We start from the raw sequence: 1,153,433 nt of genomic DNA, 5'->3' as shown, positions 1-1,153,433 counted from the left end.
GGTACACGGTATACACCATAACATACGGTTTCCGTCTATAGATGGCATCTTGAAGGCTTATCTCTAAAGCTGTGTATGTCACTTTAAATTTCGCTCCTGCAAAGATTACATGTTGTTTTGTTCTATATAATTATTATCTTTAATTCAACGGGTTTAGTGAATATATAACAACCATTCCTCGTAATTAGTCTGTTAATGGAAGCCATTTATATACTATATATTTCTTTCATTGTGTTAACTGTCAATTCATGGTGGACCATATTCTACTTTTATTATTTAATAAATCTGAACCGGTACTAATAAGTAATAAAAATGCGTTTTATTAAATTAATCAATATACTTTGTATTATAATATATACTAAGCGTATAAGCATAAATGGTACCTAACCTAACGATTTACTTTTTTTACTAAATTGTACGTACCGATCTAGATATTTGGCACCTCCTTCAGTCAGAATCAGTCTCTCACTAACTGTTATTAGCTAAGTTTACTGTTTAACTGAAAATAAGTAATTTTTGTATACATTTGTAGTAAATAATATTAAGTTATTAGTTAATAGAGAAATTTGTACCATTACACTAAATAGTATGTATATCACCTACCAACCCTTATAATTTAAATTCTTACGGATATCTACTAGTATGTATAAGATGGATCTGTATTAATGTCCAGTTTATATAATTTGATCCCCGAATACCCGTCGCTAAAATGTTTAAATTTCCAATAAATATTCCAATCACGTTTCACAGAACGGATCATTACCATTCTAAAAGAAAGGACAAGTAATTCATGGAATATTTCAGAGAAGTATTTGCCCGCGAATTCCCGATCAAAAATCTGTATTTCCTCTCGGTATTACATTCAGACCATTGGATCCTTTTGAATAATACGTGTATTTTATGCAAAATATTCTGCACAAAGCCACTGTTTATGCGATTAATTCATCAAAAAAAAAATATTCCCCAATCATATTATTTCCTGGACTTGTTTGGAGCGCAAGCGAGTTAGGTTCCACCTTGAAATTTAAAAAAAAGTCTTACGAGCTTATTATGCAGAACGCTGCCTTTATTTTCCCTCTCAGGGAAAATGGGATTCCATATTTAATTATAATATTTTTTTAAGCAGTGCTTTGCCAGAATTTCCCTGCAAACGGTGTGCGTAATCAAAAAAGAAAAATACGCAGGAAAAGTCGCTTTTCTCAAAAGTTGCCAATCAAGAAAATTATTACACAGGTAATGATTTTATGCAAAATTTATATACTATGTATTCAGAAAAATTGAAAAATGATATAGTATAGTTACACAAAATCATTATTTAATATACATGTTTAAATAAATACTAGCAGTATAGTAAATAGTCCTTCAGTAAAATAGAGGCAAAGAAAGGTGGACGCTGGGAATTATACGTAATGACAAAATCGGAAGTGAACAATAATAATAAGGGTATGTGATGTGGTAGTTTGCTGAAATGGAAATGGGAGAGACGAGACAATCGTTCGTTGGAAAATAATGAGAAAAACCTATGTTTGTTTGAACACAATAAATATATATTTTTGTTTATCTATTATCTAAGGAAATACAATTTATAATAATTTTTATTGAATATTATTCATTCAGTCATATTTAGTCGTTATCTTTATATTTATTGATGGATGTGTATATAAATATATATCTCGATTCAATTGAAAATCAAGTAATACCCAAGTATATTATTATAATGCCCGAAAGGTATGGTGAGGAGTTGCTGATTCGATGAATGTTTTAGGTTATGTCAAAGTAGGTGGCAACGTAATACACAGGATTGAGATGAATAGAATCAATTTGAATACGCCTTTATCTAGAAGTAAATTTATAAAGGCTGATGATGAAATGTATATTTAGTTGTAAACAATGTTAACAGTGGCTTTTCACATAGGTACTCAAATGCGAAATAACAGAAATAATGTTCTTATGATGCATTTATGTACAAAATTTGTATTTATGTAACAAATTCTAATGTGTCTAAATGTCTAATGGAGTCCGTGAAAAAAATGACTTTGAAATAGGTCTTGCAAACGGGCTATTTTTTGTCTAAGTGGATTTGTAGAAAAGGTAGATTATCTTGCATTGTTGTATTGATTGCCAAATTATTGAGTGAGTGAAAAGTAGCTTTTAAATACATTACATAATATATTATAGCAGTTATATTTAATCTATGTATATAGCATAGTTTCCATAGTTACATTTGGGATTCATCATTATTTATCAAAATTATTTTACGACACGTAGTGTTTCGTGCACACCGTTGTGAGTACTCTAGTGAATAATAGCAAAATTTAACATTTGAGTTTAAAAAATCGTATAATGTTTATCAACACTGTAAAATATTATAGGGAGGGATATAAAATGTAATGTGGGAAAGGGATAGTTGTTACAGATGAGTGGAAGGGGTGAGAATTTTTAATAAGAACATTGAGTGGAAAGTAATGACCTACAATGTTATTAGTGGTATTTTTGTTAATGTTTGTATTTATTGATAGCAACTTTAATCTGATGATTTTTAAATCGACTTTATTTGCGAGATTTTTTATTTTTAAGCATATTTTTGATTTTATAATAAGTATATTTAAAAAAAATGGTAAAAAAAATACTTTTATCGTTAAATTATGTAATATTAGCGTTAGTAATCAGCTGGAGTAATCTAAATCATGCACATAAAAATAGAGTGATACAATTTCCTTTGTTAGATAAACGCTCCAAAAGCTTTCTTTATTCATTAATTCTGTCACAACAAAACTTTTTATTCCCTGAAGTTCTATCCGTCACGACGTTGGTACTTTCCTCTGAATAATTGAACGTAATCGCTCTCAGAATAGTCCCAAAGTGACACAGTTTTGGTTGCAAACTCAACTCTTTTGCATCGTCATACGCTTCTTTAGGGCCAAAATTCTTTTCCTAATTAATATACATTACCAGAAGATAGGATCTCTGTTAACCCCAAAACTTTGATCATTATCAAAGTTGATCGTAGCATGTAAGAAACGGTCAAAACTTGTCTCATACCCAATGTTTTGGGTAGTAATCAAAATGCTTAGTGAGCTGACTTTTTATAAGCGTGATAACATCTATGTTTTACGATGAATAATTTCGTCCGGACGTGAAGCATATTATACGTATAAGCAAGTAACAATTTTGGTATTATGTGCATTTTAGAGGGGGCGATATCCGTGAGATTTTTACTGTGCAAAAGATAATTGAAAACCAACTCGTTAACAAAAGAAATATTTGCATAAATAGTTGATTCACAGAAACAATTATTTTATAAGGAAGAAATATACGGTTTTTATGAATAGTTATTGTTATCAACTTTTTAGATCGTATTATTTAATGTGTTTTATATACATTGTTGAGAATTCAAAAATTTTAGCAATTTCTAAGAAATAAATTAAAACTACTTAAAAAAATGTATTAAAAATAATTTTAGCATGCTAGTTTCTCGCAAAATGTGGTACTCGTGCTCCTGATGGTAAGCGAAAGATTTAAACTGGTGTGCAGATAAACTTCGAAGAATTTGAACAAAATTAGCTGACTTTATTTTTATATTTGATATGAATATTCAGCTCTATGAGATAAAGCAGTTAATAATAGTTTTCTAACGCTTGTAAATATTCAAACAAATAAAATATAACCAGTCTATGTCATATTTTGTTACAATTACATAAGTAATTCTCTCTAAATCCATATTTTGTTTGTGAAAATTGTGATAAATACGTTAATAGAAATTATGCCTCTAAATGAGTAGGTACGATTATGTTGTATGTTTGAGAAATGAATGTGGGAAAACGTAATTAATTCCACGAATAATTGAACAAAAAAATAATTAATTATCTTTTTATATGTATCACTAAAAATTTAAATAAAATCATAAATATTTTAAATTATTGTAGTAATAGAAAAAAACACTTTCCAGTTTTTGTCATTTTTGTAATATTCGAAACATAATCTTCATCGAAATAAGGTTAATAGTATAAGTATCAGAATTGTATTATACGAGGGTGGGTCAATAATTCCTTAGAAAAAAGCATTAAAACAGTTTTTATTTTTGTATTTTTTTTTTATTTCTCAACATAATCTCCTTGGAGCTCAATACACTTGGTTATACGTTTCTCAATTTTTTTTAAACCGTCAGAAAAATAAGTTTTCGGAAGGTCCTCAAAATAAGCATTTGTCCGATCGATGACTTCTTCATTTGAAAAAAAACGTTGTCCACTTAGCCATTTTTTAAAGTTTGGGAAAAGGAAAAAGTCACTGGGGGCTAAATCTGGCGAATACGGTGGGTGGTCGACCAATTCGAACTTCAATTCTTCAATTTTAGCCATTGATCGTAAACATGTGTGAACACGGGCATTGTCCTGATGAAAGAGGATTTTTTTCCTGTTTAAATGAGGCCGTTTTTCTTCAATTTCGTTTTTTAGCTGGTCCAATAAAAATGCATAATAATCCCCTGTTATTGTTTTTCCTTTTTCCAAGTAGTCAACGAAAATAATTCCACGTGCATCCCAAAATACAGTAGCCATAACCTTACCAGCTGATTTTACGGTTTTCGCCTTCTTTGGACATGGTTCGCCTTTCGCAATCCACTGCTTTGACTGTTCTTTCGTCTCGGGAGTATAGTGGTGTATCCATGTTTCATCTACAGTCACAAAGCGACGAAAAAATTCATCCGGATTGCGTTGCATGAGCGACAACAGGGCTTTAGAGGCCACCACCCTATTGCGTTTATTGTCGACTGTGAGCAAACGCGGCACCCATCTTGCAGAAACTTTTTTCATGCCCAATTTGTCATGTAAAATAGAAATGACGCTACCTTTTGAGATCCCTGTAACCTCAATTATCTCACTCAACTTTAATCTTCGGTCACTTAACACCATATCGTGGATTTTATTGATCATTTCTGGTGTAGTCACCTCTACAGGACGTCCTGAGCGTGGTTCATCCTTTGTTGATGTACGACCACGTTTAAATTCATTTAACCAGTTATAAATAGTTGCAAGTGAAGGAGCAGATATGCCGTGAACTAAATCCAACTCATTTTTTATTTCCTTTGCTGTTAACCCTTTTATATTAAAATGTTTAATAACAACTCTAAACTCAATTTTCTCCATTTTTGTAAACAAGCAATTTTTTTTTTTAAATGTACGAAAATAAAAAACAACAACCCGACCAATCTGATTGAAACTTCGCAGCATACTGAATCGGTAGTGCCGCTGCATGAAAACAAACCGCTTACAGTACTAGTCGCGCCACCTGTCGGCTTTTCTAAGGACTTATTGACCCACCCTCGTATTACAAAAATAACTCTTGTGGGTCTATTCTATACTTATCGAACACTAAATTGATAAATAGTATCAAACTTAGGGTAGGTTTGTATCAAAATATTAGCACTTATTGTAACAATTACACGAAGCCGGTTTTTATTGTTGCAATAAGTGCGATATTTTAACAGCAGCAAGATAGGTGCTGTTAAAATATAGCACTTATTGCAACAATAAAAACCGGCTTCGTGTAATTGTTACAATAAGTGCTAATATTTTGATACAAACCTACCCTAAGTTTGATAATATTTTTCACTTTATCACTTTAGCGGTCTTGATATGTAGTCTATTAAAATTCGATCATCTTTAGTTTATTACTTTCGCAAATATTTAGTTAAAGAATCATTTGGTGATCAGTTTAAGTGGATAGCATTTTTATTTGAAAAATTATATATGACCTATTAATTATATCATATTGAAAAAGTACTCATTATAATAAATGTGAAATTGCCGAAAACGCAGATATTAATCGGTTTACAAACTTTAAATTCCTGTCCTGATAAATTGCTGTTATTAATTTATCGTTTTAGTAAGTAGCATGATAGATACCACTTACTAGTATGTATAGGTTCAAACTTAATTCTTATATTATCGAAATATTTTCTTTCCTTCACATTATTTGGGAAAATTTACTATTGCACTGTGTTATTTATTATATTAATACTACAGAAGAATTAGTGCAAGTTTATATTAGAATTGAATGTCATTTTGGATGAGGATTATACCCAAATATCTATTTGCGGGAAAGCAACCCTTTTGAGACCACTTGCTCAAACAAGAACCTATTTAATGCAGTATTTCGGTTTTCGGTTAAACGTTAAAGTAGATTGTATAGTCGGGACTCATTACGGTTTCTTCGTTTAATATGTCGCATCAAATGCGAGCAAAGTTTTAACATGACGGACCCAAATCACTATCGCTCACATCCGCATCGCGGAGATGTATTCAATTTGAATTCCTTCTGCAAAGTTAACCCTTCCGTCCCCTCTGCGGTGCGGGTTTATAAGAGGTGAAATCCATTAATCACAAAAAGTGCTTTTGTTACAACACTTGCTAGGAGTTTTTTGCATTTTTCATTCAAGATTTTCAAAGAAATCTCGTCTTGTAGAAAATCTTTAATGCATTTTTTTTCGAAAGCCGAATATGAATCTTAGTGTAATTAAGTGAGATTTTTTTTTTATCGTATCCACAAAACCTATACTGTCATGAAAGAGGATTGAGGTTTTAATATACAAACAATACACATAGTTAAATTTAACAATAATTTATAAATAAATAACATTTTTCTATGACAACTAAATTATAATTAGTATTAATTGTTAAGACAATTCAATGGTAATGGTTTTGAAATACAGTTTTACTATGGTATTTGAGCCATTTATTTTGATATCTGTTTAGGATTACGAACCCATATTCTAACCGGTTGATTATAACGAAGTTATAATAACACAAATACTGTTGAATTATTATTAAAAAAAACTTTCAAAATCATTATAATGGAGATCTACCAAATATCAGTTGAATTTAACTTGTCATTAGTATCAATAATTTAGTGTGTAGTAAATAGTCGTGTAATAAATGCTTAACCTGAGTAAAATATTTGTTTAGGTGACGTCAATCAATCTAAATCTAACTATCGATATTTATAACTCTATGGTGTGTAATGTGTTCAATTAACTTCAAACTCAATTAGGTATGTTATTGCTGTAATTTTTGATATAACGATTATCGGTACTGTTCGGTTAAAGCGGATACAGCCGATAAACTGTTAGTTTGGGTTAGTTTAGGTTAGGTTAGGTTGGATTAGGTTAGGTTTGGTTAGGTTAACCTAACAAATAATCCAGTTTATCGGCTATTTTCAAAATGCGTTTTCCGCTGTATCCGCTTTAACCGAACAGTACCCGATTATCTATTGGAATTTGGAAGTCCACGTATAGGTATCACTTTAAGTAACTTAGTCTTTTCCTCCACAACATGCAGGTTTTTGATTTTACTAAAAATGGATGTTAGCCATTTGCTCAATATATTAGAATTAGATCCATATTCTGACTCCAAAAACACATTGAAAAACAATTTTCCAGACCAAAGATTTGAATTTGGTACCCACCAAGAAAAGAAATTAAAAAATAAATTATCAACTGATGCTCGTTAGGTGAGTAGGTATTATTAAAATGCACTTTATCTGTATATTTTTTTATCTAGTATTCATAATAATGAAGGTATAATAGTTGATTCTATCATTTATATATGTCACGTTATACGTTAAATTACTATTTTTTTAAACGTAGAATATACCTGTAAGTAGGATTTATAATTATTTAATCTCGTAGTCCCCAAAGTATCTACAAAAGTATACAATTAAAAATAGTAAATGCTTGGTTTAATTAAAAATGATTATTTACAAAATCCCAACAAGACTTTATTAACAGGGCACAAGGGAACGTCTTAATAATAATCCTAAACACCCTCTCAGATCATCAATTCTTAAACTTCCATAATAACTCTCACCTGTTCAATATTCATAGCAGGTGTTTTATCTGCCTAATGCTAACAAACCAAGCGCCGTTAATGGCTTCTTACAATATGAAATCATTTCACTTGATTGCAGCAGAGAGCCCCCCGCAAAGGCGCTTTAGAAAATTTTCATTATTTCCCTTATTACGTTACGTGCGCTTATTACTGGGTGCATACTCCCATTGCTGGGGAAAAGGGAGGTCGCTGCGCCACAAGGGGGTGTTTGGTGCGTAACCCCCAGACTGCTACGAATGACACTTTAAATGTGAAGCTATGGCCTATTTTATTTTATCTATATAGTAAAAATGTCAGATGATTATCGCAAAGCGTATCCAATTATGTATCCAATATAAAATTGGTAGGTAACTACTTTTTCTTAAAAATATTTATTCCAACAGATTATCTTAAAATATATTCGACGATGTCTTTGTAGCCATGGTAACTGATTCGATCCCGCATCTGGTAAAACTACCTACATGTTATACCTTGTTTCCGATGGTTTTGGAGAACGATTAAGTATTTCCCGTATTTTTAAATTATTATAACCTTCATTTTGTGTCCATGTATTATGATTAGAAACACAACTTTATTTAAGACTGATATAAATTACCTATAGCAATAATTATGTTTTTCAAGTAAGTTTAATGTACAACCATTTAACCTATGTAACTAAGATTTTTGAAACATTTTCGATCTCTACTAGATAATTTTACCACGGTGTACCTACTATTTGAATGGGGTTTGTCTTTAAAATATTTAGGTAAGATTTTTACAATATATAATATGAGGCTCCAGAAGTTGTTAAAGATGTCACTAATTTCCTCATCGTGTGCAATTTCATTAAAGTTGCATTTCAATGGGCATGTCTTGCGTAGTAGTAAGTGTCCCATGTTTTGCATTACAGGTTTGGTTATCAGAGATTCCCTATTTCACTGTGTAGATTAGAATGCAACTTCACACAGTTTTCAGGATATTGAGGACTTTCTTGTTTGAGGTACTTGGTCAAAAGTATATATATATCTCTATATATATAAAAATCTCGTGTCACGATGTTTGTGGCCGAACTCCTCCGAAATGGCTCGACCGATTTTTATGAATTTTTTTATGTATATTTGTTAGGTATGAGAATAGGTCAACAAGTATATTTCATACCACTAGGTGATTAGGGTATCTCTATCCAGAAAAATTTTCTTTTATTCTTTTGACAATTGTTTTTTTGTATTTTTTTTATTATTTGGCATAAAAAAATACCTATAACCCCAAATTTTAATTTTCCTACCCCCACCCTCCCATTTTTTAATTGCGATTTTATTATTTTTGTATGAACAAATTTAACTGTCGTTCGTATTTCAAACAGAACGAAATTATTTATGTTGTTGAATGACAGATGGCGCTACGTCCGAGAAGAATTCAAGAGAAGCGTCGCGTCATTTTGACATTTCATTCGGCATATCACAACGCAGTGCGTGCAAAATTTTGAACGATTTATTTTAGTTTATCTATTTTTATGTGCGTGTATTACGTACATTGCACAATGCCAGCAAGACGCAAGGGGGGCCATTTAGGCCGTCGAACGAATAAAGCAACAAACATGCGAAATAGTAGAGCATAAAAAACAGACGAACAAATCCAACAAGAGAACAAAAACGTGCGTGTAAGCATGTCGCAATTGCGTGCATCTCAATCATAAGAGGCACGAGCTGAACGAAATCAACAACGACAATTGGAACGGAGCCAAGCGCGCCGGTTCGTAGTTAACACACGCAGAGCAAATGACCGACAACGCCAACAAGTACATCGAACATTTACATCCGCTTCGTTCCTTCGTCTCGCATTCGAGTACGAGCCAGATATTGAATATTCCGCTCATCCGAAAGTGCTGGTTGGTGCTATGGACAAAGAATGTCCCCATTGTCATGCGCTCAAATTCAAACATGAGTCAGCCGGGATGTGTTGCGCATCAGGAAAAGTACAACTACCAGAAATTGAGATACCACCAGAACCATTGAACGGCTTGCTCATCGGCACGGTTCCAGATTCAAACCTGTTCCTGAAGTCCATTCGCACATTCAATTCATGCTTCCAAATGACTTCGTTCGGAGCAACAGAAATAGTTCACAATACTGCGGCAAATGGTCAACAATTCCATTATACGTTCAAAATCAAAGGCCAAGTATACCACAAAGTAGGCTCATTGCTGCCAATGCCAAACGAACCACATACATTTTTACAAATCTATTTCATGGGCGGTGAGGACATCAATCATGTGGATGCACGTTGCGGCTACACTGGCCTCAATTTGCCTATTTCCAGGCGCATCGTCGGCGAACTGGACGCCCTGTTGAATGAGCACAATGAATTATTGAAATTCTTTAAAGCACACATGCACAAATTGCAAAGTGACAATCACGCTATTGTCATCAATCCTGATAAAACACCAGCTGGAGAGCACGTGCGTCGATTCAATGCACCTGTTGTTGACGACATTGCTGGAATCATGGTTGGCGACCGCACATCGACGCGAGAAATCGTGATTCGAAGAAGAAACAATAATCTGGAGTTCATCGCTGACACACACCGTTCATACGACGCTCTCCAATATCTGCTAATTTTCTGGAAGGGACAAGACGGATATTGCATAAACATTAAACAGCGAGATCATGTCACAGGTAATTCATTCATTATGAACATCATTAGTCATTTTGAATTGAGAAAATGAATGGTTGATTTTTTTTTATCGGCGGTCATCGTCTACAGCGCTCTATTCCTCTTTCTGTCATAGATCCCATCCCCACACACTTACGATACATTCGTTATTTTTTATTTAACAACCAAAATATTCACTAGAAATAATTTATATTGCAGAACAACGTTTGCCGGGTCAGCTAGTATATATATATTATTTAATACTGTCCTACCCTTTTAGAGTATTTAATAACGGGAAATTAATAAAGCTCAATTTAAAAAATGCGTGAATGTGTATATTATGATTTTTTTTCCTTTCCAACGCGTCTGTAGCCAAACAAAAATATGATTATTGTATTAATACATATTGTATGTAAGTAGTAAAAACAAAACTTTACACACACTGCAATAAGGATGATTTTTACATAGTGTTTATCAAATGATCTCGATCTGAAAAAAGTACCCACTTTTGTGTTAAGATAATCTATGAAAGAGTGTATCTTATACCTAGTAATCAATGTAGGTACATATCATTTATTGCATTTTAAAATTATAATCATTTAATAAACTCGAAAACTTGTAAAGATAATATTAATCTAGGTATTATTAAAATTGCTGTAATTGAAAATTGCGATAATTGTTCAGAAATTTTATAGAAATACTCATTATTTTATATATTAAAATTAATTAATGGCCATTTTACAATCAGCAGAATTATATTGTAGCATTTTCCTGAAGGAGGAGGGTGAAAACCCTCTTATAAGTCGCGATCTTGTGTACTCTGCCTATGTAGCAAGGAGTAGAAAAAATCCCACCCCCCTGTAATAAGCTTAAGTGCTGTGGTTAGTTCTGCAGTAGGGGCACAATAATAATTTATCTCGTGATTAAGAATGTCTGTCTAATTAAACCTGAACCAGTGACAATGTACATGAAAAGTAATTGTTCGGTGAAACTAATTAAAATTAATTAAAATATTATGGTGATTTACACTAGGTATTATGACTCATTTTGCATAACCGATATGCATTAATAATATTAAAGTATTATGTCGTGATTATATATTTTTTTTATTTTGATTAAATACAAGCAGATATAAGTACATATTTTTCAATCAATATAGTATGTAATAAATTATTTTTTCTTACAACGAATAATTCACAAGATTTGAGAATGTAACATTCTTTTATTAAACATACATAATTTGAAAATAACTCTAATATGTATACCTACTAAAAACATATTTTTAAAAAGTACGTGTTTCGATTCAGGGGGCAGACCCGAAAAGTTGATCGAATTCCGAACTACCGAGCCACGTAAAAAGTTTGTAGTGAATATTAAGGTAGATCCACACTCTAAAAGATGAGACGCAGAAAATTCTATTTCATTTTCATTACTTTAGATTCGTTGTTATTTACTATAATGTATGTTTAAGTGATGATAATCACAAACAAATGTACATAAATGCCAATGGTGACAGATGTATAATTAATCATATTTTAAATTTGCAGATGTTGATTATTTAAATTTGACGGATGTACTAACGGAAACATGTACTTATTAACTATTGACATATTTAAAATAAATCAACACTACGTATTTAACCTTCGTTGTTGATCTATTTCATGCTCAGTTAACACAGATAATGCAGTCAACCAACGAATAAAAAAATCCACATTCGTTCCACAATGATAATATGTTGGCCTGATTTCCGCGCAGTAATCAGTGTGATTACGTACTTAGTAGTACCTGTCGTTGTTGTGCCTTTGAAAAAAATCTCTTTTTGTAACCAGCTGCAAATTGCAATGTTTCCGCGACCGCAAAGTGCAGCGCCGAACAAGTCACGACGCGGCGTATATAATGTCAGTGCTGTGCGCGTTGCAAAGTAACTTTTAACTGGTTCGGTAATAATTAGTACATTTTTACTAATTGTACGAGCTGCGTATCATAATATTATTTGGTGAATAGAAATGGATTTGTAATGCTATTCTATTTTAAGACCTATCTTATTATTTAGTTTAGACCTTCAATTGTCCAGGACCACTTCCTGATAAAGCGTGTCTGGTAAATTATACAAGTACAATGTAGTCGAAAAAATTACCCATTATACACGGTAAAAGAGAATGGATAATTTCATAATTTCAATGATAGGCATTTCGCCGTACGGTAGTCTGGACAAGTATTTTTTAATTAGATTAATTTAGAAAATTTGACATTGATTCTTAATAAATATTGAATAATATTTATGATATACACGTACTTATCAACTTTACATTATTCAAAATTTGATGTAATTTTATTACCTACATGAGATTTTGCACACGTTCTCTTTCAGTTAGCCAAGAACAACGCTGAGAAAATAATTGACATCACCAATTATTTATTAAGGATCCAGTCGCATTCTGTCCAGAGTACAAGTCTATTTTTCATCCCCCTTTTCCGTTTATGCTGCCAATCATGACAAGTCTTTCCAAACCAATGACATATTAAATGGACAACTCACTTCATATCGGCGCGCACGAGGAATTGTGCATGAAAGTCATTCACAGATGTATAGGTAGACGTCACGTGACCATAAAATATGACGTATCCATTTCCATTATGCGATACAAGTTTAGCGAATTTATAGTAATATAACCTTTATTGTAATGGCGTATTAGTGTCATTTCGTTAGAAACAGATTATCGGTTACTTACGACTTCTCGGAGATTAGACGCAAGTGAGCCCAGCGCGTCACAGGCGTCTGTACAATGGTTTCTGTCATTTGCAATCAATTGCATCGAATAAACATTCATCAATATCTTAAAATGTCATTTTATCAATAATAAATAATACTAACACATGAAAACTGATATCCCATCTTTCTTGGAGTGTTTAGTAGATTTTTTTTTACAATTTTTAACTAGGCACATTGGCATTTTGTAACACAATAACAACGGCGGAGTCGAAACCTGACAAGTCAGAAATTTTGTATGGGCAGACCCAGCGGTGTCGCCAGACCGCTTGCAAGCAGAATGTTCATTTGCGTATAGGATACCGATATTAAAATATGAATTTCGCCATCCGGCAGACCCAACACAAAGTGAGTGTCATTTTATTTTCCAAATGCTTCGTCCATATTAATGTCATTGTTCCAAACTATCAAAACTCTTCAGAGTCACATGGCTAAAGAACTGGAACATTCATCTCAAATAATGATTGAGAGTCTGTCGTTTATTATTAGCTTTTGAACTTCGTTCAATGGCTCATTAAGTGACGCAGAAGTTCAACACGCTGAGCATAATAAAATATCATTTAAGATTTTAGTATAATTGTATGACTAATTTGAACTGTTTCTAAGCCGCTTTTATATTTTCTGATGAATCTATTGCGTTATATGCGTAAAGAAAATCGCCTCTAACTGTGTTTAATAGTGAATAGCAATAAAATTATATAATATTGAACATTGCTTTTTGTCTACCGGTTCACAGAGGGATCTTTTATTTTATCAACCTGATCGTACTCCTTTACGAACACCATTGGGTATATCAAAATATAATATTCACTGAGGTAGGTAGGTATATACCCACCGTATACCCCGGTGTGCGTTCGTTCTCGGAAATCTGTGTCACAGGCGGCGAGCACCGCCTAAAGCCTCGCAGAGATACACCTGCCTTACTGTAAAGTGTGAACTATCCACTGCAAGAGGCCTCCTCAACTCACCTGATGACTTGATTAAAGATATTTTTTACTACGTAGACTTCCTTTTGAATCTGCAAAAAACATTTTATTAACACTATAAACCTTTTAAAGGAAAACGCATGGGCATGTTTTTTAAGGGTAAAAAGAGATTTAACGTCTTTATAAATCAAATCAATTTTATCGATTTGTATGCTTGATGGAAGTTATGTCAGTTTTGAATAAAAAAAAAATAATATACTTATTAGTAAGTTAAGAACGCCATATATAAATCAAATCAAAAATGTTAGCGGTTGATTACCCTGATTTAAATTAAAAGATGGTAGCCATAATATTATTAACGAATTTTGAAATACTCATTTAGGTAGGTATTATGAATTATTCGCAAGAAAGATTTGTAGCATTCGTTCAGTAAGCGATATATTATGTGTGTTTGAATCCCACTCAGACCATTATTTTATCTAGAATATTTCAAATATGTATGCTTCTGAGGTTTTTTAAATTGTAGCATTTAAGAAAAATATTAAAAATTCAATTGATAATTTATGTTTTTATCGCCGGACATTTCATGATTTCTGTAAGTACCTATACTGTTTATACCGAAGGCTAACATGCTCAGGTAAAGATACGAAGCTCTAAACTTCGGCATAGTATTAGTTATTTCTCACTCTTCGAACGCTATATTGTAAACTATTTTGTAAAAAATGATGACTGTTTCATATTGAACTAAACAGTAATAATTTGAACGGAGTATGAAATCAAACATATACATTTGTTGCAAACAAGTTATCGCGTTGCATTCGAAAACAATCACTAGCAGTACCATCGTAACTCGCAATTCAGTGCCATGGTCTGAATATAGTCGGCCATGGTTTATACAATTGTATGTCAGTAGTAGTCATTTAATGACCTAAGTCCTGTGATATTATTTGTAAATATACCTAGTTGTAAATATAAGTTTATTTTAGTACCTAACTATAGTTTGCTCCCGACAAAAATGCTTATTTTCTTTAAAGAATAATATGTGTATAAACATTAGATTATACCTACCCCAAGGATGGTTTATTGAATAAGAGTTAATCGCAATACATTGAAAAAATGCTAAGTATTATTAATATAGGTATTATAAATTAATTGTATTTAGACTAATTCACTAAAGCATTTTTTATTTAATTTGACAAGACTTTATGATACTTCTTGTGATTATTGTTCGTTTTGTATAAATAAACAATATATATTATAACTAACTATAAAACCTTATAATATAACCCTATAAATTATATTATACGAAGCACAATATATCGGGATTATACCTGCCTGTTTCAGAGTTACCTATCTTAATAAATTACTAATATGTATGAATTCAATACAAAAAGGTAAAATGACATTACAGATATATGTGGTACTATATCCAAAAACAATATAATATGGATTTCGCCTCTTGACTGAAACATTGGCTTCATTGGCCAGGACATTCGCTTCCGTATAATAAATCATATCTCAAAATACGAGAATATATTCCTACTTTAATATTACTAGAATGTGACATAGAAATGATTGCGATTTTTCAATCATCTATTTTATTGAAATAAGGGTAGAATTTATATTATTTAAATATATGTTATAAATAGTAAACCACATTTTTTGGTTTCAAGTTAGTTTAATTTTTTCATCGTATTGTATTTTCAAATCAGAACCATTTTCCCATTTCTATTAATCAGTAATACCTAGAGATATGTATAAACAAAATAGAGTTTTTCTGTGTTCTCTGATTTTCATGTATCGGTATGTCAACAACGATCACATGGATTTATTTGTCATTTTAAAGCTCTCGATTATAATATGCGAATTATTTGTCTGTCGCGGACTTAATTTCGAAAGCTCTGATTGTTTTGTACAATGTTTTTGGTCATGATTGTATTTACATACTTGTGGTAAAGTTACTTGACGACTTTGGTACTTGTTCGCCGTGAGCCTTGCAGTCCGTATTACATGGTCCGATGATTTTGCACTATACCTAATGTTAAAAAAAATACTCGGTGCTCGTGTTATACCCGTTTCAACCATTGTACGATTTAACTATCATTTTATATGTTGTGTACAAATTGTATAGCATTGACACGTTGAATCTGGCTGTTTTAAAAAAATGTAAATTAGCAAGGTTTTCCTAGTAAGTATTTTAAATAATAGTGTCCTTATCATAGATTAAATAAAAACAGTCAATACTATTATATTATAATAGGTAAGTAGTTACTATATAACTATCGTTGTTCGTTGATGGATTGACATGGTATTATATTATTTTTCATGGTATACCAAAATATAACACATTGTATTGGGTTAGAATCTCGTGATATGCGTATTTGGATTTAGCATATGGTTGGTGGATAAATGGTCAAGAACTGGTCCTCGTAAAATATTAATTAATGCTATAAAGTTACCTTTTCTAGAGGAATAAGGATGTATTTTTTATAGAATTACTGATATTTATCATCATCAATTCCCGGTTAAGTTACAATACATATTGTGTATGATTTTTTCAAGTCTGTGTATTTCTTTAATTGTGCCTCGTGACCTGTTGTAATGTCAAAAACCCGGGATGCTACTAACAACTCTCTTTTGTTCACATGTTGAATAAGTATTCTTACCTCGTGACTACATAAGTCTGGATCAGGTATCTCTATTGTAATGTTTTCAGTCAGGCGGATACTACTTGTTTTCTAATGACTTCACCCAATCGCACCACCTTGTTGGTTCACGCCCTCCACACTTTTTACCTGATACACCCCCCAGGACTATTAAAAATAATATGTCAAATTTCAATTAGGATTAAATGCATTAAGATTATTAGGTATTTTATATGTTTTTATTCTGCAGTATGCAAAGCTGCAAAGATTCGATACCATACGATTAAGTATTTAACGTAAAAAATATACGTAACAAAGTGTTACACATAATTTAGGTACATAGCTAATGTACTCGTAGTTGCCACAATAGTAGGTACACATTGATTCTCATAATATACAGACATACCTTAGTATTGCGAAATATGTAAAGTGCATATACAATTATTGGTTTAATCTTCTTTTTGTCTTACCACCCCCAAATAGAGGTCAGTTACCATCATGTTGATATTTGCCTCGTGCCCGGAAATTTGTACGTATACATTTGGCCGTAGGACACTTCTTCGTGAGTCGTTGTCCTGGAAACATAATACGTTCGTATAGCTCATTCAATCAAATGATGAGTTGTTCGTTGAATACTTCACCGTGGGGTATATTGTACGTAAGTTACAAAATGCGGCACTAGTTTGCAAATAGTAATGCTCCAATTAGATTCAATACGATTTGTATGAGATGTCTGGTTTTAAATAATTTAATGTTGAAACTACATACATAATATTATTATATATGGTATGATTGTATTTATAATCTACTTACCTAGCAATTTTATTCTGTTTGTCTCTTGTATTATAATGGTTTTATTACGTACTTTTAATAGTGTTTTATTTGGACACGAATATTATATTATTCAGTGGAGCTACACTCGCACCAACCATGGAGTTTCTTAAACCACTAAATACGGTGTTATTCTCTGCTATGTTTAACATTTTTTTTTCATCGGATAACAAACAAGTTGGAGAATGTTATGCTTTTGTCTCCTCATAATGTGGCCTCGGTACCTACTGTAGTTTTCTCGTTTTGATACTATGCAGAACTTCTCGTTTCTTTCCCATTCGTTTGGAGACGCCATCATTTGTCAAGCCAGTCCAAGGAGCTTTGAGAAATTATTGGTTTAATAACCCCAGTTAAAATGCAATGCGGCATAAATGATACTGATTTAAAACAATACTTAGAATAAGTGACGAAAGAGTAAATTTATTAACACATCAATTAGATGAATGGAATATTACTTCTTCTTCGTCAGCATATCATTACTGAGGACCGTGACCCTGATGATTTGGCTATCGAACAGCCTTCGCAACGGGTTGACCCCTCTCCTCTCAGCATTCTACGACAAACAAGGCCTGTGTCAGTGGAACTCATCAATTGGTGTAACCAATGTTTGCTTTAATATTCTGACTTGGCATATCTAAAATACAAGTTAGGTAACCACCTGTGAGTGCGACGCTACCAGACTGTTGAATGGGGTGTCTGGTTATGAAGAATTTACTCGCAAAAGTCCTAGGATCCGCGGTTAGAGCGACAAGAAGGTATAAGTAGTAGGCGGGGTTAAAGCGGAAGTCAATGTCACCACCAAGATTTTGTTAACCTCGCCACATCCGCCGCCTTAAAAATAAAAACAAAATATAATAATATTTTTTTCAAAACTGACCCCCCCTCCAATCTTTTTTCTGTGTGCCCGGTGAAAACCATGTGATAAACTCATTTAATACATTTTATGACCAAGAATATCACCAACTGAATGCAGATCGCTTTAAAAGATTCGCTTTAATTCACAAAAAATACATGTAGGTACTTAAATAGGTACATATTATTTGTATGAGGTCCCTAATGTTCGTTATCTTCCATTCAATATGCCACTAATATATTATTTACAAGATATTATGTATGTATTCATTATTGCTATGTTATATTATTACATGATTTACAATATTAACATAATATTATTATTATACTAATAAATATTTCTTCTTGATTCCAGATTCTTTGCACCTACATCGCAGTGTGGACCGATCGGTAAGCACTTAATCGAATTCCGTTTTTATGGCTATCCCCCGCTCTTTGTCTGTTCAAGACCACAGTCCACAGGTAAAACCGGCGGCGTCTCACACCTGTCGCTAAAACCTTTTTTTTCTTTCTCTTGAATCACGCACACAACCCAGATTGTTTTGCTTGGTTATTATTACACGAATCACTCGAGACTCGTGGAAGGTAGGATGCAAACCTTATTACGAAATCATTGTGCGTATTTTTCACAAAATAGTGTTTTATTATTGTATTATAAGTTATTTAAAAGATGTGCTGTTTTTATTTTTATCACATTTTTTTTAACGTCGTGAGATTTTAATAACGACGGAAATTGTTGAATTTTAGTAGTTTTCACTTAGTGATACTTCAATATATTTTAGTGTAAACTGCTTAAATCATAATTAACATAATTACTCGATAATTTGTTACGACGTATTAATTACAACATCATTTTACTTACATAAATACTAACTTTTGTTATTATGGCTAAAAAGTGTATGAAGTGTAAATAAAATATCTGTATTTTAAAGCTGTTTCGGGGTAGGCACTTATCTATACCACTACCTAGTTTTAGCATTTACAATTCAATCTATGCTTAAAGATTATGTAGTTCCTGTTGAAATTTATGTGTGATAATTAACAAACATTCTAAAATTGGATAACTTTGAAAATGCAGCTATATTTTAAGAAATTTTATTAATTATTAGTAGGTATAATAGAAATATGTGGATTCTTATTAAAATTTACATGTGTACTTATGTATTGAACATAATAATTTGGAAACATCTCTATCTTATTCAATTTCCGATGAAGTTACAATAATATATGCATCTGCTTTTTTTCAAAGCTTATGTGTTTGTGATTGTTTCACTTCTATTACTAACTACACTACTGTTTCACTACACTATTGTTTTACCAGACTACTTGTATTAGGAGCCATGGCCTAAAAAATAAATAAGTAGGTAGATACCCACTAGTAAGCCACTATTATGAAAACTCAGAAGATATTATTTTAATATTTTTTTCAAGAAAAATTTAAATTACCCGCGATTAAGTACTAGTATTTGGCTACAAATTATTCGGTAAGTATATATTATTTGCAAAAACAGCAAGTAAAAAATGGTTTTAATTTTAATACAATCGACCATAGGATTATTGGTAGGTAAGTATTAAAATAATCATTATGAAAGTATTTAAATAAGCATAGGGAATTATTTTAATCTATGTCATTAAAATAATTGATTTTTGAATATTACTACTTGCTGAAACAATATTCTGCATTCAACATTAAAACTGGCGGGCTTATACCGATACTTTGAAATAAATACTTACCATTTAATTATAATCCTGACCATTGATATTTAAAAAAAATTTAAAATTATCTATTAATACTTGCTTCAAAAATGCACGCCCTACTATTTAACAAGAGATAGGCACATATTAGGAATTTATTTTAAAAGTTTTAAAAATAGTGTTCAAGTTAAGGGGGGACATGCTCTTCGTAGGTCAAAATTGAGTTTTTATTGTATTTTCAAACCATGATCCTGGATACTCCTGAAACCTTGTAGATAATCTATTTATATAATTTTGAAGCCTTATTATCCTTTATATTTATTTTAAACATTTGATGACTGCATAAAGTATTTTTGTTACATAGTATTCTTTTAAACCTCTCGCTGTAATGTTTTAGAATATAGTCATATTTCGGTACATGAATGTGCAGTGGTGTTAAGATTTTTAACATTTATTAATTTTTAAACGCATTTATAAAACCATCACTATAATTTATATCGACATTATTATAGTGAAATATTTACGATAAAAAATTATATTGATAATCTCTGTGATCCCAAATTTGACAAGAATTAGGCATTTTATTATTCAAAAAATCGGCAAGATTAACACATTTGAAGATAATTCTAAAGATAATCATTATAAGCTATGTCTTTGACCATTCAAGTGTGATAAACATCCTACGAATAATGATTGCTTTATAATAATTATTGACCTAAGAATAAGATAGTGTTTTTTTGAAATACGCCATTTTTTTGGAATTCCCCAGTGGTTAAGCTACAACATACGGCCATAGCCATAAATTGACAAACTATAATTAAAGTAGGGAGTAAAATTATGTTAACGCGCGTTTTTTGTAAAGTTATTTAGAAGGTACCTACTTACCTATGTAGCAAAGAAGTTTTGCAAACGACGATAAAAATCTATAACCCGAGACGCGTTGCATCGTGAATTTTTAATAAGATCGTTTTGGGACGTTGTTAGTTGTTAAGCTGACTTCGACAAAAGTTTAGTATGCAGGATATGATCATTAAAATTTGATGCCGGTGTGGTCGGAAGCTATGCGGACTCATTACTATTATTATTCTTATGGTCTTCAAAGGGTTATTTCTTATTTCGATTGACTTCACAATGCTTTTTACAAATAACTAAATCAGACCCAAATCAAACAGTGTCATGGAATCGCTATAAATTAATATTTCTATAATTTTGCTTCTGGATACAAATATAACATTTAAAAACATTTTTATTTTGGAACAAAAAGATAAGTATTTAAAAAAAAGTATCCACCACTATATACACGAAGAGGAAAAAGGATCGTGAAATACGCGTGTAATAAAAACATTTATTATATTATTCTCAGTGTTTATTAAATTATTCGAAGTTGTTCTGTTAATTTTGAACTTGACATGTCGATCAGCGAATGAATAATCGCTTGCAAATTTAATGCATTAAATTCATATTATTCATAAATGAAAAATAAAACAACATATTTTGTTGATAGACATACTTACATGAAAAGTTAATGATCACGAGAAATAGAAAGAGATCTTTATTCGCCAGAGTAACCTAGCTGATGATAAATATGGTGGTACCACTTTTATCACCTTCTATATACCTATCTGTATTGAGTCTTGAATTATCTGTAACACATGAGAGAAGACATTATATTATACAGTGAACGAGACTGGGAAAAGACCAAATTCCAAATTTGAAAAATCAGAAGAAACGTTTATTTTAATCAGGTGTAGAATAATACTTTTACAGATGCTTACAGTGCGGTAATAGTGATAAAAGTATTGACATAGAAATTGAAGTGTTATCCAAAAGATTTAAGGGTAATTTTATAATTACTCTATTAGGGATAGGGTGCTGTAACCTACTTTTACCTTAGGCAACATACACAATAATAAATCGAAACATTATGGATGGGGAAAAATTATCACCTAAGCGTCGCGTCGCCATTTGACTAATGAACAGTGTTGCCAAGTCAAAATTTTTAATTTCAGCCAATTTTTCATAGTCGGCTTGTTTTTTTTAGGAGAAGTATTTTGCCGCGGGCCGCAGGTTTCCAGATTTCAGATTTTCATAGTCGGCTTGTTTTTTTTAGGAAAATTATTTCGTCGCGGGCCGCAGGTTCCCAAATTTTCATAGTTGGCTTGTTTTTTTAGGAAAAATATTTCGCCGCGGGCCGCAGGTTCCATATTTTTCATGGTCGGCTCGTTTTTTTAGGAGAAAAATTTCGAAGTTCCCAAGTTTTCAAAGATGGCTAATTTTTTTCCCGGCTGGTGGGAATTTTGTGAAATGGAGAAATATCAGTAGCAAATGAATGAGTCCAGCGATAGTGTGCTTGCCAATATCAGGTGACTCACAAACAGAGAATTAAGTCCGAAGCACCAATACAAAGTCAGTAGAGTCTAGAGAGAGAAAATAGACAGGGATTTTGCAATCTGGTAGTGTTTGCTAGTAATATATAGGTATTTAAGTATGTATCTAATATTATGTTATGATCATCAGCAGTGGTCGATCCACTGCTTTTAGAAAGCATCCATTAGCTCTTTTAACTTTTTTTCGGTTCATAGTTCTTGACTGCCAGGTACTTCCCCCGAATTCTGTGTTCTAAGTTCGTCTTTCCAGTGAGTTGTTGGGTAGTTCTTTCGCTCTCGCGTACCACTGTTTTTTTATTTCGATTATTGTACCTACCATTCAGTAAGCAAGAGTGGCGGTATTTAATTAAAATGAATTATTAAGTTAGGGTTATACTAGGTAATAAATTAGTCGGCCTGAATATGAAATATTTTATAAAGCGTAAGAAAACAGAAGAAACGATGATATACCTAGCTATCCAAGTGCTTGATAAAAGTTTTAAGATCTTTGACATCAAAGGTGACATAGTTTTTTTAATTACTGAAAAACTTATAGCAGCGACGAGAAATTAAAAGTAGTTTCATCTCGTGCCCTGTGCTTTTATCTCACTTCACAAAAAAGCTCAGTTAGTTACTAACGACTCTGTCGGCACTCGAGTTTTCGTTACACATCTCTAGGCGCACTTTTGAGAGCTTTCTCTTGTAGATAGAAGCTGCTTGCGTGTGTGTTTACCGAGTAAAAATAAATCATGTCAACTTCCTGTGTTTCGGACGGAAATCGTATCCCAATTATTGGTTTCAAAATGTTGCTCTCGTCAACACAGCTGCAAGATTTTGCTACCTTTATCATTCAACAGTATAAAATACGGATAATTAAAAAAAAGAACATAATCATCTAAATATTCTAAATTCTCTATGGTTCAAATAGAATTGTATAATAGTTAAAACAATTATAATTTACATAAAAAGAAATTAAAAGCATTTTTTTTAATAATTTTTCGAAAACTAATTTGAATTGAAAGTATTTTAATTAAAATGAAATACAATATCTAATTCGTATTCCATAGATTATTCATCACAATTTGTTTTAATGAAATATACATACCTAAAAATGATTGTACTAAAATGCTTTCTGTAAACCTAGGTAAATTTAATTGATTTATTTTTTAATAGAGAATTGTCCAGATTTTTATTTAATCATTGTTCATACTTTCAATAAATCTGGCCCTACTAATTATTGAACTATGTGAAATAAGTAGAAGATATTGTGTTTTATTTAAATTAATACATTGTGTTTCCACTAAGAATTATTGACAGTTTAACACCATTAAATAAATTAATACTGAAATAATAGTTATCGCAAATATGTGTAGTTTTGATCTCTCTTTATTTTAAATAGTCTATATTTGATCAGTCTTCGCCATTGGAAATTCTACTTTGCCGTAAATATCATCGCATATATTTTGATTCAATTTTTAAACATGAATTGCACACTTGCAGGTTACAATTGTGGTGAGGCGCGGCTACTAAAGTTAGTAGGAATTACATCTAATAGCACCATTGTTGAACGAATGAATTCTAATATTAGTATATAGTAAAATAAATATTTTCACAACTATTTCGTTTTGGTTTTACAATTTACTAAAACGTTTGGGACAATGATGGGCTTATACGCAAAAACTGGTAAGTATTAATAAAAAATCCAAAATAAACGAAAAAATCTTTCACATCTGTATAACGAAGTTCACAATATATTCTAGCATTAGCGGATTATGATAAATATTATTTATTTAAATTTAAGTTTACATTTAATAAAATCCAGTTAATCGAATCAAACTATCATAAATCAATTCGATCAAAAACCACATTTTTTTCTATGGAACAGGTGTAAATTTAACTATTATTTTTTAAACGCGAGTGCTGAAACTAAACACATGCCAGGTGCAACTATGGAGCCTTTTATCGTTGTACGAAATCCTAGAATAGTAAACATGTCTGTCACGCTGTAAATCAAATGGACAGGGGTAACTTATCTTAATATTATTCGAGGCAATAAAACACTTAACCCCTACATAATACCAGATAATTATGTTCATTATTCCATACAAAATGTATCAGTGATGTTTTATTTAGATAATATTAATAGGCACCTTTTACTATTTTTATTGAACACCCGATTTGAAGGACGTTCTGAATTTATTGTTTTAAGTGATATTTATACTTATATTAGTGTTATATATTACTTATTATAATAATATACACCTACTGAGTATACGTATTGGCCCCTAATTAAAATGTCTGTGAAGATCATTTAGATAATTAAATACTTTAATCAGAAGGGTGAATCTATTTTTTGGTAATTTTGTCATTGGTATATATTATTATTTTTTCTCCGTCAATATCTACGTATGATACAGTGACAAATTAAGTAAAAGTACTTGATGTGTGACTTTGTTGCAACAATATATTTTTTTCCGACCATGTCCGATCCTAAGAGTATCATATGGGCCTCCATAGAGTAGAGGTTTGTATTAACAGATTTTGTTTTTTACGAGAAATGGATGTCAGCCACTTGCTCAACCTATTAAAAGGTCCATACCCTGACTCACACACAAATTGAAAAACAATATGTGTACTTAATAATTATTGCAGTCGAAGACTAAGATTTGTTTTATTTCCATGTTTTTTACCATTTAATTTATTTACCTTGTTTTTAGTAGCTGCACTACATATTTATTTACAGGATTCGTTCCAAAGAAAAATCCACTTAAGTCACTGCTTGTTTAATTGATTGTAAGTAAACTCAAATTCAAAGTTTTAAAGTAATAATTTTAAAGTATAACATCTCTATTGTCTTTTTAATACTGATTCACGAAAAGGTGAATGGATATAATATTATATTATGACATTAATTGTTTCTACTATTACATTATACATGAGCATTGCACGAAGTGACAAAATAGTCGTGATACCATAGAAATTATTCGTTTGTATTGGGCACCAATTCGTGAAAGCTTTTTTCTGTATGTAATATGATACTTGGTAGACACGTGCACCTTTTAACTTGTCCTAAAGTAGACAGTCAATACTATAATAACAAAAATTTAGTATTGGCGGAAGAGTCCTTAAGGAAAGAGATTACTGACACTTCCTGTTGATTAGGATGCAGGCCGGTTGACGTAGAAACGTGTTTAGGAAATGGCAAACGTTTTAACTCCCAAGATATTATTAACCAGGAGACTAAAACGCTAGGAGAATTTTAATATGCATCTATTGATGGAAGACCTAACTACAGTACAATGTGTATGGAAGTATAACCTTTATAGCTCTACAAGTTGATATATAATTACAACAGCCTAAAAGTCAATGAATATTGGAACTCAAAAATCTATCCATATTTAGAATCAAACTGACAATAAATTCATCCTTGTAAATGTACACATATCCCTTCGTCTTAGTAAATGTTAGTTCCTTGGGTAAAATACTATTTATAAACTCCACGCGGTAATTATTGTCTTGCGATTCCCCAAGTCATATCAGTATCCCGTAGCTCCACAATATACAGTATATGATGGTAGTTAAGGGCTTTCTGTTTTGAAGAAAATATAGGCCAAGTTGAGACTATTTTACCAGGTCAAACGTTGTTTCCGCTGATTGTTGATCCGCCATATTATCTTCTCGTTATTTACCATACATACCACTTACATACCACTTACATACCATACTTAAGTCCGTACCACACACTTAGTATCCGTCGAAAGTGTCTGTTCTCGGTGCCATGATTCGCTACTTTATTACTACTCGCTATTTGGCTCAACTATAGCTCTTATTAATATTATATAGCTACGTACAAAAGTAACGCATTGATTCAAGTATGATGCAATCAATCCAACTGAGCGTTCAAAGTCCTATAATTTTTATATTTTATTTATATGGCAAAGTTGGATTTAAAACTATCAGAAAATTTGTATATCGATGGTTTAGTGCACAGATATTGTATGTTCTTTTTAGTATGTTTTGAGAAAATCGAAGTTTAAAATTTGAGATGCATGAGAAATGGACATATTGTGTATTTGAATGATACAGTATCTTCTAAAATATCGTATTTGGACGCACAATATTTTTACAGCATAAAGGCATGATGCAGACGAACATTTTGTGTATGTTAACTCAATTTCGACAAAAACTGGACATACAATATCTGTGCACTAAACCATATAAGTGATTTTTTTTTTAATTGTAAGTAAATTCTACTTAAATGTGTTTAAAAATTATCTTAACCCGCAATGCTTGTTAAAACAAATTATGTACTTTTAAAACATTCAAATTAAAGGCTCACCACAATCCACCCACACTCCGTTCTTCTCATCAGCAGATATTATAATTAACCAATATTCTGCTTGTATCAATAACCAATAATCAAAAATATCAAGGATGGTTACCTCATGATTTCCTAAATATTATGATACCATGACGGTGTTTTGACATAACAAGATTTTGTGTCGAAATTATCGAATAAAATAAATACCAATAATTACAAAAATAATAGCCATAAAAGACTATTATAACGTGAAAAACACGTTTCAAAAAAGTAACTGACGGTATCATTAACTCGGTGATATAATATTTTTATCATTAATGTACCGTTCTGAGGCTGGCATTAACTTTCATGATGTATGTATACAATTTCTTTTTTTTTTACCAATAATTTCTTGTAATTGGTAGATATGACCAAATGTTATCTCAAAATATCATATTTATTTTTATAAATATAACTTATTCGCTCATCGATAATATTTGTGTAGTACCTACTATGTTTTCTTTTGTGTCTTGACATTAGATATTTTTATTCAAAACAATACATAGTTTCAACAATAATTATAATATTATTACAATGTCTTTAATCATTTACCTATACATAAATAATAAAAGGGCCCACGTAAATGATCCTGCTCATAGAGGTCTGCTCGTGCAAATTTCATTCTTTCGTAAATATATGTATATTTTTTTAATAATATATCTACATTTATTTTAAGAATAATACACACGAAGGCTTACGCACTTGGACACGGTATGGGCAATATATTTATGTGGTTTTCTCAAAACCTGGATATTTTTGTGTATTCTTTTCGCTTCTACTACCGTACTACTGTTTCACCATACTACTTTCATTGGGCCTCGTGGTCTATTGTAGTGTTAAACAGAATATAGAATATGTATATTATATTTTTTTAATACTAAAAGTGTAGCTTTGTTATTGATCATAAATATTGTCGAATCAGAAACATAAGTAGGTAGGTACTCGTATTATAAAAAATATTTTTTTGGACAGTACATTTGTATCGTTTGGTACGAATTGTGTGATAATTAAGGATTATGTAGTTGAACATTCCAAAAAATATCTCTACTTACATTGCAATAGAGATACCTGTGATTGACTGAATGAAAAAATATTCTACCTACACAAGGTGCATATTGCTAATTTGCGTTTAACTCATTTAATATTGAGATTTTTATTTAAGGATGTGTTAATCTATAAGTGAATGAGCTTAATCTACTGACGATCTAACATATTATTATGTAAGCTCTGGTGTATGTTTTTATTACACGAAAAAGCTTCCTTTCTACTGTTTAATCTTAGGATTTTTATACTTAAGTGGTGTGTTTTACTATTAGTAAGTAGTTCAGTTTTCTGGACCGATTAGAACTGGTCAATTGAATAATATAAATAGATTATTTTTACCTTGATTTATATATAAAATTAGATTTAAATTTATGGAATAATATGTGTACCTACTTATTTTTGAATACTCATGAACAATAATTGAATACAGTACAATAGTAATAAATCTTTAGATTTCGTAACAATGCGTTATTTTTTAAGTTTAACTGTTTATTTCTTGAAACGTGAAGTTAAATCCACGACAACAATGAATGAGACGAATTAATCTATACAATGTTCTGTCGTTACCTTGGCATTGTCGTGAGTCTCGACGAAAACGTACTCACAGTAATTATTTTGGTAACAAAATAAGTACAGGTTTTCGTCATGCATACTGCGAAAGCTGTAACTACACTCTCTTGATACACTGATAATGATCAGCTCACGGATCAAAAAAGACGTTCTGCCATATGTTCGTGACATTCGAATCAGAATCTAGGCACTTTGTTGTATTTTATTTTTTTATCACTACGGGTCATCTGAATACAACAGATGACGTTTGTGGCCCTTATTTGTATTAAGATTAACTTGAATCCAGAATAATCATATGCTATGGTTTAAATACAAACATAAACTGAGTCAGAAGCGTTAAAATGTTCATGGTTTCTTTCAAAGATTTTTTAATATCCATTAACTATTCAATTAATTGAGTTAAGAATGCCATTCGATGTAGAAAAGTCTTTTCTTTATAATTTTGCAAAAAAATAGTCAAAAACGTCTTCAATATGTCATAAAAAATCGAATAATCCTTTCTGAGATTAATCAGTAATTCCATTATATAATCAAATTTATTGGTTAATTCCTTATTAAAATGTACAATATCATTGTGGATTGATGAATTCCACTAAATTAAATATAAAAAACATACACTTTCAATGAAATCAAGGCTTTAAAGTTAAAATGAGAATTACTGCAAAAAATTCAAACGCCATTATCTTGGAACAAGGTTTTATGAGTTGTTCCCCTATTGAACTGGGGTATCGAATTATATTTGAATCCAATAATAACTTAAATTATGGCGTAATATATATTATTATGTATGCAGACGAAATTGTTGTCTTTCCGAATGACCCAGAATACTGTCATAACAGGATGCAGAAGGTTGCAAATGTATGCCGGAAAGTAGGTCTAAAGCTGATAATTAACATCTGGAAGACAGAAGTGATGATAAACTGCTTTGCTGAGCCAAAAGCGACCCTTATCAATCGCACTCAAATCGAGCTTATCAAAAACTACGTGTATCTTGGACAATAAATGACAATTGACGATGGATGTATGATGAGATTGATCAGAGAACTAAACTGGCAACGCGTGTACAAGAAACATACAAGATTACGCGATGTGATAGCGTTCGCTAAGCAGATGAAATGGTAACAGGCTGGACATGTCGCTCGGCGAGGTTAGGGGAGGTTTTTAGATCGACCTCAGCTGATAATGATAGCTGTATGCGCCATGTAAATAAATGGTTAGTCCACATTTAGTAAAATTGACTTGGTGGCTGCAGGTTGGAGCGGACCATTTTTTGAGTTGCTCCGCTCCGGGACCTAGTACTTGCTCCAGCTCCGCTCCGGGGTCTGCTCCGCTCCTGGTAAAAGGGTTTAATGGGCACCTATTACATATTATTATGTACTTATACAAATGTTAAAAAAACTAAAAAGTTTTGAAATTTATTATTCGTCCATTTCATTATTAATTATATTAAACAAAATTACCGACAGCAAATCGTCTTTCATTAAATATCTGCTTCTTCTATAAAAAAAGTGAGGTTATTTATCACTCAGCAGTGTTACCGTATTTCAAATAATTCCAGTGTTGCAGTATCAAATATAATATTTTCATTGGATTTTAGGACGAAAATTTAATAATAAAAAAACATCCGAAGCAATGGAGCACTACACATTGTTGGTGCTCCGACTCCGCTCCAGCTCCGGGTAAAACCCTATTGCTCCACTGATCCGTGATCCTGCTCCAGGCTCCGCTCCAAATCTCTGCTTATCTTATCGCCAAGATTGGAAGTTTATTATTGGTGTTTGGTGTATGTAATTCATAAGTGATAAATAGCAGTCACCATAGATTGATGACAGTAATTTATAATGTACTAATCGTCTTAATAATATCAAAGATAATTAATGTTAACTTGTTTTTGTAGGCAATTAAAAACACTAAAAACTCAAAAAATATTTTAAAACTAGAAAGAACACACCACACGAAAAAATAAACAAATACCTAACAAGACCATTAATTTGTCTCGGTTAGCTAAATTGATAAATGATGCAAACTTTAAAATAGAATGACCACTAAGTATTATATTGTTAATGAATTATTATGTTCCTGTCTGGACCAGGGATGACTCTTGTATAGAAACAAAGGATGCACTGATCTCCCAAAGTATTATGTAACAATAAGTATTAAAATGCCTACATATTGTACGAATTAGTTTTAGAATTAGAATTAGAATAAATATTTTTAATTTGTCTCCTGTCCGCCACGCTTCACATAATATGCATAATTTCAAATACGTCTTCGCCTCTAATTCTGTATACGTACTTACATACATCTTTCATAGTATTATCTCATAAACATCACACTTCCTACTTGGTAGTAATTGATTCTACAACTACTTACTGTCATATTATGCGCCCAACTAAATTGTCTTATTATTATTTTGTGTCATATTTTGATCATCTTATACTATATTATTAGCTTGTATGTAAGTATGCTATTAGATATATAATGTGAAATTGTGTTTTCAGTAGTATGAAAAAACCTACTCAAGTCTGTCCGATCTTCATAAAGTTATTCATAGTATGTTTTAAAAAATATATTACACTGCGATATACTTCTGACCGGGGCGGCTCTACCTTAAGGGTTCGTAGGGACCATCCCCACATCATTTTCATTTCAAAAATACACACCCGATAGTTTTATCATTGTCATAATATAAGTACATGTTTACGTATTTAATTTATTTTATCAATCTAAACCCGTCACAATTTTATAGAGATATTTATTATTATTATACAAATAAATAAATCAATGATTGTAAATTATGTAATAACTTAATGTAATTAAATACGCCCCATTTCGCGGTGACATCTATGTACAAATTAAGAAAGCTATGGAATCTATTTTTGGTTGACGGGAGTCACTCAGTCCCACCCCGTCGCCACGTTACAAATCTCGTTCAACAAAGTATGTGAATGCATTAGCGTTAGTATACGCATACTGGGGAGCGAATCAAATAACACCATGGTGAGTAAAATGCTCGCTATATGTCGTTTTTCAAAAGTGTTAATTGTAAATCTACTTATATTAATAATTATGACTCAGATAATCATATTTATTCTGACAAAATAGTCATTTCCTCATTAATAAAATCATATTATTATACAATGTATAATATGAGAAAGTTGGTAGGTATGTATAGTTAATAATTAATGGATATACCCTGGCACATAGTCGTCGAGCCGTCACTGTTTCTGACAGAAGAAAGAAATGTTTATTAGTACTACTGCAGACTGGCTTTATAATTATTATCTGATATAATATTATAGTGTAGTTAAATTTTCATAAAAAAATATTTTCGTGTATATTGTCCGTTAGTAGGTATGTCAAAATATTCAACAAAAATTACATTCGATAGCGGCAGCAATAATATTATATCGGGTATATTATTATAGCAATGTCGTTGGTATAATATCTCTCCAATCTAGTCGTTCTTGTCAGTTGCTATGTAATCATGTCACGGTAACCTCTACACAAAACACCCATATCAACAAATAATTACGATTTAAAGAATGAATTTTTAAATTTAGCGGCATCTGCGATTGTAAAACCCGCATACGACAGTAAAATGTTTTAAACATACGTTTGATCGCTTGTGTTTCTATAAACAGAATGTAAATACAACATTAATGTGTGTTTCATATTGTAAGAAAAGTCAGTTGATACGGGTAAAGCTCAAAGGAGATTCCAGCAACGATTATAAGCTGCTAAATAATTCGATGTTGGTAATTTTTACTGTTTGTTACGCTTTTTTATTAACTCTCAGGAATATTCTAGGAATGTTTTACAAAATGTTATTATAATATAATATAGTCGCCCACGATGACCGAGCGGTAACGTGTTGGCTTATAATGCGCGCATCCCGGTTTCGAATCTCGGGTCTGGAAAATTCATAAATATTGTTTTATTAATGTGTGTTTTGACCCAAAGTATAGACCTATATTGACTAAATGGTTAACATCCATTATCCGTAAAAATTAAAAATCTTTATAAGAACACCCGTGGAGGCCCATATTATTATGATCTTTTTAGGGTCTAAATATATAATATTCATAGTCAGGATGCAGGAGCTTCCAAATGAATTCCGTAAACTATAAAATCTAAGGTAAGAGTAATGATAAACTGCTTTGCCGAACCAAACCTCATCACTGACACTTAAATCGAGTGTGTCAACAACTACGTCTATCTCGGACAACAGATCGTCGCTATAGATTGGTTTGCCGAATATCCGTTTGTGTCGAAATCGACCTTTTAATGCAGAATGTTTTTTTGTATCTAAATGAACCAGAACCATCCTTTTAATTAAATTACTTCGTAATGGTAATGAATACATCATTCATATGCTGGAAAAACAACAATTTAAATATCTCAATGTATTTAAATATAGGATTATGAAATTTGTTTTTCGTCTCCTGAACATTTGGTCTATTCGAGAAACCAATCCTACAGCGACGAGATGTCAATAAAATATACAAAAAGGTATAATACAGTCACCCAAATCAGCTCCATGCCAATTTCGTTCTGCAAGTAATCTCGTTATACACAACTCCATCAATAGACGTTTGTTATTTGAGACAGATTTTTTATTTATTATTATTTGATTACTTCCTAGTTATTTTACGAGGTGAAAATGTAGAGGTATTACCTATCGAATAAAAAGAAATAAGATCAGGATGAATTGAATAGGAATGATTATATGTGACATTTTCTTTCGCGGGTAGACGTGTACTTTTCGAAAAAAATTAGAGTGAGTGAGTGAGTGAGTGATACGCATGATTAAATTTATCATACCTGCCTATATCTGACGTTTATGAGTGTTTTTCTCATATACGAGGGTGGGTCAATAATTCCTTAGAAAAAAGCATTAAAACAGTTTTTATTTTTGTATTTTTTTTTTATTTCTCAACATAATCTCCTTGGAGCTCAATACACTTGGTTAGACGTTTCTCAATTTTTTTTAAACCGTCAGAAAAATAAGTTTTCGGAAGGTCCTCAAAATAAGCATTTGTCCGATCGATGACTTCTTCATTTGAAAAAAAACGTTGTCCACTTAGCCATTTTTTTAAGTTTGGGAAAAGGAAAAAGTCACTGGGGGCTAAATCTGGCGAATACGGTGGGTGGTCGACCAATTCGAACTTCAATTCTTCAATTTTAGCCATTGATCGTAAACATGTGTGAACACGGGCATTGTCCTGATGAAAGAGGATTTTTTTCCTGTTTAAATGAGGCCGTTTTTCTTCAATTTCGTTTTTTAGCTGGTCCAATAAAGATGCATAATAATCCCCTGTTATTGTTTTTCCTTTTTCCAAATAGTCAACGAAAATAATTTCACGTGCATCCCAAAATACAGTAGCCATAACCTTACCAGCTGATTTTACGGTTTTCGCCTTATTTGGACATGGTTTGTCTTCGCAATCCACTGCTTTGACTGTTCTTTCGTCTCGGGAGTATAGTGGTGTATCCATGTTTCATCTACAGTCACAAAGCGACGAAAAAATTCATCCGGATTGCGTTGCATGAGCGACAACAGGGCTTTAGAGGCCACCACCCTATTGCGTTTATTGTCGACTGTGAGCAAACGCGGCACCCATCTTGCAGAAATATTTTTCATGCCCAATTTGTCATGTAAAATAGAAATGACGCTACCTTTTGAGATCCCTGTAACCTCAATTATCTCACTCAACTTTAATCTTCGGTCACTTAACACCATATCGTGGATTTTATTGATCATTTCTGGTGTAGTCACCTCTACAGGACGTCCTGAGCGTGGTTCATCCTTTGTTGATGTACGACCACGTTTAAATTCATTTAACCAGTTATAAATAGTTGCAAGTGAAGGAGCAGATATGCCGTGAACTAAATCCAACTCATTTTTTATTTCCTTTGCTGTTAACCCTTTTATATTAAAATGTTTAATAACAGCTCTAAACTAAATTTTCTCCATTTTCCATTTTTCAATTTTCCACAAGCAAATTTTTTTCTTTAAATGTACGAGAAACACACAACAACCCGACCAATCTGATTGAAACTTCGCAGCATACTGAATCGGTAGTGCCGCTGCATGAAAACAAACCGCTTACAGTACTAGTCGCGCCACCTGTCGGCTTTTCTAAGGACTTATTGACCCACCCTCGTAAAATGTTCATATATCGAAACATAAATCAATATATTCGCTCGCATAAGATAACACCCGCCTATACTATAAAAGCTTGAAGACAGGTTCGCACTAACCAGATTAAAATAAAAACTATTTTTTACAACGTTGTTTTTTTATAGAAATAAATTTAAAGAATGATAAGAAATATATACGCAACTTGAATGTATAAAATAAATACATAAATTACGTTGGTCAGTGATAATTACTTATTTATTAATTGTTTAATGTGTTCTTAAAAACTTACGGGTCACTGATTTTATTACCCCGTTTTTATTAGCTCGTATTCTTGTTTGTCCAGTACAAATTTTTTCTTGTTTGTCCAAGATTTGTATTGGACGATTGAAGATTTTTAATTAACTTCGCGACTAACTAAACATTTGAATATTTTTGAATATATCAGAACACGATGCCAATGCATTCTTTTAATATTTTTAGCCATCTTTAAGCAGAATTGAATTCATTTTCAGTTAATTCTGTTTTGTATGGGAAGTTATTTCGGAAAAAAATCGTAAAAAGTAAAACACTATTATTGGTTGCTAAGGGGGTCCTAGCAACTAAATTATTAATTTAAACGTGCTTTACTATGAAAATCAATATGAAATGTCAAAATGACATTTCAGTATTCTATATTTATTCAGTATTTCTATCAAGTACAAAAAAAGTATTTATTAATACATAGAATTGTCAAGTTTATATAATTCTATAGAAAATTTAAAAACGTGGTACATAAAAAGTTCTTTTTATCTTGTACCTAATTATTTTAACTAACCTAAAAAGACACCATAGTTTCGTTTAAATGTTTAAAATGAAACAAATTTCTGTATTCCGAATACAAAGTAGTAGCCAATATGAAAATTAACATAAATTGGCAAATAACTAAGTGTTAAATTCCTTAAAAATATTTGCCAGACTGATGCGCGAACGGGACCTCCTAACTATGTCCAAACCATCCCTGCAGCATGCAGCGAATACCTGGTTCGAAATATCTAATGGTTGTGTGCGTATGGCCGAAGTAAAAAAGAGAAAAATGAAAAATTGATTCGAAATTGGATTAACAGATCGTTTCTCTCGTTTTTTAGCTGTACTTAGTTCTTAATTATTTTCCAAGTTAAAAATAATAACGACATAATTTTCGTCATTCACATTATTTATAATTATTGTGATTAACATAATATTGAGGCGGCTCTCGTGGTGCAGTGGGTAAGGCGCTGGCCTTCCACCCGAGAGTTCTGGGTTCGATTCCCGGTCATGACAAAAGCATTTATGTGTTTTTCTCAAAGCCTGGGTGTTTGTGATTGTTCAAAATTGCTAACAACCACCTTGTACGAAAAAGCAAGGACATGGTTACTAATAATTCTAAAAAAAAAAAACATAATATTGATGAGAACTGTTCAAAGAAGTATCGGAGGGCATTCCGGTATAAAAAAAATCATTACAACACTAGATAATATCATTTAAATAAATACTACCTACCTATATTATATGCTTAAATTATAAAACAATATATTGATTCGATTTGTTTAATATACTTATAATAGAATGTTTCAAATACAGTCATTCTTAAACTTAAAAATATTGGGCAGTAAGTTATTTAAGTATTCTAGTGATAGTAAAAGTGTTAATAATATATTATGTGTCAAAAACGTTCTTTAGCCCTACCTATGCGTTGAATTATGTTAAATCACCCGGAAAAAGACAACACAAGTTTTTTTTCCGCTGTGACAGTATGTTCTCAATTTAGCTATGTTGCATTCCGAAGTTTCCGGCCCTGTTTCTTCAAACACAATATTTGTTAGGGGATGCTCAACTATCAAACGTCGCTTATGATAATCTCACATCAAAGAAAATATTTTCAATCTCTGAAAAATGCTATGCCAAACTTCAGACTGATGGAACGATTTTCAATAGCTGAACACGAGTATAAGTAAAATAGAATTTGTTTATTCAAACACAATCTTTCAAAATATATGTATGAAAATCCGTTTAAATACCTATTATAAAAAATATTATTTATATTATATGTATTATTTATTTAATTTAAGATTGGGTTCGTACCAAAGATATTGTTTCCATGTCTACTGTTGATATTAGATATATAAAAATATATTTCACTTGTCAATCTAAAAAATGAAACAAAAAAAAATATTCAATTTTCACTTTCGTTTGCAATAAAAGAAAACAACAATATTGAAAATTAGAGCAGGAAATATTTTTTGGTAGCTTTTTTCATACCAGACAACAATATGTTTGCTACGTATTTATTAAGTTTCCATAATAATATCCAATAGTACAATCACTGATTGTGTAAGAAAGTATTCGAATTGGAAATAACAATAAAAATTCTTTCCCCCGAAGGTCTGAGATGAGACTGATTGTAGAAAGCATCGAGAGTTTTGAAATCATTTCAGGATATTTTTATAATACAAAAAATATAATGTTGATGTTGAAAAGTATTGCAAAAATTAAGACAAAACAAATGTACATCGGTCGGTATAAATATTATAAAAATATTGCCTTAGAATAAATTTGGTAATTTCTCATCAGAATATATTTTTATTGTTGACTACGTATATAATCCACCAAATGATCAAAACCATAATACATTAATGCCATAGCTATCGCAATTACGCAGACAAATAGTATTACTTAATTGAAAATATTTTATGAGTAAGATAACATGGATAGCTTTTCTAATCATTCTTATTAATTAAATTAAAAAAATAATATGTAGTACATTTTCCACATATGTTAACAATGATCACGCTTGGCTCGATAAACTACCGGATGAAGGTCTTTTCTTTCACTTTTCACGTCTCTAGTTCATCGCTGCCGCGTATATTCACCGAACACGATGATTTCGTCGATCTAGCGGATTATAGGGCGGCCTCGAAGTGCTTTTTCGATACCATTTTGACTGCAGTGGTCGACCGCTTACCGAATGCGATGTCCAGCCAATTTTAATTTCATCAGCTATGCGACTTCTACAATTATGTGCAGTAAGCATTAAATAACGTGTTTTATTTAAATTAATACAGTGTCTTTCCAACAAGAGGTGGTGACATTTAAAACCATTAAGGTTAACCGGTTAATACAGTTATATGAAACATACTCTCAGTTGTACTTTACTCTTATTGTTCGTGATTTTGTCACCTTTATGGATAACCGTCATCTATAATTCTTGGTTATGTTATAATCATTCACCTCCTTCGGTAAAATTGTATGTTATGGTATATTCGATATATGAGTGCAAAATGGTAAATTGCGCTGACAGGACATGTTAGCCCTTTCCTAGTGTATATAAAATATTGGTGTCTTCCCAATGACACTTAAATTAAATAAAAACACCATTAACCACTGACAACATACAGATATGTATTTTCTGGTGTGAACATCCTAGGCCAGTGGTCGGCAATCTCAGTAGTCAATAGAGCCAACTATCAACAATACCTACAACAATTGAGATTTCTTTGGGGAGCCAAATTTCTTAAACTTAAATCATATATGTAGGTACACTGTTTATTAACTTATTAATAAACTTTAGTTAAAGTTTCAAGTCTTCATTAAACTATATGTATACTCAATACTGAATAAAACTGAATATGCATCATACGCACCAATGATCTTATTTATTGATAACAATTAAATTGTAAGTTAGGGATCCATAAAATTGAATCATGACAATGACTGACAAACAGCACTCGAAATGGAAAATTTTACGAACCGGAGCGCTCGATAATTCTACGAAAATATTTAGATTAGGTATATAAATATATATACATAAGTACATAGTTTTATAATTTTATTTAAAAGTAGTGAGTATTTAAAAAAAATAAGTTTATTAGATTCTTTGCTATATGGCCTATCCACCTCAGACGGTCAAATTATTTTGTCCACAAGACGGAGCGATAATTTTGGGAATTTTATTAAATGGAACGGCGCTCCGGTGCGCTCCAGTCCATTTCAAGGCCTGCTGACAAACACTCAATGTGAATAATGGTTTTGCATCCCCTTGAAAAGTTTGGGTAAGTCAGGTTTGTATGTTGTTGTTTTTAATCTTAAGCACGATTGCAGATTCTCATCAATAAATCGACTTCTCAATTTACTCTTGATTTCCTCTCTTAGAAATCTCTTTACTAACCACAAAACTTGCAATATTAACATTGTTGAAAGATTGTATTCAGTACCTAATTAAATACAGAACTTGATTTTTCTTGACTCTCTCCTCAACTGCTTTCTTCCTTGCATCACCGACATGATATTATTTAGTGCAAAATGACGCGTGAAGGGGGGACATGCTCGTCGAAGGTCAAAATTGAGTTTTTATGGTATTTTCAAACCATGATCCTGGACACTCCTTAAACGTTGTAGATAATCTCTATATATATAAAAATCTCGTGTCACGATGTTTGTGGTCGAACTCCTCCGAAATGGCTCGACCGATTTTTATGAATTTTTTTATGTATATTTGTTAGGTATGAGAATAGGTCAACAAGTATATTTCATACCGCTAAGTGATTAGGGTATCTCTATCCAGAAAAATTTTCTTTTATTTTTTTGACAATTTTTTTTTGTATTTTTTTTTATTATTTGGCATAAAAAATACCTATAACCCCAAATTTTCACCCTCCTACCCCCACCCTCCCATTTTTTAATCGCGATTTTATTATTTTTGTATGAACAAATTTAACCGTCGTTCGTATTTCAAACAGAACGAAATTATTTATGTTGTTGAATGACAGATGGCGCTACGTCCGAGAAGAATTCAAGAGAAGCGTCGTGTCATTTTGACATTTCATTCGGCATATCAGAACGCAGTGCGTGCAAAATTTTGTACGATTTATTTTTATTTATTTATTTTATGTGCGTGTATTACAGTGCACAATGCCAGCAAGACGCAAGGGGGGCCATTTGGGCCGTCGAACGAATAAAGCATCAAACATGCGAAATAGTAGAGCAGAAAAAAACAGACGAACAATTCCAACAAGATAACAAAAACGTGCGTGTAAGCATGTCGCAATTGCGTGCATCTCAATCACAAGAGGCATGAGCTGAACGAAATCAACAACGACAATTGGAACGGAGCCAAACGCGCCGGTTTGTAGTTAACACACGCAGAGCAAATGATCGACAACGCCAACAAGTACATCGAATATTTACATCCGCTTCGTTCCTTCGTCTCGCATTCGAGTACGAGCCAGATATTGAATATTCCGCTCATCCGAAAGTGCTGATTGGTGCTATGGACAAAGAATATCCCCATTGTCATGCGCTCAAATTCAAACATGAGTCAGCCGGGATGTGTTGCGCATCAGGAAAAGTGCAACTACCAGAAATTGAGATACCACCAGAACCATTGAACGGCTTGCTCATCGGCACGGTTCCAGATTCAAACCTGTTCCTGAAGTCCATTCACACATTCAATTCATGCTTCCAAATGACTTCGTCCGGAGCAACAGAAATAGTTCACAATGCTGCGGCAAATGGTCAACAATTCTATTCTACATTCAAAATCAAAGGCCAAGTATACCACAAAGTAGGCTTATTGCTGCCAATGCCAAACGAACCATATACATTTTTACAAATCTACTTCATGGGTACGGCGGTGAGGACATCAATCATGTGGATGCACGTTGCGGCTACAATAGCCTCAATTCGCCTAATACCAGGCGCATCGTCGGCGAACTGGACGCCCTGTTGAATGGGCACAATGAATTATTGAAATTCTTCAAAGCACACATGCACGAATTGCAAAGTGACAATCACGCTATTGTCATCAATCCTGATAAAACACCAGCTGGAGAGCACGTACGTCGATTCAATGCGACTGTTGTTGACGAAATTGCTGGAATCATGGTTGGCGACCGCACATCGACGCCAGAAATCGTGATTCGAAGAAGAAACAATAATCTGGAGTTCATCGCTGACACACACCGTTCATACGACGCTCTCCAATATCCGCTAATTTTCTGGAAGGGACAAGACGGATATTGCATAAACATTAAACAACGAGATCCTGTCACAGGTAATTCATTCATTATGAACATCATTACTCATTTTAAATTGAGAAAATGATCGGTTGATGTTTTTTTGTTTTTATCGGTGGTCATCGTCTACAGCGCTCTATTCCTCTTTCTGTCATAGATCCCATCCCCACACACTTACGATACATTTGTTATTTTTTATTTAACAACCAAAATATTCACTAGAAACAGCGCTCGAAATGGAAAAATTTACGAACCGGAGCGCTCGACAGTTTTCTGAAGATTTTTACATAGTAAAGTTATCAAAGCTTATGTGTTTTTTTCATAAAAATAAGTGTTAGATTTTCTATTATATTGCCTATCCAGCTCAGACGGTCAAATTATCTATTCCACGAGACGGAGCGAAAAATTTACCGATTTCACGAATAGGAACGGCGCTCTGGTGCGTTCCGGTTCATTTCGAGCCCTGACTAGAAATAATTTATATGGCAGAACAACGTTTGCCGGATCAGCTAGTCTATTTATATAATTTTGAAGCCTTATTATCCTTTATAGTTATTTTAAACATTTGATGACTGCATAAAGTATTTTTGTTACATAAAATAGTATTCTTTTAAACCTCTCGCTCTAATGTTTTAGAATATAGTCATATTTCGGTACATAGCTGTGCAGCGGTATTACGATTTTTTACGTTTATTAATTTTTAAACGCATTTATAAAACCATTAGTATAATTTATTATGAGATAATTTTTGTAAAAATTCACGATAAAAAATTATATTGATAATCTCTGTGATCCCAAATTTGACAAGAATTAGGCATTTTATTATTCAAAAAATCGGCAAGATTAACACATTTGAAGATAATTCTAAAGATATTTATTATAAGCTATGTTTTTGACCATTCAAGTGTGATAATCATTTAATGAATAATGATTGCTTTATAATAATTATTGACCTAAGAATAAGGTAGTGTTTTTTTGAAATACGCCATTTCTTTTGTCATTCCCTAGTGGTTAAGCTACAACATACGGCCGTAGCTATAAGTTGACAAACTATAATTAAAGTAGGGAGTAAAATTATGTTAACGCGCGTGTTTGAACATGTACTTAACCGAATTTTTTTTTATTTTTTTTTAAACGGTACATGTTCAAACACGCGCGTCAATATCATTTTACTTAGTACTTTAATTTTAGTTTGTGAATTTATGGCTACGGCCGTATGTTGTAGCTTAACCACTGGGGAATGACAAAAGAAATGGCGTATTTCAAAAAAACACTACCTTATTCTTAGGTCAATAATTATTATAAAGCAATCATTATTCATAAGATGTTTATCACTCTTGAATTGTCAAAGACATAGCTTATAATTATTATCTTTAGAATTATCTTCAAATGTGTAAATCTTGCCGATTTTTTGAATAATAAAATGCCTAATTCTTGTCAAATTTGGGATCACAGAGATTATCAATATAATTTTTTATCGTGAATATTTTACAAAAATTATCTCGTATTAAATAATACTAATGGTTTCATAAATGCGTTTAAAAATTAATAAACGTAAAAATTTTTAATACCACTGCACAGTTATGTACCGAAATATGACTATCTTCTAAAACATTAGAGCGAGAGGTTTAAAAGAATACTATTTTATGTAACAAAAATACTTTATGCAGTCATCAAATGTTTAAAATAACTATAAAGGATAATAAGGCTTCAAAATTATATAAATAGATTATCTACAACGTTTAAGAAGTGTCCAGGATCATGGTTTGAAAATACAATAAAAACTCAATTTTGACCTACGACGAGCACGTGGGCCGTTAAGTTGTAAAGTATCTCTCTAAATTTGAATGCGCCAATTTTCCCGACAAATAATACAGGTCGGTAAGCCATTTAAATTTTGAATAAGCGCGCAAGTCTCGGTCCATTCAACTTTAAATTCACGGTTTTCGTCTTCCATTTTCTTTGCTTCTTCTTTGTAGCCATGTCAAATATAGCAGAGGGCATTTGTGGCAGAGCCGCACTCAAGGGGCCAAAGAGCCGCATGTGGCTCGCGAGCTGCGGTATGCCAACCACTGTCCTAGGCCGTATATATTATTATAGATATATTATTCATTTCAACTCCGAAAGTGGCACAATCTGTATTATTAAATTATATTTAATTTAGTTGAAAGGCCTAGTCCGAAGCAGATAGAGATTTGTTATTCTACTATAAATATAAATTAGGACAAAATGTTTAAATGCATCAATATTATTACTATATTTTATGATAGAACTGATTTCATCAATATCAACAGTTCATAAGATTGTTGAACAATTTAAATGTTTTATTGTTTTATCGTTGAAGAGATTTACTACATTTTTAACAATGAATTATTTATACTTTTTTAAAAGTAGGCATGATGTTTCCAGCTGACCTATTTTTCCCGGAATTTACCACTCGCTAAATCAGAATATTCGCGCTCTTTTAAATAACAGACACGTTTCGCGGCTTTTCTCCTCTCAATGGCTGCGTTTTACTCATTTTTCAGTCTTATATTTTACTACATTCGACCGTTGTACGTGTACGTATACGTGAACCGAATGTCGCTTTGTATACTTATTGTCAACAAAAGAAATAAAAATAAAAATATATACATTTAAAAAATAAACATGCTCAAAGAAATCTCATACTCCATAACATGGTGTGATTGCATCAATGTTATAAAGTAAAATAGTGTGTTCTCAGATTATATTAAATATACATTTATAGTGTTTCTATTTTTGACAAATTCAAAGCTTCAAAATATAGAGGAATGCAAATAATTATAAAACTACTGAAGTCAGATTGCAGATATTTAACTGTACTTTCGGAGTACATTTATAAGACGAAATGTAGAATTATGACTTATGAATTATGATTTAAGATTAAGATTGCAAGGAGATTTAGTATATTTTTTCATGTCAAACTACTTCCCTCTTTGCTTCTTTGAACGTATTTTTGTAGACGAGAGTTATTATTAACATTATTATGTTTTAATAAATTATTTCCTAATATTACGTCTTAATTAATATGTTCAATAACAGTTACATAATATTATATTCTATTTCTATTGATTAATTTAGGTGGGTTGATCGTTATTATCACATTGGAATGGCAATTGTCAGATATTTCAAAATAACTTAGGTTCATTAGCTACCTACCAATAACGATGTATATACTTATATACGTATACCTATAGATAGAACAAATTGTTTAATATTTTATTAAATTAGAACTGGGAAAGTAAAGCAGAATCTAAGCTTTACCCCTTTAGATTAATCGGCATGCCTTAGATCAGTTTTCAACACTTGTGTGGAGAAGAAGATCCTTATAAATTAATCTCATTTGGTAGGTCATAAACTACCCTTAATTTCTCCAGCCGGCTGAGCAAAGTCTACCCTTTGGCTCATTAGGACCAACACGTAATTTTTCCCCACGATGTCCCACCCTAAATATACGGAAGGGTATTTTTTGCTACAATCTACGTTAAAGCTCTTCCAGGATTCAGTCTAGAGATGCTTTAGGTAACGCGTAGGTGTATGAAATATTTCCGGTTGACCGTCGTCATACACGATAAAAAATATTCAATAGCTTCGTTAGACCATAAATAATTTTACTTAGTACAATAATTCATCGACCTTTACTTGTATTATACTGTGGTGATTTATTTATGACTTAAAATATCTTTTTTATGGTCTTCCAAAATGAAGGTTGTCGATCATTATTGTAGTCATTGTCTTGTTCATTCCTGTTCTGAAAAGTAACTATACCTCAATACTACAACTAGAAAACTTGGTGATCCCTGTTTTTGAGATAGCTATTGAATATGATTCTACATTTCCATCTCTACGGAATGATAAAACTAGGCACCTAAGTCAGAAGTTAATGGAAACTGTATTAATTTTGTGTTTGAAAATATTAGATAACTTTAAAACCATAAATGCATTAAATAAATACAATAAAATATCTCCAATATTTTTTCATTCAATTGAACATTATTTAATTGTTCCCAATTAGACAAAGCACAATTTCCGATTTTTATTTAAAATAATAATTATAGCCTCGATTTATGTTAATCAAGTTAAGTTTAAATTTCATTTTTCCGGTAATGACCAAATCAGAGTTATCTAGTTGTAGTATTGGGGTGACTATATGCTTTGACCGGATCGAAGTATTGCCGACAGATTTTTTTCACCAATAAATGCATCTTTTTTTTGATATTATATAGATCTCTATCGTCCACTGTATATTTATATGTCGTTTCACAAGACGTAGCCCACAAAAAATCGAGCTTAATTTTTTTAAGAGCGTGATTTTTTTTTAACCAAAAATTGACAGTTAACGCAATCAAAGTGATACTTAACCATTCAATTAAGCATACAATTTATGAGATGGGTACATATTACACAATTTTGTTGAAGTCTTAAAATCTAATTGGCGCATTCCTAAAATCACTATAATTCAGTTACCTACATACGCAGCTTTTACAAAATTTACTTACCTTTCATAACGTCGTAAATTGCTCGAGCAGAATGCCTCTACTGGGACGAGAACTGAAGAAACTCGTTAGTACATAACACACGTAAACATCCTCCAGAGACCTCATTAACATCGCATGCATTAAGTAACCGTGCCAATTAATTTTACAAAGCTCCACTACTCATAGAAAGCGCGACGAAAATAATAATCTCGAAAGCTTTCCGGTGAAGCTTTTTCGTTACATTTTTTCCTAGCGTTTCAGCTGTTATAATTTGTTACTCAATTTATCGAGAATAAGTTTAATATACTGTATGATTTGATGCATGTTTTCTGTGTTCTTGTGTGATGTAAAACACAAAAAGGATTTTTTTATCGGTGTACTGTTTTACAACATGTTAAGTGCTTATTTCACGAAATTAATGGTGGTTGGTCGGTGCGTTGTTGTTCCAGTGTTTTTATATATATATGTATATGTAAAATCAGTTTGAACGTTATGTTTACATAAATAAATTCATACAGGGGGGTTTTCGGATCCAGACTCCACCAGAAACGAAAAAAAATATAAATAATCCAGGTAAATGGAATTTTACTTCTTCGTATTCTTCGTCAGGACCTCATGACTCAGGATCGTGACCCAGAACGAATAGCATTTACTCAGCATTCTACGATACTCAAGGCCTGTGCCCACTAGAATACCCGTGGCACTCATAAATTGACAATTTGAAATCTATCTGGGGCATACAATGTTTGCGATAATATTTTTATGCGGCATGTCCAAAAGATAAGACAGCATCGACAACACAAATGGACATTAATGCTCCTAATAATTATGACCGTTAAGCCATCCTCATTCGATAACCACTTGTGAATGCGACAGTTCGCAATAACTTCTTGGTGAGCACCTTCAGTTATACCTGCAAGGCCGATGTGTATAGCCAAAATGAACGTGCGGAGTGTCTGGGTATGGAGAATATACATGGACGAGTGCGATTAAATTTATTTATTAAATCTGAAAAAAATATTATGGATATTTTTTTCAGAATAGACCTCCCTCAAATCATTTTTCGAAGTATGAATAATAACTAGCACTACCATGTTTACAGTTTCGTGTCACGGCCTGACTGTTTAATATAGTGATCCTTGGATTCCTCTGTATAAGAGCATAGTTTGTTCAGCGAGATGTGGAACTAAACTTGCATAGAGCGTATTCCAAGTCTGATTTGTACCTTCAAAGTGTAAAGTGTTTAACCAATATTAATTGCTATCAGTATAAACGAACACATGTGCAACACGAATCCTTAATATTGGGAAAATCTAAAATTTAGGAATAACGACACAAGGAATCAAACGGTCCATGTTGTACCTACATAAGGCAGAACGATTATGTACAAAATAAAGGTTACATGTCAATTTTATTATACGTATTACATGTAATTGTATTATGGTTTACACTAAGCTGTCGTATCTAAAAGATGGCCTTATAGCATTGAGATAAAAATTGACGCGTTGTTCGTGGAGCATTGCAGATTGCAATTTTTCAATTTTATTAGATCCAATAAGCACATAATTTGATATCTTATAAGTAGGACTTGATACATACGAGCACCTACTTGCTAACCTACTTTTCATAATTAAGAATCATTCAGAATTGTATATAATTGTATACGATATGATTGTATTTACTTACTTACCTATTTTATTCTGTCTTTACCCTGTATTCCAGTTGTTTTTAACTGTGATACAGCCACTCAATTGGCTATATCACGTACAATTTTCCGGACACGCAAAAGAAGGCATTGCATATAAAGGCAGATCAGAGTACTTCAATAGATACCGGTCGTCAAGCTAATGGAAATGGGCCAGCCAGGGGATCACCACCGAAATCAAATTAATTATATTATAATATTAATACTTTCGACCGAAGGTAATTTGAATTTAAATTCTAAAATTAGAATTAGATAGAAGATTTAGATAGAATTAAAATATTAAATGGAATAGTACAGCGCTTGAATCCATTAGAATTCAAAATCTCACAGGATACGTACATATTTCCTTGCTAAAATCATTACATAACATTTATGTTATGTTTACTGCAATTTAATAATATATTACTAGGGATAGCTGAAAACATTTCCTAGATACAAGATATCATCCCTATTGCCCATCTCTCGTGGAAATTTCAGTACGACACGTATCTATTTACTGAGGGCAAACAGAGTTGTTGTCTTATGAGTCACGCAGATGCTATTTGTGAAAATCCTAATTCCCCAAACGAGTCCTGGACCACGTAATATCTGATTGTGACCATGTGCTAACTCGTTACTGGTCTGCAAATATAATTTATTGAAATAGGGTGAGTCTGTTGAACCTTTTGTTGGATATTGTTGAGGAAGTGGTTACTATTGAAGCAGACTTTATCTATTTATGATAGAATTTAATACTTTAGGCATCTAATTGTAAAAAACGATAATATTCTACAATTCAATATTAGTGGTTTTCATGTAACAATCTTAATTGGTTTATTTCAGCTCTAGTTTCTCTTTATATCGTATTTTATTTCCAAATTAAAATAATGTACCACTTTCTATTAACTCATAAACCCATTTTATTACAACGCTTTTCTTAGCTCGTTTTCTTATTTGTCCAGTGGTTTTTTGTCCGGTACAAATCTTGCATTCGATTTGTAACTAACTTCCCGACTAGTTAGACATTTGAAACTTTTAGAATATATCATAACACGATGCCAATGCATTTTTTTTAATACTTTTAGCCATCTTTAAGTAGAATTGAATTCATTTTCAGTTAATTCTGTTTTGTATGAAAAGTTATTTCGACACCATTATTGGTTGCTTGTCTAAATTATTAATATGTACGTGCGTTACTATGGAAATCAATATGACATGTTAAAATAACATTTCAGTATTATTTCTATCAAGTACAATTTTTTTTGATCGTTTAAGCTAGTCAAGTCAAGTGTATATGATTCAACAGAAAATTTAAAAACGTTGTATATAAAAATTTCTTTTTATCTTGTAATTATTTGCAATAATTATATGAAAAATATAGTCGGAAATATCTTTATATAGTCGATTACTATAAATTGATAGGTTTTATAATAATAATGTTTTCGTTTGATTTTGGCGACTTAGTGGATACGCATTTACTTAGTTACTTCAACCTATCACACTCCAGCATCGGAGTATAGGGTAAGTAAAAGGTCCAAATACTTAACTATCACGTCTTCTTAATAGAATCATAAATGGGCCTCCACACACGTCTGCAGCGTGTAGATAACTTTTGTAGCATCGCAGGATGAGAGATATCACCTACGGTGACTGAATCTATGCAGCTGTGCCACACGTCCGCGGCGTCTGTAAATTTATTATTGGTTAACTGTCATCTGACGGTGTATGATGCATTGCATAAGTATTAGGATCAAACTGTCAAAGTTTATCCTATGCGAGGTCATGATGTATACGTGTAGGTATTTAAAAAATGTACAATAGATTTACCCTATATGAAGCATAAATGCCATTGACTTGAATACCTTTCTTCGTGATAACATGCATCATCAAAGATTAACGTATGAATTTGTAACGGGGTCGTACCAGTGTATTTAAGATTCGACGAAGATGTATTTAGGTACGTTAAAATAAACATGCAGTAAATTAAGTGCCTTGATGCTGTTATTTGATTATTGGACAAGAATGGTTTTAACCATTATTAATTTATTATGATTAATAGTTTCAAGTGTAAATTTTATTATTCCCAATGGATGTAACTTTTGGTGATCTTTTTCTTGATTATACCTATTATGTATTATGGCTAATAATATATTTTAGTGAAATGATAAGAAGCTTTTAATGTCACAATATTAACGATTCCTTGTTGATTGATTATGTAAATTAATTGTAATATTTCCTTAATATCGATATTTCATTGAAATATAATGTTATTCAGGATGGCCCCTAATAATTTAGATGGATATTAAACCATTATTGCTTGTATAGGATACACAAAACAGTTTGTGTATTTAACAAACAAATACCCTTGACCAGTTGGTTTGTACTCGAGGGAGCTTTCTGATTAACCTAACGCATTACATATTAATCCCCATGTAAGCCTATGCAAAATACAATCAGGTACACCTTTACTTTGATCAGTAAAGCATGTAGTTATCTCATAATAATGTGTGCGATAACATTCTACTGTCAATAATATTATTGTCGTAGGAGATTAAATTTAATAATAATATTTAAATCAATACATTTTTATTGGTTTTACGATACAAGTTTTCAAAAAATTAATCTTGTAAAATATGGAGATTAACTTTAACTAATAATGCAGGGGAAGATAGAAACAGCAGAAACATAGGTGGAAAGAGATTCTCTTGACTTGTAACCTCGGTAAGTGGTTTAATGTCTAAGGCAAGACTGGCTCGGAATAGCAGGTATACTCCAAGATAGTTTACAGTCTTTGATAAAAAGACTTTAGAGTTTTATAAATCAGAAAACTATGCTATTTTGTTTAAACTATTATAATAAATATATTGTCATTGAATCAGAAGGTGTTATTACAATCTCAGTTAAATCAAGATTAATTTACATTTTTTTTTATGTAAAACCGAAATGGTTAACCCGTATTTACCATGTACTTGAAAACCTTTTTTATTGATGATTCAATGTCTAAATATCTAATCTCAATATCTAAAACTCTAAAGTATTCACCGATAATTTTTTAGTCATATTCAATTATCAATTTATCAAAGTAGCACAACTTTATTTATCATGTTCAATCGACCAAAAAAGGCCGGATATCTGACGATGACCTGACGTATTTACGATGGGTTTATTATTATTTTACTTAAAAATATATCGCAGTCTTTAATTAATTTTATTTATTATGATTCTAAATAATTATAATAATGTAAAATATTATGTACTTACTAAAGTGTTATTAAAAGAATTTTTAATAATTATTGTGTACTACTTTTATTTATTTTCTGAATTAACTGTAAGTTATAGTCAAACAGTAAGTACAGTGACCACGGGATCAATTACCAACCCTTTCCGTTGCCCAGGTGACATTTAGTCTAACCTGTGACCCTATCGGATTAAACTGCCAAGTCCATTACGTTGCATTAATGCAATTGTGGAGATTTTCCTGTGCAAAGTTTAAATTATACCAGCTATCCCTGACCAAGTCGCCCCAAATCTAACAAAGTTTTGGAGGTTTAGTTTCTCATGCGCGGGATTAGTTAGACCTGTTGGCCGACGAGCATTAATGCAGGAGCACTCTGTACCGAATAGGTGATTGTACTTTACTTATTGATGTACTTAATGAGTTTGATGATACTTACGTATGCAAACACGAAGTCATAATATCTAATAATACAATACGTTATTTACAAATCTATAATTCTTCTACACTTCTATGTAGTAGGGAAATGATTATTTTGAAAATAATTATACTTAAGAATAAGTTGTACTTAACACAATACAGCAGCCGGACCCTTGAGTAGTGTTTGCGTTTGTTTAAGACGTTCAGTGCGATAATCACACAAGTCAAATCAATGCCATTTGAATGTACACTACACATTCAATTCAGTTGTGATGGTCGTAGAAGTTAAGTTACACCATTGGTGCATTAATTTGGTATATATATATATACACACATTGTAGTTAACTGTATAATGTGTCAGTTGTGCATTTGTATTAAGCTGAGTGTGTAATATTAAGATGCCAAAAAGTGGAACCTGGGTCGCAAAAATTACTCAAATGAAAAAGCACAAAACTTAAATCAATTAGAATTTGTCTTCTACAATGAAGGTTTATACTTTAATATATACAATATTTTTTTTTAAATTTTATTAAGTTTGATATTATACTTACTGATATGGTTAATATGTTGATGTCTGATTCTGATTATATTTGCATAAACTCTTCCTTTATTGATGCGGTTATGTATCCGTTATGCAAAATATTTCTCCTGAAGATCAATCATAATCGAATTCTCACTTACAAGCGTATAGAGCTATAGAAAACATCCTTGTGTATTTCTCTTCAAAAAATTCACTGTGAATAGCAATGAAAATCTTCTCGTTCATAAAATACAAAACATTTCCTCTTTGAAAGTTGTTCTATCAAAACAGACCTAAACAACTTGAAACTTTTTATTGGTTAGAGATTTTGCCGCGTTGAACTTTATACGAGACCAAGTTCAGAATTCCAATTTAAATAAGACGCTGAAGTTACATCTTATAAAAAAAATATTAAATCACTCTTGCTTACTTGAAAATATATTATAGGTAAATATTTATATTATAGGGAAGTAAATGTAATATATAATAATAATTTTCGTAATCATATAACCTTGTGTGTATCTGTGAATTATAATCAACTCTTAATTATTAATAGGGGATGTTTGAGTTAAATTTAGTGGGTTACCGACTTTAAGATGTAATCTATTTGTTTATACGGAGCATTATCGAACATCCAACGCTACGCCAAAACTTTAACAGGGAATATATTATGGGGAAAAATGCAAAGGACTTGCTGTTGGAAACTGGAAAACTGGAAGAAAGCGAACCAAATATCGAGAAGGTCGAGGCTTGATTTGGGTTAAAGCATTCTGGAAGAAGAACGCCAACTAAATTCTACAGTTAATAAAATAAATATATCATTATTATTTAGTAGTTACTACATATTTCTTTTCGGTCTTTCCCTAATGGCTGAGGATCGTGACCACCCTAATCTTCTGAGCGGTCATCTGTTTCTCTTAAGAGAGAGTGAAGGCTGCCTCCAGTTAGCTCCTTCACTTGGTCGCTCCATCGTGCCGAAGCTTCCTTCGTTTTGCCTTTCTTACCGATATAAGTACTATAATAAGTAATTTTCTAACGTAGAATACTATATTACCTATTAAGTATATCAAATTTACAAAATATACGTCTTTCTAATTAGTAAAACTTCTACATCCCGTTTGGTAAAATATGTGATTTTTGTTAAATACGACACTTCTACCGACCCAAAACATGTGTAGTCATTTCACGAATAGGTACCTCCTAATTCGTGTTTGTTAAACGGGAAAAATTGTAAACCTACATTTTATACACCTACTCTCACGAAAGAAAGGTTGTCTTGTATTTGTGAAATTTACAAGACAGAAATTCGTAAATATAATATCTACTAGTAGGTACTCGTAACTAATGAGAAGTGACGTTTAATATAATATTCTTCGTATATCTATTGGTATGAGTATACAAACTTACACTCATTTTATAATAAGCATTTTAGGTGAGAAAGACACATTTTTTTCTACACTATCAGATTTATAATAAATTTTGCTTTTTAACTATGAATCCGTAATATTTTATTAAAATTGTACGTTCTCATAAAAATGGTTTATACAATGAAATAACTTTCGAAAACGCGTAGTATATAAAAGCTGTATTTTTAATGAAAACAGCGAAAGCGTTCAGATCAATATTAACACAATGCTTACGGGCCCTTTTAATTAATTTTGTAATTAACGTGTTAATTTGCATTTGAAAAGTAATTAACAAAAACACAATTTTGTGCGGCCCGTAAGCTATGGGTTAAATTATCTAAATTGATTACAACAATCTACATTATTTTGTTTTATTTTATTTATTGTATTATCATTTATAGTAATATCTATCAACAGAAAAATTACCTAACGATCTCAAACAATAATTAAGTACTCGTCACTATAATAAGTTTTATAATACTCTATAATAAAATGATTAAATTTTTACCTGAAAATTTTCAAGAATAATTAAGATGGATTTTAAGCAGCCAAACAAAGTGAAAGTGATATTCGAAAAAATACTCCACTAAATCATGGTAGCGTTTCCGTGTCAATTAATCCGTCAAAATTGTTTTCTTGTTTTCACGGACGGCAATTTTAATTTTGAGAGCCCGTTTCACTTCACTCTCCCACCGGCTTCCCCGCATTACACGCTTCGGAGGTTTTTGCTCAATTGAAAAAAATAAACTCTGTTTACTTTGGCACCACGTGTTTGCCTACTTTTTTTGCACTCGCTATACAAAACACTGGGGATTCAAATGAATTATCGTTTGTCAGTAAATTTAGGCTTGATTAAATCAAAATGATAATATTTTTCAACTGTATTGTTTATTCACCCCGTTTCTTTTTGATCTCTGTTTGAATATTTAATAAACTTCAAGTGATTATGTATTTTCATATTTTGAAGAATGCATACAAATTTTCTAATACTTCGTGTTTAAGTTGAAATGTAGTAAAAAAAAAAAGTTTGTGTACTTATGTACGCGGGTTTAAAGTTATACTTATTTGGCGTAATAAAACAAAAATAACAAAACAATAATTACAAGATAAAAAGAACATTTTATATACCTACCACGTTTTTAAATTTTCTGTTGAATCATATAAACTTGACAATTCTATGTATTAATAAAAACTTTTTTTTGTACTTGATAGAAATTAATAAATATTACAGAATACTGAAATGTCATTTTGACATTTCATATTGATTTCCATAGTGACGCACGTATATATTAATAATTTAGTTGCTAGGACCCCCTTAGCGACCAATAATAGTGAGTAGTAAATATAACTTTTAACGAATTTTTTCCGAAACATACAAAACAGAATTAACTGAAAATGAATCAATTCTACTTAAAGATGGAAGTATTAATATAATGCATTGTCGTCGTGTTCTGATATATTCTAAAAGTTTCAAATGTCTAGCTAGTCGGAAGTTAGTTAAAGTTCTTCAATCGTCCAATAAAAATCTTGGACAAACAAGAAAAAAAAAATACTGGACACACAAGAAAAAATCTGTGGCGGACAAACAAGAATACGAGCTAGTAAAAACGTGGTAAAAAGTAGTTAATACGATAAGAGATATTTAATACAATCAATAAAGTTTTGATTAATAAGCATAATCAAATTAGAATGATATGTATTTAATTTATACACAGTTATTATTGTTGTATTGTTAAATAAAATTATTGAAGCGCTGCTGGTTTATTTCTATACTGGATTATTTGTTAGGTTAGGCTAGGTTTTGATTCTTTAGCTCATAAATTTTGGCAAAATCGGCTATGAAAATTGGCGCAGTTCCCGCCTGGCTTTCTGTAAACCGACTTGTACCCAATGTTTGAGTTTTTTTTAAATTTATTATTGTACTCTGTCACGAAGAGGCCCAGCTGGTAATATGTGTCAAATTAAAAATACTCATCAATTAAAATTTCATGCTTATCATGCTAAAACATATTATAAACGTTGATGCGAACGAGTGGCAAAAATATTTAATTAAATTATGCATGGAAACCGTGATGTAAAAATATCGCTGGCCATCATTCAGCCGCACCAACCCCATGGTTTGCATACACAGGGGGTGCCATGATCCATGGCGTTTGAGAGTATGAGTGCTCGGACTATGGTGTTTTAACGCCCACCGCCGCATTACTTCCCCATGGGGATGTTCGTGGGTTGCCATGGCGACGGCGACACCATCTGCTTTGCACGCGCAAGGGTGTGCGGCCTGCATACTGCACTGTTGCTCTGGGTGACATGGGCGTTTATTGTTGGGACACCCTGTTATTATAGCGAAAAGGTCTTTTGAACATCCTGTAGTGCGTAAAATAAAACAAATACATCATCATTAGTACAGTCAGTTGTCAATAAACAGTAGTAGCTTCTACTTAGAAGATTATATGGACATAATATTATTTTGAGTATAATCAAAATCTTTGAAAAATACGTAAGTACATAATTATAATCTACTCCTACTGAGTACCTATTGGAGGATTTCTACGTAACCTACTTTCAAACAGCAATGGTTTTAGAAATTTAGATGCATGCGAATCTGAAACACTGACAGGTTTGGAGGCCCCCTTGTGATTTCTTTAACTTAATATGTCGATACTTTCTAATGAAGTGGCCGCATCGTCCGCTTAATGTTAAACCGCCACTGTGTTGCAAAGTTGTAATGATAGTATGTATTCATTCGTTAATTTGTCGCCCTTTATAATTTTCCACCCCTAAGCAACACATAGCCTGCCTGCCCGCACTGCATACATATAATAACGAAACGTCAAAAGATTGCCAAACATGAGTTTTAGTGTCATGCACGTCATGCAATATAAATTTTGTTATAGTTATCATTGTTATCAATTCAATCCCGCTGAAAGTTTGGAGAAATTAGGGCCAAATGTTGTAAAAAGAAATGTTCACAATACTCTTTACAGTAAAGTTATCGTCTATCACTCTAATCTCTTGTTTTCAGACAAACATTTAATTTCCTCAGTGATTCAAGGAATGCAATTTATCGATTTTTCAATACCTATATCTCTGCTAATATTCTGCATATCTGTGACAATATCCTACACTCTAAATAAATATAATAAATAAAATTATATCACTCTACTTCATAACCGAAATTCAAAGTGCTCTCTATGTTCAGTTCCAAAAAATAAATAAAAAACGAGAATTACATAATTTGTCTTCTTTTGACAATATAGAAAAATTAGGTCAAAATAGCATGAATATTTTGATGTAAAAACGGATATTATAATTTATTCCGAGGGGCCTTTATATCATTGTTACTCGTATAGCGTAACATGTCAAGCTGTGACGTTTATCTGACAGAATATCAAATAAAAATGTATCACGGACGAAAGAGTACCAACATAACACGTACAAATTAGTATATCTTCAAAATCCACGCATGTCAAATATGTATACGCCAGCTTTGTAGAAGAATGGAGTGTGAGTTCGTAAAGGGCATGTATTGTTATAAGGAAGTCTTGCATACATAGTACCAACTTTGAGATCGGGATATCCAAACTATGAAATAAACTTTGTACAGCGTTATAAACCTCACTTTTAAAGTTTTCTATATATATAAGACGAAGAGAAATACATAATAATAATACGACGGAGGATATATTATTAACTAGGATATATAAATGTGTTTCTTTGTTTTCCGTTAAAACATAATAACTTATTATACCTACTTAATATTATTATTTATTTATTAAGAAAACAAAACATTGTGGATATAAAAAATCTAAATTTAAGGCGTTCACAACATGAAATTTACATTATAACAAATATTACCCCCCCCCCCCCACAAGAGAGATGAAGAGAATATAATATAAAACAATAATACAAAAAATACTTAAGTACAATTTTATGCAGAAAAATAAAATTTCGAATACAAAATACATGGCACGTATCCGAAAATGTCTACGTCTTTGGGGAGCGCATTGACTAGTCTTGCACCCCTCGCTAATGGTGCCTGGTAGGCTTGACACGAGGAAACGGTTCCGATCCAGAATAAATCATGGCTGCGACCACGTAGGTAATTGACAGCATGTAAATTTAAAAATACTATATCGATCGATTCGTTTTAAACAAATAATATTCAATTTGATTAGTTCGATTAATATTCATTTAGACTGGGTTTTTGGAATTCAAAATTAGAACAAAAAATCAGTGAAAGTTTATAATCATTTTTTTATCTACTGATGGTTTAGAAAAAGAATCAGAGCATTGCGTAAATCAGTAGAATGTTAGGTGATCATTATATTAAATCTATATGATCATTATTTAATTATCATTTGAAAGATTTTTATTATACATATTATACCTATACATAATCTATTACCTACAATTATTTACCATTTTTTTCAGTTATCATAAAACGTTATATTAATGATACGTGATTTTTCATTAGATTAAGGTTCAGTATATAATTTATTAGTAAATATATTATAGAGTAATGTTTTAAATACTTGCCTCTTGAACTGGGCCGCATACTCGATGGGTTAAATTTACGTGTCCTTTTTATTGTTACTAATCTGTGTATTTTGATTCAAAGTATCAAGTCAATGGTTTAAAATCGAGCCAAGCAATGATAAATCATCCACTTCAGCTAAACTATTTTTTTACATTCAACAAATAATACAGGATTTGAGAATGTAACATTCTTTATTGAACATACATAATTTGAAAATACCTATGTTATTAAATATTTACTAGAAAAAATCTTTGAAAAAAATACCTCTCCAGGTGAGACTCGAACTCGCATTCATTTGATTCCGAAATTCACAGATTTCTTTCTAGTAGGTACATATAAGTAAATATAAATGTTCACGATGGCCGATCGGGGTTACTGTTATTGTTATGGGCCCCGGATCTGGTAAATTCACATGTTATTTTTCAATTTGTGTTTGGACCTAATTAATTGACCAACTGGCTAAAATCTATTTCTTGTAAAAATAAAAATCTGTTAATACAACATCCACACTGATGAATGATGATGACCTTTAAAGATCGCACCTGGTAAAAATGCCATATACCTGAGGTATTTTCAAATTATTGTTCGTCACTTACTATTGGAGTAACTTTACTATTGCAAATGTCAGTGTGTATTGATACATACCGAAAGGTTATATATTATATTATTATGCTATTCCTGCATATCACAAATGAGGCAGTTTTTCATTGTGTATGGATTACTGCCATACTAACTCTTTACTGCACAATATTTTTTTGTTTGTTTGTTTATTTACGCCTGGTTCAGCGTTATGGCCATTCTGTTATCTCCCCACTATAGTTTCGTCTGACCCGAGTAAGCCCGAGCATAACTTACCCAACCCCCGGAATTTAGGGGTTGATTTCCCGATAGGTTTGAATATGTCCATACAATCGACACTGTTGCTCTTCATTTTGAAAGGTTTTACGGAAAATTGTGCATGCATTTTGAAAATGACGTCCTTATTATGTTGGGGAGGAATATTTTCCCACTGCGTTCTGACAACGTTTTCTTATTGCGACTGCAATATATCAAATAGTCGTTGAATATGCGGAGGATTTTATTGTGTCAATCATATTCTGTGGTAAATATTCAATAATTTTAGGGGGCATTACATACGTGGCATATTTTATGTTCAAAAACACCCCAATTTTTATGTAGAATGCTATGGGCTATGAGTTAAAATAATATTACTGTATAGTATTTATTGTATTGTATTTTGTTGCCTGCAAAACCTCCTTTTTCTTTCTTCTTTGACGTTTCGTATCCGATAACTGTGAAAGTCTCAAGCAATATAATACTTATTTAATTCCCACTAATTACTAATGTCATTAGTAGTTATGCAGATTTAAAAATATCACAAGAACACATCGAATCACAAGACGTGGAATTGTGTGTATAGTGTGCGGTTGGTTGGATTTTTAAGTTATCCATTATTTTAATGTTTGTTGAAGTAGTATTATTAATTGAGTTATGTTTTTTATTATTACCGTTGCTATTTTTCATATTTTCATAATAAATAAATGAACAAGGCGGCTCTCGTGGGGCAGTGCGTAAGCCAGATAAGTTCGATGCGTAAGATCGATTCCCGATGAGGATATGATATATTTATGTGATTTTTTCAAAGCTTGGGTGTTTGTGAAGGTTCAAAAATACTAACAACTACCTTGTAAGAAAAAGCAAGGACATGGCTATTAATAATTAAAAAAAAATGTAGTGTTACAATATTTCATTAGTAAATAAAATTTTCAGATAGGTACAATCTACTTTGCTAAGTTAAATATACAGCACATATAATTTATGTGTGTGTGCATACGAACAAAAGGGAGACAAATCACAAATAATTACATTTTAGGTGACCCAAGAGGAAGATTGGGTTGTGAATATTTTTGTATATGAATTTCCATGTCTGTAATTTACGAATCTGGTGACATTCATTCGTATTGTCCATTTTCTTCCTGGCGCATTAGGCAGTCATTTTTAAACGTCTAAATCTTCCTTTCCTTTCATACATTCTTAGATATGTTTAATTATAATAATATATTAATAAAATAGTATTTAAAATAATTTGACGTTCAAAGGAGAGGAAATAAATCTTCCAATATAGAAGGTTCACAAATGGAAATATTTAGTGAAACTAAAACTTATAAATTCTGTGACCAGTTACTACCTCAGCTATAACATTTATTGCGTTATTATAAAGCTAGCTTGAAATATTATAATAATAATTTATGATATAAATTCCCATTATATTATATAGTAACCAGGGTTTCTACGTAATTCCTCCAATTTCCTGCGCTGGAAACGTGTCGACTGTCTGATACGGTGCGGTTTCTGTGGTCTCCAATAAAACAAAGATGTAGTAACTACGCTGCTGTTCGTATAATAAGCAACTAGACCTTATAAAGCGAGTAAATATTAATGCTGGGTTTAAATTACATTATTCTGGTATAGTATTGTCATCAAAATTTGTAATACTCGCATAAATATTAAGTTAGTTTGAGTCAAGCCTTTCTGTACATATTGTTGTATATACGAGTAGGTAACCATCTATTTACTACTGTATATTATAATAATAAAGTAAAGAAATACATTCATATATTTTGTAGTATGTACCTACGTAGGTAATTTATACACAATATATTTATGTGATTCTCTCAAAGCCTCGTGATTGTTCGAAATTACTAACAACCACCTTATACGAAAAAACATCGACATGGCTATTATTAATGATAATAATAATACATAAAAACATATTCCCAGTTAAAAATCATTATATTATAATTTCAACGTAATAGTCATTTAGTCATCCAGTGGTATCCAAGAAGTACAAAACGTCCACAAGAGAGACCTAGAGGCCGCTGGATCGATGAAATGATAAAGTTCTGCGGAAGTACGTGGCAACGCAACAGATACGACCAAGAGAATTGGAAGTAGCTTGAAGAGACCTTCATCCAGCACTGGATAGATTCAAGCTGATGAACACACATGAAAACACATTTTTTTTTGATTTAACTAATAAAATATCGGTGATTTGGAAGAATTCACTTATAATTTCATAGCTAATGACACGAGCAGAAACGCCGACCTTCAGTTAGTGTTTGTGGCAGAGTATGGTTTAACGACATAACTATACAAATCTAGCCTTGTAGTCAATTCTACTTCTCAATAGCCTTGCGACAACCTCACGACACGGTTCAGACAGGATATATAAGTCCCATGGTTCTAAACTATGGAAGAAGCAGGGAAGAAATGGTCGAAAGAGACCATGCACAGGTAACCAGTAGCGTAATCGTTTAGTAATAGGAAGTAAAATGTATGTTGTTAACCTTTTCTTTGTAAATGTAATAAAATTTTACGTAAAAAATTTCGCCTCCGAAAATCGAGACTGCTAAAGAGTAATTGGAACGCTGTGACCACAGGCCTCGAAATGTCACACCGCGTAAGCTCAGCGCGATGTATTTTGGAAATAATTTCCGGGAAATCTCCATTAAACTTAGAAAATAAGTTATGGGAGAGATTGTTTACGTAAAATTTAGCAAGTACATGCTTCAATAACTTTTATAGCAATAATGGAAGTGTATGAAAATTGGAAAAGAAAATTGAATATTTATAAATTTATATACTGTATAATTATGAATAAAGAATTTTAATACTAATTTTATCGATACAAGATAGAAGCTAACTACCGTTATAAAAATACTGTAAACGCGTACCTATACTTATAGACGCGTAATTATAATTATAGATTTTGTTAATGCTATAACTTGCTGACTATAATGAATATTGTAAAAGTAACAATTGGAAAAACTTAAGATTCTGGTATAGATGGGTTTCTACCCATAAACAATAATAAATCTTAATCGCATCCTAAGTAATAAAAGAATCAAATACTGCGACTAAAAATACAAATTAACGTATGACCTTGAACTTTAACTGAATTCCGTTCGACTCGAATTTACGGCCCAGCTGTGCTGGCTCGCGAGGTAAAAATAGATTCAAGGTTACATTCAGATTACTATGTAAAAGTCACTATGCAAGATTAAATAAGTTAGTAACTGCTCGTGTATAACATCTTGTTAGGATTAAGCATTTATATATTTAAGTTGAAATGTTAAGTATAATATTATAGTATTTTCTCGTAATAATGTTCGTCCGAAAGGTAAATATCGAATGAGAAAGTTTCTGCGGCACCGAACAGTTTTATTAAAACTTAGTAAAATTCTATTGGCCTAAAAAGGCCAAGAGTGGTGGAAAGGACTAGTACATGGGTGTCAACCTTTCGTTTTGACATTTTAAATTTAAAGACTGCCATTCCCTTATTTAGTACCCGAATACTTATTCCGATACCTCGATGGAAAGCTAGAAACTTTCCCCTTCGTTTGAACACGAAAAATCATATAAAATCAACTATTTTGCTTACGTCATCCTAACTGCGTATTTAAGGGACTTGTTCTAGAGGGTGCTTAAAACACCCCTATTGAGTCTTAATTTTGCGGAAATAAAGTAGAGTAAATTTAACCCGACTAAAGTAGAAGATATCTCTATTAGAAAGTTGCCAGGAACGGGAGATATACGTAAATTCATCCCGTGAGAGAAAGATATACATCTGCTATCCCTTACGGACTGTTTCCTGTTAAACCTCTATCCGAAGGGTATAAAAGGCGACCACTTTTCCCGTAAAATCATTAGTTTCTACACTCTTCACCAGCGATCTTCAGCAAGCAGCAGTCCTCACTGCAAAGTTGTGAGACATGGTTCTCAGTACATTCGCGATTCATACGTACCAGTAAGTCCCCTTCGACGGGCAAAACGTAGCGCGAATAACACGTATCTGTCGGTAGTGACGTCGGCCGCTAAAACGTAGCACGAATACCACGTATCTGTCGATAGTGACGCGTTCGCGGAGTAATTTTATTTTTCATTACTCATCATACGAGGTGACGTAATCGGGATAAATTACGCGATCGGATTTGTTTTATAAAAACAAATTAATAAACTCAGTCTATAATAATAAATTTTACAAATCTTTTCGGGATTATAAAATAAATTTTTGAAACTTTATTAAGTAAACATAATTATAAAACAAGTTTTGGTAAATAAATTTGTAAACATAAAAACAAATTTTAGTAAATAAATTTGTAAACATTAAGCAAACCTTTTGTAAACAAGTTTGTAAACACAAATAAATATTTGTAAACATGCTGTGAACATAAATAAACTTTATAAACAACAATAAAATAAATTCTATTCTTTTTATAAACCTAATACTGTGTGACCAAAGAATAAATTATATTTTCTTTCTTATGGGAAAATATTTCATGAATTAAAAATATCCAAAGAATATCTGCGTATACATTCTCTGAATTAGGTGTGACTTTTTGGGAATTTGTGAAAGATTTCACAGAGATCCTATAGTGAACAAATAAATAGTTTACTGATACTTTAATGAGATTTAATTACGGGAACAATGACAGTTAACCTTATTGTGTGACCGTGAACTCTGGTACCTGGATAAATTCGGCACCACACCAGCTGAGAGTTTTATTCGGGAATTCAAAAGTTGTGATACTACAAAGGAGATCCACCTCTCCTAGTTCATCACTAGTCTCCTCAGTGACGGCCCGGTAGCATTATTGAGCTAGCCGTGAGCCGGGTCATGTCACTAAACTATAACGGGAATTTACAAATAAAAAGCAAAACTTATGAATGGACAATTTAGTATTTTTTATAAATAATTGAAATTGAAATTCACCGCTCGATAGATCTAGTTATTTATAAGATTCTTATCAAAATATGCGGGTTAAGTATTCTTCTTGAAGAATGAGCCTGAAATAATTTAGGCTATAAAAATACGTAGAAAGTTATATATAGAAATGTATTAATTTTGTTGGTAATTATTTGACAATTTCACATGATGTAATTACAAGTGACATGTCGTTACATCGGTGCAAATTAGAAACTACTAAAGGGTACATGGCAAAGTTATCTACATAACACCATAAGGTTTCCAGCGTAGTAAACCTTCACCCGAATTCCGTATGTCGTTATTTTATTGAAGCACTCAAATGTTCCATTTTCCCGCGCCTTTTCATATTAAATAAATGTAAGATTGGTCCATAATTTATAGCAAAAGATTGACATTTAAAATGGCGCGGTTTACTTTTCGTCATACTAATAGTGAAATAGAAATTAGAATTAGAAATATACAGAGGCCAACATAGAAAAATGTTGTGGGGGGGGAAGTGGATCCGTTTCGAAAAAATATATATAATATTTAATTTCTGATTTTTTGGGACGGCACTTTGGGACTTTTCCGGGTACATTCCCTATACCCAGACTAGCTATAAACTACTGGCCTGCAGCTATAACTATGGATGCTCACTTATGACTTATTGCGACCTATTTTCATTCATTCATTCCATTATTAAGTCGTTAACGAATGCACGTGGCCGACGTTCATAGTTATTTGGATCATTATTGTTCGTTTGTGTTGTCCGCACTGTCTTGTCAGAATTTTAAAGCAAATATTGAATGACTTCAATAATATAATTGCACATTTCATGATTATATAATATATTATATATATTATGAAAGTTGCGGGTTATCAGTGGCGAAGGGTGGAGGTAGGGTGATCCGACAAAAACAGTGCACTCTAAACTTTGTCAGTCAGATTAATTAATGTATTTGTTTTCATTGAACTAAGACTACAATGTGTAGATAGTGTTTACTAGTTTTTAAAATTAAATTAAACCCTGCCTAATCCATGTCATAATTGTAAAAAAATATTCGTTTTTCCATAAAAAAAACTAAAATTATGCCATTAAACCATACGACATTTTAGATATTTTATAGATAGAAGAATATTTTTTATCATTTATTGTTTGGTTTAGGCAAGGAAGGCTTAATAAATTAAAAAAAAACAATCTGTAATATATATTCTTAATTCAACGAAAACAAATAATTATGACTGAAAAAGTATCCACTATTTTTGTCGGATCGCCCATAGCATACCTACACTATAATAATATGGTTTAGGCAGGGTTTAATTTAATTTTAAAAACTAACCAACACCATCTGAAATTTGTATTCTTAGTAAAAATAAGTATGACTGACAAAGTTTAGTGTGCACTTCACCCCTTGCTATTGGGCTATACAACCTTTTTAATTTTTTTTTTAGATTGTGAATCGATGGTAATCGTAGAATAAAAATTTACGTTTTATGGATTATAGTAAAATTCCTTAGAATCATTTGCAGTATCTGCATATATAGCAGGTTTCACCTTTGCCGCTGTAGGAAGCAAAGCACATTTTCAAAAAAAACGTATTTAGACCAAAATACTCGTAATATCATATTATTATACCGAGCCTCTGCTTGTGAACATTTGACGTGACCGAGCGTTGTCTTGGTGTGGTCGGAACTATTGGAGTGAAAAGCGGCGGAAAAATTAGTGAAGCCTTCATAATTTGCGGGACGGGCTTTCTCGATTCATTTATTCGGCTAGCGTGAAGCTTTTTGAATGAATTTGAATACATTTTCATTTTGCAAAGTGATTTTAGATTGAACGCAGAGACGCAGTCGAAGAACTTATTAAATTTATGTTAATTTATAAATTTTATTATTGTCGTCTATTAAACTTGAACCTTTTCCTATACCTATTCAATATTATATTATTATATTAAACACCAGTTTTTGACATGATTTAAAATAAAATAATCCATCTTACGGAATAGTAAAAAAAAAAGTAAATCACCATATTTTGTATCTACAAAGTAGAGTCAAATTTAGCAATGTAGCGATCAATGACTTCGTGCCTTGTCAGCAGTATTTTGACAATATAAGTCATTTCAAGTTACTTTCACTATAAACAGCTTAATAAAATAATAACGATGCGTAAAAAATCATGAAGAGTGGGGAATTATATTTTTAGTCACAGTAAGCAATTATCAGTAATCAGTATATCAATTATTGATATGACAATACGTAGGTATACCGATTTTAATTTGATAAATAAAGTTTTAATTTTTAATTAATATTATCAGTCTTTTTAAAATTTAATTTATATTATAATATAATACGATTATTCCAAATTTGAAAATGAGTTAAGTTTGTTGTAACTTTTTATAGATGGTTCATAATAGTGTTATTTACAGAATTCATATTTTATTTTCGAGAACAAAAACGAGGAGAATTTTCTTGTTATGAAAACACTAGGGCTGTATCCGTAAAAGTTTTCCGAGTAATCCTCGCAGGCCCAATACGATTTCAAAAAGATTGACTTTTTTTCTTTTGAGTTGAAACTTGTCAAACTACCCTAACAAGTGACACGTAGTAAGGGAAAAGCATGAAGATGACATCCCGCTTATTATGAAGATCATATTTGTGAAACAACATTTTCTTTTTTTCCCCCCGAGGGTGAAAATATATTGAGTGTCATAAATGGCTTCTGGGTGAAATTGCATTTCCTGAGGATTTAGCTATTATATTATAAAAGTGTAATAATAATAAAGCTCATTTTTATACACTGGGAGTAGTTTCATATAAATTTAATTTGACGACGTGTATCATATATCAACTGAAAGTGTTTTGTTTCGGCGTGCAATATTTTGGGGTACACGATACCTACCATTTATACGAGGAACGCAAGGAATCAACTACAAGTAGTAGTATTATCACATAACATAATATCTGACAGAAAATAATACTTAACATCTCGATAATATTATTTCAAATTATTTTAAATACAATGTCTTTTATATGAATATCTTATATCTCAATCACTTTTAATGTATTTGTTTATTTAATAAGTATCTAACACAGTTTTATAATATAACAATTATTGGACTGTCTTTGTATTCAAGTGTCTTCGTCACAATATGTTATTTTGATATATTATTTTATAATAGTAAAGTAGAAAACATAATAATATTATAGAAAACGAAAATTGCTTAATTACAAATACCAAGAGATATGAAACATTAATGCAATAAATTATTTTTTTATTGAACGGACAGCTCATACGTGCATCGATTTACTGTTGACAGTAAAGTATTATCGCGACCATAACAAGAAAATGTGTAGGTAAACATGTATTATCCTGCAGTTGCAAGCTTGCATGCATGAATCAAAAAACTTTGGAAGCTTTTGAATTTTCATACGACAGTAGGGATGTTTTCGATCTGCGAATGCGCAGTAGAACGATTGTGGCGAACCTGCCGGCCGAAAATCGAACTATACTGATTTTGAGGTTAACCGATTTTCACTACCTGTCAAATAGTACCATAAAATGACAACATCGCGTCTCACTTACTCTTGAAGAATGAGATTGGAGAGACAGTCAGCACTTTTACGTGTAAACAGTTATTGTCACAATAGTTTAAAATACGGACTATTGCTGCCAGTAAATCCATGCACGTTTACAGGCACTATAACACTCGAACCCACATCCATCGGACTTCAACCAATGTACTTTACCAATTTAGCTACCTGCACCCTGCAAACATACGACAAAATTCATGCATCTGAAGCTCTTCTCATATTTTGTTAATATTAGCGACTGGCCTCTGTAGTTTCGATCAAGACTGGATCTCATGTGCAGCATTATAAACACAATGTATTATGTTTGAATACACATCCACAAAACTTAAAAAGAAAATGATCAATGGTGCTGTCAAATAGGTTAATCGCGTAATAAACAGCTTCATGAAACATCACACCACGAAGACCGCAGTTGCGAGTGATATTTGTGACAAAGGTATATTTTTAAATTTATTATGAAGGTATGAATTTATCACGTGACTAAATTAACTATATGTAAGTATTTTAATACCTTTTTACTTTTACAAGAATGAAAAATCGATCGTAATCTTCTTCTTCTTTCACCCTGTCACGCCTCTGCATTGGGGCATAGGGCAAGCACAAGTTCGCGCCACTTCTCTCGGTCCATCGCCAACTCTCGCGCCTCCCACCATGCCAGACCTGCAGCTCGTAGATCACTTTTGTAGCATCGCTGCAGGGTAAGGGAAGGCCGGCCACGACGACGGAACCCATAAGGCTGTACCACAAGGGTACAAAGTATCGCACTCTCTGGCAGTATCTGGAACGTATGTCTCAGCCACGTAAAGCGTCTATTTCTCGTTATACAAATTAAATATCTCTCTCGAAATCTGTCAAGATCTCTTTGTTTGTTGATGTATTGTTTCCAGGTGATGGTTATTAGTTCACCTTACAAAATTGTTCGTTGATTAATTAGGTATAAAATATTAGTTTAAATGTAGTTTAATAATTTTCCAATAGTTTTTTATATAACTTTAATGTTGTCAACTATTAATACTAGATGGAAAAACAACAGGATATTAAAGTAAGTCCCTATTTAAATAATATATTTTTGTAATGACCAAGACAGATTCATTCGTGGAGAAGCAAAGGAGGACATTGTCATATAAAAAAAACCTTTGAATATCTTTATTTTTTTTATCTATGATTTTGGTCTAGTGTTATGTTTTATGCAATGCTAAAAATATGCTAGTTATAGTATGAAAAATTCTCATTTTTACTGTAATAAATTAAATTTCTGGTACGTTATTTATTATCAGGTGACATTTCCTACTCTCACTAATTTCCCAGGTGTACCTATTTGATTTAGCAGTCATCTAAATAGTAAATTTTAGTCACTGTAAGCCAATCTACCTCACGGAAAAAGTGTCATTTATTATTATTCCCTTGGAGTTTTATATTTTTTCGAGGTAACATTTTTAACAAGCTGTGATAAAAATAGACAACACTCAACTTTGCCTTATGTCTGTTTTATTGTCTCTCTCTTAAGACTAAAGGAACGCATAAAATATAAAGCACAAAAATGAATAACATTACCTAGTATATTTAGATTTGAAAATGATATCGCAAACCTTCGTATTATACTATAAATAGCTGTACCCGGTTCCGCACGAGGTCACTTTATTGATTGATATATTATGTAATAATTTCATTTAACCAATCAATAATAATCACACTTTGCAATATCAAAATAACTGTTTAATCTTGGAGAACAAACAATATGACGTCACAATGAAAATAATTCTGACAGTACCTAGTAAAAGTCAAACAAATGAACGACAAAATTAAATTCGAATCTTAAATATGCAAACATAAAGTTAGTTAATCAATGGTAAAAATTCAAAATCGTAAGAAACAACCAAATATAAATTTTATATTATCCTAGCTGAAGTACCCGACAGCTTAGTCAAACTATTTGTTCAACCTATTCGGGCTGAAACCACAGACACATTTTGATTGAAATATAAACAACCCACCCATAAATATAATAATTGTTATTGAATAGAGCACAAGTAAGAGCATTGCTTTTAGAAAATGGAAAACCGGGCATACCCTTTAGGAACTGGATGAACATCTTTGATGTAATTAAATGATCTTAACAAGACCAGAAATTCAAGCCCATAAGGACAATATTCGGAAGACAGTGTTGCTCTTAACTGTTTTCCGTTGACTTATTTGAAAAGCGAAGGTACATGTAAATTTAACAGATCAATACTTACAAGGCACAACCCCAGAAATATAATTAGCCAGGAAACTGAGATCTGCCTACCAAGGCTTCAGTTAAAAGAAGCAGTAAAAAAAATATCGGTGTCTGTACTTATGTACGCGCGTTAGAAGTTATACTTCTTTGGCGTAACAAAATAAAATAATCTCACACCGTGTTAGTCAAAATTCACATCAACCAAAAATATTCAAACAGTTAGAAAATAGTTTTCACATAAATATGTAATAGGTACCAAACAAAAGTAACGTACCTATCACACTTAAAAATATTAAGCTTAGTTTTGACAGCTAATCACATATAAAAAGGAGTAGGTACAATTCACAACGCAAAAGAATATTTTTCACCAAGCAAAATAATCCATACTTCTTATTCTACGGTCACTATGGTCGGCTATGATCACATCATTGCGCGAGACGTCATGTTTCCGACCATGTCCGATCCTGATAGGATCATATGGGCCTTCACAGAGTGGAGGTTTGTATTGACAGATTTTGTTTTTTACGAAAAATGGATGTCCGCCACTTGCTCAACCTATTAGGCCCATACCCTGACACACACAAATTGAAAAACAATATGTATACTTGCCAGACCCAGGATTCGAACCTGGGACCCACGGCTTTATAGTCCAACGCTTAAACCGCGCGGCCACCGTGGGTGTAAATAATAAACTATGATATAAGATAGAATTGACGTTTTAATAGCCCCATATCAATAAAAACTAGAATAAAGGAGGGCTGCTTATTGGAGTGCCGCTAGTTTATTTCTAGACACTTCTATCACTAAATAAATTATTTAATTATTTCTCGTTGTTTTTAACAATAATAAATTCGTTTCCTAGGCAACGGAAAAATTCTTCGTACATATAATAATAAATTCGCTGCCTAGGTAACGGAACAATTCTAAACTATAATATTATACTGTATAATCGTCACGATTGCATTATCATAATACTGTCGCGTAAAGGCAGTGCGTTCGGCTGATAACCGAACAAACGTGGTTCGAATCCAATCGAGTGCGATTTTTTTCGTGTGAAAAAATAAATTATGTGTTACATGTCACACGCCAAAAATACACACTGCTCTGATTTTCTAAACGTGCTTAAAGAAGTACAACTTCAAAAATCAATTGATTATGACAGTCAGAAGTCAGAGACAATATTACGAACATTTTATACTGGCTTACTTAAAACAGCAGAATGATTGAGTCTCTATAATAGAATGCTCTATAATTACGTCACATCCTTTTCTGAGTACCAATTTCCCATAAATACAGAGTAGAATAATAATTATAGCTAAGAAAGACTCAAATCGATTGATAATGAATGAATGATGACCATTCAAATTAGTATTTTTCCCTTACAAAACAGAGTGACGATTTAACATGCAGTTACTGAGATAAACACAAAAATAACAATTGAATATCGATGGAATTATTTCCATTTTACGATATGGGCGAAAAGATGTCGATTCGTGAACTATTCCATTATATTATACTAGTATATTTCAAATACGTCATATTATCTGACATGACACATCGACGCAATACTATGCAGAATGCAGCAACAGATTTCGTGACAACCTCACTATCGCATAGTGGTATAATAATAATATGCAATCCGTTGCAAATAATGTTCACAGTTAGGGCTGTTTCCGCTTTATTTATGAGGTTCATATTATTTGAGTAGTCTAGCCGCCAGTAGCGTAGATCAACTTTTAAGACAAGGAAGGCAGTAAGTGTAGACTTTTTAAAATCATGATGTACTTATAATATAATTACGAAAGCTGTATAGTGAATCGTGAAAGTGAAGCGAAAGCGTTGTGAATGTAGCCAACATAATAGTAAATATTATGCAAGGTGTGTGAACGGATGTATTGTTATGTCGGAATTGTATTTGACAAAATTTTATTACACTTTACGCAATTGTGTACTGAGAATGCATTTAAAAAATGTGTTTAGTCTAATTAAATCACGATATTAGATGTCTTACAGGCTCTATAGTCCATGGTATTGATTACAGTAGGTATGTATAATATTCAGTTTTCATATACGTACTGATTTTGAAATTTCCGCAGATAGTGACGTCATTGTCTGTAAAGTTTCATAAAATATCCGTACGGATGGTTGAAGAAATAATAGCTGTATTATAAAAAAATGTCAAAATGACCCTGGTCTTATTTACCGTCTCAGGAAGAAAAACTTAGTATTCTAACTCTTAGTATTTATTAACGTAAAAATTATTATCGTGAAAATTTTACGTTTTCACGATAACAAATTCATATGGTAGATTGCTGAGTTTGCCGAATGTGTTTGTTGTTAAATAAACTAACCCTTCAAATTGAAATCTTGTTTCATGACTATCTGCCTAGTGGGAGGATTAACGTCTGAAGGTTACACTACTTACGTAAAAAAACAATATTCTATACCAGTTGGCGTGCGAGACTTTTAATGAGGAAAGAACAGACGTGTCTATTTCTCTTATCAACTCGTCTCACCCTATCCGAATGAATTTGTGAAGCAATCTGAATATACACGCAAAATATTCGATGGTGTGTGTAAGACACTTCTTCTACACAGTTCTTTCATAGCACATAGATATTTTCTCATATCTATCCATTCACGGCGAATATTATGCTATGTATTTTTATATTATACACTTTTTATAGCGCACGCCACTGCTTGCCACATAATATCAATATTATATCAATTATTATTGGTTAGCATATTATTTTTACTTCCTTAATGAGTACCTACGATGCTTCGTTTATCGACTACCTAATTTATATTATATATGTTTTAATTTATTATTGAACAAATTAATTAAAGTAGCAATCGATTACTAATTATGAAAAATACTGTATCATGTCCATAAAAATGTATTGAAAATAATTTAAATAAAATTATATGGTTCGACCTACAACTGTTAATTTTCAAGAGATTCAGCATTTACTTTGTGCCAATTCATGACTTATAAAATGGGGTAGTATTCACCATATATAGATATTATTTCTATGGCACGCGTTTATCTCACTTGGTAAGCTTTTTAAATATGGGTGTAGAAATACAATTGAGTTTATGCATGGTTATAATTATCGTTAAACTGTGGTAAAAGGAGGCATAATATGTTAGATTTATCAGCTTTTATCGAGTACTGAATATAGAAAATAAATCGTCTGAAAAACGCCATCAATTTATAATTTATATCCAACGTCTGTCTATATAATGATTTTTTTGATTTCCTAACGAAAAATATGCCTTAGTATGTGAGTTACACCAGCATATTATTTAATTCGTAGAAATGGAATTGAAGTATATTATCAGCTTAGTAAAATAAAATATATTAAAACTAAACTATATAATATGCCTATTATTAAATATATTATTTAAAAAATATATATTTAATACAGTCTAACATTTTGTTTGCATTTTTTTGTTATCGCAATTCCTCAGTCATAAACAACTTATCATAATCTATATATTATGCAATTGATAATATTTCATTGTTGAGATACTATTAAATTAACACCAAGTAAACTTCAATACTGTATTTTACATCATTATTTGTATAGCCTTGATAATTGTGACAATTGAAATAGCTACCGACTGATAAATTAATTTGTCGAATTTATTGTAATAAAGTATTAATTTGGAAGATTATTATGTCGTAAGTACCCATGTGTATGCCTGTAGTGAATTTTCAATTATTCCAATACTTAAATGAAAAACAATGCGTTTTCCATATAATATTTTATTTGAGAAAGATGGTGGTAGCTACATATTTTATTTAAAAAAAATTCTAGAAGCTTTCCACTCCTCTCTGAATATAAATACTTAAGTAGAACACTTTCGATTCGAAACGTTCTCGTCTCTCCCCAAATTGAGTACGTTCTCTCTCAAATAGTCACTTCATATTATTGCGCAATAATTTAAAGTGACTCTTCTCCGTTTTTGAGTATCCTTTATAATATAAGTATTATCTAATAATATATCTGTAGACAATTTAGACTATAATTCATCAAAAGTAACACAAATTGGCAGAAATAACTTAATAAATATTTATGTTATATTTTCGAAGAACAAAAACAAATATATTGAAATAATAATACATAAATATATCCAATATCCTTCGAACTATTTTGATTGATTGACTTTGTATCTAAAATTGCTCTGAATATTGTAAAAAACCAAAATTCGATAAAAGTACGAAGAATCAGCTTAACATAATATGAATATTGAATATTGCTTGAATGGGATTGACAACATCGCGTGACGGGTAATGGGGTATTTTTTTCAAACCGTCAAACACATAATCGCTGACTGTCAGAAAACACAATATATTTTACTTTATCCACAAAAATTAATAGCGATGTTTGCTTAGACGGACTTTGTCAATATGTATAGATACTATTTTATTTCAATCAATGTGATTAATTTATTTTTAAAACAACACTTTCTCCCAAGTAACCACTTACACATTGCTAACTCGATAATATTATAGTATAATTAAATTAAAATAGTATATATATATACATATTTAATTACGTTTACGTATACCCATTGTAGAACAAAGTTTAGCGCGCTACGATTCTTATGGGTGAGCTGGGGACTCGAACCCCGCTTGTAATATCAATGTTATATTTTTTCACCAATATATAATATACACAATAATTTATACTATGGACTGAGGGTACTTGATGTACTATTCTATTTGAGTCACTTTTTGCGACCCTTTTGGCATCTTGAGAGTGGGTCGATTGTTTGGGCCCCGCATCAGTTGAAATATGACCTTATGGTGGAGCGAGTTCAAAAGAAATTTTTGAGACTCCTTTATTTGAGGTTATATGGATACTATCCGTGGCTTTATCCAACTGACTTTCTCTTAGGTATGCTAACATACTGTAGTGTACTAGAAGATATCAATATTTGGCCACGTATTTTTTTCGACTAATACGTGGTGTGAATGAGAACTCTGCCATTCTTGGTAATATTGACTTGTGTGTCCCTGATAACTATCTTAGAAATCGGGAGCATCAGTTGTTTGTTCTCCCGAGGAGCAGAACTAACCTGCCATTGGTGATGCCAATTGGTAGAGCAATAACTCTGTTCAACCAAATTGCTTCGGATGTTGATATATTCCATCTACGTGAGAATGAGTATAGGTGGACGTTATTTTATAAATTCTTAAAATAGGGTCTGCTTAACTCATCCGGTGTACTTCCTTGTACCTATATACTTCATATTTTTTGTATTTACACATTTATACTATAGAATAACTTAATATTGCATAATTACAATATTACATAATACTTTTTCAATACTTAATATTTATTTGTTTCTAAAGCGTCAATTAAATTGAGCTTTTTTACGAGCTGATTATTGGCAAATTTATAATCTGCCTGTAAATTCGCCCAGTGTAATCATCGAACAAGCTAATAAGCAGGTTGTAAACACTCCACCGAGAAAAGTTGAAAGCCGGTCAACTTTATAAGCTACACGCCGGCTTGTGGGCGTATCGCGTCTGCGCAGTAGAGCCTGGTGGTGGAAAAACGAACTACTCATTTTGAAATTTACCTTTTTGACGTTTAATGGAAACATTATTATGGAGCGTAGCGACCTCCCGGCAAAAAAACGAACTACGTTCCGTCAAAATCGCTCGCTAGCTTGTGGCTTATCAGCGAATGGAAAATTTTGTGTGTAATCATGAAATCGCAGTAGCTGAACCGCCCGCTTTTAAATTTGCCAATAATCAGCTCATAAAAAAGCTCAATGTAATTGACGCTTAAATGTCATGTTGTGAACGTCTTAAACTTATAATTTGTAATGTCCACAATATGTAAAATAAATTAAAATTGAATTAAAATTGAATTGAATTGAATCTTTTAGGCTCACTCACCAATTATAAGGTTTTCGCGTTTTTTATTGTATTACGTTGTTATATATTCGTGAGTAAAGTATATTTCATGTACATTTGCTATCGGTGTGTGCGCATATAGTGCCTGAAGATGTCGAAAAAAAATACTTAAACGGATTAATACTTAAAAAAATAAATCAATTGGAATATGTGTTTACATAAAACCGTGATGTAAGCCTAAATAGTTAAACCATTTTTAGCAACCAAGAAATAAAAAATGAAAGACATTCTATAATTTATTATTGAATATCTTCTTCCTTCCTATAAATATAATATATTGTATTATGATGTAGTATTTTTTTTAATTTATTATACAGCAATAATAATTGCGTTTATTCTACTGTTAAGCATAAAGTAATAGGACAGTGTAATATTTTTTTGCCATTTGCTGGTCATATTGGTTATATTTTATATTTTAATTTTTAATCAACTGAATATGTGGTTTCATAATAATACAATACTTAATCGATAAACTGTGTTCTTAAAGGATAACACCTCACAATATCGTTTATTAATAAAACATTGATTTATCTTGTATTAAGGGTCTCTTGTACTGTGCAAGGGTGGAAATTTCACGGGAAGTGTGCTCTAGCGAACGTAGATGAGAGGTTTGTGTGGACATTTCTACGCATCAATGGGAAAACACGGCCTAAGGGATGGAAACCAGACGGAAATAACAGGCTAAATTGAGTCTGAGGATTTAGTAGTCAAAGCCTTATTTTGCATTCAGGAATAATAATTATTACTACGTATTAAAATATTATAAAATATAATAATATATTATACAATACGAATGAATAATGAAATAACTAATTGTGATTTTTTTCAATATTTAAAATAATGATATTAAATATTTTATCTTTTACATTCATTCAGTTTGAAAAGCCATAAAAATAATATCTCTCACGTTCGACAATTCGCAACTGACAATTCTGAAAAATATAATTTTCTATAGGTACATTCTTACCCGTGTGGATTCATGACCTCTTCTGAATCAAAACTGTATTTTCATGTCAGGATTATACGGTAGCTAGGGCTATGAAACTGATCAATATACTCCCTAGAGACGTGAACGTTATAATTGGAAATATGCAACGTATTTTGTTTTCCATTTTTTATAAAAATTATAATTAAAATTTTGTCTTCTTACTTTTTGCTTTGAATAACAATATTAAATTAACGTAATTTGGTGTTTTTATTTTACCATAAGCCAACTACACTCCTCACTATCGTTTGTTTTCTGACTACGTACTATATTTTTGATATTTTTTCACCTTAAAGATCATGCTACGAACGACTTATCATTATAATTTTCAATCTTATAAAATATTTAAAAACGTAATATTAGTATTTTTTGTAGGTCGTAATAGATTTTTTCGAGTTAAGGGTCATCCATGTATGACGTCACGCCCCAAAGGTTAATATTATGAAGATTTTTGACGAAGGGGAGTTGTACTAAATGTGACGTCACGAAATATACAAAATATTATAAGCTCATTTTCCTCCCGAGATATTTCGTAACATATAATATCCTGACATTTTAACGTGTATGTAGTAACAAATGATTTGTTGATATTTTTCAATTTCAAAATCTATTCATATAATTTAATATGTGGCTCATGGAAACCACATACTCTCATATATTATCAACGTCCCAATGCTACTAGTGCGGAAGGTTTACCAATGAAATGAACTATGTTTATAATTACCTAACTAGTACCAAACATTCGTACGACTGTTTTAAAATCAATCAATTAATTACATTGGCATTTTTTGACGAATCCTTTATGATAAAAGAATATTAGAAGTAGTTTTCTTGTTTTTAACGCTGTATCATTATTTTCCAGGTATCATACAATGCTGACGATTCATAGATGTGTTTAGTTCTCGCAAAATATAAGGGTAAGTGTTTTTTAAATACCAGTGTATTATATACTTTTCATTTAATAATCTAATGACAACATTTTATTGCTATAATACCCACTCTTTTTGATCATTGAAATTGTTATACATTCGCTCAACACATATAAAGCGTTGACAACCTAATAAAAATATATTTTTTACGATTTATTTTACCATACATAATTTTAATGTTTATTTCTCTTTATTTCGAGATTTAATGAGCGAATAGTAGGCTAGTTACATCTTCTATGATGTTGGCAACTTATGTGTGTTTGTTTAGGCTTTTAGGTCAATACTCTAGGCTCAAACATCTATTGAGAAGCGATGTCAAAATATCTACTGGAAATAAAAATACAAAATTCATTTTCGAATTTCAAAAAAGCAGTTGAATTTTGTTCTATGTATTCACAATAATATACATATTTTCTCAACACACGCAAATAAAAAGTTGACAACGGATTCATATTGATTTTTTTATTCCGAGATTCAATGACTGCTGACTAGATAATTACTAATTATTTATTTTACCATGTCCGATCCTAATAGGATCATATTATGGACCTCCACGGAGTGGAGGTTTGTATTAACAGCTATTGTTTTTACGAGAAATGGATGTCAGCCACTTGCTCAACCTATTAGGTCCATACACTGACTCATACACAAATTGAAAAACAGTCTTGGATTTGAACCTGGAACCCACGACGCTATAGGCCGATTAATTACCACATTTAAATAGCATGATTTTATATATAATGGCTACCTAATCGTTACGCTCCTAGCGCGTCTTTAGCGCTGAAAGACTTGGAAAAAAAGCACCTTAAAATATCTATATTATATTAATCACATTTTACATCATACATATACTAATTATTCTTGATAGATTAATAAAAAGAATTTTCAAATGATAAAATTTATGGGAAAATCGATTTTAATTTCATCAATAAATTTTCAAGAATATTACCATACATTTTTCTACCGAAATACCTGCAATCAGGAGCTCTCTTGTTAAGAGCAAATTTCTCCCCACCATCATCACCTCTGTCACAAAGGCACCAATTTGAATTTATAATGCGACATCCAAAATGTACTCACGCTGTGTGCCCCGCTGTTGATAACTAACTAGGCATCTATCCGTCCACTTCAAATAAGGGTGCCCGGCAATGTCACAATATATCAGTACTAGTAATATATTCATCTATCTATACTATACCGTCACGTGTGTGGACGCATTATTCTTTTATCTACATTGGCAGTGCAGAATTACTAATGTACATGTATATTTGTACCATATTTTTATTTCAGTATAAGTAAGTACATACATTTACATCTTCTAGAAGCACCCACTGTGGAGTGGATCCACGGATGTGTGTGTTAGGGTATGGACCTAATAGGTTGAGCAAGTGGCTGACATCCATTTCTCGTAAAAAAACAAAATCTGTTTATACAAACCTCCACTCTGTCGAGGCCCATATTATCCTATTAGGATCGGACATGGTCGAAAGAAAGAAGCATAATATAACAAAACAAACACCTAAAAAGTACGATTTGCATTTTCACATTTTTAGTCCTGACAAAATATTTAACCTTTCGGTTTTGGCGGGCAAATAAATGAGTCATATCAGATATTCTTAATTGCATTCAGCTACCTGTCGAATTTTGATAATACAACAGCACTATAACGTATTTTGTCGCCTGTTTTGAAAAAAAACATGTGCCAAGACAAAATTTAGCACTTCAGTGAACCTAATCTAACATAATATACGCCATTGAGAAGAAACAGTCTTTCACAAATATATATTGGCAAAATCAAGAAGTAACATTATTACCTTAAGGTGGCAACACAAAATAAACGGTATACAGCTTTTTAGTTAAGTTTGTGGTTGTTGCCGATTTTTAATGATCGAATTACTTTCAATGTAGGTACGTAATATAAATATAGTGTTAAGTTTTTTTCGTTATTAATATGTAATTTGTCAAAGTAATTATATAATAGTTTCAAAGAATTGTAGTTATTGACCCACAGTATCTACAGTAAAATATAAAACATTAAATTTACTTATATTATGAATAATACAATAGCAACATTATGCAATACTTACTATAATAATTACCTATAGTCCGTACTGTTCTAAGTTTTGATATAAGAATGTTACAGATATTTCAATTGAGAAGGTTGTCTGAAAATATTTGTTAAATACAATATTTTATCTACACTTGGCATAGCATTATAAAAATAAATTATTTTGTTTTGCCCATAGATGTAGTAAATAAACATATTATATATTGTGTCTATACATAAATACTAAAAACAGTTAACCATAAAATTTAAGACAATTCCAAGATTCGAAAATGCTAAACATCGTTTTCAATCAATGTATGATACAAAATTTTTTTTGCCATAGCGTGAGTAGGTACTCATACAGATATATAGATTTACTACTGGTTTGCAAAGCTTTTGAAAGCTCATTGGCGCAGTAAATATGTGGCCAGTCATATTCGAGTAAGTATAAAAACATCGGATCTCCGCGTTCAATGGCTTAAACGCGTTCATAAACAACTTTAAATGACTGCAAACTGAAAATCAATTGGCGTTAATCAGCGATAAAGCGACCCTTTAATTGAATTATTGCCCTTACACAGTTACAAATTGTGACGCATTCATATTCATTCGGGGGTTTTGTGTGGGGGGTGAAAGTGTTTTTCAGTGGCTAGTTGATTTGTTGCCGAAGGGGGCTATACATTTATTCAGTAAAGCTTTTTTGTAAGCGTGAAATATTCATTATTGATTTAATATTCATGGTAAGTTATGCTTTAAGATGTAGTTGCGGAGCTTTTAATTTATTATCCAAACTGTACGCCTCGTTTTAATTCATAACTACTATAAATAAAGATCCTTCTTCTATGAATGAAACTGATGCAGACAAAATAATTATTACATTATGGAGATTTAGTTAACGATTAATTAAAATAAGACACAAACTGTAACACTTATTACCTACACATGAATGAACCGGTTTCATCCCCATTAGAAAGATGATATCATTCTCAACTGATTTACTGAAACTAACAAATTTAAGAGTTAAATAAATAATTGTTGATTATGATTGACACGAATTAAATACAATATTCCACAGAACATTAGAGTGATTAATTAATTTGGAAGTGGCTTCATATCGTTGATTCATTTGTGGCAAACATCAAACTGGTGTATTTTATTTAACATTGCATTAAATACGCTTTGCATTATGGTGTATTTACACGGCTTAGTGCTAATCATTAGTATTAGCGCTACTCGCACTATTACCGCAGCATGTAAACAGGCCGAATTTGTAATAAATATTATTATTCGGTGTGTTTACACGTGTCTAGTGCACATTGGTACAAGCCCAAAGTATTAAATTGTACAAGTTATCTGTACAGTGCATCATCAGTCTTCACTATTTAGAATATTTAATTAATAAGCACAACAATCGAACACAATATTGTCAAACGTACGTAACGAAATGTCAAAATAGGGCCCCATTATTTAATGCTCAATATACATAATATTTTTGTTTCTATAGTTACAAATTCATCCGTACTAATTTGCAATTATGTGTTCTAATATATAAAAAGTTTATATGCTTCTCTTTAGTACAAAGGTCCGAGGATGAGCACACGGCATATATTATAGAGACAATGTAAGACATCCTGTAATAGTGTAGTTGTGTAATTTAACACGACAACACTTGAGTTGTAACGATCATTTGCAGATAACCGTTCATTGTACATAGACTAGATAATATTATGTATGTGAGTTTGATGTATTGATTTAATGAACCTATCGTAGCATGTGAGACATATTATTATATTATATATTATATTATGTCAATGTTTGTCTACTCGTGTATATCTGCATGCGATTGAATTAGGTATGTACCTACACGCGACATCAATATAAAGTGTAGGTGCTACATAATATCAAAAGCGTTATGCAAAATGAAACTAACCCAAACTTTTTTTTAATCAGATCATTTTTAATCATCATTAGACATTATTATAATAATACGTTTTTAAGATGGCAAGATGTCCGATCCTATTAAGATTATATGGGTCTCCACAGAGTGGAGGTTTGTATTAACAGATTTTGTTTTTGCGAGAAATGGATGTCAACCACTTGCCCAACCTATTAGGTCCATACTCTGAGTTATACACAAATTGAAAAACAATACGTATACTTGCGAGACCCAGGATTCGAAGGGGAGACCCACGACGCTATAGTCCGACGCTTAAGCCACGCGGCCATCGTCGGTGCTTATACCTACCTATTTATACTACAAAAATTACATATCTGTATCAAAATATTAATCAATAATTTATTTATGAAAAAATATATTATAATATTGAAAGAAAATTAATAAAAAATCAACCAATAATACAAGAAATAAAAAAAAAACAGAAAAAATGTTTTGGATTCATAATTATCTTAATTTACCATCAATGACGCGTTTTTAAAAGGTCTTCTATGTATATAATAATCGAGATACGAATATTACAAACAAAGAATACGCTTCGTTTTAGATTAATAAACCAGCCGTCATCGGAATTTCGACGTGGATCTTGGCCGCTTCTAGCTTTATTAACTAATGGGTATTTGTCACTTGCTCTGCGTTTAAACACATACTGAAAAAAACAACGTGTAATTTTACCAGACATGGAATTCAAATTCAAGAAGAACGACTTCATAACCGGACCTGTTAGGTAACACTCGTGCATTGCGGACGTATACTCTCTATGTTATTATTCCTTCAAATTAACACGGTAAAATAATAATTTATTTAAAAGGGTTTATTTTTTATAATTCATTCAGGAAAGATCAGTCCTGTCTAATATTTAAACATTTGACGTTTGTTGATCGCACGTATATTCAATTAATTTTGCATAATAACAGTAACCAACTAAAATATTTGTCAGATATGTAGGTATATACATATATATATATATTTATATATCATAGGTCAGATATATATATATATATACCAAAAAACGACACCTGGGTTGCTAAATCCGATTTCTAAGGAATAAGTACTACACATTTTTAATCAATTGGAATTTAAATTTAACTGTAATTGAATATTCTCAGTCGATAATAGGTATTAATAAAAGATTTATTTTTAGTAATATGTAAAAAAGCCGTAGTGTCACATTTCCAGTGGCTGTAATAAATTTATTGTAATATCCGATTTCTATCGATTGGGCATTTTAGGTTTTTGCCAGACTTGCAGCAGCGAAACCCCTTATCCAGCGAAAACCAGTGGAAGTTTCCTTTTTTACACTCCAAACGTAGGGGTCGTAAATCTATAGATGCAATGTCCCTCGAAGCTTCTACGTATCTACGCATTCGCCTCCGCGGACGGTTAACTTCGCCATATTTTAAAGTTGCGCTTTTTTTATTTTCAACCCGCAACCAATTACCATAAAACAGTTTTCCACAAACAAGCCGGCGTTTTCCTCTTAAGCTTTTCCTTCGAACTTTCGCTGGAAGTTTTCCGATATAAATCGCGGCTCGGAAAATGGCGTGCTCATCTTGGTATTAGCACAAGCGTTCATTAATTTCGTTTTACTTTATCAAACTAATATAATTATAAAGTGAGCAATGATTATTATGCTGTCGAGCGTATATATATTATATTAGGTATATTTGTTTTTTAATTGGATCAATAATCCTATGTAGATCTAGCTAGAGTCTAGACCGCCTCACGAACCAGCTTATTAATAGATTTTTGTTTTAGGTTATGGTTCAATAAGGAATAATACATTATTAAATCTTGTGAATTATTCGTTGATTAAGAAGAATACTTTATTAAATTATTATCATGTGCGAGTACGTTATAACTAAAACTTGGAGAGATTCTGAGTTGGCGAGTAATTGAAGTACCTAAGTACGTATTATTGGTACTTTGATTGAGAAGAGCCGATTGATAAAATTAACGCAATTTGTTAAGCGGTTCGAGATGTATATACAACTCTCTGACAACAAGATCTAGTCGATAACAGGAAGTCACTATAGTCGCATTTAGAAGACTTCTCAGTGACTTACCTGTCATGGCAGCAACGCGTGTTTAAATAATGTATCAGCTCTCTTTTTAGATACTACTCCTTTTCTTATTTGAAATAAACCAAAAGTTTACTAATAATAATTCTTACATCACTCCTAGTCATTATAGACATATTTTTATTATAAAAAGCTTCAAATTACGTAAATTGATGGATCCTTACACCACGGAAGCGTAAAATGAAATGATAAATTTGGGGGCGTTCCTCATTAGAAAACGGAAGTGCGAAGAGGGCTTGTTATTTCACATTTTAAACAAGTGGACAAGAAGTTCTTATATGACAATACTCGTTAATTTCGTCATATTTATGGCTCAGACATACGACATTGCAGTTAGCATTCATCGACGCAGGTATTGATTGCTTGATCCCAAATGCATCCCGATTAGAATCTAATCTAGAGATCCTAATCGGATGCATTTGGAATCGAGTAAATTATGCGTCTACGCACACTAACTGCTGAGTCGTGTATCTGAACCCTTAGATAAGATGTACTTGGCTTAATTGGCACATTGACATGAATCCAGTGGATGCAGGTTTATGTCCAGTCGGGCGTAGATTTTTTTCAAATATTTTGTATAGTATGTATAATATATCTGAGGTGTTTTTAAATTATACATATTTCAGAATATATGCGTGAATGCTTCGTAATAATTGCGTATGCACGGTGTCAGTAATATTGCCCAGATGCTACGAATATTCAGAGTAAATTGACAAGCGGACGCTGAAAAACCTTTATTAAATGTACTATTTTTGCATGTTTTTCTCATTTTCGGTACATGTTATCTACAATTAGCTACATAAGACACAGGCCTTTTAAACAATAGTGAACATAAGTGGACGACATGTAAATTAAAATATATTTTCACTATCAAAAGATTATTTAATAACGAAAAACTGTTTTAACGGAAATATAATATTTTTATTTAAGCTTATAATATTAATAAAACCAAACAAGGTAAAATTCAATAAGACTTGCAAAATTAGTTTTAACCTAAGTATCTAATCGTATTAATTTCAGTATCCTTGGGTGTATATGTAATTCATTTATATATAAGTGCGAGTTATTAATGGTTCATTAGAGAATCTTGTCTTTGCACATTTTCTTATCCTTTAGTTTTTATTGTGATACAATTCTATTTGTTCACTTATCTTGGGATCAAGATGTTTCATTTAAACCATAAAATATCGAAATAGGTTCAGTGGTTTTCGCATAGCTTCAACTAAAATACGGAATTATAAGTATAATAATGTTATTTGTTCATTTAGTATATAAATCATAGCTATCTTTAATATTTCTCAATCCTATACAGATTACAAGTAGTAAGTTAGGCTTAAGGATTGCAATACCGGTATTACAAAACCGGTATTCCAGTGCTATCAATACCGAAATACCGGTTTTAAAAATCCAAAATACCGGAATTTTCGGTATTAAGAAACCATACTCGTTTACCTTTTGAAAATGAATTTAATTTTATTTTTCATTACTTTGTACTGTATTGCCTATTAAATTGAGTGTATAAGTTATGTGCTGCTAAAATGAAAATATATTGACTGAATCCAACAGAGGTGAAATAACAACAAAATAAAATCCATCAAATATACATATTTATAAAACTGTCCTGATATATTAACATAATATTATTTCGAAATAGAAAACATCCGTGACAAATTTTCAATTATTCAATAATGCAATTATTATTGATTGACTGTAAGCGTTGAAGGAGCTTTTCCTGCATCCGCACTTATTTGCACTTAATGAACTAGCCTTTTAGAGGGCTCTAGTTAAAATTACCAATATATTGAAATTATTTGTGAAAATCACCAGTTCTACAATATTATGATCAATACATATTTTTAAATGTCAACATAATAAATGTAGATAAGTAGGTTTTTGCTATAAAATAATGTTTTAAAGAGATTTTAATAGTTTTATTTAGTATTTTTTTTAATGTTTTAATGAATACCGGTATTCAATAATAAATACCGAAAAACCGGTATTCATATTTTCATTCAGTATTGCAATCCCTAGTTAAGTTAGTCTAAAAATGTGGAAACCTGGACTGCTAATACCTATTGCAGTGTGATTTAATAGCTATGGTTTTGATACATATGAGATAATTACGTATATATTATATTTTACCGCCATGCATGATATGTGTGCCTGATATAATGAATAAGTATGTATTTTACTGAAAAAAATATGCATTTCATAAATACGCTACTGTACTAAGTAATAATACGAAAACAGTTATTGGGTGTAATAGTCGGAATAGTTAGCGAACATATCCTGCGGCGAGTTGGGGTAGAGGAAGTTAATGTTATCCATGAATCTTATAAGTAATGTGATTGATCATCTAAGTTTTGCACTATACATAACTTTGACTACGATATTTAGTTTAGAGTGAGATATATTAATAAAATAACTAGCATTTGGTACCAACCGATTATTTGAATTAGAATACGTAAATACACTACATATATTTTAAGTGAATAATACGTACCTACGTACACAATTAAAATATTCATTATCAATGGAAATATCAGAGCAAACATTTTTTTTACATTGTGGTGAACTTTCTAAACTTTTGTTTATAGTAACGTCTATAAGCTGAAAATAAAACTCACTATCTCAGACGATAATAAAAACATACGTCACCAAACAGATAGTGCAACAAGATGTAGTCCATCCGCAAGTGATGTAAAACTAATTAAATGTATTTCGTTATTTTTTTATAAGATTGCAGATCGAACTATAGGTACATAACGTGTGAGTCTGAAATCAACAGTGAAACAATAAAGTCAAAATTAGTAGTAGTGCGTAACAATTTAAAAAAGAGATTTTATTATAAAACAACTACAGAGTTTCCCTTAGTGTATTAAATTACAGAACTTGAAAGAATAATATGAATATGCAGGCTATCAGAACTTAAGCGTTGAGTCATGGGCGTTTTTATGTCTGAGTGCGACTCTGTTAGCAAAATTGCGAGATTGATGACTTGTAGCTAATTTAATCAGTATACCAGAAAAGGTCCTTTTTTGCTTCATCTTCATCAACATCTTTAAGCCAAAATATATATTATTTTGGCAAATAAACTATAATGGTTTATATAAAAGAGTTATTTAAATTGTATACTATATCGAAAATATTTTTCCTATCCATCATACAATGTAACAAATGTATGTTTTAATTGAAATTGTCATATTGTTTCACAAAGAATATACTGCTTACAATTTATCAAATAATATACTACTTCTTGTTTAATTTTGACTATTAAGAACATTTATTCAAAGAGTCTGATTAAATTTTGCAAAAACTTTTCGACGTAATACTTCACTCCTGGAAAATAATTATTGAAAGTTTTGTTCAAGGATAAGTTTATACTGTTTGTTAAATAAGATTATTGTCTTAGATTAGCGAAGTTATAAAATATTTGCTTTTCATGTTATTAAGACTCAAAGTATTATTTACAAAATATTTTAAAAGCAAATAAGCTGTGAAAAATCTGAGTCGCTTAATATCCATTGGTATATTATTTATTTTATACAGAGACATCTAGCGGTAAAAAGTGGAAGCAGTGACTGAACAGAAAAAAATAATTTTAATTATTAATTGATGATCGATCGCCTATCAGTACACAATCTGAGTCGATGAAATAAAGAAGCTAAACGTCAAGAGTTTCAATATAAAAAAATGATTACAGCAGACATTGCATAAATCTACATTAAGGAAAAATAATTTCAAGTATTGAATCAGTTTCGCAATTGATGATAAAATATGATGAACATGATAAAATCTAACGTAAAAAAGGTGGTAGGCACCTATTGAATAGCTGCAAAATAGGTTTATTCACAACTATAAAACTCTGAAAAAAGTATCTGAAATAGACACGCGCGATATCGTACTGTAACTTTGTTTTGTAAATAGTTTTAACCGCGAAACCACAAAAAGGTTTTCTTGGTAAAAGCTTTCGGCTCCGCACCTGTTATCAAGCTGTCACCAAGATCCTCCGGTTGACACAGGTGTCGGGTTCCATTCCCGCCGCAACCCCGCCCGCGACAGGTAAGGCGGTTTCATGAACAATGGGCGGCTGCACACAGTCCCGCCTATTGTGAAGGTAATGGCGCGCCCTTTATTTGGTGCGGGATGATTTAGCGCCGCGACGCCGACGAAGCCCGAACCGAGAGAAGCGAGCTTTTCCGCGTGCAAAGTCTTTGTGAAGAATTAATAGTTGTGCTCGGTGAAATGAGCAAAGTGGAAATCGTGCAACGAATATGATGTGATAAAGAAATACAAATCACGAAAATCCCTGTCGATTGAATAGGAAACTTTTTTTATCTGTAGTTTATTGAATTACAGAGAGGGGATAACATTTCTATCACAATCATAAATTTTTCAGTACATAATGGTAGTGTTTTAAATTATGTTTTTTTATAATAATAAAGATTTTGATATTTTGTCCTTCAATAATTTATATTATAGTATTCATTCGCATACAGAAAAATAAGTTCTTGAAATACAAAACTTATTGAGATGAATATTTCCTAATTAAACGGACATAACTGATAAATATTATTTTATTTCAGTTCTAAATAGTAGTAAATTTCTTGTATATAGAATAAAAGTAGGTATTAGAAATGCGGTATAAATAATGTTTATACATACAGTAATAATTAGTAACATGCGATATAATATTATGACAATATTGACAAATTAATTCTCCGTATCTTGAAAAATACTCAATATATTAATATTAATATACAAATTTTTTTTTTTTTTTTTTTTGTACATATAGTGAACATTACAAATTATTAATATAAGACGTTCATAACATGACATTTAGAAACTTCACGCAATTGAAATACGTCAATATCCGAAGTGATTTGGTTGAACAGAGTTATTGCCCTCTCAATTGGAATTTCCAATGGCAGGTTAGTTTTGGACCTTGGGAGAACGAACAACTGATGCTTCTGAGTTCTAAGATAGTTATAAAGAGTACAGAGGTCAATACTACCAAGAATGGGAGAATTCTAATTTTCGGAATAAATTCGAAATAAAGTCGGAAAAAATACGTGGCCAAAATATAAATATCGTCAAGTGTTTAAACTACAGTACTTAAGCATACCTAAGAGAAAGCCAGTTGGATAAAGCCACGGATAGTATCCATACAACCTCAAGTAAAGAGTCTCAAAAATTTCTTATGTAGAATCAACATTTACATTGTATTATGATTTATTTTAATTCATACAATCTTTTCACCGAATCCCAATCTTTGATTGTGTGATTGTCCACTGGCCAAGCGATATGTCCAGCCCATTGTCATAATATACTTGTGGACCAATATCATATCACGTGGGTACTTTTGTTTGCCTTCTTATTTGTTGATTTCTTTTGCGCAACATTCACCTTTCCGTGCCATGTTGCGCTGCTTGTACTTTTTTAATCTCTATTACATTCAGTTCATATGTTTTACGTGCATACGTGGGCACTAGTATCACATAACGATTCAATGAAGATACTATTCATGTCAATTTGGTTTTGAGTAGATACGTATGATAAATTTTAAAATTAAAATAAGGAGTAATCTAGTTATATTCGAAAAAATAATATTATCTACCAAAGATTGATGTCTTGTCTTCAAAATAACTCTGTTTCCTAGTTGATTATTACCGATGAGCGTCTTGTACCACTCGTATTTCAAAGGCATCCAGCTCGCGCTGTAGAATTTTTAATATGTAAAATGATAAATCATAGTCTTACTTGAAAACCCTCGACTCGAAATAAACGAATGAATGAGTATCGGGCCATGCAGCAACCGTCGAAGAATGTGTCATAATTAGTGGGATATATGCACCCCCCCCCCCTTTTATGAAAAGGGAGAGAGGCTTTAGACTCGTTCTCAGTTACTACTTTTTCACAAAACCCTTGCAAAAACGCTGACTCACAATATGGAATTATAATTATCACACTTGAGGCATTCTATTATATGCAAATAATAATTTTAGCTAGTAGGTAGTGATATTATTTGCATACAATATATTCCATTTTTCACAGAGCAGGAGTGTATGTAGTCAGTAAGCATTATTCAGTTAAATTATTATTGTAGAATTCATAAGTAATGTGTAGAATATTATATTGTTTCACAGCGATTTAAATTTAGGCTTATTAAAATTCTACCGAATTAAAATAAACCACAATCTGCAGTCTCATTCAAATTATATCGATAGCTCAGTTCCATAGGACGATCAGTTATGTTGGCCATTATATTCGTATATCGCTCCTATTCAGTTCCACAAAATTACAACTCGAAAAAATTACTAGTTGTCCTTGCAAGGCCGATGTATTTATCACTTTTCTACAAGTGGTACAATAGGTGAATCAAAACTTTGATTCAGCCACTACTCAAAACTAATAAGTCCTAGTTGTGGTACTGTGGAACTGAGCCATCGATATGTAGAATAAGTAGGTGCCTATTACATAGTCTATTTTATTTTAATAAATACAATGTCTTTCCAATAATTGAAAGTTATAAATCCTTCAAAATAATATTTTTAACAATCTCAAATTAAAGTTTTTTTACTCACTTTGTCACTACTATAAATTATTTGTGGAAAGACCGCATATTAATTAAAATAAAACATAATATGTAATACTTATTCCACATAATTTAAAAAAGATCAGGACCGGTTCCTCCTATTCTATAAAATACCCATCAGTTGAATATTTTATAGTAGGGCAAATAATTGCGAATTCCAATTCCACGTTTAAAAAGCTTTTTCGAGGCATTAATTATTTCTTCGCTCCGCTGATTTTTTAAACACAGTTTACTGTATTAGATAAATAGCTAATGCCAAACATATAAATAAAAAGTATTCATTTCATATATACCTATATATAGTTTTTTTTAACAAATATTTTTATATTATAATACGACATGCGGATCAATCGTATTTATTCAATGAAGCGATTAAAATTTTTTTTTTCAAAAGCTTTCGCAGTATATTATTGCAAATACAATAGCAAACAGTGGGTTCTTTTCATATTCGGTAAGGCTTGCTTGGTAATATTTTTTGGTAAAATATAAAAAAGATATGCTGCAATATGTAGATTTAACCCTCTCACAAACGTGACCCTTTCTTGCCGCACGATTGACATCCCTACCTACACACTCGTTTGAAGAGAGTATGCGACGAGGACGTGAACGGGTTATAAATTTGTAATCCGACGTTTGGCTTCATATGATACCAAATAAATATTTATATTGTGTAATTTATTTTATTCTTGAATTCATGATACGACATTTTATTACCTGTCACACAAATACCGTAAGAAGAAACCCGAAAAACATTTGTTTTAAAATATATAGTAAACTCGTAATTGAAAAATTCGGATAATATTAACCATATATTATTAAATTTGCATTCCGTTTCAAAATACTTCTACGTATTATTTATTCGGAAAATATTTGATTGTTGTTTTTTTTGAAAATCTTTTAAAGATTTTTAACAATATCAGTACGAATTTTTATAAAAGTTATTTTATTGTTATGTTTGGATCCCTTTTGGTCGATTTACTCAAATAATGTGTTATCAGATGGCAGTATATTTATTCAAATTCAAATTTATTTATTTTTACATTACGGTGTACATTACAAATTCCAGATTTAAGACGATCACAACATGACATTTAAAAACATAGAAATTGTATTAAACAGTGTAAATAAGAAATGAATATAATATGCAGTATCACAAAAACAGTTAGTAAAAGGTATAGAAATTATAAAAAAAATATAAATTATTAAGCATGGAAGCACACCGAATGAGCTACCTGGACCCTTCTTTAAGAATTTATAAAACAGCGCCCACCTATACTCATTCTCACGTAGGTGGAATATATCAACATTCGAAGCGATTTGGTTGAACAGAGTTATTGCCGTCTCAATTGGCATCACCAATGGCAGGTTAGTTCTGCTCCTTGGGATAACAAACAACTGATGCTCTCGATTTCTAAGATAGTTATGTGACTAATGCGATTGATAAACTCTTAATCTTTATTTGAAACTTCATACTTTTTTCTACTGGTTGACTGGTTCACACATTCTATTGAAAATCTGTGTCATAATATGAACCACGTTTCAATCATTCCTCAATGTTTTTTTGTCGAAATTTTCAAATCATTTATGTTTACATATTTCAGATATGTCACTAATCAAATATATTATGTCCTCGTTTATTTAATGCATGGTCCATGTGACTGTATAATTTTCCCCACTCTGAAGATGCCAAGAATATATTATAATATCTTATAATTCATAGCACTTGATTATTTTATCAGTTGTTTTTGTATATTAATAATTTTACTTCATAACTCTTTCAAATAGTCAGTACTTAATTGTGCACACTTTACATTTATGACTCGTCATTGTAATTATTTGAATAGCTTCCAAATGTTTTTATAAAGTACTCACTCAGTTTTTACTCCGCTTAGTGGAAATAAGGCCTTATATTTTAAGGGAGGTGCCTACACACATTTAACACAAAATAACTGTAATGCATAGAAAAATTGTATGTTAGTATATAAAATTTAATATAATTATGAAGTAAATAAAAAATTAACTACCATTTTCGCTCACTACTTATTCTCCGTATAAGTTATCTTAACCGGGTCATTGCATTTTTCAAATCATACATTAAACACACGTCGTAAAATATAAGGTTTAATATCAGATTAATTCGCTAAAAACCGTAAATTCCAATTTGAGTTTTTTTTTTGAAGAATTGTATCGATTTTATCGTATTTTTTCACCAACCACTCTACAAAAAGTAGTTGTCACCCAGTCATTGTATAACTCTAACTATCATATTATTATTATATAACTAGCTGACCCGGCAAACGTTGTTCTGCCATATAAATTATTTCTAGTGAATATTTTGGTTGTTAAATAAAAAATACCGAATTTATCGTAAGTGTGTGGGGATGGGATCGATGACAGAAAGAGAAATGGAGCGCTGTAGACGATGACTGCCGATAAAAACAAAAAAACACCAACCATTCATTTTCTCAATTCAAAATGAGTAATGATGTTCATAATGAATGAATTATCTGTGACAGGATCTCGTTGTTTAATGTCTATGCAATATCCGTCTTGTCCCTTCCAGAAAATTAGCGGATATTGGAGAGCGTCGTATAAACGGTGTGCGTCAGCGATGAACTCCAGATTATTGTTTCTTCTTCGAATCACGATTTCTCGCGTCGTTGTGCGGTCGCCAAGCATGATTCCAGCAATGTCGTCAACAACAGGCGTATTGAATCGACGCACGTGCTCTCCAGCTGGTGTTTTATCAGGATTGATAACAATATCGTGATTGTCACTTTGCAATTCGTGCATGTGTGCTTTGAAGAATTTCAATAATTCATTATGCTCATTCAATATGGCGTCCAGTTCGCCGACGATGCGCCTGGCATTAGGCAAATTGAGGTTATTGTAGCCGCAACGTGCATCCACACGATTGTTGTCCTCACCGCCCATGAAGAAGATTTGTAAAAAAATATGTGGTTTGTTTGGCATTGGCAGCAATGAGACTACTTTGTGGTATACTTGGCCTTTGATTTTGAACGTAGAATGGAATTGTTGACCATTTGCCGCAGCATTGTGAACTATTTCTGTTGCTCTGAACAAGTCATTTGGAAGCATGAATTGAATGTGCGAATGGACTTTAGGAACAGGTTTGAATCTGGAACCGTGCCGATGAGCAAGCCGTTCAATGGTTCTGGTGGTGTCTCAATTTCTGGTAGTTGCACTTTTCCTGAAGCGCAACACATCCCGGCTGACCCATGTTTGAATTTGAGCGCATGACAATGGGGACATTCTTTGTCCATAGCACCAATAAGCACTTTCGGATGAGCGGAATATTCAATATCTGGCTCGTACTCGAATGCGAAACGAAGGAACGAAGCGGATGTAAATGCTCGATGTACTTATTGGCGTTGTCAGTCATTTGCTCTGCGTTTGTTAACTACGAACCGGCACGCTTGGCTCCGTTCCAATTGTCGTTGTTGATTTCGTTCAGCTCGTGCCTCTTGTGATTGAGATGCACGAAATTGTGACATGCTCACACGCACGTTTTTGTTATCTAGTTGGATTTGTCCGTCTGTTCTTTCTGCTCTACTATTTCGTATGTTTGTTGCTTTATTCGTTCGACGGCCCAAATGGCCCCCCTTGCGTCTTGCTGGCATTGTGCACTGTAATACATGCACACAAAAATAGATAAATTAAAATAAATCGTACAAAATTTTGTACGCACTGCGTTGTGATATGCCGAAGGAAATGTCAAAATGACGTGATGCTTCTCTTGAATTCTTCTCGGACGTAGCGCCATCTGTCATTCAACACCATAAATAATTTCGTTCTGTTTGAAATATGAACGACAGTTAAATTTGTTCATACAAAAATAATAAAATCGCGATTAAAAAATGGGAGGGTAGGGGTAGGAAGGTGAAAATATGGGGTTATAGGTATTTTTTGATGCCAAATAATAAAAAAAATACAAAAAAAAATTGTCAAATAAATAAAAGAAAAAAAATTCTGGATAGAGATACCCTAATCACCTAGCGGTATGAAATATACTTGTTGACCTATTCTCATACCTAACAAATATACATAAAAAAAATTATAAAAATCGGTCGTACCATTTCGGAGGAGTGCGACCACAAACATCGTGACACGAGATTTTTATATATATAGAGATTTGCATTACGATCTATTATTAATTCATTACTTAGGTATATAAACACAATATATGAGCTAGCTTTACAATACTATTTTACAATTTACAATGTTTTTATTAGATCGTATTCTTATTTGTCCGGTGGTTGTTTATTCGGTACAAATCTTGCAATCGATTTTAACTAACTTCCCGACTAGCTAGATATTTGAAACTTTTAGAATATATCAGAACACGATGCCAATGCATTTTTTAAATACTTTTAGTCATCTTTAAGTACAATTGAATTCATTTTTAGTTCATTCTGTTTTGTATGAAAAGTTATTTCGCTAGAAATCCGTAATCCAATCCACTATTATTGGTTGCTAGAGGTCTGGGGTCCTAGCAACTAAATTATTAATATATACGTGCGTTACTATGGAAATCAATATGAATGTCAAAATGACATTTCAGTATTATTTCTATCAAGTACAATTTTTTTTGATCGTTTAAGGTAGTCAAGTCAAGTTTAAATGATTCAACAGAAAATTTAAAAACGTTGTATATAAAAAGTTCTTTTTATCTTGTAATTATTTACTTAAAAGTGTATATAGTTTTGTTGACCACATTATTTTAATATCTATTTAATTCGGTACTACTTCGTAACTGCAGACTTCGAAAATCGTAACATATTTGTATACAAAGTGTTTAAATTAAAACAGCAATTCCGTAAACAGTATACAAATTAAATTTATACAATATATATTTAGTATCTTTTTGTTCGCGAGTCGTGAACTTCGGACGTAAAATAAATACATGAGGTGGTCATAAAACAAAATTACCTCGTAAGCAAAACGACGAACTGCCATGTTCCGGGAAATTGGGCGCGCGGAAGCACCTCCGTTCAAAATGGCTTTCCGGATTATTTTAAACATAGCCTCTGTCTTTTTCCTCTCGAACTGAAGAACGCAAAGTTTGCGAGAGTGTCGTTACGTTACCTCTTGCCTCCCTGATCTCAGGAGGGTCTACATTATGCCATCGTATACTATAACCTACCTCCTCTACGTCTCGAACAACCTATCCGGTGAGTAATACTCGAGTAATGAGTGTGTTTGTAAATACTGGTGTAACGTCAGAGGGCTCTACAAACGCTACGGGTGTAAGTAAGTAAGATCGTAGGTACTAAGTAGCGCAACTAATGATTATTATTGAAATTGAATTATAAATTTTAATTATAAAACAAAAATGGTATTAGCAGTGTTCAACTATTTTAGAATTTAATGTGTCTACTACTTTGAGATTTTTCCTATGGCTTTAATCCTTTCTAAAAATTACAATATATTTTGACTATGATTAAACTATTTTTTATTCTAATTTTACCTAAATTTAAATTACAAATACATGTATAATAACTCTATATCTCTACTATGCGTCAATAAACTTAGTATTTATTTAGTATAATTAAATGTAATTAAAAACTATCAGCATGCATAATTACGTTAAAACTAAATTTTTAAGATATCCTTATATTATTTTTGAATTAAAGAAAATATAATTTGTAATTAATACATTATTTCAAAATGACAATAGATGGTCGAATCTGAGATGATCTGTCGGACGCATACATTATAAGTAAACTTCGACGTGATTAGTGTTGTACCGTTTTCTTAACCCGATAGATGCAGGTTCAAGTAAGTACCGCTCAGTACAAATATATTTTTGTCACTGGTCACTGAGGGTTTCAGAGAGGAGTACAAATGCAGTTATAAATTAGTATTTTACACGAAATAGCATACATATTCATTTTATATTATTCTTATCGTGCTAGTCTGAGGTTTATAATAAGGTCTCAATTATTACCATTGAGGCGAGGCGTTTCATTTTGAGAAAGGCACTCGTTGCTATCTGAATTCTTGAGAACAGTCAAATTTATCATGGAACCTTGTTCTTAAATATTTATAGTGGGTCACACGCTCAATTAGATTGTTGTTAATAACAAAATTTGTCTTGGTGTTTGGTGTAGCTATTTTTGATACTATTAGACATTTTGTTTTCCAGAAGTTCATTTTTCCCCATTTATTTTATAAACCCGTAAAGAATGTTTTCTTTTTTATTACATATTATTTATCTCTATGGAAAGCTGAATTTTGGTTTGTGTACTACTTCTTCTTTTAATTGTAATAAGTGTTTGATTAGAGCCAACATAAAATGTAATTTTAATCTACTTACCTTTGGAGTATGTATAAGAATGTATACCATATCAAATATGGATATTTGAGAGGATATGTGTCTTAAACTGCTTCTATATTATATGGAAGTATTTCTAATTAAAGTGCATCCTACCATATATTCAATCTTCGCTCGTAAGTTCCCAGAAATTATCCCCATGGAAGGCATTAGTGCATTAGTCAAACTGCAAACTGAGATACGGCCATTAAATTAGTATAGGATACTCAACTATGAACTTCCAAATCTTCATAATAAAATATTATGAATAATTCCATTTTAATTAGAGCAATGTGAATGTTTGTATTTAAACAAAAAAAATCTTTATAGCACCAAGATTTTCGATAGAATCAATCTCTTCTTCTTATCGTATCATCCCCTAACGGAACTCATTCACCATGAAAGCGATCTTTGCTTTATTATATTCTAATTAATACTGTCATTGATTCTACCCGGAACAGTTCAGCGAAACTGCACTTATACCAATCACGTAGGTTCTTAAGCTATACAATGTCCTCGTCCTCTGCTATGTTTACCGTTGATTTCTCCTTGATTATATTATTGGGGATTTTTTTACTGCAATATTTTGTAAGAGAATCAATAATCTACTCTATTAAGTATATTAACTTTCACTTGCTAGATTTCTATTTTACAAAATGATATTATAAATTGTATTAAATTCTTTATGTTATTTATAGGTCGATAACTATTTTGGTTGTACCTAACAGCGTTATTAAGACTAGCCTTGATAATGGTGTTACAGCTGAAATAGTTATCGACTAATAAAACAATCTATTACATTTAATTAATATAAAAAAAGTTAAAATCTACAACGTTGTCTGTTCGGTTTTCAATATTCATTTACTTTCCATATATACAGAATCAAAGTTCTGTACACATATCGTATTGCAGTAATAATACATTTTTTAAATGGAGGCGGTCCGGTAGTCTAGTCACGTGCTCTCCATACAATTTTTGTCAACATAGTTAACTGTTAACAATGCGTTCTGTCTACTAAAACATATTATAGTTTCTTCGTGGGCCAATAGTTAAATGTAAAAAAATAATGTCGTCGATCTACTTTTCGAGATAATGGGACCTAAACGTTGCATTACTGCTTTGCAAGTATAACGATATGAGGATAGTAGATAGACTAGTTCATTTTTTTTACATTTTCACGTGTACCTACCGTACAAAATTTTATTCATCGCCTTGAAAAGTAATATTTATTACTAAAGTGTTGTATGTATTTGATAGTTTAGTAAAATAAACATTCTTTGAAATTCTATGAAAATTGATAATGAATGTATTTTAATAATAGTTCGTACTTAACACCATTCAAAATAATGGAATCATGTTATTCAATATTATGGAAATTATAGGCGGCGACCGCTGTTACTACATCTGGTACAAAAGTATTGATAAACTTTCAAATTAATAGGGAATTATTTTCAGTTTCGAAACTTTAGTGGAACAGTAACTATTATTAATAATTGAATTGAATTTGAATTAATTTACTCAAATTAACTAACTTTTGCATAACTGTTATCTATATTGTATTTATATTTTTGTTCGTATTGTTGTAGTTGTTTTGTTTTTGTTTTTGAATATTACTTCTCTTTTCTGAGATAAATCATTGATTTATTTGATGATTTATTATAAACTGCTATTTTTTATTTTAAAAACATAAGACAAGAGAGTTTAGGTACTAATCAGATTTTAATCAGATTTTAATCACTTTGGTAATACGTCTTTACTCTCCCAAATATATTTCAGTTTCATAAGAGAGGCCATCCATATACTAAAATCGTATGCCATACTAAACTCATGATCTATGTTCATTGAAATATATTTTCACTATATTGTTAGTATATAAATATATAAGCGTTCGAGCGTAAATATTTATATATAATATTATACATAATATACTTAATAAAAAAATATATTTCCATGAAGACAAACAAGTTTTAGAGGACATCCATAGATTGAAACCGTATGTGGTTTGAACCGTAAGGCATGCTACACTTGTAATTTCGGGTGGGTAACAATATAAGTATCAATATATAGTATATAAGGATTCGATCAGACCACAAAACAGATTAATAAATAGAATTCCGACAGACTATATTCCAATCCAATAATTTTGACGCAGGGTTTTGAATGTGTGAGTCTCTTACGAAAATGAACCACGCATTATCGACATGCAATAGTGTGTGTAATACATCAATATTAAATAAGCGTCGATGCATAAACCGAGAGCAGTTGTCAGCATTCGGCGTATGACGTATTCTTGAAACGTGTTTAAGTTTATCCCGTATTCTTCCTTACTCGAGATCGGTTAAATGCTTATCCGCATCCGTTACGTATTTCATTTCCCATTATTTATATGTTCTCTGGATCAGATGCTTATAATATACTTAGTCAAAATATATTTCCGTGAATAGAAATTATAAGTATAGTACGGTTCAATATCACACGCGGCTTTAGTCAATGGACTCTTAACATTTTTTTCAATTGGTTTTCTCATTTTGATGTCGTTTGAGATCATGTAGGATATTAGTAAATTGATAGTATTGTTTTTCCAAAAAAAATCACTCAAATAAGTAATTAAAAGTAAAGAACCCACGAAGCCAAAACTTTGAATAGAATTTCTCCACGTATGTATACTTACGCATAGAAAGCATCCCAATCATAGCAAACAAGTGATTGAAGATTTATTTGTTCATATCTCTCAAATCCAGCATTGTGTAACACACTGCACAAGTTGACGTCTTGGGTGTAATTGAAATACGAGGATTTTGTTAATGACATCAATACACATATTAATGCATATGGGTGGGTAACGTATCTGTATGTACATAACATAATGCTTTACTAAATTAAATCGTCAAAATTTACACTATATACTATAATTTAATTGCAAGGTTTTCAACATTGCTAACTACTTAAATCGTGATTAATTATGTGCTAATGTTATATCTGTATATAAGAATTGTTGAGGTACCTAACAATATTTTTCTTATTGTGCCATCCCCTAGCGGAGGTCGGCCACCATCAAGGCGATCTTATCTGTGTCGTCTGCTACCCGGAACAGCTCAGTGGAGTTGCACTCGTACCAATCACGGAGGTTCTTAAGCCACGAAATGCGGCGCCGTCCTCTGCTACGCTTCCCATTGATCTTTCCTTGAATGACAAGTTGGGGAATGCTGTATTTTTGTCCTCTCATAATGTGGCCGAGGTACTGTAGTTTCCTGGTTTTGATACTACGTAGAACTTCTCGGTTCTTTCCCATTCAATTGAGAACTTCAACATTTGTCACCCGGTCAGTCCAAGGAATTTTGAGAATGCGTCTATACAGCCACATCTCGAAACTCATCTCGGTTAGTAGGTACCTACATAAAATTCTATAATAAATATCTATGTTTATAACGTTTTTTTTTTATTTCCATACATATGTCGACTGCGATGAACGATTGATAGATAATGTGTCCGCTTGTGAAGTTGTGGGTCTATGGTTTGATTCTTGGATCTGGCAAATGTGTGCTTGGACCCATAGCATGGACCTAGTGGTGGGTTGAACAGTTGGCTAAAATTAAATTATTAGTAAAGATACTCTTCGTAATGTGGGTAAAATCCATACTGAATTGTAGAGCTAATGAAAAATAACCAGTAGTTTTATTCATTCATAACGTAACATCTTTCAACCCATAATATTATGATGAATTTTTTAACGTAGCAAAACTTTAAACAAAATAAAAAATTGATTGTATTGAATTGCGTTGTAAGTACATTTTCTATTTCTTGCTCTAACTTATAAGTGCATGCTCTGAGTCAAAATACCCACTGACCAACCATAGACTAATTATCCAGACCCGGGAGTTAGACGCAAGACTCGCAATATCATCACCAGGCATATTACTATATTGCGGGCTTAATATTGATACAACAATGTGAATAAGACTGTTTTAATAATTACATATTGATTATATTATTTGTCATCTTTCAATCATGTTGATAATTTATAGTTTATAATATATATCGTGGGTTTACAGCCAAAAGTTTGTAAGTCTCAAAAAGATATTATTATGGTCATTTTAAATTTTGAAATCTTCTACAAAATTTAATCCAAAACTTAATTGTTTTTTTTTTGTATTGTTTGTATGTTAAATAGCCCACATTATTTAAGAATTATATATAAAGGTTATTTATTAAGAAACGCCATACTTACCAATTTTTGGCAGACAAGTATTACTTTTATTTTGTTAACTGTCTGTCAATTCATGGTGGAACTGCATTGTATTGTTGTTTTTATTTAATAAAACGCAATTTTTTTGTAGTACTTATTCCACTTTTATATAATAGATTTGACCGGTTTCGTCCGCCTCAGAGGGACATTTTCAACTGAATACATTCATTAATTATTAAATAAAAACAACAAAACAAGTATTACACATTTTGATTTGAAAATTGTAAATTGTAAAAGTATAGTTACCAACTTTTTGCATAACATTTTTTGATTTAGAATGCTATATTTTGACACGAAGTATCATATAAGAATACCGTAATAATTGTCCATACAAACCTATTGCTGTACAGATATTCGTTTAAGATTCAACAATTGAACCTAAAGATATTAATAATTAGTGTCAACTGACGAACTATTCCCTGATTATATATTATTGAAAAATCAGCAATTCGAAATTTTATCAATAACACGACCACTTAAAAAAGTACCTTCCTGTAGTCGAACCAGGTACAATATTATTTTAGAGGTATATATTTACCTGAATACACATTATTGATCATTAACTCAAACTGCCTAAAATGTACAGTTTTAGCAGTACCTAACCCATGATATCATCAATGTTAACAATGCGTCCAAAGAAACCTAAAGAATATCGAAAAATTAATCAATCTTCTCGAGTTATTAAATAATTAAAATACTTAATTTAAATGAACAACTTTTGTAATAATAAGCAACCTCAGCTAATGACCGAACTTGAAATACAACCACTTCCCTTCTCGGAAATCTCGTCTTCTCTCGGAAATCTGATTTGAAGTCAACTCAATTGAAATAATTCGTATTGTCTAGCAAACTCGAATGGTCTATCCGAAATTTAGAATTAAATTACTTAATTAGGGTTGTTTTTTGTAGCGTACTTAAATCTGTATGAATTATAATCAAACCTGACATAGATGCGAGAGTGAAAGTTTATTTTTTGAATTGTAATGTGAAAATTTTTGGAGATGGAATGATAAAAATACTACCTAGGTATATCTTACACGTAAATTTTATCTTATATTGTTGTATACATTTTTTATATTTTTACTCTGATTATATTAATTATTTTATTTAACTTATTCTGAGATCTTTATCGTAGGTAGGTACAAATATATATTTTTAATTACATGGGTATATTGCGTGTAATTATGATTAAGTGTTATTCTATGTTATTTGAGCCAATTTCCTGCGTTACCACCTCTAAAGAATTTCAAACATATATGTCTCTGATAAATAAACAATTAAAACAATAAACACAGACCTACAGGGTGACCGCGTACTTGTACAGACCATGCGCTCCAAAGCCATGGAAGTGAAGTAGTGGCACAGCCCTGGCAGTGTGTGCATGAGTGATTAAGGAAAAAAGAGTGCGGGACTTTTTGCTCACCATCAACTCAAGGCTAGTGCCCGTAGTTCTCTACTCCACCCTACCTATCCGATTCATCAAATTACAGCCTGAAAAAAACTAATACTAAACAATATTAAATTTATTAATCACTATGTACCAGTTGCGAATTCCAAAATTTTATAAACTTAACATAAAGTACCTTAAAGTAAATAGCGAATATTATAGAAAGTTAGCTTTTAATTAATAAATTATTTGAATATTATGTCGTATTTTAGAATCATAAGTATATTATAAAACAATACAAAATCAAAAAAACTATACTAATTATTTTCTTTCTAAGTTACATTATTGTTAAACTTGTAGTTCATGGCAAAAGTTATAATTATTATTATTGACAATAATAAAAGTGTTCGTATGGTACTTGGCAATGTAGTACCAATGTAAGTATTAAGTTCTTTTTACACAGAAGTAACACGTGTAACTCTTCCTATAAAAATCTGTGTAATATTATTATGGTTATCATAATAAATTGTAGTAATTATTTCGCTCTTATGATTATATTTGCTGTTCTGGATAAGTATTCCGCTTTGCAAAGTTTTGCGTAAATATGGAAATTAAATTTTATGTTTCTATTAAAAGTCTTTAACGAATTGTATACAGCAAAGTTTTCCATTTATCCCGAAAGTATCATTGAAAATATCAACCGGTCTTGCTTTAAGTGGTTAAGGTAATGGCCTTTTATTTCACTGAAAATTTTATAAAACAAAGCCTCCTGAGAAAGTAAGCAGGCACGTAGATACTGTGTCTCATTGCAGAGATAATGCTTTCACGCGAAGGAAACAATTAAGCGACTGTTGTTTGAAATATTATTCAAAAAACCGTGTCGTTAATTATTTTCCTGGAGATTTGGATTTACCTATGATCCTATTGTTCGCTAATTCATTAATTTTTCTGTTTATTTTTGTTCTTGGGCATTATGCCTAGCATGCACCTTTCTATACTCTACCGTGCTATAGAACTCTCGTTGGTTAAGGGTCCATGTTTCGTATATATTGAACAATAATAAGGGTATGCGATGTAATGGAACAGACATGTCCAATTTCAAGTAGGCTGTGATCTACTATGCAGTATCTACCATCTTCCCCCTTGTCACTCTTTGACGTATATAAACGTATCATATTTGTACGAGGATACTAAGGTGGTGTTAATTAGACGTCTGCAATAATAATTCTTTTCTTTTACCATCACAAAAAAATACTAAATTTCCCATCTGACATGAAAATGATAAATATTGGTCTTCTTTTGGACAATTATTATTGCACTCATTCAACCTATTTTTATACTGTGTAAAAAGATTACTGTGTGATTATAAGCTGAAGCTACGCTTATGTCTAAAGAACAGGGATTCACATATTCACATATTCTCTTTCTCTTACTCCTGCGGCAGGTCGAGAGTGATGTAATACGAATCAAGAATCAATACGGCGAGGTTACACGGTTAATTTGGAATCTACTTTTACGTAAGCTAGTAAAATAATTACAAAGGGAATGGGTAATGATTGAACGCACACGATTTTTACATTTTCACGACTGAATTCATATGGTCCTATTGTCCGATCGAACAAAATTCATTCCGCGATCGATGTGTTGGAAATGCCTGTAATTGAGAAACCAAACAAGGCAGAAGAATGATAATATATATATATTATACATTGGATTACATTTTCTTCTTTATATTGTATTATTAGGTATATATTTATTACATTATTATCTTTCTACATAATATATTTTTTTAAGTTCATGAGAATTTGGCTTACTGCCAGAAAAAATCATAAACCACTTAGGCAATGATTGAGTTTTTATAAGAAAAATATATTTTATATGATTTATGTTTAAGTACAATACCTACTTAGGTACATATCATTGTGTACTTACATACAACAGAATTTTTTCTAAATTTGTATGAACGTCTAATTCTGTGAGAAAATGTATCCTCCTTGCGGAAATGTCCTGAAGTACAATCTCTTTCTAAACGTTTTCTGTCTAAAATTTATGTATCTACTGCTTGCTTTTTTATACAATCAATTGTTTGGATTTAAGACTGGGCCCAAGGACCAAACTTTTACCTAGCATATATTAATAGAAGGCAAGTGATTTATTTACCTTATATTTAAGAAAAATTTGAAAGTCCACAATTATTGATGTTGTTTATAATAATAATAATATGTAATACGAAGAAAATAATAATTGAAGTGTGATAGTAATGTAAAATTCCATGGCCAACGTAAATTTACGTCTCACCATTAAAATCATATGGTCCAATAATTGAAAATATTTCAATGAATATTACATAAACCACCAAAGTAGGTATTGGAAAAAATCGTCAATTATTTTAGAAAATTCATTTTCCTTTTATTTTGTTTTCGTATTTATCGAAAAATGTATTTGAATCCAAAGTTTCCCGCTGTATAAATCATTCAAACACATTTCCAGTATCCACCCTCAACTGCGCTTTGTTACAATAATTTCAATTATGATACTCCGAGGTGGGGCAGTCGTGCCCTGAGGGTGCAAATCTCAAACGCGTATTTCTGATACAGTACCAACTGAAACAAAAGCGCAATAAAAATATTCAGAGAATTCATAGACCTTTTCATTGTACAATTCATCGGTATCAGTTCGAGTGCTTAAAGTCAGACAACGTTATCTACAAAAAAGTGTTTTTTTTTTTTTTTTTGAGATAACGTTATTTTACATTTATGGCTACATGATAGTCAAACAACGTTATATCAATCTTTTCTAATTTCTTATTAAATCGTCAGTAAAGTTTAACGCTAAATACATAAGTTACCCTTGTTTTCATATATTTTTAAAACTATCCCTATAGATTTTAACATCATCATAAGCAAGATAAATGTACAATACACAATAAATTATAAAATATTAACATTAGGTTTTAAATAAACATTTCCCTTGTAGAGTTACAAGAATCTAAAATAACGATTTTTGGCTCTCCTGCAAAGTTGCACTTTTGTAGATAGTGTTGTTTGACACTAAGCCCTCGAATTACGATGTTACTCAGAAACGTTTTTCCTCTACCACAAGGTACGTCTCCACACGAGCATTTTCCGAGCCATAACAAATGTTAAACATCCTTAAAAGTTTGTACCAGTAGTGTTCCTTAAGGAACTTTTCAAGATTTTTATCGAAGTACACTAGAGTATGCATGAGTCATATTATAAAACTAATTCACAAATACATACATACATATGTTATTTCTTATTAAAAAGGAATCATATACTTACTCAATTTAATTTATGCACTTTATGTCAATAGTTAGTTAAGACAAGATATTCCATAATACTTCCATGTATGATAGAGTATACTTATTAAAATAAAACACCAACTATTATGTAATATAATATATATATATATATTATAATAATCAGGATCAGTTTCGTCTATTTTAATGGGACATCGTCAACTGATACAAAGTATATGATATAACAGGTATTTATTTTATACTAATATTTTTGAAGACATCGACAATAATTAGAATAAAATTTTGGTTGACGATGACACATTGAAGCGGACGAAACCGGTCCTGATTACCTATTTCTTAACTGTATAGAAGAATTGTCTACAACATAGTGTGTTTTTATTTTAATTACTAGTGTCTTTCCACTAAGAATAAAATTGATAACACCATTTAAAAAAATACGATTATATTATATATGCCTCCAAAGTAGTGATTATATTATTGAACATGTTATTTTTCGTAAAAATGGTTGTTATCCATTCACTCGATCTATCCACGTTCTAAATCAAACATAAACTAAAAATAATATGTTATTTTCGTTAGATGCTGGATTCGAACCCGCACCCATAGCTTCAGGAACGGCTACTCTGGTACTACTCTACTGAGACAATATACATCACGTAGCAAGTATTACCGATCGACATAGTCGCCGTGTTTTAATAACATACAAAGTAATATTATACTTAATAGAAGGCTTAATCACATATTATCGTTCATTTATGAATCACCCTGTAAACCCATCGAACTTGGCAGGGATGCAGTGCACACCCTGGAACGTGTGCGGCCCCTACTTTAAATATTTATTTGGCCACCCCTGATCGTGCCGAAATAGCTTCAATGTAACTATATATATATAGACCAATCATGTAAAATTATATAGTTGTTTCAAACAAGCGATTTCCCAACAAAAAAGTTTTTAAAATGACGATGTAATATTTTTTAAGCTACACGGTTTCTGAAATCGTAGGTGCAGGTTTGAATCCCGCATAATATGGCAAACATACGTATTGTTTTTGCAATGTCTGATCGATCCAGAGCAAGGACCGATTGGGTTGGGTTAATCACCAACAACTAATATGTGTATGTAAAACAAGTCTATGAATGATACAATATTAATAATTATTGTCCTCAAGTGGTAATTAAGTGTTCAATACATATATTATCCTCGAAAATAAACATATTTGTATTTTAGCAACTAGAACCAAGGACAATATTAGGAATTGGGGATGCTCCCATGCAGTAGCAAGGCGTAAAGGTAGGCTGATAAGATTTGACATAAATGGTGCACACTAAATTTTGTCAGTCATATTTATTTGTTTTCATTAATTTGAACTAAGAATACAATAATTTCCAGATAGTGTTGATTAGTTTTTAAAATTCAATTAAGCCCTGCCTAAACCAAACCATAATTAATAGTTTACGTATGCTATGGGCGATCCGACGTATTTGTTTCCGTTGAATTAGGAATACATATTACCGATGGTGTTGGTAAGTTTTTTATAAAATTCAATTAAACGCTATCTATACCAAACCATAATCTATAAAAAATATTCTTCTATATTATATAAAACATCTAAAATTATGTATGGTTTAATGGTACCTATAGTTTTAGATATTTTATAAATGAACGAATATTTTTTGACTATTATCCAATATGGCTTGGATTAGGCAGGGTTTTATTGAATTTTAAAAACTAGCAAACACTATCTACAGATTGTAGTCTTAGTTCAATGAAAACGAGTACTAATACTATCGACCGAAGGTACTTGATGGATTTTGAAATTAAATTCAAAACTTAAATCCATTAGAAAACAAATACGTTTGACTGACAAAATTTAGTATGCACTATTTATGTCGGATCAGCCTACCTCCACCCTTCGCCACTGCTCCAAGGATCCCACATACGGAAATTCGGTGCTGCGAAAAACCGAGCAACACGTGATGGTCTGTCTGTTGTCTGTATCCACGTGTATCACCGGCGATACAGTTGTATGTCAATAACGTAAGAAGGTGTAGACCGGAAAAGTATAGGTGCACGTTTTGTGAATTTCACCGTAAAGCAGTTATACAACTCATTAGACACGTGTAGTACCTACAAATGTAACTTTGTTTACAGTGTAATCCCTTTCCAGTCCATTAATAGTTTGAGTTAAGACCTTAAAGTTTACCTTCTTCCAGTTTACTATTTGAAAAGCAAACTAGATTGATGAAAAAACTTTTAGAAGGATTTAGTTGCTGATAAAAGATCAAAACGCTACACAAGAATTTAGCTCCCTGGCCCAAGTTTGTTTGGGGGTACCTACCCACGTTGAAAAGTTTCGGTAGACTTTCTAAAACGCGATAACTCGAACGTTTTGCAAGCTTCTATGGAATATGGAGATATAATTTTTGATATATTGGAGGCTATTATCTTAAACGTTGATCGATGTATAGTAATAATATTCGAGCGAAGTTCCCAAGTAATATTTCTCAACACCTATGCATTTAATACGAACAGACGAGGGGTGCGAGTAAAGTTGCCATAATTTAATAAATTATGTATAAACTTAGCTGATTGCCAAGTTATATTTTTATCTTACATATGAATCTATTTATAATAATTATAATTGGCGTACACATGGTAAAAGTTAAGTAGTTATGACAGTTATAGCTAGAAAGATTCATTTAAACTTTTAATATTTCAAGATTTGATGACAATTTCGAATTTGACAGTTTGTTTTACTGTATGTATTATACGTAGGCTATTTTTGATATAATTAATGTTGTTAATAAAAGTTGTTTTTACGCCTAAGGCAGTTTTTTCATTGCAACAGTCCGGGAAAATATATCTTTGATCACACAATTATAACTCTTATTGCAAATCAATTTTCAATGCAAAATGAATTGCAGCCAATTTAATAACGAGCAACAGAAACCTATTACAGCATTTAATTTATAATATAAGAATACTAACCGGTTTCGCCGGCATCAGAGGGATATTTTCAGCCGGCCCAGTTATTAAATAAAAGTGGAATAAGTACGATAAAATTTTTTCGTTTTATTAAATTAAATTAATAATATACCTAATGCATTTCTACCATGAATAATTATTGACAGTTAACACAAGAAAATAAATTAATAAAGTAAGAGTTTCTTGTGTATCTATGGCAAACTAATAATGTGAACTATTTTTGTGGTTGATTCAATTATCTTATTTTTGTTTTGTGGTTTAAACACCTTCTTCTTCCTGCCTCCATCCAGGTCTGTCCAAAGCCGTTTCCTTGCAGTTTACGGTACCCAAATCCAACTCGGCAGTATCCCTCCATCCTGTACGAAATCGACCAGGTCTTCATTATCCTTCCGGCCTCCTCATTGTGAGTTTTTATGTCATGCGTGACTCGTCCATCCTGTGTACATGAATTGGCCATCTAAGATGACCCGATTTGATGAAATGTATAACGTGCGGGACCCGTACAAAGCGTACAGATCGTAATTTATTGTATCTTTGTCTCCGCCTCAACTGTATCTCACACGGTTAATTAGACGTAAAAAAAATGTGGAATTTGATAAAAAGTCTTACCAAGTTTGTCTTGATAAATCTTAAACTATATCTGTAAAAACAACAATAATAAAATATTGTATAATATAATTTAATTCAAACTTCACTAGGTGAAATAAAAGTATAAACCCGTGTAAATAGTGAATGAAAACTATGATTAAATTTGCTTTTTCATGTTCCATATTTTAAGCAGCTATAAACATATCACATAAGCATGAAATTCGATAGTTTTGACAGAAAATAATGTGTTGTAGATTGTTAGAGCGACGTCGAGCGATAGAAAACGATGTAATATGCTTCGTGTAAGACCAGTCGGAAATAATTGGTAATGTTAACAATAATTAAATTTATTCTTTGTAATTGGTGCACTGTAGAAGAAATCTGAGGAATTTCAAGGTTAAGTTGTTATTGTACATAGGTATTCAATCTCATTTTTGTTAGCAAGAAGACATTCAATAATTTACATAATAAGGAAATGAACCGGATGAGCTTATTGCTATTAAAGTCACCGTAATTAAAAACGAATTTCGCTTAAACAAGCTTACTTTATTGTTGTAATATACATATTTTAACTGCAAAGTATACATAAAACGCTTATTTGATTATATCACGGAATTAGCCAAACAATGAATATTCATTAATGTAATTACCCGCCGTTTTTTACATCAGTTTTGGCGGTTAAAAAAATACAAGCGTTGACCTTCTATCCGCCATGTCAAAACAGATAACCAAAACATATTTTTAATGTGACATATTTTAAATTGGATTTCTTTTCGCTCGTAAATTTACTTAGCAGACTTGAGGGGGCAGACAGAGAGGGGCGAATTTGTACCCTTACGTGCGCCGGCCGTGAGAACAAGCCTTGTTTTACTTTTTAAACGAATTTCCATCAGACTTGTTTTTCACCAGGAAGTAAAGCCACTAAGTGGGGCCAGAAAGAAGAAGGAAGACCCTCTTGGAATGTCACAGGCTTATAATATTATAATTTTTGCTTCACACTTTCGTGATGTTCGACCAATTTTCTTTTCTACTCTGCCTTGTTGACCTTTGCTAAATATAATTTGATAATAAAACAAAAATATTGCTACAATGCCCATGAACAGAAATCAAGTCGGTTCAATTAAGAAAATAAATCAGTTTTTGTTTTCAAAATTATGTTCTGTTGCTAATTGTAAACAGCAATTAATAAATGAAATATATTTATTTTAAAATTCAAATTGATTTATTTACAAATAGTGAACTTTATAAATTATAAATTAAAAACAAAGACACAAAATTAAATAGTATAAAAATAAATACTTATAATGTAGATACATGGAAGTACACCGAATGAGCTAAGTCTAAGTAGACCCTATTTTAAGAATTTATAAAACAACGCCCATCCCTCTACAAACTTGAGTTATAACGTATTTGCACTTACTAATAATAATTATTTAATAAACTTTTATTTTTTTTAACGAATAATTTACAATATTTGAGAATACATACAATATTATTATTATAAAAAAAAATGATTACAATATTGTAATTAGGTTATCATAAAAAAATCCACTTCGCGCCCTGTCAAAATATGAATTAATTGCAAAAGTTTATGTTCCGTGAATTGCCTTCCCCTTGTTTCGTTTTCTCATCGATCGGTGATTAAAAAAGCACGGTGCTTTTGTATAAAGCATATTTTTAGCACGCCAAAAGCTCATTTGGAAAAGCAAATGTATTATGCATACGGGGTACTTTGTACATTTATCATTTCTCCTCATTTACAAGCAGACCACTGACGGTCGGGTTGACCTTTGCTTTGACCCACTGGAATCTATTGCTAGCTCTATGGTTACTGTACTATTCAGTGATCAACAGCTTTTATTTATCAGCATACAAACATGATAACTCAATTAGTAATAATATATTCTAATTTTGAAAATAAATATTCAAAGTTTTAATTGGTAATATTTAGTTGTAAGAAAAAATCGTCATTTTTTGTAATCCGTAATAATATAATATGGTGGTGAGTATTTATTTGACAACCAAGCATAACAATCTAATTTTTCACGTTTTATAAGTAAATATAAAATATAATATAACGATTTCTCAAATAACTAAATATCATGATAATATGCATACCTCTTCAAACATGATGAAACTATGTTTCATTCGACATATTGCCATGTAAAGAAATTTACCTTTGAAAACATCTCGTCTTTATTCTTAAATTATCGATTCTTCTAAAAGTTGTGAGATTTAATTCTAGTAACTTTGTCTTTTGATGTTTTATAAAATCCACAAAATTCACCCAAAAGATGGCTGCATTTAAGGGTGGAAAAAATGACAGAGAATAGAAAATAAGGGAAACAAGTTATGTATTTATTGAATACATCGATACTATTAACATGATTATAGATGGTGTCCGGTGTATTAATGACGTGCTTGCATTTCGTGAGTTTTATTCAATATTGGATATCCACATGATGTTAAATTCATATTAACGAAAGAATATCATATACTATACATAGTTCAACAGTCAGATAATGATTTTTAATTATTTATTTTTATTATTTAAGCCAAAGTTTGTGACTTCTGTTCTAAAGTCTACACATTATATACTGCCAGTGCGCTAGTAACATGTTCCTGTAGTCTAGCCAAATACACTTCACTATTAAATAATGTCAGTTGGACCTTTTGATACAGGCTAGTTCGAAAACAAACTATATATATATATATTATGTAAAAGGGAACCGTACCATTACTCTCAGAGATTATATTCATGAAGTATTTTGTGTAGGACATTTTTTATTACTTAACTTAAAAAATCTATAGACAAACAACAAACTATTTTTTGGTATGCCCAACATACTACAATATACTAACTAACTAACATAATATCTAATAAAGAAATATCATTTTTCTAGCAATTTTGCAAATTGGCTAGGATTTGTTCGTACACAGGAATGACATTATAATAATTATCCTATGAGTGATTTCTAAACGAAAACGTTGTTTAAGAATGTGTTAAATATGACGTGTCAATTTTTTATGAAAAATCGTTCAAAAATTAATGAAAAGAAAGTCAACCCATTCTTTAAATAATAATACTACCAATTAAACAGGTACGTAATCAAAATCATCAGTCTCAATCAATCCACTGATGGATGAAGGCATGTCCAAGTCGATTACATTCCTCTAGTACTTTTCCAGAACTTGACTATCGCGTATATTCAGTGACATCCATTATAGTAGGTCTACTTTGAAGGTTTAAATGGTAAGAGCCTAAAATTTAAATTAATGTTTCAATTTCCGGAAATTCAATTGATGAATACCTCGGATAATGCAGTTTTTAGAATATCAAATAATAAGAGCACTCACCCGGATAGTGAAAGATGTGAGCTTAAATCCCACTTGATCAAAAAAATCTAATTAGTATTTTTTTACAATTTGTAGGTACTTATGTTTTTTTTAAATTGTGTATTTTCAACAATAAGAACATGCCTTTCTAAAATGTTGAGTATTGAATAAGAATATAAATATATTTTTTAATTATATTATTTTTTGTAAAGCATTATAAAATGATGAAAATATAAACCTTAGTATTGTATATTATATTAGTTTTGAAGTAGGTAACCTCCGTTTTAACTTTTTTTGATATTATTCTTAATTCTGATTCCGCAAAGATTTTATCGTAAAATAACAAATTTAGCTTCGTTTCTTAGTTAAATACAATTAAATTGCAAATTTGTTTATATACATCAGCCCCCATTTTTTATATTTTATACGATTAACTTCTAACACCGCGACTGGCGCGTTTGGAGTCGTTGGCCATTAGATATAATTAACGTATTATTTAAATGTGGTAATTAAAAGGTTATCAGTGATTGTGTGACGTTAAAGATATTTTATTCCACTATTCGCATTTTCTAATTACTTTCTAATATAATGTTATATGATTGCAAAAATAAAATATTGTATTTACAGTCCTAAATGTCATTGAAGGTTTTTAGCGATTACTTAATGTCAAAATAGTTAAATATGGAGGTTACTGACTTCAAAACTAATATAATATACAATACTAAGGTTTATATTTTCATCATTTTATAATGCTTTACAAAAAATAATATAATTAAAAAATTTATTTATATTATTATTCAATACTCAAGATTAACAATCAGTAATAGACTTAAAATTCATTGGAATTATAAGAAGATTTTCTCAGTAAAACTGTAAATATTCCTAAGTTAATGTCGGAACTTACGGTGCATTTTGCTTTGCATAAAGTTATCCCAAAAAACAATGCGACCGATTGCTGAAATATATTCAAAAAAGGGTTCGCGAAGTTATCCCGTGTTTCCTCACCCCCTTTCCCAAGAGTCGCAATGCAATCGCCTGCCTTCGCGGAAATTCGGATTTTATTTATTCATGCCTCAAAATTTATGACCGAGAAGTGATCCTTGTATTCCAGACGCTTGCTAATGGCGGCTTTGGGCGGATGATATCTATGTTGAAATGTTTTCATTATGTCCGCGAGGAAGACTATTATATGCCAGCGGGATTAGAAGACAAACAGCTTAGGCTTTAAGTCTCCAACAGCTATGAATCGAGATTCAGGAAAATATATTATGTTATATAAATACTAAAGTAGACTTTACCTACTAAAGAAAATCCGAATAATTTTTTGTCATTTTATTACAACATTTAAAAATAAATTAGTATTAGGAAAGTAATATTTTTTACACATGAAGAGAACAACACTTATTTATTGAACAAGTTTATTAATACATATTCATGTTTCAAGTTATGTATAGGTAACATTAAATACATAATTTGAAACAATGTCGCATCCCCGTAAGAAATGTCACAACTCAAAAAGCCAGTTTGTAAAAAAATGTAAAGTTTTAATATGATTTGTGAAGCAAATACAACAAAGTAACGTTACAAAGTATTTAAATAAAATCTTTCATAATTTCTCTTTAGCATATATAAATAAACTTTTGAATTAAGAAACTCTGTCATTTTTCAAATGTGATTTTTTAAACTTGATTTAGATATCGGTTTCATACAATACATACTGGGACGGTTTTTTCACATACGTTCTCTATTAGTTTCTGATCTTTCCGCATCATGTCAAACGTGCACCTTTAGTTTCATATACTACATCGATATTAAAAAGTATGTAATATCTTATTTCAGAAGTAGGTTAAATAAGCTTGTAATTATATACCTAGCAAAACATTTTTTTATAACTAGGAATTCTTAAGAAGTAGACAAATAGTCGAAATTACTACTAAAAATAATGTTATATTATGTAAATATTACTTAAATTATTATTTTTCAAAGTTTCGTCGAAATTTTAGTAAGACTAAATAAAAGAAAAAAACGAGTGATGACGCCTTGGCGAACAGGTGATGATTATACGTATCTCACGTGTGACAAAAAAGCAAAATACTGAAGACGTTATTGAAATAAATAAATAAAAGCAAAAGTTCAATAAATTAATGTTGAAAAGCATAGGTACTCGTAGCAGAAGTAATAATCTTTATTTTTGTCTGTTGTCAATATAGGTAACGAAATGATTTATTGTTGACATAAAACTGGAAAACTATAGTATCTCAGCCACATTACGTGAGGAAAATGGATACAGCATTTCACAAGTGTTATCCAAGGAATGACCAACTTTACTGTAAACGTAGCACCATCGGTTTAAGTGCAGCTCCACCAAACTATTTGGAGTTGCAAAAATAATAGATTGAAGATCGATATGACGGTGGCCGACCTCTGATAGGGATGATATGACTTGAAAATTTGTTGGCAAGCAAATTTATTTGTAATCAATAATAAAATTTATTTCGAATATTTTGGTTGCTGTAAAGTGAATTGCATAGTAACCAATCTCTTAATGGAAATGTATTTCCACAAATTACAAAAAAAATGTTTCACAGAATACTAACGTACTCCTGAGATTTTAAGATTTAATTAAATTTCCTTGTTGGGTATTTCGAAAATTGGTTCCGGTAAATCGAAATGACTAATAAAATTAAAAAGCATACTTTGAGTTTAAGAGCTTTTTTTGTGCACTTATAAAGGGAGACGCAAAATTTCTCGTAAAACATTTATGAAACTATAAAAAAGTAAAATATCGCCACGAAGCTTTTGTGGACGGACGTGGCTTTAAAGCATTTTTTTGAATTATAAACACCTCAATTTGAATTCTGTCCAGCTAGCTGAACTAAGCAAAACAAAGCAAAAGCTCGGTGTACCTAATTTCAGAATTAATAGCTTTTTCATCCAGCCAGGATGGAATCGCGCCGCCGTTCAACTTTGCCCGCGTCATTTGATGGCTCTTCGCATAAAGCTTTTTTATGGACAATATTATTATTATGTTTATTGTTTACTCTATAAGTGCTTTTATCATTTTTTAAATTTTGAGATATAGCTATTGTTATATAACTCTTAACTTCACAGCTATTACAATAGCATTCCACTCCAAACTATAAAATATAATTATTGAACCTATATTTTAATTAAATCTAATTGAATTTAATTCAAATCTTTATCTATAATAATAATTATACACTTACTGTTGAGTGAATCGCGAATTTATTTCTATCAATAATACTTATTATTAAAAAATGTACAAAATCACGATGAAAATAAATGTACCTACTTCACCTAGATTCTCTACACATAATAACAGTAAATATAGGTATATATAAGGTCAACTACGTATATTTTTTCCTCACCATAATTAATTATGTAATTTTTAGTGGCATTTAAAACCATTTTAATTAAAGAAGTTTTGATTATGTATAATAAACACACATTCATCAAAAAAAAACATCAAAACTTTATTTTTCAATTTATATTTGATATTATAAGTACATATTATTCTAAATGATACTGGTAAACTGGTAAACACCTGCGATGGCTGGGCGGCAACAATATATATCCGTTTATTAAGTCGTGGGTCTCGGGTAAATCCAGGGTCTGGCAAATTTACATAATGCTTTTCAATAAGTATGCATTTGAACCCAGATTGTGGGTTGAATAGATTGCAAAAATAAATGATACTTATCCCAGTTCTCTTATTAAAATATATTAAGAAACGTTCCTTTAATTGTGTTAACTGTCAATTCTTGGTGGAAATGGATTGTATTAATAACTTTAATAAAACAAATTTTTGTACGGAATCCACTTATTTTTATTTTATTTTAAATATTAAATAATTGTACCGGTTTCGTCCGCCTTAGAGGGATATTTTCAATAGTTGAAATGGTTCGTGGAGTTGCAGTGGATTCAGTACAAAAAAATGTTTTATTAAAAATATTAATACTATTAAGAAACCTATTGTGCAGAGGCTAAGATCCACATTAAATTGCAAAGCCAATTGAAATGTCTTATATTGGTTATTACAAAATGTATATGACTATTATTAACCCCTGAAGTTGGCTGCTCCTTCTTTATCCGCAGTATAAATAACTTAATAAATTGTCTCTCATAACGTTGTATAATGTTTTCTCTCATATACATTTCAACAGTTAAAATGGTTCGTGAAGTAGCAGTGGATTCGTGCAAAAAAAATGTTTTATTAAAAATATTAATAATATTAAGAAACCTTTGTGGAGGTTAAGATCCAAATTAAATTGTAAAGCCAATGAAAATGTCTTATTTGTTATTATAAAATTTGTATTACTATTATTAACCCTTGAAGTTGACTGCTCCTTGCTTATCCGCAGTGTAAATAACTTTATAAATTGTCTCTCATATAACGTTGTATAGTGTTTTCTCTCATATAAGTACGTTTTTCATTCTCTATACAAAAAGTAGCCCTCTCTGGACACCACCCCGCATAATGTAAGCTACTAACTGTCTAGTAAGCTACTACTTAATCAATACATTAATCAATATATTATAAGGTAAAATAATCATTATCATAAGGACTATAATGCGATATGGGTCTTAGAAATATCTTCACTTCTCTCTGTCTACCGAAAGCTTTCTCCACCCCTTTACGCAGATCAACCGCCTCAGTACTTATATGTCTTTCGACAGAACTGTCGAAGAAAATCCTCCTAGATAGCTGTGCGCCTTCCATCCTTGAGACATGACATGTCCAACGGATTGGCTCCATTTGTGCATTTACCCAGGATTCAAACCCTGGAACTTATAACCCGGCACGTTACTGTTCGGCCATCGTGATAATAAAAAATATGCAATAAAATACTTGAGGTATGTAAGTTTATGAATTTTTGATGAGTTAATATTAGTATCAGGAAGAGGAACAGCATTGTTTTAGACAACATAAGCATATATTTTCTGTATATATTTATCCCGTAAATAACAAGGCATAAATTTTAATATATTATCATGCAATTTACATCATGTGTTGTGAATTCTGCTATAACGCGTTTACCACACTGCATTTGACAATCTACAATAGCTTTTTACTTCCACGTGCATGTTTTGTGACCGTGATACCACAAAAAAATATTTGCACGTTGGTCAGCTGTCTAAAGAAAAAAAATATATCAAAAGATTACCAAATGAAATATGGAAACTAAAGAAATATCACCCCAACGATTAGTAATAGTGAATAGTAATGCATCATATTATACGCATATACCTACTAGTTTAATTAATTATTTGTTACTGACTGTATTATAATATAAGTACTAAAACTAAAATAATTACAAGATAAAAAGAACTATTTATTTAATATACCACGTTTTTAAATTTTCTGTTGAATCATATAAACTTTACAATTCTATGTATTAATAATTTAGGACAAATAAGGCAATTGTCAACAAATATTTTTTTTGCTGTTTGCAACAAACAAACAAACCAACAAATATAGAATACTGAAATGTAATTTTGATTTCTATAGTAACGCATGTATATATTAATAATTTAGTTGCTAGGACCACCCCCTTAGCAACCAATAATAGTGGATTGGATTACGGATTTCTTCCGAAATAACTTTTCATACAAAACAGAATTAACTGAAAATGAATTCAATTCTACTTAAAGATGGCTAAAAGTATTAAAAGAATGCATTGGCATCGTGTTCTGATATATTCTAAAAGTTTCAAATGCCTAGCTAGTCGGGAAGTTAGTTAACAATCGATTGCAAGATTTGTACTGGATAAACAACCACCGGACAAACAAGAATACGAGCTACGAAAAACGTGGTAATTATGGTGTCTGTTTGACCTGACCATTAACGAAATTAGCACAGCGTATATAAATAAATCAGATAGATCTTTAGAACGCTGACATTTTTGTCGTCATCTTGATATTTTATCGATTTGCAATGCAAATTGTCAAGCTTTTTAGGAATTTGTATTCATTTCAGGACCACAAAACACGTGTCTAAACTGAAAATCAATCAAATCAGACGATAGTTTTTATTTTAGCGGCCATTTTGTTTTATCCGTCATTACATTTGATTTGAAATTGGAATTGCGCTGTAAACTCGTACAGATTTCCTCATACAATTTTTGGATAATGTAAAATTATATTGTAATCATTTTGATCAATTATTATTTGATTGTTTTTGGTGTCATTTTATAAAAAAAAAACAACGAATTCTTCGTCTGCTGTATTTCTCTGAATGAATAATATGTCTTGGAGTATTTAAAGTTGTGTTATATCATGAAAAAACCAGCACCTTTTTAGGTTTAAGTATAAGTAAATAGTACTTCAAGCTACGTTAAGTATTACGCCACCCTACCAATTTGACTTGCATTGCTTAGGATTATGAAGATTATAAAGATCACGTTCAGACTTAAATTTAGAATTACTAAGTGTGGGGTTATTTTCCCATTAGAGACCTCCCTTACGATTCAGAATGCATTGATGTATTTGATCTGTGCTCCCTTTATTTCAAACACATGTCTTTTACGATCAGAACGTGGCTGTAAGCCCAACGAGAAATAAATGACCCAATGAGTGATTTATAACAATAAATTTTACCCTTACAAATATAAGTATGATTATTGTAACATATTTTCAACGCCACGAAAACAATACCGAATCATGTTATTTAGTAGCATGACCACGGAAATTTTACTGATATTATAAAATAAATTACATAATAATATCAATGATTTTAAAAATATGACCTGTATCATTATAATGAGCAGACCATGTACCGGTAGTCGGTACTCTTTCCAGACATTTCAATGGCTATTGTTGATAGTTTATATACCTACGTCATTCATTAATAATTGCAGTTGCCAACAGTGTTTGTGCAATAATTAATTAAAACAACATTTTTCTACATCATCATCTGTAAATCCACCGAACTTGAGTTGTCTTTCACCCTGTGGCTGTTTAGTGCTCCCTGGGTACTATTGCATGACGGTATTTGTCCGTCCATTGTCCATTAGCCGAGCGACATATCCATCCCATTGCCATTTCGTCTGCTCAGTGCCCTCTATCACATCGCGTACTATTGTCGCCCTCTTTTTTTCTTCAAACGTAATATACATTTATTTTCACCTTGGGTATTTCGTCTAACGTTTCATGAATTTTCAAGTTCAAATGAAGTAAATGAATGAAGTATTGTAAAAAAAACACATAGTATTGAGTATCTGTATAAAAAAGTAGGTATTTTAAATTTAATTTAATTGGGACGAATGGGAAAAATCATTGAAAAGATTTTTTATCGCCTGTAAATCAAACGATTTAATAAAAATAATGCTATGGGATGAAATAAGAATGTAATTACAGCTATATACTTTGGTAAGGTAATATTTTTTGTACAAATTTCTTCAATCGGGCCCAGTCAAAAAAAGAAAATCCATGTAATTCCCACATTCTTATCCATAATGATAGTCTTCTGCAGAATCGACCATTTATTTTCTCCACAATCGTTTCTGAACTTACACCCTTTTAGGTGGCAATTATTGCTAACCATTACCGTATATATTCCAGCATTTGGTTTAATGGTTTTCGTACAGACGCCATTGTTCTCGAGAACTGAATACAGTGGCGATTATTCGCATGAATACGATACGGCAATACTGGCTTTATCATCTTAATATTATTATTCTCACGAACGAGCTTAGCTGTCACTTCCTATTTAGATCAGCTATCATGTTCCAGTAGATGTTCATAACAATAATATATCAATAATTTTATAAAAATACCCCTATTTACTTACGTATTATTAAAAATGATTGGTCAAGTATTTCTATTTGGCTTTTCGTCGTCGTTTCACGTCGTTATCACTTCGGGGTCACCATTTTAATAATAAGGATGATAACGTGAGATTATAATTGCAGGTAGTGATGTATTGTTGAGATCGACGTGGTCAAGTAATTGATTATATTAATGAACAGAGACTTGATTTGAGTGAAGTGATAGTTAACTATGTCGAGTAAAGAACTCGTGACAATAGTAGTCCGTCTCGTGATGGACTCGATGAGTTTAGTGAGGATTCATGCATTATCTATCCAATTTATAAAAATGTAGTATATATATTACAAGAGATATTGTCGCAATTAACAAATCAAAACAGATCCTATTGATCTAGTTATAATTGAGGATATGCTGAATATTATCGCTCTATTGTTTTGTTTTGACAACATATTAAAGTGTGTTACTCATTTAATGCTAAGTGGTATGATTGCTACACTTATATACTTATAAATAGGGTTGTGATAATAACGTTATAGTTATGATTTTGTGCAAATGATCATCACCGTTATTTGAATCATGATTATACCCGCCAGTATTACAGCGACACTCTGATCGCTAACCACGAATAATGTAATGCTAATGCACTTAATAAAAACTAGTTTTAAAATTTATCTATTGTATAATATACTTAATCAATCTCTGTATAATATACTTAATCAATCTCTGTATAATAAATAGTCAATAATAAAAAATTAGATCAAAGTACAATTTAACCTTTTTTGTGTAGTTAATTGAAGCAAATATTTTATTTTATGAATGATAGATAAGTGAACCCTAATATAAAATTCTAGCTAATTTTTATAATTTTAATTTAATTAACAGTTGTATTGATAATGTACTAATTTGTAAGAATTGTTAGACATTATAGAGTGACTCGGAAAGTTTCCAAGCCAAGACTTTTGATCATGGAAAATAAAGATAAAGATAGGTAAATTTTAAATATAGAAAAGGGGTAAACACTCTGTAAATAATATGTAGATTATTATTATAGATGAGAACTTTTCTATGCTCGATGAATCAATATCGAAGAAATAATATGATAATAATATAAAGTTGTGCCATGAGTTTTGAATTCTGAATATATTCCAACTGCTATAACTTAGAGTAACTAATACAATGTATTTCCAACAAGAATTGATATATAGTTTTCGTAAAACAGTGTACAAAATAATATTAGTGGAATGTATTGTCATCGTACTAACACGTGTGTATAGAATTATTTTAAGTCTCTAGAATCTAGGCACATGTAAAATATACAAAAAATCCGTTATATACAACTGTGTATAGTGTTCAAGTGAAGTCAGTGTAAAGATGATAATTATACACGAATAGTGATATTATGTAAGTACCTGTATTATACCATAAGACGCCTTTTTATTTAAACCTGAAATGTAAATATTTTCTAAAGTCTGCAGAACCTATTTTTTGTAACGGGCTTATTGAGCATATTATTTCAAGATTCTCCGGAAAACTCAATTAAAAGTATTTTAAATGAGATTAGTTTTAGGCAATAGCTTGTCATAAAAATACCTCAATGAGAATTTAAGAATCATATAATTCAGATTGAACTATTTCTTTGTATACGTGGGAAGTGGTAAAATCGTTATACAAATGTATGATATAATACCCACCAAAGGTTGTTTCTAATAATAACTTGAGCCGTAGCAATTTCGTGAAGTTAAAAAAGCTCTCCAAAGCTCGGCGTCTGGGTCGTCGCGGCGCTAAATTTGAATTTCTAATGAAACGTCATTTTCATTCGAGATACAGCATCAGCTTGACGTTGGGTACTAAGCCGACCTGCACGTTTTAGACAACTTCCGTACCCTTATAGCCTTGAAAGTTTTATCATATATTTAGCTTAGTCTATCTCATAAATTGTGTTCGAAATTACTGTAAAAACATGTTGTATGACTAAAATAAATCAGTACTTACATAGTAAAAATTTCATCTATGTTATTTTTCATCAAAAGTCATTGGTTGAGCTTTTCGTAGTGGACTGTATTAATTGGTGGGTGATGATGCTGGGAATTCCGGATATAGGGGAGGGGGTGATGAACAAGAAGACGTGGCACTGACCTTTTGATGAGATGAGGGCTGGCGCGCACTGGCACTGGTCCCAGGTCATCATACACACACACACGCACTGGTTGTTTTAGGTCACCCTGTTTGCGCACTTGTTTAACAGTTTATGGATGACTATAATTTTGATGAATGATAATGATTTGTATGTATGATTGAACGAATATCTTTAAGATATGTTTTGAGTTACTTCTGAGTTTTCAATCAATTACTAGCCACGGTAAGCTGTTTGAAGCCCGCTCGCATCTGCTGGTTGGTCGTAACTGCTTATCTCTTTGCAATTACGGTAGTCTTTTACCCGTAATTGCTCTTGTGACAACACTACTGGATTAGTGAGGTGGGTGGGGGAACTAAGGATGGGAATGGGAATATTAATGGCCCAATCAGTCATGTCAAAGTAAATATTAAAAACTGCCTCGGCATATGGAAGAAATGTAGATGGTATTCGCATATTTTTACACTTATTTCATCGTAATAATATTATTTAAACTATTTCGGTTATTATTTACGTGAAATTAAATAGCGTCAGACATTAATTATTTAATTTTGCCCGGAATATTTTCGGTGATTGTAGTGATTTGGTTGTGAAACAGTAGTGCAGTAGATTATTTTGATATACTATACAATAATAGCATGCATTCTTACATTCATTCATTTGCATCGGCAGGGATTTTTGAATAATTTTTTCCAGTAGTAAATAGCCTAAATTTTAATAAAAAATATTGCATTTTATACGTCATTCATAATTATTAAACATACACCTATCGTTTGGCGGTCAAGCTTCTGACTCAAATGTGATTTTTACTGGTAATTTTTAGTACCTTATGTATATAGTATTTTAAATTAAATAATAAATTATCAGTATGTTGTCCTATAGTTTACTAATTTACTTGGTTAATATTATTTTCTGACAAACACTGCGAAATTGGCCGTAGATAACATTATATAGTATTCAAATGCATTGTTTTCTTTATATTAGCTACTATACATTGGACTTCCATATACATATGTTTTTTTTTTTAAATCGGCTGACGGATTTGCTGAAAGCTTTTCCTTTTTATGCAGAAAAATAGCAACGTTTCTGTTTTCCTTCAGCAGGATTCAATATTCACGCATCATGGCCAGACGCCGCATGTTCTTGCAGCTTTCTACTTGCGAATATTATTTTCTTACCTACATAATATATACGTACAAAATGTTGTTTGCAAAGAAGCGTCTGGGAACTTTTCTCTCACGTGGCTGTCTTGTTACGGTCGGTAAGCCGGCCATACAGCCTCAAATCTCGAAGGACTTGAGACTTCGAAACAAATAATATTACAACATTTTGATGTGTATAAAATGCATTACATATTGTGGTCGATCTTTTTGTTATCAAAGAGTTAACTATATTAGAATAAAGGGTCTTAAAAATAGAATAATATTATTTGTACAAAATCTAACTATGCAGTGATGATTTTAAGTACATTGTTGCCAGAGGTACTGATAACTTTCTTGTGTTATTAACCGTTATTTGGTATTTAAAGTATATATAGTCACTTATATTCTTTATTGATTCTGTATACTTTCATCAGCTATAAAAAAAATATGTCTGGGGTAAGTTAACTGATATTTCGACAACTGATCGTTCTACAATTGAGCTAAGAATCATTATAGAGAAATAGATATTGAGTTGCTTCAATAACAGATTGTCATATATGCTCGACAATATGTGCATATGTGCGTGACAATAAATAAAGTCTAAATATAAATCCTGTACTCGTCATTTATAACTAGGATCTATAAAATTTATTCCTGGTATGCGAAATTTAAGGGAACTTTTAGTTCATTAGACCTCAGTTAGGTTGTAAAGATGTAATAGTAGATGGAGGAGAAACAAGTAAGGCAGAGTTATAAATTGTATTGCGGAAGGTAACCGAAAAGTTTGAAAATATCCAAACTTCGTAGAAAAGGTCGCTTAAAGAATAATAATGTATAAGTCGACCACTGATATTGATAAATAATTGACAATATTTACCTTAAATAATATGTAAAATGTCCTTTCATATTATAGTAGTTTATGAGTAATAAAACCTTAAAACCATTCATGTATTACATTTCTTTATTATTATTATATTTATTTTTCTTGAGATATGTATCTATTTGTCTGTAATACTTATCTGTAAAACATAATAATATGTACATTTTTGTATGAGATAACGAGATAAGGAGACGACCTATTAAAAGAGATGAGGTGAGAGAAAACATAAGATTCAACGCAAATTCCAAATTTGAAAAATAAACTGTTATGTAAATAAAGGAATCATATTTTATTTTAATCGGGTCGTGAAATGATCTATTAAAACTAATAATAATTTTACAGACGCTTTTCGTACATTACTAGCATATCGAATATATAGAAAGTATTAAATGAGAATACAATTAATTTGTGATAGATTGACGAAAATGTATAAACAAGTATGGTGTTGGATAGGCAACATGATTTTTTTTAAATAATTTGTTTTTGAAAATATTAATTTCTATTAGAATATGCTCGTTCCAAATTGAAAAAAAATCAGGAGTGGATAGATCGAAGGGAATATGTTAAAAAATCAACAAAGTGGAGTTTATATAAGAAATTAGTGTGTTTTCCAATACACAATTACAATACAAACCCTGTGTTTACAGGCTAAAGTCCCATCGGGTGTCGTATATTTTTCAAAAAGATCTTTTCTAGTAGGTATAATACATCTGATGTGTTTTCAAATTATGTATATTCAATAGTTAGTTAAGATAAGTAATTAGTAATAATTTGTTTAAATTATCATTTTGAATGGTTCTTACAAAATAATAATTCTTTTCAGAATAATATATAAAATGTAACTTATTTTGTTCATATAAAATGGAGATAAAAAATATTATTCTCTTTATTGTATTCTATTCTGTCATATTGTGTCTTATAAGCTAAAGCCAACTATAAAACCTTTCCGATACACTTATGTATGTGACATTGTCTCGACTAGACTCGACCTCACCAGGTTGTCCTAGGATTTGAAACATAAATTTTTAAATAGGCTCTCAGACAAGAAAAGCGTCACAAGGAAACAGAGAGACACTAGCGGGGAGTACATCCACCTATGAACGAAAGCGCTGTAACAAATTTAATATCTACGATTTATATACAAATAGTGAGTGGGTAATCCATTGAAGAAATATATAAGTACGTATTATATTATGTCAGTTACGTATCTGCTACTATTTTCTGTATTTTAATAATATATTAACGTTGTTCAGCTATTTATGACATAATTTTATCAAAATGATTTTTTAAATATCTTTTATCCATTCACATAGTTTAATAAACCCCTTAATTATTATATGATTTATTTTAAAAACCTCTAAAATATGTCATATTTTATTAAGACCGTAATACTAATGCACGTTATCATTATAATTGTCTTCCCCAAATTCAAACACTTGTTACCAGGTCAAATTAAAAAGTTATTAGTCATATTAAATATGTTGTACATTTAAATAAAAAATTATAAAAAATCCCTTGAAAATTTAAAACTAAAAAAAAATAGGGCTTCCTTTAACATTATTTACTTCAATGGTACCGTTAAAAAAATAGTTTTTAAAATATCTTTTCATATACAAAGATGAGACCATTAGACAATTTCTTACTCATAATTAGTTTATCTATTATTATTAAAATAAGAAAGACTTTATATATAAATATTTTATACTGACAACAATCCTATTTCGTTTAAATATCAATTAAAAATTAGAGTAAGTATAAAAAACATAATAATATCACATCGGAGCTTCGGAAGCATTGGTTGGTACATCCGAGCTTTTGAAATAATGTCGCAATAGATACAATATTTAAATGATACGAATATGCACCCAAGTTAACAAAGTTGGTAGGTGCTAGTTTTTTTAGCCGGCAGTCGCATAATATAATAAATAATATGTACTTAATGAGTTTTGATTCAGAAGGCTGGGCAATCGGCTAACAATCGTTCACCGCAAAAAAGTTTGCTAATATAACTTCCATTTTATTAGGCCCATAATATCTTTCTTAGCAACTAAAAAAGTATATCTTTAAATAGGTAAATAAGTACGTTGATTTTTGACTTATATATTATTTATTTCGTCTAAATTATGTATAAAGTGACTATATATTATTTGATTACGTTAAATATCGGTGCATTATAAAATTATATTACGTATCATTTTTTTCAGATTAAAATATAAAGGTCAATATCAATTTTGCACTATTTTACAGTTATTTAAAAAAATAGTTATTAGCTATTCTATTAATAGTTTGGGTTTATGCTCAGGATTCAATCAGAAATATAAATTAAAAACAGAATGTCAATTTCATTCGTCCATTCCATGATATGTATTAAAATTTGTGTACAAGAGAGACCTGTTTTAACCTCTGCTCCATAGTAGACTTTTTATTAATTTATAATATTGTAAAATTAATGTTACGTCAATAAATATTTAACTATATTAAATATTTATATCGTTTTGTTTAATTTTAAATTACCCCTATGTATACTACCTACTCTAAATACAACACATCTTTCATGACGAATGTGAGTGATTTATCAATAATATATTATTATGGTAAAAGTATATTTATGTAAAAAAGAAAATATCACATACTGAATCATAATATTATGTGGCTGGAAAGTTTCAAGAGCATTCTTTATCTTTCCTCCATGAGGGGTATTTTTATTACCTTATTTGTAACCCATAGTATGTGTTGCCTCAGTAAACATGATATGCATCTTTTGAAAGTAAAATTTATTATGTGATATATGGACGAAAGGAATATTTTATATACGGCTAAATTATACAGAAAAAACCCACGTTTAGAGAGCTTTTCTTGCTGCATTTATTTTACTGTAGTATCTGACTTTTTTATGTAGCATCGGTAAAAAGTAATGATGTAATATATCCAGTTATCGACTTATTTGTTTGATATTATATTATAATACTTTCAAAAAAAGTATCTATACAATTAAAAATAAATTGCATTCTATCATAAAGTATCTCTAAAAAGATATATCTCCCTTGTTTTGTTCTCGTAGATTGTTTATAACTTTATTATTTTTCCCTGGTGAATTGAGTACTTATCTTTTCTTTCCTTATAAACTGTTTAACCGAAAGATTAAAAATAAATAAACGTTATAACGTAAGTTATTTAACGCTTCATTTTATCTTAGCCAGAGCTTTTTGTTACTCTGTTCTCACTATTGACTAATAACTATATTATGCTATGTTATATCATTTTTTGGTTAATTGAACTAGTGTTTATATAGCAAAAATCAATTATAATACTTTTATTTAATAACTAAGCATACTGTTATTGACTTGAATATTAATTATATTATATGATTAGATTCGCGCATATTTATTCAACATGGAGAATTAATTATACAGTACTTTCATTTATTAGAGTATAAAGTTATGTTAATTATACAATTATGTAAATATTGTGCACTTGTATTATATTTTTCAATAAATTCCTCAATAAATATTAAAGATATTTGTGTCATTGGATGATTTATAGAATTTAAAATATCGGGTATTTAAATAATAAAAAACGACATAATTATTGGCTTGCTATTTAATTAAACTATATTTTTTCACCAAACATAACCAAAAAGGAAATTAATTATAATAATATACTATTTATTTATTTTAAATATAAAATGTATAGTTGTTTAGTGACATTGTGAATAAATATAATTATTTTCATTATTATTGCTATTGAATGATTTGCTCTCAAAAATCAAAGCAGAAAAATATGAGTAGGTAATGTTAGATAATACGTAACGTCATATTAACATAAATAACTAACTAACTAACTATGTGTTTACATCTATCTATAATCACGTATATAAAAAAGATAATACGTAGGTAAGTATAGCATAATATGACATATTAATATATAAATATATGCCGGAGACGTGTTATTAGGATAGGTATTATATTGTATTATGATACGTCATATTATAATGAATGACTAGCTTCAATACACCACTTTCATCATAGCATGTATCTTTTCTTATTTATAAAAGCTATGCGTATGTACATGCCTATATAAGTAAATAAATGGGTCACCAACCCCGCTTTACGACCCCTCCCTGTCATTAAATCCTGCACGTAAACACTGGTGCATATAACGTAAAAATAAGTCCACGTAAATATTACTACGTCTTTCTTGCGAATTTTTGCCATTTTCAACATATCTTTGGGACGGCAAAGATTATGTTTCTAGTGTAATTAAATTTATGTGCACACCCTCTGTTGTATTGCTCTGGAGTTATGACTTTAATTATTTTTATACGACTGACGGCCACATTTTAATTTTAGATACAACACCCATATTAAAATGTACAGTTAAAAATGGTTTCATTTCACGTCATATAATATTATCATCTAGTAGGTATACTTACCTACTGCACGGACTGCAAATTAAAAAAAAGGTTTTATATTTTATTACCAATGTATAGGATTTTTAAAATTTATGTAACAGTATCACAATATATAAACTCTGAATAACTGTTGTTGAACTAGAACTTCTTGTCCACTTATTAAAAATGTGAACTCACATGCCTCTCCTGTGCAGTTAATCGCACTTTCGTTTTCAAATGAGGAACGCCCCCAAATTTATCATTTCATTATACGCTTCCGTGGTGTACGGATCTACCAATTTACGTAATTTGAAGCTTTGTGTAATTAAAAAATGTCTAAAATGATCAGGAGTGATAATAGAATTATTATTAGTAAACTTTTGGTTAATTGATTGTCCAAAGAAGAAAAAGAGTCACATCTAAAAAGAGAGCCGATACAATATTTAAACACGCGTTGCCGCCATGACAGGTAGGTACATCACTGAGAAGTCTTCTAAATGCGACTACAGCGACTTCCTGTTATCGACGAGATCTTGTTGTCAGACAGTACTCACCAAAGGTACGAATACCTATGTATTTTTATGTGAAATTATCATGAACGATAAAAATTGTACTGATATGAAATTAAAATAAAAATATATCCGAAATACACACAATAAAAAATTATAATAATTTATTAAAATACAAATTTAATAAATTATGATTTTTGCTCATATGCCAAGCAGAATATGGGCTTTTGTATTAAATATTAGATCAATAGTCTTTTTTACATGAAATCGTTGTTACGTATGTAACCATTATCCCGGTATATGGTCACAAATCAAACAATGTTGCAACTCTCTTCCGTGAGCACAGACGAAGCTATACCAGTACGCGACTAAGCGAACGATTGTAAAGCAACTTCTACACAATATGCGCCGATGCGATATTTTGTTGATATACCTGCGCACCATGTCAAGTGAAATATGTTACACTCGACAAGCAGATGTTTTTCTCATCTTTCACATTAAGTTACGTGTGTTTTATGAATGACGATAAAATCACATACTTAAACAAATTTGACGTGTTGCAGTCGACACTAGTTTCAATATGCGACCAGGCTTAGACTCTTAACGCATATACTGGATCGAACCAGTAACCCATAGCAGATCCGGGTGCCCTGCCAACAAAACCTGTATGCACATATAAATGTTATTAGAACAGTTTAATTAGTTTCCGTTTATGGATTCAACGTGTGGTATGTTACGTAAAACCCCTTGCATTTTATGTAAATTTTCGAAAAGGGTAATTATCGTTTTTTAATGTGTTTATTATTGGTCATAAAAGTGGCTCATTGATGCCATAAAAAAGCTTTTGCCATGCCAAAACACTCTACTTAATGGTGTAGATTGGTATTGTATACGCACATAATATGCTGTGTAAATCTGTCGTATATAATACGAAATAGCTGTAGAAATAGGTTACATGTAAATTTTACGTACGTATTACATTTCACCGTATCACAGTTAACTATGAGCAGTCTTACTGAAGAGAAATGCCCATATAGCATTGATATAATTGTTGTTCGTAGACCATTGCAGACAGTAGTGTTACAATTTTATTAGTTTCAATGAGAACACAATTAAGAAGCGCCAAGCGGTCATTATTATCACCATAATTTTATATAAATATATATGATATGATTGTATTCCTAATTTATTATAAACCCATTTTCTCTTGTCTTTACCTTGTATTCCGGTGGTTTTTATTAATTATTTTATTTAGAGATGAGTTTTATGTCAATACTACACGGCTATGTATTTCCGATACAACAGCTCATGAATAACCGTGATACTGCCAACGCATAAATACAAATTTCCGAATACGGTGGAAACTTAGTATCTTTTTATTGACTTGTAATCATATCTAATATAATATATAAAATAATTTGAAAGTGTTCATAACATGTTTATACCTACGCACATAGCTCGAAGAGGGGACAATTGCTGGACAAATCTAGTCATCCAGTGAAGATATATAAAATGTCCGCAAGGTAGACCTAGAGGCCGCTGGATCGATGAAATAGTTAAGTTCTGCGGAAGTACATAGCAATGCAACGCAAATGACTGAGAGAAGTGGAATCAGCTTGGGGAGGGATGATGATGATGATATAAAAATAAACTGTAGGAACATAATATTAAAATCATTCTGAAATGTTTACGATTACGATTGGCAAGTAGGTACACATGTTTTTCAATTTGTGTGCGAGTCCGGGTATGGACCTAATAGGTTGAGCAAGTGGCTGATATCCATTTCTCGTAAAAAACAAAAACAAAAATCTGTTAATACAAACCTCTACTCTGTGGAGGCCCATTTGATCCTATTAGGATCGGACATGGGCGAAAAAAAATATTTCAAATCACTGCTCTAACTTGAAGTAAGACCAATTTCATTGGTCATACAGGTGATATTTTAAAAAAATATAGAAACAAAATAAAATGAATTAAATAATAAACAAAATGAAGTGTTTCTTATTTATTTTATATTATCAACGTTATTGCATACTTCAAAATACTCATTATACGGAAAGAAAACATCTTCTGATACAAGGGATTATTCTTACATCGTTTCACTTATGTTTAAACTGTTAACGCCTGACTTTTCTTAATAGAAAAATCTAGCACACAATTTTCAAGTGATAAAAAGAGGTCCTCCTTGGAATTTTTCATCTTATTGGCTTCGTTTGTTGCCTGAGCGTATTTTCCGCTTTAGAAAATGTCGCCCCATTTAAACAGGAATTACATTACTACTTGAAAAAAAATAATGTATTTTTGCCTATTATGTTGAATCTGGTGAGATATATTTGTTAATTTGATCAAATGGACTTTAATAATGCATTCAGATAAGTAATAATACTTATATTATATATTATTATTCACCATTGAGAGCACTACCCTTTTGTCTATAGTACAAAAATTAATTAAAAATATTAACACTCAAAATAATTACTAAAATACTGCTATGCTAAATAAATAGTACACGTTTATTTATAATTACTAATTAGGCTGTTGTAACTAAACGATATGTAAATATTAGTTTACGGTTCGGTCCGAATAACAATATATATATACATATGTTAGTTTTAATATAATATGAGTATAACTCGCAATAGTTGTATTAATTGAACTGGTGATTACGTGATATAACTCCATTTGGTTTCAAGGGGAGTATTCCGATTGTGAGTTCATAGCCCTACGTAACTGCAAACGTACAAAACTAAAAATAATTATTGAACTATTTTTAAACAAGCATTTTAAATCGTCGAATACTTATTTATATTTTAGATTTTTACAAATGTCAAAAAAGCTATTTAAACGCTCTATGTTTCTGAGAAAGAACGTGAATATTTAGTTTATTCTGTCAATCAGATTGTGTTTATTATTGATGTTCTGCATTTCGTATACGTTGAAAGTTAAAGGCACGCTACAAACGCTCTCTTGTTAATTCAACAAACTATTAATCATACGGTCTACCACCATATCAGACATGAAGTTTCTACAGCATACAATGAATGACTCTCACGTAGAACAAATTTATATTGGAAATTAAAAGTATCTAATAACTACACTACTATACAATATATACGATAATAATTCCTATTCCTAGGCATATAGACAGGGCTTGAAATGGACCGGAACGCACCGGAGCGCCGTTCCGGTTCACAAAATCCACAAAATTATCGCTCCGGCTCGTGGAAATATTAATTTGACCGTCTGAGCTAGATATTTCATATAATAAAAAATAACACTTATTTTTATAAATCACATTTACAATTAATGTAGTATAGTATTATAATATAATAGTTGATATTTTCGTAAAATTATCGTGCGCTCCGGTTCATAAAATTTTCCATTTCGAGCGCTGCATATAGATGAATATTTGATTATTTTTATGGAGTGGTTTTGGGCGCTTGAACAATGTCTTCAAAAATGGCTTCCCATTGTACAAAAATGCAGTATTCAGTCGGTGTGTGCATGCAAAATATAGACCCATAAAGACGCGAAAGGTCAAAACACGGAATTATTGAATAAGAGAAAAACAGTCAACCAGTGGTACTTAAGAGATAGGAAACATCATGAGAGGCAGATCTAAGGATCGCTGGATCAACAAAATAGTTAAGTAATTTGAAAGTATATAGAATCGTAACGTACAGAACCGAAAGGTATGGTAATTAGTTTGAAAAGACTTTCATTTAGCAGTGTATATGTTCAGACCGATGATTACAGTATGTAATTATGAATTAACTATTCTTTACCGCTGATGGCAAGAGAAGACCTGGATGGCCGAAATTGAGATGGCTGGACTGCGCCACGTGAGATTTAAAAATGCTCTGTCAAAGCAAGTGGAGAGTGTCAGCGCTGGATCGTCCAGGATGCAGGAAGTTTTTGAAGGAGGCCAAGACCCGCCAAGGGTTGTAGTTCCATAAATGATGATGATGAGTTTTTACTAATACTATTCGAAATATTTTCTCTGGGCTTAGCCTTTGCTTTCCATTGATACTCATGTTTGTTATGTACATTGACATACTGTAAACGTAAACTTTGGCAGGTAATACACTACTTAATAAACACTGCATTCACTAGGGGTTGACAATTAATATTGGGAACTATGATTTAAATTTTCTATTTTATCTTTAATTACCTTGCGACAAAGGTGTTTGCTTATCATTTAGTGGAATTACAAATATATCAGACAGCGTTGGTAGTTACAAGAAAATGAAAAAAGAACTGGCCAAATTAATGAATTATATGAAAATTCAAAACGTATATTTTACTGAAGTTTTTCTAGATTATGTATTTTCAATAGTAAATGTCTTATAGAAAACAGGATTAGTATTACTTTATTTTTTATGAATAGTCAAATCCTTTACATAAAAAATCTTACATTTTACTGTAATGTAGTAGTAGGCGGGACGGGACCACACAAAAATATACCGGTGTGTAGGTTGACCGTGGGCAGCTATTTAACCCTTTCAATTCAAACTGTCAGACAGCTGTTCTCCTATTCTCCTCGGCTAGATTACCTTCAGTAGATAATAGTGCATTTCGTCGAAAAGAAATCCACCAACGGTCAATGTTTATCATCCACCAATGGTCAGAAACATCGCAGCTGTTGCTTGAAATAAACGTTACAATATTTTTGTTTTATTATTTGAATTTGAATATTGTAATTTAGGAATTTCATGGAAGCAAATAAAATATGAATATAATATATTAATTTATCAACAACTACGTAAGTAAATAGAAAAACGGAATTGTAATTTGTCTATATAATAATATTATTATGTATGTTCACATTCGTGATTTTTTTCGTTCGCCAGAGGAAAGCATCGCAGGCATGCGCATTGGCTACCTTAATTATGGCCGTTTTTTGTGATGAAAGTGCTAGCACACGTACTGGATTTCTTTTCAACATCATGTCAGTGTTTCCAATCAAATAATTCTGCGAAAAATAGTTATTTGAAATATTTTAATTTTCAAGTATTTAAAACGGAAAATTTTCTGTGTAAATAGTGTAAAAAAACAAAATTAAAAGTTGAAGCGAACTGAAAGATGAAGTGAACACACGTAGACATAGCTAATCGGATGGATATGCTGTCCCTGTCTTTTTACGCGTATAACATTGTATCTTCGCATCTTTCACGTATTATGTAACATCCATAAATCAGCCAATCACGTAGTATAACTATAAATTCACGACATTGTCCTTTAATAGTCAGTTTGTTTGTTAAAATCGCCTATGACAATTAGCGCGGTTCCCGTCTGGCTTTCCCATAACCGACTTGTACCGTTTGTTTTTAATTTATATACTTATCAAAACATAATATCTCATATACACTACAAATCAAAAATATAAACCTTTAAAATTAAAATGCAACCAACACTTGTAAAATGTTACATCGTATATACATAGTATTGATATTAGACACTAAGTGAAATAATTTATTTTCTATGGACTTGAATAAAGTTTTTAAGTAGTTATAATTTAGTAATTTTGTATTTAACATTATGTACTATCCAGCACATGACGATGTCGCATAATTAACATCGTGCCACTTAGTGAAGCGTTGCATGACATGATTGATGAATCTGACACATAAGAATGGACAGACGTCTAACGGAGTAATATTTTAATTATTGTAAGTTACCGAAATAGTCCCGGCATAGGCAATAATTTATGTTTTAGAGATCTAAAATAAAAAAAAACGAAATATCCTTTCGTATTTCGATATTGTATGTATAAAAAATTCGTCGATTACCGTTTTTATTTCTTCAATATTTCGATGTAAACTTTTGATATTCTCTTTGCGTTGGGTTTTAAAATAACCTCTGAAAATTGGAATAATAAACTTATTTATAAATAAAAATACTGTACTTAAACGTATATATCTTTCGAATGTAAATTAATAATATATTGTTTCATTCGTGAGATATTTGTTATGAAAACAATTGTCTTAAAATCTTGCAAATGTTTGTTTCACTTGTGTAATTATATTATCTTAATGTCCGTTAAGTTCATACCAGATTATAGAATCAATAGAAAAATAATAATACGGTATGGAAAAAAATAATAACCAACATAATTATGGTTCATTAAAGATATTCTTTTATTTAATTAAGGCCCCTTTCTTGTCTTTTATCTCTGATAATAATTACAAAGCCTTATCGACACTGCCCGAAGCACTGATTTAACAAGAATAAGCATTGGACGTTGAGCCATTATGATTGTTTTCGGTACGTGGCTTTCCTCTTGTGCCGTTCCACTTCCTTCGAATTTTTCTCAGTAATTTTCCATTACAGCACTTTTATTACACTTTATCCCGAGCCGATCTCATTGCGGTTGGCTTCCCTGTGTTTGACTTTCGCGCCAAGCAAGTACTGCCGAAAGGAAGTATGTTGACACAAAAAAGGAAATTACTTCCAAAGCGAAAAACACAATTTTATTGAAAGGTTCTAAGTCTTATCGCTTCCTCGCAACAAAGCCTTTTGTGATTCTATTTAGAACATAGGTTGTCTGAGCAAGAGAACAAGTACGTTTTACAGCGTAGTAGGAAGGTACACAGTTTATTGCTTCCACATAAATACCAACATCATCGATCAGTAATGTTCGTATATTTCAAATACGCATCTCTCATAGAGTATCTACTTAGTGACGTTACTATCAATGAGTATAATATTAACATATTGAAGGCAATTAGAGTCAATTTAAAACAATTAGGAATTATATAGTTAAACTACCTAACTTTGCATTAGGTTTAAATATAATTACGAGTATATTGAATTATAATTCTATACTCGAGCATGTCCAACCTGTAGATCGCGGAATGAATTTTGGTCGATCAAATCATATGTATATCGAGATGATAATAATATACGAGATGAAAAAAAACTCTCTTTATTCACTATTAATGCATACAAATTCTTATTTTTTCGTATTTCACTATTAAGATTAATAGTAAATATGAAAAATACGTGATAAGTTTGATGGAATCGTAGAGATTAAATAGATTTTTTCATCTCATGTATAAATAAGTGTCATGTGGCATACGAGGTATTGTTTTTTCATGAGCGATATATGAATTGAGTTGTACAATAATGTTAAATACGTCTTTGTGCAGTTGTAATAATATTATGATTACAATTCTTATTTTTATTTCCTTAAAAGGTTTATTTAAAAGTTGTTTTCAAATTAGGGAGCTTGCGTGACCTCGTCGTATTATTTGATTCGTTTTGCATTACTCACGGCCTGCCAAAGAATTGAGAGAAATAAAAGACGTAAATCATCGTGTTTTTTAACTGAGGCGTAGTTCGATGAGTAAAATAAGTGCCCGAAAGATGACTAAAACTTATCATTTTCATAACTAATGGGGACATTGAATATTTATTTGTGACGGTGAAAGACAACTAACATTGTATAATTTGTAAAGATAGATACAGTATCCTCAGACAAATAAAATATGTTTGATCAATTTGGACAATTACATTCGGTATTACTGTCACTCTTCGTACTGGATACTAGATCACAGCCTACTTGAAATTGTACATGTCTCCTATAATAGATATTCAGCAAAAATCACGGGAAAAATTAGCAGTTATTTTGGTGTGTATCCGATACAATAACTACCAGTATTGATACGGTACAAAATATTGATATTTTATTTTTCAATATGATATCCCTATCAGCACAATTTTTTTTTTACAATACAATGATATTTAAATAATTCGGAGAACATTTTTAAATTGTCTGTTGAATCATATAGACTCTACTTGGCTAGCTTAAACGATCAAAAAAATTGTACTTGATAGAAATACTGAATAATGAAATATCATTTCATATTGATTTCCATAGTAACGCACGTGTATATTATTTAATTATTTAGTTGCTAGGACTGAAATGAATTCATTTCTACTTAAAGATGGCTAAAAGTATTAAAAGAATGCATTGGAATCGTGTTCTGATATATTCTAAAAGTTTCAAATGTGTAGGTAGTCGGGAAGTGAGTTAAAAATCGATTGAAAGATTTGTACTGGACAAACAACCACCGGACAAATAAGAATACGACCTAACCTACATACTCCAATTTACAACTAAATTAATTGTGTTTATAACGGTCTTGATGACTGAATTATTGTAATTGTGAATTGTGATGGACCCTAGTTATATCGACATCTCTTGCTCGATGAATGAATACTAGACTTTTTTCAAATATTACAAATAAATAAATCAAGCTATTAAAAGTTGTTAACATTATTATCGACTTTACCTTCTACCACAAAAATATCATTAAAACTACATAAATCACGTAATACAAACTCACAAAGCTTCATTATTTGCCTACATATTATTCTTTTGAAACATTCACCCAAATGGTCAAGTTATTTGAGTCTCTTTTATGTGTTGAATTATACCTATGCAGGTAAACCACCAGGTGCAATATTGAAAGAGATGTTTCATCTATGATGTATTTGGCCTATTGTTCGAATCGGCAGAAAGAAGTGTGTAAGTACTTCGTGCTAGGAGCGAAGCACCTTTGTTAAAGCGATTTGTTCGCCGGACGTGGCTCGAGTAACTTGAGACTTTACGATCGGTTGCTTTTATGTTATTATAACACCGGTAAATATACCTCATTCTTATATATTTAAAATACGAATTTATATTGACATGTTTCATGCCATCACCAAATTATTTTGATTATTTATTAGGTGATGAGATATAATAGAGGGAATAAGTAATTCACTTTCCAACGGATAATACTCGAAAATAATTGTCTCCAGCAGAGATAGCTTTAACTTTGGAGTTAATGAGGATGTATCCCATCCCCAAATACCTATATAGAAAATAACACATTAACATATTGATGTAAAATAAATATTCTCTGCTTTATTACACATATGCAGGTATATACATTTTTATATAAAATAAATGTCATTAATTTCCGTAAGTAATCAAATAAAAAAATAACTGCACTTTTGTATAGTTTAATTCTAGGCTCCATCGAATTCTGCTGTGTGTTACCAATCAAAAAAAGACATTGTCGTGTATTATCATTACTTATAACTAGGGAATCCAATACCGAGCCAAAATTCTGATCCCGGGATTTCGGGATTACAATTTTGACAATCCCGGGATTGGCATTTTTTTCCATTGTTAATATAACAATTTTATATTTACACATAACATTGATAAAATCGGTCAAAAATAAATCTAGTATAATTAATAATATTTAAGATATTTATTGTTAATATTGTATATCTACGTTCAATCTTGGAAATACATAAGTTTAATGGAGTAAATAATATTATATATATATATATATATATAAATAATAATGTGAATTTAATACGAGATTGCTGTTTCTGATAGTAAAGACTTAACGAATGGATTAGCAAGATTTAAAATAGTAAAGCAAATAATCATGGCGTACCTACTTATGGCCTTTCCGCTTCATAAATCTAATTAGTCAGCCAAATATGAAATTGCCGTAAAACGAATGAGATCATGGTGGAATTACTTTGTTAAAAGTGCGAAGCATTGTTTTTTCCAATCTTTCTCATTTTTAATAATTTATGTGAAAAAATAAAATGAATCGGCAACTTACACATGGGTATAAATCAAACTTCATTCAAACTGAGTTTATTTCTAATGTAGTTATTTTTTATTAAAAGTATTTTTTCTGTTATATTTTCGCTTTTATTTTATGTTCCATAAAAATTGATAAAAAATCAATCCCAAAATCCCGGGATTATGTTTATCAATTCCTGGATTCATAGGTATCGAAAATAGTTCGGGATCCCGGGATTGGAATCCCTACTTATAACCATACCGGGTTGATCCTGTTTTATTACTTTGGTGCATATTTTCGCCACATACAGTCGAACTTGGTTATCATGAGGAAGATGGGACCGACTGAATTTGCTCGTTATAAGCGTTACTCGTTATATCAGAGAATCACATAACACAAAAAGTCTAAAAAAGTCGAAAATAAAAAATCTGAAAACCATCGTAAAAATCCCCGAAACAAACATTGCATTCATAAACTACAAAATAAGTTGTTTATTGTACCTACTGACTTCACAAACTTTGGATTTTTTACTTATTTCAACCATATGCGTGGATACTTTTTCAATATTGTCGGAGAAAACACTAATTAGGTAGGTACTTAGACACTTAACTAGTGTCATAAACGTAATGCGATCCCGGCGGAATCCTGTCCTGTCGGATTTTGTTGCTTAGGGTCGAAATGTTTTTAACGAACGACACATTGACAGTTTTAAAAAAAAATTGCTCAGTATATCCGATAAGTTTCTCGTTATAACAGTGAATAAATGTATGGAGAATATTATAAACTAAAATGTCAATGAATGTTTCCTCGTTACATCCGCGATCTCGCTATATCCGTGATCTTAATAACCGAGTTCGACTGTAGTTAGATTACAAATTGTGTTATATTGACACTTATATCATAATAGCAATAAATACTAAAACAAATCATACTTTACACGTACCTATGCAGTTGTAAAATATGTCTCTCTTTGAAATAAATCTAAGAATCTAGTATTTTTATATCGGAGAATGCATGCTTAATCGTTGTATTAGTGACTAATTTAATAACACAGTAAAATAGTTAATTCACATTTTATAAATTTATTAATAATTCTGCCTAAAGTTAAATTTTATTTTATAGTATTGATATTTTATATAATTTTTGTAGGTTGGATATAAAAATTGCTTGTTTAAAAAACGAGCCTGAGTTGTGGTCCAAATGTGTAGATAAGTATGTAATTCGAATAGTGTATTTTAATAATAATAATAAATTGATTCTGTCAGACGTGTTATAAATGATTTGATTAAATTTCCTCAAAAAGAAGAAAATAATTATCATTAACCGCCCCTTATTAATTTCCTAAATTTCTCCATAATTAACCCTTTGTTTGAAATACGAAATCAGGTTTTGATTCAAAAACAGATTAAAAAGTTCACCTCAAAAATACGCGTAAATTTGAAAAAGAATCTGTAAGTACCTGCCTTTCATATTCTCAGCCCTTATTCAAATTCATTGTAGCAGCATAAATTGAAGGAAATGTGTATAATCTTTCTTGAATGCCTGTCTAAATTATTCGTCACTGGATTAAAAACATAAATGTTTATTTTGCTTTCGAGTTTACCTTATTTGCGATATTTTTCAATGTTTTATAATACGGCTGATATAATTAATATACTAATTGGTACAAATATTATTCTTACCGTATTGAAATTTAATAATTAATGGTTATATATATTCTTAATTCACCATTGTGTGCAAAATCAAAAGTGAAATAACTCTTAAAATCACTACTTTTCATAAGAATCAATAGAAAATTGAATTTGGAACAAATTTGTATGGGAACTTCTAAGTTTATGTGTGAAATTTATTTATTTAGAGGCGTTTATTCGACCCGTTCTATATATCCTAGGTCAAGTAGATCCAATGTGCAATTTAAAAAAAATATGAAACAATATTAAAATAAAAATCGTAATTTGATGCATCCCCCAAATATTCCTGAACAGGTAAAATACTTTCTCCGTCATACCGTACAGTAGATACCTACATCATGGCCCCCACATGGGGGGGCTGACAGGGTTCTAGCCTGGGGGCCCGGGCTTAGGAAGGGCCCAGCTTGGCGGGTCGACCAGATAAAATAAACACACATCACAAATTTGCTCTAATAGTAAAAAAAAGTCGCCTGCGGGGCTATTGTAATGTTATTATTTAAAAATATGTGGTTGTATGATACAATTTTTAATTGTGTATCGATACTCGACAACTCGATAATTCAAATGGATGTATTAAAATATAACACTAAATATATTAATTGTACCGCGTACACCATTAGGAAAACGCTACTGTAGAGCGTCACACTGCCTTTATCCTTAGCGATAGGTAGAGGGACCTGCCAAAGATCAAAGGGGCCATGGCCTACATACTCACTTACCCTAATGGCACTCGATTAACTAATCTAGAGAGAGAGAGTTCTGGGTTCGATCCCGGTGAGGACCCAATATTTAAATGTTTTTCTCAAAGCCTGGGTGTATGTGATTGTTCAAAATTACTAACAATCACCTTGTACGAAAATGCAAGGACATGGCTATTAATAATTCTTTAAAAAAATCTGAAAATTGTAAAACTTATAATATAAATATGCTGGAAGCATAATATTTTATATAATAGTTATAAGCAAATAAGTTAAATAAATCTATTAGTTACTTATCTGTTACCTGAGAGCAGTTTTTCTCATTCTCCAGCGCGTTAAAACAAAACGAAACGATAAATACGTTGAGTAAAATAAACGAAGAATCATTTATCATACTTAGGCAAGTTTCTCACTTCTCGTTTCCTCACGCAATAATAATTAATTGGAAAACTGCTAAACATTTTGACATGAACGATTAATGAGCAGACCGCAATATTTTCTGCTAACAATAATTATTTTCGCGTGCTTTTCCACGAAACTCACTACCTGGTGATAAATACCTGATTCTCGAGGCTGAGATAAATCCTTTTGGAAATTGTTGAAACATAAATGAAGGTATATTGTAGATTGAATATAATTACTTGTTAATCGTTTGTTTGTTTAACAGATGATACAATAATTAAACTTCTTCAGTGTTAATCCTTATTGGAATTCCATTGTAATTAAACAAAAAGAAAATCGTTTATAAACCAATACTAATTTCAAAGAACTTTTTATATACAACGTTTTTAAATCTTCTGTTGAATTATTATTCTCAAACTTGTACTTGATATGAAGTAAATAAAAAACAAACAAACAAATAAATATAGAATACTGAAATGTCATTTTGACATTTAATTTTGATTTCCATAGCAACGCACGTATATATTAATAATTTAGTTGCTAGGACTCCTTAGCAACCAATAATAGTCTTTTAATTTTTACGGATTTTTCTGAACTAACTTTCCATAAAAAACAGAATTAACTAAAAATGAACTCAATTCTGCTTAAAGATGTCTAAAATTATTAAAATAATGCATTGGCATCGTGTTCTAAAACGTTGTTTGCCCAGTACAAATCTTGCAATCGATTTTTAACTAATTTTCCGACTAGCTAGACACTTGAAACTTTTAGAATATTTATCAGAACACAATGCCAATGCATTCTTTTAATACTTTTAGCCATCTTTGAGTAGAATTGAATTCATTTTCAGTTAATTCTGTTTTGTATGAAAAGTTATTTCGGAAGGAATCCGTAATCCTATCCACTATTATTGGTTGCTAAGGTGGTGGTCCTAGCAACTAAATTACTAATATATACGTGCGTTACTATGGAAATCAAAATTACATTTCAGTATTCTATATTTGTTTGTTTGTTGTAATATAGCAAAAAAATGATTTGTTGACAATTACCTTATTTGTCCTAAATTATTAATACATAGAATTGTCAAGTTTATATGATTCAACAGAAAATTTAAAAACGTGGTATATAAAAATTTATTTTTATCTTGGAATTATTATATAATAATATTAATTTTGCTTTATCTTGAAAATCATCTTGTTCGTTCAAAAAATCGTTGTGAATAATATGTATTATTCTATTTTTATAATATTGCCATGTTTGTAGAAAATAATATATTATCCTTTAATATTATATTATACAGACTCCCTGAAACAGAGCTCTTGCATTTTCTTTCTGCATGCTTCTTTTTTTTTGATTAGCCATGTACCTATGTGCTCACAAAAACTTAATCCGATAATGCACCCCAGTAATCCCTGATTTCTGCTCCAATGAACCACAACAAACATCTGCGCTTCTAATCGATCACCAAGACGATAAAGCAACGCGCTCGAGTAATCGACAACCGGCACAGTGATTTCTCTGATAATTTACCTGATCTTGATTCAGATAAGACAATTTAATTTGGAGATGCATGATTATTAGAGAAAATTAATTACATTACATGAACGCTATTATGCTATTATTTATGACCAATGTAATGGGTCCCATGTTCAAATCTTGAGTCTGGCAAATACACAATAAATACACAATGTTTTTCAATTTGTGTTTGGAGTCAGAGCATGGACCTAATGGGTCGAGCAAGTTGCTAACATACATTTCTCGTAAGAAACAAAATAAACTGTTAGTACAAACCTTTACTCTGTGGAGGCTTATAATACGATCCTATTAGGATTGGGCATGGTCAAAGGAAAAGAAGAATAATGTACCAAATTGTATATTAAATCAATGATTAATATTCACTTTAATATTTAACTATCGATGAATTATTCTTGGCGGATCATATACCTAACGAAAATTAAAAATATCTATTTTTAAAATAAAAATCCTATAACTATAATAACAAGTCACAGTCACCTAGAGATCGACAATGCATCAATCCAGGCAACCGAAACAGCCTCCTGTTTGGCTTAAACTCCTTCGGGGAAGGCATACAATAATATGTCGCATGACTCCATGGTTCATGTATTTGAGTATTCCATGCTCTGAATTTTCACCACACTCGTAAAGCGTGGACTCTTCTAAGCCCCACTTACGCATTATATAAGCACATCTGGAATGCCCACAGCGAATTGTTTTAATACAAAGATAATCGTCAGCAATAGAGGAAATTGTTTTTGGCTGTAGTTGAAAATTTTCACGAAACTGGTACTGATCGTTGTTAAATGTATATTTCATTTTTTTACATTCCAATAACAATACTAAGTTTATTGAAATTGATACCTTTATAAAAATATTATATTATTGTAGGTTTTTTAACAATTGTGATTGGACATTAATCTTGTCACTAATTATAACGTAATACATATTTACTTTAATTTAATTTGACTCGAAAATTTAAAGACTAGCAACACTTTTAATATATATGTAAATTAATTCTAGATAAAGCCATTTAGTAGATAGATAACTACTAAAAATCACCGATGAATTGTATTTAAAAAAAATACTCAATGTTATCATGATTACAAAAGCGATCACGCGAAGAAAATAATTCTATTTATGCTATCTAACACAAATTATCCTAAAATCTAAAACTGTTTTCGTTTACTGTAACTATTTTAGGCATTAGTAGGTACTATATTATAAGGAAGTTTTATTTTATACTATTCTTATCGTTTCTTATGACTGGCTACAGTTAATCACAGATCACGGAAGCATAGGTAGCGTGTTTGGACTAGATACTATTTATTATTGGTTTAATCTTTTTTTTATATTTTTAGTTGTTATACCTACAAAAATTATTATCAACATTTTATGTACTTATATATTTTTTAAAGAATAATAAAATAATAGCCCTTGTTATTATTTTTGTTGCGTAGTATTGATTTACTTAAGTTGAAAAAATATTTCGCAATGAATTGGGAAACTGTATTTTTAAATATATTGACGATTTAAAATTGAGATGCCATATATGCGAGAACGATATACAAGGTTGTATTTGATTAAAATACTTCTAACTATTAAGCGTCGGCATGTTTCCTATTGGATAGGTATTTATCTGAATTATATTACTGATTGCTGAATAATCTCGCTTGTGCGTTACGAATTTACGTTTGTCTGTTCACTTAACCCCAGCCTAGATAGATTCTTCATTTATCAAAAATAACTATTCCAGACATATTTTGGTAATATATGGATGGCATTCATTTGATCAATTTTTATATTACTTGCATAAATATTATACACAACCACGAGTGCCACATTCAATAGCATATTTTTTTAATTTCCATTGTCGAAAAAATATAAAAAAATAATTTTACGAGTATAATAACCTTGTATTTTTTTTACAGTCTTTAACATTAAACGCGATTTTTTCAGTTATATAGTTTCGGGGTGGGATGGGTTCCGCTTAACTACGTCCAATTATTAATAATAAGATATAGGCATAGATGGTTAGGCCAATTATGGTCGCCCTTATTTCAATATGTCCCTCATACCTTTTTTTTCGACCATGTCCGATTCTAATAGGATCATATGGGCTTCCAGATGGTAGAGGTTTGTATTAACAGATTTTGTTTTTTACGAGAAATGGATGTCAGCCACTTGCTCAACCTATTAGGTCCATACCCTGACTCACACACAAATTGAAAAACAATATGTGTACTTGCCAGACCCAGGATTCGAACCTGAGACCCATGGCGTGATAGTCCAACGCTTAAGCCGCGTGACCACCGTCTTCATTGTTGTCATCCAGGCGCTTAACTATTTGACGAGTTATCAGTCGCCCGTAATTGATACAAAAGCAGTTATTCGTAGACCGCGACCGTGTCAACTTGCTACCTTGTGAAGTAATAATTCAATTCGACTCTCATTGCAGACTAAGTCAATTAGACCACCTATCAAGCCGTGTTACCGGCACAGGATGTCTCATACAAACTTGTCATCATTCATATTAATTATAAGTGTATACCGTGCGAGTGATAACCAGTACCATTTGTCTACTAGTTCGTGAGTGCATTACCCGGGACCTGATCCAGCCATAATGCCGAATAACATCAAGGTTACTGCCTGGATCGACTCCCGTTTAAACCGGCCTCCCCCCAGCAACCACATCCAACAATCATCTCACATTACAGTCCACAAAAGTGCAGAAAAAAAATGTTCTTATATAATCATCCTAATATTGTACTTATATATTTCTAGTAGGTACTTATTAATAATTCTTACAAAAACACATACATAAAAGACGACTATCTATCTAATGTCGTTAATCTAAATCCGAATAGAGAATATTATTAATTCAGTATTAGCCTTTTGTTCTGCCGATTAACAATATAAATTATTCCGATACACGTGATCCAATTTTATGGTCGTTTATATATTGATTACTTGCTTTTGACTGACGTCTGATCGCTTTTATAGAATAATTGCAATTTGCAAATTGCAAGGATTGTTTAATTAAAAACACTATTTTCATTTATGTTTTATGATAAATATATTCCATTATGATGATGTGTCTATTCTCTTTCTGATTATCCTTTCATTTCGTCCATTAATGAAATACAAATATAGTAACGCCCGTACCTACATTCACGTAATTGACAAATATTGCAAATAACTTCCGAGTCACGTTTGATTTTTCCGAGTAGGTATACCGTTTCTTAGAAGGCCTTTGATTTGTCGTTATGAACTTAATTGAGTTGTCACCTGCAGGGATTTTTCCTGGTGTAAACATGGACGCCGGCGACAACGATATTTGATTAAAGGGATTCCAATTCAAATTACCCCAAAGCTCGTTTTACACTTGACACGTCTATGTAAATTTTCTGTTCCGTTACATTGGAAGCTTTTCACATTCCAATGTTATTGATGCTTTACGTGAACATAGAGTGTGAAAAATATCAAGACTTTCGTATCGATTTAACTCATAGAAATATGAGTCTGCCAGAGACCAGTATATTTCAGAGATACATACAATATATTAGGTATATAGATTGTAAAATTAACACCACCTATATTTCGATAATGTTCATTATTACAAATTTGCGTTAATTGTGTCACCACATTGCTTTCTTATTATGATAACGTGTCTACTATAAACTACATATCACATTTAAACAAAGATGTATTTGCAAATTAACTCTATTTACTTGAGATTGTATATGTGTCTGTGTCTAAAACGCAAAGTGTTCAACCAGTGTGTGCTTCCCGTAATCATATATGCGTGAAAAACATGGACTCTTAGTAAAAGAGAGATCCAGAACCTTAGTGTAGCACAGCGTTGTATGGAGTGGTGCATGCTGGGCATAACGCGAAAGGACACAAAGCGGAATGATTAAATAAGAAAGCAGACAATGGTTTGCGATATAATAGAGTTCGCTAAAAACCTCAAATGAAAATGGGTTGGACACATAGCTCAAAGAAGGGACAATTAAGTGTCAAAAATGTTTCGGATATGTTTGGGGAGATGCTTTAATGTTTACATAATATCAGAATAATGCGCTGAGAATTATCCCGTTTAGTAACATGGCAACATTTCATAATATGGAACAATGGTTATGATATTATATATTTGTGTTAGTTCTAAGGGTTTTATTTTGACTAATTAAACAAAATAATCAAATTTTCTTTATACACCAAGCCGTACAAAAAATCAACAGAAATTCTACGTTTGTCAAAAGAAAATTGAAGTTAAAAAAGTACCTACTTGTGGAAGCGAATAAAGAATTTCGGTCGTATTTAAATTGATAATGTTAATTTTAAATATTACACGCAAAAATACTTTACCTTCAATTAATAAATCGAATGAGTGAAATTAACAGATTTGCATTAAAAATACATTTGTCTTATTACTATAAAATGAATTTAGAAAATAAAATGTTTTTTGTCGTCTTAAAAACGGTAGGTACACAAACAAGTTGACAACATTATAAAAACAAGATGGCTGCATTGGTTTTTTAATTAACAAAAAAGCATCAATATTTTTAACAAAGAATTTGTAAGTTTTCTTGTGACGTTTTAATATTACTATTTCGGTAGTACGTATATAAAAATAATTAAAATTTTATGAGTGCATCCTCCCCAATGACTTGATCCTCCCACACTCGAACGCATTTATTGGGTGATAAACCCCAACGAGCATAGACCGGAAAACATCAAATTATTTCTATACCCTTGTTACAATATCCCTTGCAATAAGTGTTAACCTTTATAGCGACTGGGGGTTGTTTGTGCCGCAATGTAGGTACAAGATATCTTTTCGATATATTTCGCATATCTGCACCCTCATAAATGCGAAGGTATTTATTTATTCACGTTATTTATGGAAAAACAAAAATATTACCTGCTTAACAATATTCATCATAGAAATATATTCACAGAATCCGAATCTTTCTTCGACCTTTTCCTATTCTAAAATATTATATTAGGTATCTACCTCTTTAATTTAAATTAAAAATCAGTTAACGTTAATGAAGCAGCTAACTATTAGTCGAGTCAACCTAAATTATATTCGGCATCTTCAGGCACTGTGTACACTCACCAAAAGGCAAATAAACACTGACAACGAATACTTTTAACTCTAACTTATGTAACAAATCAATAAAATAAAGTAAGTAAAAACTCCATTACCATCTATCAGTCAAGGATCACAATAAAAAAAATATAACAAACAAATTATGAATAGTTGTAAAATTTTATATAAATTTTTGAAATAAAAAAGTTTGAAATAAAAAAAATATCTTTTAGTGAGTACACAGTGCCTGAAGATGCAGAAAGGCGAAACCCGGATTGCAAAAAAAACTACTCAAATGGAATAGTAGAAAACATAAATCCATTAGAATTTAATTCAAATTCCATCAAATACCTTTGGTCGATAATATTAATTTATTATGAATATATTATTTTACTATATAATGTTAACTATTTATACAGTTTTGGTACACCCATTGATAAAGAGCAATATTTTTAAAAGGTGCTATAACTTTGGTCTGATATATAATACAATTATGGCTTTATTCTTAACTTTAAATGATGATTTACATACATTACATATTAAATTATAACATGATTATGAAATTCTCATTTTTATAATATGGGTATATATAGTACATAATAATGATAGATACACATTTCCTACAACGTCTACGGACTGTTCATTCTAAGCATCCTAACATACCCTAAATACTCGATTTTCGACCTTTACCAGGTATGTGGATACTTAATAACCCATTTGCAGCTGCAATTCTGTATAAGTATTATGCTATACCGGCGTAGTGACCCTTGGACGCTGATCGTTAGCTAATTTTCAACTCTTAGTTAAAATAGTTTATGTTTGTTTTATTTTGACAACGTAAGTATTGTTATCATGTCTTATACGTACATATATTTCAGGTGTAGAGCCTGTACAGTAAGCTGCCAGTGAGTGATAAACATTTATAGTAACTGTCACAATGATTTTTTAAATTAAAAAAAAAACGTCAAAGTATAAAATATACGTATTTGTAGATTTACAGAACTTTCTGACGAAGCGGGCAATTACAACGTCTCATAAAAAGACTCACTGATTATTATTTTTAACGTATTTTCATAGAAATATTTATAAATGCACTGACTAATTAAGTTTGACTAAGTAAGACAAACAATAATAATGGTAATATACCCACGGTGTATTAAATTATTTCTGCAACTGACTTTCTTTTATATTATTCTTCTCCTTCTGTCTGTTTTACCTGCGAATTATCCCAATGAAGTACTTTGCAAGTACTGCGTGTAGTGACCCTTTCATTCACACCTTTGATTATCGCCTCTGTCCTAATTTATCAGTGTTAGAGGTGCCATAAAAGTGGGCAACTGTATGGGTATATTATTATATTTGCATGCAGAGCCACTTGCATGTGGTGAAAATTTGAATTTGAGAGAAAGCATATTAAGAGAATCGTAGGGGTGACTAGAAACTTTTGTTCAAAAGTCTATTGCCTACAATATATCCTTATAATGTTATCAATACTCACTGAATGTTGATAATCACCATAAATACTTCACGCTACAGTTTGTACCAATGCTTAAGAAGGTTTTATATTATATTTGAGTTTTTGTGGCTAAAACCTTTTTTAATATATTTAATACTAAATAAAGTATATTCAATACACGCAAAATGAGTTAGGAAACGTTCTAAATGTTGACCTAGGTCCTAGGCCCTATCGCATACACAATTGTTATTCAACATTCAATGACGAAATATTATAGTAACTACCATGTTTATAAAGCGTCAAATATATTATGATACACGTCGTGTACCGTTACGTGACGTCACAGTAAACTGCCGCTACTAGAAATTAGTGTGTAATGTAGTTTTTTTTTGTGTTTAAAATGTTATCAGACTGATGCTCCCATCCCGTAGCATATTTTTAACCTTTAAACGAACATTGTCAGTAATGTTATCAAAATCTGCCGAAATCACCAGAACAACAATGAGGTCACTTCACGCGTACCGCACTGCATCGATACCTGCATGACTTAACGAACATTTTTGACTAATGTCAAAATTGCATGTTTTTTGTTTTTAGCGGTTGGCGCGGCGCTATGTATGTTATATACAATAAGAATGTTGTCTATTATCTATTGTCTGCAGGTTGGGATCTGTTCAAAATATTATCTATGAATGAAATATCGCAAGTAATTTTAACGTACGCAGACGTAGAAACTGTTAAAATTAATTGAATTTAGCAGGAATAATGATAGTGCAAAATAATAATAGTGCAAAATAAACTGCGTGGAAATTCAAAAGCTCGAGAGAGGGTTAAAAAATCTTTTGTAAAGGTATCGCGGTTCGTTCTTTGATGCCTTCCTCAGAAGTTCCGCGCATCATAATTTGACGACAGGTGTTTTCATATGCACTTAGATATTAATATTGCATATATGTTTAAATTATTTTTACGATCCGCCAACGTAAGCTGTGACATTATAAAATATGTAAAGATATTTATGGATACGGCACGAGGAAACGACATTATATTCTGTGTATTTTATGACTAACATATTAATATGATATAAGAGAGCTTCTGTAGAAACTTTCAATAATGTGTACCTATATTTAATATTGCGATTTATTATTAAACGCTTGATTTATCAACAACATACTCATGAGAAAAATTACGTGTTATATTATTACTTTTATTGTGGTATCCGATAATTAATAATACTGATAACTAGTGTATCATCAGAATTCATCACTAATTATGTACACAGAAAACTCGGCATGATTTTGATACGAGGTAGTAATGATAGGTAATTGATAATAGGTACCTTATTTACGGCCGGATCTTACATATTTATTTTACCTATCACTAATTTACAAATTCGACAAAGCACATTCATGTGATTATGTGAGTTATGTAATTTATTTTTAACTTATTGAAAAGTGTTTGAGATTACAGCATGCTATTTCGCTTGGAAAAAAAACAAGCCTGGAAAAGTTACATTTTGAATCGAATACTGAAAGACGACTGACATCTTTTTAGGTATCCAAATGCGAAAGCGTCTATGCCGCTTTTAATGGAGGGTTTTGCAGTTTTTGTTCTTATTGGAAAGGTCATTACTTGAATTTAAAAAATAACTCTAAGGCGTAAAACCCACTTAACGGAGCGAGTGGGGCTCTCGCGCAAAATTTCACAAGTGGCTTGTAAATCATCGAAAATACAACGTAATCAAATACGCTAGCGCACACTGGATTTGACGACGCATTGTGCCCGCCTGCCCCATGAGTCACCGTTGTGTGGCTTTTCAGCTGGACGAATTAACAAAAATACAACGTAATCCATTCATTGAACACGGCAAGCAAAATCACGCTCCTCGAAGCGTCGTCGATAGACAGGCAAGAAGCCATTATTTAAGAACAGTGAACTCTTTGTTTAGTTATTGCGTGTCCGATATTAATTACAAGCCCCGAGAAGTTTAATAATATTTTTATTGCTTTGTTATGAGAGACGCTGATAATAATAATTATTTTGTGCTCCTTGAGCCCCTTATTACATAGGTGAATGGTAATGCGCGGGTGGGAGGGGGCCTACTCAGTAGTGAGCGCACCGAACGCTTTTTTGGTGGGCTTTATGCCTAAAACTTATCAATATAGTTGTATTACCAATTATTTTACCAAATATATTAAAAATATAAACAAGAATTTGCAAGAAGAGGGTGCAGTATGCGACCCCTCCCCATATTAGTATACATACTTGATAATAATAATATGTGTATATCGTCTTGATATTTTATTAGTTTAGTTGTAAGTAATTTTTCTGATATTCTACAGGTATAGGATTACTAATAAAATAATACTTATGTCCTGGTTCAGATTACATATAATTATTGAACAAACTAGTAGCATACATTTTGTTGAACACTTCATGTTTTAGACACAATGGGAAGTCAGTTAGCCCTCTTTCAGACGGGATTCCGGTGTCGAGCCACCGGCGTGGCTCGATTCCGCATTTACACATAACTAAATGGGAGCGTTCAGACGGAAGACACCCGTATCGCACTTTTTTTAAGCCACCTGTGTGGCGGAGATTCCGCATTTACACATAACTAAATGGGAGCGTTCAGACGGAAGATACTCGTGTTTACGAGAATCGCACACTTTTCCTTTGCCCGCCACAATGTCAAGCCGCTCGAACTCATTATTATTTGCGAGCGCGGTTTTTATTACCTTTTTTTATGCATTGCCTCGGCCGAAGCTCCGGCGATCGTAATAAAAATAATAATTAATACAAAGACCGCTTTGATGCGGTGACACGTGTGCTATTATTATTATTGAAAATGAATTTATCATTGACACATAATTAATATTAATAGGCATGTTTTTTAGCTAAATAGAAATTTCTTCAAAATAAAATGCATAAATGAAAACAGTGTTTCATACTGATCCAGATTCTGAAAAAAAAAATTAATATTATTCTGTTTTCAATAAAAAAGACAATTTACAGATGGTGGTGTTGGTGAGAAAATTTCTTACGATCGATTTGATGAAATTCATTATTGACAATAGTTTATAATCAAATAGATCAGTTTGGTCGAGCATCTTCAAAATACCTACTTAAGTAGGTATGTAAAGAAATAAATACTAACAAGTTTTTCTCTCAATGTATTTTCCATACTTTGTCGTGTAATTATTTTTATTGCTGAAGCCAGGTCTAATTACCTATTGTCTTTTCATTGAACTCCTCGGCGCTATTTATTTTGTAAATTTTAATTTATCATTGACGCATAATTAATATTAATAGGCATCTAAAATATCTAAAATTATGTGATTAAATTATAGGTAGGAACATAACTTTGGTTATTTTATTGATATGATAATATTTTTTATTATTTGATTAGGCAGAGCATAATGAGCAGAATAAATTTTAAATTATTGTTTATTGTTAATAAATCGTATTTAATATTATTCTGTTTTCATTAAAAAAAACTACAATTTGCAGATGGTGTTTTTTAAATTCGATGAAACCTGCGATAACCATAGCTAATAGTAAAAAATACTCTAAAATTATGCGATTAAATTATAGGTACACAACTTTGGATATTTTATAGATAGGAAATATATTTTTTTATTATTTGGTTAGGATGGGAATAATGAAGTTTGTATTTATCGAGCGTTCATAACTACAATGCACAATATAAAATTTGTCATTGATAGGGAACCTTTTTTTTTAACATACGGTAGGTGAATTTTAAACACAGCAAATTTTTCTATGATAAAATTAGGCAATCTCATAATGTATATAAATAAGTACAAATATCACCAACAAGTTAATATTAATTTAAGTAAACAATCGAAACCGACGTTCTCTATAATTTTTTTTATTCAATAATATGTACCTATATTTTTACTGTCATTCAATTGAAAATTTACGCTAGGATAAAAGCGCTTGTATATCAAAATTATGAAATAAAATGTGGAAAAAGTAAAAAAAATAAGAACCTTTTATTTTCTAAAAGTGTTTTTTGAATGAAATATGTAGGAAGGTACCTGCCGTTGCATGTCATGAATCATGTGTCTTTCCACGTTATATATATTTAAATCAAATAATAATACCTCAGTAGCGAAGGGTGGAGGTAGGCTGTTAAGATCCACTATATATAGTGCACACTAAACTTTATCAGGTATTAGTATTTTTTTCATTGAAATAACACCACAATTTACAGAATCTGTTGTTTCGTTTTTTTAATTCAATTAAACCCTGCGAAACCAAGCCATAATAGATAATAGTAAAAAAATACCTATCTATAAAATATCTAAAATTATGCAATTAAACCATACATAACTTTGAATATTTTAAAGATAGAATATTTTTTTTTTAATCTTTTATAGTTTGGTTTAGACAAGGCTGAATGAATTAAAAAAAAAACAACCAACAAAATGTGTAATGATATTTATTCTTAATCCAACGAAAACAAATAAGTATGAATGAAAAGGTATGCACAATTTTGTCGTAACGCCCAAAATATACCAAAATTAGTATGGTTTGGTTTAGGCAGGGTTTAATTGATTTTAAAAATCTAACCAATAATATCTGTAAATTGTTCAATAAAAACAAATACGTATGACTAAAAAAGTTTAATGTGCACTAATTATGGCGGATCTTAACAGCCTACCTTCACCCTTCGCTCCTGTAATACCTAAATACATGATTGAATAGAACGGGCGTGTGTTCTTTTAGAAATGAACGTTAGCCTGCATATTGTTAGTGTGACATTTCGGATTAGTAGATATAAAATATTCTAAATCTAAATAAATTAACGTTTAGTATATTTTAGTTAGTTATAGTATTACTTTAGGTTTATATTAGTTGGTATTTGTATGTATCTATATTAGTTAAAGGTACCTGCGAAAAAGCTATTAGATATAATATAATTATTAAACAACGTATTCTATACGCATTGTATAAAATAAATGGTTTGTTAAAGCTGCATCGACTAAAGAACATAGTTTATTGCGGCAAGTAATTTCTTTATGATTCAACGTCGTAATAATAATACGTAATAATAATAATAGTATTATATTCATCGACCAACATGTGATTATTATTATATTATTATTAATTAGACGACCGTAATGAAACCGCACCATATAAATTAAACCGCCTAACGCAAAATTGGTTTGACCTTTCACATTTTTGTACTGTGTTTTCGAAATATATTTAGAAATTGAACGATCTTTTCACTTATAGATATGAAATTTTCGGTACATGTAGGAGAAGGGTGTACAAAATGGCATAGTGTTTAGTTTAATGAAAAAAAGAATATCAAAACGTATAATTTATTATAAAAACGGAGCACGAATAAAGTAAAACTACAAAAATAAGAAGTAAAAACGTGTAGTTAGAAATCATTTCACCCCTCCGGTTGTACAAAATGGCAAACGAGATAAATATTTGTCAAAAATAGAAACAAAAATATATTATCAAATAAAAATTTCATATTTTGACATTCAATTTCCACTGGAAAAGTAGTCATAAATCTTCCAAGATGTTTATCTCCGTTTTTATTGTTTTATTTCTATTTAAAAAATGCCTTCTTTAAGTTCTTCCATTCATTTTCACAGCTAAAACTGCCTGATTTATTTTCATTGTATCCCATGTCTCTTACAGAGTTTTACGTAGGTAATTTCGGAACATAATCTTTCAGAAACAATAAAATCATAAATCACATAATATGCCGTTTTAGCCTACCATAATGTATGCCATTTTATCCCAATCAAATGAATTTGGCAAATTCGTTAAAAAAAATGCAGTTTACACTTCAGTAATTATGATAAATTTACATCGTACATGAACACTAATAACGGCTACTTAAGCTGGTTTATATATATATAGATTTAATAATATAAAATACATGTAATATTACCTTTTGTCGACAAGCTGCAAAAATATTCGTTTGGTTCACAAATCTTTCGACTGTATCTTCTTGTACGGCTGTTTTGAGTAAACTCAATATGGCTGAATATTTAAAAGAAGGGTCATGCATTGTTCCTGAGCTAGTTGCATCATGTTAGACTGCACCATTTCGCCAGTAGAGCAAAAGTTTATTTTTCCCCACTGTGCCATTTTGAACACATTTCCCCTACTATGAATGATAGACTATTAATCCTTACAGCGCTCACAGCACAGCTGTTGTATCCTCATTTGGTGGCCATTATATATAATTAGCATGCTATTTAAACATGGTATTTAAATAGTAATTAAATGTTCCGCGGTGAAGCGATTAAACGTAATAATTAACTCAAATCATATAATTTTGCACTTGTGGCGGTTTAGTTGTGATGGTGCGATATGAATTCAGTGGCTGCCATAGCCACTGCAGTGTAGAGTGGCTGGATTCTTCGGTGGCTCGACACCGGAATCCCGTCTGTGAGAGCTCTTACTTTTGAAGATACCATACAGACGCCGTCGCCATCAATAGACTGACTGAGCTGACTGTCTCGATTTGAATGCTATTAATATAATATGGTGTCGATTTATTATTTATATAATATTAATATATTTATATATTATTGTTTTCAGAAAATGGATCTCGGATACATCACAAGACTTGATTCACTAGCCGTTCCTTTCTAAGGTAAAAACAAACAAATTATTTCACAATCAATTTATTTTGCTAGAGTTACTATCTTTTAACTTCGTTTGACACGTAGATACTTAGTTCTATTTTTGGCGTTTGTTTGATTTATCAAAATAATATTCGGTAATGTTAAAATGGAACTTTCTCATAATATAAAGGGAAATTACAAAATCAGACAAAGCTTTCTCAAGCGATTCGACTCGTTCTATAGAAGCGTAATTTGGCAAGTACGTAACTTTGCAATGACGTCAGCATTTTTCAGTGATTTATAGCTGGAATCTTTAATAAAATATAAGGTACGCTTTGAATAAAATAAAATATGAGGTCAGGCTTCGTTAGTGTTTTTCTCATCCATTTATATATTGTATTCCCCCTCCGCACTTCAATTAATGAAGGGACAATGTTTCGTAACATTTCATTATAAATTTTCCTTGCTAAAAATACCAATAATTATTTCGACATCAATTAAAAAAAATCGCTCTAGAATACGATGTGCATCTACCATTCAACTTATTCAGTATAGGGTGCGCGGTACTGGTATTTCGTATAGGATACCAGTATTAATACAGGTATTAGTTTTAACATAAGAAGGTATAAAAAAACAAAAGAATCTATCAATCAATATACATATAAAAACCTCTTTATAACATTCATTTTGTGTAGAAAAAATATAGAAAACATTATATTGTAAGTTCTGACTCTTAAAAATTATTTGTCATATTACTTACCTTGAATTTATTGATGATTTGAATTAAAATGTGGCCTTGAAAAGGGTTGTAAATTAAGAGTAGTGTCTGATTTAATTTAATCTTATCTTCGTGTACGGCTGCAAACTTTTCTCATTTGGAATTTTATCATGAAATATTTACCACAGAGGGCCACTAATAATAATAAACAAAAACGTAAAACTATTTAACCGAGATTGCAGTTAAATATAAAAGTACAATCAACAACTTCTAAAATCCACGACTAAGAGCATTTTGGGTGAATTACCTACAATGCAATTTTATTCAGCACATCTACACGTGTTACTTTATAGTCACTAGGTATATTAACAACGAAATTGAACCACACATCGCATCGTCAGTCAATAATTTTATAACTAAAATAATATATTTTGTTTCTGCTTTTTTTAATACATAAATATCGGTATTTAGGTTTTTTAAACCAGTTTTTCGGTATTGATAAATACTGTGATCCCAGTTTTGAAATACCGGTGTTGCAATCCCTAATTGGGTATCTGCATGCCCTGAAAATAAATAAATATTACTCTCACCATATTTAAAATTAGACAACACTACAGAATTTGAACCATGATTTATATAGGTACCTGTACTCTTCACCACCCACTACTACTGTGAACGTTACTAAGATAAAATAAATTCGTTTATTCGACTGAAAAAATGTTTTAAAATTTTGTTTCTTTGTGTAGTAATATTATTAATTTTTATTTACAGTATCTAAAATATTTTAAATGAAATAACCTTAAATACATACTATTGAAAGTTAAAATGTAAATTCTCATACGCAATAAAGAAGTATTATAGCAATTAAAAATTCCTTTATAATTTGTTTATCAAAGCAAACATTTCTTTGCGATCTTTACTATGACCGTCTTATTTTCGTGAAAATCTCACAATAAAAATATCTGACTTTCCAACTAATACCCCTAATAATTAAAGTGAATAATATAAACAGAAATATATAAACAGATAAAAGTGACATAATATATAGTTTAAAAAGAATCTGTTGGCTATTTTCACATCATATACCTACCTATTTACGCATTTGACTGATCTTTATGAAAATGAATAACCATATATTCCCAGTATTGGAGTATTATCGTATGGACATGGTGTATAAAACATGTTGTTATTATATTTTTCATGGCAACATTATATAATTTAAATGTTTGATTTTGACGTATCTTCCCTCAAATAAAAATACTTGTTGAATAGTAATACAAGATCATTAATAAGCTCATTTCCGTAATTTTAAAAACAGTTATTCCAAATCCACTTGGCGACCGGTGCACTTATAATATTAGTTCAATTCTTAGCACTCGGTTGTTAGAATTTTTCATCCAGTAGGTACTCGGTAGAAAAAAATGAATAAAAGAAAAACGTCACACACATTCCCACTATTTATCTCAAATTAGACCTTTTTTTTTTTTTTTTAAATAAAACCAACTGAAAAATATCGCCAGAGAAAAATGATACAATAATATAAAGGTGTTTCATTGAAGGGTACTATTATTAATCTTTGAAAATTTGAATACTCGTATAACCTACTTTCCAATAAGTAAACTAATTTATCCAAGCGGATACATTCGACGTAAATCACACAAAATAAAGTAAATTTGTAAACTGTCTCATAAATTAAATCATTTCCGTCGTATTGAATGTTTTCCGATAAACCTCCGTGACTAGTTTCGCTTTTCAATTTCGCTTACAGAAGTTTAATAGAGCGTCAATCAATTCAATTGTTGAACATGAAAAATTTCCGCTATATTTCAAATCGTTAGTCGTACATTTTTTGAAAATTGAATTACACTTTTTGTATTTTGTAGCTAACGAGGTATTAATTAGATTTTAATTGTAAAATAATAGACAACGAGTGCCACACTTACGAGTTTAATAGTTCTGTACACTTAATTAAAAAAAAAATATGGATTTTTTATCACATAATTTCTCCTACCTAATAATCCAGTATAAATTTTGACGTACTCTAGAATCTTCGTTTAAGAACCTCTGTCCTGGACATCTCCTTATGCATAGTTTTCTTTTCGTAATGTATTAATATTATTAATCCATCTTCAATTTCATTTTTTTTTTTTTTTTTTTTTTACATATTGTGGACATTACAAATTATAAGTTTAAGACGTTCACAACATGACATTTAGAAACAAAGATATTATATAAATATAACAGTATTAGATAAAAAAGTAGATAAATTAGATAGGTACAAGGAAGTACACCGGATGAGTTAAGCAGACCCTATTTTAAGAATTTGTAAAACAACGTCCACCTAAACTCATTCTCACGTAGGTGGAATATATCAACACCAGAAGCAATTTCGTTGAACATAGTTATTACCCTCCCAATTGGCATTACCAGTGGCAGGTTGGTTCTGCACCTTGGGAGAATAAACAACTGATGGTCTCTATTTCTAAGATAGTTATCAGGGACACACAGGTCAACACTGCCCAGAATGGTGGATCTTATATGTAATCGACCCAAAATTATTTTACCAATTGGTTACCAAAATATTAGTTGTTTGTCCTTGCGTGACTCATCCATTTTGGGTACATGGTCCTATCATTTAAGAGAATGATGTATTATTATATTGATTTTGATGATATATTTGTCTTTGTATATATTTGTCTACCCTGACCTAACACTATCATTAATGGATCAGAAAATACTACAGAATATCGCCCGTTTAAAGGTTCATGACATGATCACTGTGTTTTTTTGTGATGCAGGAGATTTTCGAGCCTATAACTGCGCTTATTAGTGATGTGTACGATACTCATTTCAATTGGCAATCAACGATTTGATAACTTTATGTATTCTTTTCTTGTTAAAAATTTCGATTAAGGAAGATGAGGATAGATGACTGCTATATTATAGTTATCCTAATAACATGTCGTCCTTAAAATTAAATGCATGTATAAAAATAAACTTATATTATTATAAACCAAGCAGTTTATAGTTCAAGTAGAGAATACTATTAAAACATCTTACTGAGTTAATTCATTAAATATGTACAAAGTTTTTATTATTACTCTGCTACTGTTTTATCCAGTTCATTGTTTTCTTGCATTGTTATTGCTTTGTTTACAGAAAAAGCTTTTGTTTTTATAATCTATTGTTTCTTTCTTTTTGGTCAAAAGATTTTAAATATTTTCTTTTCAGTTTTCTTTTTTTTCTTTTATGCTTATTATCTAATGGGAATACTTCTTGAATAAATAATAAAATTTCTTTAAAAAATGTTTCCAAATGGAAGTAAATCTTTTTATTTATCTTTGACAAAAAATTGTCAATCGCATAAAAAGCTTTTGGTGAAATACGTTGTCTATAATTATTTTTATTGATAATATAATAATAAAAGTATCTTTAGTAATATTAACACTCATCTATCGAAGAACGTTCTATCTTCATTCATAATGTTCTGCTAGCAAAGTTCGATAATCGATAACTCTGTCTGAAATTTAAAGTCAATCAATCAGTCTCGACTGTTAGTTTTAATTAAATTTCTAATCTTCTATTCGAATATATTGAATTATTTTAGTTGGCTGCCTTATAAACTGGGTTTGCTAGAATATTATTTATGTAGAATCGTAGATGTTATAGAAAATATGTACGTATATTGTATCTAGCGACGTAGCATTGAAATCGCATTTGTTGTCATTGAAATTTCCTCGGATACGCGTCTACTTGAAAATCCTAGAAATAAAAATGGATTGCTTGAGATTGGAATTAAAATATTTTACATTCCGGGATGATGGCTACCGATCCAAATAATCCATTTGACTATTATGCGTGCTATAAATTAAAGAGGCATACAAATGTAAATAGTAACGAAATTTGAATGTACATTATTATTTAAAAGTCTCGGAAATATACTTTATTAAATTAGAAAGATTATTGAAACAATATTGGACAGATCGGAGCTCGCGCCTACATCTGTCGCTTGGGTCTTTATTGATAAAGGTCCCGCCCAGAATGCGATAGATGTGGGTTCAAACCTCAGTCGGTACAAGATCTTTTAGTAACTACATTAGCAAAGTTGGTAGAGCGATAGTCTTCCGTATAAATATGGAACCGTGATTCGTGTGTTTGATCTAGTGCAATGATAGGTTGAGGAAATGGCTAACAACTACTATTTGTAAAAAGTCTACTAATATAACCTCCACTCTGAGGATGCTCATATGCTCTGCTTAGGACCGAATATAGAAATTTACTTAATGTACGTATGTGGTTGAGGGTTTTCCAAATTCAATGTATTAAATGAATAACGCCACATTCTCTATACAGCTTTACTAAGTAATATTTTATTTAGGTTACATAAATCAAATGAATTATAATCTTTCTCGTCGTAATCCTTGAGACTACGGAACATGACCACTCAGGAACGGGTTACCTATTATGACATTGTCAAAAAGTCTTTCTCCCTAAATTCCTTCACTTGGTCACTCTAATTCATCGGTATTTGCTCTGTGCTTCTTTTACTAGACATTTTGCCTAGAACAGCACAAGCTTTCTGGGCCACGGCCCATGGCGAATAATATGAACCAAGAATCGCAAAACACTTTATAATATTAATTCAAAAACGATTAAGGAGCTAAAAATCAACATCCAATTAGTCATCACATAAATAAAGCCATATTTATGCTGTGACATGATGGAAAATTTTGAATAAAGAATAATAGAACACTGACAAAATAATAATTTCATTTCTACGGTTAATTAAAAATAAACATGCTTATAGAGACATCGTAATTATTATCTGTGGAAGTTCAAAAACATGTCCCTTTTGCAAATATTAGTTTGTAAACAAATGCACATGTGTTTGTTCTATGAAAATGTATACCTGGATTAACTTATGCTGTGGCTTAGATACTCGTACTATGGCCAAAGCAAATTAGCCGACGAAGCAAGTCTGAAGCATCGTATTCTCAGCACAAACAAACAGACGCGATGCACCACAGACAAATGAATTTCTCGTGCGTTTTACGACCAGTAATTTGATTTCTGTTTGTAAGCTAAATTATCCGCCATATTTACAAAATTATGAATCTTAAACTGTGCACCAATAGATAATAAAATATTGTACATTTAATTTTTGTGTTATTAAACTGTTCTTGTTACCAATTGAGAATATTCGATATAACTTTACTGTAACAGTGGAGATAAGTACCTACACAAAATAAACAATTTTTTTAATGATTATTTTCAACGTGTTTCTGTCATTGCACCAGAGAAAAGAAAACTTAACCATAAAAAAATTATCCTCTCGTTAAATACTGTTTCAAAATTAAATTGCCAAAATTACGAAAGACGTGGTTAAAAATCCCACTCGGTCAAAGGTTTTTTTTTCAAATTTTAATAATAATATTTAGGTTAATATTTAATTGTTTTAAATTATCTTCTGTTATTTCCAATTCCTAAATAAAATGTCTGATTAAAAAATATTTATTGGAAAATTCGAAACCTAACAAAATCAGTTTAAACCAGTATTTGCAGAAATATAGCCAAAATTATACTGTGATATGATAGCGAATTTTGCATAAAATAATGATTGATAACAGAGGTGCCAGATATGTAAATAGTTTTTAATATCGCATAAAAACAAAACCCACGCCTTAAACTTGACACTTGATCACATATTGTTATAAGTAAGTATTATATAACAAATAAAATGGGAGGAAAAATAGTCCAAAGTGTTGTTTTATAAACAAGAATAGTACTTATTTCTTTTTGACAATAATTATTTTATTTAGACATTATTTTGATTATACTACTTTTAATACCTATTACTTCAAATAAAAAAGGAATTAAAGAATACGTACTTACGTATAAATAATGTACATAAGTACATGATTTGAATACACCTCAGATCTCTTGCTAACGGTCAGGATGTTTCAAAAATTATATATGTTAAATAAAAGAATGCTACATTATCAAATTTTGTGAATTTTATTAATCGTTAAATAAAAAAAGTTTTCTAAACAATGTGTTTAAATGACACAAATATTTTCTTCATTGTAAGGAAACGAAAACCCAAAAAAAATCAGTTAATAATACAGGGAAAGATAGGAAGAAAAAGAGCACCAGGAAGAAGACACATGTATTAATTGTCTGCATCAGTGATTCTACCAAAGCACAGGGTCACTTTGAATAAAATTATTCGAAAACCAGCAATGAAATAGTTTTAGAAATTGTCTTTAATAACATTGAGTTGGCGTTTAATTAACGCAAAGTGGCTTACGTGGGGAGGACATATTATAGTGTTGCCAGAATTACTCTCTTGGTTAACGGAACGGCATTTCGTAGTACCACCAAGAAAATAATTAATCAGACTCATACAATGCCGCGCTACGTAGTTAGCAAATCATAAAAACGTTTTGATTAGCAACATTAATATTAACAGCTGGTTAATAAGCAAATATTCAACCATGTCCGATTCTAATAAGATCATATGGGCCTCCATAGAATAGATCTTTGTATTATATTTATAGAACAGATTTTGTTTTTACGAGAAATGAATGTCAGCCACTTGCTCAACCTAAATCGGTATATACTCTGACTCATACACAAATTGAAAAACAATATGTGTACTTGCCAGACCCAGGATTCAAACCTGGGACCCCAAGATATTATAGGTCGACGCTTAAACCGCGCGGCCATCGTGAGTGCGTAATCAAATAGTAATATTTTTTTTAAGAACTTCGTTACTGAATCAAATCGTTTTCATCATTAAATCGTCACTATGGAAACCAATACTTTTTCGTCATTTTAAAAATTCTTACATATTACCTATTTCATCAAACGCATAACAATGATTATTAAAAAAATACATAATTTTAAAACACTTCTGAGAAATTTATAACCGTTGAATTAAGAAAAATACGATACCCAGCAAGATTCAAACATGCGCCCTTCGAGTACCTACTGATCATTATGCTAAGTGTGTCTTAACTAATTTGACAAAGTTTTTACAATATTCTCTGAAGCGCTTTCTAAAATGCTTTATTGTTATCACATAACTTCGGGGTATTAATTACTGTATTTGAAATTCCGCTAATAGAATGCATACATCTATGTAGTTAAATCAACTCGAGCAATTACTATAATAATCTTTCAAGCATTTACACAAAATTATTATAATTGGTAGTTTTAAAATAAAATGTATATTATATAAAAAAACTGTATTTTAAAAATGCGATACATATTATAACTATACCAGAGATACTGTGTGTTACAAACATTTTAATCTCAATATTTATTTTCCGGATGTGAAAATGCTTCCTTCGTTTTTCGATACGTATTTGTATGTGCGTATGTTAGTCAGTTAGTATGTGTTCAATGCAAGACCGATTTCGATACGAACACGTCTCTTGTACAACGAGAGGAAAAATTTGCTTGGTAAATATTATTTCGGACCGTGCTCAACCGACTGCGCCTAATAGCATGACGGCGTCGCTTCAATTCGACGCCTGAAAAGTCGCGTCTTGAAAAAACGACGCCCGCTAGTCGATCGTGGTTGAAAGCTATTTCCTTGGCGTAAAAACTATGTCACTTTAAATATCTCAAGTGAAATAATGTTTTGTTAATATTATATTTTACAGTTGGTAATGTATAACATAATAAAAAACGTATTCTATTCTTCTGTTTCCATTCTTTATAGAAGGTTGACCATCATTTAGAGACGATCTTTATAATTTTGATTGTTGTCTAAAATGGTTATATAGAGCTACACTCGTACATAATACAAAGATACTTAAGCAACGTAATACTAATACTCGTGATCTTTCATTGGGTAATTAATTAACTGTGGAATAATATACTTTTGATTTGTGGCGTGATGTGACCTATGTACTGTAATTTTTGGATTTTATTATTTTGTATTTATCCATCTTTTCGTGTTCATTTGAAGACATCTTCATTATTTATCTTTAGTCCTAGGTATCTTTAGGATAAATATATTGAGCCACAACTCGAAAACTCTAAATCTTTGTGACATCTCTGAATTCAGTATAGTTACGTCCATGCGATAGAAAAGAATTAAGAATTATAACGCCGAACCATACTTACATCTAGGTTGATTGCTCTATTGCTATGTAGGAGTGTCATTTTAAGAAATGCACCTTTTATAAAAAGAAAAATTTCTAATTAGGATATTGGTTTTATTACATAATTTAATTAATATATATTATGTACCACTTAATATTTTTAAAATTAAATTAAATGTTATTTAATTGATTTGCAATGTATGTTAGAAATTAACGAGCTAATTAGGAGGTACCTATAATTAATTATACTATTATAAAATTATTGCTTGCTAACTTACAATATTATATTTTTTTTTATTAACATTAGTCATTAATTTATTTGAATTAGATTGATAGATTGACCAACCATGACATTAAATACACATCTTAGTTAAATATTAAATAAAAATAAGCTTCCATTACATAAAGTAGTCATGATGAAGGAAAAATAATTGAAACCCTTAAATCCAACGAGTTCATCTTGTAAGTTTTCAATTCGAATAGAAGTACCAATCGTACAATTCTAAAACTAACTGTATACGTACTCTATGTATAGTGAATGCATACATAACAGCTCGGCCCATTGCGAGAAGTGCATCTATCGATTTGCTTGCAAGTTGCAAGCAATGCGAGCACCGGAAACGAACCTCGAGAGATGAAACCGACTAAATTGCAAGCGGTTGCATTCAGTATGCTTAGTGCCTACTTACAACTCATTCAATACACGTGAGTCTGTATTATAATAGTGAGTAGTACTAATTAAAGGTAAAACAATGGTACCTAACTATGATTTTATTTATGTTTTTTTTAAAAGCTAGCTAAATTTAATTTGACTTAAGTATCTTCGAACATAATTGTTCATCATCAACAATAAATTTCTTTGTCTTTTACTTGAGAATATATTAACCTAATGATAATAAATTATGTGGAATTAGTACTACATAATATTATTGTATTAAATTAATAAACACAATTTAATTCCAGTAATAATTAATAGTTATTAACCATCAGTTAAATACATTAATGTAATGATACATATATTATATATTAAGTCCAGAAACTTAATATAAATAGTTATATTATAGTAAGACACCTAAAAAGGTGAAAGACATCAATATAAATATTCAATATGAAAGTTTATTTCATTAATTTTAATTTAAGTGCCATTTATTCACTTTGTACCTGCTATACCTGTAGAGATGGAATTGAAATGTTTGTAGTAGAATATTTGATGCCGATTGCAGAAAGCCTGAATTAGTGTTGAATTAGTAGCAATAACAAAAATATTATATTCCAATTGATTGAATATTTTCACTATTACTACTATTAATTCCATTTCAATAAAAACCGAAATGAAGTACTACAACATTTTTAATTAATTTGAATTTCAAATACTATCATGTACCCTTAGTCGATATTATTATTATTTTGTAAATATTATATGCTTCACGATATTGAAACATAGTGAACAATTATTATTTGACGTTTTGTTATACTATAACTATACCTATGATGTAGTGTTATTTTATATTTAAATATTATAAATTATCTTACAGCATTCTATAACCAACGTTAAAGAAAAAATCAGTAGAGAGTTATAAAGTGTAGAAATAGTGTGATGTTTTATCCAAATTAATGCACTTGCAGCTGGTTAAATAAAAATAATTTTCAGCTTCATATATTATATAGATATTTAAGCTTTGTCTCTATCTATATAAGTGTTCCTATCTATACATTTTTGTTTATTCACTATAAAATAAAATTGGTTTAGTAAATTTTTCAAACATTCGTATCAATATCATATCTGAAACAACAATATAAGTGACTATCTGACGTTGTTGTCTCATTAAATATTTACGAAAATACACTGACTGGCTTCTAGTAGATGTATAAAAGATCACCTTTGACCGTACATCACCGCATCTTTACGACGGTTGCAAAAATCCCCATGGATTTTGCGTAGCCTCTTACCCCAGGCCTTTGACCCTACACCCCCTAAAATTGATCCCTGCTGACCCGCCATCGAACTGATCTGAAATCATCCCTGTTGGATAGCATTACGTCTTGCCACCCCCTCCCTTCCCCTTTCGAAGACCAATACAATTTTTGAAAAAATAATGTAATCTTCAGTGAGGATAAGCAAAGTTGTACTACTTATGTATGTGGGTTGCTGTATGTAAACATTTTTAATTCATTAATATTATGCTATAATTTAAGCTATTAATTTCAAAGTCGATAATCTTCATATTATTCCATTATTTTGAGCAACTTTCAACCACATTTAGAACAATAAATTGAATATTTTCTTTTTATATACTATTAGAAAAATCGAATAACGAAATAAATATCCTTAATGCCATTAATATTTAAAAAAAATCATATATAAAGTTAATTGTATATAGTTTAGCTTTAAAAATGGCGGTTATTGAATAGAAATAACTTTCAATCAACTTCCGGCTTAATTCTATTTGGCTAATAAAATGAGTGGAATTTTGATATTTAAAGAATACACATAATATGTAATGGAAAAGTACTTAAGGCTGGCTCGGATTAGTTGAGTAGTTAAGTCGAGTGGCGAATTATTTAGTTACCACTAAATGATTTAGTAACTGTAAAGTGTCCGAACGCAGTATATTGAGTACAGTGAGTGACAGGTCAAAATAAACGGAGCACAACGTAACAAAGCAAAAATAAATAATTAACTTTTTTTATTCAACCAATTCTTCGTAAGATTTAAGAATGTAACATTCTTTTTATTGAAGACACATAATTTAAAAACACTTCTGAGAAATATATAACCAATAGAAAAAAATCTTTTTTTTTATAAAAATACGACACCCAGCAGGTTTGAACCTGCGTGTTGAACCTGATTCGAAGTGTTTTCAAATTATGTATGTTAATGAATAAGTTAGTAACTTCATTTATAATGGCTATATTAGAAGAATTGGAGGAAGAAATTCTACGACAACTAATGAACTTGACTAAAGATAACGTATTCAGACTTCTCTCGTGGCTTATTTAATATGTAGTGAGTGGTGGTGGGGGTCGCTACTCAACCGAAAAATTATAACAAAATGGATTGACTCGACTAAATGGTTTTACTAAATTACTCGACTAAATTTGTCTGTTCGTACACGTTTAGTTACTAAATTACTCCGAACCGGCCTTTACAGAATCCTAATCAAGAAAAACGGTTATCCGGTTAATAGAGCGACCATCCAATGGGTTGGGTGAATTGAAAACAACCATTCTTTATAAAAACTCTGTAAGCATGCCCGAAATTAATTTTAATCAAATTATGTCACAGTTAATTAATATATTATTAAATAATTTGTGCGCATCGCAAGGATTTCTTGAATGGATAATATTCATTAAAAGTTTAGTTACGCAAACCTTACCTGCCTTTTATATATGTGCGTTATTATAACAAACAATAGTATTTGTACCCACTGTCAAGAGGGTGAATCGCCTTACCCATATACATAATAAGTACAAGAGCTATACATCGCATTCTACTCTCGTTTAATAAATATTGTTCCCACACCCACCACACATTTGCTTACCGGTCTCACACAAAAGTCAGGAGCGCTGAACATTTATGTTTAACGACATGCATAAACTTGAAACCAGTACCTTTAAATTACAAAGGGTGAAACCGTGTATAAGACATACCTGTTTCATTACTACTGGGGTGTCAACTATCATGTTAGTTACTTAATGATGCAATTAATAAGAACAATAGTAATAATGTACACCAAAATAGTTCAAATGTAAATATAAAATAAAATAAATATGATATTATTCAAGACTATTTGTTTAAAAGTTAACTTATAAAAAATAGCGATTCATGGATAAAACAGAACTGACTACGGTTTTAATGATATTTTACTAGCGATAAATCTATATATTTTGACAGTAGTTGGTTGCATATATATATATACTGAAAAGAGGTGGCGTTATTATCAGATATTTGATAACAATCCATATCAAATTATTGAATCTAGTATAATTGGAATACTACTGCCTACTGCTCCACAAGTAACGCAGATTATTTGATTTTAATGCTATATAGCCATCTATTTATGGTACGACAGCTCACCGTGAACTGTGCTACGGTGAAATATACTACATAAAGTTTTCATATAGCCCACGGAGTATCATATTATAATGTGTCTTTTAAGATGACCATCTGGCGTTAAAATACATTCAACACGTTTATAAGAATTATTGCCAAGCTGCTTATTCATCTCATATTAAATGTAGGTTATGGTCATATTGCTTGACTATCTCTGTTAATGTTTCGACATCGCTTTCCAAGCTCGCCTGCCTATTGAGTTGGTTCTTTTCATTCGCATTGCACAACCCTGCTTTGTGTATTTTAAGTTCTGATATCCGCCGCGGGCTTCAATATTGCGATGCCTCTTTTGCTAAAACACATAAAGGAATTACAAAAAAACACCTTCGTTATCAGGTACAACAGATAATAAATTATACCATAAAGTAAATATTAATTTCTCGTACATACTTAATCCTTACTCATTTAACAGGTGGTACTTTAATGAAATGGTCATGTCTCTCGTACTGAACCTTTTGTGTAATGCAGAAAAACTTCCTTAACAAATTTTTGTACTGTACTTATAATTGCCACCACCAAACAGTTGTAGATAATATTATATAGTATGTTTAGTAAATTGAGCTGTTCATTTCAATTGAGAAGCTGGATAGTGCCTTAGTGAAATTTTAATGTGACAGTGATTTTCGTTTCTCTTTTGCCCTAATATCATCACAATTTTATGAGAGCCAACCTGATTTTTTTTTAAATTATCTATATATGCCTCTAGCGACAGAATTATAAAACCGCATTTGGGTATATTATATTAAATACTCTATACGTATATTATATCGTCACTGTTATGGCAGAAGACACTAATTCGAAAAAAAGTGACATATTGAGTTAGTTATACCAAAATGTTCCTTATTTCAAACTTTACCATCTGGAAACCTTCTTAATGAATAAACAGTCTTTATTTTAAAGTCATACATGATAGACCATTTTAAACATTTTAACAACTTCAAAGTCAAATTACTCAAAACTAGTATTCTCCAGTTAGTGTGTTCTGCCAGAACAGAGACGATATAAACATCGAAGAGAAAAGAATTAAACATAAACTCTTGATTAAAAAAAACTATAGCCCAAAACAGCTGTCAATGTAAATAAAAATGACATCAAAACCATTATAATGGAGTTCTATCACGTAAACGTAAATTTAATTAATAATTAATAGATTCAAAAAACTGTTATTATATTATTAATAATTAATTTACCATAAACTGAATTATGTATGAAGATTTTTTTAATAATTTTTAGTTTGTTATAGTTAATAATCGTCGATTTTCCTAAACAATAAAAATAAGTAGTTATAGCTTGAAATTCTTTTCATTTACATCAAATCGAGCTTTGGTGCGGACATAATAGGTCGTTTCATTGTATGTTTTTATTAATATTTAAATATAACCTTTATGTTTCGATTGCATGAATTTAAACGTTGTGTCTAGCCTATATATTTGATGCTACAAGTTTTTTGTATTTTCTAAATCCACCCGCAAACTATATAAAAAACTTTCACAGACTCTCAAAAACGAAGCGTAACTTTTTTAATTTCCAGCCTTTACAGCTTAGAGTGGAGATTATTCTAGTTTTCCCAAAAACTCGTTTAAATTTACGAAGGAAGGCACAATTATCCTAATTGCTGAGATATATGAAATACAGAGATGTGTATATATTGTAAATTATTACATCAGGCGTTAATGTGTGTTCAAATACAAGCGTAATAATAATATATTTGATTGGTTAAATAATCAGTTCTCTATTTAAATTCTTTACGTGACGATGATTTTTTTTAAATTGGTTCTTTATTATGTGGATCTGGGCCGCCTCATGAAGAGGTTTTCTAACATATTTTTATTTTATAAGAAATGGATGTTAGTCTCTTGCTCAATCTATTAGGTCCATACTCTGGGTCCAAACACACATGTGAATTTTTGCTTTAAATTGCTTTAAAATAAAAAAAAAATTGAATTTATGTATGCACTATATCTCGATAGGTAGTAACAATTATTGATGTATTATGTATATATCGCGTTGACAATATATTATCCTACTTACATTATATTATATTCTCCATTGCATGAAAGTACACTGCCTTCGTAATTTATTGTTCATATTATTTGACAACTGCCTTGATGCTAGTATCGTGATGTGAGTACATTTATTAATTTTCCAATGCCGCAACTCAATATATAATTATTGTCCTTTATCTCCCTCTCTCCAATTAACGCAGCTGTTAGATCCCGCGTTAAAAAACGTTACGCCTAACAGTCATACCTCGGGATAATTAACTCTTGGAATACGATGTATTTATTATGTCTTTTATTGATATAAATATAGCCTTGTTAAAGTCAATAAGACAAGTGAAGCGTTGGAATTAAAGGAAAATCATCAAGGATTGGTTAAAACAAATCATGATTTCTCTGTTTCTTACAGTGAGATCCGTATATTTTAATTGCAATTATGATCGTTAATTTTTAATTAAGTGATGCTTATAAATGAAAATATGTATTTCTATTAAAGTATGCAATATAATAATTTAATACTTCAACATGATATTATTATAGATATAAATCTCATACCGTCATAACACTCCAGCACAAATCACTAGCTGAAGTGTATTTGCCATGAAAGCGAAAAAAATCGTTTTCTTAGCAAAGTTTTCAATAGCAACAGTGTTCATTTTCTTTTTCGTTTTATTATTAAAATAAGTAAGACGCTGAGTACGCAGTCTAACATTGAGTTTTTGTATGTCGCCTGCAAAATGAAACCATTTATATGAAAAATTTAACACATTTGAATAAAAGATAGAAACGGAGCTTTTCAAAATTACAATACACAGTGAGGCACTTTACGTATCTGGGTTGTTTGCTTTTAGTTTTATATCATAGCAATATATTATCAAATACAATCCCAGCACCTTTCCCACATATTTTTTTCATTCAAATGGACGTAGTTTTGATGCGAAATGAATTGAATTGTTTTTAAACAAAATATTATTTTTGTGTTTAATTAGTTTTTATGTCTGCTTTTTGACATTATTTTTAAAGTGCTGAATATTAATGCATGTGTAAATATATTTTGTATACATTAGCATGAAATGTTTCTCCAAATTGGCAAAATCGGTCATACTTACTGGTTACTAAATGAACATCATAAACTTTTATTAACAGCCATATATTAAAATGACAAAATAATAGTTATAATTAACATTTTTTTTATTCAACGAATAATTCACAAGATTTAAGAACGTAACATTCTAACTATAGAACATACATAATTTTGAAAACACTGCTGAGAAAATACATTATAACCAATAAAAAAAATCTTTTTGAAAAAAGTAAGACACCCCGCAGGAATTGAACCTGTATCTCTAAGCCTCTAAGCCTAAGGTATCGCGCCCACGCACATAGACCAATTTTGACTAATGGACTTTAATATTCACTGAAGCGCTTTTCAAATTGAGCTTACTATTGGCGATCGGATTTTGTATTTTAAATCAAAGTAGGTAAAGTTAATTACTAACCGACGTCAAGGATCACTACTAACTAACTTTACTTGCTAATAATTTATAATTAACTATTTTTTATTCAACGAATAATTCACAAGATTTAAGAATGTAACATTCTAATTATTGAACATATATAATTTTGAAAACACTTCTGAATATATTATAACCGATAGAAAAAATCTTTTTGATAAAAGTAAGACACCCCGCAGGAATCGAACCCGCATCTCTCGATTCTGTTGACTAATAATAAAAAATAATATATGTATACCTACTTTTTTATGCAGTTTAAGTAATACATTAAATGATTTAAAATAAATCTTTTTAACCTTTGCTTATTTCTTACAATATTTATATAAAGTGAAACAGATGTTTTATGTTGGTATAATCAGTTTGCCAAGTTATACATACGCCAAATCACGTAACATAAAAACCGCAATCGCAATTCCGGAACCAAATGTCTTTAGCTATTAGCCGTATAACGAAAAAAAAAGTAAATATCATTCCATTTTCATTTGAGTGAGCAAACATCGGTGTATGTGTGTATGTTGAATGGTATGTACTCTGCGGTCATTGCATTGGTTGGATCCCTCGAGCTTTACTTGTGCCCCGAGCTTTCATTTCCGATTAATGGTTTTTAAATTATCTGCCAAGCGCTTTTAAGGGCTGGATATTTGAATAAAAAGAATGACTCGTTTGATTTTAGATAGGAATAAATCAATAAATACGTTCGCTTATTAAGGAATTATTTTGTCCAAAGCAGAATACGGATACAACGCTATTTTAAAATATAGCAATTTGACCGTTTCACAATTGAATTGAATTAAAGAGTTATTTCTGGCCGTAATTTAATAAATAATGGAATATCATTACGAAATTAATTACCTACTTGATAGTTACGAATAAGTTAATTCTACAATAATTATAAGTCATCGATCTTGTCAACTGTATTAGGCTATTACGATCAATGTTTATAACATAATATTTTTAAGATACTATGATCTTTTTTTGTGTGATACTTATATTTTTAATAATAAACACTTATTAATTGGCGGCCCTCTTTGTGCAGTGCGTAAAGCGCTGCCCTTCCATCCGAGAGTTCTTCGTTCGATTCCCGATGAAGACACAATATTAATTATGTGATTTTCTCAAAGTATGCAAATATTTTTGTATGGGTTAAATGCGCATACAAAACACACCACAACGAGAGGGTTCGAGTGCGCAGTTAATTGTTATGTTGGAATAGCTCTGCAGGTATTTAACGCTATTGATATTCGCAGTATTCTGACCGTTGCCAAATATGACCAAAAGTTATTATGTACATGTAACTGGAATACCTACTTCACAATACCTCGCCAGGCGATATCTCAGCTGTCGACTATACAGTAGCAACCCTAAACCTTACTTCACCAGTCTATCATCGATTCGATTCGTCATTCAGTCAATCGTTCAATGCTTTATGGGACGAAAAAACGAAACTGCCTACTACACTAGCCAATACAAATAGCTAGAGGGCCTTTTATATTACCTATTCGGTATAGTTTATATAATTGAAAGATTAAAGTCTTGTATCCAATTTATAACTTTAATTGAGTTTATATTTCTGAAAATTTATTACTTCAAAAAAACTATGAGATACTTCGTATAATATATAAATTTGATGAAATTTTATAGAAGTCTTATTTCTAAAGATTTTATCCCGAGAAAAAAATATTTAAATGATTTAGTAGTATTTTTTCTACTTGCCATGCTGATTAAGCATGTAGAATTGCTCACAATGCCTGTTGTAAACCATTCGATAAACGTATTTAGGGGATTGTAATAGAAAAGAATAAAAGGATTCTATAAAAAATACCCGTTCCTTTGACCCAGGTGATAATAATAAATTATTAATGAAACAAAAAAGATTTTATTTATTTTTAGCGATGGCAATTTAATTCCTAGACATATTATGTAGAGGAAACGCGATATACTATCTTTGCCCTTTAAATTACATGAAAATAAATACTAAAATCGTTAGAGAGAAATGTATATATAATTATGTATAATAATAATATTTAAGTTTAAATTTGCTTATTTTTCCATTAACATATGCAGGATACGTCAGGGAGCGGAGCCCCACTAGTTATATATAAAAGATGAATTACTATTTACGCTATTAAACAAAGCATATTATGGGTTTCCTCAGTATAACAGATTTTTAACAGGATATAATTCTTAACCATTCACCTAAACATTGAACACTCAGTACTTTGGTCTGAATCAAATACATATTAAAAAAAAAAAACCACATCAGTGATTTTACTCTGATACGACAATCGAATCCGTAGTCACAATTTGAGAGCGGAACTTTACCAACTATGCCACGATGTATGACATTTTTTTTAAATTAAATTAAATATATTATATTACATATAATAGAAATAAATAATATTTAGTTTTTCTATGGAAACCATTTATTAATTCGTCTTAAATAATAAGTAATAAATTTATATCGTAAGACTTATTCAATTCATAACAAAGTGAAGCTTTTTAGTTTTAAATTCAATTTTCGATAGTCCACTTGAGTTCTGAATACCAATTCCTCGTACAACACCACACAATAAAGTAGTTTCGATCCAATTGTGGAATGCAGCGACCCCGTTTCAAATTCAATACCGGGAAAATTCAATTGAGTATGGATTGACATATTACACAATCATTGTATATGTACGAGTATTATAAGCCTTCTGTTATAAATTTCATTCATGAAAACTTTGAAATCGTGATTAATCAATTCAGTCACAAATATTAATTTTAAATCTCTTAATAAATACATCTCGGTCCACCCATGTTTATATAATTTACTAGATTTTTCTTTTGCCCATATAAACGTAATTTTATTCATTTTGCACCTTCTGTATTCATAACAAGAAGATACCTACTTAAGTATCTACTTACATTCATTAGTATATACTTAATATATGAGTAGGATGGTGCGTCGCATCCCATAACTGTTATCTCTAAGCTCTGTAGCGAGTAGATCGCCGTTGTAGTATTTCATCAAAACGAGGGAAGGTCATATATGATTAATTCTTGGGGCTATGCCACAATTTACTTTCAGATGGTATTTAATCGTTGTTTTGAGCCCAGAGTCTGATCTGGCAACAATATATATTTTTATACTATTTTTCTAATTCAACGAATAATTCACAATATTTAAGAATGTAACAATATTTGTATTGAACATACATAATTTTGAAAAATTTCTGAGAAAATATATAACTAATACCCACCACCTATCAACCACCCACCAGGAATCGAACATGCGTCTCTCAGGTTTCGCGCCCACGCACTTACAATACTCCCTGAAGCGCTTTCCAAATTGAGTAACACAATCACAGACCTGACCTTTTAACTGGCACATTTAAATAACACGTTAATTATATCTAATGGCCAATTACTCCAAAGGCGCCAGTCGCGGTGTTAGCACTAAATAAGATTTATTGGCGATCGGCTTTTGTACATAGTAGATTTTTTAAATGACTGGCTGCTATCTCATTCACTTTATCCTTATTTCGGGAAGTTAAATGAATGAGTGCACATTCATCGATAAAAATAAAAAAAATCAACCATGTAAATCCACAGTCACGTTGATCGTCATCGTTAGTTTAAGTACAACACACTTAGGCGCCTTTGCTCTACGGTGGTCTAAAATATCTATCATTACTTACACGTTAACGAGTGTATTGTTTTAAAAATGATACTCTTAAATCATACAATATGTGTGCATACAATGTGTTTTATACTTTATGCCACCGCTTAATGGCTTTTAGTAAATATGTCTCATATATCTTATATCCCGTTTCCTTTGGCATTTAAAGCTAATTTACAACCCCATTCTTAACGCGAGCTAGCTTCTTTATGGTTTATGAACTTATAGCCAAAGAAAACGCCTTATTCTCACTGCATATGTCATACATATTATTATTATAATTTATTATCACGTCATGGATTATTACAATCTACTACACATCAAACACTTTTATGTATAAAATGGTAACCAACCCATATAATATATAAATGTAATATTATTTACTATTATACCTACATATATTTTTAACGATCGGTGCGAAGTTAATTTAGTTAGATACTAATTCGATACTAATGATAAGTCTTGCGAGACAACACGGTTGTACGAAACGATGATTTTAATGAATATTTTGATTGAATAATATATTTCTCTTCGCAAGTCTTTGTAAGGTGCCATGATTGGTACCGTAAAGCAGCACTGCCAGAATGCAAGCATTGAATAGGCGTGGACCAGGGAACTCAGAAATAATGGGAACTGAAATACACAACGGGTAAGGCGATAGCAGGTAACCGACTCGAGTAAGGATGATGATGAAAGATGATGGGTTAAACTTACACACGTGTCTAGAATACGTTTAACGTCGAATACTGAAAACTGCTCTCGGTTTATGCATTTACGCTCATTTAATGTTGGTGTATACACACTATTGCACGTGCATAATGCATGCTTCATTTTTGTAGGACACTAACACCTTCAAAAGCCTGCTTCACCATGCGGCGTATTGAATATAGCCTATTGGTATTCTATTTATTATCTGTTCTGTGGCGTGGACACTCTGCATCGAGTTGAATGTTACTCCAGCTATTCCCATTTGGATAATGAGCTCTCTTCGTAAATCTGGATCAGGACAGGTTCTATTGCACAAGACGTTGGTTTTCTTCTCGTTGATTTTCAAACTAACGCGAAATGAGTTGTCGATTGTCTCTTGATAACCAACTACGGTTTTAATAAAAACATCCATTCTTGCTAATGTTGAGTTTTTTTTTATATATTTTCCTTACTGTATTTCTCCATGTATTATTTACCTAAGTAATTGTGATTTTTTTTGTAATATAAGCTGATTTATTGATCTTTACGTATGATTTATTTTATATTTATTGATTTAAGTAATAACTTGTAACGTTCACATTAAATTGAATTGAAAAGATCTCTGATATATCCGGTAATAGGTACAATAACAAAATTCAAGTATTTAAATATATACAAAATCGGAATTTAAATTGATATAAGCATGTACTATATAAATATGATACATGAATCAAATTTCTATTGAACAGTTCTATAGAACAGTAACCACGCAGTAGGTACACTGTATTATTTTTTGATGTACATTTTAAATCTTTCCTTGGAATTTAATTTATATAAATAGGTACTTATAATAATATTATAGTGTTGCCAAACTAAAAAATACACTCAATTATTGCGTTAGAGTGGGCGAAAAAACGCAGAGGACAAAGAAAGTAATTCGATTCGTGTCTATCCATTTTAGTCTGTTTGCCTTTGAATCAATTTGCAGGTGCGGAATCAAAGGTATACGTTTTCTTTGAAGAAAAACCCATTGCACAAATTCATTTACGTCTCGCTGAATACATTAAAACGGCGTCAGAGGGTACACATACGTTTCTCGCAGCTTAATGTTTTAAAAAATACTCTCCGTTAGGTCAGAAAAACGTACGCTATTTTGTATTCATTTATTCCTAAAGAACTTTCCGTTGATTTCACTAAATAACATTTTATTTTTGTATTTGATCACCGTATTTAAATGGTAGAATCTCCCATCTGGAATATTCATTTATCTAAAAAAAATACTATCAACTGAGACACTTAGCTTCAAATTCTAATTGATTTAATATTTTTTCCATTTGAATCGTTTTTGCGATCCGGTTTTCACCTTTAACGGTGGTTTTATATAATATACAGTATACACTTGCTTTTCCCTCTACCCTCCCCCACGTCTCCACACCCATTATGCAGGCGTATACCATGGCGTAATGAACGTTAGGCGGCCTTCAAATGTATGCCGAATGTTTGTAATGTTTGTAATGTAACTTCCCTAGAGTGTGCGTGATTCCTACTTCGATATAATGTATTACGGTCAATTCTTGATGAGAAAAGACCTCGCCGTAAAATGCCGTAAACTTTTTAAAAGCTGCGAAATTTTCCCTCGTAGATACTAAGTCGCAATGGCCCACCGATTCAACTGAGGGTCGGACCGAATATCATCAATATTAAATAGACAAGTGACACGGAATATATTATAAATATTTATTTACCAATCATATAACAAATCAATATTTTAAAAGATTGTGAACACATTGTTACTAAACAAAAAATAAGTGTCCAAGAAGTGTAATTTTTTTTTTATATTTATACCCATAAAAACGTATTAAAATGTCATTAGGTAGGTACTTGTTAGTAACTAAGCTGTGTAACAAATTATGTAAAATATGTTGTTATTATGCACTATTTACAGTAGATATATTATTTATATACTGCCCTTCTAAGGAAGAAGGCAGTAACTGACTCTCACACACTTTCGAGATAAATGACATAATGTGTTTTTTTCAAACTTCAGTAGGTACTGTGAATTAATAAAAAACGATGATAATTAGTAGGATGTTAGGATTAGTAGGATGTTAAAATGCAGAGCAATAATAAACAAGCAGTAACTGCAATGAATAGGTGCAGTTACTGCCTTTTTGTTAAAAAAAAATGTATTATTTTAGAAGATGTCTTTTTTTTCACTAAGGATTTTAACGGTATTTTAGTGATAATACTGATTTTAAAGTGAACAGAATATATAGCTTTCAAAATTACCTAACGGAAGGCATTCATAACTCAATTTCATAAAATTTGCGAGTTACTGCCTTCCTCCTTGTAAGCGCAGTATACCCGTAGATACAATTATTTATAATAAAAAAATTTTCGTATCATTATAATTAAATGATTATACAATCTTCATTCTATAAAAAGATCTTCCTAGTTTAGTATCAATTAATTCCGTTGCAACTTTTGGCTAATTTCAAAGATGCTCCCATAATAAATGATTAATTAATTTCCCAGAAGTTCATTCTGTCATTTTGACATTTGCGACAAGTCCTCTATTTCAAACTGGAGAATAGAAAATTTTACCCCAAATTACCTAATCCCGTATTTCCGCCTTACGATCTGACTTAATATGAATTTTCTCGGTTCTCCCCCTCTTTATCCGTCCTACCAGCAACTTCTTCCGGCGGGAAACCCCTTTTTCTTTCGTCTCAGTTCCATGTTTTGTTTTTGTTTGGCTCTTTCTTGTAACACACACCTCGAATAAATGTAAGATCACGTTGGGAACGAAGATGTAAGATTATATTTTCCCTTACAAGGGGAAATTCACCCTTTTATTCTATGGCGTAATACCACACATATAGGGATGTTACGCGTAATAAGCAAAAATTCGCTTCATGTATTTAATTCGCATCTAAAGAGTCTAGTATATTGACCATTATCAATGTACTACTTCAGTCATACACAAATCAAAAGCTCTATGGTTTCGATATTTGAGGACCTAACTTTGTCATATCGATGTAATAAAATAATATAATTCTTCTTCTTTCACCCCGTCACGACCCAGCGTTGGGGCATAGGGCTAGCACAAGCTCCCGCCACTTTCTTCGATCCATCGCCAACTATATAATTTCTTTAAATTGATACTTTAATTTCAACGCTAAGTCGGGTATATAAAACATTAATTTAAACAATTTAGATGCCTACTTATTTAAAAAAAAAAAGTTTTTATTGTGCTTGTTTGTTTACTTTACGATTTAATAAAAATAAAATTCTTTGTTGGCAGCATTGTTTATTTACAAAAATAAAATGTCTTACTTTTAGTGTTTAGTTTTCATTGCGTGCTTTTATGCGAAGTTATTACTAATCCAAATAAAGATTATTCATTAAGCTTGCAGCATCTATGTACAATTTTTTTGTCAGTGTGGACCTAGAAAATATATGCACGTAGTGTGGAACAAAGATAACTCCAATGTAGAAGAACTGGTAGCTATTTTCTTCATTTGCGTTATTAACTTTTTTCCAACTTCAATTTTATATATTTAGGCTCAATATTAATCAAATAATGATTTTTAAAAATTTGGATATTCTGCTTATTATTTTCTACCAATAAACCTAGATTTTATCAGAGTTCTCATATGCCAGCCATAGAAAGATATAAATCCTTCCAGTCTGAGCTCCAATCTTTTTTATCATCACCAAATTATTTTCAAGATTGCCATGTAGGGTATTACGAAATACCCACCCCTTTACTTAATATAGGGGCTGATCTCGCTTACGATTTCGAACCTGCCCATCTTTATTGCATTTAAAGTGCTATTACGAAACGCCATTGCCAGAACTTTGGTCCCGGAGAGACTTATTCAATATAATAAAATGTGAAACCTTACGCTATGGCCGGGTGACTTATTGGATCATGTAATTATTGGATGTAATAAGTCAGCTGACGTCTTTATAATACTATTTACCCGGAACCACGAATTTAATTAAACCGTCAAGGTCTCATCTTAATACAATAACTGAAGCTCGACAAAAAACAAATTAATTAAATGGTTTATATAAATGAATGAATTGCTCAAAAATTGTTATTATTTATAAAGTTCATTGACATCAACATATTTTTAAAACGCAAATAAATAATAATAAAATATTCGCATTGATGATAATGATATTTAAAATGGATTACATTCTAGGCGGATTTAAATTATTTGTACTACATACGAGTAATATATTGTTATAATGAAAACAATATGTTTGATTTTCTTTGTTTAATTTTCCTATTATGTTTAACCGATATTTTGAAAGCCAATTTAGTAACAGTTATAATAATATAGGAGGTACTAATTTACAATAGTCACGGAGTCATGCGAGCATACCTGCACCGGTTTAAAATAACATCTGATGGAAAGTGTCCATGCGACGACGGAAGCGACCAGGACGTCCTACATTTACTCCTAGATTGTCAAATCTTTAGCAAGGAGCGGCACAACTTGAACTTTTTATTACATATGGCAGATGCGGACATTCGAGACCTTCCGGGGACCATGGCAAATGAGGCCGGAAGAGATGCACTTTTAAATTTCTGTATTGATGTAATAAAAAGAAAAAAAATAATAAATGGTGACATGTAATGATGATTCATGCCTTTCAGATCCAGTGACTGCAATCATATAAGATTGGATAAGTATATGCTCAGAATATCAGTCCTATGCGACATTTCTTTTACGACGGGAAAAAAATTCGTATACAAATCGCAGTCCTCAGTTCCCAATGAATCGACAAAATATTCATCAGAATCACCTCCGCCTTGCGCTACTAAGAATTTTCCAGGGTTTTTGCAAGGCGGTTTCATAGGCCCTGACCGAATTCAAATTAGCAATACCCGATGCGGGTAGAAGAACAGTTTTCAATAAGGCATATTCTCTCAGCCGGCACAATTTTCATTTGACTAGCATCAAGTAGAGTAGTTTGCGTGCCAAAGTCTTTAAGAAACCTCGATAGTAAATGCGAGGTATCCATAAAGGCATCTAGAAAAAAAATATAGTAAGTTTAGTATATATCTCGGGAATGAGCAAAATGGTAAGGGGTTTTTTTTTATATATTATCTACATATATGCTACATTTTTTTTTTCGTTAATATTTCAATTTTGAAAAATATTTTATCTACTGAATAATCAATATATAAGATTGATAAGATATAAGATTTTCATGTTATACTAACGTAACATTAGATTTTCTATCATCGTTTCCATGCAAAGTAAAGTACCCAGTAACAAGTAAATAAATGACTGAGTTGTAAAATAAAAAGCTCAAAAGTGAATTGTAGGTACAATTATTTTTCGTATATATTAGCATTTTTTTTTCATTATTTCCTATTCAATATTTAAAATCCAATAATATAGTAAGTCAAAAAACCATTATAAATTAAATATAATATGTTATAGTATAGTATTATAAGTCTAAATATATCATACTTTAAATTAAAATTAAAGATAAACAATATGCTAAAAAAGCTTCACGTTTTCAACAAAAATAGAAAGCGGCAACCACTTTAAATGACAGCATTGTTCTTTCTCGTTCACAAAAGTGATAAAAAAAGCTTTCGAAAACTTTTGCCGTGCATCACAGTTCCTCGAAACAGTTTCTAGTCGTACGTAGCTTATTAAAAATTTCCCCGCACTCTATCAATCGACTGCGTGCGTCCCTTTTGTAAGGATTTTCCCGCTCTTTTATTTTCCCTCGTCTCAAACATTCCCTCTCCGGCGTACAATGGACACAATGGGAGGCTGGGAGGGCGCTAACTCCATCTGCACACAGAGAGTCCAACGTGGAAATCCCCGCGAGAAATGCATAAAACTTAACTGCATGCGATGCATTTATTGCGAGACATGTCTTGCCTTCCGCGAAACATGCAGGCATGCACTGACCATATTTCTATTTACCTGGAAAACTAAAAAAATGTTAGTATTATTCTCCTATTTTAACAAAGAAACGTATAATCGTAAATGTATAATCGAAATTATCTCATTTTTACCATTCATTTAGCTATAACTCAATAAGAGGTTTGCCTGCCACCAGGAAACATATGCACTCCCGTCTGTCTACTGCAAGTTTTCTCCACTTCCTTATCTCAGATCCTCAGGGATGCTGTGTATCTTTCTACACACTCCAACCACCACTGTACGCCTATACCTACCAATCCTCTTTTTTTCTGTTCAATTCTAAAGGAGCCTTTTCAATCGTTGGTATGTTCTATCCTTGATAGATAGCCTACCTAATAGAGTTGTTCTATTTTCTCGTACCAACGCGTATAATTCATGGTTGCACCTTTCTAAACACGTGCCATTTTTGTTACATACGGTTTTGAAGACCCTTTTAAATATCTTTCAGCTTGTTTCATTCATTTTGTTTTATAAATCCTACCAATTCAATCTATAGTTATATTTACCTCATATTCTTATATAATCGAAATCACAGAGAAAATAGCTTATAATAAATATTCCTTTATTTACATACTAAAGCCATTATAAACCATTCGAATTTATATATTATTATTGTATTATAAATTTTCTGAGTTAGTTAATTTCCTGTTTTTAGGTTACCGCCTTTAAAATAATTATTATTATTATATCTAAAATTCTTTTGTTGGTATGTAATAAAAAATCAATACTTGAAAATTTTAAAAACTATTTTCTAAAATAAATACCACAGTTTTTACCCATGCTATATATATTGCTAAATATATCATAAAACCATTTTATTTCCCATTGTAATATCTTTAGGGGAAGCAATATATCGTTTTATTATTTTGCGATAAAGTGTGCACTTACAATAACCGATCCAATTTAAAGATACATTCGCTTATGATAGCGATAAATCTATTCATTGCTTACGTATGAATTATTATCCTTTATTGTTCACTAAGCTTGTAAATATTCAACGAAAATTTTAACAATATCAGCTAAATTTTAAACATATCGGTTTATAATAATTTGGGTGCTTTTCCAACTTCCGTATGCTTAGCATATATCACTGTGTCAACAATCTAACGTACTAAAGGTACGTACGAAATTTAAAACATCATTTTCCACGTCATGTTGATGTTTCGTTGTTAATAACAAAAGTTTCTAGTAACTACGGCTTATTTCATCTTTCAAATATTATTAAACGTTCATACTAAATTACCGTTCATTACCATCAACAATTATTAACACTATAATTACATAAATTAAATTACCTGTATAATTTAAGAAATCTCAAAATTCATAGAAAAAAAATCCATTGCGATATATACGAATTCATTTGGATTCGAAAACAATTAGTTCGCTTACCGAGCGAGGACTGTAACCATATAACTATCGACCTAGAGACTTTTCTCGCAAATATTTTCTAACGAATATAATAAACGAGAATTTTTTCATATTTTTTATGTTTCATATGTTTGGGCCAATTATGGTAGGGCTAATTCAATATAAATTTTTTACCTACCTCCCACAATGGTTGTAGTGCGTCCAGGCATTACTTTGTTTACTTTGTTACCCATCGACACGTCATTACCGGCATAAGTTTTGAGCGTCGATCGCCGATACACAGGGTGACTCATCAAGAAGTTATCATTCGACCTTCGTTACCCCTAAATATATTAGGATTTGAGCGAATGTCGCATCTAACATCCATCATAAACTCATCTTCATCCCAAGACCGAAGTGTGACCGTGAGATCGATTGTACTAGTAGGTGAGTGCGGGAACACGGAGCCAGCCTAGCGCGCCCGCGTTATCAACATTAAAGGTTAGTACCTGGATTGAATCCCTATATAACTCCTCCCAGTATCCAAATCATCCCCTTCATACAGTCCACTGAAAAGCGCCGCCAATAAACAAATGTATACCGCTCTTACACATTCAAATCAAAATTCATTCACAGTATACTCTAGATTACTCCAAATACTTTATATTCTGAATAATTGTATGTAATATTTACATCAATATACTTGTTTTGAAAGTTAGATGAATTATGTACATTGGTCGGTTTTTGCAACAGAATCTTCATATAACGTAACGCAATGTTAATGTTTCTGTACTAATAAAATAATCCTAAAACCGTCATTTATGCAGGTAATGGTTTAAAATAATATTGAGTTAACGTTTAAACCAAGATTTATACATTTACTATAGTATTTTGATGACATATGAATTTAAAATACGATAACCTTAAATTTATTCCTTTTCAATAAATAATTTAGACCAAATTAAGAAAAAATGGGAAAGCTAAGTCTTCAATAAACCTATTGAAATAGTTCTACATCGATAAATAATACGTAATATGGCAAAAAATAATACAAATATTTAGGTTAAATTTAATGTTCGATGAGACCACAAAATTCTTATCTGACATACTCGTATTAATTTGAGCTGAATGAGTGAGTACTTACTCTATTATTATAATTTAATTAAATAAAGATTTACTCGGGGACTAAGGGTATCATTCCCCGTAAAAACCTTGCGTTCCAATTGCATTGGATATAACGTAGTCATAAACCCATATACGTTTCTATTTCTGAGGTGATCAGGTCACTAGACTCCCACGTTTATATGTGAGGGGTGTTTTCACGCAGTGACGCGCTCGATAAATAATAATAGTTATAAAATAATATTTCAAACTAGCACTATTATGATGCCGTCATGTATTTTAAATATGTGTAGTAAATCTGACATTAAAATAATAAATTATTACAATCTTTTTTCGTCCGACCCTATTTTCTGTTTTGGATGTATTAGAAATCCATAATATGTATGAAATTCAAAATAAATAGTCATCAATAATAATTGACAACCAGCTTAAGCGTTGGACTATCATGCCGTGGGTCCCAGGTTCGAATCCTGAGCCTGGCAAGTACACATTGTTTTTCAATTTGTGTGTGAGTCAGGGTATGGACCTAATAGGTTGAGCAAGTGGCTGACATCCATTTCTCGTAAAAAACAAAATCTGTTAATACAAACCTCTACTCTGTGGAAGTAAATATAATCCTATCAGAATCGGACATGGTCGAAAAAAAAATCAGGAGGCAGTTTTCAAATTTATTAAAGTCCACTTTTTGACAATGTAAAAAATGCAATATTTTCATTCCTTCTCACTAAATAGTTTGTGTTTATAGCAAGACAAATACATTGTTTCTCTGATCACCTACATTGCTGTTGTAATTAATAAGATGGCGTCTACTTTTGCAATGGCGTGATTGGATGAAATGGATTTGAGACTATTGAAAATGAGTCCCATATTTAGTAGTTTTACAAATTTATGTTTTATTTGGTGAATTCTGAAAATCGCATAATGTTAAGCTCAGGAGTGATAGTAGCAATGTGAGTAATATGCTTGGATACACGATGTCTATTAAATTTCGTAAATATAATAACATTAAAGCTGTTATTAGCTCAATAACTAAAATATATTGTATTAATTGAAATAAATAATTTATGAAGTTCTCAACTTTTTCCCTGAGTGTACTCTCTTTAATGCGACTTATTTATACCATTGTGATGGCTGACGATAAGCAACCCAATGCTTAAATATGCCAATTACATCTTAAAACACTTCAGAGTGAGGTTTTCGAGATATTAATAATACATAAGTAAAACTTAAAGTTCCCCAATAAGTATTAGGGAAGTAGAAACAAGTCCTACTTCTCTGTTTGAATGGGTGAGTCACGTTCGTCGAATGCTGGTCGCGAATTTCTATTACCGATCTGTCGTTATTGCTCTTCGAATATTTATGGCGCTTGATTAAAAATAACTCAACTGCAAACGACAGGAACGTCTTGCGAATATTGATAGTTGGTATTGTTAAAACCGGGAACCTGTACAAATGAAATGGTTTTTGGTTTTCGTTTTTGCATTGGTTTTTATTGTTCGCGGGAAACTCTTCCGTTCGGGAAACACTCAAGTTGCCAGGTGCAATACTACATTATAGTATATAACTCAGGATACTCTGAATAAGCGTTTGGTAGACATTACAAACAAATATTATAAGAAACAAACAAAACACTTGCCACCTATATTAATTCTTTAAACATATTGAGAAATAGTGTGAAATTAATATAATAATATAGACTATTTAGTTTCAAAGTTGGTTATCTACATATTCCACATTTTTGAGACAATTACAAATAAACCGTCAAGCACATTTTGGATTGCAGATATTTTATTTTCTTTTTCCAAACATATTAGCAAACAATTAAAAAAGCGAATATCGAAATAAAATGTCTTTACAATATAACTGATATTGCAATCAACATCCTGGTGAATTTTACCACTGAATGGAGATAAATTTGATATTTTTATGAAAACCGAATTTAAAACCAATACCCTCAATTATATAAAGTATTCAGTTTTTGAGGTATTACAAATTATGTTTGTACCTACATGTTATAATATAACACACGACCATAATTGTGTATTAATCATATTAATAAATTACATATAATATTTTCATCGACAACTTTTTCTATATTGTATTTGTCGTTGAAAAATGATGTTATACCTGAAATAGCTATCGAATAAAATACAAAATTTATCGAATTATTAATATTTTAATATTTCAAAATGAAATTATTCCAAGTAAACTATTTTTAAATAAATAATGTACGGTTTATTATAAATCAATAACTATATTCATTATATTACTTTGATATACGTGTTATATAAACAATTACCAGAATTGGTAAAATCATAATTAATATTGTTTTTTATCCATTTTATCATTTATTTTATAAAAAAATATCTATCATTTGATATATTTTAGAAAAATATTTTTTTATTGAAACGATACATCTTTGTCAAACATAGTAGGAAATATGTATAAAAAGGTTACGATGGAAACGAAACACTAAAAAAACAGATGTCATAATAAATATTATTTATATGAAATCAATACCGAGTAGTAGATACTATATTATATATCATCATGAATAAAATTGCCACAATGTGAAGACTGAATCTCTCTAACATATTTACATTTCGTTCATTAAATAATAATTTAGATACCTAGCTGAAATATTTTTCTTTACGTTGTTAAACTATCCACATAATATTAGGTTCAAATAACACTGCAGTATATAAAACACGTAAATAAAACAGAGCTTTTTTGCAGGTAAGAAAGGCAGGCTTCTTACAAGATGGTATTTATCTCACGCTTGGAGGCTTTCAATGCATACGTTGGGTACCTCGTACGTGTTTTAAGTGCACCATGTGCTTTTAACGGATAATAATCTTCTTTTGTTATTTATAAACACATGAAAATTTTATGTTGTGGTATATACACGTATGTCGAGTTGGTAATAATGGAATATAAATAATTATATTACAATTCGTGATTGATGATTTTGGGCAGAGTTTTATTTTAATATAAAATAAGTCAGTTTGTATGTAATAAAATGGAGGTAGTTTATAATTTGATATCTCATAAAAAATCCTACAAACCTATCACCAGTTTAAATCAATTTAGCATAATATAATCATATATTTGACTATTATTAAAAGTATGGGTGATTATATGAGCAAATCCAACGATGGAACACATTTGATGAAAATACCTCAAAGTGGGTCACCTTTATAACAATTGTCCTACGATTTATTTTGAATAAATTATTTATCGATTGATTACTTGAATTCTACTGAGTAACTCTTCGTTTCTTTCTTATTCGTTTTATTGTGTCAATATTATCATCGTATCAGTCCGGAGTTTTGGAATATTGTTGGACATCTCAAAAACGTCCACTCGTTGAATTACCTGGTTACTATGGCTTAATATCCTTACTTATTTAAATTATTATATCCATATTCGATATGTCTTAATATTTTTATTGAAATTTTATGGTACCTATATTATGTAATTAATATCTAAAATTTTAGCAAATTAATATCTTTATTCAACGAATAATTTACTAGATTTAAGAATGTATCATTCATTGTTGAACATACTTAAATATTCTCAAATCTTGTGAATTGTTCGTTAAATAACAATAGTTCATTAACTTATTAGCAAATGCAAGTACGTTATAACTAAAATTTGAAAAATTAATCCTGACACCGGTTAGTATTTAAGATAAATACTCAATGTATGTTATTTTAATTGATTATATTTAATTTATCTTTTTCATGTTTAACTAGTGAATAGCTGTTATCAGTGACGACTTTCTAGGTGGTGGGGTTTAGCGATTATTTATTAAATATACATATTATCTACATACTTTCGCATCCTATACATTACGTACCAAGCTACTTATAATAATACGATTATACTAATGAGGAAATGAGTATTTTTTCAAAATAAATAGTATGATTATCTGAGTCGTTAGGTACTTAATCACATCTAAAAAGCGTGCTTAAAATTACCAACTCAATTAATAAGTAATAATAATTGTTATAGACTTAATATTATCAGTTTTGTACAACACATACAGCGAGCGTTTTTACTCACCTAGGAGTTATTTGATTCGCTCCCCAGTATGCGTGTTATAACGCTAATGCATTAACATCCTTTGTAGGACGAGATTTGGATGAGACTGAGTAACCTCGGTCAGCGGAAAATAGACGCTATAGCTTTCTTAATTTGTACATACGTGTCACTGTGAAATAGGGCGTATTTAATTATTTTAATACATCGTAATCATCAAATGTTTTGTTATAACATAAGTATTTGCAATCATTGATCTATTTATTTGTATAATAATAATAAATATCAACCTATGTAAAATTGCGACAGTTTTAGATAGATAAAATAAATGAAATAGTTCATGTAATTATGTAATTAAGTAGGAATATTATGACAATAATAAAAATATCGGACGTGTATCGGACGTGGGGATGGTCCCTGTGAACCCTTAAGGTAGGGCCGCCCCTGGCTGTTATATATATACTTAGTGTTCTATTATCATACATAATAATACATATTATATAATAAGCCGCTATATGTATGTGGGTATCTGGGTATCATCATGGGTATATGGGCTATACGTTGGGCATCACGCGAAAGGACCGTAAGAGAAATTAATGGGTTAGGAAGCAGACAATAGTACGCGATGTAATAGATGTGCCAAACAGCTGAAATGGAGATGGGCGGGGCACATTGCTCCCCGAAAGGACGGCCGATGGACAAATGCTGTCATCCAGTGGTACCCAAGGGGCACGAAACGGCCACAGGGTCGCTCTAAAAGCCGCTGGATTGACGAACTGGTAAAGTTCGGCGGAAATACGTGGCAGCGAATGACACAGGACCGAGAGAGTTGGAAGAAGCTCGGGGATGCCTTCATCCAGCAGTGGATTGACCCCGGCTGATAATGATGATGATATGTATATGAAGATAACATAGTTGACAAACACGTGAAACTATTGTACTCAGAGTATAATATGAAATGCTAATATACAACGCAAAATCTTTATCCGTTTATTTAAAAGTTTATCGTGACGATCCAACAAGCTTTTGTTATCCGTTGCATATTGCAGAGACGCGTCTTCGCTCTTCCTGTGAGCTTTCGCGATTATAAAAGTATCGCGCGACGTCTTAGCATGGCTAGGTAAAAGCTAATACTTTATTTATAGCCTGGCTGCATGTCAATGTGGATAGGTGCTGTTCTTAAAGGGATGAGACATGGATATCTAATAATAACCTTTTGTAGCGACTTAAGCTACTAGTATATGGTATCAACGTAGTAATCGGAAATTTTTCTATACTTCGTTTGACTTTACTTTTTATATTAGAGTAATCAGAAAACCATCGTCGTATGATAATGTATAATCAAATATTTTTAATGGTATAATAGTGATATGTACATATGTATTACAAATATAATATATAGAATCTTGCATTTTATATACTATTTTCATTATGAGTAATGATATTTTAAAGTGCTTACTGAATATTTTAATACGTAGCTTTAATACTAAAATTTCCATAATTTGTTTTAATACCTGCTTCTTTACTTATTTACACGGTTTTAACATTCTTTTATTGTACTAATAATTTGTTATATTATAAACAAGAATTAACTGTATTCATTAACAGTGTGCATTTACCATTAGTGAGTGCACACAGTTGGCGTGGAGACAAATTATAATTATGATCTCTACGCTTTGTACAGAGGGCCGCATTTCGTCAAATTCAACAAATTGAGCCGCCTTAGATGGCTGGGCTATGTATACAGTATGAATGAGTCACATATTTTAAATTAACTAACATTCGGGAAGCCGGAAAGCAAACGAATAGTAGTGTCGAGTTGTATTTAAATTCTTGGGAGTCTGAAACTATTGGAAAGCGGTATTGGGCAAACCTGAATAGAGGCAGGTGCCGGAGAAGACCGATACCCATATAGGATTGTAGGGCCAGAAAAAAAAGAGTATGCATAGTATCTGAAGATGATGAAAAGGAACACCCGGGTCGCAAAAAATTACTCAAATAGAATAGTATAAAAACATAAATGAATTAGAATTTCATATCGGAGTTGGTTTCGTATGATTTTACGTGCAATATTAATGACGCAAGGAAAAGGGAGAATTTTTCTTCTTCATCTTCTCATAAAATTATTGCGTCGATTTAAGAAATTTATATTTAAAACAAACGCAATTTTTTCAACAATTTAATTCAGGTAGTTAGTTAAAGTTTCCTTTGGTGACCCCAATTTGTGCTGCGGTAAGGCCCGCGAATGATCAAATCCGCTTCTGCAATTAACATCTAAATAAAATAGAGTAAATGTAATTAAAAACCTGTTTCATCGAATGTTAATTATGTTTTCTTTAGATCTTTGATTAGTTTAAAAAGAACTGTTTTTTAAATTTGCTTTGAACGAAATATTTTATATCGTTGATCTCAAATTGCAGGAGATTCGCATTGCTTTGAACCTAATATCGAAGGTCGGCCCAAAGCCATTCACTCCTTAACTAGCGGATCAGTGGGTTCGATATTACCCTCGTGTCAACCCACGTGGAAACTCAAGAGGGGAGGAAAATCGTTGTGCAACCCCCACCCATTTGAAATGAGCACCCAGAGTGCGAAAAGCATCGACTACGAAAGGAGACCCACAGAGCATTCAAAGCATCCTCGAAATCATTGGCTCTTTTGTATTACGTTATATTAAAGAAGGGAAAAAACGTGCTCTTTGCCACATGTAAAGTTATATATTATATAACGACCATATTTGCGCTCTTGATCCAATATCTCATCGATAGGGTATATTTCTTAAATTAATTCCAGGTGATTTAGTGATATTTTATTAAATCAGTATTTACTATTGATATAACGCAGGTATAGCTAAAAGATCGATATGTGCATTCTCTGTTATGTATGTTTCTAACAGTAATAGTTTACATTAATCGACATTTTTCTATCTTCTATATCTTTCTATATCTTCAAAATCTTCGCAAAAACACGCAAGCAGCAATATCGATTTTAATTAGTATGTGTCATTTTATATGTTTTAAGATAGCGTTTATATGGTAAAACACTATTATCATAAAATGCTGAATCTCTTGAAAAGATAAATTACTCATAGTTATAATATTATTTGTGAAGCACTTTTACAACAACATTCACTTTTTATGAACATCTGCTCATTTTAATTAATAAACTAAATAAAGATATCTAAATAAAATTATACCGTACAGTTTCTTGATATTTATTATCAAGGAAATTAAAGTATTTGGGGAGATTAAAATTTATGGGTCTACACCGTTTAATGTTTCATTTGTTTCTGCATAGATACGCAGGCAAGTAGCGAGACGCGATTTTATAGCATTTGAATTAACTTTGGCGAAAGCGCTAAATTAACGCGAGTTTATTAAATCCTCGGGGAATATAATATATTTGTCTGTCTACCAATTACTAGACGCTGGCATTACGGATAAAATTTTATAAAATATTTACACGATTGCAACTGCATTCTATATATTTATAGATTGATTTTTTTAATATTCGCGTAAAGATGTAATTATATTATTTCATTGTGCCAAGGCACACAATAATCAATTATTATACAATGAGTCGAAATTATAATTTCATTAATTTAACTATGTGGGATTGTTTTATTGAATGACCAGGGAAAGTTCATTAAGTATGTAAAGATGTTAATTCAGACTTATGTTTTGCAATAAGTTACAACTGTGTATGGCGGTGTAATGGGCATGCACTCCATTATGAGACCTGCCATGGACTGACTTGAGCGGGGACGCTACAACTATAATATGTGAAATACTTAGAAAAAAATAATGGTGCTTCATCGTCGTTGGAGCGCATAAAGCCGAAAACAGAAAAAAGTCGACAAATTATAATAATTATTACACAAAGACACCTTTTCAAACTGCAGCTACATTATCGTTATCATATCGATACTGGCATCATCCTGGGGCCCTATCCAGGGTTGATACACGGTGAGGTCATTGTGACTCATAGAAAATTATAGTGTTAAAAAGAATATATATATAAATACATGTATTTTTATCTATTATCTATCATCAGTCGTGGTCGATCACTGCTGGATAAAAGCTTATATTAGCTTGGTCCATTCTTATAAGTTCCTAGTTCTTCGTTACCACATACGTCTACCAAACTTTATCTTTTTGTCAATCGAGGTGTAAACCTCTGATACCATGATATTATAGATGGCATCGTTACTTTGCTAACACTAAAATTTGACAATCATTCGAAAATGTTGACTAATTTCTTAATTAAATTTACTGCATCCCCTATGAAATAAAATTCTAAAATAATTAGATCAATCTAGGCAGGTATATAATAACTCCAAAAGCGTCCCCATATTCACTCAAGAGTCTGCAATAATTAAAACAAATAGGTCGAGAGCACTCCACAAAATTGTCCCACACGAGGGAGCCACTGTAGGCGGAAAATTGTTCTCGTATGACTTTTAATGAGTCACCGGCAATCCGAAGCCTGCATAAGAGCAATTATTATCATATACATATACATATATATATGTACCGGGAACAGGCTTTTACGCTAGCTATGGTTGCCGTCTAGCACTACCTTTTTCAGTTTCAGTCACATTTTTTAATGAAAATTAGATACCTTTGTTACGGAGGTTTCGCTTAGTCTCTAAAGTGCCCTACAGTGAAAATTGGAAATTTGTTACATTTTGCGTATAGAATAGAATGTATGTTATATCCGTTTTAAAGTATAATAAAATTTAAGCATTTCATGTAGGATTTACGAGTTTAAGTTGTAGCCATTAGATAGGAGGCTCGTAGCATACATAATTGGTTAATGCACAGTGGCGCGATACTAGTGGTTATACGGGTTCAAATCCTGTCGAACATCGTATTTTTTTCAAATATGATTTTTTCTAGTGGCTATATATCTGAGATGTTTTCAAGTTATGTGTCTTCAATAACAGATAAGTTTTGTATAATATGCATTACTAGTATTTCTGAAAAAAGTTACATAATTATGTTTTACTAATTTTATGTTTTTGCTTTATATTAATATTCCATAACCTCAGTTTCCATGTTCTGTCAAGGACTTATATCAAGCCAAGTAACGTTAGATCTTTGTGACAAAACCAAAACATTAGGGTCCGCCTGAAAATTTCCGAAAACACTCCACAAAGTGAGTGGCCTTTGTGTGTGACGATTTGCAGGGTCGCAACAGGTGCACTCTGTTTCATGCAAAGATGCCGTTACCTAAATAGTTTAAAGCAATTTTTGAAGAACACTCAAAAGCTATCAGTATTAATTATTTATCAATACTTTGGATAGTGATTGATGTCAGTTAAAAAATCATCTTCCATTTGTCTAGTCTTTGCATTTGTATATGAAACTACACGGGAATATATGTCTTTAGTATCTATACAGCGCTCTAGCATTTGATTAAACATTAAACTATCAACTTTATTGACTTACATCATTTCGTCTTAAGTCTTAGCAACCATTCATTAATGATGGAATCATAAAGAGAGATTTAATTTATGGTGATGGATACAACTCATCAATATTCTTATTGAGATACTAACTTACAAAAAACAGCGCATTTTCATAATGTAAAAATACTATGAATGGGGTAAATATTGATGGTATAACCTACTAATTATGCATAAGATGTTTAAAGTAAAAATGTTTTTTTATTATTAAAGAAATATATTATTTTCATAAATCCATACATAAAAAATCTAGAATATACGTTAGATCGAGTAAAATTTCAAATCATATTATCCAATGTCCAAACGAATGATTTTATTCATTGCGATGTCAATCCGTCTATGATGCACGTGAACCATTACTAATAACTACACTGTCTGAGGCGATAGTTCCGTCAATGAAAGGTTACTAGCTTTGTAATTTGAGCACTATTTACTATATTAATGGCTGATGTCAGGAGTTGAATTTGAAATACCTCGGATAACGTAGTTATTATAAAATAATTGAATTCCAATTCTGCCCAACTTTTTCATTCTAGGAGATGTGTGTTTCTGATGGTTTTCAAAATTGATGCATTATTAATATTTTAAATTGATGAGATGTTTGTTATATTGTTAAATAAAACAACTTTCTTTATTTAATCCTAAAAAATATTGTCTAATTTATTTTGATATTAGAATTCTAGCTCTGTACGTAAGTAATAGTAAATTCTACTATATACGTATAATTTAAATGCATACTGTGAAAACTATATACATATAGACGAATGTGCAATGAGTTATCAGAATCCTTACGTGATTCGCTGTGTAAGTGACGCCACAAAGCGACCCTAATTGTCGAGGAGAGTTCTTCAACGATGCTCCTCTTGATGCTGGAGGCGGTCTGCGGATGACGCCCTTTGTATGGCGTCACCAGGCATCGTCTCCTGTAACCGTGTATTTTTCTACTCACATTAGGTGAATCTTTGTGAGGAAAAATAATAAAAAAGGACGAGGACTAGAAAAAGGAAAATAAAACATGGAAAAACTAACGGTAATGTATGAGCAACGGTATATATTATAACATCTTTTCACAATTTAACTAAGTACTACATAATATTATATCCTTGCGACTCAGCAATATATATATATATATATATACGTTATAATGTTTTAGTTATTGTTATTGGTATGGATCAAACAATGTTTGAAAAAAAAAAAAAAAAAATTAGCCACACGCGGAATTTGAACTCACGTTCTATGGTTTCATATATTATAAATATTCTGATGATGATTCACGGAAAAAATATGTATATATTATATATTGGAACGTAATTTGGAAATCGAATCGAGTTATTCTCACCCATATATCTACATATTCAATCTTTTTGATCTAGGACAAGCATCTGAAAATCATCAACTGAAAAAAAACTTGTCAAAATAATCTACACCTACAGGTAACTAACTATAGGTAACTAATATGTTATTCTGATGAAAAAAAATATGATTTACTTAATCTTTTTACCAATATTTTCACAGAACAGATTAATAAATAGAATTCCTATAAGTTATTTGATGCAGGGTTATGAATGTGTGAGTGTCCTAGAAAATGAGCCACATATTATAGGCGTGCAATAATGTGTATTACAACCTTTAAATACACCAATATTGAATAAGCGTGAGTGCATAAATCGGGAGTAGTTGCCAGAACGAAGAATAAGCGTATATAATACGTGTTTAATTTTACCTCATATTATTCCACACTCGAGATCGGTTGCCTGTTACTCCACACCCATTAGGTATTTCAGTTCCCATTATTTTCGAGTTCCCTGCATATTTCTCTTGTACAATACTATATTTTTGCGTAAGGCGTGGGCCTTCCATCTGGGAGCTCCGGGTTCGATTCCCAGCCAGTTTAAAGAATATTTACATAATTAAATATGTAAATTCCTCAAGCCTGGGAGTTTTGCCACTACAATTGGGCTTCACGGTCTGTTGTCGTGTTGAACAAAGAAACAAATAAAAAAAATATTTTGATTCACTCTATAATCTAGTGATAATTTACGGTTAAATTTAAACATACGTCGAAGAAGCAACACGATATTACGTATTTTTTTAAATGCACTTTTAGTTTCAGTAATGCATGGATTTATAATCACTTATTATAGGAATACAATAATTAAATAATTAATAATATACTCCGTGATTTTAACAACGTTTATTATTAACATTGAGTCGGGGGGGAGGTAAAACGATATTTTTCATTCAATACTTATCTGAAATTGAACGAACTAACCAAATAGATTAAAGAAATGACCAACAACTGAGCACAATATTATGCATATATTTTTTTTTTTTTAAAAACTAAAATTTTGACTAAAAAAATAAAAACCTCAATGGACTATCTAACAGAAATTCAATTCAGTATTTTGATTTGTTATGTAAATTACCTACAACCTGAAACTAATATAAATTTTATGTCTAGTAAACCCGGGCGATAGTGTAAAGGTTTGCCTAATGGCTGCCTCATTAATACAAATTGAGATAAATCAAATCTAAATGACCAAGCGGATAATGAAGCGAACGATGAACAGAAATGCAGTCGGTTAATTAGCTTCCGTAATGCGAGCCGACACCCTTTCCTGCAATTTCACATTAAAAGGATCCTTTGTAATGATCTACCTTAGTACCTTCCATAGTATATAATAATATTATCTAGTCTCAAGCATATTATAATCTACATACAATAATATCCACGTTATGATTTTGTAGAAGAATACAATATGTCATCTAATTTTCTTGACGATCCTAAAAGCAGAGCGTTGGAGCGAAGCTCGGAGCAGGAGCACGGAGCACTGGAGAAATTGGATTTTACCTGGTGCACCTAAAATTTGTAGTGCTCCACTGCTCCGAATGTTTTTTTACATTATTAAATTTTTCGTCCTAAAATTCAGTGAAAATAGTATATTTTGACACTTTGCAACCAGCGGCGGCTGGTCTAACATCATGCAAGTGCACCGCACTGCTTGCATTGCTATGAAACATCGTTCAACATCGTAAATCATATTTTTTCTTCATAGGTTTTTAATAGTATCGCTCACTTATTGTAATGCAAACCACAAACCGATGTGCCCACATTCCCAATCGGCGATAATACAGGCACTATGCACCGTGTACGTCATCCTCGCTGAAATCGTTAGCGCTCCGGCAATAATTTTGTTTACTTAAAATGAACCCAAAGCTTAGTATTAACTAAAGCCATTATAAAACAACTTAAACCGTGCTAATCATTTACGCCATGCGTAAGTTCCAGAATATCGAGCGCCGACCGGGTAAAATGACATCATATTGTTCTGAGTAGAGAGCAATTACAGATTTGAATTATGGTTTGTTATTATAGACGCCGCGACTTCACGCTCAAATTATGTTTAGTATCATATTTAGCAATCTCGTATGTAAAATACCTGTTGAACTAAATACAATAGAATTCATTATTTTATAAATTTAAAATGGATAAGAAATATAATAGAATGTCGGTAAGATATTTTGATTTATGTATACTGCAAATTAAATCAATGAAGATAAAAATAATTTTGGTACCTACCGCGTTTCCGAACAATTAATATTTCATTATCATGTGTGTTGACTAAATGCGAAATGATGTCGGTTATTTATAATAGGTATAGAAAATTATTAATTCATGAATTCTAGTGATAAGCTAATAAATCTTAATACTATTTCACAAAGTGCAGTTTCATAATAATCATTATTCATTCAGTGTACAAATTGCTAAAGATAATGTACTTATATAGAATAAGATGGCTTACGTTGAAAGTAAGAGGTATTTATCTACTATAAGAGATGCAATCGTTTCTTAAAACAAATCCAACAAAGATTTAAGTAACTCGCAACATGTTTTATTAAAATTATAAAATATACAGGTAATTTCCCAAATGTCAATAACGTTTTGTCAAATCTAAAATAACGCCGAATTGGTTTCATTTTTCAATGAGGTAGGTTTCCAGCGCACCCTCAAAAATTACAATCCAAAAAATCACCGGCCGCCACTGTTTGCAACCTGAATACGAGTGATAAATAACCTCACTTTTTTGACAGAAGATGCAAATAATGAGAGACGATTTACTGCCGGTAATTTTGTTCAATATAATTCATAATGAAAATGACGATTATTTTAAAACTACTTATTTTTTTATTGTTTTCACATTTGTATTCATATACCTAATACTAAACTTTTAAAAACTTTTTACCCGGAGCGGAGCAGACCCTGGAGCAGAGCCGGAGCAAGTATTAGGTCCTGGAGCGGAGCTGAAGCGGAGCAACTCAAAAAAGGGTCCGCTCATTGTCTAAAGTCCGCTCCAACGCTCTGCCTAAAACCTTGTCCAGATGGCGCGTGTCCCACAACAAATATTGTGTAACAAAAATTACGCGATTCATTTGGCAGTATGTGACGTAATACATTTTTTAATGGACATAAAAAAATAAGCGCAACTCAATCATGTCACACGACGGCTCCTGAGATTTAATATCTCGCGATATATACTAGCAACATATATATTCTTTTCATTGTACAACCTAGGTGACGTAATTTATTTTAAAGTGAGCATAAAAACATCGCGTTATCGAGAGTTTGGCGAGTGCTTGTGCTTGTTATGCGACAGATGACACGCCGCGAGTACATAGGACGGCTCAATGAGGTCACATTACCTAGAATACGCGCGAATCAAATCACGCCATCTGGACAAGAAGAACCATATGTGCGTCCACAGAATGGAGGTTGTATTAATAGCTTTTTTTTAGAAATGGATGTTAGACACTCTCTCAACCTATTAATTAGATACATACTTTGGATCTAAATACACATTGAAAAACAATATGTGAATTTTACTAGACCTGGGATACCCGGGACCCGCGATACTATAAGCCGACACGTAATCGCTCGGCCTTCGTGGGCTTATGCTTAATTACATAAAAATATTTCATGTAGTATAGTTTTGATGAAATGATTGAAATTCCGATGAAATCTTATAAAAAAGTAAAGTAATATTAGAAATCGATTAATAAACCTATTTTAGCAGAATTTTGAGTAGTTTAATTTAATACTACGTTGATTCCGTTCAACGGTGAGATTTGTTCAACAATATCTCTTTTTGGAGAGAGGCAACTTGCTGTATGCTTATTTTAAATTGCCCTTTTCTTATGTATAATGACAACCGAAAAGTTCTCGCGATGAAAGCTTTAAAACCGAAATATACTCCTATGAAAAACGAATGATTCGAATTCCCAAGACTATTGCTTAAAAAATCTAAACTCTCTGTTTCCCGCATTTGTGAAGGCACAAAACGTAAAAAGAAAGTAATATAAAAACATAAAAGAATACAATACAAAACGTTTATGGGTTTTGTAAGCGAAGACGACGTACCGCAGCTTTTCATTCCTTATATTAAAAGCTCGCTTCAATGTTTATTTTTCAGCTTCAACAGTTTTATAAGTAAAGTCACCAAGGGATGCAAACTTTTTTTCTAAAGATTTTCTTAAATCTTTCAGTCTTAAGTATATAAAAAATAGTATATGGGGTCATTAGGAGTACTTGTTTTTTTTTATATAAAAATATAAAATTAATTTAAATATTATATAGTACAATGTTAATAATTTATTTCAGTCTAAACTAAAGCATATACGCGAATGTGTGTTTGAATCAAGAAGGTGCACATAATATTTTAAGTAAAAGGTAATAATCATGTATAGTAAAAAATCTGCAAAAAAATCTAAAGCGGCCAACATTATGAAGGGCCAATTAAGATAGTAATAATACTATAGTGTACTTCAGATGATAGTAAGTATAGCTAGGTACCTATTAGCTAAACAAGGTGAAAATTGTGAAAGTATTATAAATACTTGATAAAATACTATTTATCAACAATGCTTATATAATATAATATGTTTAGTGGAACATTAATCGTGACACCTACCAATTCCTCTAAACAATTTAATTTAGTGTAATTATTTTTATTGAAAAGTATGAGAATTGGTTTGATGATCTTATTACAATTAATGTATATTCATTAAATATGTTATTTAAGACAGTTTAACTGTTTTTATTCAAGTTTTTATTAAAGTATGTTATAACAAAATTTTGGAATAATTAAAGTAATTAATATAATACTTTCATTTAAAATACAACACTCGATTGCCAATTAATAAGTAACGCAATTTGGAAAGTGCTTTAGACAGTATTGTTAAAACATTAGTTAACTTCGTCGTAATTAAATTGGACACGTATAGTTTAGTGGTTATATAGCATATGAGCGCGAATCCTGCTGTGTCTTATTTTTTTTTTACCAAGTATATATTTTACAGAAGTGTTTTAAAATTATATATGTTAGATATGTTATGATTTTAAGTCATTTAAAAACTTCACAAAATTCAATATAAATAGAATACAATAGGTAATATGAAAACTATGCGGCATACGCGGACCTGTAAAAGTACTGTTATCTGCATTGTAGTCTAAAAATAACATATTAATTTATTATTTTATATTATAATTTTTCGGTAAAATACTGCTTTTAAATGGCTAAACCCCTGAGATGACGTTAAAAAATCATATTTTAAAAAAGTACAATTTTGAAGCCCCCCATTTGTTGTCATGGCACTACTCCTTTGCATAATTTCCATCTCTTCTTCATTTGAGTTATAAAAACTGTGTTTTTCTTTATTCTACAAACAAAAGAAATATTCCTTCATAATACCTCTGAATAAATAATGTAAAGGGACCGGAGCTTTAAAATTCTCCTTTATTTTACATCTATTTATTAGTTAGGTACTGGAAGTTATTAATATTTCATAAAGTTCATAATATTAGAGCCATGTTTATTGTATTATAAAATAATACAGGTACGTAATTAATAATAATATAATTATTTTACTCTCAAAGGACAAAATGATCACAGAAGTCTGGATTGTTTTTAATAACAATTAGTTTATTTATTAATTATTTTGCTGGATTGTTTTAAATTTTATTTATTTAATTGTGATATTAGATTCCTTCTGATTTTGGCTGATTTAGCATATTGTCTTTTCGTGTATCTACTTATTGGCACATTTCAGAAAAGTGACTATGGAACAAACGAGAGTTTTAAATTAGATATCCCAGTATTAAATTAATTTAAAACAAGCGAATGTTACTAAATAGAAACTGAGTCTAACGAATTAGAGACCAAAAATGCCTAAATTTTTCAAACATTTAAACAAAATTTTATAACAAAAACTACTTCATACAACACGCAAGTAAATAAACATGGTTATACATACATATTATGTGCAGTAAATGGGCTTATTTTGACATAATTATTAGCTATCTTTCAATCCAAAAGTGATCTGTCAGTGTCACTTTTATATACGTCTCAAATGAGTTCATCACAATAAGCGTTTAGTAGGAGACTTGAAACGTGCCGTTAAACGAAACGTAACGTAATCGGATTCATGATGATGCTAAATGCTTGTAAAAATGTATAGAGATCGTGGAGATGTTGTCAATGTCAATGTCAATTGTCAATGAGTCCGCGAAGCTGTATTGCCATATTATGGAAATATTTACTGGGTATACCTTATCATTTTGTGCATTAAAAAAATAAATATGATTTTATAACAAATAAATTATTTAAAGTTCATGATAATTATTAATTTATGATTATTAAATTTATATGGTACCGTTTGCACATTTTTACACCTATTCACAATTTCAAAATTTTAAATTAATTATCGGGAAATTTTAATTTAAAAGTTGGTAACATTAGCCATGGCATGGCGCGTATTACGTCAGCGACGTGACGTCACTATTTGACAGATTCAAATTAGGTTTATGCATGCAAATTTGCAGTAAATAGCTTGAATGCAGTTTGCTGTTATATGCATACGCCAGTGAGAAAAGTAAATAATTTAAACCATAATCGCTCCTAAGCGGAAAATATAAAAAGTCAGTGGAAATTATATTAATAGACTTTTAACGAATAATAGTTGTTAGCTATTCACCCAACCCATTAAGAGTATTGCATTTGATCAATCATATAATATACAGGACAACATGCACTTTTAATTTCCAGTCGCGGGATCAAAACCACGACCCATAACTTCATAGATGACTGGCCCACTGCTACGTTTAATCAAATAAAATAATTAGATACTTTTATGTGTAAATACTGTCATACTAGGACGTATTTATGATACTTAACAGTTAATGGCAGAAAACTCGATATGATTTCAGATTCGAGTGGGTGAAGTGGTAGGTAGTTCATTTGCAGTTAGATCCAAACACATTTATTTTGATACTAATTTATACATACACACACAGCACAATTTGTATGATAATTATGCTCGGCTATGGAATTGATTTTTAACTTATTGAAAGGGGCTCGGGATTCTAAAGCGAAATAATTATTTATTAGGCTCGCGAATTAATTATTTGTCATCCATACTGGTTACTGTATTTGCAACGGTCACAGTTACGGCTCGCTAATGAGTACTCGGCATTATGATACAGAAAAAAATCCCGGGGAAGTTACATTTTAAATCGGATGCATATTTGTCACTTCCGCTGGAGGGCGGCAGCGTGTCTTTCAAAGGGGCGCCGGACGAAATCCCGAAGGCCGAAATCCCGAAAAATAAAAAATACAAACATCAATAATTGCGCAATTATTGCGAAAATTTTACAAGAGGCCAAACCTCATTTTCCACAAAAGATGGGTTTTTGTCTCTCTTGTAAAAACTGCGCAATTCAAGATTGCACAATTATTGATGTTTGTATGTTTTTATTTTTCGGGATTTCGGCCTTCGAGATTCCGGCCATTCGGGATTTCGGCCATTCGGGATTTCGGTATTCGGGATTTCGGGATTTTGGCCATCCGGGATTTCAGCATTCGGGATTTCGGCCCTCGGGATTTCGATCCAAACCCCTATCAAAGCTCTGCTTTGGTCAATTAATCACGGGTATAATAGTACACTCGTTCAAACGTCTTACCTATATATTATTATTTATTACGCTAGTAACAATACTTGCTTGCATTTGGGCATCTATGCTGTGATTAGATATTTTATCAAATTTCATAGCCTACTTATGTTTCAAAATATAGCCATTAGCATTAACCAATAGTAGTAATTAAATCGTTTGAAGTGTAAAATTATGTTTTAAGGCATTTTCAACAGCCTCTTAATTGGATAGGTTTTCCGTAGTTAGTTTTACCACAAAGTCATCACGTCACGTAGTTCGATGAATGCCTCTCAACATAGCAATACGTAGTCACGTGTTGTATTGATCCGCCAGTGACAATGGGCCCTGTTTATGTGTTTGGTTTTAGCCGCTGCCGTGTTTGTCTTCTAATGAACCATTGTGACTGAAAAGTATACATAATGTCGGAAAGGGCTGTTATTTCACTTCCTGTGTCGGTCATTAATCACTTTTGCCGTACACACATCAAACTCAGGCAGCTATAAATACTTAACTACTTAATGACTTGATTAGAGATAAGTATCAAAAATCAAACGAAATCATTTTTTTTTTTGCTTTTAACTGCAACACTCTTGTATAAATACATTCATGAATTTAACACTTGATATTTTATTTTTTCCAATATCATACTCTCAATAATACCAATTAGTTTCACAACACATTTCTTCAAAACAATATTCTGATTCAATGAAAAATAAAACGATAACACGTTTAATAATAAAATAATTACAAGATAAAAAGAAATTTTTATATACAACGTTTTTAAATTTTCTGTTGAATCATATAAACTTGACTTGACTAGCTTAAACGATTAAAAAAATTGTATTTGATAGAAATACTGACTAATGAAATGTCATTTCATATTGATTTCCATAGTAACGCACGTATATATTATTTAATAATTTAGTTGCTAGGACCCCCTAGCAACCAATAATGGTATAGAAATAACTTTTCATACAAAACAGAATTAACTAAAAATTAATTCAATTCTACTTAAAGATGGCTAAACGTATTAAAAAATGCATTGAAATCGTGTTCTGATATATTCTAAAAGTTTCAAATGTCTAGCTAGTCAAGAAGTTAGTTAAAAATCGATTGCAAGATTTGTACCGGACAAACAACCACCGGACAAATAAGAATACGACCTAAGAAAAACGTTGTAAAATAATATAGTATATCTATTACAACTGTCATGCGATCTATGCTTGCTGTAGATTTACTGCATCCCAAGCAATAATCGATAATGTACTATGTAACATCAATATTTGTAGGTGTTTATTGTACGATCGTGTGGTAAAATGTACCTACTTGTAAAATATTTTTTTTTAACCATGTCCGATCTAATAATATCATTATGGGCCTGGGGATTATTTAGGTACAAGCTACCTTATGATAGTAGGTACCTACTTTTAGCAAATCTTTAGTGAGTAGTTTCAATAAAAACACATAACTTTTTTTTGTTAAAATATAACTTTTTATTACATAGTTCATAAATACAGATGACTTTTGCAAAATTTTACCCTCTCACTATATATTATGAACATTCAATGTATGACATAGATACATAGTAGTGTCTTCCATAAAAAAATATTTTAAACTCTAAAACAATTCTAAATTCATACAATACATAGCTAACGAACACACTCATATATTGTGTACTCATAAATCCTGAAGAAATTTAATGTTTAACTATTCCGTAGGTATCGTAGTTATTAACGATGTATAGAGAAGTTTAAACCTTTGAATAATTTAGATTCATACAAACACATAAACACACTGTGGAAATAATAAGGATTTTATTCATTGATTTTATACCACACAATTATTATTGTATCCGTGACATGGAAAATCATTATTTGTAAGTATTTATTATGAGAGATTTTTGCTACAAACAATATATTTTATTATAAATTTAATATTCATTTTCATTTGATATTTCCGTAAGTAGGTACTGAATTTCAATAAGCAATATTTAATATCTAATGGTCTGGTTTCTCTGAGATTTTTTTCCAAAGCTTCAATTAAAATTTTGATCGAAGTTTGGTAGGGTATCTCGTCCTACAAAACAGGTAACAAGATTTTTCCCAGCAACGTTTTTACATTTCCAATTTCCGATAAATATAAATTTTCTTCACAGCTTCAATTATTGAATATAATGATTTTATTTATGAAAGATTTTTAAGTTGTTGTCGAAACGAATTTAGTAGAATACGATTTAATTAAACTTTCTGTTTACTGAACGGGAACATTCATTTTTCTTTGTAGAATTTCGCAAATAAAAGTGTTCAATAAAACTATGATTACTTAATATAATATTTTCCTTCCTTTCCCTAACTCAAATATTTCCCTTCGTTTTAATTTACACAAAATTCTCTTTTCAGCGTTTGTATTATTAAATTTAATATCGCAAAATTACTTTGTTGAAAAACATAGTAGGTACCTATTAAATTGTATTGCCATATTTGTATGCCATGATTAGGCATTTAATATTTAGAACCAAAATTTGGTTAATTATTAAAATAAGGGCAACATTCAATATCATGATGCTCAACTCGATTCCGTGAGAATTCTAAGAATCTTTACGATTTTTTACTTGACACAATTTTTGTGATTTACTTTTTATATTATCTAGGTTTTTGCGTATTCTTTCAGAGTAAATATACGTTTTATAAATTTTCACTTACGCCCCTTTCCCTGATTATAATATTATGATGATATGCACTTGTAGTAATATAAATTGCTACATTTAAGAAATTAATTAATTATAAGAAAAAAAATATAATATATTTAAAAAAATATATTCTTAGTGCAAAGTTATGAAGTGGCAAATCTAATACAAGTGAAGATCTGAGCAGATTATGAAAAAAATTATTTTATCAGCGTATAGATAAACAAATTGAATAAATTGATTTCATAGTTAAATATAGATACCTAGTGAAAGAAATAGCGAACACTTAATATTATGCTAATTATTAAAAAAAATAATTTTATGTAATATTATTTATAAGTACATATTATTATTACAACCTATATTCTATTATGAAATTTTTACAATTTTATTGTATACCTAATATGCAAAAATTATAATATGTTTTCAAATATTGCGATATCAATATTCCAAAAATGTTAATACTTCTGTTACATTACATTCATAATCAGCGCATCTATTCTATACACAAGACCACCATCGGCAGCTATCTAGGTTAGTTTTTCATATTTTTGTATCGAAGTATTAGCACTTATTGTAACAATTACAATAAGTTAGTTGTAATAGTTACAATAAGTGCTATGTTTTAACAGCACCTCTCCCGGCTGTGTTAAATTTTAGAGCAAGATAAACAGTTTTGACTGTACAAACATATGAAAAACTACCCTCGATAGATACCGACAGCAGTATTGTATATAATAGATGCGCAGCTATACGCTTATATGGAAATAATGACAATTTTTTTATAAACGAGGAATTCATACAGTATAATCCAATAATAATTCAAATAACTAAAATTAAATTAAAAAAATAATAAAACAGTTACATGTTTGAATTATTCCTTTTCACGCGCAAATAATTGATATGTGCGATATGAAAAAAAACCCAATTCATTTTTTATGTATTCCTTTTAATCCTCAGCATCTCGAGTTTTAAAATATAACTCATTTGATTAATGTGCGCATGTGATGTTTATTAATTATTGACCAATGTTATACTGAATATTATATTATACTAATATTGAGAAAAATCAGCATACATACGATATACATTATACAATTTTTGTGTAACTAATATGCTAGACAAATAATGAAAACAATTATTATCTGATAAATATTTTAATTTTAAATAGTTATTATGACCATCACCAAAGTAATTCATAAAATTTTACAAAATATTTCAATGTTTCTTTCAACCAAAAAAGTTGAGGATCACTGGACTACACTATTATGGGGTCAGTACCTTCTTGCCTCGTATGCACGTTTGTACGTAGTTTTTTGGTCAAAAGGAGCTATCCGCCCAGAAATAATCGCTTATCTTGTCTGGACCAGTCGTGCCGAGCCCAACTACCCTAGCGTGACCTATCTAACACAATATACTCAGGCCTATCACGTCATTATCTTTGACCGCAAAAGGCCTCAACACATAATAAATATTGGGCAAATTTAACGATGTTTTGGCTAATGATAATGCCATTATCTATTATGAAGTTAATGCTTACTGCAGCCCGAATAATTATTTTCTACATACTATGCCATCGATCATTCATAGTAGTCTATGGTATCAGTAATGTTTTGTATTGAAAATAATACTAATTATATGACATAAAATATTTACTCATATTAAATTAATATTTGGTTGTTTTATTGTCATGAATATCCTGAAATTCAGTCGTCTTCCGGGTGACACTCTCCAGTCTTCACCCCTCACGATCATCTACTTATCTTAGGCCAGAGTGAACGCTGCCCCCAGTGAGCTCATTTACTTCCTCTGCTTCATTTTTCATCGAGACTACCCTAAAGGTCTAGTCTCTCCAGGTTATCTTATATTTGCGCCGAATAATATGTTCAAAAACTGCAGAATTCGTCTCAAACATATTGTCGATACCCATTCCTCTATCTGGAGTCTTTTGATAATTGAATGGTACGTTTTATGCTTTTTCTAAGAAATACGAAGCATTCTGTGCCAACACGATATTTCACGATATTTCACGATATTCGTGACAGACTTTTTTTCTATTTACATCTTGAAACACATGTCAATATTTCTACACTGTTAGAATAAAACCACATAACTTTTTTTTAGTAAATTTAAATGAATAAATCACCATTAGTATACCACAAGTAATATACACTCAATTAACACTAGGTGTATTTTACGTATACTGTATTTCAGTTAACAAATTACTTACGTAGTTGCTCAAAGTAAATAAATATGTCATTATCGACAAAAATCAATGTACACAAATCCAAACATTTTTTTAATTTCAATTTATTTTTTAAGTAAAATAATTTTTAACACTACAACATGCCATGAATCTCAATGGCAATAGTGTAATTAGTATTACTAAGTGGAATATTAAAAAACTCACAGCCTTTGAGAAAATCACATAAATATATTGTGTCCGCACCGGGCTCGAACCCGAAGCCTCCGGATGAAAGGGCAGCGCCTTACGCACTGGACTATTATATAATATAATTATATTATTTACAATATTTTTATAATTAGTATAAATTACATACATATAAATATAATACTATTATATAAATAAACGCTACAGATTATTGACAAGTTTTACCATCGTTATATGTTAAAAATGCAGTAAATATTATATTATTAGGTATATTTATTACAGTTTTTTTCTGAGTCACCTAGAACATAAATTTTAAAAAAATCAATGAGACTATTAATTTCACTATTTTTACCACTCTGAGCCACTATATCGTTTTATAATTACATTTACTATACTACTATATAACACGGCTATGTAATATTTGACATATTATATCGTATAACTTTTACATTAGACATTATAACTCACATGACAATGCTTTCTAAGTAATTACTTCGAAAGTGTCCGTATATTCTAACGTGTAGTGCTACAAATGTGACGCCATTCTTTTTTACGATTGTAGTGTTAATCTATTTTCTATAACTATGGACGTATATATACCGAACATAATAGAATACCGATTCGACCCAACCGGAGTTTCCCTTGTAAAAACCTGGAGGCTAAGCAGATAACGTTAACGATCCTAGGTAAGTACACCAAGTTGTAGGCTGACTATAGGGCTACCAAATGTAACAGCACTTAGTATACCGACAAGAAATGGCTTTATTGAACGTTTTAATAGATTCATTATCATATATTTGATGGCAATTCATTAGCTACTTATATATTTTTTCAAACGTATTGTTCTAACTGAAATATTATATAAGTTTTACATGAATGTAAAGAATATAAAATAATATAACACCGTTTATAAATACTTTTTATCTAAAATGCGTCTGGTAATTTTATTGTTCTTGTACTCATAGTAAATATTAGATGTGGATATTCGATTGCTTACCTTTTACAATTTCCAATCAAAACTATCAATAATTTTTCATTAATATTATATTTTTTTAAATAATATTTTCTTTCCAATATACATCATCATTATCATCAGCCGGGGTTAGACCCATCGTTAAATGAAGGCCTCTGGTTCCACAGTCCATAATATACGTATATAATGATAATATAATACATACCACAGTCCATATAAACATAATTATTATTGCAGTAATAAATTACTAGAATATCATAGGAAAAATGTTCATAATTTAATTAATATTATCAGTGACTTACGTTTTGTGTCTAGAATAGCTGTGAGTCTATTCTATATAGATGGCGGCTATCGGCGGCTATCGATGGTAGTTTACCGTATTTATGTATGTGAGGTATTATAATTTTTACGATAAGTTTAACTAATTTAATTTAATTAGATAATTAATTTTTAAACCGTTTAAACTGTATATAGATTTACCCACTAAACAATATACCACCGCAATACATTTATGAAAAATAAAATTGAACATTACGACATTTATGTATATCATTTTAAATAATCGATTACTGTATATAGTTAAGTTTTTAAACGTTTCTTTGTACGATTTTGGCGTTCTTTAGAAGTTATAGAACATTACACTCGTAATAATTTGTAATGTAAAATTGTACAAGGAATATGAACATTTTTTTTAAATTTCACCATGTGTGCAACTTATTTTGTATAGTAAGCAGCTACTTGTTGTATTTTATACTTGTACATACATATTATATGTACATAATATATTATATAAATATATTTAATTTCCTTGATCCTTAATAATGTTAAATCATTTGCATAAAAAATAGATGATAGATGAATATTGCCATTGAATTTATTTATTTTGATTGTGTTTGTATACATATCCCAGCCCTGGTCGTAGGGTAAGTTTTCCACTACACTTTGCAGGGGCTGATAGGTGTTGTAAAGGAGCTTTTCTTTGCGACTTGCGAGTGTTCACACTTCTTCAAAGCGCGGCTTAGAGCACTGTCAGTGAAAGCCTTCGGGTGGATTTTTTGTTGTTATAGTTGCCTGAGTCGTTTACAAAGCTAACTAGCTTATTTTTCGTCGCAATATATCGCATTAGTAACGTTATCTTGGGAAAAAAATTCATTGAATTTCCTATCAGATAGCGGGGACAGAGAAAAAACGATAATGCATTTATATGAAAGAAAAAACGTGATATATCGAAATATTACCAACAAATTAACATACATTTTTCAATGTTCACAATTCAATGGTCCTCAGACTCAGAGATATTTTTTTTAATTTTAAATAATTTCAATTGCAGTTGAAAACTAATAAAATTGAAATAGTATAATAAATTATTTTTTAATTTTCTAAAACTGTTCTGACAATTTTATCATACATTTACGAGAGTGTCGGTGATTAGTCACTTATGGCTTAACTTTATTTCTCACGTTTTTTAAAAACAAAATGATTCTTAATAGTAAATTATCGTTACCTAAAAGCAACAGTGGGATAAGTCAAAAATACTAGTTTCGAGATAATTGAACTTCGATGTTTGTTTCATATAAACCAATTGTTAACAATACGTTAATTTTGTTTTTTTCTGCAGTTTATAATTTAGCTGATGGTACCTAATGGTAAGATTTGTTGTATAAAATTCTTAACAGTGGGTTATTTCAAATATCCTACGGTTGCTTTTAAGTTAGAGAACATTTTTTTTAATAAATTCAAGATTGGTATTTTTCTTTTAAATGGAGTATTACATTTTTTAAATCTTAATAATTCTTTACGTAGGTATAGCATTCAGTAATCAATTGTCATACTTATCTCAAACTCGTTTTTTTTTAAAACTTTATATCACTGTTGCTTTCAGGTAGCGTTATATAATGATTGTAATGAATTCATATATTGAAGTTATAAGTATATGTTTTTGTAAATATTATTTTACATTATGCGTTATATACTCGCAAAAATATATTATTTTTAAAAATAACTTCCATGCGCTGATTTAAAAATCTTAAACATCAAAAACGCTTTAATTGCCGGAAAAACAAAATTATATGAGCGCCTAAGCACTTTGCCTTTGGGCCCTAAAGGAAAACATCACAAACTTTGTTTACGTTAAACATTGGCCCAGTAAAGTGTCTACGCATATGGGTCTCTTAATGGTGAAGGACCCCAAGTGAAGCGATTTATGGAGCCTGATGGTGCTTTGCGAGGAAAACCTAATGGCTGTGCTGAATAATTGATGGTATGGGTGGAAAAACGGTCAATATGATAACATAAAAACATCGCACTGAAATTGTTTTTGTACTAGTAGCAAAACTTACTTGTAGTAAGTGTGTATTTCATTATATAGAACCAAATATATGGAACATTAATAATTGCATATTATCGCAATGATTATTTTAAGAAAATAAATAAGTCAAAGTACTGACTTATCCTCAGAAAATGAATGCGCTTTTTGAAGTTATTTATTTTCTATGGTTTTACAACTAGGTACTTGCCAATAATCTAAACACAAAACCGAATATCGCCGTTTATTGATTAAAACCTTTAATATGACAAAATTGGAGAAAAAAACGCTTTATGGCCTTAAAAACAGTTAGATGGCTTTTATTTTTTTCCCTGGTTTTAAAATGAGACATGTTACTCAGATTTTTTTAAATATGCGGTCTTATATACTTATATGAACTGAAAATAAATATTTAAAAAAATAACAGCTCAACAAGGATATACAGCATCTACTTACTCCTCCTAACGATCAGGACTAGTTTCGTTTGATTAGACATGCATATTCAAGTATTACAAAAAATACACCATAATTATGTAAAGGTAGATTGGTAATTATATTAATTATTACATCAGGGTATAAATTTAATTATCTATTTAAATATTATGTAAACAAAAAATTCGCCGTAGTTGATTGTTTTTTTTGTTTCACCGTACTGAAATGGCCGTGATTGGTTTTTAATTAAAGTTGATTAAGTATGTTCAACATATCATGCGATAAAAATTATATTTTTAACAATTTTTGCGATTCAAGATACGTGCCAAATCAATATCAAATACTGTTGAGATATTATGTTTGGTTTAAACAGGTTTGCTTCAAGTTCCACTTTTCTTTTTGCAACCAAATGATTCGATTGATGTCGGTCCTAAGAATGTGGATAAGTATTGAAAAATTGTGTGGTAGCTTTGTGATAAAGTAGCTGAAAGAAAACTCTATTTAGAGGGATGTTTTAACGACCCTATGTCGACCTTACTCGGAGCTTTTCAAATAAAGCTTCGCGCCACATATATTGTGTCAGGCACCGCTATTTCTATAATTGAAAATGTAGGCCTATATTTAGATAAAAATGGTAATTGGTGAAAACTGAACTCATTTTATTATTTAAAAAGTACTCCTTCTAGTTAGGGATTGCAATACCGAATGAATATGATTATCATCCGGTATTTCTTATTGAATACCGGTATTAATACCGGTATTCATCAATACATATTGTAGAAAAAAAAGTTAGTATCTATCAATAAATATAACTACATACTAAAATCTATTTGCAACACTATTAATTTTATAGCAACTTAAAGCACCTACCTTCATTTATTATGTTGACCTTTATAAATATGTATAGATCATAATAGTATAGAACTATTAATTTTTACAAATGTAAGTACAAACCACAAGTCCGGGTACAGGAAAATCTCTCTCAAATTCAATGTTTTATTGAATGTACTACCAACGTTGGATCAATAGTAATTATTGAATAATTGGAAACATTTGTCATGAATGTTTTCCTTTTCAAAATATGTTAATTCATTAAGTATATTTGAGGGATTTTATTGTAGTATTATATAACTTTTTTTAGTAAAGTCAATATTTGCATTTTGACAGTATATAACTTATACACAAAATTTAATATACAACATAGTAGTAAGTAATGAAAACATTAAATTAATTTTCGATAACACAAACGTGTATGCTTTCTTAATACCGAAAATACCGGTATTTAGGATTTTTGAAAACCGGTATTTCGGTATAGATAAATAATTGAATACCGGTTTTGAAATACCGGTATTGCAATCCCTACTTCTAGTATTATCGATCCAATTTAGTAATTCGTTAATAATTTACATATCCAAAATATGACTTAAGTAAATATGTATGATATTGAATAAATATGAGTGCCTTTTTATAACTTTTTTATATATCTCTATAAAGAAAGTTAGCGGTTGATTTTTTCCACATAAAAAAATATTCAAAAATATACATGTTAATAAAAAATAATTTAGTTAAATTATATTCAATAGAAATGACTAATGAATGAGTTAGCTTTAGTTTACGTGACGTATTAACAAATTGAAAGCGTGTCACCCATTCCCTTTGAAAGTGTTCTCAAACAACTCGGCTCAAAGATAAGATGCACTTCGTACTTCTTTCATTAAAAAACGTGCACAAACTTTCAAGCAACTCATGAATTTTAGTTTGAAAGTGTCATAAATCATCTTATATCTCAAAAAGTACTGCATGTTATTATACACTTGAGGTATATTTGACAGATAGGTAAACATTTTCAAGAATTAATTAAATCGTTTTAAAGTTAAATGTCATATTCATCAGCAGTCGTCATTATCGATCGATCGCTAAAAGAAGGCTTTATTCTTCTCAATCCATGATCGTGCATTACCACGTATTTTTGCCAAACATTATAAATCAAGCGTTCATTTGTCCGTTTTATGCCACTAAATAACAGAATGTTTACAGCGAGTATCTCGTTCTCGAGAGATATAATTTGGTTGCAAAATATTATGTATACTGTACATCACCCACCAGCTATTTTTTTTCTGTTATGCAAAATTTTTAGACCTTTCTTATATTAGGAGTATAATATGTATAGCATCCATACATAAATGATCACTAAAACCACATGTTAAGAGGAAACTTCATGCTTTAGTCACTATGGGAAGCCAATTATGAAAATAACATTCACGACTCCAAAAAATAAACTCAATCCACTTCGGTTCTTCGAGAGTTTCGTCTAATGTCCTTACATCGACGAATACTTGTTATCCAAGAAAAATATTACTATTGAAGTTTCGGAGATTGAAACCATTCGAACATAATAATATTATATTAATACACTGTATAGGTACATTAAGTTAATATCAGGACGTCAATACACTGTGTTGTATGCTGTCGGCCTGTATGTACTAGAATCCATGAAGTCACAGTTTTCACCTTCAAAATATATAGGACTCCTTACTAAAAAACATGGCATAAACTTTAAAAAAAGTGTTAAAATAATATGTTATTTTTAATATTTATGTATAAATCATAATAAGCAGTAAAGTTTATCACGTAAACATACCGCGCATTCAATATAGGTAAACTTTGAGGACATTTAGAAGACTTTGTATTTTTTCATTTAATAGATCACCTTAGGTCATAAACAAAAACTGCCTTCAAATTCTAATGTCTACACTCTTATGTCATTCTAATGTCTACACTATATTATGAAAACACTCACAACAACACAAAACCATAATGTGTATTGTTTCATATATTATAATATTTTTTCAGTTGCAGATGAGTTTTGGTTATTTTATTTCTTTTTTTATAAATTACGCTTTAAATTAGACTAGATTAGGCTCGTTGAACAAATATGGCATATTTATTGTTAAAGGTTGACAATTATAAAACTTTATTGATAATACTATCAATATTATTCAGTGGTTAAGGGTAGATATATGCTGTGGAGCTCCAATATAATTAGTGCACAATAATCTTTCTCAGTCATACTTATATTTTGTTTTCATTGGACTAAGAACATAAATTATAGATGGTATTGGTTAATTAACTCCCGCCTAAAGTAAACAATAATAGGTAATAGATATAAAATATTATTGTATTTATGAATTATTTAAAATTATGCAATTAAATCATACATCATTTTAGATATTTTGTAGATATCAGAATATGTTTTATCTATTATGGTTTGGTTTTTGGAAAGCGGCCACACTGGATAGGGACAGGTGGAGGGAGCTGTTGGAGGAGGCCAGGGCCCACACCGTGTTGTCGCGCCCCTGATGACGATGATGAAACCAAACTATAATAGAAAAAATATTATTCTCTCTATAAAATAACCAAAGTTAGGAACCATTTAATCGAATTTTATAAACTATCTGCAATCAGTACAAACATAACAAATATCTATGATTGACAAAGCGTCCATATAATTTTTATCAGATCTCCACAACCTACTTCTATTATTATTATTATCATTAATATTATTATTATTATAATTATTATTATTATTTGGAGGAGGCAGGGTTTAATTGAATTTTACAAACTAACCAATGCGATCTTCAATTTGTATTCTTAGTTCAATGAAAACAAGTGTGTAGGTAGACTTATCAGACTAAATAGTTCACAAAACGTAGTAGGTACTATTGTATAAGGTAACTAGCTCGAACGTTCAAACACGCGCGTTAACATAATTTTACTCCCTTCTTTAATTATAGTTTGTCAATTTATGGCTACGGCCATATGTTGTAGCTTAACCACTGGGGAATGCCAAAAGAAATGGCGTATTTCAAAAAAACACTACCTTATTCTTAGGTCAATAATTATTATAAAGCAATCAATATTCGTAGGATGTTTATCAAACTTGAATGGTCAAAGACATAGCTTATAATTAATATCTTTAGAATTATCTTCAAATGTGTTAATCTTGCCAATTTTTTGAATAATAAAATGCCTAATTCTTGTCAAATTTGGGATCACAGAGATTATCAATATAATTTTTTATCGTGAATATTTTACTAAAATTATCTCGCCATAAATTATACTAATGGTTTTATAAATGCGTTTTAAAATTAATAAATGTAAAAAATCTTAACACTACTGCACATTCATGTACCGAAATATGACTATATTCTAAAACATTAGAGCGAGAGGTTTAAAAGAATACTATTTTATGTAACAAAAATACTTTATGCAGTCATCAAATGTTTAAAATAAATATAAAGGATAATAAGGCTTCAAAATTATATTAATAGATTATCTACAACGTTTAAGGAGTGTCCAGGATCATGGTTTGAAAATACAATAAAAACTCAATTTTGACCTACGCCGAGCATGTCCCCCCTTAACTTGACCATAAATATTTTGTTGTTACTATAATTCTCATTGTATTATTTTACCAGTGGTTGTATAAGACAAGATATTCACTTATATTTTCTATTAATCTTACAAAATGCGAAATCTATAGTGTAGGTTTTGGAACAGTAAAGTTGTGCTAGTAATATTGTTCTAAACACGTGCGATTCGACCGCCTAATAAAGACAGGTCTCCATTTTGCCAAACGTTCCGTAAAATTTAACGGGGCGCATTGTCGACGGTAGAACCCTCATCAATATCTGCCTGTATACCTACTTTTCACCAAGAATACTATTTAAGAACACGTCTTACTGAAAACTAAGGAATTTTCTGAATTTCAAAATGTTAGGCAATCAAAATAAATACAAAATATAGATTCGACAGTTTTTGACCGGTATCTATTCTAAAGCATTTTCTGGCTTCACGTACTTTACGTAAACATATCTACAGCAAGAAAATAATACTCTACAGCGGCGATTTTCTTTAAAATAGATGACGCAATCGATTCGTCAAAAGATTGAAAAGGGAGCCTCAAAACAGTTAAAAACTATCATACAATTAATAAATAAAATTATTACAACATTTTAAAATGTGTGCCCATTTCTCACAAATTGAGTTGGTATAACTATAGCATATATTACCAACAGCATAAAAATTCTCTGAAAATAACATCTTCTAGTCCAGGTGGACTATTTACTACTCGACTTATTCTCAATAATAATATTGACTGAGGGTACTTAAGTTTTGTGCTATTTCATTTGAGTATTTTTTTGCCATCCGGTTTTTCTTTTCGGCATCTTCAAGCACGCTTATTCACCAATAACAAACGCACACTGGCACGGAATACAGTTAATTCTTATTCATATACATAACAAATATATACAATAAAAGAACATGACAACCTTAGTACTAAATAAAGGTGTATGTTGGTGATGGGAATTTTAAGTGTTTTGAAATACCCATCATCATCATCATTCATCAGCGCTGTCCAGCCACCTCAATTTCGTCCGTCCATGCCTTCTCTTGCCCTCGGGGGTTGCGTACATAGCCCGTCTTGCTGATATATCCTCCGGCATTCTATGCACGAGGCCGATCCAGTACAGTCCCTGCATTTTCATACGCCACGTGATCTTTTCGCACTATACCTAAAGTGTGTTTTAAAATATGTACACATAGTAGACATTATCTACATTAGATAAACACACACTTTAAAGCGGGGCCCCAAGCCAGAATATTTGGCAGGCCCCTCTACCTATCGCTAAGCTTAAATGTAGTTTGACGTTCTACGATGGTATTTTCCAAATGTTCAAGGTCAAATAAAATTCAGTGTATTTTTAGCAATTTTCGAACACATTGACTATCGTATATATATATTAAGGTAAACAAGCGCCGCAGGCGACTTTTTTACTATTTGAGCAAATTTAAGATGTGTGTTTATCTCATTTATCTGGTCATCCCGCCACGTCGGACCCCTAGGCTAAAGCTCTGTCACCCTCCCCCTTGTGGTTTCCATGCTTTAATTTAAAGTTTAATTCTTTCAGCGCTGACGGCAAGCGTTTGTGTCCTCATTAGTTGGCCATTAGATATAATTAGCATGTTTTTTAAATGTGGCATTTAAATAGTACTCCACAGTGAAGAATTAGTGTTGGAAACTTAAAATTAGTCAAATAGAAAACACAACTTGAGTCAATTATAATTTGTATTCTCATTAAATTTAAAGCAACCATTTCTGAAATAAATCAATTTAACATTCTAGAAAAAAACATTCCGTACAAGGAGTGTTCATAGAAAACCCCCTCTGTAAAGATACTTACAAAATGGATTACAAATGATAAGTAGATTGCCAGTCATTTAAACCGCTTTGTTGTATTGCTAGATTTGTTGTATTGTAGATACCGTCCCGCCATTTTGTGGCGTACCTTTTATACTCTGTTCATTTTAGACGAGTCAATGAATGGCCTACGCCGCATTATTTCATGTGCTCCTGACACGAAGTTCACCTTTCCACGTGCATTTCAATAAACAACGTCGCGTGTCTCGGCCGAATTGCACAAAGGGGTCTAAATTCCTATTATTGAATTTTTTATTACATTTCTATCAATCTAAATATTTTGACAGTTTTTTAAGTGTTACGCTTCATTAGCATGCACTCTTTGTTCTAGTGACTCTTACTTTATATTATTATGTATGTCATATAGGGAGCTTAGTGTATGTTTAAGGAAGTATTTGTGTCAACTGACAAAAATATAATTTATAATAAATAATTTATATTTGCTTTAAATATATACATATATAATATTTATAATTTTATTTTATCTTCTTTTTTTTAATCTTACTTAAATATAACCTCACCATACATAATTTAGAAACATACTTATTAGAAAAAAATACAAAAATGTGATGTCGGACAGGTTTCCAGCTTCAAATCTTAATACTACCTGCAAAAATGTGTTAATACAGCCTCCACCCTTCGGATGCCCATATGGATCTTCTTATGATTTAACAGGGAAAAAAACATATTGGATGCAATCCGATGGATGTAGGTTTGAGTCCAGTCAAACGCTATATGTTTTACAAGATTTTTTCTAAAATGTATGTTTCTAAGGTAGGTATTTAAAAATTATTTGTGATATTTATCGTTTATTATTAAAAAAAATGTTACATTCTCAAATCTTTGAAATCGTTTGAGATCTTTCTCAAATTGAATAAGAAAAATAGCTTAATAAACCATCAAGTTAAATATGATATGGGAGCATAATATATTAATATATGTATTATGTACGTAAAAATTATTGAAATATTTACCAAAGCGACAATATTAGTTAAATGCTAAAATTATAAAGTATGAATATTAATTTCTTTTATGGTGTTAACAGTAAATTTTATTCTTGGTGGATTTTAAGGAAACTAATTGGTTTGATTACTACACATTGTTTACCTACATTTTAATTAATAATATAAAAACTAACTATTTGTTTTTTCTTTTTCCTAGATAATCACCGCCTGAATAAAAAAGCATGATCATCATCGTTTCAACGATAAGGTAAGATACTATGAATCAATTAGTCAATATTAAATAGAGATTAATATAAAATAATTATTAATATGTAAATATTTATTATAATAAAGACAAACGACACCAAATACTCACATTTATTAAAATTTTTAAAATTATGTTTTAGCGATACAATTGTGCATTTTACATATTAAAAAAAATATCACAATCCTTCAGCAGGTATACCTACTCACTTATTAAAAACAATTCCAAAACTAGTCTTTTGCAGTCAGTATAACGGTTGAGAACATCTTCCAATTTCAAAATTCACCTTGTCAGTGTGGTGGCCATTTTCAAATTTCATCTTTTCCATTATTACAGAGTGAATATTTTGAAACTTTCGCTCAATACGGCAGAGTATAATATTATTTTCCACAAAATTTTCAAGTCTTCGATTTGAAAAGCTCTGTAGTTAAAATATTAAGAGCACCCCACCATCCCAATGGCCCATGAAAAAAAATGATTATTTTTTCTATGTTTTTGTGAATATTTAAAAACAAAACAAAACGGACTAGTATATAATAAGGCTTACCATACGTCTCTATATTTTTATCGTTATTGTATCGATTTGACGATGAGTCTCAAAATTCTAGAAATTTTGCCAATTTTCCTGGCTTATAATGTTATAAGTAGTATATACTAAAATTCAAATATAAAATTAGACTTGGCTAATAAGATTTTACATTTTCGTGACGTAATTCCTGCAATCGAACAAAATCTATCCCGCGGTCCACGCGTTGGACATCCCTGATGTATACAGCATTTATATATCTATATATTATAGTTAGCCAAAGTTATTACCTGTTAAATATGGCATATTATGAATTGTGTACGTTATTGTTTTTGTTATGTAAGTCATCGCTTTGGTGATGTTTGATAGTTTTATTTGCAGTGCAAAAACGAAGTTGTCGAAAATCTTCGGTTTCTGTTTATCTTAGATAATTCTAAAATATTTATTGTTTCCAATTTTAATTTTGTGTTTTTTTCTTCAATTCTTCAATCTTTTAATTAAGGTATTTAATTTAAACTTGAAATTTTTCAAATTGTTGTTACTTATTTTTCATGTCATTCATGTCATGTTACGTATTTAACTTATAATTTGTAATATTTGCGCATAAAAATAACTCCATTTGCATCAAATTAATAAACTGGCAAAGGAACACATATCATGCACATAGCAGATATTATATAATCCACGACAAAATACTTTAACATCAATTATGTAACATTTCTCGCAATACAGTTCATAATAATAATATTATAATTACACTAAATATTATAACATTACATTTGGGATGGAACTTGTATTCCCGTGTTATATATAGGCTACCTGCTTTCACACTTCTGTTGCACTAAAAGCTCTATTCGGGGTACGCATTTTCTAACAAAATTCTTCTCTGCGGAATCCTAAAACGGAGAAGTCTCCCCGAAGGCATCATACATCTACTATGTGACTATTATATCTTTACGGAACGTGATTTTTTTCTACTACAGTATGTATGTACTGGTCATTTTAACCGATAGAAAACTACGTTATTTAATATAATATATATTATGTATTTTTTCGTATTAAATCACCGAGTAAAATTTTATAAAATGTCGAGTTGATAACTAAATTGATAAAACATTAATATTAAAAAAGCAAGCAATTTCTTCGAAAATCTTCATACCAATTAGGAATTTTTTATAAAAATTGGAATACAAACATATATTCTTTATTTTACAATATTAAAAACTAAAGATACGTTTTAAGAGAAGGATTAATTATTTAATTGTATGTAGGTAATTGTTTTCAATCGATTGCTATTAGTATCCATAGTGGCGTGACGAGCTAAATACCTATAATAATCAATTTCAATCATTAATTCTATTTCAGTAATATTTTGTGAGCCGGGTTTCACCTTTCGGCATCTTTAGGCATCTTTAGACATGTGCACTCATCAATGACGGCAATTGACGCCTAATCGCAATCGCGAAGATTAGATAGTTCGGCAGTTTTGTGTTAGCTTTTGTTACGTATTACATGTTTTTTATTTTGCTTATACACTTGAGTACACGGTGATCATAGTCTTGAGAAACTGCTCTTGACATTCCCAGTCATTAAAAATACAGATGCTGCATACCCAAATGTAGGGTTTCGTATTATGTCGGAAGGTGTGGTTTGGTTGGAACTTTAACTATTAACTTCAAAGCTTAAATCTACTCATCAAGCTCTATCAGATCATTGTTTTCATGCGACATGCAATTCCACCGAAACTTAATATTTTGTCAATACAGCATACTCTGGAGCGGCGTTATCTCCCTTGGATACAACTATTGTATTATAATAATTATATATATCACCCTAACTATTTAATGAAAACGATGTGTGCTTAATAGTATATTATTTTATTGCATAGTTAGTAAACTGTAGGAAATCGTAAGTTATTGAATACACACCCTGTCGGAAAACTTATTTGGTGGATACACAGTCCCCGGTAAAGAGTGCACTTTTTTGTTCCTTTGGGGGAAAACTTGATTTGTTTGGTGGAAATAAAATATTTCGGCCCGTAGCTTCAATAAATTTGTCTGCCGTAATGGCACAGGATGAGAGAGAGGACTGATGCTTTTCTCTGCTAGCTTTTCCGCGACACAAAATTGATGGTCTATTCCGGGAAATCTATAAAAAAAAGAAAATAAAATTTATTGACATACATTTTATGTTTATTCATTGAGACGGGATTTGATTTATATTGACATTGTTACTGAAAGAAATCATACAACTTCAGCCTCTATTTATTATAAATTTTGATTAATATTGTCAAATGTATAGTAACATATTGTGAACATTATAATTTTGAAAAACCTCAGAAAATACTTATTATAAAAACATTCTTAAAAACAAGTGTTATTCGAATCAACATCTTTCTCTATCCATTGCGCTATCGACCCTTCTATTATTCATATGAATTTTACTAATAACTTGGTAAGGAAAACATGGAAACATAACTTGGCCTTTGTCGGATTCAAGCATTAGACAAGAGCACTCACCCGGACAATGTTCAAGTCCAACTCGATGTAACTATCTCTTTCCAGTCTTGGTTTTTTTCAAATATGTATTTTTTCAAAAGTAATCATTAATAAAAATCTATCATTCTTAAATCTTGTATATTCAATAAAGAAAAAACAATTTATTAATTAAGTATTTAAAAGTGAAACGACGTTATTGATGCATTTGATTAACACCTGATGTCATCTATAATTTTCTTCGTAATATAATTACCATGATTAATTAAAGTGTGGGGTATCTTTCAATTGACGGAATTTGAAGCACCTCAGATAATGTAGGACAAGAGCACACACCCGAGTAACCAAATATGTAACCTCGCATCCTACTCCCTTCAATTTCTATATAATCTTCCTAGAAAAGTCTTTAAGTCTAGTCTGAAACGACTTTATTATAGCAGTACTAACGGGCATAGACAAGCTAATCAAATATTAATACAATACTAAATATACAATACTCATTGCTTGGTTTCATTCGTTTCAAGAGTAAATTTTTCAACAGTTGAGAATTCAAATCAGATGAAATTAGTCTTGATCGTCACTAAAACTATTTAGAATAAGTATTATAATATTATAACGTATTTTTATTTAATCAATATAAATGTCAACAAGAATTGATAACTAACACCGTTATACTGAATAATAATATTATTTAATTTGTTTATGTCGTTATTTTTAATTATTACATGCCAATGTTATTATTTGGGAACAATTCACCAAGGATTAATAAATTTAAATAAACATTTACGAAGGTATTTTTTTTTATTAAAAATAATTAATCTATTTTTATGCTAAAGCATAAAAATGTTAAGTCTAATCAAGATTCCAAAAAATTTTATTAAAATAACAACATTTTCAGCATTTTGGCGTAATTTTTTTAATAAAAAAATGTAAATATTTCTCGAGAGTTAAAATTTTTACGGCAAACTAGATTTTTTTAGCATCTGCTATAAAATGCCTCATTTTATCAACAAAAATATGCTTACCTTCCGTAGAAGCGAGATACCTTTCGAGATTCTTACTCATGAAACGCGTTTTGATGGAAACACATATTTAAGATTTAATCTAAAATCGCTTTCGAAAAAACCACATTACCGACATCGTAGCTTATGTATGAAAGTAAATCTTTTTACAGATTATATGTATACAAAATTTCATCTGCAACTAATCATTTCAATGAATATTTATCAAAATATATAAATGACTTATTGTATGACGTACCTTCCTACTTATATCGGCCAATTGAAATTGATCGATTATAACGCGGTAACTTTTATCACACCATTAGCAGAGTAGACGATTCGAGTCTTTGGAAAAAAATGTAAATAGTGGGTAGCACAATAACTCCAGCAATATCGATTCTAAAACTTGGCTAATTTCTTTACGGAAACACTCCACCTGTTTATTTACAACATAATATTACGAGTTTCTCTAACCAGTATTCTGAGTACGTTTTTTGGCATTATTCTATTTTCCCATGATTTATTATGATTATTGAGCCATGGCAACCATCTTGCTGGGATATATATGCTGTCCTACTTTGTAATATATAATTCGTCTAATGTCAGCCACTACCAGGACGATGTTTGTTTTCTCTATGAAATTAGTCCATGTTTCATTAGTTTAGTCCATGAAATTATATAATAAACTATTTAATTGATTTTTTACATAATCAATAACATACTATACAGTCTGTGTCAATAGTATGTGAACACTTTAATTGAAAAATATTGTGTAGGTAGCAACAGTAAAGTTTGGCACCATGGGCGATTTGCAGGTATATTGGTATCATTCGCCGCAATGCTAGCAAGCAATACCAAAACATCTACTAATCATTTTTCCATACCCATGGTGTCACTGTAGAATGATTTACATACAACGTACACTCTCTGCTTTTCAATTTACACAGGTTGACACATAACATACGTAATGGTCTAAGAGTATAGAATCCAAAAAATCTATTATGTTGTTAAGTGTTAACAATATAGTTTTCACATATCTAGTAATATTTGACAGCATTATTTTTATGCATTAAGGTGAAATTCTTTTTGAAAATGATTACTTTGATAGTTATCTTACCGCTATATTATCTTGACACCATTAGACGACAGCATGTAGATTGAATTTCTTGCACGCTTCTTTCCAGCCGTTTACATGCATCGCCCTTCACCGGGCAGGAGATCATCCGGGGCTGCTTGTTCGCCCATTCGTATCTCGTTTCTCGTAAAGGCGGGATAACTGCGCGCCAAATCGCAACCGAGTTTTCGGGAATGGCGGGGAATTCCCGCGGGAAAACGTCACCCCCGCAACGCCACACTGTGAGCGCAAAGTGTTACGTTTCGAGAGGTGTTTTGGGTTTTCCCCGTAAAGAGGCTATTTTGGGGTCTACACCTATTTGTGTGTGTACTAATACTGTATGCACATTGTTGTAGGTACGACATAAACTTGTATTATGTTAGTTAGGATACTACGACTTTACGAGTAGGTAATAACGCTCTACCAGGAAAAGTATACGCATCTCAAAATAGTGGCAATGAAACTTCTATGAGAGTAAAAATAAGATATTATTATGTCAATAAAATAATATTTATCAATTTTTAAAAAAGCCTCTTACTTTATTATAAAGGTAAACTCATGATCCAAATCGAGTGAAGTAAGTTAATACTTGTTGATTAAAATGTCTTAAGCGTAGGGTGTTCAACCAATGTGTGCTACCCGTGCTCACGTATGGCTGCGAGACGTGGACCCTCAACACGAGAGATGTCCAAAGGCTAAGAGTCACACAGCGAGGCATGGAGAAGTGCATGTTGGGCATCACGCGAAAGGACCGTAAGAGAAACGAATGGGTTAGGAAGCAGACAAGAGTACGCGATGTAATAGACGTTGCCAAACAGCTGAAATGGAGATGGGCGGGGCACATTGCTCGCCGAAAGGACGGCCGCTGGACAAATGCCGTCATCCAATGGTACCCAAGGGGTACGAAACAACCACAGGGTCGCCCTAAAAGCCGCTGGATTGACGAACTGGTAAAGTTCGGCGGAAATACGTGGCAGCGAACGACACAGGACCGAGAGAGTTGGAGAAAGCTTGGGGAGGCCTTCATCCAGCAGTGGATTGACCCCGGCTGATGATGATGAATTAAAAAGTTACATTGTATTTTTAAGAAACCTTAAAAGCATATTTGGATGTGTATTAGAAAAGTCCAGATATTTAAAATTTGAGCCGTGACCCCTATTCATTACCTACGCTATCAGTCCCACTAACATGCTTTTTAATAAGTTCCTGGGATTTTTCTAATATGAATATTTCGGCGACTCTCGTGGTGCAATGCGTAAGACGCTGGCCTTCCATCCGGGAGCTCTTGGTTCGATTCCCGGGGAGGACACAACACATTTAGGTATGTGATTTTCTCAAAGCCTGGGTATTTGTGATTATTCAAAATTACTAACATTCACCTTGTACGGAAAAGCAAAGACATGGTTATTAATAATTATAAAAAAGAAATGTACTATATTTATGATGTTTTTCAATAAAAATAATCAGTGGTTATATATATATTCCTCAAGGGTGTTTTCAAATTGTATGTGTTCAATAAAGAATGTTATATTCCTAAATCTAGTGAATTATTTGTTCAATAAAAAAATAGTTTTTTTAATTATTAGCAAGTACAAATAGGTACGTCATAACTAAGATTTGAAGCTATCCTGACACCGGTTTGTTAAGATAATTTATACTTTGATTTAAAAAAAAAAGAAAAACGTACTACCAAAAATTAACGCTATTTAGAAAACTCTTCAGAATTGTAAAAACTACTAGTTAATTTCATCTCAATTAGATAGGACGCCCATAGTTTAGTTGGTAAGGCACATGGGCGCGAATCTGAGCGTTGCGGCTTCGATTCCCGATGTGCGTCGTATGTTTTTCAAAAAGATTTTTTCTAGTGGTTATATATTTCTCTGAGGTGTTTTACAAAATATGTACGTTCAATAAAAAAAAATATTACATTATTCAAAACTGAATACACACAATAGGTATTCAGTTTTGAATAAAAATATTTAATTAAATCATTCATTCTTTGGATTTAATTTGTGTAATATTACATATTTAAGCACATTTTTATTGGTTTAATTAAGTTTCAATTAAAATAAGAGATAACATAAAATCAACCGTAAGTTAGAGTTTAAAACATATTAAATATTTAAATAGGGTACTCAACGTGGGTTGATATAGTTGATAGCTTGATCATGCAGTTGTCAAAAATGCATTTTGTTTTCGCAAATTAAGACTAAAGACCTAATGAGTTGGGCAAAAATATTACCTGCAATTTACTTTTTTAGAATAGGTTTATAATTAATTTATATGTTTATTGAATAAAATTATGATACAGGGGTACTTTACCTAAACACAAATAAAATTAAAATGATTGCTATATTGTTTATTAAAATACAGATTCGATTAATTTCGTTAATTCCAGATTTAAAATGTACATATTTAATATTTTATACAGCATTACTTTACCTTTCTACCCAAATTCCAGTGAAAATCATCCCTTTCAAACCTCATTCGCATACCGAAATAAATATCCAATGAAAAAAAAATAAACCACTCAAGTAAACAACAAGTACCGGCTATGAATAACCACGGGTGGTAGACATAATATGCCCATATAGCTACGAAATGATATGAAACGCCACGGACATAGAAATAGCCTTAGATGGGTAAAAATTTGTAACCACCCCCGAAAAATCGAGTCTCGCCAGACTGCTTGCCCAGACGGTGAGTCACGTCTTCCCCCTAAACATCCCCTTTACTTACTCCTCCTCCATCCCCATCAATGATACCTCCACGGGTCTTGAGTAATGCACGCCCAGGAGGAGGCTCAGTGGCGTAGACCACGGTTACGGCAAAAGATGAAACGAAAAAACAAATAAGATCTCGCCGTTTTCCTGCACCGCCGCTGGCCCAGGAAGGAAGAATTACCCGGTAAGGGTTGCTATGGTGATTTAGGTTTGTATACGCTTCGAGTTTGTCTTTCGTGAAAGTTAGTTTAGTGTTTTAAACCACGAGGTGGAAGTATAACCGCTTAACCTAAATGTATTAGAAACAAGTCGTGATATCATAAAGTATGAGAATATAATTAATTTTATTACAATCTATTTTGTATACTGCTGAGTATTGAAATAAATATAGTAGGAATATCCAACCTCATGTAGGTTGTAATTTACTATCCAGTATCAAAACTGTCAGTGATCTACCACACTACCCCATTTTTCAGTCTTCAATCTGTCATAATACAAACTATTATATTAGAGTATACTGAGGTGTTAAAACAAATACACGTATCTTTCACCATCACAAATAAATACTCAATTTCCCATTTGTGAAAATTTTAAGTTTTAGTCTTATTTTGAGTACTCATTGCAGTCATCGTCAAATTAGTATCATATTGTGCAAAGAGCTTAATGCGCGATGGTAAGATAAAATTACGCCAGTTTAAAGCACGGAGATTCACATTTTTCTCTTACTTGCAATAAGTATCAAATGTTACGATTAGGTCACTACATTAGGGCTTCGTTATGATAACTTTAAAAACGACTTTTAAAAATTAGGAATTGTTAATACTTCGCGATCGGTCAAAATCCATCCCGCGTATACATAGTTTATCAGATAATTTCTGAGTAAACATACTAACTATGATATACATATTGACAAAATAGCAACTTTCCCATTCTTAGTATATAAATTAAATTCTTGTGACTTGGGTCGATAGTTTCTTGGTATAAGCCGGAAAGCGAATCACATATATTTAAATCTCACTCGCAATAACTCAAAGGTGAGAACCCGTAGTTATAGCAGCAGGTCAGGTGTTCATCGATACACTCAGAGTGTATGTGTATGGTATACGTACCTACCCGGAAAAATACGGGCCCGCAGGGCAAATGTGGAAATCAGAGGCACCTGCTAAATTTTGTCAACCTCCCCCTCTCCTGCCGCCTTAAACAAACAATAATGAATTATTTATTATTGATAATTTTTCGAAATAGACCTCCCCTTACCATTTTTTGTGTACACGCCTGTTAAACGAGCCAAAATGAACAATATATCAGGCCGATATAAAAATATGAATTATTTGATGAATTTCTCGTAATTGACCTACCACTGAAAGAAAGCCTAATTTTTTCATCTACCTTTCTTAATTGTTTTATGTCGATCAAAGTAAATCAATCCATCAATACTTTAGGGTATGTAACCCTGTGACCGTCTTGTGCTTCTAGAATAATAAATACTGCATGATAACAATATTTAATTAGAATTATTATTATTATTACTATATATATTAAAGTTAGTGTCAGATAATCATGACATTAATAAAATATATTGGATAAATAGCTGAAAATAACATAACCTTTAATATGTGAAAGCCCATATCCCTACTAAAGGGAAAAATAACTAATTGAAATGCATTTTTCAGATATTTCCGCATACTCGTATATCTACATAATTGATTTACAAACTGTTTCATTTGCATCTTGTAAAAATCCATAATACATCGAAATATGTAAGTAGGTAGGTATACTTTATCTACTTCAGTAGTTTAAATACTTTACAAGTAGATATGTATAGTGAATGCATTATTAATGTAATATTTTTATGGGTGGGTTTATTGTGTCTGGGAAAGTGATGCGCCAAGCTGATAAAATTTCTCAAACTAGTGACTCTTTATGTTTAACATTCTAGTGTTTTTTTTATGTTCAAAATTCATTTGTCGTATCTGACACTTTTCATTGTGTATGCGAGCAATATATTGTCATGCCACATGTGCATTTTATTTTTTATTGTAACACCGTAACAAATAACCTGCCAGGGTTCTTACATGAAAATTCACAGTGCATTTCTCTGTAGGAATAACAATTTGTTTTTATCATTTTTATGTTTCATTCTTAACATAATATTTTGTAACTGTATAATTCAGTATTGAATGTGTGTAGCAACATTTCTAAATAGTTGTTATCCGAGTACCTACGTCAACAAAAAGTATCAATTGTAATTATGTTATGGTATAATAAATACCCATAAAAATACAAAAATCCATATTATGCACAGTTTTTCAATATTGTTATAAAATTATTTCTGTCTAATATAAGTTACTTATAATCACAAAAATTAAGAATACAATCATGCTTCATAGTAATACATCAGAAAAATACAAAATTTAAAATCCAGACTGGTTAGGTTGGTAGGTTAGGTTAGGCCAGTGGTCGGCAAACTCATTAGTCAACAGAGCCCAATATCAACAGTACAACGATTGAGATTTCTTTTGAGAGCCAAATTTCTTAAACTCAAACTATATAATATGTAGATACACTGTTTATTAACTTAATAAAACTTGATATCATACGTAATAATGATCTTATTTATTGATAAAAATTAAATTGTAAATGGTATCCACAAAATTAAATCATGACAATGACTGACAAACACTCAATGTGAATAATGACCTTGCATCTCCTTGGAAAGTTTGGAAAGTCAAGTTTTCATATGGTTGTTTTTAATTTTCAATCAATCAATTTCAATAAACTCTTGATTTCCTCTCATAGAAATCTCTTTACCAACCACAAAACTTGCAATATTAACATTGTTGGAAGATTGTTTTCAGTAATTAAATACAGAACTTGATTTTTCTTGACTCTTCTAAAGTTCCTCAACTGCTCTCTTCCTTGCATCACCGACAGGATATTTAATGCTAAATGACGTGACAGGGCGTGTTTAGTTGTAAAGTGTCTCTCCAACTTTGACTTTTTGTAATGGGCTAATTTTTCCCGACAAATAATACAGGTCGGTAGGCCATTTAAGTTTTGAATAAACGCGAAAGTCTCGGTCCATCAACTTTAAATTCATGGTTTTCGTCTTCCGTTGTTCTTTGCTTCTTCTTTGTAGCCATGTCAAATAGGGCAGAAGGCATTTGTGGCAGAGCCGCACTCAAGGAGCCAAAGAGCCACATGTGGCCACTAGGCGACCACTAGGTTAGGCTAAAGTGATACTTGCGTAATTAGTTCATTGTTCGCATTTAAAACAATAGAATTGTGATTGAATCCTACCCAGTTTTTAAAAAAATCTAGTGTTTTCGTGTATTTTTAGATATTATAATTTATATTTCACTGACATTTGCCCGACTTTGTGGTTTAAATTACATTAATTTAAAAATATTAATTATGTGTATGTTTTTAAATCAGACAACTTATAATGATTCCTTTATCTTCAAAAATAGAGAGAACATCTCAGTGGACTTACTCATCGAATGACATATCTTAAAAATGACTCTTTCTCTCCATAAACTTATATTTTCTCATTTTTCCAAGAATTTTCCGGCGCCTCGGTATTTCGTTTCTATCTTCTATTTCTGATCTTGATACTCATTCATTTTACGGATTATATATTATGTAGATTTTCTTCGTATTTGGAAATGCCAAACGCAGACAGGGCCGGGAACTGTCTAGGTTTGATTTAAAGAATTTCGTGTACGTGTTAACGGTTATTGCAGCTCAGTGTGAATGCAAGCATGTAATAGGTGTTCAAAAATGCACGCAACTATATACTGTTAATGCATATTATGAACATTATTTTAACATTAAAATCTGCTTCACAACGTGCATACCTACCTATCATAATAAATAAATATTTCATCAATAAAAAATTCAATTTTAAAGAGAAAATTAATATATTTACAAATAATGGAGAGGTTTCGCTGAGAATTACACCGACTGAAAAACGGTGGAGGAGTAGGTCTAGAATCAATTTGAGCTGTACCACTTAAAAAAAGACGAAGAAAAAGACAGAAAAAAGTCTTTTCATATTTATGATAATAACAACGATTGTTATACAATTTAAACGTCAATAATTAAACCCATCGTTAATGCGTCATCATAATAATTATAGAAGTGTGATGTTTTTTATTCATAATATTAAGTTCACTTAGTATTGAGATATTTATAGCTCACCCAAATATCATAGCGTTTTTGTGTATCCAAATGTTTGTTGAGAGAATGAAATCTGAAAAGTTTGAAGGAGCTAAAATTTTATATTATGTATAAGTACTATATTCTTTTGAAATATAATATAATAATTAATCTTGAATAAATATAATATAATAATAATTTATTATCGCTATTTTCTATTCTATTATATTCCCAATTAACTAAATATTATAGTATTAATAAATGACAATCTTCTTCCCAGCCATTGTCTCATTACTAAAAATCGTGGTCTTCATGGCCAGTTTCTATCCAGCACACGATGATTCTCCAGTTGTTCTTGGGTCCAGCTGAGATTACTGATACAAATGAAAATTCAATAACATTTTAAGAAGTGGTCTTGGAGACGTATGCTGGGGAAACCCTAAACTACCAGGAATACCATTGACATAAACAGACCGCTGAGATGACTTGTGTAATTTTCTGGCATTGTACGAGGGTGGGTCAATAATTCCTTAGAAAAAAGCATTAAAACAGTTTTTATTTTTGTATTTTTTTTTTATTTCTCAACATAATCTCCTTGGAGATCAATACACTTGGTTAGACGTTTCTCAATTTTTTTTAAACCGTCAGAAAAATAAGTTTTCGGAAGGTCCTCAAAATAAGCATTTGTCCGATCGATGACTTCTTCATTTGAAAAAAAACGTTGTCCACTTAGCCATTTTTTTAAGTTTGGGAAAAGGAAAAAGTCATTGGGGGCTAAATCTGGCGAATACGGTGGGTGGTCGACCAATTCGAACTTCAATTCTTCAATTTTAGCCATTGATCGTAAACATGTGTGAACACGGGCATTGTCCTGATGAAAGAGGATTTTTTTCCTGTTTAAATGAGGCCGTTTTTCTTCAATTTTGTTTTTTAGCTGGTTCAATAAAGATGCATAATAATCCCCTGTTATTGTTTTTCCTTTTTCCAAATAGTCAACGGAAATAATTTCACGTGCATCCCAAAATACAGTAGCCATAACCTTACCAGCTGATTTTACGGTTTTCGCCTTCTTTGGACATGGTTTGCCTTCGCAATCCACTGCTTTGACTGTTCTTTCGTCTCGGGAGTATAGTGGTGTATCCATATTTCATCTACAGTCACAAAGCGACGAAAAAATTCATCCGGATTGCGTTGCATGAGCGACAACAGGGCTTTAGAGGCCACCACCCTATTGCGTTTATTGTCGACTGTGAGAAAACGCGGCACCCATCTTGCAGAAATATTTTTCATGCCCAATTTGTCATGTAAAATAGAAATGACGCTACCTTTTGAGATCCCTGTAACCTCAATTATCTCACTCAACTTTAATCTTTGGTCACTTAACACCATATCGTGGATTTTATTGATCATTTGTGGTGTAGTCACCTCTACAGGACGTCCTGAGCGTGGTTCATCCTTTGTTGATGTACGACCACGTTTAAATTCATTTAACCAGTTATAAATAGTTGCAAGTGAAGGAGCAGATATGCCGTGAACTAAATCCAACTCATTTTTTATTTCGTTTGCTGTTAACCCTTTTATATTAAAATGTTTAATAACAGCTCTAAACTCAATTTTCTCCATTTTCCATTTTCCACAAGCAAATTTTTTTTTTAAATGTACGAGAAACACACAACAACCCGACCAATCTGATTGAAACTTCGCAGCATACTGAATCGGTAGTGCCGCTGCATGAAAACAAACCGCTTACAGTACTAGTCACGCCACCTGTCGGCTTTTCTAAGGACTTATTGACCCACCCTCGTATTTCGGAGGGGGTAGGGAAAGAATAATATTATATTGAAGAGAGTTACCATAATTGATAACGTAAATGGTAAAAAATAAAATACTCGCATGCTGGACCGATTAAATCAATAAATTAAAATGAGTGTTTAATGAAATATTACTAAGTATCGATTCGTAGAACTTTAGCGTCAAACCACAAAATAATTTTTTACTTACACTTACATAGTATCGAAACCGGATGTGGACATTTAGTATTCAATATTTAATAACAACATTACAATAACATACAATATGTATATAAGATTTATTCCACATACTTAATTTAATAATAATCATAATTTATATTGAGTTTTGAACATACATAATTTTGAAAATACTCATGAGAAAATATAGCCAATAGAAAAAATCTTTTTCGAAAAAAGTAATACACCCGGCTGGAATCGAACCTACGCCAACCTAACTCAATTCGGAGAGCGCTTATGAGCAGGTATTAATAAGACCAATAGTTAAAATTTCGCAATTAAGCATGGCATTCGTAACATAGTGTAAATACGCGAAACCCAAGAGACATAGGTTCGATCCTGCCGAGTGTCTTACTTTTTTCGAAAAAGATTTTTTCTATTGGCTATATTTTCTCGTGAGTGTTTTCACAATTATGTATGTTAAATAATAAGAATGGTACATTCTTAAATCTTGTGAATTTTTCGTTGAATAAAAGAAATAGTTAATTTAATATTGAGTTTTATTTTAATAACTTCAATGTATTTACATCAAAGAACAGTCATCCTTAAAAGTTATAAATCAAAATATATAATATTATCGGAAGATAAACGTATATCATGTATTGTAAAATGTATATTTCTACATATCATGAATATTATATTAAATATATAATATGCACATAGTTTGCCTACGCATCCTGTACGTTCATTCCAAGGACTCACTCTCCTGGCAGAATCCCAATTCGTTATATTGCACCAAGTTTTTCAATAACTTTCGGATCTGCGATTTACCTGCCGTTATAAACAACTTCTTCGCCTCCGTCGTGTTTTTTTCGTCCCCTGCTTCTCATATTATTAAAATAGTTGCAGGCCGCGTGGCTGCGACACTAAACTTACTTTGTAAACAAAATACTATTAGACAATTTATTATTCCCCCGCCTAAAGTTTCAGCTCCCAGTTTTATTAGGCATTTTATTCCGACATTTTAAATGCTCATAAAAAATCGTTTCTGCGTAACCACGTTAGCCGCATATTTATGCCAATAAAATATTAATAGGTTTTTCCATATTATGTAATTTAAAATTTTTAATTTATATTATTTGCTACCGATACAATATTATAATATCATTATTTGAAAACACTTATGAGAAATATATAACCTATACTACCGACGCCATTATGGTAATTTAATACCTACCTTGGTTTAAAATATTAAAGCCGATTGCCAATTAATAGTAACACAATTTAGAAAGCGCTTCAGAGAGTATTGTAAGAACCATTAGTTAAAATTCGCAATTAGATAAGATTTCTATGGCATAGTGGTCAATGCATGTGGGCGCGAATCCAGAGAGACGCAGGTTCGAACCTGCTGAGTGTCGTATTTTTTTCAATTTTTTTTTTCTATTTGTTATATATTTCTCAGAAGTTTTTTCAGATTATGACTGTGTGCTCAATAAAAATAATGTTTCATTCTTAAATCTAGTAAAGTAACGTAACGTTATTTTTATCAGCCGAGGTCGATCCACTACCCTTAGTTTTTCGTTCGTCTATCCAACGGGTTTTAGAATATCCGTGTGGTCATTAAGTGTCCCTTAGGTACCACTATAAATTATGGAAATTTTCCAGCCCATTGCTATTTCATCTATCTAGCGACCTCTATCACATCGCGTTATCTTGTCTGTGTCCTTATTCATTGGTTTATTTTGTGGTTTCTTCGCATTATGCCAAATATACACATTTCCATTCCACGTTGTACTACTCGTAATCGGTATAATTTAATATATTATTTTATAAGACATTGCGAGTTTTGTGCAATTTCTTGAAATTTTGCTTTACGTACAAACTAAATAAATCCATCGAATAATGTGTTCTCTAATACTAAATTACATTTTTATAATATAATCGATCACAGTTTGGTAGTAATGTCACAACTTAGTGATCAAGTGGCTTTAACGTATCATTAATTGAGTTTTAATTGAGTTTAAACTACATAAATAATCAAATCATACAAAACCCAAAACAAGTGGTATTTCGACTATACGTAGTTATAAGATTTTTTTTTCAAAAAAATACCTTCAACTAGATTTAAAGTAGTTTAATTTTAAAATCAGCTTAGTTGAAAATGTTTCATTAATATTCAACAGTTAGACTCAACGCCAGCAGTCTGTATTATTATATTAATGATATTTTAAATAATACTCATTTCTTTAAAAGATAAAATTTTTCGATTAATATATATAAAAATAGTATAGTGTTATATATAGAAATTGTTGGCCTTATTTATAATAGCTTTAATTTAATAATATTGGCTAGTCTATTTTTAAAAAAATGATGTTGTTCCGGAATACGGTTTTAATTAATAATTCAATTCCGAAATAGTTGCGCAGACGAGTAACAAACAACTAACTAACAACAATCGTTGATAAAAAGTTTCAAAAATAATATAATAATTATTAAAAGAACAACGAAAAATGTCGTTTGATAGATTTTACTTGTTCTTTGTCACTTTCGTTTCGATTACAAAATGTTCAATCGATAACAAAACAACTACAGTACTACGAATAAAACGTACCGAATAAGTAATTTTACACTTCTTTGTCTTATGTGATATTTATCTGAAGATGAAACTTTTTCGTTATGTATTATTCACCATGTAAGTCAATTGCACTTCCAAGCCCGTTAAATTATTAACGTGCACCACATCTCTTACACTGAACTGCTATTAGCCTTGATGTATAGACACGTCCCGGGTTGAGGGGGATGCCCCATCGTGGGCTTTCTTCTTAGACAGAATAGAACGTTCCTCTGAGATTAAACTGGCAAGCTATATATAAAAGTATCTAAACATATCACACGATCAATCATTGTATGGTTTACATTCACATTCAATAAAGCTTTATGTTTTCATTAATTAAAATAAAATTTGATGTGCACTAAATATTTCATTTAGTTTAATTATTATCAAGACCAATTTCGCCCACTTTAATAGAATATCGTCAACTGATAAAAGCAACAAAATATACAAAATTAAAGATTTCAGAGGCAAAAGTATTTAAGTATATAATGAAGGGTTCTTGTATATTTCGTAGAAACCAACGGCAAACAAATTTTGAAAATAGCCGATATACTGAATTATTCGTTAGGTTTGGTTATGTTAAGTTAGATTAGGTTACCATTCATGAATTTTTCCCGAAATCAGTTTTGAAAATTGCCACTGTTTTCGCCTGGCGTCCAGTAAACAGACTTGTACCCAACATTATGGACAATAATAATCAGAAATCAAATAAATCTTCAAAAATTAGAAGGTAATAATGGTTATTTACAGAGAAGTACTACATTCATAATTTTATATTTTATTTTAATTAATACAACGTCTTTACTCAAATAATTGACAGTTTATGGTTATTTAATTAGAAACATTTGGCAACAATACAATACACCTCTTATCATCTTACCCGAAGAGATTTCAGGGTATGAATTGTGTTGGATGAGTAAAACACATTGTATGTTTTTGCAATCAATTTGAATATTACGTGATTTCAAGTAATATATAGTTTAAATGCATAATTATATTTTACTCACATTTCTATTCTCCTATTTCAAGAAAGGGCGAATGTTTATAAATAAATCATCAAATAGTCGTTTTTAATCTTATAAATGGTAATGATGATAATGGTATAGGAATATTGGACGTAAAACAATAATCACATATTATTAAATATAACGAGGTTGACTATTCTATGATAATCACAATATACGAATTAAGAGGATATTAGAGCAGAGCTTCATATTTTATTATGAACTCTCTGAATATCTTAGGAATAACAAAGGTACAGTATTTATATCAATCCAAACTCAAGACATTGATAATAATATTGTCTGATCTAGTGTGGGGTTTTATGGTCATGTTTCACACAGCATGCAAGTCATAATATTGAGTAATAACTCAATAATTCTGACTATTCCTAGCCACTGTCGTGTGTAAAATTGCCTCCAGATAAAAGCACAGGTGCGTTTCACGACGTGAAATGCGAATAATGCACCTGAACGTGGGTAGAGAATTGAGATGGTATAGCTTCCGTTTACCTGGTATGTAAAGTTTCCAAACTTTTCGTAATCGATGTTTTAAAAACCACCATAAAATTTTGCAAAAATAAGCTTTCGTCTGAGATCGAGATGAAAACTCATGTTTGTTAAATTTTGGTTGATTATAATGTGATGTTCATAGTCTTAAGTCCATAAAGAGATTCTTTAAAAAGAAAACATCATAATACTCGTAATATGTAGACTGTATCTCAGAAGTGGGTCTCACCTAAAGAATTTAGACTCTGTAGATAGAAGTGGTATACGCATTTCATATCAGAATTTTTGATAGCAGATCGGTTTTCAAATCGAACGATTATATGTGCGGTAGTATTGGTTTATTCTTTTCTTCTATTGGTAGCCCCAAAAACAAAATGGCGTCTCACGTTCTTGTTTTACGTATTACGTGATTATCTATTTAAAAAATAATGATCAAAATATTTCTGTTTACACAAAATTGATGAGGAAGTATCTTCCAACAGTTTTTATGGATAAATTATGTATTGAAATATTATATGGTTTGATAAAGCAAATATCTCTTTGTGATATGTATGAAAATGTCAAATTGAAACTCATCAATACCTGTGTAGAGCTAATAGAAAATCTTTCGCGCTGAAATAAATTGGCGTTTTGTTTTAATTTTAACCGGCGAGTATAAAGTGAGTGAGATGAGGTGCAATACGCCAGTCATATGTTGGTCTACCTTTTGTAATGTAATGGTGTATATTGTCATGGAGAGAAGTAATATGAGTCCTGATAAGCTATGGAAGTACATAATTAAGTCTGAGGTGAATTGACTAGAAAAGTAGATCAACAATGTTTATCTACATTCTTATCTGAAAACTAATCACGAGAGTTTTCGGAAACATATTTTATAAAAGACCTTGAGTTTGAAGCACTGCTCTAAATTTAAATACCGTGTAGATTATTTCAAGTAACGATTTCTTGATGTAATGATTATCTTTCCTTTCATTTTTGATTTAGGTAAGTACTTTGCATGTAAAAATATTTCACTTTGCAATTAATGATGCGAACAATTGTAAATGTTTACTGTGAAGCTAATTTTGGAGAAGAATTTATTTTATATTGTAGAATTTATATTATATTTTTTTGTAAAATTGGAAAGTTTAGTTATCATAATATATTGTTGTATTCACCATACTGAAATTGAAATGAAATTATTTATATACCTACAACACGAATTTCTTTGCATATCAAGGCTATATATTTTATATTGTCACATAATACAAGTATGATTAATATGTAAAATAAACAGGTGTTTTAATAATAAATTTATATAAGATAAATATCAATTAATTATTCAAAGTATTTTTTAAATATCGAAAATAATCCCTTTAAAATATTCAAAATGATTATTAATTTATACGGATAAAAGTGAATACTATTTTATATATAAGTTTATGTAATGGTTAGGATAATGAACGACACAATGAAAAAATATAAAAGTCTATATTATATACCTCTTAAGCGCGAGCCAAATTGAGGTGCATGTCATGGTGCCTGTCGCCTACTGTCACACTGTCGTGGCTAAAATTTAGTCTATGGTTTCGTCATTTTGCAGAATATTTTGAACGTGACCATCTCCGTAAATTCACTGAAAAATGACACTGATGAAGAGTGCCTACAATAATGTATTAGTAATTTGAATTATTATCAATTATTCATGCTAATTTCAATTACTTTTACGTATGCGTTACGTATGCGTTCGTTAAAATACTTGCGGCATGACATCAATAGATAATATTTTGAACAAAACCCAACCTGAAAATACATAGTGCCAACCGGTAAAAACAAAAAATCGTGATTTTGACATGACATTCGAAAAGTGTAGGCATCTGGAATATGATAAAACCGTTCAAAACGTCATACAGGTGTCAAAGCAGTGTAGTTCAACGTGAGGTAACCTCATTGTTGTTTTAGTAACTACGGCAGATTTTGCCAATTGACAATGTAAGTTTAAAGGTTCAAAATATGCTACGGGATGGGAGCATCAGTCTGATAACATTTTAAACACCAATAACAACGACATTACACACTTTTTCTCGTAGCGGCAGCGCGTGACAGTAGGCGACATGCACCATGACATGCACCTCAATTTGGGTCGCCCTTTACTGTATTTTATATAAGCACATATTCGTCGGCAAAATTTGAAATCATTATTTTATATTAATTCGATATTACAGAAATCATTAACTTTTTGTTAAAGTGTGCATATTATTTTCTACAAAACATCCACAAAACTGTTTAGATAACACTACGAACAAAATTAAACTCTTCCATTACTGAATAAAGCAGTAAAAAAAACACAACATTGGTATATCTAACCAAGTTAACATGCGAATTGACAGTTATTTTAACTTTATTGATACGCTTTTTACGAGATTTTTCAGTCTCTAGGTAAGTAATAACCTCGTTTTATGGACACTGTAAAATAAATATTTATACCTTTTAAAAACGGTTGCTTTCATTCGAATGGATTTAATTACGATTACGTCCATAAAACTTCGACACTAGCTGGCGATTTATTCCAATCAGAAAATCTAGTAACTGCTTTAAATAATATTAAGGAATCCCATAATATTGATAAATTTTATTTATAAAATATTATCTCCACATATAAATTTTGTAAATGTAACTTAAATTTTTTATTAGCTTTCCCTTTCTCTCATTTTGCGATTTAATAGATATCTTTCTCACAATATTGACAGTAATAATTATTTAGGATATGATGATTGGAGTGCAGGTAAAACGGTGGCAAGTTAAATAAATCGTAACATACAATTATAAATTCCGTAGAAATATTATATACTGCAAAATTAATAGTTCCAAATGATACACTATTATTAAACGATGTAGAAATATTGATATTTCTTTGTAAATATTTATTCAAAGACACGTCAAGCCAAAGCATTCAAATTAGGTACAACGTTGCAATGAAGATAATAACAAAATGTTATAAGTAGTGTAATCCAGTGTTGAATAAGAATCTATACTCAAGTAAGTATGTTTAATTTACATACCTAATACTGTATCCGAAATCTCTATCTGTATCCAAATATCTATAATTTCCGAAGTGATTTGATTCAACTGTTTTTAACATATTAATTGGCATTAGCATTGAAAGGCTAGTTTTTCATCTTGGAATTTCAGAAAATTGACGATGAACGATTTCTAAGACGATACCATTGGGTAGTAAATACTACAGAATGAAAGGAAAAGTTTCTAAATCTTACAATTCCTACATTTTCTCATACATATCCATTATATGTTTGAATGGATTTTAATATAAATATATAAATTGTTTAATTATAAATTTTGGTACTCATACTTGCTAAATCTCACCATATACTAGTAAAATGCATACTAGCACATTACACTTATATACTAGTAAAATATTTTTATATGTGGTGAAAGCCAAGTGGTAAATATATTATATAAATCATCACTAGACTAAGTAAAAGCTCTTGAATAAACTATAATATATAGTAAATTTTAATAAATTGAGTGATATCATTTATATCAATAAAATTTAAAATAATATATAAAAATCGGTAAATAATGTCTAAGTAGAGATAGAGAATTTCATTAGCAGCAATATTCTACTGGTTTGAAACAGCTGTTGGTTTTTCTTCTTCCGGAAATGGAATGCTTAGCCCAAAGAACTACATCCGTATACGAATTGAAAGTTTTCCAACATCCGTTCTGCCATAATCGCTTCCTTATAAGTATCAGCGCTTTTATTTTTACCGTATTAACGAATAAAAAAGCTCGTTTTACAAATTAGTAATATTTATAAAAAATAGTACAGTTGAGGTCATATTATATAAATTAATAACATCGAACTAGGTACCGTCATAATTATTTTATTTTGTGTCATTAAATAGGTCACAAATATAGAATGGTAGAAAATACCGAACCTAGTACTACATCAAATATCCTCTACACATTCGCTGCGGACTTTTTAATTAATATTTAATTACCACATTTAAATAACATGCTAATTATATCTTCCGACACTAGTTTTTACACATGCTTCTTTAGTTATTGTAAGATTTGTCGAAAGGTGAAACCGGGATCTAAAGAAAATACCTAAATGAAATTGTACAAAAGTAGTCGGTAGTAGGTAGTAGAGATGGGCGAGTCATATCTCTCAGTTCTGTCACTATCTGTTTTAGTTTTCTTTTGGGCACTCATTGTACTCATCGAGAGAGCTTACTTCTCGACTGTAGGTACGTGGAAAATGCACCTCAGTATAAAGCGCGAATATTCACATATTCTCTTTCTCTCACTTCTGCGTTAGGCCATGATTGATTCAATATTAATTAAGCGATACGACAAGGTCACGCAGACTCTGGAATGGTTCATTTCAAAACGACTTTAAGATAGGAATTATTAATGGCTTCCCTTCAAAATCTCGATGAAATCATATTATTATTATATTACAACTTAACGATTTTTACATTTTCGCGACTCCATTCATATCAGCCTATCGTGCAATCGACCATAATCATGCCTGGACTAGGCCGTTTATGAAAATGAAAAATGTTAAAGTTTTATGTTGTTATCGGGTAATAAATGGAAAAGTTCATAAGAATTTCTTTAGTCCGCTGAAATTCCTTTTTTAAAAATGTTTAATAAATTGAATGAGGTAATAAAGGTTTAAAAGGCGCGTTTCGAGAAAATAAAAGCAACAAGAAAATAACTGAGAGATAGAATTATAAAACGGGATAAAATCGATTCCGCTATTACCATATCATGAAGATGTTATCCTGAAAATATCCATAAATATTATTCATGATCGAAGGAATATTATTCCAGCCATGCTTTACAACCATTTCTCAATTACCATACTATAAACATTTTCTTATTCATAAAAGATAAGGAGATTCCTTCAGTACGTACTTGTTTATATTAAATTTTCATTGTTTGCATTAGTGGGCATTTTTCAGAATCACTCTCCTATATTGAAAAGCTATCTAATTCACTTTCATTTCAGTTGAATGTGCAACAGTAATTTACGAAAGGTGACCGAGAAATCGAAACGGTTATCCATCCAATTATGTAATATATAATTCTGTATTTTAATTAGGATTAGTGAACCTATTTCGGTATTTTATGGCATGATTGAAAGATCCGGGTCGCAAAATAAGTGCAAAATTAAAATTTATTACAAAAAGGCGACCAAATAACACTTACACTTAGTTTGGTACTATATTTTTAGCAAGCCACTGGTATGAATTAATATACAACAACTTCTTTTTCACATCATTTAATTTTATCAAAATCTACTAATTCAACATACTAATCATGAAATAATTTATATTATACCAAACCATAAAACAATAATATTATATTAAATAGTTACATATTTTGTGAATTTATTGATATTATTTTACAATAATTAATTATATAATAATATTAAAACATTACGTACCTATTCATTATGTTACCATATCATAATATAGCGCCTCACTATAATAATTCCTGAAACATCAATAGTCATGCGGAGATTGAATGGCTGTCTCTAATAACGGAAAAATACTCTTTATTCAAATATTTGTCTTTTATTATCTCGAAAAGTAAATCGACGACATCACATTTATATTTTTAAAGACCAACCATGAAGAATCAATTGGCGATATTTTTAAATCGAAAGTAGTACTAACAATTAATGTATTAATATAGTAATATTGATGCTGCTTTAGCATGTGTGTACAGAAGTGTTTCAAATATCCGAGACTGATGGCTGACAAAGCCACTGACAGTAAACCACACACATATTTATACACAAAATGGGGTTCAAGTGCCTCGGGCTTGGTCATCGAAATGCTCGAAGTAACAATACATTTAGAGGCCAGCAAATTTTCCAATTGCAAACTTTATCAAGAATGACTCTCGCAATGTACCGAATATTCATGTTTATAAATAGCGAGTCATAGCTGTCGATGAGTTAGTAGTCTGACCAGTAATCTTCGTGTCGGTCAGATATCAATGTCCGCATAGTTTCACACAGCATCTTATCCACCGAGCCTCGGACCTCGGAACAGTAACATAACTCTTGTACCGACTGTTTTCGCTGCAATAAAAACCCTCTCCTCCATTCATCGCAGCAACCACCAATCCGACTTTCATCTCAACTCCTGGTCACCTCCTACAGTGGCCTCTTTACAACCAGACTGCTAAATACCTATATAAATATATGCACATATTATAATATATAATGGTATGTTATAAAGTAAGTAAGAAATAATTGCAATACAATGGTCATGTCGTGTCGCTCACATTTTGTGTAACTAGTTTGCTATCCTATCCAATTAACTGATGGACGCTCTCTGTTTACACAATCGATGAACCAACGATTTCTACAATCAAATAATAGTGTAATAGTCATTTGCAGGGTGTGATTCTATCAGATTGGATGAAAAATATTGGTGTATATAGCATTTTCGAATTATCAAACCTACAGCGTATTTGATAATAATTATTTACACAAACATATTAAAATCTGTAATGGTATGATGCGCATATTTTCATATCCATCCCAGGTGGTGGAAATGAAATCTCTATTAAAATAGTTGCGTTCATACAAAGTAGTTAGTTGAAAGATAAATTTGCACTTTGTAAGGACATTTCTCAATTTAAATTCGCAAAGTTTGCAATAACTACTTACTAGAAACGGTAACTTTGTTAGAGTGCACTTTCATTAATAATCATTATAGGCGGATGCTTATAGTCTATTCAATGAAAATATTAAATGAATAGAAAATATTTAGTTAAAATGTTGTAATACTGGGCTGTTTTCTAGATACAAGATAAGCTGATGGTATTTTGGTATTTTCTTTTTAATTTTCTAAAGTTGTTCAGGAGTTGTACTGTTAAAAAGATAAAACTAAAGAATATAATAATATTAGTATATTGAATGGATAATACTATATAGTTGAACGAGTTCTGGTCCAATGCATGTATGTTTAATAAAAATAATATTATTGAGGAAATTTGTGTTTTTTATATAATGTAGAGAGAGATACTCAGTGGTATAGTGTTGGTGCGCACCTGTTCGGTGACCTGTGACCTTTTTACACAATGAAAAGTTCTCTGGCACTTTTCCAGAGAGTTATTATCAGTCAATTAAGTTACACTTGTACTATATTGCAAACTATTTGTTTGTCCATTTCCAAATTGTTTACGGGAAAATGTATTGTCTCTCTTACTTACCGCGGTAAAATTCTTTATTTACTAAATGCTTAGATTATTTTTCAATCGACAATTGTTGTCATTGCTGTTAATTTTCGGGACATATCCATGTAAATAGTGAAAACTGTGGTTTAAAAAGGGGGGTGATTAGAATTTTAAAAAAACATCAACCCCGTATAATTTGACATGATAGTGCGGTTATGATAAATTCAACCTGCCAATTTTTCTTAGTGTTCAACCAATTTACGCTACAAGTGATGACGTGAAATTCTATAGTTAGAAAACAAGAAATAGTTGGAACAGTGATAAACAAGAGAAACAGATATAAAAGACTTAATCTAAGTGCAATCGAAAGTAGCAACTGTAAAAATAAATAAATTCGCCCAGCCTAACTTCTGCGCACTGCAAAAAATCTTATCTGCGCATTTTCAAAACTAAATTCTTGTGTTGTGAAATTTCGTCTGTTTCGCTCAGAAGTCAGCTGATTATGTCCGCAGTAAAACATGCTGGATGAATGAACTCATGAAATTAGAAAAACTAGATACCGATAGGAGTGGAAAAGGCTGAGGAAACCCCTTTTCAATGGATTTTTCCTATTTCAAATTAGTCAATTTGTTTTAAACATTTTATAAAATTAATAACATAATCTTTAAAAACTCTACTAAAATTCTCCATTTACATACAATACGCGGAATCTTCTTTGTAAATTACAGAGGTCACCCTAATATTTAATGAAAAATGTGTTGAATAAAACTTTTCCACTTAAGTCGGCGTAGAACGCAGAGCTTACGAGCAAAGCCGAAATGTTTGACACAAAAATGTATCAGTGGATTAGGGGCAGCCGCCGCAAAGTTGAGTGGCCTTTGTCACGTGCTAGGACAAACTTCGCCCCTCCCCGATAAAACAATATCATTATTAGAAACAACCTAACACCCCCCCTTAAGGAAAAGTTCTGGTGAAACCACAATGGGTTAATGAAGGTTAATTAAAGGGACAGAAGGGACGCATCAGTTTGACACCGCGAGTTTGCACTAATTCGAGGTTTACAGTGCGTTTGCATACAAACTTCCTGTGCAAACTAATAACGTGTCTTAAAGGTGAACTTAATTAATTAGATTTATGTTAAATGTTTATTAAATTTTGTAATAGCTAATCAATGTTACAACAATAATTAAGCGAAGGGTATTGACGCTTGTTGGGAATTGAACCCGGATTCCCCGGATTAAAGCCCAGTTGTACGCACTGAACTACGAGCATAATATAACCTATGGAGTTTCATATTATACTTCGTCTAAATTATTTAGAAGTATATGTTATGTTAAAACAATTATAAGGCCAGTGGCCACTTATGGCTATGAGACTTGGACTCAAAACGAGGAAAATAAATTAGCTGTCTTCGAGCGCAAAATACTCCGAAAACTCTTTGGACCCACGTTGGAAAATTGGAACTATAGAATAAAAATGAACCACGAGTTGGACGAGCTGATTGATTAAGAAACAATCATAAGATACTGTAAGTCCCAAAGACTACGATGGGCGGGACATGTGGAGAGAATGCCTGAAGTTAGAGCGCCAAGGATCATGACGAAGTGGCCACCCCAACAAAAGAGACCCAGAGGCCGACCAAGAAAGAGATGGGCTGACGCCGTAGAAGAGGATTGGCTTCATATAGGAAGACCCGGTAACTGGAGAAGTGTGGCGAGAAACTGGAGCGAGTGGAGAGTGGTTGTGGAGGAGGCCAAATCCCACCCCGGGATGTAGCGCCGTAGAAGAAGAATATATATGTTATGTGTATATATTATTATGTGGATAGTAATTTAGGTACTGTTATTAGTGTTATGACATAAAATGTATCCTCCACTCAAAAATATATGCGACGGTTGAACAAAAATGTTAACTACTTAATTTCTCTAATGTTAACAGTATTTATTTATGGTAACTTTTGTTATAATAAGTATTGTTTTTATGTCATATTTATACTATTATTTGCTGTATTATTTACTTCATGCCGATTAAGTCGTTTTATTCCCACACTCGGTTAAATCGCCAACCGTTTGTTATCTTTTTTTATTCGCGCAGTATTTAAAATAAACGTTTTTCAAGTACGCAACCAAACTAATTGGACCATCTTGAATGTTTATTGTGATACTGTAGCCCATTTTAATTCGACCGCTACCAAATTCTTAGCAAATTGGAAGAAATTTCGAGGGCCATTCAATTCGAACGAAACAACGAACCGTTAAAGATTTTTTTATAAAGCCTTCATACAATTTATGTAAGTATCTAATTAAGATAGCTACCTATTTCAAGGTTTTTTAAATATGATTTTATTCTCATAATAAACAGCCATCATCATTTCGGTTTTTCAGCTCAATTTCATACAAAATTGTCATAAACTCCATAAAAAAAGATTATGGAGATCGAATTGATTAGCAAAGTAAGATGACCAAACTATTATTTATTCTTTACGGAACAAGATTTGATCTCCTTCAAACTACTGTCCTCCTCTGTGGATATAAAGTCGTAGTTACTTGGAAGTTTCGAGGAGAAAGTTTAGAATCTTTGTTTAGAAACAAATAAATAAAATACAACGATAAAGATGACAGAGTAATATTATAATCTGAACCGAAAGAAGTGACATGATCTTGTAGTTGCTTGTCATAAGTCAGTACAACCAGCTGTTGGGTCCATCGATCGGGCCGTCCGACCTGGTCCCACAAAGCCCAATTATAATACTTTAAAAGAAATACGGCGCCTTATTGCGGACGCGAAGATCTCTTCTTAAAGTTTAGTATGTAGTATGTCCGTATTGTTTTAGCTTTGTTTTTACATAGTATATGTAAATTAATTCGAATCATTTATTTTTGTTAATTCTTCGTCTCTCTCATGGGCACTTTTTACTAAATTGAGTCTCAGTAAACTCAGTCAAAGCACACTTGAGTTCTCAGTTTTGGGATGGGCACGCGTAAAACATGCGTTCACATCCAAACGTATGGCCTCGTGATACGTTTTATTAAGACCGAGTGTGGTACGGGGCGGGCTAGTTTGGAGGGAACTATCAAGTAATTGCCCAGTGTTTCAATACTAAAGCTTGATTTAGTGAAGTAAGTTAGTCATTAAAACTAACAATTATAACAAATGTGATAATATCATAAACAAAAATTACCACAGTACGTGATTTATTATCGTAAAATCGTTTTATTCTTTTATCATATTGTATTACCACAGTTCTGTTTGCAACTTGCCGTCATGCGAGTGAATGCTTGCCTCTCAATTGGCCATATTTGGCCATTTTTTATCTGTATAATATTTTACTATAATAAAATTAACTTTACAAAACATTAAGCTACATGAACTATAGTATAATAATATTAGGTATAATAGTTTAATTTGACGACCTAATTTCGGATTTAATATTATTTAAAATATATTATTTAATAAAATATGATATAAACAGCGGCTCAAGCGTAGAACATTATTTTATGGTTTTCATTAAAAATATACAGCAATCATTCTCAGGGAAGTAAAACTTTTGCATTATTAATGACTGTCAAAGTTACACAACCTGCAACGCAACTTTTAAGCGGGAACTTTTTTGTTTTGAAACTGATTTACATATTCAGTAGCTTTCAAATCAAAATTGTAAACTCTGAACGTAAGATATACTCAGCTTAATATTAAAATGAGCTTTTGATACTTATCACCATTGGTGTCAGTACTATTTTGTTTCTTGACACACAGTAGCTACTTAATATATTATATATATACAATAATGTATATAAATGTTATATAATGAGTTTATCACGTTTTGGTATTCATCACATATTAAAAATTCTTTAGCACTTGCTTCGCTCACACGGGTGACGATTATCGAGTATCAGTAGTCATAATGATATGTAATTAAAGCATGTGATAAACTCATGGTATCAATATACATAAATTGTCTCCAAGTAAACGTAGATTATGTTAAAAAGTTCAATATAATAATATGTACATAATAAGTATAATACAGGCATGTCCAACTTCAATTAGGCTGTGATATACTGTCCAATATTAAAACTGCAGTGATGTACCTACAACACTCTCAAATGATCATTAACACTAACGTATTATATTTGGCTGAAGACAATAAGGTTTTAAAATTAAATAATACTTGTCTTTCACCATTACAAACACATCCTCAATTAAGCCATTAGAAGTGAAATTATGTCTTGTTTTGAGCACTCATAGCATTAATTTAGTACTATGCACAGAGCCTGCTGTATGACGGTAAGGAAGAATTAGGCCTCAATTTATAGAGCACCGATTCACATATTCTTCTTTTTTTAATTCCTGCGTCAGGCCGTCACTGATGTACCTAATACTAATCAATAAATACGACGTTAATATATCGTCAGTATTTTGTAAAAAGGGCGAATTAACCAAAATGCTATTTTACAGGAAGAGGATTTTTAGCTTTTGACATTTATTTGGGTAATGTGTGTAATTACTTGTGGATGACTATAAATATCAAACAAGTTTATAATAAAGCTTAGAAAGAATACTTTCATTATAATAGGCATTATTATAATATTTTAAAAGGCCTAATATGTCACATTCGCTTTTTATTCGTAATACTAAATGGATATTCGCCCTTACGATTATCGTTTTTAAATACTTTCCTGTGGAGATAGAAATTCGCTGTTTTTACACAACAAAGCTAGTGGGGTAATTATTGTATTTTCATTAAAATCTAGATTTCGCCAAAATAGTTGATTCGCCCTTTTTTCAAAACAACGACGATATATTTTCAACCAAAATCGACCGCGATCGACGTGTTGGACACGCCTGAATATTTTTCTTCAATTTTCGTTTCCGTAACTGTAGAGGATCATAATTAATATAAAATTGTCTCATTATGTGTCTTCAGCGATCCCTAAATTTCACCGTCCTCATTGATAAACGTATTGAGAGACCAGTAGTTTCCTTTACTTCTCTCTCCCGCGTCCATCCTTGATTTTTCTGTTGACGATGAGTTTTTCCAATTTATTGGTTCCCTTCTGGATGTGTAGCCAAAGAACTGCATAACTTTTTGTATATATATATATTTACAGATCTATTCGTAATATATGTAGTGATCATGTTTATAAAAATAATCTAACTACACCCATGTTAATAAATTGTTTGTAATGTCATTATGTCTACGAAGAAGTTATATATTATTCATAAGTTCATTTAATACGTAAACGTTGTGGCATTTAAGCTGTACAATTATTTGATTAAAATCAAATTGAACTCACTCTGGAATCAATAGAACCATTTTCAATCCTATCAAAACTAGAATAGTACCACGTTGATAAAGCCATTTATCACTCCCCCGGCGTGCCTTTATAATTTCACGTGACGTCGACAGTTATGTAGCCTACATTAAGCTCACACGACGTCTCCACGTACCGAGCTTTTGAATATTGAATCAGTGTGTCAGTGTGGACAGGGTATAGCTGTATCCGGCGCCTATAATTAAATAGCGAGCTTGAAGCCTTACGGTATATTTTCACCGGCTACCGCTGTCAATCGTTTGCTGGAATGTTACAATTTTTGTGCTTTTCCGGCGTATTTTTAAGTGAGTTTTCACGATGTTTGTATAAGGACATGACAAGCTTTTTAATTTTGTATTTTCCGCTCAATGTCGGATTTAATCTATTGAGATTTGTATTATCACATTGAGTTCAAGGGATATTTTTTTAAATGTACAAAACAGTATATCTCAATGGTATTTTTTATTGTTGATTCCTTTTGATTCCTATTTAAAATTACGTATATAGCATGTACTACATACATTATAGGTACCTACTGTAGAATTTACTCGTATACATTATGAGTTTATTATTAAGATATATCTATCAAAGTACGGTATTGGTATATTAAACGAACTTTGTATGGTGGTCAAACTATTTTATAGTTTTTTTTACTATTAACTATACAGCTTTCTTAAAAATCAATATTGTCACAAAAATTCTACTTTTAAACATACATTTTTAGGTTCTTAGTTCACAAATAACATGTTTTTGAATATTATATTAACCACCGGTTATCTATAATAGTTTTCAGTCATTGACCACACAGCCAGAAGAGAAAACTTAAATTTAGAAAAGCTCATCTTCAGCGCGATATCGAGGGTCGAGGCGAAAGTGGCAGACACGATGATACGTACAATTATTAGTAGTGCAGATCTGTATCTCCAATAAGTCGAAACTCGAAAGCGCCAGTTATTTATTATGCAATTGATGATACTAATTGGGACGGTAATAGCTTAAATAGTAAGAGTTCTAACCAGAAAGTGAAAGATGAAAGTTCGAATCGCACTCATCCAATTTTTTTAAATCGGCCGGTTTCTTTTCTAGAACAATATAAGCTAGTAGTAGGTATATAAAATAGAATAAAAAAATCATTCCCTTTATCGAATTAGTTTCAAAATAGTAGTCTCTGCAATAATTCACCAGCCCGTTCGAATAACTCACAGAAGTAATTCCTCCGCCGCATTGGTTGAATCGTTCAGCAGATTGCCCACCACTTTGAATTATTTAAATACCACTACAAAGTCGGCGTCGCTTGCCGCTTGACAATAATGGAATTATTCGAATGTATCCCAGCCAGCGAATGCATCGATTTGGGCCTTAGGAACCTCTATCAAATAATTTACTTACTCCCAAAATTGGTATGTTTGCTATGCATCCGTATAATATCAGTGTGGTATCGTCTTTACCCTTCTTCACGTTACTAATATTTTATTATTAAAGAAACAATGATTAATACCTTCCCGTATATATCATGTATTTTCTTACCATATGGATGTATTCTATAATATGTATAATATGTTACAGGTAAAACTTTTAAAACGAGTAATCTAAAATATTAAAAACATTTAACGTGTATTCGGTGAAATCTTTCATATTATTTCTATGGCCGGGGTGTAAAACTACATAAGTCAAAAAATTCAATTTTTCGGTTTTTACTGGTTCTATAAGTCAAAGTGATTCTGCACACTTGTGTATAAACACATAAGTCAAATGCTGTTAGTATGGCGTTATAATACAAATAAACAAAACCACATAAGTTATTTCCCTCTGAAAAGCGGGGTGTAAAAACACATAAGTCTGACTTATGTGATTATGCCAATGACATTAATATGGACGAAGCATTTAGAAAATAAAATGACACTCACTTTGCGTCGGGTCTGCCGGATGGCGAAATTCATATTTTAATATCGGTATCCTACGCTCAAATGAATATTCTGCTTGCAAGCGGTCTGGCGACACCGCTGGGTCTGCCCATACAAAATTTCTGACTGTCAGGTTTCGACTCCACCGTTATTATTGTGTTACAAAATGCCAATGTGCCTAGTTAAAAATTGTAAAAAAATCTACTAAACACTCCAAGAAAGATGGGATATCACTTTTTATGTGTTAGTATTATTTATTATTTATAAAATGCCATTTTAAGATATTGATGAATGTTTATTCAATGCAATTGAATGACAGGAACCATTGGACAGTCAGTCGCCTGTGATTCACTGGGCTCACTTGCGTCTAACCTCCGAGAAGTCGTAAGTAACCGAGAATCTATTTCTAACGCAATGCGTCATGACACTAATACGCCATTACAATAAAGGTTATATTACTATAAATTCTCGAAGCTTGTATCGCATATTGGAAACGAATACGTCATATGGTCACGTGACATCTACCTATACATCTGTGAATGACTTTCATGCACAATTTCTCGTGCGCGCCGGGTATGAAGTGAGTTGTCCATTTAATATGTCATTGGATTATGCACAAAATTTTAAATTTTAAGTGGCACCAACGGATGACTTATGGTGTTAGTCGCTGTTAGACAGTTCATTTAGTAGAGTGTAGTATTGATGTTCTGAGCTCATAAAAGGCGTGGAAACTATTTAAATTGATTAATACGTTATACTTAAATACAAAATAATGTCGGAGAGATCAATAAAAAAAATACTTGCTAATCTTATTCAATAAAGTTTCATTGATAAAGTTGCAAGGTAAGTTTACCACACTTTCGTAACTTTATGTTATTTTACTAATTTATTGGTATGCGGGTAGAATGGGGTTAACTGGGCTCCCTTTTTTTATTTTTTATAATTTATATTTGATAAAATTTACAATGGAGTTATTTGAAAAAAATCATATACACAGGTTAACTGGACCTCATGGGCAAGTTTACTGAGAATATTTAGATGCTAACTTATGAAAGTACTTTCAGAAAATCTTTAGAGTGACTAGTTTCAATAAAAACACAGTAACTCTTAAAATATACATTCAGATGACTTTTGCAAGATGATAAGTTCAATACAATATTTTGTATCTTCATTAAAACTTGGTTGAACATAAAATAACTGAGGGAAAAAATACTTAAATCAACACTTTTGACGTTTGATGATTGATTCTATCAGTAATAAAATGGTAAAACTAAAAATATTTTTTTCTTCAAAATTTCCATTTTATTTTAAATGTCAAGTTAACTTCACTATACTTTACATACCTATTGTAGAGAATTTTATATTCTTGATAGTTTTAAAGTATTTTTATTTAATTAAAAAAAACAAATATTCCAGAAAATATATGTGTATAAATCATAAAATTCTTTTTATGTATTATGGCCAGACATTAAAGATCCAATTGGTATTTGCGTGGTAAAATTTAACTGTACTGTTTTTAAATATCTTGTTTGGTTTTCCTTAACATTCTAGTTATTGAGTTTGACTGTTATTTCGGGATAAATATCTACTTACATAAAAGTTTATATTGTTCGTTGGCTCTGCAATCCAATGTGGATAATAGTCGCCTCATCCGCTAAATTCTAAAAATAAAATAATCGAAAAACTCTAGCTTTGAATCACCGTCCACATAATTCCACAAATTTAGATTACCTACACAAAAACGCAAAACTAGACCAATGATTGATTTGATTCAAATCTATTCCTTATCCAATTTGCATGCATTTTTTTGGCTGTCACAGATGTACGTAAATGCATTTATCCGCACGGTTGGCTTCTGCGGTAGACGTGTTCCTGATGCTTAGGTGCGCCACTGATCGTCCGCCTGTGTGAAAGCAATCATGATTTACCCGCCCATAAAATAGGTTTTGCCTACCACGTACCACATTACGTCACTGGGTAATGAGATTGATAATACCACGAGGATTTTAGTACTTACAAGAATATTAATGTATATAATATATGAATACAAAATGTTACAAATGAAAAATACTATGTAACTAACTTTGTGTACCTATTGATTCTTAGTCTGCATATCAAGTCGAAATTTCGCATCTGGAAAATTCAAATCTTGTATTTTAAAAGTGTGCTTGGATCCAGAGCATGGACCCAACTAACTCACACTTCTCATTTTTTTAAATGTGCTAAGTGCTCTTAACCCTTTCATGGGTACCTACTAATATTTTTGTGACATAATTATACGCTAATACAATCAATGACATTAATATGGACGAATCATCTGGAAAAAAAATGACACTCACTTTATTGTTGGGTCTGCCTAATGGCATAATCTGTTCTAACGCCATTACAATAAAGGTGATATTGCTATAAATTCCTGATGCTTTTTGTTGGGTCTGCCGAATGGTTCCGGTTCAAACGGGTTCGCTCAAATGAACATTGGCATTAGAAATACTGCTCTAACGCCATTACAATAAAGGTCATATTGCTATAAATTCCCGATGCGTGATATCGCATAATGGAAATTGCGTGACGTCTACCTATACATGCGAATTTACTTGCTAGCTACTGTATTGAGTGCGTCGTCCATTAATAATGTCATTGAATACGATACATAAACTTGTGTATTACATAACGAAGTAAGTACCAATAGGTAATAAGTATGCTAAAATATTTTTTTAAATGACATTATTGTGAGTATAATTTGATACTTGGTTAATCATGATTTTTATTTTATTAATAAGAGACGTAACTACGAGTATAATAAAGTTAAGTTATATATAAAATATTGTTTGAATGTTATGTGTATTAGATGAGAAATACTTAAATATTAATACAAGATTAATAATATCAAGATTGACGAGTGTCGGCTTGATATAATAATATAAGGTTTTGGTAATTATAGAAATAACAATGTCATAATTATATATTTGTGATGGCTTAATCCATAGGTTTTCAAAATGCCGCAGTCAATTCCCAGTGACAATGAAAACTAAATCTTTATACACTAAAACAGGGGTCGGCAAAGTTTTGACACATGAAAACCAAATGTGAGTAGCACAATGATTTATATTTTAATGTAGAATACGTTAAGTAATAACTGACAGGACGTAGGTCTTTTTTAAATGTCTTAATTTTTGTTTTCTTTTAAAAATCTAAGTTTTGTTAGAAAGTGTCACGTCTTTATGTCCGTAACTGTTTTGCAAGCGATATATTCTTTATTGTGGTTACCGAGTTTCGAATCCATAATAGTATGGTTATGTGCTTGATATTTTCGTAAAAATTATATCTATTTCAACAGCCCATTGATATTCACTTTATATTCAAATATTTTCACTTTTCGTTTGTATATACTTGGTAGTTTTATTTATACATTCAATATTTATTAAAAACCGCATACACGCACCCATAGAGCCACGATTTGCCGACGTATGTGCCAACAGAAAAAAGAAAGAGAAAATAAGGTTCAATTAATGGATCCTCGATCGTTATGATAGCTATTAATACAATGAGTGATGGTTACTCTTAGTCTAGAATCATCCACCTTTAAAGTAGAAGAAATAAATAGATATTAGCCACGAAATCAACTTATTATATACATTCTCCGGGTTCAAACACACATTAAAAACGAATATGTGAATTTTTGAAAGCCAAAATTTTAATACAAGACCCGCAACTTCTCAGTCGCTATCGCGGTTATGCGATTATCGAGTTAGAAAAATACTAAACATATCGATTCGTTACTTTAAAAATAGTAAGTATAATCGGATACATTATCTTGTAATACATTATTCAATAAATTTACATAGATAGTAAATGATTTATCATTGCCCGTTTGCCAAAGCCTCGCAAACACTTTCTTATCGCAATTCAAATAAATCTAAATTTCTAATTCGTTCATTTCGAACGGAAGTACCTAGATAGAGTTAGTCCCTAAACATAGGCGTGATGTAGTGTTGATCGACCGGGATTTCCCTCAATCCAGTCCCGTTTGCTTTGGCCCAACATCTGTGTCAACAAGATCACACGACCCCCGCCCCTTTCGCCTTAATCCATCAGATGAGGGTCTCGGGAATAAAATCGAGAGATTAAATACGACAGACTCCTTGGATATTTTTTGCCCCAAGTACTACAATATAACAATTTATCTCTCAGCGTCGTATTTAATGAAATAATTTAGTCTTCTTTTCCATGAGCTTTACAACGTCTATTTTAGTATTACTGGATTTGAATTCATCTGATAGTATTAACAATATTTACTGTATAAAATTAGATTTTTGTATTACACTGACTGTGACAGAATTCCCGTTTGTAAAACCCATGGGCCGCGGTTTCAATTCGCGTATCTGACAAATTAGCGTCTTGTTTTTTTTAAAAGAATTTAATAGATGGAGCGAATTTCTAACAAACATTACTTACTTGAAAGAATATAATATACTTGTGTCCGGAAATTTGTACGTATTTAGTTAACCGTATCACACTTCACCGTGTTGTATCGGAAATATATGGACGTACATTAAAGGCCGTCCAACCTATGTGGGTCGTATAGTACTGAGATAAAATTCATGTCTAAATAAAACACGGTTCTTTTCGGTTTACAGGAAGCCAGCGGCAAATAAATTTTGAAAAAAGTCGATATACTGGAGTTGTTAGTTAGGTTAGGTTAGGTTTTCATTCTTCTATACAATAAAAACTACCGAAATACAAGGGAAAGATAGTAGAAAATAGGTATGTAATTAAATAAAAAATACAGAACAACGCGTATTTTTTTATCTTGGTGTATAGAAACGACCGTATAGCATACGGTAATCTCTTTCCAATAAGAAAGCTCACGGCGAACTGTACTACGGTGAAATGTTATACGTACAATTTACATTTGTAATCTAATATAATATGTATTTACGAAGCAACTAAGATCCGTATAGAATCGAAAAACGAACGATTTTGACTATTATTTATTATTAAACATCATGATTGAAATTAGCAAAATACAATAAAAATAATGTAATTATAATAAGTGTGTTATTATTTTATTACCACGTTTTTATTAGATCGTATTCTTGTTTGTCCAAGATTTGTATTGGACGATTGAAAATTTTTAACTAACTTCCCGATAAGCTAGACATTTGAAACTTTTAGAATATATCAGAACACGACGACAATGCATTCTTTTAATACTTTTAGCCATCTTTAAGGGGGGACATGCTCGTCGAAGGTCAAAATTGAGTTTTTATTGTATTTTCAAACCATGATTCTGGAAACTCCTTAAACGTTGTAGATAATCTATTTATATAATTTTGAAGCCTTATTATCCTTTATAGTTATTTTGAACATTTGATGACTGCATAAAGTATTTTTGTTACATAAAATAGTATTCTTTTAAACCTCTCGCTCTAATGTTTTAGAATATAGTCATATTTCGGTACATATCTGTACAGCGGTGTTAAGATTTTTTACATTTATTAATTTTTAAACGCATTTATGAAACCATTAGTATAATTTATTATGAGATAATTTTTGTAAAATATTCACGATAAAAAATTATATTGATAATCTCTGTGATCCCAAATTTGACAAGAATTAGGCATTTTATTATTCAAAAAATCGGCAAGATTAACACATTTGAAGATGATTTTAAAGATATTTATTATAAGCTATGTCTTTGATCATTCAAGTGTGATAAACATCTTATGAATAATGATTGCTTTATAATAATTATTGACCTAAGAATAAGGTAGTGTTTTTTTGAAATACGCCATTTCTTTTGTCATTCCCCAGTGGTTAAGCTACAACATACGGCCGTAGCCATAAATTGACAAACTATAATTAAAGTAAAGAGTAAAATTATGTTAACGCGCGTGTTTGATCATGTACCTAACTGAATTTTTTTTAATTTTTTTTTAAACGGTACATGTTCAAACACGCGCGTCAATATTATTTTACTCCCTACTTCAATTATAGTTTGTCAATTTATGGCTACGGCCGTATGTTGTAGCTGAACCACTGGGGAATGACAAAAGAAATGGCGTATTTCAAAAAAACACTACCTTATTATTAGGTCAATAATTATTATAAAGCAATCATTATTCATAAGACGTTTATCACACTTGAATGGTCAAAGACATAGCTTATAATAAGTATCTTTAAAATTATCTTCAAAAGTGTTAATCTTGCCGATTTTTCGAATAATAAAATGCCTAATTCTTGTCAAATTTGGGATCACAGAGATTATCAATATAATTTTTTATCGTGAATATTTTACAAAAATTATCTCGTAATAAATTATACTAATGGTTTTATAAATGCGTTTAAAAATTAATAAATGTAAAAAAAATTAACACCGCTGCACAGTTATGTACCGAAATATGACTATATTCTAAAACATTAGAGCGAGAGGTTTAAAAGAATACTATTTTATGTAACAAAAATACTTTATGCAGTCATCAAATGTTCAAAATAACTATAAAGGATAATAAGGCTTCAAAATTATATAAATAGATTATCTACAACGTTTAAGGAGTGTCCAGAGTCATGGTTTGAAAATACAATAAAAACTCAATTTTGACCTTCGACGAGCATGTCCCCCCTTAAGCAGAATTGAATTCATTTTCAGTTAATTCTGTGTTGTATGTTTTGGAAAAAAATCGTTAAAAATAATATGTACCTACTACTCACTATTATTGGTTGCTAAGAGGGTCCTATCAACTAAATTATTAATATATACGTGCGTTACTATGGAAATCAATATGACATTTCAGTATTCTATAATATTTATTCAGTATTTCTATCAAGTCCAAAAAAAAGTATTTATTAATACATAGAATTCTCAAATTTATAATATGATTCAACAGAAAATTTAAAAACGTCGTATATAAATAGTTCTTTTTATCATGTAACTATTTGTATTATTATTGCCTGTCCGCAATAAATAATTGTGAAGCAAATTACTTGTCAAAATTCTTATATACTGTTCTTTCCAATTAGACATTGTAAATATTATTATCTAGATATTATAAATAAAAGCATTATATAGTTTAGATAAAAATATATGTTAATGATACAGTATTATATATTTTATTGTGTAATCAGTAATCCCAAACAAAACTTACATGTGATATTATTATGATAATTTACTAGAGGTAAGTAACTAGTCATATTTAGCGAAAAACCTTCTATTCTATCTAACTAAACAAACTATTTCCCCGAACATAAAATAAAGCTCTCTAATAGTTGCAAGCTGCAATCTTAGGAAAATATAGGCTCCGTAAGTTTGTGATTATACGTAGAAGCTTTATCATATCACAAGTTGAAGGTAAGTAAGTACGTAACACCCAGACAAGTCTACTTACTGAAGTGTACCAAGAAATTGTCTCCTCCTGGCTTCTCTTACCGAACAACTCCACAACTATTATTTAGTCTCACCCCAGAAACTTGAAGTATAACCCCCTATCAAATGACCCTTAGCTTAAATGTACACATAATAAATATATCAAACAATACTTTAGTATTTTGGATTGTATCGAATTGATAACTCAATAGACCAAAATATAAATTATTGACTAGGTATTGATTTATTTGCGTACGTATTCCAGCAAATTGTACGTATGCAGTTGACCATATCACAGCTTACCGTCTATTATTGTATCGGAAATAGTATTGCGATCAAATTCATTTCTAACGAAACACTTAAAAATGAACAGTTATAATACATAGTAAATCGGAAATAAAATCTTATCGTATATATTTATTTAAAATTCTGAATGAATCAAAATTAGATTAGCAAATAGGTTCTCGCACGTATCAAATCATACTCAAATATCTGATTGTAATGACACGGTTATTATCAGATATTAACTTGATAACAATTAATAGCAAAGTAATGTTCTTATTGAACCTAATAAAATTGGAACATTATTTCCTGTAATGCTCCACAAACAACGCACCATTATTTGATCTACTTAAATGATATACGGCCATCTCTTTCCGGTACGGCAATTCATAGTAAACTGTGATACGACGAAATAATACGTACAATTTACATGTCTTTTAACTTCTCTTCTGCGTCTAGTGACAAGATTTTCAGGTCCTTCAAGCTTCGGTTGTCACATGTCCTGTAACACACGTCTCCAATAAATAATCTTATTTAATCGTTAGATTATAGACAGTATTTAGTGTGCTATATTATACTTCCGTTTAAAGTCTGAGTAGAATCAAAGTTATAAACTGATAACGGTGACGTTTTAGATATTTTCGCGCAATTTTTAGTTAGTATGACACTTCGTTATCTTATTTTGTTTGTTGAATGAATGCCTAATCAAATTTATCCATATTGTTTTTTTTTTCAATATACTCTCCAATATTATAATGTCATATTGTAATAAAGCGTAAGCCATACTTCCAACAATGAAAAATTCTTTATAAGGGAGCCTGTACCTATATATATTAGATGTAGACTTTATCGACTACTTACTGTCACTATATATTAATCACTATACATATCATTAGCACGGAATCATACAGATTTTATAGATAACGACTCTATAGCAAATAAGAAAGACTGGTGGTTTTGGGTAGCCTCCGGGGAAGGCGAAGGAGAGAAAAAGCGCTGGAGCCTTACTAAGAACAGCCTTCATTCTCAGACTAAATTTTAAGTACCTATTTTTTTTCTCTCATATCCATGAGAGAACGACCAATAAGAAAAAGCCAATTAGATTAGTGAGCAAACCCTTTACTGAAGTCATTGAGTTTAAAATATTTGCATTTTAATTTAGATTTGAAAGTGAGAGTACATGATACCTTTAATAATATCATAAAATATAATATAATTAATGTTTTCATTACTCTCTTCTTTAGATGTAATCTATGACAAGTAACTAGGGAACTATCTAAGATACAGTGAAGGAAGAGGAACTAAAGCTTCGTGGGTGTGAAGACATCGCTTTCCTGCTTTGACACTTAGGCCGCGCTCATGTGATTATTTCGTTTCGTTGAACTCTAACTTGACTCCGGTTAAATACGTATCGAGGTGGTTTAGATGCCAGTCATGTTCGATCTCGTACCGAAATCCAGATACCAGCAACCCATGGCGCCAGACTATGTACATACGTACATAATTAATCTGTAGTCATGTCTAATCTTTTCCATGTTATATACAATAATACATAACTAAGAAATTGTTGCATATAAAATAACCTCTGCCTACATTTACGTATTGTTTATCGATGGAGCTTATAGCTTATACTTTTGATTAAGCTTATAGGAATATCTAGCATTTATAAGCTTTCATATGAATAAAAAAGTTTCTTTAAAATAGTTTATTTAATTCGCAGAAAATATTTATATTGTCACATTTGTATTTGGGCATAAATTGTAAATAAAGATTGAAAATCGAGATAATTTTATTTGAATATTATAATGTATTGGTTTTGTATTTATAAAAATCTAATAACTCAACAGTACGAATGCAAAACAGCTTTGCATACTTAGATCACTAATATTAATGCCACAACAATATATTTTTTGTAGAAATTGCTTCCTTGAAGTATTAAATTCATTTAACTTATTGGTGCATAATTACAAATATCAGGTAGGCTCCTAGTAGAGAAAGTTAAATAATTATTATGCTTAGATTACTAGCTGCATTTGACGAGAAGGCGTTATAGCACCTGTACACGTGCATGGATTAACTTGCAGCAATGGTGTATTTTAAACTATCGCGATAATAACTGTTTACAAGTAAAAGTGCTGAATGTCTCGCAAATCTCATTATTCAAGAGTAAGGGAGACGCGATGTTGTCATTTTATAGTACTATTTGACAGATGGTGAAAATCGGTTAACCTCAAAATGAATCTGCGCGGTGTAGTTCGTTTTTTTACCGGCAGGTATACCACTATCGTTCTACTGCGCAGGCGCAGATATAGAACATATCCCAACCATCGCGTGAAAATTCAGATGCTTCCGAACTTTTTTGATTCATGCATGCAATCTTGCAACATTGTTTATGTTTATTCGTGATTTTTTTGTTATGGCTGCGATAATACGTACTGTTAGTTGTAAATACATGCACGGGGTATTACCCTGTTGTTATGGATGTTATAATTAGATATATAAAGAAACAAGCACTAATATAACTTATAGCAAAACATTTTTTAGTGTTTGTAATTTCCAATAACATGTCGCTCAGAATCAACAGTGGAAATAAATAATAATAATATCTAATAGAATCAGTAATCATTATTAAGTATGGAGCTCATTAGTTCATCAATTTATTTCTAACTTGTAAAGGAAAAACTTTTTTTTAATTGCTGCCAGTTATCAGCAATGTCTAGTTTAGATCTCTCGCCAGTAAACTCGATATCATCAAGTTTTTGCTAACCGGAACTTTAATCTGCAAAAAAGTTAACTAAAAACTAATTAATAGCACTTACCATAAATTAAAACTGGGATGAAGATGTATAAAATATTTAATAAAAAAACATAAGTATTAAAAATTATAAAAATGTACTTTGTAAGTTTTGTCATGATTCAATATGTTTCTATTTTTAAATGACGAACGACTAACTACAGCTATACAATGTCCATCCATCTTGACATATTTCTATCCGTATAGGGGCGAAACTCATTTCTTACAAATACATTTTTACTGAATGAAAAGCGTAAATTTGAAGTGACCAACTGTATATAAACCCAATGGTGACAAGGGTCACAATTTATCATGAATTTGAAGAATACCAACAAAAAGAATATGCACTCAATAACAGGGAAGCATAAATAAAACTCGAATCCTTTAGGGAAAACATCATCAATCATATAAGATAGATCATCGTATATTTACCTGCATAATATGAAAATTATATTTATTCATACATAATAAAAAAAATATTCAATGATCAATTGAATCGTATTGCTAAGTGACTTTATTTCTGTATACATGAGATTTACTGAAAATCTATAAAAAAATACTTAAAATTTATTTTATTTAAGATACTATAATTATTATGCTATTTTGATTGAGAATGCATACTTTTGAAACCCACAAAAATACATTACGCATCTTTCATTTTCCGAGTGAGTGCTCACAACTAATTAATCTACCGATCCCAACGTCCCTCTTGTGAGAAATTCTAAATAACTACATTATCTGAGGTCTTTAAAAATCTATAAAAGAATGGCTAACTTACTCCAAAATAGCTGTATGGATAGTACCTACTGTTTTTGTTCAAATAATAATAAGGCGACTTCTTTCCTTGCCGGTTGGATAAGAATATTTGATATTTTAAAGATGTTATCAGAAGTAATTAATCCATTTTTTAAATAAAATTTTCTAATGTATTAATTATTTATCTATGGGTATGTGTACTGGACTGTACCTACATTTAGGCATTGATCGTCTTTAAAGCAAAACTTTTTTTATTAAATTATATATTATTTTATATTTATTATTTCAAAATATATTCTACATACAGACAAGAAACATCGTATTCAATTAAACAATTAAAATAGAGAATAATATTTAATATATTTTAAATATAGCATGTACGAAATGAGATTAATTTGAAAAATATTAATATTTATTATTGTGTAATATAAAGCGTTCGTTTGAACGGTTGACAGTTCAATTAACTCTTACATCGCATTAAGGAGCTGAAGTAGTTAAATCTTTTATCTGATGAAGAAAAGCCGTCTCTTTGGAAGAGTAAGTAGCCGATAATCCTCCACGCAAATCCTGGCGGCAATTAGAGACCTCTTCACGACTGCGTTCCTTCTCAATCCGATCTCGTAGAATCTTCTCCTATTTAGTACAGTAACGTCCTTACATAGAATAAAAATACATTCTCATTGTGACTGTTATAAAATACGTATTTTTACTTATACTGTCAGGCTCTAGCGGGTAATCTAGAAAGTTAAATGCTAGTTCCGTCGATTGACTTGAATATTTTTTTTAATCGCAGAAAAAGATAACATATGAATACAATTTAAGGGTGACCATGCCAAAATCTTCCATTTCATGTAAATCAAATTACGAGAAATATACCTGATTATAGAATAAACAACAGTTCTCTACGAATTATCTTAGGGGCGCACCTTGTTTTATGATCACTTATTGCCATTCTCTTGTTAATGACTAAATAATGTTTTTTACTTTGCTCATACTCTTTCCATTGTCTGTCCAAATTATTTATGTGCTTGACTCTTCTTGCTTTGTGGATTATTGTTATTTCTCCTGTTTTGCCTTCAACGCGTGCATCATTAGGTTAATTTTTCCAAACGAACATTAAAAAGTTAGTTATTTGTCATTTTGGACCCGAATCAGTCCGCCATTATCATACAATTAACATTATACAAACGTACAGTTTTATTTTTCTATTATGCCGTAACCTCGCATAATAAATTTTTCTGTTTCCCACATACATTTTTGAACATCGTTTATGATATTATAATCTGTGCATTTCTTATTATTTTTAAAGCGTCAAATAGGCTATAATAATCATGATATTTATATGCAGTCAGGCAGATGTCATTTCTTAATTTAAATAAAAACACACATATATATTATTTTTTCTACTACTAATATTAAGTACATTTCATAGTTATTTATAACCCAAGCTAAATATTAATCATATTAAATAATCGTTTCCTATTGAATCTTGCCATTATTTCTTACAGGTTTCTACGTTTGAGTAAGTTATTATACTTTATAAATAATAAATAATAAACATGCTCTTGCAAGCCACTGTTCTAGTACTTTTCGCGGCTATTCTCTTTTTGTCTCTTTCAGTCATGAACTGCAAATCCACTTATCTTTTTTCAGCGAACAACTCGGAACTTATCAGGCTATCCATAAATACTGACTTCCTCTAGAATTAGAAGGAGGCTCTATCCAGAGAACAACAACGTGTCACTTCAATTATTATGGCATTCATAAATAATATAAAGGCTTCTAAAGGCATATACCAAAAACATATTCTATACCTTGTGCATTATATCTAGAGCACAACAATATCTAATATATATATTTTCATAAGTATATAATATTATATAGTTTTATATATTTGAATTTATTTTCTACTAAACATAGATATATTAAACTCTATTGATTAGTTTATTATTAGATAGCTTATAACTTTTGTATTCATAATAGTTTTTATTTACTACAATCTATATTAATTATAATAAAATTAAAGTGTTTCTGATTGCAGTCTGCGTTTTGACTATTCCTATGATATCTTAGTAAAAACATATTTTTGTCCGACTGAAAACTTCTTAATAATATCTCACTTGCAAAGATTCATCACGAGCATATTAAGTAGTCAGATAGCAGCGATGGAGTGGTAAAGTGAGATACGGATAGAGGGGTACGCGCCTGCATCCAACCGTTATCAATAGTACGAGGTTAGTTGGAGCCGATAATAATATTACATCATGAGTAGGTAATCAGATAGCAGCTGTGGAGTGGTGATGTAAGGTGCGGGTAGAGAGGCGTATTAATTTTGTTTTCGTATTTCGCGCGGACGATAATAATATCTGCCAAATATTTAAGGCGCGCTTAATGGCTGAACGATAACGTGTCGGCTTATATGTAAAGTCATGGGTTCAAATATTGTATTTGATAAATTTACATGTTATTTTTTTCCAATGTGCATTTGCTACCATGTTGAGAAAGTGGCTAATATTCATTTCTCGTAAAACAAAAAAAATCTGTTAACAAACCTCTTCGTGAGGCGACCAAAATTCACATCAGATTGAAAGACATATTTAAAAAAATAATAATTAGCAGTAATAAGTGCACTACAGACTCGTAAACATATTTTTTTCATATGAAAATACATCTTGTCGTATTGTAAAAAACAAAAAATGCCCGTATCATTTTCATGTCCTCTCCCAACTAAAATGCTGTTGGAAAACACTGAGTCGTTTGGTTTGGTCTGAGACGTGAATCGGGGAGGGAGTGAAAGGGGGCATTTATCAGCCAGACGACGAAAATAAGGAAGACCCCCCCTGGGGAAAATGCACTCCATTGCTTTTGCTTTTCCACGAATTGTTTGTAAACTGACCAATCCATATTATAAAGAGTGACATGTTCAGTTACGACATTTATTGATGGGCTTGATCGTAAGCCGCAGTCTGTAATGTTTAAATTGCTTCCATTTTCCAGAAAATAATTTCAGTTATATTGGAACATACAACTTACACAATAGATAAGTCAAAGTGAAATGAAAATACAATAAGCTTAATGGGAAGTATTAATAGTTTTCTTACTTGCTAGAAAGTCAGAGTCTCTTATAATATATGATATTATATTATACTATATGTATTCAATAAATATATGTGATTTATTTTTGGATATTATTGACAAATGGATGTTTTTATGGTTGTAATAATGTTTTACATGTTAACATGTTTACATGTTAACAATTCTAACTAATGGTTTGAATTAATATCATTCACTATTTATTTTATCAAAAAAAAAGGGTCTTTTCAATTATATTATTACATTAAATTTACCTACATACATAGTATTTGTACCCGCGATGGCCGAATACTAACGTAGACTTATAATCTCGTTTTTCAATCCTTGGTGGGTAAAATTACACTGTATTTTTGTATGTGTATATTATAATTAATAGTTTAATCAAGCGTAGTTTAAATAATTTTCATTTACCGTAAAAAACAAAAATCTATTTTAAAAAACATCTTCGTGAGGTAACCGAAAATCACATTGTATAGACAATTAAAATACATATATATATATCTGTATTCAATATGCTTAAGATAGTAGGTACTTCTAAAATTTAATTTGTCGCAAGTTATATTTCGAACTCGTGGGGATTTCCTCAAAATGGTGGGAAGAAGGAAACTTTAAAACACGTGGTAAATTATTAATCCCCCTGCAGGAGAGACAACGCAAAGTAGGATTTCACAGTCTGTGGTGCATATTTCTGACAAACTTTAAGGCTTTATATAAGGGATGTTTTCATTTTAAAGACATTGATAAAATTGCATATTATATTAAACAAGTTTCATTATGGTAAGTCTAAATCGTCTGCACATGCCAATTACTTTTATAAAACAATATCAGTACTCACTAGTAAACCAATAATCTATTATAATATGCTGTATTCTCATGATTAGTATGTATTGAAATATCCAAAGTATATTTAGAAACCAATATCGGTAGTTATAATTATATGAATTTGTAGCAACATGTAATTCAGGATTTAATCATTAAGTTTTCTAATTATATTTTTGAAACTAAATATGGGTTCAAAGAGAGGACCAAAGTAAAGGGAGTTATTCTCAGTAAATTGCTGTATGTGGACGATACTAACAGTGTTCATTGCACACAGTCAAGAAGGTTTGCAAATACTCATGAATAGGTTATCGGAGGCCTGCATCAAATACGGCCTAAACCTAAATACTATAAATATAAACTATATGAGTGTAAGTAAGTTCCTTATAAATAATAGAACAGAACCTGCGAAGTGAATAGAGTTAGCATATTGCATTGTATACTAAGGTTGCTCTCTGGATGATAAGTGGAATCATAACATTGAACTGAACCTTCGAGTCAAGAAACTGGGGACTGGTTTTATACAACTGAGGAAAACACCGCGTAACCACAACGTAAAGTTGAGACTCAGAATGAGAATTATTAGATGCCATGTCTTTTTAGTATGAAGTGGAGGCGTAGATACTCACGGAAACAAAGCTCAGAAAAAGAAGCTTTCTAACTGTGAGTGTCCAATGCATGCTCTGTATCAGCTGTAAAGTTTCGAATGTTGAGGATGAAAATATAGACCTTAAAAATAATCAGAGAAATAAAAATAAGAAATATTAGAAATTTAAATTTAAATTCCTTCTGTCAATAGTATTAATTTAATATTAAAAACAAGAAACTGCGTATTCAAGTCTCACCATGCGGCATTCCGTGAGAAATCAACTTCTACATATTATCATGGAAGGGATTATCTCCGGCAAGCAAGTTTCTGGTGATAGAAGAATATCCCGACTCAAGTACCTAGACACTGGTTTATCCCTATTTAAAGTAGCGACGGACACGGATATGGAACAAAAAGAATAAGATAATAAATAATTTTCTACCGTAATAAATATCAATACAAATTATTACACTAGTATTCCATCCACAAGTTTTCTGAAATTATTAATTTTAAAATATTGCTTATTTTTATTTCCAACAACGTGCTTTAAACTGCTTTAAGCGAAATACTGAAATAAAGACAAAGACGTAATCTCACGAAAGCTCCCGCACTTGTCGAATTCAATACTTTTATTTCAGAGAAGAGAAAAAAACTTCAGGTTGCATGTGTCTTTTCCTATTACTCACCGTCATCTGTTGTAGGCGCTTAGAAGGCATCCCGTCGCGTGAAAAACATTTCCTCGGTGAAATAAAAGCAAAGAAAAGTGCATCCGGAAAAGCACTTATTGTACCTACGGATCTACTTGTTATAATCGCCGCGCACAGAAAAAATAATGAATGTAATAATATCCGAACACTCTTTTCTTAATCTAGCTTATATAAATGCATTTTCTTATATACACAGAGTAATATATACACACATATTTCTGCATAGATATTCTTTGAACTAGTTTTAATTATTTGACATATTTCCATTGTATATATTATATTAAATTCTATCATATACTTTGTATTTGAGAAATCAGTAGTATTACTAGACATATGCATAATACTCAAGCTAGAACCACGATATACTTAAATAAAGTAGCTTATTAAATAGCTAGCTTTGCTTGTTACGAGGATTATAGTTGAATACTATACGAATAAATACAGCATAATGTCACAATTAGATTAGGTTAGATTAGGTTATAGTGGAAACCTTATAATATAACTACTATGTTTATATTTACAGTGGATGTTACATATTTATTTTTTTAAATATATTATAATATGGAGAGATTCTGACGTTGACTAAGAATCAAGATAATAGTTCATTTCATCATAATTAGGTTGGGTGCAGGTAGCTAAATTAGTGAAGCATATTGACCGGATATTATATTATTTATTTTATAGAGATGTTAATGAAAGTAAAAAAATTAATATCGGTCGTTAAAATATAAATTATCTTGCACTAGATACAAGGCGGTAACTACACCAATATGTTCCATAATATAGACCACATTATTGTACTCGATATAGGGAGAATTTAAAGCATGATCTCCGAATATGGCTGCATATAAGTTATATTAAACCATTTCAACATTGTCTATGGTAAACCAGGTAAACTACATAACTATTACATACATTAGTAAAGACATTATTGCCTGCTGACCAGATAATAATTTTTAATTACCACCTTGAAAATGCACGTTAATTACATCGATCGGCCGCCTGGTCATTGCGCGCCAGATGCGTCTTCAGCGTCCAAAGTAATAAAATTATGTTTTTACGTGAGTAAAATATTTTGGAATCGAGAATATTTTTTTTATGTTTTGAGTTTATAATTATCAATTTTATTAAGTAAAGAATAATCTGATATAGTAAAAATATTATATATTCAATTTAATCAGACCACCGAGTAATACCGTGAATAAAATATGTAAATATTCTAACCTACAAAACCCTTAATCAAAATAATAAAAAATAAATCGTGACAATGGTAGAAAAACAAATTTTGTTGTGTAGCCTATTTTTTAATTGGAAGCATAAATTATAGTTACTACTAATAATATATCTGAATTAAAAACAATACTTTTTAAAATCCCTGATTTAGTGGCAAAATATCCACTTCAGAATCTTGGGTGTCGAAGGCTTAAATTTCTCGCATGAAAAAATTCGTATATTATGTTGTTATTCAATGAAGTCCTAATAGATTGAGTAACGTTTTAATAAAACTGTTTAAAAACCTCATATTGATTGAAGGTATCAACATAGATTAAAGAAATAAAGTTCGAAAAAATAATGGAAAATATTACCAAAATGAGAAATGGGTTTTATCTACATTTGATATAATTATTATCAATCCAACGAGTAGTGTATATTATGTAACCATATAGTGATATAATATTAAATAGAGTGTACCTGCTCCTGGATATCTCATAATACATAAGCTGATATTAAATAACATTTTTTATAAATATATTATGTATTTAGTAGAATAAAATATATAAATGAATATCGTACTCATTTTAATTATTATTATCACAAAATTGTATTCCAGCTTTTTAAAATACTGAATCGCAAAATATTGACTTTTTACAGACAGCATACTATTTTAATAAGATTTTGTTAAGTATAAGTCCTCGTTTATAATTTTATTTGTATTAAATCTATCAAAAGTTCTAATGCCAAGTATTCATATAGGATCGGTATTAAATTATTAATGACATTTAGCATCCCTATGCAGTAGCTTTTAACGTCATATATTGCAAATGCCAAGTACTTACCCCGATCCCTGTTTGGATAAGATTTCAAGTGGCTGACTATGAAAATAACGATTTTAGAGTGCGCTCTAGTATAATTAATTCTTGCCACTTGAAAATCCTCACAACCACACCACGCTGCGGGGGTTGTAACAACCCCAAGTCTCACCAGGCAGCCAGGTCGGGGGTGCACGCTATTGCAAATCTATTTGTGCCTCCAAGAATAGCCGAGTTCGATAGCTCGCTCTCTCGATGTCTCCGAGAAACGGAGGGATGAAAAATAAGGGATGCAATTTGCATTCCAGTCTCATTCTTTTTTAAGGCATTGTCTAGTTTTGATAAGTGACAAGCTTTTTATTGCGTTATTGTATCCATTATTGCATTGTCTCCATTTCGAGGGGTATAAATTGCATTTGGCTATTGCCCAATGAATTTTCACAAAAAATAAACCGGAATTTATATTCTCCGTATAGCTTGACACCAATTGTACGTTTCCTCTGTCGTATTACATTGTAAGCATAGTTTTTTAATGACTATAAATGAAAAATGGTAAATTAATGTATCGTCTGTATGTTCTCAATTTATGAATAAAAATTTTGCTATCTTTACTATTATAACATGACGTTTGAGTAAGAATATAAGAATATATGAATCCAGAAAAAGGGGTTGTTTATAAACAACTTTGTTGATAACTTCAATTTGTGGTAATTTACTTGTTATGACGTGTAAATTGAGATGTACTTTCGCTTTTCATATTATTTTAGTCTTACTCTAAGTATATATTAATTATTATTGAAGTTATTGACAATCACGTGAGTAAATTCACATCAAAGACATATAATATAACCAGTACTAACAAATTGACGACATATAGTGAACGCTATATTATATTAGTTGTCATGTTCATTATATTATGTAATAAAATAAAACTCAATAACTACTTGTCAAAGGCATCAGTCTGATTTGAGTGATTGCATATTTATAACCAAGGTGTTTATTTTTGTATAACTTATTCCATAATGATAATCTGTATTTTTTAACTTCCAATTCGCGTGTCACCATTTAACAAACAAACACAGTTTAATTATAGTCCACAGTTGTTCAGTAGATGGGACGTCACTCGATTATAACAAGCATACCACAAATGCACGTCCGTCGAAACTCGAAACGTAATGCAATTTCGATTCAGCCAAAAGTACGACTCAATTATTGGACATAAATGCATTTTGCGTTTGCTCGCTTTGTGATAGAATTTAATCAATATTACCGCACCCCTGGGATCAATCAATTTGTTTCCCGATATCATTCCAATCAGTAAGTTACAAACTGTTATGAATTATTATGGGTTTTAATTAATTTTGTTAAATTTGCAAGTTACTGAGAATATTGATAAGGGTGTCTATGTACCTTAATTTACAGTGTGTTTTTTGTATTTGAATCTTCGGATAGTGTAGTTTATATAATATTTATGTAGATAGGGGTTTGCAGCTGGCCGCTGCATTATTACAACTTCGAGCGTTTCGATGACCAAACCCGAAGTAGTCAAACTCCATCGAAGAATGTCACACGTGTAGAACTTGCTGATTCTTACGTTGTCGAAATAACGCTGATAAGGGCATAGGTTTGTTGCCCGCTATTATAATATGTACAGTGATTTTCTTTTCTTGGAACTATTTTTCTGCCCGTTTAGGTTTTTAACAAACTCCACTACGTTATAATTTGTAATAATAGTCTGTTTATCGATTTAATTTACTTATTCTATTTTACGTTTTAATATTTCAATATAATATATTTTCAACAAACCATTTATTCTGCACATTTTTCTTCGTAATAGATGACTTTTTGTAAGCTTTACATAATATTATTTTGTTTTATTGTACCAGTCGTTATTTCTGTCATTTCCTACCCTTCCGTATTTAAACATGAGTTATCAATATTCTGTATCTGCTTCGCATTCAGCATTATTACACAAACCCTTCTTTTCATCGTATTTGTATTGAATTATATAATAAATTGACTAGTAATGCACATTTTTTTGCAAGATTTATTGACCCAAGGATAATTTTTAATCCTGGTTAAGAATTCAAATCACAAAGAATACTTCATATTATCATTGATATAATAAAACGATACTATGTAAGTAACTTTTAATAATATAATAAATAAAAAACAGTTTGATGACATGATCCATATACTAGTCTAGTGTATCAAACTATGGTGCATATCATTGTACCTATCAGACGAGACTGAATTATTCATACTTTTTGGATGAAATATTCACGTCATTAATCAAATTACGCATGAGCAGTATGGTTTTTTGAAAAATATATAAGTCTCATGTGCAAATAACAATGCGACTGATACACTTTACTAATGATAAAAATGAAACTAAATTTATATCAATATATTATACGATATAATTCAATGTATTTTTTTATTTATTACTATCATATGAGTTTACTTCAACTAACACAATATAGATTAAATTCAAGAAGTTTTTTTTAACAAAATGTATTGTTATCGTTAGAATAGTCACATTATTTTAAAATAATACATTTCCTTCTATATTTATAGCATCAACTCATAAGGTTACATAAATAAAACATTTCTTTTTTTTGTCACAGATTCATCCGAGAAACCCGGAGCGGTGTAACCTGTCGCACAAAAATGGAAAACGGAAGCAATAAAATCACCAAAACAACCCTTCTAAATCCAGCATAATCCACTGGCGGTTTTTTATTCACAGCAATAAAAACCCAAAAAACACAAAACACCTGTAATAAAACCACAATGTCCCTTACCGGAAGCCTCATGACATACGACAACAACAACGACCTGATGAATAACTCTCAAGAGAAAATGGTGTCTAATGTCAAGAAAGCTACCACTGTCAGCCAGGGTATTGGTCAGAAGCAGCCTCTTGTGGCGGTATCTACGCAGACTGGAGGCATTTGCGCTGGTGCCAGGAAGAGTGCCAAAGAGGGGTGCTGTGGGAAACGGCACCTCAATTCATTATGGTCCCTCTGGTATGGACTACTAGCAACTCTTGGGCAGGTGTACATCTTGATGCATTGCGCTAGACGATTTCTAGGTAAGTTTATTTATCATAATATGTCACATAAAATCACAGAAAAGAAAATAAATATTTCTGAGTTCCCTGCATAAAATCGATAGCATGTAGTTGAGTATTGATCAATAATTTTATTCAAACCCGGATTCTTTAATATCCATGTTAATATCTATATCACGATTGTAGAAGCTGCGTTATTAGTTAGAAATGAGGTATGATTAGAACCAGAAAAAAAAGAAATACACTTTTATTGATACAAATATACATTTAACAGCTATTTATTATATAAATATTTATTTAATAAGGCATTGGAAATGCATCGCACCTTCTCAGATAACAAAAATGTAATCTAATTATTAGAGAAGGATCCAAACAAAGAATGCAATGTAATAGAGTTGTTTTTTTAGGCTTGGTAAAACTAATGTTTATAAAATTAAGGCCTGAACGAGAAAATGCGATATGACAGCGGATCACAGACAAAGCCTCGGTAAAATTATTATACTTAATAAAAAATAAAGTTTGTTAAATATCTAAAATGCAAATGAGCAGGATACACTGATCTAAGAACAGACAATAATACAATTATCGCTCGACAATATTTAATATAGTCATCAAGTTATTGGTACCCAATAGGTACCCAGAACGCGGCGTCGTTGTTTTGTAAAAAGGGCAAATTAACCAAAATGCTACTTTACAGGAGGAGGATTTTTAACTTTTGACATTTATTTGTTTTTTACCTAACCTAACAAGTTTATAATAAAGCTTAGAAAGAATACTGTCATTATAATAGGTATTATTATATAATATTTTAAAAGGCCTAATATGTCACACTTGCTTTTTATTTCGTAATTTTAATTAATTTAATTTTAGTCGATTATCGTTTTTAAGTACTTTCCTGTGGAGATAAAAATTCGCCGTTTTTACACAACAAAGCTAGTGGGGTACATATTGTATTTTCATTGAAATCTCGATTTCGCCAAAATGGTTGATTCGCCCTTTTTACAAAACACCGACGACGTCTGGAAATCAAACCAATAGGCCTGGTTCAATGAAATATTTAAGTTTTTCGTAAGCATTGATCCAGGCTGATGATAATTTAAAAAAATATATCCGATGTTCAAGAACTATCTCGAATTCAATAATAGTGTTGTAAGTAAAAGCGTAGGTACAATGTTACATATTAAAACAATAAATAAAGATAAATAGTTTAAATATTTCATAATGCTTAGCAAATAATTAAGTGATGAATATCAAGTTATGTTGACTTTGTTAGTAATTTATGTAATGCACTTTTTCATTACAACTTAATAAAATAACATACAATTAATTTTATGGAATACATTTCTTTAAACACTCATATTCTATTTTACCTTCAGTACAAAAATCTTTATTTGAATCATAAGTGAAGTCTATTGATAATTTCACCTTTTCAAGTATGCCACATTATTTTAGGATTCAGACTGGATACATCGTCATATACATAATACATTATAGACAAATCAATTATTATTTCAGCGAACATGGATTTTTTCATTCATTTTAAAACATTGTTTCGCTATCCCGTACATAATAACACAGCACTCACCTGTTGAAATACGCGCGGAACCTGCATAAACAAAGTGCGTAAAAATAATTTACTCTCTCCGAACGCCATCTGTCCAAAAAGCATAGTAGGTAATAGAAAAACTCATTTCATTCTTCGGGAAATTAAAAGCATGATTCTCACTTTTTGTTTTTGTAATAATTAAAAAACATTTAATATTTGAGGGGATCAAATTATTTATAAATTATAACCTAGAAAACAATTTCCGAAATATAATTAATTACTTTATTTAATTGCTTACTTAATTAATGTAAGTATATGTAAAACTATTCCCAATTAGAGAAAATTGTATTTATACTCCATCATAGTTTGAATTGCAGTGCATCATAAATATAATCGTTATTAAAAATATTTTCTAATAATATTTATGGTTAGTATAATATAAAAATTATAGAACATAATATAATATGCACCTACCTGACTGTAATTCAGTGCCAGAGTCTCTGTCGCTTAAGCTGTCAGAACTGTATGAATCCCGTGACTCAACATGCATTTATCAAGTATGAGTACCCGATAGGTTTGATAAATTTATAGCTAACGACTATTATTGCTAAAGTCTTCTCAACTCTCTGGATGCTCATATTATACTCCGCAAAAGTTGCGAAAATGACACCCATGTTATGTAATGTGCTAGGTATGTATGCACCTAATTGCATAGACCGTAAAAGTGTAATATGTTTACTATTTCTTTTCGTCATATTACGCTCTATATCAGACTTGCATTACGTAGATCGTAATTGTAGCAATTCAATGGAGTGAAAGAAGGTCAAGGTATTATAGTCGAATATAGTTAGATATAGGTACCTACATAAGTTAATAAATAAAGTATATACTAATTAATAAAAAATATTTATAGTGATGTATAAAAAATATTAAGTAGATTATTATCAAAATATAATAGACCCTTACTGTTCACCAGCAATGGTATTATGACTATTATTAATATCGAATTGAATGTAATAACTCCTGTTACGTATTTAAAACAAATTTTTAGTTTCATTGATAAGCTAGAAAATATTGGTAGGTACCTAAAAATAATTAACACAAAGAATTTGGACTATAAATAGAAGAAGTCTTTTACTATATATATATATAATTATATTACAAACACGTGAAGCATGGTTAAGTTGATAAACTCCACAAATATTACGATCGCTCAGTTGCATACGCAATGGCGGCTATTTTTTATGTTAATTGTGATTACTTACTCGAGTACAGAGTTATAAACAGGTTTACACTAATTTTAAGTTTTTTTTTAACTAAATAATAAAGCCGAAGTGTAGTATTAATGGCTAAATATAAATATTAAAAATATAAATGGTGACGGACTGTTTTTTTTATGTCCTGTAAAAATTGATACTACTATGCAAATGAACCTGTAATTCGAAGTCACTTCTAGTTTATTTAATCTGTGGATCAGTGGATCATTTTTTTATGCTACAATTTCAATCTCTATAGAAGAAGGTTTTTTAACATCTTTGAATTATTAACCTATACCTAAATTATATTATTATCAACATTATATCAAAAAATTCTGAGCGATAGGCTTTATCCATTATTTTTGCAGCTATCTATTTTCATGAAAGCGTTTTCAGTTCAACCCTTAGTATTTGTAGTAAAAATATTTGCGTTTTTATTTTAATTTTGCATGAAAATTGTATTCGTACAGTCAACGTAAATATCATAAATTGTATGGCATAGAAAAAAATGTCGTTATTCTGAAAGAATTTGGAACACTGGGCACGAGAAAATGTGCCACTTTAGCATAATATTCAGGAAATGCTTCTGTTTGGGAAAAATTGTGTTTTCCTATTGTAAATATGAACAAAAAGTTTAAAATTCCACCTAGTTATATACAAATATGTGTTGTCGTTATATGTTTTTTTGAACTCCACGTTTACTTTTATAATGATTTAACAAATATCTTGGTAGTGATCACACAAAAAATTTACATACATAATTTCGAAAATACTTAGGAGAAAATATATTAACCAATAGAAAAAATCTTTTTAAAAAAAAGTAAGACACCCAGCAGGATCGAACCTGCATCTCTCGGGTTTTGCGCCCACGCACATATACCACTATGCTATAGGCGCCATACTTATTGCGACACATTTTAATCAATGACTCTTAATACTCTCTGAAGCGCTTTCCAAATTGAGTTACCGTCGCAATTAAGTATGAAGTCTATAGCATAGTGATATGTTTACATGGGCGTGAAACCCGAGAGATGGAGGTTCGATTCCTGCTGGGTGTTTTTCAAAAAAGATTTTTTCTATTGGTTATTATATATTTTCTCAGAAGTGTTTTCAAAATTATGTATGTTCAATAAGTAGAATGTTACATTCTTAAATCTTGTGTTAATTAAAAATAAATTTACACATTTAATCTAGAAATAATATTATAACAATGAAGAACAATCACTCTTAAAATATATATTTATAAAATTATTTTTCAACATTAATTTAAATAATTTAAAGGAACTGTATTACTACTAAGATCATCTAGCGACATAATACGAACGACATAATTTATTTATGATTTTCCCAAAGGGGTGGGTTTCCGGGTGTTTGTGATTGTTTCACTTCTATTACTAACTACACTATTGTTTCACTACACTACAGTCATTGAATCTCATGACCTGTTTTAGAGTTAAAAACAATATCTTATAATAATATGTATATTTTGGATTAGAAGCCTTTTAAGACTTGTTGGTATTAGTTTAACAAAATGTTTAATAATAATAAAAGCTGGGAAGTGGTTAAAAATAGACTTAATTTGTTTGGTAATAATTTTATTGGAAATACATTTCACTTGAATACACACTATACGACGACTTATTGGGCATTCGATTAATAAACTTGGTAAATAATAAACTGTGGTACAGGGATAAAACAAAATAATTTCGTAACTTGTTGAGAATTAGAGGCAGGGGATTCCCCGAAAAACAATTAATTACTCAAGGAAACATTGCAGAGAAAGTTCTTTCATTAAGAGTGAACAAATCACACTAAACTTTGTTTCCTATTGCCAAGTATATTATGGAAAGACTTATATTTACTGCGTTCTGCAATTAATTGCCTTTGTTTAAAAAAAAAAAAAGCAATTAGTCTTACGAAAATGACGATTCGGACATAAATACTGTTTTTAAAACCAAGACAATTACAATTAAAGAGATAAATAATTTGCCATTTTTCAATTTACGTCATGTCATACTGAAATTGTTAAAAATGAAATATTTACAAATATTAACCAACTTAAATAATTGTTTCATTTTTTTCATACTCTCGTTGCCTTCAGTAGATAGATTAGTATTGATTGGAGAAGAACCATTGCTGCCAATAAGATTATAATATATCCATGAATTCACGTTTAAGGGACAATGCAGAAATACAATTGCAAAATATGCAATTTAATGCAATTCATTTCACTATTTATTAATAATCAATCATTGAAGGATTGTTTTATTCAATCAGTACTACGTACTTATCCAAAACATAAAAGAAAATAAATATTCATAGTACGTAAACCCACAATTTTATAAAAAACTAGCGTTTGTTGAAGAGGTTTATTTTATGATAACATGATTTTATGGTTATTTGTATCAGTGAAATAGTAGTTTAGTTAAGTAGTTTGACCGTGTAGAATGTATTTCTTTATTTAATTAAAAATAAATTGATAGATAAAATAAATAGATAATATACATATTATTTTATCCTTAGGTACTATTTTGTTGTTTACATACCCATGGAAATTTATAATTTATTACAATATTGATCGTATATAATATTCGGTTATTCCGTTTATGTTAGGTTAGGCGCCCGTGATGTCCAAGAGTAATGTAGGCGCTTTGTAAGTCGAGAGGGTCTCGAGTTCAATCAAGTCCCGGGTTTGGAAAAACTTGCTTATTGTTTTTTAATATGTGTTTGAATCCAGATTGAATTATAGGTTGAGCAAGTGGCTAACTTTAGTGGCTTTTTCGTAAAAAAAATGTTACATGTTAAATGTCTTCGTTAGGCTAACAATATCCACACCAGATTATAGAGCCAATTGTTATTATTAAGGTTTAGGTTAAGTTAGGTTAGAAAACAACCTACCACCACTGTAATTTCGATAATTATTATTATTAATAAATCAAGTCTCTTTTTTCATTTCGGTTACAGGTTATTCAACACTGGATTGGGTAGATGGTCCGCCATGTGAATTATCTGCAGCTTTGGTGCTCCTTGGCATTGCAGCGCTGTTGCTTCCGCCCTTCTTGGTAACAGCAATCTTCAGAGCAGGAAATCTTCCGAACGATGGTTTCAAATTAGGAGCGAGACTCTCCACGTGTAGCCGCGGTCCGCCGTCTTCACTCTTGGTGGGCGGTAGAACCAAAAACACAGGTGAGTTATTATTTTTTATACACGGAAGGATATAATAATATGTACTTCTAAAATATTATATTTAGTTTATTTTGAAAAAAGGGAATCGTAAATAATATTTACAATTTGATAATCTCGTGTTTATTGTTATTATTACTATCCTTATTATAGCCTAATGTGGGTATTAGTATCCAGGAAAACGTCTTTAATCCCCCTCTTTATACGAGAATTATGAATTACTTTTCATATTGTGTCTCTTTTAATACAGTGCTACTGACTGAGTAAGGCCTCCACTACTTTTTTACCTTCAAGGCTATTACAGTCATAAGAAGAATACAATTCAATGTAATGTAGGTACCTAATCTTACTTCAATCTTAACCGATTAGCTTACGGGCCGCACAAAATTGTGTTTTTGCTAATTACTTTTCAAATGCAAATTAACACGTTAATTGCAAAATTAATTAAAAGGGTCCTTAAGCATTCTGTTAATATCGGCTATACACATATTATGGGTATAAAATATACTCAACTGAAAAAGATCTCAGACATATTATGCATATAAGAGAAATATATTGTTCAATAAAGAGCTGACCATTTTAAATCTTATAAATTTATTGAGTAAACAAATAATTTATTATATCTACAACTATAGAAATATACCCACGAATCCCAGATCTGGTAAATTCAATATGACGTGTTTGGACTTGAAAGTATGGACCCTAATAGGTTGAACAAGTAGCTATCCATTTCTCGTAAAAACAAATAATTGTTAACAACCTTCACCCTTTAGAGGTCTGTATGAAAGATAACCAATGTTAATATAAAACATATTCGCAAAGAATGTGGTCGCTTGTGCCTTGGAAGTTTTGATATTAACTCTACGAAATGAATAGATTCTGAACATTTTTAAAAATAATTTCTCCCTCGTAAATTAGTCGATCCGTACCTGCATTAAACGGGTGAGACGATACAATGCTAAACTCTACGAAGACTGCAGCGCAGGTCAATCAGTTCAGATTGCCTGGCTGCGCTGGCTAGGTCATGTGCACCGTATGTACGACAATGACCCAATAAAAAGAGTAATGTCAAGCAATCCAATAGGACATATATGGAGGCATTCCAAAAATTTGCTATCTAATTAAATAAAGCTACCGTTCACTGTCATCTTGAGAGTACCAAACTGGAAATTATATGTAATAGAAATAATTACTGGAGGAAATCTATACTCACGCCAATTTGTCACGCTCCTGATGATGATAATGTATGCAATGCATAATATAACAAGACTTTACGTTTAATCCTCACAAGTAAGGATATAAAAAGCTCACACAAATATTACAGCAACGTGTAGAAAAATTAAATTAAACCCAAAAATGGGTACTTTCGGTTAAAATTATACCAGTACGATAATTTGTTTGTTTTTTCGTGTACAAAAAATATATATTCCGTAAACAAAAGTAAGCTAAATCCCCGTAAGCCAGTCAACAGATTATCCCGTTGTTTGCGTTACTTTTATTCATACTATGGTAGATTAAAATTTGTAATTGAACACAATGTCTAAATTTAAATATTAGTGTCAATTTTGGTTGTTGGTTGGTCGGTATCCACTATATTATCATACCGTTGTTTCAAATTTAATACTTTTTCATCGTGGTTTGTTTTTCATTGCATGCTTGCAATACTTGAAATTAAACTGTCTTATAAATTGAATGTTGTTATTTATATTATAATTTATTATCCAATTATTATTTGGTATTCTTTATCATCATAAGTGTAGCTTTTTTTATTTATTTGATGGCAACCAATTTAAACTTTATTTAATTAATTTTTATTGCAACAACTTAATGATGATTTACATTTTAGATAGGTCACTTCAATTTTATTTTCTTAATATGTACGTACTTATTTTTAACTTGTTTACTACTTTCATGGTGTTAACTATCAATTCTTAAAAAGATCTAAAATATTATATTAATATAACGCACAGATACAGTAGTAAATACATAAATTTCTAACAAGCAGGAGTAGAACACAATATATCTTTCATTTTCTAACTCAATTTATAGAATTATCGATCCAACTGTCGGTTTGTTACAATAATTTCATAGACCTTAGTATTTGAGGTATTTCAAGAAATGGTTACCATCGTTGCTTTGTAATTTAAATCATTTACATCACTAATATGATTTACAGGTAGTATCAAAAGTAAATAAAATTGTATTTTCGACATTGTTAAACGTGCTAATGTCCAATAATAAATTTATTTATTTTATTCTAGACTGAAAGTACATATATTTTTACAATATGCATATAATAACAAATAAATTTTTAATAGACTTATGTAATCCACATAAATTAATGCTACCCTAAACGTTATTAAACTATGAGGATTTGGTAGGTAATTTATATTGTGTTGTATTTATTAAAAAATTAAACATCATTTTAATCCACCTGTATGATGAATTTCGTTGGTACAATAATCTGTATAATTTTAATTAATACACACACATACAGAGCGCAATGAAAATATAACCAAAGTCCAAATTAATTCAAAGCTCCCGTTTGCGCTTTCCCTCGCACACATTCGTGGGTATATCGCGACACTTTTCCGGAACCGGACACCAGACTGCCGCGGCAAGCCTAACCTAACGACCTCTCGCGGTGGATTTATGAAACGCCCAGTCGTCACCCCACACGACACAGCACTTGATGGATGAGTATCGCACTCCCAACGTCTCGTGTGATATTGCCTTCTCTTCTTACCCACATCATAAGCTTATGGTGTTATGTTGCTACTCTACTATAATAATAAAATAATCACCCGTGCTTTAATATCTCAAGTGACGCTTAGTTTTTTGGTATGAATAATGAATTCTGTTTCTATTTTTACAAGAGATTCAGCTTTTACTTAGTGGTAATTCGTAATACCTAATAAAATATATAATTTACACTTGGTACTCACTACGGATATAAATTATTCTCCATCATAATAATTTAAATAAAGTATAATTTCATTTTAAAATACTTAACATTATTTAATATAATCGCCTCGATTGGTTTTGGTTATCAAGAGTTAAGACATTTCAATATATTAGGAATGTATATTCAAATTTAATATGCGTATGGTAGGTAATGTAGTTTGTCTACTAATAACGTGTCCGGAAATTTGTCCATGTCACAGTTTACCGTATCAAATAAATGTCTAAGACACTTCAAAATACACCGGAATACAAGGAAAAGACAGAAAAAAATAAGTAGATAAGTAAATTATGTATATAATCATATTGAAAATATTTATATAAAACTAGTGGGTTACCAAGTAAGTGCTTGTAAGTATTAAGTCGTATAATATCAAATATATATATAATTAATGTTCATACTGAATCTAATTAAATTAGAACATTACTTGTTGCAATGCCCCACGAACAATCCATCATGTTTTATCTCAATGCTGTACGGCCATCTCTTTTCGTTATGACGGCTCACGATACACTGTGGTATAGTGAAATGTAATACGTACAATTTACTCGTAACTTTGGAATAAATAAAGGAATTGGATATTAAATCTCAATATTACGCTATGTCATTCTCATTAAAGTACACAATAAATTTATATTGTAAGCGTCTGCGATGGACAAGTGATAAAATGTTCACTTACAAATTTATAGGTAGTGGGTTCGAATTCTGCATATTTCATATGACTTATATTATGTTGTTTTATTCAATTTATAATTTGATTCAAAGCATGATTGATTACCGTCTGATTCAATTAATTTCTGTTTAGACATGTATGTCATGATGTTGAATACTAATTCAAAGTTATTTAAAGATCGGTTGTCGTTTGTCTGATCAAACATTTGAGTGCTGTTCGACTGAGTACTACATAAGTACGCTATGCATAAGTATATAAATTCAAAGAGATAATACAGTCAATATTTTAGGTACTCTTGAGGTATCCAGGGGACTGGAGGAGACATTTTATGTACTGGTGAATCCTAGTATATCAATAGTTTTATAATTATTTGTTTATTAGCTTAAAAAATATATTTTTATAAGTACATCATTAATTATTAGTTAACTTTAAGCATAGTTATTATAACCCTCTGCTAATTTGTCGAGTTGTAAATATTTAAAACTTGTAATGTGTAATTTTCGCTCAAGAAAACTAAACTAATTCAAACATGATATTTTGCAATTGGAAGTCTATAAAATACCAAGATGATGACCGAAATATACATTTGTATTTAATTACCGTCTGCTTTAATTGAACTTTAGCTTATACATGTATTTTATGGTGTTAAATTACATACGAATTTGAAGTTAAACGTGATTTTAAGTGAAGTAGTGGCCAAGAAGTCACATGTTTCTGATAATTTATTGGCATTGCAATAATGGATGGGTTTTGAGTTCGCAAATGTATCTCTTCACTCTTTCCACCAATTCATTGGTATCGTCATTAGTAATATGCAAAATGAACTGATTTGCTAGATTGTTAATAATGAAACACCCTAACATTACACTTTCAATTTTTCCCGAAATGCATTCCAAGCAAACTCATCACAATGCCAACACTTTCATTCACAAAGTCAGCCCGTGATGTGCACTAGATTTTGCAGTAAAGTGCATTTTATTCTTTCGCTCTACATCATTTATCATCATAAACCCTTACGGGCTCATGATATTTATGAGTGAAACCCACCCCTGCAATTGTGGGTGCGCCATTTGGCATCGGGATATTTCTTTTTCCCTCAATTACGAAAGGCGGGTGGATTGCGAGCGTATCACTTGCATAGGCTTTTGAAGAGTACGAAAATTTCAACCCCTTCTCTTTGTATTTCCATCTAAATGGCTTTGTTTAATCTAAATGCTTGCGAAAAATGAGACGTTAGTCGTTTTTTAATGAATCTGAAGGGGCGATATACAGCAAATATACTTATAATATTTGTATGATATTTCTTAATGGCTTTAAAAATATCGACGTTGAAAATGCTAAGTTAAAAGTAGATAATAAATACATACAATCAATCTAAGCATAACATATTCCTATATGTCATATTTTAATTCTTATTTATTAACTGCCATACTAACAACTGAAAAAATGTATAATATATTTTATTCTTTTTTTGTATACTTATATTAGTACCAAATATAGGGGTAAACTTTTATTCAATTGTCGGTAACCTAAAATATATCTACTTATTCATTATCTAATATGCCAGGTATGTCCAACGTATCGATGGATGGATAGATCGTTCACACCATAGATCCATAGTAGTATAATAGTTGACGATTGGTGCAATGAGAGCCTAAAAGACCATAACTTTATTTCTGATAGTGAAAGACAAGTTTATCAGTAATGCCTCAGTCTTCAGCCAGATATAATACTTTGTTTAAGTTGAAGAATGGCAATGTTAGGTGGTGGATCGCTGCCAGTTTTGTCACTAGATCAAAACCTCCATGAAGTTAGACATGCTTGATATCTACATAATATTTATATAGTAAAATATCATGATGAATTTACTGTTAACATAAAATTATCGTTGTTTGTGTTACCTTAAATCACGTTTTTATTAAACATTAAAAATGCTTACCATATATTACATCATCATCATCAGAGACGCGATAACCCGGTGTGGGTCTTGGCCTCCTCCAACAGCTTCCTCCACCTATCCCTATTCAACGTGGCCGCTTTCCAATTCGGTAGCCCCAGAATACGGCAGTCACTGGCAGCTCCATCCAACCAGCGAATCTTTGGCCTGCCTCTTCTTCTACATTGGATTGCTGGACATCACTCTCTTTGCCGGTTTATTGTCATTCATACGGTGCACATGACCTAGCCATCGCTATCTCCCAATCTTAATTGATTGAACTGCGCTGCAATCGTCGTACAGCCCGTAGAGCTCAGCATTATATATATATATATATATATATTATATACTAGTGATTTTTAATTTTACATATTCTTGTGAATTGTTTCTTTGCTAATTAATTTAATTTATTATTATTTCTAGGAGTACTCCGAAGTCTTTGGCAGCACGGTGGTCCGACTGCTCCATTCCTTCATCTAGTAACAGCATTCTGTTTACTTCTGCCGAGACTCTTGATGGAAGCTAGACTTATTGAAGCCGGGTTTCTTCCACAAGGTAAGCTGAACCAAATCCCTAAAAAAATTTTAACTGATTATTATTTGTATACACAAAATAATAAATAAAGTTACCAGTTACCATTAAGATTATCACAATATGTTTATTTTATTTTATAAGAAAAATCTATTCCAAGATTGAGTCCTTCATGCGAGTGATATTTCATATATTGAAAGAACACAAATGCATTTTATTGTGTCTACATTTTGCTTATTTTGCGAATTGCTCGGAATATCAAATATCAGGAAAAGGTATCACCCTACTCTTTCATTTATTCTGAAATCTGTTGTTGTGCACAGATTTAGATCAGTACGAAAATATAGGTATGGTAATCTATTATAATGGCAAAAATTATTTTATGATCAAAATAATTTTTCAACATGATTCAGTAGCAGATACACTTACTAATATTATTATCAGACATGTTTTAACGCTTTATAAAAAAATACTAATATTTAAATTTCGCCAGACAGCTTCCTCATAATTCATCTCAACAAATCTACCACGAAAAGCTGCAAATCGATGACAATTAATAACAAAAATGATCACAAAATGAAAGCCGATATCTAAAAAATCTCAGAAGCGGAGAATATGTAAGCAGTCTTCGCGGATTTGATAAACGATTGGTGATCAATCTCTTTAGTGCCTAAAGTTTCCTCCTACAGTATAAGTTTTACTATGAAAAATGAGCGATAATATTTTTTCCTGAAACACCATATTATGGGATTATTGTAAATTATGCGCATACAAATTTATAATACATGCAATTTTCTTTATACAGTTTCTCATTAATTTATATTTGTTTCTCTTTTACCCAATGCAAAATACAATACTACCAGTAATAGTAATAGTACATAACACAACATTTAAACACCTTTTCTTTACTTCTTCAGTTCATTCTTAATTTTTAAGAATTCAACATTTATTTACATATCCCGAGAATACTGTACATGATTTCAATCACCATATACGCAGTCTTTATAAACAACAGGAAAAAAGAAAACAACTCTTAAGAGAGGACCAAAGTTTGTCTGTAACATAGATAATCGTAATTGCCAACTAAAATGGGTATGAGTTTATTCTCTTCTTCTCTAAAAATCTCGATAGTAAGTTATTTTTGGAAACGTAATATAATGTACAATTAGATATTACCGATATGATAGTTATTTTTTCAAATGTTTTAGAAATCAAGTTGGACGAACTGATAAAAACGTTGCTGCTTATTGAGAATATAATATATCATGGGATGTAATTAGCGTACATCTGGAAAAAACAAGGTTCTATCATAATTATTAAATTATTGTAAATGTTAAATTTTCAGTTCAAATTTTTTTATGTTAATATAATTATTATGAAGGGTAAATCTCATTATTATTTTATTATTATTTACTTTCTGATCGCTCAACCATTATTAGGTTGGTAATAGTATTATTAAAAGCTATTTGATATCTCACGCTCAATCGGGAATCGGTTTTCAATCATATATATATATATAATATTTTCATTGATTTATTTAATGAACGAAGACGAGCAAGGTTTGTCAGGCAGTATTTACAATAAACAAAACTGACTTGTTTTAAATTTCAAACATACACAATAACTGAAGAAAAAAAAAACCTAACCTAATTTATATTGAGGTAAACAAAATTATTAAATCTATAGTCAAAATATGTTTATAGTATCAATACCTACTATAGTGTCAAAATATCAAAAGTTTTGGAATTTGGTTTTGAATAACGTACACGTCATAACGTGTACGTGTAATTATCACTCAATCGTAAAGTAGAAATGTGGATTATTTTACATAAATATGACAAAAAATCAATTATCTTGAGTAGATGCAAATCTCTGTTTGACAATATTTAAGTTTGACAGTTTCACGCATCGGTTGCACTAAAAAAATCAACCTGCCGCCTGCATAGAAAAAAAGGCGTCGGAAAACATTAATCTTATCTAAAAATACTTCAAGTCGAACCACTTTTCATCACATAGCCTTGCAGTCTTGCACCCCGACATTCCTTTTAGACGCGCCCCTAAAAAATCTTACAATTCCCCCCGTGTCTATTTGAAACTTGCAAAGAATTTACCAGGAGCACAGAACATTTAAAAAACCATCAATAGAAACCATTGTCTTCGCTTCGAGTATTATATTTTTCGGCACGTAAGAAATGAACTTTATGATGATTTATATTAAAATTTTCTATGACAAATTTGTGACTGTAATACAAAAGCATTATTTACAGCATAATCCATCTATCAGACTCACCTAACAATATTTTAAAAATGCTATCTATGTAGTAGGTACAGACAATTTTTTACAATACGTTATGAATGTCATATAAATAATATATTATGTAATATTTTTTAAAGCACAATATACCAGATATAGTTAATAGAGATTTCTTTTATATCGTTATGTCAATCGGTAGATAGTTGTTGCAAGTGTCTACAGCAGCATTACTGTAACATTATACAGGGACGGATTGGCTTAGCGGAAGTAATTCCTGTAATCCGTATTCGTGGACGTCTTAATTGCGGTTGAATTTAGCTGAAGAAGAGTAATTATTGTACTGTTAATTTGTTTTGTTTACTTATTTAGGTTCCCACTATTATTAGGATTTTTCGTCTAATTATTCTAAATAAAAATGGCCTTAATAATATTAAAAAAACTCTTTTAATTTTGTAAAATGAATGCAATAAGTATATTATTATCTTCCAATATATACATATATATTTTTAAATGAAATTTGTATTCTATTATCAGTCAATATTATAATAGTGGTGTTTACGTGTTAATACTTCATTATAATTACTTTGAAAGTTTTTTGTTGATAATTCTACTTGTGTGAATTATTTATGTTAACAACTGTTTCGGGCTATAAGCCCATCTTCGGACGGGTCGACCGTTTCAAAGATGAAGTTTTAGAGCGAAACAGCTGTCAAAATAAATAACTCAGATAAAGTAGAATTTACTGCAAACACTTTGTTTCAAAATCATCAAATATAATCCTATTTATATAATTTAAAAGTGAATCGTTTGACTAGAAATTTTCGGATAGTTCGTCAGTTTCTAAGATGGGTTCCCGAAATAACTCAAATAAAGTAGAATTATCAAGAAAAAACTTTGTTTCAAAACCTTTAAGTGTATTCCTATTTATATATTTTAATGGTGAATCGTTTAACAAGAAAATTTTCCGGATACTACTTACCTGCTTATATATTATAACTTATTTCTTTTAAATATATGTAGGTATAACTCATTACATTGAAAAAATAGCATTCAAAAGATATCTACAAGAATTAGTTATATCTACTTTACCAAACTCATTTCAATTCGACATCAATGCAAACACTGTGGATAGTTTTAATGTATAATGATATATTATTTGTATAAATGTTTTCACCTCAAGTGATTTGAGTATTCATTAGTATATTTTTTAACATATTTTACTGTGTATTATCATAAAATAAACATAGATTTTTTTTATATATCAACAAAACATCACTATAGCAGATATAGTATAACACAGTAAAATAATAGTGGTATGTACTACTAAACCAATTAATTGATTTTGTAAAGGTTCTATTGAACGTATAAGATTCGAAATCTCGTCTAAGTAACCTTTCGCACTCGAGTTGGAAACCTCAATCGCTGGAACCCTCTTGTTATTGACGTAGGCGTGAAGTTGTCACTCAACATCCGCCCAATCGACTCCACGATGAGGCAACTATAACGTACCTTAGCCGTCACCTACCTCTTACACGTGGGTTAAGTTTTTCGGGGGAGATCACGTCATGTTAAGGAAAATTGGAGTTTATTAGATATTTTTCCGACACATTATTAATACGTTTGAAATTGCAGAAATATTGCAATCAATGATAGCAGCACGATGGTTTACTTTTACTAACTTTATGCACTTAAACTCGGAATCTATATGTAGTATAAATATATATGTATGAGTGTGTGTGTATATATATATATATATATATATATATATCAGTAGCGATTTTTTATAGCAGTAGTGACACTTTTTCATTTTTTCTTGTAGCCCATATGAAATATCCTAAAAACTATCCTTTATAAAATTTCAAATTATTGCATTGTGAATTAGTCACAAAACAATAACTTTTTTTATATTATTTCAGTATGTTTTATATCTATCATTGTATATCAGTCTATTATAAATATCATTTTTATAATCTATAACTTTATGAAACGAATAATTATAAGAAATATATTTCAGTTTTAGAAAGATAAGGCACCATGTACACAAACAAAAGCTAGTTCCTATATTTATTAGAAAGTCTTCAACAAAGTTTTCACTAAATCTGCGTTAATGACTATTTAATGTTATCTTGTACTCAGGTGTCAAACTGAGCGTAGGACAAAAACACTTGACTTTGCACCCTTTTAAAGGAAATCACAAAGGGCAGAATAATTTACAGCAAGCTTTTATTGGAAATTTTAGCATTTTTATTCAAAATGCATTTAATTTTTACGGATAAAATTGAATAAATAAAATTATGTTAACTTTCACGTACTTAATAGAATATAAACTTATTATCTTTGTTTTCAAATTATACTATTATCACTTTTAACTATTTTATAATGAAGTCTATGTATATATATATATACTATTTAATAATGTAAGGTTCTTTATCAAAAATCATTATCTTAGATAATCAAAACTAAAATATAGTTTAGAAATGCAGGTAATGTGTCATAACAACTAAAATTTGGAGCAATCCCAAATCCATCCAATTGACTAAGTTTTGGGTTACATCTGCTTGATATGCGCTATAATGTGTAGTTAAAATACTCGCCCAGCCAAAAACTATGTTAAAGCGTGTTTTAATATGTAAAACGTATGTTGTTGATAGTTTTTCAAATTAGTGATTATCATTTTGTCACTATCCTTTATAATGTGTATCAGTCAGATACAACTTGGTTACAATATCATATCGCAGATCCGGTAGAAACCATCAAAATACTTTTCATTATACTAATTAGAAAGAATAAAAACTTTATTAAAATTAAAATAAGCTCTAACCATTAAAATCAGAAGCTTCTGAGAAACACTAAGCTCGAATTTTTTAAATGAAAAATAACTCACAATACTTATGTTTAAAAAAAATGCTGATCTGTGTTATTTGATAAAATTAGTAATTGATTTTTAAGTACACCTACTTACCTTCATCTCCGTGTTTTTACCACCACATTATCTGAGTTAATCTGCAATCACTAAATAAGGTTTGTTTTTATCCTTCCTTAAGCTTTTCGTGGAGGGAAGCTTTTTTTCTTACTTGCGATAAACTTTGTCGAAAGCTTTAGCCTAAGGCGAGTTCAATTATTTTGTTTCAACTGGTTTGCAGGTCGAAAGGGGTCGCTGCAAGACCGCATCACATTCCGCTTTTTGTTTTCACGTTATCTTTTTTAAGTAGGTTGTTTAAAAACCACAAAGATTTTTTTTAATCTTACAAGTACACGCATAATACTTTATTATCCTCTCTGCTTCTTGTAAATAAAAACAGTGACAATACACGTATTTCCACATTAAATAAATATTCTTTTTACACAATTATTATTGTTGTTTTTAAAATCAAGTATATATATATATATCTATGATATATAAATCATGTATATATATATCCTAATAATAATATTTTATCGATCACTATTGTGGACGATTTACTTAATAATCAAGTATTTTAATGAAAAAAAAATGCAATCAGTATTTGCAACAATAACTGTTCTCATTAAAAACGTTGTCAAAAAAAACATAGAAATGTCGGAATAATATCTATTACCTTCCTATGAAAAATTCAATGAAGTTTATATTCGGCAATTTTAGATTGCATTAGAGAGATAAGACGATTACTTTAAAATGTAATGTTTATTGTTGAAATTAAAACTATGGCCTAATCATTTTTTAATTTGCGTACTTTATTTTGGGTTACTCAACTATCTAGTCATATTGTGTTATATTATAACACAAGATCGAACATTAATCTACAAAATACTAAGTCATTAGTCATGGTTATTATATACGTATAAATACTATTATAAAACTGTAAAAAATCATCGAGTATATTTTCATACAGCCAGTTAACACTCTAAAACTTTATCCAGAAGTTATGTCTTTTTCAGGCTGAAAGCTCGGCTATCTCTTCAAGCTCAAACTATTTGATGAACTTTACAAAGTATCGCTGAGCTTTTTCAGTTTTATGACAGCATAAAGTATGCAATGAATTTTTATATTCACAGCCACAATGTTGGTTATAAAACATTATATGCGTATTTAATAGTTTTTAGTTAGCTTCTAATAAATCCTTAATTTTATATTACATATAGTTAGTAATTTAGAGTACAAATTGCATGCAAATGACAAACAAAATAGAAGTAGGAAAACAGAAATAATTCAAAACATTACTTATTAAAATAGAATTTCAAAAAACACAAACTGTCAACCGCTGCGTCTGACAATCGCGTACGCTTTTGAGACACAAAACTCCCTGATGTTGCAAAAATTGTGTTCATTTTGAGTCGACGTTGGCTTAATTGTGTTAAATGCCCCGATCAGTCTTTGAACGTTTTGTGTTTTCTATCCACTTATTTCATAAAGAAAATCGTTTTTTTCAATTAATATTTAATAATAAAGAAATCCCGAATCCCGAGAAAAGATTCTCGATTCTCGGGATTTCCCCAAATGTTAAAAAATTCAATTCTCGAGATTCAGGATGGAAAATCTCTAAAAATTCTCGAGAATTCCTGTCGGAAAATTCCCGAAAAAAAAGAAAGTTCAAGAAAAAATATTTAATGGACCATTGTTTATCTACATGTTTAATTTAAAATACAATAAACAGAAAAAAATCACATTGACCATAAAACAAAAATAGTTTAAACAATAGTGTACACATATCATAACACGCTATTAATATTGGTGCAAATAGTTTGACAAGATAATTAAATTGAATACGTACCTAAGTAATAATTTCGCTTACATTGATTAGAATTCTGATTAAAAGGCGAAACCGAGATTACAAAAAATATTATCTCAAATGAATTAGAATTTACTCAATTATTCGTCGTTATTATTATACCATAACACCGTGAAGTTCAATAGTTTTGAAACGAAACAAAATATAGTAGGAGAAACGCCTAGCTAGAGAACGTGATGAAATAATTGGCTTGCGTTAGTATTGTAGATAATAGCAGCCATAATAATAATAATCTTGTCTAATTCCTGCGTACAAGCAGAAAACGTATTTGCGCATGTTCATGTTTTAATGATTCCACTATGGCCTGCTAAGTAAAAAGACAGTATTATTGGTTTAAGTGAAATGAGAATTCAAGTTTTAAATTACCTTTTCTCTTATATTATTAAAAAATAATGGATTGTTTTGACATAACCTCTAAATAGACAGGTAGCTTAAAACTCGGGTTCTCATTCCACTGAAGACAAAAACACTATTGTTTTACTTAGCAGGGCAGTGTACTAGTATAGTATTGTACTAAATTTATAGAATTACTATTAATGATATCAGATTCATTTTAATTTAAAGGCTACGTTTTTTTTCTAAAGTAAATATTATGTTTGTTTGTTTCTTACCTTTATTTTTTGGCATCCTTGTAGAAGCGAAAACAATAGGCCAAAAGGCAGATAAGAAAGAGAGAGAGGCAACAATATGAGTACCGCCGTGGGAGGAAAAAACGATAATGACTTTTGAATTCCACCCCTCCGGTATAGAAGGCAAGCACTAAGTTCCAAGAGCGAGGCGCAAGGGGGCGGAAATTGCGCGATGATGATTTGTGATAACGCGTACTCGTTCTGGCCCTAAGTCCTAAGTGCTAGGTGATATTGAAAACGATATTGCGGTGGGAGGGTCATTTCGGATAAATGCACAGGCTGTAGCCTGTAAGGAGCGTTTGTTATTTGAATAAATGGCCTCCTGTTTCGAATATCTTGATCTCGCTTGCTGTAGCAGGAAACGATCCTGAGCGAAGATGTAACATTCGCGATTAAATTGTAATTAATTACACTTCTATTATTATATTGTCAATATTATTTATAGATAAGAGAAAATGTAAAAGTTTTAATTGACTTCATGATAAATACGTGTGTATGCCAAACATGGTTACATCTTACATATATATTTAAACAGAAAACAATTATATTAAAACACATGACGAACGAATGACATTTTTATCGGCTAGTATTAATTCACCAAGCAAATAATTTTATTTGTATTAGTTTTTAGAATAGAGTGCCACTGCATTTAGAATAGATATTAAAAGACAAATATCTAAAAGCACTGAATCGATGAGATAATTTAGTTTAGCTATTGATGAACGATCTGCGTAGTACTTATACGTCATGGCACTGACATACTAATGACCGAGAAGAGTGGAGACAACCAAATGATATATTCTTTTAACAGTAAATTGAGAGTTACTGAGCTTATAATCATAATGAGAAATATATTTACCAATGATATTTTTTTTTCTATTTGAAATGTCACACAGCACAAACGGTTAAGTTACGAAAATTATGAAAAGTAATAGCAAATCAAAACTTATTGTAAAAAAATCTTTTTCTATTCGTATGGAGCGGAGCTTAAATAGATGAAAATGTAAAAAATTCAAATTCAAATTTTATTTATATTTACATAATGTAAGCAGTGAACATTACAAATTATCAATTTAAGATGTTGACAACATGACATTTATAAACAAAGAAATATTATTAAAAGAGTAATAAATAAAAAAAGACATTGATCAGTATTGAATTATTAAACAGTAGAAAAGTTTAAACACAAACATTATAAATTAGATACAAGGAAATACACCGAATGAGATAAGCAGACCCTATTTTAAGAATTTATAAAAGAATGCCCACCTATATAATCATCCTCACGCAGGTGGAATATGTCAATATCCGAAGTGATTTGGTTGAAAAGAGTGAAGATAATGCTGCGAGTCAATTCAGAATGCAGATTCATTAATAAGCAGCTAATAGAAAAGGTGTAAAATATAAAACACACACAAATAAATACCATGCGAATTATCAGTATAAGTATACCCTGAATCTCTTTCGAATGATAAATATTGTTATTACCTACTCTAATTTAATAATATCGTTGTACCTAGTAATAATTATATTATTCATTTAAATGTTTACAATAGTTTCAAGGAATGTTGGTGTCTTTTATTAGATTATCACATACATTACAATAAGGTTTCCGTGACAAATTTAATCTTCTTAAATACAAAACATCGACGAAATACAATACTTATCTAACATTTCTAATACGACTAAACATATACAAATGCATGTAAACCTTTTAACGACACTACTTGTCAAATTTCCGTAAATCAGCAAAGCCTGCACGGATACCAGGGATGCGAGATTACCTCTAAATTGAAACAGGTCTAATCAGGCATTGGAGGCATAATCCCTTCCGAATTGAAATCCCATCAGCCGACCCGCGACTATTTCCACCGCTCTCGTGCATTTTGAAATTCGTGTCACATCGCCGCAACGCTTTTGCCGTGGATTAAATTTTCAATTGGTGATTCAAACAACAGATATCCGCTTACGAAATTATATTATATAATTCTGCAGATATGTAGCAGGTTGAATGCTCTATCTCATAACAGGAACCTATTGTATGTTAAATAGATAAAGGGTAAAATTGTCCTGCATTGTTGCTAACGTGAAATATATCTATTCATTATCCAATATGCCAGGCTTAGTAAATTTTGATCATTCATACTGTAGTGTCTACAGTAGACACGTAGGAATTGAATCGTTAAATGTAATAATTACAAGATAAAAAGAACTTTTTATATACCACGTTTTTAAATTTTCCGTTGAATCATATAAACTTGACAATTCTATGTACCTATTAATAAATACTTTTTTTTGTACTTCATAGAAATACTGAATAAATATTATATTATACACTTGTCACATTTTTACTATATTACATTTTAACATTTCATATTGATTTCCACAGTAACGCACGTATATATTAATAATTTAGTTGCTAGGACCCCCTTAGCAACCTATAGTAGTGAGTAGTAAATATTACTGTTAACGATTTTTTTCTGAAACATACAAATTAACTGAAAATGAATTCAATTCTGCTTAAAGATGGCCAAAAGTAATGAATACATTGTGGTCGTGTTCTGATATATTCTAAAAGTTTCAAATGTCTTACGAGTCGGGAAGTTAGTTAATAATCTTCAATCGTCTAATACAAATCTTGGGACAAATACGAAAAAATCTGTACCGGACAAACAAGAATACGAGGTAATAAAAACGTGGTAAAAAAGTGTAGATTCGGTTGTAACATCCATATTATTTCATTAAGATTTTGATGCGGATGCATTCATCATTCATATTATGTGTATATCCTTAACGAAGCATAACCAAAACAACCATAACGAAGCCAATGTGATCTCGTTTTATCACTTGCTTCATATTTAATTAGTCATGGCTTGCTGCAGGAGTATGAGAAAGAGAAGATATGATTCCCCACACTTTAAACTGAGGCGTAGTTACCTCTTCCAGTCGCGCAGTAGAACAATATTTTAACGATGGGGTGCAATAAGTAACTAAAATATCATAACTTCCATAACGCATGTTGTAACTCTTCAGTATCTTCAGACAAATATAATACGTTTGTTTACGTTGCAGAATGCCAGTGGGAGAGTGTGGTTGATGTGCATTACTACCAGTTTTGATACTGGATAGTAAATCACAGCCTATTTGAAGTTGGACACGCCTGTAATATTCCAAAACTAATACAAACCATCTATAAATTTAAATAACTGCGTATTGTATAATTTAATTGGGTAAAAATAAATCTTAAGTGAGTTCATCGATGATTGAGTATTTTACTTTAAACAATAGTTTTGCATTATCTGCATCAAAATAACTAAAATTAAATAATGTCAGTTAAAAGTTAACCAGAAAATTATTAAATCGGCAGTGTACAAATGAATCCACAGTAAAAAAAATAAATAAACAAAGTGAGAATGACAATTCGAAGAAAAGATGGCGCGCGTCAACGGTAAAAAATCACGCACAAAAACAACAAGCTTCACTAATGGTACTGTTTGTTTTGTGTTTTAGTTTTTCCTCAGTGTTTCTGTTGCTTTTGTCAATGACAAACTGCTGCTATATGGATGAATAAATATTCCACATGTGTGTTGTCAGTGAGTGAAGATGTTTTTGTCGATGATTGTTTAATGAAAATTAGTTGTATACTTTTGTACCTATACACTATTTTCCCATATATCGAAATACAACCGGTTATAAGGTAGCTCTTTTCGTCAGTGGGTCACTAGTTTGAATATCACTGACTGGATAAAATTGATAGCTCTATTTTTTAGGCGAATGAGACAATAATTAATATTCAACCCTCGCCAAATAACAATACATCTTTTATAGAGATTAATTTTTCAATAGTTTAGTATAAAAAAAATTTATTAACCTATGACGTAACATTGTAACTTCTAAAAAATGGAAAGTTTATTTCTCCAACGAAGTTATATACGTGCATTATTTTAATCTGCTTAGTACCAAATAAACTGTTTTGTTTTATAGTTCCACCTCAATGTATTGGCACGTTTCATCAATCTCATTCTCATAGAATATAAAACGTATTATATGAAGAAAACGCATGCATATCAAACCCACCTCACCTGCCGTCTCCTGCCTGGTCGGAATATTTCTCAGATGTCACAGTCTCCTGTTTTTATGCATAACAGAAAGAAACATTGAATTCAAGGAAAGCATTTTCCATTTTGCTCCCCTACTGACGATATTTTTTCACAAAGCATTGGCGTGTCTATGAATAATAATATGAATCTATTATTTAATTTTAGTCAAATTTTAACCATAATGTAACCAAACAACAGCAAGGACCATAGAGAAACTATAATTGATTCGATTTCTCGATATTTTTTTTATTTAAACATTGAATTTGTAATTGATAAATAATTGAAAATTTACTTTATGAGCGTTTTATATTATCTCATATACAAGTGTGTGCACATAATTTACGTAAAATAATACGATATTTCAATTTGATAATTTAGTATTCAACAAAAACTCAATTTAATCTCCGTCAGTTGTATACATACATACAGTACCTCTTCTTCTTCGGCCATATCCGCCCCTTAATTGGAGCATAATATGGACATCACGCGGCGAATCCCTGTCGCTCGCAGTCTTCTTGCTTCGTTCCAGGTCAAACCAGCATCCCGTAACTCCGCCGTATACACTCTATAGATAGTATTTAGCGGCCTTCCAGGACGCCGGAATCCGGTCGGCTTGATGAACAGGCAAGCCATGTTGAGGTTCTTTTCTGGCATCCGCAGCACGTGGCCGAGTCAGGTCCAACGTCGCCTCTTCACTCTCAGCGTGATGAGAGGCTAAAACATCCAACATCTGTTTTCGAAGCTCAGTATACGGTTGCTCTGAGCCTTCGTAAGGTGCCATGATTCGCTACCGTAAAGCACCACCGTCAGAATGCAAACGTCGAATAGGCGGCATTTGGTTTTGATCGAGTACAATCGTGAGTCCCAGACATTCCGCATCGAGTTGAATGTTATTCCAGCTATTCCCATTCGGATAGCGAGCTGTTTCTGCAAAATGCCATACCAAGCATTAATATCGGCTTAAAATATCAAGATACGACCTGGATTGCTAAAATTGAATCGTCTGCACCCATAACAATTATTATTTACCTCAATTTCTATCAAGTACAATCAGTCGATAATAGCAATGTAAATGTTTATATTACACATAAACTATGCACACAAATTATATAGATCAACCTTTAAAAATACAAGAATCAATGCCTAGGAATAATATTTAAAATATTAAATTCCACAAATTTAAGTATTTTAGTCGATAGCTATTTTCTTTTTAAATCCATTATCCACTATATGATTACATGATATGACTATACCATATTTACCATAAAAAATATATTTATAAAATTTTATATTGTACTATATTGTTAAATGGAATTCTACTAAGCAAATAATATCACAATTTCTATCAAGGAAATAAATACATTATGCAGTTTTTCTGACGTTTATCAAAAATATTATATTAATAAACATCTTTATTAAAATGAAAATCAATGTCTTGTGATTTATTTCTACATCTTTTAAACGTTTAAAAACAAACCCTAAATTCTTTTTATCCATATTATATTATTTATATAAGCAAAAAATTGATTTATACTATATTTAAAATTTATTCTACTATTTATGATAATATAAACATAATATAATAATTAAATTTATTTGAGAGAAAGTTAATTTTATTGGTTGTGTGTAAAGTACATTGTAGTAAAAGATAAACAAAATTAATATATTATGTTGTGTGCACGTTACTGCTACCTGGTTTCCCTCGCTGTTGCCGTGTTCTGTTTGATCGGCGATAAAGCCCATCGCAGGCTCTGCATACGACACGGCCAAACTTTGTCGACTTTTAAGCCTTAAGGTAAAAAGCTCGCCAAGTTTTCCGGAAGCACCGTACATATTAAAAGCTTTAACGTGTTGATAATGTTGAAAACCATACTAGCCATGATAATGTAGTAACTTATTTTATTTTTAAATTAATGATTTTTAATATCCAATGCTTCGTTAACATCCACGTGTTTTTGCAGCTAATAATATAGAATAATATATTATAAATTTGTCTGTTATTTCCTATACCTATGTATGAAATAGCAAAATAATTTACACGTGATAGTTAAAGACATAATATATACTATATATATTAATAGTTTCAAAGTGAGTTATTTCAACTTATTCTTTTAATATTTATAAATATTTATATTCTATTGCCTAGTTTATAAACAATAAAATCCAGTTTATTCCACCGATAAAATTGGGATGAAACCCAAAATTTCTTGCATAGTCGAGCAACATCCGTCAGCGAATATATTGATATTTATTGTTTAACTATGAGCAAAATATAGATTGTATTTTGGTAATTTTATTTCACTATTTTGTATCAATACATCTAAAAAGGTGTATGAAGATAACCCACTTTGAAACCTTCACATCATGTAGGTATTTCACATATTTTTTTACAGAGGGACGCTTTTTATTAAAAGTTTTTTATACTTTCCCAGCCAAAAAAGGCCGTATCTCTCGCCTGTTATCGCGTATATTCTGTCATTATAAAGAAAAAAATACTTAAAAAACGCTCTGTGATAACTAGATGCTATAATTTAAAATATACGTAAGTGCTACTCATTAGTGGCTACGATCAACATTCGCAAACATATATATAGTATATCAGTGATGAACAATCTCTCTTACTACGAAGACCAAACCAAAAACATTTTGGAAGTCGCATTTATACAGGAAGATAATAAACGAGTATATTATATTATATAATATATATCACATAAATTATTACACAATTTATATATTTTTTCAATGTATCATTATTACAAAATACCGTATTATGTAGTTTGTGTGTACAGTTATAACTAAACAAATACTTTTAATAATGAATATTATGAATATGGTAAAAATATCATGGTAAATATCACTCTCTAAGCTGCGAACAAAATTCATTATTTCCGAGAACAAACGTTGTCAGTCTTGCATTCAGTTGTCTGGGTATAAATGTCCGAGAGAAACAAAATAAAACAAAACAAATGCAAGCCGGCAATAGTTTGAACTGCATTTTCTAAATTTGAACAGCAGAATTCTGTCTGATGCACCCACCCGTCTGATTTTTTCATCTGTTTAACAATATGCTTTTCTTTTGTTTGAAATCACACACCGAACGTGTGAAATGGGAAATTCGCGGCTGTCAAGTAGGATTCGTTTGTTTTCCGACGTTTCTCGTTTACTCGCGGGCACCTACTAAATAACCTGCCCGAAAAATCGTTTTACTTACTTCCAAAATTTATTATGTGACGGAAAAATATACTTCGTATAAACGCGTGTATTTTTCATATATTATATTAACTTGCGATATTCTTCTTTCCACGGGCACGTGTTGCGGAATTTTCAAACAAAATATATTTATTTCTTTATTATTTACAAACTTTTCTTGGTGAGATAAAGCCGCGTTGACACGAACCAATTACGACCCAGCGCACTCGTATGAGACATATTCATACTAATCATTCCTATCCAAGCTAGCTTGGATGAGTAGGACGCGGTCCAAGTAGCTTGGATAAGAGTAATTTGTATGAAGATATCCCGTACGAGTGCACTTGGATGGCGCTTGGTCCAAGTGTACTTGGATCGTACTTGGACCGTGTCAACGCGGCTTAATACTCGTAATTCTTAAAAAAAATATCTTGAATAACACGATAACTTCTTATTTAAATGCCATTTTATTAATTTTTAAACGTTTTCACTTCAATTTCTACGCTCTCAAATTATCTACCAAAAGATTTGGACACTTTAGAGAACTATTCGTTGACACACAGAAACGTGCCATTTAAAATTGATTTTTTCTTACATACCATATACGTTTCACTATATAACTGCTGACGTCTAACAAAGTGGTGTTTTTGTCGCTTAAGACGTTCTAATCTTTTATTGACAGATATAACAGTTTTATTAAATCCAAATATCGTATGTACGTATTCGCACACATAATTTTTCTGTAGGAAAACTATAATCTTTAAACAATTCACTATGCACATAATATTGTTTGACAGCGTGACAGCGTATTAATTTTTTGTAGGTAATATTCGAAATTTGATTTTTTTTAAATAATTCTTTATGACTGTTTACATACTTTTTTTTTTATCGAATAGTTACCTAAAGATATTTCACGCTACCAATTCCCATAGATTACATAATCCAAACCTGAATCTATTGATTATTATTGCAAACAATCAAACAAATTTAAATATTTATTTTGAAGTAATCTAATATTACTACGTAAAAGACACCATTTAACAACGGGTGTAAACAAATATAATATCTACATATTTTTATATCGTCGTTATTATTTAATCTGGATCAATCCACTGCTGTATGAAGGACTCGTATTAGTTATTATTTATTAGTGGTTTCTATTTTTTTCCGTCAGTAAGTGCACTGTACCCATAAAATCTTTTCGACTTTTTATAATAAAAAAAACCTCTACAACTCATGCGTTGATGACTGGAAATTATATTACGTAAGAATACAGATTTTCTATAATCAGCACAAATAATGAACTTAGATTTTTTAATGAGTGCAGTGCACTTGAATGGAATTAGAGCAGCCACCACTGAATGCCACTATAGTTAGAAAAAAAATATTTTCTATATTATGCTAAACCAATAAATACGTCTATAAAAATTCTCTGAAAATCAAAACAATGAAAACTCAATCAATGTACAAGTATAGAATATATAAAATCAAATTATATCCTCCTCACGTTTGTAAGTTTTCTCCCGTGTATTTATTTTATTTCCGGGATAAAGGTAACAAAAAAAGGATTCATTTATATGCGTCTCACCTGTGAACGAGCGGCCTGGGTATTGATTTGAAGAGCTTCGCGTAGTTTTCAATCGTTTATTTTTCGCTCGTACTTGCTCTGTGGAAAATTGTTACGCGACGGAAATGTACGGTCGACAAAACTTTCAAGTCACTTGTGTTCAAATGACTTTCTGTAAAAATCTGTCTTTAATTTCGACTTAAGAATTTCAACTTTTGAAATTTTGAATAGATATTCCAGATAAATTAAAAAAAAAACAGAGATAAAAAATATTTCATATATTTTTTTGTAGGTTTATGGCAATTTAACGCATTCCGACGATGCATACCTTTTCATCCATTACGATTACAATTTAACTTCTCTCACTTCATATCAAAATATAGGTATATTATTACTTGTCTTTAATGAAGAATTAATATGAATGTATTTAAAATGTATACTTGAAAAAAGTTGTAAAAAACAAGATATTGACTTAATTATAGCGTATATGAAGGATTCAAGTATTCACTTTAAGGCTCGTAAGTCATGGATACAAATGCCACATTATTCTTCAATGTGTATTTGGATTCACATACCATAGACTTAAAGGTTGACCAAGTGGATGACATCGATTTCTTGTAATAAGTCAATAAAGAAATTTTGTCATGAGGTGACTAATAATATCCATATAAAATTATACAGTCAACCACGATGATGATGACTTAATCAATGATAGTAACATCAACATCACAGAAGATAACGAAAGGTGTGCATATACCATTTATTACCGTGCAAAAAAAATGCATTTGGTCATTATTACGACAATTTTTAGGGACATCACTCATATTGTATGGGGTTGTCTCGCTTGCCCCCTCCCGCTCTTTTTATTACCCGCTAGAAATATCAAACCGTATTCGCAATTTGATATATCATTTCTATGGCCTTCTCGATACTAATTTATTTTCCAAATTACCATTACAATCAAAAAACTATTCATAATACATATTATTATCTTTTACTAAATCAAAAAAGCCTTTTGAGTCACGTATTCTAATGTTAGCATACCTTTTAATACAATACAGCGTACCTATTCTTTTTAAAGTCATATACAATGTATGTCTCTAATAATCGTGTACTCCTGGCATACATCTTTGTCTGAATCGAAGAGGATTTGTATGGAACATGAAAGAAATTGCTCAGTGAAGTGCATCGAAGCGAAATGGTTGTCTGATATACGAGTACGCTGTAGTGGTTTGTTTGTTCAAGAGAATGAAAACATTTTTCGTTACGCAAACATATTTTATAAAGGTCATACATATTATGTAGGTACCTATCTAAAATTATCACTATTTATGTCCGTATTGTCCGTATGAGGACTAATATATTGTTATTGTGAATTTATGGCCGCCATCTTGATATTTTATGGGTATCCAATTGCAAAATCGAAACTGAAAATCAATCACATCAGACGATAATATTATAGAATATTGAAATTTTGGAATTTAGGCGATATTGTGTAATGTGTTAATGCATTTGTACAAAAGTCCTGGTTACCAAAAGCGTTGACTATTATTATTATTGGGTACTAAATGAGAAGCAACCTACTTCTTTTCTGAATGACGCTATAAATTTACTAAAAATTATATACTTTCCTATTGTAGAAAACAGTTTGCAATAAAACAGTAGAAAAACAAACAGTGGAAACCATATTTCAACAAAGTATATCAACTTGTAAGTTGAATTGAATGATTTTGATGTCCTTTGTACGTTCTGATGTACGTGCGTTCATCATGATTGCGATTATCGGTTCAACTTAAATCGATATGTGAAAACATTGCTAACAATAACAACAAAAATCGACAAATGAAAACTCGGCATAACCGATCGGCCCAACTGATAATTGCACAGACTTAAGTAGCTCTTCCATTTTAACCTACATATGGGGACACCCCTAGTTAGTGTGATTAATATTTTACGGTTTACTGTAGAAAGCAGACGAGAATACTAGATCTTTCATGTACTTACATTTTTAATTAAAATCAATACACTTAGCGAATCCTATATGTAGTAGAAATGATAATTTATACAGGCTAAGCAATTACGTTTATTTGATCAAATTGAAATGGTATTTTTGTAATTATTTTACAAATCCTATTTATTTAGTACAAATTCCTTTTCTTCAAATATACATAGAAATCCAGTCGTATTAATATTGTAGGTATCTACTGTGTTAGGATGAAAGGAATGTAAATTAATTACAAATACTTACTGAAGAAAATACCATTGTTCAATTCTTTCTTATCTTTCTCCGCCCTAGCTTTACGGTGCTAAAATTCCACTTGTTCTTCTTCGAATACTTCAATACATGGAGTGGGTATAGGCTGACTAAAAACTTATTTATAAGGCTCCAAAAATTGTGAATGAATATTGAAATAGTCACATATCTGACGTACTGATTAAATACCCAATAAGATCTCTCATATACATCGCATTTAAACACGTTAATTATATATTGTTTTATTTTAACACTATCTTTGTTACAAACATGTAGAAAGATCGTCTTCAAAAATTATTGTGCAATAAAAAAATCATGGTTATCAAAATTGTAAAGCCGTTTATCTGAATAAGTATGAATTATTTGAAAACGTGATAATCTTTCACTAAACGTACGATATTATGTGGATAGAGATAGTACATATTTTCAGTAACTTCTTTCTATAATATCATACCTCTTCTTCTTCTTAGTGGTTCTTTCATTGCTGAGAATCGTGGACACTCTCTTTTGTGCAATCGAGCGTCTCCACGCTGTAGTCATCTGTGTAGGTATCTTAAGGTCATAATGAAGACTGCCTACTGTAAGATCGTTTAGTTAATCACTGACATTATTTCTCTACTTTGCAGTCTTTACGAGCTAACCAAAATAACCAATCATTTCCAAATTATCCGATCGACAACGAGAAATATGTAAAAATAGCATAGTCTTAGAGAATTGGTGATAAATATTCCATTATTTAGGTATAGTCTCTGAATAATTGATTGGTTTACAATATGCTTTATCCAATAAAATTGAAATGATTTTTAGATAAAATAGCCATTTCATGCGCTATAGCGAATCCCATAATCATGGCCCCCACAGGGGGGGGCTGACAGGGCTCTGGCCTGGAGGCCTGGACTTAGGAGGGGTCCGGCGTGACGGGTCGACCAGATAAGTGAGATAAACACACATTCAAAATTTGCTCTAATAGTAAAAAAAGTCGACTGCGGTGCTATTTTACTTCAAGTATATTAACATTTTTTTAAATATGTGATTATGTGATACAATTTTTGATTATTGTCACTCCACAATTCAAGTTTCTAGATGTTTTCAAACATATAAAAAACGCTAAAATTACACTAAATACCCATAATTTTATTTCGAACACCATTTGGAAAATGTTTGTATAACGTCAAATTCATTGCCTTTAACAATAGCAATATGTAGGGGGGCCGCCAAATATTATAGCCTGGGGTCCGCTTTAGGATATGGGGACCATGGCCATAATATACTATTTATAACTGTAACTAGACAAAATAGCATAATGATTATACCGTATCATACATTTTATAATATTGCCTAATGGTTTTATCCACAGAAAAAAAATCCTAATACTATGATGAATAATTGTGTAATCTAAAAAGACTATTTCAATCGAGTTGTATTGAGACATTAAGTAGTATAAGAATGACTTAATTAATATAACAATATAACAAACATAATAATATATAAAGCATTGATGATTATCAGGTTTCACTTTCATCAGTTCTCGTAGAAAAGGGGACGTAATTATTTCACAACAAAAGACCCAAGAAAATATAATAAATTGTTTGCAATTTGTAATCATTCTGTGCCTAAATATCTTTACATCGGTAGTCCGTTTATTGAATGCTATCGTTCATTTACCGAGTCAATCTCAATAAGTGTTTCGCAGTCCTTTCACCAAATAAACGAACTTCTCTCGGGAATGGAGGCCGATTGTCCTCTCAATTGGTTGGAAAAATATATGAACACTGGAAAACCGATATTATACACACAACGCCAATTTTATTTCACTCTGCTAGTACTCGTATAATTTTTCGAAACTAGATTTTTGTCTTCTAGAGTAAATACTACAATAGATGAAATTATATTGATGATTTATAATTTTATTTATTTCAGTAATATCTACCCATGATTGGGTACATTATGCCATTTTGAAGCAGATGCTATCTGTATTCCTCTAAGTTTTACCGAATACTGAATTTACCTTTACATGGCCATGTACACCTAACCTCAATGGTGACCGATTTTCTTAACGTGGCTTAATAACGTAGTATTTTTTAATATTACCATTTTTATTATCGTAACATATTAAATTTAATATTACAGACTTAGTTTATATTATAGAAAGTGGTCACCATCGATTTGAGAAACACTTTTCTTCATAGAAATGTATCTAATTTTCATACCCCATACTAATTTTAGATCTCAGCGCATCTATTTCATACACACGACTGCTATTGGCGGCTATTAAGAATAGTTTATCATATTAATGTATTGTTAATTTATTGTATAAGTTAACCGTATCAACTGTCAAAAAGTGCTATGTCTTAACAGCACCTCTTTTGGCTGTGTTAATTTTTAGAGTGAGATAGACAGTTTTGACAGTTTAGACGGCTAGCTTATTGTAACAATTATGATACCTCAATACCTAAATATGATAAACTACCCACGATAGCCGCCTTGTGTATAGAATAGATGCGCTGGACTATAACCCATGTAGTATTATAGTATATCTAGGTATATTTTTACTGTATATACCTCATCATCTACATTTAAAAGTATTTACGTGGTAAAAATCAACTACTTAATCAATCAAATCAATAATATTAATACTAACGACCGAAGGTACTTGATGGAATTTGAATTTAAGTTTTGTACTATTCCATTTGAGTCGTTTTTGCGACCCGGGTTTCGCTTTTCGGCATCTTCAGGCACTGAATAAAATAATATCTATCAGTCCTATCCTCTTAATTCGGAAATATGCATCTCAAATAAGTTTTGTATTTCAAAAACTTATTTCTGTATGCGAATACTATAGTATTAATTGAAGAACTAAATTCTAATGGTGTGTAGATACAGTGCCTGAAGATACCGAAAGGGGAAACCCGGGTCGCAAATAACGACTAAAATGGAATATTACAAAACTTTCATTAGAATTCAAATCAATAATGTTTACAAAAATAATTTTTGTTGTAATTCAACACATTCGCTTGGAAGATGGTTGGTTGATGATAACTGGATTATGGACCCCTAATTACAACATTTATTTTTATAAATTACTATTTTTCTTAACTCTGAATACACAAAAAAATAGTTCGACGACTAGAGCACTCACCCGGAAGTGAAAAACGTGATTTTCAATACCACTCAGTATTTTTTCTAAAAGATATGTTTCCAAGTGTTTTAAAAATTATTTGATTATTTCAAAAATTCTATTTAATATCTTCATATCGATAAAATAACGAGTCTCTTCACAAATACATGTCATCTTTATGTATCTTCTTCCATTAATACACAGTTTGGTTCTAAAGTTTCTCAAATATTGAAGATAAAAAGGTTATTATATTAATTTTATGATAATAAAAATACAATGTATAATATTGTCATAGTCTACTTCTTTCGCCAATCTTATTGACATGTTTTATTAAATGAAATACCTAGTATCTACCCACTAATTATATGAAATTGTGTTAAACATAACAAGGTTATTTTGTTTAATAATAAATAAGCAAACAGTATTTTTGTAAGAATGTTACGTATTCATATTGTGAGCGTTTAATAAAATTCCTAAAATTATTTACGTTTATTATATAGGTACGTATTTATCTTTTCGTTCAATCAACTTTAGATTGTCAAAAAAGCTTTTGTTGGATAGCTTTTATATAGATATTACTTACAATAATGCTAAACATATTATATTCTTTTATTTTCTAACAATATAATATATTCGATATAATATGAAAAATATAAAAGTTTCATCTATTTGGGTCTCTTAATAGAAGCGAAGTCTTTGGAAAAACCTCCCAAAGGTATCATGATATAATAAAATTATTCCAGACGTCATAAATGATCACAAGGTACAACCCTCATTTTCATTATTAACTCTAAATATTGGAACCCAAATATCTTTCAATATAGGAATTCGCAATATTCCGGCTTTATCTGCTGAGGGAAATCATAGAGGGAATTAAATTACGGTACGTACCGACGTAATATGATTGCTTGGACCCTAATATATACTACTATTGTTAACTTTTCCATTCAGTCAGTGTGTACCTACACCAATTTTAAATCAATTTTATTTTAATACCATGTAAACAGAGTATTTTATCTTTTTTTGACTGTTGGTTGATATTTTAGTTTGTGACGTACAACTATTATTATATTTTGAATTTCAGTGTTTTTAGCCAACAAGCAAAAGGGGTGTGCTTAAATCCCATTCGGTTCAAGATTCTTTAGTTTATATATAGTGTAGTAGGTTATATATTTCCAATAATTAATAGATAACTGTGTCTTTCCATAATATAATACTATTCAAAATGTGGTTAATTATTGCAATTAATTGAAAAATATGATGCACTTGATTAATTTAACTAATATTTACGTAGTAATATCTACATTATGATTGTTTTTAGTTTAACCGTTTCGAAGATGGGTTGATAACGCGAAACAACTGTCAAAAAATAACTCAAATATCGTAGAATTAACAAAAAAAACTTTGTTTAAGCACGTATTTATTTGCAATTTCACAATGAACGTGTTAAAATAATAAATAAGAGATACTTATTAAAATATATATAGTATATTTCATATATTATGTAAACTACATAATTATAATTTAACCAAATAGTTATAAATAGTTAAAATAACACATTATATTTCAACAGTTACGATAAACCTCCACAAAGCACACTGCAAACTAACAGAATTTTAAATTGCATAGAATAATTATTGCAGAGTATTTTAATTCCAATACCGTTTTCAATGCCAAACTCAATTAAATGAGCTTACGCTTCGGGTAGACAATAAACTCAAAACCTCACTGCAACAACAGTTTATAACGTTATGCCGATTGTCTTTGCGTGCTTAAAGCTCTTGACATTCGCTTTCGAAACGCTGCTGCATACGGAACCATCCGATATGCACTTAAAAAAGATGCACATGTACAGGTATTTGATTTGAAATTCATACAGTCAGATATTCACAACTCGCCCGTTTATATTTACTGAGTTAATACTTGCCTTTGAACTCTGCTTTAAGTCGCCCGAGGCTCGACTTTTGAAAGCAAACTTATTGAGATCTTATTAGCATAGTTCGAGTTGAAAATGTTAAATATATTCAGCACAAAAGTAATTTTGGATTATACATTGTTTATTTTAAACGGTTTTTGGGAAATATTTTTAAACTTTGTGAATTGTGTGCTTTGGTTTAAACTTCAAAGCATTTCGGTAAATACATATTTATTTCCGAATGAAGATAATATATTTTATACAAAACCAATATGCGATATATTTTGAAGTTATGCTATTCAATTTCATAAATAATTATATCAGCTATAAAAACACATTCTTTTTTTAAATACTTTAATAGAATTATTATATTTAATCTACTGCTTACATGATTATTGCAAAATCCGTCTTCTGTGTATGAGCGTGAAGAAATCCAAACCGCTTAGACCTACATCTTGTGTATTCTCCGGAGAGACTTCGCCTTTCACCATTCTGATGGTAATACGGTTACATGGAGAGAGACTTTTTACCTGTGACTTTATATTATAATGCCCTGATAAGTAAAAATACAGTGTTTTGGTTTTAGGGAAGTCAGAGAACCCAAGCTTTGAACTACTTTTTCTCTCATATTATGTAAACGTATTGAAATATTTGGACACAATCTTTAAATAGACACTCTTGCTCTGTCTGTTTAGAGAATATGTCAAAAAAATCCAATAATTTTACATAATATAAGAGAAAAAGTAGTTAAAAACTTGGGTCCTATGACTTCACTAAAACCAAAACATTGTCGTTTTACTTAGCAGGGCATTATAGCGATTTATGATAATAATAATATTTTTATTCTGTATTCTATACCTTGTTGCCAAATGAGTGAATTGTTAATATATATTGATTAAACTAGCGTTTACAATCTTTATTATATTAGTTTTAAATAATTCTACAGTATTGTGCAGGTAAATCATTCTACAATGGCACCATAGACGATTCGCAGGTCTATTGTAATGCTAGAAAATAATACTACCATAAAATAATTACAAGATAAAAAGAACTTTTTATATACAACGTTTTTAAATTTTCTGTTGAATCATATAAACTTGACTTGACTACCTTAAACGATCAAAAAAAATTGTACTTGATAGAAATACTGAATAATGAAAAGTCTTTCCATATTAATTTCCATAGAAATATATAAATGCACGTATATAAATTATTAATACTTTAGTTGCTAGGACCCCCTAGCAAACAATAATGGTATCGAAATAGCTTTTCATACAAAAGAGAATTAGCTAAAAATTAATCCCATTCTACTTAAAGATGGCTAAAAGTATTTTAAAAAAATGCATTGGCATCGAGTTCTGATATATTCTAAAAGTTTCAAATGTCTAGCTAATCGGGAAGTTAGTTAAAAATCGATTGCAAGATTTGTACCGGACAAATAAGAATACGACCTAAGAAAAACGTTGTAATAAAAATATACACCAGTACAAGTTGTCCGCTTAGTGAGGGCGCCACATGTTAACATTTGACATATAATTCAATACTTTTTATATTGTGATGAGCTTAGTTCTAAATTCTAACACCTGACTATTTATGATGGAATATCTTTTTATACAACTACAAGCCGCTTTTGCCGTACCCACGGTACCACTATATAATGATTTACTTATATAAACAGTAGAATAAAGATAAAATTCTCGCCATAAAAATAAATACTCCTATTATTTACTTCCATTAGTATACATTAGTACTAGTATCTATTCTGTCACTATCAGATTCTTTCAATATTATTGCTTTCAACCAACATAGCTCTGTGTATTTGTCGCCTTATCAAATCAATATGTCCAATAACAATCGAAAACATACGTGAGAAAAATACGAAAGCTTACTTTCAATCGAATAAATAATATACGTTATTTTTTTCTTTTTTACAAGGTCTGTACATCAAATACATTCACGATATTTCAATATTATTATCGAGAAGGTACATTACTTAAGAAAACTGAATAACTACTAAATTATTCATCAGTTTTATTTTCTAATATAAAGTTGCAATTTATTAGTGACGTCGATTTAATAATAATCGATTTTCTTTATCTGCCATATCTCTTATTGAATACTTATTGGATGATTTTGACCATATATTCCCTGTATATTGCCTTTATGGAAGAAATTGCGCATATCATATTTTTATAAAACAAGTTTTTTCAAAATAAAAAATGTATTCGCCTCCTAAAATACAGTGGATAGTTAAAAAATGCAGAATATTTATTATATTTTCGCGTTAACAACTAATAAATAATTAACAACGTCACGTATTATTGGTAAAGGTGGTCAATTTAACTCTACTTCAGGGCGATATTACTAGAGACGTTACTGTATAGTTACGTCTATATTTCAAAAGCTTCGAGTTATCTAGGTATTATGTCTGTGAATGTCTACGTATTCACTTTTTATTTTACTATTTTTGTTCTAATTCCTAGTAATATAGTATTTTACTCGATCGTGCAGAAACCAACCTGGATTTTTCAACTTGATAGTTCACTTCAGGGGTATAGAGCAGTTATCATTTCGCTAACTTCATACGTTAATACTTATTTTATATTTGATACCAATTCAACCACAAAATAAATTATCTAAGATAATATGTGATAAATTTCATCTATGTATCAATAAAGTTTAAAGCAAATTGTATCATTAAATGCCTATATTTAAACTGTATAATTGCACATAAAGGCAAACTCATCATGAGCCGGATTGCGGTGTTTACTTATTCAGTCCTGGCAGTTTCATTCGAGGCGCGTATCCGACCAAACTTCCGCGTCTCTCCCTGTCAATTAACGCTACGAACCTTCCCCGTACTACGCCGTAGACGGAATACATCCAACGTAGAACCGTAGATACTTATAATACGTTCAATGTATAACACAGTCTGCGTAGAATACGTAACCCAAACAAAGGTGTGTGACTACTGTGCACGTGAAAGTATTTTCATTCATTCCTGCATTGACTGCTTCCACATTCTTAGTAACATGTTCAGACAAAATTATATTGTGTCATTTTCATAATGTGAGACAGTTTTAAATAAGTAATATAATTTTTCTCAAATATTTGACAACATTTAGGTTGCCTGTGGTTAATTTAACTGACTACACTATTTATGAAAATAATAGTCTGAAATACAATCTTTTAGATTACCTGTCACCACTTATGCCTTCATTTTTTTTACTGGGTTTGTTACTATAATTATTTGAAATTCAAACTCTTTTGAACTACATATAGATTTTTTATATCACAACATTCTAGTGCAATTCCTAAGAGTTTTTAGTATGGGTAAAAATGATAATAACCTTTGCCTTGGCAACATTGAAACATAATGGCAGCCTGTTATTTTAGTTATTATCAATCTAAATATCAAAAATAATCATAATTATGGTATCTATATGAATTTTAAATGCTAATTCATGATGAATTATATCTCTGATAAATAAATTTCATGTTTATTAAAAAAAAAAATTACATTGCTAAATAATTTGCGTTTTATTTCATCATTAGTTTTAGTACCTTTTTTCTTTAATTCACATAAGGAGGCCGATATCAACTGCCGATTATAATGAATGTAACGATCCATTTTCGACTGATATAACTGATGAAGCAGACGAAATAATTGATCCTGATAACTATGACACATTAACATGGAAAAGGTACTAAGCATCGTGTTTTATTTTAATTATTATTTTCATGATTTAGCGATGCATATTAATACGAAATTTATTACGTCATAACACGATACTGTTGAATTTAAAATTTAAAACGTTTGAAAATGTTTTTCGATTTACTGCATAACCTCTTGAGAACGACCTCGGCAACGGGCCCGAAACTTCGAGAAAAGACGGAGGAAGAACACGTGGTGACAACCTAAAAATCTATGAAGATAACCTCTCTTCTATATTATTTCCCTTTGGCTGAGAATCATGACCACTCTGAAAAAAAAAAAAACTCCACCCACGTACAGTCCTACAAAAAAAGATAAAGCTGTCTCCAGTAAGCGCTTTCACTCAGTCAGTGGACCAGCGCACTTCCTCTATTTTGAATTCCCTTAAGTCGATCTAAAATGAATAGCGAATGTCCAGAACATTCTTTTATGCTTCGCAGGTATCGGGTCGTTTGATATTAGTTTTAGGTGTTTTATACTCCATTTATGAGAAATACGCACTATTTTAAGATTTCGGTATGGGTTAATAATTGTATTAGTTTGAACTATTTTAGACTCCTTTTTAAATCTTTTGACGAACCGATTGCGTCATCTGCATCAAATAAAATCACTCCTGAGATAGAGTTACATTATCAAGAAAGCTATAGAACTATTAACAGATGAAGTAACGATACATGAAAACAAAGCCTGTAATTTTAGCGATCTTCAGTATAATAGTGAGTCAAACGATGTGAAGATAGCCTTTATTAAATAACTTAAGTTATTGTATTATGTATTTCTCTTGTTTAGCGTAGCACTTAACGTGTATCTACGTCGTGCACGCTCGTAGCGTAGCGGCCGACGCTTATCGATTCTACGTTGCCGTGAGCGTGACGCCGCGGACGCCGGCCGCCTGCAAAGTTCACGGTTACAACGTTACGGCCGACGTACTTCCGCTAGCGAGACTCGATCGGGCACGACGAGAAGGCTCGCCGCGATTAGAGGGTGTACCCGACGCTGATTGTATAGCCTTACGAGACTGCTCAACATTGCTTTTGCGTGGATTTTATCCGTTAATTATCCCACTATTACAAGCATTATAATATATAATCATGTTATTGTTTTCAGCTGACTTTCCCTTTACTAGTAATTATTTTTTCTATGTATTATCTGTGATAAGTACTCCAAGATGTTGAAAACACTTTACCCTATTAATTACGTAAACTTATTATGAATCAGGCTGTGCTTTAACTTGTAAAAAATTCTCCAAAAAGTCTGTTAAAAAAACTTACTTATGTCCCGTTTTGGAATAAAAATAATAATCTAACTTATTTGTTTGAGACAACGAGTTACTAAATCTGCACTAAAATTCGTACAACTCACTTTGGATATTTTTTTAAAACCCGCTTTTTTATAAATTGCATGGCATTTCCTCGCATGGGCAAGCGTTTTATGTCAGTTAATATAATGAGAAAATAAAATTATCTATATTGACGTAGAAGGTGTGAAATAAAACCGTTTTTTGTGATTTTTTTTTAAGTAGAAAAGTTGCCTGAGCTGGTTTTGTGACTGGATAACTTAGTTCTCCTATTCGATTTAGGATACATCAATATTTTCTTTAGGCCTCGTTATTCAAAATAACTGGAGTTGAATAAATTATATTATTATTGAATAGTTCGTTCAATCCAAAAAAAATCATTCAGCTTAATAACTTAATTATAATATTTATATATACAATCCATTTTCATACTTTTTTTAAATTGTTTCTATAGTCCGATGTGGGTCCTGGCCGCTTCACGAAGAGGTTTTTTAACATTATTTTTTTTTTTTACTAAAAATGGAATTTAGCCACTTGTTCAATCTATCAAGTCCATGTTCTGGATCCAGACACACATTTAACAACAACATGTATTTTTGCCTGATCCGGAAGTCAAACTTACGACTTTATAAGCCGACGCATTGACGCTTGTTCATTGTGGGCGTATATTTAGTCTAAATATTTTTTTAATATACTTATTAGACAGTTTAAAAAATTACCGATATTATTTTACATTGATATTGATGCAGACAGATAGACATCAGAGTTTTTCAAAGCTTTCGCACTGCCATTTATTTTAAGCACAATATAATACAAGACAGTAAAAAATTATATATAGATAACTTTGATTAATAAAAGCTACGTATTTAAAATACGATGTTCGTCATCAAACAAATAAAACAAAACAAGTTAGATAAAATAAATGCCGGAAAAATATATTTAAACAAGCTATTTGTTCACACAGACGCAGAAATTTTAACTGCTTAAAACTCATAAAATGACACATGACGAATAAAGTCAATTTAAATACGATTTTTGTTATTCTCATAAATAAATATTATCAATACCTAAAATGATTCGTACTTGTGATGATGAGAGGTCTCATTTTATATTATTTGTCATTTTTGAGAGTCTTAGTGCTCATCTAATGTCTTGCAATGTCCCCCTACCTATAGTCTTCATAGCGTCGGGCGCCCCCCTTAAGTCTACTATCTCTCCCAATGGGGCAATTGCCTCCACTTTTGGAATCACAGATATACATTATAATGCGAAGGAAAGTGTGCCAATATCTGAAATTGACAACATCGTAAACCGTGGATATATCATAATTTTGCAAAGCATCTTCCTTGTCGTGTTCAAATTAGCGAGGAAATGATAAATTACTTTTGCAAACTTGCGAACAGAGCAGCTTTACCAAAGTAATTTCGATTCTGAACTATCGATTGACGATTTCGTGGAAATGTATGCCATGATAACAATAAAAACGTTTCTTGCGTAATCAAGTGTTCAATATTCCAAATTTAAATATAAATAGAATAGAGCGGGAAAGTTATTGATTATACTACCGTATAATCGAAATTCGTTGTTATCACGAAACACACAGTATGTAGGTAATTTATGTGTTACATATTTATCTATTCTATACAACGACGTTAAGGAAAATCGATTCTACATATATATAATATAGTAATATAGTATTTCTTGCGTATAACGCACAGTAGAACCTCAATTTTATACTGTTAGTAACTTAACTATGAAACGTTTTTCATTTTTCTTCTCAGTAGGGCTACCAAATTTTAACACAACATAGGTAACCATATTTTCTACTAAATTGACTACAAATAATTACCGCTAACTTTATATTTAACACAAAAACAATAAATTTCAGCAACACGTGCTCGCAGTTTTTAAATGAATGTAGTCATTCAAATCAATGTTTACCGGCGACGTGTACAAAAAAATATTTAATTCAGCCGTAGAAATTCTATCTTACTCTAACGCACATTTCAGAGATATAAGCGTGCTGAATGCTTTCTCACTCGCACTTATGGTTCGTTTTTGTTCAGGCCTTGGTGAATACCCATTTCTCATAAAAACTGTTAAAAATTCTTTTAGCATAGTGGTTAAGATCCACGAAAAATGGTTACGAAGTCAAATAATTCAATTTACTGCAAGTCATTTTGGCATTCCAGATTAAATAATAACAAACTTCAGACTAATATCACCCTTGTATCTGTCAAAATCTGCAAGCATTTCAATACAATTTTAGATTATAATATAGATACCCACTCGATTGTTTTAAAAACTACAATATTTACTACGAAACGATTTCACTAACGCAGATGTATTACGTTTGGTACATTCCTTTATATGAAAATATTATGACAATTATTGTTGATTTCTAGTAGTATATATTTTTACCTATTAATTAACATTTGAAAATTCTAAATTTTGTAATATTTATGTATGCGTATGTGTATTGCACTATTCGCACGTACTCTTCGCTGCTTACAAGTAGAGTTGGGTTTCGGGAATTTCCCGACGGGAATTCACGAGAAATTTTCGTTATTTTCCATCCCTAATCTCGAGAATTAAAATTTTTAACATTCAAAAATCCCGGATCTCGACAATCTTTTCTCGGGATTCGGGATTTCCTTGTTATCAAATATTAATTGAAAAAACGACTTTCTATAATATGTAAAAAGTGGACAGAAAACACAAAACGTTCGAAGACTAATCGGGGCATTTAACACAACCAAGCCAACATCGACTCAAAATAAGCCCAATTTTCGCAACATCGGGGAATTTTGTGTCTCAAAAGCGTACACGATTGTTACTCTGTGTTTTTTGAAATTCTATTTTAATAAGTAGTTTTGAATTATATTTGTTTTCTTACTTCTATTTTGTTTGTCTTCTTACATAAATAAAAAAAAATCATTTTTGTTTTAATTTGTCTGTTTTTACACTAATTTTAGGATTTCTACAGGTTTTTTTTTCAAATTTCACGATATCTCGGGAATTCTCGAGAATTCTTTTCTGGAAATCCCGAATCTCAAAAATTCAAAATTTCATCATTTCGGGAAATCCTGAATCTCGAGATTGAGATTTTCTCGGGAAATACCCAACTCTACTTACAAGTATGTATTGTATTATAATATGTTCATATAACTTTCCTTAGTATCAAGTTAATGTGGGTGAGTGTGTATTTGATACGAGATTTATTGCTTGGGTTGTTGTCAAAATATTGCTATATCGCCTCAAGTAAATCAATACTACCGTGTCATTATCCCACATTCCATTAATCAACCCTCGATAATAATAAGGAGTATTTGGCTAATTATACTAAATGCATTCTCTTATTAACTACGTTCAGTTATATACGTGTTTTGATAAATCACCCATTAGTAATGTATTAGTCAAATATGTTGTGTCGGAAATAATGAAGTTCCTATCAATCTAAAGTAATGAACGTATTTAGGTAGGTACTTCAAAGAAATGATTATATTAATAATTTACTAAAACATATTATTTCATCATGGCAAACCAACCATTTCTCAAAAGTATGCTGTAAGTCTCATCGTTGTGTCGCTAGGTATTTATAAAAACACTCAATTAAATAAATACTTTAATTTAATAATTTTTATTATTGTAATGGTTGGTTACTCTTTCATACCAATCGGTTTTAGTGACCCACGATTTGAATTTTGTATTTTCACGTACATACCACTATTAGACGGGGTGGATGAAGGCCTCCACTATCTACTTACATTATTATGGATGCATAATTCTTTACTACCACGTACATCCACTGAACTTTATGAATTTGTCAATCCAGTGGGTTTTAGGGCGTCCCCGTGATCATGTAGTGCTCCTTGAGTACCACTGTATGACGGCATTTGTTCAGACGTTGTCCACTAGTTAAGTGACATGCCCAGTCCATTATTGCATTTTTATGTTATATGGATAACATTTAGGTACTATTTAAAACAAGTAAACCTCTTTAAAATTTGAATTTGAATTCAATTCTTCCTACTATAGTAAAATAACTTAACCTTTAAATTGCGCAGATTGCGATTTCTTCTACTATCCACGAATTACAGAGGGTAAATTTAAATATTGTTACCATTATTATTTCCTACTGATCCTTACATGGAGCCTGACATCGTTTTACCTCACTCGGCGTCGTTCTCACTACGTCATATTTTCTGTCAAAACTATCGAACTTCACGCATATGTGTACTATAATATATTATTAATTTTACTTTTCTTCATTTTCAGATGCAATATGGCGGACAGACCTCGATTTTATAGTAGTAAACAAAGACCGTTTAGTCGTCCTGAGTTTCATGACGTCACCAAGCAACATTTCAACTCTACCGACACCACTACCAATGGTGACGGCCCCACCCTCATCAGTGCTGTGGGCCACAGAATCTACCGCCACCTTTCCGAAGACGACTACACAAACCATCGCAACATTTCCACCAGCAGCAACTTTCATAAATCAGCCTATATCTCCTGAAAATGTAACCAATACTGTCGTTACAGTGAGGCCACTTATCAGAAACCCAACAATGGGTAAAAAGACTTCCAGTTCAAATCCTGCGAAAACTACTAGTAAACTAGAGACTAAAGTATCTGGCTCGGGGATGAGATCAAATAAAACTGATAAAGATATGGCTGTGCGAAGAAGAAGTAACGACACAGGCGAGCCTAAAAGCCTCCCGTTTAGTATGGAGCAAACCCTCAGAGATATATTGGGAGTGGAGCCGTGGGATCCGACAGGTGATTTTTATGGTATATTTTTATAGGCCCCTGTAAAAATGTTATGTTGATTCGATTTTAATGTTCGGCTATAAATAACCCAGACACGACACAGTCAAAATAAAACTGTGCGTCTATATTATTATATTATTTACGTATACACGAAAAAGTATTGTATACTTAAGTAGAAGCTTTATATTTTTTTTATTAATCCACTAAAGTCGTATTAACGGTTAATTTTCACTTATCGTTCAGAACCTTTTTTTATATATCGCTATATTTTTACGATGTTTTTTTTTATTCTTATCTCATATAGCTAATGTAGGTTTATCGTTAGTACTTACAATATATATTTATTTATATAATAAAATAGCACCTTAAGGATAACGATTTACGTAATAAAGTTCATAATAATATATTATTTGGCCATATCACTTAATATTTTATATACTAACTTAAATATAATAACTTTCCACTTTGACATTTAATCAAATTTAGTTTAGACTAAATTGGTGGAAAGACATTGTATTAATTAAAATAAAACGCAATATGTAGAAGGTGCCTACGTAATCTATAAAATTACGTGGAATATGTTGATATTACGTATTCTGTTTTATTTTAATGATTTCTTTTGTACATATCTAGTAAATAAATTCCGTAGTTTTGTTAACGTAAAGTTTCCGAACTTCAGTGAACTTATCAAAGGTCATAATAAATATTCATTTTACAACCTTCAAACAATAATATTTGTACAAAACTTTGAAAGTCTAAATAATTACTTACCTAAGTTACTTTATAAGTAAGTTATTAGTAGTATAAGTTAATATTAGTAAGTATAAGCACTAAGTTATTTTATTTTTTATTCCTATTTCCAGAATCCAGCGGCTGGGGAGGTCCCGTCTCCCTGGAATTCTTGAACTACGCCGTCGCATTACTGGTATATGCTGTTCGCTACCCCGCCGTATTCTGGAGTACCAGTAAATGTTTCGGAGCCGTTTTCTCCTTTCAACTCCTCGTGAATGGAGTGCAAAGCCTGGTGGCCTTCGCAGGAGTGTCAGTGCTGTACAAGGTTCAAGTTGTCGGCGCCGGAAAAGCGCTTCCATTGCTGGGGAGATATATCGGAGTGAATATGCTGGGAGGAGAATCTCCGTTTCTGCTGAATCCAAGAGTTACTCTGGCCCTTTATGTGCTGTCTTCGATTTTTATTCTATCGTCTAGCCTTGTCCTTTATTTATATGGATATGGAAGGTTAGTAGTAATATTATTCTCGTTGTTATTTTTTAATCACGTATGTTTTTCCATACTTCAAAGAATGTAAATATTGGAAATAGTTTCTCTTCTATGTTTAATTCAAATGCTTCATTCGAAAACTACGAAATATATATTATATTCTTTGAATGTGTCTTCTGAAATAAAAACGTATTTATATCATTACTTAGGAGAATATTTTTATAAAAATAATACTTAGTCATGTTTATCATGATATGATGACAATAATGTCATATTTATTTGAAATTTATTGTTAGGAACGTATAATAACAATGTTAGGTAATTGTAATCTTAGTAACATTACTAACTAAGCACTTACAGAAATAATAGAATAATTTGTTTAAGTGCTTATGAAATCAATAGAAATCTCTATACATAAATAATTAAACATATTTCATTATACTACACAGTTCAATATAATATCCAATGCTAACTATTTTTTTTCCGATAAAACATTTAAAATCATTATTTTTTACAGGTAAGTAGCTTATCGGATTTTCATAAAATATTATTTATTCACTCACAATTCGAGGGATAATCGAATACATATTATTTTAAATCATTTCTGTTTTACAAAATGTATTTTAAGTTTTTCACAATATAAGCCTGAAAAATATCAATATAAAAACCACAATTATTTTTTTTAGAAGAAATCTTACCATAATATTATTAATTCATTTCAATTTCCAAAATCTGTACTAAAAACGCTTAATTATTAGGTTTTCAATTGCTTCCACAAAAGTCTAAAGCCTTATTATAATATCTGACAAGCTATTAAGCAAAATGAATTTTCCAATATCTTATGTCGATGTTTTCATCGAATTTATAAAAAAAAATTAAGCAATATTATTATACTACAACAGCGAAATTGGTTTCTTTTGTGTTTCTCTTATTATTATAATATCTTTTTCTGAAAAAAGATTTCAATGTAAAATCTTGTTTTCTTTATCGATCTAAATACACAACAGTATTTTTTATGTATAGACAAATTATTGTAGTTATTTTCACCATCTGTAAATTGTAGTCTTATTTCAATGAAAACAAATACGTATGCCTGACAAAGTTCAGTGTGTCTTAACAGCCTACCTCCACCCTTCACCGCTGACACACACATAGGTAACGCAAATCATAGAAAGATATAAACATAAAAAAGTAGTTGTCACTGTGCTTTGTGCCTGTGTTACTGGTTTACACTTTCAATACTGGGAGTTTTAATTATCAATGGTCTCATTAAATAGCTAATATTCTTCTAAAGTTAACCATTAAGAAACATGCTGTGTGACACACTACGTGGCGAGTTCTTCACTTGTTCACAATAATTCGACACATCCTCGTCATTATATTAGTTTCAAAATCGGTAGGTAACCTCTATTTTTTCTTTTCTTGATTCTGATTCATAAAATATTAAATCAGCTCCGTTTGTTAGTTAAATAGAATTTAACCGGTGGTTGAATTCAAAGTCGTTTATATCAGACGCTGATTTTCTTTAAATATTTTAAGAGTGATTGTAAACATGGTTTTTTATTAATTACGTTCACAAAAATAAAATATTGTATTTGCAATCAATAACGCACTTGACGGTTTTTTGCGATTATCTCAAAATGCCTGAATATGGAGGTTACCTACTTTGAAAAGAACAGAATAAAGAGACTTTCGGAACCAAAGACAACCAAGTTTTATATTATGATACTATGGGATTGTATTGTATTTCCTTCTATTATCTTCAAATATATGTGTGTTTGTTATTATTATTTAATTCAAATCACTATTGTGTCACACTTACGACATCTGTCAATAAAAATGTATTTTAATATTTTCAGATTCAACGCTTTCTTAAATACCGAACGAGAAAAACGTGCAATAGTCGTCCGGGAAGGCAGATCGGCTACAGGATGGGGATACTTCACGCATTGCGCGGCACTATGCGTCCTCCTCGCCATTGCCGTATGCTGTGCACCACTTCTCCACGACTACACAGTCGTATACAGAGGCAGCCTCGATGGATCGATCCTAGCCTGCGTCGTCTCCACAATCCTGCACTTATTCCTTTGGATACTAGTCTGGCTGTTTTTAACAGTGAAGCAGAAGTGGGTTTTTAAACTGCGTGTCACAATAGGCCGAGCGACCGTACGGTCAGCAAGATCTGTCAAACTAGTCACAGACGTCGATTTGATTGCGTCACACAAAGAAGATGATCTTACGTCCCAGCCTTTGTTAGTAGTCGGCAACGGTAGAACGTATACCATCGCTGACAATTCACCAAAGAAAGCGATTATGACAGTTATACAAAAGTCAGCTATGGAGAGAAAGTCTAAGGCTTCAGGAAGTATCGGAAGTGATTTATCAGACGCTGACGGCGAAGAGCAGATTTACTGGTTGAGGCCTAAGACTGTGTCATTGAATCCCTCGGACTCCAATGATAAACTAGCATGGTTCAACAAGAAGCTATCGGGAAGCAATTCATCAGGGAAACCTCCCCAGAAGGTCACCTTCAACGATGTTCCTTGTACGTCAAATCAGCGGTAACTAAACACACCTCATAATTGGCTGCGGTTTTACATGTGACTCCTCCGTCTCTGTTTTTTTGCTTGCCATGTTGATGTGTGTCGTAGTAGTTTGAATGTAGCAAATCGTCATTGATTCTGCAATATCTGTTATGTGCATTTTAGACAATTTTAAGTTACATATTGTGTACATTACCAATTTTTTATTCATCTGTGTCATTGGAATTAGAAAAATACTCTTAAAATAAAATTCCAACTCAAACATACTCAATACCTTGTATGTGCTTATGAAGGGGTTGATAACTTATTGTCATTCTTTAAAATTAAGATTTTCTAATATTTTAATGTTATAAATGTTCAACAGTTAATGTAATTTACCCACATTCACATCATTTCCACTTTCCAATTTAATATTTGTTAAACAATATTGGTATGTGCACATAGCTGGTATTACAGAATCAACGATGAATAATATTATAAACTATGAAATAAAGCTTTTTATTTAATCTATCCAACAGTTACTCGTTTGCAATTCTAATTAGAAATCAATTAAGTTTAAATTTCTTTCACTGTGGTCAAAGGGATACCCTTGCATGAAAAAATTGTACAGTGCCACGTTCTAGATTGATTCAACTGTTTGAGAACTAGAGACACCTCATTGACTGCGATTATTGGATTAATTTCCAGCTATTCCTTCAACTCTACCTAATATTCAAGAGGTTGCAACATCACCACTACCATTCAAACCCAGTATCAATGATTTAGAAATAAACCTATGACCTTACGCAAGTTAGTCTAATGGTTTACCATACCGGACCCATTACCTTAACATTCAATGGAAATGATTCCTATGTCTCATATTATCATTAATAGCATACTTACTTAGATAGCTACTATAAAATAAGAAACACTTAAATACGTTAATTATTATACGTTAAAACGAAACTGGTAAAGATTTATTATGGATTTAAAAAATAAATAAAAATATGTAGAAATAGTAAAAAAGAACATAGTTAATAGTTTATGTTATTTCTTAAAGCTACCTACATAATATAATTTTAAACCCATTTTTAAATCCATCACAAAAAATAAGTAGGTGTCAATGATAATAGTAAGCTATTCATTAAAAAAAAATATTTTGTCAGGTGATTAGCAGTCAAATCAATAACTGTTAACATTCTAAAATGTCAATATCACGTTTCAATGACATGACATTATTGGCCTTTGTCTAAAAATATATTTCAAAAGAGATCAATAACCATTCCGGCGATATTTTTTCACTTTATGCCCCCTACATCTAAAATATCTTAACATTTAAATGTTAATTTTATTATTATATTAAAAGTACACTGGAATATAAATAACGTATAAAATAAATATGTTTTATTTCATAGTCTGTATAATATTAGAAAGAAAATGCTGAAATAAGTAATTATTATTAGTTGTAAGAATCTACTTTTACTGTTCATTGTTTGGTTAATATTGCAGTTAATAAATTAAGTACGTTTAATTTACAACTTCTTACAATAATAATAATTATTTTTGAAACATTGTCATGAGCATAGGTTAAAAAAAATAGTAATTTTCTTATAATTAATCAAATTTTCTATAAGCTTTTTGAAATATTTTCTGTAAATTAAAACGTACTCCATATCGTCGAAAAAAACTTTAAAAAACAAGCTAAAATTCACATTTTTAAAAGTAGAAATCAAAATGAATGCACGTTGAACAAATTTATTTAATATAATACGATTACGTAATGTATTACCAACAATAATTAATACGATTTCACAGAAGAAAATATAACAATGGTAGCCACCGTTCCTCTCAAAACCAACACAACCTTCCCATTTATGTGTTACAGTATATTGTGATAGGTTTCGGTTTGTTTTTAGGTCTCAATAGATCACTACTATAAAAATGGTACGGTTTTAATTAAAATCCACATTTCCCACATTGCTGGAAAATGCTTCTGTCATCGAATCATGTTTAAAGTTCAATAAAGCAATTGCATATTAATTTATTTATTATTGCATAAAATGGTCTAACATGAATGTTAACTTTGATGTCTATATTTTTTATAAATGTGAATTTTTGGCTGCTTTTTTGGCAACATGGTGTACCTACTGTAACGTCACCATTTTTTTATAATACCATATATTTGAAAGTCATGTTTTATTTACAGTTAATAATATTTTTTTTAACTTACGCTCATACTACTGTGTTAACCTACATATTAGTATTTGTCCATTTTCATTTGCTTTGTTTTCGATATGTTAATTGCACAATTTAAGTTCATTTTGCATCCAATCCATTATTATTATCCAAATTATGCTCAAATCATTTTAATTTCATTGTTTAGTTTTCATACATTATTTCATGTGAGGAAAACATTATCCTAATCCATTAGTTGCATGTCAGCTCAAAATTTATGCTTAACTGAACCATAATTAATTTGTAAATAATACATATCCACACCATATAATATTAGACACATGCAAACCTTAAAACATTAAATGCACAGATAGATTATTATGTATCACGGCCATTAATTTTATTTAATGGACATTCTCTGGCTTCATTGGGTCAACCATTTGTCACAATAACTTACCTACTATCACATATTCGGCACAACACAATTATGGTAGTATTAATGGTTGTATTATTCAAATGATATCATAACATAACCACTGATTTATAAAATAGGTTCATTTTTGTCATTAATTATATATCTTCCAATTTAGTTCTTTTATATTCAAAACTGAATATAGGGCCTGTCAAACTCGGTTAATTCGAAATTCACCATAGACCGAATTTTTGTTTATATTCATAAAATGTATTTATAGTGATTTCGAACAATTTTACAAAAAAAAATTTCAAGTTTTACTGTTTTTTTGCCATACATTTTGTATTTCATAATTCGATTTTTTTTTCGATATTCTATCACGTCGATTTTGAACTAACGGAGTTTTACTGTACATAACCGTCCTCCCCTGGTCAGCAAAAGATGTGTGTTCAAATCCCACTTGATATTTAATGTTATTTTCTACTATTTTTTTAATAGATAAATATGTTTCTGAAGCTTTGCATATGTATGTCAAAGCTCATGCATACTTCACTCAATGAATTTTATTTATTGGATATGTGAAAAATTCAAACACAATAATATGCTGTTTCAATTTATGAAATTTTAATAAAGCATGAAGGGTAAAAAAGAAAAACTTCAACCAATTTTTAGATAGGTACTCATATATTTCTAAATTCTAGTGCATATAAAACAAATCCTAAAAAAATCTTAGCAATACGCGCATAAGTAACAATATATTTTTACTGTAAGATACGTTCTGGAAGAAGGATGTAAAGCCGTAGCAGGATCCTGATCAATACATCAAAGGGTTTCAAAAATGAAATCTTTACACAAATACTAGAAAATTACAAGTTTAAAATAATGTCCATCTCAATTATTACCTTGTGAAGTTAAATAATATCAATAAGTATGTAATGTTAATAATTTTTGTTATTTGTTCAGTAATAAGGAACGTGGAGCCTCGCTACGTATCGGTGAGGCAGATGACGGGGACTACGCAACCCTGAGGGAGCTGCCCCTTGGAGCAGCTGCTGCCATGGACCCTGGCGATGACACTTCCGAGGAAGGAAAGGTTAATATAACCATTACAATCTTTTTCATATTTTATATAATTTTTTTGGTAACACTGTGTGGTCTCATTGAATGTATTCACCATGATATTTTAATTTTATAACTGAGCTTGAAAATACTGTCGCACTGCGCTGTAAGGAATCAACAGTGTGTTGAAAGTGATAGATCACTTTTTTCATCATTTTCTTTCAGTTGTCATCAGCCATGAAACCGTACAATCTATCGGTAGTGATAACAATAATAATAAACCTTTGAGTTCTTATAGTTTATCAAATATAACAGCTTGAAAGCACATATGAAAATGGTAGGTATATTACCCAATATCATAATCCTTAAAGTGAATGCAGGACTTTTATCCCATTGAGTGTTACCAATTGCTTTTTTTTCTTTAGTAGAATTATCTTTTTGGTACTTGTAGATAAATTTGGTTTATGGCTATCTCACTGTTTATTCAACTGGAATAGTAATAAAATTCCTTCCTTATGTTTGATTTCAGAGGTATTGTAGCATTTTGATCAAAAATTAACGTCTTCATTAGTTTAGTTTTCTAGTCAAAAGAACTACGTAATTGAGCCATATATTTGTTCGAAAAGAAAAAGGTGATTTCTAAAATCACTGTTTATTAGAAGAGCCAAAAGAATATCGAATTTTGGACAACTTTATGTGAGAACTTCTATGTTTCTCCCTGGAATTTACTAATTTGGAGGGTCGAATCAACTCAACCTTTTACTTATTTACACATTTTATGTACTTATATGCCTTATGGCTAAATTAGCATAATATTCAACTCATTTTTAAATTTTTAAGACTTATCTCTCTTTTCCTTACGCACACAAATATAATATCCTACCTACTTTGAAGTAAGTGGGTAGGTATGACATATTGACTAGTTATAGCTACCTATACAATTATATTGTATTTGAATTCTTTCAGATTTCTCATATAATATTAATTAGCCGCCTACTTAATTTATAATTGTTAGGTATTAGTTGCTTTTAGTTTTTATTACAAAATAATAAAACTAAAATGGTGAGAAATAAACTTTTATATTAATTCAATAATCGTATTGCCATCAACTGTTTTGAGGGAATTGACAATAAAGTTTATTTCTCTACCTGAATGGAGTTTTACCGCTTATATGCCAATTAACCAATAGAAAATATCAAATGTATTAGAATCTTAAATCAGTTATAAAATATGTGTCCAAAGGTGGGTGATTTAGTGATGAAGTATTTTTTATGCAATATTTATTTAGACCTATTTTTCAACCCACAGATTATTTTCAAAACACGAACACCTCGCTGTGGCACAAAATTTGCAACAATTAAATAACATTTCTGTCTTTTAATCGCATCTTATTGAACACCTGCGAAAACAGGCTAATAAGGTTCACAGAGAACATGTCTTATGGAAGCTCTCCGGAATTGAGCCCTTCCCAGAAAAGTAGTATTATTCTGAAATCTTGAGACTAAAGCGTCAATTACATTGAGCTTCTTTACAAGCTGTTTGTTGGCGAATTTAAAAGCGGGCGATTCAGCTACTGCGATTTGATGATTACACATAAAACTTTCCATTCGCTGAAAAGCCACAAGCCAGCGACTATTTTGACAGAATGTAGTTCGTTTTTTTACCGGGATGTTGCTACTGCGCAAACGCAGTAAGCCCACACGCCGTCGTGTAGCGTGTAAAGTTGACCGGCTTTCAACTTTTCTCGATAGAGTGTTTACAACCTGCTTGTTAGCTTGTTCGATGATTACACTGGGCGACTTTACAGGCAGATTATAAATTCGCCAACAAACAGCTCGTAAAGAAGCTCAATAGCTCGTAAAGAAGCTCAATGTAATTGACGCTTAACATTCAAACACGAACTGTCAGTTCAAAAATCATATGATACAATGTTACTTATCACCACTTTAATATTTCAAATGACATCTGTTGTCAAGACTAAAGATTTTTGACTGCCAAAGAAGGGCTCAGTTAAAAAAAACTTCTATTTAATAAATTATTGTCATGACATAATAAACTATGCTCATTAAAATTCTCTGTGAACCTTATTGTATTTGATCTAACTAACACTGTTATTTTTGTTTTCTGTATTTTACAATACGTCTTCTTAAGTATCATCATACATTGTTTATCTACCCTTTACTATGTAACATTTTTCTACAATTCTACTCTTCTAATCGTTTTTGTCATAATTAACGGAAATATTAATTGATTAGAAATATAAACACTTCAATGGATTATATCTCTCGTTCACGATGAGAACATCTATAAATAATAAGGGTGCTTCAAATAGTATAGTATCCTATTTTTTATGTCTATTAATCTTTTGTGGAACACTCCATAAAGGAAAAGCGATGATGCTATTCGTGTTCGCGAAGTGACAAGCTATGCTATGGGTACTTAAATTATATTTTAATTATCACACTTGTTTCTACAATTGCTATAATATTATAAACAAGACTAACAAAATTGAAGTGTTTGTTATTTTATAAAAGCATGTCTTGGTATCAAGCTAAATAGTGAAAAAAAAAAATTAATTGATTTTTTTCAAATTTATAAAAAAGAATTTATAAAAATGATTTATCTCTTGATCACCACATAATTAGAATGACCACATAAGATTAATGACTTCACTAAACTTTACGAGTATTTATGATTAAATAAAATTTAGTTTGATTCATAAAATTACACAATGACAAAATTTAAATGGCAATAATTTCAATATTAACTTTGAAATTTCATTTGATAACAATGAATGATGATACTACCTTCCTTCTCTCTCTGCAATACTAACACACTTCCGCTCTCCGCACGCACACGGGCACAGCTATTGGCGTGCGTTCGGGACGACAGCGTGACGTACGCATGCACCAACCGTGATCTGGTGCCGCCGTGCGATTTTGAAGGACCGAGCCCCCCTATCACCCCGGAACTGATGCCGGACCCCCCCGATCACAACTCACTAATGTCTCCCGTGACCACTTCCTCGGCCGTCACTGTGCACACCAGCGACTGTCAGGTCAGCTCAATGGACGGCCAAATTATTCTGGTGTTTGTTATGTGATGTGTCGTGCTAATAGTTATCTTAGACACAAAAAAAAACAGTAGTGTGGCGTAGTCTATAATTAAGACGCAATGTTTTCTCCTTTTTCACACAGTGTAGACAAGACCTAATTTCATTTATTTTTGTCAAACTGAATGTTGATATCAAATTAAAATGTCTTGTAATTTGACAATGATCCAAACACTAAGTAACGTCAAAGGTTCTATTAACATATTTTATGTTCTTATTGTTAACTGATGATTATCACTCAAATATAATTTTTCGTATGTTACAGTCTAGCAGCGGTCTAACTCCACGATGCTTACGGAGGGCAGATTCTGGTGTACCAGGAGAAGAGCCTCAAAGATCGGGCTCGGGCAGCAGCGGCTCGTCGCCTCCGGATCCTCCGGGCTCCAGCACCAGCGAGTCTTCCAGCGGAGTGCACTCCGCCGCCAGTCTCCCGGCCCAGCGGCCTCGAGCCAACAGTCTCGATGACTTCGGCCTGGAACATCAACCAACCAGAGAAGAAGCAAAACTGAAAAGTTTCTCTCTCCAGCGGGGTGCCATTCCACCGAATTTTAATCTCATGAACCCAATGATCGATAATTCTCAACCGGTTTACGGATTCTCCGGAATACATTACACGACTCTCCTACATCCGACTGTGAACGGCCACATATCAGATATTGGAATACCTACGACTATTGTAGAAAATTCCGGAGAGAATACTGTCATTATAAGGAGAAAGAGTATGCAACCCAAAGTCAAAGCGATCATCCCTCAACCGGTAATTAACGAAGAACCTTTCGGACGATCCACGAATATGAAGATGACGACATTCACGAACAGCAAGGAATCTTTGCGAAACGTCGTTGCATCGTCGGCAACATTACCGCATTACCCCACACAACCAGTTGATGTGGGTGGACCGCACTGCTCCACAATGCCCTTGTCTCTGGAAGCGAGAGGAATAATGATGCCGACGCCGATGGCGTCCGGATCCAGTTGCCAGTCATTCGCGAGACCCCACTGCACGCTGCCAACTCACCAGGGCGGGCTGAGGTTAGTAGGAGCGGTGCCGGCAATTCGCCGCCCTCCGGCCAGGCCGCGGGCGGCTGCGGCTCATCACTCCTTCCCAGTGCACCTCATCCAACCCTCCAATTATGCCGTGCAAAACAATCACATCATGCACGACATCGAGAGAGATTCTGCCAATTTTTCGATGGCGTCCAGTGGTGATTCCGATAACAATATGTATATTAACGTGAATAGAGCATAGAGTGTAATGAGTTGTTAAAAGTTATGATAGAACTAAAATATTATACTCTGTCTAAATAATATTAATGGAAGTTTTTGTACATATTAACAGTTATATTAGTAAGAATTTACTCTAATTTTAACGCACAGTTGATCTCTTTATATAAGTTGTTAGAATAGAAAAATGTTATTTAAAATGCATTTAAGCGTAAATGAATAAATGAAAGCAGCTATTGGCTGGCAAGAATGTCGGTTTTAGAATTAATTAATTATACATTATAATTTATACTTGAACATCAATCTTTAATTATGTATATAATATTTATTTAAACTTTACCATAAAACATGCCTAAATTTTTGAAGTTTTATAAATCATGTAATAATTATTATGTGTATAGAGTAATTGGGTAATATTATTTATTTCTTTCTAATAAATGCACTATTGTTGTTTTATTAATAAAATGACCATAATTATGCCTTATGCACAAAAGACACAAAGACTGTGTAGCGTCAGTCCAAGAATGACCAACCATCATTAAAGTCGTATGAATAGAAAGGTAGTAGGTATACCAATACATCAATAGTCATAAAATGCGGAGAAACATGGAAAAATACTCACATCTCATATCATCGGTTTAATCTTCTATTATTAAATACTATTTTAACATTACATAAAAATTAATAAATCAATATTTATAATCGTAGAGTTGAAAAAAGAACTGCTTTATAACAGTATATATTTTTTTCTCTTATATGACATGTCTATTTCCAAAAACTGATAATTCCACAAAAATGGTCAAAATCTAACAAAAAAACAGAAATAAATGTTAAATAACGACTTACAGAAACGGATTAATTAAAAATCTGCCAGTTTGTAACTGTCCGTTTATGAATTCACGAGTCATGGGTTCAAATGGCGGATGTCCAATTTTATTTTGCTTCCTTTCTGTACCGCAGTTAGTTAATTGGTGTAATTATCGTACAACTGGGTTGCGTAAACGTGCTTGCGGCAGTTAAACAGTAATAGTTTATTGATTAATAAAATTCTAAATCAGCATAAAATGTTTTAATTTGAAAATATAATACAACAGAAAAAACAAACTGACTTCGAAACCAACAATTTGGAAATGAAAATGCTTCGTTTGATAAAAAAATGGACTTATTGGTATTTGAAAATATACACCTCATATCGTGCAATGACACTTTAATCTTTACTGAAGCAGTAATAATACTTATAAATATTTTCTCTGGTGTTAATTTTTGGTGGAAGGCCATTACAATGAAACAATAAAACCATTATTAGTGTTTGAAGCAGTTTCACATTTTTTTTACATTAAGACCAGTTTTGTCTAGTGAAATATTTTCAATAATTGATCTGCACAGTCATATTTTTTTAAACGTAGAAGAAGTGTATTATTGTAATGCTTGTGCTTATTTCATTAATGATTTCCTTCCACCAAAAAATACCACTAAACAATACCAATTGAATTTATTCCCCTTAAATCATAAATACAATAAAATTATCTTATATATTCCCCGTTCTAAAATCATTAAATCCATATCACAAGAATTTCCAGTCTATTAGGAAAATGTCTGGATGAATTTTAATTAATTTAAAATTAATGATTCATCTTGTATTTTTATGAAAAATCCTTCTCATTGTCATATCCATACGTAATATCATCGTCAAACACTTCATATCGCTTTTGGATGTTTTTACATTAGAATGATTCTATGACAATATTAAAAGTATACATGTAGTGGAAAATTATAAAATCGTAGTGAATGTTTGTGTCGAATTTAATAACACATTTAAAGTGGCTAAGAAATTATTATGGCATTTTTTTACCTAAAGTAAGTTTTATGAATATGTACATCCAGTAGAAAAAAAATCATTATTCTTTTACTTTTAAAAGTAAACTAAGAAAAACCCAGCTAAGTAAAATATTATATTTAATACAATATTGTTGTCGTTTCGACAGGATGTTTTTAATAATAAATTTGCATGGACGTCCTGCATTATGTAAAAAGACTGATTAGATTACTGTACAAATAATATGCACTTAAAACAGGCTTAATCTGAAATATATATCTCAAAATTTGCTTCACTCTACTGATAAACAGCTGTAAATAAAATGCTTTGAATATTATATACAATTGAGCCCTATTCTGAAAACTTTGTTTAACACAATGCGCCAATTAAAAACCTATGTCATTTGTGCTGCGCATTATCTGTGTAATATATCTAGTGCCATCTGTCGTTGAGATTAAATAATGATTTTTGGTTGGTATGTAGAAAAATGTTTGGCAAGTCATTTTAAATGATTTACCGAAATTAGCATTATTACAAAGTATCAATCATTGTTCTTTTTATGTGTACTCTGAACAAAAAGAGAATTTTCCAACTTTTATTCCACTGGTGGCACATAATTTTAAGTACAGTCAAAACGGAAACCAATAAAAAAAACGACCCAATACTCAAATTTGATTGAAAAGATATTTCAAGATAATTACAGAAATATTGTTTTAACAGTAGGCTTCAAACTATCAATAATAATAATTGTGCTTAGCGTCGTTTCGAGGTTGGCATTGTCAGTTGTTTCAATGGGGTCAAATCAATTATATTATTTTATATTTTTGGTACTTGTCTACTATAAAAATATTAATTTATTGTTAGAAAGTTGGTACTGTCAAGATCAAAATGCAACAAATATATGAGGCGTCTAATTCCAAAAAGCGATAAGTCCACATTTGGTCAAAATCGAGAAAAAAATACGCACATATTCTTTGTATAATTTTACACAATATGTATTGATCTATAAATTCCAAAACGAGACATAACCCTACGAAAAAAACTATTTTAAGTCTTGATTTATTACAAAAAGCGCCAAGTCCGTGTTTCATATTATTTAAAGCTTGGTTGATTTCGCGCGTGTTTAAGTCAACCAATAAGGGAACGTTCAATATTGAAAAGGGCGTCTCCCATGCTGTGGCATCTGGTAAACTCATGACAGTGCCACGGAAATATGTGCCTTATGCGGAGTAAATTAAAAAGTGAGATACAAATAGCGCTACGTCCAATTTTATTTTGCCTATATTTATTACATTTAAGAGTTTATCGGCTAAAACAAATTGCCATTTGGTTCTAATTTCGACATAGAATACAACGGAAAAAGTAATCTCACGTTAAAACAAATAATTGAAGCTTGAAACATAAAAACGTTGTTTCCCGAAAATATTGAATTGTGGACTTGTCGCTTTTTGTAATTAGACGCCTCATATATTTACAATATAATATTTGGAGTAGGATTGAAAGAAATTTTGAATAAACAGATTTTTTAAAAAATCTTTCATTCTGACATCCTCGAATTATTATCTATATTTATTGAATCATAACTACGCAATGTAGCATCTGTATATTTTCCTCTTGCTATAAAATATTACCTCACTACCATCCGGACTGTTAGCAATGTGATATTGTTATAACCTTTTTTGACAAACTATACAGAAATAATTTTCTACCACTCACTCAATACCAATGAATATTTAAAGTCTTAGTGGATGATATATAGCTAAATGCATACAATTGCCAAAATAACGAATGGTTACATATTGCGAGAAAAATACAGTAAATTTCTTACATGCACGAATATAGTACACGGTTTTTACAGAACAATTGGGACAATAGGGTATTTTCAGTGAATATGTTTATACATACATATTTTAATTAATGCACAGTAATATTCAATAAAATAATCTTCAGTATTGATTTAATTTTTTTATGCATTTTTCCAAATTATATTTGAAATCTCTTTAATTTTAACTCTCGTAAATATAAAAAAAACCTTTTTTACAACCGCCTTGGTATAATAAAATTTTTAGTCGAATTTTAACCTTCTTCATGAGAAAAAAAACTTATCGACACCTTTATTTAGCATTTATTTGAGAATGATATGTAATCGATTCTTAAGTGTTACATTCTTACCAGATTTGGTACAATTTATTATTGTATTTTAGACTGTTTCTGTTGATAATTTAGTGTTAATTGATTTGTATATTTGTAAATTCCGTTAAAAACTAATTGTATAATGCTTTATTGTTATATTGTATTGATAGAATCATTGATAAGTATGTATTTAAAATTAATAAAATGAGTATTCATAATTTAACAATAACTTACTGATTGTTTTAAATTTACAAATTTTGAAAAACAAAAAACATTTCTGAACATGTATTGTAATATACATGTGTAACATTTACATAATATATGTTTGGAAGTAGGTACACAACATAATATAGATAATTAAATATTGTATCGTCTTTAATCAAAAGTTTCATGAATCATTTACAAAATGTTTTTTAAAAGATATTGTGTTTTCCATAAAATTCGTGTAATAAAGTCTAACTATTTTATACTTTGTTGATATGGAAATCTATTTTGAATGGCCCAAGTCAGGCAAATGTTGGTGCCCTTTGATGTCTGTTAAAATACCGACACTGTGTCGATACACGCCAAACATTTGCTGGCCAACACGCATGGCGCCCTCTTCACAATGGTAAGTAAGCACCACTAACATTTGTCTGACGCGGGGCATTGTAAGGAGCCAGCGTTAAAAATACGAGTCGGTTATTATTTACACCGATGTCTATAATATTTTATCTAACATGTCTCATATGGTAATATATTCCATTTATATTTAATTAATATTCAAATCTAAAAAGAACGACAACAGTTTTATAATATATTATGATATCAGCAGCTGTAAAATCTGCACCTTTGTATTGGTAAATTCTAATTTTTATTATTGGTCTTAATACCTATTTAGATATAATTATTTCGAGGAATAATATTTATTTCAAGAATCATAAAATACTTTTTTGAACCCACCACGTATAATGGATTAAATTTAGTGTATATGGCTAAAAAATAAAATTATATTATTTTATATTCTTTCCTCAAATTAAAATAATTATCATGTTTCCTAATTCTTCACTGAATAAAATGTTTTATTTTTTAAATAAAAAAATCTTTTGGTATTAATATTGTAACAGTTATAAAGCACCACATACAGATGTCAGTATTTACGAATATTATTGTAATTTCAAAAACCAAACCAAAAATATATTAAAATAAATGGATATTATTATTCCAATAATATTAATTGATAATTAATAATAATTTTATGGTAAAATACAACTTTATCATAATAATTATATGTTAAAAGAATGAATGAATTCAATATCATTAAAAATTATTGGATAAGACAGTATCAGGCTATTAGGCTAGAGAGATAGGCCATCAACGCGATAATAAAAGATTGCTTCAAAACAGCTGGAGACTGAAACAAAAATTTGATATTTTGCAATGGTGGCTCTGATTCAACGGACATTTTCTATGTTGTATCCTCAATTTACTGAGAAAAAGTTAATTTAAACTTAGTCTCGTTATAACTTAAATATTGACAGGACAACTGTACTAGAATTTCTTAAGCCATTTATGCTCTCAACAATAACATTATCTGGTAATTTTATTGACAGTTACAGTGTGTATACTCATCCACATCTCATACCCAATGTTTCGAGATCATTATAGAATTCATACTCACAGGATATTGTGTTATATTTTGCAGAAAAATGTAATAATATTATTCCAAGATTCTTATCATAAAATGATAGGGGGAAAATGACCATATGGAAGTTTTAAGAGTAGGACTTCGCAACTGAATTAAGGTGACGCATTAGTGAAACGCCAAATAATTTTCAACTGTAGGCGCGATGAAATTTTGGACTCGCTGCCATTCAGTGAGAGAATGTCGAGCCAGAAACACGTCACTTTGCTGCGTGATGGCGACGGGTCAATTAATTCTAAAATCGTGTAAAGATGACTAAAAACGTTACCCATTTACTTTAAAAAGAAAACATGTCAATGAATATATTATTATTGTCACTAATAGAACAATAAACAGAACATAAAATGGACGTATGTTGGATTTATATGACAAATAATATTTTGTTCGACAGGCGTCATTTGCACCCGCGACCCGCAATCCGCGCATCGCCTAGCGACGATCTTTTTAGACCGAGCCTCAACTAATGCATGGCCTTAAGTGATAAGAATGTTGTGTTAATTTGTCAATCAAAACTAAAAATATACCACACACTAAAAAGTGTCAGAAAATCAAGCTGTGTTGTATAAACACAGTTAATTGAACCACCATGTTTATAAATGTCCATAAATGCAAATCATTTGTCCTTTGGATAATAATATGACTGAACATATTAAAAAATGGAAAAACTTTGAAACTAAATATCCTAGTTTGGCAATGGCGTCGCATGGTCTATGATTTCTTAACACAATCCAATAACGATTCATCATCATCATCAGCCTGAATCTATCCACTGCTGGATGAAGGCCTCTTCAAGCTGCTTCCACTTCTCTCGGTCCTGTGTGTTGCGCTGCCACGTACTTCCGCAGAACTTTATCATTTCATCTAGGTCTACCTTGCGGACGTTTTGTACCTCTTGGATACCACTGGATGACTAGTTTTGTCCAACGATTGTCTCTTCTTCGAGCTATGTGTCCAGCCCATCTCCATTTGAGGCTTTTAATGAACTCTATTACATCGCAAACCCTTGTCTGCTTCCTTATCCACTCAATAACGAGTACCTCTTCGAAACTGAGCATATTATGGTACCTCCACAGTCCATTTTAACAATGATACGATTGACCCATTAAGCCCATGTCCTGAATATAATATGTCATACTGAATCTAAAAACAACACAATATTTCTTTACTCACCCAACAAGATGGCAGACATATTACCTTATTATTATAATGTGTGTATCTCTACAAATAGTAAATCTAAGCTAAATAATATTACTGTCAAGTCCAAAAATTTGTACTCTAGATTCCTAGGAGTCTTATATGCATTCCATATCAGGAATTTTAAAGGCAGTTCGATTTTTGAATCAAAGGATTGTATGTGTGATTGGATTGGTAACAAGTTTATTATTTTCTTCTTCTATTAATTGGCAGTCCCAAAAACAAAATGAAGGCTCATATGCTATCCTGTTAATATTATCTTTTAATATAAACTGACGGGTTTCTTGGTGTTTTATTTGATAGTATTCTTAAAAATAATGGTCAATGTATTGCTTTTGGCTGCCTACATAAAATTGGCTTTGATACAGATGTGTGAAATGTCAAATTTAAATGGAATTTAATTATTCCCTTACATATATCCAATATATGAATTTAATTATTCAAGGCTTATTTTAGTAATATTTGCACATCAAACCATGTAGGTATGTAATTATTAACTAATTAGATGAATCTGAAACTATAGTGGAATGTCATCATGGTAGAATGTGTGAAATTGTCTTCAAATGAACCCGCAATCTGAAGTCACTTGTAGCTAACTTAATCAGTAAATCAGAGGTCCTTATCTTTGCTTCAATTTCATACATTTTACACTCTACAGAAGAAGGTTTTTTTTTCAATATCTTTGGTTAAATCAGAGCCTTCATTGATGTTTCGTGTGACAGTAGTCCTTGAATATGTTTTCGTGATGGAATATTAACAGAAATTTACGATAATTATCTACTGATTCTTTCGATAATAACGATGTAAAAATTTCATTTATGAAAAATGTAATAATAATAACATAGTATTTGTAACTAAAATTTGCCATTTTTATACATAAATATAACTGGCTAGATTCTATGTTGTATTGAAAATAGTGTTAAGTGATGATTATGTGCTCACTAAAACTTTTTGTAAGATGTTATAATTGAAACAATATTATTAATAAACAACTCAACAGCAAATGATTTTTATTCATTTTTTACACACACCATAACAATAATAATTGAGCCATTCTTTCAAAAAGTGGCATTATCCTGAAATCGTCATTTTAAGATAATAGTGATTAAGCACGACATGCCAGTTCAAAGATCATAATATATGATGTGTGTCACTACTTTTGAGACTTCTAGTGCCATCTGTTGTTGACATTATATAACATTTTTTCGTTGGTAAGGGACAAATGTATGTGCGCATAATTTAAACTGATTTACCTAAAACTAGCGTTGTTGCGATTACTCTCTTTTTTCTGAAGATGGCCTCAATAATTATACTGTTAAAAATAATGATAAAAACCTGTTTTACCATTCTTGTCAGCACCTCAGACCTCCATGTACCTAAAACCGCCAATGTTTTAAAGAAGGTTTTGCGCAAATGCTCTAATCCTCAGTAGATTAGGCCTATGTAGTTATGTCATTTTTTACAAGATTTTTATTGCTATTTTCCATGTTTTTACTAGCTCGTATTCTTGTTTGTTCAAGATTTTAACTAATTTCCCGACTAGCTAGACATTTGAAACTTTGAGAATATATATTAGAACACGACGGCAATGCATTCTTTTATTACTTTTGGCCATCTTTAAGCAGAATAAATTAATTTTCAGTTAATTCTGTTTTGTATGTTTCGGAAAAAATTCTTTAAAAGTAATATTTACTCCTCACTATTATTGGTTGCTAAGTGGGTCCTAGCAACTAAATTATTAATATATACATGCGTTACTATGGAAATCAATATGAAATGTCAAAATGACATTTCAGTATTCTATATTTATTAATATATAGAATTGTCAAGTTTATAGTAATGATTCAACAGAAAATTTAAAAATGTGGTAAGTAAATAAAAAGTTCTTTTTATCTTGTAATTATATATTATTTTTTGATTATTATTAATCGATTAATTAATTTGAGACTGAATATGAAAGGGGACAGCATTCTAAGTTTGCCTAAGAGCGGCATTTTGCCGTTTTGTTTAAATTAAACATTAGAACACTTTTACAGATATAATTGGCAAAATACCAGTTTTCAAATACCGCTAAATATCCTCTTAGCTTGAACATTTTTTTAGAAAATAATAAAAAAATTAATGATGTGATATGTTCAGAAATATTGTAAATAGGCATTTCACATAAATTGTGAGAACATTATTAATTGTTCATTGTTTGAAAAATTACAGACTTCTTAGATAATTGAAATTCACCAGAAATTACAGAGATTTAGAATGATTTTTACTCATACGTATAAGCCATTACTAAATATTCAAAAATTATTTCAGAAAATAGCATTTAGAATTGGTGCCACAGTGTTGACGAAAAAGTGTAGATAGTGTTAGCCAGCTCTCACAAAAAACTCGTCTCATCTGTCGTACAGCCATAAATCAAACCTTCCATGATCGTCGATCTGGTGTTGCATCTGCACATCTACCCTAGCTACAGTCGCACATAACCTTTCGAACATATAGACAGGGGCGGCTCTTCCTTTGGGTACCTAGGGGACAGACTCCGGTCCCCTCATCATCATTCTATAATCAATATTCAATTGATATTCATGTTATACGTTCCTACCATAATACATTGATTTTGTATAAATTAATTAAGTATTTATTTTATTTGCACCGTTTACCCATCCCTAATTCTTGTTTCGTGGCGCAACCCTGTTAATGCTTCAGTCTACCTACGTAGCAGGTACGTACAACGATAATGTCGGGTCACAGTTCTGAGAACTTTCCGAGTTCCCTTGCAGCCGGGACCGTCTGGAATGGACCCCGTCAAATCAAAACAAATATTTATGCAAGCAATGCAATTATGAGACTGTGTAGAGCATTAAGCACGTCATATGCACGTTTCGCTGTACATGTATTGGTGCTGGCTAAGGGTCGCCACTAGAAATACCCACTCCTACATAAAAAATGTTAGTACCTAGGTAAAAGTTGACGTACATATTATTATTATTATAATAATACAACATATGTCACAAGTTGTTTTAGTTTGCCAGTCAGACGTCAGTGATTAACGGTCATCCATCTATTTAAATATGTTTTAAATTATATTTGTTAATACATACTCCCTATTAGTATTGTGAAGTTTGATTAAGATTTGATTTTTGAAATTTGTAGATAGTTTTCATCTCACGTTACTAAAATAATTTTGATAAATAATATTAAGTAGGTACTATGATGAATGAGGTGGATTATTTATTGAAATATAAGTTCAGTACATTGACATTTGAAGATAAACTAGAAGTGAAACGATTAGGGCCTCATCAACCTAGTGATTTAGTTATTGTGTATGAACTAGTGAAACCAAAAAAAAAATTGACATTTAAATCGGAATGGTTTACTAAAAAAACGTGGTTGACTGCAAGTGTATCCTTAAAAAGACTATTTTGTTTTCCTTGTTTAATTTTTGGTGGTGAAACTGTTTGGGCTCAATCTGGTTATTCAGATTTAAAACATTTATCAGAGAGGCTAACTTCACACGAAACTTCGTCGTCTCACATGAAAAATGCTGTGACATTAAAACTTTTTGGTAAATCAAACATTGTTGAAAAATTAGACAGTGTATATAGGCGTAATATTCAACGCCATAATCAAGAAGTTGACAAAAATAGATATGTACTTTCAAAAATAATTTCTGTGTTAAGACTTTGTGGTTCGTGCGAAATTGGAATCCGTGGCCGCGATGAGACTTCCGAATCCTTGAAGCCGGGAGTGTTTCGCGCAGTGTTCCAGTTACTATGTGAAGATCATCTAATATTAAAAAACTATTACGAAAATTCGCCGTCATTTAAAGGGACTTCAAAAACAATTAAAAATGAGCTTTTAGACTGCATGTACGATTTATATAGAGAACTCCTCAAAGAGGAGATATCTACCACGAATTTTGTTTCAATCCAAGCGGATGAAACAACCGATGTTTCTTGTAAAGCACAGATGGTTATAATATTAAGGTATATTACTAAACTTGGGACTGTTACTGAACGATTTGTGCAGTATTCTAAACTAGTGGATAAATCGGCCAGTGGCCTGACAGCAGAAATAAAGTTAGTACTGAGTGAATGTGGAATCAATCGCGAGAAATTGATAGCTCAAACTTATGATGGGGCGGCAGTAATGAAAGGAAATTTAAATGGTGTGCAGGCACAGATTAAGGTTGATTTCCCATACGCACATTTTGTGCATTGTTACGCTCATCAATTGAACCTTGTAATGCAGCAACTGTGTTCGAAAACACACAAGGAACTAAAAATATTCTTCGGTAATATTTCTGGGTTCTCATCATTTTTCTCAGTGTCCACGAAACGCACCTGTTTATTAGACAATGTTGTGAACCAGAGGATGCCAAGACCTAGCGCAACAAGGTGGAATTTTTCTGGGCGTATGATAAACACTGTTTATGAAAATTTGAATGAGATGCGGGAGTGTTTTTTTAAATTTCAAGAAGATCCAGGGTGGGATGCAGTAACTTTAAGTGAAGCATGTGGACTCTTAAATCTTTTATACGATAGGTTATTCTGCTGCCTTCTTTCATTTTTCGCGCAAGTTATGCCGGAAGTTGACATTTTATTTCAAAAACTTCAAAAAGTTTCCATAGATAATATTTCAGCAAACTTAGCTATAACACACTTTAAAGCAGCCATATTAAAAATAAGAGAGAAAACGGATGAATTGGGAGACCTCTATGCTGATTTAACATGTAAAAGAAATTTTTCCGCTAGTGATTTGAAGCGCGTGATGAAAGAAGCATGCGATGTCATTGTTGTGCATGTCAGCGATAGATTTTCAAATACTGACCATCTTACCGCTGCAAGATTGGTGGATGTGAGATTTTTCAAAGATTTTTCAAAAAAATTTCCCGATAAAGATTTTGATATAGCGGTTAAATATTATCCATTTCTACTTAAAAATAAATTAAGAACAGAATTACAAATTCTGTATGGACATGACGAACTCACTAGTAATGTAAAATCCGCCGCTTGTCTCTTAGCGTCATTGGACGAGAATAATGTAAAAGAGATATTTACTGAAGTCACCAAACTTTTAGAAATTATTATCACGATACCAATGACGACTTCAGAATCAGAAAGGTGTTTTTCGACGCTGAAACGTATAAAAACATCTTCAAGAAATACAATCGGTGAGGAACGGCTGAATGCGCTTTCCATGTTATCAATAGAAGACGAATTCATCAAGTTCGTTCCTGATTTCAACAACAAAGTGATTGACCGGTTCGCCAAACTAAAAAATAGAAGAGTAGAATTTAATTATAAGACTCTTTCGGACACAGGAGGCATATGAAGATGAAGTAATAGCTACAAAAGGTATGTTTTCTTTGAATTATTTATAGAATCTAAAGCAACAGCTACTATACAAAATAAATCACTTAAGTACACACAATTAATGTTAGAATTCAAAATATTAATTAAAATAGAATATACGTTTTGATTGACATTAATTAGGTATACATATAATATGTATTTCATATGATATTTCACGCCATCTGACCCCACTTACTAAAATATGCTAGAGCCGCCACTGCATATAGATATTTGGATGCAGTGATCGGCGAGCCGGTATAGGAATGATATGCGTCCTGGCGTCTTCGATTCGCAGCCCAAGAAACATGCAACTTGTCGATTGCAACAGTAGATGTTTTTTTAAAACTTAAAAGTCGCATTCGACCAATCTGCGGAGCTCCATTTGGTAACGTGTGTTTTGTGAATACTGATGACGTCACATCGACATATTCCACACGTTGCAGGCGAGACGAGTTTTGATGTGAGAGCTGGCTTCAGTCTGGGAGTAGGGAGAGATAGCGAGTCCAATAAACAAGAACTTGGAGGGAAAATGGTTTATATTTTACAGAACAAGATGGACAGCGTACAATTTATAATATTCAAGTAGATTCATTTAACTGCGACAGCATCAACGTTAGTCCAACGTATCCGGCGTATCTGACTCGCTCCTTGTCTGCGATCTCAGGTGAGTGGCAAGTAACGATATGTCATCATCACCCCCTCTCGCTCATCAGTGGCTTTCTCCCTTAGCTGAAGCCGTTGTGGCAGACACGCCGTGTGTCCCTGTCATAAACGGCTCACTGGCAGAACATTTTGTTTCAGCAGGTACCTAGTCTACCTTTTACAATTTTATTAAAACTTATCAAATATGTACAGAAACATACAACAAAAAATACTATTGAGCTTAGCTAAAGTCTTGCAGACAGCTTGGCATCCTAATGACATGATATTGGATTTTAATAAAATTGTGAAGTATGCAGAGACGGCGCCGTTTGACATGTCGCTGATTTGTCACTTTTACAATTTGTAGTCGTTACTGTCGATATAAATTTGGCGTCATATGTATAGTCTATTATGGATTTTGGCCTTCAGGATGTCATCTGATACCATCCCAGGCTGCTAGACCTAGCAGAATAGCTGACATCTTGATTGCGATTGAATATAATGTAAATATTAATCTCGCGCGTATCCCTTTGAGGTAATAGAAGAAGGTTAACCATATAAAAAATAAATTTAAACTATTAAGTTATGTTGTTTCATTGAAAAAATGCTTGCAGCCATAGAATATTATTTAAAAAATCAAAATTTGAATTAAAATTTTAGCGATAATATAATGTTTCCCAACAAATGTTGATAAAAGAAGAAACACATAGATCTGAGAGGAAGTAATTAGGTCGGAAAAGACTTCGTCTAGCAGTGTATTGATCTAAACTGATTATGATAATAGCATTATATATAGGTAGATTATGTATATTATATAGCGACTATTCATAGGATCAAAAAGAGTGGAATCAGCTTAGATAGGCCTTCATCCAGCAGTGGATTGACCTGGTCTAATGAGTACAACAATGAAATGAATATATTATATTAAAATATTTGATAAATGCAGCAATGTATATATGAAATAGGAATGGAATTAGTTTTGAGAGGCCTTAATCGAGCAGTGGATTGATCCTGGTTCATGATAATAATGACCATATAAATGGGTAGGTAAATATTAATATCACCAATTTTAATAGATATAGCAGTTTATTTATGACCAATAGGATTATTGATAGAACCTTCATCCAGTAGTGGAATGCGAATAAGCATAGTGACACATATTAATTATTCTTCTATATAACCACGCGAATGGAAATAATGGATAATACGACGTAGACGACTCATAGTGTGATAAGCTGATAAGGGTATGAAATTATCATAATTCACTATTTTATTTGCTTATACGCACGCATCCATTTTACTTATATTATGTACTTAATAAAATATTTACAATATAAAATGAAATAATATTATAAACGCTGTGTAATAATTACCTATAAATAGTAAATGTCATTTTTAATAATTTACCTCCCTAAAAATAATTATGTTTACGTTGTCTTTGAATATAAAAGTTCGAATAAAAATATTTTAGTCTATGGTTGTTATTGTGAATTATTGTGACAGCTGATAAAATAAATGTCGAAAAATGCAATTAATAAGATTCTGCGGTACAGTTCTGTTATGAGGAATCCAGCGGAAAAAAACATTTTGAAAATAGCCGATATGTTAGGTTTGGTTGGGTTAACCTAACAAATAATCCAGTATATCGGCTATTTTCAAACGTGTTTTCCGCTGTATTCCTCATAACCGAACTGTACCAGTATGGACCTAATAGGTTAACCGAGTGGCTAACATCCATTTATCGTAAAAATAAAAAATCTGTAGTAAATGTGCCGCAGAGGTGGACATGAGATTTTACAACTTTCTTTTTAGACCAAACCAAACCTAACCTGGAGTGAAAATAGTTAGTACCACTACACCATATAATACCACATTTCATAATTGGGGAAAGAGAATAATTGACCTCAATATTTATAATAAATAAATTTACTTCAGTGGGTCCAATTTCAAACAGTTTGAAAAATGTAACACTGGTCGGTACTATCAAAGATTATTGAAAATTGTGAGCAGAATAGTGCATAATAGTATTATTCTAAATAACTTAATAATTTGAAAGTCAAGACAACGTATCACAAAATATGTTATATTATATTAAATCCATTAGAATTTAAATTCAAATTCCATCGTTATACACTAATATATATATTATATTAATGTAGTTGTTGGTTAGTTTTTTATAATTCATTAAACCCTGCCTTAACCAAACAATAGTAGTTAAAATATTATTCTATCTATTAAATATCCAAAATGATGTATGATTTAATAGCATCATTTTAAATATTTTATGGACAGCTACGTATTATGGCTTGGTTTTCCCATGGTAAATTTGAATTTTAAAAACTAATCAACACCATCTGTAAATTGTAGTCTTAGTTCAATGTAAACAAATACGTATAACTGACAAAGTTTAGTCTGTACTATCTAAGGTGGATCCACCCTACCTCCACCCATCGCCACTACAGGATAGTCTAATTTTTCATACATTTAGATTATTGCGTTATAATACGTTTTATTTATTCAATGGGGGAAGATCCCATTAGATTGAAAAAAATGTAAAAACTATTTCTCATAATGTCTTTTAAGATACTCGTAATTACCACCCTGAAGCGGTGTGTCCATATGCTTTGCTTAGGAACAAAAGTGGTATTTTATTTTAAAATTCTTTAAAGTACTTAATATACTAATGAATAAATTCCAACATGCTAAATTTATTATTTAACAAATTATCTGGGTGGGGAAATAAAAAAAGTATTATTTTTATCATCTACAAAAGTGGAAAAAATAGCAGGTATCTACTTACATTATTATTGTACCTAATTGTGTAATAAAAACGTCATAATTGACTATATTTCACTATAAGTATATTATATTTCACTTATAAGTGATGAATGATAAAAAAGCAAACAACATGCATAATAAGAAGCATTATTAGAATGTTATTTTTATTGAGTAGGTATTAATAGTTACTAATGAAATAAAAGAAGAAGAAAGGTTACTGTAATTTTATATACAATAATTATTATCATAAAATATATAAACATCATTATTTTTTAATTACCTACTTGTATTAAACGTCATATCAATTTCGTTTACCTACCTAAATGTAAAAAATATAATACAATTATTACTGAATCACGATAACTACCTATCTATTATATATGGAAGTATATGATACTTCGACGTTGATCTGACAATAGTATCTATCAGACATTTATAGCCAATTTTTCAGGGGGTTCAGAAAACTGTTTTTGTCGGTATCAGTGTTATTTTTATTTTTCAAGTGAAATGATTTAATATTAGTACTAAAACAGTCGTTTAAAGATGTATGGAAATTGTAATGTCATAATAAAATAAATCAAACAGATAGATAATATTTCTTTTTAGTTTCTAGACACTTCGATGCAGATAGACACCATTGTCCACATCAAATTTGAGCATTTGAGGAATTTTTTTCGTAGAAGAATAATATTTCCATTCGATCCGTCACCATTTTGTACAAAATACACCAATAACCTAGAATTCGCCAAAACTGCAGATAGATACTATTGTCAGATCAACGTCGACTTACTATAATATTGAGAAGAGCGTAATATGTACCTATATAATGTAGTTTCTTATTTATTAAGTCTGAAATTATTCAATTTATTGATAGAAGTATTAAAATTATCTCCATCTTACAATAAATGTCTTGATTGAAATTGATTATTTATGGGTGCTAATAGAAATGTCACATTTTTTCGATTATTCCTGCATATTCTAAATTTGAATTCTGACACGTCAAATGAAAACGTTAGCAAAAGAAAACAAATGACAATCAATAGTCTATTAGTTTGACAGATAAAAAACAGTGACGTCATTTTAGATTATAGTTTTGTAGTAATTAGTGAGGAAATATGAATTTATTTCTTGTAGCACGCCAATGTGCCGCTTACATATTTGAATAGTTTTGTGGAATATTAATTTAGATTTGTGAAATATCGATTCTATAGAAAGTATTAAACGACATTATAATCAATTTGAGGTACACGGACAGCAAGATGCGTAAAATGTATGGTGACGGATATAAAACGCTATTTAAAAACGATATTATCTGTGATTGTGTCGAGTTTTATCATATTGTGCCGGATTCAAATGGAAGTAGATTCGGGACTCCAAAAATTGAAGTGAATTCCTTTAATAATCAAGAAAACGGTATTTAAATAAAAAATATGGTGCGTTTTCCGAAATCTCTTAGGATAATAATATATAGGAGATAAGAGATCCTTAAAATAGTGTCATCATTTTGCACGATTGCACATGGTTCGAAACCACTCCGTTTCAATAACCTTTTAATCCAAGATGGCCGACCGAAGAAATAAAACGCGGGAAAATAATTTAAAAATTTATGAATTGTGTTACGAGCAGTCCAATTTGTCAATCATGTTAATTTCACAGACAGCTGTCTCTTGAGAAAACACTCAGGTATTCTATGAACACGATATCGAAAATATCAGAAAACTTACATCACAATGTTTTGGCAGCACATTTGTTGTATTAGCGAATATTAGTATTGTTTTGTTTAATTGTTACCAAGCATCTAGATTCTAGGTACTAACCGTTAAAATATTCACATAAGTATTGCTATCTCACGAGAGTGGGCTCAGAGAGTAAAATAAGAATTGAGAGAGTTTTATTACGCGATCATTCATTAATGGCGGTTTTTGGTGCGTGGGTGTTGACAGGATTAAAGGTCCTGTTTTATCATAAACAGAACAGTATAGGTACCTACTGGTACCTGTATAATATGCGATAAACTGCCTTTGAGAATTAATTATTTTTGAATTATTGTTGTTTTTTTTTTTTTTATTTCTTTTGTACAAAACTATTTTTGCTTTCTTTTTTTTCTCCACCTTGTTTTTTCTCTAACTGATTGCTTGTAATTTTTATTCTAAATGTCATGTTGTGAACGTCATGAATTAATAATTTGTTATGTAAGTACTCAACGTGTTTTTTCAAATAAATAAATAAATAAAAGCTGCAACAGTTAATATATTCCCAAGACTTTTTTACAACTACTTGAAAATACGGCTATTTTCAAAATGTTGATACTTCCTGATGAATCGCCCACTTAACACACATCTTAATTAAGTATTTGATGTTTATTTTAATATTAAAATGTTGTTTAATAAGTTATTTCGAATGTATAAGAGAGATTTTGAAGTAGGTACTTAATTATTCAATTGTTTGTTGTATTTTTTCTTCAATTAAAAAAAATGATTTTTATAAAAAATAAAAATGTGTTGAGTAGGAACTTGAATTTTTTTTTAATTTACTTAAATCGAAGCTGGTGACTAGGGATTCTAATCCCGGGATACCGAGCTATTTTCAATACATATGAATCCCGGGATTGGTAAACATAATCCCGAAGATTTTGGGATTGATTTTTTTTATCAATTTTTATGGAAAATAAAATAAAAACGAAAATAAAACAGAAAAAATACTTTTAATAACAAATAACTAAATTAGAAATAAACTGAGTTTGAATGAAGTTTGATTGATTGAGATAATTATGTAAGTTGCCGATTTATTTTATTTTTTCACATAAATTAATAAAAATTAGAAACAATGCTTCCCACTTTTAACAAAGTAGTTCCACCTCATATGATCTCATACGTTTTACGGCAGTTTCATATTTGGCTGACTAATTAGATTTATGAAACGGAAAGGCCATACACCACGATTTGCTCTACTATTTTAAATCTCGCTAACCAATTCATTAAATCTTTACTATCAGAAACAGCGATCTCATATTAAATTCACATTATTATTTATATTACGATATTATTTATATTACAATATTATTTACTCCATTAAACTTATGTATTTCCAAGATTAAACGTACACAATATTAACAATAAAAATGTCTTAAATAGTATAAATTGTACAAGATTTATTTTTGACCGATTTTAACAATGTTATTTTTAAATATTATAAAAAAAATATATTAACTATGGAAAAAATGCTAATCCCGGGATCCCGGAATTGTCAAATTGTAATCCCGAAATCCCAGGATCAAAATTTTGGCTCGGGATTGGATTCCCTACTTGTGACCATAGCAAAACTCGATTCTGTCATCAATGGTAAGCGTTTTATCTCAGTGCAGTCAGTCATGGTAAATAAATCCAAGATGTACCTAACCGAATTTTTTTTTAAATGGTACATGTTCAAACACGCTCGTTACCATCATTTTACTCCCTACTTCAATTATAGTTTGTCAATTTATGGCTACGGCAGTATGTTGTAGCTTAACCACTGGGGAATGCCAAAAGAATTGGCGTATTTCAAAAAAACACTACCTTATTCTTAGGTCAATAATTATTATAAAGCAATCATTATTCGTAGGATGTTTATTACACTTGAATGGTCAAAGACATAGCTTATAATGAGTAACTTTAGAATTATCTTCAAATGTGTTAATCTTGCCCATTTTTTGAATAATAAAATGCCCAATTATTGTCAAATTTGGGATCACAGAGATTATCAATATAATTTTTTAGCGTAAATATTTCACTATAATAATGTCAATATGAATTATACTGATGGTTTTATAAATGCGTTTAAAAATTAATAAATGTAAAAAATCTTAACACCACTGCACATTTATGTACTGAAATATGACTATATTCTAAAACATTAGAGCGAGAGGTTTAAAAGAATACTATTTGATGTAATAAAAATACTTTATGCAGTCATCAAATGTTTAAAATAAATATAAAGGATAATAAGGCTTCAAATTGTATAAATAGTTTATCTACAACGTTAAGGTATGTCCAGTATCATGCTTTGAAAATAGAACAAAAGCTCCATTTTGACCTACGCTGAGCATGTACCCCCTTAAAGAATGATGTTTGCTATAAATTTATTAACACTTTCATATTAGGCTATCGCTCGCTATAGAATAAGGTTTTCTTGAAACGCCTCTCCTACTGACGTATATCGTCGTCGAGCTCTATAAGAACAAACACGAGGGTAGATTTTCAACTTTCTATTGCTGCCAGTCTGTGAATATTTTGATTTATCTAAATAACATAAGGCTCGTCTTCATAGAGTGTTAAAAAAAGGCATGTAAAATCGGAGGATTCTATAATTAATTGTAATTAAACTTTGCATTACTTATCATTTCCAGCTGAAAAATGGATTCCTATAATAATATAAAGCAGCTTTATTCAATTTAGACTATAAAAAACTGTGTTATATATTATATTATATTATAATTTAAGTAATATCGCATAGTTATCTTATAGTATGCGTTTCATTACTGTGCACGTTTCCTGTTTATGGCATCAGCTTATGCGGCATTGACAATAGTTGGGATTGTTAGCTGATGCGGCCTTGCCAATCATTTTTAATCGGCTCTTAGCTGAGATTTGATAGTCACGCGTGCTGAGACGAATCACTGATTGATGATCTTTTAATGTCACTATTATATCTCAATATCATCAATTTTCTTTTGATCGAGATAGCCCCCTTATCAGGCACGCAAGTTTTTCAGTAACGCAAAGTAAGTATTGTAAATAAGGGGTGATATCAAAGAATTTGAACGACATTATAATACCTTTTATATAAGGTATGTATTTCTATAAATTAGTTATTTCCATCTTCAAATAATGTGAATAAGACTAAACCTACTAACCTAACTGAAGAAGTGACTTTTTGATATTCACTGTGTTTACTTACACGCGTACAGTCAGTGGCGCGTTTAATGACGTAGAGGCACGACCCAATGACTGATCTTGAGGCCCCCTACTACAAAAAAATATCCTTTTCACGTTCATGAATCTACTATCAATGATGTATTATATAATATTCGTAATTTATTTATCAATTTGCTGTCTCTTATAGATCGCACAACCAGAGTTGAGGCGGCCGAATACTTACACAGACGCATTCAAAAAAGGAACAGCCTGTAAAAGAATACAGAATTCTTCAGAAATTCACCAATACACACAATCTTTCGTATCTGTGTCGCACCGACTCTGGTTGCGCGATCTATACCAACGCATCTGCCTACTCCATGGCCCCCACATCCTGAAGCGGGCCCCAAGGCTAGGATATTTATCGAGGCCCCCTACCTATCATCAAGATTAAAGGCGATCTGACGCTCTACAGAAGCGTTTTCCAAATGGCGTTCACGGTGAAATTAAGGGTACATATTTAGTATATTTTTAATACTTACATCGACTTGAATTATGGAGATATCAAGTAATGACAAAATTAAAAATTACATAACACAATCGCATATTTTTAAATATAAATATCACTAAAAGAAGATAGCGCCGCAGGCGACTTTTTTACTATTAGAGCAAATTTGTGATGTGTGTTTATTTCACTTATTTGGTCGGCCACGCCGGGCCCCCCATAAGCCCGGGCCCCCAAACTAGAGCCCTGTCAGCCCCTTTTTGTGAGGGCCATGGCCTACTCTCACGGGACGTCACTGATTTTAATATTTTTGAATGATAGTTGAGCGTTTGTTCTGTGAAATCTAAATCGATATTATTAATAAATCAACAGTGACTTGTTTGTAGTGTTTTGAGACCTCCTTTTAAATTTTATGGAGAATTGGTTACGTCATTTGCATCAAAGAAAATCGCCGCTGCGTATAATTATAATCAATTTTGCTGAATTTTTCAGTCACTTTCTCAGATTATATAGTAAAGTTATTCTTTAACACCTTACCTCACAGAAATGATAATAATTTATTAAAATATTATATAATATTGAACATAAAATTTGTTAGTAGACTCGAATGATGATTCAATAGAAAGTAGGTAGGTACCTCAACTTTGTGCAATTAAACTTGTTCAATTTTGTTAAAATATGGATCTTACTTGTCAATTGACTTTCAACTGTCATTGAATATACAGTTAAATGACAAAAATCGCCGCCCGAGAACGCGGCATATGGCGACCAATCCATTCATTAATGAATCCGTTATAGTGAACCCCTTTTATCGTATTGTTGTTGACTTTTCTTCTATTACGATGTATGATGAAGCGCGCGAAGAACGGAAACAATCACAAGAATCCAATGGCAAAGCGCCAGTAATCTCGTTAGCGCACCCTGTCGAAGTGGTGACAACACTTCATTGGCAGAAAGGGTCGAATCAAGATCTTATGAGTGTATTTTATCACCCATTATAAGTCTAGCAATAGTTTCCACAGTGGATTATGAGCATAATGGACATTCAGGCCACGGTACAAAAAGAAGATTGCTTATATTTCAAATTCAATATATACTGTAGAAAAATGGTATAATGTTAATGGACATTGCATCCGAAGTTACGCAATAACTAGCACTAACTAGCAAACTAGACAATTTATGTTGTCAGGTTTTTAACCTTTTATTGGTTTATCAAATTGTGAAAAACGATTACTGAGTCTAAGCTGGAGTCAGTGTTGCCAACCGTACTATAATTATAGTATTTGTACTATAATTTTGGTCCGCGTACTATGTACGATATAAAACAGGCATAGTACCTACACCCAAAATACTATAATTTTGAATATCGGAAAAAATATATAAAAAGTACTAAAAATTCGATATTTCCGTTCAATAAATTGGTGCAAAGTATGTACTTTAATTTCGAAATATCCGAAGAGTTGGAGAACTTGGGAAAAAAATTACTCGAAAAACGTAAAAAATCCCTCGACTGGTTTAAATTGAAATAGAAGAGGTACCTAAATAAAAATAAATCTCGGAGTTTCTCAAATTCTCCGTTATTTTTTTTCTGAGAAACAAAAAACGTATACATTTTCAACAGTTGACAACGCGTACTATATTTTTTCCCCAAATACTATAATTTTGGGGGCTCTGTACTATAATTCCACTTTGAAAAGATGGCAACACTGGCTCGAGTAATCACTTCTTATCCAATGGGTCACGGAATTGAACCCCATGGTTTGGTCAGGTTAGCGGGTTATTTTCAATAAATTTTAATTGTTATGTGTATTTTGATACATTGAATGACGCTAATTGAACAAGAGAATGGCTAATAATAAATTATAGTTTAGTTAAAGTTTGTTAAGATATTTCTTACTGGGGATAAATGTGTGATCCATCTTTCAAGATAGAGAAAATTTAAATATAGCTTTTATACTTAGCAATACTGTATTGAATTAAATAAACGTACATAATAATATATAAATGTATAGATAAATACAATGCAGTTCATTTATTGAGAATCGAATTTTCCAGATACTGATTCCACTTACATGTGAATATTGCTATCATTGAAGAAAAATAATACAGTGAAGCTAAAACTTGAAATCATTATCATTAAACCATTGTATGTAGTTGCGTACCACTTTCATTATCAACAGTTTTATAAAATGCAGCATATAAAAATATGTTATAGGAGTAATGGTTTTATGCAATTCTCTCAACCTATTATGTCCTTGGTCACCCCCACAATCTCAGAGTCGGCCGCCCTTTTAACTACTGCGGTCATGGAGTGAAATTTTATGAATAAATTTATAGATTGCTTGACACTTCAAAAGGTCTCAAGAGCATACTTCAGTGAAATGGCAAATAATTTTCAACTATAGGTGCGACGAAATTTTGGACTCGCTGGCAATCGGAGAGCGAAAGTCGAGCTGTGAACACGTTAATTTGTTTCGTGATGGCGACGGGGGTATCAATTCTTAAATCGTGTAAAGATGACTAGAAACGTTACCCATTTACTTGAAAAAGAAAACATGTCAATGAATATATTATTATTGTTACTAATAGAACAATAAACAGAACATTAAATAGACGCATGTTGGATTTATATGACAACTTGTATTTAGTTCGGCACGCGTCATTTACACAATCACGCCACGATCTTTTTAGATCTCAACTGAGGTATAACCTTAACTAATAAACCATGCCTGTCAGAATTTTTTTCCTATTCGATTGGGATAAGTATATTATTTGGATCTTCATCATTCATTCATGATCTAGATACCTATTTAGTCGAATATAATAATTACCTATTCATAAAATAAGTACCTCGTAAATTCTACTAATGACTGTTGTGAAAAACTCTAGAAGAAAAATAATTATACTTTACACGCAAATATAGGTAAATACCAGAGAACACTCATACACGAATAATGGTATTTTAAGAGTAGGTACATTACGAAATATGTAAAGAAGTAATTATCTTAAAAAAACCCAGAGCTGGAAACGAAGCCGAAACTGAACCCTGAAACCATGAGAACCATTAATTAATTATTTTGAAACCGGAACCCTTGATTCTGAATTCTGAAGCGGAACTGAACGCTGTCAAAACCTGTAGATTCTGTAGGTTCTATTTTTTGAATATTTCCATTCCATTGATTTTGGTCAGTTAACTGGAGCCAATTATTATCAACTATTCCTGTGCAGTGGTGTTAAGATTTTAAGATTTTTTACATTTATTAATTTTTAAACGCATTTATAAAACCATTAGCATAATTTATTACGAGATAATTTTTGTAAAATATTCACGATAAAAAATTATATTGATAATCTCTGTGATCCCAAATTTGACAAGAATTAGACATTTTATTATTCAAAAAATCGGCAATATTAACACATTTGAAGATGATTCTAAAGATATTTATTATAAGCTATGTCTTTGACCATTCAAGTGTGATAAACATCTTATGAATAATGATTGCTTTATAATAATTATTGACCTAAGAATAAGGTAGTGTTTTTTTGAAATACGCCATTTCTTTTGTCATTCCCTAGTAGTTAAGCTACAACATACGGCCGTAGCCATAAATTGACAAACTCTAATTAAAGTAGGGAGTAAAATTATGTTAACGCGCGTGTTTGAACATGTACCTAACTGAATTTTTTTAATTTTTTTTTTAAACGGTACATGTTCAAACACGCGCGTCAATATCATTTGACTCCCTACTTCAATTATAGTTTGTCAATTTATGGCTACGGCCGTATGTTGTAGCTTAACCACTGGGGAATGACAAAAGAAATGGCGTATTTCAAAAAAACACTACCTTATTCTTAGGTCAATAATTATTATAAAGCAATCATTATTCATAAGATGTTTATCACACTTGAATAGTCAAAGACATAAGCTTATAATAAATATCTTTAAAATCATCTTCAAATGTGTTAATCTTGCCGATTTTTTGAATAATAAAATGCCTAATTCTTGTCAAATTTGGGATCACAGAGATTATCAATATATTTTTTTATCGTGAATATTTTACAAAAATTATCTCGTAATAAATTATGCTAATGGTTTTATAAATGCGTTTAAAAATTAATAAATGTAAAAAATCTTAACAACATTGCACAGTTATGTACCGAAATATGACTATATTCTAAAACATTAGAGCGAGAGGTTTAAAAGAATACTATTTTATGTAACAAAAATACTTCATGCAGTCATCAAATGTTTAAAATAACTATAAAGGATAATAAGGCTTCAAAATTGTGTAAATAGATTATCTACAACGTTTAAGGAGTGTCCAGGATCATGGTTTGAAAATACAATAAAAACTCAATTTTGACCTTCGACGAGCATGTCCCCCCTTAAGCGTCAAATTATTATTTTGATACTTACATTAAAATTATATGATATTAAATATACGCTTAAAATCTTTTTGTGGGTAGGTGCTTGTGAATCAATGAAATCTCACTTTTTTTTACGTCAAAGTAGTTTTTAAAATTTTCAATGGAGATGATTAATTTGAAATACTAAAACAATAATTATTGGATTCGGCCCCTGATCTAAGTTTTCATGATCCAAGTGCGACAATTGGATTTGACTTTATCAGCCATCCACTATTATTCAATGGTCACAAATTTGACGGTAATTGGCGAGTGAAGTACGTTAATTTTACTATCTTTATTTTCAGCATGATTGATTGAGTCTTCTCTAATTTTTTTGTTCGACTAACGATTTTCATTCATAGATTTTTACTTTCGTTTTTTTCTGGTCATCAATCATCGGAATAAATGTCAATCGTAGTTTTCCATTGATAATAATGAATTTATTGGCAAATGATTTTTTAAGTGATTTTCTGTGTATTGTGTTACCCGACATATTATGAATACTATAGATTTTCAAGTGAAAAGTGCTTTATGATACAAGCTCTACGCTCTGTGATTATTTATCTCTCGTGCAAATGCATATATGTACCTATGTACATGTATATATTATGTACGGATAAATCAACTAACGATTTTTTAATGTGTGCAATTCTGACTGTTAGTGAGTAAATTTGGTAGTGTTATTGCTGATTACCTACGTACATTTCCTACAAAATAAACTGTCACTTTGGGTAGTTTATGGGTACATATTAATTACCATTACTGTACGTAGGAGGAGTGTACTGCTACTAAGGGTATATATAATGAAGGAGATAGAAAACATACAATTTACTGAAAAAAATACGAGTACATTTAAAATTGTTTTAAAAAAATTAAATAGTAAAATACATATGTTTTAAATTAAATATAAACTTACACTTAACAATGTTTATTATTGTATCGCATGAATTATATGTTCTTAGAATATAGGATAGTTTTTTTTAATTTCTACATCATTCATCATACGTTTAATGCATTTATTTTAAATTGCATTAGTTTCAATAAAATATACATGTCGGTAATTTGAAATCATTTTATATTGTATCTACATAATGTTTCTAAACGGTCAGTCCTAACCGGGTCTTATGGGTCTCCGCGGACCACATTTTCCAATGGGCCGGAAATACTGAATCAAATACTTCGTAACCACATAAAGACGGCCGCTCTACGCAGTCGGTCAACGCGGACGCAAATTATATTTTAATCTAACTATTACATACTGATGATATTTTATTTTAAACACTTGACTTGATTCTGCTCATGAATAGTAGGTACCAAATAGGTAGGTACTGTAATTGCATAAAAATATATATCTGTCACGAGTTGATATAATCATTTTTTTCTGAAACACGTGGAACATTGTTTAAATGTAAGTATAGTATTCTTGAAACCTTCTCGCGTTTAGCTTGTAACATTGTATTGCATGATAATATAGTATGTTAAATGTACGAACACAATAATCAATCACTGGCAAGACATTTGATGGTGTTGCTAAATTTACTGTGTGCAGTGTGACCCTATAACACAAATATAATTCTACTTGTATGCAAATTTCGTCATAATTATACCGAAGAGCAAAGTGCTGAGATCATGCAATATAAATTTCTTACCATCATCAATTATAACATAACTGGCGATGCTACCCTAAATACTTCCGTTGCATTATACGACATGTAACATATTGATTTGAACTGACCATGCCATATCATAGTACTAACCATCACATTCCTGCAATTAATAGCTCTCTTCAACTGTCCGAAAAATGGCCGCTTTTCAGTACGGTTGGTACTCCAGGTAAATAACAGTCGTTGATAATCCCATCTAGCCAGCGAAGTTGCTTCTACTTATGCGTTCTATTAAATTTATGAATATTACTAAGTATCAGTATGTACGTTGTTGAAAATATACCTTACAAGGAATACATTTCACTATCATTCGAGCAATACTGCCTATTTATAAAATTACCAACTTTGCTGGAGAAGCACTGATTTAATTATATAGCTTAAAGATGTCGTTACATTTAATTTATCTACATATTTATCGATAAAATATAGATATGAAAAAAATACATAAATATACAATTATGCCATTAATATTATTATTACCTGTGAGTCTTTTGATAATACTAATCGTAATGTGTTTTCCCTAATATGACAAGCATCACTGATAGCTGTGAACATATGACCAATTTTATTTCAATGTATGTGTGACGTTGATTAGCAAATTATCCAAGTAACATTTTAACAATTCGATGAAAATATTATTATAGAATGTCAGTAATTTGCTTTTTATAAAATATCCGATCCATGATTTTTGGATCCTGTGGTTACAAAACGATGGATTGGTATAATAGAATACTTGGAATAAATCACTGATAGAGTAATGAAAGATTAATTTAAGATCTTTAATAACATAATATAATAATTTATAATATTAAATTTTAACACATATCATAAAACTTTCTTATATTTAAGTAAACAATTATTATAAAATATTCTACTACACAAATTAAATCTTGTACATTAATATAAAGAATTAGGTTAGTGAAATTAATAAGTAGTTGGTCTTATTTCTTCGGTGCCACATTATGATATCAATCAGATACCACAGAGATCCAACAGATAATGCACCTTCACAAGTCCTAATGTGACATTTTTTGGTGGTAGTCAGGTAAATATCGAGGCTGTTGAACTAATGTTTCAATCGTTTTCTATGGTATGGATTTAATACCTCCGTGCATGAATGCCAAACCGTATAGATGTATTCTCAAAATAATTCATTAACTACGTGACAAATTTTAAATGGACCGAGAAATTCTGTGTAGTATCAAAACCAGAAAATACAGATCCTCGGCCACATTATGATAGGACAAAATGTACAACATTCTCCATTCATTATTCAAATCTATTTCATGTTACTGCTAGCCAATCATAACAAAAATACATATATATGTGTTAAACAAACACCTCACATAAAACTATTTTTTATTTGCAGGAATCCTTCTAACAAATCAGAAAACCTACAATAAGAAAATATGGCTTTGAATCCAAAGCTTGTCCCTCCGACACGGCTAGAGAAGGCTTCGTGGGAGTCTCGAAATGAAGGTGTCCACGAGAGGGTTAACTTTGATGATACAATTTGGGGATTTGATCTTGCTGGAGGTTCTAAATATGGAATACCTCTTAGAGTTACCAGGGTATGTAATCACAATTATATTATTTACATAAAATTTTGAATGATAATACCACAATATGTCAATTTAACAGATATGGTAAATGGATTGTATATTTAATCATTTTTTAAATGTAATATAAGCTACGTTCACACCTCGAGTGAACATAATTTAGAGACGCATTGATTAGCTGTGAATTCGCATTTGATACATTGGATGAGTAGTTTAATATGTTTAAAGTAATCAGAGAATTTTATCAATTCGAATTTACTCATACTTTCTAGTACCTACAGTAATAGTTTATTTAAATGTCCTTAGTTATTTGGTAATCGACAAATATTACCATAAATTGACTAAAACAAAAATGCCCAGCCAATATTTTTTTTCCCAATTATATGTAATTTATAGGTGAACATGACAAAAAAAGAGAAACAAAGAACACAGGTATTGTCTTACCAATTGGCATTATCAATTACCAATCAACAAATATCGTCGATATCTAAATCAAACATTGTTTATTTTTAGTGATGGTGTGACAATGACAATGTGTCATTTAAATAAATTATTATTTAGAATTATTTGGTTAAAAATTCTAAATAAAATACTAATACTACGGCACATACATAAATCCCTTTGTATAAGTATGCAATTATTTGTTGTCGGCTTGTATATTATATTATTTTTAAACTGCAGGTTCGCAAAGAGAGTAGAGCAGAAAAGGCAGGCATCCGACCAGGAGACAAACTGAAAAGGATAAACGACATTCAAACTGAAACCCTCACACTTCAGGAAGCCCATGACATCATTCTAGAATCTGGTGTCTACATCAGACTTGCTGTCAGTGCGTAAGTAAAAACAAAATTAATATAAAAACTAAACCTATGGTTTATATTAGCAACATACCTAATATTAATTTAGTAGTGGTAACATTTATTCAAGAATGAAAAAATGTTAATGAAAAAATAGGAAGTATGTATATATTTACAGTTAAATACCTACCTACATATTAAAATAAAATCGTGGGCTTTTAATTTCAGACCTGAAGATACCGAAGACAGTTTTAGCTGCTGGCAAGATGAAATTGTAATTATAAAACACCCATTATAATACATAACAATTTAACATTATTTATATGTTTATCTATTTTTCACCTTCGCTGAAACGCTTCAAAAATGTGTAAACTATAAGTTAATTTCATCATGATTAGATAGAACGTACAAAGATTAGTTGGTAGAGCACATTGACGCGAAACCAGGTTGTAAGTCCGGCTAAGCGTCGTATTTAAAAAAAAAAGATTTGTTATATAATATAATTTCTTACAATTTTGTTTTCTATAACAAAAAGATTCAAATAATTAATAACCGTAATTCGTTTTCTTTTAAATACCATACATGTATTATTAGTACGTATATTATACCCACACATCCAACTGTGATTACATACCGCATCTATATTGATATGATATATAATTATATTTATTTTTATTTCAGGATGAATATGATTACGAAGAAGAAGAAAGATTGCGCGAAGAAGAATTACAGAGAAAAAGACGAGTCGTTTGCAAAACAGTAAATAATATTTATTTAAATAAATTCTTCTTAGACGTCCTATACCGATAATGCTAACAAATAAAATTGAGACATGTCATGAACAAATTCATTTTTTTATATTTTGTTTTGTATTTATTTCTAAAATTGTTCACTATAGTTATTGTTTAAACTTTTTTCTTTTAATGTAAACTACATTATTGGATTGTATAAGTTTAGTGTTGTCGTATTTTTAATTGATGTCGTGTTTCTTTAAATAGTTTCATACGTGGCCAATGCAAAATAGACAGATCAACTTTAAAGAAAAGTAATGATCGAGTATTTTTTTTATTATTTCAGAATTCACATTGGAGTCTAATGTGGCCATGGACAACAAGAAAAACGTATATCTATAGGGAATCTAACTGCTTTTTAGTTCCGAGTGCATATGAAACTAAACATAAGTAAGGAAATTCAAAATTTATTTAAATCTATTCATTCAATAAAACAACTATATTTCACATCACAGGTTATATGGAGCACATTTTTATATCATATTGTTTTTTAAAAGTACTGAATAATAACCACAATTGTATGAAGAAAAAAAAAATATTTGTACAATAATATTTCTTTATAAAAAAACTCACTTTCACCGACGTCATTCATACAAAATATAAATAATATCTATTTGGATTATTAATATTAGAACTGATGCATTATTTGTCTGTAGTACATATAATAATATATATTGCATGCTAGTATTATTAGATAAACTGATAAACATAAGATATTATTATAATATGTTTGTTTTTAGTGATTCAGACTCTGATGCAGATGCATCAGACCAAGAATGCCAATGGTGGGAGAACGAATTTGAAGCCACCATACGCTAATTTTATATTATTAATAATTTATTTACTACATAAACCATTTTCATCATTTGGCCATACGACGCCTGGGTAAGACTCTTTTTACTGCATCTGATACCCGCCCATCTTTTAACACAATTATTGACTAAACTAAAACGCGGTCGTATTTTATATAATAATATAATATGATTTCTTTAGATTTTTAAGAACATTAACCATTCATGTTTTATTTTATTAATCAACTTGCGTGAAATTCGTTTTCAGATTAACCACATGACTTTATCGTATCACTTTATTTGTATTGCATCACTCGCAGCCTATCGCAGGATTGAAAGAGAGAGAAAATATGAATCCTCGGACACAACTGGACGCCAGGACAAGTAACCACCGAACTGTCGGCACTGTCGAATCAAATAATGTCCATTAATAAAATAAATAGACGTTTGTTACGATTTGATACTGAAAGTAGACGAGGAAGTTTAATAAGTTTCTATCTACTACTTCGTAAATTTAATTAATTTTGCTCTTAACATAGTTGATGATTTCATTTAAAAATTGAAAATTTTAAAATATTTTATTTATTAGTTGTAGATAGATTTGGTCTTTAGTTTTGTGTTTTTTGCAGATTGAGAATTATTATGCCTGACGATACAAAATATAAAAGAACTCTCGTCTCACTGGAACTTAAACATATGCACGATTAAATAATTTACGTGTGCATATTTAAATTGTCACTAGTGTTGGGTTTCGGGAATTCTCGAGGAATTTTCGAGATTTTCAATCCCAAATCTCAAGAATTGAATTTTTTAACATTTCGGGAAATCCTGGATCAAGAGAATCTTTTCTCGGGATTCAGGATGTCTTTATTATCCAATATTATTTATTGAAAAAACGATTTTTCTATAAATGAAAAAAGTTGACAGAAAATACAAAACGTTCAAAGACTGATCGGGGTATTTAACACAATTAAGTCAACGTCGACTCAAAGTGAGCGCAATTTTTCAACATCAGGGAATTTTGTGTCTCAAAAGCATGCGCGATTGTCAGACACATCGTATAGTCTGTGTTTTTTGAATTCCTATTTTAATAAGTAATGTTTTGAATTATTTTTGTTTTCCTACTTGTATTAGTTTGTCTTCTTATAAAAATGAAAAAAACACATTTTTTTGGAATTGCCTGTTTTTACAATGGTTTTAGGATTTTTACAGGTTTTTTTAAATTTCACGATATCTCGGGAATTCTCGAGAATTCTTTTCTGGAAATCCCGAATCTCTAGAATTCAAAATTACATCATTTCGGGAAATCCCGAATCTCGAGATTGAGATTTTCTCGGGAAATACCCAACTCTTATTGTCACCAAATATTTAATGATAAATATGTTTTAAAAGTAACTATAATCATTCACGAACGTCTATTTATTTTCGAATTGTCCCAGCGCCGAAACGGCTAGACTCGAATCCCCGTGCTAAACTCAGCTGTTATTTCCTCTTGCATTTGCGTAGTATCCTATTTACATAACAAGAAAATAATTTGACGTTGAGTGTAATGAGTGCCCAAAAGAAGAACAAAACTTATCATTTTTCCGACGAATGGGATACCTATTCAGTATTTTTTGCGACCACAGATTTCTCAGCCAAATTTTATATATTACGTTTATATAAGTTAAAAAAATTATAATGGGAATATGTGGTAGGTCACTGCTGTTCTGATACTGGATAGTAAATCACAGCCCATTTGAATTTGGACATGCCTGATATATTGAATGATTTTCCCACCTCCGATACACGGAGTTAATGGGAAATCAAAATTATTACGACTCCACTACTTTGTTCTTAAGTAATATTCCCATAATATAACGTGGATACAATAGGTACTCTGCACAAAGTGCAAAACCTTTTTTAAGAATGTGAATTCAATAATTACATCGAGTAATAATTTGACTTTTAATTATATATTTTGTTCTAGTAAATAAGTAGTTACGTAGCTACATTAATTGTCTATGCATGATATTATTTGTTATCTATGAACAGTCATCTGTCTAAATACTCGAAACCTAGCCATGTTTGTTTTAAGCTGTAATACATGAGAAACTGTAAAATATATAATATACATAGTAAAATTCGACTTATTATGTCGTGGTTCCCGGGTTCGAATCCTGTGACTGGGAAAAAAAACGACTTGTTATTTTACATTATGTGCTTGGAGTCAGAGGATGGACTTAATAGGTTGAGTAAGTGGCTAACATCCATTTCTCGAAAAATAAAATATGTAAAGCTGTAAATACAACATTAACCCTATCGGAGCCCATATTATGATCTTCTTAAGATCGGTCATGGTTTAAAATATATATATAATTATATATATAATATACATATGAACATTATGAGCTTTATTTATAAAAGCATGAGCTTAAATTATATTATTATAACCAAAAAAAATATAGTAATGTGAATTTAACTTGGAGACATACGTATAATATTGTTAATATAATTTTGTTTTCAGGGATAAATTTGCACCGAAAATAGCTGAGGCAACACACATTGAACTTCATCCTGTTGAAGAAAAGGCTCAATAGTATATTATTCTTACGCCTTACTTTGTCATTACTAATTTTTTCAAATCTGAAAAACTGAAAATTAAATGATTTATTACATTATTTTTAATGAATGTAATTGATATATAAACACCGTATTGTTTGTAAAATATGTACTTATGTATTTTTCTATTAAACCTACAAAGTCTCATCTGATGCTTATTTCTGAGACTTATTGGATATTAGAATGATTGATTTTTTTTTCGATTTATCAGCGTTATTTATTTTAAGACTGATGATGATCAGGTGATTTTTGTATCGATATGCTTTTTATTTAATAAATGACCTACTTACAGTAATTTGTTTCAATTGAACACCCTGCTTACAATGACGTAGGTATATATAACACACCATAATATTTATATAAAATCTTAATATTAACGTAAGCACGTTAACAGTTAACGTGAATTTTCACATACACATACACATTGATTTCAAAGCACATTTATTTTTAAAAAAATCATACAATATTAATCATTATATTTATATGTGGCAGTATTTAAATAAGCATTTGTGGACACATTTATTAGCAGAATGACACAATAATTTTGTAACCCATGCTATTCTAAAGTTAAGGCGAATAATTTTCCACAAATGAAAAATTGTTGGATTCGAATTTTGTATTGTCTATTGTTTGAACTTTTCATTAAAAAAAAAAACCTATTTATGGTACCTATGGTACATACTGAAACTATCCTTTCGTTCAGTTTTTTTTCGCGGTGGTGGTAATTTTAACTTCACCTGGTGTATTCAATTAACATCAAAAGCTACCGTATGGATATTTTATTCGGTTAAAGATTTCAATAACCATGACAGCACATCCAAATTTAAATCGAAACTATTGTGAAGCATAAACAATAGAGCTAAGGAGAATTTCTGTTCTTTGCCCCCAGAAACAATGGTTAGAATTAGTTTTTTTTTTGTCCAAAACTAAATATAATATTATGTACACAAGGTTTATGAAAAATAAATATTTTTATTGAACTCACATAACTTGGAAAAGTCTCAGAAAAGCCTGGAAAATTCCCACTAAGTTCAAGATTTTCTCTATGATTTTTTTAAATAGATAATTATGTGAGGCTCTTCGGAGATATATCAATCATTGTACCCATATGTTAGATGACGCTTCTAACACGACATGTTAATAAGGACCATACTGCTTGGACGGAATACGACCAGAGAAGGCAAATGATATATTTTTTTTTAATACCCACACAACAAAATATGACAATGCACCTTACGCCAAGATACATTTTACAATAAAAAATAATATATGCACAATATTTACTTGATACATGATAGTTTTATCAAAACTGTGCTTTGATAAAAACTTTGGTGGCACCTATTGCAATCATATTATGAAACTTTTATACTTACTGATACAACCCCTGAAATTTTATATTTAAAAATAGTAAGCATAGGCAGTTATGCCAAAACAATTCCAATCGTAATAATTGGGACACTAGTTTACAAATAATAATAATAATAATAATAATAATAATAATAATAATAATAATAATAAATAATAGATACTAATAATAATAATCATACATAATATTATTATCTACTACAAACAAAGCATGCGGACTATATCAGCGCCGCAGACTTACCAATTATGATATTTACTCTCAAAATATTTAATATTCGCATTCATTCCTTTATTTTCCCATCTTTAAGCAGCGCATGACTCAACCCACGGGACGAGATTGACTAGTGCACACTTTATAATTGAATATGAAGTTTCTTTTATTTTGTTAACTGTCAATTCATGGTGGAACTGCATTGTATTGTTGTTTTTATTGTAAATTGTAAATGTCCCTCTGAGGTGGATGAAACCGGTCCTAATCTATTAATTAAAAGTGGAATAATTACTACAAAAAAATTGCGTTTTATTAAATAAAAACAACAATGAATATGAAGCGCCTAGTTTCAAATCCCCTAAAACGGTTTATGAAAAATTTTGAGTTAGGTATGTATTTATATGGATATTGTTGATGATGGTATGATGGTGATATGATGGCCAAAGATTGAACTTTTAAAATCGCCAAAAACCGTCAATACATATGATAAAAACCACTAAAATGGTTGGGTGTGCTTTTCAAATACCCCTAAAATGGATAAGCCAACACACTCTTTAGAATGTAGGAATTAAGTTATAAATACCTACATAAAGTTCACAGATTTAATAGACATGAGTTTTTCACATTTTTCGCAAAACTACCTAAAATCGTTCAGGGGGTTTGAAACTAGGCGTTTCATATACTTATAGTAATTATTCACAATATGTTCCAGTTGACAAAATTCATTATTATTTGTTACTAATACCTACGGAAGTATAGCCAATTATCATTCAACAAGCATATAAAAATTGAAGAGTGCAACCAATCTTTCAGTATTATTTTTATGAAAACTATATGTACCTATTGTTAGGTACTTGGTAAATAACTTATTTTATTAGCTTACTGTAATATAGCCATTAGGGATTCCAATCCCGGGATCTCGAGCTATTTTCGATGCCTATGAATCCCGGGATTGATAAACATAGTCCCGAAACTTTCGGGATTGATTTTTTTATCAATTTTTATGGAAAATAAAATAAAAACGAAAATATAACAGGAAAAATACTTTTAATAACAAATAACTACATTATAAATAAACTGAGTTTGAATGAAGTTTGATTTATACCCGTGTAGTAGTTGCCGATTCATTTTATTTTTTCACATAAATTATTAAAAATGAGAAAGATTGGAAAAAAACAATGCTTCGCACTATTAACAAAGTAATTCCACCATGGTCTAGTACATTTTACGGCAGTTTCATATTTGGCTGACTAATTAGATTTATGAAGCGGAAAGGCCAAAAGTACACCATGATTTGCTTTACTATTTTAAATCTCGCTAACCCATTCATTAAGTAGTTACTATCAGAAACAGAAATCTCATATTAAATTCACATTATTATTTATATCACAATATTATTTACTCCATTAAACTCATGTATTTCCAAGATTGAACGTATACAATATTAACAATAAATGTCTTAAATAGTATAAATTATAGTAGATTTATTTTTGACCGATTTTATCAATGTTATTTGTAAACATAAAAATTTTATATTAACAATGGAAAAAAATGCCAATCCCGAAATCCCGGGATCAGAATTTTGGCTCGAGATTGGATTCCCTAATAGCCATATATTTTTTTCAATTGACTATCTATATATTTAAAGATGTTAACTGACTTGCATAACATGTTGTGATGAGTCATTTATGGATTGATGAATGGCGATTCAATTGAAATAGATTATCTAGTACTTGCGACAAATATTCGTTACATGATTGAAGACAGTGACGTTTTTTTGGCGTATAACACTTTTCATAATTAAATTGATTACAATTTGATCGAATGTCAAAAAATGGAGATGACAGATTTACAATCCAATTAATATTTGAATGACAAATTGATGTTGTACTATTCCATCCATATAATGTAAACAAAACACGATTTAAATTAGAGTTTCTCAAACTTCAACTGCCTCTTCCTTTTAGAGCATGTAATACTTCATCAGCGTATCCCCTTATAAAGAAAATAAATAGTCATAAACGCGATACTTCTTCTTTTTATAAACATAAGGTTAGAATATTTAAATGTGATAATATATGTGTTCTTTTACATTACTATAACAACTTTAAAACACAAATTATTAATACAACTCAATATAACACAAATAAATTATGACGAATATAAAACATACCTACCAGATATTCCAGAGATGTAACTGATAATATTGAAATGATAAGAAGGGTTGCAAAGAGGCAGTTCTCGTAGATAAGGAACACAAGGGAGTGGAGCCTAGTGTTTTTTTTCAAAATGATTAACATCGTTACAAGAATAAATAAATTATTATGATAATAATATGTCATCATTTTCTTGCTGAGATAGATAATAATATAATGAACATTTCTCTTATATATGTTATGGAAATGATTACAAATATGATTATGTATGTAGAATCTGTACCTGTGCCACAGATTGACTGTCGCTGATGTAGGCTAAATAGAATATTATTTCTAAAATTAGTTAGTATCTAGCATAATATTATGCTGTTATATATTAAATTCTAAACCGACCATTTGCACTCTGAATTAATATATATTTTATTGAACCGAAAACACATCAGATTCATACAAATTTAAAAAAAAAAAAAAAATATGGTGCTGCCAGCATCCATCAGATTTAAGCCAAACTGAATTGTTTCCGAATTATGCGTGATAAATAAAAAATGTTACATTTTTAATCTCGTGAATAAACTGCTAAGCCTGTCTTAAATTTCACCAATCACAATAAACGGTTACGATTTTGTGATAGCCGATGAATTCATATATTATCTGGATCATGCATTACCCCTCAAACCGACACCAGCTGTCAAGAAGTTAGTAGAAGGATTACTTTGGCTAGCAAATCCTACTACGGTTTACAGAGATATTTCAGACGAAGACTCCTATCAAGGAAAACCAAATTAAATGTATACAAAACTCTCATTAAAAGAAAATTGGACATATATATTTGAAAGATTGATATTAATATGATTTTCGGAGTCGTATACGAGGAAGATAGCTTGTGCCAAGAAAGTACAACTATGAACTAACTTCTCACATGGGAAAGTGGGGCGACTCCGTTGAGCAGGACAATCAAACACTCAACCGCCAAAGAAACGCCTCTTCAACAAAGCAGAAGGGGTAAAAATAGTATGACAGACTGCGGTGGTTGGGTTATGTAGAAAGAGACACAGCATCCCTGAAACTAATGGGGCTGAAGACAGCTTACGGCAGACAGAGGGAAGGGGAGATATTATCTGATGGCGGCCTAGACCCATATAGGGTTGTTGTGCCGATGGTGATGATTGAGAGAGTATGTGCCACTATAAAAAATATATCCGTTTTATTCATTATCATCAGCCGGACTCGATCCACTGCTGGACGAAGGTCTTCCCTAGCTACTTTCACTCTTTACTGTCCATAGTTATTTACTGTCACGTACATCCACTGAACTTTATGAATTCGTCTATCCATCGGGTTTTAGGGCGTCCATGTGGTCGTTTAGTGCCTCTTGGGTTCCACCGTCTAACTGCATTTGTCCACTTGCTGATGAACATATCCAGCCCATTGCCATTTCGTCTACTTATCGATCTCCATCACATCGCGTAATCTTGTCTACTTCTTTATCCATTGTTTTATTTTGTGGTCTTTCCGCGTCATACCCAATATGCACCTTTCCATGCCCCGTTGCGCTACTATTAATTTTTGGATTCCTCTTCCATTAAAGCTTCATGTTTCAAATGCATACGTGAGCACTGGTAGCACACATTGGTGAACACTTTCCACTTAAGACATAATGGGAGGCCACTTTTAAGATACTATTTAGACGCCAAAATGCGCTCCATGTTAATTTGATTCAGCGAGACATTTCATCATACATACCACCAGTCAATTGACATCTGCTGACCTGCCCGATTTAAGTGCCATAGATGAGGATCACTTTTGGTTCAGCATTTCTTTTGTCTTCGAGACATTTATCTTTAAACCTACTTTGCGGCTTTCATTTGCAGCATCTGCATCCTGTTATAGAGGTAATCTGGATCGTTAGTGTTAATATAAATTTAAAATTTACTATTTTCATATATTTTAAGAGAATACCAACTAAATTTTCTGGTAATAAAAACACATTACGAATATACATTAAATATTAAAAATAGTTCTTTAAAGTCGCCATGCTAAGCATACTACAGTTGCGAAGGGTGGAGGTAGGCTGTTAAGATCCGATATAGATACTACATACTAAACTTTGACAGCCAAACGTGTTTATTTTTATTGAACTAAGACTACACTGTGTAGAGAGTTTAAAAATACAATTAAACCCTGCCTAATCCAAGCCATAGCAGGTAATAGTGAAACAATTTACGTTTTTCTATAAAATATTTAAAATTATATCATTAAACCATACATATATTTTTATCGATTATGGTTTGGTTTAGGCAGGACTTTATGAATTTTAAAAAACTAGCCACACCATCTCTAACATGTATTCTTAATTAAAAAAAAAAAAAAAACATAGGCGTGACTGAAAAAGTGTGCATTATTTTTGGCGGGTCACCTATCGCATACCTTAACTATTATAGTTTGGGTTACGCAGGGTTTAATTATATTTTAAAAACTAACCAACACCATCTGCAAATTGTATTCTTAGTTAAATGAAAACAGATAAGTTTAGTATGGCTGACAAAGTTTAGTGTGCAATATTAATGTCGGATCTTAGCAGCCAACCTCCACCCAGCGTCACTGAATAATACTCGTAGTATATGTATATTATGACATAATAATTGAAATATAATTACATTTTACCAATAACTCTTTAACCCTCAATAACCCTCATTCTCAACTAACCTCAAGTTCACCGCTTGTTACAAAGATATTTTAATATATTCAGAGGCAATTTAATATTTAGTATCAATAATTACAAGATAAAAATATCTTTTTATATACAACGTTTTTAAATTTTCTGTTAAACCATATAAACTTGACCTGACTAGCTTAAACGATCAAAAAAAATTGTGCTTGACATGTCATATTGATTTCCATACCACCAACCACCAACTACCAACGCACGTAGATATTAATAATTTAATTGCTAGAACCCCAGACGACCCCTAGCAACCAATAATGGTGTCGAAATAACTTTCCATACAAAATAGAATTAACTGAAAATGAATTTAATTCTACTTAAAGATGGCTAACAGTATTAAAAAAATGCATTGGCATCGTGTTCTGATATATTCTAAAAGTTTCAAATGTCTGGCTAGTCGAGAAGTTAGTTAAAAATCGATTGCAAGATTTGTACCGGACAAATAATAGTACGAGCTAAGAAAAACGTTGTAAAATAGAACATATTTTAGGTCGTATGATGATGTTTTGATTTGATTACAATTTAGTTTACCTGTAAACTGCCAGCGTTTACTATCCACTACCCCGTCAAACTGCAAAAGCGTCCAAAAGCGCAAAATGGATTCGCGAAGAATCGACAGGAATCTCAATCAATTAGCTGATGAGTCTCCGACAATGTCAATGTCGAACGTCTATACAGTTAGCGAACAGGAAATCGCATCATTCGAAGGAATCCCTAACCTTTCTGTGTGTTTGTTAAAAATACACACGGTTGGTCGAAACCCACACACTTAGGTGACCACGGATTGCACAGCAGAGTAAAAATAATCGTCACACTTGCATTATTAGAATTGTGATTCCGATTCGGATTCGATCAAACAATCGATGTGACTCATCTCAGATAATTTGGTACGGCTATAAAGTAACAGTGATGATTTAAAATAGTATATAATTTTTGGTGCCTACGATTCTTCAACAAATTCTTTTAAACCAAACTTTTTAGTAAAATTAGATAAAGGTATTAATATTTTATAATACAATCATTTTTATCATCATACAATATGATCCTATAATGTAATCAAAATCATATATTATATCATAATACATAATACAATCATATCAATCTAACTCCAACTGATTTGATATTATAATATATCGTCAAAATATCTTAAATAAAGAGCATTGCTCGTGGTAAACAACAGACTGCAAGTATAACAATACAGTGGTGCACCCAGGATTTAATATTGGGGGGGGGGCAAGGAGGAGAATGTAAATTACTCCCATAGGCTCTCTTTCTCTTCACAGCCTAATTTCTCGTTTATCGGTCTTTTGTCTATTGCACTCGGTGTACCTACGCCATCGTCCCCACATCCTGAAACGGGCCCTCAGGCCAGGATATTTGGCGGGCCCCCTACCTACGGCTAAGATTAAAGGTAGTGTGAAACACTACATTAAAGGTTTTTCAAATTGTGTTTTAATTCAAATTAAGGGTACTTATACAGTGAATTATTGGCAATTTTTAATACATCTACTTTAATAATGGAGCTGTTGAGTATCTAAATATAGTATATCTGAGTATATAAAATACATTGCACAATTATATAAGTAATTGAAAATTTTTATGGCCATGAAGTACAATAGCGCCGCAGGCGACTTTTTTTACTATTAAGCTAATTTATGGTGTGTGTTTATCTCACTTATCTGGTCAATCCGACACGCCGGGCCCCCCACAGCCAGGGCCCCTAGACTAGAGCCCTGTCAGCCGTCCCCAGCCATGACCTACACCACTCCGGAATTCGGGTGGACACCGAGAATTTTTTGACAGTTCCATTAGGGATTGGGTTTCTAAAACAACCTGACATTAGTGTTTCGAAAATTTTGTGTTAGAAATTAAAATCTAAGAGATTTTTCTAAAAAGGGTGCTGGAGAATTATTACAAATCATTTTTTGCCGTGTTTTTATTTCTCTTAGCCCAAAGGTATAGTTTATTGGCTTTCAATTTCAATGTTTAAAATCATTCCGATAATTTTCATGTTTGGGGGGTGCCAGGGCCTCTTGCCCCCCCCCCCTGGGTGCGCCACTGTAACAATACAATACAATATTAAATCCAATGCATCGATTGCAGTTAATCCCATAAAATTTCACTTAATTTATAATATAATTTGATTTCATTGAGATTTGAAACGGAAGAATTAACAAATCATATTTTTATTTCCTTAGTCAGCTTAAGTGGAAGTCTTTGTCAAATTATCCATGCGGAAACCCGAGTGACCTCATCATATTAGTTGATTCGTATTGCATCACTCACAGCCTGCCGCAGGAGTAAGAGAAAGAGAAGATATGAATCATCGTGCTCAACTGAGGCGTAATTTTCTCTTACAGTCTCTTGGTAATAATAATTTGACGACGGGTGCAACAAATGTTCAAAAGAAGACCGAAACTTATAATTTTTAAAAGTGAGAAATTGAGTATTTTTTTGCGATGGTGACAATTTTGTTTAATTTGAAACGTCTCAGTGTATGCAGCCAAATATAATACGGTTGTTTAAATTGAAGAATGCCGATGAAAGAGTATGATACATCAATGCCAGTTTTGATATCGAAGATAGACAATATACATGAGGCTAAATTTTATATATTAAAAATAAATTTAAACCACTAAATGAAAATCATTTTACTTCTGTTCGTATGTATATCTAGAATAGTCGAGATTAAAATAGAATTTAAATGGTAGGTACACTTATTAAATAAATCATTTCTAAGTTGTATTTAATTGATGACTGACACACTACATAACTCGTTTTACGACGATTAAAATGATCTGCTCTCTGGTAACGTTTGCCATAATAATTATGGCAAACGTTTATTAACATTATATGTATTATAACATAAATTATTTATAAGCATTATCAGAATCGAACCATGCACAGTCCAATCATTAATGCACTTCAACAATAAATATTCCAGGGACAACTAACATCAGTTCAACTACGCGGGAGTAAACGAAAGATTATATTTAAAATAAACAGTAGAAAAATCATTCAATTTCTAAAACGCCATTAATATTTTATAACCGTGCCAAAATAACCAGTCAGTCACTTTTAGCACGCTTCGGTGACAGTGCTGACAGCTCACCACTGAAAAGTGCAACAAGCGTGGGAACAAAATATGTGTTTCAAGGGGGTAACATTGGAGCCCTTCAACAAAGGGACGAAACAGACATTTCATCTAATTTCTTTATAATTATTAAGTTGTTTGCTATTATGGTTGATGTGTCCACAATAAATTCATATTTTTCTTGAGAGTGAGCTATGATGACATATAATTAATGATTGCCAACTGCCAGCTATAATGCAATACCATCACGTTGTGTTATATAATGCGGTTAGTTAAATCCTGGCCTAAATAAAACCAAAGGCTATACCTAAATGAATTCGTTAGGAATATTTCATACCTCGGCAAATTTGATACATGTCTGAATCAACAAGATTTATGTTCTTTACGTTGTGTCACAACGTATAATTTAATAATACCTGTAATTGTGTATGATTGCTTATGTAATTATTTTTAATAATGACAGTTGATTACATACAAAACCTTGTTTATTCTAGTACCATTTTTATTTTATTACTGTCCTGTCAAATAAATTTCAAAGGACAAAAGTATAATACTTGCTACAAATAAATTTTAAATGCCAAGTAACTTTCTGCTTCATTTATGCCTAAATAACTTTTTGATCTTCATATTACATTTAGACCAGTAGCGAGCGGTCCATAATATAATATGCTGTAGATGCGATGCATCCCGAAAAATAATCGAAAAAGTACTATGCAATATATTATACATTGTATTGACCAATTCTATAGCAAGTGCTTTTTCTAGTTATTATAGCCAAAACTCCGCAGTAACATACACTCTACAAGTTCGTTACTTCATCAGCCATCCGCGCACCAAGATAAAGTTTGTTTAAAAACCCTTAGTGGATAATATGTCATAAATAATTAGTGAGTTAGTATTTTTTTTTAACAAGCATCCCTACACTCAAAAGTCACCGTACACTACTGATTTAGACTCTATCATAGGAGAAGGTGTACTTCAGCATCTTTAATACTAGTTAGCTGTAAAAGCAGTATTTTGAAAAACTGACGACTATACTTTACTATTCATATTCCATTACCGTGTGTTTTTGTCCATTACCTTGTTCCTAATTCACAAAGCATAAGCATAATATGTACAAACAATCCGAAATATATCGAAATAGGTCCACGTGGACAAGTCTTGTGATTGAAATGTGTACTTATAGTAAAAAGAAAATAGTTTTTAAATCTACTGGCTTATATTAATTACTTTCTGATCAAGTTATCATAGAAAGATTTGATAAGGCTTGATAATTTGAAAAGTAAGGTAGGCCAAATATATATTACTTTGACGACTTATTGAACTATAGTTAAAGAAAACTGTATCTTCAATCGATAAAAGCCATTCGTTTGAGTATAATTAATATACAGGATAGTATTCACTCTCAGGCGTCTGAAGAAAACTACAACATGACTTCCTCGTTCTTCAAGCTAACGGATTCTGGCATCCTGGAAGGCTGTTCAATACTATTTACAGAGTGTATACGGCGGAGTTACGAGATGCTAACGTGACCTGGAATGACGCAAGAATACTGGCAAGCGATAGGGACTTTTTGAGGCGTGGTGTGGTGTCCATATGCTCCATACATGGCCGAGGAAGATAGTATTTACAAATAAAACGCACCATATTATTGTGAAAAGCTTGTTTCTGCATTTTTTTACATTTACTATTGAACTAATTAAACCACCAACTAGTCCTTGCCTAAACCAATAACCTAAAGCCTAAACAACCTGAATATTGTCTTTAAATGTGGCTACCATAGACAAAGAATAAGTGTTATATTATATTTTACATGACGTGTCAATTTTATTACAGATGCACAATACATTGATTGACAATCTTATATAGTTTTCGTAAACATACATATTATAGGATTGAATTTGAGAACTTAAAAAAACTATTTAATGAAAAGCATACAATATTCCGGAATGTTCATTCGCTGTTGAATAGTATGCAATATTTGAAACACTTAAAAACATACCCATTAGGCAAATAATCTACCGATGCAATACTAATTGTGTTGAAATTTTATTAACTCTACCTCCGATGCGTTATCTCAATTTCCCCGTTAATATTACAATTATTACGGTACCAGGATTTCTCTAAATTTAGGTTTTAACATACTTAATTTCAATGTGTTTATTAAGCTGTTTTTTTTTCAATGCTTCTGTGATAATTTCATAAGCCATGTCCTCTTTTGGACGAAAACTGTTACCTCATGTCAGACTCAGCGGGCACCAATATCGAATGCTGTTCAGTTAGTGAATGCACTTTCTTAAGACTTACAAAGTTTAGTGATACGCTATATATTCTATATATAAAGTTCTATTTTTTTGTTCTATTCTAGAATTATTTTTGTTTAGATTTTTTTAATAATTTGTTATGTACCTACTCAATAATATTTTTAAATATACAAAAAATATATACTTACAAGATTTAATAATATAATATTCATTATTGAACATATTACGTTTTTTAATAAATTATCTTTTATTTGTCTGATTTGTTTGAAAAATACTAAAATCAATTGAAAAATACATTTATATATAATTATTGGGATAATATACATATTTGAACTACCTATTAGGAATCCCAAAACCAAGAAAGTAAGTAGCATAATAAAATTAATCTATTAATTTTTGGTATATATACTTTCATTTTAATTTATAAATTAAAATATTATTTTACTTATAGGAATCTACCACTGCTTATTCTGCATAGTCCGGTTCTTTGTTTGGTAAAAATGCAGGTGAATAAGCCAAAACATCCACGCATCTATGTGATTGATATAAGATTTATCAGGAGTTTAGGATTGATTGAGAGCTCATAATTAATTCGATAGTGGTTGGAGAAGTGAGTTATAAACCCCAATATTATTTTTACCAAACAAAAATATTTTTACTTAATCCATTGATAAAGACAAGTGTTTTCATTCGTAATAATGATAATTAGAGTGTAACGTCAAAGTGGTTCATGCAAAAACATTTTCACAGTTTTTTTTTGTTTTTTATTATTTGTGTCTTGTATGATTTAGAAAAATGATAGTTTATCACCATTTAACTTATTTTTAAAGTGCTAGTGACATGAGGTTTTATAAGTTCTTTATATAATAATGTATTTTGAATATTTTATTTCTTATTAAACCTGAAATACAATAATACAATCAAAAAATTCATAATAGTAATATTACCTAATATAGCGTTTGGTATCTATCAATAAAACCATCTACTTATTTAGGAATATTAATTGGATGGTTTTGATCATTGCCAAAATGTGATTGAATTGAACTGTTTATCACTTTATCATAAAAAATATCAATACATATTTAAATTTGATAAAAAATTCTCGATAGACAAAATGATGACTAATTTAAATTTGAATATAATTAAATGAAAAAAATCTATCAATAATTATTATAAATTATTGCAGATGTTAAAGAACGTCAAATTTCAGCAATCATTATATAACTTAATCGAGTACCATGCTACGTTGCCACTTGATAAATTCAAATGAATAATTAATTCTCTTGATTGAAATAGGGTTATATTTCAACATATATAATATCATTTCCATTTTAGGGGTTGGTAAGGTGCTTATAACGTCGCAACAATGACTCCGACAATGACGACGGAAATAGACCCCAAGTTCCTCCCTCCCACCCGATTGGAAAAGGCCAAGTGGGAGTCCCCGAACGAAGGTGTCCACGAGAGGGTCAACTTTGATGACACTATATGGGGATTTGATCTTGCGGGCGGTGTCAAATATGAAACACCTCTCAGAGTAACTAGGGTAAGTAATATGGTGGACTTATGGAATATCATGCGTAATCACAACGTATTATACAACCATTACTTAATATATAATTTGTTTAAGCAATATGCAAAGTTTAAGCACCACGAAAGATAATTATTGCAGTTGATATTTACGTTCAAATTAATTATAAGTTGAAAGACGAAAAATTGTATTAAAAATAAATCGAGAAAAATTTATCTTGACTTCAAAATATACTAAAATAATATTCAAAATATAATTATCAGTGGTTATTAAAAAATATAAAACCCAACTTTATTGTTTAGTACCTACCTACATAATTTTATGTGATTGTTCAATACCATCAGTAATTATTTAAAAAAAATACTATAGAACGAAAACTATCACTTGAAGTGTGGCGGTTTGATTAACTGATAGCTCTAAATCAACCTTTTCTAATTACATCGCGAAAATGGCGCCCTTCTGTAGGCATTACAATATTTTATTATCTTGTTATTTCATTATTTTATCAGTTGAAAATGTCCCGCTGAGGCGGACGAAACCGGTCCTAATTAATTGATTAAAAGTGGAATAAGTACTACAAAAAAAATAATTTTATTAAATAAACAACATTACAATGCAGTTCCACCATGAATTGATAGTTAACAAAATAAAAGAAATGTTTTATTAATAATGCTTGTCACACTAATGATACGTACATTTATTTACGATCGAGAAGGCTCGTGTGCACGCCTGCAAACATAAAACTATCATGTATCTTAACACTTAATAAATTGTTAATATGCCTAATATAATACATATCAATTTTATTTATCTTAAAGAATAAGTACCTATTCATAACAAAATAAAATATTTCAGGTGAGAGATGACAGTCGCGCCCAGAAAGCTGGAATAAAACCCGGAGACAAGCTAACTAAAATCAACGACATCCTAACCGAAACACTTTCCCTACAAGAAGCGCACGATATCATTATTCAATCTGGGATTCACATACGATTATCTGTTACAGCGTAAGTAAACCACTGAAAGATACAGTTATTAATTATGTACAATATCTATGTTTATATATTATATTATATTCAATTCTAACTCAATATACTGCCAATTTCAACTCTAAAATCGACCAATAGACTCCGTAATAATCCATAGGTATGTGTTTTTCAGATAGTATGGATACATATATTAGGAATGGGTAAATTTCAGAAAATTACTAATTTCGCATAAATTGGGTCTAAATTACTCATAAAATTTAAATCGATTTACGACATTTCGTACTTGCGATCGATTTTATTTATGACTATTGATTTTTACATGATTTTAATTTATTTTACATTAAACTCAACTTACTACCAACCGAAATTTCGATCAAAATGTAGGAATGTACTATATGTTGATTATCTATCTACTGTAACCATAGATTGTGTCGACGATTTGTTTTAAACTTTGTATTAAAAATATATATTTTTATTTCAGTCCTGAAGACACAGCCACCAGCTATCACTGTTGGGAAGACCAACCGGTAATTAATTATTAAAACATTTTCGTATTAATTAGTGTCCAAATTTTATTTGTATTAAATTATGGTTACCTAAGTTAACTTGGAGGAATCCAAACTGACTTGATAAAATTTATATAACAATCTCAATTATTAATTGTTTTATAATTATTGTTAAATGATATATGTTTTTGTTAATTTTAGGACCCTGTGTTTGAGAAAGTTGTCATAGAGGAACCTGTAAAACCCAGATATTTCACTTGCAAAGTGGTAAGTATAATATCTTTCCATACCCATTCATATAATACAAAACGTTAAAAGAAACTTTTAAAATTATATTTTTCATCAAAAATTGTAGTATACCGATTTCTAAATAGAATTCTGTGAAATAAAATTAAGAATTTATTTTTAAACGTTGAAAGTGAAAAAACATATTATTGGAACGTCTATCTGGCAGACGAAACAATGTTTGGGGCACATCGCTTTTAGTGCACAGCTTATTCACAAAAAAAAACTTTTCTAACAGTATTATTGTAACCCAGAACCTGCACATTACATACTACACACATATTATTTAAATATACCTGAGGGAGCACACTGTCAATTTTCAATTATTAATATTTCAATACACCATGAATTTTGACAGCTATTTAAAAAAGGAAATTTCAAAAATTACAAATATTGCTACTTAAAACAATGTTCAGCATTTATTTCAAATATGAAAGACGATCATATTCATCCAAAAAATCCGTTCGTATAAGAAAAACAGAATTGTTTTTCTTATACGAATGATACGAATATACGAAAAACGTGACTACGTTTTTGACGTCAATTTTGAAAACTACAAATTTGGACGCCTTTCTAAGATGTTCGACAATTTGTCATGTTTGACGCATTTTTCATTTGAATGTGTCGACTATGCTAAAATAATGAAGTGATTCCGTTATGTTGTACGAAATATAAACGTGTTCGAGACTAAAATCTAATTGGGAGACGGTGGTCTACGGTACAATTAATATGCCTCAATATTGTAATACAATACTACCAGCATATTCAATACATCAATTTATATCTTTTATGTTTGATATAAAATTTTATCGATTTGTAAATAAAACAAAACTCTAGTTGTACTGTCATTGTTTTTATTGCTCATAATGTGCAAGTATATAAATTAACTATGCCTCTAACCTTTCCCTAAATTAAAGCAAACATTTTTATGTTTTTCAGAACTCCAACCTCAATCTGCAATGGCCCTGGGTATCGTTACCAAAAACAATCTACAAAGAATCAAACTGCTACTTAGTTCCTAGTAAATTCGAATCTAAATTTTCGTAAGTAATTTTATTGTTATACTTATTGTTTATTGTTAGAAGGTACCAACCTTGACCTCTTCTAATAGTCCCTATACAGGTCTTCAAACCTTTCAATTAATGCTTAGAGACTTATTATAACAAAATGTGGTTAACATTTTTTTATGTTTATTACATATTAATTACATAATATTTTCATATGTCATTCTTTATTGGCAATAGGTATACAATTTGGAAAAGCCTCATAAAACACACGATTGGACCACAATCGATGGGTTCAAATCCCATTTGCTTCAAGTTTTTTTTTTAAATATTGTTTTAATTCATTTGTTTCTGAGTTTTTAAAGAATGTAATATTATTATGGTAATGAATCTACAGTATAAAACATTCTACAAATTTGTCTAGCAAATAGCGATATTAACATAATGTTTGTAATTGAAATCACAATAACAAGCAACTAATTATTGTATTTTAATCCAATTACAGGCACAAACTGTTTCCTGTTGTAAAACAAGCTCCAATAGTATTACAACCGACGGCTATTGCAGTGCAGTGAAGCTAAATCTAAATTTAATTGAACAAAATTATTGTTTATACTTTTTAGGCACATTTTTTTCACAATAATGTGCCTCATGACGTATTTATAATGCCATTATAAAAGAAACAAGGATTCATGCGAGAAACCAGAATGTTTCTAATAATATTTTTAACTTATTAAACAAACGACTGATTTTATAAAGTATTTTTTACGATAAAATATAAACAAATAAATATATATTTTAATCTTACAATACGCATTTTAATTACTTCCACCAATTTGTTTTTTTTCCTTTGGTATCGAATCTTCAAAATACTTGAATAAGATCCATTAGACGTATTTATAAACACATACATAGTTGCATAAAAACATAGAATTTAATGTCTATAATAATATTACCTTTGGTGAACTATGTGGAACCTTAACAAAAGTATTTGAAAAATATTTTATTCAACATTTCGATACTCAACTTCTATGGGGAAAGAACTCAAAATACCTTGTTCTACGATAATGGCATTTGAAAATTTGCACAAATTAAATTCTCATTTCAATGTAAAAGCCTTGATTTTTTAGGTAATTAATTTAATTTAAAATTGTAATTTTAAAGGTGCTTATTTTCTATTTAGTTCAAATGAACTTAACAATACACAATGAAATTTTACAATTTAACCAATAATCAACCCAGACATGACCGTTTATAATTGAATTAATGATTAATCCCAGAAAGGATTATTACTCAAACTCAAAACCTTGACATTTTGAGTTGTTTCCCTATACCAGAAGATAGGAATATCCTTAGGAATTATCGAAAATATGCCACGATTATAATTTATATATAATGTCTTTTTACAAAAAAATATATTTTGTATTTTTTTTGGAGACCAATAGAAAATACTATGTGAATTTATATTTACATTCTTCTTATTATATTATTATGGTCTCTGGGACTGTACCTACCATTTTCATAATATCTGAAAATTTTTCATTTATTACTAATAAATTGTTATACTTACATAAAAAAAATAATGCAACTATAAAAGACAATACTTAAGATAATTATAATGTCGAAAAAAGCTCAAACCTGGAATCAACTTTGGTTCCAAAAAACGGCTCAAACAATTATTTTTTCTAAACAATGATGTTCCTACGTCTTCATTTTATTTAAGATGATTCACTAACAATATCATAATAAAATTAAAATATAAAGCAAACATTTTAGACTACTATAAGCGTGTTAACTAACACATAAAATTGTTCGCTAACTTAAGATAATAATTATTAATAACATATTATTATGTCTTGGATACACACTTATTTTCTTTAAACAATGATTTTACATTCATGTCCAATCGTCAATAGACATTTTTTTATTCCGTCTACAATAATAAATGATACCTTCAAAAAGTTTTTTTTATGCCGGAATACTTAATATTACGAGGTATTAGTACGAGGTTGTTCATTACTAACTTTAAATTATTTAAGACATCATGTTTGATTAGTTAAAGGATTTCTGACACAGATATATACAAATGACATTGAACCATATTAATTTTACATAATGATCGAGGTGTTTTGTCAGGACATTGGTTAGTTAGAGCAATGATGAATTTACATTTTTATTTCAATAAAGAATAGTAGGTACGTCTCTAGTTAGATACACAGTAAATTTTGTCTAGCGAATTCGCGAACACAATAAAATTTTAAGAAGTATAAAGAATATGATCTTTTACAAATTAATTAGTTAAATTTAACAATTAATAATAACAGTAAATGGCTAAAAATCATTTAAAATTACCACATAATAATTGCATTTTATTAATGTGCAATATTAGGTTTTTATTGCTAAAAATGTACTTTCAAGTGTGCACCAAATAGTATTACACAATATTTTAATGACTCAATAATGAAGCAAGTAGGTAATAAGCAAATACACTGATGTAGCAAGACGTGTGTAATTTTTAAATTGAATTGCAATCGTTCAAAGTCTATTTTTATCTGCCAGGCGTACGCTAAATCTGCAGCGAGCACTAACGATAATATACAGGCATTATTATTGCCCGTCCTTTAATATTGAAGTCTTTAATTTCACTAATCACGTATACCTAATTGAGACACTTGTTGGAAAATCAGTTACCATCATAATCACAGAAATATTCACAAAAATATGCCTACCATAATAAGGACTGCAAATAGAAGCGTCCCTTTGACAAACGTATCATTCAATAATTATAAATTAGAATACTGAAATGTAATAAGTTATCTAACATATATTTTAAACTTCAAACTCCAAACGCAATAATCATGCGAGCTACTTTTGAAATTTAAATTATCCAGCGAGCATCCTGTATCGGATATAAGGGATATGTGAAAAAATGTAATTCACAAAAAATAGTAGAATTAGTTGAAAAGTTCTATTGAAGTGGACGGAACTGGTCCTGTTCATTATATTATTATTTGAAAAATGTACGATATAATTTTTTAAAGAATTAATAGACAATAAAGTGAAAAATACAGTCATAAAAATGGGTGATTTTTAATAATGTCAGTGTTGTATCTAATTTTTCAACCTTTATTGTGCTTAGATCTAGTTTGCAGATCAAACACTGTTTTAATTATATTGAATAATATTTTTATTATAATTAGAACTGCAAGAAAATTTTCAGGCGAAATTTTTCGTGTAAAGAGTTATCAGAAAAATTAACAAAAACAATTTGGCGCTTTAGAAGTCATTGAGGATCAACCTTACAAATATGGTTAACTGTGGTGTGTAAATCATATATCGTACGCCAGCTACCAGGAATATTCTCACAAGCGACGGTTTGGCGACCACTGGTCTAAATATTAGAAATTCATATTTTTGAATGTGTAAAATAATATATCCATATCGACTGATGGATGTCATCGACTCTGCTACAAATGAATTATTATCAGAAGGAATAGATTCCTAAATTTGTTTAAAAATGAAATAATAATTGTATAGGTTTCGCATATTATGCATTTTTGACTAACTCTCTTGTGGACAAATGTAACTTTCAGAATACCGAAAATAAAATTAGGTATACAATTTAGCCCCATCAAAATATTGTCCACGAAAATGTTCCTCAAACCCTTTTGATATCGAAATATGATTTTGGTAGCTGATGAACTAATGATTCATCGCGTCACAAAATACGCTCTGGAGATATAATAGGTATACAATTTAATTTTCTCATAATAATAAAGTAATGTTGATAAATACTCCACATTCACAAGGAAATATAAATAGATTTATAATAATTACAAGATAAAATGAACTTTTTATATACAACATTTTTAAATTTTCTGTTGAATCATTGTCAACAAATATTTTTTTTGCTATTTTGCAACAAACAAACAAATATAGAATAGGTACTGAAATATCATTTTGATTACCATAGTAACGCACGTATATATTAATAATTTAGTTGCTAGGACCACCCCCTTTGCAACCAATAATAGTGGATTGGATTACGGATTTCTTCCGAAATAACTTTTCATACAAAACAGAATTAACTGAAAATGAATTTAGTTCTACTTAAAGATGGCTAAAAGTATTAAAAGAATGCATTGGCATCGTGTTCTGATTTATTCTAAAAGTTTCAAATGTCTAGCTAGTCGGGAAGTTAGTTAAAAATCGATTGCAATATTTGTACTGGATAATCAACCACCGGACAAACAAGAATACGAGCTAAGAAAAACATGATAAAAATGGGGTTTCCAAAATCGAGTTATGCAAAATATCCATAGCGAGTTTTGCGACTCGACAAGTCGAATATCATCGTATCTAAAATTGTGGATATTACACGTCATATATAATCTAATCTAATCCCGTACGAGTGACATATAAAATTTAAAAAAAAAAAAACTTTCCTAATGGAGCATATGGACTTCAGCAGAGTGGAGGTGGTATTAATAGACTTTTCGTGAGATATGGTTGTTCGCTTTTCGCCCAACGTGTTCTTGGACAGAATCGAATATATTGTGTTTTAAAAAAATAACGTGATATTTTATATGAAATACCATAGCAGTATTCTCAATACATTTAAAAAGTAGACGTAACTTACTTTACAACAAATAATCTCAATTACACGCTTATTACGTCATTAAAACCGTCACCAAAAATTACTAAATTTGATTACAATCATCATTATTTTATCAGTACTGACTAATTAATATTTGTTGTAAATACAGCATATTATACCTCAATAATTATCTAACTTAGATTCTGAGATTCATGTTTCGAGATTGCTTTAATTTTATGCACACGTAAACGCTTATGAATGATAATTGTATGATTGTATCTGCTATTGCTTCTGACCGTAATTTACGTAGTTATATTTATTATTATTTTGATTACCTTGATAACAGTAAAAATAATATAAAAGGTACATAAAGAAATGCCACTGCACTTTTAACGTAACAGTGCAAATTTAGAACATGTCGTACAATATATTGTATAAATACCAGTGGCGAAGGGTGGAGGCGGGCTATTAAGATTCAAAATAAATGGTGCACACTATACTTTGTCAGTCATACGTATTTATTTTCATTGGAATAAGACTACACTTTACTGGTGGAACTGGCAAGAAAAATGTTAAATCGGCAACCCTGGTTATCAAGTTCGCCTCTTTTGTTTATTCTTTAATCCTTTATTTATTTTTTAATTCCTGCGCATTATGCTAAACATGAATCTCTCGATATCTCGTTCTGTTTCTCTTTACATTATGAATATGGTCATGTACTAACGGATAATTCCATTATTCATTACTTTACACTTAAAATAAGTAGCCATGACCGTACATTGCCTAATAAGTTTTTTTATAGTTGACTATATAGAAATGTATTTTGAGCTATAACTGTTATAATTTATAACACTCACGTAACTATACAATTGAAATGCAATATTATGACCTATATTCCATACGCAGATATCAAGAATTACTTACGAAAACCGATATAGGTATTTTTCTTGTGATGGTCGGTACACACGTCACGAAAATAATCACAAAAATGCGACCGTGGAAAACGCGGATAAAAATGTGCATTAAATCGCAGGCCGACCACGGCTAAAGGTTACCACGTTTTTGTGACTGCTTGCGGTTCATGTATACCGGCCCTAACATTCAATTTTATTTGTTTATTTAAATAATAATATTTTTACACAGTAACGTACCTAACTAAAGGTCAGGTGATGTTATCACTGGGACTGTAACATTATGTGAGAACAAATTTACACATATAGCGAATAGTATTACTCCTCTAAACCTATAATTATATTTTTTATTTATTTATTTAGATATTTATCAGGCTTTAATTCAACTGTAATTTAATAAATAAGTCATAGATATATAATATTATGCTTCATGGTTGTTGTGAGAAAGGTTAATATTGATCCTACAGGGAAACACTGCATCGAGTAATCTATCTATGCAATACGTCTAGAAATAAACATTTAAATTATATATTTATATAATATAATTTATTTTATATTAGTTTCTTGTATATCGAAGTAGACTCCATAATAAATTGTCCTTCAAACAAAGTTTTTAAAACCATTGTGATATTGTGTTATTGGGAATGAAATAAAAAAAACGAAGGGAAAAAACTAGCAAGCCACTGATGATACCAAAATATTTTTTGTTCATTTTGTTTATCACCGACAGATGTCCGTATTACAAATTTACTTATATGAATGTGTACCTATGTACGTATACAAACACATTATTGTAAGAACGTGATTACGGTTGTATTGATATGTGATGCTGGTTGCTTAGGAACAAAAATACGAAGCGATTTGTGATGTGTATTACCTACATACTCAATTCATTGTGAATTTCAGTTGCTGTGAATCCACTACATGTGCTGTGAGTGCTAGGTGAACCTGTGATTTTGTTGATAGTGAAACGTTTGTGAAATAAAAAATTAAAATGGATAAAGAAGATTTTGAGGATGATGCTTTACGAAACAGTGAAGATGAAGAAACACAGGTAAGCAATATTTGTTTTTATAAACGGTAGAGTAGGTAGGCACCTGCACAATCATACACACGTGATAATATTATAATATATTCAGGCATGAAAAAAGAATTTATTTTACAATATGTTAATATATTATTTAAGAGTATATTGATGATGTCGATAGGTAAGTAGGTGATTATTTTTGGAGAAAGGTAATTTTGACATAGTTTTGAAACATACATATAATGAATTATTTCTCTCTGAATTAAATTGGTGGAGATTAACATATTTACAATAATATTGTGTTGAATGATTCTAATTATAAAGCCATTATAAGTAGCGCGCTGTTTTACTTTCAAACAATTTTAGGTTAGCAGTTGACATTTATCTACGTATTTCACTGAAATATTATTATTATAGCTACTCAATAATAATTATTTACAGTCGTATATTTATATTTAATAATCAATATACTTAGTATAAAAAATCATTTCCACAAATCTTATAGCTGTACAATATTATAGAAGAGACATGCCAGTCGCATATTGAATGTTCTTAATAAATTAACATCTTTGAATGCTTTCGGAAAAATGTGCAAATAAGTGACGCCAAAATATGAAAAAAATTTAGTTTGTTTTTAATCAATAGAGTACATACCAAGCAATAAATGCTAAAGAGTACTCTTAATTTTTTTCCTGTTTAATTGTACATTTAGACTTTGACTTATTAAAACCTTCGGTTATAGCAGTGGCGAAGACTCCATACTATGCGATTATTTAAACCTTACCTTCCTATACCTACCTATACAATCACTTTATTTTATAAAAATAATTTTATTTGCCAAGAACATCTATCGTATATGTAGGAAAGTAGGAATGTATTATAAAGAAAGGTATAAAAAATATGCGCTCGACATCTGTCTTTCAAATTTGCCATAAATAGTGATGTGTTTTATATGAACTTTATATCACGTGACCTCGGGATGTCTGGAGTAGTCTATACAAAATGATAGGCGCTAATTCGTAAGCCTAAAATCTTTGCATATAATATATTATTATTAAAATAATTATGAATTAGATAATTTTGATTAATCTTATGATTTTTTATTTGTATATACATAATTTAAACTCATCGCTCAATTTTATGTCGCCATTGAGTTATTCAAATTTCATCGAATTAGTGTGTACCTACCTATTTATCTGTGGTAATATCGTATTATTTTTCTTATTTCTCGTGAATATACCTGACAAGTGTGTTCTTTTTCTCTTATCTCCACAACCTACCTCCTTCCCTTCAAAGTCACCCTTCGCTACTGGGTTATAGATACCAATTCAGTTTGACGAAACAGCATATTATTATAAATATAATTTTGTCTAAATCGGACTTATATTATCTTATGTTTACCTATATACTTAGTATTAAAATTATCATTAGTCAAAGTGTACCTCTATTACATAGTACCTATTTGAGATGCAAATTTGGGCACATTAAGAGATACCTACATATGGACACGAAATGAAACACTTACTTACCGAAAACATATTTTTATTTTGAAATGATCACAAAGTAATTGAATTAATATCACATATTTTATTAAAACACAAAATTAGAAAACTCAAAAAAAATGTTTATTTAAATAATGTGAACATCACAAATCATGTTCACCGGATGACATAAAAACAAGTAACAACAATATTTTAACGAAAGACGTGGTTACAAGAAGAGTGTAAAAGTAAATAGAAGTACCTACACCGAATAAGTAGACCTACATATAACAAAATATAAAACAACGTCCACCTAAATTCATTCTCACACAAGTGGAATATATAAATATCTGAAACGATTTCGTTGAGCACAATAATTATTGCCCTTCCAATAGGCAATTCCAATAGCAGGCTAGTTATGCAATTTGGTAGAACAAACAATAATTATTGATGCTCCCGATTTCTAATATAGTTATCAGGGACACATGGGTCAATGGGTACTGCCGTACTACCCAAGAATGGCAGACTTGTGATTAACACTGCGGAAAAAATACGTGGCCAACATAATATTTTAGCATTGAGACTAGAGCTTGTCGACTTTCTCGACTTATTTATTTCTCAAAAATCGAGAATTATCGAAATCAAGAATATTTATTTTGTTTTCACGAGAATTCTAGGTTGGTTTCTTGATTTCTCGAGAATCCTCGAGTTGGTTTAATATCTCGAATATAATTATAATTGTTCTTGTATATAAAGTAGCTAAATTGATAGACATGTTTCATTATTTCTCATCCAGTAATTGAAAACAATCAATTGTTGTGTCATAATAACGACTCATACTAATTTTAGCTCTTTCAATTGGAAGAATAAATAAATTGATCTTTGACCAAAAGTTGTTCAATGTTTTCCAATTGCGAGTTCAGTCTCTGACCTTTGAAATAAATGGCTATTTTATCATAAACGTCAATATTATAACATTGGTAAGTATGGATGGAATTTATTTGACAATGCCGAGCATGGCCCCACATCCTCAAGCGGGCTCCAGGCCAGGATCTTTAGCGGCCCCCCTACCTATCGCTAAGGTCAGTGGCGCACCCAGGGGGGGGGGGCAAGGGGCCCTGGCACCCCCCAAACATGAAAATTATCAGAATGATTTTAAAAATTGAAATTGAAAGCCAATAAACTATACCTTTGGGCTTAGACAAATAATCGTTTCGATACTCGACACTAGTATTAAAAATCGCCAAAAATTCACTGTATAAGTAGATACCTTTAATTTGAACTAAAACACAATTTGAAAAACGTTAATGTAGTGTTTCACACTGCCTTTAATCTTAGCGGTAGGTAAACCCCCGCCAAATATACTAGCCTGAGGTCCCGTTTCAGGATGTGGGGACCATGGTGGAGGTACACCGAGTGCAATAGACAAAAGACCCATAAACGAGAAATTAGGCTGTGAAGAAGAAAAAGAGCCTATGGGACTAATTTACATTCTCCTCCTTGCCCCCCCCCCCCAATATTTAATCCTGGGTGCGCCATTGGTATAATGTAAATCTCATGTCGTGTACGTCTTGAATTTAGATTTGTTATGTCCACAATATTTTGTATTCTTAAATAAATAAATAAATACATCCACTCGAATTATGGAGTTGTCGAGTCATATTACAAAAATCATCACACAAACACATATTTTTCATGCTAACAATCTTTAAGTGAAATAGCACCACAGGCGATATTTTTTTACTATTTGAGCAAATTCCTGGTGTGTGTTTATCTCACTACGCCGCTCACCCTCCCTGAGCTGTGGTCTCCAGGCTAGAGTTCTATTATTACTGTCTATCATGAACAAATCGTCATTTTAGATTTCAATGCTATACGTCCATCTTTTCTGTACGACAACGCATAGTAAACTGTGATTAGGCAAAATGCAGTACGTACAATCCATATGTAACCAGTCAAACTTGTGACGTACCTTTGAATTTTTTCGCTTTTCGTTGTATTAGTTTGTTATTTAGTTGTATTAATTATATTATTATATATTAGGTATACATAATATTATTAGCAGTAGATTCTCACTTCTCAAAATGCAAGCTTATTAAATTTGTAAAATAGTATTAATTGCGGGCCATGCTTTTCCCCACCATCCGCCCCAAATTCGCACTTTTCCTAAGACACCGATTACTAGTTGATTGGTTTGTTTAACCTATGTTTAATTTTATTATAATCCACATTTTAAATTAGAATTTTTTCACTCGTTCGATAGTACGAGAACCGGCTTTTTTTCAACAATTAGAATGGTGCCATTTTAAAATTAATTTAACTATTGTAATCGGATCTTTAAGTTAAATAAAAAAATTCTGCTTTAGCTAATGACAAAAAACACTTAACGTTTTATTTAACTGATTAGTTTATATTCCTAAAAGTTTAACTAATTTTAAAACAAATTATAAATTAGTTTCTCCCTGCAACACGTTAAAATCAATGTTTTAACTTCTTTGTAATTATACGCATATATATATATTGATCTAGAATAAAAAGTGACTATGAAGTACATACTGATAATAATTATCTTTTAATTTAGTTTTTAGTGTTGCGAACTAATTAATTTATTTGATGTTACATTTTAGGTAATACTTGAACTATTAGATTAGCACAAATGTAATTCATGTTTTTGTAAAAATAATGTGCTTGTATTTTATATTTTCCATAAAATAATTTGTCAGTAAGCAGAAGCAAGCGAATTAATGCAGATATGTCAGTGGCGTTCAACACAAAAGTCCCCTGAAACAGGATTTAAAAAATGGTGTAAACAAGTTATAAGTTTTCTGAACAAAACATATATACTTCGATTTATATGCATTTTTAGTTAATAACGATTATATTAATATATTATATATATATATAGCGAATTAATGCAGATATGTCAGTGACGTTCAACACAAAAGTCTTCTGAAAAAGACTTTAAAAAATGGTGTAAACAAGTTATAGGTTTTCTGAACAAAACATATTATATACTTCAATTTATATGCATTTTTATATATATTTTATTTATTATAAATAACAATTATAATTTGGGATCACAGAGATTATAAATATATTTTTTTATTGTAAATATTTCACTATAATAATGTCAACATAAATTTTACTAATGGTTTTATAATTGCGTTTAAAAATTAATAAATATAAAAAATCTTAACACCACTGCACATGGATGTACTGAAATATGACTATATTCTAAAACATTAGATCGAGAGGTTTAAAAGAATACTATTTTATGTAATAAAAATACTTTATGCAGTCATCAAATGTTTAAAATAAATATAAAGGATAATAAGGCTTCAAAATTACATAAATAGACTATCTACAACGTTTAAGGAATGTTCAGGCTAATGCTTTGGAAATACCATAAAACCTCTATTTTGACCTACGTTGGGTATGTGAGCCCTTAAGTATTTGTCCTTTGTCCATAGAACAAATAATGAATGATTTTCTGACACTTCAGAGTAGGTTTATTATAAGAAAATTAGAAGAGTATTTCTTAAGAACTAACATACTTATCCACATAAAAATTGAATTGAATTGAAATTCATCAAAATATAATTGTATGTTTGTGTATAGGGTGATAAATATGTATTGTTATGAATACTTATTGTAAAGTAATGAAAACATCATCGACCTATTGAACAATTGATTGAGATCGAATAATGAAACATTTTTTATAAATTTAATACAGAATTATGCACTAACCTTGAGTGTCTTGCAGTTTCTATCCAAGTGAAGAAAATTTGGAAAATCTTTACCTGGCTCCAGTTTCATAGTAATGTCACAAATATTATTCAGTCAGTGTGTAACCACTCTCTCAAACCGTTTTCCTTTCCACATATATATATACGCAGTATAGACTGTGGATTTAATCATATTAAATACTCTTTTTAGCACAATAGTTATTTAAATAAAAATAAATGGGTGTCGCGAATTTATTCGTCTCTAGTAATATATTTGGCCCATGATAGCCGAGTAGCTAACGTATCGGCCTATAATGTCATGGGTTCTGGATTCGAACCCCTTCTGCGGTAAGAAATATACGTTTGGTTCCAGAGTATGAACCTAACTTGAGCAATGACTAACATCAATTTCTCGTAAAAACAAAAATTTGTTAATACTAACAATTAGTGGAGGTGCATAATATGATATTTTTAGTATAGAATCTGATTAAGATATAATGTATGCTACTAATTACTATTATATTAAGTACACGTGATTGATGACAACGTCCCATGAACTTGATATTACAGATACTAATAATGCCAATAACCATTAGCATTAAGTGTGTTTTTAAAATGAAAGAAGGTGTTTGAAAAAAAAAGATTAGGTACTTATTTTCTATAAAACTTATCAGTTTGTCATTTTTAGCTGTTGATACCGCTATATTTTACCGATGATATATTTTATTACGTGTAGGTATAAGATTATTATTGTCTTATTTCTCGTAGTATACCTGATATATGTGCTCTTTTTCTTTGATCTCCACAGCCTATCTCTTTCCAAAAGTCACCCTTCGCCACTAGTATCATTGAATAATAAAATATAAAGCATTTCTGTAAATATATCACTTTTTGTATGACTGGCCGCCAGTAAGAGTCATAAAGCCACAACATTTATTCAAAAGGTAATTGAACATTGAATATATATTTAGATTTTATATATTAAATATATAGAAGATAATATATATAAAAAATTTTCAATAATTTCCAACTAATTTCCGTTAGATAAAAAATATTGGAGGAGGGGCGGCCGTCACACTTGGCGTAATCCTACAACTTTTCACTCACTTGGAAAACTTTTTCATTTATGATTTTACGTCTTCCTAAAAATTACCAGTTATAATTATTAGTGGAATGAGTGACATCCCTGATACCAGTTACCTCCCTAGGGAAAATGCCGCCCTTAAATAGAATTAAACGGTTGACTTCATCCATTTTAGTTTTAAATTGTATGTAAGTACCATAGAAGTATTAAATAAAAAGAGGGGCAAAATCTCGGCTTTCTCATACAACTGAATGAAGCAGGCCAACAATAGCCGATAACTTACCTACTGATATACAAAGGAGGCATACCCTAAAGAATGACACCCACTCTACGAAACATACTTTCAAAAGATGTATTATTTTTTCCTTATTTTTTCTGCTTTATATACTGCACTAAGTAGTGCGTAACAAACATGCCCACGGGATGTCACTGGAGGAAGCTGTTACGTATCACATATTTTCTCAAATCACCGAATCGAACTAGACACGTGACTCACATGTTACAGCAAGTCATGTAACTTTTTCAAATGCACGGCATTGCATAGTGTGTTTACAAAATTTGCCTTGAGATTAAATGTTGTAAAATATAAATACTTTTAAGGACTAACATACCTAGATAGATTCAAGAAATTTACTTAAAAGAATATTTTCTGTGTCTAACAGCGACTAATGTTACAGCCAGGGAACTCAGAAATAATGGGAACTGAAATGCATTACGAGTAAGGCGAAGCAGGTAACCGACTCCGAGTAAGGAAGAATCCAGGCTAAACTTACACACGTGTCAAGAATACGTTTTACCTCGAATACTGAAAACTGCTCTCGGTTTATGCATTTACGCTCATTTAATGTTGGTGTATTACACACACTATTGCACGTGCATAATGCGTGCTTCATTTTTTGTAGGACACTCACACATTCAAAATACTGCATCAACATGTGGCGTATTGAATATAGCCTATCGATATTCTATTTATTATCTGTTCTGTGGTTACAGCAAATCATGTAACTTTTTCAAAGCATAAGCAAAAGCTTTCGCACAGCATTGCATATTGTGTTTTCAAAATTTGCCTTGAGATTAAAAGAATATTTAACAACATCACTAAGTAGGTACAGAAATTATTTTTTATCCTGTTGTTATTTCAGAATAGAATGATTTTTTGTGAACATATTACGTATTCTTACACCATTACGTTTGATGTCGTTGATAAAAGATTGCTAATATATATTATGATTATTACTTACATGTTCTGGTAATTTGAAGCCTCTCGTAACATTATTGTTTTGTAAAATGTGAATTCCAAGAAAAACTCCATATACAAAAATGAGAAAATTGAAATAACTGCAACGATCCATAATCAAGACGTCCATTCAATAGTGTCTAAGTTAGCGTTATGTAATATGTTAAAATAAACGTGAATTAGCATACAAATAAACTCAGTACCTATACCTATTTCTAAACGCACCTAATGACATCATGTTTAAAAAAACATTAGTAATAATTATGCAAAAACTAATGCTTTATTTTTTCATAAATCCCGTTCCATGAAATTTATGATAATAATTATCAATATTAAATATATTATAAATTCATGCAGGGGTTAAAACAAGTTAATTTGTTCATGTTGTTAAATTCTTTTCGTCTAAATTTTAACTATCGTACTAAAATTAATATTGCTAAGTTAAATTTTCTCATGATTATATTTCATTGATATCCGACCCTAAACCTTTACTCTTTACACTGATAATCTAACTAAATCATGTACCATGACCAATATAAATGAGGACAAAAAATAAAATTAATATGTGCGAATTTATAACATTAGATTAATATTTATTACACGGGCTTTCTTGAGTATAATCCAAAATCTATTTATCATAAAATATGATACCGGTTAAATCACATATGTAGGATTTTTGACCATTGGTTGAATATGAAACCTAAATCCAATACTTATAGAATTGTATCGATGCTATAAAGAGACATTGAAGAAACGAAACAGTATAACTCACGGCATTTAAAATTCAACAATTTAATAGCTAAAACAATATAGTATACTGCCATAATGACGTAGATTCTTGTAAAAAAAATCATTTAAATATTGTTTACAATACCTTTACCTATATAGGTACGTAATTTAACTTATTTTAAAATATCATTATTTTTTTTAAATAATTACAAATGGAATAGTACAAAACTTAAATCCATTAGAATTATATAGGTATTTAATATTTAACTCGAACAGTATAATATCATATCATAATCGTCGCCAGCCAGAATGGAACCATCGATGGATAAAGACCACGTTCTTCTCTTCTTGGTATCTAGTTTTTTTCTATCAATCCAGCTTTTGTTGTCAGGTTAAACCCTATGATTGACCCACGGATACCACTGTCTGTCCGTTATAAATGTAAGCTACTCCAATATTTACGATGGTAAATCTTTAGTTATAATTTATAATATAGGTTGGTTAAGCTTTTAGGACATCATTATTTATGGTTACACGTAAGTTGTACGTATGCAGTTCATCGTGGGATACTTATTCGTGCGCCGCAGTACGTGAAACATGAGTTCGTATAACATTTTATCAAATGACGAGTTCTTAGTGTATAGTACGTGAAACATGAGTTCGTATAACATTTTATCAAATGACGAGTTCTTACTGTATATAGGTAATAGTGCAATGGGAAATCGGACGCCTCGTTGAATCGTATCAACATAATGTAATAATGTCTGTGTTTGTATAATCGTAATAAAACCCAACTCTGCACGGAGTTAACAAATCAAAATTCTGTGTTCTTAATATTAAATTGTTTTGTCAATATATAATGCGATTTTTCCCCATGTGCCTCTCTCACGTACACCAAAATACCAGATCCGATGAATCTTCACACACCAGTGTTTCCTCGAGGTATTATTATGGCCATTAAGGACATCAGTGTGATTCCGCGAATCAACCCCTCGAGATACCGACCAGTAGATAGAGGTATCAACCGATTAATCGAACCAACAGTGTTTGTGAATTTTAAAACTAAAATTCTCTAGCGCCCTTTTATAATAAGTTATTACTTTAAACAACAATAATAATATCTAATCGCCCACGCTACCGATAAAAAAATCATACCAAGTAGTGACCAACTTAATATACAGTATATAAATGCGAACCCAATAATTAATAACGATGTGACCGACCACAAAAAGTAGCCACAGTGCAGCAAAACCCCGAAAACCCCGAAAACGCCATACAACCACACAAAATAGACGTTCCCATGATAATTATTCAGCCACCCCTCGTCTATCAGCAGCTGCTAGGGACCACCAACGCTGGAGGTCCTGGGAGACCCTAGGATACAACCTGCCAGTTAAAGCAGTTTCCACTCTGTTCTACGACCCCATGCAAGAGAATCCAGCCATATCTTCGCATCCCGCGTCAATCCTTAGATGGTGTCATCGCATCCGAGTCGAGATAGACGACGACAACATTTTATGTATGATCCAGTATTTTGTAGTTTTTTTTTCAATAATAATAATGGCTCCATTTTAAAATTAGGTATTGCGGATTAATTAATTCATTTAATATTGTTACTTTTTATTTTATATTTACAAACACAATTAATCTCTATATATATAAAAATCTCGTGTCACGATGTTTGTGGTCGCACTTCTCCGAAATAGCTCGACCGATTTTTATGATTTTTTTTATGTATATTTGTTAGGTATGAGAATAGGTTAACAAGTATATTTCATACCGCTAGGTGATTAGGGTATCTCTATCCAGAAAAAATTTTCTTTTATTTTTTTGACATTTTTTTTTTGTATTTTTTTTTATTATTTAGCATCAGAAAATACATATAACCCCAAATTTTCATCTTCCTACCCCCACTCTCCCTTTTTTTTAATTGCGATTTTATTATTTTTGTATGAATAAATTTAACCGTCGTTCGTATTTCAAACAGAACGAAATTATTTATGTTGTTGAATGACAGATGGCGCTACGTCCGAGAAGAATTCAAGAAAAGCGTCGCGTCATTTTGACATTTCATTCGGCATATCAAAACGCAGTGCGTGCAAAATTTTGTACGATTTATTTTAATTTATCTATTTTTGTGTGCGTGTATTACAGTGCACAATGCCAACAAGACGCAAAGGGGCCATTTGGGCCGTCGAACGAATAAAACCACAAACATGCGAAATAGTAGAGCAGAAAGAACAGACGAACAAATCCAACAAGATGACAAAAACGTGCGTATGAGCATGTCGCAATTGCGTGCATCTCAATCACAAGAGGCACGAGCTGAACGAAATCAACAACGACAATAATTGGAACGGAGCCAAGCGCACCGGTTCGTAGTCAACACACGCAGAGCAAATGATTGACAACGTCAACAAATACATCGAGCATTTACATCCGCTTCATTTCTTCGTCTCGCATTCGAGTACGAGCCAGATATTGAATATTCCGCTCATCCGAAAGTGCTGATTGGTACTATGGACAAAGAATGTCTCCATTGTCATGCGCTCAAATTCAAACATGAGTCAGCCGGGATGTGTTGCACATAAGGAAAAGTGCAACTACCAGAAATTGAGATACCACCGGAACCATCGAACGGCTTGCTCATCGGCACGGTTCCAGATTCAAACCTGTTCCTGAAGTCCATTCGCACATTCAATTCATGTTTCCAAATGACTTCGTTCGGAGCAACAGAAATAGTTCATAATACTCCGGAAAATGGTCAAGAATTCCATTCTACGTTCAAAATCAAAGGCCAGGTATACCACAAAGTAGGCTTATTGCTGCCAATGCCAAACGAACCACATATTTTTTTACAAATCTTCTTCATGGGCGGTGAGGACATCAATCATGTGGATGCACGTAGCGGCTACAATAACCTCAATTCGCCTAATGCCAGGCGTATTGTCGGCGAACTGGACGCCCTATTGAATGAGCACAATGAATTATCGAAATTCTTCAAAGCACACATGCACGAAGTGACAATCACGCTATTGTCATCAATCCTGATAAAACATCAGCTGGAGAGCACGTGCGTCGATTCAATGCACCTGTTTTTTACGACATTGCTGGAATCATGGTTGGCGACCGCACATCGACGCGAGAATTTGTGATTCTAAGAAGAAACAATAATCTGGAGTTCAGCGCTGACATACACCGTTCATACGACGCTCTCCAATATCCGCTAATTTTTTGATAGGGACAAGACGGATATTGCATAAACATTAAACAACGAGATCCTGTCACAGGTAATTCATTCATTATGAACATCATTACTCATTTTGAATTGAGAAAATGAATGGCTGGTGTTTTTTTGTTTTTATCGGCGGTCATCGTCTACAGCGCTCCATTCCTCTTTCTGTCATAGATCCCATCCCCACACACTTACGATACATTCGTTATTTTTTATTTAACAACCAAAATATTCACTAGAAATAATTTATATGGCAGAACAACGTTTGCCGGGTCAGCTAGTGTTTTTATAAAAATAATATATATGTAATTTATATCTTCCATTAAACAATGTATCAGTAAACAGAAGCGATCGAATCAATTCAGATATATCAGTGTCGTTCAACACGAAAGTGCCCTGAAACAGAATTTTAAAAATGGTGTAATAAAGATGATAGGTTTCCTAAATAAAACATACTTAGACCTATCTGCATTTTTACTTTATAATAATTATATTATAACCAAATATGTTAGGATCGTAATAGATTTTTGGGGCTTTGTCGCGTGTTCTTCCTCCTTCTTTCCTCGGCGTATCTCATTATCTTGGTCTCGTATACTGGGTCGGAATGAGGAATATTTCTCACGACTAGAAACGTCATGGCTTCCGGCTCTTTCAGCGTAATCCAATATTCTATCTATCTCTGATCATCACAACTCTCAGCACACTATCATACTATTTTACTCTGAGCAACATTTGCTCTCAGCTAATCGGATTCCTTTTGACATATTTAGCGTTAAGGGGGAGACGCATGCCAGCAGAGAACCTAGCGGAAATATACGAAGCTTGCAATTTGAGATTTTTTTTGATAATTTACAATTTCAGCTGTATTAATTAATAAATATGTATCTGAAAACATAAAAAAGATTTTTTTTTTTTTTCAATTTAAAGATAAACTTACAATTGTAAAAAAATGTAATAAAATGTGAATTCGTTGTAGGGTCAAATCTTTTTATTGCATTATATTATATGGTCATATTTATTATTAAAATTTAGTTTATTAAGTTTTATATTTTCTGTCGTTTAGATTTTTGACTAATTCATCGTTTTATTATTTTTTATGTTTATTTTAAAAAACATCGATTTTTATAAAAATACAAATGTGTATAACTTGAAATCCTTATTATTAATTAATACAGTTGAAATTGTAAATTATCAAAAAAAAATCTCAAATTGCAAGCTTCGTATTTTTCCGCTAGGTTCTCTGCTGGCGTGCCTCTCCCCCTTTTAAGAGTTGATTCTGTAAACAGACCCTTCTGTGACGTCGTTCACGCAAGTTTCAGTTTGTTATAACTGCCATTTTTGTCCGCCTCTATGCTCTCGACCTCGCTCGGGTAGTTTCGGCAAATGTGTGGAGCGGCATTACATTAACAGTGTATTCCTAAGTAATAAGTCATAATATTTCGTGATTTTATACACGTTTGAAAACAATGTCAATATTAATAACATAAAAAGTTTCCAAACATAAGTAGAGGTATAGATACTTGATGATGATGATCGTTATAATAATGTATACAGGTATTACGTGCCTATTGATTTTAAATCGTAATTCAATATAATAATATGTCACATAAGAAACTAACATAAAAAAAAATTTCAATTGAAATTCATCAAAATATAATTGTAGTCTAGAATGATAAAATATTTATTATTATAATTACCTATTGAACAATTGATTGGATTTGAACGATGAAACCTTTTTTTATAAATTTAATACAGAATTATTCACCAACCTTGAGTGTTTTGCAGTTTCTATCTAAGTGAAGGAAATTTGCAAAATCTTTACCTACTTTTGCCCGCATAATTTATCCGTTGGAAACAGCATCGGTTACTTAGAAAGATATTATCAAATACTTATTGTTAGAGAGTTAAGCGGATACAAGATTATATCTTTTCACCGATATCAAATTTGATAAACATCACCATCAAAGTGATTAAAAAGTCATTCTTACTGAGAGTGGTCCGACTGTTTCTTTGGTCGTCCAGTTGTATGACATAATAAAAGTTAAGCCACGTCGGACAATGTTAACGTATACTTCTGAAATGTTACTTCTTTTCGGACCACTGCATCCGACTTTATATCCAAGTCAAAGTAGCCCTGTTTAAACATAATATTGTTTAAAGAGATTCAGCGCTCATTACCACCAAGGTAATCCATGACAATTGATACATAGGTTATCATTTGGTATTAACCATATATATTGTTTTTATGGCACGTGATTCCAGGGATGCGCAAAGCGGGAATTTTGGGCATGAAAAACACTCGGGCGGCAGGATTCAATGGACGGTAAAGATTTGAATATTACATAATATGTTATTAAAACAGAGCGGCAAATCAAAGAGTTGTATGTATAAATACAGAAAACCATTATTTTAAAGTATTAAAGTTTAGGATGGGTCAGTGTCACAGCATAATATATAAGGCATTTCAGTAAGCCGGCTCTCACATCTAAGCTCGCCTCGTCTGCCGCACAGCCAGAACGTTGATCAACTGTATCCTATGAAGACCGCGCATATCTACCTAGCGTCAGTCGCACATAACCTTCGAAACGTATAGATATTTGGATGCGGCGATCGGCGAACCGGTATAGGAATGACCAATTCGTAGGCGTTTGTATGCATCCTCGCGTCTTCGACTCGCAACCCGGGAAGCGTGCAACTTGTCGATTACAACATTAGATGTTTTGTCAAACTAAAAAGTCGCATTCGACCAATATACGGAGCTCCATTTGGCAACGTGTGTTTTGTGAATAACGATGACGTCACATCGACGTATTCGACACGTTGCAGGCGATACGAATTTTGATGTGAGACCCGGTTAAATTTGTCATCTTTTGTATGACTGGTCGTCAGACAATGAACTAAGTCATAAAGCCACAACATTGGAAAAATTGTCTCCCAAGTTTGTTTCACGGATAGTAAAAAATGGCAATTAACTTTAATCACATTGTTTTAATAAATTCTTCTCGATTTGACTAATTTAAATCGCTACATGTTTTAATTTAGAATTAGCCCCCACAGTGGAGGTTTGTATTAACAGATTTGTTTTTACGAGAAATGGATGTTAGCCACTTGCCCAACCTATTAGGTCCATACTCTGACTCAAACACAAATTGAAAAACAATATGTGTATTTGCCAGACTCAGGATTAGAACTTGGGACCACCGAGGTTATAAGCCAATGCTTAAGCCTTATTTAATTTAATTTGAAAGGTGAAATATTCTATAATTTAAATATTTTGGTGAAAATACATTTTTTGATTGATTTTATATTTACACTAAAGAAAAAATATTTGGGGAGGATGGGGGGAGGGAATCTTTGTCTGGCAGCCACACTTGACATGACTCTGCGTGATTCACTCACATGTAAAACTTTTTCAAATATGATTTCCAGGTAGGTAGTGAGCAGAATACGTATCGTGGAAACTTATGTAATACTAAACCCTATTTTTATAAAAAAATATAGTAGGATTTCAATTTACGAAGATCTTATATAAAGAAGGCATAGTCTATAATATTTTTTATCCTGTTATTGTTTCAGAATAGGTACCTATAATGATTTTTTATGAAAACGTTATATGTTCCAACATCATTCCGTTTGATGGTGTTGATAAAAGATTGCTAATATATATTATGATTATTACTTACATATTCTGGTAATTTGAAGCCTTTCGTACCATTGTTGTTTTGTAAAATAAGAATTCCAAGGAAAACTCCATATGCGAAAATGAGACAATTGAAACAACTGCCACGACCCATACTCAAAACGTTGGAATAACAGTATTTTAGGTAACATTATATTATGTTGATAAAATAAACCTACGCGAATTAGCATAAAAATAAATTAAGTATGCCTATTGTACACATACCTAATGACATTATGTATCAGAACAACATTAGCAATAATTATGGATAAACTAATGCATTAGGTATTGTTTTCATAAAGCCCGCTCCATTAAATTTCTGATAATAATTATCAATATTACATCTACAGTATATTTATTATTTAAAATATTGTTTGTTCACTTTATATAATATACAAATTAACTCATTTTTAAATAACATTATTTTTTAAAGATATGTATAGGTATATATTAAATTCGAACACTATAATAGTCTACCATCGTCTTTGCCATCCGGGATTGAACCATCAATGAATGAAGACCCCCACCCCGGTCTTCTCTTCTGGGTATACAGTTTTTTGCTATTAGCAATCCAGCTTGTATTGTCATGTCCCTGTGATTGACTTACAGATACCACTGTAAGACAAGATTTTCTGTCCGTTATAAATATAAGCTACTCTAATATTTGCGATGGTAAATCTGTTATTATAATATTTTAGATTTTTTTTATTCAGCTACAAAGACTCAACTGAGTCTTATTTAGCTTTACGTTTACATATACTCTGTTAATACGTATTAATACAATTACTCAAGCAGTTATTACAATTCAAATTTACAAGAGGAATAAAAAATACAATTTACACTAAACTTGTAGGCTACACTCCCTCAGAAATACCTGGACACACTGGCCTTGATATTCGGCCGAGCCAAAAATATCGAAAGATCCAGTGACAATTGGTACTGTTGTTTTCTTAGATCTTCAAGAAGGCTCTGTCTCTGGGCATCATACATAGGACATTGCCAAACGACGTGTTTGGTATCTTCAATCTCGCTTCCGCACTGGCATCCAGGGTCATTTATTATACCCAACTAGGGAATCCAATCCCGAGCCAAAATTCTGATCCCGGGATTTCGGGATTACAAATTGACAATCCGGGGATCCCGGGACTGGTCCCGGGATTGGCATTTTTTTCCATTGTTTATATAAAAATTTTATATTTACAAATAACATTGATAAAATCAATCAAAAATAAATCTAGTATAATTCATTCTATTTAAGACATTTATTGTTAATATTGTATACGTTCAATCTTGGAAATACACAAGCTTAATGTAGTAAATAGTATTGTAATATAAATAATAATGTGAATTTAATATGAGATTGCTGTTTCTGATAGTAAAGACATAATGAGTGGATTAGCGAGATTTAAAATAGTAAAGCAAATAATCATGGCGTACTTATGGCCTTTCCGCTTCATAAATCTAATTAGACAGCAAATATGAAATTGCCGTAAAACGTACGCTATCATGGTGGAATTACTTTGTTAAAAGTGCAAAGCATTGTTTTTTCCAATCTTTCTCATTTTAATAATTCATGGGAAAAAATAAAATGAATCGGCTACCTACACATGGGTGTAAATCAAACTTCATTCAAACTCAGTTTATTTCTAATGTAGTTATTTTTTATTAAAAGTATTTTTTCTGTTATATTTTCGCTTTTATTTTATTTTCCATACAAATTGATAAAAAAAATCAATCCCGAAATCCCGGGATTATGTTTATCAATCCCGGGATTCATAGGTATCGAAAATAGCTCGGGATCTCGGGATCCCGGGATTGGAATCCCTATACCCAACGAGCCAGGGATGCGGCAAGATTATAATGGTCAGCTTTACAGCGATTGATTGTGACAATTGTTTCCCTATTTAGCATTTCATGGGTAGGTATACCATGGTTTGGTTTCAAAACTGTAATATGATTGAAAGTACTTTTCCCCTTTTGTTAGTCTTTGATTTTGTACTGTATTATCTGTTTCAGTTTTAGCTATTATCTCAAATGTTTCAAAATAGTCTGTATAAGGTATGGGGAGTTTATCTATGCTCATTTCAAGAGTTGCTGTTTTCGCTAGACTATCTACTCCCCCGTTCCCCAGAATTCCATTATGTGAAGGAATCCAGTATAATGTAATCGTGCTGTTATTTGAAGTTGTTTGCATAAATTTTTAATCCTTTTTTTAAGCTCAAATATATATAAATTCGTTTTTACGCCAAATTATCTGCTAATTCATTAGGTACCTAGGTACTTACCTATTATATAATTTATTTTCAAATACACCAAAAATCTTTAAATTAACATACACACCGTCTACTGCAAAAGAAAGCATTTCCACGAAACCTAGGTCTGTAGCGCTGACAGGCTTGGAGGCACCCTGTGCAATGGAATGCCATTATATAATAGTTATACTGTTAGAATTTGTATGCTTAGATTATTTTTTAAATAACAATGTCTGCTTCATGGCAAACCGCCACTGATCTCAAAAAATGTAATTATATGCTCCATCATTATCTTCACTAACGCCACCCGTTATACACCCGTTCCACCTCTATTCAACGCAAAAAAACTGCCTACCTCCATAGGACGTCACTGCATCTTGATTATTTAGTAATACAGAGATGGTTACATGTGGTTCGTATGAAAAGCTTTGTACGAAATAAAATTAACTAATACCCATAATATGCCAATTCACAGATTTTAGAAATACATCCATGTTGAAACCAATTTTGATCATTCAGGAAATTGTCAAAGTGACCACTTGTACGAATTTTAAAAAAAGAACTTGGCATTTAAAGAATCACACGGGTTTTAGATTTAGACAGTCAGTCACCTGAATAGATTGATTATATCTGAACACAACGTATATCCTAGTCACTAAAAATTGTCTTAAATTTTTAAAGAGCTTTTATCTTCGACCATCATTATGCGGTCATTGTCAAACAACCGTATTTATATCTTCATTGTTGCTTCCGCAATCACATTTAGGATTATTTATTATACCTAAGCGCGTCAGAGATACTTACTACAAGATTGTAGTAATCAGCTTTGCAGCGATTAATTCTTCCAATTGTTTCCCTAGCTAAACAAAATTTTAGAATCCAATTAGGTATGTACTGCTAAATTGGTTGTCATAATAGTTTTATAACGTTATGTATTTAAAAAGTGTTAATAGTCATGACATTTGGTGTATATTACACTTATACAATAATATATCGCATGTGCAACATAATATACAAGTGGATAATGATTTTTAACATGGCTCGATGAGACGGAAGTATGTTTGTAATGTCGAAGACAGGCACACAGGTTTGCTGTGCTCACTCGGTATCAGACTAATATACAATACTATTTGAGGTATCTGGAAATTTTTACATACGCAGTTGATCGTATCGCATTTATTCTCCGTGAGCATTTGTATCGGAAATAATATGGTAGTATAGTAAGTATTGATATCAAAATCAAATTCATGTCTAAATAAAACACTTAAAAATACTAATGGATTTAAGTTTTGTACTATTCCATTTGAGTCGTTTTTTCGACCCGAGTTTTACCGTTCGGCATCTTTAGGCGCTGTGTACACTCACCAAAAGGCAAACAGACACACTGACAACGACTACAAAAACGACTAAAATGGAATAATACAAAACTTAAATCCATTAGAATTTAAATTTATTAATTTTTAAATTAATCGAACAATAATAATTAATATCGTTAATGACAAAAAAACACTGTATGTTTTATTTAAATGTTTTTTTTTATTTTCCTGTAAATTTAACTAATTTTAGAACAAATTGTGAAGTTTCTCTCTGCATATACTTTGATCTATGAAGTACTTACTGATAAAAATATTTGAATTTTGTTATTACGGATCGGTTAAATGTTTTTATAATGTTCTTTTTTAGGAAATACTCGAACTATTAGATTAGCACAAATGTAATTCATGTTTTTGTAAAAGTAATGTGCATGTATTTTATATCTTCCATAAAATAATTGATTAGTATGCAGAAGCGTGCGAATCACTGCAGATAAATCAGTGTCGTTCAACACAAAAGTTCCCTAGAACAGAATATAAAATGGTGTAAAAAACCTATAAGTTTCCTGAATAAAGAAATGTTTACTGAGACCTACCCAAATTTTCACTTTACAGCAGGTTATTTATTATAACCAAATATGTCAGGATCGTAATAGATTTTTGGGATTTCACCGCGAGTTTTTTCTCTTTGGTCTCAAAGTCAAATTTGTGGCCTGTCTCAATCAAGTGCTTCAGATACTGGGTTGGAAGGGATATTTCTCACGATTGGTAGCCCTGAAAATATTAATAGGGATGATGGCCTACGGTGAAAAACGTTATGGCTTTTGGCACTTTCAGCGAAATAAAATATTCGATTTGGTATAGTTGGTCGTCACAACTGACACAAAACACTATCACACTATTTTCACGTAACGTTTGCTCTAGCACAGTTGTTCCCAAAGTAGTTCCTATATATCCCCAGGGGTGCTTGTGACCGCTGAGGGTGTCTGTGGCAGATTACAAATAATTTGGGGTTGCGTGGATAACGTCGAGGGATCCGCGAAATGTTTAATATAAAAAAAAATATTTGTAACACATTTTCATTATTATGAATGTTAAAATAAACAGCAGTTAGTTGGTTGTCTAAAAGTGCATGTTTGGATTGATTTTATGGACTCTTTGATTCAGTGTTAGAATTCCTGTAAAGTAGATACAATAATATGCGGCTCAATTTATTTAATTCAAAAAATGACATAGCTAATACTGACTTATTTGCCAAATTTAACGAAATCAATTTGAAGCTACAAGGTGATCAATTAAATTTAATCAAAACTATAAGTATAATATCCGCGTTTGTCGCAAAAAAATCTATACAAACAAAACTTGGGGAGAGGAGAATGATCTCAGTTTCAAAATCTTTCAAAATTGCAAAAAAACGAGATGATGATTTGCTAGCTTATTATCAACACTTAACGGCTCTTCATTCTGACCTCAGCTAAAGATTTGAAGACATTCTTCACCTGGTTATCCCATATTGGGTGTTGGACTTTTTTGCAAGCAGATCCACAAACTCGGATGAATCCATACTAATACAGGAGGAATTTATTTATATCCTGCATCATGAGGCACACTATACAGAGGCTGTTAATTATTTTCCCGTTTTCCTAGTAGAACGTGGATTTAGTGCTGTTATGAACCTCATCACGAAAAAAGAAGCTGACTGGAAATAAGTGCTCGTGGTGACTTACGAATGTTACTCACAAATATAGAGCTGAACATATTATCACCCCATCAGGTGCACCCATCTCAATATAAAAAAAAATGTGTTTTTGTGTTTTAAAGAAAGAGTTATAATTTCAATAAATAAATAGGTACTACTTTAATTATCAATTATCAAAAAACATCACCGTTTACCAACGAGACATAACATAAAATTTATAACTTTTTTATTATGCAGTTATGTAGAGTTATTTCACTTGGGGGGTTCATGGTCAGGTTTTTGCTTTAAGAAGGGGTCCATGAGCATAATATGTCTAGCGTAAACTGCTGTAGCGAAAGCGAAACGGAAGCGGACCGAAGCGAAGGACTAGCGCATAGCGAAACTCTGTCTGTCATGGTTTTGAGTGTGGCGTTCGCATTCAGACACCCACAGTATACTACTACTACATCAACACATTAAAATTGCCACTGTAACGAGCCCGAAACGTCGAAAATGCGAAAACCCAAAAATATATTACGATAACACACAACCGTGAAAGTCTCAAACATTATAAATAATAATATATTAGTTGATCCTGCAGATAGACTCCTCTGTGACGTCACTGATCGCTAACGCAAGTTTCAGTTTGTTATAACTGCCATTTTAATACACAAAATTGACATTTAAAATAAACTTAATGTGACTTGACCCATTCGCCTCGGACCTTTTAATTAATATTTAATTACCACATTTAAATAACATGTTAATTACATATAATAGCCACCTGATGGACAACGCACCAGTTGTGTTGCCACCAGTTAAGTGTCCTTTTTCCATACAACAAACAATGAATGACTTTCTGACAATTCAGATTAGGTATATAAGAAAATTATTTTTAAGAAGGTATGTTAGAAAACTAGCTTACTTATCCACATAAAAATTGAATTGAATTGAAATTCATCAAAATATAATTGTCTAGGATGTATATTTAGTATGTTTTTATGTTTAGTATGTATAGTTTAATATGTATTTTTATGAATACTTTTATTGTAAAGTAATGGCAATATCATCGACATATTAAACAATTGATTGAGATCGAATAATGAAACCTTTTTTTATAAATTTAGTACAGAATTGTTAACTAACCTTAAGTGTCTCGCAGTTTCTATCCAATTGAAGAAAATTTGGAAAATCTTTACACGGCTCTAGTTGCATAGTAATGTCACAAACATTTTTCATTCGGTGTGTAACCACTCTCTCAAACCTTCCTCCTTTCCACTTATATATACGCAGTATAGACTGTGGATTTAATCATTATTTAATACTTAATTTATTTTTGTAATAATCACTTGAATAAAAATAAATGGCCGAACGGTTAACGTATCGGCCTATAATTTCGTGGGTCCCGGGTTTGAATCCCAGATCTGGCAAAAAAATCACATGTCATTTTTCAATGTACATTTGGATCCAGAGTATGGACGTAATAGTGTCAGCAAGTCATCAATTTCTCGTAAAAATAAAAATCTATTAATATACAAAATTAGTGGAGGCGCATATTATAATCTTTTTACCATCGAACATGGTTAAAATATCGTATCACTATTCAGTTATATAAGACTTTTTCGGAATTTTATTTCAACAACTGCATAAATCTATCATAATATCACCGAATCGATTTGAATAATATTGAATAGGTAATCATGAAGCTGTATTAAATGATCAATATATTATACAATAATTTATTGATTAGCAACATCATTATACTGTATATACATATTACAATGTCGACAGTCGCCAATGATGGAAATTGCACTAACACAATATGAATTTTGAAAAGAAAAGAAAGGCTTCTCAACCAATGAGATTACAATTTTCTTTTCCTATTTTTTGTCAGTCATAAATTTGAATATCTTCCATTACATAAATATAACACTGTTTTACTTATTTGAAAATCATATGGAAACTTTTGAAACTAGTTTATCTTTTTTTCTTGTGGATAATTTCCTTACCAAATTTAATAATGCGTAATACGTTTATAAATTTAAATCATCTTCATTAGTTTTCATATAATTTTAATATTTTATTCTGGCAGCCTCTTTAGAGGTTTTTTTCCTTCCAAGTTACAGTATGAAATACAGCATCAAAGTGGTACTATTTGTGTACTGAGCTTGACTTTTACGTATTTCGTAAGTCTATCAAACAATTATTATTGGAAATGTTGTATACTCGTTATAGATTAAATAATAATCTAACATTAATAGAAAATATAATACTGTTGTCCACATAAATTAATAATGATCGGAAACGATTTCTGCTACTTATGTAGATAATAATATTATCAACGAATTATTGTTAGAGAGTTAAGCAGATGCAACTGATGCTAATGTGGATTTTTGGATCTATTTTCATTAATATCATATCTTTTCACCAATATTAAATTTTATAGCCAACCTCATTAAAGTGATTAAAAAAATCATTCTTACTGAGAGTGGTCCGACTGATTCTTTGGTCGTCCTGTTGCATGACACAATAAGGGTTAACCCACGTCGGACAATGTTAACGTATACTTCTGAAATGTTTCTTCTTTTCGCACTACTGCATTCTGTTAACGACTCTACATCCAAGTCATAGTGGCCCTGTTTAAATATAATATTTTTTTCAAGCAATTCAGCGCTCACTTTGTGGCAATCCATGATGATTGTTAAAATGGGGTATCATTTGGTATTAACCAAATAGGTTGAACAATTGGCTGATATTCATTTATCGTAAAAACAAAATATGTCAATACAAATCTCCACTTTGTGGAGGTCCATATGATCCTATTTGGATCGGACACGGTCGAAGGAAGAATAAATTAACCATACATATTATTATTTATATTGTTTATACGACATGTGTTTAAAAAGACGCGCCAAGTGGAGTGTTAGGGGTTAAAAATACGCCGGTGACAGGATTCAGAGGGCAGTAAAAGTCCAAAAACCAGATATAAAAATATGTTATTACCACAGAGTGGTAAATCAAAGAGTAGTTAAGCAAATATTCTTATTTATGCGTTTAAAATCTCCGACATATAATTAATGCATCAAACATTGTATACAGAAAGACAGAAAAAGGATGGTCAGTTATGGTTAGAAATGAACTGAATTATTAAGGTACGAGTACCATATTTTTCACGGATAGTAAAAAAAGTCGCAAGTATATTTCATGTCATTGAATATTTTGTTAATAAAATCTGCTCGATTTGAATAATTTAACTCACTCCACGGTGTAATTCAGAAGGTTTTTTTTAAAACGGTAAAATATGTTATAATTTGTCTAACCGTTTAAATATTTTGGTGAAAATACATTTTAAGAAAAAGTATTTAGGAGGGGGGGGGGGGAATCTGACACCCTGGCGGCACAGACACTTGGCTCGACCCTGCATGTTTCACTCACTCGGTAAGCTTTTTCAAGTATGATTACCGAGTAGTGAGCAAAATACGTGTCGCAAAACAATATATTTATGTAATAACACTAATAACTCATTTTATATATATACATAATATATAAAAATCGTATTGTTTTTTTACAATAGTTTTCAAACTGTTTCGTTTCACGGTGCCTTCCGTGCACATTTATACGTCATCAAGTAGTGCTTGACAGACGCACGCCCACCGTACGTCACTGGGGAAGCTGTTACTTATCACATATTTTCTCAAATCTCGGAATCGAACTAGACTTGGCTATCCCCATTTCTTTTAGGGTTTTAATCCATATGATCTTAATCAATATTTATTAAATGAAAACATTTTTTAAGCAGCCAAGATCAGATATTAATCTATCAAAAACAATTTGTATGTCGTAACAGAAAACATCTCTATTGCAGATCACAGTTTGATAGCCATTATTATATAAGACTTTTTTACTAAGTAAATTAAATAAAACACAATAATATAGTACTTAATCCACATTATTTAATAAACATCAAGAAAATCCAGATTAAATAATAATGAGGAATAAGTATATACGAAATACGTAAATTATTGTATTATATTGCAATGTCTTTCCACCAACAAATGGCAGTTAACACAGGTAAAGATTCTTTTTAGTACTTATCGAGTTATGTTACTTATATATTTAGGTACTATTTAAAATGTAAGTTTTCCAAACGCACGGTATTTATTACACGTGTCTTCGAAATTTGAGTTGAGATAAAATATTGTAAAATATAAGTAATTTTATAGATTAGCATCCTAGATTCAAGAAATTTACTTTAAAATATATTTAACTTATCTCACTAGGTAAACAAATTATTTTTATCCTGTTTACATATATTAATAATTATTTTAACAAGTAGTTATGTATTATATTAAATGCTTATCAAATTGCATATATAATTATATTCATGAGATGTTTTCAAATGATGTAGGTACACCGGATCTTCCTTTTGCACGGCTTTTTACACTTTTATTGCGACACGTTTATTTTAAAGTATTCGACACTGAATGAATATATTTCTCTATGCTAAATTTAATTTAAATCGAAAACTATGTAATTTTATTTATAAATATTTTGATGTATCAATATTTGTATATCTATATAATAATAATATATAAAACAAAGTCGGGTTAGTTACACCATTTATAACTCAAGAACGGCTGGACCGATTTTTATGATCTTTAATTTGTTGGATTCGTCTCCACCCCGAATAGCAGAATAACTATTAAAACATCGGAAAAAATCACGGAAAAAAATTATGAAGAAAATTCATTTTCTCATACATTTCATATGGAACGGCTTTTTTGATGATATCTCGAGAACTGATTGACTGATTTCGATGATTTTTTTTGTTCGTCTCGGCCTCGAGAAGTTTCCTCGCGCATTGGAAAAGTATGAAAATCACAAAAAAAAAAATCCGTATACAACTAATAATAATCTGCGTTCGGAGGAGTATATTCATTTACGCGATGCAATCAGCACCGAAGGAGATGCAGTTAATGTTGGTCGATTGACTATTCTACCGGCGACGTACATGGGCAGCCCGCGTCATATGCATGAATATGCGCAAGATTCAATGACATATGTTCGTCATTACGGTTGTCCAGATCTATTCATCACCTTTACGTGCAATCCGAAATAGATAGAAATTGTTCAACTGCTACTCTCCGGACAAACATCAAGTGATCGGCACGACATCACCGCACGTGTCTTCAAACAAAAAATCCTGTCGCTGATGAACTACATTGTTAAGCATCGCGTCTTTGGGGATACTCGATGCTGGATGTATTCGATTGAATGGCAAAAACGAGGCTTGCCGCATGCACACATTCTTATTTAGTTAGTCGAAAGAATTCGACCAGACCAAATAGATGACATCATATGTGCCAAGATTCCTGATCCCGAAACCAATCCAGACCTGCATAATGTTGTAATTACTAACATGATTCACGGACCGTGTGGCGCCATCAATCCCCAATCACCGTGCATGGTCGACGGTAAGTGTTACAAGCGTTATCCACAAAATTTGACGGCGGAGACTATCACCGCCAACGATAGTTATCCACTGTATCGGCGTCGATCACCCGATGATAACGGGAGAACTAAGACAACGAACGTGAAAGGAAACGATATCGTGGTCGACAACACTTGGATTGTTCCGTATTCGCCACTTCTTTCCAAAACATTCGAGGCGCATTGCAACGTGGAGTATTGCAATTCAGTGAATTCCATCAAATACATCTGCAAATATGTCACCAATGGCAGCGATATTGTGGTTTTTGGCGTTCAAACTCCCAATACCAACGATGAAATCACGCACTATCAAGTTGGTCGATATATGAGCTGCAATGAAGTGATTTGGCGTATTTTCTCATTCCCCATTTCCCATTCATGAACGTCATCCCACTGCTGTACATTTGGCGGTGCATCTGGAGAATGGTCAACGAGTTTATTTCAACGCATCGAATGTTGCTCAACGTGCTGAAACACCTCCAGCGACAACATTGACCAGTTTGTTTTCGATTTGCCAAAGCGATCCGTTTACACGAACGTTGCTCTACTCTGACATGCCAAGTTATTACACTTGGAACGCTTCATCGAAGAAATTTCAACGTCAGAAGCAAGGCGATGCGGTTCCTGATCATCCGGATGTGCGTTCTACTGATGCTCTTGGTCGCATTTACACAGTTCATCCGAAGAATGACGAATGCTTCTACTTGTGGTTGTTGCTGGTAAATTTTCGTGGGCCGACATCATTTGAATCACTTTGAACTGTCAATGGTGTAGTGTGCCCAATATTTCGTGCTGCATGTCAACAGCTCAATTTGCTTGAAAACGATACTCATTGAGACATGACAATCGCTGAAGCAATTGTTTCTGCATCTCCAAGTTAGATACGCACATTATTTGCTATCATTATTTCGACATGCTTCCCATTGAATCCACCTAAACTGTGGAACAAGTACAAAGATGACATGTCAGAAGACATTTTACATCGAATTCTTGTCAGTTCAGGGAGTTCCGATCTCGAAGTGAATGAGGAGATACATAACCAGGCTTTGCTTTTGATCGAAGACATGTATTACCTCATGTGCGGCAGTTTGTTAGTCAAGTTAGGAATGCCAACGCCACATCGTGGAATGAATGACGCTTTCAATCGAGAATTGGAAAGTGAACGTGAATATGATCGAGATGCATTGAACCAATCAGTTCGAACAAATGTACTAATGTCGAACCCCCGACAGAAGGAAGTGAACGATACGTTAATGGAGGCAATTGATGATGGAAATGGTGAATTATTTTTCCTCGATGCGCCTGGTGGAACTGGGAAGACATTCCTCATGTTATTGATTTTGGCCACTGTTCGTGCGAGATCCGAAATTGCTGTAGCAGTTGCTTCTTCTGGTTAAACGGCTCATTCAGCGTTGAAATTGCCGTTAAACCTTCAAACGACTGAAAAACCGACATATTATTTACAACTGAAGGTTGGCTCGGTAATCATTATGCTTCGAAATCTGAACCAACCAAAACTATGTAATCTATTTCATTTTGATTTGATTTTGGCAAATTTATTGAACTTAATTCATTTTAACTTAATAAAAAACGGAATTTAATGCAGCTAATAAGTTAACACAAGATTATTGATTCTGAGGTGGTACGAAGTTCGCCGGGTCAGCTAGTGTAAGTATAAATAATAAATAAATTCTATTTATTTTTGGTTTCAAGAATTTCATATTTTGAGTTGATTTTAAATAATGGAACCAATCTACCATTTTTGTATGGGCACCTTATCTTTTTTTTTACACGGTTTTGTTTCGCACGGTAGTTTTTGGAACGTATCCCCCGTACAAAAAGAAGATCGGGTATATGTTCAATCTAATATAATACAAGTCATATAACTTTTCCAAATGCACGGCATAACGATGTTTTCGAATTTTGTCTTGATCAATCGTGTGAAATATAAATAGTTTTAAGGATTTACGTAGATAGAGTAAAAAATATTTACTAAAAAAATAAACTTCCTCACCGCGTACAGAAAATATTTTTTTTAAATATATTTAAACTGTTATTGTTTCAGAATAGAATGATTTTTTATGAAAATGTTATGTGTTCTAACACTATTCCGTTTGCTATCGTTGATTAAAGATTGCTAATATATATTATTATTACTTACATGTTCTGGTAGTTTGAAGCCTCTCGTAGCATTATTATTTTGTAAAATGTGAATTCCAAGAAAAACTCCATATGCGAAAATGATAAAATTGAAATAACTGCAGCGACCCATAATCAAGACGTCCAAACAATGGGTTAACGTTGTGTAATATGTTAAAATAAACGTAAATTACCATAAAATAAACTCAATATACCTGTTGTAAATACACCTAATGACACCATATTTAAAAAACATTAGTAATAATTACGCATAAACCGACGCATTATTGTTTTCATAAAGCCCGTTCCATTATTTCTGATAATAATTATCAATTAAATCTGCGGCATATTCATGAAGCGGAATTAAACATGTGTTTTTTTTTTGACCATGTCCGATCCTAATAAGATCTTATGAACGTCCACAGAGTAGAGGTTTGTATTAACAGAATTTTGTCTTTACTAGAAATGGATGTTAGCCACTTGCTGAACCTACACTAAATTAAAAAAAAAACAATATGTGTATTTGCCAGATCCATGATTCTGTTATGTTTTCGGCAACGGAAATCTTTACCAACGGGCTCCGATCCTTCTCGTGATCCAGTGGAAGGTTAATGTCAGTAATAAGACTCGATGGATGTTAATCTTCAGAAATGTTTATTCGTCAATACTCAATTTACAATTACATGGTGTATAAATAAAAGGGAAAGAACATAATAGGGTTCGATACGCAGTGAAACAACTCGGTGAGCAGAGCTGAATTATGTTTGAACAAGTTGAATGGTCCGAGTTGAATGAATCCAAGGATCAATTACAATAGTATTAATATGAAATAGTAAGTAAGTAATATTAGTGACGCGTAGTTCATGTACAAGGATTTATATGTGTGTAGTAACACAGCTAGATAGGGTGGATAAATTGGGGTTTATCAATAATATAATATTGAGTAGGTACATCGTAATAGTCGAAATCACATCGATCGAATATTCTTAACAATAGTACATTATTATTAACTAAGGGTATCGATGAATCAACAAAAGACAATTTATTGTCATTGGGGAGATATTATACAGAGGGGAGTTACAGATCCATAACAATTCGAACCTGGGATCACAACACTATAAGGCGATTCGGTACTGTTCGGTTATACGGAATACAGCGGAAAACGCGTTTTGAAAATAGCCGATAAACTGGATTATTTGTTAGTTTAACCTAACCTAACCTAACCTAAACTAACCCAAACTAACAAATAATCCAGTTTATCGGCTATTTTCAAAATGCGTTTTCCGCTGTATTCCGTATAACCGAACAGTACCGGCGATTCTTTAGCCGCTTGGCCATCGTGGGATAAAACTTGTTATTTTTTAAATTATTATTTTATATTTCTTTTAAATATCTACGTTTCTATTTAATTGATATCAGACCATAAGCTTTTACTTTTTACCCTGATAGTCTAAATCATGCACCGTGACCAGTATATAGTACCTAGGTCATTTTTTTAGAATAATTAAAATTTAAATTAAATTCGTATATTTTTATTCAGGGCTCTAAATGGCCGGAGCGCCGTTACTGTTCGTAAAATTGGTAAAATTGTCGCTCCGTCTCGTGGAAAAAATAATTTGACCATCTGAGCTAGATAATCCATATACTTAATATAAAATCTAACACATTTGTTTTTATGAAATACACATAAAATTTGATAACTATGTAAATATTTTCAGAAAACGTCTAGCGCTCCAGTTCGTAAACTTTTCTATTCCGAGCGCTGATTTTATTTAGATATAAGAGTGTCTATAATCCACAATATATTTATCGTAATGTTATCGGTTGAATCACGTATGTAGGTATATTTTTGACCGTTAGTTGAACGTGAATCCTGAATCCAATATTATATTATTTCAATATAATCGATGCCTGGAAGACTTTTAAAAATAAAAATACAATAAAAAACACTGAAGAGACAAAACTGTACCTACGGCATCATTTAAGACGCAATAACACAATGACGTAGATTCTTGTAAAAAAAATCTTTAAAATATTGTTTACTTTACCTATACCTATGTAGGTAATTTAGCTTATTTTTAAATAACATGTTTTCTTAAGAAATATATATGTATATTTATTTAAGTCGAACAGTATAATATCTTATCATCATCGTCGCCAGCCGGGATGGAACCATCGATGGATTAAAACCCTGTTCTTCTCTTCCTGGTCTCTAGTTTTTTTGCTTTCAGCAATCCACCTTGTGTTGTCAGGTTAACCATGTGATTGACCCATGAATACCATTGTATGACAACATCAAATCTGTGCGATATAAATATAAGCTACTCCAATATTTACGTTGACAAATCTGTTATTATATTATAGATTGCTTAAGCTTTTAGGACCTCAATATTTATATGTGGATTTAGATAACTATCTTGGTTATTTAGGAATAAAGTAAATGGTTACACATAGTGTGTATGAAAACCCTTGTACGAAATAAAATTAACCGACATCAATAGGCCACTTCACAAATATTAGAAATACATTCATGTCGAAAGTAATTTTCGTCGTTCAGGAAATTGTTAAAACGATCATTTGAACGAATTCAACAAAAGAACCTGACATTTATTTTAAAACAACTAAAGATACCAATTACACATCGCGTTGATTAGAGAATCAAACTTGAAGAATATTTATTATGTCTTAATACGCTACCAAAAAATAGTCTAGTCTATAATTTTGAATTATGTATAGGAGTGTCCAGTAAGCTCGTTTAATTCATTTGTATAGAAGAAATTGAAAAGACACGAAATTATTGATGGAATTCTCGTATTTTACAACGTTTTTATTAGCTCGTATTCTTGTTTGTCCTATGGTTGTTTGTCCAGTACAAATCTTGCAATCGATTTTAACTAATTTCCCGACTACCTAGACATTTGAACCTTTTAGAATATATCAGAAAACGATGCCAATGCATTCTTTTAATACTTTTAGCCATCTTTAAGCAGAATTAAATTCATTTTCAGTTAATTCTGTTTTGTATGAAAAGTTATTTCGAAAGAAATCCGTAATCCAGTCCACTATTATTGGTTGCTAAGGAGGTGGTCCCAGCAACTAAATTATTAATATATACGTGCGTTACTATGGAAATCAAAATGACATTTCAGTATTCTATGTTTGTTTGTTTGTTTATTTATTTACCTCATATCAAGTACAAGTGTGAGCATATTGAGCATAATAGTTCAACAGAAAAATTAAAAACGTTGTTTATAAAAAGTTATTTTTATCTTGTAATTTTGTCTTTAGCAGTAACTGACTGAGCGTATTTATTTGAGGCCGGACAGTCCAAACCAGCGGCAAGTTATGGTTATTATTATTGATTTTGCACTACGCTTACTAAATTGTTAAATTATTGAGTATTAATATATAGATCGTGTATATATTAATACTCAATAATAAATATACCCACGCAATACTGCAATAGCTGGATAGGAAAACTGACATACCATAATATTTGCTGCATTTGAAACAGGAGTCACAGAAAAATAATTTAAAATAAAAGTTTTATTGGTTTCACAATAAATTTTTCAGTACTTTCTCTATCAAAAAAAAAGTTATAAAAACTCTTATTGACAAACTGTTGGGATCCTGGAGGTGGTATTTTAAGCAATCTAACCTCATATAATGCCCACGACTGCCTAGCGGCTACGCGTCAAGCTCATAGTGTCGTAGGTTCCGGGTTCGGATCTCGGGTCGGGCAAAAATACACATGTTGTTTTTCAACGTGTAGAGCAGGGGTTCCCAACCCCGTGCCCGCGGGCACCATGGCGCCCGCGGAACGATTCGTATATGCCCGCCACTATTCGACAGAGACAGAATTTTCACGCTAGTTGACACACGCAGAAAACCCGAAGTGAACAAACGCCACGAACTGAGCCGATGAACGCCAAAGCACGTGACAGTAGTCACGTGCTCGTACCGTCCCGATTGCTTCGGCGATCATCGGCTCAGTTCGGGTTTTCGACGTGTACAAGGAGTGATGTGCAAATAGCATTCCCCGCCTGGAATCGCGTTGTTGTCATTGTGATTGCGTTTGCTGCCCCGTTCGGGTCGGGACAGTTAGCTAGGAGACATCTTCTTCTGACGAAACACGAATTAGGAGTTTTGATATTCCTTCTATATAGTTCTAAAATGAGTGGACCGAGTAAAAGACAACGAACCTATAATTTTAACACTGACTGGGAGGAATCATATTGTTTCTTTAATGTGAAAAATAAATGCGTCTGTTTGTTGTGTGGTAGTAGTATTGCAGTGCCGAAAAAACATAATGTTGAACGACACTTTCAGACAATTCATGCCACTTTTGATGTGAATTATCCACTTAAATCTGAAGTAAGAAAGAAAAAAATATGTCAACTAAAATCAAGTCTAACTGCACAATAGACTGTTTTCTAGACATGTGGAAAATTCTAAATAGGCCACCATTGCTTCTTTCAAAATTTCTCACATGCTCGTAAAAATGAAGAAACCTTTCATTGATGGTGAGTTGTTTAAAAAAACTATTTTTGACTGGTGCCGATTGTTTGTTTGATGGATTTTCTAACAAACGTGAGATCGTCTCAGCAATACAAGACTTACAGTTGTCAAATAACACCGTCACAAGAAGAATACATGCAATTTCAACAGACATACAAACTCAGTTAAAGACTACCTTGGAAACATGTGACTAGTTCTCGCTACAATTTGAGGAGTCAACAGATATATCAGACACCGCACAGTTAGCAGTTATGGTGAGAATGGTATTTAGTAACTTCACAGTAAAAGAGGATATGTTGCAAATATTACCTATGAAAGGACAGACAAGGGGTGAGGATATTTATAATACATTCAGAATATACGCCAAGTCAATAAATATGCCTTTGCACAAGTTGTCTGCGATAACCACCGATGGGGCACAGCAATGGTAGGTAAAAACAAAGGATTTATTGCCCTCTGCAAGAAGGATGAATCATTTTCAAACTTTATGTCCTACCACTGTATTATCCACCAGGAAGCTCTATGTTGTAAAATATTGCCATTTGAACACGTTATGAAAATAGTTACAAAAATAATCAATTCTATTCGAGCAGCTCCTTTGCAACACCGACTTTTCAAGGCCCTGTTAGAAGATACTGAAGATAAAAAAACATGATCTTATTCTGCATACTGAAGTACGTTGGCTCAGTAAAGGAAAAGTTCTTACAAGATTTGTGAGTTTAATTGAAGAAATAAAAACATTTATAAACGATAAAAGGGAAAATTATGATGAACTAGCTGACTCTCGCTCGATGATTGATTTGGGATTTCTCACAGACATCATGGAAAAATTGAATTCTTTAAATTTGGAGTTGCAGGGGAAAGACAAAAACATAGCTGAAATGATAAGCTCTGTAAAGTCATTTAAAGCTAAATTGGATTTGTTGATATGACATCTGCAGATCAATTCTCTCGTGCATTTCCCACATGTAAATAAAATGCTAGGTAACAATGAATTAAAGGGGTCATTATTTATTAAGCATCTTCAAGTGTTAAAAAAACAATTTGAAGAGAGATTTTTGCAGTTTACAGATATCGAGCCAATGTTTCCTTCTGTTTCAATCCTTTTACTTGCCAAATAAATGTAATGGAAATGGCCGCATGTATTGCAGATTTTTTTCAAGGTAAGACAGAAGAGCTAGAGTTAGAAATTTTGGAGCTTAAGAATGATATTTTGCTTAAATCCTTAATATCAGAGGACTTTTGGAATACAGTGGACAGAGAAAAGTTCCCATTTTTTAAAAAAGCGGCATATAAAATTGAATCATTTTTCGGTTCGACATATTTATGCGAATCATTGTTTTCAAACATGAACTTAATAAAATCAAGATATAGATCTCGACTCACCGATGAGCATCTTTATGATTGTTTGCTAACAGGATTATCGTCATACTCTCCTAATTATGAGGCACTGGCCAATGATATGCAATGCCAAAGATCACATTGACATATTAATATTCTATTTTTTTATAAAATGTTTTTTGTATTTGCGTTTTTTGTTTACTTTGTTTACGTTTTGTAAATACATTTCGCTGTGTGTATGCAATTTGAATAAGAGTTTTATTATTTTGAAACATTTTTGTTTATTATTTATTAATAAATTATGAATATAAGAAAATAAATTATGGGAAAATGAGAAGTTATGGAAGGAGTTTGTCGATTAAAAATAGGTGGTGCCCGCCACCCTACCGATATTGTAGAATGTGCTCTAGAGTACAAAAAGGTTGGGAATCCTTGGTGTAGAGTATGCACCTAATAGGTTGATCAAGTAGGGCTGCCCAGATCCACATAGGATTGTAGTGACAATAATAATAATAATATATATCGTCTCTGTTCTGGCAGAACACACTAACTGGAGAATACTAGTTTTGAGTGATTTGACTTTGAAGTTGTTAAAAAGTTTGAAATAATGGTCTATCATGTGAGTTTATTAAGTAATCGTAAAAAGGATGACTTTGAAATAAAGACTGTTTATTTATTAAGAAGGTTTGCAGACGGTAGAGTTTGAAATAAGGAACATTTTGTTACTAACTCAATATGTAATTTTTCCGAATTAGTGTCTTCTGCCAGAACAGTGACGATATATATACTTATAATTATAATATACTGAGGCTGCCGAGTATAATATATCCACATCCATTGAAAATAGTCACAATACCTTAGCGCACATCACGATTATTAAAATGTTCAAAAACATTATAATCATTTTAAAATTACAATTCTAAAAGAATTCACTCCGTTATAAAGATTTAACATTTAAATTAAGATTTTTTTAGTAACGTCAAAGCAACCTTGTATATTATTTGTGGTACAAAGTACCGACATCTTAGTTCTCAGAAGGGGGTCTCTATACTTGTCAGCGCACCAGCAGTATATTTAGTCAAAATACATTATAATTGTATAGGTACGTAGGTAGGTAGGTATGTCATTTGTTCTTGCATTTGTCGTAGGGTCCCGCGATACGCTCGATTAAGGCCGAGTGTGGTGCGGGCGGGTTTCGGTGGAGGGCGCTTAACTTAAATGTTTAATTTAACCATCAACGTGCGCGCCGACTCAAGCAACCACCTGCCTCTATTGATCTTCTTGCATCCATGACGCTTGACGCGGCGTGGAAGACCTGGCAGCGACGGTGGGATGAATCAACCAAGGGCCGGCACACATATAGTATGTTACTTACTGCGGGCGTGAAGATCTCGTCACATAACTTTTTGCTGTCCGTATGATTAGCTACATTATTTTTGTTATATATACACTAGAATCATTTTTATTTTATAATTTCCTTGTGATCTTCTCTCCCCGGTAATTTGCATTAGAAAGTAACTTCTTTAAACTCAGTCAGAGCTCACTTTGAGCGTAGCAACCTTAGTCCTGGGTATCTTCTCCTAGGGAATTCCCGGCCTAAAACTGAACTAGATGCTTTACATCACCAATGTAGGGCCACGTGATACGTTCGATTAAAACCGAGTGTGATGCGTGGCGGGTAAACTTCAATGTTTAGTCTAAGATGATAACATATTATGTTCTGGGTAAGTATTTACCTAGCAATTTTTTGTATCAAATTTGAGACTAAAAATTAAAGGGGGCGTCATTTTAAGTCTTGCTAAGGGCGGCACTTTGCCTAGAGACGTCGCTGATTTTGGGCCGTAGATTTTAAGACATTCGTAATATACGTCAGATTGCAGAGCCAATTGAATAAAAGGCTGCTTCATACGAATTGCGAATAACGAATATTCATCTGGCATGTTCGGCACATTCCCGCAGGAACCAGGGACATCGTAAATACACCCTTTTTAAATGGTAATTCTAAGCTACATTTTGAATATTTCATTAAATTAATAATTCCTAATTTTTTAATTATAGTGACTACATTTAGTTAGTAACAGCATTATTACAAAAAGTAAATTACCTGTTTTGCTTGCAAGCAGAGCAGATTTTTAAGAGTAAAGTTTGTTGGTAATTAGATCCTTGTATTGGATCTAACACATATTGATAAAAAACATGCAATTTTGTCAATCTGATAATTATTGAACTCGCAACCCACAGCTTCATAGATATGCTCTCTACGTGGGTGATAATAGCATAAAATTAATGTCAACTAACCATTGATTATATTATCACGTCTGTGGACTTCAAAATACAAATTTCTCCACTTTCACGTGCATCTATGCTCCGACCTCCGCTACCGTCCTTTACTTTATTTACACTACATAACTACATGCAGCGCTATGTAAACGCTGCCATGGCGTGATGTTTGTTTTTAAATTACCCTGATAATCTAAATCAAACATCAAGACTAATATCATAAAAAGAAGCCCTATTTAGTATATTTGAACAAATTTGTATCAGATAGATATATATAATAAATACTTAGTTAACTTGGTTTACATGGTATCTCTTATAAATTAAAACATCTTTATTGCAAACAAGCTTGGTATTAAATCGAATAATACTTAGTGTTAATATTATTATAGTAATATTATCACAAAGCCTATGTACATGTTATTATTTTTAAATCGCACAGATTAAACTTATGTGCTATTCTAATATTTGAATTATTAAATTTAATATTGTATACACTGACTAGGTTTCTAAACCTTTCGGATATTTGCAAGTGGATTTAGATAGCAATGTTGTTATAAGAAAACACTGTTTATTACACATACTGACATCCCTTGGAAAAATTCTGCCCTTAAGCAAACTTCGTCTGTAAATTTGTTAGGTATTGTCATTCGGCGGTGTAACAGTATAATTAATATAACATCATAAATCGTCCAGTGTTCGAACTTAGAACTAAGGTATAAGACTAATTCAATGATATGTCAAATTTAGTATGGGACGGTCTCACTCGGCAGACAACTTTATACTGGTGGATCTATACTTCCTTTCCTATTATATTATTATTTCCTTAAACAGACGAATACATAAGAAATCTTAAATTTACATACACATGATCTACTGAAAATTTTCACAAAACCTACTCTCAAGTAGTTAGTGGTGGTGACTCTTATGTTATGTTAACTGTCAAAATGCATTGTATTATTAATTTAATTTAATAAAACGCAAATTTTATGGTACTTTTTCCACTTTTCGATATAATTAATAAAAGTGGAAAAAATACCACACAAATTTGCGTTTTATTTAATTAAATTAATAATAGTGGTGGTGTTATGTACATAAACGTCTGTGGCGCTGACATGTTTTAAAATTGTGAAAATCACCCTGGGTATTGTATATATCTTGTCAGGATTTTTTTGTTTCGATTATTTTTAAACTAAAATGCCGATACTTTCTAACGAAGCGACCGCGTCGTATGCTTCATTGAAAACCACCACAGCTCTCAAAGTTGTAATATGTTTATTTGATTTTATCAAACCATTGACGCCATTGTCCATTGAAGAGTCTCATCCAAGGAACATAAACAATATGAAGAGTTGGTTGCCTTTTTGGTGAGCCTATAACAACTCTTAATTCTCGACCGTAGAGTAATACGGGATAAACACAATAAGTATGTTAAAAAATATGTTTTTATCAACAGTTAAGTCTGTATCATAATTAAAATTTGTCGTGTGAACGAAACGCCCATTCAATATTTGTAATTTTTGAAAATATACAAGCGGACTTTACATTTCTTAGATTAATTTATTATGTGAACAAACATTTTCAATAATGAATATCAATAAAAACTCTTTACGATCAAGCATGACCGATGAACATTTAAAAGTAGTTTTTTTAACTACAAAATTAACATCTAAAATTTAAAAAATGTTGAAAAATGTAAAACAGTTTCATTCTTCTCATTAAATTATTGGCTAAAAATCATTAATTTTTTTATGTTGAAATTCATTTTTTTATGAAAATAAAAAAATAATGTATGTCTAAAAATAGTATTTACTTGATGCCCGCCGATCATTTTATATTCTTAATGTGGCCTTTCATCCAAAAAGTTTGCCCAGGCCTGTACTATATAGAATATAGATACTACTAAATTATGTTAAATCAAATTAAAATAACTAAGTACATATTATTATTGTTTGTAACAAGTTAATGATGAAATATTTTTAATTACAAAAATTAAAATACAATATTAAGATTAAGTATTATGCTCTTTATTTTATGGTTTAAAAGAGTTTCGTCCTTTATGATTTTTTTAAATTGTGAAATGTTATTTCTTTCTAACAATAGAAGAATCTTGAATAATAAAAAGATTTATCTATCATTTATCACCACGAGATAAATAATTGTTTTTACAATACTAGGTACATAGTACAGAAAACTGATTTTTTTTTCAACTTATTTAATAGGTACTTAACTATATTTCTTTAAATCTATAGATAAAAATAATATTATTTTTTTCGTAAACGTATTATTATTATTATTTACGTAAGATTAATTTTATTTAATAATTATCCACACATCCACCGTGCCATAAAATATAAATAGATACCAAAATCAATGAAATTCGATAATATTTATCACTACCAATGTTGTTGTCATGTTTGCAAATATAAAGTGAAAATTTAATTAATTTCGAGGAAAATCTCGCCACAACGACATCTGTCGGCATTTTCCAAAACACACAATATCAGAAATAAAGAGTATGCGAGCATATTTTTATTTTCAATGATTATAAAAATATAATGTCATGTACCTTTCTACCTTTATTCATTTTTGGCTAGATGTCATAGTACTTATAGTTATCTGTTATACTCGGTCTTTTAAAAAAAAATCGCAATGTACATAATAATTCAGTCCAGAATAATGATTTGTTTTCAAAAAGAAATTTACGCACATGAGATGTTTATTCTTTCCTCTATTCAAGAGCATACTAATATTTTAAAGCACTGTGAAAATATTGCTAGATGAATAAAAAGTGTAAAACGTCAAATTATTTTAATATATTTAATTTATACTTATATAGGTACGTATGTACAATTTCGTAATTTACTTTAAAATATGCCCAAATTGCTGAATATATTTCAATGTTTGATGGTTTTAATGGAATACCTGCGTCCCATAATGAGCCCCAAAATTAACTGAAGCCAGCAAAGCCACGATAACACTTATAGATTGGGGCGGGCCTATTGTCCCAACAAGTCACTAGTATTGAATAATTCTTTCGCATATTACTTCATTTATCATTTTGTATTTACTATTGAGTACCTACTAGTATTAAAAATAAAAAAAATGAAAATTCATGGTGTTTAAATAATAGATGAACTAAGATAGCATCTTTTGTAACTACTCATTAATCGATTGAATTTGCAATATGCGTTAAAATTAATTTTAATAATTAGAATAGTCAAAAAACATACTAGTAAAGAACAATAATAACATTGTGCTTTTTAGACCTTTTCATTATTTATATTTTATTCGAGTCAGAAAAGTCTTTAAAATCCTTGATTCGTGGAAAAAAGTACGCTTAAATAATTATAATATAATATAATATAATATAAATATGAATAATACACTAATTTAAATTATGCATGGAAAACAAAATGGCCTACTTTCTTACAACGGCCAACCTTCTGTATCGCGATGTACCATTTGATTTTACACTGTTTCTTGTTGTTTTTTTTTTGTAATATTTTTGTTCTTCATCTATTCAACCGTGCTAAATTCTATAATAAGATCAACTCGCAAGCCAGCGCAAAATGCACTTTTTTGAGTAGGTACATCAAAATTAAACATTTTTAAAAATAACTATTAAATTTTGGTAAAAAATATTGTTCTCGCGGTTACCGCCTTACTGCAAAGTGGCTTAAAGTGAGTATATTCATTTTTGTTACAAAAAATAATGTTAAATAATTATCAATTGAAATAACAAAAGAAAAAAATTATAGTGTGTACCTATATAATCCATATATTTAAATATAGCTTAGGACCGCTTTCGTTAGCTTAGAGTTAGACTATAAGCTAACGAAACGTAATAAACTAAATTTTAATAATAAATATGACCATAAAATATAATGTGTAATAATAAGAAGAGATCCTTTGACAAATTCACATTTTATAACATTTTTTTAAAGTTGTAAGTTTAACTTTAAATAAGAACATATTTTTCTTTTTAATGTTTTCAGATACATATTCATTAATTAATACAGTTTAAATTGTAAAGTAGGTATCAAAAAATTGCCTCAAATTTCAAGCTTCGTATTTTTCCGCTAGGTGCCTCTGGTGGGTAGAGGTATCCCCTTAACTTATGGTTCTTCGTCATGCATAATGTAGAAAATGTTATTAATTATGTATTCGATATCATACTATTTTTTTTATCTAAACGTCACTTCGTTAATTTTATTTAATACTTTCATTTCGATCTACTTCCGAAATAGCTTCAATTTGATTCGAGCATATTCTAATAGAAGTTGACATTTTCAGAGATATATCATTAATTTTAAAAATCTTATTTCTTATCCGATACGGGATGCCATACTTTTGTATACTCTTCCGTCAATCTATGATAAATTAATTATAATGTCGGTTAATACTTTCTATAATATAGGTACTTAATAGTATTATACTAGTAGGTATTGCACTATAGGCACCTGTCTAACTATTATGAAAGTATCCTATCATTTTTATTTTCTTTCATGACACGATTAAAATAAACGATTCATTTATTTGCATGTCAGTTGATTTTTTGAATTTGGAATTGGCGTTTATGTGTTGGTATACGTCTTTCCCTGCTTCGCTCTCTACTAGACAATACTTACATAATATATTTTCTGTCATCCAAGACAGATATAATATAATATGTTAAAATTAAGCCAAATATATAATGTAATTAATGTTTTCTCAAATTATCCATAAATGTAGCCAGATAATATAGCCCTATAAATAGATAGCTGCCTACTAATTATAATAATTATTTGACAACCCTGCATCGTATATTAATTTAACCAATTTATTAAGCCTGCTCCTTGTGCATATAGACAGGCGTTATACAAAGAGACTCACATAGTGTTTAGAAATGATTGGTAATTCTGACGATTTAAAAATATACGAAATTTTCCACCATATTTGCTACTATTTTTTAAATATTATGAATAAAAGTAATATTTTACTTCTGTTGAAACTAGGTAATTAATTTTTCTTCAATAATAGACTTGTTAAAATGTATGAAGAACCTTGTATTATTGTAAGTATAATTTCAAAATGGCATGATAATAATAACAATATAATGAATTCTCATATTTGAAGAATGTAACATGATAAACTGATATATTTATCTATCAAAGGACAGTGTATATTGTACACATTATAATATGAAAAAGTGAATATTTGAAAACAATGCCCATTGAAAAATAATAATAAAAATAAATGTAGCATACATTTTATACATAACTATGTAGATTTTTATTGTATATAATAATAGTAATCTAGCATAAGTACTAGTACACTAAGCAATAATAATTATAAGAATACGATAACTAATAACAAGTTAATCACAATATACAATAATTATTACTGAACTTCATAACTGTAAACTAAATAATATACAAATTGATTCTATTGACATAGTTTAGGTCCGTTTCAGACGCGACACCGGTGTCGCGCTCGATATAATATGGGAGGCCTTTGTATACGAATAAAGGGGCCTTTGTATTATGTTTATGAACGCCCCAGAGCTAATGAGTCAACGCGTGTCCGGTACACTTTTCCGTCAGCCGCTACATTCTCAAGCCGCCGATGCACTTCTTTTTATTACCGCATCGAGTTTTATGTTCTAGTTTATAACGCGAAATTATGCGTTGACTCATTAGCTCTGGGACGTTCATAAACATAATACAAAGGCCCCTTTATTCGAATACAAAGGCCTCCTTATTATATACGAGCACGACATCGATGTCCCGTCTGAAACGGCCCTCACTTTCGCTCGGGCCGGCTTCTTATTTTTTAATACAAAAAATATTCCCGCAAATGGATCTTTCTGACGCAGAATCAAACAAACAACAATTGAGCAGTTCTTTGTTAAAAATGAACTGATTAGCATACTTGTATATGAATTCTGAGAGAAACAGAAGGTGGATTAGGTAGGTGAATTGAGAGATTTAGTCTGTTGGTATTGATTGATACATCCCGCCATCTGAAATTGTGTCATCTCATCGGTTATCCAATTTTTATTCGCAAGTATTAACACTACCATGTTGTTACTCTTGTCAACGTAATTACATTATAATATTATGTATTATATTGATTTTAAAGCAGGGAAGTGTGTGGTACTACCCATCTATTTTCCACTTCTATTTTCTACCTTTAGTTTAATAGTGTTAGTATATCAATCATTATCTTTTGTTTAATGGATACACCTCCTTTCATTTACAAAGTGTGAGTATTGAATAGTCCATACCATTCAAGAATCGTAGCAGATTATAAGGTACCTATTTCTCTTTGGGTTGAATGAATCTTTTCGTTGAGCCCTAATATTGTATGAGTACCTATGAGGAAGTTATTTTTATAGTTTTTCTGAGACTTTGATTGCGACCGCTGTCATATCGCCTCTTGTCCTCTGAATGAGGATCCATTGAACAAAACCCTCTCTCCAATTCTCTTTAATATATTACCGAACTCTCCCAGTGACAGCGCACCTTTGAACTCCAAAACTTTCTCAATAATTACATCAGCAAGTCACAGCTCTACTCATTGTACCACACGTGTGCAATGTTCTCCTGAACACCACATTCATCTCAGAGCTGAGGATCCTCACGAAAACATCGAATCTTTAATCTTAATCTTAGTCACAATATCAACATCAGCACATTTTTGCTCAGACTCGGCTTGATAAGTACCTCATCATTAATTTCGGTCCAAGCCGGATTGCATATGATTATTACTAGGGATTGCAATACAAAATGAAAATACCAATACCGATACTTCGGTACTTCCTATTGAATACCGGTATTCGTTAAATAATTGAAAAACAGAAGTATCTACGAGGGTGGGTCAATAAGTCCTTAGAAAAGCCGACAGGTGGCGCGACTAGTACTGTAAGCGGTTTGTTTTCATGCAGCGGCACTACCGATTCAGTATGCTGCGAAGTTTCAATCAGATTGGTCGGGTTGTTGTTTTTTATTTTCGTACATTTAAAAAAAAAATTTGCTTGTTTACAAAAATGGAGAAAATTGAGTTTAGAGCTGTTATTAAACATTTTAATATAAAAGGGTTAACAGCAAAGGAAATAAAAAATGAGTTGGATTTAGTTCACGGCATATCTGCTCCTTCACTTGCAACTATTTATAACTGGTTAAATGAATTTAAACGTGGTCGTACATCAACAAAGGATGAACCACGCTCAGGACGTCCTGTAGAGGTGACTACACCAGAAATGATCAATAAAATCCACGATATGGTGTTAAGTGACCGAAGATTAAAGTTGAGTGAGATAATTGAGGTTACAGGGATCTCAAAAGGTAGCGTCATTTCTATTTTACATGACAAATTGGGCATGAAAAAAGTTTCTGCAAGATGGGTGCCGCGTTTGCTCACAGTCGACAATAAACGCAATAGGGTGGTGGCCTCTAAAACCCTGTTGTCGCTCGTGCAACGCAATCCGGATGAATTTTTTCGTCGCTTTGTGACTGTAGATGAAACATGGATACACCACTATACTCCCGAGACGAAAGAACAGTCGAAGCAGTGGATTGCGAAAGGCGAACCATGTCCAAAGAAGGCGAAAACCGTAAAATCAGCTGGTAAGGTTATGGCTACTGTATTTTGGGATGCACGTGGAATTATTTTCGTTGACTATTTGGAAAAAGGAAAAACAATAACAGGGGATTATTATGCATTTTTATTGGACCAGCTAAAAAACGAAATTGAAGAAAAACGGCCTCATTTAAACAGGAAAAAAATCCTCTTTCATCAGGACAATGCCCGTGTTCACACATGTTTACGATCAATGGCTAAAATTGAAGAATTGAAGTTCGAATTGGTCGACCACCCACCGTATTCGCCAGATTTAGCCCCCAGTGACTTTTTCCTTTTCCCAAACTTAAAAAAATGGCTAAGTGGACAACGTTTTTTTTCAAATGAAGAAGTCATCGATCGGACAAATGCTTATTTTGAGGACCTTCCGAAAACTTATTTTTCTGACGGTTTAAAAAAAATTGAGAAACGTCTAACCAAGTGTATTGAGCTCCAAGGAGATTATGTTGAGAAATAAAAAAAAAATACAAAAATAAAAACTGTTTTAATGCTTTTTTCTAAGGTATTATTGACCCACCCTCGTACCAACATATATAATATATGTAAAAATCTCTTTAAAATATAACTATTTAATAGCATGTGTCGTAGGACCACAAAAGTAAACCGGACATCGCGTAACCTGACAAAAAATACAATCCTGTTGGGCCTTTTATGTTAATTAATACGTTATGTTTCCACTGTCAATACCGAATATATCGATATTGTCTGATTATTAAAACCGGTATTTCGGTATCGAAAAATACAGGCATACCGGTTTTGAAATACCGGTATTGCGCTCCCTAATTATTACCAGTTTTATTAATAAAACTTTGGATCGTGCTATGTGAGATCGGTTGACTATTTTTTTAAAGAAACGTGGTCGAAATTCACAAGTAGGTAGTAAAGTTACTACTAAACTTCAAGTATTTGTAACCATTTGAAAAATATTTTATAATATTATATTTTATACGTGTAGTATGTGAGACCCTTTTGTTTTTAAAAAAGCAATTATAATAATAATAATTCAATTAATATAACTGTTTATTCACAGGCAATAATTTATACCGCATTATAATATTATTAAACGGAAGGAAACGGTAAAATATACTAACGAATATTTATTTCAATAAATAAATTCAAATTTAGAAGGAACAAACAAACAGACTTTCAGTTTTTTTTACATGGAATAGCGTTTCCCAAATGGGTTCGCGCAGTAAAATTAAGCGTTTCGTCGTAGATTTAGACAGTTCGTTAAAAGATGTATATATTTTATACCTATCTTCAAAGAAAAATAATACTACCACTTCAAATATTATTAGGCATTTAAACCACGTGAAAAAGAAAAAAATCTGGATATTCTTTCAGATTTCAGCAACACTTGCATCTCTAAATTCGGAGAAAAGGGACAAAGACGAAGAAAAGCGTTGGTTCTAAGTTGCCTCTAACCAATCTTATATATATATATATAAAACAAAGTCGGGTTAGTTACACCATTTATAACTCAAGAACGGCTGGACCGATTTTTATGACCTTTGATTTGTTGGATTTGTCTCCGTCCCGAATAGCATAATAACTATTAAAACATCGGATAAATCACGGAAAAAATTAATTATGAAGAAAATTCATTTTCTCATATATTTTGTATGGAACGGCTTTTGACTGATATCGATGAATTATTTGAAGGATGAAGCTCGCGCATTCGAAGATAAAAGAAAATCACAAAAATTTAAATCCGTATACAAAGCCATCTCTGATACATGACAGAAACAATAAACAAACAAACAAAAGAAAGAATGATAGTCGAAATGTCTAACTGTCAATGGTGTAGTGTGCCCAACATTTCGTGCTTCATGTCAACAATTCAATTTGCTTGAAAACGATACGAGTTACACCATTTATAACTCAAGAACGGCTGGACCGATTTTTATGATCATTGATTTGTTGGATTTGTCTCCACCCCAAATAGCAGAATAACTATTAAAACATCGAAAAAATCACGGAAAAAAAAATTGTGAAGAAAATTCATTTTCTCATACATTTCGTATGGAGCGGCTTTTTTGATGATATCTCGAGAATTGATTGACTGATTTCGATGATTTTTTTTATTCGTCATTTGTTCGTCGTTTGTCAGCACCGAAGGAGATGCAGTTAATGTTGGTCGATTGACTATTCTACCGGCGACGTACATGGGCAGCCCGCGTCATATGCATGAATATCCGCAATATGCAATGACATAATATTATGTTCGTCATTACGGTCGTCCAGATCTATCACCTTTACGTGCAATCCGAAATGAATAGAAATTGTTCAATTGCTGCCCCTGGACAAACATCAAATGATCAGCACGACATCACCGCACGTTTCTTCAAACAAAAAATCCTGTCGCTGATGAACTACATTGTTAATCATCGCGTTTTTGGGGATATTCGATGCTGGATGGATTCGATTGAATGGCAAAAACGAGGCTTACCGCATGCACACATTCTTATTTGGTTAGTTGAAAGAATTCGACCAGACCAAATAGATGACATCATATATGTGACGAGATTCCTGATCCCGAAATCGATCCAGACCTGCATGATGTTGTAATTACTAACATGATTCACGGACCGTGTGGCGCCATCAACCTCCAATCACCGTGCATGGTCGACGGCTAGTGTTACAAGCGTTATCCACAAAATTTGACGGCGGAGACTATCACTGCGAACGATGGTTATCCACTATATCGGCGTCGATCACCCGATGATAACGATAGAACTATCACAACGAAAGTGAAAGGAAACGATATCGTGGTCGACAGCACTTGGATTGTTCCGTATTTGCCACTTCTTTCCAAAACATTCAAGGCGCATCAAATACATCTGCAAATATGTCACCAAAGGCAGCGATATGGCGGTTTTTGGTGTTCAAACTCCCAATACCAACGATAAAATCACGCACTATCAAGTTAGTCGATATGTGAGCTGCAATGAAGCGATTTGGCGTATTTTCTCATTCCCCATTCATGAACGTCATCACATTGGAACGTGAATATGATTGATATAATTGAACCAATCAGTTCGAACGAATGTACCACTGTTGAACCCCCGACAGAAGGAAGTGTACGATACGTTAATGAAGGCAATTAATGATGAAAATGGTGGTTTATTTTTCCTCGATGCGCCCGGTATAACTGGAAAGACATTCCTCATGTTCATGATTTCGCCACTGTTCGTGCGAGATCCGAAATTGATGTAGCAGTTGCTTCTTCCGGGATAGCGGCCACGTTGCTAGAAGGATGCTGAACGGCTCATTCAGCGTTGAAATTACCTTTAAACCTTCAAACGACTGAAAAACCGACATGCAACATTGCGAAACACTCAGCAATGGCTAAAGGTTTGGAAGCAAGTAAAATCATCACCTGGCATGAATGCACAATGGTGCACAAACGCGTATTGGAAGCACTCAATCGAACTATGAAAGATCTGCGATCAAGGTGTTTTGGAGGCGCAATGATTCTATTCTCTGGCGATTTCCGCTAAACACTACCAGTCATTCCAAGATCGACCGCTGCCGATGAAATAAACGCTTGCCTCAAATCATCGACTCTGTGGCGCTATGTGAAGAAACTTCAGCTGACGACAAACATGCGTTGCATTGCTAAACGATCCATCTGCCGAAGATTTCTCCAAGCAATTGCTGACTATCGGTAACGGCCGTGTTCCTGTCGACGAATCGAACGGATTGATTTCGTTTCCGCTGAATTTTTGCAATTTCGTCTCAACGAAGGACGACCTCATCAACAAAGTGTTCCCGAACATCATTTTTAACCACGATCAACAAATCACAAGGCGAATCTTTGAGTGTTTGTGGCCTGAATCTAGAAAATGAATGTTTCTCTCACGGTCAATTGTACGTAGCATGATCACGTGTCGGCAAACCATCCACTTTGTTCGTTCTCGCACTTGACAACAAAACGAAAAATGTCGTATAGCACAAGTTACTTCAATGAAAGGAATCGACCCGAGTGCAACCCATCCACCAAATAGTTTAACATAAAGTAGTGCAACAATGCTACGCGAATCCTATCTATTCGCTTCAATAAAACAAATGCCTTGCTGCCACGCGAATTACATTCATTTCATTGTAATTAAAATATTTTTCATTTTTATTTGATTCTTGCACATTTATTGAACTTATTTAATTTTGAGTATTCATAAAAACTGAATTAAATTCAGCTAATAAGTTAACACAAGATTTCTTGATTCAGGGGCGGTACGAAGTTCGCCGGGTCAGCTAGTTGTTATATAAACTAAGAAACGAAAATATTATGATAATAGTTATTTGCTATTTGGATTCACAAATGAACATTGGCCTTAGTAGGTACAATACATTCTCTGCAAAAAAATGGTTAACAGTTCGTTAGCATCTGTCAATTATTACGTATATAGAGTGGCTGCATTAAATTTTATTTATGGGAGATAAAACGTCTAGTTTCCTTCCGTCTGATAAAATGTATTTATGTATCTTGAACCGATAATTATTTTCGCTCGCGATATTTTTTGTCTACTGCAATAAAGAAATAAAGGGTTTTCCGTTATACTGTTCAAATCTAGATAAGGGTGTCGTGGACAAATTTAATTGAGGAACACTGATATAGATAGATAGATTGATTACGTCGCGTCACAGTTCTACGTCGACCGAATGTCGCCTGAACGTCAACATAAACTAGCGGTGCCCGATCCGTCAATATTATTCAGATTGCCGAGGGCGATGTTGGTACTTAGTTTAATTTTTTTTTTAAAACCTAATAATACATAATATTCGCTCATATGTGAGGAAAGTATAGTATATCTGCGAAAAGATCTGTATTTCCCTGCCAACGCAAATGTAATAATTCTAATAATATAGGTACAGCATAATATTACTACAATGTTTTAAATGATAATTATTATCGTATCCGGAAATTTGTAGGTAAACAGTTCACCGCAGGACACTTCTTCGTGCGCCGCAGTACATGAAATATGAGTTCGTGTAACATTTTATCAAATGACGAGTTCTTCATTGAACATTTCACCGTGGAGTATATAATGAATGGCGCACGAATAAGTGTCCCACGATGAACTGCATACGTACAACTTACGTGTAACCAATTATTATTGGTATACCGTAATTTCACTATGGTGTCTATTCGCCGTAAGAAGTCAGTTAGCTTTATTGGACATGCTGGCCCTGTCTTTTGAACGATGTATCATTATAATATATAATAGATAAATGTATGTAACATTCATAAAACACTCAACCACGTAGTTTAGCCATTAATCCACGACACGGTCAATATGATTGACGGCAATAGGTACCTACTGATCGTGCCCGGGTAGCTTAATAATTTGCATTTCATTGGTATTATCAGAACACAGCTCTGTAGGGCTATTCGGAAACACGTTTCCGTTATTGGTCTTGATCTAAAATAACACGGATATCACTCGGATACATTGCGTGAACAAGGCGGTTATCTACAACAATTTTATTGTTAACATACAGCATTGCGTCTTACTTGATTCCAAATGCATCCGATTAGAATCAAGTATAACGTGTTAAAAATATTTTGCAGTACTATTCAACGACATATTTTGACAGATCGCTATTAGCGCGGTCATAACCGTCCGTGTTAGAACACATCACGCCTGACAGTTAACTTCACAGCATAATTAACTCCCTGAATAAGACATAATAATCATCATAGTTATCACCTTTTCATTGATTTTGGAGTTAAGTGATATTACATATTAATTTAAATAAAACGCAATTTTATCATTCTAATTCCACTTTTGTTAAATATAATAAATTTGCCGGTTTCGTCCGCCTCAGAGGGACATTTTCAAATAGGTAGTGAAAAAAAGAAAGTTAAGTGATGTTAGAATAGCCCTTTATAACACTATAATTAAATATACCAAGTACCACGTGGTACTTCGCATAATTTTTATTGCCCAATGCGCGAGGGAGGTTTCAAAGCGGGATAACATGTTAATCCCAGCTAGCTGCCATCCTCATTGTATATCTACGTACATCTCCAAAAACTACCCGCGTAATGGAAAATAGGTTTGTCAAAATGCCACAGCAATATTTTTTGACGATCTAATTTCTAAGAGATTACGATATTGATAAATTAGTGTAAAAATATACGACAATCATTGATTTCTTTTGCTTTCATTTCATCGATATTTCGACATAAACTTTTGATATTTGGCTCGACATGGCTTCGACTGTCTGATAAGTATACAATTAATATAATATAAGTATACAAGCTTTCACGGTTGTTTAATATCGTAATTCGTAATAGATAGTTGGGTTGTCACCGCGTGTTGCAGAGACTATTATCAATAGATAATGTATTGAAGTGTACTGTAAGGTATATCTTTGTTTTATACACACAGAAAGTGCTGTCAAATGCTCCAATTTGTTAATTTTCAGTACCTATAATATGTAATTTACTCCTAACATCATTTACGTTTATGAAAAGTGCTAGTATTCAGCAGTTTCTACGTGAAATATATTATTTATCGTCATGGACACGAGGGAAATCATTTTACACAAGTTTCTAATGATCTATGTTACACCGAATGTGCGAAATTAACTATTACATGAAATGGGCAAAATTTTGGCTAATTCATGTAATAGTCAAGCCTGTTGCCTTATTCATGAATTAGGTAAATTTTCTGCTGAGTACATGAATTCGCCAGGGTATGGAATTCTTGAACTGCAACATGACAGAAGAAAAAGTAAATTTAATACGGATGGTTTTATTAGTTATAATTGGACATAATATAATATTATTATTATTAGGTTAGGTTAGGTTAGGTTTTGTAATTCTGAATTAAATTATTCAACTGAATGTCCATTTTGAGGTTAGTTATCAAGTGTCAACAAACTATCACAAACATTCAATCGACCATTGCACGTTTGATACCCAAGCACGAATCAAATCGCGAAAATACTTTTCAATAAAATTCTTCCGTTATCATATTATAGTTCTAGATTTTTTTTGCGCATAGTAAATGGATATGAACGTCATTGTAGTTATTGATTGGTATATTTTTATATTATAATCAATGACATTTGACACATTTGTTTAGTTTGATTAGTTGCAAAAAACACCACCGGAGCGCGATCATCTATTTTGACCATAGATAATATAGGTATGTACATTTTGACCAATGCATGAGCATTAAATTTGATACATTTAGTTTAGTTGCAAAAAATACCACCGTAGCGCTACTATCTAATTTGTCCAATACATGAACTAGGCAGAAAAATTACTGCCGAATTCACGCAGTCTTCAGATATTTTGTCTAATTCATGAATAAGGCAACGGGCTTGCATTGTTCATGATTTACGCAAAATTTTGCCCATTTCATGTAATATTCAATTTCGCACATTCGGCGTAACATATACAAAAATAAGTAGGCAGTAAACATTTTAGTATTATTTACAGTTTAGAATCGCTGCGGTAAAAACGTTTATGATATTTGAAGGTTCCATGCTTTGCCACAGTCAGTACTGGTAATGAGTTCACGCAATAATTATCTCCAATGTTGGAAAACTCTCTGAATTAGAACGACTTAACTGTGGAAAACTGTTTTATTTACTTAGATAAAATTGCATTTATATGCAATCAAAAAGATATGTACTTAATCTAATTATTTGTTTAGTTTGATTAAAAAAAAACAATTTATTGGAACTTCGGAAAAATCACCGGTAAGTACCCATCGAATTTTCTTAGTTTACACGTAATTTTATTATATAGTGGCTTTAAATACTTAGTTATATTTTTTAATTTGATTGGTAACATTAGTAGGTATATTACCTATAATATCGTCTTAATATATGTAATAATTAATACAATATAATATATTAGACATCGCACTCACGTGAGTGGTTTTAAATAGACAAAAAAGTTTGTCTCCCTTAATTAGATAGCAAGACGATGAATATTTTCGTCAACATAATATTAAGTTTGAATACAAAATTATTTTCTTGGCATAGCATTCATTTGGCAGACTTCCATATTACAATAGTATATACATATTACATATTAATAGTATGTATTCAATTACGCCAATTAAGGTTTATTTTTATTACAACTTTTTTATTAGGTCGTATTCGTATTTGTCCGGTGGTTGTTTATCCAGTACAAATCTTGCAATCGATTTTTAACTAACTTCCCGACTAGTTAGACATTTGAAACTTTTGGAATATATCAGAACACGATGCCAATGCATTCTTTTAATACTTCTAGCCATCTTTAGTAGAATTGAATTCATTTTCAGTTAATTCTGTTTTGTATGAAAAGTTATTTTGGAAGAAATCCGTAATCCAATCCACTATTATTGGTTGCTATGTCTGGGGTCCTAGCAACTGAATTATTAATATATACGTGCGTTACTATGGAAAACAATATGAAATGTCAAAATGACATTTCAGTATTATTTCTATTAAGTACAATTTTTTTTGATCGTTTAAGCTAGTCAAGTCAAGTTTATATGATTCAACAGAAAATTTAAAAACGTTGTAAGTATATAAAAAGTTCTTTTTATCTTGTGATTATTATTTATTTAGCCTAGTCTTTGTAATGGTGTTACAGACAAGTTATTATCGACTCACAAACACAATTTATAGAATTGAATAATTTTAATATTTTAGGCTCTAGGATAGAAAGCCAAGCTAAATAATTAAAAGATAAAAATAACTTTTTATATATAACGTTTTTAAAATTTCTGTTGAATTATTATGCACAATATGCTCAAACTTACAAATATAGAATACTGAAATGTCATTTTGACAGTTCATTTTGATTTCCATAGTAACGCACGTATATATTAATAATTTAGTTGCTAAGAACACCCCCTTAGTAACCAATAATAGTCTTTTACTTTTTACGGATTTTTCTGAAAGAACTTTTCATATAAAACAGAATTAACTGAAAATAATTCAATTCTCCTTAAAGATGGCTAAAAGTATTAAAAGAATGCATTGGCATCGTGTTCTGATATATTCAAAAAGTTTCAAATGTCTAGCTAGTCGGGAAGTTAGTTAAAAATCGATTGCAAGATTTGTACTGGATAAACAACCACCGGACAAACAAGACTACGAGCTAATAAAAACGTTGTAAAAATGATCTCATGCCTACTAATTTTCATACAAACTGTATACTGAAGTTTGGGAGGTTTGTAAACAAAAAATACTTCAACAACTTTGATATGGAAACTATAGAAAACTCCATATACATATTATTATCTTTGGTATAACCCAATTTTCTACCGTTTATAGGTAAATCGATTTACAATGGCACCATGGGTTCGGCAAGAACGATTTGCAGTTGTATTAGTATTAGTTGCTTTCTAGCATTGAAACATATATTTAACTGTACATTTTTTACGATGTCCTTGCTTTTGCATACAATGTAGTTGTTAGTAGTTTTGAACAATCACAAACACCCAGGCTATAAGAAAATCACAAAAATATTGTGTTCTCACCAGGAATCAAGCCCAGAACTCTACGCACTGCACCACGAGAGCTGCCTGCACTGTACATTATAAATACACAAGAATCTCCCATTATGCCACTGCATAATGATTTATCTATACAAGTTACAAGACAAGATCAATGTTATTATATTAGAAGTCATTACTGTAAAATTCGTTGAGATGTTGAGTTCTTGTGCCGATTTTTTAACATCGCTCTGTCATATTATGAAATATTACAATCGATACAGAGCATTGACAGAAGTATTGTTACGATGTGTTCCGGTTCGCAGCATTTTAATTTAACAAATAGTTCCATTTCATCGCGTCATTTATGCATGTTGTATAATTTGTTTATTAAAACTACTATTATATTTAATTAATTTTTAATCAGAGAATAACATAATCTGATACGGGTTATGAAATCAATCTCGTCAGTTTCCTGCAATAATATTTATCACAATAGCAGCTCCATTTTTATATGTTAGGTATTATACCTTAAACCTGATTATATTTTATTTATTAATAAGCAGTATGCAAGAGCCTGTAAATCAAAGCCGCAAACTAAGTTTAAAGAAAAATTATGTCTCTAATTCAAAAGTAATGATAAACTGATTTTCTAAACCAAAAGCAATCCTCATCGTCATCAAAATTGAGAGCGTCAACAACTAAATACGTCCATCTTGGACTATAATTAATTACTTGCAGAACCAAGCCGGCATCTATATATATCTTAGGCGTCTGGATAGTATAGGTATTCAAAAGTAACCTCCCATTGTGTCCTACGCGTAAAGTATTCAACCATATGTGCTACCAGTGCTCACGTATTCGTGTGAAACATGGACTCCTAATGTAAGATAAATCAAAAAAATACGAGTAACGCATGTGGCATGTGGCATGGGAAGATACATGTTGGACGGAAAGACCGCAAAAGAAACCAATGGGCAAAGCAGACCAGCGCATATATTCAATACACACAGCTGCTATCGACAGCTATCAAGGATAGTTTATCATATCTATGTATTGAGGCGGTTAATTGTTACAATAAGTTAACCGTCTGAACTGTCAAAAAGTGCTATGTTTTAACAGCACATGTCTTGGATGTGTTAACTTTTAGAGCGAGATAGACAGTTTTGACAGTTTAGACGCCTGACTTATTGTTATAATACCTCAATACATAAATATGATAAACCACCCTCGATAGCCGCCGATAGCAGCCTTGTGTATAGAATAGATGCGCATAGTACGCGATGTGATAGATGTCGTTAATCAGATGAAGTAGCAAGGGGCACTAAACGACCACACGGATAGAGTTGGGTTTCGGGAATTTCCCGACGGGAATTCTCGAGAAATTTTCGAGATTTTCCATCCCGATTCTCGAAATTTTGAACATTTCGGGAAATCCCGGATCTCGAGAATCTTTTCTCGGGATTCGGGATTTCTTTATTATCAAATATTAATTGAAAAAACGATTATCTATATGAAAAAAGTAGAGAGAAAACATAAAACGTTCAAGGACTGATCGGGGTATGCCAACGTTGACCCAAAATGAGCGCAATTTTCGCAAATCAGGGAATTTTGTGTCTCAAATGCGTACGCGATTGTCAGACGCAGCGGTTGACAGTCTGTGTTTTTTGAAATTCTATTTGAATTAGTAAAGTTTTGAATTATTTTTGTTTTCCTACTTCTATTTTGTTTGTCTTCTTACAGAAATAAAAATATCATATTTTTTTGGAATATGTCTGTTTTTACACTGATTTTAGGATTTTTACAGGTTTTTTTTAAATATCCCGATTTCTCAAGAATTCTCGAGAATTCTTTTCTGGAAATCCCGAATTTCGAGAAATGAAAATTTCATCATTTCGGGAAATCCCGAATCTCCAGATTGAGATTTTCTCGGGAAATACCCAACTCTACACACGGATGCCTTAAAACCCTTTGGATATACATTATATTTTCTACATTACTCGAGATATGTATATATTACTAGCCGACTAACAACGTCATAAGCAGGTATTATATTTTGTTTCTGAATCTTATGGTACTATAAATTTAGATAAATATCTAAATACATATACCACTGGGTACTGATAACACTTATCTCATTGTAAAATCTTAAATTGCAGTGTTAACATAATAATCATACTGCATCTCAGATAGTTGGCAATGAAGCAACGTTGACGGTAGGTATTAATAATAATAATAATACACTATTAAAAACATACTTAAAAAGTAAACGAAAAGTATCAATTATATTTTAAAATATTATTAATTTCAATTATTTTTATTTGTAGAAAAGCGGCAAATTAAAATAAAACTATCATAATAAACAGTGCTCGAAATGGAATATTTTACGAACCGGAGCGCACAATATTTTATGAAAATTTTAACATAGTTATCTAATTGCTTGTGTATTTTATAAAAATAAGTGTGTTATGCCGTGTCCACATTGGCAACAAGTTGCTGGCAACCTCATTAAATTTCGATTAAAATAATTTTGGTCTAACAAATTTTGATAATTATCGTGTAATTTAATGAGGTTACCAGTGTGGACAAACTTTTAGATTTTTACGTTAAATGGCAAATCTAGCTCATTGTCAAATTAATATGTCCACGAGACGGAGCGATAATATATCGTATATATCGTAGCTCCACGGTCTTCAAGATACCTCGTCGCAGGACAGATGTTATGTTTCATGATGCTGTGTATCGTGCAATTAGCTTATTTGATGGCACCATAAAGGTTGATATGTTTTTTATTAACTATATAATGTTTTTGGACGTATTAAATAAGCTAAATTTATAATTGTATAAATTATCATATTTCATTAATATTTACACATGCTGTCTTTTTATTGTTATTTGTAATTAAGATATTTATATACATTTGTATTTATTAAGTATTATGGTGCATTGGCCAATAGCTGTAATGCCATAATACTATTTTTATAAATAAATAAATAAATAATTGTGGTGATTTTACGAACCGGAACGGCGCTCCGGTGCGTTCCGGTCCATTTCGAGCCCTGATAATAAACTGATGTGTCAATTCTCTCAAGATACACTTTCGTAAAAATCTTTACTGAGGTAAATTAGTGTTTCTACATCGAGATCCCGGCTCTAATGTTTTCCACATCAGTTTTCGTATTTAACAACGTGTTTATTAGCTCGTATTCTTGTTTGTCCAGTACAATTCTTGCAATCGATTTTTAACTAACATCCCGACTAGCTAGACATTTGAAACTTTTAGAATATATCAGAACACGATGCCAATGCATTCTTTTAATACTTTAGCCATCTTTAAGTAGAATTGAATTCATTTTCAGTTATTTCTGTTTTGTATGAAAAGTTATTTCGGGAGAAATCCGTAATCCAATCCACTATTATTGGTTGCTAAGTGGGTGGTCCTAGAAACTAAATTATTAATATATACGTGCGTTACTATGGAAATCAAAATGACATTTCAGCATTCAGTATTTCTATATTTTTTGTTTGTTTGTTTGTTTTTTATTTACTTCATATCAAGTACAAGTTTGAGCATATTGAGCATAATAATTCAACAGAAAATTTAAAAACGTTGTATATAAAAAGTTCTTTTTATCTTGTAATTATTTAAATATTTAAATAGTATTACTAGTAATTTTAGTAGATACTCAAATTAAGGTCATGCATTACATATTCAGTTAAATTAAATATATTATATCCACAAAAATTGCAATAATTTCGTAATTTTGGCAAAATTTTGTCGACTATGATTTTTTAAAGATTTGACGAGATTATTGTTTTAAAAAGGTTGGATCATTTTCGAAGTAAATCAATCATACGTTATCTCCTTTTTCTTTCTATGCTTATCCATTATTGGACGTAGGCGTTAATTTTAGGCTTTTAATCTTTTTCCTGTCTGTTACTTCTCCAAACAGGGATAAACCAGAGATTCTTGAGCCAGGACGTTTTTCTTTTGCCGGGGCTTCGCTTATTAGAAATCTTACCCTGAATGATAAGGATGCAGAAAATGTATGATGTGGTATGGCCAAATTATACGTACTGAGATATCCCGGGACCTGGTGGCTAGCTCGGGATGTTGGTAGGACCCGGGATTCACAAAAATTAAAACTAAATTGGTATCTGTTTCATGGTAGGGTTAAATGAAACTCGTTTTATTATAGGTATTCGGTTTATATTTTTAGATTACACGTGTTAGTTACACTTCCAATGTTTTATGCGCTAATTTTAGTTTGGTTATTAATAATTATTTTCATTCACAATTATGGCCTTTCACTCTGTATCCCATTTTTCACTTCCATGCTCGATTTCTATTTGTTTTTCTCCCCGAGTCGTGAGGGCCAGTGTTTCCGTTTTTTTTAAATGGCGACCCTCTACTGTCTTCTTTCTGTCGACAGTGTTGCCATCCTTCCCTTACATACTCCTTCTTATTAAATTCCTTTGGCTTTCGTCTCTTTTATTCGGCAAATCACATTCTTCTCTGACATACTATTATTATAATTAGATAGATACAATTCTTACGTGCTAAGTACATGTTAAACATTTTGACATTTAATCAAGGAATTTTGGACGTAAGTATGCCTATTGTTGACTAGGAGGTCAGGTGACATGTTTATACCTAATAATTAATTTAATTTATCGGGAGAGGCCCAATAATCATGGGTATTACAAATGCCCTTTCTTCTTTTAGGTATAACCGTCGAATCTGACTTCAACAGCCATACGCCTTATCCCGCCTTAGCTGTCAGTACATGTTGTGGAACAATGCAATATTTATTTTACATATTACATAATAAACAATTTCTCCAGAGTCGGAATTAATAGATTGTACCATCGTTTGTGGTGGCGAGGGCACGGTCTTGAATCTCTGGTCATCTCCCTCAAGGTTGAGGAGTGATAAGCAAGACGTTTTTATTTCAACCTCCCTACAGTCCATGAACCAAGAAGTCAGACGACCCTTTCATCACGGCTCGTACAACGCTAGCGCCACCAATTTGCGTCAACGGTTGTGGTTGTAATTTCAAATTGCGTTAGTGGTGTTGCTGTATTTAATTCGCGCTGATTTTCTCTTTTCTCGACGATTTGACGGCGGGCTACGCTTCAAGAGCACCTCAGCCGTTGTACGATGCTTCCAAAGAGACGGCACGACCCCAGACTCCCCATGACATGGCGATGTGAGTTGAGAGTGATCAGCTCTCAGACTTTATCAAGCCATGTATCACAAGTCATTTGGCTGCACCGTCCCGGGCACCAGTACTTCGAGAAGTGGATCTTTTGGCGCCGCGAGTCATTTTCCATGTCATCAATTGTTATTTAATCCTTTCTATGCCGCAATTAGTTAATTGATAGTAATTAACATAAGAATTGGTGTAATTAGGGCGTCCAAAGACGCTTTGGGCACTTAACCGGTTAATAAAATTTTACCATTACCTTTTGAATCCACTTTTCTTATTAAATTCTATCCCGCAAATTAAATAATTACCAAAGAGATTGGAAGTCCAATCTCTTTGATAATTACTGATTTTATTTCTCCATTAACATTGTATACTTAATGGCCATTTATATTAAGCACTACCACCGGAATTTATTTAAAACTATAAACATTATTTATTTCAAACGTCTTATTATCTAATACCTATTATTTTTTTATTCATATTGTCTATACCAGTGAAATTTGTATGGCTTAAAACTATTATTCATTACCACTTACCTACTAAAACAGTTTTATTATCATTAACATCGTTTAGTAATACTTGAATATTAATTTCAGTCAAATTGGGTCTTCTAAATTTATAAATTATATTGGTCCGCGTCTAATTTGTTTTTTTGACGTTTCAATCAGCTGTTTCCAATGTTGACATATTGATGCGCACTTTCGCGCGCAACTCCAACGGCGGCGCGCGCACCCCGTTCCAGAAAGATCCAGACGAACATTATTGTGTTCGGCCTTGATACCTATAGGTATATAGGTATATATTTTATAAACGTGACTCGAAGACTTCAATCTAAATGTAATAATTATTATTTTGCGTGGCAGTTATATGCTTTTATTTATATGGATACTTCTGGTATATTAATATAATTAATATCTTTAGGGACAAAATCGACCATTTTTTTAACATTAACTACATTATTATACAATTTTATTTTATTAGTGACGGCTTCCTCTTCCTGAAGGGATTTTTCATATTAGATAATAGAATTACTAATGATTTTTTTTAGAATTAAAAATTAGAATTACTAGTGATTTTGACATCCTGAGAGATTGCTTGAATTTATTATAATTAATATTTCTTTTCTGGTTTGCTTGAAGAGACTTTTATTGAAGTTAATATTGACAGCCTTGGTTTTAAATTACTCACGTTTTAAAAACTCATTCTCGCGGCAGCGTTTGACCCCGTAGAGATGCTCTGGGTTTGGAGAAATTTAATTATCATTCATTATCGTACATTCCGTATTTCCTGATTTTTCACTTATAACTAGGTTTACATCTATTATCTATCTAAACACATTTCAGTAAGCAATACCTTTTGATTTTTTTTTCTCAACCTCTATTTATAGTTTGAAATTGACAATTAGACAGCAGTGACTTCAGTACGCTGATGCAGTCGTGCACTTTTACACGGGTTCCGCACCTCTGACGTTTTCAACGTCGCCTTGTAAAAATACTTCGCGAGCGATGTCACTCGTTATGACTCGAATCAAGATTGATATTCCTTAATGAACGGTTACGCTTAACACATTATCACTAATTTTACAGACTCTATAATAGGGGTCTGATCAAAAACTTTGTAAATGTTTACACTTTTAACGGACACGTGAAAACCGCTTCATTTTACATGAACGCCATCGTGGACGAGCCGCGAGCTCCGCAGCATCCTGAAGTTTCTTTATGAGCCCTAGGTGACCAGGCTCTGCGACGCCTCCTCAGTCCTCGGTGGTCTTCTTCTTCTCGTGTCTGCTTCCTGGGGTTTCGTCATTTTTTTCGATTGCAAAACGGTCTTGTGGAGGAATCTGGTCTTTTGACGGGTTTGCCATTTTAACGGGGGTGCGACTTTTCTTTTTTTGAATATTTGGCATACCTACCTGTAAAACTTTTCTTCTCAATAATCAAATCAAATCAAATGTATTTATTTTACATATAATGATCATAACAAATTATAAATTTAAAGCGTTCACGACATGACATAAAATAAATGTTAACAATGTTTTAAATAAAAATACAGAGATAAGTAATAAAATAAGAAATAAAATAAAATAACAAACATAAAAGTAGATGGAAGCACACCGAGTGAAATTTGATAGACCCTATCTTAAAAACTTATAAAAACAACGTCCACCTAAATTCACCTAATGTAAGTGGAATATATCAATATTCGAAGCGATTTCTTTAAACATGGTTATTGCCCTCCCAATTGGCATTACTGATGGCAGGTTAGTTTTGCACCTTGGGAGAACAAACAACGGATGCCCTGGATTCCTAAGGTAATTATCAGAGACACACAAGCCGACACCACCAAGAATGGCAGAGTTCACATTTACGCCGCGTATAAGTCTGAAAAAATATGTAGCTAAATAAAGATCCCTTCTAAAATTTTAAGCTACAGTATGTAAGCATACCTAAGAGAAAGTCAGTCGGATAGAGCCACGGATAATAATATCCATACAGCTGAAAGTAAAGGAATCTCAAAAATTTCGTTTGGGCTCTCTCCACCATAAGGCCGTACTTCAACTAATGCGGAGCCCAAACGATAGACCCACTCTAAAGTCTACTTCTAACTAAGGAATTTATATAGAATTTTTAGTACCGTAACATCCGAAAATTAATAATAAAAAGGGGTCTTAAATAAAAAAAACTACTTTTTGTTCACGAGTGAGATTCATATTAAAATGTTTTTTTTTTATATTACGTATGTTCATATTATTATGTTGGTAATTAGAATTAGGACGATAAATACCGAAAAAATGTTTGAGGAAAATTTCATCGCTTTATTCGAATTTTGAGATTCTGGCATTGAATAAAAAGAAAAACCAGAAATTGCAATCCCAAGTTAATAATATGTCGTGTGTTAGAAAAATATCAATTTCGTAAATCTTTTAGTTTAATTCAAAATTAGTATAAATTAGTATAATAAATGAAAATAGTAATAAAATCACATATCCTAATCAATTTCTTTTGTAATATTGACACAGAATGATAAGTTCAATTATTACAGCTACTGACACAATTGAAATATCAGAGAACGGTTTTCAGAATCAAACTAATCGCATATTATGTACATACATACTTGAAGATATTGTATTAACTGTTATTACTTAGAAGAAAAAAAACTATATTATATTTATAAAATTCTTGGAAAACTTATAAAATATAATATGCTAAATACAAATACAGTATCGCGGGTTTTTAGTTATTCAATTGTATTCACAATTATTTTATTTTATTTTCCAGGAACCGCTGTTGGGAACCAGGCCCCAACAACCTTCCATCATACAGGCTGCCAGCTCACCTTCAAAAGAATCCTTCGAAATGGAGAAAGATACCAAGGGTTTCCACAAACCTCATCAAACGAGAGACGTGTGCGCCGAACTTATGGGAGACTGGGGTCGATGGCAACTGAGAACCGTCTCCATAATCTACCTCTCCAAGATCCCAGCTGCCTGGTTTATGGCTTGCATCATTTTTACAGCACCGGCACCCTGGTATGGAGAATACTGGTGCGATTTAAACGAATATGCTTCACAACACAATATATCAATCAATAAATTATCACACCCTATGGTTGTAACTTCAGATGGATCAATGCAACATGATTTTTGTCGTATTCGTGTTGACGAGAATGAGGAAAATAATACTGATAGAAGCATTTGGAAATTGAATATGTTTGATACATTCAATGAAAATTCGACTGAGGAAACCATCACAGTTCCGTGCGAAAAGTTTAAATTTAAATTGGATCCACTCACGACTCTCATTACACAGGTAAACAGTCTGATATTCGTTATTATTTAGTATACCTACCTATGCAGTGGCGGCTCTATGACTTACTAGGTGGTGGGGTTTAGTCATTAATTATTAAATACACACACCTACCTACTTTCTCATATTACACAATATTATGTATCGATTTATTTTAGATATGGTCCCAATACTCCCAATATTGAAACTCGATTTGATATAAGTGAATAAAAAGAATTTCAGTTATACACATTTATATTTTTATAAAATCGATGTTTTTTTAAAATAAATATAAAAATATTAAAACTATGAAATAGTCAAAAATCTAAACGGTCAAAAATTGAAAACTTATTAATAAACTAAATTTTAATAATAAATATGACCATAATAATATATAATTCAATAATAAGATATGACCCTGCAACGAATAATTCACATTTTATTACATTTTTTTTACAATTGTAAGTTTATCTTTGAATTAAAAAAAAATCTTTTTAATGTTTTCAGATACATATTTATTAATTAATACAGTTTCTCAAACAAGCGTCTCTCCCTTAATTTAATTAACACAGCGTAATCATCATTATAAAAGTATTACATAATTTACAATCATTATTTTATTTATTTGTATAATAATAATAAATATCTCTATAAAATAACGACGGGTTTAGATGGATAAAATAAATAATTTAATAAGTAGTCCATTCGATCATAATAAAAATATCTTACGTGTATTTTTGACATGATATGGATGTGGGGATGATCCCTACGAACTCTTAAGGTAGAGCCGCCCCTGTACCTATGTGTATGAAATATCACCATGGTGAATATCGGTACTGCATGTGACGTTTAACATATTATTACGTCACGTTGTTTTTAAGAGCATATTATTTTTAAAATCCCGCATTTTCACAAAAATTTGTACCATCAATGTACCTACTCAAGTAAATGCTTGCTAAGAAAACTAATTATGACTAATGCGACAATTACATTGAGCTACTTTACGAGCTGGTTGTTCGCGAATTTAATAGCGAGCGATTCAGCTACTGCGATTGTGATGATGACACACAAAACTTTCCATTCGCTGAGAAGCCACAAGCCAGCGACTATTTTGACAGAACGTAATTCGTTTTTTTATCAGGAAGTCGCTACTACGCTTTACTGCGCTGACGCAGTAGGCCCCACACACCGGCGTGTAGCGTGTAAAGTTGACCGGCTTTCAACTTTTTTCGGTAGAGTGTTTACAATCTGCTTGTTAGCTTGTTCGATGATGACACTGGGCGACTTTACAGGCAGATTGTAAATTCGCCAACAAGCAGCTCGTAAAGTAGCTCAATGTAATTGACGCATAATGAACAATTCAACGAGAGTGTGAAAAAAGGTATGTTTCTAAATTATGAACATACCTACTCTATGACAACATCTTCTTGGCTAACACGCTCCTCCCATTTTTAACCGCACTTCCATTATAAACTAACAAGCTCATCTCATTTAGTCTACAACAGCGCCTTCCTTCACGTAGCCAAGAATATGTTGTCGTACAATACATATATTTAACTAATGATTTTTTTTTATATGTCACTTATTTATTCGATCCTAATATAGATACTCGTAATATTAGTATTTTGAACTGGGTAGCTAAAACTTACATGATCATAATATGCCTTTTCGCAAAATGTTGAAATCACAGACAAATTTTTAACATGGGTAAGTAGGAAATAAGCACTTTATATTAATGAGAGACTAGCTGAGCCAGCTGGCGGTCGCCAGTCTGTCTCGCTAGGTCTTGCAGACGGCTTGGCGGTGTTGGATTTTAATATAATTGTGAAGTATGCATAGATGGCGCCATAGTTTTCCCTTCGGGATGGGTTCTTTATTCACGTCAGACAGTTTGACATTTTGCTGATTTGTCAGTATTACGATTTGCAAATCGTCACTGCCAATATAAATTTGTGCTCATATGCGTAGTCTATTCAGGAGTCTGGCCTTCACAATATCGTCTTAAACCACCTTAGGCTGCTATGCCTAGCAGAACAGCTGGCAATCGCCGATTGCTACCACTGATATTTTAATTTTAATACAATATATGTGTAGGTATGTGCAGTGAAATATGATAAATAATTATACACCTCAGTCATTCGAATATAAAGCAATATATTATGTGATTATCATAAATAGCGATCCAATATAACGTGATATTAATCTCCTTCAGGTCCCATTGAGATAATAGAAGAAGGTTTGCAGTGTAAAAAATTAATTTAAACATCATTTTGTTTCATTGACTATAAAAATAAATGCTTGCAGCCACAGAATAATATTTAAAAAATCAAAATTTGAATTAAAAATTAACCTTAAACAATATAGTTTCCCGGTGCGAGACATTCATATCGAGACAAATGTTGATAAATAATGAAGCAATACATATTATATCTGAGAGGAATAGAACAATTCTGATAAAAATAGGAATTTATAAGACCTAAAGATGTGAAATCAGCTTAAAGAGGCCTTCATCCAGCAGTGGATTGATACAGGTTGATGACGATAAGTAATGACGATATAAATGGGTAGGTATATAAAATCAAAATTTTAAAAAATATAGCAATTTATATGACCAAATAGAGTAGAATTAGGTTGGGATCAGTGGCGCACCCAGGGGGGGGGGCCAAGGGGCCCTGGCACCCCCCAAAAATGAAAATTATCAGAATGATTTTAAACATTGAAATTGAAAGCCAATAAACTATACCTTTGGGCTTAGACAAATAAAAACACAGCAAAAAAATGATTTGTAATAATTCTCCAGCACCCTTTTTAGAAAAATTTCTTAGATTTTAATTTCTAACACAAAAATTTCGAAACACTAATGTCAGGTGTTTTTAGAAACCCAATCCCTAATGGAACTGTCAAAAAATTCTCGGTGTCCACCCGAATTCCGGAGTGGCGTAGGTCTGGGGAGGGCTGACAGGGTTCTAGTCTGGGGGCCCGGGCTGTGGGGGGCCCGGCGTGTCGGGTTGACCAGATAAATGAGATAAACACACGTCATAAATTAGCCTTAATAGTAAAAAAAGTCGCTTGCGGCGCTATTATACTTCATGTCCATGAACATTTTCAATTATTTATATAATTGTGCAATCTATTTTTTGATTATTATGTGTCAATACTCGACAACTCCATTATTAAAGTAGATGTATTAAAAATCGCCAATAATTCACTGTATACGTAGCCTTAATTTGAACTAAAACACAATTTGAAAAACGTTAATGTAGTGTTTCACGCTGCCTTTAATCTTAGCGGTAGGTAGGGGGGGAAATATCCTAGCCTGAGGTCCCGCTTCAGGATGTGGGGCCTATGGTGTAGGTACACCGAGTGCAATAGACAAAAGACCGATAAACGAGAAATTAGGCTGTGAAGAAGAAAAAGAGCCTATAGGACTAATTTACATTCTCCTCCTTGGGCCCCCCCCAATATTAAATCCTGGGTGCGCCACTGGTTGGGATAACCTTCATCCAGCAGTGGATTGATCTTGGTTGATGATGATAATGACGATATTATGAATGGGTAAATATAATATCAACAATTTTGATAAATATAGCAATCGTTTAACCGCTAGTAGTAGAATCAGGTTGCGGAACACTTCATCCAACAGTGGATTGATCCTGGTTGATGATGATGATGATTATGATGACGATATGAATATGTAGATAAATAACAGTAGTATTTTCAATAAATATAGAAATTCAATACTGTCAAGAATACAATCAACGTAGAGAGGCCTTCATCCAGCAGTGGATTTATTGAGGCTCGTGATAATAATGGCATTATATATATAGATAGGTAGATAATAATGTCACTGATAAATATAGCAATTCAAATGACAGAAAGGAATAGAATCAGGCTAGGGAGGGAGACATGTCGATGTTGATAAGGATGATAGAAATAGGTACGAGTATAATATCACAAATTCGTTTAACCGCTAGTAGTAGAATCAGGTTGCGGAACCCTTCATCCAGCAGTGGATTGATCCTAGCTGATGATGATGATGATAACGCTATCAATATATAGATAAATATAATATCACCGATTTTGATAAATACAGCAATTCAAATGACAGAAAGGAGTAGAATCAGGGTAGGGAGGCCTTTATCCAGCAGTGGATTGGTTCAGGTCGATGATGATAACGATGATAGAAATAGGCATAATATCACAAATTTGTTTAACCGCTAGTAGTAGAATCAGGTTGCGGAACCCTTCATCCAGCAGTGAATTGATCCTGGTTGATGATGATTTAAATAATATGTATATTATAACACCAATTAATGTTGAATACCTTTTAAATATTTTTGGGTTATAATGAGCTAATTGAATGTATATAAGTTTCATTGGTTCAAAAAAAATTTCATTCAACAGCCGTACAAAAAAAAAAGAAGTGACGTTATCAAATTTTGAAATATTATTCCATGGTAATCGTTAAAACGCTGATACATGTGCCCGCGTTGAAATGAAATACACAGTTTCAATCCGAATTCGTATAAATGTTATATTGTTAGTATAATTATAGTTATCTATGGGTACTTGCTATAAATGTGAGTTATTATATAGTGGTGTGCATCTTTAAAATCATTTTAAGACGTAAATAATCTCAGCTACAACTTCGTATGATGACGGATGGTAGTTTTTAAAAGTGCTTTTTTGTGACTGTGTTGAGTTTTATAAAATTGTGCTCGATTCGAATTATCGCCACTCGAATGCATCCGATAAGTAAATATGTGGTGAGTAAATTGAAATAATGTAGTTTAGTATACATAGCGTGATAAATACATAGTGTCAAAAGCCTTTCTTTCCGTCAGAGGTGTAGAAACTTAACTTAAAACAAAGAACTTAATTCATAAAAATATAAATAAATCAGTTCTAATATGTTTATCGGTTAATCTTGTAATTAGTTTGTGAAAATTGATTGTATATCGGTTAAAACGCATTTTAAATTTAAAGCGGCCATCTTTGGTGAGTTGGTTTGAGTGTTGCAAACATTGTGAAAAAATAAATTCCCGTCATAATCAGTTGTCAATAAAGTCGCGTGTGGCTCGAAAATGTATTGGGAAACGAACAAAAATCACCGAATTCGAATGGAATCTAACCATGCGGTTGTCAACTATGGAAAACCCATTTTAAACGATCCGAGAACCGATTATTTTTTTGAACCCATCGGACATGACAAATAAGGCACACAATCGCTCGCCAAAACCCGGAAAAGCTGTAGAATAATAATATATAGGAGATAAATAATTATTATTACAATTTAACTTGATTGCTACTAGGGATATCTAGTGGAGGAATTGCGCAACATGACAATTGAATAGTTTAGTGAAAATTTAGGTACCTACCTACAAAACTACTTTTACGAGGGTGGGTCAATAATTCCTTAGAAAAAAGCATTAAAACACTTTTTATTTTTGTATTTTTTTTTTATTTCTCAACATAATCTCCTTGGAGCTCAATACACTTGGTTAGACGTTTCTCAATTTTTTTTAAACCGTCAGAAATATAAGTTTTCGGAAGGTCCTCAAAATAAGCATTTGTCCGATCGATGACTTCTTCATTTGCAAAAAAACCTTGTCCACTTAGCCATTTTTTTAAGTTTGGGAAAAGGAAAAAGTCACTGGGGGCTAAATCTGGCGAATACGGTGGGTGGTCGACCAATTCGAACTTCAATTCTTCAATTTTAGCCATTGATCGTAAACATGTGTGAACACGGGCATTGTCCTGATGAAAGAGGATTTTTTTCCTGTTTAAATGAGGCCGTTTTTCTTCAATTTCGTTTTTTAGCTGGTCCAATAAAGATGCATAATAATCCCCTGTTATTGTTTTTCCTTTTTCCAAATAGTCAACGAAAATAATTCCACGTGCATCCCAAAATACAGTAGCCATAACCTTACCAGCTGATTTTACGGTTTTCGCCTTCTTTGGACATGGTTCGCCTTTCGCAATCCACTGCTTTGACTGTTCTTTCGTCTCGGGAGTATAGTGGTGTATCCATGTTTCATCTACAGTCACAAAGCGACGAAAAAATTCATCCGGATTGCGTTGCATGAGCGACAACAGGGCTTTAGAGGCCACCACCCTATTGCGTTTATTGTCGACTGTGAGCAAACGCGGCACCCATCTTGCAGAAACTTTTTTCATGCCCAATTTGTCATGTAAAATAGAAATGACGCTACCTTTTGAGATCCCTGTAACCTCAATTATCTCACTCAACTTTAATCTTCGGTCACTTAATACCATATCGTGGATTTTATTGATCATTTCTGGTGTAGTCACCTCTACAGGACGTCCTGAGCGTGGTTCATCCTTTGTTGATGTACGACCACGTTTAATTCATTTAACCAGTTATAAATAGTTGCAAGTGAAGGAGCAGATATGCCGTGAACTAAATCCAACTCATTTTTTATTTCCTTTGCTGTTAAACCTTTTATATTAAAATGTTTAATAACAGCTCTAAACTCAATTTTCTCCATTTTTGTAAACAAGCAAATTTTTTTTTAAATGTAAGAAAATAAAAAACAACAACCCGACCAATCTGATTGAAACTTCGCAGCATACTGAATCGGTAGTGCCGCTGCATGAAAACAAACCGCTTACAGTACTAGTCGCGCCACCTGTCGGCTTTTCTAAGGACTTGTTGACCCACCCTCGTATCTAAAGATATATTTTTTTAAAGCTTGCAATTAAAATTCTGTTATAAAATGAGCATTCATATTATTATTACGTATTATTTATATCATTAAAATGTAGTTTGATTAGTTCTCTCGAAGATGTAGATGAGAATTTTGAATAATCAATAGTTTTATTTTAAAAAATAATGATTTTTTTGAAAATAAAAATAATATGAAATGCTTATTATTTATATCTAAAGCCTTGTCCACATGGCCCGTGTCTCGCCGCCAGTACATGTGGACACCTGTACCTCGATCCCACGCGACAGTCGTCACAGTACGAGTGCGTGTGGACGGCTCAATGAGGTAAAATGTACCTAAAATGGGTGCAAATCAAAACGCACCATGTGGACAAGGCCTAATGTTGAATGTCTATTATATATAAATAAATAAAATAAAAATGCAAGTAAAACACATTTTTATTTCTTTATGAATTTTATAAATCTTATTCTAAATTTTTTTTTTTCAGTATGACTTAGTATGTTCTGAATCCATACTAATTGCAATATCGCAATGCTTCCATCTCTTTGGAGTTCTTGTTGGTGGCGTTATAGCAACTGAGTTAATGAAATTGTAAGTCATATCTTGGTTTTTTTTAAATATAAATTATGTAATATAGTTTCTTGTGCTTTACTTTATTACCAATAGATGTCACTAATTGAAATATATATAATCCTTTCCAATTTAACTATTATGTTGTTATCCGGCAGATAATTAAATTAATATTAGTTTATAAACAAAGTTTTAGCCCGAGACGCGTAATGATGATCGGCATGGTGCTGCAGATACCTTGCGGAGTTGCCACTGGTTATGTTCCTTGGTTTTGGCTGCATGTCGCTCTCAGATGCTTATCTGCCGTTTGCTGTGCAATCACGTTTACGCCATGCGGAGTTATAAGTAAGCAACACTGCATTGATGACACATAATTAGGAAAACTTATTCGTAAATCCTTGAAAAAATCTGGACCGCATAAGAGTTTAATGCACATCTATCGCAATTTGGGCGACAGCTTTACCAATTATTAAGCTACCGGCTCCAGTGTTATCTGAATTGATATTTCTAACAATTTTATTCAATCAATCCAACCAAAATTTACAATATTCAAATCAAAGTAGTAATATTACTAGCTTTGACTCATAGATGGAGTCAAATTTTCAGAAATTTTTAATTATTATGAATTTGCAATAAAAACTGAATAATACAGAAGATTCAAAAATTCAACATTCTACAATAAATGCTTATATACAATTTGAAACAGGGTGTATTTATGAAGACTGTTGCTATTTTATATGTATTTTGTGTTATTCAGACTTAGATAAAAAATATTTTAATTTAAATGTAAAACGTGAAACGTGAAAATGTAGAAACTTTTTAAAATCACTTAAGTAATTATTTTCAGAGGAGAAATAATAATATATTTATCAAATCCTATCCTTCTCCTTTTAGTGGGTGACACGGTTAATGGACGGCATAAAACAATAGTGACTGCAAATTTTGAAAACTCATGGTCCATCGGAGTAATACTTCTACCGTTAATAGGTTATTTTACAAACACCTGGGGGCAGATTTACCTGGCGATAAGCTTACCAACAATTATACTTATGGTACTTTGGGTGTGAGCATATTACTTTATTATGGCAATTATTATCATTTTTATAATGTCTCTTTAAACATTATGAAATACCTCAATTATAAAATCTAAAAATACTAGGTAATACAATATTACCTAATAATATATTTCCTATTGTAGTGCGCATTCAAGATTAATTTCTGTATCTGAGAACCAGTATATCACATATACAAAAAGAACATCAAAAGATTTTTCAACAGTTTGATGTCTATGGACTACATTGGATAAATATTAAAAACTTACAATAGAGTCCTCTAGTGTTAACTAAAATATTTAACATCAATTTCATCTCTCTTTTATATTTATATGTTTTGAATTGATAATACCTAGCTGGATCCCAGACTCTCCAAGATGGCATTTAGAAAGAGGAGACATTGAAGCTGTCAAGCCGATTCTAGAAAATGCTGTAAAAATAAATAATAATGGAACTCTAATCCCCCATAATCTAGCAAAACTACTCACGCTCCAGGCTATAAATCTGATTGGGTAAGTAATAACTAAATAACATATTTCCTAATAAAAATATAACGAATTAAAATTTAAAAACACTCATTGACAGTGCGGTAATAGTATATCGGGTATATAAAGTATTAAGCGACATTACAATTAATTTGTGACAGATTGACGGAAAGGTTTAAAGTAGTATATTATGGTGTCGGATAAGAAACATGATTTTGATAACTTTAGATAACTTGGAAAATGTCAATTTCTAGAAAAATATACTTGATTCAAATTAAAGAGATATCAGGAGTGAATAAATCAAAGTTAAAATGTTGAAAAATCAACTAAGTGGCGGATAGATAAAAAAATTATATATCACAGATTTAAGGGTAATTGGGTAATTATAATAGGAATAGGGTACTGTAACCTACTGTTATCTTAGGCAACATACTCAATGAATCAAAAAATAGAAACATTATCGATGACGATTAGCTAAGCGTCACCACTGACAAATGAATGAGATCAGTGATGGTATGCTCGACAAAGTCAGGAGACTCTACAAAGTCTCCGCCAAGCTGATACAGCAGCTCTAAACTGACTCTAAAACACTAGAATAAAGACAATAAGACAGAACATACACGTAATCGTATGAGAGAGAGGGGGAGACGGGGAGAAGACGTATGAGAATTTTGACAGGTGGTAATATTTGCTAGTGATATATTATATTGTAATAATTGCCATTAGTTTTAAACTGGTGTAATGTTAACAGGAAAAAATCCGTAGAAACCAAGAGCACATGGAATCAGTTGTTGAAAATGAAGGGTGCCGCAATGAAAATCTTACTCATCTTCATAGCCTGGAGTTTAATTTTTACAAGTTACTATGGCACGCTACTTAATATAAGAAGCTTTGGTAGAATACATCTATACTACACAACAGCTATTGCAGGTATTGTGCCATCTGTGTTCAATATATTGTATTATTTGACATTATTATTTTTTACAATAGTTCTGTTTAATTTCACCAATGCATACCAATTTATTCGTGTATTTTCAACACATGTTATACATAACCATATTTTGAATGCAATCAGCACAAACGAAAATGATTTAACAATAATATGAATATAGACATTGTATACATACCTATATGTAAATTAGTCATGCATAATGTTGGACATACTTTATGTTTTGGTTAAATGGAATTAAACGCTAACTCAAATAATTATAATACTTCCCAATTAGCTGTTAGGAAAATTTGAACTGATATTAGAAAATCATTCTTGCAAACAAATCAAAATCACAGATTATCTTAATAAAATAATGAGTATGTATCAAACATGTTAAAATTATTGTCTGCTTTAGAAATGTATAATATTATGCAGTATTTTAAAAAGAAAAAACCATAGTTCGGAATATCCATGTTTTTCGTCACTCAAAACAAAGTGTAAAATTAAATTTTTTTAATATTTATTATATTATATCGTCAGTATACTGGCAGACAACGTTAAGTTGAAAAATGACCATTTTGACAAATAATGCAGCTTGGTAGATATCAACACGCTCTATCGTCTGGTAAAACAAGCTTCGCCAAATTCATTATAATTCATCCGTAATTTCGTCGATATTGAATATATTATTACTGGAAAAACGCTATAAATAACTAAGCATGTATAACACTTTTATAAATCAATATCTATACTGGCAAAACACGATAAGTCAACTAACGATTATTTGCCAGTAGAGATTGGTTCGTGTTCGCATTGACTGAGTCATATTGGACGGTCATTTTATATCGTTTGACAGTTTAGTGACAAGTTGTTATTTCACTCTTCCGTTAAAACTGTAAAATAAATGTGGATAAAAAATATGACACCGCTGAATAGGGCCAGCCAGTAAATGTACTCTATGTTAATAATCAACCATAATAGTTATAAAAAATCATTTTAATGTTAAATAATATCTATTTTTCTTTCCTAGGGGTTTGCGAAATTATTGGAAGTATTGTTGGTTTCATTTTCATAATGCAAAGTAAACAAAAATGGGCATGGATTGGGATTATATCAATCATAACTGGAATACTCAACTGCGTCATATGGCTGTTGCCAACTCATGGTATTTATTTTAATCTTATTTACACAACAGAAGATACGAGATTCAATATTATTGATAGCTCAATTTTCTACAGCAAGTAGAGAACCAACTAATCAGTGATTTGACTTCAAATTAGATTCATCTTATATTCTTAGCTTTTCATGAAATAATAAAACATCAATTAGGAACACATTAGAACGGTACCAATTAACATGTACAACGAGAGTTCAAAATTTGAGGTACCACTGGTATCGACAGTGACTTTGTTATATTTCATGACAGTCTAAGTCAGCGATTTCCAAACTGGGAGGCGCGAAAAGTTTAACACAATTAATGTAGCCACAGGTTTGCAGTTTGCAAATGCATAGTTTATAAAACCGCCGCTAGTTATAAACTACATAAAAAACACCCCTATAAAAGGTTGTTTGCAAACCTGTCTGAAAATATGGAGTCTAATTTTATAATAACTCACTTCTATACTATTGTGAAGTGTGCTGGCTATCTCGTGAAAAAATGAAATAAAAGAGTCAAATCATAATGTTGAAATTTGAGGCAAAATTGTTTAGGAACGATAATTTTGTTGTTAAACTGTCTATTTGGTTGAAATTGAAAAAAAATAGCGAATAAATCAATGCAAGGACCACTAATGCATTCACTGAAGTAACTAAAAATAAAAACTAAATTTAAAATTAAAAATAAAATATAACAATATAAAAATAGAAACAAAATTAAAAATAAAAACTATAAAGACAAAGTGAAGGCATTCATAAAAAATTAAAGCTTTGGAAATCAAAATTACAAAAAAAAAAGTTTGCCATGTTTCCACTTTTAAATGATTTCTGCGCCAGATATATTGAAGCAAATAAACATCTATTTACTGAGTTCTTCGTTGGTTTGCTAATGCACTTTTCACATTATTTTATTAATAGTAAAAAAACTGCTTTGTTTCGGGGCTATTAAATATTTTAAATATGAGGTTGTGCGTTGCAATTTGATGTGATACCTATATGATGATTGATATACTTAAATGATAACTCTCGTGTATAATTTAGGAAACACTACTTTTGAGCACAATACTGCCCTTAACCTCAGCGATAAATAGGTGGGCCTGGCGACCCACTTCAGGATGTGAGGCCCCTGATAGAATCCATTTGTCAATGAACGATGATGAATTATGATTGACTACTATTGAAATTAATTGTGCTAATAAACAAGCACATTCATCGCACGAAAAACAAATTAATTTAGAAGTAGTAAAAACCTTGTTAATTGTTATATATTTTTTTCATTTTTGTATTAGTACATTTTTGACTATTTAAAAAGGTGTCTTTATTATTTAATGAAGTTAATGGGGGGGAGGCGCCAAGATTAGCTCTTTTTAAAAGGAAGGCGTAGTAACATAAAGTTTGGAAACCACTGGTCTAAATACCGTCAATGTACTAAGAAAATGGGATTTCCCTATAAAATAGAGATATAGAAAAATCTTGACAACTCATCATTTTAATCATCATTTTTATTACAAGTGGAAAAATTAATTTATTAGTAAAACTACTAGGTATATAGGTATATAAATGTCTTGACGGACATTTTCTAAATCATTAATAAAATGACAACATTACGTGTCGTTCATATATGATGTCATAACATAAGGAGGGTCTGCTAGGTATAAAGCGATGATTTATAACGAAGGAGAGTTGTGGAAAATGTGATCTCACAAAAGTAACAAGACATAAACAGGGTAAAAGATTTACTGGCAAAGTGGCAATGAGGGGAGGTCGGGTCATAAACACAAAAAAATCGTGTGATGTCATTTCTGGACCTCTTCTTCTTCCATGGCGCTACATCCTGGGGTGGGATTTGGCCTCCTCCACAACCGCTCTCCACTCACTCCGGTCTCTCACCACACTTCTCCAGTTACCGGGTCTTCCTATATGAAGCTAGTCCACTTCTACGGCGTCAGCCCATCTCCTTCTTGGACGGCCTCTGGGTCTCTTCTGTTGGGGTAGCCACTTCGTCATGATCCTTGGCGCTCTAACTTCAGGCATTCTCTCCACATGTTCCGCCCATCGTAGTCTTTGGGACTTACAGTATCTTATGATTGTTTACTGTTCAATCAGCTCTTCCAACTCGTGGTTAATTTTTATTCTGTAGTTCCCATTTTCCAACGTGGGTCCAAAGATTTTGCGGAGTATTTTGCGCTCGAAGACAGCTAATTTGTTTTCCTCGTTTTGAGTTAAGCACCAAGTCTCACAGCCATAAGTGACCACTGGCCTTATAATTGTGGACCTCAGTCATAGTTAAAAGTTAATTTAATAATTTGTAAAATATCTGGGTATAGGTTTTTATTGCTTTTTTAATGAATAAAATACAAAATTGTAAGATTCAATTGTATTACTTTGATAGCTGTCATTGCTATTATTTTGATGTAGATCTCCAAATTCTTTTCTCATAATATATTAGGTATTTATTTCAATAAAATTTGGTTGTATGCACCTATAGATGTATTTTTTTATTTGCAGTGGACGGTAGTCACATGCTGCTTGAGCTAATGTTCATTTCAATGCTAAATAAAATTGGCATCAGCGCATGCTTATGTGTGCTGACCACATGCACCGGAGAACTGTTTCCAATACCTCACAAAAAACGAGTGGTATTTATGTCAACTGTCATGGCTCGCACCGTATTCATTACTGCCCCATTGATCGGTTTTACGGTAAGCAATATAACAATTATTATTGTTCTAGTTAATGTATATCAGAAAAAAAATCAAAGATAAATCATTGACAGCATAGTCCATAATGGATAATTTTGGATGAATATTATTCCAAATACGGTGATACATTCAGGTTTGATGACAGCTACAAAATTGGTAATCCAATGAACTCACAATAAATGCCGCTTATAATGGAAACTGAAGGTAATATCTCCCAGTTTCGGCACCGCAAACAGTAATAATCTAAATATTTCTATAAGTTCTCTCATGAATAAACATGATATCTTAGATGAAATTAATAAGAAAAACATGTCTTCTGCCTACTCCCTCAGCCTACTAGAAGCACACTTTACATTTCACTTGTGAAGTCTATGCTTGTCAGCAACCGAAACATTAACAACATTTTCAAAAGAAATCCAATAGGTAGCAAGAAAAAAGACAGGCCGAAAATTCACTGGCTAGGTGGAGCTACCGATGACATTGCGGTGCTTGGGATATTTACAGTCAGAAAATAGCCAATTTGCATTGGCACAGAGATAAGAGTTTTTGGAAGAAACTAGGCTTATCATGTTCTTATAAAATACAGTACCTTATTCAAAAAAGATGGCCTGTATTCATTACCTTGTGATGAGGGTCTACCGATTGAGCTAGATCGGCTGTCAACCATCTAGGATGATGCCTGGATGGTTGCATCATTCTGTATTGGATTATACCGTCCAATCGCTTATATATAACAACCTTTACCATCAAACAGGATTCCAAAATATTCATTTTAATACCCTAGAATATATACCAAACTTTTTTTATATATAGTTAACCAATCATTTGTATTTTTCAACCTGTTACTTCTTAAAGGCATATCTATTTCTATGATTCAATGTTATTCACCAGGGCGTGTTTCGGTTATGAGCAGCCGTGGACTAATAATGGAAAAAAGACAACGAGAATAAAACAACTTGATCATTTATATTCCAGGTAATTTTTGGTGACGGTGTATCGCTGTCATTCTTTGGAGTGTTGACAATCATCAGCGGTATCTGCACCATGCTCTTAACTCCTCTCCCAGTTTCAAATAATCTACCAGATATCTCTACCGCCGATGTACCTAAAGTTTGGACTGTCAAAATTGGTTCACCGGAAATGACAAGACTATAATATTATTTAGCTCGTAAATCTTTTTAAATGTGAACGTATTCTTTGTTAAGGTTACTCATTAGTCAATACCTTTATTAGATAAATTTTACACTATTAGTTTTATCAGTTATGTAAACGAAATAACTATTATTTACTATAAACATTATTTATAAAAAGTTTTTTTTTTAATTGACGATAATCAGTATTATTTTTAAATTAATTATGTACGGCACTAAAATTTAGGCATTACGATAATGCTGTGACAGATTTATATTTCAATAAAATAATATCTGCTTTGCTGTTTTCATTGAACTAAGACTACAATTTGCAGATGGTGCTGGTTAGTTTTTAAAATTCAATTAAACCCTGCCTAAACTAAACCATAATACTTAAGGTATACTATGGAGGAGACTACAAAAATAGTGCACATCTTTTCAGTTATACTTATTTGGTTTCGTTGAAGAATACATATTACAGACGGTGTTGGTTAGTTTTTTTTAATTCATTAAGCCCTACCAACCAAACCAAAATCGATAAAAATTCTTCCATCTATAAAATGTGGCATTAAACCATACATAATTTTAGATATTTTATAGATAAACAAATATTTTTTGAGTATTATCTACTATGGCTTTGATTAGGCAGGGTTTAATTGAATTTTAAAAACTAACAAATACTATCTACGCATTGTAGTCTTAAGTTCAATGAAAACAAATATGTTTGACTGATGAAGTTTAGTGTGTACCATTTTTGCAGAATCTTAACAGCCTACCTCTACCCTTTGCGACTGCTATGTACTAATTATAAGTCAAGAATGACTTTTCAATTTTAGACATTTTTGGAACATTCAGAATTTAATTTTATTAATATTTATTACTTATTATTAAGAGTACACGTCTCAGCTTTGTATTTTAATACAATAACACTGTGATAATAAAAAGAAAAAGTATATTAGAGATCCACCATCACAAGTATTTTTCACCCAATTTTGATCATAATATGGAAATCCCTTAAAGTGGACAGGAATTCTTTCATTAATAATTAAATATTACCTATTATTATTATATTTCAAAAATATTAAATTCATTTTATTATGTACTCATGTATTATGTCATCACGTTACGTGCTTTCAAATTTAGTCTATGGTTTCGGCATTCCACAAAATATTTTGAATGATCACGATATCCATAAATTCAATTATGGGAAATGCCAAGTCAGGTAGTTCTTCAGATTGCGAAGAGGAGATCGACACTGTTATGGTTTTGCAGATATCGGATCAACAGCATAAAAAAGCGAAAAGAGCCCGGATCCATGATATAAATTAATAGAAAACGAGAAACTTTGGGTGAAGCAATTATTTTCAGTCAAAATGACATACGGCGATTTGTTTTTGCGTACGTTTTTGAAGAAACATTTTTATAGTGACATCTAATTATTTTAAGTCTAACTACTCTTGCTTCGTAGATAAATGCACTGTCAATTATCCAAACCAAAATAATGACATTTTCAGTCTTTAATTTTATGGATACTAGATACGAAAGGGTAGGTACTTAGATACGAAAACTTTCAAAATAATATTCCCATTTTACATAATAAAAATAAATTCAATAAGTATGACAAGAAACAATGTTATACGTTGAATACTTTGAATTATTATTCATGATTCATTGTAATTTCAATCAATTAGAACAGTTTCTACGTGTACGTATGTCAAATCATAGGTAATATTTCCATGTGAAAATCCATTTACCAAATCACTAAAAACCAATATTAATCTATGGCAACTGCTTTTGACGTGAGCCGAAAATATGTAGACATGTAGAAAATAATAAAAAACATTCATTGACTCATGCAGTTAGCGATGTAGCGCGATAAGCGTGAAGTGACCTCATTGTTGTTATCGCCATTTCGGCAGATTTTTCTAACTGATAATGTTCGTTTTTGGTTCAAAATGTGCTACGGGATGAGAGCATCAGTCTGATATTTTAAATACCAAGAAAAATGACATTGGACTTTTTTTCCCATAACGCGAGCCTACCATGACAGCACGCAACGTGATAATGTCGCACCGTGAGTGTAAAACCAAGACATGTGCAAAAGACATATTTTGGAGATATTAGGTTTTAGGACAAATAAGAGTTTCTAAAAAAAATCATATTATTTGGTTTATATCTACATCATATTGCATGTTCTTTCAGTTACATACTTCACTTTTACATTATCAAGTTCACGACTTTTGCAGTTGTTTTGCATTCAATCTCGAAATTGAAAAATTTGCAGATGCCTTAGTTTTACACTTACGGTGCGATCTATTCGCCACATTAGTGTACAATGAGTTTGCGCGCGCAGGTACCACTAGCAGCTAAAAATTTAATCACATCTGACAGTTGTCATATAATTACATATTGTAACCAGAAATTAAATAAATACAGCTTTTTAAGTTGTTTTTTCAGTTTCCAACAAAGTAGAATTATTTTGAGTAGATTACCTATACATGTATTATATTATTATTCTTGCGTTGACACTAGATTTGACATTTATTATGTCAACAGAGGCCATTTTAATAATAAATAAAATAAAACCATTGTATGTCAATTAGAAAAATATTTTAATTATGAGCAGGAAATTGGAATTAAAAAAAAAATCGTAATAATATTCTTTATCTCAAAAGCAATATTACCTTGTTAATAAAAAGATTTCGTGCCTGTCATTCCATTTTGATAATATGCATGGCATTCATCGCTAGTTTGATTTACATAACGCTGGTAGAGTACATATCGTGATAGAATATTCATTTATTAATTATATATTTTTAAGTTTTATTTTGTACTAATAAAAATAATATCATGGGATTTTAATTTTATAGAAAGTGATGTTAACTTAAGCAACCCTTGATATATATATGTGATTTTTATTGGAAATATGAAAAGTATTGTTTATTAGGTACCTATTTACTATTACTTATCGATTTTTTGATCTGTTAATGCCTCATTAGATAGACAATTTAATGTAATAACTTATGTGAAACGTAGAATTAGTATAAATTGAATAAAAGACAGACATACTTAAGGAAAGCGAACTAGGGTATAATTATGTATGGTGAAATTTTATATTTGGTTATATTAATAAATAAATAAATACAGAAAATAATGTTGGTTATAGTTCTTTTATTTTAAAATGATGATATTAAAAACCATTCAAACATTAAACAAGCTCTATTATTATTCAACTCGCTTTTAATCAAATAATACAAAATCCATAATGCATTATTCAATAAATTGTCATTGTATAAATATTATATTACTGGCTTATAAAATAGAAAATAATGGAATCAAGAAAAGACTGTAAAATTGCACAATCACGCTCAAAAAATGAGGTCATATCAATTATTGACTTTAAAATTACTAATTGACTTCATTTAAAATGCACTCAAATTCAGATACAGCTATCAAATTTTAAAAATATACAGTGATAGATAATATTAAAATAAAAATAATACTTTTATTTGGTATCAAGCATGATTGACCAATAGAAATGAAAAAGAGTATATTAATAAAATAATAATCACAATGAAAGAATCTCACAACCCATAAAACAAAAATTAAAAACACGGTAACACCAGAACAAAAAAAAAATCATTAATAAATTAATAATACAATAAGTCTACAAGTCTTAAAGATGTTGACATGCTAATAATTCTCAAAACAATATAAATTAATCAGTTTACCTAATATTTAAAAAAATCTCAATAGTAAAATGTAAGAAAACTCTGTGCAAAATTTTTAGATATTTTTTTTTTGTTCATATCAAACCAATTTATAAAACTACTTGGTCAATACTTCAGTAAGCATTGGAATGAATACACTTAGACAATTTATTTATTGGCCGGAAATATTATTTTTAGGCATGGTATCTACACGATATTTAACTTGTCTATTTTTCCGTAATTAAAATGGGAATGGTCTATGATGCTAATACATAGTTGAATTTTAATAGTCACTACGATCAAAATAAACATACTTACTATTTTTTTCAATGTTAAAAAATAAACAATAAATAATTTGTAGAAATATAAAAATATTTTAATTTAAAATCAATTTCGGTAACTTTTATAATGCCCTAAAAATATCAAGGAAATCAATCAGAACATAAAAATAATATTATTATATTTTCAAAAGCCCATCTATTCAATTACTAGGTATTTATTATTACTAACTTTTTTATCTCAATGGATATGTCAATCTAATTTATTGTTATCTTCTCTTAAATTTAGAATGATTATTATAACTGAAGGCATCAGGTACAATAAACAGTCAAAACATTATATTATGCCACAATATGGAAAATGTGAAAGTTGTAAAATAATATATGTTAAAAACCCCTTATTCTTATTATTAAAATTCCGACTTCACTGCTATGAACATGGTTGCTTGTTGCGACATTTGAACTTATGTGTAAGATGAACAAAATCAATTTTGCAAAAGAATTCATGGATGAATGCAAAAATCTGTTAAAAATCTATGACTAATGAAATATGAAACAATCAAAAAAACTACATATTTATTTCATTCACTTGGCGGAAGATTTTCAATGATTACAAAGGAAATAAATCTGAAAAAAACCAGTAAACCTTGATGTACTTACTTAATTACTTAACAATCATCTGTCCCATTATTTTGACGTAGTTAAATTTTTTAAATGATCAAATTTATCTGACATATTACATTTATTAATGTGGTTTGACTGATACCTGATCCTTCAATTCAACTGATTTCTATACAAAGCAGTTTAAAACTCCGATAAGCTCAATCGCTATGCCTATTCAAATCTAACATTCGATACAATTCCATCTATAGATCTCCATAACAATTCCTCGACACCTCTAAGTCTATATTCTTCTATAACTCACAAACAAGATTATGCTAATTCAACAAAACATGCTTCAAGAAAATATTTCATTTTTTAAGTGCTTTTATTTTTGTAACATGTGTTTTGATAACCTTATATTTCTACGTACTTTTATTACTTTAAGTACTTTATATATCTACATACAATTTATTAAACAGCTATACAATGACTAATTTGATATATTTCTGGTTTGATCAAAGTTCTCTTAAATCATTATTTTTGTTGTAATTAATTGTATTTCATTATATATTATTCAAATAATATTAAAATATTCTTCTCGAAAATATTCAATTAACATAATATATTATTATTATTTTATTACAATTTTATGATAAAATTTATATATTATCATAATACAATACAAATATGCAATATAACAGTTATAAATATTGTTTTTTAACTATTTTTATCAATGCATGCCTACATTTTTAAAACATTAAATTGAACGGTTAACCGGATGAGATAAAATCTCGTAGTGTCAGGAAAAAGGCAGTAACTACAAATTTCGCTACTGTATTTTAAGGCAACATGGTGGGAAAATTGGTGGTTTCAAATAAATTGCATTCAGAGCTGTATTAAATAGTCAAAAAAGCCAAAGTAAATTATCAGATACCTGTTTTAAAATATAGATTACAATATGAAAATTGACATTAAAAAATACAACATATTAAAGGATGGGCCAAAGAAGACAGGAGGCAAAGTACCTACTCAAATTGCATAGGATATATTATTGTCCATTTGTAACCATATCTTTTTTCCATAAGAATATTTCCCCATCCTTATCACTCAAAACAGTTAATTTAAAAATATATTATCATGCAATGGCATACAAGTATATTTTTGCAGATGCTGTCCTTTTCCTAAAAGGGATGCCATAGTAGATCGATAAAATAGGTATAAATTTTTCAAAAAGGTTAAACAAAATGTCTGCCGCGCTAGAATTTAATATATAATAAATAACCTTTTTCAATTGACAAGAGATTATTTTTATTTCTGTAAACTAAATCTTATTAATTCGAATAATGCGATAAATAGTAAACACTTAGTGCCTGATCAATCACACTGTGCAGAATTGTGAAAACTGAAAAAATGCAGTGTTTCTAAATTTGTTCTTTTATAGATTTATAGATGTGTATAATGTCAAAATGCACAGTCGCATCATGGACCTTTTTTTGGAACATTAACCCCTGGAGTATTATTAGCATTGAAAATCACATAATTTAAAGGTCTTTTCAGCACTATGGATGAATTTATGTCTCTTCACCACACTGAACTGTTACCATTACAACTTCATAATCATATTGCATTTAAAGGGTTTTTTACCACTATGTGCCAATCAAGATCAACAATGAGAATACACCTATATGAAGATTGCACTATAATTCAATTAATTACAATTGGGACTGCACTGGCTAGGTCATGTTCACCATATATAAAACAATAAGCTGGCAAAGAGAGTAATGAGCTAACAATGACTACCATATTCTTGCGGTACCAAACTGGAATGGGGCCATAGAGTTGAAGAAATTCAAAAACCACCCTGATTTGTCGCACTACTATTGATGACGATGGATCATTTTCTGTTTCTCTAACAAATTGGCATTTAAGCAATTATAATCACAAGTAAATGACTGAACGGATTGTCACCACTATATACAAACTACTCCTTTGTGTTTAAGTTTCATTTCACAATGGTGTGGCACTGTCAATGTCAATGCGTATATGTAATGCAGAAAATATTTTTTTGTTCCCACAATTCCCCTCAGTGTGGATAGACCCTTAGTTATTAAAAAAGAGAAAATGATTTTTACATAAAAATTATATCAGTAAAATAAGGTAGGTTCATAATCCTAATAAGTTTAATAACATAAATTTATATGGCATCAGTTAACCAATGAATAAAGAACCTTAATCACTCGCTAAAACTATTGGTATGATTGAATTCATTTTCTTCTCAGCTTATACACTATTTTATACATAGATAATAAAGTCAATTACAATATTTTATAATTTTTTATTGAATATTTTGATTTCATTTCCTAATTATTGAAAGATTGATTTACGATATTCGTTGCTTCATAAATACAATATTGAGGTTAATTCAATATCTATATTTTTATTATAGCCTTCACATAGATAGTTAACTAGAAAATTTAATATAGAAAATGTTGTGTATTCTATTAGGCTTTTATTATAAAAAAATTATTATGTCAGACATGGGAAGCAATTAGTTTCAAAACTCCCCTAATATTTCACATAAGCTTGAGTCAGATTGGAAAAAGGGCAAAATGCATCAATATTTTTGATCAAAAACTCCGGTGAATTTAAAAACCACATAAAATAGTCAACGTATGCATTTCAAACCCCCCTAAAATTAATAAGCCAATCACCACACGGTTTCAATATGATTGCAAATATGCAATAAATTCAAAAGCCCCTAAAAAGGAAAACATAATTTTTAATTTATTTTCTTGATGAAAGATTCTGTGAATAAAAATATTAATTAACATTTTTTTATAAATCACATAATACGTACCTACATAAACATAAAAAAAAGTTCACAGATTAAAAAGATTTGACTTTTTCTCAGTTCTGTCAAAACTAAGTAAAATCAATTTAGAAGGTTTTGAAACATAAAGGCTTAATGTATTTAAAATAAAATACATAAGTACCTACTTCACAAAATATTGAATCTCCGAAAAATGATTATTTTTCCTACATTCTTTGTGTTAATAATTTGTCAAATTGACGAACTTATTCCGTAAAATAGTCATGGATCTTAAATTTAATATTGCTATCAATTATATAGTAGCAAAGTTCATAACAATTTGTGATTAGGTATGTTAAAATTTTATTTAAAAAATTGTTTCATTTGATAAAATTACATAAGTAATTATTAAATTTACTGATTGATATTGTAAAAATATATAATAAAAATTGGAAATTTTGTTTTTAATCTGTCACTCAAATGCTAGTTTAAATCAATATTTCAAAACTGCAACATCCTACTTCTCCATAATGGGTTCTACAAGCAATGCGTTGACTCAAACAAATATTGGCAGTATTCAATGTAGTCAAAGGACACTACAATAGTTTCATGTCAGACAATATATTTGCCGAACACTTTCCGTTAGGATATTTTGCTACAAATCAACACATTCTCTGAAAACTCCATTTTAACTTCTAATACTTACCATGCTAACTTTTTAGTATGCGTTGTACTAGCACTCAATCTGTTATTTTTATTCAACCATTGATTTGATTTATCATAGAGTAAAATGTATAATTATTATACCATATTTGTAATAGTTTGACATTAATAATTCAACGATTCTTTGAATGATGTTCATTGGAATTACACAGTATCTAGAGAAGGTAAAGCATTTTTATTTGGCGGTGGCAGACCGATGATTGCAATTTTTCCGTCTCTTAAGGCAGCCAATATGTGGGTGTTGTGAGGAGTTATCAAGACATGTTCAATTGGCACGTGCAGAGGGACGTCATAGACCGGTTTCAAGCTGAAAAAAAAATCATGATAATGGTATTCTTATACAAAAGCTTTCAGTAATACTTTATGACATTACGCACTTACAACCATTTTTATTTTTTATTTAAGTGTGGGTACATAACTCGATCGTAAGTCAATTAATACATTCATATATTATGTACTGTCATAATAAGTAGCTTAAGATGTAGAATTAAATTACAATTCTGAAGGAGTATCAAATAAAAGATCACCTGTGTGAGGTAGATATAGTGATATCTCCAGCGTCATCAGCAATGAGTAAACAATCTCCAACAGTAGTCAAAGCGGTAACTCGACCACACACGTTTCTGCTAGCCCTCCAATTACCATTTATGTTGAAGACGTGGATTGAATGATATATCTACAGAAGAAAAAAATATTAAGTATCAACCAAAACAAGTTAGGTACACACACATTACCACCAATGTTCATATGCAGAGCATGTGGACCTCTACTGAGCGGGAGTTATTGAAAGAGACTATTTTACAAGGAGCAAATCGCTCAAATGGTTTTTAGACCGATCAGTCGTTGAAAACACAATAGGTATGTGAATTAATTAATGTTATTGACAGTAATTTATGAAATTTGAAGTTAAATTCTAAATGATACGTGACCACATATCAAGTAGAAGTTAAAAATTATAGTTGTTTCATCACTATAATTATTTGCAAAAAGGTGACAATTAATTTCCATACTCTGAATTCTGTAATAGGTACACAATAATGGAGTAGAAAAATCCATTATCAAATTTGTACTTAGGAATATTTGAAGGCGAATAAATATAGTTCCAAGTAAGTAGCAGTGACGTTCCGTGGGGTTAGGTAGACTATATTGTCACATATAGAGGCAGCAGTTATTCGAAGGACGGCAAATTCAAGAAAGGATGGTTAATACATTTATCTTACTTACCGTCGTTAATTGTATGTGGCCAAATAAATATTGAGAGACATTCCGAAATCCTTAAATAAGGCATTCGGAATTTAGAAATACATTAATAACTAGTTCATTTTTTGCTCAGACGTAAACAATTGAGTACCTTGGTATCAAAGTGGGACAAACGCCACCTCCCACTAAATTCATGTTTTAATTAATTATGGTAGTGCAAGTGATGTTCTTTTCAAAAAATCCACCAAAAGTATCAAAAACGGTAGTTTTCATAGAGATTTTTGAGTTTAAAGTTGGTATGTTATATAAAAAACGGACACTTTTCACACATGTTTGTGAGTCTCCTGTAAATTTTTGTAAATGGCTTATGTCCCACTTTGATACCAAGGTACTCAATTATACTTATGTATTTAGTTATAAAAAAAATATTGAAATCTTGCAAGCAATAATATGCAACTGTCCAAACATAAATGAAGTTAAGAATAATTACCTGATCATTGACAATAAATCCAATATGTCCTTGGTGCAAGAGCACAATAAATTTGACACAGACTGCTTTTCCCAAACAACCTTTTGGTTTCAGAGTATGCACATACTCGCCTCTCTTCAGGCTGTATACATTTACTGTCCCATCCTAAAAATATTTTAATACTCATTAGTACATATTATATTTCACGGTACCTATAAGTAATTTAGTTTTCACATTTTGGTTGAAGTATTAATAGTAAAACCCACAAGGGCCAGGCGGTGGAGCTATGGGGGGCATCAATTTTTCAAGCAGAGCAGCCACTCAACGATAATACAATGTGATCAAATACTGCTCAGCAACGCAGTCACCTATCTTTTTTGTTATTGGTCCCATCCAATCAGAAAATTTCGCCAACCAATTCTTCATGGTCGGTTTCCAGATAGTAATGTAAAAAAATATACTGTCAATCTACTTTTCGAGACAATGAAAGCCAAACATTTCACGACTAACATGAACAGTGAACGTCTGTTTTTGTATGCGCTATGCAATGCGTTGAAAATTTCACACCTCACCACAACGCATCCTGTGGGATTTTCCCTTAACAGCAAATTTCAACATGATTGAAATAGTATATAACTACACGAAATTCTTTATTAGAAACATCACATAGATCTCAATACCACAAACCTTAGATCCAGAGACAACGAGATCCAATTCAGCCATCACAGCGACACAAGTGACCGGTGCATCATGCCCACATAGTGAATGTTTTGGAACTGGATGTCCAGGTGCTTGTCCGACGGTTCCTCCACTAACTTCCCATACAGCAAGGCTGGTGTCTGCTGATCCACTCACGAGCCAGTGCTCACTGCACGAATCCAATGCTAAACATGTAACTGGACCTACAAAAAGAAATTAGTATTGTTTATTTATCTTAATTTTCTAGTTCAATTTTGGAGACGATGTCACCGTTGTTTGTGCAATGATATGCATAAAACCGAACTGTTCAAGAGATCAATAAAACTGTGAAGAAAAAAATCGGTAATCACGGTAAGACTAAGTTGATTTTATAACTCAATAAAAATTCAATATAAAGAATAAATACATTTTATGCGTTTAAGAGTACATAAAAGATATTGATAGCAATTTTATTTTTTATTTTTTACAATATTTTATTTATTCCAAATCAATCATCGCAGGAATAAGCAGGTGAAGACGAAGAAGTCTGTCCTGTACATGTACCTAACTCAAAATCGCCAAAAGCTACACATTTATTTAAATCAAAATTGATGACTGTGTAGTTATTAGGAAAACACCGAGTGTGCAGTATGGCATATCCAAAACCTGTTATCACCTATATTGTAACCTGAATCTCCCTTAGACAGCCTTTCGACAGTATAATATTTACTTAAGTTATAAAATAAAAACTCTTGTTTTGTATTGAATCATTTTTATTTTAACAACATTAGCTAGTGTGTAAGTCCATTATCTAGATTTGTATGTAATCTCCCCGAACTTTGTATTTTTTCTTGGACAGCCAAAAAGAATTAAGTGTTTTAAAAATTGTAATTGCAAATAAATAAATAAATAACTACATACTCCAAAACAATATCATTCTACCATAAATGTAAGAAAAAAAAAACTCCAATACTAAGAAAGAAGATGTAAAGGAACGAAGTTGTTCTCATTAACATGATTTTTTTTTACTCTTTTTGCTCTCCTGAATAATAGCCATTTTTCACTAACGCCCTTTTGGCTTGGAACAGTCGATATAGATATTACACAATAAATACAACAACATCAAAGAGGCACCCCCACTGTGCAATAGAGAAAGTCATTTTTTTAAATTCTTATACAAGTAAATTAACAATAATACTTACCAAAATGCCTTGTTACAGTGCTGAGCAGTTTCACTTTGCTGGAGATTGCGTAGACTTTGATAGAGCAATCCCAGTGGCCTCCCGTGTACAGCAATTTACCATCCGATGATAGAGCAATAGCCCGACTATCGATACCACCGTCTTTCTTCCCAATTATGGATATCTGACGTCGAGTTCTTAAAATATCAGAGAAACATTCGATATAACTAAATTTCCAAAATGTTAGAAGAATGAACATGAAAACTTATAGTAGAAACTTTTTCAACACAATATTAATATGATAAATGTGGCAAAGACTGCAGGAAGGTAAATGACATGTAACCGAAAAGAATACACTTGTGCTAGGTACACTTCTTTTTTTTCTTATTCCATGTCCGCTCCCAAGGATAGGGCATATGGACACCATGCAGCGCCTCCAAGAATCCCCGATGCTCGCCAGTCTTCATCCATCTTCCATACGTACACAATCGGACAATAAAGTTACAGGTAACAACGTCCACTAAATTGATCCACTTTCAGGGATGAGGCCGGAACTGGCTTCTGACAGTCTTATAACCAGGAGTGGCTGCAATTATGCTTCTGTACATATTTTAATTGCAATAAGAATTGCAAAATGTAACAGACTACCATCATCATCATCATCAGGGGCGCAACAACCCGGTGTGGGTCCTGGCCTCCTCCAACAGCTCCCTCCACCTGTCCCTATCCAGTGTGGCCGCTTTCCAATTTGGTACCCCCAGAATACGGCAGTCACTGGCAGCTCCATCTAACCAGCAAATCTTTGGCCTCCCTCGTCCTATTGGATTGCTGGACATCACTCTCTTTGCCGGTTCATAGTCATTCATACGGTGCACATGACCTAGCCATCGCAGTCTCCCAATCCTAATTGATTGAACTGCGCTGCAATCTTCGTACAGCCCGTAGAGCTCAGCATTATATCTTCTCCTCCAATTGGTGCCATCCCAGATCGGTCCATATATACGGCGGAGAATTTTTCTTTCAAAGATGTTCAGGGCTCGTTCATTTCGCAGAGTTAAGGTCCAGGTTTCCGATGCGTAGGTGAGCACTGGCTTTACAAGTGTCTTCTAAAGAGTGCTTTTAGTTCAACGAGATAGTAAGCGGGACTTAAAATGTCTTAACAGACCAAAGTAGCATTTATTCGCAGACATGATTCTCTTGTTGATTTCTTCTGTAATATCATTATGTCGAGTTACAAGAGATCAAAGGTATATGAAACTGTCGACCGTATCAAACTTGTACGCACCAATATCTAACTTTGGTGCGACTTCTCGTGGTGTGACATAGACAGGCATGTATTTAGTTTTTGCCTCGTTTATTTGTAAACCCATTCTTTTGGCAGAGGCTTCTAGTGCTGTGAATGCCTTTTTCAGCGCCAATTCTGATATAGCAATGATGTCGATATCATCGGCATACGCCAGCAGCTGCACAGGCTTAGTAAATATCGTGCCGCTGCCACGGGCATCAATCTTTGCATCCCGTATCGCCTTTTCTAGCGCAATATTGAAAAGAAGGCATGCCAGAGCGTCACCTTGCCTTAGGCCATTCAGTGATACAAATGGCTCGGATATTTCCGCTTGTAGCTTTACCCGGCATTGTACTGGTGTCATTGTCATCTCTACAAGTTTAATTATTTTCGTCGAAATTTCAAATTCTCGCATTGCTTCGTATAGCCGGTATCGATTAATGCTATCATAAGCTGCCTTAAAATCGATGAACAGGTGATACATGTTAATATTGAATTCAGTGGTCTTTTCTAGAATCTGCCTTAGAGTGAATATTTGAGTAACACATGATCTCCCTCGTCGAAAGCCTCCTTGGTAGTGCCCGAGTATTCCTTCTACAATGGATTCCAGCCGCTGGAATATCAGAATCGACAACAGTTTATATGCAGAGTTAAGGAGTGTCACCCCTCTGTAGTTACTACATTCTAGTTGGTCTCCTTTCTTGTGCAGGGGACAAATCATGCCATCCTTCCACTCCTCTGGCATCTTTTTTGAAGTCCATACTTGGTGGATTAGGCTATGTAAATGTTTGAGCAGGCTTTCTCCCCCACATTTTATTAATTCACTCTGTAGGTTATCTATTCCAGGCGATTTGTTTGTTTTTAACCTTGACATGGCACCTTTTACCTCATTTAATGTCGGTGGTTCTTCGTTATCATCCATGCCACTTTGTACTGATTCCTGGTCATGAGTATTAATGTTAGTGTTGCCGGCATCATTATGGGGGGTATTTAAATGTTGATCAAAGAAACCCACCCACCGGGCAAGAATACGGTGCTTTTCTGTAAGTATCATGCCATTGTCATCCTTGCACATTGTGATACGAGGCCTGAAACCCTTCCTAACATTATTTATCTTTCTATAGAACAGCCGACTTTCTTGGGCTTTATAGTGTTTTTGGAGTAGGATCATTTCCTTTTTTAAATAATCACGTTTCTTTTTCTTGTGTAGTTTCTTTTCGTCATGCCGGCGCTTTTTATACTCATCGTCTGATGCCCGTGTCTTCTTCTGTAGCATCATTAAGTAAGCCTCATTCTTTCTCATAGTGACTTCGCAGCAATCTTCGTCAAACCATTCTGATCGTTCACCTGTTTTTCGGCGTCCTAAGGTATCATTAGCTGAGGATACTATGGCAGTCTTGCACTCTTAACAGACTACCAGCTGAGACAAAATATTCTCCTAGTGAGCCGTTTCTGAGAAGGGCACAAAGCACGTCTGCCACAATGGCTTCAGATAAAGGAGAAAGCCATTGATGAGCGAGACGGAATGATGATGAGATATTGTCACTTGCCGTTCACCTGAGGTCACAGATAAAGGCGAAGTCGGATCCGGCCGTCCACCAGAGACGTCAGACTAACGTTAACACTTGCATAATTGAATTAATCCACTTGAATATTATAAACCGTACAATGTCTGTCTTGATTTTAAAAAGATAAACTATTCTCCACCCGCCAGCCCCAACATTAGATTACCTACTTACAAAATTTAAGTACGTAATAGTTAAAAATAATATTATATTATGGTATTGCACCAAAAAATACAAATGAAATCTATTAATTTTTAAATGTTCAGACAATACAATAATTAATTGATCACTCTACATTGTATAGTCAAAGTATTGTCATGATAGAATTTTCCCATAACTTACTTTAACGTGCCACTCGTAGACTCTGGTTCCAGAACCTGTCCTGTTGGCGAATGCGGTTGCCAAGATGGAGCATGTAAAGCGCCACCTCTTGATATGGCTGCGACCCACCGACCTCCACTTTGAAGAAAGCCTCGACCTCTACACGGTCCACCGAGCCAAGCTATGGGTTCATCGGTTCGGGATATCTACATAGATAATAATATATAAATTTTTGACTCATACTGAAATCAGTGAACCAAGGATCTTTAGTATATTAATCTTATTCTATAATATGGTATCTATAGTATCTGACAGGCCGCAGATTTTTAATGACACACGTTGAATGTAGAGCGAAGCTTTACTAAAATCGATGTAATACCTATAATTTGTGGCTTACTATTTCATAATTATTCAAACAGATGTCACGGTGTGTTTAATTTTTTAGATTATGCAAATCAATCGACATTGGCTAGTAATTTGAGTTTAAAGTCGGATGAGATAATTCGCGAAATTTAGCGAGAAAACTCGCTGAAGGCATAGAACCGGTTAACAACTGAGAAAGTTGCATTCTTTTATTAACTCATTCGCTGCTGACTATATAATGATTTTTTAATTAGCACCTTTAAAATGCATGTTAATTACATCGATCGGCCGCCTGGTCATTACGCGCATGTGCATCTTCAGCGTCCAAAGTATTAACCTAATTTATCTCTCGGGTCCAGATATTATGCAAGACATATTGAGTATACCTGAACTGAAGTATTGTTCAAGTGGCCAAGCACTTGCAAGCAATCGAGAGCCTTGGCTTCTCCTCTAAGAGCCCTGGCAGCAGCTCGTCTTGCCGTAAGTCTTGATGGGTGTGCAACTCCTCGCACCAGCTGCGCTGGAGTCTGACCAAAATTCGCAATCATTCCTTCCACTGCAGCTCGCTCAGCAGGATCTACTATGGCATCCAAGTCCACAGCGCCTTCATAACTATAATCAGAATATTTCAACATGGTGAAAATGTACATGACATATAATGCAAAAAAAAATCATGAAAAACAGTTCAATAATTTTACCTGCAGTAATAGAAGACGTTCAATGCTTCTACGGCTCTTGGCCCCCTCTGTTTGTATCCAAATACAAGGTCTATCCAATGGTTTAAATTTTCCGAAACATAATCGGATTCAAGAGCTTTGCGATGCAGGTAAATAAAGTTCTCTGCACTTCCTTCAGCCCACGGTGGTAATTCTACATCTGCAACTCGATGACTGGTGCCTTGAAGAATTCCCAAGTCCAAACTGAGGAGTAGAAAACATAAAATAATATTTATAAGTTAAATTATATATAAGTAAAACAATATAATATTTGAATCATGTTAAATTTTCATGAATAAATAAATATCACTTGAATAAACAGGTCGTCAGCTGAATGCAGAACTATTCTAACTCACATTTGAAATATTTTGCAGAAGAGTTTTTTGAAACAGCCTACTTCAGTTATTTATTATTTATATGGACAAGTGTATGCACCATTTTTTTCATCAATAATCCTACTAAAATATGATGCATCTATTTATCCATAAAGATAATAAATAATTTCCTGGTTATTCCAAATATTTTGAAGAGAAACCTTCTTCTATGGAGATGGAGACTTTATACGTGAAAATTAAGCAGATAACAAACTTACTAAGGCTACTGATTACGTTGAGTGCAATTCATTTTACATTGCAAATTCAACTTCACATTTGAATTTTGAGATTTATTATCCAGAGCATCACTGAGATTAAAAATCACTTGCACTAATGTTAGAAGCATGAAAGATTTTTTTTACAATGAATTTAATTCACAGTGTATTCAGTGTTACCAACACAGAGAATCTTAACATTAATACAAAATGTTTGATGGACTTTATTAATATAAATTGTTTGGGCTATTCTAAATATTATAACATATAAAATCAATTATTATAAGATTACTGTTTCTTCCTATGTTTGTGTCTCTGAATTCGGAGTGTGTCTTATAATCCATGGCGATGGTTAAAAACGACATTTAATCAGAAAACGCAAAATGACACTGAAACGAAATATGATTCAGAAAACTTTGAAACTGAATTTAAAGATGTTTCAGTTTTATGATGGTGATATCACAGACGAACGTAGATAAATATTATACTGATTTTTATTACCATTGTATGACTTTCATCTTTGTAATAAAGCTTTTTTCTAAATAAAATCTATTGTTATTTTATGTTTAATCGATTATAAGACGCATCTTCACTCTTCCCAGAGAAAGGCAGAGTACCATGAGCATTTCAAGGTAGCCACGGTCCGCAGCCATGAAGAAACGATCGAGAAGAAGATTGTTATTTTATTTTTAATCGCAACATCTGATTGTAAGTAATTAGGGCTGTCTCATAATCAATGCAATACGGTATGCATTATGTCATTAATTATGTTATTATTTAACTCACTTGTTAATGTTCTGTAGAAATTCAGGGAAATAAAAGAATTCAGGTGTTAATTCCTTTACATCATTAGGATTGTTCATGAGGAGTTTCCAAGTTTGGGCGATCGAATGAAACTGTCGATCGGCAACGTCAAATCTACCACTCTGCAACTCCACATGCAAAGAAGTGAATGGCTCAACTCTGAGAAGATAATGAAGCACTCCTGCAGAATTCGAGTAATGGGTTCCATAATGAAACTTAGATATTACTCCTGACGGATCTTCAAAATTGTCGTATTTCGCTCTGACTTCTGCTTCATTTTTAGGATTGACAACACCGATAGGTTTAGTGAGGTCCCTGAAGGAAGCCGGATTATCAAGATCCAATCTTTCACTATGATAATCTGCTAAAATCCAAGGATATACAGGGTATTGTGATAAATCATTATATGTTCTTCCAGCTATCGTGTTTAAATGCATCAAGTAATCGAAATTCGTAATCTCCCTATTGACCCATTTTTGAGTTAGTCCGGAAGCTTTTAAAAGCTCAGCAGGAGATTGTCCACTTCCATATAAAATATTTGGTGGTTGTAAACTAAGAATTCTGGTAAATACTCCATTTCTTGTTTTGGTGGTGAAATTTAAAAAATAATTTGTCTGATCTAGCAGGAAGATTTCCAAAGCACTTCTCCGGAGATTGTATCGCCTCAAATGGATCTCTCTGAGTTGCAATAAAGATAGTGTAAAGTCTTGTCTCTCGATGTCTTCCTTTACAGGACTTAAATCATGGAATTTTAAGCAACTTGTTGTAACGTCAAGTCTGCCTTTTACTTTTGTCATAAGCGTGATAAGCTCACACTCTTGGGAGACGACCATCTTTTCTTTGCCTATGTCAATGTTCTGTATCCTGAAATAAAAATACGACAATATTCATTAAACCTTTATATAAAAATTAGAATAAGAAAAATAAATAGCAAAAAGAGAGGTAAAGCAAACCGGTCAATCTGATTAACTCATTTAGTGCTAACAACGCGACTGGGGCGTTTGCAGTAGTTGGCCATTAGATAATTAGATATAATTAACATGATATTTAAATGTGGTAATTAAAAAGTAACATTAATACATCCACTGCTGACCAGTTAATTACTTTTTAATTACCACATTTAAATGAAGAGATTCTCTCGCTCACCATATCTTTTTCTAAACCAATAAAATTGGTGTTTGCTGTGACCAGGTCGGATCAAACAGCTGGTTGATAGATACATGTAGGCAAATCTTCTAAATAAACTTACTCAGGTTCTAGAGACACCCTTAACTCTTCATCGTGCAAGAAATCGTCTTCACCACGCGGTGCGGCACATGGCGGTGCCAGTTTGGGCACGCCTCCCGCAGTTTGAGAGCCTGCTCCAGCGCCACTCCTCCCAGCATTGTTGTCTCGAAGACGAGCAGCTGCAGCGTGGCTCGAAGGTCTGACAGCCACATCTGTCTTCAAGCGCATCCGACTCAGATTTTCGTGAGGGGATAGACGCCAGAAGCGATCCGGAGTGTCTCTGTAATAAAATATGTAATTTAATGCTAAATGCAAAGGGCTTCTGGTATCTACTGATATGGAGGGATTTATGTCGGAAGGTTTGTTTTGATTTTAATTAAAACCACGGATTTTGGGCGATTGAATACCTATTAGATGTATTTTACTTTTCACACAACATATAGGACATACATACTTATGGAAGCAACAAAAACATAGGTGAAAATTTATCTAATAATTGTCAAGATATAACAGGTACTTTTGTTGTAAGGTGCGAATTACAGTTTATTTTACTTAATGCACTGATATTATTGTTCACTTAGTTGAAAGGTGGCGTACCTAATAAGTTCAGCGAAACCTAGACATTCGAAAACTAGTTGATGAGTAACTGTTATCTTTTTTCTTCAAAAAACACGAGGGTAACTAACATAACGGTTTTTTTCGTCAAGTTTAAATTCGCATAATTATTTGTTGTGTTATATCGAACAGGGATTCCTACTGGTCTATCATTCCTCAAACGTTTGATTCCGAAGAGATTTTTAGGCATTTATTACGTAAATTGGTATCACTACTTACTATCAACATAACTAGACAAAAAAAATAAGTAAGTATGTGTTGTAAGTAAGTAAGTAGTACAAATGTGTTGTAAACAAAATAAATATAATGTAGGTAGGAACGTATTTCAAAGCACCTTTAATAATAGTGTACAATTAAAAAAGGGAATTAGAATAATAATATCAAAATAATCTATGTTCTACCAATTATTTTTGTGTGCTAAAAGGGTACTTTGACTAAAGCAATTATAACCAACAGGCTTAACAATGTTTTAGGTTTAATTTAAAACCATAAAAAACCTATTCTATTCATGTTTATAAATATTTTCTCAAAAACCACATCACAATAAACAAATTAAATAAAACAGCATAGTTAAGATAATTGAAGTTTTAATGTATTTTTTTGACTAATAACAATACCTAGTTTTCCATCAAGTAGTTTTTTCCAGAAATAATTTGTACAAACATCTTATAAATTATGATTATAAAAATAATAACATTGGTAGGTACACAAGTAACAGGGTCATTTTTTTGTTATCGTAGACAATGAGTGAAAACCTGCTAATTTTAAAATTAAACATATGTTTTAATAAATAGATTCAACTAAAATAAAATCTATCAAAATTTAAGAAGTCCCATTAAAAAAAATATCCCATTTTAAAAATATCCCGAGTGTGGTAGAAGAAAATAATTTCTATTATAATAAAATTAGTGCTTTTAAAAAATATTATTGAATGGTAAAAGTATGGGTTGTCAGAGTCAAGTACCACCTATATTAGCTAAATTCGATGTCTACTCTATATAAAATGAAAATATGAAAATAAACACTGAAAAACGGTAATAGTTCGAAGGTTTTCACTCAGTCTTATTCATCGAAGAATTATTTTAAACGGCAACAATTTTGGAGGGACCAACGGCTGGAGCGACTGCAACAACTGGAGCGTCTCTTGAAACGACCGCGTTGAATCCGTTGATGGGATCAGCATAGTAGTTGACGGTCCTCCTGACACCATCGGGTTCGATCAGGCTGTATGATCCCCTGACGATATCTCCGTCGCGGGTCTCTTCGTGACCCTTGGCGTCTCCGGTGAAATCGTCCTGGACGCTGTAAGCGAACTGATACTGAGGATAGGCATCGTCGAATTCTCTGACCACGGCGACGGGAGCTGGTACGGCTAGTCTTGCGGCTACTGGGGCAGCTGCGATGGGAGCGAATTGTCTGGACAGGAAGGGAGCTTGCGCGTAGGCTGCTGGGGCAAGGAGTGGAGCCACTACTCCACTATGGACTGATGCCAATGAGACACACGCCAGCACGGATAATACCTAGAGATTAAATGGATTATGAAAAATCTATAATATCAAAACAATCACTGGATTCGCCGTAAACAGTATTAAAAAAAATAATTACTTACTGGCTTATGCTTTTAAAATATATTATTAAGTACCTAATTAATGATATAAAACCAAAATTTAAAGGGTGGACAATCAGTAAAGGTACATATAAGCCAAACGTCTTAGGGGAAAATATAATAAAAATGGTTAACCTAATTGAAAAATTAATATAAAGTACGAAAAAAATACTGAATTGTACCATGCTACGTACTAGTCGAAAAAATACTTATTAATTTTAAGCATATTTTAATATTCGGGACATAGTCGTTACATGAGAGTAAGAGTGAAAGTATTAACCGTGTAATTTACTTTAAATATATTTTCTTTTTTTATTTCAAATTTAACGATACATTTAATTTGTTGTATAAATTGTCCCTTACTGTATTATTTTATAGTATTACTCTGTGTTCTATTTTACAATTGTATTTTATAATTTCTTTCATAGGTCCTTGCGCCGTTTATGAATAAATAAATATTAGACCTCCACTATCATCAGCTTCTTGATATTATCAATTAATAAAGAGAGAATCAAATGGAGATCATTTTGAGTAAACAGTAATTCTTTTAACTTAATTCAATAAGTAACCGAGACTAGTTCAAGTCCAAAAATAACACTTTCGGGAAAATACAATGCCATGCATGTGATAATTTAGGTACAAATTTTAATAAACTTAAGACACTCTGGCTTTGGAGTACAGAATCATCTAGGTATGAATATATATATATATTTTTTTTTAGAATTATTAATAACCATGTCTTTGCTTTTTCGTACAAGGTGGTTGTTAGTAATTTTGAACAATCACAAACACCCAGGCTTTGAGAAAAATACATAAAATGTTTTTGTCATGACCGGGAATCGAACCCAGAACTCTCGGGTGGAAGGCCAGTGCCTTATCCACTGCACCACGAGAGCCGCATGTATGAGTATATTATAAAAAAACACAAAATTGATGTCCTGAAAAGTTCTTATTGTTGACATACTTTTTTAGCATGATTAGCGATGTCGATTTTAGGGCTTAAATGAAATAGTTGATTGAGAGCAAACAGATTTATATCACTTGCACTATATTATATTAAAAAATAAACTATTTGTTTTATTGATTGAAATAAATGGTCACTTACAGAGATCAGACCCATTTTTATAGTCTTCAAACAAACACTTCTAGACAATTGATATTGTTTTACAAACAGTGAACTGTGTATGGAAGTGAAGATTCGCCGGTCTTTATATACGAGTACGTGTGTCATCTCTTCGATTGTCACAATCTCGATTGACGAAATCCGCCCCACCAAAATTGTTCACAAGGAGTCACCTCGACAGCCCTCGGTTTAAAAAAAAAATGACGCCCGATCAGTGACAACCGATTATTATTGCAAACAAACGTTGTGATATAGTCGCTTCTAAGAACAATGCAAAGAATCCTGCCGCAGGTGTATAACAGTCGGAAATTAATTTAATTTGTTTTCACGTGTTTCATTGACTTAACCATTCCAGAGTTTTTATTTTATAGTGTCACACACAGGGTGTAAAATATTACCCAGAGCATAACAAAATCTCTGCAACTAACATCAAAGGGGTCTATACCATAACTACTCAAACAGATACGTACCTGTACAAAAAAAAATGTCATTAATAATTATTTTTATTTACAAGATGTGATTCTAAAAAAGATATCCATATATTGGTATTCTTATTTGCTAAAAACGTAAGTAGTTGGAATTTATGTTTATCGTGGGGTCTCCTCGGGCATCCGTGTTTCTAAACTAGCGACTATATAATTATAATATAGTCGCTAAACTATGCTACCCAGAGCTTTTGAATTAGGAAATAAATAGGGCGTGCAGGCAGATATATCTAATATCAACAGAAGCTTTAGAATGCTGTATGGACAATGGATCTAGGGACTGTTTGCTGTAGCACCTACGACTATCTTCACCAAACTTTTATTTAGCTTCTGAAATATTAACAAAGTACGCAGTATTGCAACTTGCATAGGTACAATACAAGTGAGGATCATCTCTGGACAAATGTAATGCACATAAAATATAAGAACTGTAGAACAATAAAAAGGTAAAGACATGGACGCATATTGTACCCTTATTTCAGTGTATGTAGAACTATTCCTTTAACCACCTCCATTCATATTTATTAATATATTTAAGAAAGAATGAAATTTGTATGAGTAGACCGAGATATCTATGAGTAAATTCGTCTTCGAACGCCGTTCTATTCTTCAGATCCTACGTCCGTTGGCAAGTCATTGGTATATGTACTTCGGTAAATTGGGATGAGTCAGTAAAATAAAATGAAACAACATTTTGAGTAGGTATCACAATTGGCATAATATACATGTTATGTACTTTTGATACGATGGTTACAGATAAAGCGTTATTACAGTTGACACAATGCATTACGTATTTTTTTTTTTTTTTATTAAATTAGACACGTTCAATGTGAAAACTATTTATGCAACTGGTGCATGCATGTAAGTGAATAACTGCATGCACATTCAAGAAGACCACATTTTTGCTATTTTACCCACGAAAATAAAATGTGGCACAGTAGCCGTTAGATAATTTTGTTGGATTCAACTACTTATTTGATTTTTTTTAAACTTAAGTAAAAACAAAAAAAAAACAAATTGCTCATAGATGATGCAATTACATATTACAAAATACCTACCCGTTATTATGTTTTTGTCTTTAGTCAGCGTTATCAGTAGATTTTATATTAAATACTTATGTCAGAAAAATTAGTTGTGAACTTGAATGTTGAGCATGTCACCTACTACTATCAAAAAGAAAACAATGTCAATTGATAAACAGATAAAAATATAAAAAACTTATAACAAAATATATGCATATAATATATCGCACCCTCGCAATTAAGCCGCCACAAGTCCAAATACGTGTTTTGAGTTACTTACTACGTTTCATTGTCTATCGTTCATAGTATATGTACCGAAAATTTCATATCTCTAAGTCATCAAATTCAAGTCAAAACTTCATTCAATATCTAAACATATTTCAAAAACACTATACAAAAATGCAAAAGGTAAAAACTTCAAAGCTGATTTTCTCTGTTTGACGTTTTTTGGATTGTGGCAGTTTAGTTGCGAGGGTGCGATATGTGTCATTGTCGCAGTGTCATTTTATTGTCCGTACTCTTTTCACGTATTTGTTAATAGTTACTCCAAGACACGTTTTGTATTTAAAACATCTTTAATTTACCAGGAAGACGAAACCGGTCTTGGAGTAATGTGGAAATAGTACAAAAAGCTATCAATCAAATAAAAATAAGTGTTTGTAGTAATCTTCTACTATTAAAACACCATGAATAAATACACAATAAAATAGTGTAGGTATATTATATTAAGCATTGTATTTAATCGTTCAACATCAAAATCAAATAAGTATATCAAAAAATATTAATTACGTATGATTAACTAAGCAGAAGAATTAATTAATAAATCAAATCGTTTCATTTCGCGGAAATCTTCATTGTGCTGAGGAAAAATATTTTGAAAAGAGCTTTCAAAAAGCTGTCAGCTTAACTTACTTTATTGTAGACGTAAAATTTAATTTTTGGTGGGAAAACTGGAAAAGCCCAAATATATAATATTATAAATTGTATTTCAAGTTATACCTACACATTTTCAGTTTATAGAAAAAATGATGTTTTTAAACTAAATAATAAAACGTCAAACAATGAATTAGGTAGGTATTCAAAGATCCGTTTAATATTCGAGAGGACATATTAAATTAAATTTTAGATAATTTATAAAATGATATTTATTTCAAATATTTTATCATGCAATATTATAAATAAATAAATAATAATATGATATATGAGATATATAGATGCCTCTAATATAATAATTACATCAATACAGCACTTAACTGACGTATTATACCTAATCATTATATAAGTATGCCTTAACTATTTAAATTTTTACTTGTCCCTAAATATACTTATATTCTTTTTTTTATTATGTTGGAGTTCAGTAAAATAAGTTGAAAAAACCATTATTCGTTGATAAAGCTACCGTGATCAATCAGAAGTAGGTCGACGGACATTGGCTGACATTTGACGTCTCATTATAATGCAAACACTGACAGCATTAGCAACTAAACTATTACACGGTTTATTTTAGTTATTTTACATGTCAATTGGTTGATACAAAGAATACTATTTAAAGTTTGGACAAGAACTCACTACTGCTTACATATTGAATGATTGATTGAGATTTTGACATTTCATTTATGTAAGTATACAATATATGATGAATTGAAATACTCCCCGGAGGTCCGTCACCAATATGTAAACCGTACACGATATTATATTGTTTTTTCTGAGGGGGGGTTTTTTTAAAATTATTAATAACCATGTTCTTGCTTTTTCGTACAAGGTGGTTGTTAGTAATTTTGGACAATCACAAACACCCAGGCTTTGAGAAAAACACATAAATATTGTGTCCTCACCGGGAATCGAACCCAGAACTCTCGGGCGGAAGGCCAGTGCCTTACCCACTGCACGACGAGAGCCACCTGGGGGGGGGGGGGGGGTTAACATGACTGACAGTGACGCAAATCTGAGAGGAATGATAGATACCCATGCCTTTCTCCCCCACCATCACGTCTCCACACTCGTTATGCGAGTGTATACTGTGGCCAGGTATTCCTAGTCCATCCAAGTTTGACGAACAGAGACGTTCTCACCCATTATAAGACGGCGTAAACTATTTGATAGCTGAGAAATATTCCCTCCTATAAATCAAATTGCAATAGCCAACCTGCCCAATTGAGAATTTAAGAAGATCTTCCCTTTCAACCGACATATCGGAGTACTTCCAGAGGATGTGATTTCTTAATTATTTTCGAAATACGTTACTAGACTGCCCCATAAAAGATCACGTACTATTCATATCGATGGAGACTTTTTATATTAACAAAGATATGGCTATAAGTATTCCTGCGAAACTTCACCTTGCACGACGATCCCAGATTTAATAGCACATAGCCTATTGATAGTATTATGAATTTTCAGTTCATAAGCTGTATTCTTTTTATATATGTAGCGGGAAACGACCTCGGGCCTTGTCAGCATTATTTCAACAACGTAAGAATTAGCGAGTCATTTAACTATCGCATAATCGTCCTATCTACAGGCAGCATATTCTACACGTGTGACATTCTTCGATGGGTATCGACTACCTCGGGCTTGGTCATCGAAACGCTCGAAGTTGCAATAATGCAAAGGCCAGCAAATTTTCCAATTGCAAACTACACCAACAATCATGACTCGCAATTTACCGAATATCCATGTATATAAACAGCGGGTCATAGTTTATGGGTTATTATTAGTATCAATCTTAATCTCAGTTCTATCAGTAATATTTGTGTTAGTCAGATCTCAGTCTCCGTAACTCTGCACACAGTATCTCTTCCACCGAGCCCCGGACCGGCGCACTCTCTCGTCACATCTCGTCCTGAAGCGTTCTCTCGCCATGTTTGGGACTACAGTATCACTTCCACCGATCTTTGGACCAGTAACATAACTCTTGTACCGACTGTATACCGTTTTACCAGCAATAAACTATCGCTCCTCCATATATCGGAGTATCTTCCAAACCGACTTCCATCTCTACCCCTGACACCTCTAAAGCATTCTCGTCCCTCTACAACGAGATCGCCAAATATCCAAGCCAATTTATATTATAAATAATTACAAGATAAAAAGAACTTTTTTATATACCACTTTCTAAAATTTTCTGTGGAATCATATAAACTTGACAATTCTATGTATTAATAATTTAGGCAATTGTCAACAAATCATTTTTTGCTATTTTGCAACACACAAACAAATATAGAATACTGAAATATCATTTTGACTTACATATTAACGCACGTATATATTAATAATTTAGTTGCTAGGATCACCCGCTTAGCAACCAAAAATAGTGGATTGGATTAAGTACGGATTTCTTCCGAAATAACTTTTCATACAAAACAGAATTAACTGAAAATGAATTCAGTTCTACTTAAAGATGGCTCTTATCCATATTAATAACAATTCCGAAATGAAGTATATCGTCTAATAAAATAATGCAGGCATTTGACAGTGTCACTAGTCTAAAAGAAATATTAAATTATTCCAATCAGCTAGCACCAATTTGCACAACGAACATAATATGAAAACATTACATTCAATGCTGATTACTAAATTACGTATATGACTTGAATTTGTGAACGCCTCCGACTTACACATATAATTTAAAATACGATTCTTGGCATGATTTGCAAATATTTCAAATCAATGGAGAATTTGGCAATTTTTAGACATCGACTCTTCACACATTGCCAGATATTATCAGAAAATAATTCCAGGAGTAGGAACAAAGCTTTTAATTGATTTAGAATTAAAAATTAATAATGCACGACTTTGTATGTAACAAGGATATTATAATGTATAAAAAATATCTAAAATATTATTGTTAAAGTTAACACATAACATTATGTACTTTTAAGAAAGGACATACACAATATAGAACCAATATGCTTCATTATTTCATAAACTTAGTATTTACTTGATCTAATTTCTTCTTATTCTTAATCTTTTGAAAACTACAACAGGCCATGGGGCCTAATGACAGTAGTGTATTTAAACAGTTATGTAAGTAGTAGATATCAAACAATCAAATACCCAGGCTTTAGTATTATTATGTAAATATATTGTGACCTCACCGGAAATCGAAGCCGGACCCCCGGATGAAAGGCCAGCGCCTTACACACTAGACTACGAGGGTATATTAAAAATCGACTGATATTACGGTTGTCACACCATCATCAATACTTGAACCTGAACTTGAAGGACTAATAAAATTATATAATTAATACCATAATATAACTTGAAATCGGAAACACACATATTAGAAAAATCGCACACATCGATTTCTGTATTGATAGATAATAGATTCTTAAATCTTGTGTATTACTTTTTAAAGCTTTTACTCTAAAGTCTACATCGCGTAGTCATTAGGTACCTATTTCTTGTGTTAGGATTTTTCAATTAAGGTTTTTTATATTTATTAATTAACCATGACAGGAATTGTCAGTTTTAATTACTCAACATAACGTCGTATAAAACCTTATATGCGATTAACGCTTTCCGAGCTGCATTTTTGTGTAAAGTAAAAAAAAATGCAGCCAGTTTACTGACCGACTATCCCATCTGACGACTTCTGGTGTATGGAAAACTGTTACAAGGTGACCAGTATCAATGCAAGTGTATTGCACAACTATCACACTGTACCATTGAATAATAATGATTTTATACAGAGGTTCTAAATTTTTGTCGTTTGTAATCCTTCATAAACATAGGTACTTATTAGAAAAAATAACATTAGCGCGGAGCAAGACTCGAACCAGCATCCGGATTCCCAAAATCACTTAATTGGTAAAGCACATTAACCGAAATTGAATAGAGTTATCCTATAGATATTCTTATGGAATAGTACAAAATTTTGATTTCCTAAAAAATTCCATCATATTATACGAATTAATATTTAAACTTTAAAGCAACTAAATATACCTACAGCTTAAGGGCATCTACTTTTGAATTTTAAGAATCGATGTATCCGCATAATCTTGGGGTACACTGATACAGCCACGTCATAAATGAGGTCCGTGAGCAGACTTATCAGTCTTCGGTGAGTGTTGGATATAATCAATAAGAAGCACTTCACGGGGGGGGGGGGGTCTGGAACATATACTCCGGACGCCGCCCGACATTGCGACACTTCGCGATCCTTCACCCTGCAGCAATCTACATTTTATACTATGTAAGTTTGGCAGGGCACGATACACGCATCGATCATGTGTTCACCGTATACCATAGTAAAGTTGGCAAGTAATAATATAGCCATGTTCAAGTTCGTAATGGTCGTACCATATGTAATATATTGTATATACCTACTAACTAAATATACAAAGACAACAATTATTATAATTATACACTCTTCGTGCCATAAAAAATAACAAACAATTAAGTAAAAATATTCAATATTCTTAAGTTTTGAGAAGCGCAGAATGAGATCAGTATCACCCGCGGCAACGGTATATAAACGATCGACTTGCAATAATTCAATCAGTGTTGTATTTTGTTTCATGATGATGTAGTACCTAAACTATACTCATAATTTACTATGATTAGAATACAATTATTGCTCATTTTATTACAACATTTCGTAAATAACGATATTACATTCTTGTTAAATATTATAATGTACCTACGCTTTTATATAAAATTATTAGCATGGGTAACTTTCTGTTGACGCTCCTTCCAACAACAAAAAATTATCTCCATAAATCAATCAAATTTAGTTTTTCATTCTGATCATTACGAGGCAAAACTCTATTAAATGATAAGAAGCAAGATTTTATATTTTTATGTATAATACTTTTTAAGTTTCTGAACTAATTAAAAGGAATTGTAAAATTACCTCAAATAAAATAAGTTTGTTAATCAATAGATTTCATTTGAAATAAAAAAGAGAATAACTTTAAACCCTTCAGCAAAGATATTGTTTTTCATATTTAGCAAATACTTTCATTTGTGTCGAATAATCACAATGGCTTATAATGTCGTATGTCCCGGGTATTTTTCCCTGGGTCTGGCGAAAGAAACATATTTTTCAATGTGTATTTGGACCCAGAGTATGGACCTAATAGGTTTACCAAATGGCTGACATCCATTTCTCGTAAAAACATAAATCTGTTGATACAACCTCCACTCCGTGGAGGCCCATATGATCTTAGAATCAAACATGGTAAAAATATTACTTACATAGTAATTATGAAAGTATATTTTAAAATCTTCGTATAACGTGCGATGAATTTCGATTGCAGGAATCATATTTACAAAAAATCATAGAAGTATAATATAATATTATATATTAGAATATTATCATCGTCAGGGTTTTGTAACTAATTCAGTCTTGGCGGGCGGCAGATCAAGTAGTGTGGTGTATGGTACCTACTACGAAGTGGTACTGATATACAAACAATATTTACGTAATATTATATAATTATAAAATACTGCTATTACATAGTATCATATCGATTATTCCTTGGGATGCTCCTGATCTACACCATCTATGGACCGCACGCCACTGCTATCTACCATAAATTTAAGATTATACAATATTAAATAAAAATATTATTTTTAATGCTGGAAATATCTAAAAATTATAATAGAAATAAAATTTACTACTACGTATTAAACATATTTTGATAACATACTTTATAAGCTATTAAATCTAGATCATGTAATACCTAAAGTTCATCCAATAGAAGTATACTATTCATTTTATAACACGCAATATACTACAGCATGCCATCGCATCACATAAATCTAACTATCAATTTAAAAGTATGCTCCAATTCAATAAAGATGGATAATGACTATCCACACACCTATTTTTATAAATGACTGGATTCTAGCACATTATTTAATTATGATTAATTTCAAATTAGCACTAAGATAGATTTTTAAAAGGTCATAGCAGACATTTTCTTTCTGATTCCCAACAAAATAGACGTGTGTGTTCAGTATTATTTGACAAATCAACATGGAAAGATACAAATTGTTAAAATTTATTACTTACATCAATAATGGAGCTACGTTTCGGCGCGTTACGTGAATTTTATGGTTAAAATAATTGGCCTACAGAGCTTACTATTCGTAATTTAATTGGAAAATTTAAGTCAATAATAATATTTGAGATGTAAAAACGTAAAGGTATCAAAATATCGATGTTTGGAATCAAAGTACGGATGCAAATCCAGAACAATCAATTAGACGTCGCTCTCAAGAACATGTACTTCCATATGGCACTAAATAAAATATTCTTTATAAAGATTTGCATTTGTATATAACATACAGTTAACACAATAGCTTGAACTGATAAACCATTTGGTGTGGAGAAACTTGAAACAGACCCACTATTTCATGAAAAATTATCTTCAGCGATGAAGCTCATTTTTAGTTAAATGGCTTCGTAAATAAGCACCATTAATTGTCGCATTTCGCATTCGCCGGAATCCGGTCGGCTTGAACAACAGGCAAGCCAGGTTAAAGTTCTCTTCTGGCATCCGCAGCACGTGGCCGAGCCAGGTCCAACGTCGTCTATTCACTTTCAGCGTGATGAGAGGCCGCTTGGTGCGTTCTCTTATCTCCTCGTTGCTCCTAAAGTCATACCACCGCACACCCAGTATTCGTCGCAAGCATCTGTTTTCGAAGCTCAGTAAACGGTTGCTCTGAGCCTTCGTAAGGTGCCATGATTCGCTACCATAAAGCAGCACTGTCAGAATGCAAGCGTCGAATAGGCGGCATTTGGTTTTGACCGAGTACAATCGTGAGTCCCAGACATTTCGCATCGAGTTGAATGTTGCTCCAGCCATTCCCATTCGGATAGCGAGCTCTTTCTGCAAAATGCCATCTCCCGTGATGTGTACCCCCAGGTACTTGAAGCTGTCGACGCTCTCGATGTTTTGTCCATCGCTAATCAGAGGGAAATCTGGATCAGGACAGGTGCAGAAATCCAACGAAATACTTTTACATCCACAAAAATTAACAGGTTGGTGTGGTTTATGGTCTGGAGTTGTAATTGGACCGTATTTTTTTAAATGAAAATGGAGAACGCCACAGAAATATGATTAGATACAGATTTTTTCTGGCATGAATTAGATGATTTTAATCTGGACGGTTGTCCTAACAATATGTTGCAACATGCCATAAAGCTCGTGATACAATTAACTTATTGAGAGAAAAGTTCAGTGAATATTGTATCTCTTATTTGATAACTCTATGTAAAAAGGCTATTTTGTTAATTTGCCGATATCTAGAGTTTATAAAACTTCCATAACAATGTATAAACATATTAAATTACGGTAGATAGGTAAACATTAATTAATTATCATTATGTAAGGATATTGATGTATACAGTGCTTATTTTATATTATGATAAAAATTATTATTATTGTTATATATCAAATATTGAATGTATACTTATATTACAATATTTATTAAATGTAGTAGTCATTGCTCTTTTTTCAAAAACGAGGCTTTAATATATTCAGTAGGGACCACAGTTAGTAAACAAGCGTGTGACTTTCACTATCCTTGTATTACGCAAGGGAATACATTTTAGCTGAAACCAATGCAATCATCGTAGTCCAATGATGGCAAATCTATGACACGCGAGTCATTGAAGTGACATGGTAAAGGATTTATGTGTTCCCCAAAATCCAAGCCGAACGCCTACATTCTTCAGGCTAAAAGCGTCTTCCAAGACACATTTCCGTCGTACTATTTTTCTTTACAACAGACAGTCAATAGCTTATCATTAGTGAAGATTATTAAAAAAAAAAAACAAGACAATATTATAATCGTTATAAAAGTAAATTATATAATAAACTAGAACATTTAGTATTATTTTAGCAGTCATTGCAATAGATTTATTTCGTTTTTCCATCCTTCAGCTTTCAGCACAGGAAATATCGTATCATTTATCAAGCGAGCGACATATACCTACGAGAAAAAAAATAGTAATTTACCACTTTCGCTATTGCCCAGATAATTAATACTATGGATACCCCTTCTCTACAGAGTGAATGTTAGCTTATCGTTATATTAAGGGGGGACATGCTCGGCGTAGGTCAAAATGGAGCTTTTATTGCATTTTCAAACCATGATCCTGCACATTCCTTAAACGTTGTAAATAATCTATTTATATAAATTTTAAGCCTTATTATCCTTTATATTTATTTTAAACATTTGATGACTGCATAAAGTATTTTTATTACATAAAATAGTATTCTTTTAAACCACTCGCTCTAAAGTTTTAGAATATAGTCATATTTCGATACATGAATGTGCAGTGGTGTTAAGATTTTTTACGTTTATTAATTTTTAAACGCATTTATAAAACCATCAGTATAATTTATGACGAGATAATTTTAGTAAAATATTCACGATAAAAAATTATATTGATAATCTCTGTGATCCCAAATTTGACAAGAATTAGGCATTTTATTATTCAAAAAATCGGCAAGATTGACACATTTGAAGATAATTCTAAAGATACTAATTATAAGCTATGTCTTTTACCATTCAAGTTTGATAAACATCCTACGAATATTGATAGCTTTATAATAATTATTGACCTAAGAATAAGGTAGTGTTTTTTTGAAATACGCCATTTCTTTTGGCATTCCCCAGTGGTTAAGCTACAACATACGGCCGTAGCCATAAATTGACAAACTATAATTAAAGTAGGGAGTAAAATTATGTTAACGCGCGTGTTTATGCTATATTCTAAAACATTAGAGCGAGAGGTTTAAAAGAATACTATTTTATGTAATAAAAATACTTTATGCAGTCATCAAATATTTAAAATTATCTACAACGTTTAAGGAATGTCCAGGGTTATGCTCTGAAAATTCTATAAAGCTCCATTTTGACCTACGCCGAGCATGTGAGCAGTTAAAGTAATAGGGAACTATTTGCAAAGCATGAAAAGATACTACCAAATTTTAATGGCAAATCCCACACCACATGACATCTGCTAACATATGGAGTAGTATATGGAAGCTAATAATACTATTAAGTAGAGACATCGTCGTACTAAGCACGATATATAAATTATTGACCTCTTAATGTGATGTAATCACCGCAATAGGATGTTTACGCAGAATAATTAGAAATGCATAGTAATGTATGCTCAGCTATTAGTAAACACACCTACATATTGCACACATATCAACAAAATGGTAAATGTGAATAAGTATTTTATTCATAAGGACACATCGACACAGGATAAGCAAAGATATGCAGTCTTCGTTGAAACATTTCCCGCCAACTTCGAAAACAGAAAATTGGCAACACACAGAAATCGAGTTCTTTAAATGTGTAATTGCCATTGATTTGCACAAAAGTTGCATATGAAAATAAATTCTTTAACTCATATACCACGCAATTTTTACATGAATCCGTGACTAATAAAATTGTTTTGATAATTAAAATTAAGCTGATATACCGTGTAATACTGTAATACATGTAGTTGATTGTGTGTTAATTCGAGAGACGCCGTTGCTTTTGTTATTTGTCCACCTGAGACGATAGTATATAGGAAAAGTCATGATACCGGCGTCGGAAGTGGTTGTGGCTACTACTACTCTCCGTAACTCTATACTTCAAGGCTACATACTGCGCGTACGTCTCGATTTTGACGAAGTTTCTTTTGTAATTCGTCCACTTGATACGATAGTATACACCCGTCATGATGCGAGCCCCGGAAGTGACTATTCGTGTAGGTAGAATAATGCCTCAGATAAAAGAATCACAAAATACTGCTCTCTGCTCAAAATAATCTCTCATATTATGCACAGTCGAGTCCTCGTAATGTATTAAGTGTATTACTTAACACTTGAATGCAAGATTTTTTGTTTTTAATTATAATACATAGTTTATCATTCCAATAGGTATTTTAACAATGGGAAAAATATTTTTTAAAAAAATCCAAAAATCATTTTAATTTTAAAAAACCAGTCATTCCATATATGATATATTGTGCATTACAGGTCTTAAAAATATATTTCGTGAAAATATATACATTTATAAAATTTCCATTTTCACGAAATATATTTTTAAGACCTGTAATGCACAATATATCATAATATAATATGTGCAATGACTGGTTTTTTTAAATTAAAATGATTTATGGATTTTTTTTTAATTTAATATTTTTTTGTTTGCTGAAATCAATATTATAATAACAAAAATAACAATGATTTATTCTGACAAAAACGTCTAAAATCCAAATTTCTCATATGTCAAATTGAAGCTAACACAATTCGAGTCCAGTACCATCTCTATATTAGTTTTTAAAATGTATTATTAAAAAAATATCATTAATCATGAACTAATAGAACTTACTTCTGAAAAAATTGATCTCACTAAAAATACAGAATTAAAATACAACCTGTAGTATATATGCTACATGATGCACTTAAGGGTTAAAATTAAGTAGACATATCTGCAGTATTATAGTAATAGCATTCAAAATTATATAGTACTCCGCAACCAAAATGAAGTATATTTAAAATACACAACAATGTTGTAACAAGACATAATATAATCGTCAATGAAGTACATGTAGGTACCTACTACCATGTCTGATCTATTATAATTTATTTTCGATTACTAAACCGTCTGCTACCTTACCGATTGCAGTTTATTTTTTTACGAAATCATTAGTTCTATACATTTTACAGTTTTTCATAAACATCTTTCCAACTAATTCCAGTATTTTACTCAATACAAACCATACCAAGTGCTATAAGGCCCTTAAAAGCTATGTCTATTACGTATGTGATTAAACAATCACGCTTGAATTTCTGAAACTTGAATACTGTATACACACAAGTTGACAACATCATAAAAACGGTAACTCAGGTCAACTCGCTCTTTAAATTTCGGTAAAAAGTAGTAACAATGAACCCCTTGTTAGTACAACCCATTAAAGTAAAAAAGGATAATTTTATATTTTCGCCGTTGTTTCTTGATATAAAAACATTATATTAATTAATAAGAAACACTTAATTGAATTAGTTATTTTATTTTTTGAATTTACTCGAAAACAGTCAAAACTTTAACACCAAGTTCAGTCTAAGATGCATATATGCGTGAACAAATGAACATTGTATAAAAATTGTTTATCAACATTTCTATAATAATATGGTTATTATACAAATGTCCATGTTTGTATTTTATTAAGTCGCAAATATGACGTTCAGATCTTCTTGTTCTGAACTAGGTATAAGATATATACATATCAAACAAACTTAAATGTTTGCTACTTGTTAATATGATAAATAATTACAGGTAAAATTAAGATAAATATTTCAAAAGGTTGGCAACCGTTTCTCGATGTACACTACTATATTTTAATTGCGATTTTACTATGGTTCTACAAATTGTAAAAAAATCATAATATGATGATTATTGATACAGTTAGAGCATTCTTGGAATATACCTCAAAGCGATGTTAGGTAATTTATGTCCTCGATGATTTTTACCACGTTTTTATTAGCTCGTATTCTTGTTTGTCCAGTACACAATTTTTCTTGTGTGTCCAGTCCTAGCAATTAAATTATTAATATATACGTGCGTTACTATGGAAATCAATATGAAATATCAAAATGACATTTCAGTATTCTATATTTATACAGTATTTCTATCAAGTACAAAAAAAAGTATTTATTAATACATAGAATTGTCAAGTTTATATAATTCAACAGAAATTTTAAAAACGTGGTATATAAAAAGTTCTTTTTATCTTGTAATTATTTATTCGTATGTATATCAAAATTTACTTTTAAAAAATGTATTTATTACATTTTATTATCTATTTGAGAAGAATATTCGTCCGGGGGCTGAAATGATACAGTTATATTGGGGTAAACACAGAAATTCTATGGTAAAATGAAGAAAATAAAACAAGTAGTTAAAATTGCATTCGTAGTAGTCTTTATTTCACGCAAGCATTGCGTTGAAACAATTAATTAATATACATTAACATTATGACTATATACATTCATAATAAATAACAGTTAACACGATACATTCGTACTTTTAAAGCTGTCAACATTATACCATAAGATTAACACTAATATGAGATGAGAATGGATAAGCCGTATGAACGATTGCGAAGTCTTAAATAGATTTGATTCAAAGATTCCTGAATACACAAGATACAATATAACAGATTTATAAGTATGCAAGTTTTGCAATATGTACTAATCATCGATTCATTAAAGACAATCAATAACAAGTGAAAAGAAATCAGTCAAAAAAAATGAAAACGATATTATTATATACAAATGATAATAATTAGAAATTAAAAATAAAATAAATGAATATAAATGATAGAGTATGAATTGCGATAGAAATGATTGAGAAATCGTAATATGACGAAATCATAATGATATTACACATGTACTAAAAAGAAACATTTTTTTTTTAAATATTTATATGGCAAGATTAATAATAGGTAGGTATACAAAACTCTTACAGTGTCACCACCTGGGCGACTATGCAGAATAAAATCAATACATCAGTAGAGACTATCTGACACGATCCTGCCAAGCGTAATCGAGGAATCAAACCTTCGGGTTGTCGAGACGATGAGTGAGATTCGGTTACCAGGAGTGTCCTGAGGAGTAGGCGGGTGCGTGAGCGACGTGGACGGGCGCTGCGGCGATCACTTTGGTGATAGGAGCAGCGACTACTTTAGCGCCGCCTGTCCTCTCCACGACAGCGTTGAATCCGTTTACGTGGTCAGCAGTATAAGTGACCTTCCTCACATGACCGTCGGGTTCTACCAGACTGTAGCTTCCGTGCACGACTCCGTTTTCAAGATGCTCTTCGGCACTCTTTGAATCGCCAGTATGAGGATCTGTCACTCCATATGCGAAACTGTACTTTGGGTTGGGGTCGACGGGTTCAGCAATAACTTTTTGTACTATCTGTTTCTGGATGACAGGAGTTTGGTAGACCTGTGGGGCAGCGTGGATTACTTGTGGAGCTGCGTGGACAATCTGCGGTTGTGCGTGAACGATTTGCGGCTGGGCATGAATAATCTGTGGTTGAGCGTGAACAATCTGTGGTTGAGCGTGAATAATCTGTGGTTGAGCGTGAACAAACTGTGGTTGAGCGTGAACGATCTGAGGTTGAGCGTGGATAATTTGCGGTTGAGCGTGAATCATATGTGACTGGGCGTGGACAATCTGCGGCTGGGCATGGATGATTTGGGGTTGCTGGTGGATAATCTGAGGTGCCGCATGTACGATCTGTGGCTGCTGGTAGGCGATGCTCTTCTGGTAGACCGGGGCGGAGTGCACGACCTGGGTGTAAGCGGGGGCTGCCTTTTGGATAGCGAGAGTTTGAGTGTAGACAGGTTGAGCCTGGACGATTTGTTTAGTGACAGGCGCCGCGACGCTGTAGCTCACTGCGTGACCGCCGCCTCCGTGCGAGTATCCTCCCCCGTGCGAATAGCTGCCGTAGTCATCGTAGGGCGCCGCCGCAACCGTCGCCAGCACAAGACCCAACGAAAATACCTGTACGAAATATTAAATGGTAATAACCAACGTCTGCACACTCATATGATTTTTAACTTATTTTTTTTAATATATACTTATATTATTTTTAACACTAAAACAGGTCATGATGCCCAACGATAATAGTGTAGTGAAACGGTAGTGTATTTAGTAATCGAAGAGAAATAATCAGAAACACAAAAGGCTTTTAGAAAATCACATAAATATATTGTGACCTCACCGAGGATCGAACTCGGAATCCCAGATGAAAAGCCAGCGCCTTACGCACTGGACTACGAGGGCCATCGATGATGATCTTTACCAAATCAATTTTATAGGACATATTATTATGAATGATAGAAACATTTTCATTATTTTACTATCATATTAAAAAACCAGCATTAATATTAAAAAAATATATACAGTATTATTATTTGCTTAATAACGAAACAGTATTAGGTTTTTTTTAGCGCAAAGACAAAATACTTAAAATTCCGTCAAATAGGTAGGTACCTATCTTCAGTTGATATCATTAATTTTCATTTCGCTTCGTTTAACAATAACTTATACCTAAATATTTTATAACACTTATATCGTATTTTAAACTATTATGTATATATAGACGTAAATGACTCAAAGAGATCATATTTTAAAGATAAACACTAGAAACTCTTGCATTATTAATAATAAAAACTATTTAGTTATATAACAAATATATTTATTAAGATATCAATTACTCAATCTAATTATTTTTTAAATAGTATACTATTAATATTAAATTTCACATTTTTTGGGAAAGTTTATCACAAAAAAATGTGAAAATTAGTGAAATTTAGTATTAATATTTTAAACTTAGTAATTTTCTTTCACCTGTGCAAACATGATGGTCCGATACTGCTAATTATTGCTAGACGGTGGTTTGGGAGCTTTCAACTAGTGTTAAGATGTTGAATGGAAGAGGCTGGTGACTGTTGGCGTTGCGGATTCGCTTGTGATGTCTCCAACGGCCGGGGAGGCTTTTAAAGCAGCCGAGGAGGCACCGCGGAGGCTGCACGTCGGAGGAATTCCGCAACATTTTTTTTCTTCTCATTTTCAAAGGTGATATACAACGACGGGCCGCTTAGAAACTTGCATTACTCATAATCTATATAAGTCTATAAAGCAATTATTTACATCATCGCACATTGGAAGCAGGTATGTAAAATATTTAAATTCAAATAATTTATGCATATAATGTTTATTCATTTGATAAAAATAAATGAAATAAAATATGATATACTAAAAACACAATCACACAAAACATGTGAAATGAAAAGAGAAAAGTAATATAGCTACCTAATTAAATTTGCAATTTCAATTGTAAGACGCGACTGAACTACATCTTATATATTTAATATCTATTTATTATTATTTGTAACTATTTTTTATTCAAAGAATAATTCACAAGATTTAATAATTTATCATTCTTTGAACACACACAATTTGGAAGCATCTTGAACAAAGCACATTGGTGAGAATTCAATGTTACAGATTGAAGTCCAGTCCGGCGTCATATTTTACCACGTTTTTATTAGCTCGTATTCTTGTTTGTCCAGTACAAATTTTTTCTTGTTTGTCCAAGATTTGTATTGGACGATTGAAGATTTTTAACTAACTTCCCGAATAGCTAGACATTTGAAACTTTTAGAATATATCAGAACACGATCACAATGCATTCTTTTAATATTTTTAGCCATCTTTAAGCAGAATTGAATTCATTTTCTGTTAATTCTATTTTGTATGGAAAGTTATTTCGGAAAAAAATCGTAAAAAGTAAAACACTATTATTGGTTGCTAAGGGGGTCCTAGCAACTAAATTATTAATATATATGTGCGTTACTATGGAAATCAATATGAAATGTCAAAATGACATTTCAGTATTCTATATTTATTCAGTATTTCTATCAAATACAAAAAAGTATTTATTAATACATAGAATTGTCAAGTTTATATGATTCAATAGAAAATTTTAAAACGTGGTATATAAAAAGTTCTTTTTATCTTGTAATTATTTTATATCAAGATGTATTCTGATAAGTACGCTTCTCATAATGTATATTTAAAATCTTGTTAATATATTAAGTTACAATTAAAGATTAATTAATGTACTATAAAATTAGAGACAAAAGTCTCGTCATTTTTTTTTTAAATATTTTATAATAGTATATTATATATAATAGTATATATATATATATATATATAATAGTATATATATATATATAATAGTATATATATATAATATTATATTTATAATAGTACATTTATAATAATAGTATCCATTATAAGTATCGGAAAATATTTAGACAGTGCACTGTCACACGGTCACACGCGATAACCACAAAACGCTGCGTCTTGTAGCAGGAAGTTGCAGATCAGGTATTCGTTATAGGGACGGTGAGAAAATTGCATACGCACTCTTTAATATATGGAAATTAAACCCGCACGTATGTCCAAACCATCCCCGTAATGAACACTCTATCTGAGATTTCTTACCATCGGACGCAACATCTTGTGGCTTTAATATACGATACGATGGCTCTCAGGAGGCACCTAGATGGTTTTTCAATCAAGATAAAATTATAGAAACAATAAACCTCGTCTATGAAGATGACGTATTGACGATTGTTAACATTGTTTAAAATATAAAATGTATAATGATCATGATTTATCTTATTCTGAGATCGTAATCTACCTATTGATTCAATTGGCAGAGATATTAATATTGGCTTTTACACTTTTAACTGGTTAGGTAATTTTTCAGTCCTCATATAGTTACTTTTTTGTAAAATCTATTGTTTTTGATAGCATATTTGAATACAAATATTGTTTTTTATAAAAAAAAAATGAGTTTTAAACAATTCCCTACTACACTCTGTCGTTAAGTTTAGTGAACGATTTATACACGCATTTTCGAGCTTTCCTTGCATAGTATCCTATTCTTATTTCGTTCATTTGATATCTGACCATGTTCAACAGTAATAAAATTACTAAAATTATATGTAAAAAATTGTTAACTCGCCTTTTTCATATGAACTTAACAACCCCTGACGAATCCATTCATACATCCCATATGCACTAAACAAGAGTGTTGCAGCATCTCGATCGAGATCGCTATTTGCGATCCCCCATCTTCGGATCTCTTCGCTCCTAATCGTCGAGCCGCAAGATTGACAGAGACACACGCCTATTGCGATGCTGACTTTTAATTGGTGCAAGTGCGAAAAATGCGAGCTAGTGGTTTTCCTCACATCTAGATTTTATTGGCGTACGAAAGGTATTTGATCGATATTTGGACCATCGTGCTAATAGACGCACGCACTTTTTTATAAAAATAATAACCTCTAGATATAAAATAAAATATTAATTAAGAAAAATCACTATGTATTTCAATAATTATTGGTAAATAATATAATTCAGAGTAGGGCAGTGTATTATATCATTGCACCGTGTATGTAGCATACTTGGCTTACTACTTAGCGAGATATTTTGAAGCAATTTGTTTATAACACATTTTACTGTTCAATTAAAAATCCCCACCCCAAATTCCTACTAAATTATTGTATTAAAATAATTATATAGACACAATATACACATGAGTACAATTTTCGTTTGTATGTTCGATAAAGGTTATTGTGTAACACGTATCATCTTATATAATATATATGGTATACACCAAGTGATAAAGACATTCTATAAATCATGTTGAATTACCACTAAATAATCGCAGTCTCTTGAAAAAATACCTTGTTTATAGTTTGTTTTACATTATTTGGAATACTCAGATGATTTGTATAGATATAATATATTTTTTTCAGAGTTTTCTTACACTCTAAAGAAGGATATTCAACACTTATATTATAAGTTATAAGCATCGGTATATGTACTAATTTGCCAACTAGAAGGTTTCGTCAACAGTTATAATATTATACGACGTATTTTGAATACAGTATATTATACCTTAATATCTAGTTAAAAATAACTAAGACATCTCACAGTCGATTATTTTGATTTGACTAATGTGGTAATTAATCAGACGTACAACTGACCTATTTCCATTCATTACAAAAGATCAATAGTATTAATAGAACTGTTAGTCTATTAATATCCGTGTGGTCGGTTAGAACTCAACAACCGCTGGACCAATATTGATTATACTTCCACAGCGTACAGAGTACACTAGTGGCTCAGTGAGGTGAGATGCCAGTATCATCTACGCATATATCTAAGTACTGTATAAGTATCGAATCAGTCTTTTCATTCTTCATTCGCGCAGACAAAATCGCGGAAAATCTCCAGTAAAATATAATATATCACTGACGTTTCATAATATAAAACTTCCGATTTTACATGAACTAATTTAAATCATGTTACAAATTACGAATATTATGTTTCTATTGCATAAAAAAAACATTACAACTATATTTTTATGTGTTCGCGTCTATAAATGGAAAAATCTTAGCAAAGCAGTAGGTTGTAGCTTTAACGAGATTTACTAAATTCAGCAAATCGTGTTTAGCATTATTTACGACGTGCAAAGAACGTGAATGCTTTTGAACAGCCATAACTTAGACCCAACGAGAAGGTATTGTAGATTACTGATTCATACTATGTGGGTGTACGCAAAAAACTGTGTGAACAAAGAGAGTGATGACTTAAAATTTAAATAAATACGTAACATAGGTACACTTCGCTATTAAGTTGCAATCCCAGGATTCAGCTCGATTTCGAGATCCTGAATAAAGCTTAATACAAACGTATTTATTTTCTCGTAATTACGGGATCGGCAACCTGTACATAAAAATTACGTTTACGCGGTAGAACTCTATTTTAATGGTTTTAAAAACATAAGTTGTTTGGCAAGTCTACTATATTTATATTGATGGCTCTTTACGCTGAGGCTGGCTATAAACCCACGATTACAGAATTTTTAAGACAACAAATTTTTAATAACCCAAACTGAATGCTTTCAATTTCAAGTAATGACAGAAATAGAGATTACATTATGTTAAACCTATCTGCTTCATTTCATACTACAGTTGTGTAGTCTCATTTACTGTAAATATTTATTTTTATTTTTAGATTCAAACATTAAATATTTATTTCTAAATAGTTCAAATATCATTGTTAGTCCGGCAGTATCATTCGAAGTGTTCACTTTTATATAAAATCATTATATTGAGCCGCTATAAAATTTACCCATTTACAATCAAACCTTCCGAAGATGGGTTTATAACTCGTAGCAGCTGTCAACGTAAATGACTCAATTAAAGTAGAATTAATAAAAATCATTTTGTTTCAAAGCCATTACTTAGGAGCCCCTAAATTCCAAAGTAGCGGAAACGAATTCAATTTTCTACAATTATTACCGTCTGAATTTTTGGCGATGTTTTTACTATTTTATAGGCTTTAAATTTGTAGTCAGCGCCATAAAATACATGTGCAAACTGAAAAATCAATCAAATCAGACTGTAATTATAAAAAATGGATTTTTTTTTCTCTACCATTTTGAAGTTTAGAGACTCCTGCGAGTCTATTCTATCCAGAAGCCTGCTTTCGGTCCGCTACGGCAGCTAAATAGGGTAGGAAAGTATCGACTTATTAACACTTATTGGAACAATTACAATAAGTTAACCATCTGAACTGTCAAAACTGTCTATCTCGGTCTAAAATGTATCACAGCCATGAGAGGTGCTGTTAAAACATAGAACTTATTGTAACAATTATAACTAAATTATTGTAATTGTTACAATAAGTGTTAATAATTCGATACTTTTCTACCCTATTTAGCTGCCGTAGCGGACCGAAAGCAGCCTTGTGTATAGAATAGACTCGCTGGGAAAAATACCCTTTTGATACTCCGCTGGACCATTTGTGTTAAAATATGTTAAAGTGAGGACTATTAAATTAACAGGTCCACATATGAAATTAGCTACAGATGAATTCGCACTACAGGTGTATTTGCAGAGTAATTCATACTACTGCTATGACATTTATTTGCCTATTTTCGGGGTGTATAAAAAGACATTCTGCCACGATGAGTAGATACGCAAGCAACCATTAGTACTATGAAAATCATGTAAAATGTATGTAAAACCATTTATAATAATTGCACACTTATATTCTTCATGCGCTTGCAAAATAATTTCAAAAGTCATAACAAAAATTACGTAGGTATAAGACTAAGTATAATTCTTTGGGTTACATACATAATATTATTAATTAGACAATTTAGGACTTATTGCAATATCTTCTTCATTTATGGAGCAAGTTAGACTTGTCTTAACATAATAGATTTTTTATACAATTTGTTTACGGTTCTTTTCGACATTTGCTGCTATACAAATCATACGTCCACCACTTAAATTTTAATTATTCATACCAATCAGTGGTAATATATTAAGTAAAGGAATCAACGTTTCACCTGTCGTAAGCTATACCATAATATTATATTAGTAAAATCATGCATAGGATGAAGTATGGAGAGTGAACGAATTTATTGAGATTTCATAATGTTGAGCCAATAAAATTTGTCTCACGAGCATAACGAACAGGATATCGTTAGTCGTTAAGAAATATGTAGCATATCATGTATTGACGAGTAAACCTGCAGATCGGATACTGTTATGTAAATATATGGGAAAATATCTTTACAAAATAATTACTCTATGACCAATTTGTAAACACCTAAAACAGGGCCGATGGAGACTTTTGTAAATCTTTTTATTAACAATTAATTGAATATAAATAATTTGGAACAAACTCAATAATTTTTTTTCGACCATGTCCGATCCTAATAGGATCATATGGACCTCCACAGGGTAGAGGTTTGTATTAACAGATTTTGTTTTTTACGAGAAATGGATGTCAGCCTCTTGCTCAACCTATTAGGTCCATACCCTGACTCACACACAAATTGAAAAACAATATGTATACTTGCCAGACCCAGGATTCGAACCTGAGACCCACGGCGCGGCCAACGTGGGTGTCAATAATATAATCTATATATTATTAGAAACAAATAAACCTTGGATTGAGATGGAAGTGGGTTAAAGTCTAAGATTTTTCCAATACGTATATTTCTGAGGTTGTTCCAAATTACGTGTGATTAATTATGAATGATACGTACCTAAATCTTTACGATTTACAACACAAATATGGAGTCTACCAAAGCAACCGCCCCGCATCACACTCTGTCTAAATTGAGCTATTTGTTTAAACATGTTTAATACCGTTACTTTTTCAGGTGAATGTCTTTAATGTATAATTTGTAATTTTCACTAAGTTTTCATAAAATAAAAAAAATTAACTACAGTGATTGTGTTATCTCACATGTGAAAATGGGGCGACTCCATTGGGCAAACCATGTATCAAGGGTGATTGATACAGTGACGGTTTAATGGTGCAACATTAAGGCAAGGGATTGCAATACCGAATGAAAAATTAAATACCGGGTTTTTCGGTATTTCTTATTGAATACCGGTATTAATACCGGTATTTATTAAACATTAAAAAACAGAAGTAGGTTCTTATCAATAAATATAGCTATTAAAATCTTTTTAAAATATTATTTTATAGCAAAACCTACATACCTACATTATTTATTATGACATTTAAAAATATGTATTTATCATAGTTGTAGAACTAGTGATTTTTTACAAATAATTTGAATATATAGATAATTTTAACTAAAAGTCCTCAAAAGTTCATCAAGTGCAAATACGTCCGGCTGCAGGAAAAGCTTCTTAAATTCAACGCTCGGATGTTATTTTGAAATAATATTATGATAATTCATCGCGACAATTACTTATATAATTGTATTTGACGAAATTTGTTTTATTATTTTTTCACCTCTGTTAGATTCACTCAATATATTTTCATTTTAGCAGCATATAACTTATAATTCATTTTCAAAAACGTAAACGACTGCGCTTTCTTAATCCCGGAAATTCCGGTATTTTGGATTTTTAAAACCGGTATTTCGGTATTGATAAATACTGGAATACCGGTATTTCAATCCTTAATTAAGACACAACATCCCCAATGCTACGCTAATGGAATAAGCTTGTGTTTGGCAGAGGGGAATGAAGATGTTTCCTGGAGATCCGCATTGGTTTATAATGCTGATGATGATACTAATATGGTTTTCTTTTATTATGTGTAAGTATAACAGATGTATTGCCGAAATTCTTTATATGATTAAATTGTAGTTAAAAATATTTAAAAGATTTTATATATTATAAGGATTAACGATCACTAACTATGATCACACAATTCATACCAATGACGAAATTTCTACATTTAATTTTATTTAATGGTGTTGCCCTTAATGTTTTTTTGTTTTGTTTTCAGTTTCGTGCTCATTTTATATACTTGTTATAATATTAGTATGTCCATTATAAGAACATCATTTCGTAATTTCTAATCGCCAATTGCTCGTAAGAGTACTAAGCAAAAAAAGACAATTGTAAAGTTCATTAAATCCGTTTATCTCAATGGTTTAAATATTAAAATTTTATGTAAGAACCTACCTACAATCTAGAATCTATAATAGGTAGAACATTTTTTTTATCACATACATACTCTGAATGCCAAGTGCGTTGAAAATTGATCAATAATTACGCTCTTATAGCAGTTGTTAATATTTAATAAATAGTTTTAAACTAGTTCAGACGTCGTAATGTTTTATTTTATTACAGCATTATTCATCTTAACATTTATTTTTAAATTCAATTAAAATTGTTGCATATACATTTTTTTCTTACCTTTTTGCAACAAGGCGTAGGTTAATATTACAGCTTGCAATCCCAGGATCATGGTCTATTTCTCGATCCTAAAATCCCGGGATTTTGTCATTAGTTATTTTTAAAAAATTATGTAAACTAGTTAAAAAAATGTATTATTTTCCACATTTAAAAAAATAAAGTTTGTTTTAAATACTTTTCAACTTCGTCATATTTTAGAGACGGTTATTGTAATTAACAATAGCGTCATATTATTGTAAATTTGAGCGCCGCCACACACCATGCACCACACCATATCTTAATCGGACATATCACGACATTCTAACCCTGGGAATATCTCGGGAGCAGTTACTCAAGACTGGAGCACTGAAAAATGCTTTATAGGAGTCTACTAGACTTTGAATTAAGTATTCCCATTTGAGAGATGAGCAGAGAAGCAAAATTTAAAATGATAACATTCTTACCGATAATAATGACTAAATAAGAAAAAAGAATTTCAGAAGAGTACTTTGTATGTTGTAATTGGCATGTTATATTAGCTATGGTACAAATACAAAAAAAAACACTATATTTTAGCTAGGTGATATTTGTCACCAATGCCGGGATCCCAGGATTGGGATCGATAATCTTATTTCTAAATCATCAAATTTTAAATTCTGTCTGGAATTTGGATTCCTAGACAACATCGCAATACTAAATAAAATATCTGTTATATAATATTTAATACATTGTTTTATTCGGACCGTTTTTTTTTTACTATATTATATTACATTTAACACGAAGAAATTACATGATTTCTCTTTTGTAACATCTCAGAAACGAACGAGTAAACAAATGTTACGATAAAAAATATATATATCAGGTGTTATCGAAAAAACAGATTCATTATAAATTACGTTAATTTAAGCAAAATACTTTTCTATAACATTGATTGGAAAATAGTTCTTTATATCATTAAAATATTAATAATAAAATCAATAATTTATTCCACAACATAATATCATGTATGTGTCCAACGATATGAAAATGGATAAATTTTGATAAATTCAATATCAATAACTCGGTCTCGATAAACGTAATATATAATAATTTTCGAGCAAAATATATTATATCGGTTGATTAATAACCAGTCTTATATTAAGTGTAACATAAAAACATTAATTTTTACTAGATTTTAATTAGAAATACAAGTTGTTTTGACACAGTAAAGTATCGATATAAATAAAACATCTTAATTGAAGGATCGCCACAATTGACAGTAAGTAGACAAATAGACGAAAATGACCTTTTATAATATAAAATTAAAATGTCACACGATGGTAAGGTAGTTATTTTAATGAACATCCAAATAGTCAATACTATAACATCCAACTTCGTTCTGTATTTTTTTTAATGTATACCATTTTCCCATCTGAGCGCAGCAGGGTCCTCGCTTTAGTTCAAACACGCTTTGAAAAATAACAACATAATATACTTTCTTTACAGATTCGGGACTCTAACCCCGCATCCACGGTTACAGTGATATATGCACTCCAATAACTAACGCAATGTTGAACTTAAGATATATTTACAATATACGAGGGTGGGTCAATAAGTCCTTAGAAAAGCCGACAGGTGGCGCGACTAGTACTGTAAGCGGTTTGTTTTCATGCAGCGGCACTACCGATTCAGTATGCTGCGAAGTTTCAATCAGATTGGTCGGGTTGTTGTGTGTTTCTCGTACATTTAAAAAAAAAATTGCTTGTGGAAAATGGAAAAATGGAAAATGGAGAAAATTGAGTTTAGAGCTGTTATTAAACATTTTAATATAAAAGGGTTAACAGCAAAGGAAATAAAAAATGAGTTGGATTTAGTTCACGGTATATCTGCTCCTTCACTTGCAACTATTTATAACTGGTTAAATGAATTTAAACGTGGTCGTACATCAACAAAGGATGAACCACGCTCAGGACGTCCTGTAGAGGTGACTACACCAGAAATGATCAATAAAATCCACGATATGGTGTTAAGTGACCGAAGATTAAAGTTGAGTGAGATAATTGAGGTTACAGGGATCTCAAAAGATAGCGTCATTTCTATTTTACATGACAAATTGGGCTTGAAAAATATTTCTGCAAGATGGGTGCCGCGTTTGCTCACAGTCGACAATAAACGCAATAGGGTGGTGGCCTCTAAAGCCCTGTTGTCGCTCATGCAACGCAATCCGGATGAATTTTTTCGTCGTTTTCTGACTGTAGATGAAACATGGATACACCACTATACTCCCGAGACGAAAGAACAGTCAAAGCAGTGGATTGCGAAGGCAAACCATGTCCAAAGAAGGCGAAAACCGTAAAATCAGCTGGTAAGGTTATGGCTACTGTATTTTGGGATGCACGTGAAATTATTTTCGTTGACTATTTGGAAAAAGGAAAAACAATAACAGGGGATTATTATGCATCTTTATTGGACCAGCTAAAAAACAAAATTGAAGAAAAACGGCCTCATTTAAACAGGAAAAAAATCCTCTTTCATCAGGACAATGCCCGTGTTCACACATGTTTACGATCAATGGCTAAAATTGAAGAATTGAAGTTCGAATTGGTCGACCACCCACCGTATTCGCCAGATTTAGCCCCCAGTGACTTTTTCCTTTTCCCAAACTTAAAAAAATGGCTAAGTGGACAACGTTTTTTTTCAAATGAAGAAGTCATCGATCGGACAAATGCTTATTTTGAGGACCTTCCGAAAACTTATTTTTCTGACGGTTTAAAAAAAATTGAGAAACGTCTAACCAAGTGTATTGAGCTCCAAGGAGATTATGTTGAGAAATAAAAAAAAAAATACAAAAAAAAAAACTGTTTTAATGCTTTTTTCTAAGGAATTATTGACCCACCCTCGTACTATATTTCTTGTATAGACAATGAGCTTAAAAGTATGAAAGTGAACTCCCGGGACTTAAAGTTTAACTAGCAGTTCTTACATGAAATGCTTATCAAAATGCGTCGGGTGTCGTATTTTTTTTCTAAAAAAGATTTTTTCTAGTAGGTATATACGTGATATAATCTAAACTTATGTTACATTCTCAAACTGTATATAAGTCAGTTTGATAAAGTCACGGACATTATCCAATATAGATACATACAGCTTCAAATAAAGCAGTCTCAAAAAATATTTTGAACTCGTTGCACCATAAGGCCGTATTTGAACTGATACGGGCCCCAAATAACCGACCCATTCTTTATTATCGAGACGACTGATAATAATCTCCGTACAATGATAAACGCTAGTGTATTACAGAGATTCCTCTCAAGTCAGAATCAAAATGACAACATGCCCATTAACATCTATAAATACGGATTCGCGACAAATTAAAATCGATATTAGGCAACAGTATCAAAAAGGGATCAAACAAGTTTAGGCGTTTCTAATGTCTAATGAAATCATTGATACCTTTAAGGTATTGCCGGTCAATTAAGAGAATTTATTTTTTTATAGAGCGCGCACGCTGCACGTTACTAATGGCATTTGATGTCTGGGTAAAAACATACCTTATTTTATTACTTTCGACTTAGGTTAATTTTCAACCATAAAAATTATGCGCAAAGTTGCAAAGTCTTGGCACACTAACTAGGTATTGCTTTGTATAATTAATTTATATGTGAGTATGTGACATGAATTTTATAACTCCACATGTGTTTTAAAAGGTGTAACAAATTTAAAACGAAACACTCTTAATACTCTAATCAATTTGCAAACTTACAAAAGTTTGTCATTCATTTTCCAGCTGATAGATCATATTCATTAAAAGACCGATCCTACTGTCATTCTTGGGAATAATTGCTGTTAATAAAGCTATTTAAACTCAAGAAATTAAGGAATTTAAACATCTGAGATAGCTTAGTTTAATTAATAAATATTGAAAATTATCAAACAAGTAATATTTCTTAAAAAAAAGTCTGTAATAACAATAAAATGTGCGACATTTTCAGGGTAAGTAATCATACAAAATATTTGTTCTAATAAGTTTACGGTGTGTTTTCAAATTATCTATATTCAATAAAGAAAGTTACATTCTCTAATCATGTGAATTATTCGTTGTTTAAAAAAATATTAGCAAGAGCTAGTACGTTAAGACTAAAATTTGAAGAGAGCCTAATCAAGGCCTATTATTGGTAGAGGAAGGACATATTCTTCTGACTTTGCGGCCACGACGAAATCACTTTGGAACGGTGTCAGTGTCATTTTAAATTAACAATACCTAAATGAGTCGCTTTCAATATTAACTAAATTTATAATTTCGTCGTAATTAGGTAAGATGCCGATGGCTCAATTGGTAAAACTCATTAGCTGGAATCAGGTGGATACAGGTTCGTGTACTGTCCGGCGTCGTATTTTTTCAAATATTTTTTTCTAATGGTTGTTTCTGGTTTGTGATTATGTATATATTATACAAAATCATATAACAGTATAAAAACCAACTGATATAATCAAAATGAAAATCGGGACAATGGCAACAATTGGACAAAAAAAACAAACTTTTCAATTTATATAAAATATACTCTTTAATAGGTATTTTATCACATACATCGGTATATCTTAAACAATAAAACACCAACAAAATAAAACAGAACAAAAATTATCCTAAATTGTGAACATTGAAGAAAATTGGAAATGAAAGATTTAAGGGTTGTATAAAACGAATAACAAAACAACGTAGAAAAAAGAATATAGTACAAAGATAATACGAGTCATATATTTCTTTTTTTGTACATAGAAATAGAAATAACGCTAAGAGACTATTTTGACAAAATGACGGCTATGCCTTTGATGCTAATTGCCATACATATTTCACATGAATAGCACTTGTATTAAAAACATAGGTAATTTGTCAAACAATAATAATTTAAGAAAACAAGAATGAAAATTGTTAAGAGAAGATAGAATCAGTATCACAACTTAATCTAACGAATACAGTCTTCAAGGGCAGCTTTAGTCCTACATATAGCGAGTCGAGGTCCTCATCCGAATACCTTCACACCAGCCGGGAAACCACCCTGGAAACCAGCGTGCAGAGGAAGAGGCGCATGAGCTGCCACGACCGGAGCGGCCGCGTGGACAACCGGAGCATGAGCATGAACAACCGGACCTCTCTGCACGACAGCATTGAACCCGTTGATGGAGTCAGCGGTATAGATCACAGTCCTGACTGAACCATCGGGTTCCACAAGGCTGTATGATCCCTTCACGATATCTCCATTCCTGGATTCTTCTTGGCTCTTCCTGTCTCCGGTAAGAGAATCGTGGACGTTGTAAGCGAAAGCATATTGCGGCAATGGATCATATTGCGTGTCTACACCGAGTGGAAGTGGTGCCACGCCATGAGCGAAGGGTACGACGCCGCAATGGGCGAGTTGGGCGAGGGCCATAACGGCTAAGCAGGAAATTGCTACCTGGTAATTCCAAATAAAAATACATATAATTGTAGATAAATAATACGTAATAAGTTAGCATTTGCTTTCAATTAAACTTTAAAGCAGTCATTATAATATGGGAAACGGTAAATTTTAAAGAGAATATATAATAATAACAAAATTATGTATATACCTATGTTATATTTTTCAAACATTAAAATAAATGTTATTCATATTTATAAGCAAAAAAAAAATCAGGTGAACAATACACAATGCTTCTATGATAAATACAGAACAACCGCATCGTTAGAGTTTTGGTAGTATAGAAATTATCATTGAGTTTAGTTGTGCACGTTTATTTTGTTCGAAGACACTTTTACGATAGAAATTTGGTCGAAACGAAAGGACCGATTCACGAATGGCAGTAAAGCATTTAAGTTGAATCGTCATTTAGCTCTTTTCTGAATTGAAATTACACGACTTTCAACAAAGAATATTATATTACGGAACTATTTAGAATGACTAGTTAAGTAAGTGTGTATGTGCTAGCCATAATTATTATCAAATTTATTTTGAATATGTCGAAATGTCATCTTTTAAAAAGAATATTACATTCTTAAATCTTGTGAATCATTCGTAGAATAAAAAAGTCTTATCATAAATAATTTTCAAACCTTTCTTAAATTCGCAAGAATTAACGCTTCAGCTAAGTTCCGATTGACAAAAACTACATTCGGTTTGAAAGCTTTTCTTCCATGTTTGAATGGACCCAAGAGTTTCGGCAAAGTTTCCTTCGTACAAGTGTTTTGTACAAATTACAGGCGGTATGCACTACAAAAGACAATGTATTGTTCAAAAAATCGTATTGCTGATGAGAAAACTCGAACTAGAATCCATTAATGACTAGAGCACTTAACAATATTCACTGAATGACTTACCTTGAAAGACATATCGACTTTGTTTATTGATTGAGGAGTGATGTTGAGTGTGAAAGCACAGAAGGTTGTATGAAATGTAACAGTCCTGTGTTATGCTTTTATAGTGAAATTACAATCGATTACAGCACAAGTCCGTCGCATTGTCAGAGTGGAAAGAAATTAGGTGTTGATTAAGAAAGGACGAGACGAGCATTATAATTGCTCTTCCTGTAAGTATATCACTAGAGTGCGCTCACAATTCGGTGGCAGCAAACTATGACAGTAAAAAATATATGTATTATTAATAGTGAAAAATGTCAGTTTAAATAAATATTTTACTTTCTTAACAGCCTAACATTTTTTTTACCATAAAAAATCTAATGATATATAATCTATAAACAAAAATATGATTGTGATGGAAAAAAGTATCAGCAATAAGAATTAATTCATCCTTAGCAGTAAAACCCACCCCTTTTCATCGTTCAAATATCTATTTCTGTATAATCCCTTTTTTCTCTTCTGATATATTGAAAAGGCACTTCTTGTGGGGATGGATGTCTTCCATTTTTGAGACATAGCCTGCCCAACGGAGTCGCTTCACTTTCACGTGTGAGACGAAAATGAATCATTATACCGCAATATCATCCTTTTCAAATTTATCCAGTATACTCTTATCATTTTGTATAGGACCCAACATTAAAATTCATACGTTCATTAAGAATATGTACCTACAGATAAAATGAACACTAGATGTAAACATTGTAAACCATATTTCTAATATTGCGTTTTAAAGAAGAGTTGAGAATTACATATTATGATTGATTAATTTTATTCGGAATATTACGTAATATGTACCTACCAAGTACATAATATATAATATGTACTGTTTGATAAAATTATTAAATTTTAAAAAGATAATCAGAGAAATTCAACACAGCTATCATCAAAACCATTTACAATAATCTTCAGATTCTTCAATTGTTTTTAAGTTGTAGGTACGTAAGTCATATTCTTTTTAATTATAATAACGCACATGATTTTCAAATTCTACTCCAGCGTTCTATACACAAGCCTGCTTTCGGTCCGCTACGGCAGCTAAATAGGGTAGGAAAGTATCGAAGTATTAACAATTATGGTAACAATTACAATAAGTTAACCGTATGAACTGTCAACACTGTCTATCTCGGTCTAAAATGTATCACAGCCAAGAGAGGTGCTGTTAAAACATAGTACTTATTGTAACAATTATAACTAAATTATTGTAATTGTTACAATAAGTGTTAATTATTCAATACTTTCCCACCCTATTTAGCTGCCATAGCGGACCGAAAGCAGCCTTGCGTATAGAATAGACCCGCTGGTAGTGGTAACCATTTTGATATTTGTACATTATTTACTAAATTTAAAAAATAAAGCTAAGTCTTTGGTAAGAAAATATTAAAAACACCTTTTATATGCATCAGAAATGACTTATTCTTATATTAATTGTCACTTTGGATATAATATGCACTTCTATTTTTGTTTGCTATCATATTCTATATGTAACTGTTAAACAGGTTGATAACTTATATACACACAAAATTTTATGTTCTGTGTTTAAATTCGGATTAATCTAAATATTTAATAATTCGTGCCGCAGGAGTCAGAACGTATTCTACCAAATGTAGTGCAATTCGTGAGTAGAGTGCATGTAATGTATTTGGAGCGCAAGTTGAGCTGTCACTTGCTGAGACTGGCAGTTAGTACGCGTCCGCACTGTCTGAATAAAATCGACAGTAGAAAGTGCTCCCGGCACCCCAAATCATAGCACAATTTATTCGCACGGAGGACGAATACGCAAGCGAATAATTTGCGAGACACTAAATTGACTACCTACTTATAAGCCCATTAAAATTTGCGTGTTAAAAACACAGATAAGTTCCGGTTGATAACCAACCATCAACAATAGGAATATGTCAAACTTCAGTTCCAATATTCTTAAAGTTCCTTTTATCAAGGCTTTTTGACTTACTATCCAATTCAAAAAAATGTCCGTCCGTCTCCGTAATTTAATTCACAATTGTTTAGAAATAAAACATCATGAAACTGAAAATTCTAAAACGATTTATTAAAACAAAATAACAAAGATGCAATTCTACATAAAGACACCGAATTGCTTACGATTATTGGTAATCAATCCAGGGAAATTAACAATAATAACTAATGAGAATGATAAGCTTGGTGTTGTGTTACCATTTTTTCTGTATTCGGGTACAACATAATTGCGACGATGTATGATTACATAGTCAAGGGGATAAGTTTTTGTTAAAAAAATGCCAAAGCAATATATTTGTGGCGTCTTCTTATTGCCTATTCGCTTTTCAACGCACCCTACTGCCCTAGGATCAGTATAATACCCCGAAATCACCCGATCGCCCACAGGGGAGCAATATCATCACCCTATCTATGTGAATCCATTATCCACCCATAATTATTGTAAAATTCGCTGATCGTGCGAGAAATAGTGCTTCAAAATTTTAGTCACATAAACGATTATTTTTAATCACTATATCAATTCAGACCAATTTACATGTGGAAGCAATAATGTGTACGAAAATCAAAATCGTCACTAGAATTATAAGCGCCTCGGTTGTACGTTAAAATAAATTATCTGTTCAAACAAAACCGAAATAACGAAATTAGAATCGATAGTATTTCAACAAATTTTCAAAAATCTGCCCAGATTATTTTTTAATTGCGTATCTGTATGATGTGTGATATTGGGAAATACTATCAATAACGATATTGATCAATTAATTATTTTGATCGACTTAATTAAGCGAGTAACCAATGTGTTACAAATATGCGTAAAAAATGTGCTACTGGATATGACATAACATGGCATTGACAGGGTTGCTACATTGATTCTCTTCCATAGCCGTATTTTGTAGAGATTTTGCATGTATGTGTAGTTGGAACACCATTTGTAGTTGTTTGGTATTTTAATTTGGTATGATGCTCAACTACTAAGTTTAATTTTATATTATGTATACATATTTGATTAATACAGAACCGTTTTTATGGTTGTTTTATTGTATACACTTTACTTATCACATTTTGAGGATGTATATATTTAGATAATATTAATTTAGGTATTAATCTACGTGAATTTAGTATTTAATAGTTTTACGTCATTCTCGGAAAAAAACACAGTATAGTGGAACGACTATTCAATTGATAGATTACATTATCAACTGCTTGATTGAAAAGTTTGATATCGTTAGTTCCATTTTTGTCGATAGATGTTACTATAATATATCGTCGGTGTTTTGTAAGAAGGGCGAATCAATCATTTTGGCGAAATCGAGATTTTAATGAAAAAATAATATGTACCTCACTAGCTTTGTTATGTAAAAACGGCGAATTTGTATCTCCACAGGAAAGTACTTAAAAACGATAATCGTAAGGGCGAATATCTACTTAGTATTACGAATAGCGAATGTGACATATTAGGCCTTTTAAAATATCATATATTAATGCCTTTTATGAGGACAGTATTCTTTTTAAGCTTTATTATAAACATGTTAGGCATTTATAATCATCCACAGGTAATTAACAAATAAATGTCAAAAGTTAAAAATCCTCCTCCTGTAAAATAGCATGTTGGTTAATTCGCCTTTTTTACAAAACAACGACGATATGTGAAGTCCTTAAATACAAAAACTATTTCATAATATATGTAGATATCTAGGTATCTACACAAATAGATACCCTAAACCCTTTTGATGCGGTAGATGTATAAGAAAATATGTTTTATAATTAATACTAATGCTAAATTACCTTTAAATTGCCTACCAGTTTATCTAACAATATTGTATTAACCTCGCTGAAAAGAAGTATGCGACTCATATAAGGTGTTCAATCGTATAACTTTACTATATTATATTAATAAAAACCGCAAAATTTAAGCGTAATTTGATATTCTTTGTCTTGTGCCGGCCACCACGAGGTCGGTCTTGACTGTAGCATACTTTCCGAAATAATTCGGTGGGACTACACCGTTGATCTTTCCTTGGATAATAAGCGGGAATATCCTGTAATACTGTCATCCTCTCATAATGTGGCGGGGATACCGTAGCTTTTATTAGTCTAGAGATGCTACGCAGAACCTATCAGTCCATTCACATTCATTTGAGGATATCAACCTGTCAGGCCAAGGAATTTTGACGGCATGATTATACAGCCATATCAGGACTCTCCTTCACATTTCCTTGTTTAACATGTTATGTATATAATTCGGAAACATTTAGAAACATATATATTTGAAAAAATATGGTGATTGATAGGACTCAGACCTGCGTTCATCGGATTGCGGCCAATGTGCTTTTTCCGAATTATTTTTGTTCAATAAAGAATGATACATGTCATAGGTACCTCAATTTAACTTAAACTTTATTACATTTCCAGCTAGGATATTCCAATTTGTCAAAAAAAATGATTGAATATATATTTTTTTAATAATCGTGATTATTTATTGTGATATAATAAGTATATCTCTTTAAAGTTCGTTTGTATTTTCTTTTCATTTCAACCACACATGAATTATTAGTAGGTATTTTTTTATACATAGGAGAAGAATATTTATTACTTTAAATTAAATTTAAAGAAAATGATTGGGCGTCCCTAGTTGCGCACCTTGTATAAAAAGTAAGTCGTCTAGCGGCCGTCGAAGAAAGTGAGATGATACGTGACGATTGCATTTACCAACTAAACCAGTCTGCTAACAACACTAACATCTGATTTAATTTTGCACTTGACAAAATTACACATTTAAAATACTTAATTCGGCATTATGTTAGATACATATAAGTTTAGCGTGGAAGTAAACTATCGAAAGAACCTTGTCAAAAAGAATCATTTGACCTACTTTCTTTAACATAAAAATATTTTCTACTTAGACAGGAAAGGTGGCGAACCTCATATGAGCTTCATGTTTAACATATTAGGAACCATAATTCAAATTTTATCAGTGCACGGAATTTTAGAAATACTACCATCAGTGGGAAAATAAATAATCTAGCAGCGTTCCTCAACCTCTTTGCAACCTGCGGCGACCGATGGAAATAGGAAAAATAATATTTCACGGGACCTATAACGCGGTTTTGAAAACTATTATTTATAAAGATTTTTTTATTACCTTTTAAATCTAATATTAAGTATAATCAACAAATATAACAGCCTTATTGCGAGGTAACAAAATATATTTGATGATTTTTTTTTTGTATTGAAATATTAAAAAAAAGACCAGTAAATAAAATTTCAATAATAAAACTTTGAGAAAGCAATAGTTTTACAAAATGAGTGCGTAATATGCTGCTGCATCTTTGATAGAATAGGGCTACAAAGCGCTGATCTAATTGTTTTACAACTTAGTTATGGATATTCTTCTTCCAGTGATATCCAAAATAAAGGCAATAGAAACCCGTCGTACACTATTATTAGTATTAATATATATTTTGTTTTATAATACATAAATTTGCAATTGATTTAATGTATATATTTTTCTATTTACAGTGTTTTTTGCGACCCGGGTTTCACTTGCGGAACCTTCAGGCATTATTTGTGCAAAAAATGTAACTCTGATACAAACTGGCGAATTCCGAGTCGTAAGAAATACAAAACTTAAATCAATTATAATTTAAATTTAAATTCCAAACACAAGTTATAACGTACATAATTACAGTATATAGAAACCCTAGAATAATGAGGATTATTCTAGGGTTTCCAAATCATGCTACTTTGGCAATCGATTTTTGTTTCTTAAATCAAAGTAGGTGACTATTTACTATTACTTCGATTACGAACCGACGCCGTGGAATTTCTCCAATATTTTTTAGATGTAACTACTTGAACTTGCTAATAATTTATAATTAGCTATTTCTTTTATTCAACGAATAATTCACAAGATTAAAGAATATATCATTCTGATTATTGTTCTTGTTATTGGTGTTCTAGTTATTGACTATTGTGTATTCAATTATATAATTATGTTCAATAATCAGAATGATATATTATTTAATCTTGTGAATTATTCGTTGAATAAAAGGAATAGTTAATTATAAATTAAATATATATATTATTATGAGAAGCAATATTGTTGACTACAGCTATTGCTCTCACAATTGTCAACTCTAATGGTAAATTAGTTCATTGACATAAAAAATAGCTCAGTGCTCCCAATTACTTAGATTTCTTTATAATTAACTAATTACAAGATAACGAGAACTTTTTATATACCACGTTTTTAAATTTTCTGTTGAATCATATAAACTTGACAATTCTTCTGTAGATTATTGATAGAAATACTGAATAAAATATATAGAATACTGAAATGTCATTTTGACATTTCATACTGATTTCCATAGCAACGCATGTATATATTAATAATTTTGTTGCTAAGACCCCCTTAGCGACCAATAATAGTGTTTAACTTTTTACGATTTTTTTTTCCGAAATAACTTTCCATACAAAACAGAATTAACTGAAAATGACTTCAATTCTGCTTAAATATGGCTAAAAGTATTAAAATAATGCATTGTCATCGTGTTCTGATATATTCTAAAAGTTTCAAATGTCTATCTAGTCGGTAAGTTAGTTAAAAATCGATTGCAAGATTTGGACAAACAAGAAAAAATTTGTACTGGACAAACAAGAATACGAGCTAATAAAAACGTGGTAAAATAGGAAAGTTTTAAATTTTCAGAGGTATTAGATATTATAAATAAAATCAATTCCATCAAAATGTCGTGGGTAATAAAAACTAGTAAGAGTTATTCAAATCACCCACTTCCGCTACCTATGCCAAGTCATAAAGCTTCTTATTAGTGGAGAAATTGATGTAATCCGCTGGTTTTGGTAACGAATAAACGTAAGTTTCTATGACGAAATTTCGATTGCATGTGACATACTACAAATGAATTTTAATGAAACCGTGAATCACGATGTTATCAATGACGTTTTATTAAAACAATATCCTATCATTGATATCAATATAAGCATAACGAAACGTTTCTTTTATGTGTATTACGAGTGTGTTAATGCATCGCTATTTTCTACTTCCGTCACATAAATAAAAGATTATTGCCTAGTGCGATCACAAAGTAATAATTGCTATTTAAAACAAAGTACATTATCACGTGCAATCCAACAAAACGTTCACATTGTAGAGTTATTTTTACGTTGTCAGTTAGCTTAGTTATTTTATTACCCTTTCGTGTAAACCATAAGGATAATCCAAACACATTAATTGAAAAGAAAAACCACATGTGAATTTTACCCGGTCGGCGCATTAAAATCATGAAATAATTCTGGCCTTTAATCCACTGTTGTGGCAAGATATTGCTGTTTGAAGCTGTCCGCCGACATAACCACTAGACGTTACCCCCCTCTATGCCCCGCGCAGACGTACCTCACTAGTTGGCTCCTACACGGCGGAAAGGTCGAGAGGTGTGCGGAGGGTAAGATCAGAGGCGCAACGTCTTCTGGTTTGTGTCGGCGGAAAGCTTAAACGGAGAATGTAGTAACTACTACAAGAGAAACAAGTGACAAATTTCGTAGCTCGTAATTTTTAGGTGTTTTAATTAATGAATATTATGTAGCTATCTAAAAACAGTAAAAATACAAATAAATATTTTTTAATTCAAAAGTAATGTTATAATTTTTAAGAATCGTTTATTAACAAATCTATTTTTTTATTGTTTGCTATCCTCCATTCTGTGGAGGCCCATATGATCCTATTAGGATCGGACATGGTCAAAAGAAATATTTTTTTATTATGGCAATACAGAAGTTTAATAATAATATAATCAAATAAAGTAGATATCAACATAAATAGGTACATGTTTACCTTCTAAAAAATCAATGTAGTTACATATAATATATTAAAACTATTGTCGAAAAAATCTCTTACGCCTCCGAGAGAACTTATCAAACTACTTTTAAATGATAATTTAATCATAAAATATAATGTAATAATATATTTTTTATATACTCTTTTTTCATGAAATGGCTTTATTATTGATTGTGTTATTAATAACATTTACATTATACTGATAAATTAATATTGCGATTTTTTATTAACATCTCTTTCACACCTTTTGAATTTTGACAGTAAATTAGTCAAATTATGGCAAGCACATATTTACACATACATGGTATGTACCTGTTACTAATGTGATTTTAGCGATAGAGCTGCGACAATATTCAAATATAAACATTATGGTAATAGAAATTTATTAAAATTAAAATAATTTCAAACAAGAGAACATATTGTCGAGTCGGAGGTCGTATGACATTATGGTAATCATAAATCGTCCTAATAGACGTAATTGTCGCATTGTTTGAATATTTTTCGCGGCGTTTAAAGCGGCGCCTACACATGAAAATCACAACTAATTGATTTTCCACTCTGTAATTTGTTATTATCCGCTAGGCCGGTTTGAATATGTGCTATCAAGCGCAACGTAAATTGCACATACAAGAACACGTTAGAACATTCTAATGCATTTGATTAAAAATAGTTTTAAGAAATTGTCAAAAGATACCGTTGACGATCATATATATACGCGTATATATTTAATATAATATAGACGAAGTAGCAATATCATATAATAATATATGCCATGATGTCAAGTAGGTGAAAATAAAAATAATGTTGGAAATAATAATAATATTTAGTCCAGCTATGCTTTATTCAACAAATTTTCACGATCTGTCAAATAGTACCTACCATAAAATGACAACATAGCGTCTCGCTTACTATTGAAGAATAAAATTGGCGAGACAGTCAGCATTTTTACGTGTAAACAGTTATTATTGCGATAGTTTAAAATACACACTATTGGTGCAAGTAAATCTATGAACCTGTAAAGGCGCTATAAATTTCACAGCATTTATAGCAAACATAGCATAGCATAGGGACTTACTGTTAGTAAAATGGAAGATTATATTGAAAAGTTATGTCATCCGAAATAGTATAACATAATAATTAACTATATCGAGTAAAGGAATTGTTCGTGTTAGTATCGCTATTAATTATTTTTATCTGACAAAAAGATATAGAGTGGTATTTAATTACAGATTCGAATCCCACTGATTAGGCGAAATACACATATTTTTGTCAATTTATCAATAACTGTTGTGTGTTTGTTATGTTCGTTTTTTGAAAAGCATCGTATTTCGACCCCCAGAATGATTGAGCTTTCATTAACAGCGATTATTTTTTTAACTCAAAATATAATATACCACATGGTGGCAGGGGTATTTTATGAAAAGGAAAGTAGTGAAAACTATTCTAACATTAAACACGTCATATAACATTAATTTGACAGATGCTTTTAGTGAATAATATTAATAATAGTTGACGACAATTTATAAACAGTAATATTACTTGGTATGTATCAAATATAGGACACGTATTTTGCTTGCTTAGTAAGGTTTCATAAATATTAGTACTAGAATTTTACGTGTTTACCTAATATAATTATTATTATAGATAAATTATGCGAAGAGGAAGGGAAAACTGATAAATTTTCAGAGTTTTGAGCTACTGTTTTTTTCACATGATACCTAAATGCTTTTCTCTCGTAGCCATTGCATATAATTAAATGGGGACATGGTCAGCGTTTAAAAAAAAATCTGTTAGGTACATGTTCAAACACGCGCGTTAACATCATTTTACTCCCTACTTCAATTATAGTTTGTCGATTTATGGCTACGGCCGTATGTTGTAGCTTAACCACTGGGGAATGCCAAAAGAAATGGCGTATTTCAAAAAAAAGACTACCTTATTATTAGGTCAATAATTATTATAAAGCAATCATTATTCGTAGGATGTTTATCACACTTGAATGGTCAAAGACATAGCTTATAATGAGTATCTTTAGAATTATCTTCAAATGTGTTAATCTTGCCCATTTTTCGAATAATAATATGCCCAATTCTTGTCAAGTTTGGGATCACAGAGATTATCAATATAATTTTTTATCGTAAATATTTCACTATAATAATGTCGATATAAATTATACTGATGGTTTTATAAATGCGTTTAAAAATTAATAAATGTAAAAAATCTTAACACCACTACACATTTTTGTACTGAAATATGACTATATTCTAAAACATTAGAGCGAGAGGTTTAAAAGAATACTATTTTATGTAATAAAAATACTTTATCCAGTCATCAAATGTTTAAAATAAATATAACGGATAATAAGGCTTCAAAATTATATAAATAGATTATCTACAACGTTTAAGGTATGTCCAGGATCATGCTTTGAAAATAGAAAAAAACTCCATTTTGACCCACGCTGAGCACGTCCGCCCTTAAGTAAACAAATAAACGGCGCCATAGTTTTCCCTTCGGGATGGATTTTCATTCACGTCAGACATTTTGACATTTCGCTGATTTGTCAGTTTTACGATTTGCATCTCGTCACTGCCAATACAAATTTGGAGTCATATGCGTAGTCTATTCTGGAGTCAGGCCTTCACAATATCACCTGACACCACTTCAGGCTGCTAGGCCTAGCAGAACAGCTGACAATCGCCGATTGCTACCAATGACATATTAATTTTAATACAATATATCGACCCTTAATCGGCAGAACAACGTAAGCGACACTTTTTGGTAAATTGCGTTTTAAATGGAGAACTGTTCAATATCACCTAGCGCATAAGTGACAAAAATATTAGAGCCCGATCTCAATCGCGTGACATTTTTTTAGGGTTAGCGTTTTAACTTGTATCGCATTATAAAGTAGAGCAAAACAACGTAACCGACGTTATTTGATAGTGTAAGCTACGGTACGGTTTATTCGGTGGTCCGTCTGGTAGTGAGTTGTGCGAAAACCGATTTGGGAGCAAAGTTCGCGCCGTCCAGTAAAACTGGCTGAGATACAATAAACCTGGTAATAGAGTTTATTAAACAATAATTACCCGCCGTTCCGAAGAATAGTATCTTCCTGTAGATTTTTGAAATGTTAAAAATGTATTTAAAATTTATACAGAAAATTTGGATTCTTTGATTGAATCCACTAATGTCGTGATTCGGAATGTTTTCAGAAACGTATTTAATAGACAGTTAGTTCAACTTGAGTTTTCATCTACCAAAAAAGATAATAGTGTTCTTTTTGCTAGAAAGTAACAAATATGTCTGGTGACGAGAGACTTCGGCTAATTGAAACGGATACTTACAAATGTCCCCTTACCGTAAAGGATAAATGCAAGGAGATGTTCTTTAATGATCTGGCCAAAAGTAAAAATCACAATGACATTTTGTGCGCAAGTTTTGACCTCGAGAAGGTGCTAAACACTCCCTAGTCGAAATACGCATACTATAATGAAAGTATCTACGAAAGTGGAACAAATAATGGATACTGCTATTTATGGGGTGAAACTGATGGTAAACGTGGCAGTAATGAGATCTCAGCAATCATGCACAAATCTTTGGACAGGACTGACAAAGCGGGAAAAAATCAAGGAATTATTATACTGTGATTGGTCAGAATAAGAACCGGGCAACACTGGGTATGCTATTTTATTTTATGAAAAATTCAACTTTCATTGAATTGATAGAAATACATTTTCTATTACCAATCTATTACAATACGTTGATTGTAATTGTTGCAATAAGTACTAACACTTTTATATAAACCTACCCTAAGTTTGATAATATCTATCACTTTAGCGGTCGATAAGAATAGAATAGACCCACTGGTCATACTACGATGCCTGTCGATTCCGTTCATGCGACAATTGAGTCATTTATATTCAGAGTTGTTTGGGCACTATCAGAATGACCCACCATCATTTCCAACGCTAGGTCATCATGTCATATGCAGAATTCCGTGACTGGAAATCTTTCGCTGATACTTGCATTCCTTCAAAGTTCAAACTTAAATTTGGTGAATTACGAAAGGCATAATTTAAAAAACTTACCAAATATTGTACCTACTTTGGTGACAGTAGGACTAAACTGTTAGACCTAGAAAATGTCATCAGATCCCGATCAAGTGCTGTGATGCTTTAAGCGCAGCCACCCTTGCTGTATAGTGCTAAATCACCAATATCGGAGATCGAGTATAACGATCTTAAAAGTCTCTGTGTTAAATGTAATATCCCTCAGAGATGACGGATGAGTTTATGAAACTGCCACATGGATTATCAGTGGAAGATACTTTACCGGAATCCGATCAGGAAGATGTGAATGAGGTTAATACAGCGATTACTGCTTAAAAAATGTGGGACAATAATTTTTTTGTAAAACTGAATAGTTGATTACAATTTTATTTTATCATAATTAGTAGGTCCCCATATTTAATTATGTACGAGTAGATACGTACCTATTTCATTTTGAGAAATAGCAATACCTGATAATATTAATAATATAAGCGAAACCTTAAAAATACCAATCATTTATTTTTATTTTACCTATATGTGATTAAGTATCTACAAGCAAAAATATTAATTTAAAAGTCAAAGTATTTTTAATTTATTTAACAACGTCCCCTTTCGTAAAATAAATGGGTGCTTATGTTATTTATTTTAATACTTAATTAGTAATGCCCTGTGATGATAATTAGCATGAAATTTATAAATAAAAACGACTACGCCAAATAGCGTAAGCGACATGCCTGGAAAAAATATCGTGTCATAGACATAAGCAAAACAGCGTTACCGCCACTATCTCGAAAACTAAAAGCACTAATGCAATTGTTTTATAATTTCCGTATAGGCAGTACCCAATTATTATTAACCACGTTAACAGAATTCATTTTTGGAACTAATTTCGGAAATAATTTAAAAAAAACCTTCTCCTCTAAAATTTATGAATTGTCGCTTACGTTGTTCTGCCGATTAAGGGTCGATATGTGTAGGTATGTGCATTTAAATATGATAAATAATTATGCATCTCATTCATTCGAATATACAGCAATATTATGTGATTATCATAAAAAGCGACCCATTATATCCAAATATTAATCTCTTTCGGGTCTTATTTACATAATAAAAAAAGGTTAGCAGCATAAAAAACAAATTTAAACATTGTTTTGTTTAATTGTCTATAAAAAATAAATGTCTGCAGCCATAGACTAATATTTAAAAAATCAAATTTTGAATTCAAAATTAACCTTAGCCAATATAGTTTCCCGGTGCGGGACATTCATATTGAGACAAATGTTAATAAATAATAAAGCAATACATATTATATCTGTGAGGAATAGACCAATTCTGATAATAACAGGAATTTATAAAACCTAAAAATGTGGAATCAGCTTAAAGAGGCCTTCATTCAGCAGTGGATTGATACAGGTTGATGACGATATAAATAGGTAGGTATATAAAATCACAAATTTAAAAAATATGGCAGTTTATGTGACTAAGAAGAGTAGAATTAGGTTGGGATAACCTTCATCCAGCAGTGGATTGATCTTGGTTGATGATGCTAATGACGATATTATGAATGGGTAAATAGGTATAATATCAGCAATTTTGATAATATAGCAATTCATATGATCGACAGAAATACAAACAAATTAGAAAGGCCTTCATCCATCAGTAGATTGATTCAGGCTCATGATGCTAATGGCAATATAAATAGATATAATATCACCAATTTTGATACATACAGCAATTCAAATGACATAAAGGAGTAGAATCAGGCTAGGGAGGCCTTTATCCAGCAGTGGATTGGTTCAGGTCGATAATGATAAGGACGATAGAAATAGGTATAATATCACAAATTCGTTAAACCTATAGTAGTAGAATCAGGTAGCGGAACCCTTCATCCAGCAGTGGATTGATTGTGGTTGATGATGGTGACGATATGAATATGTCGATAAATATAATATCACCGATTTTGATAAATACAGCAATTCATATGACAGAAAGGAGTATAATCAGGCTATGGGAGGCCTTTATCCAGCAGTGGATTGGTTCAGGTCGACAATGATAAGGATGATAGAAATAGGTATAATATCACAAATTCGTTAAACCGATAGTCGTAGAATCACGTTGCGGAACCCTTCGTCCAGCAGTGGATTGATGATGATGATGAAATTCAAGACTATCAAGAATACAATCAACGTAGAGAGGCCGTCATCCAGCAGTGGATTTATTAAGGCTCGTGATAAAAATGGCATTATAAATATAGATAGTATAATATCACTGATTTTCATGTGTAAGTAAGGAGTAGAATAAGGCTGATGAGGCTTTCATCCAGCAGTGGATAGGTCCAGATTGATGATGATAAGGATGGTAAAAATAGGTAGATATTATACAATATCACAAATTTTGTCAACTATAACAATTCGTATTAATTTATTTCATTGTTTGCAATGGCAACTAAATATGACTATATCTATGGAAATTAGTAGCCTAGGTAATTATTCAATAAAAAATAGTGCGTAAACAGCCAGAAAGAAGTATTTAAAAAAAATCTAATTTGTAATTAATTAATAGAAAACTCATCTTGATTGATATTGATTATTTAACATGCTAATAGAAATGTCACATTTTTTCGATTAATTCTGCAAATTCTAAATTTGAATTCAGACACGTCAAATGAACTTGTTTTGCGAAAGAAAACAAATGACAATCATTAGTCTATAAGTTTGGCAGATAAAAAGCAGTGACATGGTTTTAGATTATATTTTCGTAGTAATTAGTGAGGAAAGATGTATTTATTTCTAGTTAAAACTCAATAGTGCGCCAATGTGCTACTTACAGATTTGAATAGATTTGTGGAATATTAATTCTGATTTCTGAAATTTCGATTATACAGAAAGTATTAAGCGACATTATAATCAATTTGCGGTAGATAGACAGTAAAGTAACGAAAATGTGTGGTGACGGATGTAAAACAAGATTTAAAAATGAATTTATCTGTGATTGTGTCGAGTTTTATCAGATTGTGCCCGATTCAAATGGAAATAGATTCGGGACTCCAAAAATTGAAGTGAATTCCTTTAATAATCAACAAAGTGGTATTTAAATAAAAAAGTTGACGTATTTTCCAAAATCTCTTAGAATAATAATATATAGGAGACTAGCTGAGCCAGCTGGCTCTCGCCAGTCTGTCTCGCTAGGTCTTGCAGACAGCTTTTCGTAATAGTGACATGGTGTTGGATTTTAATATAATTGTAAAGTATGCATAGACGGCGCCATAGTTTTCCCTTCGGGATGGATTTTCATTCACGTCAGACAGTTTGACATTTCGCTGATTTGTCAGTTTTACGATTTGCATGTCGTCACTGCTATACAAATTTGGAGTCATATGCGTAGTCTATTCTGGAGTCTGGCCTTCACAATATCGTCTGACACCACTTCAGGCTGCTAGGCCTAGCAGAACAGCTGGCAATCGCCGATTGCTACCAATGACATTTTAATTTTAATTCAATATATGTGTAGGTATGTGCATTTAAATATGATAAATAATTATACATCTCATTCATTCGAATATACAGCAATATTATGTGATTATCATAAAAAGCGGTCCATTATATCCAAATATTAATTTCTTTCGGGTCCCATTTACATAATAAAAAAAGGTTAGCAGCATAAAAAACAAATTTAAACATTGTTTTGTTTAATTGTCTATAAAAAATAAATGTCTGCAGCCATAGACTAATATTTAAAAAATCAAATTTTGAATTTAAAATGAACCTTAACCAATATAGTTTCCCAGTGCGGGACATTCATATTGAGACAAATGTTAATAAATAATAAAGCAATACATATTATATCTGAGAGGAATAGACCAATTCTGATAAAAACAGGAATTTATAAAACCTAAAAATGTGGAATCTGCTTAAAGAGGCCTTCATCCAGCAGTGGATTGATACAGGTTGATGACGATAATGACGATATATAAAAATCACAAATTTAAAAAAAATATAGCAGTTTATATGACTAAGAAGAGTAGAGTTAGGTTGGGATAACCTTCAACCAGCAGTGTATTGATCTTGGTTGATGATGATAATGACGATATTATGAATGGGTAAATATAATATCAGCAATTTTGATAAATATAGCAATTCATATGACCGACAGAAATTCAAACAACTTAGAGAGGCCTTCATCCACCGGTGGATTGATTCAGGCTCATCATGATAATGGAAATATAAATGGATAGATATATTATAATATCACCGATTTTGATAAATAAAGCAATTCAAATGACAGAAAGGAGTAGAATCAGGCATGGGAGGCCTTTATTCAGCAGTGGATGGGTTAAGGTCAATGATGATAAGGATGATAGAAATAGGTATAATATCACAAATTCGTTAAACCGATAGTCGTATAATCACGTTGCGGAACCCTTCATCCAGCAGTGGATTGATGATGATGAATTCAAGACTGTCAAGAATACAATCAACGTAGAGAGGCCGTCATCCAGCAGTGGATTTAATAAGGCTCGTGATAACAATGGCATTATAAATATAGATAGGTAGATAGTATAATATCACTGATTTTGATAAATATAATAATTCATGTGTAAGTAAGGAGTAGAATAAGGCTGAAGAGGCCTTCATCCAGCAGTGGATAGGTCCAGATTGATGATGATAAGGATGATAAAAATAGGTAGATATTATACAATATCACAAATTTTGTTAACTATAACAATTCGTATAAATTTCTTTCATTGTTTGCAATGGCAACTTACGAGTAATAAGACTATATCTATGGAAATTAGTAGCCTAGGTAATTATTCAATAAAAAAATAGTGCGTAAACAGCCACAAAGAAGTATTTAAAAAAAAATCAAATTTGTTATTAATTAATAGAAAACTCATCTTACAATAAAAATGTCTTGATTGAAATTGATTAGTTAACATGCTAATAGAAATGTCACATTTTTTCGATTAATTCTGCAAATTCTAAATTTGAATTCAGACACGTCAAATGAACTTGTTTTGGGAAAGAAAACAAATGACAATCTAAGTCTATTAGTTTGACAGATAAAAAGCAGTGACATGGTTTTAGATTATATTTTCGTAGTAATTAGTGAGGAAAGATGTATTTATTTCTAGTTAAAACTCAATAGTGCGCCAATGTGCTACTTACAGATTTGAATAGATTTGTGGAATATTAATTTAGATTTCGGTTATATAGAAAGTATTAAGTGACAATATAATCAATTTGCGGTAGATAGACAGTAAAGTAGCGAAAATGTATGGTGACGGATGTAAAACGCGATTTAAAAATGATTTTATCTGTGATTGTGTCGAGTTTTATCAGAATGTGCCCGATTCAAATGAAAGTAGATTCGGGACTCCAAAAATTGGAGTGAATTCCTTTAATAATCAACAAAGTGGTATTTAAATAAAAAAGTTGACGTATTTTCCAAAATCTCTTAGGATAATAATATATAGGAGACTAGCTGAGCCAGCTGGCTCTCGCCAGTCTGTCTCGCTAGGTCTTGCAGACAGCTTGGCGTCCTAATGTATGGTATTGGAATTTAATAAAATTGTGAAGTATGCAGAGACGGCGCCGTTTGACATTTCGCTGATTTTTCACTTTTACAATTTGCAAGTCCTTACTTTCGATATAAATTTGGTGTCGTGTGCAGAGTCTATTCTGGATTTACCATCCCATGCTGCTAGACCTAGCATAATAGCAGGAAATTTGATTGCGATTCAATTATTTAATGTTAATAGTAATCTCACGCGTATCCCTTTGAGGTAATAGAAGAAGATTAGCCGTATAAAAAGTTAATTTTAACTATTAAATTATTTTGTTTCATTGTCTAAAAAAATGCTTGCAGGTATAGAATAATATTTAAAAAATCAAATCTTGAATTAACATTTTATATGTTTCCCGGTGCGGGGCGTTCACATCGAAACAACTGTTGATTAAAGATGAAACTCATAGATCTGAGAGGAAGTAATTAGGTTGGAAAGGTCTTCGTTTATCAGTGTATTGATCCAAACTGATTATGATAATGGCATTATAAATATGTAGGTAGATATATGTATTACGCCTAATGTGTACCGGTGGATTGATTCAGGTTCATAATGATAATGGAAATATAAATAGATATAATATATTATCACCGATTTTGATAAATACAGCAATTCAAATGACAGAAAGGAGTAGAATCAGGCATGGGAGGCCTTTATCCAGCAATAGATGGGTTCAGGTCAATGATGATAAGGACGATAGAAATAGGTATAATATAGTAGTAGAATCAGGTTGCGGAACTCTTCATCCAGCAGTGAATTGATCCTTGTTGATGATGATGACGATATGAATATGTAGATAAATGTAATATCACCGATTTTGATAAATACAGAAATTCATATCACAGAAAGGAGTAGAATCAGGCTAAGGAGGTCTTTAAGTAGTGGATTGGTTTAGGTCAATGATGATGATGATGACGATATGAATATGTAAATAAATATAATATCACCGATTTTGATAAATACAGAAATTCATATGACAGAAAAGAGTAGAATCAGGCTAGCGAGGTCTTTATTAAGCAGTGGATTGTTTCAGGTCGATGATGATGATGATGATAATGATGATAATGACGATATGAATATGTAAATAAATATAATATCACCGATTTTGATAAATACAGCAATTCATATGACAGAAAGGAGTAGAATCAGGCTAGGGAGGTCTTTATTAAGCAGTGGATTGGTTTAGGTCGATGATGATGATGATGACGATATGAATATGTAGATAAATATAATATCACTGATTTTGATAAATACAGCAATTCATATGACAGAAAGAAGTAGAATCTGGCTAGGGAGGTCTTTATTAAGCAGTGGATTGGTTCAGGTCGATGATGATGATGATGACGATATGAATATGTAGATAAATATAATATCACTGATTTTGATAAATACAGCAATGCATATGACAGAAAGGAGTAGAATCAGGCTAAGGAGGTCTTTAATGAGTGGATTGGTTCAGGTCAATGATGATGATGATGACGATATGAATATGTAAATAAATATAATATCACCGATTTTGATAAATACAGAAATTCATATGACAGAAAGGAGGAGAATTAGGCTAAGGGGGTCTTTATTAAGCAGTGGATTGGTTCAGGTATATGATAATGATGATGATGGTGATGACGATATGAATGTGTAGATACATATAATATCACAGATTTTGATAAATACATACATTCATATGACAAAAGGAGTAGAATCAAGCTAGGGAGGTCTTTATTAAGCAGTGGATGGATCCTGGTTGATGATGATGATGACGATATGAATATTTAAATAAATATAATATCACCGATTTTGATAAATACAGAAATTCATATGACAGAAAGGAGTAGAATCTGGCTAGGGAGGTCTTTATTAAACAGTGGATTGGTTCAGGTCGATGATGATGATGATGATGACGATATGAATATGTAGATAAATATAATATCACCGATTTTGATAAATACAGAAATTCATATGACAGAAAGGAGGAGAATTAGGCTAAGGGGGTCTTTATTAAGCAGTGGATTGGTTCAGGTGTATGATAATGATGATGATGATGATGATGACGATATGAATGTGTAGATACATATAATATCACAGATTTTGATAAATACATACATTCATATGACAAAAGGAGTAGAATCAGGCTAGGGAGGTCTTTATTAAGCAGTGGATGGATCCTGGTTGATGATGATGATGACGATATGAATATGTTTTTAAATATAATATCACCGATTTTGATAAATACAGCAATTCATATGACAGAAAGGAGTAGAACCGGGCTAGGGAGGCCATTATCCAGCAGTGGATTGGTTCAGGTCGATGATATAAGAATGATAGAAATAGGTATAATATCACAAATTCGTTAAACCGATAGTAGTAGAATCAGGTTGCGGAACCCTTCATCCAGTAGTGGATTGATCCTAGTTGATGATGATGATGATGATTATGATGACGATATGAATATGTAGATAAATAACATTAGAAATTCAATACTGTCAAGAATACAATCAACGTAGAGAGGCCTTCATCCAGCAGTGGATTTATTGAGGCTCGTGATAATAATGGCATTATATATAGATAGGTAGATAATAATATTATATCACTGATTTTGATAAATATAACAATTCATGTGTAAGTAAGGAGTAGAATAAGGCTGAGGAGGCCTTCATCCAGCAGTGTATAGGTCAAGATTGATGATGATAGGGACGAAAAAAATAGGTAGATATTATACAATATCACACATTTTGATAACTATAACAATTCGTATTAATTTCCTTCATTGTTTGCAATGGCAACTTTTTTAGTATGGAAATTAGTAGCCTAGGTAATTATTCAATAAGAAAAATAGTGGGTGAACAGCCACAAAGAAGTATTTAAAAAAATCAAATTTGGAATTTCACGTTATCTATGATATGACGGACAGTGGCGGACACACCTGTCAGATTTTTATTTACGCAGTGAATTGTAGCAAGATTATGGTTTTTTCACCGGAAAAAAGTGCGCCAATGCCTACATTACGATATTTGAATAAAAATAATCGAATCCGTTTGTCAAATAAAGGATTAGAAGGTCTTAAGCGACGAAGACGTCATTCTGCTGTATGTTAAAAGAAGTATGGCGAATTGTATACGCTATATGAGAAAATATCAGTTATAAACGTCACGTACCTGTAAAATCATTGAAAATTTGTGAAATGTGGTCAATTCAAACGGTAGATGAATCGGTAGCGCACATTTCGAAGTGAAGATGTAAAAATAACAATAAAATGTCGCTTAAATGAGCTGTTAGTGAATTTTCCAAAATCTCTTAGGATAATAATAATGAAAGACTAGCTGAGCCAGCTGGCTGTCGCCAGTCTGTCTCGCTAGGTCTTGCAGACGGCTTGGCGGTGTTGGATTTTAATATAATTGTGAAGTATGCATAGATGGCGCCATAGTTTTCTCTTCGGGATGGGTTTTTTATTCACGTCAGACAGTTTGACATTTCGCTGATAGTAGTAGAATGAGGTTGCGGAATCCTTCATCCAGCAGTGGATTGATCCTAGTTGATGATGATGATGATAACGATATGAGTATGTAGACAAATATAATATCACCAATTTTGATAAATACAGCAATTCAAATGATTGATAGGAGTAGAATATGGGTAGGGAGGCCTTTATCCAGCAGTGGATTGGATCAGGTCGATGGTGACGATAACGATATTAATTTATGTAGATAAATATAATATCACCGATTTTGATAAATACAGCAATTCAAATGACAGAAAGGAATAGAATCAGGCTAGGGAACTCTTCATCCAGCAGTGGATTGATCCTAGTTGATGATGATGATGATAACGATATGAATATGTAGACATGGCAACACTGACTATGCGATCAACCCAGCAGTGTTGCCATGTCTACTGGAATTTCATTAGATCTACTGAAATTTTTGTCAGGAAAAGAAGAAGTTATGATATTTGTGATGAACAAAAGTCACTTTTCACATGATTTTTTAAAAGACACTTGTAAGATTGTGTCAATATGCACGCTTTCACCAAACACAATCGTTGAATTTTATACATTTTTGTCAATCTACTGATATTTTGAAGAAAAAATCAAAAAATCTACTGAACTTTGAAAATTTTAGTTGGCAACACTGGTTGATACCTTTTAAATATTTTTGGGTTATATAATGAGCTAATTAAATGTATATAAGTTTGATTGGTTCAAAAAAAATTCATCCAACAGCCGTACAAAAAAAAAGTGACATTAAATTTGGAAATATTATTCCTTGACTAGCTGAGCCAGCTGGCTCTCGCCAGTCTGTCTCGCTAGGTCTTGCAGACAGCTTTTCATCATAGTGACTTGGTGTTGGATTTTAATATAATAATTGTAAAGTGTGTATATACTGCGCCATAGTTTTCCCTTCGGGATGGATTTTCATTCGCGTCAGACAAATGAAAATTTATCTGATTTGTCAGTTTTACGATATGCATGTCGTCACTGCAAATACAAATTTGGAGTCATGTGCGTAGTCTATTCTGGAGTATGGCCTTCTCAATATCATCTGACACCATTTCAGGCTGCTAAGCTTAGCAAAACAGCTGGCAATCGCCGATTGCTACCACTGTCATTTTAATTTTAATACAATATATGTGTAGGTATGTGCATTTAAATATGATAAATAGTTATACATCTCAATCGTGATTATCATAAATAGCGATCCAATATAACGCGAATATTAATCTCTTTCGGGTCCCATTTACATAATAGAAAAAGGTTAGCAGCATAAAAAATAAATTTCAACATTATTTTGTTTCATTGTCTATAAAAAATAAATGCTTGGAGCCACAGAATAATATTTTAAAAATCATATTTTGTTTTAAAAATTAACCTTAAACAATATAGTTTCCCGGTGCGGGACATTCATATCGAGACAAATGTTGATAAATAATGAAGTAATACATATTATATCTGATAAGAATAGGAATTTATAAGACCTAAAGATGTGGAATCAGCTTAAAAAGGCCTTCATCCAGCAGTGGATTGATACAGGTTGATGACGATAATGACGATATAAATGGGTAGGTATATAAAATCACAAATTTAAAAAAATATTGCAGTTTATATGACCAAGAAGAGTAGAATTAGGTTGGGATAACCTTCATCCAGCAGTGGATTAATCTTGGTTGATGATGATAATGACGATATTATGAATGGGAAAATATAATATCAGCAATTTTGATAAATATAGTAATTCATATGACCGACAGAAATTCAAACAACTTAGAGAGGCCTTCATCCACCGGTGGATTGATTCAGGTTCATAATGATAATGGAAATATAAATAGATATAATATATTATCACCGATTTTGATAAATACAGCAATTCAAATGACAGAAAGGAGTAGAATCAGGCATGGGAGGCCTTTATCCAGCAATAGATGGGTTCAGGTCAATGATGATAAGGACGATAGAAATAGGTATAATATAGTAGTAGAAACAGGTTGCGGAACTCTTCATCCAGCAGTGAATTGATCCTGGTTGATGATGATGACGATATGAATATGTAGATAAATGTAATATCACCGATTTTGATAAATACAGAAATTCATATCACAGAAAGGAGTAGAATCAGGCTAAGGAGGTCTTTAAGTAGTGGATTGGTTTAGGTCGATGATGATGATGATGACGATATGAATATGTAAATAAATATAATATCACCGATTTTGATAAATACAGAAATTCATATGACAGAAAAGAGTAGAATCAGGCTAGCGAGGTCTTTATTAAGCAGTGGATTGTTTCAGGTCGATGATGATGATGATGATAATGATGATAATGACGATATGAATATGTAAATAAATATAATATCACCGATTTTGATAAATACAGCAATTCATATGACAGAAAGGAGTATAATCAAGCTAGGGAGGTCTTTATTAAGCAGTGGATTGGTTTAGGTCGATGATGATGATGATGACGATATGAATATGTAGATAAATATAATATCACCGATTTTGATAAATACAGCAATGCATATGACAGAAAGGAGTAGAATCAGGCTAAGGAGGTCTTTAAGTAGTGGATTAGTTCAGGTCAATGATGATGATGATGACGATATGAATATGTAAATAAATATAATATCACCGATTTTGATAAATACGGCAATGAATATGACAGAAAGGAGTAGAATCAGGCTAAGGAGGTCTTTAAGTAGTGGATTGGTTCAGGTCAATGATGATGATAATGACGATATGAATATGTAAATAAATATAATATCACCGATTTTGATAAATACAGCAATTCATATGACAGAAAGGAGTATAATCAAGCTAGGGAGGTCTTTATTAAGCAGTGGATTGGTTTAGGTCGATGATGATGATGATGACGATATGAATATGTAGATAAATATAATATCACCGATTTTGATAAATACAGCAATGCATATGACAGAAAGGAGTAGAATCAGGCTAAGGAGGTCTTTAAGTAGTGGATTGGTTCAGGTCAATGATGATGATGATGACGATATGAATATGTAAATAAATATAATATCACCGATTTTGATAAATACGGCAATGCATATGACAGAAAGGAGTAGAATCTGGCTAGGGAGGTCTTTATTTAGCAGTGGATTGGTTCAGGTCGATGATGATGATGATGATGACAATATGAATATGTAGATAAATATAATATCACCGATTTTGATAAATACAGAAATTCATATGACAGAAAGGAAGAGAATTAGGCTAAGGGGGTCTTTATTAAGCAGTGGATTGGTTCAGGTATATGATAATGATGATGTTGATGATGACGATATGAATGTGTAGATACATAATATCACAGATTTTGATAAATACATACATTTATATGACAAAAGGAGTAGAATCAAGCTAGGGAGGTCTTTATTAAGCAGTGGATGGATCCTGGTTGATGATGATGATGACGATATGAATATTTAAATAAATATAATATCACCGATTTTGATAAATACAGAAATTCATATGACAGAAAGGAGGAGAATTAGGCTAAGGGGGTCTTTATTAAGCAGTGGATTGGTTCAGGTATATGATAATGATGATGATGATGATGACGATATGAATGTGTAGATATATATAATATCACAGATTTTGATAAATACATACATTCATATGACAAAAGGAGTAGAATCAGGCTAGGGAGGTCTTTATTAAGCAGTGGATGGATCCTGGTTGATGATGATGATGACGATATGAATATGTTTTTAAATATAATATCACCGATTTTGATAAATACAGCAATTCATATGACAGAAAGGAGTAGAACCGGGCTAGGGAGGCCATTATCCAGCAGTGGATTGGTTCAGGTCGATGATATAAGAATGATAGAAATAGGTATAATATCACAAATTCGTTAAACCGATAGTAGTAGAATCAGGTTGCGGAACCCTTCATCCAGTAGTGGATTGATCCTAGTTGATGATGATGATGATGATTATGATGACGATATGAATATGTAGATAAATAACATTAGAAATTCAATACTGTCAAGAATACAATCAACGTAGAGAGGCCTTCATCCAGCAGTGGATTTATTGAGGCTCGTGATAATAATGGCATTATATATAGATAGGTAGATAATAATATTATATCACTGATTTTGATAAATATAACAATTCATGTGTAAGTAAGGAGTAGAATAAGGCTGAGGAGGCCTTCATCCAGCAGTGTATAGGTCAAGATTGATGATGATAGGGACGAAAAAAATAGGTAGATATTATACAATATCACACATTTTGATAACTATAACAATTCGTATTAATTTCCTTTATTGTTTGCAATGGCAACTTTGTTAGTTTAATATGACTATCTGATCTATGGAAATTAGTGGCCTAGGTAATTATTTAATAAAAAAGGATTGAGCGAACAGCCACAAAGTATTTTAAAAAAATCAAATTTGGAATATCACGTTATCTATGAAATGGCCGTCAGTGGCGTACCCCGCTGTCAAAAGATATTATACGTAGTAAATTGTACCAGGATTATGGTTTTTTCACCGGAAAAAAGTGCGCCAATGCCTACATTACGATATTTGAATAAAAATAATCGAATTCGTTTGTCAAATAAAGGATTAGAAGGTCTTAAGCGACGAAGACGTCATTCTGACAGGCGTGGACAGTAAATATGGCGATCGTATACGGTGTGTAAGAAAATATCGGATATAAACGTCACGCACCTGTAAAATCATGGAAAATTTCTGAAATGTGTTCAATTCAATCGGTAGATGAATCGGTAGCGCACATTTCGAAGTGAAGATGTAAAAATAACAATAAAATGTCGCTTAAATGAGCCGTTAGTGAATTTTCCAAAATCTCTTAGGATAATAATATATAGGAGATTATGTTAAAACGTCGATATTTCGTGCGCCCGCGTTTCAATGAAATGGTCAGTTTTAATCGGAATTCGTATAAATGTTATTGTTTATTTGAATAATTATAGTTATCTACGGGTACTTGCTATAAATGTGAGTTATTATATAGTGCTGTGCATTTTTAAATCATTGTGAGACGTAAATAATATCACCTGTGACCTGTGAAACAACAAATGACGGATGTTACCTAGTTTTTAAAAGTGATTTTTTTGTGACTGTGTTAAGTTTTACAAAATTGTGCTCACTTCAAATTGTAGTTACTCGAATGCATCTGATAAGTAAATATGTGGTGAGTCAATTGAAATACCGTAATTTAGTATACATAGCATGATAAATACGCGCAGTGTCAAAAGACTTCCTTTCCGTCAGAGGTGTAGAAACCTAACTTAAACAAAGAACTTAATTCATAAAAATTTTAATAAATCAGTTCTAATATGTTTATCGGTTTATCTTATTATGATTAGTTTGTGAAAATCAATTGTATATATCGGTTAAAACGCAATTTAAATTTAAAGCGGCCATCTTTGGTTAGTCGGTTTGAGTGTTGCAAACATTGTGAAAAAATAAATTCCCGACATAATCAGTTCTCAATAAAGTGGCGTGTCGCTGGAAAATGTATCGGGAAATGCATAAAAATCACCGATATTGGGTGGAATTTCGTCAAACGGCTGTCAACTATGGTTTACCGATATTTCACGATCCGAGAGCCGATTTTTCATTTAAACCTATTGGACATGACGAATAAGGCACACAATCGCTCGCAAAAACGGGCAAAGCTGTAGGATAATAATATATAGGAGATAATTATAAATTGTCATAAAGTAAACACGATGGCCGAGCAGCTTACGCGTCGCTTATAATGTCGTGGGTGCTAGATTTGAATCCTGAGTCTGGCAAATACACATATTGTTTTTCAATTTATGTTTGGTTGTAATCAGAGTATGGACCTAATACGTTGAGCAAGTGGCTAACATTCATTTCTTGTAAAAACAAAAATCTGTCAATACAAACCTCCACTCTTAGGAGGTCCATATTATGATCATATTAGGATCGGACACGGTCAAATGAATGAATGAATAAAACACTAAGCCTCTTGAAATAAATATTTATTAAAATTAATTCGAGATTATTTCCGCTGGAGTAATTCACAGACAAATATGCGTCTGTTCTCAACTAAAATTCGTTGTCCGTTGACATAACTATAACAAAGTAAGCCCTAATGTCTTGCTCCACATAATATATTCGCAACGACTGCCCGAGGACTGTCACAATATTATTAAGAAAAAATATGAATCGAGTTATAAGCAGTCGGCACCATTCGGGGAGGCTAGGTTATGTATTATGTTTGTTATTTCGATCGAAGACAAAACGTAATGACGGGGCGAACCGGTCGCGGATTTTCATTTTTACATACGCGAAAATGCGCACGTGCTTTTGCAGTGTCGTTTTCATGATAGAAAATATTAAGCCAAGCAAATAAAAAAAATAATTGAAATGATTTTTCAATATACTATTAGGCGATATTTAAGTATATCATCTGTACTTGTAGTGTAGTGAGTTTCATTAAGGCCGTACATCAGTTGAGGCACGGTCTAAAAAGATCGTTGCTAGGCGATGCGCGGATTGCGGGTCGCGGGTACAAATGACGCCTGTCAAACGAAATATTATTTGTCATATAAATCCAACATACGTCCATTTTATGTTCTGTTTATTGTTCTATTAGTAACAATAATAATATATTCATTGACATGTTTTCTTTTTAAAGTAAATGGATAAAGTTTTTAGTCATCTTTACACGATTTAAGAATTAATTGGCCCGTCGCCATCACGAAGCAAAGTGACGTGTTTCTAGCTCGACGTTCTCTCACTGAATGCGAGCGAGTCCAAAATTTCGTCGCGCCTACAGTTGAAAATTATTTGCCGTTTCACTGATGCGTCACCTTAATATTGATTTAATTTCAAAACCTCAAAACTTGAATTTTTTTAAATATTAATTGTATGCAGTACCTAAATAGGATTACACTAATGTTTTCTGAAAAGTGATGTAAATTTAAATGATTTATTTTCCAAGAGATAATTTCTTGGAATTTTATTGAATTTTTGTCCATACCTTTAGTTTGTCATTAAAATTTGTTAGTATATTAGCTGTAAGGCCTAGCGCAGACTATAGTCAAGACATTCTTTAGCCAGACTTGTTTGTGTAGTAAAAAAAAGAGGAAAAACAGTTTTAACTAGCACATAGCGAACACTAAGTCAAATCACTCTTTAGAGTTTAGACTATGACAAATTTCTTGGATAGTATGAAAATGAATATCACTGAGGCTGCTTCCCTGAGTATTACGTATACGTAAATGAAAATGTGTTTTAGTAACTTCTTCTCATTCGTTCCATTTTAATCTGATGTCATAATATTATTTTGCCAATGTATTGTAAAGAACCGGTCGTTTTTCCACCGATAATTTTTCTGTTTGTTCATCTTTCATAAGTATGGTTTAGTAAATAGAGCAAAACAAAATACGTGTTTCCCTGCGAACACTCAGATGATTCTGGCAGTTCTGTTCAGTACTGTTCAGTAGTAGTGTGACAGTTAGTCAGACTTGTATATGAGCAGTTCGGATGACCACTAGACCATTTGTCTGAGACTAGATAACGAAAAAAATATATTTTTATTTGATGCACTGTTTCTTCGGTAAATGTATAAGTGAAAATCATATGTGTTTGATCAGAAGAGTTTCCTTAATTTCTCCCTGCCAATCGAGAAAAAAAAACTGCAATGGCAAACTTAATAAAAAATAACCATCTGACCAAACATAATAAATAGCTCGCAAAACTTAGTAAATCATTACGTACAATTACACCATTCTAAAATTTATCATAATTCTTATCAAAATTTAACCAAAGATAACAGATATAATACAAATAGTAGCCTACTAGTAATTTGTTATTTTAATAATTTCTTTTGAATACCTAATCGAAACCGAGTATTAAATATTGATGTATATAGTTGTTTAATTAATAATTATCAGTGAATTAAATCAGACACGTCACTGTGTCGAAAATTTGTTTAATTGCAACAAAAAGTGAATATTATTGAATAAATTTACGCTAATAAAATGCATTGGGATAGGTGAGTGCATTTTACGACGCCGTGGTTATCGTATGAGTATAATAATGTTATTATAAAATAAAGTGCATATGCCGCCGGCGAGGGTGTGGTCCGTTCTATTGCATATGAGAATTGCATATTGATGCAGTCAAACGTATACAAGAACAGAGCTATTTTAAAAAATATATCGATAATAATTATCATCGTAAATATGTAGGTGATGATTTAACTCATTACTGAGGAAAGCTATCAATGTAATTACAAACGTTTCAAACAATCTCATTACATCTGGAGCTATCCTGCGCTGATCTTGTTATTTATATTAATTCAGTCACACACCCTTAACGGCTTCTTTGTAGCTATCTGTGATAATTCACCTCTCCAGGTTTCTCGGATTTTTCGAATAATGTGACCGAAGAATTGAAAAACATGACTCTTGCGGATATCATATAGACATTTTTTAATATCAAGCTCTTCTAGTTTAGAAACATTGATGTGCATGTCCAGCGTCCGTCCATGAAATGCGGAGAATTTCCCGCCATCAAGAATTCTCAAACGCGCAGTTTTTCTTCCTATTAAATCTTCCAAGACTCCAAGTCATACAAGAAGAATACAACTATCAGTTATAAAGAATGTTTTTTGTTGATTTACCACATCTAGAGAATACGATTCTTGGATAACGCAATGTTTCGTGGCAAAGAGTAAAGGTTTTGATTGAAATTTTTCGGCTCGTGAACTCTCGAGAAATAATAAAAAAAGATGTTCTCGAAAAATAAATAAGCTTTATTTCAAACAAAGGGTAGAATCAAAAAAATCACAAAAAATAGCACATCTATAAATGATTTTTTTTTTACCGTTAGTACCTAAATATTTTACGAAATTTTGAGAAATCAATAAACCAATCTCGAATTCTCGTGAAAAAAATTAAATTGAGCTCCAAAAAAGAGATAGTCAATACAGAGTCATTCACGATTAAGTCACATCAGGTTATAAGTAGGCAAAAGTCAGCTAATACGAGTAACTATTGAATATAAAAGCTGATATAAATACAATCAACGTGCCTTAAATTCAGCGAGGCAGTGTTTTTGTTCATAAAATCTTAAATCATTCTAATTAATTTTCAAATACTCTTTTAACCTTACTAAACGATTCCTATTCACTATTCTTATTCGAAATTCGTGTTTTTAAGCTCGACTGAAAATATATGTAGAGCATCATTTTTCCCCATTTTCACAGTACAGTGAAAGGTATCTCGACATGTCGGTGTGCGGTGCGAACTGTCGCATTTTTTGAACTTGTCTCTGTATCTCAATAATAGATCTCCGACTTTGGGCAGGCAGGAGGAGAGGCGCAAGGGGTAGGCTGACGCAATCGTCTAGCGCTCATGTCACAAATCACGCCAAATGAGTATGGACACCTGAATAAAGGGCTATTGTTCAAATACCAAAAGTGGGTCGTAACGTTTAATTTGATACAAAAGTTAACAAATGGAAAGCTCCACTAGATGTTATTACGCCTACGACACGTATCAATGTCATAACGGTGGATGCATAATTCTACTGAAAATCCATTATTTAGTAAACACGTTTATTTGATGGAATAATTTAAAGGATTACAGTCTAATATTAGTAGTTCATAATATCATAGTTTTGTCAGAAGAAAACAACTTCAAATAATTTAATATTCAATCATATATTAAATTATATTATATTCAAATTGGCAAGCCTATCCAAGGATATAGAAAAGTGTATAAATTATTATTAGATATCAATAAAATTATGGTGAGATCTATAATTTAGGAATGTGTCTCATGTAAAATAACAGAAAAAGATTGTCTAAAGTCTGTAGAATTAGTACCTAATGTCATCTTATTATTATTAAAACTGCCAATGAAAGTGTCTTAACCATCAAAAAGTTTTCCATTCCTGGCATATTACCGAGACTAACTAACGTTCCTAACTCTGGAGAATCCGCGGATGTACTTTGAAGGTATTATAGCGCCTGTACACGTGCATAGCATGTACACTGACAGCAATAGAGTGTATTTTAAACTTTCTCTCCAATATCATTCTTCAAGAGTGAGCGAGACGTGATGTTGTCATTTTATGGTAGGTACTATTTGACAGGTACATACTGAAAATCGGTTAACCTCAAAATTCATTCGTTGTTTGTTTTTTGTCAATAGGTGCGCCACTATCGTTCTACTGCGCAGGCGCAGATCGAAAAATTCTCAACTGTCGCATGAAAATTCAAAAGCTTCCGAACTTTTTTGATTCATGCATGCAATCTTGCAACTGCAGGATAATACATGTTTACACGTACATTTTCATGTTATTGTCGCGATAATACATACTGTCCGCAATAAATCCATGCAAGTGTGAACTATTACGGTGAAATATACTATAAAACACTAAATTTTGTGTATTATTTAAGAGGTTTGACTTAAACTGTAGCGCCATCGAGAAGAAGACGAAACTCACTGTCAATACACCGTGTGCCGGACAAATTCTAAATGATCGAAATCCCAAATGTCGATGTCCGACCAAAATAAATTTCACTTATAATCTTTAAAAATATAAAATGCATTAAATAACAATGTCAAATTATGATTCAGGCATCAGGATTTCGACCTAAGCCCCAACACACCAATACCGAAGCAATTTTGCCAATCAATATACTTAGTCACCACCAGCATTTTCTTATCAAGAAGTTTTGTAATGGATAAAAAATGATGTAAAACTATATATTATTTTAATAAATTATTGAGAATTTTTACGGTGAAAATAAAGGTGAAAATATGTACATGACTGCATTTGTCTAGTAAAATTTAATTGCCTGTAAACTCAATTATTACAAAATTTAAAGGAGACCATCCAAACGTGGTAAACTGGTAATCTTTGTAACATAAAAACACAGAGATTACTAATATTCTACAATATTGCAGTGAGTAGGTAATAGTTTTTTGTAGAAGCTTCTCAATCTGGTCGCGCGTGCCATTGTCCACAGTGTCAATTATTCAAATAAGTTTGATTTAAAAAATAGCACAATATGAAGTTTTGATATTTTGATATTTTGATCAGAAGCTTTATCTACAAACTAACGAATAGGTACGTAACTACAGAATTAGGTATAAATTAATTGGCATGACAAATATTTTATCAAATAAACTTTATTTCAAAATATTTATGTTTCCATATAGCCTAGCACAGCGCCGAGACAATGCGCATGCATGGGCATAGTATTAGACAATTAGTGGGGTCGTATATTTGACATGCGTTGTCGCGGGGTGCAGGCCTCGCCCGACCGCCCCGGGGCTTCGAACCCCGGCTCGGCGGGTATATAAGCGCCTGCTCCATTCAACAGACCACTGACAACATCCAAGCGGACAATACAACACATACGATCACATACGAGACATGGCTTTCAAAGTGAGTATAACAATTTTTAATAAACTTTAATGTGTTAAAAATAACAATGTCAAATCATAAATTCTTAAATATTCGGTTGTGAATAAAAAAAACCACCAATTTTTTTATTATTATTATAAGGACGTAATAAGTAAAATCATAACCAAAAATCATGCTATTTTAAATTTTCTTGGCCTAACTTGAAACTTTAGATAGCGTAGAATATAAATCATTCACAAGATGGACAATTGAATCGAAAATCTAATCGATAGGCACGACGCTCGAAAGTGAGATATGAGAGTTCGAACCCCACTCGGTACATTTTTTTTTCTTCTAGAATTTTTTTTCTAGAAGATTTCTGATGTTTTTTTAAGCATTATCAATTTTGCGGCTTATTTTGTAAAACCAGTAGTATCGGGGTACTTTACATTGCAAAACTAAAAAAAATGTAATTGCAGGATGCCAAAATATGCAAATGTAAATTAACAGATTTCTACACACCTTTCTCAAAATAATGAAATTACTTTAATTTTAAAAATACTTCGTTTTATACCATCTTCGTGTCATATCCCTCAGTACAATTATGGAAAATATTCAATACACGATTTGCTAATTATTATAAGAGCATTAACTTGGATTCGCCCCTATCGATGACTATTATACAATAAACGAATCGGGTATTGAATTTTTTTTAATATCATAATACGACAAGTTGTCGTACGAAATGGGAGGGGGTCATACAGTATTTATATAACATAGGTACATATTTAAAAAAAAAATGTGAATTAACAATTTTTGACATGCACATACATTCACCCAACACATTGGGACCTTATAGTTAAAAAAGCAATGAAAAATAGACTTGAAAACAGTTCAGATATATAATACCTACTAGACACAATCAGATTTGAAAAAAATACGATGCTCGATGGGATTTGAACCCGTATATTCACTGGTATCAACGCCAATATAGCTACGAGCCTCCTACCTAAATGCATATTTTTTTTTTAATGTGATTTCTTCTAGTACCTAGGTATACATCTGAAGTGTTTTCAAGTTATGTATGTTCAATATATGGAATATCACATTTTCAAATCTTGTAAATTATTCGTTGAATAAAAGAAATGGTTTATTAGAAAAAAAGATCTTTACCAGAAACGGGTTCACTAAACCTCTGTGGTGTTAAATGTCAAATATATCAATGTCTGTCTTTTTTGTTAACATTTTATACCTAATTTAACATCGAGTGATAATTAATGATGAATTTGTACGTAGGTGGTAATCTTGCTGGCGGCGATTTCGTGCGCACGCGCCGGCCTGATTGGTGCCCCAGCCGTCGTGGCCCCAGGACCAGCGTATGGCGGATACGGACTCCACGCAGGATACGGAGGATATGGATACCCAGCGTTCGCAGGCCCCGCTGTTGCCAAAGTAGCCGTCGCTCCAGCCATTGCCAAAGTAGCAGTCGCTGATGACTATGATCCAAACCCACAGTACAGCTTCTCATATGACATCCAGGTAAGTTTATTGTTATATTAATGTTATTGCACCTGTATCCCATTAAAGAAAACATCATATTACAACGAATTATATCCTAATATGCTGCACGAATTCTATTCATATGAGAACAATAAACAAGTTTAAAAAAATAAATATTATATTACAAACCGGTCTTGATTTTAATATGAAAATTGCGGAATAAGTGCCTACTAATAAAACAATATTTAATCATTTTGAAAGTTGGTTATCTCTAAGGATTATATATAAAGAGTATAAATCAAAAATAAGCTTAATAAAAAATTATATTAACATTTTAATTGTTACTTAATATATGTTTGTATCTCTTGAGGAATTTAGTGATGAGAATATAGTATTACGTTTTATTTGAATTAATAGAAAATACGACAATTATTTTCTTATTCACTCAATACATGTGATTGCGATTTCAGAAAAAGTATTTTTTTTAAGTTAAGCCTATCGCAAATACATCTTACTCATAGATGAGGATTGTTTCTGTGCTGGCATCATCGCCGAGTACATATGACACACTCTGGTATTGTAGTGTTTTTCAAGAATGATTGATAACCATGTCATCTATATTAAAAGAACACTTTAATACGTTAGTTAAATCCTCAGAGTAATGAAATATAGAGCGAGCCTATTTTTCGGCAAAATGAAACCATGTTTCTTGCGTATACCGCACAGTAGAACCTCGATTTTATTATTATCAACTTAACTATGAAACGTTATACCATCGTGTTGCTTCTCAGTACGGCAACCAAATCTAAACACAACATATTTAACCATATTATGTTTTACTAAAATAACTCAACATAATTACCACTAACTTTATATTTAACACAAAAACAATAAAGTTCAGCAACACGTGCTCGCAGTTTTGAAATGGATGTAATCAGTCAAATCCATATTTACCGGCAACGTTTACAACAAATATTTAATTCAACCGTAGAAATTATATCTTACTCTAACGCATACTAGAACCTAAATATCACGAAATTAAATATACATTAAACTGCATTTAAGCATGTGGAACCGAAGCTCAGGAGAAATTATGATAATCCAGAAAAAGTCTATAATCATAGCCACCACTAAAATTATATATTTCCAGGATGCCTTAACCGGAGACTCAAAGGGTCAGCAAGAGACACGCAGCGGAGACGTCGTCCAAGGATCCTACACCCTGATCGAACCTGACGGCACACGCAGAACCGTTGAGTACAACGCCGACCCCGTCAACGGATTCAACGCAGTAGTCCACCGCGAACCCGCAGTCGTCGCCAAGGCAGTCGTGCCCACCATCGCCAAGGCTGTCTACCCCGGACATCTGGGACTGGCCAGGCCGTACCCAGCTGCCGGATACCCATTGGGAGGACACTACGTGGGCTAAACATATTGCATTCATAATCCGACACTTCATCTTTGCTCGTCTCAATAATTTCAAGTTATCACACAGCTTTAACAAGTAAGTCATGGCAAATGGTAAAATCAATTCAAACAAAGAGCTTTGAACACGTCACTTTATTTTCTTTATACACTTTTTCTTTTTAACTGTATTTTTCCTACGATTTTTTACAGTTACACTTCTTTATTGTTATTTTTTTGTTTCAATTTAGTTGAACAAGTTCACTGAATATGACAGTTATTTATCACCCGTTAATTGATAGACTTTTATAAGCTTTTAGAATCCAGTAAATATTATATGTTATTGTTTTTTTATTTATATGGTCGAATATATTGCTTTATAAAGTTTACGAATCATCATATTTCATACTTCATTTGCTTAATGATTTAACTCATTGTTATTAATACAAAAGCTCTTCTGTTTAAATGTATACAGTTGACATAAAATCCAAGAAAACGTTGTTGCTTTAAAAGCACTATTTACTCAAGAATATGTACATATTTCCAAATCCAGCTTTTATAATATTTATTCGATTTGAAAATGTGTAGTCATCTACGAGTTACGACGTATTGTTGTCAAAATAATTACTGCCAAGACGCTGAAAAGCGTCTCCTCAACTTTGTGATTATCGAAGACGAGCATAGAAGAAGGTAGACACTGTTTGGTGTCCCGACTTGTAAAATACCCACCCGTCCACACCGAAGGATACTTCAACCCGACTCGGCACCCGATCCACCACTGACTTGATAACGTAACATTTTTCAATATGGACGTTCACAATATGCATCATCACTCTAGTTAATAAGTATGCCTCTCGTATGTTTAGTATGTATTGTTACAACCGCGTGTACAAATAAAACACTTTTTATAATGCAACATTTAAAGTATCTTTTAATTGTTATGTGATATTTCACCCTCTTCACTTTCCCACCTGTTGAACTATACATTAAAGGATTTATATGATTTTTTTGTAATACAATACTTCAAAGCGATTCCGGATTATTTAGAATGGTTGAATTAGTATCCATAGAAAAAAAATACTTCATGCGTAGGCACATCGAAAGATCGCGACCGTTTGTGATTATTCATCGAAATATCCAAAATAATTGATTAATTGTCTTAAAAATCTTGTTTCACGCTTGTAACACAAATACAAAGTATTTTCATCGTGGTGCAGACGACCAAAGAAAAATATTATTTTAAAAAAAATCATTAGCGTCAGTAACCTTTTCAGCTTCATATATTATATAGGGCCTGATAAATTGATTTGATGGATATTACAACATGGCTATAAATACAATTATTACGTACAATTTTGACCCAACTACATATACCACACAGTCGTAGTAACTACCATATAATTTTTAACGCATAATATGCATCAATTAAAACAAAATAATTTTATTTACATAAAAAAATGCACAAATTATATAGTTTTGTTATTATACATGGTAATAGCGGCGAAATTGTATCTGTACCGTGAAACTAAAATCAAATGAACAATACATGCATACATACTGCTATATATGATGTGTAGGTACTATTATTATAGTAGGTACAGCGAATACAAACTTGTTTATGCATACGTGCCATTTTTTTAAATAAAATACTAATTGTAATAACAAACGGCGTGCCATCAGACATTATTTAGTAAAAATGATAAATCAAAAACACCATTATAATTGATTACAGAAATGTATATTTTGTTTTGAGTTGATAGTGTTAAATTGTCTTTCCACCAAGAACTGGCAATAATTAAAGTCTGTCGTATTTATTGATGTTTAGTTACAAGATTCCAATAAACTATCCCTAGTATTATTATCAGTTAAAATAATATCAACGAGCGGTAAAGCTTGAAAATTGTTCAGAAATAGAATTTTCTATATGCTTACCTAGTAGGTAACTATTTAAGTTAACAACGATTATTTTTAATGATTTCTATTAATTCGTCACTTTTCGAAGTATTGTTGTTGACAGATGTTACTATAATATTATAGCATACTTGTTACACCGATAACTTTAAGCAAGTGATTTTCAACGTATCTACACAATTCTAGAAATATATATATTATATATCATGTTCAAAATATGCAAAATAAATAAATAGAATAATAATTAAAAAATAGCAAATATTTTACATGACTTTGTACGCAAATATTGTATTGTTGTGAATCGGTATTTTTAACACACGTCCAGAAAGTAGCTAAAGAAATCATGCATATTAACTCCGTTGATAAATCACTAAAATATGTTTACGAGTAAATTACCATAAAAATGTAAATTGATGTTAAGTAAATAAATACACGAACGTGATTGGTAGCCATTCATAATTTAAATCTGCAAGGCGATCAAGTCATCAAGGTGCATTCATCGTTGCATCAATTTATTATAGCAGTTACGTTTCACGTAACATCCTTTCTAAAACTCAATAATGACTTCGATACATTATTGAATATGAAGTTAGTTATGTAAGTATTTGACATTTGTATGTGAATTTACAAAAAAAAAATGTGTTGAAAATGAAATGTAAATAAATATAAAAAACCTAGTTTTTAGATTCCTGGTTTCGCTTAAGACTATCCAAAAATAATAAATTACATTTTACAGCATATTGTGATCTACAAATAAAAATACGATAATTAATAAACAAACTAACTCTAGATAACTTCCCGATTTCCTTCATTGCAAATTTAATAGCAATTTTGTTTTAAAGCTACCTACCTACTTTTAACCTAAATTTACATAACTACTATTCTCACGAAGAAATGTTAATAATTACATAATATATAGGGCACGTAAAATAACTGAGTAAGTATGGATTTATGAAGTATGTAGATATAACTGCAACCTAAAAGATTACGAACGAAATTTAAAGGGGAGTGTAGTACTGATATGGACAGCTAGTGGGAAGATTTTAAAATAAGCAATTAAATAAAATTCACGTTTAAAAGTGTTTTATTGAATCAACGTGTCTTACAAATGTGTTACAATAAGAAGATATTAAATATATTTTTAATTCAATGACAACTTTTAAAATACCTACTATGACAAAACGAGCGGTGGTTGAAGGATGTTAGATTATTACTTATTTTTTTCATAGCAATTTACATTTCAAATATTATGATTATTTTAATAATTAATTTATAGTTGTAAAGTATTTTATATATTTATTTTAAAAAATATTTTTCTATAAAATAAAAATGTGTTCAACTTGAAATCCTTTCTGTTATGACATAGTATAATGGATCAAATAAGAATTATGCCAGTGTTGCGATCGCACATAATCAAACGGTACATCGGAAATGGCGCGTTTAAATTATGAACGTCTTGGATATGTCAACGGAGGAGATTAATGTTTATTATATTTGTGACATGTGTGATGAATGAATTAGTTTAGTGTAAAATTAGATAGACTTCGGCTGCCATGGCACAAAGCTTTGATTCGTATAAATGTAAATGTCTCTTATTGATGAAAACCCACCCTTTCATTTTCTAATTATACATAAAAAAAAAATAAAAGCAAGGGTACCAACACCATTGTGTAAAACCGAAAAGATAAAAATATATACAAGCATTTTGCATTTTTTTTTAAATGAAACTTTTTTTTATTCAGCGAGTTCACAACATTCTTTATTGAACATACATAATTTAGAAATACCACAAAAACTTACTTATTGAAAAAAATATGCCGTCGGATGAGTCTCGAACCCGCATCAATCGGATTCCTTTCAATGTGCTATATCAATTTAGTCACCTGTACCCTACCTAATTTTGTCGAAATTAACTAATAATCACGCGACTGAAATGTTTCTCAAATTGCGTTAATATTGGCTACCGGCGTTTGTAGTTATGAATCAAGGTACCAATAATGGGCACTTACCTCGATTCCTAGCCGATTGCTGAATCTCTACGAACTTTCGTCATAGCTTACATACATTTGTTATTGAACATACATACTTTGCAATACCTCAGAAATATACCTATTATAAACAATATTTTTTTCTAATATGTATGGTTCTGAGGTGTTCTGAATTATGTATGATTATAAAATCTCATTTATTAATATTAGATGCGAGAAACTATGGCTAGTAGTATTATATAGTATATAAATTAAACAAAACATCTATTTTCTTGTAGTCATATATACTTATTTGTATTATTCGAGGCAAAAACATACACAACACAGATACACACACGCGCACACGGACACATACACCCACATGGCGCATTACTTTCGATGCAAATATTCGGTGCACTTTTGGATTTTCCATTATCGAGATGCGCCACAGCCTCCGGTACGCAGTGCATAATAACTGAAGCTTCTTCTCGCCGATGCAGCCTACTTATAAAATATTAACGATGCCGATTCATTCAACCACAATTCACGAGGACATACATTACACGATAAACGAGATATTATAAGTGGCAATCATTTGTATGAGACGACGTTAAATGAAATCTTTGTTTATCTCTATGAAGAAAACAATCTTTTTATGAAATTAAATTTAATTTCTATTTGATATAGTAGGTAAGTCAACATTAAATCGAATTTGAAAGTAGGTAGGTACATAGATTTAAACTATTTTTTATAAGAACGTAGAATACATATTTAAAATGAAAGTCATTCGTGATGTTTTGCTATTTTTTTTTTGCAAATATAAAGTGGCGCATGGAGATAACCAGATTGACTCCGGACAATTGGACTTCTCAATTCCTAACCGGCCGCGGTGTTTTTGCCTCCAAGCTATGTCAGCTCAGCTTAAGGCTATACCTCAGTTGAGGCATGGTCTAAAACTCTAAAAGGATCGTGGCTCGGCGATGCGCGGATTGCGGGTCGCGGGTGCAAATGACGCATGCTGACCGAAATATAATTTGTCATATAAATCCATCATGCGTCCATTATTAAACGGATTGGTTCTGCTTATTGTTTTATTAGTAACAACAATAATATATTCATTGACATGTTTTCTTTTTAAAGTAAATGGGTAACGTTTTAGTCATCTTTGCACGATTTAAGAATCAATACCCCCGTCGCCATCACGAAACAAATTGACGTATTCACACCTCGACGTTCGCTCTCAGAATGCCAGCGAGTCTAAAATTTCGTCGCGCCTATAGTTGAAAATGATTTGCCGTTTCACTGATGTATTGTCTTAATAGAATCTCCGACTTGTTTATGTGGCGAATTACAGGATGCCGATCACATCCTTTGGGAGTGTCCCCATATTTCGGTTTAAATGGAAGAGCTTCTCATCATGGAAGGTCGGCCATTGCAACTTGAAATCTACGTAGGGAAATTTTTCAGCTTTCAAAAATTTTGCAGCATTTTAGGCGAGCGAGGTCTTTTCTCATCGAGAATTGACCGTAATTTACTAAGTATATCAAAACAGGAATCACGCACACTCTAGTGCACGCCAACAACCAAAGTCTTGTGAATTTGCTTCTAGGACACTCTCAGTACAACTTTGAAGGGCGCCTAACGTTCATTACGTTACGGTATATGCGTGCACAACGGGTGTGGAGAGGTGGGGCGGGAAAAGCAAGTAATTTGTTAATTATGATATAATTTACTTAAAATGCATTGTATTATATAACATTATTAAATTCCACACATGTTTTTCTAGTTAAGCTGTCAGGGAAAACACTATTATCAGTAGGTGTAAAGACATGAATAAACGGTGTGTTCTTGCTTATACATTCTGCACTTACAGACATTAAAAATTAATTTTGTGCTGCCTATTATTTTGTTTCTTTGAATCATGACAATGATTCTCTGCTGTCAACGCTTAACTTTAAAAAATAAAGAAAGATTCAATATGTTGTGTCAATACGAGAGAATTAAAATGAATATACATAATTTGAAAACATCTCATACATATTATACACACTAGAAAAAAGCATTTTTAGAGAAAAAAAATACAACACCCGACGGGACTTGAACCTGATTCTGCTGGATTCGCGCCAGTATGCTTTTCCAATAAAGCTAATCTTATTGAATTACGATGATTTTAACTAGTAGGTGTTACATGAAATGCTTATCGAATTACGTTATAATGTTGGCTATCGGTTTAAGTATATTAAATTAAGGTAGGTATCGATTAATTCCTTAATTAACTTCCGTCGGGTGTCGTATTTTTTTCTACAAAATGATTTTCTCTAGTGTGTATATGCATGAGATGTTTGTAAATTATGTATGTTCGATAATATAGAATGCTACATTCTCAAATCTTGTATCTTATTCGTTGAATAAAAGAAATAGTTTATTAAATTAACATGAACATCTCGTTTTCTTATGTAAGTAAATATAATATATAATCGTAGTGTCACTACTGATATAACAGTGAACTAAAAAAGTAAATTTATGAAGTTTGGCATTATTTAGAGTTATCACTGTGAAATTTACTTACTTTGATTTGTGTATCAATCATAATAAAATAGAGACATAATAATATACATAATATTTTTATATGAACACTACCTTCTGAAAATTCTACTATGTACGATAAAAACAGTAAGTTTGTTCATACAATAATGAATTAATATTCCACCACATCAACAGATGGCAGTAAACATAAACAGGTTAATAATAAATAAGCAATGCTCAACTTACCTTCATTATTTATGCTTTCGATTATCAGGAAACTCAAAAACGAACAATCTTCATTTATATATAATTTAAACAGGGCATTTATAATCACAAGATAGGAACGAAATTACAACGCCTATTTTCAAAGGACAAAACTAATGGATATACAAAATCCGAATATTAAAATGAAGACTAACCTGCTGGCCCAAGCACCCCTCGGTCCAGTGAGGAATGACTTCCTGCTCCTCCACGCTGCAGCAGCTCTTGCCTGACGTCCCCGCTGCTGCGCCTGTGTGGCAGCATACCGCTGAAGATCTTCCAGTTGCCAGGTTTTAAATGATGACACGACTTGCGTCTGTAGGACAATATTATGCAAAACTTTATTTTACAAATTAACGGCCCGCGTGCTCGTCGTAGGTCAAAATTGAGTTTTTATTGTACTTTCAAACCATGATCCTGGACACTCCTTAAACGTTGTAGATAATCTATTTATATAATTTTGAAGCCTTATTATCCTTTATAGTTATTTTAAACATTTGATGACTGCATAAAGTATTTTTGTTACATAAAATAGTATTCTTTTAAACCTCTCGCTCTAATGTTTTAGAATATAGTCATATTTCGGTACATACCTGTGCAGTGGTGTTAAGATTTTTTACGTTTATTAATTTTTAAACGCATTTATGAAACCATTAGTATAATTTATTATGAGATAATTTTTGTAAAATATTCACAATAAAAATTATATTGATAATCTCTGTGGTCCCAAATTTGACAAGAATTAGGCATTTTATTATTCAAAAAATCGGCAAGATTAACACATTTTAAGATGATTCTAAAGATACTTATTATAAGCTATGTCTTTGACCATTCAAGTGTGATAAACATCTTATGAATTATGATTGCTTTATTAAAATTATTGACCTAAGAATAAGGTAGTGTTTTTTTGAAATACGCCATTTCTTTTGTCATTCCCCAGTGGTTAAGCTACAACATACGGCCGTAGCCATAAATTTACAAACCATAATTGAAGTAGGGAGTAAAATGATATTGACGCGCGTGTTTGAACATGTACCGTTAAAAAAAATTAAAAAAAAATCGGTTAGGTACATGTTCAAACACGCGCGTTAACATAATTTTACTCCTTACTTTAATTATAGTTTGTCAATTTATGGCTACGGCCGTATGTTGTAGCTTAACCACTAGGGAATGACAAAAGAAATGGCGTATTTCAAAAAAACACTACCTTATTCTTAGGTCAATAATTATTATAAAGCAATCATTATTCATAAGATGTTTATCACACTTGAATGGTCAAGGACATAGCTTATAATAAATATCTTTAGAATCATCTTCACATGTGTTAATCTTGCCGTTTTTGTGAATAATAAAATGCCTAATTCTTGTCAAATTTGGGATCACAGAGATTATCAATATAATTTTTTATTGTGAATATTTTACAAAAAATATCTCGTAATAAATTATACTAATGGTTTCATGAATGCGTTTAAAAATTAATAAACGTAAAAAATCTTAACACCACTGCACAGGTATGTACCGAAATATGACTATATTCTAAAACATTAGAGCGAGAGGTTTAAAAGAATACTATTTTATGTAACAAAAATACTTTATGCAGTCATCAAATGTTTAAAATAACTATAAAGGATAATAAGGCTTCAAAATTATATAAATAGATTATCTACAACGTTTAAAGAGTGTCCAGGATCATGGTTTGAAAATACAATAAAAACTCAATTTTGACCTTCGACGAGCATGTCCCCCCTTAAAGTGAAATAAAATACTCGGTTAGCGAATTTAAAAGAAGAAAAACATATACTTACTATTATTAAGTCGCCTAACCCTAAAGTCTAGACTGTTACATCGATAATAATAAGAAATACAAATTATTTAAATACTATCAAGATTGTGAATAAATGCACTTTCATACAAATTGTTATACGCAAAATAATATGTAAATCTTATTTTATATATTATGCATTAAATAACTTACTTATAATATGTGTTTAAGAAACGGTATTTTCTTTACAATTACTTATTATATTTGGTATATATTCACAATCTACATCACTTCTGCCTTTCACAAAATGAATGGATAATAAGTGTTATTTTTTTTGTCAAAATGAATAAGTAATAAAAAATGCCAAAATAACCTTTTAAACTGTCATATTTTAAACTATTTATTTATTTGAATAGCTATCGCCAATGTTATAAACTGGCAAAATATACAAATACGTACAATATATTATATTGTGTTTAATTAATATGTAATTTAATATTAAAAAAAATATATCTTATAGTAAAATCACAAATTATAAAATTATGAGAATTTTTTTATGTTCAAAATTTCAATGCCATTTATCTTCTAAACGTAATATTGAGTTACGGATATTCTAAGCCCAATCGCACACACTAACTCGCCTCGACTGCTACACGTCGAATTTATAGGATTTCGCGAGCGTAATACTACAAGGTTCTAAGTATTAGTTTTTGAGAAAACAAACCCAACAATGAAGTAGTATTCTAAGCTGCCTCATTGTTACTTTTGTTTCATCAAGGACAAACACTTAGAACCTTGTAGTTCTACACTCGCGATTTGTCATCCACAATACACAATATTTAATATAATGTACTGCCGCACACAGTGTCGGTGTGGAATTTTTAATAGAATAAAAATCTGATTGTCGCATGTAACGTCATTGTCCCGGCATGGTCTCGCCGGCTGGTTTGATTTATGACCATGTCCCAGTCGAGACGATTTTGTATGTGGGACAGGGCTAAGAGGCAGAATTTTAACCATACATTTTAATTATACATCATGAAGTAAATATTCTCGCATTTATTAAACCCTACACGGTAATTAGTCCAATTTGAAAATACATATAGAATTTAATTTCAGCTTAATTACTATGTTAACCTGGAAATGCGCTTTCGCCTGCATTTGATCGCGAGCCCGCGCCTGCGCACCAGCTTTGCAAGCCTCGTAGCACTCCGCCCAAAATGTGTTGAGAGGCTCTCCGACCAACGTGTTCGTCTCCCTGTCGTAAGCTATGCTTAGCGGCCTCACCTAAGAAACAATAAGACATTTATAAATTAAGGATAAATTACTACACCAGTATCAACACAATGCAGGAAGTAATAATTTAATCGCGTGATGCAGAAGATTCACGGAAAATTAATCACGGGAAATAAATACGAAAAATTGAGGTAAATTGCACATGACAAGTTATATAGAATTATTTTTTCAATTATTTGAAAATCTGTTGTAACAATAAATTATCAACATCAGTAGGGGTTGATCCTCTGCTGAATTAAGCCTTTCCGTAGCTCTTTCCACTCTTCTCGGTCGCTAGTTCTTCGCTGCCATGGACATCGACTGAACTTTATGAGTTTTGTACATAAATGTTACAAAGATATGATTCAAATTCAAATATATAAATTTTATATATGATTAACATGACAAATTATAAATTCAAAACGTTCACTACATGAAGGTTAATATGAGTAAACTAAATAAGTAGTATTTTAAAAACTTATAAAACAACCTAAAGTCTAAATAAACCTAAATTAAGTGTAATATATCAACTTCCAAAGCGATTTGATTGAATACAGTTATTGCCCTCTCAATTGGTATTGCCAATGGCAGGTTAGTTATTCACCTTGCAAAAACAAACAACGGATGTTTTCCCGAAGATTCGCATATAAATTAACCACATTAAGTTTTCAAACTAAACTGGTTCACAATAATACCAACAAGTTTTAAAAATACATATTATTATGATTTATTAACATCACAAAATATTATAATTATTGAAAACTACTAAAACCATCATAAATATTGCCGCGATTTTCCATACAAGTACTAACGCCGCAATGTATTTTTTCTCCAACTACATTTTCCTGTGACCAAGTCAGTTTTTTCAAAATGTGTCTCATTTGCGAATAAGTATTATAATATTATTTACAAGTTAAAATTCGATTAAAATAAAGTGGATCAGGCATACGAACCTTTGCTAATTTTAATACGGAATTATAGTGCAATTAACAGAATTAGTTAAGTATGTTAACATTTAGTATCTGTAAAATGAGCGAGCATTGGTAACCTCACGTTTCTGACGGTTTTAATATTCATTCCGGGAGAAAATAATTACATTAAATTACGCGACGACTCAGATTAGCATCCATACAAAACTGGAACAGGCTTGATTCGTGAGATGTTCGCATGTTTTCCGGATGATAAAACACAATTTGGATACAATGTCATTACGTACAGACTAACAGAATTATTATGAACTAAAAACACATTAAAAAAGAGTAGGTAAGAATAATAATTAGCAATGAATATTAAATTTGCAAAATACGGAATAAATTAAAAATATTTTTATACAACAATTAATTGCGTTTTTTGTTGGAAATACATTGTGCTAATTAAAATAAAACACAATATTATGTAGTTCTAATTCCACTTAGTTTAATAATAAACAGAACCGGTTTCGACCGCTTCAAAGGGATATTATTAACGCTAGTAGGTACAGATATTAAATGTATACTAACAAAATGTTATTTAGGTCAAGATATTTTGAAATTCCAAAAAGAACCAAAAGTTGGACAATTACTTATTTAGAGTGTAGTAATATATTCATGATATTTTTAATGTAATAACAACAATTGTATATGCCAGTGGCGAGAGGTGGAGGTAGGCTGTTAATTCGGTATTATATGTTTCCATTGAAGTAAGAATACATATTGTAGATGGTGCTGGTTAGTTTTTAAAATTTAATTAAACCCCAACTAAATCAAACCATGATAGTTTAGGTATGCTATGTGGCAACTCGACAAAAATAGTGCATACTTTCCCAGCCATACTTATTTGTTTTCGTTGAATTAAGTATACATATTACAGATGATGCTGGTTAGTTTTTTAAAGCTCATTAAGCCCTGCCTAAACCAAACCATAATCGATAAAAATAGTCTTGTATCTATAAAATATCTAAAATTATATACGATTTAATATCGTAACTTTAGATATTTTATAGATAAACGAATATTTTTTTACTATTGTCAACTATGACTTAATGCATGGTTTAATTGAATTTTAAAAACTAACAAACACTATTTACATATTGTAGTATTAGTTCAATAAAAATAAATACGTTTGATCGACAAAGATTAGTATGCACTATTTATTTCATTAATTAGAAATTATTATTTTTATTAATTTAAGAAAACAAAACATTTAGGGCATAACAAAATTCAGGACGTTTACAACATGAGATTTCCAAATATATAAATAAAGTTCCAAAAACCAAATACAAAGTACATGTCGGATCTTAATGGCCTACCTCGACCCTTCGACACTGCACACAATTTACTAAGAAATTACCGTAAAGTTAATCCAATTTACCCACACTACTCCTTCTTAAATTATTTGTAAATAGTTTTATTTTGACCGTAATAATATAACGTGATTACATAATAAAATTATTATCTTTTTTGAATAATTGATTAGTTCCTGTTTAGTATTATATATTTATTATAGCGCATGGTATTACGTAAAATATACAAATTGGTACCGCATGATAGCAGTGTGCAAGTAGCAATTAATTCTACAGAATACACAATACAAAAGTAAATCGTTTAAATTCAATAGTAATAATGCATGTCGAGAAACAATGTACATGCTACATACCTCTGGAAAAGTCAAATAATTATGTACATAACTGCCTAATTCTAATACATCAATAGGCCATTATTAATAAATTTCTTTCGCGAATATTTAAAATGCCTAACCAACGATCCATCAAATACCTACCGCGAACTCATATATTAATGATTTGCGATATCCTGGTAGTAAATAACACTACACATGAATAAATCCGTTTTTAATTTTCATCTATAACATCCGGTTTTCCCTCATAATAAAATATTAAGTCGGCCAACATGGCGTGCAATTTTATTACGAATAATAAAAAAACATATTTTAGCATCAATTTCTGACGGCTTTAATTACGTACATCATAAAAATATCTTAAAACGTCAGAATGGAAGAAAATTGACTGAAATATATATATATATGCTGGTAACATATTTATTTACTTACAGCTTTATAACCCGTTTAGTTCATGGATTTACTGGCGGCAGTACGTATTGTCGCGACCATAACAATGAAATGCAAATGTAAACATTTGCATGACGTATGCGCATGCGCAGTAGAATGATAGTGACGGAAAAATACGAACTACATCGCGTAGAGCATTTTGACGTGTAACAATTTTCACAGGCTCTCAAATATCACCATACCTAGTACAACCGATGTGAGTCTTTTAAACTGTAGTTAAATACTCTGAAAAAGGACGGAGCATTATAATAAAGACAGAACGCACGACACCAGATAAGCGTGCTTTTTCTTAAATCACGTTATTGTACGCACGTTGAAAAATGTCACAAAATTTCACTATTTAAATTGGCTAAAACTAAATCATACTGCCGCACGGCCCTGATGTCTTAATTTGCAATTTGATATACGTACTTTTATTTTATTATTTTATCTTATTATATTATTTATTTCTAAATACGTGCATGCCTTTTTTATTTTTAACAAATAACATTACATAGTAAAATATATTCGGTAAACTCTCCATTGGCGTTTTCAATTGTCGTGATATATATTATTTCTTATGATGGCTGAATATATTATTATTACTTCAAGATTCATTATTTTCCATTAAATGTGTACTGTCTAATGATTTTTAACCTAATTTTTTCACAAAAATCATATCCAGTAGAAAAATAAGCACTTATCGTTTTAAACTTTCGAGATAATTAAAAAGCTACCATAATATCGCGAACCGTTATGCAGTTAATTGTTTATGTATGTAAGTGACAACGATAATTACGAATGCTTCATATTCAGGGCGCAGGCGAAGCACGACCAAAATGTCGGATTTGACAAACGTGCGAGCATCATAAATAATAATCATTTACCCCGCGACACCAAAAATTACTTTTTCGACATTAAAACAATCGGGTTCAATACGACGACTATTTTCTTCGCAAAGACAATCATCACGGCTAATAGATAATAGAGCCAATAATACTACACTAGAGCATTATTATTTAGTATACAGACAATGCAATTCAATGTCCATAATCTATTATGCAAGATCCTTATCATATGTTGTTACAAAAAAACTATTATATATCATTTAATTAGTATGTATATATTAATATCCACAGATTTAGTTCTGTTTTAAAATAAATTAATGCATATGTTTTCCAGACTTCCGTGAGAAATAATAACATTTCGCCAAGCTGATACAATGGCAATAAACCAGAGTGCGACCGGTGGAGAATCACTGGACAAATGCAGTCTAAGAGTGGCAGTCTTAATAATTAAACTAACATGGAGCCGCCCTAAAACCAGCTGAATCGACGAACTTACTAGGTACGGCGGAAATACGTGCCAGCGATAAACTAGGGACAGACAAGAGTGAAAGGGGAAACCTTCTTTCAACAGTGGAACAATCCTGGACGATGATGGTGATGATGAATAATATAACGTTGGAGTTAGAATACTTGATTATATCCGGTATCGTCATGGGTCGTTAATAGGTTATGTCAGTTAATTCATATTTTTTAATGCATGTAGCATTAAATGATACATTCAAGAGAGCCTAAATTATGGCACCTGAGATGTTTTTCAAAAAATGCATTGAGCCACACGCGACTGATATCAGATTTGACGTAAAAAGACAATTCCATAACAAAACACTCCGAGCATTTAAAAAGCAATTATTATTCAGATATCGTGCAACGCAGAAACCCCGACAAAAAGCCGGAAATGCTACATTTTACTTCATGGCGAACCAAATTCCATTAAAACAATAAAATCACTCGACGTGACAAGATAACAGAGCGACAGATATATTATCAGAATTAATAACAAAAGGGTAGGAAGTGAATCTTGAATTGTGCAGGAAGCAAAAAAATTAGCACGGTGCAAATTTGAGATGCATCGTAATAGTGGGTGATTACGTCAGTGGTCGAAAGGAAAATATTACAACACTCAGAAATTATAAATACTTAAGTACTTCTCACTTCCAGAGAGCTTCGCAGTTCTCTAGCCACATATCCAAAAGTTAGACAAATATTTTCGTAAAGCTAGTCATCAGCGGAAAAGAGGATTCGTTGGGGGACGATTTGAAGGACTATAAGAGCATCCTTCAACTAAGACTTAATATGGAGAGATCGTAAGGCTGGTTAGGTTAGGTTAGGTTAGGAATCAAGGCAACTACCTATTTATTATTGATACCTCGATTCAAAACACAAAAATCGATTGACATTATTAGTGCAACTTGTGAATGCTAGATAATTTCGTCTTAATTAGGTAGAACACATATGGCTCAATTGGTAAAACGCATTCGACGGAATTCAATAAACACAGGTTCGAGTCCCGCCGGCGTCTTATTTTTTTTATATAATTTATATAATTAAGTTTTGAGATAATCGCAAAACTATCATGCACATTTTGGAATACAAAAAGAAAATTTTATTTGTGAATAATTAGAACAACGGAATAGCGTAATAAAAAAAACATGTTTAAAATAAAATTAGTCGTAAAATATAGAAAAAGGAGGCTGATGAATTCAAACGACTTTGCAATCGACCTCGATTTTAATTATATTTAACTAACAAACAGAGCTGGATTTATACGACGTCTGTATATTATGAATATACAGACGTCGGAAAAGTAGTTACAGAATCAAGAATATAAAAAAAGAGTTTACTGACTTTGAAACTAAAAACCTCACATCTGAGGTATTTTCAAATTATGTACATTAAATATTATTTACATAATATTAAATACTTTAAAATATAAAGTGTCCTATTAACGACCTCAAAGTTATACGATATCTGTTTAAAACATCCACCTAAGAGTGTCGCTTCGGGACTTTTCGCGAAGTCCAAACACGCACGCGACATTTCCGTTTATCAGGAAAAACGAAGAAAAATGGCAAGGAAATAAAAAACGTAAAAAGCAGTTCCGTACTTAATCAACTCATCGACGCCTAAATCAATCGCACATCACATGTAAAAATGGTGTAACTCACATAAAAATAACACAATTAAATTAAGCAACTTTTATAAAATATAGAGGAAAATAATTCACAAACATTCAAACAATTTAAATCTTTCAATGTTTCAGTTCACCGATTTTTTTTACCATATCCGATCCTAAAAAGATCATAATATGGGCCTCCTGAGAGTGAAGGTTTGTATTAACAAATTTTTGTTTTTACGAGAAATGAACGTTAACCACTTGCTCACTCTATTAGGTCATACTCCAAACATAAATTATGTGCATTTTCCAGACGCAGGATTCGAGCCTGGCACCCACGACAGTATAAACTGACGCGTTAGCCGCTCGGCCATCATGTGCGCATTATTTATAATACTAATGCGTTTATTATGAACGAAAAATTGTGATGTTTTCTTCTTATATTACCAACGATTTTTATTTTGTCACTATCTGGTGACTTACACAATTATACAAACTACATAATGTTTTAACTAACTATTAGCCGTTAACTATTTTCTTCTGTCTTTCCCTTATATTCCAGTGGGTGTTATTACATATTTTATAAATGTTTTATTTAGACATGAATTAGATCTCAAAACTTCACCTTACGGTGAACTGTAATACGGCTAACTGCATACGTACAAAAATTCCGAACAAGATTATTATGACGATATCATCATTTATTTAGAATGTTCTATTTATCACTGTGGTATATGTATCTCTGTTCTGTTGATGTTCTCAAACGAATGGAAAATGACTGATAAGTTGTGCGTAGTATCAAAACCAGAAAACTACAGTAGGTACCTCGGCTACATTATAACAGAAAAAAGGTAAACCATTTCCCAACATGTTATCCAAAGAAAGATCAATGGTAAACGTAGCAGACGACGATGCCGCATTTCATGCATTACGAATTTCCATAATTGGTACGAGTGCAGTTCCACCGAATTGTTCCGGGTAGTAGAAGATAGAGTATAGATCGGTATGGTGGTAGTCGACGTCCGTTAGCAAATGGAACGACAAGAATAAGATATTATGTATCTCTGTGAATGGTTCTGTAAGGTGACTTTGATAAATATTTTTTTTTTTAAATATGTATTTTCGGATGAGAGAGTAAAACTATACTTATATATAATATCGTTTAAGTTGTATCACTATTATTATAGCAAAGCCAATGTGCATAATACACATGCATGATTGATAAATCTCTTTTCAATTTTACATGCATATTATTAACACATTATTACAGATGGGGTCTACAATGAAGACAATTGAAGATTTTTTGCTATGCCACTATCATTTCCGAAAGTAGTGTGTAAATTGCTTGGTCACGCAGACTTGTATAGGTACCACTACCACATTAACAAATCTATTTTAATTTTAAAATGTAAAGATTTTTTTCTTGTATTTACTGACTAACAAAATATGGTTCCATGAATAACAGAACATGAATAAACAGAACTATGACATTTCAATAATAAATATATCATTTAATATGGAAGTTGTCGTATCTCTATATTATGGTGTATAGATTTTTAATAACACAGTTTTTCGATACACCGTAAAAATTTTAATTACTTATATAATTTCTGCATTCCTAATCGCTGAAAATCCTCAATTAAACGGGACTCAACTTGTATTCTTAGTTCAATGAAAACAAATAAGTATGACTGACAAAGTTTAGCTATTTATGTCGAATCTCCACAGCCTACCTCCACCCTTCGCCACCGCTGTCGAGTGATAATAAATTTTAATTTATAATTCCCAGTGATAGACAAAAAAGGATATGACGAGATTTCTCACAAAATACCACTAAACGTACTTTCAATATTAAAACACTTATTGAAAATATCAATAGCTTTCACTCGTACCTACAAGTTCACTAGGTGTCGTGACATTATAACTGCATTCATTCAACTTCAGAGTCGCATTTATACTTTTGAGAAAAAAAGCTAAATTTAACACACCATTGTTTTTTTATATATTGGGGGACTACGCAGAGGGGTAGGATGTAGAGAGGCAGACCAAAAATTCGCTGGCTAGTTGGAGCTACCAATTCCTGACGTATAGGTACTTGGAGTAGCGAAATGCAATGAGGGTCACTGATAACAGGTGGAGAGAGTTGTTGGAGAAATCCAGGTGTCGCCCTCCTGATGATTATTATTTCGGGTAACTTTTACATAATATACTATTTTACAGTGGCGAAGACTCCATACAAGGCGATTATTTAAAGCCTACCTTCTTAAGAAAAATATTTTTTAATTTTATATTGACATATTAAATAATATAATCACATAATAATATATTCAATATGCCCAACGACATCTATCGTATAATTGTCATAATAATTTTACGATCTTTTCCACTATTTCAATAAGCACCATTTATGGCATGTCTCGAAGGTTTAAAAAAATAAGCGACATCTCGTTTCGCTTCACATATTGCATGGATTACGTTCGCGTGAATCGTAAACTTTTTTTATATGAAGTTTGTTTCTCATAATTTCAAGACGTCTGCGGCGGCCCATATAAATTGATTAGCTGTTTAAGGAGCGCTTACATTTTAAAATAATTTCTAGGGATTCAATCACATATAAATATTGATTGTTGTAAAAAATTACCTACCTATTCATCAGTAGTTATGTCGGATTATCTTCTTATTTCCCGTAAATACATCTAACAAGTGTGCTTTCTCCACAGCCTACCTGTTTCCAAAAGTCACCCTTCGCCACTGCTATTTTATCATTTATAATAACTAGCTGAAGTACCCGGCTTCGCACGAGGTCGATTTATTGATCGATATTAACTGAACAGAATAATAATAATTACATTCTTCAATATTAAAATATCTATATCTAGACATAACACATGTCGAAATGAAAATAATTCTGACAGCTAAGTCAAACAAAAGAACATCAAATTATGTTGTGAAAATTCAAAAATGGAATTTTCAGGAAAAGTAAGGAATCCGGCTTATTATGTAGATGTCAGTTGGGACCAAATAAGAAAATTGAAACAAAAAAACATAATAGGTATTTCGAATTTTATATAAGAAAGACAATTCTGTAATATTCTAAAACTATATTTTGGAATAAATAAATAGTAAATTCAATTGAATTGGATCAAAATTAGACCAATTGTTTAAAGTTTCCCAAATGGATAGTGGTTTATACTACGGCTGAAGTATATGTGTACCAATATGATTAACCTAGTTATGTCAGATTTCTTAAGGCGACGATACAAAGTTGTCACTCATGTTCGAAGATAAAGACAGTTTTTATGATATCTTCCTATATCGAGTTATATATATGTGTGCGGATGAAAAAGGAGATACGTCTAAAAAATTAGTTGAACATTCCAAATTAACCGTAATGCACATATTATGATTGAAGGAGAGAAAGGACGAATCGAATCAACGCTGCAGAATTAGAAAACAGAAATCGTTTCTTTTATTCGATGGGTCATAAGATCTTGGATTATGTGTATTTGAATCCAGGACATAACCCCAAGGAGTTTAACAAAAACCTAACAACCAATCATTTTGTTTAGTTATTATGTTAAACCTTAAAACAGATATTTACTCAGTTGTTTTAATAATTTTGAAATTATTTTATATGTAAGTATGATATATTATATTCTCAATATACTCGAAATGGTACAACTGCAGAATATTGAAGTATTCAATAATAAAACAATGCAATTGGATAATGATCCGTGTCTGTAAAAGTGACATACATAAGGAACTTGTTTTCCATTAAAGCGAATGAACCGGTTGACAGTGCAATCGGTCAAAATCTGCCAATGCCAAATGATAATAATAGTAAGCACATAATAAAATAAATTACTTCATAAAAATAGTATTTTACCAATATTGTAATAAAAATAAACACCACAGTACTTACCATAATTCCTGTGGTAAATAAGGATGGAGTAAATTATATAACATATATGTGTGTCCTATATCTATTGCATATATAAGTAAATGCAATATGTATATTATTTTTAACACTACAGTAGGCAATGAAGCTCAATGATAGTGGTGTAGTACAGCAGTACCTAGTGCAGTTAATAACAAAAGTGAATCAATCACAAACACCCAGACTTTGAGAAAATCACATAAATATATTGTGACCTCGTCGGGAATCGAACCTGAAATCCACGGACTGGACAACGAGAGCCAACTGAAACTTATTATTTTTGTATTACACTACATACTAAAGGTCTTGATAAGATAAATACTCTATTATAGAATGATATTAAGCATAAATGTATAACAATTTTTGATAGAATACAATATGTATTCAAGTTCAGTGGTGTTAAGTATGATGAAATCTCGATCAAATTAAAGCCAAACGTAAAATAATTTCTCAAGCTAACTTTTGGTGAAGTGTTGAAGTCAAATCTAATTAATATCCCTTTATATAAATAATAATTTAGGACCTAAAGATTAAGCGAATACGAGTGAACTAAGTGGTTGAGTAAATCGACTACAAACTATACGATTGTGTAATCGATACTCTGTAAGATAAAGTGTAAATGAGGTATTCTTCTCAAATGAGCGATTATTACTATTCCAAGAAAAAAATATTGACATTTATTTATGACAGAACCAATGCCTCGATACTGCATCAGTGAAAGGCTGTCATCTGTGTTCCTGCGTTTATTATATATATATATATATGCCACATTATGCGATTCTTTAGACACACTATTTTCAAAGCATCGAAAGGTTAATTGTTTTAGGCAGTGTGTCTGGTTAAAGAGGCAGAAAAATAACACCGAGGAGGTGTAGTAGGGCTCAATTGAACGAATTCATTAAAAACTGATAGCATTCACAAGCTGACTCAGAATTCGAAGTGATTACGATCCTCAGTCGTGAGGGTGATGACGAGTAATAATAAGTTACAGCAAAATATTCAAATTATATATGTTGCTATGAAAATATAATATATATATATATATATATATACGCAAAAGTCCATGAATTGTAGTATAATGTCAAGCGAAGTATATTGGTACATAATATTTGAAATTTGAATCCCGTTTCACGCATTAATAGGTACCAATATGGTGATATGAAATCTACTCCTAATTATATGTCACCTATACTCATTTAACACACAGCATCTCAATTCGTAAAAGCTTCAAGTAAAAATTATATCATAAACGAAACTCAAATAATTTAAATTTCGAATGCCACAATCTCTGATTAAAACTTAAGTACAGAAATTAAAACTAAAATATTTTCTTAGTCCCGTTCGGTCAACCCAAGTCCAATCAACTTAATTGTGCAGAGTCACGGCATTCGCCAAATAATAATCATTTGGCCAAACAGCTTAGCAATGAAACGAAACTCTGATAAAAAATAAAATCATAAACCTATACGTGTTGGCATTCTGCTTGTCATTTTACCCAGCGGTCATCTCCTCTCTCCAATATGTGTATTTGTACTACCGGGTCAAATTGTATATCATCTCACATACCACATGTTCATTTATGTATTTATTAACAAAAGTTTAATTTTCACCATAATTTATGAGAAGCCAGTTTATCCGGCATAAGGCAAGCATTTCATGATTAATTAATTTAAATATTAAGTTTGTATTAAATAGGAATTCGGCTTCTAAAAATACGGTACAAATGTTGGATGATTGTATACACATATGAAAATACAACGGCTGATGAAAAATAAAATTAGCTTAAATATCATTAACAAAGTACAACTAAATTATATTTACTTTATTCAAGTACCTATGCCTAACGCGTCGATCGCGGCAATCAAACCGTTCAAATTCATTTTTTTACATACCGGTGATCGTTAAAAATTATACATTTAAGACGTTCACAACATGATATTTAAAAACAAAGAAATAGTATTAAAACAGTGTATGGAAGAAAAAAAAATATGCAGTATCACAAAAACGGCATAAAAAATTAATAAGTACAAAATTATAAAAATTATAAAGCATGGAAGCACACCGAATGATTTAAGCGGACCCTATTTTAAGAATTTATAAAACAACGCCCACATATACCTACTCATCCTCGCGTAGGTGGAATATATCAACATCCGAAGCGATTTGGTTGAACAGAGGTATTGCCCTCCCAATTGGCATCACCAATGGCAGGTTAGTTCTGCACCTTGGCAGAACAAACAACTGATGTTTCCGATTTATAAGATAGTTGAGGATGCATAAGTCAATACTATGAGAACGACAACGTGTAAATCCCCGTGCTTTAAACCGAGGCGTAGTTCCACTTCCAGTTATGCAGTAGTGCACAATAGAAGAATAGTGTGACGATAGTGCTATGAGCGCCCAAAAGAAGACCAAAAAGAAAATTGAGTAGTATGAGTAACGACAAGTGTGACTCAGTGTCCTCATCCGAATATAATACGTTTTTTTTAAGTCGAACAATGACAATGGGAGAGTATGCATGGTAGATCTCTGCCAGTTTTGATACTGGGTAGTAAGATCATAGACTATTTTTGAAGTTGTCCCAATCCTGTTTTATTTTAACGAGCAAAAAAAACTTAGAATAGGTATGCAATAAGGTACAAGATACAATATGCCAGGCTCACTAAATTAAATAGCAGAGCTAGGCCCAAAAATCTAAAACACACTTTGTATGACACAGTCGCAGAAAAATGATGGATGAGATACATTAATTAGGAAACTTAGTATAATCAGATAGAGCGAGTACGTTAATATTTATTCTCTGCTAACTTCAAGCACTGCGAACTGAGAAGGTGTCCTCTTCCCAAGCTACATGCGAAAGGTATTATTCACTATACGCGTATATTATGACAATATATTATATCACAATATCCCTAGCATTACGCCACAGGAATCTTTCCATGGCACTAGCTTGTCTATATATCACGGAAGAAGCTCCGGATATGGTTATAGATTATAGATGATTATATGGAAGAACCTGGTTATTGAATTGTTTATTTTAATTGTATAGTAGTGGCATGTCAAATAAAACAGTAATTTCAAAAATATCCATTTCCAATACGACTACTACACCGGCCTACCCTCTCATTATAGGTTGCCATTATGGATATCTCGTCCTATGGACTTCTAATAACGTTTGAAAGCATTTATATTTATATGATTTCACCTGATTTGCATAGCCGCCATTTTGTTCGAGGAATAATTTTCAGGTGGCTCCCCTTCCTGAACTTTGACATGATGTATGCCAAGTATGTTCTCCTTAAAAAGTGCAGTTTTTTTCTATAACCTTACGACAATCAAACATATTTCAGACAACACTTCCCGTCGATAGTATAGATAGGGCGATAAAGAAACGATTTTTAGTTCTGGAAGAGGCTACTAAAACATTGTTAAATAAAATTATATTGCCTCCATAACATACACGGTTTGGGAAACTACTGAAGTACTTCACAATAATGTGACTAGTCTTATAAATGTCTTGAAAACCTGCAAACGATGTAAACAAATTAATGTACAAGATAGTGGACTGTTGTTTTTATCACAGAAACAATAAAATAGTCAAGAATTTATCAATTTATCTTTACGGCAAGTGCTCGTTAGCGTGAACGGCGAAATTAAGGATAGGTGTAAGTACCTTAGCTTCAACTTCAATAAAATTAGGCACAGAAACGAATAAAATACGTTTTCGAACTATCTCAAGCGTGACCTAATAGATTATTTTTAAGTCATTAAAAATTGGCGAAAACAAAACAGTGCGTAAATTATGATTTCCTAAATTCCGTTGATATATTTTTCATGAACTAAATAAATAATATATTGTTAAAATATTAAATATACAGCAGTGGCGATGGGTGGAGGTAGGCTGTTAAGATCCGGCATAAATAGTGTACACTAAACTTTGGCAGTCAAACGTATTTGTTTTTATTGAACTAAGACTACAATATTATGTAGATAGTGTTTGTTAGTTTTTAAAATTCAATTAAGCCCCGCCTAATCTAAGCCATAATAGATAATGGTCAAAAAATAATCGTTTACCTATGAAATATCTAAAACCGTGCATAATTTTAGATAATTTATAGATAGTAGAATATATATAACTATCCAACACCATGTGTAATATGTATTCTTAATTTAACGAAAACAAATAAATATGACTGAAAAAGTATACACTATTTTTGTCGAATCGCCACATAGCATACCTAAACTATCATGATTTGATTTAGGCAAGGTTTCATTGAATTTTAAAAACTAACCAGCACCATTAGCAGATTGTATTTTTAGTTCAATGAAAACAAATAAGTATGACTGTCAAAGTTTAGTGTGCACTATTTATGTCGAATCTTAACAGTCTACCTCCTCCCCTCGCCACTGGCATAATAATATAGTTATTGTTAACATACACAGATCAGTGTAAAGGGCGAAAATTTTCTGAAGGGCCCACATGCCCAACGTAGGTCAAAATGGAGCTTTTATGGAATTTTCAGAGTATAACCATGGACATTCCTTAAACGTTGTAGATAATCTATTTGTATAATTTGAAGCCTTATTATTCTTTATATTTATTTTAAACATTCGATGACTGCATAAATAGTTTTTATACATAAAATAGTATTCTCTTAAACCTCTCGATCTACTAATGTTTTAGAATATAGTCATATTTCAGTACATCCATGTGCAGTGGTGTTAAGATTTTTTAGATTTATTAATTTTTAAACGCATTTCTAAAATTATTAGTAAAATTAATGTTAACGTTATATAGTGAAATATTTACGATAAAAAATATATTTTATAATCTCTGTGATCCCAAATTTGACAAGAATTAGGCATTTTAGAATTTAAAAAATGGGCACGATTAACACATTTGAAGATAATTCTAAAGATACTGATTATAAGCTATGTCTCTGACCATTCAAATGTGATAAACATCCTACGAATAATGATACTTATTGTAACAATAATTATAATACCTAAATACATAAATATATGATAAACTACCCTTGATAGCCGCCGATAGCAGCCTCGTGTATAGAATAGATGCGCTGGTGTACTAAAAGCAAGCTAATCATTGTTTCTTATCGTTATTTTCTTTCTAGAACAAAATAAATATAAAATTGATTTTTTTTCTTAGATACAGTTATTAGTCGTTTTCGTTATATTCAAGATCCAATAACGGATTCTAAGCTGAACATATCACGGAAATCTAAAGAAACATAACGGAATATGAAATAGTCTAGTCAGATTGCAATTAATAATGTATAAGCAATCTAATTTCTTAATAATAATAATAAAAAAATTACTATGATAATATTAGGGACGATTACTGCTTTAATTTATGTGATATCAATCACCCGGAAAGTGAATGATGTGAGTACAAGCCCCACTTGACCCATTTTTTCTATGATGCTTTCTAATAGATGTGTTTCTGAAGTTTTTCATGTAATAAATAATCTTACATTTTAAACCTTATGTATATTCAGTATTGAAATAAAAATGATATTTCGTTAAGGAAACATTGTTTTTAAAACTCCTGAACTGCTGAAAATTTTATAAATAAATGAAAATTTAAAAAAAAACAATGTCTAAAGAAATATTTATATTATATAATATATATCTTTGAAATAAATCGTATTTTGTTTAATTCAGTAAAAGGTTGTTACAAAAAAAGCGCTCTCTAAATGTGTGCATATACATTTTTTTACTGTATGTAATATTATAGTGTAATCTTCGTTTAGTTAATTCAAGATTGGTTAAAAATATATAAATACATTTTATCGTAATTTAATTGAAACGTATCTCTACAATTTAAAAACTGAAGATCGAACGTACGAGATAATGATTAACATGTACAATACTCGTAGAGTACCGACGTATGTATTTGAATAAGTAACGAGCATCGAGACGCGAAAGTGGATATCCACTTTACCTCCCAGTCTAAAGAAAAGTCGCTATTAAAAGAACAAACGCATTGTCAGAAGATTGGAATCGTTGAGTCTTTGTTTGCCTCAAAATAATCACTGTGTCTTCGATAATCATTGAATTAAGCACCAGTATCTATCTATACATTGGCAAGAAAATATATGTTTAGGAGAATAATCGAAAACGTCGTCTCGAATGTATTATACAGGGTATTCATAATATAAGTAACGCGTCTGGTTAAAAAGTTTTTAATAATCCAACTTATTCAGAAAGCCATTATTATAAAATAAAATTGCACTATAACTAATAAGGCTAAAAAATAACTACCTAGATTTTTTGACATTTATAAAAATATAGTTTAAATAACATGCTATTTATATGTAATGGCCATCTAATGCCGACACAATAGCTGTGCCGTCAGCGCTGTAAGGATTAAGAGGCATAATTATAATATGTTCCTACCTCTTAATGTAAAGCAATGTACTATAATTAATTGATATTCAAATATTTTTCTTTTGACCATGTCCGATCCTAATAGGATCATAATATGGGCCTCCTCATAGTGGAAGTTTGTATTGACAGATTTTTCGGTTTTACGAGAAATGGATGTTCAACCTATAAGGTCTATACTCTGAATCCAAACACAAATTGAAAAACAATATGTGTATTTGCCAGACTCAGTATTCAAACCAGGGACCCACGATATTATAAGACGACGTTTATGCCGCTCGGCCATCGTGGGCGTGTTTATTAATGTGAATGTAACCAGGTAAGCTCAAATATCAGACCGTGTTAAAAATATTTATGATATGGGTAATAACTTTTCAACAATGTACGTTTATTGCAAAAACGTATAACTGTTGAGTTTGCAACAAACAACAAACCATGTATCCGATTTTTATGAGAATCAAAATTAACAACAGTGTATAGATTAATACGACAATATCTAAATCGGGTCGCGGCATAAATTTCTAGTTATTGCTAATATTATACATAAAATGCGACGCTAAGTATAATCTATTAAAAAAACTTTTTCAGCCTCATATGAAAAGCGGAAATACTTTAAGTAGGTATTTTTATTTTGGACTATTTGGATATTCGCTCTAGATATAATATAATCAACTATATTATAATGCCGTAGCGAGCATGTCGTTGGATATTTTTGGATTCTAAAATAAGTAATATAGGTGCCTCTGGTTATGACTAGAACTGGATTTTGGTACATGTTTGATACATATTATATACATGTATCACTCAAAAGAGTAATCTAGGATTTGCACGCAAAATATGAAAATAAAAAAAAAACTTCCGCATTATAGATACTTTCGTATCGAAAGTATATCATGTTGACCCTGTATTTTATATCGTTCCATACGTGAAAGAGAATAACATTATGGCAGTGTGAACTTTTTAAAAGACCAACTAGCGCCAACAAATCAAATTAGGCGATGATTTGAAATAATTGACATTATTTGCTTTCTTTATTTACAGTAAAAAATAATCAGTCTCAAACAAATTTTCATTTCATTCGATTGAATCCAAATCATAAATAAAGAGTGATTACTAGACTCTGTGGAATAATACATACCTCTCAACTAACTACCAAAAATTAGCCTTGACATTAATTATTTTAAAATACATAATATTCCAACGGACCTTATGCGGTGGCTAGGCAGGGATCATATAGATTGCAAAATAAGTATCAATACTTTTTCTTTATGGCGTAGATGTGCATTTTATTATTCTAAGGATTTCAAAAAACATCGGTTTCAAATCAAACTGCAGACAACCCCTCTTATCGACGTATAATATATTTATTGCATCGTCACTGTACTCAAAATCTTCATCTTCAAACAACCAAATTATGGAAAATGGAGTACAATAGTTCATTTAATTTATAACTTATATTATTTTCATAAACTTTTTCGTGAATTTGTTTTATGTATGTGGTTTGAATTAATCATCTCCACCCGTCACGTATATGCAGCCGCGGTTTATGCACGGCCACCTTCCATGACGTTACAAACTTGTCAGAATAAAAATCTTTTAGTGCCACACTTCCTTGTCCAGAAACCAGGCTGCACGAGACTGATGTAACAACCATGCACCTTGGTCCTTAAAGAAAGTTTAGAAAATAGGAAAGAATATTGGACTTGCTCTGCCGTCATTTATTTTTAGTGACACAAAAGTGTTCTCTGTATCTGTGTGCTGAAACTCCGTCCGAAACAGAGGAGTCAGGAGTTGAAAGTGGTGAATCTAAAGAGGGATCAGAATTATTCCGTCCTCTATGACGTAACAAACTGTTCAAATGCCTCAAAGTTGGCCCTAGTGCTTTATATATAGGATAAAATAAACTGTTTATATGTATTCACATTTAAATGGCGCGCATGCATTATTTCTGTGGCAAGATGGCAAAACATGATATGTCCGTTTTTTGGCAAATTGAGTTCATCTTTTTGAAACCTTCAGACCCGTATCAATGAAATCTACAAGATATCAAAATATGGTATTAATAGGTTTTATAAGTTGGGTTAAATAAGTCAATAAAATAAATCAATATGTCATTTGTTGATTGTTTGAATATTTTTCGAAAATTGCTCTCCTGAACAAATTAGAAAAACGGACATATCATGTTTTGCAATCTTAACACAATTTTATTATACTATATATTTTGCACATTTGGCTACAGCCATCATTAGAACTTGACATTTTTTATAACTTTATCTTATAATCGCGGCACTAAATGCCGAGTTCCGATGATAGTGCTGTTATTGCGTAACTTCGAATGTAATGTGGTAACCTGTTCGCAGTAAATGAAGATTTTTGATTGAATATTTCGTGCATATTAATTAAGGTTATTGCCATTATTTTCAGTATGAATACAAACACTCTACCATATTGCATACAGGGGGTTTTGACACGTCCTAATGCCAGTAGACGACTACAAAGAATCCCGAAAATTACAGCAATATGTAGTAATCGATTCAGTATGAAAGCGTACTGACGATTAACATTTTCATAATATTAAAAATACAATTTACATACAATTTTAACTGTTCAATTAAGAAATTTTATGATTGACACCCTGGAGTCAATATAATATAAAAGTTGTTTATAACCTTATTATGCGCCAGGCTGTGGTCTATTATTCAGTATCAAAACTAACAGTGTGCACTTTAACAGTTATCTTTCAACATCACAAATACTCAGAAATACTTAATTTCTTTTTCGTTTTGGTATGATATCATTGCACTAATCGTCAAAGTATTATCGCAGTGTGCAAAGAGCTTAATGTGCGACCGTAAGAGAAACCACGCCTGAGTTTAAATCGCGGGGATTTCCATCCTCTCTTTCTCTTACTCCTGCGGCAAGTGATGCAATACGAATCAAGTGATACAACGAGCTCACGTGGGCTTCCTCGTGGTAAATTTGAAAACGACTTCCACATAAAAGGGGGGAAAATAGAAATAGTAAATGATTCCTCTCCAAAAATCTCAATGACATAATATTTGTTTCCATTGAATGTACACGCTTTCCATACTTTCCATACGTGTGATCGACCAAAATCTATCCCGTTGGACATGTTTAGCATAGACTATTTTGTTGTCGTCTCTTCGTGCTTTCCTATAGCTTCCTTTATTGCATCCATAATTATGTAATAAATGTATCAAAGTATGCAGCAAAATAATCTACTCCACACCGGTTCGTGGTTTTTCATAAGTATGGTCCCTTCGTATAAATTACTCGAATAAACCCTAAAGGATTAAGTGAATAAAAATATTTTGGTAAAATGGAACTCAATCAAAGTTCACACATGAAGTTTTATAATCTGAAAAAAAACTAATATTCTGAATCTGAACGATGCAGGCACGCTGTGCTCATCATGAGAGATCTCCAAGAAAAAAACCAGTGGCATCGCACACTTTCCATTTTGCCAATAGGTAAAAAACGTACGAGGCGTGTAATAGTTAGTGTGATCAACAGCTTGCTTTGAGAATCAATTGTCATGTTGTACAATGTACCGGTTTTATTAGTATTGTTTTGATAATGGTGTGAATAATTTGTGCATTTATTGAAATATCTCAATGCATTTAATTATGACGTTATTAATCTAATTGAAAATACAATACAAGAACAGCGAAAGTTATCTTAAAATGAAAGCAGCACCACGGCACGCTATTTTCAATATAGTCCTCATAAAATGAATAGATTTAACTCTCAATATTTGTTGGCTATTATTTTTTGGGATGATCGGTGAGAGGTCGGTGGATAAAGTCGTAGTTGCTTGGATGTTTCGAGGTGAGAGTTTATTTATCGTTATAATAAATAAATACAATGGTAAATATGACAGAGTGATGTTATAATCGCGGGTACGGATGTACTTACCGATAAGATTGACTATATTATTGAACTGACCGAGATGTTATTATAACCGGGAGACTGGACTCGATTTGAATGACGGTTGACTGTGTCGAGTGACCAGACTCGAGATGAGTAGTGAGCCGAGTGATGGACTCGAGTAAAGTGACAAGTTATGGATCGTCCTTGCTATTTATATAAATGCAATCCATACATTACAAGAGACATTGCCGCAATTAAAAAAATCATAATAGACACTATTGATATAGGTTATGATTGAGGAATCGCTGACAATCACTTCCGATACCTTGTTTTGTTTTGACAACAAAACATAAATATTTAAATGTATCACACTTGTAATGCTGAGTGGTACATCGGTATATTTCAATAGTTTTGCTATATTTAAAAAAACCTTATGTGTACAGATAGCTACTGGCAATGTCCTTCTAAGCGGATGTAACCGGTCCGGACAATTATTAAAATATGTATATTAAGTAATAAATGTCATATTTTTTCAATTATTATTATTATTATCCTAGGTATGGGCCTCCCCAGAGTGGAGGTTGTATAAGGAGATTTTTGTTTTTTTTTTTCGAGAAATAAATGTTAGCTACTTGCACAACCTATGTGATCAATAATCTCGTTTCAAAACACACATTGAAAAAATAACATTGAATGTGTTAGTTTATTTGCGTAATTACATTAGTCCTTTACTTTATTATGTCCTTAACTTTAACGCCATTTATTTTAACCCTGTCTAATCGTTTCAAAGATTAGGCAATGTCAGCAGACTCTACACTCAGGGCAGGGAGCACTCTATAGACAGATATGGTGAAATGAGGGAACTTGATGACCAACTCTATAAGAGGGAATAAATGCACGGAGCACCTGTTTTTATACAAGGCATGCTTACTAGAATACAAGCCAACGAGAAGCTAGATGTTGGGGAAAATTGTGTTATCTTTTCCAACTTGGAGTGATACCATACCATAGTATAATCATTTAAAATCCCATACAGTGAAGAAGATTTCAAAAATCTATACCTAGTCATATTCAAATGAGAAAAATAAGAGTGTTGCAACTTCTTCTCGGGACATTGATCCTACATCGTTATAATAAATTGAATATAATAATATTCTACTATTTAATTATCAATTTGTTTATATGCATATTAACAAAGATAATAATCCGAGCGATTCTCATAAAGTGTCTGTACATACTAACATTATCATTTACATATAACTACATTCAAATCATTCATTTAATTTCACAGACTAAAACCATAAAACTTGTAAGAAAGCAATTCATTTTATGCGTACATCAAACGGTTCAGTTTCCTTTTTACATCGACTTTTTCCATTAACGACTGAGTAAATGTTGCGAAAATAATAAATAATTAATAGTTAAAATAGGATAATATGCAAGAAACAATATGACTAACAATAGTTAACTGATACCAAAGTGATTTGCATGTGAACTGAATTTATAAGCAAATTAATAATAGCATTGCAATATTTTTTTTCAATGTTTCTTTAATGATAAAAATCATCACTTTCTTTAGTTGCGAAGAAGTTCATAATTATTATAATGTAGTAGGTACCTAATAATTCACTTTCCAAATTGAATGATTAAAGGGTGAAATATAAACTATTATCTCATAAATGGGAGGTACCTACATTATTGGGTAATAATTGTACTTTTCAACAGTTGGTAAAATAGAATAGCTTTCGCAAAATTGTTTTCTAACTAATATTTTTAGAAATAACTTGAGACTCGAACTCACATATTATATCTCTTTCCCGGTGAGTGCTCTAGCCTTTAAGCTCTCGATCCGTCTGTTATTCATACGAATTATTTCTAATAGCTACGCTTTATCTGAGATACTTTGAAATACGAAATTTTTAATTATCGTTTAATAAAATGGTAAGTTTCTGGGTTTTTGATATTTATGTATTTTCTTTTTAAAGAATCTAACATATGTAGTTAAGTGTTGTGTGTATTCTGGATTGGATAAAAAAATCATTAAATTTTATTATTAATGGTATGAGTCCTAACACACTCGTAATAAGAAATAGTAAAATTTTACAGTAAGTAATTCAATATCTTAATTTAGTATATACACAGAACGAAACCCTATTTTTTGTAAGTTATGCATATATTTTAACTTAGTATATACACAGAACGAAACCCTAATTTTTGTAAGTTATACATATATTTTAACAAGAGCTTTAATATGCCAAAAGGCAAAACTACGATCGTCACAGCCGATTCATATGTAATAATACAAAACTTTCATTAATTAGAATTTTAAAACCATCAAATAGTATAAGATAGTATGTATTATTTTTTCTAAATCTCTTCTTTCCTTCATTATTGAATAGACACAGCTAAAGGCAAAATAATGTGCATTGCGAAGTCTATAAATGAGGATACACAGGCAAAACTATAAAAGATCACATAAAAAATAATATACTTATTCGAGAAATTTGCCAAATAAGAATGTAGTCAGGTGTGAAAGACATAAAAGACAATTCTGAAATTCACACGTCGAATACATCCCAGACATCGTGAAATACTAAATATACTCTAGCCATAGTCTTCCTGGACCTTCAAAAAGATAGTTACACAACCTAATAAAATGGCTTCAACGAGAACGACTGGCACATCACGTCTCTGTATATTAAACTGCCTAAGATTGATATTAAATAGAAAGATTCTATAATATTCATATATGACAAACGATACATTAATGCATAATCGACAGCTTCTGTTAAAGTCACGGTCCTCAAAGCATGACTACATATCAAACGCATCCATCAAACTTATGACAGCTGTATAGGAGGGAAAAGGCGCTTTATTTTTTAAGCGCCAGACAGAAGCCCATTTCCCGTTCGGAAGTGCAGTCTCCCGCCAAAAAGCATCATGACACCTAAGCGGGATGCATATAAAACAACTCGTTTCACCGCAACAAGGGTCAGTAGCCATCATCAATCGCTGCAAACAAGACGTCTCAGTCATACAGTGTTAAATACTATATTTTCAACCTTTTACAAAGAAAGTCGTTTAATATCGGCAGCTTGAAAAGAGAATCTATTTTCTTTGCGAAACGAATTTACATGTTTCGCTCTGTTGGCGTATTCACTTGTTGCCCGTGAGTGATCTCGCTTGTGCCGAGAGGGGAAAGAAAATCTATCGATGCAATAAAATTGTTCCGTAGAAATCTATTGTTTTTCAACGTTGGAAACTCTGAGGCGCATTTTTGCATCAATCAGTCCGCTGAGTGGCCCGGCAGTGAAAAGTTGACAGTTTCGCGTACAAAAGTTGTGTGTAGTTTATATTCTCAATAATAATAATCGAAAGGACTTTTTATATTGTGCAATCAACATGACTCTGAAGATGACGACGACTTTATGTGGAGTTGTAAGTAAAAAAACATATTACTTATTTATTTTTATTATTTCCATTACAACACCACACCCCGTCAAATTGCCTTTGAAAATATAAGCAGAAAAAAATATTTTTGAAAAAATACGACACCCTGCAGGATTCGAACCTGCGCCCCCGGGATTTGCGCCCATGTACAAAAGCCCACTAAGCTATAAGTATCCTATCTCATTGCGACAAAGTTGACTAGTAGTTTTTACAATACTCTCTGAAGCGCTTTTTTAAATTTCCTTATTATTGGCAATCGGCAACTTATGTACCTTAATAACTAACGGGTGTCAGAACCTCTCCAAATCTTTGTTATAACGTACCTGCACCTGCTAATAATATAATAAACTATTTCTTTTGTTCAACAAATAATTCACAAGATTTAAGTATGTAACATATATTTTCCCTGACGTGTTTTTAAATTATGTACGTTCAATAAAGAATGTGAATTCTTCGTTAAATGAAATAAATAATTTATTAATATCAGAGTCTATAATAATATATAAACAAATAGTTTATTTTAAAAACTTCGGCTATTTTTTCATTCTCTTGATTAAATATAATTGAAAATCATATAAAAATCAAACCTATTGTGTATTATAAAAAAATAAATTGTCACAATAGTCGTAACAAATAAAATCCGACTCAATATCAGCATACACTTAAGTACCTTCCACACATTTTTTTAAAGTATTGGATACTTCACGTGCTCTTAAAATTGTTTAAAAAAAGGATCTTTTAAATAGATTATCGATTCAACCAGAAATGTCTACAGGAAACTAAGATTATTAATTTATTAGTATTAACAGATATAGAGAACCATTTTCACATTGTTTATTTCCAAACTAATACATATTATATTTTGGCATGTGTACTGAGGCATTAATAATTAATGTGATGATAGATATACAATATATATGGTAAATAAAAAGACTTTTGTACGAAAGATGTAGATTTTTTCTAAGTTTTACATTCCACTTCTCCACTACATTCCACTTTTATAAGTTCAGTTATTTCCATCTGCAATAATAATTCAGCTAATGCTTTTTACAACAATTTAGAAAATTTACAACGAATGTAACAGATCTTTGTTTGTTGCACAAAATGTAGATAAGTAATAAAGTTCTACTCAAAATTGAATCACTTATCAATACAACGCAAATATACGTCTTATTATAGATTATACAAATATTAAATACTTTTTAACTCGAAATAAACAAACATGCATACATACCTACATAGTTTATGACAACTAGTATGATAGAAAGCTTTTCAATATGGCGCGATCTCTTTAGCTAATCTAAATAAATATGGAAAATTTCTCCTATAATATACAGCGAAGAAGATGCTCGAGCAACTCAAACCACAAGATATTAAACACTCTTGCAATAATAATTTCTTCGGTTTACCTGATTCACTTCCTGGCTCTCGTCTCAAATTAACCTACAAGTTTCAAAACTGCATCAACTATGCAATTATTAACCTTTTCATATTGCGTTGATAACTGTTACAAAAAATGTCGTGGTATTTTTTACGTAATAAAAATATAATAAATTTATTACAAGAAGTTATGACTTGCAATTGTCGCTTTAGAACAGAGATTCCGGAACTTTCTCAAACTATACCAGTTTTAGAGCAGATTATTTTTTTTCCTTTTTTAAACCATGTTCAATCCTGATCTTTTTCCAAACACGTGTATATTGTTTGCCAGACCCAATATTCGAACTCGGGACCCACGAGATTATATATTTAATTATCCGATATACGCGTTATCCGCTCGGCCATCGTAAGCGTGAGCGTAGGTATATTCCATTAGCTCCCCAATAATATCGAACAAAATTATACGTTTAATAAAACAATTATTTAAAATGCGATGTTTGTTCTTATCAAGCAAAACGTATCACCACTTACAAAACACAAAAAGACCAATACTGGAAAAACAATTTGCGGTCAATTACATGCATAAATAATTATGACTTCAAAATACGTAAAATTATTCATGAAAATTTCTATGGATGGAATTAAATATGCCTGATGGGCTATTTTAAAAATACTCGAAAACTTTCATTTTAAAAACACTACTAAAAATAGATTTTCTATATGATTTTTCAATATAATGTAAGTATGAATTATTTCATTAAAAATCCTGATCACTTTGAAAAAGAAAATCGGTTTAGTATAAGCATACATTTTTAGATTTACATATACATAGTTAAGAGAGTTTTCATCTTTGAATTCAATCACATAACTCAGAATACCATTTTTTGACTTGGCTATTAAAACTAGAAGTGCGATTTTTTCGCCCAACCTATGGCAACCAAAACCACCGTACTGAATTTGTTCTGAAATCAAAATATCATAAATCAAAAAGTTTGCATGAAACCCTCTTTCAATAGTTCAAATCTTTACACCGAAACCCTTGTTTCAGTAAGAAAAGACCACGAAAATATCATATGAAAAACACAATTAAAAATAATAGTATCAGGTACTTAATCTTTACATATCTAGCCTACATTCATATTAATTTTCTATTCATACTTATTGAGTATTGACATACTTAGATATAGCTAGTTAAACGATGACTTAGCTACTTCACTAATAACATCTAACAAAAGCTCGAACAAAGACATAAACAGTTGAAACAAATATGATAAAAAAATAGCTTCAAACTGGGTACAAACTCTGAATTTGATACCACACAGTAAACACCAGAGCTGTGCTAGAAGCAAATTTTTAAAGGTTCGGTTTCGGGTTCGACTCCAGTGTGAAAATGGAAACGAATTTCCGAGATTCGAATCTAGCAAATCAAAGTTCTAGTTATTACAAAAAAAAATATTCCTACTTATAGCAGGTGGAGTATATCTATAGTCACCACAACTAATAAGTATTCAATTATAGTAAATAAACTTGTACACAGAAATACGTTGTAATGTATAATAATATTAATTAAAATAACTGGCTCCAGAACGAGTGAACAATGATCTAAATATTAAACAGTGGAACCTCTGAAATCTCGATATTTTAGGGGATCCGGTTCCGATTTCAATATTTAAAATTTGTCCCAATGAAGTATGACGCCTTTAGCATAGTGGTCTATGTGCATGGACGCAATACCCGAGAGATGCAGGCTCGATTCCTGCGGGGTGTCTTACTTTTTTTGAAAAAGATTTTTTCTATTGGTTATATATTATATTTTCTTATGAGTGTTTTTAAAATTATGTAGGTATGTTTGATAATTAGAATGTTACATTATTAAATCTTGTGAATAATTATTCGTTGAATAAAAAGTATATACTTAATTAAAAATTCCAAAATAATTAAGGGGTTATAAGGGTTCAGTTCTGGTTCAATTTCTAACTCTGATAAATACAAGGATGTCATTGCAAATGGTAGACTACCGTATTCGCTCGTTGAATTAAAAATAATTAATGATCTCAAATGTACAATTGACCCAAGATCCTATACATGACAGTTCTGAATTTCTATTTTTCGAGTGTAACATTTAATTATTTATCGATCTAACGGAGACCTGTCAATTGTGTGGCTTTAATTAAATCGAGATGAATCTTTCGGCGGCGTGCCATCTGCCGGGCGGAGGAGAAATCTCGCGGCGAGGTGCTAAAAGTCATGATCTCGAAAATAATGGACACACGGAATAACGACGGACGTAAACATGGCATTACGGATATACCTAGCAGTAGTGTGTAATGCTGAAACAAGGTTAAGTCAACTAGCGCCAGCTGGAAGCGGTGCGACGACCGAAAAACGAAAGCGAAGCCTTGACATTGCAACTTGTAACTTCGATATCCCAACGCGAATGTTTACTACTAAAATCAATTGATCTACCGAATTACTATTATAGCAAATGCTTATGTAGCGAATTGCATTATGTCAATCACACCCTTTAATAATGTCTCTATAGGTCGGTTGACAAAGAAGTCTGCCAGACCGTCAGTGGGGCATATCGGTGTTTGCTGCGAGGTTTCCGCGAGGGATAATTATTATTAATAATCTTTTAATAAATTCGCGGCAAAAGAGAATGTATCATCTCATTTAAGTTCAACAGAATCATTCATATAAATCAATAAAATTATCTAAGGGACACTATAGGAAAGGTCACAAACGATGTGAAGGAACAACATGTGGTTACTAAATTGACCCCTGTAATTCCCCATAATCATTATCACGCAGAATATATCAACTACTGGATAAAATACTGCCATAGCTCATCCCTTTAGCTTTAAGTATTCGCCGAATTTAATTTATTCACAAAATTGATAGATTATATTAAATCGTTTACTACAGACAGCTATTTCGATTATCACATAATTTTCAAGACTAGTAAGTAAATTAAACGTGGTTATAGTGTGACAACAGAAATAGTTATCGACTATTAAACCAATCTTTCGAATTTAATTTAATATAATCATCATTTTGTACAATTAAATTTAACTGTATTTTCTGTTATGTATATACTCAAAAGGCGAAATGGCTCTGAAATATAAATATTATACACATGTAGGTACAAACTCTTACATGACTCTAAAGTCTAAATCTAAAAATATGACAAAGTGCCTACGATATAGAAAAAATAATCGATTTACTTTATCAAATGGCGGTTATATGTTATACATCCAGCGCATTTCAATTTCGGCAATTTGATTATTCCTGTTTGCTTCTTTACGCATTCGTTTGGTTTGTAGACGTTCATGTCTAAACACCAAGTACCTACAGAATATAAATTCTATCGTTCGTATAAATTTATACCTGGACAGAGAGCCTAAAATTAATATTTTGATAAACAAGTTTTCAGTAATAGTCAACACGGTGCATATGCATGCAGTACATTGTTAAATAATAATTATGTATCACACATCATTTATTTTTCCTTTCTCAATAATTGCTCCATATTTCTACACGTGTGTGAAGAAAATAAAAGCAACTTATTTATGGTGCTTGTTCAATTATTCGCTTCGGTAGACGTTTTGGCGCCAATTAACAATTTACAAACGTACACATTACAATATAAGCTTAATAAGTAATAAACAAAACAATAATAAACAATCGCCGATCTGTATTAATGAATGAATATCTGAGTTGTAAGCCACTAACACCTTGAGTACCAGCAAAAAAACTGCGTTAAACTGTTAAATATAAATTTGATTTAGGCGTTTGGATCAGCAGCGATTTTCTTTGACGCAAATGACGCAATCGATTAGTCAAAATATTTAAAATGGTTCCTCAAAATAGTCATACAATTATTTAATTACACTGAAATCTTAAAAGGGTTCTTATTTCTCACGAATGGAGTATAAAATATTATCTAAAGCATAACAAAATCCCCAAAACTTACATCAAAGGGGTCCATAAAACAACCACTCAAAAACGTATCTGTATCGTAGTATATTCTTGGGTTTTCACCGTGTCTCCTTCTTTACTCGACGTTTCGGGCTGTATATAAATAATAAATAACTTAAATAGGATGATTCAAAGAGCACTTCTTTAAACACAAATTCAAACGTAAGTTAGAATAGTCCTGCATTCAGCTGACGACTTGGTAGTTGTAGTAGTTGTAATATATTTTGGGCTAGACACTTTTTTATTATGCCTGCATCGCATTTTGTACTAGGTATAAAAAGTTTCTATCTCTTTAATTAACTGGAAAACTTTCTAAAACCACAACCCCTCAACAAGCGTTTTTGACGTTATTGGAATAGAAATTGTATAATAATATATCATACTGCAAATAAAGCTAATATTACATAGGAACAGTTTGTTCTAATAACAGAGTACGCATTCTGATAATGACAGTCACATAAAATGAATCAATTCTACGCTTGTTGCGCACGCGCTTTACGGCGATTTCATATACATATATATTACCATAATCTACGAATCCAATTGATGGTTTCCGCCATTTCTTCTCGGCACTTTGTAAAATGCGTATCGAATCATAAATTAGTTATGACTGCGCCGAGTGATTAAAAGAAACAGGTGGCGTGTCGAGACGAAACGTCACTTTGACAGACCCTCGTCCGATCGCCGAAGTTACCGTAAGACACCTCACGCGATTTTTTTAATTTATGGTAACACGACTATCGTCTACTGATTTACAACAATATCAATTACTTATTGTGATTATGGATTACAATTAATTTACACACGCTGTGACAGGCAAATCACGATCCAACGTCAATGTTTATATCAACATTAATTTTAAAAAAAAAACAATTATGGATACATGTATCCATACATGCATAATGATAACATTGAAATTGTATTTTTTTATATTGCGGCAATTTTAACTGCCTTAACATGTAACTAAAATATAACGTATATACATATATATATATATACATTCAACTGACAGACAGTCTACTCAACGATTAAGCTTTATATATTAATAAATAAACAATGTTAAGCCGTGTACACATAGAGAAAAAGTTGACAACCTCGGATTCAATATATTTTACCATAAGTTGTTTGAGTGGTCCATTGCGCTAACAACTTTTATTTTTATCGCTTTTGTACTTAGGTTTAATGGGCGAGTTAAGCCGAACTGCCGTTTTTTAAGACGTTGCCAATTTCAGTGTGTACACAACAATGTGTGTTTTAGTACCTACTCCTTACGCACTTAAAAGTTAAATCTAAAAATAAACGTGTAAAATTTTCTAAAAAATCTTAGGTATTTTATTCTTTTAATTATTCTGGACTCCCATGATATAACACTATATTAAATAAAGCAATATATGGAAAATGAGATGGTTTGAATTGTGCCTAACGGTGGTTACGACACGGTATATGGCCGCATATCGGGTGTGGAAAGTGGCGGATGGTGGAAGTAAAAGCAAGTTCCGAGTGACGATCAATTATTTACAAATACTAACTAATTGTCAATTTAAAATCTATTGCTATCGAGGATCCCCAACGAATAGCTATACATATGTAATTATAGTCAATATAGTCAACAAAATGCCAAAGATCAAAATCACGTATAAAATATATGATTATCCCCTTAATAATAAAGGGAAAGCTGTACGAACGTACAACCAAAATTAAATAAATAACGTATTATAACATCCTTGTATATTATATTGTGCATACTTAAAGAAAAATATTGTCTTAATGCGGCCCCTTAGGGTCATAGAAACGTATTTCATTTTTCTCTACTTTACAAGAGACCCCAAACACAAGTAAATTTACATTCCACAGACATTACCATACCAAGTGTATGCAGGAGATATGTATTGACTTATATTTTATCCATTGAATTTTTTGATAAGTTTCTTTGTCACTTAACATAACATGTCATTTAATGTCCAGTATCATACGTAACTCAAAATTGTTAAAAAATTAAGATAGGTTTCTTTGACTCTAAGGGGCCGAATGATAAGTGTAGAAAGCTAATAAATATACATGTACTTTTTATTTATTGAATTATCATTACGTAGTTTCAATAAACATTTTCTGATAATTATATGTTAATATTTAATAAGAGGATTATGTACTTTCAAGTAAATTAATAAAATGAAAGTTAATACATAATTCAAGATTGGTAAAACGTTATCATATACCTACCCAAAATACTGAACCTATAAAATCCAATCAATTTCAAGTAGATGCCGATATATTGGACTAAAATACTGTGAGCGAAAGTGTTTTAAACAACGTAAGCTGGCATAAGTCTAAGTGTGTTATATTTTATGGTCAATTAATCCATTTTTATCGACAGTTTGTGATTAAAAAATGAATGAAAACGAAACATGTGTTAAATGTAAGCATTTAAAGAAATGGTGAATTGCCATGTCATTTATTATGGTGGGCCAATAATTAAACTGAATAAAATATGCGAACACTTTTCCTAGCATACCCCGAAAATAATTCGTGTTCATTGTCTTCCAACACAAATCGACGATATACGCTGTATTGTACAGTTATATTTCCTTATAGCCCGTTTACATGTGCATGGATTTACTATATCGTATGTATAAACACGTATTATCGTGCAAGTTGCAAGATTGTAGCATGGATCAAAAAAGTTCAGCGGCTTCTGAATTTTCGCGCGATAGTTGTAACTTGTGATTGTGAACACTTATTATCGCGATAGTTTAATTTACATACTATTGGTGCCAGTAAATCTATGGATGTACAGGCGCTAATATTTTGATTGTTCGTCAAATTATGAGATAAAAAATATCATTTTTCTTTCCGGTTCAATGTCAACGATGTCACTAGCGCTGACCATAATATGTACGTAATGCGCAATAGAGTGTGGCCGGATTAAAATAATAATTAGTCTAGAGTCTAGACATATGACAGATTATTATCATCAACCGCGACACTTATACCTACCCTGTACGGCTCGTACTTTAAAACGAATTTTCCAACACTATCTGTAATTTGACTAAATCACTGACAAAGTGTGTTCTATTTATACCTGATCTTAAAAGCCTACCTTCACCCTTCGCCACTTGTATCCATAATTACGCATTAAATATTGGCAATGTTTGAGGACATTTCCGAGGCTTTCTATTTTTTGGGTTTTATGGCCTGGCCGTTATTAAGTCGTACCTAAACCAAATCTGGCATCAAATTCTTGGTGTATGGCGATCTATCTTATTAGTCTGTTCTGTGGGCTCGAATGTAATAATAAAAATATTGCACATCTATGATTCGAAGTATGGAGTATTTCCATATAGCACCGGTACGTATATATACATAATATATGTAGGTATATATCATCCGCTGTATAAACATTACATATACCTAACTAATTTTGTGACTTATAATATAATATTAGAAAGTTTAATAATATTAAAAAGTCCTACTTACACACTTTTAAAGAAAGTGATTAACGGTTTTAATTTTGATGAAATCTATGAAGATTTACCTACAAAATAATTATAACCAAGTGACCTGACTGTTATTTTATTTTTAAAAAATATATATACAATGAACATACCGAAAGAGTTTGAAGTGTAACTGGCGGAATTCTCATGAAAGTGTGCTGGCGATTCGATAACGTGTTTAGTACGACTGAATTAGTAGCTATAGAAAAAAAAAACTATACGTTAGCCTAAGACTTTAGCACATTGCAAAATGTCATTTACTTATTTTGATATTAAATTATAATGTACGAATTCCATACTGTTTTTTCAATTGTTTGTGATTGTTCATCTAAATATTTTAAATAATGAGTGTGTACCTATTGTATTTTTAAAAAACTGTGGTATTTACTACAAATGAATCTACAGTGTGAAATTATTTGCAGTTCATCAACCATGGTTACATTATTTCAGTAGCGTTTTCATATGTTTTCATATATTGTCAAGATGTTAAAGATTTATTTCTAGTACTTACATATAAAGATGGAGCCTAAACATATGACACTGGAGCAAAAAGTAGCACTGGGAATACTGCACTAATTTTCATACGTCATACTGTTATGATCCCTGCGTGTCATTTCTTTCTTACATAGTAAAATGGCACTTTACATCAAACTGGAATACGCTTCAGCGATTTTATATGGAAACCTACAGAAGATTCAATTTATTTGCTTTGATCAGAAGGATTTTAACATTCATAATTTTAAAGTTTCCTCAGAACAAAATAGGCGAGAGTTTTGCAAGTACCCAAATGTTTTTAGCTGTAGGTAGGTACTATCTAATAACGTACAATAATATCGCTTTAAAACAATGTGTAGTTTTCATATTAATATGATATTAGGTATCTAGTATTTAACCTTAGACTTCAACGCAGCGGTACGACAGAAACCCAATTAATTGTAAACACTAATTAAACTATGTTTTTCTACAAAGTAAACTTGGGAAAATGTACTTTTTAAATACTCAGTAGGTACGTAAAATTTTGATTCAACATCAAACAGTGTACATCAACAGGTACATGATTGAACGCTTTTCAAAAGCATCATTCTATACAAAAGGCTCCCGAGAATGTAGTGTCCGATGCATTTTTCAATTCCTATCAGTGATATCAATTTTTAATATAAAAATAAAGGTATTTTTAATCTAATAAGTAACTACGTACTTTAATTTCTTGATAATTTCAAAACAAAAAATGTTGAGTTGGCTAAAAGGGTTGATTGAAAAGACTGGGCTAACATTCTATCCCTGTGCAAAGCAGTGTCAGAAAGGGAAAATATTGCCAATATCATCACCGACTTCCAGTAACGGATATGGCTTGATATTTGAAGGGGAATAATAATGTTTTTTTTTAAATAAATATAAATTCACTAGTAAAAAAAAAATGGTCATTACTTACTAACATTTTTATGCTAAAGTACGGACTCAATTATTAAAATTGTCAAATTCCATCGGAATCTAACAAATTCTCATAAGTATTACCCACTAAATGCAACATTAAAGTACAGTTAGTCATTAGTGAATGTATTTTTTGCGGGTATGTAATTTGCCAAAGTTTAAGGGTCAACTAAAACGTGACGTCACGTAATCCTCCGACGCGTGAATGAAAGTTTGTTTTTTCACGAAGCGATTGTTGTATACATTTTTTTAAAATAACAAATTCGGAAATACCGAAAGAAATACAATTTACTAATCGGGTTGAACACATTAGCATTCCCTCTCCTCGGCGAATTAAATGAGTTTAATGTCATTATCATTAACCGAGATATTACACTACAAGCATTTTGTAAACATTATCAAACATGAATCAACATTGGATACAAAAAAGTAGTCCTTAAGTATTGTGTGTGTAATATGAAATACGAAATCTTTAAGGGCAGATATACATCAAATTAAATAAATAAAAATGATCCCAGCATTTATTTCCTTAAATGATTTAAAAAAAAAATAGTTCAGTTTAATGCCATTATCATTAACTGATTATTTATAAGTAGCTTACTATACGTACCATTATCAAACACGAATCAACATTTTTAATATACATACTTAAAAGCTTAGCTAATTATCGAGTGTGCAGTAAGAAATACTACAGTTTTTAAAGTTTTAACTCGATGAAGTCTTGTTTGTATTATAAAATCTCTGTATAAACTTACCACATAAGCGTGGAGTTCGATAGACGTAGTCAGAGCGACGCCGAGCGAGATAAAATGATGCAATCGGTTTCATGTAAGAGCATTCGGAAATAATAACGGTAACAATAATTTAATTTAACCTATGTAATTCATGCGCAGTAGAAGAAATCGCCATCTGCGCAGTTCAAGGTTAAGCTATTCCACTAGGTAATAGAAGTTAGTGCGCATTGAAACATGGTGACTTTTACAGCCGCGATATTTGGTAGCCTGTTTTGAAGTTCGTTACTATATAGGTATTACAAACGCGACATTGTGTGATTGTTCATCTAAGAATTCTAAATAATGCTGGTTAAGTGTATTTGGCTGCCCGTCTTTGTAGAATAATGAATGCGGTATTTTCTTTCAATGCCAGTTATTACTATATTTTTAACTGTCAACTGTCAATTTATCTGTAAGCAGTAATCCGTAAAACAATGTCATGAATTCATAACGAATTCAAGTTTCAAGATACGCCTGGATAATAATCTATGGAATTAATTTATAGACTAATTCTGATACCAATCAATAGTAAATTAATGTTCTTATTGAATCTGATAAAATTGTAACATTACTGTTTGAATTGCTCCACGAACAACGAGTTACCTATTTTTATCTCCGTGCTATACGGCCATCTCTTTCCGATAAGACAGCTCACGGTAAACTCTAATACGGCGAAATGTAATATTAGCATTGGGCTGTCACAGTTCGCATCCTGCATCGTTTTTCCCTGTTCATTCTCCCATCCCGTAACTAAGGTTTGAACAAATTTCTACAAAAGGTTAATTATCATTATATACCGGAAAAGGAAATTTACCTCTTTAACAATACTATAAATCATTGAATTGTGGATTACTAATACAATGAAATTGCTTTCTCATCAATAGGCCGCCATAATCATTCTTCTATTTTGAGGAGATATTATATTATGTATGTTTATAAATTGGTTATACATTTTCAACGATCAATTTCTGCACGACTAGTAGCATAACAATTGTAACAACTAACGAGTAATCATTTTATAATGACAAATTATTTATTGTCATCAAAATTACAGCATATTATAAAGAAATGACAATATTAAAGGCATACATACCAAATTATTTAACGAATCTAAAATAAATTTAGTAAATTAATACTATGAAATTACAGCATATTACAATGAAACATTAAAAACATACCCAATTTTTAACGAAACTAAAATAAATTTGCTAAAATTAAATATTATCTACTAATAACACAATAATAATTATTGTAGTGAACATTTGCTTTTTGGTCTGTTTTTTTTACTATAAACATAATAAGTATTATTATCTACCATACAAATGTGAAGTTTGATAGATGTGACAGAAAATATGACGTAGTTGGAGCGACGTTGAGCGAGAGAAAACAATTCAATACGCTTCATGTAAGAGCAGTCGGGAATACCAACGGTAACAATAATTTAATTTACCTTAAGTAATTCGTGCACACTAGAAGAAATCGCGTAATTTCAAGGTTAATTTATTCTACTGTACTACACTATACTTTCATACTAAGTAGGTGGGTACCTAAGCACCACATAAAGTTTTTTTTCTTTGAATGATCTGTTTCGTTGTGATTAAAACTTTTTTTGACCATGTCCGATCCGGGCATCCACAGGGTGGAGGTGTGTATTAACCCATTCACTGCAGACCGGTTAATCAATATGTAATTACCACATTTCAATAACATGCTAATTATATATAATGGCCATCTAATGCCGACACGATAGCCGAGTCGTCAGTGCTGTATGAGATAACATATTTTTGTTTTTACGAGAAATCTATGTTAGCCACTCGCTCAACCTACTAGGTCCATATGTGTATTTGCCAGACCCAAGGTTTGAATATGGGACCCACGATATTATAAACCAACGCGTAAGCCGCTCGGCCATTGTGAGTGTTTAAAACTACCGGAACAAAACTTATAGACTAGGTACATTGATAGTACAAATTTAAAAATAGTTTCATCTCGATACCTCAAAAGGTTACGAAGTAACAAGATAAAACTTCTCGAAAATAATACACTTGAAACAATTCATCACGAGTAAGACGTCTACTTTCAATTTTCGTATTTTACGCGGACGAAGTCGCGGACTATCGCTAATACAACGATCAGGCGATGGAATAAGATGTAATGAATCGTTTAATTAATAAAATTAAAAGATAGTATGCTGTAACTTGATTTACATAATTTAACAATAATCGTTAAAAATAAGAATATAGGTAGGTACACATTGTTTTAATCATGAAAAATTAGCTTAATATTTATGAGGGTATTTTGGGAAAATAGTACTCATAATAAAGGTAAAACCATAAACAACCAACAGCTTCTTGGCCTTAACTCTATTTTGTTGTGAGTGACGGCTATTCATTTTATAAGGGCAGTATAACACACATTATCATAATATAATAATTACAAGATAAAAAGAACTGTTTATATACTTACAACGTTTTTAAATTTTCTGTTGAATCATATAAACTTGACTTGACTAGCTTAAGGCCATGCATTAGTTGAGGCACGGTCTAAAAAGATCGTCGCTAGGCGATGCGCGGATTGCGGGTGGCGGGTGAAAATGACGCCTGTCAAACGAAATATTAATTGTCATATAAATCCAACATACGTCCATTTTATGTTCAGTTTATTGTTCTACTAGTAACAATAATAATATATTCATTGACATGTTTTCTTTTTAAAGTAAATGGGTAACGTTTTTAGTCATCTTTACACGATTTTAGAATTAATTGACCCGTCGCTATCACGCAGCAAAGTGACGTGTTCCCGGGTCAACATTCTCTCAGTGAATAGCAGCGAGTCCAAAATTTCGTCGCGCGTACAATTGAAAATTATTTGGCGTTTCACTGATGCGTCACCTTAAACGATCAAAAAAATTGTACTTGATAGAAATACTAAATAAATATAGAATACTGAAATGTCATTTTAACATTTTATATTGATTTCCATAGTAACGCATGTATATATTAATAATTTAGATGCTAGGACCCCAGACCCCTAGCAACCAATAATAGTGTTTTACTTTTAACGGATTTCTTCCGAAATAACTTTTCATACAAAACAGAATTAACTGAAAATGAATTCAATTCTACTTAAAGATGGCTAAAAGTATTAAAAGAATGCATTGGCATCGTGTTCTGATAAATTCTAAAAGTATCAAATGTCTAGCTAGCTAGTCGGTAAATTAGTTAAAAATCGATTGCAAGATTTGTACTGGATAAACAACCACCGGACAAATAAGAATACGACCTAATAAAAACGTTGTAACGTTGTAAGAAACACAAATTACCATGCGTTCAAAGTACTCAAAAGACTATTATGTTGAATAAAACTACTAATATGTTCTCTTAAAGGTTTTCTCCTAACGAAAGTTCGACATCATAATTTTCTATTTGCACTTTGAATTTTGATTGTGCAACGATTTTATACCTACTCATATTACTAAAAATGTTTAATTCAACGCTTCTTCGGACAAAGTGCAGTCACGTCTCCGTGGCACGTGCAAAAAAAAATACTCTCTCGAGGGAGATAGGTATCAGATATGCCAACAAATCATATGTGTAAAGCGTAATTTAAACGTATTTACCGTAAAACGCAAGCACGCTACTCAGTGTTGAGTTGTTTTTATTCACATCGATTTATCGTCCCAGAATCATAACTCACAAGACGAAAAGAGAAACTTCAATTCAACGGATGCTTTAACAAAGGGGTTACTACTTTTCTATCAATACCAGCGAAATGCTATTTAATGTTAAATATATCGTCAACTCAATATTACAACTAGATAACTTGCTTTATGCTATTTTAAGAACATCACTGAGTCTTATATGTCTCCAATGTTAACCATTCATAAAACGCTTTGTTGATAGCGTATAATTATTATCTTCATGGACTGGAATGAGTTCATTGAAGGCGTCCCCCGAAAAGGGGTCTATATAATACATCATGTCAAAAAGTGATTTTATTGACTAAAACGGGTCTATAGCATTGATCTCGTTATTGGAAAGTTTTATTATTTTATCTGCCACAGTTTTTGAGATATTAGCAATACTAAAATGCTTACCGTAGAAGAGGGGTCTATATGATTATTTTATTATCAAAAATAAAAAAAATGTCAATGATAAAGAGTGCTGTCATGAATATAATAATTATTATCATATCCTCCAAAAGTCCGCATGATCGAATAAAACTGTTTTTTCCTCTCCTGAACAATTATGTTTTTGCATATAGACCCCTTTTCGGGGGACGCCTTCTTATGTTCATAATTAAAAGTGCCAAAACAAGTGGATAGATTTAATATTACAATAATAAAATGTTAGGACAGCATATTTCCTGAATATTTTGCGATATTTATAATAATATACAATATTATGCTGTAAAAGGCTTTAGCATTATATTCGAGCAGGAATTAACCTGCGTATATAATATAAAACGGTTTAAGAGCGTACATAAGTGAAACGGCAAATAATGTTCAACTGTATGTGGAACGAAATTTCGCAGTCGTCGCCAATCGGAGACTGACAGTAGAGGTGTGAGCATGTCAATTTGTTTTGTGATGGCGTCTGAGGAATATATTCTTAAAACGTGTAAAGATGATTTAAAAACGTTCCGCATGTACTTGAAAAAGAAAACATGTCAATGAATATACTATTATTATTACGAATATAATAATAAACATAACATAAAAAGGACGCATGTTGAATTTTTATGACAATTTATATTTCGTTCGGCTCGCGTCATTTGCATAATCCGCGCATCGCCTAGTCACGATCTTTTTAGACTATGCCTTAGCCTTAATAAACATTCATTGCTAATTATCGAATGGGACTGATCATGTCATGTTATGTTATTTTATTGGAAGAGGAAAATAACATAGTTGAGAAATAAAACAGTAATGACTAAACATAATATATGATAATTCAAAAATGTTTGATTTTTTCCATCCAACCCTCGTCCAATGAATGCAGGTGACGTTATATTTGGGACAATATGGTAATTAAATCCAGCATGCACCTTTCTAAGTTTAAAATTCGATTTGCTAACAACGTCAAGATCGAAGTTGGCTAGTATTATTGAGGTGACAGGTAACTAAACGTATCGTTTTCACACACGAATAAGAACACATTTTTCTGTACCTACATATCTCTAAATGGTCGGCGATTTTATGTTAAATGGGACAGTTACACCTATGTGCAACGTTTCGATTTATATTAAGTAGGTATGTGCTGGTCACTAGGGAATCCAATCCCGAGCCAAAATTCTGATCCCGGGATTTCGGGATTACAATTTGACAATCCCGGGATTGGCATTTTTTCCATTGTTAATATAAAATGTTTATATTTACAAATAACATTGATAAAATCGGTAAAAAATAAATCTAGTATAATTTATACTATTTAAGACATTTATTGTTAATATTGTATACGTTCAATCTTGGAAATACACAAGTTTAATGGAGTAAATAATATTGTAATATAAATGATAATGTGAATTTAATGAGATTGCTGTTTCTGATAGTAAAGACATAATGAATGGATTAGCGAGATTTAAAATAGTAACGCAAATAATCAAGGCGTACTTATGGCCTTTCCGCATCATAAATATAATTTTTCGACCATGTCCGATTCTAATAGGATCATATGGGCCTCCACAGAGTAGAGGTTTGTATTAACAGACTTTTTTTTTACGAGAAATGGATGTCAGCCACTTGCTCAACCTGCAAAATCTAATTATCAGCCAAATATGAAACTGCCGTAAAACGTATGATATCATGGTGGAATTACTTTGTTAAAAGTGCGAAGCATTGTTTTTTCCAATCTTTCTCATTTTTAATAATTCATGTGAAAAAATAAAATGAATCGGCAACCTACACATGGGTATAAATCAAACTTCATTCAAACTCGGTTTATTTCTAATGTAGTTATTTTTTATTAAAAGTATTTTTTGTTTTATTTTCGCTTTTATTTTATTTTCCATAAAAATTGATAAAAAAATCAATCCCGAAATCCCGGGATTATGTTTATCAATCCCGGAATTCATAGGTATCGAAAATAGCTCGGGATCCCTGGATCCCGTGATTGGAATCCCTACTGGTCACTAAATATGGAAATGATCACGACAGCAGTTGGCAGACTGTCCCTTTCGATCCCTTATAAGTGTACATTGACCATATTATTAAAAAAAAAACATAGTTATATATTATTTATTGTTTAATTTTTTTTTCTTTGAATTATTGTTTTTTATTTTATTTCTTTTCTTTAAAATTATTTTTTGCTTTGTTTTTCTTTCTCTACTAAGTTATATACCTGTACTTTTTATTCTAGATGTCATGTTGCGAACGTCTTGAATTAATAACATGTTATGTGCTCAATGTGTCTTTTTTAAATAAATAAATCGTGTTCATTTTGTGATACAATCGCGGAAATTTCAAAACCGGTCTAGGTAGAATTTAAAGAAAAGAAAATGATTTTCTAATTTTATCCGATATCGTTAAAAACAAAAACACCTGTTTGATAAATGTAGTTTAGTCTATTATAAACTTAAAAACCTAATTTATGGGGAGATTTCATAAATACATTATTTTAAATTATTATAATCACGTGTAAAGTGCGCAACTAATATCTCTCCCTATGCGCTAGTGTGAATTTGTATTGTTTATCTTTATGCTAACTATCGCCGACTGTGTTTACATCGCTCCTGTTGTATCTTATTGCCTCGCTCAGCCGTTTTCCCTTCCTTGTTAGCTGCCCAAACCACAGAATACCACAGATCGAACTATTATGTTATTGCCATAATGGATCATAACAGTGATTTACTATAAATATTTATTTGTGTGTTTCAGATTCTCTTCATGCTGGCTGTGTCCGGCGTGAGTAGCGAAGTATCCTCCAGAAGTTTGGCAAAATCGCGCCAGAAGCGCGAGCCTCCGATAATAGTTCACATACCAAAGAGACGACCTAAGCCCTCATACGGACCACCCTCGAGGAAATACGGACCCCCAAAGTCTAAATACGGTCCACCAAAACCACACTACGGTCCGCCAAAATCAAAATATGGACCGCCAAAGCCTAAATATGGTCCACCGAAACCGATCTATGGACCGCCGAAAATTAAATACGGCCCACCGAAGCATAAGTATGGTCCACCAAAGGCATCGTACGGTCCACCTAAATCATCCTATGGACCACCAAAACCATCTTATGGACCGCCAAAACCAATGTATGGACCACCGCCTTCTTCCAGCTACGGAGCACCTCCGTCGAATGATTATGGTCCTCCACCGTCAACGAGTTATGGCGAGCCTCCTTCATCGAGCTATGGCGCACCTCATAAAGATTTTGGAGAACCGTTATCAAGTTATGGGGCGCCACCTTCAGACAGTTACGGAGAACCACCGATGTCTAGTTATGACGCACCGATTTCGCCAGGTTATGGAGCACCGCCTTCGTCAAGTTATGGATCTCCACCATCATCCGGTTACGGTGCACCCCCGTCTGATAGTTATGGAGAACCTCCCTCCACAAGTTACGGAGCGCCACCGCACAATTCGTATAACTCAGAACCGATCGCAAGTTATGGAGCGCCACAAAAAACTTATGCGAGACCACCAAAATCTTCATACGAAGCTTTTAGTTCAGGAGAAGACTTTAATAGTGGATATCAAGATCAACATGGCGAATCGTTTGAAAGCGGTGGACACTCGTTTGGATCATCAAACTACGATTCGAGCTATGAACCACAACAATATAACAATCCACCAAAGCAATCATATCACCAATCTTTCCAGAACAATTACAAAGCACCATCGACTAGCTTCAACTCCAATTATGATTCCGGTGATCACTCCTACAATCCTACATCATTCGATTCATCTTCTAGTTATGAACAAGCCGGATCTAATTATCCCGATATGTCCGTACCCCCATCGGATTACTTTGGAGCTCCGACTTCATACAATGGCGGAGGAAGTCACTCCAGTTATGAATCTTACGATAGCGGAAACGGTTACAACGATCACTCTACTGCATTCTCCAGTAAGAGGCCGATTAAAGTAGCACCTAAGCAACCATTAAACGAAATGGTCATCGTTACCAAACGACCAAAGCGAAAACCTCAAGCAAATAAAGTACAAGTAGTAAAGGTGACCAAAACGAGAGCAACGGGTAAAAAACAAAAAGGATATTCACAAACTCCAATTCCAATTGTCGGAGGACAATATGCTGAACCTCCAATAAGGAATGTGGGTGATTCATATGCTAGCTCAGCCACTGATAACAACCCTTTTAGCTTGGCACCAGTAGATGCTACACAATACGGTAACTATAAGAGTAGCAATATGGCATTTAGTCCTCAAAATGTCAACGACGTGTTTACAGCTAACAAGAGACACATGACTGAAGGCTACACTTTGGAAAATGGTAATGAAGGCGCCCAAAGCAGAGTTGAAAATGTAATACTGGGTAAGAAGTCAAAGAATGAACAGTTGTCTCCTGCCAGTGAGGTCACATTCAGTAAATCCATATCGCACAGTTACTATGCAGGCACCGCGCTGGATCCTTTCTATTCTTCCACAACTCCAACGCCGCAAAAGAACCATAATGAAAATGTCATAACGACAACCGATCATGATATCCTGTCGCCAAATTACTTTGAGAGTTTGCCGGAAATTAAACTATCGGAAAAGACTTCGCAGAGATTTCGTGACATCACAGCTGTAGATATTGAGCGATCATACAGAGATACGTCGACTGAAAAATCAACTAACTTCTCTCCGTCACCCTATGATACACACATACGAAATCATAGAACAACATAGGGTTACTTAAACATTATGGAAATAAGGATGGTTACCTATTAAGTGTTTCTTGATGAATGAACGTGTGAGTGAATTAATTTTAGTAATTTTATAGATATCGAAAACTGACAATCAATAAAATTCTTTGCTATTTAAATAAATTAGATATAAAGGCATTGTTATAATTCTACTATATTATAAAAGCACAATGGCCAAATGCAGAGATGTCAAAGTTAAGTTGGCCTTAACGAACAGTTTTTTATGAGAATAATAATGAACACATTGATTATTTTTCTAACTTCCACCAAGTTGTCAGTGTCAGGTTAACTGTTGCTTAAAGCCACTTAATGACTATGCATTTGGGCCTAAGAGTATAAATTAAAAAATTACTTAAGTTTTCGTAATTTTTTGAATATTCGGGATGTAATCTTCAAAACTTTTGTATTAGTCAATGAGTGTTTGCTAATCTTCAGTTTCCTTGAATGCAAAATTTATTTCATATTATTAAATCACTCAATAACAGTAAGTTATCACAGTATAAATTTGAAATTGCTCTCCTGAAAAGTTGCTATTATTGACTTATACTCTTAGTATGTAGCATCTTAAATATTATAACCTTTCCAAAATACATAAAGACTTAATATTATATAACGTTGTAAAACACCATTACTTAATGTATTTGACAGTTGTCCAATTTTACTATTATATGTCTAAGTACCTACTTCAATGCGCTGTCATAATTTATTATGATGGGAGAGTATGGTAAAGTAAATAAACTATTTATTTTATTCAACGAATAATTCACAAGATTGAAGAATGTAACATTCTTTTATAGAACACACATAATTTTAAATCACTTCTGAGAAATAAATAACAAAAAAATACGATACCCAGCAGGTTCGAACCTACGTCCCTCGGGAATCGCACCCACGTGCACTGACCACTATGCTATAGGTATCTTATCTAATTGCGATAAATTTAACTAATCGTTTTTACAATATTCTCTGAAGCGCTTTCTAAATTGTGTTAATAGTTGGCAATTGGCATTTGTATTTTAAATCAAAGTATTAAATTACCTTAATTACTAGCCGGTGTCAGGATCACTCTGTTTTTCACTCAATTTTTATTATAACGTACTTGCACTTGCTATTAATTTAATAATCTATTTATTTATTCGACGAATTATTCACAAGATTTAAGAATGTAACATTCTTTTATTGAACGTATATAATTTGAAAACACTTCTGAGACTAGAAAAAATCGTTATATATATATATATGTTAGTAATAAAATAAATGGTATTGTGAAGAAAATCAATATGACTTTCAAGATGGAAGTATTATACAAGAAGTAAAATTATTAATAAAATAATTATTTATCAGAAAACAGAATTACGAATATTTTGAGCTATCTGGCGGCATTTCTATATTTTGTAAGTGATAATAAGCGTGCAATAAGAATTTTAATTTCTTTATAGTATAAACATTTTCATGCAGCTAAGGACTAAAGCAAATAAATAAAGCATTCTTTGTGATGATTGGTGGGTAAACAATATCGCTTTCCTATTTAATATAAGCAGTTTAGTGTTAGTTATGCCATGTTTACCATCAACAATAGCTTCGTATATTACATATTATTATACGTCTATATTTAAGAATACTTCCAGTACCAAACACATTAATAAATATTATGAAATGTAAGTATTTGGTAATGATTATACAAACACATTGTTATTGTTTAATAGATACAACTAATGATGCTAATGATCACATTTAAAATGGTATAATCGTAAACGTAAGTGATAAAAATACTGGCATAAATATATGAATGTCTTTTATAATGAGACTCTATATTGTTATTATATTTGATGAGATAAAGCAAAACTTGTTTTTTCAATAACTCAATAACCATTGTTAACCCGGCACCTGCCTCAAAAATCGTATGACGCACCATAACTACGCATGAATTTCATTATCGTCTTTGTTCTATACTAAAAAAAGCAATAAAAAATATGTCACAGCTCCAGTCGAGAACCCAAAGCCATTAAGATAATTTCGACACACTAAAAAACCGTAATAAATCAGTTATAATATCAGAAACACTCGAACAAACGAATGCTATCCAAATTTGAAAGAACTTACCGCAAGTCGCCATTTTGTAGCAACTAGTTAGAGCTCTGCGCGGTGTGTAATATTTCGACACTTGTGCATACGTTCCCACGAATCGAGCGTTACTAATTTTCAAGTGCATATCGATAAATCACATATTAATGTCTTCGGGTTGAGTCGTAAACAAATATAAAGGGGACCCTTTTAATATATTTAAACTACACAAACACTTCACTTATTGAATATTATTGATAAATTAACACGAACTCACATATTTAAAAAAAAAAACAAATACAATAATAAACCTATTTTAAAATTCTTTAGATGTGTGATATATTTTAAAGCAAGGTGACAGACATAACGCAACATCACACGTTGGGCACATATAGCGAGAGAGTTTTGTTTTTTTCGGATTTTTTTTAGAATTCCCGCATACGAAACATCTTCTTCTAGGCTTATCGGTATTTTGTGTCGGTAAAATGTATTCTGGCAAATGTCCCGTTGCACTTTTGGGCAATAATCGTACGGGATTATCGCTAGTTGACGCTGTCGGCTTAGGCAGGGGTGCATTTGAAATTCTCACACAATATTTGTCCACTAGTTGTTTTATTACACAGAGTTGAAAATCGCCCAATGTTTTTTTGTCAGATTTAATAAATTTATATAAATAAAAAGCATTTAATAAATATAAGTCGATCATGTGGAATGCGACCTTTTTATACCACTTGATCGATTTTCTCATACACGACAAGTTGCTAAGCATCATGTCGGACTTATCTACCGTACCCATATTTTTGTTATAATCTATAACACATTTTGGTTTTTCAATGTTTTCGCCAGTTCTATAGTTCACTTTTCCCGTTGGTCCAAATGATGCATCGTGGAGGGTGGATAGCATGTGAACATCCCTCCTATCGTGCCATTTTAGAGCCAAAAGTGGACTATTGTACTTAGCCTCGGTATCTCCCTTTTTCAGTTTGCTGAACTCTGGCATATCTTTACGATTTTTTCTCACTGTACCGCAAGCATTCGTTTTGTGAGAGTGAAGGTATTTAAAGAGCGCCGGACTCGAATACCAGTTATCACACCATAAGGTGTGACCTTTCCCGATATAGTCTTTCATTAGCGTTGTCACTACCGCACCGGAAATACCGAGATTTTCATTGTCTTGTATGTCAGTCCCTTCCCCACAATAAATTATAAAGTCAATAATATATCCTGTCATTACGTCACACATCACAAACATTTTTATTCCAAATCGATGTCTTTTGGAAGGAATGAATTGTTTAAAAATTAATCTACCCTTAAACACGATTATGCTCTCATCTATGCAAAGATTCTGATACGGTATCATCGTTTCCCTAAAAATTGTTCTTGTGTGTTCTAACAGTAATCTAATTTTAGCTAGTCTATCATTTGAGGCGGTCACACTAGGATCAGAAAAATGAAGCATTTGTAAAATAAGCTGGTATCGATTTCTAGCCATTATTTTCCCAAAAATGTCTGCATGCAGGTAAGGATCGGTACTCCAATGTTCCTCTATCGACGTGTGCTTATTTCGAGTCATCAGCATTGATACGGCAAAAAATGTATACAACTCCGGCACTGACGTGTCTGTCCAATTGTGTGACCGCGATTTCGGTCCGAGGTCTCCCGCACTGTACGAATGGTTAAAAAATGTATTCGTTTGGTTCACTATTTCCGACATTATATTTTTATTCAAAAAATGTTCAAAGAAAAGACATTCGGGAGAGGATTCGTCCAAGTCGTTCGATGTCACGCCAGATCGACAATCATTGAATTCGTGAACTATTGGAATATACGGACCAGTTCTCCATGACCGCAAAAATTCAATTGGCTCGTCAGAGTCCGTATCGTCAACATCATGATCAGTCTCATGTTGTTCCAATTCCTCTTCCGACATGTCATAATCTGAGTCCAATTCCTCATTAGTACGCACATTTTCTTCCTCCATATTTACGCACTATAAAACTATGAAATGTTTTTAAAATGTTTAACTACAGTATTAAGAAACGCCAAATCACAGAAACCATTAAACTCACACACCATAGTTATTGATATCAGTATTAATTTTCACATTCACTAAAATGGGACACGGTAGACAGTACAAAAAGTATTTTAAAAATCGCGATAAAATAAAATCATACGTTCAATAGTTAATCATGCCAGTTTTAATGTGATAAGTACACCAGACAGCAAAAAAAGTATTTATCAACGATTGCGGTAAATATTCAACTTGTATGCGATAAATACAATCCCGCGCAATGGCCCGCTCGGTTGAAAGTCTGTCGTATACTGCGCAGACGCGGCGCGCAGTTCAAACTGATTTCTGTCGACCGGCAAAACTTGGCCGTACGAATTGGTTCGAAACTTTGGTGATTATTTTATATTTAGAACCAATGCTTTTAAAATATGTCATAGGTGGCAGGAGAAGGACAAATCAGGCCAAATTTACGTGAAAAAATCAGTCCCGTATGATAAATATGGACGCGGTGGCATCGATTTATACACATGCGCATTGCGAATTTGGCCGATTTGTACAAGGTGTGTGACATCGGCGCCGGCCGGGTTAACAGGGGATCTTAACCAATATTGATTGGGTTGATTGGCATATTTAGTGGGTTACAGATTATATTCAACAATTACAATATTTCACATACGATGTCATTACAAATATATAAATAACCTTTTACTGCCCTTCGCGACAACATATATATGCAAGGGTTTTCAACTGTGACTATAAATACATTTTTTTCTTTTTAACACTACAACAGACCATAAAGCCCAATGGCAGCAGTGTAGTGAAACAGTAGTGTATTTAGTAATAGAAGAGAAATGATCACAAACATCCGGGCTTTGAGAAAATCACATAAATATATTGTGACCTCACCGAGATCGAACTCGGGGCCCCCGTATGAAAGACCAGCGCTTTACGCACTGAACTACGAGAGCATACAGACTGCAGTCAGATGACTTAAAGTGCAGCCTTTCTATTATTTTATTAATACTGAGAATTGACAAGCTTTCAAAACTTATTTAAAATTTAATGTCTTTACCAATATTATAAAAATATGAAATTTATTTAATTAGTTTCAATATTTTTAATTTTCTTTTGTTCGCTTATCAAAAAGGTTAAGAAACCCTGGTTTAAAATGATAAAAACAGAAAATATTTTGACAATAACAATATTCCAATACATAGTCAATATCGTTCGAATGTTGAAGAATGAAAATTAAATGAATGTTTTTTATACTTTTAAAACACATTGTTGAAAATGTGTAAGACTGTAAAATTAAAGTGCAATACATAAATAAAAAAGTCTAAAACATATTCAAATAGGGCGGTTATTTATTTTTGTACAATTTAAGCTCTGTTCATACTTATTGTTCAGAATAGGTATTAATAATATATTATGATAATATGTATGTAGCAGATGTTCATTTTGAATGTGCAATTTATGAAAAATAAATTAATTAAAAAAAACATAAATTTTCATTTTATTTTTTGAAAATATCACTGTATATAATGAAATAAAAATAAATCACTGACCTTGTATTCGATGAAATGGCTCCATTGGTCGCCTTGGATGTATGCTTCAAAGTCGCTGAAGAAGACCGGCCCGATATTAGTTTTCGGAAGATCGGGCAGATATTTCGCCAAATCCATCGGGGCATATGCCTTTTCAAGCAAGGCCTTCATCACGGGAATCAGGAATGAATACTGATCGTGGTTGCCAACTGAAAGAAAAAGCAAAATGAAGAAAATAGTTTTAGCATCACGAAAATTAACTGGTTTATAAAAGATTTAATTTAATGAGTGCAAGATTGTGATTGGATGCAGAGTAGTGACTTGAAGAATTGTGACAACTAAGACAAAATTGAATGTGATAATCCTTTCTATATTGGGGAACTGAGGATTGAAAGAATACAAGTGCACCGGTGATCGAATTAATTAAATCAACATCAAAGTTATACATTCACCAGTATAAAGTGCCCGGTGAGTGAGGGCGCCACATGCTACTATTTGACGTATCATTCAATACTTTTTATACTGTGTTAAGCTTAGTTCAAAATTCCAACACCTGACAATTAATGGTGGTATATCTATATACCTATGCGATTGTAAATTTTACTTATAGACATTTTTACTATTCTTTTTATTATTTGATGGACAGCACACACGTATAATATACACACAAATAGATAGATTGTGGTGATGTGAAAACTGTTCCTAATTATTTTTTTACTTTTATGTCACTTGTACTCTTTTAATCCTCAAAACCTCATGTATGTATGTACACCTACTTGAGTAATTATCCACACAATCATTTGCTGCATAAAAAGAAAACTAATTAAACCAAAACCGTCAAGTCTCTAGGGTAAAAAAATGTAAATTTCATTGTAATTGAAGAGAAAAAAAACTAGATAAATAAATTGAAATGATAGCCAACCTTGAATGGCCTGTTTCATGGCTGTGGAAACAGCGCAGATGAGATGAGCAGCAAGAGAGATGGCATCTCCCGTCACTCCAGGTCCCGCAGCCCGAACTAAAGAGTGCAGGAGGGCACAGGCGGGAGCCGCGAGGACTGCCCGACCACCGCTCGCAGTTCCCGCGCAAGCCACCACTACACCCAGGCCCAAGCGAGACAGCTCACGCCTGACGGGATCTTGGTCTTCATCTGTGAATACTTTCAGGGTATCTGTGAAGATTTAAAAACTCATTAACATTAACTGATTGAGAAACTAACTGGTAATTTGAACTGGATGTGTTACAAAAAAATAAGATGATTTTTTCAAATTCTTGATAGGTAACCTTGGTAACCACAATTGTTGTTTCATATCATTTTTCATTCTGCAATACCTATCACGTATATTTTGGTCATTTTAAATATGTGGGTTTTTTTTACATCTGTTTATAATGTCTGTTAAGTATGTAAGTAATTAAAATCACCGACAAATTTTTTTAATCAAATTAATACTAGAAATCCATAATTAATCAAGATAATTCATTTGCATAATTTGAATACTCCTCAGAAACCTACATATTAAAAAAAAACTTGAATCGAAAATATGGTGCATCGAATTCTGGCCAATATTAGCCAACTGAGCCCTATCTAATTACGGCTAAATTAACTTAATATTAACTACTGCAGTTTGCGGTTTGAATCAAGGTAGAATGGTGTCAGTTTCTTGTGACAGTGCAGGCGACCCATTTAAGTGTAGGTGTTGTTACTTTCAAACGACACTAAACCGTTCCAAAAAAAAATTGTCATGACCACAATGCCAGAAGAGCAAGCCCTTCCTCTACCATAATATTATGTAAGTATGTTCAATAAAGTATGAAACATTCTTAAATCTTGTGAATTGTTTGTTGAATAAAAAAAAGTTTATTATTTTTTACTTTTATTTATTCCCAGTACATTACCAGTGACATCTCTGGGCAAGGCGCCGCTTTAAATCACACTCATTCATTTTTAATATCAAATTTTATGCAAATTCATTATCTAACAGTCACCTATATATTATTATAATTATTCTTGACTATCTCAAATAGACAAATGCAACGAAAAACCATTAAAATTCTGACATAGACATGCACTTTGTTAATAATTCATAAGAATAGTTTGTTTGTGTGACAGGCAAAAAAAATATAAACCTTCACCGAAGTAATTTAACGAACTAACTAACTTAATTTCATTCCTTCGTTAATTTTCTGCCCATTAGAATGTGACACCTCTGCACAGTGCATGACTTGCTTACCCCCAAAGATATCACTGAATACCTTCTATGAGCACATAGAAGGTATTACTGAATCAACGACAATAAATGAAGTTCCATCAATACATATTTTGATTGCTTACCCAGTAATGCTAGTACACCATCCAATAGCTTTGACGAACACTTCTTTGTATCATCTTTGTTTGGATCAAGTACGACCAAGTCATATATCAACCGCATCAGGTGTAGAGCATTGGACTTGGCGCTCACAGTGTTGCCACCGGAATCTTTCAAATCTATCAGTGAAGCCTGCACTCCCATTTCAAGAAGTCGAAGTCTAAAATAATATTATAATCTGTTAATCACATACCACCAAACTATACATCAATGATAATATTTATTTATACTCAGTTGTAGTGATAGAGCCGTGGGTTAGAGATTAAAATCCAGTATCTGGAAAATTTACATGTTGTTCTTCATAAAAAAGCCGGTTAAAATAACTTCTACTATATGGAAGTCCGTATACTCACCCTTAAAGGTGAAAATGGTAAATACAGTAAGTCAAAAAAAATCTGATTTTCAAAGAGCAATTTCTTCAGTTGTATTTCGATTTATGTCTATGGAAACATAGGGATATAAATAAGAGAAGTCTACTTTTCCATCGGCTTTACAAACCGGTGTGGATCTTGGCCGCCACACAGAGAGGTTTCATAACAGATTTTTTTAACAAGAAATGAATGTTAGCCATTTGCTGAACCTATTAGGCTAAGTGCGCATGAATGATTAACTCATTCACTGCGGACCTGTTAATTACTAATTAATTACCACACTAAAATAACATGCTAATTATATCTAATGGGCAACGCAATAGTTGCGTTGGACGCATGGAATGAGTTAAGTAATCAGACATTTGTACTCAGCAGATAGTAGCATGAATTGTTTTTCTATCGGCAGATTAACTTCAGTGTGCATGAACAATTAATTTATTAGCCAATATGCTACGGCATAGTACAATAATTTTAGTTGTATTGCGTAACCCATAATGACGTCACTCCGCCGATCAACCATCAGGAATGCTCACTTGATCATTTCAAAACAATGACATTGCGCAGTCGGCCAGTTGCGATCGGTCTGTGAAAGGACACAGCTTTTAGAATCGGCCAGTTTTGCGATCGTTCATCAGCACTTAGCTTTAGGTCCATACTCTGGGTCTAAACAACATGTGGTCAACATGTGGTCTAAACAACAAAAAAATAGCATGTGAAAATTACCAGACCTGGGATTCGAATCCGAGACCCTAGACTTACCACACGGATAAGTTAGCACTTAGCCATCGCAGGCATAACTACAGAAATGTCATTCAGGGTTAGATTTCCTAGACCAGTATTTCCCTGGTGAAACGCAAAATGAATTCAAGGAATACATAGTTGAGTATTTTTTTATTTCGGTGCATAATTATATGCATTATTAATGTGGGGTATTGGGGGTATGCCGGTAAAAACAGAGTCACTGAAGGAATATGCTTATACTACAAGAAACATTGCTCTGTTCACATTCCATTAACAAAGAAGTAATTTGAATTTTCTTGAATCAAAAATCACATTATTTTTTTCACCGCAATCGTTCATTCATAATCATCATCATCATTATCAGCCTGAATCTATCCACTGCTGGATGAAGGCCTCTTCAATCTGCTTCGACTTCTCTCGGTCCTGTGCGTTGCGTTGCCACGTACTTCCGCAGAACTTTATCATTTCATCGATCCAGCGGCCTCTAGGTCTACCTTGTGGACGTTTTCTACCTCTTAGATACCACTGGATGACTAAATTTGTCCAACGATTGTCTCTTATTCGAGCTATGTGGCTAGCCCATCTCCATTTGAGGCTTTTAATGAACTCTATCACAAGGGTTTGCGATGTAATAGAGTTCATTCATTACATAAAGTCATAAAAACATTCATTGACAAAATTCTTAAATATTTATAATATTATTTGTTTTTACCTGAGTTGTAAATGTGAACAATACAATTCATTGTTTAGCGCTAGAAGATTTATACACGCCATAACTTGCCCGCGTTCCTAGAAAAAGATATTATAATATGTACCTGCATAATATATTTTCAAATTATATTTAATATAAGTTAAATAAATTCAATATTTCATTTGCATTGAATACATACCTACATCATCTTATAATACCTATATGAAGAGTTGATTTTTTTACCTTCCATGATTCTTTACTGAATCCTTCAACACCTCGCCACAGTATTGTAAAAAGCACGTTGGCAACCAGGTAGCAGAGGTTCTCCTCTTTGTCAATATATTTGTCTCCTAAATCTAAGTCTTTACTCTCTGGTGGCTGAAAGATAATTAAAAATAACATACATTGTCTATTTATGGTTTTAAATATAACATCTTTATATTTTATAATTTTTATCATACCATATTATTCAATATCTAAAAATAATATTAAAATGACAATTGGTACCTCTCTATATGATTCTTTTTCTGATGAAATTGATTTATGGCCAAGAGATTCAGAAATATGTAGATCCTCGTCGATACTGGAGCTTGATATGGATCTGTTAGATATGATGATGGAATCTGATTCTGCATTAAACTCCACTGAATCATTTTCATTGAAGCTCTGAAAATTAAAGCACAATAGTAATACAATTAATTTTGTTGTCTATTATTCCTTTATTAAATTTCTGGAGCAACCATGCAGTCATTAAAGACCTGATATCAATAAAAGTCGATAACAATATGTAAATTATATAAACAAAATGATCATACAGGTAAATGTGGCCGACTCAAATGTCCCAACTCTCCGAGACTCTCTTGGATGTCAACAGTCTTCTGACGTATCACAGAGCATACAGAAGCCACTGCCGTTGTCAAATTGTCGGCTGCATATTGTAAATTGCCAGCAACAGCTCCCGACACAGAACCAGCTATCTCTGAAATATGACAATTTACTTTCAGTATATTTATGAATTGTTTGACTTTGTCATAAAAATATCAGGTTAATGGCCATACAGAAATAGCCTTGAGAATCTAATACAGTGGATGAGGAACATCCGATCCAAAATCAGTAGCTTAAAGAGAGAACAATTATATATACGAGGGTGGGTCAATAAGTCCTTAGAAAAGCCGACAGGTGGCGCGACTAGTACTGTAAGCGGTTTGTTTTCATGCAGCGGCACTACCGATTCAGTATGCTGCGAAGTTTCAATCAGATTGGTCGGGTTGTTGTTTTTTATTTTCGTACATTTAAAAAAAAAATTTGCTTGTTTACAAAAATGGAGAAAATTGAGTTTAGAGCTGTTATTAAACATTTTAATATAAAAGGGTTAACAGCAAAGGAAATAAAAAATGAGTTGGATTTAGTTCACGGCATATCTGCTCCTTCACTTGCAACTATTTATAACTGGTTAAATGAATTTAAACGTGGTCGTACATCAACAAAGGATGAACCACGCTCAGGACGTCCTGTAGAAGTGACTACACCAGAAATGATCAATAAAATCCACGATATGGTGTTAAATGACCGAAGATTAAAGTTGAGTGAGATAATTGAGGTTACAGGGATCTCAAAAGGTAGCGTCATTTCTATTTTACATGACAAATTGGGCATGAAAAAAGTTTCTGCAAGATGGGTGCCGCGTTTGCTCACAGTCGACAATAAACGCAATAGGGTGGTGGCCTCTAAAGCCCTGTTGTCGCTCATGCAACGCAATCCGGATGAATTTTTTCGTCGCTTTGTGACTGTAGATGAAACATGGATACACCACTATACTCCCGAGACGAAAGAACAGTCAAAGCAGTGGATTGCGAAAGGCGAACCATGTCCAAAGAAGGCGAAAACCGTAAAATCAGCTGGTAAGGTTATGGCTACTGTATTTTGGGATGCACATGGAATTATTTTCGTTGACTATTTGGAAAAAGGAAAAACAATAACAGGGGATTATTATGCATCTTTATTGGACCAGCTAAAAAACAAAATTGAAGAAAAACGGCCTCATTTAAACAGGAAAAAAATCCTCTTTCATCAGGACAATGCCCGTGTTCATACATGTTTACGATCAATGGCTAAAATTGAAGAATTGAAGTTCGAATTGGTCGACCACCCACCGTATTCGCCAGATTTAGCCCCCAGTGACTTTTTCCTTTTCCCAAACTTAAAAAAATGGCTAAGTGGACAACATTTTTTTTCAAATGAAGAAGTCATCGATCGGACAAATGCTTATTTTGAGGACCTTCCGAAAACTTATTTTTCTGACGGTATAAAAAAAATTGAGAAACGTCTAACCAAGTGTATTGAGCTCCAAGGAGATTATGTTGAGAAATAAAAAAAAAATACAAAAATAAAAACTGTTTTAATGCTTTTTTCTAAGGAATTATTGACCCACCCTCGTATATAAGAAAACCCACATTATTAGGGTCACATGATCACACTTCATCACAAAATCTTTTAGCCACTCTATGTTATATCAGACCTCAGACCATGGCCCCCACATCCTGAAGCGTGCCACCAGGCTAGGATCCTTGACACCCCCCCCTACCTATCGCTAGGCTGTGGCTCTATAGTAGCATTTTCCAAGTGGTGTATGCGGTAAAATTAATGTGTATATTTAGTGTTTTTTTTGTATAATTTAATATATCCATTTGAATTATGGAGTTGTCGAGTATTGATACATAATTAAAAATTGTATCGTATAACCAAATAATTTTAAATAATAACATTATAGAAGGCATAATAGTGCGGCAAAAAACAACTCTAATGGAATAGGTACAAAACTTAAATCCATTAGAATTTAAATTCAAATTCCATCAAGTACCTTCAGTCGATAGTATTAATAAATGAATAAGTGATCGTCCCAAGAACAGGCGAACACAGAAAACATTGTTGACACAACATTATACAGGCGGCCCTCGACTTTTAAACGTTCTACTTTCGCACAATTCGCTGTTTCGTACTTTTCTTAATATTTTAGATCGTTGATAACGCAAAAACTGTGTGTTTCCATGCAGTCACTCCTCTCTCCACCGCTACCCGTCACCTTCTCAAATACATAAAAGGGTGATACTCAACTATCTCGTGACAAGTTTATAAAGAAAACACCTGATTGCTAATACGCCTCGTTAACTTTATTAAACCCTTTGACAAATAAATATTTTAAAGTACACACTTTCTGATGTTTTTTTTACATCGCTCTACTGTCGAACATTCAACATTCGAACACATTTTCAGGAAACAATTATGTGCGAAAGTCAAGGGCCGCCTGTACATATAAATGCTTTTAATGTTTGGCTGAGTTATAAACATCTCAAGATTAAAAGTGGTAATTTATATTTAGGATTTTTTTTATTTAAGAGTAGCTATTATTCTTCTTCTTCTTCGATGGCGCTACAGCTCAAGTTGAGCCCTGGCCTCCTTCACCGCCGTCCTCAAGCCGGAACGGTCTTTTCCACCGCACGTCTTTTCCAGTTCCTGATTTTTAGCAGCTGGTTGGCATATTTTGTAATGTAATCACCCCATCGTGTGCGTGGCTTTCCCACTGGCCTTTTCCCCCTGGGTTTCCTTCGAGGATCTTCTTCGGTATCCATGACTCTATTATTCTATTACCAGAACTATTATTCAAGAAGCTTAAATAATAATCTTGTTAGTACCATTCTAATACCTCAATAGTACCACAACAATTAGGTTCACGGGCAAAACACAAAAATTTTGTCATTACCAGAATACAATTATGTAGCTCAAGCATCTTCTGATAATACCATCTGAAAGTTATTACGCTCTCAATTACTGGGGGTAGGTATAACATAAAAAAAGCATAGAGACTCATTGATCCATAAGGAACGGCATGCTCGAGCCTGCAATCTAGCGTAACAAGTTAACTATCATAGGAGTAACAATGTAACAAACACAAACCTTTAATTTCATGCTCAATCACATTGGCTGCTTCGCTGAGAGAAGGTAAATGTCCGTGATGGGAATATGAAGATGAATCAGATTCCAACTTCAACGATTCTTCATCAAATGTCATCAAGTCAATAGCTTCCTCAATTGCCGACACATCGCTTATGCATCTTTTGATAAGCAGTCTTGCAATGCAATCTTGCCAACCAACCTGAAATGAGAATTTTATTTTAAAATCATCAATCATGCATCCCTAAATTATTATGTAATACCATATTATATATTTCATCAGAGTAGTTCACCTAATACAGTTTTTTACAAGTATTAATGTATTTGAAGATATTACATACATTTGAGACGTCTATTTACAAATGCCAATACAAGTCTACAATTCAATATTTGTGATAAAAGACATTCTTATGGTTCAAGCGTAAACATTAGTGTCTTTTATTCATCATAATACATTTTCTAATTAAAATATGTATATTTTTATTAGCTGAAAATTGGATGTACGTATCACCATTTAATTGTATCATTTTAATTAGTCTTCTTCTGAAGCCATTGAGTTTATAAACATTTTTTTCGTATAATTTTGGTAGGTTTTGGAAGAATATTATGTATGTATTTTTTCTTAGATTTTTAAAATACTTGGACTCATCGGTTTTTGGAAATAGATGACTCACATCACCGGTACAAATTTCAAGAACAAACCTGTTTTGCTATCAAAAATGGAGCATTCAAATTTACAAACGTCGAAGCCAGTAATTTTTTTGCCAATTCCAATTTAATATCGATATCTTCAAACGACAAAAGATGTATCAACGCAAGAACTCCCGAATATCCTCCTCTGGTTTCTGCAAATAATTTACAAATGCTTATTTATTTTACAATAACATGTATACTTCAAAAATAAAGATATGTATCGGACGAAAAATACAGGAATATTTCTCATTAACATAATATCACTGACCAATACTTTTACTTATTATATTGTGTACAAATAGGCTTAAAATATGTAAACTGAAGAATTTGAACTACTTAGGTATAACTGTTAAATAAACTTTCTTTACAACACTTGACGACAATTTCACAACATTTTTATCTGATTGTATTGATAGCCAAAGAAAATTCATTAACCTGTACTTTGGTGCACTGAAAGAGGGCGACAATATAAAATTTGGTTTATAACTGTCATCTTTGGCAGTCTATTTTGACATTTTTCTATAACATACGCATGACATACTGTTTGCAATTTAATTAATCTAATTTGTTAGCATCATTCATTCGTAGATTAAGCGCCAAAGAGCTTAGGCGATCTTAAGCAACGCTTAATCTCATGCCGCTGAAATCAGCAGAAGTGAAAGTTAGAACATCTTAGCTAATGCTAAATTATTATTATTAGCATCTCTGCATTCCACCATAAGTGATGTTTTTATAGAAACATAGATTCATTTTTATTATCCAATCAATCCAATTCATGTATCATAAATGAATGTTTTATTGTTAAACTCACCTCCTACACACATGAGATCAAATAGGCTGCTTGCTAATTCTAATGTAAAAAATTTAGGATTCATATATCCAACAAGGCCAGGAAGCATAGACACGTTGCCGTCTTGCAACTGCATCGTGGATTTATTTCTGGAATGTACTCGATCAGTTCTAAGGAGTACCAGTAGGAACTGAAATAACAAACGGTAAACAAAGTAATTAATTTTAAAACCATAACTTACTGGCCACTATACACAAACAGTCTTACAATACAAAAAAACTTTTTTTTTTTAATGTAAATAATATAACAAAATTATCTGTCTACACTAAGAGTATGCAATAGTAAAAAAAAATGATTATTATTACAAACCTTGACTAATACCACCTTGACTTCTACTCCGAGAGACCTATTTAAAAGCAACACGTACAAAGTTTCTCCGGTAAACTTCTCGTGAAAAAGCAAAAATATCTGATCTTTGCAATTTCTTGTTTCCATTTGGGATATGAGCATCTCCAACGCTTCAATTAGTAAAGTTTCCTCTTTGACTGATTCCAAGTAACTGAGCATACACAGCAACTCGTTTATATTCAGATCTTTACTGATCATGTATCTTACGATGCCCAAAAGAGCCAATCGTACTGTTTTAGCGTCATCTTCGTTCAGATTATCACTGTTTTGAAAGTATGTGCGAATGATATCGAAAATAAACTGCACGCCAAAGTTCTTACGGAAGTAATTCCTATCCTGTTTCACGAGGTTCGATATGTACTGTATGTGACCAATTCTTATGTGAAACAGGCTGCGGGTCCATATTTTGAAGTTAAAAAGTATATTTTGATACAGGGCTTTCAACAGCACAGCGTTGGGTATATCTCGAACGGCTTCAACTAGCAACTGCACGGACATCAAAACGTTGACATCGATTAATGTCGATTTGCACTGTAAAATCACAATATTATCAAATGTAATTACATAAGTATTATATATACATAGATATATATTGTGTTTCAGAAATCCATAGATAATAGAATTTTTACCTGACAAAGTAGCAATCCGATAGTTACAACACCTTCATTTTTGACGAGTTCTTCTTGATTCAAAACGCTTCCTGTTATACTGTTTTTAAGAAGTGTCAAAAACATAGATACAGGATTCTGGTCTAATTTCCACTCTAAAAATACAATAAAACCATTTCAGTAAAAATATACACATTAAGGTAGAGATTGGTTGTCTTGAATAATTATAGTTTGACTTCTATATTATAGCCAACATGTCAAAGCGGCTAACTTGGGAACAAAAAATCCTCTCTTTCACTGTTTATGCTACCATTCTCTGCTTACTACAAATCCCCCTCCATTTCAAATTGAAATCCATTTAATTACATGAGTGAACATTATAAATTCGAAATTCAAGACTTTGACAACATGAACTGAAGCATATTGAAAAAAATATGTAAACATGGAAGGAGGCCTTCATCGAGCAGCGGATCGACCCTGGCTGATGAAAATGAATATAATTTTTTTTTATACAAAATGATATTATGTAAAAAGCACTACAATTGATCAAACTATCACTATTTTACGAATCCACCTAAAATTTCATCTACATCTCTATGTACCACCCACTGCTTCCGTTTCTTCAGACTACATGCAGCTGACATATCAAACCTATACATTTTTAGATCTCACTCTTGTGTCCAAGAAAAACTTTCTTAATAGGAATATAAAACTTCCAATGCAAGCTCTATTTAAATTGTTTCTGTCAAAATCATACTCTACACACGTCTTTAACAAAAAAGCATTGAGTATTGAATTATTATGCAATAATGATCTTTATTATAGGACACAAAAGTGTGATACTCTCCCTGTGTTTGGCAATAGTTAGGGTGTATGTTTATTTTATATATATTGCTCATAAATATATCAACCTGTGTAGGTAGCAGATGGCAACACCTCCCAATCTGACATGCTCTGTCCAGTGACTTCTGGCGTGGGACTTATGGACGCTCGAAAAACTTCAAGATCTGGCTCAGTATCCGCAACCACTCCTTCGTCTTCCAAAAGTGGGAAGAAAACGTGAACATTGGATACGGCGTTTATTACTTCCTACAATGAACGAAATGACAAGAACTCATTAGAATTAATAGACGGTTAACTTATTGTAATAATTAACGGCCTCAATACATAAATATGATAAACTACCATCGATAACCGCCTTGTGTATAGAATAGACCCACGATAAAATAATAGTGCATAGCTTACAGTACATAGCATCTTGTAGAATAAACTAAGAAAGAAATATTAATTGATTTGAGTTTCATACTATTCCATTTGAGTCATTTTTTGCGACCCGGATCTCACCTTTCGGCATCATCAGGCACTTTGCACAATCGCCAATGGCAAATACACACTGACAACGAATACAATTAATTCTCGTTTATATAGCAATTTAATACAATAAAAGAAGGTAAAAACCTAATTACCTAAGTAAAGGATCAAGTATAAAAATATTTTTTTAATATTTTAAATATTTAAAATGTTTGTAAAAACCCGTAGTAAATACCTTATATGTATACTATTAATACATTCGTAACATAAGCACATTAAAATATCATTACTTGTAGTAAGTACTTAAGTACCTACTGTAGTAAGTAAGTACTTGTAGTAGTAAGTAAAGTTTACATTTTTGAGATGTGGAGTCAGAATTAATTAATTAATTAATACACAGAACTGTTTTTTATGAATGTTTATTGATTGACTACTGTGACACAACTAAAATTACAATGTGAACTAAGTCTTTTCCGAGAAGTGTTACATTATCGACTGCAAGCGTTAATTACAATTCTTTTCGATAGATGTTACTATAAAGATGGCTTTGTATTGAAAATGCGAACAATCACAATCGGACAGCTTTTGTTGGTATACTGAAGTGATACGGTCAACATTAAATAAGTAACCCTAAGGCAATAAGTAAAACTATATTAAAAATTTGTTGCAGTTTTCACAATACCATACCTATGCAAACCAATTATTCATGTGTGAAAAAAAATTCAGTATGATACTGCTTTGCGTACAGAAATATAAATATTTGTTCTTGAAATAGTGGATGGAGATGGATGTCATAGAGAATAAACCCTCATTTACAGAACGTACCTATTACATCCTACTCTCAGCCCTAAAATTATAAAACGTACAATGGAAATAGTTGTTACCTTCACATTTGTTGTATAAACTCTTAGCGCAGAACTCATGCCGTTATAGCTCCCAGATGAGGCCAAATTCAAACAGATCCCATCCCAGGTAGCGAGAGCACTATAGCAAAACACCAATCGGCTGAACATCTCCTGGCTATCAGGACTTTCTTCGGAGCATAGGATATTGTGACAGTCCGCCCCGGCTTCGTAAAGCCACCTGGCAGCACTCAAGGTGAATGTGTCGTTGAAGAGGGAAGCGTGGGCAATGTGACCGTGTAAAGGCACTTGATTCTGGGCATTGTGCGATTGGTCAATCGAACTTGTCTGGTTGGACTTCGATCCCATCGTTCCAAATGAAAGGTAGGATGGTGCCTGTAAAAATTATGACAATTTACAACAAACAGTAAAAACTAATCTTAAAATTATATAAATTCCATTCAGTAGATAACTATCACTTATAGTAGGTATTTTATTTATTATACTAGCAATACAGATGTATTGATTGACAATCAGATTATGCAAAAAATATTTATCAAATTATTTGAACGAAAGCCTTTCTTTTTTCATGTTAAAAAAATTGTTGTCATAATATTGCAGATAAAGCTGTCACGGTGATATGTTTCGATATTTTCACGGTTGAGTGTTATTGTAATAAATTTTTGACCACATGTTCTTCCTCCTTCTTTCGTTGACATTTCGGGCTTGTTGCAGAAGTTCATCTCTTGATAATGGCCTCTGCAATAAGCCCAAAAAGGAGGAAAGAAGAAGAAAAAACATGTGATGAGTGATGACAACCCAAAAATCTATTACAACTTTCACTATGAATTGAGAGCCTATCTCTTGAAATCTTCATTTTGAGGTAATAGCGATCAAAAATCTGGTTATGCATGCTCCGCATCACCACTCTAATACTTCGAGTACCTAGCTATATAAAACACAATTTGTATTATGGCGTATTGGCTGTAATGCCATAATACACTTTTTTAAATAAATAAAATATGTAGTACTAATTACACAAAGACTATCTAGAATAAGTACTACATAATGTATTATATTTTAATTAATACAATTAATTATTAAATAAATGTCTTTCCACCAAGAATTGACAGTAGAGTTAACACCGTTAAAGAAAACTTCTAGCACCATCTGCTGTTGAGATTAAATATTAATTTTTGACTGGTATGTAGACAAATTTCAAAAGAATTCATTTATCTAAAACTAGGTTTAAAGAAAGGTTTAATTATCAACCATCGTTCCATAATAACATTGAATTACCTGCAAAACTAAAGATGGTAAAAACTGATTGTTAAAGAGACTTTTCACTAATGTTCCATGAAAACTTTCTTTCTCGATTTCTGGTTTCTTGTTATTCTGACGAGCTTCTTGTCCTACGGGAGCCCCAATGTTACAATGCACGAAAACCTGCAGAAATTCAATAAGTTTAAGAAATGTGTCAACGTATATAATATCGCGTTTACACGTGCATGGGTTTACCGATGACAGTAAGTATTATCGCAGTCATAACAGTAAAATAAATGTATAAACATGTATTATGATGCAGGTTGCAAGATTGCATGCATGAATCAAAAAAGTTCAGAAGCTTCTGAATTTTCAAGCGACAGTTTGTTTGATATCTGCACCTGTGCAGTAGAACGATAGTGACGAACCTGCCGGTAAAAAAATGAACTATACCGCGCAGACTCATTTTGGGTTAACCGATTTTCACTACCTGTTAAATAGCACTATAAAATGACAACATCGCCTCTCGCTTACTCTTGAAGAATGAGATTGGCGAGACAGTCAGCACTTTTACATGTAAACAGTTATTATCATGATAGTTTAAAATACACACTATTGCTGCAAGTAAACCCATGCACGTGTACAGGCGCTATAATATGATATTACTTTATAATACAATCTAATACAGTAATTCCCGATTTTACGAAGGGGCTGACATAAAAACATAAACAAATGAAAAATGTAAATCAGGAGGGGGGGTTTGAATATTTTTATTTTGATTGGTTAAATTCTAATTAAAAATCATTCAAATTAATTTGGGGCATATTATGTTAACGTGTTCTTTCAACTTTTCAAGAATATACCTTTCAAATTTTGTCTGGAATTCATTTCATTGACGTCATACATTGAATTGAATGTTGTCAAATAAACTGGATTTTTAAATTTTAATATTATGTAACTTAAATTAAATTTTGAAAATTGTACATGTACCAATTGCAAGAAATAAAAATGTAAAACCGGGAATTAAAAGTACAATATAAATAGGGCTGCAGAAACTACACGCAAATAGAGGGAGAAGTTTGAATTCTAGGCACGTTAAATCGAGGTTCTACTGTATATAATTTTGATTGCCTAATTCAAAAGGGCTGGAGTATTTTGAAATACAATACATGACTTACATCATCAAACGATGGAAATTTCATACTGGTCGCCAGTCTCTGTGTACCGTCAATGAACACACTTATTTGGTTGTGAGAAAGGGCTCTTCGAGCGTACGCAAGGCAAATGGATATGCAGTGCCATCTATTGTCATCCAAACCAGCTGACGGAACTGATACTGACATCAAAGAGCTTTTTTTGAGTATGTTAATCACCAGAGATCCTGATTGGTCAATTGAGATTTCTAAGCCCTGTCCGGACTGCGTCAGTAAACTGGAAACGAAAATTATTTTACAAGATTTCTACATAAACAATGTATTTTTAGCACAAATAGTGACGAGGGGAAGAGATGGGGTAGGCTGTTTATATTCTACATAAATGGTGCACACTAAACTTTGTCAGTCATACTTATTTGTTTTCATTGAACTAAGATACAATTTACAAATGGCACTAGTTAGTTTTTAAAATTCAATTAAACCTTGCCTAAACTTAAGGCCATGCATTAGTTGAGGCACGGTCTAAAAAGATCGTTGCTAGGCGATGTGCGGATTGCGGGTCGCGGGTGCAAAAGACGCCTGTCAAACGAAATATTATTTCTCATATAAATCCAACATACGTCCATGTTATGTTCTGTTTATTATTCTATTAGTAACAATAATAATATATTCATTGACATGTTTTCTTTTTAAAGTAAATGGGCAACGTTTTTAGTCATCTTTACACGATTTTAGAATTAATTGGCCCGTTGCCATCACGCAGCAAAGTGACGTATGTCTGACTCGCCGTTCACTCAATGAATGCGAAGCGAGTACAAAATTTCGTCGCGCGTACAGTTGAAAATTATTTGGCGTTTCACTGATGCGTCACCTTAACACTTTTTTAGTCATACTTTCATATTTCACATTTGTTTTCATTGTATTAAAAATACATAATATTACAGATAGTGTTGGTTAGTTTTTTTTAAATTCATTAAGCACTGCCTACCCAAATCATAATCGATAAAAAATATTCTTACATCTATAAAATATCTAAAATTATATATGGTTTCATCTAAATATTACCAGATTTTTTATAGATAAACCAATATTTTTTGGACTATTATCTACTATGGCTTGAATTATGCAGGTGCAGGGTTTAAATGAATTTTAAAAACTATCAAACAGTATCCACACATTGTAGTATTAGTTCGATGAAAGCAAATACATTTGACTGACAAAGTTTAGTGTGCACTATTTATGTAGGATCTTAACAGCCTACCTCCACCCTTCGCCACTGGTATGCACCCGATTTTAATTTCCTAACGACAATTAAATTCGTTAATCTAATTGCACAACCAATGAAAAAAAAAATATTACAAATGAATACTGCAAATAATCTTACTTCAATAAAATTCTGTGTTTTCCGTGACTTTCATGTGACTCGGGTAGTTTATCCAAGCAAACCCAACAATGGAAAGTGAATCCGTAAGACGTGTTTGTCCATTTATTAATATTTGGCACGGTGACACCATCAGTCTCCGCCTGCACGTCCAAAAATGCTTTGCAAATGAAATCACCATTTCTGGTAACATTGCATAGTGTATGTAGCAAAGGTATCTTGTGACTAAATGCTTTCTCCGGTCTTAGAAGCAGAATTATCTGGAATATAAGTTATTTTTAATTTGAAAACAACAATACAGTACCCTCTCAGTAAACCGCTGCTCGATTATCCGACAACTACTATCATCCGCCGTTATTTTTACTAGTTGAAAGCACAAAATCCGCCGCCCAAAAGTAGTCCGCCGTGTAAGTATACAGTGCAGATGAGACGGGTTTATTTTGGAAAACGTAAACTCCTTCGTAAAACGTACATTCATCGCAAAGAAAATAATATACCAGGGAGGAAAGTGCCCAAGGACCGCATCACAATTATAATGCAATCGGGACACACAAACTGAAGCTTTTGGTCAGGGAATTTATCCAGCCAGGTATCCCAAACCATTCAAGAATATCTGCCTCACTGAAGAATTGGTTGTGTTAAGTGATTTACTGTTTAATATTTAGTTAATAAACTCAGTTTATAAATATGTATAATTTAGTAAATACTTGATTTTGATTATAAATTAAACCGTAATTTGCTAGTACAAATCTCCCTCACAAATTATTTTACGAAATACCTGTTTTAATTTTTACCATATCGTCTCTGTTCTGGCAGAACACACTAACTGGAGAATACTAGTTTCGAGTAATTTGACTTTGAAGTTTTTAAAATGTTTAAAATGGTCTATCATGTGAGTTTAATAAGTAATCGTAAAAAGGATGACTTTAAAATAAAGACTTTATTTATTAAGAAGGTTAAAGTAAAAAATAAAGTAAAATTTTCTTTTTTTATGTTTATTTTCTTATTTGTTTATATAAAAACGAATTAGTGTTTTTTGCCAGAACACATTTTGTGTTTTTCAGCGGTACTGATTACACTAAGTGTTATTTAGTGTTTTCTGCCAGGAGAAAAATGCAGAATAATCTAAAGCCATTGTCACAGTTTTAGGGAAAAATTTTAGTATATAAAATTATCTAGCTATTTTTATAAGAAAAATGAGATAAATACATACTGCATAGTATATTCTTATAGAGCGTAGAGATTATAAGGAGGTACTTGTGTAAATAATGACAAGTAGAAGACATATTAATAGAGGGAATTTCAGAGTAACTATCATTGGTGGAAAAGTAGCATCGTTCGAGTCATCATCATCAGTCTGAATCAATACACTGCTGGATGAAGACATCTCCAAGCTGATTCCACTTCTCTTAGTCCTGTGCGTTGCATTGCCATGTCCTTCCGCAGAACTTTATCATTTCATCGATCCAACGGCCTCTAGGTCTACCTTGCAGACTTTTGTACCTCTTGGGTACCACTGGATGACTAGATTTGTCCAACGATTGTCCCTTCTTCGAGCTATGTGTCCAGCCCATTTCTATTTGAGGTTATTAGCAAACTCTATTACATCGCAAACCCTGTTTCCTTGTCCACTTATTCCTCTTTTTGTATTCGCGTTATGCCCAGCATGCATCTCTCCATACCACATTGTGCTACTCTAAGTTTCTGGATCACTCTTTTACTTAGGGTCCATGTTCCACACGCATATGTGATTACGGGAAGCACACACTGCTTGAACACTTTGCACTTTAGGCACAGTGGGAGGTCACCTTTGAAGACATTATTCAGGCGGCCAAAAGCGCTCCAGCCGAGCTTTACTTACTTATTAGCTATGCTAATTGAAATTCAAAATATCACATTCGCAGACAAAATCAATATGTCCTCTGAATGTGCATGTTTCATTATGATTACCATAAGTGAAATTAAAAGCACTTCAAAAAGCCAAATACACCAATACATAAATAGATACATAAACCACAAGTGAAGTAGAAATGAGGGTCTCTGAATAAAGTATCACAATCATTATGTGGAGAAGGATGTTAAGTAACGACCAATAAAAAGTTTAAACTCTTCGAGTATACCTTAATTATGTATTAAATTTTAGTTTCAGATGTTATAAATTATAAAAAAGTGTTTGTTTCTCACTTGTTTTAATTCTTGCGAGGTGATGGAAGTGCAAGCCAAAGTATCCATTAGGTTTATTAACGTAATCCCCGGCTTGCTAACAGTCTTGTCGTGATTTGAAAGGATATCGCAAATCGCTAATATGGCACCATTTTGACATGCCAGCCATTTGCTGAAAAAAAAAACCCAGCTTCGTTAATCACCTTTTTAAAAATAAAAATACATCAACAAAACAAGAAACTAAGATACATAGAATGTCAAGTTACATTAAATCGAAGTAACGCCATAATGCCATGCATAGATCAAAATAGAATGACAGCTGCGAAATTGGAGAGTTAGTGAGGCAACGTCATGTTCTGCAATCAGAATTGTCATTTTTCATATTTCTATTGTCCGATGGTTATTCAAATAGTTTTTAATTGACATACAATCGTAAAAATATGAAAGTTGTACAATATAAATTGAACGATTATTATATTAATATATATAAACTCTAAATAATCTAATAGTTACATTATCATCATAGGTACTTTAATTGTAGATGCATCGTGATATGCCTACAGTATGCTATGCATACCTATATTTTTTATTGACATAGCAAAATATTCATATATCATAATAAGATGGCGTCTGTTTACGAAAGAACAATATTGATAATAATCAAAAAGACATAATTATTTAATATTTAGTCTCATTTGCATATCGTCGGTGTTTTGTAAAAAGGGCGAATCAACCATTTTGGCGAAATCGAGATTTTAATGAAAACACAATGTGTACCCCACTAGCTTTGTTGTGTAAAAACGGCGAATTTTTATCTCCATAGGAAAGTACTTAAAAACGAGAATCGACTAAAATTGAATTAATTTAAATTACGAAATAAAAAGCAAATATGACATATTAGGCCTTTTAAAATATTATATAATAATACCTATTATAATGACAGTATTCTTTCTAAGCTTTATTATAAACTTGTTAGATATTTATAATCATCTACAGGTAAAAAACAAATACATGTCAAAAGTTAAAAATCCTCCTCCTGTAAAGTAGCATTTTGGTTAATTCGCCCTTTTTACAAAACAACGACGATATATAATTGAGACTCAAAACATTGTTCCTTTGTCGGAAACGAGTAAACAAGATTGAAAACATTTATTTAATTTCCGGTTAAAATGTGACAGTTATCAGTTTGCAAATTATCTGTTGTGTGCGCACATCAGTTTACGATATTAACTCCAACGTTAACCGTAATCACCTGACAGACAGAGAGGTCTAATATTATTAGTGTTCAGTGATTTGTAACATTCTACTATGCATCTCGGTCGAAACAAATTAATGTAGGTACCTTCGTAAATTTTTAGTGCATAACCATGAAATCTTTTGCGCCAACCATGTTTGATCATCTTCCTTCATTATATGAAGACTCTTTATCAGCACGATGACCACCTCCGGATTACACAGGACAGCGTCTTCCTCATTCTCCTTCTTTCCATCCATGGCCATGTGAATGAACTCTTGCAAAAGATCACGGGAAGGTACATCCACACACAGCCATTTACTGACAATCATGTCGTATTCATATTTGGCTGACATTTTCTTTTTCACCATTCTCGAGTATGCGAGTAACCGGGTGATTGTTTTCACACATTCTATTCCTAATGACTGCTTATCTAAATTCATTTCCTAAAAACAAAATACAACTGCAACAATATCCTTAATACTTCATACCTACACTGAAAATCTGCTAATCAAATCTTTTATGGCATACCCAAACTGTGGGGCGTATACCCTTAGGGGTACGCTAAAGGTTTTCAAGTGGTATGTGGTTGAACTATTCGCAAACATATTTGACTCATTAGTGATTCGCGGAATGTTGCCAACCGTACCATAATTAAAGTATTTGTAATATATTTTTGGTAGACAGGCCTCCACATAGTAGATGTTATATTAACAGACTTTATAAGAGGAATAGTTGTTAGCTATTCGCCCAATCCATTGAGTTCTTACAATGATGAGGATCAAATACCTACATATTAAAAATACAACATATTATTGTACTTTTTGATCAGTTTGGAGTTTGAGTCCTCATATGTATAGATCCCCTTTACACCTGAATATGAAAGAGAAATTTTTGATTGACAGGTAGAAAGAAAAATATTTTTTTCAAATTTGAAAAAAATTAATGAATGAATTTCTTAGTCTACAATGTTCTCTACTTTACGATTTATAACTATTGCATACTTTTACATTTGCTCTGTATTGTGGCGCATTGGCCAATCAATGATATTATATCATATTGCTGTTTTCCAAATAAATATATCTGTGTGTGAAAGGGAAAAAGCGATAAGTCCAAAATCACTACTTTTCGGAAGAGTATTTTCTTTTGCACAGGGAAATAAAGAATGAACACAATAATATAAATTTAATGAGTTACTTACCATAACTTTATCAGGTAGCGAAACCAAAATATTTACATAATTTAGGTCAACCATCAATTGACATATTGCCGATCTACTGGATTCAAAATCCTCTAATAATTTTCTAATGGTGACTAAGGCAGAGCACAACATGTATGACAATTCATCAGCATTGTAAATTGCATCACTTCCTCTATTATCATCATCTATCGCACCTTCCTTTTCTTCTTTTTCTTTATATAAATTCATATCTTCTTTAATACTATTTGGAGATTTGAGACTATTGTCGGCTAACTTAAAACTAGTATCACTTTTGACTGAGGTCCCCGAAATGACTTTTTTTATGCTGTCTGTATACATTTCAAGGATTAATGACAGCTCGATTTGGCGCTGGAAACAAAAAAACATAAAGCATAGTACATTTATACTGGCAAACAAATAAACAATAAAAATTAATTAGCAAGTGCAAGTGGGTTAAAACTAAAATTTGTAAATCCTAACGTCATCTAGAAATTATAGTAAAATACATTGATTCAAAATCAGTGATGATCGCCAATATTCATGTAACTTTAAATACCACCCCGGATGAATAGTAATTATTAGTAAATTTCGTCATAATTACTATGGTAGACAGTGCTGAATTGGTAAAGCACATCGACCAAAATCCAATGTATGCAGGTTCAAGTTCCCCGCTCAGTACCTATATTTTTCAAAAATGGTTTTTCTAATATTTAGACATGTTTCTGAGGTGTTAAAGTAATCTGGATTAAAGCTCGTAAATTTTTAAGATGTAAATTATCCAAACTATATTTAATATTATAGCAGTATTAGTAGGTATGGATATGTATTGTGTTCCACACATTTATTTGGGGGTAAAATTTACAAACAATTGTATAATTTGTTCGCAGTGTTCAACCATACGTTTATCAGTTTTTACAATCTTCATAAAACAATGTTTGGTTACATGGATAAAGAAAGAACAATGACACCAACCACATAAATATGGACTGTGAATCATCAATATTATCAACAAAATTATACAGGAAAAGATAATTTTGACACAATAAGTCATTTTTTTTTATAACGTGGTCATAATTAATATTATGACACACAAAGAACTCTAATTATATCCCAAACAATAACATAACTATTAGAAAAATATTGGACCTAGTGGGATTTGCGGGCGGACACACAAAGTGGGGTTTTCGGGTCTCAGCTTATTAAGTACATGCTCTGGCTCCAAACAGAAATTGAAAAACTAACATGTGAATTTGCAAGACCTGGGATTCAAACTCGAGACCCGTGACTTTATAAGCAGACATGTTACCGGTTGGCCATTGACCCAAGTACCATATTTAACAATTAATTATCATACTATCTGGGGTATTTTCAAATTCTGTCAATAAGTGGACGTAGACCTTTCAAAATAATGTATATTTAATAAAAAATATTACGCTAATTAATACAATAATTATATTAAAAAATTAAGTGTTTATTAAACTGAAATTCTGAAGGTCTTTGTTATCTGTTAAAAATGGAAATGTTTCCACATATCCAAACAAGCTAATGGTTAAAACCCTTTAGCTGCTATGATATTTTACGAATTCCCAGTGAGAAATGCTACCATTTATACTGTTGTTTAAAAAATTATGATATTATTTAACACCCTTCATTTTTATTGATTGTGTGACATCAGAATATTATATTTGAACACATTGCTTGCTGGAGTCTAATAAATAACAACAACACTAGTAATAAAAAATGCAACTCATTTCAGAGTATTTCCACTCAAAGTTTGATAACACTAATAGCTCACTACACTGCCCACTTGTAATCAATTTTACTGATTTATTAACAATTAGAAGATTTATAATGCGGTACATAGAGGAAAGATTCTTCTGGTATTACGGCCACGACGAAATCACTTTGGAATGGTTAGTGGCATTTAAAAGTAAAGATACCAACAAATAAATGTGTCGCCTGCACTGCCAAAAGAATCTGACAAGATTCTACAGTAAAAACGAAACAATAATGCGGTTCGTCGATTGTATATATAAGTATACGTACAAATACGCGGTCATCGGCTGCCAGGCATTTATCATGGCTCCCCATACGCACATACACTATCGACCGACCGCATTATTGTTTCGTTTTTACTGTACCTACATGGATTTTCCCATCTGTAAGTAACTTTAATTTCCAATAAATAAATCATCTAGCCCTCAAAAAAAATGTTAAAAAAGCAATTAAATGTTCAGAAGAAACAAACTAAAAAGTCGTTTGATAATGTCGCAATAGGAAGTTCACAAAATAATTTACTACTTCAAGTATTATGGTGTCAACACCGTTCGTTGTTAGCATTTCTAGCTGTTATTATGGAAAAAAAATATAAATACATATCATTGTTTAGCATTCAAAGTGTTTACTAGACGAAAATGATATAATATAGGTAAGTAGGTGCATATATATAATTTGAGTTCCAAATAGTAATTCAGAATATTTGGAGATATTAGCAGCGCACAGTCTGTTGAAAAAGATAAATAGCAACGTATGGGGCTCAGGAGCCGGGAAAACTTGAGGCAGTCTTGATTTGATTTGTCTATCTGGAGGGACCCCTTTCGTCGTGCTCGCCGATCTTTGACTCGACCAAATACCACAAGTGTTTCCAGATTGTCATCATCCCTGCAGGCTATGAGCAAAAAATTGTAGAGTCCATCAAAGGCAAACCAAGGAGAGTGCCTGAATTTATAATTTACCACTTGCACTGGCAACAATATTATCTACATGATAATCCTTATAATAGATAAGTATTTTAGATTAATTTACCTGTTCTGGTGTAGATTTGTAAAGAACTTGAACCATGACAATAAAACAGTTTAAAGCTTTTTGTCGTACACTCCTTTCGATGCCAACAATTGATATGATTTTAATGACCAGACACACGGTTGCAGGACACACAGATCGTAGAGCATTATGCTAAAAAACAAACAGCTGTATTAAAAATAATTATTTTTACATAGTTTAAATCAATTTTTCTGGATACATATGTATTTTAATTCGTAACTTTAAGCTGGGGAAAAAGTTAAAAGGAAAATTAGTCATACAAGTTTTAACTGGTATCGTCGACAACAAGTTAATGATAGATTAATTATACATCATGCTAGTTTATCATTTGGCCATTCATGGTATTGAAAAAATCAATATAATAATGACCAGTAAAGGAAGAACTTTCATAACTAAAATAAAGTAGCAAGTTGCAATTTGGCACACTAATAGAGTTTCACTTGTATATCAAGAATGGATAGTGTTGCAAGATTTGCGGGGTGGGCAGGTTACGCACCACGTAACACCATATATTATTACGAAGCTCTAAAAGTGTGCGAAAATTGAGATTTTTAATTTGTGAATGGGATTTTTACTCCTTTACTGGCTAATATTGAAAAACTTTTCATCTGGTGAAGTTTGCTTATGTGAACAATACAAATCAATATTAAAGTGAGTAATAAGTTGAAGTAATGTTAGTTAATTTAACTCGACAAGATTCTCTGTGACTAATTATTTAATTACGATATAAACAAAGAATAATATAATACATACTTTGAATTAATAGTTAATTCACTACAAAAATAACTAGGAAAAAAGCTTGTTACTAGTTAACAACAAACTTCTTTAAATCTACGATAATCTTTTAAAGTATTTTGAAAACTCATAAGAGATGTTATATTGAAAGACAGTGTTATATTAAAAAAATGACTATCGATATTTGCTAGTACCACAAATTGGAACAATTTGACTGCAATACGCGAGAACAATAGTATTGAAGCAAAAATATTGATACAGGACTTATATTGAAGCAAAAGTATCGATTTTTTAATAATTAATAATTATCATCATTATCAACTTTATTAATAATTGTCTCATATTATATCAGGTATTAAATCGGATTATGATAATGAGACTAAAAAAAAAATTTTCTCCAAGAACACTTTTTTTTATTTATGAAACAGTAAATCAAAATCATAAAATGCTGTATCATTATATTTTTCTTGCACCTACAATTAGATACCTCTATTTATCTTGTTCTAACGAAACATAATAATAACAACTTTAGAATGAACACTTGAAGATAATGGCATATTTTCCCAGCTACCAATTTTAGTAATAAATTATAGTAAGCAATAAAAATATATATAAAATGAGGCTCATGCAAACGAAAACCATGCAGAAGAGACGGTTTGAATAACATTAGAACAGGTAATGTATAATAACATATTAAATCAAAGATAACACTTTTATCTATAGAGACCGTGCCACCCATAGTGCAGCAAAGATTAGTGCACTGCGCTCCTTGTTATTTTTATTCAATCGATATGGGTACATATTTGGATACAAGGCATGAGCAAATGGCTATGAACTAATTCTCGTAAAATAAAACTAGAAAATACTGTAGGTATGTGTTCATATGCTCCATTTTAGAATGGAATTGATGATTTAGATAATAGAAACAGTTCATTAAAAATATTACAAAAAAAAATTTTAAAAAAATCTTTATTACAGGATTCGAATATTGTAATAACATGTTATTATTGAGAATTTATTTAAATTGTAATATTTTTCTACAAGTTTTTATATGGTTAAATAGTATTCAAATATTAGGAATTTAATTATTTGTATGTTTATAGAAAAGCGCTGGAATGCAAATATACTAGCATAATATCGTAAAGCAATCATTCAAACCACACCCAAACATTCATATTAAATAGAATAAAAAAAAGTAATACATATTATGATACACAAAATAAAGAACTATAAACAATAAGAAAAACCGTTAATGCAGACTATGATATAATAATATATTAAATAATACAGGAATACATAGCATGCATTGTTCTTTAGAACTTATAATATTATATACTAATCATAAAGAAATATTTGGAAACACGTTCATTATATTATTTATTTTTTGCTATATATTGACTGTTAAGAAAGCATAAAATGTAACACTATTAAGATATCAATACAAATTTTCAATCACTCTTCATTACAAGCATTCTAATAAAACATTATTTCAAGCATAAAATTGTATGCAAGCAGTTACATAATCATGTCTGGACCACAGAGGTAGTGTCGTTTCTGACAAAATTTGGGTTTTGGAAATTATATCTATTTAACATCAGAATTTTTAGTTATGGTAAAAAAAATCATCCAATACTCTAATAGTAATGAAAATAGCTAACCTATACAGTTATTTTACACAACAATTTTGGAGATTAAACTATTATTGTATGTGATACCCGTTATTCTTCTTCCAAGAACTGATTGGATGACATATTATGTTTAAATAAGAACAGTTTTGAGAACACCAGAATGAATTTAAATAGCTAAAATATTTTAGTGGTCATGTTGTTCGGATTTTAGTCTCAGGTGCCTTTGGTTAAAGCATATTGTTTGGAGGTAAAATGAAAAAAAAAATTATCATTAAGATAACAGTAGTCAAAAAATTCAAAAGCTAATATTGGAAGTAAGATATTACAAATTAGCGAATTACGAAAGAAATCATCTGCAAGATTTGGTTTATTGCCGCTACTGAAAGTGATGGTTTCTGTAAGTGGGACACATGACGTCTGGGGTCCGGATGGATATAATCAAGCACACGGCAATGTTAAATGTTCAAATAATGTATGACACGAAAATCATTCCCCAAAATGCATCAACTCGACATGTTCAACCTCACACTCACCCCATTCTCATGGCTAGCATCACCAGCTCTGGTGTGATTCGCATCTACCACATTTACTGAATTATTTGTCACAGACAATATACTCTGAAATAACAGCCCACATCACCATTAGTGGCAAGAGTTAGGTTCATCTACTTACATCGGTGAATTATGTTAAAAGCGTATTAGACAATTTGCTATTGTAATGATAAATGTAGTAATGTAGTAGTAAATGTATCAGAAATGGATTTGGAGAGGTTAATTTAAAATGTGTAATCTTAAGTTGAATTAGAAAGACTAACTGGAATAGAAAATGTGATGCCACAACATATTGTCAATCTTAAACAACCCATAAACAGCGTATATATGTCAGTGACGAAGATTGCCTGTTCGGCAGAAGTAATCGAAACGAATAACAATACAAACAAGACGTTAAATATTATTTTTGTATAGAAATACTCGAATATTAGTTACAATCACTAATCCAATAATTTCATAATATTCAAATTCAATTATAAATTCATTACATAAGTAAGAATGAAATAATAAATTAATTCGGACCAATCGTAGTGATTACATTACAGGTTTAAATTATTTTTATGAATATCGTTTAATAAACACTTAGAACCGCGTCTTCGCCACTGGTATTTATATACATATTTTCATTGTTGTGTGAATAATAAACAAATTTACTTGTAGCTACAGTATATTTATCGAATCTTGACAGTATTAAACAGCCTTAGCCATTATCGTGAATAGAATAAGGGACAAAACAAAACTAAATTTCTATAATCTTGATTGCCAGTATAAACAGAGTATAATATACTCTATATTATATTATATTGTTCTATATTATATAGTTCAGGAAATAAATGTAATATTTCAACTCTCGGTTATCTTTATCAGTATTCTTATTAATGATAGAGCATGACAGTAATATACCGTGCTGGTTCATTGGATGGACAATAAATCATACTGTGTAACTGCTAAAGTGTAAGGTAATAAAATGACAATACACATGTAGGCATTGATGAATAAGATACTTCTATCAAAAAAATTTACATATTTTGTGTATTTGGAAATATTTAAAATTTCGAAGTTCATGAGTATCCAATATACAAAAGCACAGTAACAAATTTGAATACATGAGATGATAATTATTATGAAAAGCTAAAATTTTCCCAGACAAGCAAAATAAAAACAATATTTTAAATAAATGTTTCGACGCAGTTTTGTCATTTTTTTTGTGCTGTGAAGGAAAAATATAGCTTTCAATGGTAAGTATAAGATTTTAAAAACTCATATGCAATAATCCTACAAAACATTTATAATCCTTCGTAATGTTGTCTTTGTATAGATAAGACTATCACTATGTATGTATTTAATACTTTCAAATAAAATTACTTTATATTATTATATTTTATACACAAATGGAATAAAATATAAAATTTTGCATTCATAGTCGCAAAATTTACATGCCATATAATATATAATAAAACAATTGGAAAGCGTTAAGTATGCAATTTAAGATCAAGCGGAATATCTGTAAAAATGTGATATGAACTGCTATTAAATCCGTTAAATTAATCAATACAAAACTAAACAGACAAAAATGTAGATCCATGATCCTTTGAGAAAAAGATTGGATCAGTATTGCACAATTTGTGTGGGTATGTATTTCAAAAAAGAAAAAATTTAAATGGAAATTAAAGGATACCATAGACCAAAATAAAACATTTAGTAAAAATTTCGCATTTGGTGCGGCAACAAAATTCTCACACCGAAGCATTTTTCCCAACACAGCCATACAAAATGTTAAATTTACTTTATCGAATAAAGAAATTATTTTCACCATATTTATTCATAGGAAAAAAAATTGAGAAACATAGGTATGTAAATTATTTCAATAAAAACATTCATAATATTATATTCTTCTAATATTAAATTTGGTTTATCTTCCTAATGTTTTTGTCGCCTTCGTGTGATAAATTATATAAAATAGAAATTGTATGGATACTTTAACTGAGACCCGCTGTCATATCACCTCTGAATGACGGTCCGTTATTCAGATCCTTTCTGCAATTCTATTGAAGAATTTTATTGTTCTACGAAGCTCATCCATTCTCCCCGATGCCAGAGCATATTTAAATATTATCATTTTTGCCAATCAAAATTCTACCACATAATGCTAATTAATTAACACTCGGTCACCCGGAGTTTTCACGCAAAACTTTTACATAAACCCGCAAAAACTTTGTAACTTCTGTTATTGTCCACCTATAATAATTATATTATGTGTGGAATATATGAATATACTTTAAATGCTTCACCGCTGTCATTTTAAACATTCACAGTGGCAGAGAAAGTTTTGCTTTGGTCTATGGTTACCTTATAATTCAGTTTCGTGAAAACATTGCTTGATCTATAGAAATTCATAACAAAGTCCAATTATTGTGTTCAGTTTTCATTACATATGATATCATGTATCTTTTGAACATATTGCAATACGTATAAATGTAGTCTTTCTATAAAGAAATTTTACTACAAACACGATACATAATAAAACAAAATTCAATAATTTTATTCTATGTTATCTATTTTATTGAATGACTGGATAATATTATATGCCTCATATAATAATATATTTAGAGTTGCATTAGTTTTGTTAGTCAGCAACATGTTTAGTATAAGGAGATTATATTATTCAAGTGATACCTAATAATTAATATTTTTACAAACATTACTTTATAATATTAACATACAAATAGAAATTAATTTTTTCTTCCGAATCGATAATAAACAATCATAATACGTCTATAAACTATCGCTAAAATAAATACCTGAGCGCCTGATATTGTTGCTCCGAGAACATTTAAGAGTTCTACACATAAATCGGGATATTTTTCTATCAGCGTAGATTGAAAACAATCTGAAAAGTAACAATATTAATAATATAATAAATAATATTTTATATCAACGCATTATACAGTACATTGTGTTTAACATTAAAACTCAATCATTATCGTTTTAGTAACTAAATTATTTTACAAATAAGATATATGTATTTTTAAAAAATCTTATACATAATATTATTATGTATGTAACAATTTGTCAACTTATTAAAATCTCATTTTTGCATCAACCCTAGAAATGATTTTTATTTCTTAACAAAGCAATATTTTTATGTTGAATAATCTGGTCAAAGTTCAAATATAATAAGAGTAAATTAATGTCACACCAATAAACAAAAATTTCTTTGTACTGCATAACATGCTTACAATATATTAAGTTTGTCAACATATTAAACAAATATTGATAAATACATTGATTATGTCACTAAGTACCTACCATAAATGAATGGGACAACTTCGACGTGTAAAAGAGCCGGTTTATAAACGAGTTTTGAAAAATCAGCGATTTGGTTATTAAGATAATTACGCCATGTCAAGTATGGATCATATAATGCTTCCAGCAAGTGACAGAATGACGTTATTATCAATAATATTCCTTCTGTTTCAGCATCTGATTTCTCAGTAGAGTCTAAAACCTGAATAAATGAAAGAAAAACCACATTAAAATGAGTCCGAATAAAATGTTAACTAACGGGTGTTTTTTTTAGAGGTATAGAACTTTAAGCTGGCAGCACTTTTTTAATTGGCGGCCATTTTGTCAGCTGTTAAGTGATTTATGTTTAGTTTGGTTTGGCATTTCAACATGAATAGACTGACGCCTGAACAACGCTTCCAAATTGTGAAAATTTATTTTAAAACAAGATTGCCGTTGATCCCAATTTTCATAAGCAAATTTTGTTTAGCGATGAAGCTTACTTTTGGTTGAATGGATACGTCAATAAACAAAACTGCCGTATTCGGAGTGATGATAATCCTCAGGTGTATGTTGAGACACCGTTACATCCAGAAAAATTGACTGTTTGGTGTGCTTTATGGGCTGGTGGAATAATTGGTCCGTACTTCTTTAAAAACGATGCTGGCCAAAACGTTACAGTCAATGGTGACCGCTATAGAGCCATGATTACTGACTTTTCGTTCATCAATTGAACAACCATGGTGTGCAGGAGCTGTGGTTTCAACAAGACGGCGCAACATGTCACACAGCTCGTGCCACAATTGATTTATTGAAGGAAACGTTTGGTAACCGCATAGTTTCACGTTTCGGACCCGTGAATTGGCCTCCAAGATCGTGCGATTTAACGCCGCTTGACTATTTTCTGTGAGGATATGTGAAGTCGCTAGTCTACGCCGATAAGTCCGAAACGATTGACCACTTGGAGGACAACATTCGCCGCGTTATTGCCGATATACGGCCACAAATGTTGGAAAAAGTCATCGAAAATTGGACCTCCAGATTAGACTACGTCCGAGCAAGCCGTGGCGGTCATATGCCAGAAGTCATATTTAAATTATAATGCCAGAAGAGCATCTTTCGAATAAAGTAAATTTCATGTCAATATAAAAAGTCATCTTTGTTTTATTCCATTTCAAAGTTCTATACCTCTAAAAAAAACACCCTTTATATAAAAAAAATCATCCCATCACGTCCGTAATCACATATGCGTATGAAACATGGACCCTAAGTAAAAGAGGGATCCAGAGACAGTAGCACAACGTGGTATGGAGAGGTGCATGCTGGGCATAACGCGAAAGGACAAAAAGAGGAATGAGTAGGATGATAAGGAAGCAGACAAGGGTTTGCGATGTAATAGTGTTCATTAAAGGCATCAAATGGAGATGGGTTGGACACATAGCTCAAAGAAAAGACAATCGTTGGACAAATAGTCATCCAGTGGTATCCAAGAGGTACAAAACATCCGCAAGGTAGACCTAGAGGCCGATGGATCTATGTAATGATAAAATGATAAAATTTTGCGGAAGTACGTGGCAGCACAACGCACAGGACCGAGAGAAGTGGAAGCAGTTTGAAGAGGCCTTCATCCAGCAGTGGATAGATTCAGGCTGATGATAATGATGATGATGATATAAAAAAAATATCTACCTATGACTTAGCTTGTCATAGTTTGTCCAGATTGTCCTGACTTGACAACCCTATCTAGACCTTTTGTCCGGACTCTTACCATTCATCTCATCTACATCTCAATTCTCAATGTAATTGTCGTCGTACTATATCTCTCTCCAAAACAGTTAACACTGTCATGAGCGGCCAGCTGTGTAAAAAAACATCATGCCAGACAGTTAACATTCCGGGATAATTATCTGTCTGAATACGATACAACATATTTATCACTTTTTTTTATTGATTTTAGAGTTAAGCGATATGTTAGAATAGCCTTGCAGGATAGGCATGCATGGAGAAATATTTTGGAGTTGTCCAATATCCACACAGGATTGTAGACCCAATAATGATAAAAATTTATTCAGTTTACTGCACTGCAATGTTGGTTAACACAATCGCTGCGGACCTTTTAATTACCGTATTTAAATAACATGTTAATTGGATCGATCGGCCGCTTAACGGGGACACGGCAGCCGTGTCATCCGCGTCGAATGAGATAATACGTAAATGGCGAAACTCCGAAACAGTTTTCAAAGAAAATATGTATTTTACACTTATATTATGATGTAGCATTTTCACTTGAAGAGGCCCTCGGCTAAATGTATTGCTAGACCCAAAAAACACAACTTATCAAAATGTAATTTTAAGAAATAGTGCTCAAAGTTTCTTTATGGAACCCCTACAAATTCAGGGGACATGGGCCATAGCCCTAAAACATCACTATAATAGTAAAAAAAACACATATTTAATAATATTATAAATTAGACAATGAAGGTTTTTTTATTTATAATTATTGCAACACTTTTGAAGCTGGTTGAGTGTTTGATTTGGCTTTGAAACATGGCAACCATACCTATAACATTAAAAGATTAAGATAAAATGAGAAGAAATTTAAAAAAGGAAATTCATTTAATTCTCATCAATCAAACAGTACCTAATGTCAATAATTGTAAAATACATTGGAAAACAAAATAAACTAACTATAAAATGTTGGCCCAACCTGAAATAATACAAGATACTCACTTTGTCTATATACTTTGTAGCGATCGGCGCAGAAAGGCTCACATAATCGCATGATGCTATGAACGGAATGTTATCAAAATTCCGACAAATGATTAGAAGACATCGAAGAAGTAGATTGATTTGTTTCAGGCCACCCAGGTCAATTGATGTTTCCTGGAAATAAAGATTTAAAAGAATCCATCAGTTTAATTATTGATTGCATTGGTGATTGCATTGATTGGTGCAAACATAAAAAATTCGATTAAAAAAATATACATACACATTCTTTCAACTAAAATACAAAATTAAGTTTTCCCTATGCATAGTCATACTTATGTTATTATAATATTATAAAGAGCATAATGAGTGACAGGTGTCAAATAAATATGTTTTGTAAACAGAAATCAAGTACTTAAATATAATATTTAATATCGCTTACTCACGTCTGAACAAGCAAAATTATATTGAGTACTGATTATCTATGCAAACACGAAAGACTAGCATTACACTATTAAAACTATTTAAACCAATTTGACATTTTGGTAATTGTGCCGCAGAAGTGGACACGAGCTTTTATAATTTTTTTTTTACGAAAACAGTTTATTCCATGTAGACAATTACAATAAATACATTTTTCTGTCGGCACATCGGCTTTTCGATCCAATAATCGTTAATTGAAAATTTGAAATTTTCATACAATTTGATACACCATTATCACAAACTAAGATTATTTGAGGTAATATTAGGTTGGGGTAGGTTAGGTTAGATTAGGTTAGGTTATGTTAGGTTAGGTTTGGTTTGGACTAAAAAGAAAGTTGTAAAATCTCATGTCCACCTCTGCGGCACATTTACCGACATTTTTTGTATGCATGCGTCACCTGACGTAACATTGCCAAATATTAGGAATTTTTTTTTTTTTTTTTTTTTTCCGACCATTCGGCATTTCGGCCACCGTGGGTGTTAGGGTATTAGGAATACTATATACAAATATTTTTTTTCTATTTGATGTCATCATTATATTATTCGTCACCGTTCAGGCAAAAGTCACCAACCCTAAAAACATAGTTTTGAGATATCGCAATTTGAAAGTTTGAAAATGCAGGAAAAATCAGATTTGAATGTTTTTAAGGTTTTATCTACATTAAATTATTTTCTTATGTCTTCTTAATAATTTCTTTAAAGTAATTTTACTTTTTGATGCTAATTAAAACATCTGGAAGGTTTTGAAGGAGGCAAGGTAGCTCAATTATGGTTTGGTGACTTTTGCTTGTTAATAATCTGAACAACGTTAGCCAAAAGAAGGATCAATAAAACTCACCATCCATAGTATAGTGACTTTTGCTTGTATATTTATAACGAAGGATTTTTTTTTTATATAGTCAATAATGTCTATTCACCTATAATGACTTTTGCTTGTTAATATTTTACCGAAAGTCATTTAGTGAAAAACAAATAATTAAAATTTAAGCAAAATTTTACTAACTAATGTACCGTGGTGAGTTTTGCATCTTAAAGAACATAATTTTACGCTTCGGGTGACATACTCAACTCAAAACTGCCATTTTCAGGGTTGGTGACTTTTGCCTGAACGGTGACGATATTATATTTGAATTTTAAACGATAACCACAGAACAGATTAATAAGATAGAAATGTGAAAACCAGCCACACTGGACTAAGGTTTTGAAGCCGGATTCGATTTATTATTAATTAATGATGGTCAGTTCATGTGTCAAACTTAAATGTATATTATGATCCAGACGTAACAATTGAAAATAACATATTCTTTAACATATTTAAATTTATCCCATATTTCTCTACATTCGAGATTTAAGCCTTGATACAGCCCCACCCAACGACAAATACACACTGAGTGACTAAAGATGCCGAAAAGCGAATCCCGGATTGCAAAAAAGGGCTCAAATGGAATACTACAAAGCATAAACCAATAAGAACAATTTATTCGTTTTGAACCAATTCTTAATTTCATATAAATATTTATAATTGATTAAAAAAAATAAAGGTTAGAAGAGATTATTTATTATCATTTTTATTATTATCTAATGACACATACGGCATCTGCAATAACCCGATTTTATTTCTACCTACATTGTATATTACCTATCTACATTATAATAATAAAGGGGATTTCATGTTTTAAATATTTTGAAAATTGAAATCGACTCATAAGAATTGCAATATAATTTATTATCATAATTCAATTCTATGTATTGTATTGTAATGAAGACAAAATTTTATTTTCATACTTCTTTGGTGATCCCCACGAATTGCAAACCTCGAATATCGTAATTAGTAAGTTATTTTAATCACAGGATCCTGGAACTGGTGGAAACAAGTTAAAAAAAAACGAAAAAGAATTTAAATACAAATTATAGATTCATAATACTAATAAATTTTTAATTCAGAAGCTTATCAATTTCTTTTGGTTTAAAATTATAAGATTCTCTAGTATAGAAAATATTCTATTTCTAACAAAAATCATTCAACAAGTAATCCTGTCCAATATGTACAACATTTTCAATCCTGGGATTTCAAGATTGTGAAATCCAGGTCCAAGGACATCCAGCTTTAACAAGAAACTTCAGAAAAAGAGTTTCTTTTATATCACAGGCGTAAAATGCGTTTGTGAACAAAGCCTATTGCTCAGGTATAAAAAATATGGAAAAAGATGGGTTCCAACCTACCTTTTGAACACTTTCTTTCGATATATAAAGAAACTTTCCGATGGCCGCAAGAAGCTCTTCGGGTAACTTTGCCAATGTAGGCACGCTGTCTGGTTTGATTTCGGACCACAGTGGCACAGAGCAGAAATCTACCCCTGCCTGTGCCTCCCAGATGTCCACAAAGCCGGATATAAATTGCCAAAAGTACTTTTCATCATTCTGTAAAAAAAGTGTGTCCAATTAGAGACCGACAAGTTTAACTCAGTGCTTTGTCGTGGTGCTTGTGTTGTTATCGAAGTATTGTGAGGGTATTGCCAAGCTTGGAAGATATTATTTTGCAATTCTTTAAATAGGTAGAAAGGCTGTTTCCCAAGGGTTGGGATGTTTTTAGCTATTTTGACCGTTATGATCAGCGTAACACTTTCATTAACGTTGTTTAATCGCCGAATGAGGACATTAAGTCGTTTTTCTTCTTCCCAATAGGATTTAAGATAACTTACAATCTTCCTACCATCACATATCAAAACCTTTTGCATTATTAATACATCTAAATGACTAATACCGCGCACAAATAAGAAACATCAAATGGTTTCAAGGAGAGGGGAATTAATACTGAAACACAAAGGTGATACTGATAGTGCTACTGCAGGACATGCAGTAAAGAAATTATGAAACATTAAATTTAACACAATTTACATATTAAAGTGTTATAATTAAACAATATTAAAATGAAAAATAGGTACTTTTAAGGCGAAGTCTTCACTGAGCCTTTTTTAAAGAGGCACCTAGCGGAAAAATACGAAGCTTGCGATTTGCGAATGTTTTCAGATACATATTTATTCATTAATACAGTTGAAATTGTAAATTATCAAAAAAATGTCTCAAATTGCAAGCTTCGTATTTTTCCGCTAGGTGCCTCTTTAAAAAAGGCTCAGTGAAGACTTCGCCTTAAGTGTAAATTTTAGTAGGTACATACTTAAATAGTATTAAATTGTATGTTTATGTTAGACATTGCCAGTCACTACACTACTATGTAAGGCTTGTATTACCTACATATTATAATACCACCGTGGAACCTTGATTATCCAGATTTAGAAATATAGTTTCATATTGTTATAATTATAAGAAAATCTTATGATTTTGAAAAATTTGTAATGAAAACAAATTTATGTACGAGTTTTTAATTGGCCGGATTTATCATTATCCCTTATTAGCTCTGATAATCGAGGTTCTACTGTAAATTATTCAAAATTACTAAAAGTAATAAAGTAATAATATGATTAAAAATATAATTACTACTAAAATTGTAAGCATCTATCTTTGTGGAATAAAATGCTTACTTATTATCACAGTTTAAGATTAATAAAACTGTATCCATAAAACTATGCCTCTTTATGTAGTGCTTAGGTGAACTTTTCTGGCTGGTTCTAATAAAATAAACAGCCCTTTTAGTAAAACTTATTTTACTATTTTTGTACAGACCGAGAAATGCCACTATTTTCGACAGTCATACATTTATTTACCGTGTAGTAGTCGACTAGGTATAAGTAGGTACCTGATAATATTGCTTAGTACTAGTTACATTTACAATAACAAAAATACGTAAGGTAAATATTATTATTAGCACAATACGATAATCTCAACGCAAAAACAAATCCCATAGAAAAATATAAAATAGTGTGATAGAAAGTCAAAGATTTTCAGGAAATAAAAAATAAATATTTTCACCAGGGTTGTGTACTGAATCCAGAGATGGTAAATATTCGTTTTTGATTCCATGATGAAGAGTTTGAATCATACATGGATCATGACGAGATACATGTTCTAAATACGCCTCGTGCTTTATCTTAACATAATAAATAAATAATGACTAAATAAATCGGACGGCAAAACATTAGCTTTAGCTAATAAAAACACACCAACAAGTACACTAAGCAGATTTTTGACATTTGACAGATACGAACCAAAGTAAATATTTTAGGCCAGTACTAAAAAACTCAATAGACAATATTATTTGTTGTATTATATAAGATTTTTCACCTCCTTTTTTAAAATAATAATAATTGATACACAGTAAAAATATTGTTTTTGTCGATAATTTATTTTAATTAACCAGCGTTGGTATATATTGTATTAATTGGATACAATCCAATGCCTATCTAATAAGAGTATAATCTCTTTGGATAGGTACAATAAAGTTCTCAGTTATTTTAATGGATTTAATAATAATATAAAATAGCCGACCTTTATTTTTTGTATTATTCATTATTATTTGTATAGGTACCTGTCTAATAATTACCGTCGAATCATCCAACATTGCCCACTTTTTTAATATACTCGTAGATTTTTACCAAAAAAAAATGGAACGCTGGCGTTTTTATTTAAAAATGATCACTAATATCATTATAAGTTTGAAAAACTGTTTAAAATACAATACAAGCAATTATATTAGGAAATATTTAAGTTTTTTGAAGCAGGCAAAATAATCAGCCATTTCTGTCAACATTGCCCATTGATCTGAACATTGAATATTAGTCATTACTCCAGTGATGCCAACCGTACTATAATTATAGTACAATACTATAATTTTGATTCCGCGAAAAATGTAAAATACTATAATTTTACGCCAAATATACCAAAATACTATAATTTTAAAGGATTCAAGACGAAAAATGTTCCTGTACTATATATTTTTCCGAAATACTATATTTTTTACGCCTTTGTACTATAATCAGCATATAAAAAGATGGCAACACTGCATTACTCCGTCTTTACAGTCTTGCCATATTTTGAAAGTCGAATTATAGTACAGAGCTTCCAAAATTATAGTATTTGGGGATAAAATATAGTACGCGTTGTCATCTGTTGAAAATGTATAGGTTTTTTGTTTCTCAGAAAAAAAAATAACGGAGAATTTAGTAGAATGTGTAAATATTTCACCGCGGGCCGCGGGCCGCAGGTTCCCTATTTTTCATGGTCAGCTCGTTTTTTTAGGAAAATTATAGTACGATATTTAAAATTATAGTTTTTTGGGCGTACAATACCTATTTTATATCGTACATAGTACGTTCACCAAAATTATAGAACAAATACTATAATTATAGTACGGTTGGCAACACTGCGTCCTTATGAACTATTATATAGAACTGGCTCAACTTACCGATCCCATAAAGTTTGAGGCATAATAAACAATACTTTGTAGGACAAATATTTGGGTAATGTTACCAACCCCTTTATGGATTTCTTCATACAAATATTATCATTAATCCAGGATTATCACATAACATCTAGGTAAGGAATAAAAATATATTTACTAGTTAGCTAGGTAAGTTTTTAAAAAATCCTCTTTAGTGATTTATATATATTAAGGTCAATCAATCAGAGTTAAGGTGAATATAAAATACATGAATAAGTGATGTTCCCAAATCCCAACAATACATGGACACATATAAAGCATTATTTAAACCAACCATTAATAGGTATTGTTATTTAAAATCGCATAAAATACAGTAGCAGGAGAAGTTAAAAATGAGACAAGAGAAAAAAACAGGTACCTAGTATAAGAGAATGGCAAGAAAGTTTATAAAAAAGAACATACATAATAAGTAATAACTAAAAAATAAATTGGGACGTCAGTATATAGACTATCAGTAGGGTAATATTAAGTATCTTAAAGTTGATTTAGATAGAGAATTTGTCACTGTGTACAGTATTGATAGAAAAACACATTAATACAGAAATAAGAATTAAAACCTCTTTAAAAAAACAGGCAATTAATATTATTATAAGGGCAATGCTGCAACTTTCCCTACTCACAATTTTTGTTCAAATTTGTGTGTCGTTGGTTTCATCTGGCTAAGGTACTCGTACATACACATTGTGAGTGATTTTGATTTTATGTCTTGAAAAATAGAGATATTTATTGTTTCCATACTTAAGTTGAGAATAGGCGAAGGTGTGTAGCATTTGACTTAAATTTTCATAAATTCTAATATTTCAATGCAGTAGATAAAGTAGTATTCATAATGCTGTTTTTATAAAGAAGTAAGAAAATAACCATGAAAATAATGGTTCAGAATAAAAAAATATATATTACAGGTAGGTACATACCCATAAAATGCAAATACAAATCTAATGAATTGAATAATTCATAAAATTAAAGCCAAATTCCAGTAATATCTTTTATTTTTATCAGTAGCAGGTTCTTCAGACATGTCTAAGCAGGTAGTTTCTTCGGGTTTGTTTTCAAAAATATCCTCTAGGTCATCATCTGAAGAAAATTGTAATTCACCATAAGACGAATCCATTACAGAATAGTCATTTAAATTATTTTCAGTTGATTCATCCGAACTATCGGCAGTCAATTTATTTAGTTTAGTTTTACGTTTGCTTTTCACTTGGTCTTGAACACGCTCAACAATAAACAAAGTTTGTGTTTGTATTTTAGAGCAGCTGCTGACGCCTGTATGACTTTCTTCAACATGACCACGATTTATTGTGGTAATATGCATCATGGTTCCTATCTTTTCGCAAAGGATGTTTATGGGAACCGCTGCTCTTATTACTTCGTTTGAGATGATAGTAGGTTTCCTTTTATCTCAGTAGGTAATCCAGATTGTTCATCGAAAAACTGTTCCATTTCGAAACCAGTAGAATTTTGATTTGGTTCGTAGGTGGAATGTTGAATAATATCAGATAGACTAATTGATTTTCCTGGTTCAGTAACGATTTTTTTTACGTTTAAACTCCATAGGTTTCGGAGATTTTGTTTCTTTCAGGTATTCCAGCAAGGTTTTATCAATCCCATATGTATTCACTTCTTCGTGGTACTCAGGAATCTTCTTCAAAACAGGCTGCGGATTGAATGGATAAATTCCAGTTGATTTAAAGTCACTTTTTATATTCTTGCTTTCATTCAACTAAATATTTTCAAACTCTTTAGTAATCTTGGAAAGTGTTTTTTTATTTAGAGACGTCTGTTGCGGATTCTCTATTTTATATTGGAACAAAATTTTCCTCCACTCCTTTTTTAAAAGTCCAAAGAAGGCTACATCCAACGGCTGCTATAAATATTTTGAAATAGTCTTCAAATACAAGTGAGTCAAACCACCCGGATTTAGTAGAATTATATCAGGCATCAGATGGGCCACCATTTAGCCATTATGTGTACAAATTTTGAGCTTTGTACACAACATAAGTTGGCAAGCATGTACCATTAGCTGTAGCTGAGAACATTATGTATATGGAAACTTTTGATGAATTAACGATGCTTTCTGGGTATTTAACGCCTCTTCGAAATATACATTTCGATGCCCCTGGTAGTCTGATAGGTTTGTTTCGTCGAAATTCATTATATTAATTGAAGGTATGTTTTTTAAAACTTCCTATAAATTATTAAAATACCCCATTAAATCATCTAATTCTTTTTCAGCCCGAACCTTTTTAATGTTCTGCGTAGATCTAACAGTTAGTTCTGCAGCATGTCTTGTCAAAAAATTTGCAACTCAAACTTTTCCGGGTGGTTTCCCCTTAAAAATATCTTCACGTGAATTTTTCTTTAAATAGTCAAAAAATAACCTAAGGTCCAGTTTTGTTAATGGACTTCCAAAGTCTGCAACAGTTATGAGAACTTTAACAAGCTTTCGCTCCTCTTCTAATAAGAGTTTTTTCGGACATCCAACATCTTTTGCGTGGCACATGTTGACTCTATTTAAAATTGTTCTTCTGGGTATGTTGAACTGTTTTTCTGTATCTCTTGATGTAATCGTTTTCTTTTTAACCAGCTCAACTACCACTTCCAACATTTCTTTTGAATAATTTTTGTACATTCAGGCACCTATTTGGCGTCTGCTATTTCGTTTCTTAATACGAGGATTGGCTCTTCCAGTATTGTTCATCCTAGAAACAACAAAAAGTAACTAAAACAAATTGCCTTATAAATATATATATATATATATATATATACTGCAAAAGTGATAACCCTAAAGGTGGGCAATGTTGCCCAGTGTTGCCAACCGTACTATAATTATAGTATTTGTACTATAATTTTGGTCCGCGTACTATGTACGATATAAAATAGGTATAGTACGCCCAAAATACTCTAATTTTGAATATCGTACTATAATTTAATATAAAAGTACTATAATTTCGTTCGCCTTCGAAAGTTCGCGTTCGCCTTACGAGTCGCCTTCGAAAATTAGGAAATCTGCGGCCCGTGGCGAAATTTTTTGTCTTAAAAAAACGAGCCGACTATGGAAAATGGGGAATTATGAAAAATGGGGAACTTGCGGCCCGCGGCAAAATATTTTTCCTAAAAAAAACGAGCCGACCATGAAAAATCGGGAAACTGCGGCCTGCGGTGAAATATTTACACATTCTACTACATTCTCCGTTATTTTTTTTTCTGAGAAACAAAAAACCCATACATTTTCAACAGATGACAATGCGTACTATATTTTATCCCCAAATACTATAATTTTGGAGGCTCTGTACTAGAGATGGAAAAACTGGGCGATTTTGAAGACTAAGTATACTTACTACCAGTATAAAAAAATACTTAGTATAGAAACTTGTTCCAAAATACTTACTAGTATTTGGAATACTATATAGACTGTTTGGCGTGCGTATGCGTCAAAAGTTTCGTACTCAAGTGAAACTAAAACCAACTCCATATTAGTATTTGAAATACGTATCGGCTCAGGGAACTCAGACTGTGTATGAATTCTTCAATAGAATCGCTAAAAATACAATGAGCTCCGCTTCTCGAAAAGTCCCATTAATTATAAAATTTTAAACACATTTTAAATTTATGAGCTATTTTTCTGTTAGGTTACAATATTCTTGTTAACAAAAATGAATAACAATGATTTTTTTTATTGTAAACTGCGTCACCTGAGTCACCTCACCACATTTCCGAGGGAATAATATGCTGCTACAGAAAATTTATGACCTATTTGTTCACACATAAGATGATGTCATTTGCATGCATAGACTAATAAATTAAAATAAAGTGTTGTATTTGAGTGCTACCTCGCTCGCGCGCATTTAATGTCAATAGTATTGAAAGTTTACCAACTAGCCAGCGACTCGCGATGATATCATCACAAGTTTTTTGGAATAAGTTTATTGGGCCACACATACTGAGTATGGGTAGTTTCATCCGAAACTTGAGTACACAAACTGGTGACAGTATTTCCAACTCACCTCTACTCTGTACTATAATTCCACTTTCAAAATATGGCAACACTGTCACCACTACTCACGTCGGCAGTGTTGCCAACCGTACTATGATTATAGTATTTGTACTATAGTTTTCGTCTGCGTACTATGTACGATATAAAACAGGTATAGTACGCCCAAAATACTATAATTTTGAGAAATCGGAAAAAAGTTGCCAATAGAAGAAAAACATCGCCAAAATAATCCGTGAGAAGCAAAAAAAATAAATAATCCGCATGTCTAAAAAAGGTGACGTTAATTACTTAACACAGCGATTTCCAAACTGCGGAATGTTGCAAAGGGAGGCTCGAAAAATTTAATACAATTAATGTTACCACCAGTTTAAAGTTTGCAAATGCATAGTTTAACGGCCGCTTGTTATAAACTACACAAAAAAACAGTTCTATAAAAGGTTGTTTCCAAATCTTTCTGCAAATATGGAGGCCAAATATATAATCCCTCACTTCTATACTATTGTGAAGCGCAATGGCTATCTCGTAAAAAATGAAATAAAAGGGTCAAATTAATCATAATGTTGAAATTTGAGGCAAATTTGTTAAGGAACGATAATTTTGTTTTTAAGCTTGTCTATTTGGTTGAAATTTAAAAAAATATAATTGAATAAATCAATCCAAGGACCACTTATGCATTCACTGATTTAAAACAACAAAGTGAGGGCATTAATAAAAAATTAGAGCTTTGTGGCCGTATGTATGAGATTCCCAAATTCTTTATAAGCTATTTAACCGATTTTCCATCGAATAGCTTATAACACTGTTTGTGACGTAAGTGATCTGACGTCACGCGCCATTAAAAATGGCTGCCTCAGCTGTCACTTTCAAATGTCATTTTAATTTTGCATTCATTGCAACAAACGTTTGGTTGTGGCCCTTGTTCGTTTTGTAGATTCTGTAAAACATTTGCGAACTTTAAAAACAGTTCCTAGTCGTGCTGTTTACAAAATACGTATAATTTTGATCCCTAGTCTATAATCTAGATCAGCGATACTCAACCTGCGGCCCGCGGGCCATATGTGGCCCTTTAAGCTTTTATGTGCGGCCCGAAACACATTTATTATCGGGAATTTCGTATGTCTTGAAATTTGTTTCGACTTTGACGTACAGATAGTGACACACGAAGAGGATTGTCATTATGGTCCACATCAGATCTGGTATAAGAGTTTTGCTATTGCACACGATTAATTTAAAAAACATGCATAATTTTTTAAATCTAAAAGATGTTTTGTAAAAAAGGGGGGTTTCATGATTTGTTTCGTCACATCAGTAGTGGATGCGGCCCGCGTTACTTTACAAATATATATATTTGGCCCGAACAAAAAAAAGGTTGAGTATCATTGATCTAGATAGTAGGTAACTGATAAAATGCCTCGTACCTATTTCGCTTGCAATATTTCTCATGGAGACATAAGATGGACTTACGTAAGATTACGATAAAATATCTGTGCTAAACCACCGCAAAAATATGTACCTACTGCTGTATCTGGCATTAAAATATACAATTGGAAGCATTCTGCGTTCTTTAAAATATTATGGTACCTACCTACCCAGTTAATTATTGTAAGATAACTGTAATAGACAAGGCACAACTCTCAAATACACTGGAAACATCAATAGTGTCATACGGTGATTGGTATAAATGATAATATTATACAGAGATCATAACATATTATTGTCTAAATCATTTGCATTTTCTGTCATTTACTCTTATTCTGTTTTGACATCTCATAAAAATTGAAGTGAAGTTAGTCATAATAATATTCAGTATGTATTGCCACCAAATTTATTCAGTGTTTGCCACCAAATGGAAAAGTTTACTGGCAATACAACCTTTCGTACAGTAGAAGAATTATAAAATACATGTGATAAAATAGCTGATAAATTATTTAAAGTTCATAATAATTATTCATGTATAATTATTAAATTTATATGGTACCGTTCGCACACTTTCAGACACATTTACAATTTCAAAATTTTGAATTATTTATCGGGGAATGAAATTTTATAATACGAACACCATGACACATGTGATGTCACATTCGTGACGTCACTTAACAGCTAATTACGTTTGTACTCATGCATACAAACGTGCAGTATATAGCCTACAAGGTTTTTGGGAATCTCATGCATACGACCCTTGGAAATCAAAATGACAAAAAAAAGTTCGCTATGTCTCCATTATTTTTAAATGATTTCTATACCAGAGTTCTTGGTTAGTTTGATAATGCACTTTTCACATTATTTTATTAATAGCAAAAAAAAGTCGTCTGCTGCGCTGCTTTGTTTCGGAACTATTAAATATTTTAAATATATGACTGAAAAATCCAGGCCCGGGGGGTCCGCTTCGGGATGTAGGGTCCATGATAGAATCCATTTGTCAATGAACGAAGATGAATTTGGATTGACTATTATTGAAATTGATTGTGCTAATAAACAAGCACATTCATCAAAAATTAATGTAATGTAAGTAGTAAAACCTTGTTTATTTTTTTTTCATTTTTGTATTCGTAAGTAGGTAGGTACATTGTTGACTATTTAAAAAAGTGTCTGTATTATTTAATGAAATAAGGGGGGGAAGGCGCCTAGATTAGATTTTTTTTAAAGGGAGGCGTAGTAACATAAAGTTTGAAAACCACTGACTTAACATTTGAATTTTATCTAAAAAAAACAAGACGTAATTACCCTTCATGTATAATTTTTTGAAAATGCAGAAAATTATCGGTCACTCAACGCGTACTATATTTTTTGCCGAAATACTATAATTTTGAAGGCACTGTACTATAATCCCACTTTCAAAATATGGCAACACTGATCATAGACTAATATACTTTTATAGATCCGCCACTCAGGGATACCAACTGGTTCAAAGTTGTCTCTCTCTAAAGTAATATTCTGTCTCTCTCTAACAACTTGGTGTAGCTGGCGGGCTTTTTTTTAAATAATCCGTTGCATTGTAATATGGTAATAAAAAGTCAAAAAATTGATATAAGTATTATTTTTATTGCAGAAATATAAATGTACAACAAAAAATAATATTACATAGCATGATAAATTAATAATATTCCAGACATGGTATATAATATCACATATTACATTATCACAAAACCATGAAAAATATAAATTTTATCAAATACAATGAAATTGTGAATTACATTAGGATTTTACATATTTCAATTAATTCAAAAAACTGATTATTGTTCTCTGATCAACAGCATTTAATGATCATAATTCAATTAGGATTTAGTCGTCAGAATCCCAATTTCAACAGTTGAATAATGATTATACAGACATATAATAATTATACAGCTGGTTGGAAATTATACAATTAATTTGGTATGTACTTAAGTATTATTAATTGCATGTTATCGTCATGAAAAGATTATATTTTAAATTCTCAGAATTAATGATTTTGTATTAGCAGAGATAAATTACTATTTTTCATTAGTTTGTTTGATTAAAACTTCAATAACTGAAAAAAACCGATTATTGAAAATGCCATGTTTAATTTATATTGCATTTAAGGGTTTATTGGCTTAAAAAAATAGCTGTATTATTTTAAATAGAAATTATAAATTAAATCATCATTTAATTACAAGATTCGTTTGTCACTCACTACGTAAATTCGATATTTTGACATTAATATGCAATGATTCGAACTGAAAAAAGCTGTAATTATTTTAAACATTTTTATTGATTAATTTGTTAATTTAGATATCAGAAAATGAGAAATTAATCAATTTTATTAAAAATTTGGATGTATGAAATTCTTAAAAGGAAACGTAAAACTTGTGTTATTCTCACTGCTATATTATTTTATGCAAATCCACATATAAATAACAGAATTCTTTACGATTATCGATTACGATCGACATTACGATTTGTTTTAACTATCTCAACTGTAAAAGCTCGACCATTTTACTCGTCTGTTAGTCAGTAGCGAAGCATAGACAAATTGGATGATTTATTGTCCTCAGACTTTTCGCTCGCCTGCGCCTGCATTAGCATAAATTAAGAAAAAGACAATTCAAAATAAATTACTGTAAATTGGTTACATATCTTTTTAGATAAATATTAGTTCTTTGCTGTACAATGTTTGTAAATAAAATGTTTCCACAAAATGTATATAAACCCAAAAATTCTTAATTATCAACTTATTTTTAAAAGCATCTAGGTACAACTGTATTTAGAGTCGAGTTAAAATTGAGAGCATACACAAGTTTTGCAGGAGACAAAAACATCATGGTTATTATAGAAATATATACAAACATAAATGGTTATGGAGTTTAATCATCCATGGTTTAACAATGTTAGATTTTTTATAGAATTACATCATTTGCAAGATGGGTAAATATTAACAACGGCCACTAGATGGCATTGAAAGTCAATTTTCGATTAAAATGGAGTCACTTTTTTCTAGTTTCATCGACGAATATATTATACAATGAAATTGGTGAATTACGTTAAGATTTTACATTATTTCAATTACTCCAAAAAATTGATTATTGTTCTCTGATCAATAGCTTTTAAAAATCATAATTCAATTAGGATTTAGTCGTCATAATTCAAATTTCAACAGTTTAACAATGATGATACAGACATATTATAATAATTATACAGCCGGTTGGAAATTCTATAATTAATTTGGTATGTACTTAAGTATTATTAATTGCATGTTATCGTCACGGGTTTATCGGCATAGAAAAATGGCTATATTGTTCTAAATTAAATTATAAATTAAATTATCATTTAATTACAAGATTAGTCTGTCAATCACTACGTAAACATCTAGAGCGGGTTTAGCGATTGATATATTATTATGTATATTTATTTATCCAATCTTCAGAGGTTATTTTATAACCCAACACAAACGTATTTGCTTTAAAATATCAGAGAAAGTATTCTGCCTTGGGGGTGAGTTGATCAACACAAGGGACACCAAGACGCGCTAAGATGCAGCCATATGTTTTATCTGAAATATCATAAAACAATGTATTATTTACTTATAATTATTGCAGTATATGTTTTATTTTTCAGTTTTGTATAGTTAGTCATGGTAACGGCCCATTACTTATAATCAGATCAGTATAAAATGGCTGTAAAGCCTTAAGTCACATAAAAAATTGTTACCCATTTAATTAATTTAAAACAAGAGCTATGATGTTTTTGAGAACACCAAATGTAATGTGTATACATTATAATTTAATTCTTATTCTTGCAAGTCGGTTCCAGTCAATTTAGGACCTTGTGAACCTACCAATTGATGTAGGTAAGTATTGATATTTTTTAGTTGTGTGGATAGGATCGATTTGTGTCAATCAGCACTAGTGATTATGTACTTCAAGGCAACTAAAAACTTAAAAATTACTCACGCTTCTCTTTCTGAACAGCTGAAGTGCTAGACGTCTCCAACTGAAGCTCTTGCTGCATCGTTAGGGTTCCTGGCGATTCTGCACGTTCAGCTGAAATCGTGCAATATTCACCATCGTTAGTAATCGTTGAAGAACAGTTTACCATACCTAACAAATCGAGGAGAATTGAAATAAAGTTTGTGTCCACAGATTCATTATAACTTGTGTATACAGAATGGATCACACGAGTATATAACATTATAGCTCCATGTGCATGGATTTACCGGCACCAATAGTACATCCACGTTGGCCGCGCGGCTTAAGCGTCAGCCTATAGTGTTGTGGGTCCCAGGTTCGAATCATGAGTCTGACAAGTACACATATTTTTTTTCAATTTGTGTATGAGTTGGAGTATGGACCTAATAGGTTGAGCAAGTGGCTGATATCCATTTCTCGTAAAAACAACTTCTGTTAATACAAACCTCCATCCTGTGGAGGCCCATATGATCCTATTAGGATTGGACATGGTCGAAGATAGTGTGTAAACTAAAATATCCCAATAATAACCGTTTACACCTAAAAGTGCTGACTGTCCCGCTAATCTCATTCTTCGAGCGTAAGCGAGACGCGATGTTGTCAATGTATGGTGCCATTTAACAGGTTGTGAAAATGGTAAACGTCAAAAATGCCCTGCGTCGCCGTGTAATTAGTATTATTTCAGGCAGATTCGCCACTTTCTTTCAACTGGCTATGCGTATCCGCCATGCAAGTCCCAACTACTGCGTTATGTAGGTACATTATTTAAAAATATTACTCACATTTTTTTACGAACAGGACTCAAAATGAAAATCACATATCCGACGATGCATAGGTACATATAAAAGTCGCATCTAATTCTTTTTTATGGCCACCGCTGAGTCGTAGGTACCCACTGGAAAAATATTTCTGTATTCTTCTCTGGGTGTGGACGAAGCACTGCTTCAGCTGAAATATAAAATAATACTAAATTACGGTTTTGCTTCTCAGAGAAATGAGACCCCACGCAGCAGGGTTTATTATATTAATAGACTTTTCTACGATTCATTGATTGACATTCATGTTTGAGAGGAAGCTTGATGTATTATTGTATGTATGTCGAGTGTAATTGTTGTTTGGCTTGTTATATAGTGTATATATTAATTATTATGTTAAAATATAGTGCAGATGTATGAATACTTAATTTTAATGCAATATTGTAGCCAACTTACGTTTAAAATCAACACATCCTTCCTTGTTCGTGGCACCCTTTTTGTTAAACATTGTTTAAATAATATTATAATTAATACATAATAATATGTATGTACTGGACACAAAAGTATATAGTTTGCTTATTTCGCTTTTGATTTTGTTTTAGAACAAACTAGTTTTTTGTATATAAAATTAGCCGTTAATATTTATGTACGTCAAGAACTTTCGATTTTTTCTGTGGACGCCAGCAGTGCTGCCAGATGAAATAAAAATATGAATTTGCCGAATATTGCAATTAATTTTGCGATTTTTTCCCAAATGAACATTAACTAATTAATACCTCCAAAGTACGATAAAAAATTATAAGTAGGTAGGTTTTTTTATATCAAAAATAATTAAATTATTATATTATGTAATACCTACCCTTTTAAAAAATAACATTTTTTTAAATTTATGTTTTGTATAATATTACCTACACTATTACAGGATATCTTTCTAAAATAAGTAGGTACGCAAATTAACTATCATGATACAACATTTAGAATATGTTTTTTTATTGTTTAGACCTCAAATATAATTAAATAATAAATGCAATACTCTTAAAGTGACATTTTTCTAATTCATTTTTTTGATATATTCCATGATTTATTCCTAAAATAAGTAGGTAGGTTGGTACGGTAGTACAAATTTAAAGTGGGTTTTCCTATTGTTTAAATCTCAAAAATAATTAAATATTATGTAATACCCCAGCAATATTAAATAAATAAACGAACATTCATTATTATATAAAATATTAACACGAAATTAATCATAATAAATAACATAAACAATTAATTTTGAATATTCATCAATATCCCATAAACCATGTGCCCCAATCCCATATCCCATAACTTTGATTATGATTGATTGATCAGAGAACAATAATCAGTTTTTTAAATTAATTGAAATATGTAAAATCCTAATGTAATTCACAATTTCATTGTATTTGATAAATTTATATTTGTCATGATTTTTTGATAATGTAATATGTAATATTATATACCATGTCTGGAATATTATTCATTTATCATGCTATGTAACACATTCACAGTATCACAGTCAAAATGGAGGGAAATGATAATACCTATTTTAAGTAAATCGAAAATATCATTTATTTTGTTTTGTTATTAATGTGTATGCCTTTGATGAGTATACGCTTATCTAAATTAGGTGTCTAATGGCTCAAATAGACTCTATGACGGTCGGTCACATATATGCCGAAAAACCCGTTTCTTATGTTGGGGTCCTGTGTCAAAGGGTGTTACAGAGTGTAAAGACGATGTCATAGCTGTCATACAATATGTATGTAGGTATAATATGAAAAAAATACGCACTTATTATTTGTATAATTTTACACAATATGTATTGATCAATAAATTCCAAAACGCGACATAACCCTACTAGGTTTATTACAAAAAAAAAGTCCGTGTTTAAAATGCCAGCGCTCCATTGGCGAGCCAAAAGTCCGACGACAATAAGTCTTCAGATTTTTCTACGTTCTGCTACTGGCCAACAGACGTTCAACGAAACGAGTATATAATTAATTTGACGAGTAAAACAGTCGACTTTGACAGCATAGATAATATACGTATATCTGACAGTTAAATCGTGATGGCGTTAAAATGATACCGACGTTTTATGTTTTTTGGGTTATTGGGTGGCAGATAATGTAATAACGAAGCAAAGGGTACACAAATACTGGGTGAAACATTGGATAAGGAAACGAACGACATTATCCCACACAAATTTAATACGAGAATTGCGTTTGCAACCGAGCGATTTCCGCAATTATTTGCGAATGTCAGAGGATGTATACACAGAACTGTATAATTTGGTCTCCCCATTTATTAAAAAAAAAATACTATGATGAGGGAAGCTATTTCTCCTCATGATAGATTATGTGCAACCCTGCGATTTTTGGCTGCCGGCGGAACATTCACTGACTTGCATTATAGAACTGCGATTGGAAGACAAACTCTGGGCAAGATAATTCCCGAAACTTGCCAAGTCATCATTGACGTTTTGAAAGGAGAATATTTCAAGGTGTGTATTATATTATACGTCATCTAATAAAGTTGGGCAAATTTACAAATATATCATTAACAAGTAGACATTGGTTGGTCTTATAAAGTGAACGTTTAGTGGATTGTTTTACCTATATAAATCATAGACGGCAACATCATAAGAATGGCAGACAAGATGCATTTGAGATAGGTATATATATAGTCACAAATAAGGCCATCGTTGACATGCTAAATATTCAATAGACCATTAGAATGCTGTACCTAGCCAGGACTCTCCATATAGGCTGTAAGCAAGCTGCTTAATTATTCCTGTTGAATGTATTGTAATACTAGTCATATTCTTCGAAAAGCAAGCATGGAATTTGATTTCTAAATGAGGCCACATAATAATATAGGTTTGCTAACATAGCTCAAATACTTACCATTTGTTGTATCGCTTAAGCTAAGGTTTATAGGCATAAAAACAAACAAAAAAACAAATATTTTTACAAGATATTTATTCATACAAAAAACATTAATTTATTATACCGGCTTTTGTACATTTTTGCTTAATATACGATAAACTGGTTGAGTATGAACAGTAGTTGCTGGCATTATTTTGTCACTTTGTCCCATAAAGGCAACTTCATGCATCAGCTTCTCGGCCAGCAATCTTTGTCCCTGTGACATCGATCGTAGTTTCATGGCCATCATTTTGCCAAAAACATCAAATTCATCTTCAGTCTTGCTTAGTTTGTCGGTGATTAATTCTAACACTTTGTTGGCGCTATCATTCGATTTTTTTCGTTTGAACGATGGGGGTTCTGGTGCTCTATTGAGATTCGACCTTGGAGTAGTCGACAACGTGGATGTTGAAGGCGAATATTCTATCTGTAAATAAAATGTTGATTATTTTTTGTTGCAGTTCCCTGATACGCACGAAGAAATGGAGACGATTGCAGAAGAATTTAATAGTAAATGGCAATTTCCAAATTGCCTGGGCGCAGTTGATGGGAAACACATTGCAATCGTGCCACCTGCAGGCGCCGGCTCCCACTTTTATAATTACAAACATTTCCACAGCATTGTTTTGATGGCGATTGCAAATGCTAATTATGAATTTATTTATGTTGATGTTGGAACAAATGGACGTATTTCTGATGGAGGCGTACTGATAATTATACTCCTTCTCATGACCTTGATAGGGAAAATCCTGAGACAGGTTTAATAGAGCTCGGACTGAGGTCACAGGACACCTTAGCGCCTTTGGAAGCAACGACTAATCGGAACTCGACTGCCAATGCTAAGAAAGCGCGAGGAGATTTCGAAAAATATTTTAATACTACCGGGGCTGTCACATGGCAAGAAAGTATGATAAGCAATAGATAAATTAAACCAATGTAACAGTTTAGTTAAAATGTTTTACCTCAATACAATCTTCGTTGTTTAACGAGTTGGAGTAACTCTCATCAGGAGACATGTTTTCCAAATCGTCCGCCATGCTGGATATTGAGCTCGATTCTGTAAAACAAAATGTAAATTGTTTAAATACAACACAATACTCAAACTTGTTTTTTATTATCTCTCCCCTAAGTACCCATTCCTTCATACGGTTAATATTGATATGATTATTTATATTGGTATAATTGGTGTAATCCAGTATATCAGGTATTTTCAAAATGTGTTTTCCGCTGTATTCCTCATAACCAAACTGTACCATTAATTTTGATTGATGATTGACGATTTATTGATTGTCTCTGAAGGAACCTAACTCGAGCGATTTTTGATTTCATGATCATTTCTTTTCTTCTTCTTTCGACCATGTCCGATCATAATATGGACCTCCACGGAGTGGAGGTTTGTATTGACAGATTTTGTTTTTACGAGAAATGGATGTCAGCCACTTGCTCAACATATTAGGTCCATACTCTGACTCATACACAAATTGAAATTCAATGTGTACTTGTCAGACCCAGGATTTGAACCTGGGACCCGACCACGACTCAATAAGCCAACGCTTAAGCCGCGCTTCCACCGCCATGATCGTACCTATATATTATTATTTCTTACCTACCTCAGCAAAGAATAAGTAATTTTATTGTGACTAGAAATGATTCATAGCTGTATGTTTTAATTGCTTAATAGTTGCTAATCTAATGCGATGTCACTTTCAGAGCTACGACAATGTCATAGTCTGCACGTGTATAATAAATAGCTTTAAAGCATTCCCTCGTACCTATATATTATTATTATTTATTACCTACCTCAGCAAAGAATAAGTAATTTTATTGTGACTAGAAATGATTCATAGCTGTATGTTTTAATTGTTTAATAGTAGCTAATCTAATGCGATGTCACTTTCAGAGCTACGACAATTTCATAATCTGCACGTGAATAATAAATAGCTTTAAAGCATTCCCACGTACCTTCCATTTGGTCGTTCAAGAACTCCAAATTTTTATAGTACCACAGTTTGGGTAGATATACTGCGTCTGTGCCGGCTCCGCTTCGATATGATGTCCTTACTTTATTTCTCTCCTTTCTGTAACCCGACCTCAATGTCTGTATTTTCTTTTTGACATCGTTGACCGTTGCCTGCGGCTCCACCTTGATTAATATTTCCAAAAGTTCCGCATACGCCAAGGACTTGGCATCACGATTCTTGTCGTCTTCCACAACGACGGGTTGTCTTTAAAACAACTAATAAAATCTTCCAAGAAACTTTTCGAATGCACTCGTAGATCTACCATTGTTGTTTTCGATGTCCGAACACTTTGAATGACAGTAAAATAATGATGGCGCTCATAGACTAATATATGGCGCTGTCGTCCGTCGGCATAGATATAAATAATGCGACGGTAAAGCGTGGTGAACGTACGAATTTCAGCGGCTCGGCGAGTAAAATATCAAACATGTTTGAAATCCAACGAGCCTGGTCTGCGGATTAAAAAGTCCGCAGACCTGGGGTGCTCCACGCGAAAAAAAAGTCCGAAGACTGTAAATCGTCTGACTTGCGTGCCAATGGAGCGCCGGCATTACGAGCCCGTCTGTAGGCGCCGTGCAATATCTTTGGTTTATTCTCTGGAAATTCTATAAATCTTATCTCCCAACTGGCAACATAACACGGATGTTTGTTCGATCGTGGTGTGTACACCTACGAATGCATACACAATTCCCAACATTACGAAATGACAGCTATTCCATTGAACGGACGCTATGTTTTTATAATATTATTGTAAAATATATACAGTTGCTATTTGTTGTTAATTTGACTGGTGATAAAATCCACACATGATGCCGAATGATAGTCCGTCGTCGACGATATGCTCGCCCACTATGACGACAACTAAAGTTTGCCGGTTGTGTGGTGCCAAAGATGTACCTTTTCTCAATATATTCGGGACTGGTATGGATCTTGCATCAAAGATTGAAGAGTTATTATTTATCGAGGTAAGTAACATATATTTATTACCATGTATACTGCCTAAATCACTCATAATTATTTCCCCCCCATTTAGATCCTGATTATAAGTGAATTCTTTAAAGATTGTCATAGCATCTACTATTAACTTTACTGTTAGCGAATGCTCCATTTTTATGAAATACATTACATTACAAAACATTACTTATTCTTACATAGCTAGGTATGAAAAGGTACCTTTGGGTACCACAATTTCAATAGTGACTAAACTAAGACATAATCCCTGTGAAATAAGTTCACTGTGGGACTTGTCAAAAAATTGCCAAATGTTGATATTGTGTTGAGACAATCGGTTTTTGTAAATAATTTTACAATAGCACCGCACGCGATTCGCAGATGTATTGGCATTTGCTGCGATACCCCTTTCAATCCTAACAAACAATAACACTGCAGTTACAAATGGCTTTTGTTGTACATGGTGCTGCTGTAGAATGCGTTATCCATTGGATTGCTATTAATATTAATAACCGCACAGTACTTATATTATCGTTTTTTTTCAGTAAAAACAAAAAGTAGAAAAATGATTGAGAACATTAAATTTCAAATTGTAAAACAAACCAACACAAGCTACTTAATTCATTTGAGCACAGCCACAAAAAAGTTATGTTAAATCAGTGTATTTATCTAAATATTTTTTACTCTCGTTCTAGGTGAAAGAATGGGATGAATTACCCCATAAGATATGCTTCAGATGTTCAACAAAGGTGACAGAATTTCATGAGTTTCTTGAAAATTGTGTGAAGACACAGGGGCAATTCTCAAAATTGCTTGGCAAACCCTACAATTTTAAACGGGACAAAAACACTAATGCGAGAAAAAATTGGGAAGCCAAACTGAATAAAAGTAAATTATCCAACGACCAATACTGTGAAGAGCTTGTCAAGAAAGCTCTAGAATCAGTGGGCTCTCTTAAACCCCTTTCATTAAAAGACAAAGAACAAATTAAATCTATAACATCTACACCGGTAATTAATAAAATAATTAAACGCCCATCACGTAAGAAAGATATAAAAATTATTTTGAAACGTGTCGACGGTCTCAATTTTCCTGGAATTAAAAAAACTGGCGACGGAAAGTTTTTAGTTTCAGGCAAAGCAAATAAAGGTCAGCCCACACCGTCCACTACAGATGCAAATTCTTCGAAATTCAGTGATTTATTGCAGTATAAATGTCAGCAGTGCAATGAAATAATCCAAGACAAAACAAAAGTCAACGGACATGTGTGTAAAACTGCTCAATCTAAGGAAACTCCAGTTAACACCGTCAATCCCATAAAACGCTCTAGATCAATCCTCAAGAAACCGAATCAGGAAATCAACAACTCTTCTAATGAAATAATTAATTTAGATGATGACGATTATCCTGAAACAACAATAACCGTGAAAAAGAATAATGTATCTGATGCAGTTTCAACTGTAAGCAAAAGTACGATTCAGGGGAAAAATTCAATTTTATTAAATATGTTGGTTCCTGAACCTTCAAAAGATGCATCAGCAAGTAATGCCGGAAATAGCCAGATGGTGCCGATGACGCTTCCTGCAAACTACTGCTTAGTTCCCATGTCTGATAACACTTTTGCAATTCAAATGATGCCAACTCAGTCACAAAATAATGTGCCGATGCTACAAAATAATCATAATAATTTTCAAACCAAGTTACTCTCTGGGGGACAATTTTTTCAAAATAACATGAATTATTTACCAGTTGACCAACCGATTCCCAAGAATCTCAGTGAAATCGGACATGTGAAAAATTCTAATTTTCAACCGATGAGTAATCAAAGTTTTCCTCCCGATTTGAGATCTGCTGTAGAAATGTCTCAAAAATACCTTTGCTCTTTAAATCCGTCTTCAGACCAAGTGGTCATTCCTGAAACGGTGTGCGTGGAAAGAACTAAAAAGCGTAAGGGTAGTAGCAAAAACAATGAAGCGAAGAAACCTAACACGCCTGCGGAGAGCTGCGGCCCGTATCCGGTTAGTCTTCTTTATCGCAATACTCAAGAAGAGCATAATGATGCGGTAAAGAGTGATAGTTATGTGAAAAATTCTAATGCGATGACGTCCGATAAAAAAGTAAATAATCCCATGTACACAATCATGCCACCCAAGACAGCAGAAAAATCATCAGCTTCTCTGGCTTCCAAAAATAATGAAACGCACAATCCGCATCCGAAGAAACGTGGACGTAAAAGATCTGATACGACAATTCCTGCGCAAAATATTAAAGACACGCCTGACAGAACGCCGATTCCAGTAAATGCAGACACTCAGGCGACGGTATCTGAAGGGCCTTTCTTTACCGTCGTCAATGTGGAACCCTTCTTCAAGCCCGGTAATGTTCCGCCTATGAAAATATGTCTTAAAAAATCTACAGCGCAAGTGCATTCGACAAATGTAGTTCCGGTCACTTTTGAACCACCGAGAAAGAAAGACAATATGGCGTCAGAAAATCTGTCTAAGAAGAATGATAACACTTTATATAGCTGTTCGATATGCGATTTAGAATTCACCAGAGAGAAAAGACTTCTTTCCCATTACAAAACACATTATGAAGGATTCAATGATGATGAATATTTGTAATCATCTAAATTTTGCAGTATGAAAAAAAAAACAAACAACTTTTAAAATGGTTGTGTTTAACTTGAGCGGCGGACTTCATTATCTGGACAAAAGAGAATGTTGATAAAATGTTATTCTAACGGTAATAAAAAATTAAGAGAATTCAACTTGGTATGTTTCCGCAGGTTTTCAGTATTTTATGATATATGTGGTTGTAAATATTTTTCGTTGTGAGATGCGGATTCTCTGTAACACCTATGGATATATTTTCATGTTCTGCATTGTATCATCGAAAGGAAAGTCTACTGCCATTTTGAATGTCCAAATAGTACTTTGGGGTTATTAAAAACAAAACATTCTCATCGTATGGTTTGGACCACTTTGATGACAGGTGGACAATTTTATTTGTTCGGAATCAAGAATAATATATTTTTATGATGCCATTGGATGTTGAATTATTCTCCTAATGTTAGTGTTATGGTTTTTTTTTATAAATAAGAACTCATCTACATTTTTAATATAAGTAAATACATAGATAAATAGACATATTGTACCTACACTTAAGTATGTTTTATAGTTAAATTGAATTTCACCAAAATCTAATTAACTGTTTATTTACTTTTTGTATAAATAGAATTTATAGTAAATACAACATAAATAAGAGTATTTTGGGTACTACAGTTTTAAGTGAAGGCACGGCGGAGGCATACAGCTCTACCCCACTTGTAACTATTTATTTTTACAATTCAATTTAATTAGTCGCGTGCAACCGTAAGTGCGTAAGTGGAAATCATTATTATCACTCTAATACAATCTAGGTGGTAAGTTAAAATACATGGCAAAATGATTGCCAGTCACAATTGAAATATGGGTCATAGAATCAAGGTGTTCATTTTAATCAATCTCCACTTGCTATTTTCTCGCATGCAGGTAGAGCAAGCGGGTATATGAGTGAGTGTCACGCTTCATTGCCTTTGTCGCGCCATCAGTTAATCGACGTGTTCTACTATATTTGAGGCGTCTAATAACAAATACAGTGAAACCCCGATTCTACGGTTTTCAAGGGACCCTGAAAAAAAACGATAAATGCGGGATATATAATAAAAAAAAAACTCATTTTCCTCCTGGATATTTTTCAATGTCTTGAAGTATTTTCAGTTTCTCAGCTAGAGTTCTAGTTTTCTTCATGGGGGGCATTTTAGTTTGACTTATAAAAAATCGTGATACACGAGATGCGAGGCAAGCCTGAGCGCTGACCGATCTTCGCAAACAAAGTGACACAACTCAAAGGTCTGTATGTATCGTATCAACAATTCTACGAAAGCAAAATGAAAAATATTCAACAAAAACGGTCAATCGGGATATTTGTGACGGGACCATAATATTTAGACGATAGATCGAGGATAACGATAAATCGAGGAACGGTTAATGCGGGATTATTTAACATTGTTCTTATGGGTGTTTGGCGGGACTTTCAAAAATGAACGATCCGTGCGGGAAAACGATTTATGTGAGAACGGTAGATCGGGGTTCCACTGTATCGTTAAGTCCACAATTCAATATTAGTAGTAAATTACGCTTTTGTGCGTTAATCGTAACTAGTTGGTTTAAACATTAATTGTTTCTCTTTTTTATTTGTATTTTATTTTCAAACTAGAATGAAATGTATATTTTTATTAACTGATTAAATAGCATGTGTCAACAACTATTTATATCGCGGCTCACGTGGTGCAGTGCGTAAGGCGCTTGCCTTCCACCCGAGAGTTCTGGGTCCGATCCCGGTAAAGACACAACATTTATGTGTTTTTCTCAAAGGCTGGGTCTTTGTGATTGTTCAAAATTATTAACAACCGCCTTGTACGAAAAAGCAGGGACATGGTTATTAGTAATTCTAAAAGAAAACAATTTATATCACTTGAATTAAATAATCGGTTTCTGTAAATCGTTAAGTTTTCAAATGTGATTTTGGGGCGTTTGAAGTTATAGACCAGGGATGGGCATACATAAGGTCAACGAGAGCCACATTCTGGATTTTCATATACATAAAGAGCCACACCATAGTCACATTCTCAAATAGTATTAAGTTTAATACACAAATTCAAATTTAATTACATTTCTACACAAATCATAATTGCTATATAAAGTATAAAAAATACACTTTTTCTTATGTAATGGTCTATAACAGTGGTTCTCATGTGCGGCCACCAGCGCATTACAGAATATTTAAAAAAAAAAATTCCACGCTCAAATGATCCATAATGTGTTCTTGTGATGAGATCATGTGTGAAATAGTCCGTTTTTGACTTAATTTGGTGCGGCCACCAGATGTTTCCATAGAACTGTCAATTGTGTGGCCATAGTTAAATTTCACGTGAGAACCACTAGTCTATTATATAAACCATTACAATATTGTGTGAATTTGCAAATAGAACATGGACATATTTCTTGTTAGATTTTGACCAAATATGGACTTGTCGGTTTTGTTATCAGACTCCTCATTTTGTATATTTGTTATCAACACTGGAAAAAGTTTTAAACAATTTTTAAATTAATTAAAATAGTTTAAATTAATGGGGTTAGTGTATTTTACCCATTTGAATATATATGTGTACACATATATGTAATAAAATAAGATTAAAAAGTTTGTGTTGTACACACACATGGCGATTTATATTAAAATAGTTGCACGTCGAAAAATACATTTTTTTGTAATATTTCCTACAAAAACTTTATATTTTTTTGCCTGTCGCAAAAACTATTAAACCCATAATTTTCAAATAAACAATTGTTTTCAGAACTCTTTCGTGTATTTTAAAATGTTTATTGTTTAGCTCCTTTTAATTATATTACCAGCTAATATGACAACTTATTTTGTTTTAATTAATCCATTTCCTCTTGGCACTGTTTATATTATGTAATATGTTGTTGACTACGTGTTTGTATGTATTTTCTATAAATTTGTTATTATTTATGTTACATCCTATCACATGGAACATGTTTGTGCTTTGCTCACAAAGGACTTTTGTTTAAAAATATTGATGGGCATAATACACATTTTAATTATCGTGGTCTATTTTTTTTGAACATTGATAATAAAAAAAAAATTGCATTTTGTTATTTTATTACGCAAGACATCCCAATAGTCTTTGTTATTAAATCGTCATTATCAAACACATCCCCATACTTCAGTTTATTTCATATCTTCAGAACTGCACCTACATTACAGAAGAAAAAAATTTAGTAGCTTTGCCTTCAGTATAAATGTGGGAATCAGTTATGAGGTTATGTTATTTGTACTTCGTCCCCCCAGAAACAAATAACGGTAACTTTATTTTTGTTTGTTTCGCTGTGCATCCTGGTCTAGCCTTGACTCATTTACAGTTACAATAATATTATTATATTCCCAACTCTGTCGATTGGAAGATTTTTGATGGGGGATTTAGGCATTATGATATTTGGTATCAGTACCTATGCACACTTGCTACTAAAATACAATTAATATTAAATTCGATGGTGTCCGGTTATCTTTAACAGAATTGAATAGTACTGATCAAATAACTAAGAAAATGATTTTCAAAAATGTATATTAGTATAAAAATCATAGAACTCTTCATAATGTATATTTAATTAGGAAGAAATAAAGTGAATTTTCAACATGAATTACAAATTGTCCAGAAGAAAATCTAAACAATCGATGACTTAATTGTTTGTATTATTTACATAAACACATTTTTTTACGATTTGCGCCAGTAAAACATTACTTTTATCATAATCAAAAAAAGATTTGTTCGTTCATTTTTCATTCTTACACTGTCAACAAAACTTCACTTCTGCCTCCTTAACCGAGCTGCCCAGGGCGGCTAACCTACTTGCACACCCCTTGTTACTCCACTACGCAGTATGAGACAAAATAAAATATGAACAAGTGATCGACCCAGCAACAGGCGAACACAGAAAGCATTGGTAAATCGAACATTATACAGGCGGCTCTCGACTTTTGAACGTTCTACTTTCGCACAATTCGCTATATATACGTTTCTTCAAATTTAAATTTTTGTTAATAAATACAAAACTCTGTGCTTCCATGCAGTCGCTCCTCTCTTCTCCGCTCCTTGTCACCTTCCAAATATGTAAAATGGTGGTATTCAACTATCTCTTGACAAGTTTATAAAGAAAACACCTGATTGCTAATTCTTTTGACCATGTCCGATCCTAATAGGATCAATAGGATCACTCAAAAAATTGAAAATTGATACCTTTTAACTTATTTTTTTGTGTTTAGTTAAAAAAAGAGACGACGTTTGAGACGTTTTTTGTTTCCCCTGAAAATTTTAATTAATTGACTTCCGCGGTGTTTCTTAAGCGACGATATATATCTTAAAAATGTAAGAAATCCAAGCTGAAGTCAGTAACCTACCAGCGTTCCATTACAATAAACAACTTCTATTGTAGTTTATGTATGCCATGCTTGTTTCGGGGAAAAATCATAATTGTGTATTTTTGTTTGAATTGCGACTTTTTGTGTTATGAGACCTCTCATTTAAAAGTACATATTATTCTCTGATATAACGAGTAAATTCAGTCGGTCCCATCTGCCTTGTAATAACCAAGTTCGACTGTATTACGTTATACATTCTGATATAATGCTTTACAAAAGTTTAATGTGGTTGATGTTTTGAGTTTTGAATTTAAAATAAATTTTTCAACTTATACTTTATATACAATATTATCCATATTACGAGATAGGCAAGAATATTGTTTTTTTTAAAGAATCGGGTTTCTGATATATCATTTCGTGGAGTCGAACCCCACTCATTTTTCCACAGAAACTCTACTTTGGGGTCTAACTGCTCTTGAACCACTGACATATTATTTAGGACCCAGTCTTAGATGCAGAATCTCAATATTAAAATGTAAAATTTTAATGCACGTAGGTAAAGTTCATTCCATATTCGTCTTTATATGAAAGAATGAAATTTGAATGAGCAGGGTCATTTATGAGGACATTCTTAATTTTCAGATGTATCCACTGGGATGAACACACTGCCTGTAAGTATATCTTTCATTTGTTTATATTGCTACCGACATACTAATTATTATACTTTACATTTTGTATGATTGGACAGTGAAAACTTATAATTTTGCATTGTGTTCAAAAGACCATAATTATGGAAACAGAACTCATTTTTTTTGTGGATTCAGATCAAGAAATCAGAATTCTGAAATAAGGGATTTAAAATAACTGAGTTTGGTTTCATTCTCTGTTTTGGTTTAATGACATGCCATATAAGCGGCAAAAAAAAATGCATTCTTCACCAGAATCAATTCGAAGTAAGATTGTTTATTCCTTGTTCAAAAAAACTGTTTCGACAAATCCTAGTAATTTTCAGCCAACTAGTTCTTGGCATGTGTCATTTGTCGAATTTTATGATGCAGGTGTTCATGACTTGTTATGTTGTGTCTCATCTAAAAATTTTCATCTTTAATAATTTTTTTTCCCCCAATTTTTTAAATGCAAATCGAAATTGCAGTATAATTTATAAAGGACATTGATACACCCCTGTTACAGGCGGGCTTCTCCCGGTGTAAAATAATCATTTAGTAGTCATAAGTCGAAACGTAACCCTGACCTCTAGAAACAGCTTTATAAAACATCTAATCTGATGCCTTGCTCGACTACGTAAGTATTTTTTTATTCATGAGTAAAGGCCTTCGTCCGGTGCGTGAAAATCACTTACTGGGCGGAGGTGTAATTAAGATATATTTTAAAGTATAAATGATGATGGATGAAAGAGATAATTTTAAGATTAAATATAAGTATTCAAATAAAATAGATTTTGCCGCGCATGGCGGCAACGTTAAAATTTCCGCGCGCCTGCGCCGAGGTGGTCCTCGTGATTCGTCAAATTAAAAGGATCACGCGGTAAAATTTGGCCAATCATGAGAGTCCTTTTTGCTAGTCGGCGTGGGTACAGGAAATTTAAAAAGAAAAGAAAAAAAGTTAGTAAGCGTCCCTTTTCCAACATGTACGGACCTGCGAAACTTATTGTAAAAACAAAATATATAAACCTGTAAAGAAAATTTAAAATATAAGATAATACCAAGTTACGCACGAGACAGACGTGGTTTCATTTAATTTCTCCTCAACATAAATATATCGTTCTTTTTTTTGTGAATCCGGGGTTCGATGGACACCTGAGCTAGCCGCTGGAACCCCGGACATCTCAACATTTTAGCAAAAGGCGGTTATATAGTTAGGTATAAGTGTATTGTGATTTTGTCACATACATCAAACTAAAGCGGCTTTTAAGATTAAAAAGATTTCTTTAAATTCATTTAAAAATTTTATTATTAGTAAAAATATCACAAGCTTATATTTCACACGGAACCTGTCCGGCTATTTCATAACTGTAAAAACTACCCCTCCTTGTGTGGGTTCTTCGTCATGTACTTCATCATCACTATTCTCCTTATCTGAGGAATCTGAATTATCACTCTCTATCTGATGAACCTCTCGATAATTGGTTTTAGATATTGATGAGAGCGGGATGTCACCGATACTTTTCCCTAATTGTTCTGCCAATTTTCCAGCAGCGTGTTTGATTTGTACTTCCTGAAAAAGACCACACAGTATTATTTACTACATTTAATTGCGACCCGTATGAGAGATTTGTATTATTTTAGACATAGACTGTGTTTTTATAAAAACAACAAAACTTAATTTACCCAGTTTGGTCACAGAAACCAGAATATACTAAATCACTTTATAACGTGTTACATTCAACAATTAAACTGTGGCTCAAAGTAAAGAAATCATAAAGAAAGTTTTAGTTTTAAATATAAATTTCATTGACTAAGTATCGAAGAAAAAGGATTACTATCTACACAAGTCAATTAATATAATATTAGGTATACTTAATTAGAAGTACCTATATAATTAGAACTAAAAAAATGGTAATTTGACTTTCTCATACTTATTACCACATTTCTATTAGCTCGTATTCTTATTTGTCCGGTACAAATATTTCTTGTTTGTTCAAGATTTGTATTGGACGATTGAAGATTTTTAACTAACTTCCCGACTAGCTAGACATTTGAAACTTTTAGAATATATCAGAACACGACAACAATGCATTCTTTTAATACGTTTAGCCATTTTTAAGCAGAATTGAATTCATTTTCAGTTAATTCTGCTTTGTATGGAAAGTTATTATTGTTGGTTGCTAAAGGGGTGCTAGCAACTAAATTATTAATAATACGTGCGTTACTATGGAAATCAATATGAAATGTGAAAATTACATTTCATTATTCTCTATTTATTCAGTATTTTTATCAAGTACAAACAAAAGTATTTATCAATACTTACATAAAATTGTCAAGTTTATATGATTCAACAGAAAATTTAAAAACGTGGTTCAAAAAAAGTTCTTTTTATCTTATAATTTTTTAGTCTAGGTCCTAATAATATAATTATAAACTGTGGATCTTGTTTATGTTATTTAGAATCATGTTATGTAGGATCCTAAACATAGGATGCAAAGAATACATTTTTGTAAGTATGAAGGTAAGGGAGTTGATGGTGGGGTAGGTATGCTCCAATGAGTAGAAGGATTTATGCGTGATAAAGTAGCCCAATTTATTTTCCCTTAACCAACAAAAGATACAATCGTAATACAGATTCGTACAATGTGAATTTTATAATTACAATTACGGAGATTTGTGTTTGCGATAAAAATTACTAACGTTGAATCGTAGATGCGTGTAGAGAGTTTGAACGATTTTAAATTTATGAGTTACTGATGTATGGCAACATTCGTTTTTATAGTAAATGGAGTCAAAGGAAATACAGAATAGGCTTGGGGTAACTGACCGCCATGGGTTCATACCCAGTGGATCATTTCTTAGAAATTTGTCTGTGAAATTTGACTATGACAAAACGTTATCAATTAAATAATGTATTTCTTGTTACAATGTTGCAGCAAATGCATATTTTGCTCACTGATTACTTCGACATTCCATTGATTCTTGAGAATGACAGAAAATGTATATGCCCACAAGTACATCTTTATTTTTCAGAAAAATTGCTTTTGTTTAGTTTTCACTGGAAATGAAGGAGACCGTGAAAAATTTAAAGTTATTTTCTATTTTATTCATATCTATTTAGATGAATCATTTTGTATGGGATGGTGTCTTGTGCATAATATAATTTGTTCAATTCGTCGCTACATCTAATAATTTCTTTAAAATAACCTCATAGAGTAAAAAAAAACCAACCTTCATGTGCTGATTTTGGGCTTCTTGAAGTCTCAAAGAATCATGAAGTGGAATTTCCTGAATGGAACCGTGTATAGCTGGAGGTGGCGTTGCAGCGGTCACTTCCCAAAATTTATTTCGCTTTCTCAAAATTTCTTTACTAGGATCATGGACATTGGATATGGTTGTCCTGTACGGCTTGAATGTCTGTTTTTGATTCGGTTTTGATCTATTGGCTGATATATCACAAACATATTGAGTATGAGCATCCACTGAATTGGATGATTTACTGTCATCTTCCGAATGTTTATCGATAGGAGAAAAACTTTTGATTTCATTTATGTCCTCAGGCTTTATGAAAGTTTCTTCTTCTTTGAGAATAATTATTTTTTTCTTGAGGTCTGTTCCTTTGGCTATGATGGACAAGACATCCTCGTCTTCAGGTTCACTGTAATCATCGGAATCTAAAACTTCGACTTCTGTAGAATTCTTCTTCCGTTTCTCCCACTCCAAATTAGCAACGGATGACTTTTTCAAAGTATTAATTTGTAAAGCTGACATAAGCGCACAAGATTGCTCAATTTCATCCTTAAGTGACAAATCTTTTAGTAATTTCTCCCGGAAGACTTTAATTTTACTGCCTTTGTCAGGTAATTTGTTAATAAATTTTCTAAAAAAAAACATTTTCACATGTTTTAAATAATTACTTAATACATATTATCTAAAAACATTAAAAAGAATATCGACATATTTTTATTAATGATTGAACAAGCGTTTACATGGTAGAGCTCCATTATAATGGTTTTGAAACAAGGTTATTTTTAATAAACTTTTTTTTTATTCAACGAATAATTCACAAGATTTAAGAATGTAATATTCTAAGTATTGAACATACATAATTTTGAAAAAATCTTTTTGTAAAATATCTTATCAACTCAATAATAAACAGACAATAAAGAAAACTGTTATAAAATGTGCTGTTGTAGCTTTATATTACATGTTATTTTAGGGTTATTTTTGTAGTTTAATAAATTTTCTCAGGTGTAAGTACCTGTGGAATTTTTTAATAATTCATAGTTCTAATCATGTTCAATTGTTTTTTTTTTCATTAAAAAAAAAATTGTATGTCCAGTTATATCAAAATTAATTGTAGATGCAGAACAATGATCTGAACCAGGGATCGGCAAACTACGACCTGCGGGTTAAATCCGGCTACCTGCCTTTTTCCGTACGTCCCAAAAGCACGTTCTTCTGGAAGAGCCAAGTGCCTATTTTAGAAGATGTGAGTAAGACCGTATGTGGCAGTCCTATAGTTTTCCAATCGCGCAAAATGTTGCTTCAAGAGTTGAGGACATTAGGAGCAACATCAATAGTCAATTAAATGATTATGAGCAGTTTTATTTGGCTCTTCCATCTGATGTCTGTATGAAAAACCATTATCAAAGATGAAATTAATATGTAAAATATCAATACAAGTTGGAATTTGCAGATGGACATTTACAATAAAATTTGTGGAGTGCTAACTTTGAACTCTAATTTGATGAAATGTTACAAAAAAAAAACAATTCTATTCTTCTCAATAGTAATGGTGTGTCTCAAGAACATATTACTTATTATTATTAAGTTACGTACATAATATAATATAAATTTTGTTTAATAAATTGGTGAAAGCTTGGTTTATTTTAAGTAGGCGTATTACATAAATATCCTTGAGTTTGCTTCTTAGCCTGCAAAGCTTAAAACATTTACTATTTGGCCCTTTACAATGACTGATTGCCGATCTCTGCTCTGATCTTAACAGCCTATCTCCACCCTTCGCTACTGGTACCAGCTCTACCAGTGAGAGTACTAGATCTTGGAAAAGTAAGGTATGATTGCACAGTGGGATAGTAAATGTTCTACTCGCCTTCTCCACCCCTGATTAAATACGATCCGGTGCTGCCAGATGAATTGTTCAAAATTCAATATTTAATTATTATTAAAAATATCAGTTAATTGACAAAATTGTAGGTATGAAAATCAGCGATTGTATCTGACGAAAATTGGATAAGTTGCTTTTAAAATGTGCATATTGTTATATTCCCAGAAGTATTATATCAGAAATACAACACGCGTTTTTAAATGTTGTTTTTTTATTTCTAATAACATGTCATTCCAGCAACAATTAACAGTAAATATATGTTTATAAAAACCATGTACAAAGTCTGTCATGTGAAAAATCTGACCAAAATTTCAGTAGACATGGCAAAACAGCATGACCTTTACCTTACCAGCATTGTGCCGCAATAGTTGATTTTCTCCTTCTCGCTTGCTCAAGTGTAGGGTTCACTGGCACGAGTGAAACATATTACGCCTATCTTCACCCCTCACACTACACTTGAGCGAGCGAGAAAGAGAAATTCGACCTTCAATCACTCGACTCCTCCATAAATGTAGTCGAGTAATCGAGATAGTAAGTACTCTACCAATGAAAACTAGGCTTAATGGCGGTCATTATTACATTAGCCCGTGTGGACCATGTATGTATGTCATATCAGAGTAACTTGTTAGTGGCAGTTTAAAGCAGTTATTATCTGTGAATTATGGTTTTATATTAAGGGAGTACTTATTAGAAATAACATCTCGAAATATATTTTTGTGTAGGTTTTGTTACAACATTTTTCCTTAAAATTTTATAATGTCATGTTGTAAGTAACTGCTTTTCGCTAAATTAGAATGATTCAATATGAAATGCTTACTGCTTTAGACTAATTTAGACAATGTGATTTGTAAAAACCACAATAACATAAACAATAGTGTTTTAATTCAAAATCATTACCTATTAGCAAGTAACTTGTCTTGGCGTTCTAGAAGTTCTGAAACTTCAGCTTTAGTTTTATCACTAAGATTACCCACCTTGCCGTCAATTTCACTTTTCGGCATCGTTGGGAGAAGTCCCGGCATTTTTTTAGACATTATTGTCATTTATTTGTGTATTGTTTCAGTTTTACGTCGACACGATATTTTCATAGATATTGCACAATATGAATAGACGTCAAAACAACAGAGTAGATTTCAAATTTCAAAACAATTAGGGTTACAAGTTAGAAAATTCAAGCTGTATGTCATAGATAAGAATTATTATATTAATTTATTTAATCTATGATTCACATGCAAAGGCTCTCCAACGGTCGTCAATAATTTTGTAGCAGTTTATGTTCCTATAAAAATTTCAAGCTATTTCATAACAATGAATGGCATTTGCCCTGAGTACTTTATATGAAAAGGGTAAAAAAATTAACTTTTATTATTATTGTCTATGGTTTGTAAGGTTACAAACTGTAGTATAGTTATAGTACAATATCATAATTTTGATTCTGTTAATACATAAAATAATATTATTTTACTTTAAATAATAAGCCAAAAATTGTGTAATTATGAAGGATTACAAATGAAGAATGATTATTGTTTTTATTAGGAAATATTATCATTTTTACAACGTTGTACTATAAATAGCATAAAAAAGTTAGCAGCACTGGCTGTCACTTAATTTACGAAAAAGTACTACTAGGTACACCTTTTAACCTAAAATGGCATCGAATGCATGTAAATTCTTATTTTTTTCTAGATATAAATATTTTTCCAGTCTAAACGAATGCTCACCATATCGACGAGTAAGTATATTTCTTTTTGTTTTAAATTCCAAACTTTCTATGTACCTATCTTGCACCCACCACCAATATTATCTAAACTGTCCTATTAAAAAGACCGGAAAATTTATTTCAAATTTCATTTACTCTGATGCTTTAAAATTATTGTTATACGTAAGTCAAATTATATAATCTCACTATCAAATAAACTAAATTTTAGCAAAACTATTATTGAAGTAAGTATAATAGATTTAGTACCTATTTACCTTGATTTTCGCTATTTTTACTACTATTTTTTCCAGGTATTAGGTATCACCAATAACCTATATAGTACAGATGTGGCCAAACGTAATAACTTTAATGCGATTGTCGAACAGTGGGACACATCCATTAAAAAAACTAAAACCAGCAAAGCGATGAAGGCATATTTGGAGCGAGCCAAAAATCATAACGAGTTCATGATGCACCAAGATATTGCTTACAAAATAGGCAAACGGCATCTTGCAAATATGATGGGAGAAGATCCAAGTACTTTTACACAAGAAGATGTTAATGTAAGTATTTTTTTATTAGCTATCTTATCTACTTACTTACCTATTTTTGGCTATCTTAAATAGAAAAATACACCAGAAATCTTTAGTTTGATATACATACCATCTACTTACCTACTGGGAATTAGAGCAGTTCCACAAAACCTACTCTTAAACAGTAGTTTTATGTACCTACCTATGTGGAGGTTTATGACACTGACAGGTTTGAAGGCACCCTCGTGAAAAATTTGCCTATCTGACAAACTGACATTAAAATATCTATTGCAGTGGCTATTACAATTCAATAACAGTAAGTATGTTGTCAGGATTTTTATGCTTCAATTATTTTTTAAACTGAGATGTCAATACTTTTTAATGATGCGACAGCATCGTCTACTAACTACTTAATGGAAAACCACCACAGCTCTTAAAAGTTGTAATATTTGTATTCGTTCCTACATTCGCTGTCCTTTATAATGTGCCGCCGCTATGCAATACATGTCCTGCCTACGCCCATGGGACATCACTGGGCATGACTAATAATTGCATCCAACAACCTATCATCATTGAAAAGTCTATTAAGTCTTTCATCGCTAAAGACGCGCTAGGCGCGTGGCCATTAGGTACTATTAGCATGATAATTAAATGTGGTAATTTGTTCGTAATTAACTGGTCAGCAGTGAATTTGAATGGAAAATTGTTTATGTTTCACTCTGTGGTTAAACAATTTTAAAATAATCACATCATTACATTTTACATCGCCATGTTTGGTCCGTTTGGTCTGACAAGGATCGTATGGGCCATACATGCTCAACCTATCAGGTCCATACTCTGACTCTAAACTGACATTGAAAAACGATATGTAAATTCGCGAAACCTGGGACTCAAACCCGGGACCCACGACACATTACTGCTCGGCCAATGTGTCCTAGATTATCTCTATGAAATTGTGGAATTTGATATAAAACAATATTTACCATATTGGTCTTCATATTCAAAAAATTGTTAGATGTCGGCAAGAAAATATGCATTATTGGACTATCGTTACCAGTATTTCTTCTAATTGTAAAAATTTCTACTCACAAAAATGTCAAAATCCACACTCAATTTTATAAAATATGGCATTCAATACCAGATTTTTGGTTTAGGTAAATAGACCAAACAATAACTAATATTTTATTATGCTAACAAAACTTTGCATATTCCTTAAGTGTCAATTACATTGAGGTACTTTACGAGCTGTTTGTTGGCGAATTTAATAGCGGGCGATTCAGCTACTTCGATTATGATGATGACACACAAAACTTTCCATTCACTGAGAAGCCACAAGCCAGCGACTATTTTGACAGAACTTAGTTTGTTTTTTTACCGGGACGTTGCTACTGCGCTCTACTGCGCAGACACAGTAGGCCCACACACCGGCGTGTAGCGTGTAAAGTTGACTGGCTTTCAACTTTTCTCGGTGGAGTGTTTACAATCTGCTTGTTAGCTTGTTTGATGATTACACTTTACAGGCAGATTGTAAATTCGCCAACAAACAGCTCGTAAAGTAGCTCAATGTAATTGACGCTTTAGACTCATTTCTCACAAGACAACGAATCTTGTCACATTATTCTATTTTAGTTTTCACATTTTCGGTTTAAAGATACAGTCGAACTTGGTTATTACAATCACGGAAATAGCGAAGTCTCGGATGAAATGAGGAATCATTCGTTGACATTTCAGTTTATGATTTTCTCCATACATTCACTTTTTTAACGAGCTACTTCTCGGGTATACCGAGAAAAACTGATATGTCGATCGTTTAAAAACAACATTTTCGACCCTAAGCAAAAAATCTGACCGGGCAGTTAACTAGACCGATGCCGCCAGGATCGGATTACGTTTATGACACTAGTTAAGTGTCGAAAGCCGCGTTAACACGGTCCAAGTACGATCCAAGTACACTTGGACCGAGTGCCATCCAAGTGCACTCATATGAGACATCTTCATACTAATTATTCCTATCCAAGCTACTTGGACCGCGTCCTACTCATCTACTCAGTTAGCTTGGATAGGAATAATTAGTATGAAGCTGTCACTTGGATGGCACTCGATCCAAGTGTACTTGGATCGTACTTGGACCGTGTCAATGCAGCTTAAGTACCTAATTGGTGTTTTCACCGACAACATTGAAAAAGTATCCATGCATATGGTTAAAATTGCATGTAAAAAATCCAAGCTTTGTGAAGTCAGTAGATACCTACCAGCGCCGGCGGCTCAGCACTTACAACACAATAAACAACTTCTTTTCTTGTTTATGAATGCCATGCTTGCTTCGGGGATTTTCACGATGGTTTTCAGATTTTTTATGTTCTATGCTTAAATAGAACGTGGCGCGAAAAATGTTATATAACGATATAACTAATAATGCTTATAACAAGCAAATTCAGTCGGACCCATCTTCCTCGTAATAACCAAGTTCGACTGTATGTTTATACACACCATCCCCTTTTGCCGCAACTGTTATTTTGTAAAAACCAATATTGTGTAAATGAGAGATACAATCAGTGTTGCCATTCTTTCGAAACGCAATTACAGTAAAACTTATTAGACCCTAATGAGATAAAGCACCGAAATCTGGTAAAGAATATTGCCTAATGTACGTGAAAATAATTACTTTGTTGTTAGATAAATACTTTCATAATATGCGGCATAATAATTTGACAGTTTATCTATGCAAAAACATGGTGAATATTTGCGCATATAATTTTTTTGTACAAAATTTACCACTCGTACGGGTTTATGACTCAGACACAGAATAAAGGGATTAAGGTCATTAAAGGGAACATTGATTGTGACATGTACACCATCGAAATGGATATAATAGCTCATAAAATTCATGACATATACACCGTCCTACGCAGATGCCTACGGGTTATATATTATTTTCTCCGTGTCTTCTGAATGTACACACCATGATTGAATACAATTTTGTTGTTGCAGCGCTCCATTGAATACCTGTTCCCTAGTGGCTTATATGATCCTAAAGCTCGTCCAATGATGAAGGAACCACAAAATATATATCCCTCCCAAAAGGAAGCCGAATTTGATGAGTCCGGAAGACCACATCACTTCTTATTCTATACAGGAAAAGCCAACTTCTTTGAAATCATGTTTGTAAGTTATGTATCATTACTTCTTCTCTTTACTCATACACATAATATGATTTCTACTACATTTATTATTCAATTAAAAATTGAATTGATACCATTTTACAGCCACTGGGGTGAGCCTTGACATCTTGTTGCAGTATCATTCCACCCATCTCCGCTATCTTCCTCCAATCCGAGATGCTAGTTGCTTGCACACCATTGCAGATCTATTCCAACAACATAAGTCCATAACACCATTTCATTATATTTTTGACATTCAAAATGTTATTCTGCTAGCAAAACAGTTATTTATTTTTTATTTATTTATTTGAAAAAGACACGTTGAGTACATAACAAATTATTAATTCTGGACGTTCACAACATGACATTTAGAATAAAAATTACAAGTAATCAGTTCGGAAAACAAAGTGGAGGAAAAAAAGAAAGCAAAAATAGTTTTATACAAAAGAAATAAAATTAAAAAAAACAACAATGATTCAAAAAGGCAGTTGGTGTCCACGTTACCCCAGAAGTTTGAACTCCTGCTTTGCGTGAGGCCGTGATTATGCTATCGCTAATGTCACAATAACCTGACAGAATTTGCCGCCAAAAGTGCTATTTTATACTAAATGCATAGAATATATTTTCCATGATTTTGGGGTTAAGTGTTATGTTGGAATAGACCTGTTAGTTAAGCCTCGATGACATTAAGCTACTTTACAAGCTGCTTGTTGGCGAATTTAAAAGCGGGTGAGTCAGCTAGTGCGATTGTGATGATGACACACAAAACTTTCCACTCGCTCAGAAGCCACAAGCTAGCGACTATTTTGACAGGACGTAGTTCGTTTTTTTACCGGGGGTCGCCATTATCGCTCTACTGGATCGGGAGGTCGAGACTATCGCTCTACTGCGCAGACGCAGACCGGCCCACATGCCAGCGAGGAGCGTGTAAAGTAGCTCGGCTTTCATGTTTTCTCGGTAGATTATTTACAATCTGCTTCTTAGCTTGTTTGATGATGACACTGGATGAGTTTACAAGCAGATTGTGAATTCGCCAACAAGCAGCTTGTAAAGTAACTCAATGTCATCGAGCCTTTACACTATCAAATCACAGCAAATTAGCTCACACAACTATCCTTCAACAATGTTTGTCATCAAAAGTTTTCCTGGCTGTCTATTTAATTGACATGATTGTCCATTCTAGTCGGGACATTCATGTTTCTAATTTTTTATTTGATTAAATTGTTGAAATTAGTTAGGCATATGTATCTGGTGTAACATCTCTGTATTATGTGGTTTGTTTTAGAATTTGCAGACATATATAAAAGATTTGCAACAGATTGAGGACAGTGTGATTTTGAAAAAAGCTGGTGTTGATGATACCACTATTATGTAAGTATAAACGTTTTAGTTATGTAAGAATATAAGCATTCCTATTCTACCCAATCTGTTTTCTGTTAACATGACATATAGCACACAAATTCATATACATAATGCTTGCCCATTATCTTACTATGCCAATAATATTAACAGAAAACGATAATAGTAAATCTGTTACGATAGGGTTAAAAGTGTATTTATTGGTTGGTGGAATTGAAGGTATATATTTATATCAGGCATAATTGGTGATTGTGTAAGTGAGAGACAATGTATGCTTGAACAAGCTTATTTGTATCTGCTATATTGCAAATAATTATCAATAAGAAAAAGGATAGGTTTACTTCACCATAATATTATAAACATTGTAAATTATGGAACAGATGTGTTGTTAGAGCGGATCGAGTGAGAGATGCTTTGCGATTTATTTTCAAGATAATATCGTCACCTCAATACTACAACTAGATACCTCTGATTTGGTCATTGTTAGGAAAATGAATTTTAAACTTTACTTAATAAACATAAATCTAGACTATAATTATTATTTAAAATAAATATGGAAAATTGTGCTTTGTCTAATTGAAAACAATTAAATAATGTTCAATTGAATGAAAAAATATTGTTTTTTATTTTATTTATTTAATGCATTTATGGTTTTAAAGTTATCTAATATTTTCAAACACAAAATTAATACAGTTCCCATTAACTTCGAACTTACCTAGTTTTATCTTTTTGTAGAGAAGAAAATGTAAAATTATATTCAATACAAGTTATCTAGTTGTAGTATCTATTGAGGTGATGAATTATGTATATTATACAATATCAAGCGCACAGAATAATGAATCGCATCAACATTTTTTGTATGATAAATAAATACATATCCTACTAACATTAGTGGGTCTATTATGATATTATGATAGAAAAGCAATCATCGCGTAATTTTAGTTTTTTTTTTTACTTGGATACAATTTAATCATCTACACTCATCTTGCAATGATTCACTGACTGTATGGCTAACTTCTAATTTAGTTTATTCTAAAATTATTTGAATTAAAAAAAATGCGTACATATTACTACATTATTTAATTACCTAAATATTATTTATGTTACGTTAATATTTATCTCTTTTGTATATGCATCGGATATCAGAAATTTCTTAGTATCCATTAAAATTTTTGTAGTTTTTAGTTATAGTTTGTGCTCACTCCCCATACAACTTATAATCTTATGAATTAACAATAAGATGGATCTCCTATTAATAATAATAATACAAGATATTATCATTGTTAATGTCTTGGTTGTTGGGGCATACTATTTTACTAAATAAAAAACCAATCATAATAATATGGTTTGTGATGAATATGACATATCATAAATATGAATTTAATGTCAACTTTGAAAAAAATCAATCATATATTATGGAATTATTGCATTATAGAATAAATTGCGATCTCTTTCAAGAAAATAAGTCGGTTTTGGCTAAAAATATACATAAATAGTATAATCAAAATTATGTTTTATACAGGAAATAATTCATTTGAAAAATATTGTAGTTTTAAAATAACAAAAAACCATAAAATCAAATATATCTATCGATTCCTTGCAGGGAAATGATTAATACTCATTCAATTTTGTCATTTTTTGGAAAGACCCCACATTTACAACTTCCTACATTAATTATAATAACTTGTGTGTCTTTTTATATGTACCAGTGACCAAAAAGGATATACCTGGATGACCCAGCCGGAATTGGAGGCACATATGATGGAAACTATTATGGCCCCTGAGTATAAGTATTTCATAAATGCATTGGAAAAGTTTACAGAGATGCCTTATTCAATTAAATACCAACCTTTTATCGATACATTCAGAAAAGTAATAGTCGGCCAGAGAAAGGCATTAGATATTAGTAAACCGCTGTATGATGCAAACGGAAGAGCATATATAACAACATATGGTAAATATACACAGAAAATATTATAAAAAGCAAATGTTCTTGTTTCAAATTGTACAAATCGTAGTTTACTTATTTTTTTATTATCATTTTCTTTACTTTACTAGAATGATTTAATTCTTTGGAATTTGCCCACTCCTGCGTTACTCTATGTTCAATTTTCAAACAGTAACACTTTATGAAACAAGGTTAGGTATGTAAATATATCGAAATTTATTTAATCAAAGTATGTATATGCCTTTTTCAGAATGTCTGAGAAAAGCTGCCAGAGGTGATGTCACGATCAGATCACCTGGGACCGGACTCGTCACTGTCAATGGAAAAGATGTTTCATACTTCCAAGATTTTCAGTGCCGCGAACAGGTAGGACTATGTTTATTATTGTCTGATTATAATGTGATTCTCTTGTTTTTTCGCTGTCTTCAAGAAAACTATTGTCTATTAAAATATTTTTGACATAAACACACTTTTGTCCAATACTAGACCTAGTCTATTGGATAAAGTTACAAATTTTAATTTCCGGTGCTATAAATTTTAATTAGTAATAAACGTGTCCGGAAATTTTTGAAAAGTTTGCCATAACACAGTTCTTCGTGAGATGTTCTATCGGAAATAGATGGCCGTATAAAATATTGAAATCAATTCCTCACCTAAATAAACTACTTAAAAATACGTTATAATAACCACCGGAATATAAGGGAAAGACAGAAAAAATAGGTATATATAAGTAAATTAGAAATGCAAAAATAATACACTGGAACCCCGATCTACTATTCTCGCATAAATTGTTTTCCCGCATGGATCATTCATTTTTCAAAGTCCCGCCAAACACCCATTAGAACAATGTTAAATAATCCCACATTAACCGTTCCCCGATTTATTGTTTTCATCGATCTATCGTCTAATATTATGGTCCCATCACAAATATTATCCCGATTGAGTGTTTTTGTTGAATATTTTCCATTTCGCTTTCGTAACATTGTTTATGATACTTTTTATTAAGCTTTGTTTGCACAGATCGGTCAGCGATCAATCTCGCCTGACCGTTCAGTCGTGTTGCTTTGTTTGCAGTCTTGCGTCGCATCTCGTATCACGAATTTTTATAAGTCGCAACTAAAATGCCCCCCATGAAGAAAACTAGAACTCTAGCTGAGAAACTTAAAATAATTTAAGACGCCGACAATTTTTTTTTTTATATATCCCGCATTTATCGTTTCCCGCATTAATAATTTTTTTAGGGTCCCTTGAAAATCGTAGAATTGGGGTTTCCACAGTATTATATAAACTATAATTTATATAAAATTCTGGTAGGTTCTCGTATCAATTTGTAGGGGTCGTCCATTTGTGATGCCATGCTCTAATGGAGGGGGGGCTGATATAATATTGTAATGACTTGTGATGAAAGGGATCAGAGGTAACACAGAGCCATGGCCCCCACAAGAGGGGGGGGGGGGCTGACAGGGCTCTGAGGGGGGTCCGGATAAGTGAGATAAACAGACATCACAAATTTGCTTTAATAGTAAAAAAAAGTCGCCCACGGCGCTATTATACTTTATGGCCATTAACATTTTAAATTATATGATTTTGCGATGTTATTTTTGATTATTGTGTCGAGTATCGACAACTCTGTTTAAAGTAGATATACTGAAATTCCTGTTTTAAAAAACAGACAATACCGATATATTCGGTATTGAAAGTGGATATAAAATATATTAATTAATATAAAAAGGTTTAGCATGACTGTATTTTTTTTGTCCATCTGGTTTATTTCTGTTCTCCTTTGACCTTGGTGACCCAACATGTGCAGATGCAAAATACATAATTACATTATAGGTAGGTATACCTACTTCCCTGATTTTAATTTTATCAAAATATTTTCACCAGTTGCAGGTGGATCTTATAAGTTGTCAGGTCTATTTTTAGATGTATCTGAAATTGTGCTAAAATACCTACCTATGGTTTGTTTGTATAATCATTTAAAACCTTGGCCCTAGTGGCAAATATTTATATTATAATAAATAATAAGTCTATATAATTAATATATAAACAGAACAATAATTTGATATTTATTGGTATCAAATGTTTGATAATAACACCTTCATTATAATCAGATATTTAATATGTTAGACTTGATTCATGAACCTATCAGAATGTTATATAAAATATGCTGTATGACTGTATATCTAATTTACCTACCTACCTATTTTCTTCTGTCTTGTATTCCGGTGGTTTTTATTACTTATTTTTAAGTGGATTATTTAGGCTAGGAATTGTTTTCAATATTATATAGCCATGTATTTCCGATACAACATCTCATGATGATCTGTGTTATGGTCAACTGTATACGTACAAATTTCCGGACACGAAAACATATACCTTGTACCCAGACATCTCCCCGTGCCTACTTTCAGAATACTGTCACATTGAATTTGTGTATTTATTGACATGCTATATAAATTATATAATATGTATAATAGTGAAATAAGGCATCAGGTAAGCCTTATTGATTGACTGGAAGTAATGACTTAACTTGTTTTACATGTGAATACTATAAGTATTATTGAATATTTTGATGAACATTACATGATTGTAATTGTTTTGTAAAAAATATTTGTGTTGTGATAATGTCATGAAAAGTGATAATGCAGTGTTTTATTAAGAAAATAGTGGAAGTGAAAACGTCTCTGGACATTTGTTAAAAGTGAAAAGATTCTTAAATGTGATATAAAGAGACTCCCTGTAGGTTATAAATATTGTTTAACTTTCATTAATATTGTATTGTAGGAGTGATTTACCATATAGTATAGGTTTTTAGCTAAATTCGTATGGGTTTGACGCATATAATATATAACTTTTGACATTTATTAAGGCAATTGGTAGGCTATGGTATTAGGCGGAATGCAGCCAATAAGGTATCAGGCGGATTGGTTGTGATATTTCTACATTTATAAAAAAAACTTCTTACGAAATTTTCAGTTTAGTAATAAATAGTTCAATAAGACATCAATTATTCAGTTCTTTTGACACTGACATAATATTTAGCAAGTCAATATTTAACATTGCTTTTTTAGTTATCATGAAATTTTAGAAATAATTTAAGATTTCAGTATTGTCAATTATATTTTGTATTAACTAAAACTAAATTTAAAAAATGATAAAATTACAATATCAATTTATATTAATTAAAATAGGGTTCGATGATGGTACGTGTGTTTACATATCTGCCTTGAAATAAAATTAGTGTTTCCAATTCCTGATAGATCACCAAAATATATATGCCCATGTCAAATACAGAATGTAAAATGTTGCGAAATCCAAAATTACGAATCAATTGTATTAGCCAATAGAAAATTTACCGAATATATTTTACTATAAGTACATACCTACCTATAATGTTATGTATTTAAAAAAAAATGTATAATGCACATAATAACAAAAGAATAATCTTATAAGGTGCTACATAATAATAAGTATGTACATCTGATGTACTGAATATGGGCATCATTCCTACTTAATTTAAAACATTATGTTTAAAATAGTACTATTCTGCGGTATTAATATATTTTATGTAATTGTGAAATGGATCTCTCGGCTGAGAAAAGAAAAGGCATCATAATGACATATAGTAAGTTACACATTTCCTCCAAAATATACGGATTATTCAAGCTTAGCTCCGAAAGATACCTCATTTTTTTACTTTCGACCCTTTTCCTCTCCGGTCCAGAATTGATCACATTATATAAAGCCATGGGAATCGTGAACGTGTCACATGTCAAAGGCGCAGTCGATGCTATTATTGGTATTAACAATAATTTGTTAACAAATGCATCAGCATTTAACAATGGTGGTACTTGCATGACTTATACAGTAGTCAGTTATTGCGCCTGCATATATGTAGGCATCCCATTTTGTCTCTTTATCAAAGCCTCGTGCCTGTGAAATAAAATTTTATGGCTTGGGAAAACCTATTGTTCGAAGGCTTCCGTTTCCGTTTATATAGCGTCATCTAATCAGTGTTTCTCAATGTGTGTTGCAGGATTGATTACAAAGAAAAATAGTTAACTATGATTCAAATTTGTTAATCAAATGTATCCAAATTAATTTATTGCATGCATTCTTAACATACCAGTTTTGGGTGATTTCAAGTAGTTAGCTAGTAGCGCGAAAGCATTATCGTAAATAGTGTTTATAATTAATATCTGTAATGATTATTGCAATACGCAATATTACCAAGAAATAATCGCAAACAAACCTTCTTCATGCCATGTTATTAAGTAATAAGTAGGTTAGTTACAAGCGGCTTAAGCGTTGGACTATCACGCCGTGGGTCCCAGGTTCGAATCCTGGGCCTGGCAAGTACACATATTGTTTTTCAATTCGTGCGTGAGTCAGGGTATGGACCTAATAGGTTGAGCAAGTGGCTGACATCCATTTCTCGTAAAAAACAAAATCTGTTAATACAAACCTCTACTCTGTGGAGGCCCATATGATCCTATTAGGATCGGACATGGTCGGAAAAAAAATACCCCATGTACAGAAATTCAAATGAAGATGTTGAAACGCGAATTAATCTGGCCGTCAAAAAACGGACGATAAAATGTATAGATCCGATTTATCAACATCGGTTAGTTTTTACAGAAACCGCTATTATATTCTCAAAAATCTAAAACCCGAAAAACTAATGACATTAAATGCTTAACGTAAAAACGAAATCGTGAAGACTTTTTTTACTATTTAGAACTGATAGGTACTTACTTCGTACTATTAGTTTTTATACAACGATCCTCATATTTTAAAAAAATCCTGTGCGAATTGAACTGTTTAATAAGAAAGTGCAAGGTGAATGGTTAACATAGTCTGTAGTTAATCTGTAGCAAAATTCACACGTATGCTCAGAGGACGGAGATTTATTTGTCAGATCCACAGTGACATACAAACGCTATTACATTAGTGTGGCAAGCCTTTTAAATACGTGTTTTTATATATATAACGGCATCGCCACATTTTTGCTATCCGCCCACTAGAGCCTCTGGTCGTCGTGTTTTCCCACCTACCTTCGCATACACTTCCTCGGTAGGAAGTCTGGGAAATAGTTAGTGGCGAATAGAGGTGATAGAAAAAGGGAAATTGAAAATGATGAATTAAAATCGATAATAACTGTAGGTAATAAAAATAGCCAAAACAAAACATCGACAACAAAATATTATATTAACGTTCTGGAATCATATTATCAGTGTTGTAATCGTCTTAGACTATGTTGTAATACAGAAATCGATAGACTCCTGAAAACTCTTTGCAGGTACATTATGTCACTTATTGATTGTTTATAAAATTACGTAGAGGAAGGACAGTTTCTTCTGGCATTGTGGCCACGACGAAATCACTTTGGAATGGTGTTAGTGTCATTTGAAAGTAACGATACACACCTAAATGAGTCGCCTGCACTGCCACAAGAATCTGACAGCATTCAACATAATAATATTGATTTATTTCTCTCTTCGCCTTGCAAATATTTTTTTTTTCCGGGAAATCGTGCTTAATCGATCGCACGTCACTCCATATTTGAACTTAAGATTTTAAAATGATGGTTTTTTTTAATGTTTTTAGTGGGCGAAATAAAACTTTTCCGATTACCTGAAGAGTATATACTGGAAAGGTAGTCCACTTAATTGAAGTCCATGATCCCGGATGTAATTATTACCGAAAAACGTCTCCAAGGTTAAATAACTACGTGATTGGCAAAAGGCTTTTTATTATAGTGTTTCTCAAACTTTTCGACGTTTTATGCATTATAAAATCAAAAGTTAAACAACATCGCGTCCATAAAATTATCTACGTAAATCACCACTCATAGATATATTTTTCAATGTACAATTTATTTATCCTCTTCATTGTATAAAAAAATAAGAATAATCAAAAATCCAATGTATGTAGTACCTACTTCCACTCAATTTATAATCATTATAACTAAGGAAACAGAAAGTCAAACGTATCAATGCTATTAAAGATTATGTACATAAGCTTTACTCATTAAATCGATATGCAAGATTACGATCTCAGATTAAGTTAATTAAGTTTAAGATATATTTTTAATGTTTAAAAACAATGATAAAAATGTAAATTATCATAAACTACAAAATTGGTGCTCTCGTGGTCCAGGGCGTAACGCCCGGGGGCTCTGGGTTCGATCACGGTGATATATTTATGTGGTTTTCTCAAAGCCTGGATGTTTATGTGATTGTTTCGCTTCTACTATTGCACTACTCTGTTATTGAGCCTCATGACCTGTTTTAGTGTTAAAAAGAATGTAAATGTAGATATATTATTACATATATTGTCAATAAAATTTGTAAAAAACTAAGGTTATATTAATATACTTTGTTTTTAAGTATTGTATTTTCCCTCCAAAACGACAAGACATCGAAGTTAGAGAAGGAAAGTGAATAGGTACACGGTGATACCCAAAAACAAATACAATAGTGATAAAACCATCGTAAGTAATCATCGTAATATATGAGGACTTTTGTTTGGTCATTGTACCAGTATCAGAAAAATATAATACTTAGGTACATCATTTTGGCACCATACATTAATTCTGAGTTTATTAAAAAACATAACTAAGTGTTTGAACGAAATAATGGCAAACATTGGTATAGGTACTATCCAAAATCGTAGAATACTCGTAATTTTTTACTTTTATTTTAATGTATGGTCATAATATTAATAATGTATTCAATTATTTTGAATTTTAAAGGGGTGCACCATGACTGCTAAAGTTTTGGAAGCGTTGATGTTTATTTTGATACGATAATAATATTACCGTGTTGTTACCATACAAAGTTATTGTCGAAAATACATGTTAAAAGTGTGTCACACACCAGTGGGTCTATTCTATGCTTATCGACCGCTAAAGTGATAAAGTGAAAAATATTATCAAACTTAGGGTAGGTTTGTATCAAAATATTAGCACTTATTGTAACAATTACACGAAGCCGGTTTTTATTGTTGCAATAAGTGCTATATTTTAACAGCACCTGTCTTGCTGCTGTTAAAATATCGCACTTATTGCAACAATAAAAACCGGCTTCGTGTAATTGTTACAATAAGTGCTAATATTTTGATACAAACCTACCCTAAGTTTGATACTATTTATCAATTTAGTGTTCGATAAGTATAGAATAGACCCACAGCGGTTAAGAGGTATATTTTTAACGTATGCCGGTTTAATTTTGGTGACCCAATGCTTTATTTGATTTTATTAAAAAACCCACAAGTACTAGTAACATTATAATGTATGTAATTTTCTGTGAAAAAGTTCTTTTACTTTTGCGTCTTTTTGTTGTGTATAAAAGTACAGTTTTGAACGTTGCTATTTTTATAAAATATGTAGCTGTAAAGGTCTAAATAATCAGTGCAATTATTCTGTGTTATGTCAAATTCCATTTGAGTTAAAGCGTCATCAATAATAATATGTAGGTATATTTATAATATTTATACTTATACACTAATCTATGTTAACTAATTCTTAGTTATTCAATTATCATGGTTTACTTGCAGTTATATAATTTTATTAACCGGTTGGCCTCTGCATGTTTACGTCATCAAATGATGCAAGAAATATGAATGAAAAGTTCAAAACCGTATACATACAGAAAACACTGCGATTTTTTAACATTGACACCTCGTATCTGACATTCAATATTTTCGATATGGGGAATGAAAATATTATAAAAATCAGGTAATCAAATTAAATGAAAACAAAAATACTGTTACATTGAAAAATAAACTAAATTATTTTTGCACTAAGCGTATTTAATTTAATAGTTTTTGTGTAACATTTTAAGTCCCCACTATAAATAATAGGTATAGATACAGGGTGTCAATATTAGAATGTTAGACCATCGACTGGTTAATTCAATACTAAAAATGCAGGTAGAATAATATAGTATAGTAAATAATTATTTAATTCTGGGCTAGTAGTATTCATCTGATCAGCAAGTATCAGTTATTTGTTCTCCCAGGGTGCAGAACCAACCTGTCAGTGTTCAACCAAATCGCTTCGGATATTCCACTTGCATGAGGGAGAGCTTAGGTAGACGTTATTTTATAAATTCTTAAAGTAGGATCTACCTGGCTCATTTGGTGTGCTTTCGTGTACTTATGTGTGATTTTTTTTCATTTGTTATAATACTTATAATATCGCTATCCTCCATGTCGTGAACGTCGTGAACAATTATTTGTTAAGTTCAATATACTTATGTAAAATCATATAGATTCTATAAAATGAAACTTGCATATTAATTATTGTTGAAAAATATACCGAAATATTTGCCGTCACTCGTAGACTGTTCCTCTAAAAAAGTTTGCAACATATCTAAGTACCTACAGGAAATCATACTGATGTGGCATCCAAATCGCATCAAAATCTTTCACTCATCGCCCTTTATAATGTGGTAATGTGCAGCCCTTATGCAACGCATGACCTGCCTACCCTCACATGACGTTAATGATTGGCATTGTTTGCTACAATGTCTATTCCAATGATAGCAAACAATACTTACCCACAGCTGTGAATCGTACCCGTTCTACCACTGTAAAATGATTCCAGTGAACTACGTTAAAGTTCCCACCACCACCCGTCATATATGCACAGCCGTGGATATGCACGGCCGCTTTCCATGACGCTTTAAACGTGTCTGAAAGAAGTGATTTTAAGTGCTCATTCCGTCCCGAGACGGAGCCAAATGGGACTGATGCTGCAACCTAAGAAAGTTAAGAAAGATTTTTTTTTGTTTTTGGACTGGCTCTGCTGTCCGCTGACGTTAAGTGCCCTGTATATCCGCATACTGAGTGTCACGAATTGATTGCTCACATTTCGTGCCGAACGGAGCCGCACGGGACCGATTATTTGCAACCATGCACCTCGGTGCTTAAGACTGACTGAAAATGAGAAAGAGAGGTCCAGCTCTGCTGGCCGCCGGCGTGATGCCCCCTGTGTAGCCGCGTACTGATGCTCAAGATTTTAATCTGATTCTACGGAAGAGTCGGGATTATCCCGCTCTCCATACGACGCTGCAAATTTTTCAAATGCCGCAAAATTGGCTTCTGTTGCAATCAGGTCCACGTGGCCAATTGGGCCCATGTGAGGACGGACCCTGGCAAACAGCTCCGCTCGTTCGGATTCCATAAACGGGCAATCAAAGAGGACGTGTTCAGCGTCTTGTTAGTCATGCCCGCACGTACAACCCGTATCTTCTTCTATATATGAATCTTCGATTAAGCGAAACTCATGAAGCTTGGCGGCGAAGTTGCCATGGCCGGTGAGGAACTGGCTAGTCCAGTGCGACGGGCGAAGTCTCCGCGTTTGGTGCCAGCCTAACGGTCAAATCATCCGGATCCGACCCTCAGTTGAAGAAGAATAGCGGACTTAACTAAATATGTTGATAAAAATCTATTTTACATTCGCCATATAAATAAGTTAATTGTTGCATCATTTGTGGGAAGCGTACAATCAGACAGTTTGTATGTTGTCAATGCCAAGCTATCAATCAATTTGCGAGAATTATTGCAATAGCGTTTACTTCCCACTTGGATATTCGCAGTAATGCAGTAACGGGCTAGAAGCACATGTGACGGTGTTGTTATCTTTTTCTGTGCTGATTATAGTACAAAAGTGTAACAATAATTAATTATAGTACCTGTTTCCGAAAAACACAGAACATTTTTCGTGGAATCTAAATTTTAGTCTTCCAAATCAGAGGGTTGGAGCGGGCCCTTTTTTGAGTTGCTCCGCTCTGGTTAAAAAGATTTAATAGGTATTATACTCGTATGTATGTATACACATGTTAAAAAAATTAGTAATTTTGAAATAGTGTTTCTTATTCGTACTTTTCATTATCAATTCTATTAAACCAAATTTTCGACAATAAATCGTCTTTCATTATCTGCCTCTTCTGCCAAAAAGTGAGGTTATTTATCACTGGGTAGTGTTGCCGTATTTTAAATAATTCCAGTGTTGCAAAGTGTCAAATTATAATATTTTCATTGGATTTTAGCTCGAAAATTTAATAATAAAACAAAACATCGGGAGCAGTAGGGCACTATAAATTTTCGGTGCTCCGGCTCCGCTCCTGCTTCGGGTAAAACCCCATTGCTCCACTGCTCAGTGCTCCTGCTCCGAGCTCCGCTCCAATTCTCTGTTCCAAATTCTTAAAATAAGGCCACATAGCTCATTCATTGTACTTCCATGTACTTACTTTATAATTTTTGTATCTACTCTTTTCTGTTTTTCTTATACTTGTACGTATTGAATTTGTAATTTATAAAAGAGCCAGTGCACATGCCTGGAATTACTGTCGGCAATTGTGTTTATTTTAAACTGTCATGACAATAACTGTTTACACGTAAAAGTGCTGACTGTCTCTCCAATCTCATTCTTCAAGAGTAAGTCATTTGGTTATACACACTATATATAGGTTGTCATTTTATACTACTATCTGACAGGTCGTATTGAAAATTGGAGCTCAAAATGAGTAGTTCTTTTTTTACCGGCATGTTCTCCAACGGTATCTCGCTCTCTATCGCTCTACTGCGCAGGCGCAGATCGAAAATAATCTTACTTGCGCGCAATAAATCATCAAAATTTGGAATCTTCCAATCTTGTTTGATTTATGCACGCAATCTTACCAACTGCAGGATAATACATATTTCCCCAGGGGTATAATGTTACATATTATGTAAATCAATTTTAATTTGATAAATTTGAATAGTATTAATTGTACTATAATTATAGTACGGTTGGCAACGTCATGCAACGACAAATGAAATAAATTGGGCACAATTAGTTTAAAGTACCTACGGTGTTTATTTTCAAGAGTCTTACATGTGGGAACTGGGAACTCGCTTTGAGATATCTGGTTTTTCCGCCACGATTCAGAAAGTCGTGGACGAGTTTTTTTTATTCTTGCAACGCAATAATTTGGCTTATCCGTATTGATAGTAACAGCATTATAATTATTATTTACGCGTCTGTACAGGTAATGGTTTTAGATCACCATTAAATGGAACTAGTATAATTTATACCACGTCCTCCATAGGTTCCGTTTACATTGACCGTTGGGCTAATTTTGTTGGACGTCTGTAAGTCTGTTGGGTGATATAGGATGACATTAGAAGGCCAAACCACCCAATAATGTCAACTGACTAAACGTTCTGTTGTTTTCCATTAGTCGGGTTTAAACGTCGGATATTTGTTTGGATTGATTATGCATATTTTTTTATATTAACCAATGTTTCCCCATATTTTTCTTTTTCTTAATAATTAATAGCTAACGCCATTGTTAGCGCGATCCCATATTTTCAGTTTTTCAATACAATAGTACGAGGGTGGGTCAATAATTCCTTAGAAAAAAGCATTAAAACAGTTTTTATTTTTGTATTTTTTTTTATTTCTCAACATAATCTCCTTGGAGCTCAATACACTTGGTTAGACGTTTCTCAATTTTTTTTAAACCGTCAGAAAAATAAGTTTTCGGAAGGTCCTCAAAATAAGCATTTGTCCGATCGATGACTTCTTCATTTGAAAAAAAACGTTGTCCACTTAGCCATTTTTTTAAGTTTGGGAAAAGGAAAAAGTCACTGGGGGCTAAATCTGGCGAATACGGTGGGTGGTCGACCAATTCGAACTTCAATTCTTCAATTTTAGCCATTGATCGTAAACATGTGTGAACACGGGCATTGTCCTGATGAAAGAGGATTTTTTTCCTGTTTAAATGAGGCCGTTTTTCTTCAATTTTGTTTTTTAGCTGGTCCAATAAAGATGCATAATAATCCCCTGTTATTGTTTTTCCTTTTTCCAAATAGTCAACGAAAATAATTTCACGTGCATCTCAAAATACAGTAGCCATAACCTTACCAGCTGATTTTACGGTTTTCACCTTCTTTGGACATGGTTTGCCTTCGCAATCCACTGCTTTGACTGTTCTTTCGTCTCGGGAGTATAGTGGTGTATCCATGTTTCATCTACAGTCACAAAGCGACGAAAAAATTCATCCGGATTGCGTTGCATGAGCGACAACAGGGCCTTAGAGGCCACGAGCTTATTGCGTTTATTGTCGACTGTGAGCAAACGCGGCACCCATCTTGCAGAAATATTTTTCATGCACAATTTGTCATGTAAAATAGAAATGACGCTACCTTTTGAGATCCCTGTAACCTCAATTATCTCACTCAACTTTAATCTTCGGTCACTTAACACCATATCGTGGATTTTATTGATCATTTCTGGTGTAGTCACCTCTACAAGACGTCCTGAGCGTGGTTCATCCTTTGTTGATGTACGACCACGTTTAAATTCATTTAACCAGTTATAAATAGTTGCAAGTGAAGGAGCAGATATGCCGTGAACTAAATCCAACTCATTTTTTATTTCCTTTGCTGTTAACCCTTTTATATTAAAATGTTTAATAACAGCTCTAAACTCAATTTTCTCCATTTTCCATTTTTCCATTTTCCACAAGCAAATTTTTTTTTAAATGTACGAGAAACACACAACAACCCGACCAATTTGATTGAAACTTCGCAGCATACTGAATCGGTAGTGCCGCTGCATGAAAACAAACCGCTTACAGTACTAGTCGCGCCACCTGTCGGCTTTTCTAAGGACTTATTGACCCACCCTCGTATAATACGTCATGTTCCGTGCGTTCAGCTTCCAGAAGCAATTGATAAAATAAGAACGTAGCCTCACTTGATTTAGTTCGAATGACCATAAACACAAATGTTTTATATTATTGGCCATCCAAATAAATATGTCAGAAGAACGTTTAAAATAATATAATGTTATCAACGTATTGATTGAACGATTGAAATCATAAAATAGTTTTTTTTGTCGTCGTAATTTTTGTATCCTGAGAATTTTGAAAATATTCAGACTGATATAAAAAAAAATCCATAATATAACGATCAATATTGTTTTCACCGTATCGTGCTTTATAAACATGTTGACATTGTTATGTTGTTTATCTTTATTTTAATGCTAGGTAAGTATATTAATCATAGATAGTGCTTTATATTAACTTTTAAAAGCAGAATGGTGGTAGCACTGTATGTGGGTCTATTCTATGCTTATCGACCGCTAAAGTGATAAAGTGAAAAATATTATCAAACTTAGGGTAGGTTTGTATCAAAATATTAGCACTTATTGTAACAATTACACGAAGCCGGTTTTTATTGTTGCAATAAGTGCTATATTTTAACAGCACCTATCTTGCTGCTGTTAAAATATCGCACTTATTGCAACAATAAAAACCGGCTTCGTGTAATTGTTACAATAAGTGCTAATATTTTGATACAAACCTACCCTAAGTTTGATACTATTTATCAATTTAGTGTTCGATAAGTATAGAATAGACCCAATGATCTCATTCGCGGGAAATTGCATTGCCAGCGTTGTATAAAATCAATAGACAGGCGAAGAATAATAATATGTGAAAAAGCTGTCCCGCCCTTTTCGATATTCCCGCGGCGATGCAATTGTTCGATTTTCAAAATGCGGATGTGACATAGACGCAGACACCCAGATCGATATTATTTATAGACTGCATTTCAAATCACATTAGTTTCCGCCACAATGACTCAATGGTGACCATATTGTGATGAGGTGGCGCTTATTGGCGGGAAAATCTGCCATAGAGTTCGTTATTCGATTTTTTGATTGTTGTCTGTTGCTACTTAAATTATTATTACGCAGATAATTCGTCATTCATTCTATATCACCGTTTTCTAAATAGTTTTATTGCTGGAACCCATTTGTATTTTGGAGGTAAAATATAAAGATCGGTGCGAAAGCTCAATTCTTCAAGAATTCACGTATCGGGAGAGGTATTTATTGTCTTTCTAGAATAGTGGTTACAGATATTTTCAATTATAGTTTGAAATTATCGTCGACTTTTAATAAAATTAACGATCTGGATTGGTTTGTCTAGCACGGCTTTATCCGTGATGGAAACATTGAAGTATAATTAATTAATGGTTTCCTTCGATCCTTCTGTCGGTCATGATTTAAATATAACCAACAACCCTTGTGGAATCATTATTTTTACCTTGCGTTGTTCCACGCATGACGGAACTAACTTGGAAAACGCAGTTATTTGTTACTTACATATATTTGAAGTCAGTATGTACCTACTGGATTCAAAAAATGCTTAGATACTAAATAAGGTACCTCCCTACATACACCAATTAGTTTTTAACCATTTTTTGCACTTGGTATATTCACCAAATGAAAACGTTTTAAAATCGTAAACTTCTTAGAACACTAAGTTATCACATAGTGTATAAATTTGATAGAAACTTAAGGAATTTTATTGATTGTTATTTCTTCGAAATTATAAACCTTTACATTTTTTAATGTAGGTAACATATTTTTAGATCATGTTTTTATTTTTTGTATTCATATCGGTTCCTAGAATAAATCATGGAGTTTTTCAAAACAAACTCTTGATATTTGAAAACATATTCGTCAATTCTATGAATTGGAAACTGGTTTGTATAATAAATAACCTTTAATAGCTGCATTATTATTTATGAATATTTTCGCATCAAGTAATAGAAAATCGAAAGAATTAATTATTAACTGGTGATGTAGATACGAGGGTGGGTCAATAAGTCCTTAGAAAAGCCGACAGGTGGCGCGACTAGTACTGTAAGCGGTTTGTTTTCATGCAGCGGCACTACCGATTCAGTATGCTGCGAAGTTTCAATCAGATTGGTCGGGTTGTTGTGTGTTTCTCGTACATTTAAAAAAAAAATTTGCTTGTTTACAAAAAAAAAGAGAAAATTGAGTTTAGAGCTGTTATTAAACATTTTAATATAAAAGGGTTTAATAGCAAAGGAAATAAAAAATGAGTTGGATTTAGTTCACGGCATATCTGCTCCTTCACTTGCAACTATTTATAACTGGTTAAATGAATTTAAACATGGTCGTACATCAACAAAGGATGAACCACGCTCAGGACGTCCTGTAGAGGTGACTACACCAGAAATGATCAATAAAATCCACGATATGGTGTTAAGTGACCGAAGATTAAAGTTGAGTGAGATAATTGAGGTTACAGGGATCTCAAAAGGTAGCGTCATTTCTATTTTACATGACAAATTGGGCATGAAAAAAATTTCTGCAAGATGGGTGCCGCGTTTGCTCACAGTCGACAATAAACGCAATAGGGTGGTGGCCTCTAAAGCCCTGTTGTCGCTCATGCAACGCAATAGGGATGAATTTTTTCGTCGCTTTGTGACTGTATATGAAACATGGATACACCACTATACTCCCGAGACGAAAGAACAGTCAAAGCAGTGGATTGCGAAAAACGAACCATGTCCAAAGAAGGCGAAAACCGCAAAATCAGCTGGTAAGGTTATGGCTACTGTATTTTGGGATGCACGTGGAATTATTTTCGTTGACTATTTGGAAAAAGGAAAAACAATAACAGGGAATTATTATGCATCTTTATTGGACCAGCTAAAAAACAAAATTGAAGAAAAACGGCCTCATTTAAACAGGAAAAAAATCCTCTTTCATCAGGACAATGCCCGTGTTCACACATGTTTACGATCAATGGCTAAAATTGAAGAATTGAAGTTCGAATTGGTCGACCACCCACCGTATTCGCCAGATTTAGCCCCCAGTGACTTTTTCCTTTTCCCAAACTTAAAAAAATGGCTAAGTGGACAACGTTTTTTTTCAAATGAAGAAGTCATCGATCGGACAAATGCTTATTTTGAGGACCTTCCGAAAACTTATTTTTCTGACGGTTTAAAAAAAATTGAGAAACGTCTAACCAAGTGTATTGAGCTCCAAGGAGATTATGTTGAGAAATAAAAAAAAAATACAAAAATAAAAACTGTTTTAATGCTTTTTTCTAAGGAATTATTGACCCACCCTCGTATCATTTATGGGCAACCTACGGCCCGCGGGCCGGATGCGGTCCCTGAAATCTTTGGTCCGGCACACAATACATTAAAAAATTGTACTGAATAGTTTTTTCGAATATGAAACATAGTTAAAAGCCCGGACAAGGATAACAGGCGCATAAGCTAATATAACACCCAATATCAATAGTCTATAAGTAAGGCCGATCCGCACACTAAAATATATAATAAAAGCTCGTTTATGTATTTACTTAGGTACTATTATATTACTTACCTACTAGTAATTATATGATTCTAAAATAGACAAAGAATATACGTAAAGCATGTACAAGTATCTAATAAATAGAATATGGAGTACTTAAGGAGTAGTAACTTGCTTAAATATATTTAATATTGTGCTATCCCCATGGCTCACAACACTCACAACATCAATACAGAACCAAAAGTCCTTGGTCGAGACCGACCCAACTCTGTCCTATTCGTAGAAGATCTGAAAATAGGTGTATTAGTCACAAAGCGGTACCTAACGTGGCATGGATAGGTGTATGTCAGGGATCAAGTGTAAATACACAAAAAGGATCTAATGGATAAAGAATGAAACGAGAGTATGCAACGTAATAAGCACGCCAAAACCTTCAAATGAAGATGGACCAGACACAACTCGTAAATAGGATGGTCGCTGGACGAACGCGATAATCCAGTGGTACCGGAGGGATTATTATGCTGGATATACGAAGTATTAAGGTTCGGCGGAATTACGTAGCACCGAAGAACGAGGAACTGAGAAGAGTGAAGTAAGCTTGGAGAGGCCTCCACCCGGAAGTGGATTAAAACAGGCTGATAATGATAATGATAGATGTAGCGCCTGCCTACATCTATTTAGTTTGGCCATTGAGGAATAGGGAGGGCCGTAGAACCAGGAAACGTTGCCCGTCCGTGCCTGGTGAACAAATTCATATTTTTTTATGACAATTGGCAACACTACTCAAATGTAAAAATTGTTTATGATGTCGACTCGTCTTTTACTTTTACTAAAGGTTCAACTAGACTACATGACGATCGGGCACATATATGCTAAGAGCGTTTTAGTGTCTATGATCAAATCTATGCCATTCCGACATATTATACATACATATTGTATGACGGCTATGACATCCTATTTACACTCTGTGACACCCTGTGACACAGGACGCCAACATAAGAAACGGGTTTTTCGACATATACATGACCGATCGTCATAGAGTGTATTTGAAGCATTACTACAGAAAATTTTAATAAACCAATGGAAAATTTTTCTTCATTTTTGAAGTACATACTCAATGTGATATTAATTTTGTTCTTTTATAATAATTTAAATATTGCAGAAAATCACTTATGAATAATTGTATAACTGACCTGTTAAAACTATTTTTTTAATTTTTTCTAAAAAATTTTTCGCGCGCGCTTCAGTTAGAAAATAATTTGATAGATGTCAGTCAGGCGTAAGATAAAAAAAAAATATTACCCGAATGACACAGAAGGTAATATAAATTGGACGGCGTATGATATTTCGATTTAATAATAATATGTGTTTCATATCTAATTATTGGGTACCTATCGGTATTACAGTTTGGTATCTTTTTACATATGTCTGAAATTAGCGAAAAAAGGAACTAATCAATTCGCAGGTATCTGAAAACATTAAAAAGATGAATAAATATTTTTATTAATAATTATAAGATAATTTTTGAATATAAAACGGTACCCAAGTAATACAATCTGCGTTCCTTGAAGACTTTCATCTTATTATTACATATTATTATTTTATGGCTATTTTTGAAATATAGGCATACTTAATTTTATTATTTATTTTGTTGTGCCACATTTTATTTATATTTTGTCATGTGATATTTTTATCTTAACGTTTATAATAATATGTCCAGATCTGGTTTTTCCTAAACAAGGAAATGTTAATTCAAATTTGTTTTATATTATATATAATTATATATATGCGTGTATATACGAATATATTACTTTATATTTATAAAGTGTTGCGCAAACACAAAAACACAATAGGTAGAATAGTACCTACGTATTTTTTAATATTCAACGAGATGCATTTTTATTGCATTGTTTAATAATAAAGCAATTATTTAGGTGTGATACTCGTAATAGTCGTAATGGCTTACCATATTGGTCATTGTTCAACGATTTAAAATATATATTTATATAATATATAAAATATAATGTATGTTTGTTCCTTCCAATTTCAATTTTTTTGTCATAAATTAAGTTTGCTAAAAAATGTTAAAGCTTTTCTTATTTTTTATAAAAAAAACACTATTATTGGTTGCTAAGGGGATCAGTGATGTTGTATACGCGCGTCACTATGGAAATCAATATGAAATATAATAGTGACATTTCGGTTTTCTGTGAAAATTAGTGACAGGGCTTAGATTTACAGATGCCAATATTTATTAACAGTTTTCATAAAACATAAAATAATAAAATTTAATTTTGAACACATGAAGTTTAAAGTAATATTTACTGTTTTATTTTACATGAATATATAAATGTAGGTACATACTTTAAAAAAATACGAATGCGAAATAAGTCCCATTTTATCTTAAAATTATGTTATCGTTTTAATCTTTAGACTAATTCCTTGTGGACACCGTTTTTTCTGTAGAAATAAACATTCAAAAAGATGTAATACGTACTTATTTCCAGTCATGGCTTAATTACAAGGAATACTATTCTTTTAAATACAATAAATAATAAAAAAATGATCGGATAAAACTATTCAGCATGGAAGAGTAATAAAAACTTTATTTAGGCTTGCAGAACGTTGACAAACATGCAATTTTTATGTCTGAGTGCGACCCTGTTTGTAAAAACTGCGAGATTGACTTCTAGCTAATTTCATACCTAGACCGTTGGTCATATTTCTGCTTCAATTTCATCTATTTCGGCTCTATCTCTAGACAGGATGTTTTTTTGGTTTGAATATTATTCTTTTGTATACGATTTTAATTTGGTTTTCTTTTGTTTGATTTTTACTGCTGTCAGAATTATTTTCATTTGTTCACATATGCCTAGATACAGTTATTTTGATATTAAAATATGTAATTATCATTATTTTGGTAAGTAGGTGAGCTAATTATTTAATAAATGTTAAACATTGTTTTACATCACATTTATTAGTAAACAGCTTACATGCAGATTTACAGCGTATCGGTTAATTATTTTGAAATTAAACGCCTTCTATCCCTTATTCAAAATGATTTCCCATTAGCTATTTTATAATTCAGCAAATTCGGTCATCGTATTAGAAATGCAATACCTGTTTCCCAAATGATGTTCCGCGAGGGTTACTCGTTTTGTAATATGTATATAATTTTGACCAAAGAGTTGAAAGAAAACTTGCTAAATATATTTCAATGACACCTACCACTAAAATGGACCAGTTAATTGTATTAAAACTCGACCATTGTCGACGGTTGCAGTTACGACAATTAAATATTATCTATATGTAAATAATATATACATAACCACCAGTGGCGTGCGGTCTATATATTATGCTGTAGATGCTCCGCATCCCCAAAAATATATGATCGATATAATATCTACCATGTAGTAAAGTTATGTAGGTATTTGTTGTGAAAACCTACGGTACATTTTTCTTAATTTCTTTTTTTCCTCAAAGATTTAATATTAATCAATACCTTTTTGTAACACTACAGATCATACTCCTTCGGTCACCGGCCAAGATTCAATTATTTACAAAACCCTAAGCATATTGGACTAGAAAGTATATGCGCATTTTTCAACAGCATCTCTACAAGCAAAAGTCATTAAACGCCACTGGTAACCACCATTCGTGCTTTTGCATTCAGAAGTCACGTTTAATTATTGCCATTGTATGGCTGGGTATGTAATCCTCCATACGCAGGGAACACTACCTAACAACATTATATTCTGTTCTGTGTTCATACAAATACGCGTATGTAGGTACGTCATTAACATTTATAATCCTAGAATTACTTATTTTACTACTGTAATAAAAAAATCATTCTTATCTTAGGCTGCATTCTCCTTGGAATCAGTTTTTTTGTCATAATTATTTCTTTAACAATTATCAAATAATGTATGTATCGAAGCTGTGGGAATTTTAGCGTTAATTTTTTATATGTTTAACTTATTGTTTTCTAGTCACACGATAGCTACTATGTACCTACATACAGGCAGAGGTTTGCCATCTAGGCGTAATCCCTTTCCATTTTTCGAACTTTAAAACATGGTATTAACATTGCTTAAATGTCAAGAATTTGGGATTATGTTGTATACGGTTTTAAACGAATTGTTGGTATTCCATTACTTACTTAGTTTGGACACCGACTCTTACCGTGATCAATACTTTCCAGACATTGAAAGGCAGTTCATCTCTTGCGAGAGTTCCTCTATTGACTCTCCTGGGAGACAGTCCACTTGACGAAATTTTTCCTGTAATGAACTTTGAGGTTTCTACTTTATGTCCATTGAGTGGGTGTATGGCATCATGCGTCTGCTTCTTTCTCTCAGCGTTAACTGCTTTTTATTTTCGTACACCATAAGGAGTGATGCCAATGAACGGATTTATTTTACGGGAGACAACCGTAGGTCTGATTTGTTGAACGTATTCCGTTGAAGTAACTAATTGTAATTAAACTAACTACAAAATATGTGTAATATTGATAGATTTTAGGGTAACTGTTATTAAATATGTCACAAACCTTTTAAAAAGCTTTAATATAGATTGGTTAACAAACAACTACTGCGGGTCTATTGTGTACACAAGCCTGCTTTCGGTCCGCTACGGCAGCTAATATGGTAGGAAAGTATCGAATTATTAACACTTATTGTAACAATTACAATAAGTTAACCGTCTGAACTGTCAAAGCTGTCTATCTCGGTCTAAAATTTATCACAGACGACAGGTGCTGTTAAAACAGTACTTATTGTAACAATTATAACTGAATTATTGTAATTGTTACAATAAGTGTTAATAATTAGATAATTTCCTACCCTATTTAGCTGCCGTAGCGGACCGAAAGCAGCTTTGTGTATATGTTACGCCGAATGTGCGAAATTGACTATTACATGAAATGGGCTAAATTTTGTCTAAATCATGAAAAATGCAAGCCCGTTGCCTTATTCATGAATTAGACAAAATATCTGGTGAGTGCATGAATTCGGCAGTAATTTTTCTGCCTTGTTCATGCATTGGACAAATTAGATAGTAGCGCTACTGTGGTATTTTTTGCAACTAAACTAAATGTGTGAAATGCTCGTGGATTGGTCAGTACGTATATTATCTATGGTCAAAATAGGTGGTCGCGCTCCGGTGGTGTTTTTTGCAACTAATCAAACTTACCAAATGTGTCAAATATCATTGATTATAATATAAAAATATACCAATCAATAACTACAATGACGTTCATATCCATTTACTATGCGCAAAAAAACTAGAACTATATATGATAACGGATGAATTTTATTAAAAGGTATTTTCGCGATTTGATTCGTGCTTGGGTATCGATCGTGAAATGGTCGATTGTATGTTTTTGATAGTTTGTTGACACTTGTTAGCGAACCTCAAAATGGACATTCAGTTGAATAATTCAGAATTTCAAAACCTAACCTAACCTAACCTAACCTAACCTAACCTAACCCAACCCAACCCAACCTAACCTAATAATATTATATTATGTCCAATTATAACTAATAAAACCATCCGTATTAAATTTACTTTTTCTACTGTCATGTTGACAGTTTAAGAATTCCATGCCCTGGTGAATTCATGTACTCGGCAGAAAATTTACCTAATTCATGAATAAGGCAACAGGCTTGACTATTACATGAATTAGCCAAAATTTAGCCCATTTCATGTAATAGTTAATTTCGCACATTCGGTGTAACATATATAATAGACCCGCTGATGTTTCAAGCTCATTATTGAACCTGTTTAGCTCTGTCGTAAAGTAGCCCAAAGTAAACCCCACTTGGTATTTCCAGCATTGATGAGTACAATAAATTATTATAAAAATATTATATTTATAATTATGTTTTGCAAGACGGGAGAAAGTAATTTTTAGTAAGTTACCAAGACTTTCTATTAGGACAGCCATTTTATATTACTATGTGTTTTCACATATTATTAATTCCCACGTATTTTTTCTGCAGTAGAAGACACAAAATTTTCAATTATTGCGAGGTCATCGTTCTATGAAGCAATACATTTTATTATTATAATCCATCTTCGTGATGTCACTCAAATCTCAATTCTGCTTTTTATTAGAAAGTGCTTTCATCAAACCGCAATTACTATTACGGATATTTTTTAATGTTCCAATATTTAAAAAACGATAATTCTCCAAAGCGCTGTTTTTTTTTAAATCAAAATTAATATTTAACCTGTTGAGACAAATCCTTAATTAATGGCAATATAAAAGCATATTGCTAAGCTATCTGCAATAAATTCTGCCCCATTGGAGGCCATAGTTCAATGAACCATTATTTAACAAGTGGTACATACCGACTCGTAAATGACGAATTATATTATATTTCTAAAAAAACTACATGATAATTTTCATTTTAAGGGTATACCTCAGTTGAGGCATGGTCTAAAAAGACCGTGGCTAGGCGATGCGCGGATTGCGGGTCGCGGGTGCAAATGACGCATACCGAACGAAATATAATTTGTCATATAAATCCAACATGCGTCCATTTAATGTTCTGTTTATTGTTATAGCCAGTCCAAAAACAAACATTTTCTTTCTTAACTTTCTTCTTTAAGCACTACGGTGCATGGTTGCAGCATCAGTCCCGTGCGGCTCCGTCTCGGGACGGAATGAGCACTTAAAATCACTTCTTTCAGACACGTTTAAGAGATATGAACTAACACAGTGGTGTGAAATTAGTATCTACCCTATTTTCTAGGGTTGATTGTTAGCCATTCGATTCACACGTTGGGTTTATATCCTACACCCAAAATATTATATTAATACGTCTTGTGAGTTTGATATAGCCACATAATTCGAGCGTACTAATCTCAACAATAGGTAATTGTATCGTACGATTTCATTGTTTTATTGCATAGTTTGATGGTGAACATATTATGAGAAATGTTTATTGTAAAATAATAAACCAAATATATATACATCGCTTGAAATGGAAAAAAATACGAACTGAAACGATCGATAATTTTCCAAAAAATTTTATGTATATTTTATGAAAATTGGTGTGTTGAATCTTTTGTTATATGGCCTACCTAGGTTAGACAGTCAAATTAAATTTTCCACGAGACTGAGCGATAATCTCGGGGATTTATTTAGAGCTCTAGGTATAATACAATTAATATATATATATATTATTATTTTCCTATACCTAGAAAAGTTATTTCGACGCAATCATTTTTCAAATTGGAAATTGTAAACATCGTTTCCACGATTAAACGACAAAATTTCCACGTTAACATTATATTATATGGGTACGCTATAATGACCAAAGTAAATTCTTCGTGATGCCCTGCATTTTTTTGTTGTCGGCTATTGTTGGCCTGCTTCATTCTGTTGTATGAGAAAGCCGATTCCTTGCCCCTCTTTATTTAATAACTCTATTGTTGTCACCATGGTGTTTTTCTTGCCAAATTTAGCCTTTTTTAACAGGTTAGTTAACAGTTTTAATAGGCTTGAAAAAAGTTCATTGTGCGTATGGCGTGAAATTTAGCGGTTTCAGTGACGCAAACAATTTAAAACTTCTCATAAAAACTAGAATATTACACCATATTTCCTTAAAAATGGACGTGCTGGACATTAAATCTTACAAGTAAAATAAATTTTATGTAGAATATTTAACTACGTAATAACAATATACCGTACCTGCATTAATTTTTAGCTTATTAGTGGTGAAACATTTAATTCTTCTCCGATACTTTTCTGCCGTCGTTGCATGTTGCTGGTTTAGGGATGTTGAGGCCCAACTGATTTTAAGCCACCCCCACCCACAAGATACAAAAATATATAAAAACCGTAACTCACACCATTATCAAAAAATAATGATTACTGATGACACATAATATTAATAATAGTGTTTTATTTTTTTGTGTACGTCTGTTTGAGTGGTTATGTTAGCGTTTTGATGTTATTTGCAGGGATTTTCGATACGCATCTTTTCTATGTATTTTTTTAGAATTATTAATATCCACGTCCTTTCTTTTTCGTACAAGGTGGTTATAAGTAATCTTGAACAATTACAAACACGCCCAGGTTTGAGAAAAACCAATAAATATCGTGTCCTCACCGGGAATCGAATCCAGAACTCTCGGGTACTGGCACTGCACCACGAGAGCCGCCTCTCTTTTCTACGATGTTACTATACTTTATAATAATTGTATAATCGGTTTAAACTGTTTCAAGATCCCTTTTTAAATCTACTGACGTATCAATTGCGTCATTTGCAACAAAGAAAATCGCCCCTGGGATTATGACAGTTCATGGTTTTTCCAAAATGTAAATATATTATATTCACACTTTGTTGTTGTTTGGCTAATCTTTGGACAATCTATGTAGGTAGATAGCTAGGTACCTCTTTATTTTTTTTGTTTCATTCGCCATACATGTAGTGTTTTCCCCGAATTGCACTTCTGGTTTATTGTATGTTAAATATATGACATAATAATATAAATATAATGTATTATTATTATTTACGCGAATATAATATTATGTATGTTTTTATGCGAAATTGTTTTAATCTGCTGTCAAAAATAATTTACATTATTATTCATCCTAATATCACAACAGGCCACGCGGGAAATCCGCGAATTTTTAATTTATTCGCTCGCTAATAGTACAACCTGTTATGTTGGAACTGGCTTAATATTTTTTAAATAATCCCTACACAGATTTCAAGTAGGTTGTATAAACATATAATATTATCTTGTTCATATGTGGTGAAAATATTTTTTTTTAGATAAGTTAAATATTCATTTAAGTTTAACCCAGATGGTAGGTTAGCAGGGCATATTACAGGGATGGCGAACCTTTTTACGAACGCGTGCCAAAATTTCCCAAATAATATTTTTCGACTGTCTCGACGTGCCAAGCAGTTTTTCATGTCGAAAAAAAAGTTTTCCAAAAAAATACTTTTTAAGAATTCGATTGAAAAAGTTTAAACATTACAATTGAGTTATTGATATTCTATCTTTCATCGTATTCCTAGCGGAAGGCATATCTTCTATTCTTTGAATATTTTTGTCTTGTTTTAAAAATTCTCAAAGAGATCGTGGAAGTATTTGAACCACTCTTCTTTAATATTATATTCTCCATCACTGAACGGTTTTCCATTTTTAGAGATTATGTTTGAGTCAAAATAACATGCAGTTATTATATTTGAATGACTGCTGATAATTAATTTCATAAGGTTTTTGATTGAATATTTCTATTTTTAATTGCCTGATCATAAGGACCGACCTATACATTTGTATATATACATTAAACGTAATGATTATCTTGAAAAGGATTTGCCTGCTATTTTTTATACAATGCGATTTGCCATTTATGCATGAATTTCATCGTTTCCGTTTGCGCATCGATTGGTAAACATAATATGAAAAACCAAAGAAAATACGCATTGCTATGTCGTCATTATTTTTAATTATTTATTTAATATTTTTAATATTATAATTTAAGTAAGTACGTATATCTTTATTTGTAAAACTTTTTTATAAAAAGAAACAATTTTTAAATACTTAGGTATAATAATATATAAATAGTATCCAATTTCTTTTCTTTTCAAAATTAAACATTCGCGTGCCATGCAAAATCATCTCGCGTGCCACCAGTGGCACGCGTGCCATAGATTCGCCATCCCTGGTGTATTAGGTACTTATATGTATGTATCTACTATATTTATTTCTCAACTCAAATTTATATTAAACCATTTTTATTTGACTATTAAAACATAATTTTAACATGAGAATTTGTTGAACATATTAAAATAATAATTGTTACAAATAGTTCGAATTCGTTTATTATCCCATCTGTAAGAAATGAAACTACAGCATGCGAAACTAGTGATATCTTTGAATGATGCAAAATTATTGGCCTTTAATCGTAACTAAATTTGTATAAAAATAAATATCGCCGCACTTCGGAGAGATTAGAAAGACATTATAGACGTTTCTGTACAACAACTAGGTATTTAAAATAAATTGAACTTATCGAAGTCCACTACTGCTATATATTTACTATGGCTAATACATATTTTTCATTTTTAAGTATTATCAAATAAAAACATGTAATAGTAGTAATGTATATTTAAGCTCATTTTTACGACTGAAATGAGGGGTGTGGTCGAAAAACTGGATAACCCACAAAAGTGTGTTTTGGAGATAATCAACATCAAAGTTTTAAAAAAATGTCTTCAATATACTGAGTGAAATTTTGCTAAAATCAAAGGTGTATGGTGTTTTTTTTATATAAATAACCACAGAAAATACTGAGTTCCCTGTAAATAACACATTCTATTAAATTTTGAATATATAAATTACACTTTTTAATGTGGCTTGTCCAGTTTTTCAATATATGAAAATGTATGGATTTAGATAGTATTACAGTATTATTATTTTACAGGGCAGTTACAGTATGCTGTTTAAATAATTCTCTCTAGAAGGTCTAAGATTTTTTTAAAGAATTCATTGTAATGTTTTTTAATAATATTGTTTCACCTTTTGTATATGTAATAAACATGCTTTCAACTTGAAAACCTTTGTTTTTATATCGTTTATTTTAGATTCGGTATTGTAACAATAAGGAAGTTATAAAAAGCGTCTCTAGTAGCACTACACTATTCCAATATTCTACACTCTTAGTATTTTGTTGTGAAGATTCTTCCCACATTCCCCGTCTGTAGTGGAATTTGTGTGTTTTAGTATTGGTCCTGCGTGTCGGAAGGCGCTGTATGTATATGAAATTTTAACTAAACATTTAATTAACTTAGTTATATATTATAATACCTGCATTTGCTAATTACTGCAATGTTTGCGCCATGTAAAGGAGTGCCATTATTTTGCAATCTTAATTAAATTATTATTCATGAATTATATTAGCAAGTTCAAAGATTCAGCATCATGATCAAAACATCAACAAATCGTGTGCTCACAGGTAGATACCTCGTCTTTGTTAAAATTATTTACTTTTTGGCCTTCCCCATTATAACACGTCTGGTAATTTAACAATGATATCATCTCAGTCTTCGTAGATTGTTTTATTTAACTTATTGTGCAAATCATACGCCGTCATTGTAGGGTATTATTAAATTTGGTACCTCGGATTCATTTATCTTAAATATTCATCAATTTGAGAAGTCATAATTTTCATTAAATTTAACATTCTTAATCTTAGATAATAATATGTAATATCATAAAATGTTTTTGCAAGCCTTGGTCTTTAGGCAAGTTAAAGACTTCCTTGTATTTTTTGTTACATTATAATTAATAGCAGGCATGTGTCTACTGATCAACAAAATTATTGTGAGTAATTTGTCACTATTCCAAATTGCTTTCTCAGTTAAAATGACAATGTTATATCATTAGTCAAATAATGATTATTTGACTAATAATATAACTTTATAAGTAAAATAGAATTAGTTACAAAATAACAGTGATACACAACCAATGAAGTTACGAGTAAGCAGTAGAGTTAATAAATAATTATTATTAACCCATACACTTGTCATTTCCATACATCATTAGGGAAAATGTCCTGTCGAGTTTGCTCTCCTTTCACATTGTGAATGAATGTGATCGAATTGCTTCAGCCGTTATTATTTTGGTTGTTTCATGATAATTTCACTTCATCTGGTTCTTCATTACTTACTATTTTCGACTTTATCAGTGATCTGTGCTTCGATCTCTTCTAACAATCTGTCCGAAGAATTCACGAACGCGTCTCGTGCTTGTATATAAAATACGAGATTTCCTAAAATGAACACATTTTCTTATTACTGCGTAATGGCGGACGCGAGCTCGCGGGAACCACAGGTATTCGCTTAACCCTGGCTGGGTATCACCGGTATATTAAATATGGTATACTAAACTGGTATACTAAACGGGTGTTAAAGAAACATTTTAAAGTTAGAACGTACCTAACGAGTGAAATGAATTTTCGTGTGTGTGTGGCGTGAGAAACAAATGATTTCTTGGTGTTCTTAGATATCTTAGTATTTTCTAAATAGTAGGTTTTATTGTTCCCTTAACTTTTTATTTCTTAGTAGGTATATTACCACATTTCAAATGGTTTATTTTCACTTTAACGGTCATTATTAGGTTTTACTTCTGTGACGTATTTATGCCACACAATTGTTATGTTATTATAGTTATTATGTTATGTTATTTCAGTGGCGTAGATACTTCCAGAATATGCAAAGTATTGGGTCCCAGTCAGATAAGGGGCTCCAAATCTCAAGACAATAGTTATGAACGAATTGTCTATTTTAAAATTCATAAAAAATATAGATTAAAAATAAGTCACAAAAATCAGAAAAAGATGGAAAGAAACCTACAAACCCTCCTGACATTGATTGTGGACAGAAAAAATACTTGGATGGATGAAAAGACGTTTAGATCGGAGAAAAATTTGGAATCAAAATCAAAAAAAGCTTTCGACTTTGATTTTGGACATTTTTTTGTAAATACTGAGGTGCATGATTTTTGCATAAGGGGCCAATATTTTTAGGTACAGCACTGATTAATTTTGTTGTCGTGAACAGCCATAGACGTCACCATTTTTGCTAACCATGTCTCAAATGCCGACTTGACATGCTAACTTAGTGACACTTATTTTTTTCCCTTGGATGCCTACTAATTCTCACTTTGTCTCGTGTTTAACACCGCTGTGCAGCTCAGTGGCGCCGTCACATCAAATCTTGGCTCGCCCATCTCGACTGATTCAATTAGCGACATATAAAATACGCTGAATAATTCACATCGAAATGGACATGTTTAAATTAGATTTTTTCTATTGGAAACTGCACACAGAAATTTGTCCGCCATGATGATATCGCTTCCTGAGAACGGTGTATTATTATTTATCACATTGTCAGTACTTGCAATGGCGTAACTATGATTTTTAAAAAGACTCTAAACGTTCCGAAGTTACGATAACATTTATCTAAAATAACATACTTGCAATAATTCGTCGTGATACGAGTAGGTAAAATGGTCAGATAGTAGCGGTAGAGTGGTGAGGTGTGGTGCGGGTAGAGGCGTTCGCACCTACGTCCAATCGTCTCACGAAGTGTATGAGTATTATATAAGACTGGTCAGATAGTAGCGCCGGACTGGTGACGTGAGGTTCGCGTAGATGACGCGCTAGTACCAACCGTTAACTAAGCGAAAAAAATCACATTATAATCGATTAAGTTTATTTTTTCATTCTGTCTGTCTACTTTTTTCCGTATTTCACGCGGACGTCGTCGATTATCACTGACATAATATAATTTATTAACTCCTCAGCCCTAGCTAACGCAATTCTCAGTTAATTACGCCATAGCAATTAGATAACGCGACATTACAATATGGAACATATAAGATTTGGGGTGCTTTTTTCTGTGGATACTTTCCAACCCTACAGTTTTTGAAACATATAAGTTCTAGACGTGTTTTTCGTTTAAATATTTTTTTTATCAAGCTGTGCTACATATATGAAAAGACATTTTGTGTGTAAAGAAACGAAATATTATGTCATTACTGTCTGCCGAAATGCTTCGTAAAGATTCGGGGATGTCCGTGCGTCCATCGGTTAAATACATGACATTTTCTTAAAAATACAGTATATCGTCCTTTTTTCTCGAAAAAAACCTTGAGTATATCTATAAAAAAACATTTGTGGTAGTGTGTATACTGCAAACGTAAAATAATCGATATTTCTTAAAACTACTGTCTTTGATGTTGACTGCTAAGCATAGACTTCTACGCCGTAGAATTTCAAGCAATCAGAAAAGCCTACGGCGTAGAAGTTTTAAAGGGTTCTTACTATCATCATACTAATACTGCAAAATCTAAGTATTATTACGAGAATTTTCGAAACGTTATGAGATTCAGTATTGGCGATATAGTTAGAGTGTTAAGGAGATGAATAAATCGTACAGTAATAATGTCGTGGGTCGCAGGTTTGAATCCTGGGTTTGCCAAATACACATTGTTTTTAAATTTGTGTTTGGTGTCTAGGTATGGACGACATAGGTGAGCAAGTGGCTACCATCAATTTCTCGTAAAAACAAAAATCTGGTAATACAAACCTTCACTCTGCGGAGCACTTGCTTTTGTTTTGTTCCGTTAAAACACAAAAACTACTGAACCAATATTGTTACAGGACAGGTACCAATTTAGTAATGCTTCATCTCAAAATTTTTGGAAGACTCCAGATAAAACTTGCAAAAAATCATCGCGAGTAGATAAAATGATCAGATGGCAGTGGTGTAGTGGTGAGGAGCACTCCCCATACATCTGTTGTCGATCACGCGGACTCACTGTCTCTCAATCGATTGTGATACTGTCGCACGTGTTTAAATGTACTGACTAGATATTAATAAATGTGATGGTTGAGTAAAGCGTCGCGCGCCTGTGTCCAAATGCTACCAATCTCAAATCAAATGAGTATATTTCTTCTTCTGCATATCTTTCTAAGTGTGGACTATCGCTAGTTTTATAATTATTATATGACAGTAAAACTGATATTTAAAGTCTGTTTAAATAGTAGATAATGGAAAACTCTACAATCTACATAGTCATTCAGCTTCAAAAATTTGTTTTAGGTATTTCTTTATTGAATTATTGAACCGATTCTTCTTGAATATTATTAACAAAATAAAATGTGTTAGTAATGCTATTCTTAATTTAAATAATAATGTATTTCCGAACTACAAGATAAACATCAAATCCCTTTAAGCGGAAGTATATTGATTGAAGTTAATGTTGTTTTTTTTGTTGTTAAATAACCTTCTTTGTCACTCTTTTAGATTCTGAAAGTTAAGGCAGGTCAGATAATTCCGTAGGTAACATAAACACTTCGAGAGCCCTATACAACACCTAATCGAAATCAGCATCCTAGGTCAGCGTTTTGCACTCCGTCTTGTTGCCGGCGACTTCGATGGTTTCAAATAAACATTGCTGAGTGATTGTAGTGGCGATTCTTGGACCCTGACTTGAATAAAGGTTCCGTGAACCTCTTTAACGGTCATCCGCTATCTCGAAACGGTCGCATGCCCTCCATCTTGAAGCCAGTCTAGTGTTACATACCTCAAGTGGCATCTGACACGCTGAACTAGTATACACGGACGATGAACAACTCGGAATAATTAGATTCAACTACTTTAACTGTTGATGCGGTGAGTCATCGCTCGGTTAATTTGATCGCAAGAGTTTATTTTATACAGTTTATTATTTCGCGAATATAAGGAGAAATGTTTAATTATTGAAGAATTTTCCCTATGCATTGTCACCTTCCGCTACGCATAATTTGAATGCAAGACTGAAATTCATGTATTGAGTAATACACATTTATTTTATTAAACATGGTGTAGCTTCAAGGAAATATTACGAAGTATATAATTAAGTAATCGTAGCACGTTCTTAGAATTTTGTAGAACGTAGGTACTTCGACTACTTAGTAATGTAGCTATTTTTCACATACCTTATTTAATCTTTTATAATACAAATTTAAGAGAGGCCTATTTTTTAAAAATATTGGAACGTTATAATATTTTTCCGTCCCCCCGGTATGTTATTGCAGTAATGCACAACCCGCAGTCCGTGGACCCCATGTGGCCCAAATGACAAATACTTCCATCACCAAGTGTTTCATCGAATATGAAAAATTCTATGTTTGATATGTGAAAAAAGTATGCAGTAGCAAATGAGTAAACCCATAACTACGGAAGATGGCTGCGCTTTGTGCAAGTTTTTTGGAAAGCACTTACGTTTAAGAGCAAGCGTTTTCCTTATTAAAACTATACAAGTCTCAACACAGAAACCGCTTGAACTATGATAGTTTCAATGCTGTACTGATGATAGTCCACCAGAAACATCGAACCCGACATCAAAACGCATACTGCCAGCATGCAGTGTCAGAAATCTCACTAGGGTTGCTATATATTAAGTTCCATCGTGCAAATATACACGCAATTAAGATTGCAAAGTGATTGAGCATTAAAACATTAATTTGGTTCAAATAGTAATATTAGTTAATGGAAGGGTGGATTACAAAAAGAACAAAATATTTCAGAACTGAACAATTTTACAGGAGAGTAAAAAAACGTAATAGAATCTTTTCCTTGTGAATTATGAATTAAATTTTTTGATGTGATTTGTGACACTACACAATAATATGTGCTTATTTTTCATTGAGAAATAATAATCATTAGAACTTTTGAAGTACCTATCAGAAAAATATGCAATATACAGATGTCATTTGATATAATTATTTTGATGTATTTGACTCTTTCGTCAAATGATTGTTTTTTACTGGAATCAAAGAAATTTCAATACTTTTAACTCATATCATGTACCTACTGTTTTTGAAAGAACGGTAAATGAGTGCATAATAAAGACAACATTTTTTTAAACAATCTCAAATATGAAAAACTTACATAAGTAAGGTTGTCTTTGTAACCCACCCTTCAATTGGGTGTTTCTGACACACGTAATCAAAATGTCTGTGAAATTATTATCTTGAAAATGGTGTATTTATTCATCGATATTGATTTATTTATTTATGTATATCTATCAGCGAATAACGAACAAAGAATATTGAAACAAAAATATACTCCTTCAGATATATATATATATGCTCGTCGTAAAATCTACGAAATACGACAATAATGCATAATAATTACAAGTTAAAAAGAACTTTTTATTTACCACGTTTTTAAATTTTCTGTTGAATCATATAAACTTGACAATTCTATGTATTAATAATTTAGGACAAATAAGGCAATTGTCAACAAATCATTTTTTTGCTATATTGCAACAAACAAACAAATATAGAATACTGAAATGTCATTTTGATTTCCATAGTAACGCACGTATATATTAATAATTTAGTTGCTAGGACCATCCCCTTAGCAACCAAGAATAGTGGATTGGATTACGGATTTCTTCCGAAATAACTTTTCATACGAAACAGAATTAACTGAAAATGAATTCAATTCTACTTAAAGATGGCTAAAAGTATTAAAAGAATGCATTGGCATCATGTTCTGATATATTCTAAAAGTTTCAAATATGTAGCTAGTCGGGAAGTTAGTTAAAAATCGATTGCAAGATTTGTACTGGATAAACAACCACCGGACAAACAAGAATACGAGTTAAGAAAAGCGTGGTAAAATATGGTGGTCGTCAATCAGCATAATATATATTTTCCATCCTTTCCAATCATAATATACCTACTGATAAAAAGTGTCATCTTTTATAATATTACTTTTGTATCTATGTAATTATCTGTTGTATGGATGGGACGTATAATTAGGCAAAGTTTGCTACTTTGGTGACAAACTGGTAACAAAATATGAAAAAACTGCTGTGAAAATTAATCTTCAATGAGAAATGCCAATGTAAAATCAACCACTCAACAGCCTTACTTAATAACTGAGCGCTACGGCATTCTACAACGACGGCTCGAATTTAAAAGCGCGCATAATTCATTTTTCATAAATACTATTCCGTCATTGTTACAATAAGAAAAGTGTTTTACTGCCATGCATTCAAAATAAAATATTGTTTTGTAAACATAATAAAATTCGTAGTGTACGTCGTACGATTGATGACGTAGTGTTCACCAGTTTTAAATCGTCCAATAGCATAGTTTTGTCCTTTCCCATTGTCAGACCAATCAAACAACAAAGAATGTTTGACGTCATACGAATTGAATTATGTATTTTAACTTTAGATTTGATACACACCTAACAATTTTTTGGACAACGGTATCTAATTCTTGGAGTTGTATTATAATGTTGATGTCACCCGTGTCGCCATCAAGTGCTGCTTAATCCAAACACTGCTGGATAAAGGCTTATTCACCTACGTCGCTTTCTAGTTGGCGTTTAAAAGACTCACACACCGATTGATACCTTTACATGTTAATTTTTTGTGCGTCTTCAAAGGAAAATTCAGCCTAGTCCATGCCATGATTCCACTGTCCGTCAACAGGTTAAAACATTATTCATGTAAATAATTAATAATATGTCTTTGGTACACTTAAAATCATATGCTCAGTTATGCCGGTGAACATTGAATATTATATACAAACTGTTTGTTTATTTTCCTAAAAATTAACATTACGACGTGGATGGAAAATATTGCATATTATAAGTGACATCTCTAGACAGAATGCCGCCCGTAAGCAGCGCCAGAATGCCGCCTCATTTATATACAGTATGTTTTATCATCATTTAATGACTCAAATATCTAACAAATGTGCTATATGGATACACTATCTTATATATACCACTAAAACATAAAAAATTAAATTTACAAATATTTTTTCCCCAAAAGTGGGGATTTTTTACGTTGGTAATACAGTGGCATTTTGTTTCTAACCAGTGCGCTGATTTTTTTAAATGGAAAGATATTTTCGTTATTATTAAGTTCAGGTAACTATTTCCATATAATATACTAAACGATATTCCTCGATTTGCCGCCCTTCGAGTAACTGCCGCCCCCAAGTGACGCTCAATTTGCCTACCCCCACGGGACGTCACTGCATATTATGCAGATGTGTTTGGTCTGGACTAGACGTTAAGCTTTTCTGAACATACGTAATTTGAAGACACCTCAGAGAAATCTATTACCACTAGAAAAAAATAACGCAATTGAGGGGTGTAAAAAACTAGTAATTGGTTTCGTCGAAATTAAATAGGACGCACGTAGTTTAGTTAGTAGAGCACATTTCCCCAAATCCAGCGGGCACCGGTGCCAATTCCGCTGTGCGTCGTATTTTTTAAAAAAGATTTTTTCTAGTGATTGTATATTTCTATGTGGTGTTTTCAATAAAGAATGTTACATTATCAAATCTTTTGAATTAATCTTCAAATAAAAAATAGTTTTTACGTATAAGCCTTTCGTTGTAATTATAACAATAAACATATATTTAAACATAATCCTTCTATTATCGGTTTTTAAAGGCTTGCAAATCCTTTAATTGGAGGTCTTTTTACAAAAAAAAATATTGTCGTAATTTTTTAAAATAATTTATTAATATTATAAATATATGAAGATCTTTTATTAAGCAATTATTTAAAGCGTCCACATATAATTAAAATATGAGAATTTGCTAAAAATATTAAAATTCAATTGCCACAAATTTTTATAATGTGAATCTATTATTTATTATTACGTCCATACGTAATTTAATTAGGCACATCTTAAGAAAATAGCGACATTTAACCGGTTTGTAGTCGTAAGAAATATTTTTATGAATATAATCAGCGCAAAATAACATTATTCACAAGTTTTATTTAAAATAATATTTAAAATAAACTGGATTCAGTATATTTCAGCCAGTGCGTAACAAATCGCCGTGTGTTAGTACTTGGTGTTACTATCTACTCACTAATGTATGTATATAACGCATTGATTGCTGTCTATGTATGTATTGTTATTATTTTCGTTTGTTATGATCGTTTATCTGCGTCCAACAGGCAGCCTTCATCCCTTATATTATAATATATTCTAATGTACATTTATTTTTAACAAGTTTATACAAAACATATTTTATCTGGGGACTAATAAATCACATTGATAAAAGATTTAATGTAAACATATATGTTTACTCATTGATTTGATGACTACAATTCTGATCTCAGAATAAGTTAAATCAATATTAAAATACATTTTAAATCTTAAGCAATGGTATACATAATATCATAAATACCTTATCGTATAAATGAGTGCGTTTATTTAGCTCATTGCATCAGTGTCGACAAAATATGGCATAAAGTTGTGGCACTTCTATGTCATACTAAATTTATTAATAATATCATCACGGTTTTATAATATTACAATTCTGTGTACCTAACGTATTTAATGTATTAATACAAATAAAATTCATGGCTAGATGTTATTGACCTTGTCCGATCTAATGAGATTTATTTTTACGAGAGATGGATGTTAGCCACTTGCCCAACCTATTGGGTCAATACTCGGACTTCAACACAAATTAAAAAATCAATGTGTTTTTGCCAGACACAGGATTCGAACCTGGAACCTCGACATTAAAGGCTGACGCTTAAGGCGCTCGGCCATCGTGGGCTTCAATGTTGAATTAATGTATTAATACCCAATACATTTCTCAGATTAAATGGCATATTTTTTTCATTTTTTCTACCTACTAAATAGGTACATACTTAAAACATTTCAATCCAATCGATTCTCAGACCATGTTCGCCCTTTCATTAATGTAAGTAGGTACCTACCTAAATCAACCTTCTGTCTGGTATCGCATGGTAATTTTCCTCACTTTATCATATAATTTTAAAAACTGGTTTCGTTTGAAAACATAAATATTTTAATGAATAAATATCACTTAATTATAAGTAAAATGTAAACCCAGTTTTGATTACATATCTTGTCGCTGAAATAACACGTTTTAAATATTTATTTAATTACCATTGTTCTGCAGGTTATGAAAATAATCGGAGCAAAATGTGTAAATGTAATGTGTAAATTATTATTTTCTTAAACATTCATTTACGAGTTATCGCAGCATTATTTTTAAAGTTATACTTTTTTAGGCGCGTTTGGAAAATCAGATCAGAGTGTATTTTTGGCGTGTGACATGTACCTAACACATAATTTTTTTTCACACGAAAAAAATCGCACTCGATTGGATTCGAACTATGATTGTTCGGTTATCAGCCAAACGCATTGCCTTTACGCCACACTATGATAATGCAATGGTGACGATTATAAAGTATAATATTATAGTTTAAAATTGTTCCGTTACGTAGGCAGCGAATTTATTATTATATGTACGAAGAATTGTTCCGTTGCCTAGGAAACGAATTTATTATTGTTGGCCAAAATAAAATAAAAACAACGAGAAATAATTAAATAATTTATTTAGTGATATAAGTTAAAGTGTCTAGAAATAAACCGGCGGCACTCCAATAAGCGGCCCTCCTTTATTCCTTTATTGATATGGGGCTATTAAAACGTCAATTCTATCTTATATCATAGTTTATTATTTGACAGATCTGAAATATGACGTCTCGCGCAATGACGTGATCATAGCCGACCATAGTGACCATAGAATAAGAAGTATGGATTATTTTGCTTGGTGAAAAATATTCTTTCGCGTTGTGAATTGTACCTACTCCTTTTTATATGTGATTAGCTGTCAAAACTGAGCTTAATATTTTTAAGTGTAATAGGTAGGTACGGTACTTTTGTTTGGTATTACATATTTAGTTTATGTGAAAACTATTTTCTAACTGTTTGAATATTTTTGGTTGATGTGAATTTTGACTAACGCGGTGTGCAATTATTTTATTTTGTTACGCCAATGAAGTATAACTTCTAACGCGCGTACATAAGTACACACACCGATTTTTTACAATGTCCGATTTTATTCTAGGAAAATTATAATATGGGATAGTACAGAGTGGAGGTTTATATTATCAGATTTTTCTTTTTACGAGGATTTGATGTTGGCCGCTTGCTCAACCTATTAGATTCATACTCTGAGTCCAAACACATATTGACAAATAATATGTGTATCTCCAGGTTTCTAACTTGGGACCCACGACATTATGAACCGACGATGACGATTCTTTTATTTGACACTTCGATCATAAATTTCATTATGACGAATGATTATTAAATATTTTAAAATTTGCCATGGAAATGTATGCCAAGTCGCTACATTGGGCGGAGTGTTGTGTCAGGGATCATCATCTAAACGTCCATGAACTTTTAAACGTAGGATTAACAATAAATAGTATTTAATTAAAGCTTTTTTCTTTAATATTTCGACATACTACTTACTTGGTGGCCTAAACCTCTTTAATGACTCTATTATTGTGAAGCATTTGTAATAAAATCTAGATACTTCGATGATTTATTTTATGGCTTTTATGGATTTATTTCTCAATATAAGTTTTTTTTTGGAATTACGATGGTAGTGTGTATTCATTATAATTTAATCTATGAGGCCGAAGGTTTTCATAATGTTTAATAGAATTTGATGTACTTCTCTATCTTTGCTATAATATTATTAAATGCTAAAAGTTAAACAGCTAATAAATATGAATTATGGGAGTGTAGTAATTGCATGGTGGTGCAACAGGGTCATCACATTCAAAATAATTTAAAAAATTAAAAGTAACTCGACAAGCTATGGATATATGCAATTTGTGTATTATATTATATATTATTAATTTGGCGTAAGTTAAAAAAATACGCTAGAAAACAAAGTTTCAAAACTAGTCACATAACAAGTTACAATGGAATTGGCAGGGCATCAGTAATTAATAGTCTCCGGTTTGGCCTGATGTATGGCTGAAATTTCTGGGGGATAGGCGAACACGTTGCATGATTCCACGAGAATATGCTCCGCTGTCTGACAGTGTGGGGGGGGGGGGGGGGGTTCTATGAGTCGACGGGCGGCTAATAACTAATTTCAGATATTTAGAAGTAATCAACAATTTCATATATGTCGCCTAATAATGGAGCCGGAAGATCTTAAAATCTCCCTGTTTCGATGGTAAAAAAGTTAGGCATAGTTAGTAAATTGAAATAAACCGACAATGGAATAAACAAAAGTGACGAATTTAATGCAATGTACATTCGAAGTCGACATAGGCACGTCGCTTGACAAATCACTCCACGGAGTAGAAGTTCATTTGTTCACGAGAAACGGTTGTTAGCCATCCGCGGAACCCATTGGGATCTTGCACGGGATCAAACACACTGAAAAACAATGTGCATATTTGCCAGCAGCAGCAACTACCGAGAGGAGTGGACAGCAAAGAGAGGACTTCATCCAACAGTGGAAGTAGTTGAAATAATGATGGTTGGTAGGGTATAGTATCAGTAACCTCAGTAGTGACAGTTGATTATTTTATTCACGATCAACGACTATAATATACAGTTTGTACCAAAGATAGACAATTATTAATTTTTTGTGCGAATATCGTGTTCTCATATTTTTTTCCTTAAAAATATTTCATGTTTGCCAGCGTCTCCCAAACTTTTTTACCGTCGGAGCACTTATATTATAGTTAATTAAATACATTATAAATATTGGATAAAAACCTAACAAAATTTATTACAGTATGCAAAATTGCTAATCATGTAAGAACGTATTTTGTACACATAAATGTAAATTTTTATATTAAATATAATTTCAAATTCAAAAAAAAATGTAAACATCCAAATGGAAGTAATATTATTGTTTTGAATATCTTCTATGATACTCGTATATCAATAATATTTGTTTGGAATCCCCCACAAGAAGTCTGCATCGTATTTCGTTCTTTCCTTGATTTCCCTTGTATATTTTGTCAAATCGACGACAGCATGTTAGTATTCTAGAAAAATAAAATTAATTTCTCACTTGTAACTGTAAAGAATGAGTGTTTCAAAATAAATTATTCAATGTTTCGGGGTTGAAGAACTCTCACAAGGAATAAAGTCACGCTTGAAGGAATGATTTACAAGCATCCGTGGTTATCGGACTAAACACTAAACGGTACATTTTAATTGCTTAGGATAGTGAAGATAATATTCATTACTTGGAAAAACCTTAGAAATATACATATTAGTATTATATTCAATCGCTAATAAAAATAATACAAGTAAAAGAAGTAATTAATTAATTCACATATGGTATAGGAATATTACAAAAAAATTGGTTCAACGCAAGACGCCCTTAGTTAATAAAATTTAGTAAATACCTGATCATTATTACCTTGTTTCAATATATTATAATATGTCTGTCGACGCTATTTGAAAAAAAATCTCAATAAACCAAATATGCTGAATCTTCAGATGGAGCCTAGTATATTCAATTTTGATATGAAAATTACTTTCATATTATGTTTATGTTTCTACAAGAAAACCTTTTGTTAAACATCTTCGCAGTTATCATAATACATAGTTATTAATCGTATACGTATCAAGAATGATGGCTGCGTCGTTGGTTAAAGCAGTCGCTCGCTAAGCGAAAGAAGTGTGTGTTTTTAATACTTATTTTTCGTAATAGGTGTATTTCTGAAAGGTTTCGACGTGCATTTAAATGAAAATGCTTTTGTATTAAAAATTCTTATTTACTTAATTCTTAAACAAATATAATAAAATTATTGACATACATAGGTAACATGCAAATACTACGAATGGTTATCCAGGATATACATATAACTCGTTCAAACGCCCACACCGATGTGATATAATCTGCAATACAATTTTAATTGTGATTATATTGTGCTTTAAATTTATATTAACGTTTCCGAATGTTTTTAAATTATTGATAATAATATGTCAATGTTACCAACATAATATCGGAAAAAATATCCATAGATAATACAGCAATTTACATACGCAATACCTAACAGGAAGCAGTGTGGTACCGTATAGTAAGTTATAATTTATAATATATTTTTTATAGTAATTTATATAATAATATATTCATTTTGATGTGATGCCAATTCGGAGCAAATGATTGCCAATTTTCATAGAATACCAAATTAATAGTGTTGCCATTTATGTCGAGTTAGTAAGTTGTCTTTGTATGTATTGTTTATTCAAAACACATTACCTACTTATTCGAATCTGATTTTTAATATATGAAGTAGGTCTGTTCTGCATACCGATGCGAATATAGGCATTCATCATGAAAAAGTTGGAAAATTGGAATCGGAAAGTCGGAAAATACTTGTTTCTATCCACTGATTAGTTGTTAAAGTTAAAGTTGCTAGCTGTTAAAAAATGCTATTAATTTCGTAACACCCTAGTTCCAGAATACCACCCCTTATGGGATCGATTTTAAAGACGTATTCTACCTCAAAACTTTATACATTTCTACCACGCAATCAGTTAGTTTTCTTTTTTTTATATGGCATATTGTGATACGCGTCATAATTATTTTGACAATTAACTGACTAAACTTATCTTGTTTTATCTCTAGGAAATTCACTGTTTATTTTACGTTCACTTTTGACAAAACGAAAACACGTCATTATTTACATTCAGATTAATGTCAAACAAATCTGTATTTATAACATATAAATATGTAGCTGCATGGCAGAAATGGCAGACCTATGGCATACGAAAGAGTTTATATAAGTGAGATAGTCCTGGAAAGCAAGTCCCTGACCCGGATCCTTGTTGACCATCTTTGATTAGTTGATAGGTAAAAACAGCTTGTGATGTATGAGTATGCAAAAATGTATGAGTATGTAGTCCCTTACTAATATTTTTTCGAAATTGTTTTAAAAAAAAATAGTTGTTAAGCACCTACCACTGGCCTCAGATTCTGTAGGTTAAACGCGTACCTATGTAGATATTCAAAATAAATGGCTCAGAATTCATGAGATACGACACAGGAATGAAAGGCGTTGTGAATTGATATCAATAGAGAAGATAGGGGACGTGGAGAATAAAATCATTATTTAGCACATCGGGAAATATATTATGATTTCGTGGTACATTTGGGGGGAATTGCGGATCGTTTCGCGAGTGGACAGTCTTAAATTAATAAACATTACCAAAACGTTTATTAGTACAATAGGATTGATTTAATGGTATATTAATGGGTCGAAATCCCGAATGGACGAAATCCCGAATGGCCAAAATCCCGAAAGCCGAAATCCCGAATACCGTAATCCCGAATGGCTGAAATCCCGAAAAATAATTGCGCAATTTTTACAAGAGAGACAAAAAGTCCATTTTTTCTGGAAATATAAAAAAACGAAAAAAAAATATAAACTTCAAAAATAAATTCCGCAATCTTTGCAAGGGAGTTAAAAACCCATTTTTTGCGGAAATTGGGTTTTGCAGATTGCGCAATTATTGATGTTTGTATTTTTTATTTTTTTATGTTTCCACAAAAAATGTTTTTTGTCTCTCGTGAAAAAATTGCGCAATTCAAGATTGCGCAATTATTGATGTTTGTGTTTTTTTATTTTTCGGGATTTCGGCCTTCGGGATTCCGGCTATTCTGGATTTCAGCGTTCAGGATTTCGGTATTCGGGATTTCGGCTTTCGGGATTTAGGCTTTCTGGATTTCGGCCATTCGGGATTTCAGCATTTGGGATTTCGGCCTTCGGGATTTCGTCCGGCACCCCCAAACGATACAAACTCCTATAAATTCAGCACCTCTGAGAACAGCGCTTCTTTGCTAAGCTTAACATGCCTGTCTATGTACTACCTAGATACTATTATAGAGAACCGTCATTTATTTTATTTTCAAATAAGTACCTTAATTTGTCCTTTATTTCGTTGTTTGCAATTTAAAGCATAGAAATATAGTTTTTGAACTCGTGCACAGGTTTCACACAAAAAACCCTATAAATGTAATGTTTGTGATTATAAATATTTACGAATCGATGCCACTAAATTTTCATATAATTTAATTTTAAGAGGTCTACGTGCTAATATGTATTAATTTGTGTTAATTACGCCATCAAACTTTATGATTATAATATTAACAAATGTCGCATTTATATTAAATATTCGCATTTAATTGACTATATAAATAATTATACATACATAACTTGAAAACACCTCAGATATAATAATTATTATACCCACTAGAAAAAATCACATTTGAAAAAAATACGATACTCAGTGGGATATGAACCCGTATATCCACGGTATCACGCCAATATGCTTTAACCAATTAAGCTACAAGCCTCCAACATAATCGCGATAATTTAAACTAGTAGGTCCTACATGACATGCATATCAAATTGCGTTATTATTGACTATCGTATTTTTTTGAAATGTGATTTTTTCTGTGGTATTTTCAAGTTATGTATGTTCAATATATAGAATGTTACATTCTCAAATCTTGTGAACTATTCGTTGAATAAAAGTATTTTCTCGAGGTCCTCTGTTGGGCATCACTGCAGCAAACTGTACAAATAAAACACAGTGAGTTGGTACTGAAAAAATACGCAATGATGCAATTCGAGTTGATTTCTTTTAGAAATAAGGTAAATTTAAAATGTTCTTAAGGTGAGTTAAATGCATTTAATGTATAAACAAAAATGCACGGCTTTTTGGGGCTCAAATCGGTCGATCGCTACAAAGTAATTGAAAAAGTAAGTACATAAATAATAAATTATTTGTGGCATGGCAAACTTTTGGCGGAGCAGATAATAAATATATCATGCTGTCCGGACCGGTTTGTTTTGGAATTTGTTTATATGTTGGTATAATGGATGTACACAACATACCTAAGTGGGTAGGTACCTGTTTACAATATTATTTTAATGTTGTTCGAATTCTCCGAACTGCGAATCTCTTGCCTCGGGGTCAAATAGCGTGTGCCGATCGTTCTCGCGAATCTCATGTATCAAAAAAATAAATATTTTAGATTCTACTTTCACATTATCTTGCCATTAATCAAAAATATTTATTTACCTAGCTATGCTAGACCGCAGTAGAAGAAATGTAAATAATGCATTGCGGTTTCTTTATTATGGATACTTTTGTTACGCGGTGTAAAAGAAAATTGTTTAATTTAAAACAAACAGTATCCAATCTACGTTTTCATTGAAAATTTTTGACTACACGTAGACTCTTTATATAAACACTTTTTGTAAATTTGAAAATGTCACATTCTTTATTTTTCTTTCCTAATTCGGAAATGGAATTCGGAATTAAGAGGGGACATGCTCAGCGTAGGTCAAAATGGAGCTTTTGTTCTATTTTCAAAGCATGATCCTGGACATTCCTTAAACGTTGTAGATAATCTATTTATATAATTTTTAAGCCTTATTATCCTAACCTAACCGATTTTTTTAACGGTATACGTTCAAACACGCGTGTTAACATCATTTTACTCCCTACTTCAATTATAGTTTGTCAATTTATGGCTACTGCCGTATGTTGTAGCTTAACCACTGGGGAATGACAAAAGAAATGGCGTATTTCAAAAAAACACTACCTTATTCTCAGGTCAATAATTATTATAAAGCAATCATTATTCGTAGGATGTTTATCACACTTGAATGCTCAAAGACATAGCTTATAATCAGTATCTTTAGAATTATCTTCGAATGTGTTAATCTTGCCCATTTTTTGAATAATAAAATGCCTAATTCTTGTCAAATTTGGGATCACAGAGATTATCAATATAATTTTTTATCGTAAATATTTCACTATAATAATGTAGACATAAATTTTATTATACTGATGATTTTATAAATGCGTTTAAAAATTAATAAATGTAAAAAATCTTAACACCACTGCACATTTATGTACTGAAATATGACTATATTCTAAAATATGAGAGCGAGAGGTTTAAAAGAATACTATTCTATGTAATAAAAATACTTAATGCAGCCATCAAATGTTTTAAATAAATATAAAGGATAATAAGGCTTCAAAATTATATAAATAGATTATCTACAACGTTTAAGGAATGTCTAGGATCATGCTTTGAAAATAGAAAAAAGCTCCATTTCGACCCACGCTGAGCACGTCCGCCCTTAAACTTACCATACATAATATGGTGCCGGACTGGACTCTAACAATTATTGGTATATTTATTATAACCTTAAATCTTGTTGATTATTATTTGAATAAAAAATAAGTTTATTAAATTATTATGAAGTACGCTAAGCAAGTACGAATGCACCTCAGTTGAGGCATGGTCTAAAAAGATCGTGGCTAGGCGATGCGCGGATTGTGCAAATGACGCGTGCCAAACGAAATATAATTTGTCATATAAATCCAACATGCGTCCATTTAATGTTCTGTTTATTGTTCGTAACGTATTGTTTAGTAACAATAATAATATATTCATTGACATGTTTTCTATTTCAAGTAAATGGGTAACGTTTTTTAGTCATCTTTACACGATTTAATAATTAATACCCCCGTCGCCATCACGAAACAAAATGACGTGTTCACAGCTCGACGTTCGCTCTCCGATTGCCAGCGAGTCGAAAATTTCGTCGCACCTATAGTTGAAAATTATTTGCCGTTTCACTGAAGTACCGTCTTAAGACTAAAATTTAGGGTGACACAGGCTAGTAATCAACGTAAATACCTATTATTGGTACCTTGCTTCAAACCACACAAGTCGGTCGCCAATATTAGGTAATACAATTTAAGAAATGTTTCAGTCGCATCGGTAATTTTGTTGTAATTAGGTAACGTTTAGGTTGCTAAATTTGTTAAACATATTGGATTGAATCCGATTAATGCGAAGTCCTGACGACCTGCCCGGCACTATATTTTTTTAAAGACTTTATTAATATCTATGTATGTTTCTGAGGTGTTTCCGAAATACGAGTATGTAAGCTTTATGTATTAGAACACTTAACATGGGTCCAACACCGATTTTAGTATACTATAGTGGAATAATATACTACTACTGACAAAATAATCTTCTATTCATCACTGTTTCTAAATGTATTTATGTCTTCTAATGTGCATTATACAGAACAGATTAAATAAAATAGAAATGTTAAATCCAGTCACCTAACAGTGGTTTCCAAACTTTATGTTACCACGCCTCCCTTTATAAAAATCTAATCTTGGTGCATCCTCCCGCCTTTATTTCATAACATAATACAGACAACTTTTTAAATAGCCAAAAATGTATTAATACAAAAATGAAAAAAAAAACTTAATTATAAAAATAAACAAGGTTTTACTACTTTTATTATATTCATTTTTCAATTAATTTGTTTTTCTTGAGATGGATGTGCTTGTTTAATAGCACAAAGTTTTCTTTTTCCACTAAACGGGATCGATATTTGGATTTCATTGCAGCTAATGGTGAAAATACCATTTCGCATAAATATGATGTTACGAATGGTCGCAGTACTTTACTTACAACTTGCATTGCATTTTTTGACAAAGTATTAACATAGAAGAACAAATGAAACAAAAGTTGCGCCGCAAGCGACTTTTTTTTACTATAGGAGTAAATTTGTGATGTGTGTTAATCTCACTTAGCTGGGCGACCCGCCACACCGGGCCCCTCCTGTGTCCAGGTCCCTGGGCTTTAGCCCTGCCCCCCCCCCTTGTGGGGACCATGGATTCTATATCCACGCGAAATTTGTTAAATCGAGAACTTATAAATAAATAATGTGAAAAGTGCATTAGAAAACTATACACGTACTCAATAAATAGATGTTTGTTTGCTTCAATATATCTGGCGCAGAAATCTTAAAAGTGGAAACATGACAAACTTATTTTTTTGTTATTTTGATTTCCAATATTATGATTTGACCCTTTTATATCATTTTTTCACGAGATAGACAGCGCGCTTCACAATCGTACCTATATACCTAAGTCATGTATTATAAAATTAGTCTTCATATCTTCAGGCAGGTTTGCAAACAACGTTTTATAGGACTGTTTTTATGTAGTTTATAACTAGCGGCCTTTTTATAAACTGCATTTGCAAACTATAAACCTGTGGCTACATTTGTGTTAAACTTTTCGCGCTTCCCTTTGCATCACTCCGCGCCTCCCAGTTTGGAAATCGCTGCCGTAGACCAAGAATTTGAAGAAAGTTTTGGTTTATGACTCAACGACGGTTAAGCCATAAAACGCAAGAAATACAAAGCACACTGAGTTTCCTCAAATATTACCGCTATTAAACGCGCGTTTCGTTTACGCGAGAGTCTTCAATGCTTAAAATGAACATACAAAAGGTATCGCACTTCTCTTATTTTTGTGTTCTCTGCGCGTTACCTGCTGGGTGTGGTACGATTCTTCAGTTTAGATAAATATGGGATAAATAATATGCTATGTTCAATACCTATATACGTATGTATTATACATGATATGTATACATTAAAGTTTGTCGTGTAAATGCAATGCGCATTCAATATTGGTCATAATTGAGGACACTCAAGGGGTTTTGTATTTCTTGCGTATATTGGCTTGCCCCTCATTAAATCATAAACCAAAGCTGTCGACACTTTCTCGGCCTATGACGACTGGCGTTCGCATTTATATTTTATTAATCTGTTCTGTGACCCGACTTAAATTCTGTGCTATAGTATTTTATTCTTTTAAATAGTAATTATCCAAGATTTCTTTGGGGTGCCTGCAAAATTTAATACTGAGACATAAATACCAAGCCGGCCATGACTTCGGGAATCGGGTCGTACCCACAAGACGAGACGTATGGTAACTGTATAATACATCTTTAAAATATCCCTCGGACTTACGAAGTCATACTCTTCGAAACTTCGAGATCTATTCACTTCATAGTAATAATTTAAAAATTCGTGACAAATTCCATAGAAGTATTGAACCGTGATGTTAACATATAATTAGTAAATTATTTAAAGAAAAATAAAAACATGTAGGTATGCATCGCCTGCCTACATATACGTAGTAATTAAATTCAAATTAAGCTATAAAACAATCAACTATTTATTATATTAATACTCATACGAAATATCTTTACAAAGCATACTGCTTATAATTACAATGAAGTGTTGCAAAATTATTTCGCTGAATTTGCTTGTCGAGAGTCTAGAATAATATATCATTTAATATTAATTCCATCAAAATGCACACGATGCGAAATACCTTTTCAATTAAACAAAAAAATATATATATAATTGGTTTTTTCCTGTATGCTATGCGTAACCTCTCGCCCGATCAAGGTGAAGGCACAATTTGTTTCATTCTCTTTTTATAGACACGGTGTTTATATTTTGTTTACCTACAACTGACCGGACTGACACGAACTCTAACTTAGAACAACAGTAACAAAACATGTTTTAATTATTTTTTATTTTAAACTGAATATGCACAAGATTTCATAATGTAGAACGGAATTGAAAATATGTAACCTGGAAAAGCCGAAACATACCTACGCAATAGAAAAATCTTAAACCGATTGAGATTCAACCATTGCTAGAAAATTTGATCAGCGAAACATGTGTGTTCGAATCTCACTCTATCTAAGATTTTTGCTAGGATTGATTGAGAATTTTTAAGCAGACATACATATTACTTATAGTTTACCTAGGTACTTAGGTACACCTACCTAATTGATATGATATAGGTAATCACTAAGTAATCAGTATCCTGAGTCTTATATTTTGGTCGTTTAAAAACTAAGACTAAATACTTCTTAATTAACTATTTCTTTTATTCAACGAACAATTCACAAGATTTAAGAATGTACCATTCTAATTATTGAACCTACATAATACAAAAACCGATTGCCAAAGTAGCTTGATATAGAAGAGCGCTGATGAACAGGAATTAAAAAGGCCAATAGTTAAAATTTATCGCAATTAGAATGTCGCCTCGTAGCATAGAGGATAATGCGCGGATGGGGCGTAAACCCAAGAGATGCTAGTTCGTTTCTAGCCCGGTGGCTTACTTTTTTCAAAAAGATTTTTTCTATTGGTTATAATCAATGTTCCCTCTAATTTTTCTATTGTGTGTGCGGATCATCAATGCATCTGAGCAGTGTCATTCGTCACCCGGTGCGGTAAATTTACACCCCCCCACCCCCCACAAACACACACATACAATTTTTCATTAAATCTTATATATTTAAGGTGTTTATTAATTTCGTAATTAACGTACAAAATTAGCATTTTTTTGTACATGTATATCTACTTTCATTAAAAATTAATGTATGAAACCTAGACTTCCGTAATTTGTCAAAAAATCCTTTTTAATGACTGCATTAATGCATTCGACAAATTCGAACGCATAATTTTTACTTCGCCAGCTTTCAGGGATAGCTGTGTATTTAGATACATGATTATGAATATCTTGTAGATAAAGCATAGAAGCATTTATTTTTATAGCGAATAGTACATTATCAATTAACACTTTGACTAGATCGCAACCAGATTTTTGCGCTCAGCGATCTCAATCCTATTCTTTCGTTATTCGGGTGTTTCCGTCATTATTTTAAAAAGTCTACCTCTTTTCAAAATTTTCAATTTCGTAGTAGCATCCCGGTGTACTTTTTGACTTAAATGTTTTCTTAAAAGATACAACCTCCATTCAGCGTTTTGTTAAGATAATTATTGTAACTTTTTATATAAATTTATATACGCATAATAAATTGGAGAAGCCTTTTTTCTGTTAAATAATATATATATATATATATATATATATATATGTGTGTAAATATATATTTACTTCAATACAAAAATCTACAGCTACAATATTGTATCACTACACTACTGTCTCTTTTACTATTGGACCTCATGGCCTATTATAGTGTTAAAAAAGAATGTAATAAAATATATTATATATATATATATAATAGAATAATTGTGCAAACAAGTAGTACGTACATAAAATATGACTGTGTACACATTTGAGTGTATGTTATTTCTGAAGTATTTCATTGAGATCGTCTGCAATTTTTATTTTCTTCCAAGAGCCTGTGTCGCAATGTACTACACTTTGAATACCACTATCTTACACAATAATTTGAATCTTATAAGAATATTTTCAAACATCGTTCGAGAAAGAAAGACAAATGCTATCCTAAAACAAAATAGTCTTGCTGTTTGCACGAGATGAATGTTATTTTAATTGTAAAATTATTCTCAACCAATTATCTTGTATGTACATATTTAAAACCTAGACAGTTTTTTTTTTGATAATTTCAGACCTATCCACTTTTTGTTTGGTTCGTGTTTTGTCTGATATTTTGAAGGCAATGCCTGACTCAAGTCAGTCATGATAGCATTAAATTTATTCCATCTCATCTTCAACCCAGCGCCCGACCGTTGATTTCTGATTCGTTCACGTGCCGTGACGATGTATGTTCGTTATCTTTGCCATAATCGCATTGTACCTAGATCTCGAGATATACCACTTGGCTTTTGCAACTATCCATCTTGACATTTTTGTACACGAAGAAAAATATTGCCAGCAAGTATGTACTTACTGCCTACGTATTCAACCGTATACGTACATATTAGTTCAAGATTTTCTGATGAAGTGGAATATACCAAATGTTGAAATGACAGCCACCTATATACCTAGTGTTTTTCCAAAGCATCTTTACACCTAGACATATGATAATTTATTTTATTATTGTATTTCTACATACTCTTACGTTCGAGGAATATGCAGGAACTGACTTATATAACCAGGAGTTGCCTTAAATTTAACTAAGTTTAATATTATTTTATGTTTCTGTACATATTTGATTAGATTAAGATTTTAACATATCGTTACCTGGATGTTCTGCCAGTGAGCTATTTCTGAAAATGCCATACCGGGTGGTTTGGTGGTGGGAGGGGACGATGATGAAATAGTATCGTAACTTGCTGTTACCTGATAATTATTGTTAATTGTACATTGTCCGTCTTATCTTTTAAATATGAACCGCTCTCCGCATAAGTTGTTGATTATTGAATTCGAGTCATGCGTCATGACATATAATTTTGAAATAGGTATATTAAAATTATCTGAAATACATATACAATTATTTTATTAATTATTTTTACTGTTAATCCTCGGTGGAATAAAGAAATTACAAAAACGCTTATGAAATGTTTACCTATAGTTGTTGTTGTATGGATTTTCACAAAATATGCATATACATAAATAACTGGTTTCGTCTTGACGAACATTCTCAATTGGAAATGTCCCTATTGGATTAAAATTGTGTGTAATTAAGTATCTACAAAAAACTTTAACTAAACATGTAAAAAGTGTTTTGTTATTTCTAACAACATTGTATATTTCTGTGGTTTCAGGGTAAAAGTGCTTCAGTCAGTTTTCAAAATACTCTTGGCTAGAAGTTATTTGGTGTATCTTTTTTTTACATTATTTATATACCTACATAAGTATATTTAAGTTTTTGAAATTGCGTTATATTCAAAGTTTTGAAAAAGTAATTTTGCTTAGAGTTAAAAATAATTTTCTCAATTTAAGCTATGTTTACAAATTAAAATCTTAATTTCGTAAAAATGCGTCTTAAGAACTTTTACCCTGCAACCACAGATATCTTGAATTGAGAACTACAAAGTTATATCGGACTCTCAATCAATATAATATTAATTATTACTATCAATATTGTATAATAAATATTTCACATATTTTTGCCCAATGATTATGGCAAATATCCTAATTAATTTTCAACAGTAATCACGTTATCGTAAAACTAGGTAGCTTCAAAGCGCTATGATTTTTACTAGGTATTATATTTTTTTATATTCACTTATCAATCCCAATGCCACCGCAGTATATAATATACCATGTTAAAAATCTCCGGGACCCATTAGAATTGAGTGCATCTCAGTAAATTTTTCTGGGGTCGCTAATCACAGCAGTTCCTGTGGGTTTAAATCTGGCCGTTCCCATTGCAGAGTTGAGGTCAAGTGTGCTTGGGTTTCACGGGCGCCTCGTATCTTGTTCGCGCCCAAATTGCGATACTGGGGACACAACAACTCAACATGGCCGTGCATCGTTTGTGATCTAATTGTGAATCGCTTCGAAAGGATTCTGCCCGCGTAATATCATTAGCGCTGGCCACGCGGATGGCTGATGAGCGATATTATATACATACATCTAGAGTCGATTCGCCGAGACTCCAATGGAAAATATACCAAAGAAAATATTCAATAAACTAACAAAAACCGTCACTAAATTCAAATTCTTTTTTCAATTTCACATACGTTGAACATTACAAATTATAAATTTAGGACGTTCACAGCATTACGTTTCTGAGAAAATATATTATAACCAGTAGAAAAAATCTCACCACGGAGGAATCGAACCTGCATCTCTCGGGTTTCGCGCCCATGCACATAGACCACTATGCTAAAGGCGCCTTACTTAATTGCAACAAATTTTAACCAATACTCTCTGAAGCGTTTTCCAAAGATGCAGGTTCAATTCCTGCGGGGTGTCTTAATTTTTCAAAATGATGTAGGTACATATTAGGTTCAATAATTAGAATGTTACATTCTTAAATCTAGTGAATTATTTGACGTTTAAAAACAAAGAAATAGTATTAAACATACAATATGTTACATTCTTAGATTTTGTGTATTGTTCAGCATTGAATAAAAAATAATTTACTTAATTGACGCCTAATAATTATTTCAGTTTTTTTCTATTAATATTTCAAATAAGTTCTTTTTGTTTTCGTATCCCTTTTACGGTTTAGTTATCAGTCTGTCTTTCTAATTAGTAAATTCATTTTCAATAATTATTGATTTTTTCTCTCTTTTTATAAATACAAGATTTCTTCATTTTTTGCGAGAGTGAATTGACGCCAAATTAGAAAGCTGGTGTAAAATCGTTGAGATAGTGTTGTAAATGTTATGATTGTTGAGCATGATTTAAGTTCCTCCACCGTAATCATCGGTGGATAGGTGAGCGTGTATTGATGTGACGCCGTCTCCTTTGGTCCTGCTGCTAGTACGTCGATCGTCAAAAGATTTGCTCGCGACGGTGCCTACTGTGACATTATTCCCGTCTATTTATACCGCGCTGCCAAATTGCATCTCCTTTCATCGCTGATTGACGAGCGGCCGTCGGTGCGCCTTAATATTTTGATGAGTGAGCCAGTTCGAAGGAACAAAGTTCTAGCGCCCTGGCTGGCCAACCATCTCGCCAAAACCCACCACATCTAGAAAATCCGAAGAATTTTGAATCTAGATAGAAGGAATCGTATCTATACGTATTTTGTCTTCGGAATTTCGGAGGCAATTCGATTTTCGAATAAAATGATTGTACATAATATAGTCGCCGCGGTAATCGCCCGTAAACAATATGGCGGCTCGCGTTCTGGTTTGAAGTCGGTTGCTTTGTTGGCGTATGAATTTTTCGGTGTTTTATGTGAATATTCAATTGCCTGCATTCAATTTACGAGAGAGTAAATTTAGAGCTTAATTTTATATTCAAATTTAATGTCTGCTTTGATACAACAATGTGTGAGATGCGTTAAATATCAATTTCTAGTGAAATTTAATTATAGACCATGCATCCCTATGAATTTAGGTATACAAGGCTTATTTTGGCAATATCTACACATACAATCATGTAGGTGTGTAATTGGATACATCTGAAATCATCTGATTTCTCATACCGGTGGTTCCAAGTTCGACACGGTGTGGTCACAATACACCTACACTTAATTTTTCACAAGACTTTTCAACGTTTCGACGTTCAAATGTTTCCGTAATTTTTTCACACTACGTTACTGTTCCACTAATTTACTACACTGCGGTAGTTGGATCGTGGATTGTTGTACTGTACGAAAACATCTTCTTGGCTACGTTTCCAGGCGCTGTTGTTTACTAAATGGGAGGAGCTTATAATGGAATTGCGGTTAAAAATGGGCGAAGCATGTTAGTTCACAGTTTTAACACGTAGCCAAGAAAATGTTTTCGTACAGTAGTGTTAAATAGAAAACAAAACTATGGATATTATCGAATAAATATACATTTTTTACTAACTGATTTGGATTACAGTCAGAGGACTTAGTTATTTTTGTATCTTGGCGATTTTAAACCGCTTTTAGTTTGATTGTATTGGTTGCCAAATTATCACATAATTTTTGCAGATGGTCGTGATTAAACAAAATTACTGGTTATTTTGGCATTTGGTTATCATGTGTATATGCCCTACCGTAGTTGTGGACAATTTGTGATTGTTCTTCTAATTATTAAAAATAACGACGATTCGCACTCAATAAAGAGTGACACCAAGAAATGATCAAAAAGATAGCACACATAGCGAAAATTTAAGTACTTCTTATCATTCCCCTCTATCTTGAGCATATCGACCACTGCTCCTCCAAGTTGCATAGGCACTGTTCCATCCATCGATAGTCTGAAATGTGTTTACTATTTAGTATGGATCAATCGTTGGATTGACAGTAATCTGTTATCATCGGTTCAATTCTCAGCCAGCTAAAATAATATAAGTAGAGTTTAATCATCACTTATGTATTTAAATATGACAAGGGCACCGGAAGACGATTGACTTATGTGATGTTGTCTCCATCAACATGTTCTGATCATCAGTGGCGAAGGGTGGAGGTAGGCTGTTAAGATCCGCCATAAATAGTGCACATTAAACTTTTTCAGACATACGTATATGTTTTCATTGAAATAAGACTACAATTTACAGAAAGTGTTGGTTAGTTTTTAAAATTCAATTAAACCCTGAGAAACCAAGCCATAATAGATAATAGTCAAAAAATACATGTCTATCTATAAAATATTTTAAATTATGCAATTAAATCATACATAACTTTGAATATTTTATAGATAGAATAATATTTTTTATTTATTATAGTTTGGTTCAGGCAGGGCTTAATGAATTTAAAAAAATGAACCAACAATATGTGTAATATGTATCTTTAATCCAACGAAAACAAATAACTATGAAAGAAAAAGTGTGCACGATTTTGTCGTATCGCCCAAATTAGGCCAAAACTATTATGGTTTCGTTTAGGCAGGGTTTAATTGATTTTTAAAAACTAACTAACACCATCTGTAAATTGTAGTCTTAGTTCAATAAAAACAAATACATATGACTAACAAAGTTTAGTGTGCACTATTTATAGCGAATCTTAACAGCCTACCTCCACCCTTCGCCACTGCTGATCATGAACAACCAGACCGCACTGACAGAGAATGGAGGTGGATTTTCATAATGCCTCTTCCCAAATTCCCTCGCTGTAATAGTGATTCTGTTGAATCCCATCCGGTATTTTATTAAATGGAATGTCCATGTTTATTAATTGATAGGTATATCAAAAGGTAGTCGAAAAGACGCGTTTATTTCAACACACCTGATTATTCATTCACCACACAGATACTTACTAGTTATTTGTCAACGAACATATTGTATGGAATAGTTTCTCACAGTTTATAAGTGTGGTAATTTTAATTCTCCTTCGCCATACTAGTGTGTAAGTTATTCAAAAGGTTTCCAACTTCAGATGAGCTGATACTTTTGTAGAGAAGTGACCATCCGGATTTTTCGAAGCGAGACACTGCGCACTCTTTTTAGCTTTTGTCTTTGACGGATGTGAGGCGCGAAAATAAATAATCAAAGCCATTAGCCATTACATAACGGCCATCTAGACTTGCATGCAGATTAGGCATCAACACAATAGTATTTTTTGCCCAAAATATTGTTCGCTTTCAACGTGGCAGCACTGATAGCACTTTTGTTTTTCAGTAAGCTTTCTAGTTTATTTATCACGACTTACAATCAGCATTAAACTTACATGGAATAATATTTATCTCGATTAACAAAGGAGATAGATACATGCAGAATAATTATGAATTCTCATGAACAAATTTTTGTTGTATAATTAATCATGCTTTATAAAAGTTGTTAATTTATTCTTTACAATTAGCAACGCTTTATACGACGTAATGTATAACAATTTATTATGTTTAATGCAAAATATTGACAAATACTATTAAATGAGGTATATATATATATATTGACTTTTCATTAAAACATATCTCATGGAAATTTTTTTGAAAAATACCGGGTGGGATTCTAATTCGTGTTATTTGTCGAGGAGAACAATAGACTCTGACCCATGTACCAATATACCAACGTTGCAGAGGTTCCCAAATGACTACACCATCTGAATTTTTTTGAATATTAAATATTTAGCGTAGTTATTAGGTATGTATACTTAGTGGCGGCTTTCAATAACTTTTCCAAGCTACGTATTTTCAATGAAGCATGCTAAATTCCTTTTGTTTATGTACCCAATATTAATGATTCAAGTAATGGTGTTGAAATATTTCGATATTAATGCTTTTCCAGATTGTTATTCTTGGTATTGCTGATCTTATATACATACTATTTAATTATTACAAAAAGTCATGTGTTTTTCAGACTAATCCGATAAAAACATAATTAGTTTTTTGCCATAGCTAAACAATATCCGTTTTTTGCTTAATAGAGCTATACTAAGGGTATTTTTTAAAAGATATAGAGCCGCTTCAAAATTTTCACAAGAATCACTAAATTCCAAAATGGCGAATAAAAATTCACTTTTCAATAATGCCTGTTGATTTGCCTTTTTTCAGTTTGGACATGTATTAATTAGTGTAATTGGTGTAATATGGTGACAAATATGACTTTGGAGTAAAACGTGACATTTTGCTATTGGAAGGCTATAAAATACCAAGATGGTGACCAAAAGTCAATTTCTATAATTACTATCTGATTTGATTTGTGTTCAGTGTAGACATGTTTTAATGGTGTTAAATACTAATTCTAAGTTAAACTGACATTTACAATTAAATACACATACCCCACCCCATGCATTTATAGCAGCATTATCACTCAAGAGTCTAGACCGGTGACCGAAATTGTATACTTATCGGCAGAAATTTATTTAAGTCAGAAGCGGATTATTTCACACATGATCTCATCGCAAGAACACATTATGGATCATTTGAACGTGGAAAAAATTTAAGACAAGTCATGTGTATTCAACAAAATTTTATAAATAAATTTTTGAAATATTATTCTGTAAAGCGCTGGTGGCCGCAGCAAAATCCTCTGGTTGCCGCACATGAGAACCACTGGTCTAGACTCTATGTTAGACTTATTTGTATAGAATGTATCTTATGTTAAACGGCATGGCTTCAGCTGTTATCACATGTTAAAATGACTATAGTTAGTTATGCATAACCTCTAACTGTAAGATCCAATAGTTATATTATGCCAATGAACAAAGATGATTTGATAGTTTAAAAGCTACTAAGTTGCAATTCTGTTAATAATGTATGGGTACAGTGATTTGTCAAAATACTATTTGTCCACGTCAATACGCCTGTACAATTTTTTAATGCATATTATATTATTTTAATAATGGCGTATGTATATGATCATTGATCAATGATCATGAATCATGTCATGATATTGTATAATAAAAATAGAGTACAATAAGTTGAAACATCTATTGAAAGAATGCAAACGATGTTAATGTCATGGTTCCGTGGAATGGCAATGTTTTTTTTTATACGGTCGATACGCTTCGCCGATCAAAGTCACCTGTTGTAAATAATTAGTTTCCCCGATTCAAAGGCTGTCTTTCGGGCAGCGAATCGTGATTTTTTACGCGACTCAATAGGCCATTTTCAATCTGACTGAATGGCCATTTTGTTAATGTGGCATACATCCATTTGGATGTTTTTTTTTCTGTCTGGCCATAGTTAATTGTGCTAACGTTTCCCACGTGTTTGCACATTTAACACGCGAAAAACGGTGGCCCAGATATTATGTTAAAACCATTTACATTATCATGTATTAGGTATTTAACAATTTTCCATCAAATCTAATTTTCATTAAAACTACTCTCATAATACAAATAATATGTCCTGATATTGATATGTTAGGTTAAATCATTTAGACGTAGTGACTAGAAAACTGTTTCCTTGATAACGATTTTTCTTATCGTAGTATATTCTTGGGTTTTCACCGTGTCTCCTTCTTCCTTCTTTACTCGACGTTTCGGGCTCGTTGCAGAGGCCATTATCAAGAGATATGTTTTATGATGAAATGTAGTGTATTTATGTGAATGTAAACGTTGCTCTAAGAATGTCAAAATGAATCCGATTATCTAAGAGCAAACGTTGCTCAGAGTAATCTGTCAATCATTACGACCGGGGATACTGGCTCGAATATTAGATTTTGCTGATAGTGCCGGAAGCCATGACGTTTTTAACCGTAATCCATCATCCCTATTGATATTTTCAGGGTTTCTGTGGATTTCAATGGCCTCCTTTACCAATCGTGCGAAATAACCTTTATTCCGACCCAATATCTTGGTCTCAAAGTCAAATTTATGCCCTGTATCCATCGAGTGCTCCACAGAAAGCCTGAAAATAAGGATAAGGAAAAATCCGGATAATCGAAGAAAAATCATAATTGACAGGGAAAAACAAGTATATTCAGTATGAATAATTTTTATTTGTCTAGATTTAGATAGACATACACATATGTATAATAAATTGTTTTTTTATTACGCAGGTTCTACCGCGTTACTGGAACTTACTAATGGTCTTTTCAAAATTTTGTTCCATGATTTTTTTCAAATTTGACACATCTAAAGAATTCCACGTATCTGCTGCCATGTAGCAACAATCTTTTAAATTTATTTTCTTGTAGATGTAGAAGCTGATAACTGTTTCTTCATTATTTTTGTCTGCTAGCAATAATCGTCGAAGCATATGTTTTCTATATAAACGTTTGAATGTTTCTATTACACCCTGATCCATCTATTGTATTACCGACGTGACTCTTTCGTCTTTGTATGAACCACATAAAAATACACTCTTCAAAACTTCTTTATTTCCTGATTTTTTTCATAACTTGACTGCGTTTGCACTTGAACGCACTGAGTTTCCATCTTCTGATATTAAACAATTAGTAAACTTCATAATAGTTTCACTTTGTTTTTTTATATCCGAGATAGTTGACGTTCCGACACCATATTTATTAGATAGATAACGTCCCGAGTCATCGGGTTTCAAAGCATCGATTATATCCAATTTGTCTTTTAATGAAAATAATCCAGATAATCGAGGTTCTACTGTATAGCATAATATAGCATAATGTTACTATAAATAATGTTTCTGGATCAATACATAATCATTATATAAAATATATCCTCAACTATATAGGATACGGTAGCAGATTAACATTATTTTGGTACAGTTTATTCACAAGCTGTATTCTTTATTTTCATTAAATTGCCTTCGGTACAATTTTTACAGTAATATGTTTTCTATTGCAACATAATAAAATAGATACACATTCCACTATTTATTTGTCATCTAATTATTATTACTGTATTATGTATTTATCATTTCCATTTGTTTTGCAATGATATACTATTATTTTCCATTATAATGTTTAATACTTACATTCCATCTTTTTAACTTTATAAGATAAACAGTTAGGTGAATAATACAAAAGGTATGGTATATTATTATAGGCTTAAAACTGGCATAAAATAAAATTAAAAAAAAACTAAAGAATTAAAAATCATTAATTAAATAACACATATAACACAGCATTGACATTGGAAATAAGTAGTTTAAATTAGACAATAGTCATTTGATTTCGACTATTTATAAAACCGAAAAATTTCGGTATTATTTTAGAAATGCAATCAAACATATTATGTTAGGGACAAAACATTTTTTTTTTATATAAAATCGTTTTTGCACTGTCTGGTCTATGACTTGCATAACAATTACAAAAATATACAAACGTCATGTGATATTATGTGACTTCGCACTGGCGAAGGGTGGAAGTAAGCTGTTAAGATCCGACATAAATATTGCACATTAAACTTTGTCAGTAATAGTAATAAATAATAAAAGAAATAAGTATGACTGAAAAAGTATGCAATATTTTTATCGGATGGCTGATAGCATGTCCAAACTAATATGATTTGATTTAGGCAGAGATTAATTGATTTTTAAAAACTAACCAACACTATCTGCAAATATTTTTTGTTATCTTAGTATTAATGAAAACAACTACATATGACTGACAAAGTTAAGTGTGCACTATTTATATCGGATCTTAACAGCTTACCTCCACCCTTCGCCACTGTGTGATGTCCACAATGAATACGCAATATACTAGTATAAAACAGGGCAAAATGACATACCGATCAGGACTTTGGGACTCATGGTCAAACCACGACAAGCCTGTGATAAATGTACTACTCAACTAAGGAAAGTACATATTATATAATATTTCAGTTCTTAATTTAAATTGGAATTTGCATTATTATAACTACCTCTAAAGCTGTACCCAGGTATTAAGGTCAGGCACAATTTTAATACGTACTGAAATCTGTGACTAATATAATATTATTATGTATGCCAATAAAAATTTACGTATTTTTGTTCATCAATTTTTAGCTACATCACAGTACGTTGTAAGAATGTCTTCGCTTTCTCCTGTGATTGTTTTAAAGTGAAACATATGTTATATACATTCTTTGTGTATTTAGTTACCGAAATACTACCAGAAATATTATCATGCTTCTTGGGTGTATGACGATTCGGCTCCGGGACAACTGGGCTCCACACAATCAAATGAAATTCGAAAATAAATAGACGTTCGTGAATAATAGGTACACACTATAAAAATATATATTTAACATTATTATTTATATTTCAATTAATATATTATTATTTAATACTTGGTGAGAATTTAAATATGCACACGCAAATAATGATTTAATTGTGCATATATTTAAGTTCCAACGAGAAGAGAGTTCTTTTATTTGTATATAAAACCTCAGGCATGATAATTCTCAATCCGCAATAAATCACGGCTGCGACCACGTAGGTCGTAGGTGATTGACAGGCGCATATAAATTCAAATTCTTAAGGACACCATGATTGGAAACCATCCCTCGCGATAACAGGAAAAAATGTTTCAAGAGCAGAAGAGTCCTATGAGATTCAAGAGAGTGAAAAGAAAGCATGCCTTGTAGAAAGGCAGTCGGAAAATAATCATATTTTTCAACTACCCTACCACCCCTTATGCCCGCGATAACCGCGTCGGATTATAAAGCTGTGGGTTTTGGGTTTGATTACCCGATCTAGAAAATGCACATGTTGTTTTTTCAATGTGTGTTTGGACCCAGAGCAGGGATCTAATAATATGTTGTGCAATGCAAGTGGTTAAGAAAACAAAATCTGTTAATACAATCCCCACCCTGTAGAGTGTAGACTATAGAGGCTCATATGCTAAGCTTAGGGTCGAACATGGTAATCTACTTCTTTAATTTACCGTACCAAAAATGAATGTAACTTCAGACTAACGGAATAATAATAATTTTAGTTGACATACTTTTGGGACGATGCAGATGGCGTTGTAAACAATCTTAACAAAATTTCCGTAATTTTTTCTTAGCATTCTCCATATAAATAGTAAAGAAAATCAATAATAGTAATGTATTTATTTCTTTTTGGACGTACAATTTAGTCTTTGTTGTCTTTCATATTTTAAAGTTTTATATTTTGTTCTTCACATATTCTACTAACCTATAATTTTGCTTTACGCGAATCTAAATATTATATTTTTATACATATCGAGGTTTATAAAATTACCGTACTTATAGGTACGATAGATAGTGCATTTTCGTTACAAACATTCCGAAATAAAATTGGAATATGAAAATAAGGGAATACCCGTTGATATTGAAATAGTCATATTGTTACTTTTTTCTATGTTGTGCAGCCTATATAGGCCGTGAAGGTCTTCTTTACAATAAAGCCATGCATTGCCATGCCCTGTACAGCATTCTACTTACATACTACAATTAGCTAGAACGTAAATTAAATGCAACACATTAGTTTATTACAGGCAACATGTAAATATATAAAATATATTAATAACAATAAAACGTATTTGTTTATTATGAAAATTACTATGGGAAATTGGTGCCGAAAAGCGAAACCAAAAAGTTCGCGAAAAGGTTCATCGATACATTTAAGTGCTGGAGGCGTCTCTCTCGTTCTTCGCATGCTCTCTCATCTGGTGTGGCACGAAAACAACCTGCTAACAATCAGCGACCGTCTCAACTTTTGGTCGCGAAGACCAGCGCGATCCGCGGGTCGGGGGACGAGATCCGCGGCCTCCAAGGTCGCCATCTTTAATCGTATACAGGTTGATGTGAAATAATTAATACGACTATACGTATGAGTCGCGTGAGGTCAATTAATTGTTATTGTTAACATATTGATTCAAAATATTCATTGTTTTAAATTTACCAAGCTATTAGTACGTACGTCTTTGTTTCATTTACTATTATGTATTCATATTTTATGACAGGGCCTCCATCCCTTACGAAATTTAGTCAGTATTATAATTTATAAGGTATAACTGAGTGTTAAAAATGTGTAACCGGTTAAAACAGAACATGAATAAAAGAAACAACAGTGACAAAACAGAACAGCCAGTGGAAAAATAAAACATTCATTTTTGTCGTAGGTACCTATCTATCGATTAATTTAATACTTACACAACTTAAGTTAATAAAATAAATATTTAATATATTATGTAATCACTGCATGTTGGCCATTCGGCGTAAAAACGTTAATTTATCTTCTTAATAATTTGGACGCTGAAGACGCACATGCGCGTAATGACCAGGCGGCCGATCGATGTAATTAACGTGCATTTTAAATGTGCTAATTAAAAACTCATTATCTACTCAGCAGCGAATGCGAATCATGCACAGTTCCACAGAATAAACTCATTATTTCGTTGCACCTAGTCACCCAAACATTTTGAACATTTAGATTGATTAAGACGAGATATACCTAGCTTGCCGGCAACACCGAGTTTAGTCCCGTTTGGTTTAGGTTTTCCAGCGTTTATGAATGCAGAAATTATATAATTTGATTTTTTTTTACGGTGTATTGAAAACCTGTGTTATTAAAAATTTATACAACACAGAGAGATGCGACAATTTCGATATTAGTATTACCTGTATCATTCCTGAAATATCATAGTTCTGTTTATTGGTGTTCTGTTTTGTCTCCGTTCCGTTTCTTTGAACCGTTAAAAATATACTAATATAGTTATGGTGTAATGATTTTTCACATGGATGGGAGGGACCTCATGACCGATGATAGTGACGCGGATAAATAATTAGTCAGCGGACAACCTTCTCCACATTTCGGTCCTCAGCTGACGCAGTCAATTCGTCAGGGAATTTAAAGGGAGGCCTCGAAACAGTTCAAACCAGTCATACAATTATTAAATATTACCAACAACATAACCATTCAAACAGATACACACTTGTACACAAAATAAACCATTAATAGGTACTATTATGTGTCATCACTGTCATCTTCAATGAGAATTATTTTTATTACTGGATGTGATTCTGGGAAAGAGATAAGTACATTGATATGTAAACATCCCAGCGGAACTTGTACCCTCATCCAATGGATTCGCGCCAATGCCCTTTGCATTAAGATTTTTTCTAGTATAGGTACATAATATATCTGAGGTGGTTTCAAATTATGTATGTTCAATAAAGAATTTTACATTCTCAAATATTGTCGATTATTTGTTGAATTAAAATAAATGATTATTTACAATGTATGTTTCACGTAGTGTTAGGTAGAATTTATTGTATAATATAAAAACCTACATACACTCTTGTATGAAACAAACAAAGGTACGGATACATAATTTGGAAACACCCCAAAAGCATACATATTAGAAAAAAATCTTTTAACTTATATGGCACCGGGTAGTGCATCCATCGAATTTCGGCCAATGTGCTTTAACAATTTAGTCACCTATGCCCTACGTAATTACGACGAAACTAAAATAGTAATGTAGTAACTGAACTGCTTGACAAAATTCCCTAATAATTGCGACTGGTTTTTATGGTTTAAATTAATGTACCGATAATATTAGGTAGGTATTTACGTTGATTGTTATCTAGCATCAGGATCTCTCCAAATGTTAGTCTTAACGTACTTGCACTTGCTAATATTTATTGAAGTTATACTTCTTTAGGCGCGTTTGGAAAATCAAATCAGAGTGTGTTTTTGGCGTGTGACATGTAACACATAATTTATTTTTTCACACAAAAATAAACGCACTCGATTGGATTCGAACCATCGATTGTTCGGTTATCAGCCGAACGCACTACCATCTCCAATCGTGACGATTATACAGTATAATATTATAGTTTAGAATTGTTCCGTTTCCTAGGCAGCGAATTTATTATACAGTATAATATTATAGCTTAGAATTGTTCCGTTGCCTAGGCAGCGAAATTATTATTGTCGGCCATTTGCAATTCCTTACGTAAACAAACTATTAAACGTCATAGTGGCAGTTGTTACTTTAAAAATAAAAAACACGATATGTAATTATATAATTTAGTAATATTAATTAAAGTGTATAGAAATAAACCAACGGCATTCCAATAAGCGGTCCTTTTTCTTGAGTGTGTAATTTAACAAGATAATTAAGAGCTAGTCGAAGAATCTGGGTTATCACAAGTTTTGTTTTTGTTTTGTTACGCCATAGAAGTATAACTTCTAACGCGCGTACATAAGTACACACACCGATTTTATTTTTTATTTAACGATTAATTTACAAAATTTGAGAATGTTACATTATTTACTGGCACAGAACGGATTAATAAAAATATAATTACGATATGATATTGCTCAACACACTACATTTTGACGCAGGGTTTTGAATGTGTGAGTGTCCTACGAAAATAAACCACGCATTATAGACGTGCAATAGTGTGTGTTGCAAATTTCAAATACACTGATATTGAATGAGCGACAGCGCATAAACCGAGAGCAGTGTTGTCAGAACGAAAGACAAGCGTATTCTTTACTCGTGTTTAAGTTTATCCCATATTCTTCCACACTTGAGATCGATTGCCTGTTACTGGTATGTTTCCTAGGTGTCCAACTTATGTATGTTCAATAAAGAATATTATATCTCAAATCTTGTTAAGTATTTGTTGAATATTTTTTTTATAGATAGAGATTGTATTATATACCTACCATGGTAATAGAGATTGACGATTTCAAGTAGTCTACGTCACGACTTTCAATGCAAGTCACGTTTTGTGATTCATGATATGTCTACCAGTTTCCATAATGATAAGGATTTTATCTCAAATAGGTATATATGCATGACATTGCAAGTGAAACTCGGAAAATTTGCTTGTTTTGGCGAGTTGATAAGACAGTTATATTTGACATTTCATCGGCATGTTGTAGTAAAATGTGTGTTATGGTTTAAGTAATATTTTTCAATATAATCAAAATTATGAAATAAATCTGTTTCGTACAATAATATATTTATAAACTGGTATTCTCTGTAACATTAAATCAGAATGTCTTGTTGGAGTAAATGAAACCGATCCAGATCGTTATTAAATTATTTGGGATAAGATTAATGATTATGTTGTGTTTTCTTTTAGTTAATAAAATGAATTTCCACCAATTATTACCAGTTAACACCGTTGAAGTTTTATTGTCTCTTAACGGCCCACGTGCTCGTCGTAGGTCAAAATTGAGTTTTTATTGTATTTTCAAACCATGATCCTGGACACTCCTTAAACGTTGTAGATAATCTATTTATATAATTTTGAAGCCTTATTATCCTTTATAGTTATTTTAAACATTTGATGACTGCATAAAGTATTTTTGTTACATAAAATAGTATTCTTTTAAACCTCGCGCTCTAATGTTTTAGAATATAGTCATATTTTGGTACATAACTGTGCAGTGGTGTTAAGATTTTTTACGTTTATTAATTTTTAAACGCATTTATGAAACCATTAGTATAATTTATTACGAGATAATTTTTGTAAAATATTCACGATAAAAAATTATATTGATAATCTCTGTGATCCCAAATTTGACAAGAATTAGGCATTTTATTATTCAAAAAATCGGCAAGATTAACACATTTGAAGATGATTCTAAAGATACTTATTATAAGCTATTTCTTTGACTATTCAAGTGTGATAAACATCTTATGAATAATGATTGTTAGATAATAATTATTGACCTAAGAATAAGGTGATGTTTTTTTGAAATACGCCATTTCTTTTGTCATTCCCCAGTGGTTAAGCTACAACATACGGCTGTAGCCATAAATTGACAAACTATAATTGAATTAGGGAGTAAAATGATATTGACGCGCGTGTTTGAACATGTACCGTTTAAAAAAAAATATAAAAAAAAATTCGGTTAGGTACATGTTCAAACACGCGCGTTAACATAATTTTACTCCCTACTTTAATTATAGTTTGTCAATTTATGGCTACGGCCGTATGTTGTAGCTTAACCACTAGGGAATGACAAAAGAAATGGCGTATTTCAAAAAAAAACTACCTTATTCTTAGGTCAATAATTATTATAAAGCATTCATTATTCATAAGATGTTTATCACACTTGAATGGTCAAAGACATAGCTTATAATAAATGTCTTTAGAATCATCTTCAAACGTGTTAATCTTGCCGATTTTTTGAACAATAAAATGCCTAATTCTTGTCAAATTTGGGATCACAGAGATTATCAATATAATTTTTTATCGTGAATATTTTACAAAAATTATCTCGTAATAAATTATACTAAGGGTTTCATCAATGCGTTTAAAAATTAATAAATGTAAAAAATCTTAACACCACTGCACAGTTATGTACCGAAATATGACTATATTCTAAAACATTAGAGCGAGAGGTTTAAAAGAATACTATTTTATGTAACAAAAATACTTTATGCAGTCATCAAATGTTTAAAATAACTATAAAGGATAATAAGGCTTCAAAATTATATAAATAGATTATCTACAACGTTTAAGAAGTGTCCAGGATCATGGTTTGAAAATACAATAAAAACTCAATTTTGACCTTCGACGAGCATGTCCCCCCTTAAGGAAAAACACCAGAAACTTGTTGATACATTTTAAAATGTAAACAATATATAAGTAATATGTACGAGTAGATATTCGTAAATATGATAATATGATGTCTAATTAAAGTAAAATACATTTGATTCAATGTTCATACGCCTCCCGTTGTTTGTGATTATTTATCTAAATATTCTAAATATAGGCGTTTTGGACTCATTATAGAGGCTATTTATTATAACAGAAGAAGATCCAGTATCTTCCAATTTGCATATGACTGTCAATCCATCGATAGTGTAGAATGTATAAATCATTTAAAATTGAAAGTAAATTACCATGTTACATCGAAAGTGGAGTTTGGGCCTCTAGAGAGAGGAGGTTGTATTAATACGTTTTTACGAGAAATTGACGTTGGTCACTTACTCAACCTAGTAGGTCCACTTCCTTTGTCCAAAAGCACACAAAAACAACAAGTGAATTTGTTAGACCAGGGATTCGAACCTGAGACCCACGACTTTGTAAGCCGACACTAAATGATGCCTAACTATCTCAGTTAAAAATTTAATACTAGGTACATGACCAAAGCCAATAAAATGCGAGATGTTTTTGAGAATCGCGTGGATATTTAGCCAAAAAAATAAGTAATAAATAGGTGCACCGATTCAATAGTGATCTACGTTTGTAGTAGATAAGAGTGGTCGTGTGTCAATAAAAACGAGAATCTTTTAGCTTTATGTGGGGTATGTAAAATAAAAAAATAAAATAAGAAAAAAATATACAGGTATTATGTACCTACGTTGGAGATGGGAATTCAGAACATTTTCTTAAATACAGTGCAAAATGTACAGATTCGCGATTCAACAATGAAACACGCTGTATATAAAGGGGGGAGGGGTTCAGGGGCTTCGCAAGAGTCTCCATATCAGCGGCAGTCAGTCAGTCAGTCGATGCGGCGCGGAGTGACCATGCCGCCCCAGTGCTTCTCCGCTCGACCTGCATTGCCATCACCGTCGCCCTACCACGGCCCAGGAGCCGCGCAGAACCCCGGCCGCGGTTCCGTCAGCCTCCGCCACAGAATCGCCCGCCCTCGCCACATTCTGGTGCACCCCTACGCAGGCTTCATCAGGTCCAACGCCATGTTCGTCCGCTCCGGTGGCAGCTGAGGCAAGCGATGAAGAAGAGCTACCCCTAACGCCAGCATATAACGAACGCTCTTGTCAAAAATAACAACTCTACTGCGTTCCAGTTATCGGAATCGAGTGAAAATAAAATTCTGTTGACTTTCTGTTTATAAAATATAAATTGTGTTTTTCCAACCCCATGATTGGAAAATATTACACGAAGTTTTTTACGCGATAAACAAACTAGTGTTTTGATTTGTGGCTTCTCGATGGTTGTGTTTTATAAGTCAACTTAAGTTGTCTTGTTCTATTACTTTTGGTTGTCAATTGTACTGTTAAATTATAAGTGATCTGATTGGAAAAGTGCTGCGAGTATTCTTCGAATAATAAATTGTACAAGAAGTAACGAATGATAGTTTGTGAGACTGTTTCGAACCGGGTTGTATTTTGTTATTGTTCAGTGCCGGATGTAGTGCATTGTGAACCTGCCCATGGATAATAAATATCTGGTAAGTGAACTTTCTTTTATATTCACTATATTATTATACAAAAGTTTTCATGTGCTTTTGCCACAATCGACAGAAAGTATTCTGATAATAGTATATTCTCAGTACAATATATCATTAAATTCTCATATAGTAATATTATACAAAAACTATTCCGAAATATTACAGTATATAAAAAGATTATAAAACTATGCTTTGAGCACTTGAAAACACTACTTATAGGATTTAAAATACCCTTTTTTATTTAAAAATCGATACTCTGGTTCTATTGGGAAACAACTCAAAATTTTAAGGTTTTGAGTTAATGCCATTAAATTTGATGATGAAAGGTCTTATATTTATAATTCAATAAAAAATAATCAACAATTTCTTCAACGGGTCATAAAATCGTACACCCCTTTATGGGATTAATCGTTAATTTAATTATAAACGGGAATGTCTGGTTTGAATATTTGATAAACTATAAACTTTCATTGTGTGTTGCTAAGTACATTTGAACTAAATAAAAAATGAACACATTTACTTCAAAAACCATGGCTTTATCATTGAAATGAGAATCTGAGTGAAGTTTTCAAACGCCATTATCTTAGAACATTGAATTATGAGGTGTTTCCTTATACAACTAGGCCTAGGGTATCGAAATGTTAAGTTCTTGCTGGAAAATGGTATACTATAGGTACACAATAATAAATGTAGATATATGCTATATTCCGTAAAGTAATCTACCACCAATATGCATGGGTCAGTAAGCTAAACGAGCTATTCAAGCAGTGTTAAATGAATTACGATAGACTGACAATATTGATAGATTATGAATTTTAATTCGAATTGATTTAAGTATTATTCTTTTTTATTTGAATTGCGACCCGGGTTTCTCCTTTTCATGCACTATACACACCTACAAGTAACGAACATATTCTGTGTCAGCTTTACGTTTGCGATTGGCGAGAGTGAATAATGCCCTTAAGATGTCGAAAGTTGAAACCGAAGTCGCAAAAAAAGAAACAAATGGAAAAGTACAAACCTTAAATCAATCAAAATTTTTATTAATATTATTGACCGAGGATGTTTAGTGGATTTTAAATTCGTATACTATTACTTAGGAATTGTTATTAACGACCAGAGTTTTGTCTTTCGGCATCTTGAAGATCCATGCATATATACCTAATCCAAATATACAACTAACAAAGTTGTAATAAATTTTATATTTTCTCAGATGTATAATTTATAAGATATCTACATAATACAGAGTTTGAAAATTTTGAAAGGAAAATCCGTATCGCTAAAACCGATTCTTACGAAATATTTGAAAACTAGAATTAATTATTGTTGAACGAAATGATTCGCTTTCCATATATTTTGATCTGCAACACCGAAAACGTTAAATTAATTATTTTTATAGACAGGTAGTGAATTACATTTTTTTCTATTAGCATTATTTGAGTTGTCAGCATGAAAAACTTCCAAGATATGGCATACATATCTTGCGATAAGGGAATTCGTTCAAAGTCTTTTACTGTCAGAATTGTATTTGCAAAGATTACCGTTGGATTAGTGTTGCCCTGTGTCTGAAGACTTGTTTTGTAGTAAATTGTTTGCACGGTTTTATGACAAACTTGACATTTTATTGCCGGTGTAGTTATATGTTTATATCGCTTATGTAGCTCTCTATTAACTGCTTGATCTACTGAAAAGATTACACGACCAATTTATAAATGTAGAGTGATTTATCTCTCTACAAAACGACACGTTTAATAATTGTGCTATTGTCAATTAGAATCTTCGTGCCGTATAGTCAGTAGACGTACTAATAAATCAGTATCGAAGTCTCGCTACTAAGTGATTATTTAATCATTTAATCTTTTTCTTGGCCCGTAAAGATAATTTATTAAGTATGGGAATTTTATATAATATACAATACATACAAGGCAATTTCCACGAATAACGCCCTCTTCTTCCTTACGTGCCATATTCGTTATCGGACATCGGCGATGAGTTGGGCCATTTTCTCTCTGTCCATCGCTGCTCTTAATAGGAATGGAGTGCTGAGTTCAAACCAGTATCTGAGTTTCTTGAGCTAAGACATTATTTTTCTGTCAAGACCTTGCTTACTGGAGATCTTTCCTTCAATGGTAAGTTTCTGAAGTTGATATCTCTCGGGATGCCGCATGATGTTGATGTGGCCAAAGTATGCCAACTTTCTCGTGTTTATTTCTTTTGTCTTTTTCATCCTCGACATCACCATTTGTTTTTCTATCTGATACAGAAAACGCGTCTTTACACCCATATATCAAAGTTTTCTGAGATTTCTATGAGTGTCCAAGCACCTAGTCCATACTAGGTCTTGGCTACATAGTATATCCTCATCGGGTGGAATTATAGAGCAATGTAATTACAACGTGGGAAACTAGCGATATCTTTAAATATTTATTCACTGTTTAAATACATTTTTAAATCTGTAATCGTAACTAAGATTTGCACTCTAAGATCCCACTCAGATTATTTCAAACAGTTGTTTAATAGATATTGTTCTGTGGCGTTATATTCTTAAATCTTGTATATGTACCTATTTATAGTGTTGAATAAAAAATATTTTTATTTAGAATAAACTGAACATTATTATTATAGGTACTTTATTAAAACCACTGAACATTGGAGAAATGATTTTGGTCCCAAGATCCGTTCTAAAAAAATATATTAAAACAAAAAACATAGTCTGGTATTGTCCTAAAAAGCCACTCTATTAGTACCTAGTTAGTATATTATTCCGAATTTTTATAGATACATTTATGATTGCGACACATTTCTTGGAGTTACGATATGTATTGTTATTATTTCCCTGTGTTATAATATAATCGTCTACCTCCGTCACTAAATATGTAGTCTTCACAACTGTGATAAATATAATCGATCGACCTATTAGGCATATTTGCAAACAATATCGTCACAATACAAAAAAAAAATCATTAATATTCATCAGTTTTAGTAGTCAAGCAAGATTCTACTGTTATTAATAAATTAACGAATAATCTGATGTAATAAAACTATGGAAACCTATGAATTATTTATGATCTTTTTCTTATTAGAGTTGTTTGATTTTTTTGCAAAACTATTTTATCATGTGTGATTCATAGTTGAAGATGACGTTTAGGTTCGGTTCGGTTAGGTTAGATCATTGATGTCATTCTCTGAGATTTTTTTTTTTGGTTCGTTACACATTGTAATTAATCGTATTGGATCTGTATTAAATCTGCACAAAAAAACAAAAATCTGCTAAAAAACCTCCACTCTGCAGAGGCCCATATTATGATCTTCTTAGGATATATAGGAGTGGAGGTTGTATTAGCAGATTTTTGTTTTTAAGAGAAATGGCTGTTAGCCACTAGCTCAACCTAATTGGTCCATAATCTGGGTACAAACACACATTGAAAAACAACATGTGATTCTTTTGTTACCAGACCCGGGTCCGAACCCAGGACTCGTGACATTATAGGCTGACATGTTATCCTCTCCGCTATCGTGGGTGATAAATATATTAATTAATCGTTATTTTACGGTGACTTAGCTTATATACTATTAATATACGAAAGCGATGCCGCAGGGGGCTAACGTTAAGCTGCAAGTTATTTCGAATTACAGATTCAGTCGTGTGTTGTGAGGAGTATTTACGAAGGCTACTCCACGGAGATGAACACTTTGTGCATTAGTGTTACAAGCATATATTTTTTAATATGTATAATATATAGATATTTTTAATATATATACGTATACACCAATATTGAATAAACCTCAGTGCATAAACCGAGAACAGTTATCAGAACGAAGGACAAGCGTATTTTTGACACGTGTATAAGTTTATCCCATATTCTTCCACACTCGAGATCGGTTGCTTGTTACTCCACACCCGTTAGATATTTCAGTTCCCATTCTTCCTGAATTCCCTGGAGCAGACGATGTCTGTGCATAGGGTCGTTTATCGGATCTTATTTATTTTTGGATATCCATCAATAAGTCAATGTTAGTTTCATGAATAAATACGTTATTTACTACCTGCCAATATATTGTTTAATATTTTTATTAAATTTAAATAAAATGTATGAAATTTTGTAACTGGCAATAAAATACGAGGGTGGGTCAATAAGTCCTTAGAAAAGCCGACAGGTGGCGCGACTAGTACTGTAAGCGGTTTGTTTTCATGCAGCGGCACTACCGATTCAGTATGCTGCGAAGTTTCAATCAGATTGGTCGGGTTGTTGTGTGTTTCTCGTACATTTAAAAAAAAAATGCTTGTGGAAAATGGAAAAATGGAAAATGGAGAAAATTGAGTTTAGAGCTGTTATTAAACATTTTAATATAAAAGGGTTAACAGCAAAGGAAATAAAAAATGAGTTGGATTTAGTTCACGGTATATCTGCTCCTTTACTTGCAACTATTTATAACTGGTTAAATGAATTTAAACGTGGTCGTACATCAACAAAGGATGAACCACGCTCAGGACGTCTTGTAGAGGTGACTACACCAGAAATGATCAATAAAATCCACGATATGGTGTTAAGTGACCGAAGATCAAAGTTGAGTGAGATAATTGAGGTTACAGGGATCTCAAAAGGTAGCGTCATTTCTATTTTACATGACAAATTGGGCATGAAAAATATTTCTGCAAGATGGGTGCCGCGTTTGCTCACAGTCGACAATAAACGCAATAAGGTGGTGGCCTCTAAAGCCCTGTTGTCGCTCATGCAACGCAATCCGGATGAATTTTTTCATCGCTTTGTGACTGTAGATGAAACATGGATACACCACTATACTCCCGAGACGAAAGAACAGTCAAAGCAGTGGATTGCGAAGGCAAACCATGTCCAAAGAAGGTGAAAACCGTAAAATCAGCTGGTAAGGTTATGGCTACTGTATTTTGGGATGCACGTGAAATTATTTTCGTTAACTATTTGGAAAAAGGAAAAACAATAACAGGGGATTATTATGCATCTTTATTGGACCAGCTAAAAAACAAAATTGAAGAAAAACGGCCTCATTTAAACAGGAAAAAAATCCTCTTTCATCAGGACAATGCCCGTGTTCACACATGTTTACGATCAATGGCTAAAATTGAAGAATTGAAGTTCGAATTGGTCGACCACCCACCGTATTCGCCAGATTTAGCCCCCAGTGACTTTTTCCTTTTCCCAAACTTAAAACATGGGCTAAGTGGACAACGTTTTTTTTCAAATGAAGAAGTCATCGATCGGACAAATGCTTATTTTGAGGACCTTCCGAAAACTTATTTTTCTGTCGGTTTAAAAAAAATTGAGAAACGTCTAACCAAGTGTATTGAGCTCCAAGGAGATTATGTTGAGAAATAAAAAAAAAATACAAAAATAAAAACTGTTTTAATGCTTTTTTCTAAGGAATTATTGACCCACCCTCGTATTATTAAATCAGATGACATTTTGTTGACAAAACTCCGCCAATGCACTTGTGAAAGATTGTGACACTTGACCTTAAAAGATTTATTGTTCAAAATTGGGTTTCATCACGAGCTTACAACAAAGTGAAGAAATTTATTTTGTTATTTCTCTAGTGATGATGATTATCAGGTAGGTTTATTGACTTTATGATAATATGATTCATTCATTGTGTTTTATAAACATTTAATGGAAAACTAATTTATTCTATACACTAGTTTGTGTGCTAAATTTGATTTGATTCAACATGACGTCTCCGCATTCAATCGCATTTACGACGCGTTCTGTTTTTAGTCCATCTGCAAAACCGAGGTTCGACTAGAGTGAGTCATAATATAAACTCTTTGTATTGCAACAGTTGATGGCGATTCCAGAACGTTTTTGTAGTGTGGTTGAAATATTATTTGGTACCTACTCATATTTTTTTTCCAATTAAAGACTGAATATACACATGGCATTTAAAAATGATGGATCCTTAACTATAGAAAAACATAATTTTGAAAAACTTTAAAAACATCCCTATTAGCGAACTATTTTCGTCAATAATAAAAATTTGGCTCGCGCCAGACGTCTGTTAACGATAAAATCAGTAATGTAATTTACTGTTATTGGTCACGAAGTAGATCGCCTCTAGATTGGCGGAATTTTAAGCACCTAAGTAGTTAGAACGTATACATACCCCGTTTACACGTCCATGGATTTACTGCTGACAGTACGTATTATAGCGGCCATAACAAAAAAAATGAACGTCTATACCTACACGTAATATTGTGCAAATTGCAAGATTGCATGCACGGATTAAAAAAGTTCAGAAGCTTCTGAATTTTCACGCGATAATTGGACTGTGGGATATCTGCGCCTGCACAGTAGAATGATAGTGGCGAACTTTCCGGTAAAAAAACGAACCTCACCGCGCAGACTCATTTTGAGGTTAACCGATTTTCATGACCTGTCAAATACTACTATAAAATGACAACATCGCAGTGAGCACTTTTACGTAGCAGCAATAGCGTGTAGTTTAAAATTTATACTATTGGTGCAAGTAAATCCATGCACGTGTACAGGCGCTAGTAGTTGTATGAAATAATTAGCATACATCGTATAGCATTCATCCGGAAAGTGAATAATGTGAGTTGACTCCCACTCGGTCCAACTTTTTTTCTAGGATGTCTTCCAATATGTTTCCGAGGTTTTAAAAAGATTTTTTTTAAATTCTTTGCTTTTACGCAGGATGGCGGCTTGTTTTGATGTTTTGTTATTGTTAATATTATTTGCGACGTTTTGTTAATCTAAATATTCTAAAGGAGGATAGTAAAATGCATATTTGTTACAAAATCATTGTAAATTGACAAATAAATTTACAATGCGAAATGACTTAATAGTAATTAGCCTTGCTGACCGTTATCTCAGATTCACTTTCATATAAATATTATTTTGACTCTGTCTTCGTAGAAAAAAGTTTCCTACAACATCTTCAGTTTGAATCGGTCTTCATGAAATTTTGGTATTTCATGAAAAAATGTCTTATACAGCAGTAAAGACGTAATAATAATTCATGGTGAGAGACATCTTTATTCAGGCAACAAACCATCGGATCTACAATTATTCAATATGGAGTTTATTCGCCTCCCATGGTTGTATATTTCGCTCAAGCCAATTTTGTCGATACTCTACATCCAGAAACATTTTAAAAACATCTCAATTTCGTCCAGCTTTGGCAGTCGGACACCCGGACCCACTGATGGCCAACCATAGACTTTAACCGCATATGGTCTTGAACCGTATGTCATACTTAACTTATGATTTCTGTTCATGGAAATATATTTTCACAAAGTATATTATTATAAGCATTTGATCGTATCCGTTTATGTTTATATTATAAACTTACAAACTTATTGAAAATATATTTTCATGAACAGAAATCATAAGTTTAGTGTGACACACGGTTCTAAACCGCATACGTTTTCAGTCCATGCATGGCCTCTACTGTTTGACGTTTTGTCAAATTTGTGCCTCAGCTCTCAATGCGATTACCTCTTTCTTACCGTTATAACATTTCATACTGTTCATACCAGGGATCACAAACATAAGGAAAATGGGTTGCATTCTGGGCGTGGCTTTAAGAAGGAACAATTCTCGAATGTGGAGAAATATGGAATAAACTTAGACATGTTATTTTCAATATGTACGTCTGTACCTATAATCATCATCATCATCAGCCGGGGTCAATCCACTGCTAGATGAAGGCCTCCCCAAGCTTTCTCCAACTCTTTCGGTCCTGTGTCGTTCGCTGCCACGTATTTCCGCCGAACTTTACCAGTTCGTCAATCCAGCGGCTTTTAGGGCGACCCTGTGGCCGTTTCGTACCCCTTGGGTACCATTGGATGACGGCATTTGTCCAGCGGCCGTCCTTTCGGCGAGCAATGTGCCCCGCCCATCTCTATTTCAGCTGTTTGGCAACGTCTATTACATCGCGTACTCTTGTCTGCTTCCTAACCCATTCGTTTCTCTTACGGTCCTTTCGCGTGATGCCCAACATGCACCTCTCCATGCCTCGCTGTGTGACTCTTAGCTTTTGGACATCTCTCGTGTTGTGTATATGATCCGTACCTATAATAATATACATTAAAGTTTATCACGTAAATGAAACGCTCATTAAATATTAGTAATATTTGAGGACACTTAACGGATTTTGTATTACTTGCAATTTATGACCTGACCGTCATTAAATCTTAAACCAAAACTGGATTCAAAATATTCGCCTATGATTAGTGGCTTTCGCATCGATATCTTATTAAAATGTTATGTGGCATTTTTACCTTTCAAATCCAGTTTTGGGATTTTCATTATTTCGCTGTGATAAATTGTATCACACAAAATTTCAAAATCCTTTGTCTATTCATCTTCAGTCTTCATCGGTTTAATACTAGATGAATGCTTCTCTAAGCTGGTTTCATTCCTCTCGGCCCTCGGCCGTGTGCATTTCGTTACCATGAGTTTCTGGGTAATTGAACTATCAAGTCGATCCAGCTGCCTGCAGGCTACACTTTTACACATTTTGAACCCCTGTGTATTGTAGATGTGTACAGCAATTGTCTTATTCAAGCTATTATATATTATACTATGCATCTAGGATCGCTTATACTCCAATAAATTGCCAGTTAATATTTTAATTATATTTTCTTTTCCTAATAATGCCTGTGAATTGAAGATTATCCTGTAAGTCGCGGCTTTAGATGTAAAGTTATATCAGCTGATAGGATAGTTTTTATTACTTATACTGAAATAATACTACTATGTGGTGAATACTGAGTACTATAGTCCGACAACATAAACGCTAATTTTTTAATGTCCGTTTGGGTTCGGCTGTTTTCGGCCAGTACGGGAGCGACTAAGAAAATAAATTAAACTATTTTCATTTCCTAATTATTATTATTATAGAGAGGCTAATTATTAATACTGGATAATTATTGAGTATGAATGGAAATAAATCATTAAACCCACATTAACTGATTATATTATTGCAGGTATTTATTAATTAAATAATTAGGACAACATTATTCTTCAAATTGTAATGTTTTTTCATAACCTTTAAATATTCGGTCACATTAAAAACAATTTCTCGTGCTTGGACTTGTAAAGGTTTTTTGTAATACCCCGATCGAGATGGGATATTCATTGTAAAACTATAACTATACGATTGAATCGTGTAAAACAGACTTTTCATGAACACGTATCAACGTAAACATGCCCGAGGTCAGGGATGTACTCATTATCCATCCCTGCTCTATGCGCACGAAATGAGGTGTGCTTCTGCGCAGGTCCGTGCTAAAGTTGTTTAGCTATAATCCATTTTATGAAATAAAGTAATAGATTTTATCTAATACGCTAACGTTATATGACCCCCTTGCCTTTTTTATTCCCATTAAAAATAATTTTCTTTTATAATCGATATTAATATTTTGAACATTACTATATAATCGTAAAATATTTAATTTATTATTAATAATATAATTGATTCTACCATTTTTAGTAATTAAAGTTTAATTAATTGAAATTAAATGCAATTATATGTAGGACCTACTTATTCCACTTGATTGAAATGTCGTCAGAACCCGTTTTGTCCACTTATACAATACAAAACATACTATTTGTATTACTAACTATCAGTGGGTCTATTCTATGCTTATCGACCGCTAAAGTGATAAAGTGAAAAATATTATCAAACTTAGGGTAGGTTTGTATCAAAATATTAGCACTTATTGTAACAATTACACGAAGCCGGTTTTTATTGTTGCAATAAGTGCTATATTTTAACAGCACCTATCTTGCTGCTGTTAAAATATCGCACTTATTGCAACAATAAAAACCGGCTTCGTGTAATTGTTACAATAAGTGCTAATATTTTGATACAAACCTACCCTAAGTTTGATACTATTTATCAATTTAGTGTTCGATAAGTATAGAATAGACCCACAGGGGTATATTTTACTATCTATGGCAGCTCTCGTGGTGCAGTGGGTAAGGCGCTGGCCTTCCACCCGAGAGTTATTTGTTCTATTCCCGGTGAGGATACAATATTTATTTGTTTTTCTCAAAGCCTGGGTGTTTGTGATTGTTGAAAATTACTAACAACCACATGGTTATTAATAATTAAAAAAAAATAACATGTTAATGATATCTAATAATATGCTCGTAATCAGTTGATATTACCTTTGCATTCGTGATATTTGATTGTTTGAATTTCTCATAACTTCCATTATGTGAAATTGTTTATATTCAATTTATGCAGCCCGAAGTGCTGAAATACCATTAAATTAACATTTTCTGAAAGTCTAGATAAAATTAATACTGTTGAACAGGAAAGTTCTTAGATATTATTATTTAATTAGTCTTCATTACTTACTATAAATAGCTGTATATTTTGTATCATATTGACAATGTCTCGAGTATTTCGTATACTGGAGTATAAAGGTTAAATTTTGCAGAATATATACTACATACTTAATATTGTGTTTTATTTTAAGTTTACAGTAAACACCATTAAAGAATAGATATACTTATTTAACAAATGTAATATTTGTCAGTTATATAGTACCTACGTATCATAGTTCGGCGTATCCGGAAATTTGTACGTAAACAGTTCACCGCAGGACACTTATTCGTGCGCCGCAGTACGTGAAACATGAGTTCGTGTAACATTTAATCAAATGACGAGTTCTTCGTTGAACATTTCACCCTGGAGTATATTTGTACGTATGCTACAACATGTGGAGATGTCTTTACTAGGTTAGGTTAGGGTTAATCTAATTGGAACAGTACTATTTGCAAACTATCGCATTTTGTAAGATACCTACAAATGTATTCCACGGTGAAATGTTCGACGAAGAACTCGTCATTTGATAAAATGTTATACGAACTCATGTTTCACGTACTGCGGCGCACGAATAAGTAGTGTCCCACGATGAACTGCATACGTACAACTTACATGTAACCATAGTTCGGTAGGTATACGCACCTACAGGGTAAATATGCCAAACGGTGAAACAGGGTTTGCTAAAATCGATTCCTCTATAATATAATAGTACACACATGCCTTCCATCAATGTACTTGCCCATGTAGTAATATGTAATCCAACAAAGCATCTCATTGGAGCGAATGATTAAAATTTAAAGAAAATTTCCATATCGTTACAATGAAATTGAATAGGTACCTACATGCATTCAAAGGTTATGTAGTTATATTCGCTGCGCTGTTACATTGGTTAAGGGTGTTAACCCAGAATTTTATTCGTTTCAAACATGGCATTTTTTTGTTCAATCTCGGGTACAAAGGTTTTATTCATAGCGAATTAATATCGACTGAGGGTACTTTAATTTGATTTTCTTTCTCTTCTGTCGTATTTGATTGAGACATTATACCGCAATGAGCTCGAGACGTAGGTATAAACAGAGTAAAGTAGGTACACACGAAAATAGACTACATTCCAGACAACAATAATAATTTAATACGTATTAATTAAATCCTACGTAAACCAAGCCATTAAATCATACATAATTTTAGATTTATAGATAGAAGAATATTTTTTATATTCTTCTATCTTATTATGGTTTGGTTTACTACTTCACCACTTCACGACTTAAGCGTCAGATTATAATTTCGAGAGTCCCAGGTTCGAATCCTGGGTCTGGAAAATACACATATTGGTTTGGTTTAGGCATGACTTAATTAACATTAAAAAACTAATTAACACCATATGTATTATGTATTCTTAATTCAACGAAGTATGACTGAAAAGTGTCCACCATTTTTGCCGGATCGCCCAAAGCATACCAAAAGTACTATGGCTTGGTTACACTATCTGCAATTTACCAATATAATATATGCGTTATTAAAATTAATCACATCTTAGGGTACGTTATGATTTGTATGACGATTGATAAAAAATATGAGTTTCAAAAGAGTTTAGACTATAATAATTATGGTACCTATGGTTAAATTGGTAACTAGCTAGGTACATAGTTTGACTTTTGTTTGGGTTACATATTTTCGTGATTTTACGTTAACGTTGACGGTTATTAGTGCAAAAACTTATTTTAGGCTTACAACACAAAATGCAACATGAAAAGCTTTTTTTTTATCTCAGTGCGGTCCTGGCAAATATTTACATTTCAGAGCATACTAAGAGTTGATCTTGCTGCAAATTAATATGAAATGCCATGATTTGAAACTAATTTAGTGATGAGTTTCGTTACCTAAGCTATTTCAGTTACACATTCATATATTTATTCTCAATCTTCACAGACGAACTTTTTCTTTAATATTTTTGGATTAAACGACAAATATTTTTTGGGATTGTTGTATTTAATTATTGTTGTTGTGAAAGTCGCCAGAAAATAAATGAATTTGAGCCGAAAACTCGTCATTAAATATCATATTGTATCAGGGCAGCAATATGTACGAGAGGTTGTTCTGTTTTGAGGTCAACAAAACTAAAAAACTAAAACAGACAGCGTTTAACATTCCAAACAAGTAAAATAAATTTTAATGTCAGATCAATGAATTAATTATAACACAAATCCTCATATTTATTACGCAAATCTTTCTTCGGTTCGATAAGACGATTTCCACAAAAGAGTTTCTTTTTAATTTTCTCAGAATTTATTTATTTTAGCATATATGGCGAAATGTATGTTATTCAATCAAATAAAATGAACTTTATGATGAAAAAGCGGAATTTTCTTGCATGTCTTAAATATTCTTTTATAAATAAAATTGTGCCACTTTGCTCCATCGATACATGTCTTACCGATTTCAGTCGCTTTAGATTATAATTCATAGGTGACTATATGATACATGATTATATGAAAAATATTTTAAAATTATTGTTATTGGTATATTTTGATGACGATAAATATATCTTATTTCCATTGGAAAAAAAATGGGGGGAGGTGCAGTTTTAGGCTGGCACCCATCCTAACGGCAGTTACCCTTGGCGCGTCGATGGATTATTATTCGATATTCCATATATAATATCCGCAATTTTGAAATCTATACCGATTCTTCAGACGCATTAAGTGTTGAAAACTCACCGTACCTTATTGTATACTTCTTTAGTTTCGCTTCTCCCGAGATCATGCATTTTGCTTCCCATTCTTACAAGGTTTAACAAGGCACATTATTATTTGTGATTTTTTTATTGTCATTTCGATGATTCATCTTCGGTTAACTCCTACACACCACCTTATCAGCTTTGACTAATACAAAATATCGCCTAGGAATGTAATGTAATGTATCAGTGCGCTTTTGTAAGGAGCCGACCGCTAAGTGATCAATTATCGTCCCGCGACGCTCCTGGCCGGAGAACCGCACCAGGAAACATAGTCGCGCTCACTATCGAGGCTTTATACATCAAACAGTGTGACGATCTATCTGGCTGGTTGATCATCCGATCGTTTATTAGAATTATCCACAGGGTTATGCCGATAGACGCTGTTCAAACAATACTAGAAACGTGAAACAATCGATGGGAACGCTATCGACATCATTGTATTTATAAAAATATTATACCGTGGGAATTCTTATTGTGTCTGTTCACTAACTATTAATGGCGTAGTATATTTGACGCTTATCAATTAATAATTGGGCACTGTTAAGCCGTATACACACAGAGAAAATGTTGACGACATCAAAAAAAAACTCGTATTTTATTTTACCATATTTAAAAAAAATTGGTTGTGACAATAAAACAGTTTCCATTTTATTGTTTTATTCCGAGATTTAATTGATAAGTCCATCTGAACTGCCACTATTATTATTAGTATTAGATGTAGATTAGTCAGTTATTAAAAAATCAGCTATGAACAAAAACAATGAAGTGTATCATACCTCGTGTAAAGTGAGGCTGAAAAAAGTTAAAGACAAATTATTTGATTAGATGCGAGGCATTTAGTATTGCAGAATCATTTGTAGCAGACTCCACACTATTATTGCGCGAATCTCGTCGCAAACATTTCAAAACAATTCTAGGTTCACTTAACCAGTCAATTCCTTAAATTATTACAATTGTTAGTATAAACCTTAAATTGGAATTTGTAATGAATTCTGTTTTGTTAATAATTATACAACCTAAATTTGTGTTTTTGTAAACATGTTTAACGTGTACCGATACCAAAACCTTTATATTTGAATGCGATAGTATATACCCTGTCGATTATTGTACGTGGTTGATAGGCAGCTCAATACACTGAACTATCATTATTTAGAATATTTAGACGAACAACCACAAAAATTGCCTATGTCATAAGTAGCCAAAAATAACGGTTATTAGCGATAGTTTAAATATGCTTTGTTTCAATGCGTCCAACATACAGAATATTATTATGTTTTTCTTACTAATTCAACTACACTAAAGACTTTTCATAATAATTTATTGCAATGAAATGTGCTGATACAAAATTTTCATATACCTACTCCCTCTAGTTATAGGATAGTTATAGTACAAACTCTGGTTTTGAATGATATTAGGTAAAACCATTCAATTAAGCAAAATTCAAATTTTAACAACCATCAAAGTTGGTAGATTAATTTAAAAAATAAATAATGAAACACCACTGCGACAATTGCATGGCAGAGGACAAATCTTACACGCCAATTATAATTGGCAAAAACATCGCTTGACCTACACATCGTGGTACCGGTTCCATCTTACCGTATGGTGCGACGTATTAGTTTTGATTTAATTGAATTTCAAGACTTCATCAAAATTGGTAACCCTTATTGCCAGTATGTCATTTTAGTAACTAGGGTTAGCAATTCCAGAATCCCGAATCTCGCTCAATTTTTGATCCTGGAATGTCACGTTCGCGGGATTATCATCTAAAATAATCATTTTTGCGCGCTAAATTAAAATTTTTTTTTTTCTACTAATTAAGCCAAGACTATTTATTTTCTCTTAGATAGAGCGTATTGCTTTCCACAGTTTGAATGTATCTTATTCGATTTTTATCGGGTTTGATTATTCATTGGACTCCTTGGGCGTAGTTTCGATTGTTTTGAAAAAGTCTCCCCCTACCTAACGTTCCTTCCAATTGTTATATTGTGTGTGTGAATCATCTCTCACCTTTGCCGTAAATTTTGTACAAAAAATATGTACCCATTAGTATGTATACAATTGCTTTGTATAGATAAATGAATCTGATAAATTGTTATGCCGCGAAAGAAAGTAGTTACCCAATAAGGAAGTTATTATTTATACGTTAATTTGACAGTATTCTTACCAGATTTTAGTGCTTTTTAGGGTTCAGTATTTATTCCGACTAAAAAGTATGTGTTTGGAGGTTGGAAACATTTGTGCTAATATCTTTTTACAAGCGCACATCGAGGGAGCGTTATCCCCTACTTCAAATTTATTTGAAACAATATAGATATAAAATATAACAATTGAAATACATAGTGCGTTTAGAATATTTTTTTTTTAAATGTGCTAAAATACATGAGTAAGTACTAAAAACATGTTCAGAAATTGGTGGATGACCAAAGATTTATTTTATTTTTTAACCACCTACGTCATACGTTAATTTCATTACCAAGTGACTATTAGTTACCTAATAAAATCTTACACGAAAGTATCAAATCTATAGCTGAACGTGGATTAAGGCGAAAGAGAAAACTCTTTCACTTCTTCTTCCTACATATTTTCAACATGGCAAACTTAAACGAATGATTTATGTTTCTACTTGTATGGCGAAACCAGTGTCTGATTTGACTTTTATAAAATTAAAATAATCAAGTATTTTTTGTAGTACAGTTTTTTGTTATTAAATTTCATGTATAACAGGAATATTTAAATGTTTTTTTATACATTGTAGTTTTTCGCATTGCCGAGTACTATTATGAATTTTCACACGAGTATGGATACAGATACCTACATTTTATATGTATGGTAGACTTGACGATATTATATACTTCTTAGTTCTTCCGTTCGTTTAAATAAATCTTGATTAGATAGAAATCAAAATCTATTAAGTTTTGTATTGTATTAACATATTAAGTAATAATTAATTGAGGTGATCACTACAGCATTATTCATTAGTTACATCACAAATAATAGGTTAATTAACATTAGCATCAATGAATAAATTCTTTTGCACTAGTCATGAGTTATTTTACGGTATGCGTTGTCGATGCATTGCTAAACTAGTGTTTTTCCGGTTAGTTAATTCTTCATAGCAAATAACAACAATAATATGTGAGCGAATATTTATTATGTTCTCATGGAATATTTAAAAAAAAAAGTGAATATGTAGGATATATTTTGTTGGTTTTGTGACGTCTCAGTTTTCACCCCCAGTTTACACCATATATCTGACTTCCCAACCTGAACGCGTGACGTCCTAAATATATTATGGATCGTCCCTTAAAGTACCTAATTGATTATATTGTAAACGTGGGTATATAGTTTAATTAGTATCGGACACTTTATATTCAATGGTTCATATTTTCAATAGGTTCCTAAATCATATAGCATATTGTAATCTTACAAACAGGATACTTTCAGTCGACGGCAAATACTTAGCAAGTATGAATTAATATGTGTTACTTACCGACTAGATTTAAATTTGATTGTATTTTTTTAATTTTCAGTGAGAATCCTTCACACTTCACCATCTGGACAACGACTCATTTAAAATGGATAACTTCGGATACAAGGAGCCAGCGGTGGTGTCGAAGCCTTCGAGGCGCGCCCGCGTTAAGCGCGCGGTGAGCGTTTACGCGGGTGCATCCGAAGAGCTCCCTCTCGCGAGCGCCAAGTATAAAAGCATCGGAGCGAGCGTCCGCTGGAGAAATGACCCCGAAGCGGCCCTCGATGATGAAATGCCCTCCGATGATTTCGAATACATGGTGGTGGGGCCCTCTCCTCCGGCGGAGAGCGCCCCCAACATGTACGACAGCTTCGAAGAACCCGCCGCGGAGCTCAGCGTTCAGCTCTGCGCCGACTCCGTCCGTCAGGCCTTGCTCGAACAGGCCAGGCAAGCCCCCGTCAAACCGTCTCTGATGGATGACATCGAATCCCCTACCTTTACCGCGGAAGCTGCTTTTGCCGCCCTGGAATCCGCGCCCAAGACTGAAAAGAATATCTGTCTCCTGTGGGCTGCGTTTCATAGACGGCGGGACCTTTTGGAAGCTATCTTAAAAGCGGGTGCTGATCTACATTTCCACGATTCCGGCGGAATGTCTGCCATACATCTCAGTGCGTTTGGTGGATGCCCATCTTGCACGGGTTTTCTAATATCAATGGGTGCCGATGTTAACAACATGTCAAAGTGCTTCAGTCCGCTGCATTGTGCTGCTTTTGGCAACCACCCCGAAACTGCCCGACTCCTGATCGATCGTGGAGCATCAGTCGCTCTCACTACAAAAAAAACTAATTGTGAGGAAACCGTTCTACATTGTGCGGTGAGAGCAAATGCCGTCGAGTGCCTTCAACTCTTCATTTCTGAAGGGGTCGATATTAACTCGATAGAGCCCAGTGGGGCCAACCCTATCCACCTCGCCGCAGATCTCGGCATGACGCACTGCCTAGAAATTCTTCTCAATAGCAAAGGCGCTGATGTCAATTCGAGAACGAGAATACGAGACAAAGAGTCTACCGCTCTTCATCTCGCGGCAGACGAAGGTAACGCTGAATGCGTTGATCTTCTGATTAGTAAAGGAGCGGACGCTAAACTTAAAAACCACAGAGGGTTCACAGCTCTCCACCTGGCCGCGAGGTCTTCCAGCTTAGAATGCGTTGAATCTCTACTGAGAAACGGAAACGCAGACGCTAACGCCGAAGACTACGATAAGAGGACGCCTCTTCATGCGGCCATTGGAAAATCCGAAGGCGCCTTCGATATAATTGAGACTCTTATCAGTTGGGGCGCAAACGTAAACCAAAAAGACGAATACGGTTTTACTCCCCTGCATCTGGCGTCGCTCGACGGTTTGTCGCATTGCGTCGAAACGTTAATCTTTCACGGCGCCGACGTCACCACCAAATCAAAGAAAGGAAATTCGGCGTTAAACGTGATAACGCGTAAGACCCCAGCGTCAATGGCCATGATAACGCAAAAACTCGACTGCGCCATCACTTTACATAACTCGCAGGATTCGAGCAATCGAGAGGTGGAATTGGAACTCGATTTCCGGAATATATTGCAGCACTGTCACCCCAGAGAAATTAGTTACCTTAATACCTTTGTAGACGAAGGTCACAAAGAAATTTTATTACACCCTCTTTGTTCCGCGTTTCTGCATATAAAATGGGAAAAAATAAGAAAGTACTACATCGCCAGGTTGTTTTTTTGTTTTATGTTTGTGTTGTTTTTAACATTATACGTTCTTACGGCCTTGGCGCACAATTGCTACAACGGCAGTAAAGATAATGAAGAGACTATTCAAGAACAAGAGTTGTGCCAAAAACAATCGATTCTCGGAGATTTGCTTCGGAAGAATCCGTTCGTGATAGAGATGCAGTGGTGGGTTTTGGGTGCTATAACAATCTTTGAAATATTTAGAAAGGTGTACGGCATCGCCGGATATTCGACTGTCAAGCAATACTTGACTCAGCCGGAGAACATAATAGAATGGTTTGTGATCGTGAGTGTGTTTTTGATATCGTACATATACACGAATAGTACGTACACTTGGCAGAATCACGTGGGAGCCTTCGCCGTGCTCGCCGGTTGGACCAATCTTATGCTCATGATAGGACAATTGCCTGTTTTCGGTTCGTACGTAGCTATGTATCAGAAAGTTCAAAAGGAATTTGCGAAGCTTTTCATGGCGTATTCGTGCATTTTGATCGGGTTCACGTTCAGTTTCTGCGTCATATTTCCCGACTCGTCGTCATTCGCCAATCCTTTCATGGGTTTCATCACTGTTTTAACTATGATGATAGGGGAATTGGACCTCGGATTGCTGTTGAACGATCCCGAAGGAAACGATCCGCCATTTCTTCTAGAAATATCTGCGCAAATTACTTACGTTCTGTTTTTGATGTTTGTGACAGTTGTATTAATGAATCTATTAGTCGGTATCGCTGTTCATGACATTCAAGGCTTACGAAAAACAGCTGGGTTATCCAAACTCGTAAGGCAGACGAAATTAATATCATACATGGAGTTGGCTTTATTCAATGCTTATTTGCCAAAGTTTTTGCTGCGGATGTTGCACTGGTCAGCGCTGGTCTCTCCGCAAGCCTACAGAGTCGTCTTGAGCGTCAAGCCTTTGAATCCTGGCGAGAAAAGGTTGCCGAGAGATATCATGATGGCGGCGTATGATATTGCGAAAACGAGAAAACACTACGGGCATACTATTTCGTCTAAAGGTTCGTCTGCGACGTATCACTCGTTTAAGAGATTCGATAACAACAACGAGGCCAATCCCTCTGATTATTCCTACGATACCGGCATGTGCGCTCTACAGATGAAGGTAGACGAGGGAACTGAGAAGATAGATGCGCTGACGAACGAAATCAAGGAGTTGAAGGAGCTGATGAAACTGCAACAGGCAATGTTGCACAAAATCATTACCGTCGTGCCTAAATTGCATATTGATAACACGAGCAATTGCTAACGATTGATATCCAAAAAAGGTGTTCACTATTCTCTTCACTTCAATTGAAAATTCTGCGGTCACAGATTATTATAAAATTATTAGGTAACAATTCTTTTACAGTTCTGTTAACAATCGAAAAGTAGGTATAACAATAAAAAACGCCAGATATTATTTTCCAATATTATTAATTTTACAAATGACCAATTAACTATGTAATATGTTAAAAAATCGTACTCAAATATGTATTACAATTTTCTGTCGATCGCGGTTAATGATCAATATTATGTTGTTGAACCTACTATCTATTCTGAACACTTAAAATTGTGTAAAATCCTTTGATTATGCCTTTAATGCCTTATGTACTTTACAAATATTAATATTAAATACCTACCTATTTGTTTAGTGATTTTATTATTGTCTCCTAGTAATTGTTCTAGTTCGGTCATGTTTGCCTTAATGACTGACTAAGTAAAAGCAATTAATTGTGAATGTGCCTTATCTTACAAAAACATCCAAATAATTAATATTCACTGAATTTGACATATTAAACTTGATGTAAATTAATTTTATTGCAAGACATTGTAGTGAAAATTACTGGATTATGCAGGGATTCTAACTTATATTATTTTGGAATTTATATTATCTGACTATATTTTAAGAGGACTCCACACTGGCACACAAGAAATCATGACTCAATACGAAATTACTAAGAAGTAATTATTTTAGAATGTTACCACTCGCAAAAAAATCAAATCTCTATTAAGTAATAATGTATTATTACATCATAAGGAATTTAATGTTTTTGTTAACTTTACCATTAATAAAATATCTATATCCTTGTTTTAAAGATGCAGGGACACACGAAACTGTTAATACATAATTGTTAAAGGTTTAATATTCTTTGTATGTACAGTGTGCCTGGATTATTAAAAAAATATGTGATGCATCAACGCTTCTTTAATACTATTGTTTTTGAAAATAAGTTTCAGAAAAATGTTTTTAATTATCCTTTATAGGTAATGCAATCATAATAATATTAAGTAATATTTGAGTAAACACATAATTTTCAAAAGATATCTACAATTCGGAAAACAGGTAACACTGATCTTAATTTTTATTATTCTGATGAAAATTCAAAATGATTTACATACTTACATATTATTGTGCTTTGTGATATTCTTTAATTCTGCATATTGTAGTGTTTTCGGTAGTTATCACAAATTTCAAATATCAACATGTATTGTTTTATTAATATTAAATTACCAATACTTCTGTTTTCTTTGGTCAATTTTTGATTAGTTAAAATTTGATAATTTTTAGATAGGTACCTACCTACATTTTTAGTTAAGTTCTGAGCCCTTTCGTTTGGTCATTTCAAGCTATTGAAACAATGATAATATATTATATATTTTGATGGTTAGTGTAATAGAATTTACCAATGCAGTTTATTTTCTCGTCAAAATTTAAGTTTCAATTGTTAATTTTTAGTCAAGTATGTGACTCTTCTAATAAAAAATATCAGGATTGAAAGTGTCATGAATCAACCAAAGACCACAGAATTATACTGGAGACTAAATCTCAGATAAAATATGGACTTGATATTAAAATTTACGATTCACCTCTCAGTTGCAATGTACAGGGAGGGCATTAGTATAACTTGAATCAATACATTGTTTGTATTGATATTTTGATAAGTGCCCATACTGTTTGATTCGTTATAAAGTAAAATATTTATTAAATTTATGTTAGTTATGAACGAATAATATCTACCCGCAATCCTCCAAGTAAAGAAACGCTTTGATAGAGTAATAATATTGAAGACATATTTTTGTAAGAATTTTAAAATGGGTGTATTGTTTTAAGTTAGCCATACGTAAATCTGTGAAAGGGTGAATTTGTTTTGAATGGTAAAATAGCTTTATATAAGAATGGTGATATTAAATAATGTGCTGTGCCTTAAAGTAAATAATTAATTATTTCGAATGATACCATGAATGAGCCCTTTAAAGATACTTTTTATGGTATACGCTTTGGTGGAAGGTAATAATTATAATAATATTTAGTGGATTTAAAAAAAAATACCCTAGATTTGAAACTGTTTACTTTTAATTTTGCCAGAAACTCTTGCCATCACTATTGTTATATAGTTGATAACAATAAAATGATTATTATGGGAGTTTATAGACAACCAAAAATAACAAATCAGTTTCACTACATACCTATTCATAATATTTAAATTAAAACTCACCATCTGTAAAATATCTCACATCTCTATAAAAACGCAAATATAATTATTATTTTGATACACATCAGAAAACATAATATTATTTATTAGAAAAACTTTACTGTCTGGCTGAGTGCTCTTCTCCTTTGAGCGATCGGTCCGCCTACATTAGTACATTTATATTGAATAAATAAAAACAAAAGCATTACCTTCTTGCATATTAAAATAACACATATTATTTAATGAGTTATTTACATGTTATAGTACTATACCCTAATTATTAAACCCCAAGGAATATTGAAAAAAATCAATAAATAAGGTATACTGGTATGTTTTACCTACATATATATATATTGACATGGCGTTATGGCGAGGTTGCATGAACCATGAAAACAAAAATAGTTATATATTATATCAGTAGGTACCTACTCATTATTTATTTCAAACAAAATTCATCTGGCTAATAATTTTCACAATAATTTAGATTTAATAAAAGTAGATTTTTACAGTATAATGTGATAAAGAAGAAATGGTAATTTGAAACTGAATGTATCATGGTGCTTAAATTTATAACCACAGTATTTTCAAATATTTATATATTATGTTATTAATTGATAATATTAAATGAGGCATAAATCTCCAGGTTATATAATGTATTTACAACCAATTAATAATCTATTTGACTATTACTGGACTGAATGCAATAGTATACTTGTTGTGTTGCATATTATATTTATAGTCCAAACAAACCCTCTAAAATGTAGTGTAACTATCAGTAATTCGTAATTTGTTGTTGCTGTTCGAATGCATGTGTTTTTGAAGTAGCAACATTTTTGCTATCTCTTGCCGCCTTAAGAATAATACAACAAACCAGCGCTGCCGGCAAAATTCTACAATACTTCTCTTCTTCGGCTTCGCTCTTTCGATAGGGCACTCTTTATACAATCTGTCCATCTGGATGGAGGTCTTTCTCGCCCTCTTCGACCTTCGACCCGACTTAACATCACGAGTTTACAAGGTTGTCATGATCTCTGCAGGCTATATGACCAAAAAATGAAGAAGAGTCTCGAATTTATGGTTTGCTGATTATGACGTTGGTACGTTTTGCCAGCGATGAGATTCTCAGCATCCGCCTTTAGCACCACATTTCAAAAGTATCTAGTTTCTGCCTTTCTCTTTTCCTTACCTTTCAAACATCAGAGGCATATATACAACCCGGGAAGACAAGAGATCTTACTAGACGCATTTTAGTAATATTGGTAATATTTTTACTCTTCCAAATTGGGTGCAGTTTTGATATAGCGTTTCTGGCATTGCTATTCTCCTTTTGATATCGGTCCACCTTTTTCAAATATGCTCGACCTGAGGTAAACATATTCACTAACCACCTGTATATCTTTTAGCAGCAGATTGAGTTTAGTGTTATTACGATCTATAACTATTAATTTTGTTTATAATACTTATTTGACGTAAACAATTTTAGAGGGTTTGCCCAAACTATAATTTTGCGCAATTTCACCCATACAAATACACACATAATATTTATTAGGAATAACAGAAAACATTGTATTAAGCACCATTTATTTTTTGCACCCTGTTATAAAACAATGTGTGATTTTGTGAATTCTGACCATTTTTGTCAGTAAAACAATAATCTTTTACATTGGTTCACAGTGTCATGTTAAGTTGTTTGTTTTTTCTCAGGTTTAATTAAAGAGATGTGACAATGTTATTATTACTGAATCATTGACATCAGAACCAATAATGGATGCTAAACTTTAGATTAATATAATAAATTTACAGAATATAATGCAAGTTCAATAATCGGTAGCCAATCCTGCAGGTGTAATGATTTACCTGTCTTCTTTATTGAACTTTTACTTAAATAAATTAAATGTAACAATCTTTATACATTTATTATGAATGTTTAATAATAATGTAAAAACCAACTTCAGTTATAAGACATAAAGATAAATTAAATAAGTATTAATAAGTAATTATGATTTACAATAAGATTGACGTAGTAACCCATCTCAATAATTGTTCACGAGTGCCAGACAAGTTTGTAAATATAATATATCAATGATCTTATGTATTATTTAGGTTTTTGTAGTTTTAATTTGTTTGAGTGTTAACCATTTGCCTTATGATGTACTGTTTGTAAATAGATTATTTTGTCATAGTGTGAAATTTAAACATATTTTTGTATGACCTCTTTGTAGTAGAAATGTTACTAAATATACTAATATTATTGGTATGAAGTTTTAATGATATACAATTAAATAAACAATAAAATATACACCATGTAATTTATATTGAATTGTTTTATTCATGGGATAAAGGGATGTAATATAACACATCTTGATTACAATGGGGTAAATACTTATTTTTTCATCTTAGACAGTGATGTAGTGCAAAAAATTCCAGGACGACGTGTAATAAAATACATACTAGTTAGGAGTAAACACGTTGGAAAAACCTTCCCTGGAAATATATAAAAATTTCTATTAATTGTCATTACAGATCTCCACACTGTTTTCTCGCACAATTATCATCAAAAACCGAAAGAATTTCACCGCAAATTTAGATTCACTCATTCAGTAAAATTTATAAATTGATAAATATGCAGATATTGTGAAAACTGTAAAACTCTGAGTTGTTTTGAATGTATGCTATTGTGTGATTAATTACTACACCATTTCGAATACAAAACATCGTCGACTTATACTGAAAGGAAAAAATTCACATTGTGTAGCTATAACAGCATCATTTAGAATATTTAGATAAACAAACTCAAAAAACGCAGATGTCGTACATAATACTGAAGTGTCAAACTACATAATACTTAATGTCGATCCTAAGAGTATCATATGGGCCTCCACAGAGTGGAAATTATATCAACAGATTTTATTTTTATGAGAAACGGATGTTAGCCACTTGGTCAACTTATTAGGTCCAAACATACATTGAAAAACACGTGAATTTGTCAGACCTGGAACCCACGATATGTTATCGCTAGGCCATTGTGAGTGTTAAGTTATCTAGACCCACCCCTAACCCCCTCGTCACAAATCATCATATTATATCAGACCCCCCTTAGAGTGTGACATCACATAATATGGGCGATCCCTTTCACTGCAGTAAATTCACATGAATCTCCAAATTTATGGTTCAAGGAGTTAGTAATGTTCATTTAAATTTATTATCTTCTATTATCTCCCTAGAGTTATATGACACTATTGAATGTGCATGCATTCAGTACAAGGTTATTTAAATTATCTAATGAAGATGCATTCAAAAAAATTGAAATTTAATGTCGAGCATTGTTTTAGTACAAATTTAAGATGGCACCACATATGTGCCATTTCACAATGTGTGGTTTGCTCATCCCCAACATAATATTATACACAGTAATAAAGATAAAATCTATTTTTATAAACATACTTTTTATTTGTATCGTTTTCTTAAAACATATCAATCATTTTATTTTCCTGACAGTACTTCATAAATAACAGAATTAAGCTGCCATGGTAACACTTACTATGGAGTTATAAAGACACTTATCACATTAGATATAAATATAATAGAACATTCAAGAATATGCAATGTTCTATCTTCATATCCTTTATCTCATTATTGATGATTGTGATCATTGAAATTACAGACGTTGCTAACAATTTCTTTCCATCTGGCGCGTATCCTTAATTTAATCGCTGTCATGTCGCTCCATTTGGAAGCCGAACACTCATGCAACCTCCTCCCTTCGACGCCATCAGAGATCACTCTTGTCTCCAAGCACTCGGGTCTCTTCGAAATATGTAACCGATGAATTTAAGAACGCATCTGTTGTAGATGGCAGAGAGGCGTTCTTTGATATTAAGCTCTTCAGTAAAGATGTAATGAAGTTTGCTAATAATTTTAAATGGGAATGGGCAGGATACATATGACGTGATAGTTAAGCTATGCAGAATTATGTGGCAACACAACACACATGACCGAGAAGAATGGAATTAGCTTGATGATTATTGAAGATGTGAATCGCTGAATTAATTCGGTCATCCAGTGGTGTCTAAGAGTTACAAAATGTTCAAAAGCCAACTGGATTTCAGGGGTGATTACGTTTTTCGGAAATATGTTGTACTACAAGACCACGGACAGAAAAGAATGGAGAAAATTTGGGAAAGCCTTCAAACAGCAGTGGATTGATAATGGCTGCTTATATTATTATACGATGCTCTTTCTAAACGATTTGAACCAAAATATATTTATGTTGCCAGCTTTTAAGCAGTGCACATAATAAACAAATTACTAAATAACCTTTTCTGTGGTCATATTAGCTTATTTATTAATCCACATTTGCATGTGAGCACAACCTCTCATATTGTAACAAAGTGACGAAAAGAACAAACATTTGAATCCATTGTAAATGTTTGGGGTTTTACAACTATTTAATTTATTTATGGTGCTTCTTTTTTCTATTTAAGGTACTGTTTCCGTTGCTCTTTTGTAATATGCTGGGATCTGTGGATGTGGAGTGCAATGTAGAAGGAGGAGGACCATCGGGTCAGTCTGGAGCACTTCGCTGGGGAATCGCATGGAGTCTCCGAAGCTTTGTCGACACTGAGACGGTTGAGAAGATGCGATTAGGTTAGATACCAATTTTTTTTATATTGTAAAATTTACTTTCAGTCCTTGTATGTGAAATATGTTGATCTTAAATCAAAGACGTCACATTTTATATTACTGTAAAGTTAATAATGTGCCAACCAATGCCATCTAACAAATTTTACTAAAAACTCAATGCCGAATTTGATATAAGTAGGTAACCAATTTGTTACAACCTACTCCCAATAGAGTTAATTATACATAATACAATTTTAACCTTTTCTTTCACACCTAAAATTTTATGAAATTAATCATTTTGTTTTATTTAAACTATACAGTTTAACATTTTTACTGCTGGTAGGTGTATGCATGGCGGTACCTTGCACGCCGCGAATTTTATTGTAAAAATAAAAAAATAAAATCAATGTACGTTTCAAGTGGTAAAAACGAATTCTATTTCAATTGTGAGTATGTGACGACATTCCCAATATATGTCGTGTGTTCAACATATTTGTATGTTTAAACTAATCGATTTACCCTAGCGGGACGTCCAAAGACGTCATCTTTGTATGAGCGGTGTTCCGTTCACGGAAAATTTCGCGTCTTAAGACGTCATTGGCAGCCATCCGGTTAATATTGGTGTTATAGCGGGAAGTACTAGGGACATCCAGTGTCGAAATTATGAGACAAGTAATAAAATATACATAGGTATTTTATGCATCGAAAAATAAAACATGTTTTGTTAATCCATCATTGGTTATTATTAGTGTTTTTTTTTTTTAACAATGTAATATACCTATAGTTTAATAATCATAGTATTGATTTATATTCATTTATTTTTATAACTATATTGTGATGGCAGAATTTTTTTAGTAATTTCTGCAATAGTTTTTTATTTACAATATTAATAGAATTTCTAATTTATAAATTGATGCCAATTAAAATCACCAGCAGGTCTATTCTGTACAGAAGGCTGCTTTCGGTCCACTATGGCAGCTAAATAGGGTAGGAAAGTATCGAATTATTAACACTTATTGTAACAATTACAATAATTTAGTTATACTTGTTACAATAAGTGCTATGTTTTGACAGCACCTCTCTTCTCTGTGATAAATTTAGACCGAGATAGACTGTTTTGACGGTTAACTTATTGTAATTGTTACAATAAGCGTTAATAATTATATACTTTCCTACCCTATTTAGCTGCCATAGCAGACCGAAAGCAGACTTGTGTATAGAATAGACCCGCTGAAAGATAAATAATAATAATCATCTATCAGCTAACACTTCTATGACAAAAATTAGTCATTGTATAATAAAGTTATTTACAGGCAGTCCTCAACTTGTGTACGTTCTACTTTCATACAATTGTTAAAATTTAGATTTTTGTCGATACATGCAGTCGCTCCCCTCTCCTCCGATAAATAAATATTTTAATCATTACTACACAATTTCAGGAACCAATTATGTACCTTAGTTGAGGACCGCCTGTATATTATTTTTCTAGTAATATTGTATCAAAAGTAATTTTTTTGCAAATTGTATTTAATCATAATGAGCTATTTGTATCTTTCAGCCGGCTTGCTGACCAGAGACAACCGCAGGAGAGAGAGGATGAAGCCAGGACAACACGGTTCCAGAAAGAAGTACACATGGAAGAAACGTTAAAAACAATGAACTAGTGTTTATATGTTATTAATAATATTGTAATTAGAAATTAAAAAATAAAACTAACAAATAGCTTGAAATGTATGGTTTTATTGTAGTATTTACATTTGATTTAACGGTCTTACTCCTAATATTTCCAATCCTTGCTTCACAACCAATCTGGATGCATGAAACAAAAGCAGTCTTTGGCCTGCTATGTCCATAGGTTGGTCTTTTACTTGTAATACTTTTATTGCCTTATTTATAGCTGTACTTAATTTGAAAAGGTAAACGACTAAAACGCAAGCTTCCATTTCATTTCTGGAATGTTCGAGAACATCATCAAATCTTGCAAGTTCTTGAATCACCAATAAAGCTTCTGGTTCAGGGATTAATTCTGGTTTGCATTCAGATGGTAGAGTTATGTCACAATTTTGCTCGATACTCCACAATCTGCAGTGCAAGTATTGTAATCTAATTCCACTATCTCCTTGATTTTGTAAGGCATTTTCCCAAGAAAAATCATAATCTCGTTGTCGCCGTTGCTTCAGATCATTTATTATAACTGACGTTGTACCTAATATGTCTGAAGTCATTTCATCATCCAATGATGCTTTGGTAGCTGCAACAAAAACAATTGTATATTATTTTTGATTCTGTATAAACTTAAAATATGTTAAGGAAAAATGATGATTCCTAAGCTTGTCCAATCCTTAGTCCAGACCAAGATACATCGGTTTTGTGAACATTGTATAAAAACTGTTCACAAATTGTATCAAAATAGTTCCCGAACATTTAATATTATAAATGACCATGGATTTTTGTTTCCCGACGTGAATGGAAACTTAAACATAAACTGATGTTTTTGGTCCGGACTAGACTATAACTAAATATTTTTATAAATCTGATATGCAGACACAGTGGTAGGTAAATAATCTTTTTTGGTTGTTAGTGAAATATGTGTCTCCGCAGGGTGTAAATTATCTAAACAGGATTTTTATGAGGAATGATAGTTACCTATTTGCCCAACATACTTCAGATCGAAAACCAGTAGGTATATGAATTTGCCAGATGTAGGATTTGAACTTTTTTTTAGAAACAGATGCTTTGTCTCTTCTCTACCACGGGTGCAGCCAAAGTAAACCAGTTGCTATTATTACCTAGCTAGAAAAATCTTTGTGACTTAGTTGAAGACGAAAAACGACATAATTTTAAAATAATCGGTTCTATACACATGATTTATTTTCTATAGATTTGCTCCATTGACTTATACTTGCGACACATTACATACATTAAATCTAAATATTTAAGTGGACAAGTTAAAAGAATATTATGTCAAAGAGGGATTTACAGTATCTGCCCTTATCGCAATGCAGGTAGAATTATTTTTTCAACCATATACAGTATATTGTATGTGGCAATATTTAACTGGCACATCTGATAACAATATTGAAAAGACTTCAATAGAAATTTGCAATACGCACCCTAAAGAGCCTAAAACCATGTTATCATTAGCAGCCGAGTACTCTGGTAAGTATTAATAATTATCCTTCTGACTCGACCAATGAAAATGTAACTCTACAAGCAGGTAAGATTGGACTGTTGGATAGTAACTCTGCTAGTCACCTTCCCCGTCCGCCACATGTTCGGTTATTTTAGTTTTATTCCATAATCACGCATTTCAAAAATGAGTGAGATGAGTAATGAAAATGACACTTGAGCGAATGAGAAATTCAACCTTTGACGATTTGACTCAACATTAATATGCATGTGAACATGTACACTACTAACTCAGGTAGAGTAGAACAGTTTGGATAGTAAGTATGTTAGTGTATTCTACCAATGAAAACAAGACTTTATTATTCACATTCAATATTAAATTTATATATGCGTGGTTTCAAGACAGATTTCGTTTACAGTGCTTTTATTTTTCAGATGCTATGTTCAAAAGAAATAATCGTTTCATTCTACAGTGGTAGGTACCATAAGTGATTACAGGTGTATTGTAATTGTTTGCTATAATGCTTGTTTCAATGATAGCAAACGATATCACTACAAACGCAAATCGCTATAGGATGATTTACCCATATCTTAGTTTCAACATTTAAAAAAAACTATGCTAACAGATAATATCTGATTATGATTGTATCTGTGATGCCATGCTTACTTGTGTAAGAACTGATTATATAATTGAATAATATACACTTACTGAGTGATGCAGTTTGACTCTCTAACATTTTATCCTTAGCTTCATCTAATATGTCCTTTAGAAAAACTACAGTCCCCTTTCTTGTACTCATTCCTTTTATTCTCCCAAATTTTACATGCTTGCAATGTTTGGAAAATGAAGTTTTCATCTGCTCCAGGATACCAAAAAGGGCGACAAAGTGGTCGGTCTGCGCGTTATCGACTATGTAATACATTTCATCAAATGAATATTTCTCATATCGATCTAGGGCAGCTGCTATGTCTCGAGTTAAGTAAAGACTAGAGCCGTCACTCTTAGTTACGGTAACTTTCCGATCATTTACAAAAGCAACTTTTCTTCCGACTTCATCAGGCTTTATTATTCCACTTTCTTCTAAATGAGCAACGATATGTTGTATTTTTTTAGAACTGTACATAGATTCCCAGGAGTAATCATCAAAAGCGACACTGAGTCTTTCGTAAGTTTTCTTTAACTCTGTCATAGTAAATTCACGATACATTTCCCACTTGTTTATGTCTTCAAATTGGCCATTTTCTAATTGTTTAAAAACTTCTCTAGCTTTTATGTTAATTGAATCATCAACCAATGCCAGTTTATTCGCTTTTACATACGCCTTGTACAACAACTGTATCGGATTTTCTTTTATCTGTTCCATTTTCAATTCGGATAAATCTATTCCAACTTTTAGCATACCAAACTGAGTTCCCCAGTCACCCAAATAATTAATCCTGATAACGTCATCATTTAAGTGCTTATTGATATTTGAAAGAAAGTTTCCAATTATTGTTGACCGTAAATGTCCAACGTGAAAAGGTTTAGCGATGTTTGGAGAACTGTATTCAAAAATCACCTTCTTTGGTGTTTTCAACATGTCTTTTTTGCGTGGTCGAATTATACTTTCTAACGCACATTCAACAAAAAAGTTACTGTTAATTAAGACATTAGCCCCGTGCATATTATTTAATTGATATTTAGCTATATCTATGATAGAGGCATTCATTTTTTCTATGGTGAAATCTTTTTTTATTGTTTCATAGGTTGCATTGCTTAATGGCACATATACAGAAAATTGACCAGGCACTTTATTACGCAGTATTTTCAATGAAGATATTGAGATGGTTTCAGAATTTTCTCTCAGGCACTTTGATATCTAGAAAAAAATTTGCATTTGTTTATAATTTTTACATAAATTTATTTCTTTCCAATATTATATCCAATCCACCATTGACTTATATAGAAAACACCCTTCGATAGAAAATCACAATATTAAAGTGGACATGTTAGTGGTATAGATCAAAGAGATGAATGCGAATTTGTAACAGGCATCCTTATAAATGTAGAGTTCATTTTAATACACTAATTTTACGTGAACGGCATCATTGCTTTGAAAATAAACTTTCCATACTGTTAAAAAGATGGAGGTGTTTCCAACCATGGTTTTATTTTTAACGCACCAATATTTTTTTTGACACAAAATTATTGAGAAATTGTAAATTATCAAAAAACTGTCTAAAATTGCAAGTTTTGTATTTTTCCGCTAGGTGCCTCTGGTAGGTAGAGGATTCGCATTAAGCATCGGGCATCTTATTTATACAACCATGGGGTTACTTCGGCATATTAAATGTATGCCGAAGTAACCCCATCATAATTGTTTAGGCATAGGCAACGGTTCTAGTATTAAAAGATTGTTTGAAATATAATGTTTATTATTCTCATCATACCCTACCCTACATAGAAAATTAATTAAGAAGGCCAATATAAAAATATTATTTTCGATAAATGAACAAATTGATTTTTTATTGAATAACTCTCCTTAAAATTAAAGGTTTTGGAAGAGTACAAATATAATTATGACTTCATTGAGAACATCAGAAATGTCATCAATAACTGGAAATATAAAAACTGTTTGCTTTTTCGAGACCATTTTTGTGATGTGATGATAAAGTGTTTGATGGCCTTTTTGGTTTCAAACTTGGCTAAAATCCAGTCTTCAACTTGTACTACAATAATTGCATCCTCTATTTCTACATGGTCATTAAAATCCCCTACATCCGTGTCTGCCAACAAGTCAGATATATTTCCAGTATCAGATGATGCTGAAGTGAAGTATTCGTCATCTTCAGAGCTAGACGTTGAATGTGGTTTTTTGCCTTTGTAGGCTTAATTTTGCTGCTGAAATTATTTTTTTTTCACTTCTTCTGTTTTGTATTTTTTTTACGATTGTCTTTCTTTTTTAATATTTATCTTTTTCTCAATTTCAGTCAAACGTTTTACCACATCATCATGTGTGATCACTTCGGCACCATTTTCAATTCTTATTTTTTTAACCCTGGGAGCGCCATTCTGATTATTACTTCTAATGGTTCGCAATAAAATTTGTTCAAAATGTTGTATGAGGTAAGTTTTCCATAGATGAGAGACCAATATCTGGAGTCGAAACATTTTGTTGAACATGTTTTATATTATCGGTAGTAATTGAAGTATACTGACAAGAGGAATTGAATGAGACTATTATTTCTGATGATGGCATTGGACTGACCTCTTCCATGACATCCATAGATCTCGAATCATAAAGCAAACTATTTTGTTCATCACATACAGGAGGAGGAATTTCCTAATTGGTTACGTTGATTTGAAGCGGTGATGGAATAAATATCGGGACTATTTCATGTACAGATGAAAATATCTGTTTGTTAGTGTCCAAGATTGGTTCAAATTGTAAAGATTATCCTTCTCAATATCATCAATCATTTGTTCGTACTTATCAAATGTTGAAATTCCATTTACTGGTGTATTTTCATTTGCGAGAGTAAAGAAATCAGTTTGTGGTATTGGCAAATTAGCTAGTGCAGTTTCGGAGACAATAGATTGTCTATTTAAATTTTGAACGTCGAGGTTTGGCAGTTAGTAGTGGGCAATTCTGATGCATTTCCCATCGTTCTAACGCATCGCGATCAAATACATTATGCGGAATGACACGCTCATTGAATGGGGAAATTCCAGCTTTTTAAAATCCATTTCGAATAATGTTATCATCAAAATCTTCCCATGTCCTTGAAATTATACGTGAAAACTGCATTTTTGATAGTCTGAAAGCGGAATTAGACCTTTGCCAATTGACAAGTCTTTCATCCCACATAGATTTTAACGATTTAAAAATGCTTAAGTCGCCGGTTGCAATAAATGACTAGAATGTGGTGGTAGTTTTAGTATGGTAATGTCTTGTCGGAGAGTTTCTTCTATCAAACCTAGACCAATATGGGTTTTATGGCCATCATAAATTAATAGAATAGGCCGTATATCGCCAACCGATTTCAAAAAACTCAGCGTAAAATAGTTTTTGAAAACTTCCTTCTCCATCCATCCATTCTTTGTGGCTACATATGCGGTCTTGTCACCAGGTATATTTGCTGTCCATTGGTCCCAAACGTTTTAACCCATAAAAATAATTAACGGAGGTATTTTCCCACTTGCAGCATTACAAGCTACGTATCAATACTGTTGTGTTCTGTCTCCCAGAAGAGCTTGTCGTAAGAGTACACTGATAGCCAAGGCGGCCAACAATTTTTGTTTTAGATGGGTCTTCAGAAAAACTTGACTCGTCCAAATTCCAAATCTGTGTTGTTTTGTCTATTAAACTAAGATGGTCCAGCTTTGATTTCAAAAGTTTAAAATATCCTTTGATTACAAACAGATTGCAGGCCTGTTTTCTTGCAAGTTCTACTGCTTGCGGTTTTTTAATGAATAAACGGTTTTGCTTAGCAAAGGCTATAAATCATTCTTTGGAATGCCATTTTTAAATGGAGTTTATAATTTATTTATTTGAACATAATGTATAACTAACTCCACAACCTCCTTCCTCGATAATCCAAAACCATTCCGTTCCATCATGTGTAGATTTTCTGCCACATTCGGTTCTAGATCAAGGGATAAAGCAGTTGGTTTGCCCATCGATTAGGATTTATGTCCATGTGTTCCATTCACGAGGTCCATGAGTGTGATTCGTGGAATTTTAAATAGTTTGGATGCTTGATACCCACTCATTCTTTTTGATAGCACTTCATCAACAGCATGATTTAATTGCTCTTTCATGTAATAAAAATAAATATATTTCATCTAAGTATACTCGTACGAACTAACCCCACATTAAAAAAAACAAGGGTATAGATCGTCATACATGTGACGAACTTATCTGCAGTTAACCAAGATAGTGGGGTTAGTCCGTCAGCAGTCAAAAATAATTGAAGGCACATGTAAAAAAAAAAAAAAAGCTACAATAGAAAGCGGTACTTATAGGAAAATTAGATATGTACATACCAAAAATCAGTTTATTTGAGTATTGGATTATCGAGATATTTTACGATTTGACGATCTAACCCCATTGAACCCCATATGAAAGCTGAAACATGACACAACTTCTTTCCTCTGCCACGTAAACTAGACTGAAGCTAACTTCATTGCAAATGTGGAGGACATTGAGTATAAATGTTGGTAACACGGATAAGAAGCGGCACTCATCGCTGCAATAAGAAAATAAAAGCACTGGACGAACTAGACCCGTTGATGATTTTGCACCAACTTACCTTACTAAATACACCAATAATTTTCGTTGACACAAAATAATTAAGAAAAACTAAGTTCAATCTACTAAACTTTTGAAACTCAATACGAGTAAATGAATAATAATTAAAAGCTTCAATTGAGCTTGCAGAACGTTGAGAAGTCGTGTACGTTTAATCTGCGAGTTCTGCAGTTGGAAAATTTACGAGCTATCTATAGTTAAATTAATTACCTAGTAGTCCTAGTGATTCTTTTTTGCCATCACTGTTGAAGAAGGTTTTCTTAAATATCATTGATTTTTAAACATTCTTTAGCTTTTCCAGGCTGCCAATTGAAAGTGTGTCTATCAAAATCAGGCGCAGGAAGTTTGCTTTCATGTCAATCTTAAAGCTGCATTCTGTATTTGACTTTTCTGCTTTTCAATAGCAGCGTACTGACTGAGTGAGCAGCCTCGCCATAGAACGGTCAGTCAGTACGCGACTCGCCCGAGGCAAACGCACGCGCCGCCTCAAACGAGCGTTTCCGCGGCCGATCCAAGCATTGTCCGTTTGCCGATGCTCAAAGGTGGTGCGCGTGGCAGCCTAATGTTAATATCTTGTTGTGAGCTGCCTCGCGCAACGATTTTTACGAAGCAGGTGTTCGAGGCTGCTCGCTCAGTCAGTACACGGCTAATGATGAAAACCATGTACAGGTTTCCAAATAAATGATAAATGTGACAAAAATAAAAAGACATACCCCTAAAGACCTAAAACAAAGGATGTACCATCATCATAGCGATAAGGCTAAGACTAGTTTATATTTTCTTATTGCCTGAAGAAACAGCTACCATATCATACAAATCTAACACCAGCATCTGCATAGGTTTTCAGGGTTTTTTTAAATACCCTGCTGGACTCTGTGACATTATTGCGGTGGCCCTGGGCACCACATTGAACGCTTTGTATGCTGCTTTAATATGTACTAAAGAGAATGAAAATTAAAAAATATGATTGGAAAGATAGAAAAAAACCGAAGGTGCTTTTTACTGGTTCTCCGTCATCGTAATCTGTCAGTCGCCATTTTGGATTGTACCTATCTTTTTGTCATCGAATTATAGTACGCGGTCCAAGCCATTATAGTATTTCGGCAAAAATTATAGGACATGTAAAAAATGAAAGTTTTTTGTTTGTCACATAAACATAACGAAGAATTCGAGAAATTCCGATGCTAACATGAACAAAATGCTAACACCGGCCGCCGTCATTAACTGTCACGTTAGTTTTTTAGAGTAGGTATACAACGCAAAACCACGTCCATAGACTAATATCGCACACAGATCTTATATTATTTATATTATACAGTTATACACCTAGATTATACTTACTACGTCCCTCGCTTCATGTTATTACGATTTGCTGTGATTGAAATACGAACATTTTACGGAACTTTAAACATCGCAACATATGAACCCCTAACCCAGGGGTCGGCAAACTGCGGCTCGCGAGCCACATGCGGCTCTTTGGGTATTGGCGTGCGGCTCTTTGCCAAATTCCCAATTCACAATTTTTACAAAAAAATTTATAAAAATTCACAATTTTTATTTTTTATTACACTTATTGTATTATATATAATGACATTATCGCGAAACTAATTTTTCCTACGTGATGGTTGATGCAAAAAGGTATGATTGTTATAGTTAGAGGTTAAATCTGCCCATTGCAAAAAAGTCAAACAATAAAATTTTTCTCCATTTGATATTGACACGAGCACTTTTGAAATACAATTTTATTGGTGTATTTAACAAGCAAAGAGTTATGGAGCTCCAAATTTGTAGGTCTTGCCACCAAAATTGAGGATTTGGAGATAGAAAAATGCAATTTATTTTCACAACACAAGTGGAGCGCTCGAAACTACATAAGGTAGAATGGTAGATACTACGATTTTTAATATATGGAATAGCTTTCCTAACTTATAATCGAGTCTACATAATGTGTGTGTGAACAATCATTTTCAAACATGAACAATATAAATAGCACTTAGAGAAGTCAAATAACCAATGAGAATTTGGAGTCACGTCTGAAATTAAAAACTACAAGTTACATACCAAACATACAGAAACTCTCTAATGAAATGCAAGGAAGGTCATTGTTCACATTAGTTTTAAGGTATGCGTGAAAATTGTAAGTATGTAATTCATATTCTGTAAAAATTATATTTATAATTTCAACAATAAAAACATATATTTACGTTAGTTTTATTCGGGAAATCTTCATCACTTAATAAGAAATCAATTGTAAAATGTAATTAATTCATTTAAATATATACATATATATTGCTCCCGAATTTTTTTTTAACCATTGTGCCACTCATATTTGGCTCCTTTCGTCCAAGAGTTTGCCGACCCCTGCCCCAACCAAACGGCGAATTCAATTAATAAAATATTTCAAAATTGTGGTATTTTTGTCGTACTATACTTTTTTAATAGTACGCGGACGAAAATGTAACTTTTCGAATAGTACGCGAACCAAAATGTACTATAATTATAGTTCAGTTGGCAACACTGCGCTCACTGACAGATGACAGCGAGCGGTGGCGGAGAACCAGTAAAAAGACCCATACCGAAAATAAAATGTATGGATTTGTTTATAAAAACGAGAAAAAAAATTGTAATTGATTATTATTTAATATTCTGAACTCTTTCATTCAATCATAATTTAATATTCACTTGAAAGAGGTTTTATTACTATCTCGAAAATAGATTGCGGTAAATGTATATTATGGAACGTATGATGAACTGATGAACAATAAATGATTTTATGGTTATAAAATCAAAGCAAGAATTTAAAAGTAGTTTACCACTATTAATTATTGATAGTATTAATACCTGAGACAAGACGTGAGTCTTTATTTGCGACGACATCGTATATTTCGTCTCAGAACTCCTTTAGTTACTGAAAATTTCTAATTATCCTTCAGAATGAACACAAAGTTTCGGCGACTTTGACATTTAAAATTACCGGAGCAGTGTCAGTCTTAAAATCAATTATATTTACAAATAAAGTTTTCACAGGCGATATTTGAATGTATTTACAAATAAAATACGAGTTTTGTAATCGAGTATTTTTTCATTGATTTATGTCTCTATTAACACAGCTGTTATGTTGAACTCTGTTTGACGTCATTGCCTGCGCAAGATCGCCATCTTAAAATTTAGTTTGGCGCTAGTGGTACAGCTGACCTGTCATTGCCGAGTTTTTCGTGAGTGGTGATTGTGCTGTGTTGAAACGTTGTGTAAAAAAGGGGTCTGTACACCCCCGATTAGTGTAAATAGTGAGTAGTGTATGTAAAGAATGAGTGTCAAAATGGCAGGCCAGACTATAAATGACAGGCTATTAGCAGCAAGGCACAGCATAGCCGGCCAAGGGCTGGCGAAATCAGTATGCAAAGCCACCACAGAGGAAATGATAGGACCCAAAAAGAAACATTTAGATTGTGAGTGATTGATTTTTTTATAATTCAAATGAATATTGTATTTTACTTGTTTATTTATAGCGTTACATAAGCATTAAAAAGTCTTTCTCCTTGACCTGTGAGCGGCGTAAGGCGGTTAGCAGTTACCGCGAGATCTGACTGTTGTTACTAAAGTCACCTGTGTTTTTGTCTCAGCGGTGGTTCGCCAGGTGATTCTTATCTATTAGGGTTGTCACAACCACCGACCACAAAAATAATATCTACCGAATCCAAATGTACGGTAAAATAATGACAAATAAAACTTTATAATATTTTATCGATCTTACAGTGAAAACATACAGAACAATAATTCATGCCAAACTACGATTGCACAAAATTCTCAAGAATACCTATCAATTAACTCATCATTTTTTGTTATGCAAATTGGTATAATTTATTATGTAGGTCTTATGGTGCCAATATTAACATATTATAAAATAAAAAGTTTTTGTGACGACATGAGATTACGTTGTTATTTTCTTCATGCGTTTTAACCTCATAAATAATGTTACAAATCAATATATTTTGCTATTATCAAGCAGGACTGATCGATATTAAATTTCAAATGCAGAGCATCAATACTTATTTGACCCCGCGGTCAAACATTCTTAAAATAATATAAGACAGTCGTATCATTTGCTTTGCGGTCGTGTCTATTTAATAAATTATTGTCTTTTGGTCATAGGTATTATTTATTTTGAATTAAGAATTTGGTAGAGGCATTGAAATAACAATGGATGTACTATTAATGGATATCTACTTATGCTCATGCTACGGACCATTCAGGTACATAGCTGATTGTACAACTGTCATCTAGGTTCTCTAAGTATACCGAACTCTTTTTCTATCCAGTCGGACACATTCAACCTCTCTGTGTCCCTCCTTACGTTGTCCGCCCATATACTCCGGGGCGGTCCAGGGGTCGAGTGCCTTCTGGGGTTCATCAATAGATAGGGCCGATAAAGGGCTAAGATTTATTTATTTTATTACTTATAAGTAAGTATTCTTAAATATTCCACCTTCATAAAATAATACATTTTATTGTACATTTTTTAGGATAAATATTTCGTGTAGGCAAGCACCTACTTACCTCCCTACTAAATACCTGCTTATTGACTTTCTATACATACCTAGTTTTTAGTTGTTTTTACTACTAAACTTACATTTATATACTTATGTATATATATCTATATATTCTGAATAATTTTGGTAGATAAGTAGGTACTTAATTATACCATATTTTTGTAATTGCACTGTATTTTATAATTTCAAACTTGAAAAAATATTGATTTAAAGCCATTTGTGTACCAAGCTGCTTACATATCGATTCAGATGATGTCTGTAGATAAGTAACCAATTAGCACACACATAGAAAGTCTTTTCTTCAATATTGAATTTTAATTACACTGTGTGTTCAATATTATCTACAATTTCCATCAAGCATTCTAAAATCAATTTACATCTTCATCAGTTGATGTTGGCGAACAGAGATGTTGAAGAATACCGTCTTCTGTAATCTATACCTACCTAGATAGAGCCTTAACACAGTATCAAAGTTAAGCGAAAATGTCGTCTTGTCTACTGATTATGTTAGCTAGTGACTGCATTGCAGTTCATCTGAAGAGTTTACTATGTGAACACTTTGGCATTATTATTTAGTTTAAAAAATCCTGTAAAATCGTTTATAATTGCACCCTAAGTAAACAGGATAAGCATATCGAATATCATAAAGTGACATCCAATGCTTGAGTTAGGAAATTTTATTATTTATCCAATTATTTATCATTTACCAACTTTATTACTATTCTTCGTTCGTTCAGTAAATGTTATAATATGAACAGTGTATTCCAAATTCTTTGGATCAAATTATTGGAACAGTCGATTCCTATCATTGATAGCATGGCCTCCACATCCTGAAGCGGGTGGATCTCCAGGCCAGGATCATTGGCGGGCCTCCCTACCGATCGGTAATGTTAAAGGCAGTGTGACACTTTATAGTAGCGTTTTCAAATAGTGTTCGAGGTAAAATTAAAAGATTCAGTGTATTTTTAGCCATTTTTTTGTATTTTTTAATACATCCAGTTGACATAGTATGACCACATATTTAAAAATGTTAATTCTTAATGCTTTTTTACTATTAGAGCAAATGTGTAATGTGTGTTTATCTCAGTTTACTGGTCGACCCGCCACGCCGCCCCCCCAGGCTAGAACCCTGACAGCTCCCCCTTATGAGGACCATGATCGATAGGTATCACATTAAATGATGCATTGTAGATTCAAAAACCTCCATGTTGTGTAATTTATTGAATTAGTTCAGAAGTAGGACATCCTCAATAATTATGCACCTACGTAGAGGTAAATTATAAAAAAATCATTCTTTTTACTGATTTGAACTACTTACGTACCTACTATTTAGTACTTACATAATATTATAGTAAATACTAAGTATTTCACACAGATTGAGCAATTTGCAACCTTTATAATAGGTATGATGAGTGATGAATATTGTTTTTTTATGAATGGGGTGGTTGGTGCTCGAATAGTTTGTTATTTAATTCTAATATTCTGAAAGCCAATAAATCACCCATTATTTTTTTAAATTCATATCAAATACTTACATAATATTATATTATACTTCCATACCTATTAAGTTTGTTTCTCACACAAATTAATACAATATTCTATTCTCCACTCATTTAAAACCATGTGAGTACTTCGTTGGTAGGTATATCAATATCAATAATCATATTAATACTAAACCACGTTAGCCTCAGTCAGTCAATTTTCTAATTAAGTAGTTGAGTTGAAATAAACATAGATACATAATATTATTATCTGCTCTTTGCTCCTTACTTTTTTACATAGGTACATCTAGATTCTGATTCATACATTTTTGGGGAGGTTCGTTTAGACCGGGTTCAAAAGAATGAGACGAATGCATGGTTCAATAGGAATTTTATTGAGATTCCTCGATTATTATTGTGCTTATACGGAAACCGGTTTGTTTCGTGTGATTTTGTTGCCATGGAGTTGTGCCGTGAAACGTTTGGGCATTATTCAATGAATACTGTTCTTTCTCATCTGGGAATATTAAATTTCTGTGGCAATATTGATTTTACATTTTTTTTTTGTTATTCCTACACGTAATAGAGATACCTATGATAACCTCTATGTATCGTGTTCACAATAATTTAGCGTCCTGTGGTAAGCAGGTACTTAATACTTATTCACTTCTAAAAAACTCTTCAATACCTACATATTATTATCGTGAGACTACATTATTTAGATATCGTCTTATCAATATGTTTCCAATGCGAACCGTGAACAGTTTAAAATTACCTACTTGATAAAAATATAATAAATAACAAATTGTGTAAGTCAGTAGGTACCTAGGTACTTATACTTATTTATAAAAAGAAGATTGACAATCAATATAATTATTACTTATATAGGTGTTTTGCCTCCAGCGGGTCTATTCTATACACAAGTCTGCTTTCGGTCTGCTATGGCAGCTAAATAGGGTAGGAAAGTATATAATTATTAACACTTATTGTAACAATTACAATAAGTTAACCGTCAAAACAGTCTATCTCGGTCTAAATTTATCACAGAGAAGAGAGGTGCTGTCAAAACATAGCACTTATTGTAACAAGTATAACTAAATTATTGTAATTGTTACAATAAGTGTTAATAATTCGATACTTTCCTACCCTATTTAGCTGCCATAGTGGACCGAAAGCAGCCTTGTGTACAGAATAGACCTGCTGGTGTAAAATACGAAATCGATTCCATCAACAACTCAATTTAACATTATTTTTCTAGAGGTTTAAAGTACGTAATTAAAATATTTATATTATATGTATTAAGTATATTATTATTGTTGTTAACATAATATTATATGTCCTCGTGGTATATTTTAATCTTGTAGTCTGTGATTTATTAATATTTTGTTTAAATAAATAAGTAGTAAGTAGTATTGGATGATGCAGCCTAGCAAAGATTCAAATGCTTTTCATCCAGCAGTCGGCCGGCTTCGGTTGATGATGATGATATTCACATGTGCCTATACTTTATTGCTAATACATTTAACCAAGGCCCTGTGGTCGTTTTACATGCTTTATTCTGCCCTCGACTCAAATAAGTTACCTTTATCGACCTCTGCAAACAAGGTAGGTATCCCCTTTTTGTTGTACACCTGTTGTCTGCCACAATACGCTATTTGGTTACTTAGGTACATCCCGTACATCAAATAATTACATAGTCGGTGTCGCCATCCCTTACCCATATGTTTATATTAAATTTATACAATGGAATAAAATAATGACCAAGTACTCATTCACTTACATATATAAATTACTTTATAGATATTGGCAACTTTGATAATACAATAAAGGTTGTAAGTAAGTACTTACTTATTTTTATTATGTCATCATGTTAATTGCCATTTCGGGTTATAAGCCCATCGCCAACTTTACCTTCTAGGTGTGGTAGTAACAAGGTTTAATTCTCGAGGGTGGAGAAATATGGAATAAACTTGAACACGTGTTAAAATCAGGGCTTCGAACCGGAACCATGTTCAAACACGCGCGTTAACATGATCTTACTCCCCACTTCAGTTGTCGGCCTTGGCCCTTGGACTCTCACGCTCATTTCACACTATACGGATACGGTTTATGCACGGTTTTTTTCCGTCACAGTGTCGTGACTCGTGGGTCACTCACTTCCATCCACTCGTAGCTAAACCGAACCGATATATATAAATATATTTACTTGAACGAAAACCGAAACGAAAAAAATAACGGTTCGAAGCCCTGGTTAAAATTACGTTATTTTCAATAGATCTTTGCAAAGTTTGTTACGTATCCGAAACGCGCATTCAACAAATATTTAAGGACATTCCGGAGGCATTTAAGCATTTTATGGCCTGACCGTCATTAAATCAAATACAATTCGGCTTCAAAATCTTGATCTATGGCGATTAGCTTTACATTTCCATCTTATTAATCTGTTCCGTGGTCATAACGGTCCGAAGATAACGTCAAGTTATTTTTAATCTTTCGAAACAGCTGTCAACACTCAACATAAATACTTATCGCATACATTGCAGAATTAAAAAAACCTGTTTAAAAAAAAAAACATTCGGTATGATGAAGTTCTGCCACGTAAACGCCAATTCATTTAATATTATTATGTTTACTACATAATTTATAATACAACCATTTAACCATGAATTATTTCCACATACATTTTTGTTTATTGCGTAGTAATTATGCATTGTTAATGTGTTATTGTTAAGATTGTAAGTGTCGTCTATAGGTACATCAGCCTGTTGCATCACTTTCTCTTGCTCTCCGCCCCTCCCACTATGCCTTGTTTCGCGCTATACCAATCGAACCTCATGCTTATGGGGTGGGTAGGTATGTTTATCTTCTGACGTCAGTTGTCAAACTTCCTCTCAATTCCGTCGGTTAGGTTCGATTAGCATCTTATTGATTTAATAACTAACTCATACTAAGTAGGTACCCACCTACGTACAATGTTGTTAATTTATTTTACATATTTATTTTAATGCATAACCGAATTGTAGATTCTTCGTGAAAATACACCGTATTAAGGCCATGCATTAGTTGAGGCACGGTCTAAAAAGATCGTTGCTGGGCGATGTGCGGATTGCGGGTCGCGGGTGAAAATGACGCCTGTCAAACGAAATATTATTTCTCATATAAATCCAACATACGTCCATTTTATGTTCTGTTTATTATTCTATTAGTATCAATAATAATATATTCATTGACATGTTTGCTTTTTAAAGTAAATGGGTAAAGTTTTTAGTCATCTTTACACGATTTTAGAATTAATTGGCCCGTCGCCATCACGCAGCAAAGTGACGTGCGTCCGACTCCACGTTCTCTCAAAGAATGCGAAGCAAGTACAAATTTTCGTCGCGCGTACAGTTGAACATTATTTGGCGTTTCACTGATGCGTCATCTTAATGAAAATAAAACGCAATATGTAGTAGGTACCTACTAATTCCACCTTGTTTAATAAATAAAAAACAGGACATTAACCAGTTAATAAATTAATAAGTTTAATAAATATGTCTACTCGTCTCATGCTGGCGAATTCGCTATCTTCAAGGGTAGTGGAGGTGGGAGGATGAATAAACCAACTGTTGGTAGCACAGCACAACCGTCTCTCATAAGACAATTATTAAAAAGAATATTATACTAGCAGCTACTACATAACTAACTTGCTTGTATCAGTGTGAAATATCGGAATGCGAGAATGGCAAACGCACTCTGGAAATTGTGTAATGCGAGAGTGAGAAAGCGAATTTTCTGAGATGCGGAAAACTTGCTTGACTTGGTTTCTTATGTAAACTTGTGGACCATGTTTGTACCGATTCATTGGTAAGAAGTTAATATCGGCATACTTATTTGAAACAAAACGTGCCTCGTATGCTGTTCGAACTAAGATTAACTATCTACTTACATCGTCCGTGTTATGGCAACTGGTGGTTGAAAGATTCACATAGATTGGATGTTAACGACACACTACTTACACTGCACTCATGTTAGGCGACATGCTTAGCTAGGTTTCCCGATTGAGGAAAGCTGTTTTGGCCTATACACCCGTGAACATTAATTAGGCAGTTTAAGGGCTCGAAATGGACCGGAACGCACCGGAGCGCCGTTCCTGTTCGTGAAATCGGTAAAATTATCGCTCCGTCTCGTGGAATAAATAATTTGACCGTCTGAGCTGGATAGGCCATATCATAGAAAATCTAACACTTATTTTTATGAAAAAACACATACTTTGATATCTTTACTATGTAAAAATCTTCAGAAAACTGTCGAGCGCTCCGGTTCGTAAATTTTTCCATTTCGAGCGCTGGCGCAGTTTAAACCACTCCAGCTCAGCTTATCCCAGATAGATGTAATCCTTCACTTGTTGAAGTTGAGTGCCAATGATTTTAATACAAGAAATAATAAAATATGCTTTTTTTAATTGCGCACGTGAAAGCGACAAAGGTGTTTTTTCGACAATATCTTTGTGAACAAGGATTTTCTACACATATGAACTTAAAAAAAGTAAAAATATTGCTTAGGCCTCGAAAATAGCTTATTATCTACTCCAACAAGACTCAAACATAAAAAAGCCCAATATCAATATTACAATTTTTCCTTACATTATGTACTTACTACTTACTGCTTCTGTTTCTGTTTTTATTTTATTATTTCGTTATGTTTGCTGTTCTTATTTACGGCACGTGTGGCTTTGTCTTGACCTTGACAGAAGTTCTTCATTTTAAGGGTGATTAGCTTGTTTTTGTTTACATTTGGAGGGTGGGGGGTAATATCGTGAATACAGGTATATTTTTTTGAATAATGCTCAAAAAAGTTTCCCAATTCCTTCACTAAAGGATGTCAGTGTTGACAACCGTACTACAAGTAAGTACTTTACTACAATAATATAATTCTGATTCCGCGAAAAATAGTAAAATACTTACTATATTACATACTAGTGCAGTGGTGGTGAACCTATGGCCGCGTCACGAACCTCTAATTTTGATCGATTTACGCTTGAGACCACTGTAATGACAGAATGCCTCATCCGATCGGAGCAATTCTGTTGTCAATTTATGCGTAAGGAACCACGCGAAGTAATACATTAACAAACAAATTCATTTCTACTAACAAAAAACTACTGCACCAAATAAGAAACAAAACTTGGTGAAGCTAGTACTTAATAGTAATTCTGGCAGACCGTTTCAAAATTGGTGGACTGAAATCTATGGCGTATTTGAAAAAAGTGATAGGTACATATAATATGTGTGCTGTGTTCTGAATATCATATTTTTTTAATAGGATTTTTAAAAACTATTTTCCCCAGTGGAAAACTGATCGGCATGTCAGACAGTCGAAAAATATTTTTTGGGAAAGCTTGGCACGCGTACGTAAAAAGGTTCGCCAACCATGTACTAGTGCGTACTGTAATGTTTACACCTGCGTACATTGATAATACTACTAGATGAGGAGTTCCCATACAAGTGTCATTTTAAAAATGTACCACAAAAGAAGATATTACGAATATCGTCTTATAATATTTCCTTGTAGGTATAATGCGTTAAGACCGTTAACATGGATTCCCGAATTTCACCCGTATTGCCCTGGCTGTAAAACTAAATTTGTGTTCTTGGAATAGTGACCCTAAGGGTGCTGCAACCCAAAGCTTGCAAGCTACCAAAAATTCATGTCTGAGCGGACAGAGCAAGTCGTCATGCGCTGACTATTATAAGTCAGAGTAAGATGCAAGCTGGATCGGGCTAACTCATAATTATTGCCAGGTCGTTTTCGAGACAAATATTAAGTGAGCTTATATCGAGTTAAGTCCGCCGATATTAAAACAGTAAGTTTTAACACTGGCCGAGTCGCTGAAAATCGGGCGTCATTTTAAGAAGCATATGATTCATCCAGTAGTATATCAATGCCTGCGTAGAAAAATATGGTAACACTTTCTCATCAGTAAAATCCAATATGACAACAGTGAAAAGCCCAAAAGAAATTATACTAATTCAATAAGTAATATACTTTTCTTCTAACTTAAGAGTGCGACTCGTTAGAATGGAATTTATATGGCCACGGGAATATGACCTGACCGCAATTATGGGCCATGGCAATAATACTGATATTCATTTTACGTACTGATACCGGTTTCATGTATTTTTCACGTGCCTTTGTCATACGTGCATTTTTGCCGCTATACAGATGTCACCTTTTTAACCCCAACATTAGAGTACTTATGCAAAAAAGTATGTAGGCATTATTTAAAACACGTCACTCTCAAGTTGTTGCGTCTTCATGGTTTTGATTATATTATGTTTATTGAGTCTAATGTCAGGTAGTTCATAGCAATCTGCCCATTTTGACAAAACCCAATCAATATACCCATTTGCAAGTTATTTCCATTTAGCCGGACTCCTAATCAATGTTCCTTCTTAAGTGCTCAGCCGTAGTGGTTTGGCGGGCGCGGCGCGGCGGCGTCTTGCGAAACTCAAACGTATAACCGTGTGTGAAATGTTCGTAGAAAGTGTCTTTTTTGGGGCATGATACACACGGTTATACGTTTGAGTTTCGCAAGACGCCACCGCGCCGCGCCCGCTAAATCACTACGGCCGAGCACTAAGGTGTGCGCGTGTGCGCGCGCACACCTACCAAAATATGTCCGCACACATGTATTCATCCCCCGCACAGTCCGCACACAAAAATGTTGTAAAAGAAAGTTTCAAGAAGGGATCACCATATTCGTCCCGTTCTATTGCATGCCAAAGTATACGAAAACAAGATACGTATTTTAGTGTTTAGCAATGACCACCTATGTGTCGGGTCCTCTTCATTTCCTTTGACATGTTTCAACTTGCAAGAAACATTGTCAGTACAGTCTCATAGTAGTCCTTATTGTGAAAACATCACAGTTCTTACAATATTTTTTAAACGGTAAAAGTGTTCGTGCCAAAAGCAGTGTTTTTTACTTAAAATATTTATAATACAAAACTAATAATCAATGTTTGTAATAAATAACTACAGGTGTGTTCAGTGTACGTAACAAAAAATTCAAGTGAACAATACAATTGTTTGCACAGTTACATAATATATAGTACAATTATTATACTTATATTATTATAGAAAACTTATCCGCTAAAAATGTCAAAAAGGATTGGATGTGATATTTCAAATGCACTCATTAAGAAGAAACTGCGATACATTTAAATTGGAATAACTGAGCGTTGACATTATAGGTACAAAATGGTTTTATATTTTATACTCGTGATAACAGTGTAAAACATAGTGATGATGATTGTTTTATAATAATCATCGACCTAAGAATAAGGTAGTATTTTTTTGAAATACGCCATTTCTATTGGCATTTCATTCCAGCCAAAGAAATGGTGTATATCACAAAAATACTACCTTATTCTTAGGTCAATAATTATAAAACAATCATTATTCGTAGGATGTTTTATCACATTTGAATGGTTAAAGACATAGCTTATGATCAGTATCTTTGGAATTATCTTCAAATGTGTTAATCGTGCCCATTTTTTGAATAATAAAATGCCAAATTCTTGTCAAATTTGGGATCATAGAGATTATCAATATAATTTTTTATCGTAAATATTTCACTATAATATTGTCGACATAAATTATACTGATGGTTTTATAAATGCGTTTAAAAATTAATAAATCTAAAAAATCTTAACACCACTGCACATTGATGTACTGAAATATAACTATATTCTAAAACATTAGATCGAGAGGTTTAAAAGAATACTATTTTATGTAATGTCATCAAATGTTTAAAATAAATATAAAGGATACTAAGGCTTCAAAATTATATAAATAGATTATCTACAACGTTTAAGGAATGTCCAGGCTTATGCTCTGAAAATACCATAAAAGCTCCATTTTGACCTACGTGGCGCATGTGGGCCGTTAAGTGTAAAATTAAGTTAAATTTGATAGATCCTGACATACATAATTTTTTACTTACCTAGACTTCTAAGGACTTATACGAACCCCCCCATTATTAACTTATTTTTAGTATATTGGTATCACATATCAATAATATATCTCTACATATACCTGCGAAATGTACTCAAATTTTCCCATATTGGTTATAGGTAGGTGTACCTTAGTTTTATTTTAAGTACACATGGAGGCATTCAAAACGAGATGCCGTGTATCATGCTCACGTTTATGTAGCATCCACATTTTTATTTTTCTCAGCGGAGAAAGTCTGCAACTGGCACTTTTATGAGTGTTGTTTTTTTACGGTAAAAATAAACATCTAGCTATACTTACCTATAACATATCACCCTGAGGCTTAGGTAGACACTAGACGTCATGCTTGCTAGATGTGCCAAAACATGCCAGTAACTGTTACTTCATAAACTTGGTCTTTTTGGTTTTCAATAAAATGTGAATCTTTCAAGCAGTGTCAGTTTTTAAATCCTAACTAATCGTATTTTCCTGCTGGGACAAATATAATTATTGAAATAAATGCTTTCTTTTTCGATTGTAATCATTTGGTAACTAGACCCATCATTTATCTTGGTTACGATTTTATAGCGCTGTATGTAGTGTCACGGACTGTTATAGTGGGGTCGGGAACGTAGTTTTATACCTAAATTTGCGGGGGGTCGTAGTTCCCCAGAGCACCGTTATGGCGCCCGTAGCCAAGATATAATGGTAAGGCTATAGTCATATTTTTGTAAGTAGGTATATTATAATGTTTCAGATACGCCGCACGAAAACATTATTTTCAGATCTAGTGATCATACTGGCCATAGCATGATTGTGAAATCAGCGAAAATCGTATTGTGTTTTTCTTTGTCACTAAATTGCCTTTTTTTAACAAACGACTTTTGGCTTTTACGGAAAACGTTGATTTATTTTATTCTGATGTAAAAAAATGAGACATAGTTTAATATTATTGCAACATACCCGTAACCCGTAAGTAGATACCTAAAGTTTGCCAAGGTAAGTAATTAGTTTCCCGGTGGATATTGAAAAGAATTCTTACGTTTAAGTAGTGCTTTCTGTTCTTGGTCGTTCACTCGTGGCCGATGATCGTGACCACCTTGAAACTCCGTCATTTTCTTATCGACAAAGACTTTCCACGACTCTCGATCATTTTGTTTTTCTCAAGGCAGAGTGAAGACTGCCCCAATAAGCTCCTTCGCTTGGTCGCTCCAGCGTGCCGACGCTCTTCCTCTGCTTCGCTTTCCCTGTAGGCTACCCAAAACCACCAGTTTCCAGGTTGTCCGGTCCGCTCCGAAAAATATATCCAAAAATATTCAGTCCAAATGCGTCTCATTTGTCACATAGTACCTATACACATATACATATTATATTGCTTTCATTTCTTTGTTATTTAGGTTTAAGCTTTTAATAACATTTAGTTTAACTAGGCTCTTACTTAAGTAGTTTAAACTTACTAAATGATTATTCTGAATAATTATTAGAATAGGTAGTTTGTGGAATTTACTGTGACACCTTTCATACTAATCTTGGTTTGTTTTATTCACTAGAAGTTTGATATACAGTGCTCTCGTAATAATAAATAAATGTTTTAATGGTTATTGTTCTACTCAATGCTATGTTATGTATAGGGCGCGGATTTATATGCAACAAAAAACATTATTATATGCATGCACGTATGCACTTAAAATCAATTAAATATGCACTAAAACCGAAGAAATATGCAGTTCAAAATTAACATTTTTGTGGGAAAAAATTGTAAATACCCACTTTACCCAATATTTCTGACAAAAAATCGAATCTTAACTATAGATCTACCATCATAAATTGGCATTTCAGCGAGGACGCTAGTATGACATTTAGAATTTTACCATAACTAACAAAAAAAATGGTAATTTATAATTTTTTATTGGTAGTAGATTTCTGTACAAATATTATGCAATCCATAATTCGAGAAACATGTTGTAAAATTAAATGGCATCTGTAACAAATTTATCCTCGATAGACAATTTTAGTTTCAAATTCGACCGGCTGCCAACTTACGATGGTAGATCTTTAGTTAATATTTTTTCAATGTAATACGAAAACAGAACAAAAGAACACAAACAATAAATATAAAGTTAATCAATTACAATTTTCAAAATAGTTTTTTCACAAGTACAAATAATTGAATAACAAATGCAATGTAAACCAAACATAGCTTAAAAAACAAAAACGACACACTTAACTATTTATAAATACCATTTTCTGTTTTTCGCCCGAAAAATAAAATTACTAAGTAATATTTTTTTTTCAATATTATCTGGCATTATATTTTTCCGCATAGGTATTTGTCAGTATTTTGTTTGTATGCCGAAAACGACCTCTCAACGTCCACAGAGGTGATTGGGCAAACTTTAAATAAAGGTGCCCGAGTTGACTTCGCTTTTTCTGATAAATCCACAGCTCGGAGATGGCATTAAAAATGCAAGTGCATCTAGCATTCCTAACCTACTCGATAAAATAATTTAAAAAAAAATCAAATTATTAATTCAAAAGCTCTAAAATATGCATTTATTTATGAAATATGCACTAATGTCTCAAATATGCTCTAACGTCTCAAATATGCATTTATATGCACAATAAAATTTTATTTTTCGATTTTGTGTCTTTCAAAACAGATTTCTGTGCAACTCTCATAGCTGTGCATACACCCTTTCAAAATATGCACTAGCATATAAATCCTGGCCCTAGTTATGTATCTACATTTTGGAGTCCTTTACTCTGTTGGTCGGCGGCATGCTAAAAATGTGATGAACAAACCTAAAGCAAATAGTATGGATTTCATCAGTTGTCTGCATATCCATATCGGATTTCCGAATGTCATCTCCGGTCTTGGATACAGAACGACACAATTCGATGTCGTAAGGGAGGGTGGTCTGTTACGGCTGCGGTCGATCGTCGCGCACGCGCCATCGGGTTCTCGCGCCTTTGGTGTTTCTCCCATTGACGGGGACCACCGGCGCTGCGACGGGCCGGATGGGTCACCCCCTCAACGCCCTTCATATTCGTCCTTGACGATACTTTACGCTGGAATTTCGATCTCGATTCGATATACGGGCATTTTCGCCAAAGTTTGTACATTGCGTTTTTGGCATGTCCCATGACTTTGATTGATTTTTTCATAGTTATTATATTATAAAATGTTGGAAAGTTATGTACTTTTAACATGCAAATTTATTAATTTACTCTATTCAATCAGTTAAATACAACTATCTGACCTGTATATATTTTTAATTGATTATTTAGATCGAAAGGTAGTGCGTTTTTACCATGTCCCACCCATAAATTCAAATAAACAAAGTCTGATTTCGTCATTAATTTTGAGTGTGTAAAATTAAATTCGTAGTGTTTTCAACAGCTTACATTATATATTTTTGGAAAATATATAGTTTTTTCGTAAATTTGTACCAATATTGAAAAAAAATCACGTTTAAAGTGTGTCCCAGGATATTTGAAAAAGTGGAACTCCACATTCCGTTACCACGATTTTAGCATGAAGGCGAAAAATTTTCACTATAAATATGTTTTTTTTTAATGTAGCAACATTTTTGTATAACACTGATCGCCATGTACACTTTAAATTGTTGGTGTGTGTCGGTATCGCTATCGGAACAGGTTGCTTTCTGGGTTGGTCATTTAAGAAGTTCCACTACTGTTACCACGATTTATAAGGTAAGAAAACACATATTTCTATTTCACATACTACACATATGGAGCTTATCTTTCATACTACAGATATAATAAAACATATCGCAGGTTTAACAATAAAACTAAGCTAAATTTTGGCTTCAAACACTTCTGAAACAGAATCCGTTACTTCCACTCCGAAACTATATTGGTGGTAACGTATATGTGGAATGTAAAAGTAACGAAATGGCATGCATAAAGTTGGGTTTACAGTGTGTGTTTAGTTCTTCATAGATTATAAAAAAAATTATTTTGTCTGTTCGTATGAAAAACAAAAATATTTTCATTAAAAAATATAAAAAATAACCTGACTATAATATAATAATATAATAAAGATTAAAAAAGTATGTGATATGTCTGAATACGCAAAAATAGCGCACATAAAAGTATGGAGATAAAAAAAAACAACAGAAGGAAAAGAAAAAACACCAGACTGAAATAATTGCGAGACAGGCACTGGCTCTGTCATACTCTTTCTGTTATACGCCACCAAAATTTTAAAACTTCTCCATACATTTTAGGCATAGAAATTTATAAAAATGTATGAAAAAGTATTTTTTTGTCACGTTTAACAGAAATGTGTACTCGATTAGATTTAATACCTAGAACTGTAGGTATTCACGAAATGTCAGAAAAGTACGTCTTGATTACAATCAACCTGTATAGCTACATTTTATGTTGATGAATACAATTAAATTTCAAGACAACATAAAGTCGAACTTGGTTATTACGAGGAAGATGGGACCGACTGAATTTGCTTGTTATAAGCGTTACTCGTTATATCAGAGAATAGGTATTTTTAAATGAGCATGTCACATTACACAAAAAGCCGAAAATAAAAAATTTGGAAACCATCGTAAAAATCCCCGAAACGAGCATGGCATTCATAAACTACAAAAGAAGTTGTTTATTGTAATTAACGCTGGTAGGTACCTACGGACTTCACAAACCTTGGATTTTTCAACCATATGCGTGGATACTTTTTTATTATTGTCGGTGAAACACCAATAAGGTAGGTACTTAGACACTTTACTAGTGTCATAAACGTAATCCGACCCCGGCGGCATCCTGTCCAATCGGATTTTATTGCTTAGGGTCGAAATGTTTTAAAACGGTCGACACATTAACAGTATTTTAGCTCGGTATATCCGATAAGTTGCTCGTTATAACAGTGAAAGAATTAAATGTATGGCGAAAATCATAAACCAATTGTCAACAAATGTTTCGTTATTACATCCGAGATCTCGCTATGTCAGAGATCGTAATAACCGAGTTTGACTATAATTATTTTCGTAAAAGTTATATACTCCGTGCCGCGCTAGGAACTCGCGTCTGAATCCCTTGCTGATTTTTTTTTTCATATATTGTTAATTTGCTTAAAAATATTTTTTATCTGAGTTACAAATAATATAAATGCCGAATAAAGTTATGGTAATGTATAGTGTGTCAAAATTATTACCTACCTTATTTTACAAGTATTGTGAAATTTATTATAAAATATGTCTATTTTAGTGATTAAGTTTGATTTGTTTTGTTATTTTGACGCACGTTGAATATTTATCTGTCTATCAAAAAATTCAAATAAATTTCATAAAACAAAAATTTGTTTTTATGGTAACATGTAACTTAAGCTTTACAAATTACACTCCGTTACCATTTCGTTCCATTCCGAAAATGTCCCCAAAAAAGTTGAACGTTAACTATTTTTCATTTGATTATTAAATAACGAAACTTATTTATTTTTCCAATAAAATTTAGTAAAAGTGATTATTGTCTTTAAAAAAATAGCAGAACGAACATTGATTGGTTTTTTCAAATACTAAAGGAAAAATGCTCTGCCATTATAGACATAGGGTAACGGAGGGGAACGAAATGTGCCCAAGAATTAAAATTCAATAATATTTTTTGACTATTTGTAGTTTTATTTTGAAGTGTATGGTTTTTTTAATCTAATAGAGCTCTTTTAAGTGATAAAAAGTGTTTCATTCATGTTTTAAAAGCTAAGTTTCGTAGTCACGGAACGGAAACTTATTATGCCCAATTTCATAATAAAAATGATATAAATATTGTATTAATCAATATTTTGCTGAAAAATTGCTATCACCAATTCAGCAATAGAACAAGGAATCTGCTAGCTATATAAAAATGGTTAATTTGAGTGAAAAAATAATATTACCCAAATTTCAAACATGTACAAACTTTGGCGAAAATGCCCATACGCCTCGAGAATTTTACGCCGATTCTCCACGTTGAAATATCGTCGGAATAGGTAGGTATACGAGATAGCGTAACAAACCTGTGTGTAAAGGTAAACATTACGTTGTTATTGTTATACCTATTTACCTGCCTACTTACCTCTCGTTACTTCTACACGTGCGAGCAACGACGTACCTACCTACTTATCAATGTTTACGTTTATACGATTCGAACTGAGGAAGTTCAATTAATTAATTTAGTAATGTTCAGAGCTGGAAACGGAACCGGAACTGAACCGTAAGAACTCCTTAATTATTTTTGGAACGGGACCGGAACCGTAACAACCTTTTAAAATATTGGGTTTCGGAAGTTATTTTTTTTAGATGTACTTACAATTAATATTTTATTATATGTAAGTACTTATTATTTTTGATCATGATTTACTCACACTGGCGCCAGTTATTTAAAAAAGTAGGTATACCAATTAATATATTTTATATAAGTACTATAAATTATGTACATTCTCATGTAATGTCATACATACATTGTTTTAGTAATATAGCTGAATACCTAAATTGAGATGTCCATAATAATGTGGTTGGATGCTTACACATTGTGCTGTCAATAAGCACCACCTACACATCTCATAAAATAATACCGAAACCTATGTACACGTTCAAAATTAAAATTCCCATAATATACTTTGGTAACTGGGTACGTAGGTAAGTATAAAGTACCTACTTACCTAAATTATATTAAGTAGTTTTTTTTAAATAACCGGAACCGAACGATTTTTAATTGGTTGGAACCGAACCCGAAAATTAACTTTAAAGAAAATTGGGGGGTTCTTAGAGCTCTGATTTAAACTTCATTTGTATCGTTACCAGCACAGAATAGATTAAGTAATAAGAAGTTTTGTGTTCTCTGGTTACCAGAATAGCCATAATATCAACTATTAAAGCAAGAACCACACATGAGTCAAATAAAATTTTAGTGAAAAAATATTTCTAAGCTATAAAATTCACATTTAGTCAGTTGTCAAAATAAAATAGGTACCAAAACTTTGTACTGCAGACTATAAATACTTATAAACATATTTATTGTGTTAGTGGTTTATAAATTAATAAATGATGCGGGGAAAATTCTGTGTAGTCCGCGGAATTATTTTGTGGGCTGCGTGACCACGCACTCGCACAACAGAGATGAAATTATACTATGCAAGTGATAGTTGCTGCTAACATTTCAGTAGAGCAAAAACATCGAATTTACAATGCAATTTGAATTTGAAGTCATGTGATGTGTTGTTTAAAACATCAAATAAGTTATACGAGACAATTCGAAATGCTGATTTGTCAGACCGCAAAAACAAACATAATGATGTGTAGTAAGTAAAGTAAGCCATAAGAAAAATCAAGAGTGCGGTTTTGCTGTTTAATAGCCTATATTGTAGATACTCTCACTACTCACTCATCTAATTTTCTACCGAATGTATGTATTTTTGATTTTGCAGTTTATAACATCTAATATAATCTAACAATGTACGCCAGCCCTGGTCTAGGGCCTAGGCAATTGTATAGAGTAATCAAGGTTGGCAAATCAATAATCCCGTCGCCATATATTCCACTCGCGATTAGTGTAGTGTAATAAAGGCGCTGGGGTACTTATAGGCAATAGTAGGCTTTGAAATATCGTCGCTATAGGATTTGTTTCCCGAATATCCATTTTTGTCGAAATCGACATTTTAATGCAGTTCAATTTCTTTTATCGAACTCTACCGAAATCATTTATAAAAAAAATATTTTTTTATCTAGGAACAGAGATATTTTTTTGAAAAACCCGAATACGCCATGTTAAGTTACAATTACTCCGTGTTGTTCTCCCGAATGTCCAACTATTCGTACCTGAATATCCAAGTTAATTTCGGTCGAAATAAATCTCTGGCTGAGTTTTTATTTCCCGAATATGACTTTTAGCCAATCAAACCGCGCTGACGCCGTGCATCTTGCTCCCACATTCACGCTGTCTAGCAACAATATATGTGTGTGTCCCAACAATATATGAATTCTACAGTATGACCCGGCAACTACTATGACGTAAAAAATAATTATTATTTCAAATTATTATTAATCAAACATTGTTTGTCTTTATTTTACTTTTAATCTAGGTATTTCTATGAAAATAAAGGCGATGCTATTATTTATTTTTGAATGCGCTGATAGTTAATTTAATTTAATATGTATGTTAGTAACTATTTATTTGGTGAATATTATATACTTAGGATATTGGTACCTACCTAATATTAGCAGCCAATGGTAATTAATTTATAGATGCTATTATTTTGTGTTGTCATTCCAATAGTAAATATATAATATTTATTTGGTGGTTTGTAATAAGTTTAATTGTTAATTATAGAAATATATAGGTATAATAATATACAGATATATATACATAGTTTTTTTTTTTTTTTTTGAAAAAGTATTAATATAAAATTGTTAGCAAGTACGAGTAAGTACCATCATAAAATATTGGAGAAATCCTTGACGTCGGTTAGTAATTGAAGTAGTAGATACCTACTTTTATTTAATAAACAAAAACCGATCGCCAATAGTCGCTTGATTTTGAAGAATACTGATGAGCAGGTATTAACAGGCCAATAGTTAAAGTTTGTCGTCATAAGTATGTCACCTCGTAGCATAGTGGATAATTCGTGGACTTGGTCGTAAACCCAGGAGATGCAGGGACGATTCCTGCCGGGTGTCTTACTTTTTTCAAAAAGATTTTTTCTATTGGTTTTAATATATTTTCTCAGAAGTGATTTTCAAAATTATGTATGTTCAATAATTATAATGGTACATTCTATAATCTTGTGAATTATTCGTTGAATAAAAAAAAAAGATTATAAAAAACTATTTTATTACTTATTACGAAAAAAACCGAAAAAAGCGAATGCCGCATGTTATTATTACCTACGAACTTGGGTTATTACGATCATTAGGTATTTAAATAGTAAAAGTAATCATTACCAATTATCGTGTAAATAAATATAACATTTGAGGTGCGTACTTTTTAACCACTCAGTAATCCGTGGGCCGTGCAGCAATACGCTACGGTCTTAAGTCCCGAACGTCCATGTTTTGTCCCGAATATCCATTATTCTGAGAGAGCGCTAAAAATTTCCCGAATATCCACAACGAGTACTTGTAAATAAAACGCATTTTCTGTGCATTTACTGATTTATACCAGTATATTATTCTTGGAATATATTCTTAGATAATGTTGCAATCATACAGTGTAGAAAGAATGATTGATACATCTACTGATATTTCAATATACGACAATGAAATTTGTTTTTCGTCTCCTGAAAAATTGACATTTGGTCTATTCGGGAAACAAATCCTATAGCGACGATATCACAATTTTTAATTGACAAATCTTCCACTGTGAGAAAAATATAGGTAGGTAGGTACCTACGTCGATTTTGAAATTTCGATTGTATTTATTTGTACCTATCAATCAAGTTCAGTTCTCTTGATTCTAGACCTAGAGGTCCCTGCATAAGGAATATTTTTTGTCAACGTAAGTTTACCGTTCATTTTTTTAATGTGTTTAATTTATTAGGCACTAGTGTAGTACTGTTCACATTAAACTCTCACTTGGCGCGTGACCGTGACACACATGCGTAGGTAATCTTAACATCTAAAACGCTTATACGAACACCTTTCAAGAATTGCAAATTTGCCCAGTGGTATCTACATCTTTGATCTTTTCGTTCGTAGTCCAATGAATTATCGGTAAACATAATAATCCATGGAACTGCATTTTAAATGTCAGCTTGTTTACATAAATTCACATTTTCAAACACACTGACAGCTGTGTTGATAGCTTTAAAACGGACTGCTTTTAACTGATAATTAAAATTCCGTGTTTTACAAAATACGAACATAAAACACAGATTCTCTTGCCAAAACGTAAAACTATTCATTTCATTCTAGCGTACCTACTTGAATACTGTATACAAGCGTAATACGAAAGAGAAGGTGTACTATGTATGCACTGTACTTACATGCCTTCTGTACTCTGGATATAATAATATTTCTGCATATTTAGTATGTTGTAAATTCTTCCGGTGATTATTTTGTCCTAAGTATTTTTTCTCATTTCCTTGCTTGTTTTTAATTCGTATACCGTCGTAGAATCCAATTACGAAACAATATCTCAATACGAGTATAATTATTACGGAATAATTAAGTACCAAATTTTGATTAAATGTAATTAATAATATTCTGATAAGTTTAACGCAAATAGTTAATTATTTGTAAAATAATGGTTTTAGAGCTATGCTAGTCTAATATTTAATGGCACGTCCTAATCCTAACAAAAAAAACTTCATTTCTGTGAATACACCGAGAAAATATATTCTCACATAAGAAAATAATATGCACTGTTACCTATTTTTTTGGGTCCATTTCTGTCATTTTCGGTGAGTATTAAAAGGAGTCTGAAAATACTGCGACTGTGATTGACACTTGTGAATTGTGATAAGGGTTCAAACTGAATAAACGGATTTATCTTGTGATTGTTATTAAGCAAAAAACATTTTTAGAGAAATCGATGATTTTTGTGTTGTGTTGTTTTTGTGTGACTTATTGATTTTTATTATGATTGATGATTTACATTGTACCTAAGTATTTTAGCTTAAATTAAATTATTGTTTTTGTAACATTGTATCAAAGCTGTCCGGTTATTAATTTTGTAATTTGAAAGTTTTTCGTAATCGAGGTTCCCATTTGTATAGATTTTTGTAAGTGCCCATTTAAATAACGTGGATACTTAAAAATACACGTTTTATTGAAAATATCTTTAATTTTACATTTTTATTACAGAAAAAATGAAAAGGGTCGGACAAATAATTATTCTGTGCATACATATTGGATATTAACTACTTTTTCTGAAATCAATCGTACCTGCATAATATCCAATATGTATCCCACGGTGGCCGCGCGGCATAAGCGTTGGACTATAAAGCCGTGGGTCCCAGGTTCGAATCCTGGGTCTGGCAAGTACACATATTGTTTTTCAATTTGTGTGTGTCAGGGTATGGACCTAATAGGTTGAGCAAGTGGCTGACATCCATTTCTCGTAAAAAAACAAAATCTGTCAATACAAACCTCCACTCTGTGGAGGCCCATATGATCCTATCAGGATCGGACATGGTCAAAAAAAAAAAAAAAAAAAAAAAAAAAAAAAAAAAAAAAAAAAAAAAAAAAAAAAAAAAAAAAAAAAAAAAATTCAAAGGAGGGCAAATTTGAATTCGCGGAATTTAGATCAGACACTTCAGACTCCAGACCGACCGACCAGTCTCTTCTATTGCAATCAAATCAATAAGAATTCGATTATTTGTTTTTGTTTAACAGATAAAATACCTAGTTACCATATTATATCTACCAGCGTTGCTAGATTATTTTACCAAATCGGGATTTTTACCATGTGAAATAAAAAAAAAATCGGGATTTAGGAGCAAAAAGCGGGACAACCTAAAAACGTATAGTTCAATATTTCTATAATATCCATGTATCTATAGTATATGATAATATCAATCATAAATGACACAATACAAACTAGAAAACTCTTTAACTATCAAAATAATACATTAAACAATATTTTGTCCCGAAACCCACCTAATTGTACTTGGCTGAAGATTTTACTTCCTGAAGAGTTTCTTTCTGCTGCTTAAGCTTAAAGTATTTGTAAAATTCTTCACATGATTAGGTATATCATGTTGAATTGAACAAGTAATTCCGATTTTATCAACTAAACTAAATAAAACACCTGTTTCTCGCACCTGACCCGCGGGGGACAATCTATTTTTGCTTAAAAAGCGGGTTGTTCCGCAAAAATTGGGACGCCTGGCGACGGTGATATCTACCCTATTATCGAATATATATGTATATAATCATGAACCGGTGGCATATTTTCACTCGATTAATGTATTATGTTAATTCATTGTACACGAGTGGTGTACTCGTACGGATTGTTTATATACTTTTTAAAGATTTGTAGGCTGACCAGATGATTTCACAAATGTCAGAAAAATATTTTATAGATCAGCATTTTACTTATGCGGGGTGTTTCGTACGAATTCTCAATTCCAGATAAATTTGTTTGAAAATTATGATGTTCCACCTAGGTTAAATTGAAGCGTACAATTTATTTATTCATACGAAATAAATACATATTTGATAATAATTGATACTATGGATATGTACTTATGTTTTAGTTATTCTAAATGTATCCGGTACTTAGTACCTCCTTAGATTATAGTAACATTTTCTCTGTTAAAAATTCATGTAATTAATTTCTACGAATCACTTCGAAAAAATACCTATCGATCGTTATATATTCCATTCGGTTTTCTGTCATTTGTGAATTGACCTCATGGGCGTCGTACAAGAAATTGGCGTACAAATGGCATGTAAGAAAGTGGTTAGTTCTCAATTTTTCTTCTCATGCGTGTTTATTCCTTATTACGGAGGCTTCCGTGTTTTGAAAATCCGAGATTGCACTGATACTTTATCAACGTTCTTCGTTATAGAAACCAATGGCGACATTCAGTACTCGAATAATCTAATCTATATTTACTCGGTTGTAAAGTTGGTGATAAAATCAAATATGTAAACACTCATTGTCGTTGTTTTTAATAAGTACATTCTCCATCCCTTCGCGACCGACAATACTTAGAGCGATATGAGAAAGTTAGTGTGATAATTCGAAATATTCTGAAATGTATTATTATTTTATCTGCTTTCCATATAAACGACGTTTCCGCCCGGACGAGATATTATCGCTAACACCGGAGCACTATCGTGTACGGGTCAGAAGTAATGACATTGGCCACTTTTGTTGTACTGCTGCTAATTCCTCTCAATTCAAGTATCGTGCCCATAACATATTAAATACAAAATCTTGTCATCCCTTTACTAACCCACGGGATATGAGAAAAACAGAAGTATCTACCAATAAATACATAGATATCAGTCGGAAGCCAACAGCGGTGGAGTGAGGTTGTACAACTTCGCTTGCGTATTCGGGACGCTATTCGCCTGGTTACTCGCGAACGGTTATAAATACGGGATACAACAAAAATAATATTGTTTGTAAATGAATTTGACAATAAACTCAACATGTGTGGTCCCATGTGATTTTGACAATCAGTGCCAGTGCTTGAGAAAAAGTGAAAAATATTTATTGTTGCACGGATAGTGCACTTTGTGCGGGGAGGGCGTCAAACGCTGTGAAGCGAGGGGTTGTCCACACTGTTTTTTGTTCACACTGTTGCGCGAATTCCAAGACCGCGTGAACGGCAAAAGCAATAAAATGGAAAACACCACGATGGAAGTGAATGAAACCAAAAAAACGAAGAAGAAAAGAAACGATGATGAAGAGGAAGTGGTTGGAGAAAAAGAAGAAGAATGGCAGACGGTGACCTCTGGAAAAAAACCCAGAAGAGACTCTGGGGTCACTCCAAAGGGAAACCAAAACATCGTCATGATAGCGACGGGAAGTAAAATTCCATTAAAATTGAAAATAGCGCAGATGCTGCATAAGGCAGGAGTAAAAGTACAGAAAATTTACAATAAAAATTTAAAGACGTACATCCAAGTAGAAGACGAAAAAGAAGCAGATAAAGTGAAACAAGCTGGAGAACTCAAAGATCTCGGTTTTGTGACCAAAGAGAATGACTCCTGCTCTTATGGAGTAATAAGAAAAGTCGATATTGATATGGACCTCCAAGAACTGCAAATGGAAATCAAAAGTGATGCAAAAGTAATCAACCTGAAGAGGTTGACAAGAAAGGGTGATACAGGAGAGCTGACAAAGACCTCGTCAGTCAGTATTAAATTTGGGGAGAAAATATTGCCGAGAACAATTTACATATATGGAGTCTCTTTTGCTGTAGAACCGTATGTATTCAGGGTTATGCAATGCTACAAATGCTGGCGATATGGGCATATCGCGAACAATTGCGGACGTACAGTAGAAACGTGCCCTAAGTGTGGTGAAAACCACAAAACCTGCGAAAAAAATGAGGAAATTACGTGCATCAATTGCAAAGGTAACCACGCGGCAAACAGCCAAAAATGCCCAAAGTGGCAAGAGGAAAAGAATTGCAAAGAAGCAATGAAAAAAATGAACATACCTTTCAAGGAAGCAAAAAAAAATATGTTAAATAATAGCTATGCTGACATATTGAAACAAAAAAAAATCGTAGGAAGAGATGAAAGCGAAACAATTCAAAAAACTAAGGAAAACAAAAAGAAAGAAGAAGCGGTGGTAGAAGCTTCAGGCTCAACAATAATATCTACAGGTAGTAGCGTAAAGCCTACAAAAAATAAGAAAAATTCAAAGGGGAAGACAGAGGTTAACGCGATGGGAGAAATTATGAAAGTCTTGCTGAAAGGGGGAGACTGGCAGCAGATCATTAAACAACTAATAATTAAAGCAGTGGACTGGGTATGCAAACAATTCAAAGAAGGACACTTAAAGGAAATTCTAGGGGAGGTTCTGGAGCAAAATGGATAATAAAAAACAAATTAGGATTTTACAATGGAATGCCAGAAGTATGAAGCAAAAAAGGATGATATAGAACTCTACTTAATAAGACAAAAAATTTCAATAGCATTAATCTCAGAGACTTGGCTGAGGTCCGAATTAGACTATCTGAAATTCAATGATTACACGATGTATCGAAAATACAGAAGGGATGGATACGGAGGAGAGCGATTCTGGTGCATAAAACACTGGCGTCTAAAGAAGAAAGAAAGAAAGACGGAAGAGCTAGACAAAATAATTATAAAGCCATTTAACAGAATAGGAGTGAGGACCTGATCGAAGGATCCCCTTCTAGAAGAGAAGAGGCGATATGACAGCGAGTCGCAGTCAAAGCCTCGGTAAAATCACAAAAAAAAAAAAAAAAAAATACATAGATATAAAAATCTGTTTAAAATATTAATATTTTATAGCACGTGCCATTGCTGGTCGCCAAGGGCGTTGGAGGGCAACGGAAGTAAACCAGACAACGCGTAACCCGACAAAATGTTAAACCTATTATGTCATTAATACATTTTGTTTCCACTTTCGATGTCGAATATATCGGTATTGTCTGATTTTTAATACCGGTATTTCGGCATCGAAAAATACTGGGATACCGGTATAGCAATCCTACCTACAGTGATACAATATTATTTTATAGTTAAAAATAACGCGCATTATATTATAATAGGATTTACATATTACATAAACATTTTTCCTATAATTCCTAAAATTCCATACTTAAATAAACACAATTTATATTTTAGTTTAGTAGATAGATGTTCCAGGTTTTCTTTTATTAGGTATAGATTAAAAGAGGGGCAAGGAATCGGCTTTCTCATACAGCTGAATGAAGCAGGCCAACAATAGCCGATAACTTACGAAAAATAGCGACACGATAAAAAAATTCAGGGGATCACAGAGGATTTACTTTGGTCATTATAATGTACCCATATAATATAATGTTAACGTTCAAATTTTGCCACAAATTGATTACCAGCCTGCCCCACCATACTTTTTCGCTATACTAGCCTGCTTCATCATACGTTCATATAACCTGCCGCCCCTAGATAGCAACATTCGCACATATCGTATAGGTAGACGTCACGCAATTTCCATTATGCGATATCACGCTTCGAGAATTTATAGCAATATGACCTTTATTGTAATGGCGTTAGAACAGTGTTTCTAGTGTCAATGTTCATTTAAGTAAACCCGTTCGAACCGAACCATTCGGCAGACCCGACAAAAAGCATCGGGAATTTATAGCAATACCACCTTTATTGTAATGGCGTTAGAACAGATTATGCCATTCGGCAGACCCGACAAAAAAGTGAGTGTCATTTTTTTCCAGATGCTTCGTCCATATTAATGTCATTGAGTATACGCTGTAGAAATATCTGTAATGTGAGTTGCAGTTTTATTTAATGCAATCCTAATGTACTAATGTACTCGTAAGTATTTTGGTGTATTTCAAAATAAGAACTATACGTAGACTTCCAAAAGTCAAAGAAGGGCAAATGACTGGATTACAGAAAGACTCACCGAGCCCTTCTCATCACATAGATCTAGCCGGTAATAAATACTTCAGTGTAATTCAGGTGTTGTAAATAATTTGAATAATAAGTATGTATTACGCGTGAACGGTTGTCGTTATTCGCTATGTCCGCTCCAAATGAAGCACATGAAATTTTAAGCGTGACAAGCATCTAAGGGCCAAGACACACGGCAATGCAGGCACATCAAAACATGCATTAAATCAAGACCTGCGTTGTCTAGTATCTTGGCCCTTAACAAACCGTGCGCTCTACCCCTAATCAGAGAATTAGTTTCACGCAAGCAGCTGAATTATCAGTAGCATTAAATTATGTGTGTTTTACGACTATTCATTATTATTGCAATCGAAAAGTTCAATAGTCATTATCTCGCGGAGTTTCCTCTCGTCCATATCGCAGTTTTGAAGGTCCGCCAGCTCTCTTTTGCAGCTGTTCATTCATTGCGAGATTGTGCATGATGAAGTCTTGTTGGTTAATTCCCAGGCCACATTCGAAAGTTTTATTTTGAAACGGCCGCAACTGTCATTGCCATCGTAGCAAAGTTTTTTTTAGTTGATAACGTAACACTCGCGGTTTACCAATTCAGCAGACATCGATGTTCGGAAATAATTCCGACGTCTATTTTCGTAGTGTACCCACATTCGAAATCTGGAAACTCTCTTCCAGTGTTTAATCAAGCATGTATGGTTTAATCTAATGTTTAATGTATGCAATCCGATTAAAAAGACATTTGAATTGTCACCAAATGGCTAGGTAGGTATCAGTGGCGAAGAGTGACTTTTTGAAAGAGGTAGGCTGTGGGAGTAACCATGCATGTCAGATGTATTTGCGGGAAATAAGAAGATAACCCAATATTACTACTGATGAATAGGTACGCTAAAACGAAGAAATTTCAAAAGCTTAATTGGTTTGTTATAATTAGTTCATAAAAATAAGCAATTAGCTTGAATTACTTATGTATTTTCCTAAACATTTATAAACGTAACATTTACGCTCAAAATATATTACCTATCATCTATGAAAATATCCGTTGCTGTATTGTATTATGTTCAATAACAATTTATAATTTAACCCGTAAAACTAGACATTTTAAAATACTTCTATATTTAAAACACAGACTTAGGTAGGTACAATATCAGATATCTTAATTGTCTAACGAGTGAACTAATAAATAAATAAAAATCACGAGATAAATTATTTTATATTTTTAACAACAATCAATACATATTTATGTGATTTAATCCCATAGAAATATTTTTTTTTAACTTATCTTCTTATTAATTATTTTGAATAAATGCGCTCTCGCGACGTAAGCGCTAACGAAACAGCTTGTACATTTGTATGCGGGACGCCAGACATTTTGAAATAATGAGAAAAAAACTTCATATTGAAAAACCCGTCGGTTCACGCGAAAATAATCCTATAAGTACATATTATATAATATGTGAAGCGAAACGCGGTGTGTTCTATTTTTTAAGCTTTTGAGAGATGCCATAGATGGTACTTATTGAAATATGGGAAAAGATCGTAAAATTATGACAATTTTACGATAGATGTCTTTGGGCATATTGAATATATTATTATTTGCAATTATATAAATACGTCAACATGAAAATAAAAATTATTTTTCTCAAGAAGGTAGGCTTTAAATAATCGCCTAGTATGGAGTCTTCGCCACTGGTAGGTATAACATAATACGATCGAATTGTGTTCGACATACCTATTTCTAAATTTAATAATAACTAGCACCATCATCGTAACTCCCTCAGTGCCCCGGCCTTTATATAGTCGGCCATGGTTTGTAGTTAATACAGTTCCAATATCCCCATCTTGATCCTATATAATGGACAATTTGTTTTTCACCATGTTAAGAGAATTCGACAACTGTAACACCGGTGTAGCCAATAAATAATCAGATATCTAATGCTTGATAGATATAGAGTTCCGTTACTTTTTGATTATGTATTTTTAGTTTTGTTCCAATGCTATGACACTAAAACGCCCCATGGTTTTATTTATGCAAAGTGTTCTGTCAAATTTACTACGTCCACGTTTGTAAATACAAAAAATACGATTTTTATCGATTGCCACTTTCTAAAGATTATTATTGTCAATGCATGAGTGGGTTGTCAAGGTTGACAAACGCTCCAGTGACACGGTTATTTTGCATTATTTACATTCAATCGCAATGATAATTGCACAGCTGGCAGTGTCACCGTTCATTGGCGGGCAATTAATTACAGAGGACGAGCTTCGAGAATCCGAAATTTTCACGATTCGCCGGCCAGCTGCATTTCAATGTTTTATTATTGTGACTACTTTCCTTACGTAACGAAATATAAAGCTAACGCCGCTAATCCGGCTGGCATTTCTTTCGATTGAAATAAGATTGCTGAGCTCTGATTACGTAGATACGTACAATAAAATATACATAATACTGTTGCACACTTCTTGGATATTGAGTATTATTTCAGAATAATTATTATATTATAACATTTATTCTTTATAACATTACATAATAACAATAACAGTACCCACTTGCCTCCCTATTGAGACATTTATTATCTGTCTAATTTATAATTCATCACAAATCACAAGGACGAACGAAGGGTGTCTATATAATGTGTATAATTAAGTAGTTATTGCTGGAAGACATTTTTGTTTTGAATCCCAGTCTATCTAATCGACAATAATCCACCTTCTTCTCGATACCGTTTCACATTTTTCTTCCAGGGCGTATCTCTCTAAACTCTAAGTAGGTACTTAATAGCATTTTTTTTACTGGAATTAATCAAGATTTGTCACAAGATAATTAATTATATTGTATGAATGTACCGAAATAGTGAAATTGCTTGTAGGTGTATGTTGATATCTATTCATTCTCAATTTGTCGTCTAATGTTAGGTTATTCTTCTCATTTGCTCGTCGCAGGACATTCACAGATAATTTGATTGACTTCCTGTAAGACAGAGACAGAGTTGCTGAAGAAGACACCAATTTGACAAAAGGATTGAATAAGACTACCTAGGATGTAGATTAAAATATTTGAAACACTCAAAACTGTGCTAGATGAAATGGTAAGATTATTAGTGTTCTTAAAATTAAGCTATTACAGTCGCAATCATTTTTAATTCTACGTGAAGATATGGGCGATAACTACTCGGTCTTGCTTTTGCATTCAGAAATCCGGTGGCTATTGAGTTAAAGTTCTCGTTAGAATCTTTGAACTGCGGTAAGAACTGACATATTTTATTGATCATAAATTTCGATTATGGAATCAGTTTATTAACAAACATTTCGTGGTTATCCAAAATTTGCATATTTCGCTGACATATTGACATCATTTTAATGAAGTATGTTTCTGATTCGAATGAAACAACGTAAACATGTTTAATGCGAGAGGCGTAATATTATATTGTCTCTTGTTAAAATTTTGGATCTCATTTGAGGACCAAAATAAGACTATTCTGTTCTAACACTTGGCATGTTATAATAGTGCTAGTTATATCCTACGATAACATTTTCAAGGGGTTCCAACTTATATTATGTTGTGCTAAATAGGGAAGGGCTTCGTGACTGAATTGAATGTAAGTGTGCACGTAATTCATGGCTGGCAAATAATATTTTACATATAGATATACATCGTATGTAATAAAACTGTGACTACCACAATGTTCAGAACGAGCGTGGGGAGTACAAATATCAACACCTTGGGTTTAAAAACCTCCTACGAGAGACTGTAGTTATACTAAATATTATTTTGGTGCTATAGAAAGGAAAGCCAAAACGCGAAGAGACTTTGCTACGGATTAATTTCTGGCAAAATGACATAAATTAAAGTTAAATTTTGTAGAAAAGGCTTGTTTTATCGCTTTCAGTAAAGTTCTCTGTCTATCTAACCTACCTATATGTTTGTTCTATTTAGTATGTAATTGTAAGTCATACCAGTGCCTGCCTACTACTTAATTAGATTGCGAATTTTCTCAGTTCCACTGCGAGGAAATCCCGAAGAAAATAATTGATTACGTAGGCCGTAGTCGTAATATGATTAATTATTCACGTTGTGCATGGGCTGAAAACCGGTATGATTAATTAATTCACAATACACGTTGCATGCATAATAATGTCACTCGAGTCGAAAGTAAAAGTTGAGTCACTAAACTAAACGCACATGCACGCCTTATATATATTATCACTGACTCTCAAAATGGGCATGGCATGGTGTTATGCGGTTGGTACCTACAGCAAATGTTCATTGAAATATTTCTAATCATTTTACTATAAATACTTGTACGTTCAACATTAAAACGTATGAATTTTCAGAATATTTGAACGAACATTTTATTTTCCTAGATTATTATACCATCCGACTAGTGATTACCACTGGTAAGTAGAGTACCTACATAACTACTTATTATTCAAACTGATATTGTCTTGCTCTTGAGTCTTGAGTCTTGATGAAACAAAACATCCGCTATTATAATATGCTATACCTAACTGGATTTTTTTTTAAATATTTTTTGTTGTGTAAAACATAATAATATTATTATGTAGGACTTTTAAATTACCTATGTGCCTATGTCCGTGACAAGTAAAAAGTAAATACCTATATATTACTTATTTAATTATTAATTCACTATTTTTCGGTAGAAAACTGCTTTAAAGAACCACTTAATTTTTTTCATGCGTCGCTAATTCTCCTATTTCTATTAAATTTTTAAAAATTTTACTACATTTTCTGTATGTACGATTTTTTTACCATACCTGCCAAACTTATATAGTAGATACAAAAAATAGTATATGTATATAGGAATATAATCAAATGGCGATAGTAAAAAAACATTTCGTTCAAAAAGAAAAATACATTGGAAGACAAAACCACAAAAACAAATTCACCGAACCAGTCATATGTAGGTATAACAAGTCGAAATGGAACCGGACATACTGTAATATTATAATACCGATGAGGTATTTTACAAAACAATTTATTTATTCTTTGATATATTGAGGTTTTTTTAGCTTTCCTGTGCCGCATGCATCTTGCGGGCTGCAAATTTCTCATCACTGATATAAATGTGCAATTATTGTGTCATATCCTGCCTTTCGGTTGTACATGTATCTGCCTTTGCTATATATCTATTGTACAAGATATTCTTTATCAATATTGGTTAATGTAATTACCCATTCCCCACTTTTTATTGGTATTGTCACAGCTAATTACTAAATAAGGTGATAGAAATCTCTGATAATATCTTGTTCACTTATAGGTACCTATAGAATTAAATATTACCTACCTACTTCCTAAAACATTTGAAATTTCTCCAGAGCGTGGCGCAAATAATTATGTAATTACACATTTTCGATTACGGACATAAAAATATATTATTTAAAGGTCGCACTAGTCTTTTACGTTGTAATTTCATTATTTACGGTGGAATAAAAGTAGGTACCTATTTACATTATCATGTTTAAAAGTCGTAAACGTTAAATTTAATAATCGATTAATATCGAGTCCACTGCCGTGTACATACATATTGTTCGTCCACTTAAATTTAATATGAGATCGATGTTTACAATATTTCCGCTAGTGCAAGAGGGGGAGTTTCGAACCAAGCGAAATATTTCGTGAAAACTTCTATCGCTGAGACCAGTCATTGTATGCAAATATTGTGTATTTCTCGACCCTGAAAATGCCCACAAGGAGTTGCTAACTCGTTGCCATGCACGCTGGTTCGGCTGACTCACCGACAACGCGATGGCACGTCATTTTTGTATGCAGAGAGCCGACTCCCTCTGACAAACAAAACGTGCTCTGACGGTCGATTTTGAGACGAAAAACGGTTGAATGAAAATGTCAGTTTTTTGCGGCCGGTAAAAATGTTATTGATTCCACGAGTCGGCTCCAAATAGAAAAAGACGCAATTTTAGCGAATTGAATGAATTAAATAAATTGACTTTAGTAAAATTGTATTTCTGGATAAAAATAACGAATAACGACCGGATGAGCATGGAAGTGTTGTTTATGAAATTCCGTCTTAAATTACCACGAAATCGCTATGGCAAGATGCATTTCTGATATTATTGAATGTACTGGTGTAGTGGTGTATGTATTTCTATTTTCAGTTAGTCCAACTATTTATTGATTGCATTGCGTACATACTTAATTTGATGTATATCTACCACCTACGGTGGATTTCATTCACTGTCTTTTTTACCGTACGTTCGATCTAAGTAATATGGTATCTATGACGATTACCGATTGTACGCTGGACAATTGGATGAAGGACATTGGGTGCCGCTACAGATGAATAAAATGCGCGTAGCCAAAACTATTCCCCTATTCAAATATCAAGCAAGGACTCAATGTTTCAAAAATCAAAGTCGAGTGCTTTCTTTAGCACTTCTTTCAATTTTTTTTTCTGATCTATGTTCAAAACCATTGTCGAAAACGTATTTATAACTTCGTATATAGAGTAACATGGTAAATAACTATCGGCTTGAGATTTAGGGCCCTTTCTCCGACTGGCCCCTAATGTTTTGCATACTCTTGCGATGAAGTAGGTACGCCACTGATCTACTTATAATAAAATAAAGCGAACTTAATGATGGTTACAAAGTTTCATGGCGATAATTACCTTTCGTTTAGGAGTTTAGGTACACCAGTTCGTTTTCTGACGTCAGCTGTCCGGCGTTCAGTCAAGCGGTATCGACTCATCCCATTCCCGCCCAAAGCCACTAAACGGCGGTCTAAAATCCGGATGACCGTTCGTTGGAAATGAGTGGAGGGAGTTTGAAAATTCCTCATCTAGTCTCCAATGAGTACGGGTGATTTGTAAAAATAACCCGTTTGTTTTGTTTAGATTATAGGTCCACAACGTGAATTCTAATTGAAGTTCGGGGAAAATCTGCAACCTAGCGGCTTACGGCTGCTTGGGATAGGTTAGTATAGTGCCGTTGCAAGAAAACATTCAGTAGAATACGCATGTGTCTACGGCGCTGCTTGCGGGAATCAAAGAGTTCAGAGTGAAATATTCGGTTCTCGTTACCTATGACATTTCCTCTTGCAACACATGCATTATTTTATTGCTATACTAGTGGGTAAATTGGGCGAGTTTTCTTTTGCATATTCGCAGGCAAAGTTTATTGATTGGTGAGACTAGTTACTTGTCGGTGTGTCACCTTCACTGAACCGCGGCATTATTGATTTACTAGCGCAAATTTACACAGGCCTGTGTGAATTCGCGGGGTGACCACTGAACGGAAAGATCTCTTCATTGAGCACACTAAATTTAACGCTTCGCCTCATTGAATTTAGTATGACATTATAAATATCATTGTCAAGTGGGTCCAATTTGCTTGTATGTAATATGTGTTAATTGTATTATTTATAATGTGAATGTCTTAAAGACCATGGAAAAGCACCAGATTCACGGAAATACTACTTAATGACATGTATGAAAGTAAATTAATACGGTTTCTAAGTAAGTTTTTTTTATTATTTTGACCATGTCTCCGATCCTAAGAAGATCACATGGCCTCCACAGGGTTTTTAATTTTTTTTTAGTTAGGTACATGTTCAAACACGCGCGTTAACACGATCTTACTCCCTACTTCATTTATCGTTTGTCAATTTATGGCTACGGCCGTATGTTGTAGCTTAGCCACTGGGAAATGACGTATTTCAAAAAAAATACTACCTTATTCTTAGGTCAATAATTATTATAAAGCAAACATTATTGGTAGGATGTTTATCACATTTGAATGGTCAAAGACATAGTTTATAATCAGTATCTTTAGAATTATCTTCAAATATGTTAATCGTGCCCATTTTTGAATAATAAAATGCCTAATTCTTGTCAAATTTGGGATCAAAAAGATTATAAAATATAATTTTTTATCTTAAATATATCACTATACAATGTTAACATTAATTTTACAAATGGTTTTTAAATGCGTTTAAAAATCAATAAATTTAAAAAATCTTAACACCACTTCACATGAACGTACTGAAATATGACTATATTCTAAAACATTAGAGCGAGAGGTTTAAAAAAATACTATTTTATGTAATAAAAATACTTTATGAAGTCATCAAATGTTTAAAATAAATATAAAGGATAATAAGGTTTCAAAATTATATAAATAGATTACGTAAATTACGTATAAATAGAAAGGTTTAAGGAATGTCCAGGGTTGTGCTCTAAAAATACCACAAAAGCTCCATTTTGACCTACGCTGAGCCATGTGGGCCGTTAAGATATTTTATAGTTAGGTACCTACCTTTAACCGTGATACAACATTGTACAATATGCAGAAGCCCTGCTTCAAAAAGTGATTTTAAAATTACATTTTTTTATGTCTGGTCACCCTGTGCCAGGTACATGTTCGTGATATGAATGACTGAACGACCTATTATTGTAATCTGCACGGCAGCATTCCATTTTTTATAAACAACTTAAAATTATTTTCGTACTTCTGCAAAAAGTTCAGCAACCTATTTATTGATGACGGTGACACGTTTACGTGACACTATTTTTTATTAATTGTTTGGTCAAGCCATATTCCTCGATCAAGTCAAATTTTCATCTTTTTAGTCATTATATAAAATCACACTAGCGTTTTTTATGAAGTTAAGATGGTATACCTAAGTATATATTATGTCAATTTGACAAATCATTTAATATAAGTATGTAATAAAATAAGTATGTGTGATACTGATAAGTGATAACAAGATAACTAACCGACTGATAACACCGACAACTATATCCGGTTCTAATATTTACAGATTAAATGATTTTAATGTTAAGTTTTGCAGATTAGTTTTTTTAAATATCTAAAAGTTTTATCGGTTTGCAATGAACTTTGTGAATATTGTGGTCATTTCAATCTCAATCGTATTTGAATCGTCGACTACATTCTGTATCCAATATAATTGACTTCATTTAGCACTGTACCTTCTCTCTATATTACACATGCGTTTGTATTCATGATGTAAATTGATGGCGAAAAATGTCTTTTGCGACGCCGGTCATGGCATATTAGTGTTTAAGGTAGGTACTTGCTAACACGTTTTCACAGCCTGTCTTCTAGAAGCAATTTCCTTACTTATTTCATTATTCACACCTGGTGTTCAAGAAACGACTTCATAAGACTAGGATTTCTTCGTAGCCCCCCGTAGTCTCAATATTAAAAATCTTTCCACATACATCTCTACAGCTTTTTCACATGGGTTTGTAATAAACGTATTTTTGGACAAAACAGAACATGGAGAACAGTGACCAAACAGAACAGCCAGTGGAAAAATAAAACATTCATTGTTGTCGTAGGATCTAAGTATTTATTAATTAAATATTTCTAAAACTTAAGTTTATAAAATAAATATACATATAAGCATAAATATTTAATATGCAGATATTATAATCACTGCATGTTGGTCATTTGGTGTAAAAACCACAATTTATCTGCCTGAATTTGATAATCATGCACAACTCTGCAGAATTATTAAACTTATTATTTCGTTGTACCTAATCACCCAAGCATTTTGTACATATTGGATTGATTAAGACGAGACATATCTAGCTTGCCGGTAACACCGAGTTCAGTCCCGTTTAATTGAGGCTTTCCATCGATTAGGAAGCAGAAATTATATAATTTGATTTTTTTTTACGGTGTATTGAAAACCTGTGTTATTAAAAATCTATGCAACATATTATAGAGATACGACAATTTCAATATTAAATGTTTTATTTTTCCTGAAATGTCATATTTCTGTTTATCGGTGTTCTGTTTTGTCACCGTTCTGTTTCTTCGTGTTCTGTGTATTTATGTTCTGTTATATCGTGTTCATGATTATTCATGGAACCTATTTTTGTACATATTTTTTATCACGTTTAAGTATACATACTTACCTCTATGTAGGTATTTTTTTTAAATTTAGCCGCTCTTGGGGCAGACTACAAAGGTTAGGTCGTTGTGGTTCTTCTGGTCTGTAGGTTATCTGGTTCGAACCGTTTTGACTATACAGAATATCCACTACTTGGAAATCTACATACTCAGTCTTAGACCGGACCTGTGGTGTATGTATCTTTTTTTACATAATTCTTACATAAATTTTACATGTTATGAAAGCAGTTTTTATCGACTGAATAAGTAGTTAGGTACCTGCCTCTAAGAAAACATTAGGTATTTCCGAGTCGACTATTAATATACAAAAATAGTTTTAAGATACATGAATTATAATACATTACCTCTCCATGATTTATGTTATGTTTACGCAGAACTCATTTTCATAAAATTGTCTATTTCTAGATATAGATCGAATTCATGCGCCCCATAGCTTGTAATAATGTAGAGTTATTCTTACCCTGTTCTGTTACCAAGTTTTTACTGTTGCCGGATATTGTGGAAATCACCTTTTCAATCTAACTTTATAATTATAAATTCTTATCAAGTATCCACTGTACCTATAAAAAATGTTACGCTTTTATTCTAAAGTTTTGATTGAATAAACCGGAATTTACATTAATTTAGAAACACGAGCAGCCCCATGGACCAAGACTCGTTTTGTACTTTGAAGTATCTAAATAATTATTATCTGCTAACGTCTTAGTTATTGAAGTCAATGATTAGGTACCTAGGAACATTATAGCTTTTCGATTTTCGTATGGATCATATTTTGTTCCCAAGAAAATGACAATCACAATGCCTCTTCGATTTTACCTTTTCGATAATAGAGTAGAGATTATTTGACAAACATACTGAATATAATAATCTAGAAAGCCAATATATTATCCGAAGCTTTATGGTAGAATACAATATGGAAAATATCAATAACTGTAACTTGTCACCCAGGGAAAAATAGATGGAACAACAGATGTTTAGGTAGAACAACTGCTTTGAATCACTGCTGGATGATGCCTCTTTTAGTTCATTCCACTCTTCCACTATGTCTGTAGTTCTTCGTTGCTACATACATATACCCATTTTGATGAATCATAGATCCAGCTGGTTTTATGGTCGTCCTGTGGCTGCTTAGTGCCATTGGGTTGCAAATTACAGGACTGCATTTGTTCAGCGGTCATCCATTCGTTGAGCGATCGCTGTCACACCTCAGACGTATCTGCCTCTGAATTCATTAATATCTTTTGTGATTTTTCCATGCCGTATAATTTTTGGATTTCTCAACGGTCCCTGTTTCACATGCATACGCTGGCACTGGTAGCAGACATTGCTTGCTAGACAAACTTTTACGCGTTAGTTACAATCACAGGTCACTTTTGAATATACTATCTGGGTGCCCAGATGCGCCTTATGTCAGTTTGGTTCTGTGAGAAAACTCGTCATAAATATCTTCCTTTAATAGAAAACTGTTCGAGTTAGACGTAGTTGTCGACCTGCTCGATATGAGTGGCATTGATGAAGATCGCTTTAGTGTCACCTCCTTGCATTATTGCAATATATTATATTATTCGCATTTTTTATTATTCAGTGTAATAATAGATATTATAATAATTTATGCCGTGTACAATAAAATTACTGCTTTGTTGGCTACCTGTGTGCAATTTGAATAAAAAGCGCTAGCGTGTTTTCCTCTCACTGATTTTATAGGTCTCGTCGAACAATCCGAAGTTTTCGCTCTCGGCACGAGCTATTTTTATCACACGCCTTTTCAAACGAATATCTTGGTTTGTTGTCCAAATCACTGCCAAATTTCTGTATTGCGATTTCGTCTCATTCGCCATGTGGGAACTTAGGAAGACATCGTAGCGTTTATGGGCCAATATTATATCATTGGCATCGTTGTATGAAACATGAACAGTCTTTTGTATATTCTCTTTTTTTTCTTCCATTGCTACATTTTAAATTTGGTTTTTAGAGAAACTTGTTCTATGCGGGTTAAGTTTGAATGATACTATATAGCGAATTATTATGCATGTCACTGCCGAATTTGATTATTGTTACGGTTACTATGCCAGACTTCACTTACATTAAACCTATTCAGGGAACTCAGAAATAATAGAAACTGAAATACATAATGGGTGTGCAGTAACAGGCAACCGATCTCGAGTGTGGAAGAATGTGGGATAAACTTAAACATGTGTTAATAAAACGTTTGTCCTTGGTTCTTACAACTGGTCTCGGTTTATGCACTGACGCTCATTCAATATTAGTGTATTTGAAGGTTATAACACACTATTGTACGTCTATAATGTGTGGTTCATTTTCGTAGGACACTCACACATTCAAACCCCTGCTTTTTATAACGTGTGTAGTTAAATCCGAAATAAATCCCGAAATTCCAGTCATATTTGTTTTATATGAAAATTGCGATTAGCTATATTATATTTAAAACTCTAGTACATACCTGAGTACTTTTGAGTTTTTAAGCTTTTAATCGATTACAAAATAATAAATCTGTATGCCCTTGTGTAGTATTTAAATTTTGTATTGAGCACTCCATGGAGAAAGAGGTTGTTGCCTTCTGTGTTAGATAGTAAACTTACGTACAATAATGGCATTAAAATGTGTATGTTTTAAAATAAGTATGGTTTTTATCCGTTTAATTAAATGCACATAGGTAGTTACATACATAGTTTTGCGCACAGAACAGAAACGTGAGATAAACATATATACCATCACAAATTTGCTCTAATAATAAAAAAGTCGCCTGTGGCGCTATTTTACTTTTTGATTATTCACAATTCGATTATTTACAAAATATGAGGTTTTACGATAACAATTTTTGATTATTATGTGTCGATACCCAATATCTCCATAATTTAAGTGAATGCATTAAAAATACAAAAATCACTCAAATTATACTGAGTAACCCTTAATTTAAATCGAACACCATCTGGAAATCGCTACTGTAGGGCATCATACTGCCTTTAATTTAACCTTGGCGATAGGTAAGGGGGCCCGCCAAATATCCTATCTTGGAGGCCCGCTTTAGAATGTGGAGACCATGCTCCTGATGCACCAGAGCGCTATGAACCAAAAAATTGGTAACCGCTATATCAGTTCAATATCGCATATTGTAGGAATGTCTTTCCTGTGAAAATTCTTCGAATTCATGTATCCAGAAATATTGCAAACCATAAATTGTAGGTATGTGGCGTCATTGTTTACTGGGAATATTTTTTACGTGTTTTGAATATGAAGTATCTACCTAAAACGTGTTATGTATTGGAAAGAAAGCACACAAGTTAGTTTGTTTGTTTTGAAATGTCACGCATTTTGCTGTCATGATGTTTTCATAAAGCGTTGATCTTTATTTTTAGTCAGTTCCGAATATTCAAGCTAATAATAGACACAGATAACATTTTAAACCGGAATAGAGTGGGTGTTAATATTTCTTGCTGCGATAGGTAATAAGTCGTTAATTTGCTGTGAAATATTTGTGTTCTAGTTCATTATCATGATTATAGAAGAGTCTCTCTTCCATTAGAAATGTTGGACCCGTAGCAGGTACTTTATATCGAGGGCTTAGTGTCAAACAACACTATCTACAAAAGTGAAACTTTACAGGAGAGCCAAAAATCGTTATTTTAGATTCTTGTAACTCAACAAGGGAAATGTTTATTTAAAACCTAATGTTAATATTTTATAATTTACTGTGTATTGTACATTTATCTTGCTTATGATGATGTTAAAATGTATAGGGATAGTTTGAAAAAATATGAAAACAAGGGTAACTTATGTAGTTAGCGTTAAACTTTACTGACGATTTAATAAGAAATTAAAAAAGATTGACATAACGTTGTTTGACTATCATGTAGCCGTAAATGTAAAATAACGTTATCTCAAAAAAAAAAAAAACACTTTTTTGTAGATAACGTTGTCTGACTTTAAGCACTCGATATACTGTCGTGTATATTACGAAGAAAATATAATGAATAGATTTACGTGGCTAACATATCTGAAAGAATTGACCCGCGGTGCAGTTTTTCGCCATTTAAAAATGAATAAATAATAGAATTATTGAAAATATCCTTTTATACTTACGCGCCAGTGTGGCGTGATAACGAAAAGGTTGTGAAACGCTGAATTAAAAATGATATCGTGCACTACCTTTTTAAAATATAATATAGTCAGCGGATGAAAAAAAGAAACGGTAGTGTTGAACCACCGAATCGAAAATGTAGTCAGTTGAAAGATAAGTTTTCACAAATTGTTCGAAATACACAACTGTACCTATTCGTTGTAAAGTCATCACTAGAGCCTATGAATTCTCGAAATCATGAATATTTGTTTTAATTTGAATTCGAGATTGGCTTTTTGATTTCTCGAGTTCACAATGTAAGTCGAGCAACGCATACTGGAAAACTCCGTTCAGAATCATAGTCGAGAGCTTTTTTAGCCCTTCCGCCCTAAAAAAATTACCGGGAAATTTATCAAATTAAAGTCAAGGGGTTTTTTATATCGAGAAATCAAATTTACTTTGGAAATTTCGTACAATTTACTTTTCAAACCTTTTTTGATTATATTTCGAGAATTCTCGGTCACAACCTCTACTTATCACACATCACGGGTGATAGAATTATATTTATTTTGGTGTTGTTCTTCTGTATTGCGTTTCCATCCATACGTTTTTTTTTCAATTGAAAATCATTCTCAATTATTGTTTAACTCAGACGAAAATATACATCTGGCACACGTTGACTTGGTGTATACATGATAACATGTTGCGGATACCTATAATAACCATACGATGATTTACTATTATTGCATCGATTGAAATCTGCGCGTTCAATTAAACCCAATTCATACTGTCAGTAGTTATTATTGATATTCAATTTACTCTTGGATGCTTTTTGCAAACTCAGTAATTTTGAATATATTAACATGCACCTCTAGTATTATTTTACATAATGTAGGTACATGTAGGTACCGAGCTGGACTTGAACCTGCATCCATCGAATTCCGATCGAAGCACATTGGCTGGAATCCCCATGCATGCAAGTTCGACTCCCGTTCGACACCAATCTTTTTCTACTCTGTATATAATATTTGTGATGTGTTTCAAATTATGTTTGATCAATAACGAATGCTGAATTCTTAAATCACATGTTTTATTAATTGAATGAAAAAACAGTTCTAGTATTATTGTTAAAGAAGTAGGCAGATATGCAAGAATATTGAATTTTATGCTTTTCGTTTTTAATTCTAACTGCTTCTGAAAAACAATATTTAATTAATACGTACCTATTCAAACTTTTTATATTACCTGTAGAAGTTGATTTGACAGGTGGTACGGCAGTTGAAGCATACTTTGACTACTAATTAATAAATCTATGTGCAAATAGTGTATCTTTACTAAAATTATTATATTATATCAGTTTGTTAGTAATGTTTTTACACTCAAAAGATATTTCATACTTATATGTAGAACTGCTTAAATCTCTCCTAATTAAATAAATAAAGTAAATAAAAAAAACTACGTCACTTTTGGGCGAAAGAAATAACATAGTTTTTTTTAAACTCAACGCTCTTTCCTGTCATGATTTGTAGGTTGCAAGCGTTCGGTTTTAGGTTTTGAAAATTAATTAAATTCACTACTATATTGCAGTCTACGAGTACCTAGATACTATCGCTGCCGGATTGTGTTATTGTATTGTATAGATAGAGAATTTAGAGATCATTATAAAAAGTAAATATTATAAATAGCAATAGGTAACAAATATTCGTAGCTACATTATTGAACCCAGTAAGTAGGCCATAATGATATAATTTTGCGCCCATTGAGCTGTGATCGACGTCCGGTAGGTATTGTAGAAAATTAGAATATTAATTTGAATGCATGCAATTAACTTTTTATTATAGCGTGATGCATTTTCATTGAATGTTAATAATAGTGGCCGCCATATTGATTCCAACTAGTCACCATATTACAGGGAGCTAGATATTTTAAACATTATATATTAAGTATTTATTTAATATAAATTCTCTACGATGTACCCTTGGTATATTCAGTTTTTCATACTTTATTTTACTATTTCGTACGTGTTTTAAAGTATATTTTCGTCGGAAAAATTACTAGGCACTTCATTCCCATTCCAAATAAAAATGTACCCTTGTGACGTTCACCCCGGTCCGGGAATAGTCCCAAAGGTACTTTATCTACAACCGGTCCTGCCCTCGGACCGATCAAGAACCTTTGTTTGGCTAGCTCGATACTATTCGGGGAGAGGGTGATCAACTAAAGTTCTTGATTGACACTTTTGGAATACACTTGATCGATATTATTTAACTTTATATCATTTAGAATCGCCACCTAATAATAGGTAGACGTCAAGGTTATTAATTATCCAATTAACTTTTAGTTTGAATTTATTTTCGTAAATATTTACGTAAATGTCAAAGACAGCTGACCACCTGTCACTATTTTCAGATCAGATGTTTTCCGTAAAATACTTCGTAGATTATTTTCAAAATAAAACTCCTTGTGGTAATTCAGTTTAAATTATTTATTAAATTATTAGCAATAGTAAATTTATCTTCCTTTTATTTAATTGTTTATTAACAATTATACACTTTAATTTTAATTTCAAATAATTGCATAATTATTTTATAAAACTTATTTAAATTAATTATTAAATAAAGTTAATTAATTATAATTCTCTTATATTTAATTTATGTACGATCACACCTTATAACTATGAGTCGCCGACCGTAAACTTTGAAGAGCTATGCTCTTTCAAAAAAAAAAATATTTATCGCGGAAATAACTTCGCGAACGATGACGCGTCGCAGTATTGTTCACGTTATCAACTGACAGCCCGAACACGTGTCGGCTGCGATGACGTATCAACTCGTGACGCGTCGGGAATAATCTTCGCGAACGAATTACTTCGCGAAAATAATTAAAACTATGTGAATTTGGTGCACCCTCGGGCACAACCTCACGGTGATATGAGAAGATCGACTACTAACGGTACATAAAATACAGGCCGTTATATAGATTCACAGCGAGAAAAACCCGAGATTTTGACGTCATTCGAAATATGGACCAATGGGAGATCGTTCTACCTCCTCCACAGAGCTAATGGCCAAAGTTTTGGACCAATCACAGAAAAGTCGTTTATTTCCCGGCTTTTCCGGAAAATTATGAACATTCAATAGAATAAAAATATATAATTAATTAATACCTATAAGCGGTACAAGTTTGATAACAATCGTGAAAGTCCTTATAGGGCTTTTGGCACAAATTGTCCAAATATCTGTTAGTTCATTTATCGAGCTAACGGAAAAGAAAAATGAAAATATTTTCGCTAAAAATAATACGTAACAGAGGCGTGAATCATTAAGACTACCGACTGGCTACGTATTTGCAAAGGGAATGGCAGAAAAACAAACTTGTCCGTTTCTTTTATGCAGAACTTTTGCGGGCTAATTATGGATGATCGGAAAGGGTTGCGGTTAAAATTTATTCAATTATATTTATAGAACACTTCAACTTAAAGGTATAACATTAGTTTCAATCAAAATTTCTATGACAAGCCTTCATTTATTAAGTTTGAAAATTACCTACTTTGGGTAATTTATTATTGATCTGTCGAGGTTAATTGACAGATCTAAAGAATAATTTTTATTCGTAAATTAAGAGAGCAACCGAGTCCTTAGACTTACATTGTCAGAATTTCTATTTTCGAAATTCCTTCATTTAACTTAGTAAGTAACAGTAAAAGTAAAGTAGGTACTTAAATTGGTACCCTTTTTATTATAATTCGAAATATTAATTTGTTATTTAAATTAAGTGTGCGTAATCAGTACTTACAAAACGTAATCATTAGATTTTAAATACGACAATATTTGATATCATAATTTATTTATTTAAGTTATTTTACTTTAGCCGCGGCGAAAACATCGCGACTTAATTTAGAAAAATAAAATTTATTTTTATATAATTCAAAATCAGATTAAATACAAATGAACATTTATTTACAATGTTTAGCAAATGATATCCCATAAGTCGTTTACAATTTATTATCTATTTTTAACCTTAATCCTATACATTTCAATTACTTACATTTCACCTTATAAGACCATTTGGTCCCCTTGAAAGAGAATTCATCCGTAGTTCATTCTGAGGGGCTATAAGTCACTCAGACTGCACTACGGGACTCAATACACAATAACTATAGCTTTGTTTAGAGATTAGGCACGTATTTTGCAAGTAAAATCGACATTCACGGTCGGATCGAAAAGTTGTGACGTCACTAATTTATTAAGGAAAAATGCCGGCTGAGGGCCTACATTTTGGGGCCGTGTCAAACGTCCCTACTTCAAAGAGTCACAACTGTGAGTGTCCGATCTCGATAACGTCCGTCCCACCTCTAAACTTCACCATATATAAAGCAGTTAAAAGCAGTTAGTATAAATTTCTATAATGAAGTACACACTACAAATGGGTGGATGCACATAGATTACTTTATTTATATTTATTTATAGTCGACCCAGCATCGAGTCTTAAAAGAAAGTAATAAAATTTTGATACAAAACAAAATTTGATTTTATATATTTCATTTCTTCAAAATGGAAAGCTGCATAACGCGAAGCTGTCTTCGTCATCAGAGAGGAAGTACAACCGGCCTCTTCGTTGTAAGCTGCACTCTCCTTGCTAAGGAACAATCATAGTATCCTAACATTTCAAAGGGGTAACTGCCCCATAAACCATCAATAACTAATAAAACTTTCGCTTAGTAAACTTAATTATTTTTCCATTTAATATTTAAGAACAACAGAGCTTAACGCGAAGACTGTTAAACCTCCCCTTCGTGAGCGTTCACGTAGGATAAGAAGACCAGAGGGGTCCCCTTCCCCACGCTCCACGATCTTTATGACAAATTATTAACGTAGTATTCATTTCTTCATCCTCCTCCTTTTTATCCTTATACGCAGCTCCGAATACTAATGAGGACTTAGCGTGGAAGTAAACGTACTTCCCCATGCCGTCATTTAGCAACACTTTCTTCATTTCGCAGCTCCGAATACTAATGAGGACTTAGCGTGGAAGTAAACGTACTTCCCCATGCCGTCATTTAGCAACACTTTCTTTATTCCGCAAGCTCCGGAGGAAGAGTCCGACCCATGCGTCTCCTTCCCGTCCGACCTGCACGTAGATATCTCCTCTTAGGGGGCCTCGTAAGACTGCGTCCAGCGCATCTTGCCTCTCTCTAAGGGTCATTGGTTTTCTTCCAACCACATATCCACTACGTTTCACTTAGGGGCGCTGTTTAGGTGGAGAAGCCCTTGGCTGCGACTGCAACACCCTACCTCTCACTAAGAGCCTTTCTCCCTTCTACTATTTCAACGGTGAATTAGCTAAATTTCTTTTACTCAAGCACATCCAGGTACATCCAAAGTATACCGGTAAGATTTCCGCGAGTCCGTCTCCGTACTGCTTACTGGCACTGTTGACGTCGGTGGTTCCGAAATTCGTTCCGCCATCGACGCGGTTCGTTCCAGTTGCTGGTACTTCCTCTCGTTCGCAGGTTTCACCGATATGACTGGAAACCTCTCAGTATGTGGTGTTAGAGTGGTAACTAAATTGTTCACCCATCCATCTTCATTCTCCGCTCCTCCATGAGCTTCTTCATCTCGCAGCTCCGAATACTAGTAGGGACTTAGCGCAGAAGTAAACGTACTTCTCCATGCCGCCACTAGTAACTCTTTCTTCGTTTCGCTTAAACTTCTTCTTCCAGCTACACGTTCATATAACCACTCCGAACTTCACATAAAACATACATATTTCACAGTAATCCTGTTTACTGATCACTTATTACTTAAACGTCAATTACATTCAGTATATTATTCACACAATGCGAATATAACGCACTACACTATTAATATTTGAAACACTTAATTAACACTATTATTAATGACCTCACTAAATTATATTTCTTATAATGAATTATATTTATATTGTGCACAATTGCAGTAGTTGGCAATAGCTCGTCGCCCGATACATCCAAAGTACTACCTACAATTGTCCACACAATCTTACTACTCTATTTTGGACGGTCTGCAGTCGTTACAGCTGGTAGTGTCTTTTGACACGCCGAAAGTTACTATCCCCGACTACACCTGTCCCTAAGATCTAAAATATTTACAAGCCAAGAAAAATCCGTAGAATCGTTTGTTTTTGTTTTGAGCTGGTTTTCACACCGACTCTCCCTGCATAAGAGGGTAGTAAGTTATGGTCAATCGTCATTACACCTCATAACTTTTATCTTGTAACTAACTTATATAGTATGGTCTCACCACTACTATTAACTCAATAACATGTTATACTAAATAATGTTATTACTAGCTAACCTAATATTACGAACTAACTTATTAATGGGCTTACACCTACTTGATTACTTGCTGAGGTAGTGATCCAGTCACTTACCTTTCAGCAACGCTCCTTTAGTTCCTTAGACTAATTTTAACGAAGGCATTTACATTGATGCAATTTGGAGACGACTCAGCATCCAAATTACATAATTTATTTAATTAATCGAGTAGATCGCCAAATTATCGAACACATACATCTCGTAGGACGTTATCTAATATATTTAAGTTTAATATACTATCGCTTCTACAATAGCTCTTCATATAATCATTTAAATGATCATTAATCGGTTTCGCACCGACTTCTCCCTCATTATAGGGCAATAGATTTCTAGCGACAGAAATCACATCCAATAATTTCCTCCGATATTTAATTTTACGATATAACCTATCAATGGTATTAAAATTAATAATCACTTTATCTCTAATATAATTAACACACTTTATTCTAAACTTATTTAATTTCACCTTAAGCCTATTTAATCTCTTCTTGTGGTTATACTCCTCGAGGTATACCACGACGTCCTCTTTAATTTTATTTTTGTCAAGTCGTCCAACGACTTTAACAATGGTTTTATTAGATTTCAAAGAGATCTCGTTTTTCCCTTTAATCTGCCTAGGGCCGACCTCCTCTGGGTCAACAGCTAGCACAGAAGCCAAATGCTCGATGGAACCCTCAGGTTCAAATTCCAATTCAGGATCCATTTCCTGTTCACGTTTATTGAAGTTACATTTATTATTAAGCAATCTATATTTATTACTATTAATATTTGTTAGAATAACACTAAGATTACACAATTTACGTCTAACACACTTAATAGTATCCGGCTTATTCTTACTCAATTTCTTCAAGTAGTTATATTCCACTTGACATAGCAACAGATCTTCTTTAACCTTCCTTGGATTAAGTCGACCGATAGTTTTAACATTAATTTTATTTAACTTAAACGCAACCTTGCTCCTCCTTTTTGGGGCCAAATGCCCAATAGAATCTTCAGGTTCTAATTCCAATTCAGGATCCATTTCCTGTTCACGTTTATTAAAGTTATCAACATTATAATCTTCAGGACCGCTTTTTGGCCCGACCTCTTCAGGGCCAGTCACCATCCTTGAATTTAAACACTTCAGAAAGCCATTGAAGTTCAAATTCGACGCGGACTTTACTTCCGTTTACATACGCCAATACTATTATTAGCATTATTTAAATCAACATTAATTTTATTAATGGAGTTAGTATTCATATTCAAATTAGCAAGAGCATAAGGATTAATTAAATGGTTAGTGGATGCACAATGTCTGTCACTAGATTCAGTGATATTACTGGCACCTACCTTTAATGAAGTTCTCGGCTCTGCAAGGGCGGCTTCCACACAACTGGAACTACCGAAGGCACAGGTAACTACCTTTCGAAGTTTATTTTTATAAACCTTTAACTTTGGTTTTGTTAACATACATATTAAATAATTCAATTGGGAACTTATCCCTAATAAAACTTGTTTTGTGGCTAATTCGGCTGCCGGTTGCTTAATTTGAGATGTCGTATGGTGTAAGGGATTTGTTTTATTTTTACCTTTAGAATGAACAACTTTCTTATTACAAGAGGCAATTTTCAAGGCAAATTTTATACCTCGCAATTCTTCCCCTTTCACCTTACCACAATTAGAAGTTACTTTACTTTGCACAGATGGTGCATTAATCAATATCCCATTATTAATATTTACATTCGGTATTTCTACCGAATCATTGGTAGTTTCTACCACATTTTCATTACAATATTCTACCGGTCTTACGTTATCAATGCTCTTCTCAAGAGCGACAACACTATTAATAGCAGACTTATCAATGCCAGCTTCGGCTTTAAAATTAACATTAGTATTAAATGTCTTCACTGGAAGAGTGTTCATTTTAACTTTATTATTATCACTAAAATTTCTCGCCGGAAGAGCGTTCACATCACTTAAAACTAATTTTGAACGGCGCCAAAAGGGAGTCCGCATCGAAGCACTAGTAGCACCAGTAGTCGCTTGAAGAGAGTCCGCTGATTTCACACTAGTCTTCTTACCGGCGGTAAGCCGGCGTTCGCCATCAAAGAGTCGTCGACGAGACACCGGGGCCGCTGACCATCCTCACGTTCGGGGATTACCATTCCGTTGAGGGCGCTGTTGATTTGGACAATCTCTGTTGTCATGTGGTCCCGAACAATAGTGACATTTACGATTGTCACTGAATTGTCGGGCGCCTCCCGGCTGCATACCTCCACGTCCACCTCTAGCTCCATTAGCCGAACCACCACGTTGGTTCATATTATTACCCCCATATTGAGGTCTCCCTTGGGCAACATTTTGCGCCCTATTATTACTTCCATATTGAGGTCTCTCTTGCACAACATTTTGTGTTCTTTCAAAATGTTCTTCGGGTCTTTGTTCCACACGTGGCCTTCCTTGCCACCTATTCGGTTCAACGACCCTTCTGTCGTTATTCCTATAATTATTGTCGTATACTCTTTCATGATTACCCCAAGACGTCATTACTGGAGGTTGGGTTTGCTTCAAGGGATGTAACATGGAAGCTTTCTTCAAGAGTTCGGGCAACGTACGCCACGTCCCTTGATCGATCCGAAATTGATCTCTCTCCGTCAACAAATCGAAGAAAGTAGCAGCCAACGTCTCTGACTGCATTCCTGGCAAAAGAATTTCCGCCAATTCAGCTTTTTGTACTAAGAAGTAGTACGCCTCTTCATCTTGTCTCTGTGGCCTCTCCTGCAAATCTATCCTTTGACAACGTCTCCGAGTGGACGATTCGAAGTATGCTGTCAAAGCTAGACTAAATGATTTCCAGCTATCCGAAGGACTAATATTCCTTCCCCAGGCTTTGGCTTCACCTGTCAATTGTTTTAAAGCTCTTTCTGTCCAATTTTCTCGTGGGTAATTAACCGCTTCAAAGTAATCCTGACAGTGTTTCAGAAAAACATCGGCACGTTGCCTTAAGTTTCCATCATATGTAGCGAAGAGTTCAGGTTTGAAACTGCAATGTACGTCCATCTTTTTATCCGGGGTCACCGTCGGGCGTCTTATATGTATGGCACTTTCGTCTGTGCGAGGGCTATCCTCTGAGAAAACTTGCGCGTTTTGCAAACCTTCTTCCAATACGAAGTCCTCTTCAACACTAGGACCAGGAATGGGGTTCGGCATTATTTCTTCGAATTCCTCCGTTCCTCGAAGTTGAAAGTAGCGAACACCCGACCGTAAATTCATAAAAAAATTCCAGCCTCCAATTGGCTTTTGTTTGGATCTTCTGTCTCAAACCGTTCGGCTGCAATCGTCGTTTGAACATATCATCCAGCTAAGTGATTTAACAGTTTTAATCTCTATATTAGTTAAAGACCGTCCGATCTTTGCCGCGCAAAGTGAACATGTTTATAGACCAGCTTACGAGTATCTTGCAGTATACGACGTCGCGGTAATCATAACCAACATTAGAGAAAAATTTTCAAAAGTCATAAAAAATTTTATTTTCGAAAATTTTTTTCTTGTTATCGACTATAGATACCTCCAGGTATATAGTTCAAAACTTAAATTTCGAAAATTTAAAAAAAATTCACAAATTTTTCAATTCCAAAAATTTTCGTAAAATATTCTTAATATAAAAGTTTCTGAAATGGTGAATCATCATTTTCAGTTTTATTACTTTAAATCCACTTTCCGGGGTTCCGAACCGCCCCAATCATATTAATATCTATTCTAGACATCCAACTAATGACTTTTTTCCATAAAAAGCGAAAATAAAAAAAACTTAGTAAAAACTATATAAGTGTTTTTTCAATTTTTCTCATTCCATACCTCCCGGTATCATGTCTAGATACTATTTCTATATTTTTTTCTTAAAAATATTAAAATAAAATTTACTTAGTAATTTACTAAGTATAATTTTTATTAATTTTTCTTATCTAGTATCGTCAGGTATCATACCTAGACACTATTTCTTTACTTTATTTCCATAAAAGTAAAACTATATTTACTTAGTAATTACTATATATTTCATTTTCGATAATATTTTGATTTAATATTATCGCGCATATATTCCGATGTCGATTCAAGACTTGATAATAAGTTTTCACTGTTCATATTTCATGTTACTCACTCTTTTGTATACTGGGACAATTCCGATATTTCTGCGGGTTCGTTCGACTCCATATGACGTCGAAAAGTCCCGCGTTGCGGGCGCCAAGTTGACGTTCACCCCGGTCCGGGAATAGTCCCAAAGGTACTTTATCTACAACCGGTCCTGCCCTCGGACCGATCAAGAACCTTTGTTTGGCTAGCTCGATACTATTCGGGGAGAGGGTGATCAACTAAAGTTCTTGATTGACACTTTTGGAATACACTTGATCGATATTATTTAACTTTATATCATTTAGAATCGCCACCTAATAATAGGTAGACGTCAAGGTTATTAATTATCCAATTAACTTTTAGTTTGAATTTATTTTCGTAAATATTTACGTAAATGTCAAAGACAGCTGACCACCTGTCACTATTTTCAGATCAGATGTTTTCCGTAAAATACTTCGTAGATTATTTTCAAAATAAAACTCCTTGTGGTAATTCAGTTTAAATTATTTATTAAATTATTAGCAATAGTAAATTTATCTTCCTTTTATTTAATTGTTTATTAACAATTATACACTTTAATTTTAATTTCAAATAATTGCATAATTATTTTATAAAACTTATTTAAATTAATTATTAAATTAAGTTAATTAATTATAATTCTCTTATATTTAATTTATGTACGATCACACCTTATAACTATGAGTCGCCGACCGTAAACTTTGAAGAGCTATGCTCTTTCAAAAAAAAAATATTTATCGCGGAAATAACTTCGCGAACGATGACGCGTCGCAGTATTGTTCACGTTATCAACTGACAGCCCGAACACGTGTCGGCTGCGATGACGTATCAACTCGTGACGCGTCGGGAATAATCTTCGCGAACGAATTACTTCGCGAAAATAATTAAAACTATGTGAATTTGGTGCACCCTCGGGCACAACCTCACGGTGATATGAGAAGATCGACTACTAACGGTACATAAAATACAGGCCGTTATATAGATTCACAGCGGGAAAAACCCGAGATTTTGACGTCATTCGAAATATGGACCAATGGGAGATCGTTCTACCTCCTCCACAGAGCTAATGGCCAAAGTTTTGGACCAATCACAGAAAAGTCGTTTATTTCCCGGCTTTTCCGGAAAATTATGAACATTCAATAGAATAAAAATATATAATTAATTAATACCTATAAGCGGTACAAGTTTGATAACAATCGTGAAAGTCCTTATAGGGCTTTTGGCACAAATTGTCCAAATATCTGTTAGTTCATTTATCGAGCTAACGGAAAAGAAAAATGAAAATATTTTCGCTAAAAATAATACGTAACAGAGGCGTGAATCATTAAGACTACCGACTGGCTACGTATTTGCAAAGGGAATGGCAGAAAAACAAACTTGTCCGTTTCTTTTATGCAGAACTTTTGCGGGCTAATTATGGATGATCGGAAAGGGTTGCGGTTAAAATTTATTCAATTATATTTATAGAACACTTCAACTTAAAGGTATAACATTAGTTTCAATCAAAATTTCTATGACAAGCCTTCATTTATTAAGTTTGAAAATTACCTACTTTGGGTAATTTATTATTGATCTGTCGAGGTTAATTGACAGATCTAAAGAATAATTTTTATTCGTAAATTAAGAGAGCAACCGAGTCCTTAGACTTACATTGTCAGAATTTCTATTTTCGAAATTCCTTCATTTAACTTTTACAAAAGTAGGTACTTAAATTGGTACCCTTTTTATTATAATTCGAAATATTAATTTGTTATTTAAATTAAGTGTGCGTAATCAGTACTTACAAAACGTAATCATTAGATTTTAAATACGACAATATTTGATATCATAATTTATTTATTTAAGTTATTTTACTTTAGCCGCGGCGAAAACATCGCGACTTAATTTAGAAAAATAAAATTTATTTTTATATAATTCAAAATCAGATTAAATACAAATGAACATTTATTTACAATGTTTAGCAAATGATATCCCATAACGTCGTGGTAAATGCAATAGGTCGTATGTCAAAGATACCAAACTTTTCAGGAGAGACAAAAAACTATCCCATCTTAACCCCAATGCACCGATTTTTTTCACAAATTTATTTACTTAGTAGAATTTGTTCCCTGTTAAGACTGTTATCATCATTTTGATGTAAGATGAATAATAAGAAAGTTAGGTTGACATACAACTATTTGATCGTCAATGTTGGCCACTTTTGTTGACATAAGTCCAATTTTTATGCAAACATACTTAAATTGAAAACACTAAAATTAGGTATTTATAATGAAACAAAATATAATATTATATTAATATAGACATATTATTATACACTTGTACATAAACGTTTAAAAAGTAAGCTTAAACTAATGAAAAAGTTTTTTTTTATTATAAATCTCTGTTTAATTAGGCACTTGTATAAAAACGATTTCAATGTTTAAAAGAAAAGATTAAAAGTTAATATTCAAAATAACACACAATAATTTTTAAAAAGATTTATTTAAAAATATCATAGTTTAATTATGTATTTGCATAAAACAGAGCAGGTAAATACCTACTTAAAAGAAAAAAGAACAGTTTTAAAAGAATACTTTTTTTTAGAAAAGTAATTTTTTTATTTAAACGGTAGGTAGTATTATTTTGTTTTCTTCCAAAAATTTGTGAATAGCAAGCTGCGTTGTTCATCACTGATTGTATCGCACTTAAAGGCTATTTTTGGCCCACCCTTTTGAGCATGTCACTATGCCCACCACAACGTGGACCTATGGTCATAGAATCTTTTTTAGACGTCTGTCTATACTTGCCGCCCTTGCCGGACTCTTCATGCTTCTCAAAACCCGCATAAGACTTGCCTAGCAATCGCAGTTGAGCTGATTGAGTTGAGTTGAGCAGTTGAGATGTATCTATAGTCTAAGCAGTTGAGAGTTTTTTTTGCCTCTTCCACTCTTTACAATTATTGCTTTGCCCTTTTCGTTTTCTTTGATTGACTTGCTCAGTAGGTTCGTCACCATGGGTGTCAGACTGCATAGCAAACTCCTCTAAGTCTTCTGATGAGCTTGATTGATTTGATTCAGGTTGATACAGAGCTTCAGAGTCACTACTGATATCAGATAGTAAATGTTCAGGGCCACTTAGATGTTCAGTCATCGTCATATCACAATCTATATTTTATCTCAGGGATGATTGTGTTGATACAATGTTCTCTGCTATCTTTATGTCCGAAGGTTGCCTCAGCAATGATTCTGCTTGTTCTAAAATTGGAGTTTTGATAGTCAAAGTATTATTAACCTCAGCGAAATCGAGTTCTATTTCTGAACCAATATTTTGAAAAGTGATTTCAAATGGATGCTCTAAGACTAAGATTTCGAGTTCCGCTGCATTCCCAGGTTCAACTTGTAACGCCATATAGTCAGTGGTTCTTACGACTTCACAGGTTATTTGAGGTCCTGAAGAAAATAATCATTTTTAAATTTGATAATCGTTAATGCATCTCAGCAAAATATCATCTCCACTCCACATTTGTGGCGACATAATCTTATTTATTCTTACCATTAGTATCCGGTGAAGTAATGTTGCTGACTGCTAAAGATACCAAGTACCGCCCACACCTTCCATTAATCATTTTAATAGCTTTTTACTAAATAATTTTTAACTAAATAAACAGTGTCTTATTAAAACTGTCAATCGTGATTGGTGAACAAATAATTACTTTGACAATAAATAAATGAGACAAAAAGTCATCATCATCAGGGGCACGACAACCCGGTGTGGGTCTTGGCCTCCTCCAACAGCTCCCTCCACCTGTCCCTATCCAGTGTGGCCGCTTTCCAATTTGGTACCCCTAGAACACGGCAGTCATTGGCAGCTCCATCCAACCAGCGAATCTTTGGCCTGCCTCTTCTTCTACGCCCGATTGGATTGCCGGACATCATACGTACGTACATTCATACGGTGCACATGACCTAGCCATCGCAGTCCCCCAATCTTAATTGATTGAACTGCGCTGCAATCTTCGTATAGCCCCTAGAGCTCAGCAATATATCTTCTTCTCCAATTGGTGCTGTCCCTGATCGGTCCATATATACGTCGGAGAATTTTTCTTTAGTTTGAGACAAAAAGTAATGTTAGATTATCTGTAGAAAGAATCTTGAAAATTTTACTAAATCTGACAACAATAATGTAATTATAAAGTAGATTTTAAAAAACAGTGATTGGTAAATTACTTACATCGTATTATTTGACGAATTCTTTAGTATAAAGTCAAGAACGAGGAATAAAAATAAACAAAAACATTACTATCATTATGATGAGCTCTGACATACGACTGTTTGGCGTGACCAATATCAATGACGTGTCGGTTCGTCTTTTTGCAAGTGTTGGGATAGTCGACTTCTTATTGGTCTAACGACATAAGACCTATTGGAGATGGTGTAGATGACTGGGCTGGTCACTATGGTGCAATAAAACAAAATTGAAATTTTTTTGACATACGACCTATTGCATTTACCACGACGATAAGTCGTTTACAATTTATTATCTATTTTTAACCTTAATCCTATACATTTCAATTACTTACATTTCACCTTATAAGACCATTTGGTCCCCTTGAAAGAGAATTCATCCGTAGTTCATTCTGAGGGGCTATAAGTCACTCAGACTGCACTACGGGACTCAATACACAATAACTATAGCTTTGTTTAGAGATTAGGCACGTATTTTGCAAGTAAAATCGACATTCACGGTCGGATCGAAAAGTTGTGACGTCACTAATTTATTAAGGAAAAATGCCGGCTGAGGGCCTACATTTTGGGGCCGTGTCACTTGGTATATACCTATTCAGTTTTCATACTTTATTTTACTATTTCGTATGTGTTTTAAAGTCTATTTTCGTCGGAAAAATTACTAGGCACTTCATTCCCATTCCAAATAAAAAAGCAAACAAAAATCCGGGATTTTTTTCTGCGTAAATCGTCATTAGAGTTTCTCCGGACGATAAGCAGCTTATGCAGGCGGCATCTTTCAGTGTCGGCGTTAAAACTTCCCCTGAAATGAAACCTTTATATCGCTTGAGTAAAGCGGCCAGTAATATTGTGCCTACCCACTCGGTCAAGGACTTACTTGCTGAGTAAGAGAAGCCGCCCTTGACCCGTTTAGTCTGCTCCTGGTAAGGAAACGCTGTTATGTGGCTCTGAGTATTGATTCATTTCACCTACATTGTGCACTGGCATCCTGGGGGAGGATCCTGGTCTGGGCAATTACAAGGAAATCTTTAATAATTTTAATGATCACAATCTCCAATACGTTCATTATAAATAATTAAATTGTTCAATATTTTATTCAGTAGTAGTCAAACGGTATCTACGTAGAGATATTATAGTTATATGTGAGTATCTAACCAAAATTGCTAGCTTTTTTGGTAAACATGTCTTACGATTATCACCTTAGGCTGCCTAGCACAACGAAATGCCAATTTGTGGGATGGGTGATCCCTGTTAGTCAACCACGCAGTTTCTCAAATCTTAAAACGGAAACGAACACAGTTTCCATCATTTCCGACGAACAGAGGGAGGGAAAGAAAGTTATATCCGATTTCCTAATGGCTGTTACAAAGTAACAAAATATGTAATACTATGCTACGTTGACATGCAAATGCATAGAGAAATCAGTCGTGGAAGCATACGACTCTATCATTGTGATTCACGCTTTACCTACACTACCCACCTCGGTAACGAACTTTGGCTCGCCTACAAAATTGCTCTGAGGGAATTGTCCGGAGCAAACTCCCAAAACCTTGGTCGGCGTGTACTAGTGACTAGAGCAATGTTTCTTAACCTTTTTACATCCGCGGACCACAAAAAAAATCAAAAAATGTTTTGCGGACCATAAACATTGGAATAAAATAATACATATTTATATTTACACTATTTTTGAAACAATTGTCGAAATATAGTATAACACCACTTCAAATGTTGGGTTTCTGGGTAACTATTTTTGAACTGCAGAAAATTTTTGCGGCCCACCCAAAAATCTTCACGGACCACCGGTTAAAAAAACTATGCACTAGAGTGCATGATTCTTATTCTGGTTGAATCTATTATGGAACTGACTTGATGAGGAGAGACCTCAGTCGTCGTAAGACGTCGCAAATTTTTTGAAAGCTGTGACAGTTCAGTTCTTAGCACAGTGGATTATTGTAATTTTAGATTCCCCTGCGGTGCACATTTTGAAAACCTTTGCTTAGAAATAGATATCCATTTCTTTCATTGAGGCGAAGTTCGTTCCAGGGAATATTAAATATTGTTAATTAATACTTCGCTTTACTGTGAATACTTTTTTACTTTCTTAATTAATAAGTAATTAACATTTTAACGATGAGTGAAGCTTGAAAAATGTTCACAGATTAACTCTCGAGACCTGGGTAGGTACTGGGAATTTTTTAAACTTGTTTCGTACAGTTGCGGATTTCACTGTAATTACACTAATTGATAGGATACACGCCGCCGCCGCCATTTGAATATTCTCGTTTGCATTTGCGGGAGATTTCTGATTTTTATCGGTGATTTGTATCACATTGTTGGGACATTAAAACGAATCTGTTTCCTTGACCTTTGTCAGTGTTTATAACGGTAGTGCTATTTCGCATGTCGCCGCATCCTATTAACGAATGCACGGATATTTGCATAACAATAGAAAAATACAATAAGTAGGTAAGTTTAAATTCTCGAAATCCGATTTTTCTTTATGTTCTTCTTCCACCACAACTAAGAGACTGCAATCCCGGACATTTTTTTTATTCCCAGGATTTCGGGGTTAGTCTTCTCGATCCTCGATACTACGATTCCGGGATTAGTATACAATTTTGCCAATTTTTTTTATTCTTTGTAACGCAGAAGTAAACATAAAGCTCCGTGTCGGTATCAAATCTTCACGTTTAGAGACATTTATTAAAAATACGATAGAGTAGGTGCCTACAGAAGAGCGTTTATAATAAATTATTAATTTGGTAATTAAAAGATTTTTTTTATTGAAATTACTTTTTTCTAGGGTTTTGTAAGGTTTTGCTGAATGAATTCTAATTCCAAAACAAGTATATATGTACGTTTATTTCGTTTGTCGAATAAATCGTAACGATTTTTGTTATAAATCAGCAGGATTCGTTGTCATTTCACTTCGTGAAAAGAATATCTGAAATTTTCAGTGTCGGTAATTCGAATTAAAAGTTTTACTTTTTACAGTGCCAGCTGTGTAGCGTAGATGGATCAGGTATTATGATGTCATAGTGGAGCAATTAAAAAATGGTCTGCTCTGAACTGATTTACACATTGACTGACAATTAAAACTGATTACAACTGACATTGTTTACCGATTTTGGGCTATTACATTATTTTACAGGCACGTACAAAATTTCCACGAAGTAACCTCTTCCAGAGTCTCGTAAATGTTATAAAAACACAACGTCGCGACAGCCTGTTGATTAAGTTTGTCACAGTTGTTTATGATAAACGACACTGAAGATGTGCCGTAATAAAATTCCTCCAAAAATTTCCAATTTCAACGCCTGGCTTTAAGCACTTATGTCATAATTTAATATTTCAAAAAATAACAAAAATTCATACTTCGTAAATGGTGTCATAATATTGTTAAAATTATAAGCAATATTGAATAAATCTTGAGGTTAGTATGTACGTATTTTATATTACACTAATTCTGATGCCTATCAAATTTAAACTTTCATTATCTATCTAGTTTCCTTCCATTTCGTATCTTATATCTATCTAGCTTTTCTCGAGGATTCGATTACAAGCTGTCATACAATATTATTCGACAAGGGCTTAGCCACGGGATTATAATGTAATGCCTGATTTAACTAAAGGGATTTTTCTAGCTTAATATATTCTTTGTTCGCTTGGCGGTAGGTATACCTACAAAGTATATTTTAAAGCATTCGTGTATGTACTTAGTATTAAAGTATCTGGTTAAAAATTTAGTTTTATTTTATAATTAACTTGCATATGGATATATAACGCGTCATAGTATTTCGGATATAGGGAATTACCGAATATGATAATTAAAGGCCGGATCTTTCGAGTTTTTAACCGTCAACCCATAAAAAAACACATTAAAATGGTGGACGAATCCAATATCCTAAGGAGACTTTTGCCCAAATGATTCTTAGTATGGATTTCTACAATTATTCAGTTGTTTTTTCTGGCAGCTCAGGTGCGATGGTAATTATTGTAATTAAAATAATCGTCTTGCCAATATTATAATGCGACGTGCGGGCCACGCCAAACGAATTCAAATTCGCGATGTGTAATTAAAAAGGTCGCATTACAAAATTGATGTTTTGTTTTATTGCAGGTAAGTAATGGTAAACCATTTTTATAAAATGCGTGTAGAATATGTTTTTTCATAATTAAATATCGAATAGCTTTTGCGTACCTACCACTAATATAAATACAAATATTGAAAGATTTTGTCCGCTGACCCGTTTTATGTTCTAAATGTATCATATTGATACCTATTAGTATTACCAAGCAACAATACAGTACCTACATATCGATAAAAAAGTCACATACCTACTTGTTTATTTCTTTAGATATTTAAGTATTTTGAGGATGCTCTGCCCAAACTGGTCTATTTGATTATAAACTATTGACATTGAAGAATTTCATCAAATCGATCGTAAGAAATTTCATCTTCAAAATACCAGTGGCGTACATCTGTAGATGCGAGACATCCCTGAAAATATTCGTTTGAACCTACTATTATAATATTATGTATTTCGTAAGCCGTAATTGCATTCTTCTGAAGGTTTTGCAATATAATATTGCTTTAGATTTTCACTTAGTCATTGTATTACGTTAATATTTATTGATGTTTAATTTAATGAAACGCATTTTTTTGTAGTACTTATTCCACTTTTAATCAATAAATTAGGACCGGTTTCGTTCGCATCAGAGGGACATTTTCAACTGAACAAGGGAAGATTCAGTTGAAAATGTCCCTCTGAGGCAAACGAAACCGGTCCTAATTTATTGATTAAAAGTGGAATAAGTACTACAAAAAAAATGGAGCCATTGTCGAAAACTACCCAATCAAGACTCGTAACTGGACAAAATCTGACATTTGAATGAAATTTTCAAAATGGCGTCCTATGGTAGTTCGTAGTTCCATTTTTGTCCATTCTACAGGTAAGTTTGTAGGTGTGTAACGTTAAAAAAGTCCCGCCGTCCCATTTAATACATTGTACGCTAAAGGCGCGCCGATTAGGTGGCCATTCGACATAATTAGCATTATATTTTTATATTTAAATGTTGTAATTAAAAAGTAATTATCTGATAGATGATTATATTATGTATTTGATTTAAATACTTACATATTATAAAGTGTAAATAACTATTCATCACATAAAACGACTGGTACCTAGATACATATTTCATTAAAACACTTTATATGTACTTTCGTACTTTTTCCACATTTATTTCATAATTTTGATATTTAACCGATTTTATCCTAATGGACATTTTCAATTAAATAACATTACAAAATATAGGTAGGTACATATTATTGCATAAAAAGTCAATTAATTAAGTATAGATAACGTGGGAGTCGTTGTTTACTTGAACTAACTTGTTGGTGATATTTGTCCTTATTTATTAAATGACTGATTTATAATATACATTATGAAATAGCGTAAATTCATCACTGAAATTTTTTCTATGTTTAAAATTCACCTACCTCAGATATTAAAAAAGGTTCCCTACCAATGACAAATTTTGAATGTGGTTTTATTGTTTTCAATCGCATGATGAATACAAAAAGTCCACTACTTAAAAACGAATTATTTTCCATACGATAGTATGTATCATCATCAGCTGTAGTATATACCAATATTGTATAAAAATTTATGTTTACCGTGGATTTACAAGAATAAAATTACAAAGCAAAGGATAATCTTAAAAAAATAACAATGCAATGTGCTTTTAAAACAATATTAATAGCAGGTTTACATAGTGCATTTGATAGTCACGCAGCCTTCGCTATCGAGGCTTGATAATTATATATTGTATGTGCCATATTATAATTTTTAGGAATATTATATTTCATCCATTATTGTTATTTTAAAGTTAATAAGGCAAAAGAATAATATCAACTAAGATTTAATAACAATAAACAAAAATGCAATATGTACAATAACCGTATTGTGTGTCTTGGTGGTCACTACAAAAACATGTTTTTAGGTATACATTTCATTATGGTGAAATTCATTCTAAATATGGTAAAAGGTGGATATTATCAACAAACACGGTAGGAAATTGAATAGAAAAATTTCATATGAATTGTCTGTACTTACAATAATTGTTAATGTATTGGATGATTCATGATGATGAACTGTTTTGTTTTTCGAAGTAAACGACGAAGAGTTGCTCGAGGTGGATTGGTGTTATATTTTGACGTCGATTATCCGCCAAAATCCATTTTAATTGAGAAAATGATCTTTCAACTTCAACTGATGTGACCGGGCAGTATTTTAACTTTTCGAACAGTTTTATTGTGTTTATATTGTCATCAGTACAGTTAATTTCTTCGTATTTTAATAATTTATTAACTTGACACAACGTTCGGTACCCAGGATTTTTTACTAATGTATTTCGTAACTTTTCATTGATAAGTTCTCCTTTACTTCCAGGCACAATTGATAATGCCAACTGAAGATCTTGTATGATGTTGAAGGAGTCTTTAAGTTCTAGCCCTCGTTTTTCTAATTTGTCTATAGATGATTTTACTACTGAGAAGTGATTTTTAATAAAATTTAGATCATTTTCAATATCTCCATCTCGAAGCGCATTCTGAGCAGCTGAAATTGATAATGCAGCCTGACTATCAAAACTGTTTATTATGGATTTAATCCCTTCAAAATGATTTGCGTAATATAACGCAGCACTTATCCACGTTCCCCACCGTGTAACTACTGGCTCTGGAGGTAGTGGTATATTTGGAAGAATGCTCGAAAATGCTGCGACTCTCAAAGGAGATTTTAAAAAAATCTTTTTAACATTAGAAATTAATTTATTTACGTTAGGATATACGGATCTAATTTCTTCTGCAACTCTATTAATTCCATGTGCAAAACAGGTGCAGTGTAGCATATTTGGGTACAATTCTTTCATTTTTTTGCCAAATCTAATCATGTAAGGTGCTGCATCGGTCACTAATATTAAAAGTTTATTTCTGCTAGATTCATAATTTTCACCCCACAGTGCCAACAAAGAATCATTCATTAAACGAAATAAAGTATCTGAATTGCACCTTTCAATCACTTTTGTTGAAATTAAATGGCATAACTTCACCTCATTTTCGGCTAAGCGTCCACAAATCACGTTCACTATATGTCTACCATTTTGATCCGTAGTTTCATCGACACTTACCCATACATAACAATCACTTAAATCTATTTTAATGTTATTTACTACTATATTATATAACTTTGGTAAATAGCGCTTTCGTAGATTTGATTCTGTAGGTAGCGTAACTTTAGCGTATTTACCCGTTATAGGTTATACAATTATTTAAAAAAACTCGCATTACTGGATTCTGCGCTTGCATCCACGGTATGTTACACTTTATTAGAAATTCAGCAAAGTCTAAATTAAAGTCACTTTGATGGTCAATAACACCAAGATTACGCTGATGAGTCTTACAGGAAACATGCTTAATTAACTTTGTTTTATTACATGCTATATTTATATTACACACACTGCAACGTATGACAGTTCCATCAAAACTCACATCACTATAGGTAGTCTTTAATCCAAATTGGCGCGCGTTTTGGACGAATCGTATTCTGCATTTTACCCATCCATAAATCCACATCGCTATCTATCGCATTATCGTAACACAAGGAACGTATTATAGGTGGAGTATTCAAAAATAATTACTAGTTTGGCTTAAGTACTTATGGTAAATATAACAGACGTGTCTTGATATTCTCAAGTGGCCGCTGTTGTGCAATGTGTAAAAATCTGTCCTTACTCAAGAACTGATAAGCATTGATTTGAATCGTCGTTGAATTGGTTTTACAATAATATAATAATATGTTTTTTATTATATATTTTCGTAGTATCAACATAATATACGAAATCATTCAGATTTGGTACGATTTTAATAATACACTAGCTGTCTGGTCCTTCTCATCATGGGAGCAAGTTTGATTTGTTATTTGATAGTGAAAATAGAAGTAGTTTAGTGGAAATTTTAAACTTTGATTTCAATAATAGCTATATAAAAAGTGGAATATTATTAAATATTATAGATATTACTATTAACAACTAATTCTTCCACTCTATACGTAAGCGCTTCATTAATTTCTCTAAATAGTATAGTATATCTACTAATAGCAGCGTTTCTATACAATTAAGTATCGATAAAGTCTCTTGCACATATTATCAATATCATTTATTTCATATTTCATTGTACCTACTACATCGTTCAACTTATTTTTCTGAAAAACATAGGTTCCATAAATTATTAACACATTTTTTAATTAAAAAATGTTGTAATATTCGAGTCCGTCCCAAAAAAAAAAGGACTCCAGATGTCCGGTGTCTAATGATAATGAATGTATACTATATGAGATTGGTAGGGTTAGTCTGTACACTTGCATACATAGATAACAACATGTCCACTATTTTTTTTTTTTTTTTTTTAAATATTTTTTCCATTCCGGAAGTTTTATGAAACGATAATTGGCGAAATTACCAAAATATTATATGTTTAATTAAATCATAACGCTATGTCGTCTACTGATTTTGGAAAATGTCTTTACAGTCCACTCATCCGTATGTTAACGCTCTTCGAATCAGACTCCGTCGACGCCTCCATGTCTTGTTCTTATTGTGGAAAGCACATAACATGATGTATGAAATAATATCTAAATTCTTGTTAATACAGCTTTTTAAATAACAGAAAAAGGTTGCCTAAAGTCCCACTATAAAGTTGATTCCTACTCTACCTAATCTCATAATCATTTTTATTTACAAATATTATGTCTTTCGTATGTAAAGGTATTACAATTAATAATTCATCAAAATAGTCAGAATGTTTTCTAAAACCTTCCAATAATTCTTTTTCATGTTCATTATTTTAAGGAACCATCGCAACATGATATAATGTGCATGTATAATTTAATTAATAACCATGTTTAAGTGCATGATGCAAATGACAGCTAAAACTAACATTTGTTTTGTTTATCTGTCATGTCATCATTTGACTATAAAATAGTGTTTTTAGAATTGGAACTGCGCCGACGACCCGAGTCGCATTCAGGCTTCAAAATCTGGAAAATGTATTTCTGGAAAAGGGATTCCTATAAGTAAACTTAATTTTACCTGACAATCACAGCAGTCCGTTTGTTTGAAGTTAAACAAATGTATAAATTGATAATAATAAGTAGATAAGTACAGTAATTTGTGTTGGTAAGTAATTCTTTTTTTAGATGCAGGAAAGTGTCGTAATATTCATAATATAAAGTTCCAATATTGACAATATAAAGTTCCAATATTGACAATATATTAATGTAGATATGTAATACTGATAATAATATGTATGCCACAACTCAGTAAGTTCAGGGTGGTTGAATGTAGGGCGGGGTGAGACTATAGGGCGGGCGTTGTAGGCGGCTTGTATCGATCCGCCTCTACGCTGTGTCGCCCGCTGGTGTTCTAATATCCGACGGTCCTAACCGGTCGAACATTCAACTTTTTCAATGGAATGTCTGACATTATTATCGGTTGATACTGGGTTACGAAATGCCAATGTCGGCAGGCATTCTACTTAACTGATTTTATAGTAATATTTTCTACTCTAATACATGAGTGTTGATATTACACTGTACCGATCCATCATTAACACCATACGTCGTTTTGAAAACGTCAACAAATTCGTACGTTTTTAAATTGCGTCACTCGCCCTGCGTGGACGTCGTGTTACGTCGCACAAAAGTAAAGCTTTTCATTATCGTAATAGCTGAAAAAGCTCGTCCGACGAAAGCTTGTTTTTTTGAAACGTTTCATTAGATCGTTTCGCGCGCTAAATTTTACAATACGAAATCGAATTACATAATTTGTTACGCTTATTAAAAAAACGGCCGTTTATTTGACCGAAATATAATTATCGTTTTGTTGCTGTGTCTTTGATAAGCTTTGATAATGTAATAAGGTCGTGGAATTTTTTAATTTGCCTTTTATTATTAAATGTTTTCGTAGAAACAATTAGATAAATTATTTTAAATAGTTCAAGTCATTATCTTTATATTTTAAAATACATATTATATACCTACGTATCTATCAGAAATGATTAGTAGGTAGCTAAAGAGGATTGCATATCTGCGGGTCGTACCCATCTAACCTATCTTACAATATTATTAGGTAAATACTGAGTGACCACTGTGTCATAATCATCATCTAGACTGCTGGATATATGGGTCTTTTCACTCATCTCGGTACTTAATTCTTCGCGAAATGAAATAATACTAATATAATAATAATACTAGATGAAATCACATTTAAAAAAAATACGAAATCTGACGGGATTAGAACCCGTACACATATATCCACTGGTATCGCACTAATATGCTTTAATCAATTAAGCTACAGGCCTCCTACCTAATTACGGTAATTTAAACTGGTAGGTCTTACATGAAATGCTTATCAAATTGTATTGGGTATTGTTGACTATCGATTTTTGTGTCTTTATTTAAGGAATATTAATTTTCTTTTACTCACCGACGCCCTGCTCCCGTCAAATATTTAGTTATAACGTTTACTTGAACTTTCTAACAATTTGTAATAAACCATTTCTTTTTGACATTTTTGACATTGAACATTGTTTAATATACTTAATATGGAATGTTACATTCTCAAATCTTGTTATGTAGGTAGGTATCGATTGTTTTTTTTTTTTTTTTGAAGAAGCTTGTGAATCTGTCGTCGTATGCCATTATTGTCTGCGATCATCAAAATTGTCCCGAGTAGGTACGGTACGCTCATGAAATTCGTCAGTAGGAAACCGGGTATGAACCAATAACATTAAACCTCTTTGACAACTAACATGTCAATGGTGACGCATTATAAATGGTTTGATTCATTGATATCGGTACTAAATCGTTTTGACACGAAAACCAGTTTGTATCGTTTCTCGGAGGGGCGTAGAGTTTCGTCGACCGCAGCCTCCGTGATTTACGTTCCGTCTACATTAACTCATACTTGGACATCGATAATTTGAAAATATTTTAAAAATACGTCACCGCGCGCGACTTGAACCCGCATCCATTCGATTCGCGCCAATGTGCTTTACCAATTTAGCCACCTGCGTTAGACCTAACGACAAAATTAGATAGTATTCATACATCTGAAGCGTTAATGTCTCATAAGTTTAGCAGATAATTTTAATGTTTTAATTTATTAACACAACACATAACGTTGCATACATCATTCGGGGGGGTTCTTGATATTAGTAATCAATTGAATATTAATTTATGCTGTAGAATAGACTCCATTAAAGGGTCAAGTTCTGTATTCTATCATAAAAAGTACATTCATTACAGTAGCTGTGCATATTTCATTCGTACCCAAGGGCATTGTTATTGTTTGTCTAATGAAAGGGAAATTCGTTAAGAAAATTCTCGTTAGTACTGCCTTATGTTTAAGTGTTGACCGTCTACATATTGTTATGAGTAACAAGAAGTACCTACGTACTTAATCCAGGGTTACCGTGTACCTGTATAGTATGCACGTATAGAGATAATAACGAAAGCCGTGTATTAAACTAGGATGTACGAATTTAGTAGTTTTATTGGCGAGGTTTATGCTTTTAAAGATTTTTTCTGTATGACTTTATCATTTGGCATTTATCACATATTATAAAGATTGATTTACGACACGTGTTTCGCTCAGATTGACCACGATACATTTATATTTATAAATTATCCTGAATTACCACCAAGTGTACACGCTGAATCTATTTAAAAATATATATTTTCCGATTTTAAATTCAATTATATTAAATTCTATAGGTAACAACATTGGCTGATGTATGTTGTCCCATTATTAATATCTTAATTTTATTAGCATTCTACTAAACCAAGATTTTCAATCTCTCCTTCAGTAATAATATGATAGGTACATATTTAGTTTATGTTTCTTTGTTTATTGGGTTAAAGACCGTTTTGTCTGTAGGTCGGTCGGTCGAAATGCCGCCTCTAATGTGTGGGCGGCCAATTTGAAAAAGCTACGTCGCGAACGTCATCTTTCTCGGGTTAGGTTTACTGTTTGCACACCGGTGTCTCTTACTATTATCGTTTTATCACGAATTATGCAGATATCGCTCTGCTGATTTTCCAGGACCGTGATTAATTGTCATAATACCTATATCAGCGATGAAGATGCCATACTTGGCGATTATTTAAAGCCTACCTTCCCAATTGCCTAGTAACGTATAAATATAATTTGCCAACGACATAATAATATGTCTTTAGGTATGAATTATAAGTTGATCGCGACTTGACCAACCAGACGGCACGTAGCAATCCCACTAATACGTAACGAAATATTATGACACAAACACACACAGACAAAAGCTTCAACTAATTCGGTACATTGCACGCATACAACACTTACAAGCGATTACACACATATTGTAAAAAACGCATACAATGTAAAACCTGAGACTGTAGGTATTTATAAAAGCCTGTAATATTAAATGATGTATTTTTCTATATAATATATTCACTATTTTTTCGCGCCAGTTTCAATGCAAATTTTAGTTTTATTGCATTAATCACATTAATGCAATAAAACACAAAAGCCAACTGTTAAAAATGAACGCAATTTTTGAAACGCTTCAAGATGTAACAATTACTAGTTAATTTCATCGTAGTAGGCACATGGCTCAATTGGCAAAGCACATTGACGCGAATTCACTGAATGGGGGTTCGAGTCCCGCTGAGCGTCGTATTTTTTCAAAAAGATTTTTTCTAGTGAGTGGGTACTTACGTGTTTTCAAATTATGTATGTTAATAAGGGTTGCATTATTTATGGTGGGGAAGTAGTTTTTAGGACATTTCCAGCTGATATCTAAAATGGCCTGGGCTTTTTTGCAATTGAGCAAGTCATGTTTTGTTGAGTGCAATGTAATCATGAATGCATACCGTCATGATTCCATAGCAAAGAAATGAATTTCTTAGCTTAGTCAAATTTCTGTATGAATAAATCTTTTTTACGGGACCAGCGGAGCACGTGGAAATTTGTTAAATACTCTCAGCCCTCACGTTGAAATCATCATATTATGGTGGATGTACCTTCGCCGCTGTAGCGAAATGTGACCATAGACGGGGACATTGCTGATATCTTGTATACGAGCTTGTTTGAATTATGATTAGGATCGGCTTGCTAATGTAATGTAACTAATGAGTAATGATTAATTTATTAAAATAATAATAATATATAGGTACAATTCAATCAATACCCAGCTCAAATACAAATAAAAGTTTAAAGAACTAACACCGAAATATCAATAATCCATGATTGAAAATTCGAAACATTATCGCAATGAACTTCCCAGATGCGGGAAATAAAATTAATATTGTTCACTAAGCCTTGTAGGATTTGGGAAATAGTTAATGCGTTGCAATTTGCGATATGGGATTTGTTAATCAATTCTGTCATTTCAATCTACCTACATATTTGTCGACAGTAATGAATGCTATGTGATGTTACTGACTGTACTGATGTCATTGGTACTGGCATACCTACACGTGTATGTGTTTTGTAATAATATTGTCTATTCGTTTTACTTTTTCCTTCTGATGAGTTTTTTTTCAATATGACTAAGCACTTAGTTGGATTCCCCTCGTAACTTTACCATAGAACTCACGCATTATCATCGTTCTCGCCAATGGTTCTCGCTAACTGACTTCATTTGAAATTCTGACACGTCACCTATCTATCACAAGAATATCTGTCTTTTTTGCCGGTTCTATAACGTATGGCAGGGAATGCATACATGCGTTTGCACGAGATAGTTACAAATTGCACGAATACCCGATGACTCACAGGTATAGTGTCTGTAGTTTGAATTTGCATTTTTCACCTATACTATAATAAAATAATATATCATTAGGTACATATATCGATGTTTTGCTCCGTGTGACAATTTAATTTATTGATGAACACATATATTTAACTAGCAGTATCACCCGGCGCTGCCCGGGAGTGGAATGGTTCTATATTTTAAAATAAAAATTCTAAATTTAATACGTATAGTGCAAAGGATTGAATTTAAAAATGTAAAAAAATATTATATTAGAGATTTTTATTTTTATTTAATTATCTTAAAAATTGGTACATATTCAATTTATTATTTTAAGGCTTTTCTATATAATATAAAATATCCAATCCATCATTCCAGGGCTTTTCGATATACAATATTTTTGTGGCTTTTCCATTTGGTGCCAAAATATATAGATTTTTACTACTCCCCACTCTTGATGCCGCTACATACAATTATTATCCGTGAGTGAAGCATTCTGATCTAATGTGGCAGCACTGCGTCGCCCGCACCAACCTGCCGATTAGCGATTCTATTAACACAATTATTTGCATATAACTTTGCCATTTGACCTCCGATCGAGCTGAAATAAACGCCAATATTTTTAAATGTACACATTCTAGCGAAATTTTCAATAAAATGGGGGTTGCAGTATTAACTTCCGCGTTTCAAGGCCCTGTACGCGGCGGTATTTTCCGCAAAACCGCAAAACTATTCGAGACCCCGACCACGCACTCCGGCTCGTTGGCCTCCGTCTACTCTCCAAACTTTACAAAAAATATAATAATTATAACACGGAAACGCGATGGAAATGTTTACGTCAATGCAATCAGTCAGAGCTGAAAATTGCACCTAGGGTGAGTCACGCTGAACTTCGCGCCGCGCCGGCCATTAGCGATTTTAATAACACAATTATTTGCATCTAACTTTGCCATTTGTCCTCCGATCGAGCTGAAATAAACGCCAATATTTTTTTAATGTACACATTCTAGCGACATTTTCAATAAAAAAATGGGGGTGCAGCATTAACTTCCGCGTTTCAAGGCCCTGTACGCGGCGCCCTTTTTCCGAAAAAACCGTAAAACTGTTCCCGGGGTGCAACGGGTTAAATTCGAGACCCCTACCACGCACTCCGGCTCGTCGGCCTCCGCCTACTGTCCAAACTTTGTCGAAATCCGATTGCGCGTGTGGATTTGTATAAAGAAAAACCGAAGGCCGGTACAAACAACATAGAAACGTCCAAACATATTCTTCAAATTATAGTATATATATCAATAATTGGCGTTTATACAATTTCCACGTACCTATATGTAAATTGTAAACTACGTATTGTGAAAAGTGTGAAGGCTATTTACGAGAATTGCTTTTTGGTAATTTGCTCAACCCCTCTACTGGAGATTGGAGGAATGAAAAATAATGTGATAACTGATAACACTGATAACATCGCCAACATCAATGTCCCTGTATCAAATTGCATGTCTAGTATCTACATTGTGAATTTGTTTATAAATATGTTAACTTCACAAGTCGGCGTACGTAAACACCCGTCAAACACCGATCAACCGATATGTCGATTGAGACCTGCATCAACTTTGAGATTGTAATGATTAATAATTCATTCACTTGAAATTACTATTTTATTATCACATATCATATTTATTTAAGATCACTAACATTGAACATTTCTGGAATTCATCAACGCATGTGCTTCCACACCTCAAGCAATTAATTATCATATTTGAAACTTTGATTAGGTTACCTATATTATATACGCCCCTGCACGCGATACATCGTTTGTCTCACCACTTCACCTTACAAGAGCTTGAAAAAAAATACAGCATTTTTAATGTAACATCAAGCTTCCGTAAGTAATATCAGCGTTCCGCATATTATGTATTTATAGGTGTAGTCTTGACAATTCTCAGTATTAATTGCACTACGGTGGCATTTTTCTTTTAATTTATAATACACGTATTCTTTATTATTTAATCTATGCGTATGGGTACCCACTAACAAACCGCACTCTTACTAGGGATGAAAACAAAGTGGAATCGCGGGTGAGAAGGGGCGGGACACTGTTTTGGTAATACTGATGTATTGACATAGTAGAGGTTCCAAAGTTGGTTGGTTAGTGTAAAGTTGAATACGAAATTTGTGGCGTTGCTCGTCGATACAATATAATACGAGGGTGGGTCAATAATTCCTTAGAAAAAAGCATTAAAGCAGTTTTTATTTTTGTATTTTTTTTTTATTTCTCAACATAATCTCCTTGGAGCTCAATACACTTGGTTAGACGTTTCTCAATTTTTTTTAAACCGTCAGAAAAATAAGTTTTCGGAAGGTCCTCAAAATAAGCATTTTTCCGATCGATGACTTCTTCATTTGAAAAAAAACGTTGTCCACTTAGCCATTTTTTTAAGTTTGGGAAAAGGAAAAAGTCACTGGGGGCTAAATCTGGCGAATACGGTGGGTGGTCGACCAATTCGAACTTCAATTCTTCAATTTTAGCCATTGATCGTAAACATGTGTGAACACGGGCATTGTCCTGATGAAAGAGGATTTTTTTCCTGTTTAAATGAGGCCGTTTTTCTTCAATTTCGTTTTTTAGCTGGTCCAATAAAAATGCATAATAATCCCCTGTTATTGTTTTTCCTTTTTCCAAATAGTCAACGAAAATAATTCCACGTGCATCCCAAAATACAGTAGCCATAACCTTACCAGCTGATTTTACGGTTTTCGCCTTCTTTGGACATGGTTCGCCTTTCGCAATCCACTGCTTTGACTTTTTGATTTTTTATTTCCTTTGCTGTTAACCCTTTTATATTAAAATGTTTAATAACAGCTCTAAACTCAATTTTCTCCATTTTTGTAAACAAGCAAATTTTTTTTAAATGTACGAAAATAAAAAACAACAACCCGACCAATCTGATTGAAACTTCGCAGCATACTGAATCGGTAGTGCCGCTGCATGAAAACAAACCGCTTACAGTACTAGTCGCGCCACCTGTCGGCTTTTCTAAGGACTTATTGACCCACCCTCGTATTATTATTTCTCTTATGATACAATACAACGCGTGAACGGGAGAGGAGTATCGACCAAGAACGCGTCTTAATTAATTTTACGGTATGAAGGCAAATTATAAATATAAATATGAGTATACTTTGTTCATGTGGGGGAATTATCTTTGTGCATCCGGGATGCATCGTAAGCCCAAAATGTGTGGCGAATCGGCTTTACGGTCGATATCGGGGCTTTAAATGCGTCCAGAGAGGTGCCGTTATAAATTGAAGTAAAAATCTCACACAAAGAAAGACTTCACATTCCGTTTAGGCCGTAGGGCAATCAAAAAGGTGAGATTTAATTTAATGATTCATTTTAAAATGAATAATGTGGTTTAATAATTTATTTGTGATACTGATATTGTTTCGTTGTCGTGGGTGTGGTTTGTTAGAAAGTTTGTCTTATAATGTATTATATGCTTTAGAGTCCAGTGATGCACAACCCGCGGTCTAAAATCGGTATTTGATATGTATTAAGTAAAAGTAATTAAAATTGATGTCTAGTGTAGTTGTTTAATATATCATTATTTTTCCACACTTGCACCCATTGCGGCCCTTCTGTCAAATAGGTTGTGCACCACTGCTTTAGACTTACGAAACATTGGCGGCACACTAGAAGGACGCTCGGCACGCCGCTTAAAAATACTAACTTAATCCCTAGTAATCGATCTTTGGGTCCATACAACCTATTAATTCAGATTTACAGTATAGGTACTGCATTAGAGGGGCATGAATTGAACGTATTTTTCCTTCCATATATTATAATATATTCATCTTCGCCCTTCCTTCCGTTCTTTCGAATCGATACGGAATGCATCTGCTCGCAGTTTATTATTTGGGACAAAAAATGACCGAGGAGTAGATATTATAATATATTATTCAAAAATGTATTCTTTCAATAATTAAATGCATGTATTGTGTCAAATATTGTATAAATTTAATCGATTATAATACTAACGAATGGATTTTAGTGCTCCTGGTGTGACATCAGCTGATGATATTTATATTGTGATCAAAACAGGTTGTGGTTGATAAATTAACATTAAATTACGAAATATTGTCAGGCGTGGCGCATAAATTATCGCTTTTAATATAATCTTTCGGCAATGGTGGTGTTCCGCAAACTTTACACGTCACTCGCGACTTTTGCAATTTATCGTTTACAATTTCCTCTCATCTTGCCGGATTAAAACCACCGTGGGAAAAGTTCGTTATTTCAGCGGTCGGGTGCTTACGGTTTACGAGTATATAGTAAATTATTAATATTTTATTATATAAGTGTTAATTTAATTGTCCAAGATCGAATATACACAAGATTTAATGTAGCATTATTTATAGGTACCTACATGACAGGAAAAGAACCTCAGAAATAATCTACCTAAGTAGGTATATTTTCTTCGTAAGAAAGAATAAAAAAATAATTTAATTAATAGTGCAAGGATCTCATGAATAAATTAGATTCGTACATTTTATACAGCAAAAACAATAATTGTGACCGTGGCTAGGGTAGAATATTTACAATGGGTAGGTACTTACAGGGAGACAAAACAAATGTGAATTACCATTTTGCTCCTGTCAGAGTGGAGGTTATTAATAAGAATGTTTTTCTTTTCTTCCCATGACAATAATTAGGAGTATGTTCTTGTTATCACGTAATGCTTTATAATTAAGTTTCAGTGGTTTGCCTCTAACTGAATCAAATTTTATTGTCTACTAACGATCGCCTCCGCTGTGTGGAATCAGGACAGAATGAAGAAATATGCAGATTCGACTTTCTTTCTCTCTCTCAAATTAATAAGATAGGCAACAGTTAGATCTGGACTCGAGCGTTTCTTCTTGAACCCAAAGGTAAGGTACCTTTATTTGCTAGCATTGAAACAGACATTGCAGCAAAGAATGCCAATACAACTGCGAATCGCTTTTGCAGTGCCCATGGTGCAACTATAGAATGATTCCAATATTGATTATACCAACCGACGAGGAATTTGAGAAACCTAGCATAATAGCGAGGGCTGTATATTTTTAATGATGCGCTATGTACACACCCAAAGCCCAATATAGTCGGGCCGTGAAACTATGGTGTCACTCACTATATTATGATTTTCTTATACCTATTATGTAACACAGAAAAAAAAGTTAATTTGTTTTGCCATGCCATTAAATAAAACGTTGTCGGCGCCTCACAACACAACAAAACACTATCTGTGGTTGGGAGTTGCATGTTATTCGGATTGCACTGCTACCGTTTGTGCAGCATGTCTATCTATCTGGCTTTCATTAATTCCTTACCTAGGTATTCTGTTTTCGCGTTGCGCAACTACACGATCTGTGGCCGTGCTCCCTTTAAGCACAGTAACGTAGGTATAAAAAATATGCGAGAATGCCACCTAACATGAGATTATAAATTAAATAATATTTATAAACTACAACTGTCCGTCTATCTATAAATATGTATGTGAACTAACGTTTATGGCTCAGTAGGGAATCCAATCCCGAGCCAAAATTCTGATCCCGGGATTTGCATTTTTTTCCATTGTTTATATAAAAATTTTATATTTACAAATAACATTGATAAAATCGATCAAAAATAAATCTAGTATAATTCATTCTATTTAAGACATTTATTGTTAATATTGTATACGTTCAATCTTGGAAATACACAAGTTTAATGGAGTAAATAGTATTGTAATATAAATAATAATGTGAATTTTATATGAGATTGCTGTTTCTGATAGTAAAGACATAATGAGTGGATTAGCGAGATTTAAAATAGTAAAGCAAATAATCATGGCGTACTTATGGCCTTTCCGCTTCATAAATCTAATTAGACAGCAAATATGAAATTGCCGTAAAACGTATGCTATCATGGTGGAATTACTTTGTTAAAAGTGCGAAGCATTGTTTTTTTCCAATCTTTCTCATTTTTAATAATTTATGTGAAAAAATTAAATGAATCGGCTACCTACTCATGGGTGTAAATCAAACTTCATTCAAACTCAGTTTGTTTCTAATGTAGTTATTTTTTATTAAAAGTATTTTTTCTGTTATATTTTCGCTTTTATTTTATTTTCCATACAAATTGATAAAAAAAATCAATCCCGAAATCCCGGGATTATGTTTATCAATCCCGGGATTCATAGGTATCGAAAATAGCTCGGGATCCCGGGATTGGAATCCCTAGCTCAGACCAAGGAAAAGACTTCTCTAGCATTACTATTTATCCCGGCATATTTTTCCATCAATAATACGAATTTGATCATACAACTACTTATTTTGTATGTGTGTCGTACCTACATATTAAATGTTACTATGATTTGTTTCAACTATACATGCATTATTGTCTGAAAATAAATAGCTGTATGGGGATCGACATTAATTTGTGAGTTATTAATGGAAAGTCTATTTATATATAATAAAAAAAAACCACATAAAACGTTGTAATATCTACGTCAGCATTATTTGATAATAGTCAGAGCCGCTTTCATCCAACTAAACACAATTACTTGTGTACAGGTGAAACCGGCGTTCTTTATAAGAATACTTGTATAGACGTATTCTTCTTCGATGGCGTTACAGCGCGAATCGGCTCTTGGCCTCCTATTTTGTCCTTTGCGATCCTCCAATCGTCTACCAGCATCAGTTCTGTGGCGTCTCTCCTCACACGGTCTCTCCAGCAAAGTCCCGGTCTTCCTATGGGTCTCTTCCCTCCTGGGAATCCATCGAATATCTTTTACGAACTACGTGAGTCACTCATCTTCTGCAGGTTTCTCGCTCATCTTTTGCAGGTGTCTCGCTCATGATAATAAATGAATTTTAGTTTTTATGATAGAAATTTCGTATCTACGTAATTATTTAAAATTTATGTATTTTATCTATACACATTCCAATTTCCTTCGTATTCTAAGAAACGGCAAAAGCGATTCGCAAATGTAATGGTATTGTTTGCTATCATTGAAACAGGCACTGTAGCAAATGATACCAATATACCCGCGAATCGCTCATGGTACCGCTGAAGTATAATTTGCCTATACCTACCTCCGAATTTTTCTCGAATGTATTTGAAATTGTATTTTTATTTATTGAAATAATCCACGCACGTTCATACTACATTACACGATTATTTGCAATTAACCACACAAATTTTAGGTGTCGATTTTTAATTATACCGCTAAATATCAAACCACTCTACTACGTCACTGGCTTTTTCTCCAAGAAGTGAATTAAAATGTCAGTCCATCGTGAGAAAGAGAAATACTATAAACTAATTGAGACAGACATTTACGAATTCGTCTTAATCTTTAATCATACTATAATTCCTTCTCATCAGAGAATGATATGATTACCACAACTAATGTCTTTCACATGCTATTAATTAATAGACCATGAATTTGGTTTTACATTAATTTATCATCGTGTTACGAAATGTACGAGTATCATGTTGATTAATTATGATGAAATTATATAATGATTCTCACTTTTTTTAAATAAGTTTATATTTTGTATTATTGGAGAATGGCCTATTAAATCAGATGAAACCGGTCATGATCATTATTTATTTGACAATTATTATATTATATTTTATGTTAATTATTAATGTACCTAATATATTTCCACCAATAATTTATAGTTAACCCCGCTAAAGTTATAAGCAGACTAGTGATAGTTTTCCTGTTAATTGTTAGTAAGACACACAAATGCTTCTGTTATGCAATATTTAAGAACACATACTTGTATGCACAGGAATCGGCAAAATGCAACTCGCGAGCAACATACTATGGTTCTCTGGTACGCGTGCGCGGTTCCGCGGAAATATTGAATGTGAACATAAAAATAACCTTTTTCCTAAACCACCTCATCAAAATACCGCCGAGAAAAGAATGCCTCCATTAACGAATATTATTTCAAGCTATTTTAACCCAGAGAAAATCTTTTTTGTTAGTGTTTTTGGATTAATGAATGGTGGAATGATCCTAGCTTGTAGATATTACAAATCACCCCAATCCAAATGCCAACCGATTATGCTTTTTTATATTATATATTTATCCATTTGATATTGACACTAGCATTATTGTAATGCAATTATTTTGGGCACTTTACTAGGAAAACTGTGAGAGCTCCAAAAATGTACTTGTTGATAAATAGGTAATGTAATGAATATGACAATCTGATTTCACAACGCTAATAAACACAGAATACAAACCATCAACTCAATACTACAACTAGATAACTCTGATTTGGTCATTGTTGGGAAAATAAAATTGAAACTTTACTTGATTAACATAAATCTGGGCTATAATTATTATTGAGAATAAAAATGGAAAATTGTGCTTGTCTATAATTGGGAACAATTAAATATTGTTCAATTGTAGGAAAACATATTATTATGTTAATGTATTATTTTATTTATTTAGTGCTTTTATGGTTTTAAAGTTACCATTTAATATTTTCAAACACAACATTAATACAGTTCCCATTAACTTCTGACTTAGACCTAGTTTTATCATTTTGTAGAGAAGAAAATGTAGGATCATATTATGTATTCAATAGGTATCTCAAAAACAGTGAAAATCAAGTTATCTAGTTGTAGTATTGTAGTTTTCAACATTCGGGTGTTCTTCCTCTTTTTCTTTTACCATTTACGCTGTTGATCATGGCCAGTCTCGCTATGCTGTCAAAATATATCTATCTGGCTCTTCTGTGTCAAAAGTTTCCCGACCCCTACAGAGTTAAGAGATGCATGGCGACGGTACGTCGTTATAAGATAATATATTTGGGGGAGATTATTGTATATCAATTTATTGACCTGGGGTTTCCGTGGTAGAATGGTTTTGAAATACTATTATTAATTTGAGTTACTGATGCCCACTGCAACTGATACGTTGATAAACCCATGACTCGTTATCGTTCGATTGTTCTGGAGACATCTTCATAGGGCAGTACTAAATGTCATTAGCACGAGAAAGCCAGTCGCTATATAATATAGATAGACCAAGACTTTTAATGGAATGTCTTCAAATATATCACCAATATTGAATATGTGTTTTCTACACGTAATAAACTTTAATGAACAATATGTATGGTACAGATATTGAAAATAACACATTATTTAACACTCGTTTAAGTTTATCCCATATTTCTCCTCATTCGAGAATCGTACTTCCTTACAGTCATACCCAGAAAGTAACCCACTTCCCCTGTTTTTGTGTTCCCTGGCAATTACTTTTTTTAACGGTAGGTACCTACTTGAGCACGACGTATTTATATTTCGACATTTAGTTAAACCCACAATTTAAGTTAAATAGTTACGCCGCTCGTATTTAATTTCACGCAGTTAGATTTTCTCTGCACCTTACATAATATAATATTTTTTGTTACAATACTTACTCCTTTTTATTATTAATTTAATTTGAATGAGGTTTATACATTGACAAACATAAACACAGTAAACGTAGGTATCTATATCGCGGTAGTTTACCCTGGGAGAACCAAACCTGTTAAGTCATTTCCTAATAATTAGTGCTTCCTCGTTTCTGATTTGATAATGTTAAAAAAAATTTGCGATTTTTTGCCTATTGTCTAATTACGTCCGTTGCATTGTTTTCGCCATTGCAAATATTTCATTTGTTTTTCGAGAAGTTAATGATGTATTTATTGTTTTTCGTATATCAATTCGCACGGCTAAACAATCACCCTTTCGCCTGTTGTTTCAATATTTCGAAACACGTGAAATGAAAGTATGATTTTATGATTTTTATAACGAAAAAAAGATGAAAATATAAAACGACAGCCCGGAACTTTTAAAGCATTTTCTACTACATTTCATAGTAATTAATTAGTTAATCTAACACATGCACTTAGATTGTTTCCTTTTTAGCTGTGTAAGTAAACGATATTTCGTTAATCGCACCATTCGAGTTCATAATTATTTATCGACATATTATTTGTATTATGTAATCTACTTTAGTACCTATGTGCGTATTTAATTTTTTAATATTTTTTTTTTTTATAAAAATGTTAATCATAAAACCCATTCACTTCGCAACACATGCACTGCACGTCATTTTTTAGACAACACACACAGACTATTTACGAGGGTTGATTGGTGGCAATTCACTCAAGCCATTGAGTGCATTGTCTTGATTCTACACTAATTTGAGCCTACCACATGTGACGTGATATAAACTACCGTCGTTATCCATCAAGAGGTGAAGGTTATTATAGTCACAGCATTTTCCCTACGGTTTTGGCAATTATCATAGATATTAATATGAAGATTTTTCTAATATGTATAGAATTTATATGATTTCAACCATAGATTTATATATATAATATCTAGGTTTTAAACTCTTTCAATAATATGGCATTAGTTTCCGATAACGATGAGGAAAGGTATTTACCTACTTCTAGTAGGTACCTATCCACCGAGGTATTTTTGTCTCGCTAGGCCGAGGTAAAAAGCGCGCGCGAATTAATTCTTTTCGTTTCAATTTTCTCGCTCACTTCTGTTTTTTTTTTGTTTTTCCATGCGGCCTCGCGAAAACTCAGGCAGTTTAAATACCTCAGTAAGAAGTGTTTTTACACTTTGTAAATTGTAAATAGTGAGTCGACATTACACGGGAGTTTTGATTGAGCGACCGCTCGGATCATTTTCGTGTCAAACGATCGTTAAAATTGTGACGACACGCACACACACATACTATTAAAAGCGATTTGGAAATTTCATTTAAGATAGTTGTACACCCATTTAACTAACTGCCGGTGTTTATTGATAACGATAACGATAACGATAACGTAACGTTGGTGATGCATTTCTAAGTACAAGAGAGAAACTAAGTAATTTTTAATATTCCCAAATTGACATATTATTGTCTTTCTAAATTATCAATCGTGATTTTAACGATAACCATTTAACGACTTTGTTTATCTTGCTTCATTTAGGTAAGTATCCAAAAATGAAAACTGAAAACCTGACGTCGTTAGTAAAATAGGATTCGCTACATTAGAAGAGTCTGTGCACCTAAGACTATTACATATCTACATACTTATTCACTTCTAGTTGCATTAATTACATGCACGCCACGGAAATGTTGAAGGTAAATAAAGGTAGGTATATTATATGGTTATACGATATGATACTTGTATTTTATGAATATATTGACATCAGTGCTAGTAACAATTTGTAGAGTTGTGGTCAGTCACCTGAAAAGTCTAAAGAAGCTGACGACGCCGAGTTATTCTGATTCGCTGTAATAATCTGTTGAAGGACACCTTCCGTTACCCTTTTTCAATAATTGTCATTAAAATTATAGTTGAGCATGGTACCTTGTACCTAGTACCTACTTGTCGCATACTTGGAGCATGGAAAGAATGTAAGATTACATTAATTAAAGCGAAATAACATCAATATTACACGCATAAATTAAAATACAGTTGTCAAACTGCAAATTAAGTACTACCACATAAGCGTGAAGTTGGATAGTTTTGACAGAAAATATGACGTAGTTATAGCTACGCCGAGCGAGATAAAACGATACGTTATGTAAGAGCAGGCGGAAATCATAACAGAAACAACTGAATCTACCCTACCTATGCAATTCGTGCGCAGTCGAAGAAATCTCAGTTTGCGCAATTTCAACGATAAGTTGTTCCACTATTATAGTGACATGATTATTATGACCAATTTTTAAATTTTACTTACCTGGTAAGTAATTTAATATTTTTAAAATATCAATAATGGTGAAACGGGCAAACGGGACAATTTTAATGAATTATTTATATAAACTTTCAATAATTTTATGGTTACTTTATTACCATAAACGGATAAAGTATTCCCAGTAAATATTTAATTATACCTTCAAGTGGCAACACGGTTTCAGCTCTCCCTTCATTGCTATAATTGAACCGATCGATGGTCGACAAAGATACTGACAATTATTGTGAATAGAATCTAATGTTTGTTTGGTATGGCATCATTTCATTATGTATCCCAATCAACCTTTACATAACATCTTATTGGTTTATTAGTGAGCTATCCCTGTCATCCTGTTTATTATATTACACTTCCCTTACAAGTAACTACATATATATGTCATATATCATAAAATAAATGTAACATTTTACGATCTGGCCTACTTGATAGCACAATGTATCCAGTGCCATGATACCTTAATGCCAGAAGAAGCTGTAACTTTGGGGCAATTATCTCTGTTTCTAGACTTCGTAAATGTTCCGAGAAATCTACAAGGTTCTCAATTCTCGCCCAACACCAGCGCAAGTGATGTCAATGTTGTTCTTTACATTACAACATGCCGTTCATTATTAAGCCGATCGAGGGCTAAATAGCGTATAAGGATTTGTGACATTTCATGCACCGGGGTTCGTAAATGAATACAGTCAGGAGTGAGGATAATCGACTAGCTCATAGCTTATCGGTCTGATGAATGTATTTTAAATCTAAAATTGCTATCAACGACCAATATTCAAAAAGCCGGATCTGTATTTTTTTTAACAAATAACTTAATTTTTCACTGTTAGAACGCATTCTTACTATGTTCAGTTCAGTTAGCAATAAATGGCAACGTTTTCCTTGTTTTCGTCTCATTAGCACTCAAGAAAAATACAGTTTTATGTTAATTTTCGTTATAATAAGATGAATGTCATCATCATCAACTGGGGTCTATCCACCGTGATAATAAAATAATTATTTATCCCGCGTTTAATACCATATTGTGTATTATGCTAGTTCTGTTGCACGTATTTACTTACGCTACCCTTTGTTGAAACCATATATTTATTTAGTCATATAAATGTATATTTATTAATGTACCGACAATGTTTTCCCATTAATACCGTTTCATGTTTCATTTATATAAGAAAAATACGAAATTAACGGTTTTTACAATCGGAAGGTACGAATGAAGTGAGTTGTACGTTTCCGTTTTTAGTTTCAATTTACTTCCACTCAACCTACGTTGGAAACAGGCTGTAAAATTTGCATAAATACCTGTAAAACACGCGCTGTTTTGCAAAATATTGCTCGAAAGCTTAGCAAATTATTGTAACGACTGTTTTATCATAGACATTTTACGAACATTGGCAGAAATTACCCATTAATTTGAAGCGATCAAAAAATTAACGTCTTTATCGTTAAATGACTTGCGCTGATTCTATTACGCTGTTCGCTAAGTACTATACTTATATAGGTACCTATAAGTACTTAGTACTTACTTAGTAATATCTTAGAAGATTGGTATTTTTGATGGCGACTTGTAGTGCAATGCGAAAGGCATTGGCTTCTCGTCCGGCGACTTCCGGATCGATTCCTGGCTAGGTTACAGTGTTTTTGTGATTGTTTCACTCCTACTATTACGCTACTGTTTCACTACCACTACACTACTGTCTTTGGTTGGATCACATTTCCTGTTGTAGTATTACAATGAAAAATAACAAATAAGCTGTGCCCTATTGCCACATCAAATAACAATAAACATGACCATACAATAGTATGTAGGTATCTTTCACATATAATTTTCACACACAAATATTTTTCTTTTTGATGGTTTCAGATACATATTTATTAATACACTTTAAATTCTAAATTATATATAGGTAGGTGTAACATGTTGTCATTATTCTCATAGCAACCAATATCATTTGAATGTTTTGAGCTGACATTGTGCTCATTCAAACAGTTTTTTCTTAGCATAGGAATAATACGTTTAATTTTGAAGTATATTTACTCAAATTGGTTACCCATGCATTTGGATGATTTTAATTTCAGCTCATCAATTGTACACATGGGTGTCATTATTAATTTACTTAGTAATCTAAACATAATATATAAATAATATACAGTTGTATTGCTGTAGATCATATTACATGCCTACGCGATTTTAAGGGGCGTTGAAAGTGTATCGAATTTATTAAATGAAGGACCAGGCTCTGATTTTTCGCAGTTACATAATATGAGCTTGATAAGCTGGCATCAATTTAATAATTTGTAATTAATATGATTAGAGATGATATTATGTATTTTTTAGTTGCTACGTTTATGTATCTCCTCGTAGCATCGTCGAGGGCTGTAGAACTTATACATTTGTAGACTTGCGTGTGCTCGTTATAAATACATTAAGGAAAATCGAAAGTATATAATTTGATTTAATATACTTGAATATAAAAGGAATATTTTCTTTCCATCAATCGTGGTCCTAATATTCTAAATATCCAACTATTTACACTTAGATACAAATATAAATATGGTGTATTCATTAATTTTTGAAGATTTGAGCGACGTTACTTTATACAGTGGACTGTGGAGTTTTGTAAAAAGTTATTTCGGTTATCAGAATCTTCAGGCACTAGGTATGACTTACGAACAGTTTTATATTTAGGTACACTTTACCATAAAAGCTATAGTAACATGCATAGACATAAAATAGAACTAACGATCTCAGTCGATAATGAAATACTCGTCACTCTAACTTGTCATATTATATTGTATTCAATATAACGAGTCGTCGATATCCAACCTTTCAGTGAAGCAGTTCACAAAACATGATCTCTCAATTGAATAATCGTTCCTCTCGTACTGTAAGGTGAAAATGATGTCGATCCACATACTATAAATATTTTTTCATAATATATGTTTTCGAGGTGTTTTTAAATCTTGTGTATTTGGATAAAAATACATAGTTTAATTAACAAATAACCCTACGATATTTCAATATGTATAATATTTAACTGCACAATTATTGATCATAGAATTTCTACTATTATATGTTTATTTGGATGCATTTGAATCAGGCGTTAGTAAGTCAATAGTTTGATTAATTATTTACTCATCTACAAAAATTGATAAAGCAAATTATGTAAGTACAATAATTAATAACCTGCTGTTTCTAAAAAGTAAGAGTAATTGGGCCCTCAGAGCAACACGTGTAATGGGCAGCACGAGGCATAGCGTACAATGTTTGCAATTTTAAAATTAAATAATTAATAATACCTACAAATTATACTTATTTTCTTTCAAATTGGTATTACTTTTGTTTTATTATTATTCTCGTCTCGTCTCATTTTTGTATCCCGTGCCGTTCTGGACCGCGAACTAATAATGGTCGCTCATGTCTGCCATGAATAATAACATTATAAGGCACAACCACATACAGCTTTTCGTATTTTATATAGACACTTTATCGATTAAGATTTACCATATCAAAATACCGTATGTACCCAACACACAAGCTAGAATATAGGTATGAATTTGTAACACTCTAAATATACAGAAATATGTACTTAATGAGAAGTGCATTACGTTCTGGGTGTGGTAGTAATTAGATTTATATTTTGAGGTTAAGAAATATGGGATGAAAATCACGTGTTAAACTGTTAAAGAATATGTTGTTTTCGATAGTTACATTTCTATGTATTAAAGTTTGTCACGTGACCGTAACGCGTATTTAAATATTATTTAAAGCATTTGGTGCCTTGATTAAGTCATAAACAAAATTCGGCTTCAAAATCTAGATCTATTGCGACTGGCTTTGCATTTCTATTTTTATTAATCTGTTCTGTGGTAAAATCCAGTGGCGAAGGGTGGAGGTAGGCTGTTAAGATCCGCCATAAACAGTGCACATTAAACTTTTTCAGACATAGATATTTGTTTTCGTTGAAATAAGACTACAATTTACAGATAATGTTGGTTAGTTTTTAAAATTCAATTAAACCCTGAGAAACCAAGCCATAATAGATAATAGTCACAAAATACATGTATATCTATAAAATATCTAAAATTATGCAATTAAAGCATACATAACTTTGAATATTTTATAAATAGAATAATATTTTATATAAATTATAGTTTGGTTTAGGCAGGGCTTAATGAATTTAAAAAAAATAACCAAGAATATGTGCAATATGTATTTTTAATCCAACAAAAACAAATAACTATGAATGAAAAAGTGTGCACAATTTTGTCGTATTGCCCAAATTAGACTAAAACTATTATGGTTTCGTTTAGGCAGGGTTTAGTTGATTTTTAAAAACTAACTAACACCATCTGTAAATTGTAGTCTTAGTTCAATAAAAACAAATACATATGACTAAAAAAGTTTAGTGTGCACTATTTATAGCGAATCTTAACAGCCTACCTCCACCCTTCGCCACTGGTAAAATCCATTATTAATACTGCTAATTCGCAATAATACCACCTCACACTGTCATAGGTATCTTAAAGGTTTGCATTTGAAACCGGTTATGAAAATTCATCCCTACTGGTCTTGTCTCTTGGCGCTCATTGCAGTCACGATATTAAATTTCTCGCCGTCAAAATTGCCGCATTCGTGCGTGCGTTATTTATTATGAAACGAACCGTATTCTAATGTGTCCTTTTCTTTCTGCTCCACTAGATCTAGTCCACTGCACGAACGAGCCCAACGTCTCCATACCGCAGCTCGCGAATCTCCTCGTCGAGCGGTCGCAAAGCACCAACTGGGTGGTCGTCTATAAAGCGCTCATAACGGTCCACCACATGCTAGCCTATGGAAATGAGGTAAGGAATCGATTCAATGTATTTAATTTCAACACCCTTCTTTATGGTCACCTGTGTCACCTGCGTCACATCGTCTGCAGAACTGGGATGATTACAGTTAGCCGAATAAGCTTGTGTACAGTTATCCCACGGTCAGACGGAATCAAATGCCAAATGATTCAATATTCACCACTTAGGATTGCATACGATTATTGAATCTTTTAGCATAGTTACTAAATCACAGATCAATCACAATCACCTTTTGCCATATTGAGCGAAAATGAATTCCGTTCAACATCCCATCAACAGGACCACACTGGGTTAATAATTGGTGGTTAACATACTACAGGTAAAATGAATGAATGTCGTAACGGTGCAATCGACCTCCACTCGTATTGTATGAATATTTTTTGCTAGAAATGGAAAGTGTGCTGTATAGTTCTCTTAGGGAGATATAATGCAAATTCCACGCTCTTCAATGGTTAGGACCACAGACACTTATTTAAAGGGGTCCAGTGCACAAGTAAAAATCCATAACAATGGAACTTCCGTTCTCACGTGTAAGGATTTTTATTGGAGAAATGAAAAATATGTTAATATTCTCAATTTTCTTCTAAGTTAGTTTTGTTTACATCGAAAAAACTGTCTTATGTTTTAGTATTTCAAGATTCTAATTTATATTGCGACTTTTAGATGATAATAAATCTTGAAATACAAGATCGGGACATTTATTCATGCCGTGATGTTACAACGTCTTGAGCTTTGGTATAATATGTACATATTTGATACTAAAGTACACACTGGCTAAAGTTGGTACATATATGTATGTTATATGGCATTAAATTTGTTTTATGTTATGAGTCACGGTCTGCGTTTTATATGCAAACATATGAAAATATTATGGGGGATTTTCTGCAGAAGAAGAGATTTATCGTAGATGTAATCTGGTAATGCGAGCGGCGTGTCTCGGGAAAAGTGCTACGCCGGAGACTCATCTACACTGCTACGACGAACGTGTATAAGTGCACTCGCGGCTGTAATAACTTTATGTTAGAATAATAAATTTAACAATTCAAAGTAAAGGCCTTTATGTTTAGATTAATGAGAATAGCCATTATTTATATTACGTAGGTATACCAATCTGACAATAATAAAATTATTATTATTTTTTAAATCGGTTTTTTATGTGAATTATTATAACAAGGTGTTAACAACCACACACGAGTAATCAAAACGATAATAAAAATAAAATAATCTACGTATAAAGCAATACAAATAATATTAAAATATTAATACTTATCTAGTATCGTGTTTTGTAGCACAGTTATTATTTAGGTTTTCAATTATTTTTGTGTTATCAAATCATATTATGGAGCACTAGTATAAAATAGTGAATGAGGCCTATCCCCACCTGGTCTCATATCTGTTATTATACGTCTTGTATTTCATATTGTGATGTACGCCGTGCACGCATGCTAGTAAATTATTGTTTGCCGTCGCTACCATTTGATTTTATCGGTACGCGGACCACCTCAATATATTGGTTGATTCCATTCATGCCAAGCGAACGGCGAATATATAACTAACTTGTTTTGCGGTTATTTGGGGAATGTTTTCATTATATGTCTTCTAGAATCTAGAAGTCGAGCTCATTACAATCCTATTTTTACCTAGTTACGTTACAGGCATCTAATTTAACTTTATGGTGTGTAGGCAGTACTTTTATATATTATTGTGAGATTATTTCAATCAAATCATTATATGAAATCATTGTGCTCCATTTATATTTATTATTATATATATGTATTAATATATAATAGTAAATATATAAATACAGTAGACTTTGGCAAAATATGTGACATTAGGCTTTAAATAAATTATATCTGTGAACATTTATTTATCTTACAATGATAGTGCTATATTAAAATTGTTAATACTTTTTACCACGTAAAAAAAATACTAGTGTAAACGATTGTATTCTGTATTTTATGCCCTTTAAAGCCCATATTCCATTGGCAGATTGCGTCTCGCCCGATCGTCTGCCACGACTGTCAAACTCTATTCTCTATGGTTTTCAAGGATCGTGAGCGATCGGGTCGAAAGTGGAAAATTTTCTATTATCCGTCGTGCGATCCTTTCATTATCAAGCGAAGATTGCCGAAAGCGTACGAAAATAGCCGAATATGCGCCTGAGTCATGCAAACGGTCGTTCATTTCATTCTACTATTTCTACTGGTCGATTTCAACTGAACAACTACAAGATGGCGAAAACTTAAAAAATATATATGGAGTATCACCGAGGACACAGTCCTCGTCGAATAAATACACGCCAAAGATATAGTGTGGAACGTAAAAAAACCCGCCATATTCAATGGCGATTACGCTGTTCTTCAGTTAGCCAACTTTTGACCCAGTGTTTTCGTTTACGGCGAGTCCTGACCGCCTGAGTCAGTTGAAATATAGCCATACTCGCTACAATAAATTAGTCTTTGGATTATTCGATTTCGATATTCGAATTACTCAATTGGTTTGGAGATTCAAGCTCGCCCAGTTATTCATGATGTAAATTAACAATAAGTATACAAACTTTCTATAAATGTCAAACGGCCGCATACATTTTAACAGATCTGATGCTCGCTAGGTTTGACAGCTGGAGCTGAGAGCTCAGTTTTGTTGACGTAAAATTGCGCGGGAATGCGTTCAGTGTAGCCACCAATCTAAGAAATATCTAGTTTTCACTCAACCTATAATTTTAATAATAGCAACACTAGTATTATTTTAACCAATCAAATCAAGGACCAACGAGATTGAATCGTTGCGTGTAATTGCAAATAGCTAGCGACGACGGTTGGCGTCGATCGTTGGATCGGGTTGGGTCTGTGCGTCTGCCAATGGAATATGGCCTTTAGACACTGGCAAAGTGTAATGTTTGACAGAATAGTATGTACAGTGAACCCAAATGCTGCGAATTCTAAAGTAGGCACATATAATACATAATAAGTACCTAAAGAAAGAGAAAGAAAGCGTGAACCTGTGTGTCCAGTAGATAGATACTGGGATGTATTTATAAATAAAAATATAAGTACGTGTAGTTATCATGTACCTATAGTAGCAAAATTATTGTGCCCCAACTCATGGGGCAATTGTGATGGTCAAGGTGCAATATTCACTATGACTTTTTTATAAGTAAGATGCACGCAGGCCGCCGTCAAATCATGCTGTTGAAATAATTATTCACGGCTTTTGCCCCACTGTATTCTACCTTATTATAATATTCCGCTTTTATCGTGTCTGATTCACGCAACTGTGTCCATTTTGATAAATCAAGTCAAGGTCCTCGCTTCCATCATTTTTTTTATTGTTCGTAGCAACAGCGGAACTAGCAATAATTTACGGTTCTGTAAAATGCACATCGATGCTGATTGTGTTAGTTTTTTTTATTGTGGCAATATTGGTTTTTACGCAATCGCGAACCGATTGTCACTTTAATTGCCGGTCTAGAGGTTATAGTAAGGCCTCGGGATAATACTATCAATTTATCATATTGTTATTCAATATTTATGGACTATCGACCTATTAATAATATTATATTAAGTAATTTTTCACCTTGTATAATCTATTACACAATTCTTATAGTTATAGAAGAGGACGATGTTTTCTTATTGCGATATATATAATATATTGAAATAAACAACTATTTAAAAACTTTACTCACTTTGCTGTGATTATTTCAGGGTGATAAGGGCGTAATGTATCTGCGCAGTAATTTGAAAACTTGGTCATCATCATCATCAGCCTGAATCTGTCTTCTGCTAGATGAAGGCCTCTCCAAGCTGATTCCACTTCTATCGGTCCTGTGCGTTGCGGTACCATTTACTGCCGCTGAACTTAACCATTTTATCGATACAGCGGCCTCTAGATCTACCTTGCGGACGTTTTGTTCCTCTCGAGTACCACAGAGATCATTTTAGCTGATTATTGATTTATTTATTATTAGGTATACCTATTATAATAGCCAGAACTAAAATATCTGCCGTTTTTTGGGGTGTTTCATAATTAGTAGGCTACTAACTTGGAAAAAATTAAATGATGGGAAAATTATATTTTAATCACAATACAAACATTTATAATGTTGTTCGTTTTTAGGACAAAACAGTCGGTACCTTGTTTATACTTGCACACTTTTGCGTTGGGAAAATATGGTGGAATTCAAAATTACGTATGTTTCAAAATACTCAATAGGACAGTGACGGGATTGAGATTGATGAACAAACGAATAATCCTTCTATAGAAATATTTGTGAATTCAAACTGGATATAAGGAGAATTTAGGTATTGTTCCGTTAAGATATTTATTAACGGTTCCATAATTTTCCACAATTCCATGATAAATGTCATTTCGTAAAGTTTCCACTCTGATATAATAATAATTGTCAGCCTTTGTTATCATAGGTATTCATTAAAACATTAGAATTACACCAGATGTATAATATTATGTATGTGTGTTTAGGGTGTCGTTATGTAACAGTTTTCTTAAACTAAAGATTTTCTAGAGTAATAGGATGTACCATGTAGGTGCCTGATTGATCATGAATGAAAAAGTATGTTTGTGTCCTACGTAATTAAATGTTTTTATTATTGTGAAAATAAGGTTTTATTAATAATAATGATGTAGATTATCTGAAATACATGTACGATAATAATGATTCATATTATGAATCAAGGTAAAATACATTGATTAAAAATGATAAACGGTAATATTAACGGAATTTGAGGTTACTAGAACGCATAGTTGTTAGTCATAGTTAACATGGAACCTTAGTGTAAGAGAAAACCGAATTAGTATTATAATAACAACGTGGCGCCACGTATATACTGCCATACAATGATATCCAATGGATCGACGAATTCACCAAATTCGGCAGAAGTGTCTGAACCAAAAAGTAGGGGAGACCTTCATCCAGCAATGGATCGACCGCGGCTGAAGACGAAACAAAATAGTGTGTTCTATCATATTATACTTAAGTATAGCGCCTGTACACGTGCATGTATTTACTTGCACCAATAATGTGTATTTTAAACTATTGCGATAATAACAGTTTACACGTAAAAATGCTAACTGTCTCTCCAATCTCATTCTTCAACCGTAAGCGAGACGCGATGTTGTTAGTGTATGGTGCTATTTGACAAGTTCGTAGATAATCGGTAAACGTCAAAATATTCTGTGCGGTGTAGTTCGTATTTCTTCCGGCACGTTCGCCGCTATCTTTCTACTGCGCATGTGCACCCACCATGTACATAGTACCAATTATTGCGTGACAATTCGGAAGCTTCTGAACGTTTTTTTATCCATGCATGTAATCTTGCAACTATTTCTATTGGTTGTGATATACTCTCTCAGTTAGTGTTTTTCTAAATTATATAATGTTCAATAATCAGAATGATATATTCTTAAATCTTGTGAATTATTAGTTTGGATAAAAGAAATAGTTAATTAAAAATTATTAGCAAGTACAAGAAGTTGCTTAAAAAATATTGGAGAAATTCCTAGACGTCGGTTAGTAATCGTTGTAATAGTAAAATAGCTACGAGATTTAATAAACAAAAATCGATTGCCGAAGTAACATGATTTCGAAGAGCGCTGAGTGGTAGGTATTTAATAGCCAATAGCTTAAATATTTGTCGTCATTAGTATGTCTTCCGTAGCATAATGGCTGAATGCGACGAGTTTGGGGCGTTTACCCGTTGGAGATGCCGGGTTCGATTCCCGACCGGTTGGCTTACTTTTTTCAAAAAAGTTTTTTCTATTGGTTGTGATATACTCTCTCAGTTAGTGTTTTTCTAAATTATATAATGTTCAGTAATTTCATATTATTATGTTATTTTAGTTGATAACATTAGATACTTGATGCTCGACTTTTTTAAACGATTTTCTTAACGTTGCCTTCGTTGAGTATATTGCAAAAAATACTAAAGCAGTTATACTTAACTAGATGGTATACAAAAAAAACCTGTTAGTCGCGGACTATGACCCCAGTGACTGACGATCGTATCGCCTCTGAATGGATAAAGAGTTGAAAACCGCATCCGAAACTAGGCATAACAAACGAGACGTGCGAAATGATCAAAGTCAGCATTCTCTATTTGGCGTATGTCCATATTTTGCAAATTTTGTTATTAGCAGGTATTAGATAGATACCAGCTCAGTTCACTGTTCAAAATGTTCCGAATATTCAAAATGATTCACGTTCGAAATTTTTTTGACAATTCCAACACAAGATAGATACGCTAGAAATAAATAAAATGTGTAGGTTTCTAGTATCACATCATAATAATATAAGTATAATATAAAAAGGATAATAACTTTTCACACCAAGAATTGACAGTTTAATCATTTTTTTAATAGGTACGACTTGACATTTACGAGCATCTACTTGCTAACCTACCTACCTTTGAAGCATTCAGTATTATTATATAAATATATGATTATATTTCTAATTTATTTGCCCAACTACTTTCTTCTGTCTTCCCCTTGTATTTTGGTGGTTTTTATTACGTATTTTAAGTGTTTTTAGACATTCATTTGATCGCTATGTTATATTGCCAGTTATTACCGATACAATACCTCACGGTGAAATGTGATACGGCTAAGCATACGTACAATATTCCAGACACGTACATTTTAATAACATACCGTATTGCAAAATAATTATTGAAATCCCTACGTCTACTATATTATAAATGTTACATTTTGTTCAAATAATTTTTTTTTTGTCGAAACACAGGTAGTTACAGTAACTACAATCAATCAAGTGGGATGATCCCCTGGGAAGGCGTTATTCATGAGAAGTGATCGGTAAAAAAATGGTAGGAGTAGAGTTTTCTTACAGGAAACTTACATTCCCTATGGATCTGATCTCTATTGTGTGTACGAAATATTGTAGTAAAAGTCGACATATAAAACGGTGCTGAAGTTTCCCCTGAATAATTGCCTAAAGTGGTTTCGGAAATGTATATTGATCATCTCGCCATTTACCAGTTTTATAAATTATTTATTCTACGCAGGATACGCTACTTAAACATTATGACATGTAGGATAATATGAAATATTTATTAACCCCCGTTCCCTTTTTCTAGCAGTAGTTAGTTTAGTCATTTTGATAATATTAATGTTTGTTATTGTAGTTTGTAGTATAATAACATGCGTAATATTTGTGCTATTTATACGACACAACAGTGTAGCTTATAGTTTTATACTTTTCCTAGACCAGACCACGATGCACAACGTGTGGGTAAACATGTAAACAAATGAACATTTTTTAAAAACTGTTTTTAAACATGAGGCAATTTAAAATGTTCGAAAACACGTCATGTTCACTTTTTTTTAGTCCTTTGCAGTTGGAAAGTGCTTCACTTGACTTGGTTTACAATGTAATATATATATGTATATATATATATATATATATATATTATGTAATTAGTAGGTACTTAGTATAAATGAAACCCCCGGACGAGAGCCTAATGCCGCACTGGACCACGTCGACTAATATTGTTCATATGCAGATGTTTTTGATCTGGATTAGACATTTTAGATAATCTAGTGCTTAGTAGGTTCTCACGAAATTTAGTCACTGTTAATAATAATAATAATATGAGTATTTTGGTACGCATTGCTGTTATATAGGTATATAATACTTATAATCATATTATGGCGATAGTAAAAACATTTGTTTAAAAAAATATACTAGAAAACAAAACCACAAAAATAAAATCACAAACAAAATCATAGAACTAGTCATGTTATAAATACATTATAATAGTGACAGTGGAATGGGTAAGGCATAAATCCACGCAACACTCTCCGGTTTGGCCTGCTGTGTGTCTGAAACTTCGTCGGAGTAGGCATACATGTTGCATAACTTCATATTGCTATTGATGGAATACACGCTACACATAAAACGACAGACAACATCTAAGATTTAAAATTTCACAGACAATATAATATATATTGCTATATATTAGGTAGGTATTATGTTTTAATATATATACAAAAACCCGAAATCAAGTCATCGCGCATCATATACCTATTTATATGAGCAAGCAATCGGTAAGCCGTTTGAAATTCGCTAAGGAATTGCGGATATTTAAAAAAAAATTATAACCATTTTCAACGCGTGGATTACTACCAATAATCCATAGAATCTATTGAAATTAGTTGGATGTCGCTGTTTACTCGTCCTTTACATAATTTGAATACGAACAAATAACTATGCGCATTATCTGTCACTTATGTCATATTGTGGTTATTCTATGTTATTGAATTATATTCACTGCCAGCGATGTGTAATCCTTCAATCGTGCCTTTACCAGTCAGACAATCGTGTTAAATTTGATTGATACCCTTTTCGTTGTATGTTTATTTTTGATCATTGGTGTACCCCTTATCCGTTGTTACTTTACTAGTTGTTGATACCAGCACAACCATAATCCTCTACAAATTTAATTGAATATACTTTATATTTACTCAAACGAGGGTGGAATTCGATACTCGTTATCCAATTAGCCCGGGAAAGACCTTTCACGTAGGTATACTCACTGCCATAACAATAGGTACTATATCCATATTTTATCTTTACGAATTCATTTTAATTTTTTCGTTTCCTTAATTTTTCTGTCCATGTTGGTTTATACTAGTATTGTGCTAATAAAATCGACGTGGTTACTCGTTTTTGACCCATATCGTAAAGTTAAGTAAAGATGGTTCCTTTTTAATAACGTCACGACACTTATTATAAAAATATTTATTTTCAATTGCCATCGTCTAGTATTTATTGGCTGCATATACCTAATATACGAGGGTGGGTCAATAAGTCCTTAGAAAAGCCGACAGGTGGCGCGACTAGTACTGTAAGCGGTTTGTTTTCATGCAGCGGCACTGCCGATTCAGTATGCTGCGAAGTTTCAATCAGATTGGTCGGGTTGTTGTGTGTTTCTCGTACATTTAAAAAAAATGTGGAGTGTGGAAAATGGAAAAATGGAAAATGGAGAAAATTGAGTTTAGAGCTGTTATTAAACATTTTAATATAAAAGGGTTAACAGCAAAGGAAATAAAAAATGAGTTGGATTTAGTTCACGGCATATCTGCTCCTTCACTTGCAACTATTTATAACTGGTTAAATGAATTTAAACGTGGTCGTACATCAACAAAGGATGAACCACGCTCAGGACGTCCTGCAGAGGTGACTACACCAGAAATGATCAATAAAATCCACGATATGGTGTTAAGTGACCGAAGATTAAAGTTGAGTGAGATAATTGAGGTTACAGGGATCTCAAAAGGTAGCGTCATTTCTATTCTACATGACAAATTGGGCATGAAAAAAATTTCTGCAAGATGGGTGCCGCGTTTGCTCACAGTCGACAATAAACGCAATAAGGTGGTGGCCTCTAAAGCCCTGTTGTCGCTCATGCAACGCAATCCGGATGAATTTTTTCGTCGCTTTGTGACTGTAGATGAAACATGGATACACCACTATACTCCCGAGACGAAAGAACAGTCAAAGCAGTGGATTGCGAAAGGCGAACCATGTCCAAAGAAGGCGAAAACCGTAAAATCAGCTGGTAAGGTTATGGCTACTGTATTTTGGGATGCACGTGGAATTATTTTCGTTGACTATTTGGAAAAAGGAAAAACAATAATAGGGGATTATTATGCATCTTTATTGGACCAGCTAAAAAACAAAATTGAAGAAAAACGGCCTCATTTAAACAGGAAAAAAATCCTCTTTCATCAGGACAATGCCCGTGTTCACACATGTTTACGATCAATGGCTAAAATTGAAGAATTGAAGTTTGAATTGGTCGACCACCCACCGTATTCGCCAGATTTAGCCCCCAGTGACTTTTTCCTTTTCCCAAACTTAAAAAAATGGCTAAGTGGACAACGTTTTTTTTCAAATGAAGAAGTCATCGATCGGACAAATGCTTATTTTGAGGACCTTCCGAAAACTTATTTTTCTGACGGTTTAAAAAAATTGAGAAACGTCTAACCAAGTGTATTGAGCTCCAAGGAGATTATGTTGAGAAATAAAAAAAAAATACAAAAATAAAAACTGTTTTAATGCTTTTTTCTAAGGAATTATTGACCCACCATCGTAGCTGTGCGTCAGGGCCAGTGTGTCGTGTGTATGATTTTGCAGGAAATTAGTTGATTCCAGATTTTATACCTAGAGTAATATATTTTTCTGGGCTAATTCACCTTTCCAGTCTATTGGTAACAGATACTTTAAAAGCTGAAAGTCTATCGATTTTCTAATGCCAATACCCTGTATCTGACATATATGACCTTTTGATATACTAAAAACAACAAAAATACTGCCCATCGACTGCGAAATTCTATCTGTAGTTTTTTTAATAAAAATGATACAGCCATTTTAGTAATTTCCCGTATCTGAACATTGCAGAAATATACCTGTAATTGCCCATATTTTGCCTCTAAGTTGTCAAGCGTGTTGCATGACGTGTGTTGAATTCAGCTTCAAAATGTCTCTTTCGAAATATTTAAAAGGTAAAACAGTAAGTAATATAACAAATTTGGATGTTTATCTTTATATATATGTCACATTTTATTGGATGTTATCATTATATCAGGCGTTATGTGCTTTGCTTTACCACTTTTTACGTTACGGGTTATTGGCATGCTATGTAGTTACAACATGTTTAAACTCGAGGGATATTACGGGGTATTAAATATTTAGTTTTTTAGCTTCCTGCACAATTTGTAGAAAGTCACTTACGGAATATTGACATTAGGCCATCGATATGATACATCACGCTGCAGACACATCATACTGTGTTTCCCGAAAGTGTTCCTTCGGACACACATTAATTATCGGGTACGTGTGTTCGATGAATCATGCACGTAGGGCGTAGGCTATTCCAATTATTGGTGTGTAACGTCGAGAAAATATGTATTATTATATATTAAGTAATTTTCATAAAATCTAGTCATCTTTTTTTCATTTTATTCCCCCATATATCGCTGATACTATTGTAATATTAAGTTTTGTATATTCTCTTCTCATATTATATACTGGAAATAGAAATCGCCTGAGGCATAAGTTCGCCTTTGATTTTTGCTAACCACAAAACTCTACGGTACATGTACATCGTATTCAAACAAATGGATGTTTTTATTGAACCGTAATTCCATAAATACTTGTAAGGTAAATAAATAATATATTCCCCGACTGAATTCGTTTGATAAAATGACGAAAGCAATATTAATGGGTTCTCGTCGGAGAACACAGAAATAAATCTGTTCTGCGGTTCTTAAATTTAGATTGCTCTTCTAAACTATTACAATATTGTGAATAATTGATTATCATTATCAATGCTTTAATTTAATACAATTTAAAAACATTGAATACCTGTGTCTGTGTATTATAGTAATGTATATTTCGAAATGGCGATTTTATATTTAAAACAAAAATCACCTTATTCGTCGTAACTCTGAATCCACTGGTGGAAACTCAATTTCACATAAAAAAATGAGCCGTTTACACGTGCATGGATTTACTGCTGACAGTACGTATTATCGCGGCCATAATAAGAAAATGTACGTGTACACATGTATTATCCTGCAGTTGCAAGATTGCATGCATGAATCAAAAAAGCTCGGAAGCTTCTGAACTTTCATGCGACAGTTGGGATGTTTTCGATCTGCGCCTGCGCAGTAGAACGATAGTGGCAAACCTGCCGGCAAAAAAACAAACTACACCGCGCAAACACTCATTTTGAGGTTAGCCGATTTTCACTACCTGTCAAATAGTACCATAAAATGACATCATCGCATCTCGCTTACTCTTGAAGAATGAGATTATTGAGATTGGAGAGACAGTACGCACTTTTACGTGTAAACAGTTATTGTCACGATAGTTTAAAATACACACTAATTAGTAGGTAAATCCATGTACGTGGTGGACAAGCGCTATAATGCAGTAGATCTTTATGTGACCCAACTATTATACTCCTCCGTGATGTTTGGATAAAAATAGTTCTGTTTTGCTAAAGCGTTTTGAATAAACTAACACTACACGGTAATGGTAAACATTGACTTCGTATGACGATTTGATATTGAATTAAATTGGTTTTAACTCGTGTAGGCCAAGCCCTAATGTCTAGATTGAAGGATACCTACGTCTGGAAGTTGTACTACTGACTAAATCAAAAGGCTGTCGATCATAATGGCGCGAAGTGTGTCACGCCGGCCTTGTCGCATTACTTTCGGCAATCTAGATTCATTCAACTTCACCCGGCGGGGCGGGTCAAGACCTGTCAGATAATTAATTTATTGATCTACCGTTCGAACCAATGAAGAAATTGATGGACTGTATTATTGTGACCCGGCAGGTCGTTAATCGGGCCTGGATTGCGTTCGACCCACCTTATATGTTTCGATTATTGGTAATTTATTTTCCGTTTTTCCCCAATCCTATAATGGAATCCTTCTATGTCATAATTACTTTCATATATTCAGAAAATATGACACGTTCTCACGAAGTAAAGAAACTATTTATCATTTAATATATTATTTTGATATGACTACTTATTTCATATTAGTATGCACTTTCCTCTTTTATGGTAGTAGTTAATTAAATATATAATATAAGTTTCATAAATAAATCTATCAGTAAATGCTTGATTGCGTTTTAATATGAGAATTCATTACCGCTCCATATTTGACCAGTTTGACTGTTAGTATGCATTGGACCAACAACATTAATAGTAACATGCGGTGAGGCCAGGCTTCCTCAAGAATCATTCACCATTCAGATCTCTACTCTGCTGTCCTTCTTCAAGTCTGCTACACAATTGATTATGTATCCCCTGTTACACAGTCCAATCACCGCAACTTGAGTCTACCAGCACATCTCCAGCCAGAGAGTTTCGCTCCATGAGCCTGTTTGGCTGATCGGTCTGGATCCAGCCGTACTAATTTCAAGTCTTAGACAATATGAGTTCCCTTAATTCTTCGCTTATTTTGTAGTTGTGCTACATTAAGTTTCCTTTCACTTTAACACCTATCATTTTTAATCAGTGTTTGTGGTTTTTGATACTATAACGCTATATATCGACAGTGTTCGCGAGATTTTAATTGATTCTTGTATTTTAAGGTAGAGTTGCTCCTTCACAACTTTGCACTCCGGCCCTAGGATGAAAGTGATGTAATATATTCTAAACATACCTTTCTATTTTACATATTATCTATTTTTTCTTATTACTACATAGTATATTATTAATACCAGTGAATATCATTTGATCTAATTTTATTTATCAGGCAAAGAGGTGTATCAGTGTGCAAACAGTGCAAAGTTATAAAACATATACTCTACATATTCAGTTTTTTTTATATGCACAGTTAAAATTAATTTGATATTATTGTTGCAGTTTTACCGTAGCTAATACCCAATACCAGCGCGCAGCGCCGTAATCAAATGAGCTTTTTTTGTTGTTTTGGGCTTTCCTATTAATTAAAATGTAGTCATTCAACTGTATCTTTGTTCCGATTTTATTTTTAGTGCTTGATTTAGGGGTTAATTGTGTATGTACCATGTAGGTACCTATGCAATATTTTTATTGACATCGCATGTACATAGTTATCTCTCATCGTTGCTCAATCACTCGTTTGCAATTTTAGCTTTTTCGATCCTATCGTATCGTGTACCTACTTCCACATGGTAAAGATTGTTTTAAATTTATTTTAGCCACTTGTTCAACTTATTACCCTGGGTTAAAAATACACATTGAAAACAACATGTGAATTTACCAGACTCACTATTCGAATCCTGGACCCACGTAATTATTATAAGCCTGACGCGTAACCGCCGTCAGTTTGTTTGATTCACACAAAAAAAAATATGTTTCTCATACCCATTATAACAATAATTAACAAGCGTCTCCCTCCCTATTCGCTATCCTGTCGGAGTCGACGACATCGAAATATCATTATTAATGTAACATGTCAAAATTCTCGGGACTTTATCTGATTTCCCTGTTATTGCTAAAATACATTCCGTGCAGTATTTTTCTTCGATATTCTTATTGTGTGCTACAGATCGGACCCGATAAGCCAGCCCATAGGGCATATCTCCAGGTCCATTCTATAACAATATAATATAAAGCAAGTTTTCGTGCCTCGCCTCTAAAACATGCAGATGGTATCTCCAGTGACCCGTATCATTGTTAGTGTCTAAATAATAAATATTTTACTATTGGATTCAGACATGGCTCGGTTAACTAGATTACCTGCGAAATTTATAACTGACCATTTAAATTGGAGAACAATATCCACAGTTTTTATGCGTTTTACGCGGTGCTTACACGTATAAATAGTTTTTGTTGTTGTTTGTCTTCTTCTTTTAACACGTTAAAATTGTCTGGAGAGTTAGTTTGGTCACTATAATTGCCTGAGAAAGAGTAAATTGATAATGCCGAAATGGCTGGTACTCTGTACAGTGTATTTCACGGTTAGTCAACACGCTTCCTACACGTCTACATCTAAATTTATTATGGCCGGTGTAAACGCACGCAATATTGTCGAAATATGCCGGTAACATTTTCAGTAGCAAGGCCGTCTACCATTTTTTACAACCAGTTTAACATATTGCATTCGAAGTATAAGCACTAACTAACACTACGATCGAAATTCACTGTTTCATGCCAGAAGATAGAAGATGCTTTTTATTAACTGCAGTATTTACTTGTACGGCTATTCGAAATTTTATTTTAAACGCGTATATTAAGTATATTGCAAGTACTTACTTACTTATCGTGTCCGGGATCACACCGCTCCTTTCCAAAACGTTGCAGCGGAGACCGCCCTGTCATTGGCCTTCAACAGGTCCTCCTCAACACACTCAATCCCAATTCGAGGGCAAACCAACATATGCTTCGCATCCTGCACCTCCCCACACTCGCATGAGACATCCTCGCCGGTTAAGACACCCCACTTCTTGAGGTTTGTCTTGCACCTTGTGACACCGACTCTTAGTCTGTTCAGTGCCTTCCAGACATCAAAGGGAAGTTCGTGTCCCGGCGAGGGTTCCTCTGTTGGCTCTATCCAAGGATTGCAGAGTCTTTCTTTCCATTTCTGGATACGACTCTCTTCTGGGAGGCAATCCACTTCCGTTGTCCTTTTAAGGAAGCTTTTTCTGGACTTGATCCTTGAGGTCTCTGCTTGATGTCCATGGAGTGGGTGTCTGGGATCATGCGTCTGCTTCCTTCTTTCGACATTCGCCGCTACTTTCTTCGTATATCGGGAGGAGCTATGCCTATGATGGGGTATATTTTATCAACGAGGGTCGGTCGCAGGCATCCCGATATGATGCGACCTGTCTCGTTGATTGATACATCCACATGTTTGGCATGCACAGATACGCTCCATACTGGTGCCGCATATTCTGCGGCTGAGAAGCATAGGCTTAAGGCAGACATGCGCAGGGTATGTGGTTGCGCTCCCCAAGATGACCCGGTTAGTTTCTTTATAATATTGTTCCTCGCGCACACTTTGAGTTTTGTATTAATGCATTGTTGCTTGAACGTCCGTGTGCGGTCGAAGAGTACACCCAGGTATCTCGGCGTTGGGCAGTGGTCGAGTTTATCGCCTCTCCACGTAACACGTAGTTCTCTTTTGGCCTTTGTTCCGAAGATGAAATGCACATACTTGTGTTTTCCGTGGGTTCGGTTTGAGGTGGTTGCTCTCGTAGTACACTTAGAGTTTCTCCAGCGTGACGGATAGTTCATTTTCAATATCTTCGAAAGTCTTGCCTTGAGCTGCTACGGCCGTATCATCCGCGTAAATAAACTGCCTTGTACTCGATGGTGTTGGCTGGTCGTTTGTATAAATATTATATAGGGCTGGAGCCAGCACACTTCCTTGAGGCAGGCCGTTTTTTTGGGATCGCCATCGGCTATTTTTACCATGTAATGTTACGAAAAAACGTCTATTTTGCAGAAATGTCCATATGAGCGTCGTTAAGTTGAGATCGCCGGTAAGTTCATAAAGTTTTCTCAATAACTTTTTATGATTTACCGTGTCATATGCAGCGGTAAGGTCGATGAATACTACGCCAGTTATTTCTTTTCGTTCATATCCGTCTTCGATATGCTGTGTTAGATTTAGAATTTGTCCACAGCACGATTTTCCAGGCCTGAAACCAGCCTGCTCTTTGATTATTTTTGCAAGTAATTAATTGCGTTACGTTTTTGTGTTGGTTTTTCGAATTAGACAAGAAAAAAAACCGAAGTAAAAATTATATATAATTAAAGCCCAATGTTTTGTTTCAATTTCTATTGCATATTCCTTTTTCAACAAATGTTTATTTCGATTATTTATTTTTTTAGTTGTTGGTACCTACCACCTAAGTAAGTATTTACTTAAATTTTAAAATGAACTTTTTGATTAGGAGATAGATTTTTAGAGAAAAGGACAAATTTACATTTTTACGAAAATAGGATTTATGGCCAGCCTACTTACCTACTACATAATTATTAATGGCACTACAGATCGGTGTTAGGTCCTGATCGACATACCGAGGTTGTGGTGATATTTTTCTACTCCATTCAGCCATCGGAATCGTAAGTCTTTCGACGCGACGTCGTCTCTCCATATTTTCAATCATACTTTCCCCGAGTATAATATTTACGAGTCTGCGAGTGGAAGGTTCAACATTAATTACAAAAAATAATTGTGATTCGTTTTCACTCTGTCATAGCGATTTTTTAGACACTATTTCTATATTTTAGTATATGAATTATTACTCGCCATATTTTGCACGTTTGTCGAATGATGCCCAATACCTGTGCGGTGTACGTGTCGTTAATGCACGGGGTACTCTTGTTTTAACCGCTAGTTTTGGAGATTATTTGATCAGTGGCACCTGTGAGTGTCCGCACACTATACAGTGTACTCGGATGTGTATTGTTGGCACCGGGTCACCAAACCTATCTCAAGGACAAAGCTTTTATAATTATTGTAATACCATACGCTGCGGAGGCAGCGCCCAGGGCGGTGTGAAAACATTACGCACGTTGTATTCTTTTATTCTCAATTTCAATTAATATTACCTTGGTGGAATTTTAATACTAGAACTGCCATTTCTATTTTTTCTTTGTAAGTATCACATATTGACTTACTAATGGATGGGAGAATAAAAGAGCCCTCGTAAACGACGCTGCTCATGCACATCTTTTGTAAATTATCTGGTTGTAAATTATCAATTCCAATAAATAAATAGGAGTCCATATTGAAAATTCGCGTTCGTGTCTTTACGTTTACATACTTAATACCATATAAAATTTATACTGGTTACAATACATTTACTATGTAGTTGAAAAGTTAGTTATACGTGCATTGAACTTTGGCTTATTCTGCTATCTTATCCACTTTAATATTGAGATTTTCTATAGGGGCTGTCCATTCAATTCATTTAACATGGATATATATAACAAATCCAAACGTAGCTTGTACCTACCTACAATTTCTTACAGTTTAGTACTTTCTTATTTTTTCTCCCGTGTCTACTAGATAAATTAAACCTAGTTTAGCAAAGTTTATATGTGTGTTGGACCTCCAAAGTAATGAGCTGAAATTTTGCAGGAATGTTGTCCTCAACCTCCTTATGGCCTCCAGTGGTACGATTGGCGCAGGGGCTTTTATATGACTGTTTAGGTGCTCTTTCGATGTTTACGAAATCTTTCGTGGCTCGGCTTCTAATCATTATATACTAACAATCGATATATCAAATTAATGATAATAAATAACCTGTCAAGTAAAAAGCTCCGCGCCACTCGGATCGCTGTAGGTTTTTTGGTCCATTGGGAGATTGAGGGCTGTATTTCTGGCAAATTTTACTTCGGAGGTCCACTATGCCCGTATATTTTGGTAAAACTTGTCTAGCCGAACTGGGTAACGACCGATTTTTATCTCTGATTTAAGTTTGTTTAAAATTATTTGTACTTAACAATCTCTTTTGTGGCAAACCATGAGAACCTTTACTGGGCCAGACGACTATACCCACATTCGAAATACCACTGACAGAAACAATCTATTTTACTGTATCTTCGAAGTGCCCACCCATTTGAGTTACCTACTCCGAAAAGTTCTAACGATAACAATTATCAATAAAAACACTCCATTATTCAAGAATATAATATTATGAATATACATAGAAACCGGCTTTGTCCGATTGGTGTATTGATTTTTTGTTTGCCACGATTAAACTTGTAACTCATCTAGTTTGACGTTTCAATAAAAAATGTATTGGTTTTAATTTTTTTTAAATGGTGTAAGTAAAACGTTAAAATACTTATATTACTTACCGACGTATTAATATTATATATTATCTACCTAGACGTTTAAATGATAAATGGGTAAATATATATCATTACTTAACTATAGTTTTAAAAGCAACCTCTACTTTGGACAAAAGAAACGAATTTTCTCGAACCTTATGAATGACTAATGGGATCCAGATAATTAGTATCCCGGCAACCCTGCACTGTAAATGAAACCGCATTTCCCGGTATTCTGTGTCACGCGTGTTAGGGAAAATCCATTGGCATTTTCTTAAGTGGAAAGTTTCGGTCGTCCCATCCGGCGTGAGCTATCCCAATATGTTCGCCATCCTCAATCTTACCGGTCGCCGTTACATAATTTATTATTATTTCGCTTCTCCACGGAGATGCGGCTACGTTAACAATTTTTTTTACGACGAACGATTGTTTGTCATTCGCCCAATTCGAATAATTCACAACATTTGAGAATGTAACATTCTAGGTATATTCTCAAAACTTAACCCGGTCAGTCAGGAGGAAGAGATACAGTTCAAAGGCCGGGCCTATCTACGAGGGTGGGTCAATAATTCCTTAGAAAAAAGCATTAAAACAGTTTTTATTTTTGTATTTTTTTTTTATTTCTCAACATAATCTCCTTGGAGCTCAATACACTTGGTTAGACGTTTCTCAATTTTTTTTAAACCGTCAGTAAAATAAGTTTTCGGAAGGTCCTCAAAATAAGCATTTGTCCGATCGATGACTTCTTCATTTGAAAAAAAACGTTGTCCACTTAGCCATTTTTTTAAGTTTGGGAAAAGGAAAAAGTCACTGGGGGCTAAATCTGGCGAATACGGTGGGTGGTCGACCAATTCGAACTTCAATTCTTCAATTTTAGCCATTGATCGTAAACATGTGTGAACACGGGCATTGTCCTGATGAAAGAGGATTTTTTTCCTGTTTAAATGAGGCCGTTTTTCTTCAATTTTGTTTTTTAGCTGGTCCAATAAAGATGCATAATAATCCCCGGTTATTGTTTTTCCTTTTTCCAAATAGTCAACGAAAATAATTCCGCGTGCATCCCAAAATACAGTAGCCATAACCTTACCAGCTGATTTTACGGTTTTCGCCTTCTTTGGACATGGTTCGCCTATCGCAATCCACTGCTTTGACTGTTCTTTCGTCTCGGGAGTATAGTGGTGTATCCATGTTTCATCTACAGTCACAAAGCGACGAAAAAATTCATCCGGATTGCGTTGCATGAGCGACAACAGGGCTTTAGAGGCCACCACCCTATTGCGTTTATTGTCGACTGTGAGCAAACGCGGCACCCATCTTGCAGAAATTTTTTTCATGCCCAATTTGTCATGTAAAATAGAAATGACGCTACCTTTTGAGATCCCTGTAACCTCAATTATCTCACTCAACTTTAATCTTCGGTCACTTAACACCATATCGTGGATTTTATTGATCATTTCTGGTGTAGTCACCTCTACAGGACGTCCTGAGCGTGGTTCATCCTTTGTTGATGTACGACCACGTTTAAATTCATTTAACCAGTTATAAATAGTTGCAAGTGAAGGAGCAGATATGCCGTGAACTAAGTCCAACTCATTTTTTATTTCCTTTGCTGTTAACCCTTTTATATTAAAATGTTTAATAACAGCTCTAAACTCAATTTTCTCCATTTTCCATTTTTCCATTTTCCACAAGCAAATTTTTTTTTAAATGTACAAGAAACACACAACAACCCGACCAATCTGATTGAAACTTCGCAGCATACTGAATCGGTAGTGCCGCTGCATGAAAACAAACCGCTTACAGTACTAGTCGCGCCAGCTGTCGGCTTTTCTAAGGACTTATTGACCCACCCTCGTACCTTATATAAAAAACACCACCGATACTATTTCCAGGATGCTTCGGAAACATAATATTGAAACAATATTCTCAACATCGACAAAGGTCCGAAGTATGTTAAGACCAGTAAAGGACTCACAACCTTTGGACTCGGCAGGTGTATACCAGTTAAGCTGTCGTGGATGCCCAAAAAAGTATATAGGCCAGACTTCTAGAACAGTAAAGAAGCGTGTGAGTGAACACGAGAGAGCATACCGACTTAAACATTACACGATGTCGGCAATTGCCGAGCACTCGATGGATACAGGGCACAAATTTGACTTTGAGACCAAGATATTGGGTCGGAATAAAGGATATTTTGCACGATTGGTAAAGAGGCCATTGAAATCCACAGAAACCCTGAAAATATTAATAGGGATGATGGATTACGGTTAAAAACGTCATGGCTTCCGGCACCATCAGCAAAATCTAATATTCGAGCCGGTATCTCCGGTCGTAATGATTGACAGATTACTCTGAGCAACGTTTGCTCTTAGATAATCGGATTCCTTTTGATATTATTAGAGCAACGTTTACATTCACACACCTACAATACATTTCATCATAAAACATATCTCTTGATAATGGCCTCTGCAACGAGCCCGAAACGTCGAGTAAAGAAGGAAGAAGGAGACACGGTGAAAACCCAAGAATATACTACGATAGGTATGTAATGTTAATAACTTTAAAAAGATAGTGAATTAGCAATAGATTGTACCTATTCGTCATTCACTTTGTAATTAGTTAGGACGCCAAGCTATAGCCAGTTTCCATAAAGAAAACGCTTGTGGTATTTGTTCTATTATATTATGTTATATGCATAAATAAATACTATGTTCAATTAAGGCTATACTTCAGCTGAAGCATGGTCTAAATCAGTGGTCGGCAAACCGCGGCTCGCGAGCCACATGCGGCTCTTTGGCCCCTTGAGTGCGGCTCTTCCACAAATGCCCTCACCCTGTTTGACATGGTTACAAAAATGAAGCAAAGTAAAACGGAAGACGACAACCATGAATTTAAAGTTGAATGGACCGAGACTTTCGCGTTTATTCAAAACTTAAATGGCCTATCGACTAGTATTATTTGTCGGGAAAATTTGGTGCATTCAAATTTAGAGAGACACTTTACAACTAAACACGCGTCATTTCGCACTAAATATCCTGTCGGTGATGCAAAGAAGAAAGTAGTTAAGAAACTTTAGAAGAGTCAAGAAAAATCAAGTTCTGTATTTAATTACTGAAGACAATCTTCCAACAATGTTATTATTGCAAGCTTTGTGGTTAGTAAAGACATTTCTAAGAGAGGAAATCAAGAGTAAATTGAGAAGTCGTCTTATTGATGAGAACCTGGAATTGTGCTTCAAATTAAAAACAACAACATGCAAACCTGACTTCCCAAACCATCCAAGGAGATGCAAGACCACTATTCACATTGTGTGTTTGTCAGTCATTGTCATGATTTAATTTTATGGATACCATACTTACAATTTAATTTTTATCAATAAATAAGATCGATTATTACGTATGATATCAAGTTAATAAACATTGTACCTACATATTATATAATTTAAGATTGAGAAATTTGGCTCTCAAAAGAAATCTCAATCGTTGTACTGTTGATATTTGGCTCTGTTGACAAATGAGTTTGCCGACCACTGGTCTAAACTAAAACGATCGTGACTACGCGACGCGCAGATTGTGCAAACGACGCGTGACGAACAAAACATAATTTGTCATAAAAATTCAACATGCGTCCATTTTATGTTATGTTTATTGTTATTTAAGTAATAATAATAATATATTCATTGACATGTTTTGTTTTTCTAGTTAATACATAACGTTTTTTAGTCATCTTTACACGATTTAAGAATTCATTTCTCCGACGCCATCACAAAACAAATTTACGTGCTCACAGGTCGACTATCGCTCTCCGAATGGCAACGCGGGCGAAATTACGTCCCTCCTATTGCTGAAAATTATTTGCCGTTTTACTGAAGTATGCTCTTCAGTAAAACGCTTACACCTCTTGTTAAGTGTCATAAAAATGCATTTAAATTCGTTATCGCTTCACTGCTATCTTATCAGTCAGTGCACCTTTGTATTAATGTATGCCATAACGCCCATAACATAACATTATTTTTTTAACACATTGTCAGAAGTTAATGTTCAATGTTACTTACTCTCCAAACTGCTAGAGGTCGTTACTCACCCTAGAGATTTCTCTCCTCGGTCTTTTCAAACCCAAGAGCAGCATCAGTCGTTGACTCTGAAAATCTGTTCATTACCACCCATAACGTGTGACTCAAGTAGTTTTGACTGATTCACATAGAAATAGTGTACCTAATTTATTTTTTATGTTAGTAATAAAGGTTGGTGTCTATGCTCTACTATTTTTATGTAGGTATATGTAAATTCAATAGACGATTCTAAAATATTTAATGAATGTGGTAATTAAAACATTTTAACTGTGTGTGCTATCTTATTTCATTCATTGATCTTATTATGAATATGCTAATATATCAGCTGTTTATTTTTTTTTACACATTTTATATTAGCCATGGAGGGATCCAAGAATAAATGATACAGTGCGACACACGCGTGCATTATTAAAAAGCTCGCATATGTGCACCCGATAAATTAGTGCACCGTTTGGAATGAATTTTTGGGTGATGTTTGACACCATTATGGAAACTACCACCGGATGCATTTTCCCTCCATTCGTATTCAACATAATTTAGTAATATTCAGCTATTAGTGCTGCAGACGTTTTTTTAAGGCCATATTTTGCTTAATTATCATTTCACGATATTTTCGGAAGGCATGTCATTGTATATGTATGGGCACGCGTGGCATGCGCCCATACATAATATATCTACAATATTATCTACAAGATACATTATTCCATACAATATCTAAACAGACTTTTTTTTTGTCACTTTGAACATCTGAAAAAATCTGTATGATTCACCCTTATTGCAATCCAGGTAGAGTTACATAAAATATGTATTTGTAACAATTATCTTAAAATATATTCCATACAATAAAATTTACGTATACCAATTACCTAACGCAATTTGGAGATTGGTCCTTATTGCAATGCAGATAGAGCTTATTTTTCCATCAATTTTATCTGTTGTGACAACCCCGAATGGACCCCATTTGGGGATGTCTTTGTGTATCTTGAGAGGCCGGAATCGGTATCAAACCCAACAAATAATAAAGCGCTGATTACGAAAATAAATAATGTTGAATATCTGCTGGCAACAATGCCATAATTTTGACCGTTGGAGATGTTGCAACGTCGCCTTCTTTCGCCAACGGCTCTCGTTGAAAAGCGAAAATACAAGATGGCGCGGAGATCGCTACAAACAGCTAAATCGCGAACACGCCGATTTCGTCCTCTAATAAATTAAATTATAAAGATGTAACGATTATAATATTAACGTAAATAAACTCGCCGCTTCTATTCACAATTCCGGTGTCTTAATTATCCACCTTCCATCCCGAATCCAGACGAAAAAACCATAACAAAACACAAAGTGACAGTTGAAATTCACATGCAAAATGGAGGGAAGTGATACTGTGTATGCCGAAAGAATATTTTTATGGAATGATTCTGGCAGAATAAATCAGGCAGTCCACCTACGATGGCCTAGCGGGTCTAGTCTGGCCGAGCATAGCTAATATCTACTCTGTGGAGGCATCTTAGGATCGAAAATAGTGATAGTGATAAATACTTCAAGGCAGACAAAAATGTGTCATTTAATTTTTCACACACTTCCCTTAATAATATCTACATTAATCCATGCGCCCATGTGACCGTCTGCTTTCGCCAATGTACCTACCTTTCTAAATTGTATATTTAAATATAGTAAGTATTACACAACTAAGTCATGTAATGTCATTTCTATACTTCCTTAACAGCAATCGTGATTCATAAAATGATATATGTATGTTGAACATCTTTGTTCCGTAATACATAACTGAATTCGTTTGTTGAGAGTTTTGAGATGACTGAGAATATTTGAATGTCCGAATGGGACCGGCACGATTTTTCCGAACGCTTTTGTTTTTATCAATGATCAATCACCGTAGCTGTAATGTGTTCGAATATCTCTGTACTGTGTTTTATAAATCACGTTTTGTAAGAAGTTTCTTGACCTTTCGTCTGATTTAATTGCCCTAGTTGATTTATGGCTCCGTTAAAATTAATTGATGCCCACGTAACGTTACTGTCTACCCAAATAGTCAATTTTGTGATATGAAATATACCTAAAGATTGCGCCTAACTAGGACGTCGAAGAGATGTGTTTTCAATCGTAGGATTAATGTCATTCGACATTGAATTTCGCATCTTATTAAGACTGCACTGCACTATAGCATATTAAGTCGTTTTTTTCTGATGGCCTCTATTAAGTATACATGGACCGCTAGGTATAAATTATTATGTCGGTAATACGGGAAAAATAAAAATAAGAATCGTTTACTCTGATAGTTTGCGTTCATATAACTACTTAAGTATTTTTAACGTACCGTTATATACACTCATTTGTTGGTAATATAATAAACAGACAAAAACACTTCTTTAATTAACACTTATAATGCAATATTTTGTCGTAACTGTCATAACATAACTGAATGCAACGGTTCTTTATATTGCATAATGCTAGTACTAGAAGAATTCGCTCGTCTTGCAAATACGCAAGTTCGTTCATTAATTATTTTGTGTCGGGTACCACCTCCATTATTAATTTTACGAAGACTGATAGTGATAAATGTGATAATACTGATAATATTTTGATGGATTTGTTTCGGTCTAAACTCGAGACAGTCTAATCTGAAATTATATTCTCTTTATACCTATTCGGCGAACGTTTTTGAATACTGGGCAGTACCAAAGAGTATGTGTTTTGGCTATAGAAATGACGATTAGGTATATGGACATTTTGTAATAATATAACATTTGAAGGCAATTCAAGAACATTGTGAATATGTCGAATTTGTAACTACAGGTTTATATTATCGGTGACGGCGACTGGGGTGAATTTATGTTGTTTTATAAAGTTTTGTTTCTACCTCGTCGTCACCCTCATGACTAAGGATCGCAATATTTCTGGATTATTGGATCAGATCTCCTAATTATCGCTCTAGCTTATAGGCCTATATGGGATGCTTTCGGTTTTCTAGTGTATTCCTTCACTTCGTCATTCCACCTCATCCGGTGTTCATTCACCCTTCGCCACTTAAATTCATGGAATACAGTGAATTTATTTCTTGGCTAGCACACGTTTTTATAGATATATACTTCGTTGTACTTGTGCCTAATTAATTTTATTTTTGTATTTTCACTCTGTTTTTTCTTTTAATATATCTGTATTGTATTATCCCGCGGTTTTTATATTGTTACTCTTTTTTTCTTATTATTCGTTCACTTCTTTAACTAACGATTTATAATGTTTGCTCACGGAAGTATATAAACTTGAATTTGACACTATTCTAATTGTTTTTGTTTATAACATGCGAAATAATCGATGTTAGCGTGAGCCAAATTTAAAAAATAAAATATTTGGCTATGAAGGCGTCGCGTGTCGGCAACTTCTGATTTTCATACAAAAGATAAGTTCGTTGTATTGTGGCAAAGTGTAGAGTATATTTTTATTTAAATTTCAGTACTTACATACTTAGGAGAATTGTGTTAAGTCCAAATCTGCCAGCAGGAACTCGCGAATCTTTATGCAAGTCGTAAACCAAAAAATAAGGTTCAGCGCATGCGACCGTTTGAAATTGGGTCGCCGGCTTTTGCAGTAGACATGGCGTCGCGCCGACTTCCCAGGCGTTTATATTCATCCACGCCAGTGCACTCACTCATTGCACACTAGGAAATGCAATGGGAAGTACATATTATATCTAAATATAACTATGTAATTATGTAGGTAATGCAACTTACGTTTCGCGGTACACAGTATTCCAACTAGCTGCGAAGAAAATCGGTGACATTCTACGGCGAAAATTATCACGTAGTACGTTGCGGCTCCATTTCTGACGTATGACATAGTTTTCGGTTCGTAATTCTTAAATTATGATTAAGCATTCACTGCTGACCAGATAATTACTAATTAATTACCATATTTAAATATCATGTTAATTATATCTAATGGCCAACTAATGCAAACGCGCCAGTCGCGGTGTCAGCACTAAATGAGTTATTAACACGTGTTATTTGAGTCGGTGGAGGGCGATTAGGTGCTATATTATAACTACTGGTCAACGACCGTCAGAAAACTGGGATCTGTATCGGGAATAGTGACTGTATCGACCTACCATAAGAACTCTTAATAACTACTGTCAAGAATAGACAGTAGAATTGCTGCATACTTTGACCATATTTTCCACAATGAGAAGTGTGATTTACTCATGCTCATAATGCATGGACAGGTATAGGGAAGTCGAGGCATAAGCAGAAGGAGATACTCGTAACTACATAACCTCCGTATGTGTCTCAATATCCAAAGGGTTTGTAATCTGATACGACTGGTCCAGGATAAGGGGATGTCCTGCGATTCGGTTGCCAACCTTCAGTAGAAGAGAGCGCCAAAAAAATATGAAGTAAAGTAAGTAAGAAATCAGAACTAATTGGAGGGGCGCCGACCGAGCGAAGGCGTTGCAGCAGGCATGTTGTAAACACTCGGCGATAGCAAGACGTCTAGCTAATGATCACTTATTACGTACTGGGAAGAAGTGGTTTCTTAGCACCATATTCTCAGTTTGGTGCCACTATAATGCCACCAATCTTTACGAATCAGGTCAATGATTTCGGATGATGATGGACTTCACGATTTGTCGTCCCGAATAGTACACGAATAGTGTTATATTTGTTTTCAAACGTTTGCTTACAGCTGTCACATTGGGATAGCAAGTAGGTACCAACATCAGTAATTTATCGTTGCCTGTACTCCAGGCAGATAATTTAACCGTTTCAAGAGAGTCACGGTTTATGCATGATGATTTTATAAAAACAATGTATCTATCACTTGGTATTCATCACATAATATAATTATTATGTTATCACTGTAACATACACATTGTAGGTATGTGGTGAATGCAAAGTGATGACCACTTTTATTTATAAAAAATGCTACTTAGAAAGGTGGTGGTCATTTTTGAAATTGATTGGTGACTTCAATAATCTCCCAATGTTTGATAGCGTCATGTTAAAACTAAAATAATGAATATATGGTACTATTATACTTGGTCCTTCTCATTGTTTTTACAACGTTTTTATTAGCTCGTATTCTTATTTGTCCGGTGGTTGTTTATCCAGTACAAAATCTTGCAATCGATTTTTAACTAACTTCCCGACTAGCGAGACATTTGAAACTTTTAGAATATTAGAACACGATGCCAATGCATTCTTTTAATACTTTTAGCCATCTTTAAGTAGAATTGAATTCATTTTCAGTTAATTCTGTTTTGTATGAAAAGTTATTTCGGAAGAAATCCGTAATCCAATCCACTATTATTGGTTGCTAAGTGGGTGGTCCTAGCAACTAAATTATTAGTATATACGTGCGTTACTATGGAAATCAAAATGACATTTCAGTATTCTATATTTGTTTGTTTGTTTTTTTATTTACTTCATATCAAGTACACGTTTGAGCATATTGAGCATAATAATTCAACAGAAAATTTTAAAACGTTGTATATAAAAAGTTCTTTTTATCTTGTAATTATTTTACACATAATTTTGTTGTAACCAGAATTTTTGTATAAAAATATGTCAATAAAATAGACAATTATATTTTATAATTTAATGAATGTTAGTTGCAGGCATTGAGATATTTACACTCTACAGCATGGTTTCCCAAACTATGGGTCGCGACCCACCAGTGGGTCGCGAGCGAATATTGAGTGGGCCTTCGCCACTGTATACATGAATTTAAAAAAATAGAAAGTGATAAATTTGATATTTCATTCAGCTATTTATAATTCTTAAAAATTGAAATAAACTTAAGTTACGGAAAATATTGTGATAAAATTATAATAATTTGAATTGCCAATGCACTACAGATGGCTTGATTCGTTGCGTTGGATTTGTAACCCATTTCAAGACGACTTACCAACTAGTATGTCAACAAAAGCAAGTGAAGAACTCATTGATTTATCAGAAGATACGTCACTGAAGAATAGTTTCAATCGTAAACAGTTAACGAAATTCTGGCTCTCAGTTGCTGGTAATTATTATCCTTGTCTGTTCGATAAAGCTATGTAAATCTTCCTCCTCTTTACTACCTCATATCTATGTGAGTTCGGATTTTCGGCTATGGTTAACATTAAAACTAAATACCGAAATAAATTGGATATATCAAATTCACTGCGATTAAAAGTAACTAAAGTTGAAGTTGATGCTAAAACTGTAATGAAGAAAAATAAGAAACAAATACATCCTTCCCATTGAAATAACTTTGTAAAAAAACCTTGCAGGTGTAGGTATTTAAGTAATATTTTTTTTTTATTTAAGTTGTGTTTCTTATTTCAACAGTCTTTCATTCATATTGGTAACTAAATATTTTTTTTATTTCAATTAGAACAAATAAGACAGCATTAAGTAGTTCCACGACTCGCCACTAGGGAATCTGAGCATTATCAATATTTATACCCTCTTTTCTCTACGACAGCTAAGAGGTGGGTCCCAAGATTGGAAATTTTTGTAAGATGGGTCGGGGCCCAGTCAACTTTGGGAACCACTGCTCTACAGAATACACCATTCCATACAATATAATATAACAGAAATATGGGTACGTTTTTCTTAAACGGTTGTAGACATCTGATAAAAATCTGCAAAAAATTATCACTAGATAGAATTCAGTTTTAAGTAATTCACTTTAATTTTAAATTGAAGTACTTATCAATAAAATTGACTACAAATCAACATAGATTGAAAATTTATCTTTATTACAATGCATGTAGAGTTATTTTTTGTAAACTGTATCTATATTTGTCTGTTTATTACGAAAGAATAAAAAAAAAAATGGAACGATTCTGGCAAACCAAGTTAACAGACTAATATTTTGTCATTTCATTTTTCATACAATACGTCAATGGTTGCAGACTGTTACAGACTTAACATTAGTTGATAATTTTCACTTTCATTTTAATAGAATATCGTTATCAGATTATAATAGATTGTTTTAAACGTGTCAGAACGCGACGTACTGTACGATGAAAATCTTAATTAAAATCTCGCGCTCATTTTTAAAAGAAAGTTGGTACGGAAAAAATTACCAGCGAAGTCCATTTGGTATTCATTTTCCACATCGATTATATAATTAAATTTATCCGTTGCAATTTAATTTAATATATGTATTGTTTGTACAACTATACACGCTGTCCGCCTTGAATTTTCCCTGTCACTGACCTCAGAGGAGAGACGGACGTATTGATCGATGCCCACAGACTTGGGAAATCCTTTGATCTCATTGTTTGCCTGAATCATCATACGTGGCGTTTGACCTCAGCGGCGAAGATTTTCAAGGCCTTCATACGGCGTTTGATTCTTGTGATGTAGAATTTTTATAACAGGTTCATTTTATGGTGAGTCATTGGTTTTTTCTCTAAACGTATTGTAATTAAAAGTAACGTGATCTGTAAGTACGTATGACTGCGAGTGTATTTAATATTTTTAACACTAGTGCATTGCTTCTTGCTTCTGGTTTTGAAAAAATCTGTAAAGTATTTTTTTTGTAATTTTCCTCTGTATAGTCGCGATTATATTGCCTAGAATCAAAAACCTTTTTACGTACATAGCAGGTACCTAAATACTCAAATTAAAAAAAAACTTTATAACAATGAATTATTGATACATCATTATGAATGTGACTAGAACTTGTGATTTATCACCTTTTTTTGAATTCTCAACATTTGATTTCTCGAGAATGGTTTGCTGATTTCTCGAGAATATCGCTTCATAAAAAGGTATCTAAATCAGAGATCTCTAACTATAGGCCAATAGCAGTTCTTTCGACTCCATGTAAATTATTTGAATCGATATTACATATACACATCAACCGTCAAATAGACTCTCGCCTCTCCGATTCGCAGCATGGTTTTCGACTTAGGCGGTCCACAGTAACAAATCTTATAGTATATAATAATTTTATTTCAAATCCTATGGATAAGTCAATTCAAGCTGATTCTGTGTACACAGATATTTCCAAGGCATTTGATCGTGTTGATCACGATATTTTATTACAAAAGCTTTGTACATTTGGCGCGTCATATAGTATAATATGTTTTTTTGCTTCTTATTTGAAAAATCGCCGTCAATTTGTTGATTACCATGGGAATGAATCGCGGATTTTTAGAACAAACTCTGGTGTTCCTCAAGGTTCAAATCTTGGCCCAATTTTGTTTTTAATATTTTTTGATGATATTGTCAAAGTTATAACCAATTCTTCTTGTTTGCTATTCGCAGATGATCTTAAACTTTTTCGAACTATTGAAACCCCATTATGCTGTGCGATGATGCAGTCTGACCTAGATGCTATCTCGCAATGGTCTATATTGAATAAACTTGAATTCGCTACCTCCAAATGTAATATTATTTCATTCAGTCGTTCAAGGCACACCTTATTGTTCCCATACACATTGTCTGGTATAATATTGAGTAGGGTAACGGAGATAAAAGATTTGGGTGTATTGTATGATGCAAAGTTCACTTTCAATCAGCATATTCTTGACATCAGTACTAGATCTAGCAAAATGCTTGGTTTTGTAATGAGGGTTTCAAAATCATTCGAAAACGTCCGAGTGCTACGTACATTATACGTATCATTTGTGTTGAGTATTCTTGAATATGCCAGCATTATTTGGAGTCCTAATAGGTCCATCCACACAATTAAGTTGGATCGAGTCCACAATAGATTTCTTAGATTTCTCTACTTAAGAACATACGGGTTCTTTCCTTATGATAATGACAATAAAATGAATTTCCCGACTCGTTTTCTTCTGGGTATGCTATCAATGCAATCCCTGTCTACCCGACGAGTGATTGTTCTTTTAAAGCATTTCTTTTTACTTCTTCGTGGGTTCATTTACAATCCGTATATACTGGCAAATATTAATTTTCATGTTCCCACCAATATCACTCGTAGCTCCACGGTCTTCAAGATACCTCGTCGCAGGACAGATGTTATGTTTCACGATGCTGTGTATCGTGCAATTAGCTTATTTGATGGCACCATAAAGGTTGATTTGTTTTTTATTAACTATATAATGTTTGTGGACGTATTAAATAGGCTAAATTTATAATTGTATAAATTATCATATTTCATTAATATTTACACATGCTGTCTTTTTATTGTTATTTGTAATTAAGATATTTTTATACATTTGTATTTATTATGTATTATGGCGCATTGGCCAATAGCTGTAATGCCGTAATACTCTTTTATAAATAAATAAATATTTTCCGGGAAAAAAATTTGAACCAACAAATTTATGAGATTCCATTCAGAAGTCGAGAGCTCTTTACATTTTCCCAACGCTGTTTCGTGCACCTAAATATTTTTAAAATTACGTTTATAATTATTTGTTAAATAAATTGTGTATTTTCGCGTAGTTTAATCCTGTTTGGTTATGTAACTATGTGGATACACGTAATTAATATGCTTTTGTTGTAAGTCGTTATACGATTCGAAAGATCAGACATACATACTTTTCATATTGTAGAAGGATACAAACTACTTGTCAGAGAATGGCCCTGTAAGTATCATTAAAATATACATTATTTATTTATAATATAAGTACATGTTACTCAATCAATACAATATGTAAAACTTTTCTTTAATACATTCAAGAGATTTTTTTTACATACAAGTATGTAGGCATGGTGCCTACAATCCTTTTTTATAAATTCGACGAAGAATTTTCCTGGTGATGAATTAAATAATTGTGGACGAAGAATGTTCTTAGACCCGTAAAATACAATGTATGTACCGCGAAGAAAATACGCGCATTACAAGGATGTATTACGACTGCACCACACAACGGCGTAGTACCTACTTCGAATCGATTTTCAAACTCTACCCTACCCCCGCTCTCGTACGCCAGCAGACTGTGTTCAGGGCATCCCCCGCCGCCACACGCCCGTCGCATCTGATTCCATTTTTCTCGCCGGCGTTCCTGCCAGGCGGAACGAAGGAAAGAAAATCGTTTAAAGTGTACTCACAAATTTAATAAAATACTCAGCGAGACTAAAATAAAGACGGCGTGAAAAAACACTGTAAATACGAGTAACCACATAAGCCAATTTTTGCATGCGGATATTAAATTTACGCGGCGAAATGTGTAAATTTTGTAACGTTACGAATGGGATTTCATGTTTTACATTATGAACCATTTCATAATATACTACATATATTAAATTATACAATATCAATTTATAATAATTGACGAGTTGACGATTGAAAGTGAAATTTATGCAATTATCTTTTCAATGGTCTGTAATTGGAGTCTGATTGGAAAATAATACTGTATTAGGTTAAAACCAAAAGCCGTCTATTCGACGCTTGCATTCTGGCGGTGCTGCTTTACGGTGGCGAGTCATGGCACCTTACGACGCCTAGGGGAAATCTTATACTATGCTTCGCGAACATTATATGTTTGCAGCAGATACTGGGTGTGCGGTGCTATAACTTTAGGAGTAACGAGGAGATAAAATATCGAAATAAGTAGCCTCTCATCACACAGAGTGAAGAGGCGACGCTGGAACTGGTTCCGCTAAGGATGCCTAAGGAGATTTTCAACTTCGCTTGCCTGTTTTTCCAGCGTCATGGAAGGCTGCTAAAATACCGTGGCAATAATATGCTCCAACGAAGCGCCGGTCATTGTCAAAGTTGAAGACTAAATGCCGTAATATTTCTCTATGTTTATTAGTGTTTGAAAGGGTACAGTGAGGCCAAAATATTTAAATTTCTTATGCGTTGCTATGAAAATAAAATAGGTATGTGGTGATGTAAAAAACCCTATTTTATTTGTATTTATTTGTACTCCTTTGATCCACAGTCGCTCACTTATTATACTGAATTATTGTTATTACTATATTTATTTACTATACATATAATAATTAATTGACAGGTCAACTAATCGGATATATTGATACGTTTTGACCGATATGATACGTATCTTTCGATATTATGATACCGATACGAGTAACGACATTTTGGGGTGATCCTAAAGGATAAAAATAAACAATTGTATTTTTGGAGGGTTTGTAGGAGGAAGTCATTCAACTGTGAGACAACAAAATAATGTGACTATATTTATTTGATTGCTATGTCACACGATGTTATAATCAATTGATAAGTTGTACCTTTATTATGCTCCTATATATTTGCACAGCGGTTAATAAAACGATCACAATGCCGAAAGCTGTTTATAATTGTTTGGAAAGAAGAGAGTATTTTCGAAATGTAATTATAAAATAGTCAAAGTTGCCGAAGGTCACACGCTGAAAGTTCTCCCAACCCTTTCGCATTTCGGCGCCACGTCGAAGTGTTGTAGTCATGTTGCACACACGCGTAGGTTTTGGTTCCACCAACTTAGCGTAAAGTTTTGCTGAAAACACACTCTTAGAGAAAGGGTAGATATTAAGTTCATTATAATACATTACTAAAAGTTACAATGTATAGTTATTAAATCCATTGTCAGAAGCTTTCTCTAACAAAATTTTTATTCCCATAGGCGACACACTTTTAAGTCGTTTGATATATGTTGAAAATTAGAAATCATGACATTCCATCACTAATTAAATTTACTACGTAACAATAAAAGTGTTATAATTTTTTAAGCGCGAATTGTAGATCAGGCGCCGAAAAGAGATCCGTATGCAAAATATGAGAAACGCATTATGACTTATATGATATTTGTTCTCGGGGTTACTAAGCCGGCTCTCATATCAAAATTAGTCTCGCCTGCAACGTGTGGAAACAAAACACACGTTGCCAAATGGAGCTCCGCAGATTGGTCGAATGCGACTTTTTAGTTTGAAAAAAACATTAGTGTCGCAATCGACAAGTTGCATGCTTCGAAGACTCCAGGACGCAAACGAACACCTACAAATTAGTTATATAGTTATATATTATACCGGCTTGCCGATCGCCGCATCAAAATATTTATACGTTTCGAAGGTTACGTGCGACTGTCGCTAGATAGATGTGCGCTTACTTCATATGCAACACCGGATCGACGTTCTTGAAAGTTTTGATTTATGGCTGTGCGGCAGACAAGGCGAGTTTAGATGTGAGAGCCGGCTAAAGATCGATGAATTCGATGTCAGTCAATAATTTTTAATTGAGTCTTTCAATAAAATTAAGTCCTGATAATAAATCGATTTAAAACTGCAGTAAATTTTACCAATGGCACTGCCGTAGGATGGTTCGTCCCTTTTTAAAAATGAAACTTGTGGGTAAGTAGCAAGTTCCAATATATATTTAGTATTGCCGATTCTTGATCTTCAAAATATTCACTAGGCAGTATTATTATTTACTAAGCATACTGGTAAAGAAAACAGTCATTTAAAAAGAATACCTAAAGTTCAAATTAATATCATTGTAGTTATTATACCGAAACAAAACCTACAATATAACGATTTGTCGGTGTTAGTAGAAGACAGGTAGAATGGTGCCATATGCTTATAAAAGTGCAGACGTCTCATTTAGGTGTTGATATCGTTACTTTCAAATGATACCAACACCGTTCCATAGTGATTTTGTCGTGGTCGCAATACCAGAAAATCAGTCCTTCCACTACCTGCCTATTTGATTTTATTGCAATAAATTAAGATAAAATAATATTACGTTGATAGTTATGCATATTAATTAAAATAAAACACAATAATATTGTAGTTGTTTGTAATTATATAGTTGCTTGTACACTACATGTTGTGTTTTATTTTAATTACTTAATACAATGTAGGTATTTCTACCAAGAATATACAGTTAACGCCATAAAAGAAAACAAAGTTATGAATTAGGTCATTTGTTAGTTTTTAAGCATAATAATCTCTTTTCAAGTAGTTTGTTAATGTCAAAGTAATAAAATCAATAGAAACCTGGCGTTATCCATTTCGGAAAAAACATGCAATTTAGTATTTTATAAACTTTTGGTCTTGATACGTGATTTTATAAAAGTTATCAGGTCTTCAAATAATGCGTTGAGAAAGCTCTCTGGGAAGAAATGCGAACTTAGTTTAAAAACTGCTCTATCTAAAGATGCCGATAACTCACAATTTCGCATTGATTTGTCTTGTATTTAAATCGATTATTGTGATATTATAATTCTTAAACAAACCAGTATATATTATTGCTTGACCAACCGAAGCAAGAACGGTTGATAACATTTGAATAATCATCAATTTGATTGAATTGTTGAACCACAAACGGAGTTACTACACGGATTAAAGTCTAATGTAAGTGGATTAAGAAGAACCTACGCCAACGCACTGACTGAATGTTGAAGTAGATTGAGTTTGACAAATGAGATCTTGAGCCGCTGTACAATCGGTATTGGAATATACTGGCAATTTTCTTGGGTATCTCTTGTGGACCTTTTTCTGAAAAATAATGTCATTTATAAACTGGAATAATATAAATAATAAAAGGAAGGGTTTGATAATAAAAGAAAGTATCTATATAAATGTTGATTGCTATGTATGCAGACCTATTGTGATTTTTATTAATATTGACTAGATACTTAGGTATACAAGTGATGTAAGATGTCGATAGATGTTAGTCATTTTATATAGCTTGAAGTACTCAACTAGGAAAATTAATTGATTGTAGAGTTGTATCCTTTTCTTTGTCATATTTATTTCAACTTATATGACTATTTTATTTTTGATAATTTCTTGAACAAAAAAGGAGAGCCTTTCACTTTCTTGTAGCTTGTTCACGTGGTATAGTTTCCAATTCTAATATTCTGGAAAAATTGAATTCCAATGCACCCGTCAATTACATTGGATGAAAACTGTTTCCTCGTACCAGGATTATCATGCACAAATACCGAGGGCTGTACGCTTGGTCAATGCGCTTCGTATAGACGTAGACATGTTTAGTGATGCGCTATGTATTTTGCTTTTAAATTTCTATTTTATGGCTAATTTTCTTTTAAATCAGATTATTTTTGATTCGTTTTTTTTCTATTATAATTGATTCGCGTATTCTTTTTATTCCATGTTTGATATTGGGAACATCTTGAATTATTAATTTGTTGTGTTCACAATGTTGTATTTGAAAAAAGAGTGGCTTCAATACATAACGTATCTTTCAATTTGGTAGCTTGAATAACTGTAAGAATGTGTATTCTGTATAAGTTGGGAATTTACTATTGAAGCGGATCAAACCAGTCCTGGTCGTATATAAAGTATATGGAATGAGTACCACAGTTGTCAGAGAATTTGTAGACCATGTAGGGCGATATTAAGAAAATAGTCCGCCACTCTCGATGGGCATGATTGATTATGAAAAATCATTTGATTTCATTTAAATATCCCTAAATATGGACGGCTTGTGTAACCAAGCTGTGGATCGACACTGGCTGATGTTGATGATACATTAACATTACTATCGATTGTGTTTTGTATCGATGTTTTTTTGCCGAGAATTGACAGTTAACAGTAGTTATGGAAGTTGACGGCAAAATCTTTAAGTTCAAAATCTCATGCAGGGCCGTATGGTAAATTGCTGTTATTAAATCGACAATAATATTCATTGAAATTCGATAGGAAAGCTTATCAAGGTGTATTGTGGAAAAAGGTGATCCGCGTGAAATGTGTCTAATCTAAAAGTCCTCTCTTTGTTGTTAACGTAATGGAAAATTATAACGTTTTAAGCCAGCCTACCTACGCCTGGTCGCAGTCATTTATAACCAGCGAAATGTCGCTAAAAGTAAACTGGGAGAGGTTTCTGGGTTATTAATTGCAAGGCTTAAGTAAGTTTAAGGGGAATGAACGATTCAACCTTGTTGGGAAATGGGTAACACGGCGGGTTCACCTACTCTTTGACATTCGAGCTAACCCTACCCGGTTGGAACAATCTCGTTTTGAGTCTATAAATTGTAAAAGGTAGTGACCAGCAATCAAGTATACGATGTATTCACATATTGTATATATTTTTCATTTAAGAAGCCGGCAATCATTAGAAAGTGGCGGACACCGTTTTGTTATACAAAAAAAGCTAAAAATAGCAACGTTTTTCCAGGTTTTTATGTAGGTCAGGATATATATTTGAAATTCGGTTCATAGGTGCGAATGCGATGACTACATTTTATTGAAATCTGGGGGCGGTCTGAAACTTGAAACATGGGTCTCCATACAATGTTATCAATCTGAAACCTTCACTAATAGTCGGGCTTTGGACCGCCGACGTTGGCCAGGGGGAGGATCCTCACTATTATTAACATATAAATTCATTATGTCAAGAATACCTACACATATTTGAGCAATTTCATATGTATTAAGAAAATTATTACTGTCGACTCAGGGTACTCTATGGAATTTAAATTCAAATTCTATAGAATAGAATATATTATATTAACTCTATAATATGCTATTTGGCCCAATAACAGTAGAATAGCGAAACGGTAATGTAGTCATAGAAGTGAAACGATCAAAACCATATATATATATATATATATTGTGACCTTACTACAAATCGAACCCGGAGCCCCCGGATGAAAAATCAGTGCTTTACGCACCGGACTAGTAGGCTTACTAATTCTAATCTGTAACAGTAAGTTGATTATTTACACTGTCACAGGTTAGAGTTACTTACTGTTTATATAATATGTACCTACTAACATAAACTCTACATTATTCCAAGTAAAGAATTGACCAACAATTAGAAAATTTAAGTGTTTGATTTTTTACATATTGCCTGGGTCCCTGGGTCGTAAAATGATTTTAATAAAAGAGTAAAAAGCTTACATCAATTTAAATTTTAATACAGGTTTTACGTATTTTGATATAAATTTCGCATTCATCATTTATGCCACAATACACAGTCCACCATCTGACAGTCACAAGATGACACGGGGATTTGTTTTCAATTCCTTCTTATGTATGAGATAGGATCGAGGGCGATGAGGGAATGTAAAATTCACGTTGAGTTAGATCGAAGATCTTATTTTCAACGGACATTAATATCATGTTTGCAATAATTGAGCATAGTTATGCACAAAGCAGCCGAGCCACACAAACCTCAAACAGAGATAGAAGCACTTTTATGTAAATTGTGTTTCTTTAAATCAGCAAAGCCTCTGTATACTGTGTATACTTTTTCAATGATAGATATTATATATATATATGATTTTGTAAAACTTTTGAAGAGATAAAAGCATATAATCTATGAAATTTTGGTGTTTTATCAGTCCAGGTGTTTTGAGTAAAATGATTTTTTCTAGAATGTGCATTTTGCAGAATGCAGCCATCTCTTATTTTTGTAAGAAAAGTCTTTATTTTTGATTATTTTCTTTAAAAATAGCCTTCTAAGCTACTAAATTATTATGGGAATTTCAAAATTCTGAAAATAATTCGAAAAACTTGTAAATTATACATCAATATTTAGCTGCCTGGCACTATTTTTTATATGAAAAATCTGTATATTATATTATATATAATAAAATGAAAAACATATAATGTAATTGAGAAAATAATGTTTATTAATTGAATGTAGAAAAACACACCTTACAGTCGCGATTTTAAAAATTTACGTAAGTACATAATATTATCATTTGGCTGCTTTTTGCAAAACTAATATTGCATATTTTAGAACGCTTTTGTATGACATTTTTGTATGACAGCAGCTTGGTTGCTTTATGCAAATCGAAAATGTCATATTCTGCGATTTGCAAAATCTTTAAAACGCATTTATATGAGATGTTTGTATGACAGCAGCTTGGCTGATTTGTGCAGAACGTAAAACAAACGTGTGCGATTATGGAAATCACAATAACTCATTTTTTTCAAAATTGTGGCTTGGCTGCTTTGTGCATAACTACGCTCAATTTGTCATTCGGTACACGGATTAGAAGTTCAGATTCTCTCAAGTTGTGACTGAGTTTGATTCATTCGTTGGCGCATATTTGATCCCAAAATACAACCAGCGATGTATATTATGTACCAACTTCTTCGGTATGCGTGCTTTTCAGCTTTTTGATTGACTAGACATACATTAGGGATTGATTGATGCAGCTTAATCGGCACATGAAATGAAGGATTTCGCTCAACGCATTTCATAACATGCAATACAATCGGTTGGGCGTTGAAAAATAATTTAGGTAGACGTTCTAAATTAGTACTAACATGTACTATTTGCAGTTGCAAATTCATACACAGATATAAATCAAGCATTCTTCTGATATCAGAATAGGTGCCAAAAATGTCGTCGGTTTATATTCCACAGTTTCACTCGAATATAGTATATTATATAATATACTAAAATACATGCCATATAAAAGAAGGCTTTTGTTCCATTTTCGCATATAGGTACCTACTATAATTTTCTTGATGGTATTTTCACAATAGATCGGAAATTTTTATCCCGGTCATTGTGAAGTGGGTCTCGACAGCACGTTTTTTAAATAAGCAAACTTATACCCTTGTCGTAAGTACCTTTTATTATTTCGTCTATTATATTCGACAATTTATTTACCTTATTTACGTATATTCTGATATCCTGATGGGTTGACATGAGCAATACAATTATTATTATTGTGGGTTAATGTTGAATGTAGAAATGTTTCGTGCAACTCAAACAGGAATATATCCAGTGTGTTCCTAATAATGATTATCAATGTAACATTAACAATACATCTCTACTTTATACATGAGCCCTGTTTCAAAACTTATATTTAAGTACTCCTAATTAAACGCGACGTTTGTTTTATTTTCAATTTTCTCTTTTACTATAAACTAATAACTATAACTATGTTAATCAAATCACTTCGGATACTGATATATTCCACTTACGTGAAGGTGAATTTAGGTGGACGTTGTTTTATAAGTTTTTAAGATAGGGTATATCAACCTAGTTCACCCTGTGTGATTCCATGTTTTTCTTAGTTTATTATTGTATTATTTACTCACATTACGCTGTATTTATATACATGTAAAATAAATAAATTGAATTTGAAATTTAAACATCAAATAGAGATTTTGCTAGGCTATGAATATTGTTTAATAATAAATACCTAATATACTCTTTATAATAGTGAAAATTAAATTTAAATCTTTTGTATTTATTCAGCATTGAATAAGCATAATATATAATTAAATGCACATGTCTAACGAAATCTTACATGGTTAAATATTTGTGTCAAATTATCGTAAATTGAATCCGCATAGGTAAGTAGACTTGTCCCACCTTGGATGCAAAGAAATATTGTCAGCCTAAATTATACTGACAGTCAGTGGTCGAGAAAGCCTCCGTTTTGTATAGAGATTTTCAATTATACCTACATAATTCTATCAACCTCATGTCTATTATCCTTAATAGTTTAAGGCATGTCGCATTTGCACTGGCTTAATATATGTATTTCTATTTTTTAGGAATACATTCTTACGTTCCCTATAATCGTTTAAGATTGAAACGAGAGATTGGGGTTTGTGGTATTATAGATAATATTGACACTTGCTAATTATAACAAAATAATAAAATATAGTTACTAATCTATGATACCGTAATGTAAGCAATCATTTAGTTTATTGTATAAAATCCAATTACTGTTTCGATTGTTCGGTTATTCTTGGGTAATATTGTAATCGATTCCATTACTACCAAGCTTACGGTTTTTTTATCGGCATCATTAAGTTATTCGTAAAAACGATCGGTACCTAAGTACTAAAACATTATATTATTGATTTCATATCAAACGCATCGAATGATAGATATTGCGAGTCTTTTAACAAAATTGAACGACGTTCCTCTGAAACAACTAGGATTATATAATTGTATGTGGGTACAAAAATACAATTCCCAAATGTATTTCGTTATTTCCTGTATATCTTAACAATTAAGGGGTGGTGGTTGAAGTCATAAGTGTCTTCTCTGGTTTCAGTTTTACGGTGTATTATTTTAACAGCCCCATTACTAAATTTAAGTGCAAATCTACGAATTTCGTCATAATAATATAAAACATAATACTTGGATGTTATTACATTCGAGTCGTCTGTATGCTATAATACTGTACACACAGAAGTTGCCAACATCATAACTCGGCTCGACTCGCCCATTTAAACTCGGAAAAAGTAACAAAAACCAAGTTATATTGTTTAAAATAAGAAACAGCCTACTCCAGTTATTTATTATTTATATGGACAAGTGTACGCACCATTTTTTTCAATAATAATCCTACTAAACTATGATGCATCCATTTATCCATAAAGATAATAAATAATTTCAGTAAGTTGTTTCAAAACACTCTCAAATGTAAAAAATTCAAATGTAAGTTAGAATAGTTCTGCATTCAGCTGACGGTTTGTATATGGATTTAGATATGTATATGATGTTATTGTTTGAGAGAATAACAATATATACAGTCAAATCATTTTTGGTTTATTTTATCACGAAAAAGACGCTTGTACTAAACTAAAGAAAATATTTTGGATATAGGTAAGTGTATTGACCCTCGTCTATGGAGTAAGTAGAGGTTATAGCGCCTTCCTCCTCAGATCGATGGAGCACGGAATCAAATTCTACCCGATGCGTAAAATTAATTTTGTTTCTTTGATGTATCAATAAAATAAAATTTAAAGCATGTGCATGGTCCAAATGTTGGCTTACTAAACATTTGAGTTACTAATGGGCGTAGCATAAAGTATAGAGCGCTCGTAAATGACCAGTTTTGCTGGAAGGTTTTTGAAAATTTCATTTTTTCGTAGGCCGGTGAATATAGACAAATGTGTTGCTACATTTCAAAATCAGCTAAGTCCACCTTTAAGTATTTTTGAATTTTTTGTAAATTGCTGTAGAACTACTGCTTTTTAACATTTCTGCATTATCAAAATGTGGAATTTATTAATTTTAAATATTCTATACTCGAAATAATATAAACTTTCACCCTTGTGACTGTGTATTTGAGAAAACAAAAAGTTGTTTTTCTCCTATTCATCTATTATGGACTTGGCTGATTTTGAAGTCTAGCGACACAAATATGGTTACAAATTAACTCTGCATATCTACGTGTGCATATCTCAATTTATTATTATCTGTTGATGTCTTTACAGCTTTGTTGTGCTTTTCTGATACTTGCTTCGCTTTCTTCATGCGAGATACAGATTAGGCAGCAGGACAAATACCCCCTGGATAAACACTCATAACCCCCCCGTTAATAACCATGAAAAAATGAAAATTCTTTGTTTATGAAAAATTTGTGAAAAATTTTCCCTAGCACAACAAAGAATGGATACAAAAAAAATATTTGTCAGAACAGAATAAATTAATTGGGTGTCAAGTAGTATAATTTTAAAAGTTATAAACGTTTCTCCCTCTCTATCTCTAAAACGTGCATAATGCAATTATGTATTGGTAGGTATAATTTTAAATGTGCATCCATATTTTGTTGTGTCAAATATTCTTTGGATAAGATTTTTATTTTTTAGTAGGTTTGTAAGGAAATTTTATTTAAAAAGTTTATAAATATTCATATGGGGGAATTAACGCCTAGGCGGTTTTTTCTACGGGGGTTTATTGTCAGGGGAGATTTTTTAAGCCGGACGTTTTTGTGTATTGTATGTGATTAAAATATGAATTCTATCTACATTGTAATAAGGGTTTGGCAAATTCGCATTCATTTGTCTAACCTATTTTGCTAACGTTACCACTTTAATGTGTTTCCTGTGTAAGTTGATGACTCTAAATTCTCTTCGTGGATTAAATTAGATAATAATATTAAAGGCACCGTTGTGTAAATATTGACCGGTCTGACAAATTGTATTTCCTATAGCTTACTAATAGTTTTTAACCCATTCACCGTATCTTAATGAAATGTGATACTGTTTCTTCGTAGAATCCATTACGCTTATTAAAAAACTAAGAAAAAAACACCTACTCTATAAATCGCTCACTCTCTTGTGCAAGGTAATTTTTCAACTTGTTACATCTAATTCGAGCTGACTGTAAACAATCCCCTTCTATACCCACCAAGTTTATAGCTAAAGTAGTCAACCTAAACAGATACTAGGCACACAGTATAGCTGCGCATGTTTTATTCATTTCTCAAAGACGTCTAAGATGATGTCTACTTTACGCGGTCCAAGTAACATAGAAGGAGATAGAACGTCTTCATATCTTATGGATCAATATGATTCGTTTGTCTCCGGTATATACCTACTATAGAATTGTTCAGTCTTGGTTTCAAGCTCTTTAGTCTTTATAATATAACATTATTTAGCAGTGGCGAAGGGTGACTTTTGGAAAGAGGTATGATGTGGAGATTTGAGAAAAAGAGCACACTTGTCAGGTATACTTGAGAGAAATAAAAAGATAATACGATATTACTACTTATGAATATGTACACACTAATCGACAACGACACGCTAATTCAATGTAACTTAAAAAACTCACTGATGACATAAAATTGAGCGATGAATTTAAATTAAGTACGTATTTTTCAAAACACATTAAAACTCATTTGATAAAATTTATTTTTATTTTTAAAAACAATCTGTATTTATTAATATGCGATTAAACGTCATAGAAATTATTTAATATTATGCGTGAAGGTTTTAGGCTCTGCGATGGAAGCCTACAAGATTTCATCCAATTCGATAGACTGACTGAGGTTACGTGAAGTAAAGTCCATACGAAAAATGTCACAATTCCTTTACAAATAATCCGACATTTATTTATGCCAAGACATGACGCGCTGTGGTATATTTTTTAAACCTTTGCAGATTGTTTTTTTTTTATCTGTATATAATATATTCCTACATATACGACATAATATGTCGTTGGCAAATTAAACTATTTTTATTGAATATGAAATAATCAAGTGATTATAATATAAAGCTTTAAATAATCGCCTAATATGGAGTCTTCGCCACTGTTATTATGTATAAGTACGTACCTAGTTAGTTAGAGAGAAAGAATACAATGTTTCCCTCGTGGTACAATTTATTTGAAATGATTTTTGGTCGTTACCTATAATAATGTATATCTACTCTCCCCATCGAGGGGTAAAATTCCCCCGACCATATTTTTCATCAATACAACAGAGACCGGGTCATGATTTTTACTGAATATTCTTCTTAAAGAATAATGAAAGAAAATTTAGAAAGAAAAATGTTCTGTGTACTATAGTTTTTCTTCATTTCATAATAGTATATTTTTTCAGCTTTGTATTAAAATCTGCATTACAAAACAATGCTTCCCGTAAAAAAATGTAAACTATTTGACGTATAAGGTAGACAGTTGACGCGATGCGTAAAACACTTTGAACCTGAGTGAACCTTGAAGTGAATTGGAAGATAAAATTATCAAATGTAGACATAGTTTTACTCGGTAACTGTAAGTATCTAGTTATTTTATAGTTCATTCTTCCATTTCAATAAAATGGTTTCTTAACACGTAATGTAAAAATTTTAAATCAATATCTTGACTCGTGTTAGGCGCGATATGTATAAAAATGATATTGAAAAATATGTGAAATGTGTTGGACTCGCACATCATAAAGTTTTTATGTATATTCCGAGATGATCTCTTCCTTAAATTTTATCACAGGCGTCGTTTATGGACGCTTTAATATGCATAGAATGCGATTCCAAGTATAATATACTATACGGCTGTTTACGATGGATGATGTACGCGACTTTTGTGCATTTAAAATATAATCGAAGGATTGAAAACACTCAACTATCGTTTTTTTTCCTATTATTTTCGCCTCTATAGGTTATGTAGTTACCTGATTCAAGGCTAACATACAGTTGACTAGTACCTACAGTGTATGTATCTAGTTTCTCTATGTCTAATTATTAAGTAACCGATGATTGATCTATTATCCACGCACGCTACCTATATAAATAAATTCGCACATATCGTTCAACATAAAATATTCCGACCATTGAAAATATTAGGATTCTTGGTTTCCATATTATGAGATGCGAATATGGAAAAAAAAAATGGTGTGCCATTCACAAACAGAGTGCCCGTTCCTCACATCTAACACAGCGTTAAAGAGCACTTCTCATTCATTACGCCACTGTTTAGTTCCCAAAGGGTTGTGAACACTTGACGTGTGGTGGACGAAAAGGCATCGCGCCCATTTAATGGCGCTCAACTTGTGTTGGCTCTCGTAGTCGGCATAAGCACCTACTTAGTATGCTTTTCTCCGAATGCGTAACATGAACCAATATTAAAAATTCAATATGCTCGGGAAATTCAGTATCGTGTTTCCTTTATATCTGGAGATGTTATGTAAACACGATGAAACGTAAATTACATTTCTTTTATTTTTGGATATCAGATTGAGTTTATATATAGATTTTATATCTAGATCTTTTAACGACATTTAACTTCATATTTTAATACTAACAGATAATAGCAAGTATATTTTTTGTATGTACATTACATTATGTATATTTATAAAAACAGTTCTAGCAAAATGTAGCATTATTTCGTTGTTACCACGTTGTACGACGTATGTACATTATAATCGTACAAGTACGGGCAAAATTTTCCATATCTCAGCTGGCTTGGTGCCAGTCTCGCACAGTGGGTGGTATTGATTTAAGACTGATACATTTTTTAATCGGAGCTTTAGATAAAACGTAAGACATAAATTAAAAACCAATAGCAAGTCACTAGTTAGAGCCTGCCTGTCAAGAAGTAAGTATATAATATCTCAGTTTCAATGTTGCCAACTATCGTTGACAAAAAAAAAATGCCAGACGGGGTACGAAAACAAGTTATTTAAAAAAATCAAAGCAAAAAAAACATTCTCCCAGAAACTCATTTCAAAATTGACAAAAAATAATTAATTAATCTAACAACCTATGATAAGTAATAATTAGGTAATACCAGAGAGTGGAATCCCCGATAATCATCAATGCGATGCCACATGCCTAAGCACACATTACAATAAATGATTACATTATAATATCTGATACCATTATATTACTATAAAGCTAAGAATATTCATATTGTTTCATTGTGTTGTTTTATTTCTCAAGTACCGACCTACCTTCATTAAATATCTGAATAAGTAAACTAAATATCTAGCTCATTTTCACAACCACATTTAAAACAGATGTTGAAGGCATCAAAAAACGTTAATAAAAACGCCATAAGCTACATGTATTTTTTTGCAAGCTAGATGCCTACCGAAAAATGCTAGATCTGGCAAGAAAAACGCTGAAAAAGTTGGCAACGCTGCTCAGTTAACCCTAAAATGTGATTATATTACCTTCTAATAATAATTATTGTCGTATTATCTTAACGTTTTCGTATTTTAATCTAGTTATAATTGCACAGAAACTGTTGCATGTTCATTATGTGTATATGACATTTTAATTCCACTGATCTCGTGCAGGCTTACCTACTACTGATAATGAATAGCTGTCATACGAAATCCTGTATAAAGCTTTTTGATAGTTTAGGCATTTACGGTCTCTCCCTTTTTGGCGTACATACACCGAAAATATTTTTCATTTGGAAGATGTCTTTCGAATTTAGAATCATCAATCAAGCGACCCAGAAACAGCTTATATATATATAAAGGTGCTTATGTATTTTTTCCTACGCACATTTCGTTGAAAGATTTTCTTTTCAGTCGAAGCGTATTTTCTTATAATTATTGATATAATTTACTTTAACACGTATAAAGATATTTTTACTGTATATATTATTAAATATGAATTTATTTAAATAAGGCATTGGTATTTATAATGTATATTATATGATGTATACGTAGTATTAAAAATGTCTGATTGGAAAATGGAAATCGTTTCAATAGTATTAGAAAATGAGGTCGTAGCAGATGGGACAATTTACAGATATTATTTTATATATTACAATACAACTTTATATCTACCACGTATGAATTAATTATTATTACGACGTGTGTTTCGTCTGCACAACAGTCATCAAGTATAAGTATTTACTTGAAATGTATAATGTAATAAATCTAGATTGATCCACTGCTGGAAAAGTCATCTCCGAGACGATTCCATTCATTTCGGTCATTTGCATTATTGCATCGCAGAACGTAACTATCTTGCCTACTCAGCGATTCTACCTTTCTGACGTTTTCTATCTCTTTATGAACCAGCGGATAATTAGAATTATATCTCTTATTCTTTTGTCTATTTCCAGTTAAGTGTTTGTATACCATTTATAAGTAGGTACTTTTCTACTTGTTAATAATTTTTGGTTCTCATGAATATTCTACAACCCTGTGATTACACATTGATTATCATCGGTTTCGTTTGGTAGTGAATAAAACACAATACATACATAATTCATCATTCTGCCTTTTCTGTTACAAATTATTATAATTTCGTTTTCGTAGATTATCCATTAGAACGCACCGAAAGGCTCTCATGGTAGGTAATACACCTAACATTTATATTGTTCTCTTTGATAAACAATTCTAAACGCTGGCTGTTTGAAAAAGCTTTGCCGGAAAGCTCGTGGTTAGTATTATGCGCACGGTTTTCCGATATTCAATATCGGAAATTCGAGCAAATTAAGGCGAAGAGGATCTTATGTGTATGTACAAAGGCCATTATCAGACATCGTCATACATTTTACGGAGATGAAGCGAGTTGTTAACGTTCGAACGATCGAACTTTCTGATTAGAATATTTTTTGTTTTGATCCTTTTATTAAATAAAACAAAAGCTTTTATGAATCTTTCAAGTATAACAAAACCCACTCCGTTTTCAATATTTCAAAAACATAATATAACATTCAAATTTGGAGCATGTACATAATCGTTGAAATTGCTGATGCGCATAAAAACAAAATACGAAGTGTTTTATTTTGTTTTTTATCTACCTCATTTTTTTTTAATATTAATTCCTTCCATTTTCAAAATTCTCAAGAGGATTTAGGTGTACAGGCGCCGATGTTTTGCGCATTGAATTGAATGTTTTTATGTGTTGTAGAGCCAATTACAGGATCTTTCGGAGAGGAGATGTTCTCCATTTTCCACATGAGAGGCATCGCGTTCGCGGAATTTGTATTTCGAACAAGATCGATATAACGGAAATAGAGAAATGTTCCACGAAAATTGTAAACAACTCTATTATAATCCCAGAATGCATTACTTTACAGCATGTATACTCGTGTAGATTTATAATAATATACACTGTATGTACGATGTTTCGAAGCATAAAGAAAAAAATATTTTTTTAATGTTACCTAGTCAAAAACTTTTTCATAATTTATGTAATATCCCGGTTTGTTTACTACGTATTTATTTACCAAATAATATTGCAAATTGCAAGTGAACTGTTAATACTATATTGTAATACCTATATTATATCCAATAGAATAATTGTATGCACATTCATTTGGATTTGGCTTTTTATTTTCAATGTAGATTGTGTCGACTTTATGTTATTTTGCTAAAATTACTTTATTTTTATATTCATGATCGATATAATACGAGATGAGTAATAGTGGATATACATGTACACTTCCGACATATTATTATTATTTCACTTTCGGTATTAGACTATCGCACTGTCTTTTTCGTGTTATGCAACATGATATTATACAAGTCCACAAATTTTCAAATTTTCATAGACCAAAACGTTGCCAATCCCCATCGATTCTAGATTATTAAGCTATTCAATATTGACATATCATAAACAATAAGATGTTCGTGTTTGATAATATCGTGTCATCGATTCCGAGTTCCGACAACTATATTATGTCATATTGATATTCTTAATTTAATTTTTGCTTATCAGTGCATTATCTCTGTCTCAGTAAGTATATTATTAATACTATGCATATATACGTAAGTTACCTATCTACCTACATGTTTTACATAATATATTATTTTTTTTTATTCAAGATTCCACTCTATTAAAAGCGGTATTCATTGTCAATACAATATACACCATGTACCTACCTATCAGTGGCGAAGTCCACCCATGGGATGGAAGTAAATAATTAATAAGCGAAAAGATTACTAATGCTACATACTTTCACACTATTAAGAGTAGGTACCGTTAATAAGTAATACTCGGCAATTTGTTCTTGCCAATTCGGCTTTTCCTCACAACTTCTCAACAAAAACCATTTGAGAAGTTGGTGCTCGTATTAATTATTTGTGATGTACTTCATTGCTGTTTGTGATTTTTTTAGGCTAGAAATCTTGACTTGTCAATTATTTATGATTACGTTAGGTATTAATAATGCAATCATTAATCAATTTAGGATGGCCATCTCGTAGAGAAAGTGTGACAGTGATCACTATCACTTATTGGGGTTTACCAGTGTCCCATTATCCACTGTTCGAAATCTGAATAAACAATGGGAATTACCAACCATCACAAAAAGTAATATAACTTATTTAGCGTCTAGCAAAACATTAGAGAATCGAGATATTTTTTTGACAGTATTAAGTATACCTAGAGACCTTTTCTCGTTAGCACTCCATTGAACCCTTTATAGAGTGGGACTTAAAAATGTTATTATTTTCAGTTAGAAAATGTTCTTGAACGTGGAAAATTGCTGTAAACATTTGCACTACAGTAACTTAATCTACATTTCACGCTGTATTTTATCAGTTTAAGTTATTTTGTTACTATTGGCAGAATGATTATTTGTATACGGCTACAATCTTGGTTTCATCGTTGTCGTTTCAGCCTGGTCTTTGTTTATTGTTTGAAATCTTATATTCACGTATGTGTATTGTTTGATATCGCCCGCCCATCTTGAACTTCAGACTATTTTCTGACATTTTACATATCAATATCATTCATTACTGGGGCCGATGACATTCCCTAGTTGCATCCACTCTTTTCTGTCCGTAGTTTTGCACTGTCGCGTAATTCCGCCGTTCAAAAATCATACGGTATCAGAACGGTCCTGTGACAGTTTACTTTAAATGTATTTTGTCAAAAAAAATCTAGTCAGGCGAGACTTATTCGTATGCCAAAAAATACAATATACTTAATAATAAATGTCTTTATTGATTTCTAGTATATTTTTATCTGTTTACTAATCTTTAATTTTCTTTGTCCACAGCGCTTCACACAGTACCTGGCTTCGAGTAATTCAAGTTTTCAACTTAGCAATTTTCTCGACAAGAGCGGAGTTCAAGGTATACCTGCCCCTTATTCTTGTTATTTTTAGTACAGTCTAACTAAGTAGGTACGGTACATTCCTTATTCGAGCTATCAGGCTAATTAGTAGTAAGTGCTTTTGAATTCAGCCGTAGGTTGTAAGTTAATTAATAACAAAACTGACTTAATTAAATAGCTACTAACATGTTTTAGATGATAGCTTATGTTATCAATAATTTTATATTATGGTGATAGATAACAATAATATTGTGTTGATTTGATAACAATAAGTGAGTAGGAGGACAGATTATTTAGTACTTCTATTGTTTTAAAAAATGTCAACAGAATAGGCGTTATTAAATTTGATAATACAAAAAAAGATTAGACATAGTATCCTGCTTTCTGATATGAAAATAGTTTAATATGATATAGATATTTTTACAAGTGTTATGGAGAGATAATTTTACACCTAAACTTTAACTGATGAATAAAATTACTTTGGTTCATTTTCTTCGCATTGATTTTTAGGTGGTTTTAAGTTATTGATAAAATCTTCATTGATTCTAAATCGCTTTGATTATAGGTATAACTCCTCGATAGAATCGTTGTTATTGGTTTTAGTAATATGCAAGGCGGTGATGGTTGATTAATATTAGGTTGGTAAAAGCAGGTGCCAATTTTTGGGCTTTATCGTAATTAACCAGACATTTTTGGTGAGTTGGAAAACTGCCTCTGGGCTTACATTTTTCATTTATGTTATAATTTTACATTCCATCTCGGCGTATTCCAAGGCGTATTAAAATTCCTTTCAGAATTTTGACGTGAGGTGCTTATCACGTATGGAAAACTTCAATGTAGTGAGTTATAAAGTTTATAAGTTTCTATGTAAATCCAAATGTAGATTTAATACAGAAACTTGATACAGTTGAGCAAAGCTGGCTTCAAATAACTCTTGTTTATAGCATTCAATCTCATATTATATTCTTACTTTTAAAATTTAAAGAGTGAAATGTTCACATGTAAGTATATTATATTGTCTCGACATGAATTTAAATGCTGTCCGATTCTTGTCACATCTGAAGGCTGTCTGATAAAAGCTTTTTTTCTTGCCATCATACCTTCCAATCTGACTTTCTACAAAAGCTTATACCATTCGAAGAAACTTACTCAAATGTCTTTTTCATTCTTATAAGACTAACATAAATAACCATTTATTTAAACTTAAATTTACAGCATTACAATAATGGAACATGATATTATTGTACTTAAGAAATTAATTAATGTAAAAAAAATATTATATTTTTTGCAGTAATATTTATAATGTGTTATGGTAAACTTCCCATATTATCCCTACTCTCAGATATATAAGCGTTTATATTATTAAAGTCACATTAAATTATTCTTTGCCTTTCGTGAGCGCAAAGTTAACAGTCGCATTGCATAACAGGTATGAAAATCATCCTGTCATTATGTTGGAATCTGTCCATATCATGTTTTGACAACAGGCACATGATATGACTGTGAAATTGGCCAATTATAATCAATCTTGTCACACTATTCATTGGTGTATTATTTGGACACTCCCATTTTTTGGCACTGCATAAAAATAAACCAAAAAAATGTTTTATTAAAATTTTGTTAAATAAACATCTAAACGATGAATCGCTTTGGATTAATGTTAAACTGTACTGCTATGTTATATTGTATTTTCTCTGTGTTCTTACATGATCGTTTTCTTCTTTTTCCACTCCCCAAAGGTGCTGTCGGTGCACGCATTGGTGAGTCCCAGAACCATTATTTTTACAATACTCTACGTAGATCATCTAGTTTCTCATTCAACAAGCACTATTATCACCTGTTTATTCTAACACTGCACTAATACTGTAAGCTTATTTTTTAACCACATCACTAAACCTATGTATGTTAATCATAATTAATTACCTAGTTTAAATGTAAACATAGTATTAACAATAATTTTGGGTTGGACAATGATGGAACATGCTGATCAAGGGCTTGATACTGCAACCTATGTTAGGGTAAATCCAATAGTCTACAACTTGGGTGGAGAATGGTTTATATTTTACAGATCAATATTGAAAGAGTAAATATATTTTGTCTTTAAATTATCAAATGTTAAATTTCGAGAAATAATGATGAGGTCGGAATGCCCCCATTTACCAGTCCTGGCGCAAAATGTTACCTGAGCCATGATTTCTCTGAATTTGGGACCAGATGAAATATTTGTTACACACCTTATTAAGCTAATTTTAGACATTTATAATACTATGTAAATAGCATGTTTTATTGATACTTGCTTACATTGTAGTTACTCCTTGTTATAAGACTGTTAAAAGCAAGTTTCGGACTAATCTCCGAAGGGTGGTTAATTTAGTGAATATTAATTACCTCATACATCACATGGTGATGGCATTGTTGTAATCTAACATCATGATGAAATCAGCAGTGACTGACATTTCATGAATATTGTCACTAGTGTTGGCTTCTCACTTTGCGATTTTTGTCATTCAACTGTAGGTATGTTGAATGACAGTTGAAAGTTAATTGATAAGAGGGAATCAGATTTCAATCAAGTTGATCAACTTGTAAATTGAATTGAACGAAGTTTCTGTTCATTCTTTTAGTCGATTCAACAGTGAAACATCATTCTAGTGTACTGGTTGCCTACAGTACCTAACCAAGGTGGTAACAACTCGCATCGGCATGTCAAACTTGTTTCGACTCGTGTGCAATTACATAATTGATTGTCGTGTGCCACGGAGTGTTGTTGTTTTAGTTACTGAATTAAGTTTGGCGTTTTCATCTAAAATACACAAACAACTTAAATCGATGTGTGTGAACATTCCCTTCGATTTATTATTCAAGAGACAGTTGAATTACAAAAAACGCCATGAAAGAAGGTGACATAAGTAATATAATAAAAATATACAATTCCTGAAGAAAGGCTATGACATCTTTTCCTATATGTATTATGGCGACTGAAAGATAACTTGATGTTTAAATGTTTTAAATGGGATAGAAAATCTAATATCTTAATTTATTTAATAAAGTGTGCTTTTGTGTTACTTTTGAGGTGAAATGATTCAGCATTTATTGAGAAATTATTATTAGTGACATTAATGTATTGTGTATTATTTAAAGATTGTTCATCAGCAGTAGAAGATTGACTAACATGTGTTTGTTTTTTCCACTAATGCATAATTATAATAATAGAATCATGTGGCTCACAATGGGCTGACGACCCTAGAAGCCTGAGAAGTTCTAGATTTTATATGAATAATATAATTATTAATGTGACAATAAATAATTGAAAGTAATTTTCAATTTTTCCAGTTCCTTAAACTAACTGAGATGTACAATGTACTTACACAAATACCTACCTCTTTTGATTTTCCTTTTACTTATTTTCACCCTTCTATTTGTGTGATTGCATGATTTGTTTTTTTATTTATTATTATACATGGCACACAAATTTTAATGAACTCCGTCTAATAATATTGTTGATGATTCCAGGATATGATATGTCACCGTTCATCAGGCGGTATGCCAAATACCTGAATGAGAAAGCTCTGTCTTACAGAACCGTTGCCTTTGACTTCTGCAAAGTCAAACGAGGGTAAGATCCTTTTGAATTATATCAGCATTTATTTTATTTAACGCACCCAAAAACTCACCTCTGCCTATTTGTACTGTTACATGAGATGTGAGCAGTGTGGGAAAAGTTTGATTTCTACTAACTCTCAAATAAGTTCAATATTTACTAAAGTACAATATAACTTCAATATTTTGCGAGTCACCTCTTTGCATGAGAGGTCAATACTCTCGGGGTGTGTGCAGACACTATGGTCTACCTTTTGTTACAAAGTATGGGTTCATTTGAAATTATATAAGTAGGTATAAGTTAAGACTAAACATGGTTTTACAATGTATGTTTTAAAACTTAAGCTCTTAAAATGTAACATATTTAAATAGACTATAACACTTGATGAGATCACGATGAGTACCCACATAGCCATTAAAATTGATTTAATACAATGTGTGAACATAAGAAATAATGACAGTAAAGCAGAATAAGTATGTAACATAGTGTGATAAAAAGATACCAAACTATGTGTAAGTACTAAGAAGTACACGTTGTGGTCCAAATAAACCCTATTTTGAGAATGTATAAAACATCGTCCAGCTAAATCAGGCACGTATGTGAAATATATCAATGTCTGTACCAATTTGAGTAAATATTTATCACCCTCTTATTCGAATTCTTCTGCACTTTGGGAGAATAAACAACCGATTCTTCCAATTTCTTACGAGGGATATATAGATAAAACATTGTTTACATCACATATTAGTCGGAAATAATAGTAGCCAAATAAAGATGTTTTCTGATTTTTTTAACAACTGTATGTACACACGCCTGAGAGAAACACAGTTGGATAAAGCCATAGAAAGAATCCACGCAGCTTCAATACTTCAACATACATAATTCTCAAAAATTTCTTCTGAACAGCTCCTCCAAAACTTTATAGGTACTTCAACTGTTGTAACTTTGATAAAGAATGGCTTATATTAAGTATATTAAAATCTTCTAATACATTTAAGGCGACGATTCACGTATAGTTGTAGGTACTGATGATTACAATGATTTAATGTGCGATTTTTAGGAATGTAAGAATAATTTCTTTGGTTAGATTGGTTTTGTACGTGATAATCAAATTATCTATAGTCTATACTATAATTTGTAGTGATTATGTTATGTTACTTTTTCAGGAAGGAGGAAGGATCCCTGCGCACAATGAATGCGGAGAAGCTGCTGAAGACCCTCCCGGTCCTTCAGGCCCAGCTGGACTCCCTGTTGGAATTTGACTGCACGTCAAATGATCTCACCAACGGAGTCATCAACATGTGCTTCATGTTGTTATTTAGGGATCTAATCCGTTTGTTTGCCTGCTACAATGACGGCATTATCAATCTACTCGAAAAGTATTTTGATATGAATAAGAAGCAGTGCCGTGATGCGCTCGATCTCTACAAAAAGTTCCTCATTCGCATGGATCGCGTCGGCGAATTTCTTAAGGTAATTCAGTACCATTTGTATTATTCGTGAAATAGTATATTCCAGCTTTGAAGCATAGAGTAAGCACAGGGTCCCACTATTTCCCTTGGCCCGACGCTGTGTTCTGCGCTTCTTGCAACTACAGCACTTTTTTGATGCCACAATATCTTACAAGTTTACATATTTTGCTGTCTTAAAGGTATTCAGTACCATGCCATGCACTTAAAATGAGAAGTCAAACTTATCAGATCTCCAAATTGCCATATTATGTTTTATTGTTCTGCTTTATAGAACACTTTTATTACAGCCAAATAAAAGATTTGACCGTTTATAATAATAAGTATTTGTGTATTTGTAAATTTGAAATATCTGTGCCAGGTTGCGGAGAATGTCGGAATCGACAAAGGTGATATTCCCGACCTCACCAAGGCACCGAGCAGCCTGCTCGATGCTCTGGAAGGACATCTTAATGCCCTGGAGGGCAAGAAGGGCTCCGCTGCCAACACCCCCACACAGACAGCTAGGTACATCTCAAGCAATAATATTTATCTAAACACTCTAAAAGTACTTTGATTTGCAAAGATTTGTCAAGCCAATTGAAACTACAACTTTTTTTAGATGTTGTAATATTATCATAATTTTCATTCTAAAATAATATAATAATATTATTGTAATCACAGGAGATACCTATTGTCTTTCACGATTTTTTTTTATGAAAGTTTAATAAAAGATTTGCTTTAAAATTAATATAATGAAGCAATACCTGATAATAAACCAAAAGTGGGATCAAATAAACACTCTTATCAATAATTTATTATTATTTAATATAGCTCTTATTGTTGTATTATATTTTTAATAATAATATAATGAAAATTAACTTCAAATGACCATTTGAAAGTGATAATAATAATCACATTTACTTATCATTGTAGTTTCAGTATGATAATTCGTTTTAATGGCTACAATTTAATGCCACACTCATTAGGTATCAAATTATAGAATTTTTGTAATTCAATAATATACATTTGTATACTATTTATTACCGAATGTTAAATATTATCTTTGAAATTGAATCTAAAACATGTTTCCATGTCAGTAAATTGTTCATTATTGTACATTTTTTTACACTCCATGGACTATGATTCTTTTTCTTTTGAAAAAAAAAGTTAAAATCAATGAATAGATTTTCTTGATTTTTTCACTGCTTTATGTAAATCATTCAAGATCGTCTGTTCTGCCTGTACTCATTCAATGTATTTGTTTGATTCTTATTCCATGAATCTAACGACCATTTGTTAATCATTGCTTATTTTATTTTTAGTTATCTTCATTACTAAGGCAATGATTTTGCTCGTTCATGGAATTGTGCGATACTTTTGATTGATTTTCGTGTATGTTCTAATCCTTTGTATTTTTCGTCATCCGTTTTGAGTGTTGATTATTTTCCATATCCAAAAATCGTCCCATGTATATTTTTTTGTTGTTAAAAGCACTAAAAAAACATTGAAATCAAAAATGCACACAGCGTTACGCTTACAGAAACTGCATGATTATTATTATTTACCATTCAGTTCAATATTGTTTGTATCAATGGCCTTTTTTTAATTTTTCATAATTTTTATTTGCACATCACAATATTGTGGGTCAATCTGATATATAATAGGACTTTTTTATTTTGTGTATATTTTGATGTATTTTTAGAGGAGTTATATTGATTTCTGTTTTTGTTTTGTGTTTTACCTTCCGTTCCCTGACCTTTCCCGACGTAACTTCCGTGTATGCCGATTTTTGTAACGAATGCTTTCAAAATTTAAAAAATGTGTCCGTCTTAAAATTCATCAATGACTGATTACTAACCGCCACACGCTCCTCGTTTAATTTTCTTACATCCTTTTTTGATTTGCATGATTTGCACAACCGTCCACGATAAAATCAATTACACACATTCTATTAATGCTTTTATCGGCACACATTTTGTTACTTGATTTTCTATCATTTCATTCCGTATCCCCCTGACCTCCGTGGACTGATCCCAACCTCCGCCCCGCCCGACTATTTCACATGATTTTGCGACGCAAATTAATCTTGATAATTTTACATACACACCCGTGTTTCAAATTTTAAAATTGAAATGGTAAAGTGCGCAAAAGAATGTGGCAAATGGTATGGGTGCTCTATCCTCTACTGGCAGTTCATTTGGCAGTGCCGCTGCCTCCACGAGGCTGGATCAGCACCCCACCAACGGGAGCCAGGCCGCCTTCATCGATGACGTGCTCAAACAACAGGCGCTGGCTGAAGAGGAAGCCGTCCTCAATCAGTACAAGGTATTTCACCGCATATTCTATTCTCATACTAATTTCAAATAGACGCTTAAAACATTACCTTTACATAATTTTGGATCTCAATACAATTTTAAATAATCGGAAAGCAAAGGTGCGCCACATTCAGGTGTTCTATATAAGATAATGATATTCATTTATTAATATAGTTAATAAACCCTGCCGGAAGATGTTACTATCTTCGGTTCCATTTTGGCGGCAACTTGAGTATCATTGGATGATTATATTAATTTTGATGCCGACCTGAGCCCTGTGTGTATCCCCGGAAAACTCTGCTATCCACCAAGTTGATGAAAATGCGCTGGTTTGGGTTGAGATTTTACCAGTGCCCATGCAGTGCTGACAATGTGATTTTGTGTCATTGTAACTGTACTTTTGTTAATGTATATCTTTATGCTGTCACCGACACCCTGCTGCCGTACGAGTGAATGAATATCTAAGTCATGAGATACTAGTCTATTTTTTCCTCCCACAGCCCTCTGAGAGTATTTAGCTTTTGTTCCAACTAGGAAGTTGTCTAAAATCATATTTTTATTGCGATTATGGAAGTTTTATATGAGAGTCAGACCATTTTTGTTACTTTTGAAAGTAGCCACAATCGCCAATTTATTATATTGTGTAACCTTTTCAGTCGAAGGTACAATCGCCTACAAATAGTGCAGCCATGGCGACTAATCCATTCCTGAGTTCCGGAGCTCCCCCGGCTCAACAGCAGTCCATCGTGGACCTCTTCGGATCCCCTCCAGCCACCCAAGTGGATGGCCAGGGTACCAAAGCATCCGACGATCTACTTCAGCTGGGAAATCCTTTCGCAGACATGTTTGGAAGTAAGAATTGTAATTGCCTTGTGAAACACTTTAAGCGAATAGATAAAAATTGTTAACAGTCCAACTATTCAGACAAATGTAACTAAATTGACAAATTAATATTAAGTTAAGAAAGCAGAAGAGCTTCTCTCCTTCACCTACATACGCATCGACATGTATAAATTACTGAAAAACTTAATCCATTGTTTAAATTTCAAACAAAAACTTTATAATATGTAATATTCAAACAGAGAATGGCTACTATGCGTTTCAAAAATGGGGAGACGCCCTTTTGCTTCTAAAGCCGGGTACTCATTATTGACCCGTAACTGTAACCATTCCAGATACAGTAACCAACTCTACATGTGAATTAATTATTTATTCGTGTACTAATTATTTGGCATCCATACTGGTTACTGTATATGTAATGGTCACAGTTACGGCTCGTAAATGAGTACCCGGCATAAGATACTCATTTGTAGAATGAAACAAACAATATTCTAAGACTATTCAATTCAAACGTAATCTTCTGAAATCACTTATTTATTTTTATGGAAGTTTGATACTAAATGCATTGTTAATAGCTATTTTCTTCTTTGCTAGTAAGAAATACGTCATACACTTGAAGTTCTTTGTTATGTTTCAAATTGCTTAACATTATGTAATCATTTTTTATGATGTTAACAGCACCTGCCCCGATGGGCGCTCCACCCGCGTCCAGCCAGCCCCCATGGATGAGCAACAATACGAATGGCTTCGGAAACAATCACACTCAGCCTGCCCAGCAAAACAATACTTTTGTCTCCGATTCTTCATTTAGCAATGTCTTCGGGAACTCTGATCCGTCAGGTATGCTCCGAACTTTCGTTTCTCGGAAACTATGTCAAATAATCTTTCTATATTTTCCCCATACGGTGTTTACTAAAAGATATTCACCTAGTTACAAATTCATTGATTTTCATTCTCAAAAATGTACAAAAATGTTTTGCGCATTTTTTTTTGTTGTTTTGTTTACGTAAATGATAACTAAATACTATACTGGATTTTTTATCTTCTAAAAAATTGTAAATATTTTTTAATGTAACAGGATTGTTTTGAAGAATGGATTTTTTTGTCATTACTTAAATAACAGAAATATCAGTGGCGAGGGGTGGAGATATGCTGTTAAGATCCAACATAAATAGTGCACACTAAACTTTGTCAGTCATACTTATTTGTTTGTATACACAGTGCCTGAAGATGCCGAAAGACGAGACCCGGGTCGCAAAAAATTACTCAAATGGAATAGTACAAAATTTAAATCCATTAGAATTTTTATTTGTTTTCATCGAACTAAGAATACAAATTGCAGACGGTGCTAGTTGGTTTTTAAAAATCAATCAAACTTAACTACAATAGATTAGGTACTTATTCTAAGGATGATCCGACAACAATAGTGCACACTTTCAGTCATACTTATTTGTTTTCGTTGAATTAAGAATACATATTACGGATGGTGTTAGTTAGTTTTTTAAAATTCTTTCAGCCCTGCCTAAGCCAAACCATAATAGATAAAAATTATCTATAAGATATTCGTTTATAAAATATCGTAAATCGATAATAGACGCGGGACAGGGTTTAATTGAATTTTAAAAACCATCCAACACTATCTAAAATTTGTAGTTTTAGTTCGATGAAAATAAATACGTATGACTGATAAAGTTTAGTGTGTAATATTTATGTCAGATCTTAACAGTCTACTTCCACCCTTCGCCACTAAGAAATACACATGAGATGTATAATAATAAAAACCGATGTGCACAATTCTGTATTACAGTAAATCCCCGTTAATACGAATTTCATGGGACCGAAAATCGAAAAAAAATTCGAAATATGAAATGTATGGGGGAGAAATATTAAAATTTTGAAAATTTTTATTTTCATTAATTTTGTTAACGAAATTTCCGATTCCGTGTGTGTTAATGGGTCATGAAAACTCAGGATTATTTTTATTAGCTTAAAAAAAGTAATTTATGATGTTTTAAGAAAAATCTGTCACAATTTTCAATGACTGGCTCATGAAATAGTGTACTTTATTACGATTTATTGAATATTTTTGTATGCCAGGACTCTGAAATCATTTCGAATTACGAAATTCGAATTAAAGGTATGGTTTTATATGAAAATAATGTTCAAGGGACTTTTTTTGTGAAAATTTTGGATTACGGCGAATTTAGAATTATCCGTGTTCTTATTAACGAGGTTTTACTGTATTGGTAAATTATATTTTTGTGCGTTAATCGTAACTGGTTTGTTTTAACGTCAGTTTCTTTTTATACCATTTTTTATTTCCAAACAAGGACAATATGGATTTTTTTATTAGCTGATAAACCACTTTTTGCAATAAATATTTATGAAAAATATAATTGGACATACATCAACATTTATTTACATAATATATCACTTTAAATAATCAGTTTCAGTTAATTGTTTGGTTTTTAAATATTTTTTGTTATGGTACGTTTACATTTGACACTAATATCGTCATATTTATGTATGACACCATATTCACTTAAGTGTAAACAGTAAGTATATTTGTATCTGCCACTTATTTTGCGTGTGTCGACTCTCACCTACCACTTATTCAATCTACTTATATACGCAAATGTAAACACCGCGTTTTCGACAAGTTCGAACTTGGAGCGATATATCACCGAAGTTGGACCACCGTCTACTTTTATGTCAAGTACCTGACACAATATTCGTAGTTTGACAGGTACCTAGTGAATTGCATATGTATATTTCTAAAACAACGGACAATCAATAATCATAGGTACACCATGAATGTATGCCCAACGTTTACGTTAATAAATGTACTGTAGCGATCTGTCAAAAATCATAGACAATGAGAAATAAATCGGATGTGCCGTGTTCTATGGATTTTGTTCGAAAATAAAATATCGCTTGTTCTCGGCACATACGATTAATTCTGATGCACTCTGTGAAGAAAAAATGCGCTTCAAATGGTATTACCTAATTCATTTTGGCCCACACCTCTACTCGTATTAGGTACGATAATATTATATTGAATATGCAATGACGATCAAGTGCTAGATATCGCAATGTTACTGTTAATCGTTCTTCTACGCATTTCTGAATTGTGTGTCTTGTTTTTTGGCAAAAGGTCCAATCTTGCAAACTAAAGTTCACAAATTGAGTTGGATCTTCGATTTTAAACTCTGACATTAAACGGAAGGCACCTAGTTCTTTTCGTCGCTGAATCCATTCCCGCACCCATCTAGACCATTTTTTCCTCCTTTTTGTTGCCAAAAGACTTAAAATAATAACACTCGCTGCTTTCTTTTTTAACATTCCCATATTGACAACTGACATAACGTTTTTGAGAAGTATACAAAATAAGTGTCCGAATAAATTACAATATCATATGTAAACACCGCATATATTTATTCCAATGTTGCCATTGAATAAAGTGTCGAGACTTTATTTCAACGAGAAGTATACCAGAATTTTATGTCAGATCCATGCAGGTGTAAACAGTAAATGAAATTTTATGTCCGACACATAAAATAAGTATACGGGTATAAGTGTCAGATGTAAACGTACCATTAGATGTTGACAGTATGTGTGACATATTGGTTTTTGTTATTAGACACATCATATTATGACATAGTCACATATATGAAAACTAATCAATATAAATTAAAATACATTAACCATGAAGCTAGAGAGGAAAAGATTGACATATATGTCATTATATGTCTCGTCAATGAATTGGGAATAGAAATATTGACACCACTGTGATATTATATAAATTATTATTGAAAAATACAAAATAAAGAGGAATTTTCTGACAAAATTTTCACACAAAATTTTTAAAACTGCGTGTCTGTAATATATTATTATATTATACACATAATAATGATTTTTATTTTATTGTACTTGTTCATAGATTGTTGTGGCATGTTTTAAAAATGTGGGTCTCCTGAGTTATTATATTATTATACCCCTTTAGTCTTAGATACACTAATCGAGTTGCATTTATTTTTTTAATATGGTTTAGGAATGGTGTGTATTTGTTTTTTTTTATTTGGATAAATATGGTGAATACTTCAAAGGTGTGATTTGTATTTAATTAACCCGAGGCACTATTGTTTTTGACGGCATGCCATTTTTATGATTTGACAAGTGTCGATAACTCCAACACGGCCGCTTTCTAACTCGGCGAAAGCCAAATTAACCCCCAATTAAAAGCTACATGTCTACTAATAATCAATTATCATCTAACAATGATTTTCCACTCATCCCCTTTTAAAAATTGATAATACAGTTTATTGTTTATTTGAACACAATATTTTAGTAGTCAAATTTAGCCACACACTAATAATATTGTTATTATATACTATTAATAGGATTACATACTAAGATTACATTCGCTAATAATAAAACACCATATTTTGTTACTAAGAATAACAAATCAGTTTCAAGAGATATGATTCATGTATTTTTATTGTTGGAAGAATTGAAGAAGTACCTACCCTAATTTAAAGGGTTATTTTACAATACTTTTTTTTATAAATATAAAATCATATTTGAGTGAAAATAGTATAGTCAAAATAAATATTATTATATTAGGTAATAATTGAGTTATTTTATTGTTTATCTCCTAGTGGAGGTTCCGTAGTTGTATTAAGTAAATGGAGACATTATGTACATTGGATGTTTCCGTGTGTGCGCACGCAGCCGCAGGAGCGATGGCAAACCCGTTTATGGGCGACATGGCGATGCCGGCCAACACCAATTCGCCGGCTCGTCAGAACCCCAAGTCCGCCTTGGACGACCTCAACGACACCATCCGAATGGCCCTCGGAGGATCCCCCTCCAAACAGAACCCCAACCCGACCAATCCCCTGCAGTCCTTTCCCAATTCTGCGCAACAGCAATTCGGCTCGCCCGCCAAGCAGCCGATGTCGGCCCAAACCGGTTTGTGCACCTTCCACAATTAGCCATTTTGACTCGAATGAATCGTGTGTTGATTGACTCTTTCGACATCTATCATTTAGTAGTACATACCTTCCCCTATGTAATATATACTATGTATCGTAATAATATGTCAAATATTGAACAATCAATTTACACAAATACATTTTAAATAATCTAATCCCTAAATTTAATTCACTATAGTTTAATCAACCTAAATCTTCGAATGTATCAATTAATTTTTTTTGAAATTTAGTCATTTCAATTGAATTTAGAGTCCATTCTAAATATGTACTCTAGTATTATACCTAGAATAGTCAAATAAATTTCTATAGCGAATCTCATCTATTACAAGTTTGTACTCAGGTTTTCTTCATTAGAATCTTCTTACACGTGATTCCCAAATTCCATATCCTATATCCCTCAACCGACGATACCCTTCTTCAATTAGTTTTCTGTAAAGGTTTTTTGATTCGTTACCAAATATTTTAAGATTGTTATATTTAGCCTATTATGTACACGTAATGTGTGGCTTTTCGCTTGAGTGTCTTAAAAGTAAACTCTCGTTTTGATGAAATTTAACAGTAAAATTCATCGCATGCTGACGAATCGTCATTTATTTTCTGTTTAATTTTGTTAAAACATTAATTTACATAAGTGAGGTTAAGAGGAGTATATGTAGGTAATATTATATTTTAAATGTATCCTAATATATATCATTTTAGATGTGTATGTATTTAAACGAGGGTTTACCATTTTGTAGATTTTAGAAAACACAAATATGGCTTAGATTATATTATTATTATAACTATTAAATGCAATGCCCTTGGAGTATCATTGTTTGTATATTTTACGTAATATGGTCAGTCTGTTATAAATGCTTATCTCCTCAGTATTGGTAGGGAACTTAGATTAAATAATACTTGAGAAATATTAGGTGAAATTCAATTTTCAAAGGTATTAAGTCTAGTTCATTTTTCTGTTATCTTTATTATTTTAGCTGCCTGAGATTAGTATGTACATATTTTGGTGCTTTCTGGCTAGGCAAAAGTTTTTTGTTTTGGGTCCATAAAATACTGAAGTATCTATCTACTATGATTTTTTTATTTTATAATATCTAATTATTAGTAGAAAACAGTATTATTTTTAGTTGTGTAATCATTCCAGAGTATATTAAATTTTATGCACTCATTTTATTTACACGTCTGCATGATTGGCATTGTATAATTTACCATGTTATTATAATTATTACAAGTTATTCATTTTTTAAATGTATATTACAAATAATCAATTGGCATCAAAGCAAGCTATCTTGAAATACATCCTCTTCCACGCTAATTCTATTCATTGTTCATTATTCGTTCATATCATTTAGTGGTGTTATATATTTGTGTTTCAAACAAAATCATACTCCAATGTCGTCTCGGCCATACAAATCGATATCACAATATTTCAATCGGCTTCTTTTGGTTTTTCGTAAAATTTGTCGCACAGCTTCCATTGATTTCGCTTTCTGCTTCGGGCTGATCTGACGAAGGTGTGCCCCTACACCTGATTACATATCAGCAGTGATGACTCGATCTGTTGGAAAGGTGCTATAAATTGACAGTTGACGGTTTTTTAATGATAACTACACAACACCTTTTCTCATCTCAATTGCAGTTATCACTACTATATGTGATTAGTTAAAGTAAACACCATAATATGTGCTGTATGAATGTGGAAGTAGTGTGTCGATTTTTACAAAAGGTGTTGTTTTATCGGTGTGAATGTACAAAATAATCATTGTAACAACTGTAAATAAACTAACTACACAATAATCTTTTGAGTTTATATTCTTGTTAATTCGTCATTTGCATTAAAATCGTCCCATTTAACGCAAAAGTTTCATTGTATAAATTATACCAATTTCAATACAAGATATTCCACGACTATTAGAGATATATAGGTAAAGTGTAGATAAATTTTATAATAATTGTTGAATTAATTCAAAAGTAATTCAATTTTTCCCAATAATGATAATACACGGTTTGAATCAGATACATCATCACTACCTATTTGATTACTAATGATTGCGTAAAATTTCTAAATAGACTTATAATGAATACATAAGTAACCTCTACAAATTAAAATCTGAGTTATTTTACTCCTTTTACCTAATGAATTTCAAAATATTATTTCACTGTTATTTTTGTTTTAATTGTTAAAAACTACTCACATTCGGTAATATTTTATTCTCATTGTTGTAGTTTATTTAAGCTACTGTTTAGATTTGAGTCTTTTGGACGAATACTTTATAATCTTGGCATTGTAGGTAGACCTATGCAATTTAAATTCGGGGACTAAAATATGAGAAAGTCGGTGGACGTGTGACTGCGTGTCGGGTATGTGGTGTGACTGTACGATGCGTGTGCTTTGGTGGTGTGGGCAGGCTTTGACGGCATGGGTGACGTGCTGAGGCCGGGAATGGGCGGAGCTCCGAACGCAGCTCAGCCCTCCATTGGTGCCGTTGCAGGAGGAATGGGGCAAAGCCAGGGACAGGGGCAGGGGGCCAACCAGCCGTCGAAAGTGCTCACCGGAGACCTGGACTCGTCACTCGCCTCTCTCGCCAACAACCTCACCATCAACAAGAGTGCGCAGCAAGCGGTCAAGTGAGTTGTGATTATTGGTCACTCAATACATATTCAACTATGTGTAAATAAACCCATATATTATATTATCTATTGACTTAAAAAGACAATTTGTGCAATTATATACACTTTAATTAATACATATTGCACTATTGTAAAAAAGGAGTCTATTAATGAATCCAATTTCACTTAAAAGCCTTTATAATATAACTGAAAAATTAGAAGTTGTATGTAATAAGATATCATTCTGATATGAAAACAATTAGATATTTTTCTTTAACACATTCGCGGACACAAATGATAGCGAATACATATTAGTGATATGACACATTAAAATTTTTATTTTTTAAATTTTCGATTTAGATAGAAATGAGGTAAGTCTTAAGATACGACACTATCTAATGGAAATATTATGTTCACACCATGACACAAGTAGCAGGGAACATATTATTGTTTTAATCCAAAATACGACTTCTATAAACGTCATGTCGTATTCCGTTTCACAGTAAAGGACGTCAATGGACGTCCTATCATAATACATCTCACAAAATACGACTTTCGATAGGCGTCACGTCCGCGAATGTGTTAACTGCGACGCAAAGGTATTGAAAAAAATCTTCTTTACTAGATGGATCCTAAATATATGAAAGTGAAGTTGAAAAAAGGACTATGGTCTACTGTTGGCTGCACTGTGGATATGTTTGTAGCTAACTTTACTATTTTCTGTCAAAACCATAAGAAAGTTTTACCAAATTTCAACATAATTTTGAATTTACCGTATGTGTAGTTTTAACTTTAAATGGCATAATATGATCAAGAGGCAAAAATGAGAAACAGGCTATCTTAAAATGAGTGGGTAAGAATTGAATCCTCAATTGAACGTAGTTATGAAAAATGTAGCCAGTCCACAATAATGTCGAGCTGAGATAATGGCACTTTACCAACAACATGATATTAAAAATGTATGTAAAATGTAGAATTGTAAATAGTATTTTATTTCAAGAATATTTTTTTTGCAGCTTGGCTATTTTCAGCAGAACGTAGAGAAAACCTTTTCGCATCTGATCTATATCATATCTCATTTTTTTATTTTTTGTGGACTGGCTACTTTCTGCATAACTATGTCCAATTGACTTCTCAATTTTGAAGTTTATGGGTATAGCAGTACATGGGTTCATATATTTAAATGAACAATCACAAAGATATCAAACGCATAAAAATGTCACGTGTATTAAAAAATTAAAACAATTAAACAAACCGCAATGTTTCAATTCCAATTCATCAACTAAAATATTTTGTTTATCACATTCCAGAAATGTCATAAAGTGCCACATGCATTACCTCATTTGCTTATTTTTATTTTCATTATTTGTAGGGGAGTTCAATGGAATTCTCCAAAGAACGCTGCGAAACCGGGCGCGGCCGGATGGAGTCCTCAGCCAATGGCTGCCACCACAGGCGCCGGATATCGCCCAATGGTAAGACACGCTCACACTTAAATACTATCGTGCTACGTATTGCGTGTATTGAGTTTTGTTTTGTCATTTTTGTACCTCAGATTTAATTTGTGATTGAGTGATACACGTGATATTTAAAAAGCTTTATCACCAACATATTAAACAATAATTATATTGTGTGAAAGAAACTGTATAATACTACGCTACAGATTCCTCAGCATCATCAGTTATTGTTGAAGTAAGAAATCTATACACAATTGAAAGGGCTTTAAATAGTTCTATTGATATTCAGAATTTTTAGTCAATTTTATTTTAGAAATCGTACAAAAAAACTATCTTTAGTAATTTATTGCACAAAAATAAATAAATTATTCAATTTTATACAGTTTTTCAGTGTATAAAACATGGAACCAGAAAGATTAACATGTACTATACTTACGAATCACTATTCGATGTTTGTAATCTTTTCGTAAGATTTCTAGCATCGAAATAATTGAATTTAAAAAGTGCTTTTTTAATTTAATACCCTGACCAATATCGCCTTATTATTTTTTACAACTGAGTCGGAGAGCACAGTTGGAATAGTATCATTATAAATTTTCTCTCGCACTGAAGGGACAATTGACCTTTAACATATTATTCCTTTGTCAATTGAATTGGACTAGCTGAAATTAATATTTTTTTTACTAACTTTGTATTTATTCGTTAGCGATATAATTTCGAAATGTACACCTTTTCTTGTTTAATAAAATGGGATACTTCTAACAAATATGCACATTAAAAATTTCTGTCCGAACTTACTTACATAAACAGATCTATTAAATGTTTGTCTCCATAGCACTTCTTTGGAAAATAATTTTTGTAAACCTTCTTTTTCCCTCTTAAAAACTAATTGATTTTTTTTACCCGTCCAGCAAAACTGTTCTGTCATGTTTGCTTGTCAACAATAGATTATGTACATATTTAAAATACCATTTTAATTATATATGAAACAATTTTTGGTCCCTGTAAATAAATATATTATAATTTATGGTTTCCTAGTGTTGCACTGCATATTTTGTTGCTGCAAAAAATTATATTTATTTGCATGATTTTTTTTTTTCATTTTCGTGTTTGTATTGTCCAGCTTCACCATTAGGTATTTTATTGTTTATTGATATTTTATACTTGTTGAAGAAAAAGTTAAAATTTTTTCTACATACTAGGATTTTATTGGCTATAAAACAATTAACAGTATTTTTTTAAATTACCGTTCACTTTTTCCGCACCAAAATTATTAATCAGTGATGCACCGGGTAACTGGCAGTCGACTCATAAGACAATATCAACACGCATTATCTAATCTTTTTCTTTAGATGGTTTGGTTAAAATTAAACATTTAAATATAGATTTTCATTCCCTTATTGGTCGGTCAACTGACATATTCCACATTTGAAAATTTCAACACGTGTCAAGTACCTATGTATTTTCAATGTCATTTCATCAAAAAAGCCTTTTTTAATATCATATTGTGGAATACTTCAGTTCACTGAGGTGACTTTTGTCAGTAGCTGTACCCAAAAGTCATTTCATCTAATTATACAGCTATATATATATTGTTGGTAAGTACAGATATTACAGTTTTTAACACCCGATATTTTTTTTTGTCACAAAAGATAATTAAAATTTGATTACCAGGTACCCGTCACTTGCAGTTTTTAACATCCGGTGCATCACTATTACTATTACTTGTGCACTCAGTATATTGGTTTTTTTTTTTTAATTTTAGGACTAATAAATATTAGTTTTTAGGAATATTCAATAAAAATATCAAGTGCCTTAATAAATACACTGTAATTATCTATTGTATTCTTGATCACACCTCTCGATTGCACTTAGAGAAATCAAATGATTAATTAGACTAGTGTGGGTTTGTATATTTGAAATTAGCTTGTGAAGGTTGCAAAAGGCACGGTCGCAATATGGCGCATATTGTAATACAAAGGACGGCAAGCATATTGCAGCATTATTAATAGGGTTTGGTCAAGTCACAGAAAGTTAGTTTAACGATGCAGTACGAGCAAACATCACTGAGAAGCATGCGCATTTTCGTTTTTTTTTTATGTTTTTGCAGGGTCAAGGCATGCAGTTACCCCCCATCTCCCATACATTCCATAACCAACACCATTTTAACATGGTAAGTCAGAGCAAAAATGAACAAAATTCTTGCAACTTTCAATAAAATTGGTCAAAACTTCATGTCCCCTGCGTATAATGTACGATTCAATCTGCAAAAGGCTCGATATTTTGGAAATGTCTTTCTTACACAATCTCAGATACAGAAAACTGATTGGTATCAACCTCACTCATCATTATGATGTAAATTTTCTCTGTATATAATTTACTGATTCAGAATGCCAGACAAGAATCTTTTTCTGAATGGAATCATACTTTATGCGTTTCTATTTATCATTCAAAGCTTTGATTATAATTCTCCTGAAGTGAATCATCTTACTTTTCAATCTTACTTGTATAACATCTACTATTAAAATATAATCTATTCGATAACTCTGACTAACAAAATCCTTCTCTTTACTTCTTTCTCTCCTATCAATTTATTTATTTCTACATTTTACTAAGAGTCTTATCTTCTCTACCTTATTTATTTTTTCATTGTCTATTACCTCTTTTTTTAAACCTTATTATAAAAGATTTATTTGCCTTGTAGTCGCACATTCAATTTTATTGATATAAAACAATATCTATCATAATAATTGTATTATTTTGCTTTCTAGTATTTAATGCTTGGTAGGATTAGTGTACATAATGTTGACACAGGAGTATTATTTCCCTCATTTTTTTTATTTTTATCGAAGATTTTTTTAAATTTATTTTATTTAGTAGTTGCCTAAAGGTAGATTTCAAACCCAGCGACTATGACATGCGACAGGTGACAGGTGATACCACATTTCGAAACTAGTGTTATCCGTTAATGTCGCATGTCGTAGTCACCGGGTTAGTCACCAGTCATTACCATTGAAATCAATGAATATTTAAAACATCTGAATATAAAAAGAATTTATTGGAGTTGGTTATTTATAATTTATGCCACAATATTATATTGTTAATAATAAATTATATTATGCATGGTAAAAAAATGCACTATTTGACTTTGCCACATGAATTAACACCAGTTGCACATTTTAATAATTGCATTATACCTAATGGTCAATTAGTATTATATTAACCAAATTATTGACCTTCTATATTTGCTAAATGTAAAAATTGTTATTAATATTAATTACTAACCGTGATAGGTGGAACTTGTGACTCTCTGAATACAACCTTTTTGGTGATCTTGTATCGATCTTAGTTAATTATATTATTTTATCTTCCACAGTTCCACTGTGTCACTGTTGGTTATGGTAAAACACTAATGACTGAAAAACTATTTCTATTGTTGATTAAGGTGACAGATTGTTCTATGACCTTATTTTCAAAATTTTGGTAACAAGTTATTTCGTCAGTAATTTTCTACAAACACGTATCTAAAAATCACAACTTTTCAGGAGACAAATAACAACTTTATTCTCAGTTTTTAATTTAGAAATATATTTTCTTCTATGAAATATCCATTTAGTACTATATCAGATATTTTCATGAAAAAAATGTTATGTTTCTTCAATTTATCGCACTATACTTTCGACCGATGAGTCATATTGTCGAAGATACGAGAATGCGTTGCAACTTTACTGTGAATATTACTGCAGCAAAGACGTATCTTGACTTACGAGAAAGAACTTCAGTATAATCATCTGTCGGAGTTCAGTATTCTGTATACTTACAAACAGGTAACTCAAGATACGAGTTTATAATATTTATAAAAGTCTTTTATTGTGATACGAGTTTTTTGTTATTGCTTAAATCTATTATGTTATAAAGAGATACGTGTTAGTGGAATATGTGCGTATTCAAATTCTGAATTCATTACATCAAACAACTCATGTGTTTGTAGAAAATTAGCGATGATTTATAATAATTTCTATACTATGTGTCGGTAGCGAAAGGTGTGGATAGGCTGTTAAGATCTGCCATAAATAGTGCACATTAAACTTTGTTAGTCATACATATTTGTTTTTATTGAACTGAGGCTATAGACTAGTCTGCCACGTACAAGTATACAACGCAGATGAGATGGGTTTATTTTGAAAACTTCTCCTTCGTAAAACGTACGTTCATCGTGAAGAAAGTAATGTACCAGGGAGAAAAGTGCCCAAGGACCGCATCACAATAATTATTATGCCATAATTCAATGCAACCTGGACAAACAAAATGAAGCTTTTAGTCATAGGGAAAGCCAGGAATCCTAAGCCACTCAAGAATATCTGCCTCACTGAACAACTGGTTGTGTCAGTGATTTACTGTTTAATATTTATTTAATAAACATTGTTTATAAATATGTATAATTTAGTAAATACTTGATTTTCATTATGAATAAACCGTAATTTGCTAGTACAAATTTCTCAAAAAAACTATTTTTACGAAATACCTGTTTTAATTTTTACCATATTTTGTATGTATGCACTATAATCCGCCGCTTTCACTAATTGGACACTTGTCTGGCTTTTGGGGTGGCGGATTACTGAGAGAGTACTGTATTATCTATTATGGCTTGGTTTCGCAGGGTTTAATTGAATTTAAAAACTAACCAACACCATCTGTAAATTAGTCTTATTTCAACAGAAACAAAAACGTATGACTGACAAAATTTAGTGTGCACTTTTTATGGCGAATCTTAACACCCAACCTCCACCCTTCGCCACTGCTATGTATGTAGTATTTGCTGTGCCAGGTAGCTTTAAAAAATTTTTATCCAAACTATTGTAAATTTTGTCTGTTTCCCTCAATCAACAAAAAGAAACTTACCTGTTACTTTGAATGTCGAATCTCACAAAAAGAAATATTTTGTTAACTGACTTTAAAATAACTTTGACAGTCGAATAAATTTATTTGCTTCCAAAATAATAAGTAAGTACCTACTCATTATAAAATTGATTCTTCGATTTTACTGTGGTCACCCAAATACTGGTTAATGTTTTTTTCATTAACATTATTAGTTGAATAATGTAATGTTTTAAAGTTTTTTCAAGGTTTAAAATATTTTTTGTTATGATTCGACGTTTAACAATATTGCACAATAATACTTTACTAATGTACACACCGGTGTGTGTCTCTTTCTCCCGCCTGTCTCTTCTGCCTTGTTGTGGGTGTGCCAAACGACCAATCAAAACGCAATCGAATTGTGCAACAACAGCAGCAGTCTCCTGCGACTGGCGCACCGCCCGCCCGTCCGCCGCCGCCCTCTGCCGCCTCTCCGCCACAAGTCCAACTGGATCCCTTCGGGGCGCTCTAACTTCTTAACACCCCGCCCCCGTTACTCCCTGTCCTTCTTTCCCATTCTCCTGTTGCGTATAAGTATGTGTCTCTGCGTCTAGTCCGGGGTGCGCTCTCACGTTTCCTCCCGACAATGACAAGCCACCGCACCGCCCTCTGTTTCTTTACGTAGGTATTTCTATGTAGTTTTCTATTTAAATGTCATTTTTTATCGCCGTCATTATTCATACTGTTTTTTTTTAAATCCCATCTGACATTTTAATAATGATATCGTATTTATATACATATTATACTAGTTTTATAATCTAATTTTTGAATCTGGTGTTTAAGATTTAAAAATATGTTTTCCCTTAGAATATTGCTAGTAGTTTTGCATTTATTGTCATTCATTGTTTTAAATGATCATCTATGATTAAATGACATAACATATTTTCAAACAATTTTAATTCTACTTCTCTTTAGAGCTAATGAGTGAGTACGACATTCATATAATTCTCTGAAAACTTAGGCAGTTTTTAATGAATATTAGCATTATTATAATTTTATCTTAATTCCAGGCTCTTTATTCAAGATCATTCTATTTACTAGTATATATTAGGATCAGTCATAACACGACTATTCTTGTAAAACCTCATCTTAAATAGGAATCATTTTTTATGCTATAACTTCTAAATAATATATTAATTATAAATTCCTAATGAATCAGGAAAAACATTAATCTGTTTGCTGTGATTATTTTATTTTACATCTTAAACTATACAAATGAATAAATTATTATTTTTATTCAACGAATAATTCAGAAGAATTAAGAATATAACATTCTTTATTGAATATACATAATTTCATATCAACTGATATTCCGATGGATGCAGGTTCGAGTCCTGTCCGGCACAAATATACATAAATATACTATTGTTATCCATATTCTCAACATATATTATTAGTGAGCATGAGCGATAAATATAATATAACTTGGTTTAAGGCAGTCATAATAAATTTTGAATTGCAGGCCATTTTTGTCAATATACCTATATATTTTTTAATTTTAAATGATAACTAAAATATTCATGTAATATTATTTACATACTTATTTATTTGACAACTTTCTTCCCGTTTTATTGTTGAAATATTCTGCATATTTCCTTAATTTAGTTAGAAAATGGTGAAGTGTAATTTGTGACTAATATTAACATGCTTTGGGTGGACAGATCCAATGTAAAAACTTAATATTGTAGCACAGCACGAGGTATTTAAAAAAAAGCATGTTCTGCTGAAGTCTTGCGTAAACTGTAAGCCATTAAGATAGTGATGTATTAAGATTCATAAAAATTACATTAGTAACGAGATTAAATATTTTCTAACATAATATTTTGCATTCGCACATTACTTTTGAATCATTCCTAAATTGACTTTGTGCGAGCCAAAATAACTAAGTCTAGATATCTAGTCCTTTTGTTGCACTGAAATTATTGAGTTACGGCTGTAGCAATAATTTCAGAGAACGCTTTCCCAGTAGAGCTCGAACTGAATTACGGTAAAACCCCGTTAATACAAACACGGTTAATTGAAAATTCATTAATAACTATTTCTAGTGATTTCCACTAATTCGAAAATGAATCTAAACTATAATAGTCACCGTTGATATGAATCTGAATGAAATTGTATCGAAATCGAAAGCAATGATACAAAATTTCAACAAAAAAGTTTTTCTTTTTATTGTTTTTTTCCCATACATTTTCGGTCTCATTGATTTCGAATTTACAGGGTTTTACTGTAGTAATATATTTTTGTCTGTTTATTCTTTATATTAATGTATTGTCTTTGTTTTGCAGGATATCAAGTGGAACTAAATAGTTCATAAGTTTATTTGTACATATAATGAATTCAATATAGTCGCCTACATTTTCGAAGAGACATCACGCTGATACAAGGAACTTCCTATTATCTAGTTAATTCTTATAATTATCAGTTGAATTTGTCTCAATATGAGTTCTGTTATTATAGAACCATGATTATTGACAAAATGTATTTTTCAGTCTGAAACAGTAAGGCAATTGTGCTTATACATTAAATTTACACATTTCTTTGAATAATGGTGATATAAAGATGTATATTTTTGTGTTCTATTTTTAAGGTCTGATATTTGTTTTGTTGACATATTTGTTTATTTTTATTAATGTCACTAAATGAACATTAGGGAAACAATAATTTTATTATTATTATGAAAATTTCCAAAACTTTTCAAGGACTGTTACATATTATTACTATAAAAAAATATATTTTTCTTCTGATAAATTTCATTTAGTTTTTTTTATTTGTTATCGTTTCTTATTATGCCAGAATACAATATCCTTAAAAATAGTCAGTGTCGAGTGTTTGAAGAAACATTTTTTTTATGAATCTAAATTTAAAAATCTAACATTGGCTCCTATTTATTACAAAAAAAAATAATTTAGAAACATTAATTCATTCGACATATTATTTAATTATATGCCTATCGTAAGATAAAACAAATTCATAGAGTTAATTATCGTTTTCAAAGAAGCAATTTTATTTTCTTATAAGGAGATTTTAGAAGTATTTTTAATAAGAGTTATTGAATATTTTGTATATGGTTTTATAAGTTAAATGATAGGTCCTCAAGAGTAGATAAATGTTTTCATTGCCTAACGATTAATTCAAAAGCTATTAGTTCGATTAGATTGGATGCGTTCTCCATTTTTTAAATTCAGATTTTAATAGACATCGCAACATTATAAAAGTATTTATTAAAAGTGTTTTGATCAGATTGTTTTTGAAGATGTTCAGAATCCGTTTTTAAAGTCACCGTAGCATTTTTATAGTAAACTTCTCTTTTATTGTAACTTGATTAAGACTACTCTTTTATTGCTATAGCAAGTTCCATTAGTTTATTAAATGTTTGAAATAATAAATGTCTTAAGAAATGATTAAAGTCAAACATAAAATAGAATAATCCGCTTTAGTATATAAAGTATTTATTGTGGCTTTGTTATAAAGAAAGTATGTGCATAAAAACTATGTTTAGTAACCATTTTATCACCTTAGATATCATTCACTCCCGGTTGCCAAAGAGTGGCAATACGGATTATAATGTTAAGTATTGATTGTTAATAGACGGTGATCAAAAATCTTGACATCTTTCATCAAATGTTTGTATAATCTTAACTGTCTCCCATTAATAACGGTTTTATGTACTACACACACAATAGTCGTTTAATATAAAATATATTCTGATGAATTTCCATCAATTGATTTTAGTTTAAATTTATATTAGGCAATGTGAGTATTCTAAAATTATTGACTTATCGATTGATGACGTAAAAATTATGCAAAATTTGATGTTGGAGTCTAAATCACTATGTAATCCTTTCATACGTCTAGTGAACTTCAATAATACTTCTGTTAATGTTGTTTAAGAATGATACGCAAAATGTGTTTTGACGTAAATGGTTTTCTGTTATATGGTAATGATAATTATTGCTATACTGAATAGTGTACAAATAATAATATTATATACTTATAAAATATTCCATCTAGTTTTGCAATTTTAGATTTCCAATTTAATTTAATTTAGGAACGTGACCTCGGTCTGGTGCCCTCATCAGCGATTAACATTTTTTTTTATTAATAATTATTTATGTAGTAGGTATACATAATAATATAATTCCATCAGTATTGTTGATGATATTCACTCTTGTTTTGTTCTATTTTTGTATTGCATAAATTGGTCATAGAGATTTTCACCTGGCTGTTTTTTTTATTTTTTTAAATTGCAATTTTTCAATTATAAACTTTGTACGAGTGTCATCATTTAGATTTTACTGACGCCCAATCCGTACCAAGATACATGTGCGCGTGAAAAAAATTAATATTGTAAGTATATGAACTGTTTATTCATATTTATTTTTTTGTATTCCGCGGATAGAAGACTTGTTTTAAAATACTGAAAAATAAGCATTATATTACACGGTGTCATAGAATATTGTTTTGATAAAAGCAAGCAAACTTGTAAGATGTAAACTCTGTAAACTACATTTAATTTGATAATAATGTTTGTAGGTACGGATGTGCGTGCATTGACTTTAAAAAATTTCAGTAGGCTGCTTTTGCGAGAAATGTTTACAGAACATTTGTATAATTCGATGTATCTCAGTGTGGACTGGGCATAAGGAATCAAAATGATATTGAATTTTATTTTAAATATGTATTATCAGGCATTGAATAATTAATAATTATATTCCATAAACATGTTATGAATAGTTGCCTCTCTCATAAAGTTTATATGGTTGCTATGAAATACCAATTGATCTTGAGATCCATCACTTAAATCTTGATGTATGATGAAGTAATTCATATGGAATACTTGTCTATCCACTGTGATGTGAAACATTCATCACCGGAATTAATTATATTTAAAATCGGTAAGCTGGGTTAAAAAAATTAAGGGATACAGCCTGCAATATACGGAATAAATCTTTGCAAATGATGATGGCCATTTAAGTGAAATTAAGATTTAGCATGATTGCGAAATGTGTCGGATTTGGTGGCAATATGAAATCAAAATTTTGTATGTTTTTGACAACTTATGTTATTTGATTTATTTGTTGTTAAGGATATTAATTTAGTTTTTTCGACTGCATATTATGTTGATTAATTTGGAACTGTATTATACAATAATAATATAATAATAATATTAATGTAGTAAGTTATACATATTTAGCACTTTTCCTAGATTTTAGACTTGAGTCCTTCCTCATACGGGAACTCCTTCATATAATGTGTATGAAAACGTACATTAAATGTAACATAAAAAAAATATAATGCGTTATGTATGGGAGAGAAAATTTATTTAACAAAAAAATTAATAATGATAATTGCTGTTATGGAAAAGTAAACAAAACTAAAGTTACAATTAAGACAATATGAAGTAAGTAGCAATAGAGGAAAACTATTTATGTATATGAGTATACCTGTATTGGATTGCTTGAACAAAGTTTATAGGGATCAATGATTACTTTGCGTCACAGCCAATAACTGTTGTCCTGTTCTGTATAGAAATGTGCTAATTATGAAATACATATGTAAAATTTACTTATGATCAACATCAAATAAATGTAGTAAAAATCACAAATTTCGTTTTATTTTTTCTTAATAAAATTTAGACCTAGTTGCCCATGTAACCATTAATATCAATATTACATTAGTCCATGGTTTCCCAAACTATGGGTCGCGAGCGAAGATTGAGAAATTTTTTTACGACCAACCAAGATTGTGCAATACTGTTGGTAATTATTGTGATCAATATCAAATATTGTTCAAGTTGTTGAAAGGCATTGCAGATTTGCCGATTATTGGTTTATTTATGAATTCCACAAATCTTCACAATAAAGATTTTCTCGGGCTTAAAATAGCTATCTTGAAACAATAAAAGGTAATGGATGAATTGTATTTCGGCAAGTTTTCAAAATATGGTTTTATTTCCACTTTCTGAAGAGCCATCTGTGTATTCCAGAGACCCACATGTGGCTCGCGAGCCATGATTTGTCGACCCCTAGACTACATTAGCCAAAGACATTGAAAAAATCTTATTCTGTAGAGACAAAGTTCAAAAATCGTCACTGAGACAAAATGATTAAATTATTTGCAAGGCACTTCACATTGCACAAGATTTATTTGTTAGGTGTTTGTTATATATATAGGTGTTTGTTACATGTTTTTTATACAACCAAATATGAAAAACTCCAAACAACAGTATATCAAACATACATTATAAACCTATATGATCATTTGGTAAGTTGTAGGAGAAGTCGCGGATCAACAATCACTCGTGTGCTGGATAAGATGTTGGTAATTAGCATTTATTTAGACCACCAAATTGGAGAATAGCAACACTGGTTAGAAACAGGTGTAGAGAATCATTAGAGGAAACCAGAAAATACCCTGGATTATCACACTCCTGAATACTATATAGCTATACCATAAACGGATTAAAATGAGCAGTAGAGGAGCCTGATCGGGAAAAGTCGATGCAACATTCGATTTATTCACTGTTGGCGATAGCAACTATATACAATGTAAAATAAAATTTGCCCTGCCTATTTCCAGTGGACGGAAAGAAATAATAACTGCCCACCTTGCATAGTGGCAGCTACCAACCTGTGTGATTAAAGATAAAAATATTTTAGATATAAATTTGGAGAGATGATCTCAGATTACCTTCAAACACAAATAGTGTTTTCATTGCATGTTGCAGAATATTATAATATAATCCTGATGATCCTGAAGAAGCAAAACCGGGGTCGATTCCTGCTTTTTTCGGAGGTATATTTGAACGTATAATACGTCTTGGAGTTAGGGCTTGAGAAATGAAATGACAGTTACATTCAGTGCCTGCATTTATTTGACAGTTGCAAAGTCAGCATGATTTTGCTGAATACAGGCCTATGGTATGAGAAATATAATACATACAAAATATTTTTGATTGTATGTACAGGGTGGTCCTCGATTTTCATACATAGTTAGTTCATGAAAATGTGCTCGAAAGTAGAGTAATATAAAAATATGATTGTATTTATCAAAGAGAGGGGGCAACACTGACTGCATGGAAGCATACAGTTTTTGCATTATCGACAAAAATATAAATTTTAAGAAATTTACGAAATAGGGAATTGTACATAAATAGAACATACGAGAATCGAGGACTGCCTGTATGTTTCATATGTATCGACATAGTAGTCAGTGTTGTCACTTTCAGAAATCATAATCGATCATCATCAATGTATTAGACAAATCTCGTTCAGACAAAGTTAAAGACTTACGTGGGTTTGATCTATAGTTTATGCATTCCACACGGCTGAAGTTCATAGACTGCCGCAATTGTATTATGTTGATAAATTTGGACCATTGAGTTCCCAACAGGATATGACTTGTTACTATCCGCTTATCGGTGAGTTCGGAGTTATGGCTGTTAAAAATTGTTACGATTTTCATAACACCTCTCCAGGATGGCACACCGAATAGGGATATCAAAGATCTACTCTATGTCAAAAAAAGATTTCGAGTTTTATTTTGGACAGAGTTTTGGGGCAAGGTTGATTAGATTAATTTTTTGCTGGAAGAGCTAGATTGGCACATTAGAAAGGATTTCATGTTTTTTTTTTAAATAAATATAAAAAATCTTAAAATTATGAATATGTAATTTATGAAAAATCTTTTTTGTACATGAGTAAACTGAATTTTAAAAATAAACATGACCACAAAATAATAATCTAATTAATTCTTGTTTCAAATTGCAAGTTTCGTATTTTTCCGATAGGTGCCACAACAGGTAAAGTTTACACCTTTTGAACCGAATTTTTAAATTCGAGTTGATTTTTTTGTAGCAAAAACACCTAAAACTCGTTTTCAGCCGATTTTTTTAGGAAATCAAAAATATATCCGAGAAAAAGTTGAAGACAATGCCACGCGGCACGCACGGTCTTCTACAATCAGTACCAAACCATTTTAAAAATTGCGGAAATAGCGGAACTGTTACTGCGGCAACATTGACATAGCGATATCGCTTGTACGTGAACGTCAAAGTGAAACTAAAAAAGATAGATGCCTACATACATGATAATAATATTAATTATAACCACTATAATTACCTATAATACCTATTATGTAATAATATTATTCATTAACTTTTGTTTCTTGTAACTTGTGAGCGACTTAGTATTGGTTGAGGTTATGTTAAATTGAAATTTATTTCATTGTGTAGGCTTGTAGTAGAGGTAGACGTTAGTTGGCGTTAGGAGAAAAATAATTAATATGCTAAATTTAATTCGGCAATGAAAAAAATAAAAGCGTTTCTCTGGGTGAAAACGAATAATAATTTTATTTTAATGAAAATAATATTACCCAGCCAGTATCTGGATGGGTATACATAATTTAGAGAAAAAAAACCTGTACCTATATAGCTAGTTGATGTCCTATTATCTGCGTATTTTTAAACCCTATTTACTAATAATAAATTGCGTAGTAATTAAAGTGTTATAAAAAGTACTATGATTAGGTACTCTGTTCAAGTATAATGTACAAAATGTAGAGATAGCTGGCAACACTGTCATATTGCCTGTAGAAAAGATGTGTCAATTTATTGCTACGAAGTAGCGATATTTCTGTCGTTTGTGTTGCTTTGAGGAATTGATTGATGTTATTGCTGTTGCTCATACATATTAGGAATATATCAATATTATTGACTTCACTACGAAATGGCAGACGAAGTATTAAATGTTGTCTTCGTGAGGGAGATTCAAAAGTATCCTTGCTTATATAAAACTCAGAAAGGTGAGCATCATGCTCAGCGTGAAATGGTTGATAGATCATGGGCTACTATCGCCAAGGATCTCAATTATACCGGTAATTATTAATAATTTTACTTTTCTTTATTTTAGATAAGTACCTTGTCGATATTGTGCGAGTGTCATTTTTGGCAGTACCTATACATACACAGTTGGGAAATTATTGAAGCAACATTAATAATTATTGCTCCAACATTGATATTAGGTATTGTATGTGACGTGCTTTCTGCTTTCATCCAAATGACCGTCAACCAAAATGTATCCACCAACATTTCCAGCATACTTAGTCGATTTAACGGTCGATATTTTTTAATTATTTAGTGATTTATCTTCATGCTACGGGGTTTAACCAAGACGATTGTACTGCAATTCAGGACCGAACAGAGGGAATCTTCCGATCAGTCATTTGGTCGAATATCTTTACGAAGTAGTCGACAACATTTGAAAAATTTAATGAAATGACAATGATTTTGGCCGCCCTAACATAATAGCGCCTGTACACGTGCATGGATTTACTGTCGACGATAGTGCTTATTTTAAACTAGGTACCTATCGTGACAATAACTGTCTACACGTAAAAGTTCTGACTGTCTCTCCAATCTCATTCTTCAAGAGTAAGCGAGGCGCGATGTTGTCATTGTATACCTAGTAATAATTTTATAATAATATTGAAAATCGGTTAACCTCAAAATGAGTACCTACCTAGTTCGTTTTTGCCCATTATCGTTCCACTGCGCAGGCGCAGATCTTACTTGCGCATTACAATTCAGAAGCTTCCAAACTTGTTTGATTCATGCACGCAATCTTGCCAACTGCAGGATAATACATGTTTACCCATACATTTTCTTACTGTGAAACAGTAAATCCATGCATGTGTAAACGGGGTATAATGGATATTTTGCATGTATACACAGAGGACATCTGCTGTAATCTTGGTCTTAAAATGTTGCACATATGTGTATTTATAAGGGGGAGGATCCGGATCTGCTCCCTTGTTGCACCAATCGAACGTAGGTGGCAGATCCAAATTTCACAATAACACACTCGTTTTTTGACGGAATTGTCTCTGATATACATCAAATGATAGCATTTTTTTGGTTACCTATATTTTAGGTGAAAAAAAGAGTAACGGCCAAAAATTGGATCTGCCCCCCTTTTAATGCAAGGTCCTCAATTAGGGAAAATTGATTTTTTTCTTCGCCATTTTAGAATTTAGGGACTCCTGGGTAAATTTTGAAGCGGCTCAATATCATAAAAATGATCTTTATGATATGCTTATCCATCATGCTAAAATTCCTGTTTTTATATAAATTGGATTTCCCAAGCTCTGCTGCCGGACTATATATTATTAAAATACTTGAAATTAGTATTATTTTTCCCAACAACATACCTACTTTGTAGGTATGCATTGTGCAATTTAAAATTATTTTTGTTCCTGATAGTAATGTTTTTTATTATTTTAGTTGCAGATTGTAAAGACAAATGGAAGAATCTACGGACTGCGTTTGCCCGAACCCTTAGAAAACCACAAGTTGGTAAAAAAGCTAGGACATATTATTTAAAAGATGTTATGCATTTCGTACTGCCTTACATGAGACCCAGAGAGAAGGGTTCAAGCTATCCGGTACCACAGAGTAATGATGAAGTGGACAGTTTTTCATGCAACAGTTTTAATAGTGATGATGTCATAGATACTACACCACATTCAAATAAAGCAGACGACCCTTTATCTGATGCTGAAAATACTTCAACTAAACGACCACTGCTAAGGCGGTACGCAGCACCCGAACCTGTCACCCAGGAGGTGGATACCTGCTATATTGAGTATGAGGTGTCATCAAAAGAAATTCAAACAGATCCGCAGAAAACATCTGAAGCCGACTATGATTTCATGAGGAGTTTGCTTCCAGACATGGAAAAGATGTCAAACTATCAAAAAAGGTTATTCAAAAGAAAAGTATTAGAAGCAATTGATGAAATATTATCAGATGGCCCCACTTCTTCTCAGTGATTATTTGGACCTACTTTTGTAGTACAATATTTTACAATTAATATTAAAATAAACAAGTGAAACCATTTTAAGCAGTATTTACTTGTTCAACTAGAAAAGTAGGCACATTGTAATTCTTTTAATAAATATGTCTTTATGCTTTGATATGATAGAGATTGTGATTTTATGTTACTATTTGATATCACCTCGGAACCATTTGCTAATGCAGGGTTCGAATCTTTATAAATTATAGAGTATAGTATTAAGACATAATATCTCAATTATTACATTCACTAAACATACCATTATAAAAATTATTTTCTGTACAAATACCTTCATAATTATACTGAGTTAGCAATATAGTCAAAGGTGAGACATCTGTGTTTAATAATAAATATACAGAGTTAGTTAGCAAATGTTGTTATTGTTATAAGCTCAAGATATATCAATAGATGGTATGAATATAATACTATTAAGGCCGGCACCATACAGAATGTAATAATTATATTGTCATTTCCATACTGTGTTGCTACTGGTAAGCATTTCATCGCATCTATGATATACACAAGTCGGCTATCGAGGGTAGTTTATCATATTAATTTATGTATTGATGATTATAATTGTTACAATAAGTTAGTCGTCAAAACTGTTGAACTCGCTCTAAAATTTAATACAGCCAAGCTTAATATGTCATTGCAGCCAAGAGAGCTGCTGTTAAAACATAGCACTTTTTGACAGTTCAGACGGTTGGGGAAAACTGGCTGCGAAAAAAAATATAGTAAACACCAATGTTTTGGATTCAAATGGTAATGTGAAAATGTATGAATATCTATATTAGTAAATGATGGTGCCGAATTATTAGAAGCACGGAAGCTGGAAAATAAAAAAACATGAAAATCTGTAACTACTACCTATACCAGGGATGGCGAACCTATGGTACGCGAGATGATTTTGGATGGCACGCGAATCTTTTATTTAGTTAAGAAAAAATACCTATAAGTAATTTTAAAAATATTGTTTTACAAATAAATATACCTACTCAGGTATATAATATTAAAGAATAATGACGACATAACCATGCGTGTTGTCTTCGATTTTTAATAGTATTAAAAATAATATATAACCAGTAATATTTACCAATCGATGCGCAAACGGAAACGACGAAACTCATGCATAAATGATAGATCGCATTATATATGAAATATAAGACAAATACTCTTCAAGAATAAGCATTACGTATATGTATATAATTGTATAGGTTTGTCCTCAGGCTTTATGCATCACGCATAATATTATCGCACTGACCTCATCAGGCGGCGGAAGAAACCGCACCGCGAACCTCTGATTTTGATCGATATACAATGTTTAAGACCATTGTAACGAGAGAATGGCCTCATGCTGATCGGAGTAATTCTGGTGCCAATTTGTGGGTACAAAACCAAGCTAAGTAATACAGTAACAGACAATTTCATTGCTACCCACAAAAATGGTTGTACCAAATAAGAAACAAAAACATGCTGGAGCTAGTAGTAGTAATTCTGGTAGACAGTGGAAATAGAAAATAGTTCAGTTATGAGGGAATGTGAAAGAAGCGTGGTTTAAATGCTCCCAAGAAAATTGAAAATTTTGAAAACAAGGAATGCAATATTCGAAGAATAAAAGATATGCATTAGGCTAGAAACACGTTGAAAGATAGAATCTCAAGAACTCAATTGTAATGTTTAAACGTTTTTTAATAAAATTCTTAAATACTAATTTTTCATTTTTTCCTCATAAAAAAACTGCTCGGCACGCCAGATTGTTGAAAAATAATCTTTGGGAAACTATGGCACGCTTACGTAAAAAGGTTCGCCATCCCTGACCTATACATTATGTTGGTGTTTTTGATTAAAATAATAATATGATCAGTGGTAAAGCGTAATGTTTTTCTATTGTTTACCAAAATTATTTTTTATTGATGATTGTGTTCTCATACTCAAACCATGTTTAAAATCTCTCGCCTAAGCTCATTTATAGTGACGGATTACTGGACATGCCGAACCTCTGAGGTGCCAAATTAGTGGCATTTTACTTTATTTCCATAAATTAGTACCTATTGATACTTTTCTTCTGATATATTATATATGTCGATACTTAGATACATTTTTTTGACCTTGTCCGATCCTCATAATATCATATATGGACCTCCACAAAGTGGAAGTTTTGTACATATGGTTACATAATAATATGTCAATACTTTTATAAAGGAGGACGTTAAGTACACGTCATGAACAATTCCGTCATTGGACCGATAAAAGTCTCACGTTGCAATTACAATTATTAAACCGAGATACGTTGGACCTGGCTCGGCCACGTGCTGCGGATGCCAGAAGAGAATTTCAACCTGGCTTGCCTGTTATTCAAGCCAACCGGATCCCGGTGTCCTGAAAGGCCGCTAAATACTATCTGTAGAGTGTATACGGCGGAGCTACGGGATGCTGGTTTCATTTGGAACGATGCAAGAAGACTGGCGAGCGACAGGGATTCTTGGAGGCGCCTCTTGGTGTCCATATGCTCCAACTAAGGGGCGGATATGGCCGAAGAATACGCTTTAATATTTAGGGTCCCCAATACGTATTATTAGCCCAGGGCCCCTTTCGTAAATTCGGCACTGAGTACTGGGAGGGTGTCGGGTGTCGGGTGTCGGGTTATATCTATCAATACAACCTCCATTCTGTAGAGAATAATACTATTATGTACCGACCTAATAATAATATGAATTTCAGGGAACACAGAATTAATGGGAATTGAAATACCTAACAGGTGTGGAGTAACAGGCAATCGATCTAGAATGTGGACGAATATGGGATAAACTTAAACACGTGTCAATAATATGCTTGTCCTTCGTTCTGACAACTGTTCTCGGTGTATGCACTGGCGCATACATTGCGCAACATTGGTGTATTTGAAGGTTGCAACACACACTATTGCACGTCTATGTGTTTCATTTCCGTAGGACATTCACAAATTCAAAACCCTGCTTCAAAATGTTGTGTATTGGGGTATAGCCTATCGGAATTCTATTTATTAATCAGCTGTTCTGTGACGAATTCATTCAATTAATGCTCATTTATCAACAGTCTTTAAAGTCTTTTAATATTTTCAGATTGGTAGATACACATTGATTATTTAAAATGAAAATTATCGCTACCTATATAATAATATGTATTAAATTGTCGTTTACCTAACCGATTTTTTTTAAACGGTACATGTTCAAACACGCGCATTACTATGATGTTACTCCCTACTTCATTTATCGTTTGTCAATTTATGGCTACGGCCGTGTGTTGTAGCTTAGCCACTGGGAAATGCCAATAGAAATGGCGTATTTCAAAAAAATACTACCTTATTCTTAGGTCAATAATTATTATAAAGCAAACATTATTCTTAGAAAGTTTATCATATTTGAATGGTCAAAGATATAGCTTATAATCAGTATCTTTAAAAGTATCTTTAAATGTGTAAATCTTGGCCATTTTTTGAATAATAAAATGCCTAATTCTTGTCAAATTTGGGATCACAGAGATTATCAATATAATATTTTATTGTAAATATTTCACCATAATAATGTCGACATAAATTTTACTAATGGTTTTATAAATGCTTTTAAAAATTAATAAATATAAAAAATCTTAACACCACTTCACATGGACGTACTGAAATATGACTATATTCTAAAACATTAGAGCGACAGGCTTAAAAGAATACTATTTTATGTAATAAAAATACTTTATGTAGTCATCAAACGTTTAAAATAAATATAAAGGATAATATGGCTTCAAAATTATGTAAATAGATTATCTACAACGTTTAAGGAATGTCCAGGATCATGCTTTGAAAATAGCATAAAAGCTCCATTTTGACGTACGCTGAGCATGTCCCCCCTTATTTTACCCGATACTATCAATACGTTAAGCTACTTGACATAATCTGTAGGTAATTATTGAATACCTACATAATATTTCAAATAATTTGATATACATATAAATCAATACCTACGTGCTAACTTTATAAATAGAGAAAGTCTTTGGAAATAGTCTGTGAGAATTTTCTAAGTAAATAAAATCTAACCAAATAATAAAATATGTCTGATAACTGTTGGACATTGATGGCTATCTCAATTTTATTGTTATGTTATGAGTTATGACTGTCAAATACAGTGACAGGGAGGCGTGATAGGTTTCCGCGAATTATTTTAAGAAGTCATTATTCTTTAGGTCTATGTGATTGGAGGTATTGCAATTCCGGACAGAATTGTTAATCCAGGGATTAGTATTACTTCAATCACGGGATTAGACAAGTGAAATATCGCACAATATATTTTATTTTTATATTGTCTAGTGCCGACATAATAAGAATGTATATTTAAAAAATGCACACCGTTCCTGAAGTGTCACAGTTAATACCACTATTGATTGATAAATTAGTTTATAGATACGAAGTTGTATTTTGATTCGGTAAAAGTTATAAAATGAATAATTATTATTTTTTTTCACACGCCCGATACTAAGATCAAAAAATAAAACATTACAAAATTTAATTAGGTGCCTACATGAACACAATAATTGTTGACAAAAAAATGTATAAGCGCTATAGTAGAATTTTGAATGACTCGGAGGACTAAATACCTATAAATGTGATGAACAACATGTTCTGATTCCTGTAATTTTTGTATTTCATATTATTCAACAATTTGATACTTATGTCATATTATTTGGCATCTATATCTGATTAGCATTTTTTAACGTTTAAGATTCGTCAGGATGTCGTAATTACCTCTGATGGCGCGATCCACCCCTACATGTATGCATTGATAATAGATTTTCGATATATTAATCCTCCTCCCATCCTCCATGGCCACACTTCGCCACAAAATCTGTTAATCACCCTGTCTAAATTTCGTCACATTTTTGAACTCCTCGTTCAAAATTCATCATTCGTTGAAAATTATCGATTTCATTATAATGATCTCAAACAATAAGTACTTATATTATATTTCGTTAGTTTTATATCGTTACGTTTTCTACATGCCTCAACCTGTTCCCTTCGTCACAAATTCATCACATTATATCACCCCCTCCTCTGCTAGAACGTGACGTCATAGTTATATCTACACAAAGGGAAATTTTTCTCAAGGGTGCCTCCAAACCAGTCAGCGCCACAGACCAAAAAACAACAATGTTTGAGAGTAGGTTTCGTGGAAAAGCTCTCAGTAAATGGTATGTAAGCCAATTTAAAGATCTTTGGCGTATTTGTCTTATTAATATTAACAAGACAAATAGGTAAGTAGGTACTTAACAATTTTTTAGTCAATTTGAAACTAAATACGAAAGGGGACGGTATTCTAAGTCTGCTTAAGGGTAGCACTTTGCTGAGGGACGTCATTGTTTACGATCCCGACAGTTATGCCGTGCACACGCGTATACCTACCTACATACCGCACGAGGGAGATCCCAGTTAATTAACTACCATTGGGTCTATTATATACTTATCGACCGCTAAAGTGATAAATATTATCAAACTTAGGGTAGGTTTGTATCAAAGTATTAGCACTTATTGTAACAATTACAATACGTTGGTTATAATTGTTGCAATAAGTGCTATATTTTAACAGCAGCAAGAGAGGTGCTCTTAAAATATAGCATTTATTGCAACAATACAACCAACTTATTGTAATTGTTACAATAAGTGCTTATACTTTGATACAAACCTACCCTAAGTTTGATAATATTTATCATTTTATCACTTTAGTGGTCGATAAGTATAGAATAGACTCACTGGTAGGTTTTGTTGAAATTGTGTGTTCAAAAAAATCGATTATCACCGCACTGGCCTTGTTACGGAGCCGGAAAATCAACAATTATCAGCGGAATACGAAGCAAAAATAAAGTATTGATCGGGTGCAATTAACGTCAGTGTTATTATTCAACAAACTCGTGACGTGATCATTATCCGACCGTCTCATAACGGGGGTGAAAGGGTCAGTGGCGGTTCACGACACGGCTGGCGGTGTCAGCTCCGAAGCAGATGGATCATTTCACTCGGACATCCTTTTTCATTCGCCAATTTTTATCAGCACCGATCTACAGGTTGTTCTTTGATAGTTACTTATTACTGACATTCGGTATTGACATAGCAATTGTGTAAATTTTCAGTTTGACTTTATATTGCGAATGTCTATGCAATAATACTAAACTCTGTGTTTGATACTTCCGGACAGTAACCTGCCAGGGACCCAGTGGCGAAGGGTGGAGGTAGGCTGTTAATATCCGACATAAATAGTGCACATTAAATTTTATTAGGCATACGTATTTGTTTTTATTGAACTGTCTCCAATTTATAGATGGTGTTGGTTAGTTTTTTAAAATCAATTAAGCCTTGCCTAAACCGAACCATAATAATTTTGGTATGTTATCCCTTTATAGGGCAAAGGTCAAAAACGGTTTATTTATCAACCACCTCATTTATGAGCTATAAGTCATACACTAAATATGGAAATATCAACCATAGTGCTTCAAGACGTTGTCGAGAACATTCTCTGGTTACGAAATAAGCCATCTAATATGAAGTGTACATCAATCGCTCGCAAAACATTATTTCAACGATTGGTCGATATATCAGCCATTGCGCGTTTGCGGTCGCGACTCGACGAATTCGCGAGTGACACTTGACTTTGCAAGTCATTTTGTTCCCATTTATATTATGTGTTGTGAAAAAGGGTATGTACATAATTATTTAATATGCATTTATTTATCGATTTACATTATATTTTTTACAAATATATTATGATAGAGTACTTGTTTTATCATTCTATTGCCAAGCGGGAAGTACATAACCTCAAATTTGCAATTCGCACGGCTAACTTCTAGAATTATTTTAAACATAAAAAAGTGGCTTAGGCAGTTGTGTATAGTTATATTTTATTGTGAATATAGTATACTATCATAAATATATTTTATTTTTACTCAGAATATTTGGGATCGGAAAAGTTCTCAAAATATCCGAGAAGAAATGGTGTTTTTTTGTTAGTTGTTACATCAATTGAATGCTAAAGTACTCAATTACTATAAAAATCGCAACTTTCATGGGGTTGTATTGTATTATATTTGACTGTAGAAGTAACATCATCATAATCAGCGGGGTCTATCCACTGCTGGATGAAGGCCTCCCCCATAATACTACATTTTTCGCGGTCATTTCGTAATATGGTAATGTTGTATGTCGGTAGGTATTGTTACGATAATATGTTTTATTTTTTTTCAGTTTATTATGAGTAAATCTAAGAAAAAGAGCTGTCGATGTGCTTCTAGTACGGCTAGAGAGCCAAAACGCATATCTTATTTTTGTAAGCAATGTAATGTACTGCTTTGCATACTATGTTTTGATAAGTATTACGTAAATGGGTATAAAAAAATAAAAATTGAATTGTAACTTTTCTTATGACTAAATAAATAATATTTACAACCATTATTTATTTGATTTATTTGAAAAAAATATATTATAAAATCAAAAAAAAAACACCTGAATGGGCACTGGTTGATAAAAAAACCACCATAAATTATAGTTTTTCCAAATTTCTGATAGATATTTTTTATTTTTATATTGAAATTGTTTTAAGATATGAAATATCTGATGCAAAATGGTAGAGATCGGTTTGAAATGAAGAAAAAAATGCTTTGCCCTATAAAGGGTTATTAAGGGGGATTTGACAAAATAGTGCACACTTTTTCATTCATATTTATTTGTTTTCGTTGAATTAAGAATACATATTACATATGGTAATGGTTAGTTTTTTTTTTAATTCATTAGCCCTGCCGAAATCAAATCATATTACATAAAAAATATTATTATCTATAAAATATCCAAAATTATGTATGGTTTAAAGGCATAATTTTGGATATTTTATGGATAGACGATTATTTTTTGACTATTATCTATAATGGCTTTGTTTTCGAAGTGTTTAATTGAATTTTTAAAAAACTAACTAACATCATCTGTAAATTATTAGAGACTTAGTTCAATACAAACAAATACGTATGACTGACAAAGTTTATTGTGCACTTTTTATGTCGGATCTTAATACCCTACCTTCACCCTTCATCACTGCTGAGTGAAGGACCCTTCCTTGCCAGGCCTGGATTTACCATAGGACGGGTCTATAATATATAATAAAATTGGCAAGGGCCATGAGACCCGAAATAAATTAATTGACGAACAGTAAAGTTTATTTTACTTTTTCCAGCTTCTGGTGGTTTTAGTTACTTTGAAACCTGACTTCCAAACCTGCCAGCACCTCACGGAGTACTTGAAACCTCGTCGCAGAAAGCCATTACATCCGACGTGTACACAGTGTGAATGAGAACTCTGCACATTCTTAGTGGTATTAACCTCTGTGTCCTGTATTTTAGAAGTCGGGAGGGGAGCATCAGCTGTTTGTTCTCCCAAGGTGTAGAACTAATCTGCAGTGATGCCAATTGGGACGGAAACAACTCTACTCAACCAAATCACTTCGGATATTGATATTATACTCCACCTACATGAGGATGATTATAGGTTGTTCCATAAATTCTTAAAATAGGCTCTACTTAGCTCATTTGGCGTAATTCCACGTTATAATTTTATTTTTGTATTTACTCTTTATACTATTTTTTTAATACTGTGTAGCAATCATACCACTCAGCATTAAATGAGTGACACATTTTAATATACGTATGTACTTGTGTTTTTTTGTTAAAAGAAAACAATAGAGCGATAATAATTGTCAGCATTTCCTCAATCATAACTAGATCAGTAGGGTCTGTTATGATTGTTTGTTAATTGCGACAATATCTCTTGTAATATATGTACTGCATTTGTATAAATTCGAAGGTCAATCCATGAATCCTCACTCACTCATCGAGTCCGTCACGCGACGCACTACTATCATCATGAGTCTTTCACTCGACGTAGTCAACCGTCTTTCTACTCGATTCAGTCTCTCAGTTCATCAATATAATCAATCTCTTGATCCTATCAATTTCACCAGTACATCATTACCCGCGATTATAATCTCACACTGTCATCCTTATTATGGTATTTATTTATTCTTGTATCAATAAATAAACTCTTTTCTCGAAGTTTATAAGCAACCACGACCTTCTCTCTCCTCTACCTCACCTACTGCCAAAATGGTGACCCCGACGTGATTAAACAAACCTGACGTGATCAAACAAGTCCGACTTTATTCCTTTTTCTTTTTTTCGTGTCATGCTGTGAACGGCTTGAATTTATAATGTTCACTATATATATTATATAAATAAATAAATTTTAATTTTAATATGCAATGATCTGATTTCAAGTTCGAGTCGATTCGATTTATATTAGTTTTATCAATAAAGATTGTTGCATTCTTAAATGTTATTTTTCTTCTCTTCTTGGTAATTTTCTCGGGGCTGAGGTCCGTGACCGCCTTGTAAGATTGTCATCTTTTGAGCGACCAAGACTTTTCACCCTCTCTTTATTCATTAAATAAAAAAATAATTTAATTATTATAAAAAATATGTTTCAATTTCGTGGATTTTAAACAATTTTGTTGATCACCTTATAGTAGGTACTATTTTGTCTTTTATTTGGTAGCATACTGCATAACCGTAATGATTCATTTTATGCATTAATTTTTCATCATGAACTGTTATTGGAAAGCATTTTATTTTTGCAGAATAAAATAATGATGATATTAATAATGATCCTTCTGCAGAAGTATGTTGGTAGTATTTTAAAGTAGGCAGTTTTTTTGTTTATTTCATAACAGACCACCCATCCCATGCGATTTATTATGAGGCATATTTCTTTAATAAATTTTATTTAACCATTTGTAATTGTTTAGATATCAATAAACAATTAAGTGATTTTTTATACAATAATAATAATTATATAAAATATGCATTCACTGAAAGTCAGATTCTTACAAAATCGTATTTTATGGATATTTTTTACCAATAGAATATAGTTTGACAAAATCTTTCGAAGGTGACACAAAGATTTTTTAATAATGCACTTATTATTTAATTTTAAAAAATACCAAAAAACTATGAATTTTAAAATAATCATTCATCACATTCTAAAGGACTAATAAAACTACGTCTTAATGATTTATTATATTGATAAATTCCGATGCACATAATATTAATAAAGATTGAACATTAAAAATTGCACATTTTATATAGTTATTTTTTCTAAATTGTAAGTTTATTTTTTAATTAAAAATCTGTTTATGTCTTTATAATTGTTGATTATTTAAAATAAAACTTATCAATAAAATGTTTGAAATTGCGGTTTTCAAATTCGCTCGCAGATTGACGATGACACTGAAGAAGTTTTATTAAAAGTTCATTTGTAATTGAATGTCTTGACCAGGGCACAACACAAAAATAAGAAAAGTTGATTGCCTTATGGGTGAGACTGTAAGAAGGTTTAATTCTTGAGTGTGTATAAATATGAAATAACCTTAAAAACGTGTTCCCAGAATCACATACTGTAACACGAAAAATAATTGTTATTGAAGATGGCTGTGATGATTCTGATAACACATATTTATATCAGTGGTTTTTATTACTGATTTGGACTGTTTCAAGGCCTCCTTTTCAATTCCTATGATAAAACGACCGCGTCGGATGCGTCAAAGAAAATCTGTCTTCAAAGTCTTAGTCCATGGCGATTGGCTTTTACATTTCTATCTTATTAATCTGTTCTGTGGTCTTGACTAACACACTGTTATCATTATTTTTCACGTATGGTTAACACAATTTACTGTAAAGCAACCATCGCCTTGCTATTTATGTTTGCATAGTAACAAACTGAATTTCCTAGACAACCATTGTATTCAATATTATTTGATCTTGCACCCTTTCCCTGTGCGAACGTCGTGTAAACTATTTATATATTCTATTATATTATTGACAGCGTTACATTTCGCAAGTTGATTGAAAGAATTCGCTATAGGAAATCCAAACAATAAACTTTCTTCCGATCACGACTTGCCCACTCTTTTGTAACTTGTAACCCCAAAATACGGATCGCAAATTAGCTGTGGGTACGTTTTTAATGATCCCAAAAGATAATTCATTGTGTGAAAGGAAGTTTCAATTGAAAAATGATCTAATTTTTTACAATTTATCGACGCTCCGCGCATCGGTGTACCTACCTTCTTTTTATCATCAGAATTGCCAATTAACGTTATCATACGTCGGCATTTTAAAGCTCTTTATATTACGGCATCGTATAATTAGGTTTATGTCTAAAAGCTTGCGTCAAGCGCGGTTTCATGATTTAATCTATATAAAACCAGGGCGTTGGTACCATTATTATACCGTATATTACTTATTATCGTATATAGTATATATAATCATATATTTCGCATTCAGGAAACATAAAATTTATTATACATAAGAAAAGTTTTCGCTATCATTTTAAATAGGTATACACCTAGATAATTACTTATTATTTAACGTTTTTTTATTACAATTTAGTTAAAATATCACTAACATGTGCCAATAAAGTGCAGGATGGATTTTGATCGATTGCACCGATAGGCCCATAGAAATTGAGTCATAGAACGCGTGCATTATTTAATTGTAATATAATATGATTTAATTTTTAAAGGGAACCATTAACCATTTCTATTTTTATTTTCTTGACCAGTGTATAGGAATGTTGTTTTCAAATTACAAATAAGGAAGTCTGCGTGACCTCGTCTTATCACTTGATTCGTAGACCTGTCGCAGGAGTGTGAGAAAGAGAAAATGTGACTCCCCGCGCTTTAAACTGAGACGTAGTTTCTTCGTACCGTCTCGCAGCAGGCCATTTGATCGAATTTAGATACATCAGTGACACCGGTCAGAGACCATTTATTATTCGTATGGTTTTTGAAGATTTCAATGTTAAATAATAATTATTTGGGATTTCGTGTGTTTCTTGAAGATAAGCAAGGCAGCACATTTTAAATAAGTGGCATATTGATATATGAATACAAAAAATGCGATATTGTCATAAAATGCATAGTTAACTTTTCAGACGTTTTCATTCGCACCGGTAATTAATATATTCACAACATAACAGGGTTTTACATATTAATCAGACATGGTTTTTTCTAATTGATTTAAAATAGTATACTTTATTTTTGTAGTGAACAAACAATATTGTAATGTTTTTTTTAACTATATTGAAATCTAATTTGCGATCGATTTAGATTTCACGATTCTACGATAATAATGTCATGATTATTAAAATAATAATCACATGATTATTACTGCTCTTTTCATTTATCTTATCATTAAGGATGTCGATCGCTAAAACTAAATACTTTGCCAACACTGTCCTTCCATATTGAGCATAGGTGTAAATCTTTTGACTTCCCTGGGTCATATTGAGTGACTTGGGATATAAGTAGTTCTTTTTATTATAAAATTTAAAAAAAGATTGTAACATAAAACCAATCGGACATTTTTTGAATATTTTTATGTAAATTTTTAAATCTGTTCTCAAAATCCCGTATCAAAACGGAAAATAAGGCAACATATTTTTCGTTGTTCATTTATTTTTGCCGCATTGTTATTTGCCAAGGGGTACGGGATTCTAGATGTAGTCATAGCTCAGTTTATAGATTAATATGTGGCTCAGTTGCTGTCTCGATGAAACTTATATGACGAATTGACGGTTTTTTTGTTATCCACGATAACAAAAAAAATTAATTGTGTGGACCATGTGCGCCTTTTATAATAATTGTTCTAACGGGCATGATTTTATCTTCCATTTTGTTGATTTAAAGATAATATTTTGACTGTCCTATACATAAAAATGTTCATCAGCAAAAGTTGCTGAAATAAATGTGTGAGTAATAATAATTTATTTGCGTAATGTGTGCTAATATAATTTTGGAAAGCAATATAAGAGACACGAGGAATGACGTGTATCGAAACTCTTTGTTTTTTTGGCATTGTTAAGAAGTGGAGTCTGTAAAATTTTTAAATAACGTGAGACCAAAGCGGGAACAATGGCATTTTAATTTGAAATAACAACAGATTTGGCTGGTACATTTCGGCTAACTTACTTCCACTACCCACTGCCTGCAACTTGACAAAATAGCGTAAGCAACATTAATTAGTGCCCAAATTGTATTAGTCCAGATTTTGGGCGCTAACTGAAATCAAACTGACGTAATTTCTAGAACAAATATTTAGATTGAGAAATTAAGCCGTCTAATTAAAATTAAAGCTGGTATTTTATGGCACTTTATTTATGTTTTTGTCAATGTGAACATTTCATATCTAATTTGTTATTGTAACGACAAAGTATAACGAAATCTAAATATTATTGACTAGGTTTCTAAATTCTAAAAGCAAAATCTTGAATACAAAAGGGGGCAAGTGATGTGTAAAAATAAAAGATGTGCAAATAACTATTTTTATATAGTTTTCCATACAACAAACTTTGAATATGAGAATATGCATTAATGTCCATATGTCATTAATGAAAACATTGTGGACATAATAAACCAAAATTCAGGACGTTCACAATATGAGATTTAAATTGAAAAAATAACTGGTTTTAGTTAACGAGTTAAATAAAAATACATAGCAAATAATATTGCCATTAGAAGAGAAAAGAAAAAAAATCAAAACATAAACTTTCAAAAAAAAATAAATACACAATACATCATGGAAAATGCTTATATAACTGGGAAGCGCGTTGATTAGTCTCGCACCCTTCGCTAATGGTGCCTAATAACATATTGATTTATTAAAGCCTTGCATATTCAGTGGCAATGGTACCTACTTATTAATTAGCAAATATCCAAAATTGATAAAAATATATTACTTATATACCTACATAAGGTAGGTGTTGTGTTTTTGTTGTGTTTACATCATGTACGTCATGAAAATGATTTTTTTCTATTTTAATAGTAAGTTTTGGAAAAATAATAAGCTTTAAAAGTCTACAAATTATATCTACTACATATTTTGGAAACACCTCAAATGCATGCACATATAAGAAAAATCTTTAAAAAACACGGTGCTGGATAGGACTCTTTCCACTAGATTTCAGCCAATGTGGTTTACCAATTTATTTTGCAACGTGAACCCTACCCAATGATGACGAGATGGGTCTAGGACGATTTGGCACCGGACAACTGGACGCCACGGAATTCGAAAATAAATAGACGTTAGGTACTTACACGTACTTTAAAAAAATATATTCAATATTATTATGTATACTTCAATGATTATATTATGATTTAATAGTTGGTAAGAATGTCAATATGCAGACGTAAACAATGATTTAATCGTGCATATGTTTAAGTTCCAACGAAAAAAGAGTTTTTTATTTAATATAAAGCCTTAGGCATGGTAATTCTCAATCCGCGATAAAGAATACATTATGTTAAGAGTAAAATGAATTCAATCTACTAAGTAGTAGATAGAAACTGATTAAAATACCTCCTCTACACGTGTCTATGACAGTGTGGCGTCCAATTGTCCGGAGGCCAGTCGTCCCATTCCCGACGAGATTAACTAACAATCATGAAACTGAAGCAGTTATGTTAAATAAAGGAATAGGCGATTTTTTAATTCTAATCAATTTATTTACATGATTTTACGATGACAGTCCAAGACCGATGACATATAACATAACATGTTTCAATAAAGAATTATAGGTAAGTAACATAATGAAAGCAGTGCGATATTGAATGATATACTTAGTACCTAAATTTAAAAAAAAGTTTATCTGTTTTTTTATATACTTACATACAATATAGTTAAAAGAAAGTATGCCATATTTCAATCAACATGCACCTAAGCTCAGCTCATACAAGTAAAGTCAGTGATGTCCCTAGATAAAATGCCGCCCCTAGCCAGCGCCAAAATGCCGCCTTATTTTTTATACAGTATTTTTATTATCCTTTCATGAATCCAATATCTAAGAAATGGTGTTGTATGGATACTTTACTAACAAAATATCAGACTAATTATTCGCAAACCTGCTCGTGTCGTTTTTGGTCACCAAGGACGTCGAAGGGCAACAGAAGTAAACTAGATATCGCGAACTCAATAAAACCAGTAAGCTGATTTTTTTAATGGAAAGGTATTTTCGATATTACTAAGTATATATTGCTATTACTATATATTCCAAATGATTCTCCTCGATTTGCCGCCCTTCGAGTAACTGCCGCCCCCAAGCGACGCTCAATCTTCCGACCCCCACGGGACGTCACTGAATAAAGTATATATCTATGCTATATATATCGATATCGAAAGTAATATATTGTTGTTTTAATTTTATGATCATCAACATGATTAAAAGTGAAATAAGTACCTACTACAAAAAAAGTGCGTTTTATTAAATTAAAACAACAATACAATGCAGTTCCGCCATGAATTGACAGTTAACAGAATAAAAGAAATCAAAGTAATATAGTTGAACAGAGTTATTATTCTTCCAATTGGCATTATCAATAGCAGGTTGGCAGACTAATTTTTCATCGGAAGAATTTCGATATACTTAAATTTGGTTATTGGAAAAACCCAGAACACACCACAGATTATCAGGCTGTTAGCGATGATGGTGATAGGTACCTACCTATATATTGGTAATACATATTTATGTGAAGGTGGTAATTAAACGCCTATCGTTTTGCATTCCAATAAAATGGTTAATATCAATTAAACATAAATACCAATCACATATTATATATTATACATTAAAACGCTCAATTAGATGCGCTACCTTATAGATTAGAGAAGATAATGAATGAATTGTGATTTTGATACACGCGATTTCCTAAATTAAAAAAATATTTAGAATGGGTATTTCCATGAAAATATAAAGTGAACATCATTATTTACATTGGTGAAATGCATGTTAATTGTTGTTGCTATATATATGAAACGCGAATATGTAAACACTAAACGAATTTATCCGTATGTGGAAAGCTCATTCAAAGTTGTACGAAAAAATATCTTATTAATTATTTGGAATTTTATATTGGCATCTATATTTCAGGGATATTCCTCATGTAAATTTTATTTATCCTCATAAAAGATGGTACCTACCTACTCATTTATTTAATATCAATATCATTTATTTATTACTGTCCAGGGAACACACAATTAATGGAAACTGAAATACTTAACGGGTGTGGAGTAAACAGGCAACCGATCTCGAGTGTTGAAGAATATGGGATAAACACGAGTCAAGAATACTGTCAAGAATAGACAACTGCTCACGGTTTATACACTGACGTTCATTCAATATTGGTGTATTTTAAGGTTGCAGCACACACTATTACACGTCACTAATGTGTGTTGCATTTTCGTAGGACACTCACACATTCAAAACCCTGCTTCAAAATGTAGTGTATGGGGTATAGCCTATCGGAAATCTACATATTTATTAATCTGTTCTGTGCTACTGTCTTCTATGTCTTCTACAATTAATAATTAATGAAGTCATACAAATATGCCAAGAATTGTCTTCTAAGACCTTCCAATATTTTTGTTTCATGCTTTGAAAAATGTTCCCCATTATTTTAAAGAACCACGCACTATAATATAATATGCACGTATAGTTTTAATTAATAACTATTTTTCAGTGAGTAGTCAGATTGACAGCAGCGCTATTTTCATTTGTTTTGTTCAGCTGCCATCGACTTCATATTGTTAAAATTATGCATCGCTTAAAATTAACTTCATTAGCACTGCTGAAATTCGTGTTAACGTTAACTGTATAATAAAATAAATATTTTATACAACAATATGAATTAAACAGGTACCTAGTCAGTTAAAGTTGATTAACGAATATATAAAAACTAAATGAATTTCATTATATACTTGGGTAATTAAATATAATATAATATTACCGATTAACAACGGAAACTCTTCCTACTATGAAAAGAATTAGACATTATTTAAAAAAGTGTATTAAATGAAATCGCGTGGTAAATTTTATAACTTCGCACACTTTTCAAATGCATATTATTATCATATTAAAATTTGACAGCTGTTGCATTATTGCGAAATTTAAAAACATAACCTAAAAACTTGCGTCGGTTTGCCAGGAAGAAGACATGCAACAACGTGCTAAAAATATCGCTTTAGACTTTCACCGTTAGATCTCGGTGAATGTTCAATGTTCATAATATATTCCGATGGGCGGCGGGAAGTTTTCCAAGTCAGGTCGGGCCCTTGGACGATCCGCCCATGATGGATTCCGCCCGCTAATTTAGCTGATTCTGCCGCCTATGCAAAAAAAAAACAAATCGCTGAAATATACAGTGAAATCTTTAAGGTATTGATATTGTTAACCTTTCGGAATACAAATTGTGGTATTATTAACCTAGAAAGTCTCATTTTTAACTAAGAATTAAATTTACGGTAAATATATAATAGTTCGTGTATGAAACTGAGAGTGCCTTGTAATGACGTTTCTTTATTTTTTCCATTACGTAGTCTATTTCCATTCTCTTGTTTATTATTTAAGTAGTTTTCTTCTTCTTCTGTTTATAGTATTATTGTAATTCCAAAATTCTGAATTCACAATCAGCATTCAGACCTACAAACTTATCTGTAGAATGGTCAAGAATGACGCCATTTTGAAAATGTCAGATTTTGTCCAGTTACGAGTCTTGATTGGGTAGTTTTCGACAGTCTTCATCGCATTCTTCAGATAAGTTTGTAGGCCTGTAACTTAATACAGCGTTTTCATTGAACCGTTTTTTATTTAGATATTTGGTCACATACTCTTTTTACGTTCATTATGGACCGAACTCTTGATTTTTCGTACAGGGTATTATTAGGAATTTTAATTACAAACAGAATTTTAAATCCTGGGTTAATGGGATTATTTTTTCAATCTTGGTATTAGCCGAAAAACGTCATAAATTTATTATTTCTTGTTAAAAATAGTCACACGTTAGATATTTTTATTCTGTGCGCCGAGTTGAGGAAACATTTTTATATATTCCGATGGCTGAAAGATTTTCTTCTGAATCATTTGTGATTTTTTGAATATATTTGAAGACATATCTCGCCGATATCGATTTGATACAGAAATTGATTTATATCCGATACGTCAAACATTTTTTTACAGTTATAGTGGAGATGACCCTGGCCTCCATTTGTTACTGTCACATTTGATCTACGTATCTTCCGCTATCTTCTTTCTTTAATCCAATATGGCGATTTCTCATGTATTATTTGTTGTACTAGCAATATCATTATAAATCAGAGTCGATCTACTACCGGATGATGGCTTCTCTTAGTTTATTATACTCTTCTCGGTCAATAGTTCTTCGCTACATATGCTGAACTTAACGAGTTTGTTAATCCAGTGGTTTTTAGGCCATCTCTGTGATCGTTTTGTGCCCCTTGGGTAGCACTGTATGACTGAATTTGTTCAGCGGTTATCCACTCGCCGAGCGACGTGTCCAGCCTGTACACAATACGCCATTAATATAAACTAATATTAATGTTATGGCGTATTGTATACATTCACAATACAAATGATGTGGTGAGAATTCTACGAGTACAAAGTGCATAGACTTTAAAGACGAATTTAAAACTGTTTTCGACATTCTGTAAATGAAGTCTTTTTTTCAAGTGATAATTTATTGATATTCCAAAAATATTGAAATTTACTCATAGATATGTATTAATGAAGAGGTAATGTATTTTAAGGAGGACAAGTTAGGCCAAAAACATTTGAATTTCTGTTATCTTGTGCAATCAAATTTCATAGCCGTGCCATTATTACAACCCTGCCCGCTCGGCATATATTTAACATTAAAATTAAACCGATCCGATGACATTCCTCATAATATTATGCTTTTTAGTTCACTACTGGTAAAAGCTAATGCTCTTTCCTAAGTAAGTATAATTTTATTATATACGTAATAAGTACAGATTATCACTATAGTATACAATATTATTTCATTTGAAAATAATTTTATAAATATGCTATTACAACGGAAATGCATTTATATATTATATAGTACATATTACGATATTATCAATAATGTACATTGTAGTTTCAGTGAATTTTGATCTTTGTGATTAAGTGGTTATTGGTTAACAGTTTACATATTATAATATTCTACATTTTACTTTGTATACTTAGTACCTATGATATTTATAACTATGTTCACTATGTCACAAGTCAAAGTAAAATGTCAAATTCGTATACAATAACTTGTAAATACTTTCGCTATAAACCTCAATGTTCTAAGTAATTATATGCTTGTTTATAATAAATGTGGATTTTTTATTTAGCTTTGTTATTTTACAAATTGCGTAAAAGATGTTGTTTGTAATTAGCAGTTAACCGCAATGACGTAAAGTTCATAACTTTTAATGTTGATGGATATTTAAAAAGCCACGGCGTGACTTATGAATATTAAGAAGCTGTATCACAATACTTATGCACAATAAAAAAACAATGCTATAAACGATGGTTCACACTGTACCTGTATGCATCGGTATAAACTAAATTTTTATTCGTTCGTTCGTTTATACTAATTATACTAATGTATTGTTTGGTTAGCATTAAACGAACAAAAACGTATCATTTCATATTAGCAGAATTTAAATCATAGTTATTATAAAAATAGTAGAATAAATAATCAAATAAATAGCAGAAAAATATATAATAATGTTTCAAATACTATAAGTTGTTTAATATACTACCGATAGTACCAAAGCTTCTAGTTACAGTTTCTCTGACGCCAGATGGACATGCCTTTTTCAGTCAAGAGTTTTTTTAAAAGAGTAGAGTTTAGAATCCTGATACGCTTGAAGAATATTCAACACCTTAGCCAGTTGGAAAAGATGCTCAAGTGGGTCCGATCAGCTGTTGAGTCCATCGGGTCGTACGACCTGGTCGCCACAAATGCCAACTATAATGCTTAAAAAAAAAGCGGCGTCACATTGCGGGCGTGAAAATCTCTTTATATAGTTTAGTATGTCTGTATTGTTTTAGCTCTGTTTTTATATACTTACTATATGGAAATTAATTAGAATTTTTGTTAATAATTCTCCACGCTCCTATCACCCATGGCCACTTTGGTTAAATTATTTTTCAGTAAACTCAGTAAAATCACACTTGAGTGCGCGGTGACCTCAGTCTTGGGCATCTGCTGCTTCTGAGACATTCCCAGGCACAAAAAACTGCGGATGCTTCATATCCAAACGTAGGGTTTTGTTATACGCTCGATTATGTCCGTGTGTAGTGCGGAGGTGGTTGGTTAGGAGGAAACTATTACGTAAATTAAATTCAATAAATCTATACTATACTCTATTTGCAACGCTATCTACTTACTACGCCTATTATTGCTACTAAGATAGATCGCTCTTGTATCATCATTGAGAGGTTAGAGTAGGCTTATGTCTTAATATATCCACATGTCTGATTCGTAGCATATCATTGGTCTTAAAAGTGTTTTATCTTAAAATTATTAAATTTTGTAGTTCATATATTATAGAAATAATATACATCGTCACTTCAGTTCTAACTTGTAAGCGCGTTTGATTTATTTTTATGTGTTTAGAATTATGCATGTTTAATAAAAATATACATGTTTTAATCATGTACTTAAATATATTATTCATTGAATAAAAATAGTTTAATAATTGATGTATAAATAAATTTTTATTGTGAGAAGAAGTAGAATGAAGTCGTAATGTCTATACACTCATAAAATTTGTTGCAACCTTCGCGATGTTGGCAAATGCCACTAGCGCAAGACAGATGGATGTGTTTGCGAGGATATGATATATACATAGATAACCAGTGTCCAAGACCCCTCACTAAACGATTATTTCTCGTTTACCTATTAGCGTTATTGATTTTTAGTTATGACCATTTAACAAATTACCGAAGTATATTATTAGTGCAGATGTCTTTATAATACATAATATAAGTTTTTTTTAAAACATAACCATAATTGATGACATATATTATGTATACTATCTACGTCTTAATATAATAGTATAGATGTCTCTAATTATTTTTTTCTATCAAATAGGTTATGAAATTATTTAAGGTTAATCGACAATAGATTTTATATGAAAATCAGTGACACCATCTAGCGGAATATTGTCAAAGGAATTCATATAGGCCAAAATAAACGAGCGTTCAACAGGCTGTTATAGAGAATTGGATATTTAATATTTCATAAATGATAATAATTTGACATTATATCTATGACCTATAAGACTAAGTAAGTAAGTAAACCATATAATAATTTAACAAACTATTTTTTTTATTAAACAAATAATAATTAAACTATCAACAAGAGCAAGTACGTGAAAGCTAGTAATAACAGTATCTACCTATTATTGGTACAAACGACAAAAACCGATTGCCAACACTAACGCAATTTCTGTAGCGCTTCAGATGTACCAATGAATATTAGCTAATTTCGTCGTTGGCTTAATTAATAAAGCACATCGGCGTGAATCCAATGGATGCGGGTTCGTATGCCATACGGCTTTCCATGTTTTTAAAAGATTTTTTGGTACAAGTCGGTTTACGTTTACAGGAAGCTAGGCGGGAACCGCGCCAATTTTTATAGCCGATTTTGACAAAATTCATGAATTCAAAAATGAGAACCTAACCTAACCTAACTTAACTTAACCTAACCAAACAAATAATCGCATATATCGGCTATTTTCAAAAATTGTTTGCCGCTGGCTTCCTGTAAAGCGACAAAAACCGATTTTTCTGATAGGTGAGTGGATACCTGCATATAGTATATCTGAGGTGTTTTCAAAATATGTGTAAATAGTAATCACTTTTCAAACCAATAGGTATTTTATTATTTTCAAAAAACCTCAAATTTAAATTCAGATTAAAAGTGAGCTTTTGAAATTTTGTCGAAATAAAAAAATGCTTCGTCGATTCTATGTGGTTACTTCGATCCAGCAAGCACCATTAAATTTTTCACTGCAATTTTTTTTCCGACCATGTCCGATCCTAACAGGATAATATGGGCCTCCACAGAGTAGAGGTTTTTATTAACAGATTTTGTTTTTTTTTTACGAGAAATGGATGTCAGCCACTTGCTCAACCTATTAGGGCCATACCCTTCCCTAACAGACACAATAAGTGTACTTAACAGACCCAGGATTAGAACCTGGGATCCACGGCATTATAGTCCAACGCTTGAGCCACGCGGCCACCGTGGGTGGTTCACTGCAATAACCAGGCATTACTAAAAAGTTAGAATAGGGATGCCTTCGATTCATAGACGTTACACAATGGCGTGTGTGTTCGTTTGAATTACAATATATTGTAACAAGTCGAGTCATTAGTAAGATGATATAATAGTATGTAAATTAAATCATTTCGTTATGAAGTTTATTACTTCTATCATTATATATCTGATTCACTTAAGCAAGCCAGCAATTTTCGAGACATTGAAGAGTGAATCTACTCTTATTTTCTATGGCCATTGTTTGCCAGTCAACATAAAAACACACTTAAGTTACTCACTAGCTGAAATTCGAAAATTCGTGTCTGATTTTATTACTTAGCGATTTAGTTTTTTCCCGTTCGGTCACAAATTCAACCGGCGACCTTTCTCCGGTTCAGATGTGCATAACCTTTGGCACGCCGCACGACGATATGTCAAAGTCCAGCGAGAAATTTCAGCACACGTTCTCGAGAACAATAAAACTGCAATACGATTGTGAAACGAGATCTTCAAATATAATACAACATATTACATAGATAAGTAATAACGTATGTTGATCCCGGTGTATAAGTGTATATAATTACTAGTATCGTATAGTATTGCCAGTATTGTACAGTATTGTAAGTCACAGATCAATATTAACCTGCAACTAATGTTCAATAAATAAGGCTTATCGATGATTTCCATAACCTATGGCATTTAACACTTGGCCATTTCGTATTTTCTTTTTTCTTTTAAAAATCTATTTGGTTTCTGTTGAGATATCGAGAATTGAGAGTTTATTTTGAGATATGAATTTTTAATATTATCTCGAAAAATAAATCAACAACGCTCACGTAATTTTCAATTTATTTTAGGTATCTGATCATGAGAAAATTTATCGGCGTAGGTTTTAAATTGATAGCACGGGTAGCACAAAAGGGTAGTTTTTTTTAAGAAGATTTTACCTATCGGGATCTATGTTTAAAGTACTAGAAGACAAATAAAACTCGACTAAACTGGTATTAACAATGAAGTCTATAAACTGTGTATAAGAGTATAGTCAATATAAATCTACCAGTTTTTTTAGTTATAATCAAACAAATGTAAACGGAGTGACAGATAGATACTTCAATTTTATTAATTAGTACCTCATCGCTTCATCTATATTAAGAGGAACGACGGACAAGGGGCGGCTCTCATGGCGCAGCGTGTAAGGCGCTAGTCTTCCACGCGAGAGTTCTGGGTTCGATTTCCGATGAGAACACAATATTTATGTGTTTTTCTCAATTACTGGGTGTTGATGATTGTTCAAAATTACTAACAACCACATTGTACGAAAAAGCAAGTATATTATGGTTATTAATAATTCTAAAAAAAACAAAACGACGGACAAGGAGAAAATGGTTGAACTCATCGCAATAATATGTCTCATAACGGATACCTATGGCACAAAAGAATAATTACATTTAGAAGTTATGAGAATGCTTATATATGTAGTAGATCATAAATTAAAAAGTTAATAGAAATACGGGTGTTTTGCTTAAATTTAGATAAATTCATTATATAATAATAAATAAAATAATATCAGTAGTTAATTATGAAAAAAGAGTTTTATTAAACTTTAAGAAATAAGGACGCTCATTTGATTGTTTTATAACCCGAAATAAATGTAAAAAATCTATCAACTCAATTCCAAGTTATTTATTATTTTAATATTGTACATAATAATATTATCTGTTTGAGTATTAATATGTTTATAGTCAATAGTCTTACATAATACATTGAAATTCACTAAATTTACTAAATTAACCTATATATTATATAATATATATTGCTATTGTTTATTTTAGTAGATTGGCATATAATTCTTTCAATTGGTTATATTTATTTATTGTTGTTTAATTTAATAAAACGCATTTTTTGTAGTACTTATTCCACTTTTAATCAATAAATTAGGACCGGTTTCGTCCGCCTCAGAGGGACATTATTTTCAACCGAATACATTTTGTTAAAACCATATTTATCAAACAAATTCCAAAGCGATAATATACGATATAATAATAGGTACATAAATTATCCGTCGAATTATACCTTCCCAATAACAAATTAATTAAATTCCTTCCCAATAACAGTTAATTTGTTATTCGGAAGTTATTATTGGACGGATAATTTATGTACATATTGTTATATTATTTCTGTCGCTTTGGATTTTGTTTGATAAATATTGTTTTTAAAAAAATGTATTCAGTTGAAAATGTCCCTCTGAGGCGGACGAAATCGGTCCTAATTTATTGATTAAAAGTGGAATAAGTACTAAAAATAATGCGTTTTATTAAATTAACCAACAATACAATGCAGTTCCACCATGAATTGACAGTTAACAAAGTAAAAGAAATATTTATTTATATTATAATGTTTACTTATTATTGTTTTTTTTTCAATAACCTAGGTTAGATTTTATTTCTAGTTGCTGCCTATGAAATGATTGTACACGACTGGCGCATTTTTGTTTCCTTCCGAGTTTCCCATCTTTCTTCTCTGCATCAGATAAAATCGCGTCACACGGTAGTACCAGAAGATGGCACACACTTCTCCTTTCCTCCAGTTCTTCGAATTCTTTAATGGCGGCCACTTCCGGAAGCGGGCGATAAGACAATGCGATAATTTGGGCGGTATTACGCAACGACGGCGCCCGCATTTTTACCCACGCGCTGAACGGATAACGGCGATTGGGACACGAGCTTCTGCCGAATGTAACGAATAATGTTTCCCATGGTCCACCCACAGTATCAAACTATTACCATGCATTTACAAGTGTTCATATGAAAGTGAGTGTACAATGTTTTCATAATATACGCATCAGTCTACTTTTGAAACCTTGGTCAAAGTCAATAGAGTGCATAAAAAACTGTACGATATCGTTAATCTTACCAACTTTAGAACTTTCGGTCTTAGAATTACCTTCTGTATTTTTTACTTGTTTTCATCTAAGGTATGGATCAATTTTCTGAGAGACTTAGGAACAATCAATACTCAGTAAATATTAAATAGGTATGCAAAAGGAACACAAAATAATTACAAGATAAAAAGAACTTTTTATATTCAATGTTTTTAAATTTTCTGTTGAATTATTATGCTCAATATGCCCAAACTTGTACTTGATATGAAGTAAATAAAAAACAAACAAATATATAATACTGAGATGTCATTTTGATTTCCATAGTAACGCACGTACATATTAATAATTTAGTTGCTAGGACCACCCTCTTAGCAACCAATAATAGTCTTTTACTTTTTACCGATAAATAACTTTCCATACAAAACAGAATTAACTGAAAATTAATACAATTCTGTTTAAAGATGGCTAAAAGTATTAAAAGAATGTATTGGTATCGTGTTATGATATATTATAAAAGTTTCAAATATCTAGATAGTCGGGAAGTTAGTTAAAAATCGATTGCAAGATTTGTACTGGATAAACAACCACCGGACAAACAATAATACGAGCTAATAAAAACGTTGTAATAATAAGAGAGGTAGGTTACCTTCTGGGTATGACTGTAAGAAAATATAATTATTCAACGTGTATATTATAAACATATTTTATATGTTGAAGAATATGTAATTTTCAACAGGTACGTTTGTATAATATGCATTAAAATTTGTAACGTAATCAAAAAGCGCATTTAAAATTGATAGCTAATATTTGATGACGTAGAAAAAGTCTTGATCTACGATGATTGGATTTTGTATTACTATTTATTTCTTATTCATCTGATTTGTGGATATTTATTATGACAGTGGTGATTTATTTTACTATCATTAACATTCGAGGCTGTTCTCAGCCCTGAAAGCTTATTAAATATCTTTTACAGTCTATATACCTAAGAAGAGTTAAGGGATGCTGATAATGTTATGATAGACGTAAGAAACTTGACAACCGACAAAGACTTGTGGATGAGTCGCTCTACTTAAAAAGCGGACATGGAAAAAGAAGAAAAGTTAATTAAATGCTACATTTTTGTCATAACACTAGAATTGCCAATTGAACTTGAGATGTAATACTATCATTATTGTATTAATCTTTTAATAATCATAATATTTTACTTAACGACAAATTTAATTAATATTGAAAAATACTTAGTCAGCAAATATGTGATCCAAATGAAGAAAATATTTATTATAATGTCATAATGTTGAAATCAGCTAAAATTTAGTATTCTCTTCCGCCATACAAAAATTCTGATATACAAGCCATTGATCCTACCAATAATGACCTACGGGTCAGAGTGTTGAATTCTTACCAAGACCAATGAGCATGGAGTTGACAGTAAGGTGCTGCATAAGATATATGGGTGTGTACTAGAATAGAAGAAGAAGAATGGCGTATACGATATAACCCGAAACTCCAGAACCTCTCCCAAAAAGAATATATCCCCGCATTCATTAAACTTAGCAGATTTTAATGGGCGGGCCATATAGCAAGAGTAGACAATGCCCAAACGCCGAGGAGCATCCTGGATACCAGATCAAACAATCAGAGGTTGACTGCTAGGCTCAAACTTCGATGGTTGCACGGTGTTAATAAATATGTCACAGCGGCCGGTGTAGATATCTGGAGGACACTGCCTCTTGAAGGAGTTGGATTGTTAGGCCACTGATGATGATAACGAGATGAAATGTTGAAATATTTGCACACCACACTAATCTGTTCGTAAAACTACGAGCGTTGTAAATTTTTTTCAATTAAATTTAAGATTTCATCAAAAACATATTGTTTTTGTAGGTACTTAAAGTTTTATGGCGAACAAAGTTAGCAGAGAATCTTTCATCTTCTGCTTATCGCGGGATTTAAATCGTAAAAATAGCTTGCAGCAGAAACCGTCTGAACAAAAACAATTGTTACATAATCAGATAATTTCAAGTAATCCAAATCGTTATAGGCACATAAAAATGAATTAGATTATATTATTATATTTTCTCTGGGAGTCCAGCTATCAGAGGAAAGTATCAACGAAGATCCGAAGCGAGTGTTGTTATTATCAGACGGCCTTTCACGATTCTATTATTAAAATGTAGAAAAACTGAATTATTCACAGCGGAATAAGCGACAATCTCGACAGAATGATGATAGACATTTTGAATTTCGTAGGTTTTGTCAGAATTCGCAAAGTGTCTCTGTTGTAAGCAGTCACAATCTACATTTATTTGATATTTCAAATAAAATAGCGGTGTTGCCGTAATAATCAGATTGCATGTACATTTTCTATCACTACATCTGCAATTCATCTCGAATAATTCCGTGTCTTATATTTGATTTTTGCAATCCATATTAAATTTACTGAGAATATTGTTTTAGGAATACCTACATACCACTTGTAAAAGGTCACAAGTTCGTAAATAGTAATAAACAATATATTTATTATGATTATTTCAATAAGGCGATTTTCAGTCGTTTTTCTGATATAATGTTAAGCGAATATATTTTAATGGAAACCGATGCAATATTTGGCAGTTACCTACTTAGCAATTTGTGAGGTTTTAATTCCTACATTTTGCCAATATACATTATAATATATGAGAGCTCTGGAAACAAAAACGGCAATATCCAATTCTGCAATAATATTATGTTGGCCAATCATTAATAATGTCTTACATCTTTATTATAGGTATAATTTCCGTCTTATAGTGTTCCGACTTGTCTCAAAATGGTTACAATTAATGGTACACGGACGACAGTATGGAGGATAGTGTAAAATATTCTTGGAGGAGTCTAACCCACAAATTCTATGTTATTAAAATAAATCACGTACACGATTTTTAAGCGATATATTTTTATAAGTAAGTTGTGACACTATTATGCGATATATATTCACAAACGTCTATGACTTGCAGAAATGTCTAAAAATGTTGATTGATCTACAAACAAAAAGAAGTTATGCACAGTACTTGGAATATCTATTTAATAACCGAAAGAATTTTATTATTTCTCGATTAACTGATTATTTTTAAATAATACGTAATTGATTTATTGGTGATAAGCAAATCTATGTGAAAATTTCACGTTGGCATAACATTACTTACAATACCGTAGATGTGCTTTTTCTTTGACATACATTTCTTACTTACAACTGTGGAAGCTTCGAGTACCTACTGCTAACCAGCGTATCTCAATATTCTCCATTCATGTATAATGTATTGTCATACTTATTATTAAGCCATATATTACATATTATTTTACTTTTTAACTGAAAAAATATTTCGAGTAGGTATAATTATTTATTATTTGATAATAAATGCAATGATGCAATGAAAAAAAGGACTCAAATGGAATAATACAAAAACTTAAAGTAATTAGAATGTTTTATTAAACACACTAATATTATCGAATGTAGAATTATTGTACCCATATACCATGTCTAATAATTAAAAAAAACAATCTATTGGAACCTAAATCTAAAAATTTATAAACCGCGGAAATTCCTTGTAAAATTAAAAAAAAAAAAAGATTTTACAATCATTAATATATTGTAAATACATAAACAAAATATCATATTACACTAACATAATATACAAATAAAGGTAATATTGTATTTTCTGCTTCAGTAGAATGTTTGCTTCTCTCTACTGCATGATTTTACCCTCTTATTCTGAAGTTTGCAAAACTGACTTCATATAATACCTTTATGAATACCATATTATTTACTAAAATCGAAATTATGATAATAGGTATTGTCCTTATATATATTTTTACATACTACTTTATTCTACGGATGATAAGCCGTCCTATAAAATTGTTGTTAAAAAATAATATGATAAAACATACTAGTATGTATTGCTTAAAAAAATTGTTATCTTCATGAATTGTACCACATTTTTCTATTTTTTTTTCTTTCAAGCTTTTAGTTTCTAATAATTCTGGGATTTGTATTCTTGGGAGTTGACATAACGTCAAATAATTAATTACCTACGGTAGATTCAGACTGTTTTATTTTGATTATGTATAAATTTAATGGTTCGTTAGATGTAATGCTCTAATGTCTGTTACCTCTTGAATGTTTATCAGAACAAAATTTTGTATGTAAAGTTTAAGCAACAGAGCGTAAGTACAATATTAATTTGCAGTCAGTCTTTAGCTCATTATAATTGTGCTATATCACTCGCGATGAAAAAAATACGCAATCCATGTTACACGCACAAATGTATTATATAACAAAAATTACATTCTTTTATAAACCATATATGTTATAGTTTGCCTTAAAGAGATGAACGTGTGAACCGCGTTTGCACTACTTGTATACATTATTATGAAAACAATATAAGTAGATACCTACGTACAAACTAACAACTATTTCAAGTTGTAAAGTCACATCCACTAAATTCGAACTAAAAAATACTCTCAATTCTTTAGCAGTAATAATTGAATTACGCAGGTTGTGTACATATACTTTAATGGAATTTGTTTTTTTTTGTAAATTATGAAATGTTATAAAGCTATTAAGCTACCTGGAATTCTTTTGTTTGTAAATTACGTCTTTGACAAAATAATTTTTGATAAGAAATTTTCAGTTCATTCAATAAATTTTATTTTTTATGATTATGTTGAACGTATTATAAATTATACAGAGATATGGTTATGATTTTATCTGAGTAGTACACAAAATAAAAATTCAAATTAAAGAATAATAAACTGTATAATACTAACGAATGTATTAACCTGAATCCTGATTGATCAGTCCGAAAAGTTTTTTTATACGAAACCGTCTAAGCGGAGGAGTGTTGAGAGACTCCGAATACATAAATTGTGGTGATTAGATGGCGTAGCCTAAGATGCTCCAGCGCTTAGAATTCTAGAGTGGATTAGGATTGCTAAACTTTCACCGGAATATGGACGACGACTTCAGTAGGTCTGGGCCAATCCCGAACTTGAATGCGTGTCGAGAAAATTCTGTTGATGCTTCACACTAAACGTCGATAAAAGTCGAGTGTGGTACTGCGTGGGTTGGTTTGGTGAGCCAATTACGAGCTGTTAATAATATAATAGCTGGCGATGGACGACTGGAAGTATCCGATAATTAAGTAGTGGGTCTCAGGTTTGAATCTCGAATCTGAAAAATTCACATGTTGAATTTCAATGTGTTTGAACCAAAAGCACAAACCTAAGTAATTGATTAAGTTTCTAACAAGTAGTTCTCGTAAAGTAAAGTCTTCGACGTAGGGCCAAGATCCACATCGGATTGTAGACCCAATAGAAACAAAATTAAAAAAATCTATACCTACCTTAATTAAATTACAAGGCTGGTAGTCATTTAACGATGCAATTTTAATCACATTAGATGGCGTAGTTATCATAAAATATTTGTATGTTTTTTTGATATACATGTGTTATGAGGTTTTTCCAAAATTATGTATAACAAAAAGTTAGATTTATGATTTATCAAGTAATAATGTGTATACAAATTATTGACAAAAATAGATTAATAACTAAACGTAAATTTAGGATTCACATAATTTAACCTGTAATATAGCATACTGATTCATGAAATGAGCTTTTAGTACAGAATTAGTGTAGTATTCCTGAAAATTGTTTTCTTTATTCTCAGGAAACCAGTGAATACCATTAAAATGGGGACAATTAATATTACTGTAGATAGTTAATTATTGTTATTTTACTTCTAGGTAGTTTACTGAGTATATTTTATAAGCGTAATAGATCTAGCACCACTATTAAAAATAAAAACATATTTCTCATCAATGTTAAAAGTTAATAATGTATTATAAAAGTAAACATAGATGGTTAAGATAAATTGATTGATCGATCATTCAATTGCCACGCAATCATTCTATTATCATGAAATACCTATGGTAATTATAATATGTGCATCATTATATAAACTTTTCTATTGAACAGCTGATACTCGAGAAAATTATAGTAATTAAAAAGGCTGTAGTATCGTTATCGCACCGTTTAACAAAATACGTAAACAAAGATTTTTCGAGAGAGAAAATATGCATATTTAAAAACAGTTATGAAGTTACATAAATACTGTATCCTTCAATAAATCATTTAAATAACTATTTTAGTTTTTCGAGCATATTCGTGGCTAATATAAAAGCGTTGTATAAATATGAAAAATGGTCATTTCTAAAACAAAAATTTATGAGTGTTTGCAGTTGATTGGAAAAACAATGTAGTCGGAGGTGGGTAGGATGAATAGTCAAAATGCAATATAAATCAAATTGTTGCAGATTGGTGTCACCAAGTAACGATAGCGACTCAAAGGCAAAAAAATCCACGGCTTAAATAATAACAATACATTTAGATATTATATTATGCATCATCATCATCAGTGGTGTAGCGTAATGTAATTGAAAATTATGTCGTTGCTAACTTCGAAAAGGAACTACGATACGGGACGAAAACATACAAAAGACGCGATTGATCCCCCTCCCTAAATTACCCCATTAAATCACATCCACGCCACACCACACCTGGTCAATCGAACTTAGAATGTCTCAACCACTCAAGACTGAGGTCACCGTTTTTAAGTAAAGTTAAGAGTACCCACGGGAGAGAGAGGAGCACGTAGAGGCAAAATTTAACATTAAAGGTTAATATTAAACTGCCAATAAATCCACGTGAAAAGCTTTTCACGTTGGCAGTATGCCGTCGTGACTAGTCAGTCCAATTCCGAAGTAATCAAGAGAAACTGTGGGTATTGCATGTTTTACTTAGAGCAATGAAATTCAATCTTAACCATTCCATTGCTATATTTTTTTTTTATCGTTGTCATTACTTACTTATTACTTTTTTTCGGCTAAATATGAAAATATGTGCTTTACAAAAAGTAAAGTACTGTGGGTGTTAGGTCAGAGAGATCCGTCACTAATTTACTTAGCACTACATCACTGGCCATCATCTATCTATGTCACTGTCTATACACTACTGGTTGAAGGTCTGATTGCTCTTTAGAGGTATCTCTTGGATACTGCCGAATGTTGAGATTTGTCCGGCGATGTGGCATGTTCATGTCCGCTGCGCTTTATAATAATGAATATTATGTCTATTGCTTCAGAGATTCAAGTCTGATTTTTTAATTCTGTCGTAATTAATTGAGTTTTCTTGTTGTGTATAATAATGTAATTGTGAACATATTATTATTAAGCGCCAACAGCGAAAAAAAATCACACAGGGTGAAACATCGTAGCGACATTACGAGGATCATAAAAACTTTCAACGCATGGTCAAGCCGCAAACCAAACCCAATGGTTCGAGACATAAATAACTACTTTAAAATAATATAAGTATGCATTTTAAATAAACCTATCTATTGATTTATCTACTAATAAATAATGATAATCATTAAAATCTTATGTTAACAATATATTTAGAATAGCATATTAATTGAAAAATCTTCATAAAAGAATATTTAATTTTTTGGATAATAAATATTTCAGTTTTTCGACCGTTCCGACGATAGGTTTATAGCCTAAAACAAAAAGAATTAACTAAACCTTACAAAACTAAGAAAAAATAATAATTAATGGAATTCGATTACGTAAACGCCAAATCAATGAAACACTATCTTTGTAAATTTAAATAATTTTATCTTGAACCTGCGTAGCTAAAATTTCTTCTCGTGCGCAGGACTAATGTGATTATTGTTACGGTTGGTAAGTATTGTCTAAATCGCTTGTTTTTTCTCTGTTTTTTTTTTGCCAAAACCATGGAACGTCAAGCTACGTCACGCTAATGTGGTATATACAGAATTTAAGCTAACCGAACAGTCAAAAACGTTGAGAATGTCAGACTACGCTTTCGTGATATTTTTTATAACGATCAATTTGTCTCACTTCAATTCCAGACAGTGCAATTTGAATACTAAAACTTACATCATTTTCCATCAATGCTTCATGCTTGATATTATCCTTAGTACCTAATTGTTTTTAGCATTCTTCATCTCTATTTGTAAAAATAATAATGAAACACAATACTTATCAATGGTATTACATACAATATTTATACACTTGTCCAGTATAGTTGTGTTAGTTTGTAGGTATACGGAAGGAAGTCTGCATTGATATATTATTTATTCTACAATTTTCTATAGTAGACCATGAGCTTATTCGTTAAAAAGAGTTTTATGAGTTTCATCCAATGGAATCAAAATATTCAGTACGTTTTTTGACAGTTAAGGTCAAAGGAAATAATTAACTTTAACAATAAGACACTCCACACTAAACATATCATCAACGTCAGTCAATTTACGGGTGTGTTAAGATGATTTTGCATAAGTATCATTGTATTCTTTTGATAATTGATACTAACACGATTTATGCAAATAACTAATAGTACATAATTACCTTAAACAAGGATCTTGGATATTTACGAATATATTTTTAGCAGACTTTTGTTTGAAGTTGGGGTATAGAAAATAAATAAAAATTTGTCTAATTGATATGGCATTTTAAATAGAGGTATATAATTAAATTTGCGCGCACCGTGTCAAAACGTCTTCCTTCCTTATGTATTTTTTTTTAATATTTCATAATTATGAGGATATAGGTAATTTTATCATATTATACAATAACGAATAATAATTGATTTACATTTCTTTAAATATGCAGACAATGTATAAAATAAAACTTAATATTACTTTTAAAGTATTAATTTACCTATGTATCTACTCTAGTCAATATAATATATAGATAAATAAGAGCACAGTAGGTAATATAATTGACAAATTTTAATGAACTTACACTTTTAAGCCTCTGCAAATCTAGACATTTTGAAAGCTGCAAGATTTCTCAGCGTTGAATTCGGGAGTGTCCGTCCTCTACCCCGTATCATCATGATCATCATTCGGGGTAGATCCACTGAATGAAGGCCTCCCCCTAGTTATTAATACTCTTCTAGACCATTCATTATTTGCTGTCACGTAGTCACCTGTCACGCGGGTTTTAGAGGGTTCCTTTGGTTGTTTAGTGCCCACAATGGCCGAGTTGCTTAGGCATCGGCTTATGATGTCGTGGGTCTGGCAAATACACTTATTATTTTTCAATTTGTGTTGAGAGTCAGAGTACGGGCTTACTAGGTTTTTTTTTATATATAATTATTAATAACCATGTAAGGGCTTTTTCGTACAAGGTGATTGTTTGTAATTTTGAACAATCACAACCACCCAAGCTTTGAGAAAAACACATAAGTGTTTTTGTCATGACCGGGAATCGAACCCAAAACTATCGGGTGGAAGGCCAATACCTTACCCACTGCACCACGAGAGCCGCCTCGGACGGTCAGTTGGAAATAATCTATGAAATTGGATTTAATTAAATACACGTACGGTAGCAATGTCATACATCAACACAATGCCTTAAATTGATATTTAAAAAAAAATATGAATTAAATTGATCTACAACCTACAAATCTCCACTCTATGGATGCCCATTAAATGGTCAAAAGAATACTACTGTATGACGGCAGTTATCTATACGGTTGCCATTTCATCTGCTTGGCAACCTCTATCACATCGAGTACACATGTGTGCTTCCATATACATTGGTTTATTTTGTAGTATTTTTATGTTATGCTCAACATACACATTTCCATACCACGTTGCGCATACTAGGACTGAAGCGACATAATATCTTCTTACAATACTTATTTTAATTTTCTCACTCAATTTGACTTATTATAGTATTTATATGATGCATATTATAATATATTGATTAATTAAAACAAAAAAATGTAAATTGACAATAAATTATTTCAAATTACAAGCTTTTTCCGCTAACTGCCTGTGGTAGACAAAGCATTCACCGTTAAGTGTCTAACAAACTAAAATAAAATATAACGAGTGAAGAAGTATTTTACTATTTATCACTAATTAACAATGTTTTAAGATGAAACCAACCTTGATATTTTGTAAATCACTACCTGAAAGCAACAATGGAATAAGTCAAAAATAATAGTTTCAAAATAATTGAACTTTAATGTTTGTTTCTTACAAATTAAATCGTTAACTATATGTTTCTTTTGTTTTTTCTGCGGTTTATAGTAGCAAATAATTTAATAAACTATTTATTTTATTTCACTAATAAGACACAAGATTTGAGATTGTAACATTCTATATATTGAATATACATAATTTGAAAACATCTCATGCATATACACACTAGAAAAAATCATGTTGTAATCAGAAAAAATACGACACCTGACGGGACTTGAACCTCTATCTGCTGGTTTCGCGCCAGTATGCTTTTCCAATTTAGCTACGGGCATCTTATTAAATTCCGACGATTTTAACTAGTAGTTCTTACATGAAATGTGATTCATTATCGCATTCAGCAATCGATTGACATACTTACACAAAATCGACTTTTTTCACTTCATCTTGCTGTTGCTTTAAAAAGTTATTTGTGTTAGAATTTATTTCAATTGTAAAAAATCTCTATAATTATATATTAATAAACGATTGTCCGAGATAAGTAGATTTTGGCAACATTATGTAGTCACAGACTTTTACAGATGTACAAAAATGGTAATTTTTGTTGTTTCTATATGTGTGGCCAAAATATACGTGAAGCAAACCGTCAAACGTCAGTGAAGACAATGGAATTTATAACATGTATAACTTCCTCACAGTCACCACTGGAAATCGATTTTCCGCTTCACCGCAAGACGATTTCATTAAAATCAAATGGCCTTTCTTTCTGAATGAATGATGCACAGATTTATTCATTGTTCGACTTGTAATTGTTCTAATGATAATTATTATATTTGATTACTATTATTAATCTTAATCTGTCGAATAAAATAATTGGAATGTTTGTTTCTTATAGAACTTTTACCACAAACTCAATTTATCTTTATTATTATAACATTTTCCGTATGAAACCATTTCGATTCAAATACATTTTTACATCGATAAAACATTAAAGTTGGAGTTGTAATATTGTATGAATACTTTTTAATATTGAAATACATAATAAATACGAGTATAATAAAATAATGGTATCATATTTTATAAATATTTGTACAAAATTTTTAATAAATATTGCATAATAAAATTAATTTTATGGACAATCTATCAAAGTCGGGTAAACAAAATCAAATAACTTTTGTACATTTACTACCCCTGTATTAATTTTAATTACTACGTTACTTTACTTAGGGATAGTTTAGAGTTATAATAAAATCTAGTGCTTATATTATATTATACTTATTACCACAATAATTTTAAATATGGCTTCAGTGAATTAACCAATACCAAGTAATGCTAAAAATCATTGTACAACTATCGTTTAAATATCTACTAAGATAAACTGGGATTTTAAACATTTTCTTAGTTACATCAGTAATAATTACAAGATAAAAAGAACTTTTTATATACTTACGTTTTTAAATTTTCTGTTGAATTATTATGCTCAATATACTCAAACTTGTACTTGATATGAAGTAAATAAAAAAACAAACAAACAAAAAACATAGAATACTGAAATGTCATTTTGACATTTCATTTTGATTTCCATAGTAACGCACGTATATATTAATAATTTAGTTGCTAGGACCACCAGTTAGCAACCAATAATAGTCTTTTACTTTTTACCGATTTTCTGAAATAACTTTCCATACAAAACAGAATTAACTGAAAATGAATTCAATTCTACTTAAAGATGGCTAAAAGTATTAAAAGAATGCATTGGCATCGTGTTCTGATATATTCTAAAAGTTTCAAATGTCTGTCTGGCTAGTCGGGAAGTTAGTAAAAAATCGATTGCAAGATTTGTACTGGACAAACAACCACCGGACAAATAAGAATACGAGCTAATAAAAACGTTGTAATAATAAGAGAGGTAGGTTACCTTCTGGGTATGACTGTAAGAAAATATAATTACTCAACGTGTATATTATAAACATATTCATATGTTGAAGAATATGTAATTTTCAACAGGTACATCTAGCTAGTCGGGAAATTAGTAAAAAATTGATTGCAAGATTTGTACTGGACAAACAACCACGGGAAAAACAAGAATAAGAGCTAATAAAAATGTTAAAAAAAACGTTGTAAATAAAAATATTCTTTAACCGTCGAGAATGGTTATGATTTAAAAATTAAATTTATTAAAGAAGGAAAAGACAAGTTAGTGAAACATACGTATAATTATGTTAGCAAATGGAAATACTAAAACCTGTCCTTACTTGTTTATTTTTCAATAAATGTATTTTGATTCTATATAACAAGATGAGTTAACGTTTACTTTACATTAATTTTGTTAGGTTAGGTTAGGTTAGATTGACAAAATTTTTCTTTTTTTCTTTTACCGAAATTATGTGTGAAATGTTTTTATTTCATTCACTTTGCGTACTTCTCGGTATATACTTGTAAATAAGACATTCGCAATAATACATGTTGTTAAAAAACGAGAAATTCATTAAATTCATCACGCACTTAAATAAAGGTCATAACTATCTTGATTATATTAATGTTGATCATAATCTATAAACGTTTAATCGATTGTTTCACCATTTTATATATTTAATACAAAAAAATAAACCTATTTATAAATCTTCGTGATAAACATACTCGTATATTTAAAAATAAATGTCAATGCAATTAATGCTCAACAAATATATGAAATACAATGAGAACTATCAACACTCATCGGCGTTTTAATGAGTTTATAATATGTTACAAACATTTTTTTTTTTTATGTAATAGAGTGACGCATTAAGGTTAATAATTTTATGAATCAATAAAATCGAAAGGGTTTGCATTAATGAAAGTAAAATGAAGCAAGCTCGTTTGAGAACATTTGCGTTAAAATCACAGTGTGAATAAAAACAGCGTATGACTTTGTATCTAAAATAAACACAATATAATAATATATTCGCTATTATCCGCTATATCAAATAATATGTCCTTGAACGTATAACTAAAAGTTGTAAATAATTATTATTCGATCGATATGCAAATATTAATAGAGGGAGGACTTGTTTCACTTAGGTATGTATACGTTAAGAATCTCAAACACGTAACACGTTTTGTGCATATTTTATTCAAACTGGTTCACGACACTTCTTGTTTATTGTTTATTTTTACTATGGTGATTGGTGCGGTGCTGTGACAACTCAAATCAATTTAAAATAGAGCAATAATTCTTTATTATTTATAAAAATACTTACCATAAATTTCATAAATATCAATATATCTTTTTTTCTAAAACACATCCCGCAGATAACTAAAAATAAATCTTATTGAAGATAGCAGTTATTTTTTTTGTGTACCTACTTGTATGTTCTGTTTGAGTTATAAGCCTCTTTCCTGGTTATTTTTTTATATTCAGTTTTTGACAAGTACGCAAGTATCTAAATACGACTGTGGTATAATTTAATAATTTAATGACTAGTTTGAACCGTTTCGAGACCCCTTTTAAATATTTTAACAAATCGATCGCAACATCTGCATCAAAGACAATTGCCGCTTGACGATTGATAATTAAAAATACAGTAATTAGTTATCTTGTAAGGATCAACAAAATTGAGGAACATAGGTACGCGTCTTTTTCAGGTTTTCATACTTCCTCAAAAATAAACTACCTCATTTTTTTTATGGAAAACCTTTCTTCTTCTTCTTTCGACCATGTCCGATCCTAATAGGATCATATGGGCCTCCACAGAGTAGAGGTTTGTAGTGACAGATTTTGTTTTTTACGAGAAATGGATGTCAGCCACTTGCTCAACCTATTAGGTCCATACCCTGACACACACAAATTGAAAAACAATATGTATACTTGCCAGACCAAGGATTCGAACCTGGGACCCACGGCGTTATAGTCCAATGCTTATGGGAAACCACCGATGTCGATCTATGGTGACTGAGGTAAAATAACATCATCTATCACATAATTATTAATAATATTCTGAAATCGTAATTAAAATAACTATATTTGTAAAGTTTAGGAATACCCCGTCGATTAGCTATTACAATCGCCGTTTCGCACATAACTCACGTCTCTCCCATCCGCGGCTAGTCTTCGCAGTCGCTCATCTCGATATCTGATCCACCACTGCACCTCAGTCATCCACCAGCCGTGGATGCAGCGAGACGCGTCTCATGCACTCCGAATCAATCTTAAACAGATAACATAACATCCCCCATTCAAAACTACACGCGAATTAAGTTAACTGTGGCGTAAAATATATATATAGCCACCGGTGCATTGCTACCCTAATAAACTTTGATAAACAATCTTATCGTGAGTTGATAGAAAAATACTGTTTTGGACATAATCTGGTTGACAGTCATTGATAATAATATTATTGAAGTGCTACGAAGATTGAAGCTGGTTGTTTTTTTTCTTTATTGAAAAGCTGCTCGCGGCTGAGCTTTCGAAAATTTGGAGCTTTGGACTATATTGACAAACTGATCTTTGGTAAGAATATTTAATTATTATTTTTATTGTGGAGTTTTAATTATCATAATTAACTTAATCAAATTGAAACATTTCGTGTGTGTAGTAGGTAGTATTATTGTCAATTATTTAATATTGTTATATTCATATATTTTACATTTTTTCTGCCGTTATAATATGCATTATTATCTAATAATTTATATTATCGTCGAAATTGGTTATTATTTTAAATGCATTTTTTGAGGATTATTTTCTGCAGTCTGCAGTTTGAAATTATTATTTATGCAAAATTTCTATAACATAAGAATACCTAATCAATATTTTTATAATAACATATTTATATATTTTGTAAATTATACTACAAAATATTTATATGTATATAAATGTTGTTGTATATTATACGAAGCCATGGGTCAAGGGTTTAAACCCGCAGCTGGTCAAAAATACATGTTGCTTTTTCAATGTATATTTGATCAGCAAAAATACCTAATGGACTGAGCGAATGGCTGACAATTATTCTTCGTAATATATGTTACATTTAGGATCGAAAATTGTAATTTACTTTATTATAAAAATACATCTACGTTTTTAAAGATTCTTAATTTCATGTATTCTGCAACATCTATGAAATCGGATATTCAATATAGATAAGAAAAATAATTTGTATTTTATTATTACATACCTATTTACTTAAAAAAGAGTATGTTACCATATTTACAGTTTCCACTCCTAAGCGGAGGATATATACCTCTACTTAGTAGAAATTATTGTTTTAATAGTATTTTTACGACATATGGTTGTTTACCATTTGCCTAATCTATTAGATTAGTTCCATGGTCTGGATAAAACAAAAATTCAAAGAAAAAATGATTTCATCAGACACGAGATTTGAACCCGTCACCTATGGTTACTAACCATTGATTCCAAAATGTTTTTAAATAATAAAGGTATCTCTATTATATAAATGGCCGTTAAACGTCATTAATTATTGACATTTTCGGCGACGTTGAAAATGGAAATCCATTCCATTCCATTTTTATATAAGTACCGCTTTTATTTTAACATCTTATCTGTCATTGATCCACTGCTTTCTAGATTTAGGAATAAGTTTACTGTTATATGACGAACATTGTTTATGGACATAGAAGGCAATGCAATCTATAATGCAGTCTTCTTGATCTAAATTCTAAGATATACTTACGTAGACTTTATACTTATCATTTTAAAATATTTTGTCGTACCTAGTACCAATGTCCATACATATAATTAAATTTATACAAATAAATAGAAGGAAAAGTATGTGCATCGGTGCAAGAAATCATACAGCGCGTAAAAATATCAATAAACACTATCGTAGACTCGCACGAACCGTGTAATAACGATCTAACCCACACATGAGATCAATCAAAATCGCGTGAGATGAAAATATAAATTTTGCTCTAATACGATGCACATTACAAGCAGAGAAGAGCGAAATTGCTTTTACCGAGGCTATATTTTTCCAGAGAAACTCTCAATTTCGCGTGACTTTTAGTTGACTATTCAAAGAATTAGTTAGTCGTTACATTATGTGCTTATGGAGAATTTTTTTGTGGTGTAGGATGGCATCTAATGGCGACCGTGACTCACGGAAAAGGAAAAGAAATTTCGATTTTAGCATTATGGCAGAGAAATGCATTCTTTGTTGTTATTGAAGAATAGATTAGATTTATATCTAAATATTAGCATGCAAACGTGGATCGATAATTTTCATAAATCATTGAATAATTATTATGACTTTTTTAATAGACTCTACAAACCAGTATACATGTTTGCCGCATCCTAAAGACGCATCTTTATATTTTGTCCCGGTAAATTTTTATTAGGTAACCATAATATTTTTAGGTTTAAACACGCATTGAAAAAAACAACATATAAATTTATCCAAATGCGGGGACATTCAGGTACCACTTGATTCATTTACAACAGACCATCTGTTTCGAAGTAGCTGGTTCAAATACCGTATCTGGAAAAAATAAATGCTGTTTTATTAATGTGTGTTTGATCTAGACTATATCAAATACTTGATAAGTTTGACTTATGACTAATAACCATCTCTCGTAACAAAAGTTAAAATAACTTCAACTTTGTGTGGACCCATTTGCTCCGATTAGGAATGAAAAGGATAATTAACTTGTTTTACATATGAAATAATTTCATCATTCATTGAGCATTGTAGAAGCCGATTTCTTGCACATATATCGACATAAATAATCATTTTATGACGAGTAACTTATGTGTTCAGAATATGTTTTTCTTTTATGGTTCAACCACCTATTATATTAAATTATGTATATTTGAAGAATACATGCCATCTTTTCAATGGATTCATCGTTGATTCGATCGTAATTCATGATTAATTTTAAATTTTAAACATCAATAACATCATTATTAAACAATGGTTTTATAATAATGCTCAATATACTTACAATTTTTAACGTTTATAAAGTTAATTTAATAGTATTTATTTTGTGTGAACTTCATACCTAAATTTTTATCTTTCACTTATTTTTTAAACAGAAATCTTAAAATGTTTGGTCTCGATAAAATCTATTAATTATTCTTTTAAAAAACTATTTTTTATTCAACAAATAATTTACAAGATTTATTAATGTGACATTCTTTATTAAACATACATAATTTGAAAACACCTCAGATATTCTATATCTACTAGAAAAAATCTGAAGCTAGAATTGTGTATATTAATTCTCATTGAAAACCCAGCAATTAATCATAAAATTACTCATGTTTGCCGTACTTAGCCAAATAATTAAATTACCTACTTAATTACTTGTTATAACTTTGTTATATGTCACTAATATAACTGCTAATTTGAAAAAATCCCAGTTATTTCAATACAATTAGGCATACTTATATAATTTCGTCTCATAGTAATAAACGTATTTGCCTTAAGCTTGTACTAAATTTCACGAAATTTAAACGTGCAAGTTATTACCATGAGCCAGATAATGATAATATTCATTGATACCTTTATTCAAACTATTAGTAAATCTATGATAATATGTTGAAAACAATGGAGAGGTAAACATAATCATATAAGTATAAAAAATGTCACGACAAAACGATTGTTATATTTCTTTTTAGATTTCTTTTACACCAAGACTTAGTGATATCAATTACTGCAAAATTCGTTCACATACAATTTCAATATAACAAAAATAATCAAGAAAACAAGTTTATTACACGAATAAACTTAAATGTTTATTACTCAATCTAATAAATGAAAAGGTCGAAACCTGCAAGTGCAATTTTGTGGTGGTATAATATAAATGTCTGCGATGATTTAATAAGTCATTGTAGCTTTGTAATACCAGATGACTTTTATAATAAATGGAAAATAATGTATTTTGATTAATTTACCACAACTGTTGTCACGTGAGGCATATATTTAAAAAAAATATGTGCCCAAAATCTATTAAAAAATACGTACTTATGTATATAACTTCAAGATCCGTACGAAAAATATGTTTGGAAATTTAATGACTTACAGAAACCGATAATTTAAAAAGTTATTGACAAATGTTGACGTGTCTTATTTTATTTTGCTTATACTTATTGCAATTGAGGGTTGATCGGTTGATGAAAGTGGATGCATTATTTTATTTTGAAAATACAACACGATGGAGAAAATAAACTATCAATCAGTTGCACTTGAAACACACTCATAAAAAATATCGTTACGTTTGTGCTAAGATTTCATAAAATTCATGTGCTCTTTGAAAATTGTACCCTCTGTGAAGCTAATGTGTTCAATGTTGTAATTAAGCCAAATTGCCGGTATATTTAAAAAAACACAGTTATAATACTACTACGAGTATTCATAAAAACATTTTCAGGATACCTTTTTTATGAGAACTATCAGCTCCATTGTGGTGTGGAAATGGCGATTATAAATTGCTAAAAATCAAAAGTATAAAATAAGAACTCTCCATTATTAATTATTTCGATATATTATTTTAAAATTGTTTTTATGTATTTGATTATTTCTATGTTACCTTTTAGATTCAGTATTGAAAGGTTAAGCAATTTTAAATGCAAAAATATATATCGGAAAAATACAATTAATAAATTAAAACACAAGTTTTCCACCTCCGATTTATCTAAATATAATATAAAATGATGAATAGTACTCCAACATCTAATTTAATAGAATACAATCACTTTTTACCAACCTTTCAATGCAGTTTTTAGATGAAACTACTGCTTTTATATAGTCCCTAGTCCCTAATAGATAATTGTAGATATATTTTTTAAATAGTTTGTAAATACATTTAATAAATTTTATCATTATAATTTTAAAACATTTATCTAAAATAATCGTGATTAGCATGTCACAATCATGGTATCATGCAGTGTTGCCCTGTTCAAACGGGGAAAATGTGCATTGCACGAGAGCGGCTGAATTCAGAGGGCGGCCAAACATGTTTTCATTGCAACGTTTTTCTTAGCTCGTATTTTTATTTATCCGGTGGTTTTTGTCCAGTACGAATCTTGCAATCAATTTTTAACTAACTTCCCGACTAGCTAGACATTTGAAACTTTTATAATATATCAGGACACGATGCCAATGCATTTTTTTAAATACTTTTAGCCATCTTTAAGTAGAATTTAATTATTAAGTAGAAAGTTATTTCGACACCATTATTGCATGCTAGGGGTCTGGGGTCCTAGCAAATAAATTATTAATATATACGTGCGTTACTATGGAAATCAATATGACATGTCAAAATGACATTTCAGTATTATTTCTATCAAGTACATTTTTTTTGATCATTTAAGCTAGTCAAGTCAAGTTTATATGATTCAACAGAAAATTTAAAATTGTTGTATATGAAAAGATTTTTTTATCTTGTAATTATTTTATGTTAAGTACAGATTAAGATATTTAAACATATAATTACTTCACAAAAATATCTTAGTTGTCAAATAAAAACAACAAAATCCAGGTACTTGCCATAAAAATATTATAGAGCGGTACACAACAAAAGTAAAAAATCTGCTTGAGCAAGTCATTTCATAGTGAATATTATATTCATTACACGCCATTTGAAATAAATGGTTAATTTGTCGACTAATATTAATAGTTTTCACTTCTCCCCCATACCGATATATGTGATTATTTTAATTTGAAAATACGCCGCTATACCACACTACATTACATTGCTGGAATATTTGCAGATTGGATTTGATTTGTTGTTCTTGACAATTTTTATGTGTTTTAATGATCGTATGAAAGGGGGTTGCATTTTTGATTTCACACAGAGGCGGCCGAGTCTATTAGGACGGACCTGGTAGTATTGACAATAGTATATCTTACACTATTGATTTATCATTTTTTGAGATTCATATACTCCATAATATTAATATTATTACTCTTTCATCTGACAACAATAAGACATCTTATTTGTATTTAAAAACGATGAAAACAGTATTATTCAACTTCTCTCAATAATTAACTAATAAACAACCGATTTCAAAGATAGTACAATAGATAATAAATTATACTCGTAATATTATTATGACATATTATTATTATCGAAGTGTTATATAGCGTTCATCCGGTCGTAGAAAGTATGGAGAATCGATGCGAAATGTCATACGTTTTCATAAAACACTGTGGGTGTTACGTTAGCTGATATACGACAAGACAAGAATATATTCTTCCACCTTGTCTGTGGGAATCCATTGTATTCTTTTCATCACCCGACCTGTCTACATTGCACGGCCTTTTGTTTAATGGAAATATAATTGATAACAGAATGTATGCTAAAACGTAACGAGGAATTAAACCTGGTACAATATTGTCTGCAAACCTAGATACGGTGCTGCCATAATGACCTGATATGTGACACATGTAAAATAAATTTATAGTTGGTTTTTTTGTAACAGTTAATAAGAAACGATGATGCCGGCCTTGTGGGCCAAAAGAGCCGTCAAAATTTATACCGCGAAATTTGAGAATTAATATTAATTCATTTCTCACCATTATATTAGAATTTATCGTGTCAAGTATAGTTGAATTATTATGTTAGAAAATCAGGGATTTTCTTAAATTCTTTTTATATGATTATAAGTCATATGAATTGAGTAATTTTTACACATTTACAATTTCATATTGCACAATTTCGCTGTTTTATTCTCGATTTAAAACAATATTATTTTTAATTAATTTTTCTTCTTTTACTTGGTACCTATTTAAATTCAGAAATATTTCATTTACATCAAATATTATATAAGAAAGAAAAAATGGTGAATTAAAATAAAACACTAAGTGTATGTAGTTAATTATTTTTTTTATTCAACGAATAATTTACACGATTTCAGAATGTAACATTCCAATTATTGAACATACATAATTTTGAAAACGCTACCTACTTTGATTTAAAATACAAAAGCCGATCGCCAATAGTAACTCAATTTGGAAAGCACTGCAGTGAGTATTAAAAGCCATTAGTTAAAATTTGTCATAATTAAGTATGACTCCTTTAGCATATATAGTATAATATAGTCTTATTTTTTCAAAAAGATTTTTGCTATTGGTTATAATATATTTGTTTGTATGTTCAACAATATGCAGTACTTATTCTATACGTGATTTATAAACTATATATAAGAAGTACTACATATTGTCTTTTATTTTAATTAATACAACGTGATTTATTCATTAAAGAAAATATATGATTAATAAAGTAACTATAAATGTCAAAAAAAAAAATCGTTATTGTGTTTCACATTATATGGCAATATAATAATTCTACCACATAAATAAGATATTATACATAGATAAGAATGGTGTGTGATATGTGAAATAAAACAAAGATTTAGTGCAGGATTAAAAGTATTCAAATATATTATATAATATATAAAAATAATTAAGTTTTCATTATCCTCAACCGGCATCAATACACTGATAGATGAATGCATTATTTAGCTCCTCCTATCAGTCATTAAATTTTATTTGACACATACGTTAACTAACCTTAATCAGTCCATCGATCGAGTGACTTAAAAGTAGCCCTTGAGTGGTTAGTAGGTATAAGTTTTTACCTCACCGTACAATTCGGCATTTATCCAGAAATTTCATTTGCAATCAATTCATTATTAGTTAATTAAGACTCTATATGTAAATATAACAAAATTATTCAAAAATATTACAGTTTACAAGACTATAGAAAAAAATTATACATTCGTACATAGTTTACTAATGCATTTTTTGGTGGTGCTGAGAGAAATTCCTCTAATTGTTTGCAAATTGTATATCATTAAACGGTCTATATTGAAATCTAAATAAGCATTTGAGACGAATAGCTCTACTTTTGGTAGTATTCAATGTCATTTAATGTTAATATTTTCGACGAATTCGGAATACGTTACTCAAAAAATATGACCGCAATTGCGTGATCGCAAGACATTTGCTTTGAATTGCGGACCCCAGCATCATGGGAAAGAATAATATTATTGTCAGTCGAAACAATGTTCACAAATGTGGCATGTCACGTATCTCAAATGAGCAGCCTTGTCCAAAATAAATATTTTGCCGTACAATTAATTATTTTCATAACAGTGTGAACAAAAATATGGCGATTGCCTCACCCCGCTGTGTCAAGACGATCAAACTATGAAGATAAGGTCTATTATGTAACACCATTGGTCATATGTCAATTGTTTTATACTTCAATTAAAAGAGAATGGATATTTATTTACTAAACAGATGCAACCTCTGTGAACTTACAATTTATATAACTTCCGGATTTCTAAGAGTATAATCCTTATGATACTCGTGCAGTATAATATTTATAACAATAATTTTATGGATCAGCAATAAACTGAATTAAATACCAATAAAATATATTGAAAGATTCATTTCAAAGTCTTTATCAAATAGAACAATCATTTTTTATTTTATTTTATTAAATATTATAAATAATCTTTCAAGCTAATTACAATATTATCGTAGATAGAATACATATAATAATATACCTATTGTGAAATTCGTAAATTGATTGAATGGTTACATAGTATTATTATATTAAACAATTGAGACTTACTTTATAGAATTCCATGTCACCCTCATCGGTCAGAATTTATTCACTGCTGGATGAAGGCATCTCAGGTTGATTCCTTTTCTCTAGATTCTGTGCGTTGCGTTCTCACATACTACCCGGCCCAGCGGCCTTTAACCTTTTTTCGTAGGTACATTTTCTACTTTTTGGGTACCATTAAATAACTAAATTTATCCAGCGATTATTTTTTGTCGAGTTCATTTCTATTTCAGGTTTTTAACTAACTATAATATTGTATAATCTTGTTGTTTTCCTTTATACAATAATTTCGTTTCTTATCATTACGCGTTGTGTCTAGCATGCACCCCTCTACATCACGATGTGCAAAACCAAGTTTATGTATCTCCGTTTTACTGAGGGTCCATGTTTTGTATTCATATTTAATGACGGGAACATACTGATTATGAACTCTGCATTTTAGGCATATTGTGAAAACACGTTTGAAAACATTATTTAGGCACCTAATAGGTAATTCCTAATCTGTATTATGTTTTTATGTTATTTCATTGCCTGGAAAATTGATAAAATACGCATCAAGCTTTTCATTGACACTCTTAAAATAATTTACCACATAATAATGGTACAAAGTATTTGAACATTTACTTGGTACGAGTACATGTAAAAAATTACTTCTTTCTAATAACATTTAAAAACTTGTTGAAACAATCTAAAAAAATGTTAGGAAGCCTTTTCGGGTGACGATCAATATCTGCAATGGATTTTTGAGGGAATGCATAATTTTATTTTTGGAATAACCGTAGAAACTAACGTATTTTTAAATATGAAATAGAAAAATGTACCAAATGGTACTTGAAACAAGCATCATTAGACAACTATGCATTAGAGGTGTTATTTCAAATTATGACTGGCTGTATTAACATCAGTAAGCTCACCAATCGGATTGCGATAAATGCGGGATTGACGATATATTTAGAAAAGTACAGGCCCTCTGCCACATTATGGAAGGATGAAAGCACAGTTTTTTTCCAACTCGTTATACAAGTAAAGGTCAACGGTTAACGTATCAGAGGATGACCTTACTCTTCGTGGCGTAAGAATGACCTTGATTGAAATGACCGCAGTTCCACCGAACAGATGATAGAACAAAGATCACCCCGATGGTGGACGGCCCCTGATAGGGTATATCATGAAACAAAGAAGATGCTTCTGAGGTTATTTGAAATTATATATGTATAATAGAGAATATTTCATTCTTAAATCGTGTGTATCATACATTGACTAAAAAAATAGTCATACACAGTGTTAAAGTTAAAGGAACAGATTTTTAAGAGATTGGTGGTTTTTAGCCATCCGTCAAATCTATTGAACCTTTACCCCGAATCAAACGCATATAAAAAAAACTTTCAAATAGTTTCTAACTGTCTGTCCGTTTATTCGACTGGAATGAAAAAATACTGGATTGGTACCAATGAAACTTGCACAGCTAATAGGTTGCATTATCAGTATCAATTTAGTAGACTTTCTTCCCGATTCTCAATATCTTATAAGAAACTTCTCGAAAATAATACACTTGCAACAATATCTGATGAGGTGCAGTTAGAGAATTAAGCGCCTATAAATGAAATAAATAATAATACGAACGTCTATTTTTTTATTATGAATGTCTTCTTTTTCTTTTCGTATTTCACGTGGAAGGCATCGTTGGCGATTTCTAGTTTAACGTAATCATATATCAACAGGTAACGAAATATGTACAATTAAAGTTCAACGTAATTACAGAATTATACTATAATTATAGTTACTCTGAGGAAATGCAATGTGTGTAAAAAAAACATGTTTCTACCATTCTAGTCACCAAGTACGAGTACCATCAATTTGTGTAACAAATGATAATGATAATAATAGTTATTGAATAGAATAGAAACCTAAAGGTTCAATGAAATAATAAAATAAAGCTTTCATAATGAACTATTATGTTACGTGTTATTGGTATAAACCAATTAAGGCGTTGGTGATTAGCAATTTTAATTGACTCTCTTTCAATCAAAGGTTTAAGACTCTAAAAAATAATATGCACAATGTATTCAATCTATTGGTAGACAAATTTTCTTTTGTTATTCCAGAAACGAAACAATAAATAATTATTAATAAGTTGTTTTGTTTTTTTCGAAAGTGAAAGCCTACTGGTGTGAAAACACACTATCGAGTTATCAATCAATACACAATTGTTGATAGATTTTACAATAGAATCGCGTGGTCCTTATGAAAATGATATTGAACAAACTATGTACTCGAGACACGATAATATTAACATCAAATTTGAATAGACAGAGATGATCATTCTCAGACAATGAAACCAAAGAAAGTTGAGCTTCCGATTCACAGTGGTGTGCGTAATATGGGGGAAAGATTGACTGCTAAAGAAAGGTAAACGAGTCATAACCGAAAATAACCTTTTTCATAATATTACTTATCTATAGTGATAAATATTACAGGAAGTCTTAAGAAATACCATACTATAGTTTTTAGATATAAAGAATTAGTTTCTTCTATTCAATACCATTCGTGAAATATTGAAAAGATTATATAGGTAATTTATTATGAGATAAGTATTTATATACCTCAATAACTTTCTTCATGTATTCCTTATTTTCACCCACTCTTAACAAGATTATCTTCCAGTTATTTCTGGACACAACTGACTGGATTGCCGACACAAATGAAGAACCCGTCACATTTTTTAGCAATATATCTCGTTCCTATCTAGTTATTATCAAAGGTGACACAGGTGATGACACATATTAATATTAGTGGTTTATTTTGTTGTGTACAAGTACGTACATATCTGGTCAAGTGGTTACATTATAGACATTTTTTTATATTAGTTGCAGGTAGTGACTTTATTATGCTTTGGGTAATATTTTGTACTCAATTTGTGAGAAAGATGCATTTTTTCAGATTGTTGTATTTTTTAATACTTCTATGACGGGTTTGAACTGTTTCGAACCACTCTTTTAAATCTTCTGACAAATCGATCGCATCATCTGTGTCAAAGAAAATTGTCGCTGAATATGTACTTACTTTTAGTATTGATACCTGTATAATATAATAATATAAGTATACATATATATTACTATGTAAATTTAATTGCGAAAAAACATGCCCTCTGTTCTATTCCTAATAAATGAATTTTTTATATAGATTTTAAATAAATATAGTTTTAATAAAATAGATTTATTTATAAATAACAATAAAAACCCTTCAGACTGCCACTGTCCACGTATGATTGATATCACCACATCTTTTGCGTCACGCCTCCGTTTTGTTATGCTCCAGTCTCTATTTGGAAACCATTTATGTAAAAAAAATGTTCAGTTTCTTTCTAAGCAATGAAATCACATCCGATTCGAATAGTCTGAAACACCTCTTGTTCATTATTATTTGAGATTTTGTTGATTGTAGGTTAACAAAGCAGTCATAAGAAATAATTTAGGGTATCAACAAATTGGCCCAATTTTGAAGACGCCTCGCGTCACACACTGGTAACTCTTATGAAGAACCAATGATAATCCTTCTACATCTGTATTATTGTTACATTGACTGTATCATATCGGTATATTCCCATGACACGATCTATCAACCTTTTTTTTTTTTTTTAAATAGTTCAGTATATTTTATGATATTATAATAGTATTTTATCAATTAATGCTTAACATGTTTAAAATATTAACTATCTATTCATTATTATTTCATTTTTATTTTAGACATCAAATTTTTATACAGAAATAAAAACATATTTTTTATAATATCTTCAATTAATAAATTAATAACAGGTACCTATTTGACGAAAATATTTGGATCAATAAAATTATATTGCGTAATGAAATTAAAAGCTTTAATTACAATACATAAATTCAATATGTTTACATAAAAGCAATGTTATAAAATATATACGAAGGCCTGAATTAAAAATACATATTTACAGATGGTAGGCAAACCAAACTACGAGTAGATAAAAAATATTCTTCTACTCAATAATGTATGATTTAATGGCGTAATTTTAGATATTTTACAGATAAACGAATATTTTGACTATTATCTATTGAGGCTTGGATTGCAGGGTTTCATTGAATTTTAAAAACTAACAAATGCTATCTGTAAATAATTGTAGTCTTGTTAAATGAAAACAAATACGTTTAGCCGACAAAGTTTAATGTGCACTATTTATGTCAGATCTTAATAGCCTACCTCCACCCTTCGCCACTGATATACATATATATATTATTAATTAGAAGGAGTACCGAGTGAGAAAAAAGCATCAACTTGAATTCATTCGCTCGCAAGTGAAATATATCGTTATCAAAACCGATTTGATTAAATATGGATATATTATGCTCCTAATAATTGATATTATCAACGGAAGGTTAGGTTAGGTTAGGAAAAACGTACAATAATTATTAATGTTAAGATTTATTCCACGTTAGCTGAAAAAATATCTGACCAAATAAACATCTCTTAGTTTAAATGAATATAAAATAATACTAATCAATAATATTGGATGCATTAATCTCTAATACCGAACAATTTTAAACATTAATGCATAAATGAAAAGATTTATTTATTCGGCTAATAATTCACAAGATTTGAAAATGTAATATTCTTTGAATATACGTAATTTGGAAACACCTCTAATATATTATATATATGGTTAATAAAATGGTGTTACATTGTCGAATCTTATGACCATTCGTTGAATAAAAATAAAGTTTTTTTTTTAGTTATTAGCAAGTTCTTAAGCTAAGACTAAAACATGGAGAGATCCAGACACTGGCTAGTAATCAAAATAAGTACCTACCCATTATTGATACCTTGATTCAAACTACACAAGCTAGGCGCCAAGAGTCAGCGAAATTTATAAAGAGCTTTGGTTGCATAACTATCAATTAATTTCGTCGAACTTAGATAGGGCCCACGTGGCTAAATTAGTAAAGCACATTAGCCGGAATCGAATGGATGCAGGATTGAGCCCTGCCCGGCGCATTATTTTTTTCAAGGTACATATCGATACTTTAGATAAGACCTAGAGGTACTAAACTTCAAGGTTTTGAGTTAATAATACCATTCGATATAGAAAGGTATTTTATTTATAATTCAATAAAAAATAATGTCTGAGTTGATTATTTGTCAAACTACAAAATTTCATTGTGCTTCGCTAAGTTCATTTAAATTAAATAAAAAATAAACATATTTACTTCAAAAATCAACGCTTTAACATTGAAATGAGAATTTGACCAAGTTGTTTCTCTATATATCGAATTATTCCCAAATTATGTATACATACATGTATTATTTATAAAATAATGTACACATTAATCGGTTTGGTTTGTATTATATTTTTCCATAGGGTGTTTCAAAAAATTGATAGTCTAAACTCTAAAATATTAAAATATGTATTGAAGTTATTAAATTCTTTTTTCGGCTTCTTATGTTACAAATACGTTGAACCCACACACTTTTCACACCCATATTATAATACACATTTAATTTATCGTTTCATTTTACTATGTGTTTTATTTTCATCTATTTATATATTATTCTGCCAATCATCTGGTAGGATCGCCCACGCCAAAACAAATATAGTGCAAGGCTTACAATAGAAAACGTTATTCCATTGATGGAGTCATTAATTAGGCAGCACTTTTGAAAGTGCAAGTTTGCTTGATCATTTCTATTATTCCGATTGCAGCGTCCGATTTAAATAATACACGTTGTCTTTGAGTAATGGCCGGTTAACAATGAGCCGATGCCCATGGATCGATGCAACTATATCCGACGTGTGTGAGAGATCTATTTAGACATTCTGATTTCCTAATAGAAGACCTCGGCTCAATAACGAAAACCAACGAAACAGTCTGATTGTATTCAAAATTAATAGCCCCCCATACTCCGACTCCATTACTCTCTGATTATATAATTAATGTTTTGCCAGCTGTCAATTATTCCTCGCAGAAACGCGTGATATATTGGTATTAGACCAATGGTATAAGTATTATCTTAATCTATTATAAACATGTCAGTTTTGTGGTAATGTTTAATCATACATCAATAATGAACAAGTCAAAGTTTAAAGTATATATAATTACTATTAACAACTTTTTTTATATTATCATATATTATCCTCTAATACTAAGATATATTCATAGAACGTCTCAGTAGTCTTATTCCAACGTACCGTAAGTTCCCAACACGCGTTACAATACCGAAGAGCAAAATTATTACGAATGTTGTCAAGTCACGATTCAGCTCGTTTTCAGCCGGCGCTAAGATTGTCAACACTTACTTACTTTGAAGTGTCGGTACTACTTGAACACTAATTCGACACTTTGGCACTTTTCTTTCGATATAAGACATGTATCGACAATTTTCGATAGTACCGATACCAAGTGATATCGCTGTTTTGACAGATCTCCATGTGATGCGATCACTAGAGGCAATAGAGTGAAAATAAAATGTGATTTTCAATTTCATTAAGTTTGATTAACAATGTCCTTTGTGGGAAATTAAAAGCGAAATAAATGTGTCTGAAAACAAGTAACACGTTATACTCAAATAATATAGAAATACATACATTAAGTTGCCTAGGGACCAATATTTATTTTGTAGTGGTGATTTTCTTTGACGCAAACATCTTACAATGGACCAAAACCTTAAAAAGATACGTATTTCTCACAAATTGACTATACAATAATATTTTTATTACCCAAAGTATAACACGAACCCTACGACTAACATTGAATGAACCTATAACATAACCACTTAAACAGATACTTACACAATAAAGTAAAACATTAATATTATCCGTCATCATTGTCGTTTTCAATAATAATTGGAGAGGGTAGAGATTCATTGGCATTTTTACTAAGTAAATTAGTAATAAGAATTTATAGTTTTTATTTTATTTTTATCGTGAGGGGCCCAAAATCAATCAGTACCTCGGGCCTTTCAGTCCCTAAATCCGCCACTGTTAAAAAGTAGTGATTTTTGACTCATCTCAATTCATTTCTTAATTTTGCTTACCAAAATTGATTGACAACATTAAGAGTTAGAGCCAATACCGATGGTTGATACTCAAAAGGTTGACTTATAAACTCCCGTTGACCTCAGAGTCACTGACTCTCGAGTCCGATGTTGCCGAAAGTAATACAGATGTTGTACTCATCTTAATTATCAGTTATCTTGCACGGTCAATTAACCTGTTTAGTATATTTATAACGTAAATCAATTTTTTTTAATAATATGTACATAAATCCGTGCGCACATTAACATTATGGGCATGAAAAATCTTGCATCATGTTCTTTTCCGAAAGTATTTTTAGATATTATATTCTCAGCACGCGCACACGCATGAGGAGGGGGTTTTCGGGTCCAGACCCTCCCCCAGAAACGTACAAATATAAATTATTTAGGCATATGTAATATCGCTTTTTAAATTTCTTCGTCAGGAGCTCATGACTGAGGATCTTAACTCGGATGATTTGGCTGACAACCAGCATATGGAGGAATTGACCCTACTCCTCTTGCTATACGACATGCAAGACTTGTAGCCAATATAAGACAGGTGCTGCAACTATCTGGGCCATCCAATGTTTGCTTACACATATCTAAAAGACAAAACAGCAAAGACGATACATAATGTGCTCCTAATAACTATAACCGTTAAGCCACGTGCGTTTGATAACCACTCGTGGATGCGACAGGTCGCAATAACTAGTAGGTAAACAAACACCCATAGTTGAACATATTCCTGCAATCAAGATCCAACCCATACGTGCGACATTTCGAGAATTTTCTGTATTTGAGAAAAGTTTAATTTAAAAATGATTATTATTTAAAAAAAAAATTAAAAGTTAAATAATATTAAAACAAAATCCTTCGAATACACTTATAAAATTGTCGTATTGAATTAACATATTTCGAAAAAGAAAAAATTCGTGGCAAATATTTCCAATTATTCTATAAAAATCTAACGTTGATAGTACATACAAAAAAAGTTGAATTTAGACATTTTCCTGTACCTGGACGTATAGTGTTTGTAAAAATTACCGATTACTTCTTTTTTTTACAATAATATATTTTGACGAATACCGGTATTAATATATTCATTCGGTATTGCAATCCCTATATATATGCAACTAAAGCTTATTCTGGTGTATTGGATGCATGGTACATGAGTATCTATCCAACCGTATCCAAAGATATCTTTCAATGAAGGAAAAAATATGTTCAACACTAGATAAAATGTGCGAAAATTCCACTTGTCTTAGCAATATGAATTAATTCAATCAAAAGACACAGCACTTGCTTCTGTATTTGATACATATCGCAGTTCTTGCATATTGAATTTCGTAAAATCGTACATAGCCATTGTTCTCGTGAACTGTAAAAAAAGTACTATCGTGTCGAAGTAGACTAAATATTTCGAATTGGGGCCAATTTAATTTTGGGCAAAAACAATTAATTACAAATAGGTAGGTGATGTGTAGTAACTGTCGATAGTGACGGTATAGAAATAACATATCTCAGCGTTTCCTAAACATTTACATATATATGAAACCAAATTAAAATTGCTTAAAATAAATTGTAAGCCTTGTGTTCTTTCATAATATAGTTTGTATGATATGAATGGTATGATAAATGAGATATATTCATGAATCATATAGACTTCTTCACTGTTTATATAATATACATCAAAATCATTTGAATTTAAATTTATATGAGTTTTGTAATATTCAGTGTACATTTACCATTGATGAGTTTATGTACATGTAAATACCGCGAAATAGGCGGAGTAATATAAAAGTTAAACCTATTAGAATTATTATATTTTTATTATGCGCGCCCGCAAAGGACGAGTGATGACGTATCCAAATATGAGGTCGCGGGTTTTGAATTTTAATATAGGGTCTGGCAAATTCATATGTTATGCGCATGTAATTATAAGAAAATACTTGATTTTTGTTATAAAAAATAATTATAATTTGACTTGACTTCAAGTGAAGAAATGTTTCGAAAAAGATTTTGTAAGCGTTGTTATTTTAATTATCTGCAAACATTTAAAAAATCTACTCATTATATTAAAATATTATTATACTTACATACATAAAAAGTGACCCGAGTATACGCTCTCCCTTGTATCATCCTATTAATTGTAATGTATTGTTCTCTCTGCACAGGAAATTGTATACATTTTTTTTTTAATATTTAATATAAATTAAGTTATAAGTAAACAGTAAATCATTTAAAATTATATTTTTGTACCTTTTGTAAGTCTCAGATCTGAGATTTGAATTATTATTTATAAATCAATCATGTAGTTATGAGTCTATAATAAGATCTAACGACCTTAATTTTAGACTCTGTATATCATAAAAATTACAACGGTTAGTTTTTTTTTAATATGTGATTACGAATTGAAATTAAATTACATTAACTAATTTTTTATCTTTTCGACAATTACATTTTTTGTCGGATGAAGCCCATAATTCACAGGGTTATAGAAATATTGTTAAACTTCGTCGAGGTAATTACTGCCATAATTACTCCACATGTCTGACACAAGTATAGCAAACAGTTCGCAGAAAATATTTATTTATTCACCTTTTCGTATGAACTCTAAACCGCGAGGAAAAATACTTCGCATTGTTTCAAAATATGAGCGAGCGCGAAAAAATATCGCAACCTGGCGATAATGGTAATAACTCTTTTCAAATTTGATGAAATGTTTTCACTCAATGAATGCATATTTTGCATTTTCCTTACTCAATTGTTGCACGATTTTTTTTTATTCTCGAATGATTTAATTTAATTTTAATTGTGTGGAATACAATCTCGGTTCGGATCTCTAATAATATTCTGGGTAAATAGGCACTGCGAAATTTCTTATAATAAAGTATCTACTCTCATTTAGTAATATTAATAAAAAGGTATTTTGAATCAACGGCCGTTCACACAATTAATTGTGTATTACTGACAGTTTTATCGCTTTTTCAAATGGTTAAGTGAAAAAGTTTTAATAAGTAATTATTTTTATTATTATAAAATTAATTACTTTTATTACACTATGAGCAGCTGATAAAGTTTGATTTACCGTTCCGTGAATGATGCGTGTAGGTAAATTAGAAAGACTACTAATACGCAGTTTCTTCTTATGATAATAGTTTTTACACTACAACTCAACATTGATTTTTTGGGTACCTTTCGGAAGCATCCCCTTTCTTTATCCACTGCTTTTCAGTTAAAACTACTTAGGTTAGGTATCCCTAGCCTTCTTTTCTTTGCATGTGCATTATAAAGACGTGTCTAAAATGTTGTGTTATTCATCTCACTTTCACAATATTGGAGACATTAGATATGCCATTTACTTTAAAATCCATACATATCATAGCTGTGCCAATATGTAATTTTAACATATGCCTCCTAAGACTGTTACCAATATATGTTTTACAAACATATCCAATATCCTCTATGTATTCTATTTCTTCTCTGATAAAGTTTAGCAGTTTGATTCACATGTGCGTATGAGTTAGATAAAGAATGCTTTCTTTTCTTTATGTCTTATTAAATCTTGATTATATAAATTATCTATGTATACGTTAATTGGAATTGATTATTTGCCAATTAGATTCTTATATTATTTATTGATTGATGTCCTTTAAACTTTAAATTTATTTTTTATATATATATGTTTAAATATAGTACTTAACCCACATAATAATTAATTACATAAAGGACAGGGTACAGAACATGACGGCGTAATCGCTGAAAAAATCTACTCCAAGATGTACACAACGTTCATCTAAAGGGTATCGAATCAAAGAAACGGTTATTTGCGCAAATACGTAGTAATGCAATTCACACGACGTAGATTAGTAAAATCCGCTTCAACAGTTCCTCATCCAACGGTTGACTGATCCATGTAATGCTGATAAGCTAATTAGTCCCCCAATAACATCATCATTATGATTATGGAAGTCGATTCACTGCTGGGTAAAGGTTTCCACAAGCAATATCTAACTGTCTTGCAAATTCGGTAGGTTTTAACCAAGCGACATTCAAAACAATGTTCATTGTAATAATATTGTTTTTTCATTATCTCTATATATTGCAGTAGGTACTTGCTAATTTTTATGGATATTATCGGTTTATTTAGTTTAAAAGTCAGCTGATACCAAATATTTTACAATATCCTAGAAATTTATATAAAATTACTGTATAATTTTATTTATTTTAGTTTATGGATTTTTCGCAAATAATTATCGTCAATTAAGATCATTAAAGTTTGGCATATATCAAATTAAAACAATCATCAATCACTTAAACAAACGTTCGTAAATAATATGTTTTCTTTTACTATTGTTTGGAGAAGGTTGTATTGTTATTAACGTATTACACATATTAAATGATTGACGTAATATGAAGTGTATCTAAAAGTCATATGCGTAGGTCAAAATGATTGATTTACAGCGCTTACAAAAGAAGTGCCTATAAACTGTACAAAAAATCTTTTCACAACATTTTACACGATGATAAAATTTACAACACATTATCACTAGAATCTTCATATAAACCGATTTATGTTAAGTATGATAATCATTATTATTTACCTTATCATCGTTATAATACTCGCAAATAGAATGAATCCGTTACTAAACTGTAATAAATTTCAACAGATGCTCCGCCATACCATCATTAACCGGGCATCTAATTATAACGAGTGAGAAATACTGTGTTTTTGTTGATCGCTAACATTTAAAATGCCGCAAATTTGTTTCTCGTTGTATTGTGAATTTGTATGCATATTTATTAATGTTACTTAATAGTGTTTTTCACGTGGGTGTTTTATATGATTTAATAGAGAATCATATATAAATGTCAAAATGATTAATAAAAAAACTCTTGCGAAGGAGTGGCTGTTTATTATCAAAAAACAATTATTATGACTCTGTTATTATGTTGTTATTTTATTTAATTTTGACGTGGATCTTGACCACCTAATATAGCCGAATTATGTTAGCCAGTAGCTCAATTTTTTTTAACATGTGAATTTTTCAGTTCCAGGCTTTGACCTGAGAGTCATCATTAAATAAGCGGACACGTTTACCACTAAACCATCGCGGGTATTTTATCTAAAATAATGCATTACATAACATCTTTATACAGAGACTAACAAAGATTTAATTAGAAACTGATATTAAATAGTTAGTTGGAAGATATCACCTTTTGAAAACATCGATCGCGGGGTCGAATCCCACGCCTGGATAATACACAGTATGCTATTTTTTCAGCGTGTATTTAGATCCAAAATATGAACCTTACTAATGCAAGTAGCTAACAACCATTTTTGTAACAAATCTATTAAGAAACTTCTTCAGGAGGCGGCCGAGATCTACATCGGATTGTAGATGCATTGAAAAAATACTTAGGTAAGTCCATGATGGAAGAATGGCAGAATGCCCTCTTCTGAAACTGCTCCGTGATTTCAAGCACTCATTTAAAAAGGTTATGAGATGAAAATCTATTTAAAGTTTAAAGTATTTTCCTATTTTTTCAAGTAAAAAAATAAAGAACTTCCTTGTCGCGATCCAGATACACCATTGACATTGATAGGTTACCCGTAGCTTAATTGGTAAAATAAATTGGCGCGAATCCAGTACTTACAGATCCAAGTCCCGTTGGGCATCGTATTAAACACAAAGATTTGTTCTAGTAGGTATAATATATATCTGAAGTATTTTCAAATGATGTATGTTCAATATAAAGCATGTTACATTCTCAATTTCTATGAATGAAATACAGAGTTTCTTTTAAATAACCGCAATGCACCGTTTTATAAATAATTTTATAGTACCTACAAGTCAACATCTGAAACTGTTGCATACGTTTCTGAAAACTAATAATTTCTGGAGTATTAATTTTATTTGAAAATATTGAATGAGCAGTTAAAATCTGTAGGTACCTATATAATGTTATTCTATTGGATCTTTAATCAGTGTGTCACGGAAACAAATTTGAGATGAAAGGTTTTCCTGTATAATAAAACCAGTCGGCGACAGAGCTATCTCTACTTACAGTTCATTAAAGTCTTGGATCGTGATGTACCGGTCAGCCCTCGTTTACCTAGGCAGGTACACTTTGCTATTATATAGGTACCGACTTACGCTATTCAAGCCATAGTACTGCAGGCATGTTATTATTTAATCAATTGCATTTCCCTCCGTAAAATCATCTTTAAATAATATAAAATATTAAAACTAGACATTAAGTAATATTATTAGATATGGAAATGTTTTATCGATGTTTTTTTTCCATTAAGGGCGGACGTGCTCAGCGTGGGTCAAAATTGAGCTTTTATTCTATTTTCAAAGCATGATCCTGGACATTCCATAAACGTTCTAGATAATCTATTTATATAATTTTGAAGCCTTATTATCCTTTATATTTTTTTTAAACATTTGATGACTGTATAACGTATTTTTATTACATAAAATAGTATTCTTTTAAACCTCTCGCTCTAATGTTTTAGAATATAGTCATATTTCAGTACATGCATGTGCAGTGGTGTTAAGATTTTTTACATTTATTAATTTTTAAACGCATTTATAAAACCATCAGTATACTTTATATCGACATTATTATAGTGAAATATTTACGATAAAAGATTATATTCATAATCTCTGTGATCCCAAATTTGACAAGAATTAGGCATTTTATTATTCAAAAAATGGGCAAGATTAACACATTTGAAGATAATTATAAAGATACTAATTATAAGCTATGTCTTTGACCATTCAAGTCTGATAAACATCCTACGAATAATGATTGCTTTATAATAATTATTGACCTAAGAATAAGGTAGTGTTTTTTTGAAATACGCCATTTCTTTTGGCATTCCCCAGTGATTAAGCTACAACATACGGCCGTAGCCATAAATTGACAAACTATAATTGAAGTAGGGAGTAAAATTATATTAACGCGCGTGTTTGAACATGTACCTAACCGATTTTTTTTAAACGGTAATTTTTATTGCATTCTCCAAGATTTAATGAGAGAGTCAACGTCGTGATGCCTATTTTATGATGTTTTCAACTCCAGTCAAGCCATTCTTTACAGAATATGAAATGCATATTATGGTTTGTGGATTAAAATAATTATATTGCATTTGTTATAATTAATTGAAATAGTTGAAGTAGCAACATGCATCATGATATGATGGTTATTTAATTTAATTATTACAATTATTATTAAATTATGTCAGAAGAATATTACGTATAAACCAGAATGATGGCAATTATTAATTATATGATTTTAAGTGGACAATAATTATTACAATAAACGTGTCACTTATAATGTTTTAAATGCTTGGCTTACATAATAGTATAATATTTATCAACAACATTGAAGTGTATTATAGAATACGCGGGAATTTAAAAGAAAATGTGTGTGTCACTGTGGTGTGATTGATATTACGTAAAAAGCTCCGGTCGGGTATTGCGACCCTAGAAGATGTTTTGCCTTGGTGGCCGGTGACGACATCTCGTGGGAGAGATGAAATTGATAACGAATTGTCGTAATCACTCATTAAAGAGAGAAATTACTCAGCAACTGACTAATACTATTGTTAAACAAATGGGATTACTTTTCTATTCGAAGACGATTTGATCGGGAAGGCGATATCATTGTATGATTAAAACACGCATTTGAAAATTAACCATATCATAAATGAGGTAATATATTATTATATTAACTATTATTGTCCAATATCTCTTTTTTCTAATTCTGTGTCGTCATTTTAGTGTTTTAATATATAACAGATTTACCATACCCACTTTTAAATATAAGTCAGCTATACATTCCAAATAAATTTTCTCCTACCTTCGCTACTGTTGTTACTTGAAGCAATAGTGAAGGCTTCCTGTTGAAAGTATGTACACTATGGTAGATAGCTCATTTAGTGCTGACACCGCGACTGGCCATTAGATATAATTAACATGATATTTAAATATGGAAATTAAATATGAATTAACAGGTCAGCAGTGATTGTGTTAAAAAGTCCTAAGAATTGAACTATTTTTATAAAATACACAAACACACATCGAAACACAACATACAAACAATATTTTTTTACTATGTTAAACAAAACTCGTGAAAATATAGAAAAATGTTGTGAATGTGGTACAAAAGATAAGAACTGAATATATACAAAAAACGACTGTTTCTTAACACTAATAGTGCGTAAAATAATCACATAACCTGAATTAGCAATCGCCGTTTACAGAATTGAAAAAAGGTCTAAAAAAACACAAGATTCGCCATACTAATTTTATGTACTTTACGCAACAGCAGAAAACTCGTCAATTTTCCGAATTGCCTCAGGTGACATTTTTAAGATTTTAATAAAGAACATGTCGAAAGAATGGCATTATTACTTGCCTGGGGAATTAATCTTGCCAATTTACACGTTTGCAAGCAAAAAGAAGCACGATGCACTTAATGAAGAGAATTATGAATTGTGAAAATCACTGTAAATGGTTTGACGCACAAATTAAATGCAACACAAAGTCGACAAAAGAATGTGAAGAAATAATTTGACAGCTGGAATGCAACGGAAACTAATCTACGGCGGGATCTATTGTGAAAAATAAGCCATCTTGCTTTATTTACTAAGCGTATGATTACCACTTTTTTATTTCATGAACCAGCAGGTACTAATGTAAAGCAGATACAAGGGGTAATGAACGAGTATGTCCAATTAAACATTTAATTATACTGTGATTTAAATGTGTAACTGATTTAGAATCAAACATGTATACATAAATAATTTACCTATAGTTGGATTAGACTTCATAATCTCATATATATGCTGCAGTGGCGAATGGTGGAGGTAGACTGTTAAGATGCGCCATAAATAGTGCACACTAAACTTTGTCAGTTATGCGTATTTATTTTCAATGAAATAAGACTACAACTTACAGATGTGTGGTTATTTTTTAAAATTCAATTAAACCCTGCTAAAATTAAGCCATAATAGATATTAGTCAAAAAATACTCGTCTATCTATAAAATATCTAAAATTATCAAATTAAATCATACATAACTTTGAATATTTTATAAATATAATAATACTTTTTATATATTATAGTTTGGTTAGGCAGGGCTTAATGAATTTAAAAAAATGAACTAACAATATATGTAATATGTATTCTTAATCCAACGAAAACAAATAAATTAATATGCATGAATTGCAACCAAAACTTGCCCGTGCCCTTTTTATTGTGGATCTTAACGTAGGCTGTTCTTCCAGCCTTCAGTACTGCTGTGATGCCATTGTTATTTTTATAGAAGTGTATGTAATTTTTCTACTTTCGCTTACTTGTATACTTAATTGAACTCACTAATAGCATGTTTAAATTTAAAGCGAGTTTACTCAGTGTGATCATCAATAAACTTAAAATAGTTATCTCTTCGGGACATTAATTAATCTATTTCATGTATTAGAAAATATATTATCATAAATAAACAAATTGTAGCAGTATTCATTCTTGACAGCAATCTAAGACTAATACATATTTACACTATTTATTTACATTATCACAGTTTTGAAATATATTACTATTTTATGATTTTATTTTAAAGCAATGTTGTAGTTCATGAACAAAATTCATAAGCTGTATTGTAACTAGATTTAGTATAGTGTCTATCAAGTAAAAGAGACATCATATTAATATATCAATAACTATATTTCACGTTTTTTACCACGTTTTTCTTAGCTTGTATTCTTGTTTGTCCGGTGGTTGTTTATCCAGTACAAATCTTGCAATCAATTTTTAACTAACTTCCCGACTAGCTAGACATTTGTAACTTTTAGAATATATCAGAACATGATGCTATTGCATTATTTTAATACTTTTAGCCATCTTTAAGTAGAATTGAATTCATGTTCAGTTAATTCTGTTTTGTATGAAAAGTTATTTCGGAAGAAATCCGTAATCCAATCCACTATTATTGGTTGCTAAGGAGGTGGTCCTAGCAACTAAATTATTAATATATACGTGCGTTACTCTGGAAATCAAAATGACATTTCAGTATTCTATATTTGTTTGTTTGTTGCAAAATACCAAAAAATGATTTGTTGACAATTGTCTTATTAGTCCAAAATTAATAATACATAGAATTGTCAAGTTTATATGATTCAACAGAAAATTTAAAAACGTGGTATATAAAAAGTTCTTTTTATCTTGCAATTATTTATCATAATATTATAATGATAATAAATTAAGACATTATACATTTTTTTATGGATTAGCTATGCATGATATCATTTTATCATCACTAAGTAAGAGTATTCAATATCAAAACATAAAATATGATTAATTATCATATTTTTTATCAAAACATTAAATATATATATCTAGGTAACAAATACTATAATAGGTAAGTAAATGATTCTGAGTTAAGACGATATAATTATTTAAAATGAACATAGTTGACAGTTTTAAGGTAATATGATCCGAACGCAGAATAAGAAAATTTAATTAAAGAGAATGGGAAAGTATCGGTAACTAATAGGTACGCAGGCGCACTGAGGAATTCATTTCATACGCAAATACTTAAACCGGAAACCGCATAGTTGTCGTGTTTTCCCGCTAACCTCTTCCGGAAGAAGCCTTTGTTTGTATTTAGAATAAGTGAGAGTTTGTAATATTTAAATTAATTGACGTCAATGAAATGGCAAAAAAATATTTTCCACGGTTTCGTTGTTTCACGTGAATATCTGAATAAGCATCGCACTAATGCATTTAAAACCTATGTGAATTAATTTTTAAGTGGTATTAGTTACAATAATGACATTCACAACTTAAAATAGAAAACCGAATGGTTTTTGCGTCATAACCCCAAAATAGTAAGTCGTATATTATAATATAACCAACAAAATTTCCTATTTATGACTTTGATATTAATCAATGAAATGCAATAAATCCCAGCGAAAGCTCTGTCTACCTACTACATTTATCTCGACCACGGCCTTCTTCGATTTGAGTCCTCAATTCGACACGTCAAAAGTCGGGAGAATAATTTTTTCTCCATCCAGTTACTAAAATCATAGACTCTCAGTGAGACCCTCTCATGGTTTATAAACGTAATATCCTTCAATGGTGGTGCATCTTTCATTCTTTATTTATGCCCTAATAAACAGAATAGCTAGATTTGTATATTGTGCAGATAACGTTATATACTAATATTAGCATTTTATTAATTTATAAAACACAATTTATACTACTAACTCCACTTAGTTTAATCTTAATCAGGACTGATTTCGTCAGCTTCAAATGGGCATTATCAACCGGTAAAGAATATACAATATTACAGATATTTATACCATGATTTTTTTTAAATCAAGGTTAATTATTGAAAATAGAATTCTAAGTAATTCTCTGTTCAAAAATAAATCAAAATAAATTTGCCTTGCTCACCAGAAAATATTGGATCCTATGGGTATTATTGTACATGTACTTATTCTTTACCATTTCACAATTTCTTTCTAAAGTAAAAAAAAACCGGTTCTAATTAATATTAAAGTACGTGGAATTAGTACTACATATTGTTTTTTATTTTAATTAATACAGTGTATGAAGAATTGACAATTATTAATACCATAAAAAGAAATAAGCATTTTAATTTTACGACTCATAATTATTGTCAATATCTAAAGAGTTGCTATTTTAATAAGTACATACTGTTGTATATAATAAAATAATGTATATTTTCGAATTGAAGTATAGTCAGTGGTTGTAGTATCTAAATACTAAATTATACGCCATCGACCTACATGTAGGTACATGCGTTTATTTAATTTTGTATAGGTACCTGCCGAAATTCATTTTATATGCTAATCATTATAACAAATACACGTTGTGTAAATTTTGTCACATATCTTTGACTGAAATTGAAATTAAAATGACATCACTACTTTTAACAATACGCTGTCTATTTATATATAATATTATATAAACTTAGCAGGTTTACTAGTATTATCGGATACCAAAAAACCTCATAAAATTACGTTATCCATCCTCTAAATATCGCGATCGATAAACAACGCTTTTAATTATCTTGAAACAAAACAATTTTTTTAAATATTTTAACATTGCTTATCGCTAAATCGTTCTAAAGCTTTCCCTCCATCATCCACCACGTTTTCATACATTGTCTAGTATATAACGCAAATAAATAAAATAATATTTCATTAAAAGTATGCGCTGAGATGGGTGTAGGCAAGTCATGCGTCGCATAAGGACGGCACATGATAAAAAGCGACGAATGAAGAAATGAATACAAATATTACAACTTTTGAAAGCATTGACGATTTTACATAAAGTAGACGATGCAGTAGCTTCATTAGAAAGTATCTTAATTTAAAAAAAATAGTCACAGCTTTTTTCACAGGTACAATTTTCAAAAGGGTGCCTCCAAAACTATAAGCGCCACAGACGTACACGTATCTAAAATCACAACTAATTGAGAGAAGATATCGTGGAAATGCTATAAATTTTCAGTCGACGGTTTGTATGTCAATTTAATAATCTTGTTGCATATTTGTCTGTTTAAGATAGCCTAAAATAAATAAATAATAGAATAAGTAAGTAGGTACATTCAGACGATTTGAAATTAATTAATTGTCTTTTTTGGAAAGCAGATTGCAATAGCCAATCGTCTCAGCTGAAGTTCGGATGTACTTTAGTTGACTTTTTCACTCAACTGATATAAGGGAATAATTTATTCTAGTCAATATAACATTCTAGAATTCGCTACAAAACATTTATGCTAGCAGCTTTCAATATCAATAACTCGAAAATTATATAATATACCTGTAAACTGGAGTTTTATTATCAGTGAACATTGTTGAATCAATTAAACATCTAAAGTGTGTTAATGTTTAATTAAAGTAAACATTGATTAAGAACATAAATTTGAAAACGCTAAATAACGGAATAGTTTTCTTTACAAATTGGTGTTAAACATGTACTTTTAGTTTTATTGCCAAATACCAGTGGCTATTTGAGTGAAGTCATCCAATTAGCTTTAAAAAATGTAAACAATTAACCTCAAGATTGTTGTCAGTTAGTTCTAACATAATACCCAGCTGATAGCGGATCCTTGAATATCCGACACGTATTCGTTTGAGAAAATTTGCATTTCGCTTGTACAATACACAATCTTGACTGGGCACAGCGCAGAGGAGACTTTTCACGGCCGAAAACGTTGCGCAACGGTACCTACTCGCTCCAAGAGATTGCTTACAAGAATGTTAATCCAACTTACACACGATTACTGAGCCTCTTCGCTTGAAATAAATTGATAAAAATATATGATTCAAAACTATGATAATATTTTTTCTAAGAAAGTTTGCGAGTATGGCATAAAAAAACGCATAAAAATATGTTGAATTTTATTATTTATTTTATAAAGTAGAACACATATTTTGACTAAAAGTTTGTTGACATATTACCTAATATTTTATTGTGGTTCAAGGATTATAACAGTTATATTTTGTTAATTCGTTGATTCTATATACATTTAAATGATTAATTACGGTAACATTTTTGGACATAAATATTATTTCACGTATTACATTATCCATTTAAAGTGTGAAGAATTTGACTTTTTTATTATAAGTATATAATACAAAAAAGTGTCAAGGTTAGATCAACTAAAATATTAATTGGTACATTATCGCCTCGTTTCTACCTTGTGTGTGAAAAAAACACTTTACTGGTTTGACACATTTGCGACAATGTGTGTAATTTTGATATCTTTTCGCTAGGGAGGGACAAGTATATAATACCGATCTAGTTAAATCTTTACTACCCAGCGTTTTACTATAACGCCGTGGGTCTCAGGTTCGAATCCTGGGGCTGGCAAGTACACATATTCTTTTTCAATTTGTGTGTATCAGGGTATGGACCTAATAGGTTGAGCAAGTGGCTGACATCCATTTCTCGTAAAAAAACAAAATCTGTTAATACAAACTTCTGCCCTATGGAGGCCCATATGATCCTATTAGGATCGGACATGGTCGGAAATGTGTGTGAAAAAATAAGCAAACCGCATCTATAACAAGTTAGCACCTACTAAGGTGCTAACTTACTGGTAGCTATATTTTAAAATTATTCATTCGCTGAGGTAATTAATAATATTTTACAGTTATTTTAAAATCATTCAAAGGTATTTTTACTGTTTAACAATTCTGCCAAATCATTAATTTGGCAATGTCGCTTAAAGTAGTGAAAACCGGTCCTAAATATATAATTTTTTTCTATTAAATATCTACTATATACATAATTTAATTTAGTTAGATAGTTAAATGCGAAATTTTTACATCTAATTTCTCCATAAAAGCTTAGTATTAATAACAACGTCGCAATCTGTAATAATGTTATTTATATAGGAGAATATGAACATAAATTGAAATGACTTAAAATATACTTTCCCAACTCTCATCAGTTGTACATAAAATAGAGAAGGGCAGTCTATAAAGTACAAGTGTGTTTGTTATCTAAGTAAGAAATAATTAATATTTTCCACCATCGTAAAATAATACATCGTCTGACTCAGAACATTAAAAATTGCTATCTGTCAGTCATGATGATTTTTCATTAAATATTAACGTAACGAAATTACTACTAACAAGTCACCAAACATATAATCAGCTAGTATTTCGTTTTTAGCTGGGTTATAAGTCATACGCGCAGTACTAAATTTTAAAGGTCATATTATTTCTGTATTGATTGGAAGTTCGACCAATACAATGTTTTGAGTATTTGACGATAATATATCGTTTCCGCTCGAATATAGGTACCTACCATATGTGGACTTCCACAGACCACAGTGTGATGGTATTTTAACAAACTATTAGAGATACGTTTGTTAGCCAATTATTGCTCAACATCTTGAGTTCATGCGTTGGATTTATAAACACATATTATGAATAAAAAGCATAAGTATTTGAATTTGATCCAATCGTGCAATTCGAACGACTACCCATCGAACGAGAAATAAATGTTCTAACTTTGCTCCACCCTATGAACATATATAATATGTACCTACCTAAAAGCGACAACGGTTGCCTGATGTATGAAAGTAAGAATTATATCAAACGAAAAGTATAACAGTACACACAAACAGTGATAAATTTGTGTACCTATGGTATAAGTAATGCACAGAAATGTTTTATAGCATATTATTCAACGCAACTAAAAAACAGAATAAATTGAAAAGTTGCAGTTTTTTTTTTGTTTTTAATATTTTTGTTCAACGTGCGATCCTTATTATCACATAATTATTTACGATTACAGAACAAACAATTTCACAGTATTATTTATGTCGTAGGTATTAATTGAATTGGAATTTACGTGGTAGAACTCCATTATAATGGTTATGAAACAAACTTTGCTTCAAAACCTTCATAATTATAACGTAATTTCATCCACCAGTTCACGCTATTTGTGGCGGTTGCCCTATGGGTATTATGTTTAGAATATTCATGTATTTAAATTATATTTATATATATCGTCATATTATTATGTATTTTTTATTTTTCATATTTTATCGTCTGATTTTTCTAATTAACATATGAATTGACAACATCAAAGCCTGGAATCAAATGGTAATCTATTTAATTTCAAAAGTCATGAGTTAAGTTAATTTAATCATACACTCAGTAATTTATCTTGATTGGGAATTAGAGCAAGTAATAGCGATTGGGTAATAAATAAAAGGCTCACATGCAAATATAATTACGTATCAATACGTTCGGGTGAAGCCATGTCCTCAATTTAATACACCCACTGCATTCTCCTATATCGATAATAATATTATTATAATCAATGCATTTTATGAAAGTATTATTTTACATTTTGAATAAGTATAACAGTAACTTTATACGGAAATTGTATCTATTTGACGGTATTTAGAAAAGTGGGTAGAAATAGTAGGTAGCTACTGTTACGTCCCCTATTTCGGTTACTTTATTACTACACCAGGCAAGGGTCTAGGACGATTTGGCACCGGACAACTGGACGCCACGGAATTCGAAAATAAATAGACGTTAGGTACTTATACTTTCAAAAAAAATATTCAATATTATTATTTATATTTCAATGATTATATTATGATTTAAAAGTTGGTGAGAATGTAAATATGCAGACGAAAACAATGATTTAATCGTGCATATGTTTAAGTTCCAACGAAAAAAGAGTTTTTTATTTTATATAAAGCCTTAGGCATGGTAATTCTCAATCCGCGATGAAGAATACATTATGTTAACAGTAAAATGAATTCAAACTACTAGGTAGTAGATGGAAAATGATTAAAATACCTCGTCTATACGTGTCTACGACAGTGCGGCGTCCAATTGTCCGGAGGCCAGTCGTCCCATTTCCACCAGGCAACGATTTAAACTTGAGAGATTGGTTTAATAATTAATTACAAAAAATACATGGACGGTTTTCGGAGTCAAAAACACATGAAATTAATTAGTTTACATTGGTAGAGAATATATAAAACACATTTATCATTATATATTAGGAGCCATATTATTTAATTCAGCGACTCCTCTAAAAAAATAACGGATGAATCTATATGTTGGAATTACAGAAACAAACCAGATTTTTACGGGAAATTTCAGTGTTTTATGTCTATCTCGAAAAAACTTAAATTCTTCATTATTACTCATCTATTAATGGTGCCTTATTTTGTAGGTGACACTACTTATTTAGTTAAAAGAGGAGTAAAAACCTATTAAAAGTTAGCAACATACGTTCAATGAAGTATCTAATATTTTATGCAATTATTACGTAGGTACACGTTATGTCCCAGAAATGAAACCATTAGAGAAAAATAGAGAATATACGCATATAATATTTAAATTGTTATTAAATAAATTCTCACCAATAAGACTATTTGAATAAATATAATAATATAACATTAATCGTGACATGATCGAGTATAATTGTTATATAAATCAGAGAGGCTAACACAGTTACTCGATTTTTATATCAGTTATTTTATTGTATCTGATTATTTTTATACTTTAATATACCTTCAGTAAGTACGGTTACGTTAATAAGAAAGACGGCCTGATTCGAGGTTTTGAAAATCTTCAGTAGGTTTATGGAAAAACAATAACTATTTTAAAAAGTTACGGATTGGTGTAGTTTTTAATCGGGTGTACTTTTTTGAAAATGCGATTGAAATATGGACACGATTATATTTTTGATGAATTAAACGGAATAGACTTTAAAAAATGGGTTCAACAGGATGACAATATCTCACAAAACACGGGAGTTATAACAAACCATGTTTCCTGATCGTGTTATTTGCCGTTATGGTGATGTTACCTGGTCTAATATAATAAGCTATGTAGCGGTGTTAGAATCAAAGTTTGCGAATCACATAGAAAGCTAAATTGTATGATTGTTTGTGGTAGCATCTCCGTGGTAGCATGGCCATATCATTCGTAAACATAAAGTATTTACAACAGCTTTCAAAAGATTTTGTCTAAAGGGAAACAATTAAAGATTCAGCATGATTTTCACTTCCAGAGCATTTAAAATGTGATATGTATCAGTTTGTGGAAAAAGCTAACAACCGAAAACCTAATAATAATGATATGAGTATCAATCCTTAATCATGAAATTCCATTCGAAAAGAAGAGTTGGTTATCAATTATTTTTTATTGGCAATAATAATTATTAAGATCCATCTATTATTAATTTCCATTAACCAAATAATAATATACATACTTATTAAAAAAAATAGCTTAAAAAATGTAGCGATTGCTTCACATTGTGTGTTTCACGACTGAGTTCAGTAGGAATAACAACATTACTTTTCCGATCACAAAGTGGGATATCAATAACGGCTTTGAAAAAAACTGATTGAGATGAGATTAAAAAAATAGATATTTTTATTAAAATATCGGACACCAATTTAGTTGTATAACTTTTGATTAATAGGAGTCAAAAGGTTACTTTTTTGTATGAACCAAAAATCTTATCAATTTTATATGCGTTACAATGACTTCTAGGTAATAGGTAATATTAATAAAAGTAAAGAAGATAGTGTTTTACTGATTCCGATGTTTAAAAGATTAAGATAATATTGTTAGATGTAAAAACAACAATGCTGGCAGCAAAGTTTTTTTTATATTAAAACTCTTAGTAACAAAAAAATTAAGACATCATGAAAACGTTGCCAATTTGATTGTGTAACCATATTAAATGCTACTTATTAAAATTTGAATTAAGAAAAATACAATATTACAATGTATACTTTTTTTCAATATTTGAATGTAAAGGTGTTTCAATAAGAACTGACTGTCTTCTTTTTTTGGATAAAAAGTAAAGGAATATTAATTGTGATTTTTAAATATCTATTTTAACATTGATACATGGAAATTATGTACAGTATGTACTCGTAAGATTAGCCAGATCGCTTCACTGACTTATCTGATGGATGTTCAATCTTTTAGCCATATTTTGCATGAATTTTGCTCATAAACCCGACTCTATTTCACCGATGATGAGCATGATTTTATGTTTGAGATAAAGCATCGCTTCTGATTTATCAGTGTTTACTTTAATTTAAAAAAAAAAACTACGAAGTAAAAAGCCCAATGGTGTTAAATCACATGATCTCAGAGACCAGGTAACATCACCATAACGGCAAATAACACGATCAAGAAACATGGTTTGTTATAACTCCCGTGTTTTGCGAGATATTTTCATTCTGTTAAATCCATTTTTAAAGTCTAATCCGTTTAATTCATCAAAAATATAATCATGTCCATATTTCAATCGCATTTTCAAAAAAAGTACACCCGATTAAAAACTACACCAATCCGTAACTTTTTAAAATAGTTATTGTTTTTCCATAAACAAAAATACTCTATCATGGCACGATTAATGTTATATTATTATATTTATTCAAATAGTCTTATTGGTGAGAATTTATTAAATAATTATTTAAAAAAAATGTATAGTACTATATAGTACACATAGTTTAATAATGATTTCTACTAGTTTCGTCCACTTAAATGAAGATTGTTAACTGACCTCCTCAACCGTCTTTACGATGACGAAATCGCTACGGCTCATTATTTAATTCAGATCAAGTAGTTATTATACAATGCATTTTATATTAAAGCATGGATTTCCAATACAAATATCGATAGTGGAATTAGATTAATATTCAAATTATTATAGCCTTCATATTATTATTATGTTGTGTTAAAATCTTCAGGATTCCAGGATGAATTCCTATCAAATTACAACAAAACTTTCTATAGAATATGTAAATTAAAAGTAAATTAAGCTATAATGATAAGTTGAATATTAAAGCTTAATTTATTTAAGCAAATTGGAGATAATAAGTTATATTTCTGTTTTTCCGTGTGATATGTCCGTTTCGATAAAAATAAATACTTTCTTTTTCAATACAATGTCATGTTAATGTCGTTTCGAATACTTTAAATGCAAATTTTCAAGATCAAGATTATCCAGAATGCAAAATTTTATGAATTGATGAATATATTTGCCTATTCATTCCATCTTGTTTTTTAAACCAAAAATACTCGATTCTGCGCAATATTTATAAATTAACAATCTTATCTCTACAAATACACAATCGATTAAAAATATAATATAAATGAGAGATTATCTAACATTATGAGAAGATCGTAAATATAAAAAAAACATACAGTTTCATATTGTAAATCCTAAGCACTATAGCCCTAAATATACAATGTGTTCTTGTTAGTTTAAAGACCTTTTGTAAAACATCAATACGTTGAAAGAGTAATCTTATTATATAGAGTAATCTATTCATTGAAAAATACCTCGTATAAAAAAGTCAGATTCTTGTGGCAGTACAAGCGACTCATTTAGGTGTTGGTGTTTGTATTTTAAAATGACACTAACACCGTTCCAATGTGATTTCATCGTGGCCGCAATGCCAGAAGAATCTGTCCTTCCTCTACCTACACATATTTCCGGAATATGAGCTCTAATTCTGTGTTCGCTGATTTTTGTTAAATTCATCTTACCTAGAATATCATTACGGAACAAATTTTAAATATTATTGACTATAAAAAATACCGGATGGCAGTGTCTTCTGTCAACATTCGTATTGATATGCTCAATAATGCTATTTAGCTCCCAATGATACTATTTGTATAACATAATCAAAGCAATATAAGAACGCGTCGATTGGAATACCAATATGATGACTTAAAAACCGATTAAGTGCATCGCGAATAAGAGGAATGCAACATGCGTGTTCTATTTATGCGATCACACAACAAAGACGCACATTTACATGTCAGAGAGACAGCTTATTGTTAGCTGTCCATAAAAATACCTTTGTGAGACAGAGAGAGTGTGTATATGTTGTGGTGTATTGCGCTGCGTTACAGACAAATATAATATTATAATGTATAATACGTTTAATATTTCCTTCTTCTGTTCCATCCCTAACGAAGGTCAGCGACCTTCAGTGTCATCTTCTTAATGTCTGCTACTAGTAACAGATCAGTGAATCAGCGCTCGAACTGGAACATGTTACGAACCGGAGCGCTCGATAATTTTACGAAAATATTTATATTAAGTATGTATTTATTTATATACATGTAAATACACAGTTATCTAATTTTATGTGTATTTTATAAAAATAAGTGTGTTAGATTTTTTGTTACCTATATATCATATTTAGCTCAGACGGCCAAATTAATTTTATCAGGAGATGGAGAGATAATTTTATGTATATTTTATAAAAATAAGTGTGTTAGATTTTTTATTACCTATGTGGCCTATTTAGCTCAGACGGCTAAATTAATTTTATCAGGAGACGGAGAGATAATTTTAGGGATTTTATGAACCGGAACGGCGCTCCGGTGCATTCTGATCCATTTCGAGCCCTGGTGCAGCCACGTTCCTTTGCCAAGCATATCGTTGATCTTCCCTTGGATAAAGAGCTGGGGTGTGCCGTACTTTTATCCTCTTCTTATGTGGCCGAGGCACAGTAGTTATGATGCTTTGCTTTTTCTTATTCATTTGATGATGTCAAAGTTTATATTTTTTATTTAATAATTATATATCCTCAGATGGTTTACTGTTATATAATATTATACTCAGCTAATCAGATTTATTATTATTACGTTACGGTATTACGTTATTTGTTTTATAACTATAGTATCAAGATGCTATACTGATTAAATTTAATTATTTTGAAATGCATCCTCTTTGATACAGACATCGATAACACATAATACCAAAACGTTGTCGTGAAATGTGCTTTTCTAATATTGAAACACCTTTCTACTATAAAATATTCACAAATTTAAATTATTTTTACGAGTTTTATCGCTAACTTGTTTTCTTTGATCGTTGTACGATAATTGTCTTGAAAATTTGCATGAGTTTTTCGACTGCAACCTAATAAAACATCTGCAAGGACATGAGAAAATCATAGCGGAAATTAATCAAAATAACAAACGTAATCAATTATTCACATAGAAATTTACGGTTTCATGGAAATTCTGCCATTTGTGAGAACAGAGTATTTTTTTCGGCAATGGGACAAAAAGTGATTTATACGCTAGTGATTATAAAATAATTTACTTGAGTCAAATAAAAAATAGCGATATGTATATCATTGTATTGATAGATATATTACATTAAATATCTAATTAAGTTAATTAGTTAAATTTATTTTATATTGCAAAAGCATTGTCAAAATACGCTTGGGAAGAGAAAGTTGACATTTTATTATACTAATGATGATGATATTTAAAAATGTAGCATATTAATTACAAAGCACAAAAAAAAACGAAAACTGAAATAAAAATAAAATATTGTATCAGTAAAACATCCGATTATCATTTTGAGGGCTCTTATTATTACAGACGAATACTTAATTTCTATTTTTAAGCGGTTTAAATGAATCGTAAGTAAAGCGGCTAAGGTATAATTTATTTATTTTTGTATTATATATTAAATAAATAACGTAATATATCTGAATACATACACATATTATATTATTATATCATGTAAAAAATAGTCTTACGGTTTAAAATAACCAATACGTATGAACTTTCTGATAGTAAAGTGTGGAAGGCATTGGTTTTTCATCTGATGGCTCCGGGTTTGATTTTCGGTGAGGCCATAATAAATTTATGTGATTTTCTCAAATTCTGCGTCTTTATAATGGTTTTACTTTTATTACAATATTACTATTAATCTTATCGACCGAAAGTACTTGATGGAATTTTAATTTTAATTCTAATGTATTTAAGTTTTATACTGTTCTATTTGAGCCGTTTTTTGTGACCCGGGTTTCGATATCCTGAAATTGCCGAAAGGCGAAACCCGAGTCGCAAAAACGACTCAAATGGAATAGTACAAAACTGAAATCCATTAGAATTTACAACATGACTGTTTCATTATACCCTCCTTATGGCATGGATATAGTAACAGAAAAATGATTAGGTAGTAGGTACAATAAAATCTTTAATAAAATACATTTACATAATTGTGAAAAATACTTTCTGTAATTAAACTCACTTAGTAAATAGGCATTATAATAAATATAAGTTAGTAATTATTATTGTAGATTAACAAAACCTGAAAAAGATGTTTATCTCAAGAGACAGATTAATAACAAATTGCATGCATTTCATTCGTTATTACATCACGTAATAAAAGATGCTTTTTTTCTTCATCTAATTTTGTCGATTCACACAGGAACAATGAGTCTTGGGCCGAAAATCTCGAGCATTTATTTCCACGGCCGCTTACGCAAATCGCATTCAATTTCATTGAAAATTATCGCATCAAAACGAAAGCATGTACAGTGAAGATCTCTCATATAAATCTCTGGGAGAGTTGAACAGTTACTGGACTGGGAGCGAAATTGTCATTATAAGAGCAAAAACACTCTACTAAATAATTTACGTAATAATTATAAGTAGTTTTTAATTATTGTTAATCTATCTTCATGCCATGGCGGGAGATGAATTAAATCGAATATCGTTATATCAATCATGTGTATTTCTATTCAATTTAACAAGCTGTATATAAAATAATTAATTATCGTTTGAACTTTGCCGTATAGCAGAGGTAAATATGAGTAATATTATAAAATAGTGTTATGTTAACGCTGCAATGTGTCTTTTCATCCAGATCATCAGATATTTATTATATAGTGCGGGTGGTGTTGAGTGTTAGATTACTTTTATATTGTAAGGATTCTCCTCTTTATGTTTCATTATAATGTACTGTCTCATTTAACAGTATTGAAAAATTTTCTAAAAAAAAATAACAACTAAATTTAGGCTACATAACTGCTTTCAATATCATTTAAATGACGTCTGCTTTTCAAATAATATAATATTCCTATGTCAATATTTAAAGGGGTTGGTACAAGTCATCCTGGAATCTTGAATATTCAAACTAGATAGATGATGAGACTATGATAATTACAATATTTTATACAACCTAGTTCGTGGAATGTAATTCAATGCTTATAACTTTTTATACAACATGAATACACGGTTGATTTAGTATCACACATAATTTGACATATTGTGCTGATGTGAACACTGTTCGTAACTAATTTTCAAAACTGAATTCGTCACTTGTACGTGAAAATTAAATTAATGTTTCTGATGGAAATGTTTTTTATATAGCATCATCACCATCATCAGCCGAGGTCGATCCAGTGCTGAATGTATATTTTAGATTTCTCTTACGTTAATGATTATTTTTTACATACCCTAAATAAATAGTAATGTTAAGATTGTAGTATTTTTACCAACTATTTTTTGTTTTTTGTTTTAAATTATTATTTATAACTATTTCTTTTTTGCGGGCATAAACTTGAAAGCACATTTTTACACAGTGTCCCTATTGTCTAACAGTAGAATAAATTTCATAAATTAATTAGAGAAAAAAATAGTATACCGAACCAAGATTTAGAAAATGTTTAGCCTCGCTGAATAGACGATCTACTTATTCAAGTATAAACACTCGCCGGCACATCTCACTTTCTAAATACTGTGAACTTTGTTCTCCTTACACGAACCACTACAAATTTAATAATAATATAGCCGCACAGTAACCTCTCTGTCAATATTCAAACTACTGTAGACACATTTTTTATATTTAAAATTGTGTAATCAATAAATACGTTTATCACGTCCTAAAAATATATCATATTAATAAACCGACAAAGTAAGTGATAAATAAAACCAACAAATAATATATTAATTTATACACCATAATTCACGGACAAATTATAATTTAACTTTACAATGATTTGAATAAAAGCGTATCTCTAGAGAGAATATTCACGAAATATATAGAAATCATTAAATTACCTATTCTCCCATCACCTATCGTAATTATTATTACAATATTATATTATTATTATAATTGTATGTTATATTGGAAAGATTATACAGAAATGATTGTATTTATGTATCAGTTGATAATGTTCATAATTTTTTTTTTATATAATGTATTTCTAATAACAATTGAAAGTTAAAATCAAGAAAAAGTGATAAAGGCGTATTATGATAAAATTAAAGTATTAGGCTAAGTAGGTATTATATATGAGCACAATATATAATATCCGTATGTAATTATTATCAAATATTAATATTCAACTCTGATTAGAAGCGGTCGTGGTCATTTATTACATACGTTATTTACTTTCAATCGGTTGTACATATTGCTGAAAATTGTGAAATAATATTACATTATCAGCATACTGTAATAGGTATGTATAGGTAATAAATATAAGGTTATAAAGACGAATATTTGAACGTAGATATTTTATAACCTTTATGTTTTAAAATGTTTCATAATTTATTGTGTATTACCTACATTTTTTATGAGATTTCAATACTAGATAATTGAATGCAACAAATGCAAGATGCACAATATAAAAAAAATCTAAATGTTTTTTTTGCGTTACGTCGTTTTGTATGACCCAGTATCGGTGGCGTAAGTTTTTATTGAAAAGTAAATCAGTAATGATTGTTACGGAACTCGGGCGAGCTGATGATACAGGCTATTATCAATTATTATTGTATATAGGAGCAAACAGTTAAATGTGCTTAAGTTTGAATTCAATACAGGAGCTGTTTATTAGACGCATGTAGTAAAATAGGCGTAGTCAGAATCTGTCTTTATAAAGCTTGTATTCGAAAGTTTACAAAAGCTTTTGATATATTATTATGAACTACTTTATGAATTCAACTACGAGTACTTATAACAATATAATATTAGTATTACTTTAAAAACCAGATTGTGTGAATATCAACCGATGAATTTTAAATTTAGAGCTTTAATAATAAAGCGATATCACGTTAGTGCTAATATATATTATAATATTTTCTACAGGTTATTAAGTCAACAGATATTTTGGTTGTCATAACATTATCAAGACTACAACGATAAACGATTTGTCTTTCTGAGGACTTGAAAACTCTTATATTAAAGACAACCATACAATATTTGTTTAAGTTAAGTCAATTAAGTTAATATAGTTTTTTTAAGTAAGTAACTAAGTACTATGTTATACCAATGAAAAAATATAAAAGTTAAAAAAAAATTATAGAATCCTGTCTCTTTCTGGAAGTTAAATACTTAACCATAGACAAATCGTTTTCAAATTTTATAATAGCTGTTGACTAAGAAACATTAATTTAGAAAACATTTTGTAAAATGGAATTTTATCAAGTAAATTCTAACTAAATTAATTTGATATTGTATTACCTAACTAAATGCGACTAATATTATTAATACAACCAAATTACCTCGAACAATACGTACCTAACCTCAAATTTCCGGACTAATTGGGGATGTACTTTACCCCTGGTAATGATAAATTTTGATCGAAAAAAATAATGTACATGTTCTAGAATAACATTATTTTCATATTTATTTTTGAATGATTTACCTTCTTATAATCATGTTTTTCTGATAACCATACTAAACTGATGGTGCAAGCCTGATAATCATACTTAATATGTATAATCGAGGTCTGCATACTCGATGATCGATTCAATCTATTAAATCAAAACACACGTTAAACTCTTTATATGTTAAACAAGTATATATACTTATGGATAATTAAAATTTTATATAATAAAGAAGCCTAAGCCATATCTCGCGTCAGCCGTATCAAATCATCAACGCCTTTGATATTGAGTCACGTACTGAGGTTGTTTTAACGAAAGATTATCCTTTTATCTACACCTCTTCTGCAAGTATGCAGCATTTTGTGCCTGATAGTGGCTATGTTAGCTAATTGGCTCGATCCTAATTGATATTGTGATGAGTCCATAAAATCTTTATGGTAAGCTGATACAGTAATATCTTGAAAAACTCCAGTCTAAAAAATAGACAATAAAATGGTCCATTTTAAAGTCCAGACTTATAGAGCAGTACGGATATGATATAGTACTACAAGTGTTCAAACCTATTCCTATAGGTCAATTTCAGAAGAGGCATTTTATTTTTTCAAAAGTGCTTTTTCTCATGGTCTGAGTTTCAGTCTTGAAGACTGTAGCCTAGAATTTACTATGATTTGAAAATATTCATAAGCATCTTATTTAATCACTCTATATTATTGTTGTAATTTTAACATGCCTTTTCACGTCAATTATATATTTCACAATACATCTATGTACTTATAATATAACATAATTTTAAATGCTATTTAACTATTGTTTTTGAAACATCATATCCATAATGGATATATTTTGGATGGTTAAACAAGACCAATTATATATACATACATTAATTTATTATTGAAGAGTACATATTTTTCAAAGAACTTAGTTTCATCAATATGCAATATTGGTGTCAGTACTTTCCTATAATTATTATTCAAACAATATTTCTTAATGAATGACTATAATCATGTATGGATTATGAAAAATCACGCACACTCAATAATTACTTACATTACGATGTTTATACATTGTGTTGGTTATTGTCTGTTAGTAATTATTATATATTGTATATTATTTTGTATTATGAATGAATCAAGCTAAATTTAATAGTAATAGATTTCATTCAAATTGTGTAGTTCATAAATATCTGCCAATAGACAGTAGCAGAGATTCTTTTAATGTCAAATAGTATGGGAACGGCCTTCATTATTTGTTCTGAATAAAAATGTATTGATTATTATACTCAAAGGTATCACGAGTTTTAACAACCGTTAATAAAACATAGGCATTATTTTTATTGGAGTAAATTAAAGTTAACTTAATAAGAATAACCTTATCTAATAACTACTTGTTATTATAAAACATATACATCATTGTAATTTGTTATGTTGAATTTATAGGATTTTCTATGAATACTAATGATTTTAGTAAAAAAAATGTTACCTCACTCTTGAGATTGATTATAATAGAAGACTTACAATTGAAATGTGGAATATCAATCAAATGTGTAATCGTATAAACAAAAAATATACTTCTATAAATAATACTAGTATAAATGTTGAATATTTACGTGGTTTATTAATTTTACTCAAACGTGCTGGGAAAATACAGGTAATAACAAAAATCTATCATCAAAATTAGAAAACAATGCTTTTAAACTTTTAAACAACCAAATATTCGAGTAGTTTCGAATTCTACGTTATATTTAGACGTTCGAAGGTTCCATTCAATATATTTCATCATGCTGATCATGTAATGATTGCCTGTTGATTTATTTAGTTAGCTGGTGCTACAGACTATTCAGATCCAAGACCGACTGCACAACGGTCTTCCAGTTATCTCTATTCCAAGCTCTCTCGGCCTCTCTTTTGACTTTATCCGACCATCTCTTCCAGGGCGGCCCAAGAGTTCCTTCATAAACTTTATGGATAGCGCTATACACCGCGGCCCATCTGAGTCTTCACACCCTCAAGACATCAACTTAAATCACACCGATGGCCAGTGTCTAAATCGAATTTCGTATTTTGTCAGTTAAATTCACAAATTCTTATAAAACATTACTTCTATTTATTATACTTATCTATAAAACAATAAGAAAATATGAGAATATTGTTATTCCATGAAATAAATAAACACAACTTCATGCAGAAAATAGAATACGTTTTCGGAAAATATAATATATTTTTGTTGTAATATTAGTGAAATTAACTAGTTAGTCGATTATCCGAAAGTTAGTAAAATTTTCCTTTTAACCAGTTACTCAATAATCCACTTTCCATATCTAGCCAAATTAAACAATGATTAATAAAAGTTATAGAGAATGTGTATTCATATCAATTTATCATACATCACAGATCAATTTGTACTACAGAATTAAATTTAACTCATCGTCATGCCTTTCAAAGAGAGTATATTTTTATGCAATTTATTTAGGAATTAATTCCCAGGTAGACTTCTTCCGTAATGATTATAAAAGTTCATGCAAGATGTCGGTCAAAATATGTTAATTGCGCACATTTTAAAGATGCTGTTATCTCAATTACCCACTTGATTATTGCATTATGTATGGCTAGACCTGTAACGGTAACCAAAATGAGAGTATATCTTATACCTCAAATGATAATGCTAATTCTATCGTTATGTAATGAAATAGTTTTTTATTATTATTTCGTGGTTCATCTTAACGTTACAGTATTTTTTAATTGCGTATAGATTATTTCATACATCGCATGTAATAATAATATGTAGGTAAGTATTTCAATGTTTTTTTCCCCAACTAGTATCACAATTTCGCTATTACGTTCAATGGTTGCTAGCCACGCACGTGTCATATATGATAATTATTATTTTCGCTTATTAAATTTATACAAATAGGTGCGTTATACGTATATACATCTAATTGCAAGCGCTCTTCGCAAAAGCAATATAATATAAATGTATTTATCTGCAATTCAGTATGGACAAAATATTCTCTATGCTGATACGTTGGTAGGAACATTTTGACCATTTCATCGTTTGAACTTTTATTTTGCGTCTACACTTATAATGCAACACTCTAATGCATTCAGAAAAACTAACATATAATGGGCTCAACCCGACGAATGCTCTATGCAAAAATTGTCAAACATATTATATTACTTATGTATATTCTTTTTAACACTACAAAAAGTCATGTATAAGTTAAACAATTATAAACACTCAGGCTTTGAGAAAATCCCATAAATATATTGTAACCTCACCGGGATCGAGCCCGCAGCCTCCTAATGAAAGACATTTACCCACATAACAGATAATAAATAGAATACCAATAGGCTTTATTCAATACGCAGCATGGTGAAGCAGGAGTTTGAATGTGTGAGTGTCCTACGAAAATGAAGCACGCATTATGTACGTGCAATAGTGTGTGTAATACACCAACATTAAATGAGCGTAAATGCATAAACCGAGAGCAGTTTTCAGTATTCGACGTTAAACGTATTCTAGACACGTGTGTAAGTTTAACCCGGATTCATCCTTACTCGAGTCGGTTACCTGCTATCGCCTTACCCGTTGTGTATTTCAGTTCCCATTATTTCTGAGTTCCCTGCATTTACCTTACGCACTTGAGTACGAGAGCCGTCTTACTTAGATGTAGCGTCCACGAAGGTCCAGCGGTAAATTCATAAAGTCATGAGTCTCGGGCTCGAATCCACGATCTGGCAAAGTTCCATGTTGTTTTATCAGTATGTGTGTTGAACGCAGAGCATCCATTTCTCAAAACTGAACTGAATTTTATAATCTGTCGTCGACTTGAATTGAGTTGAAATAAAATTATTATGCATATTCGCTCAATTACTATCTATTTAGTTATATCGAAACGTGTGGGGGTCTTCATCTGAATGCGGCTAAGACCAAATACATGTGCAGTGCTGCATGCATCGACGCCGACACTCTGCGGGTTTCCAGTATGCCCGTCGAGCTGGTGTCCAGGTTCAAATACTTGAGTGCCACGGTTGCCGACGATGGTGGTATTTCTAGTGAGCTTGGAATCCGCATGGGTATGGCGGGGTCTGCATTCAGCCAAGTTGGAGTCGCATGAAGGTCATGGCTGTATTCTGTGAGGACCAAATGTCGTTTGTTTGACGCGTGTGTGATATCTCTGCTCCTGTATGGTTGTGAGACATGGCATCTTACTAAGCTTCAAGAGTCTCGGCTTTTGAGCTTTGAGAATCGATGTCTCCGCCGAATCTTAGGGGTACATTGGTACGACGGCGTTACAAAAATCCTAGTTCGTGAGCAGACAAAGCAGCCTTCGGTGATTGATGTTATCACGAAGAGACGCGTTACGTGGCTGGGACACGTTTTCCGGATGCCGCCAAAGAGTGCGATACTCCGTACCCTTGTGGCACAGCCTCAAGGGTTCCGTCGTCGTGGCCGGCCCTCCCTCACCATGCAGAAGTGCTACAGGAGCGACATACGTGCTGCAGGTCTGACATGGCGGGAGGCGCAAGAGTTGGCGATCGACCGATCCCTTGTGAACTTGTGCTTGCCGTATGCCCCAATATTGGGTCGTGACATGGTGGAAGAAGATGGAAGAAGTTATATCGGCCAAATACAAAATGTTTATAAAAGGGGCTTTATAAAATATGTCCACATTGTATACGTGCGTATTGTGTACCGTCTAGGTGAGAAATTAGCAATTTACATACATACATAATATATAGAGTGTTGATATTTATAGCTTTCAATATTTACATTATTAAACAATGAATTACTAATACGTTTCGTGTTGTTCATATTATAATGTAAATGCATACTGCTCATTTAGAATTATTAAAAAAGGTGACGCGTGGGTTGTATGAAATAATGACCATTAATAATAACAAAAGCATAGATTTACATGTCCATATAGGTATATGAAGATTTTAAAATGTCATATAATATATTTCTAATGTTGGCTACAATTATATTACAATCCATTAAATTTTAAAAAGTGTAATATACAAATAACAATAATAATTATGATTCATATTAATATATTATAATACATATATTTTAAATTTAATTATCGTTCAGATCAAGAGCGTTGTAGATAAAAATCTTCTCACATGATACACGAGTAAAAGTATTCCAAGGATACCTGATTACATGGTATTATCATCAGGCCAAAGAATGTCTGGTCAGTATAACGACAGTTTAATCCGTACAAATTAACTAAGGAAATACATTTTTTTATTGCAGAAGATGGTAACGAAAAAAACATATCTTTCCGTGAGAAGCAATTAATCAAACCGGATTCAAATTCAATTCAAGGATTTAACAATACGAAATATCACGAACACATTTCATTTGGTTAAAGTACAGATCACAGCCTAGATGCCTTGACATTTTGCATTCACTGATGGGATCCATTTAATATACTTACTTGCAATACTGAAGAAGCGTCTGCGTATAGTACTCGAACACGTTTAGTAAATTTAATAATAATCATAAAATACCACAATGAAAATTTTCCGAATGATATTTTTTTTTTGCATTTTCTTTTAAAAAATATTCTTTGATCGAAATATCGCTCCAAACCATGACTTTCTTCATCGTTTTTTCTATCATCTTCTTTTCTCAGCCTTGAATATTGTGAAGAGCCCTTACCTTAGTTTTGACATTGTTCTCTCAGTGCATATGTGGCACTGATGTATATATATCTGCTAACTATCACAAAAGACACAATATTAATCGTATATTTTCATTATATTATTTATAATTTAAATAAATCTTTATTTGTAAGTACATCATTTTAAAACACCTCAGAGAAATATATAACCATTAGAAAGAATCTTTTTGAAAAACTTTTCGACACCCAATGGGATTCGAATCCGTATCCCCATAGGGTTCTAGCCCATGTGCTCTTACCAATTAAACTATGGATGTCCTGTCTAATTGCGACGAAATTAACTAGTGATTTTTACAATTTTCACTGAATTATTATTTATTATTATTTGGCAGTGGACTGTTGTATTTTAAATCAAAGTATTATAATTACCTTAATTATTAACCTGTGTTATTCAACGAATAATTTACAAGATTTAAGAATGTAACATTCATAATTTGTAATTATTGCAATAGGTACTGAGAACACTGACGATAATTAACATTTGTTAGTTGTAATAGGCAGTCATAACAAATATAAAAGTCTATCTTTTTATTAGACTTCCACATATTATAATTATATATTAAATAAAAAAATTAAGACCAATATTATATTATACATGTATTTACCTGATATTTTTCGAAATTTACCGTAAATAAAGAGAACTAAACGCAATACATATATTAAAAATATCGTTTTAGAATAGGTAAATAATATAAAAATGCGTGGCAGTGAAATGATGACTCACTAAAAAATACTTGCTTCCAGCTATATTGTCCATATATATTATATAACACCATTAAGGCTTTTATTAAAACGCAGTTTGATTTTAAAAGAATGAAAGCCGAGTTCAGAGTGGCAGTTTAATGAAAAATATTTACGTCTTCAGAAAATAAAACTTCAAACGATCATAGTTTTTTTTTTTGAACCTCCATATTAAGAATTCTTGTTTCGATTGTGTAGGAAGGTGTCGTATGCATATTTCTCAATTAGGCCAACGCTGATGTAAGAATATTATTTCTCCTGTGAACTATTGATCTATTGATTTTAAACGGACGTACTATGTGTTCATAATTTTATATTTTTATAACCTAAAGAACCTATCCCTGCAAATAAAAATATCAATAATAACTAATGAGATTGCTTTGAATCAATTGTTATTTTTTTCACCAACGGACTACCTACATTAAACAATGATATATCTGTGCTCCAATACAGCCAAATGCTCACTGTGAAATGGTTTTTTTAACTGGCAATAATCTAGATGAGGTAACTAAATACCATTCTAAATACAGTATATTTAGAAGTATGATAGAGTCAATATATTATTATAATACGGAGATTTATAATCAATCACATAGTTTTATCGAGTTCACAGATGAATTAAATAAAACCAAAATATCCACGAACATTGCTCTACTGTACAAATATAAAAAAAAGTTAAATTTTTGTATGAGTCTAGTCTTTAATATGTAGTGATGCATATAGCAGTAGGTACCGTGACACTAGGGTTCATGGTGGATGCGGTGAATGACAGAAAAATCGTCATAAAATCGATTCAAGGGATAAGTAATTGATAATAAGTAATTCATTTAGGGTCGGATCTGGTTAAACACATTTATCTCGGTACTAATTTACGCATTTTCATTGGTTTTCCTACAATCCGATGTGGTTCTTCGCCGCCTCACGAAGAGGTTTTGTAATAGTTTTTTTTAATGAGAAATGGTATTAGACACTTGCTCAACATATAAGGTCGGTACTCTGGATCAAAAAAACATTGAAAAACAACGCTTTTCTTGCCAGACATGGGATTCGAACTCGGCATCATTAGCCGTTACGTTACCACTCGACTATCGTGGACCATGAACACAGCATATTATATTATACACGGTTATTTAATTGATTTTTTCTTTTTATAAAGGGCTTGAGATTACAACACGTCCTCTCGTCCTAGAAAAAAATGAACCTGGGGAAGTTACGTTTTGAATTGAGTGCTTGTTCGTGTTAGCAAGAGCAAAGAATAACTGACAACTTTTTCCTTCTCATGTATACGAATTCAAAAATGTATACGTCATTAATTTTTTTCCAGAGAGTGGGCAGCGCATCTTGCTAAAAGGTACACATTTAAAACAAAAATCAAATTGTCTCTGCTTTGGTTAATCAATCACGATTACAATAATATATTGATTCATACGAGTACATATTGCTATAATCTTACGATGGTAATAGTATATACAAAATAATGAGAAAAAAACATCGTGTACTATGAAAACATCATGTGTAGGTCAACCTATTAAATATGAATAAAATTTTTGTTCTGTATTATACTACAATTTAGTTTGGTTGAGGAGTTGTTGTACGCGGCCCGAATCAGAGAGAGCTTTCAATAAGCTCAGAGCTTCGGAAAAGCCAGGCAAATAGACCACACACTCTTCACCCTACCCAATACTCCATACAACATAATATACTGGTACGGCAGATTTCCCACACAAACTACGGTGTAACCATTTGTTGCATAATTATATTAAATTAAGGCCAAGTTCCACCACATTGCAATTCTACCTAGAATATTATTTAGAAAAAAAATGTTTTACACGTTGCACTGGAAAAACATTATGAAAATTTGAAAACCTTAATCAATTCAGTATAATATTCATTTATATATTATTCAGTATTTAATAAAATTGAATTAAGAATTATACACACATGCAAGGACTGACATGTAAAACCTGACGCCACATAATCGTTTTAATAATATACTTAATTACCTTGATTGATTAAAGTAAACGGATGCCTTTTCTTTGATAGATAATATTATAGTTGTTTATGATTAATTCATATGAATTATAAATGGATAGAATCTGTGCGGATAAAAGCACTCACCCGCATGCGTCTTACTAAGCCCTACTTATCACGCGTCTACATCGATGTAGCTTTTGGCGACCGAATTTCAACGTCATGTTTATCGGAAATCAGTAATAACATTGCGCACAAATTCTGCGAATGTTGCCACGTGCTCATACCGCTATATCAAAGTATTAAATCAGCTATCAGTAAAACAGTATTAATACTATTTGAACGTTCCTAAGTGTACCTAACTATCGTGCATCTATACCGACAATGTAGTATATATAATATATATACAGTGTTGAATACTAATAAAAAGTTTTTAAATCTCACGTAAACATATTATTTATTATGTTTGAAATCACAGCTAACAAATCAATGAAGATTTTTAGTATCGTGTTATCGTTGGCATTTGAAGTATTCAAATGTATATATACATAGGTATCTTTTTTAATTCAATAGAATTCACAGTTAATTTAATTAAAATCACAAACACATTGTTTTTGATATCCACGAAGGACAAGCTCAATTAGCTCCATAGACGCAAACAATTTTACGATATTACTAATTACGTAAACGCACTCCTTGCGTCTTTGTTAAAAGGTTTTAATTTTAATAAAGAATTCACAAATGAAACAATGGCCTGACTTTTCATTTCAATGACGTTCATTTTATTTTCATTTTCATAATAATAAACGGTCCAGAGAGTATGCATTGTTAATTGTATTTACGTTTATAAAAACTTCCTAATGTTACACAAACTGGTCTAAATATTACAAAATAATGCTCTTTTGAACTAAACATCATTATGTTAACATTAATTAGATACCTATTTGGAAGACAGTTTTGCACAACTTATGTTACATACTTAATAATAATATAACAGTCACCGCAGGTATATATAATTATAAATTTAATAAATATTTAGAGGATAGTTTCGTACATTACAGACTTAGTATTCACAGCAAGGCCCCCACAATTAAGGGGCTGACAGGACTCTAGCCTTGGGGCCCGGGCTCAGGGGGGGGGCAGCGTGGGTAGTCGACCAGATAAGCGAGATAAACAAATATCACAAACTTCCTTTAATAACAAAAGAAGTCGCCTGCGGCGCAACTTCACTATAATTTTTTTTTAAATATGTGGCCGTGGTATAAAATTTTTGATTATTGTATGTCGATATTTCACAATCCATTAATAATTTAAGTGGATGTATTAAAAATACAATACATCACTAACAATACACTGAATACCCTTTAATAATAATTGAATACCTTGAGTACCAAGTTTATTTTCCCTCAATCACCATTTGGAAAATGCTACTCTAGAGTAGAGCATCACACCAGCTTTATGCTTAGCGATAGGTAGGGGGCCCGCTTCAGGATGTGGGGGCCATGATTCACAGTACCATCTTTCTGAATATAAATACAATATTAACATTTATTTATATTCTATAATACCAATTCCTTGTACATACACAATCCATTTTTCCACTATCTTTTACAAACCAACAGGCGTATGCAAATTTGATGTATAATGGTGGTGAAAAATACCACAAATTACGTGTAAATGAAATTAGATCTGGTTAATTTACAACAGGCCATTTTACAATGGCCAAGTGGCTACGCGTCGGGAGTATAATGTTGTGTGTCCTGGGTTCGAATCCCGGGTCTGGCAAAAATTCATATGTTGTTGTTCAATATATGTTTGGACCCAGAGTATGTATGAACCTGATAGGTTCAGCAAGTGATCAACATCCATTTCTAGTAAAAACTAAAATCTGCTGAGAAACCTCTTCGTTAGGCGGCCCAGATCAACATAATATGTGTGTAGAGTCAATAATAATAATAATTTACTACGGGTGTCTCAAAGTAAATCTAATTTTAATCTATGTAATTTGAATCGAACCGTATTTTGACATTCTAAAGGAATGGTAAATTCGATCTACGGTATTTATCAGGAATAAGAGTGGCTACTAGCTGGCATGGTCTGGAATTAGTAGTAAGATTAGATAGCTACATGAATTATAAGAAAATCCATGCGATGGTTATATGATTCATAAGGAGAATGAATAATACCATGGAATAAAAACTCACTATGATAATGTAATAGTTAATTAGAAAGACATAGCCTAATGATAGTTTGAGGAGGGTTGTATTTCATTATTAATAGACAATAGGCACTGCTGATTACAGATGTTTGTATTAAAAGCAAATATCACTATTTTCACTTTCATATTAATAACACTAATAACATTTATGCTGAAAAAAATGAATGGAAGTATCTAAATAAGCAAAAAATATATCTTCATAAAAAAACATTAAAATAGCTAATGTGAGAAGTAAAAAAACATGTGCTATTTCTAAATAATTTTTATAATGACGTATCAACTTTAATTGAGACATAAAAAGACAAATTTGAGTAATTTTGCGTAATATTCGTGTTTGTATTAGTAAAATTAGTCACATTAATGCCATTTACAAGTGTTATGACTTCAAGCAACAAATTGGCAAAAATAAGGTTAATAATAAGCCATTGACAGTTATATTGTTATCGCGGTATGTAATATAATTAATTATCTATATACTTATTTATTCATCACTTTCAAGTGTTACAATACGTTTATAATACTCACTCTACATATCCACATATAATATTTTTAATGTAAGGACACTAATTGTTAACTAAACATCAACTAATATTATCTATACACTAGCTTGAAATTGTTTTTTTACTATTTATTGGTTTTAAGACTTTCATATATAGGTAATGGTTATATTAAACAATAAAAAAGTTTACTACTATCTTAAAAAAAACTGATCGTATTTGACTATACGAATAACAAAACCTTTTACAGAAACACAAGTAATATTGTCCTTTTTTGCCAAGCAACGATTATCAACTTACAGTAAATATCAGTAATAATGTAATTATTTGTTATGTACAGTTATTTATGAAGACTTAGAGTATAAACTACACTATTATTACTAAGGTAACAATCACGTAGGTGTTATTTTGTCTAAATATAAATACCTACTTATAATTATTGCAAATAACATTTTAATGTGATTTATTTTTACAAATCATGAAATAAAAAATACAAAATTTTCTCTACTGTAAAGTATCCAAATGTCACGTTAAGTGTATTTATAAGAATCGACGTCATAAATAATATTTAAAGCCTTTTTATTAAAATATTTTACAAATAAATTATTTAGTGGTCAGATAGCTTACACATGGTGTCACATATACGTAAACTCATGCACATATATACCTACGTATTATAAAGTTATCGAATTGAACTTATGTATTTATAAACAGCGTAAAACATAGGAAAACAGACCGCAATGAAAAATATTAAATATAATAGTCAGATAAATCAAAATACAAATTGTCGTTTAATTAGAAATAAAAAGTATTATTTTGTTAACTGTCAATTCACGGTGGAACTGCATTGTATTGTTGTTTTATTTTAATAAAACGCAATTTTTTTTTGTAGTAGGTACTTATTCCACTTTTAATCAATAGATCAGGACCGGTTTCGTCCACCACAGAGGGACATTTTCAACTGAATATCGTCAATAAAAAGTATCAGTTTATAATAATATGAAAAGCAATTTAAGTATCTAGGTAGATAGATACATAATATTAAAAGCTTGAGTGCCTGATTAATTAAATACATAATAATTTTGATTGTATCAAAAATAAAATTACTTAAATTTAGTTTTAAGCCATCTATCTCTCTATATAATAACTGTAATATTAATTAATAACTGTTAGCATATTTGTTTTATTACAAATTAACATACAATGATAGTGACCTCAACACACTGTGCACTCGGTTCACAAACTTATAAAGCGCCTTAAAATAGTTTTTGGTTTGAACCGGCCATTGTAAAATATTGACTAATTACTATTAACTTGAGAAGAACATTACTATGTTAAATTATGACAATTATTAATTATTAATTAATTAAACATTATTGTAAAATTCCATTTTTACTCATACATGACAAATATACAGCTTATAGTGTAGCAATTTATATTTTAAATAAAATACTTATGATATATACAAACATAATATGCAGGTAATTATATTATAAAAATACATTGATACAACAAAAATAAATTTATGATTATATATTTTGATAGTGCGTTGATGAGTCGATTAGTGCTTTCAAAAGGCATCACATAAACTTGGCACTAAGAAATATTTGAAAGTGAAAAATACATATTTTTAAAAGGACAGAAAATGTTTAAAAAACGAAAATGATTCAAGGGAGTGAAAGGATGCTACCCCTAAGATGATTTTTGTCAGGCGTTAATTGGCGTTATATGGACGTCATAACGAAAGAAAAAATATCGATACCAGTGGGTCTATTCTATACACAAGGCGGCTATCGACAGTAGTTTATCATATTTTTGTATTTATATTATAATTGTTACAATATAGTTAGCCGTCTAAACTGTCAAAACTTTCAATCTCGCTCTAAACAGCCAAGAGAGGGTCCGTTAAAACAGTTGAAATTTTTGGCAGTTTAGACGGTTAACTTATTAACAATTTTAATTACTTAACTATTTTTTTTATTCAACGAATAATTCACAAGATTTAAGAATGTATCTGCCATCCTAATTATTGAACATATATAATTCTGACAACACTCATGAGAAAATATAGGATAAAAAAAAAATCTTTTTCGAAAAAGTATCAATAGCCGCTGATAGCAACCTTGCAGTATAATAGCTTTGCAGGTATTGATATCGTATCGAAAGAAAGTATACTTTTTGACGTCCTTTCTCACATCCTCTGCGTCAAAGACGAGTACTCTGGCACTATTCCAGCGTGGGACATGATAATAATAAATGTAATATAAAAAGAAAAGTTTCAAATATTTATCAACAAATATGTACTTTATGTGAATATTTCTCTCATTATGTAAAATATAACTTTCTGCAAAATATTTATTATCGTGACTTTTATGTCCCCTATAGCGTTAGATGTTTTTTTTTTCCAGCGGTTAGAAAATTTTCACACATTAATAATAAAGTTACACGAACAATGTCACTTGCTTAACCGTGGTAATTATGATCGAGATTAGAAGCCGTATCGTACCTTGTGTAATATCACTACAGTTATGAGAGAGGATAGTTTCTGATTTAAATAACTCTCGTTACTCATTACGATAGTCAATGAGAAAAATTGCAAATATTAAAAAAATATATTGAACATACATAATTTGAAAACACCTCAGATATATCCAGAAAAAATCACACTTGAAAAAAATACGATGCCTGACGGGGTGTATGGTATATTCAAATTGTCAGAAAGTTCAAGTAGACGTTATAACTAAATATTTGGCGAGAGCCGGGCGTCGTTTAGTAATTAAGAAAATTAATAATCCTTGAATTAAAACACAAAAACCGATAGTCAATAATAACGCAATTTGATGAGCACTTCATGTAGAATCACTTCATGTAGTTTAGATTATCGTACTTAAGTAGAAGGCCTGCAGCTTAATTATTTAAAGCATATTGGCGCGATACCAGTGGATAAACGGATTGAAATCCCGTCAGGCGTCGTATTATTTGTCAAATTTGATTTTTCTAGTAGTTATATATCTGAGGTGTTTTCAAGTTATGTATGTTCAAAATATGAAATGTTGCGTTCTCAAATCATTTGAATTATTCGTTGAATAAAAGAAATTGTTTATTAAAAAAGTATATTTATTATATTACATAGAATAGGATCCCTCAATGTGGAGTTATTTTTACAGATTTTTTAAAAGATTGTGTTGTTCTTTTATATTGTTATACTGTATTTACTTATAAAGCGGGAAAAGGAAGAAGAATATCATAAATATTTATATTACTATGGATCCATATACATACCAAACACTATATGTGGACTTGCTGATTTTAATTAAAATGCACATTTTAATGTTGAGTTATATTTACAGCGGCGATTTTCTTTGACGTAGACGACGCAATCAAAAACTTTAAAGGGAGTCTCACAAAAGTTCAAATTGGCCATGCAATTATTAAAATATACAACAATTTTAATAATATGAAATGAAATCTTTGCGATTATTATCAGAGGCACCTATAGTATAACCACTTAAATAGATACGTAGTTCTACACAAAAAAAAACATATTATAATTATTATGTGTCATCACTGTCATTATTGATAATATTTATTTTTAGTTAAAGGGTGAGAATAATGGTTTTTTTATAGTGAGGAGACTCAAAATCAGTCAGCACGTCGAACCTTCACATCCTAAAATCCACTATTGGGTGTTTGTTATTTGAATAAATAACCAATATAAAAATAAGATATCATCTAAAATTATATTATGTTGAGTTTATAAAACCCAACAAACATAATACACAAATTAAAATATAACATCTTCATATTAGTTTTCTTTCTGTACACATATCCATAATCGGACATTGGCAACAATTGCTGCTGTCTTTTCCCTGTCGTTCGCTGCTCTAAATGGGGATAAAACACTGTGCTTTAACTGGTATCTAAGGATCTTGAGCCAGGACATTCTTCTACTGCCATTGAGAGGATGTAATGCTTAGAAGGTTCAATTACTCTTCCTAGTGTTTATTACATTACATTGAATGCCTATTGTATAGGATTGTGTCACAATTAAAAATATAATATAATGCCTTTACACAATGTACCTATTGTCAATTTACAAATAGTTGCTACTGGTTTACGACTAGATGAATAATCTTTACATAATAAATATAATAATATGTTATCGAACTCATCTACAAAATTTGGAAGACTCATTCAATCTTAATAAAAAATAAATTAATACTTTGATGTGAGATTTGTTTTAAATAATAATTTTGATAGGACAGCTACATTGGTATTTTCCATTGACATCAAAAGTTCATAATCACAATTTATAATATAATGTATCTCGTTATAAATTCATATATGTTCATTTAATTTGACATACAATCTTCTGAGAATGGTTCTCTTGGGGTCAGAGTTCGAGGTGTGTTCATAATATAACAATATGTGAGATTAGAAGGTGTTTAGCATGTCTTTTAAATAATTACAATATGTAAGGATCTCGACTGGATTACGACGCGAACAGAATATACTTATAAATCATATAATACTTTTTATTTACTATGTGATTTATATTCTATAATTATTATTACGATTATTTATATCAATTCATGTATTTAGACCTTCAAAACGGACTTTATAGAAAGTTGTTATGTCCAATGTTCACGTGTATTTTATAAATGCAACCTTCATTGACCAGTTTCCTCTTTAAAACGTCCTCAGAAAGTTACGCCCAGTAGCAGTGAATTCTCCATAATAATGTAAAAACCTATAGTGACTTTATATGGTATTATTATTTCTAACAGCAAGCACGTACACAGAAAAGTGGTATAGGGGGTCCATTTTGAAAAAAATATCAATAATATTTTTTATTGATTTTTAATGCGGTCGGGGTTAAGAAAATCTAGCAGATGCCACAGACTTTGACATTTACTCCACTACTACTTATAGCTTCTCATCGCTTAAACCGCGGAATACCGCACTTTTCCGGATACGTTCCCCATACCCAGATAGTCCGCACGTTTTCGATATACACCTGGCCTGCAGGTATATCTAAATGTGAACACTTGCGAGTTATTGCGAGGTGTCGCATCCACAAATGGTTATCGAATACGCTTCACTCAACGGTCATAATTTTATTATTACGATCGATATTGTCTGTTTGTGTCGTCCGCACTGTCTTGTCTTTTAGACATGTGTTTAGATGAATGTTAAAGCAAACGTTCTATGCTCCAGATAGTAGTATCAATCTATGGGTGCCACGGGTCTTCCAGTAGCCACAAACTCTGTCGTAGAATGCCGAGAGGAGTAGGGCCAACCCATTCATAGGTTGTTCGACCACCAAGTCATCTGGATCAGTCATGAGATACCGACGAAAAAGAAGATATTTTTCATTCACTTAAATAATTTGTTTCTTATTCCTGGGGGGACGTCCAGACCCACCCCCCCACTAATTGTTTGCGCGCCTGTATCGTGCACAGTTCATGGTTGTATTTTATTCGGATTAGAAACTTATAGACTAGTATTAGAAACAGCACAGATGATATAAGCACATATTTTCTTTACTTTTTAAACTTCAAGGGGTATCATTTGAGTATCTTCTGTCATATTTTCATTGGATTCATACCATTTAACTAAAATAATATGCCATGTTAATTAAACTCAGTCATATGCTTTAAACATATGAAAATGAGTTCAAATGAGTACCTAATCTAATACACTGTGCTATGGGTGCCACATTTAAAAATACTTTAACCTACATAATGGATAATCGTTGCCAAATACTAGAATCACTGGAGAAATGGACGGTTTGTTTACTAATTATATTGTAATTAATCGTCCGCTTATTCATTTAATGGTAATTATATTTTTATTGTTAACGCCGTTATATTATATTAAAATGACAAAATATCTAAATTACTAATCTCTTAAATATAAACAAAAAATTTAATATATCTCGATCAATGAATAATCGTTGATTATGATATTCTTACCTGCTGTCTATGAATGAGAGGTTGATCAAAAGATTGTTTCTTGGCTTTAAAGTGGGCAATCAATTGACCTTTTTGCGAAATGTTGAAAAAACGCCGCAGAGATTTTCTATCTACTCGTAAAATGTATTTGTAACACTTTTGAAGTTCACATTTGGGCGTATCGAGACGAAGTGATTACAGAATTTTGATAAAAAAGAAGTGAACGATACGTATTTGTGTTTTAAATTAACAGCAGAATATATTATTAAATATGTAGTTATATGCACACGTAACTATATAAAATAACTGAGTTCATGAACTTCAATTCAAGTTATCCTTATAGTCTGTATTGCTTGTAATTATTATTGGCCATTTGCTCATTGGGTCATTTCTCTGGATCCCATCATTTCTCTGGATCAATTATAATTAAATAAAAAAAGCGGTATATGCGTTTTTGATAGATGTGTGATTCAAACAAGCGACCATATCCTTTGGTTATAATATATTTTCTCAGAAGTGTTTTTCAAAATTATGTATGTTTAATAATTAGAATGGTATATTCTTAAATCTTGTGAATTATTCGTTGAATAAAAGAAATAGTTAATTAAAACTTATTAGCAAGTTTAAATAAGTTACATCATAAAAATATTGGAGAAATCCGTGACGTCGGTTAGTAATTGAAGTAGTGGGTACTTGCTTTGATTTAATAAACAAAAACCGATTGCCAATAGTAGCTTGATGAGCAGGTATTAAAAGATGCAGGTTCGATTCCTGCCGGGTGTCTTACTTTGTTAAATTTTTTTTCTATTGGTTATAATATTTTTTCTCAGAAGTGTTTTTCAAAATGATGTAGGTATATTGCACAGTCATTAATTGATTGCGGGAATAGTATTTAAAATAAATTTTATCAAAGTAGATTATAAATATTTTCAATAAAATGTAAATAAACTATTTTTGTATGTATATTAAATATAATATTAAATGTGGGGACGACGAAGTGTATTTACATTAATCATGAATATGATTTACCTTGATCTTATGAATAGTGTATTTAAAATTTTATACGGTTGCATTATTTTTTATTTACCAAATAAAATTACTTGTTTAATGATAAGTTTGGTGAAAGGTTAGAGTAGTTTGATTTTACCGATCTTTTTATTTGGAAAAATAGTATTATCTGGTAAGATAAACACTGCTTCTTAATCATATTAGTGACCTAGCGATCGCCTACAACTTTTTCAGAGTGTACGGAATGAAAAGTAGACAAATATATACAATGAATAAATAGATTAATTCGTATTATAATTTGTTTGATTTCTAGGTAGGTACGTTTCTCTATCCTCACTTGACCTCATATTGTTACTAGTGCGTTATTTTCGCGAACTTTATTTTGATATATCGAGTATCGATATGAAAGTGTACAAATAAAGTAGTTTTTAATTATAACATAGCAAACGGACATTTATATAATTATCAGTAGAGATAGATGTATGTATAGCATAATATTTTTCATCGTTTGAAGGTGCGCCTTAATAAAGTTGTACACGTACAGTTAATTCATAAATGACACGTACTTACATAAATGCTTTTAGTACCTAACAAAATGTTGTACAATTTAAAATGGTTATTTTCACATACCCAACGTAAAGACTATTCTTGGATGAGTCAATATGTAGGTAAGTATAGTGATTAGATTTAAATTCGTGAGGTTTCTCGTATCTAGATTAATGTTCCTTTATTTTGTTATTTCCTTAGGTACTTCTGTACTATTACAGATATGCAGTTTTCTCGTCTAGTTTGATTCGACAAGGGACATAAAAAATAACCAAAACCTAACACAACTTACCGTAACCTATAAATATGCACCTACAGTAGGTATGTTATATTATGTTATGTTTTGCTCTATTTTTATTTCGCACATCGAATAAAAACTGCAGATCACAACGCACTCAATATTTTAAAAAAATCGATGGCGTCATTATAATGTAGTATAATTTAAGTATAATTTTATAATAAGGGCCTTGTTTAAAAAAATCTTATGGTCAAGGTTTATTAAATGATATTGGACGCTTCATTAAAAATTCATTAACGCTCCATATATATATATTTAAACTAAATTATATTTATTATGTATTCCGTTTCAAGTATAACATAACTCATGAATTGTTATTGTTTTATAAATTATTCACAGACAACTAAATACTAATAAACATTTAATTGCTTCTGAAAGTTCTTTAAATAATAAACAATAGTATTCAATATTTTATACAAAACTTTAAAAAACCATTTTAAATATACTTATTACAAAGAACCTTGAGCCAATTCGGACACATATCTTTCCCTTACCGGGTGATGGTTCTGACCACTGAGCAATCGAAACACGTAATCGTTAATTGCCTTTGAAAACATCCTCAGTTATCGTAAGTACCTATTATAAAATATTCGCAAGAAATACAATTACGATGAATTTGTGGTCCCGGGTTTTAAGATGTTTAATAATAATATGTACCTACATTTCTGAGGCTATTCCAATTTATGTATTTCAATAAAAATGCTTTGAAGTTGAAAAATTATATAATTGTTCATCAATTATATTTTGTATAAAATATAGACTATGTGAAACTCTATTAAAATATCACTGATTGTATATTATAATATCAGTAAATAATTGATTAAAAAACATTGACTTCCTCTAATTGAAAATGCCATTTTATGTAGCAAATATTATAATGATTTTCAGCTTAGTTTTCTTTACTAATTGAGGTCTAGATTTTTTTATGCTTCGTCCAATAGAGTTGTATACATATGTACATAATATTATGGTTATTTTTTCAATAAAAATATAATGTGAATCTATTATATATTATTTTCGTAACACGAATTTTCGTTGTAATTTATTTGGGGGCGGGCAAGATGTATCAATTTAAATATTTAAATTTAAATTGTAGCGTTTACCATTAGTTGAACATGCCGAGTTATCGTCACGATTGGACAATTAATATCCCAGATACTTCGAAGTGAACAACAATAATTAAAAGTCGTAATTGTGAGAATATTAAGATGAAAATACAATTATTTATCGCATTTGCGGTGTATTTAACGGAAAGAACAGTGCCGAAGGAATACTTGATCTACGCATATTATTACGAAATAATATTATTTATTTGAAACATGACAAAGGCAACACGATCCAAAATCAATATATAAAAATATGAGATGGATATCGTGATTCAATGCTATGAAAAGATTTCAGGTCAAATCATCACCAGTAAGCTTAAAATAATTGTACATTAATGAAATATAACACTTGCGTCATGAATTATAATACAAGATGTAATTAATTACAAAGTACATTTTTATATGACTCCATGGTAAAGTAGTTTTTAGAGCACCCGTTTTTGAAGCTGTATGTGTGGGTTCGAATCCCGTTTATGGTAAAAATTTCATACCGATTTTTTTAAAATATGAATTTGATGCAGGCCAATGCGTTATCTTAAGGCGAATGTGCCACATACCAGGCACCTAACCGAAAATATGAAGAAATACGATAACAAGACAGTATAAAGCTAGGGTTTTTAATTAATTTTTCATATAACTATCTACACAAATACGGAAACAAATGTACATATATATACACTGCGGAGAAATGGACTCTGAGTGATCTGAATTTGAATGTAATTTATATAACCATAATATAGACAACGGTTTGATTACTCACCTCACCAATCCACCGCTGCTATCTGATCACTTTACCTACTCGTTATGAATTGTTGCAGATGCGTTATTTTTAAGAAGTTGTACTTGTAACTTCGAAACCGTTTGAGATGTTGAGGTGAAACTCTACAAACTGTGCAAGTTTCTTTAACGATGGTACGAGTATCTAGTAGTTTTTAAGTTATAAAGGAACAAAAAATAGATAGACAGGCGATAATTTAAAAAAAAACTTTATTTTGTACGCAACTTTCATGGAAATGGTCAAAACATAGATCGAAATGCAAAATTTCGAAATTACAGAGTTTTTTAGTCGTATTATGTATGAACGTATACGAATTGATGTGGTAATGAAATTCCCAGTAAGCCTCATGAATGTATGAAAAAATCTGACCATTATCAAATGTCATCAAAACCGGAAAACGAAATGAGAGCACGACTTACGAAATTCAATATAATATATTATTGTTATTACAACGAGTGATGTATTAAAATGCTCTCTATACAATATAGTACCTACGCAAAGAAATATATTAAAAAATGCATACGAAGATTTACATCATACTATGTAACAACTGTTGCCCGTTTCAGAGTTGGACGATTGCAAAGCCGCTGTACGAAATCTTGCTTTTAATTTAACGAAGATTCTATTGTTAAATAAATGAATATTTGATTTTCAAGTACGATACCTACTCAAAGGCGAAGTGATTTTGCAAATCGGTGAATACATACATCGATATCTTCGCATATTACGAAATATCTGCTAGTAAAAGTGGGTAAGTGTAAATTGGACTTTTGAATAAGTTACGAGTACATACAGATTTAGTTTTTACATCTGTCGCCTGAAGACATTAAGGTATAGATGTATAGATGGTGTTGTTGGTGTTGTTGTAACTCGGTATTCATTATTATGAGGTTATGTACAATGCCGAATTGTAAATCTTCTTTATTTTCATTACAATTTTATTCTAAACTGTGTAGTCCAAATACACGTCTGACCTTATTATCTTTGCATTCACCACCAGGAAACATAACTAATAATGAGAAGTGGGTTGCATTATAGGTGACGCTGTAACAAGTTTTAATTAGCATTATCATCATCTGGAGAAAATATGGTATTCCTATACTTAAATGCGTATTAAAGGACATAATTTTATTTTCAATAGTTTCGTCTGTATCAAAGTTTGTCAAATAATCTAAAATCGTATTCAATATTTCGTCACTGTTCTGGCAGAAGACACTAATTCGAAAAAATGACATATTGAGTTAGTTATACCAAAATGTTCTTTATTTCAAACTATACCGTCTAGAAACCTTCTTAATAAATAAACAGTCTTTATTTTAAAGTCATCCTTTTTACGATTACTTAATAAACTCACATGATAGACCATTTCAAACATTTTAACAACTTCAAAGTCAAATTACTCAAAACTAGTATTCTCCAGTTAGTGTGTTCTGCCAGAACAGAGACGATTTGAGAAAATTTATATGATATTATTTTTAAACATTTGATATGAATTTAATTTACGTGCATTCATTGGCTGCTAACTAGGTAATGATTTTATAATTACACCCTTTAAAATGCACGTTAATTACATCGATCGGCCGCCTGGTCATTACGCGCCAGGTGCGTCTTCAGCGTCCAAAGTATTAAATAATTGACAAAATCGGTTTACACATTGAATTGTAATAGTATACATATTGTTTCTTATTGTTAATGTTAATACCTAATGTAATAAAATTTACAATTAACTTCTAATTTGTATGTTTATGATGTTTTTCACAATTATATATTTTTTTCAATAAAGAAGATAACATTCTTAAACATTATGTGTGCTATTTGTGTAAAATTGTGTATTTTATATAATAAAAAAGCATTACAAATAAAATTCTCTACTTTCTTCATCCCGTTACATTCTATGATCTGTAAATTTCCAATCTGCCTATTAAGGTGGTGACCATGTTTAAATATTTACCATTCACTAACGGCAGTATTTTATGTAACTTCTTATCCGCATGGTCATAACCGAGTCCATGTTAAACCAACTTTGAATCTTAGAATTCTCTACTTGCTAGTGATTAATGAACTTATGGAAAGGAGAAGAGAAACAGTTGACATTTAAGTGGTGAAAACCAAATAAATCACATGTTGTTTATTTCCGTATAAAAATATTATTACATACCAAACATCAGAAGTAATATGTGGTTGATCTTTACGAATAACTTAAACTCCTTTAAGTAATTGCTACATTAAATCTTCAGACTGATTCGAGGAACATTTTTTTGTTTCATATTCATCTCAAGGTCGACCAGACCTGTCAAAATGTCATACATGATTCAGCTGGGAAAATATTAATACACCAGTCTTATCACTAATGGGGCCAATAATAGTGTGATCTTTATGTTATGAATTTTGTCGCCGCAGTCACATTCCATGTAACCGGTCAATCTTTTGACTGAGTAATAAATTGTATTTGATATATTTTTGTCCATAACTGTCAAATATATAACACGATGTCAAATACCTATATTAGTTATTAGTTTATTCACAGAAAATAAATAGTAGTATTTTGACGTATTTTGATTATTATCAATCAATAACTTTTGGTTTTTTTGAATGCCAATATTTATAATTAAAGTATATTGTATTCACATAAATAAATCATAATATTTAATAAAGTAGTATTCGATCTAAAATATATAGGTATATTATTTTTGATACTACGATAGGTCACGAGACACAATGACAGATGTGTAGTGAAACTGTAGTGCAATCAGTAATATAAGTATCACAAACACCCAGGCGTGGTGATAGAATCACATAGATATATTGTGTCCTTACCGGGAATCGGAACCTTAGCCCCCGGATGAAAGGCCAGTGATTTACGCACTGGACTACGAGGGAGAAACACTTATCCTATTAAATATTGGAAATATCTTGACGCCGTCTTAGAATCAAGGAACAAAAACCGGTTTCCAATATTAAGAAAATTTGATGACACTTTAGATGGGTGGTTATTATTTAATTTCATCATGATAAGTGACGGGATGGATAGCTGATAGATGGTGCTAACAATGCAACTGGCGCGTTTGCAGTAGTGGGCCTTTAGATATAATTAACATGCTATTGAAAAAGTAATTAACTGCTCAGCAGTGAATGTATTAATTGGTGAAACAAGTTGGCTGGAATCCAGTCCCACACCGTACTAATATGTTTTCAAAAAATATGGTGCCTATTTTTCTGAGGTGTATTAAAATAAGGATATCCAATATCAATACAATAAATATTCTATTAAAAAACTCAAAATTATAAAACAAAGATTGACTTAAAATATATATACCTATATTTTATGTAGTTTAAATTTACGTAGTAGAATTCCATTATATAATATTTAATACTCTGAGTGTATCTCCCATAATTGCAGCAAAGTTATGTCATTGAAATATTATGTATTGCTATTATAGCATCGAAACATAAGCGGGATCGCAGGAGAAATATTTGTTTGTTATTATTATTTGTAGGCTTTCAGCTACATACTTCAGTTATGCGCTGGGTGGAATATAGGTATCGCTGCGTGGGGGAATCATTTGCAGTGAACACAAGTTTTTTTTATTATTTTCATACTATTATCCAAAGAGATGACAATATTCTTTTGTTTATGTTACAGGTCAAACACAATTGGCAAGATGGGGAGGATTAGAGCATTAGGTGCAGATGGAGGAGGGTTCACTATATGCTTATGTCTCAATATTTTTATTGGTAAGTTATAAAAACATTGACTTATAATAATTGACTACGTAATGACTGACTGAAAAAATATAATATCAGTTGTAATTTTCTTCATCATATGTATTCTCCAATTTTCATATTTGTAAAGTAAATCTAAAATTAAGTAAATCTCTATCAATTTTCATCTATTTAATTAATATGAAAATATACGTATTATTAATTTAGCAAAAAAACATAATACTTTTGTTATATACTAGGCATTTTTTGGTTGTTATAATAATATAATTCAAAATAGGTCAAACGCGAAACATTTTGAACCAAAATCATTTCTTGTTTGTACGTACAGCACCCATACGTTACATAACTTAACGTTAATAATAAGTATTTTTTTTATTCAATTAATAATTTTCAAGATTTAATAAATGTAAGTAGGTACCTAACATTAGAAAATTGATTCAAACGACAAAATCCGATAGCAAACTTAACTAAATTTGACACATTTTTCAGTTAAATTACTATTTGTTAATTTCGTAGCGATTAGATAGGGCGAATCTAAACTGATAAAGCAAATTTGCTGAAATCCGATAGACATATTTTTTTTTGTTAATGTGTTTCTGAGGTATTACAAAATTATATTTAACTTGAATAATAATAAAAAAAACAGGAATTATCTTTGAAATGGACGTTGGTGTATGTGTTGCCGTCTTTGTTTAACTTTCAAATAACAGGTTTTCATTTATATAATTAAAAAATATAATTCAACCGAAAATGGTTGTGAAATGCTAATCAAGATAATAAAGTTTGATGTTCGCAAAAAAAACTAATAGCTTCACTTGTTCTATTATTATTTGCATTTTGCTTGTACTAATCGTTCTATTCGTATTTATTTTAAACCCAATTTATTGAGTAGTAAATTAGCATTATAATTATTTTATTCTGCTTTGTCATTTTATTGAACATCCATCAATACGTCAAATTCCATGTAGTAATAGACATGCTAATATGTGTCAGATTAAATAATATGTAAAATGTGCATTAGTCCAAATGGCAACGGATGCCGTAGATCAAATTTTTCAAACTCGTATTTCAAAACATTCGTTATGTTTTTTATTGATAAACAAAATACAACTTCCAAAACAAAAAATCTTTCTTTTCATTATCAATAATTATTTTTTTGATTTTAGAATGTTTTAATAGTTCTAAAATATAATATTTTAATAACTGAAAAGGCAGTGAAATTCGAATCATGACATTAACATTTCGATTCACTTGTAATTATTGGCTTATCATGATGATTTTTTCAATAATCTTATTTGAGATGAACTGAATATTGATTGTTATAAAATAATTATTCCTAATTACGTATTACGTTACCAGAGTCCGATTAGAAAAAATGTAAGTAGGTACCCATTATAGTATATTCTGTTCAATGAATGTAGGTATTAATTGAAATTGTAAAGGTCAGAATAGAATTCATTTGTTAATCATCCAACATACTAAAAGGTGTAGCAAGATGACTGTCTTTGCGTTATTTATGGTAACTTTAAATCATTGCCAATACATATAAACAATTATATTTAACTCTCTATTAATTCTTTTTTGCCATCTTTTCGATTCATGAGAAAAAAAATTGCAAACATATGCTTCGTTTTCAATTATTTTATCTGAGGAATTTATTTCTAGCTTGGTTTCGTGTAGTATAGAACTTGCTATATGCAACAGTTTGCATAAATAATTGAATTAGGAACTAGTTTTTCAGTGCGTAATAAGAATGATAGTAACACTACATACTTCATTAATTTGTTTTAAAAAATGTTACATATACCTTTAGTTTGATACCTACTTAGAGTTTAGCGGTTGAATTTAAAATAAATCAACAATGTAGAACAATATTTATCTTTCCGAAAATCAGATCCTCTAACTAAAATAATTATTATTGAAGTTGACTGTGATGACACATAATATGTTTAGAAGATTATTTTTTGTGGATACCTATCTATTAATTTGAGTGGTTATGGCTTCTTGGAAGTATTAACTTAAGACATAGGTACTCAATTTATAAGAAGTACGCATATATTTTTTTTTAATTTTGGTATAATTTAATAATTGAATGACTGGTTTGAACTATTTCGAGGCCCCTTTTTGCCGATTCAATTGCGTCGCCTTCGTGAAAGAAAATCACCGCCGTACCTACTTCTTATCGTGTGTCCCGACGACAAGCATTTATTGTCTACAAATATTTTTATTTTCATTTTTTTTAAATACTTATATTCTTTTACATACACACATTGAAAAACATGTTAATTTTTCTGGACCCGGATTCAAACCAGGGGCCCACGACATTATAAACTGATGCGGTAACCGCTTGGCCATATTGGGCACTATAAAAATTATCATATTATAGCTATTGATATTAATTGCATCTATTCTTTTTTTGCGCTGTCAATATTAATATCGTTAATTATATATTAGGATCACTGCTATGTATGCGCACTATCTGGCTTATGAAATAGAAAAAAAACATTATGAAATTTAAAAATGAATAGTATTTTTTTTTAATTGTAGTATCTTCGCTTGTTATAGGTATGTGGATATTTTTTCTTTACCAATCATTGTCTTTCTACGCATTTAAAATATAATTGAGTTGTAAATTGGCATCATAATTTATAATGGGTACCATTTTGCGCTGTCATCTTATTGAGTATGCATCAATACATCTTTCATACAACAATAGGTGAGCCAACAGTGGGTCATGCTGATTGTTGAGTAGGTAAGTATTCATAGAGCAATACGTCTGTCCAAATGGCAACGGAAGCCGCAGGTCAATATATATCAACTCACCCGTTTGAACTTTCTTACGCCTCTATACAAAACGCGTGGACCGATATACGAGCTTATCAATACTACAACAGGCCATGATGCCCAACGACAGTTAGTAGTATTGTAGCAGTAAAAGCTTGTAACCTCACTGATAATTAAACCTGGAGTTCCTTAATAAAAAGCTACTATATTTACTACAATACTTACATTTAAAATCTAAAAGAAATACTTCAATTTCTTTATATTATTTCATTCTACTACTATTTTGAAACGCCTGAAAGTATAGCACCTATTCGTTTCTAACGATTTAAACATAACGATAAAGCCGTACATCACTATAACAACATTTTATACAATACTCCCTAATAGGTTGTTATAATAAAGATGATAAGTACAATAACATGTCGCGTTTCTCAGGTTTGAATCATAACCATGCGTTTATCTCTCCGTATTTCAATTTAACTATTTCGTGAAAATATTGACGCCCATATTATTATTATTAGAAATAAACGAATAATGTGAAAAATAAAATTATACCAAGCCGCTTACGTTTCCGTCTACTAGAATCCACTTATGCAAAATATATTCTTTCGTAATAAACATATAAATTAATTCAAATGAAAGTCATGGAACAATGAACTCTATACCTGTTTTATTTTAAAAAAAAAAATGTAAATTAGACTTTATCGGAATTTGTCGATAACTTTTTATGAAAATTTTCCCATTGTTGTGTTCAAATATTGAATGGAACGGTGTACCCTGTACATGACTCCCACACCCTGAAGCGGGCCCTCATGCTAGGATCTTTGGCGGGCCCTCTTACCTATCCCCAAGGTTAAAGGCAGTGTGGTGCTCTACAGTAGCGTTCGAGATAAAATTAGCCGTAGGTTTTTAGTATAATTTTAATTATGGAGTTGTCAAGTATTGACAGACAATAATAAAAAAATGCATCGTGCAACCACATATATTAAAATGTTAACAATGACTTTTTTATTAGCAAAAATGTGTTTATCTCACTTATCTGGTCGACTCACCACACCGGGCCCCCTGAGCCTGGACCCCCAGGCTAGAGCCGTATCCGCCCCCCCTGTTGGGGTCATAATCCGGTACCTATATATATATATATATATATATATATAAATGAAGATAATATAATATAACATATTATAACTGTTTGCGAAAAACGATTAGGTACTCACGTCAAAAAAAATAAGCTTTCAACGTCAATATTATGATGTTTTAAAATTTAATAATATCGACTCATGGTACTGGATGGCAATCATTTTCGCCAGCTTTACAAATATGTAAAAGTGATATGTGACTACACATGCTACATCAGTATATTATGTTCATATCGTTAGTCGTTATAAGAAAGTACCTACTATTGTACAAAGATAAAACATAAATATGCTAAACCAATATAATAGTGATCAGAGTTGGTAATATTATAGAAATGTACCAACCAATGTATGCTTTAATCCGATCTGATGTTAGAGATTGTTTTCAATCCGGAAATAAATAATAAAAGCAATACATAATTATTATATTAAAATAATGTGTGCGATACTCAAAGAAGAAAGTAACAATTCAAATAACTAGGTGCATAGCAACTTATATACTTTCATAGTTAAGTATTTGAATCGAACCAGTGTTAAGCGTGAATATTATAATAGTGAGTAAGTACCTACCAAAAAGTTGTCTAGTAACTGGTACTTACAGTGAATATTCTCATTTTGCGGTCATAATGTCAGATGAATACATAATAGAAGTTGCCATAAAACCACTTCTTATGTTATTTATTAATCGTATCACTGAGGAAGAGAGGCTTATGTTGTTTTATGAAGATTTATCATGTGATTTAAAACAATAATTAAATTACATTTTGTGCCATTTGAGTCACAAATTATTGAACGAACATTTTTCTTAAGACCCGCCTCTTCCACACGTGCGAAATGTAAGAATTTAGATGGAAACCAAAATCGTTTTTGTCAATTAGAATTTTTATCAAAATAAAATTGGTAAACTAGTGGAAATTTTTGTTTTATTATTATATACAAGTGGAATACGTTAATAACGTTTAGTTTGCCCACTTTACACACATTTTTGTTAGATGACAATTCTTAGATCAATCCAAAAAAACTGAATAAAAATGTATCATAAGTCGACAGAGAATATAAATTTTAAAAAGGTTGTTTACCTTGTCTACTTTACATGCATTTTTGTTAGACAAGCAATAATTCTTAGATATAACTAAGCTCGTAAAAAAGTAAATAAAAAATTATCATAAAAAATACATTTAAAAAAACATCAGGGTACCCAAGTTGTTCCAATATGTTTCAAAATTAATCAATCAATAAACAAAAATACGTTTTAAAAATAATACTCTCAGACATTAGAGAATAAATTGACATATAAACATACCTAGTTTTTATACAAGTGGCAGAAGATGGAATAAGCATTAGTTTATTTTTCTTTTTTTTTTAATTTTGTATAAAATGTGACATAAGATGGGACGTTCCCTTGTTTTTTTAATCGTATATAAAATAAATAGATATCAGAATAATGCATTTATAAATTAGTTACATGGTTACATATTATAAACATATACCCCTTACGAATTTAATATATTAGACACCTACCTGAATAGTATGTTTCATATAACTGAATAATGTCAAAACGTAAAACTGAGGACATGAATATCGATATGTTTTAAAGTCTATAAATTAAAGATACTGTGCTATTAAAACATATTGGCTTCGTAGTTGGTTTAACATTATTTAATAAATCGGCCATTTTATGATAAAATTTAAGTAGATACCTACCTATTTTATAAAACGAAAAAATAAAATAAAAATTGACTTATCGGAAAAGGCTTGGAGACGTTTACATTATATGCCTATATTGATGGCTATTGATGCTTGTGATAATTGGCGAAAACAATAAATATAATGATTTATCTGGGTCGCCATAATAAATCAATTGATAAGTGTATTTATGTATAAAAAGCTGCATTTTGTTTTGCCTAGGTCAGCAATAATCGATATTGCCAAATCCATAAGTGCTATAACGATTCAAGCTAAAGTGGATTTATTGACAAGCTATTTTTTTAGAGATTACATATTTTTGTTTACTGAGTCTGATTCGACACCAAATTAGCGATGTTAACCTTTTTAAAATTGAAAATTTATTATCAGTAGATTATATAATATTTAACCTTATATATTATAATGTATCTTAGCTTTTGACACATCTCGAGTATGCTGGTTTTACTTTTAATACGATTTGATAAACATATTTTTTGCTGATATTTCCTACGTGATTAGGTGGGTATCACATATTATTAATATCTACATACTAGTATTGTAATTAGTCTGTAACGTTGTCAATGCGGAAGAAATAAAAGTATTAACTATATGTTACTCAATGAAATATTAACTTACATATCAATGAATCCCAACCAATGTAGGTACAATATAAAACTATTTCAGAAGACACATAAAATGTATGTTATACTCTGAACATATTAATAGGTTATTTATTATTTTTACGTGACATATTTTCTCCAATAGTTATACTTAAATGAATAGGATATTATTTTATATACATCTTAGCATTTTTACGAGACCATTTGCTCAAACAGTTAACTTAATTTTTAGTATATTTAGTTAAAAAACATCTTGAGAATTTTCCATGTCCGTATTTCAATCCCGCTATTCATTGATTCAGTGATGGACGCTTTACCGTTTACAGCATGTAAATTTAGTAAAATGATAATAAATATAATGAAATTAGAAGACAATTATATTTTATACGCATACAGGTTCTTGCAATTCAAATAATAATTTGAAGCACGAGAAAAGTCCTATAATATTTATGGATACCTCAAAAATATTGAATTTTCTTCTAGATTGAGCCTTTTGTGTTTTTCCTATAAAAATTACTGAACGCAATTTCAATTTAACGTAAATGATACTTTTGTATGCAAAAAATATTAAAGTAGGTTTCTTATTTGAGATGTAGTGGTCCTTTTTGCTTCACTTTCATATTATCACCCATCTCTAAAGAAGAAGGTTTTCTTCAACATTCAATTAAAATTTATTTATTTAGATATAGTGAACTTTACAAGTTACAAATTCAAAACGTTCCCAACATGACTGAAAAACAAATAGCATTAAAAAACAAAGACATAGAAACAGTATTAGAAAAAAAACACTATGAAAAGAGTAAATACAAAAATTACAAATTACATGGAAGTACGCCGAATGAGAAAAGATAAGCCAATTAATTTTAAGAATTTATTAAACAACATCCACCTAACTTATCTCACGTATGTGGAATATATCAATATCCGAAGCGATTTTGTTGACACAGTTATTTCCCGCCCAATTGACATCACCAATCGCAGATTAGGTTTAGATAGTATCCATACAACCCCGAATAAAGTAAATTTGAAAATTTTTACTGAACTCTTTTCGCACTGATCGAAAATCTATCTAAAAACACTTGGCAATAAATAACTATTTTTTGCAAAAATTAGTTAGCCACTTTTCGCATTACGGGGACGGTGTGTAAAATTCGTACAAAAATATGTTTTTCATTATAAGTTGTAAGCTCTTTTTAATAACTATATTGACATAAACATATAAAAAACTTTAATCGTAAAAGTTTACCAATTTGGTGTCAGGGAAATTCGGTAGATACCAAATCCAAACTACTTGGCCTAAAACAATGTCATATATATACAAAACGGCATAAAGCACCGCGTCAAACAACGAATAATGACGTTTTAATAAGCCCATCTTTGAAATATTACTAGTAGGAAAATGGTATCATCATATTATTGTTACGTGACGCGGAGTAATTAACCAATACAATAAAATGCCAAAGTGATGTATTGGCCAATATCAAAATAATATATGCCCACAGTACCAGATTTGCTAGGTCAGCAAATCTAGCATTTAGGGCCATTGTGGATAACTCCGGCAGTAAAAAATAACAGTGGTGTATTAAATATTTAATATTTCATTTAACATTTGCATGAAAAAATACATTTCTATGGGATTACATATTGTTAATAAGTCTACCAGTGTTATGCAAGTTTATGAGGCCAATTTCAACGTTCTATTAATTATTATATTGTATGTTAAATATCATGACATTTTAGTCAATGTCATTTTTTAGATAAGCTTTAAGTATGGTGGTACCTACAAAATTAGTTAGTATGCAAAACTATAAATAAGTATTGTTACATTCGATGTGAACCAATCCCATTGAAAGGCAAACAATTAAAAAATATTTTTTATTAACGTATTAATATGGATACATGATAGATTTCATAATGCGTAAGACGGTTTGCCCCGACAGTGGGATACGCCTACATCATGATGACACAACCGATCTATGCGAAGAAAGACAGTGCGACTTGGAGTATGTTGGAGGTAACCGTGAACAGGCTCGCCGCGAACTCGAAGGGTGTGGGTCTTCACCTGAATGCCGCTAAGACCAAATCCATGTGCAGTGCTGCATGCATCGACGCCGATACTCCTCTGCGGGTTTCCGGTCTGCCCGTCGAGCTGGTGTCCAGATTCAAATACTTGGGTGCCACGGTTGCCGATGATGGTGGTATTTCTAGTGAGCTTGGAATCCGCATGGGTGTGGCGGGCTCTGCGTTCAACCAACTTGGAGTCGCATGGAGGTCAAGGCTGTATTCTGTGAGGACCAAATGTCGTTTGTTTAACGCGTGCGTGCTACCTGTGCTCCTGTATGGTTGTGAGACATGGCATCTTACTAAGCTTCAAGAGTCTCGGCTTTTGAGCTTTGAGAATCGATGTCTCCGCCGAATCTTAGGGGTACATTTAATGGGGTGGATTTACTTGCAGCAATAGTGTGTATTTGAAACTATCGCGATAATAACTGTTTACACGTAAAAGTGCTGACGGTATCGCCAATCTCATTCTTCAACAGTAAGCTAGACGCGATGTTGTCATTTTATAGTACTATTTGACAGCTCGTGAAAATCGGTTAACCTCAAAATGAGTAATTGTTTGCCATTGTCATTCTACTGCGCAGGCGCAGATATAGAACAGATTCAAACTTTCGCGTGAAAATTTAGAAGCATCCGAAATTTCTTTATTCTTGCAACTTGCATGATAATACATGTAATTAATTATGGCCACGATAATACGTACTGTCAGCAGTAAATCCATGCACGTGTAAACGGTGTATTACAGTATTATGATAATGGATTATAAATATATTTTTATAGATTTTTTTTTACTCTTGAAAAAATTTCATTGTCGTTTTATAGTGGCGTTATTATATTATCATAAAAGGGCAATATAATGTCATAATCCGCTCCTTAGTGAGCATTAGCACACAATTACAATATTTTTTAGCTATAAGGTATATGCGCCGAAAAGATCTTCACATTCATTTTTTTGTTATTGGTTGAACTATTGAGAAAGAGAACTAGGTTAGAAACCATAATAATGAATGATGTGATAAAATTTTATGCCTGGTAATTTTAGGATTGATATTCATATACTTACATAGAAAGTCGGTATTCTAGGAACAATTTAGTCAATATATTTCCATAAATAATGTTAAAAGTCACCTTATGTCAACCTTATATCCACCAAAAGAGAACACTCTGTCTGAAATTAATATCAAATCATAATGTTATTATACTTTGTTTCAATTCATAATAGTATACAAATTAAATAAAATAATAAAATCCCGTTATGTTGTTTTTAGAATATTCCTTATCTATATTAGTATAATATTTATATAGGTAGATAGATTTACATTAATTACATTTATATTATATGTAGGTACATAATTTAATATTCTTTTACTAGGCGATACTAATGACTAGCAAGATCTAAAATTGAAAAAATATCTTCAAGCATAGGTGATTTCGTAATAATGCCGATTTCTCGAAAATCTTATAGAATTCTCGATAATAATAAAAAACAATAATTTCGAATTCTCTAGAAAACAAATGCCTACCCGAGAAATGAAAAATGTCGAGAAACCACAAACTCTAGACATGAGTAGCTGGTTTAAAGGAACGATGAGCTTGGATAAGTCCGGCACCATGAATCGTAGTCATTTGGAATAAGCAGCTTATATAATTAATAAGGTGATAAACCAATTTTAGACTTCACGGGTGCCCAATTTCTCTTCAGTCGTATGTGTCAGCCACATACGCTGGTCATACTTAATGTATATTTAGCATGTGTAGGTAGGCATTAAATCGATCTATGTTGTGTAAGTGGGGATAAATCGAAAAATGTCGCTGAGATCTGTGACCTGTAGGTATAACTTTCTGGCGAACTCTCTGCCAACTTTGGTGTCTCTTTAGTGTAAAATATTACATATATGAAACACGTATAAATTATGTTATACATAGCTCCGTAATCTAATATGTACAGTTAAACTCAGCGGATTTATTCTGCACTTGACGCGGGGTTTTCCGTCAAACTAAATAATAAACATATCGTTTTTCTCGCAAATTATTGTTATATTGAATTTCGTGAGTCGCCGCCAGCGCCATCTCTCCTCGAAAACGTGAATGTCAAAGTCTCACGCGTGCTGCGAATATGACGTAGCGTCGTTGTCAATGTGCTTATTTTGTATAGGTACTGAATGGTGAAATATATTATTTAGTATGGTTTTCTAAAACATTTTATCTATATAGTTAGAAGTGAAGTTAAATAATGTGTTGTAGATTCTGTAAATTTTGCGACACAATGGTGATTAGTATATCAATATTGTCATTTCACGAAGATTTAACGTACCTACTAAATCTTTTCCTTATTATTGTTAAATTTTTTGTCTTCTAAATGTCTTCAACAATTTAATGTGTTATTAACTAGGAGCGGCAGGTTATATGAAAGTATGGTGAAGCAGGCAAGTATGGGGAAAAAGTATGGTGAGGCAGGCTGGTAATCAATTTGCGGCAAAATTTCCACACTAACATTATATAAAGTAAATCCTCCGTGATGCCCTGCATATTTTTTATCGCGTCGCTATTTCTCGTAAATTGTCGGCTATTGTTGGCCTGTTTCATTCAGTTGTGTGAGAAAGCCGATTCCTTGCCCCTGTTTTTATTTAATACCTCTATGGCTATTAATAATTAAGTATTTACTTAGATAGACAGAAATAATTATTTTTACTTGACTTTGTATATAACGTAACAACTTTAAGGTAATGTCTATTTAGCTACATAATCAATTCAAAACACTTAGCTCGTATATATTTGACGAATTTTGATTTGTACTAGTTTAGTTGAAGAGGTTTTTTTATTATTTTTTAAAAAAATATTTTGGTTAAAGTCAGTCTGACATTTTACTGATAACATAAATAATAAATATATAATTGATTTAAAATCAAATATATTATAATATCTGAAAATGTAGCAGTCAAGAAACCAAGTAATGTTTCGCATAGAAACTATAAATTTATTTTTAATACTCGTATCTTGAAGCAACCAGACAGTTAATCAAACACACTAATAAAATAAAAAATACAAGGAAAAAAACGGAGAAGTTTCGAGAAATTTGTAATTTAATTGATTTTCATATTAAAGCCTATTTAATTATCTATGAAACGCGCAATGTTTGATTGCTATGCAATCACTGGGTCAAACGATATAAATTATTTTGTAACGTACAATAATATAAGCACGCAATGTACAGTGGATGAAAATTAATCTCTCGGGTCCTTTGTGTACAATTTATATTAAAAATAAACCGCGGAATCACATATGTTTAAATTAATTAAAATGTTTAAGCTCCTCTGCATAAAATTAAGAAATTGGAATTCCGGAATCCCAATCGAATTGTTAATAGTGTCCCTATTTAATTACTATTTAAATGAGTATTTTTGAAGATGTCTACATTGTCACCGTGTATTCTAACTCCTTCTTTACTCGTAAGATTTTCTTTGTAATCATAAATCCTTTATAAAAAGAAAATTACTAAGTTTCTCACTTTTAGAAATGAAATGGAACTCTAATTTGTGAAATAAGCCATTTATTTTATTTAATAACTAACACTATTTTTATATGTTTCAAATAATAATATCATACAGAAAATTATAATGATTACTTTTCATCGTAATAATAATATGGACAAAAGCTTAAAGCCTTAAAGATATTCTTTAAAAAGGTTTCATATATACAAAATTGATTAAACGTTTTTTTTCTTTGATTGTGTTAACTATCAATTATTATTCATGGTGGAAATGTATTGTAATATATTTTATTTCATTTAATAAAACGTGTTTTTTTTAGTACTTATTCCACTTTTAGTGAAAATTACTAAAAAAATATGCATTTTATTAAATTAGATTAATAATACTTACGTTCTATTGGCGTTTTAATATAAATTCTTAAAAACTATTGAGCTATATACTTATTTGTAATAAGTAACTTATTACATTTTATTTGTATTTATACTGCTGTATGTATAAAATGTGATTAAACCATGTTTGTATAATTTATTTGAATGCATAGATTTATTTAAAAAAAAAAAAAAAAAAAACTGCGTCAATAAACGCACCACTGAATTTACCCCTTTACTACGACCATAAAGAGCCTGAAAATTAAATGACGTGATAGTATTAAATCAAAACACTTCCATCACCTGTCGGTCTCTTAGATCGCGTTTATCACATACTATTTTTACAAATTCTAAGCGGGCATTAAGCATTCGTTGGATTATTATTTGTTAGTGGCGAACAGAGCTGCGCGATGTCTCAATATCAGTCGCGAAATGGAATCACGATGGTCATCGGCGCACGATCGGAACCGTGAGAAAAATACGCGTCGTCCTTTTCTTCAACTTCTACCTGTTTCCTATCTTCAACTGATCGCTGCGAGATGCCAGTTGATTACCTCAGAGGTTGTAACGGTCCCGTAATCATGGGCCGTAATAATTTTTAATTGCCTTTACTTACAATTTCTACCTCACGATAGCATTGTTGTCATAACGCCTGTCTCTGAAGGCGTGGGTACCTACATTATGTCATATCGTTTTACCAATACGTGTTTGATTCAGAACGTACGCAACCGATGAATTAGACGAATTACTAACATTTTTCCAATAATGTAGCAGGTAAAATAACCTTTACTTTGAGGTCTATATTATGTTCCTTCCAGGATCAACAAAGGTAATAAAAATAGTTACGTATGGACAAAATTAATCATTGATTTCTTAAAGATTCTCTTAATAACTGTAATTTAATTTATTTATCTGTTTATAAACAGCGGGTTTAGGGACATGGAAGCCCGAGGTTCTGACTAATTTTGAAGTCCCTCTCGGTAAAAAAAACATAGATTCTAACTCCCAATGTAGGCAAGTACCTAAAATATCATATTAATATATCATATTTATCAAGCACGTGCTGTAAATAAAAATAATTATTATTGAAGATAACACATAATAATATTAGTGGTTTATTTTTTTATTGCGTATTTTTTGAGTACATAATTAAAATTATAGTGCCCTTCGATGTCAGTTGCAGTCGTTTTAATATTATAGTATAATTTAGTAATTGTATGACTGGCTTGAATTGTTTCGAGGCCTCTTTTTAAAGCTTGTGACGAATCGATTGAGTCATCGTTGGGCGTATGCTCTTTAGAATAACAGTTTATTATAATGATTGTATGCATCGCTGCAGTCTTGAAATATTTTTAATATTATATATATATTTTTTAATATGAGTAAATATTACGACATGGAAGCTCATTATTAAAAATACTGCATAGGTATATGCCATTTATATCAATCATGATTTTATTTTTAAATAAATATAAAGGATAATAAGGTTTCAAAATTATATAAATAGATTATCTACAATGTTTAAGGAATGTCTAGAGTTATGCTCTGAAAATAGCATAAAATCTCCATTTTGACTTACGCTGAGCATGTGGGCCGTTAAGTCACTGAAATATAAATGCAGTTTTTTTAAAACCTTTTATTATTTATTTATTTAATTAATTAACGTAGCTTACTGGCATTTTTATGTATACCTATGTTGTCTTGGTTTGAAACCTCTGTAAATTGCCTAATGATGAATGCACCATCTCAAGGTCTCCACAGAGGCTTTATTCGTCTTCCTAACTATGAATTGACTAATCAAGCAGTTTCGGCCAGTAAATTGCAAAAGGGCATCGATCACGAAATGGAAGATACGTATGTGTCATCCATTACAATACAAAATGTATTACATATTGTAAAATGTTAAGGGACCTTTCCTATTATAGTTTAAAGGTGCACGATGAGCAAAGGTAACCTTGTACCTACATCAAATAAACCATGTAAACATTCTTACATAGTAACATAACAATGATTATAATTAATGGATTTATATTACAGGTCAACTCTATTATTTATAATTATATGACTGTGGTAACTGAATGACCCGCTAGTGTTATATTTAAAACACGATACGCTAAGTTGATAGAATGATGTACAATTATTTTGATTGATTTCTGACAAATATTTATTATTGTATTATTTAGTAATACATTATTAAAAGAGTGATTATATAAGTAATGTTTGTTTAAGATTAGGTAAACATAATGTGAGTTTTCAAAATAGATAATTAATTGGTGATTAATTCTTATTATAATCATCTCATCATAAAAAAACAATACTAAGAAATCAGTGGTTCCCGCGATTAACGAATGTGAATGTAAGCTTATGAATCTGTGGCTTAATGTTTTTAATCCCGCTTTTGGTATTTAAATGTGGAGAGATCATAAACTTAATAAGTTGAGCAAATGGCTAACATCCAGTATTTGTAAAAACAATCTTCGTCATCAAATTGTAGAAAGAATAAAGAAAAAAGGCAGAACTTTATCTTAAAATACGTAGGTACGCGTGAAATTGAATAAATACATCGTATAGCTTGGGACTTTTTTTTCTCATCTCATCAATGTCAAACAAAGATAGGATAAACTTGGGGCATATAAAATTTTGGGTTTATCGAATCTAACAGAATGCATTGATTGCAAACCATTTGTCAACATAATGTTTATGAACCAAAATACTGAAAACATATTTATAAACGCACGGCATATCAAGGGATTATTTTAAAATTTTCCGAAGAATTTACAAAATTTAATATTTAACAGAATCTACATCGACGTGTGCTTCATTTTTCGGTTCTTCTCGACAATTATTTTTGCCTGGAATTGGAGAAACCAGACAGGACTTTAACTTTTAAAGCTGTTTTCGACGTCGACCGGGATGTTGTGCTTACCAATGCTTCAGGTTTTTCATAGTTCTATAATTCGTTCGCATGCCATAAGTTCACCACCGCATAATATGTAATGCCGTTAAAGAGTATTAAAACATAAGTGAGTAAATACACGATTATTTCATAGCACTTTTCGTAAGTTAATAAAAAAAATGTAGGTAGGTATGTAAATAGCAGAGCGTTGGAGCGGAGCTCGAAGCAGGAGCACGGAGCAGTGGAGAAATGGCGTTTTACCCGGAACAGGAACGAAGTCAGAGCACCGAAAATTTTTAGTGCTTCACTGCTCCGGATGTTTTTTTTATTATTATCTAATTTTCGTCCTAAACTCCAATGAAAATATTCTTTTTGACACTTTGCAACACTGGAATTGTTTTACGGCAACTCTTAATTATTAATGATTTTAAAATTAAATTAATAATGAAAGACGATTTACTGCCGGAAAATGACGAAAATTTCGTTTAATAGAATTAATAATGAAAATGACGATTATTTTAAAACTATTTTTTTTATTTTTTAACATATAATACATAATAAAACTTTTTACCCGGATCGGAGCTGGAGCAAGTATTAGGTCCCGGAGCGGAGAAAAAAGTGTCCGCTCCAACCCCCTGGTAAATAGGATTCCAGAAATCAGAGTATATACATTTTACACTAAACTTGTTTAAAATCAAACATAGCTATGTGTCAAATTTAGATGGTTTTAAAATTGAAATAGATAAACTGACTTAGAAAATATAAATTTTAAAAAATAATAATATAATAACTCAGTGTAATTAATTAAATCTAAGTAATTACCTACTGAAATAGTGTTCATACTAACAAATTAATTAATGTTTAAAAAAAAAAAAAAAAAAAACCTATATCAGTGGGTCTATTCTATACTTATCGACCGCTAAAGTGAAAAGGTGATAAATATATCAAACTTAGGGTAGGTTTGTATCAAAGTATTAACACTTATTATAACAATTACAATAAGTTGGTTTTTATTGTTGCGATAAGTGCTATATTTTAACAGCAGCAATATAGGTACTGTTAAAATATAGCACTTATTGCAACAATAAAAAACAACTTATTGTAATTGTTACAATAAATGCTAATATTTTGATACAAACCTACCCTAAGTTTGAAAATATTTATCACTTTAGCGGTCGATAAGTATAGAATAGACCCACAGTTATTGAACATTTTTTTATTGATTTGAAAAATGGTATTTAACTTACTGTGACTCACGGCGTTGATTAAAGATGTCCACTGAAAAGTTACCGATCGGAGTAATTTTAAATGAAATCTAATCGATTATTTATCACTAAACCAACAAGACCTTGGTGGCCATAAACAAAGCACGAACACAAGTCTTACAGTTTCCCACACTTTCAACTTTTAAGATTGAATTTGAATCTCTGAAATGATAAGTATTCAATAAATCACTTACTTACTTAATCTTCTATCGTCCCATCCTTCAATACATAATGGCGTCCCCCTCCTGATAATTGCAAGGCTGTTAAAAGGACTTTATAAATAGTTAACTACCTATCAAGTTATTATCGAAATAATATAAATGTCAGCAATTTTAAAATATGGCAAACGTGCATCATTACTATGGATTTTAATTGGCGTATTTATTACGAAAGGTTAATGAAAATCAGTAGTTTAATCAATGTATTGTTTTATTGAATCAATAATTTTATATTGTTAATGTTTTTTAACAAAATTAACGATTATATTGTATTTAAACAATACTATATTTTTAACGTGCCCATTATATAAGTACGATACATAGTAATATACTTATAACTTATAATACAACTATGTTCTCGCATTCAATTAATTAATGTTCTATGCTTACTCCAACATTGTTTTGGTTGAGCTCTGTGAGCTTTCTTACCGGAAAGAGAAAATCGTATACTATACGGTCTCCAATTTTATTAGATTCAATATGAACAATAATTCAATTTTCAATGCTGATTTTGGCAAAATTCATGAATTCAAGAATGAAAACCTAAGCTAACAAATAATCCAGTAATATCGGCTAAATTTGTTTGCTGCTGGCTTCCTGTAAACCGACAACAACCGTGTTTTATTTAGACATGAATTTTATGTCAGTAGGTACTATACGTCACAAAGAGGTTGGATGGTTTTAATATACGGCCATATATTTCCGATACAACATTTCATGGTGAAGTGTGATAAGGCGAACTGCATACGTATAAGTTTCTGGACACGCATTGTTTTATGATCTAGTTAGTGGCTAGCCTTTTAGTATAACATAGTTTTACTTTTTTTTAGTTACATAAGTTTAACATATCGTATCATATAGTATCGGCAAAAAAATCAATTGAGGATAATCATTGCCTTCGCCAATTTAGAAATGAAAAAGGGAACTGTGGGTCCTAATTTCTCCAAACCCAGGGTATTCAGGAACATACATATTGACACTGATTATAATCACTGGCATTTACGGCACGCATAAATAGGAAAAAATAAACAGTAAAATCAATATATTATATTCTAACTTTTGGTTACATGTAAATTATTGTACGTATTACATTTCACCGAGTGCTGTCTTACCGATAAGAGATGGCCGTATAACATTGAAATCAAAAAAATACGAGTTGCTCGTAGAGCATTGCAATCAGTAATGTTCCAATTTTATTAGATTCAATAATAACATTAATTTGATATTGATTGGTATCTGATAATAACGCTATCATTAATATCAGATATTTGATAGGTACGACTGATACTTACGAGCATCTATTAGAATATTATATAAATAGATTCTATATGATTGTATTTTTAATTCACTTACCTACATATTCTCTTATGTCTTTCCATTATATGTCGGTGGTTTCTATTACGTATTATGTAAGTGTATTATTTAGACATGAATTTTATCTCAATACTATATAGCCATCGGTTTCTAATATAACATCTTACGGTAAATTGTGATACAGCCACCTACATAATAATATGTACATATTTCCATTCACTTTAACTTTTTAATTGCAATATGGTCTCAAGTAAATGTACAATTGTATGTACAACATGTAAAAGTATGGAGTCTCAAGTAACAAGTTCGTCTGAAAAATGAATAATGTACATATATAGATAAGTTTTAATAATGCAACATAGTCACACATCTCTTGCGTTACACGATGCAAAATAATAGGCAATCATGGTGAATTAATAGTTACACTCGAAAGGGTTGTTTACGGATATACATAAAGTTATGAACCAAATAAAATGTGTCGTGATTTGTTACCCTGTAAACTGGGTGTTGACAACGTATTTTTTTGTTGTCTACTACATCCACACAGCGGAAAAAATGACACCAGATTCATGTTAATTGCTTTTTCTAGATTTAATTAGCCGTGCCGTGTTGCCGATTTCTGATGTTGTTAAATCGGATTAACTATCCGAAGACACGTGCAAGCTCCGTGAAATGCATTTCGTAGGTATTTATTTGATGTGATTGTTGTAGGTTAGAAAATATATTACCATACCATAATAATTGAATGTCGTTATGAATATATTTAAACCTACTATTAGTTCTAAAGATTTGTTTTAACATTAAACAGTCTCATCTAATTCATTCGTTAAAATTTGAAAAGGTGTGATTTTATTTTGATGAAATGAATAGTTTATTAATATGGTAAATACAAAAGACTGACGATAATCTGAATGTCAATATCAAAGAATAACACTTAACAGTTGATAATGAAATTTACTAACAACGTTATTCATTTTTATGGCAATAGAAAACATAATCTTCTTCAAATCCGCCATGGCCATTTTTATTTCAACGTTTCTTTCACCAAATATAATTTATCATAAAGTGCATCTTTCACGGGAATATTTTTCAATACAATAAACTACACAAAGCATCTTGTATGCATAATAAGATTGATATTCTTTAAAAGAACATCCGGCCTTTTGTCTAATCATAATTTTAGCATATTATCTACTTTCTCACATCATCTTTCAAAAACAAATAATTTTATTTGTCTGTAAAGTTGTAGAAAACGATTTTTCAAAAGAAAATTTTTAACAGTTGAGCATTTTCATCAGAACTCTTTCTTGTCTAACACTATCATTTTTATTAAATAAATACCATTAAGAATCATGATATATTAAATAATTTATTAACTCAAACAAACATAATTATCAAATGAAAACTACGTCAGCTTGAAAAGCACCTAACAGAAGTTCTAATAAGAGAATTAGTTTTAAATTGCCTAAAGGGCCGAAGTGCTGTGTGACTGACGAAAATGATGGTTTTGATGTATCTTTTAGATAATCTATAGATTTTGTAGGAAAAACTTATGTCATTACGATACTTTGTCTTTTCTCATATTATACATTAACATGTAATGACTACATAATATATATTAATACAATAAAAAAGTATTCTTGTAAACATCGTCGTTTTAAAATTGAGAATTAAGCGATATTTGGTACATCAGCTCATCTATTCTATACACAAGGCTACTGTCGGTGGCTATTGAGGGTAGTTTATCATATCTATATAATGAGGCGTTTAATTGTTACAATAAGTTAACCGTCTAAAATGTCAAAAAGTGCTTTGTTATAACAGCCCCTTTCTTGGCTGTGTTAACTTTTAGACTAATATAGACAGTTTTGACAGTTTAGACGGCTGAATTATTGTAACAATTATAATACCTCAATACATAAATATGATAAATTACTCTCGATAGCCACCGATCACTGCCGATAGCAGTCTTGTGTATCGAATATATGCGCAGATGTCCGTGGCTATAGCACGTTTTCAAATATAATTTTCATTAAATTGAACAGATTATAGTCAAATACATTTGGTAAATTATTCAATGGAGTTTATAGCCGACTCGTAATAAATAATAAAATTATGCGTTCGGAATTTGTTTTGACATACCTATATATTTTATGATATTTTGATTATTATCATCTTGTAGATAGTGTATTCTTTCATACGATGCATAGCTGTGGTCGTTGATCAATTTATTATAAGTGAAAGATTTTAAGATATTATATACTTATCAATAGCATAATATGGTCTATAGATACTGTAAATAGGAGTATTCGAGAAATAATCAATAACATGCCTGTGCAGTATTTATAATACTGTTATGTATAAATCTTACAAATTGTATGCTAATTTTTATTTAACTTTACTTCTCATAAAGGTTGTATCCTTGTTATTATTCTATATTTACAAAAGAATTCTTCTTACAATAAAACCTACCGCAATCCATTGATACCTATACAATTTTGTGAACACTGTTCAGTTTTATAAAATACTAGATGAAGTACCAGGCTTTGTATGAAGTCACTTATCGATATACCTTCATCAACATTTAAATATTTGTATCTAGGCATACAACATATCAAAATAAAATAAATAAAAGAAGATCCAATTAAAATCGAATCCAAAATATTTACAATTTATCTTGATCTGTCGTAATATTTCAAAATCGAAATTGGCAGAACGGTCGTTTGAACAAACATACTTTGTATTTTTCATATGTTGGGGCCAAGTTGGAAAATGAAAACAATCAAACATAATTATATATGCGAATACTGTTTCTTATATCGCTTTACGAGAAGAAATTAATAATGGGTTTAATCTTAAGAGGGGGCTCAAGAGGAGGAGATTGAAATATAATCTAGTATCAAAAGGACATCGGCGTCGTTAGGACGTTAATTTAAATCGATATTTTCGCAAAAACCACTAATCATCGGAGATTTTATTTAAAAAAAATATATATTATTGGCATTGTCGGCAGTCTTACACATTATTATTTGATAAACAACTGCACGTGTCCGCCGATCAGAAAACAGGGCTGTCAAAATATTATATCCATTAATATTTTTAAAATGTTAATTTCGTCATAGTATTATTATTACCTAATTCAAATTGAGCGTAGGTTGATACTCAAATACTATTATAGTATGTTTATGATTTCGAGAAAATAATACGATGATATATAATCCATATCAATTATTTGAAAACAATACATTTGCATGTAGGTACATGTATAATATAGTGAAAAGGTCAGATACCTGTTTAATTTTCAAGATAACATCAAAATTTGTATATACTTACCTAAATGAAGAATATTCGACATTCATGAGTGAGCACGGCTCAAAGCTATGAAAATGTGTTTTTTTCAATTTGAAAATATTTTAATTGTGTATTATTTTATTACAGATTCATAATACGTTATATAACTAATACAACATACTGTTTTTTTCTATGAATAAAAAAGACTGGAAGGAACATATTGTGTCACGGCAATCAAGAAAGACCGGAAAATATGGCCAACAATGCATGATACACAAACATAAAATACACAAAATTACCTATTTAAGTTTACCGCACACGTGCAGACCACACGATATTTGTTTTCGCAAAGTCATCGCTTTCCAAAATGGCGAATTTGGTTGCCAGTTTTTATGGCGATGAATCAGTATGTTCCTTCCTGTCTTTTTTTATTCGTAGGTTTGTTTACTATGTACACCAAGAAATTTCCATTTATAAAATCCAAAATGAGTTTTGGAATATAATGCAACTAAAACTAGAAAAATTCTATCATGGGTGTTTACTTCTTGAATTAGTTGACCCCAGAAACAACAGGTCCATTCCACTACGTGAACCACAGTGGATATTATGCAGGGTCCACATTGGCAACATGTCGCCGGCAACCTCGTTAAATTTTACGATAAGTATGATAATTATCGTAAAATTTATCGAGGTTGTCGCGCGACATGTTGCCAGTGTGGACCCGGCATTAGATGCACAAAACTTGAATAAAATATATTATAAATAAAATTTAAAAAGTACAGTATAATTAATTGCGTCGACAGCCCTGGCGTCGCCCGCCAGTCGGATGGTCTAATAAAAAAATAATGTATCTAGTGACTGTATGTTAATAATTATTTTTAGGCACTCATGATATAAATTATTTCGCCCATTGCCTTTACATGCAATAATGGTTCTACCTACCACTTATTTCACTAGTATAAAAGTGAAGTTGCGCAGTCAATAAAAAGTCACTTTCTTTTTATAATAGGCAGACACTAAATTCTACGTTTTAAAAAATATGCATTAGAATTAAACAATACCTATTATTTTTAATACGTAGGTCCTAAACATTACAAATAAACACTATTCATTATTAATGTTTTTTGGATAGCACATGAAATAAAAATGTAGGTAGATATGCATTTCAACATCCTTCGTATGTTTAATTCTCGGACAATTTCAGGTTAAAAAGTTATTAATATATTATTAAGTTTATATTGTGGCAACCACATAATTGAAAATGTCACCATCATATTGGTTGCAATACTTTATCCCAAACAGTTGATTAACAAATTGAATTTAGTAACATTTACGTACCTACCTATATTAGAAGATATTATTTTTTGGTCACCCCATTCTGTCTTCACGTCGACCGTGTTTATGATTTAAATTTAATTTAGAGACCATTTACATTTGACACAAGCATTGTCGGCGACCTTTGTATATTGCTAGTAGACCAACAATTCCGGACCACATATAAAAAAATCATATTTTCAATTCTCAAGGGCAATTCTGTAGAGCTTACCCTTAACAGTTTTGCATAGCATAAATAAACCGAAGACTACAAAATATATATAAATCATTCATTTTATTTTAGAAATAAAAATGAATTCAGTGGCATTCTTAATAGATTATGTAGTGCACTTTTATAAATATTAAATAAAAGCTTTTGAGTATTGAATAATAAAGAATAGCGCTAATATAACATTGACCTCGTAGCATGAATAGAACATATTATGTTTTTATAATTACCGTAGCAAATTATATAATTTCACATAATAATATGCACTTCAATGAATTAATTACAGATTTAACAAACTATTAAAATTAATCTAACATACATATTTGCTTAATAACATTGGTATTTGGTATATGCAAAAAAATTAAATGATGTTCATACACATTCTCATTTCCAATAAAGTAATATTTAACTTCACCATTGACTTACTTTGACCAATGGCCTTGTTATTTATTTATCTTTGAACTCGAAATATATTTAATTGATTTATTTTTAAATAAAGGTTGCAATTAAAAACTTTTTTATTAGATTCATTTTACTAATTACATATATTTTAAATTCTGGGTCCATTAATAAAAATACAAATTACCTTCTTCGGGTGAATCACGTATAGAATACTTCAGGGTGTTTAACGCATAATATATATCAATTATGTTCAATCTGGAAATTTCATTTATTTTTAATTAAGCTGATCACTGCCTTCTCACGAGTTAACTCGTCAAAGCATGTATGTCGCGTCATTCCATGGACAATTCTGAATTAACTGTTTGCGTATATTTTCTAAACAATATTCACGATAAACTAGAGAAAAGTGTTGATTTGGTAAGTTTTCACAAATATTTATCATTCTGTTCCTATTTCATATTGTTAAGGGATTTATTTTATTTCAAAAATAGCTGGCCTACAAGTGTCCACCGAGTAAAAATTTGCTGGCAGTTATAATAAGTTAAAGTATTCAGCATATTATGAGAGGACAAAAGTACAGCATTCCCCAACATGTCATCCAAGGAAAGATCGATGGCAAACGTAGCAGAGAACGACGCCACATTTCGTATCGTAAGAACCTCCGTGCTCAGTACGAGTGCAGCTATACCGAACTGCTACGGGTAACAGTTGATAAATCTAAAATTGATAAATCAAAATCGAAAGACACGTGTTTCGCTGACACTGTAAGCTTTACCAAGTTATACCTATAAACTCATACCTTAAGTTTTGTTAATTATATTTAATAAAGTTTCGTATATAAACGAAATACGTGTTATATTAAATAATTTGAAATAATTATGTTGAATACTAAGTGATTGGTTTATTTTAGTTGAAATCTTCCATTATCCATGCAATTATACAGATGTCTCATGTAGGGCATCGAAATATTTATTTGCGATATTAAATTGTATTATAAATTATTAGTGACCTGCTTAAATAGATAATATTATTTCAGTCGATCAATAACCAGAGTTGATATTCATATTTTATTAAAAAACAATATTGAATTACATATTATATATTTATTTAAATGATCGAATTGTCTTGACTAATGTTACGATTACTCACACATTTTTGACGTTACGAAATACATCTTTAAACCAAATTCATCATCATTTGATGATCATTTGAACAGCTAAACACATGTAAAAGTGTTGAGAGTATCATCAATCAATATAAAACATCGTTCAATGTCTAAATTCAATGGAATGAAAAATGTATTTTATACGTGGACATTGGAAATCACTGTCATTTTCGTGCTAAGTATTATGTTAGCTAAAGTTCGAATGAAAAAAATATCGACCGGAGCCTTCACACATTTATCATTTTCTTATACAATATCTAAACACACTTACAATAATTATGCTTTGTGTTTCAAATAAACAATTTTCTAAACGATAAAGAAAGTAGTTGAATTATATTTAGCAGTTATTTGCGATTTGAAAATAAATATGTTACATGTTTTACATACATGCAGGTTTTTTTTTAAATAAACATAGCACTTCATGATGAATACAGTGAGTTCTCAACTTACGACCTTACGCGAACAAACAAATCGTAAAAAAACTTTTTTCTTAAGTTTTTGTCATCCCGCGTGCGCTGCTGATGTAATTAATATGCAGCAATCGACTGCATTAATTGCAATTAAAAATTGAAAATGTTGACTCAGACAACTACCCATAGCTCATTCAGCAAGCACTTGCCTGTTATGAACGATATATTATTCGACTTACGACCATTTAACTCATCGCGCCCTATCGGCGCCAATTTGGCGCCGGTATTACAGGATGCAGGACATGATGAAAATAAAAAAAAATAATCATATTTTGTTTTTTTTTAAGTAGAAATTAATTAATAATATATGTAGCTATCATTATATGATGTTAGTTATATACAGTCCAATATATTTTTTTAGAAATATTTGATTTATAAAATCGATTTTTATTTAAATTTGTCAAAATAATGATCAGTTCGCTATGTATGAGGTGTTTGAGACAGTAAAAAACATAAAATGGCCCTCCATCTTCTAAATATATTGAAGAGTATTTTATTTAATTTCAGTTTTAGTATATCTTCCATTTATTATTTACTTCTATCATGGGCTTTTTATCTATGTCATTTTGTATAAAAAAGCCTAAAAAAACCCAAAAAACTATATTTGACATATTTTTTTCATTCCACTTATACACAAAGTTTACTTAAAATGTAAATACTTATTAGAAAAATTTAAAACCTATAAATATTTAAAAGATTTATTTGAATTGATTGAATAATACATGAGTTATATCAATTTTAGTAATCAGTGTGCCTTTTTAAGTGATCCTGAAAAATGAATTCTGTCTAATGACTTAGGTGGCAGAACGGAATCCCGTTATAAGTCGAGAACTCACTGTAGGTACATAAATTAAATTGTTTGCACTGGTGTTTATGTAGTAAAATTCAATTAAAGCATCGAAAAACCAATTTTCTTAAGATAACATATCGACTGTAAAAAGGACAAACACGTTTTTGTTATGGTTTCCGGTCAAAGTTAAAATACAAAATATACATAGCCTTGAAGTGTATGATAATTAATTATTTAGTTTTTATATTCCTAATCGGGTATTAATTATTTCGTTAATTAAAGAAAAACTAACAAATATGATGGTTAGGTCGTTTTTCCCACATCAACTTCTTTATTTTTTTAATTTTCAGCTAAATTTTGTTAATAAATTGGTGTTTGCAGCTTACATCCTTTGAAAACAATGTGTATTTAGTTGTGTACAACCGTATTATCTAATAAAACCTATTTTGAAAAAACTGAGGGTTACGTCCTTTTTCCTTTCTAAGGTCAATATTATAACGGTCCATATCTACAATGTACTACAATATATTATTATGCATTAATTTCAGTTACATAATATTATTAATAATTGATTATAATTTCCTTTTCAAAAGAAGATTTAGGATTTAATTTGTAATAATTTATTATAATTTCATCAAATCATTATTATTTATTAAAGTGAAAAAGTTGAGTATTATGCCCAGTACCCTCACAGTATAGCTTTTTATAATACATTATGATAACTACCAAGATATGATAGATTTATAACTTTAAAAAACTTTAACTTTGTTTAAAACAGTGGCGGTTTAGGGACTTGAAGGATTGAAACTGACTTTGAGGCTCTCAACGATAAAAAAAATTAAAACCATAAATTCCAACCAATTACCTATCCAATAAAAATATCAATATGTCTTTTCTTTGAATCACACCTGTTACTAAAAATATATTATTTTGAAGATGACTGTGATCATACATAATAATATTAGTGTTCATTTTTTTTTAATTACAGGTATACATAACCGCTTGGGAGGTTATGTTATGAAGTCATTTAATGTTAGTTGAAAAGATTATTCTGTCCTGAGTAATATATTAGAGTCGATTTGTAAGAAATTTAATGATTTTATGACTTGTTTGTACTGTTTTGAATCTCTCGTCTATTGAGGAAATCGTCCAACACTAAGAAATCGATTGCGCCTGCCGCTGGTTTATAATAATTATTGTACCTCTTTAAGCCGTCAGTAATCCTAAATGTAGTTTCAAAATATTTGAGTTTGAATAACCGCCATTATCGTCGTAGGTACTAGGTACGCTTTTTTTTGTATTACACGACTTTTATTTCATTATAATATTATAAATAATTATAACGAATAATTCAGAAGGAAGCTTGATTGCGTTTTTTGTTACTACGTATGTGCTAAGTCTGCATAACGAGAGCAATGCGTGATCTTCTGTAAGGTTAAGAACTGGGTCATTATGCAACGATATTTTGCCGATAGGCCGTGTCTTCCACATTCTTGAATCAAGTAAGATAACCATGTCAAATATAATCATTTGAAACTGAATTGAAATTTTGATTCTGTTTTGTATCATTTGTATATTTATTAGACTGAGAAATTTTATATTATTATTATGTGGATTATTTTTTCAAAATAACAAAAATAATATTTTTCCAAATAATATTTTTTTCTATTCTTATTTCGAACGAAGTATAAACGGTCCAGTATTGGTGACCTTGTGAAATGGGATACTATATCAACCATCGTTACCAACTTAGCATTTTTCTTGCCAAATCTAGTATTTTTCGATATGCATCTAGCTTGTGGCGTTTTTATTAGCGTTTTTTGATGTCTTTAACAGCTTGAAATGTGCTGAAAATAAGCTAGATATTTAGTTTATTTATTCAAATAGTTACTGAAGGTAGGTCGGTATTTGAGAAATAAAACAACACAATGAAACAATAGGAACATTTTTAGTGTTATAGTGATATAATGGTATCAGATACTATAATTTAATATGTGCTTAGGGATGTGGTATCGGATTGACGATTATTGGGGATTCCACTCTCTGGTATTACCTAAACACAAAATCCAGCGTTTTTTCCTGCCAAATAGCTTGTTTTCATACCCCGTCTGGCATGTTTTGTCAACGACAGTTGACAATACTGATACCAACATATTCGAAAAGACTTCTAAAAGATTTTTTTTTTAAATCTTGTATTTTTAATTTTCTAATGTATCTATAAGGTATGTTGCACGTTTATTTACAGTTTTATTTTTATCGAGAATTATTTGTTGAACAAATTAGGTGCATGCTCTGCCAATCATTATTTCTTAATAACATAATAGTAGGTAAGTAACTTTTTACCAATTTACTTATATAATATGCATAAATCAAAATTAATTTTCTCAAGAGACTCAAAGTTTACTTGATACTAATGCAATTTAATTATAAAATGACTATAACTTGATTTTCACAAGTATAAAATTATTTTATGACAGGATGTATACTTGATAAAGATCACAATATAACTGAAACACTTGACGCAAAACGATTTGTTAATTTAACTAGCATTTACGCGGTAGAGCTCCATTATACTGGATTTAAAACAAACAACTAATAAAACGTTGTTTCAAAACCATCGAACTGTCTAATATATTGTCTTGTGTGTATAAATTTATATTGTACTGGGTATAAATGGTATATATAAAGAAAAAGTTGGCTACCTTTTTCCCATGACCGATTAAAAGCTTAAAATTAAAAGATTTGCTGAATTTGCATGCAATTTTTTTAAAAATGTTTAAACAAATAGGTTCACAACTTTTAACTGCGTTTATCGGAATTTAGGTATGGTCCCAATATTTAAGCTCGATTTGATATAAATAAAAAGGATTTCAAGTTAAACACATTTATATTTTTATAAAAATCGATGTTTTTTAAAATGAATATAAAAAATATTAAAACGATGAATTAGTCAAAATTGTAAGTTTATCTTTGACCTAAAAAAAATCTTTTTAATGTTTTCAATTTACGTATGAAATATAATACATAATACAGTTAAAATTGTAGATAATCAAAAAAAAATCTCTAATTGCAAGCTTCGTACTTTTCCGCTAGGTTCTCTGTTGGCATAAGGGCGTCAGCCTATAGCGTCGTGGGTCCCAGGTTCGAATCCTGGGTCTGGCAAGTACACATATTGTTTTTCAATTTATGTAAGAGTCAGAGTATGGACCTAATGGGTTGAGCAAGTGGCTGACAATCATATCTCGCAAAAAAATCTGTTAATACAAACCGCCACTCTGTGGAGGCTCATACGATCTTATTAGGATCGGACATGGTCGGAAAAAAAGGATAGCATTACTAAAAGACCATAAAAGTGAGAGCATTATATAGTATATAACCTGGTTATCAAAGTACCTGTTTTCTATCTTTTTTTCTTTCACTCGTTTGATAATCTATTATTTATACTGTAATACAATTCTGTCAGATTGATTATCTTGCTTTTTTTATTACTGTGGATGTTTCTTTTTGTATTCCCGAAATGTCATCTCAACAATTGTATAAAATAATTTATGCAACACTTATTTTTTATCGCCTATTGAAAAGGTCTTTTACTATTCTTGCAGTCTAGGAACCATCGCTTTATTATTTTGTCAATCAGAATACTTACAATGTGAGTCGACTTCGTTGAAGAATGAAAAGATTTAAAAAAATCCTTTCACCAATTTGGGATGGCCTTTTATGTCGATTGTGCTAAAGTGTTATATCTTAAGTACGTTTATATTGTAAAAGTATATTAGTTGTGTATGTTATAAGTATCTTACTAATGAAATCGGATATTATTATAGCCATTAAAATGTCTCGGTAAGCATACTATCATAATTCAGTAAGTAATGTTTTATTTTGAAATCTTTCGAGTAGGTACTTACCTAATTCAGTTTTTCAAAGTTGCCTTTTTCAGTGTACCTACTTCTATTACTTTAAATATTAATATAAAATAATAACTCTATTTTGATTTTTAAATATGTCAAGAGATTTATTGGACCGATAATGCAATGTATTGGTAGATTATTTGTCTCGCCTTTTGAATATGTTGTGGTAAATACATGTTTTGTAAATATTATTCAGTTGAAAATATCCCTCTGAGGCGGACGAAATCGGTCCAGATTTATTTATTAAAAAAGTGGAAAAAATACTAAAAAAAAATTGCGATAAATTATAATACAATGCAGTTCCACCATGAATTGACAATTAAGAAATTATACAGAAAAATTAAATTTTGAAAAGTAAAAAAAAACATACTCATAGCCACATCATTATTTAAATATGCATCACAAGTTAATGTATATATACATTTATGGACATAATTAGTTATTTTTTTTAATTAATAACGATTTTTTTTTTAAATATTCACACCCATATTGTTAATCATGTCAACCACGTCTATATTATGGTTAAAAGTTACCAACGTTGCATTGAGCGCTTGTTTAATCTTCCAATAGTTAGAATATATTATAATCTTGTTGGATTGGGTACGTTTAGAGTTAAGTATGGTAACTGACTGGACGCTGGCTTACTTTTGTTGACCTCGCTAATATTTTTTGCATCAGGATGCGCATTAACGATGCATTTATCTACTTATTGCCGCATTCTACACAAAATGCACAACTCTACAAACATAAAAGCTACTTACTCGTACATAACAAATTGTATTCATTAAAGCTGAGTGATGCTGTATAAATATTTTTAATTCGTAATTTATAATGAAGCAAAATGTAGTTAAAAAATAAATGACGATACTTCCATTAGGTTTTTTCCAAAGATATATATAGTGGCTTAATGTATCAACTTTACTGATCATACTACATGCCCAAATAAAATTAGTCGTGCGTATAATACCTTATAATAACCATAAACATAATCTTTAATTACTTAACTATTTATTTTTATTCAACGAACAATTAATTTACAAGATTTAAGAATGTAACACTCTAATTATTGAACATACATAATTACATACAATAACTCAATTTGGAAAGTGCTTCAGAGAGTATTAAGAGCCATTAGTTTACATTTGTTGCAATTAAGTATGGCGCGAACCCAAGTACGATTTTAATTAATTTTATTGATACGTTAATTTTTAATGTTGAAATCGTAATTTTTTAGTTGATTGAAATATATTGATTGAATTTTTGATTTTTTCTATGGTTCGATTCCTGTTGGTTGCATTGGTTATAATATTCTAATGAATTTATGTTTTGTACTATACCATTTGAGTCGTTTTTGCGACCCGGGTTTCGCCTTTCGGTATCTTCAGGCACTGAGAACACTTACCAAAAGGCAAAGAAACACTGACAATGAATACTATTAACTCTAACTTATATAACCAATCAATACAATAAAGTAGGTAAAATTTCCGAAAGGCGAAACCCGGGTCGCAAAAAACGATTCAAATGGAATAATAAAAAACTTAAATCTATGATTAGAATTTAAATTAAAGTTCCATCAAGTACGTTCGGTCGATTATGTATTAAATATATATGTTCAATAAACATAATCGATACGTAAAAGTAAAGCCGCTGTTTGTATGTACTTAAATTCTGATTGTATTTATTTTAGATTTTAATGGCCACCAATTTCTCATATTATATCAACGATACTCACACAATGATCACATGAATAAAATTACTATATCACGCACGTATATTATAATATAATGACAGAAATTAATGACGTTATTCTTCACTTTTATGTAATTGTGTATATATGCAAGATAATAGTTCTAATATTCATTAATTTAGTCACGAAAAAATACTCCAATCCGTATAATTATTGTGTTTAATAAAACTACGTAATAGTTTGATGGCTGTTTTTTTTAAAACACAAATTTATAAACAATGATAATAGAATGATCTCAGAAACATTTTTTTTTTCAGAAAAATATTTGAACCAAATGAAATTAAAGCCTACATGTATCATAATCCGGTTAGAGTACTTAACTAAGGCCGTCTATAGTCAGATCTTGGCACTAAATGTCAAATTGCGATGGTAGTGCTAGTTACTGCTTAATTTAGAATTTTTAGATTGCATATGTCATTCATATTAATAAATTAACATATATATTATCCATTTTAACCAATAGTGTCATATATCATTTTCTATAAACAGTCTACCATATTTCATTCGAAATATAAGTAATAACTACCACTACAATCGTAATTCACAGCTTCGTGCTTATAAACTGATTGATAAAATATGACAAAACCAATAATAAATATATTTTTTGCTTGCAACAAGTAAGAAACAGGGTGATACAACGAACGAAACACTAGGTGAGAATTACAGCATCTACTCAACCGAGGGCAGTTAGTTGATGTTTTCCTGTATTAGATAGTTAAAGCAAAATTATATTTAGGTTTCAAAATATCAAACTGCCAATTATAAATACCCATGTCACAATGAAAGTCCTCATAATTGACCCTTAGAAATTAGCTTCAAGGTTCACTTTATCAAACTGATCAAAATATCGTAGCGCTCAAATTGATGTATGAAGAAATTGAGAGGCGTGCCGTATCCCTCCATAATCTATCATTGTTCTATGTCTCGCTATCGTATCATACCGTAAAGAGTCTAATTAAGTAATTTTCTCTATCGTGATTGTACACTGCATTACACTTTAAATAGTAATACAAAGCTTTGTATTGGGATATTACCGTATCATTTCCACCGACCACCGGGAACAAATCGCTCTTTAATAAAATTAATTGTAGTTCGTTGTTTGGAAGCCCTTGATTGAAAATATTCGTCGAAACAGGTTTAAAAAATTTACTTTCGAAATGAACAATATTTTTCCAAATGAAATCTAAAATACCGTCATTAATCGGGGTTGCTCTTTTTAACAGTAATACCAACTTTGTTTTAAAATATGATCCTCAATAAATGGCTATATTATCTACTTATATACATTTCGAGGATATATTATTATTACATATTTGGTATCATTAATTAATTTAATACGTAGTCGTATATGAATCGTTACCAGTTTTCTTTAAATTCTCCCAGTCTAAAGAGCTTAAAGAAAACTTACTAATTGATACTCTGTTTGTAAATGTTATTTGTATTTTTTTTGGTACTTAATTATATTTTTAAATTTATTGAATCGTCACTGTTCTGGCAGAAAACACTAATTCGAAAAATGACATAATATTGAGTTAGTTATACAAAAATTTTCCTTATTTAAAACTTTACCGTCTGGAAACCTTCTTAATAAACAAACAATCTTTATTTTAAAGTCATCTTTTTTACGATTACTTAATAAACTCACATGATAGACCATTTCAAACATTTTAACAACTTCAAAGTCAAATTACTCAAAACTAGTATTCTCCAGTTAGTGTGTTCTGCCAGAACAGAGACGGAATAATACATAGAAGATAACAAAACGATCTGTGTACAATTTACTATAAAGTCTATTAATTGTGTTATAAGTCTCCACGTAATTTTTTCTTGTTATTTAAAACGTATCTTCGCTATTTTCAGCAATCATTAACTTTTTCTTCCGTATCTCTCGTAATCCATCAATTTTCTGAAAAATTAGACTCCGCGTAAAGTTTTCTATTTTCCTCGACCATACAGTAATACAGTAGCAGTAATACCAATCTCTTATATACCCTTTTTGATTTTAAAAATATATTACAAAAAAACCATTTAGAAATAAGTCCGCTGATTTTTAAATATTAAATATTATTGTTATATTATGTAATATTTTTGTGAATTTATATATCAACCAAAGAAAATATATTTGTAACTCATAATAGGCCATTAAAATATTTCTATCAATCTCTCCAATCCGTCCGTCAAAAATATATTCCAATTTAAATTATCTTATATAAATAAAGTATGTCTTGACAATATTCTTAACATCCTTTTATCATCTGCCAGCCGGCTTAGATCAACTGCTATATGAAGGTCTCTTAATAGGTTTTTTTCCTTCTTTTAGAACTTCTCATTTTGCTTTCACGTATTTCCACAAAAATTTGTCAATTCTACAACTTGAAGAGCCGTTGAATAGCTATTTAGTATTACTTACTTAACCAGTGAATAACAGCCTGCATTGCTATGATTTGAATTAAATCGTATTGAGATTTGATTTTCCTTTATAACTCTATTATTCTTGAATATCAACCCTTATTTCCACATATTCATGTCATATTGACCAGCAATCATCACATAATATGGAAACAAAACGTTTTCCTAATGAAATCAAATAAATGAGATAAGAAAATATAAATATTTTCATACCTTTTAATTTATCTTCGGATATCGTCATATTATTAGTTAAGAGTGTTATGACTTAATAAACTTTGTAATCATTGATGAAGCGAACTAACAAGTCAACATATTGTCGGCGTATTGAGAGCAACCATTTATGAAGGCGTTGGTCAATTTCCATCAATATTTTTTTCATCATAATTACATCAGAGCTAAAATTTGCATACTTCGTTTATTATTAATAATAATTGTTGTAACATATTAATAACATAACCATTTAGGTAACAATATGTTCTTAATAAAACATTTTCAAGAACATCTAGCAGCTTTACATTGTTGAAGACCTTTTTATATAATATCAACCAACACTTAATTTAGTGTAAATAAAATACATCGTTATATATTTTTAAAAGATTCCGTGATTACTTGGTGATGATTCATAATAATTTATTATTTGGTGCTCACCGAATGTAAAAAGTATAATGAACATTATTTTTTATTCAACAAATAATTTACAAGATCTAAGAATGTTACATTCTTTATTGAATATACCTACATAATTTAGAAGAAAGGTGCCGAATAGGACCTGAACTTGCATCCATCGAATTCCGTCCATTATTCTTATGTAGGTAAAAAGTATTTCTTACGACACGTGTATAGATAATATCTATACGGAAGTACCTACATTTTATGTTTGAATATATATATATAATATGTTAATTAAATTTATTGTCAAAGATATAACAACCAACTCTAAATACTGTCATGAAAACTAAATTGATAAGATTTCCAAATAACAAAATTGGGTATTAAACTAGTAACTGTTATGTATTAAAACTTTATCATTAAGTTACAAGATCTATATTAATAATTAAAATCACTATGTAACCGCTGCAATAATTAGTAATACCTTGTTATAAATCCATAATATAAAACGGGGACATTTCTTTGTATAAATAAATCGTCATTTTTTCATTGTAATATTCTTCTTATATTCGATGTGACTCTTGGCCGTCTCTCTAAGAGCTTTCTTAAATGTTCTTGATATAAAATGACTGCGAAATATATTACAATTATCTGTTGAATTCAATACATTCAATGCATGTAATATATGCACATTGTTTTGTTATGATATTTTCTCCATAAACTTTTCTACTCGTCTATTAGTTAGCTTTCAAATTGATATTCTATTGTATTTGTTCTGATTTCAAATTCAAATATTTTGACATAAGATTACAAACGATGCATTGAATTGTAACGCCAGTCAATCAGCTTTATAATCTTTACAAAATATTATTATATAACTATGTTACTGCTACGCAATATTATAAAAGCGTGATCGTATTGAAAAAATACGTCAATAAGTATTAGACTTCACGTGATGTTTATTTTTGAGTGTTTTTTGGTCTGATTAAATTTGAATGTAAGCCAATACATTGATAGTTGAGATATCATTTATAATTAATGGATATAAACTATTTATAAGAGATCATAGACTCATCTCCACCCACCATATATATGCAGTTGCAGTTAATGAATTGCTGCCCTGCATAATGTTATAAACCTTACAAAATTTAAATATTATAGTGCCTCACTACCGTGTACTGATACGAAACCATACATTACCGATGGATTCGTGTTTAACGAAAGAATTTTAAAAGAAGATACCTACTACATAAGTTTCAAAAAATATAAATAAATCTGTAATTATTCTTGAATTACGTACGATTACGATTTTAAAGTTAAGCCAAGATTAAAATACATTTAAAATATACGACCAACTATAAACACATAATACGATTTTTCTTTTTTTTTTGAAAACATCTCATGCATATACACTGGAAAAAATCATTTTGTAGGGGAAAAAAACATCACCCGAAGGGGTTTGAACTTATATCTGCTGGATTCGATCCAGTACGCTCTTCCAATTAAACTACGGGCATCTTACTAAATTACGACGATTTAAACTAGTAGTTGTTACATTAAATGCATATAGAATTGCGTTATAATGTTGGCTATCGGTTTTAGTATAGGTTCCTTAATTACTAACAACGAACGCGTACCTATCGGTCCATTATTTCTCTCCGTATGTTCAATATATAGGTTACATTCTTAAATCTTGAGTCTTATTTGTTGAATAAAATAAATATATTTTTTTTAAGATTTTTGTGTTGTTCGTTGCATCAGTATCGTCAAACTATATTATAAGATTTTGGTTAGGAATTGGAAGAACATTCTAATACCAAGTTTTATGGTGATGAAGATAACTAAGTGATATTTGATATTAACATGGTTTAATTAAATTTACTGAAGAGTCTAAACTCAGAAATAATATATATATATATGTATTAAATAAGACCACAAATTTTACGGATACGGATATTCACTAATATAGCGACCTAATGAGATTTGGTATCCAACTGATTATAATATGTAGAGAAGTCTCGAACAGTATTATATTCAGAATTAATATATAGGTACACAACAATGATAATAATAAACGAGTAAAACAAAATAACAGTGAGAAAAATTGTAAAATTACAGTAAAAACTAATAAATAAAACTATTGATAGCCTATACTTCCTCTAATATATAAAATATCTCACCCAGTCCCTTAGATATCTCAAGGTCAAGAGAACCCGAAACAGCGACTGCATTTTACATATTTGGGTGTATATGCTTATTCGCTGTCTCAGTTGAACGACACTTACGTCATGTTTTATCAGGCAAGCAACGACCGACCTAAGCAACTGTCTTCAAAATAGAAAATGCCCAGGATCCAGGGGATACACGATATAATTTGGTGACAGACATTCGTATTTTTTTTTTACTTATTTAGACTCAGCTAAAAGAACTGCTTAACCTGACGATTCAATTGATTTGTTCATGTGAGATGCAGCGAGTGTGTCCAACACATTAGCATCTCAAACCACGGAATCATCGTGATTCCATGAAGCCGCTTGCCATCTTTATTGCATACTTAATTGTAGTATTGAAATAAATATGGAACATAGGTGAAATTTGTAAAAATAGAACAATAATTATGCAAAGGTCAATATGATGATGTATCATTGATATTCATACATACTATTTTGTCATTAGTATAAACTGAATTAAAGTTATTGATACAAAACCTATTAATATACCTACCAAATAATCAATGACTATCTTATGACTATCTATAAGTATGACATCAATTTTTATACATAAATCACCTCAGGGGCATTCTTTTGATTTTTTGCGGTATTTTATACAATATAAAGCATGATAAACACAATAATATTTATTAAATTTCAATAGTGCTCTTAATTGAAAATAATGACTTCGTTATTGTTTATATCCAATTCATTACATCTGTTGATATCTTCAACGGTGTAATAATTTTAATTTAATTTTAAATCTTACAAGGCTAATGAAAATATCATTATTTTGATGTCAGTAATAAAGTAAGCAATATGCTACGGTTTTTTATAAACAACTTCATCTTCTCATATACCTCCGAGAGTGTATAATTAATTATGCTTATCTCCCATTATATCCAATGTGAATAAACGTTTTTGTCACTTTACACATTCTAATTTCTTCTAATGATTTTTATTGCAATTTTATAACATGTCCGCCTTTCACCCTGCATAGATAAAGTCACATTTTAAATAAATGATACATAATTTTGATCAATTTAATAACGTGATTTTTCAAATTAGTAACAAATAAGTATTTGCCAGTTTTCATTTTATAACATACTTAATCTGTAATCACTTGGTAGATTTATTTTAATTTTGAAATGATAAATATAACATAAATTTAGATGTGTGTATTATTATTATATATTCCTATAAAAGTGTCTAAATAATATATTTACATGGGTCTAGGACGATTTTGCGCCGGGACATCTGGGCGCCGCGCAATCGAATAAAATTCGAAAATAAATAGACGTTCGTGAGTTATAGGTACTTTTAAATAATACATTTAATATTATTATTTCTATTTAAATTATTTTATTATTATTTAATAATTGGTGAAAAATTAAATATGCACACGTAAATAATGATTTAATTGTGCATATGTTTAAGTTACAACGAGAATAGAGTTCTTTTATTTTTGTATGAAGCGTCAGGCATAATAATAAAATCGTAAAGAACGTCTATTTATTTCATTCGATAGTCCGGCGCCCAATTGTCCAGGCGTCCAGTTGTCCCATTTTCATTATAAATTAAAACGTATGCAAGTGAGTAAGTATGTGAGCAAGACAATACGTTGGGTGTTTGGCTGAATGCTTTATGTGACCACAACCACGATATTATCATGGTATGAGTTCAGATATACAGATCCATCCATTCATAGACTTTTATCACCCCCAATATATTTATTGAAATCACGGCAAGCTTATTCTGATGATAATATTACTACTGAAGGGAAACATTGATACTTACAATAATACATACTCAACAAAAAAAAACTTGAATCTTTTGTGGAATGAGACAATTAATCAGAAAGTCTTGAAATCTATAAGAAACAGTCGTGGTACGAAAATAAGGTTGATAGGAGATGATTTTTTTAAATTCAAAAAACCGTCATATTAATGAACACTGTTTTCGAAAAAATGAAAAGTGAAAAAGAATTTACTGGTTCACTAATTAAAAATTAATGCAGTTGTGAAATTTTGTCACGTAATAACCCGCTTATGCATATCATTGCATTCTATTCGATATAGGTAATATATAATGCACAAAAGGTAATAAAACTGGTGTAATATTGTAGATTTTTTATGAGAAGTTTTAAGTTATCGCAGTGTCTAAAGCGCTAGATATAACGTGATACGGCATATATAATTTTTACAAGCTATATGCCTATTCATACTAATAAAAAAACATACTTAAGTGTTATACTATAATTTAAGATACTTCGGGTTCAGTTATATGAAATGATAAAAGAATAACAAATGCTGCAACTGGTCATTAAATGAAGAATGGAAGGACGTCAGTGTTCCGACAGAAAAAGACTTCCTGGCTCTACAAACTTTTACAATGGTTCAGTTGTAACACATCACTGTTCAGTATAGAGCTACATCAACGATTGATGTTAGTTAACTTCTAGTAGAAGCGTAACCTTAAGAATGAGAAGAAGTAGATCACCATTGTTGCGAGATTTCTTAGTGTCAGGGTTCGAATTCAGCCAGTTCAATCAAATAGGTAAATATTATATATTTAAATTATTATAGATGTTTACGCTAAAGTGTGGTAGTACTGTTATCAATTCAATGACAGAATACGAAAGACACATTTTTTGTTCAATTGTACGATTATCTGTTTTCCTTCTCTTTTTCATTTTAATGTCTTTAAATAAATATTGATTATTTACAACATTTTAAAATGTAAACTATCAATAAATGCATTAAATTACATCGTTTGTATTATGTTACTAGATTTTTACTACACTCCACGTTAACTCATTGACCATTTATATTGCCACCACATTTGGATTGGCAAAATGTGAAATAGATTTAAAAAAGACATATTACATCATCCAAATAATATCACCATCCAAATAGTGTTTTATTATAAGGACCTATTTTGAAAAATAATTCATTACTGCATTAATGAACAGTCTAAAATAGCTGGATGTTAAATCATTTTAGCGATCTTTGAGGTGGAACCACGTTTAGCTGTATTCGTTTGATGATTGTGTCGAATAACATTGCCGTTCTAAATTAATATCTGCAAATTCTTTTATGATATTCAACTGAGTGGAAATATTGAACTTGGGACTTAATTCATAATTTATAAACTGTTGTAAAATATAGAGGAAGTTAGCTACGGCATCATTCTATTGTAATTCGTGTCTTTCTTGGATATAATAAAATACCCCCTCGTGATTTTTGCGTTTGGACGTTCGCTCTCGTCACTGTATTATGGGATGGTTATGTTAATTGAATTCGCGGCACGATGAGTAGAAACTTTCTTCTCCGGCAGAAATTTTCCCAGTAGCGTGCACAGTCAATAAGTTAGATTATAATTAAGTGACAAATAATTTGGGAATAAACTTTGTATCCAAATTACACATTTAGGTGATTAATTCTCCAATTTTAAATCGTAAATATTTGCAAATTATTATTTTCATATAGTAGAGTAAAACCTATATATAACGGACTTCGGATATAAAGGAAAAATACATCTTATTCAAAGTCAAAAAAAAATAGAATTTTTCTTATTTTTACATAATATTTTTTACTTTATACCTAGGTACATATTGTAAATACGGGAAAAAAGTTTGTATAAGTATTTATTTATATTTAGATAGGAGGAAACTTTTCTGTAATATTAAACTTTTCATATATCTCTCATCATTCTCACATAATATATATAATTCATTTATGGAAACTCACTGATCTTACATTTATATGCAAAACACATTCGGAAAACCTACTAAAAACTAACCAACAATACATGTAAATTGTAGTCTTAGTTCAATAAAAACAAATACTTATGACTGACAAAGTTTAATGTGCAGTATTTATGACGGATCTTAACAGCCTACCTCCACCATTCGTCATTGATATATATAATATTGGTTAACACAAAGATATCATAATTATTTTGATTGGTATTATTGGTAATAACTTAATAATAAAAGGTTTTTCATTTGCATATATAGCATAAGAATTAAGAATGTTTATATTGCTTTATGTCAAAGTAAATATTAAATACACCACAATATTGGCTATTTAATTATGTGAATGTTTATTATGGACATGTGTGTCCATGGCAATCATATTAGAAAACGTTCAATCATTAATAATTGGCAATTAATATGATTCATTATGATTTTTTGTACACTTCAAATAATATAACCATGTTCAATATTATTAAAATGCAAATAAAGCACACCACTGCCTTCACGTGACTATTAGTTTAGCTTCGAAGACTTCAAAATAATTTAGCATTACCTCAAATGATAAGAGGAGGTGTTCTGTGAGATATTATGAATGCGCTTGTAAAATAATCAAGTCATTGAATGCCTTGTTTTATTTTATTGATAATACTGCTGTATCAATTCGTTCAATCTACTTGCAATTGTTTCACAATAATTATGAAGATGCAGTTATGTGATAGGGTCATTGAAATGTCATTAGATAGGGTAGTAAATATTTATAGCGGAATTTAAGTGTCTGTGATAGAATATTAAATTATAATATTTGTTTCTTTAAGATTATTCTTCGGTTTAAATTTCAATTAAGTACATATAACTTCTTTTATGTATTATTTTTATCCAAAATATCATGTTGTGAACGTCTTGAATTAATAATTTATTATGCACTTGATATGTTATTTTAATAAATAAATATGTCAGTTAAAATTAATGTGTTTGTATTTATTCGAGAAAATCATTTGGGAAATGTGCCGCAGAGGTGGACATGAAATTTTACAACTTTCTTTTTAGACCAAACCAAACCTAACCTAACATAACCTAACCTACCCCAACCTAATATTACCTAATATAATCTTAGTTTGTGATAATGGTGTATCAAAATGTATGAAAATTTCAAATTTTCAATGAAGGATTATTGGATCGAAAAGCCGATGCGCCGACAGAAAAAAGAATTTATTAAAATTGTCTACATGGAATAAACTGTTTTCGTAAAAAATATATATAAAATCTCGTGTCCACCTCTGCGGCACAATTACCAATCATTTTAATTATTATTGTTTATAACAAACACTGATTTAATTGCTGTTAAGTAAATTATAAAAATGTCATAATTATGTTAGTACACATTACATAAATTTGTGTTTATTTATTTCTATATTAAAAGTATTATGATTTTTTTAAGCCAAAAAAATAATCAAAAGAGTGTATAAGAAATTTTGAATTAAGAACTTTCTTTTATTTTAATAGATCGTTCCGAAATAGCGCCATGTATTAATTATTATTCGATAAATTTCTTTATGTCGTAATGTTTTATGAATCGTGTGGAACATGTAATATGTTGATTCCCATAAACAAGTTTAAAATATAACTTTTATTATCAAATATAAATATGTGGCTATTTTAGATAAAGAAGTATCATTTCACTATATTATATAATATTATATACTATATATTTCTCTTTATAAAATCGCAATGTTATTCATAAAAAAATAACCATTTAAAAACTTAAGGTTGCCTAAAAGCAATCAAAATAATATTAAACCGTTGACTGTGTTCTTAAATATGCCAAAATTACTTTGGAAGTATTTTTCGAAGAAAATTGCATTAACTGTTTACGATGTATTTTAGTTTTCTTCTATAATATACCGCCGTGTTAATAATTGCTAACAAATTGACATTTATAAACGTGTTACATGGAAGGTAAGGTAATACGACACGCAAAAGAAAGTGTCATCTTACTTACTTATGGCATTTCATATCAGCATTACTAATAAATCTCTAAGTAATCATATAAATAGGAGTAATTTTAAGGCAGTTACAAGCACGTGAATATAATCAAAATTGTATGTCTTTTAAGAACAAATGGAAAGAAAATTGGATATATTATTAGACATAATATGATAGTTTACGTTAATTTGCTCTCCCTTATAATATATAGACATCTCATATACATTATTGACAATGACTTCCGATGTCTCCCACTTTTCAGTAGCTTGTTCTACCACAATATACTTTGTAGAAGATCATTAAACTTATCGTATTGTACAACGTTTTTCTTGGCTCGTATTCTTATTTGTCCAGTGGTTCTTTGTCCGGCAAAAATCTTGCAATCGATTTTTAATTACTTTTAGCCATCTTTAAGTAGAATTGAATTCCTTTTCATGTAATTCTGTTTTGTATGAAAAGTTATTTCGACACCATTATTGGTTGCTAGGGATCTGGGGTCCTAGCAACTAAATTATTAATATATGCCTGCATTACTATGGAAATCAATATGACATGTCAAAATGACATTTTAGTATTATTTCTATCAAGTTCAATTTTTTTTGATAGTTTAAGCTAGTCAAGTCAAGTTTGCCTAGTATTAATACCATAAAACTACAAGAAAACAAATGAACAGTAATCTTAAATATAGCAGAGGACGACGCCATACTATGTATCTTAAGAACCTTCGTGATTGGTATGAGTCCAGCTCCACCAAACTCTTCGGGTAGCAGATGATAAATAAAAAAAATGAGATAATCAACCTCCACTAGTGGATGGCACGATAAGAAGAAAAGGCTCGTTAAAAATAAAATTTGGAAAAATCCCGATGCTATACGAATCAAGATAAATATATTTATAGGTATAACTTGAGATAACGCTTCAGATACTTAGTTGTTAGTAATTTTTGGCACGGTTAGTATTGTATCGATTGTTTATAATACACATTGGCTGAAATACGATGAAATTAGGTTCATGTCTCGTACGATATAAATATTTTATAACAATATTTTTTCTTAGATGTAGCTATATTAATGAGGTGTTTCAAAATATTGTATTAGTTGAAACGGAAGTTATATGACATTTTTAAAATATCACCTGAAGATATTATACGTGATACAATTGAATATTATTAATTATTTCTTTTATTCAACGAATAATTCACAAGATACCAGAATGTACCATTCTAATTAACGCGGCGTAAACCGGAAAACGGGCGTAAACCCGGAAGATGCATGGTTCGATTCCATGTCGGGGTGGCTTTTTTTCTATTGTTATAATATATTTTCTCAGAAAGTGTTTTTCAAAATTATGTATGTTGAATATATTATTACTTTATCACGGTATTTTTTTTTTACTTAAAATGCATAAAGTGTCAACTAAAATAATGTTTGTGAAAAAAGATTTTCTACTATAACTTTTTGAATTCGTTACATATCAATATTGTAAGATTTGCTTTCATAACATACGTGATAGGTAACTGATAATTTCTCTCATCCATAACTAACTACCTATCCCGATTCGTGTACAATTTCTTGTTTATTTAGTCAAAACAAAGCAGGTTGAAAATTTCGTAAATCCACTCAAATCATGTTTGAAATCGTGAACCTACAGTAACACCTTCTTTTATTACTATTCGGCTACCTTATTAAGTCTGATGCTAGACATAAAGCAGTATAATCCGATGATAAGTTAACTTGATTGGGCGGATTGGTAAAATAAATTTCCCATGAAACTATCGAATCAATCACCCAACTCAAAAGACGTATTTTTTTAAATAATTTACTCGCAGACAATCAGATAAGGCTATTATATTTTGGAGTTTCTTAGTGGACTTAAAGTGGACTCAAAAATAGTATATTATTATTCCCTCAGGTCAATTTCAGAGTGAATACAATAAAGAAGACAGGCGAAAACATATCGCAGATATTCATTCCTAAATTAATCAGTGACGTCCCGTGGGGGTAGGCAGATTGAGCGTCGCTTGGTGGCGGCAGTTACTCAAAGGGTGGCAAATCGAGGAGAATCATTTGGTATATGAGAATAGAAATAGCTACCAAACTTAGTAATAACCAAAATATCTTTCTATTAAAAAAATCAGCTCACTGGTAGGAAACAAAATATATTAATTACCATAAAAGATTTAATATGACTGTATTTTTTGTCGGGTTCGCAATGTCTAGTTTACTTTCGTTGCCCTTTGATGTCATTGGTGACCAGAAACGACACGTGCAGATTTGCGAATAATTGCAGTCTGACTATTTAACCAGTGCGCATGGAAGTTGCGTTGGCCGTCAAAACTAAAGTTGTCAACGATTTTAGTCTGTATCGAAGTGTCGCGCCGTTATTGTATTGATAATAGTGCTTAAACCTTTGCGATCTCAGGCTAAAAAATAATATCATTACAAATAATGTTGCCAAGTTTTGTGAAGAAGAAAAGCGACATGGATCGCCTTTAATTCCTCGAGACAGTAAATTAATGTATTTCAAAAATGACATGTAAGAATTACCAATATCAAAAAATCTCCACTTTTAGGGAAAATATTTTAAATTTAATTTTGTATGTTTTAGTGGGTGTATGTTTTGTTATTTCTTAGATATTGGGGGCGTGAAAGGATAATAAAAAATACTTTTTATCATCGAGGGCAGCATTTTAGCGCTGCCGAGGGGCGGCATTTTGTCTAGGGACGTCACTGATGTTATTGATGGACTTCTTTCTTTATCTAAACACTATTTATTTGGACAGCCCGCAGAAGGCTTTTCGAAATAATATATGAATTATTGTATGTTGGCATCTATAAATTAAAAATAACAAAAAAAGATCGCCTAAAGTCCTCCCATAAAATAAGTACCTTATCCCATCACAATTTTCTTTACCATTGCCAAGGGAAATATATTGTAAAAGTATTATTTCCACAATTAATAATAATTAATGAAGTCATCCAGTTGGTCAGAATTTCTTCTAAAACTTTCCAATATATATTTTTCAACGATTCCTATTATTTCGAATAATCACCACAATATAACAGGGAAGTATAGTTAGTCTTAATTATTATCTATCTTTCAGTATCCGAATGACAGCAACGCTATTTTCATTTGTTTTGTTCATCTGTCGTCAATTTCAAAATTATGTTTTTAACAACGCTTTTTGTGAACGCAGTGGTAATTTTTTTGTTTCGAGATGTTTTTTTCTTCAAATTTATAAGCAGTTCTACTGGAATATTTTTTTTAAATCATAACCGAGCAATTGGTGACTTATCTTACCGAATACAAATATATATGTAAGTATATGTGAAAAAGTCTACATGATATAAAAATCAATATCACATTACTAAACTGATAAATGACCATAAATAATAAAAGTATCTAGTTCAGTATTGCAGATATTATAATAGATCGATACTTCCCTTTCACTATGTCATCAATACTTACTTATTTCAATGATTAATTATTCAATTTTTAAAACAACTTACAACTCATTGTACCACCTGAGTTTCCAGTGCCTCGTCTGCCTTCTCCCCCGCTGATAGTCGGTTATTTAGTAAACCTCAACTTGTATAATATTATTGCCAAGTTGTTGTGAGCTTCCTTGAAAGTGCAGGTCAAGAGATCGCATTCGCCGTTGCCATAGCGGTGCTTTATTTGCTCAAGATGTGCGGATATTCAAATCCGAATTTAAATTGAGATGTGTACGATCAATTACGAAACCCGAGCGCACGAACAACCAAAGGTTTTATCTTCAAAGAAAGTAAATGTGTTGACGCAACAAACGCTTTTCACACGGATGTAACAGAAGTACCTGCCCGATTACAATCGCGAAAATTATGAATTCCAACTATACCTTTGAATGTAGGGATTTTTTAAATGCTACAATATGCCTGGGTTCATTAGGTTAGCTAAAGTATTTATCTTGAAAAGTTTTCTTAACGCCATGGTATGTACCAACCTAACCGAATACAACATAATTTTAGTAGGTAGGTACTATGTATCTATTTATTACCTACAATAAATTGCTTTTGCATAATCAAAGGCTTGGATTATTTTTTATATATGTATATTACATCTGCCAATATTTTTATTCGATATGTATACTGGAATTTTTCTATAGTAGCATCATAGGAAGAGTATACATCCGCTTCATAACTTTGCACTACGGCTCTAGGATGAAAATGATATAATATATTATTCTAAAAATATTTTTTTTCATATTATATGATCTATTTATTTATTTATTACTACATACATTAATACAAGTTAATAACATTTGATCCAATTTTATGCGAGGTAATCAGGCAAAGAGGCGTATCAGTGTAATAAAAAGTGCAAAGTTATAAAACCTATACTGTACGGCAAAAGCGATTATCTAGTGTATTATTATTCGTTTTCAAACAAAGTTTTTTTGCAAACCATTAAAACCGACATCGTAGCAAACACACCTGCGAATCGCTCGTGGTGCCACTTTATAATGATTCGAGGATACTAGGGCTTACATTCTTGTAGGAATTGAAAATCCTAGCATAGGTAGGTACGTATAGCAAAATAATGTCGACTATATTATACTTAGGTATAGATTTTACACACATTTTAACCCCATTATAGCCGAGCGGATAACGTGTCGGTCTATAATGTCATAGGTCCCGGGTTCCAATCCCGGGTCTTGCAACAAAAAATCTCATGTTGATTTCCAATGTGTGTGTAGATCTAGAGTATGGACCTATTAGATTGAACAAGTTTACGGTTGGTTGTTATTGTTTACGTTTTATATTATGAATATTGCGTACAAATTATGTTTATAACGTCACAGATCTACCACTGTGCAATACCACACACTACCTGCCAATATTTAATTAGTTTAAAAATCCAATAGCAAATACATGTTTGTATGTTTTCTTAACTGCATCCCTACAAGAAAGGGTCACCACACGCCTCTGGTACAATTCATTCACTTATATCGCGGCGTGGTGTCAGTGGTGGCATCGATATAATATGCCTACATTAACTAAAGCACAGTCACACCCTAACGTCATAATGTTACTAAATTGGTAACATTTAGCATGTATGTAGATATGTGAACAATAAGGATGTTAAATATTTATCCACCGGTTCTTAAATAAAATTAGATGTAGACGCGTGCCGATATTGTTATAGCAAACTACTTAATAAATAATATTGTATAATATGTCAACTATATTTTAATTTATCTCTTCTTATTTTTTTCAGCTCTTTCGTTGACGATGACACCTGTCCTTGCTGCCAGACGTTCATATGTATGTAATCGATTTTAATCACTATAACATTTATAATCATAACTTCTGCATATGTACGTGTATTATATTATAACATATGCGTTTGCGTGTGATCTTTCGTTAATTTATGATGTGTATAAGACATAATTTTTTGAGCTTTCGTTTGATCAGGTCAAACTATTGAAATTTTGATAGTAGTTATTTGATCGATAGGAAGATCCGGTAACTGGAGAAGTGTGGCGAGAGACCGGAGTGAGTGGAGAGCGGTTGTGGAGGAGGGCAAATCCCACCCCGGGATGTAGCGCCGTGGAAGAAGAAGAAGATTTGATGGATAATTTTATAAAATATACCATTGCAATTTATTTTCTCAGTTTACAGAAATAAATTTAATGTTTTCAAGCTCTACTACCGGAAAATATATCATAAATTGACTAAAAACCGCATATATATAAAAAATATTTTATTAATTTGTTTAACTTTAGTTTTAGTTTTAACGTGCTTGCACGTGTAAAATACTCGCCAATATTAACATAAATTGATATAACTTTTTTTTTAATTTCCACATATTAACGATTGTATTAATAGCTTAATTGGTTCACAGCTCACTACTCGTATTGCAATGTTGTATGTGGGTTCAAATCCCATCCGAATTTTTTTAACTCGCAGACTTTTTCTAATATTGCTCCAAATTATGTAGGGTAAAGTGTGGATAGATGTCCCGTATTCACTTTATAAAGTTTGTTTTTATTCATTTTTTTGATATTATTCATATTCGCTACGATTATATTCTAGAAAAACATAATTCAAATACCTCTAACTAGGTAAAAAATGTATTCAAACATATACCACGTATCATCAAGGGGTTGGTTAGATGCAGGTAATTGTTATTTGGCGAAATTGGAAAAAATATTTATTGAACATACATAAAATGTATAACATATGTTTGTTATTTTTATTCTGAAAAAGAAAATATTAAATTTAAGGAGTAAAAAATCAATTCAATGCGTATTTATATTTATTGAATTTGTCGACAATGGAAAAATGATACGGTTTTCTTAAGAGTGGGTCTGTATTCAAGCAAATGTTTACACATGTTTTGGTTCGTATAATTTATTTATCGCTGGCCATATAACTATAAATTAAGTGGCGACTATTGGAAAACTCGAAATTTAAATTTAAAAAAATAACATCATCGAAAGTAATTTTACGAGTGATTCATGGTTAGGTGGCCATCTATCCGGACTTTACCTTATATTCAATAAAGTTAGGTAATTAAAAGTTAAGAAAACCTGTAGCATTTGATTGCCTTTTACATGATATTTTTGGCGTTGCCTTATCGCAGTACATAGGTACCGTGAAAAATCTGGCATAACAAATTTATATGACATTATTATGACACATTATCATCCGCGAGAGAGAAACCTTTTAATACAATTATTATGACAGCTGAGGAAAGGTCAGACTAATCTGGAAAATTTTCGCGCGTTTTTTTTGTGGAACACGCGTTAATCTTAATAGCTTTATAATCGATTTTCTATTAATTTGGAAGATTAAATACATGCCATCGTTGAAATCTGTGAAATGCTACGTATAACATTGTTAAATGGCCGTACATTATAAAATCGATTATGTTTTTATGGTGAAGGCATGCACGAAAATCCTTGATCAACTAAATTTATCGTTAATAATAATCGACATCAAAATGTTTAGAAATATACAAGACTTATTACTGTATTATAAAAACACTCGTATATTTTATTGAATGATTTTAAAGAACTGTTATCATAATATGGTAGTACCATCCAAAGTTAAGATAGCTTGTGCACAACATTTGTAGCAGTTGGACCAATTCATCCATTTTATAATTATTTGTCACGGAAAATTATAATAAATTTTACACATATTATTATTAGCGAAGATATATCTATACTGATTATTTTTAAACTTACAAAACAAACAAAAATCTTCAAAAATTAATAAAATTGTCAATGAATTATAAGTAAACTTGTTCAACTGCTTAGTTTAAGTTTTTGATATGTGGATACATATATCGCAACGTGAGTGAAAAACCAAGGCATCTACAAAATTTTCAATTTCGAGATTAAATGCAAAACAACTGCAAAAGTCAGGAAACTTGAAAATGTAAAAGTGAAGTAACTGAAAAAACATGCAATATAATGTAGATATAAACCAAATATTATGTTTTTTTAGAAACTTTATTATTTGTTCTAACTCTAACAAAACGACGACTTCAAACCCTAATATATCCAAACTATGTATTTTGCAGATGCCTTGGTTTTACACTCATTGTAGATATATGTATCCACATATCAAAAACTTAAACTATTATAATTATATTCTAATAAAAATAATATATGTTTTTCTCACTTAGATGGTCTAAACCGGCCTCTTAAAGTTCAGCACGTATCGTAGGGACTTACGCGTCTAAGTATGGTTCAGCATCGCGCTCTAAGCAACCATAATCTAAATATTCTAAATAAATGTTAATACATATAATATTTGAACAATGTTTTAATTTTGTATGGATTCATTTAATTATGATTTTTATTGGTATATTGGCGATTAATTGTATTTTTGTATTACGTCGCAATTTTGCGAATGCGCACAACTTTTAAAATCTACGTACATGTAAAGTTGTAAACCGTAGCCGTATTCAGTGTTGGCTTTCCTAATGCGTACTTTTCGTTAATGCGTTCTACGCACATGCGTAAATCTTATACGTAATACGACTGGATTTTACTCTACATAGCTGATCGCATGGGTCGAACGTAATGGTGTTATAAAATTGTGGTCTTAAATTAATATTACCAGCTAAATAAGAGTGTATTTTATTCATAAATAATGATGTTAGATGTATATATTTCAATGCTGGCACACTGAGAATATTTAAATTTCACAATTCCTTTTATAAAAATTATTCTTGGACTAATATTTCATATTATAATGCGTTAATGGGATACGAGTCTGTACATACCATTTACATACATTAAAATGTTTCGTTATAGATGATCAGAGAAGATAATTTAAAATGGAGATAATGCCGATTAATATCTATTTGTTTATCTATCACGATTATTCGATATAAATCACCGCCTTACGAGCGGTACAATTTGCCATATTTAACATTCATGAGAACTTTCTTCTTGTATCAAATTTATTCGGAGAACCTCGTAGCGAATGTAATTTATGAGGGCCAGGCCAGACGTGGATAGCCATTATATTTATTATTGATTGACAAATAGGATTTTGTTTATATCGTTTACTGAAATATGGACTTCACTTATAACTTCAATCATTGGATGATTAATGTACACTGGAATGTAAATTTATATCCAAATGGTGCATTTATTGAAATAATATTAATGTACTTATTGTAATAGATTTTTAACAATGACTTGCTGTTAGCCATAAGAGAGAAAGGGAAGATAACACAAGCACACTTTCATCCCTTGAATCACTTAATATATATTGAACATTCGTATCGCTAGTACAGTAAGTTATAGAATGCCAAAAGTTTATATGTAATATTTCCATCCAAAAAATATATGATACAGTATGTGAATTAAATACTGTATATTATATATATATATATATATATATATATATATATCTATATTTTATTTTATTAAAATAGTCTGTATTTATGATTGATACTCCTTTTAAATTATAAAAATAATTACAAGATAAAAAAACTTTTTATATACAACGTTTTAAAATTTTTTGTTGAATCATATAAACTTGACTAGCTTAAACGATCAAAAAATTTTGTACTTGATAGAAATACTGAATAAATATAGAATACTGAAATGTCATTTTGACATTTCGTATTGATTTCCATAGTAACTCACGTATATATTAATAATTTAGTTGCTAGGACCCAAGACCCCTAACCAATAATAGTGTTTTGCTTTTTACGGATTTCTTCCGAAATAACTTTTCATACGAAACAGAATTCACTGAAAATTAATTCAACTCTACTTAAAGATGGCTGAAAGTATTAAAATAATGCATTGGCATCGTGTTCTGATATATTCTAAAAGTTTCAAATGTCTAGCTAGTCGGGAAGTTAGTTAAAAATCGATTGCAAGATTTGTACTGGATAAAAAACCACCGGACAAATAAGAACACGACATAATAAAAACGTTGTATTTACAATATAATGGATCTACAAAAACATTTTACTCAGCTTACAGTAGGTATCTCATTTTAGTTACACTACATTGGATATACCTTGCATTAAACAGGTGCACAATACTTTGCATTTCGCTGGAAATGCAGCTTTGATCATCAGAAAGCCCCCATTTCACCAGACTGTTAGCTAAGTAAATTAATCCCTAAAAATGTTTATAGGTATAGAGTTATATTCGATGTGCGTTTGGTAACGGGCACACGTATATTGGTCTGGGCTCGACACAATGTTGTTTGTACACAAAAATGTGTAAGATTTTAACGAAACTCAGAAAGTAGGACTTTGAATTCGTGCAAAATCTCCCTTTTAGAATATCGCGTGCAGTTTAATATATTCACTCGTTCATAAAAAAAAATACCTTAATTATAAGATGGGCCGATAGTGACCGTTGATGATGGTTGGTATGTTGAAAGATACTACGATGTCTACAGGTAGACTATCATAAATATAAATGAAGCAAGATAGAACACGAAAATAACACTTTCTTCCCAACGGTCTCGTTAAAGTGTAGATTCACACAGCCATTCGATAGATGGCCATACAGTTAGTTAGTTTATATCATCACGATATATTGTGCAAAAAGTCGCTTGCACTCTTGTCTATGATTGAACATTATTTTTCTTCGTTGTGTAACTTCTGCCAAAAGTATACGAGAGATGTCACTACGGCCAAATGTTGACTATACAAATTGCCAATATGGCATAGCCCACTTCATGCAAGCCTAATGATCCATAATTACTGCGAAGAGGCATGTTGTCTTTCGAAGATAATTGGTCACAAATGTTATATTCATTAGTGGTGGTCATGGATGAATTCAACGTTGATTTGTTATTGTGGAAACGCATTACTGTCAGTGGTTACAAAAATTGATTTTGATATATCGAAATTATAGCTATTTGATTGGAAACATAAAAGCTCAACACAAATAAGTAGATACTTACTCGACCATATTTCTAATATATCGTTACCTATTCAACTCAAATTGAAAGTAGATACCTACTCTTATTCATTTTTGAAACTACAAAAAAAAGCAGGACGTTAAACTTATATTAGACTTTATAGTCCTGTGGTATTTGTAATTAAATAATAGGCATGGAGATTTTGAATGAAAAAGATAATGTTTACATGAAATATGTATAGGTTATGTCATGGCTTACCGGGTGTTTTGCTTAAAATCGTGGCAGATGGCCTCTGTGACGTCTAGAATCCAAGATGACGGATACAGACAATGATAAAATTATTGATTGATATTGATTTATATAAAAAAAAACTTCTCGTCCTCGAAGAAGTCCTCAACATTTTTTTGTTTTCATTTAGCTATTTTCAGTATAACATAATATTGTGTTGACCATAAGGCATACAGATAGAAATGTGAAAGCAGATCTAAAAACAGCGTGAGGTTATACAAAAATATACTCAACCAGTGAGCTGAATTTTTTAATGTAAAAATCATAGATATTTTCGGTATTAGGTACTAAGTTTAAGTCGCTATTTCTATAATATATACCAAATGATTCTCCCCGATTTGTCGCCTTTCAAGTAACTGCCGCCCTTAAGCGACGCTCAACCTGCCTACCCCACGGGACGTCACTGGGTAAAATTAAGGTATACGAATAACTTACATGTGGTAAAGGGCTCGTCATAATCGAGTGATTGTAATAGGCTATCGACAATAATATGTTTGTGATGCACTCTTCAGTTTTTTGGACATATTATTTGGCGTAGACTGTATAACCTGGAGAGACTGATGCTACCACCCAGAGAAGTCGAAGCAGATGAAGAACATCGGCGCGCTAGAGCGACCAAAAGAATGAGCTTACTGGGGGCAACCTTCACTAGAAACCGAGGGCTGTGAATGGTGGAGAGTCAGGGCTTGAAATGGACAGGAACGCACCGGAGCGCCGTTCCGATTAATAAAATCTCGTAGGAAAATAATTTGACCGTCTGAGCTAGATCCGCCATAAAACAAAAAACCTAACACTTATTTTTATAAAATACTCATACATTTAGATAACTATGTTAATATTTTCGTAAAATCATCGAGCGCTCCGGTTCGTAAAATTTTCCATTTCGAGCGCTGAGGAGAGTTGTGATCGCTCAGAAGATAACTGCATTTCCTGGTGGTCACGGTCCTCATTCAAGAGGGAACGACCAACAAGAGACAGAAAAATAAAACATTGACGGATTTACTACATACACTATTCGATATAATAAAAATTGTGAAGAACAATAAAAAATACTTTGACAAAATTGACACATCGTAGAGGTTTTAATAGCTCGACGACGATGTGTTAGAACTGAGTGATAAGAGGCTTAGGGGTCTAAAAATAATATAAAACTTCATACCAAATATTTACCTGCACATAAAAATACCTAATGTTAACTATTTTCGAACTTTCATCGTTTTCTGTTATTATCATCAAATTTTATAGACCACAGTTACAGCTGTTTCATCGTCCAAATATTACAATCATCGATAAACTTGCTTTTAACCCAGGCCAGGTGGCATGTCCGTTTCAGAAGCAGTAGGTATATACGGTTCAAAACTTGCGTTTGTGCAAACAGTAAATAGGCACATATTATATTTGATCTAGATTCTAGAACAAAAGGTTGAAAGAATGGCAACCAACTGATTCACCTACTCTCATGAAAATATATTATAACCTCCACTAAAAGAGAAAAAAATGAAAATGATTTACTTTATTAAATTAATATGTTCATACGTTTTTAAAGGTAAAACAAACGTGATTCAAAATCTTCTGTTCAGATCGTTGTAATAGATATTTATGATAGAAGAGGGCATGATATACTTATGTTCTCAATCAAGTCCTGTTGGAAAAGTCGTGTGCGGTATTTCGTTTGAAATTTTATTATTTGCGACTGTCTGAGATAAATCAAATAAATTTGAATTACGCTTTGGTCATTTGACCTCTTTCGTGACCTTTTGTTTTAAATTCTTCACGATATGTCACATTTCTCTTCAATGCCAAATACTACTTCAGCCTTTCTTTATGTATTTTTTACCTTGTTAAAACATGACCATCTTATTCAAATTATCCTTAATTTCATGTCATACAGTATTCTTTGTTTTATTTGGCCTTTAAGTGATGATGACAATACTGTCTTGCTATGAGAGTAACATTGACAATAATATAACAATAGTAAAGACTATAAACTTAAAACATACATACATTTTGTTTGCTGATTCCGATTCCATATATCGGTATATATTACACATTGGACAAAAATCTCCTGGATAATTAACTCCACGTATAAAAAAACCCCATTAGACAATAAAAAAAATTAAAAAAACCCCGAACATTACCCTCCCGTATAAAAATTTTAACTCTAAATAAAATTTCCTTGACCCAACAAACAGTGGATGTTTTAAAATTGAATTTAATGACCTCAATTCCATATCAAATAATTAGGAGTAAAATGGCTTTTTAGAAATAAACAGTGTCATATTAATTCTGCAAATGCATGAAAAGAGTGATTGAATCATCATCATCATCATTATTAGCCTGAATCTATCCATTTCTGCATGAAGGCCTTCCTAAGCTGATTCCACTCCTCGTGATCCTTTATACATAATTAAAATAAAATTAAGCATAATAATATAGTGGATAATTTTTATTATTTCAGATGTGTTAATGATCGTCCGCTTAAAAGAACATTTCCAACAGCTATTTAGGTAAATCAGCTGTTAAACAGTAGTGAAAATGTGTCTAATATTAAAATTTTTATCACAACCTATTGTAAAACTAAAGTAATCAAAATAACCTCCTTACATTTGTAAAAATGCGAGTTCAAACTATTAATATGAATATTATACTTAGGGGTCTAAATCACATGCTCCAATCGGGTACCTCACTTGCTAGGACCAGCCCTGGTACTCGATTAAGGTTATATTAAATAATTACCAGTTTACTGTAAACTCCAAATATAAATATTCCGCAATCACGTTTATTCGTTCCATTAAAATGAAGTATAAACAATCCAATACACGACGAGTTGAATCAGTCATTTCCAAATCGCATCAAAAAGAGCTTCACTGACAGAAAATTGACTTACAGAATGTGATTGGAAATTAGGACTTATTTTTCAATCCAAGCTACGAATTAAATTGAAGTCATGATACAATTTCCACCATTGCTTCAGACAGATAAACAAACGTTGACGTATCTCATTACAATAATTTTAAACAATTGTTGCTATAGTGGTGGTATTGGTTAATGTAAATATTTCAGTAATCGGTGATAAAAAATATGGAAATGTTTACCGAATAATGCCGACCATTCGTGCGAATATTATTTATTACTAAATCTCCCTAACTTAGAATGAAACATACTATATACATATATAATCACAGATGAATTCATCCAATTGTGATTAATTTGTCCGTGTAATGGCCCTGTATTTTAATTTAAAGTATAAATAACTTATTTAGGATCACAGTAGATAATTAATTAGATGCATTGTAATTCTATTTTTGAATCGTCAATGTAATGTTCCGATAATGTTCCGGAAGTAAATCAATGTGTCACTTTCGTCTATGACTGTCCTTATCTATAGTTTTCCTTTCAGTTGACATAAATGTAATTTGTGAAATCGTACTGGAATACGAACACATTCAGTGACGTCCCTAGACAAAATGCAGCCCCTAAGCAGCGCCAGAATGCCGCCCCATTTTTTTAATACAATATTTTTCATTATCCTTCTGACAAGAATATCTAAGAAATGTGTGGTATAGCTATATTACCGACAAAATATTTACTACTAAATCTCTGCTTCAATAGAAATATTTCCACGGTTTCAGATACATTTAAAAATACACCTGACAACTTCATAAACTCGCGAGCGACTGGCAAAAATATTTGGAAAAATTTTAAATTAGGCAAGTATGTACCTACATATAATTCAAAAATCTGAACGTGTCATTGCTGGTCATCAAGGACGTGACCTCCAAGGACAACGGAAGTAAACTAGACATCGCGAACCCAACAAAAAATATAGTCCTATTATACTTTGTAGGTTAGTTAATTATAATTAGCACAATGCTTACGGGCACTTTTAATTATATTTGTAATTAACGTGTTAATTTGCATTTGAAAAGTAATTAGCAAAAACACAATTTTGTGCGGCCCATAAGCTATGGGTTAATACATTTTGTTTCCAACCAGTGAGATGATTTTTTAATGGAAAGATATTTCCGTTATTACTACGTTTAGGTAGCTATTTCTATATATACCTAATGATTCTCCTCGATTTCCCGCCCCTCGAGTAACTGCCGCCCCCAAGCGATGCTCAATCTGCCTACCACCACGAGACGTCAATGAACACATTGAAGAGAAAAAACCTACAATGACGTAATAAACGAAGTTTGGAAGTTGACCCTTATTGCAATGTACCTAAACAGAGTTCATTTTTCCATCACTATTTTATCTATATTTAACTATATTTATTACGAAAAAAATAGAATGAATCTAGCAGACTAAGCGCCCGCGATGGCCGAGTCGTTACGTATCCACTTTGTACCTAATTGGCACCGGGTTCAAATCCCGGGTGTATCAAAACTCTAATGTTATTTTTCAGTGTGTGTTTATACCACAGAACAAATTAATAAATATAAATGTAAAAGCCATACCAAAGTTCTGAAGCAGGGTAGTTTATAAACCCAAATAAAAAAAAAACGCGTTGACTATTCCCGAAGATTGAAAGCACGTTACACCAACGTGACAAATTAAAATGCATAGTATTAACTTGAAAATAGAATATTCTTTAACACGTGCTTAAGTTTATCCCATATTTTCTACACTCGAGATATTTAGCATGTTCTACCACACCCAGCCAGTTCCCATTCATTCTGTGTTCTCTAGTTTAGACCCAGTGCATGGACCAAATTGGTTAGCTAAGCAATTCGTTACCTTACTTTGAAAAGGTTCTAACTGACATTTTGGCCTAAAATGACTTTTTGATGTGAAAAGGTTCCATTAAACATATTCTATCATATACGTTCATTTCAGAGTCATTTATTGTCAAATATGGGAATTAGCAGTATGCCGGAGTTCTATCTACGTGTCTTTTTATATTGAAAATATGACCATTCTAAATTTCAAACGCTTATAGCTCAAAACATGGTGAAGTGCAATTAGAACCTTTTCAAAGTAAGGTAACGAATTGGCTAACATGCATTTCTCGTAATTATAATCTGTTGTGAAACCTCTTCGTGAAGCAGCCATGATCCAAACGGGACTGTAGAGCCAATGAAGTCATTTATTTTTTACATACTTCATTCATTTAATAATACATACTACATCAATAACGGTAATTGAAGTCCCAGACAGTTTCTCCGGTATATTAATAAGAGTTCCAAATAAATAATTGTATTCACATAATTTTATGGAAGCCGAATATACAACGGAATTCACACAATATATTGTCTTATTCGATTAGATCTCCGAATCTGACGACAACAAAAATTGTAATCTTGGCATTATAATAATTTTTAACAAGAATGCCATTATGAAATATTGTCAAATTATTCTATAAACACATTAAAGCAATAATGCCAATTATTCACACTTGATGATAATTGAATCAAAAATAACTTAAGATAAAAAAAATATTGTGCAAATTTGATAAAGTAGTTAAATTAAGTGATGAAAACTACAGGGGACTTAACAATAATTCAAGGTGTTCTACTTAGAATTATGAAACTGTATACATTAAATTTGTCATTGTCTTGTGAAGATATAAAAAGTTTTACTTCTCTCCCAATCATTCATTTCAAAATGGACCAATTATTATTGTACGCAATCACTATGGGAAAACTAACGAAGTTTTGTCTTCGAAAAGTTCCATATAGTACATTATTTTTTACGAGTGAAAATAACAATTAATTGGCCAAATTAAATTTTCCACACCTTTCACGAGTGCTCTCAGCATTTTTTTATGCACGACGAAGGAAATACTTAAAATAATTACCTAATAAGTGTTTGATTACACAGAAAGTGTTATCACTATTTATCAGTCAAGTTGTATAAATTTCATAAGTATTAAATTAATTTTATTCATACAAAGATATAAATTTTATTATAAAAGTGATTACGATGTGAATATATTTTAACGTATCCTTCTTCAAAGGCGATACATTCAACAGGATCCAAACTTAGAGTTTTTCTTGCCATTTCTACCATTTTTAATGGTCAAATAGTTTTCAAAATACGATTTGGAGTATGGTGTTAACTCAGTGTTCCGGGAAAGATTTTGGCAAACATCATCTTGATGAGAATAAGGGACCCAATAATGCACGTCCTCAGGAAAAACCAAGCCGGCTTTCTACCTGGTCGAGCGTGTGCAGACCAAATCCACAACCTTCGATGTCTTCTCCAGCAGAGCCATGAGCTGAACAGTCCGATGGCTTGCTGCTTTGTGGATTATGAGAAGGCCTTTGACAGTCCGCACCGCCCCTCCCTCTGGATGATACTAGGAGCATACGGGATCCCTCCCAAGATCATTGCCATAATCAAAAGCCTGCATGAGAATAGCGAATGCTGTGTCAGAATTGGAGACACTGTCACGGAATGGTTCGTGGTCACGACCGGAGTCAGACAGGGTTGTGTCCTTGCACCGTTTCTCTTCATCATTCTCTTTGACTTCATACTACGGAAGTCAATACCACCCGACCGAGGCATATCTGTTACCCCCACGGTGAAGCTATGCGACCTGGAATACGCCGATGACGCTATCCTATTCGACAACTCAATCGAGGGCATTCAAGAGACAATCGACAGGTTGCATTATAACTCCTCTCGCGTTGGTTTGAAAATCAACGCGAAGAAAACCAACGTCCTGTGTAATAGCACCTGTCCTGATCCAGATTTCCCTCTGATTAGTGACGGACAAAACATCGAGAGCGTCGACAGCTTCAAGTACCTGGGGGTACACATCACGGGAGATGGCATTTTGCAGAAAGAGCTCGCTATCCGAATGGGAATGGCTGGAGCAACATTCAACTCGATGCGGAATGTCTGGGACTCACGATTGTACTCGGTCAAAACCAAATGCCGCCTATTCGACGCTTGCATTCTGACGGTGCTGCTTTACGGTAGCGAATCATGGCACCTTACGAAGGCTCAGAGCAACCGTATACTGAGCTTCGAAAACAGATGTTTGCGACGAATACTGGGTGTGCGGTGGTATGACTTTAGGAGCAACGAGGAGATAAGAGAACGCACCAAGCAGCCTCTCATCACGCTGAAAGTGAAGAGGCGACGTTGGACCTGGCTCGGCCACGTGCTGCGGATGCCAGAAGAGAACTTCAACCTGGCTTGCCTGTTCTTCAAGCCGACCGGATTCCGGCGTCCTGGAAGGCCGCTAAATACAATCTAGAGAGTGTATACAGCGGAGCGACGGGATGCTGGTTTGACCTGGAACGAAGCAATGTGACTGGCGAGTTTTTTGTTTCTTTTGTACGTATGTGAATTTCATCTAATAATATGTATATATATGGTAGGTACTTCATAATAAACAATATAACCGTTGAATAATCGCTAACAGTGGTCTACACATGAAATAAATAATCATATGTCAGAGCCCTTGCCCGTATGTACATAAAAATGAGAACAGTATGAGGCAGGGATTGCGAACATAAGGCCCGTTTTCGACAGGACACCGGTGTCGCGCTCGTGTAATAATAAGGAGGCCTTTGTATTATGTTTATGAACGCCCCGAGATAATGAGTCAAAGCGTGTCTCGTACACTTTTCCGTCGGTCGCAACATTCTCAAGCCGCCGATACACTTGTTTTTATGACCGCAGCCAGATTTATGTTCTAATTTATATCGCGAAATTATGCGTAGACTCATTAGCTCTGGGTATTCATAAACATAATAAAAAGGCCCCTTTATTCGAATACAAAAGCCTCCTTATCATATACGAGCGACACCGGTGTCCCGTCTGAAACGGGGGTAATACTATGACTACGCAGTCAAAGTGAAGAAAAAATATGTAGAAGTATTTAATTTAAATGAAACTAAGTAAGTATATACTATGAACTTTAATTTCTTCATTTGCCGGCTTGTTTTATCGATGTCATATTACTAGATTTCCGCGACAATTTAAAGAATAATACATAGCAACAAGTGAGTGTAAATATGTAATTTTATCACCACGTTTTTCTTAGCTCCTATTCTTGTTTGTCCGGTGGTTGTTTATCCAGTACATATCTTGCAATCGATTTTCACTAACTTCCCGACTAGCTAGACATTTGAAACTTTTAGAATATATCAGAACACGATGCCAATGCATTCTTTTAATACTTTTAGCTATCTTTGGGTAGAATTGAATTCATTTTCAGCTAATTCTGTTTTGTATGAAAAGTTATTTCGGAAGAAATCCGTAATCCAATCCACTATTATTGGTGCGTTACTATGGAAATCAAAATGACATTTGAGTATTCTATATTTGTTTGTTTGTTGCAAAATAGCAAAAAAATGATTTGTTGACAATTGCCTTATTTGTCCTAAATTATTAATACATAGAATTGTCAAGTTTATATGACTCAACAGAAAATTTAAAAACGTGGTAATAAGTTCATTTTATCTTGTAATTAATTATTGGAGAATTTACTTTTAAATGATGGAACTCATCACTCGATACATTTAATTTAGTGAAAAAAATAACAATCGTTTCTTTGCAGTATCTCTTGATTTTGATAAACATATAATAATAAAATTATTTTCATCGATCAATTATTTCAAATAGAAAGTGAAATATGAACTTGGTAACAATTTGTTATGTGTAATAATGTGTAGGTTTTAAAGTCTCTAATTAAAAACTACGAACAAATTGATTGGCACCAAACAAACAACAACAAATATCTCACAATATCGTAAATAAATGTGTATTATGTAAATTTAAAAACGGTATCTAACTGATTTTATTTACTGTAAACCATTGTGTAAAAATGTATTTTGATTTTTTATTTTATTTATCTGACACACTCGTAGAAAAATATTCGCCATCACTGGTACAAGACGACAACTGAAGAAGTGTAAACATTTTATCTTATCACTACCTATATACACACAGACGTTTTACTTAGTAGGTAATAAGACAACATTGCTGAAATTTCGCAAGACTTTACAGAGATCTCATAAGAAAGGCAGATAAAATCTCAAAGCGTAAATTATGCAAAACTAAAAAGATAAAGTTGAATTTCTCAGCAAAATCGATGATATAATAACACGATTAAAACAGGCACCAGCATTTTGTCATATCAATTACATGCTACAAGTTAGTATTCAGTTGAATCTGCTGGCGTTTTTGCTTAGGTAAGTAACAAGTTGTTAGACATTCATTATTATTTTGTGCAAGAAAAACAGTAGGTAATCTCACATAACGATGAAGTGGATTGCTTATATTTTTCATTGACTGATATTGCGATGTCTTATATAGGTACATAAAAAACGATGTAGGTATTTAATTATTCAAACTCTATATATATATTATATATTATATGTTAATATGTTATTTATATAAGCAAAGGCTATACCTCAGTTGTTGAGGCATGGTCTAAAAAGATCGTGGCTAGTCGATGCGCGGATTGAGGGTCGCGGATGCAAATGACGCATGTCGAACGAAATATAATTTGTCATATAAATATAACATGCGTCCATTTAATGTTCTGTTTATTGTTCTATTAGTAACAATAATAATATATTCAATGACATGTTTTCTTTTTCAAGTAAATGGGTAACGTTTTTATGTAATTAGTTATGTAGGTATATTCTACAATGACATACAAGGCGTCAATTGAAATTGTCTATATTAATCGTGTAATATGCATAACCACCAATGATGGCAGGGAAGCGCCGAGGATGGCTGGCTGCTCCCAGATATTGAAGTGAAACTATGACAGAAGTAAAAGAAAACTTTAAAACATTATTACATATTATGACATAATATATTACATGTTAAACAATATAACATTGTGGAATATAGTGTAAAGCGTTTTAAATCGATATATTTTATATGTGCATAAATAGATAAAGCATAGAATCATAACTTATAAAATATTATTTAATGGCATGGAATAAGACTTTTTTTCATCAATATTACATGTTATGCAATTGAATAACATATGTTTTTAATTCCGCCTCCTGAATCCTGCCGCCCGGGTGTTTCGCACCCCGAAAACCTCCGATTGGCGCGCCCCTCCATGATGATTTTCCATAAAGTAGGCATTTGCTATGTACCTAATATTGTTTAAATAATATTTTGTTGTTTCTAAATGTCATGTTGTGAACGTCTTAAACTTATAATTTGTAATGCCCACAATATGTAAAATAAATGAATTGAATTGAATTGAAAAAAGGCGGTCTGTTCGTCAGACAGTCTTTACTATGTGAGGGTAAGAAAATAATCAAAGCATGACACAAATCAAGAGCTTAAAAAATCTGATAACTTGCTATTGATATATTTATAACACTATTTAATAGATAAATAATATTTGAACTTTTATTTGACTTTTCCCATGTTTCAACTAAAAAAATCGTTCGAGGGACGGCAGACACCTTTGGCACGTTCCTGCATACAGTATAATAAAGCGTCAAAACCATCCTGAAGCGGGCCCCCATATCTATCGCTAAGGTTAAGGGCAGTCTGATCTTATACGCTTTAATATTCCCTAAAACGGTATCCCCAATAGAACACCAGAGTTTCACAAGGTAAAATTAAGGGCGTTCCTGGTATTTATTAGCGATTTTTTGTATTTGTATATAAACCCTTTATTAATCCTTAATTTGTATAAAAACATGCAACCCTTCAATGTATTTGATAAAAAACCATTTTTAATCGTCAGGAAAAACACTAAAAATAAATAAAATAGCTACATGAATTAGCATGTAATTAAATCAATTATCATATCACATCGAATTGAATTACATAGCCACAGGAAGTAGCGCCACATTTTACTATTAGAGCAAATTTGTGGTGTGTCTCTCTTAACTGATCAACCTGCCACGCCGAGCCCCCTCTTAGCCAGGGCCCCCAAGGCTAGAGCCCTGTCAGCCCCCCTTATGGGGGACATGGTCAAAACAGTCCGCCATCTTATCTATACCGTTAGGTTTAATTCTGCTAGTACATAAAATTGTATTGTTTCTATGACTACCAATTCAGCCACACTAAACTTTCTGGAATCGCGAAGTATTCTAATACAAGAGGTCCATATAAATCGTTGAGGTATTATAGTCCAAACTGTATTATTACTATATATTTTTTCTAAGGTTATCTTTGTATTCTGTAAACTTGTCGAGTGTAGGCGTTGGGTGAGGAAGCGTCATCTATTGGGGCGAATTAATAATCCATCAATCAGTTCGGTTCTGCAATTGGGCAGTCTACGGTGTAGGATAATTTTGCAAGTGGATACCTTTCTAGCCGATCGTGGCGTCTAATTACTCCGAACATGGAATCTCACAATCCATCTCGTTACATTTCACGAGTTACGGACAAATACCGGATACATACTAAGTATCTACTCACTACCATCGGACATAGCCAGCTACCACTTTGCATTGACCAAGTCTGTTGTTTTCGATTTACGAAATAATCACATCGACTGATTCCGGTGGCAGTTCAAAAATGATTCTAAATGTTGTATTTTCAAATGTGGTTTATTCTCTCCTGTATCATGTTGCTCATGCCTGATCCTTGTGATGAAGGGTTACATGTAAATTGTACGTAAAACATAGCACAGTTCGCCGTGAGCTTTCTATATGAAATAGATGACCGTATGGCGTATACTATACGGTCTCCAATTTTATTAGATTCAATATGAACATTAATTCAATTTTCATAGCTTATTTTAGCAAAATTCATGAATTCTAGAATGAAAACCTAGCTTAACCTAACCTAACCTAACAAATAATCCAGTATATTCACTATTTTCAAAATTTGTTTGCTGCTGGCTTTCTGTAAAGTGTAAACTGATAAGAACCGTGTTTTATTTAGACAGGAATTTTATGTCAGTACTATACGACCCAAAGAAGTTGGACGGTCTTTAATATACGGATATATATTTCCGACACAATATTTCACGGTGAAGTGTGATATGGTGAACTGCATACGAACAAGTTTCCGGACACAGTGATGAAGATGGTTCATAATAATTCATAAAGCAAAGCTCACTTGTGAGCGTAGCGACCACAGTCTCACTGTACAGATGCTTCACAATATAACCGTAGTGCATCGTGATATGCTCGATTAAGACCGAGTGTGGTGCGGGGCGGGTTAGGTTTGGATGGCGTGTTTGTGTTGCTCTATAATAATACAGAGGAAAAAATAAGCATTTGACAATATTAGCTAGAATCAAAACTTGGCTACAATAAGTAGGATATTATGCTTATTCAGATCGATTAATAAAATGTATTTAACAAAAGAAAAATATATAATAGGTATAGGTAACTACAACTTAACAGTATACATATCGCGCCTATAATTAAATACAATGGGTATGACATCGACCACAGATCGTAAATGGTTACTATTTTTTTTTCTGGATACCTTAATGGATACCTCATATTTACTACTAACGTTTCTTTAAGGACTTTGGCACGCAAACTACTCTACTTAATGCTAAGTCAAAGGGAAATTTTGCCGACGAGAAAAATGCCTTATTGAAAACATTAGACTATAGATATTGGTGTATTATTGTAGACGCGATGAAAACAATGCGTCTACCCGCATTGGGTATTGCTAATTTGGTTTCAGCCAGGGCCTATGAAACCACATTGCAAAGCACCGGAAATTTCTTCGTAGCGCAAGGTGGTGGTGATTCTGATGAATATTTGTCGTATTCATTGGGAAATGAGAACTGCGATTTATAGCCATATTTTTTGTAGCTTTCACTTAGAAAAATAAATGTCGCATATGACTTAACTTATTAGCATATAATGCTGCAGAATTACGGTTTAATATACTTACAGCGCCTGTACACGTGTATGTATTTACTGGAACCAATATTGTGTATTTTAAACTATCTTCGAGATTCAGCGAGACGCGATGTTGTCATTGCATTGTGCTATTTAACAGGTTCATAGATAATAAATTAAACGCCAAAATGTTCTGTGCGGTGTAGTTCGTATTTCTTCCGGCAGGTTCCACTGCGCGTGCGCATCCCCACCATGCAAGTACAAATTATTGCGTGAGGATTCAGAAGCTTCTGAACTTTTTTGATCCATGCATGCAATCTTGCTTCTTGCACAATAATACGTGTTTACATGTGCATTTTATTGTTATGTCCGCGATAATACGTACTGTCAGCAATGAATCCATGCACGTGTAAACGGGGGTATTACCCTAACTTATATTACTATAATCACTGGATCATTGTTATATTTTGCCACTGTTTACTATTTTGATTATTTTTATGATATTTATTGATGATATTGATGATTTCTGAGGTATTGATTATTTTTAAAGAAAAATATTAAATTGAAGTTTTAAAATTCCCGCGAAAAGGCATCTCGACCATAATTATAATTACCCATTAAAAGTACATATTTTTTAATAGATACAATGATTACCGAGATGAGAGCGAAGAAATTTTATTGAGAAATAATATTAGAAGAATATTGTCAGACGATGTTCTTGTTCTTCTATATAAAAGACGTTATAAACCAACTCTCTGCCATCGTCTCTTTTCTATGTTCTAGAGTTCTAGAGCCAGTTTACCTTCCAAATAATAATGATTGAATAGGTCAACACAAACCTATCACAAAACAACCTAGTCAGAAGTAAATCAATTGTTAGACAAAACAACATCTAATTGATTAATTAATTTTTATTGGTGTTTTATCCTTGTAACGAAAAAATCCAATATCGTGAGAATTATCGCAATAATTATATATTAAAGGTATACTTAGTACCTAGTTGTAAAATGGAATTATAATTATTTCGATTAGAACGCCAACTAGTTGGTCGCTTCTGAAGCTGACGGTGTGATATAATCAGCCTACATGCAGTGCCAAAGCAATGCGCCTTGCTCATAATACAATAACAATGGATCAAAACTTTTTAATTATGCGAACCGCATTGAACACAATAATGTTCAATAGACGCACACCTACAAAAAAAACTTTAAAATAAAACAATTTATATCGACTCTCATTACACAAAAACGTAGTAGCTAGGGCTCCGTTATAATCCGTCAACGCGACGTATGTAGTTACCTTACATTATACTAATATACTATAGGTACAGTAACGTTCCTTCGAGGCAGGCATGACAACCACAGTGCGACTCTGTATCAAGTCTTCTACGTCACCGCGGTTGTTTTTTGAACTAAAACCCTTCCCCCGCATTCACTTTTCCCGCGCCCATAATTCAGTGTGTGTTCATTAAAATGTCTAAATATTTAGCAGACGAAGAGCATTTTTCGAATGTAGAAGTATTATGAGGCGGAGAAACATAAAACAACGCTTTTAATTCCTCCCAATAGTGCCAGATATAGAGTATCTGCTATGACTTACTAGTCAACAAGGAAAGAGCCTGTGATGTAGACGACACGATATTAAAGTTGGTCTATATGCGACGGTACATTCCGAGCGGTAAAAAAAAGAGAGGGACAAATGAAAATAATATAATTTTCGTAGAAGGGAGTTTTTAATTTCAGTAAATATGCATGTCAGAACATTTTTTTGCATTTACCCGTTTAATATTTAAAAAAAATACCGAATAAAGAAGGAAAATTAATTTACATACAACTTGAAAGTAAACATTGAAATGGGTACTGATTATATCTGTAAATCAGAACCAGTACCTATGTTCCAATTAAGATTTTGTCGAAAATGGGTCACTCACGGACACCTCGGAAGTAAGAAAAAGAGAGTAATATAATATGAATCCCCGCGCATTAAACTGAGACGTAGTTTTACCTCACCGTCGCGTAGTAGACTCTTTGTACAATTGTAGAATAGTTTGACGATGAGTGCAATGAGTGCCCAAAAGATCAAGAATCATTTTCACACCGAATGGGAAACTGAGTATTTCTTTGTAGTGATTGTAGAAAACTGTTGTCGTTCAATTTGAAATGCCTCAGTGTCAACAGCCAAATATAATTCATTTGTTAAACATACATACCTACTATGAACATTTCTGAGAAATATAATATAAATAACCAATAGCAAAATCTTTTTGAAAAAAATACGACACCCAGCAGGGTGCGAATATGCGTCTCTCGGGAATCGTGCCCACGTGCACTGACCACTATGCTATAGGTATCTTATTTATTTGCGACGAATTTTAACTAATGGTTATTACTTTCTGAAGCTCTTTCTAAATTACGTTACTGTTGGCAATCGTATTTTGAATTTTAAATCAATGTAGGTATTAAATTACCTTAATTACTAACCGACGTCGCGGATCACTCCGAGATTTTTTGTTGTAACGTACTTGAACTTGCTAATAATTTAATTAACTATTTATTTATTTAACGAATAATTCACAAGGTTTAAATGTACCTAACACTATTTTTATTGAACATATTACATTATTTGAAAACACTTCTAAGAAATAGATAACCATTAGAAAAAATCATTTTGAAAAAAAAATACGACCTAAATAAGGCTATAATAATATTGTGCCTGGACTAGGCTAAGCGATCCGTTCATAACGATAAAATTATTCTCGCAGAGTGCGTTGCGTTGCATTGACGAACCTAGTTGGAAAATTGACATCCCATTTATTTAAATTTCGGGTATTTTTATACTTATCGATTTATTTTGTTTATAATTGCTGCATTATTTAGGAAGGGATAAAAAGCAAAAATCCACTGATGTAACTCAAATGAAAGCCTGTAAACTCGGATGATTCCAAATTCTAAATGAGTCAGTCCAAATCCTAATACAATATTAGTGAACGTTTCTCGTGATGAAACCAATTAGCGGTCAATGCCCAAACGTCATATTGACTATTTAATATCACAGGAGGGTTTGTATTGGTTTTTTAAAACAAGAATATTGATCTATTCGCGATTCACGCTTTCAATCGTCCGCTATCTATGGACAAATTAAGTTTCAATACTCAGCTCTCAACGCAAGCTAGAACCTATGGGAGTGTTCGCAGACTCCATGCGTTGGTTGTAACACTGTTTGTTGTAAGGGAATTCTGTTCGATTCTCGACAATGCCGGTGGCTATTACGACCTACTTTCCACAGAAGAGGATTATTGATGATTTAGTAAATTTGCTTCGTCATACTACGGAAAGAGAGAAGATCTCTTCCTACCTACGCCCAAATGAAGTAATAATATGTATATGTCAAACTAAGAATTCTACATACGAAATATTGTGTAGTTACGCCATTCATAACAAGTGTTTTAGACACTCTTGAGACACTCCCAGCACAACTTTAAAGAATTTCTCGTTCGTAAATGCCTGTAACACGTGCCGGAGTATGTGGCATACATTTTAACCCGTAGAAAAATGTAGCATGCAGTAGGACTATTGTCATTCTTCACTATGGGGTTCAAGATCACGATGTGTCTGAGGGTGTCTTAATCCACCACTTTTTTTTAGCATTGTTAGCATTGAATACGTTTATTAGCAAGACATACTCATAAAAAAATGTAACGCGGCGGTGTCACATTTTTTTGTCAACATCGCGAAATTAAAAAAACCTATGTAGTACAAGTAATTGTCGGAGTTTGATACCACATTACGAGCATAGCAGGACGATAAAAAGTATGTATACTAGCCTGAACATAAACCAAAGTGTGTGTAATAATTTCATGTATTCTACGCACGAAATTTTCATAATTCTTCGATATATCCAGTGCAAGACCTGAACAAAAACGAACCATAACTGCGAGTGGGAAAGCATTCGGTACGGTTATATTCTCCGCAATATACGTTAGAGTAGGATAGAATTTATACGGCTGAATTAAATAGTGTTTTTACCTACACGTCGCCGATAAACATTGGTTTGAATGACTCCATTCATTCAAAAACTACGAGCACGTATTGTTGAAATTTATGCTTTTGTGTTAGATATAAAGTTACCTAGTTGTAATTATATTTAGTAAAAAATATGATTGACTATGTGATGTATAATCAACATGATGGTATAACGTTTCATAGTTAAGCTAAGAATATAAAAAAATGAGGTTCTACTGCGTGTTATACTCAAGAAACACGGCTTCATGTAACTGAACAATACACTCTCCCAAAGCGATTGAAGGGAGGAGTCCAATCTCTTTGCACTCTCCTTATATTATTACTCTGAGATACATTGCTTTTTAGCAGTGTTATATTATCCATTTTCCCAGATAGTACGTTATTTTGCTCATCTAGATACAGAAAGAATTAAAATAATAATGATCGTATGGTCATAAATAATATGTGCTACCTACGCAAAGTGTTGCCACCTTTCGATCTCGGGCTACCAACTTGACGCCTCTGAAGCGAAACCTAGCGAGACCTATTTATCGTGTGATAATCTAAGAATAATGATCTTTATTCGCATCGAAATATTAAATTTTCTCACGAGAGCTGTAAAAATTGTTACGCAGAAAAAGTGTTCTCGTTTCTGCGCATGGTGCGGGTATTGTGACGTAATAATGTGCTGCTCGTGACGTAATGAATAGCGCCGTGGGTAAAAAAATCCGACTCCCATAAAAAAACACTCTTATTTTTATTAGCATTTTTGAAAATTATCATAAACATATCTGAAATGAAAAGAAAAACATAACCAACATATTTAATTGATCGGGTGCTGAGACACTTTCCGTATACATAATAATATGAGAGATGCAGTTTATTTTGTGACTCATCTACCAACACGATAGTATAGATGAAAAATGATGGTACCTACCAGCCACGGAAGTGGTCGTGGAGCACGCAAGCTTCTGGTTCATTTGCATATAATGAAAATTGTTATTTGCCCGACTTAATAATCTATGTATGGTAGGTAAGGCAAAGGATTTTTAGTCATAAATACCATCTTCAGTCGCACAGTAATCCGGTGTGTACCCTGATTTCCTACATCTCTGCGCAGTCTGTTGTCAGTTTCGGATGCCGGCTGCGTTTGTATCTTGAGACGCTCCTCGACCAACCACCATGATTCTACCGAGACTTCTACAGCTGATAGGTCTTGCCACAAATACATTAGCATTCGATTCAATGAACTGTGACGTAATGTGGAAGTATATAATATGCCATGCGTTGCTTATGGGTGATTATACGATCATTACAACTTTTGAAAGCAGTGTCGGTTTTCCATGAAGCGGAAGATGCGGTCGTTTCGTTAAGGGACCTCCAAACTTGTCAATGAACCGAAAAAAACACCACTATTTCAGAATATTTTTCGTGAACATCAGTAGATAATGTATAATATATATTTTTTTTAAAAGATTTTTGTTGCATTTGTCTGTTTAAGATAATAAATTGGGTAGGTATGCACCGAACTATTTCGATTCGAAAGCTTCTTAACTTAAGAATGTTCATGATTTTTGAAAGACAAATTCATGGTTAAAACCACATCATTTTTTATTTCATGTCACCAAAAATCTTTCTTAAGCCTGAAAGGTACTCATTAGCGAGCCGTAACTGTAACCGTTCCAGATACTGTGACCAACTCTAGATGCAAAATAATTATTTATTAGGCTCACGAACTAATTATCTGGCATCCATACTAGTTACTGTATCTGCAGCGGTCACAGTTACGGCCAGCGTTCGAAACGGAAAAGTATACGAACCGGAGCGCCCAACAATTTTCTGAAGATATTTACATAGTTGTTATCAAAATTCTCAGACGGTCAAATTATTTTTTCCACGAGACGGAACGATAATTTTACCGACTTCACGAACAGGAACGGCGCTCTGGTGCGCTCCGGTCCATTTCGAGCCCTGGTTACGGCTCACTAATGAGTAGCCGGCATTATAATTCCGCTTTTGGAGACATGCAATATATTTTCATTCTGAAAGATCGGCCCTCGGTCAAGGCCGACTATATTCTGGACATGTTACTGAATTGCGAATTACGATATTAGTGCTAGTTATTGATTATCTTCCGATGCAATACGTCCGTTCACCAGTTTGTAATTAATGAAGATTTTAGATTGCATATTTCGTTCAAATTATAACATTTATTATTTCCTACAAACAACAGTTTCGCATCATGACCTGACTATTTTATTAGTGGGCCTTGCCCTCCGTATTCAGATATATGCCAACGTGAGAACTGACCTAACGAATGCTTACTTCCACTGACGGCCATTTGTTTAATTTTTCAATGTAATAAAATTGGTTTTTTCATTTTCAGGATGTGCAGATACCAATTTCCCCTACGCCAGAAGCTCTCCGTGAAATTGCTGACGCGATGGGCGCAGCCAGGTTTGAAGAGCTGACAGTAGATGCACTCGCAGATTCCAGTCGATCTGTTACAAAGACTCTTAAAACTGGAGTCACACCAGATGGGGAAGTTGAATACCAAGATTACCAAGGTATACACGACATTAGTACATAATATTGATTCCATTGACAGTATTGTCAAACTCACTCTATGTACATCCATAGATATATTATTAGTTACCTTTTTCACTTTTCCTTTAAATCTTTTTAAATATTTCTTGCATGACATGCTCAGGGGACATGCTCAGCGTAGGTCAAAATGGAGCTTTTATTGCATTTTAAAAGCATGATCCTGGACAATCCTTAAACGTTGTAGATATTCTATTTATATAATTTTGAAGCCTTATTATCCTTTATATTTATTTTAGACATTTAATGACTGCATAAGTCTTTGTATTACATAAAATAGTATTCTTTTAAACCTCTCGCTCTAATGTTTGAGAATATAGTCATATTTCAGTAAATAACTGTGCAGTGGTGTTAAGATTTTTTACATTTATTAATTTTTAAACGCATTTATAAAACCATTAGTATAATTATTTATGTCGACATTATTATAGTGAAATATTTACGATAAAAAATTATATTGATAATCTCTGTGATCCCAAATTTGACAAGAATTAGGCATTTTATAATTCAAAAAATGGGCAAGATTAACACATTTGAAGATAACTCTAAAGATACTAATTATAAGCTATGTCTTTGACCATTCAAGTGTGATTAACATCCTACGAATAATGATTGTTTTATAATAATTATTGACCTAAGAATAAGGTAGTGTTTTTTTGAAATACGCCATTTCTTTTGGCATTCCCCAGTGGTTAAGCTACAACATACGGCCGTAGCCATAAATTGACAAACTAAAACTGAAGTAGAGAGTAAGATCATGTTAACGCGTGTGTTTGAACATGTACCTAACCGATTTTTTTTAAACGGTACCTACATGTTCTTATAATAAAATAAAATATTTCATGTTATTATAAAATAAGCAAAAAGTAAATCACCATGATCGATTCTAAACGGAGAATATGGGCTTCCATAGAGTCGAGATCGTATCATCTCTTCCACTAGAAGTGGATATTAGGTACCCACTTACTCATGATACTCAAGCCCCATGCTCTGTGTCCAAACTAGAGATGAGTTGGAAATACTGTCACCAGTTTGTGTACTCAAGTCTCGGCATGCAACTACCCATACTCAGTACGTGTGGCCCAATAAACTTGTTCCAAGACTCTTGTTCGAACGCATGCGATGACATCACCGCGACTCGCTAGTTGGTAGACTTTCAATACTATTGAGATTAAATGACCGTTGAGTGATACACTCAACGGTCATTGGCGTTATTGCTCTCTCTTTCTCCCCAGTCGTAAAGTTGGTATAGTGAAGGACAGAAATGGTGACAAGTTCGTTTTATAGTATGAGTATTAGACTTATGCCGAGTTGACGTCAGTCTCAAGTCCCGGAATAGGTACTAGTGCTCGAGAACTGACTTTATTTAGGCGTTTATCTGGTTTCGTCACGTCGAGTTTCTCGATTTTTTAGTGTTATAATTGGAACTTATAAACTGAATTCAAATTGTATGCGTGATTGTGTAAATGGATAATAATCATATAAACAATTTGTGTATGGCTTCTAAAAAGTCAAGTACGCCAAACGCTCTATATAATATCCGAAATACTAGTAAGTATTTTGAACAAGTTTCGATACTAAGTATTTTTTTTATACTGTTAGTAAGTATACTTAGTCTTCAAAATCTACCAGTTTTCCCACCTCTGGTCCAAACGCACATTAAAAAGATTATGTGAATTTGCTCAACTCATGAATCGAACTCTAGACCGGTGAATTTATAAGCAAATAAAATATTATCCATAATATATTCTGAACAGGGCTCGAAATGGACCGGAGCGCCGTTTCGGTTAATAAGATCCCAAAAATTATCGCTCCGTCTTGTGGAAAAAATAAATTGACGGTCTGAACTAAATATGCCATATAACGAAAAATCTAACACACTTATTTTTAATACACATAAAATTAAACAACTAGGTTAATATATTCATAAAATTATCGAGCGCTTCGGTTCGTTAAATTTTCCATTTCAAGCGCTGATTCTGAACTAAAATCGTGTATCGTGTTCCAGGTGTTATGGGCCGACCTGGTGTGGACTTTCCCGTTCTACCCTCGATTCCTCATACTGACTTTAGCTGTAAAAAGGTTGCTACTGGATACTACGCTGATCTGGATACCGATTGTCAGGTCAGTTAATCTACATTCATATATTAAGCGAAAACAATGAAAACTAACATAATTATAACCATGACCCCCACATCCTGAAGCGGGGCCCCAGACAAGAATCTATGGCGACCCCCTAACTATCGCTTAGAGCAGTGTGATTTTCTACAGTAGTGCTCCCCAAGTGGTTGTCGCGGAACCACAGGGTATTCCGTGTATTTTTGGTAGTGAAGTCCCTAGACAAAATGCCGCCTCTAGACATCGTCAAAATACCGCCCTATTTTTTATCATCCTTTCTTGTCTTTCCAATATCTAAGAAATGTATTGTATGGATACATTAGTAACAAATTGTATATGTAGGTACCAATAAAATATATGAAATTAATTTTAGATAATATGAAAAGCGAATAAATAATTAAGGAATTAATTTACCTACCTTGATTTAATATACCTACTAGGTATAACTATAACATTATAACGCAATTCGATAAGCATTTCATGTAACAACTTTACTACTAGTTAAAATCGTCGTAATTAACTAAGATGCCTGTAGCTTAATTGTAAAAGCATACTGGCGCGTGTAATAGTTCAATTGTGCAATTGTATCGTTAATATCCAGAATGAAAAATGTTTCTTTAAAATTAGAATAATAAATTTACAATTATTATCTGAAGATGCTAAATCTATGAAGAAGAAAATAATAGTACCTAGAACCACTAGGTATTTCAATAAAACTAAATTTGTTATAATTCAGTTAATATAAGTACTTATTTTGCAAACACTCATGTAATATATGAATGTACTAATTCATAATAAATTTAAGAGATGGACATATTATATTGGACGCAGTTATTTTAGTTAGATGAAATTGAGGTTCTGAGTGATGTAATTGCGCAGTAAAGGAAGTACCTACCTAAATTAATATCCGACCGAATTCATTCCATATACCAGGGATTGCGAACCTATGGCACGCGTGCCACTAATGGCACGTGAAGTGATTTTTCATGGCACGCGAATGTTTCATTTTGAAGAGAAAAGAATAAATATTAAAAAAATGTTCTTTTTATAAAAAACATTTTACAAATAAATATATGAGTACTTACTTACTTATACAATATAGATAATATTAAAAAATAATGACGACATAGCCATGCGTATTTACTTCGGTTTTTCATAATATTATGTTTACCAATCGATACCAAACTCAAACGAAAACGTCCAAAATTCATACATAAATGACAAATCGCATTGTATAAAAAATAGCAGGCAAATCCTTATCAAGAATAATCATTTTAATGTAAATAATATACAATTGCATAGCTCTGTCCTTAGGCAATTAAAAATAAAAATATTCAATCAACAAACCTTATGAAATTAATTATCTGCAGTCATTCAAATAAAATAACTGCTTGTTATTTTGCCTCAAACATAAACTCTAGAAATGGAAAACCGTTCAGCGATGGAGAATATAATATGAAAGAAGAGTGGTTTAAACGCTTCCACGATCTCTTTAAGAATTTTGAAAAGAAGGAACAAAATTTTCAAAGAATAAAAGATATGCCTTTGGCTAGAAATTCTATGAAATATAGAATATCAAGAACTCAATTGTAATTTTTAAGCTATTTTAATAGAATTCTTAAAAACTATTTTTTTTATAAAACTTTAAAAACAAAATTTTTCGCCATGAAAAATACTTGGCACGTCAGACAGTCGAAAAATATTATTTAGGAAATTTTGACACGCGTACGTAAAAAGGTTCGCCAACCCTGCCATATACCTTATACAACACTTATTGATTAGGTATTATGTATTATTTACAAACCATAATATACCTATTACCTACTTAACTGTCCTTCTATAACGAAAACTGTTGTAAAATTCCAGGTATTCCATATCTGTGATGGTGGCCGAAAGATCTCCTTCCTGTGTCCAAACGGTACTATCTTCCATCAGTCGCACCTCATTTGCGATTGGTGGTTCAAGGTAGATTGCGCAGACTCGCCAGACCAGTACGAGGAAAGTGCTGAGCACCTCGCGGCAGACCAGAGAAAAGGAAGCAGAGCCAACAATCAAGCGGCTGTGGAGAAGAACTTCGACACCATACACACGACACAGAGACGAACTCACTCAAATTATGGCAACAATATTCATTCAGGACATAACCATATTAATGAATACAAGGCTGAAGCTAGCTTTACAAGCGTTGCGCAATCAGGAGGTCCAAGGTCAGACAGAGTTCAGACAGAAAATCAACTTGACGAAACAAGGGCAAGTCCTCAAAGCTTCCAAACCGTTTCAAGGCAAGAAAAACCGACTTCCCGTCAGTATTCTAGTTTCGAATACTCATCCAAAGAGCAGGAAGGTGTGAGAAACGAAGATGAACAGAGAAACAGTAATATTAATAGTTACAAATCTACTCCCACACGAAGAACTATGCCCGACTATACAGATGCAGCTATTTACCGAGGGACAACTCAATCCTCCAGGAATTCTAAAGAAACTCAAGTGGTAGCAGAATCTGCATCATTCGCCTCAGGGAGAGGAAGAAATAACTACTATCAGTATAACAACTATAATAATAGAGTTCAGTCGACTGCAGAGCCACAATACTCTGCAGCATCCGCTCCGGTTCCAAAAACCACCAGACCAACATACACCACAACTTATGTACCTGGAAGTAAAAGCTATGTGGAAGTAAGTCGCAGTGTCACTCAATCGGTAGCTTCTACAGCTAGGCCTCCGAGTACAACCCCACGTGTAGTAGAAACAACATTCCAAACAACCGCTGGAAGATCTAATCCACCAACAAACGATGATAGCACATCATACAGCTACGTTCACTACACTCAGTATCCTACTACGTCAATTCCGCATAATCATTTCAAAGTAACAACCAATCACTCCACAGACTTCCGAACAGGAAAAGCCTTCCAAAGTACTTCTTCTAAAGATGAATCGATCTCATCTAAAGATTCATCGTCCCAGAATTATTGGTCATCACTTATTAAGGCTCAGAGCTTCAACACATATGCCCCTACAGTACCGACTGTTACACCAAAAGCCAAAAGCAGTTCGCGTAGTCGATTTTCTGCTTCTAATTGGTTCCTGTCTTCTGGTTACAATCTCACTACAACAACAACTACTCCACGACCAACAACGTATCCCCCATTTGTCACTGAGCCTACAGTTTCAGAGCATGCTGTTGAAATGATTAAAACATTGGAAGAACTGGAACTTGGTTCACCGGATGCAACTACTGAATCAGAAAAACTTCTAGGCAAACGTCCAGGATTGATAGTTCCACCGTCAGCAGGTCCAAATACATTACACTCTTTAGCAATCTATTTCGCTACAGCTGTAGACAATCTCGTATCTACCCCGAGTCCTACAACAGCAACCGAAGATGTAGCATTGGAATATGTGACAGAAACCGAATATGTTCCTGAAGAAAATAAAGAATCATATACATCACTTCTCAGTAAAACAACAATAGAAAAATATAATGACCTGTTCAATGCCTCATCCAGTGACGAAAATCTTTCAAGCAGCCAATCTGAGGAAGATATAAACAATGACCTTGAGTCTTCGCAGAGTCGTGGACCACTAACATCATCCCCACAGATAAGGGAACTAGCGCAAGTATTTACTCATGCTCTTTCTGCATACCTTCAAGACCCTGAAACTTTTAGAAAAGTTTTATCAGAAATTAGACCTACAGATCCGACAACAACCGTAGATATTTCTACTATTTCAAGCACACTCTCTGTCGAAACTACAACTGCCAACAATGACTTTTCTTCTGTGACAAAGGAAGATGATGAAGTACTCGATTTCTCTGATGTCTCCAAGACATCTCCTAAGACCTCACCTCATCCTACTTTAGTCCCATATGAAACAACCACTTCTCTTCCAGGAAAATTAAATAAATCTACTAAAGAAGATGTCACGAAAAAAGAATCTATTCAAACAACTGTATCCTATACTCAGCAAAGTCCAGTATATAAGTCAAACACAAAAGATAAAACACCAGCTTCGAGAATAATAACAGAAGGTTTAACAAACTTTGAGAAGAGCGAAAATGAAATTCGCCAAGGAAAATCATTATCTACAACAGAACTTCCTCTTACAACGAGTAACGCGATTGCCATTGAAATAAATGGGGGCTTGAGTGGAACGAATAAAAAAGTTCCACAAACATTTGTAGCTGAACAGAGTACTTACTATAATCAAAATAAATCTGAATTATTCGATGCCAATTCCAGCTATTTCCCTATCACGCCTGATGAAATTAATGGATCTGCAGTTCCACGGTACGGAGGATTTCAAAATAATTCTGCCGAAAATTTATCCCCTTACGGAGAAGGCGTTAAACCAAGCAATTCAACACCGATTTCAGCTGTCTATACTGGTTTACTTCCAGAGAACGAAGCTATTCCATTGCACTGGGGAGATACCATTTCAACTCTAGCCTCGTCGACGGCCATTAATCCGAGTGCACCCTCATTCGATCTGGTCCCACCGAGTGGCAGCTCACAGCAGAAAAATAAGCTAGATTCTGTTGAAATGTCAGTTATTAATTCTTTCATTCCCGAAGACTTGAATGATTTGGCAGTTATCAACAAAACAAATGAACCTCTCGATCAGACTGATCGTCCTCAAGCATATTCCACTGCTAGTTCTTATAGCCAAGATAATGTGCAGTCTAGATTTAAGTCAACAAATGGTGATCAAGACCTGTACGCCAATGATAAATCAAATAATGACAATGAAGAACAATTACAAAGGGCACATAGTCAGTCATTTGTATCATCAGCCAATCAAGTTGGAAGGCGAGGAAAGAAGATAAAAAGTGAAAACACCAGCAAAAATGAAGAATCTATCATTGAGGAAAAAACTACCACAAATAGCTCCGTTCAAATAAGAACTTCCAATGGCCTCATTGTATCTCTACCAACACTGAAAGAAATTTTAACTAAAACAACGAGTACACCTCCGAGTGCTGTCACTACTATTGTGACAAAGCCCTACGTGGCCCCTACCCAAGTAACATCGACAACATTCCAGGAAACTACATTCAATCCTGTGAACATTGATGTAACTACTACAAGATCTGAGCCATCGACCGTTTTTGATACCCCTCGTCCATCAGTAAAATCTCAAAGTAGCACACCGCAGTATAATATTTGGTCTACATCCGCAGCGCTCGGTCACATTTGGCAAACCACAGTTTTCCTTGATCCCATGACTATCAACGATGGCCTGGCGAACGATTCCGAAGGAGAAACGATTCTTCCGAGCGCCAACACATATTATCCGAGAACCGTTACACAAAAGTGGAATAATAATGATATTGCAACAAGCGTACCGACATCAACGACAACAGTAACCTCACAGCAAACTGATGAATCTAGATATTCAACTTACACAACTCCATTTAGTATCATCAATGTTCCAGATTTTACCACTCAAAGTCCCAATGATGAAGCGACATCATTATATACCGAAACTCAAACGTATGAAACATTCCCACCAACATTTTCTGGGGTAACCGGAAACCAACAATTCTTTGCACGGTTCGGAAACACCGAGGCAGATAAAACTGCAGTTAAACAGAATGAACGAGAAGGTAAGTCATTAACAACGTTTTCGACAGTCATACCATTGCAGAAATTAAACGTTACCGAAATCGATCAAACAATGATGAACAAAGCAAAAGAAATGTTCGGTGGATTAAATGCAACAAGTGCTAACACGTTAATGAATGTAATGAAACAGGCTGATAAAAATACAACAGTCCGGAGGCTGATATTATTGTTAGTACAAACGTGCGATGATGACCACAATAAAACAGTTGAAGCTTCAAGAACGGCACTTTTGGACGCCTTAATAAGATTACCTGCAGAAGAAAATCAGATAACTATTTCACATAACCCAATAGTTGACAGTTTAGAAGTAACCGGTCAGTTTGACTCACAAAAGACAACGCCAGCTCAAACGTCTGACTATTATACAGTGCGACGATCTGACGAAATTATTGATACGGATGATACGAAACGGCCTACTATTCAATATCAGTCATCATCGACCACGAGTAGAAGAGGAAAAAGTTTTGATGTTAAGCCAACAGTTCCAGTTCCCGTACAGACAACTTCAAATGAGCCCAGTTCTACGACGGTTACAGAACCTCCCGTTCCATCGACGTCTACTTCCACTACAACGTCAGTCTCATCGAGTACTTCCGCGTCGCCGATTGTAACAATACGAATGAGTAGGAGAGGGAATAGAAAATTTATAGTTAAATCGACAAAAACACCGATCAATGCGAAACTAACGCAGGAGAAAAACTCTCTTTCTTCAGCCGAAAGAGGAAATACATTTTCGATAGAGGACCAATCGGTGCCATCAGACACGAGAGCTTTAGAACTTTTAAGGTCTCTGTACTCTCTCGCTGCCAGATGGGGTTAGTTATACTATTAATTGTAAGAATGGAAATAAAACTCAATATCGAAAAAATGTTACCCTTTTTTATAATACACCAGGTATTGTTGACAGTAAAGTTTATAATGCTCAGTTGACATAATCTTTTTGCCATTTTAACACTAGAATGAAACAAGTAATATGTAATATTATAAGAATATATTTGTGATTTTTTTTTTCAAAATTATGTTATATTGTATTTTAAATTTTCTGAGAAAGTTTCTCCTCTCTTGAGATATTTATTATATTTTATCAACTGTTGCAATGCACGAGATGACATTCATGGGATAAAAATATTGTCATGTATTTATTTTTTACATTTTTACAGTATACTGTCTTCACAAGTATTAAATATATTGATCCTTTGAAAATATTGAAATATAATAAAAATATTGAAGATGTTGTATTTTCAAAAGTCAATGAAAGCGTATAAAAAAATATATTAATTTATGCTTCAAAATGTAGTTAACTATTATTGTATATTTTTCAACGTTAATAGTAAAATGGTTATAAAATATATTTGTTAGCTATTCCTATAAATACTACTTATATAATATTATACTTCATCTTCTCCCATTGAAACTGGAATATTTAATACTTGAGCCATCATTATATAACAATAATTAAATCGATAGTGATTATAAAATATTGTGTGCCGCATTGTGAGTAAGGTTCGATAATAAAATTCAGATGTGTAACAAGAAAGAGAAACCAATGCCTATAAACATTTTGGGCAGTTGTGACCATAGATAATAATCAAATCAGATCTGGCTTATTCATGCGCACTGGAAGGAACAGTATCTACAGACCTTACTCTCACTGCGGTACAATAAAGAAAGATGTTTTTATTTTTTTATATTTAGCCACATTGTTTATACAGTTTACAAGCATTTTTTTTTTTGTATAAGATTAAGTTTAAATACTCTTATTATCTATATTATTTTCTTGTAAAAAATATTTTTTAAATTAATTGACTGTAATGTATTGTGTATGATTGTTGTAAGATGTTGTAATTATGAATGTTGAATGAATTGTTGAAATAAAATGAAAATAATCAAATCCTTGTTTTAATTATCTTCTGTGCTGCTCTGTCACTATTGAAAAACAGTACTTGCAAAGGGTGGAGGTAGGCGGTTAGCTCTCGGCATATATGGTGCATGTTAAACCACCCCTCGCCACTGTTATATACGAAAATACCACATTGCCGTAAGGTAACATAGTCAGAGGAGCGCCACGCAAGATGATGTAATAGGCTTGATGTAAATGCAGCGTATGAGAAGAAATCACATCTATACAAATCCATGGTTATAATATTATAGTACTAATTACTTAATTAAATTAAAATTACAAATTATATTTTCTCAAAATGTCAATGAGGCCAGGTTGCGATGATCATTTGTATGAATATTTGATGACAGGGCCTAATTGCCGCCGCAAGAGATAAAGCCATCTGTATGCGAAAAAATGCTACCACTCTAAGTAAAAGGACCATAGCGGTTTAGCGTTAGTTCGACCCATTCTTGAATAGTCCAGATGAACAGATCATCTGTGAAACCCCAGTATCAGTATATCATATCGGTCTAAACAGTTCATCATTAGTTACTTGAGCCGACATATGAGTAATATTTGTAAATTACTAATTATTAATATCACACTCTTCAATAACTTGAATTTTATTTATATTCAGACTGGCGTCATATACTTAATCAGTGTTTCAGTAATTATTATAGACTTTTACTCTACTTCGTTTCAAGAATATAATTTATACTTACCTATTTGGACCTCATTGGACGCTAACGACGCGCCTAGCGTAACGATCAGGTGGCCATTAGATGTCATTAGCATGCTATTTAAATGTGGTAATCAGTTACCACATTTAATTACTACACTACACATTTAATTACTAATTATCTAGTCAGCAGTTAATGTTTTATTGCCAAAAAATAAAAATGACAATATGTAAGGATGTAATAAATATAATATCGTTTATTTTGTAAATATTTTTAAAACATAACAAGTTTATTCAATAGTCAATAGTATAGTTAGATACTATAGAGGCATGGGTAAATCTTTTAACTCTGACTTGCATTCATCATATAGGTCTTTGTAATCCTCGTGTTCTCGAATCAGAACCATCAGACATCCTCGTTTGACTCCCATGGCCGTGCCAATATCTTGCCGACTTGGTACATAGCAATAGGGAACAGATTTATCTTCACACACGCCAGGCATGTGACACATGATTTCAATGGGAGATATGTCGCCAGCAAATACCACAATACTGAAAAAAACCATATGAATTGAAGAAGTACAATTTAAATATTAAGACATTCAATATTCATCTTGGAGGAACCGAAAAGAGTGGAAGGCCAAGGAAAACTTCATCCAGCAGTGGATTAATTTTGTTTAAATTAGACTTACTCAGAAAAGTGCTAAGCAACAGAAAGCAATGCGCAATACGTAAGCCGTAACAATAATCGCATTAGCTAATTTTTGTGCGGATCTGCATGTTATATTATCCCTAATTAAATTTATAGCCATAATAAAATAAAATTTAGATTGTATATAAGTAGTAGGTACAGATTTTTTTTGTAACAATAATATTATTCTGATTTAAGTAAGTATATTGTACAACAATTATTATGTTATATTTCAGAATGAATGAATACAAATTCCTGAAATATGTAAATGCAATAATATATAAAACAAACATCAATAAAACAAACAATTGATATAATCAATTTGATCTCTAATAATAGGGCACTATGAAGGATCACAAAGAAGTTGGGTTATGTTTTAAAATTGAAATGTAGGAAAAAGGAAGAGAACATACCCTTTGTGCCCTAAACGAACTTGTTTTTGAACAAGTTTCAGTCCACAATTTAAAAACTTTTTCTGGCTCGATGCTTTCTTAATAAGTTTGTAGAATTTTTTACTAAGTTTTTTTGGAGCCATTGGTTTTGCAATTAGACTGCAATTCTTAAGTTTATCTTCATATGTGTCAGGCTCATCTTTAATAGAAATATCTCGCATGGATTCATCAATAGGTTCGATTTTTATTTTTCCCATTGCGCAGTTTGGATTTATAACAAAATGCGATTGAAGCTACACACTTACTTTTGACAGCCGTTTTCACAGAGGATGAAGGGTGCTTTTTTGGTTTTAAAACTTGAAATTCGCACGCTCTGTGTCAGTAATACCAACTTTCTAAACTTATTTCAAAACTAAGTTTAAAGAAAACCTGTATAGTGTAAAAATATTATATAATATTCTCTTAAGTAAAATTATATGTTATAGTTAGTTATCTAGAGAAAAACTAATAATAGTAGGTATTTTAATCGTGTACCATACGATAATTTATAATTACCTACGACATTAACGTAATTTTTTATCGCGGGGTAACATTGTACCATATTCTGTAGTTTATAAAAAAAGGGTTCGTAAGAGATTAATCTCATTGGATCGTAATAATAATAATTGGTTAAGTGGAACGTCGGATGTCACAGGCATGAGCTCTTGGCTTTTTGCCGAAATACTATAATTTTGAAGGTACTGTACTATAATTCAAAATATGGCAACACTGCCGCTGATAAGACCTTGCATCAAGGATCGAAATGTACTGGGGTGCAAATACAATTCATTAAATCCCCGAGATTACCTCTCCGTCTCGTGAAAAAAATAATTATAAAACTAAATTAACATTTTCGTAAATTATATTTAACTTTATTTTTCAAGCTTCAAGAAAATTACATTTCCAATAAAGATGTTACAAAAGGTGCCTACTATTATAATAATAGGTATGGTATTACTATAGTAAACCAAATGCCGTCTATTCGACGCTTGCATTCTGAAGTTGCTGCTTTACGGTAGCGAATCATGGCACCTTACGAAAGCTCAGAGCAACCTTATACTCAGCTTCTAAAACAGATATTTGCGACGGATACTGGGTGTGCGGTGGGGTATGACTTTAGGAGCAACGAGATAAGAGATCGCACCAAGCAGCCTCTCATCATGTTGAGAGTGAAGAGGCGACGTTGGACCTGGCTCGGCCACGTTCTGTTCTTCAAGCCAACCGGATTCTGGCGTCCTAGAAAGCTGCTAAATACTATCTATAGTGTATACGGCGGAGCTACAGGATGCTGGTTTGACCTAGAACGATCTAAGACTGGCGAGCGACAGGGATTATTGGAGGCACCTGGTGGTGTCCATATGCTCCAACTAAGGGGCGGATATGGCCGAAGAGAAGATTACCTACTTGTGGAAAGAGCTCATTTCAAAAAAGCTATTCTCCAAA

General features: G+C 31.9%; 15 protein-coding genes, 1 long non-coding RNA gene and 2 pseudogenes across 34 annotated transcripts; 10 read left to right on the top strand and 8 right to left on the bottom strand.

The window, feature by feature from the left end:
* Nucleotides 1-359,075: 359,075 nt before the first annotated feature.
* On the top strand, nucleotides 359,076-361,632 carry LOC147065464 (uncharacterized). Its single transcript, XM_085956984.1, has 6 exons — nucleotides 359,076-359,237; nucleotides 359,907-360,058; nucleotides 360,251-360,296; nucleotides 360,704-360,781; nucleotides 361,100-361,203; nucleotides 361,554-361,632. The coding sequence occupies exons 1-6, from the start codon at nucleotides 359,076-359,078 to the stop codon at nucleotides 361,630-361,632; spliced, it is 621 nt and encodes a 206-aa protein (XP_085813110.1).
* Nucleotides 361,633-377,398: 15,766 nt separating this feature from the next.
* Nucleotides 377,399-379,082, top strand: LOC147065463 (PDZ and LIM domain protein 4-like). Its single transcript, XM_085956983.1, has 3 exons — nucleotides 377,399-377,566; nucleotides 378,407-378,558; nucleotides 379,022-379,082. The coding sequence occupies exons 1-3, from the start codon at nucleotides 377,399-377,401 to the stop codon at nucleotides 379,080-379,082; spliced, it is 381 nt and encodes a 126-aa protein (XP_085813109.1).
* A 7,676-nt stretch (nucleotides 379,083-386,758) lies between these two features.
* Nucleotides 386,759-456,748, top strand: LOC147065462 (organic cation transporter-like protein). The gene is made up of 4 exons (XM_085956982.1): nucleotides 386,759-386,897; nucleotides 448,609-449,139; nucleotides 456,292-456,395; nucleotides 456,565-456,748. The coding sequence occupies exons 1-4, from the start codon at nucleotides 386,838-386,840 to the stop codon at nucleotides 456,746-456,748; spliced, it is 879 nt and encodes a 292-aa protein (XP_085813108.1). The 5' UTR covers nucleotides 386,759-386,837.
* A 14,466-nt stretch (nucleotides 456,749-471,214) lies between these two features.
* On the bottom strand, nucleotides 471,215-648,530 carry LOC147065456 (neurobeachin-like protein 1). The gene is made up of 39 exons (XM_085957190.1): nucleotides 648,312-648,530; nucleotides 646,605-646,802; nucleotides 643,923-644,075; nucleotides 641,217-641,415; nucleotides 640,709-640,797; nucleotides 637,890-637,973; nucleotides 634,976-635,125; nucleotides 632,171-632,539; nucleotides 631,078-631,415; nucleotides 629,757-629,907; nucleotides 627,576-627,832; nucleotides 626,216-626,468; nucleotides 625,074-625,220; nucleotides 623,817-624,170; nucleotides 622,533-622,710; nucleotides 621,643-621,776; nucleotides 620,975-621,544; nucleotides 620,627-620,795; nucleotides 619,825-619,967; nucleotides 619,126-619,324; nucleotides 615,987-616,150; nucleotides 615,679-615,837; nucleotides 615,415-615,549; nucleotides 615,193-615,269; nucleotides 613,335-613,528; nucleotides 611,925-612,173; nucleotides 611,024-611,211; nucleotides 561,642-561,791; nucleotides 558,901-559,058; nucleotides 482,373-482,630; nucleotides 481,106-481,987; nucleotides 479,713-479,934; nucleotides 479,401-479,626; nucleotides 478,673-478,857; nucleotides 475,502-475,677; nucleotides 474,309-474,523; nucleotides 473,643-473,786; nucleotides 472,480-472,628; nucleotides 471,215-472,259 (listed from the first exon to the last, which is right to left on the bottom strand). Exons 1-39 carry the CDS (start codon nucleotides 648,360-648,362, stop codon nucleotides 472,097-472,099), a joined length of 8,280 nt encoding a protein of 2,759 aa, XP_085813316.1. The 5' UTR covers nucleotides 648,363-648,530; the 3' UTR covers nucleotides 471,215-472,096.
* Nucleotides 484,048-485,691, bottom strand: LOC147065461 (larval cuticle protein A2B pseudogene; annotated as a pseudogene).
* On the bottom strand, nucleotides 500,639-502,707 carry LOC147065460 (uncharacterized). Its single transcript, XM_085957221.1, has 2 exons — nucleotides 502,582-502,707; nucleotides 500,639-501,732 (listed from the first exon to the last, which is right to left on the bottom strand). The coding sequence occupies exons 1-2, from the start codon at nucleotides 502,591-502,593 to the stop codon at nucleotides 500,815-500,817; spliced, it is 930 nt and encodes a 309-aa protein (XP_085813347.1). The 5' UTR covers nucleotides 502,594-502,707; the 3' UTR covers nucleotides 500,639-500,814.
* Nucleotides 515,492-516,834, bottom strand: LOC147065459 (larval cuticle protein A2B pseudogene; annotated as a pseudogene).
* On the top strand, nucleotides 549,160-552,998 carry LOC147065458 (larval cuticle protein A3A-like). Its single transcript, XM_085957223.1, has 3 exons — nucleotides 549,160-549,215; nucleotides 550,470-550,712; nucleotides 551,824-552,998. The coding sequence occupies exons 1-3, from the start codon at nucleotides 549,204-549,206 to the stop codon at nucleotides 552,100-552,102; spliced, it is 534 nt and encodes a 177-aa protein (XP_085813349.1). The 5' UTR covers nucleotides 549,160-549,203; the 3' UTR covers nucleotides 552,103-552,998.
* Nucleotides 585,290-606,203, top strand: LOC147065457 (uncharacterized). Its single transcript, XM_085957218.1, has 2 exons — nucleotides 585,290-585,453; nucleotides 603,393-606,203. The coding sequence occupies exons 1-2, from the start codon at nucleotides 585,418-585,420 to the stop codon at nucleotides 605,364-605,366; spliced, it is 2,010 nt and encodes a 669-aa protein (XP_085813344.1). The 5' UTR covers nucleotides 585,290-585,417; the 3' UTR covers nucleotides 605,367-606,203.
* Nucleotides 648,531-656,806: 8,276 nt separating the features above from the next.
* LOC147065455 (uncharacterized) lies at nucleotides 656,807-660,541 on the bottom strand. The gene is made up of 4 exons (XR_015071825.1): nucleotides 660,414-660,541; nucleotides 659,985-660,150; nucleotides 659,188-659,277; nucleotides 656,807-658,787 (listed from the first exon to the last, which is right to left on the bottom strand). It is a non-coding gene; the product is annotated as an uncharacterized LOC147065455 (long non-coding RNA).
* A 5,017-nt stretch (nucleotides 660,542-665,558) lies between these two features.
* On the top strand, nucleotides 665,559-670,693 carry LOC147065454 (uncharacterized). The gene is made up of 2 exons (XM_085956753.1): nucleotides 665,559-665,885; nucleotides 666,567-670,693. The coding sequence occupies exons 1-2, from the start codon at nucleotides 665,727-665,729 to the stop codon at nucleotides 668,493-668,495; spliced, it is 2,088 nt and encodes a 695-aa protein (XP_085812879.1). The 5' UTR covers nucleotides 665,559-665,726; the 3' UTR covers nucleotides 668,496-670,693.
* A 4,108-nt stretch (nucleotides 670,694-674,801) lies between these two features.
* Polr2M (RNA polymerase II subunit M) lies at nucleotides 674,802-679,771 on the bottom strand. Its single transcript, XM_085956652.1, has 3 exons — nucleotides 679,546-679,771; nucleotides 676,749-677,397; nucleotides 674,802-675,087 (listed from the first exon to the last, which is right to left on the bottom strand). The coding sequence occupies exons 1-3, from the start codon at nucleotides 679,689-679,691 to the stop codon at nucleotides 674,872-674,874; spliced, it is 1,011 nt and encodes a 336-aa protein (XP_085812778.1). The 5' UTR covers nucleotides 679,692-679,771; the 3' UTR covers nucleotides 674,802-674,871.
* A 488-nt stretch (nucleotides 679,772-680,259) lies between these two features.
* mRpS9 (mitochondrial ribosomal protein S9) lies at nucleotides 680,260-783,675 on the top strand. The gene is made up of 8 exons (XM_085957220.1): nucleotides 680,260-680,380; nucleotides 680,659-680,910; nucleotides 683,872-684,045; nucleotides 685,327-685,412; nucleotides 687,110-687,354; nucleotides 687,599-687,714; nucleotides 781,807-781,969; nucleotides 783,504-783,675. The coding sequence occupies exons 1-8, from the start codon at nucleotides 680,297-680,299 to the stop codon at nucleotides 783,593-783,595; spliced, it is 1,212 nt and encodes a 403-aa protein (XP_085813346.1). The 5' UTR covers nucleotides 680,260-680,296; the 3' UTR covers nucleotides 783,596-783,675.
* On the top strand, nucleotides 754,843-775,839 carry wtrw (ankyrin repeat domain 61 water witch). Its single transcript, XM_085957197.1, has 2 exons — nucleotides 754,843-755,538; nucleotides 772,144-775,839. Exon 2 carries the CDS (start codon nucleotides 772,189-772,191, stop codon nucleotides 775,114-775,116), a length of 2,928 nt encoding a protein of 975 aa, XP_085813323.1. The 5' UTR covers nucleotides 754,843-755,538; nucleotides 772,144-772,188; the 3' UTR covers nucleotides 775,117-775,839.
* ArgRS-m (arginyl-tRNA synthetase, mitochondrial) lies at nucleotides 783,666-793,482 on the bottom strand. The gene is made up of 3 exons (XM_085957219.1): nucleotides 793,207-793,482; nucleotides 785,784-786,933; nucleotides 783,666-784,196 (listed from the first exon to the last, which is right to left on the bottom strand). Exons 1-3 carry the CDS (start codon nucleotides 793,240-793,242, stop codon nucleotides 783,697-783,699), a joined length of 1,686 nt encoding a protein of 561 aa, XP_085813345.1. The 5' UTR covers nucleotides 793,243-793,482; the 3' UTR covers nucleotides 783,666-783,696.
* Nucleotides 793,145-955,190, top strand: lap (phosphatidylinositol-binding clathrin assembly protein lap). Of its 19 annotated transcripts, none has more exons than XM_085957200.1 (16): nucleotides 793,290-793,814; nucleotides 879,461-879,603; nucleotides 930,061-930,136; nucleotides 931,856-931,876; nucleotides 933,630-933,732; nucleotides 934,884-935,190; nucleotides 935,548-935,693; nucleotides 937,373-937,493; nucleotides 938,140-938,335; nucleotides 939,002-939,163; nucleotides 943,055-943,294; nucleotides 945,723-945,942; nucleotides 947,297-947,399; nucleotides 949,492-949,554; nucleotides 952,672-952,919; nucleotides 954,584-955,190. In XM_085957200.1, the coding sequence occupies exons 1-15, from the start codon at nucleotides 793,673-793,675 to the stop codon at nucleotides 952,768-952,770; spliced, it is 2,142 nt and encodes a 713-aa protein (XP_085813326.1). In that variant the 5' UTR covers nucleotides 793,290-793,672; the 3' UTR covers nucleotides 952,771-952,919; nucleotides 954,584-955,190. The 19 variants fall into 19 exon arrangements, with proteins under 19 accessions (XP_085813329.1, XP_085813326.1, XP_085813324.1 ...); XM_085957198.1 differs by having other exon boundaries at nucleotides 937,310-937,493; XM_085957202.1 differs by having other exon boundaries at nucleotides 793,664-793,814; nucleotides 937,310-937,493; nucleotides 945,807-945,942.
* Nucleotides 955,191-1,002,386: 47,196 nt separating this feature from the next.
* thw (chitin-binding domain protein thawb) lies at nucleotides 1,002,387-1,150,198 on the top strand. Its single transcript, XM_085957194.1, has 6 exons — nucleotides 1,002,387-1,002,783; nucleotides 1,068,330-1,068,421; nucleotides 1,115,789-1,115,835; nucleotides 1,140,345-1,140,525; nucleotides 1,142,571-1,142,686; nucleotides 1,144,547-1,150,198. The coding sequence occupies exons 2-6, from the start codon at nucleotides 1,068,349-1,068,351 to the stop codon at nucleotides 1,149,125-1,149,127; spliced, it is 4,998 nt and encodes a 1,665-aa protein (XP_085813320.1). The 5' UTR covers nucleotides 1,002,387-1,002,783; nucleotides 1,068,330-1,068,348; the 3' UTR covers nucleotides 1,149,128-1,150,198.
* A 901-nt stretch (nucleotides 1,150,199-1,151,099) lies between these two features.
* Nucleotides 1,151,100-1,152,848, bottom strand: LOC147065447 (H/ACA ribonucleoprotein complex subunit 2-like). The gene is made up of 2 exons (XM_085956704.1): nucleotides 1,151,973-1,152,848; nucleotides 1,151,100-1,151,420 (listed from the first exon to the last, which is right to left on the bottom strand). The coding sequence occupies exons 1-2, from the start codon at nucleotides 1,152,206-1,152,208 to the stop codon at nucleotides 1,151,189-1,151,191; spliced, it is 468 nt and encodes a 155-aa protein (XP_085812830.1). The 5' UTR covers nucleotides 1,152,209-1,152,848; the 3' UTR covers nucleotides 1,151,100-1,151,188.
* Nucleotides 1,152,849-1,153,433: the final 585 nt, after the last annotated feature.

The sequence above is a fragment of the Rhyacophila brunnea genome, unplaced genomic scaffold, assembly GCF_057557595.1.
Source record: "Rhyacophila brunnea isolate RB1 unplaced genomic scaffold, BYU_Rbru_1.0 scaffold_6, whole genome shotgun sequence".
Lineage (NCBI taxonomy): Eukaryota > Metazoa > Arthropoda > Insecta > Trichoptera > Rhyacophilidae > Rhyacophila > Rhyacophila brunnea.
The sequence above is the reverse complement of the archived record's forward strand: the minus strand, read 5'-3'. Positions and strand labels throughout refer to the sequence as shown.

Bases quoted from the DNA above. Each gene is read 5' to 3' on its own strand.
- LOC147065464 (XM_085956984.1), top strand. From the start codon at position 359,076: ATGGCTTTGAATCCAAAGCTTGTCCCTCCGACACGGCTAGAGAAGGCT. The intron at 360,782-361,099 runs GTAAATAATATT...TTATTATTTCAG, and splicing joins GACGAGTCGTTTGCAAAACA to AATTCACATTGGAGTCTAAT. The intron at 361,204-361,553 runs GTAAGGAAATTC...GTTTGTTTTTAG, and splicing joins GCATATGAAACTAAACATAA to TGATTCAGACTCTGATGCAG.
- LOC147065463 (XM_085956983.1), top strand. From the start codon at position 377,399: ATGACGACGGAAATAGACCCCAAGTTCCTCCCTCCCACCCGATTGGAA. The intron at 377,567-378,406 runs GTAAGTAATATG...AAAATATTTCAG, and splicing joins CACCTCTCAGAGTAACTAGG to GTGAGAGATGACAGTCGCGC. The intron at 378,559-379,021 runs GTAAGTAAACCA...TTTTTATTTCAG, and splicing joins ATACGATTATCTGTTACAGC to TCCTGAAGACACAGCCACCA.
- LOC147065462 (XM_085956982.1), top strand. From the start codon at position 386,838: ATGGATAAAGAAGATTTTGAGGATGATGCTTTACGAAACAGTGAAGAT. The intron at 449,140-456,291 runs GTAAACAGTCTG...TTTTTTTTTCAG, and splicing joins TCACGACTCTCATTACACAG to TATGACTTAGTATGTTCTGA. The intron at 456,396-456,564 runs GTAAGTCATATC...TTATAAACAAAG, and splicing joins GCAACTGAGTTAATGAAATT to TTTTAGCCCGAGACGCGTAA.
- LOC147065458 (XM_085957223.1), top strand. The intron at 550,713-551,823 runs GTAAGTTTATTG...ATATATTTCCAG, and splicing joins GCTTCTCATATGACATCCAG to GATGCCTTAACCGGAGACTC.
- LOC147065457 (XM_085957218.1), top strand. From the start codon at position 585,418: ATGACTCTGAAGATGACGACGACTTTATGTGGAGTT. The intron at 585,454-603,392 runs GTAAGTAAAAAA...TGTGTGTTTCAG, and splicing joins CGACGACTTTATGTGGAGTT to ATTCTCTTCATGCTGGCTGT.
- LOC147065456 (XM_085957190.1), bottom strand. From the start codon at position 648,362: ATGGAATCAAAAACGAATATTTACCATCTCTGGATTCAGTACACAACC. The intron at 612,174-613,334 runs GTAAGCAATCAA...AAATCTTCACAG, and splicing joins TGGTGTACTAGCATTACTGG to ATACCCTGAAAGTATTCACA. The intron at 482,631-558,900 runs GTTAGTCTTCAT...ATTTTATTACAG, and splicing joins AGGGGTGCTTGGGCCAGCAG to AGACACTCCGGATCGCTTCT.
- LOC147065454 (XM_085956753.1), top strand. From the start codon at position 665,727: ATGATGCCGAATGATAGTCCGTCGTCGACGATATGCTCGCCCACTATG. The intron at 665,886-666,566 runs GTAAGTAACATA...CTCTCGTTCTAG, and splicing joins AAGAGTTATTATTTATCGAG to GTGAAAGAATGGGATGAATT.
- Polr2M (XM_085956652.1), bottom strand. From the start codon at position 679,691: ATGACAATAATGTCTAAAAAAATGCCGGGACTTCTCCCAACGATGCCG. The intron at 677,398-679,545 runs GTAATGATTTTG...GTTTTTTTTTAG, and splicing joins GACAAGTTACTTGCTAATAG to AAAATTTATTAACAAATTAC. The intron at 675,088-676,748 runs GTTGGTTTTTTT...GGTCTTTTTCAG, and splicing joins CCCAAAATCAGCACATGAAG to GAAGTACAAATCAAACACGC.
- mRpS9 (XM_085957220.1), top strand. From the start codon at position 680,297: ATGGCATCGAATGCATGTAAATTCTTATTTTTTTCTAGATATAAATAT. The intron at 680,911-683,871 runs GTAAGTATTTTT...TTGTTGTTGCAG, and splicing joins TTACACAAGAAGATGTTAAT to CGCTCCATTGAATACCTGTT. The intron at 687,715-781,806 runs GTAGGACTATGT...TTTCTATTTAAG, and splicing joins ATTTTCAGTGCCGCGAACAG to GTACTGTTTCCGTTGCTCTT.
- wtrw (XM_085957197.1), top strand. From the start codon at position 772,189: ATGGATAACTTCGGATACAAGGAGCCAGCGGTGGTGTCGAAGCCTTCG.
- ArgRS-m (XM_085957219.1), bottom strand. From the start codon at position 793,242: ATGTCGTCGCAAATAAAGACTCACGTCTTGTCTCAG. The intron at 786,934-793,206 runs GTATTAATACTA...ATTTTTTTCTAG, and splicing joins AGACTCACGTCTTGTCTCAG to ATATCAAAGTGCCTGAGAGA. The intron at 784,197-785,783 runs GTAAGTGTATAT...TTTTTGTTGCAG, and splicing joins GAGTCAAACTGCATCACTCA to CTACCAAAGCATCATTGGAT.
- lap (XM_085957198.1), top strand. From the start codon at position 793,673: ATGAGTGTCAAAATGGCAGGCCAGACTATAAATGACAGGCTATTAGCA. The intron at 879,604-930,060 runs GTAAGGAATCGA...CTTTGTCCACAG, and splicing joins TGCTAGCCTATGGAAATGAG to CGCTTCACACAGTACCTGGC. The intron at 939,164-943,054 runs GTATGCTCCGAA...GTGCGCACGCAG, and splicing joins CGGGAACTCTGATCCGTCAG to CCGCAGGAGCGATGGCAAAC.
- thw (XM_085957194.1), top strand. From the start codon at position 1,068,349: ATGGGGAGGATTAGAGCATTAGGTGCAGATGGAGGAGGGTTCACTATA. The intron at 1,115,836-1,140,344 runs GTATGTAATCGA...TTTCATTTTCAG, and splicing joins TTGCTGCCAGACGTTCATAT to GATGTGCAGATACCAATTTC. The intron at 1,142,687-1,144,546 runs GTCAGTTAATCT...GTAAAATTCCAG, and splicing joins ATCTGGATACCGATTGTCAG to GTATTCCATATCTGTGATGG.
- LOC147065447 (XM_085956704.1), bottom strand. From the start codon at position 1,152,208: ATGGGAAAAATAAAAATCGAACCTATTGATGAATCCATGCGAGATATT. The intron at 1,151,421-1,151,972 runs GTATGTTCTCTT...GGTTTTTTTCAG, and splicing joins GTTCGTTTAGGGCACAAAGG to TATTGTGGTATTTGCTGGCG.